The sequence below is a fragment of the Lissotriton helveticus genome, chromosome 7, assembly GCF_964261635.1.
Source record: "Lissotriton helveticus chromosome 7, aLisHel1.1, whole genome shotgun sequence".
In the NCBI taxonomy this organism is placed as follows: Eukaryota; Metazoa; Chordata; class Amphibia; order Caudata; family Salamandridae; genus Lissotriton; species Lissotriton helveticus.
This window is the reverse complement of record NC_136068.1, coordinates 179,844,979-180,984,187: the sequence shown is the minus strand read 5'-3', so window position 1 is coordinate 180,984,187 and position 1,139,209 is coordinate 179,844,979. Positions and strand designations below refer to the sequence as shown.

Genomic DNA, 1,139,209 nt, shown 5'->3' with positions numbered 1-1,139,209 from the left:
GTGTTTGGCAGTTGTATTTGGGTCTGGTGTATCATGTGTATGTTTGGATGTATGTGGTTTGGCTGGTATTGTGTGAGTGTATTGGTTTGGATGAGTATGCTGTTGAGGCAGTTGGTGTGGTTGTGGTGATTGCGGGTGTGGTGGTTGAGGAAGTGGTGAATGTGGTGGTTGTGGGTGTGCTGATGGTTGTGAGGCCTGTCGGTGCAGTGTCAATAATGTGTGTATGCTGTTTGTGTGTTTCTTTGTGTGCTTCTACTTATGTGTCTGTGTGTCGGTGTGATTGTGCTGCTTATGTCTGTTGGAATGGGTGCCTGCAAAGAAGTGAGTGTGCTTGGGGTGGGATCTTGGATTTAGGTTGAGAAGGGACCTGAGCTGGGCTGGTTGGGAGGCTGGGGTGATTGACGGTGAGTGAGGAGGCTATTTTTGCATACGGTCTCTGCCTGCCAGACATTGAACTGTGAATGGCATCCAGAAATCCAACAATTTGTTGCATTTGGCGGCTAAGGCCCTGGATGCCACTCACTATCGAAGTTCTGGCCTACAGAGATGCTGCTTAAGAAGTCAATAGCCTCCTCACTCAGCCGGGTTGATAGGGGCAAGGGATGAGGTGCCTTTGGCGAAGCAGACCCCAGCCCTTTTTTGGGGGTTGGCTTTGGCCAACTGGGGAGAGCAGGAGGGATATGGGCCTCTGGGTACTGGCCAAGGATAAGGTTGGCACAGTTCCTGTAGGGTCCAACACCACTAGGGACTGGTCACCGTCGAAGATGATGATGAGGTGGCGGCCTCTGTTCCAGTCCTCTCACCCTCCATGCCACTGTGTCCATTGGTGTCAGATGTTTTACCAAACAACAAGGGGACCCAATACGGTAAACAAGGACCTTGGGTATCAGTATTTTATGAGAACAGTGGTCCTTGGTGCAGAACTAATATAAATAAACAATCAATATAGACTAGAATCAGTGCTATATTGCTCCTATCCAGCCGGACAGTGAAATTTGCTGCCGGGTGGCGGCACAAAGTACTAAGCTGCTCAAGGAGGAGGGCCGCAGTGGGCCAGTCAGGTGTCCGTCTAGTATCGCAGTCATCAAGATCCTTGTCTGGTCACCATCTCATAGGTTCTGATTGGCCACGCCACCACGGACCTTTCATCCCCATATCATACTTCATTGAGTACTCTATCCTCCGTGGACCAGAGACCGGCCACCCCACCGCGGACCGCTCATCCTCTTCACGTTTCTAATCCAGTCCTTCTCCGTCAGTGGACACCTTACAGCCCACTACGGCCCTTGTCCTCGGAACAGCTTAGGACTTCATGCCACCACCCGGCAGGTCATCAGTCCTTCAACTCTAACAATGTATTGCACAATTGCTTTTAATTAAGGCTTGGTATCCGCGCCCCCACCCATTCCCTGTTTCACGAGACCTTCTTGCCATAATATCTGTTGGCGTCATGCTCTTCAGGCTTGTGTAAAATTGTCCTGATGATGATCCTAATATTGTTGTAAAAGGATCGAAACCTTGCTTGAACACTGTGCACACAATCTTAATTGATACTCTAGTGTAACGGTTGTCGCTTTCATTTTGCTTGTTTAACAGTTCACATTGCAAACAAGCCTTTCTTGCACTGCCTGAATGTTTTGTTCACTGTGGATGTTGTGTAACGTGTAGGACGTAGGACAGTGTCCCACTTTATTGGTTCTTGTTAGATCTTCAGTTTTGTTATTCATTAAATTTCACTGTCTGGCTGGACAGGAAAAATATAGCACTGATTCTAGTCTATATTGATTGTTTATTTATATTAGTTCTTCACAAAGGACCACTGTTCTCATAAAAAAAAAGATGTTTTACTACCAGCAACACAGTGGCCAGCGGCTTTCCTGCCTTTTTGGCCATGGTCCCCTTTGCCTGCTCCTGAAGATGCTGTAAAGACATATTCAAATAGATAGTTTTATTGTGTCTGTGTAAAATAACTGATCATGAATTTTTTCTCAAAACATTTTCCAAATGTTCCTATTTCACCTGTTTCAAGGCTTTAAAACTTTGGGTTCTTTATATCATCATCTCCTGCATGTAGGGAACACCTTCATAACAGTTTTGTAATTCCTCATTATTGCTCATATATAATCTTTAATCACTTCTCTTAACTGTTCAATTTATTTTCCAGGAACTGTTTAACGTGTCTCAATGGTTCTAATTGTGTGTACAAAGCAAATAAAGCTGATTTTTGTATTTAAAAAAATAAAAATATGTATGTGTGTAAAAATATTTACTGCAATGTTGTACCACTATTGAAAAACCGAAAGCCTGTTTAATTTGTTAATAAGTATTTCTTCAAATGTAATTTTATGGACTCAGTACTTATGTTGCTTATTAATGTATCATGCTCTGTGTATTCACCTCTGCTGTTGAAGAAATTCCAAAATACTTAGAGCCGAATTACGACGTTGGGCGAAAAGCCGGAAACACTGTGCATTGAAGGGCCAGGAGTAGTTACTTTAGCACAAGTTATATTTATTTGAGGTAACTATAACTGGTGAATTTCAGTGTTTTTGTTAGTTTAAAGCATTGGGCTTTATTCAACCATCTTCACTTAAGTAAAATGTCACTTTAAACTTTGTTTTTTTCTCTGAATATTTATATATTTACATATATATTTGAAGCTATGGATGTTTAGTCATTCTAGGCTCCATCTGCATGGGTACCCCCACTTTTTGCCTAGTGCTAAGCTGTTTTTGACTAGTTTGACTGGGATCCTGCTAATGAGGACCCCAGTCTCTCTGCTTTCTCCCTTAACTTGTTGTGGTCAGTACTTAGGTACATCCCAGATTGAATACTGGAGTACCCTTATTAGACCCTAGTATATGGTACTAAGGTACCCAGGGCATAGGTACCCCAGAGGTCCCACATGGGCTGAAGCATGTATTATGCCACCCATGGGAGACCATTCAAACTGTAACTACAGGCCTGCCATTGCAGCCTGTATATGCTGGTGCTAGCACCACTTACAAAAGATATAGGCTTCCATATCTAAGATCACTGCACTTAAAACCTATAAGTAACCTCCATAGCGTGCCTTATCAATCCTGAAGGCAGAGTGCTTGGTTCTAAATGTGAGGGTGACCCTGCCTAAACAGGACACACCTACAGCCTATTGAGTCCATTTTGCCGGGTTGCAAGGGCAACATATATATCCATACTAATATTATAAAGAGAGAGCCCAAACCTTTGAGGCGGGTAATATCAGTAACCACAGCACCAATCACAACACCCAATACAGCGTTGGAAAGGGCAGTTGCAGCAGAAGGACATAGGCTATGCAGACGGCCACCTTATATTTAATTTTGTTTTTGCAGAATTTTAATAGCGCGACTTGACCCGAACTGAATCAGGTATCAGAGTGCTTTACATAGCACCAGTTACGTTACATGAGGACACACATTAATTTTTGTTTGGCACGGGGAGATTAAGCGATTTGTCCAGAATCACAGGATGTTTGGCGTCGTTACCAGGACTCGAACCCAGATCACCAGGTCCTAGGTTGAGTGCCTTAGCCGTTAGTCCAACTCCTCTATACATTTAAAAGCTAAAAGAACCGTGCCAGAAAAGTAGTCCCTTGTGGGCGTGTCTGTGTTGTGCTGTGGGCGTGGGCTGGGGGCGTGACTAACGCTGGGGGCGTGTGGTACGGCCATCACATTGTGGGCTGTGGGCGTGTGCTGGGGGCGTGACAAATGCTAGTGGCGTGACAAACACTGGGGGCGTGTGTTCGCCCTTCATGCCATGTGAGTCGTACATACAAGCGCCAATTACGTTGCTGCACAGCAACAAGGGGCACGCTGGGGGTGTGAGAAATGCTGGGGGCGTGTGTCTGGCCTTCATGCCATGTGAACGCAATTGCGCCGCATCAAGGGGCACGCTGAGGGCGTGAGAAATGCTGGGGGTGTGTGCTACGTTCCGCCCTTCATGCCATGTGGGTCGTACATTAATCAGAAGATCGTCTGCTGTGGCCTTGTGCTGGGGGCGTGACAAACGCGTTCACCTGGAGGCCTGGTAAGTAACGTTACTGCAGCCTCTACTGCAGCTGTTACTGAACTCTCTAATTCAACGAAATTACACGCGCCTGCTACCATAAATCAGGGCTCTAGCCGGGCTCAGGCGGCGGATCAGTAAACTAATTACACGCACCTGATAACTTCAACCAGGCCTGCAGCTGGGCCTCAAGCGGGGGAACTCGCGCCTGCTAACATCAAACAGGCCTGCATCTGGGCCTCAAGCGGGGGAACACGCAAATGAGCGTGTCTGCGGGGACAATTACTGCAGCCTCGAGAGGAGGAGCTTGGCGGGCATCCGTGATGGCCGCTTGAGCACAGCGCTCTCCGGACCCTCGCCGCTCCCGGCGATTTATCCTGACTAGATCCTGATTTCTTGTAAGAATTCGAATAGAGGACGTTTGGCTGATTACCCTGGCACTTTCCGGAATTTGCTTTGGGTCTCGTACTCCTGAGCTACGGTGATCTGAACTTTTGGGCTCCGCCCTTGAGGTGCGCCCGGGACGGGGTGCAGATCTGTGGCCGTCCTGGAATTGAACAACAACGGCAGGAGTTTTGGCCTTGTGAGACCCCCTTCCTGAGTTTCGGTTTCGATTCTGTCTCGACCTGTGCCGCGAGTGTGCGTATCGTGCTGGGCTGCGACTTGGAGACAGTTCGGACACGGGGCTTTCCTCTTGTCTACTTGCTGGTTTGGTGGCCTCCTCCCGAGTTGAACCCTTCTTTTTGGTGTACTTTTGATCCTGAGTTTTGGGTGTTTGGCCCGTCGACCCTGGTGGCTTGTTTCGTGACGCATCTTCAAAATGGCGGGCAGAGGGGACAGAGAAACGCGCAAGACGAAAACACCTCTGCGCGGAGCATCGGTTCAGACGAATGTCATGGACCGTTATACTCAATCTAAGGGGTCCCCCGGAGCTGCCCTACCTGGCCACAGTACGGCGTCTGACCGAATTTTGGAGGAGTCGGCGGAGCCTTCCCTACAGGATATCATGGGCGCCATCTCGGGAGTGAGGGAATCCACCGGCCTTCAGTACGAGGCCTTGGCCCACAAACTTGACACCGTGGCCATTGAGGTGAACCTGATTCGTGCTGATCTCGGCAAGACGAATGAGAGGGTCCAGTCATTGGATATTAAATCATCTAGCCTCACGAAGGACGTCTCGGAGCTCCAGACAGAGGTTGGGAATCTTCGTCGGGTGAACGACTTCATGACTCGACGCCTGGAGGATTTTGAAAACAGGGCACGTCGCTGCAATGTTCGCCTGGTTGGTGTACCGGAAAACCCTGAACCCCACTCTGTTGATCTCCTGGTTGAGGGTCTGATTTTGAACCATCTTGCCCCCTCCGGGCTTACCAAATTTTTCACGGTTGAACGAGCACATCGTGTCCCGGGGGGCAAAGTTAAGCCTGGTGCTCCGCCAAGGCCTATTGTGGCTAAACTGTTTCATTATAGAGATCGGGACGCTATCCTGCAGGCCTCACGGGTGAAGGGCCCGGTGGCCTTCGAGAATGCCACAGTGAACTTCTACCCGGACTTCTCCCAACAGGTTCAACGACAACGAATGGAGTTTCGTGGTGCTAAGAAACGTCTTCGAGATCGGGGTCTACGCTATGCTATGCTTTTCCCCACCAGACTTCGTGTCGAGTATAATGAGCGTACTCTGTTCTTTGATAGACCGGATACTGTTAATGACTGGCTGGACTCCTTGCCTGATCGCCCTCCTGATACTGAGTCTGCCGCTCACCCTGGTGGTGCCGAAGGTGGTGTGGAGATCTGATTGTTTGACTCTGATGTCTCGTTTTGAATATGTTCCCAGGAGTGGTGGCCGGCGTACCTCTGCAATGTGATTATTTATTTTTTGTGTGTTGTTTCTTGCTCTTACTGTTGTCTGGGGGCGGGTGGAACGGAGACCTTTCCTCCTCCGGGGTCTTTGTGTAGACTAGGGGTTATGGGGCGACAGGCACACTGCAGGTTGGGGTGGCTCTTTAGCTTTTTGCAGGGGTGCAGGGTGGGGGGTGTTTCCTTTCAGCTTGGGGGAGGGGGGATGGGAAGTTCTTATCTTTTTGTGTGTTGTTTTCAAGGCGAATTGCTTCTGTCTTTACTGATGTTTCTGATGTCTAGCTATTGGATGGGGGGTCCTGGCTCGGGTGGATGGGATGGAGGGTAGGGGGTTGAAATTTGTTTCCTGGAACGTTAATGGCCTGGGGGATCGCATCAAGCGCAGTGTGGTATTGAAATATATAAGACGTTTGTCACCAGACATTGTTTTCCTGCAAGAGACCCATTTGATTGGGAATGTATGTAATGCGATGAATAGATGGGGCTACAGTCTTGTGGCACACTCGGGGTTTACTTCAGGATCCAGGGGTGTGGGTATCCTTGTTCGTAACTCCCTCCCTCTGGCAATAGATGAGGTGATTCGGGATGATCGTGGGAGGTATATTGTTCTAGTGGGTAGATATGAGGGCCGCACCCTGTCCCTCTGTAATGTTTATGTCCCCCCAGGCTTGCAAACTGCTACTTTCACTGATATAGGCCGTGTCTTGTTGGACCTTCCTGTTAGTGTACTCTTTCTTGCCGGTGACTTTAATTCAGTGCTTTCTGGCCTTCACGATCGCCATCCCCCCAGGGATACCCCGCATGCCCAGCGTTGGTTGGGTGGGTTTTTGGATACTTTTGGCCTTGTGGACTGCTGGCGATTGTTACATCCTACTCAGCTTCAATACACTTTTCACTCTGGTGCCCATGGTAGCCTATCTCGGCTAGATTATTTCCTGATGCCCGCTGCCCAGTCGTCGGCGGTCCGTGAGATTACACATTTGCCAAGGGGCATCTCTGACCACTCGCCGCTCTGGCTTCGTTTTGAGGTTGGGATAGAGGCAGTGGGCCGAGTGGCTCCCATTAACCCATGGTATCTCTCCTCCCCTGAGACTCGTGCCCTTTTGCTCAAGTCCATAGATGCTTATTTCCTGGAAAACGAGGGGTCGGTCCCTTCGGCGGTGTCCCTGTGGGAAGCCTTCAAAACTGTGATTCGTGGACAGGCCCTTTCTTTGATTGTTGAAGCTAAGAGAGCCGGGAGGAGGGAGGTAGTGGACCTCGAGGGGGAAATTTCTGCTTTGGAGGACGAGTTGGGATCTGGTGTCACGCCTGAGAAACTTCATGCCCTGGGTCTAAAACAGTTTGCATATAAATCCCTAGTTACTGACGCTGCAAAAGTGATGTTTCGTGAGCGACAAGGCAGATTGTATGATGTTGGTGATAAGGCAGGTAAACTCCTGGCGTGGTTGGACAAGAAAGAAAGAGCTAATCGTGTGGTGCCTGTGATTCAGTCTGCGGGTGGTGAGAACGTGATTGATCCGATCGCCATCGTGGATCGTTTTGCGGAACATTTCCGTGTTGTATATGCTCCTGTGTCTGTAAGGGATGTGGCTGACTCTCGCCTCCTTTTGCGTGATATTGCATTGCCCTGTGTCTCTGATTTAGACCGTATCGCTTTGGACTCCCCCTTTACGGTTGATGAAATAGCTACTGCCATTCGTTCGCTCCGTTCGGGCAAGGCGTTGGGCCCAAATGGTTTGCCTATTGAGTTGTACAAGTTGCGACCCGACAAAATGGCGCCATATCTCCGCGATATGTTTTTGGAATCGCGTGAGCGTAACCTCCTTCCCTATGATCAGCGTTTGGCGACGATAGTCGTCATCCCTAAAGACGGTAAACCTCGCGACCTTTGTTCCTCTTATAGACCCATCTCCCTGTTAAATGTAGAACCCAAAGTTCTGGCGAAACTTTTGGCGACCCGACTCCTATCGGTTCTCGGGGACTTAGTTCATCCGGATCAATCTGGTTTTATCCCGCATCGCAACACTGCTTTGAATCTACGTCGTCTTCACGGCGTGTTAGCGAGGGCGGGACTACTGACTGAACCGGCCATTTTGGCGTCCTTGGATGCCTCCATGGCCTTTGATACTGTGGAGTGGCCTTATTTATGGGCGGCTCTTGAAAAATTCGGTTTCGGGTGCGAGTTTATAAGCTGGATTAAGTTATTGTATGCGGAACCTTTGGCGCAGGTGGTTGTGAATGGTAGGGTGTCTGCTCCCTTCCCCCTGGGCAGGGGCACCCGCCAGGGTTGCCCCTTGTCCCCGCTATTGTTTGCGCTCGCCCTTGAGCCGTTGGCGGCCTGGCTCCGCTGGGAACCGTCCCTTAAAGGGATCCGCTGGGCCCCGGACTTCGAGGACCGAGTCTCGCTCTATGCGGACGATATCCTCTTGTATCTTACCTCCCCTCGTAAGTCTTTATCTGTTCTATTTGACGTTCTTGTGTCCTTTGGTGCTAACTCGGGCCTCGTAATCAATTGGACCAAGTCCTGTGTGTACGTTTTGTCTGGTGTCTTGCCTCCGTTACCGAGCAGGCTCCCTCTTCAGGTGGCCCGGGATGGTTTCAATTACTTGGGAGTTTTCATTACTCTGGACTCGTCTCTTCGCTTTGAGCGTAATCTCCTTCCTCCGTTGCTTCGCCTGCGTTTGGACGTTGCACGTTGGCGCAAGCTTCCCTTGTCTCCCCTTGGTCGGGCAGCCCTGTTTAAGATGATGTCGTTACCGAGGTTTCTTTACGCTCTCCAGAACTATTACGATCCTGTCCCTCAGTCCTTTTTTCGGGAGATTGAGACCCTTCAGAGACAACTTGTCTGGGATGGACGCCCGCGTATTGCTCTTGCTAAGCTTTCCATTCCCTGGTATGACGGTGGCATTGCACTCCCCGATATTAAGAGGTATTACTGGGCCTCACACTTGTCCGCTATCAACCACATACTGTTCTCGCCGGGTAGTAATCCGGCGTTTGAGATGGATAGACTTCAGCTTCCGGGAGGTGACTTTAACAGAGTACTTTACTCTCGCCCTGCTGGGCGCCATCTTGTGGGTCCTACGTCGATTGCTTTGGCGGTGTGGCGGGCCGCGACTCGGAGCCTGGGCTGGGAAGATCGTTTGACGTTAGCCACACCGCTTTACGCTTCCGAACGTCTGGGCGGTCTTTGGTCTACCAAGGGTTTCGATCGCTGGGACATGATTGGAATTTCTAAGGTGGGAGATGTATATTCCAAGGGCTCGGTGCGTTCATTTCAGGCCCTCCAGGCTGAATATGGCCTGAGTGGTCGGGAATTCTTTCGATACCTACAGGTTAGGCACGCCTTGACCGCTGTGTTTGCTCCTGGTGAGATTCCGCCTGATTCTTCCCCCCTTGAGGACCGTGTCCTTGACGGACATCTTCCTGACAGCACTATCTCCCTGATTTATAAGAAACTGATTAATAATCGAACTGATCTGTTGGTCCGACTCCGGGAGGCGTGGGTTCGTGATGGTTTGGAACTTGATGACGAGGATTGGCAGTCGGCCCTTTCTTCTCCTAAAGAGGTGGCTATCCCGGCTCGTCTCCGTTTGGTCCAATTGAAGATCCTTCATCGGGTGTATGTTACGGGACCTCGTCTGCTTGTGATGGGTTTTTCTTCCGATGGGTTGTGTAAGCGTGGATGTGGTTTGAGTGCGACTTTCCTGCATATTCTTTGGGAATGCCCGATGGTGGTTGCTTACTGGACGGCTGTGCTTGAGGTTATGGCTGAGGTGACAGGGGTGTCCTTGTGTCCGGAACCGCGTCGTTGTCTTTTGAATGTTTGGGAGCCCACTGACTGCTCGGTGGCCCAGACTAGGTGGGCCACCCTGGGTTATATGGTTGCTAAGCGAGATATTGCTCAACTTTGGGGGGCCTCCAAGCCCCCTGAACTATCGAAATGGGAAGACAACATGGATTGGTCCATGTTCCGTGAGAAGACTGTCTATGTGGCTAGGGGCAGACCCAGGGCATGGATTAGGGTGTGGGGTCAATGGAATGAGTATCGTGGTGACATCTGTACTCCTCCCCTTGTAGATGACATTGAGCCTTCCCGGTCTCCTTAGGCGAGCGTTCTTGGAACCTTGTATATGGGGGCTGTGCTGGTTTTCCGGCTCCCCCCCCCCTTCTTTTTCTCCTTCGTGCCCCGTCCCCCCCCCCCCCCATCCGGGCTCTTTGGAGCTTATAGCTTTGATTCCATTTTTGTTGCTGACCCTCCCGTCCTTTGGGCTGACCTTCGGTAATACACTTTCGCCTTTTTTTTTTTTGTGTGTCTGTTCTTTTTCTAAAACAAAATCTGTTTTTGTTCTGTATATTATATGGAGTATTGCATTGACGATTGATCGTTACCGCTACGGAAGTGTATATTGTGTATTTTCTCCTTTTTAGCGGCTGGCCCGTGTGGTTGTAGGCCCATCCTTGTATTTTACTGCATACTCAAATAAAGGTTTTTAAAAAAAAAAAAAAAAAAAAATGTGACTTTTTCTGAGCTCTAAATAAAATGATCATTTTTTGAAAAAAAAAAAAAAAAAAAAAAAAAAAAAAAAAAAATTACTGCAGCCTCTCCTACTCGCTGTCACTCAACTTTCTCATTATACGGATTTACCCGCGGCTGATAACTCTCTCATTCAACGACATTACACGCGCCTGCTAACATCAACCAGGGCTGTAGCCGGGCTCAGGCGGCGGATCACTACACCAATTACACGCGCCTGCTAACATCAACCAGGGCTGCAGCTGGGCCTTCTCCGTCCCTATTCTAATGAAACTCTCTAATTCAACGAAATTACATGCGCCTGCTACCATCAACCAGGGCTCTAGCCGGGCTCAGGCGGCGGATTAGTACACTAATTACACGCGCCTGCTAACATCAACCAGGGCTGCAGCTGGGCCTTCTCCATCCCTATTCTAATGAAACAAAAAATGTTGTCTACCGCGAGATTTTAAAATACATTGCCCTTGCCAAATACACACATTACACACATTCTATTTCATATCTGGACAACGTCGGGATGGGCTGCTAGTACTATATAAAGGGCCACCGCGTAAATATGTAATGACCATCTCGAAATTGGCTGAAACTAATCCTATCATGTTTGGTTTCAAACATGTTGGAATCATACCCCTACACCGTACACCATAAACGGTGTGGGAGGTATGACTCCAAACACTGGAACGGTACTCCGTTAGGCTGTCAGTGCTCCCAGTGCCAGTCTTCTAGACCCAGACAGCACAACATGGCTGCTGCCGACCAGAGACCCGATTCTGCCCTCCTGCTCCTCAGCCAAGCTTGAGCAGGGGAAGGCAGAACAATAGGTATCCTGTCACGGGAGGTGTGACCACCTTCCAGACAGGATTTAGTGTATTGGGGCCGGGTGGGTGCGCTTGTCAGCGCCATTCAGTCTGCAAGATCGGCACATTTGGTGTCCCCGTGCATAGTCCAGTTCAAACCAGCTCTGGGAGCTATTGGCTCCCGCTCAGGCACAAAAACTGGACAAAGGACATTGGAGTAACCTCCCCCAGGCCCAGACCCTCCACTGGGAGGGTCCCTTGAATCATCCCAATCCTTTCTTTAGGGTACTTATGGGCTTACCTGAGGGTGGGTCTCTAGATTTGTCATGGGTCAAGATTCAAGTCAGACACCACTTTGTCTACCGTCTGAGCACTCTGGACTTCACTGGACTTCGTTTGGGCTCAACTTTGTCTCCCTTCCAGTCTGCTGCATTGTCTGTGCCTGTGCAACATACAGGAACCTTGCAAGGCCTGTGGGCATCCAAGACTCCTGAAGGAATATCCCTTGAAGTGATGGAGTCACTTCCAGGCATCTGCAGGCACCGCAACTAAGCTGACTAGTCTGCTGATCATGAGCTCCTACGGACTCTGACAGGTTCTGCAACACAGGTGGTGGTTCTCCACAGCTCTCGATACCTGCCCTGCCCTCTTACCAAGTTTGAGACCAGTTTCCCTCATGGGAGCCGACGAAACCAAACCCCTGTGCACCATGGTGACTTCCCATTGCCAAGGCTTGTTGGCTTCCTTCCATCAAGATCTTTGGGTTCCAACCCAACCTCAAGCATCCCCAGTGGCCAAAGTCTTCATACGAATCACATCATTTGCACCGTGCCCTGAATCTTTTGGTGAGCACCTCGAGGTCCTCTTGTGACTCTAGTGCCTCCAGCCTGTGGGTCCTGTTGAGGGTCATCTTCATTTCTTTTGGGCTTCCCTGATTGCTCAGGGCCTGCCTGGACTTCCCTGCTTGTGGTGAGTCCCCTAGACTTTACTGGTCCTGACATTGCACCTTCTTCGACTCTTGCATTGGTCACATTTACCAAGGCTTGTTGGTGCTCCCGCCGGACACTGACCCCTCAGCACTCGACATCCAACATGGGACAGCTCCTGCATGGCTCCTGGTCTTCCTCAGCATCTCCTGGTCCTCACAGCTGCAGAGTCAAGGTCATCATCAACTCTCCTGCAACTCCAGATATTGGTAGGCATTCGTCTTCCAGAGCTCCTGGACATAGACTCTGTCCCCTCTACTTACAGGTACCTCTCAACTAGAATCCAGCTTCGGAATCCACTGGGCACTTTCTCCTTCTTCAGCAGCTCCACTTTCCTGAAGTCCTCCATTGGGTTCCACAACCGTTTCCGACAACACTTCACACCTATGCACCTGGCTTCCCTAGTGTAGGTAACGTGGGTACTAGGGTATTCATGGGTGAGGTGGCCCGCCAACCTTCTGTCTTCCAAGGGGTTTCTTCAGGGTCCACTAGGAAGTGTCCTCAATCTTTTAAAATCCAACTGCGACTTACACGTTGATTTGTATGGAGTATGCAGTTGTGTTCCCACACTGCACACGCTCTCTGTGGGGTTGCTAGTCACTCACCTCTGGTGGTTCCTTGGGTCCCCAGCACTTCTATGTCCTTTTGATATCGTCCTGACTCGAGTTGTGGTTCTTATACCACTTTCTTAGCATATGATTTGGAACCCCCCTGGGGTCCACTGTGTATTCTGCGCTATTTATTTGATTTCTTTGCAAAGTATTGTGTGCTTTGTGCATATCTTCGGGTATGTGTTAAAGAGTATTATATGATAAATACATATTTTTATAAATACCGTGTGTGTTTTTTTCACTTAATCTATAAATATAAGATTGCATTCTGGTAAAATAAGCTGCTTTGCACTCCTTCTGGACTAGGCCTGAAGGCTGCTGTCCATAGCTACCACTTAGAGAGCTATCTAAGGTTGTCTAAGACCTATTAATTCATCATAAGGGTTGTCTGGACTGTTGCAGGGTTCCCACTTACATAAGTAGACATCATATACCAGGCCAGCTTCTCATAGTCCAGTACTCCAAAGCGCTCTTGCTATTGATGTCTGGAACTCAACTGGATCTCTCACCTATACCTCTCTATTTGCTATTGCCTCCCTTCTCTCCTTTATTGCTCTTTAAGCTTACCCAAGTTCAGTATAAATTCACTATGCTCCTTTTTCTTTTTCCACAGGTGTTTGCTCCTGTGTAATTATAGTGATGCTTATTTTGTCCAAGACTGAATCACCTGAAATCCAAAGTGCAGAATGTGGCATGCCTGCGGTATTGCACTGCCCAATTGCCCATGGAGGCCGCTACCTGCATATTACATCGTAAATGGGATGAATACCAATCCTCGGTTAAAACCCTTTAGCTGATCCTAAATCAGTTGCTAGAATGTGGTATGAAAAGGATAGCTGCAAGTGAGTAAATGGGTAGCAAGGTTTTCTGTTTGCAAAACAGATTTGTAAGGTTCCTAATTTCGGGCAGAGATGTAATGGCTATGGGTGGAAACACACCCAATTAAATTCCCATTATTTAATGAAAGTGGAGTATATTGATCATTATGTTTGAATGAAAGGGGGCCCCTGCCTTATGGGATGAACCCTGGCAAGGATACAACACGTGAGGTAAGGAAGAACTGAAATGCACCGGGTTTTGTGCTTGTTGTCTTTACGAGAGAGAAAACTAAAAGCTAATGACCTACTCACAGTGTGATAATATTGATATATTCTATTATTTTATTTCTTGTTTTATAATCTTTTTTTATAGACAGTATTTTTCATATCTTATTATAAATTATTACATACAAAAAACAATACATAAGATATAATATGTGAAAATAATACTAAACAATCCATTGAATTTATAAAATACAGAAGTGCATTCCCATTTCAACGCGTTTCGGCGTGAGCCTTCTTCAGGAAGTCTGTATTCATGCACAATTTGTATAGACTTGTTGTAAATAGATGGATCGGCGAACTAGGATCTGTAATTCCATAAATAACAGGGCTCACCAAAGCTATAGTGCGTTTCCCTTAGTAATTACTGGTAGAAGGACTATATTAGTCCAAAAGATGAGGCGGACCCTCTGGGAAGGAATTGAGGATAAAGAAACGATGGGGTGCCCAATCGAATTTACTTAATAAGAATATGTGTTCCAAATGAACATGATGTTCTGATGAAAGTAAAGATGACTGAAAATCGTCAACATTGTCGTTTACTCCATTATAAAACAGATGGCTCGATTCCAGGAGCGGGCGTCCTGCTACAGTTCCTCGTACCATATATATTGATCATTACTCAGTGGTCACAGACAAACAAAAATAAACTGTGAAATATAAAGTTATTTGGTGGCTGTACAATAAATTACAGGCCTGATTCACAAAAGTAAACTTAGACCAAAAGTGTAAGTTTAGACCTGAAGTCTAAATTTAGACCAAACGCCTAACTTTACTACTGCTAAGTTTGACTTTAGGTCTAAACTTAGACTTTTGGTCTAAGTTTACATTTGTGAATCAGGCCCTGAGTTGTTAACATTGTGATACTCAATATCGTGTCAAAAATATAATTTGTACAAAAATATTGTGTCACAGAATATTTTGGTCAAGAATATAATTTTTTGACATATACATTCTAAGTGGTTTATATCATATATAAATAATATATTATTAAGATGTAATACAGTGAATTATCATTTTCTTTTTAAATGTGTTAACCAATAACATATGAAATGTAATTGACCAAATATTATTTAATGATATAGTGTAAAGCTATTTAAAGCATTGAAAAAGCTCTGTCATTGCACAAAACACTTAATTGCTGGTCACCCTTCTGTGAGAATGATCCAATAAAGTGAGATTGATAAGTAGAATTCAGAGTGTAGGTCTTTGTAAATGTATTATAGAGGTGTATTGGGAATGAAAAAGAAAACAGGTGAGCCAGTGTTAATTGCGCTAGGAAGAAACACAAGTATAGATCAAATATCTGTTAAGCTCAAAGGATGAGGTCCTGGTCACCCACCATGAACCAAACAATGTGATCAAAAGACAAACCACAGTTGTAAAACAGAGGAACAAAGGGTATATCCTGAGCTAAAAGGTCAATATCATAGTCCATCAATTAAATCCAATGAGTCAGGTTGTCTTCATTTCATCTTCATTTATTTTCCAGTTCATTTATTTATCGATTCTTCACCAAGAGAACATACATTATCCGCTGCCAACACGTGTTTCGTCTTGGTCTGATGACCAAAAGACTTCTTCAGGGCTACGGCTAGAATCACAACATACTAGGCAAGCAAGAGGTGTGCCCTTGTGATTCCGTAGGCTTCTTTTCCAAGCTGGAGTTCATTTGTGAATTTGGTACACACAACACATCTGCACTTATCTTACTGCTACCCATTTCCCCCAAATGTACTTAACTTCTTGGCGGTTCAACCTCATAGTCTCTGCTCTGGACAATTTATAGGCTGGACAGCCAATTAAATTATTTCTTTTTAAAACTACTTATATTAGTACATCCTTCCAACAATTCAACGAGGAAGTGTTATGATTTATATTGAATCTGCCGCTGACAGGTTAAGTAGGAATGTGGGTTCATGTCCAAGATATCCTTTGGGTGAAATATACTCCAGAGAAGAGGTGAAGCTGTGAAATAAGCACTGCCTTTGAAAATGGTTGGCCACAGGGGAGGGATACTGTAGAACTGCTGAAGAGCTAAACCATATGGTTTTTGCCATTTATTACCTAATATTAGCTTCACCTTTGCTGACTTGAACTAGCACATCCCCATTGCTAATGCCTCTATTCAAACTCCCTCGCTTTTCGGTGACCCTATAAGAGACAAAATAGTCAAGTCAATGTCACATTCATACCCAGCACTAAGGCAAGACTCCGAAATTTCCCACACTTAAGAGATGTTTTACACATGTCTGTACAGTGTGTTGGTTCAAGCTTCACTATGTCAGAAGCAGCCAGTTGTATCGATAGAGTCAGTTATGCGTCTATGCCACTACAGGTACTGACTGGGAACAGCAACCAGCCCTGGCAATCTGCTCGACCGGCCCTGGTAGCAAGGGGGAATGTGCTAGTGAGATGCATCAATCCGGTTTTTGGTACAGTAGTCCGATATTGCTGCACTGCTGCAAAACCCTCGCCTATGGGCCTAAAACAAACCCAACCCGTCCGACCCACCGGGAAAACGCCCTGTGCCCTCTACGGCCAGTCTGGACCTAACAGGAACCCTGAAATGTCTCAGCCAGGGAGTGGACAGTCTAGAATGGAGAGAGCAATGGCGGATCTCCAAGTTATTGCTTGGTGCATAGAATGTTCAACTTCTGGTTCATGTTGGTCATACTACACCATGAATTCTTGGTTAGGGGTGCAGTTCAGCCATAACTAGAGCTTGATCAAGATGGTGGTCACTATATTGTAAGCTATGCATACTTTCCAATCCAAGGTGCGTCAGAGTTTCTTCTTATGAGATCAGTTTCTTTTTAGGTATATAAAAGGCAGCATTAACATGGGCAATTCACACTTCACTGTATTGGTACCTCTATGTTTTGTAGCACTCTTCATCTCTTTGCTCCAGATTTTTGCTCAGCAGATGTTATCTTTCATTCGGGAAAGCATGCTATTTTTCTTGAATATTTTCCTAAATAAATTTGGACCAACTTCTTGTGAATCAACTGGTTCTGGGCCTGCAATCCCTGCTTAGCTCTTTCTCCCGACCCTGCTGTCAGGGCGAGTGTGGTGCCTTGTCAATACCCATCAACAGAAACAATACCTTCAATCAAGATGTACACAGGTTGCCAAATTAGTTGTGTTCTCCCTGTGAAGATTTAAGCCTAGCTGTGTTCCTTTAAAGTAGACACCTGTCAATTTTCACATATGGTTTCTGAGCAGAGTGGTACCATGGCAATTGGGAGGAGTCACCCTTTTCTCAACAACCACGTTTTCTGGATTGTCTGGGTTTCTAACACACCTAAACAATCCTTGAGGCTCTCCACACCAGGATATCTGGTCCTTAAACCCCAGCTTCCATCATCCTTTGCAAAGAATTTTCCAGCTTCTTCCTATACAAAAGTGGCCAAGATAATACCAGCACATCACCCATTTCACTTTCTAGTTCTCCATATCATCTACCCAGTAGCGTCACTACATCCCGTATAGAAAGTTTATGACTCCTCCAACACTTTAGAGGAAACTAACTTACACAACCTTTGGCTACCCAATTACCCGCTGAGCATCAGGACTATTAAAGGCGCTTGCATTTCCAACTGTACCTCCTCAATTCTGCCCTCACCTCAGGATGCTTCCATTCAGCATATTAACAAGCAGCTCCTCTCTCCTTCTTATCCAAACCTCTGGAATGAGCTTCATCACCCCGTAGAGGCACTGAGTCAGTGGTCAGTTCATCTCAAAAGGACATGCAAATGCTCACAAACAGTAACGATCTTGACATCTCCAGTATGTTAGTAATTTAGGCAACGTTTAGTCCATTGACCACCACATTCTGTCTTTCAATAGCTACCGTTTCGACCAATGCACACATTTCGATGACCTACTTTATCTCTGACTGATGCCATGTCATTGCTAACCCTACTTTCAAGTTAACATTTCAGAACCCTACTTGCAGTGTTACACAATTCTCCCCCTATTCTCTTCACTGTATTTTCAACACCTGCCCCCCTCCCCCATTCAACTAAATCACCCTACTCTGTTTGTTCTACATTCCATTCCATTACTACCTTGACCACTTCCAGATTCTGGTCAGGATGGACCAAAAAACACAACCTGACCCATGAAACTGTGTCAGTTACATTCAGAAATCCAACAATGATTGCTTGAGGATTCGCTGAAGCTGCTTGGAGAAAAGACTTTGGTGTTATCAGCAATTTATACTCTCTTTCATGTCCTTCTTCTGTTTAGCAGGTAGCTTTTGACCCTTTCCCCATGCCCAGAGCTTTAGTCAAAGCATTGGCATTACTTTCTCATTTGTGGGCTCCAGTGAGATGACAAGGCTAGAGTTTAGCTGATATTGAGCCTCAACAGAGACAACCACATTCTGCTAGTGTGTGTATCAACATTTTTAGTAAACGTTCACTAGCTAATTTAGTACAGTTGTACTTTCCAAACTTTATACCAACATGAACGATTGCAAATCTTCCAGTCATCAGCTAACCTGCAGACTATTCAATAATGAAGCTGGCATTGGATGACTGGCTTGATTTGATGTGTTGTTATTAGAATTTGAACAGTACAGGTATAACTTTAGTGTAGCCACTCAACTCTCTCTGTAATGTGGAGGGTACCCTTCCACCCAGTTTTGTGCTTTCACATTGACCAGACTCAGGTGAGTCAATTACTTTTCTGCCCGATCTGTGAGTGTTCTATGTAGGGCTTAGTGGTGGTTCCAGACAGATTAGTATGTAATACTTCTGTATTGGGTATGAGTGAGGGAGCCAAAATGTCATTGCCATTTCTAACATTTTCTGGGGATGAATGGTTGTCTGTTCTACAATGGTTTGTGTCTTGCTGTCAGGTGGCCACTAACCCTGGGCGTAGTTTGTGTAATCGCGCTATGCGAAGCTACGTGAAGATGTTCTTGCGCTACGCGAGCTACGTGAGTGGGCATAGTTGCATGTCGCTCCCGTTTGTGATGCGTTTTTCTTGTTTGGGAATGCATTGTGCTTGTTCGGGACGCTGTTTGCATGCTCGGGGGATAGTATCTCGCGAACTTGCCCATGCGGTCGCCTGTGGGCGCGGCCATCTTGTTTTTCCATTGTCCCGCCCATTTGCGATGCCTTATTTCCTGTTCCGAGTCACGTATAGCGTGTTCGCGATGCGCATTTCATGTTCGGGAACGCGTTTTACTTGTTCGCGACGCTTTTTCGTGCTCGGGGGAAAATATTGCACAAACTTACCCACGCGGTCGCGATGGGTGAGGCCATCTTGTTTTTCACTCTATGCTATGGTTCTGGCCTGCTTTTCTATCTTCCCTCAAACTTTGCAATCCTTATTTTGACACTGTGTTTCTGATTTTTTAAAATGTATTATCTATTTCTCTCAGCCCCTAAGTTTATATTTTGCATTTTATTTCTACTTTTACTGTGTTTTTTTTACTTTTCTACTGTTTTATATTACTTCCTTCTTTAAGCTCCTACTTCTTCCCCTAACTTTATTTTTGCCTTCAAACTTTTCTTTTCCGCCTCCCACACACCCCAGAACCATTGCGAAGGTTACTACTAGCACTACCGGCTCCAAGGGCAGGGCGCCTGCACCCAAGAGCCGCCTGCCTTGCGTCAGAATGAGCCCAGCAGGAGTGCAGGCCTGGCAGCTTTTAAGCGAGGCGGAGGTGGCTGCACTTGTTTTTTTTGTGCAGCGCCACCTCCCCTTGACCTTGGAAGCAGGCGGCAGCCCAGGCTCCGGGTACCCTACTCAGGAGCGTCACCGCTGGTGGGGGAAGGTGCACCCATAACCAGCTGGCCCACCGGTGGTCAGACATCCTGAACCGGGAACAGGACCTGTTGGACCTGCTAGGTATCGAGGTTGTGGGGCTTGGTGAGTAGCTAATATATAGTAGTATAAGTATTGTCTATAATTTTTTTAAGAATAAAAATAATACTGCTGCTTACATTGCAGGTAAGTTACGTTTCAAAATCTTCTGTGATTGTAGGACACAGGTGCTCGGCGCTACTCTTACTTGTTTGCAACTTTGCGCTCGCTTGGGCTGATTATTATGTAATGGTTTACTTTAGAGAACTTAAGTTAGGTAATGCTATTGCTAGAGAGACTCTAGTCCTTCCTTTGTCCTCCTGTGAAATAGTGGTGGATGGATTGATACTAGGTTTAGTTAGTATTAGTTCATAATTTTTTAGCGGTCGGCGTGATGCATCCTCTGTCACTGAGTGCTGCTTACCCCAGTCCTTAGTAGAACCTTTTGTAGTTTGTTTAGTCAGTGGTAGGCTTAGCAGTATCAGTCAGTAGCAGAAGATCAGACGCAACCAATCAACAATTTGGTGTATGCACACATGTATGCATGTGTTCTACATCTCATCTATGCATTTTCGAGGGCTAAAAAAAATGGAAATGCAGACTTAGTGAACAATTGGCCCGTCTGGAATAGGTGGGCTAGGTCAGGTGGTACTTAGGCTTAGTTAGTATTCTGGAATCAGAATGATTATGGCACACTGAATTAGTGGTCATAAATAGGTAGATGGTCCGTGAATCCCGCAAGCCAGTAGTCGATCCGATTAGATAGGTCAATTTTATTGCAATTGTTTTTTCCTAAACTGTTTTTGGAGCGTTTTTTAAAATAATTTATTTGTTTCACAGCAATCATTAATGTCTGTCTCTTTCTTTATTATATCTCACATGATCAGCGGCACCCAGGGGCAAGAAGACGGGGTCTGAGTCGACGGGACAACCAGAGGACCGGGCCTCTACCGAGGGCCATGCTGCTGGCCCCAGTAAGTCCTCCAGTGGTTAATATTAACAATTATAATTCCCTAACTATTACTGCACCTTATTTTTTCCGAACTATTAATTCTGGTTCCACTTCCTCATTCTATTTTTTACAAAAGTTTCTTTGATCTTGACTATATGTTTCTAAATTCTGGTTATCCCCGCCTCTAACCCCCAGATTCATCAAAGTCCCGTTTTGCGAGTCCTTAATAACGATTATTAAGGAATCGCTATTAAAGACTCGCAAAACGGGATTCATGTAGAAATCGCAATAATTATAGCAATTTCTACTGCCTCCTTATTTGCGATTCGCTAATTGCTAATCGCAAATCAGGAATGACTCCCCATCCATTCCTATGGATAAAGGCCCATAGGAATGGATGGGGAGTCATTCCTTATTTGCGATTAGCAGTTAGCGAATCGCAAATAAGGAAGCGATTTCAAGGGTGTAGCACCCCTGAAATGCTCATGTACACTGGTGTTGCACACGTGTCCAAAGGACATGTGTGTGTGTAACATACAACTTAGAAAAATGCACTAAAGTGCATTTTTCTAAGTTTTTGCTATTTACCACAAAGTCAGACTTCGCGGTAAATAGCGGCCCCAGATTGCGAATTCGCAATTTTTAAATGGTTCATGAATTGCATCTAAGGAATCTCTAATTGAGATTCCTTAAATGCAATTATTCGCAAATTTGCGATTTCTACAAATGCGATTTTTGCATTTGGGAGGATGAATCCCAAATGCAAAAATAGCGCTCGCAAAGGGCCAGATTCGCAGAATCTGGCCCTTTGCGAGCTGATTTTCCTTTGATGAATCTGGCTGTAAGTTCCTTCTAACGGCCTCTGCTATGGCTCTCTGTACTACTATTATTAGTCTGTCTGTAGCTAAGCTTGCCCAGTTGGGCACTCTTTATTTAAGGTTTTGAATAAAAATCAGATTGACCAATAGCTCTATCCACTGAGTCCAGTCCTTTCGGTTGTCCTCTTCTAGTCTTCTTAATCTTGAGGCTTTGACAACTCCCACCAACAAAATTCCCAACCAGATATTTATCTAGTATTTTTGATAGGATGTAGTACATACTACTACTGTTGTGGGGATTCTGCACAGCCATATACAGAACTATACACAAGAAAATAGGATGTTGGTGATGGGAGGTTGGACCTTTCTCACACCTCAGTCAGAACCCACAATCCCCTGACCGACTAGCTATAGTGTCTCATTAGGTCCCCGAACCCCCACCTGAAGACACCCAATGATTACACAACCCAGAACATAACACCCTTTCGCTCTCTCACTCGTGTAAGTCCACCCCACCACACCAAATACCAGAGAGTCTTTGTGTAAGTTCAAAAGGTTTATTTTCAAATAACAAGCTCTGTACATTGTTCTATAAAATTACTACAGCCAGCTCCAACAGCAAAATGCATAAGATTAAAACAATAAACATTGTTAGAAGTGTATGATAGATGACAAAAGATCTGTGAGAATTCTGGGAGACCCCTCACCATAGAACTTAGAAATACTGGTTACATGCATCATAAGCTCTTCAAATCTCTGGTTCGTAGCAGGGAATCTTCCGCCTGTTATGAGAAAACTTGTGCGCGTTAGATAGTTTAATGCAAGCATTTCTCAGTCATGCCAAAAAGTGTAACATGTTATGGCTAAGCAATACGGACTAACCGAACTCCATAAGAAAGTGGCTTGTTTTTTGACCTCTTGACTTGTACGCAACGCTCAGACAGTAGCTGTATGAGCTCATGTGGGCTCAAAGGCGTCTTACTGCACAACAAGCTGCGAGGTAACATGCGCAAAAGCCAAGAAGCTAAAATGGTTGCATGGCTCAAGCTAACTTTGCAAAGAGTAGAGTCGGACTATAATCACCCTAGGGACCAAAACACTTCTAGTGTCTACTGACTCTACTCTAGTACCCGATTTGGACTAGTGATGTATGTTGTATATGTATGTATTAACTTTTTTTCAATCTTGCTAGTGAAAACGAATAAATAGGGGGAGGTGTACAGGCATCTAAAAATGTGTAATGCTTTTTCTAGGCGTACTACCGACCACCAGTGCCGGCAGGGCCCGCTGTGATGGCGATGCGGCCATTCCGGAGGGGGCAGCAGATGCGGCACCTGCAGGAGCTACAGGGGGAGAGCCAGCAGCAGTGGCGGGTGGTGGTAAGTTATATTCATTACTTATTGACATTTACACTAGCTGGAAGGGTGTTCACTTCACTCACTGTACTGTTGAGACTTATTAAGTATGAAATTGTAGTGAGCATTATACACGGTTGAAGAAGACTCTCTTTATTTAGAATTAGCAATGCATTAGCAATAGCATTAGCAGCGTGAGTTGAATAACCAATGGCCTCTTCTATCTGACTCCAAATCAGCTGGGAAAGTTTTATGGAGAAGACTAAAAGTCAGATGACCTTGATGGATGTGTTGAACAAAAAGAGAAAGAAGGGTGGAAGGAGGAAGGTTGGGTGAGATGTAATATGACTGGCAGAGAAGGATACGTTGGAAGCATGCATAGGTGGCTGATAGGAATCAGATGCATGGGTTGTTGAAGGATGGGTGGAAGGGGAAAGAAGATGCCTGCCTGGGTGGGCGACACAGTATGGGTAGATACTGGATAGCAAGAATCATCAGAAGTGTTTGGGTCAAACTCAAAGCCAAGACAAGCAAGGAAGGAGTGGGTGCATGTGTGGTTGTTGGTGAAACCAACTAAGATTTGTTAAGAGCTATATAAAAAAGAATGATAGACAATTACTTTGAATGGATGGATGCCTGGATGTATTCATCATAGACAGCATAGGTGGAGACTGTCACTGGATGCAGAGTTTTAGTTTGAAGAGAATGTAAAAGAAACTGCACCAGAGTAGCAAACCCGAGGGGAATATAAGTGGTATTTTCAGAATACAGTTGACTCACAGTAGTTTGCAAGCACATCATATATATCTATATATATTGTGTATAGTTATCAAGTGCCTTCTTCCAACTCCGAGGACCACTCCCTACCTATGTTAATTTATTTTCGACTGTGTCTCAGCCAGCCTGCAAAGGGTGGCCTATCTTTTGGTTACACAATCAATGAAAACAAAGTACCTTATGCAGTAGCGGTCGGTGGTGGGAGTGCTGGTGGGCGGTGATGTGGGGAGGGAGAGGGGCAGGGTGGGGGATAGTAAACAATGGATTACGGCCAAATACAGGTAAGTAAACATAAAAAGAAATTTTAAAAATTCATTGTGCATACTACACTGCAATTAGTTTTATTTATTTATATGTTTACTAACCTGTGATTGGCTGTAATCCATAGTTTATTACCCCCCACCCTGCCCCTCCCCCTCCCCCTCCCCACGTCACCGCCCGCCAGCACTCCCACCACCGACCGCTACGGACCTTATGTCGTCGTTCCATATATAAGCAATGATCATTGGATCAGATATATAATCTTCCTTTTTGTAGTAGCCAGGGCAGGGTGAAAGGGATATTGAGCAATTGCCCTTCATGTAACAGAGAGAGTATGGTCAGTGTCACCCGTAATAGAAAAATATGAGCTTCCCCACCTGCAGACAGTAGTAAATAAAACTAACGTGAGTCTGCGTCATGACTCTTATGTTTGTCTTGGGTGCAAGCTTAGCTGACTGAGCTGTCATGCCGTCTAAAACAAGGTTATGTAATTTCGCTAAACTAGAGAGATAAGAAGAAAACTGGTGTACTGTGTACTGGAGTCCAAAGTGCTAGTATAATGCCTGAAACTCCCACACATGTTAGAAGCCGAGGAAGTGGGAGGATAGATACTTACCACAAATGTTATATACTGTGCTTACTAGTGCTACTGTGCCACTATGTGTTGAATTAATTTTGTGTTACTGTTTTGCTAAGAGTATTGGTCACAATATTATTTTTCTTTCTTGATATAGATCCTCCTTCCCAAGAAAAACCTACACGGAAGGAGTTAGCAGCCAGGGCCCGGCGCCGGAAACTGGAGGCCATCTGCCAAGAGTACCGGTGGCTGGTGGCTCAGGGAGAGGAGGAGGAGGAGGCGGCAGCAGCTGCAGCCTCCTCCAATGCCCAGGGCCCCAGCCAGGCCCTGCCTCCAGTGGTACGGCACCACGGTCAGGCAGCCACCCGCCGCTGCACTTCTTTAACATCCAGCACTGCTGCCCCCCACTCTGGATGCAACTGCAGGGCATTTTGCCACCAGATGCACCTCCGGATGGCATGCCTAGAGGAGCAGCTAGAGGAGCGGGTCAAGGTCCTTGTGGATAAACACATTAAAGCCCACCGAATCTAACAACTATTTAGGACCTCGTTGCATTGTCCCTTTTTTTATTACTTTTGTTCGTGGGTGGGATTTGGGCATTGGGGTTATGGACATTTTTTGGACTTTTTCATTTTGGGCATTGGCTGGGGTTAGGGAGAGGGGTGGGTCAGGTTTGGATAGTGTATTTTTGTTAGGGTAATACATTATATTTACTTATATTTAAACATACCATGTTAATGTTTTGTGGGGGAGTTACTGTTTTACTAATTTATGTCACATGGTTTCCTTGCTGCTGCAGGGCCGCAGCCAGTGTTTGATTGAAATAATCTGCCAATTTTGTAACACACAAACAGATAGATGCGGTACCCCTCACTGAGTTATTTGTCCTACTAGTACTCCGAGTTCATTATACCTCCCATCAAACTTATCTTACCTGTGATTGATGATGATTAAGTACGGCACAGCGATGGCTGCATGGTTTCCGAAGAGAATGGAGAAGATGCCATGGTTGTGGTGGTAGTAGTAGACACTGGCAGTAGCATTTGTAAAAATAAAAAAAAAGACAGTCACTTGCCTGAGAGAGACTGTGGGAGGAGTATTCGAGCTTAAGTAAAGTACAGTACCGAAGAAGACTGCCAAACAAACAATATTGCAACTGCTAAAGTAAAATAAAACATAATGGTGGCGGGAACAGCCTAGTACAAAGAAGTTACAAACTGTAGTTGTGTTGAGTGAGTCACTTAACACAATCGTAATTCGTAACCTTTACTGCTGTGTGGTAGGATGTTGATGATGAATCCAATCAATGCTGGCAATTAATTATGATGTATTAGGTGCCTTTGGAAAAAAATGTGGCTTGCACATAGACTGAGCATGGATGGGCAAGCAGAAGAAGATCCTTACCCTGCCTTCAAATTGAATTAGTGTTGCTTTCACCACATCTGCCCCTGCAAGCGTGTGATCAATTGTTGGTGTACATTTAATGTAGTCACATAACACCTCAATATAAATCACACAGCCCGGGGGAAGAGGTTTAGGGTTTTATAAATGGATGGGAAGGGGGGTTTGGGGAAAGGTTTGACAAAGAAAAACAGTACGCAAGGACACAACAAAAGCAAAACACAATCTTGGTAGACAACCATGATCTTATCCAATAAATCTACAAATGGAGAAAAAGGAAATACATGCATGATGATGAAGATAACTTGATGGTTAATGAGTAGTACTTACTAACTACTACTAGACAATTAGACAGTACAGGGCAGCAGTATATTAATGTGCAATTTGCCTTGCCTGGCTGTATGCCCTCAGAGAGACCCAAATTACATGTTGTACCGGGCTTACTTTTAAAGAAAGCAAAGAAAATTAAAAAATAGTTGTAGGGATCAATTAGCAAACAAACAACAACACAATACACAGTTGTAAAGATTGAAGGGATAAAAGGAATCAAATTAATTAAAAGACGAATGATAATTGATACTAAAGTTACTGAATTATCCTGGTCAAATTGTGGAGTGGAATGTCGTCATCCTCTTGGTCCTCCCTTCCATGGACGATCCACAAATCAATCTTGGGTGCCTCTGCCTGACTGATGCAGATTGGTAAGGTAAGTGTGAGTTGTTTCTCCCAGTGTAGCACAGGGTAAAGTCCAGCCTTTAAGTGTAGATGGAAAAATAAAAGGGGTATTAAAAAATCAATGAATAAAAGAAAGCATCAATTACGGTGGAGTGCAAGAAGAGAAGAGAGAACACTTTCAGACTGAGGCGGCTTGGATACATCGTATCTACCCTGCTGTTTACAGCATTAAGCTACAACAACAACAGGACAGAACATGCCCACCACGGCACCAGGCCGTGACCCAACCTCCATCTACCTTAAATTTTGACAGAGCAAGACAAAAGGCATATACAGCAACCTAGCAGTTTCAAAATTAAGTGACTAAATTAATGCACAGCTTCAGTCATTCAACTACACTTGTCTTCACCACTACACAGACATGTAGGTCTGCTGTGGTTCTTGTTGAATTGTTGTGTTTACCTTTTATGCCACTTCATGAAACGCAGTTATTTCCTCAATCATCTCCGATCCAACTGACTGACTCCATGCAAAGATAGTATGGTCATCATCATGGTGTGGTACGTGCTGTCCAACTCCAACTCAGTCTGCAGTGCCTCTGATTAAGTCCATATTCAATATTAAAAATTGCAACAGATATTGGCCTGCACCTGCAGTAGTAGAAGTACAATGTGGTTATTATTAAACAACAAGGAAACATTGACTGTCACTTGAGTCACATTTACTTTGTGGATTAGGTAGTAGAGTTCGACTTCATGCACATTTGCTCAGAGTCAGCAAGCATCCAATGCAACGCATGCCATCCTTCATTAATCATTACCTGTTTTGCTCTTCTCTTTGGCTGTCAGATCAGATGCCTAGTTCTGACAGGTGTGTGTTTTTCTTTCCCAAGGCAGTAGCCTCATTACTCCACATTCATTTTGAGTGTTGTTAGTCGCTGTTTCGGTTTTCTTCTTATTCAGCTGTGGCACTTTGGTTCACATGGTCAGCTCTGTGATGGGCTGCAGCCTGGGTAGAGGTCATTGGTCAATTGAGTTTGCTGAAATGTCCTGACAGCGATGAGCTTTGTATGCCTGCCAGTGCAGAGGCTATAGCCTTCTGACAGTGCTGAGTTTACTTTTAAATGCCTGCCCAAGTTCTGACAGTGAATAATTGTGGATGCCTTCAGACAGTGGAAGTAGCCTTCGGACAATGATGAGTTTCGGCTCAGAAAACAAAACGGAGGATAGGTATAGTCATGTTTCACTTCTCATGGAGGGGCTGTTAGAGGCAACATTTCTTGTACTATTCTCCATCTCCATCCAATGTCTGGCTTGATGGAAATATATTTAGGGTGAGTCAGGAAGATGGAGCAGGACTCTGAGGAGTGGAGGGGACAGTTAAATGCACAGATGTGCAACTCCAATAGGGAAATAAAAAGAAAAGAGGGTGGTGATGGATTTGTTGTGATTTGATTTGAACCAGAAAGACAGATACACACACAAAATAAGGAAGGAAGAAAGTAACAATTTGAAAGCCTGGTTGTCAGGGAAGAGGAGCTCGTCCTCCAACTCTGGTGGTTCGGACAGAAATAGGTCATGTAACCCACTACTTATGTCATCGAAGTCGCTCTCCTCTTCCTGCTGTGATTAATGTATTTTGTAGTCCGGTGGTATAAAGTGCTGATTCATTTTGATCATGGTTAACTTCTCCATGCTTTTGGGCGAGAGACTGGTCCTTTTCAAAGTTACAATGGCACCAGCAGCACTGAAAACACGCTCAGAAGAGACACTTGCGACAGGGGAAGCCAGATACTTTATCACCAGCCTGCTGAGCACTGTCCATTGGCTTCTTTTCCCATACCAATACACCAATAGGTTTCGATCCATGAACACCTGTGTTGTGTCATCCAGATAGGCCTGAACCGTCCGCTCAATGCTCAATGGGTGCTCCGATGTGCTCGGTCTCTTTTGCCTTTGCATCAGCACTGCACTTACAATACCCCTACCGTAGAAACCAATCCGTTGCCGATTGTACTGTGGATGATCCTGTTCTTGCTGTTGATGTTATTGGTAGTGTTGGTGTCAGTGACTGCTGGGAGGCAAACGCACTGCCCTCAGGCTCAGAAGTAAAACTTGACTCTGGAATCTGCTCTGGCGGGGGGCCTCTAATTACCAGCCGTTCCTTTTCAAAGTCAATGGCTTGCTCAGCTATCAAAGTTTTGTACTTGGCAACATCCACTTTTGAAAAAGGAATTACTGCCTTACTGTTCAGAAATACTTTGTACTGTGGATCAAAAATTGTGGCAGTAATGTAATGTGGATGTGACACAATGTTATTTTGAATCCTTGTATTGTCAGATAAGCAAACGGCTAAGGAGTTCGCCAAATAATATGCATCTTGTTTGTCGTCCACACCTGCGTAAGTTTCAGACGTCTCCTCCAGCTGTTGCTCTAGCATGTGCAACAATGGGCTAGTTTGGCCCATAGTACAGTCCTCCCTGCTGACTTCACGTGTGAAGACCTCAAAAGGAAGTAGCATCTCTGTCAGGCATTTAACAAGGTCCCATTGGCCTATATCAACAGTCATGCCTCTCACAGTAGGCTCTCCTAATCATTTCATGACAAAAACATTGAGTGGTATGTACTACTCAAACAGACTATCAAGCATATAATCAGTTGAGTTGCAACATTTTGGCACCTCCTGTATGAGGGCTTTGACTGGCATTTTATGCTCACGTTGAATGACCCTCAGCTGCTTCCGGGCTTTAAAAGAATGGCTGAAATGTGTGCATATTCTTCTGTAGGTGGCCAGTAAGTTGTTGACTTTGTATTCATTTTTCAGAAAGTCTTGAACAACAATGTTAAGGCAGTGTGCCAAACACGGGACACTGAAATAGCTACCATCTTTCATGGCCCTAACTACATTACTGTCATTGACTGTGGCAACAAAACCAATGTTAAACCCTCTTGGGCGCAGCCACTCAAAGACCTTGCTGTTAAACTCCTCCAAAATGTTTGCAGCAGTATGAGATTTCTCCATGGCAAACATGGCTACAGTCGCATGTTTGCGAGTGGCTTGAAAAATCTTAGCAGCGTCAACACCAGCAGATATCTGTTCTCTAACCCCCACAAAAGAGAGCCAATGTGCAGTGATGCACCAGTAATGAGTGGCTTGGCAACAGGTCCACATGCCTGTTGTCAGGTGGATTCTCTCTACAGCACTCTGCTTCAAGGCTTTTCCAAGCAGTTCCAGCATGTCGTGATGTAGTGCTGGAACACTGGCAAAATAGTAGTGGCTGGGAACCTGCCATTTTGGGCAGATGGCTGTCACAAATTCCAGAAAACCTACCCCTTCAACAAAAGAAAAAGGGAGAAGGTCCAGTGATAACATTTTAGCCAGCTTCGCATTGTACAAGCGTGCTATTGGGGGGTTGCGTTTGTACTGCCCTTCCCCCCTAAACATGCTGATAATGGTAGGCTGCATGGTTTTACTTAGGCTCAACGATGCACTTTTTAAAAAAAATGAGGTTCTCCTTGCTGTCCCAGGCTGACTCTGACTCTTGTGCCACGGAGATGTTGCTGAAGATGTGGGCTATGATAACACTGCACTGCTGGGGACAGGGATACTTTGTGTACCACTATCACAGAGAATGTCTCCCTGTCCTTCCTCTTCCACCGTGATTGGATTTTCTACTTGTTTATTCCCATCAACACAAATGGTTGCAGTTTTTATGCTGCGAAGGTCGTCCTCCCAGTCGATCAAGTGGTGTTTTTTCAGATGGATTATTTGGCCTCCGGTACCATAGTTTGTACTAAGCTTACCCCGACTAACAGAGGTATTACAAATAAAGCATATAGCGAGGTTCTCCTTTTTGCTAACCGTAAAGAAGTCCCAAACTGGGGAGCTTAACTTTTGCCTCCTGCTGGAGGTGCCACTTCCAATGCCAGATGAACTGGAGGGAGTGCGTTGAATTTGACTATGTGCTGTACCACTATCTACTTCTACTGAGGTGGTTGTTGTGCTGGATGTAGGCCGCTGCCGGGCCTTTCCTAATGCAAATATGGAAGCTGGAGGTCGTGTTGGTGTTACCTGTGCTGGAGGTATGCGTGCTACATCCCTCGCAGCGATTTTGGATAGGGTAAGAATGTTGGTCTCCATCTCCTCGGGGCTGGGAGTGATGTTCCTGATGACTGGCTCATCATCATCCTGCTGTTCTACATCGACCTCCATAAATGTAAGGCTTTTTGGAACCTTTCTTTTGCCTAGCCTGGTCTTGGGACGTGTCTCCCTCTCAGACTCAGTTTGTCGCTTCCAAGTGGCATCTAGATAATCAGAAGGGGGGGCGTGGCATAGAACTTGATGGAATAACCCTCCTTTTCCTTGTTGGAGAATTGGAAGGCAATGGATCTTCTGAATGAGTGGCTTCCTCTTCTTCTTCCTCTGCATGAGGCTCAATGTCCTGAACTGCCCCTACTTCAGGAGGAACAACAACTACTATTGCGGGCGGTGGTTGCGGCTGTTGTTGACCACTTATCTGTTGTGTTTCCTCCTGCATTGATTGGGTACTACTTTGAGATAGCGATACGTTTATCTCAGGCTCAGCATCACTGGTTTCCACCATTATGCTGGCTACCTCTTCCACACTCTTGTGCTTGGGCCTGGGTTGGTGGGTTGGGCCCACTGATGCAAAGGTGCTCTCCCCAACTTGCCCCCGGGCACCCCTGCTGCAGGGGTCATTTTTATTTTCCCAAAAAAGCTTTTGGGTGGAACACCAGACTTAAGTGACAGTTCCTTCTTCTCAGCAACTTTCTTGGTCTTGGAAGACCTGGTACCTGCTTTCTTTGGGGCCATCAGATGTCAGCAGCACTAAGTTGTACAAGTTGCAGAGATGTCTGGTCAGGTCACACGTCACTTCGTGTACAACAGCAGGACATCTGCCTGGCAGTACCACGGGTGATGATGACAGACTCCTCCTCAGTCTTTTGTGCATCTACAAAGCAAAAAAGCCAGAACAACATCAGTCAAACATGGAATTTGTTGTGCTTAAATTACTACCAGTGTACTGTGTACACTCAGGAAGAATAAGAATAGCAAAGAACAAAAAATACAAATGTAGTGGAACTTGTTTGGCCTTAATTTGTGCATCTTGTGGGATGGATGCAGCATCAGTGACCGGCAGCTGGCAATGGGGGATGGAAGCAGTAAGTGAAGAGGAACAATGGAAATACACACAGGCCTATGTGGCAAACACAGCCCACTAATAACTACCACCACAAAATGGCCCCCAGCCACATGGTCACTCATGGCAGGCACAAGGCCTGGAAAACAATGAACTCATGCAGGTTTATATCCCTTTGTTCCCAGACAAAGGATGCCTGTTAAACAACACAGCTTTAATGCAACAACGAAAATCCACATGGCTAAAAAGGTTGGAAAGTTACACAAAAACCACAACAACAACATATACACATGCAACAACAGCATTTATTTAACACACACCCAAAAAGTGAACTACACCCCAAAAACCACATTTTGCAATCCAATGCCATTCATGCATAAACGATGTTTAAATTAAACAGACACCACAGAAACTGTTGTTTCATGTGCGCATGAGTACCTCTGGGCCTACTGGAGAAGATCTAAGACACACCAAAAAAGTTAACCCCCCCAATTTTGGAATTCAATTCAATGCCATCCATGCCCTAAATGATTTTTAAATACAACAGTCAACATAGAAACAGTTGCTTCGTGCACCCCTGATGAGTACCTCTGGGCCCACTGGCAGACTAGACCACAAGCTTTGAGGCCTATGGAAAAAGCCCAGTGGCTGGTCCCACAAAATGGCCACCACCACATGGCCAGGCCACCCACAACAACAAGAAAAGGAAGAGAAGACAGACAATGCAGGCCTATGGCAAAAGCACAATGCCTGGCTTAACAAAATGACCGCCACCTACATGGCCAGGCCACCCACAATAACAAGAAAGGGAAGGCAAAGGAAAGGAACAGGAAGTTGGAGAAAAATGGCTCTTTGCTCCAAAAACTACAGCCAAATGACAACCTGAGGAGATACTTTAGCAAAATTACCAAAATCATCATTTTCGAGAAGGTTTTATGCTGGTCGAGAGATATTCTACGCCAGATTGCAAATTCTGCGATTTCGGCATTGAGATCTTCACAGAAAGTCGTTACCCCGTGCGCGACAATGCATATTGAGCGCGCGAAGAAGATCAAAAGTGTAAGTCTGCGTTGTTGCGCAGTGCGAAGTTCCCAGAAGAACGCAAGCTGAAAGCCCAGGGTTACCTACTGCCTAAAAAGGCATATTTATTTAACACACACAAAAAACTGAAATACTACCCCAAAAACACATTTTGGAATTCAATCCAATGCCATCCATGCCCTTAATGATGTTTAAAATAAATTCAACAGACAACATAAAAACAGTTGTTTCATGCACTCCTGAAGAGTACCTCTAGGAGTCTGGGCCTACTGGCAGACTAGGCCACAAGTTTGGAGGCCTATGGCAAAAGCATAGTGGCTGGTCCCACAAAATGGCCACCACCACATGGCCAGGCCACCCACAATAATAAGAAACTAAATACAGACAATGCAGGCCTATGGTAAATGCACACTGCCTGGATGGCTCCATAAAATGGCTGCTAGCCACCCACAACAAAAAGAAATGGAAGACAGACAATGCAAGCCTATGGCAAAAGCACACTACCTGCCTTCACAAAATGGCCGCCTCCCACAACAACAAAAAGCATAAGCCAAGGGGAACAAAGGAAAGACATGCAGTCCTATATGGAAAAAGCAGCACACTACTAAACTACCATCACAAAATGGCCCCAGCCACATGGTCAGTCACAGTCACAACAGGCCATTGAAAACAATTAACTCAAGCAGGCCTATATATATGGCCAGACAAAGGAGGCCTGCTATGCTAAACAACACAGTTTTAATACAAAAATGCAAAAACAAAAATCCACAGGGCTAAGAAAGGTTGGAAAGTTATACAGCAACAAGCACACACACACATCCAACAAAGGTATTTGTTTATTAACACATACCCAAAAAGTGAAATACACCCCAACCCACATTTAGTGATTGAATCCAATGCCATCCATGCCCTAAATGATGTTTAAACTTCAACAGACATCACAGAAACATGCACCCATAAATACCTCTGGGTCTATTGTCTGAAATTACAATCAAAGAAAAACAACTAGGCCCCCACTGAAACTACACTCCACCCATAACAATAACTTTTAAAAACAATGAAAATCCCCCAAAAACGTAGGTACAAACAATGCCCCAATCAAACAAACAAGTACACCAATTCTCCAACTTACTTGTAACTCTCAAATCCAAAAGTTAACAAATCCAATCCAATGATATGATGCAGCAGACAGACACAAAAAGCGATCCTTCCAGCTCCAAATCCAAATAAAAGTGAACAGCACATGGACAAAGCACTAGGAGGAGCCAGCTGGAGCCAGCTGGACAGGAACAGGAAGTTAGAGACTCAGGGGCACTTCCTTCCTCTTGAAAAAAAAGTAAAGAAAGAAAAAGGACTCCTTGTACAAAAAACTACAGCCAAAACACAATTGAGTAGGTTTTTTGAGCAAAATGATCCAATGCCATCCTTCCCCCAAATGATGTTTAAAATTCAACAGACATCACAGAAACATGCACCCATGAATACCTCTGGGCCTACTGGCTGAGGAGCCAGCCGGACAGTATTAGGAAGTTGGAGACTCAGGGGCACTTCCTTCCTCTAGAAAAAAAAAGTAATGAAAGAAAAAGTACTCCTTGCACAAAAAACTACAGTCAAATCACAATTGAGGAGGTTTTTTGAGCAAAATGATTATTTTTGAGAAGGTTTTATGATGCTCGAGGGATATAGTTTGCCAGATTGCAATTACTGCGTGTTCGGGATTGCGATCTTACCAACACTGTTCACGTTTGCATCCTCTTGCGGGATCGTGCGGCCGGATACCAAATCTTGTGCCGCACGCGAACGGAAAGGAAATCTCGTTGGCGAACGCAGAATCCCGGTAAGTCGTTACCGTGCGCGCGAGAATGCATATCGAGGGCGCGTAAAAGAAAAACAACTACGCTACGTTGCAGATTGCATAGTATTCGATAACTTTGCGGTCTTCGCGAACAGCGAAGTTACCGAAAATACGCAAACTCCGTGAGCATAGCGTAGTTCACCGCCCAGGGTTAGTGAGCACATGTGGGGCCATATGTAGGTAATTTGTGTTTTGCGGTTCTCAAATTGTGATTTTTAGAGAATCGCAATCAGAGAATCGCAAAACACAATGTAGGTAGGATTAGCAATTTATTTTGTGAATCCCACTTATTCCTTATTTGCGAATCGCAAATTGAGATTGGCAAATAAGGAATACCTTCTCATTCCTTCCTATGGGCTAGAAGGCCCATAGGAATGAATGGCAAGACATTCTCAATTTGCGATTCTCAATTAGAGAATCGCAAATTGAGAATGCAATTTCAAGGGCGCACCCCTGAAATAAACATGTGTGCACATGTGGCGCAAATACAAGCGCTAAGGGCATGTATGTGTGCCACATGGCACCTTGAAAAAAGCACAAAAATGCATTTTTCAAAGAAATCGCAAATTACCATCAACCTCAAGTTGGTGGCAATTTGTGATTCCTTAAGCCAAAATTCGCACAACTTGGGTGCTTCCTACATTGCATTTAAGGAATCGCATTTGCGATTCCTTAAATGCAAATGCAAAATAAGGAATCGCAAATTTTGCAAATCCTTATTTCGCATGTGGGTTTTTGTGCATACATAGCACACTGTCCTAATTGCGATCGCAAATGCTGAAATTCTGTGAATTTCAGCATTTACGTTCTCAATTAGGCTTCCTACATATGGCCATTAGTGACTGTGGTGCTGCGTTTTGTCAGTATTGGTGCAGGTAGGCTGCCTTAGTTATTTTGTAGTAATTGTGAGTGTTTGATTCTGGTGCGCATGTTGTATTGTTGGGAAACATTCTGCAGCTTGCTAGATGACTGTGGTTCAGTATCGTGTAAGTCAAGGAACCTTGTAATGTTTGTGTGGCATCAGTAAGTATGCTTATGTGTGTGAATTGGGTTACAATGTTGGAGAGAATTATTTTACCTGCCGTATTGTTTCGGTGTTTTGTTCTACACCTTAGAAAAACTTGGTCAAAAATGTGCTGATGACTGAAAATAATGGTTCTTTTTAAAGAAGCAGAATGAACCTTTGAGGACCAATGATGAGCTTGTGAATGTTTTTTTAGCTGTATTGTGAAGCTTTAGTGCCATGAGGGTGTGAGAAGGTGTATGCTATGCATTCTATTGAAAATGTGAATCCACTGTAAGTTTCCACATTACTTAGTATAGGGTCTGATTACGAATGGATCGGTTAATTCTGACCCACGCATACATCTTTATTTACACATGGGTCACAATTATGAGTGTGATGATATTTAACGCATCCGATAATTATCGGATATGTCAAATAACTCAACCTTTATTACATTTCAGAAGGTCAAGCCTTCCAAAATTTTACAGGGGAAAGGCATACAGTATTTACCATATCATTTTGATTTTTGGTGCATTGAACCCCCAAATCCGCTTGTTATTCCGCACAAACTCGCAATAGGTTAAATGTATTGCGCCCAATAAATAATGCACCCCGTGGTCTTGTTTTTATATCATGTGCGTCAAATGACGTCTCGTAACCAGGATGCTAGAAAAACATATTACAGTGGACCTAACCATCTCAGGTATCTCCCATGCTTAGGTTTGAGAAAACACAGACGTACAATAATATGAACCAAACAGCTAATCTATTTGATACTGTATGAGATCATTTATGCACACCAAGATCTAATAGTTCTGTGTGAAGTGATAGGAGAAAGAGCTCTGGAAAGGCTCTTGGTGTTCTGTATAAAGACACTGAACTATCCAGATGTATGTGTTTTTTACATAAAGCCTCATTAATCAAAACTCCAAAAATATTACCATAAAAGTAATATCCATTTGATACCCTCGCAGAACTTTTACATGGTAAAAGCATGAACGTGGAATCAAAATCTCCTTCCATGAGATTTAACTGTCTTGGAGTTCTGACTCAACAGTTTGGGGAACATGCAGGCATTTAATACAAATGTACCACAGTAATCCTATACAATTTTGTTAAAGTAACTAAATATAGAAAGTCATTGGTAAGGCTTTCAGGATTATGTAGGGTTTGTGATTTGAAATCCAAGGAATAAAGAGAGGAGGGGACTTCCTACCAGATAGATAATTAGCTCCTTTCTTTGCCCCTTTCTTCATCCTGAGTGGATAACGCCATCTCTGTGTGGATGACACAGGAGAGGCATAGTAATTTTGCCACAGGAGGAGCAAAGGGCAGGAGTAGCTATTGTACATTTGTCTTGTGTTATAAAGGCAGGTTTCCCTGTGGCCACTAACAGGTCACCAAATGACAATTCATTTACTGAGAAAAAAGAAAGAACTGTGACGCATTCCTAGCAGAATTTACACAATGACTGCCCTCTGTCCACCTTTCCTGGCAGTAGAATGCAACATTTACATTTATAGAAGAAGTCACCAGAAAAGGGCTCTTTCCTTATAATTTATTTCCACAAATAAAGCCATCTTCTACAAGGCTACTACCATCAACAAAGCAGCTAAAAGAAGTAAGGGACCCTGTAAAGCTGTCAAGAGCCACATCAGTCCACTTGCAAACCCTCCAACCTAACCATCAGTTAGCAAATGCAACATCAATCACATCTCTGAGAAGAACATCAAAATTGGATCCAAGATTGACAACAGGAAACACGCATCAACTCTATCTCTTCCCCTTAATCATTCTACCCCCACGTTGACTGCCTCAATCTCCTATTGCATGCTGAATTCAACATATTCTAAACTCAGATAGGCCACCTCCTTTGAAGATGGCATTCTACTGCCCACCTTTTTTAAATCCTTTCAAAAGTCTCATGATGTCTCTCTCCAACAATGTGAATTACTCCAGCAGTCAAGAAACCTTTCAGGGCACCACAAATATAGGAATGATCATCCCACTGATGAAAAAAACAACACAGAACCCACATACCTTCACCAACTACTATCCCATCATCCCTCTACCCTTCATAGGAAAGGTCAATGAAAAAGCTGTGCCCACCTAGCTCCAAAAGCATATCTGCAATCAGTTTTCTACCGGGCTACCGGTCCTGCTACAGAATTTGCACCAGCACTGAGACAGCCACTCTTCAAGTAGTCAATGACTCTATCCTCATTACCGACATAAACAATCCCATTTGCTTAATCATGCTTGACCTCTCTGCAGCCTTCAACAAGTCAAATATCAAGCAATTGTCAAAACATTAGACAAGTGCATTTAAATCCTGCCATCAGCTAATCCTGTTGATGGATGAATTCCTCTTCTTCCAGACCCGAACAACCACAGCTTCAAGCCTGGCAGTCCGATTAAAATCTAGATGACAAGTGATCAGCAATACAAATGACAAGGATTCACCCTCAACATATCATATTCAAAGAACATATCTCCAGAAAAAAGAAGGCTTCTTAGTACTAGCAATCCTTCCTGGAGAAATGGAAGCTCTCTATTTCAAAAGCCAATATCAGAACAACAGTAAACTCCCTTGTTAATTTTTCACCTGGTTGTTGGTAACACTCTATTCAAATGCATCCCAGACACCACATTGGCATGCTGAAAGACCTCATACACATTTCACCACATCTTAGCAAGGGTTCAAAGAATATGGATGACATTTTTCCAAACCCTCAAGGAACTGACCAGCTTCGTTTACAGGGATTTTTAGCGAATGCTTCTATATTATTGTGGACACTGGCTACACAAGACATATGAAGATTAATATTGTAATTGTATTTATATAGCATTTACTACCCCTGACAAGGCATTGAAGCGCAAATGGCTAGTAGCACTCTACTCCGAAACCCAAGGTTAGTGGTCAATTGAGTAGTTAAGTGTTGGTTATTGTGAATAGTCATGCCATCCAGTGCCTGGATACCCTCGCTAGTGATAGAGAACTTTACAAATACACGTAACGTAACTCTACATAACATAACGTGTTTTCAAGAAAAAAATTGCATGCATTTACTCCAGTTACTTTGTGATATATTATATTAATACCAGTTAGGTGTGATCATTAGTGGGGGCTATGTGATATCAGGTGACTTGTTGGTGAGGTAGCCTGGTGTAGATTAGATAATGTTAAGTTGCAGGGATAGGGTTTTAAAGCAGAGACATTGTGAACTATGAAAGAATGTATCAGTCAATTGGGGAAAGTGGTCTACCTTCAGCTACCTTGCATTGGTTCTATTCTTTCCTAAGTAATAGATTGCAATTGGTACAGATTTCACCTTTTAGATCTAGCCCCAAAGATCTGCACTGTGGAGTTCCTCGGGGCTCTTTTTTGAGCCCCACACTATTTAATGGTTATCTAGCACCACTTGCTAACATTGTGAACAAAGAGGATTTGAGATCATCATGTATGCTGATGAGACTTAACTGATTATCTCTATCGAGGATAAGTAGGATGAAGTAAAGGATAATTTAGTTGAGTGCCTTTCTGAGGTAGCACAACCATTGCCCCAGGCTAAATGCAGATACATCAGAGATTTTGTTGTTTGGAGGTGCTGAAAAACTCTGGAATGATTCTTGGTGGCCAACACTGTTAGGCCCCACACTCAAACCCAAGAAGGTGGTTAAAACCTGGTGTTTCTTATTGCTAGCACTCTGACCCTACAAGAGCAAGTGACGAGGGTCCAAAGGGTTTGTTTTGGACTGCTATGCACCCTTCTGAAATGATTCTGATGGATTCGAGTAGCTTGGAGGAGGAACACAATCCAACCTTCAATTCTGAAGTAGGATTGATTATGGTAATGCATTATATGTAGGCATGGCTGAGTACCTGTCCACACAGCTCCAGACTATTCAAAACATGGACTTATTTGTAATAAAAGCAAAATTAGCTCAGCATCTGCCTGCCTTGACCAGCTCCATCGGCTTCCAGTCCGTAGACGGGCCATTTTAAGTTAATGTGCCATACGCACAGAGCACTTTATGGAAATGGTCCTACGCTATTGTTGAACAATGGCAATTTTCACAAACATATTCGGTACCTCAGATCACCTAACAAGGCTTTGATATCTTGTAAAATACGAAAATCCCAGATGGGTGGCCTTTCTTTTAACTTTTAAGCCTCCGCTCATTGGAATAACCTCCCTCAGTATTTACGCACTGTGTCAGACTTTCCTATTATTTTGAAAGAAATTGAAGACATGACTATTGTGGAAAAGTAAATTTTGCCATGTTCTGTGTCCCTACGCCTCATCCATCATATGTTATGTGTGCATGATCAATATGCATATGTTATTCCCCATTTCTGATTAAGGACGCAATTACAGTTGTGTCCACCTCTAATATGTTAGTTTCCAGTCCTCGTGAATACTACGAATATCAGGCCTATGTAAGTAATGTTGCCACGTTTCTCAGTGTGCACGTTATTCAATTATAAAGTCTCCGTTTCCAGGCCTCAAAAGGGCCCGGACCACAGATTCAGCTCCTGTCTCCTGAAAGCCTCGCTAAGGAGCGATACAGCCCCCACCTGTATCCTCGACCCTTCACTTACTTCCTGCCTTGCAGTGCCCGGTGCACCCCGGCTCTGCCTCTGAGTCTGCCAAGAGTATGTTATAGTTCCTGCTATCAGTTCAGTCCTCCTCCTCTGCATTCCTAAGCTACTGAACTGCATCAATAGTTTCCGTCATTGTCTAGCCTTCTCGTCTCCACGTTAGAGAAATACTGTATTTAATGGTCATTTAATATTCTTCACGCACTACATGTAGAATAATGCATGGTCCAGTCTTAGAATCAAGTTAGCTTTTCCCCTCATGACTTCTAGTTTATATCAACATGTTCCCTAAACATTAGATACCAGATAGGGTTTAGGTACATGTCGCTCCGACCCTCCAGACTCTAGTCTCTGCTCCTAGCACAGAGTTCGTAGCCCCCAGCTTCTCCTAGTAACACGTCATTGCTAGTTTTCGCGCACCATTAGGTTAGAGGTCCCGGCTCCTTAGGTAGCCCCCTCCAATGTTTCCGCCCATTCATGACATATTCTGTTACGTTTTGCATCACATGTCTAAGTAAACTCCCAGTTACACCTCTTATTACTGTTATCTCTCGCGACTGCTACGCGTCACGCCTTCTACTCCACCCACTGTTACGCCTACTGCAATGTACTGCTATGTGTTTGCGCTATGTATATAAGTCAATGTTTTGTTATTAAATGTTAGCGCGCTCATCCCAGACCCAGCCCCAGCAGCTGCTGGGATCCTTTTGTTCTGCTGGGTCACCCTATGCAGGTTGTCCTGATCCTGTCCTTATGCTGTAATAAACCTGCAGAAACTCCTACTACCTCGAATCTTGACTCTTATTTATTGAGCTATCTGTTATGCTATAAGTCTAGTCAAAAATAGGGTATTATTTATTTATTTACCACATAATGGCGCCCGAACAGGGACTTGCCCTTTCCCCACGCGTCGGTGAAGCCACGCCGACCCCCTGACCCTCTGCAGCCGTGACGGAACCATACCGGCCAAGTGCAGATATTTCTGCTTCAAGTATCCCTCAGGCCCACGGAGGAGACGGAGGAGGCGGTCCAGCATCCGAACGAGACGGTGGAGGAACGCGGCGAGTCCCGACCAGAGCCCAAGCCGAGAGTCCAAGGTCCGAGGTATCCGGAGGTCCACCCGTAACTGAAGTCCGAAGTCCGAAGTTCGTCGTCGTAGTCCAGTCCCGTCCGAGGCCTTCCGTTCCGTGCTGCCCGGTGAGTACCATTGCTGGGGTAGTGTCTAGACAGGGTCAGTCTAAATTGACTCCTGGTCCGTGGGTTGGTGGTACCCAAGCCCACAAACGAAGTGTTCACCTAGGTGGATACGGGTCTTGATGCGTTCCTTTATGGGACCGGTATGTTCCGTACTGTTACAGCAGTGCATCCAGTAACTCTAGTCTGTTCCGTTCTCGAGAATTCTGTTCTGTTTCTGTTTTCAGTTTTTTCAGGTAATATTCTGTTCGAGCTGTTATTTATAATGTTGTTCAATGTATTTTCAATGTCGTGGTATGCCTGAATTGTTTTCCCAATTGTTATTGTTTTTCGTGTATTGTATTGTGTTCCGATTCAAGTTTAGAATGCCGCTCTTTTCCAAGTTACGTCAGTTAAAAACTAGAAAGGGTCTGCTGGAAGCAGCAGTTCCTGTTCCGCCTAGGGACAGTCCAGGTCACTTTATGTATCAGAAACATGGCATAAGCGCCATATTGTATCTAGATTTATGGGTAGAGTATACCAAACAGTTAGAAGAAAAGTATAGATGGCCCGTATCGGGTACATGGGATGCCGAATGTATCATGCGAGTAGAAGAAGCATTATGGAAAAAGAAAGCCAGACAGTCACAGAAAGATGCCATCGAGTTATGGCGTAAGGAAGCGCATAGAAGAACGGAAAAGGAAGTCAGAAAGTCAGAGTTAAGTAGAGAATCCCAAGAACGAGCCCAAGAAAGAGAATTAATCGAGATAGGTGAACAAGTCAAAGCCGAACAGTCAGACAGACAGAGGCATGCCCTTATTAAGGGTATGTATCCTCTTCTTGCCGAAGGAGTGCCAAAAGCGACCCCAGAGGCATCCAGTAATTTCCCGCCACCATTAGTTCCGACCAAGCTACGTCACAAACCGACCGCAGCTGATATTTTTATTTCGTCCTATCTGGACGACACAGTTCCAGAATATGCAAATCCAGTTCGCGCTCCACCTGTCCCTGTAAATCAGGCACTTCCCGTTCCTCCAGACACCGGAGTACCTGTTACGGTACCCCCGGGTCAGCCTGCCATACAAGTTCAGCCCACGTTACAATTACCGACCCTGCAAGCACGAAGAATGTCAGTCGACGATTCTAGTATAGGGGCCGCAGGGGGAGGTCCTCCTCAAACCCCGCCGCCACACAAGCGTTTATCAGCACTCGAATTACATGCTCAAGCATCACAGCGTACTCCTAAAAGTAATAAGTCTGTTACAGAAATCAGACAAGCCCTTGCCGAATGTGTTTATGACACAGTCCCAGGCGAGTATAATATGGTTTTATATTCCGTACGCGTAAGAAGGGTGACCGAGTATCTAGTCACCTTACCAAATATGAAAGAAGATCTAGACAGAATATATCGTTTCATCCGTACAGGGGATGATCCAGAAAGTATTGGCGAGATTATGTCTCAAAGGAAAGCCGAGATTCAGCTCATGATATTAAAGTTCCTGATCAATTGTTTAATAAGAGAACAAGATTACCCGTCTAAAGATCCCGCCGAAATGAGAATCCTAACAAGGTGGAGTGATAATATAGCCGAGGGTAAGCACAAGACCATTAGTGCCATGGAAAGTATGTACAAGAAAATTCGTAAAGAAATAATAAGGTTACACGAACAGCGTAAAGCAGCACAAGTAAGCGAGAAAGAAAGTATCTCTGATCCTGAAGAGGAAGACGAGAATCCCGCCAGAATAGCGTATGTAGGAAAATCCAGATTTCCAGATCGCCATTTACGTCCAGAACCTAAGTCTATTTTTCATCATCCAACACGAGAGCCTCGCTCTCTAGAACAAGTATTTCAAGCTACCGATCACATTCTGAAATCACGAGTCGGTTATAGCGAATTAAGTACCATGCACGAACAAGAACTAGCCCGATCAGCAGTCCGATGGATTACTGATTCTACCACTTTTCCAGACGAAATAGTGGCACAAATGTTTCTGAAACTGCCCCCAGCCGAGCAACGACTGGTGGGTATGTATATGATCCAGCACCTCATTACCCTGTATGAGGGTCAACATTCTGATCCAGGCCCGTTACATGATATCCTGAACGAGTTACTCCAGTACAGATGGAGAGGTCTAGGTACCGATTTAATTAGTGTCATTCTAGAACAGCGTCACAAGTATAGAACGTTCCTGAACCCGCATTTTGTTCATGTCTCACCCCCAGAAAGTAAACCATTCTACATAGACAGACAGAATCCGCTACGAGAAGTCCACCCAGTCCAAGGGGCGGGTGGCGTAATGCAACGAGTGTTTGTATACACTCCGATATCAAAGATGGAACTTCTTGAAATGAAGAAATTAATCCCCTGTCATGACAAAGATCCAGCGGGGTTCCATAGAGAATTAAAAGACATGCTCCGTATGGGAGAATACACCTACCCAGATATCATTAAAATGTTAAAGGTCCTGCTACCCGCAGGGGTGTATGAAAAGTTAAAGGAAAAAGAATGGGAGGTGGGAGAGAAAAAGATCGATTGGACAGCTCTAGAAGCTGAAGACAAGGCACGAGTACCAGGTACCGGTCTTGGAGATAAATGTAAAGAATTACCAGAATTATTGATTCAAGTTTTACCCAGATTATTGACAACTAGGAAAGAAGACTGGGATGCAATCTCAGCCTGTAAACAGAAACAAGATGAGGATATTAGTGATTTTTATTCTAGATTCGAAAAATGTTTTAGTATTAACAGTGGTCTCAAGACAAGTAGTGAGTCATACCCTCATCTTTTCGTTACCAAATTAGTCGAGAATTCAAGTCCACAAATTAAAAATCGAGTTTTGAAAGTCGAAAGCACCTGGCAAGCAAATACTCCGTCCCAGATGCTCCAGATGCTCCAGTATCACCAGAATAGAATTAGAGAAGAGCAAGAACACGAAAGAAAACGTATGAAAGACACGAAAATGAAAGTGCTAGTTGCACAATCTATTCCTCAAGACAGTCAGAAGAGGGGTCCGAATCAAGCCAGTCATCCTGCGGCTCCTGTTAAAGGGAACTGCAATTATTGTAAACAGCCAGGTCATTTTATAAACGAGTGTGCAGTTCTGAAACACAACATAGCTACTGGTAAGACTAAAGAAAGACCACGTCCGCCGAGACAAGAACAAGTTTCACAGACTCCTCAGTCACAGAATGCACCACAGACAGTTACAGTACCGCAGCCTATTGCTGCAACACAGCACGTTACATCGCAGATGTACCAGTATGCACAGTCCGAGTATCCAGAGTACCAGTCATATTCATGAAACAGCCTAGAGAGGGAGGTAGGCTTGCCTCTCATCGAGATACCTGTAGACCAAGAAGGTCCCTATGTTCATAGTCAAGTATTAGGGAAAGACAGAAAGTTTTTGATCGATACAGGGGCAAGTAGGACCACAATTAGTCACGCCGAAGTTCCAGGGGCTCCGCTCTCAGGCTCAAGAAATGTTTCCCTTGGATTTTCAGGAAAACCCATAGTTAATGAGATATCAAAGCCAGTTACTCTAGAAGTAGGTCCCTTGTCCCGTACTACTGATCTGTTACTTACTAAGTCATGTCCAGAAAATCTATTAGGCATTAAGACGTTGAAAGAATTAGGTGCAGTTATTTGCTGTTCCCCAGAGGGAATACGTCTGTTCCTACGTGACTTTAAGGGTCACTATGTATTACGAGATTTTGATTCAAGATTGTCTAATGTTCCGCAGCATTTATGGGCGCAAGGTCCAACTGATGTAGGTTACATGCAAATCACACCCTATCGTGTGACTCTCAAACCAGGTGTAGTGTTACCACGAATCAGGCAGTACAGATTGCCACCTGAGGCTGTAGCAGCCTTATCCAAAATTATTGACGAGCTCATGGCTCAAGGAGTAGTTGTAGAAACTGACTCCAATGTATGTAATTCTCCGATCATTCCAGTCATGAAACGTACTGATCCAAATGCACCCCCAGTATATCGATTAGTGATTGATTTACGAGAGCTTAATAAATGTATTATCCCTCAGTACCCAGTTGTCCCAGATATTTCTTCCCTGTTAACAGCCATTGATTCCGAAGCCATGTTTTTCACTGTTATTGACCTCAAGAATGCATTTTTTAGTGTTCCAATTCATCCAGACAGCCAGTTTCTTTTCGGATTTTGTTTAAATGGAAGGAGCTATATGTTTACACGCGCTCCTCAAGGTTTCACAGAAAGCCCTAGTATTTACAGTCAAGCACTCAAGAGACAACTAGACAACATTCACATGCCAACTGACACTGCCCTGCTCCAGTATGTCGATGATCTACTGATCACAGCCCGTTCTGAACGTGACTGCGAGCGTGCATCACTTACAGTTTTGTATTTCCTTGCCGAGATGGGGCACAAGGTGTCACCTTCGAAGCTTCAATTCTGTGTCCAGCAAGTGGTATACTTAGGACACTTGCTGTCCAAGAGGGGTAGGCAGTTGACACCCGACCGTATCCAGTTAATAGCGAGTCTTCCCCAGCCCAGAACCCAGAAGGAGGTACGTGCTTTTATCGGCCTTACTTCTTATTGTAGACAATGGATTCCCCAGTATGCATTCCTAGCCAAGCCACTGATACAGTTAACGACACAGGAGGCAGCCGTATCGACTGTCCTCCCTTGGACATCTGACCATACACTTAGTTTCAACGAGTTAAAGAAAGCCCTATGTCAAGCTCCAGTTCTAGCTACACCGAACTACAGTAAACCTTTTACACTTTTCGTTACTGAACGCGAAGGTACAGCATTATCTGTTCTCACACAAGATCAAGCAGGTCAATACAAGCCCTGTGCTTATTTTTCGAGCACATTAGATCCAGTCGCCCAGGCGTTGCCTGCGTGCCTCAAGTCAGTTGCAGCCACAGCACTAGCTATCAGACAAAGTGATTCTATAGTTCTAGGACATTCCCTGACAGTACAGGTCCCACATTCAGTAGAAGTTCTTTTAAACCGAACACAGACTCAGCACTTGACAATTGCACGTTTAACAGGTTATGAATTGACACTGTTCCAGCCACACATAGAAATTAGACGCTGCAACGTCCTGAATCCTGCTACACTGTTACCATCAGTTAGTTCAAATCCAGACACACATGATTGTGTGGAAATAGTTAACATTACGACAAAGCCAAGACAAGACCTGACAGATATTCCGTTACCAGATCCTGACCTGACACTTTATGTGGATGGTTCATGTATGAGAACTAGTACAGGAGAACTAGTCGCCGCGTATGCAGTGACTACTGACACTGAAGTTATTGAAACACACCGTATTGATACTCTGTCCGCTCAAGCAGCAGAGCTAGTTGCTCTGACACAAGCTTGTATACATGCCAAAAACCTGAAGGTTAATGTTTACACAGATTCACGTTACGCATTCGGAGTTGTACACGACTTCGGAGTGCTCTGGCAGGAGAGAGGTTTTATGACTTCTCATGGAACCAAGATTCAGCATGGTCTCCTTATTCAAGCCCTGTTAGATGCCATACATTTACCGACATCTATTGCTATCATGAAGTGCAAAGCACATACGAAAGTTACTGACATTATTTCCCAAGGTAATGATTTAGCAGACCGCACAGCCAAGCTTACAGCACAGACTCCAGACATTCCAGTTAATCAGACACATATTCCAGATCTGACTACATGCATGACAGTTAAGGACCCTACTCAAGATGTCATAGATATCCAGTCACATGCTACTCCCGATGAAATCAAGAAATGGTCTGTACAAGGAGGGGTCCAGACAGATCAAGGATGGTTAACGAAGGGTAGAGCCACATGGTTTCTCCCCGATTCTATGGTTCAAGTCATTATCAATACCGCACATAGTCCAGCACATTTAGGAGAAAAAGCCATGTTAGACAGTATCCAGAATATTTGGTTCAACAAGCATTTACGAGCTGCAGCCAAGCAGAAAGTCCGTACCTGTATGATATGTTGTCAGTTTAATCCAGGTAAAAGTGTCCCGGTGGAACAAGGTGGTTTCCAGCCCCCTGACCACCCTTTTGAGGTCCTCCAGATGGATTATATTCAAATGGAGCGATGTCGAGGTTTCAAGTATGTCCTTGTAGTAGTATGCGCCTTGTCCAGATGGACAGAAGCATATCCAGTCCCAGATTACACAGCCGCGACCACTGCCAAGCAGTTGGTTCGTGAATTCTTCCCTAGATATGGACTCCCTAGAGTCGTATATTCTGATAACGGCCAGCCATTCTCATCCGAACTCATGAAACATGTTTCCCTTTTGTTAGGGTACCAGTGGAAGTTCCATTGTGTACGCCATCCAGAAGCAGCTGGACTAGTCGAAAGACATAATCAGACTCTGAAAATCCGTATAGCAAAAGTTTGTAAAGACAAGGGTGTGGACTGGTTAGTAGCTTTGCCAGTCGCTCTGTTTTACATGCGTATGGTCGCACATTCCAGATCAGGTCTGTCCCCGTATGAGGTCGTTTTCGGCCGCCCCCCTAACATGTGGGGTACTCCTAGACCCCGAAGTATTACCGATGTTTCATGTAATATGCTGACAGATTACCTAGCTTCCTTGATGTCTGCCCTCAACTCATGTCGTTCACAGGTTGCCGCCGCATTTCCAGACAATACCAAGGTGGCACCGCACGAGATCGTTCCAGGCTCCCTTGTGATGATCAGAAATTTCGACAGATCAAGTCCGCTGGAACCACGTTGGAAAGAGCCACGCCAGGTCCTCTTGACCACCCGAACTGCCGTCAAGTTGGAAGGCAGGAAGGGGTGGGTCCACCTTTCTCATGTAAAACTTTTCAATCCATTGAAACCAGTCTTCAAAAACATTTCCAAGAACATTTCCCAGGATTCGAAGGATTGCCAGAACATTGTTTTAAAGGACTGTCCCGCACCAGACATTATTACAACCCCTCCCTTGTTAGAGAAAACTCCGCAACAGGAGTATAAGTTAAAGCTCAGGTCTAATAAGTCAGCCAGTTTGATTGTATAAGTCCTCCCCTAGGTGAAACGGTTAGACTGTTTCTGACATGTATAAAATAGACCCCCATAGTGAGAGAGTCAGTCAAAGCTCAATCAAATGTATCGTTTTTCTGAGTTTTGTATTATTCATCAGCCTAATGGCTTCTTGCACCAGCTATGCTTTCTATCTGTGTTTTTCAGTTCCTCATGTAAATATGTCTGCTCATGCTACAGTAGAGCACACGTTTAGTGATCTGCCTCCTCACGAATATGCATACCGCCTCGCTATGCGTAATAACACATTCATCCGTATGTTACATTATTCACACCAGACCAGCAATGCCACTAATTGTTGGGTGTGTGGTCGACTCCCCCCTTTCCAGACACCGAAGGGAGTTCTGCCACTCTTTCCTTATCCATTCTCACACAATGGTTCGTGTGGAGCATGGTCCACGTTAACGTCATCCTCAACAGATATGTCTTTTCTTAACAGTACATGTTTCCCAGACAAGCAAGGTTTCCCCCACAGAACAGGTTTAGATTTAGAGAATGAAGTATATAATTTAGGAAATTATTCGTCGAATTTCATGGTTCTGAATGTTCAGTCTGATACTACTCCAGACTCACCCGCTATTTCAGTACTACCAGTCAAAGGCGAATTATGTGTCCGTAGTTATGGTTCTGTACATATAGGTCATAGTGAATGTACTACTGTTATCAAGTATAGTGACAGTAGGAAATCTATTTTCAAAGCTTCACGTCATTCTTATTTTATTTGTGGTCAAACTGCATATGTCCGTCTGCCCCTCGATTGGGAGGGAACCTGTTACATTGCTTTCCTACTGCCACCTGTTTTTCTAGCCCCACCTGACTATCATAGGAATTCTTTCTTAGTACACACTAGACACAAGAGAAATCTCCCGATTGTCGATTATACTGAAACCGCCGCAGAGCAATTCATTGATATAGATAAAGGTGTTTTCCCTTATTTAGGTACAGTTGTAAATAGTAAGCTAATCCGTAGGTTAACAAGAACCCTTGAAGCAGTAGTAGATGAGACTGCCTCCGCTCTAGGTAACTTAACTGAAGAGCAATCTTTTATGAGAATTGTCGTTTTACAGAATCGTCTCGTCCTTGACGTCATACTGGCCGATAGGGGCGGGGCCTGTAGAATTCTCGGATCCAGTTGTTGTATTTTCATTCCAAATAACGCGCCGTCTGTTTATTCAGCTATAACCAGACTCCATAAAATTGCCCATCTGTTACACCAAGATCCAGGCACCTGGACATGGTCCGGTTGGTTCTGGAATATAATTTCCGCATGGGGATGGAAAGTCCTGTCCTTTTTAGGTATCGCAGTAGCGATCATATTTAGCTGCTGCCTCTGTATACAATGTGGCCCTGCGATTTGCAGCATGTGTGCTACCTCTTGTATCCCCCGTCTCAAGCCCTGTTCTAAATCCCGTTCCAAGACAATTCGAGACGAGCAAATGGTACTGTATGAAATGATAGATGGTATCATGAATATTGATGTTTCCTGATGGAAACGTAGTGACAAGGAGGGAATGTGGAAAAGTAAATTTTGCCATGTTCTGTGTCCCTACGCCTCATCCATCATATGTTATGTGTGCATGATCAATATGCATATGTTATTCCCCATTTCTGATTAAGGACGCAATTACAGTTGTGTCCACCTCTAATATGTTAGTTTCCAGTCCTCGTGAATACTACGAATATCAGGCCTATGTAAGTAATGTTGCCACGTTTCTCAGTGTGCACGTTATTCAATTATAAAGTCTCCGTTTCCAGGCCTCAAAAGGGCCCGGACCACAGATTCAGCTCCTGTCTCCTGAAAGCCTCGCTAAGGAGCGATACAGCCCCCATCTGTATCCTCGACCCTTCACTTACTTCCTGCCTTGCAGTGCCCGGTGCACCCCGGCTCTGCCTCTGAGTCTGCCAAGAGTATGTTATAGTTCCTGCTATCAGTTCAGTCCTCCTCCTCTGCATTCCTAAGCTACTGAACTGCATCAATAGTTTCCGTCATTGTCTAGCCTTCTCGTCTCCACGTTAGAGAAATACTGTATTTAATGGTCATTTAATATTCTTCACGCACTACATGTAGAATAATGCATGGTCCAGTCTTAAAATCAAGTTAGCTTTTCCCCTCATGACTTCTAGTTTATATCAACATGTTCCCTAAACATTAGATACCAGATAGGGTTTAGGTACATGTCGCTCCGACCCTCCAGACTCTAGTCTCTGCTCCTAGCACAGAGTTCGTAGCCCCCAGCTTCTCCTAGTAACACGTCATTGCTAGTTTTCGCGCACCATTAGGTTAGAGGTCCCGGCTCCTTAGGTAGCCCCCTCCAATGTTTCCGCCCATTCATGACATATTCTGTTACGTTTTGCATCACATGTCTAAGTAAACTCCCAGTTACACCTCTTATTACTGTTATCTCTCGCGACTGCTACGCGTCACGCCTTCTACTCCACCCACTGTTACGCCTACTGCAATGTACTGCTATGTGTTTGCGCTATGTATATAAGTCAATGTTTTGTTATTAAATGTTAGCGCGCTCATCCCAGACCCAGCCCCAGCAGCTGCTGGGATCCTTTTGTTCTGCTGGGTCACCCTATGCAGGTTGTCCTGATCCTGTCCTTATGCTGTAATAAACCTGCAGAAACTCCTACTACCTCGAATCTTGACTCTTATTTATTGAGCTATCTGTTATGCTATAAGTCTAGTCAAAAATAGGGTATTATTTATTTATTTACCACACTATACTCACTTTAGGGCCCATGGTTAGCACCAGTCAATCAATCAATCAATCAGGGGCTTTTAAAGTGCACTACTCACCCGTGAGGGTCTCAAGGCACGGGGGGAATTGCAGCTCTGGGTCAGCCGAACAGCCAGGTCATGAGGCTCTTCCTAAAGGTGTGCAGGGTAGGGGAGCGTCTGATGTTGACTGGGAGCTCGTTCCAGGCTTTGGCTGTGACGTAGGAGAGTTGCGCGCTTTACAAATACAAAATACAAATTTCAATAAGAGACATTCAACATAGTTTACTATCATAAGGTAGCCAATGCCATCAGCTCCATAGGAGTCTTGTCGTGATTTAAGATGAACAGAATTAGCTTTACATTCACGTTCCAGGCGGCTCCACCATATTTTTATGAATATCTTGAATAGCCAACATTCCATCTTTAACAGGCAAAATGTTCTTTCACATTTGTAAGATGCTTATGTTTCCTACCTCTTAGGTGACATGATATGGCGTTGGGGGTGGGGGTGGCCTCCTGAAACCTTTGATCCTGGTGAAATACGAGGGATGACTCATTATAGCATCGGTAGACCCTCAACACCCTTCAGTATTCTTCTGAGGGTCTGTGGGATGGCGAGGAGGGCAATCAAGTAAAACAGGCATGGTTCTTTGAGCCCTGTTTACCTCTTGTGCTTGTTACTGCCTTCTGAGACCGGGGTAGAAGGTGCTGAGCCAATGGTGCCAAAGGCGATGCCTTGTTTTTTGGCTCAATACACATATCTTGGGGTTTTAGCATTGCAATATTAAAAATATTGGTAGTAAAAATAACAGGAAGGCACATTAAATCATGTTAAGGGTTTCATCAAATAAGTAGAGCTAAATAATTAGGGAGTAGGGAATGATTACAAAGGAGGCTGTGGGGGTCTCCCCTATACAGAAAATTAAGTAAAATGCGCTTGAATGAAATTTAAAATGTATAATTTAAAGAAATACAAATACAAATCATTGCCCTTTGATAACACAACAATACCATCTACAGGCTACAATGGAAATTACATATAACTAAAATGATTCTCTCAAGATTAGTCCTAAAATAATATGATCCTGAAGTTAATACACAGAACCAGTGCATCATTTCGCATTGCTCCATCCACTGACCATCAGGCTGAAGAGTTAACAGAGTCAGTTTTGCCAAACTGGGAGACTACAACCACATTCTTATACCTACAGGTAATTGGTTACATAAAGCTATTCTCTAGACCAGAGGCGCAAAATAGATCCAAAGTTCAGGGGGGTCTACTAAAAATTTCTGGGGACTGACCCTTCCAGCAATATTCAGAGTGGAGATGCAGGGGCTCTAAGAAGGTGTGAAATACAACAAAGCCTCGTTATCAAGTAAATTGTCTTTTAAAGACCTGTGAAGTACTCTGGTGCGGCTGCAAGAAGCCGGACGCCAGCCGAGCCAGCCCACAGCAGCTCCAAAACGTTTTGTATGTGTGCCCCGGGAAGCTGTCTCACCCGGGCTGACACACACGACGGGGTGGGCTGAAGCCCTTTGAGGCCAATGGGTGTTGCGCGCCTGCGCTAGCCCACTGGGCTCATTTGCCATGTGTATAAAGTGATTAAATATATAGGGGCAGATTTATGATAACTGGCGCATCCCCAGGGATGCGCCAGTTATCTTGCGCCGCTGCTCCGCCACCCATGGTGCGCCGCATTTACAATGCGGCGCACCATGGGGCAAAAACGGCACAGATGCGTGACGCATCTGTGCCGTTAAGGTGGCGCATTGCTGGAGTTGCGTCGCAAGCGCGACGCAGCTCCAGCAAGGCTCGGGGGTGCCCCATCTTTGCAATGCTGCGTCAAGACCTACGCCTGCTTCAAGCAGGCGCAGGGTTTTGACGCAGCATTGGCCTGAAAGTGACTGAGTGAAATCTTATAGATTTCACTCAGCCACATTTACGAGGCGCACCTGCCCCGGAACGCCCACCCTGCGCCGAAACGCCCACAAGCGGCGCAGGGCTTTACAACGTGACGCATCTGCCTAGATGCGTCACGTTGTAAATCGGTCGTAGGGATGCGCCACGTTTACGCCGCCTTGCGTGACGCAACGGCGGCGTAAACGTGGCGCAAGGGCCTCATAAATCTGCCCCATAGAGTCCAGCTCACAAAGGTAAATTTACAAGTGAGTAAATCTACACATGTCAAATCACCCTTACACTTTGTAGTAACTTTACTACTTTTTACTATTCACCATTTCTGAATATAAAGTTATCACAAATGTGGTGACTTAAATCTCTACTCGCACTACACTACCACTTTGCTACCATTAACTTTTCACATGTAAGCAAAGGTTGACAGAGGTCTCTGCCTCCGGAACTGATGTCTCCCTTTGGTAAAATGTAGGGAAATTGTACACATTAAATTAAACTACAAAACTATTGATTTATTTTTTAATTAAATATATATTTGATTTAAGTATATTAAATCATTTAAAATACCCACCTAAATTGTAATATTTATATTTATTTTTATATATTAAAAGTTACCACAAGTTATCTATAGAACCAATTTAAATTAATTTAATTATTTACAAAAGTTTATTACATTATTTAAAATAAATATTATTAAATCAACTTTATATATTTTATTAAAAGTTTAAAGAAATTAAGGGGCATATTACCAACAAATAGCGATATTTATCGCTAAGTAGGGTTAGCGGCAATATTTTTATCGCCGCGCATCACCGGTTTTTATCGCTGAGATAACTTGCTATTAGCAAGGTTTATCTCAAAAGCGATAAAAATCAGGCGAAATGCGTGAATATCGCTGAGAATACAGCAACATTCACGCATTAGCGTTGAAATGCTCTTAGCCATGTTATTCACCTCCCATTGGATAACATGGCTAAGAACTGGTTTGAGCAGGCGTTGGTTTTTGGCGATAGCGGGAATATTTCCATCGCTACTCCTGCCTTGCTAATAGGCGATAGCGACGTTAGCGACTGCTTTCCGTCGCTAACAGGTTGGGTACGCCCACTTTGCATGTCATTAGCGATAAATATCGCTGACATGCAAAGCGGGCCCCAAACCGCTCGCTATCGCCTAAAAGCTGTCGCTAACATCAGTTAGCGACAGCTTGCTAATAGAGCGATAGAATTATCGCTGCTTAGTGGCCGAAAACGGCCGCTAAACCGGTGATAATTGCCTATCGCCACCCTTGGTAATATGCCCGTTAGTCCTTACCTTCGTTATTTTATTAGGAAGGGTACTGCAGTACCAGTGGTTGTTCACGTGCTGTCTGGACTAATTCCTGGGCTGGAGTACATTAACTCTTTCAGTCCTTTTTTGGCTGTAGTACTGATAGACGTGCTGTTTGAAAACAGCAATAGGGTTTTTTTTTTCTGGGTATGTACATGTACCTCTGGAAACTCGCCGATGAAACCTTCACTACTTCTTCCTTTTTGTCTCCTATTTGTGGTGATTACTCCCCATTGTCTTATTTTCCAGCCACCATCTCCCAAATTTACTACTAAAACATAGGCTTACATGTATAGAGATTTCCACATCTGGAGCTGTGATCTCCACACAGAAAAGAGAGGAAAGACATCGACCTCCGCGCGTAGATTAGTGAATAACATTTTGTAGTACATGGGAAGTACTATTATAGTAAGACTAAACATACTACAATATGCACTTTGTGAATTGTTCCCAATATCTTCAAGTAGGGAGGATGTATTAATAGACAAAGGCATTTATTGTTTAAGCAGAAATGCATACTGACCCGCATTCTCGGCCGTACAGGAATATCAGGATATATTGTTTGGGTGATGGAACCACACAAGAAATTACCACACATGCTGGTTCCACATGATCTTAACCACGCAAGTCTTAACCACACATACGCCTTTACCACGCATTACTTTACAACGAAATATGCATTGTTTAGGCATGTATGGCAAAGACATATGCGTAGTTAACACTTATCAGGTAAGTGTAATCCCCCTGACCCCTCCTTCCTGAAAGCGAAACCCTTCCTCCTGGGGCTCTAAAAACGTTCCTGCCCCACCAGCCTTAAAAAGTACTCCAATACCAGCCCCCCGCCCTGAGCCCAAAAACTGCCCCAAGCCATGAGATTTAAAACCAGCCCCCTCCCTCCTGCAAACCAACCCCCTCCCCCTAAAAACTAGAGCCATAAGCCCTAAAAATGTACCCGACCCCCTGAAACCTTAAAAATGTCCACGATGTCCCCAAGCCCTAAAAACTGCCCCCCAACAGACCCCAAATATCTTCCCTGACCCCCCAACCCTGAAAACAAACCCGACCCCCAGCCCTGAAACTATGACCAACCCCTAAAAACCCAGCCCCACTTACCTCATTGCGTCCTCCCAATCCTTGCTCTTCCTTCTTCTTCAGCCCGCCAATTCCAGCAGCTAGACAGCACACTACCTTAACCATGTAATATAAGGCAAGCGTGGTTAAGGCAAACGTGGTTGCACTTGAGTTTTTGGGATGCACATGGCTGAGGCCGCGTTGTTCTAACTGTTTCCCGGTTATATTGCTCAGGAAAAAATATTACAGAATTTTACATCTCAGTTTAGTATATAAGAATGAAGAACAATCTGCAGATCCAGTTGCACCACATGCTTCCTCCGTATGTTTTCCACAGTGCCGACATGTAAAAGTGAAGAGGAGGAAATACATTACAAAGATTTCTCTTGGTTATTCCTGGAGAAATTGTAGTGAGTAAAATCGTGGGGTGGTGAAATTATCCTTTTCCACCCAATAAAAAACTTGGTGCAGGCACAGATTATGCTAGAGTTTAGAGGAATATTTATGAGAATAGTGGCACAGAGCAAGTTATCTTGCTGTGCAGCCCTGTGTCACAGGAAAAGGGCAGGAATGAGCCATATCTATCCAATACTTGTTATATGTAGACAAGGGAACCCTATTTGGTAGGTCAGGGACCTTGGGTACTTGTATTTTATGTGAACAGTGGTTCCGCACACGAAGGAAAAGGTAAGGAAATTATTATAGATGTGCAATGAGATCTATGACATTGTTGTCCAGCCGGACAAAAATATTCAAAATCCGAATATACACATGGAAGACAAAACAATGAAGTGGAAACACAAACTCTGAGACAATTAAAACATGAACAGAATCTCAGGCGTTTCTTGGTGCTTGAAAGAAATCAGGGGATTGTCAAGCATAAATGAAGGCAAACACCTTATCACAAATAATAATACAAAAAACTGTGTCGAGGTGTTATGGAGTCGAGGACGTTTCAATCCCATACACAGAGGTACCGTGATCATCATCAGGAGTTAGTCATTTTAGCCTTAGATTTGTACCTGTTAAAGTAGGGAGAGAGGGGGAAGGGGAAGGGGAAAAAAGAAAAGAGGGGGGTTAAAATTAAGGGGATATAAGTAGTAAAAATAAAGAAATAGAAGAAAAAGTGATCATGCAGAGTAGAAGCTCATGGGCAGTCATGCAGGTGTGGTGTTATTACACGGTATGTATCTAAGTGGGTGGTAAGCTGGCCTGATAAGAAGCAGAATAACTGTGGGTAATTATGAGTAACTGTTAGGAATATACCTATATGGTACGTCTAATGAGATCACAATATAAACATGTGCACAGGGATGGTGATGGGCAAAGGGGTGAAGAGGTGTGACATATCCTTAAAGCAAGGAACAATGTACGATTGAATGCTTACCCCTTGCAAAAACTGTAGTAGTCTTGCAGGAGACTAAGAGGAACTGGGAAGACAATCAATTGCCAACCCTAGAGCCTCTAGAAAGAAGATATGGGTGTTTTTAAGGGAGGACAATGTGAAATAACCAATAACGTGAGAATACGAAGATACGAAGATACGAAGGTGCTACGTATTCAGTGAATGGCGCAATGGTCCAAATGCCTTACTGAAAATGAAAAAAAGCCAGGCAGCAAGGGCAAAACCTCAGTAGCAGCAGTAATATGACCGAATGGGTTGACTGCGAGTATCAAAGTGAAGTAACCGCGGGATCGGGGTTTAGATGCAGAAATTTCAGGATATTGTTTACAGCTGCCTTGCTGCCAATCATTTCTATATTAGCTCTTTGTCTGACTTTCTTTTTCCCTACTACCAATATGGGTGCCTATTTTCTCTTCCTAATTCACTGGCTCACCTAGTACCATCATGCCATCACATGACACCACCCTCTGGTTTTATCTTAACTTGTACCTCGCATTTATTTCACTTTGACACTTGCGGTCAACCCGTTTGGTTGTATTACTGTTGCTGCCGAGGTTTCACCCCCTTGCTGCCCATTCATTGAACACCTAGCACCTTTGTATCTTTATCGTGACTCCTCTCACTTCCTCCTCAGATTGCCCAATGTAGCCTATTCTAACTAATTTCGGACCGCGATTATGGTAAGAATTGTCCCCTGCATTTTTCATGTTATTGGTTATTTCACATCAGCACTCCCTCAAAACCCCCCATATCTACCTTCTACAGGCTCTAGGGTTGGCAATGTATTGCCTTCCCAGTTCTTCTTAGTCTCTTGTGAGACTACTACAGTTTTCTGCAAGCGGTAAGCATTCCATCGCGCATTCGTCCTTGCTTTAAGGATATGTCACACCTTTTCACCCCTCTGCCCATCACCTCACCTGTGCGCATGTTTATATTGTGATCGTGCTATATTTACCATATAGATATATTCCCAATGGTTACTCACAATTACACACAGTTATTCTGCTTCTTACCAGGCCAGCTTATCACCCACTTAGATACATACTGTGTAATATCACAACACTGGCATGACTGCCCATGAGCTTCACTCTGCATGGTCACTTTTTCTTCTATTCCTTTATTTTTACTACTTACTATCCCTTAATTTTAACACCCCTCTTTTCTTTTTTCCCCTTCCCCCCACCTCTCTCCCCACCTTAACAAGTACAGATCTCAGGCTAATATGAATAAGTCCTGATGATGATCCCGGTACCTCTGTGTATGGGATTGAAATGTTGTTGACTCCATAACATCTTCACACTGTTTTATGTATTATTGATTTGTGATAAGGTGTTTTCTTTAATTTATGCTTGACAATCCCCTGATTTTCTTTCAAGCACCAAGACACACATGAGTTTCCTTTCATGTTTTAATTGTCGCAGAGTTTGTGTTTCCACTTCATTGTTTTGTTTTCCTTGTGTATATTTAGAATATTAAATATTTTTGTTCGGATGGACAACAATTTTATAGATCTCATTGTCCATCTAGAATAATTTCCTTACCTTAGCCTTCGTGTGAGGGACCACTGTTTACATAAAATATTCATCCAATTTGTTGCATTCCTTTCCTTCCTCCTGCGCTGGCATTGTTTCGGCAGCCTACCGCAGACACAGGCACTCTTGCACCATAATGCAAGGGTGCCTGTGTTGTAGGCAAGATTGCTTTTGTGCGGAAAGGGGCATCTTTATGCACAGAAGCAATCCATAGGGGTGTTTTCCTCTTTCTATGTATGCTGCAGAATGCGGCGCTCATGGAAAAAGGAACAAACAGGGAGAAACAAAGCTATTTCGCCTTGTTACTCCTCACCTGGGGAGGAATAGCTGTTTGGCGCAGTCCCAGGTTTACCTTGTTTGGTAAATCTGGGAATGTGCGAAAAAACGTGGGATTTGCATGGGAATACCCACTGCAATGCCCATGGAATGCCTCCCTTGCGCAGAGTAGTGCAACACAATGATTTGTGCTGCGTTGAGTTTCTCCAAAATTTTTAAGCCATTCAAAGCCATGCATGGTGTCTTTGCGAGGTTCATAAATATGACTTACAGGTTTGCGTTGTGCATGCACCACATTATGTGACCACCTAGCCCCACCTGTTCCCGGTGTTGCTTCTGCCCCTCATTCCCCATGCTGCTTCTGCCTCCCCACCGGAGCACCACGTGTTGCTTCAATCCTTCCAGGTGTTGCTCTCCCAACATCCATTTTTAAAAATAAAGAACACTTTTGCATATTTTTCTTCTTAATTACTGATCCAACTAGGACTAGGAACAAAAAAGAAAAAAAAGCACCTTTGTAACTTTATAGGCATGCATATACCTGTTGCGCATGCCTAAAAAATGACGCAGCCCACGTCAAAAGCTTTTTTTATTCTTTGTTGAGCCATGCGACATAGCATCAGGGGATGCTATACTGCTCGGCTATACAGTTTTGCCGCATGTTCCTATCAGGCCACATTTAGGGGCATATTATCAAGGACCGGTGTTAGAATTATTGCCGTTTTACAATGGGCTTGATAATACGCCCTTAAAAGCCCATGTTAACGCAAGAACAGGGGCTTCTATGGGAATTAACAAGGGCGTATTATCAAGCCCATTATCGCCGTTTTATTGACAGTTTCCTGCCGATAAAAGGGCGATAATTTTAACACCGGTCCTTGATAATATGCCCCTCAGAAACGAAACAGAAACACTATAGCTTCTGTACACATTTTTAACTCCTAAAGGAGTGATGAGCATAGGGGGAAGTGACCGTTCACCCACCAAAACCCCTTTCTAATTGACATCAGAGATCAATAAACAGCGATGAGACACAGGTTCACATGGGAAGACAAATATGAACTTGTGGGATTCCTCTGTGCATATTGAACTTGTCTGGTTATTGATATGATAATTCTGAGATCAGAAATACCCCGCCCTTTTCATTTCTGTAGAATGCCCCACGCTCAAGCCACTAACCTCAGATGGGACTCTGCATCTGGATAAAAGTAAAAGTAATGCACTCAACTTTACCTGCTGCAAAGGAGAGCCTCTCCCTTTCCTTGCTTCGGTGCTGTGGCTCCAGTTCTGAGCGTGGGTAAGTCACTGGCCAGCTCTGTTATATTTATGGTAAGTGTGAGACAGGCAGTTCTTCAATCAGAGAAAGATCTTCTGGAAAAGAAAAGGAAACACATGTGGGAGTGGAAGTAAGAGTCAACTGTTTTTCTTAGCTTCATCCAGGATTACACTTTTTCCTAGGCAGAAACATTGCTCTCTAAGGGCCATATGTATCAAGGCCAAATGGGTTCGCAAACGCCGAAATTCGCAGAATTTCGGCGTTTGCGAACCCATTTTCGCAAAATGGTATGTATCAAACAAATTGGGTGCAAAATAAGGAATCTCAAAATTTGCCATTCCTTATTTTGCGATTGCATTTAAGGAATCGCAAATTTTGCGATTCCTTAAATGCACTGTATCAAGGAAAAGAAAATTCCAAAATGCCCTTAAGGAATCGCAAATTACCACCAACTTCTAGTTGGTGGTAAGTTGCGAATTCTTTTAAAAAAGCATTTTTTTGAAAATCCAATGGTGCCATGTGACGCTCATACATGCCCTTAGGGCATGTATGTGCGCCATATGAGCACGCATGTCATTTTCAGGGGTGCAACAGGGTGTTCTTGAGACACCCCTGCACCCCTGAAATTATTCTCAATTTGCGATTAGCAAATTGCGAATTGCAAATAGAAATGAATGGGAAATTATTTCTTAATTGCGATTAGCAATTTGCTAATCGATTTCTAAATAGCGGTTCCTTAAAAATCGCTATTGAGGAATCGCAAAAGGGTATGTTGATACATATGCGGAAAACATGCATCAACATTGGAGTTTGCGATTCCTTAACCCCTTCCGTGTGGCCACGATTCCCCCCGTGTGCGGCAGCTGCACGAACAGGGCGGGGATGTGACGAACCCCAGCCGTCATCAGCACACGAGCACCGTGGAGCGTGACGGCTGGGGTTCGTCACCAGCATGGAAGGGGTTAATTGCGAAAAATAAGGAATCGCAATTAAGGAATCGCAAACTGCAATGCATCAAAAAATCACTAAATAATTTGCGATTTCTTAAAATTCCTTAATTGTGATTCTCAATTTAAGAATCGCAATTAAGGAATCCCTTCCCATTCATTCCTATGGGCCTAGAGGGCCATAGGAATGAATGGGAAGACATTCTCATTTTGCGAATCGCAATTAAGGAATCGCAAAATGAGAATGCAATTTCAAGGGTTAGGGGGGGTCTAAAGGACACCCTGTTGCACCCCTGAAATTTGCCATTAAGTACATTTTTCACACACACAAGCCCCAAGGGCATGTGTGTGTGTGAAATGGCACTTTCAAAAATGCACTTTTGTGCATTTATAAAAATTTTCGCAATTTACCATGAAGGTCAACTTTATGGTAATTTGCACCCCTTATTTGCGAATTCGCAAATTTTAAAAGTTTGATGCATTGCATTTAAGGAAACTCAATTTGAGATTCCTTAAATGCAATCGCAATTTAAGAAATCGCAATTTTGCGATTTCCTAAATTGCGAGAACAACAAAATGCATAATGCATCCCAAAAATGGAAATTACATTAGCAAACGGCTGAATTTTGCGATTCGCACCGTTTGAGAATGCAATTTCCTTTGATGCATGTGCCCAATGGTCCCTAAGATTCTTGTATGTAGGAAATCTGGAAGCACTGAAGAAAAACACCAAACCTCCTTTTCAGACGGTCTCAGGCCACTGTAGTGACCACGTAGCTTGCAACACGACGTTATATCATGGTAATTGATAAATCGTTATAGTTTTTTATCCACAGCTGTCTCTTTAATTATATCAACCAGGCTGATGGCTTTGCAAAAGATTTCTTCTGCCCCCATAAAAGCATGCTCCTGTTTTCCATTTCATCATTTCTTCGCTAACTGTTTCTCTCTTATTCTCTCTGATTCTGTGTCTTGCTTTCTTTTTCATTTCTATTCTTGCTCTTCCTCTTTCTAATCCAAACTCTTCTGCTCATCTCTCTTCTGAGTAATGGAGTTGTTGGTTGACTAAGGTGTGAACCCTGATCAGACGGCAACCACAAACCATGTCAGTGTGATCAACCCTCTGGTAGCTTAGCACAGAGCAATCAGGCTTCACTTAGAGGCAATGTATAAAGTATTTGTGCAACACATCATATAGTAATAAAGTGAAGAAACCAGGCAAAACAGGTTTCCACACTAAGTTAGAACATTAGAACCTTCTTTAATAACTAAAACAAGACAAAAACAACAAAAATAGAATCAGTAAAACTGGGGAGATTCAATTTTAAATATTTGAGTAAGGATAGTGACAAAAAGCACAAAGCTGAACCAAGGATATCTGGTCGCTCAAGACCCTGACAAAGTCCCACGTTCAGGTCAACTATGATGGAGAAGGGCAGGCTACATGGGCCCAGTGAGGCCCTTTTAACAAAGTACCCTAAATCCGGGTTTGCAGAGCATTGCGAGGATCAGCGTTAAAGATGCATCACACAATTTAAGCAATATTTTGGTTCGGAGATGCAATGAGGGTGTGATGCGAGGGCCTGCGTTATCACTGAGGATAGCGTCAAGCTGAACTAGAGGTGCGAAGTATGGTGTCAGGGAAGCAGCACACAATCGGGGCAATGCGTCAGTTCCAAAGTACTGTGAGGCTGCGCTACGGAGTCCAATGCCGTTGTCGAGGCTGCCGTTGATAAGATGTGAGAGCCTGCACTGAGGATGCATCACGTAGTTGGGGTGATGAATTGGTTCCGAACAAGGTTGTTGGAAGCCTGTTATGTCCCTGAAGCTTCAGACCAGTAGCCCAGGCAACTTGCCCTTGGAGTCACCCTGGGGCCTGGGTTCACGAGATGCAGATCCTGTCCTTCTCACCTAGGCAAGAGGACACAGGCAGCAGGTCAGCACAGCAGGGCAGCAGTTCCATCATAGCTGTAGTCCAGCAGAGTGGCAGTCCATTAGGTAGACCAGCAGTCCTTCATTCTTGGCAGAGTATCCACAGGTCCAGAAATGTACTGAAATGGTGGTGCCTTAGGTCCAGTATATATACCCAGTTTGTCCTTTGAAGTGGGTGAAGCTTCATGAAGGTATGCCTTTGAAGTGCACCTGTGCCCTGCCTTCCTGGCCCTGGCTCCAGACTATGTAAAGGGGGTAAGCAGCCCTTTGTGTGGAGACAGGACACAGCCTATTCAAATGTAAGCCGGGCTGGGTCCAGCTCCTCCCTCCCATCCTTCCAGTGACGGCTCATCCAGTCACACCTTAGCACCCAATTATGTGTGACTTTCAAGGAGGAATACACAAAGCCCAACTGTCAACGACACTCAGTCATGTGACCCAGAGGCAGGCTGCAGGCATCACATAGCTAAAGCGAGAAAATACTAACATTCTCAAAGTGGCATCTTCAGAATTGTAACTTACAATCTGACTTCACAATAAGTTAGTATTTTAAATTGCGATTCCAATGACACCAAACACAGAGGGGCCACCTGTTCCCATTTAGAAATTATACTTACAAAATATAAAAAGATCATTTCAATGTTATCCTATGGGAGACTTAGGCCTTGCCGAAGTGAAAAACGAATCAAACAGTTTTTCACTAGCAGGACATATAAAACTTCAAAGTACATGTCCAACATTTTAAATATACTGCACCCAAGGCTGTCCATTGGATACCTAGGGCGACTTAAATGTATTAAAAAGGAAGATTTGGGCATGGCAAAGGGTTTATGTTGCCAGATTGAAACAGCAGTTTAAAACTGCACACACACACACACACACACACACACACACACACACACACACACACACACACACACACACACACACTGCAATGGCAGGCCTGAGACATGTTTAAAGTGCTACTTAAGTGGGTGGCACAAACAGTGCTGCATGCCCACTAGTAGTATTTTATTTACAGACCCTTGGCATAGGTAGTGCCACTTTACCAGGAATTTATGATTAAATTAGACATGCTATTTGTGTATAAGGCAATTCAACCTGTTTTAAGGAGGGAGCACAAGCACGTTAGCACTGGTAGCAGTGGTAAGGTGCGCAGAGTTGTAAGGCCAGCGAAAGTGAAGTCAACAAAAACAGGGGGTCTGAAGGCAATATGGTATGGGAAGACTATGTCAAGGATGCCCGGTCTAACATCTCTTAACATGTCACAATATTTCTGTGACTCACTCTCATTCTGTGGCTCTTTGTTTGTTTGTTAGTTTTTTTCTTTCTTTCCCTCTTGCTCTCCCTCTTCCAAATACAAACTTTTCTACTCATCGCTCTCATCGTGTCTTTTCTTTATTCTTCAGGTTGCTGCTACAGTCATTAAGCACAGAATTACAAACCAGACTAAAAAGAACCACTGGAAAAAAGTATTAATTTACGAAGAACAGACAGCAGATATGAGTCTGGTGGCTGGAGGTGCATGGATGAGCAGCCGTTCTGTGGGGTTGGTCCTGAGCGAAGATGACACTTCAAAAAGAAGTATCAGAGTAGTGCCCTGGGCGACTTTCCAGAAGTTCTGTGACGAAATGAAACATCGAGGCTATCCCAAAAAGCTCCTAAAACATTCCTACAAAAGGGCACGGTTCACACCACGTGAATGCCTCTTACAGTCCAGACCGAAGGAAGAACTAGATCGACCTGTCTGTGTGACCACTTTTGGCCCAGATATGCATAGAATGCGTCAGACAGTTTTGAAAAACTGGCATCTGCTTGAGGGATTAGAATGTCCTTTTCCAAGGCCAATATTTGCCTATAAAAAAAACAAAAGTGTTGGACAACAAATTGTCCGGGCGGACAACTCCAGGCCTAAGTATAAACACGACTTATTGTCCATCTGGAATATGAAACCATTGGAGGGCCACCATAAATGTGGTAACTGTGTGGCATGTGCCAACACTATTGAGGGCAACGAATTCCAACACATGAATGTTAAATGGAAGCATTCTACCTTTTCCAACTGCAAAACAAAAAATGTAATCTATGTGGTAAGATGTCCGTGCAGTAAGATTTATATTGGGAAAACCAACCAACAGGTCAATGCACGCATAGGCCAACATAAATCGCGACTGAAAAGAAAGGTGCTCACGGCCCCCATGGTCGAGCACTTCATTGAAAAATCACACAATGAAAATGACTTCGAATGGTCTGTACTATTCACAATAAATAGTCAACAGTACCCTGGTGATGTCGACAGCATGCTGCTTCAAAAAGAAGCATATTTAATTTTGAAATTTAACACTACTCTAACCGGACAAAACAGTATGTCCGAATTATCCAGGGTGTGACTGCGTCTGCAAGAGTATGGGTCCTAGCTTCACTGCACATAATCACATTCACAACCTGCTCAATTAAAACGAGAAACTGAATGGATTACACAATTGTTTGTGATATAGCTTAAGAAAAACTACATCTCCCACAATTCTTGAACATTGAGAGCCAACCCACATCGTTAACAAAAGTGACGTCTTCCGCATCAAACACGAGTCGGATGATTCCTGACTACATGCGAGAGCGGATGCTGGTGTGCTGGCTAGGAGTAAAACAAACAAGTAAGCTCCGTGCCGTTCTTGTCTGTCCTGTTGAATCAAGGTCATAATCAGGCTAAACATGCGAGTTATTTATCGGCCCCATTCACTTATTTTACAGAAACATTTCATTTGAACACGCTCGCAAGCCGAGCTTTGAAATTTTGTCCCTGAGCGACGAACGCCAGAGGAAGCCAAGTGGCAGAACAAGCACATGTTTGTGCAGGTACGATTTCCAGTTGCTCCCTTCAGTATATTGTTCAAATACTGGTGAAGGGCGATTAAGCTCTAAACTAACATGCATTTTCATTTAATAGGTAATGACTACATGCAAGACGCCATCAGCCCAAACAATTGTCCACTAGCAGTATATAACACTCAAGACGAGGTAGGACTTGGTTTAGGTTTCCATCTGTTCTTACGATAATTTTTTTGAAACCATCAGCTTGATACCGAGGGGCTCACATAGTCTTTCCCCCCCCTGTTTTAGAGAAATTAGCACACCGGCACGGCAATACGGGCAGAAGCAAGAGATACAGCCCTTCTCAACGAAAAGCCCCCCAAATAGACTGCTCCCACAGTGAATCAAACTACAGGTACATGATTGGCAATTATCGTGGTATGGCATAAGAGCAACACTAGATACATGATATGATCGAATAGTGATTTTTTATTTTCTTCTCACTTCCTACACAGATTGATCAAAAGGCCCTGATGAGAGTTTGGGAAGCCTGGTGGCCCCAACTCGAAACGCGTCGGCTTACCAATGGGAACACACTTGTATATTAATTATACATTAGGATTTCGCGAATAATTCTTGAATGTTCCCTGGCATTTGACAGTGTCTCTTGATAAATTACGAAGTAGAGAATTAATTGTTTTTGTATACATGGTGTTATGATGTTGTTAGGTTTGTGTTGACTTTATTAATAATTTTAGTTTTGTATAAATTGTGTATATATGTAGATAGTAAGGTATAAATGTCAGTGTATCTGTTTATTTGTGCATAAACACACGTATGAAATCATCTTTAAAATAAAAAAAAGTAATTGGTACAAATTGAGGTACGGGATCTACCTACATTCATTAACGGTGTGGTCCACATTTAAATAATTATGTGTCACTAAATAATAAGGGTGCAGGCATTATTTTTGTTATATTGCTTTATGAATGGTCCAGCCTGCCTCTGTCCCGCTAGGACCTAACTCCTTTTTGTTCCCTGCAATAAAAGTGGCACAAAGCTTTCCACTAGGCCGGCCAAGCTCTTTTCAAGGACCGGTTTCGGTTCCCTGTCTGGCCCTGGATGTTCCTCACGACTCCAGACTATCCTTATAGGGAAAGAAAGTATGAGAACAGACAGATGCATTGGGACACTGAATGGCTGTCACAGCGGCCGCCCACAATCCCAATTCCAATAAAAACTAACCAGAAGAAGTGGGCCAACTACTCCCAAGATGCTCTTTTTCATAATATATGTACATATGTATGCGTGTTTGTGGCTATTGGTATTTAAGGATCTCAAGACTTGGATGTTCAGCCTATAAGAGAACAGGAAGCTCTATCTCCCAGCGCCTCAAGACCCTCACAGGTGATGCAGCCGCACTCTACAAATCCTATTGATTGATTGATTGATTTACAAAGTACTTTCGAGTAAAGTCTGTTTTTGATGGCAGTTTTCAATGTGAACTCAATACAAGGATATTGATATACGATTCCTAAGGCATCCATATATGGTACTCGATGCCAGTGACCCCTGACCCTGCTTGCAGTCCAGGTCTCCCCCCCACCGCTGAACAGCTCCACCTGCTTGCTGCCCGCTGCTGCCTCGAGCTCGAATTCGCTCCTCCACTCGCCGCTGTATTTCTGTGGTTTTGTATTGCTCTCAGTGTTATTCTCCCCTTGTAATTTCAGTGCCTCTGCATTTATTGTATTGTTCTTGAACTCTATTGCGTTTTTCACTCCCCCCCACCCTCCCCCTTTTGTTTTCTGTCTCCCCCGATTCCCGCCGCTGACCCCTGGGGCCTCCCCCTCGCCGCCCCGCTCCCGCCTCCCAGCTGCTCCTCTCTCCCTCCCCGCCTTAAATGGCGGCTGCTGCCCGACGGTGGGAGTGACCTTTGACCCTGCTTGCAGGCCAGGTCGCCCCCCACCGCCGAACAGCTCCACCTGCTTGCTGCCCGCTGCTGCCTCGAGCACGAGTTCGCTCCTACTGCTCCTCCACCCGCCGATGTATTCATGTGGTTTTGTATTGCTCTCAGTGTTATTCTCCCCTTGTAATTTCAGTGCCTTTGCATTTATTGTATTGTTCTTGAACTCCATTGCGTTTTTCACTTCCCCCACCCCCCCTTTTGTTTTCTGTCTCCCCTGATTCCCGCCGCTGACCCCTGCGGCCACGCCCCCTCGCTGACCCGCTCCCACCTACCAGCTGCTCCTCCCTCTCTCCCCGCCTTAAATGGCGGCCGCGCTGACCACGCATTGACCACGCCCAGTGCCAGAACCCCTGGACCCCGCACCCGCCACAACGCCAGACTCCATTACGACGCCAACACCCTCCATGCTCTCAACACCAGCCAAGGCCACCGCTGCTTCCAGGCAGCCCCAAAATGCACCCATGGACGCTTCTCCTGCCACACCTGTAAATTCACATGCAACAGAACCACCAAACCTCAAAGGACTGGACCCAACCATCTCCGCTGCAGACTCCTCAACACCTGCTCCGCACGCCAATACGCCTTCGACCTCTGGGACCTGTTTGACACCTCCGCCCCAGACGTTGCCTTTCTGACCGAGACCTGGAGGAACGACTCTTCGGCACCTGACATCGCCATAGCCTTTCCGGACGGCTACAAGATCTCCCGCAGAGACCGCACCAACGGAATTGGAGGAGGATTAGCCATCGTCCACAAGTCCACCCTCCAGGTCCACACCCTCGCAGATGACTCCGTCCACCCCACCGAAAACGTGCACTTCCAGATCCACACCGACCCAACACCACCCTCAGAGGAACTCTCGTCTACAGACCCCCCGGACTCCGGGCCCTCTTCAAAGACTCCATCGCCGACCTCGCCAGCACCCACACACTCGCCTCCACGGACTACATCCTCCTCGGGGACCTTAACTTCCACCTTGAGAACAACAACAATGCCAACTCCGCTACCCTGATCGACAACCTCGGCCTCCGACAACTCGTCACCAAACCCACCCACGCCGCCGGCCACACGCTCGACCCCGTCTTCTCCACCAGCACCCACGTCACCTTCAAACACACCACCGAACTGCACTGGACCGACCACCGCTGCATCCACTTCACCTTCAAGAAACCAACCACTCACCACCGCACCCAACAACTGCCTCTCCGCTGCTGGAGCAAAGTCACCGAGAACCAGCTGACCTCCACCCTCCCCCAGAACCCACCCACCAACACAGACGCCGCCGCCCGAAACTTCAGACAATGGGTCGATGACTGCGCCAACTCCCTCGCCCCGCTCAAGAAACCCTCCATCAACCACTCCAGCAAGAAAGCCGCCTGGTTCACCGAAGAACTCCAGACCGCCAAACGGACGTTCCGGAAGCTGAAGAAGAAATGGCTCCACGACCGCACACCAGACAGCCACGCAGCCCACAAAGACACCACCCGTAGACATCACCACCTCATCAGAACAGCCAAGAGATCATCCTTCAAAACCCGCCTGGACGACAACGCACACGACAGCAAAGAGCTTTTCAACATAGTGAAGGAACTCTCCAACCCCAGCACAAGCACCAACGACATCCCAACCTCGCAAGATCTGTGCGACTCACTAGCAACCTTCCTCCATCGCAAGATCACCGACGACGACAGCATCAACACCTCATCTGCCTGACCGCAACAGACCCCACCCCGAACGCCACCTGCACCAAACAGCTGACCTCGTGGTCCCATGTCAACAACGACGAGACACGCATGGTCATGAACTCCATCCACTCAGGATCTCCGTCAGACCCCTGCCCACACCACGTTTTCAACAGAGCTGACGCAACCATCGCACCCCAACTACGGAAGGTCATCAACATCTCCTTCGACTCAGCCACATTCCCGGAAAGCTGTAAGCACGCCGAAATTAACGCCCTCCTCAGGAAGCCCAAGGCGGACCCCAAAGACCTCAAGAACTTCCGTCCCATCTCCCTGTTGCCCTTCCAGGCGAAGGTCATCGAGAAAATCGCCAACATACAGCTGACCCATCACCTAGAGGACAACGACATCCTAGACCCATCCCAGTGCGGATTCAGTCGAAACTACAGCACCGAGACAGCCCTCATCGCTGCCACAGACGACTTCAGGCGCCAACAAGACAATGGCGAAACCTCAGCCCTCATCCTTCTCGACCTGTCAGCCGCCTTTGACACGGTCTGCCATCACACACTAAGAACACGCCTCCAAGAAGCCGGAATCCAGAAGAAGGCCCTGGACTGGACCACGTCCTTCCGCTCTGGCAGAACCCAACGAGTACGTCTCCCACCCTTCCGATCCGAAGCCACTGACATCATCTGCGGCGTACCCCAAGGCTCATCCCTCAGCCCGACCCTGTTCAACGTCTACATGGCCCCCCTGGCCCACTGCACCATCTGAACATCATCTCCCACGCCGACGACACCCAACTCATCCTCTCCCTCACCAAGGACCCACACACCGCCAAAACCAACCTCCACGATGGATTGAAGACCATCGCCGAGTGGATGAGGAACAGCCGCCTGAAGCTGAACTCAGACAAGACGGAGGTCCTCATCCTTGGCCCCACCCCTTCTGCGTGGGACAACTCCTGCTGGGAACAGCTCCAACACCGACAGACCACTCACGCAACCTAGGGTTCATCCTCGCTCCTCCCTCTCCATGTCTAAGCAAGTCAATGCCATCTCCTCCTACTGCTTCAACACCCTCCGCATGCTTCGCAGGATCTACAAGTGGATCCCGACCGAAACCAGAAGAACAGTGACCCAAGCCCTAGTCAGCAGCAGGTTGGACTACGGCAACGCACTCTATGCAGGAATCCCGGCCAAACACCTACGACGACTACAACGCATGCAGGGCCGGCCCTAGGCATGTGCAAAGTGTGCACCTGCACAGGGCCGCCAAACCCAAGGGGCCGCCACGACGAGGATCGGATCGGAAGGATCTGATAATGTTGTAGCAATGCAGAAAAGGAGTGTTAAATGTTGCTTTTAGTTTCTAGATATGAATGCCTGCTTGTCGCTATTGTGTTTGGCGAGAAGAAAGTTTCAGCTCGCACGGCATGCCTCCTGTCACACCCCGGACTCTGTCATTCTGAAACTTCTATGGCAACACCAAAATCTGCTCCGAGTCCAAACAGTTCAAAAGAAACACAAATCAACTTAATGGATCCTGCCTTTTAAGTATACCGTGAAAACAAACACAAAGTTGACGGCTCACTTAAAAGTCATCTAGCGCTCATTTGCAGGTGTGCAGAGTCCTAATGGCCCATTAAAAAAAATCAAACGCAGAGGAAGGGAGATTGGAGAGAATTATTTACCTCTCTACAAAGTAAACTGAGGAAAAGAAAGTAAATAATAGCAGCGTGCAACTTGATCTATAGACGTGTTGTTTAAGTGATGTTTTCAGCAGTTTATTTCTGAACACACAAATTAGAACAGTTTAGAAATAAGACGCAATTAGGCCTTTTTTTGACAAACAATGTGCACAAATCTCTCAAATTCCAATACTGTTGGTATACAGTAATTTTTCCGGCTAATCTAAAATATTGTGCAACCTGCGTGTAAATGAATTTAGAACCAGCAGATTTCCTGTCTCCTTCACACTGGTGCAAGCAAACATATAATGTGTGCCACTGGCGTACAAACATCACCACCATTAAGGACCTCAATACGAGGTCCCTGGATGAGGGGTGTAAAGTCGACACCTCCAGAATTAACGACACAAATGGTCTTGTTAATTCTCAGAGTGAAAAAATGAATAGAGATTCTGGGTTGAACACTGAGAATCCTCTAAAGAATAAGAAATAACTAAGGGGATTGATAATTCCATGTCTAACACCGCAAGTAATTCCCAGGATTTCCCTACAGATTTCCTGGAGATTTCAGCTGCTTTCAGCCACGGACCTTGGACCCGCTAAAGCATGATATGTTCTCACTAACGCCGCAGCCCTCATAATTCCTGATGGGACATTTGATAGGGTTTCTAGCCCTATCAGGAACTTCGGATATCTCATTATCAGGGAATAACATTTTACATTTCCAAACTGTCAAAATAGCGCATGCGCAGATTGCACTGTGAATGCATGTCGCTGTATATACTTTAAGACTCAAAATCATCCTATTATAAAAAATAAAAAAAACATACATCTTTGTTGAAGGCCAGATAATTACAACAATGCAAAACATATTACGCCTGGTGTCATTACTTGTCCAACCGGAAAAATCACGTATTGTTAGAAAGAGCTTCAGATCCTCGAGGAAACAAGCTTAAAGGAAGATGCAAGACTTCACTATTTGCCAAAATCACAAAGTTCCCCAAAACATGAATCAGGTAATGCTGTGGTGCTTTACCTGATTAGATGCACAAACTCAGGAAATGGTGGTATGTGCTACAGAATTCTGTCTGCATGCCAAATGTAGATGGAACATCACTGAATGGCCTCCAACACTTTTGTTGATTGCCCTCATCGCTGATGCTCTGTTCAAGTGAAAGCAAAGCCTTCTAGAACTCATCTCTCAAGATAATAATTCTCAACAAGGAACTGAAAGCAAAGTTTTGCAAGAGGGATCCATTTTGCAATCCTGTGAATTTTCTCTTTGTTCCAAAACTTAAACTGTGAATGAAAAGTTCTGTAAGAATTTATTTAGGAAGAATTTTCTGACATAAAAACTTTTTGCAGATTTCTCCAGTTAAATATGATTTTCTGGAAATGCTTTTTCTGGCAAAACCTATTTTGTGGTCTTTGTTCAGATGATTTTTAATTACTCGCTTAACTTCATGAAGCTAAGTATTGAGACAACTTCAAGTAGTTTGCAAGGAAAACGCATGCTACTACTCATATCCCTATTCCCAAATCACACATACATCTTTCTATTACATTTACTAATATTCAGCAGATTTACTAATATTCACACTGCAAAAACCAGCAGTCATATATTTAGCGCTGTCCCAAGTTTCCTTTGTGTCCGATCACGAAATGCATGTACTTTTGCTCAGGCAAAGTGCATCGAGTTACATTAAAAGGACTGCTACACCTACAAGTTAAATTCAAGCAATACAAACTGCACTCCAGACCTGCCCCACTTATTATACCACTTTACATTAGAAATCCGTAGGTGAGACTGCTTTCTCAGTTCAAACCGTCAAGCTCTGGAACACACTAGAAGCTAGTATTAGAAGCACCCAAGACCATATACACTTCCATAGACAGTTGGAAACTTGGATATTTCCTAGGTAACTGTACCACCAGTATACCAGCAACGTAGCCTAGAAAATAGTCAAACCCTCAAGTGTAATCTACAGCTTACAACCCACGAACTGCAAACAAATCAACTAGCACACTGCTTTTAATATGCAGGTAAGCAACAAAAAAAAATTGACATATGACCATGGCCTTATATAATTATGCACTTCCATATATAAGAGTTATGCCCACTGTAAGAAATTGAGTTTCTGTTGCAGTACCCCCCCACAATTTTTGCCTGATACCTGATGCACTTTTTTCTTGGTGTGCCCTGGGTCAGGGCCGGCCCTAGGCATGTGCAAAGTGTGCACCTGCACAGGGCCGCCAAACCCCAGGGGCCGCCACGACGAGGATCGGATCGGAAGGATCTGATAATCGAGGCAGTGGCGGCCCCCTGGCAGGATTTGGCGGACTCCGGCTCCGACCCCGGCTAGCAATGGCAGCGTTGTTCACAATCTTGTTGTTAGTTTCACTTTGCCCAGTGACGGGGTCCCAGGGCCGTCAATCTTAGCCCACTACCAATGACCGTATGACATGACGGCACTGGGACAGCCCCCGCGCGCTGTGCGCAGTGCGGAACTGCACACCTGCTGCCGCTCTGACACGTCACGGTGGGTCACGCTCCCGCCAGGCCTAGGAGAGTGCGTGAGCGGTGGTGCCACTGACTGTGCGTCGTCATCGTGTCTGCAGTGTGACTGTGAGATTGAGAATATTACGCGGCCACCGACGATCATCAGAGAAGAACACCTGTCCCGTGTCCGACTCCGAGTCTCCGGATTGCCAGGTATTGCCGGCCGTTCTGCAATGCGCTCATGACTGTGTACAGTACACTTACTGCAGTGCATCTTTACAATTACTTTGACTGAGGTCGGACATTGTCACCATCCTGCAGCACATGCCATCTTTACAGAGCGACATTGTCACTGCGGTGAAATCTGCACATATTTGTAATGCAGATGCTGGCTAGATATCACAAAGTCTTTTGCTTTCTTTCTTCCAAATCAGTGTTCACAGGCTATTTATTATTTTCCTGACAATGTACCATGTTAATGATAAATAGGGAGCGCCAAAAGAAAAGTGTGACATCAAACGTCCTTCTGGAAGTAGTCAAAGACTTTTCAGACATTAAAAGGGACACACTTCTTATCATTACAATGACATTTAATTGTAAAGTAAACTGGCTGTTTGGCTAGGTTCCCTTCCTGACGACTGCCTGGCTTTAATTAAATATATGGCAAACTGTCAAAATTAAGGGATGTTTGTGAAAGATCTTGAGCCACTTTTTTTTAACCAGAAAAATCATACAATGCATCACCCCCCCCAAACACCCACACCCTTTCGTACCCCTTACCCTATGCACAGGTCCACCAATAAATGTTCAACCTACTTACAGCAGGTGGTAAATGTATGTGGCAAATCCACATGGAATATGGGGTTCCTTGTGATTTAATGGCTGGAAAAAACGACCTCACGCACTGAGGGGCATATCATCTAGAAACTGAGTTAAAATTATCGCCGCTTTAGCGGCAGAAAACTGTCCCTAAATCGGCAATGATGGGCTTGATAATACGCCCTTGTGAATTCCAATAGAAGCCCATGTTCACAGCAGAACATGGGCTTCTATTGGAATTCTCAAGGGCGTATTATCAAGCCTCTTATCTCCACTTTAGTTTTCTGAATTTGGAATGGCCTAATTGCGGGCCCTTTTGTTTAGATTTCTTTTTTGGGTGGACAGTGGTGCAACCTGGGGTTGGTGCATTAATCTGAGCAGGGGCAGAGACATGCTGTGGAAGCTGTACTGACCTTGGGTCAGTAAAACCCAGGGGATACTCCTGTTAGGCCACAGGTACTACTGCTAGTGTCACTGGGTAGTGGTAACTCAGTTTCATTGTTGAACATTAAAAGAAGGCGACTTCAGGCAGGATAGAATTGGTGCTCACTAGGCAGGTCTTACTTTCGTTCTTAGATCTGACTATGTTGGCAGCACAAACTTCATATCTACAGATGTTGGATTTGTCTTTGTGGATCCTGGCTTGTTTGGCTCATTTATTGTTAAAATTACTTTCCCCTCATGTATTTTCCCTCTTGGACATAAAAGATTAACCATTGGTGTTGGCAGCAAGGTAAGCAGGGCCGCCCTAGGCTGGGGACTGTGTGGTAATGGCATTTTGTTTGCTTTGATACTTGCACAAGTGCCACCATTGCCTTTGCCTACGAACGTTCTTGTGCTCGTATTATTAAAACACCTTCCTGAGCTCCGCCCCGTCCGGACCTCCTCTTCCGGGGCCCCCACATACGCTCCCTGCACAGGGCCACCATGAGCCTAGAGCCGGCCCTGACGCATGCAAAAGGCCTCCACCCGACTGATCGTCAACGTCCCCCGCCGCAGCCACATCACCTCCCACCTAAGAGACCTGCACTGGCTCCCTGTCAACAAGAGCTCCTCAATAGAGGGGTTGCTGAACTGTTCCTATGGAGAGATAGGGAAGTTTTTAGCTGGCGTGACCAAAGGCGTTCGTATGACACCCTAGGGCATCCATTATGTTGGATGTATTTGCCTCACACACCCAGAAGGGTGTCATGCTTCATCATCGGCGTTTGCTCCTCGTCGGGGAGGTGGTGCAACCCCCGACGGGCTCACCTCAAAGAGGGGCTCTTTGGCGGAGATCTTTTTATCCAACGGCCTTATGATGAGGTGGGGGTGTGTGGGCAGGATGGTGTGTTATTGTGATGGGGAAATTAAAATGTAGCAAGGGGTACCGGTATTCGCTTTATTCTGGGGGTCCCCTGGCTGCAATTAAAATGTGGGGCTAGCTCGCTAGGTGTCAACAGGTTAACTCAAGTGATCCTAGAGGAGACTAGAAGTGAAGGTGGTCGACATGTTTCTCGCAAAGGGTAAAGTCACCCGCGATTCATCAGGACCTTTACGAAAGTGAGGAAAAGGAAAATCAACAACATGCTTGTGTCATGTATGTGGTGTATGTTACCTCTGTGGATTCTCCTATGCCACTACTTTTACATGCCCTGGCAATAACGTGACTTGTTCTGGTTTAATGTAAATACGTTTTAACCATTGTTTCCTTATCTTTTCTCTATGTATAGGCATAGGAGAATCCACAGAGGTAACATACACCACATACATGACACTAGCATGTTGTTGATTTTCCTTTTCCTCACTTTCGTAAAGGTCCTGATGAATCGCGGGTGACTTTACCCTTTGCGAGAAACATGTCGACCACCTTCACTTCTAGTCTCCTCTAGGATCACTTGAGTTAACCTGTTGACACCTAGCGAGCTAGCCCCACATTTTAATTGCAGCCAGGGGACCCCCAGAATAAAGCGAATTCCGGTACCCCTTGCTACATTTTAATTTCCCCATCACAATAACACACCATCCTGCCCACACACCCCCACCTCATCATAAGGCCGTTGGATAAAAAGATCTCCGCCAAAGAGCCCCTCTTTGAGGTGAGCCCGTCGGGGGTTGCACCGCCTCCCCGACGAGGAGCAAACGCCGATGATGAAGCATGACACCCTTCTGGGTGTGTGAGGCAAATACATCCAACATAATGGATGCCCTAGGGTGTCATACGAACGCCTTTGGTCACGCCAGCTAAAAACTTCCCTATCTCTCCATAGGAACAGTTCAGCAACCCCTCTATTGCTTGCTCTGCACTAGATACGGACACAAGCTGTTACTGGACCCTCCACCCTTCTGAGTGGTAAACAGTGTCCGTTGATCAATTGATCACTTGGCTTACCTCCCCCCTTTTTGATAAAAACAAGAGCTCCTCACCCACGCACACAAAGCACTCCACAACACCGGACCAGCCTACCTGAACATCAGACTCCACTTCTACAGCCCCGCCAGCCAACTCCGCTCCGCCAGCCTCGCCCTTGCCGCCGTTCTACGCATCCAACGAACAACGTACTGCGGCAGATCCTTCTCCTTCCTCGCCGCCAAGACCTGGAACACCCTGCCCACCCATCTATGACAGACCCAAGACCTGCTCACCTTCAGAAGGCTCCTCACGACCTGGCTCTTCGAGCAGTAGGCGCACCCCCCCTCCCCCCCCCCCCCAGCGCCTTGAGACCCTCACGGGTAAGTAGCACGCTCTACAAGTTCATTGATTGATTGATTGAAATTTATAGGAAAGAAATGTTATCTCACATCAAGGATATCACAGACTTGAGAAAAAGTTTGAAAATTCAACATACCCTTTCCTTTTTTCATCTGATACACTTCTCACCCATATTCTGCTAGCCATGTGGTTTACGTTCACCAACACTCATGAAAGTTGCCTGCATCAATGTGATAGTCCAAACTATGGTTGATATACCCAATGGGAAAACTTACTTCTGTAGTGTACAATAGGGTAAGCAGATTTGAAAAAATAGGATTTCATTCCGTACTTACATCAAAGAGTATGGGCCCTTATCAGCAAGGCTCAGGGTAGATGCTAAACATATTGGGTAGATTAGCCATTTATCAGCCTAGCTTTCCCTCTGAGTCTTCCTTAGTTCTGACAAAATAAGATGTATATATTTTATTTATATGTAATTTCACACAATTTTGTTCTCGACTCTTTGTCAGTCACATTGGGAAATAACTTTACTCTATTGACTGTCTAATGCTGCGTTAAGATTGTACTATTGGTAAAATAAGCTGTTCATTGTTCAGTTTCTCCCCTCGAAATTTAAATAAAAATGTCAAACAATGTTGAGAAAATTGTATTTGTTAGCTGTAATTTGCAGGCCATTCTGAGAAACACAATATGACTTGATCCATTCATCCGCACCTCAATGGATTCACCTGAATTTATAATTTTCATAAATGTCAGTGAATTGTAAGGCTCCTGGGTTGTCAGCTGTCCCTGTACCTAAATACTGCACTTATCCCCCATTGTACTTTGGTACAGTTTTGGCTTCCTAGAAGAACATTTGAGGGGGCTGCAGACTAGCTCTCTCCTGTCCAGTTTGATATGACTACCCACACATGTGGATTCTTTTTTTTAAAGTGAAATGTGTGAATGCATTATGGTCGGTAATGATGCTATTATCATTTGATTTTGCTAACTTTTTGACTTCTTGTTTATTGTAAGCGAGTATGCAAAGCATGTTTATTTAAACAGTTTCTTACAGTAAAGCTCACTTGTTCTTCCACTTCTCAATGTCCGTCTCTCTTTTTATGCAGTACACACTGTTATGTTTTAACTAAGATTCATATCTCATTTATTCATTTATTTTCTATTCACTTAATTGTTCTTTTTTGTTTTTATATTTATCTATTTCTCATTTATGAGTTGTGTTTTTCTATTTTAGCATGGTCGTCTCTAGAGCCCCAACACCTCATAGGATTCAACCCTCAAGATTCCAAGCCCCAAGATACACATAACACACATTTCCCACTTAAAACGAAATGAAAATATAAAAGGATAGAAACAAAAACATAACTATAAAAATTAGATAAGTATAAATAAGCATTAAAACTTAATTAACAATACCAATCTCTGAGTGACTTTTATAATAACCCACAATTCAGCAATTGTCAAATCATGACATATGATTGCCCTATTGTACGGCATGAGGACACATTTGGACACACCCACTCACACCTACACAAGGAAATCACTATGCCAAGAGGTCCTTCTTCTGAACTCCCTGATAGGTCTACCAGAGCTATGACCACCACTTCCCATTACATCATCCACATCAGATGACACACATTTTCCCTGAATAATGGCTTATCAGAGCTAACATGGGTTCTCACTTCACACTATCTTACCAATTTGTTCCTAGTCAACACACCACCAGAATCTAGTACTGCCACATTCTTCTTTGCTTCACTAATCAGCAAGGGACTCATACATTTTGACCTTCCCTCCCTAACATATCCCAGCCTCACTACCAGCACTTTGTCCCCTACAGACCAATTGTTAGACTTCCCGGCATTCTGCCTGTCATATCTAAACATATACTTCTTTTGATAGGATCTCTTTCTGACACAAAGTTCACCTTGGGAAAATGTAGTTGAGTTCCCTCTCACCCTACCTAAGTTTAACCATGTGGGATAAGTTTGGAGGATGATCTCCTGCCTGTAAGGAAGAAGAAGGGAGGCTCTCCAGTAACGCAATTGGGAGTGTTTCAATGCACCACCATGTCTCACGCAAAACCTCCTTCAATGACAGCTTCCTGTCCTGTCTACTGCCCCCTGAACACAACTTTTCTACAACCGGGTCTTCCTTTTTTTGCAAGTCCATTGGCTTGAGGAGAGAACAACGCTGTCTTAAGATGTTTTATTGACAAGCCTGATAAAAATGTACTCATCTCCTGAGAAATAAACTGCACCCCATTATCAGTTATTAGGGTTTCAGGAATAGCTTCACTCAAATTTCTATCTTCACACTTGCATCCACTCTGGCCACACACCTGGTTACTACCCGCTTTGATGTGTAATCTACCAACAAGAATACAAACCGCTCCTCATGGGCCAACAAATCAAATGGTCCTGCAAAGTCAAGACCTAAGTTCGTCTATGGCTTGGACAAAGTCTCCACAGGGGCTAAGGGTGCATTCCGTACCAATTTTGTTCTTGTCATTTTGAACACTTAACAACCACTCTTTAACAACAGATTCAATATTGTGATCCATTCATACCACCAAGACCACTCACGAAGTCTAGACGTTCTCATGTTCCTACCCAGATGACCATTGTACTAGATTGAACAGTTTTTCCCTCAGGCCTCCAGAGGAATTACCTGTCACCCCGCCAGATCTTATTGTTCCAAATGCAAAGTTCCTCAAGCAGATTTCAGAATCTCTTCAACTCCTGAGATACTGTCTTGAAGTCTAGCCATTGTTTTATCATTTATCCCTTCAGCACTTGCAACACTTCATCTTTCGCTAAGTCATCAGTCCACTCACCATCATTAACGCATTCTCACGTATCCATACCACCAAATATCCATCATTTAATGTACTGTCACTCCCAATAGATAATCTGGCAAGCAGTCAGCAGTATAATATTTAGGTCCAGGAAAGTATTCTGCAACAAAATTAAATTCTGTTAGGACTTCCTTCCATCTTCTTAGTCTAGGTGAAATAAAATTAGATGACCTGCAGGTGAAAATTTGCGTCAGAAGGAGATGACCTCGGAATGGAGGGTGTGCTCCATAAGTAAAATTTGAAGTGCAATACTGACCAATAAACTGCCAGTGCCTTGCGCTCAATAACTGAATAGCGCTCCTCTGCACCTTTAGGAGAGCGCAACACAAAAGCTACTACCTTCTCTTCCCCATTCATGTGTTGAGTCAATACTGCTCCCATTAAGAGTCAAAATGACTAAATGTTGGTAAAGCGCCAGTATTCTTCTATATACATTTGAACGATGATTCACATTCATTAGTCCAGTCAAACTTAACATTTTTCTTTAACAACGTTCTTAATGGCAGAGACAGCCTAGAAAAACTGGCAATACGTTTAGAAAAAAATTCTGCCAGCCAAAGGAAGGAACCAGCTTGATCCTTGTTGACTGGCATGGCTGCTTGTACAGTGCTTTTAGCCAAATCTAACTCAGGACTGACTCCTTCACCAGATAAAGTGTGACCAAGATACGCAACTGTTGTTACCCTAACCTACATTTTCCTTTTTAAAAGTAAGGCCTGCTTCTCGTAATTTACACAAAACAGATCTGAGTATTGCATCATATTCTCTCTGATCCTTCCCATAAACCACAATGTCATCCTGAAAGACTAACACCTTAGGAAGGCCTTCCAAGATCCTCTTCATCACCCTTCGGAAGCACGCTGCAACCGACGCTATGCCAAAAGGCATTTTTTTAAATGTGTAAGTCCCCAAGGGCGTCACAAATGATGTAAGATGCCTTGACTCTGGATGCAGTGGAACTTGATGGTCGGCTGATGATAGGTCTATCACTCTAAAAAACTTTGCATCTTTTATTAGAGCCAAGGTTTCAGAAATATTGGACACTGGCTGGCGATCCACCCAAATGCGTTTGTTCAATCCTCTGAGATTCACAAACATTCTTATCTTCTTACCTCCATCCTTTGGTGCCAAAACTACAGGGCCAAGCCTCCTCAATCAATCCAAGATAAGATCAAGCAATGTCTGTTGTTCCTCCTTAAGTTGTTGCAACATCATATGTAGTACCTTCCTCATCTTGTATACACACGGAACTTCACTTTGTTTCAATATGATCTTCTGTTCAAATTGCTTTACCATGACCAATTTCTCATCGAACACACTCAGGATCTCATCCATAAATTTACATGGTATCTCATAACGCAACACCAGCCTCACACACTGCAGTAAATTAGGAATCAATGGTATACCCATATCACCCTGGTGTCTCGATACCAGTAAATTGTCTCAGTGTCTGCCACATACACCTGCCCCATAGTTTTTCTGCCTTCAAACCGAATTTTCATCACAGAAAAACCCAGGACATCAATTTTCACAGCACCATAGCCAATAGGATTATTATCAAGAGGAGACAATTCTATGACCTCCCCTCCGAATATACTATCCCGGTTCTTATTTCCGATCATGATGTAAGGTGATCCTGATTCTGCAAGAACCATTGACAGTCTTACCACCAATTTCCATAGAGTGCAGGAACAGTAGGAAGCTTTTCCTGCACTCTGTGGTTATTTGCACACCTCCCTAACTGGTCTCTAAGTCAATAAGATTCTCAAAATCACAGTTTCGCACCGATGTCTTCAAGGATGCTACGTAATTTCCAATCTTTAACAATTTCCCTTGAATCCATGTGAAAACCTTGTGTCTTTCTAGGACCACATTAATTTGTGACCCAAAATGTCATCCCAGCATCCAAATGGACATTTCATAAACATTACTAGGATCACATTCTGCAGTTCCTAATTGAATTTCATCTAAATGTTCACATACTTCTACCCTTCACACCAAGGTTATGGAGTAAGACAGCGTGTTTCCTGGCCACAGACATTTTTTCACCACCTACAGCTAATAATTATGAGTAAAAATTCTGTTTTCATCGTTTCCAGGGTAGAATTGGATCACCTTTCTCTGATACAAATTGCGGTGTGTGGAACATGTTTGAAGCTGCCATACTTCAAGCACTCAATGTTCCCAAATTATTGTGTATTTTCACCATGAATTGTTAATCCTCATTGTTAGACCTGGGATCCCTGGTTGGCTGCGGTAGGTACCTTAGGCCAAGTAGGGACCCTCGTTCCAACGTCAGGAAAAGAAAGGTCACCTTTTTAGATAACCCCGCCTACCCCCTCGGTAGCTTGGCACGAGCAGTCAGGCTTATCTTCAAGGCAAATGTGTAAAGTATTTGCAACCATGCTCACAATAACCTGTAGTGAGGCCAGGGCCCTGCTTGCACACATTGCTATGTTAGCATAAGCTTATTAGAAGTTTAAATGCCATTTTGCCACTTTGCAGCTTTTGCACACGACACTACATGTAACTGTTGTTGTAAGGTAGACTGCTTGATTTTCTTCACATGAGAACGGCTTGTTTTTAACATCCCTAGACTTACATCACGACCTTAGTCTGTACAGTGCCTGCAGAAGCCTTCAAGGTTACGATAACAATGTATGCTGTTCTTCAGGTTGATCGGCCCACGCTCTAGACACAACATGAACACAGCTGCAGGTAACAGAAATTCTACTGCCTTTAATATTGCACTGCATGCATGAGTTGGGCACTTGGAAGAATATCCTTTCCAGAGACAGAGAGCTTTGCTGATCTCGAGATCTGATACACCTCTGCTGATCTTGAAGGTATGGTTTACCTGGTTTCCTGCGCATAGTTCTGTGCATAAACAGAATTCCTGCAACATGGCGCATCCAACGCTTGGTCTTATATTCAAGACACTCGTGTAGTGCTTAAATCAATCCACAACCCCCTCACTCCTGTTTCCGGTTGACGGTTGTGACGGATTTACCTACCTATATGGATAAATTATAGGTTCATTCAAGCTTGAGATTAAAAAAAAGGTTTGTTATTTGAATTACTACCCGTTTGTGCTACATCTAATATAGATTGTTTCTTCTCTACTGTGTCCTCATGGGTGACGTTGAAAACGCCCCGCATAGTCGGGTGCCCGTCCGCAATCATTTGCAGGCATTCGGGGTGCCTAATGAAGGCATGGTGGTACTTTTTGTGGTGAGTGCTGAAGCAGCATACCCTTTTGAGCTTTTCTACTCATGGGTTACCTTTCCTGCAGTCAACGTGGACAGTGGTACGTTTCATGTTTACACTCCCACAGCCGTGCCTAATGTCTATACGCCTTACAGGACACAGGAGATTCCAATTTCAGCTTGGCAGCATCAAGTTTGGTTTAGTGGCGCCCTTCCCCACACCGTGGGTGTGGTTAGGTTGGGTCCCTTGTCAATTCATGGTGTCACATGGCCTGTCTGGCTGGATTTACTCCACATCCACGTTACCTTACAGTCCCTATTATGGATTTAAGAGTCCTTTATGCCTCTGTTGTATGGGTGCTCAGGGCTTTAGTACAATACGTCTCCCGCAAAACCCAGGTGGGGGCACCTGGTGCTGTGGCGCAGCCAGTTGGAACGGCTGGGATTAAAATTAGTCCCGTCATGGTTAAGTCGGTTATGGGCAAGAGCCCCCAAAATAAGGACGAGATGGCTTTTTGGCTTGCCGAGAAATTTGACCAACTGGAGGCAGAATTCCCTAATATGACTCCTGTGGAGAAACACTGGATTCTGACCATTAGTTTGCAGAAAGACTTAGTAGAGGCAACAGATTGTGAGAGCTGGGGTAAAATATTTGCAGCGGTCTACGCGAAGTGCTTCGGCACACCGTCTATGACTGTTCTGCCCTCCGTGATCAAGCATGTTTAGGATCAACACGGTCCGGGGGCATCTGTTGAGTTGGGAATGAGACTTGTCGGAGTGTTTGACATGGTTTCCAATCTAATCCTTGCTAACGTCAAGGGCGATGCGGTAAACTTTAAAGCGTCCAATGCTTTATGCGATGTCCCCGATGCCGATAAGCCCCGGCAGTTACCGAAAATTAGTTAGGGGTTAAGCCTTTTGCTAAGACAGCAGCACAACAGCAAAATCAGATAGCTAAGTCTAATAAAGACGACCGTACATTTTTTCTAAACAGAATTGGAAAACTAAAAAACAGGGGAAACAGCAACAGAAACAAGGGTCGCGTCCTGCGTCGCCGATACCAGTGTCTACTGAGCGCACATAGGATTTGCGTGACCGCGCGAGCATTAGGCCTCCTGAACGATTTCAGGTTCCTGATCAACGTTTTCCTCGTTCTTTACAGGAAACATCTGTCTCAAAAGCCGGTGGCGCAGAACGCAGCAGAGGTCAGGGCACCCCACAAGGACGTGACCAGCCCCGCCCAGCTGATGGTAAAGGCAAGTAGGACGACTCTCAACGTCAACGACCTCAGTTTCAGAAAAAGGAAGTTGCTGCTTTAAAAGCGAGATATGCCACGGATAGTGAGAACACAGCTGCGGAACCAGACATGGGCACTAACCCTGCTAGACAGAGCAGCGGAGGTTACAATAGTGCGGCAAGCACTGAGTCCGTATCTGAAGGCGACAGCAACTGAAACGTTCATCACCGTAGAGACAGCTGACACTAGAGAGGCTACCCCTGACAGACTATTTGAAATTGTCCTTTTAATTGAGGGTGACATACAATGTAAAATTAAGGGGATTTTTGGGGAAAATCTGACTTCCGCATATGAAATTTGGTTAGCGGAGACAGACTGGCCCCCACCTTTCGTTTTGGCCGCTCCGAGAGGGGAGGAGGTGATCCTCCCTAGTTTAGCACACACTGTGCCCAAGGAGCAGGTGCAGAATTTTACAGAAGAGTGGGCTCTGGCGCTTGCGCCGGCATTGTACCGTACTCAAGTGGGGTGAGATAATCTTTCGCCCCACCAAGAGAAACTATTGCGGTCAATGCCACAGCCACAACCCCAATATCCCTTGCGGTGTGAAGCAAAAGCGCCCGGCGCAGAAATCCTTGATCAGTTGGAATATCAAGGTGTAATTGAAACATGTGTGTCTCCCATGATTAATCCTTTATTCACTGTGACCAAACCTGATGGGTCGTACCGCCTGGTTTTGGATTACTGCCATTTGAACTCTCCTTGTCGGACTTGTGCGGTACAGAATACTCACAGTTCAGCGCTTGTGGACAGTCTTGTGAGAAAAAGGTTTAAAACCACACCTGACATATCCAAGGGCTTTTTTTAGCCATAAACTGTCCTCGATTAGTAGTCAATGGACAGCCTTTGCCTCGGGCGGCAAACAGAGACAATTTGAAAGATTAGCCATGGGCTTCAAAAACAGCCCAGGCGCCTTTGCCGCTCATGTAGTCTCTCTGTTAGAGAGACTCGACCCTGATGCGTATTCGTACGTTGATGATATTTATCTCACGGACGACGAATTGTGGTCGAATCTGTGTCGCATTGACCACATCATTGTTATGTTCGCGGACTTCGGTTACAAATTTAACTTTGCAAAATCACACATTGCAGAGTAGACAGTGTTGTTTTTGGGTTATGAGCACAACAATGAAGGTCGAGGTTTAGCCCCTCACTTTCTGGAGAAATGCACTCGTTTACGCGCTTTGTCAACTCTGAAAAAGTTACAATCTTTGCTGGTTTTTTAAAATTTCGGGCGTAGATACATTCCCAATTAGGCCCAGCATATCGAGCCGCTAAATGCTATGATGCAACCTACTTTTACCAAATCTTGCTGGCTACCTGAGCACTCGGCTATACTGCAATCCTTGCAGGCTGATCTTCTTGAATCTAAGTTCTTGCTGACACGTGACAACCACACAAACCTGGTAATACGAATTGTGCTGGGCGCAGTGGGTTTCATGTATTTGTCGTTTAATGAGGGAGACACGATTCCCATAGCTTACAAGTCACACTTGTACACATCGGGTGAAATGCGATTTTCTACTGTCGAGAAAGTATTGACAGCAGTGCAGATGGCGATTCTAAAGGAAAGAGCACTGTCACAGGGGAAACGCATGTTGGTTGTGACCCCGTATCCTGCACTTGAGGCAGTGACAAAAGCCAGTGCACCTAATGCTAAAGCTTTGCATCCTCGTTGGATACAGTGGGCCACTTCACTGATGTCTCCGGATGTCACGTTTATTTTTGATCCCTCATTACAGACACAGGAGTTCTTACAGTATGAATTTGTTCCTCCTGCTCCTCTGTCATTGCTCCTGCTTAAGGACTACCACTGTATCATTTATACTGACGGTTCGACGCGACAGAATCAAAGCATGCTTATTCAGCAGCCTGCGCAATAGTGGTTGGTACCATGGTAAATGGAGAATTCAAGTCCGATGTCGTGCACATGCAGTCATTAGGGGACTGTACTGCCCAGTTGGCAGAGCTACATACTCTGGTGCTTGCACTAGAGTATGCTGATCACCGTGTGACTACTCTCATTGTAAGTGACTCTTACTACTGTGTTCAGTCTTTCAATGACAATTTATTTTTTGGGACTCAAAATGACTATCGTGATTCCAAAGGAAGCGCAATTAAACACAAACTGCTTTGGGTGAGAGTTGCAGAACTAAAAGAGCATCTGCCTCTCGTAAATGTGATTCATACTCTTGGTCACCAGCGCGTAGGAGTACATGCTGTTGGTAACTGTCTTGCTGCTGAAGTAACAATGACAGCAGTAGCAACATATGTAGTAGCAGCAGTTACACGTTCCAAAAGTAAGATTGATGATGACATCTTGGCAGCCATTGCTGCAACAGAGAAGGGAAGTAATTACCCTAGAGGTTTCCCTACTAAATACTCTTATCATTTAAGTCATGATAAAGTTCCCTAAGCGAGAATTAATGACGTCGGTGACAGGTTGATTACCAACGCGTACCGCAGGCTTTCCTTGATAAAAGCCACTCACGAGGGCATGGCCTCGGCTCATGCCAGCGTTTCAGCGACTGTCTCTATCTCACAGCAACTTTACTGGTGGCGCGGATTGTATAAACAGATTTGCGATTATGTCCTTACTTGTAGCATTTGCCAGCAGATTAAACCTTCCACTGCTGCGCGTCCACCACCAAAAACACAGTTGTATATATCTAATAAACCTTTTGGGTGTGTTTATTTAGATCACTGCGGTCCTTTCTCCTCTGATGCTGTGTATAAGTTCATCTTAGTTGCAGTGGATTCGTGCACATGCTTTCTATGGGTCTGGCCACAACGTAGCGCTGATACTCGAGCTGTCATCAGGGATTTGCATGTTTTTATGGGAATTTTTGCATGTGGCACCCTTCATTCTGTCCAAGACCCAGCGTTCACCTCTAAGGCATACAAAGAAGCCATGAGGTCTTTGGGGGTGCAGGTCGAATTTTTGTGTCCATACCGGCCTGAGGGCAATAGTGTTGTGGAGCGGATGAACCGTGACTTAAAGCAATCCTTGACAGCTAGGGTTTTAGGCACTAGCAGGAACTGGTTGGCCCATTTGTATAGCGTTCAACGTGCACTTAATAATCTCCCTAGAAGGTTTCTGGGTGGGCGGACCCCATATGAAATGCTCTTTGTCATCAAAATGTTTGTTTCGGACCTTGAGGGTCTAGACATGATGGTGTCAGCTGCACCCTTTGACGTAGATGATCATTTTGCTGTATTACAGAACCTACAAGAGACCAGAGACAATCTTGCACAGGAACATTTGCCCTCCACATCTGATGCTACTCGTCGGCACCCTTCCTTCTGACCAAGACCCGGCGTTCACCTCTAAGGCGTACAAAGAAGCCATGAGGTCTTTGGGGGTGCAGGTCGAATTTTTGTCTCCATACCGGCCTGAGGGCAATAGTGTTGTGGAGCGGATGAACCGTGACTTAAAGCAATCCTTGACAGCTAGTGTTTTAGGCACTGGAGGGAACTGGTTGGCCCATTTGTATAGCGTTCAACGTGCACTTAATAATCTCCCTAGAAGGTCTCTGGGTGGGCAGACCCCATATGAAATGCTCTTTGTCATCAAAATGTTTGTTTCGGACCTTGAGGGTCTAGACATGATGGCATCAGCCGCACCCTTTGACGTAGATGATCATTTTGCTGTATTACAGAACCTACAAGAGACCAGAGACAATCTTGCACAGGAACATTTGCCCTCCAAATCTGATGCTACTCGTCGGTGACCTGGTCCGTGAGAAGGTGGAGAACAAGAAGGAGTTCAGCCCCTGATATCGTGCACCCGTCCCTGTGCTTGGAGTGAAGGGCACCAGAACAGTCATTTTACCTCCACTTCCTGGTTGCAAGGATAACAGGTACGTCTCAATTGACAATGTCAAATTGTAGCGAGTCGCCGATTCTTCTTAGTATGACTTCGGCGGTCTCTTGTCCAGCCATGCTGAGAACTTCTGTTTTGGCTCTGGCGAGTACCAACCGGCCTGACATTGCCATCGAGATGAATACATTTACTAATCCTTTATTGAATCCACCGGCTGGTGATCCCCATGATGATACTGAGTATTCTTACCCCACAGATGTGTTGTTGCCTTGTGTGCAAACAAGTGCTGTTAACCAGTCACGCTTTTCATTTGACACTGACTCTACAACATCCAAGTCCCCATCGAAAGTTTCTATTTTTGCTGTTTGGTTCAAAAGCCATTTTTTAATACCCCCCTGTACCTACATTTGGCTGGTGCTTTTTTCATTTTTTTCATGTCTGTTGGATTTGTGGTTGTATTTTTTCGTCTAGTAAATGGACATTATGTTAAAGAGAGATCTACAATTAGGTGAATTGATGGAACTTTGGCACCCCACTCCTCGTCGCATAGAATTAAAAAGGACCAGACTTTTGTCAATATCACAGCTTGGCCTGTAATAGATGGGATTGTGCGGGATGCTGTTAAATTTCAGATTCAAGGCCCTACAGAGGTTATAAATGTTCCCAATGTACTTTGTGTTTCAATGGGGGATGTTGTGAAACAAAACATACGCTCTGATTATTGGGATGTCCAAGCCGTAGAGGCTTTGTTTTCTGATTTGAAATATTATGCTGCTTTTGATGCTGAAGATTTGTACTTACTCGGCTTATTATGCAGACTTATTCTGCTACCAACATTACAGCCATCATTTTCTGCATAAAGCAAACACATTTAGAACTGTGGTTAATTACACACAATGGGAACATTGTCCAGCTCCCATTAAAGGCAGCTCGAAAACTCTTTTGAAAAAGTTTACTTATTTTACTGATTTTAATCAGTCCAATCCTGACGCGTTTTATTTTAAGATGGCTGCTAAGTCCTCTTCCAAAGTTAGACTCACCCACACTAAATTAATGTATTTGAAGTCCTTTATCGATCAGTTAGCTATAGGGGGCTATGAGCTGTGGAAAGATACTAAAGATCTTAAATCTGTTTGGGGTTCTAAAATCTGGCAAGTGCAAGGCACTGAGGCTTTGCATTGTGCATGTTTTCATCCCGAACCATATGTTGTTTTTGAATTCGACTATTTCATAAACTACTTGCTTTGGATTAGCTAAATCTAAATAATTAAATGACCCTTCAATTTTTGATTTGGGGGAATACCCTACATGGTACAATCACTTCGATAGGTCCATTGATGAATTACAGTCCCTCATGCTAAATTTGTCTTTTAATATTTCCAGCTTAGATCCTGATGGTTGGGTATTATGGCAGAAAAGTTTGGATTCATGACAACATCGTTTTCTGGGTCTGGCCTCTGGCTATACACAGGTTAGGGTGGAACCCCGTATTGAAAGAGACCATTCTGTTACTATCTATTCAGTAGGAAAATTATGTCAGAACTGGCTTAAATATTCCACTTTAGCGTCAGTTAAACTTAATTTGTCCAAATTGACTGACAATTTTGATTTGAATGACTTTGTTAAAGGCCCTGTAGGAGGCAGGTCAAAAAGATGGATATATGCTGTTTACAACGCAGTTTGGAAACTGTCTAAAATTGAAGCTGCTTCTAGATTGAGAGCTATTGATCAAGCTAATTTAGAAAACGTGCTTGCAGTTGTTGATAATAGCATTAATACTCATTCTTCCCGAATTTACATATTCAATAATATTGTTTCATCTGTTGTTGATATTGCACAGGATGAAGTGTCTGATTTATACCATGGTCAAAATTAATTACCTTCCATTATGCAGTTTGCATGGGCATTACAAACTTTAAAACAAGGGAAGGTGCCTTGGGACTACATGAATACCTCTTCCCTACTTTTGCCGTTTAATTTGACTGCCAAACAACAGTTTATGTCTCTGAAGGATGCTGCATATTCACTTTTGCATATTGAAAAGTTGGGACATTTACCTTTTTTCTGTTGCCAAATCTAATTCAGCTGTATGGCTCATTCATGGGTTAATAACACTGCCCTTCCCCTTGTTTAAGTTCAATTCATGTGTGAAGCACTATGCCATAGGCAGATACAAACCTCTGGGAAGTGTATATCTCCATGAAGTGTGGTCTCTGCCATTAACCTTTAGGTGCCTGAGGGAGAGTAAAGAAGTTTATTTAAAGGGAGAAGAGTGCACTTCTACACCTGATCACTCACTGGTTTGCAAAAACATACAATTGCACGTCTCGTGTAACATGCAAGCTCCAAATTTAGCATGCATTTTAAAAGGTAATCTAGTCCCAGGTATAACACCAACATTCATGTTGCTAACTAATGCTAGCTATTTACTTTTAAATAATGAAGATTGCTGCGGTATGCTGGCAGAGATTCTGTTCATTGTGAGCGTCTCCCAATGTTTACTCTGCTGTAAAAATGTGCTTTTCCCGCCCCTGCATGGGGAACTCGATGTATCCATCTGGCCTTCCATTCCAACCTTGAAAGCAAGCAGAGTTCAACAAGATGAGTCGAATAAGGGCTCTATTGTCACAAAAAGACATTGCCCTTACTTCATCCCATGTAACATTTATTTTTCACATAGCAAACACCCACACCGAGGTGCTGCGCATTTAAATACTGATCTCCCCCTGCATTTCAGCGCTTTGATTCACACAATATTCAATGCCTTGTCAACAAGTGGCTAGGCGCATTTTTTTAAAGTAGTTAGCTCTGGCCTTGTGACTTCATTCCAGACTATATTTGGTGTGATGCCAGCGTTTTCTCATTCTATTTTTTCCAGCATCTCCGGGGGTTTACCATTAATTCTCGCCTGAGCTGCCGGTGTCCTGCTATTGATTTGCATGCTCAAAAATGGCTGCACATTCTGTGGCACAAAGCAACCTGCACCGGCTGCTCCACCTTCACAACCGGATGCTTGAATACAATGGATCGATACCCCTGGCCACCTTGAGTGTAGCATATGGTTTGTCCTTCCGGTTTCCCTACTTTACATGCGTGCAACCTGTTTTCCATTGCCTGGATTGCTGTTTTGAATGGGCTCTGGTTTGTGTCTCTGCAACACGGTGTCTCCTAACCCGGATGATGATCTACTGAGGAGTCCCTTAGTTGCTCATGAGTTAGACTGTCTGGTATCGGAATTATGGCCTGTGCAGTGGCGCATGGAGTCCATGGAAATTGGAACATGTGGGCTGCAGCCCATGACTTTCTTGCACGCAGTTATCTGGAAGGAGACCCGAGTTGTCCTCTGATGGTGTTAGAGGCTCCGGTTATCGAAGTACATGTATGTTCCTTCACAATGTTAAATTGGATGGCTGAATTATTTTCTGATGAGAACAATGACTTCCTATTGGAGACAGTTGCAACGTACTGTGCCTATGCGCTGATGGATTGATTTGGCATTTTACCAGCTTCACCGCGTACTGTGCCCAAACATTTTTTTCACTATTTTTTCCATTTCCATGATGGGCAATATACTGCCCCTTTTTAGGTCTCGCCTGTCGATGCGCATGCGCATCGAGCAAGCGAGACTATGGTGGCTTATCCACTCTTTATCCAACTTGCAAGGAATCGTGGCGATTCCTTGCAGTGCACGAGAAATTTAAGCTCAATGCGCATGCGCATTGAGCTTAAAAGCGCGTGCACATGCCCCCAGCCGCCTGCCTTGCCTACTCTCCCAGCTGGTGCCGTTCCACCCCCTGCGGCATCAAAGGCTTTCACGGCCGGCCGGCCATGCTTTCAGTTTCACGACCGGCCGGCCGTGTGAAGTACATTTCAAAGCCCGCTCTCCCTGCTCCGCCCCCTGCTCCGGCCGAGACGCATTTCTCCTCCCTCCTCCCCCCTCCTGGGTCAGGTTACCCTGCTTTCTCTTTCGCTTTTTTTTCATGCTCATGCTTATGATTTCTTTATTGTATCTTGTGCTTCTCCGCCCATCTAATGGTTGTTAGTGCGCTTTACGTTTGAACAGCCATAGAAAATGAGATTTCTTATATAATAAATATTTAACTTGCATACAAATGGGAGTGCTTTAGTGGGAGAGCGTGACAATTGTTCGTAGGGATCATTTGAAGATAGGGAGGTGCGTCATTTCCTGTGGAAAACGCGGAAGAGACTTTTCACAGTTGAATGGAAGGGGTGAAGGTAAAGTGTGTTATAAGAGGCATTATAGCATGTACACATTTTGTTTGGCCGTCTCATTGAAGTAACACGCATGCAATGCACTCTATACTATTTTAAGCTCATGCAATAAAATAAGCTCTTGAATTAGTACTTGGAAAATATTTCAGTACATAGACTTATGACACGTGCATTGCGACTAGGCTCATTTCAGTAATATACGTGTGTTCCAATTGTGAAATGACATCCAGAATTGATATTCTATTTATCACACCAAGCCACCCTGTGCTTAATCAAATCGCTCCCTGTATTATATCAGAACGCAATTGATAACGTGTTTTTAAATATAAGCCCCTTTTCCATCTTTGTTTTGTTTTTGTTTTGCCAAGTAAGCATAGGCATTCCAGCGCCTATCGAATAACGTTTCGAGGCACAAAGGGTCTCACAGTAATGCTTTTCACCACTTTTATTGTGACACTTTATTATCGCCAGGTCATTATTAATAATGAAAGGATAGGCGATTACACACGATCCTTACTTATCGTATGCATAAGCAAATGCATATTATTTTTGGTAAATGCGGGTTTCACCAAATTCAAATGCCTACGCAGCGCCAAATGAGTTTGAGCGATAAAGGCGACACTAGAAAGGGAGCCGGGAGCAGAGGAAACTGTCCTGTAGCATTTGTACTTGCATAATTTTACTCAAAAGACCATACCCTTTAATTATTTACATTTTTCTCCAGCCACATACAATAAAATATATATTTTGTGAAGAACTTCTTAATCCTCTAGTGTGGTTTCCTGATTTTTTTTACTTGTTTTTTATTAAATCCGCCTCCACTGTATCAGGGGTTTCACGATTAGTGCTGGAAAATCAGATTTAATGGCGCTGAAAAAATGTAGATTAATCGTGCTGGAGCAGCGGTTTAATCGAACGCCCTCTTTGTTTATAGCATCCAGGGTAAGCTGGCAGCCTCATTGGGAAGCATGCCTGCCCTTCTCTTTGAAGTGTTTTTTGTACAGCAGCGCATTGAGGCGGCGCAGGCGCTCTACACGTGACCTATGACATAACACGCGGTAAAGCTTCTCAAAAGCACATCAGGGGTTAAATGTTAAATTTAAAAGAGGACCCTAGACACATATTCTCTCTTCCATCCTACAGAGGAGCCCAAGCGCCTATCTTACAACTTTTCGAGGCTTCGAGGCACAAATGGGTCTCACACCAATGCTTTTCGACGCTTTTAGTGCAACATTTTAATATGGCCAGGTTGTTTTTTTTTAATATTTTAAGAACAGAAACATACATGGGATCGTTACTTTGTTACCTTTTTTTTATTTAGCTGGGACTGAGGGGGGGGGGGTGAGAATGTGATTTCGGACAATATATGAAAACACTTCCCACTGCCCCCGCCATTAACTAAAATATGAAATGGTTATTCAGCAGTCTTTGGAAATTCCTGGAGGCAGAACAAGTGTTTGCACTTGAAGGGTGTGGTTGGCTTCTCGGATTGCAATAATGTCCAATTGTCTTGAAAGAGCTTGGCAATTCAAATCACACCTGTACTAAAATGCAAGGCACTTAGCTGCCCTCCTTCCAAAATATCAGATATACACATACATTGTATTTTTTTTCTGTTTGGTGCATTTCTTATCTGCAAAGGACACTCTGTAAACAGAAAGCATCTCCAAATGTGCCCTCCATAGCAATACATATTATTATTATTATTATTATTATTATTATTATTTCTCACACCCTCACTCACCCTCACACACACTCAAGCAACGTCACACACCCGAAGCCTCACACCCCCTCACTCACACTCACCCTCACACCCCCTAACCCGCACACCGCCTAACGCTCACACCCCTAACGCTCACACCCCCTAACAATCACCCCCTAACCCTCACCCCCTCACCCCCTCACTCTCACCCCACACCCTCACCCCCTCACCCCTCACCCTCACCCCTCACCCCCTCACCCCCTCACCCTCACCCCCTCACCCTCACCCCCTCACCCTCCACCCTCACTCACCCTCAACCCCTCACCCTCACACCCTCAACCCTTCGCCCTCAACCTCTCACTCACCCTCACTCACCCTCACTCACCCTCAACACCTCAGCCTCACCCTCACTCACCCTCACTCACCCTCAACCCCTCACACTCACTCACCCTCACCCTCACTCACCCTCAACTCCTCACCCTCACTCACCCTCACTCACCCACACTCACCCACACTCACCCTCCCTCAACCCCTCACCCCCACTCACCCTCAACCCCTCACCCTCACCCTCAAACCTTCACCCTCAACCCCTCACTCACCCTCACTCTCACTCACCCTCACTCAGCCTCAACTACTCTCACTCACCCTCAACCCCTCACCCTAAATCACACTCACTCACCCTCAACACCTCACTCACCCTCACCCTCACTCACCCTCAACACCTCACCCTCAACCTCAACCCCTCACCCTCACTCACCCTCACTCACCCTCACCCTCACCCTCACTCACCCTCACCCTCACTCACTCACCCTCAACCCCTCACCCTCACTCACCCTCACTCACCCTCACTCTCACTCACCCTCAACCCCTCACCCTCACTCACCCTCACTCACCCTCAACCCCTCACCCTCCCTCACCCACCCTCACCCTCACCCACCCTCAACCCCTCACCCTCACACAGTGCAATAGGTCTCAGACCATTTCAGTTACAGCTTTAAGAAATGTTTATGGCTTTTTTTATTTGTAATTCTTTAGCATTGGCTACAGGAAACAAAAATGCTAAACATTTACAAAAAAAACCCATAAACAATTCTAAAAGCACTAACTCTAATGGTGCGAGACCTATTGCATTTCCAATGCTTGTTGATTTTTACTTTTTTTAAATGTTCCAAACGTATTACTTCCAATTATCCAGTTTGGCAAATTTTGAACTTGATTCTGTCTCACTGGAACTTGAACTCTGCGTTCCTAAATTGCCTCCCTTCTAGTTCGTGTTCCGATCAGGGGAGGGTGTAGTGAGGACATGGCTCTGCTTGCACACATTGGTATGTTAGCATAAGCTTATTAGAAGTTTAAACGCCATTTTGCAAATTTGCAGCTTTTGCACACAACACTACATGTAACTGTTGTTGTAAGTTAGACTGCTTTATTTTCTTCACATGAGAACGGCTTGTTTTTAACATCTCTAGACTTACATCGCAACCTTAGTCTGTACAGTGCGTGCAGAAGCCTTTGAGGTTACCATAACAATGTATGCTGTTATTCAGGTTGATCAGCCCACACTTTAGACACAACATGAACACAGCTGCACCTAACAGAAATTCTAGTGCCTTTAATATTGCACTGCATGCATGAGTTGGGCACTTGGAAGAATATCCTTTGCAGAGACAGAGAGCTTTGCTGATCCCGAGATGTAATACACCTCTGCTGATCTTGGGGGTATGGGGTTCCCCATTCAAGCCTAAGAGACCTTCTATTATTATAAATCCTAGTTCCTAGCAGGGGAGGGTGGTATACAAGACACTATAGGACCTGTTTCCACTATCATTATAATATGATTTCTCCCTGTGTGTTTTATGGAATTGTAACAATGCTGATCGTATTATTTTTAATCATATGCCTGCTTATGTTAGCAAAAATACTGCATCTTAGAGCACGTCGTTAAAATAAACATTTTAAACTTTTCCGTGTCTCTAATTACTCACGTTGTGGACTGGTATGAGAATAAAAATGAAAGAGTGTTCTTGATTCCCACCATTCCTGAGAGTACCGTAAGTCGCATGTTCTGGGTTGTCTAATCAGTGGTAGCTTCGCTCTAGGACGGAGAGCTTATGAGACACTGATGCTAGTCGGATAGGGGTTCTGGGTTCTGAGGTGAGTTTCTGGTCCATTACAATTCACGAGGTCCTGGTTTCCTGCGCATAGTTCTGTGCATAAGCAGAATCCCTGCAACAAACCCAATGATGACACCACAAATAGACTCCACACGAGTTTTGTAAAAACGAGTATAAACTTTATGTGAAAAGGTATACGATAAAACCACACGATATAAAACCAACATATGAGGTTGTGTAATATTTCTCCTGGCAGGTTGTTAGGCCAGCCAGCCCTTAAAAGTTCTGGCGATGTCAATGAGCACGTCTAAACATTCTCCTGTACTCTAAAAATCATATAATTTAGCCGTAATGCTAGAATCAGATACTTTTGCAATGTCATAATACTGTCATGCATAACGTAACAATCAGGCACTTTGCAAGATCAAATAATGCAATGCGTGATACTACCACCAGATATGTCATTCTGCAAAAATAAGACAATGCATATACACTAATCAGGTAATTCGTTATGCAGGTACAATGCAATGCGCAATACGCTAATCAGGTAGATCGTTATTCAGAAACAATGCGATGCGTCATACGGCAATCAAGTAGTTTGTTATGCAGATAAAAATTCCATGAGTCATACACTAATCAGGTAGTTTGGTATGCATGGATAATGCAATGCATAATACTCTAATCAGGTACTTTGTTAGACAGAAATTATGCAATATGTAATACGACAGTGAGGTACTCCGTTCTTCAGAAATTGAATAATGCGTAATACACTCAGGCCCCGATCACCAGGCCTTGGGCGGTCTCTCCGCCTCTCACAGTTGCCTCTCACACAGTACGATGTAATCCCAAAGTGCAGCTGTGCACTCCGTCCCCTGCACCACCACTCCTTTGGCGATATGGGCCGCGACACGAGCCGAAGCAGAGGTTCGTGCTGCCAACACGAGAGAGAGGCCGAGAGCGTCTCCCTTTGAGCCCATGCCTCGCCCCAGGAGTGGACACACGTTACCTGGGGGGCGCGAACTTACTCTCCTCTCCTGGGTCAGCGCCTGGGCCTCCAATGCAGCTTTGTGAAATGACAACGGCGGCTCTGGCCAGCAACTCAGCTATACCGGGACTGCTGGCCCGGGCTGCTTCAATTACGAAGATCTCAGGCTGCCACAAAGCACACGCACACAACAACGCTGAATCTTCTTTCACTCCGGGTGCACTATCACTGGGCACTCCACACACGAGTCTCCGGCTGCACGAAAATCACCCGCACAGCGTCGCTGAGATTCACTTTACTCTGGTGCACACAATAACACAGCAAATTCTCACGAAGGCCTCACGGTGCACAACGCACCCGCACACAACGGCGTTAAGACTCACTTGATTCCGGTGCACACAATGACAAGGCCAATCCTCACTAAAGTCTCACGTTGCTACGCACCCACACACAATGGCGTTGAGACTCACTTGGATTCCGGTGCGCACTATCACGGGACAATCCTCACAAAGGGGTCCAGGCTGCACAAAGCACACGCACACCGGGTTGCAGATCCTTGCTGGACTCCAGGTACCTCCGATCACAGACCGATCCTCCTGAAGATCTCAGGCTGCACAAAGCACACACACACAGTGCCACTGAGACTCATTTGGATGCTAGGCGCCTACAAACACAGATAGTCCTTACAAGGGTCTCAGACTGCAAACGGCACGCTCACTCAGCCCATCTTAGACTCTCCTGGAAACTTTTATGTTCCTGTGTTTCTGAACAGGGAGCCAGCTCACCTTTGGGGATAGTTATTTCAGGACACAGCACACCACAAAGTCCTTCAAGCAGGGGGACACAGCAAAGTCCCTTTAGCCTTTCCTTGGTTGACACAGCAAACTGCAGGCCAGCCCCAGATCATACAGCAAGAGCAGTCCTAGCCATCCGTCTCTTCAGTTGTTTCTTCCTTGGCAAAGGTCCTCTTGACCATGTAGTAGCTCCAGTCTTGTTCACACTTGATCAAGCCATTCTCCAAAGTTCAGGGGCTTCAGTTCTCTTAGTTACACCCCTCAATGGCTTTGAAGTCGTTGTGCTTCAGTGGGCACTGACTCCTGCTCAAACCAGTTCAGGGTGCCTTCCTGCCAGTGACACCTCTCTTCCTGTGATTTGTGGCAGTCTGCATTCTCAATCACTCAGCAGGAGATGGGACAATTGTTTTATAGCAGCAGCCCAGGCCTCTTCAACTCTAGGGGTTTCTCCTCCCCTACACTCCAGATGCAGGTCAGCCTGTTGCTGTCTCACCTCCTCAACTGGGTCAAGACATTCCCCAGATCCTATTGCTTTCAAATCCAGTCAATCCACAGCCAGACAGAGACACACAGAAATATCAGAGCACAAAAAAGCAGCCACTTCTAAAAGAGTGGCTTCTGAACACACAATGCAAAAACCACCTACATAAGAAGATGTGTTATTACATTGTGAGTTCAGGCATACTAAACTTCACCTTTCCATCTTGAGCCTTTGAGAAGACAGGCTGGAAAACATATTACCCAGCCTTCCTATTCTGTCCAATGGGCAAGCTGACCTTTCCACAGTGAAAAACGAAATGGAGATTATTTCACTGTCAAGACATGACACACACCATAGTACATGTCCTACTTTTCACATGCACTACACCCTGTCCAGGGGGACCCCAGACCTACCATAGGGATTTCTTAGGTGCACAGAAAGGGAAGCGTAAGGTCTGGCAAGTGAGTGCACCTGACAGAACAACATGGCAGTTTCACAAACTGCGCGCAGGCCCTGCAATGGCAGGCCTGAGTTCCCATTTTAAGGTTACTTGTGAGGGTGGCACAAATAGTGTTGCAGTTGCACTTTACTAGGAACTTTACTAGTAAGGCAAACATACCAATCATGGACAACCAATTACCATTACTTTATACAGGGAACACTTACACTTTGACACGGGATAGCAGTGGCAAAATGTCCAAAGCATCTAAGTTGGCAACACCATGTCAGAAAAAAAGACTCTAGCCAAAAAGGGCCAAGTCCTACAATCATCAAAACTATGCTACAACACAGAACCGAAGAATCTCCAAGCCAATAGATCAGAAGAATAATAGCTGCTAAATGGAACACAGTGTACACAGTAAAATCCCTTCAGAGATTTACAATCTTTGTAATTGAAACTGGTTGCAAGAATTAAGTAAATGCAATTCTATACGTGCTTGAGGTGTCTCCTGTGAGAACATATCCAAATGAAAAGGTGTTGAAGAAAACAGGGATGGGAAAGATTTGAGTCCACAGAGAAGGAAATGAAACCAGGAGGATAGACACTTGACAACTTTTCCCTCCTCAAAGATGGTGCCTGGCATCATCATCAGCTGGTAATAGGGCAGCTAACTTCTAAATACTGCCCCAATGGAGAATTGCACTTGAATGCTTGAATGCTGCAGAACAGGCAGCAAACACTGTAGTTCTGCCCTCAGTAATGATGGTGGCCAGCTTCACAATGAGTTGATGGGCGTTGCAGTCTTGACTACACTACACTCCTCGATTACTGAACAGCGTCAAAGTAGGCATTCGAACACTGGATGAGCTTGGTTGGCCTTACATTCCTTGGAAGATTATAAGGGTGATATAGGTTTTGAGTAATTAATGTTCATGTGCAGGCGTTCCTGAAACCCTAATTACTGAAAATGGTGTGCAGTTTACTTTTCAGGAGATGAGTGAATTTTTTATCAGTACTGTCGGTAAAACATCTTAAGTGAGTGGTATCATTGAACTCCAGTGGAAGAAGCTCAGTGTGCGACAAACTAGCAATTCATTGCCAGCTAGGTCACATCTATCTTGGAGAGATTTTGGCCCTTGTTCCAGCTCTCCAATAGTTTGAAAAATGACTTAGAGACTCGTATAAAGGGGCCGATTAGGATGGCGGACGGATGCATGAACGCTGAGCTGGAGGTGGCGGAAAATGCACCTCATCGTCCGCCAGCAGCGGGCCTTCCATCCGCCATATTAGGAAGGGGAACTGGGCACACTGACCGTCCGCCGCGTAAAAATGTGAACCGCCGCGGGAACACATCAGACACCACGGCGGACGGAGCCAATCCAGGCTCACCGCCGTGCAGAATGACGTCCCGACCGTCCATAATATTACGATGTCACAAACAAACCAGAACACCGCAGCGGAAACACCTCCATCTCATAGACGGCGGAAGCACCACAACGGAGAGGGAAAGCATTGCTTCGAGACCCACCGCACGGACCCGACTGCCATGGACCCAGCCCTACATGCCTTCCCGGCCCTTGTCCTACTTCACTACCAGCAAATCATGCACCATTGTGGACGCCGCCGCAGGTACGCAAGCATGCAATACACACATACCACGCCACAGCATGCATGAACACTGGTACCTGTCCACACCAGACACCCTGGTGGGGACAGAAACACACACAAGTGCACCCACACCAGTCCCACCTCAGCACAATCACCCCCCGCATCAGGCACACGCCGCCCACGCAACACCACAGCCAGCCCACGGACGGACTCCACTGCCTTGTCGGCGGTTGGGCCTGTTACCGCGGCCACTCCGTCCACGGCGGTCGTTTTTCTATTGTTCCGTCCACGGTCGGCGGTCTTTGGAGACATCCGTCCGCCACGGTTGGGTTTTGCTGGAGGGGAATGCTAATAGCACCGCCGGTTTCCCCACGGTGAAGTCGGACGGTCATTTCCCGCGAGACTGGCGGTCCGAACGCTTTCCGTCCGCCATCCTAATCGGCCCCTAAGTTTGGTTAACAAAGGATTCCATGAAAAGTAGTATGTCTTATCTACTTTATTTAGAGTCTCAATGACTATAATACATCTGTAATGCAGCAGACGTGATATCTGCATTTTTCTTTAATGCCAAACTCTACATACGACCCTACATTCAATATTTCTTTAAGCTGGAAAAGTCACTCTGGGTGAATCTTTATCTATCTCTCAGGTTCACAGAAGGTTCTAGGGTTTAGTTCTCCTTGCAGACATGATTCCTAAAGGTCCAGTCAACTCTTAACTGAGCAAATGGTTCTCCCATAGAGGGTGGAGCCCTTCATCAGCCTTTTGTGCTCTAGAAGTAGACAACAATCGGACAGCCAGACAACCCTTGCAGAGCTATTCCAGCTTCTCGGTGCAAGTGAAGAGCAAGAGTCCCTCTCGGCATCTTCCCAATTAGATTGGCCAATATTCTTTTAACCTCAAATGTTTTTTCTTCAAGTTCCAGAATGTCTTGAAGAGCTTGTTAATGGGTCCTATTTGTTATCTACTGCACTAGCAAGCAATTGTAGACGTCCCTATACCCAATATCTACAGATTTCCCACTAAACATCAACACTGTCTTTCAGAACTTCTTGTCACATGCATCTGTACACCTTTGCAGATGCCTCTGTCCAAAATGGTCAGAAGCTAGGGTTCCCTCTAAGGAGCTCTGAACCACTTCACTGATCTAGTCCTATACAAATGAGGAAAAATCTTGTCTTACTGATCTGAGAACACCTGCCCCATCTGCTTTGGTCAGAAACATATTTCTGAGAAACGAATCTGGATGAAACAACTTCTGCTTTATGTGTCTTCTCAGGGCATCTTCAAGTCCATCCCTAGCATGGATTGTAAAACATTTCATAATTTTTCTATAACATTTTGCAAACTTTTGTGACAATTTCGCAAAATTACATTTCTAATATGAAAAGTGGTTTGCCAGTATCTCATATGACTCTTTTATGCAAGGTATGTGTTTTTCTTGTGAGGGCATAACTTACATTAAACCACAATGCAAAATATCAGTAGGATACTAGTTTGAGAAGAGGATATTTCTTGGAAAATTCCTGTACCCTCTAAAATGGTGTGCCCCTGCCAAATATTCTAGTGTTTTACCCCCAAACACTCTTCTTGCCTTTTGCAGTTACTGTTTTCTTTCCAGGTAGCACAACTCTTCACATATATTTGGAATGTGTGCTTCCAATGTGTTGTTCCAAGAGTGGTTGAACTTTACTAGACTCACAGAAAGCATAAACTGTGTTTTTTAACTAAATTTCCTTCCTGGGATATAAACAATGTAGTTCAATCACTGAACTAGATTATTGATAAATTACTAAAATTCATTTTTAAGTGTCTATGATTTTCCTTTCTAACAATTTAGAAATAGACACATATTCACCATTAAGCCCAGTACCATGAAAATGCGACTTTATCTAATCAGTGACAAACAGCATTTGGCAGTTATTCCCTGGAGGGACACACTTATTTACATATTTATTACACTACGAACCTGTGACTTTGCAGGGTACACTTTCTGGTGACATAGCTAATGTTTAAAAGTAGGGTTTTCTGCATGTCCATATCCATTGCTTTGACATATGTTAGTCCATTATTTTAAACTGCAGCTGCCCTGCTCACAATGGAGTCATACAAAAAAGGTTGTGCCAATATCCACTGGAGCCTTCGTGTGTGATTAAATTTCCACACCACTGGGGAATTCCCTGTGATGTCATAATACTTCCTTACTGGAAACTAATTAAAGGGGAAGCTCATAATCAACGTGACATTGATTGACAGTCACAGTGCCCAAAGTCTCAAAACCAATCAGAAGAAGCGTACCGACAACTCCAAAAGATGTCACAACATATGTACTTATGTACGTATGTATGTATGTCTCTTTGGGCCTGATTCACAGAACTAACTTAAGACAAAATCCTAAACTTACTACCATTTTGGTATTCACAGAAGGCACTTACTCATTTTGGTATTCACAGAAGGCACTTACTCTTTTCGGTATTCACAGAAGTTAGGAGTCCTAACTTTAGAACTCCTAAATGCCTTCTGTGAATACCGAAAGTCTTAAAGTAAGGATTTTTCTCAGATTAGGAGTAGTAAAGTTAGGACTCCTAACTTTAGGACGCCGAAACTGAGAACTATCCTAACTTTAAGACTTTCGGTATTCACAGAAGGCATTTAGGAGTCCTAAAGTTAGGAGTCCTAACTTTACTACTCCTAAACTGAAAAAAATCCTAACTTTAAGACTTTCGGTATTCACAGAAGGCATTTAGGAGTCCTAAAGTTAGGACTCCTAACTTTACTACTCCTAAACTGAGAAAAATCCTAACTTTAAGACTTTCGGTATTCACGGAGGCATTTAGGAGTCCTAAAGTTAGGACTCCTAACTTCTGTGAATACCGAAATAAGTAAGTGCCTTCTGTGAATACCAAAATGAGTAAGTGCCTTCTGTGAATACCAAAATGGTAATAAGTTTAGGATTTCGTCTTAAGTTAGTTCTGTGAATCGGGCCCTGAGTGTCTATTGTCATTTACGAAGCATATCCAAGTCAATTCTGTTGTTAGAGGGCAGCTTTCAATATGTTACCAATACAAGGAAATTGATGTACGATTCACAGGTGTTCCTATGAGGTGCTTCTGTAGAGCTGTCGAAATTTGTGAAAGAAATGTTATCTGACATCAAGAATGTCACAGGTATTCATATACAGATGGACTTTGTGATCCTGTTGCTCGGGTGACACAGTGGACAATTCAGATGATCCTCTCCCTATGTCATCAGAGACACTTCTCAGCTATATTCTGCTAGCCATAAGGTTTACGTTCATGTACACATGGAAGTTTCCTGCGTCAATGTGGTGATCCAAATTATGGTTGGTATAAGCCAGTGATACTCAAAGTACGGCCCAGGGGCCGCTTGCGGCCTTCTTGGCCTTCACATGCAGTCCCTCAGGTGAACAGCAGCACCAGCTGCTGTTTAGTTGCTGAACATTAATATTCAGAATAAAATTATTAAATAAACAGGCAAGTACACCTCCTTACACAATCCCTGACCCACCCAGGCTCCCTACCGTCGCCCTGCTGGCATTAGTGTGGCGCTCGGTCACACCACAGACCGTATGTTGTGGCCCCTGGGCAAATGTTTGCGAGTACCCATGGTATATGCCATCGGAAAACCAACTTCTGTAGAGAAAAGTAGGGAAAGCAGATTTGGAAACAATAGGGCTTTGTTCCGTACTAACATCAAAAACATGGGCACTCATTAGCGAGTCTCAGGGTAGAGCTGAATATATTGTGTAGTTCAGCCTAGCTCTCCCTCTGTTTCTTCCTCAGAGCTAGAAAAGTGATAAATATATTTTATCATATGTTTTTTCACACAGTTTTGGTTCGCTGGGATGTTTTTCTGTCAAGTTGGATCGTAACCTATTACACTATTGACTGTCTAATGCTGTATGGTGCAGATTGCACTATAGGAAAATACACTTTTAATTGTTTCAATTGTGCCCCACCAAAATTCTAATAAATTTCCCAAACAATGTTGAGAAAATTATACTTCTACCTGCAATTTGCAGGACATTCTGGGAAACAAAATATGGCATGATCCATCCATAACACACCTCAAGGGATTCTCCCCAGTTTCTGTTTTTTACAATTTTATGTGGGTAGGAGGGTTCCTGTTATGTCCGATATCCCTGGACCTAAATACTGCATTTATCCCCAATGGCACGTTGGTTGGAATTTTGCTTCATAAAGTTATCACTTGACTGGGTTGCAGTTTTGGCTCTCTCCTGGTCTGGTTGGTATGCTACCCACCCATGTGGAGTACTGTTTTTATGAGAAATGTGAGAATGCAGGATAGCAAGAAAAATGCTATAATTATTTGATTGTGCAAAATGCTAGCCTTCCTGTTTATTTTAAGCAAACATGCAAAAGAATGTTGTTTGGACTGAATCACTGACAGAATATCGAGAGTCAGAATATTGGCCTACCAAAATATCGACGCAAAAATATTGAAGTCAAGAATATCGACATCCTATCTACATTACAGTAAGTACAAAAATATCAAAAAAATAAGATCGATGTAAAAAAAAACATTGTTGTTAAAAATATCGTTTTTAAGTTACAAAAATAATGTAAAATAAAGTAAATAATACATATAATTAAAATAAACATACTTAAAAATATTTTTAAATGTTCAAAACTTATAACTAATATATATAATGTAAAAATAAAGTAAACATATGCAAATAATATATGATATGTATACTTTTTTTATTGAGCAGAGCATTAAGTACATGAGATAAATAATTCTTGAAACCATAAATACAATAACTTTCATAACAATTTTTAAAAGAGTAAGACTGTAGCGGCTAATAGCATCAACAATAATTTAATAAAAATGACAATGTGCAAAAGCCTGCAATGAAGTGCAACAGTAGTAATAAAAAGTACTAATGCTTCTAAAGTGCAATGGCAGAAAAAAGTGCTAGTACTACTAAAGTGCAACAGCAAAAAGTGCTAGTGCTCTAAAACACAATAACTGCTACGGTTTTATCATCAATATCGAGTGTTAATTTCCCTCCTTACGTTTTTCTAAATTACAAAAAAACTTCCAATTCTTTTCAAATTTTTTTGTAGCTCCCATCCGTTTTGCATATGCTTCTTCAAAATTCCGTGTCCTTTTCATTTTACTAAACCATTTTAAATGAGAGGGAACACCACTAGTTTTCCAGTTCTGAAGGATTAATGACTGGGCTACAGAACAAGAGATAAATAAGAAAACTTCTTCAGCCTTAGTTAGCATAGTTCTATCCCTATATAATCCGAACTGGGCTGCCTCGGCTTCAGGCTGAACTCTCTTCCCTATTGCCAACTCTATGTCGGCAAAAATTGCTTCCTAAAAGGGCACTAACCGTGGGCAAGTAAAGAAAATATGGTGCCACCCACCCGCTCCATTGGCCTGACAGCGAAAACATTTGTTTTCAACCTCCGGATATATTTTCTCCAAAGCTGCCGGAGTCATATAGGAGAGCCAACGTGATAAAAAGGCCATCCTTTGAAAATTGGCGGCGCGCAGGGATTTACTTCCTAAATGAGATATGACTTCCCAATCTTTACAAGAAAAGATCCGACCTATTTTAGCCAAATGGGTCTCTATCACAGGTACTTTTCCCTGACAATGTAACAATCGGTACCAGTTCCCTACGCCCTTGAATTTGGCCCCATAGAGTGCTACCACAAGTTCATTTGGAGCATCAAAAATGCCATTAATATTTTTTTTTTAAATGAACAATTTGCAAATATTTAAAAAAGGCAGGTCTCCTAGGGTTCTCATCCCTTCCTAATACCTCTTCCCAGGTGATCACCTTATTTTGAATACTGAAATGTCTTAGTTCCCGTAGCCCACAATCTTCTTGGTTAAATGACTTTGTCAAAATTGGAGGCCAAAGCTAGTACATTCTCTTAATCTCAGATATTGCAAACCCAAGGAGCCCGTTTTTTTAAAAAAAAAGACTGAAGTCTAAAAGAATAATCCTTTAAAGTCTTATATCTAGTTTTTTTTGGAAGTTTGGAGGTTTTTAAAAACACTCGAATTTGAGAATTGATTTCTTGTAACATTTTATCCAGAAAGAAGCTATCTCGATTACATTTATATCCTATCAAGCCCGCCACTAAATCCATGAATGCGGCCTCATAGTATGTTCTTAAATGAGGCAAAGCTAAACCCCTTTGTGTGGTGGGTAATTGCACCACAGTCAACTTTACCCTAGATATTTTCTTTCCCCAAACAAATCCTCTAGCAATGTTTCCATTTCTTTAAAAAAAAAAAAAATACGTTTACTTTTATAGGGACATTGCTAAAAAGACATATAAGCAGCGGGAGTATAGACATTTTAATTAATGAAACTCTACCGATTAATGATAGAGGGCGTAGAAGCCACTGATCTTTCATTCTTATATAATTCAGTGTCTACAACTGTTGGTATTGACTGGATACGTATATGCCAAGATATCTAACTGGATCTTGTTTAATGGCTTGAGCCCTCAAACATAGTGGAAGAAGATTGAAATCTCTGGGGCTATGCTGGAGAACCACGTCTCCATGTAGCCGTAGGTGACCACACCCCCCTCACCGGCAATGGCGGCACAGCAAAACGCCAGAGTTTCGGTGTTCTCGAGCGAAGCAAAAAAGTTCACCGGATAGGGATACTTTGTTGCAGTGACAGAGCAGGAAGGAAGACGCATGAAAGCAAAGGAGAAAAACTTTTGATAAACGCCGATTTGCGGCAAACCCCGCGGAATATATGGCGAAAATGGCAAGAAAAACGTGTTGGATGCTGAATTAAATTCGGAGATATACATGAAGCAGTATCACCAGCTCAGGGTGGGGCTAGGAAAGTCAAATATAATACTTCAGGCGCCAAACCACAAAGGTCAAATTAACTGCATGGGAGCCAACTAAGACCCGGTCAGGACTTGTTAACTTTCTTACCGGGGAGACTGGAGAAGAAGGTGTTCAACAAAAGAAAAGAGAGGTGAGGAGGCTGGGAGGTGAGGAGGCGAGGGGTCAGTGTTGGGAATTGCTGTGGCAAGCGAAATCAAAGGGAATAAGCAGCGGCTGTAACAGAAGAACCAGTGCTACTGTATTCTTCACTTGCATGATTTGACTATGGGGAGACATAATATACAAAACAACCAAGTCTCTAAAGTAGACTCTGCGACCTGACTTTAAGCAAAAACCCACCTGGCTTAGGCACAGGCAAAGGCGCTATCTTCTGGGGCTGGAAACCATATTGACCATATTTCGAACTTTGAAAAGCTCAGAAGACGAGCCAGTTGATGAGCTCACCGCAATAAGTCAGGGAGACCAAATCTCTCATTCGGTGGAGAGCGGTGAGATGGGTTTACAAAAAATGGATACATTTGTACCTGCGGAAAGCAGTAAAGAGGAGGGAAAGAATGTCAAGGAGTTTTCCCTCGTTATGAAAAAGCTAGCACAACCAATCCCTTCACAGCCTAACTCACCCCAAACAGTTGATCTTGCCAGTCCATGCCAGATTCCACTAGATCTTAGTGGATCATCTTCACCCACTAACTCCTCTGCCTCTCCAACGCCTCCACACATCCAAAACATGCCAACCTCAACTTCCATGATACAAGAATTGAATGCTAATTCCTTGAATCCTCCCCCCTCGTCAGTCACCAAATCTGGGCTGATCCAGAACCAGAGGCTGAATGATAGCAAAACGCCACTCATTCCAGGACCACAGGAACAACAACAACATCAAAAGGTTTCAACGCAGAGGCTAAAGATTTCAAAAACTGTTTAAGCGGCTCATAGTCAGAAGGTTCAGATTATACCAGACTCTTCACAGCTTTTATCTTCCGTTTCAGCCTCAGACTCAGTAGAAACACAATTAGATGACCTAACAGAAACAGTTTCCACCAAACAGTTAGATATCAAAATGCTGCTCACTCTTATATTCTTGATGAAATAAGAGACATGAAGAGGTCTCAGGAGAATAAAAGTGCTTCTCTTCATCTCCACCTAGATAAGATTGAAGATGCAATGGCTTGCTTTCCAGTCAAAATCTAGGAAGCAGAGTCCAGGATCTCTCAACTGGAGGACCAGATGACCAGATTGCTCACCAAAGTACTCGAAGTGACTAAAGACAGTAGTTCGTTAGAAAATAAGCTTGAGGAGCTCAAAAATCATTCTCGTCGATCTAACCTGCGTATAGTGGGAGTTCCCGAGAGAATGCAAGGAGCCCAGACACCGCAAAGGTTGGAATTCTTTGCTAGGGAAAAGGTTCTCCCTGAATTCAGTGGGGATCTTACCATCACCAGGGCCCACAGAGTTCTGTTCCATCCTTTGCCAAGCTCGAGTTGCCCCCGCACCATCTTAGTCAACTTCGTGGACTATCGTATAAAGGAGAGGATCCTGTCTAAAGCAATACAACAAAGGCAATTTCCGGTTAATGAAACCTCCAATTGTAGAATTTTCCCGGACGTGTCTGCAGCGGCGGCTCGCAGACGCAAAGAATTTGTCAAGTTGCTGTTTTTGTTTAAAGCTCAAGGCGCACAAGTGTAATTGCTCAACAGTCGAAATTGCGTGTTCTTGTCAAGAGGAGATTCCATATGTTTGCCAATTTAGAAGAAGCACAAAAATTCCTTAAGGAAATTACGAAGTGGCAATGAATTGGTAGACTCATGAAGTCATAGAGTCATTGGTAATTAAAATCAGAAATAATGCTGCTTTCCAATCCTCCATTACCGGTATGACAAAGCTGAAACTCTTCGCAGACGATATAATTTTATATTTGATGCCCGACAAAGATAATATGGAAACAATATTGAGGGAATTTAGGGACTTAGAATTAATCGGTGGTTATAAAATAAATTCTAATAAAACAGAGGTCCTTGCCCTCAATACAGATTTCAATCTATAATATATATATATACTTAATACTTTTTAATAACTATTTTATTTAACTTATACATTGTTTAAAAAAATCTTATAAATTAGAAATACATCTCTACACATAAAACAATAATATGAATAAAAATTCAATAAATATATATAGCAAATTAAAAAAATTACAATTATTTTTAAAATTAATTTTATTCTACATTAACTAAAATAATACAAAATATCTTAGATAGCTGAGGGAATAAAATTACCATTACAATTCCAAACAGTTCTACAGCAGGGAAAATATTGGATAGCGTAGGGGTAAAAGTTACTATTTCCACTCCAGTGAGTGCAAGTGTTGGATAGAGTAGGGGTAAAAATTACTATTCCCACTCCAGTGATTGCAACAGTAAGTGTTGGATAGCATTATGGTTAAAATTACTATTCCAACTCTAGTAAGGGTGACAGTGTGGAAAATGTAGGATAGCGTAGGCATTCAATTAACATACTTATTAATTAAATAGTTAATAACATAATAATTAATTAACAAAAAAATTCATAATAAATCCCAATAAAATTAAATAAATATTTATTTAAATAACATGACATTACTTCCCACCCTATTCCTCTATAAACGCACAAACCACAACACATAAAAAATAAAGCAATTAATAAAATTATTAATTAATCAATTAATAAAAACGAATTACCAATTAATAATTAAATAACAATAAATCAATACTCAATACCAATTAATAAAACTAAAAATGTACTTAATTATAATAAATTACTTTCCACCCTATTCCCCTATAAACCCACAATCCGCTACACATGAAAAATAACACAATTAATTCAATTATCAATTAATTATTTAATAAAATGAATTACCAATTAATAATCAATTAACAAAAAAATAATAATCAATACCAATTAATAAAAAATACAATGTACCTAATTATAATACATTACTTCCCACCCTATTCCCCTATATACCCACAACCCGCTCTATTACTAAACACAAAATTTACTAATTTCTAAACATTTAATACATATATTTAAAAATAATTAAAAAGCATTACAAAAAATGTTATACACATACATATAAAATACATACTAATATACATAACACTAATATAAATATCGATCTTATTGACCACAATATTTTTGCTAACGATATTACTTACTTCGATATAAAAAAACGATATTACTTACCTTCAGGTCAATAGTCTGGTCAACGATATTCTTGAGTTTGATATTCTGTCCCAACGATATTTAAAACTCGATATTAGTATAGGTCGATAATAAAAACTCAATATTATGTCTTCATACCGCTTCGACACTCACTTAAAACAAATCCCTCCTGTATTTCTAGCTCTCAATGTCCTTATCTCTGGGTATGCAAAATCCACTTAGGAAATGTTATATTTTAACTATTATTCATATTTATCTTATTTATTTATTTACTATTCACTTAGTTTTTCTTTTTTCTTTTTGTATTTATCTATTTCTGATTTTTGACTCATGTTTCCCTATTTCACCATGGACATGCCCCTTTCTAAAGAAAGGCCTCTGAGACACAGGGTTGTTGTTTATTTCTGCACTGAAAGAGCAGAGATTGCCTTCTCCAACCCCTGACCTCACACACAATACTCCTGTTTATGCTCCCAAGAACACTTTAAAAAGGAAAACTGACTATCCCTAAGTACTTAAATCTGTCTCTGGTAAAAAAGATCTGTAACATCAAATGCTTCAAATCCATTGGATGGGAACGGGACTCCCATTCATCAGGGCTTAATGAACCCAAGTGAAGGTCCTAGAATTTGGGAGCAGCTACGGACCTTGAATGCCAGACCAATGCCCACAGGACATCTTGATTTTCATAATCTGATAATGAGACCAAGCAATCACAACAGCAAGTGTATCTTAGGGGGCACAATTCTTTTTAAAACCCAATAAATTCCAATTCAACTATAAACGGGTTCAGTGTATGATTTGCTACCAAAGATGAACGAGGAATTGCTATCCACCCCTACATTAAATGCACCCTAGCCTAAAATATCATATCCTCCCCCACCAGCCACAATGATCACTATTCAAAATGTCCTGGCCTCTATGGTGAAATCGCTTGCAAACAGCTTTCAATTGAAAACTGGAAATGTTAACCTCTATTCTCAATGCTTTATCTATTAAATGCGGTACAAAAGGGGGTGGTGATGGACGGAGCATCTGAATCAATCAAACACTCACTCCAGTGGGCATGCAGCACTGTTTGTGCCACCCACTTAAGTAACACTTTAAACATGTCTCAGGCCTGCCATTGTAGCCTGTGTGTGTGTGCAGTTTTAAACTGCTGTTTCAATCTGGCAACATAAACCTTTTGCCAGGCCCAAATCTTCCTTTTTAATACATTTAAGTCGCCCTAAGTATCCAATGGACAGCCTTGGGTGCAGTATATTTAAAACGTTGGACATGTACTTTGAAGTTTTATATGTCCTGCTAGTGAAAACTGAAAAACTATTTGATTCATTTTTCACTTCTGCAAGGCCTAAGTCTCCCATAGGATAACATTGAAATGATCTTTTTACATTTTGTAAGTATAATTTCTAAATGGGAACAGGTGGCCCCTCTGTGTTTGGTGTCATTGGAATCGCAATTTAAAATACTAACTTATTGTGAAGTCAGATTGTAAGTTACAATTCTGAATATGCCACTTTGAGAATGTTGAAAAACCGCAGGTGGTGATGGACGGAGCGTTGACAATACAAACACTCACCCCCAGTCAACTGATCTGGGTTTAATCCATCACCGTTCTTTAGCTCACTCCACCACCCCATAAGTGTGGCAGGGTATGCTCAGACGTGAGTCCCTTGCTCACTTTGCCACTGGATTCAAGCAAGCCGGGCTGAAGACGGCTGGAATGCCAGAAACCGGTCCTCGGAAGCTTGTTTCCGGTCCAGGGAAGACATGGCTTGGCAGTTCGGGCTGCACTGTTCCCATGAGGCACAGGGTCAGACTGATTTGCATATAGCCATGTCTGAACTGGGGTGGCAGAGTGGGCTAAAGAACGGTGATGGATTCAACCCAGATCTTTTGACTGGGTGTGAGTGTTTGATTGATTCAGATGCTCCGTCCATCACCACCCCCTTTTGTACCGTTAACTATTAAAAGAGCACTTAAAAGACAGGGGGTTCATTAGTGAAGTTGGTTAAATCCACACATCTGAGGCCAATTTTCTGACCAATTATCAATTAAGTCCATCACAAGACTTTAGTATGTCCATCATGTATTTCAGATGATTCCGTGGCAGACATTGAGAATCACAAGAATGCTCCCTCATTTCCTAACGATGACACAACCAGTATGACCAAAGATTCTGCTCAGTCAGCGTCAAAAATTACGGAAAATGTCGAATATGAATGAATGAAAATCATCTTATAATTCGCGACTTAGCCCAATGGGCATCAAGGCGCCTATCAAAGAAATATAATGCAGAAAAATATAAAACCGGAGCCAGGTGCTGGATTATCAATATGCCTCGGCGAAGAGCCACGTTTTTAGTGCTTTTCTAAAGAGCATAACATAGATAGATCTACAATTTCTTCTGTAGTGGCATTTAACATGAATGAATGAATGAACATGAATAGAGAAGAAGGGCAAATAAAAAAGGTCTACTCCAATGCAGACCATCCCTGTTTGAGCCTATGTGATCTAATAGGAGTAGAATTACAAGAAAAGAGCTCTTGCAAGGTCAAATTGCCCAGCCTAGCTGAAGACCTGGCCCAACTACACACATCACCACCTAATCCTGTAGTCACTTAACTTTATCTTTCAGTTAAATCTTTTATTCATGCCTAGAAGGTCTTTCTGGAGTCTCTGCTTGCCCGGCCACAAAAGGATCTGGGCCTAGAAGTGAAAGTTTAAACTGCCTGGTGCAGTTGTGGATACGATGGAGGTTGTTTATCTTCTAACAGTACAGAGTATTCGCAAATGTATCTCCAGATGAGGAGGTGTGTTCCTTCATGACTCCATATGATGTTTTCGACGTTCTCCAGATGACCCCTAACTTATGAGTAATTTAGTCAACTGATTTAGATCTTATAGAGATCATGGAATATGACGCTTTAACATGGACTCGTGCTCAAGTTACATTCTCTTCTGATGCACTATGTGCTATGTTTTGAGTCTGCGTTGACAGCCTCTGTAAGAGTGTTACAGATTTTCATCATTCCTCATTTGGCTTTTCTGTATTATTTCCATCTATACTTCTCCAAGCACACTTCAAAATCCAACCTATCCAATGCTACTTGTTGGAGAACAATTGCCTGAAGAGGAGTCAGACAAATCTCTTCCATCTCTATGATGATGATAGATTGCCAGCAAGTAACAGAGACACTCCATTCACCTAGTTATTGTCAATGCTATGTGAGACCTAGTCATGCTAACTAAACCATGTCTAAATTAAGCATTTTTTCTGTTTTATATCAATTCTGTCACAACAATCACAGGGATTTGAGTCATACGCCTGATTCTAAATCAACCTTACCTCCTGGAACTTCACAGATTTGTATAACCTAATAAATAGGGCCCATTTAGGTCATCCTACTTTCCTCAACGTAATGTTAATTTTTGGTAAACCTGGTGAACGCAGGACCAAGAGATTTCTGATTAAATAGTGTATTATAACAATGCAATTTTCTTTAGGCTCGGCCTTGTGAAAAGGAGGCATTGCTAAACTATTAGATAAAAATGCTAGTTGGTATTGTGAGCATGTTGTTTGTGATTTAAAATCTATGATTGCTTTGAAAATAGATAGATCTACAATTTCTTCTGTATTGGCATTTAACATGCACATGCCACCAGGCAGTTGCTATGATTCCAAATCAGAGGAGGCTATGGTTGGGCTCTGTAGAATAATGAACATGCAACCAAACTTATTTGCTAATATTGCAGACGATTGTAATGCTTTTGTAACATCATCCCTACACACTAGGACACCCCAATGGGAGTTGTGTGAGATTATGGGACTATATTCCCCATTCTAACATTAGATTGTTGGGAGCTCCATTGAATACAATGGAGTAGCTCGAGGATATTGATGGTTGGTGTTAGCCTTCTGCTCCAACATTCCAGTGTGTGTCTTACTGTTTCTTTATTATTCAGCTAGTAGCCTTATAGCCTGCCAGCCACGGGCTATACCATTTGTTAAAGGCCCTCTCCCTCGCTATAGTCCCTCACCCGCGGCTCAGGCCAATAACTGGGGCTCAGGGCCTTTAACAACTGGTTTTAGTCCCCGGCAACGGGCTATAAAGTAAAATTGCTATATAATTCCATTTCTGATGTCGTAGATAAATCCTTACTCAAGTGGGCACTAGAATTAAAGTAAACTCTAATAAATTGTGATGTGTGGGATGATACCAGGCACCCCTCCTTGGGGTCCAGGTTTGCTAAAATCCACCATTGATCATGCATTGGCATTGTATGGGTAGATGACGCGCCTCCATTACAGGATAGGCACTTCAAGTGACCGTACTTACTTAAAATAACCTTGAAGCCTGGCTCAGCGCTTTCTTACTTTTATTTGGAGACAAAACCAGAAGGCCATGGTCTAGGGGGTTTTGATTTTTTGATTAAAGTATTTATTTTCAGATATAATCCATGCTCCTTATGTCAGAACAGGTTCGAAATTTAATTTAGAAAAGCTTAAAAATGTGTCACCAATTATCATAATTTAATAATAGACAAGTTAAAGAATTGTGATTTTTTTTTGTTTCAAAGTGTTGCATTCAAGTCCTGTGTTATAATGTGTTTAATTTATTTATTTATTATTTATTTATTTTTTCAGTTTGTAGAGCGCGACAGCTGTCCCTTGGGTGTGTGTGTGTGTGTGTGTGTGTGTGGTTAGGTGGGTTTGGGTGGGCATTTAGCAGCTCCAGGAAAAAAGGCATTTGCATCCCAGTATAGAAAGATGTAATATTGCTGTTTGTCTGCTCCTTCTCTCCTGGCATCAGCAATTATGTGCCATCTGGAGGCCATAGTAGTGGCGTCCAAGGAAACTGTCCTACAGACCTACTGTAGCTCCGGTCTTGGCTTCTAGTTCAGGTCTACCTACCCCAGCAGTGCCTCGGGTACCAGCATCCCAGAAAAATCCTGCATTCTGGAAAAAGAATATTTCTACTTTTAGAGGACAAGGCAGCCCTTGCACAGTGTGGTCATTTTCAGATTCTTGAGACTTGCGGGAAGTGGAAAGGCCAAAAAAAAGATAATTAAAAATGTGTGATTCATTGTCAGAGTTCAATGTTATATTTCTAAATAGCAAATGTCCCCGGCGCGTGCTTGACTGGTGAACTCCCGATAAATTATTATTCAGCGACTTTCGGCTAGTTTGCACGCAGCGCGAGCTCAGCTCCAGGGTATCAAACCCCAGACTCGGCGAGGCCCGCAGTCAAACGGATCACAGCGTCACCATGAATCGAGGGTGCAGCACATCCTTCTTGCTGTTGGCAGCGGCCCTCGCCCTCTGCGGGCTCCACGCGGCACGGGGCGGTGAGTACTGCCTCATAGCTGACGTGTCAGAGCCCCATTACCTTTTGAGACCTCCAGGTGGGTGACAGGAGGCCGAGGAGTCTTTCGGAGTCTGGCGTACAGTGACTGTAAGCGAGAGGAGAGCCTTTGTGAGAGAAGGTGGTATCTGAACTGGGGTGACGACATAACTCTGAAAGCCTCTCTTATTTGAAGGGTCAGTTTTGCAGTTTTATGCAGCGCGAAGTCGACCCGGACATATCGGAGCGCTTTACATGAGTGCCAGTTACATTAAACAAGGACATACATTTTTGGGGTTTTAAGCACAGGGGGATTATGTGGTTTGTCCCGAATCACAGGATGTTGGGCCGACACCGACACTGAAACCTGGCTCCCCAGCTCCAAACTCGGCAGCTTAGGCCGTTACGCCACATACTATCCCCTTATTTTTTCCTCCCAGTACTCATAGTCTGAGCCTTCCACCTGGAGATAATTTATCTGCCATCTTCATGACTGCCAACTTGCAGAACAATCTCACCGCGTGTTAGGAGGCGGCGGGGACTTGAAAGCGGCGGGGCCTCACGCCGAGAAGTGCCTATGAGGCACTTTCAAACCACACCCTGCCCCAAACTCCCTCCCACAAAAAATAAAAAACATCTCGCTGAGACTGGTGCCGATGTCATGGGGTGTTTTCACACCCCTCAATAGATGTCGGTAGTTCAAAGCCTCGGAAAACGACCTGGAAAGCCACTATTTACTGTGTTTTTCAGCTGGTTTTCCGTGCCACCGTGTGATATCGTCTCCCCACCGGGAGACCGTGACGGGGGCTGATATTGTGTGTAACGAGTCGGCACTATGTGAGTTGGCAAGTATGCATCCTGGATAATCGAAGTATCAAAGGTAAATGAGTTAAATTTTTACCCCTCTGCAGTGGGAGGAAAATATGTTAATATGTAGATACATGACCACACAAAAGAGGTATGCATACCTGGATATTTTAAATTGATATGGAAAAAATCAGGCGATATAAAATTGTTCTGGATAAAGTCCCATATGTGCGTGCATGGATTCATATTTTTCAACTCAGGATTTCCGCTTTGGCTGTAAATTAAACTTTTTATTAAATTGTATATATTATTATTTTTTTACATCTTTCTCCCAATAGTTCAATAGTGGAGGCCCGTATATATACGATTTACACATTGTGACAGATATGTGTTATTATAGTACATGCATAATCATACACTAATCATCATATATGTTATTGATATAGTGATCTACCTATAAATGGATGCAATGAAAAGGTTATACATATATGTATGTATATACTATTTAATTTTTTTAAATAATTTATTTTTATTCCTCTAAGTATAAATTATATATACATACATACATATATATATATATATATATTTATATATTACGCTCCATGGGGTTGTCCAAGTAGCGGGTAGCACCCGAGCCTGTGTGCGCCTTCCCCAAAGCGTTAGCTGGTATGGGCAGTTGCGTGTTTGAAATAGGCCCGACGCGTTTCGGAAATTTATTTTCCTCATCAGGGGCCAGCAGTAAAGTGCACGTCGTCTACCATCTCCCTGTATGAAAACACATATTGTGCTTGTGGGAGATGTAGTCCATATATCCTGGATGGATGCACTTTCAAATTACTGCTCGTTCCAAAGGCTCTACCATAGAACCGAGGCAGAAGAAATCAGTCAAACGAATGCGTAAAAAGAGAAAAGGGGGTAGGTTAGAAACACCCTGACACCCTAGGCCTGCTTAGGGGGTCCCACAAGGATCCCCAGGGCCCCCCAAACTTTTTTTTTTAAAAATCCGCAAAATCCACAGAGGATCTGCGGATCCGTCCGAAAAAAATAAAAGAAATGCGGGCTCCCACGCTTAATTCCTATTTAGAACCCGGGTGGGCCAAGTCCCGGGGGCAATATTTGTATTGTAATGGAGGGCCCAGAGGGGCCCCAAGCCCCGGGTACTGTCACCCCCGAGGCTTTTCAAAAATATGTGCGGGGGGCCTCACAGCCCCCCCCAGCCCTGGGGACTGCCCCCCGGGGCTTCTAAAATAAATGGGTCGGGGGTTCAAAGCCCCCCAACGCCCAGGGGACCGCCACCCCAAGGACTTTATGGAAAGCTCCACAGTCCCCAACGGATAGGGCCGGCCCCGGGGGATGGGGTCCCCGGGGCCATGAATGGCCTGAGGAGGGGGGCACGCAGCCCCCCTCCAAAAATTTCAAGAAAGTAAAAAAAGTGGCCATGCCCCGGGGGATGGGGTCCCCGGGGCCGATTATGGCCTAGGGAGGGGGGCCAGGCGGCCTCCTTCCAGTTTTGTAATAAAGAAAAAAAAAGGCGGTCAGGCCCTGGGGGATGGGGTCCCCAGGGCCGATAAAAAAGGAAACGAAGGGGGCCACACAGCCCCCTTCTTAAAAATTAAAATAAAATAAAAAAGACCGGCATCTTCTGTAAGACTAGGGTCTTACAGAGGAGGCCATGGTAATCACAGGGGTACCCCATTGCATAGTGTACCAAACCATTGATATTCCCCCGTTATAGTTAGTTCAGCTAACTATAACTCACGAGCCCGCAATGCACTGCTGATGACGTCACATATGACATCACTCATGACATGGTCAGTGATATCACTCATGACATCACTGATGACATCAACTGTGCAACTCTGGCCTTAAAGGAAAACTATTTTGAATTAGAGGGGCGGTTCTACCTCCAAACCAATGGTACTTCCATGGGGAGCGTTTTTGTCCCAGCGTGGCAGGACTTTACGTCACACTCCCAACATTCAAGTGTGGCACATTGACGATATCTTCATGATCTGGATAGGCACCCCAGCATCGTTGACTAGGTTCCTCTTGTGGCTTAATGAAAGGGACCCATACTTAAGATTCATATGCTCATCAAGCCCCACGACCCTGGCATTTCTGGACCTCAATATAACAGCAGAGGATAGTGTTCTGAAAACCACCACAGACTACAAACCGACGGCCAGGAACTCCCTTCTCTGGTTCTATAGCTTCCATCCTCAAGCCCTCAGGGAGAACCTTCCCTGTGGCCAATTTTTGCGAATACACAGAAATTGCAGCCAAATAACGGATTACCAGAAACAATCAACGGCACTAGTCTCCAAACTATACGACAGAGGCTACCCACGCAAGATTGTGCAAAAAATGAAAAGGAGCCTGCAACAAAAATAGAGAGGCCCTCTTAGAAGACACAACACGTGAAAAGCTCACCCAACACATGACGTGTGTCACTACCTACACTGATGCCTCCCACAAAGTGACAAACATCATCCACAAGCACTGGTGGATACTTAACTCAGGCAGCAGAAACTGGGAACCTCCACTCTTTGCCTACAAGCGTGCCAGCAACCTCAAGGATCGACTAGTATCCACACGGCTCAGACCAACTTGAAAACCAACCCATAACACTGTACTGAACAGTTGGGGTATGCCCAATGACACAGGACACTACCCATGCAACAATTGCAGCGTGTGCCATCTCACACGACCATCCAAGATTTTTGATCTGGAACCTGGAGCGACCTGGAAGCAGTTACGACACACCAACTGAAACTCTGTAAATGTGGTCTATCTGATTGAATGTCCATGCGGCCTATGCTATGTGGGCATGACGACATGCAAAATCAGGACTAGAATAGTAGCGCACGCAGCACAATCTGGTGTAAGAAAAACATGAGTCGCTTAACAGATCACTACTTACAACTGGGACACACTACCAATGACATGTCCTGGACAGTGATCGAACACTTTAACTATAACAACACTAACAATGAAAAGTTCCTACTCAACAAGGAACAACAGTGGATTTACCGCCTATCCACCCAGCTACATGGTTTAAACAAATGTATCCCTTGGCACAGCCTTAACTATTGACCTGTAACTACCTAAACAAGGGGCGGTGAGTCGGGATCATGAAAAGCACGGTAGATCCCCATCTCTACTTGGCCTCCTATATACACTGGACACAGGGGCATCAAGATCCATTCCCGACTAAACATATGACGGATTTGATTTGTTAAGACACTGCACGCCCAGCACCGAACCTTGTTCCCCCGTCCCAAGAGGGCATATCACAATCCTAGTCCCAGTCACCCTAACTGGACACAGGGGCATCAAATTCCATTCCCCACTAAACATATGATGCATTGACCCCTTCAGACCTTGTGCGCCCAACACCGCACCATGTCCCCCGTCCCAAGAAGGCATATAACACCCTTATTCCCAGTCAGATGAGTCAGAGTCAGAGCTGACATGTAAGTAAGTGGGGCTCTTCTGCTACTATCCGGGTAAGACCTTCTCTATCAGTGCTTCACTACGGCCACCATACTGCCCGTTTTTTCTTTTACCCAACAGCCTGAAACCTGAAACCCCTGCCAGGATCTCATGAGGCGTTTCCTGCTACTCGCAAATGTAAGAATTATAGCACAGTTACCCCGCCGAGATGCACAACCATTAACACAGTAGCGCATAACTCAGGAAATGCCACATATTGCCTTCACCTTGGCATTACACCGCCGTTCTTTCCTCATCCTTGCAGGTCACCGCGGCAGTATCACCATGTACATGATTTTCAGCACAATTGCTAAGTTTCGCAAATATTTGTATGTTTGTCTGTATGTTTTTGTTTGTTCTTGCTTCCATGTCTTTGCCTTACAGGAATTCTCCAAGAGGGAATCCCCCTCTTACACTTAGTGCACCTTAGAGCGTGCATCACATTTTTTGGTCTAATACTACGATTAAGTTTAGATCCCACACTTTCACTTTAAGGTCCTGAGGAAAGCCAGTACAAGGCCTGGCTTAAACATGTAGACCGTCTTTTGGATATAGGAGTTCATAATCTTTAATTCACCCACATCCACCGCTTTGCTTTTACTACTGTCAGTGGCCCAAACATTAAAATAAACCCCTGTGGGAATGGGACCACTGTACAGTTTTTAAATGTCACCTTCACACCACCTCACTGCTCACTCAGTAAAATACCTGCTCCACTGTAAACAGGTGTTGTAGCACACCAGGGACACACTTATGTCATCAGGTGGGCCCGATGATGAAGCATGCCACCAACTAAGTTGGTGGGTGAGGGCTTCATAAAAAATAAAAAATATTTGTCTTTTTACCTTGAACATACAGCCCCTCTTCATTATGTACACTGAAACTAGTTCTAACTCCACAAATCACAGCCTAATCCTTTAATCACTGAACTTGATCCTTCAGTTAAATGTTTTATTCATGCCTAGAAGGTCTTTCTGGAGTCTTTGCTTGTCTGGTCACAAAAGGATCTGGGTCTGGAAGTGAAAGTTTAAACTGCCTGGTGCAGTTGCTGATACAATGAAGGTTGTTTATAGTCTAACAGTACATACTACTAAGCACATATTTACGATGTATCCCCAGATGAGGACGTTTTTTCCTCCATGACTCCATCTCATGTTCTCGTAGTTCTCCAGATGACCCCTAACTTATGAGTAATTTAGTCAACTGATATAGATCTTGTAGAGTTCATGAAATATGACGCTTTAACATGGACTCGTGCTCAAGTAACATTCTCTTCTGATGCACTATGTGCTATGTTTTGAGTTTGGATTGACAACCTCTGTAAGAGTCTTACAGATGTTCATCATTCCTCCTTTGCCTTTTCTGTATTAATTCCATCTATACTTCTACAAGCACACTTCAAAATCCAATCTGATACTTCTTGTTGGAGAGTAACTGCGTGAAGAGGGTTCAGACAAATCTATTCCATCTTGTTGGACTTGGCCCTTTTTGCAGGGTCATCCCTGAACTTTTTGCCTTCCTCCTGTATTTTATTCTGACCTGATGTTATGACTGTGGGCACTTTACCACTGGCCATTGAGCCCCCTGACCCTTGACTAACTGCCCGACCGTGGAGCACAACTGATGCGCGGAAAATAATGCGCGCCTTTTAACCTATATCAACGCCGTCACTAGCTGATAATTGGAGCACCGCTCAGCAGTTGACACTTGGAGCATCGCTCTCCACGGAGTTCCCTTGAATTATCGAAGCCTGAGAATAATCCCTTCATCCAGGGCCACGAATCCATGTAACAGGATCGGAAGCTATCAGGCGCTACAAAAAACAGGCAATTTAAAATGTAGTCCTGATGATGATCCCGGTTCACTAGGAGCCAGGGGATCGAAACGTCGTCGACAGCAAAGTACAATTCTGCAGTATTTCCATTGTGATTATTCTATTGCAGTTTTTGTTTGTCCGAACTTGCTTCAAAGTTAATAATTATGCAAAGGACAGTTGGCTCCCACGTCTCTTTTGCCTGATATTCTATGTCTTTTCCTTGTCTATTTCTAATATTCTTTCTGAAACTGTCTGTCAGTTACTCCTGAATAGGTACAGGCTTGTACCCTATTAATTGTTGTATTTGACCCCCTCTGTGGTCGCCCTAAACTTTGATATCTTTTTGAATTAAAAATCTCCAGGCCCGGCTGGGTACTGGAGCCACCTGATATATGGCTGATTCAAGTTTATATATTCAACCGTCTATGTTATTAAAATTATCCTAAGGACCTTGTTTTTGAGAATAGAGTGTCTGCCCATGGTCCGAAGTCATCCATTGGGTCTCCTTGTTATAATTGATATATGGCTGATTCAAGTTTATATATTTATATATATTATGAATTAAAAATCTCCAGGCCCGGCTGGGTACTGGAGCCACCTGATATATGGCTGATTCAAGTTTATATATTCAACCGTCTATGTTATTAAAATTATCCTAAGTACCTTGTTTTTGAGAATAGAGTGTCTGCCCATGGTCCGAAGGCATCCATTGGGTCTCCTTGTTATAATTGAAAACACTGCTGATCAGTGCTAACGTGCATATGCTCTATCTACTGAAAATTGATGTATGGATTATTGATTCCATGATTTACTGGTTTGGCTTACTTGTCAGACCCTAGTACTGTGCACTGAGTGTGCCCAGGGCTTTTAAACCAAATGCTGCTAGTGGGCTTGCAGCACTGGTTGTGCCACCCACAGAAGCAGCCTGTAAAAGTGTGTCTCAGGCCTGTCATTGCGGAGCCTGTGTGCAGTCTGGTACTGCCGTGTTGACTGGGCAAGTGCACCCACTTGCCAGTCCCTAAACCTTCCCTTTTCTTCACGCCAGACACCCCTATGGTAGACCCAAGGGCAGGGTGCATTGTAAGTATAAGGTAGGACAAGCCCTGATGTGTGTGGCATGTCCTAATAGCGAATTACAGCCATTTTCATTTTTCACTATTGCAAGGCTACCTATTCCCCATAGGCCAGAATGGGCAGTTTGATTATTACATCTTATAATCCTAACTGACTCAGGAAACTAGGTAGAAATTTGAGTTTAGCATAGAAATTAGAGTTTAGTATGCCTGACCTCAGAATGATAAAATACATCTTTTAGTGAAGTTGGTTTTAACATTCTGTGTTCAGAAATACTACTTTTAGAAAGTAGGTATTTTCTTGTCTAACTATCCAAGCCTGCCTCTGCTAGGTTGTGTATTCCTTGTCTGGAATTTGAATGACAGTGGCTGGGGGATTCCAGGAGACAGGGTGAGTCAGCCCAGTGCTGAATAGGGAGATCTGCATCTAGATGGGTGGGAGGAGTTGCACCTGGGACCTGAATAGGGCTGTGCCTTCCCTCCACAATGCTGGCTCCACCTCCTGTGGTGCGTCTGATGTCTCTGCACTGTGAAAGGAACGAAGGAGTCATGTAAACAGAGTGCTACAGGACTGACCAGAACTGGTTTAGACTAGGCAAAGGCCTCTCTGCCTTCAGAGAACAAAGAGAAACTGTGTATAAAAGAGGGGACCCAAACCCCAGAATTTGAAATCACTTTATACATCAAGAAGAAACCTTTGTTGACGAGCGGAACCAGATAGACTGAAGAGAGACTATCCCTAAGCTGAAGTGCTGCTTGGGGGATTGGCCTGCAGTGGTTGCCTGACTGCCAAAGAAAGGAGAGAGGAACTTTGTGTGTACTTTCATCAACTTTTAAGGATCTCCAAGGGCTTGAGAAAAGAGCTTGCCTCCTGCTGAAGTCTCAGAGACAACAGACTTCACCCACCAGCTCCCCAAGAGTTCTTTGGAAGTGCCTGCAATTGTGCTGGACTTTCTGAGGAACTGCGTGTCGCAAGGAGCTGGAAGCACAACTCAAGAGCAAGTAGCTTGACGCCTGTTAGGAAGCTGACCCGGTCCGCTTTCTATGACCATGCTCCGCCGTCACATGACCTGCCCTGCCGGATATTTAAGGCCGGCCATGTTCTTGACCCGGTGCTTGGTATCTTTACTTATTTTGGGTTCCAGGTTCTGGTATTTGTGATTCCCGCCTTGTAGGGTGCACGGGCTCGTGTTCCCTTTCCAGTACACCCCTTTTTCTGTCCTTGGCGCTTATTTCCTTCCTCATCACCCTTGCCCCTCCCTCCCCGTGTTGTTGGCTGGATCCTGACCCTTGTGACCCTGTACTCGAGTTGTGTGGCCTGACGTTTGAGGGATTGCTGGGGATCCAGCCCCCTTGGACTCCTACCTGGGACTGACACAGAGCGGAGGGATTTCCTCGGAGAGACCTTCTAACCCTTTGAAAGACGCGGCAGAAACGCTGCAGAAACGCCGAGTAGGTCGCTCGGCTTCCGCATCTTGTGTTGCCTGTCCACGTCGTTGTGGGTTGTTTGGTCGGAATCGACGCGCTGAGAGCACAGATCAGCGCGATCGGTATTAGAAGCGGTATTTGGTGCCGTGAAGTTCTTATTTGTCCCTGCCCCTCTGTTTACAACCCTGGACTATCGTTAAGGGGGTTTTTTATGCCTTAGGTCGACTTTTTCCCCCTATGATCCGTTTCCTTTGGTATTTCTTTAATCGAAGGGCTTCGCAATACATTACCCTGAACCAGGAAGTGACTTTGGATTACCTTGCACGTCCTGCTGCCGGATCCTCCCGAGGCAAATCCTGTATTAACAACAAGTAAGGAGGTTGTGGGTAACATATGGCAGAGCATGGTCATGGGTTAAGGAGGGGGGCTGTGTAGTAGGAATTTGGGGATTGAAAGTAATTGTGTGTATTACTTTCCAGGTACAGAAGCGTGGAGGTGGTGGCATAAGCATTTGGTTTGCTGTCCTGGTCGGGGTTGAAGCTTCTCCACAGTCATTTTCCCTTGTTTTGTCTTCCCACCCCCTGTCCTGGGTTCAGGTGTAGTCTCATGGTTATCCATCATATGAGCGACATTTGAGCCAGGGTAGTGGATTGGGCTATACTACGTTCCTGCAGTGTTTGGGCCGGTGGAATCCAACAGAATACCAAGCCCACGAATAGTAACACTGCCTGAACGAGTATGGAAGAGGATGCGGGTGGAGCCCACAATGTACCCACTATGCAGGATGTAATGGGGGCGTTAACCGCACTACAGGCACAGGTACAGGACTTACGACAGGAAAATGCGGGACTTAAACAGGAGCTTGGGGCAGTGAGGGCGAGAGAACAGGTACGAGATAGGGGACCGGGTACCCTCATACAACCAGCAACGTTTCAGTACGGTGGAGGGACGGGACAGGGTGCTGGAGGGGGTGCCCCTATAGCTGTTATTGTTACAACACCTGTTCCTGTTCCCTTAGCCCCCCGGAGAGGTTCTCAGGAGACAGTGATAAGTTTGGGTCTTTTATGAACCAATGTCAGCTGCATTTTATGTGTAGGCCGAATGCCTTTCCGGATGACGCAGCCAAGGTGGCTTTCACCATATCATATTTGTCTGGCACCGCTGCTCAGTGGTCGATCCCCCTTGTGGATAGGGATGACCGTGTTTTGTACGACTACTCAGCATTCAAAGAGTTAATCAGAGGGTTGTTCGCTAAGCATGCTTTTATGCAGGCTAGCGATGCCGAGCTCCTAAAGCTGAGACAGGGCAGACAGGATTTGTTAATGTATATATCTACTTTTAACAGATTGGTGTCAGAGACACATTGGCCAATGGCCAAGAGAACATCCTTGTTCTATCAGGGTCTTTGTGAATAACTCAAGGATGTGGTATCACAAGTAGTGGATCCTCCAGACGATTGTGCCGCTTTCATTGATTTAGTGGTAAAATTGAACCATAGGTTGTCTGAGAGGAGGGGGGAATGGCATCGGTTCCAGGTTTCTAGGGAGAGTTAAGTGAAACCAGAAGTAAAACCCCCTAGTGATCATAGGGTGACTCCGGAACCCATGGAGATAGGGGGGGGTGAGAGGTCCCTTATCCCTTGAAGAAAAGAAACGAAGAAGGGAGCAGGATCTATGCCTGTATTGTGGTCAAGGAGGTCACTTTGCAAGGGAGTGCCCTGTAAAACCTTCTGGTGTGCCATTGAGCAAGAGGGTCGCTTGTGTACAAGTGGACAGACATTCAAGTACTAAGGATGGATTGGGGGGACGTATGATGTACTGGGTGTGGTGGATCAGGTGCCTAGGCATTTTGTTATTCCTGCTTATCTTTTGCTCTCTGTGAGTAAGCGAGTGCCAGTGTCGGTTCTGCTGGATTCCGGGGCAACCGGGAATTTTATCGATATCTCTTTGGCTGGAAAGTTAGAGATACCGTGTTGTTATAAAGATCAGCCGGAACCCGTGAGAGCGATCGATGGCACGGAATTGACTTCGGGGTCTATTACCCGCCAGACTGAGCCGTTGAGGTTGTTGTGTGAGAACGGTCACTCAGAATTGGTGGTGTTTGATCTTATTGATGCCCCTTCCTTTGGGTTAGTATTGGGGGTTCCATGGCTTCAGGCACATAACCCTAAGATTGATTGGGTGCAATGTTTGGTGACTTTGGATTCCGCATATTGTCTTAAGCATTGCTATAAGGAGGCCAGTGAACGGGTCTCCCCATTGATGTGTGCAGTGACGGATGTCGAAGCTGTGCCTTTGCAGTATGCCGCCTTTCAGGATGTTTTTGATAAGGTTCAGGCTCAGGGTCTTCCTCCACACCGGTCTTTTGATTGTAAGATCGACCTGGTACCGGGTGTTACTCTACCTTGTTGTCGTATATACGCGCTTTCAGAACCTGAGGAGGTACATCTGAAGGAATACCTGGAGGATTTGTTACGGATGGGCTACATCCGCCCCTCCAGTTCGCCTGTGTCATCAGCGATCTTCTTCATTCCGAAGAAGGAGGGGACGTTGAGAGCCTGTGTGGATTACAGAGCCCTGAACAAGGCTACAGTGAAGAACAGGTACCCTCTTCCACTCATCCCCGTGTTGTTGGACCAGATCCGCAAAGCAACGGTGTTTACCAAATTGGATTTGCGGGGCGCTTACCATCTGATACGTGTACGTCCCGGGGATGAGTGGAAGACGGCATTTAAGACCAAGTATGGGCTGTTCGAGTATTGCGTGATGCCGTTTGGCCTATGCAATGCGCCGGCGGCCTTTCAGTTCTTCATTAATGAAGTCCTCCGTGACTACCTAGATAGAAGTGTCATCGTCTATCTAGATGATATCCTGATCTTTTCGGAGACGGGGGCTGAACACCAAGAACATGTGACACAAGTGCTGCAGAAGTTACAAGAACATCATCTGTATGCCAAATTAGAAAAGTGTCAGTTCAGTACCCCTACGGTGGAGTTCCTGGGGTTTATCATTTCAGCGGGAGGCATCCAAATGGACCCCAGGAAGATACAGGCTATTGTCACCTGGCCTATTCCATCTTCCGTTAAACATATTCAGGTCCTTTTGGGTTTTGCCAATTTTTATAGGCGATTTATATCCCACTTTTCTGATATTGTATCTCTTATGACTAGGTTTTCGAGGAAGGGGGTTCCCTTTGTTTTGACTACAGAGACTCAGGCTGCCTTTCTCCTCTTGCTAGAGAAGTTCACGTCAGCACCTGTATTGGTGCATCCCGATCCTGCCCTACCGTTTTATGTGGAGACGGATGCGTCATTGTGCGCCGTGGGTGGGGTGTTGTCCCAAAGGGATGAGGTGACTGGTCATATGCACCCCATTGCCTTCTTTTCGAAGACCCTGTTGCCTGCAGAGCGTAATTACACGGTTGCAGAGAGGGAGTTGTTGGCGGTGAAATTGTCATTCGAGGAGTAGCGGCATTATTTATGGGGTGCCCGGCATACCATTACGATTTACACAGACCATAAAAATCTGGAGTTTTTCCGGTCTGCCCGTGCGTTAACACCTCGCCAAATGCGGTGGGTCTTATTTTTTAACGAGTATGACTTTGTCATAACATACCGACCCGCTGCACAGCAGAAGAAGTCAGATGCTCTTTCCCGGATACATGTGGTCACTAGGGCTGAGGGACAAGAAAAGGCAGATAGACCTATGATCAGTAGTGAGAGGATCATAGGGAGTGTAAGCACGGAGGATTTTCCTACCCTAGTAAAAGAACATTTGAGGCAACTGGATTTGGCCCCTTGGTTGACATTGTCCCAGGTTGTGGTTCGCGATGGATTATTGTACCATGAGGATCAATTGTTTGTTCCCCCCGTCCTGAGGGAGGTGGTTTTGCAATGGTGTCATGCCTCTGCATTGGTGGCGCATCCGGGAATGCTGAAAACAAAGGAGATGTGTCTGCGATGGTTTTGGTGGAACACGTTGGCTAAAGACATTCAGGGCTATGTGGCAGCTTGCCCTGTTTGTGCTATTAGTAAGCCCTCTCATTGTAAACCAGCTGGCCTGTTGCAGCCCTTAGAGGTCCCTCCTGCTCCTTGGCATACCATTAGCATGGATTTTGTAACCCACCTTCCCTCTGTGTCAGGATATACTGCAATCCTGGTGGTGGTGGATCTATTTACAAAGATGGCGCATTTTATACCACTCATAAAGATCCCAACCGCCAGAGACATGGCTTTGGTATTTATGTCTTCCGTTGTCAGGATCCATGGGTTGCCTTCTGCTATCATATCTGATAGGGGGGCGCAGTTCGTGTCCCATTTTTGGACCGAACTGTGCTCTGTGCTCAAGATGAGAATACGACTATCCTCGGCGTACCATCCGCAGTCCGACGGTCAGACTGAGCGGACCAATCAAACCATGGAGCAGTATTTGAGGTGTCTTGTGTCATCTTTGTCTTGTGATTGGGTGGTGGCTCTTCCCATAGCGGAGTTTGCTTATAATAACAGTTTGCATTCCGCGTTAGGCATGACTCCTTTTTATTGCTCACTGGGGTACCATCCTAGGGCATTAGACATCCAACCCACTGGGCATGTGCCAGCCATAGATGATACGTGTAGGAAGTTAAGAGACATCTGGTGCGTAGCAAGGAACAATTGCAGGAAGCAAAGGTTAGCATGAAGATCCAGGCTGACAAACATCGAGTCCCTGCACCATCTTATCAGGTGGGAGATAAGGTGTGGTTGGCTTCCCGCAACCTTAGGCTGCAGGGGTCCCGTAAGTTACAGCCTAGATTTGTGGGCCCATTTCCTATCGTACAGGTGATTAATCCCGTGGCAATGAAGCTGGAGTTGCCTGATGACTACAAGGTCCATCCTGTGTTTCACACGTCCTTGTTGAAACCGTATGTCCCTTCTGCTCAGGTTATGCCACCACCTCCGCATGTGCTGGTTGATGGGGAGGCGGAGTTCGAGGTGCAGGCCATTTTGGATTCCAGACGTAGGCGGGGTCGCCTCGTCTATCTTGTTGATTGGAAGGGTTATGCCCCTGAGGATCGGTCATGGGAGCCGGCCGGTGGGGTTCATGCGCCTCGGCTAGTCCGTCTGTTCCAAAGACACCATCCCTCTAAGCCCCGTCCTGTGGCGTGGTTCTTTGGGGGGAGGTATTGTTAGGAAGCTGACCCGGTCCGCTTTCTATGACCATGCTCTGCCGTCACATGACCTGCCCTGCCGGATATTTAAGGCCGGCCATGTTCTTGACCCGGTGCTTGGTATCTTTACTTATTTTGGGTTCCAGGTTCTGGTATTTGTGATTCCCGCCTTGTAAGGTGCACGGGCTCGTGTTCCCTTTCTGTGGTAAATAAATAAATAATACCCTATTTTTGAATGAATAAATGAATAACAGATAGCTCAATAAATAAGAGTCAAGATTCGAGGTAGTAGGAGTTTTGCAGGTTTAATACAGCATAAGGACAGGAACAGGACGACCTGCACAGGAATAGGATGGCAGCTGCCGGGGACAGGATCGGGAATGACGGCGTAAGGATAACTTTTTAATAACAGTACATGAGCATATATACATAGCGCAAACACATAGCATTACATTGCGATGGGCGTAGCAGTGGGTGGAGCGGAAGGCATGACGCGTGGCAGTCGCGAAAGATAAGGGTGAAAAGAGGTGTAACAGGGCGTATACATAGACATGTGATGCAAACGTAACAGAATATGTCATGAATGGGGCGGAAACCATGGAGGGGGCTACCTGAGGAGCCGGGACCTCTAACCTGATGGTGCGCGCAAACTGGCAATGACGTATCACTAGGAGAAGCTGGGGGCTATGAACTCTGTGCTAGGAGCAGAGACTGAAGTCTGGAGAGTCAGGGCGACATGTACCTAAACAGTATCTAGTATCTGATGTTTAGGGAACATGTTGATATAAACTAGAAGTCAGGAGGGGAAAGGCTAACAGACACTAAGACTGGACCATGCATTATTCTACATGTAGTGCGTGATGAAGAATATTAAATGACCATTAAATGCAGTATTTCTCTTACATGGAGACGTAAAAGCTAGACAATGACGGAAACTATTGATGCGATTCAGTAGCTTAGGAATGCAGAGAAGGAGGGCTGAACTGATAACTGGAATCATAACATAGTCTTGGCAGACTCAGAGGCAGAGCCAGGCTGAACCGGGCACTGCGAGGCAGGCAGTAGGTGAAGGGTCGAGGATACAGGTGGGGGCTGTATCGCTCCTCAGTGAGGCTTCAGGAGACAGGAGCTGAATCTGGTGTCCAGGCCCTTTTGAGGCCTAGAAACGGGGATTTTTCAATAGAATAACGTGCACACTGAGAAACGTGGCAACGTAGCTTTACATAGGCCTGATATTCGTAGTATTCACGAGAACTGGAAACTGGCATACTAGAGGTGGACACAACTGTAATTGCGTCATTAATCGAACATAGGGAATGCATATGCATATTTAATCATGCACACATAACATATGATGGATGACACGTAGGGACACAGAACATGGCAAAATTTACTTTTCCACATTCCCTCCTTGTCACTACGTTTCCTTCAGGAAACATCAATATTCATGATACCATCTATCATTTCATACAGTATCATTTGCTCGTCTCGAATTTTCTTGGAACGGGATTTAGAACGGGGCTTGGGACTAGGAATACAAGAGGTAGCACAAATGCCGCAAATCGCAGGGCCACATTGTATACAGAGGCAGCAGCTGAATATAATCGCTACTGCAATACCTAGAAAGGACAAGACTTTCCATCCCCAGGCGGAAATTATATTCCAGAACCAACCGGACCATGTCCAGGTGCCTGGATCTTGGTGTAACAGATGGGCAATTTTATGGAGTCTGGTTATAGCTGAATAAACAGACGGCGCGTTATTTGGAATGAAAATGCAGCAACTAGATCCGATGACTCTACAGGCCCCGCCCCTATCGGCCAATATGACGTCAAGGACGAGACGATTCTGCAAAACGACAAATCTCATAGCAGATTGCTCTTCGGTTAAGTTACCTAGAGCAGAGGCAGTCTCATTTACTACAGCTTCGAGGGTTCTGGTTAACCTACGGATTAGCTTACTATTCTGGATAGGTCCTATAAAGAAAAAGAAACCTCTATTGAAATCTGTATACTGTTCTAGAGCAGTTTCAGTATAATCGACAATTGGGGACTCCCTTCTATGTCTAATGTGTACTAGATGTGTGTTTCTATGATAATCAGGTGGGGCTAGGAAAACTGGTGGCAGTAGGAAGGCAATGTAACAGGTTCCCTCCCAATCGAGGGGCAGACGAACATATGCAGTTTGACCACAAATAAAATAAGAATGACGTGAAGCTTTGAAAATGGATTTCCCACTGTCACTATACTTGACAATAGTAGTACAATCACTATGTCCTACATGTACGGAACCATTATTTCGGACACATAATTCGCCTTTAACTGGTAGTACTGAAATAGCAGGTAAATCTGGAGTGGAATCAGACTGAACATTCAGGACCATGAAATTCGAAGAATAATTACCTAAATTGTAAACTTCATTTTCTAGATCTAACCCGATTCTGTGGGGGAGACCTTGCTTGTCTGGAAAACATGTACTGTTAAGAAAAGACATATCTGTTGAGGATGACGTTAACGTGGACCATGCTCCACACGAACCATTATGTGAAAAAGGATAAGGAAAGAGTGGCAGAACTCCCTTCGGTGTCTGGAAAGGGGGGAGTCGACCACACAACCAACAATTAGTGGCATTGCTGGTTTGGTGTGAGTAATGTAGCATGCGGATAAAAGAATTATTTCGCATAGCGAGGCGGTAAGAGAGTTCATGAGGAGGCAGATCACTAAACGTGTGTTCTACTGTAGCATTAGAAGACGTATTTACATGAGAAACTGGGAAACACAGGTAAAATGCATAACTGGTGCAGGAAATCATAATGCTGAGAAATAATATGAAACATAGAAAAATGATACATCGGATTGAGTTTTGACTAACTCTCTCACTATGGGGGTCTATTTTATACATGTCAGAAACAGTCTAACCGTTTCACCTAGGGGAGGACTTAGACAATCAAACTGGCTGACTTATTTTACTAGACCGGAGTTTCAACTTATACTCCTGCTGCGGAGTTTTCTCTAACAGGGGAGGGTTTGTAGCAATGTCTTTTGCGGGACAGTCCTTGAGAACAATATTTTGGCAATCCTTCAAATCCTGGGAAATGTTCTTTGAGACGGGTTTCAGTCCATAAAACTTCTTCACGTGCGAAAGGTGCACCCAGCCTTTGCGACCCTCCAACTTCACGGCTGTACGGGTGGCGAGGAGGACCTGTCGGGGCTCCTTCCAGCGTGGCTCCAGCGGACTTGAGCGGTCAAAATTCCGGACAAGGACCATGGATCCTGGAACGATTTCATGCGGTGCCACCTCGGTATTGTCTGGAAATGCGGCGGCAACCTGTGAACGACAAGAGTTGAGGGCAGACATCAAGGAAGCTAGGTAATCTGTCAGCATATTACTTGAAACATCGGTAATACTTCGGGGTCTAGGAGTACCCCACATGTTAGGGGGGCGGCCGAAAACGACCTCATACGGGGACAGACCTGATCTGGAATGTGAGACCATGCGCATATAGAATAAGGCGACTGGCAGAGCTACTAGCCAGTCCACACCTTTCTCTTTACAAATTTTTGCGATGCGAATTTTCAGGGTCTGGTTATGTCTCTCTACGAGACCGGCTGCTTCAGGATGGCGTACACAATGGAACTTCCACTGGTACCCTAACAATAGGGAAACGTGTTTCATTAACTCTGATGAGAATGGCTGGCCGTTATCAGAATATACGACCCTAGGGAGTCCATAACGGGGGAAGAACTCACGAACCAACTGCTTGGCAGTGGTCGCAGCTGTGTAATCTGGGACTGGATATGCTTCTGTCCACCTGGACAATGCGCATACAACTACAAGGACATACTTGAAACATCGACATCGCTCCATCTGAATATAATCCATCTGGAGGACTTCAAAAGGGTGGTCAGGAGGCTGGAATCCCCCTTGTTCCACCGGGACACTTTTACCTGGATTAAACTGACAACATATCATACAGGTACGGACTTTCTGCTTGGCTGCAGCTCGTAAATGCTTGTTGAACCAAATGTTCTGGATACTGTCTAACATAGCTTTTTCTCCTAAATGTGCTGGACTATGTGCGGTATTAATAATGACTTGAACCATAGAGTCGGGGAGAAACCATGTGGCTCTACCCTTCGTTAACCATCCTTGATCTGTCTGGACCCCTCCTTGTTCGGACCATTTCTTGATTTCTTCGGGAGTAGCATGTAACTGTATGTCTATGACATCTTGAGTAGGGTCTTTAACTGTCATGCATGTAATCGGATCTGGAGTGTGTGTCATGTTAACTGGAATGTCTAGAGTCTGTGCTGTAAGCTTGGCTGTGCGATCTGCTAGATCGTTACCCTGGGAAATAATGTCAGTAACTTTCGTATGTGCTTTGCACTTCATGATAGCAATGGATGTCGGTAAATGTATGGCATCTAGCAGAGCTTGAATAAGGAGACCATGCTGAATCTTGGTTCCATGAGAAGTCATGAAACCTCTCTCCTGCCAGAGCACTCCAAAGTCGTGTACAACTCCGAATGCGTAGCGTGAATCTGTGTAAACATTAACTTTCAGGTTCTTGGCATGTATGCAGGCTTGTGTCAGAGCAACTAGCTCTGCTGCTTGAGCGGACAGGGTGTCAATACGGTGTGTTTCAATAACTTCAGTGTCAGTAGTCACTGCATACGCGGCGACTAGTTCTCCTGTACTTGTTCTCATACATGAACCATCCACATAAAGTGTCAGGTCGGGGTCTGGTAACGGAATATCTGTCAGATCTTGTCTTTGGCTTTGTCGTAATGTTAACTACTTTCACACAGTCATGTGTGGCAGAATTCGAAGTAACTGATGGTAACAATGTAGCAGGATTTAAAATGTTGCAGCGTCTGATTTCTATGTGTGGCTGGAACAGTGTCAATTCATAACCTGTTAAACGTGCAATTGTCAAGTGCTGAGTTTGTGTTCGGTTTAAAAGAACTTCCACGGAATGTGGAACTTGTACTGTCAAGGTATGTCCTAAGACTATGGAATCACTTTGTCTGATAGCTAGGGCTGTGGCTGCAACTGACTTGAGGCACGCAGGCAGAGCCTGGGCTACAGGATCTAATGTGCTCGAAAAATAAGCACAGGGCTTGTATTGTCCTGCTTGATCTTGTGTAAGAACAGATAATGCTGTACCTTCGCGTTCAGTGCCGAAAAGTGTAAAAGGCTTACTGTAGTTCGGTGTCGCTAGAACTGGAGCTTGGCATAGGGCTTTCTTTAACTCATTGAAACTAAGTGTATGTTCAGATGTCCAAGGGAGGACAGTCGATGCGGCTGCCTCCTGTGTCGTTAACTGTATCAGTGGCTTGGCTAGGAATGCATACTGAGGAATCCATTGTCTACAATAAGAAGTAAGGCCGATAAAAGCACGTACCTCCTTCTGGGTCTTGGGCTGAGGAAGACTCGCTATTAACTGGATACGGTCTGGTGTCAACTGCCTACCCCTCTTGGACAGTAAGTGTCCTAAGTATACCACTTGCTGGACACAGAATTGAAGCTTCGAAGGGGACACCTTGTGCCCCATCTCGGCTAGGAAATACAAGACTGTAAGGGATGCTCGCTCGCAAGCACGTTCAGAACGGGCTGTGACCAGTAGATCATCGACATACTGGAGCAGGGCAGTGTCAGTTGGCATGTGAATGTTGTCTAGTTGTCTCTTGAGTGCTTGACTGTAAATACTAGGACTTTCTGTGAAACCTTGAGGAGCTCGTGTGAACATATAGCTCCTTCCATTTAAACAGAATCCGAAAAGAAACTGGCTGTCTGGATGAATGGGAACACTGAAAAATGCGTTCTTGAGATCTATGACAGTGAAAAATGTGGCTTCGGAATCAATGACTGTCAATAGGGAAGAGATATCTGGGACAACTGGATACTGGGGAATGATACATTTATTAAGTTCTCGTAGGTCAATCACTAATCGATATACTGGGGGTGCATTTGGATCAGTACGTTTCATGACTGGAATGATCGGAGAATTGCATACATTGGAGTCAGTTTCTACAACCACTCCTTGAGCGATGAGCTCGTCAATAATTTTGGATAAGGCTGCTACAGCCTCAGGTGGCAATCTGTACTGTCTGATTCGTGGTAACACTACACCTGGCTTAAGAGTCACACGATAGGGTGTGATTTGCATGTAACCTACATCAGTTGGACCTTGCGCCCATAAATGCTGCGGAACATTAGACAATCTGGGATCAAAATCTCGTAATACATAGTGACCCTTGAAGTCACGTAGGAACAGACGTATTCCCTCTGGGGAACAGCATATAACTGCACCTAACTCTTTCAGTGTTTTAATGCCTAATAGGTTTTCTGGACATGACTTAGTAAGTAACAGATCAGTAGTGCGGGACAAAGGACCTACTTCTAGAGTAACTGGCTTTGAAATTTCATTTACGATAGGTTTTCCTGAAAATCCAAGGGAAACATTTCTTGAGCCTGAGAGCGGAGCCCCTGGAACTTCGGCGTGACTAATTGTGGTCCTACTTGCCCCTGTATCAATCAAAAACTTCCTATCTTTCCCTAATACTTGACTGTGAACATAGGGACCTTCTTGATCTACAGGTATCTCGATGAGGCAAGCCTACCTCCCTCTCTAGGCTGTTTCATGAATACGGTTGATACTCTGGATACTCAGACTGTGCATACTGGTACATCTGCTGTGTAACGTGCTGTGTTGCAGCGATAGGCTGCGGAGCTGTAACTGTCTGTGGCGCATTCTGTGGCTGAGGAGTCTGTGAAACTTGTTCTTGTCTAGGCGGACGTGGTCTTTCTTTAGTCTTACCGGTAGCTATGTTATGTTTCAGAACTGCACACTCGTTTATAAAATGACCTGGCTGTTTACAATAATTGCAGTTCCCTTTAACGGGAGCTGCAGGATGACTGACTTGATTTGGACCCCTCTTCTGACTGTCTTGAGGAACAGATTGTGCAACTAGTACTTTCATTTTCGTGTCTTTCATACGCTTCCTTTCGTGGTCTTGCTCTTCCCTGATTCTATTCTGGTGGTATTGGAGCATCTGTAACATCTGGGACGGGGTATTAGCTTGCCAGGTACTTTCGACTTTCAAAACTCGATTTTTAATTTGTGGACTTGAATTCTCGACTAATTTAGTAACAAAAAGGTGAGGGTATGACTCACTACTTGTCTTGAGACCACTGTTAATGCTAAAACATTTCTCAAATCTAGAATAAAAATCACTAATGTCTTCATCTTGTTTCTGTTTACAGGCTGAGATTGCATCCCAGTCTTCTTTTCTAGTTGTCAATAATCTGGGTAAAACTTGTATTAATAATTCTGGTAATTCTTTACATTTCGCTCCAAGACCGGTACCTGGTACTCGTGCCTTATCTTCAGCTTCTAGAACTGCCCAATCGATCTTTTTCTCTCCCACCTCCCATTCTTTTTCCTTGAGCTTTTCATACACCCCTGCGGGCAGCAGAACCTTTAACATTTTAATTATATCTGGATACGTGTATTCTCCCATACGGAGCATGTCTTTTAATTCTCTATGGAACCCTGCTGGATCTTTATCATGACAGGGAATTAATTTCTTCATCTCTAGGAGTTCCATCTTTGTAATCGGAGTGTAAACAAACACTCGTTCTAGTTCGCCACCCGTTCCTCTAACTGGGTGGACTTCTCGTAACGGATTCTGTCGCTCTATGTAAAATGGTTTACTTTCTGGGGGTGAGACATGAACAAAATGCGGGTTCAGAAACGTTCTATATTTGTGACGCTGTTCTAGAATGACACTAATTAAGTCGGTACCTAAACCTTTCCATCTATACTGGAGTAACTCGTTCAGGATATCGTGTAACGGACCTGGATCAGAGTGCTGACCCTCATACAATGTAATGAGGTGCTGAATCATATACATACCCGCCAGTCGTTGCTCGGCTGGGGGCATTTTCAGAAACATTTGTGCCACTATTTCGTCTGGAAAAGTGGTAGAATCAGTAATCCATCGGACTGCTGATCGGACTAGTTCTTGTTCATGCATAGTACTTAACTCACTGTAACCGATTCGTGATTTCAGAATGTGATCGGTAGCTTGGAATACTTGTTCTAGAGAACCTTGTTCTGGTGCTGGATGATGGAAAGTAGACTTGTGTTCTAGGCGTAAATGACGATCTGGAAATCTAGATTTTCCTACATACGCTATTCTGTCAGGATTCTCGTCGTCTAACTCTTCAGGATCAGAGTTACTTTCTTTCTCGCTTACTTGTGCTGCTTTACGCTGTTCGTGTAACTTTATTATTTCTTTACGGATTTTCTTGTACATACTCTCCATAGCACCGACGGTCTTGTGCTTACCCTCGGCTATATTATCACTCCACCTTGTCAGGGTTTTCATTTCAGCCGGATCTTTAGACGGGTAATCTTGTTCTCTTATTAGACAATTGATCAGAAACTTTAATATCATGAGCTGGGTCTCAGCTTTCCTTTGAGACATGGCCTCGCCAATGCTTTCTGGATCATCCCCTGTACGGATGAAACGATATATTCTGTCTAGATCTTCTTTCATATTCGGTAAGGTGACTAGATACTCGGCCACCTTTCTTACGCGGAATGAATATAAAACCATATTATCCTCGCCTGGGACTGGATCATAGCCGCATTCGGCAAGGGATTTTCTTATTTCTGCTACAGTCTGATGTCTGGGCGTACGCTGTGATGCTTGTATATGTAATTCGGCTGTCGTTAAACGCTTGTGTGGCGGCGGGGTTTGAGGAGTACCTCCCCCTGCGGCCCCTATACTAGAGTCGTCTACTGATCCTCTTCGTACTAGTGTGGCAGGAAATTGAAATGCGGGCTGAACTGGTATGGCGGGCTGGACCGGGGGTACCGTAACAGGTACTCCGGTGTCTGGAGGAGCGGGAAGTGCCTGATTTACAGGGACTGGCGGAGCGCGAACAGGATTAGCATATTCTGGGACTGTGTCGTCCAAATAGGACGAAATAAAAATATCAGCTGCGGTCGGTTTGTGACGTAGCTTAGTCGGAACTAATGGTGGCGGGAAATTACTGGATGACTCTGAGGTCGCTTTTGGCAAGCCCTCGGCAAGAAGAGGATACATACCCTTAATAAGAGCATTCCTCTGTCTCTCTGATTGTTCAGTTCTAATTCGTTCACCTATCTCGATTAACTCTTTTTCTTGTGCTCGTTCTGAGGATTCTCTACTTAATTCTGACTTTCTGATTTCTTTTTCGGTTCTTTTATGAGCTTCTTTGCGCCATAACTCGATGGCATCTTTCTGTGACTATCTGGCTTTCTTTTTCCATAATGCTTCTTCTACTCGCATGATGCACTCGGCATCCCATGTACCCGATACGGGCCATCTATACTTTTCTTCTAACTGTTTGGTATACTCTACCCATAAATCTAGATACAGTATGGCGCTTATGCCATGCTTCTGATACATAAAATGACCTGGACTGTCCCTAGGCGGGACAGGAACTGCTGCTTCCAGCAGACCCTTTCTAGTTTTTAACTGGCGTAACTTAGAAAACAAGGGCATGACTGGACTGTAATCTAGACACAATACAATACACAATAAACACGATACTTATTCCCCATTCATACCACGACATTAAAATACATGAAGAACATTTAAAATAACAGTTCGAACAGAATACTACCTGGAATACTGAGAACAGAACACATGAATTTTCTCGAGAACAGAACTGACTAGAACAGGAACTAGATGCACTGCTGAAACAGTACGAAACTTACCGGTCTCATAAAGAGACACGTCCAGGACCCGCATCCACCGAAGTGGACACTTCGTTTGTGAGTCTGTGTACCACCAACCCACGGACCAGAGTCAATTAAATTGACCCTGTCTAGATACTACCCCAGTAACGGTACTCACCGGGCAGCAAGAACGGAAGGCCTCAGACTGGACTGGATTGCCTCGACGTCGGACGGACGAACTTCGGACTTCTGTTACGGGTGGGCCTCCGGATACCTCGGACCTTGGACTCTCGGCTTGGGCTCTGGTCGGGACTCGCCGCGTTCCTCCACCGTCTCGTCTGGATGCTGGACCGCCTCCTCCGTCTCCTCCGTGGGCCTGAGGGATACTTGAAGCAGAAATATCTGCCGGTGCGCAGAAGAGTTCCGTCACGACTGCAGAGGGTCAGGGGGTCGGCGTGGCTTCACCGACGCGTGGGGAAAGGGCAAGTCCCTATTCGGGCGCCATTATGTGGTAAATAAATAAATAATACCCTATTTTTGAATGAATAAATGAATAACAGATAGCTCAATAAATAAGAGTCAAGATTCGAGGTAGTAGGAGTTTTGCAGGTTTAATACAGCATAAGGACAGGAACAGGACGACCTGCACAGGAATAGGATGGCAGCTGCCGGGGACAGGATCGGGAATGACGGCGTAAGGATAACTTTTTAAAAACAGTACATGAGCATATATACATAGCGCAAACACATAGCATTACATTGCGATGGGCGTAGCAGTGGGTGGAGCGGAAGGCATGACGCGTAGCAGTCGCGAAAGATAAGGGTGAAAAGAGGTGTAACAGGGCGTATACATAGACATGTGATGCAAACGTAACAGAATATGTCATGAATGGGGCGGAAACCATGGAGGGGGCTACCTGAGGAGCCGGGACCTCTAACCTGATGGTGCGCGCAAACTGGCAATGACGTATCACTAGGAGAAGCTGGGGGCTATGAACTCTGTGCTAGGAGCAGAGACTGAAGTCTGGAGAGTCAGGGCGACATGTACCTAAACAGTATCTAGTATCTGATGTTTAGGGAACATGTTGATATAAACTAGAAGTCAGGAGGGGAAAGGCTAACAGACACTAAGACTGGACCATGCATTATTCTACATGTAGTGCGTGATGAAGAATATTAAATGACCATTAAATGCAGTATTTCTCTTACATGGAGACGTAAAAGCTAGACAATGACGGAAACTATTGATGCGATTCAGTAGCTTAGGAATGCAGAGAAGGAGGGCTGAACTGATAACTGGAATCATAACATAGTCTTGGCAGACTCAGAGGCAGAGCCAGGCTGAACCGGGCACTGCGAGGCAGGCAGTAGGTGAAGGGTCGAGGATACAGGTGGGGGCTGTATCGCTCCTCAGCGAGGCTTCAGGAGACAGGAGCTGAATCTGGTGTCCAGGCCCTTTTGAGGCCTAGAAACGGGGATTTTTCAATAGAATAACGTGCACACTGAGAAACGTGGCAACGTAGCTTTACATAGGCCTGATATTCGTAGTATTCACGAGAACTGGAAACTGGCATACTAGAGGTGGACACAACTGTAATTGCGTCATTAATCGAACATAGGGAATGCATATGCATATTTAATCATGCACACATAACATATGATGGATGACACGTAGGGACACAGAACATGGCAAAATTTACTTTTCCACATTTCCAGTACACCCCTTTTTCTGTCCTTGGCGCTTATTTCCTTCCTCATCACCCTTGCCCCTCCCCCCCGTGTTGTTGGCTGGATCCTGACCCTTGTGACCCTGTACTCGAGTTGTGTGGCCTGACGTTTGAGGGATTGCTGGGGCTCCAGCCCCCTTGGACTCCTACCTGGGACTGACGCAGAGCGGAGGGATTTCCTCGGAGAGACCTTCTAACCCTTTGGAAGACGCGGCAGAAACGCTGCAGAAACGCCGAGTAGGTCGCTCGGCTTCCGCGTCTTGTTTTGCCCGTCCACGTCGTTGTGGGTTGTTTGGTCGGAATCGACGCGCTGAGAGCACAGATCAGCGCGATCGGTATTAGAAGCGGTATTTGGTGCCGCGAAGTTCTTATTTGTCCCTGCCCCTCTGTTTACAACCCTGGACTATCGTTAAGGGGGTTTTTTATGCCTTAGGTCGGCTTTTTCCCCCTACGATCCGTTTCCTTTGGTATTTCTTTAATCGGAGGGCTTCGCAATACATTACCCTGAACCAGGAAGTGACTTTGGATTACCTTGCACGTCCTGCTGCCGGATCCTCCCGAGGCAAATCCTGTATTAACAACAAGTAAGGAGGTTGTGGGTAACATATGGCAGAGCATGGTCATGGGTTAAGGGGGGGGGCTGTGTACTAGTAATTTGGGGATTGAAAGTAATTGTGTGTATTACTTTCCAGGTACAGAAGCGTGGAGGTGGTGGCATAAGCATTTGGTTTGCTGTCCTGATCGGGGTTGAAGCTTCTCCACAGTCATTTTCCCTTGTTTTGTCTTCCCACCCCCTGTCCTGGGTTCAGGTGTAGTCTCATGGTTATCCATCATATGAGCGACATTTGAGCCAGGGTAGTGGATTGGGCTATACTACGTTCCTGCAGTGTTTGGGCCGGTGGAATCCAACAACGCCGAACTGCCGCTTCACAACACAAGAGCGCCTCGTATCGCCGGAGAAGAGGATCGACGTCGCATCAGATGCCGTCGCGTCATCGGGAGGCGTGTCGCAGAGCCTGTCGCCGCTCTCATCATTGTTGAAGCACCGCGCATTGCAGGAGAAGAGGATCGACGTCGCAGCAGATGCCGCTGCATCACCGGGAAGTGTGTCGCAGGGCCTGTCGCGGCTTGAATCGTTGTTGAAGCACTGCGCATCGCCGGAGAAGAGGATCGACGTCGCAGCAAACGCCACCGCATTGCCTATCGCGGCTCACTTCGTGTTACACCAAGAAGAAGACGACATCTTCATTTCTTTGCACCAGATTTTCAAAGCATCACCATCCTTGCAACACTTTTGTTGTCTTGCGTTACGCATCTTAAGGTATATTGAACTCAGAGTGTCACATTTCCCATTTTAAGAGAACTAAGCTACCATTTTAAGTACAGTATTGTGGATTTTTGTCATTTTTGGTCTTGTATTAAAACTATATAAAGAATACTTATTTTTAATATACAACCTGTGTGGTGTCCATCTGTAGTGTTGTCACTTGATTACTGTATGTGTTCACAAATGCTTTACACACTACCTCTGAGATAAGCCTGTATGTTCGTGCCAAGCTACCAAGGGGGTGAGCAGGGGTTATTTTAGGAGTGTACCCCCTTACCCTGACTAGATGCAGGGGTCCCTATTTGTCACAGGTTTCTACCTATGCCAACTAGAGACCCCAAAATCCAACACATCTCTATGATGATGATAGATTGGCAGCAAGTAACAGAGGCTCTCCGTTTACCTAGTTAATGTCAATGCTTTGAAGACTAGTCATGCTAACTAAACCATGTCTAAATTAAGCATTTTTCTGATTTATATAAATGCTGTCACTACAATCACAGATATTTGAGTCATACACCTGATTCTAAATCAGCCTTACCTGCTGGAACATCATAGATTTGTATGAACTAAAAAATAGGGCCCATTTAGGTCATCCTACTGTCCTCAAAGTAATGTCCATTTTTGGTAAACCTGCTTAAAGCAGAACCAAGGTATTTCTGGTTAAATAGTGTATTATAACAATGCAATTTTCTCTAGACTTAGCCATGTGAAGAGAGGGAATAACTAAACTAATAGATAAAAATGTTAAATGGAATTGTGAGAATATTGTTTGTGATTTAAAATCTATGATTGCTTTGAAAATAGATAGATCTACAATCTCTTCTGTAGTGGCATTTAACATGCACATGCCACCAGGCAGTTGCTATGATTCCAAGTCAGAGGAGACTATGGTCGTGTTCTGTAGAATAATGAAGATGCAACCAAACTTATTTGCTAATATTGTGGACCATTGTAATGCTTTTGTAACATCTTCCCCACACACTATGACACCCCAATGGGAGTTGTGTGAGATTTTGGGACTATATTCCCTATTCTAACATTGAATTGTTGGGAGCTCCATTGAATACAATGGAGTGGCTCGGGGATAATGATGGTTGGTGTTAGCCTTCTGCTTCAACATTCCAATGTGTGTCTTACTGTTTCTTTATTATTCAGCTAGAACATTCTACCCTCAGTGGGTGGATTTTTCTAATAGCCTTATGGCCTGCCAGCCTCGGGCTATACCATTTGCTAAAGGCCCTCTCCCTCGCTATAGTCCCTCGCCCGCGACTCAGGCCTATAACTGGGATTCAGGGCCTTAAACAACTGGTTATAGCCTCCGGCAGCGGGCTATAAAGTAATATTGCTTTATAATTTCATTTCATGTCAAAGGTAAATCCTTACTCAATTGAGCACTACAGTTAAAGTCAACTCTAATAAATTATTTTGTGTGGGGTGATACCAGACACCCCTTCTTGGGGTCCAGGTTTGCTAAAATCCAACATTGATCATGCATTGGCATTGTATGGGTAGATGAAGTGCCTCCATTACAGGATAGGCACTTCAAGTGACCATGCTTACTTAAAATAGCCTTGAAGCCTGGCTCTGCTCCTTACTACTTTTATTTGGAGACAAAACCAGAAGGCCATGGTATAGGGGGTTTTGAATTTGTGATTAAAATAGTTTCAGATGTAATCTATGCTCATTATGTAAGACCAGGTTCGACATTTAATTTGGAAGAGCTAAAACATGTGTCGCCAATTATCATACTTTAATAATAGACCAGTTAAAGAATTGTGATTTTTTTTATTTTCAAGTGTTGCATTTAAGTCGTGTCATAATGTGTTTAATAAAACTTGCAACTTAACTATTGCTGTTCCTTGGTGTGCACATGTGTGTGGTTAGGTGGGTTTGGGTGGGCATTTAGCAGCTCCCAAAGGATGTATGACAGTACAACGCGTGCTTTTACCAGGCGTACCGTTACCACGCAGGTTTTACAACGCAAGTCGTTACAACGACTTGCGTTGGGGGGCGCTGGATAGTGGAATAGTTGAAATTGACTATTCCAACTCCAGTCCCCGTGGATAGTAGGGAAGGTGTTGGATAGTAAATTAAACTATTCCCTATCCTACAGCGCCCTCCAGCACAAGTCGTTGTAATAACTTTCGTTGTAAAACCTGCCTGGTAATGGTACCGTGTTGTAAAAGTTTCGTTGTAAAGGATGTTCCCCCACCAGGGAAAAGGCATTTGCATCCCAGTATAGAAAGATGTATTATTGCTGCTTTACTGCTCCTTCTCCCCTGGCATCAGCAATTATGTGCCATCTGGAGGCCATAGCAGTGGCGCCCAAGGCAACTGCTTCCTGCAGACCTACTGTAGCTCCGGTCTTGGCTTCTAGTTCAGGTCTACCTACCTCAGCAGTGCCTCGGGTACCAGCATCCCAGAAAAATCCTGCATTCTGGAAAAATAATATTTCTACTTTTAGAGGACAAGGCAGTCATTGCACAGTGTTGTCATTTTCAGCTTTTTGAGACATGCGAGAAGTGGAAAAGCCCAAAAAAGATAATTAAAAATGTGTGATTCATTGTCAGAGTTGAATGTTATATTCCTCAATAGGAAATTTCCCCGGCGCGTGCTTGACAGGTGAACTCCCGATAAATTATTATTCAGCTGCGACTTTCGGCTAGTTTGCACGCAGCGCGAGCTCCGCTCCAGGGTATAAAAGCCCAGACTCGGTGAGGACTGCAGTCAAACGGATCATAGCGTCACCATGAATCGAGGGTGCAGCACATCCTTCTTGCTGTTGGCAGCGGCCCTCGCCCTCTGCGGGCTCCACGCGGCACGGGGAGGTGAGTACTGTCTCAAAGCCTCATCGCTGACGTGTTTTTGGGACATCCAGGTGGGTGAGAGGAGGCCGAGGAGACTTTCGGAGACTGGCGGACAGTGACTGTAAGAGTCTTTGTGAGAGAAGGTGGTATTTGTCCTGGGGTGACGGCATAACTCTGAAAGCATCTCTTATTTGAAAGGTCAGTTTTGCAGTTTTATGCAGCGCGAAGTCGACCCGACAGTATGAGAGCGCTTTAACTGAGTACCAGTTACATTATACAAGGACATACATTTTTTGGGGGTTTTAAGCACAGGGGGATTAAGTGGTTTGTCCCGAATCACAGGATGTTGGGCCAACACTGACATTAAAACCTGGCTCCCCAGCTCCAAACTCGGCAGCTCAGGCCGTTACGCCACATACTATCCCCTTATTTTTTCCTCCCAGTACTCATAGTCTGAGCCTTTCACCTGGAGATAATTTATCTGCCATCTTCATGACTGCCAACTTGCAGAACAATCTCACCGCGTGTTAGGAGGGGACGGGGACTTGAAAGCGGCGGGGCCTCACGCCGAGAAGTGCCTATGAGGCCCTTTCAAACCCCACCCTGCCCCAAACTCCCTTCCGCAAAAAATAAAAAATCTCGCTGAGACTGGTGCCGATGTCATGGGGTGTTTCCGCACCCCTCAATGGACGTCAGCAGTCTGTTCAAAGCCTCGGAAAACGCCCTGGAAAGTCACTACTTACTGTGTCTTGGATAAACGAAGCATGAAAGGTAAAGTAGTTACATTTTTTCCCCTCTGCAGACCACACAAAGAGGTATTTACACCTAGATATTTTAAAATGATATAGAAAAAATCAGGCAATATAAAATTGTTCTGGATAAAGTCCCATAAGTACATGCATGGATAAATAATTTTCAACTCAGGATTTCCGCTTTGGCTGCAAATTAAAGTTTTGATTAAATTGTAGATGTTATTATTTTTTATATCTTTCTGCCAATATTTCAATAGTAGAGCACGTATATATATGATTTACACATTGTGATCGTATTATAGGAAAGTAAATTCATAATTATACACTAATCATCATATATGTCATTGATGTATTGATCTACTTATATATGGATGAAATGACAAGGTTATACATAAATGTATGTATATACTATTTAACAAAAAATATGTAATAATTTATTTTCATTCCTCTAAGTATAAACTTTATATATATAAATATACATACACATATATATTCTTTTGCTTGCTTTATCTTTTGTGTTAATTAATTAGTATTATTTGTTTATATTTAATTATATTGATTTATGTATTAATAACTTTTTAAAATAATATATTGAATATTTAACATTTACATATACTTTCTGTATAATCATATTTATATTGTGTGATATAAGTGATCATAATAAATAAAGGTCTGTAAGCATTTAGTCAAATACTTATGCTATATATGTAATGACCTATATACATTTTAAGCATAAATATAAGGAGTGTATATATTCGAACTATAAGTAATATATACATTTGTTATGCATACATATATGAGAATATATATTTATTCATAAGTTTATGAGGACATAATTTTTGTATGGGCTGCATGTCCAGGAGAGGGATTAATGGAGGTCGACTCTTCGAGTGAGGAAGAGGCTGCGGAGGTAGACCATGCGGATCTAAGGTTCAAGTTGGACCAGCATAAGGCCTGGTGACTCTAGGAAGCTGGGTTTCTGTAAATTATTATTCAGCTGCGACTTTGGTCTAGTTTGCACGCAGAGCGAGCTCAGCTCCAGGGTATCAAAGCCCAGACTCGGTGAGGCCTGCAGTCAAACGGATCACAGCGTCACCATGAATCGAGGGTGCAGCGCATCCTTCTTGCTGCTGGCAGCGGCCCTCGCCCTCTGCGGGCTCCACGCGGCACGGGGAGGTGAGTACCGCCTCAAAGCCTCATCGCTGACGTGTCAGAGCCCCATTACCTTTTGGGACTTCCAGGTGGGCGAGAGGAGGCCGAGGAGACTTTCGGAGTCTGGCATACAAGCGAGAGGAGAGTCTCTGTGAGAGAAGGTGGTATCTGTACTGGGGGTGACGGCATAACTCTGAAAGCCTCTCCTATTTGAAGGGTCAGTTTTGCAGTTTTATGCAGCGCGAAGTCGACCCGACCATATCGGAGCGCTTTACATGAGTGCCAGTTACATTAAACAAGGACATACATTTTTTTGGTTTTAAGCACAGGGGGATTATGTGGTTTGTCCCGAATCACAGGATGTTGGGCCACCACTGACACTGAAACCTGGCTCCCCAGCTCCAAAACTCGGCAGCTCAGACCGTTACGCCACATACTATCCCCTTATTTTTTCCTCCCAATACTCATAGTCTGAACCTCCCACCTCGAGATAATTTATCTGCCATCTTCATGACTGCCAACTTGCAGACCAATCTCACCGCGTGTTAGGAGGGGACGGGGACTTGAAAGCGGTGGGGCCTCACGCCGAGAAGTGCCTATGAGGCACTTTCAAACCACACCCTGCCCCAAACCCCCTCCAACAAAAAATAAAAAATCCCCCGAAAACGCCATCGAAAGCCACTATTTACTGTGTTTTTCAGCTGGTTTTCCGTGCCACTGTGTGATATCGTCTCCTCACCGGTAGACCCTGTGGTGGGAGCCGATATCGTGTTTAACGCGGTGGCACCATGTGAGTTGGCAAGTATGCATCTTGGATAATCTAAGTATCAAAGGTAAATTCGTTTAAATTTTTTCCCCTCTGCAGAACACACAAAAGAGGTATGTATACCTAGATATTTTAAAATGATATGGAAAACATTAGGCAATATAAAATTGTTCTGGATAAAGTCCCATATGTACATGCATGGATACATATTTTTCAACTCAGAATTTCCACTTTGACTGCAAATTAAAGTTTTAATTACATGGTATATATATATTTTTTTTATATCTTTGTCCCAATATTTCAATAGTAGAGCACGTATATATATGATTTACACATTGTGATCGTATTATAGGAAAGTAAATTCATAATCATACACTATTCATCATATGTTATTGATGTATTGATCTACTTATATATGGATGTAATGAAAAAGATATATATATATATATATATATATATGTATATACTATTTAAAAGAAAATTTAATTATTTATTTTCATTCCTCTAAGTATAAACTATATATATATATATATATATATATTCACTGAAAAAACCATAGGTTATAGACCATATATAGTTAGGAATTAGCATTTAAAAAACCTTATTTTACTCACACAAAACCATTGAAATTCCATATATAGTTAGTTGCACTAACTACATATCGCGCACCCGCAATCCACTGCTGATCATGTCACATATTACATCATTCATGACATGGTCAGTGACATCACTGATGACATCACTGATGACATCTCAAATGACATCACTGATGACATCACTGATGACATCTCAAATGACATCACTGATGACATCACTGATGACAACATCCAGTGACTGTATGTTTCTGTAAAGTTAAAATATGTCTTACATATTGAAGAATGAGTGGATGTATAAGTGTCTGGATGAAGGATTTAGTAGGTGCGTGACTGACTGTATGAGTGAGTGATTAAATGTGTCTCACTGAATGCATGGGTTAGTGACTAAACTGTCTTAATTTGTGCATCATTATGTCTGTTGTGATGTAAACTGCTGCATGTGTTGATCATTAGCTATACGAGAGGCTATATGTGTTATTAATTGGTTGCCCAAGTATTTCTATGGGAGATTGAGTTTGTGTGGGGGTGGCTGGAAGGTGTGTGACTCTATGCATAGATGTGTGAGCAGTTTATTCACTAGGTGTATGAGTTCAAGACTGCATGTGGAAACAGCTACATGGGCAGTTGACTGTGTGCATGAGTGTATTGATGAGTGAATGGATATCTCAATGCTACATGTCATAGTAAGTACATATGTTAAACACAGTACATGTGAGAGTTGGCATATATAAATAACTGTGCATGAGAGCCACTGAATGAGTGAGTGGTTGTATCGATCATTGTGAACTTGTATCAGGGATTGTATAAGAGAGTAAATATGTGTTAGTATATGTTTCAATAAGTAAGGTGTGTTTAACTGTATAGTTGAAGAAATGGAGGTGAGATTGTTTCTTTGCATGACTGACTGGGTGTGTGAGTAACTCCATGGATGAGTGGCAGTGTGTGAGTGTCTGTATACACTGAGTGTATCTAAGGTTATATTAGAGTCTGAAGAGGTTTATCGTATTAGCACAAGAATGATGTCAAATGAGATGTCATCAGTGATGTCATCAGTGATGTCATTTGAGATGTCATCAGTGATGTCATCAGTGATGTCACTGACCATGTCATGAATGATGTAATATGTGACATGATCAGCAGTGGATTGCGGGTGCGCGATATATAGTTAGTGCAACTAACTATATATGGAATTTCAATGGTTTTGTGTGAGTAAAATAAGGTTTTTTAAATGCTAATTCCTAACTATATATGGTCTATAACCTATGGTTTTTTCAGTGAATTTCAATGGTTTTTTAATAGCAAATATCATAAGCTGTCGAATGTCAAGTACGTGGTAAGTAAAAACATTTTCGTGTTTATGCACACTGATCTGCTTTGAATGCTGCCCCCCACCCCTCATTTCTATTAGGAGTACTCTCTCTTTGCAGATAGTGAAGGGTAGTTAACGCAGGCCTTTGCCCCCGTTGCCCCCGTTGTAATCCGTCGTGCCTGCTTCTCTCTCCATTTGATTGATTGTTCTCTTTGGTTCATTCTCTATTTACAAACAAGCACAGAGTCGCAATACTCTGTTTAGTCTTTGCAGATAGCGAAAAATCGTGTAAAAAAACAAAAGGAATCGAGCAAAATCAGTAGGCCACTAATGGGATCTCTTTTTGACCTCCCTAAAATAGAAACATTAGGAACAACCTGTTGATAATACCAATGTGTATGTACATAAGCGGCGTTCATTTGTGTTCACAGTACCCCTTGTTGATTGTTTGAATCGAGCATTGAATTGTTCGAAGTTGATTCTCTTAAGAATCTTCTCTGCCTGCAAACGAGGAAGAATAGGAATATTCTCTCTCCCTTTGCAGATAGTGAAGGGTAGGTAACGCAAACCTTTAACACGTCGTGCCTATTTCGTTCCTCATTGATTGATTGTTTCCCCAAACATTGACTGTTTGGGAATTGGTTCTTTTTGGAGGTATTCCCTGTTTGCAAATATACGTAGGAAAATCTTTGCAAATAGTGAAAGGGTACGTAATGCGGACCTTTCTCCCCCGTTGTAATCTGTCATGCCTATCTACTCCCCACTGATTGATGCACCTGTTTCACCCGGACCATTTACTAGAGATACGTCATCTGGCCCGACCAGAGAGCACCCCTAGTGAAAAGGACATATGCAATAATAACGAAGTGATCACTGTATCCTGTTAACAGAAACTTTAGCATGAAACAACCTGGAAAGAAAAGAATAGGAAAACGAAAATCAGTAGGCCACTGATGAACATGAACTTTTATTAAACAACGAACAAAGAAACGATAACATAACGTAATGATAAAACCTATTAATGTCCTAGAAACAAGAAAACGTTAAAATATGCCAGTGGTGAGAGACCAGAAAAACAGTAAGAGAAACCAAATCACCCCTCGCTGTCCCACCGCCTGCCACGCCAAAAAAATCGATAGACTAGGGAAAATGCAAGTCAGTAGAACATCCGCCCCCACTCTGGAAACTTCCAAGGTGGGGCAGGGTTGCGGCTACGCCCAGCCGGGAGCAGCCCATATAAGGCGGGTCCTGCTGCCACGCCTCGGCCAGGAGATCCTAACGTAGGGTGTAGCCGGAGGAGAGGCCGAGGCCAGCGGGACCCGGCCAGGGGATTGCCTTTACAACGCTGAAGAGTTGCAGGGGGGGAATATCTCCTCGACCCTCCCCTCTCTCTCCCAGTCCGGCCGCGGTGGCCCTTGACAGTTTCAGGTAGTCCCGCCACATGCTCTTCCGGTCCGGCCACCAACGGTCGGGGGGCCGAGGCCGACGGGATCCGGCTGCAGCCGATAAACCAAGGAACCCGTTCATGGGGCCAGAGCCAGGGGCGTCCGGCCGACATCCACCGGAAGCCCGGCCCGAAGACGGACGGGACACTTCTTCTGTCTTGAATAATGGCTGCGACAACACTGGGGGGGGATGTCTTGCACATGCCTCCGACCCCCCCCCCCTCGTCCTCATCGCCTGGTCCGGCCATAACAAATCTCAAGCGAGACGCCGTGGGGTGCACTGGGAGGGAGAGACGATGCGAACAGGCCTCTCCCGCCTCCCCAGGTGGAGGCTTCCCAGCTGCACCCTCAGCGCTCCAGGCGCCCGGAAAAGGGTTCTTCCACTGTGGCCATGCTGCAACGTCTCGCCCGGCAGGGTGGAGCCCGTCCGCTCATTTGACCCCGCGATCGCCAGTAGCTACCGAACTCTCAAAATGGCGGTCGACCTGGCAAGAGCGGGCCCAGCATAAAGAAATAGCCCGGTCACTGGTTGACTCCACCACCGTAGTCCTCCACGACCTTGAAGATTCTAGAGGAGCCGCGGGAGTCTCCGACCCCCGATGGGGAATGACTGCCATGATCGCCCGTGGAGTGACGAAACTGTATCCGCGGGACGTCGGCGCTCCCATGCTGGCGCCAGCCTCACTTTGAATTACTAGAATCCTGCAGACCTCAGTTCCGGTGAAAGCACAGTGTGACCCGGTAGGAAAAATTGTTGCACCCCCTCCCCTTTTTGACTGATAGTTCAAACCACCGATCCTTTCCTTTGCCCTTTTAACGGAACTTTGGACTGCCTCCCCCTCTTTTACATTTTCTAGAGAAAACAAAACATTAACCACTACATTAGCATAGCAGTTGACACCAGAACTGTTTTCAAATTGAAAACCAACAACATCTTCAACAGAATCCTTTTTGTTTCTGCTGTGACCCTGCTACAGCACAGGCATTGTCCCCAGCAGTAATTCTGCAATGCCGGTAAGAATAGCTGTGGTGCCTACTGGACTCACTCACCCCCGCGGCGCCCCACGCCGTTATTTGCTGGGCGGCAACTTGCTAGACATCACTTTCGTGCCATCTAGATTTCAGCGCGTTCTGCTGCCTTGGAACTATTCGCACAACAGACTGCTACTGACGACCCACCCCCAGGCAACATCTTCTGAATTTTCATAATTTGAAAGAACTAGTAACATGTCCTCATCAGGAATTCAAAAGAAATTGCCACGGTCTCTTCGTTGTTTAAATGTTTTTACTGTTTTTGTTTTGTTGTATATATTTATATGTTATTAAAGTTTTATATTCCTACTACTTTGTTGGAGTGCTATATATTTTTAATGTGACACATAATTGTAAAAACTTTGATGTACAAAGAGTCATTCCTGGAATCTTCCGCTTCAGGCTCGGTCCCCTCCCCAATCACAATACAGGATGGTTTTCAGATAGTAGGAACACGTGTGGTGTGACGGATCTCATCGGGTGTGGGCCTTGATCTACTATAACTCCTTTAAAGAGGGGTGATTCTTTACAGCTGGAGCCATAAACTACATCTGCAGGGCTAGGTGATAGCCTGGACAATCGGACACAGAGGAGGAGGAGTGTCAGAGGGTGCGGTAGTGAATAGGGCGAAAGGGAGGTGTCGGGCAGGCACAGAATGTGATTTTCAGGGAAGAGCAGCGCAGATGGGGGGAGGTTTATTGCCGATGCATAAGACCGAGAGCGGGGGTGACCAGTGCCTGGGGAAGATGCTTGCGAGGGTGGGGAGCCATGCTACGAATCGACAGCGTGCAGAGAGTGGGTCTGGTCAAGGCATCTAAAATGGCTGCCGTGCACGACAAAAGTGTGGCATTTCAAAAAAGGCAAGATGGCGCAGACAATGTTTTTCAACACTTCCTCATTTCCTTCGAATCGAACGTTAACAGACGTTGGTGCATATTACCAAAGTTAAGCGATATTTATCGCTAACGATGCTTACCAACGAATTTTTTACCGCTAAGCATCGTCAGAAATTATCGAAGATAAACCTTGCTATTATCAAGGTTTATCGCAAATGCGATAATAAACGGCCGCAATGCATGAATATCGCTAAAAAGTCAGCGATATTCATGCATTACCGAGCTAATGCTCTTAGCCATGTTATCCACCTCCCATTGGATAACATGGCTAAGAACTGCTCAGGGCAGGTGTTAGCTTTTGGAGATAATCGCGCTTAGCGCGAATATCTCCAAAAGTTGGTAATAGGAGATAGATATCTTGCATGTTGTAATGCAAATTATTGTGGTATATGGAACTCATACCATAATCTCTCAGGAAAGCAGAAACTGATCCTTTTGGGACCGCCTAAAAAGGCCTAGGGGGTGAGGGGTACTCTACTTTGCCCCCTTTTCACGTTCCGAACTATTTTATTTTACTCTCTTCTGTAATTACACAAAATAGCAGCGATAAGATGCATCGGAGACACACAGTGAGAGAAAGGAGGCCGGAGATGAAGAAGAGATGTCAAATACACATTGGAGATAATATAGTGGCAGAAGGGAAGTAAATATGAGTAAACTTACCATGTAACATAAAAATGTTGCACTCTATACTATAAGTCTCATTTTATACTACAATCACTTCGCTACAACCTCATAAATTAAAAATAAAAATGAATAATGTCTCAAACAATTTTTGATTTCTAAATATAAATTTATTCTTCAGAATTTTCTAAATTTGAAAGAACTAGTAACATGTCCTCATCAGCAATTTCCTCATGAAAAGTCTGCAATGATGATTCTTCTAACTCTATGGTCTCCAAACATTCGATAAATTCGCCATCAACAGATTGATCAAAAAAATCATTCAAGTCATCTCCTCCTTGTGACAATATTTCATTATTGGTGCTGTCAATTTCAATCAATGTAGTGGAATCATTCAAGTCATCTCCTCGTGACAATATTTCATTATTGGTGCTCTCAATTTTAATCAATGTAGTGGAATCATTCAAGTCATCTCCTCCTTGTGACAATATTTCATTATTGGCGCTGTCCATTTCAATCAATCTAATGGAATCATACAAGCCATCTCCTCCTTGTGACAATATTTCATTATTGGTGCTCTCAATTTCAATCAATGTAGTGGAATCATTCAAGTCATCTCCTTGTGACAATATTTCATTATTGGTGCTGTCCATTTCAATCAATCTAATGGAATCATACAAGTCATCTCCTCCTTGTGACAATATTTCATTATTGGTGCTCTCAATTTCAATCAATGTAGTGGACAATTCAAAAGAAATTGCCACGGTCTCTTCATTGTGAGCCATTTTATTTTGAAATTGCTTGCTGTAAATTGCAGAAAAAAATAATCACTTTCATTTATCGTTTTTAGTAATACATAATATAAAACTAACTTTATCAAGTATTTAGTATAACAGAAGGACTGCAAATAAATAACAGAAAACATTTTTCAAATTATCTTCAAGTGTACAACATAGTTCCCCTTACAAATTAACAACTCACCTTTTTAAAAGTAGGAGAAGTGTTAGTACTGTGTAAATCAAACACCAGAAATTCACCACCAAAAATTCCTCACAAATGTACCTCAGACAGTAGTATCACAAAATGGCTGTGGTTTCCTCTCATTTGACATATATACATAACCAATTAACTTTCATCACACACAAATACAAAACCAAAGTAACATTTTAATTGGTTCTAAATTTCAACACTTTCAAATGTGTTTTCCCCATGCAATTTTCCATAGGACATTTACATACGTCTACAGCCTGAATGGCTGAACGGAATTACACCAAACTTGGCAAAATGGTACATCAAACCTAAGAGGTCAGGAAGGATCTACTATGCCCCCTTATGGTCATTTCCCCCTTCGCTTTGGCCTCCTCTTGTCTCTCAATCCTACCGAGAGACAAGATGGCGGCCGCTACGGACTGTTTGGAATGTTGACAGACGCCGGAGAACCAATCAGCTTCGCAAAGCTCCGTAACGCGAAAAGTACGCGAAGCGGAGCGCTGTTACAGATATATATCTTTTTTTGAACGTTAATTTCTCAAAATCCACTGGAGCACATATATTGAGACCTAGCAAAGGCACATCGGGCTACCAGTCCCTAATATTTTGCCAAGTTTCGTGCAAATCCATTAAGCCGTTCGATTATTATTATTATTTTTTTTTTTTGCCCCGCGGGGCCCTTTTAAAACCTCCACATCAAACCTAGGGGGTCAGCGAGGATCTACTATGCCCCCTTATGGTCATTTGCCCCTTCGCTTTGGCCTCCTCTTGTCTCTCGATCCTACCGACAGACAAGATGGCGGCCGCTACGGACTGTTTGGAATGTTTACAGACGCCGGAGAACCAATCAGCTTCGCTTCACAAAGCTCCGTTGCGCGAAAAGTACGTGTACTGGAGCGCTGCCCGGTCCGCTGTTACAGATATATATCTTTTTTTAAACGTTAATTTCTCAAAATCCACTGTAGCACATATATTGAGACCTACAAAAGGCACATCGGGCTACCAGTCCCTACAATGTTGCCAAGTTTCGTGCAAATCCATTCAGCCGTTCGGGCTAAAAGTGAGGCCAACCGCCCTATGGAAAACTCAATGTTAAAAACACGTTTTGGGACCCCCCTTTTTTCTCGACCCCCCCTGGACGAACCCCCCCCCCAATTTTCAGGGGCTGCTCAGAAATAAAATGTGCCATTTTCCTGAAAATTTCAGCCAATTCCGTCCACAAACGCCAAAGTTATTAGACATAGAATTTTCAAAAATCCCATAGAGAAAAAATCCTAACTATATATACCTACTGGCGACCGCCAGTAGGTAATATATATATATATATATATATATATATATATATAATCTGTTGCTTGCTTTTTCTTTTGTGATAATTATTTAGTATTATTCATTTTTATTTGATTATATTGATTTATGTATTAAAGACTTTTTAAAGTAATATATTGCATATTTAACATTTACACCTACTTTCTGTATAATCATATTTATATGTTGTGATATAAGTGCTCATAATAAATAAAGGCCTTTAAGCATTTTTTATTCAAATACGTATGCTAGATATGTAATGACCTATATACATTATAAGCATAAATATAAGGAGTGTATATATTTGAACTATAAGTAATATATTCATTTGTTATGCATACATGTATGAGACTATATATATATTTATTCATAAGTTTATGAGGACATAATTTTTGTATGTGCTGCATGTCCAGGAGAGGGATTAATGTAGGTCGAATCTTCGAGCGAGGACGGGGTGCGGAGGCAAACCATGCGGATCTAAGGTTCAAGTTGGACCAGCATAATGCCTGGAGACTGTAGGAAGCTGGGTTTCTGTTGCAGTAACCCCCCATTTTTTGCCAGACTACGGATGCGCTTTGACTTGATGGGCACCGGGTCCCTGCCAATCAGGTTCCTAGGGCATGTGTTCTTTCCCAAAACTGTACATTGTACCCCCAATTGGCGCCTCTCAGGCCACATGTCAGTCACTTGTAAAAGGTACCATGGGTAGGAAGGGCACTGTGGCCACTCCCCCACGTAGGGTGAGCACACCAAGGGTATAGTCACCTTAAGGTCAGTAGCCCATTGGCTCCTGACCTCGAGATCCCTAAAACGCCCCCTAAATACAGTATTTAGGGATAGCCCTGAACCAAGAAGACAGATTCCCCCAATCTAAAAAGAAGAAGGATGAAAGAAGACGACCAGCAGACGAGACTGCAAAGAAGCACTGACCTGGCCTCTGCCCTACCGGCCGTCTGCAGCTTCCGGAGACCCTGCGCCAAAAGTCACCTTGTCTTGCAGCCAGTGACCTCCAGAACCTGTGGGAGGACTGACTGCCTTCAACAAAGACTGGATCTCCTGTGAACAGCAACTCTGTTCAAAAGAAACTCACAAGAAAGACTCTGAGCCTGCTGAGGACAAAGAAACTAGATGCCTGGAACCACCACTGCACCCGACCCCTACAGTCCAAATGCGGGTGGCCCTCTGGTCCCAAAAAGGTTTCCTTGTGCTCCAGAGTCTGAGTCCACCATGAGTTGACCCCTCCAGGACTCCCAACATCGCCTGCAGCCTCTGCACAAAGACCCCCTAATCGCAAGTGGCCCGGTGAGGTGAAATCCAACCTCAACAGACACCCCTGCATCCAGCTGCCCTGGGGAAGAGAACCCGAGGTGCACATATATCCCCGAGCCCTCCAACCCACCTGCCCAGCTGTTGATTTCTCCTGGAAGACTTCCTGGACTGAGCCTGCAGCTAGAAAATCCAGCAATCCCCATTGAAAACAACAGGGCACCCAAAGCCAAAACAGCACCCTGCACCCAGCTACCCCTTTGCCGCAGCAGGTGTACCCTGTGTGCTAACTCAGATCCCCCTTTGCCCTGAGCCTAAAACCAGGAGGAGTTAAGCTCCCACAACCTTGTGGCTTGCTAGTGAGCAGCCACCAACCGGAGGCCCCCTATCACGCATTGGGCCTCAGTATTCTGCACCCGGCTGCCCTAGTGCCGCAGAGGGTGTTCTGAGAGTGCATCCTCGACCCTGGGGACCCCTGGTTCTAACCCCAGCATACCAACTCCTACAAACTTGCACTTACCTGCTAACCAGTAACTTAATTTCTTTCCATCGGAATACATTGACCATTTGTCCTTGAAAATTGTTCTACGTGTGGAGTTGTTTTGTATGATACACGGAAAAACTCCAAATGTACAAAGACTGATTTACATACCTTTTCTCTAGGAAATAACCCAGTGTGATATCTAGGCATATCTCACTGAGTAGAGAAAGTAACTTCAAAAGTATTCTAAAAGGTAACGTACAAAGTAATCTGAAAAGTAACTAAAAAGTAATTTCGACATATTGACTTACCTGTATTTCAATCAACTGCATTTGAACCTGCATTCAAATTTAAGTCACTGAAAAAGATTTTGCAAAGTATTTTTTCACTTACCTGCATCAGGCTTGGCTTGATTCTAGAACTAAAATAAAGAAATACTTTATTTATACAAACAAATTAGTCTGAGTTCAGTCTTTGAGTATGTGAACTACCTTCTGATAAAGCCTTACTTCTGGCCCACACTACCACTAATAAAGAGTAAGGTGCTAACTACTTTTACCTCTGCCTTCCTTTGGGGTTCCAGTGGACTCTGTGCACACACATGCTGAGATTTGCTCCTCCCCAGCAGCTCTGCTGTGCCGTACTCTGCCTCTGATCCCACCCGGGCAGGGTTCAAGACCGCAACGTGCCTCGTGCACCTCAGTGGTGCCAGTTGCTGGTCTTGCCTTCTGGTTTTGCCAGTATTGTTTTATTCTGTTCTCCTCGCAGTGTGCCTATATCATTGTCTTATCCTTTTCTCCTAGCAGTGTGCCCATATTGTTGTTTTTATGCTTTTCTCCTAGCAGTTTCCTCTTATTGTTGTGCTGACATATTTGCCCATTTTGTGTAACCCGCTTCTGTGGCTGTGCCCATCTGTTTTTTGTTGTGCTGTCTGCTGTTCGTGTCCCCCGTTCCCGCTCAAAACCTGCCTGCCTGACCACCCCCGCCTCCTAGCTGCAAGCCCCTCCCCCTCCCCTACTTAATGGCAGCCGCTGCGGGGGAACGCGAGCAAGACCTCTGACCCTTGGTCTGAGATCTACTCCTCCCCAGCACCTCTGCTGTGCCATGTTCTGCCTCTGATCCCACCCAGACAGCGTACGAAACCACGCCAACCCTCGCGCACCTCGCTGGTGCTCGTTGATGTGCTTGCCCTCTGGTTGTGCTGGTATTGTTTTTATTCTTTTCTCCTTGCAGTGTGCCCATATCATTGTTTTATTCTTCTATGCTAGCAGTGTGCAAGACCTCTGACCCTCAGTCTGCGGTCTGCGATAGTCCGCGACCAGCGCCAGGAACCCTGGAGGCCCAGTTTGTATACCAAAGCAACCACAGCACCGAGACTGCCCTATTCACCCCCACTGATGACATCCATACCCTCCTGGACCAAGGCCATTCTGCAGTTCTATTGCAAGACGTCTCAGTCTGGATGACCAACAGCTGCCTGAAGCTCAATGCAGAGAAGACTGAAGTCCTTGTTCTCGGAAGCACGGCTCGGCATGGGCCAACACCTGGTGGCCGACTGCCCTCGGAAGCCCACACACCCCCTCAGACCACACCAAAAACCTCGGCATCGTACTCGACTGATCACTCACCATGAACCGATAGGTCAGGCAGTCACCTCCAGCTGTTTCAACACACTCCGCATCCTCTGCAGTAGACTGGACTATGGAAACACACTCTACGCCGGCATCAACAAGTCCCTACTCCACAAACTCCAGACAATACAGAACACCACCGCCAGACTCGTCATAGACATCGCCCGGCACGAACACAGCTGCCAAACCCTACAAAGACTCCACTGGCTCCCCGTAGAGAAAAGAGTCACCTTCAAAATACTCACTCATGCCTACAAATGCCTTCACAACAACAGATCTAAATACCTCAACGACAGAATCAACTTCCGCATACACAAGAGAAACCTCCGATCTACCAACCTCGCACTGCCTGAAACCCCGCGCATCCACAGAGCCAGAGCAGGCAGAAGATCCTTCTCTCACATTGCATCCAAGACCTGGAACAAGCTACCGGCAGACATCGTACGCACTCCCTCCCTGAACACCTTAAGGAAGACCCTTAAGACCTGGCTCTTCGGCTAAGTAGATCCAATGACCACCCTCCCCCCAGTGCCTTCAGACCCTCACGGTGAGTAGTGCGCTTTACAATACCCTGATACCTCATTTTGTTATAGTATATACAGGGCCAGCTTCCTACAGAAACCCTCTGTAGACTTTTGGTTGAGAGCTATGTGTGAGGGCATTGTCTTTGTTAGAGAGTTGAGAGTGCAAGTTATTGTGAGGCAATGCCACCTCCAATTGAAAGGAACAGCTTTCTCATTCCTTGTCTCCCACCTCCTGATGCTGTCTTCCAAGGTGAAGAATCCAGTGTCTGCTGCCCAAGTTCTGTCTCCATATAAAACCAGACCTGAATTGTCAATGTACTGATGCATGTCTCTTATTGCTGTTGTGTTCTGACAGAGAGGTCTGGAGTGTGTCCACGCGAGCGTAAGGGCAATCTTCAAGACCAATTCAAGGATTCGTTCTGTGAGAAGGATGAAGACTGCCCTCTGGCTGAGAAGTGCTGCTTGGACAATAAGGACAAGTTTTGCAAGCCTCCCGCTAAAGGTACATATGAATGCAGCATTTTGTCTTCTTACCTTTACTGAATACTGCAATATGGATATATGTAAGTTTAGATTTAAGTATTCATGAGATTAAATTTTTACGAGGTCTCATTTTAGGATTTCAGACCTGGGTTTGATGCCATCTCACAATAGCACCACCAACACATATGTGAACAAAATGGGGCATCCAGTGTACTCTAGATGCATTGAGTTTGAATGTATTTTATTGGTGCTTTCGCGATACAAAGATTACTTTTTGCGCTTGGGATAGCCGTATCACAAAAATCTAAAGCAGTAGACAAGAAGACCGTCCAAAATGACCTTATACACAATGGTATATTAGCAAAACACACAACATATGATATAAAGTAGTCTATCAGTTGAACTGACGTTCCCCGGAGTGACATTGAGAGGATCTTATTGAGTACCTATGTTTTTTTCTCACGTTCTTTTCTCTTAGGTACCAACTTTCAGCAAAATATCTTCTTGTGCTTCTAGTTACATTCTCAAAGATATCACTTAGAAGAAAGAAAATTCATTCATGCTCCTATTCAGGTAGTTCTTTTCTAGAATGAATCCGAGGGTACTCCGTCTGAAATTAGCATATAGGGGGCCATCTTACCAGAAAACTAACGATGTGTTCAGTTTCACTACAAAGACACTCTGCAGTGGTAGATTGCTTTCTTTTGTTTACATAGTCTTCAAAGGGAGAGTACCAGTTCTAGTTTGTGCGATGAGTCTCCTATCCCTGTAATACGTACGTTTCTCCAGGTAGGGTCGAACCAATAGCACAACATCGAAAAGTCCTGTTGAACTTCTCAGGAATCTTGCGCTTTTCATCCATTTCCACTGTAATAAATTGTGAGTAGTCTGGTTTATTCTTTGAATTGACTTGAGCTTCAGTGCTCCATTTTCTGTGAAGAAGACCAGACCGACGCTGTATCTATACTAATATAATAAAGAGAGAGCCCAAACCTTTGTGGCGGGTAATCTCAGGAACCACAGCACCAATCACAACACCCAATACAGCGTTGGAAAGGGCAGTTGCAGCAGAAGGACATAGGCTATGCAGACGCCCACCATATACATTTAAAAGGTAAAAGAACCGTGCCAGCAAAGTAGTCCCTTGTGGGCGTGTCTGCGTTGTGCTGTGGGCGTATGCTGGGGGCGTGACAAGCGCTGGGGGCATGTGGTACATTCCGCCCTTCATGCCATGTCTCATATCGTGTGCTCTGGGCGTGTGCTGGGGGCGGGGCGTGTGCGGGGCGCGGGATTACGGAAAAAAAAGCGAGCGTTGTGCCCAATATTTCATAGTTTTTTCTTCCCAGGTTCTGTACATTCCAGCTCCGGGTGTCCACCCTGCTCCCTTTAAATACCCCTGCACCCCATAATCATAACCCACCCTTACTCCTTAAAATACCCCAACACCCTTAAACACTAACCCATCTTAAACCTATAGATAAACCCTGTACCCCAAAACCCAAACCTAGCCCTGAACCCTAAAAATACCCCTGTACCGCAAAACTCAAACCTACCCCTGAACCCTAAAATACCCCTGTACCCCAAAACCCAAACCTAGCCCTGAACCCTTAAAATACCCCTGTGCCCCAACACCCAAACCTACCCCTGCACCCTAAAAATACCCCTGTACCCCAAAACCCAAACCTAGCCCTGAACCCTAAAAATAACCCTGTACCCCAAAACCCAAACCTATCCCTGAACCCTAAAATACCCCTGTACCCCAAAACCCAAACCTAGCTCTGAACCCTAAAAATACCCCAGTACCCCCAAACCTAGCCCTGAACCCTTAAAATACCCCTGTACCCCAAAACCCAAACCTACCCCTGAACCCTAAAAATACCCCTATACCCCAAAACCCAAACCTAGCCCTGAACCCTAAAAATACCCCTGTACCCCAAAACCCATACCAATCCCTAAACCCTAAAACTACCCCTGTACCCAATAACCCAAAACTATATCTGAACCCTTAAAATACCCAAACACCCAAAAACATATACCTCAGTACCCCAAAACATATACCCCTATACCCATACTTACCTTATCCAAACATAAAAAAAAGCATGCTTTTACCATTCATGCATTTTCAACGAATTTCGTTGTAAATGTATGCGTGGTAAAAGCATATAAAATGTAATGCCATGCGTTATAATGGCATTGCAGAGTCATGGTACTTTCGTAATGAAAGTATGCGGAGTGATGGTATGCGGAAAGAAAGTTGCGGAATAATGGGTGTTTACCCTCCCCCGGTAAGTACATTGGTGGCACGGCGGCCCACATCTTCAGCAACATACTCATATTTTTTCCCCACCGATTTGAAAAATGCACAGGTCTCTCTCATTGATGGCGAGCACTGACATACACTTTTAGACACACCTCCCACCACAAGTTCTAGAATTGCGAACTTTAGAGCTGGGGAGCTACGTTCGAATCTCGGCATCAGCTCAACATCCTGTGATTCCAGGCAAATCGCTTTGTCTCCCCGTGCCTACCACAAATGAATGTGTTCTTCTGTAATGTAAATTGTGATCATGCCATGTTGTCAAGTTCGCGCTATATAATATTGCAAGGAAAAATAAAGTAGGGAAACACGAGTTCACACACTACTGAACGCGCACTTTTAAGTGCATCAGCAGTGCACTGTGAATCGGAGCGTTTCACAGGCCTGTCACAGATAAGAAATGCTATCAAAACAAAATCCTACAAAACAATATACTACTGGCTGGCAGCAATTCATACCCGGACAATGTTGGGACGGGCTGCTAGTTAATTATAATGGCTCTCCATCATATAAAATGAAGTTCCTGTATCAGTATGTAAATAAGTATTATTCTGGGTAGCAGTCATTTTAATTTGGGTGCAAGCAGAATTGGATTTGTAAAACATGGCGGCCGCTCGCTTTAGCCGTGCCGCTGATCTGTTTGCCGGCTGTCTGTCAGCTGTCTCTGGAGAGCTGTAGTACTGCCACGGAGGTCCGCGCAGACTTTTTGGTCTCAGCTTCGAGTGAGATCTCCTACCTTGTGGATGTGTGGAGGTGCGGATGTGCGGCTTCAGGGTCCCGCCTTCCGCCTCTCTTTCCCGGTGGGCAGAGGCAGCCGTGGAGCTGCGAAGGAGCCGCAGAGCGGCGGCTCGCGGTGGTTTTGGGGATCTTAGCGGCCTTCATTCCTCTCAAAAGTGCCCTGCCACAACCAAAGGATCACAATCAGGTGGTGCTCCCAACGTGGATAAAAAGAAAAATCAGAGGATTCGTCGTCTTAAATCTAAATCCAGGACTAAGGCAGCATCAGAAGAGGAAGGAGCAGGAAAAATACCTGTTCAAGCACTACAAGCACTACCCTCAAGTAAGGTGTCCGGGCAGGGGTCTGGGGGTGTTAAAGGTGTTAAAGGAGCTAAGAATTCAGTGTCTGGGGGTGATGAGATACGGACTTTAGCTAGAGATATTGTTGATGATAACACCCTTATTGATACCATCACTGTAGTGGGTCTTGATTCTGGTAACGCAAAGGAGGGAGCAAAAGATTTAGACTGTGGTCCTAGTGACACTACCCAGGGCTCTTCTATTTTTGTTTTTTCCGGTGACTATACCGCCAACTCTGTCAATACAGTCACTGCGGCTACAACTCCTCGGTTGTCTGTTTTAAAAGGTTTAAAACTAGGCGCTAAACCAAAACCCAAAGACACTAAAAGTAGTGCGGTGAGGCTCACCCCCTCACTTAGATCATACTTTAAGGTGTTGCCTCAGGTCCTAGAAATCTCCTGCAGACCTCAAGAGGAGATTAGAAAGATGAGTGGTATAGAAAATACCCAAGGGGCTGCCCCTTTAGAAGTTTTGGACGCAGACTCAGGGGTTCCTGTCCATAATATCTCGGAGGAGATCGGGCTTTCAGCTCCTCAGGCTAAGGTGGGTGAGACTCCAGAGATGCAGGAGAGGATTTCATTGGAAGATTTACTACATGAGATCAAAAGTGGGTTCGCTGAATCTAAGCGCAATCAGCAAGAGATAAAAGCGGCGTTCGATGCCCTTGATAAGAGAGTAGATCTTCTCTCGGAGAGGACAGATACCCTCGAAAGCACAGTAGGTGATTTAAAAGCCAAACTAGACTCTGCAAATGAGAAGATAAACTACTTAAGGCGCGATGGAAATGCAACAAAAGAGAGAGTGGAATCTTTGGAGAATTACTCACGGAGGAACAATATCAGAATTTTGAAAGTTCCAGAAGCAAAAGAAGGAAAAGAGGGAGGCGAAATGAAAAAATTTGTTGATTCCTTGCTTAAAGAGTCCCTGAACCTGGAGGAATCTGTTGAAGACCTGGAAAAAGACATTCAACGAGCTCACAGAGATCTGTTCTGTTTAAAACAGGGGAGACCTAAACCAAGGAAGATCCTAGTCAACTTCTTAACCTATTCTGTTAAGGAGAAGATTTTGAATTTAGCACTCAAATCTACAGCTCTAAAAGCTCAGGATTTCTCTTATGTTGTTAGGTCTGACCTGTCGAAAACTACCCTTGATAGACAATGGGAGTTAGGCCAAAAAATGGAGAAGTTTAGGGCTCTGGGAGCTACTGTCCAGATGAGCTTTCCTGCCTTCCTGAGGGTTATGTACAACAATAAAATGCATAACATCCATTCCCCACTGGAGGCAGATGAACTTCTGACATCTATTAGCGACCATCAACAGGGAAACATCTAGGGAAAGCTTTCAGACAAAATAGTAGGGAGACACAGAGATACAGAGATAAAAGAAATGCGGAAAAAAAAAATAATAAATAAAAAGGGGGGGAAAATAGAATAAATATACAAAAGAAGGGAGATTGGGGAAGTGGGATTTTCACAGAGGGTGTTTAATTATATATTTAAAAAAAAAAAAAGAAAGAAAGAAACGGAAAAAAAAAAAAAAAGAAAAATAGGGATGGGAAAAAAAAAAAAAATATATATATATACAAACAAATAAAAAAGGGAAACATTCTTAGAGCACTAACTCGGACTGGAAACTTTTGTGACAATTACCCACTTCTAGCTTTTCTACTCTCTATAATTATGACGGTTTCCCCCTAAAAGTACTTATCTAGGTATGCCGGAATATATTTTATATATGTAACAGAGCTGGGCAAAGGGGAACTCCTTAGAGAGACAAATCTGGCACCAACGGCCAGATTAACTAAGGGGGGTTTTTCCAGGGAGGGGAGGGGGGTGGGAAGGGGTAAAACTGTAAAATATCCTCATCGATCAGTCACCGTTCCATACTCACAAATCATACCAAATACATTTTTGTTTTGTTCATTTCGCATTGGGAGATGTAATTTTTATACTTACCTAATGAGTTGGGGTAGGGGTATGGACATTAGCTGATGGGAATAACATTTTTGTCCTGGAATGTCAATGGCCTGCGTGTTAAGAGTAGGAGGTATAGAATATTGCAATATTTGAGGGACTCTCCAGCGCAGGTCATCGTCATTCAGGAAACTCATCTTCTTCAACACGAAGCGAGGGAAATGTTGAGTAAAATCAGATGGGTAGACTGTTTTATTTGTACCAACCATAATGCGAATATTCGTGGTATATTAATTATTTTCAAAAAGCAAATAAGAGCTCAGATTCTTGCCCTTGAGGAAGACTTTAGTGGTAGGTGGCTATACGCCAAAGTTAGTCTAGAGGGCAGACCATATAATTTGGTTGGCTATTACGGTCCTAATCAGGATGATCCCTCATATCTGAATAAAATTCAGAGCCACCTCCTAACAACTCAAGGTCCAATAATCTGGATGGGAGACTTTTGGTACTCAACCCAAAATTGGATAAATCTCCCAACTCAAGGGCATTAACTTATAAGAAATCCAGGCAGGTATTGGGGGTTGTTATGTCAACGCTCGGATTGGCGGACCCATGGAGGGAGAGAGCAGGCGAAGCACTTGGTGTATCATACCATAATCATAAAACAATATACTACTGGCCGGCAGCAATTCATACTCGGACAAAGTCGGGACGGGCTGCTAGTACTAGTGATACAGGCAGATGCTCGGCCTAGCTTGAAATGTTCTTTCCAGGCTTTGTCTATCAAGTTTGCTCCAGGTGATCTCATTCTAGAAGCATTGACATGATCTGATGTCTATGTTCAGAGAGCACTTTGAGCAAAACCCTGGCATATCTTAGCATCAGGGCATGATGACTCCTATGGGTGCCTCAACCCAGAGAGCCCTCTAAACATGGACTCTTTGTGATCTCTACCACTGCCTGGAGCACTAGAAGAATTGGCCTTCGGTCAATAGCTCTCTCTCTCTGTTTCTTTCTCTGTCACACTCTCTTCCCTTGTCTTTCACTCCCTCTCTTTTGCTCTTCTTCGCTTCTTTTTTCTATCTTCCTTACTCTTAGTCCTCCCACCCTCATTCTGACTTTCTCTCTCTCCCTCTTTCTCTCTAGAACTAGCAGCATTGGGTGTTACAAAGGAAAGTCTCTCACTGTAAAGGATATGAGGCACTGTGCTTTCTATCTAACCTCTTTTTGATACAGGCAAAAAAATTAACTATGAATTGAATGCAGAATTGTTAGGTTTTCTCATGGGTCAGCCTATCAGCCTTATTTAAAATCAGGATACTCACTGGGCATACATCAGTGTTAGCATTCAGTTCCACTAGCGCGTTTACTAAGTGGTGGTGCACACTTTTCCAAAACATGTGGTGTTATCGCTATTTGCAACTTCATTCTTTCCATGGGTACGCCATGAAAAGATAGCAGATTCAGACACATTCAGGCATCTCGATTTCCAATAAGCTTAAAGCATTTAAATAAGAATTACGCAGGCTAGAGAGGAAAATGCATATAAAAAGCTCTCAAGTCGATCTCTTTGTCTCATAAAACATCTCAGAGCCTATTAAAAAGGTATCAATCAATCAATCAATCATAGCATTTGTAAAGCGCACTACATACCCATGAGGGTGTCAAGGCGCTAGGGGGGAAAGCTGCCACTGTGCGAAGAGCCAGTTCTTGAGGAGTCTCTTGAAGGTTAGGAGGTCTTCCGTCTGCCTTAGGCGGATGGGGAGGGTGTTCCACGTCTTGGCGGCGAGGTGGGAGAATGATCTGCTGCCGGTGGTCACTCCTCGGATGCTGGGGACAGTGGCGACGGCGCGGTCTGCAGAGCGGAGCTGGCGGGACGGGGTGTTGAGGCTGAGTCCGCTGTTGAGGTATGCTGGTCCGGTGTCGTCGAGTGCCTTGTGTGCATGGGTGAGGAGCTTAAAGGTTATCCTCTTGTTGATGAGGAGCCAGTGCAGGTCTCTCAGGTGGGGTGTGATGTGGCTGCAGCACGGGATGTCGAGGATCAGGCGTGTGGAGGCGTTCTTGATGCATTGGAGCCATTCCAGGAGTTTGGCCGGGGCTCCTGCCTAGAGTGCATTGCCGTAGTCCAGTCTACTGCTGAAGAGGGCCTGGGTGACCGTCCTTCTAGTTGTGGTGGGGATCCACTTGAACCTCTGAAGCATCTTAACTCGGAAAATGAACTCAAGGCTGCACTCAAATGAGTAAAAGCTTTTAATTCAGTGAAAACATTGTTGTAACCCTCTTTTTCTTCCACTTGAGCTTTACCATTCCTTGTTGTTTTCAATCTTGTGCCTGCTAATATCTGTGTCTTACTGGGAGTCCCCTCTCTCTGTGCCACTGTCATTGAGTGAGGTCTATTTGAGCGTGTTTGTATTTGCCAGATCATACTCAGGCATTTAGCCTTGCTGGAATTTTCTTATCCTCCTCTAAACGCAAAGAATAATCACTTAGATTAATTAAGCTCCTGCTCCCTGCTGGATGCTTTTCCGCTTCCCATAGAAAATTTCTGAAGTTGATGATCGCCATGTTTGAAAGTTGCTTCTCCTCTACGCAGAAAAGGCAACCTGTACCACAATGGAGCCATGTACCTTTACAGCCTGAGAATGTGGCCTAACGGCTAGGGCAGTGGACCTCAGGGCTGGGGAATCGGGATCGAGTCTCGGCAGGGACACTCAACATTCTGTGATTCTGGGCAAATCACTTAATCTCCCCGTGCCTAACAAAAAATAAATGAATGAGTCCGGCTGTAACGTAACTGGTGCTCATGTAAAGCGCTCTGATACCTTCGGGTCTATTTTGTGCTATATAAAACATCGCAATTTACTTTAAGCTCTCGAACAAGGTTCACAGGTCAAGGCCTCCCAAGTTAGTGTACAATCTCTTGTGAATTATTTATGCGGGGGAGCTTGAATTTTTTTCAAAACTCTCTGTCGCATTCAACATGAACGTCCATGGCCTATTGGCTACAGAGATAACACTCAGCTTTTGCAATGTTTTCTGCAAATTTAAACTCATCTCCAGCTTGGCAAATATCAACATATTGATGAGCAAGAGATAGCTCCATCCAAACAGAGACAAAAGAAAAGTATTTGTGCAAGAATCCACAAAGTTATACGCTCCTTTATCCCAACAGCAAATTTTGGTCACGTCCTTCCTGTCAAAACAGTAAACAAAGCCAAGAGGCATTGGTTAAATGTGCTAAAATATGCACTGAAAGCACATTAAAGACCCCTGGTGGTGGAAGGAAGAGCTAGAGTATTAAATACCCCCATGCAGTTCTGTACCGCTGCTCGAGTGGAGGTAGAAGGATATTCCCAAAATGCTCCAACAGAATTAGGTGAGAGGTGACTACTCCACTGGAGTGAGCCTCGGCCACCTAGTGTGGCATGCTTCATCATTAGGTTTTCCATCTAGCCTTGGTAGGCATCTCTTTATAGTCCAGATCATAGTGTGCAACTTTTTGGTGAGCAGGTGGGGTGAGGGTGGTAGGAAATGTGTAGGAGAAATGAAGGTTCTGAGGAACAGATACACTTGACTGTGCTTGACAGGTTTGGTTATTGAGAACGTTCAGTCTATCTCTCTTTGTAGAACCTACTTTGTTGCACACACACAATAGTTACTAGGACTAGATTAAGCACTGCCAGGAAGCGTAATTACCTGTTATGTGAATTGAATCTGCCCAAACATCACAGTACAGGAAGCAGTGTGCTCATAAAGTACCAAGGATGGATGCCCCCTACTTTCTGAGCTTCCATTAGCGGGAACAAACTTGTCACACAAATGATGAAAAAATAACGTCTTCCAGGTACTTTAGTGATCAACTACAGAAGAAAGATGGAAATGCAGGTCAGTGTGATCCAGAAGCACAGGCTGCATTGTGGAGTTGTGCAGATCTCTGGCTTTAAGCCCTAAAGGAGGTACACTGACAAATATCTCCCTGCCATCACATGAAGGTCTTAGCTTCCCCCAGCACTTGTCTGGCTTCTTTACACAATCATAAGTTCAATGCACTGATCTACAAATGGAGCAAAAGGTAGTACAGACTCTTCCTCTAATAGAATTGTCCAAAGTGCTACTGTAGCTCCCGGGCTTGTGCTTTGTATTTTATCTCTATTTCTTTGCCATTTCTGTTGCAGTGAAATCATTTCTGCTATCCCAGACCATGGCTTTTATTTGAAGAGTTATCTGCCCAGCTTCTGGTGGGCAACTTATCCCCATCAGTGTGTCTCTAGAAGAACAACGCCTTTTTCTGGCCTGTGAAATAATAGGCCAGGAGAGGTGCAAAAGCTGACAATACAGGATGGCCCTGTATTATCAAATTCAAAGGTAACACTCACTCATTTGATCACTCTTGCCGTCTTTTAAGGGACATCCATTAAACACTTCCATTTATTCCATGCTTTCATCCCAATCCTTTGTCATTCAACCAATGTTGCTTCGTGATATCAAAGTTCTTCCTCTGCCTCCCATCTTAGAAATAGATCAATCATGCCTCATCTAATGCATTACCTAAATGGAAATATCGTGTCTTGGTAGACTTCAGATGCAACTTCTCCTCACGTCACCAGTGGCACAATATGAAATGATTCCTCCATGGTGAATTCCTCATAAATTGAATTCAAAGTGGCAGCCTCAAAAATGTCCAAATTTCCTGAGTAGATTGTGAGCCCGTAGAGTACGGGTACTCATAGTACGGCCCGGCAAGCCTTCCCTGGCGGCCCGCAGACCTTGCACACATCGTACCAGTGTTTTAATTTTTTTTTTTAAAGAGTGTCTGCAAACACAACTTGCAGCAGCGCGACTCGAGACTCTGCTGCTCTGGGGGGGCCGGCCGGGCGATTCCTGTCATAGTTAGAGTGGAGCTGCAGGGGCGCTAAGCAGACCCCCAGGATATAGCGGCATGGATTAGCAAATTTAGCGGACAAAAATGGAAATTTAGCGGCACAAATATGGAAATTTAGCGGCAATTTTGCGGCATTTTATTTGGCCATTTTTCCTACAACAAACACAGATTTCTTTGTTTTTTGAGTTATTTAACAACATGAAGCTATGAGACTCTATTGCTGCCGATTTCTGTCCTGAAGGGAGACAGGAGGTGGCACGCGCGGACAGGAGATGTGCACGCGTATGGACAGGAGATGTGCATTCCGTACGCATGCACATCTCCTGTCCCCGGAGGCTGTCAGCACGCGTATCACGCGCCTTCAGTTTCCCTCCCCCCGTGGCTCCACAGAGCCAGCTTGTTTTTAACACTCTTAGCTGTCTCTATGCTGTCTCTAGCGCTGTTGTTTGTATTGATTGTTGAGGGATGGTGACTCCTTTTGGCAGGTTAAAATATTGTGCTTGACACGTCCTATCGCAACAGAACAAGCTCCACTTAGGGTTTTATAGACAGAAGAGCCTCATAAACTAAATTTTGAATGGAGCAGAGCCTCAGCTACAGAGGACTTAAAAGGCCATCTTAAGAATGTAAGGTCGCGGCCAATGGCTTCGCAAGTCTATTCGAGCTGAGGAGGCGGTCAGTGTAACGGTTCTGTCTGACATGTGAGAGACTCAGCCCTAACTCTATCGGCCTTATCTAGCACACGTCAAATGTCTAATACAAAAGGCTCCGAATAAAATCAGAAAAGTGTAGTAAGTTCATATTTAGCAGGTGACCTACCGAGGGAAATATGATTGTGCCTTCAAACCGTTTTATGCAACAAGACTTCATTTTACTACACAAAATGAACCCCTTCTTCTCAGGTTGTACTGCCCATTCGTCTGGGTCATGGAACAGTGTTTTTGGATTTCAAGGCAAGTCCTCACAACACTGCATGCATGCTTCCAGAAGTGATATGCCTGCTCAAACAGAATTACAGTGGCTGCATATTACACTGTCTTTGTACTTACGTTACAACGATCATTTAGAGTAAAAACATGCAATTGTTCAGAGTGTCACAAAGCATCATCTCATTGGGTTAATGTACTTGAGAACAAGATCTCTAAGTAAGCAGAGGGGTCAACAATTTAAAACACTTACTTGCGTATCCCTTCATGCAAGTACCATACTGTATGCTACTGATTTTGCAGGATTTGTGCTGCCGCAACCACTCGCCACTTGATTTCATACTCATCCCATGGTCGCAGTCCATGTTAGTTTCTTGTTGATGGTGGACATGCTGTGTCTAATTTTGCGCTCTGTTTACATTTAGAAAATATATTTTGCATCCGGTCGCACTGTGTCACAGTACTTGGCTCCAGGCAGGCAGATGCAGCCTTAATCGAGTCTGACTCGTGCGGTATGTTAGTTGAATAGATAATATGCAAGACACCCAAGTATGAACATACTTCCTCGATACAGCCGAAAAGTGAAGCAACAGCTGCTAGTTTGACGGCCCACCTCTTTCCACCAATCCTGGCCCAGCTCTATTAAGAGCGGCGGGCGCTTCAACGAGGACAATGAACAGTGAGGCCTGCAGGGGCGTGTCAGCAGCTGAGCCGCGGATATCGCTTTAAGACTCCCTCTGGAGAATTGTGTGTATGCACCCCGAGTGAATCGCAGTAGGTGCTGCCTTTCTGTGAAGCTCGGAACGCCGCATTGCATTGTAGGGCTAGATGGGCATGTCTGGATTTCGGCTCACTTTTGTTAAAATCGCGGGATTTTTACAAAAGTGCTGATTTCGCAGGCACTTTTGTAAAAATCGCGGCATTTTAACAAAAGTGCCGAGATCGCGAAATCCTGGAGGGTCTGGCTAAGAGGTGAACAATACAGCCTAATTAACATGCTAATGGTCTTTTAAAGACCTGTTAACCCGCTCGGTGTGGCTGTGTGTGTGCTCCGAAGCTGTCTCAGCCCGGGCTGACACAGAGGCAGGGTGAGATGACAGAGGGAGAGGAAGGGAAAGGGAGGGAGAGGGAAAGAAAGGGAGACAAAGTGAGGGAGGGAAAGGGAGACCGGGTGAGGGAGTGAGAGAGGGAAGGAGGGAGAGGGAGGAAGGGAAAGGGAGGGGGAGGGAGAGAAAGGGAGTGACAGTGAGGGAGTGAGGGAGAGAAAGGGAGACCGAGTGAGGGAGTGGGCGAGTGAAAGGGAAGGAGGGAATAAAGGGAGGGGGATGGAGGGAAAGTGAGTGACAGTGAGAGAGGGAAAGGGAGACAGAGTGAGGGAGTGAGGGAGAGAAAGGGAGACAGAGTAAGGGAGTGACAGAGTGAGGGAGTAAGGGAGGGAAAGGGAGACGGTGAGGGAGTGAGGTAGGGAAAGGGAGACGGAGCAAGGGAGGGAAAGGGAGACCGAGGGAGGGAAAGGGAGACAGAGTGAGGGGGTGAGGGAGGGAGGGAAAGGGAGACAGTGAGGGAGTGAGAGAGGGAGACAGAGTGTGGGAGTGAGAGGGAAAGGGAGACAGTGAGGGAGTGAGAGAAGGAAAGGGAGGGAGGGAAAGCAAGGGAGGGAAAGGGAGACATAGTGAGGGAGTGAGAGAGGGAAAGCGAGGGAGGGAAAGGGAGTGGCAGAGTGAGGGAGAGTGAGAGGGAGAGAGAGGGAGGGAGGGAGACAGAGAGAGAAAGAGAGCGAGAGAGAGAGATGTGTGTATGCCGGGTCTGGTGGCTCAGTGGACGAAGGTGTTCGCTCCAGGGACCAGTGATCAACCTCATGGTCAGGTTTCTTTTGTTGCTCTAACCCTGCCCCCGACCCCACTGACCCCGACCCCACTGGTGCAGCCCTTGGACACAAACCACAGTGTAAATTTGGCCCCCGAGAGAAAGTTTGTGAGTACCCATGCAGTAGAGGGATGTCCCATTCTACGCCACAGAGGCTGCGTGGGCCTAGATCATGCCGCTTGTGTGGATAGTGCAGGTGGCCTGGGAGTAAACACTGAACTCTCTTGATTTAGCTGAAGAACCACATGTCTGCAGAGAAGTGAATCAGAAATAATGCACGTGTTTCATGTCTTTATTTACCCTTTCACAGTTCAGGTGGTATTTTCCACAGTTACTGTAGAGTGTGAAACTAGGACCTTGAAGAGACCTCTGGGCCCACAGGTCTCTAACCCAACTGGGTGCCATTGATGACCACTTCCAGGGTCAACAGGACTAAGAACAAGGGGACGGTAAAGCAGAGGAATAAAAATAGGCTGCAAGCTCGCTTATCTACTTTATTTTATGCTGTGCTACGATAGATCATGAGTAATTAAGACATATAAAGAAGACCCCCTGGTACCATTGTTTCTTGTAGACAGTAGTTCTGACGCCCTGGCAGCTACCCACCTCGAAAGTATTTGATGTCTCCTCAAGGACTTCGATAATAATTTAGGTCAGTGCACTTTACATTTGTGGCTTCTTTTCAAGGAAAGCCCAGCCGTGGTTTTGTTATGTAGCTACACAACAGCAGTAGGCGTCTGATCTTTTTAACCACCAATGTATGTTTGGTTTGTGCTACTGTCTTTATCAATCCATTCTTGGTCCCCTTAGCTGTCAGCCCTCAAAGGAATAGTAACTTTGAACCAGTCAAGTAATGTTAGCTTGCGATTCAATAGATTCTGATACTTGTTAATGAATGTTCATCAGTAATCATCCTTTCATCCGTACTCTGAGTCCTAGTGGCCCATTGGGATCTCGGGCGGATCGCCACCGCCCTCATGGCGGTGGCGATCTGCCCGAGATTTGTCCCCGCCCGCCACCCATTTCCCCGCGCCATATTACTATGGCAGGGGGACCGCGGCGGACAGAAAGATCGTCCGCCGCTTTCCCGCCCGGTCAACAAGTTGACCAGGCGGAAAAGAGTTTAATATGGTGGCGGTGTCTGTTAGACACCGCCAGCCATATTAGAATGTGGGCTGGGACATGCCTTTCTGTGGTGGCATTGCCGCCATGTAAAGGCATGCAGAGTCTGGTTGCGGTGACCCGTTGCGGCCCCCAGGGACTCCAGGGCGGTAGGGGGTGAACATGGGGGGTACCTATGGTACCCCCCTGCACTACCATGCACAACATGGCAGGCACCGCACGGTCCTGCCATGTTGTGCATGGAAGTGCACGACATGCCTTCCTGTCATTGTGGCGGGCGTTGCTGAGTGCATCGCCAGCCACAATGACAGGAATACAGGATGCGCCTGCCACTGTGGCGGGCGCATCCTAAAGGCCCCTACAAGACCCCGCCCTTATGGCGGGCGGTCCCATTTCCCGATAGAATGGCGAGCGGACATGTTCCGCCCGCCATCCTAATGACCCCACTAGTCTTCATCTTCTCACCTTTTTTCCCTCCTTGTTTCTCCTCTAACACTTAGGACCTGATCAGAAATTCTGCAAACTTGGTATTCAAGTGTGGTTGGAATCAGTGGGTGGCATTATAGGAATGGGGAGCAAAGTAAGATCTCTAATGTAGAAAGATTATAAAGAAAATAGCCTTCATCTTGGACAATGACTGCCACTGAACAAAGGAACTCCTCACATAAATAGGTATCGGAACAAGGAACATGAACACAAGGTTAATGAAGCGTAGCCAAGAAAGAACAAAGTGCAGAACAAACTCGGATCTGTCCGTTCCATTTGGTAATATGGACTTGACTGCTCAAAGCACCCAAAGATAATTAATTTCGACCCTTTAAAAAGAGAAAATGGCAGAACTGAAATGAATGAACATAACAAGACAAAAAAAAAGTTTAAATGCTGGACTTTCTAAGCTTCTGTTTCCATTCTTTTTCAATTCAGAACGGCCTGGCAAGTGCCCAATTGTTCATTTCAAAGAGGCTGGCATTAAGAACAGAAAGGATTTTTGCAGCTCAGACAGTGAGTGCGCGAGAAGACTAAAGTGCTGCCTCACGAAGACAGGACGCAGATGTGAGCCATCTTTTAAAGGTATGTGGCTGAAGATACTGTGCTGCAAAGCGAATTATCTGTAAACTTTCCTTCATGGTTTGGGGTTGCTTGTGTCTATGTGTGCGGCAAACACAAGTGGTGCATCTTCTGGCTTCATTCTCCTTATGGTACTTTCTATGTTTACTTAGGAGTTAGAGTTTTCCTTTTCTCGTGCACCAAGATGATGTTAGGGTGCTGCTTGTTAAGTCTTTTTCCAACAGCGCAGCACCCTAACATTATCTTGATGTGAGAGCTCTTGATTTCAGTAAATGAAAAAGAAGTTAGAGAGAGGGTGGGCTTTGGAACATCCCTCTTCGGCTTCTGTCTTAAATGTGATTTTTATGCTTCTCTATTGCTTGGACGGGCAGTCTGTCAACGCAAAGGTTTAGAGGATGGTTCCCCTTTGTTTTCCTGTTGGACTTTGTTGATGGGATCATTTGGTTAAATAAAACAATTATTGTTGGGTTAATAAATAAACATTACAATAAAACACAAGTAAATGTAGTAGATAAAAGTAACAGTTAATAAAATCATCAAACCAATCAAGAGGCATGAGCAAAAGATTTGCACTTGACCGAACCCCTAACTAAAACCCCTGCAAAATGCCGCATTTGTAATACTGCCAATGCTGCTACAATTTCCTAAATTAAATTTACACCGATGTAAGAACTAACCATCAGTACATCTTTAAGCTTATTAATCGCTTTTATTTTTGAATTCTTATTTCATTTTTTCCCAAAAAACTTTATACATTTGATGCGCTTAATGATTTTTTGTATGAATCCTCTATTGGATCTAATGTACATTCGATGGAAAAGATGTTTGGTTTATCCAATGGCCAACGCGTTTCAAACCTCTTTATTTAAGAGGTTCTTATCAGGACCAAACTCACTACAAAAGGTTTATCAGAAAATGACCTTGTTAATGGAGCTTATACCCTGGCTACCAGTCCTACATCACATCAGCAGCTTACCTCCAAGTGAGCTCAAAAAATGCCAAACGCCACAGATGGCACAAATTGCAGATATACGAATCTAAAAAGAAACATAAATGGAAAACAATTAGCGCCGTTATTCGGTCATTTCAGATCGCCGAAAGCGACGTCTGCGAAACCCACATATTTGAATACTTGGGAACTCTTCTACGCATCAGAATGTAAGTGACTCATTCAGAGCCAATGTAATCCTCAGGACTCTGTAGGCTGATAAAAGCACGGACACATGTTTGACAGTCCTTCTCCCTTGTTTTCCTTTTATGTTTCTTTTTAGATTCGTATATCTGCAATTTGTGCCATCTGTGGCGTTTGGCATTTTTTGAGCTCACTTGGAGGTAAGCTGCTGATGTGATGTAGGACTGGTAGCCAGGGTATAAGCTCCATTAACAGGGTCATTTACTGATAAACCTTTTGTTTCTTTTTTGTAGTGAGTTTGGTCCTGATGAGAACCTCTTAAATAAAGAGGTTTGAAACGCGTAGGCCATTGGATAAACCAAACATCTTTTCCATCGAATGTACATTAGATCCAATAGAGGATTCATACAAAAAATCATTAAGCACATCAAATGTATAAAGTGTACATAACTTGGTTTATTGGGTATTTTTGTCAATAATTAATGTTTGGTTTATTAATGTATTTTTGTGTACGAGTATGAATGTAGTGTGTTTTGAAATGGTGAGTCTGATGTGATTGTGTCGTGTAATTTGTGAAATCTTTTGTACAGTATTTGTGGGTTATTGAGAACATTTTTTTGTATATATGGATAGAAAAATGAAAAGTTTTTTTGAAAAAGTGAAATAAGAATTCAAAATTAAAAGCGATTAATAAGCTTAAAGATGTAGTGATGGTTAGTTCTTACATCGGTGTAAATTAAATTTAGGAAATTGTAGCAGCATTGGCAATTGATTGTGGTTTTTGGTCAATATGTGCTCAGCCTTGCTGCTTATGAGCCAGACCCTTTATTGTTATTCAGCATTTGTAATACTGCCATATCAGTCATGTACAGAAGGTTAGCAACAGTAATATTCAAGTGAAAAGAGTCTCTGGCCTGGCAAGTGTCCTCCTAATGTATGAAGTATCAATAAAGTGCCAAGTGTTGTGCTTCTTAATGCATCCTTTTGTGCATTATGCTGATCCCTCTTGCATGTCTCTGAGCTAATACCAGAAATTCAGACTGGATTGATGGGTTTATTGTTAAAGTGGTAGTTACATATATAAGTCCAACTAAAAATAAATTACAAGATAATGCCTTGTGTAATGCATTCAAGTGCAATCAAGGTTACATCTCGCGGACCCCTCGTTCTGGTTACTGTAGAAGTTTCAGTTTGAATGTTGTTCGCTGATGAATAAAGACGCTGTTTATGAGCTCTGTGTGTGGCGTTTTCTTGTGCATGCTCCCGGGCTGTAAAGGACACGACAACTGGCGACGAAAGTGGAATACATGCCCCGAAGAAACAAGATTGCTGTGCCCGAGAGTTTGCAAAGATACAACAAACTGTGCATGCTACATGAGCCCCAAGCCAGTGCAAAAGAAACTGCAGTTGGCTTGTGGAGTGCAAGCTCCACCCTAGCCCTTACGAGTCCTCTTGGAGAAGTTAAAGGCCTAGCAGATGAGCTGAGCCATTATTCATACAAAGAGAACTCTAAAGGCAGTGACAACCAGGTATGACGCTAAAGGCAGTGACAATGAGGTAACAACATAAAAGGCTGTGAAAACCGAATATGCTAAAAGGCATTGGCAACCAAGTACAAGTATTAAAATGTATTCACCGGACTCATGACCTCAAAATCGGGCAAGGTGACTCAAGAGCAAATACTGGGGTTGTGCTTGCAAGATTGTTGGCCCCCGGAGAAGGTGATGAGGGCAGGGTAAGTCTGCAGCCAGAGGCGTTCAGCACAACTAAAAAAGTCTTCATGATAACAAAACCTTCTAGTTGCTGCCACAAGACAAATGGAATATGGTCCTGCCACATTTTAACCCCCCACACCATTCAATACCACTGTTCGATACCACCAGTTAGCAGAGTTTTGGTGCCAGATGGACCACATGGTTTGAGACGTTCTATGACTTCATTGATGCTCTGGAAGAAGTAAATGCTTAAATAAATCATTACATACACAAAGATTGTTGCTGGTGATGGAGTAAAAGAAGTGATAAAGATAATCTCACAGACTGGGATAATATTGTACCATGAGATCAAATAAGCACTAGGAGCCAAGTTCAATCCAATGACAATGTGGACTGTGAAATGTACATAATCAATTAAGCGAGACAACAAGTTGGTGAAACTATGGATGAGTTTGTTGAGAGACTTGATGTGCTTAACAAACACTGTAAGTTTAGTAAGTTTACTGATAAAGAATCCATGCACATCAGAGTCATTGATGGCTGTCTTTCAGACTGGTTCAGAAGACGCATGTTGAGAGAGACTCTTAGCTTAGAAAAAAGTACTACTGGCTGAAAGAGCTGAGGAAATAGCAGAAAGATAAGCTGTCAAAATGGAAGCTGGAGCAGCAAATGGTGGCTTGGCATTAATCATGAAGAGCAAACATAAGCACAAAGTTAATGCACGTAAGTTGACATCCTCGAAGTAAGAAAAACAGTGTTTATGATGTGAAGTAAATGTCCAGCTATCGGATAGACGTGCAAAGATTGCAGAAAGAACCACTTCATAATGGTTTGCAGAGCAAATGAGAAACCAATTGCATCACAGCAGACAAGAAAGTGGGTGCCAGAAGGTTCCAGAAGCATTCATACTACACTCACAAAGACAAAGAGCAGCCTCAACGGCGATAGGTGGAAACTAAGCAAAGTCGATTGTCATCAAGTTCATCCTGCAAGAGTTCCTTGATGTGATCATCGAGTAACACTGAAGAGGGGGAATGTGCAAGGATTATATCTTTAAAGAAACATCATGCGCACCTAGGCCTTGCTGCTTGCAAAGAAGACGAATGCATCCCAAAAACAAGTGAATCACTAAACAAAAGAAATTATATGGAGATTGACCCAAGATCACACTGAAAGTCACTGGTTGCCCCATAACCTTTGTAATTGACAGTGGTGCATAAATTAACATCATGCCTGTTAGACCTGGCATTTCTTGGCGTTGTTACCTCTGACTTTTTGCCTCTACCTCTATGTTTTTTTGATGCTGTGATGGATTTAGTTTTACTGGCTTAGATGCTTTGGGCACTTTGCCACTGCTGATCAGTGTCAAAGTGCAAGTGCTCCCTGTATCAAGTGTTATGGTAATTGGTTGTCCATAATTGGTATGTTTGTCTTACTTGTAAATTTCCTAGTAACGTGCCTTATGTGTCCAAGGGCTGGAAATACAAATGCTACTAGTGGGCCTGCAGCACTAATTGTGTCACCCACATAAGTATCCCTAAAGAGAGATCTCAGGCCTTCCACTGCAGTGCCTGTGCGCAGTTTGTAAAACTGATTTGTTGTCCTGACAAGTGCACCCATTTGCCAGACCTTACCCTTCTCTTTTTATGCACATCAGCCACCCCTATAGTAGGCCCAAGGTACCCCAGTGGGCAGGGTGCAGTGTATGTGAAAGGTAGGACATGTACCGAGGTGTGCACCATGTCCTAACAGTGACACACTGCTAAATTCATTTTTCACTGTTGCAAGGCCATGTTGCCCATAGGACAGAATGGGGAATTCTGTCCATCAACTGTGTTTTGCAAGTTTCATATGGTTGCAGCATACCGTCCCATAGGCATATGATGGAAAGGTGAAGTTTAGTGTGCCTGATTTCAGAATTTGATAACACATCTTTCTATGAAGATGGTTTTTAAATTTTGTGTTCAGACACCACACTTTTAAAAGTGGCTGGTTTCTTGTCCTAACCATCCTGTGTGCCTTTGCCTGGTTGTGTATTAACTGTCTGGGTTTGGATGTGGCAGGGTCTGGGGAGTGTCTTGACACCAGAGAAGAGTAGTGAAACAACACAAGCTGGCCTGCATTTGGTGTAGGGGGAGGAGTAGCCCCTTTGATGCGAAGAGTCCTGTACTGCTGCCACGAAGGAATGGCTCCACCTCCTGCAGAGTGTCTTGGCCCAGACCCCCACTATCAAAGGAAGAAGGTGTGCACTTACAGGAAGACACCCAGAGCTGGTTTGGACCAGGCACAGAGCCCCCTAACCATAAAGGCTTCAAAGGCATTTAGGGGTAGAAATGTAAGAGCTGAAACAGGATTGAAACTACTTCGTGATCAAGAGGAATCTCTGCCAAAGGAGAACAGCTGAAGAGACTGAAGGAAAGGACTGCCCTTGCGGTGTGTTCTGGGGCTGGACTGCAGTTTTCTGATTTGACTGAGGAGAGGACAAGGGACTTTGCTGTGTGCCGGGTCCCCCTGCTTGAGAGGACTTTGCTGTGTGCTGTGTCCTGAAGTAACTTGTCTCCAAGGGCCCGACGAGAGCTGGCTCCCTGTTGTGGAAACTCAGGAACATCAAAGTTTCGGACTGTGTCTCAGCGACGCTTAGTGCGTGTGCTTTTGCACGCCTGAGACTGCCGTGTGGTCCGTGGTACTGTTTACGAGGTTCCCTGTGACCGCATTGCCCCCACAGCATGAAACATCCCCCATGCTGCTGCATTGCTGTTTGTGGCTCGAGCCAATATCGTAACTGAGGCTGTGAGTGAGAATCGCTGCCGCCGGCCCGAGCAGCAATGTGTTAAAGGATTTCTGAAAGCCAAGGAAGCTGCAAGGCAAAAGGGATCGTGATCGTTGTTCGCCGAGAGGAATCTGCCCAAGACCGTTAACGAAAGAGAAGGCAGCGCCGTAACCCATCCGGCTACAGTGTCGTCAACGGAGCTGAACGTCGCCGGGGCCACCCAGCAGGATGTCCGACGAGCGGAGAGAGAGAGAGCGAGGCAGAGCACACCCCCAAGTAAGGCTTGGACTCCGCAAGCGTGTGTGGCCTGGGGAGGCGTGCAGGAGGAGTACAAGAGTGCTCCGATCTCTCTCTCACTGCCCCGAGTGGCCCCTACCTTCCCAGCAGTACCGGTGCCACCTCGTGAAGTGTATGACCATTGTCTCTGTCGTTGGGGCCTAGTGGTGCCCGAGTTGACAGCACAGATTAGCTTATATTATTATTTTTGCATTACGAACTGCCTGATTCTTGCATTATGAACCGCATTAGTTTTGCATTACGAACTGGATTATTCTTGCATTAAGGACTGTCTTATTTCTATGTTACGAACTGCATAGCATTGAATTAGGACTGCATTAGTACTTGCATTAAGAACTGTCTTATTCCTACGTTACGAACTGCATTACGAACTGCATAGCATTGCATTAGGACTGCATTAGATCATCGTGAACTGCTTATTAATACCGCAAGAACCTGCAAGTGAATTGTTGGCCTAATAACTGGCGAAGTGAAATATTACGAATACGCATATGTTGGATTTTTAACGTTTGGTCTCATTGTATCCCATTTTGATAAAGATACCGCTATTTTTATAAAAACCCTGTGGTGTCCATTTGTGGTGTGATCACTGTGTTACTGGGAGTGTAATTGCAAATACTTTACACATTGCCTTGGAGATAAGCCTGGCGGCTCGTGCCAAGCTACCAGGGGGTGAGCAGGGGCTATCTGAGAGTGTTTCCCTCCTTTCCCTGACTAGAAGCAAAGGTGCCTATTTGGACTAAGGTACACCATTCAAACAATGTAACAATTTTTCACCCGTACTGCAATTCAAAGTGTCAAACACAAAGGTGTACACCTGACCTGCGCCCAAACCGTTGCTGATTCAAGGATCATTCACAGTGACTTTGCGGCATAAAAAGACGTCTGTGCACTCCCCAATCCACATTCTTCAAGGTATTTTGTCCAGTGCATGTCTAATTAATTTTGAAACTGCTGCTGACATGGGACTAATATCTATCAATTAAAAAATAAATACACAATCTGAAATTGTTAGTCAATTCCCTAGGAAGGCTCACAACAATGAAGGTGCAACTTCACATTAACGAAGTCATCCAGGCTGTTGCACAGCGGTACTTCAGGGTGTGCATTTCACCTACAAGAACCGGTTAAAAAAGAACTAGAATAGCTGTTGAAACACAACATCATCGAGCGCTCTATCGGTCCCATGCCATGGGTGTCGCCCATTGTGGTAGTGCAAAAAAATGACAGTGGAGGTGCAATGTACATTTGCGTGGATATGCACCAGGCCAACCAGGCAATTGAGAGGGAAAGAAATCCTGGTCCGCAAATTGAAGACATGCTCATGCAGATGATTGGAGCCAAATCTTTTCTGTCTTGACTTGAACAATGGCCAGAAGTAGATCTGTCTTCTGTGACAGACCATTGGATGTTATTTAATGTCCCAAAAATACAACTTCTAAAACAAATATGCACCTGTCCATATTGCAGCGTCACACATCTATCCTTTTGGGTTGCCAATACACTTCCTAAAATCTGATTATGTCTTCAATAGTTTTACAAACATCAAGATATTTTCTTGGAAAGCCACTAATTTCTCTATTTTTCCAAAGAGGGACACAGTGAGTTATCGAAAGACGGTGCAAGCAAAGCTAAGTGGAATGGCATGCTTAAGTCAGGGCCGGCACTGGGCTCACGGAGGCCCTGAGCAGGGAGTGTAGGTAGGGGGCCTGAGGCCGCCAAATCCCTGCCAGGGGCCGCCTCGCAAATATGTATCTAAGGATATATATTGGCGTGGCGGCCACTGGGGTTTGGCGACCCTGTGCAGGTGCACAGCTTGCACATGCCTTAGGCCGGCCCTGCTTAAGTACTTTAATGTCCTTTACGTCAACCAATTGATCCTTGGAGTCACTTGTGAGGTCATGGTTTCAGGGCAAGCATGTCCTTCTGCAGACAGTCTGATAGTCCGTTTTTAGAATCTTTTCAGGTCAACGAGTATTCAAATTTCAGGTTCTGAGGGTATCACTTGTATACGTTTTGGCAGCCTGTGGGTGGAGGTCACCCCTTTGCCTAACCCTATAACTGGATCTGATCAGATTTTACCATCTCCCTGGTCTTGGTTCCTGTCTGTACAGGGAAACAGAGGGCAGGAAAACCCAAGTGTGAGCTACATATACCAGGGTCAGGGTAGGCAGGAAAGGGATGGGAACAACCCTCAGGCAACCTTTGAAGCTCAGGGAGGGGCAGGGTACAGACGCCTAGGTCATACTCCTCAGTACACTTCCCTACACCAAGGGCCCTTTTATCCACTGCTTGGGAGGAATACACATCACACCACCGGAGACCTTTCCTGGTAATGTGACCCTAGACACTGACAGAAAGGCACATTTGGTTGAGGGAGGAACATTCCAACTTTCTAAAAGTGGCATATTCGATAACAGTAAGTTAAAATCAGAGTTTACCATTAAAGAGAATTTTAGATTACCATTAGAATGAGTACAATAAGTATTTTTCTAGATACTCCCATACAGAATTTTTCACTTATTAAAAGTATTAAGGTAAACTAGTGTTAGCCTGTGGGAGGCTAGCCTTGCTTAAGTGAAAAATGACTTTGGGCTCTATTCACTGGTAGGACATGTAAAACTTAATGTACGCATGTCTCACTTTTTAAATACCATGCACCCTGCCCTATGAGCCTTTAGGGCCTACCTTAGGGGTGTTTTATGAGTATTAAAAAGGAAGGCTTAGACGTAAAAAAAGGTTTATTTTGCCAGATGGAAATGGCAGTTTCAGAACTTCACACAGAGGCTGCAATGGCAGGCCTAAGACTTATTTTACAGTGCTACCTTACTTTACAGGTCCTGTGTACATGTGATAACATGTACTATGGACATGTAAGAAAATTAAAGGTACCAAATCAGGTGTATACCAATCTTACCATGCTTGGAAGAGGGAGCAGGTGTAAAATGTGCTAATGCCATCAAAATGAGTAAAAATAGGCAGTGAATGCAAAAATCTGGGAGATTACCACACAAAAGACGGTAATTTCCTTCACTTGTGGTATGTCTTGTATGTTTGTAGAATGGCATGTCGTCTGACTGTGGATGCCTGTGTGTTCTATTGGGTCTCTCTCCAATGAGTTTTGAACTCTATGTGGCCTTTTGCCTCAGAACCCTGTGTTCTTTGTGTCTTTAGAAACTTCTTTGTCCTGTAATTCTAGAAAGCTGTCTTGTGTGTTTAGAAGACTGTCCATTTTGAGTGAAATCCCTTGCCTCAATACTGTGTCCTCCGAAATCTAGTGAATCTTGCTATCAGAATTCATGCACAAGCCCACCTCAGGGAGACATGCAAAGAGGCCAGCTAAGGGTATAGCCTCTCACTGTAACCTTCTCAATTACGTACAAGTTGACGAGGCTGCCAGCCGCTCCTATGGGTATGTAACTTTGCAGTGGATGCAAGTGTATACACTGTCTATGCATCTGAACCGGTTTGGGGGTAATCCTCCTGTTAAATGTCCTTTCCTGGCTGTTCTCCAGACACAACCTTTTTGTAGTCAGGGCCCTTACTGCTAGATAGTCTTCATCCTGGAGCACCTACAACAGAGGCATAAAGCAGTGTATGCTGTCTGCACTTGTCTGTCATCCAAGCAATTTAAAGTGTGATCTGGGGGGCAGAAAATAGCGAGGCCACACATAGGGGACCTTTTCACCTTTTACAACAGAATCTGCACTTCCACCTCTGACCCCTACTATCTAGCAAAGGGCAGTCCATCAGGAAGTCTAATCAGTATCCTCTTGTTATAAATCCACCAAACATCAGTTTCTCGATCTCCACCCTCTAGCCACAGAAATGTGAGCGATACTCTTTACTGTCTGGTGAACTTATCCTCATCCTACATCATGTACAACCAAATGAATCCCACTTTGCTTTAATATTTAATACTGTGAGCCAAACTTATGGATGAACATCTGAATACATCAGCTCAGGCATTTGAAATGTTTGCATTCATTACGCATATATTTTCTTAAATTCCTATGATCTTGAGGTTACTGTTTCTTTTCCACAGCCTAAAGCACTACATATTTCCAAAACTATGATGCAGCTGTTAAATTTCACTTTCAACCCAGGAGGAGCCCATCAGCTGTTCTTTCTGCAGTGGCGGCCTAGAAGGAGCCTGGCAGTGGACAGGCTGTTTGCCTTATTCTAATCCCTCTAATATGCCTAATATAGTTAGCACTATATTCACATGCAAATGTTTCTTTCTGTAGTTTTACTGCCTTAAATTGCATGCTATCTAAAAAAAACGTTATATTGCTAAAACCTTGCATGAAAAACTGATCTTTACTTAAAACTTTCTGATTGTCTCCACCCTTTTTTACTTTCAAATGGCTCTCTCCTTCCCGTCCATCCCCTGCATGCTTCCTCTCTCTGAGCACAGCCTACTCTATTACATGCATGTTTATCCTGATGCCTATCAATGTATTTCTGCAAACTGCCCACAACTCATTTACCAAGTCAGAACCTCTCTTCCTGTGAAAGTCATACCCCTGCAACATAACAATGCCTAAACCTCCACAGGCTCATCTATTAATCCCAGGGGCATGTGTTACACCCCCCCCCCCAACTAATGATCACAAGTAACTTCTATTAATTTAATCCACCTCAAAGAAACTGTAGTAAATGCATAGAATGGTTTGCTGAGTGCACGAGACTAATCCCAATAACCAGCAGTATCCAATAACGCTGCACTAACCCCGAACCTTGGCTTCTGGAGCAGTGTGCTGCCTATAAAATGTGTGTCAACGACTCATCATGGGTAGTAATCACTATACAAATCTAATTGCAATACAATCACAATGAGTTTCATTCAGAGAGTGATGGCAAACTAGTATTCTCTAAAATAATACTGACTTCAATGTGCTCAGGTGAACAGAGCTACCTATAAATGTAAGCTTTTTTAACTACAACTAGTGTACCTTCATCAGTTCTGTTTTTCTTGTTGAAAATATGAAGTGACAAAAGGCTTGTGGTGTAGGAGAAAGTGTAATCACGCGTGCTGCCATGGGCCGCTCATAGGCAGCCACTGCGGTCATCTGATTTGAGAAGTATTGACTTATGAAGTGCCAAGGAGGGCAGGGGTGTAGCTATCAAGAGTGCAGCAGGTAGAGTGGCACATCAGCCTATGGTGTAGCGATGTCTCCTACACATCAAATGTGGCTATATGTCACTAGTAAACCAGGAGAGGAGGGGCTAGTTCCTATCTTGCATTAGAGCATATGCCACTTTGTTACTCCACTGTGAACACACTATCTCTGATGCGTCTGTATTACAGCTAAACCTGGTTCATGTCCATTGAATGCAATAAGATGTTTCCGTGCTGCTCGTCAGACTTGTGATAGCGACAGCGGGTGCGAAGGAAGCCTGAAGTGCTGCTCATCTAAGTGTGGAACGGAATGTTTGCCGTCAAGAAAGGTACAGTATTCATTTACAGAAAACAAACTTGGGGCGATACAGCGGGAGGTCACATCCTAGTAGTATGGCCTTTTATTCTACAGTTATTGGGATTCATAGTAATTCCAAAATCCTCAACCTCTAGAGCAAGAAGCACTGAAAAGCAAATATATATTCACAAAAGATAATGTTAATGCTAATGTTCCAAGTTCCAGTATCTGCTGTCACTGTTGGTGCCAATGTCGTCTATGCCCGACACACCAGTACCTCCAGTGATCAGTATTACCTGTATTACCAGTACCTCCAATAATGAGAATTACCTGTATTTCCAGTACCAATACCTCCAATAATCAGTATTACCATGTATTCCCAGTGTTCATTCCTCCAGTGATCAGTATTGCCAGTACCTCCAGTGTTCAGTATTATTAGTATTTCCAGTTGATGGTACCTCCAGTGAGTATTTCCAGTATCAGCACCTTCAGTTATTGTCAGTCCTGCTTTCCCAGTACTTCCAGCAGACACAGGTGCCTATGTGTTCAGTACCAGTACCTGCTGCCATCTTCATTACTTTTCAAATGACAGTTTGATCAGTACTGTCTGGTCACTATAACATCCAATCTCATTCATAGCAGTGGTGCACTCAGTATAAAAATGTAAGTTTGTTTCAATGCATGCTAACCTTTGCGAAATGTAACAAGTGTGGAAATAATGGTTTCCATTTCTGCTGAGCAGAGCATTGTACTAGAATTCTGCTTTGAAAGGAATCAGAAGATAACTGAGCATTGTAGGAGGGGGAAAGGGAAACATCCATTACAACACAGTCATTACAACTCACTACCTTTACAACGTGCCTTTTACAACGCAACAGCCTTTACATAGCATGCCATTACAACACAACCATTACAATGCATGTCAGTACAACGCATACCATTACAACTTATTATAAGGGAAGTAATGGGGATTTTTTACGTTTTAGGGTGGGTATGGGTTTTGGAGTACATGGGAATAGTAATTATTACCCCTATCCAACACTTACCCTACGGTTGAACTCACTGGAGTGGGAATATTAATTTTCCCCCTACACTATACAACACTTACCCTACTGTTGCCCTAAAAGTGGTATGCATTGTAGTGGAATGCGTTGTAAATGTAGTTGCTAAAAATGCATTGTGATGGCATGAGTTGTAAAATCATGCGTTGTAATGGATGTTGCGATGTAAAAACCATGTTGTAAAAGCATGCGTTGTAAATGTTTGCGTTGTAACGTGTCCTATTCGGGGGGAATAACCCTCCAAGTGTGAGATGTGAGTACACCTACAAATAGACCTGCCAACAAGAAAAATCACACTGATTGACACTGAGAAATGGCAACTTGTATATTATTTCAGTTAAGTGGATATAGGAAATATTCTTCCATCGCCTTATGCTGGAACTGTCTAGGAGCATCTATTTGATCATTATTCACATCAGATCTGGGGGAAGAGACTTCTCACTTCTGGCCCCCAGTTTCTGGAATGTCCTTCCACCCTTTGTCCACTCCATCTCTAGTGAAAGTGTGTTTAAGGCACAGGTGAAGGCAGCTCTGTTTGGGGAGTTGTTAATATGTTCCTACTCAACTTATGTAAGCGTCAGGACGCCTATTATGAAAGAGCAGTTGCGCTCTATAAATTCCTTTTCATTTGTTCATTCATTCATTCAACCAACAGGGGCAAATAGTAGTGCTGGGTGGAAGTATTTCTTTAGGTTGTATTTAGTTTTGTACAGAGTTTCAGACATAGTTTCATGCATGGAGGAAGTTTGGTCAGCTGGTACAGAGATAAAAGGTTTGTAACAGAGGGAGACAGATATGCACCTATATAGACATTTAGAGAGTATGTAATGATAGGATGAATTGTTTAAAATAAAACAAATAATAAAAGATATATGTTTTTCACATAATGAGTGAAATCCATTTCTCTGCTTTATTATTCCAGTGGAGAATTTGTCACCATCTGAATATTTTTAGTGGCACTGCCCATTTTGTGTAAGGGTATATATATATATATACATAAATATCAAATATAGGAGACATAATTCCATAGCTTGCAGTACATAAAAAACTTAAATGTTAAGGTAATTATGTATTTTGATACACAATATCCCGTGTTGAGGTGTGCTAAATTGGATGAGATTTAATAATGGTTTTTAAAATGATGAAATTATTTATTAGCTTTTATCGATATATTTTCTTATAAAGTATAGATTTGCCACCATGCATTAACAATTTTCAAAAGAGTATATGTATTTATTTAGCAATTGATTGAAAAATGTACAGGGATTACCCCACGACTGCACTTTATCATGTGTTTTCTATGTCCATTGATGTAAGATACACCCCTTATTGCAATGTCAGCCAATGAAATGTACTGTGTTTTATGCACTTGCACTTTAAATTTTGCTCACTTCCCTCATCGCGTCATGTGACCAAGGCCTCTGGGCAGGCCGAAACGTTATGCTGGCGAGGTGTGCCTGAATAAAGAACTCACCTGCATCCTGGGTCTTCCGTTTCTTTCTCTGCTGTGGTTCTGGATAGAGGGCGGGCCGTTGACTGAAACAGACAGGCATATACATAAATATATATATCTCCAAATACACCATTCACCAGCCACCGCTCCTCGTTGTTGCAGGTGCGTCCTCTGCGCACGGTGAAACACGCCAATTAATTCCACAACTCCCGTCTCTTACTTCCAAAAGAAACTTTTCAAAAGAGTGCACTTCTGAGCCATATAGAGTTTTCAAAGCGAAAAATTATATTTTTATTTAAGCCGTTACAGCGTCAATTAAAACTTTACTCAACAGTGTTTAAATAAAAAGTGCATTCATTTCATTGACCTAGAAAGTGTTCGTGCGAGTAACAAAAACCAAAAAAGGACTTATTTTCGTCGGCCATCTTAGAATGGTGTGATTATTTACATTTGAAAAGATTATTTAATACATTATTTTACCAACATTATTTCATTGCATGTTGTATTTAACGCACCGTTGTTCAACATTCTAATTTCATGTTTCCTATGCGCTAAATATTCAATTATGTGCTAACCATTATTAATCATAATTGTGCCCTGAATGGGCCAACTATATACAGCTGTATATAAGTTGGCCCATTCAGGGCACAATTATGAAAAATCGGCCAATGAATTGAAAATTGATATTGTTGTGCGAATATTATTAATAATGGTTAGCACATAATTGAATATTTAGCGCATAGGAAACATGAAATTAGAATGTTGAACAACGGTGCGTTAAATACAACATGCAATGAAATAATGTTGGTAAAATGATGTATTATATGATCTTTTCAAATGTAAATAATTACACCATTCTAAGATGGTCGACGAAAATAAGTCCTTTTGTGATTTTTGTTACTCGCACAAACACTTTCTAGGTCAATGAAATGAATGCACTTTTTATTTAAACACTGTTGAGTAAAGTTTTAATTGACACTGACGAAGGCGGCAATGCTGACACGCGTTTGTCAATTTTGGCTGTAACGGCTTAAATAAAAATATAATTTTTCGCTTTGAAAACTCTATATGGCTGAGAAGTGCACTCTTTTGAAAAGTTTCTTTTGGGAGTAAGAGACGGGAGTTGTGGAATAAATATATATATATATATAAACCATCCTTGTAACCTGTTTTTTGCCTTTAGGTGTGCCAATAAATAACTTTTGAAAATTAACCTTTGTTGTGGTGCCCTGAATTCTCACTGGAGGAAGAGGACTAGCAAAGAGTTGATTTATATATATATATATATATATATATATATATATATATATATATATATATATATATATATATATATATATATATATATATATATATATATATATTCACTGAAAAAACCATAGGTTATAGACCATATATAGTTAGGAATTAGCATTTACAAAACCTTGAAAATTCACTGAAAAAACCATAGGTTATAGACCATATATAGTTAGGAATTAGCATTTAAAAAACCTTATTTTACTCACACAAAACCATTGAAATTCCATATATAGTTAGTTGCACTAACTATATATTGCGCACCCGCAATCCACTGCTGATGATGTCACATATTACATCATTCATGACATGGTCAGTGACATCACTGATGACAACATCCAGTGACTATGTTTCTGTAAAGTTAAAATATGTCTTACATATTGAAGAATGAGTGGATGTATAAGTGTCTGGACGAAGGATTTAGTAGGTGCATGACTGAATGTATGAGTGAGTGATTAAATGTGTCTCACTGAGTGCATGGGTTAGTGACTAAACTGTCTTAATTTGTGCATCATTATGTCTGTTGTTCTGTAAACTGCTGCATGTGTTGATCAGTAGCTATATGAGTAACTATATGGGTTATTGATTGATTGCCCAAGTATTTGCATGGGAGACTGAGTGTGTGTGTGGCTGGATGGGAGGTGTGTGACTCTGTACAGATCAATGTGTACTTGTATCAATGATTGTATAAGAGAGTAAGTATGTGTTAGTATATGGTTGAAAACGTAAGGTGCTCTATGTTTAACTGTATAGAGTAGAAAATGGAAGTGTGATTGATTCTTTACAGGACTGACTAGGTGTGTGAGTAACTCCATGGATGAGTGGCAGAGTGTGAGTGTCTGTATAGGTGTATGAGTGCATATGATTGTGTTGTAAACATGAGTGATTGTATGTATGAATGATTGTATGGGTGAATGAGTGAATGTGTGTGTAGACGTAGGAATCAGTGAGTACGTATGTAGTAACTAGTATTGGTGTGTCAATGGTTTCAAAAATTATACTCTGTTTTTAACACTGGGTGAAACAGAGGTTATATTAAAATGTGAGGAGATGCATTGTATTGTCACATGAATGATATCATCAGTGATGTGGTCATTGATGTCAAATGAGATGTCATCAGTGATGTCATTTGAGATGTCATCAGTGATGTCATCAGTGATGTCACTGACCATGTCATGAATGATGTAATATGTGACATCATCAGCAGTGGATTGCGGGTGCGCAATATATAGTTAGTGCAACTAACTATATATGGAATTTCAATGGTTTTGTGTGAGTAAAATAAGGTTTTTTAAATGCTAATTCCTAACTATATATGGTCTATAACCTATGGTTTTTTCAGTGAATTTTCAAGGTTTTGTAAATGCTAATTCCTAACTATATATGGTCTATAACCTATGGTTTTTTCAGTGAATTTCAATGGTTTTTTAATAGCAAATATCATAAGCTGTCGAATGTCAAGTACGTGGTAAGAATTTTTTTTTTCGTGTTTATGCACACTGATCTGCTTTGATTGCTGCCCCCCACCCCTCATTTCTATTAGGAGTACTCTCTCTTTGCAGATAGTGAAGGGTAGTTAACGCAGCCCTTTCCCCCTTTGTAATCCGTCGTGCCTGCTTCTCTCTCCATTTGATTGATTGTTCTCTTTGGTTCATTCTCTATTTACAAACAAGCACAGAGTCGCAATACTCTGTTTAGTCTTTGCAGATAGCGAAAAATCGTGTAAAAAAACAAAAGGAATCGAGCAAAATCAGTAGGCCACTAATGGGATCTCTTTTTGACCTCGCTAAAATAGAAACATTAGGAACAACCTGTTGAAAATAGCAATGCGTATGTACATAAGCGGCGTTCATTTGTGTTCACAGTACCCCTTGTTGATTGTTTCAATCGAGCATTGAATTGTTCGATGTTAATTCTCTTAAGGATCTTCTCTACCTGCAAACGAGGAAGAATAGGAATATTCTCTCTCCCTTTGCAGATAGTGAAGGGTAGGTAACGCAAGCCTTTAACACGTCGTACCTATTTCATTCCTCATTGATTGATTGATTGTCCGAACATTGACTGTTTGGGAATTAGTTCTTTTTGGAGGTATTCCCTGTTTGCAAATAAACGTAGGAAAATCTTTGCAAGTAGTGAAAGGGTACGTAATGCGGACCTTTCTCCCCCGTTGTAATCTATCATGCCTATCCCCACTGATTGATGCACCTGTTTCACCCGGACCATTTACTAGACATACGTCATCTGGCCCGACCAGAGAGCACCCCTAGTGAAAAGGACATATGCAATAATAACGAAGTGATCACTGTATCCTGTTAACAGAAACTTTAGCATGAAACAACCTGGAAAGAAAAGAATAGGAAAACGAAAATCAGTAGGCCACTGATGAACATGAACTTTTATTAAACAACGAACAAAGAAACGATAACATAACGTAATGATAAAACCTATTAATGTCCTAGAAACAAGAAAACGTTAAAATATGCCAGTGGTGAGAGACCAGAAAAACAGTAAGAGAAACCAAATCACCCCTCGCTGTCCCACCGCCTGCCACGCCAAAAAAATCGATAGACTAGGGAAAATGCAAGTCAGTAGAACATCCGCCCCCACTCTGGAAACTTCCAAGGTGGGGCAGGGTTCCGGCTACGCCCAGCCGGGAGCAGCCCATATAAGGCAGGTCCTGCTGCCACGCCTCGGCCAGGAGATCCTAACGTAGGGTGTAGCCGGAGGAGAGGCCGAGACCAACGGGACCCGGCCAGGGGATTGCCTTTACAACGCTGAACAGTTGCAGGGGGGGGGAATGTCTCCTCGACCCTCCCCTCTCTCTCCCAGTCCGGCCGCGGTGGCCCTTGAGAGTTGCAGGTAGTCCCGCCACATGCTCTTCCGGTCCGGCCACCAACGGTCGGGGGGCCGAGGCCGACGGAATCCGGCTGCAGCCGATAAACCAAGAAACCCGTTCATGGGGCCAGAGCCAGGGGCGTCCGGCCGACATCCACCGGAAGCCCGGCCCGAAGACGGACGGGACACTTCTTTCTTTTATAATGGCTGCGACAACACTGGGGGGGGATGTCTTGCACATGCCTCCGACCCCCCCCTCGTCCTCATCGCCTGGTCCGGCCATAACAAATCTCAAGCGAGACGCCGTGGGGTGCACTGGGAGGGAGAGACGGTGCGAACAGGCCTCTCCCGCCTCCCCAGTGTAGGCTTCCCAGCTGCACCCTCAGCGGTCCAGGCGCCCGGAAAAGAGTTCTTCCACTGTGGCCATGCTGCAACGTCTCGCCCGGCAGGGTGGAGCCCGTCCGTTCATTTGACCCCGCGATCGCCAGTAGCTACCGAACTCTCAAAATGGCGGTCGACCTGGCAAGAGCGGGCCCAGCATAAAGAAATGGCCCGGTCACTGGTTGACTCCACCACCGTAGTCCTCCACGACCTTGAAGATTCTAGAGGAGCCGCGGGAGTCTCCCACCCCCGATGGGGAATGACTGCCATGATCACCCGTGGAGTGACGAAACTGTATCCGCGGGACGTCGGCGCCAGCCTCACTTTGAATTACTAGAATCCTGCAGACCTCACTTCCGGTGAAAGCACAGTGTGACCCGGTAGGAAAAATTGTTGCACCCCCTCCCCTTTTTGACTGATAGTTCAAACCACCGATCCTTTCCTTTGCCCTTTTAACGGAACTTTGGACTGCCTCCCCCTCTTTTACATTTTCTAGAGAAAACAAAACATTAACCACTACATTAGCATAGCAGTTGACACCAGAACTGTTTTCAAATTGAAAACCAACAACATCTTCAACAGAATCCTTTTTGTTTCTGCTGTGACCCTGCTCCAGCACAGGCATTGTCCCCAGCAGTAATTCTGCAATGCCGGTAAGAATAGCTGTGGTGCCTACTGGACTCACTCACCCCCGCGGCGCCCCACGCCGTTATTTGCTGGGCGGCAACTTGCTAGACATCACCTTCGTGACATCCAGATTTCAGCGCGTTCTGCTGCCTTGGAACTATTCGCACAACAGACCGCTACTGACAAGAATATTTCATTATTGGTGCTGTCAATTTCAATAAATCTATTGGATAATTCAAAATAAATTGCCACGGTCTCTTCGTTGTTTAAATGTTTTTACTGTTTTTGTTTTGTTGTATATATTTATATGTTATTAAAGTTTTATATTCCTACTACTTTGTTGGAGTGCTATATATTTTTTATGTGACACATAATTGTAAAAACTTTGATGTACAAAGAGTCATTCCTGGAATCTTCCGCTTCAGGCTCGGTCCCCTCCCCAATCACAATACAGGATAGTTTTCAGATAGTAGGAACACGTGTGGTGTGACGGATCTCATCGGGTGTGGGCCTTGATCTACTATAACTCCTTTGAAGAGGGGTGATTCTTTACAGCTGGGGCCATAAACTACATCTGCAGGGCTAGCTGATAGCCTGGACAATCGGACACAGAGGAAGAGGAGTGTCACAGGGTGCGGTAGTGAATAGGGCGAAAGGGAGGTGTCGGGCGGGCACAGTGTGATTCTCAGGGAAGAGCAGCGCAGATGGGGGGAGGTTTATTGCCCATGCATAAGACAGAGAGCGGGGGTGACCAGTGCCTGGGGAAGATGCTTGCGAGGGTGAGGAGCCATGCTACGAATCGACAGCGTGCAGAGAGTGGGTCTGGTCAAGACATCTAAAATGGCTGCCGTGCACGACAAAAGTGTGGCATTTCAAAAAAGGCAAGATGGCGCAGACAATGTTTTTCAACACTTCCTCATTTCCTTCGAATCGAACGTTAACAGACGTTGGGGCATATTACCAAAGTTAAGCGATATTTATCGCTAACGATGCTTACCAACCAATTTTTTACCACTAAGCATCGTCAGAAATTATCGAAGATAAACCTTACTATTATCAAGGTTTATCGCAAATGCGATAATAAACGGCCGCAATGCATGAATATCGCTAAAAACTCAGCGATATTCATGCATTACCGAGCTAATACTCTTAGCCATGTTATCCACCTCCCATTGGATAACATGGCTAAGAACTGCTCAGGGCAGGTGTTACTTTTTGGAGATATTCGCGCTTAGCGCGAATATCTCCAAAAGTTGGTAATAGGAGATAGATATCTTGCATGTTGTAATGCAAGTTATTGTGGTATATGGAACTCATACCATAATCTCTCAGGAAAGCAGAAACTGATCCTTTTGGGACCGCCTAAAAAGGCCTAGGGGGTGAGGAGTACTCTACTTTGCCCCCTTTTCACGTTCCGAACTATTTTATTTTACTCTCTTCTGTAATTACACAAAATACCAGCGATAAGATGCATCGGAGACACACAGTGAGAGAAAGGAGGCCGGAGATGAAGAAGACATGTCAAATACACATTGGAGATAATATAGTGGCAGAAGGGAAGTAAATATGAGTAAACTTACCATGTAACATAAAAATGTTGCACTCTATACTATAAGTCTCATTTTATACTACAATCACTTCGCTACAACCTCATAAATTAAAAATAAAAATAAATAATGTCTCAAACAATTTTTGATTTCTAAATATAAATTTATTCTTCAAAATTTTCTAAATTTGAAACAACTAGTAACATGTCCTCATCAGTAATTTCCTCTTCAATCATCTCATCTGGAATCTCCTCATTAAAAGTCTGCAATGATGATTCTTGTAACTCTATGGTCTCCAAACACTCGATAAATTCGCCATCAAGAGATTGATCAAAAAAATCATTCAAGTCATCTCCTCCTTCTGACAATATTTCATTATTGGTGCTGTCCATTTCAATCAATGTAGTGGAATCATTCAAGTCATCTCCTCGTGACAATATTTCATTATTGGTGCTCTCAATTTCAATCAATGTAGTGGAATCATTCAAGTCATCTCCTCCTTGTGACAATATTTCATTATTGGTCCTGTCCATTTCAATCAATCTAATGGAATCATACAAGCCATCTCCTCCTTGTGACAATATTTCATTATTGGTGCTCTCAATTTCAATCAATGTAGTGGAATCATTCAAGTCATCTCCTTGTGACAATATTTCATTCTTGGTGCTGTCCATTTCAATCAATCTAATGGAATCATACAAGTCATGTCCTCCTTGTGACAATATTTCATTATTGGTGCTCTCAATTTCAATCAATGTAGTGGACAATTCAAAAGAAATTGCCACGGTCTCTTCATTGTGAGCCATTTTATTTTGAAATTGCTTGCTGTAAATTGCAGAAAAAAATAATCACTTTCATTTATCGTTTTTAGTAATACATAATATAAAACTAACTTCATCAAGTATTTAGTATAACAGAAGGACTGCAAATAAATAACAGAAAACATTTTTCAAATTATCTTCAAGTGTACAACATAGTTCCCCTTACAAATTAACAACTCACCTTTTTAAAAGTAGCAGAAGTGTTAGTACTGTGTAAATCAAACACCAGAAATTCACCACCAAAAATTCCTCACAAATGTACCTCAGACAGTAGTATCACAAAATGGCTGTGGTTTCCTCTCATTTGACATATATACATAACCAATTAACTTTCATCACACACAAATACAAAACCAAAGTAACATTTTAATTGGTTCTAAATTTCAACACTTTCAAATGTGTTTTCCCCATGCAATTTTCCATAGGACATTTACATACGTCTACAGCCTGAATGGCTGAACGGAATTACACCAAACTTGGCAAAATGGTACATCAAACCTAAGAGGTCAGGAAGGATCTACTATGCCCCCTTATGGTCATTTCCCCCTTCGCTTTGGCCTCCTCTTGTCTCTCAATCCTACCGAGAGACAAGATGGCGGCCGCTACGGACTGTTTGGAATGTTGACAGACGCCGGAGAACCAATCAGCTTCGCAAAGCTCCGTAACGCGAAAAGTACGCGAAGCGGAGCGCTGTTACAGATATATATCTTTTTTTGAACGTTAATTTCTCAAAATCCACTGGAGCACATATATTGAGACCTAGCAAAGGCACATCGGGCTACCAGTCCCTAATATTTTGCCAAGTTTCGTGCAAATCCATTCAGGTGTTCGATTATTATTATTATTATTTTTTTTTGCCCCGCGGGGCCCTTTTAAAACCTCCACATCAAACCTAGGGGGTCAGCGAGGATCTACTATTCCCCCTTATGGTCATTTGCCCCTTCGCTTTGGCCTCCTCTTGTCTCTCGATCCTACCGAGAGACAAGATGGCGGCCGCTACGGACTGTTTGGAATGTTGACAGACGCCGGAGAACCAATCAGCTTCGCTTCACAAAGCTCCGTTGCGCGAAAAGTACGCGTCCTAGGACGCTGCCCGGTCCGCTGTTACAGATATATATCTTTTTTTAAACGTTAATTTCTCAAAATCCACTGGAGCACATATATTGAGACCTACAAAAGGCACATCGGGCTACCAGTCCCTACAATTTTGCCAAGTTTCGTGCAAATCCATTCAGCCGTTCGGGCTAAAAGTGAGGCCAACCGCCCTATGGAAAACTCAATGTTAAAAACACGTTTTGGGACCCCCCTTTTTTCTCGGCCCCCCCTTGACGAACCCCCCCCAAATTTTCAAGGGCTGCTCAGAAACAAAATGTGCCATTTTCCTGAAAATTTCAGCCAATTCCGTCCACAAACGCCAAAGTTATTAGACATAGAATTTTCAAAAAACCCATAGAGAAAAAATCCTAACTATATATACCTACTGGCGACCGCCAGTAGGTAATATTCAACAAATTGCCCTGTAGCATTCTGAGAGCACACAACAGCGTATCTGCTCTCCAGCATATATTTTTCCATCCTGCCTTCATGCTCTGCATTTTATCAATGTGCCGACGCGTTTAAGGGCCACCTGGCCCCTTCTTCATGGGCTGCACAAACATGTAGCCCCATGGCAAAACGAAGCCTGCAGTTTTGTAATCCAGCCTATTTAAGGTCTATAATAAGCTCCACAAAAGAACACAGAGATAATGAACTTTACTCACCCCAAGAACTACATGAACCTGCATGCCATCGGGCAACTTTTGTGTGCCACGCCCATTGGGGGCGATGTTCTCAATAAAATAATCAGAGAGAAAACATTGGTGAGGTATTCATTTTTCCTGTGCAGCACCCATGAGGAAGAGGCGTTCTGCCTCAAAACGCGTTGGGAATTGAGCAAGGAATCCAGAAACGAAATGGATGCAAATAACTACAAGCAGCCTCGAGGCTTCCAGACCGGATGGTAAAGGGCTGCATCGTGTGACCACTGTAAAGCTCAGGACATTTTGAGATGAAGATATATATATATATATATATATATATATATATATATATATATATATATATATATATATATATATATATATATATATATATATATATATATATATATATATATATCCCACTCCAGAAATAAGTCACAGGCCGTCTCAGGGGTAATCCTTCTTCAGATTTATTGGCACAGATAACAAAACAAACTTGTTTCAGCGGCATGCCTTCCTCAGTGTTGGTGGCCGCCACGTTTTTGCCTCATTAGATACATTGTCATACACAGTGATTGGAAGTCAGGCAGGGCATCATAACAAAGGTCAGGCATAGAAACTATATGACCCCCCCTTACTTGAGTGGTGTGTCACATCATCATTACATAAATTGAACATGAGCCCCCTCTGTGAGCGCCTCTCATACAAGGCCTGCATACCCAGACTGTTTAAATGGCAGAACAACATTAAATACCTCACCTCGTAGATGCAGCGGAAATCTGCATGCATGCCCTGTATGGGCAAAACACACAAGATGATGGACGGAATGTTGCACAATGGCAAAACATTCACCCCCAGTCACAGATCTGGGTTTAATCCATCGGTTTTTGCTCACCGAGCCACCCCAGTTCAGACATGGCCATATGCAAATCAGTCTTGACCCTGTGCCTCATGGGAACCGTCCAGCCCGAACTGCCAAGCCATGTCTTCCCTGGACCGGAATCAAGCATCCTAGGACCGGTTTCTGCCTATCCAGATCTGTGACTGGGGGTGAATGTTTTGCCATCGTGCAACATTCCGTCCATCATCTTGTGTGTTTTGCTGCCCTGTATGGGCAGCACCTCCTCCAGGACCCTACCTCTGCTAACTTCGCAGGGCATGGAAACTATGTGTCCCACTGTACTTGCGTGGTGTTTATGATGATGTATTTAATGAGGCAAAGACGCTGCGGCCGCCAACACTGAGGAAGGCGTACCAATGAAACGCGTTTCTTTTATTTAATTTGTTCTTGGAATGGAGTGTGCATCACTTTGACTCCTTTCTTTCCAAGTTGCGCACAGGTTAGCTTCACTTTATGACAAGAGAATACCCTACCTTACCATTAATGTCTCCCTCTCAGCTATATCTGGACATGAGCCTGTAGGATGGCATTGTAAGCACTCCTTCCCCTGCAGACTCTTGGAGGGAGCCCACCTCTCGTGCCAGGATATTTCTCATCCTTCAGTGTCAATATGACCCTTCGTTCTGGCCTGCAGGCCTTCGATACCAACCTCACTCTGAAGGAACTCTTCGACAGGCTGGCTAGGGTGTTAAGCTTGAGTTTGATTAACAGAATCTCGAACACTAATCCGCCAGAGGGTGTAATTTATAGGAATACAAAAACTTGGCGCAGTTCTGTTTCCCGCTGTTACTTTCCACATCATTGCCTCACATTATATATTGTATGAGGTATGGAGATGTGAAAGGCTGTCCTCACTCTTTATCATTCTCTATAGTTCCAGTGTCTTATTGGACGCCTCAACAGGCCCTCTGACACCTACAATCTCATGAAGGATCCACTGGTTCATGAGTGAAGCAGTAATCAATGTACCAAGGCTTGGCCCTTATTCGGCCAGTGGCACAATGGCTTCCAAAGCCTTATTTCAACCCCATTAAACAAATAGGCTGCATTGGTGCTTGATAGACTTTGAATGTGCAAATGGAATTTTTTGTAGGCCGTGCAGGGACAATCAAAATTAAATGAAATCGAAGGGGGCACATTCTCCAAGCCACAATTTCCACCCATTGCTTTTTTTCTGACTACATCATAGCTGTCCCTCTCTACACACCAAATAGTAACTTTCCCATTTCTGAAGACAGGAGACTAGAGAAGGTGAAAAATTGTTTGGCAAGTGGTATTTGCTTCGTTTATTGACATTTAATTATTGTGCTTTTGCATGCTGTTGCCTTTCTGTTGTTTTTCTCATGCAATTCTGGATTTACACCTTAAACCTTCTCCTCTCTTCCTCCTTATAGCCTCACTTGCCATAGATGGATTAGACCTTCCTTTCGAAAAATCTCCCATGGTTTATGTGTTGAAGTTGATACCTGAACTGCCCTCCTGCTGTTGAAGCATATTGCCTGATGTTGGAATCCATCAAATTTGGTGCCATTGTCACTCTCTGTTCCTGATGTTGCAGTTCATCGGATTCAACAACTTCCCTTTTACCCAGATTTGTTGATTTTTTCTTTCTGTTGTGCCTGTCTGCCATGTCTGCTGAGTAATGGAATGACTCCTTGATTTAGTGGTATTGGATAGAATTGTTATTGTAGGAATGTGGAATATATTTAGCCATAGCTTACTGGAAGACAGTTAATTCTGGCGCTTGGGACATGAAGATGTACATTCTTTCTCACATTTATGGGTAGATTAAAGTGTTTCTTCAATAACACATCCACCTCTTCTCAATCAATATTGCTGACAAGCGAACCACACAAAGCCTATGCTACCTGCTGCTCGCTGTAGTTTCTGTTGTTGGTTGTTTTCAGGATGGCAGATATGGCTTGACGTTACTTCTAGCTCAATCCCTTATACAGTATGCCTTCCTCTGTCTCATTGGTCCATGGGGTTGTCAAAGTATCTCATTCTGTTTGCCTCAGTTTTGCTGCCTTTTAAGTGGTGCTTGTAAATATGCACCCTCAATGAGAAGAGTCCATTACTTCCTATGCATGATAACATAGACAGGATCAGGCACGTGCCAGTCACATTTTCAGCAGCACAAGTACCTCGAGGGATTCTGACTGCCTGTTCTCTTTTACTAGACAAAACAGACACAAATCTAATTGGTATATGATCTAACAAGATGGCAGATCATATACCACGTGACAGTGGACAGTCCACCTTATTGGGAGATAGCCACCTGCCTGTTGAGATTTCATTTCTCAAAGGGAATCCTCCGGTGCAGCAGGTGCACTTTCAGACAATATGAATGCCCAGTGCAATGTTTTTCTTTGCCCGTTCACCGTTCATTTTTTAGAGACAACCACCTGATGCATGACTTTTTGTTTTTTAAGCCCAGGTATGCCACGCTGTGTCTCGCAGAGGTAATATGTACCAGAAGGATTGCTGTAATAAATAGGCTCTACCAAGGGTCTACCAGTAGCTACCAAACGTCTAAATGATCCTAGAAACCACCACTTAGGTGGCAGAGAAGAACTTTCCCCATCTATACAAACTCTAAAAGACTGCCAAAATCGAGAACACAACAGACTGGTTAATCACTGCAGGTCAATATGCAGCTACCTCTGGTTGCCTGATCAGCAATCACATCTCAATGGACAAGAAGCCAACACTACAGTGCATCTTCGTTTGGGATTGTTATGCAGTAGACGCATCCTTAGTACTGTCTACACCATGTGCTGGTGCAATGGAATATTCTGTACCGCAGTATCCCCCACCATGCATGCAAGATGAGAGCACCCTGTAGGGTTCCAAAGAGTACTGAATTGTTTATGAGTAAAAACACGAGGTCCATTATTCTGTTAGACATCACCTTGTCCTAAATCCCAGCGGTTTTGTGTATATTTCAACACTGTTAGAATCCATGTACATTACTTTCAAGGACCTGACAAATTTTTAGGGCATCTCTGCAGTGGCGGTCGACACAATGAAGGAGTGGTGAGGCAGGTGCAGGAGGTGCTGGAGAGGTTGACAATTTAAAAAAACACTTACTTGAAGCTGCCGGCAGCATCGCTCCTCACACCTTGGTGTTCTGCTGCTTCCAGGTCCCAGCAGACACTGGGAGAGCAGCAGAGACTACCTGTGCAATCCCTGCACTGCTCTGGTGCTTTGAGAGCAGTGTGGGATTGTCCTAAGTTGGCTGGTTTGATTCTCTGCTCAGGACAGGGAGTCTGTGCTGTTTCCCCAACCCGGATGTTCAATACAGCGCAGTTGGAGAAACCTAAGTGAGCATGTGTGTTTGGTCAGCCGGAGGTTCAGGCCAACCACACCTGCACACTTATTAGTGCACAAACCAGTCCTCCTCCCCCTCCCACTGGCCTGGCACCACTCCTCCCTGAAATATTGAAAGGGTTGTAGGAGCACTCCGAATTTTTCTGATTTTTCACTCTTGTACACTGGTGCTGCGATTGTTAAGGGTTGTCAGACCTGGTACTAAAGTTAGTTATGGTGAAATTGAGTTTCCACCCAATCGCGCACTGTTCACTTGGCGCCCTAGCGCTTTCTGTAATTTATTCCTTTAATCCTGCTTAAACCACACTTGTTTTTGTTTGCATGAATTTTCCTTTTATTTCTTTTGTATACTCTTTTGCTGATTAATTATAATTTCATTATTACTCTTCTCCAGTAATACTGTCACGAGTTGCTCAATCGAATATGCCTTGAGTCTCTTGTCTTGCTCTGTGCGTTCTTAATCTGTGCAAATTCCTTTTATCGTTATCAAAATTTCCCGCTGACTGGAGAAGAGTAGTGGCAATAACGAATTTAAAAGGTATAAAGCAACAACAACCAGAGACTGCCCCTGATGAAGGCACACATGAGTGCCGAAATGCATTGGGCTCACTCGAGAAATGTTGATTAAATGCAATGTAACATATGTGCCAAACAAATGTGTATCATTATGATGTAAACATGTACTGTGAATTTTAGTTTACAACTAAACAGACATATGAATGTTGAATAATGAAATTATAATTAATCAGCAAAAGAGTATACAAAAGAAATAAAAGGAAAATTCATGCAAACAAATACAAGTGTGGTTTAAGCAGGATTAAAGGAATAAATTACAGAAAGCGCTAGGGCGCCAAGTGAACAGTGCGCGATTGGGTGGAAACTCAATTTCACCACTCCTCCCTGCACACGCTGGCTCAGACACGGCAAACAAAAAATAAAACGATTATAGTATATCGTTTTATTTTTCACCTGCTGGCTCCGAGCCAGTGGGGCGTTTTTGAAGCATCATCTGTAGTCCTCCAGTAGAGGCGTAATATGATGAATAGCAGGAGATGGTAATTAGGGAGGAAAAGATTTTCAATGTCCAGTCCTGTCTGGTGGTAAAAATACATAAGTTTTTGATAAGGGCGATGCATGGGCAGACTGCTGTCCTGCGTGGTGTGACATTGAGAATTATGGCCCCCATGCAAACTTGAGATCTTCATGGAACAGTTTACACATAATATCATGAATCTGCCTGTGTTGTTAGATCCTTTAACAATAGTGTAAAGCTAATGACTAGGATTCAGAGAAAATCCCACGACTCTACTTCTATTTTAGACTACGGGAACATTGGGAATTTTGCCCACATATGTGGGTACAGCAGCCAATACTAAGTGAAGAGATGCAGCCTAATGTCCTGAGCTGCCAACTTTGGATCTGAATCCCAGCGTCAGCTCTACTTATTGTGATCTTGGACAAATCACTTAGGGCCCGATGTAGGTATCCAAATACCGGTCAGTAACGGCCGAAAATTCAGATTTTCGTCCGTTATCGACCGGTATTTGGATACTGAGATGTAGGGGCATAAGAAAATGCAGATTCGGTAATTTTACCGAATCGGTAATTTACCGAATCGGTAAAATTACCGATTCGGTAAAATTACAGAATCTGCATTTTGATATGTAGGTAGCACTGTAAACAGTGCTACAGTGCTTTCAGGATTCGTTATTTACCACGAATTATTAATTGGTGGTAAATAACGAATTCATATGCAAATGCAAATATGTGCATTTACACCTGTGCCATGTGCCCTAAGGCCATGTATGTGTGCCACATGGCACACAAGCCCTAATCAGGGGTGCAACAGGGTGTCAAAGTGACACCCTGCCACCCTTGAATTTTTCGGTATTTACCGAATCGGTAATTACCGATTTGGTAATTGACATTCATTCCTATGGGCCTACAGACCCATAGGAATCAATGGCAAATACGAAATCGGTAAATACCGATTCGTTAAATACCGAATCCTACCGATTCGGTATTTTTTACCAATTTTTTACCTACATTGGATTTACCGATTCCTAAAAACTGAATCGGTAAAATTCGGTATTTATGAATCGGTAAATCCAATTTACCTACATCTAGCCCTTAATCTCTCTGTTTCTAAAAAAGCAACATTTTGAGTAATATGATCTGTCACTAATGTAAAGCACTCTGATGCCTTTGGTTTATGTTTGCCTGATATAAAACTGCACAAATAAAAAACGACAGGAAGCCAGGAACAGGGACTGCTACCCTCTTTGCTATCCATCCACCCCACCCCTATTTTGCCAACATAATTTTGCATGTTCTTATGTTTTTCATCAGTACCTGCCACTTTTAGAACCAAGACCACAAATTCCACCCCTCCCCCTTGCTGTTGACAAAAAGTCTGGATCTCTGGATGGTCATTGCATTTAAAAAACAAAAAAGCTCTTTCTTCCCTTTTTAACATTTATTTAGCCCTTATTACCCCTGACATGAGTAGTATGCACTATGTAAATGCAATTACAATTTGGGATTTTTGCCTTGTGTGGTTGGAAGCAAAGGAAAATGGCAGATATTGCCTCTAAAGTGCAGGTGGGCTCTCACATACGAGTATTAATGGGCAAGCATTATCGCTCTTTAAAACAGATGTTGATAAGTAAGGTGTTGTGAGAAGTTGGCCTGGTATAAGCTATCCACTAATTAAAGTGGGCACCCTGTACCATTCCAAACAACCCTTATCGTGATTCAAGAGGTCAGAGATAACATTAGAAAGCTATCCAAGGGGTAGCTGTGGAGAGCAGCCTTCAGGCTTAGTCTTGAAGGAATGTTAAGCAGCTTGTTTTATCAGAATGCAACCTTTTCGTATTGGTTAAATTAAAGGAGACTTAATCACAAAAAGTACTCTCCTGATACCTTAATCGTATTCCACAATTAATGTTTTGGATGAATCCTGATCAAACTAGATGAGAAATCCCTATGTGAAGCTACGAATAGTATGCCACTAGGAAGTGGGAAAGGAGGCAAGTCCTTTTGTTTTATATACCCTCACACACCTTAGTGGTGTCATGCTTCATCATTGGGTCACCCTGACGACTAAAAGTCAGGGTAGGCTCAACCATATTTCAGGGAGCTCTTAGAGAACTATTTGGCCAGGGGAGGAGAGGAGGAGAGAATTACACTTGTACCTGCATTCTGCAACCATGCTCATAGATACGCCTCCAAGGGTCCAGCCCTGTAGTGTATCCTATTTGTTGTGGGTCCGACCGGATCTTCGCTATAAGTGACCGGAGCAAGCTGATTAATACGGATCACACCAGCGTGGAAGAGGCTGGGATGTATACGCCTACTTCTGGGGTTGCGTACTGACTGCGTCACATAACCCCTGAGTATGATGAGCAGTGGAGTCCCCTGTATTCTATATCATGCATGTGTATATTTCGTACCAGAATCGGGACGCAGTAATGTCATAAACCGATCCTTGGTTACAATAATAAGATCCAGGGTTTTAATACACTGGCGGTTGTACTCAGGTGCTAACATATTGAAAAAACTGGTCCCAGTCTACGTTTAGAGAGACAGGGCTAGATATGCTCATTGTACGGGTCACGTACTGGCTGTGTGACATGACCACTGGGTATTCTGGGAAGTGTGGTTGCCAGTGTACCGCATGACTTTTGATACGTGTCACAACGGAACGTGTCAATATTACTAAACACCACTACATTCTATTAAGGGGTTACAATGGTGGTAATTTCGGGGTAGCTTTAAACTGGTCAGAGGACAGACTAATGACAAGTAGTCCTGTGTCTATGTTGCCTAAGCTCATGTATCAATACTATTCCTGTTGTACTGTATTATGTATCGGCCTATACCGTAGCCAAACGGGATGTGTCAGAGCTAGGGTTCAAAATCTACAGCTAGGCACTTTGCAAAAAAGGGGTCAGTTTTCACTGTGAAAATGTGGTGTGTCCACGTTGCGTTTTGGGCCATTGTCCGTCCCGGGCACTAGGCCTAACCACACAAGTGAGGTACCATTTTACTCTGAAGACTTTGGGGTATGCAGGGTGGGTTGAATTGTGTGGGTCCACACAGATTCCAGAAGCTTCCACCACAGAAATGTGAGGAGAATGTGTTTTTTTGGACAGATTATGAGGTTTGCAAGGGATTCTGGGTAATAGAACCTGGAGAGAGCCAGTCAAGTCACCCCAACCTGGATTCCCCTGGGTGTCTAGATTTTAAAAATGTATAGGTCTACTAGATTTCCCTAGGTGCCAGCAGAGCTAGGGTTCAAAATCTACAGCTAGGCACTCTGCCAAAAAAGAGTCAGATTTCACTGTAAAAATAAAGCGTGTCCAGTTGCGTTTTGAGCCGTTTTCTGTCACGGGCACTAGGCCTACCCACACAAGTGAGGTGCCATTTTTACAGAATTGTAGAGCAACTGTTATTACCTATTGATTTTCCATGCATTTCTGCCTTCCAAATGAAAGACAATGTGTAAAAAAGAAGTCACTTTGAAAAATGTCCTATAATTCTATTCTAGTGTGGGTACTTACAATTTCGGAAATGTGCAAATATCTAATGTTCCTAAACTCTATATTTTGTTCCAATTTCAAAAATACATAGGTGTCTTTCATACCGATTTTTCCATGTATATATTTCCCAAATGAATTGCTATATACTCGGTACATAATACAAATTATTGCAAGATGCTGCTAAGTTATTGGCTGTGGGTTCGTCGGGTTCTTGGTGAACCTACAAGTCCTATATATCTCCAAAAGCAGAAAGGTCCAGTGGATGTAACAGTATATTGCTTTCAACCAGTTGTCATAATTAGAAGAAGTTACAGGTGAAAACGTTGGCACAAATGGCTGTTTTTTTCAACTAATTTTAAATTTTTCCTATATTCAACTGTTAGTTTCCATAAAGAAACCTTGAAGGATCTACACAAATGACCCCTTTCTGAATTCAGAATTGTTTCACATTTTCTAAAATGTATAGTTTTCCAAGATCCATTATTGCTTTCATACCCATTTTTACCATTAACTGGAAGAAGGTTGAAAGCACAAAAAATAGCAAAAATATGCTATTTCCCAGTAAAATGCCAAAAATATGTAAAAAATGTTGGTTTTCTGACAAAAGTCTGTCAGTCCCTAAAACCTGGGGAAATGGTTATTTCAGCCCCAAAAACCATACATTGATACCATTTGCAGGTAAAATACAAGATGATTTAATTAGCAGCACTTTTCTCCCATTTTCCCCCAAAAATACAAAAGGTAGCTGTATTTTGGATGATTTCTGAGTTCCCTCTAGGGGAATCCACAAACCCTGTGTACCTTTAGAATCCCCATGATGTTGCAAGAAAAGGACACAAATTTGGTGTGGATACCTTATGTGGTCAAAAAGTTACAGGGGCCTAAGCGTGTAGTACCCGAAAAACCCCATAAAGGCTTAGCACATGGGGGAAGGCCTAGCAGCGAAGGGGCTAAGACAAACAGAATTAGCTTTACATTCACGTTCCAGGAGTCTCCACCATCTTTTTCATGGATATCCTCAATAGCCAACATTCCCACTTCAACAGGTAAAAGGTTGTTTCTTATTTGTAAGATGCTTATGGTTCCTAGCTCTTAGGTAGCATGATATGGCGGTGGGGGTTGCATCCTGAAACCTTTGATCTTGATGAAATACGAGGGATGACTCATTCTTGCATCGGTAGACCCTCAACACCGTCCTCTATTCTTCTGAGGGTCTGTGGGAAGGGCAGGGAATATTAATTAAGTAAGCAGGCATGGTACTTTGAGCCCTGTTTACTTCTTGTGCATGTTACTGCCTCCATGACATCTGAGACCGGGGGTAGAAGGTGCTGAGCCAATGGTGCCAAAGGCGAGGTCTTGTTTTTTGGCTCAATACAAATATCTTGCAGTATTACCATTGAAATAATACAAATATTGGTAGTGAAAATAACATAGCTGCACGATAAATTATGTTAATGGTTTAGTAAATAAATAGAGCTAAAGAATAGGGGAGTTGGTAATGGTTAAAAAGGGGGCTGTGGGGTCTCCCCCATACAGAAAAATAAGTAAAATGCGCTTTAATTAAAAAAAATATATATAATTAAAAAATAATGCCCTTTAAAAACACAACACCACCATCTACAGGTGCCAATGGAAATTACATTTATTCTAAAATGATTCTGCCAAGAATTGTTCTGAAGTAGTAATATGACCATGAAGTTAATACGCAGAACCAGTGCCAAAGGGCAAGGAAGTGTACATCTAATACCTCTGGCTAGCTCCGTGCAGACAGTCAAGGCTACTTCTGATATTTTTTTTCTATATACCTAAGGAGGTTTTCTTTCATACCAGATCATGTCTCTCTACTTTGGATTCTTGCTTTCTCTGAATTGAAACCGACGGTGTTCCTCATAAATGTTATTTGAACTGCATAGCCACACATTGCTTTAAAATCATCTACTTTACATATTGGGGATTAGACCTCATGAGACATGTTGTCCCACAAGTGTCTTCTCACTCTCCATTGAAAGCTGAGCACAATTTGAGTTCTATTTGTTATTATGGAAATATAATTTTACACCCTCAATAATATGCTGATATCCGCGATAAGTGAAAGGCACTCACTTTAAAATGTTCTGCTCACAGTCAAGAAAGTTAGAAGTAGCCCACGACTACGAGCAGGGACGTAATGCAGGCCTCACAGCCTCTGCAGTGCAGGATAGCAGGATAGCTCCTAACCATTCTGGGGCTCCTATAACCTTTTTAACTCCCCCCCCCATTCAGACAAAAGCCAAGTAATATCTGTATGAAATGGGAGACTCAGGGTCCCCTCTTCACATTCTGCAGGGGGCGGAGGAGGGGCATCATTTTCCGCCACCGACCACAATGGTTAAGAATTAACAGAGTTAGTTTTGGCACTGGGAGACTGCTACCACATTCTTATACATACAGGTCATTGGAATTGTATTCCTTATAACTACTGGCTTGTGTACTCAATCCCAGACCCAAACACTAGACTCAAGGCTTTGCTTTTATCTAATCATTATTTCACTATGGTGTGGCTTAATACCTAGAGCGTGCCTCTGCTATCTCAGCATCCATGTTTCAGGGATACCGGGCTTAAGTTTAGGAAGAAATCTGCCTGGTTACATAAAGCTATTCTCTAGCCCACTGGGTCTTTTGCCATGTGTATAAAGTGATTAAATATATAGAGGTCTACTCACATAGGTAAATGTACAGGATGTATGTCAGTACAACGCGATCATTTTGATCGTGGTACTTGACAACGCAGTTTTCACAACGCAAGTCGTTACAACGACTTGTGTTGGAGGGCGCTGGATTGTGGAACAATTTAATTTTCTATTCCAACTCCAGCCCACGTAACAGTAGGGAAGGTGTTGGAATAGAAAATTAAACTATTCCTTAAGCAAGAGCGCCATCCAGCGTTGTAATGGCTGCGTTTTAAAGGACACGAGGTGTAAACACCGCGTTGTAAATCTACATGTGCGTAAATCTACATATGTCAATTCAACCTTACACTTTGTAGAACCTTCATTCCTTTTGACTGCTCATCATTTCCGAATATAAAGTTATCAAAAATGTGGAGAGTTACATCTCTACTGCCACTACATTATCACTTCACTACCATTAACCTTTCACAGTTAAGCGAAGGATGACAGAGGTCGCTGCCTTGGAGCTAATGTCTCCCTATGGTAAGATGTAGGGACATTGTAAAAAGCAAATTAAACTACAGAACTATTGATTACATTTTGAATTAAATATGTGATTGATTTAAGTATATTTAATCAAAATATATTTTAGTTTAAAAAACTACCCACCAAAATTAAACTATTTAATTATATATATTAAAAGTTACCAAAAGTTATCTATAGAACCAATTTAAAATAATGTAATTATTAAAAACAACACAAGTTTATTACATTATTTTAAAACAAAATATTATTTATTATTTACATATAATTTTATTAACAATAAATCAGCTTTATATATTTTATAAGTCCTTACCTCCATTATTTTATATGAAAGGGTTCTGCGGCAGCTGCGGTCCATGCAGGTAACAGCCGTGGGACGAATGGGTCGCGTAAGGGGAATTTCGAAGGGGCGATGCAGGTTGAAAATTCAATAAATAGTTAATGTTCCCTCAGCATCATCCCTCGAAATACCCCCCCCCCCCCCCCTCCCCCCACGCGCCCCACTGTCCTAATGCTTTTACCTGCAAGGTCTGCAGCTGTTCTGCGGTATCAGCGGTTGGCCATGTGCTGTACTGGACTCACTCCTGGGCTGGAGTATATTAACTCTTTCGGTCCTTTTTTGGCTGTAGTACAGATAGAACTGCAGTTTGTAAACAAAGTAGGGTTTCTCTTTTCTGGGTAGGTACATGTCCGTCTTTAATCTTGCCAATAAAACCTTTACTACTTCTTCCTTTTGTCTCCTATTTGTAGTTATAATTCCCTATTTTCTTATTTTCCAGCCACCCCCTCCCAAATTTACTACTAAAACGTAGGCTTACATGTACAGAGATTTCCGCAACTGGAGCTGTGATGTCCACACAGAAAAGATAGGAGAGAAAGCGACCTCCTCACGTAGATTAGTGATCAACATTTGTAGTACATGAGTAGGACTACTAAAGTAAGACTAAACATACTACAAAATGCACTCTGTGTATAGTTCCCAATATCTTAGTAGGGAGGATGGATTAATAGACAAAGGCATTTATGGTTTAACCAGAAGTGCAAACTGACCTGCATTCGGGTCAGTGCAGGAATATCAGGGTATATTGTTTGTGTGATGGACCACACATGCAATTACCACACATGCTGGTTCCACGTGGTCTTAACCATGCATATGCCTTTACCAAGCATGCCTTTGCAATGAAAAAGGCATTGTTAAGGCATGTACAGAAAAGACATATGTGTGGTTAAGACTTATCAGGTACGTGTAATCACCCTTACCCCTTCCCTCCTGCAAGCCAAACCTTTTCCCCCGTGGTACTAAAAACGTCCCCGCCCCATCATAAAAAGTACTCAGATCTCAGCCCCCTGCCCTGAGCCATAAAAGGGCCCAAAGCCATGAGATCTAAAACTAGCCCGCTCCCTCCTGAAAACCAACCCCCTCCCCCGAGCCCTAAAAACTAGGATCATTAGCCATAAAAACTACCCTGACCTCCCCCGAGTCTTAAAAACTACCCTGACGCCCGAGCCCTAAAAACTACCCCAAGCCCCACTGAGCCCAAATATCTTCCCAGACCCCCCCAGACCTGAAAACAACCCCGAACCCCAGCCCTGAATCTATCCAACCCCTTAAAAACCCAGCCTCACTTACCTCATCACATTCTTCCTGATCTTTGGTCTTCCTTCTTCTTCTTCAGCCTGCTCATTCCAGCAGCTAGACCACTCACTGCCTTAACCACGCATAGGTGTGGTTAAGGCATATGTGTGGTTAAGGCAAGCGTGACTAAGGCAAGGCGTGGTTGCGCTTGAGATGATGGGATGTGCATGGCTGAGACCTCGTTGTTCTGATCATTTCCCTGTTATATTGCTCAGGATAAAATATTACAGCATTTTACATCTCAATTCAATTCAATTCAATTTTATTATGATTTGGAATTCCATGGAATTCCACATAAAATACAAAATAAAAACAGATTTTCCATACAAAGCAAAGAGATAAAAAACAATTTCACAATTACACCTATCGATACAATATAATTAGCCTCCTAAATCTGGTTTACTAAAAAACATCAGTTGTTAAAATACAAAAATTTACACCTCATTTTCGCTAAATTTCAACTGCAAGGGTAAGTAATCTAATACGACACATTGAAGGGAAAAAGTATCATATCAATCGGCTTTTAGTCTAAAAATCATCTGTTATCAGCAAAGACAAACATTTCGAAAGACAAAGGGTGTTAAAAAAGTTTTTGGTTTTTTTTTGTTAGGAGATGATCATGTCAAGAAGAGAATCAAAAATAGCAGCAATTATTTTCAACAGTACTAACTAAAGTGCTAATGCATTAATTAAAGTGCAAATGCTTTACTAGTACTTTGTAATGCAACACACATAGTTAATTAACATTCCCACAAATATGATCTAAAGCAGTAAGGGTTGAATGGTATTATTATTTTTAACGGTCTATCAAAGTGCCAATAGTGCTTCAATAAAATACTGATACAAAAATGATTGCACACAATATTTTTTAAAATATCTACAATTCACCCATACCCATTCATTTTTCTTTTAATAAACATTTAAAAATTCTTTAAAAAAGTAGAAAATTTTAAAACACATCAGCTCGGATGGGGGGAACATAAGAAAATTGCGGGCCTGTTCAGCCGTTGCAATATTATACTGTAAAAAACCATGCCTTAAATATTTGCGGCGAATTTGATGGAGTGCTGGACACACTATCAGGACATGATTAAGGTCTTGTACACCGCCATTGCATAGATTACAGCGTCTTTCATTTTTGGGGATACCCTCCCAAGCACCTGTCACAATCCTCAAAGGAAGCATGTTCAATCTCAGTAATAAGAGCACTCGGCGTGCTCCATGATACAGGTTCCAAAATACATATGGCTGAGGTTTTTTGACAATAAAGCTCCCCATAATGCAATCTAGCCTTCCATTCGCATTACATGTTTGCTGATCTCTTCTACTTGAGATCATATATATAGATTTTTTAATAATAAGCTTTAGAGCTGATTTATCTAAACGGAGTACTTCTTCAAAATCAAGATCAAAAATACTTAAAGATTTTAAATAATTTCTAAAAATTACACTTTTCTTTAGCAGATTAACAAAAATTTCCTTAAACAATGCAGCCCTTAATAGAATCTCCTGCCCATTCTGCAGAGCCTTACACCACCGCAAACACGCTGCCATCGAAAGCACATATGTAGAAAGGAGGCCAAATTCAAGTCTAAGAGCTGCAATGGGCGCAGAATAATTTAGATTACATATTTGGCGCCAGATTTTTCCTTCCACCTTCTCAAACATTGCCCACTCACCTTCATCTATTGTTTCAATTGCATAGTTTAGAGTCGGAGGAATCTTTATTTTATATACTGCAATAGTGTGAGAAAAATGTATTTTTCCACATTGCAAGTAAAGGCGATTAATACCAGATGCTTGCGAGATGGCTTTACTTTTGCAATGGTCCAAATGTCTCTTAGCAGAGCACCTTTTTGCAAAAAAATGTCCTAAGTACTGATAAAATTTTACTATTTCCATTCTTTCATCTCCTAAAAACCATTTCAAGTTTGGTCTAACCTTACAGCCACTATGACAAAAAATCATCACTTTGCTCTTCGAAATGTTTATCTTTAAAAAATAATCCTTAGTATACCTGACCAATTCCGTTAATCGCCTCTGGAGTCCAATTGGGGTTAGATCCATTAATATTGCATCGTCCGCATATAGCAGACAGCTTATTTTTAGATCACCCACTTGTGGAGGATCCCCCTTACATTCCCCTAACCGGCTTGGTAGATCATTTATATAAATTGAAAAAAGCACTGGGGCCAATAGGCACCCCTGTTTCAGGCCATTATTAGTGGGGATTTTCTTTGAAAGGCCCTGAGTCCCTCCTAACAAGACTTGAGTCCATGTTGATGAGTGGAGTGCTATTATTACTCTTAACAAGTTCCCGGGTATTCCCATAGCAAGCAATTTCCTCCACAGCGTCCCTCGGTCCACCCTATCGAACGCTGTGGAGAAATCAATAAATGCAGTATACAATGGGGACCTCCGACCCACAGGATATTTATCGATCAGGGTCTGCAGGACAGATATATTGTCTAACGTACCACTGTTCTTCCGGAACCCTGATTGTTCAAGAGGAATTAGATTATTTCCAAAAGCCCACTCTTGTAGGTGTACCAAGATGCTTTTTGCAAATAGTTTTCCAGTTGCATCTAGAAGTGAAATTTGCCTGAAACTTACCGGAGACATTTTTTTGGGCCCTTTTTATATAGCGGAACTATAATGCTTCCCTTCCAAGAGTAAGGGATGACCCCGAGATTGTAACAATGGGCAAACAGTGGTTGTAATAATTTTGCCCAATCGCCACAGTCATTCTTTATGATGGCCACGGGGACATCTCAGTTTAGCAAATAAGAATGAAGAACGATCTGCAGATCCAGTTCCACCACATGCTTCCTTTGAGTGTTTTCCACAGTGTTGACATATAAAAGTAAAGAGGTCGAAATACATTACAAAGATTTCTGGAGAAATTGTAGTGAGTAAAATCGTGGGGTGGTGAAATGATTCTTTTCCATCCAATCAAAAACTTGGTTCAGACACAGATTGTGCGGGACTTTGGCAATGTGGATGTAGGAGTTTAGGGGCATATTTATGGGAATAGTGGCACAGGGCAGCACAGCAAGTTACATTGCTGTGCTGCCCTGTGTCACAGGGAAAGGGCAGGAATGCGCCATATTTCTCCAATACAGCGAATTCCTCTCCTTTCCCCCTGTGCTGGCATCGTTTCAGCATTCTAGAGCCAACGCAGGCACCCTTTCGCCATGATGCAAGGGTGCCTGTGTTGTAGGCGGGATGGATTTTGTGCAGGAAGGAGCACCTTCATGCACATAACCAATCCATAGAAGCTTTTTCCTCGTTCTATGTGTGCTGCAGAATACAGCTCACATGGAAAGAGGAACAAACAGAGAAATAAAGATATTTCTCCTTGTTACACCTCAACTGGGAGGAGTATCCATTTGGCGCACTCCCAGGTTTACCAGGTTTGGTAAATATGGGAATGAGTCAAAAAACATCGGATTTGCATGAGAACACCCACTGCAACACCCATGGAATGCCTCTCTTGTGCAGAGTAACGCAACACAACAATTTGTGCAGTGTTGCATTACTCCATATTTTTGAAGATATTCAAAGCCATGCAAAGTGTCTTTGCATGACTTCATAAATATGACTAAGATATTGTGTTGTGCATGCAAGTCTTGTTTTGCCTTTCAGATGATACAGACCACTACCACACGGTGGCTCAAACACGGCAAAGCAGGAGACATAAAACACAACACCACCTAGAAAGGGGTTTCACTTTACAAAATGCAAAGACTCTCATTTCAGAATAAGGCTTGGTGTCTTATTTATCTAATGCTGTCTAAAAGAAGGGCTTTCCCAGATGCCAAATGAATAACATTCAAATGTATATAGAGAAATATATATTTATATGCAAACAATAATAATACACTTGATAACTGCAACAGTTAAATGCATGGATAATAATAATATGAAATACAAGCAGCAAATAATGAGGCAAAACTCACAAAAATAATACTGGATATCCTTCAAGAGATCAGAAAGAGATATGTACACTAAATAGCTCAAATGATTAGTTTGGGTCTGCACCTTGACTCACTCAGAAAACACCTCAAATGATCAAAGCCACTGGCCACACATCACAATGGCAATAATCAAAACTCAACACTTGACCTGGTGCAAACACTGCATCTTGGCCCACTCCACACTGGGGGATTTAACAGCCGGGGATAGGAGCCTCAGCAACCAGGGTTCCGCCGCACCGAAGTAGACGCGTCCGCCCCTATTCCGATTCCAAAATCCTGGTTTCTAAGTCAACAACCCTCAGCTTTATGATCTCAAATCACACTAGAAGGTTCGAGAGTCTTTCCCTCTGCACCAAGGAAACTTACTGGAACTGGCCAGTTTCCAGGCAAGCATTCCACAGCAAGAAGGAGTTCCCACGTTCTCTCTACATACTCACATGTTCCAGCCTTTATCTTAACGAAGCTTAAGAAAGCCTTCCAGGGTACATTAAACAATCTCTCACAGAACAAACCTTGATCATGATTAACCCAAACAACTTGCAAGCCTGTCTGTGCAGGCAGAAAAGCTCAAGCAAGGCAGAGTCAGAATTCAGGATGACATGAGGCCATGTCAAAGCCAATAGTAAGAACTTCATAATACTTGCCAATGTACAACACAACGCTCATTTGTGCACCACTGCCTAAAGCATCACATGCTTCATCTCTCAATGTACAACACAATGCCCATTTGTGCACCACTGCTTATAGCATCACATACTTCATCTCTCAATGTTCAACACAATGCATATGTGTGCACCACTGCTCACAACACTGCGCTTTGAGACCAAAAAGTACACTCCACACCTCTCTCTCTCTCTTGCTTTCAAATGCACATCCTACAAGTTCTATTCTTGGTGAGGTTGTTCTATTGTGACAGCTCCCACTTCAAAACTACGAGAAGAAATATTCAAGAGAAACAAGGCATATGCAGGACATACTTTCAGGCTAGGATAAAATGAAACATCAAAGTCAATTAAAATAATGGTAGTCAAAGGTCATCACGTGTTGTCAGAACATAAGAGTGCCTCTTGCACAACAATGCACAGCATTGCGTGGTGCAAACATGACCACCTGGCCCCCGCCAGTTCTCAGTATTGCGCATGCCTCTCATACCCCATGTTGTTTCTACCTCCCCACCAGAGCACCACGTGTTGCTTCAATCCCTCCATATGTTGCTCCTCCCAACATCCATTTTTAAAAATAAAGAACACTTTTACACATTTTTTCTTTTAAATTACTGATCCAACTTGGACTACTATCAAAGCAAAAAAGCACCTGTGTAATTGTATAGGCGTGCGCATGTTTGTTGTGCATGCCTAAAAAATGACGTAGCCCACATCAAAAGCTTTTTTAATTTTTTGTTTAGCCATGCAACATAGCATCGGTTGATGCTTGGCTAAACTGTTTTGCCGCATGTTCCTATCAGGCCACATTTAGCAACCAAACCTAAACACAATAGCTTCTGTGCAAACGTTTTAACTTCTAAAGGATTGATGAACATAGGTGGAAGTAACGTTCGCCCACCAAAACCACTTTCTAATTGTCATCAGAGATCAATAAACAGCGATGAGACGCAGGTTGACATAGGAAGACAAATAGGAACCTTGTGGGATTGCTCTGTGCATATTGAATTTGTCTGGTTATTGATATGATAATTCTGAGATCAGAAATACCCTGCCCTTTTCATTTCTGTAGAATGCCAAATGCTCAAGCCACTGACCTCAAATGGGGTTCTGCATCTGGATACAAGTAAAATGAATACACCCAACTTTAACTGCTGCAAAGGGCAAGCTCTCCCTTTCCTCACTTCGGTGCTGTGGCTCCTGTTTCTGAGCCTGGGCAAGGCACTGGCCAGTTCTGTTGTATTTGTGGTAAGTGTGAGAGAAGCAGTTCTTCAGAGAAAGAGCCTTTGGAAAAGACAAAGGAAACACATGTGAAAGTGGAAATTAGACTGAACTGCTTTTCCTGGCTTCATCCAGAATTACACTCTTTCCTAGGCAGAAACATTGCTTTCTGAGATTCCTATATGTGGGAAATCTGGAAGCACTAAAGAAAAACACCATACCTCCTTTTCAGAAGGTTTCAGGCCACTGTAGTGACTAGGTAGCTTGCAACATGAGGTTTTATCATGGTAATTGATAAATCATTACAGTCTTTTTTACGCAGCTGTCTTTGTAATTATGTCAACCAGTCTGATGGCTGTGGAAAAGGTTGCTTCTGCCCCCATAATTTCATGCTCCTCTTTTCCATTTCATCATTTCTTCTCTAACTGTTTCTATCTCGTTCTCTCTGATTATGTCGTGATTTCTCTTTCACTTTCATTCTTGCTCTTCCTCTTTCTAATCCAAAATCTTCTGCTCAACTCCCTTCTGAGCAATGGAGTTGTTGGTTGACTAGGGTGTGAACCCTGATCAGACAGCAACCAAAATTCTAGTCAGGGTGGTCAACCCTCTGGTTGCTTGGCACAGAGCAATCAGGCTTTACTTAGATGCAATGTGTAAAGTATTTGCACAACACTTCATACAGTAATAAAGTGAAGACACCAGACAAAAAAGGTTCCCACCCCAAGTTAGAAAATTAGAAACTTCTTTAATAAATAAAACAAGACCAAAACAGCAAAAATACAATCAGTAAAACTGGAAATATTCAGTTTCAAAGATTTGAGTAAGGATAGCACCAAAAAGCACAAAGCAACACCCGGGGATATCTGCTCACGCAAGACCCTGACAAAGTTCCAAGATCAAGCCAACCATGATGGAGCACGGGCAGGCTACATGAGCCCAGTTAGGCGCGTTTAACAAAGTACCCTAAATGTGGGTTTGCCAAGCATTGCAAGGATCTATAAATCAATCAATCATAGCATTTGTAACGCGCACTACATACCAGTGAGGGTCTCAAGGCGCTAGGGGGGGGGGGGGCAGGAGTGCTGCTACTGTTCGAAGAGCCAGGTCTTGAAGAGTTTCCTGAAGGTTAGGAGGTCTTTTGTCTGCCGTAGGCAGATGGGGAGGGTGTTCCAAGTATTGGCGGTGAGGTGGGAAAAAGATCTGCCGCCGCCGGTTGCTCTTCAGATGCGGGGGACAGGGGCGAGGGCGCGGTCTGCAGAGCGGAGCTGGTAGGTGGGCATTAAGAGGCTGAGTCGGCTGTTGAGTCATGCTGGTCCGGTGTCATGGAGTGCGTTGTGTGCGTGGGTGAGGAGCTTGAATGTTATCTTCTTGTTGATAGGGAGCCGGTGCAGGTCTCTCAGGTGGGGTGTGATGTGGCTGCGGTGGGGGGTGTCAAGGATTAGGCATGCTGAGGCGTTCTTCTGGATGCGTTGGAGCCGTTTCAGGAGTTTGGCCGAGGCTCCTCCGTAGAGTACGTTGCCGTAGTCCAGTTTGCTGCTGACGAGGCCCTGGGTGACCTTCTAGTTTTGGTGGGGATCCACTTGAAGATCATGCGAAACATGCGGAGGGTGTCGAAGCAGGAGGAGGAGACAGCATTGACCTGTTTCGCCATGGAGTGGAGTCGAGTATGACCCCTAGTTTGCGTGCGTGGTCGGTGTGTGTAGGAGGTGCTCCTAGTGCAGTCGGCCACCAGGAGTTGTCCCAGGCGGAGGGGGTGGGACCGGGGATGAGGACCTCCGTCTTGTCCGAGTTCAGCTTCAGTCGGCTGTTTCTTATCCAATCGGCAACTGCCTTCATTCCTTCGTGGAGGTTGGTTTTGGCGGTGTGGGGGTTGTTGGTGTGGGCCGGTGTTCTTTCGCGGGTCCAGTTTTTTCTAGCTTTCGGCAAGTTCGCTTGGAGGCCTGGAGGTCTTCGGTGAACCAGCTGGCTCTCTTGCTGATGTGGGTGTTGGGGGGTTTCTTGAGCGGGGCAAGGGTGTTGGCGCAGTTGTCGATCCATAGCCTTAGGCTGCGGGCTGCTGCGTCGAGGTCGGTCTGCGGGTGGGCTGTGGGCGAGGTCCGTGGTTAGCTGGTCCTCGGTGACCTTGCTCCAGCTTCGGCAAGGCATCTGCTGGGTGCGGTGGTGTGTGGTGGGTTTCTGGAAGGTGAAGTGGATGCAGCGGTGGTCTGTCCAGTGGAGTTCGGTGGTGTGGTTGAAGAAGATGTGGGTGCTTGCTGAGAAGATGGGGTCGAGCATGTGGCCGGCGGAGTGGGTGGGTGTTGTGACGAGTTGCCTGAGTACGAGGTTTCCGAGGTTGTCGATCAGGGTGTAGGTGTTGGGGTCGTTGTTGTTCTCGAAGTGGAAGTTCAGGTCCCCAAGGAGGATGTAGTCCGTGGAGGCGAGGTACTGTGTGCTGATAATCTTTTATCAAATTGAAAGATCACATTAAGTACCATAGGTACATATAAACAAAGCTTAGCATATTTAAGTTCTACTGAACCTAGTAGTTGTAGATAAAAGGGCTTAGCACACCCTGACTACAAATCACTAGCAAGGTACAGTAGGAAAACACTTAGTTTAGGTAAGGGCATCACTTACACCTCACTAGCAGTCATGTCTGGCACAGGTGAAGCTATAAGCTCTCTACCTGTGGTGGTTGACCCTCCAGCTATGACAAATTCAGCCATAGAGACTTGCGTGCCTTGTGCACTGCAAGGAAGCTGAAAAAGGGTCACAACCCTACCATTCTCATCCTGATAGCCATCCTGGAGAAGGATGACCTTGAGAAAGCTAGAATAGTTCCCTCAGGGTCAGGAGAAGGAGTGAATCCCCTAGGTACTGAGAACACCACCCCAGAAGTAGAAGATGAGGAGGTGGACCCTGAATCAGAAGAGGAAAAGTCAGATCAGGAACATAGGGATAACCAGGTCCCAGTGGCAAGGCTTAGCCAAGCCAACTTGGTCCTACATGGGAATGGAGAAGGGAACCACTTCCCCAGACCCAAGAGCAGAATTCTCCCAGGCAATAGAAGAGAGAGAACTCCTTCCAGGGATTCTCACATTTCTAGTGCCTCAAAAGAATCTCAGAGGGGAATGACTTCTCCCCAGAAAAAAGAGCATAAGGCCAGGATGAGAGCTGTTAATCTCCAAATAGAGAGGGAAGAATTAACCCTGGCCCAAGCTAGACTTGCTTTAGCAAGAGAACAGAAGTTAAGTGGTGAAATACCCACTGGTGGCAGCAATATCCCTAAGGATAAAGATAGGTCCTATGATCATAGAAACCTGAGTAAGTTTGTGCCCCCCTACAGAGATGGGGATGATATCCACAAATGGATAAATGCTCAAGAGAGGGCCTGCATGGTACAGCAGGTCCTCCCAAGATCAGTGGGCAGCAATCTTGTGGCTCTCCTTTTCTGAGAAAGGGAGAGATAAGCTCCTCACTGTTAGAGCTGAGGATGCTGCAAATTACACTGTCCTGAAGAGGGCTGTTATTGATGGGTTTGGCTTAACCACTGAACAATACAGGTTGTTGTTCAGAGACATCCAAAAAGCTCAGACTCAGGACTGGACTGATTTTGTAGACTGTGCTACTAAGGCTCTGGAAGGTTGGCTACATGGCAGCAAAGTACATGACTATACAGGATTGTATGATTTGATTATGAGGGAGCAGATCCTAAGTAATTGTCAGAACCAGCTTTTACACCAGCACCTGGTGGACTCAGATCTGACCTCTCCACAAGAATTGGGTAAGAGGGCAGACAAATGGGTCAGAACCAGGATTAGGCCTAAGAATCAGGGTAATGACCAAAAGAAAGATACTTCCAAGGCTCAAGAGAAGGGTGGGGATAAATCTAAAGACAAGGCTCCCACAGGGCCCCAAAACTCCAAGGATGGGGGTGGGTCCCAAAACACTTCCTCTGACCAGAAGAAACCCTATTGCCATGCTTATAAAGAGCCTGGCCACTGGAAAACAGACCGCTGTTGTCCAAAGAACAGTAATAAAGGAAATATACCTCCAAGTAGAGCTCCAACACCTCCTGTTACTGTTAGCAGTAATCCCCCAGGTGGTGGGAGCACCCCCAAGAATTTGGGTGGCTTTACTTTTGGAACCCAGGTGGACTCTGGCCTAACCAGGTCCCCTAATACAGATACTCTTGTCTATGAAAATGGCATGGGGTTTGCCAACTTCACTGATTGCCCAAACACTTTGAGCAAGTATAGGCAGGAGCCCATCATCAATGGTCAAAAAGTTGAGGCCTACAGAGACACAGGGGCTAGTATTACTATGGTGACTGAGAATCTAGTCCCCTCAAGGCAAATTTTACCTGGTGCCACATACCAGGTGACAAACATTGATGGAGTGCAGAAAAATCATCCCATGGCAGTAGTAAATCTTAGCTGGGGAGGTGTCACTGGCACAAAGAGAGTGGCAGTGTCATCAAACGTGCCTGTAGATTGTCTACTTGGGAATGATTTAGAAATCTCAGCCTGGGCTGAGGTGGAACAAGAAACCCATTCTAAAATGGTAAATCTCCATGGAAAGGTTAGTGGGGCTGTGATGGCCACAGCCCCAATCCAAGATGTCCTTCCTGAAAAAGTTGGTAGGGCTGTGCAAGACTCAGCCCCATCTTCAGCAGAATCCCTTCCTGAAAAGGTTAGCAAAGCTGTTATGGTAACAGCCCATACCAAAAATGAGTTCCTTCCTGAAAAGGTTGGTGGGGCTGTGATGGCCACAGCCCAAACTCCAACTGATTCATGTGTTGTGAAGCCTGAAACTATGGATCACTCCACACAAACAGAGAGCATTGAGGAGGAAGAGAAATCTCCCTCCCACCAGACACTAGGAAAGGATCAGCCTCCTCAGGGAACTGATCTTTCCCCTTGTGAAGGAACTGCCCCAGAGGTAGTCAGGCCTAGACTGGCAGAGCCCCTGATGTCAGTGGACCCTTCCAAGGTGGGACCCAGTCTGAAGCAGGTAACCTGCCCCTCTCTACCCTGCCTCAGTCAGCCCAGGGCTACAGAGGTCAAGGAGGTCAGGGAGCCCCAAAGGGCCCCCTGTCAAATAAAGCACCCCATCAGCAGATATGGGGCACCAAAGCTAGCAGCCCTAGCAAGGTGAAAACTTTAAAAACTTCTGAGGGACCCACCTTACCACTAGTTAGGAACCTCCCCCAAATGGACACTGTTGGGCGCAGCCAAACCTGGGACCCCAAGTCCCCAAACCTGATCTGTCCCTCCAGTAAGCTAACAAAGGGACCCAGCCTCCAGCTGTAGGCAGCCAGAGGTTGACCCTGAGAGCACAGTGCAACTCAGTCAAGGAAAGAAAGGCACACATGGTGGGAGAGGATTGGAGGAAGCTGAGCCCTAATTTAGTGGAGCCTCACTTCAGTACTCCATCTCAACACCAGCCTTTTACTTTGCCAAAACATACCACAGGTAGTAATTCCCCATGGTGGAGACCCTCTGATACCCATAGGGTGAGGGATTACTTGGTGGACCATGACACAGGGGGTAACCATGCCAGTGCAGGTTCCTCCTTATATGGCCACTCAGGTAATATAGGCTTACCTGGCCAAGGATAGCCTTATCTCCTTTCGTTTGGGGGGGGTTATGTAGGAGGATGGATATCTGACTATGGTTACCCCAAATTTTTTGCCTTGTGTTTAGCTGGTTTTCGACTTAGTTAGCCCGGGATCCTGCTAATCAGGGCCCCCGGCTATCTGCTCTCTCTTTAAATGGACTCCATGTACCCTGGGTACATCAGCAATTTGGTACTGGACACCTTGTCAGCCCCTGTACCATGCACTATAGGTGCTCAGGGCATAGGTGCATCCAAGGCCTACCAGGGGCTGCAGCATATCTTTTGCCACCCCTGGCTGGTACTTAAATCGACACAACTGGCTGTTCACACAGCTGGGGCAAGGTGGTGTAATCACCCCTTGCTTAGATATAGTATACCTATATCTAAACCTATATCTGGACACATATATACCTATCAGTCACTCCGATGGCAGGCCTTAACAATCCTGGAGGCAGAGTGCTTGGTTTTATGTGAGATGGTGCTCTAGCATGAGCTGAGCCTGTCTGCAGTGTTCGGAACCATTTCCTTACTGCTGTTCCAGTGATACTGCCATACCATATACTCTTAAGTGCATTATAATCCTCGCGGTTAATGCTAACTTTGGTTTGGCTTTATCAAAACATGTCGTGTTTGGTGTCATACACTTTGGAATACTACCCCCTCGCCAGTTCTGGCGACGGGGGTAGCATTCCACCCTTCTAGAGGGAGAAGACATGTTACTTTACTTAAAACGCGGTTAATCCTAACCAGAACCCCAGCATCACAAAATGGATGCTGCTGCCACAGACATGAGTCTGGCCTCCTGCTGCTGACCGAAACTTGGCAGAGGACGCTTGATCAAAGGATCTCCTGTCACAGGGAGGTGTCACACCACCCCAGACAGGAGATAGTGGATTGTAGCAGGGAGGGTTGAAAGACACTAGACACTGCCTGGGGCGCACAAGGTGTCCCATGGCAGATTCCAGTCAAACCGGTTCTAGGGCCATCCTGCCCCAGTCCTGGCGGCAAACTGGACAAAGAAAAAGGGGTGTAACCACCCCCTTCCTGGGTCCCACCCATAGGAGGGACCTAGCAGGTAATCCAGCCCCCAGATTTGGAATATAGGTGGGAGCAGTGCCAATGCACATCAGATTATCCTGACTGAAAGTTATGAAACAAAACTCTGGACCCTTCGACATCCTACTCAACGTAGAAGACTGAAGAATCTCCCTCAATGTTTGCTTTGTTGCAGTTCCCGCCGGAACTCGAGCGACAGAGATCGACAAGACCCAGCGTGCCTGCCTTCTAACAGCCCGATCCACAGTCTATGCAGAGCTGAGACCCGTGGAGGCGACCTGAAGTGTGGGAGCGGCCATCTTGGAAAAACCACGAAGCGCTGACCGTGCAGCATCTGAGGCTCCCTCGAAGCTGTGCATTGGAGTTTGAGAAGCTCCAGCCCCGAGCAGCTTTTGCACCGAAGCTCACCCCTCCACACTCGACGAGTGCTGCGTGGGGCCCTTTTGCATTTTCCTGCTCGACGCGTTGGTCCGATTGCTTGCCCGTTGGCTAGTGGCCCCAGAACCGACGAACCTAAGAATTTACACAGCTGGTCTGGTTGCTCCAGACTGGCCCTCACTCCCCTGAAAAGGAGCACCCGCTCTGACCTTGCTGGTCCGAGTATTAAGCGATCTTTGAATCCTGCGTGGGTTGCCTTTGCCAAGGTTTGTTGACTCTGATCTGGAAGCAGACACCGCCAACAGCGAGAACCTTCGTGGGACAGCTCGTGATCCACTCCAGGACATCCTCGGTGTCCCATAGTCCACGTGGCAGCGGAGACAAACTTCACAACATCGACCTGATTGCGCCCGACATCGCCTGGTTCCTTCCCGGTTCCTTCCTGGTCACTGGCTAGTGACCCAGACTTTGTCCCCTCTGCTTTCAGGTACTCTACAACTTCGATCCACCCTTGGATCGCACCGGACACTTCTCTTCTGGACGCCTGCAGCATCTTCATCTCCAGGCACCCATGATCTTCGTGACGAAACTCGACACATCTTTGCACCTGTGCACCCGCTTCCTGTGGGTGAGGTAACTCTTGAACGCCGGTGCTCCTGTAGTGGTTTACACCTCTAGTGTCTAAGTCTAAAGTTTTATCCTACAAAGTCCAGTCGGAAGACTCTTAAAACTGTAACTCAATAACTTTTACGCACCATTGACTTTGCATTGGTGCATGCGTGTGCTTTCTGCACTGCACCTGAATCCCGCGGGCTACTCCCGTCCTAACTGCTGTTAGTCCAGTGTAGTCCCAGAGATTCCCAAGGCCCTAGGCCTTACCCCCGATCGATTAGTGATTGTTATACCACTTTTTTGATATATGGTTTAAGTGGCCACCGGCCTTATCCATAAACGTGCAACTTGTATATGTTATATTGTGCTTTTGTTTAAACGCTTGTGCTTCATTGCTCATAAAGAGTAGTGGGGATTATTCTGAGAATAAATACATATATTTTTATAATATATAAATTGTGTGGTGTCCTTTCATTTGATATTACAGGATTGCATATGGTAAAACAGCTGGCTTCACAAGTCTTCTTGAGTTAATCCTTTAAGCTGCTTAGTCCATGCTACCACATGGATAGCTTGTCTTTAGGTTTGACTTACAACCACCACCATAAGGGATTGTTTGGACTGATACAGGGTGCCATCAGAACTGTGGACATCATACATCAGGCCAACTTCTCACAGGAGCGACCTGCCTGGTGACAGGGTCAGCGTTGAAGATGCGTCACACAATTTAAGAAATGCTTTGGTTCCGAGATGCGGTGAGGGTTTGATGCAAGGGCCTGCTTTATCACTGAGGATAGTGTTGACGGAGCTTGCGGTGTAAAGTCTGGCGTCAAGGAAGCAGCACACAGTCGGGGCAGTGCATTGGTTCTGAAGAGCTGTGAGGCTGCACTACAGTTTCCAATGTTGTTGTCAAGGCTTCCGTTGATGAGATGCGAGGGCCTGAACCTTGAATGCATCACGCAGTCGGGTGATGAGTTGGTTCCGAAGGGCTGCAATGCGATTTGGGTCTTTGTGATGGGTCCAAACCTCACAGCAGCGATGCATTGGATCAGCTCAGGTTTGGACTGCGCAGCACAGGAGATGCCTCGGTTCTGCTGGATCCACTTTCCAAGGGTCCGGGACTGGGATCGCACCACTTGGGCTCACAAATGCCAGAGTCCAGGTACAGGTACAAGGGTGTTGGAAGCCTGTTATGTCCCTATAGCTTCAGATCAGGAGGCCAGGCAACTAGTCCTTGGAGTCACCCTGGGGTCTGGGTTCAAGAGATGCAGTTCCTGTCCATCTCACCCGGGCAAGAGGACACAGTCAACAAGTCAGCACAGAGGGCAGCAGTTCCTTCAGAGCAGTAGTCCAGCAAAGTGGCAGTCCATGTAGTAGCGCATCAATCCTTCATCCTGGCAGAGTATCAACTGGCCCAAAAATGTACTGACATGGTGGTTCCTCGGGTCCAGTATATATACCCAGTTGGTCTTTCAAAGTGGACAAAGCTTTGGGAGGTATGCCTTTTAAGTGCACCAGTGCCTTGTCTTCCTGGCCCTGGCTCCAGACTAACCACAGGGCGTATGCAGCCCTTTGTGTGGAGACAGGACACAACCTATTAAAGTGTAAGCAGGGATGGGTCCAGCTCCACCTTCCCATCCTGCATGTGATGGCTCATCCAGTCACACCTAAGCTCCCCATTATGTGTGACTGTCAAGGAGGAATACACAAAACCCAACTGTCAACTACACTCAGTCATGTGACCCAGAGCCTCGATTAGTAGTCAATGGACAGCCTTTACCTCGCATGGCAAACAGAGACAATTCGAAAGATTAGCCATGGGCTTCAAAAACAGCCAAGGCATCTTTGCCGCTCGTGTAGTCTCTCTGTTAGAGAGACTCGACCCTTATGCGTATTCGTACATTGATGATATTTATCTCAGGTACGATGAATTGTGGCTGCATCTGTGTCGCGTTGACCACATCATTGTTATGTTCGTGGACTTCGGTTACAAATTTAACTTTGCAAAATCACACATTGCAGAGTAGACAGTGTTGTTTTTGGGTTATGAGCTCAACAATGAAGGTCGAGGTTTAGCCCCTCACTTTCTGGAGAAATGCGCTTGTTTACGCGCTCAGTCAACTCTGAAAAAGTTACAATCTTTGCTGTTTTTTTTTTGTTTCCGGCGTACATACATTCCCGATTAGGCCCAGCGTATGGAGCCGCTAAACGCTTTGAAGCAACCTACTTTTACCAAATCTTGCTGGCTACCTGAGCACTCGGCTATACTGCAATCCTTGTAGGCTGATCTTCTTGAATCTAAGATCTTGCTGACGCGTGACAACCACACAAACCTGTTAATACGAATTGTGCTGGGCGCAGTGGGTTTCACGTACTTGACGTTTAATGAGGGAGACATGAATGCCATAGCTTACAAGTCACACTTGTACACATTGGCTGAAATTCGATTTTCTACTGTCGAGAAGTATTGACAGCAGTGCAGATGGTGATTCTAAAGGAAAGAGCACTGTCACAGGGGAAACGCATGTTGGTTGTGACACCGTATCCTGCACTTGAGGCAGTGACAAAAGCCAGTGTACCTAATGCTAAAGCTTTGCATCCACGTTTGATACAGTGGGCCACTTCACTGACGTCTCCGGATGTCACGTTTATTTTTGATCCCTCATTACAGTCACAGGAGTTCTTACAGTATGGATTTTTTACTTCTGCTCCTCTGTCCTTGCTCCCGCTTGAGGACTACCACTGTATCATTTATACTGATGGTTCGGCGCGACAGGATCAAAGCATGCTTATTCAGCAGCCAGCGCAATAGTGGTTGGTACCATGGTAAATGGAGAATTCAAGTCCGATGTTGTGCACATGCAGTCATTAGGGGACTGTACCGCCCAGTTGGCAGAGCTACGTGCTCTGGTGCTTGCACTAGAGTATGCTGATCACCGTGTGACTACTCTCATTGTAAGTGACTCTTACTACTGGGTTCAATCTTTCAATGACAATTTATTTTTTGGGACTCAAAATGACTATCGTGATTCCAAAGGAAGCGCAATTAAACACAAACTGCTTTGGGTGAGAGTTGCAGAACTAAAAGAGTGTCTACCTCTCGTAAATGTAACTCATACTCTTGGTCACCAGCGCGTAGGAGTACACGCTGTTGGTAACTGTCTTGCTGATGAAGTAGCAAAGACAGCAGTAGCAACATATGTAGTAGCACCAGTTACACGTTCCAAAAGTAAGATTGATGATGGCATCTTGGCAGCCATTGCTGCAACAGAGAAGGGAAGTAATTACCCTAGGGGTTTCCCTTCTAAATACTCTTATCATTTAAGTCCTGATAAAGTTCCCTATGCGAGAATTAACGATGTTGGTGACAGGTTGATTCCCAACGCAGACCGCAGGCTTTCCTTGATAACAGCCGCTCATGAGGGCTTGGCCTCGGCTCATGCCAGCGTTTCAGCGACTGTCTCTATCTTACAGGAACTTTACTGGTGGTGCAGATTGTATAAACAGATTCACGATTATGTCCTTACTTGTGACATTTGCCAGCAGATTAAACCTTCCACTGCTGCGCGTCCACCACCACAAACACAGTTGTATATATCTAATAAACCTTTTGGGTGTGTTTATTTAGATCACTGCGGTCCTTTCTCCTCTGATGCTGTGTATAAGTTCATTTTAGTTGCAGTGGATTTGTGCACACGCTTTGTATGGGTCTTGCCACAATGTAGCTTTGATGCTCGAGCTGTCATCAGGTATTTGCGTGTCTTTGTGGGAATTTTTGCATGTGGCACCCTTCCTTCTGACCAAGGCCCGGCGTTTGGCTCTAAGGTGTGCAAAGAAGCCATGAGGTCTTTGGTGGTGCAGGTCAAATTTTCGTCTCCATACCGGCCTGAAGGCAATAGTGTTGTGGAGCAGATGAACCGTAACTTAAAGAAATCCTTGACAGCTAGGGTTTTAGGCACTGGCAGGAACTGGTTGGCCCATTTGTATAGCGTTCAACGTGCACTTAATAATCTCCCAAGAAGGTCTCTGGGTGGGCGGACCCCATACAAAATGCTCTTTGGCATCAAAATGTTTGTTTCGGACCTCGAGGGTCTAGATATGACGGCGTCAGCTGCACCCTTTGACGTAGATGATCATTTTACTGTATTACAGAACATTTGCCCTCCACATCTCAAGCTACTCTTCAGATTACGGTAGTAGGCTGGCTACCCCGAGTCGGTGACCTGGTCCATGAGAAGGTGGAGAACAAGAAGGAGTTCAGCCCCTCATATTGTGCACCAGTCCCTGTGCTTGTAGTGCAGGGCACCAGAACAGTAATTTTACCTCCACTTCCTGGTCGCAAGGATAACAAGTACATCTCAATTGACAATGTCAAATTACAGCGAGTGGCTGATTCTTCTTAGTATGACTTCAACGGTCTCTTGTCTAGCAATGCTGAGAAATTCTGTTTTGGCTCCGGCGAGTACCAACCGGCCTGACATTGCCATCGAGATGAATACAGTACTAATTCTTTATTGAATCCACCGGCTGGTGATCCCCATGATGATACTGAGTATTCTTACCCCTGGGGGTCGTTGCCTGGTGTGCAAATAAGTGCTGTTAACCAGTCACACTTTTCATTTGACACTGACTCTACAACATCAAAGTCACCATCGAAAGTTTCTATTTTTGATGTTGAGTTCAAAAGCCATTTTTTAATACCCCTTTGGACCTACATTTGGCTGATGCTTTTTTCAATTTTTTCATGTCTGTTGGATTTGTAGTTGTATTTTTTCATCTAGTAAATGGACATTATGTTAAAGAGAGATCTACAATTAGGTTAATTGATGGAACTTTGGCACCCCACTCCTCGTCCCATAGAATTAAAAGGGACCAGACTTTTGTCAACATCACAGCTTGGCTTGTAATAGGTGGGATTGTGTGGGATGCTGTTAAATTTCAGATTCACGGCCCTACAGAGGTTATAATTGTCCCCAATGTACTTTGTGTTTCAATAGGGGATGTTGTAAAACAAAACATACGCTCTGATGATTTGAATGTCCAAGCCGTAGAGGCTTTGTTTTCTGATTTGAAATATTATGCTGCTTTTGATGCTGAAGATTTGTACTTAGACTCTGCTAATTATGCAGACTTATTCTGCTACCAACATTACAGCAATCATTTTCTGCATAAAGCAAACACATTTAGAACTGTGGTTAATTACACACAATGAGAACATTGTCCAGCTCCCATTGAAGGCAGCTTGAAAACTCTTTTGAAAAAGTTTACTCATTTTACTGATTTTAATCAGTCCAATCCTTTTGAACTTTATTTTAAGATGGCTGCTAAGTCCTCTTCCAAAGTTAGACTTACCCACACTAAATTACTGTATTCAAAGTCCTTTATCGGTCAGTTAGCTATAGGGGGCTATGAGCTGTGGAAAGATACTAAAGATCTTAAATCTGTTTGGGGTTCTAAAATCTGGCAAGTGCAAGGCACTGAGGCTTTGCATTGTGCATGTCTCATCCCGAACCATCTGTTGTTTTTGAATTCGACTATTTCACAAACTACTTGCTTTGGATTAGCTACATCTAAAAAATTAAATGCCCCTTCAATTCCTGATTTGGGGGAATACCCTACATGGTACAATCACATCGATAGGTCCATTGATGAATTGCAGTCCCTCATGCTAAATTCGTCTTTTAATATTTCCAGCTTAGATCCTGAAGGTTGGTTATTATGGCAGAAAAGTTTGGATTCATGTCAACATCGTTTTCTGGGTCTGGCCTCTGACTATACACAGGTTAGGGTGGATCCCCGTTTTGAAAGAGACCATTCTGTTACTACCTATTCAGTAGGAAAATTATGTCAGAACTGGCTTAAACATTCCACTTTAGCGTCAGTTAAACTTCATTTGCCCAAATTGACATACAATGTTGATTTGAATTACTTTGTTAAAGGCCCTGTAGGAGGCAGGTCAAAAAGATGGATATATGCTGTTTACAACGAAGTTTGGAAACTGTCTAAAATTGAAGCTGCTTCTAGATTGAGAGCTATTGATCAAGATAATTTAGAAAAAGTGCTTGCAGTTGTTGATAATAGCATTAATACTCAATCTTCCCAAATTTACACATTAGATAATATTGTTTCACCTGTTGTTGATATTGTACAGGATGAAGTGTCTGTTTTGTACCATGGTCAAAATCAATTACGTTCCATTATGCAGTTTGCATGGACTTTACAAACTTTAAAACAAGGGAAGGTGCCTTGGGACTACATGAATACCTCTTCCCTATTTTCGCCATTTAATTTGACTGCCAAACAGGATGCTGCATATTGACTTTTGCATATTGCAAAGTTGTAACCTTGACCTTTTTCTGTTGCCGGATCTAATTCAGCTGTATGGTTCATTCATGGGTTAATAGCACTGCCCTTCCCCTTGTTTAACCGCATGCGTGCTTGCGGAATTCAGCTGGCACGCTGAGAATTTGTAAATCCCTTTATTCATGACGAGCTGGGCTCGTCATGAGCGTGCGAGGAGGCTACCTCATGACGAGCCCAGCTCGTCATGAGCGTCGAAGGGGTTAAGTTCAATTCATGTATGAAGCACTATGCTATAGGCAGATACAAACCTTGGGGAAGTGCCTATCTCCATGAAGAGTGGTCTTTGCCGTTTACTATAGGTGCCCAAGGGAGGGTAAAGAAGTTGATATAAAGAGTGCACTTCTACACCTGATCACTCACTGGTTTGCAAGAACATACAATTGCACGGCTCGTGTAACACGCAAGTTCCAAATTTAGCATGCATTTTAAAAGGTAATCTAGTCTCAGCTATAACACCAACATTCACGTTGCTAGCTAATGGTGGCTATTTACTTTTAAATAATGAAGATTGCTGCGGTTTGCTGGCAGGGATTCCGTACATTGTGACCGTCTCCCAATGTGTAGTCTGCTGTAAAAATGTGCTTTTCCTGCCCCGCATGGGGAACTCGATGTATCCGTCTGGCCTTCCATTCAGACCTTGAAAGCAGAGTTTAACAAGATGAGTCGTATAAGGGCTCGATTGTCACAAAACGAAGTTGCCCGTACTTCATCCTGTGTAACATTTGTTTTTCACGTAGCAAACACCCACACCGAGGTGCATGCGCTTTTAAATACTGATCTCCCATTGCATTTCGGCGCTTTGATTCACACAAATTTCAATGCCTTGTGTTGACAAGGCATTAACAAGGCTTGGCGCATTTTTTTAAAGTAGTTCGCTCTGGCCTTGTGACTTCATTCCAGACTATATTCGGTGTGATACTAGTGTTTTTCATTCTATTTTTTCCAGCATCTTCAGCACTTTACCAATAATTCTCGCCTTAGCTGCCGGTGTCCTGCTATTCATTTGCATGCTCAAAAATGGCTGCACATTCTGTGGCACAAAACAACCTGCCCCGGCTTCTCCACCTTCGCAACCGAATGCTTGAATACAATGGATCGATACCCCTGGCCACCTTGAGTGTAACATATGGTTTGTCCTTCCGGTTTTCCTACTTTACATGTGTGCAACCTGTTTTCCATTGCCTGGATTGCTGTTTTGAATGAGCTCTGGATTTGTTTCTCTGCAACACGGTGTCTCCTAACCCGGATTATGATTTACTGATGAGTCCCATAGTTGCTCATGAGTTAGACTGTCTGGTATCGGAATTATGGCCTGTGAAGCGGCGATTGAGTCTATGGAAATTGAAACATATGGGCTGCAGCCCATGACTTTCTGGCACGCAGTTATCTGGAAGAATACCCAAGTTTTCCTCTGATGGTGCTAGAGGCTCCGGTTATCGAAGAACATGTATGTTCCTTCACGCTGTTAAATTGGATGGTTGAATTATTTTCTGATGAGAACAATGACTTCCTATTGGAGGCAGTTGCAATGTACTGTGCCTATGCGCTGATGAATTGATTTGGCATTTTTCCAGCTTCACTGCGTACCCAAACATGTTTAGGGGTTCTGGGTTCTGAGGTGAGTTTCTTGTCCACTACAATTCACTGAGGTCCTGGTTTCCTGCGCATAGTTCTGTGCATAAGCAGAATCCCTGCAACAAACCCAATGATGACACCACAAATAGACTCCACACGAGTTTTGTAAAAACAAGTATAAACTTTATGTGAAAAGGTATACGATAAGACCACGCGATATAAAACCAACATATGAGGTTGTGTAATATTTCTCCTGGCCGGTTGTTAGGCCAGCCAGCCCTTGCAAGTTCTGGTGATATCAATGAGCACGTCTAAACATTCTCCTGTACTCCTAAAATCATATAATTTAGCCGTAATGGTAGAATCAGATACTTTTGGAATGTAATAATACTGTCATGCATAACGTAACAATCAGGCACTTTGCAAGATCAGTAATGCAATGCGTGATACCACCACCAGATATGTCATTCTGCAAAAATAAGACAATGCATATACACTAATCAGGTAATTTGTTATGCAGGAGCAATGCAATGCGCCATACGCTAATCAGGTAGATCGTTATTGAGAAAGCCTGCGATGCGTCATATGGCAATCACGTAGTTTGTTATGCAGATAAAAATTCCATGAGTCATACACTAATCAGGTAGTTTGGTATGCATGGATAATGCAATGCATAATACTCTAATCAGGTACTTCATTAGACAGAAATGATGCAATGTGTAATACGACAGTCAGGTACTCCGTTCTTCAGAAAAGGAACAATGCGTAATACACTCAGGCCCCTATCACCAGGCCTTAGGCGGTCTCTCCGCCTCTCATAGTTGCCCCTCACACAGTACGATGTAATCCCAAAGTGCAGTTGTACACTCCGGCCCCTGCACCAACACTCCTTTGGCAATATGGGCAGCGACACGCGCCGAAGCAGAGACTCGTGCTGCCAACAAGAGAGAGAGGCCGAGAGCTTCTCCCTCCGAGCCTGTGCCCTGCCCCAGGAGTGGACACTTTACCTGGGAGGCGCAAACTCACTCTCCTCTCCTCAGTCACGGCTGGGCCTCCAATGCAGCTTTGTGAAATGGCAAGGGGACTCTGGCCGGCAACTCAGCTCCACCGGGACTGCCGGTCCGGGCTGCTTCAATTACGAAGATCTCAGGCTGCCACAAAGCACACGCACACAGCATCGCTGAATCTTCTTTCACTCCGGGAGCACTATCACTGGGCACTCCACACACGAGTCTCCGGCTGCACGGAGATCACCTGCACAGCGTCGCTGAGATTCACTTTACACTGGTGCACACGATAACACAGAAAATTCTCACGAAGGCCTCACGGTGCACAACGCACCCGCACTCAACAGCGTTAAGACTCACTTGGATTCTGCTGCACACGATGACAAGGACAATCCTCACTAAAGTCTTGCGGTGCTACGCATCCGCACACAACGGCATTGAGACTCACTTGGCTTCCGGTGCCCACGATAATACGGCAAATCCTCACGAAGGTCTCACTGTGCCCAATGCACCCGCACATAACTGCTTTGAGAGTCACTTGGATTCCGGTGCACACTATCACTGGACAATCCTCCTGAAGATCTCAGGCTGCACAAAGCACTCACACACAGTGCCACTGAGACTCATTTGGACGCCAGGCGCCTACAATCAGAGATAGACCTTGCCTTACGTGGGTCTCAGACTGCAATAGGCGCTCACACAGCCCCGCTGAGACTCTCCTGGAAACTTTTATGTTCCTGTGTTTCTGAACAGGGAGCCAGCTCACCTCAGGGCCTTGGGGGATAGTTATTTCAGGACACAGTACACCACAAAGTCCTTCAAGCAGGGGGACACAGCACACAGCAAAGTCCCTTTAGCCTTTCCTTGGTTGACACAGCAAACTGCAGGCCAGCCCCAGATCATACAGCAAGAGCAGTCCTATCCATCAGTCTCTTCAGTTGTTTCTTCCTTGGCAAAGGTCCTCTTGACCACGTAGTAGCTCCAGTCTTGTTCACACTTGATCAAGTCAATCTCCAAAGTTCAGGGGCTTCAGTTTCCTTAGTTACACCCCTCAATGGCTTTGAGGTTTTTGTGCTTCACTGGGCACTGACTCCTGCTCAAACCAGTCCTGGGTGCCTCCCTGCCAGTGACACCTCTCATCCTGTGATTAGTGGGGGTCTTGATTCTCAATCACTCAGCAGGAGATGGGACAATTGTGTTATAGAAGCAGCCCAGGCCTCTTCACCTCTACACTCCAGATACAGGTCAGCCTGTTGCTGTCTCACCTCCTCAACTGGGTCAAGACATTCCCCAGATCCTATTGCTTTCAAATCCAGTCAATCCACAGCCAGACAGAGACACACAGACATATCAGGGCACAAAAATGCAGCCACTTCTAATAGAGTGGCTTCTGAACACACAATGCAAACACCACCTACATAAAAAGATGTGTTATTACCTATCTTGGAGAGATTTCGGCCCTTGTTCCAGCTCTCTATTAGTGACTAAGAGACTCGTATAAAGTTTGGTTAACAAAGGATTCCATGAAAAAGTAGTATGTCTTATCTACTTTATTTAGAGTCTCAATGACTATAATACACCTGTAATGCAGCAGACGTGATATCTGCTATTTTTGTTAATGCCAAACTCTACATACGACCCTACATTCCAGTATTTCTTTATGCTGGGAAAGTCACTCTGGGTGAATCTTTATCTATCTCTCAGGTTCACAGAAGGTTCTAAGGTTTAGTTCTCCTTGCAGACAGGGGTTCTAAAGCTCCAGTTAATTCCCAACTGAGCAAATCGTTGTCCCATAGAGGGTGGAGTCCTTTATCAGCCTTTTGTGCTCTAGAGGTAGACAACAATCGGTCAGCCAGACAACCCTTGCAGAGCTATTCAAGCTTCTTGTTGCAAGTGAAGAGCAAGAGTCCCTCTCGGCATCTTCCCAATTAGATTGGCCAGTATTCTTTTAACCTCAAATGTTTTTCTCCAAGTTCCAGTATGCCTGAAGAGCTTGTGAAGGGGTGCTATTTGTTATCTAGTGCACTAGCAAGCAATTGTAGATGTCCCTATACCCAATGTCTACAGATTTCCCACTAAACCTCAACACTGTCTAGTCTTTCAGAACTTCCTGTCACATGCATCTGTACACCTTTGCAGATGCCTCTGTCCAAAATGGACAAAAGTTAGGGTTCCCTCTAAGGAACTCTGAACCACTTCACTGATCTAGCCCTGTACAAATGAGGAAAAATATTGTCTTGCTGACCTGAGAACACCTGCCCCGTCTGCTTTGGTCAGAAACATATTTCTGAGAAACAAGTCTGAATTAAACAACTTCTGTTTTATGTATCTTCTCAGGGCATCTTCAAGTCCATTCCTAGCATGGATTGTAAAAAAAGTCATAATTTTTTCTATAACATTATGCAAACTTTTGTGAAAATTTCACAAAATTACATTTATAATATGAAAAGTGGTTTGCCAGTATCTCTTATAACTCTTTTATGCAAGGTATGTGTTTTTCTTGTGAGGACATAACTTACATTAAACCACAATGCAAAATATCAGCAGGATACTAGTTTGAGAAGAGGATATTTCTTGGACAATTCCTGTACCCTCCAAAATGGTGTGTCCCCGCCAAATGTTCTAGTGTTTTACCCCCAAACACTCTTCCTGCCTTTTGCAGTTACTGTTTTCTTATCAGGTAGCACACACTCTTCATATATATTTGGAATGTGTGCTTCCAATGTGTTGTTCCAAGAGTGGTTGAACTTTACAAGGCTCACAGGAAGAAGAAACTATGTTTTTTTTAACTTAATTTCCTTCCTGGGATATAAAAAATTTAGTTCAATCACTGAACTAAATTATTGATAAATTACTAGAATTCATTTTTAAGTGTCTATGATGTTCCTTTGTAAAAATGTAGAAATAGACACATATTCACCATTAAGCCCGTTCCCATGAAAATGCTACGTTATCTAATCAGTGACAAACAGCATTTGACATTTATTCCCTGGAGGGACACACTTATTTGCATATTTATTACAATACACACCTGTGACGTTGCAGGGTACACTTTCTGGTGACATAGCTAATGTTTAAAGTAGGGTTTTCTACATGTCCATATCCATTGCTCTGACATATGTTAGTGTTTGATTTTAAAGTGCAGCCAACCTGTTCACAATGGTGTCATACAAAAACGGTTGTGCCAATATCCACTGGAGCATACGTGTGTGATTCAATTTCCACACCACTGGGGAATTCCCTGTGATGTCGTAATACTTCCTTACTGGAAAGTTAGGCAAGACAATTTGGTGTATTCACTTTAACCTAATTTTATAAGGAAACTAATTAAAGGGGAAGCTCAGAATCAATGTGACATTGATAGACAGTCACAGTGCCCAAAGTCTCAATCCCAGCAAAAAACAATCAGAAGAAACGTACCGACTACTACAAAAGATGTTGCAATATATGTACATATGTATGTATGTATGTATGTCTCTTTGTGTGTATTGTTATTTACAAAGCACATCCAAGTCAATTCTGTTTTTTGAGGGCAGCTTTCAATATGTTACCAATACAAGGAAATTGATGTACGATTCACAGGTGTCCATATGAAGTGCTCCCATAGAGTTGTCGCACTTTGTAGGAAAGGAATTTTATCTCACATCAAGGATGTCACAGGCAAAATAAAAATGGACTTTGTGATCCGGTTGCTTGGGTGACACAATGGACAATTCAGATGATCCTCCCCCTATGTCATCAGATACACATCTCACCCATATTCTGCTAGCCATAAGGTTTACATTCACCTACACATGGAAGTTTCCTGCATCAATGTGGTGATCCAAACTATGGTTGGTATGAGCCAGTGATACTCAAACTACGGTCCAGGGGCCACTTGCGGCCTTCTTGACTTTTACATGCAGCCCCCCTGGTGAACAGCAGCACCAGCTGCTGTTTAGTTGCTGAACACTAATATTCAGAAAAAAATATGAAATAAACAGGCAAGTATAAATTAACCTGCAAATAAATGCTTGCCCTGTTTATTTAATTTTTTTTAGACCTCCTGACACAATCCCTGACCCAACCAGGCTCCCTACCGTCACCCTGCTGGCATCAGTGTGGCGCTCGGTCACACCACAGACCGTATGTTGTGGCCCCTGGGCAAATGTTTGCGAGTACCCATGGTATAAGTGGGAAAACCTACTTCAGTAGAGAACAATAGGGAAAGCAAATTTGGAAACAAAAGGGCTTTGTTCTGTACTAACATCAAAAACATGGGCACTCATTAGCGAGGCTCAGGGTAGAGCTGAATATATTGTGTAGTTCAGCCTAGCTCTCCCTCTGCTTCTTCCTGAAAGCTAGAAAAGTGATAAATATATTTTATCATCTGTTTTTTCACACAGTTTTGGTTCCCTGGGATGTTTGTCTATCAAGTTGGATCGTAACCTATTACACTATTGACTGTCTAATGCTGTATGGTGCAGATTGCACTATAGGAAAATAAACTGTTAATTGTTTCATTTGTGCCCCACCAAAATTCTAATAAATTTGCCAAACAACGTTGAGAAAATTATACTTTTACCTGCAATTTGCAGGACATTCTGAGAAACAAAATATGGTATGATCCATGCATAACACACCTCAATGGATTCTCCCCAGTTTCTGGTTTTTACAATTTTCTGTGGATAGTAGGGTTCCTGTTATGTCGGATATCCCTGGACCTTAATACTGCATTTATCCCCAATGGCACGTTGGTTTTGCTTCATAGAGGTTTCGATTTTTGCTTCATAAAGTTATCACTTGACGGGGTTGCAGTTTTGCCTCTCTCCTGGTCTGGTTTGATATGCTACCCACATATGTGGAGTACTGTTTTCAGGAGAAATGTGAGAACGCAGGATAGCAAGATAGATGCTATAATTATTTGATTTCGCAAAATGCTAGCCTTCCTGTTTATTTTAAGCAAGTTTGCAAAAGAATGTTGTTTGGACAGAATCACTGACATAATCTCAAGAGTCAGAATATCGACCTACAGAAATATCAATGCAAAAATATCAAAGTCAAGAATATCAACAGCTTATCTACATTATGGTAAGTACAAAAATATCAAAAAAATAATATCGATGTCAAAAATATCGTTGTTAAAAATATTGTTTTTTTAAGTTACAAAAATAATGTAAAATAAATAATACATATAATTAAAATAAACATAGTTAAAAATATATTAAAACGTTTAAAAATTATAACTAATATATAATGTAAAAATAAATTAAACATATACATATAATATATAATACATATACTTAATAATATTTTTTAATAATTATTTTATTTAACTTATACATTGTTCAAAAATATCTTATAAATTACAAATACATCTCTACACATAAAACAATAATATGAATAAAAATTTAATAAATATATATAGCAAATTAAAAAAATGACAATTATTTTTTAAATTAATTAACATTAACTAAAATAATACAAAAAATATTAGATAACTGAGGGAATAAAATTAAACTTCCATCTCCAAACAGTGCAACAGTAGGGAAAATGTTGGATAGCGTAGGAGTAAAAATTACAATTCCCACTCCAGTGATTGCAACAGTAGGTAAAGTGTTCGATAGCGTTAGGGTTAAAATTACCTTTCCAACTCCAGTGAGTGTGACAGTGTGGAAAATGTAGGATACGGTAGGCATTATTAATTAAATAGTTAGTAACATAATAATTAAATAACAATTTGTTTTATAATAAATACCAATAAAATTAAATAAATATTTACTTAAATAATATTAAATTGCTTCCCACCCTATTCCCCTATAAACGCACAACCCGCTACACATAAAAAATTAACACAATTAATGAAATTAACAATTAATCAATTAATAAAAACTAATTACCAATTAATAATTAAATAACAATAAATTATTAACCAATACCAATTAATACAAATTTAAGTTTCCTTAATTATAATAAATGACTTTCCACCCTATTCCCCTATAAACCCACAATCCGCTACACATGAAAAATAACACAATTAATTCAATCATCAATTAATCAATTAATACAAATAATTACCAATTAATAATCAATTAACAAACAATTAATAATCAATACCAATTAATACAAATTAAAATGTACCTAATTATAATACATTACTTCCCACCCTATTCCCCTATAAACCCACAACCCGCCACACATAAAAAATAACACATCTAATTTAATTATCCATTAATCAATTAATAAAAATTAAGTAATAATTAAATAACAATTCATTAATTAACAATACCAATAAATACAAAATAATAATACATTAATTATAATTAATATAATTATATATTGATTAATTAATAAACATGAATGACCAATTAATAATTAACAATAAATTAATCATCAATAGCAATAAATAACAAATATTATTTAATTAATTATAATTAAATTACTTCCCACCATATTCCTCTATACATCCACAACCCGCTCTGATACTAAAACAGAAAATGTACTAATTTCTAAACATTTAACAGATATATTTAAAAATAATTAGAAAACCATTACAAAAAATGTTAAACACATACATTTAAAATACATACTAAAATACATAACACTAATATAAATATTGATCTTATTAACAACAATATTTTTGCTAATGAAATTACTTACTTCGATATTACGTACTTCGATATAAAAAAAACAATATTACTTACCTTAAGGTCGATAGTCTGGTCAACTATATTCTTGACCTCGATATTCTGTTCCTACGATATTTAAAACTCGATATTAGTGTAGGTCGATAATAAAAACTCAATAGTATGTCTGCGAACCATTTCGACACTCACTTAAAGCAAATCCCTCCTGTATTTCTATCTCTCAATGTCCTTATCTCTGGGTATGCAAAATTCACTTAGGAAATGTTATATTTGAACTATTATTCATATTTATCTTATTTATTTATTTACTATTCACTTAGTTGTTCTTTTTTATTTTTGTATTCATCTATTTCCGATTTTTGACACATGTTTTTCTAATTCACCATGGACATGTCTCTTTCTAAAAGTAGGCCTCTGACACACAGCGTTGTTGTTTATTTCTGCACTGAAAGAGCAGAGATTGCCTTCTCCAACCCCTGACTTCACTCACAATACTCCTGTTTATACTCCCAAGAACACTTTAAATAGGAAAACTGACTATCCATAAGTACTTCAAACGGTCTCTGGTGAAAAGATCTGTAACATCAAATGCTTCAGATCCATTGGATGGGAACAGGACTCCGATTCATGAGGGCTTAATGAACCCAAGTGAAGGTCCTAGAATTTGGGAGCAGCTACAGTCCTTGAATGCCACACCAATGCCCACAGGACATCTTGATTTTCATCATCTGATAACGAGTCCAAGCAATCATAACAGCAAGTGTGCCTTATGGGGCATAAGTCTTTTCAAAAGCCATTAAATTCCAATTCAACTATAAACCTGGGCTCAGTAAATTATGTGCTACCAAAGATGAACAAGGAATTACTATCCACCCCTATATTAAATGCACCCTAGCCTAAAATCTCATATCTTCCCACACCAGCCACAATGATCACTATTCAAAATGTCCTGGCCTCTGTGGTGAATTTGCTTACAAACTGCTTACAATTCAAAACTGGAAATGTTAACCTCTATTCTCAAAGCTTTAACTATTGAAAGAGCACTTAAAAGACAGGGGGCTTCATTAGTGAAGTTGGTTAAATCCACACAGCTGAGGACAATTTTCTGACTAATTATCAATTAAGTCCATGGCAAGACTTTAGTATATCCATCATGTATTTCAGATGATGCCATACCAGACATTGAGAATCACAACAAGAATGCTCCCTCAATTCCTAACGATGACACAACCGGTGCGACCAAAGATTCTGCTCAGTCAGCGTAAAAAATTACGGAAAATGTATTTGAGCCTACGTGATCTAATAGGAGTAGAATTACAAGAAAAGAGCTCTTGCAAGGTCAAATTGCCCAGCCTAGCTGAAGACCTGGCCCAACTACACAAATCACCACCTAATCCTGTAGTCACTGAACTTGATCCTTCAGCTAAATCTTTTATTCGTGCCTAGAAGGTCTTTCTGGAGTCTCTGCTTGCCCGGCCACAAAAGGATCTGGGCCAAGAAGTGAACGTTTAAACTGCCTGGTGCCTTTGTGGATACGATGGAGGTTGTTTATCTTCTAACAGTACATACTACTTAGCACATATTCACAAATGTATCCCCAGATGAGGAGGTTTGTTCCTTCAAGACTCTATCTAATGTTCTCAAAGTTCTCCAGATGACCCCTAACTTATGAGTAATTTAGTCAACTGATATAGATCTTGTAGAGATCATGGAATATGATGCTTTAACATGGACTCGTGCTCGAGTTACATTCTCTTCTGATGCACTATGTGCTGTGTTTTGAGTTTGCGTTGACAACCTCTGTCTAAGTATTATGGATATTCATCATTCCTCATTTGGCTTTTCTGAATGAATTCCATCTATACTTCTCCAAGCAAACTTCAAAATCCAACCTATCCAATGCTACTTGTTGGAGAACAGCTGCCTGAAGAGGGGTCATACACATCTATTCCATCTCTAAGACAATGACAGATTGGCAGCAAGTATCAGAGGCTCTCCATTTACCTAATTAATGTAATTGCTGTGTGAGGCCTGGTCATGCTAACTAAACCGTGTCTAAATTAAGCATTTTTTCTGATTTATATAAATGCTGTCACCACAATCACAGAGATGTGAGTCATACGCCTGATTCTAAATCAACCTTACCTCCTGGAACATCACAGATTTGTATAAACTAATAAATAGACCCATTTAGATCAACCTACTGTCCTCAACAGAATGCTAATTTTTGGTAAACCTGGTTAACGCAGGACCATGGGATTTCTGATTAAATAGTGTATTGTAACAATGCAATTTTCTTTAGGCTCGGCCTTGTGAAGCGGGGGCATAGCTAAACTATTCGTTAAAATGTTAGTTGGCATTGTTAGCATGTTGTTTGTGATTTTAAATCTATAATTGCTTTGAAAATAGGTAGATCTACAATCTCTTCTGTAGTGACATTTAACAGGCACATGTCAAAGGAGACTATGGCCGTGCTCTGTAGAATATTGAACATGCACCCAAACTTATTTGCGCATATTGTGGACCATTGTAATGCTTTTGTAACATCATCCCCACACAGTAGGACACCCCAATGGGAGTTGTGTGAGATTTTGGGACTATATTCCCCATTCTAACATTAGATTGTTGGGAGCTCCATTGAATACAATGGAGTGGCTCGGGGATAATGATGGTTGGTGTAAGCCTTCTGCTTCAACATTCCAATGTGTGTCTTACTGTTTCTTTATTATTCAGCGAGAACGTTCAACCCTCAGTGGATGGATTTTTCTAATAGCCTTATAGCCTGCCAGCATCGGGCTATACCATTTGTTAAAGGCCCTCTCCCTCGCTATAGTCCCTCGCCCGCGGCTCAGGCCTATAACTGGGGCTCAGGGCCTTTAACAACTGGTTTTAGCCCCCAGCAGCAGGCTATAAAGTAATATTGCTATATATTTCGATTTCATGTGAAAGGTAAATCCTTACTAAATTGAGCACTACAGTTAAAGTCAACTCTAATAAATTGTGATGTGTGGGGTGATACCAGACACCCCTCCTTGGGGTCCAGGTTCGCAAAAATCCACCATTGATCATGCTTTGGTATTGTATGGGTAGATGAAGTGCCTCCATTCAGGATAGGCACTTCAAGTGACCGTGCTTACTTAAAATAACCTTGAAGCCTGGCTCAACTCCTTACTACTTTTATTTGGAAACAAAACCAGAAAGCCATGGTCTAGGGGGTTTTGACTTTGTGATTAAAATAGTTTCAGATGTAATCTATGCTCATTATGTCAGACCAGGTTCGACATTTATTTTGAAAGATCTTAAAAATGTGTCGCCAATTATCATACTTTAATAATAGACAAGTTAAAGACTTGTGATTTTTTTATTTTAAAGTGTTGCATTTAAGTCGTGCCATAATTTGTTTAATACAACTTGCAACTTAACTATTGCTGTCCCTTGGTGTGCGCGTGTGTGTGGTTAGGTGGATTTTTGGGGGTTATTTAGCAGCTCCAGAAAAAAGGCATTTGCATCCCAGTATAGAAAGATGTATTGTTGCTGCTTTTCTGCTCCTTCTCCCCTGGCATCAGCAATTATGTGCCATCTGGAGGGCATAGTAGTGGCGCCCAAGGCAACTGCTTCCTACAGACCTACTGCAGCTCCGGTCTTGGCTTCTAGTTCAGGTCTATCTACCCCAGCAGTGCCTCGGGTACCAGCATCCAGAGGTTTCCCAGAAAAATCCTGCATTCTGGAAAAATAATATTTCTACTTTTAGAGGACGAGGCAGCCATTGCACAGTGTGGTCATTTTCAGGTTCTTGAGACAAGCGGGAAGTGGAAAAGACAAAAAAATAATTAAACATGTGTGATTGATTGTTAGAGTTGAATGTTACATCGCTAAATAGGAATTGTTCCCGGCGCGTGCTTGACAGGTGAACGTCCGATGAATTATTATTCAGCTGCGACTTTCGGCTAGTTTGCACGCAGCGCGAGCTCAGCTCCAGGGTATAAAAGCCCAGACTCGGTGAGGCCCGCAGTCAAACGGATCACAGCGTCACGGATCACAGCGTCACCATGAAGCGAGGGTGCAGCACATCCTTCTTGCTGCTGGCAGCGGCCCTCGCCCTCTGCGGGCTCCACGCGGCACGGGGAGGTGAGTACCGCCTCAAAGCCTCATCGCTGACGTGTCAGAGCCCCATTACCTTTTGAGACTTCCAGGTGGGTGAGAGGAGGCCGAGGAGACTTTCGGAGTCTGGCATACAAGCGAGAGGAGAGTCTCTGTGAGAGAAGGTGGTATCTGTACTGGGGGTGACGGCATAACTCTGAAAGCCTCTCTTTTTTGAAAGGTCAGTTTTGCAGTTTTATGCAGCGCGAAGTCGACCCGACGGTATGAGAGCGCTTTACATGAGTACAAGTTACATTATACAAGGACATACATTGTTTTGGTTTTAAGCACAGGGGGATTAAGTGATTTGTCCAGAATCACAGGATGTTGAGCCGACACCGGCACTGAAACCTGGCTCCCCAGCTCCAAAATCGGCAGCTTAAGCCGTTACGCCACATCCTATCCCCTTATTTTTTTTCTCCCAGTACTCATAGTCTGAGCCGTCCACCTGGAGATAATTTATCTGCCATCTTCATGACTGCCAACTTGCAGACCAATCTCACAGTGTGTTAGGAGGCGGCGGGGACTTGAAAGCGGTGGGGCCTCACGCCAGAGAAGTGCCTATGAGGCACTTTCAAACCACACCCTGACCCAAACCCCCTCCAACAAAAAATAAAAAATCCTCCGCAAACGCCATCGAAAGCCACTATTTACTGTGTTTTTCAGCTGGTTTTCCGTGCCACTGTGTGATATCGTCTCCTCACCAGTAGACCCTGTGGTGGGAGCCGATATCGTGTTTAACGCGGTGGCAGCATGTGAGTTGGCAAGTATGCATCTTGGATAATCTAAGTATCAAAGGTAAATTTGTTTAAATTTTTCCCCTCTGCAGAACACACAAAAGAGGTATATATACCTAGATATTTTAAAATGATATAGAAAACATCAGGCAATACAAAATTGTTCTGTATAAAGTCCCATATGTACATGCATGGATAAATATTTTTCAACTCAGAATTTCCGCTTTGACTGTAACTTAAAGTTTTAATTACATGGTATATATTATTTTTTTTATATCTTTCTCCCAATATTTCAATAGTAGAGCACGTATATATATGATTTACACATTGTGATCGTATTATAGGAAAGTAAATTCATAATCATACACTATTCATCATATATTATTGATGTATTGATCTACTCATATATGGATGTAATGAAAAAGTTATATATATATATATGTATGTATGTACTATTTAAAAGAAAATGTAATTATTTATTTTCATTCCTCTAAGTATAAACTATATATATATATATATATATATATATATATATATATATATATATATATATATACATATATATAATATTTTGCTTGCTTTTTCTTTTGTGATAATTATTTAGTATTATTCATTTTTATTTAATTATATTGATTTATGTATTAATGACTTTTTAAAGTAATATATTGCACATTTAACATTTACACCTACTTTCTGTATAATCATATTTATATGTTGTGATATAAGTGCTCATAATAAATAAAGGCCTTAGTCAAATACGTATGCTAGATATGTAATGACCTATATACATTATATTTACAACAAGGGGTGGTGAGGGACAGAGTCTCTGAATTAAGCAGAATACTCTCACCCAGTCAAGAGATCAGGGCTAGATCCAACACCGTTTTTTAGCTCACTGCACCATCCCAGTTTCAGAACCTGGCTGTATGCAAATTAGTCTGTTCCTGTCCCAGTGCATGATGGGAACAGGGCAAACCAAACTACAAAAGCCAATTCTTACACTGGGAAGGAAACAAGCTTCCGGGGACCGGTTTCTGGCATTACAGCCGTCTTCGGCCCGGCTTGCTTGAATCCTGATGGTGCAATGAGCAAGGGACTCATGTCTGAGTATACCCTTCCACGCTTATGGTGGACAAAAATATTTACAACAAGGGGTGGTGAGGGACAGAGTCTCTGAATTAAGCAGAATACTCTCACCCAGTCAAGAGATCAGGGCTAGATCCAACACCGTTTTTTAGCTCACTGCACCATCCCAGTTTCAGAACCTGGCTGTATGCAAATTAGTCTGTTCCTGTCCCAGTGCATGATGGGAACAGGGCAAACCAAACTACAAAAGCCAATTCTTACACTGGGAAGGAAACAAGCTTCCGGGGACCGGTTTCTGGCATTACAGCCGTCTTCGGCCCGGCTTGCTTGAATCCTGATGGTGCAATGAGCAAGGGACTCATGTCTGAGTATACCCTTCTACGCTTATGGTGGACAAAAATATTTACAACAAGGGGTGGTGAGGGACAGAGTCTCTGAATTAAGCAGAATACTCTCACCCAGTCAAGAGATCAGGGCTAGATCCAACACCGTTTTTTAGCTCACTGCACCATCCCAGTTTCAGAACCTGGCTGTATGCAAATTAGTCTGTTCCTGTCCCAGTGCATGATGGGAACAGGGCAAACCAAACTACAAAAGCCAATTCTTACACTGGGAAGGAAACAAGCTTCCGGGGACCGGTTTCTGGCATTACAGCCGTCTTCGGCCCGGCTTGCTTGAATCCTGATGGTGCAATGAGCAAGGGACTCATGTCTGAGTATACCCTTCCACGCTTATGGTGGACAAAAATATTTACAACAAGAGGTGGTGAGGGACAGAGTCTCTGAATTAAGCAGAATACTCTCACCCAGTCAAGAGAACAGGGCTAGATCCAACACCGTTTTTTAGCTCACTGCACCATCCCAGTTTCAGAACCTGGCTGTATGCAAATTAGTCTGTTCCTGTCCCAGTGCATGATGGGAACAGGGCAAACCAAACTACAAAAGCCAATTCTTACACTGGGAAGGAAACAAGCTTCCGGGGACCGGTTTCTGGCATTACAGCCGTCTTCGGCCCGGCTTGCTTGAATCCTGATGGTGCAATGAGCAAGGGACTCATGTCTGAGTATACCCTTCCACGCTTATGGTTGACAAAAATATTTACAACAAGGGGTGGTGAGGGACAGAGTCTCTGAATTAAGCAGAATACTTTCACCCAGTCAAGAGATCAGGGCTAGATCCAACACCGTTTTTTAGCTCACTGCACCATCCCAGTTTCAGAACCTGGCTGTATGCAAATTAGTCTGTTCCTGTCCCAGTGCATGATGGGAACAGGGCAAACCAAACTACAAAAGCCAATTCTTACACTGGGAAGGAAACAAGCTTCCGGGGACCGGTTTCTGGCATTACAGCCGTCTTCGGCCCGGCTTGCTTGAATCCTGATGGTGCAATGAGCAAGGGACTCATGTCTGAGTATACCCTTCCACGCTTATGGTGGACAAAAATATTTACAGCAAGGGGTGGTGAGGGACAGAGTCTCTGAATTAAGCAGAATACTCTCACCCAGTCAAGAGATCAGGGCTAGATCCAACACCGTTTTTTAGCTCACTGCACCATCCCAGTTTCAGAACCTGGCTGTATGCAAATTAGTCTGTTCCTGTCCCAGTGCATGATGGGAACAGGGCAAACCAAACTACAAAAGCCAATTCTTACACTGGGAAGGAAACAAGCTTCCGGGGACCGGTTTCTGGCATTACAGCCGTCTTCGGCCCGGCTTGCTTGAATCCTGATGGTGCAATGAGCAAGGGACTCATGTCTGAGTATACCCTTCCACGCTTATGGTGGACAAAAATATTTACAACAAGGGGTGGTGAGGGACAGAGTCTCTGAATTAAGCAGAATACTTTCACCCAGTCAAGAGATCAGGGCTAGATCCAACACCGTTTTTTAGCTCACTGCACCATCCCAGTTTCAGAACCTGGCTGTATGCAAATTAGTCTGTTCCTGTCCCAGTGCATGATGGGAACAGGGCAAACCAAACTACAAAAGCCAATTCTTACACTGGCAAGGAAACAAGCTTCCGGGGACCGGTTTCTGGCATTACAGCCGTCTTCGGCCCGGCTTGCTTGAATCCTGATGGTGCAATGAGCAAAGGACTCATGTCTGAGTATACCCTTCCACGCTTATGGTGGACAAAAATATTTACAACAAGGGGTGGTGAGGGACAGAGTCTCTGAATTAAGCAGAATACTCTCACCCAGTCAAGAGATCAGGGCTAGATCCAACACCGTTTTTTAGCTCACTGCACCATCCCAGTTTCAGAACCTGGCTGTATGCAAATTAGTCTGTTCCTGTCCCAGTGCATGATGGGAACAGGGCAAACCAAACTACAAAAGCCAATTCTTACACTGGGAAGGAAACAAGCTTCCGGGGACCGGTTTCTGGCATTACAGCCGTCTTCGGCCCGGCTTGCTTGAATCCTGATGGTGCAATGAGCAAGGGACTCATGTCTGAGTATACCCTTCCACGCTTATGGTGGACAAAAATATTTACAACAAGGGGTGGTGAGGGACAGAGTCTCTGAATTAAGCAGAATACTCTCACCCAGTCAAGAGATCAGGGCTAGATCCAACACCGTTTTTTAGCTCACTGCACCATCCCAGTTTCAGAACCTGGCTGTATGCAAATTAGTCTGTTCCTGTCCCAGTGCATGATGGGAACAGGGCAAACCAAACTACAAAAGCCAATTCTTACACTGGGAAGGAAACAAGCTTCCGGGGACCGGTTTCTGGCATTACAGCCGTCTTCGGCCCGGCTTGCTTGAATCCTGATGGTGCAATGAGCAAGGGACTCATGTCTGAGTATACCCTTCCACGCTTATGGTGGACAAAAATATTTACAACAAGGGGTGGTGAGGGACAGAGTCTCTGAATTAAGCAGAATACTCTCACCCAGTCAAGAGATCAGGGCTAGATCCAACACAGTTTTTTAGCTCACTGCACCATCCCAGTTTCAGAACCTGGCTGTATGCAAATTAGTCTGTTCCTGTCCCAGTGCATGATGGGAACAGGGCAAACCAAACTACAAACGCCAATTCTTACACTGGGAAGGAAACAAGCTTCCGGGGACCGGTTTCTGGCATTACAGCCGTCTTCGGCCCGGCTTGCTTGAATCCTGATGGTGCAATGAGCAAGGGACTCATGTCTGAGTATACCCTTCCACGCTTATGGTGGACAAAAATATTTACAACAAGGGGTGGTGAGGGACAGAGTCTCTGAATTAAGCAGAATACTCTCACCCAGTCAAGAGATCAGGGCTAGATCCAACACCGTTTTTTAGCTCACTGCACCATCCCAGTTTCAGAACCTGGCTGTATGCAAATTAGTCTGTTCCTGTCCCAGTGCATGATGGGAACAGGGCAAACCAAACTACAAAAGCCAATTCTTATGTGGAAAAGTAAATTTTGCCATGTTCTGTGTCCCTACGTGTCATCCATCATATGTTATGTGTGCATGATTAAATATGCATATGTATTCCCCATGTCCGATTAATGACGCAATTACAGTTGTGTCCACTTCTAGTATGCCAGTTTCCAGTCCTCGTGAATACTACGAATATCAGGCCTATGTAAAGCTACGTTGCCACGTTTCTCAGTGTGCACGTTATTTCATTATAAAGTCCCCGTTTCTAGGCCTCAAAAGGGCCTGGACACCAGATTCAGCTCCTGTCTCCTGAAACCTCGCTGAGGAGCGATACAGCCCCCACCTGTATCCTCGACCCTTCACTTACTTCCTGCCTCGCAGTGCCCGGCTCACCCTGGCTCAGCCTCTAAGTCTGCCAAAAGTATGTTATAGTTCCAGTTATCAGTTCAGTCCTCCTTCTCTGCATTCCTAAGCTACTGAACTGCATCAATAGTTTCCGTCATTGTCTAGCCTTCACGTCTCCACGTTAGAGAAATACTGCATTTAATGGTCATTTAATATTCTTCATCACGCACTACATGTAGAATAATGCATGGTCCAGTCTTAGAATCAAGTTAGCCTTTCCTCTCCTGACTTCTAGTTTATATCAACATGTTCTCTAAACATCAGATACTAGATACTGTTTAGGTACATGTCGCCCTGACTCTCCAGACTTCAGTCTCTGCTCCTAGCACAGAGTTCATAGCCCCCAGCTTCTCCTAGTGATACGTCATTGCTAGTTTGCGCGCACCATCAGGTTAGAGGTCTCGGCTCCTCAGGTAGCCCCCTCCATGGTTTCCGCCCCATTCATGACATATTCTGTTACGTTTGCATCACATGTCTATGTATACGCCCTGTTACACCTCTTTTCGCCCTTATCTTTCGCGACTACTACGCGTCACGCCTTCTGCTCCACCCACTGCTACGCCTACTGCAATGTAATGCTATGTGTTTGCGTTATGTATATATGCTCATATATTGTTATTAAAAGCTAGCGCGCTCATCCCAGATCCAGCCCCAGCAGCTGCTGGGCCCTGTCATCCTATTCCTATGCAGGTTGTCCTGTTCCTGTCCTTATGCTGTATTAAACCTGCAAAACTCCTACTACCTCGAATCTTGACTCTTATTTATTGAGCTATCTGTTATGATATATGTCTAGTCAAAAAGAGAGGTATTATTTATTTATTTACCACATAATGGCGCCCGAATAGGGACTTGCCCTTTCCCCACGCGTCGGTGAAGCCACGCCGACCCCCTGACCCTCTGCAGTCGTGACGGAACTCTTCTGTGCACCGGCAGATATTTCTGCTTCAAGTATCCCTCAGGCCCACGGAGGAGACGGAGGAGGCGGTCCAGCATCCAAACGAGACGGTGGAGGAACGCGGCGAGTCCCGACCAGAGCCCAAGCCAAGAGTCCAAGGTCCGAGGTATCCGGAGGCCCACCCGTAACTGAAGTCCGAAGTTCGTCGTCCGTCGTCGTAGCAGTCCAGTCCAGTCCGAGGCCTTCCGTTCTTGCTGCCCGGTGAGTACCATTACTGGGGTAGTATCTAGACAGGGTCAATCTAAATTGACTCTGGTCCGTGGGTTGGTGGTACACAGACTCACAAACGAAGTGTTCACCTAGGTGGATACGGGTCTTGATGCGTCCCTTTATGGGACCGGTATGTTCCGTACTGTTTCAGCAGTGCATCCAGTAACTCTAGTCTGTTCCGTTCTCGAGAAATTCTTGTGTTTCTGTTCTCAGTATTCCAGGTAATATTCTGTCCGAACTGTTATGTTATGATGTTGTTCAATGTATTTCCAATGTCGTGGTATGCCTGAATTGTTTTCCCAGTTGTTATTGTTCCTCGTGTATTGTATTGTGTTCCGATTCAAGTTTACAATGTCTCTCTTTTCGAGATTACGTCAGCTAAGAACTAGAAAGGGTTTGTTAGAAGAAGCAGTTCCTGTTCCGCCGAGGGACAGTCCAGGTCATTTTATGTATCAGAAGCATGGCATAAGCGCCATATTGTATCTAGATTTATGGGTAGAGTATACCAAACAGTTAGAAGAAAAGTATAGATGGCCCGTATCGGGTACATGGGATGCCGAATGCATCATGCGAGTAGAAGAGGCATTATGGAAAAAGAAAGCCAGACAGTCACAGAAAGATGCCATCGAGTTATGGCACAAAGAAGCTCATAAAAGAACTGAAAAGGAAATCAGAAAGTCAGAATTAAGTAGAGAATCCTTAGAACGAGCACAAGAAAAAGAACTAATCGAGATAGGTGAACAAGTCAAAGCCGAACAGTCAGACAGACAGAGGCATGCCCTTATTAGGGGTATGTATCCTCTCCTTGCCGAGGGCTTGCCAAAAGCGACCCCAGAGGCATCCAGTAATTTCCCGCCACCATTAGTTCCGACCAAGCTACGTCACAAACAGACCGCAGCTGATATTTTTATTTCGTCCTATTTGGACGACACAGTCCCAGAATATGCAAATCCTGTTCGCGCTCCGCCAGTCCCTGTAAATCAGGCACTTCCCGCTCCTCCAGACTCCGGAGTACCTGTTACGGTACCCCCGGTCCAGTCCGCCATACAAGTCCAGCCTGCATTTCCATTTCCCACTCTGCCAGGACGAAGAGCCTCAGTAGACAACTCCAGTTTAGGGGCCGCAGGAGGAGGTCCTCCTCAAACCCCGCCGCCACACAAGCGTTTAACGACAGCCGAATTACATGCACAAGCGTCACAGCGTACGCCCAGACATCAGACTGTAGCAGAAATAAGAAAATCCCTTGCCGAATGCGGCTATGATCCAGTCCCAGGCGAGGATAATATGGTTTTATATTCATTCCGCGTAAGAAAGGTGGCCGAGTATCTAGTCACCTTACCGAATATGAAAGAAGATCTAGACAGAATATATCGTTTCATCCGTACAGGGGATGATCCAGAAAGCATTAGCGAGGCCATGTCTCAAAGGAAAGCCGAGATCCAGCTCATGATATTAAAGTTTCTGATCAATTGTCTAATAAGAGAACAAGATTACCCGTCTAAAGATCCGGCCGAAATGAGAACCCTGACAAGGTGGAGTGATAATATAGCCGAGGGTAAGCACAAGACCGTCGGTGCTATGGAGAGTATGTACAAGAAAATCCGTAGAGAAATAATAAAGATACACGAACAACGTAAAGCAGCACAAGTAAGCGAGAAAGAAAGTAATTCTGATACTGAAGAGGTAGAGGACGAGAATCCCGCCAGAATAGCGTATGTAGGAAAATCTAGATTTCCAGATCGCCATTTACGCCTAGAACACAAGTCTACTTTCCATCATCCAGCACCAGAACAAGGTTCACTAGAACAAGTGTTTCAAGCTACCGATCACATTTTGAAATCACGAATCGGTTACAGTGAGTTAAGTACCATGCATGAACAAGAACTAGCCCGATCAGCAGTCCGATGGATTACTGATTCTACCACTTTTCCAGACGAAATAGTGGCACAAATGTTTCTGAAAATGTCCCCAGCCGAACAACGACTGGTGGGTATGTATATGATTCAGCACCTCATTACATTGTATGAGGGTCAGCACTCTGATCCAGGTCCGTTACATGATGTCCTGAACGAGTTACTCCAGTATAGATGGAAAGGTCTAGGTACCGATTTAATTAGTGTCATTCTAGAACAGCGTCACAAATATAGAACGTTTTTGAACCCGCATTTTGTTCATGTCTCACCCCCAGAAAGTAAACCATTTTACATGGAGAGACAGAATCCGTTACGAGAAGTCCACCCAGTTAGAGGAACGGGTGGCGAACTAGAACGAGTGTTTGTTTACACTCCAATTACAAAGATGGAACTCCTCGAGATGAAGAAATTAATTCCCTGTCATGACAAAGATCCAGCAGGGTTCCATAGAGAATTAAAAGACATGCTCCGTATGGGAGAATACACATATCCAGATATAATTAAAATGTTAAAGGTTCTGCTGCCCGCAGGGGTGTATGAAAAGCTCAAGGAAAAAGAATGGGAGGTGGGAGAGAAAAAGATCGATTGGGCAGTTCTAGAAGCCGAAGATAAGGCACGAGTACCAGGTACCGGTCTTGGAGATAAATGTAAAGAATTACCAGAATTATTAATACAAGTTTTACCTAGATTATTGACAACGAGAAAAGAAGACTGGGATGCAATCTCAGCCTGTAAACAAAAGCAAGATGAGGATATTAGTGATTTTTATTCTAGATTTGAAAAATGTTTCAGCATCAACAGTGGCCTCAAGACAAGTAGTGAGTCATACCCTCACCTTTTTGTTACTAAATTAGTCGAGAATTCAAGCCCACAAATTAAAAATCGAGTTTTGAAAGTCGAAAGTACCTGGCAAGCTAATACCCCGTCCCAGATGTTGCAGATGCTTCAATACCACCAGAATAGAATCAGAGAAGAACAAGAACACGAGAGAAAACGTATGAAAGATACGAAAATGAAAGTACTAGTTGCACAATCTGTTCCTCAAGACAGTCAGAAGAGGGGTCTGAATCAAGCCAGTCATCCTGCAGCTCCCGTTAAAGGGAACTGCAATTATTGTAAACAGCCAGGTCATTTTATAAACGAGTGTGCAGTTCTGAAACACAACATAGCTACTGGTAAGACTAAAGAAAGACCACGTCCGCCTAGACAAGAACAAGTTTCACAGATTCCTCAGCCACAGAATGCACCACAGACAGTTACAGCACCGCAGCCTATTGCTGCAACACAGCACGTTACATCGCAGATGTACCAGTATGCACAGTCTGAGTATCCAGAGTACCAGCAGTATTCATGAAACAGCCTAGAGAGGGAGGTAGGCTTGCCTCTCATCGAGATACCTGTAGATCAAGAAGGTCCCTATGTTCACAGTCAAGTATTAGGGAAAGACAGAAAGTTTTTGATTGATACAGGGGCAAGTAGGACCACAATTAGTCACGCCGAAGTTCCAGGGGCTCCGCTCTCAGGCTCAAGAAATGTTTCCCTTGGATTTTCAGGAAAACCTATCGTAAATGAGATTTCAAAGCCAGTTACTCTAAAAGTAGGTCCATTGTCCCGCACTACTGATCTGTTACTTACTAAATCATGTCCAGAAAACCTATTAGGCATTAAGACACTGAAAGAGTTAGGTGCAGTTATATGCTGTTCCCCAGAGGGAATACGATTGTTCCTACGTGACTTCAAGGGTCACTATGTATTACGAGATTTTGATTCAAGACTGTCTAATGTTCCACAGCATCTATGGGCGCAAGGTCCAACTGATGTAGGTTACATGCAAATCACACCCTATCGTGTGACTCTCAAGCCAGGTGTAGTGTTACCACGAATCAGACAGTACAGATTGCCACCTGAGGCTGTAGCAGCCTTATCCAAAATTATTGACGAGCTCATGGCTCAAGGAGTGGTTGTAGAAACTGACTCCAATGTATGTAATTCTCCGATCATTCCAGTCATGAAACGTACTGATCCAAATGCACCCCCAGTATATCGATTAGTGATTGACCTACGAGAGCTTAATAAATGTATTATTCCGCAGTACCCAGTTGTCCCAGACATCTCTTCCCTATTAACGGCCATTGATTCCGAAGCCACGTTCTTCACTGTCATAGACCTCAAGAACGCATTTTTCAGTGTTCCTATTCATCCAGACAGCCAGTTCCTTTTCGGATTTTGTTTAAATGGAAGGAGCTATATGTTCACACGAGCTCCTCAAGGTTTCACAGAAAGTCCTAGTATTTACAGTCAAGCACTCAAGAGACAACTAGACAACATTCACATGCCAACTGACACTGCCCTGCTCCAGTATGTCGATGATCTACTGATCACAGCCCGTTCTGAACGTGCTTGCGAGCGAGCATCCCTTACAGTTTTGTATTTTCTGGCCGAGATGGGGCACAAGGTGTCCCCTTCCAAGCTTCAATTCTGTGTCCAGCAAGTGGTCTACTTAGGACACTTGCTGTCCAAGAGGGGTAGGCAGTTGACACCAGACCGTATCCAGTTAATAGCGAGTCTTCCTCAGCCCAAGACCCAGAAGGAGGTACGTGCTTTTATTGGCCTTACTTCTTACTGCAGACAATGGATTCCCCAGTATGCATTTCTAGCCAAGCCACTGATACAGTTAACGACACAGGAGGCAGCCGTATCGACTGTCCTCCCTTGGACATCTGAACATACACTTAGTTTCAATGAGTTAAAGAAAGCTTTATGCCGAGCTCCAGTTCTAGCGACACCGAACTACAGTAAGCCTTTTACACTTTTCGTCACTGAACGCGAAGGTACAGCATTATCTGTTCTCACACAAGATCAAGCAGGACAATACAAGCCCTGTGCTTATTTTTCGAGCACATTAGATCCTGTAGCCCAGGCTCTGCCTGCGTGCCTCAAGTCAGTTGCAGCCACAGCCCTAGCTATCAGACAAAGTGATTCCATAGTCTTAGGACATACCTTGACAGTACAAGTTCCACATTCTGTGGAAGTTCTTTTAAATCGAACACAAACTCAGCACTTGACAATTGCACGTTTAACAGGTTATGAATTGACACTGTTCCAGCCTCACATAGAAATCAGACGCTGCAACATTTTAAATCCTGCTACATTGTTACCATCAGTTAATTCAAATCCAGCCACACATGATTGCGTGGAAGTAGTTAACATTACGACAAAGCCAAGACAAGATCTGACAGATACTCCGTTACCAGATCCCGACCTGACACTTTATGTGGATGGTTCATGCCTAAGAACTAGTACAGGAGAACTAGTCGCCGCGTATGCAGTGACTACTGACACTGAAGTTATTGAAACACACCGTATTGATACCCTGTCCGCTCAAGCAGCAGAGCTAGTTGCTCTGACACAAGCCTGCATACACGCCAAGAACTTGAAAGTTAATGTTTACACAGATTCACGTTACGCATTTGGAGTTGTACACGACTTCGGAGTGCTCTGGCAGGAGAGAGGTTTCATGACTTCTCATGGAACCAAGATTCAGCATGGTCTCCTTATTCAAGCTCTGTTAGATGCCATACATTTACCGACATCTATCGCTATCATGAAGTGCAAAGCACATACGAAAGTTACTGACATTATTTCTCAAGGTAACGATCTAGCAGATCGCACAGCCAAGCTTACAGCACAGACTCTAGACATTCCAGTTAATATGACACACACTCCAGATCCGATTACATGCATGACAGTTAAGGACCCTACACAAGATGTCATAGATATCCAGTTACATGCTACTCCCGAAGAAATCAAGAAATGGTCCGAACAAGGAGGGGTCCAGACAGATCAAGGATGGGTAACGAAGGGTAAAGCCACATGGTTTCTCCCCGACTCTATGGTTCAAGTCATTATTAATACCGCACATAGTCCAGCACATTTAGGAGAAAAAGCTATGTTAGACAGTATCCAGAACATTTGGTTCAACAAGCATTTACGAGCTGCAGCCAAGCAGAAAGTCCGTACCTGTATGATATGTTGTCAGTTTAATCCAGGTAAAAGTGTCCCGGTGGAACAAGGTGGATTCCAGCCCCCTGACCACCCTTTTGAAGTCCTCCAGATGGATTATATTCAGATGGAGCGATGTCGAGGTTTCAAGTATGTCCTTGTAGTTGTATGCGCTTTGTCCAGGTGGACAGAAGCATATCCAGTCCCAGATTACACAGCCGCGACCACTGCCAAGCAGTTGGTTCGTGAGTTCTTCCCCCGTTATGGACTCCCTAGAGTCGTATATTCTGACAACGGCCAGCCATTCTCATCTGAACTCATGAAGCATGTTTCCCTTTTGTTAGGGTACCAGTGGAAGTTCCATTGTGTACGCCATCCTGAAGCAGCCGGTCTCGTAGAGAGACATAACCAGACCCTGAAAATCCGAATTGCCAAAGTGTGTAAAGAGAAAGGTGTGGACTGGCTAGTAGCTCTGCCAGTCGCTTTATTTTATATGCGCATGGTCGCACATTCCAGATCAGGTCTGTCCCCGTATGAGGTCGTTTTCGGCCGCCCCCCTAACATGTGGGGTACTCCTAGACCCCGAAGTATTACCGATGTTTCAAGTAGTATGCTGACAGATTACCTAGCTTCCTTGATGTCTGCCCTCAACTCATGTCGTTCACAGGTTGCCGCCGCATTTCCAGACAATACCGAGGTGGCACCGCATGAAATCGTTCCAGGATCCATGGTGATGGTCCGCAACTTTGACAGATCAAGTCCGCTGGAGCCTCGTTGGAAAGAGCCCCGACAGGTCCTCCTCACCACCCGTACAGCCGTGAAGTTGGAAGGACGCAAAGGCTGGGTGCACCTTTCTCATATTAAACTTTTTAATGGACTGAAACCCGTCTTAAAGAACATTTCCCAGGATTTGAAGGATTGCCAAAGCATTGTTCTCAAGGACTGTCCCGCAAATGACATTGTTACAACCCCTCCCCTGTTAGAGAAAACTCCGCAGCAGGAGTATAAACAGAAATTAAGGTCTAGTAAAATAAGTCAGTCAGTTTGATTGTCTAAGTCCTCCCCTAGGTGAAACGGTTAGACTGTTTCTGACATGTATAAAATAGACCCCCATAGTGAGAGAGTTAGTCAAAACTCAATCCGATGTATCGTTTTTCTATGTTTCATATTGTTTTTCAGCCTTATGATTTCCTGCACCAGTTATGCATTTTTCTTGTATTTCCCAGTTCTTCATGTAAATAAGTCTGCTAATGCTACAGTAGAGCACACGTTTAGTGATCTGCCTCCCCATGAACTCTCTTACCGCCTCGCCATGCGAAATAACTCATTCATCCGCATGTTACATTACTCACACCAGACCAGCAATGCCACTAATTGTTGGGTGTGTGGTCGACTCCCCCCTTTCCAGACACCGAAGGGAGTTCTACCACTTTTTCCTTATCCATTCTCACATAATGGTTCGTGTGGAGCATGGTCCACGTTAACGTCATCCTCAATAGATATGTCTTTTCTTAACAGTACATGTTTTCCAGACAAGCAAGGTCTCCCCCACAGAACAGGTTTAGATCTAGAAAATGAAGTGTATAATTTAGGTAATTATTCGTCGAATTTCATGGTCCTGAATGTTCAGTCTGATACTACTCCAGACTTACCTGCTATTTCAGTACTACCAGTCAAAGGCGAATTATGTGTCCGTAATTATGGTTCCGTACATGTAGGACATAGTGATTGTACTACTATTGTCAAGTATAGTGACAGTGGGAAATCTATCTTCAAAGCTTCACGTCATTCTTATTTTATTTGTGGTCAAACCGCATATGTTCGTTTGCATCTCGATTGGGAGGGAACCTGTTACATTGCCTTCCTACTGCCACCAGTTTTCCTAGCCCCACCTGATTATCATAGAAATACACATCTAGTACACATTAGACATAAAAGGGAGTCCCCAATTGTCGATTATACTGAAACTGCTCTAGAACAGTATACAGATTTCAACAGAGGTTTCTTCTTCTTTATAGGACCTATCCAGAATAGTAAGCTAATCCGTAGGTTAACAAGAACTCTTGAAGCTGTAGTAAATGAGACTGCCTCTGCTCTAGGTAACTTAACCGAAGAGCAATCTGCTATGAGATTTGTCGTTTTACAGAATCGTCTCGTCCTTGACGTCATACTGGCCGATAGGGGCGGGGCCTGTAGAGTCATCGGATCCAGTTGCTGCATTTTCATTCCAAATAACGCGCCGTCTGTTTATTCAGCTATAACCAGACTCCATAAGATTGCCCATCTGATACACCAAGACCCAGGCACCTGGACATGGTCCGGTTGGTTCTGGAATATAATTTCCGCATGGGGATGGAAAATATTGTCCTTTCTAGGTATTGCAGTAGCGATCATATTCAGCTGCTGCCTCTGTATACAATGTGGCCCTGCGATTTGCGGCATTTGTGCTACCTCTTGTATTCCTAGTCCCAAGCCCCGTTCTAAATCCCGTTCCAGGATAATTCGAGACGAGCAAATGATACTGTATGAAATGATAGACGGTATCATGAAAATTGATGTTTCCTGATGGAAACGTAGTGACAAGGAGGGAATGTGGAAAAGTAAATTTTGCCATGTTCTGTGTCCCTACGTGTCATCCATCATATGTTATGTGTGCATGATTAAATATGCATATGTATTCCCCATGTCCGATTAATGACGCAATTACAGTTGTGTCCACTTCTAGTATGCCAGTTTCCAGTCCTCGTGAATACTACGAATATCAGGCCTATGTAAAGCTACGTTGCCACGTTTCTCAGTGTGCACGTTATTTCATTATAAAGTCCCCGTTTCTAGGCCTCAAAAGGGCCTGGACACCAGATTCAGCTCCTGTCTCCTGAAACCTCGCTGAGGAGCGATACAGCCCCCACCTGTATCCTCGACCCTTCACTTACTTCCTGCCTCGCAGTGCCCGGCTCACCCTGGCTCAGCCTCTAAGTCTGCCAAAAGTATGTTATAGTTCCAGTTATCAGTTCAGTCCTCCTTCTCTGCATTCCTAAGCTACTGAACTGCATCAATAGTTTCCGTCATTGTCTAGCCTTCACGTCTCCACGTTAGAGAAATACTGCATTTAATGGTCATTTAATATTCTTCATCACGCACTACATGTAGAATAATGCATGGTCCAGTCTTAGAATCAAGTTAGCCTTTCCTCTCCTGACTTCTAGTTTATATCAACATGTTCTCTAAACATCAGATACTAGATACTGTTTAGGTACATGTCGCCCTGACTCTCCAGACTTCAGTCTCTGCTCCTAGCACAGAGTTCATAGCCCCCAGCTTCTCCTAGTGATACGTCATTGCTAGTTTGCGCGCACCATCAGGTTAGAGGTCTCGGCTCCTCAGGTAGCCCCCTCCATGGTTTCCGCCCCATTCATGACATATTCTGTTACGTTTGCATCACATGTCTATGTATACGCCCTGTTACACCTCTTTTCGCCCTTATCTTTCGCGACTACTACGCGTCACGCCTTCTGCTCCACCCACTGCTACGCCTACTGCAATGTAATGCTATGTGTTTGCGTTATGTATATATGCTCATATATTGTTATTAAAAGCTAGCGCGCTCATCCCAGATCCAGCCCCAGCAGCTGCTGGGCCCTGTCATCCTATTCCTATGCAGGTTGTCCTGTTCCTGTCCTTATGCTGTATTAAACCTGCAAAACTCCTACTACCTCGAATCTTGACTCTTATTTATTGAGCTATCTGTTATGATATATGTCTAGTCAAAAAGAGAGGTATTATTTATTTATTTACCACACTTACACTGGGAAGGAAACAAGCTTCCGGGGACCGGTTTCTGGCATTACAGCCGTCTTCGGCCCGGCTTGCTTGAATCCTGATGGTGCAATGAGCAAGGGACTCATGTCTGAGTATACCCTTCCACGCTTATGGTGGACAAAAATATTTACAACAAGGGGTGGTGAGGGACAGAGTCTCTGAATTAAGCAGAATACTCTCACCCAGTCAAGAGATCAGGGCTAGATCCAACACCGTTTTTTAGCTCACTGCACCATCCCAGTTTCAGAACCTGGCTGTATGCAAATTAGTCTGTTCCTGTCCCAGTGCATGATGGGAACAGGGCAAACCAAACTACAAAAGCCAATTCTTACACTGGGAAGGAAACAAGCTTCCGGGGACCGGTTTCTGGCATTACAGCCGTCTTCGGCCCGGCTTGCTTGAATCCTGATGGTGCAATGAGCAAGGGACTCATGTCTGAGTATACCCTTCCACGCTTATGGTGGACAAAAATATTTACAACAAGAGGTGGTGAGGGACAGAGTCTCTGAATTAAGCAGAATACTCTCACCCAGTCAAGAGATCAGGGCTAGATCCAACACCGTTTTTTAGCTCACTGCACCATCCCAGTTTCAGAACCTGGCTGTATGCAAATTAGTCTGTTCCTGTCCCAGTGCATGATGGGAACAGGGCAAACCAAACTACAAAAGCCAATTCTTACACTGGGAAGGAAACAAGCTTCCGGGGACCGGTTTCTGGCATTACAGCCGTCTTCGGCCCGGCTTGCTTGAATCCTGATGGTGCAATGAGCAAGGGACTCATGTCTGAGTATACCCTTCCACGCTTATGGTGGACAAAAATATTTACAACAAGGGGTGGTGAGGGACAGAGTCTCTGAATTAAGCAGAATACTTTCACCCAGTCAAGAGATCAGGGCTAGATCCAACACCGTTTTTTAGCTCACTGCACCATCCCAGTTTCAGAACCTGGCTGTATGCAAATTAGTCTGTTCCTGTCCCAGTGCATGATGGGAACAGGGCAAACCAAACTACAAAAGCCAATTCTTACACTGGGAAGGAAACAAGCTTCCGGGGACCGGTTTCTGGCATTACAGCCGTCTTCGGCCCGGCTTGCTTGAATCCTGATGGTGCAATGAGCAAGGGACTCATGTCTGAGTATACCCTTCCACGCTTATGGTGGACAAAAATATTTACAACAAGGGGTGGTGAGGGACAGAGTCTCTGAATTAAGCAGAATACTCTCACCCAGTCAAGAGATCAGGGCTAGATCCAACACCGTTTTTTAGCTCACTGCACCATCCCAGTTTCAGAACCTGGCTGTATGCAAATTAGTCTGTTCCTGTCCCAGTGCATGATGGGAACAGGGCAAACCAAACTACAAAAGCCAATTCTTACACTGGGAAGGAAACAAGCTTCCGGGGACCGGTTTCTGGCATTACAGCCGTCTTCGGCCCGGCTTGCTTGAATCCTGATGGTGCAATGAGCAAGGGACTCATGTCTGAGTATACCCTTCCACGCTTATGGTGGACAAAAATAGTTACAACAAGGGGTGGTGAGGGACAGAGTCTCTGAATTAAGCAGAATACTCTCACCCAGTCAAGAGATCAGGGCTAGATCCAACACCGTTTTTTAGCTCACTGCACCATCCCAGTTTCAGAACCTGGCTGTATGCAAATTAGTCTGTTCCTGTCCCAGTGCATGATGGGAACAGGGCAAACCAAACTACAAAAGCCAATTCTTACACTGGGAAGGAAACAAGCTTCCGGGGACCGGTTTCTGGCATTACAGCCGTCTTCGGCCCGGCTTGCTTGAATCCTGATGGTGCAATGAGCAAGGGACTCATGTCTGAGTATACCCTTCTACGCTTATGGTGGACAAAAATATTTACAACATGGGGTGGTGAGGGACAGAGTCTCTGAATTAAGCAGAATACTCTCACCCAGTCAAGAGATCAGGGCTAGATCCAACACCGTTTTTTAGCTCACTGCACCATCCCAGTTTCAGAACCTGGCTGTATGCAAATTAGTCTGTTCCTGTCCCAGTGCATGATGGGAACAGGGCAAACCAAACTACAAAAGCCAATTCTTACACTGGGAAGGAAACAAGCTTCCGGGGACCGGTTTCTGGCATTACAGCCGTCTTCGGCCCGGCTTGCTTGAATCCTGATGGTGCAATGAGCAAGGGACTCATGTCTGAGTATACCCTTCCACGCTTATGGTGGACAAAAATATTTACAACAAGGGGTGGTGAGGGACAGAGTCTCTGAATTAAGCAGAATACTTTCACCCAGTCAAGAGATCAGGGCTAGATCCAACACCGTTTTTTAGCTCACTGCACCATCCCAGTTTCAGAACCTGGCTGTATGCAAATTAGTCTGTTCCTGTCCCAGTGCATGATGGGAACAGGGCAAACCAAACTACAAAAGCCAATTCTTACACTGGCAAGGAAACAAGCTTCCGGGGACCGGTTTCTGGCATTACAGCCGTCTTCGGCCCGGCTTGCTTGAATCCTGATGGTGCAATGAGCAAGGGACTCATGTCTGAGTATACCCTTCCACGTTTATGGTGGACAAAAATATTTACAACAAGGGGTGGTGAGGGACAGAGTCTCTGAATTAAGCAGAATACTCTCACCCAGTCAAGAGATCAGGGCTAGATCCAACACCGTTTTTTAGCTCACTGCACCATCCCAGTTTCAGAACCTGGCTGTATGCAAATTAGTCTGTTCCTGTCCCAGTGCATGATGGGAACAGGGCAAACCAAACTACAAAAGCCAATTCTTACACTGGGAAGGAAACAAGCTTCCGGGGACCGGTTTCTGGCATTACAGCCGTCTTCGGCCCGGCTTGCTTGAATCCTGATGGTGCAATGAGCAAGGGACTCATGTCTGAGTATACCCTTCCACGCTTATGGTGGACAAAAATATTTACAACAAGGGGTGGTGAGGGACAGAGTCTCTGAATTAAGCAGAATACTCTCACCCAGTCAAGAGATCAGGGCTAGATCCAACACCGTTTTTTAGCTCACTGCACCATCCCAGTTTCAGAACCTGGCTGTATGCAAATTAGTCTGTTCCTGTCCCAGTGCATGATGGGAACAGGGCAAACCAAACTACAAAAGCCAATTCTTACACTGGGAAGGAAACAAGCTTCCGGGGACCGGTTTCTGGCATTACAGCCGTCTTCGGCCCGGCTTGCTTGAATCCTGATGGTGCAATGAGCAAGGGACTCATGTCTGAGTATACCCTTCTACGCTTATGGTGGACAAAAATATTTACAACAAGGGGTGGTGAGGGACAGAGTCTCTGAATTAAGCAGAATACTCTCACCCAGTCAAGAGATCAGGGCTAGATCCAACACCGTTTTTTAGCTCACTGCACCATCCCAGTTTCAGAACCTGGCTGTATGCAAATTAGTCTGTTCCTGTCCCAGTGCATGATGGGAACAGGGCAAACCAAACTACAAAAGCCAATTCTTACACTGGGAAGGAAACAAGCTTCCGGGGACCGGTTTCTGGCATTACAGCCGTCTTCGGCCCGGCTTGCTTGAATCCTGATGGTGCAATGAGCAAGGGACTCATGTCTGAGTATACCCTTCCACGCTTATGGTGGACAAAAATATTTACAACAAGAGGTGGTGAGGGACAGAGTCTCTGAATTAAGCAGAATACTCTCACCCAGTCAAGAGATCAGGGCTAGATCCAACACCGTTTTTTAGCTCACTGCACCATCCCAGTTTCAGAACCTGGCTGTATGCAAATTAGTCTGTTCCTGTCCCAGTGCATGATGGGAACAGGGCAAACCAAACTACAAAAGCCAATTCTTACACTGGGAAGGAAACAAGCTTCCGGGGACCGGTTTCTGGCATTACAGCCGTCTTCGGCCCGGCTTGCTTGAATCCTGATGGTGCAATGAGCAAGGGACTCATGTCTGAGTATACCCTTCCACGCTTATGGTGGACAAAAATATTTACAACAAGGGGTGGTGAGGGACAGAGTCTCTGAATTAAGCAGAATACTCTCACCCAGTCAAGAGATCAGGGCTAGATCAGGGCTCATTGCACCATCAGGATTCAAGCAAGCCGGGCCGAAGACGGCTGAAATGCCAGAAACCGGTCCCCAGAAGCTTGTTTCCTTCCCAGTGTAAGAATTGGCTTTTGTAGTCTGGTCTGCCCTGTTCCCATGATGCACTGGGCCAGGGACAGACTAATTTGCATACAGCCAGGTTCTGAAACTGGGATGGTGCAATGAGCTAAAAAATGGTGTTGGATCTAGCCCTGATCTCTTGACTGGGTGAGAGTACTCTGCTTAATTCAGAGACTCTGTCCATCACCACCCCTTGTTGTAAATAATTTTGTCCACCCTAAGCGTGGAAGGGTATACTCAGATGTGAGTCCCTTGCTCATTGCACCATCAGGATTCAAGCAAGCCGGGCCGAAGACGGCTGAAATGCCAGAAACCGGTCCCCGGAAGCTTGTTTCCTTCCCAGTGTAAGAATTGGCTTTTGTAGTCTGGTCTGCCCTGTTCCCATGATGCACTGGGCCAGGGACAGACTAATTTGCATACAGCCAGGTTCTGAAACTGGGATGGTGCAATGAGCTAAAAAACGGTGTTGGATCTAGCCCTGATCTCTTGACTGGGTGAGAGTACTCTGCTTAATTCAGAGACTCTGTCCATCACCACCCCTTGTTGTAAATAATTTTGTCCACCCTAAGCGTGGAAGGGTATACTCAGATGTGAGTCCCTTGCTCATTGCACCATCAGGATTCAAGCAAGCCGGGCCGAAGACGGCTGAAATGCCAGAAACCGGTCCCCGGAAGCTTGTTTCCTTCCCAGTGTAAGAATTGGCTTTTGTAGTCTGGTCTGCCCTGTTCCCATGATGCACTGGGCCAGGGACAGACTAATTTGCATACAGCCAGGTTCTGAAACTGGGATGGTGCAATGAGCTAAAAAACGGTGTTGGATCTAGCCCTGATCTCTTGACTGGGTGAGAGTACTCTGCTTAATTCAGAGACTCTGTCTATCACCACCCCTTGTTGTAAATAATTTTGTCCACCCTAAGCGTGGAAGGATATACTCAGATGTGAGTCCCTTGCTCATTGCACCATCAGGATTCAAGCAAGCCGGGCCGAAGACGGCTGAAATGCCAGAAACCGGTCCCCGGAAGCTTGTTTCCTTCCCAGTGTAAGAATTGGCTTTTGTAGTCTGGTCTGCCCTGTTCCCATGATGCACTGGGCCAGGGACAGACTAATTTGCATACAGCCAGGTTCTGAAACTGGGATGGTGCAATGAGCTAAAAAACGGTGTTGGATCTAGCCCTGATCTCTTGACTGGGTGAGAGTACTCTGCTTAATTCAGAGACTCTGTCCATCACCACCCCTTGTTGTAAATAATTTTGTCCACCCTAAGCGTGGAAGGGTATACTCAGATGTGAGTCCCTTGCTCATTGCACCATCAGGATTCAAGCAAGCCGGGCCGAAGACGGCTGAAATGCCAGAAACCGGTCCCCGGAAGCTTGTTTCCTTCCCAGTGTAAGAATTGGCTTTTCTAGTCTGGTCTGCCCTGTTCCCATGATGCACTGGGCCAGGGACAGACTAATTTGCATACAGCCAGGTTCTGAAACTGGGATGGTGCAATGAGCTAAAAAACGGTGTTGGATCTAGCCCTGATCTCTTGACTGGGTGAGAGTACTCTGCTTAATTCAGAGACTCTGTCCATCACCACCCCTTGTTGTAAATAATTTTGTCCACCCTAAGCGTGGAAGGGTATACTCAGATGTGAGTCCCTTGCTCATTGCACCATCAGGATTCAAGCAAGCCGGGCCGAAGACGGCTGAAATGCCAGAAACCGGTCCCCGGAAGCTTGTTTCCTTCCCAGTGTAAGAATTGGCTTTTCTAGTCTGGTCTGCCCTGTTCCCATGATGCACTGGGCCAGGGACAGACTAATTTGCATACAGCCAGGTTCTGAAACTGGGATGGTGCAATGAGCTAAAAAACGGTGTTGGATCTAGCCCTGATCTCTTGACTGGGTGAGAGTACTCTGCTTAATTCAGAGACTCTGTCCATCACCACCCCTTGTTGTAAATAATTTTGTCCACCCTAAGCGTGGAAGGGTATACTCAGATGTGAGTCCCTTGCTCATTGCACCATCAGGATTCAAGCAAGCCGGGCCGAAGACGGCTGAAATGCCAGAAACCGGTCCCCGGAAGCTTGTTTCCTTCCCAGTGTAAGAATTGGCTTTTGTAGTCTGGTCTGCCCTGTTCCCATGATGCACTGGGCCAGGGACAGACTAATTTGCATACAGCCAGGTTCTGAAACTGGGATGGTGCAATGAGCTAAAAAACGGTGTTGGATCTAGCCCTGATCTCTTGACTGGGTGAGAGTACTCTGCTTAATTCAGAGACTCTGTCCATCACCACCCCTTGTTGTAAATAATTTTGTCCACCCTAAGCGTGGAAGGGTATACTCAGATGTGAGTCCCTTGCTCATTGCACCATCAGGATTCAAGCAAGCCGGGCCGAAGACGGCTGAAATGCCAGAAACCGGTCCCCGGAAGCTTGTTACCTTCCCAGTGTAAGAATTGGCTTTTGTAGTCTGGTCTGCCCTGTTCCCATGATGCACTGGGCCAGGGACAGACTAATTTCCATACAGCCAGGTTCTGAAACTGGGATGGTGCAATGAGCTAAAAAACGGTGTTGGATCTAGCCCTGATCTCTTGACTGGATGAGAGTACTCTGCTTAATTCAGAGACTCTGTCCATCACCACCCCTTGTTGTAAATAATTTTGTCCACCCTAAGCGTGGAAGGGTATACTCAGATGTGAGTCCCTTGCTCATTGCACCATCAGGATTCAAGCAAGCCGGGCCGAAGACGGCTGAAATGCCAGAAACCGGTCCCCGGAAGCTTGTTTCCTTCCCAGTGTAAGAATTGGCTTTTGTAGTCTGGTCTGCCCTGTTCCCATGATGCACTGGGCCAGGGACAGACTAATTTGGATACAGCCAGGTTCTGAAACTGGGATGGTGCAATGAGCTAAAAAACGGTGTTGGATCTAGCCCTGATCTCTTGACTGGGTGAGAGTACTCTGCTTAATTTAGAGACTCTGTCCATCACCACCCCTTGTTGTAAAAAATTTTGTCCACCCTAAGCGTGGAAGGGTATACTCAGATGTGAGTCCCTTGCTCATTGCACCATCAGGATTCAAGCAAGCCGGGCCGAAGACGGCTGAAATGCCAGAAACCGGTCCCCGGAAGCTTGTTTCCTTCCCAGTGTAAGAATTGGCTTTTGTAGTCTGGTCTGCCCTGTTCCCATGATGCACTGGGCCAGGGACAGACTAATTTGCATACAGCCAGGTTCTGAAACTGGGATGGTGCAATGAGCTAAAAAACGGTGTTGGATCTAGCCCTGATCTCTTGACTGGGTGAGAGTACTCTGCTTAATTCAGAGACTCTGTCCATCACCACCCCTCGTTGTAAATAATTTTGTCCACCCTAAGCGTGGAAGGGTATACTCAGATGTGAGTCCCTTGCTCATTGCACCATCAGGATTCAAGCAAGCCGGGCCGAAGACGGCTGAAATGCCAGAAACCGGTCCCCTGAAGCTTGTTTCCTTCCCAGTGTAAGAATTGGCTTTTGTAGTCTGGTCTGCCCTGTTCCCATGATGCACTGGGCCAGGGACAGACTAATTTGCATACAGCCAGGTTCTGAAACTGGGATGGTGCAATGAGCTAAAAAACGGTGTTGGATCTAGCCCTGATCTCTTGACTGGGTGAGAGTACTCTGCTTAATTCAGAGACTCTGTCCATCACCACCCCTTGTTGTAAAAAACTATATACATTATAAGCATAAATATAAGGAGTGTATATATTTGAACTATAAGTAATATATACATTTGTTATGCATACTTGTATGAGACTATATATATATTTATTCATAAGTTTATGAGGACATCATTTTTGTATGTGCTGCATGTCCAGGAGAGGGATTAATGTAGGTCGACTCTTCGAGCGAGGACGGGGTGCGGAGGTAAACCATGCGGATCTAAGGTTCAAGTTGGACCAGCATAATGCCTGAAGACTGTAGGAAGCTGGGTTTCTGTTGCAGTAACCCCCATTTTTTGCCAGACTACGGATGCCCTTTGACTTGATGGGCCCCGTGTCCCTGTCAATCAGGTTCCTAGGGCATGTGTTCTTTCCCAAAACTGTACATTGTACCCCCAATTGGCACCTCTCAGGCCACATGTCAGTCACTTGTAAAAGGTACCATGGGTAGGAAGGGCACTGTGGCCACTCCCCCACGTAGGGTGAGCACTAAGCATGGGCGAATTTTGCGAATTGGCAATTCGCGAATTTGCGGATTTGCGAATTGGCAATCCGCAAAATTCGCGAATTCGTGCGATTTTTTTTCTTTTTGCGTGTTCGCGGGTGTTCGCGAGGCGCTGTGCGTGTTCGCGGGTGTTCGCGAGGCACTTTGCAATTTCACGTTTTTTTTTTTTTGCCTGCTTAATCACTGCCACCCTCTCGTTTTTTATGCCCATCTGCCCTCTGTACCACTCGTTTCTGTGCCCTTCTGCCCTCTGCCCCACTCATTTTTTGTCCCCTTCTGCCCTCTGTCACACTATTGTGCCCTTCTGCCCTCAGCCCCACTTAGAATGGCGCCGGCAAGCTGCCAGCGCCATTCTAAAATAGCTAGAAATAGCTTCAACAGGAAGCACTAATAGATAAAGTAAAGCAGGTGCTCCAGTTGAAGGTCAAATTAAGTTACATAATCATTAATCACCCCAAGTTTGGGGTGATTAATGATTGTGTAACTGAATTTGAGCAGCACCTGCTTTACTTTATCTATTAGAGCTTCCTGTTGAAGCTGACTTTTGTAACTATTTTAGAATGGCTCTGGCAGCTTGCCGGCGCCATTCTAAAAGAGTTACAAAAGTCAGCTTGAACTTTTGACCCAATCCGTTCCGTTCGCGGATTTTGCGGGAAATTCCCGAATCTCGCGGATTGCGAATTTGCCGAAAATCCGCGAAATCCGCGAGCGGAACGGATTTTCCGCCCATGCTTAGTGAGCACATCAAGGGTATAGTCACCTTAAGGTCAGTAGCCCATTGGCTACTGACCTCGAGATCCCTAAAACACCCCCTAAATACAGTATTTAGGGATAGCCCTTAACCAAGAAGACAGATTCCCCCAATCTAAAAAGAAGAAGGATGAAAGAAGACGACCAGCAGAGGAGACTGCAAAGAAGCACTGACTTGGCCCCTGCCCTACCGGCCGTCGGCAGCTTCCGGAGACCCTGCGCCAAAAGTCCCCTTGTCCTGCAGCCAGTGACCTCCAGAACCTGTGGGAGGACTGACTGCCTTCAACAAAGACTGGATCTCCTGTGAACAGCAACTCTTTTCAAAAGAAACTCCCAAGAAAGACTCTGAGCCTGCTGAGGACAAAGAAACCAGATACCTGGAACCACCACTGCACCCGACCCCTACAGCCCAAATCCTGGTGGCCCTCTGGTCCCAAAAAGGTTTCCTTGTGCTTCAGAGTCTGAGTCCACCATGAGTTGACCCCTCCAGGACTCCCAACATCGCCTGCAGCCTCTGCACGAAGACCCCTAATCGCAAGTGGCCCGGTAAGGTGAAATCCAACCTCAACAGACACCCCTGCATCCAGCTGCCCTGGGGAAGAGAACCCGAGGTGCACATATATCCCCGAGCCCCCCAACCCACCTGCCCAGCTGTTGATTTCTCCTGGAAGACTTCCTGGACTGAGCCTGCAGCTAGAAAACAAAACCAGCAATCCCCATTGAAAACAACAGGGCACCCAAAGCCAAAACAGCACCCTGCACCCAGCTACCCCTTTGCCACAGCAGGTGTACCCTGTGTGCTAACTCAGATCCCCCTTTGCCCTGAGCCTAAAACCAGGAGGAGTTAAGCTCCCACAACCTTGTGGCTTGCTCGTGAGCAGCCACCAACCGGAGGCCCCCTATCACGCATTGGGCCTCAGCATTCTGCACCCGGCTGCCCTAGTGCCGCAGAGGGTGTTCTGAGAGTGCATCCTCGACCCTGGGGACCCCTGGTTCTAACTCCAGCATACCAACTCCTACAAACTTGCACTTACCTGCTAACCAGTAACTTAATTTCTTTCCGTCGGAATGCATTGACCATTTGTCCTTGAAAATTGTTCTACGTGTGGAGTTGGTTTGTATGATACACTGAAAAACTCCAAATGTACAAAGACTGATTTACATACCTTTTCTCTAGGAAATAACCCAGTGTGATATCTAGGCATATCTCACTGAGTAGAGAAAGTAATTTCAAAAGTAATCTAAAAGGTAACGTACAAAGTAATCTGAAAAGTAACTAAACAGTAATTTCGACATATTGACTTACCTGTATTTCATTCAACTGCATTTGAACCTGCATTCAATTTTAAGTCACTGAATAAGATTTTGCAAAGTATTTTTTCACTTACCTGCATCAGGCTTGGCCTGATTCTAGAACTAAAATAAAGAAATACTTTATTTATACAAACAAATTGGTCTGAGTTCAGTCTTTGAGTATGTGAACTACCTTCTGATAAAACCTTACTTCTGGCCCACACTACCACTAATAAAGAGTAAGGTGCTAACTACTTTTACCTCTGCCTACCTTTGGGGTTCCAGTGGACTCTGTGCACACACATGCTGAGATTTGCTCCTCCCCAGCAGCTCCGCTGTGCCGTACTCTGCCTCTGATCCCACCCGGGCAGGGTTCAAGACCGCAACGTGCCTCGTGCACCTCAGTGATGCCAGTTGCTGGTCTTGCCTTCTGTTTTTGCCGGTATTGTTTTATTCTGTTCTCCTCGCAGTGTGCCTATATCATTGTCTTATCCTTTTCTCCTAGCAGTGTGCCCATATTGTTGTTTTTATGCTTTTCTCCTAGCAGTTTCCTCTTATTGTTGTGCTGACATATTTGCCCATTTTGTGTAACCCGCTTCTGTGCCTGTGCCCATCTGTTTTTTGTTGTGCTGTCTGCTGTTCGTGTCCCCCGTTCCCGCTCAAAACCCCGCCTGCCTGACCACCCCCGCCTCCCAGCTGCAAGCCCCTCCCCCTCCCCTACTTAATGGCAGCCGCTGCGGGGGAACGCGAGCAAGACCTCTGACCCTCGGTCTGAGATCTACTCCTCCCCAGCAGCTCTGCTGTGCCATGTTCTGCCTCTGATCCCACCCAGGCAGCGTACGAAACCACGCCAACCCTCGCGCACCTCGCTGGTGCTCGTTGATGTGCTTGCCCTCTGGTTGTGCCGGTATTGTTTTTATTCTTTTCGCTTTCCAGTGTGCCCATATCATTGTTTTATTCTTCTATTCTAGCAGTGTGCAAGACCTCTGACCCTCAGTCTGCGGTCTGCGGTCTGCGATAGTCCGCGACCAGCGCCAGGAACCCTGGAGGCCCAGTTTGTATACCAAAGCAACCACAGCACCGAGACTGCCCTACTCACCCCTACTGATGACACCCATACCTTCCTGGACCAAGGCCACTCTGCAGCTTCCATGCAAGACGTCTCAGTCTGGATGACCAACAGCTGCCTGAAGCTCAATGCAGAGAAGACTGAAGTCCTTGTTCTCGGAAGCACGGCTCGGCATGGGCCAACACCTGGTGGCCGACTGCCCTCGGAAGCCCACCCACCTCCTCAGACCACACCAAAAACCTCGGCATCGTACTCGACTCATCACTCACCATGAACCGATAGGTCAGGCAGTCACCGCCAGCTGTTTTAACACACTCTGCATCCTCTGCAAGACCTTCAAATGGATCCCCCCCCGAATCAAGGAAGACAGTCACCCACGCACTCCTCACCAGTAGACTGGACTATGGAAACACACTCTACGCCGGCATCAACAAGTCCCTACTCCACAAACTCCAGACAATACAGAACACCACCGCCAGACTCATCTTAGACATCCCCCGGCACGAACACAGCAGCCAACACCTATAAAGACTCCACTGGCTCCTCGTAGAGAAAAGAGTCACCTTCAAAATACTCACTCATGCCTACAAATGCCTTCACAACAACAGATCTAAATACCTCAATGACAGAATCAACTTCCGCATACACAAGAGAAACCTCCGATCTACCAACCTCGCGCTGCCTGAAACCCCGCGCATCCACCGAGCCAGAGCAGGCAGAAGATCCTTCTCTCACATTGCAGCCAAGACCTGGAATAAGCTACCGGCAGACATCGTATGCACCCCCTTCCTGAACACCTTAAGGAAGACCCTTAAGACCTGGCTCTTCGGCTAAGTAAATCCAATGACCACCCTACCCCCAGTGCCTTCAGACCCTCACGGTGAGTAGTGCGCTTTACAATCCCCTGATACCTCATTTTGTTATAGTATATACAGGGCCAGCTTCCTACAGAAACCCTCTGTAGACATTTGGTTGAGAGCTATGTGTGAGGGCATTGTCTTTGTTAGAGAGTTGAGAGTGCAAGTTATTGTGAGGCAATGCCACCTCCAATTGAAAGGAACAGCTTTCTCATTCCTTGTCTACCACCTTCTGATGCTGTCTTCCAAGGTGAAGAATCCAGTGTCTGCTGCCCAAGTTCTGTCTCCATATAAAACCAGACCTGAATTGTCAATGTACTGATGCATGTCTCTTATTGCTGTTGTGTTCTGACAGTGAAGTCTGGAGTGTGTCCACACGAGCGTAAGGGCAATCTTCAAGACCAATTCAAGGATTCGTTCTGTGAGAAGGATGAAGACTGCCCTCTGGCTGAGAAGTGCTGCTTGGACAATAAGGACAAGTTTTGCAAGCCTCCCGCTAAAGGTACATATGAATTTAGCATTTTGTCTTCTTACCTTTACTGAATACTGCAATATGGATATATGTAAGTTTAGATTTAAGTATTCATGAGATTACATTTTTAGGAGGTCTCAATTTAGAATTTTAGACCTGGGTTTGATGCCATCTCACAATAGCACCACCAACACATATGTGAACAAAATGGGGCATCCAGTGCACTCTAGATGCATTGAGTTTGAATGTATTTTAATGGTGCTTTCGCGATACAAAGATTAATTTTTGCGCTTGGGATAGCTATATCACAAAAATCTAAAGCAGTAGACAAGAAGACCGCCCAAAATCACCTTATACACAATGGTATATTAGCAAAACACACAACATATGATATAAAGTAGTCTATCAGTTGAACTGACTTTCCCCGGAGTGACATTGAGAGGATCTTATTGAGTACCTATGTTTTTTTCTCACGTTCTTTTCTCTAAGGTACCAACTTTCAGCAAAATATCTTCTTGTGCTTCTAGTTACATTCTCAAAGATATCACTTAGAAGAAAGAAAATTCATTCATGCTCCTATTCAAGTAGTTCTTTTCTAGAATGAATCCGAGGGTACTCCGTCTGAAATTAGCATATAGGGGGACATCTTACCAGAAAACTAATGATGTGTTCAGTTTCACTACAAAGACACTCTGCAGTGGTAGATTGCTTTCTTTTGTTTACATAGCCTTCAAAGGGAGAGTGCCAGTTCTAGTTTGTGCGATGAGTCTCCTATCCTTGTAATACGTACGTTTCTCCAGGTAGGGTCGAACCAATAGCGCAACATCAAAAAGTCCTGTTGAACTTGCAGGGTGAAACCTCTCAGGAATCTTGCGCTTTTCATCCATTTCCACTGTAATACATTGTGAGTAGTCTGGTTTAGCATTTGAATTAACTTGAGCTTCAGTGCTCCATTTTCTGTGAAGAAGACCAGACCGAGGCTGTATACTAGTGATACAGGCAGATGCTCAGCCTAGCTTGAAATGTTCTTTCCAGGCTTTGTCTATCAAGTTTGCTCCAGGTGATCTCATTCTAGAAGCATTGACATGATCTGATGTCTACGTTCAGAGAGCACTTTGAGCAAAATCCTGGCATATCTTAGCATCAGGGCATGATGACTCCTATGGGTGCCTCAACCCAGAGAGCCCTCTAAAGACGGACTCTTTGTGATCTCTCCCACTGCCTGGAGCACTAGAAGAATTGGCCTTCGGTCAATAGCTCTCTCTCTCTGTTTCTTTCTCTGTCACACTCTCTTCCCTTGTCTTTCTCTCCCTCTCTTTTGCTCTTCTTCGCTTCTTTTTTCTATCTTCCTTACTCTTAGTCTTCCCACCCTCATTCTGACTTTCTCTCTCTCCCTCTTCCTCGCTATAACTAGCAGCATTGGGTGTTACAAAGGAAAGTCTCTCACTATAAAGGATATGAGGCACTGTGCTTTCTATCTAACCTCTTTTTGATACAGGCAAAAAAATTAACTATGAATTGAATGCAGAATTGTTAGGCTTTCTCATGGGTCAGCCTATCATCCTTATTTAAAATCAGGGTACTCACTGGGCATACATCAGTGTTAGCATTCAGGTCCACTAGCGCGTTTACTAAGTGGTGGTGCACACTTTTCCAAAACATGTGGTGTTATCGCTATTTGCAACTTCATTCTTTCCATGGGTACGCCATGAAAAGATAGCAGATTCAGACACATTCAGGCATCTCGATTTCCAATAAGCTTAAAGCATTTAAATAAGAATTTCGCAGGCTAGAGAGGAAAATGCATATAAAAAGCTCTCAAGTCGATCTCTTTGTCTCATAAAAACATCTTAGAGCCTATTAAAAAGGTATCAATCAATCAATCATCATAGCATTTGTAAAGCGCACTACATACCCATGAGGGTGTCAAGGCGCTAGGGGGGGAAAGCTGCCACTGTGCGAAGAGCCAGTTCTTGAGGAGTCTCTTGAAGGTCAGGAGGTCTTCGGTCTGCCTTAGGCGGATGGGGAGGGTGTTCCACGTCTTGGCGGCGAGGTGGGAGAATGATCTGCTGCCGGTGGTCACTCCTCAGATGCGGGGGACAGTGGAGACGGCGCGGTCTGCAGAGCGGAGCTGGCGGGACGGGGTGTTGAGGCTGAGTCGGCTGTTGAGGTATGCTGGTCCGGTGTCGTCGAGTGCCTTGTGTGCGTGGGTGAGGAGCTTGAAGGTTATCCTCTTGTTGATGGAGAGCCAGTGCAGGTCTCTCAGGTGGGGTGTGATGTGGCTGCAGCACGGGATGTCGAGGATCAGGCGTGTGGAGGCGTTCTTGATGCATTGGAGCTATTTCAAGAGTTTGGCCGGGGCTCCTGCGTAGAGTGCATTGCCGTAGTCCAGTCTACTGCTGAAGAGGGCCTGGGTGACCGTCCTTCTAGTTGTGGTGGGCATCCACTTGAAGCTCTGAAGCATCTTAACTCGTAAAATGAACTCAAGGCTGCACTCAAATGAGTAAAAGCTTTTAATTCAGTGAAAACATTGTTGTAACCCTCTTTTTCTTCCACTTGAGCTTTACCATTCCTTGTTGTTTTCAATCTTGTGCCTGCTAATATCTGTGTCTTACTGGGAGTCCCCTCTTTCTGTGCCACTGTCATTCAGTGAGGTCTATTTGAGTGTGTTTGTATTTGCCAGATCATCCTCAGGTATTTAGCCTTGCTGGAATTTTCTTATCCTCCTCTAAACGCAAAGAATAATCACTTAGATTAATTAAGCTCCTGCTCCATGCTGGATGCTTTTCCGCTTCCCATAGAAAATTTCTGTAGTTGATGATCGCCATGTTTGAAAGTTGCTTCTCCTCTACGCAGAAAAAGCAACCTGTACCACAATGGAGCCATGTACCTTTACAGCCTGAGAATGTGGCCTAACGGCTAGGGCAGTGGACCTCAGGGCTGGGGAATCGGGATCGAGTCTCAGCAGGGACACTCAACATTCTGTGATTCTGGGCAAATCACTTAATCTCCCCGTGCCTAACAAAAAATAAATGAATGAGTCTGGCTGTAACGTAACTGGTGCTCATGTAAAGCGCTCTGATACCTTCGGGTCTATTTTGTGCTATATAAAACACCACAATTTACTTTAAGCTCTCGAACAAGGTTCACAGGTCAAGACCTCCCAAGTTAGTGTACAATCTCTTTTGAATTAATTATGCGGGGGAGCTTGAATTTTTTCCCGAACTCTGTCGCATTCAACATGAACGTCCATGGCCTATTGGCTACAGAGATAACACTCAGCTTTTGCAATGTTTTCTGCAAATTTAAACTCATCTCCAGCTTGGCAAATATCAACATATTGATGAGCAAGAGATAGCTCCATCCAAACAGAGACAAAAGAAAAGTATTTGTGCAAGAATCCACAAAGTTATACGCTCCTTTATCCCAACAGCAAATTTTGGTCACGTCCTTCCTGTCAAAACAGTAAACAAAGCCAAGAGGCATTGGTTAAATGTGCTAAAATATGCACTGAAAGCACATTAAAGACCCCTGGTGGTGGCAGGAAGAGCTAGAGTATTAAATGCCCCCATGCAGTTCTGTACCGCTGCTCGAGTGGAGGTAGAAGGATATTCTCAAAATGCTCCAACAGAATTAGGTGAGAGATGACTACTCCACTGGAGTCAGCATCGACCACCTAGTGTGGCATGCTTCATCATTAGGTTTTCCATCTAGCCTTGGTAGGCATCTCTTTGTAGTCCAGATCATAGTGTGCAACTTTTTGTTGAGCATGTGGTGTGATGGTGGTAGGAAATGTGTAGTAGAAATGAAGGTTCTGAGAAACAGATACACTTGACTGTGCTTGACAGATTTGGTTATTGAGAACGTTCAGTCTAACTCTCTTTGTAGAATCTACTTTCTCGCACACACACAATAGTTACTAGGACTAGATTAAGCACTTTTAGGAAGCATAATTACCTGTTATGTGAATTTAATCTGCCCATACGGTAAATAGACAAAATATCAAATTCAAAATATCGAATTACCAAAATATTGAAGTCAAAATATAGAATGGACAAATTATTGAATGGACAGAATATAGTGGTGAAAAATATCGAATTGACGGTAAGTAATATAATATCGATTTCGTCATTTTTACCCCTACGCTATCCAACATTTTCCCTACTTTTGCACTCTCTGGAGTGGGAATAGTAATTTTTACCCCTATGCTATCCAACGCTTCCCTACTGTTGCACTCACTGGAGTGGGAATAGTAATTTTTACCCCTACGCTATCCAACGCTTTCCCTACTGTTGCACTCACTGGAGTGGTAATAAATTAATTATTTAATAATTTTAAAGTTATTTAAGTATTTTTAAGTATGTTTTAGTTAATTATATATATTATTTCATAAATTTTAAATTACTTTAAAGACATTTAAAAAACATTTGATATTTGGACTAACTATATTTTTTAAAACGATATTTTTGATTCGATATTTTTGTACTTGCCTGTTTGTAGATAGGAATTCGATATTTTAGCATTCTATATTTTGGCATCGATATTTTGGTAAGTCTATATTTTTGTATTCGATATTATGTCAGTGATCCGCCCATACATCACAGTACAGGTAGCAGTGTGGTCATAAAGTACCCAGGATGGATGCCCTATACTTTCTGTGCTCCTAGTAGCGGGAACAAACTTGTCACACAAATGATGTAAAAATAACGTTCTTCCAAGTACTTTAGTGATCAACTTCAGAAGAAAGATGGAAATGCAGGTCAGTGTGATCCAGAAGCACAGGCTGCATTGTGAAGTTGTGCAGATCTCTGGCTTTAAGCCCTAAAGGAGGTACAGTGACAAATATCTCCCTGACATCACATGAAGGTCTTAGCTCCCCCCAGCACTTGTCTGGCTTCTTTACAAAAGCATAAGTTCAATGCACTGATCTACAAATGGAGCAAAATGTAGTACAGCCTCTTCCTCTAGTAGAATTGTCCAAAGTGCTACTGTAGCTCCCGGGCTTGAGCTTTGTATTTTATCTGATCACAAGGGTGAGTACCCATTTCTTTGCCATTTATGTTGCAGCAAAATCATTTCTGCTATCCCAGACCATGGCTTTTATTTGAAGAGTTGTCTGCCCAGCTTCTGGTGGGCAGCTTATCCTCATCAGTGTGTCCCTAGAACAACAACGCCTTTTTCAGGCCTGTGAAATAATAGGCCAGGAGAGGTGCAAAAGCTGACAATACAGGATGGCTCTGTATTACCAAATTCAAAGGTAACACTCACTCATTTGATCACTCTTGCCATCTTTTAAGGGACATCCATTAAACACTTGCATTTATTCCATGCTTTCATCCCAATCCTTAGTCATTCAACCAATGTTGCTTTGTGATGTCAAAGTTCTTCCTCTGCCTCCCATCTTAGAAATAGGTCAATCATGCCTCATCTAATGCATTACCTAAATGGAAATATTGTGTTTTATTAGACTGCAGATGCAACCTCTTCTCATGTCACCAGTGGCACAATACGAAATGATTCCTCCATGGTGAATTCCTCATAAATTGAATTCAAAGTGGCAGCCTCAAAGATATCCAAAGTCCTTGAGTAGATTCTGTGCTTGAAGAAGGATGCACCAGTCTGCGTCACAGAGGCTGCATGGGCCTAGATCATGCCGCTTGAGAGGATATTGCAGGTGGCCTGGCAGTAAACACTGAACTTTTTTGACTTAGCTGAAGAACCACATGTCTGCAGAGAAGTGAATCAGAAATAATGCATGTAGTTCATGTCTTTGTTAACACTTTCACAGTTCAGGTGGTATTTTCCTTTTTTTTTTCATTATTCCTTTTTTTTTTATTTGAGCAAGTTCAAATTAATACAGAAAAATTCATATTCATATATTACAAATAGCATACATTATTAATGACCAGGTAATACATCAAAGCTTATAGCGTCAGGATCTCGTGTTATGCGAAATTTGTGGGAAAAAAATCAGAAGTAAAATCACAATAAGAGTGTAGAATTCATAGTCCTATTGCACGTGGCATTTAGGGATTTCTTTTATCATTGTACCAGACAGTAATCGGAGCCCAAATCTGGGCCCCATGAATTCTAGATTTTTTCCGTCTAGCTTCATAAATAGCTGTCTCTTGTTTATAAATCCCCAAAAACCGAGTTAACCACATTTGGAAGGTAGGTGCGTCTGGTTCTTTCCAATGGGCAGCAAATATATGATCCGAAACACCGCCATACCTAAGAATACAGACATTTCTTCCTCCTTGCTATAACCCAGAGTATTATCATGGCCTAATAAATACAGTGTTGGTGAAGTTCTTAATTTATGCCCAAAGATTTCTGCCCAGTAGTCGGAGATAATTTTTTTAATTAGATCTAATTTAGGGCAATCTGCAAGCATATGTATAAGATTCGCTGGGCCCAGGCCACACCTTGGACATTGATCGTTTAGTCTTTGGCCCCAGTTATATAACTTTGCTGGTGTATAATATAGGTCATATATTGTTCTATAATGTTGGGCCTTTAAATTAAACGCTAAAAGCAATTTAGAAGACAATAGCAGTGACATGTCAACATCGACATTGGGATTATCTAGTTTTATTGCCATCCTCTCTCGACACGCTCCATATCATCACGTTGATTCTTTATCAATAACTCATATATAGCCCCTATCCTGGTGGCCCGCCTAGCTATGATTTCAAAGAAGGGGATAGTTTCTAACTGAATTTTTGGTGAGAGATGAGGAATGATAGTGTAAACTTGTATACATTTCAAATAGTCAGTGGGAGGGATCGAAAACTTTAATTGTAGATCCCCAAATAGCAGTCTGGGTCCTTGACCAAGAAAGTCGCCCACAATTACAATCCCTGAATTCTCCCATTTTCTAGAGGTTCTATCATTAAATTGAGCTGGTAAAATCGAGCTATACCAAAGAGGAGTATACTTGGTATATTTCGGTATTGCTAGGTGTTTTGAAGAGCGTTTCCAATTATTCCATGCATCGATAATAATCTTAAATTTGTTTTTTTAAAGTACGAGGGTTCTAATTGCCTTAATAACAGCCCTCTGGCTTTATCCCCTAATGCCAATTCATATATCGATGGTATATTCTGATCTGGTGCCACTTCAGTTATTGGCTTGGTGTTAAATAATGGGGCCATTTGTTGAAGAAGAGTTGCCCAGAGATATAGCGTCATATTTGGAATAGCTAACCCTCCCCTATGCTGTGGTCGTGCCAGATATGGCATTGCCCTCCTGATTTTTCCATAGTTCCACACAAATTTAGACATACAGGAATCTATGATTTTAATAATATTATCCCCGACCATCAGCGGAATTGCTCGAAATAAGTATAATATTTTCGGGAAAATATTCATTTTAACGTAGTTCCCCCTGCCTAGGATTGATAAATGAAGGTTATTTACCCTTATGAGATCCTTTTTAATTTTCTTAATCAAGGGATCGTAATTAAGTTGGTTAATTTCCTTCACCTTAGGAGATATACAGACTCCAAGATATGTGGCTTGGTTGACCCTATACGGGCTTTCAAATAGGATATTTTCTGTGCATAAGACCATTGTCTTGTCCCCATTTAGGGAATACCCTGAGTAGAAACCAAAGATCTGGGTAATTTGTTCAATCTCCCGAATTGCCTCAGCAGGGTTGGATGTTAATACCGCCACATCATCGGCATAGGCTAGTATTTTAGTATGAAATATGCCAACTGTCACGGGCTCTATTAAGTTAGATTTGAGCAGTTTTAAGATTAATGAGTTGATTTAAAGAGCAAATAAAATTGGCGAGCACGGACACCCTTGTCTCGTGCCCCTTTGAATATTGATAAACTCCGATTCAATGCCCCTCACGGTGAGTTTAGCCTTGGGGTCAGCATATAATGCCTTGATGGATTTGGCGAAGCCCGTCCCAGTTGTTTAATTCCAAAACTCCCCATAGGAACTCCCAAGAGACTCGATCAAAAGCCTTCTCGGCGTCAAGCAGGATCATCGACATCTGGCCCCCCGTTACTCCCATGATGTCAAAAAGAGAGATGGCTCTACGGGTGTGATCTGTAGTACCCTTTCCGGGGATCAAGCCATGCTGCCACGGGGAGACCAGATGTTCGACAACCCTGCTAAGCCGGTTAGCGAGAATCTTGGCATAGAGCTTTGAGTCGGAGTTTATCAAGGAAATGGGCCGATATGAAGAAGGCAATTCGGGAGGTTTCCCCTTTTTAGGAAAAATGGCTATGTTTGTGTATCAATAATCAACATCAAAACGGATTCAGGGAGGGTCCAAGGGATATAAGGTTTAAAGACCCGTACCTGGTTATTATCCCCAGCAACTTCTATATGTATAACACAGAAAACACAGAGGGTCTATCAGCTTAATTATATAGCTGGACTGTCAGTCCGAGTCACCAGGATCTTGGGGTGTATAAATCACATGAAGACAGCATAATTCAATATACGGTGAACACCATGTGTATAGGAAAAGCCAACACAGCGCAGATCATTCATACATGGCTGAAAAATCCAAAACAATTAGTGAAGGGTTTCCATCAAATAGACTCAGTGATCAGTCCTATCATTTGGCCAAACCCAAGTGCATGTCAGTCTGGTCCCCTGATCATTGGGACAGCAAACACCGCACCATCTATTGCTGGTTAAGGATTTGGTCCACCAACATACGTGAACCGTCAGTGATGGCACTTGCCACGACTTGGTCCTCTTTTTGATAAAGCCTTTGGTAATGACGGTGGAAAGTATCTGAAATACCTATAGGTGACGTATGTTTCTGCCCTTCAAAGTCGATAGATTGTATCATATTATAAGATTGTTTCTGCCGTGTACGCAGGGCAAGTTGTTTCCCCACCCTCTCCCCATTTTCGTAAATATTATTTTGGTTTACCTGGAAAGTTTCAGCTGCTTTTTGAGTCAGACCGCTGTTAATCTCTGTTTTAAGAACTAGTATTTTACGCAGAGTGTTCTCGCCCTCCTCCCCTCGGTGTATCTGGGTGGCATGTTGTTCTTCTAAATTTGCTAATTCAGAGTTAAGTCGATCATTTAGTCTATCGTGATCTTTCTTACATTTAGCCACAAAGGCAATGGTCTCCCCCCTTAAAGCTGCTTTAAGGCAGTCCCAGACCACCAATCTAGGGGCACTATACTGGTTATAAACAAAGAATTCCTGTGCCCAAAGGGTTATATACGATATATACTCTCTGTTTGCCAGCAGTTTTCGATCAAATGACCACTGAGAGTAGGGCCTCTTATAGTTGGTGATATCGAGGGTAAGAATAAGCGCATTGTGATCTGAAAGTGTTTTTGGAGATTTAGTTATATCTACATTTGTAGCATTTTCTATAGGTGTCATTATATAATCGATCCGGATATATTTATTGTGGGGAAAGGAGAAATAAGTATATCCAGGATCGTTTCTATTTTTCAGATTCCATATGTCCATTAAATTGTAACTATCCATAAGTTGATTTACTGCCCTATAAACTTTGGGCTTTCGCCCATTATACGTCTGCTGTGCTGGACTGTCCTGCGAAGGACCCAGAGCTATATTAAAAACCCCACAGACAACTAGTGAACCTGCCCAGGATGCCAGTTCCAGCTCGAGATCTTGTAATATCTGAGGGTCGTCTTGATTTGATCCATACAGTGAGCAGATGGTAATGCCTATGTCAAGGTGAACTATGGCCCACCTACCCAAGGGATCAGCTAGTCTACACCTGGGTTGGCCCCAAAAAGTTTTTGCTAAAATAGCGACCCCTCGTGTCTTAGACGTTTGTGTTGTTAGGGCCAGAACATTATAACCAGGTATATTTAGCAAATCCTTGTCACCCACCGAGATGTGGGTCTCCTGTAAGCAGAGCACGTCATAAGAACCCATGCGGATTATTTGATAGAGTTGGGCCCTTTTACCCCTATAATTGAGCCCTGCAACGTTCCAGGAACATAATTTTAACTTCCCCATTGTATATTTTCAGCAAACAAACCGTCAATAATATTATAGGTCATTTTTCCCCTGTGTAGGTATGGCCGTAGTTTCCAATTCCCAAATTTATTTGGGTTTACTTGTACATCTCTTATTACAGATTTTGATGTATACTTTGTATATTTGAGCTTGCTCTTTTTATTTCTTTTTTGTCCCCCCTCCCCCCCCTTCCAGAACCTCCCCTCCCACACCCCTCCCCCCTCACACCCAAAAAAGGGCAATAAGACTCTATGAGAGTCTGTAGTGATGGAGCAGTGCTACCTAACCAGTGCTCAACGATATCAAAACAATGTAAAGAGAGAAAAAAAATACTACGCGGAAACAAACAAAAAATAAATAGAGAAGGAGAAAAAGAAAAAGGGAGAACAAACCATCTTACTTATTCTAACATGTCATATCGTATATCTATGTTTTATTCTGCCAAGCGAGCCTTTTCATATAAAAGTCTAAATACTCCTATTCCCTTTATCCCTCCAAATAAAGAAAAAAAAAAAAGATAGGAAGAAATAAGACGAGGAAAAAATAAAAATAAATAAGAGGTATGAAGGACAATAGAGATATCAAGCAGGAATAAGAAGTATGTGTATACACATAAAGATGATATAACAGTACTGTCCCCCTCCTTCTCTCCCCCTCTCCAAAATCTATACTTAATTCAGGCTATCTACATAGTCCTTCACCTTGATTTCCGAGGTGAAGAATCTTGTTTGGCCTCCAAAGATTATTTTCAGTGTAGCCGGATTATTGAGATACGCCTCCGCCTTCTTCTCTAAAAATGGTTCAATCATTTGTCGCAGGTGCCATCTCCTTTCTACGGTTACATGGCAGAAATCCGGTCGGACGAAATAGGAGGTTGAGTCTCTGCTGCGTCGTGCTTCAGGTCTAGCCTTGTCGGAGATGGCTTGTCTTAAAAGAAAGTTCCCAAAATATACTAGAATCGCTCGGGGGTATCCCCCGGGTTTTATTGCAGGTTTTAATGTCAGTGGGACTCTATGTGCTCGTTGCACTTCCATATCCCAGTTCCAACTGGAGAGTTCTGGTAGAGTATCTCGGAAGAGTTGTATTATATATGCGTGGACATCGTCTCCCTCGATTTTTTCTGGGATACCTAGGACGCGCAAATTGTTCCTGCGTAAGCGATTTTCGCAATCTTCCAGCTTCCACCTTACGTCAGCTAGTTCTGCCTCATGGGAGTCAACTCGTTCTTGGGTTGCAGCGGCCTCGGTTTCATTGGACACTATGTGAGCTTCCACCTCAGTCATTCGCTCGTTAAAGGTGCCAACAGTTCTTGCTAGTTTGCGTACAACCCCTTGGACTTTGTGGAGGGCTGCCGGTGCCTTGCGCCCATCCTTAGACGTTTCCTCCCGATGTGAGGCAATGGCCTGAAGAACAGTATCCATAACTGAGGTTAGCGTGGCCCCCGACTGGTGTGGATGATCCAACGGTGCCGAGCGAGAGGAGTGGGGTGGGTGGGCTTGACTAATAGACTGGACTGATGCAGAGTAATCCCAGGTCAGGTCTGCTGCCCCGTGATGGCTCTTTTTCTTTTTTAAGACTGTTTTCCGGCCAGCCCTGGGATCGTTATATTTCAAATTTTGGTCCCTCTCTGTGGTGAGATCAGAGTTAGCGTCATCCTCAAAATCCTCCTCAGTCCCACCTGACCATCCGGCATCCTCGGAGAATGAGAAGAAATCGGTCGGATCTTTATCAGTCTCAGCAATCTCAGCTGCTGCCTCTATAACATTGAGTTTATGCAATTCATTTCTCCCCACGTTCTCCAATTTGTCTTTTTTTTCAACACTGATTGAATTGTCCTCCCCAAAACCATGTACCAACACTGGTGTAATTGCCTGGCCCCCCAGGGGACCAGGGGTAACTGACGCACTTATTCTATTGGTCATTGTACTAAACATCTCAACAGGCTCTAATAAAACAGTCTCATGGGTATTTGAAATTGATATTAGGGGGGTTGTACCTTCAAACCGAACCTCCTCTTCTGATGGCTTGACATTCCCCGTTCCGTCTGTCATTCCGCCGCCTGCCTCCGTACTAGGATCAGTTATTCCCAAAACAATAGGGTCTAAAGCGTCAGAGGCAGGCTCCAGCCTAATATCGCCGTCAGCCACTCCAGCCTGCTCTAGCACGGGTAATCCATCCCCGTTTTAGCTACCTCCAGTGCAGTCGGCAGAGTCAGCACTGTCGATTGTCTCTTCTCCCTGCCAAACACAGTTGGTATCACGGGTGTTTTTGTTGAAGTTGTCCCTGGAGCTCTGCGGAGCAGATCAACCACCGAGGGTCCTGGCGTGATGAGTGGCTGTCTAGCTGATTTCGGGGTGAGCGTTGCCTCCGCATCCCGCCCTCCTGCATCACCGCCGCCACCGCCTCGCTTCAGTGCGAGTTCCCGGTCTCGTAATGCCTGCTTTGCCACTCTCGTCTTCGCGGCTGTGGCCGCCAGTGCTGCTGCGTTTTTTGGTGCCATACTCCCACCATCAAGCTCTGCAACCAGGTAAGCGCTATCACTCGCGCCAGTTGTTTGTAAATTGGTTGAGAAAAACTCACTTGTCCGTAAGCCCCCAAGGAGCCATAAAACTGCGACGCCGATCAGGGAGGTAAAGAGGGAACACAGTTTTTTTAACGAAGCCCTCTTCTCGTTAGTTGCCGTTGCCGTAAGCTCAAGGGGCATTAACACTCCAGTTTCCATTCTCTGTAGGGTACTTAAATATTGTATTCAGAGCCAAAACTACATCTCTCCAGGCACCCGTTGATTAATATAGCGATAACCCGACTTCTAGTAATGCTTCCATTCCGCGATCTCCATTACAGCCGGCACTGGTCAGGATGCACCTTACAGCGGTCTAGCATACCGCCGCCATCTTGCCCGCTATCAGGTGGTATTTTCCACAGTTACTGTAGATTGTGAAGCCAGGACTTTGAAGAGACCTCTGGGTCAACAGGTCTCTAACCCAACTGGATGCCATTGATGATGACTTCCAGGGTCAGCAGGACCAGGAAAGACTAAGAACAAGAGGACGGTAAAGCAGAGGAATAAGTATAGACAGCAGGCTCGCTTATCTACTTTATTTTATGCTATGCTACGATAGATCATGAGTAATTAAGACATATAAAGAAGACCCCTTGGTATCAATGTTCCTTGTAGACAGTAGTTCTGACATCCTGGCAGCTACCCACCTCGAAAGTATTTGATGTCTCCCCAAGGACTTAGATGTTACTTTAGGTCAGTGCACTTTACATTTGTGGCTTCTTTGCAAGGAAAGCCCAGCCAGTGGTTATGTTATGTAGTTACACTACAGCAGTAGGCGTCTGATCTTTTTAACCCCCAATGCATGTTTGAGTTGTGCTCCTGTCTTAATCAATCCATTCTTGGTTCCCTTAGCTGTCAGCCCTCAAAGGAATAGTAACTTTGAACCAGCCAAGTAATGTTAGCTTGCGATACAATAGATTCTGATACTTGTTAATGAATGTTCATCAGTAATCATCCTTTCGTCTTTACTCTGAGTCCTAGTGGCCCATCAGGATCTCGGGCTAATCGCCATCGCCCGCATGGCGGTGGCGATCAGCCCGAGATCCGTCCCCGCCCACCACCCATGTCCCCCCCGCCCAATTACTATGGCCGGGGACCACGGCGGACGGAAAAATCGTCCGCCACTTTTCTGCCCGGTCAACAAGTTGACCGGGCGGAAAAGAGTTTAATATGGTGGCGGTGTCAGTTAGACACCGCCAGCCATATTAGGATGTGGGCTGGAACATACCTTTCCGTGGTGGCTTGCGGCCACGTAAAGGCATGCGGAGTCTGCTTGCGGGGGCCCGTTGCAGCCCCCAGGGACTCCGGGGCGGTAGGGGGTGCACATGGGGGTTACCTATGGTACCCCCATGCACTTCCATGCACAACATGGGAGGTGCCTGCCATGTTGTGCATGGAAGTGCACGACATGCCTTTCTGTCATTGTGGCGGACGGTGCTGAGTGCACCACCCGCCACAATAACAGGAATGCAGGATGCGCCCGCCACTGTGGCGGGCGCATCCTAATGACCCCCACGAGACACCTGCCCTTATAGCGGGCGGTCCCATTTCCCGATAGGATCCGCCCGCCATCCTAATGACCCCCCTAGTCTTCCTCTTCTCACCTTCTTTCCCTCCTTGTTTCTCCTCTAACACTTAGGACCTGATCAGATATTCTGTAAACTTGGTATTCAAGTGTGGTTGGAATCAGTGGGGTGGAATTATAGGAATGGGGAGCAAAGTAAGATCTCTAATGTAGAAAGAATACAAAGAAAATAGCCTTCATAGAATATAAAAAAAATAGCCTTCATCTTGGACAATGACTGCCACTGAGCAAAGGAACTCCTCACATAAATAGGTACTGGAACGAGGAACATGAACTCAAGGTTAATGAAGCGTAGCCAAGAAAGAACATAGTGCAGAACAAACTCGGATCTGTCCGTTCCATTTGGTAATATGGACTTGACTGCTCAAAGCACCCAAACATAATTTATTTCCACCCTTTAAAAATAGAAAATGGCAGAACTGAAATGAATGAACATAACAAGACTAAAAAAAAAAGTTTCAGTGCTGGACTTTCTAAGCTTCTCTTTCCATTCTTTTCTATTCAGAACGGCCTGGCAAGTGCCCAATTGTTAATTTCAAAGAGGCTGGCATTAAAAACAGAAAGGATTTTTGCAGCTCAGACAGTGAGTGCGCGAGAGGACTAAAGTGCTGCCTCACGAAGACAGGACGCAGGTGTGAGCCGTCTTTAAAAGGTATGTGGCTGAAGATACTGTGCTGCAAAGCGAAATAATTGTGACCTCTCCTTCATGCTTTGGGGTTGCTTGTGTCTATGTGTGCGGCAAACACAAGTAGTGCATCTTCTGGCTTCATTCTCCTTATGGTATTTTCTATGTTTACTTAGGAGTTAGAGTTTTCCTTTTCTCGTGCATCAAGATGATGTTAGGTTGATGCTTTTTAAGTCTTTTTTCCAACAGCGGAGTACCCTAACATCGTCTTGATGTGAGAGCTCTTGATTTCAGCAAATGAACAAAAAGTTAGAGAGAGGGTGTGATTTGGATCAGCCCTCTTCGGCTTCTGTCTTGAATGTGATTTTTATGCTTTTCTGTTGCTTGGATGGGCAGTCTGTCAATGCTAAGGTTTAGAGGATGGTCCCCCTTTGTTTTCCTGTTGGACTTTGTTCATGGGATTTTTTGGTTAAATAAAACAGTTATTGTTGGGTTAATAAATAAACATCACAATAAACCACATGTAAATGTAGTAGATAAAAGTAACAGGTAATAAAATCATCAAATCATTCAAGAGGCATGAGCAAAACAAATGCACTTGACCGAACCTCCCAACTAAACCCCCTGCAAAATGCTGCATTTATATTATTGTCATATCAGTCATGTACAGTGGGTTAGCAACAGGAATATTCAAGTGAAAGTTAAAGTGTTTAATGCATAGAAGAGTCTCTGGCCTGGCAAGTGGCCTCCTAATGTATGAAGTATCAATAAAGTGCCAAGTGTTGTGCTTCCTAATGCATCCTTTTGTGCATTATGGTGATCCCTCTTGCATGTCTCTGAGCTAATACCAGAAATTCAGACTGGATTGATGGGTTTACTGTTAAAGTGGTAGTTACATATATAAGTCCAACTAAAAATAGATTAGAAGATAATGCCTTGTGTAATGCATTCAAGTGCAACCATGGTTACATCTCGCGGAACCCTCGTTCTGGTCACTGTAGAAGTTTCAGTTTGAATGTTGTACGCTAATGAATAAAGATGATGTTTATGAGCTCCGTGTGTGGCGTTTTCTTGTGCATGCTCCCGGGCTGTGGAGGACACGACAACTGGCGACGAAGGTGGACTACATGCCCCGAAGAAACAAGATTGCTGTGCCCGTGAGTTTGCAAAGATACAACAAAATATGCATGCTACATGAACTCCAAGCCAGTACAAAAGAATCTGCAGTTGGCTTGTGGAGTGCAAGCTCCACCCCAGCCCTTACAAGTCCTCTTGGAGAAGTTAAAGGCCTAGCAGATGAGCTGAGCCATTATTCTAACAAAGAGAACTCTAAAGGCAGCGACAACCAGGTATGATGCTAAAGGCAGTGACAATGAGGTAACAACATAAAAGGCTGTGAAAACCGAATATGCTAAAAAGGCATTGGCAACTAAGTATAAGTAGTAAAATGTATTCACTGGACTCATGACCTCAAAATCGGGCGAGGTGACTCAAGAGCAAATACTGGGGTTGTGCTTGCAAGATTGTTGGCCCCCGGAGAAGGCGCCCAGGGCAGGGTAAGTCTGCAGCCAGTGGCGTTCAGTACAACTAAAAAGTCTTCAAGATAACAAAACCTTCTAGTTTCTGCCACAAGACCCATGACATATGGTCCTGCCACATTTTAATCCCCCACACCATTCAATACCACTCTTCGATACCACCAGTTAGCAGAGTGTTGGTGCCAGATGGACCACATGGTTTGAGACTTTCTATGACTTCATTGATGCTCTGGAAGAAGTAAATGATAAAATAAATCATTAAATACTCAAAGAATGTTGATGATGATGGAGTATAAGAAGTGATAAAGATAATCTCACAGACTGAGACAATATTGTGCCATCTGATCATATAAGCATTAGGAGCCAAGTTCAATCCAATGACAATGTGGACTGTGAAATGTACATATTCAATTAAGCGAGACAACAAGTTGGTGAAACTATGGATGAGTTTGTTGAGAGACTTGATGTGCTTTTCAAACACTGTAAGTTTAGAAAGTTTACTGATAAAGAATCCATGTACCTCAGAGTCATTGATGGCTGTCTTTCAGACTGTTCAGAAGACGCATGTTGAGAGAGATGCTTAGCTTAGAAAAAATTACTACAGGCTGCAAGAGCTGAGGAAAGAGCAGAAAGACAAGCTGTCAAAATAGAAGCTGAAGCAGCAAATGGTGGCTTGGCATTAATCACGAAGAGCAAATACAAGCACAAAGTGAATGCACGTAAGTTAACATCCTCGAAGTAAGAAAAACTGTGTTTAAGATGTGGATTTACTTTGTCCAGCCATCAGATAGACGTGCAAAGATTGCAGAAAGAACCACTTCATAACGATTTGCATAGCAAATGAGAAACCAATTGTGTCAGAAGCATTCTTACTACACTCACAAAGACAAAAGGCAACCTCAACTGCGATAGGTGGAAACTAAACAAAGTTGATTGTCATCAAGTTCATCCTGCAAGAGTTCCTCGATGTCACCATCGAGAAACGCTGAAGATGGGAATGTGCAAGGATTATTTCTATAAAGAAATGACATGCACACGTAGGCCTTGCTGCTTGCAAAGAAGACAAATGCATAACAATAACAAGTGAATCAACAAAACAAAATAATTCATATGGACATTGCCCCAAGATAACACTGAAAGTCACTGGTTGCCCCATAACCTTTGTAGTTGACAGTGGTGCATAAATTAACATCATCCCAATCAAACAATTTAACAATTTGTCACCTGTACTGCAATTCAAAGTGTCAAACACAAAAGGTGTATACCTGACCTGCGCCCAAACCGTTGCTGATTCAAGGATCATTCACAGTGACTTTGCGGCATAAAAAGACGTCTGTGCAAGCTCCAATCCACATTCTTCAAGGTATTTTGTCCATTGCATGTCTAATTAATTTTGAAACTGCTGCTGACATGAGACTAATGTCTATCAATTAAAAAATAAATACGCAATCTGAGATTGTGAGTCAATTCCCTAGGAAGGCGCAAAACAATGAAGGTGCAACGAAGACATTAGCATAAATATGGGACCCCCTCTACAAATATTTTCTAGGTCAGCAACGAAGACATCCAGGCTGTTGCACAGCGGTACTGCAGATGTGCATTTCACCTACAAGAACCGGTTAAAAAAGAACTAGAATAGCTGTTGAAACACAACATCATTGAGCGCTCTACCGGTCCCATGCCATGGGTGTCGCCCATAGTGGTAGTGCCAAAAAATGACAGTGGAGGTGTAATGTACATTTGCGTGGATATGCACCAGGCCAACCAGGCAATTGAGAGGGAAAGAAATCCTGGTCCACTAATTGCAGACATGCTCATGCAGATGATTGGAGTCAAATCTTTTCTGTCTTGACTTGAACAATGGCCAGAAGTAGATCTGGCTTGTGTGACAGACCATTGGATGTTATTTAATGTCCCAAAAATACAACTTCTAAAATAAATATGCACCTGTCCCTATTGCAGAGTCACACATCTATCCTGTTGGGTCGCCAATACACTTCCTAAAATCTGATTATGTCTTTAATAGTTTTACAAACACCAAGATATTTTCTTGGAAAGCCACTAATTTCTCTATTTTTCCAAAGAGGGACACAGTGAGTTATCGAAAGACGGTGCAAGCAAAGCTAAGTGGAATGGCATGCTTAAGTACTTCAATGCCCTTTACGTCAACCAATTGACCCTTGGAGTCTCTTGTGAGGTCAAGGGTTCAGGGCAAGCATGTCCTTCTGCAGACAGTCTGACAGTCCGTTTTTAGAATCTTTTCAGGTCAACGAGTATTCAAATTTCAGGTTCTGAGGGTACCACTTGTATACGTTTTGGCAGCCTGTGGGTGGAGGCCACCCCTTTGCCTAACCCTATAACTGGATCTGATCAGTTTTGACCTTTCCCCTGGTCTTGGTTCCTGTCTGTATAGGGAAACAGAGGGCAGGAAAACCCAAGTGTGAGCTGCATATGCCGGGGTCAGGGTAGGCAGGAAAGGGATGGGACCAACCCTCCTGCAACCTTTGAAGCTCAGGAAGGGGCAGGGTACAGACGCCTAGCTCATACTGCTCAGTACACTTCCCTACACCCTGCGCCCTTTTATCCACTGCTTGGGAGGAATACACTTCACACCACTGGAGACCTTTCCTGGTAATGTGACCCTGGACACTGACAGAAAGGCATCTTTGGTTGAGGGAGGAAATTCCAACTTTCTAAAAGTGGCATATTCGATAACAGTAAGTTAAAATCAGAGTTTACCATTAAAGACATTTTTAGATTACCATTAGAATGAGTACAATAAGTATTTTTCTAGATACTCCCATACAGAATTTTTCACTTATTAAAAGTATTAAGGTAAACTAGTGTTAGCCTGTGGGAGGCTAACCTTGCTTAAGTGAAAAATGACTTTGGGCTCTATTCACTGCTAGGACATGTAAAAATTAAGTACGCATGTCTCACTTTTTAAATACCATGCACCCTGCCCTATGAGCCTTTAGGGTCTACCTTATCGGTGTTTTATGAGTATTAAAAAGGAAGGTTTAGACGTGAAAAAAGGTTTATTTTGCCAGATGGAAATGGCAGTTTCAGAACTTCACACAGAGGCTGCAATGGCAAGCCTGAGACTTATTTTACAGTGCTACCTTACTTTACAGGTCCTGTGTACATGTGATAACATGTACTATGGACATGTTAGTAAATTAAAGGTACCAATCAGGTGTATACCAATCTTACCATGCTTGGAAGAGGGAGCAGGTGGAAAATGTGCAGAGTGCTAATGCCATCAAAATGAGTTCAGCAAAAATAAGTAGTGAATGCAAAAATCTGGGAGATTACCACACAAAAGATGGTAATTTCCAGCACTGGTGGCATGTCTTGTATGTTTGTAGAATGGCGTGTCGTCTGACTCTGTGGATGCCTGTGTGTTCTGTTGGGTCTCTGTCCAATGAGTTTTGAACTCTATGTGGCCTTTTGCCTCAGAACCCTGTGTTCTTTGTGTCTTTAGAAACGTGTTTGTCCTGTAATTCTAGAAAGCTGTCTTGTGTGTTTAGAAGTCTGCCCATTTTGAGTGAAATCCCTTGCCATGATAAGCGTGGCTCAATTCCACCCGAGTGACTTACCGCACTCATCTATAATTACCCAATAATAAGTCAGCCGGACAGTGGAGAAGAATAACAAAACAATTTATTAGGCCACAAACTCCCATATGAGAGGGCCCTGTTCGACCTCACCCCTAAGAGTGCGCCGAGAAGGACTAACTCATATCATTACAGTAACACATTATAATACGAAAAGCAGAGTAAGGCACGCCCATTTGTGGAAAAGTACTGGACCCCTGAGATGGTGAACAATGGTCTCATACAGTAGGCATCTGCACCTGGAATTGCAACATTTTCTTATCTAAATCCAAGGACACGGAGCCAGGCCTTAGCATCTCCAGCACATGAGAACAGAGTGATAAGGGGTTTCGCTAGTAGTTTCAGTCACAGTGGGCCGAAAGGCAAAAATGCTGACATGTGGAATATTCCTATTCCTATGGGAGGTGGAATGAGCAAGTGCAACGCGTACGAAAAGAGAGATGCTTCAAAATGGTGGCACACAGGCTAAGCTAAGAATAACTGTAATAATGTCACACGCATAAATGAATAACTATTGTTAGAATAAAAACGAAAATTCATAAATGAATATATCATTTGTTAGACACACTCTGCTAACTTATAAGCATACTATGGAAGTGGGCGGGGCGTGGGTGACTGAAACCTATCAGACCCTCCTTTTAGCAAGTGTGGCTAACATAATTGATACCTTTATTAGCCAAAAGGAGAATCTTTACATCAAGTCTAAGGGCCAGTACAACACGTTAATCGAGAACATCATCATCAATAAGCATCAGCCAACGGGGGTCATAAAGTTCAAGATCATTGGAAGCAAGGAATTGTTTTGTCCGTCGTTTAGGAACTCGTATGTTACTGGCACACATAGAGCAGCAAGGAGGAAGGCAATACACACAAAGGCAACATGTGAAAAGGACGCCAACTATCCCCACTAAACCCATCAATATTTTCCAACCCCATGAGGAGAAAACACCCCAGAACCATGTCTGCAAGGACCATGTACCGGTGTCCTGATGGAGTTCGGCCGCTAACCTATGGAGCTTCTGTACAGCTAAATTAACTGTCGGGCAGAGTCAGGGATGTATACACAGCAAGATGTCCCGATGACGCGACAAGCTCCACCCCTATCTGCAAGGATGACGTCTAACACCATTCTGTTCTGGATCGTAAATAATCTCATAGCCTGCATCTCAAGAGACATATTGGCTGCAATATCAGCCTCTGTAGTCACCACCTTTTCCATGACCCTCGACAGACGTCTAATGGCTCTACTGTTAAAGATAGGACCCCAGAATGGTAATAAACCCTTCGAGAAGTCTGTGAATTGCTGTCCAGAAGTGTCAGTCTGATCTACATCCTCTACCTGAATGTCCCTCCTTTTGCGCAGTCCTTGCATGATAGCAAACCGTCGGTGTGTTTTATGATAATCTGAAGGTGCCACATAAACAGGTGGAAGTAAGTACGCTAAGTAACATGTCCCACCCCAACCCTCAGGCAACCACAAATACCCATTATTTTCACATACGAAATAGATATTCGGGGGTGTAACCAGTGAAGGACTAAGGGGCAGTCGAATCGAGGCAGTCACATTACAGAGGCTGTCGCCCACTTTAATCGGACCTCTACCCTGAATACAAAAGTAAGGTGAAGGCCCAACTGTTGCTAGGGGTACCAGAGAATGGCCACTACTGTTTGTGCAGGAGGGTGTCTATATGCTAAGGAAGAGTTCAACTGTAGGAAACTCTCCCTCACTTTGTCAGTGTCGTTAGGCATCATAAATCGTTCTACCCTTTTCGAGCAAGTCTCTAAGAATGTTTGGTCGAAACGTCCATCAGTAAATAACCATCCAAGGGATGAAGGGGGTAGAGGGCGTACTCGCATTGTCAGTGTCGACCCCGCACCAGGGAGTCGGGGGGTCAGAGAATCAGGTTGCTGAAAAAACTTTACCATGCCTATCAGTGTATACCAGCCCACACAGCTATTCACAGGAGTCAATTGAAGTGCCAGTAACCTGTCCTTTTATATGCAGCAGAAGGGAGCAACCCACAGACCCAGCAATCTGTCACATTATACACAGCATGAGCATGATGTAAAGTTTTTATGAAAACATTATCACGGTAGCCTTTCCTCATACATTGTTCACCATAATCAACAGTAATCATGTTGTGCTCTGGTAAGGGAGAGGGAGTAGGAACCAGTTTGTGGACAGGGTAAGCTTCATCCAGAAAGAACAGTATTCCAAGCATTATCAAGAATATATTAATGAACACCACAATAACCACAATTTTGCCTTTTCGTGGTAGGGCATGCCATGGTGAATCTAGTTCTGGTCTGCGAGGAGCAGCAAAAGGCTGTTCCTCCTCTGGGATAGGACGGCCAAAGGGATACATTTCACCAAATGAACGGACCAAGGAATATCCTAAAAGTTCCAGACACTAGGGGCACTACTAAAAGTTCCAGACACTCCAAAACCGGCCAGAGGGGTGCTTCACCCTTCAAAAGGGCTCTTCTCCCTATGTCCGTTAAAGCCTCATAGGCAGGCTTCCAGTCTCGCAAACCCTAATCCCTCGATGAAGTCGCACAACTGCAGCGACTCAGGAGCACTGAACTTGGGCCCACACACAACTCTAGTGTTCCGTTCAGCAGTGTCTCAAAAGTGCACCAGGGCTCTTTCAGCAGTCCATCCCTATTACTAGGCTAACCTGTTTAATATAGTCCACTCCTAATCCCTACCTCAGCCCTTCTTCCAGTGCTCAGTTCTTTCGCCTCTCTTTCCTGGGCCGCAAGTTATAGCGAGTGCTCCCTCGCACTTCGGGGTCTGAGAACAGAATTGGGGGGTCACTTTCAAAAGAGGTGGCTGCCGTTGTTTGAGCACCGTGACCAAAAGAAGCCTCGCTACTTGTACTCAGGGCTGGCTTCCGCGCGTTCTCGTTGTGCTCCTCCCCGGTCAGTAAAGCATCAGAGAAGGGGAGATATCGAGGAACACACTCCGTCTCGTGATCTGCGACGCCACCTCGGACCCACACATCATAGGGTAGAGGAAGGGGAATTTTCTTCACATGGGAGGCATGCGTCCACGCCTTCCGACCCTCCACTCGAAGTGCGGTGCGGGTGGTGAGGAGCACCAACTTTGGCTCGGACCATCTAGGCTCCAAACAGGACTTCCGCTGGTATTTCTTCACCACAACCCAGTCCCCTGGGTTGATGTTGTGGCCAGGCCCCTCAGGCAGCGGCTTCAGTGTGTCTGCTACCTGCTGATGAATAGAACGAAGATCTTTAGTCAAAGCATACAGGTAATCTATCAACAAAGGGTATTCTATCTCAGAGAAACATTTAGGTCTAGGAACATCCCACACATTTGCAGGCCTACCAAATACAACTTCATGGGGGGAAACTCCTGTCTTAGAATTCACTGTTACTCTTGTGGAAAGTAGAGCAAGGGGAAGCGCGTCTGGCCAGCGTAGCCCTGTACTCTCCTGTATCTTGGCCATTTTAAGCTTCAGTGTACCGTTGAATCTTTCAACCAAACCCGCAGCCTGTGGATGTTGGGCTGCATGGAATTTTTGAGAGATTTGTAATCCCTTACAGATCTGTTTCATCAGTTCAGCATTGAAGGACGTGCCGTTATTGCTCCTGATCACTCTAGGTAAACCATACCTACTAAAATACTCCTTGATCAGCATCTTAGCTGTCGATATGGCTGTACAGTCTTTTGTTGGAAAAGCCTCCACCCATCTACTGAATGAGCACACCACCACAAGGACGTATTTAAGGTTATTCACCCTTTCCATTTCAATGTAATCCATCTGTATCACTTCAAAGGGGTAGGATGGGGGTGCGAAATTACCTACAGGGACATGTGTTCCCTTCCCAGGATTATGTCTTATGCAAACCATGCACTGCTGTACCAAATGTGTCGCCACCCTGGAAATGTTCTTATTACTCCACACCGGATCTAATAATTTGCATATTCCCTTGGCACTTATATGAGCTGGTCCATGTGCCATCGTCACTACTGGGAGGACATATGCATTCGGGAGCAACCACCGTCTTTTGCTGTCACATCCGTCCAACATTCATCCGAGTCCAACCGCCCCCCTCCATCCTTCCATCTTTTCAACTCCTCCTCGGTCGCTTTCTCTTGTATGTTCCGCACACTCTGTACCGTGTCTGCAAACATGTTAACATCTGGTACCCACCTAGCTGGCCCTGCCACAAACATTCATGGAAGTTTTGTCCTAGGTCTGCAAATGCATTTCCTCGTCCTACATCATCCACCACTGCTTTATGCGCACTACACTACTACCTCCACGGATGTTCAGCCTCTGATTGACCTGATCTACGACCTCTCAAACTCCCACTCTAGATTACTGGTGCTAGGCGACTTCAACCTCTGGCCTTCTGGCCCGCAAGATATGGCGTGTAGAGAACTATGCCAAGCTTGTAGCAATGTACAACTTGCACAGCTGGTTGAGGCACCTACCCATACTAGAGGACACACTCTAGATCTTGTATTTGCCAACAGTGATCTTGTTTCTGTGGGGGAAGTTATGGCTCAATGCTGGACCGACCATTCATTGGTCCTGCTATCTGTCCTCTTGCCTAGTACACGGAGGACGGGTGGCCCTGGTGCTGCTAGGACCGGCAGGCGGTGGTCTCGTCTTTTGAAATCTTCAACCAGACCTACTTTGCTGTCCAAACCCTTCGTGGCAGAGGACAATGTGGGTAAAAGTTATCAGACTTTCTGTCAGCAGATCGGAACATCTCTGGACAAACTGATCCCTCTAAGAAAAGTAGGGGACAGACCTAGAAGAACCAATGCTTGGTTTACGGAGGATCTGGGCCAGCAAAAGCTTCGTTGCAAGCAGGCGGAACGACTCTGGAGAGGGGAATATAGGGAAGCAGACAAGGTGGCATATAAAGCGACCTTGCAGGAATGCAAGATCCAGCTGAGGAAAGCCAAGGCTCAGTTTTTGGCGGATACTTTGACCAGGGCCGCTAATAAATCGCAGGCACTGTTCAAACTGGTAAACAACCTAGCCCATCCGCCTTGTGCTGCCTCGACTGTCCCCATCTCCCAGGACTTGTGTGATTCTGTGGCTGACGCATTTGAGGAGAAAATTAGGAAAATCCTGAGTGGACTTCAGAGCTCGGATCAGTTAACATCTTCCTTGCTCTCCCCGATAGAACCATCTGTCACGGCGGATCAGCTGTCCTGTTTCCCGTGCCCCTCCTTGGAAGATTTCTGCCTTCTGGCAAATGGTGTGTCCTCAGGATCACCACTCGATTATTATTAGACCATTGCTGAAGTAGGCTTCTCTGGACCCCTCAAACCCGGCCAACTATAGACCCATCTCGCTCTTGCCTTTTATAGTAAAGGTTGTAGAGAAGTGGGTCACAAGAACTGTGAGAAGTTGGCCTGATAGGGGATGTTTCCAATTCTGGAACCACCTATTATCAGACCAAACAATCCCTTATGGTGTCTGGTTGTAAGTCAACCTTATTAGACAAGCTATCCTAGGGGTAGCATGGACTAAGCAGCCTAAAGGCTTAACTTAAGAGGTCGTGTTAAGCGAGCTGTTTTACCACATACAATCCTGTAATACCAAATGAAAGGACACCACACAAGTATATATTATAAAAATATATGTGTTTATTACTAAAAACAATCCCCAGTATTCTTTATGAATAAAGGGGCACAAGCGTTAAATCAAAAGCACTGTTTAAACATACAAGTTGCACAATTATGGATGAGGGCGGGTGGCCACTCAAACCATATACTAAACAAGTGGTATAAGAGAGGCCACTCGAACAGTGATTAGGCCTAGGGCCTAGGGAATCGCTGGGAGCAGTCAGGACAAGCAATGCTGAAGTCGGGAATGGCCCTCGGGATTCGGGAGATGTGCGGAAAGCGCACGCATGCACCAATGTTAACCAATGGTGCGTAAAAGTCATAGAGTTAAAGTTTAAGGACACTTCGGCTGGACCTAGAGGAACAAAACTTAACACACAGACCCTAGAGATGTGCACCAGTGTGGGAACACCGGCGGAGCAAAGTTACCTCACCCACAGGAAGTGGGTGCACAGGGTCGAAGTGGCGTCGGGTTTTGACACGCAGGCTCTTGGTGCTTGAAGCTGAAAGGGCTGCAGGCGGGTTGAAGATGAAGTATCCGGTGGAGTCCAAGGGTGGACTCAAGTCGAAGGGTACCTGAAAGCAGAGGGGAGAGAGTCTGGGTCACTCAGCAGTGACCAGGGTGGAACCAGGACGGAACCAGGCAATGTCGGGCGCAATCAGGTGGTCGTCGAGGAGCTTCTCTCCACTGTCACGTGGGCTCTGGGGCATCTGCGACGTCCAGGAGCAGGTCACGATCTGTCCCACGCAGGCTCTCACCGTCGGTGCAGTCGGCTTCAAGTTTGGAGCAAACAAACCTTGGCAAGAGCAATCCACGCGGGATCGGAAGATTGCTTCTCACTCGGACCAGGAAGGTCAGAGTCGGGGCTCCTTTTCAGGGAAGCTGGTGTGGATCTGGAGCAACCAGATTCACGAGTCTTCTTTGTAGTTTCGTCGGCACAGGGACCACTAGCCAGCTGGCAAGTGACCGGGCCAACGCGTTGAGCCAAATAGAGCAGGAGGGCCCCACGCAGCACTTGTCGAGTGTGGAGGGCTGAACTTCGGCTCAGGAGTAGCTCAGGGTAGGGGCTTCTCAAACCCCGGTGCACAGCTTCGAGGGTCACTCGTGGGCTGCACGGTCAGCGTCTCGTGGTCAATTCAAGATGGCGTGCCCCACGCTTCCGGTCGCCTCCACGGGTCTCAGCTCTGCAGGGACTGTGGATCGGGCTGTTGGAAGGCAGGCAAGCTTGATCTCGTCGATCTCAGTCGCTCGAGTTCCGGCGGGAACTGCAACTAAGTAGACATCGAGGGCTGGATGGTGCCTGCTGCTGCAGGGTGGTCACTCCTTGACCACAAGGGAGATTCTTCGGGCTTCCACGTTGAGATGGAGGTCCAAGGGTCCAGAGTTTCGTTTCTAATGTTTCTTCCAGGAAATCTGATGTGCATTGGCACTGCTCCCACTCTTATTCCAATCTGGGGGGCGTGATTACCTGCTAGGTCCCCTCCTATGGGTGGGACCCAGGAAGTGGGTGGATACACCCCCTTCCTTTGATCCAGGCCGCCCTGGCACGAGGGCTGGAGTGCCCCAGAACCGGTTTGGCCGGATTATGCAAGGGGCAGCCTTGTGTGCCCCAGGCAGTGTCTGGTTTCTTTCAAACCTCCCTGCTACAATCCACTATCTCCTGTCTGGAGGGCGGTGACACCCTCCTGTGACAGGAAACCCTTTGTCCAGGACCCATTTGGTTGAGTTTCGGTCAACTGCAGGGGTCCAGACATTTGTCTGTGGCAGAGGCATCCATTTTGTGGATCTTAAGGTCTTTGGAGAAATTAACCGCATTTAAGTGAAGTAACATGTCTTACCCCTCTAGAGGGGTGGAATGCTATCCCCGTCGCCAGAACTGGCGAGGGGATAGTATTCCAAATCGTATGACACCTTACACGACATGTTTTGATAAAGCCAAACCAAAGTTGCTATTTAACCGCGAGGATTATAAGGCACTTAAGAGTATATGGTATGGCATTATCCTGAAACAGCTTAGGGCGTTGTTCCCGACAGCTGCAGACAGGCTCAGCTCATGCTAGAGCTCCATCTCACATAAAACCACGCACCCTGCCTCCAGGATTGATGAGGCCTTCCATAGGAGTGGCTCACAGGTTTACATGTGTCCAGATATAGGTTTAGATATAGGTATACTATACCTAAGCAAGGGGTGATTACACCACCTTACCCCAGCTGAGTGATCAGCCAGTTGTGTCAATTTAAGAACCAGCCAGGGGTGGCAAAAGATATGCTGCAGCCCCTGGTAGGCCTTGGTGGCCCCTATGCCCTGGGCACCTATAGTGCATTATACAGGGGCTGACAAGGAGTCCATTTCCAATTGGTATGTGCCTATAGCACATGTATCATTAATTTAGTGAGAGAACAGCAGGCTGGGGGTCTGATCAGCAGGCCCACAGCCTCAGTAGTCGAAAACCAGTGAAGCAAAAAGCAAAAATTTGGGGTGACCATAGGATAGCAGACCCTACTCTCCTACACAACCCCCCCCCCCCCCCCAAACGCAGGGACATTAAACTAACCTTGACCAGATAAGTCTTCATGTTCTAAGTGGAAGTACCTGGAGAGACCATCTGCATTACCATGGTCAGTCCCTGGGCGGTGCTCCACTGTAAAGTCCATCCCCTGTAGGGAAATGGACCACCTGAGCAGTTTGGGATTTTCACCCTTCATCTGATTGAGCCATAAGAGGGGCTTATGGTCTGTCTGCACCAGGAAGTGAGTTCCAAACAAGTAGGACCTCAACTTCTTTAATGCCCAAACCACAGCAAAGGCCTCCCTCTCAATGGCTGACCAACGTTTCTCTCTGGGAGTCAGCCTCCTGCTAATGAAAGCAATAGGCTGGTCTTGACCATCTTGATTAAGTTGTGAGAGCACAGCTCCCACCCCCAACTCAGAAGCATCTGTCTGAACAATGAACTGTTTGGAGTAGTCAGGACTCTTCAGGATAGGTGCAGAGCACATGGCCTTCTTCAGGTCATCAAATGCCTTTAGACAGCTAACTGTCCACTGAACCTTTTTTGGCATCTTCTTGGATGTCAAGTCATTTAGTGGTGTCACTATAGACCCATAGTTTTTCACAAACTTTCTGTAATACCCAGTCAGGCCCAAGAAGGCTCTGACTTGTGTCTGGGTAACTGGAGGAGCCCAGTCCTGTATGGCCTGGATTTTGCTTTCCAGTGGCTGAACCTGGCCTCCACCTACTAGGTGGCCCAGGTATACAACCTTACTCTGCCCTATCTGGCACTTAGTGGCCTTGATAGTTAGGCCTGCCTTTTGCAGGGCCTCCAAAACTTTCTTCAGGTGGATCAGGTGATCCTCCCAGGTGGAGCTAAAGACAGCAATATCATCTAGATAAGCTGCACAAAAGTCATCCAACCCAGTAAGGACTTGGTTCACCAACCTTTGGAAAGTGGCAGGTGCATTCTTCAAACCAAAGGGCATTACCACAAACTGATAATGTCCACTAGGGGTAGAGAATGCTGTTTTGGCTTTTGACTCCTCAGCTAGTCTGATTTGCCAGTAGCCAGCTGTCAGATCGAATGTGCTCAGAAACTTGGCAGAAGCCAATCTGTCAATGAGCTCATCTGCTCTTGGAATGGGGTGAGCATCTGTCCTAGTGACAGCATTGAGACCCCTGTAGTCCACGCAAAATCTCATTTCTCTCTTTCCATCTTGGGTATGAGGTTTTGGCACAAGGACTACTGGGCTGGCCCATGGGCTCTCTGATGGCTCAATCACTCCAAGCTCTAACATCTTTTGCACCTCAGCCTTGATGCAATCCCTGACATGGTCAGGTTGCCTGTAGATCTTATTCTTCACAGGCAGACTGTCACCAGTGTCCACTACATGGGTACACCAGTCAGTCTGGCTGGGTGTGAGTGAAAACAAATGCCTGTGGGCCTGCAAAACTTGTCTGCAGTCCATCTGTTGCTGGTCAGTGAGGCTGCCTGCCAAGGCTACTCCATCAACTCAACCATCATCAGGGTTCTGAGAAAGCAGGTCTGGGAGAGGGTCACTCTCTTCCTCCTGATCCCCATCTGTGGCCATGAGCAAGCTCATGTCCTCCCTGTCCACAAATGCTTTCAAGCGATTCACATGGATTACCCTGTGAGGGCTCCTGGGTGTTCCAAAGTCCACCAAGTAGGTGACTTCTCCCTTCTTTTCAATGATAGGATAGGGTCCACTCCATTTGTCCTGGAGTGCTGCTGGAGCCACTGGCTCCAGTACCCACACCTTCTGTCCTGGTTGGAACTCTACCAGTACAGCCTTTTGGTCATGCCAAGCTTTCTGCAATTCTTGGCTGGCCTCCAGGTTTTTGGATGCTCTTTCCATGTATTCAGCCATCCTGGAGCGGAGACCAAGTACATAGTCCACTATGTCTAGTTTGGGCTTTTTGAGAGGTAACTCCCATCCCTCCTTCACCAAACACAATGGACCTCTCACAGGGTGGCCAAACAAAAGTTCAAAAGGGCTGTAGCCAACCCCCTTCTGTGGGACCTCTCTGTAAGCAAAGAGCAGGCAGGGTAAAAGAATGTCCCATTTCCGCCTGAGCTTCTCTGGTAATCCTTTTATCATGCCTTTAAGGGTCTTGTTAAATCTCTCCACAAGCCCATTGCATTGTGGATGATATGGGGTGGTAAACTTATAGTTTACTCCACATTCCTTCCACATTGCTTTCAGATAGCTGGACATAAAATTGGTGCCCCTATCTGATAACACCTCCTTTGGGAAGCCCACTCTTGAGAAAACTGCAATGAGGGCTTTTGCCACCACAGGTGCTGTGGTGGTCCTCAGGGGAATAGCCTCTGGATACCTGGTGGCATGATCCACTACCACCAGTATGAATCTGTTCCCAGATGCTGTTTGGGGGTCCATTGGACTCACAATATCAATTCCAACTCTTTCAAAGGGGACCCCCACCACAGGTAGTGGTATTAGGGGGGCCTTTGTTGTGCCACCTGACTTACCACTGGCTTGGCAAGTGACACAGGAGCGACAAAACTCCTTGACATCCTCTGACATGTGAGGCCAGTGAAAGTGTGAAACAAGCCTGTCCCACGTCTTGTTCTGGCCTAAGTGTCCTGCAAGGGGAATATCATGGGCCAAGGTAAGAAGGAACCCCCTAAACTGCAGAGGTATGACCAACCTCCTGGTCATGCCAGGCTTGGGGTCTCTAGCCTCTGAGTAAAGGAGTCCATCATCCCAATACACAGTATGGGTACCTTGGGCATCCCCAGCAGCCTCAGCAGCAGCCTGCTGTCTGAGGGGTTCAAGGGAAGGGCAATCTAATTGAGCCTGCCTCAGGTCTGCCCTTGAGGGTCCCCCTGTCCCCAGAAACTCAACCTGGTCAGGTTCAAGCTCCTCAGAGACAGTCTCCTCTTGGACTGCAGAATCAGTTTCCTCTGAAACTTGATCCTCAACCTGGGGCAAGGTGGAAGGCTGAGCCTTTCCTCTCTTGCTCCTTCTCTTGGGTTGTGGTTGGTCTATTGTTTCAAGATCCACCACTGGTTCAGGAAGGCACTTCTTAGCCTGAGCCCTTGTCATGGCAAGGACATGCTCTGAAATCCCTAGCATTTCTGCATGAGTCCTGTACTCCACTTCTGACCATGCTGAGCTTTCAAGGTCATTGCCTAACAGACAGTCTACTGGTAGGTCTGCACTCACCACAACCTTCTTTAGGCCATCAACCCCTCCCCAGGAGAAGTTCACAACTGCCACACTATGGGAGGTAGTGGAGTTGCTGGCGTTGGTCACTAGGTAGCTCTCACCTAGTACAATCTGTCCAGGGTCCACAAAGTCAGGTGTCACCATTGTGACACTGGCACATGTGTCCCTGTAGGCTTGAGCCAGTTTCTCATTAATTAAGGGAGTCTGCCTGTATTTGCCCAGGTTACTGGGGCTTACTGCAGTGGGCAACTCAATGTCCACATCATACAGGAGAACTGCCTGTGTAGGGATTCTGACTAGGCCAGATCCTACTTCAATACCCAGGGTCAACCCAGCTACACCCTTGGACTGTGTTCCACCACTGCTTACTGTACTTGGGGTTGCAGTTGCTTTAGGAGCTGTAGTGGTGGGAACTGGATTTGCCTTGGTGCACTCACTGCCCCAGTGTGAAACTGATTTGCAGGTATTACACCAAGGTGTCTTTGGACCTTTGTTCTTCTTCTTCTTGTTTCCATTTTGGGAACCACCCTCCTTACTATTAGTTTGGGGGCCTGAAGACTTCTGGTCTTTTTCTTTATCTTTCTGATTCTGATTACCACCCTTCTGGTCTGTTTTCTTTTGGTCACCACCTTGGTTCTGGGGTTTCTGCTTAATCCTTGTTCTGACCCATTTGTCTGCCTTCTTTCCCAATTCTTGGGGAGAGGTCAGATCAGAGTCAATAAGGTATTGATGCAACAGCTGGTTTGTACAGTTATTAAGGATCTGTTCTCTCATTATAAGATTGTACAATCCTGTATAGTCTGAAACTTTACTTCCCTGCAACCAACCCTCCAAAGCCTTAGTGGCACACTCAACGAAATCAGTCCAGTCTTGAGTCTGTGCTTTTTGGGTGTCTCTGAACAACAACCTGTATTGCTCAGTGGTTAGGCCAAACCCTTCAATAAGAGCACTCTTCAAAACAGAGTAGTTTTTGGCATCCTCAGGTCTAACTGTGAGGAGCCTGTCCCTCCCTTTCTCAGAAAAGGAGTACCATAAAATTGCAGCCCACTGATCTTGAGGAACCTGCTGTACCATGCAGGCTCTCTCCAGAGCAGTCATCCATTTGTGGATGTCATCCCCTTCTTTAAAGGGGGGCACAATTTTTGTCAGGTTTCTATTGTCATAGCCCCTGTCTTTTTCTCTTGGAAAATTGCTGCCACCAGTGGCATCTAAGCCACTTAATTTCTGCTCTCTTGCCAAGGTAAGTCTAGCTTGAGCCAAGGTAAGTTTAGCTTGAGCCAGGGCTACCTCCTCCCTCTCTATCTGGAGTCTGACAGCCCTCATTCTGGCCCTATGCTCAGTCTTTTGAGAGGCAGTCATACCTCTTTCAGATTCTCTGGAGGCACTAGAAATATGAGAGTCCCCTGAGGGAGATCTCACTCTTCTGTTGCCTGGGAGAATAAGACTGTGGGATCTGGGGAGGTGCTGGCCCTCTCCATTTCCCAGTAGGTTTAAATTGGCCTGGCAAAGCCTGGCAAATCCAACCTGGCTACCCTCCTGACCCTGGTCTTCTGTGTCCTCAATCTCTGAGTCCTCATCCACCTCTTCTCCTTCTTCCTCCTGAGGGGTACCAGTTACAGCTGGGTTCTCTCCATCTCCTGACCTTAGGGGAATTCCTTTCGCCCTTTCTAAGTCATCCTGTTCTAGAATGGCTATCAGGATTGGACAGGTGGGGCTTCTGCCCCTTTTTAACCCTCTTGATTTGCACAAGGCAACCAAGTCCTTTCGGGTTAGCTTGTCATAGCTGGAAGTTGCCTGGGTAAGGTCAACTGTCACAGGAGTAGACCCTGAGGCTTTTCCTGTGTCAGACATGACTCTAGTGTGGTGTAAGTGATGCACCTACCTACACTAAGTGTTTTCCTACTGTACCTTACTAGTGAGTTGTAGTCAGGGTGTGCTACTCCCTTCAACCTACAACTACTAAGTTCAGTAGAACTTAATATGCTAAGCTTTTGATTTTATATGTACCTAGAGGTACTTGATGTGATCTTTCAATTTGATACAAAGATTGCAATGGTAAAACAACAGCAAGCTCAAATCTGCACCGCTGCTCACCAATGTGAGAAGTTGGCCTGATAGGGGATGTTTCCAATTCTGGAACCACCTATTATCAGACCAAACAATCCCTTATGGTGTCTGGTTGTAAGTCAACCTTATTAGACAAGCTATCCTAGGGGTAGCATGGACTAAGCAGCCTAAAGGCTTAACTTAAGAGGTCGTGTTAAGCGAGCTGTTTTACCACATACAATCCTGTAATACCAAATGAAAGGACACCACACAAGTATATATTATAAAAATATATGTGTTTATTACTAAAAACAATCCCCAGTATTCTTTATGAATAAAGGGGCACAAGCGTTAAATCAAAAGCACTGTTTAAACATACAAGTTGCACAATTATGGATGAGGGCGGGTGGCCACTCAAACCATATACTAAACAAGTGGTATAAGAGAGGCCACTCGAACAGTGGTTAGGCCTAGGGCCTAGGGAATCGCTGGGAGCAGTCAGGACAAGCAATGCTGAAGTCGGGAATGGCCCTCGGGATTCGGGAGATGTGCGGAAAGCGCACGCATGCACCAATGTTAACCAATGGTGCGTAAAAGTCATAGAGTTAAAGTTTAAGGACACTTCGGCTGGACCTAGAGGAACAAAACTTAACACACAGACCCTAGAGATGTGCACCAGTGTGGGAACACCGGCGGAGCAAAGTTACCTCACCCACAGGAAGTGGGTGCACAGGGTCGAAGTGGCGTCGGGTTTTGACACGCAGGCTCTTGGTGCTTGAAGCTGAAAGGGCTGCAGGCGGGTTGAAGATGAAGTGTCCGGTGGAGTCCAAGGGTGGACTCAAGTCGAAGGGTACCTGAAAGCAGAGGGGACAGAGTCTGGGTCACTCAGCAGTGACCAGGGTGGAACCAGGACGGAACCAGGCAATGTCGGGCGCAATCAGGTGGTCGTCGAGGAGCTTCTCTCCACTGTCACGTGGGCTCTGGGGCATCTGCGACGTCCAGGAGAAGGTCACGATCTGTCCCACGCAGGCTCTCACCGTCGGTGCAGTCGGCTTCAAGTTTGGAGCAAACAAGCCTTGGCAAGAGCAATCCACGCGGGATCGGAAGATTGCTTCTCACTCGGACCAGGAAGGTCAGAGTCGGGGCTCCTTTTCAGGGGAGCTGGTGTGGATCTAGAGCAACCAGATTCACGAGTCTTCTTTGTAGTTTCGTCGGCACAGGGACCACTAGCCAGCTGGCAAGTGACCGGGCCAACGCGTTGAGCCAAATAGAGCAGGAGGGCCCCACGCAGCACTCGTCGAGTATGGAGGGCTGAACTTCGGCTCAGGAGTAGCTCAGGGTGGGGGCTTTTCAAACCCCGGTGCACAGCTTCGAGGGTCACTCGTGGGCTGCACGGTCAGCGTCTCGTGGTCAATTCAAGATGGCGTGCCCCACGCTTCCAGTCGCCTCCACGGGTCTCAGCTCTGCAGGGACTGTGGATCGGGCTGTTGGAAGGCAGGCAAGCTTGATCTCGTCGATCTCAGTCGCTCGAGTTCCGGCGGGAACTGCAACTAAGTAGACGTCGAGGGCTGGATGGTGCCTGCTGCTGCAGGGTGGTCACTCCTTGACCACAAGGGAGATTCTTCGGGCTTCCATGTTGAGATGGAGGTCCAAGGGTCCAGAGTTTCGTTTCTAATGTTTCTTCCAGGAAATCTGATGTGCATTGGCACTGCTCCCACTCTTATTCCAATCTGGGGGGCGTGATTACCTGCTAGGTCCCCTCCTATGGGTGGGACCCAGGAAGTGGGTGGATACACCCCCTTCCTTTGATCCAGGCCGCCCTGGCACGAGGGCTGGAGTGCCCCAGAACCGGTTTGGCCGGATTATGCAAGGGGCAGCCTTGTGCGCCCCAGGCAGTGTCTGGTTTCTTTCAAACCTCCCTGCTACAATCCACTATCTCCTGTCTGGAGGGCGGTGACACCCTCCTGTGACAGGAAACCCTTTGTCCAGGACCCATTTGGTTGAGTTTCGGTCAACTGCAGGGGTCCAGACATTTGTCTGTGGCAGAGGCATCCATTTTGTGGATCTTAAGGTCTTTGGAGAAATTAACCGCATTTAAGTGAAGTAACATGTCTTACCCCTCTAGAGGGGTGGAATGCTATCCCCGTCGCCAGAACTGGCGAGGGGATAGTATTCCAAATCGTATGACACCTTACACGACATGTTTTGATAAAGCCAAACCAAAGTTGCTATTTAACCGCGAGGATTATAAGGCACTTAAGAGTATATGGTATGGCATTATCCTGAAACAGCTTAGGGCGTTGTTCCCGACAGCTGCAGACAGGCTCAGCTCATGCTAGAGCTCCATCTCACATAAAACCACGCACCCTGCCTCCAGGATTGATGAGGCCTTCCATAGGAGTGGCTCACAGGTTTACATGTGTCCAGATATAGGTTTAGATATAGGTATACTATACCTAAGCAAGGGGTGATTACACCACCTTACCCCAGCTGAGTGATCAGCCAGTTGTGTCAATTTAAGAACCAGCCAGGGGTGGCAAAAGATATGCTGCAGCCCCTGGTAGGCCTTGGTGGCCCCTATGCCCTGGGCACCTATAGTGCATTATACAGGGGCTGACAAGGAGTCCATTTCCAATTGGTATGTGCCTATAGCACATGTATCATTAATTTAGTGAGAGAACAGCAGGCTGGGGGTCTGATCAGCAGGCCCACAGCCTCAGTAGTCGAAAACCAGTGAAGCAAAAAGCAAAAATTTGGGGTGACCATAGGATAGCAGACCCTACTCTCCTACAAGAACTCTATCCAGTTTCCTGGAAAACAACTCTTGCCTGGACACATCACAGTTCGGCTTTAGGCCGGCTCACGGCACGGAAACTGCACTGGTCGCCGTGTTGGACGATCTAAGGACGCGAGTCGACATGGGCAAATCAGCATTTTTAGTGCTGCTTGACATGTCGGCGCGTTCGACACGGTGGACCATGCAGTATTGCTGAGCCGTCTACAGATGGCAGGAGTCACTGGCCTGGCTTTGAGCTGGATTACATCTTATCTTAGTGACAGACAGCAGGCAGTGGCCTTACCACCTTATCAATCTGCCACTCATCGTGTGGAACAAGGCGTCCCTCAGGGATCGGCGATCAGCCCTATCTTATTCAACTTGTATCTCCAACCTCTGGTCGCCTTGATAAAGTCATTCGGCATATCGGTCATCAATTATGCCGATGACACCCAGCTGATTTTTTCATTTTAGGGCGCCAAGGCAGTATCAATGGACACATTTCATCGCTGTATGTCGGCTACAGCCGAGTGGCTGGGTGCGAACTCGCTACAATTCAACAGCCTAAAAACGGAAGTGGTCCACTGCTCTTTGGACCGTACACCGGGCCCGCTTCCGGACGATTTCTGGCCTGTATCTATTCCTGGCACGGTAGAGGCCGCAAAGTCGGTCCGTAATCTGGGAGTTCTGTTTGAATTCAACCTGCAGCTTGATGCGTCGGTGAACAGAACCATAGCGACTTGTATGGGCCTACTTCGGGCCCTACGCAAGATTTTACCACTTCTTCCTGAAGATGCTAGAACAGAAGTAGTGCGCAGTTCTATTCTTAGCCGGTTAGATTACTGCAATGCACTACTTCTGGGGGCCCCAAAACTTCTAATCCTAAAACTGCAGAGGATACAAAATATGGCAGCTAAGCTGGCCCTAGCGCGTCCTCGATCTGCCTCTTCCACTGGAGCATTGGCCGATCTTCACTGGCTACCTGTCCAGCAGAGAATATTGTTCAAGGCAGCTTGTCTTGTTTTTAAGGCCCTGCATGGACTGGGGCCGACGCCGATGCAAAACCTTTTTTCTTGGTATTGCGCCACTAGATCATTAAGATCCTCCTCTGCGTTCTTAGTGACGGTCCCAAGGATAAATAGAGTGAGGATGGGCGGCCGGGCGTTTGGCTTTGCGGCCGCTACACTTTGGAACTCACTCCCGCTGACACTGAGGAGCAGACAGGATCTCCCCTCCTTTAAAAAGGACCTGAAAACGTTCTTGTTTCCAAGGAAAATGTAATGACAGACCTGTTTGTAGCACGGACGCAGTCTCAGCGCCAGGATACCCTTTGGGTGGCAGACGCGCTCAATAAGTAAATAAATACATACATACATAAATACATACTTAATCACCGCTAATCGTTTGGGAAGTGTCAGGGCTGTCAATAGTCGTAATATCAATGGGCCATTTTGAATTTTCTGTCCATGTGATGTCAAAAATCCCCTCTCTGCCCACAGTCTCCCATAACTATGAGCCACGCCAAAGGCGTATTGGCTGTCAGTGTAAATGTTCAGTCCAATCCTTCACTCAATTCACACGCACGCATCAATGCTATTATCTCTGCAGCTTGAGCTGAGTTGTACGGGACTCTAGAAGTCTCCACCACTGTTTGTAAGGTCGTGACTGCGTATGCTGCCGTTGTGGTACCATCTGCTAATTTAAAACAGGACCCATCAACATACAGTTCCCCATCAGGATCATCAAGGGGCTTATCCGTCAAATCTACTCTTCCTTTTGTTTCCTCCTCTATCCGAAACAAGCAATCATGAACTTCATCGTCTTTTTCATCTGAAGGGAGAGGTAATAGCGTGGCTGGGTTCAGGGTGGCACATCTTTTTATCGTTACATGTGGGGCAAATAATGTCATCTCATAACCAGTTAGACGAGCACTAGTTAAATGCTGTGTCTGTGTCCTGTTTAGCAAAATGTCCACGGCATGTGGTACCATTACTGTAAGAGCTGAACCCAGTACGAGCCCTGCCGATTGTCTTATTGAGACCGCAGCAGCCGCTGTAGCCCTTAGACAGCTCGGTAATGCTCTTGCCACGTTGTCAAGCATAGCAGAGAAGTAAGCACAAGGTCTCTGTTTCCCACCAAAACTCTGAGTTAGAACAGACAACGCGCAACCTTCCGCCTTGTGCACTTAAAGTACAAAGGGCTTCTGGTAATCGGGTGCAGAACATAAAGCAGTTTTTAGTGACTCAAATGCTCCTTGACATGCTGGGGTCCAAGGTACGGGTTCGCGCACTTCTTTGGTAGTCAGATACGGAAGGGGTTTTGTTAGTAAAGCATAATTAGGTATCCACTGGCGACAGTACGATGTTATGCCCAAAAACGCACGCACCTCTCGCTGCGTGTTAGGTACCGCCAGGTTAGTTATCGCCTTGATGCGCTCCGGCGTCAGCCTTCTCCCGTGTTTCGATAGGAGATGACCGAGGTAGGTAACCTCCTGTCGACAATATTGGAATTTAGGAAGGGACACCTTGTTTCCTTTAAGAGCCAAATGGTGTAACAGTTTAACAGTAGACTCTCTGCATCCTTCCTCAGTGTCTGAGGCAATGAGAATATCATCCACATACTGCAACAAGACATTTCCCTGTGGGAGCTCCAAATCATCCAACTGTGCTTTCAAAGCTTGACTATAAATACTGGGACTTTCCGTATAACCTTGGGGAATTCTACAAAATCTAAAACTTCGGCCAGCCAATGAGAATCCGAAGAGATAACGGCTATCTGGATGCACAGGTATGCTAAAGAAAGCATTCTTAAGATCCAGTACAGAAAAATACTTAGCTGAGGGAGGTATCATAGTCAAAATAGTAGTGATATCAGAGACCACCGGATACTGAGGCTCAACCACCTTGTTAATGTGGCTTAAATCAATCACAAAACGATAGACATCAGGGGTACCCTCGCCAGCATCACATGAGGGTTTCTTAAGGATCGGAAGAATGGGGCTATTACAACTGTTAGAATCTGTTTCCTCTACTACCTCAGACCGAATCGAATCCTGTATTATTTGCAACAGAGCCCTCTCCCCATCCCTAGATATTTTATATTGGGGTATTCGAGGTAGCTTGGCTCCCACCTTAACTTTTATGGACACTGGGGCAATGTCCATTTTTCCCACATCAGTATCGCTGCTGGCCCACAAACTCGCAGGAACGCCCTCCAGCTCAACCGGGAGGGGCTCATCTTTCGAGAAACACTGCTGCGCACGCGCGACAGAAGGACCCAACGTTAGGTACACACCATCTGGAGAACAGTAAATTGTAGCATTCAATCTTTTCAACAAATCCAAACCCAGTAAATTCTCACCACAATTTGAAGTTAAAAGGAAAGGAGAGTCAACAGTGAAAGGGCCAATCGTAAGTGCAAGGGGCTTAGAGATGGGGCTAACCACGGGGGTACCGGAGAACCCCACGGAAATATTAGTCTTGCCAGACAGAGCCACCCCTGGGACCTGGGAACGTGCCACAGAACTTTTCGTAGCACCTGTATCCACAAAAAATTTCTGAGGGGATCCCGACAAGTCTGCCGTTACATAAGGCCCACGTTGATCAACATCAACAGAAACAGGTCCCTCACTCTGCCCTACGCTGTCCTAGTTATAAGAGAATCCTGTCAAGTCATCCATAGCATATGCATCACTGTAGAACTGCCGATCTCTGCAATCGTCACCCTCCTTTTGAAAGTGTTGCCTATCTCTCCCTCCGTCAAAGTAATTCCCTCCCGGTCTCCTGCCTTCCTCAGACTGTCTAACATCCTTATTCGCGTCTCCCCGACCCCGTCCTCTGCCGGGGCCAGCAGCGGACCGGAGCAGTGGACAGTCTTTCCACCAGTGCCCCTCCTGTATGCAGTTGGCGCACTGGTTCGGTCCCAAACGCTCTCTTTTCTCTCCCCTTCCGTAACTGCTTCCTCCTCTGCCAGCCGTCACGGGCGGGGCTCCACGTCCCCGACCCTTCGCCACTTGCTGCAACAATACCCTCGTCTTCAAATCCTTTGCCTTCTTTTCTTGCCTGTCCTTATTCTCATTTTCTCTATGCTCGTAATACTGGGCCATACTCAAAATCCCAGAGGGAGTGGATGTCGTCCATGTACTCTCAGACGCTTGCAATCGGGCCGATATTTCTGGAAACAGATTTGTTACAAATCTGTTAACAAAAAGGCGCAACCCTCCATCTTGAGATATATCCTGCCCACTGAAATCCATAAACGTTTCCTCAAAACGGGTGAAGAAATCTGAAACAGCCTCATCCTTCTTCTGTCTGCAGGCCGTCAACTTATCCCAGTCTACCTTCTTAGGTGGGATGAGTGAGTGCATGTATTTAATTATACGCCCTGGCAGTGCTAGTATCTCAGCCTTCGGCTTCTCACCTGGCTTTCGTTCCTTATCCCAATCCTTGAATTCTTCCCAAGTACCACCCAGCTCCTCCGTATGATCTGAACCCTTCACCTGTCTCCACACATCCACAGGAACCAATAATCCCAAAAATAATTCAATATTTGCTAAGGTCATAACCGTCGAGGAAGCTGCCTCTGTTAATTCTTTGTAATAAGCCGTTTGATTTTTTCTTGAGTTTGGCAGCTGAGCCTTCAAAGCTAATACCTCGCTCCTTTTCCAGGGCGTATACACCCACTGTTCTTGGAAATGAGCGTCGATACGAGCTCGGGTCACAACCTGTGTTGTCGGGTCTATTATTTCAGGTACCTCAGGGTGAAACACAGGGTGTACTTCACGCATCGGATGTATCCCAGGGAAATGGGGTTCTCCCGCTGCTGGTAACTCATTTCTGTATTCTAGCAAGTACCTCAGACTACAGAACACCTCTTTTAGTCCAGTGTTAGCCCTATAAGCATTATTCTTGATATCGCGGAGAATCGCCGGCGCCTCTCCACCATATCCCTGTTCCCACAACGCTATCAATGTCGTCGACATGTGCCACAAAGCATGCTGCTGCATCAAAGGCACATAGTCTTTCATGGTAGACCAAATGTCTTCTAATGAATAAATGTTATTCCTGGCCCATTGACAAGCTTGATTAGCTACCATTGTCTTCTCATCCAACCCAACATTAGAACGCGTGAGTAACTTCCGTACCTGAGTAAATAGTCCGCCTCCCGCTCCTCTAGTGGGTGTTAGCAACGCGCTCTGAGGAGTAGTACTGGCAGAAACAGTGGGGATAGCGGGACCAGAAGGGCTTGTCGCAGAGAAAGAGAGCAGGGGTGCAGCGGCAGAGGGGGAAGAGGAAGCAGGTGTACCGGACAAGGGAGGGGCACTGACTTGGGGAACTGAAACCACCGCCTGAGAGGCGGAATCCACCAGCACGGGGTACAAGGACTGCGGGGCATATGGGGGAGGGGGTCTAGAGTTCAAAATGTCCTCCATCTCATCTTGGTCATCTTCTCTCACTACATAGCTCTTATTATCCAATAGCCTAAAACGTCTATCTGCACGCTCAATTCGCAGCTCATTCTCCTTCTTGGTATGTTCCCTGGCCTTCTGCGCCATTGTTTGCGCCGCTCTCTTCTGAGCCACCTTCTCCTCCCTCATTTGCCGTTCTCGTACTTCCTTCTGCCACATCCGCAAAGAATCGAACATGCTCTGACGGCTGCGCCTAGCAAACAATCTATTTTGTAAATAATCCAATTTTGCTCAATCAAAAGAGCCAAGCAGAGGCCATTGTAAATCCACATTATCTTTCGTGTATTTGTGCCACAAAGTAGAAAACAAAATCGGGGGTAAGCCATGCTTAACATACATGTCGAAATTTGGAGAGCCCTCCACCGGGGCAGGTTGGCTCTCAGCCAATCTAACATCTGAAACCTCACCACAGCACCCTAAACACCGTAATTTACTGAAACACGGCATCTTGCTCTCACACAATCACACACTAGCATAAAGACTCACACTTGCACACTTACTCGCTTACCGGTAGGTCACACTCACCGCTTCAATGCACGCTACATGAAATCCGTACCAAAACACGTGTTACAAAAATGGGACAAGGCCCGTCGAGCAAGTCCTGGGGAACCTGGACCCTACCGCAGACCGAACAGCGCACACCTGCTATTCCGGGACTGGGGAACAAATCCGTCTCCTGGGCAACACTATAGATCGGCATGCACTACACCACATGGGACTCGGCGCTCTCCCCATAAACCACCACCCTAGGGGTTCCGGGTGAGCCCCGAGATCCTTCCGTAGCAAACTTCCCGCCGACTGCAGTATTATCCAGTCGGATTATTACAAACCCACGTTCACCCAATCTCCATCAAGTCTGTCAGAGCGCCACTTGCACTCTGAGTTTCCCGGAGCACACTAGCCCCAGGAGCACACCGGCTCCTCCAATCACCAGAGACGCACCGGTCTCTCGGAGCACTCCGGCTCCTCCAAGCAACAGTCGGACCACTCACCTTCTATGCGCGGTACCGACCTCTACCATTCTCCACCTCCGGCTGCCAGGACTAACAAGGCCAGCTCCAAAGTTCCGCCTTCCGGACTCCGGCGTAGGATCATGGACCGGGACCTCTACCGATCAGCAGGGCGGGGCAGCGCTGCGAGAACCAAGCTCGGCATCAAGTGGGTACCTCCGTGCCGACCAGAGGGTCTCCGGCCTTCTGCTACCCACTTACGGGTGAGAAAGGTCCTAATCGCGGAGTCCCTGTTCGGGCGCCATCTGATAAGCATGGCTCAATTCCACCCAAGTGACTTACCGCACTCATCTATAATTACCCAATAATAAGTCAGCCGGACAGTGGAGAAGAATAACAAAACAATTTATTAGGCCACAAACTCCCATATGAGAGGGCCCTGTTCGACCTCACCCCTAAGAGTACGCCGAGAAGGACTAACTCATATCATTACAGTAACACATTATAATACGAAAAGCAGAGTAAGGCACGCCCATTTGTGGAAAAGTACTGGACCCCATAGATGGTGAACAATGGTCTCATACAGTAGGCATCTGCACGTGGAATTGCAACATTTTCTTATCTAAATCCAAGGACACGGAGCCAGGCCTTAGCATCTCCAGCACATGAGAACAGAGTGATAAGGGGTTTCGCTAGTAGTTTCAGTCACAGTGGGCCGAAAGGCAAAAATGCTGACATGTGGAATATTCCTATTCCTACGGGAGGGGGAATGAGCAAGTGCAACGCGTACGAAAAGAGAGATGCTTCAAAATGGTGGCACACAGGCTAAGCTAAGAATAACTGTAATAATGTCACACGCATAAATGAATAACTATCGTTAGAATAAAAACGAAAATGCATAAATGAATATATCATTTGTTAGACTCACTCTGCTAACTTATAAGCATACTATGGAAGTGGGCGGGGGGTGGGTGACTGAAATCTATCAGCCTCAATACTGTGTCCTCCGAAATCTAGTGAATCTTGCTATCAGAATTCATGCACAAGCCCACCTCAGGGAGACATGCATATAGTCCAGCTAAGGGTATAGCCTCTCACTGTAACCTCAATTACGTACAAGTTGACGAGGCTGCCAGCCGCTCCTATAGGTATGTAACTTTACAGTGGATGCAAGTGCATACACTGTCTATGCATCTGAACCGGTTTGGGGTAATCCTCCTGTTAAATGTCCTTTCCTGACTGTTCTCCAGACACAACCTTTTTGTAGTCAGGGCACTTACTGCTTGATAGTTTTCATCCTGGAGCATCCACTACAGAGGCATAATGCAGTGTATGTTGTCTGCACTTGTCTGTCATCAAAGCAATTTAAAGTGTGATCTGGGGGGCAGAAAAATAGCTAGGCCACACATAGGGGACCTTTTCACCTTTTACAACAGAATCTGCACTTCCACCCCTGACCCCTACTATCTAGCAAAGGGAAGTCCATCAGGAAGTCTAATCAGTATCCTCTTTTTACAAAGCCTTTATTGAATTTCTAAATGTAGCACAGTCACCATCCACCAAACATCAGTTTCTCGATCTCCCCCCTCCAGCCACAGAAATGTGAGCGATACTCTTTACTGTCTGGTGAACTTATCCACACCCTACATCATGTACAACCAAATGAATCCCACTTTGCTTTCATATTTAATACTGTGAGCCAAACTTATGGATCAACATCTGAATACATCAGCTCAGACATTTTAAATGTTTGCATTCATTACGCATATAGGGGCAGATTTATGAAGGCCTTGCACCGCCGGTGCGTCACTTTTTCCCATGTTAAAAATAACGCACCGGCGGCGCAAGGCCTTCATAAATCTGCCCCATATTTTCTTAAATTCCTATGATCTTGAGGTGACTGTTTCCTTTCCACAGCCTAAAGCACTACATATTTCCAAAACTATGATGCAGCTGTTAAATTTCAGTTTCAACCCTTGAGCTCATCATCTGTTATTTCTGCAATGGCGGCCTAGAGGAGCCTGGAAGTGGACAGGCTGTTTGTCTCATTCTAATCACTCTAATATGCATAATATAGTTAGCACTATATTCACATGCAAATGTTTCTTTCTATAGTCTTACTGCCTTAAGTTGCATGCTATCTAAAAAAAACTTTATATTGCTAAAACCTTGCATGAAAAACTGATCTTTACTTAAAACTTTCTGATTGTCTCCACCCTTTTTTTCTTTCAAATGGCTCTCTCCTTCCCGTCCATCCCCTGCATGCCTCTTCTCTCTGAGCACAGCCTACTCTATTACATGCACGTTTGTCTTAATGCCTATCAATGTATTTCTGCAAACTGCCCACAACTCATTTACAAAGTCAGAACCTCTCTTCCTCTGAACGTCATAACCCTGCAACATAACAATGCCTAAACCTCCCCAGGGTCGTCTATTAATCCCACGGGCATGTGTTACACCCCCCCAACTAATGATCACAAGTAACTTCTATTAATTTAATCCACCTCAGAGAAACTGTAGTGAATGCATAGAAGGGTTTGCTGAGTGCACAAGACTAATCCCAATAACCAGCAGTATCCAATAACGCTGCACTAACCCCGAACCTTGGCTTCCGGAGCAGTGTGCTGCCTATAAAAAGTGTGTCAACGCCTCATCATGGGTAGGAATCACTATACAAATCTTATTGCAATACAATCACAATGAGCTTCATTCAGAGACTGATGGCAAACTAGTATTCTCTAAAATAATACTGACTTCAATGTGCTCATGTGAACAGAGCTACCTATAAATGTAAGCTTTTTTTAACTACAACCAGTTTAGCTTCATCATTTCTGTTTTTCTTGTTTCTTGTTTAAAATACAAAGTGACAAAGGCTTGTGGGGTAGGAGAAAGTGTAATCACACATGCTGCCATGGGCTGCTCATAGGCAGCCTCTGCAGTCATCTGATTTGAGAAGTATTGACTTATGAAGTGCCAAGGAGGACAGGGGTGTAGCTATCAAAAGATCCGCAGGTACTGTGGCACCTTAGCCTATGGTGTACAGATATCTCCTACACATTGAATATGGCTATATGTCACTAGTAAACCAGGAGAAGAGGGTCTTGTTCCTGTTTTGCATTAGAGCATATGACACTGTCTCTGATGCTTCTGTATTTCAGCTAAACCTGGTTCATGTCCATGGTTTGAAATATATTGCCTCCGTGCTGCTCGTCAGACTTGTAATAGCGACAGCGGGTGCGAAGGAAACCTGAAGTGCTGCCCATCTAACTGTGGAACGGAATGTGTGTGGCCAAGATAAGGTACAGTATTCATTTACAGAAAACACACTTGGGGTGATACAGCGGGAGGGTCACATCCTAGTAGTATGGCCTTATATTCTACAGTTATATGGATACAGAGTATTTTCAAAATCCTCAACCTCTAGAGCAAGAAGCACTGAAAAGCTAATATATATTCACTAAAGATAATGTTAATGTTCCAAGTTCCAGTATCTGCTGTCATTGTTGGTGCCAATGCCGTCTATGCCCGACACACCAGTACCTCCAGTGATCAGTATTACCTGCATTTCCTGTACCAGTACCTCTAATAATCAGTATTACCAGTATGCCCAGTACCAATACCTCCAGTGTTCAGTATTACAAGTATTTCCATTTGCTGGTACCTCCAGTGAGTATTTCCAGTATCAGCACCTTCAGTTATGGTCAGTCCTGCTTTCCCAGTACTTTCAGCAGACACAGGTGCCTATGTGTTCAGTACCAGTACCTGCTGCCCTCTTCATTACTTTTGAAATGACAGTTTGATCAGTACTGTCTGGTCACTATAATATCCAATCTCATTAATAGCAGTGGTTCACTCAGTATAAGCATTTCAGTTTTTTTCAATGCATGCTAACCTTTTTTTTTTAAGTTTCAAAAACCTTTATTGAATATAGTAGCATGGTATACAGCACATCATCATTTATCAATGGCCAGGTTGTCCTAAGGCCATACATACAATGACAGTGTTGTACCTCGCCAAAGGAACTTGTCCCATTCAGGGCTGGACTGGCTACCGGGCAGTTGTGCGTGCTGCCGAGCGGGGGAAGGATTTCTCCGTGGTGTGAGCTCATTTCGTTGATGGGGACCTGCGTGCGCTTTGAAATAAAAAATGCAAAACGAATTTCGTTTTGCACACACAGGTCCCCATCAACGAAATGACCCCCCTGCTTGGCAGCACACACAACTGCCCGGTAGCCAGTCCGGCCCTGGTCCCATTCCCCACCCCCTGCCCCTTCAACTACCCTCCTACCCTCCCTTTAGCCCCCCCAATCACCCCAGTGAATTCAACAAAAAGACCAAGCTTGACAGAGTAAACCACAAATAGAGATTCGGAACATGAAAGTCCGCTCACAAGGCAGTTCAATGTCTCTTGCAAAGTTGCAGGTTCTGCCAGTCCAACATCGGCACCCATACATCCCGTGCCCTCAATATCCTGTTGTATGTCAATGCTCATCGTACCATTCCATGCACACATTATATCCCCTCTGATTACACCCCAGTCCCCCCAGCACCCTCATCCTCCGTATGCTGACTCAGGAGATAAGTCGTCAGGGGCCCCCAGATATCCTTGGGGCGAGATTTCATTGGCAATTATTCCGCATATGCGTGTAGGTGCTCCTGCCAAGTGGTTAAGTCATGGATCCAAGCCTTAAACCTAGGTGCCCTGCCTTACTCCATTTACGGGCCACATGCCTTCGTGCTAGAAGCACTCCCATTGCCAGGAATTTTTTGTGTAGTGTTCCAATGTCTCCAATCAGGCCCAACAGCTCCCTAAGGGGGTAGGCTCAATCTGAATACCTATCATGCGGGTTAGGCCCATGAATACCTCCTCCCAGTAAATGCTAACCTGAGAACACCTCCATGCCAGGTGCATGAAGTCCACTCCGACCCTGCCCGAAGCGCATGCATTTGCCATTTTCCCTAAGGTGGAGCTTGTGCAACCTCGCCGGGGTATGGTAAAGCCGGTTTAGAAACTTATAATGAAGTAAGCGTAACCTGCTGCTGCTGGAAACAGCATCTGTTTGGAGGCAGCTCGCTTCCCACTGGTCATCCGTTAGGGGGCTATCGAGGTCCTCACCCCATTCCTGTCTGGCCCTTACTAGTTGAGAGGGAGGCGCATTTCGGACTCGCTTATATAGCAGTGATATGGTGTGTTTGGGAATATCAGTTTGTAACATTAGATGGAGAGGCGGGAATATCTCTGGCTCTTTTGGGAAATCCGGGGTTTTAGCTCTAACACTCTGTCTGAGTCTGTTGTATAGAAACACATCCATGATCGTGGGCTCACTCTCCCGTAAGAACTGCTCCTTCATGCGAATTTGCCCCCCAACATACAGATCCCCCCAGGTCCTGTACTGCAGCTTATCTAGCAGGTTTTGGCATATCTTTTCAGTTGTTACTGGCAGTAACGGGGAGTGGCGCAACGGCACCGTAGGTGAGTACATCAACTGCACCCCCTCGCAGGCGCCAGCCAGTTCCACGCCTTCACTGTGCAGTCTACCGTGGATGGATCCCTTTCCCTCTCTTTCGTTGGTGTGAACAGATATCCCTCCGGGGGCATCGGGCCATGTAGCTGTCCTCCACCGCAAGGTGGGGCATGAACGAGGGTGGATGAAACCAGTACACGACGAAGTGTGCTTGTGCGCTATAATAGTGCTGTTCGAAATTAGGGACATCAAACCCTCCAAGATGATACGGCAGCATTAGTGTGGTCAGCGTCAATCGTGGTTGTTTTACCCCCCCCCATATAAGTCACAACAACTGCTTTTTAAGCGTGTTGAAAAAGAATCTGCCCGGGTAGTAGGGTATATTTATAAATAAGTATAGAAATATCGGCAGTATATTCATCTTGATTAAAGATATCCATCCTGCCATTGAGAGGGGCAATTTAATCCAATTAGAAACGTTATCAGTCACCCTGTCCATAGCCAGCCCATAATTAGTGTGCATTAGTGTGTCTTTGTCTTTAGTGACATGTATGCCCAGGTATTTAAAGTCCCCTGTTTCCCATATCAAAGGGTAGTCAAGCTGATGTGGCAATGTTTTGTCCGTCAAGGGGAAGACTGCTGATTTATTCCAATTGATCTGCACCCCAGATATGGCCCGAACCTTGTGATCTCCCTCAATACTGGATTGAGGTTATCCTGCGGTTTGTGGATGTACAGCTTTATGTCGTCTGCATATAGAGACACTAGTAACTGCCTGGATGGATATATAAGGGCTCTGTGATTATGGTGCTATCTTAGCTCTGCAGCAAGAGGCTCTATTGCTAGTGCGAATAGCACTGGGGAGAGCGGGCACCCCTGCTTCGTTCCTCTGGTAACCGGAAAGGCCTCAGAGCATGAGCTATTGAGGAGAACCATGGCTCGCGGTTGTGTATATAGCGGTTTAATCCACTTTACAAAAGAGTCCGGCATGCCCATATAGCCCAGTGTCCCCATCACGTAGTCCCATTCTACAGAGTCAAACTCTTTGGTGGCGTCTAAAAAGACCGCCACCGCAGCACTATTTGATTCAATATCTTGTAATACAGCCAGGAAGGTTCGAAGGTTGTGGGTTGTAGCTCGGTTCAGGACAAAACCCACTTGGTCAGGCAACACCAACCGGTCCAGGAGGAGATTGAGCCTCGTCGCTAACACTTTCGCTAAGATTTTTGTATCACTGTTGAGGAGTGACAGGGACCAATATGAATCGCAGTTGGCCAGGGGTTTACCAGGTTTCAGTAGTGACAGTATCTGAGCTTCCCTGTAGCTTGTAGGTAGTCTACCCTCCTCCAACGCCTCATAGAATACTGCTTTCAATATAGGAACTAATATAGACACATAAGTTTTATAGAAGTCTATTGAAAGACCATCGGACCCCGGAGCCTTCCCCGATGACATGGACATGATTGCCTCCGTTATCTCATCTACCTCCAAGTCTAGTGCCCGAAATTTGCGCTGCGTATCCCCCAGCCATGCCAGTGCCGTGTCTTCAAAGTACCCCCATAGATTTAAAGGAGAGCCCCTCTGCGAGGTGTAAAGCTTTTAATAATATGCTACTAGGGTAGCCATCTGTAAAGGGAGATTCCTGTGCATTTGCCCCTGCTCATCCTGCAGCTCAGTTACATAGTTATGGAATTTAGGAGGTCACACCGCGTTGGCTAGCATCCTCCCTGGCCTGTCTCCTTCACCGTATATCCATGCCAGATAGGGCTTTCACCAAAACCTACATTCTCTATCTGCCGCCTTCTCATATTCTGTAACTTTCTCCCTCAGGCTAGCCTGCAGCGCTCCGATCTCGCAACCTACTGCTATGTCGCGTTCCAGTGCCTTTAACTCGTCATCTAATCTGCGCAGCTCTCTACGTAGGTCTTTAAGGATACCGCCCCCTTGGAGATGCACCAGCCCCGCACTGTCACTTTGAATGCCTCCCAAACTGTCGTTAAACTTGCCACTGAGTTGATATTCTTTGCGAAGAAATCCTGGATTTCCTGTTCCACCTCCACTCTAAACACTGCATCCTGCAAATGCAGGGGGTTCAGCCGCCAGTTAAGATATGGGGACTGGTCTATCAGGGTCTGAATCATCACCAGAACTGGGGAGTGGTCTGAGTATGTACTGGCCAGATGTGTCGCCCCACTAATCCAATGCGCCTTGCCCACTGTCACCAACAAATAATCAAACCTGGCCCACGTGTTATGTACAGCTGAGTAGTGTGTCCCTTCCTTCCGTAAGGTGTCAAATAAATGATCAGAGGCTTATATGTCATGTAGGGTGCGCTGTACAGTGGTGTAGTGTGCTGCCATGGTGTGAGAACGAGCGTGTTTGGGGTCTACCACAGTGTTAAAGTCCCCTCCCCAAAGTACATACATGGACCCAAGCATTTGGAGCTTGCCTCTCAGCATGATTAGGGGGTGCACGCCATCTGTATTGGGGCCGTAGTAGTTCGCAATGGTGACATTGTGTGAGTTCAACTTCCCCCAAAGCAGGCAGTACCTTCCATTAGGGTTCACCTCCATCCCTCCCAGCACAAACCGGACTCCCCGTTTAATAAGAATGGCCACCCCCCTGGAGGAGCCTGAGTACGATGCGAAGCATCTATGGAAAGCCCATTTTGTTGCAAATTGGGGTGTGTTACCTTGCTGCAAATGGGTCTCTTGGACTGTCCTATGTGGGCAAAATGGAGAGAAAAATAAAAAGACGATTCATCGAACATAAAAGTAACGTTCGTATGAAAAATTCCAAATCCATATTGGCAAGCCATTGTAATACCTACAATCATAACCCCAGTCAGTTACGTTTTCTTGTTTTGGAACTGGCCAAACCACTTCCTGGAAGAGACACGACACGACATTTATTGCACTGGGAAATATACTGGATCAATCACCTCAATACCATCCAACCAAAGAGTTTAAATGAACGTGTGGGCTTACACTGTTTTCTTTGATGAACTTACTGTTTTTCTTAGATGAACTCACGCATGGAATTTGTATTTGTTGACATGATCGTCTGTACAGAATATGAGACAAACTGACAGAGCTAACTTATCCCACTGTATTTGTAATTTTCTCAGATGTGTTTAGAAGTATCCATTGTAGGACATACACAGTTATTCACTCATTTATTCATTTGTTATTTATTGTTAAATTGCATTGTAGGACACATACTGTTGTTCACTCATTCATTCATTTGTTTATTCATTGTTAAATTGCATTAACATATGCAATCCATCACTTTCCATCGAACATGTACTAAGTGGCATTATAACCACACCAGATGCCGGTTTATTTCTCTTGCATCAACCGCGTGCTCACGAACATCACATTACACTCGTTTTCCTGTTCACGTTGTTTTTAAGCACTTCATTTTCCTCATACTCCGCACCCTTGATTTATTCACATAGCGCGAGATCGTCTGCAAATCTTTTTTCCACTTGCTGACGGGTTCCTTTCATCACCGTCATAGTCCCTTTTTTATGACCATCATAGGACATTCCAACCTGACGATATATTCATGGTTTCGTACTTCCGCACGACATGGCGGACTCTGACGAAGAAACGCTACCACCCCCTGAATCGCTACCACCTTCTGAATCATAAGTTTACCGCACTCGCTCTGAGTGGTTGAGATTAATGGGAACATTGTGACTTCTATAAACACCATAATATCTCTGTTTTTTTTAAATAATACGTGGATGTATTTTCCATTCACAGTTAATTACATCGATCCCGAATCCAACGCGAACTCACCCGATGCATGTAAGTTCATTTCGGTTACGTTATGGTAACAGTGATTCCCAAACACTTTTTATTGATATGAAAGCACAAAATAGAACATTCCAGCAAGTGAATTGGTACCATGTGCAGTGGCATTCCACAAAGCATTTAGTTTGACAAACATTACGGCCATATTCAGAATAGTCCCTTAGCAGCATACATTTTCCGGCAACAGCGACAGAGGAAGCCAAATGTGGAAACAGGATCAAAACTCCCACTCACACACCCCTACTCCCCCCCCACCCAACTGCGACATTCCCCAACTGTCCCTCCCTAACTTAACCCCCCCTACATCCCGCCCCCCCTCCCCTCCCGAGCGTGCCGTAGAGTGTCTTCATCGGAGTGTAAAGATGCCTAGAGCTGTGAGTGTATGCAGCAACTGGACCAAAGCGTGTCATGTGGTATAGACGTCTCACTGTACAGGAAGGGATAGCAGTTTAAACTCTCAAGCAAAATTAGGTGCCTACAACCACTATGACATAGTACAGTGGGTACGCTTCAGGGTAAACCAGGCAGAACGCACTTCAAATTAACAGGTTAGGACATGTCTATTGGAAACCAATACCATCTCCGCCCAAGAAAACCCCTCTGGAAGGCCAAATACGCGGCCAACAAGTAGGAACCGAGTTTGGACACCAGATGTATCGGTAATGTCAGTGTAAATGGAACGTGGATGTCGGGCGGGTCCCTAAGCAAGTAGCTTCCCCCCCTCTGACTAAAAACTTCCTCAGCTACCTCTTCACCTTAGTGTGGACTTACCCCAGGACCATCGTCTATACCCACCCCCTCCTCATCCACCGGGAGTGTGAGTTCCGTGACCAGTCTTTCCCAGGCTCTCGCCCTCTCTAACGCCTGTTCCATACCCATTCCTTGTGCAATTTGGAGCCGGACCCCTTCCTCACACCCGGCCCATTTACTAAATTCAGCTTTCCATTTAACTAGGCTAGGGCCTTTATTCGCCTTCCATTGGGAGGTTATGGATCTTTTAGCTAGAAGGAACCCCAGGTCTATAAACTTACTAGTGATTTTATTCTTTGAGGTGTGAGGAAACCAATGGAGGATGCACTGTGCCATGGAGGGTTGTTGGTCTCTCTCTGATTTCCCTCAGCAAAGCCGTCACTCCCTGTCAGAAGGGCTCGAACAGCGGGCAGTCCGATAACATATGCTTAAAATCAGCCTCATCCATGGAACATCTAGGGCAGGACGCCGACTGGGTTGGGAAATATTTATGAAGGTGGTCAGGTGTGAGGTAGGCCCTATGCAGGATGTAAAAATGCACCAATTGGAACCGCGCGTTGCGCATACTTTTCCAAGCTCTCTCCACTATTCCACTCCATGCCTCATCCGGAATGTCACACCTTAAATTTGTTTCCCATTTGGTTTTTAAGGTCGTCAAGGAGACCAGGGCTTCTAGGGTCATACGCCTGTATAAACATATTACTGCCTTGATTGTGCCCCCCGCCACCACAACATATCGACACTCAATAGACGTAGGCGGCTCCGCCATCCCCGACTTCCAGTGTTTCCGCACTGCTGTCGTGAGTGACGCATGCAACAAAAAGTCACCCCCCAGCAACTCAAAGCGGTCCTGAAGGACATCGAATGGCATTAGGGTGCCTTCCTCATACAGGTCACCCATTGTCAACAAGCCCTGCTGCTCCCATAACTCTAGTCTCTGCCAATTTTCTCCGTGCGGCAACGCCCTGCACATCTTCAGTGGGATATCTGGCGCATAAGGGGTCGATATATTCCCTCGTCGCAGGTACCTGTTCCAGCACTTCCGGGCTGTGTCAAACTCCTGAGTAAGGTGTATATCCCCAATTGGAAGGCGCAAGACAATGCGGGACAACACCAGCAGTGGACCCGTTAGTTCTCCCAACTCTTCTTCCCCCCTAGTAGCCCTCGCTACCCACTGCGTGAGCCACTGAAGTTGAGCTGCTAAGTAGTACATCTCATAGTCTGGGACTGCCAGCCCTCCTTCCACCCGGGGCCTCATGAGTGTAGTGAGCGCTACCCTACTCCTACCCGCGCCCCACAGGAACGAAGTAATCATCGACTTCGGCCTCTAAAAATAACCCGCTGGTATCTATATCGGGAGGGTCCTAAAGAAGTATAGCAACCACGAAAGGCTCACCATCTTAAGTAGAGCAACTCCCCCCACCACTGACAATGGTAGAGTGCTCCAGAACTCAAAGTTTGCTTTGGTTCCCCTGATCACCTTCCCCACGTTCCCTTCCAGAATGTCCGCCTGCTCATGGTAAATCACCGTGCCCAAATACGGAAGCCGCCGCTCTTCCCAGTTCACCGCATCTACGGACCTAGGGCGAGCTCTACCTCCCCGCACGGGGAACAGACACGACTTCGCCCAGTTGACTTTCAGCCCCGCCACCACACTAAGGGCTCGCAACAGCGACTTCGCACCTTCCAGATCCACATCCGTATCCGCCAGGAACATTAAGAGGTCATCAGCATAAAGGGTTATATGATGGACCTGCCCATACATGTCCAGGCCCCAATATGCTTGCCCCAATCGAGCATTCGCCGCGAGAGGCTCGATCGCTAAGGCAAACAATAATGGGGAGAGAGGACACCCCTGACGCGTGCCTCGGCCCACCCTACAGGCTTCTGATATCACTCTCCCTGTCCTAACTCTGGCCGTAGAATCCACATATAACAAAGTCGTCCAACTCACAAAGTCAGAACCTAACCCCATCTGCCGCATTCCATGAAACAAGTATTCCCACTTTTAAACTGTCGAAAGCTTTTTCGATATCTACAGCAAAGATCGCAGCAGTATCCGTCTCGTAGGAATCCGCCTCCAAAACATGCAGAAGCCGTCGTATATTAAGCGCTGTGTTGCGGGTAGGTATAAACCCAGACTGATCGGCGTGTATCAACTTGGTCATATGGGGCAGCAGTCGAGCCGCTAAAATTTTGCTCAGGATTTTATAATCTAGGTTGAGCATGGACAACGGACGGTAGGCTGTTCTATCTCAGGGTTGTTTGCCTGGTTTCAATAAAGGAATAATGATCGCCTCTCTGGTGGATTCCGCAACCTACCCAATTTCTTGGCTTCATCATATAACCCCGCAAGGCGAGGGGCAAGGAGATCAATATAAGTAAGGTAAAATTCTACTGGGAAGCCATCGGAACCGGGCGTTTTATTACGGGCCATATCTTTGATGGCTACCCTCACCTCTCGGACCTCAATGGCCCGTCCCAGAAACTTTGCGTCCTCGTCCCCCAATTCTGGCAAGTTCAGACCCACCGTGAATTCCTGCAACTCTTCGGTAGATGGAAGCACGCGGCTACGGTATAACTCCGTGTAGTAGTCATAAAACAGTTTGTTAATCCCTTGTTGGTATATCGGACCCTCCCCCTTGGTCTCTCAGCTCCAGAATGACTGAGCCGCGACGAGCTGGATTAGCCAGCCAGGCCAAAAGCGCCCCCGATTTATCTCTTTCTGAATGCGCCCGTGTGTTATAATTTTTATAATCAAAGCAGCGTAATTGTTCTACATTCGCTGCTACTGCCTCCTTTACCTCTAATAATTAAGTCTGCATATCCGGATGTTCAGGTCGCTCCTTCTACAAAACCCTCAAACGTTCATCATCTCTTCGTATATCCTGCAGTAGAGCTTTCCGGGTTCCCGCCACTGCCGAAATACATTGACCTCGCTCAACCGCTTTACAGGCATCCCATTCAACTTTCACCGAACCCGCCAACCCCTCGTTGATTAAAAAATAATCCTCAACGGCCGAGGCTATAGTAGTGCGGAATACCTGATCCTCAAGCGCCTCCGGGCGCAAACGACATATAGGGATTTTGGGGTGCAGCCGCGACCATCCCAGTTGAACCAGCAATGGGTTATGGTCTGAAATAGTTTGAATGAGATATTCACTACGGGAAATATCTCCGTGCACATCTGGGGAACAGAGAAAAGCGGCAAGTCGGACATGTAATTCGTGGAGGGCAGAGAAAAAGGAATAATCCCTGACCAAGGGATGATGAACCCTCCAGGTGTCCAGTAACCCCCAAGTCTGCTGCCAGGTAGATCTCGCCACTGCTAGCCTGCCCGTTGGTGCTTTTGGAAGGGGGGGGTGAGACTGATCGAGATCAATATCCGTTACACAATAAAAATCTCCTCCAAGAAGTAGTGGCCCTACCATAACTGATGCTAGTTTGTGGGATAGGAGAGAGAAAAAGGCGGGCTGTTCCACGTTAGGTGCATAAACACATCCCAGCGTTAAGTCTCTACCGTCTAATTTCCCCTTTACCACCACATATCTGCCCTCAGGGTCAATCATCTGTGAGGTGCACTGGAAGGGAACCCCTGCTCTTAACCAGATTCAGACCCCCTCGCATATGCGGAGAATGTAGTGTAAAAGACTTGACCTCTCCATCGTCGCTGAAGAGCTTTCCCTTCTTTTGTGATGAGGTGGGTTTCCTGAAGGAAGGCGATATATATACCCCTACGTATTAAAAAAGAGTGTACCTTGTGGCGCCTATTCATAGTATGCATACCCCGTACATTCCATGTGAGACAAGTGTAACCTAATGCGGGTCCCATTGCTGGGTGTAATGCAGGCAAAGGTCCACCCAACTCCCCCCTGACACGCCTGGGTCCCCCCACCCAATCCCCCCACATAACACAACCCAAACTCCCCTTCCCCAGGACAGGCATCCAACACGGCATCCCCATCCAAACCAAAAACTAAACTAAGAAAATCTATTCAGGTTTGGCTGCTTAGGACGTCAACTTCAACAACCCCAGATCTCCATCCAACCCCCCTCCCCTCTCCCAGGTTATCAACTCTCAGTTCAGGCCCCCCTCTAGGTGCCCATACCGCTCTCAAACATCTCAACCCCCAAAGCAGAGTAAGGCCCAACACCCACTAGGTGGTAGAATTACCCCTGACAGTCAGGTACAGTGTCCACGCTGCTTCTTCAGCCAAATACCCCATCCTCCGTCTGCGGGGTTACTTCAGGCAGGTCGGCCTCCGAAAGTCTGTGGGCGCTGCTAGAGCCGGGGCTCCCTTCTCCACTTTTCGTGTGCTCCGAGGCATTGCTGGCCGGACTAAGTGCTCCATGACTGATGGCTGCCACCGCCAACACCGCCTTGTCTCGTTCCTGACGCCAATCTATGGGCGATACGGGCCGTTGCATTGACTGTGTGGATGGGGAGTGATTGCGAGGTGGGACAACGGATAGCGATTGCTCAGCCGATTCCCCTCAAGCTTCTAACCAGTCCCAGGCGGCTTGTGGCGTGGTGAAAAAATGCGTACCTCCATCAGCAGACACTCGGAGCCAGGCCGGGAACAACATGGCGTAAGGAAGATGTAGCTGCTGTACTTTCCGCTTCACCGGTAAGAAAGAGGTTCGGTGGCGCTGAACTTCTCGGGTGTAATCCGGGAAGATCATTATTTTACTGTTGCCAATGCGCAGGTTCTGTAGCTCCCTGGCAGACCGCAGGATATGGTTCCGGTCTCGATAATACAGAAGACCCACCACTATCGGGCGCGGCCCCAGGTCTCGGCGGCTGGGCCGGCACTCTGTGAGCTCTTTCCAGCGCGTAAAAGGGGGAGAGTCCCTCCGGCGCCACTTCAGTCTTCAGCCATGTCTCCAGGAATTGTAGAATATCGGGTCCCTCTTCCTGTTCCACACGCAGGTTATTGCGCCTTGAGCGTCCTTCGCTGTCCTCTGCTCGGAGCTCTAGTACGTGCTCCCTCTGTACCACCTCCTTTAGCATTTTCTGCAAGGCGTCAACCATGTCAGGGACGTCCTTCATAGTGGTCTCGTTGTCCGCCACTCGCTATCCGAGTTTGCGATGGTCATCCTTTAATAAGGAAAGGTCCGACCCAATGGAGTCCATTCTTTTCTCCAGAGCTTCACGCGAGGCTATTGTGGCCTGCATAATGTCACCCAGTGATGGGTCTCGTGGCTGCACAGGAACTCCACTCCCAGTCGCATAGTCCCCTTCTTCCATGGAGTGCCCTGGGTCGTCTATCCGGAGGACCTCAAACCCCTTCTTTTTAGTAGTACTCTGCCCATCTTGAAAAGCGTATCCTCTCGCCGCCACCTGTGTACACTCCGTTGCGGGAGGATCACTCGAGATCTCTTCTCTCAACCCCAGACAATTTCAGACCAGTCACACTATCGGGCCCTTAACAATGAGCTCAAACACTTCAGGAGCCCCCAGGGAAAACCAGGCCGCTAGCCCGCGGTTCCTCGTGGCAATTGTGCACCTGCAGTTCAGTGTCGCAGCCGCAGCTTCGGGCTCGGTCCCCACAAGGCGCCGGTAAGCGGTATTCCCCGTTCCACCGCTGCTTCAGACGCTCGAGGATGTGGCGAACCTCGTCAGGCCAACACCTTCCCGCGACCCAATGCCTCTCCACTCCTTCCCCTCTGTGCTGGTCCAGTATAATACCACCAGACCCCAGGGTCCCAGTCTGCCCTACCGTCTGGCCGGTCAATCAGGAGGTGCACTCAGTCATCTGCTACTCCTCACACCTTCTCGAGTGCAGCATGGGCAGTAGTGCAAGCGGTGTCCTATCTGGGCGTTCTCGCTGCAGGGGTCACTCTGCCTGCTCCCCAACACCGACGAGGTGTATTCAAACCCCCCGGAGAGGCGCCGTCCTTTTAGAGTCAGGCACCGTGCTGCTGGGCTGCTCACGATGTCCCTAGAGGGCACAGGGAGCTGCACTCCACCTGCAGCAGCCTTTGGGATCAGTCCGCACCCACTCACACCACTCCGGTCGTCACTAGCCGCTTCCCACCAACAGCATCGTGCCATAGTCAGGCAATTTGCCGGATGACAACGGCCGCCATTTTGAGTGCTCCGGTCGCGGCCACTCCGGGTGCAGGGGAAAAGATCCTCCGCTCGGTTTGTGGGGCACTGCGGCTCTCTCCGCCGCAGGCACCAGGTGCACCAGCCCCTCCGATGCATATTTCAGGGTTGGGGGCTCAAAATTAGTATTATATGGTGGGGGCTGGGCACACCTTTGTATCCAAGTTAGTTACACTCAGTTATTGTTCAAATTATGCGTGCTGCCAGGGAAACCAAAAGGAAAACAAGGAGAGGTAAAAGAAACAGTAAAACCAAACCTAAGAAGCACGAAACAAACATAGTGGTTAACATCTCTTCTCATGTTATCAGCAATCAGCAAATCCAAACGTTGAATAAAGGCTTTAACTATGTACCAACATATCACACCAACCAACTTGAGACGGAAATAGACTTCTTTAAATTCATGAGAGTACTACGTTTGAGATATTTCTTTATGAACATACCGGATTCAGGAACCACAAGAGAAGAACCTGAATATGAAGAATTCAAACCCAAATCTACTTTTATAGCTCCGACATCGCATAAGATATTAGATGCCTTCGAAAGATTGGTACTAAATGACATAAAGAAGATCAACACCTGGAAGCAGACACGGATAAACTTTTCCCTACAAGAAAGACAAGCCTTGAAAGCCCTAGCCGAAAATTCAAAGATACGCATTGAAAGAGCTGACAAAGGCGGGGCCATTGTTGTCATGGATCAGAAATTCTACGATGACAGTATAAAAGAGCATATTCAAGATACTGAGATTTACTTAACATTGGATAAAGATCCCATTGACGACTTGAAAAAAACTCTCAATCAAATATTGGATCAAGCAGAAAACATGAAATGGATTTCAACCAAAACTAGACAATTCTTAACAGTACAGTACCCGAAACAACCAAGCATATACATGCTGCCAAAGATCCATAAAGACCTTCATAAACCACCAATTCGTCCCATAGTTGCCGGGTGTGGCACCATCTTCGAACCACTGGGAAAATATTTGGATCACTTTTTGCAACCATTCGTACAAACTTGGTACTCATATATCAAAGACACGACTCATTTCTTACAAAAACTTGCAGCAGTCCAATTCAAAGAAGGCATGATACTGTGTACACTTGATGTGAAAGCATTGTACACCTCCATTCCACACACAGGAGGCATTGAAGCAGTAGAATGGGCCCTACTGAAACAAGAGGAACTAAGAGCTGACAAAGTTTTTTTATTAGAACTCCTACATTTTTGTCTCCATCATGGATATTTCAAGCATGAGAACAAGTTCTTTTTACAGAACAAGGGTACATCCATGGGATATTCTGGAGCCCCTGCATACGCCATATGGCGAGATTTGAAGAAACCTTTTTTCTAACGGACGTTGAATGGACAGAAAATCTAACTCTGTATTGTCGTTATATAGATGACATCTTTTTAATATGGCACAACAGTAAAGAACTGCTTGAACAGAAGATTACACAACTCAACAGACTGGATGAGAATCTGCAGTTCACCCAAACCATAGAAAACAAAATGATTCCTTTTTTGGACGTGCTAGTAAAAATTGATGGAACTGAAATTCAAACAGAGGTATATCACAAGACCACTGATAAAAACACAGCACTGATGTACAACAGTTTCCACCCGAGAAACTTAATCGAGAATTTACCATACTCACAGATGTTAAGAGAAAAAAGGATATGTACAGATACACAATCACTCAAGAACAACCTAGAAATCATCACAGAGAAATATCTGGACAAAAAATATCCTGAAGCACTATTGGAGGATACCAAGCTCAAAGTAGCAAAAAAAACCAGAGAATCATTACTGTTATCAACATCAAAGCCACAAGCTAGACGCCAAGTCTTTGTTTCAAAATATTCTACTAGTTCTCGAGAGATCAAAAAAAGTATCAATCAGCATTGGGATCTACTAAGTAATGAGAACGACTTCCAAGGAGAATTCAAAGAGAAACCCATTTTCGCATACAAACGATCCAGAAATATCAAAGAAATGTTGAAATCTATAACAACGAATTCTGGAGAAAATTTCCGAGGAACTAGGAAATGCCAAAACTGCGTACAGTGTAACAATGTCATAGTAAGTGATAACGTCAAACATCCTTACACAGGCGAAACTATTAAAACCAAGCACAACGCAGACTGTAATACCATGAATTTAATATATGCTATAAAATGTCCGTGCGGGCTTCTGTACGTTGGAAAGACTGAACGAAAAATTAAAATACGTATATCAGAACACAAAAGTACTATACGTAACAACAAGCCCAACAGCAGTTTAGCCGTACATTGGACCAGTCACAGGCACACCATAGCACAGTTAAAATTCCAGGTGCTCGAGGTAGTTAAGCCCACCCCAGGAAAAGACCTAACCAAAACATTATTACAAAGGGAAATCTTCTGGATAAGAAAATTAGACTCTCAAGATCCAAAAGGGATCAATGACAGAGTAGATTTAGGATGTTACCTATAGGTATTGCTCATGAGTCGCCTGCGAGCGATCGTTGTTTCAGAAGTACAGTCATATGGTGGCAAATACAAATGTAAATATGTCTCATGACAATAATGAATGTGTTTTCTTTCAACTCTTTGAGTTCACACTTTTTTCTACACTTGGGCTTTCTCTATTTTTTATTTTCACCGTTACTTTATATTCATTGTCATCAGTTAACCCGATACTAGTCCAAGATGGCGAGCGTTTAACTTCACACACTCCCCTAGTCCGTTTTTAGTATTGCCTATGCAAGCATAGAATGCGCAAGCGTGACCCTTCTTCTCAGAAGGCAGTCAGCATTCAGACGTATGACAGATCAGGACATCGGAGATTAGGATTTTGGTAAGTTTTACCTTGATTTTTGATAAAGTTCTCGCCCGCACACATAACCCGTATGTTAAAACGCAGTTCTTAAAATATTTTTGTGTATAGCACGAGGAGCACCTATCGTCACGGCTCCATTTGACAAAGAGGTCAACCCACTCTACACGCTTACGGACCATTCGCGAGAAAATAGGTATGACTTGTTTAGTTCAGCGGGTTCTCATGTACACAGCACGGTAACTAGAAGAGCATTTTTTAAGCACTGGTGTTTACCTTTCAGAACCGTTTTTTTGCCACATCGTTACTCAGCGCGATATCACCTACTCCTTATCACTCAAAGGTTAGTATAGATGAACTCTGTCATTAACAGCATCACGAGTGAGGCACACGGGTGTTTATTTTCGGTTACAAGGAAATTTAGCAATGTAGGAGGTTTTTCTCAATGTCTATTCTAGGTTTCTTTCGCTTTTTCTTGACTTCCTTTCCCCTCTTTTCCCACATATTAACACATGGTTTATCGTACTTCTTACGAGGTTTTTATGTTATTTTCAGACTTTGCATCACCATATGCGTAGAAAGAGTTTTTGCACAGATCGATAGTGCTAATTTGTGGTAGATTGCATACTCTGCATGTAAGAGGAACCGTAATCAACAACAAACATTATTTTGATTTTTTCTAGATACAGCCCCGACGAAGGGCCAAGGGGCCCGAAATGCATAGGGCGGGCATTGAAAACTGATCTTGATATGAATGTGACATTTATGAAATGTTTTACATGTAATTCAATGATATTGACAATTGGTTACTAAATGTCTAATCTTCGTGAACATAAAGTAAATAACCATGAAAGTTACTATATGATGATGGTTTTATGATCAAAAACATTTATTTACCTTGTTTATTGAATGTGTAAAAGTATATTACAAAAATAGTATGGTGGTAATTTCGGGGTAGCTTTAAACTGGGCAGAGGCCAGACTAATGACAAGTATTCCTGTGTCTATATTGCCTAAGCTCATGTATCAATCCTATTCCTGTTGTACTGTATTATGTATCTGCCTATACTGTAGCCCAAACGGGCTGTGTCAGAGCTAGGGTTCAAAATCTACAGCTAGGCACTTTGCAAAAAAAGGGTCAGTTTTCACTATGAAAATGTGGTGTGTCCAAGTTGCGTTTTGGGCCATTGCCCGTCCCGGGAACTAGGCTTAACCACACAAGTGAGGTACCATTTTTCTCTGAAGAGTTTGGGGTATGCAGGGTGGGTTGAATTTTGTGGATCCACGCAGATTCCAGAAGTTTCCACCACAGAAATGTGAGTAGAATGTGTTTGTTTTGGACAGATTATGAGATTTGCAAGGGATTCTGAGTAATAGAACCTTGAGAGAGCCAGTCAAGTCCCCCCATCCTGGATTTTCCTGGGTGTCTAGATTTTAAAAATGTATAGGTTTACTAGATTTCCCTAGGTGCCGGCAGAGCTAGGGTTCAAAATCTACAGCTAGGCACTCTGCAAAAAAAGGGTCAGATTTCACTGTAAAAATAAAATGTGTCCAGTTGCGTTTTGATCCGTTTCCTGTCACGGGCACTAGGGCTACCCACACAAGTGAGGTGTCATTTTTACAGAATTGTAGAGCAACTGTTATTACCTATTGACTTTCCATGCATTTCTACCTTCTAAATGAAAGACAATGTGTAAAAAAGAAGTCACTGAAAAATGTCCTATAATTCTATTCTAGTGTGGGTACAATTTTGGAAATGTGCAAATATCTATTGTTTCTAAACTCACAATTTTGTTCCAATTTCAAAAATACATAGGTGTCTTTCATACCGATTTTTCCATGTATATATTTCCCAAATTAATTGCTATTTTCTCGGTACATAATACAAATTATTGCAAGATACTGCTAAGTTATTGGCTGTGGGTTTGTCGGGTTCTTGGTGAACCTACAAGTCCTATATATCCCCACAACCAGAAAGGTCCAGTGGATGTAACGGTATATTGTTTTCAACCAGTTGTCATAATTAGAAGAAGTTACAGGTGAAAATGTTGCACAAATCCCTGTTTTTTTCAACTAATTTTAAATTTTTCCTATATTCAACTGTTAGTTTCCATAAAGGAACCTTAAAGGATCCACACAAATGACCCCTTTCTGAATTTAGGATTGTTTTTCATTTTCCAAAATGTATAGCTTTCCAGGATCCATTATTGCTTTCATACCCATTTCTACCATTAACTGGAAGAAGGTTGAAAGCACAAAAAATAGCAAAAATGTGCTATTTCCCAGTAAAATGCCAAAACTGTGTAAAAAATGTTGGTTTTCTGACAAAAGTCTGTCAGTCCCTGAAACCTGTGGAAATGGTGATTTCAGCCCCACAAACCCTTCGTTGATACCATTTGCAGGTAAAAAACAAGATGCTTTAATTTGCAGCACTTTTTTCCCATTTTTCCCCAAAAATAGAGAATATAGCTGTAATTTGGCTAATTTCTGAGTCCCCTCTAGGGGAATCCACAATCCCTGGGTACCTTTAGAATCCCCATGACGTTGGAAGAAAAGGACACAAATTTGGCGTGGATACCTTATGTGGTCAAAAAGTTACAGGGGCCTAAGCGTGAAGTACCCAAAAAACCCCAAAAAGTCTTAGCATATGGGGGAAGGCCTAGCAGCGAAGGGGCTAAGACAAACAGAATTAGCTTTACATTCACGTTCCAGGAGTCTCCACCATCTTTTTCATGAATATCCTAGCCAACATTCCCACTTTAACAGGTAAAAGGTTGTATCTTATTTGTAAGACGCTTATGTTTCCTAGCTGTTAGGTAGCATGATATGGCGGTGGGGGTGGCATCCTGAAACCTTTGATCCTGATGAAATACGAGGGATGACTCATTCTAACATCGGTAGACCCTCAACACCGTCCTCTATTCTTCTGAGGGTCTGTGGGAAGGGCAAGGAATGGTAATCAAGTAAACAGGCATGGTACTTTGAGCCCTGTTTACTTCTTGTGCGTGTTACTGCCTCCATGACATCTGAGACCGGGGGTAGTAGGTGCTGAGCCAATGGTGCCAAAGGCGAGGTCTTGTTTTTTGGCTCAATACAATTATATCTCGCAGTATTACCATTGAGATAATAAAAATATTGATAGAGAAAATTACCTAGCTACACGATAAATTGTGTTAATGGTTTAGTAAATAAATAGAGCTAAAGAGTAGGGGAGTAGGGAATGGTTAAAAAGGGGGCTGTGGGGGTCTCCCCCATACAGAAAAATACTTTGGATTCTTGCTTTCTCTTAATTGAAACCAACGGTGTTCCGCATAAATGTTATTTTAACTGCTTTAAAATCATCTGCTTGACATATTTGGGATTAGACCTCATGAGACATGTTGTCCCACAAGTGTCTTCTCACCCTCAATTGAAAGCTCAGCATAATTTGAGTTCTATTTGTTATTATGGAAATATATTTTTCCACCCTCAATAATATGCTGATCTCCGCGATAACTGAAAGGCACTCACTTTAAAATGTTCTGCTCACATTCAAGAAAGTTAGAGGTAGCCCACGACTACCAGCAGGGGCGTACTGCAGTGCAGGACAGCCCCTAACCATTCTGGGACTCCTGTAACCTTCTTAACCCCCCCCATTCAGACAAAAGCCAAGTAATATCTGTATGATTCTGCAGGGGGCGGAGGAGGGGCATCATGTTCCGCCACTGACCACCATGGTTAAGAATTAACAGAGTCAGTCTTGGCAAACTGGGAGACTGCAACCACATTCTTATACATACAGGTCATTGGAATTGTATTCCTTATAACTACTAGCTTGTCTACTCAATCCCAGACCCAAACACTAGACTCAAGGCTTTACTGTTATCTATTCATTTATTTCACTATGATGTGGCTTAATACCTAGAGTGTGCCTCTGCTATCTCAGCATCCATGTTTCAGGGATACAGGGCTTAAGTTTAGGAAGAAATTTGACTGGTTACATAAAGCTATTCTCTAGCCCACTGGGGCTGGAGAATAATTTGCTATGTGTATAAAGTGATTAAATATATAGAGGCCTACTCAGAAAGGTAAATTTACATGTGCGTAAATCTACATATGTCAATTCAACCTTACACTTTGTAGTACCTTCACTCCTTTTGACTGTTCAGCATTTCCGAATATAAAGTTATCACAAATGTGGAGAGTTACATCTCTACTGCCACTACACTACCACTTCACTACCATTAACCTTTTACATGTAAGCGAAGGTTGACAGAGGTTGCTGCCTTAGAGCTAATGTCTCCCTATGGTAAGACGTAGAGAAATTGTGAAAAGCAAATTAAACTACAGAACTATTGATCACATTTTGAATTAAATATGTGATTGATTTAAGTATATTAAATCAAAATATATTTTAGTTAAAAAATACCCACCAAAATTTAAATATTTATATTTATTTATATATATTAAAAGTGTGGACACAGAAAGAGGGGTAAGGGCCCAAGGGGATGTTTAAGGACCTCACACCGCTACAACCCCCTGTACACAATTAAATCAACAAAAAGTAGCAGTGGGTCACAAAAGGAGAATGACTAACTAAGTATCTGAAAAAGTAGGATAGACAACAAAACAACTATTTTGTGCCTGTGTGATGTAGACACTAATCAAATGGGTACTCCTTCCATGTGAAAAAATACCCATCAGTTGTCGATCGATACCGCTCTGTTCATCATCTGGGATCCTTCACACCCGGAAGGTAAAGATTTTTTTGTACCTACTGGGGATAAGCAAGATGTATGTAACTTACCTTACCCGCGAGGCCCTGTGACTCTTATGGTGTACCTGGGTGTAAAGTGACAACTGTAGAGTTGTGCACAAAAGACGTGAAGTGTGTGGAAAAAGTGCTCAAATGACTCAAATTGGATAGTAAAGAGGGTAAAACGCTTTAATAGACACCTCTTCACTTCCAAATCAATAAAAAGAGTGCGACAATAGTAGTCTCAACAAATAACTACTATTTGTTGTGTACGGTCAACATGTTTCTGCAGACTAAGTGGTTCCCAGGAGGTATCCTGCTGTTTTAATCAGGACCATTATCGCTACTGCTCAGTGTTCTGGTGAAAAGAAAAAATATTATTAAAAAAAATGTGGATCACTTTATGAATCCTAGAACCAAACTTATACTAACTGTTAGTTGTTTCTCTTTCTTTGTATCTGTATGTGTGTTTCCTGATCACTTGTTGTTTTAGGAACCAACAAAGACAGGAGAATGATGACCTACACAATACCCAGGTGATAAATAATCTTTTTTCTTTTCACCAGAATCAATCAATCAATAAATCATAGCATTTGTAAAGCGCACTACATACCATTGAGGGTCTAGGGGGGGAGGAGCGCTGCTACTGTTCGAAGAGCCAGGTCTTGAGGAGTTTCCTGAAGGTTAGGAGGTCTTCCGTCTGCCGTAGGCAGATGGGGAGGGTGTTCCACGTCTTGGCGACGAGGTGGTAGAAAGATCTGACGCCGCCGGTCGCTCTTCGGATGCGGGGGACAGTGGAGAGGGTGCGGTCTGCGGAGCGTAGCTGGCGGGTGAGGGTGTAGAGACTGAGTCGGCTGTTGAGGTATGTTGGGCCGGTGTCGTGGAGTGCCCTGTGTGCGTGGGTGAGGAGCTTGAATGTTATCTTCTTGTTGATAGGGAGCCAGTGCAGGTCTCTCAGGTGGGGTGTGATGTGGCTGCGGCGGGGGGTGTCGAGGATTAGGCGTGCAGAGGCGTTCTGGATGCTTTGGAGCCATTTCAGGAGTTTGGCCGGGGCACCTGCGTAGAGTACATTGCCATAGTCCAGCTTGCTGCTGACGAGGGCCTAGGTGACCGTCCTTCCAGTTTCGGTGGGAATCCACTTGAAGATCCTGCGAAGCATGCGGAGGGTGTTGAAGCAGGAGGAGGAGACGGCTTTTACCTGTTTTGTCATGGAGAGGGTAGAGTCGAGGATGACCCCTAGGTTGCGTGCATTGGTCAGTGGGTGTAGGAGGTGCTCCTAGTGCAGTCGGCCACCAGGAGTCGTCCTAGGCCGAGGGGGTGGGACCGAGGATGAGGACCTCCATCTTGTCCGAGTTCAGCTTCATTCGGCTATTTCTTATCCAGTCGGCGACGGCCTTCATTCATTCGTGGAGGTTGGTTTTGGCGGTGTGGGGGTTTTTGGTGTGGGAGAGGATCAGCTGGGTGTTGCGGCGTAGGAGATGATGTTGAGGTTGTGCCAATGGGCGACGTGGGTGAGCGGAGCTGTGTAAATGTTGAACAGTGTGAGGCTAAGGGATGAGCCTTGGGGTACGCCGCAGATGATTTTGGTGGCTTCGGACCAGAAGGGGGAGAGGCGGACGCTCTGAGTTCTGCCTGAGAGGAAGGAGGTGGTCCAGTCCAGTGCCTTTCTTGGATTCTGGCATCGTGGGGGCGTGCTCTTAGTGTGCGGTGGCAGACCGTGTCCAAGGTGGCTGATAGGTCCAAGAGGATGAGGGCTGCAGTTTCTCCGTTGTTGAGCAGGGTCCTGATATCGTCGGTGGAGGCGATGAGGGCAGTTTCTGTGCTGTGGTTGCTGCGGAACCCAGACTGGGACGGATCCAAGATGTTATTCTCTTTGAGGAAGCTGGTCAGTTGTTTGTTGATGGCGTTTTTGATGACCTTCGTCGGGAACGGGAGCAAGGAAATGGGTCGGAAGTTCTTGAAGTCCTTGGGTCTGCCTTGGGTTTCTTGAGTAAGGTGTTGATCTCTGGGTTCTTCTAGCTCTCCGGGAAGGGTCGCTGTCTCGAACGAGATGTTGATGGTTTTCCGGAGGTGGGGTGCGATGGTGCTGCTGGCTTTGTTGAAGATGTGGTGTTGGCAGGGGTCTTCTGGGGATCCGGAGTGGACGGTGTTCATGATCTTGATGGTGCAGTCGTCATTGATGTCGGTCCAGGCGAGCAGGCGGTTGGTGCGGGTGGTGGTCATGGGAGCGGAGGTGTCGGCGGTTGCAGAGGTTGTGACAACGTCGAAGCTGTTGTGGATGTCTATGATCTTGTGATAGAAGAAAGTGGCCATTGAGTCGCACAGGTCTTGTGACGATGGGATGTCGTTGGTGTTGGAGCTGGGGTTGGAGAGTTTCTTCACGATGCTGAAGAGCTCTTTGCTGTTGTGTGCGTGATTGCCTAGGTGGTCTTTGAAGGCGGTCCTTTTGACGGATCTAATGAGGTGGTGGTGTCGGCGGGTGGCGTTCCTGTGGGCTGTGTAGCTGTCTGGTGTTCTTTCGCGGGTCCAGTTTTTTCCTAGCTTTTGGCAGGTTTGCTTGGAAGCCTGGAGGTCTCCGGTGAACCAGCTGGCTCTCTTGCTGATGTGGGTGTTGGGGGGTTTATTGAGTGGCGCAAGGGTGTTGGCGCAGTTGTCGATCCATTGTCTTAGGCTGTGGGCTGCAGCGTCGAGGTCGGTTGGGTCTGCGGGTGGGCTGTGGGCGAGGGCGGTGGTTAGCTGGTCCTCGGTGACCTTGCTCCAGCTTCGGCGAGGCATCTGCTGGGTGCGGTGGTGTGTGGTGGGTTTCTGGAAGGTGAAGTGGATGCAGCGGTGGTCGGTCCAGTGGAGTTCAGTGGTGTGGTTGAAGAAGACATGGGTGCTTGCTGAGAAGATGGGGTCGAGCGTGTGGCCCGCGGAGTGGGTGGGTGTTGTGACGAGTTGAATGAGACCGAGGTTTCTGAGGTTGTCGATCAGGGTGGAGGTGTTGAAGTCGTTGTTGTTCTCGAGGTGAAAGTTCAGGTCCCCGAGGGTGATCTAGTCCGTGGAGGCGAGGGAGTGTGTGCTGGTAAAGTTGGCGATGGAGTTGCTAAACTGCGGACGGGGTCTGGGGGGTCTGTAGATGAGGGTGCCTCTGATGGTGTTGTTGGGGTCGGTGTGGATCTGGAAGTGCAGGTGTTTGGTGGTGCTGAGGGTGTCGTCGGCATCTGTTGAGATTTTGAGAGTGTTTCTGTGGACGATGACAATTCCTCCTCCTGCTCCGTTGGTGCGGTCCTTGCGGGTGATCTTGTAGCCTTCCGTGATGGCTATGGCGATGTCTGGTTTAGAGGAGGGAGTCAGCCAGGTCTCCGTCAGGAAGGCGACGTCTGGGGTGTTAGTGTCGAGTAGGTCCCAGAGTTCGATGGTGTGTTTGGTGGCGGAGCGGGTGTTGAGCAGGATGCATCTGAGGAAGTTGGGTTCTTCGGTGGGTGGGTGTCTTGGCGGGCCGGATGCTGTTGAAGCTGAAGTTCCGGCAGGAGAAGGGTCATTGGGTGTGCTTCGGGGTGGCCAGGCAGCAGATGAGTGATCGTCCAGCGTTTAGTTAGTGGAGGGTGCTGGAGTCGTAGCAGAGGCGGGCGTCGTGACGTTTGCGGGGGCCAGGCGTCCTGGCGCTGTGCGCGGTCCAGGCACTAATGGGCGCAGACAGGCTTGCTTTAGGCGCGCCATCACGCGGCCGCTGCGGGGGCTCCATTTGAGGGGATGTGGGAGGGAGGAGCAGCTGTAAGGTGGGAGCGGGGTGGCAAATGGGCTTGTAGGGGGCGGGGCCACAGGGGACGCAGCAGCGGGAGTCCTGAAGGGGGGAGCGGACGGGGTCACAGAAGGCAAGGGGACACAAGGGAAAAAATAGGGGCAAAAGGGTGGAAAAAAACAGGAAGAGAAAGACGGGGGCACAGTAAAACAGTTACAGCAAAAGCAGGCAGTAGGCACAAAAACCAAAAACAAGTGGCAGCAACACATTGGGGCAAGGGGGCACAAGGCTGGAAGCAGGAAGAGAAAACTCGAGGGAGCACTGTGGTACAATTACAGAACAGTGCGGGCAGTAGACACAACCAAAACGAGTGGCAGCAGCACAAGGGGGCTCAGGTCACACAGGGGGCTGCATGGCAGTGAGGGGAGCAACCTGCCTGGTGACAGGGTCAGCGTTAAAGATGCGTCACACAATTAAAGCAATGCTTTAGTTCTGAGGTGCGGTGAGGGTTTGTTGCAAGAGCCTGCGTTATCACTGAGGATAGTGTCGACGGAGCTTGCAGTGTAAAGTCTGGCGTCAAGGAAGCGGCACACACTCGGGGCAATGCATTGATTCTGTAGAGCTGTGAGGCTGCACTACGGTTTCCAACGTTGTTGTCAAGGCTGCCGTTGATGAGATGCGAGGGCCTGAGCCTTGGATGCATCACGCAGTCAGGTGATGAGTTGGTTCCGAAGGGATGTAATGCGATTCGGGTCTTTGTGATGGATCCAATCCTCACAGCAGCAGCGATGCATTGGATCAGCTCAGGTTTGGACTGCACAGCATAGAAGATGCCTCGATTCTGCTGGATCCACAGAGGCAGGAAGAGCACCCTACGCCCACTTTCCAAGGGTCCTGGACTGGGATAGCACACCTTGGGCTCACAAATGGCAGAGTCCAAGTACAGGTACAAGGTAGTTGGAAGCCTGTTATGTCCCTAAAGCTTCAGATCAGGAGGCCAGGCAACTAGCCCTTGGAGTCACCCTGGGGTCTGGGTTCAGGAGATGCAGTTCCTGTGTTCTTCTCACCCAGGCAAGAGGACACAGTCAACAAGTCAGCACAGAGGGCAGCAGTTCCTTCAGAGCAGTAGTCCAGCAGAGTGGCAGTCCATGTAGTAGCACATCAGTCCTTCATCCTGGCAGAGTATCCACATGCCCAGAAATGTACAGAAATGGTGGTGCCTCAGGTCCAGTATATATACCCAGTTTTTCTTTCAAAGTGGACAAAGCTTCGGGAGGTATGCCTTTTAAGTGCACCAGTGCCCTGTCTCATGGCCCTGGCTGCAGACTAACTACAGGGGGTATGCAGCCCTTTGTGTGGAGACAGGACATAACCTAATAAATGGTAAGCAGGGCAGGGTCCAGCTCCACCTTCTCATCCTGCATGTGATGGCTCATCCAGTCACACCTAGGCTCCCCATTATGTGTGACTGTCAAGGAGGAATACACAAAGCCCAACTGTCAACTACACTCAGTCATGTGACCCAGAGACAGGCTGCAGGCTTCAACTGACTAAGGTAAGAAAATGCCAACATTCTCAAAGTGGTATATTCAGAATTGTAATTTAAAATCTGACTTCACTATAAGTTAGCATTTAAAATTTCGATTTCAATGACACCAAACACAGGGGGCTACCTGTTCCCAATTGTCAATTATACTTTTAAAATGTAATAAGATAATTTCAATGTTATCCTATTGAAGACTTAGGCCTTGCAGAAGTGAAAAACAAATTAAATAGTTTTTCACTAGCTGGACATGTCAAACTTAAAAGTAAATTTCTAACTTTTTAAATACACTGCACCCAACCCTTGGGGCTTTCCAGGGCTGTCCATTGAATACCTTAGGGATAAATTAAATGTATCAAAAAGGAAGGTTTGGGCCGAGCAAAAGGCTTATATTGCCATATCGAAACAGCAGTATAAAACTGCACACACACACAGGCTGCAATGGCAGGCCTGAGACATCTTTAAAGTCCTACTTAAGTGGGTGGCACAAACAGTGCTACTGGCCCTCTAGTAGCATTTAATTATTAGGGCCTGGTCATAGGTAGTGCCACTTTACCAGGGACAATCGAGTAAATTAAATATTCCATTTGGGTATCAGCCAATTCAACCTGTTTTGAGGAGGAAGCACAAGCACATTAGCACTGGTTAGCAGTGGTAAGGTGCACAGAAACCTAAGGCCAGTGTTAGAAAGGGTATTTCTGGTTGCCTAGCACATGCGCCCAAGCCAGGCAGAAACCACCACTCTAGTCAGGGCAAGGGAGGTACAGGTTGAAGATAACCCCTGCTCACCCCCTTAGTAGCTTGGCAGAGCAGTCAGACTTATCCCAGAGGCAATGTGTAAAGCGTTTGCCCAACACACACACACTGTAGCGGCACACTAGGCACGCCCCAAAAGAAGCTCCACACAAGGTTATATCAAAAATAGCCTTTGTATTGCTCATAAAACACATTAGGATGTTATACATATGTTTACTGGGCCACCTGGCACTTAATAATACTTTACAGAGGTTATGTACACTTACAGGTCTAACCTGGCCATTGTCATAACTATCAGACTCACAATTGGCAAAAGCAACTAGTAACTACTGGTAGACACTGTACGTAGCATAAACACATTATGCACAATACTTTTTTAACTGTAAATGCATCTATGTTTTATTTCTGTAATACTTTGATGGTTTTTTGTACAAATGACCGAATAAAGTTATATATGACATTGTACATAAATCATGAGGTATGAACACCATCACAGTAGCATAAAACATTGCACATACAGATATTAGGCATACATCCTAATCATCACGGCATCCTAGTAAGAAGCATTAGGCGCCAACCCCATCATTAGGGATACAAAAGGGGATGATGGACGGAGCGTTTGAACAAATCAAACACTCACCCCCAGTTAACTGATCTGGGTTTAATCCATCACCATTCTTTAGTTCACTCAGCCACCCCAGTTCAGACATGGCTATATGCAAATCAGTCTGACCCTGTGCCTCGTGGGAACAGTCCAGCCCGAACTGCCAAGCCATGTCTTCCCTGGACCGGAAACAAGCATCCTGGGACCGGTTTCGGATTCATAATCCTCATCAGCCAGGCTATCTTGAATCAAGTGGCCAAGTGAACAAGGGACTCACGTCTGAGCATACCTGCCACACTTAGGGCAAACAAAGCGATACAAAAGGGGATGATGGACGGAGCGTTTGAACAAATCAAACACTCACCCCCAGTTAACTGATCTGGGTTTAATCCATCACCATTCTTTAGTTCACTCAGCCACCCCAGTTCAGACATGGCTATATGCAAATCAGTCTGACCCTGTGCCTCGTGGGAACAGTCCAGCCCGATCTGCCAAGCCATATCTTCCCTGGACCGGAAACAAGCATCCTGGGACCGGTTTCGGATTCATAATCCTCATCAGCCAGGCTATCTTGAATCCAGTGGCCAAGTGAACAAGGGACTCACGTCTGAGCATACCCTGCCACACACAGGGTGAACAAAGCGATACAAAAGGGGATGATGGATGGAGCGTTTGAACAAATCAAACACTCACCCCCAGTTAACTGATCTGGGTTTAATCCATCACCATTCTTTAGTTCACTCAGCCACCCCAGTTCAGACATGGCTATATGCAAATCAGTCTGACCCTGTGCCTCGTGGGAACAGTCCAGCCCGAACTGCCAAGCCATGTCTTCCCTGGACCGGAAACAAGCATCCTGGGACGGTTTCGGATTCATAATCCTCATCAGCCAGGCTATCTTGAATCCAGTGGCCAAGTGAACAAGGGACTCACGTCTGAGCATACCTGCCACACTTAGGGCAAACAAAGCGATACATAAAGGGGATGATGAACGGAGCGTTTGAACAAATCAAACACTCACCCCCAGTTAACTGATCTGGGTTTAATCCATCACCATTCTTTAGTTCACTCAGCCACCCCAGTTCAGACATGGCTATATGCAAATCAGTCTGACCCTGTGCCTCGTGGGAACAGTCCAGCCCGATCTGCCAAGCCATGTCTTCCCTGGACCGGAAACAAGCATCCTGGGACCGGTTTCGGATTCATAATCCTCATCAGCCAGGCTATCTTGAATCCAGTGGCCAAGTGAACAAGGGACTCACGTCTGAGCATACCCTGCCACACACAGGGCGAACAAAGCGATACAAAAGGGGATGATGGATGGAGCGTTTGAACAAATCAAACACTCACCCCCAGTTAACTGATCTGGGTTTAATCCATCACCATTCTTTAGTTCACTCAGCCACCCCAGTTCAGACATGGCTATATGCAAATCAGTCTGACCCTGTGCCTCGTGGGAACAGTCCAGCCCGAACTGCCAAGCCATGTCTTCCCTGGACCGGAAACAAGCATCCTGGGACCGGTTTCGGATTCATAATTCTCATCAGCCAGGCTATCTTGAATCCAGTGGCCAAGTGAACAAAGGACTCACGTCTGAGCATACCCTGCCACACTTTGGGCAAACAAAGCGATACAAAAGGGGATGGTGGACGGAGCGTTTGAACAAATCAAACACTCACCCCCAGTTAACTGATCTGGGTTTAACCCATCACCATTCTTTAGTTCACTCAGCCACCCCAGTTCAGACATGGCTATATGCAAATCAGTCTGACCCTGTGCCTCGTGGGAACAGTCCAGCCCGAACTGCCAAGTCATGTCTTCCCTGGACCGGAAACAAGCATCCTGGGACCGGTTTCGGATTCATAATCCTCATCAGCCAGGTTATCTTGAATCCAGTGGCCAAGTGAACAAGGGACTCACATCTGAGCATACCCTGCCACACCTAGGGCGAACAAAGCGATACAAAAGGGGATGATGGACGGAGCGTTTGAACAAATCAAACACTCACCTCCAGTTAACTGATCTGGGTTTAATCCATCACCATTCTTTAGTTCACTCAGCCACCCCAGTTCAGACATGGCTATATGCAAATCAGTCTGATCCTGTGCCTCGTGGGAACAGTCCAGCGCGAACTGCCAAGCCATGTCTTCCCTGGACCGGAAACAAGCATCCTGGGACCAGTTTCAGATTCATAATCCTCATCAGCCAGGCTATCTTGAATCCAGTGGCCAAGTGAACAAGGGACTCACGTCTGAGCATACCCTGCCACACTTAGGGCGAACAAAGCGATACAAAAGGATGGATGGATTAAACCCAGATGAGTTGACTGGGGGTGAGTGTTTGATTTGTTCAAACGCTCCGTCCATCATCCCCTTTTGTATCGCTTTGTTCGCCCTAAGTGTTGGCAGGGTATGCTCAGACGTGAGTCCCTTGTTCACTTGGCCACTGGATTCAAGATAGCCTGGCTGATGAGGATTATGAATCCGAAACCGGTCCCAGGATGCTTGTTTCCGGTCCAGGGAAGACATGGCTTGGCAGTTCGGGCTGGATTGTCTGACCCAGTGGAGAAGTGTGGCTCAGTGGTTAGAGGCGGCAGACCCGGAAGCTGAGATCGGCCGTGGACCAGGGTTCGATTCCCCGCCTCGGCGGGTCTCGGGCTCTAAAATTCCACGGACTCGATAATTCTCGCTCCGGTGCCTACTCGACTCACGGGGTCACACTCTGCGACTCTGGGCAATAGCTTGCTTAACCTCCACTATGGCCCCTCGCGGCGGGATGCCTGGCTTTCACCTTGTGGATACCCTGCCGGGGAATACCAGGACGGGTTCCCTAAGCAAGCGCTTAGATACTGTGTCGGTGATTTGCGCTATATAAGTACATGTACATTTATATAAGTACATGTACATGTACATTGTTCCCACGAGGCACAGGGTCAGACTGATTTGCATATAGCCATGTCTGAACTGGGGTGGCTGAGTGAACTAAAGAATGGTGATGGATTAAACCCAGATCAGTTGACTGGGGGTGAGTGTTTGATTTGTTCAAACGCTCCGTCCATCATCCCCTTTTGTAACCCCATCATTAGGGCACAGTAATCATTGATAAGGTGCACACATCACCTAAGGGCCTTACGCTCAACCACAACATAGGGGCGAACACCAGGCCGTCTGGCCTTATCCTCAGGCCCCGTCTTAGAAATTCTCAATGCGTGCCTCTGTCGTGAAGGAGGCCCCTCCCTCGGTCAGGCTTCTGACTCTCCCTGACTTCTGGCCGCCGTTCATGACGGTTTCTGCCTGCGGCCTCGCCCCTGCCCACAACAACCTCAGCGACATGCAGGGCTCTCCTCGTTACTATGGAGCCCCACCCACAGTCAGGCTCCCTCCACTTGACTCCTGGCCTTAGTGATCACGGAGCGAAGTCTCCGTTGATCCTGCAGTCCTCTTTGTTCAACACCGGTCATGGCAACATGGGGTAGACTCCCGTCTGAATGTTGGATCGTCGGTGTCTCTCTTCCTTGCGAGAGCCACGCCCTCCACCAGGCTCAAGCTTTGCCTGGCTTCCACTCTCGACCCACTGTCAGATCCTGGCTGTCTTCCAGTTTTGGAGGCTGCTCTAGGGACTGCGGATCAGCTGCTTCCGATCCCAAAATAAGGAGCGAAGTCTCTGCAATGTCTTGGCCCTGGTAGTGCAGCCTAGCATACTCTGCATGGCCCCACGCTGCTCCGGGCACCCTTAAAGGTACAGCTCTTCCCCTGTGCTGGCTTGGACAACAGGGGAGGCTCTTCAGGCTCTGTGTCTCCCACGATGAGACACAACCAGGGACAGACAGCACCCCCCTCGTAAAACTGGCAAAGAGCAGGGCTGGGCCAAAGCAGGCTAGCTAACAGGGCCCTCCAGCAGAGGGGAAGTCCTTTGTGGCAGTTCCTCCTAGCGCCCAGCAGTCTTTCAGCAACATAGCTCCAAGAAGGTACCAAAACATACGGTCACAGCCCAAATATTTATACTGCAGGTGTCTTTGTTCTCCCCCTGGCACAGGTCTCTGTGTCCGGTCCAAACCAGTTCTGGGGACACTTACACATTTCTTTACATGTGTACAAACCCCTGTTTTGTTAGTGTAGGCTCTGGGCCCCGACACACCACAGGGGAGCAGAGCCAGCATTGTGTAAGGAAGGCACAGTCCTATTCAGGTCCAGGTGCTACTCCCCCCACTACTCCAAATCCGGATCAGCCAATTCAGCCTAGCACTGACTCACCCAGCCCCTCTGGAGCCACTGCACCTCCCCAGCCCCTCTTATACAGAGGCAGACATAAAACACAACAGGCAGGCACAAATACACATAGCACACAGAAAGGCCCACTTCTAAAAGTGGCATTTCTACAACAGTGATAATAACACTATTCCAAACATGCCAACCTTGAGCAGGCTACTCCTCTCATGTCAGGAATTACCACTGAAACATATATCAGGGAATTCCCAATACATTCCTATGAGAGGGCAGCCTCACAGTAGTGAGAAACCAAAATGGCTGTTTGTCACTACCAGGACATGCCACACAGTTAAGGCAAACGTTCTACCTTTTAGTCACAGCACACCCTCCCCATAGGGCTAGCTAGGGCCTACCTTAGGGGTGACTGATATGTAGTAAAAGGGGAGTCACAGACGTGGCAACCATTTTATGTGCCACGTCACAGCGGCAGTAACCTGCGCGCGCAGGCCCTGCAATGGCAGAGGCCTGAGACAGGTTTAAAAGGCTACTTTGGTGGATGGCGCAAACAGCGCTGCAAACCCAACAGTAGCATTTAATTCACTGGCCCGGGTATATGAGACCACTTTACTGGGGACTGATAGGTAAATTAAATACGCCAAACAGGTGTAGACCAATCTTCTCACGTTTACCATGGAGAGCACATGCACTTTAACACTGAACAGCAGTGCTAAGGGAAGAGGGCAAAAAGTTCAGGGATGACCCTGCAAAACGGGCCATGTCTAACAGCCAGCAAAAACAAAGTCAACAAAAATAGGGGATATGAAGGCAATATGTTAAGGGCTCCATCAAGGATGCCAGGTCCAACATCTCTCATCATGTCCCTTCCCTTCCCTTCCCTTCCCATTTCCTTCCTTCCCTTTTCTTTCCTTTCCTTTCCTTTGCCCCTTCCTTCCTTCCTTCCTTCCTTCCTTCCTTCCTTCCTTCCTTCCTTCCTTCCTTCCGTCCGTCCTTCCTTCCTTCCTTCCTTCCTTCCTTCCTTCCTTCCTTCCTTCCTTCCTTCCTTCCTTCCTTCCTTCCTTCCTTCCTTCCTTCCTTCCTTCCTTCCTTCCTTCCTTCCTTCCTTCCTTCCTTCCTTCCTTCCTTCCTTCCTTCCTTCCTTCCTTCCTTCCTTCCTTCCTTCCTTCCTCCCTTCCTTCCTTCCTTCCCTCCCTCCCTCTCCCTAATTCAAACTCTTCTACTTATCTCTCTCTTCATGTGTATTCTTTGTTCTTCAGGTTGCTGCTAAAGTCATTAAGCGCAGAATTACAAACCAGACTAAAAAGAACCACTGGAAAAAGGTATGAATTTACAAAGATCGTACAGAAGATATGAGTCTGATCTCAGTGATGGCTGGAGGTGCCCGGATGAACAGCCATTCTGTGGGGTTTTGTCCTGAGGGAAGGTGACACTCCAAAAGAGACAATCAGAGCAGTGCCCTGGGAGACTTTCTTTTTTGTTTGTTTAAAGTCAACTAGCAGAAGAAACCACGCCCACAAAGGCACCATCAATCATTGACCTCACAGTAATCGGGTGGGTGGAAAAGAAGACATCCCAGCACTTGATACACCTGGAGCATCTCAGCAACTCAAATAGACTGGAAGAAGTGTTGTAATCTCATATTAATGCATCATAAAGTATTGTATATACTGACAGAAAAGGAGCTCGCGGCAATTAAAATAAGCTTTGTTTCTGCCAAAAATGAATCAAATATGTGTATTTTTTAACAAACGTTTACTTAGGCAGTTAAATAGATTTTTGAATCGCAAAGAAACATAACCAAAACCTAGGTGAATTTTCCCAGATTCTGCAGTTTCTATGAAGTGATGGTGCAGAAATGTTGAGTCCCTGCAGATCCGGATTTGCTTTAGTTATAAATCCATGTTAGGTCTGTCTGGAGCGCTGCAATGGCCAAGGAAACCTCGAAGGTGGAACCAATGTCTATGTTTTACTCTCACTCTGAAGATACAGGTGAATATGACACTGCAGAGATCTACTGCTCGAAGGGACAGACAGAAATCTCTACACGCCAGCTCAATCATATCACGCATGACAGAAATAACAGTAATCTATATCTGCTACAGTTGATTTATAATGTAAAATAGCATTTTGCTCCTGACAAGCATTTTTCCTAGAGGTTATTCACAGTGAGTGTTTTTATATTGAACAGAAATTAGTTCTCATTTAATTGACCTTCTTAGGAGGAAAGACAAGGTCAACCTAGGTCAACCTAGACGGGAGCCTGATTCGGTGATTGACATACATATAACATCTGCTGCTGGTGCTTACCTCACTGAGCTATTGCACTTATATCTCACTTATGTCCAATGCTGTAACATAACATGTTCTGGTGAGGCCTGATGTAAAACTGAATTTCGGAGAATGTGTGAACAATTAGCGATTGGCAGACTGTAACTGAAGAAGAAGAGTTACATTTAAGAAGCATAGGATATCACAGGCCTTGAGATAAAGATAGAAAATTCAAGGTATCCTCTCCTTTTGTCATCTGATACACTTCTCACCCATATTCTGCTAGCCATAAGGTTTACGTTCACCAACACGCATGAAAGTTGCCTGCATCAATGTGGTAGTCCAAACTATGGTTGGTATACCCAATGGGAAAACTTACTTCTGTAGTGCTTACATCAAGAGTACAGGCCCTTATCAACAAGGCTCGGGGTAGATGCTAAGTATATTGGGTAGTTTAGCCATTTATCGGCCTAGTTTTCCCTCTGAGTCTTCCTTAGTTCTAACAAAATACCATGTATATATTTTATTGATATGTCGTGTCACACAATTTTTTTTCTCAGCTGCTTGTCAGTCACATTGGGAAATAACTTGTCTGTACTCTATTGGCTGCCTAATGCTGTGTTAGGATTGTGCTATTGGTAAAATAAGCTGTTAGTTGATCAATTCTCCATTCGAAATTTAAATAAAGTTGTCAAACAATGTTGAGAAAATTGTATTTGTTAGCTGTAATTTGCAGGCCATTTTGGGAAACTTAATATGATAAGATCCATTCATCCACACCGCAATGGATTCACCTGAATTTTCATAATTGTCTGTGAATTGTAAGGCTCCTGGGTTGTCAGCTGTCCCTGTACCTAAATACTGCATTTATCCCCCATGGTACTTTGGTACAGTTTTTACTTCTTAGAACATTTGAGGGGGCTGCAGACTAGCTCTCTCCTGTCCAGTTTGATATGCCTACCCAGACATGTGGAGTACTTTGTTTTTTAAAAGAGAAACGTGTGAATATATAATGGTTGGGAAGATGCTATTATCATTTGATTTTGCAAACTTTTTGACTTTCTGTTTGTTTTAAGCGAGTAAGCAAACAATGTGTATTTGGACAGTTACTTACAGTAAAACTCACCTGTTCTCTTCCACTTCTCAATGTCCTTCTCTCTTTTTATGCAGTACCCACTGTTATGTTTTAATTCAGATTCATCATATCTCATTTATTCTTTTATTTTCTGTTCACTTAATTGTTTTGTTTTTGTTTTTAAATTTATCTATTTTAGCATGAACGTCTCCTTCTAAAGGAAGACCTCTGATACACTGGATTTTTTTTTTTGCTATCGTCTAGTCTGATACACTATTTTTAGGCTCCTCTCAGAGACTTCAGCTTTGACACCAAAACCTCTGAATGGGACAAAGATGAATTTTGTAGCAGCCGAAGCTGTTTCACAACTGAGATTAATTTGTTCTTTGCCCACGTCCTGGATTCTTGCTTAGTTCAGTATTTATTGGTTCTTATTTTTCTTCAGCAGTGCAAGATAAAAGCCTGTAGTCAATGAGGATCATTTACTTCTTTTGAGTGAAGGAGTGTGTTACACTGAATAAACTCTACTAGACAGGTAAGTAGGTTAAAAGATGAATTTAACCGTAGCATATTTGACCACCATTAGCTCCAGCCTCCATCCACAACAATAATTTCTTCTATTCTCTCAGACAATCGTTATTCACTTCTCTAGCACCCCAACACCTCATAGGATTCAAACCTCAATATTCCAAGCCCCAAGATATACATAACACATATTTCCCACTGAAAACTAAATATGAATATAAAAGGATAGACAGAAAAATAGAACTATACAAATGAAAGAAGTATAAATAAGCAATAAAACTTCATTAACAATACAAATATCTGAGTGACTTTTATAATAACCCACAATTCAGCAATTGTCAAACCACGACATATGATTGCCCTATTTTATAGCATGAGGACACAGTTGGCCACACCCACTCACACCTACACAAGGAAATCCCTTTGCCAAGAGGCCCTTCTTCTGAACTCCCTGATAGGTCTACCAGAGCCATGACCAGGACTTCCCATTACATCATCGACATCAATTGACACACAGTTTCCCTGAACAATGCCTTATCAGTGCTAACATGGATTCTCACTTCACAATATCTCACCAATGTGTACCTATTCCACATATCACTAGAATCTAGCACTGCCACATTCTACTTTACTTCACTAATCAGTAAGGAACTCATACATTTCGACCTGCCTTTCCTAACATATCCCAGGCTCACTACCAGCATTTTGTTCCCTAAAGATCAATTGTTAAATTTCCTGGCATTTTTCGTGTCATATCTAAACATTTATTTATTTTGATAGGACCTCCTTCTGACACAAAGTTCACCTTAGGAAAATGTAGTAGAGTTCCCTATCACGCTACCTAAGTTTAACCATGTGGGATTAAGTTTGGTGGATGTTCTCCTGCCTGTAAGAAAGAAGAAGGGAGGGTCTCAAGTAACACAATTGGGAGTGTTTCAACGCACCCACCATGTCTCACGCAAAACCTCCTTCAATGACAGATTCCTGTCCTGTCCACTGCTCCCTGAACACAGCTTTTCTCCAACCTGGTCATCCTTTCTGCTAGTCCATTGGCTTAAGGAAAGAACAACACTGTCTTCAGATGTTTTACTGACAATCCTGATAAAAATGTACTCATCTCCTGAGAAATAAACTGCACCCCATTATCAGTTATTAGGGTTTCAGGAATACCTTCACTCAAAAACTCTATCTCCACACTTGCATCCCCTCTAGACACACACCTGGTTACTACCCAGTTTTTTTTTTTTTTAAAAACCTTTATTGCACCTTACAGATTACACAGCAATTGGCCCACAACCCAATCGGGCTGGCCGCCATTAGCACATCATCGCCAGAATGCAGTAATGCCCAACGTAGCTCATATTGACATATTTCCGTACATTAGTTGGTTACCGCTACATAGAAAAGGTGCATTTAGTGGAGTGTCCAGGAAATCAGTGAGGTTTTTGTGGTTTTTCTTTTTTTTTGCAGAAACAAAAAGCCTAACAACCAACCAAAAGAAACACATACTGATCGTTCATTATGGGTGAACAGGTCTATTCGCTATTTAGTGGTATATCCCCCCTACAGTCAGTCCCTCTCACCAGTGTCTATGTACCTCCCACCCAAGTACCAGATGTGTGTATGCTCTTCCGAGTAACAGTCCTATGGTCACTCTCTCTTAATGCCAAGGGCAAGGCCTAAGTGTGTTAATGTGACCTATACTCCATGTACCACCCCCCGTCCCCCACTTCTAATGTGTCCCCCGTGCCCCTCTAGCCCAACTCCTCCTCACCATCGGACTCATCCAGCTCTCCCTCTTCTAAGGGTTCGCAAATTCCTCCCCTGTAAATATTCCACTTGGACCAGACCCTATTCCACTTCCCCGGGCAGGCCCTGTTGGAGTATACTGCACGCTCCGTCACCATGACCCTGTCCATGTTAATACCCCATTGCGTCGTTGTAGGTGTATCAGCCGCGCCCCACTTCTGTGCTATGTCCCGTTTGGCGACCATGAACCCCACTGTTACCCATGTTTGATCCTGCCTGGAGACATCTGTCTGTTCCCATATGTTCAGGAGACACCGCCTCGGATCAGGCAGCAGTGAAATCTCTAATGCCTGTGAGATCGTCCGCATTACCTGTCTCCAGAATTCCTGGACACGCGGGCAATCCCACACCGTATGAAAAAAGGTACCCTCCTCTCCGCATCCACGAAGGCAGAAAGGGTGTTGCGTTCTGTGTATGCGATGGAGCATGGTTCGAGTGTAGTAGACCCTGTGTAGGACTTTTAATTGCACAAGTCTCAGTCGAGCTGAGATACCCACTTCCTTGGGAGATGCAATCGCCAAGTTCCATTCGTGTTCGTCCATCTCCCCGATTTCTTCCTCCCAGTGTTCCTTGAGCCTAATCAGTGGGTCTGGTAGGTTGTTAAGTAGTTTACGGTATATTAGGGAGGTCGCTTTTTCAACCATGTATTCAGTGAGGAGCCGGTCCTCAAGTGGGGATGCCTCCGACAATGTACTGTCGGGGGGAATGACCGCTAGCAGTGCATGTCTGATCTGGATATACCTGTACAACTCCCTCTCTCCAAGGTCGAACTGCTCCCGCAATCTGTCCATGGTGAGTACCGCGCCCCCCTCCCAAAGGTCCCCAACTGTAGATATGCCTATTGTATCCCACTGGGAGAAGCCCTTGCTGGTTCGCAGAGTGCCAAAGACTTTGGAGTCCCAAAGCGGTGTGAGTTTCGTAATTCTTCCCTTCCAGCCCAATGCTGCGGTTGCCTTATGCCACAGTGCCGTGGTTAGCCTGGTAGGCCCCTCCAATTTATTTGCCTTTGTACGGTCATACAGTGGGGCCAGTAGGCTGGTCAAGCCCAGTTGCGCCCTGTCTGCCTGGAATGCAGGCTCGGACTGTGGGGTGTGTAACCAGCAGTTGATGGGTTTTAGCTGCGCCGCCCAATAGTACATCGTCAAGTTGGAGAGTGCTATCGCGCCGTCATTGTGGTAAATAAATAATTAAATACCTGTGCTATTTTTGACAAGATATACTAATAACAGATAGCTCAATAAATAAGAGTCAAGATTCGAGGTAGCTGGAGTTTTGCAGGTTTTAATAAAGCATAAAGGACAGGAACAGGACAACCTGCACGGGAATGGGATGGCAGCTGCCGGGGGGCAGGATCGGGACAACAGCGTAACTTTTAATAACAGTGCACAAGTATATATAGTTAAACAAAATACATAGTATTCAGTACAGTAGGCGTAGCAGTGGGCGGGGCTTGTAGCAGTCGCGAAAGATAAGGCATAAAGTGGGTGTAACAAGAGGTGTGAACAGGGCGTATACATAGACATGTGATGCAAACGTAACAGAAGTGTCATGAATGGGGCGGAAACATGGAGGGGGCTACCTAAGGAACCGGGACCTCTAACCTAGTGGTGCGCGCAAACTGGCAATGACGTGTTACTAGGGGAAGCTGGGGGCTATGACTTCTGCACTAGAAGAAGAGACGAAAGTCTGGAGTGTCAGAGCGACATGTACCTAAACACTATCTAGTATCTGATGTTTAGAGAACATGTTGATAGAATCCAAAAGTTATCAGGGCAAAGGCTAACAGACTCTAAGACTGGTGCATGCATTATTCTACATGTAGTGCGTGTTGAGGAATATTAAATGACCATTAATACAGTATTTCTCTTACATGGAGACGTAAAGGCTAGACTATGACTGAAACTATTGATGCGATTCAGTAGCTTAGGAATGCAGAGAAGGAGAGCTGGACTGATAACTAGAATCATAACATACTCTTGGCAGACTGGCAGGCAGAGCCAGGCAGAGCCGGGCACTGTGAGGCAGGAAGTAAGTGAAGGGTCAGGGATGCAGGTGGGGGCTGTATCGCTCCTCGGAGAGGGTTCAGGAGACAGGAGCTGAATCTGGTGTCCGGGCCCTTTTGAGGCCTAGAAACGGGGACTTTTACTGAATTAACGTGCACACTGTGAAACGTGGCAACATAGCTTTACATAGGCCTAATACTCGTAGCTTTCACGAGAACTGGAAACTGGCATACTGGAGTTGGACACAACTATAATTGCGTCTTTAATCGATCAAAAGGGAATACATATGCATATTAATCATGCACATATAACATAGGATGGGGAACACGTAGGGACACAGAACATGGCAAAATTTACTTTTCCACATTCCCTCCTTGTCACTACGTTTCCATCAGGAAACATCAATATTCATGATACCATCTATCATTTCATACAGTATCATTTGCTCGTCTCGAATTGTCTTGGAACGGGACTTAGGACTAGGACTTGGAATACAGGATGTAGCACAAATGCCGCAAATCGCAGGGCCACATTGTAAACATAGGCAGCAACTGAAAATGATCATTACTGCTATACCTAGGAATGACAATACTTTCCATCCCCAGGCGGAAATTATACTCCAGAGCCAACCGGACCATGTCCAGGTGCCTGGATTCTGGTGTAACTGATGGGCAATTTTATGAAGTCTGGTTATAGCTGAATAAACAGACGGCGCGTTATTAGGAATGAAAATGCAGCAACTAGATCCGATGACTCTACATGCTCCTCCTCTATCGGCCAGTATGACGTCAAGAACGAGACGATTTTGGAGCACGACAAATCTCATAGCAGATTGCTCTTCGGTTAAGTTACCTAGAGCAGAAGTAGTCTCATTCACTACTGCTTCAAGAGTTCTGGTTAACCTACGGATTAGCTTACTATTCTGGACAGGTCCTATAAAGAAGAAGAATCCTTTATTGAAATCTTGATATTGTTCTAGAGTAGTTTCAGTTTGATCGACAATCGGGGACTCGATCTCCCTTCTATGTCTAATGTGTACTAGATGTGTGTTTCTATGGTAATCGGATGGGGCTAGGAAAACTGGTGGCAGTAGGAAGGCAATGTAACATGTTCCATCCCAATCGAGGGGCAGACGAACATATGCGGTCTGACCACAAACAAAATAAGAATGACGTGAGGCTTTAAAAATAGATTTCCCACTGTCACTATACTTGACAATAGTAGTACAATCACTATGTCCTACATGTGCGGAACCATTCTTTCTGACACATAATTCGCCTTTGACTGGTAGTACTGAAATTGCAGGTAAATCAGGAGTGGTATCAGACTGAATATTCAGGACCATAAAATTCGAAGAATAATTACCTAAATTATACACTTCATTTTCTAGATCTAACCCTATTCTATGGGTGAGACCTTGCTTGTCTGGAAAACATGTACTATTCAAAAGGGACATATCAGTGGAAGATGACGTTAACGTGGACCATGCTCCACACGAACCATTATGTGAAAACGGATAAGGAAAGAGTGGCAGAACTCCCTTCGGTGTCTGGAAAGGGGGGAGTCGACCACACACCCAACAATTAGTAGCATTGCTGGTCTGGTGTGAATAGTGTAACATTCTAATGAATGTATTATTGCGCATAGCAAGACGATAGGATAGCTCGTGAGGAGGCAGATCACTAAATGTGTGCTCTACTGTAACATTAGCAAACTTATTTACATGAGAAATTGAAAAACATAAATGTAATGCATAACCTGTGCAGGTAACCATCAAACTCAAAAACATAAGAAAACATAGAATAATGATACATCTGATAGAGTTTTGACTAACTCTCTCACTATGGGGGTCTATCTCATACATGTCAGAAACCTGTCTAACCGTTTCACCCGAGGGGGACTTAGACAATTAAACTGGCTGACTTATTTTACTAGACCGGAGCTTCTTTTTATACTCCTGCTGCAGAGTTTCCTCTAACAGGGGAGGCTTGGAATCAAAGTTTGTAGCGGGACAGTCCTTAGAAATAGAACAGTCTTTAGAATTCTGGCAGTCCTTTAAAATGGAACAGTCCAAAGTTTTTATGCGACATCCATGGAATTTCTTGACGTGGGACAGGTGCACCCAGCCCTTGCGGCCTTCCAACTTCACGGCCGTGCGGGTGGTCAGAAGGACAAGTTGAGGTTGTTTCCAGCGGGGCTCCAGCGGACTTGAACGATCAAAATTCCGGACAAGGACCAGACTTCCTGGAACGATTTCATGCGGTTTCACCTCGGTATTGTCTGGAAATGCGGCGGCAACCTGTGAACGACAAGAGTGGAGGGCAGACATCAAGGAAGCTAGGTAATCTGTCAGCATATTACTGGAAACATCGGTAATACTTCGGGGTCTAGGTGTACCCCACATGTTTGGGGGGCGGCCGAATACGACCTCATAAGGGGACAGACCTGATCTGGAATGTGCGACCATGCGCATATAAAATAGGGCGACTGGCAGAGATACTAGCCAGTCTACACCTTTCTCTTTACAAACTTTGGCGATGCGGATTTTCAATGTCTGGTTATGTCTCTCTACGAGACCTGCTGCTTCAGGATGACGTACACAATGAAACTTCCACTGGTACCCTAACAGAAGGGACACATGCTTCATTAACTCTGATGAGAATGGCTGGCCGTTGTCTGAATACACGACCCTAGGGAGTCCATAGCGGGGGAAAAATTCACGAACCAACTGCTTGGCAGTGGTCGCGGCTGTGTAATCTGGAACTGGATATGCCTCTGTCCATCTGGACAAAGCGCATACAACTACAAGGACATACTTAAAACCTCGACATCGCTCCATCTGAATATAATCCATCTGGAGGACTTCAAAAGGGTGGTCAGGAGGCTGGAATCCCCCTTGTTCCACCGGGACACTTTTACCTGGATTGAACTGACAACATATCATACAGGTACGGACTTTCTGCTTGGCTGCAGCTCGTAAATGCTTGTTGAACCAAATGTTCTGGATACTGTCTAACATGGCTTTTTCTCCTAAATGTGCAGGACTATGTGCGGTATTAATAATGACTTGAACCATTGAGTCGGGGAGAAACCATGTGGCTTTTCCCTTCGTCAACCATCCCTGATCTGTCTGGACCCCTCCTTGTTCGGACCATTTCTTTATTTCATCGGGAGTGGCATGTAACTGGATATCTATGACATCTTGAGTGGGGTCCTTAACTGTCATACATGTAGTCGGATCTGGAGTGTGTGTCTGTGTTACGTTAACTGGAATGTCTGGAGTCTGGGCTGTGAGCTTGGCTGTTCGATCTGCTAGATCGTTACCTTGGGAAATGATGTCAGTGACTTTCGTATGTGCTTTGCACTTCATGATAGCGATAGCTGTCGGTAAATGTATTGCTTCTAACAGAGCCTGAATGAGGAGACCATGCTGAATCTTGGTTCCATGAGAAGTCATAAAACCTCTCTCTTGCCAGAGCACTCCAAAGTCGTGCACGACTCCGAATGCATAACGTGAATCTGTGTAAATGTTAACTTTCAGGTTCTTGGCACGTATGCAGGCTTGGGTCAGAGCAACTAGCTCTGCTGCTTGAGCAGACAGGGTGTCAATATGGTGTGTTTCTATAACTTCAGTGTCAGTAGTCACTGCATACGCGGCTACTAGTTCTCCTGTACTTGTTCTCATACATGAACCATCCACATAAAGTGTCAGGTCGGGATCAGGTAACGGAATATCTATCAGGTCTTGTCTTGGCTTTGTCATGGTGTTAACTACTTCCACACAGTCATGTGTGGCAGGATTTGAAGTAACTGACGGTAACAGTGTAGCAGGATTTAGAACGTTGCAGCGTCTGATTTCTATGTGTGGCTGGAACAGTGTCAATTCATAACCTGTTAAACGTGCAATAGTCAAGTGCTGAGTCTGTGTTCGGTTTAAAAGAACTTCCACAGAGTGTGGAACTTGTACTGTCAGGGAATGTCCTAACACTATGGAATCACTTTGTCTGATAGCTAGAGCTGTGGCTGCAACTGACTTGAGGCACGCAGGCAGAGCCTGGGCTACTGGATCTAATGTGCTCGAAAAATAAGCACAGGGCTTGTATTGTCCTGCTTGATCTTGTGTGAGAACAGATAATGCTGTACCTTCACGTTCAGTAACAAAAAGTGTAAAAGGCTTACTGTAGTTCGTTGTTGCTAGAACAGGTGCTTGGCATAAGGCTTTCTTTAATTCATTAAAACTAAGTGTATGTTCAGATGTCCAAGGGAGGACAGTCGATACGGCTGCCTCCTGTGTCGTTAACTGTATCAGTGGCTTGGCTAGGAATGCATACTGAGGAATCCATTGTCTACAGTAAGAAGTGAGGCCGATAAAAGCTCGTACCTCTTTCTGGGTCTTGGGCTGAGGAAGACTCGCTATTAACTGGATACGGTCAGGTGTCAACTGCCTACCCCTCTTGGACAGTAAGTGGCCTAAATAGATCACTTGCTGGACACAGAATTGAAGCTTCGAAGGGGACACCTTGTGCCCCATCTCGGCCAGGAAATACAGAACTGTAAGTGACGCACGCTCGCAGTCACGTTCAGAACGGGCTGTGATCAGTAGATCATCGACATACTGGAGCAGGGCAGTGTCAGTTGGCATGTGAATATTGTCTAGTTGTCTCTTAAGTGCTTGACTGTAAATACTAGGACTGTCTGTGAAACCTTGAGGAGCTCGTGTAAATTTATAGCTCCTTCCATTTAAACAGAATCCGAAAAGGAACTGGCTGTCTGGATGAATGGGGACACTGAAAAATGCGTTTTTGAGGTCTATGACAGTGAAAAATGTGGCTTCAGAATCAATGGCTGTCAATAGGGAAGAAATATCTGGAACAACTGGGTACTGGGGAATGATACATTTATTAAGTTCTCGAAGATCAATCACTAATCGATATACTGGAGGTGCATTTGGATCAGTACGTTTCATGACTGGAATGATAGGAGAATTACATACATTGGAGTCAGTTTCTACAACCACTCCTTGAGCAATGAGCTCGTCAATAATTTTGGATAAGGCTGCTACAGCCTCAGGTGGCAATCTGTACTGTCGGATTCGTGGTAACACTACACCTGGCTTGAGAGTCACACGATGGGGTGTGATTTGCATAAAACCTACATCAGTTGGACCTTGTGCCCATAGATGCTTGGGGACATTCAGTAATCTTGGATCAAAATCACGTAATACATAGTGACCCTTAAAGTCACGTAAAAACAAACGTATTCCTTCTGGGGAGCAGCAAATAACTGCACCTAATTCTTTCAATGTCTTAATGCCTAACAAATTTTCTGGACATGATTTCGTAAGTAATAAATCAGTAGTTCGGGACAATGGACCTACTTCTAGAGTAACTGGTTTGGAAATTTCGTTAACTATTGGCTTTCCTGAAAATCCAAGGGAAACATTTCTAGAGCCTGAGAGCGGAGCCCCTGGAACCTCGTCATGACTGATAGTAGTCCTACTTGCCCCTGTATCAATCAGAAACTTTCTGTCTTTCCCTAATACTTGACTGTGAACATAGGGACCCTCTTGATCTACAGGTATCTCGATGAGAGGCAAGCCTACCTCCCTCTCTAGGCTGTTTCATGAATACTGCTGGTACTCTGGATACTCGGACTGTGCATACTGGTACATCTGCTGTGTAACATGCTGTGTTGCAGCAATAGGCTGCGGTGCTGTAACTGTCTGTTGTGCATTCTGTGGTATCTGAGAAGTCTGTGAAACTTGTTCTTGTCTAGGCGGACGTGGTCTTTCTTTAGTCTTACCGGTAGCTATGTTGTGTTTCAGAACTGCACACTCGTTAATAAAATGACCTGGCTGTTTACAATAATTGCATGTCCCTTTAACAGGAGCTGCAGGATGACTGGCTTGATTCGGACCCCTCTTCTGACTGTCTTGAGGAACAGATTGTGCAACTAATACTTTCATTTTCGTGTCTTTCATACGTTTTCTTTCGTGATCTTGCTCTTCTCTGATTCTATTCTGGTGATACTGAAGCATCTGCAACATTTGGGACGGAGTATTAGCTTGCCAGGTACTTTCGACTTTCAAAACTCGATTTTTAACTTGTGGACTTGAATTCTCGACTAGTTTAGTAACAAAAAGATGAGGGTATGACTCACTACTCGTCTTCAAACCACTGTTGATACTAAAACATTTCTCGAATCTAGAATAAAAATCACTAGTATCTTCGTCTGGTTTCTGTTTACAGGCTGAGATTGCATCCCAGTCTTCCTTTTTCGTGGCTAGTAATCTTGGCAAAACTTGTATTAACAGTTCGGGCAATTCTTTACATTTGTCTCCTAGACCGATACCTGGTACTCGTGTATTTTCTTCAGCTTCTAGAGCTGTCCAATCTATCTTTTTCTCTCCCACCTCCCATTCTTTTTCCTTGAGTTTTTCATATATCCCTGCGGGCAACAGGACCTTTAACATTTTAATTATATCTGGATACGTGTATTCTCCCATACGGAGCATGTCTTTTAATTCTCGATGGAACCCTGCTGGATCTTTATCGTGACAGGGAATTAATTTCTTCATCTCTAAGAGTTCCATCTTTGTGATAGGGGTGTAAACAAATACTCGTTGCATTTCACCACCCGCTGTCCTAACTGGGTGTACTTCTCGTAACGGATTTTGTCTATCTATGTAAAATGGTTTACTTTCTGGGGGTGAGACGTGAACAAAGTGCGGATTCAGAAACGTTCGGTATTTGTGGCGCTGTTCTAGAATGATACTAATTAAATCGGTACCTAGACCTTTCCATCTATACTGGAGTAGCTCGTTCAGAACATCATGTAACGGACCTGGATCAGAATGTTGACCCTCATACAGTGTGATGAGGTGCTGGATCATATACATACCCACCAGTCGCTGCTCGGCTGGGGGCAGTTTCAGAAACATTTGTGCCACTATTTCGTCTGGAAAAGTGGTAGAATCAGTAGCCCATCGGACTGCTGATCGGGCTAGTTCTTGTTCATGCATGGTACTAAGTTCACTATAACCGATTCGTGATTTCAGAATGTGATCGGTAGCTTGAAATACTTGTTCTAGAGAACCTTGTTCTGGTGCTGGATGATGAAAGACTTTCTTGTGTTCTAGGCGTGAATGTCGGTCTGGAAATCTAGATTTACCTACATACGCTATTCTGGCGGTATTCTCGTCGTCTACCTCTTCAGTATCAGAGTTACTTTCTTTCTCGCTTACTAGTGCTTCTTTGCGTTGTTCGTGTAACCTTATTATTTCTTTACGTATTTTCTTGTACATACTCTCTATACTACTGATGGTCCTGTGTTTACCCTCAGCTATATTATCACTCCACCTTGTCAGAACTTTCATTTCGGTCGGATCTTTAGTCGGGGAATCTTGTTCCCTTATTAAACAATTAATTAGGAATTTTAATAGCATGAGCTGAATCTCAGCTTTCCTTAAAGACATGGCTTCGCCAATACTTTCTGGATCTGTTCCTGTACGAATGAAACGATATATTCTGTCTAGATCTTCTTTCATATTCAGTAGGGTGTCCAAATACTCGGTCACCCGTCTTACACGTAATGAATATACAACCATACTATCATCGCCTGGGACTGGATCATAACGGCATTCGGTAAGAGCTCGCCTGATATCTGCAACGGACTGATATTTGGGCGTACGCTGTAACGCACGTTCATGTAACTCGACTGATGTTACACGTTTGTGTGGCGGCGGGGTTCCAGGAGGACCTCCTCCCGCGGCCCCTAAACTGGAATCGTCGACTGATACTCTTCGTGCTGGCAGAGTGACCGATGTAGCGGGAACTTGTAATGTAGGCTGGACCGGGGGTACCGTAACAGGTGCTGTAACAGGTGCCCCGGTGGCTGGAGGAGCAAGAATTACATTGTTTACAGGAGCTGGCGGAACAGGATTAGCATATTCTGGGACTGTGTCGTCCAAATAGGACGAGAGAAAAATATCAGCTGCGGTCGGTTTGTGACGTAGCTTGGTCGGAACTAGTGGCGGCGGAAAATTACTGGATGCCTCCGGGGTTGCTTTTGGCAAACCCTCGGCAAGAAGAGGGTACATACCCTTAATAAGGGCATTTCTCTGTCTGTCTGACTGTTCGGTTTTAACTCGTTCACCTATTTCGATTAATTCCCTTTCTTGGGCTCTTTCTGTGGATTCTCTACTTAATTCTGACTTTCTGATTTCTTTTTCTGTTCTTTTATGAGATTCTTTGCGCCATAACTCGATGGCATCTTTCTGTGACTGTCTGGCTTTCTTTTTCCATAATGCTTCTTCTACTCGCATGATGCACTCGGCATCCCACGTACCTGATACGGGCCATCTATACTTTTCTTCTAATTCCTTGGTATACTCCACCCATAAATCTAGATATAATATGGCACTTATGCCATGCTTATGATACAAAAAATTACCTGGACTGTCCCTAGGCGGGACAGGAACTGCTTCCTCGAGCAGACATTTTCTAGTTTTTAACTGACGTAACTTGGAAAACAGAGGCATGACTATACTGAGATCTAGTCACAATACAATACACAATAAACACAATAATGACTGAGAGAAACAACTCATTCATACCACGACATTGAAAACACATTGAAATGACATTTTAAAATAACAGTTCGAACAGAAACATTACCTGGAATACTTGTGAACAGAAACACATGAATTTCTCGAGAACGGAACTTACTAGAATTACTAGATGCACTGCTGAAACAGTACGAAACTTACCGGTCTCGTAAAGAGACACGTCAGGACCCGCATCCACCTAAGTGGACACTTCGTGTTGGATCTGTGTACCCAAACCCACGGACCAGAGACAAATTAATTGACCCTGTCTAGATACTACCCCAGCAACGGTACTCACCGGGCAGCAAGAACGGAAGGCCTCGGACTGGACTGGACTGCTACGACGACGGACTACGAACTTCGGACTTCAGTTACGGGTGGGCCTCCGGATACCTCGGACCTTGGACTCTCGGCTTGGGCTCTGGTCGGGACTCGCCGCGTTCCTCCACCGCCTCGTCTGGATGCTGGACCGCAACCTCCGTCTCCTCCGTGGGCCTGAGGGATACTTGAAGCAGAAATATCTGCACGTGCACGGTATGGTTCCGTCACGGCTGCAGAGGTTCAGGGGGCTTGCGTGGCTTCTCCGGCGCGTGGGGAAAGGGCAAGTCCCTATTCGGGCGCCATTATGTGGTAAATAAATAATTAAATACCTGTGCTATTTTTGACAAGATATACTAATAACAGATAGCTCAATAAATAAGAGTCAAGATTCGAGGTAGCTGGAGTTTTGCAGGTTTTAATAAAGCATAAAGGACAGGAACAGGACAACCTGCACGGGAATGGGATGGCAGCTGCCGGGGGGCAGGATCGGGACAACAGCGTAACTTTTAATAACAGTGCACAAGTATATATAGTTAAACAAAATACATAGTATTCAGTACAGTAGGCGTAGCAGTGGGCGGGGCTTGTAGCAGTCGCGAAAGATAAGGCATAAAGTGGGTGTAACAAGAGGTGTGAACAGGGCGTATACATAGACATGTGATGCAAACGTAACAGAAGTGTCATGAATGGGGTGGAAACATGGAGGGGGCTACCTAAGGAGCCGGGACCTCTAACCTAGTGGTGCGCGCAAACTGGCAATGACGTGTTACTAGGGGAAGCTGGGGGCTATGACTTCTGCACTAGAAGAAGAGACGAAAGTCTGGAGTGTCAGAGCGACATGTACCTAAACACTATCTAGTATCTGATGTTTAGAGAACATGTTGATAGAATCCAAAAGTTATCAGGGCAAAGGCTAACAGACTCTAAGACTGGTGCATGCATTATTCTACATGTAGTGCGTGTTGAGGAATATTAAATGACCATTAATACAGTATTTCTCTTACATGGAGACGTAAAGGCTAGACTATGACTGAAACTATTGATGCGATTCAGTAGCTTAGGAATGCAGAGAAGGAGAGCTGGACTGATAACTAGAATCATAACATACTCTTGGCAGACTGGCAGGCAGAGCCAGGCAGAGCCGGGCACTGTGAGGCAGGAAGTAAGTGAAGGGTCAGGGATGCAGGTGGGGGCTGTATCGCTCCTCGGAGAGGGTTCAGGAGACAGGAGCTGAATCTGGTGTCCGGGCCCTTTTGAGGCCTAGAAACGGGGACTTTTACTGAATTAACGTGCACACTGTGAAACGTGGCAACATAGCTTTACATAGGCCTAATACTCGTAGCTTTCACGAGAACTGGAAACTGGCATACTGGAGTTGGACACAACTATAATTGCGTCTTTAATCGATCAAAAGGGAATACATATGCATATTAATCATGCACATATAACATAGGATGGGGAACACGTAGGGACACAGAACATGGCAAAATTTACTTTTCCACATCATACCACCCTCTATGCAGTTTAGTTTGCGCGATACGCGGCGGGAGGTTGCCCCACATCAAGTTGGACACCAGTGCCGCCACCCGTTGAAAGAACCTAGGGCTCACGGGGTATGGAGTATTTTCAAGTACATACAGGAAGCGGGGTAAAGACTTCATTTTATATAGAGCTGCTCTCCCCAACAGCGTGAGGGGCAGCCCCACCCAGAATTTTACATCCTGCTTCAGTCGCACAACTTGGGGTGTCAAATTTTTTTCCATGAATTCCGCAGGGTCCCCAGTGACATGGATGCCCAAGTATTTGAAGGAGGAACCCGCAATCCTCAGAGGGCAGTTCGTGGTCAGTGCCGGAGCCGGGCCCCTCAGGACAAACAGCTCTGATTTGGCCCAGTTGATTGTGTAACCAGAGATTTTCCCATGGCCGTCACATAGCCGAAGAAGGGCCGGCACTCCTTGCTCCGGGTCAGTGAGGTATACCAGCATGTCGTCCGCGTAGAGGGATATCCGGTCCTCCCAGCCCCCCGCCCAGCTAATCCCTTTCAACAGTGGCGAGGTCCGTATCATGGTGGCCAAGGGCTCCAGCGAAATTGCGAACAGCAGCGGTGAGAGTGGGCATCCCTGACGAGTGCCTCTACCCAGAGGGAATGTGCGAGAGATATGTCCGTTGGCCACCACTTGTGCGGCCGGGACGGCGTACAACAGTTTCACCCAGGCTATAATCTTGGGGCCAAACCCCATACGGGACAGGACCTCGAACAGGTAGTTCCACTCCACCAGGTCAAAGGCCATCCTGGCATCAAAGGCCAGTACAACCGCCGGCGATGTGAGTGCCTCTGCCCCTGCCAATGCCCCATGCAGGCGGCGCAAATTCAGTGCCGTTTTCCTGTGTGGCATGAACCCGGACTGATCTGGGTGTATAAGATCGGCCAGATGTGGCATAATCCTAGACGCTATAAGTTTGGCAAGGATTTTAACTTCTGCATTAAGCATCGAAATGGGGCGATAGGAGGCGCAATCCTCCGGTGGTTTCCCGGGCTTGGGGATAGCCACAATAGTGGCCAGTCTTTGGTCAGGCGGGAGCCTCCCCTTCTCTAGACATTCTGTGTACATTGTTAAGAGATGGGTACTCAGTAATTCGGGTATCGCTTGGTACCATTCAATAGGAATGCCATTTGGGCCAAGTGCTTTTCCCGGGTTCAAAGCGTTAATCGCCAGCTGTATCTCCTCCGCCGTAATATCTGCCTCCAAGTCCACTGTGGCCTCTGCCGACAGCGTCCTGATCTTCATCCTTTCCAGTGCTTCTTTAGCCATTGCGGAAGTCACTTCCCACTCAGGGGTGTACACCCCCTCGAAGTGGGACGCCAGCGCCCCCACTATGAGTTCGGGGCTAGCGTGTACCACACCCCGACTATCTCTCACCTGCTGGATGCCCCTAGAACCGCCGTCTCGTGTGTCGACCCAGGCCAGCAGCCTACCCGCCTTATCTCCTATCTCATAAACCCTATTCTGAGTGTCAGCAATGTGGCCCTTCACCTGAGTCCTCAGATGATCCGTGTAGAGTTGTTGCTGGATGTTGAGTGCATGTGCCGTGCTCGGTGTGGGCTGCCTTTCGTGTGTCACTGTGAGTTTCTGTAAGCCTAATTCCAGGTCAGCGAGTTCCAGAGCTTTACCTTTCCTGTGACCCGCGATCGAGGTTACCGCTTGTCCCCTAAACACCGTCTTGTACGCCTCCCATAGTACCTCCGACGAACTCACGGAGTTAACATTCTCAGTGAAATATTGTGTTGTTGCTGTCTTAAGGGCCTTACGGACCCTGGGGATCTTTAAGTATGCAGCATGTATTGGGAATATCGGCCTGCGCACCTTCTCGTGAGTGGACATCTCCAGGGTGATCGGGGAGTGGTCAGAGACACCCCTGGGGTGTATGTCTACGGTGTCTATGTGATGGGAGCTGTTGCCAAGGGTAAGGAAATGGTCAATTCTTGAAAGGCTGCCGTGTACAGCGGACTGAAAAGTGAACTGCCGGGACTGGGGGTGGGAGCCTCTCCACATGTCAAGGAGACCCATGGCAGACATGAAGCGCTGGAAGTGTGAGGAATTGCCAGCGGGGCCGCCCGCCGGGAACCGGTCTAACTGTGCGTCTATAATGGCGTTGAAGTCTCCCCCTAGAATAACCTCTCCCTCGGGAAGGGCCAGTAAGAATTCAGCCAATTTCGGGAGTTGTACCGAGTGGAGTGCAGGGGGGATGTATACCGACACTAGATTAATGAGTCTACCCTCCCACTGTCCCTGTACTGTGGCGAAGCAACCCTGATCATCAACCTTAGTCTGTAGTGGAATAAACTGTGAGGATTTCAGTAGTAAGATACCGGTGCCCCTGGACCCGGACGAGAATTCCGAATGTACCAACATTTTGTACCCTTTCCGATCCATGGCCTTGGTCGCCCCACCCATTAAATGCGTCTCTTGCAGCATCGCTAAAGCGGGCTTCAGCCTTTTGAGTGTGAGCAACACCAGTCCCCGCTTGATCTTATCCCCCAGCCCCCGTACATTCCATGTCATTAATTTTAACGGGGATCCCCGGGAATCCGGGTCTACGTCCCCCCGTCTAAAAGAAGGGTCATCCGCCATATGCGTTAGTTAACGTCATTAATTTGTGCAATGCGCATTCTTACATCGCAGCCCCCACCTCCCCGCTTCAACCAACGTTCCAAAATGTCACATGAGTGGTGTGTTACAGTTCTCGACCATATATATGTGTTCCAAACAACTTCAAAACAATCCCCCCTCCCTGCCCCCCTGCCTAACGGACTTCCAACTGCCCGCCCCCCCAACTTAGCAGAGTGCTTGTCCCCTCCCCAAACCAGTGTACTTGCGTGTAAGGGGGAGAGTGTCTCCCCCGGCAGGCGGCATCCCTGCTTACTTCCAGGACAAAGCAGGCCAGCGTCCAGTTGCAGCTATAAAGCAATAGTTCCTAGGTGAAGAGTCAGGGCGACCCCATTGTCTCATTCCGAGCGTTCGTTCCCTTCATTCTCCACGAGGTCTCGGGCTGGGGACCTCTCCGTCCCCCCTCTTCCTGAAGTTTGCGAGCCTGTCCGGCTGTCCGCCCGGTGGGCCGTATTGTGCCTCTTGGACTTCCGATTATTGCTCACAGTGTGCCAGCCCTCCAGCCAGTCCCTGGCCACATCAGGGGAGTCGAAAAACCAGACCTTTTTGTCAGCTACCACACGGAGCCTGGCCGGAAACAGCATAGAGTAGGGCAATTCTTTTTCGCGGAGCGTTCTCTTCACTTCGTGGAAAGTCCTCCGTCTCCGGGACACCTCAGCCGTGTAGTCCGGGAAGAATGACACTTTAGAGTTTTGGATCTGAATCGCCGGCGCCACCCTAGCCGCCTGCAGAATGGCCTCACGGTCTCTAAAGTTAAAGAGTCTTGCCAGGATCGGTCTCGGGGGGCCCCCCGTTTTCGGTTTTCCCCACCGGTACACTGTGTGCCCTTTCCACAGAAAAGAAATGCGATAGGCCCTTAGGTTGTAATTTGTTCTTGATCATGTCTTCCACGTATAGGTCCATCGCTCCGGTTGTTTCCGATTCCGGCACTCCCAGAATGCGGACGTTGTTCCGTCGTGAGCGCCCTTCTTGGTCATCCAGCTTCTCCTTGAGTAGTTTGTTGTCCGCCCGTAGCTGTCCCATTTCAATCTGGAGGTCCGAGACATCCTGAACCAGTGATTTGGCGACAACCTCGACCTGCTTCACTCGCTCATTGATTTTCTGGAGGTCCGCTCGGATCAGGGTGACCTCTGTCGCCGTCGCCCCCACCGTCGCCTGCACCTGAGCCAGCGCCGTCAGGACATCTTCTAGTGTGGCTTTCTTCGCTCCCTCCGAGTCCGCCCCCTTCCCGGGCTGCCTGCGTTGTTCCTGCGGGGGAGTGTGCTTGTCGTAGGCAAATTTGTCCAATTTCGCTTGTGTGGAGCTGTTTCTGGGGCCCCTTTGCGCCATAATGTACCGCCAGCAATTAGAGCGTGTGCAGGCCGGGGTCGTCGCCGGATTCGGGGCAGGTGAAGGATGTACGCCCCCTATGCGGTTGCTTCGCACGTGGCACTGGTCGCGTAGGGCCTATAACCAGTTGCTGCAAAGATATAGCCCGGTGATATGACCCCCACACTTAGCGACCACCCGGTAATATACAGTCTCAGTCCGGGACGTGTAGTGCTGGACCCCTGCCCTTCTTGCCCAGGCTCCGACGTTTGGGGGCACCTTCCACAGGGCCATCGTGCTAGATTGACCAGGTTTTCCCTCAGGCCACCAGAGGGATTACTGTGTCACCCCTCCACATCTTGTCATTCCAAATGCAAAGTTCCTCAAGCACATTCCAGAATCCCTTCAACTCCGGAGATACTGTCTTAAATTCTAGCCATCCTTTTATTATTTATCCCTTCAGCACTTGCAACACTTCATTCTTTGCTAAGTCATCAGTCCAAACACCATCATTTACCATATTCTCACCTATCCATCCCACCAAACATCCATCATTCAATGTACTGTCACTCTCAATAGGTAATATGGCAAGCAATCAGCAGTGTCATTTTTAGATCCAGGGAAGTATTCCACAACAAAATTAAATTCTGTTAGGCCCTCATTCCACCTTTTTAGACTAGGTGAAATAAAATTAGATGACCTGCAGGTGAAAATTTGTGTCGTAGGGAGATGAGAAAACCTCAGAATGAAGGGTGATCTCCATAAGTGAAATTTGAAGTGCAATACTGACCAATAAACTGCCAGTGCCTCATGCTCAATAACTTATCAACGCTCTTCTGCACCCTTAAGAGAGCCCGATGCAAAAGCTACAACCCTCTCTTTCCCATCCACATGTTGAGTCAATACTGCACCCAATCCACAACATCTTTCTTTCAAGGGTCAAAATGATCAAATGTTGGTAAAGCTCCAGTATTCTTCTTTATACATTTGAACGCTGCTTCACAGTCATTAGTCTAGTCAAACTTCACATTTTTCTTTACCAAAGTTCTTAATGGCAGTGACAGCCTAGAAAAACTGGCAATAAGTTTAGAAAAAAATTCTGCCAGCCAAAGGAAGGAACAAGCTTGGTCCTTGTTGACTGGCATGGGTGCTTGTACAATGATTTTAGCCAAATCTAACTTAGGACAGACTCCTTCACCAGATATAGTGTGACTAAGATACGTAACTGTTGTCACCCTAATCTACATTTTTCTTTTTAACCACATCAATGCTACAGCAATTCATCCTCTGTGCTGCAGATCCATGATTCCCATTGTTCATGACGAGCTCAGCTCGTCATGAGCATACAAGCAGTGTACTGCATGACATGGAAGGGGTTAAAAGTAAGTCTGCTTCTCGTAATTTATACAAATCAGATCTGAGTATTGCATCATATTCACTCTAATCCTTCCCATAAACCACAATGCCATCCTGAAGGACTAACACCATAGGGAGGCCTTCCAGTATCCTCCTCATCACCCTTCGGAATCACGCTGCAGCCAAAGCCATGCCAAAAGGTATTTTGATAAATGTGTAAGCCCCCAAGAGAGTCACAAATGATGTAAGATGCCTCGACTCTGGATGTAGTGGAACCAACCTGATGGTAGGCTGATGACTGGTCCATCACTCTAAAAAACTTTGCATCTTTTATCAAAGCCAAGGTTTCAGACATATTGAAAACTGGCTGGCGATCCACCCAAATGCGTTTGTTCAATCTTCTGAGAATGCCATGCATTCTTATCTTCTTACCACCATCCTTTGGTGCCAATACTACAGGGCCAAACCTCCTCAATCAATCCAAGATCAAGCAATGTCTGTTGTTCCTCCTTAACTGGTTGCAATATCATATGCTGTACCGTCCTCATCTTTTATGCACACAGAACTGCACTATATTTCAATATGATCTTCTGTTCAAATTGCATTACCATGACCAATTTCTCATCAAACACAAAATTGACATAGCATCTCACAATGCGACACCAGCCTCACACACTGCAGTGAATAAGGATTACATTTTATTCCCATATCACCCTGGTGTCTCGATCCCAGTAAATTTTCACTGTGTCTGGCCACATACACCTGCCCCACAGTTTTCCTGTCTTCAAACCGAATTTTCATTACAGAAAAACTCAGAGTATCAATTTTCACATAACCATAGCCAATAGGATTATTATCTAGAGGAGACAATTCTATGACCTCCCCTCCAAATATACTATCCCAATTCTTATTTCCAATCATGATATAAGCTGATCCTGATTCTGCAAGACCATTCTTACCATCAATTTCCAAAAAGGCAGGAAAAGTAAAAAGATTTTCCTGCACTCTGTGGTTATTGGCCACCTCACTAACTGTCTCTAAGTCAATACGATTCTCAAAATCACAGTTTGCACCAGTGTCTTCAAGGAAGCTACGTAATTTCCAATCTTTTTTTTTTTTTTAACAAAACAGATTTGCTGACAGCAGATGTTATTAGCAACCTCACATTATACAATGGACAAGGTATCATGACGTTTGACAGTAAATACAAGTTTACTTTCCAATCTTTGACGTTTTCTCTTGAGCCCTTGTGAAAAACTTGTGTCTTTCTAGGACCACATTAATTTGTGACCCAAAATGTTGTCCCTGCATACAAACTGACATTTCATAAACATTACTAGGATCACCTTCTGCAGTTCCTAATTGAATTTCATCTAAATGTCCATATATTTCTACCCTTCACACCAAGGTTATGGATTAAGACAGCTTGTTACCTGATCCCAGACGATTTTTCACCACCTACAGCTAATAATAATGAGTCAGAAATCTGTTTCCATCGCTTCCAGGGTAGAATTGGATCACCTTTGTTTCATAAGAATTGAGGTGGCTGGAACATGTTTGAACACACAAAAGGAGGCAGTAAGGATTTGCGAGCTGCACTACCCACAATATACAAAGAGTAACAGCAAAATCTTATTTGCCAATGTTGCCCACCTCTGAGGTTCACTGCCTGAGAGCCTCAAATATTATGAACAAACAAGGAATAGAGAGGCAACAAAAATGCAAACTGTGCAAAGAGAGTACTAGGATTTTATATACTTCCTGGTTAAGTTGTGAAAAAGTAGTTATAAAAGCTAGTCGTTCAGAGTTTTTTTGTTTCAACCTCTTTTTGGGTTTTAATAGATCTTTCCTGTTCACCTTCCTGACTTTATCAAGAGCAGAGCTAAGCACCTGGTTCTTATAGCCCCTCTGTTTGAACCGTTGCATAGTCTCTAAAGCATGTTTCTCAAAGTGACAATCATCACTGCAGTTCCGACGAACACGGATCAATTCCCCTAGAGTGATTGCATTTTTTGTGCTCAAAGAGTGAGCACTATCACAGTGAAGGGTGCTGTTAACTGCGTCTCTTTTCTATATAGGGACGTCAAGAGTCTGTCATCTTGTACATATATCTCTACATCAAGAAACTGTATTTTACTCTTTGAGCTATTGATGGTAAACTGAACATTGAAGGGATTGTCGTTTAGATATCCACAAAAGGAATCTAGATTTTCTTTAGACCCAGTCCAAACTAGAAAGACATCATTTATGTAACGTCCCCAAAAGTGGACTTCACCTGTCCATTTGTTATCATTCCGGGACCTTATGTATAAAAAAAATTTTTTATTTATGGTCTTGCACTATTTAGTGGTCTATTCAATGTCTTTGTAACAAATATGTATATGTATATTCTGATTTTATTATTGTTATATTTACAGCCCTGAGAAAGCCCTACTTGGGCGAAACGTGTTGGCTGTGTTCATCTTTTTTCAAGATACTGTATGAAGATTGAAATAAAATCATCTTATGAACATCTATGAAGGACTATTACTCGTTTATGAACACATACAAATACTGTGTCTAGTACTCTCTTTGCACAGTTTGCATTTTTGTTGCCTCTCTATTCCTTTTGTGGAACATGTTTGAAGCTGCCATACTTGAAGCACTCAATGTTAGCAAATGACTGTATAATTTCATCAAGAATGGTTGATTATCATCAAAACTATGCCACAACACAGAACCGCAGAATCTCCAAGCCAATAGATCGAAAGTATAATAGCTGCTTAATGGAACACAGTATACACAGAAAAATCCCTTCAGAGGTTTACAGTCTTCGTAATTGAAACTGCTTGCAAGAGTTAAATAAATGCAACGCAATACTTGCTTGAGGTGTCTCCTGTGAGCAGATCCAAATGATAAGGTTCTGCAGAAAAGAGGGATGGGAAAGACTTGAGTACATAGAGAAGTGAAGGAAAACAGGAGGATAGACACTCGACAACTTTTCTCCCAAAGATGGTGCCTGACATCAGTGTCAGCTGGTAATAAGGCAGCTAACTTCTAAATACTTCCCCAATTGAAGATGGCGCTTGAATTCTGCAGTACAGACAGCAAACACTGTAGTTCTGCCCGCAGTAATGATGATGCCCGGCTCCACAATGAGCCGATGGGCATTGCAGTCTGGACTACATTACACTCCTCGATTACGGAACATCACAAACTGCGCTAGCTTGGTTGGTCTTACATTCCTTGGAAGATTATAAGGGTTAGGGAGGTTTTGAGTAATGGATTTTCATTTGCAGGCATTCCTGAAACCTTACTTACTGATAATGGAGTGCAGTTTACTTTTCAGGAGATGAGTACATTTTAAACATCTTAAGTGAGTGGTATCATTGAACTCCCGTGGAAGAAGCTCAGTGTGGGACAAACTAACAATTTATTGCCAGCTAGGTCACCTCTATCATGGAAAGACTTTGGGCCTTGTTCCTGCTCGCTATTAGTCTTAATATGATTGTCTTTCAGAACTTCCTGTCACATGCACCTGTAATCTTTGCTGATGCATTTTACCAAAATGGCCAGAAGTCAGGGTTCCCTCTAAGAATTTCTGATCCACTTCACAGATCAAGCCCTATACAAACGAGGAAAAATGCTGTCTTGCTGATCTGTCCCGTCTAGTGTGGTCTGAAACATATTTCAGAGAAACGAATCTGGATGAAAAAGTTCTGTTTTGTGAATCTTCAAATCCATCCATCATGGATTGTACAACATTTCATAATTTTTTATGACATTTTGAAAACTTTTGTGAAAATTTGGCAAAATTACATTTCTAATATGAAAAGTGGCTTGCCAGTACCCCATATGACTTTTATGCAAGGTATGTTTTTTCCTTGTGAGGGCATAACTCACATTAAAAAGCAATGCAAAGTATCAGCATGATACTAGTTTGAGAAGAAAATATTTCTTGGACAATTGCTGTATCCTCCAAAATGGTGTGTCTCAGCCAAATATTTCAGTGTTTGACCTCCAAATAGTCTTCCTGCCTTTTGAAGTTACTGTTTTCTTTCCAGGTAGCACAACTCTTCACATATATTTGGAATGTGTGCTTCCAATGTGTTGTTCCAAGAGTGGTTTAACTTTACTAGGCTCACAGGAAACAGAAAGTGTGTTTTTTAAAACTTAATGTCCCCCTGGGATAACAGAAATGTAGTTCAATCACTGAACTAGATTATTGATAAATTACTGAAATTCATTTTTAAGTGTCTATGGTTTTACTCTGTAAAAATGTAGAAATAGACACATATTCACCGTTAAGCCAGTTCTAATGAAAATGCTACTTTATCTAATCAGTGACAAACAGCATTTGGCAGTTATTACCTGGAGAGACACACTTATTTACATATTTATTACAATACAAACCTGTGACTTTGCAGGGTACACTTTCTGGTGACATAGCTAATGTTTAAAGTAGGGTTTTCTGCATGTCCATATCCATTGCTCTGACATATGTTAGTGCATGATTTTAAACTGCAGCTAACCTGCTCACAATGGTGCAAAACAAAAAAGGTTGTGCCAGTATCCACTGGAGCCTACGTGTGTGATTCAATTTCATCACCACTGTGAAATTCCCTGTGATGTTATAATACTTCCTTACTGGAAAGTTAGGCAAGACAGTTGGGTGTACTCACTTTAACCTCATTTTGTAAGTAAACTAATTACAGGGGAAGCTCAGAAGCAATGTGACATTGATTGACAGTCACAGTGCCCAAAGTCTCAATTCCAGCAAAAACGAATCAGAAGAAGCGTACCGACTACACCAAAAGATGTCGCAAATATATGTATGCATATATGTATGTATGTATGTATGTCTGTATGTATGTATGTATTTATGTCTCTTTTTGTGTATTGTTATTTACAAAGCACTTCCTAGTCAATTCTGTTTTTGGAGGGCAGCTTTCAATATGTTACCAATACAAAGAAATTGATGTACGATTCACAGGCGTTCATATGAGGTGCTCCTATAGAGCTGTCGAAATTTGTAGGAAAGACATTTTATCTCACCTCAAGGATGTCTCAGGCCTCCATATACGGATGGACTTTGTGATCCTGTTGCTTGGGTGACACAGTGGACAATTCAGATGACCCACTCCCTATGTCATCAGATACACTTGTCACCCATATTCTGCTAGCCATAAGGTTTACATTCATGAACCCATGGAAGTTGCCTGCATCAATTTGGTGATCCAAACTATGGTTGGTATGAGCCAGTGATCCTCAAATTACGGTCCAGGGGCCGCTTGCGGCCTTCTTGACCGTTACATGCAGCCCCTCTGGTGGACAGCAGCACCAGCTACTGTTTAGTTGCTGAACACTAATATTCAGAAAAAAATATTAAAACAACAGGCAAGTATTTATTAACCTGCAAATAAATGCTTGCCCGTTTCTAAAAAAATTTTTTAGACCTACTTACAGAATCCCTAACCCACCCAGGCTCCCTACCGTCACACTGCTGGCATCAGTGTGGCCCTCGGTTACACCACAGACAGTACGTTGTGGCCCATGGGCAACTGTTTGCGAGTACCCATGGTATAAGCCATTGGAAAACCTACTTCTGTACAGAACAGTAGGGTAAGCAGATTTGGAAACAATAGGGCTTTGTTTCGCACTAACATCAAAAACATGGGCACTCATTAGCGAGGCTCAGGGTAGAGCTGAATATATTGTGTAGTTCAGCCTAGCTCTCCCTCTGCTTCTTCCTGAAAGCTAGAAAAGTGATAAATATATGTTATCATATGTTTTTTCACACAGTTTTGGTTCGCTGGGATGTATGTCTGTCAAGATGTATCGTAACCTGTTACACTATTGACTGTTTAATGCTGTGTTGTGCACATTGCACTATTGGTAAAATAAACTGTTAATTGTTTCATTTATGCCCCACCAAAATTCAAATAAATGTGCCAAACAACGTTGAGAAAACTAAACTTTTAGCTGCAATTTGCAGGACATTCTGGGAAACAAAATATGGCATGATCCATGCATAACACACCTCAATGGATTCTCCCCAGTTTCTGGTTTTTATAATTTTCTGTGGATAGTAGGGTTCCGGTTATGTCGGATATCCCTGGACCTAAATACTGCATTTATCCCCAATGGCACGTTGGTTTGATTTTTCTTCATAGAGGTTTTGATTTTTGCTTCATAAAGTTATCACTTGACGGGGTTACAGTTTTGGCTCTCTCCTGGTCTGGTTTGATATGCTACCCACACATGTGGAGTACTGTTTTAGGAGAAATGTGAGAATGTAGGATAGCAAGAAAGATGCTATGATTATTTGATTTTGCAAAATGCTAGGCTTCCTCTTTATTTTAAGCAAGTATGCAAAAAAATGTTGTTTTTACACTCACTTAAAACAAACCCCTCTTGTATTTCAAGCTCTCAATGTCCTTATCTTTGGTTAGGCAAAATCCACTTTCGAAATGTTATATATTAAGGTATTATTCACATTATCTTATTTATTTACTATTCACTTAGTTGTTCTTTTTTATTTTTGTATTTATCTATTTCTGATTTTTGACTCATGTTTCTCTATTTCACCATGGACATGTCTCTTTCTAAAGGAAGGCCTCTGAGACACAGGGTTGTTGTTTATTTCTGCACTGAAAGAGCAGAGATTGCCTTCTCTAACCCCTGACCTCACACACAATACTCCTGTTTATGCTCCCATGATCTGTAACTTGAAATGCTTCGGATCCATTGGATGGGAACAGGACTCCGATTCATGAGGGCTTAATGAACCCAAGTATAGGTCCTAGAATTTGGGAGCAGCTACGGTCCTTGAATGCCACACCAATGCCCACAGGACATCTGGATTTTTCCTCATCTGATAATGAGACCAAGCAATCACAACAGCAAGTGTACCTTAGGGGGCACAATTCTTTTAAAAGCCATTAAATTCCAATTCAGCTATAAACATGGGCTCAGTGAATTATATGCTACCAAAGAGAACAAGGAATTACTATCCGCCCCTAAATTATAATAATAATAATCCACATTTATAAAGCGCGAACAATTACCCTTAAGGGTCTCCAGGCTCTGGGGGCTGTCAGGAAGATTAAGCAAGCTATTGCCCAGAGTCACATGGTGCTGGGCTAATCTGCCGCCGGCGATTTAACTGTGATCCTCAGATTCCAGCATCAGTCGCCCTGGCCGCGGCACCACACCTAAATGCACCCTAGCCTAAAACAACATATACTCCCACACCAGCCACAATGATCCCTATTTAAAACGTTCTGGCCTCCACGGTGACACCGCTTGCACAACAGCTTACAATTCAAGATGCTTCACTGGAAATGTTAACCTCTATTCTCAATGATTTGTTTATTGAAAGAGCACATGAAAGACAGGGGGTACATTAGTGAAGTTGGTTCAATCCAAACAGCTAAGGACCATTTTGTGACCAAATATCAAATAAGTCCATCGCAACACTTTAGTTCATCCATCATGTATTTCAGATGGTAAACATCCTTGACAACGCGGTCAAAACACCGCGGTGCTATTACGACGCATCTTTTACAACGCTGCCGGAGGGTGATCTAGACTAAGGAATAGTAGATGTACTATTCCAACACCTTCCCTACTGTACGTAGGCTGGAGTTGGAATGGTACATCTTACTATTCCTAAGTCCAGCACCCTACAGCACAAGTCGTGGTAATGACTTGCATTGTAAAAGATGCGTTGTGATGTACAGCAATCATTTTGATCGCGATGTAACATCATACATCCATTTCAGATGATTCCATGCCGGACATTGAGATTCACAACAAGAATGCTCCCTCGTTTCCTAACGATGACACGACCAGTATGACAAAAGATTCTGCTCAGTCAGCATAAAAAATTATGGAAAATGTTCAATAAAGAAGAAAGGCAAATAAAAAAACTCTACCCCAATGCGGACCGTCCCTGTTTGAGCCTACGTGATCTAATAGGAGTAGAATTACAAGAAAAGGCTCTTGCAAGTTCAAATTGCCCACTCTAGCTGAAGACCTGGCTCAAACAAATCCTGTAGTCACTGAACTTGATCCTTCAGTTAAATCTTTTATTCATGCCTAGAAGGTCTTTCTGGAGTATCTGCTTGCCCGGCCATAAAAGGATCTGGGCCAAGAAGTGAACTTTTAAACTGCCTGGTGTAGTTGTAGATACAATGGAGATTGTTTATCTTCTAACAGTACATACTACTAAACAAATATTTGCAAATGTATCCCCGTATGAGGACATTTCATCATCCATGAATCCATCTCATGCTCTCGAAGTTCTCCACGTGACCCCTAACTTAAGAGTAATTTAGTCAATTGATATAGATCTTGTAGAGATCATGAAATATGACTCTTTAACATGGAATTGTGCTTGAGTTACAGTCTCTTCTGCTACAGTACGTGCTGTGTTTTGCGTTTGCTTGACAACCTCTGTCTAAGTATTACGGATGTTCATCATTCCTCCTTTGGCTTTTCTGTATTAATTCCAACTATACTTCTCCAAGCACACTTCAAAATCCAACCTATTCGATGCTACTTGTTGGAGAACTACTGCCTGAAGAGGGATCAGACAAATCTATTCCATTTCTAAGAAGAGGACAGATTGGCAGCAAGTAAAAGAGGCTCTCCATTTACCCAGTTAATGTCAACGCAGTATGAGGCCTAGTCACGTTAATGTCTAAATTAGGCATTTTTTCAGATTAATGTAAATGCTGTTGCAACAATCACAAAGGTTGGAGTCATTCGCCTTATACTAAATTAACCTTACCTCCTGGAACATCACAGATTTGTATAAACTAATAAATAAGGCTCATTTAGATCATATTACTGTCCTCAACATAATGCTTGTTTTCGGTAAACCTGGTTAAACGCAGGACCAAGGGCTTTCCGAATAAATAGTGTATTATAACAATGCAATATTCTCTAGCCTTGGCCATGTGAAGAGGGGCCATTGCTAAACTATTAGATACAAATGTTAATTGGAATTGTAAACATACTGTTACTGAATTAAAATCTATGGTTGCTTTGAAAATAGATAGATCTACAATTTCTTCTGTATTGGCATTTAACATGTACATATCACCCGGCAGTTGCTATGATTCTAAGTCAGACGAGACTATGCCCGCGCTCTGTAGAATAATGAACATGCAATCTTATTTATTTGCAAAAATTGTGGACAATTGTAATGCTTTTGTAACATCATCTCCATACGTTAGGACATACCTATGGGAGTTATATGAGATTTTGGAATTCCCAATTCTAACATTAGATTGTCGGGAGCTCCATTCAATATAACGGAGTGGATCAGAGCTAAAGGTCGTTGGTGTATTTCTGCTCCAACATACCAGTGTGTGTCTTTCTGTTTCATTCTTTTTCATTTGGAACATTCTAATATCAGTGAGTGAAATTATACTTTTAGCTGCAATTTGCAGGACATTCTGGGAAACAAAATATGGCATGATCCATGGATAACACACCTCAATGGATCCTCCCCAGTTTCTGTTTTTTACAATTTTCTGTGCATAGTAGGGTTCCTGGTATTTTGGATATCACAGGACCTAAATACTGCATTTATCCCCAATAGCACGTTGGCTTGATTTTTGCTTTATAGAGGTTTCGATTTTTGCTTCATAAGGTTATCACTTGACGGGTTTGCAGTTTTGGCTCCCTCCTGTCAACTTAATTTATTTGCTATTATTGTGGACAATTGTAATGCTTTTGTAACATCAACCCCTATGGGAGTTGTATGATATTGTGGGACTAAATTCCTGATTCTAAAATTTGATTGTCGGGAGCTCCATTCAATACAATGGAGTGGCTCAGGGCTAAAGGTGGTTGGTGTAAGACTTCTGCTCTAACATTCCAATGTGTGTCTTCATGTTTCTTCCTTTTTCATTTGGAAAATTCTAATAACAGTGAGTAGGATTTTTTGATAGTCTTATAGCCTGCGTGCCTCGGGCTATACCATTTGTTAAAGCCCCTCTCTCTCTATCTTTAGTCCCTTGCTGCAGCTAAGGCTTTATCTGGGATCAGGGCCTTTAACAACTAGTCTAGCCTCCGGCAGCGGGCTATAAAGTAATATTTCTATATAATTCCATTTCTGATGTCAAAGGTAAATCCTTATTCAATTGGGCGCTAAAATTAAATTCAGCTCCAATAAATTGTCATGTGCGGGGTGATACCACCGGGAGGCTTTGTCCATCATGTTTGTACCAGGTGATCTCATTCTGGAAGCATTTACATGATCTGACGTCTACATTCAGAGAGCACTTTGGGCAAAACAATGGCATATCTCAGCATAATGACCCAGAGAACCCTGCAAGGATGGTGTTAGAAGCGGCTGTCTCTAGTTGGCAGAGGTATACACTTCTGACAAATAGGGACACACCTTTTCTAGTCAGGGCAAGGATATCACACACTTAGATAACCCCTGCTCACCCCCTTGGTAGCTTGGCAAAGTAGACAGGCTTATCTCAGAGGCAGTGCGTTAAGCATTTATGACCACATACAGTAATAAAGTGAATACACTACAAATGGACACGACACAGTAGTATTATAAAAATAAGTATTTTTATATAAGGCTTAGCACAAGACCAAATAACGACAAAGATATACCACAATCTTAATAAATACTGTTGGAAGGAAAAATAATAGTTCAAGCACGGTTTCTTCTTAGCACAAAGTCTTTAGTATCAAAAGCAACTCTTCTTCTCTAAAACACAGTTCTTGGCAACAATGTAACCCACACGGGAGTCACACGACGTCGAGGCAAAGTTAATCCAAAGGTTCGGCGTCGACCGCGAGGAGCGCTACGTCGAGCCCGGAGTCGCACAGACCCCAACAACACAGTACCTTGGAAAAGTGAAGCACTCGATGATCAGCGGCGTCGAGATGTCCGGCGTCGCGTCTTCGGCGTCGATCGGGCCTCGGAGTCGGGGCGATCTGCAGCGGCGTCGACCGAAGTCAGGCGATAGCAGCGCTCACGGTATGAAGCAGGATACGACGTCGTCGATGTCGATGATGCAAGAGTGAGCAGCGCTCACGGCGTCAAGAGGGCTCGAAGTCGATGCGATCAGCGGCGGTGCAGACACGAGGTCACTTGGAGCTGGAGCCGAACTCACTACTCACTGGCGTTGCTGCTGGCGTCGATCGGGCCCGGCGGCCGGCGTCGAGGAAGCGGGACACTGGAGCCGTTACTCACGATGTCGAGCTGGATTCGGCGGCGTCCGTCGGCGTCGAGATTGCTGGATTCTTTCAGAGGTGCTGGATTCACAAATTCCAGCAAATAGCACTTTAAGCAGATGAAGTCCTTTAGCCCTGTGACTTCAACAGGAGACTGGCACTTCTTCCAGCCCTTGGAGATTTTCTCAGCAAAGAGTGAGAGTACACACACAGTTCCTCTCTCCTGGTTCCTTGGCAAAAATAAAGAAGCAATGCAGGATTGCCCCAACAAACAGCACTCTGGCAGAAGGGGTAGGCAGTCCTTAGATCAGCAGGCTTCTTGTCCTTGGTTCAGGTTTCCTTGTCAGAAGTGATCTGAATTCTTGGTTCAGGGGTCCTTCTCTTATACCCCTTTTTGGCTTTGATCCCTTTGTCCATGCAGGGGAATTTCCCCCCATCTTGGGTTTGTTGTGGGTGTTGCCAGGCCGAAGCACCTGGCCTATTCACTGGGCAGGGCAGAGTCCTCAGCCGCTCAGCAGGAGCGGAGCCAGCATTGTCACTGGCAGGGGCAGGGCCATCAGCTGCCCGGCAGGAGGCGGGCCAGGAAAGTCCCAGGCAAGCACAGAGTCATCAGTCGCCTGGCAGGGGGGCGGAGCCAACATTGTATCAGGCAGGGCAGGCTACCAGGAGCTACTCTTCCCCTACTCTCAATGCAAATGCCCCACTCATCCCACACTGACTCATTCAGACTCTCTGGAGCCACCCAGCTCCTGTCACACGCACACCAGAACCAGCAGAGACTGGTAGACAGTTAGACAAGAAAATAGCTTCTTTCTAAAAGTGCTATTTTCAAACACAGAGTCCAAAAACCATCCACACAAACGGATGCGTTATTAAACCCTGAGTTCAGGGATACCAAACTCGACATTGCACCATGCTCCCCGAGCCCGCTAGGATTATAGCATTAATAATCCTGGCAGCCCATTCTAACTGATGGAGAGCAGGTTACCTTACAATAGTGAAAAACGAATATGGCTGTAATTCACTATTAGGACATGCCAACCTTGTCAGGCTTGTCCTACCTTATGCTTACAATGCACACTGCCCTTGGGCCTACCATAGGGGTGACTAACATGAAGTTAAGGGAAGGTTTAGGGACTGGCAAGTAGGTGTACTTGCGCAGTCCTCGTGACAGTCAGACTGCACGTGGTCTAGCAATGGTAGACCTTCAGACATACTTTTACTAGGCCGCTCTTGTGGGTGGCACAACATGTGCTGCAGGCCCACTAGCAGCATTTGTATTTACAAGCCATGGCACTCCTGGTGCACTCTACTAGGGACTGACAGTAAACCAAATAAGCCAAACATGAAAGTCAATCAATACAGCAATTTCACATAGGGAGCACTTGCACTGTGGCACTGATCAGCAGTGGCACAGTGCCCAAAGCATATACCAGCAAAAATATCGTAAACAGAGGAGGCAAACAGAAAAAATGGAGGAGAGACTCATGCCAATGATGCCAGGTCTAACACGTGTCCCCTCCAGCTGAAATGTGGGGAGAACTACCCTTACCCTAGGGAGTCCTCATCACTAAGGCGGAAAAATCTGGACAGACCATCAGCATTGGCGTGATCTGTGCTAGGACGGTGTTCCACCGTGAAGTCCATCCCCTGTAGGGAAATGGACCACCTCAACAGCTTTGGATTCTCACCCCTCATCTGCATCAACCATCTGAGGGGCCTGTGGTCTGTCTGAACCCGGAAGTGAGTCCCAAACAGGTAGGGTCTTAGCTTCTTCAGCGCCCAGACCACAGCAAATGCTTCTCTTTCTATCGCACTCCACCTCTGTTCCCTGGGAAGTAACCTCCTGCTGATGAAGGCTACAGGTAAGTCTCGGCCCTCTTCATTCACTTGAGCTAGAACAGCCCCCACGCCATGCTCTGAAGCGTCCGTCAGGACAACAAATTCTTTAGAAAAGTCGGGTGCCTGGAGTATGGGTGCTGTGCACATTGCAGTTTTCAGGGTGTCAAATGCCGTCTGACAGGCGTCAGTCCAGTTCACAAGTCTTGGCTGCTTCCTGGAAGTCAGCGAAGTCAAGGGGTGCACAATGTTACCATAATCCTTGACAAACCTCCTGTAATAACCCGTGAGACCCAAGAAGGCTCTCACCTGAGTCTGGGTTTTGGGCGGTGCCCATGCCAGGATGGTATCAATCTTGGGTTGCAGGGGGGCCACCTTGCCGCTCCCTACTTGGTGCCCCAAGTACACCACTGAACCCTGCCCAATCTGGCACTTACTGGCCTTGATTGTGAGGCCTGCTCTGCGCAGGGCCAACAACACTTCCTGGAGGTGGCGCAAGTGTTCCTCCCAGCTGGCGCTGAACACTGCAATGTCGTCCAGGTAGGCGGCACTGAAATCGTCCAGTCCAGCCAAGACCTGGTTGACCAACCTCTGGAAGGTGGCAGGGGCATTCTTCATCCCAAAGGGCATAACCCGGAACTGGTAGTGCCCATCTGGTGTGGAGAATGCTGACCTCTCTTTTGCCCCATCAGTCAAGGCGATCTGCCAGTACCCAGACGTCCGATCAAACGTACTAAGGTACCGGGCAGCCCCCAACCGATCTATGAGCTCATCAGCTCTGGGGATGGGGTGCGCGTCAGTCTTGGTGACTGAATTGAGTCCTCGGTAATCCACACAGAACCGAAGTTCCGGTGAAGCACCAGGCGCTGCAGCCTTTGGGACCAAGACCACAGGGCTGGCCCAAGGACTGCTAGAGGACTCAACCACCCCTAAGGCAAACATTTTGGAGACCTCCTCCTTGATGTATGCTCTGACCTTGTCAGTCACTCTGTAAGCCTTGTGCTTTACAGGAGTGCTGTCCCCGGTGTCCACATCATGGACACACCACTGAGTGACACCAGGAATCAAGGAAAACAGATCAGGGAATTGTCCCAACAATTGGCGACAATCCTGCTGCTGTTCAGGGGTCAGTGTGTCAGAGAGGACAACGCCATCCACTGACCCATCTTGCTCTTTTGCATACAGGAGGTCAGGAAGAGGCTCACTCTCCTCCTCCATTCCAGCATCTGTAGCTAGGAGCATGCCCACTTCGGACCTTTCTAAGTGGGGCTTTAAACGGTTGACATGCAGGACCAGCAAGGGGTTCCTGGGAGACTTCAAGTCCACCATGTAGGTGACATCGCTCTTTTTCTCCACAACCTCAAATGGTCCAGTCCACCTGTCCTTGAGCGCACAAGGTTCCACAGGGGACATAACCCAAACTTTCTGTCCAGGCTGAAGCTCTACCAGAGTGGCCTTCTGGTCGTACCACCGCTTCATCTCCTCCTGGCTGGCCTCCAGATTTGCCTGAGCAAGATCTCTGAAGCGCCTAGTCTGGTTCCTAAAGGCCAGCATGTAACTGTATACATCCTGGGGAGGTTTCCTGGGAGATTGCTCCCAGCCTTCTTTGACCAGACTCAAAGGTCCTCTTACCGGGTGACCATACAAAAGCTCAAAGGGGCTGAACCCTAGAGACTTCTGTGGCACCTCACGGTAAGCAAACAACAGGCATGGCAAGAGGACGTCCCATTTACGCCTCATTGGTTCTTCAAGACCCATAATCATGCCTTTAAGGGTACGGTTGAATCTTTCAACCAACCCATTACCTTGAGGGTGGTAAGGAGTGGTGAACTTATAAGTTACCCCACACTCCTTCCACAGAGACTTCATATAGTTGGAAATGAAGTTGGTGCCCCGGTCTGACACCACCTCTCTGGGGAACCCCATTCGGGAGAAAACACCCATCAGTGCTCGTACCACCACGGGGGCAGTCACTGTTCTGAGAGGGATGGCTTCCGGGTACCGTGTGGCATGGTCCACCAAGACCAGGATGAACCTGTTGCCCAGGGCTGTCTTGGGGTCCAGTGGCCCAACAATGTCAATCCCCACCCGGTCAAAGGGGGTACTGACCACGGGAAAAGGTTGGAGGGGAGCCTTCTGCTTCCGCCGGCTTTTCCCACTTGCCTGGCAAGTTTGACAGGTTTTGCACTGGATGTCTACATCCCTTCTCATCTGAGGCCAATAAAAATGGGTGACAAGCCTGTCATAGGTCTTGTCCTGCCCCAGATGTCCAGCTAACGGAACGTCATGAGCCAAACCCAGTAGGAAGGCTCTGAAGCGCTGGGGTACCACCAGCACACGGGCTGACCCAGGCTCAGCAGCCTTAGGCTCGCTATACAGGAGGTCGTTCTCCCAGTAAACAAAATGTGACCCTGACTGATCACCTGAGGTTTGGGCTGAGGCCTGCTGCGTCATACCCACAAGAGAAGGGCACACTTTCTGTTCTGCACAGAATTCTTCCCTGGAGGGACCACCATCCTGCTGCCAGTGGGTCAGCTCGGGCAGGTCTCCCAGTTCAGCAACTTGTTCACCTGTGGGTTCCAGGGCATACCCCTCAAGGTCTGCCTCCTCCTGCACCACGGGAACTACGGGGGACGGTTTCCCGCGCCCCCTGCCTCTTCTCTTCACAGCTGGGTCCTGGGCCATACTTTCAGGCTCCAGAACCCCATCAACACCCTTACTTGCTGTCATGGATCGAGTGGTTGCACACACCCACTCTGGCACACCCAACATTTTCAAATGTGTCTCCCTCTCCACCTTAGCCCAAGGGGAGTCTTCTAAATCATTGCCCAGGAGACAATCAACAGGCATGGCGGGCCTCACAGCAACCTGAAGAGTACCTGCAACTCCCCCCCATTCAAAGGAAACTTGAGCTACCTCACACTCTCTCTGGGAGTTGTCAGCAGCTATCACAGGGTAGAATGCGTGGGGAACAACCTGCTCTCTGGACACCAAGTGACACTTGACAGCTGTCACACTCGCTCCGGTGTCTCTGAGAGCTTCCACTCTATGGCCATTAATGGTCACCCACTGCCTATATTTCTTAGTGTTACTAGGCAGAGGGGGTGGCGGGACCAATTCCATGTCTCCTAGAGAGACCAGGGACATCTCTGCGGGACCCTCCCCACCATGGGTAACCATCTCCTCCCCTCCCAGGGCTACACTCGCCAACTGACGGGGGGCGGCACGTGGTGGTGCACTGGGTGGTGCACTAGAGTTCTTCACGGGACACTGAGGATCATAAAAACGGTGTCCCACCTGCTTACAAGCGAAGCAAGTCATGGGGCCCCTACGAACAGGTTTACCTGTCGGGGCCTCTGATTTCTTATCTGGGGGAGGCTGGGAACCCTTCCCTTGGTTCCCTTGGGGATTACTTTGGGGCCCTTTCTGGAACTCCTTCTGTTTACCCTTGTCCCCCCCACTCTTCTGCTGGGGACCCTGCCCACCTTTGGCTGAGTCTCCCACTGGACCCTTGTGGACCCTGGTACTGACCCAGCGGTCCGCCTCTTCAGCAAGTTTTCTAGGGTTAGATATCTTGCTATCAATAAGGTGCTGGCGCAGCTCTGGAAAACAATTATTAGACAAGTGCTCCCAAGCAAACAAATCATACAGAGCATCATAACTTTCCACTTTGCTGCCCTTTACCCAACCATCCATGGCTCTGCAAAAATATGACACATACTCCACCCACGTGGTACCAGGCACCTTCTTACATTCTCTAAAGGCCTGTCTGTACTTTTCTGGGGTTAGGCCATACCTTAACATTAAAGCATCTTTCATATGAGCATAAGACGTCCTATCCTCAACAGGCATGTCTAACAGGGTATCTCTTCCCTCATTCACAAAGCGACCCCACAACCCCGCTCCCCAATCCTTCTCAGGGACCCGGTGGGCCAACAATGCTAACTCATATGCTTTAAACCATTGACCAATATCCTCATTCTTCTGAAAATCTTTGATCACATCTTTGGGAAAATAAAACCTACTTTCTGCAGGCACAGATGGGATGCTGCCACCAGAGGGATTCAATTCTAACTCTTTAGCTTTGAGCTCCAACTCCCTCAACTTGGTATCACGCTCAAAAGCTAACTTCTCTCTTTCAAACTCTAACCTTTTGATCTCCATATCAGCTTCTCTCCTGCCCCTTGCATTCTCTATCTCCAACTGCCCATTTATCTTAAGTTTTGCCATTTCCATGTTGTAGGCTCGCTCCTTCGCCCTTTCTTCTCTTTCTTCAGGGGAAAGACCTTTGGAGGAAACACTGCTGCCAGGAGGGGATACAGGCCCAGTCACGGGCACTTCCTCCTCCCCTTCCTCTGTCGGTACCACCACCGGATCAGAGGGGTCTCTGGCCGCTAACCAGGCCTGCAATGCTTTAAAATAATCTTCCTTAACTTTGAGGCCTGTTGTAGGAACTTTCAACTGCTCGCAAAAGTGCTCCAGTTGCTTTCTGTTGTATTTCTTTATCTTCTTCCTATCAAACTCCTCCACAACAACAGGGGTAGTGACTCCGGCATCACTCATGGTCAAAACTGGCAGTTTCAAAAATCAAGCTTCAGGAAATTGGAGAACAAAAAAATAGAATATCCAACCAAAACAGATTGTGGCTGCGCTATGGTCTGCTTTCACTATGTAGCGCACACTAATCACTGCACATGGGTCATAAATGCAAAGTTCAAAATCCCACCGCTGACCCACCAATGTTAGAAGCGGCTGTCTCTAGTTGGCAGAGGTATACACTTCTGACAAATAGGGACACACCTTTTCTAGTCAGGGCAAGGATATCACACACTTAGATAACCCCTGCTCACCCCCTTGGTAGCTTGGCAAAGCAGACAGGCTTATCTCAGAGGCAGTGCGTTAAGCATTTATGACCACATACAGTAATAAAGTGAATACACTACAAATGGACACAACACAGTAGTATTATAAAAATAAGTATTTTTATATAAGGCTTAGCACAAGACCAAATAACGACAAAGATATACCACAATCTTAATAAATACTGTTGGAAGGAAAAATAATAGTTCAAGCACGGTTTCTTCTTAGCACAAAGTCTTTAGTATCAAAAGCAACTCTTCTTCTCTAAAACACAGTTCTTGGCAACAATGTAACCCACACGGGAGTCACACGACGTCGAGGCAAAGTTAATCCAAAGGTTCGGCGTCGACCGCGAGGAGCGCTACGTCGAGCCCGGAGTCGCACAGACCCCAACAACACAGTACCTTGGAAAAGTGAAGCACTCGATGATCAGCGGCGTCGAGATGTCCGGCGTCGCGTCTTCGGCGTCGATCGGGCCTCGGAGTCGGGGCGATCTGCAGCGGCGTCGACCGAAGTCAGGCGGGAGCAGCGCTCACGGGATGAAGCAGGATACGACGTCGTCGATGTCGATGATGCAAGAGTGAGCAGCGCTCACGGCGTCAAGAGGGCTCGAAGTCGATGCGATCAGCGACGGTGCAGACACGAGGTCACTTGGAGCTGGAGCCGAACTCACTACTCACTGGCGTTGCTGCTGGCGTCGATCGGGCCCGGCGGCCGGCGTCGAGGAAGCGGGACACTGAAGCCGTTACTCACGATGTCGAGCTGGATTCGGCGGCGGCCGTCGGCGTCGAGATTGCTGGATTCTTTCAGAGGTGCTGGATTCACAAATTCCAGCAAATAGCACTTTAAGCAGATGAAGTCCTTTAGCCCTGTGACTTCAACAGGAGACTGGCACTTCTTCCAGCCCTTGGAGATTTTCTCAGCAAAGAGTGAGAGTACACACACAGTTCCTCTCTCCTGGTTCCTTGGCAAAAATAAAGAAGCAATGCAGGATTCCCCCAACAAACAGCACTCTGGCAGAAGGGGTAGGCAGTCCTTAGATCAGCAGGCTTCTTGCCCTTGGTTCAGGTTTCCTTGTCAGAAGTGATCTGAATTCTTGGTTCAGGGGTCCTTCTCTTATACCCCTTTTTGGCTTTGATCCCTTTGTCCATGCAGGGGAATTTCCCCCCATCTTGGGTTTGTTGTGGGTGTTGCCAGGCCGAAGCACCTGGCCTATTCACTGGGCAGGGCAGAGTCCTCAGCCGCTCAGCAGGAGCGGAGCCAGCATTGTCACTGGCAGGGGCAGGGCCATCAGCTTCCTGGCAGGAGGCGGGCCAGGAAAGTCCCAGGCAAGCACAGAGTCATCAGTCGCCTGGCAGGGGGGCGGAGCCAACATTGTATCAGGCAGGGCAGGCTACCAGGAGCTACTCTTCCCCTACTCTCAATGCAAATGCCCCACTCATCCCACACTGACTCATTCAGACTCTCTGGAGCCACCCAGCTCCTGTCACACGCACACCAGAACCAGCAGAGACTGGTAGACAGTTAGACAAGAAAATAGCTACTTTCTAAAAGTGCTATTTTCAAACACAGAGTCCAAAAACCATCCACACAAACGGATGCGTTATTAAACCCTGAGTTCAGGGATACCAAACTCGACATTGCACCATGCTCCCCGAGCCCGCTAGGATTATAGCATTAATAATCCTGGCAGCCCATTCTAACTGATGGAGAGCAGGTTACCTTACAATAGTGAAAAACGAATATGGCTGTAATTCACTATTAGGACATGCCAACCTTGTCAGGCTTGTCCTACCTTATGCTTACAATGCACCCTGCCCTTGGGCCTACCATAGGGGTGACTAACATGAAGTTAAGGGAAGGTTTAGGGACTGGCAAGTAGGTGTACTTGCGCAGTCCTCGTGACAGTCAGACTGCACGTGGTCTAGCAATGGTAGACCTTCAGACATACTTTTACTAGGCCGCTCTTGTGGGTGGCACAACATGTGCTGCAGGCCCACTAGCAGCATTTGTATTTACAAGCCCTGGCACTCCTGGTGCACTCTACTAGGGACTGACAGTAAACCAAATAAGCCAAACAATACAGCAATTTCACATAGGGAGCGCTTGCACTGTGGCACTGATCAGCAGTGGCACAGTGCCCAAAGCATATACCAGCAAAAACATCGTAAACAGAGGAGGCAAACAGAAAAAATGGAGGAGAGACTCATGCCAATGATGCCAGGTCTAACAGATGGACTCAATGAGATCCCTCCCAATGCCTCGAGCAGTAGAAGCATTGGCTTTTGTCAATATCTCTCTCTCTTTCACCCTCTACCCTTATCTTTCCATCACTCTGTTTTGCTCTCTCTCTCTTCCTTTTCTATCTTCTTCCCTCTTAGTATCCCTTACTTGGGGGTCCAGGTTCACTAAAATCCACCATTGATTGGGTATTATGCATATACCAACAAGATCAAGCGCCTCCATTACTGAGTAGACACTTTAAATGATCGTGCTTAATTCAAATAACCTTGAAATAACATTGAAGCCTGGCTCAGCTCCTTACTACTACTAGGGGGTTTTGACTTTGTGATTAAAATAGTTTCAGATATAATCCATGCTCCTTATGTCAGACCAGGTTCGACATTTAATTTGGAAGAGCCTAAAAATGTGTCACCATTTATCATACTTTAATAATAGACAAGTTAAAGAATAGTGATTTTTTTGTTTTGAAGTGTTTCATTCAAGTCACGAGTCATAATGTGTTTAATAAAACTTGAAAGGTAACTATTTCTGTCCCTTTGAGTGTGTGTGGGACTTGGTGGGTTTGGATGGGCATTTCGTAGCTCAAGAAGATGGATTTTGCTTCCCAGTAAAGAAAGATGTATTGCTGCTGCTTTGCTGCTCCTTCTCCCCTGGCATCAGCAATTATGTGCCATCTGGGGCCATAGCAGTGGCGCCCAAGGCAACTGCTTCCTGCAGACCCAGTGCATTCCGGTCTTGGCGTCTAGCTCAGGTCTACCTACCCCAGCAGTGCCTCGGGTACCAGCGTCCCACCGTTCACCCGAATAGTCCTGCATTCTGGAGAAAGAACTTTCTACTTTTAGAGGACAAGGCAGCCATTGCACAGTGTTGTCATTTTCAGCTTCTTAAGACATGCGGGAAGTGGAACGTCAAAAAATAGATAATGAAATGTGTGATTCATTGTCGGAGTTGAATGTTATATGCTAAATAGGAATTGTCCCCGGCGCTTGCTCAACAGGTGAACGCCCGATAAATTATTATTCAGCTGAGACTTTCGGCTGGTTCGCAAGGAGCGCGAGCTCGGCGCCACTCCCGAGAGGGTATAAAAGCCCAGACTCGGTGAGGCCCGCAGTCAGACGGATCACAGCGTCACCATGAAGCGAGGGGGCAGCACATCCTTCCTGCTGCTGGCAGCGGCCCTCGCCCTCTGCGGGCTCCACGCGGCACAGGGAGGTGAGTTCAAACATATATATATATGTTGTGATAAAAATGATCATAACAAATAAAGGTCTGTAAGCATTTACTCAAATACTTATGTTATATTTGAACTGTCCTATATACATTTTAGCATAAATGTATATATTTTAACCATAAGTAATATATACATTTGTTGTGTTTACATACACCAAAATATATATATTCGAATTCATAAGTCATATGTGCATTTGTACAAAGAGATGGACATATTTGAATACATCCATATAATCAAATTATACAAGTTTACAAATAAACGTCAATGCAGCATCGGTGTCTTGTGTATACTTTTGCTGTACATTTGTATTTTGAAATTACTGGTCATGGAGGGAAGGGCCAGCTCTTGAGTAATGTTCTTCTGAAGGACAGATGATTATCTATGGATCCTATGTTTATTAGGGAATGATTTTGGGATGTGCTGCTTGTCCAGGAGAGGGATTAAGGGATGTTGACTCTTCGAGCGAGAAAGGGGATGCGGACGTAGGCCATGCAGATCTAAGGTTCAAGTTGGACCAACATATTGCCTGGAGACCCTTATTAGAATTTCTTTTTAGAGCTATGGGTGAGGGCATTGACTTTGTTGGAGAGTTCAAGATGTTGCGAGGCAATGCCACTTCCGTTTGAAAGGAATAGCAGGGGCGGCTCTAGGCTCATGGCGGCCCTGGGCAGGGAGCGTAGGTAGGGGGCCCCGGAAGAGGGGGTCCGGGCGGGGCGAAGCGCGGAGGCCAGTGAAGGGGGGGGGGGGGGGGCGGGGGGGGGGGGGTCAGGAACAGAGCCGGAGGCCACCAAGTCCCTGCCAGGGGCTGCCACGCAAATATGTATCCATCCTCAGAGGATTATTATATTAAGGAAATATATTGGCGTGGTGGCCCCTGGGGTTTGGGGGCCCTGGGCAGGTGCACAGCTTGCACATGCCTAAGGCCGCCCCTGGGAATAGTTTTCTCATTCCTTGTCTCCCACCTCCTGATGCTGTCTTCCAAGGTGGAGAGTGCAGTGTCTGTTGAACAGGATCTGAGTCCGTATAAAACCACATCTGAATTGTCAATATAATTATGCATATCTCTTGTTGCTATTATGTTCTGACAGAGAGGCCTGGAGTGTGTCCTCCCGAGCGTAAGGGCAATCTTCAAGACCCATTCCAGGATTCGTACTGTGAGAAGGATGAAGGCTGCCCTCTGGCTGAGAAGTGCTGCTTGGACAATAAGGACAAGATTTGCAAGCCTCCCGCTAAAGGTACATATGAATACAGCTTTCTGTCTTCTTACCTTTCTGAATACTGCAATATGAATATATTAAAGTTCTGATTTAAGTATTCATGAGATTACATTTTTAGGAGGTCTCATTTTAGAATTTCACACCTGGGTGTGATGACATCTCACAATAGCGACACCAAAATATATCTGGACAGAAAGGGCAAATCTAGGGTGCTCTAGATGAGTTTGAATGGATTTTATTGGTGCTTTCGGGATACAAATATTACTTTTTGTGCAAGGGATAACTGTATCACAAAATGTTAAACAGTAGACATTAAGCCTGCCCAAAATCACTTAATACACAAAGGCATATTAGCAAAACGACAACATATGATATAAAGTAGCTGGGAGTGACATTGAGGACCTTTATCCCAAAAGCAATCTTTGGTGATGTCCTTCCAGTCAGAACAACAACAAACAAGCATTGGCAAAGCCAAGAGGCATTGGTTAAATGTGCTAAAACAGCCATTGAAAGAACATTAAAGACCCCTGGTGGGCGCAGGGAGGCTTAGAGTTGTAAATGACCCCAATGCAGTTCAGTACCGCAGCTCAAGTGGCGGTAGAAGGATATTCCCATAACGCACTAGCAGAATTAGGTGAGAGATGAATTCTCCACTGGAGTGAGCCTCGCTCACCTAGTGTGGCATGCTTCATCATTAGGTTTTCCATCTAGCACTGGGAGGCAATCCCTTTGCAGTCCAGATCATAGTGTGCAACTTTTTGTTGAGCAGGTGGGGTGATGGTGGTAGGAAATGTGTAGGAGATATGAACGTTCTGAGAAACAGACACACTTGTTTTCAACCTTATGAATGGAGTTTGAAGAATAAAGTTGATACTATTAGCTAGCCTTCTTATACACAATTGTAATCCTCCATGGATATCTCTCACACTAAGATTTAACCCCTGACACTCCATGTATGACGCAACAATCTGGATAACAAAGTGACGTCTGCCAGTGGTAGATGGGGAACTCAGTGGTGAAGCATACCATACTGTAATAATCTGGACAACACAGGTGTAATGACGTCAACGTAGCTTTATAGAAGAGTAGATAAAAGCAGGTAATAAGGTCTCTCCACAGTCCCACCGGAAGCAGCCTGCTAGCTGCTCAGCCCCATCCACCCAACTGTCATTCTGCTCCAGTCATCCAAGAATTCCACACACAGCCCACACACCAACATCCCACTCAGAACCTTCACACAGACTGAGCAGCTAGGAACAAGTTACCATAAGAGATAGATAGTAATAGGAGAATACTACACATACTTAGTGGGTGAGCATTTACTAACCATCAGAGAATTACTGTCCCTGATGTACTTTCTGGTTCTACAAATCAAATAGACTGAACCTTTTGTGCTGGACAGGTACGGTTATGGAGACCATTCAGCCTACCTCCCTTTGTAGAACCTACTTTCTTGCACAAACACAATAGTTACTAGGACTGGATTGAGCACCTGTCAGGAAGCGAAATTACCAGTTAAGTTAATTGAATGTGCCTGTTAGACCTGGCATCATTGGCATGAGTCTCTCCTCCATTTTTTCTGTTTGCCTCCTCTGTTTACGATGTTTTTGCTGGTATATGCTCTGGGCACTGTGCCACTGCTGATCAGTGCCATAGTGCAAGTGCTCCCTATGTGAAATTGCTGTATTGATTGACTTCCATGTTTGGCTTATTTGGTTTACTATCAGTCCCTAGTAGAGTGCACCAGGGGTGCCAGGGCTTGTAAATACAAATGCTGCTAGTGGGCCTGCAGCACATGTTGTGCCACCCGCACGAGCGGCCTAGTAGAAGTATGTCTGAAGGTCTGCCATTGCCAGACCACGTGCAGTCTAACTGTCACGAGGACTGCGCAAGTACACCTACTTGCCAGTCCCTAAACCTTCCCTTAACTTCATGTTAGTCACCCCTATGGTAGGCCCACGGGCAGGGTGCATTGTAAGCATAAGGTAGGACAAGCCTGACAAGGTTGGCATGTCCTAATAGTGAATTACATCCATAGTCGTTTTTCACTATTGTAAGGTAGCCTGCTCTCCATCAGTTAGAATGGGCTGCCAGGATTATTAATGTTATAATCCTAGCGGGCTCGGGGAGCATGGTGCAATGTCGAGTTTGGTATCCCTGAACTCAGGGTTTAATAACGCATCCGTTTGTGTGGATGGTTTTTGGACTCTGTGTTTGAAAATAGCACTTTTAGAAAGTAGCTATTTTCTTGTCTAACTGTCTACCGGTCTCTGCTGGTTCTGGTGTGCGTGTGACAGGAGCTGGGTGGCTCCAGAGAGTCTGAATGAGTCAGTGTGGGATGAGTGGGGCATTTGCATTGAGAGTAGGGGAGAGTAGCTCTTGATAGCCTGCCCTGCCTGATACAATGTTGGCTCCGCCCCCCTGCCAGGCGACTGATGACTCTGTGCTTGCCTGGGACTTTCCTGGCCCGCCTCCTGCCGGGCAGCTGATGGCCCTGCCCCTGCCAGTGACAATGCTGGCTCCGCTCCTGCTGAGCGGCTGAGGACTCTGCCCTGCCCAGTGAATAGGCCAGGTGCTCTGGCCTGGCAACACCCACAACAAACCCAGGATGGGGGGAAATTCCCCTGCATGGACAAAGGGATCAAAGCCAAAAAGGGGTATAAGAGAAGGACCCCTGAACCAAGAAATCAGATCACTTCTGACAAGGAAACCTGAAACCAAGGACAAGAAGCCTGCTGATCTAAGGACTGCCTACCCCTTCTGCCAGAGTGCTGTTTGTTGGGGGAATCCTGCATTGCTTCTTTATTTTTGCCAAGGAACCAGGAGAGAGGAACTTTTGTGTGTACTCTCACTCTTTGCTGAGAAAATCTCCAAGGGCTGGAAGAGTGCCAGTCTCCTGTTGAAGTCACAGGGCTAAAGGACTTCATCTGCTTAAAGTGCTATTAGCTGGGGTTTGTGAACCCAGCACCTCTGAAAGAATCCAGCAATCTCGACGCCGACGGACGCCGCCGAATCCAGCTCGACATCGTGAGTAACGGCTCCAGTGTCCCGCTTCCTCGACGCCGGCCGCCGGGCCCGATCGACGCCAGCAGCAACGCCAGTGAGTAGTGAGTTCGGCTCCAGCTCCAAGTGACCCCGTGTCTGCACCGCTGCTGATCGCATCGACTTCGAGCCCTCTCGACGCCGTGAGCGCTGCTCACTCTTGCAACATCGACATCGACGACGTCGTATCCTGCTTCATCCCGTGAGCGCTGCTCCCGCCTGACTTCGGTCGACGCCGCTGCAGATCGCCCCGACTCCGAGGCTCGATCGACGCCGAAGACGCGACGCCGGACATCTCGACGCCGCTGATCATCGAGTGCTTCACTTTTTCCAAGGTACTGTGTTGTTGGGGTCTGTGCGACTCCGGGCTCGACGTAGCGCTCCTCGCGGTCGACGCCGAATCTTTGGATTAATTTTGCCTCGACGTCGTGTGACTCCCGTGTGGGTTACATTGTTGCCAAGAACTGTGTTTTAGAGAAGAAGAGTTGCTTTTGATACTAAAGACTTTTGTGCTAAGAAGAAACCGTGCTTGAACTATTATTTTTCCTTCCAAGAGTATTTATTAAGACTGTGGTATATTTTTGTCGTTATTTGGTCTTGTGCTAAACCTTATATAAAAATACTTATTTTTATAATACTACTGTGTCGTGTCCATTTGTAGTGTATTCACTTTATTACTGTATGTGGTCATAAATGCTTAACGCACTGCCTCTGAGATAAGCCTGTCTGCTTTGCCAAGCTACCAAGGGGGTGAGCAGGGGTTATCTAAGTGTGTGATCTCCTTGCCCTGACTAGAAAAGGTGTGTCCCTATTTGTCAGAAGTGTATACCTCTGCCAACTAGAGACAGCCGCTTCTAACATTGGTGGGTCAGCGGTGGGATTTTGAACTTTGCATTTATGACCCATGTGCAGTGATTAGTGTGCGCTACATAGTGAAAGCAGACCATAGCGCAGCCACAATCTGTTTTGGTTGGATATTCTATTTTTGTTCTCCAATTTCCTGAAGCTTGATTTTTGAAACTGCCAGTTTTGACCATGAGTACTGCTGGAAGCACTACACCTGTTGTTGCTGTTGTGGAGGAATTTGATAGAAGTAAAATAAATGATTATTCCTTAAAGGAGCTGAAACACTTTTGCAAGCAATTGAAAGTCCCTACTCCAGGCCTCTCCAAGAAAGCAGAATATTTCAAAGCATTGGAAGCCTGGTTAGAGGCCAGAGACCCCTCTGCCCCGGTGGTGGTACCGACAGAGGAAGGGGAGGAGGAAGTGCCCGTGACTGGGCCTGTATCCCCTCCTGGCAGCAGTGTTTCCTCCAAAGGTCTTTCCCCTGAAGAAAGAGAAGAAAGGGCGAAGGAGCGAGCCTACAACGTGGAAATGGCAAAACTTAAGATAAATGGGCAGTTGGAGATAGAGAATGCAAGAGGCAGGAGAGAAGCTGATTTGGAGATCAAAAGATTAGAGTTTGAAAGAGAGAAGTTAGCTTTTGAGCGTGAGAAAATGGTGAGGGACATGGAGCTCAAAGCTAAGGAGTTAGAATTGAATCCCTCTGGTGGCAGCGTCCCATCTGTGCCTGCAGAAAGTAGGTTTTATTTTCCCAAAGATGTGATCAAAGATTTTCAGAAGAATGAGGATATTGGTCAGTGGTTTAAAGCATATGAGTTAGCATTGTTGGCCCACCGGGTCCCTGAGAAGGATTGGGGAGCGGGGTTGTGGGGTCGCTTTGTGAATGAGGGAAGAGATACCCTGTTAGACATGCCTGTTGAGAATAGGACGTCTTATGCTCATATGAAAGATGCTTTAATGTTAAGGTATGGCCTAACCCCAGAAAAGTACAGACAGGCCTTTAGAGAATGTAAGAAGTTGCCTGGTACCACGTGGGTGGAGTATGTGTCATATTTTTGCAGAGCCATGGATGGTTGGGTAAAGGGCAGCAAAGTGGAAAGTTATGATGCTCTTTATGATTTGTTTGCTTGGGAGCACTTGTCTAATAACTGTTTTCCAGAGCTGCGCCAGCACCTTATTGATAGCAAGATATCTAACCCTAGAAAACTTGCTGAAGAGGCGGACCGCTGGGTCAGTACCAGGGTCCACAAGGGTCCAGTGGGAGACTCAGCCAAAGGTGGGCAGGGTCCCCAGCAGAAGAGTGGGGGGGACAAGGGTAAACAGAAGGAGTCCCAGAAAGGGCCCCAAAGTAATCCCCAAGGGAACCAAGGGAAAGGTTCCCAGCCTCCCTCTGTGAAGAAATCAGAGGCCCCGCCAGGTAAACCTGGTCATAGGGGCCCACTGACCTGCTTCGTTTGTAAGCAGGTAGGACACCGTTTTTATGACCCTCAGTGTCCCTTGAAGAAGTCTGGTGCACTACCCAGTGCACCACCCCGTCAGTTGGCTAGTGTAGCTCTGGGAGGGGAGGAGATGGTTGCCCATGGTGGGGAGGGTCCCGCGGAGATGTCCCTGGTCTCTCTAGGAGACATGGAATTGGTCCCTCCACCCCCTCTGCCTAGTAACACTAAGAAATATAGGCAGTGGGTGACCATTAATGGCCATAGAGTGGAAGCTCTCAGAGACACCGGAGCGAGTGTGACAGCTGTCAAGTGTCACTTGGTGTCCAGAGAGCAGGTTGTTCCCCACGCATTCTACCCTGTGATAGCTGCTGACAACTCCCAGAAAGAGTGTGAGGTAGCTCAAGTTTCCTTTGAATGGGGGGGAGTTTCGGGTACTCTTCAGGTTGCTGTGAGGCCCGCCATGCCTGTTGATTGTCTCCTGGGCAACGATTTAGAAGACTCCCCTTGGGCTAAGGTGGAGAGGGAGACACATTTGAAAATGTTGGGTGTGCCAGAGTGGGTGTGTGCAACCACTCGATCCATGACAGCAAGTAAGGGTGTTGATGGGGTTCTGGAGCCTGAAAGTATGGCCCAGGACCCAGCTGTGAAGAGAAGAGGCAGGGGGCGCGGGAAACCGTCCCCCGTAGTTCCCGTGGTCCAGGAGGAGGCAGACCTCGAGGGGGATGCCCTGGAACCCACAGGTGAACAAGTTGCCGAACTGGGAGACCTGCCCGAGCTGACCCATTGGCAGCAGGATGGTGGTCCCTCCAGGGAGGAATTCTGTGCAGAACAGAAAGTGTGCCCTTCTCTTGTGGGTATGAGGCAGCAGGCCTCAGCCCAAACCTCAGGTGATCAGTCAGGGTCACATTTTGTGTACTGGGAGAACGACCTCCTGTATAGCGAGCCTAAGGCTGCTGAGCCTGGGTCAGCCCGTGTGCTGGTGGTACCCCAGCGCTTCAGAGCCTTCCTACTGGGTTTGGCTCATGACGTTCCTTTAGCTGGACATCTGGGGCAGGACAAGACCTATGACAGGCTTGTCACCCATTTCTATTGGCCTCAGATGCGAAGGGATGTAGACATCCAGTGCAAGACCTGTCAGACTTGCCAGGCAAGTGGGAAAAGCGGGCGGAAGCAGAAGGCTCCCCTCCAACCTTTTCCCGTGGTCAGTACCCCCTTTGACCGGGTGGGGATTGACATTGTTGGGCCACTGGACCCCAAGACAGCCCTGGGCAACAGGTTCATCCTGGTCTTGGTGGACCATGCCACACGGTACCCGGAAGCCATCCCTCTCCGAACAGTGACTGCCCCCGTGGTGGGACGGGCACTAATGGGTGTTTTCTCCCGAATGGGGTTCCCCAGAGAGGTGGTGTCAGACCGGGGCACCAACTTCATTTCCAACTATATGAAGTCTCTGTGGAAGGAGTGTGGGGTAACTTATAAGTTCACCACTCCTTACCACCCTCAAGGTAATGGGTTGGTTGAAAGATTCAACCGTACCCTTAAAGGCATGATTATGGGTCTTGAAGAACCAATGAGGCGTAAATGGGACGTCCTCTTGCCATGCCTGTTGTTTGCTTACCGTGAGGTGCCACAGAAGTCTCTAGGGTTCAGCCCCTTTGAGCTTTTGTATGGTCACCCGGTAAGAGGACCTTTAAGTCTGGTCAAAGAAGGCTGGGAGCAATCTCCCAGGAAACCTCCCCAGGATGTATACAGTTACATGCTGGCCTTTAGGAACCAGACTAGGCGCTTCAGGGATCTTGCTCAGGCAAATCTGGAGGCCAGCCAGGAGGAGATGAAGCGGTGGTACGACCAGAGGGCCACTCTGGTAGAGCTTCGGCCTGGACAGAAAGTTTGGGTCATGTCCCCTGTGGAACCTTGTGCGCTCAAGGACAGGTGGACTGGACCATTTGAGGTTGTGGAGAAGAAGAGCGATGTCACCTACCTGGTGGATTTAAAGTCTCCCAGGAACCCCTTGCGGGTCCTGCATGTCAACCGTTTGAAGCCCCACTTAGAAAGGTCCGAAGTGGGCATGCTCCTAGCTACAGATGCTGGAATGGAGGAGGAGAGTGAGCCTCTTCCTGACCTCCTGTATGCAAAAGAGCAAGATGGGTCAGTGGATGGTGTTGTCCTCTCTGACACACTGACCCCTGAACAGCAGCAGGATTGTCGCCATTTGTTGGGGCAATTCCCTGATCTGTTCTCCTTGATTCCTGGTGTTACTCAGTGGTGTGTCCATGATGTAGACACCGGGGACAGCACTCCTGTCAAGCACAAGGCTTACAGAGTGACTGACAAGGTCAGAGCATACATCAAGGAGGAGGTCTCCAAGATGTTTGCCCTAGGGGTGGTTGAGTCCTCTAGCAGTCCTTGGGCCAGCCCCGTGGTCTTGGTTCCAAAGGCTGCAGCGCCTGGTGCTTCACCGGAACTTCGGTTCTGTGTGGATTACCGAGGACTCAATTCAGTCACCAAGACTGACGCGCACCCCATCCCCAGAGCTGATGAGCTCATCGATCGGTTAGGGGCTGCCCAGTACCTTAGTACGTTTGATCTAACGTCTGGGTACTGGCAGATCGCCTTGACCGATGGGGCAAAAGAGAGGTCAGCATTCTCCACACCAGATGGGCACTACCAGTTCCGGGTTATGCCCTTTGGGATGAAGAATGCCCCTGCCACCTTCCAGAGGTTGGTCAACCAGGTCTTGGCTGGACTGGAGGATTTCAGTGCCGCCTACCTGGACGACATCGCAGTGTTCAGCGCCAGCTGGGAGGAACACTTGTGCCACCTCCAGGAAGTGTTGTTGGCCCTGCGCAGAGCAGGCCTCACAATCAAGGCCAGTAAATGCCAGATTGGGCAGGGTTCAGTGGTGTACTTGGGGCACCAAGTAGGGAGCGGCAAGGTGGCCCCCCTGCAACCCAAGATTGATACCATCCTGGCATGGGCACCGCCCAAAACCCAGACTCAGGTGAGAGCCTTCCTGGGTCTCACGGGTTACTACAGGAGGTTTGTCAAGGATTATGGTAACATTGTGCACCCCTTGACTTCGCTGACTTCCAGGAAGCAGCCACGACTTGTGAACTGGACTGACGCCTGTCAGACGGCCTTTGACACCCTGAAAACTGCAATGTGCACAGCACCCATACTCCAGGCACCCGACTTTTCTAAAGAATTTGTTGTTCAGACGGACGCTTCAGAGCATGGCGTGGGGGCTGTTCTAGCTCAGGTGAATGAAGAGGGCCGAGACTTACCTGTAGCCTTCATCAGCAGGAGGTTACTTCCCAGGGAACAGAGGTGGAGCGCGATAGAAAGAGAAGCATTTGCTGTGGTCTGGGCACTGAAAAAGCTGAGACCCTACCTGTTTGGGACTCACTTCCGGGTGCAGACAGACCACAGGCCCCTCAGATGGTTGATGCAGATGAGGGGTGAGAATCCAAAGCTGTTGAGGTGGTCCATTTCCCTACAGGGGATGGACTTCACGGTGGAACACCGCCCTGGCACAGATCACGCCAATGCTGATGGTCTGTCCAGATTTTTCCGCCTTAGTGATGAGGACTCCCTAGGGTAAGGGTAGTTCTCCCCACATTTCAGCTGGAGGGGACACGTGTTAGACCTGGCATCATTGGCATGAGTCTCTCCTCCATTTTTTCTGTTTGCCTCCTCTGTTTACGATGTTTTTGCTGGTATATGCTCTGGGCACTGTGCCACTGCTGATCAGTGCCATAGTGCAAGTGCTCCCTATGTGAAATTGCTGTATTGATTGACTTCCATGTTTGGCTTATTTGGTTTACTATCAGTCCCTAGTAGAGTGCACCAGGGGTGCCAGGGCTTGTAAATACAAATGCTGCTAGTGGGCCTGCAGCACATGTTGTGCCACCCGCACGAGCGGCCTAGTAGAAGTATGTCTGAAGGTCTGCCATTGCCAGACCACGTGCAGTCTAACTGTCACGAGGACTGCGCAAGTACACCTACTTGCCAGTCCCTAAACCTTCCCTTAACTTCATGTTAGTCACCCCTATGGTAGGCCCACGGGCAGGGTGCATTGTAAGCATAAGGTAGGACAAGCCTGACAAGGTTGGCATGTCCTAATAGTGAATTACATCCATAGTCGTTTTTCACTATTGTAAGGTAGCCTGCTCTCCATCAGTTAGAATGGGCTGCCAGGATTATTAATGTTATAATCCTAGCGGGCTCGGGGAGCATGGTGCAATGTCGAGTTTGGTATCCCTGAACTCAGGGTTTAATAACGCATCCGTTTGTGTGGATGGTTTTTGGACTCTGTGTTTGAAAATAGCACTTTTAGAAAGTAGCTATTTTCTTGTCTAACTGTCTACCGGTCTCTGCTGGTTCTGGTGTGCGTGTGACAGGAGCTGGGTGGCTCCAGAGAGTCTGAATGAGTCAGTGTGGGATGAGTGGGGCATTTGCATTGAGAGTAGGGGAGAGTAGCTCTTGATAGCCTGCCCTGCCTGATACAATGTTGGCTCCGCCCCCCTGCCAGGCGACTGATGACTCTGTGCTTGCCTGGGACTTTCCTGGCCCGCCTCCTGCCGGGCAGCTGATGGCCCTGCCCCTGCCAGTGACAATGCTGGCTCCGCTCCTGCTGAGCGGCTGAGGACTCTGCCCTGCCCAGTGAATAGGCCAGGTGCTCTGGCCTGGCAACACCCACAACAAACCCAGGATGGGGGGAAATTCCCCTGCATGGACAAAGGGATCAAAGCCAAAAAGGGGTATAAGAGAAGGACCCCTGAACCAAGAAATCAGATCACTTCTGACAAGGAAACCTGAAACCAAGGACAAGAAGCCTGCTGATCTAAGGACTGCCTACCCCTTCTGCCAGAGTGCTGTTTGTTGGGGGAATCCTGCATTGCTTCTTTATTTTTGCCAAGGAACCAGGAGAGAGGAACTTTTGTGTGTACTCTCACTCTTTGCTGAGAAAATCTCCAAGGGCTGGAAGAGTGCCAGTCTCCTGTTGAAGTCACAGGGCTAAAGGACTTCATCTGCTTAAAGTGCTATTTGCTGGGGTTTGTGAACCCAGCACCTCTGAAAGAATCCAGCAATCTCGACGCCGACGGACGCCGCCGAATCCAGCTCGACATCGTGAGTAACGGCTCCAGTGTCCCGCTTCCTCGACGCCGGCCGCCGGGCCCGATCGACGCCAGCAGCAACGCCAGTGAGTAGTGAGTTCGGCTCCAGCTCCAAGTGACCCCGTGTCTGCACCGCTGCTGATCGCATCGACTTCGAGCCCTCTCGACGCCGTGAGCGCTGCTCACTCTTGCAACATCGACATCGACGACGTCGTATCCTGCTTCATCCCGTGAGCGCTGCTCCCGCCTGACTTCGGTCGACGCCGCTGCAGATCGCCCCGACTCCGAGGCTCGATCGACGCCGAAGACGCGACGCCGGACATCTCGACGCCGCTGATCATCGAGTGCTTCACTTTTTCCAAGGTACTGTGTTGTTGGGGTCTGTGCGACTCCGGGCTCGACGTAGCGCTCCTCGCGGTCGACGCCGAATCTTTGGATTAATTTTGCCTCGACGTCGTGTGACTCCCGTGTGGGTTACATTGTTGCCAAGAACTGTGTTTTAGAGAAGAAGAGTTGCTTTTGATACTAAAGACTTTTGTGCTAAGAAGAAACCGTGCTTGAACTATTATTTTTCCTTCCAAGAGTATTTATTAAGACTGTGGTATATTTTTGTCGTTATTTGGTCTTGTGCTAAACCTTATATAAAAATACTTATTTTTATAATACTACTGTGTCGTGTCCATTTGTAGTGTATTCACTTTATTACTGTATGTGGTCATAAATGCTTAACGCACTGCCTCTGAGATAAGCCTGTCTGCTTTGCCAAGCTACCAAGGGGGTGAGCAGGGGTTATCTAAGTGTGTGATCTCCTTGCCCTGACTAGAAAAGGTGTGTCCCTATTTGTCAGAAGTGTATACCTCTGCCAACTAGAGACAGCCGCTTCTAACAGTGCCCATAAATCACAGAATAGGAAGCAGTGTGGTCATAAAGTACCCAGGTTGGATGCCATCTACATTCTGCACTCCTATTAGCGGGAACGACCTTGTTACACAAATGATGTAAAAATAACATTCTTTCAATTACTTTAGTGATCTACTGCAGAAGAAAGATGGAAATGCAGGTCAGTGTGATCCAAAAGCACAGGCTGCATTGTGGAGTTGTGGAGATCTCTGGCTTTAAGCCCTAAAGGAGGTACAGTTACAAGTATCTCCCTGCGATCACTTGAAGTTCTTAGCTTCTCCCGGTACTTGTCTGGCTTCTTTACAAAATCATAAGTTTAATGCAGTGATCTACAAAAGGAACAAAAGGTAGTACAGCCTCCTCCTCCGGTAGAATTGATTGTCCAAAGTGCTACTGTAACTCCCGGGCTTGTGCTTTGTATTTAATCAGATCACAAGGGTGAGTTCACATTTCTTTGCTATTTCTGTTGCAGTGAATTTCATTTCAGCTATCCCTGACCATGACTTTTATTTGAAGAGTTATCTGCCCAGGTTCTGATTGGCAGCTATCCTCATCCGTGTGTACCTAGAACAAAAAAGGTTTTTCAGGGCTGTGTAATGAGTAAGCCAGGAGAGGTGCAAAAGCTGACAATACAGGATGACCCTGTATTACCAAACTCAAAGGTAAAACCAGTGCTTTAAATGGGCCGGTACTGTCCGGTACTTAAATGAGTAAATGTTACCTTTGAATTTGGTAATACAGGGTCATCCTGTATTGTCAGGTTTTAAAGGACACCCGCGAAAGACCTAAATTTATTCCATGCTTTCTTCTGCCCATCCTATAGAAATTCTATCATCCCAATCCTTAGTCATTCAACCAATGTTGCTCCGTGATATCAAAGTTGTTCCTCTGCCTCCCATCTTAGAAATAGATCAATCAGGCCTCATCTAATGCATTACTTGAATGGAAATATTGGGGGATATGCACAAGGAAGTGACGGAGTGAGGTGTTTGCCTTCTTGGCTTAACGCCTCTCTACGCCACTTCGGAAACACAAGGCTGCACCAAATTCACTAGGATATGGTGCAGCCTTGCTTTTCCCTCTGGGATGGCGCTAAGTTTCACATCTTACCCCCAACGCAGGCACCCTTGCACCAGAGTGCAAGGGTGTCTTGCAAGAGGGAGGTTTGTTTATGTACAGGAAGGTGTCCCTTCCTGTACATAAACACACCTAAAATGCCAGTTTGTAACTTACATGTGTGCTGCTTCATGCAGCACACATTCAAGTTACAATACGGCATTTGAAAAAATGGTTTGTTTATGTACAGGAAGGGACACCTTCCTATACATACACAAACCATGGCATTTTGCTTTTTCTAGGTTTGCTGGACAAGGCAGCACACATGGAAGGCCAGGGTTTTCCTGGTCTTTATTTTGGCGCTACCTGCTATTTACGCTGCTCTTGTGAATAGGGGGCAACTTCAAAATCAATGGGTGTTGATGTGGACGCCCACCACAACACCCACTGCATGCCCCTTTCACGTTAAACACAGCGTGAAAGGGGGCCTTATTCACAAGGCAGAGCTAAGCCATGTTAAGTGGCTTAATGCTGCCTTGTGAATAAGGAGAGGCCCCTATCGCCACCACAACGTCACTTTCACTGAAAGTGACGTTGTGTGGCGAAAGGGGCTTGTGAATATGCCTCATTGTGTCTTAGTGGACTGCAGGTGCAACTTCTCCTCACGCCACAAGTGGCATAATACGAACTGATTCCTCCATGGTGAATACCTCTTAAATTGAATTCAAAGTTGCAGCCTCAAAGATATCCAAAATCCTTGAGTAGATTGTGTGCATGTAGAGGGATGTGCCAGTCTGCGTCACAGAGGCTGCGTGGGCCTAGATCATGCCGCTTGTGTGGATGGTGCAGGTAGCCTGGCAGTAAACAGTGAACTCTTTTGACTTAGCAGAAGATCCACATGTCTGCAGAGAAGTGAATCAGAAATAATGCACGTGTTTCATGTCTTTGTTTACCCTTTCACAGTTCAGGTGGTATTTCCCACATTTACTGTAAAGTGTTAAACTACGACCTTGAAGAGAACTCTGGGTCCCCAGGTCTCTAACCCAACTGGGTGCCATTGATGACCACTTCCGGGGTCCGCAGGACCAGGAAAGACTAAGAACAAGGGGACAGTAAAGCAGAGGAATAAGAATAGGCTGCAGGCTCGCTTATCTACTTTATTTTATGCTGTGCTATGATAGATCACGAGTAATTAAGACATATAAAGAAGACCCTCCTGTACCATTGTCCTGGTGGACAGTAGTTCTGACACCCTGGCAGCTACCCACCTCGAAAGTATTTGATGTCTCCCCAAGGACTTCGATGTTACTTTAGGGCAGTGAACTTAACATTTTTGGCTTCTTTGCAAGAAAAGTCCAGCCCTTGGGTATGTTATATAGTTACACAACAGTAGGTGTCTGATGTTTTTAACTACCAATTTATGTTTGGTTTGTGCTCCTGTCTTAGATCAATTCATTCTTGGTCCCCTTAGCTGCCAGTCCTAAGGAATAGTAACTTTGAACCAGCCAAGTAATCTTAGCTTGCAATACAACAGATGCTGATACTTGTTGATGAATGGTCATCAATATTCATCCTTTTGTCCTTACTCTGAGTCCTAGTCTTCACCTTCTTGCCTTCTTTCCCTCCTCCTTTCTCTTCTAACACTCAGGACCTGATCAGATATTCTGTAAACTTGGTATTAAAGTGATGGAATCGGTGGGATGGCATTATAGGAATGAGGAGGTTCTCTAATGTAGAAAGAATATGAGGAAACGGCTTTCTTTCCAGCCTACAGCATGAAAAGTGGCTGCCTCAGAGCGAAGGAACTCCTCACATAAATAGGGACTGGAACGAGGAGGATGAAGGCAAAGTTAATGCAGTGTAGCCAAGAAGGAACAAAGTGCAGAACAACTGTGATCTCTCCTTTCCGTTCGTTAGGATGGACTCCACCACTTAAAGCACCCTAAAAGCTTGATAATTTCTTTCCACCCTTTAAAAAGAGAAAATGACAGAAATGAATGAGCATAACAAGACTAAACAAAAGTTTCAGTGCTGGACTTTCTAAGCTTCTGTTTCCATTCTTTTTCCATTCAGAACGGCCTGGCGAGTGCCCGAGTGTGTCTTTCAAAGAGGCTGACATTAAGAACAGAGCTGATTTTTGCAGCTCAGACAGTGAGTGTGCAGACGGCCTGAAATGCTGCCTCACGGAGAAAGGACGCAGTTGTGAGCCATCTTTCGAAGGTATGTGGTTGAAGTTACTGAACTGCAAAGCCGTATATTTGTGACATCTCCTCATGTGTTTGTGATGGATTGTGTCTATGTGTGTACCAAACACAACTGGTGCATCTTCTAGCCCCATTATCCCTATGGGACTTTCTATGTTTACTTAGAAGTTAGACTTTTAACTTTTCTCGTGCAGGAAGATGACGTTAGGTACTGCTTTTTTCAAGTTTTTTCCCAACAACTTTAGATGTTGGACCAATACTTAAAAAGCAGTACCCTAACACCAAATTGATGCGAGATCTCTTGATTTCATCTAATGAATAAGAAGCTAGAGAGAGGGTGGGCTTTGGATCAGCCCTCTTCAGCTACTGACTTTCATGTGTTTTTCATGCTTCTCTATTGCTTGGATGAGCAGTCAGTCAATGCAAAGGTTCGGACAAAGATTCCCATTCGTTTTCCTGTTGGACTTTGTGGATGGGCTCATTTGGTGAAATAAAGAAAATATTGTTGGGTTAATAAAAAACATTACAATAAAAACACGTAAATTTAGCAGATAAAAATAACAGTTCATAAAATCATAAATTCAATCAAAAGGCATGAGCGAATGAAATGCACTGGACCAAACACGCCGATTAAACCCCCTGCAAAATGCTGGATTTGTGTTAATGTCATATCAGTCATGTACAGAGGGATATCAACAGGAATATTGAAGTGATAGTTAAAGTGTGTAATGCATAGAAAAGTCTCTGACCCAGGAACTGGCACCCTAATGTATAAAGTATCAACAAAGTGGCAAGTGGTGTGCATTTTAAGGCATCCTTTGATGCGGTATGCTGACCCCTCTTCCATATTTCCGAACTAATACCAGGAATTAAGGATGCATTGTTGGATTAATTGTTAAAGTCCCAGTTACATACACAAGTCCAAATAAAAATGGATTAAAAGAGAGTGCCCTGTCCAATGCATTTAAGAGCAACCATGGGTATATCTCGCTGGGCCATTGCCTCTGTAGTTTCTTAGGATTGTGAGCACTAGGACCCTGTGTCCTGGGCGGACTCGATGAGAGAATTACGTAATCAATTAGGAGGTGAGGTTATTTATGATCATGAGATAATCAAAAGCTGCAGTTTAAATGTTGTATGCTAATAAATAAAGGCTGTAACAAGCTCCATGCATGGCATGTTCTTGTTCATGCTTCTGGGTTGGGGAGGACATGACATCTGGCAATGAAGATGGAATACGTGCCCCAAAGAAAAGAAATTGCTCTCCCTGAGTGCTTCCAAGGTTACAGCAAACTGCTTGAGCGTGCCACATGCACCCCAAGACAGTGCAAAGTAGTCTGAAGTGTAGTTCCTCTATTCCCAATAGGCTCTGCGCATTGGAATAATAAATCCTGTAGTTTAGACGTAGGACTGCGGTCGACTAGGTCTCTACCGAATCTATTAGACTTAATTGTGAGTGCCAGCTAGCTCAGAGGTCAATGGAAACTTTCTCGAATTTACAAGAAGAGATTCGTTTCTGACAACCGTATAGACATGACAACTTTGTTACCCAAGAATAAGAAATCAATCTCTAGAGTCGCGGAAACAATAGATAGCTATTTTACTCAGTCAATCGTGCATGCTTCGTTTCACCAGAGGTGCTGAGAAAATAGAGAGACGGGCGTTTTCAATAAAAAGTATTTATTGAACAGTCTTCTTTCTCAAGCATAAGAAATGTACTGCTACAATCGTAATACTGGTTATAAAGTACAGGGTATATAATACGAAAAGTATTATAAAGTAGTACTGTAAAAGCATGATATGGTTTCTAAGCCATAAGTTGCCTAAAACATATAAAATACATACAGTGATAAAATAATGACTAAAAGTATTCAACTGGTGCTTCTAAAATACGCCTACCCCGGTGTACCTAACCTAAGTCTAGTACAGGGGAAGAAGTAAGTGAGGAGTACTTAAGTTTAGTATCTCTCTGCCAAGAGTCTGTCCAAGAATTCTCTAAGGGTCTAATCAGCTCCGTACCTTGGTTTAGAATGAAGGAGGTCTTGTATCTCTCTCTCAGGACTTGATCTCCCAGCCACCCGCAAGAGTAGCCTGGAAACACTGGAGCTGGATTTCTCAGTGCGTCAGCTGGAGGGTCTGCTTCCTTCGGCACTTGCTGCTGCAGGGCGTCAGGCAAGTAGTAAGTCGATCTGCTCCAAACCACCGTGTGTTTGTCTGGGCAAATCTAGGCATATTTATACTTTGAAGGTGCAGAGTATGACGCGTGATTGGACTTAATAACGTCATCAAAGACTCAGTTCTTCGAAAACTCCATGATTTCCTAGATAAATTAGTATTCAGGCAAGGAGAAGTCCCTAGCTGCTGAAGGCGGGTTTCTCTAAGAAATCATTGTTGATTCTTGGAACTTAGTGGAAGTAGCCATGTCGTATTTGGGCTGCATAGGCTCAGTCTAAATATGGTAATGATTTCTATACTAACCATGTCTGATCTTCCTGCACATGCATGGGAAATAGTGGCAGTAGACTTCTTCGGGCCCCTAGCGAAAGGCCATCACCTGAAGATCATTGACAGTATTCCTGTTATTCTCTGGTGGAGGAAATGTCATCAATAACCCACGACAAAGTCATTGAGCGACTGGATGACATATTTGCAATGTTCGGCATACCAGACATTCGCAAGTCTGACAATGGTCCACCCTTCAATATCAAGGAGTTTAAGGAGTTTTTTGACCAGACTCAATGTCAAGCATAAAATAAAAACACCCTTGTGAGCTCAGGCTAACGGTGTTGCGGAACCTTTTATGGCAACCCTAAATTGAGCGATCTATTGTACATCCATAGAGGGAATCAAGCTGAGTCAGGCCTCATGTCAAGCCCTATGTACCTATTGTTCAACTCCTCGCTCCACACCGGTGAGAGCCCTGCCCCCTGATGATTGGGAGAGCTATCAGAACCAAATTACCATGGTGGACCACTGAAAGATGACGAGGTTTGTGCCACTGATGCTGCTCAAAAACGTCAGATGAAGACGTATGCTTAACATTGTCAGTGAACTCAGGAGATCGTCTTCAATGAAGGTGACTGGGTTCTTGTCAAAGAAAAATGGAAGTCAAAAACACATCCTCAGTTTGCTGTTGAACCTCTGAAAGCTGTGATGCTCAAGGGACACATGATATAGGCGCAATGTCCCTGAAAATCAATTGCAGGGGACTCGTCACATTTCAAACATCTGCCTTGACAATCATTAGTCCCTGTAGTCCCAGATGAGACTGACCCACCTGAAGGCCCATATCAGACATTAGATGTCGTACCCTCAGTGTCCACTCTGGGTACAATTCAACAACTTCATACTACGCGGTCTGGACGAACTGTGCGAGCGCCCCAACAATTTATCAAAGACATATGGTGCTGCTTTTTAATACCTTTTTATTTAACAAGAGGGGAGTTGTAGAGTCTTAGGACTGTGAGCACTAGGACTGCGCGTCCTGGGCGGACTCAATGAGAGAATTATGTAATCATTTGGGAGGTGTGGTTATTAATGGTTATGAGTTAAAAGAGAAGTTATAGCTTGAGTGTTGTACGTGTTTATTACGCGCTCCATGTGTGCCATCTTCTTGTGCATGCTCCTGGGCTGGAGAGGACGTGACAGTCTCCAATATGTTGTCAATTGTAAATGATGAATACATGCACTGACTGACAGATCCATTAATGCAGGGGGCATGAATGTGTGTGGAGGGCACTTTTACTTTCTCCAGATCAGATATAGCTGGAACCAAGAATTTCATCTGGATCATGTAATCCAGTTTTTCTAAACTGTAGGTGCAATATGTGTAGCTTGAACTTGAGACCAAGTTTGTGTTCTTTGATTTATATACTTTGCTGGCACATCAACAATTTAATTTATGCTTTATGGTTTTACTGCTTGCTGTTTGGATGCTTAAGCCTGCCATAAAATGAAGGCCATTTCTATTCACTTATCACCCATGCACTTTAGTTCATTTGAGTTTGCTGTCATGATAACATGATGATGGATTCCCGCTTTTTTTGTTCCAGAAGTAAATGCGTACTGACACACAGGCTTTTTTTAAAAGAGCAACACATATGTTGTCCCTTTGTCAAAAGTATCTACAGTTACATATTATTCTGTGTATGTCATTTAAGTTCACGACTTTCAGGACAAACTTCATCATCTATTTCCCGATTTCAAAACACTCTTCTTTAAGGATACAACATAAGTTTGCTAAAACTGACCTCCTGTTACCCACCACGCAGCACTCTGTGTGCCTTCCCTTCCCTCTCCTTCAGTAGCTGTGCTTCCTGCATTCCAGCTCTGCTCTGACTGACTCTCACAGACCCCAGCCTGAGCAGCCTGGACTTCCTCATTGACTTAGCAACAGTGAGTTAGGAGATCTGTAACCCACCTTTTCTACGTCACTGCAGTGAATTATCACATTAAGAATGCGACATACCCACTAACAGCCCTCAGTGAAGGCTATACATAACAATGCATATTAGGACTTGTCATTAACAACGTAAAATTGTTAACTGTCTGCCAAAAATGTTATTACGTCCTTCCATATCTAATCTACCATACCTAACTATCAAATGCAACAACCCATATATACCATACATACCTCCAGCACCAATTCACAATAATCAAACCTGACATACCTCCCAACTCTACTCACCTACCATACCGGACATGACTACCACACCCACTGAATATATTTTTTCCACCTCAGACAAGGCTCTTGGAGGGAAAATGTTTTATCAATACTTCCAGATTTTTGTGAGAAAACAGCCCCACACTTTCTTCACTTCGATCCACAGTAACAATATCACCCCCCGCTTGAGAGAGAATTCTTGAAGTGGGAGCTTTGAGAATGACACCTTGTACAGCTTGAAATGCTGTCTGTTGATCTAGACCACACACATTTGGCATCATTCTTCAATAACTTTCTTAGAGGAGCAAAAACTGTGAAGAGTTGAGCCACACATGTTGTATAGCATTTAAACTACTCAAAATCCGGGGAGGAGCAAGATGGTGACAGCGTGAGCGCCGCGCTGCTTGGCTGCGCGCGCCAGTCACGCATCAAGAGCCGATCGGCTAGCTGTCCTGCGTGAGAGATGCTCGGTAATGGTGCACGGCAACACTTTTTCTCGAGGCGGAGACAGCGACGGCCTGATTTGCGGTGTGCGGTGTGCGGTGGGACGGAGCAGCTTAACCGGCAGACCAACACTCGAGTGCGAAGGGTCAAGCACTCTTCAGACCCGCTCGGAGTTCCTTTGTCTTCTCTCTCTCGCCTACGCTGTTTGCCTACATCGGGACGGAGCAGCAGTGGGAGTGAGCTCCGGCGGGTGCGCTCCTGTCTCCTCGCAGAGTCTAACCTGGGACGAGGCACAGGGCTTTAACCTAACGGTGCTAGCGACAATCAACCTGACTTGCAGGCTCTTTTGGAGATTGAACCACGCTCTATCTTTTCCAGGACATGAGTGCTCGCGGAGCAAGGAAGGGGATCAAGCAGAGGACTCTGGCTCCACTGAAGGACACAGGCGCAGAAGAGGCTATAGCTAAGACCAATCCAGATCAGGTCAGTGGGGCAAAGAAAATCGCTCTGGCTAAAACCAGGGGCGGGGCTTCTAACAAAGACTCTAAAGTTATTGAAGAAACTAAAGACCATAAAGATTCTATGTCTAACCTGCGCTCTGGCCCGCCCCCCCCAGCCAAAATATTTACATCAGCCAAATCTCAGGCCGGTGTAAAGAGTAAACAACCCCCCTCACCGCCTAAGACCCTACCACAGCCAGATGGTACTACTGATAATGGGGGCTCCAAAAAACTCTGTCTTAATAACCTAAGCATAACAGAAAATATGGCCACCTTCCCAAGCAACATTTCGGTACCTGCATCAACATCTCCTGCCAGTGACCATATGCCCATTGGAAGCTCAGAACCCAGCTTGTTTCAACCCTCAGGGCCCCAATGCTCCATTAACCCTCCCGCTCCATCGGGCACCCCACTGCTTGCTTCATCCTCTGTCCAAGAACTGCAGCCATTAAGTGAAGGGGTCAACCATCAAGGGGCTGACACTCCTTTAGCCACCTTTGGCGCCGGCGTTAATCCTGCAGGGGCTGAGTTTGCTTTTCAAAACCTGGAGACTCCAGTTGGCGCACACAACCCCTGGACCCCAGAGGTTGGACAGGAGGACTTTTACACTGTATCCGATAGCACTCCTAGCACATCCAGCGAGGGAGAAGAGGAGACGGATGATGACGACGAAGAGGCAGCCGCCCCCAGCTTCAGCGATGAGGAGAGCGAGGGCTCACACAGCAATCTTGATACAATTGTGCGGCCCAAGAAAACCAGGAATAAGAACAAACGACAAAGCCAACTTAGATGGGACTATTCCAATTCAAGGATGTCGTACCCGCAGGAGGAGGACAGCTCAACCCAACCACAGTGGAACAGCCTGGGGAATCAGCAATTTAAGACAATAGAGCCAGGGGAACCATCACTGGCAGCCATACTAACTTCCATCAAAGACTTCCAAGAAGAGGTGAGGGCTGATAGCCGGTCCGCCAAGAGCGCAGCCAAAAAACTCCAGGGAAGCCTAAGAAGGCTGAATAAGACATGTATAACCATCTGTGATAGGGTAAGCATGGTGGAAGCACGGACAGAACACCTAGAAACTGAGGCGGTGGCTACTAAACAACTGAGCGAATCCCACTCCGCCTGCCTTACAGACATAATGGTAAAGATGGAGGAACAAGAAAACCGGCAACGAAGAAACAACCTTTGCTTACTAGGCATTCCAGAAGGGAAGGAAGGGGAAGACCCCCGGCAATTCATAGTTAAACTGCTACGCGAATCCTTCCCTGACCAACCTGGGTGCGACTGGAACCGGGAGGTACAGCGAGCACACCGCTTTCCCTTCTTCCAAAAGCGACAACAGAATAGCTCGACTGGTGGCCAACCCAGAGCCTTCCTGGTTTACTTTGGTAACTTCCTCGTAAGGCAATTGATCTACGATCAAGCTCGATCAAACTGCAAAAAAGGGGCTAACGGGATCTTGTTCTTCGCTAAACGAGACTTTTGTCATCAAACTGTGGAGCGGAGATGGCACCTGAGGCAACTCATTTCCCCTTTCCAGCAACAGGGCACAGAAGTGTATCTTATGAACCCAGCAAGACTGAAAGTTATTCATAAAGGGTCTACCAGAGTCTTCCTATCAGAAATCAAGGCTAAAGAGTACCTCGACGAAATTAAAGCCAAAAAGGGACACAAAGACTAGAAACACACCCACAAGTTTATAAATCTTTCCCATATCTGGATATGTCTTCATTCTTCTCTGTCTCCTATTTTACCTACCCTGGTTACTTATATTGATTAAATGGGTAGACATATGTTTACAAGTCACATCTACACCCACTCACGGCACTGCAACCACACGCAACAGCCCCTTTGCCGGTCACGGACCCAGACTTCCTTTTTTTTAAAGGACTGACTGGCGGCTCCAGCAGCCGAGGTTCATGATTGATCACCATCACTCAGGCTCCGCATGATTGCTCACAGAAGGGGGAGGGCGGGGGGGGGAACGGGCGGTCGGGGGGGGAGGGGTGGGAGTGGGCTCGGCACGGACACTTAAGGGTAAAAAAAAAGAAATTAAAAAACAAAAATCATTACTTTCTTTTAGGCAATATGCTCACAACTTCATAACCATACCTTTGAATTTAGATATTTCTTTCCAAAAGAAAAGTCAAACTTATAAAACTTTTATAGGGAAAAAGGTAAGCCACGTAGCTCCTCAACCGTATATTGCAAGATGGCTAGCGTAGACTCTTTACGTTTAATATCTATCAATATCTGTGGATTAAATGATCCGACTAAGAGACAAAAAGTAGCGCTAGGTCTACGGACACTGGGTGGGAACATCATATGTATGCAAGAAACACACATAGAACACTCTCAAAAACACTTGCTAGACACCCTAGGATTTAAAGTGGTGGGCGCAACCTCACAAGGGGCTAAAACAAAGGGGTAGGAATCCTACTAGACAGAAAACTCGCCATTAATAGCCCCCGCAGTAAATCCGACCCTCTAGGGAGGTGGGTTATCTCAGAGATTCTATTTCCCAATAATTCTTCTATCACCCTCTGCTCTGTATACAGAAGTAACCTTGACGATCCCGGAGTCATTAATCTAGTATCCGGGGAGTTAGCACACTGGCCCACCCCGATAGTTCTCTGTGGGGATCTTAACGTCCACCTACCCTGCAATTGGGCTCCAGACCTAACACAAAAATATATAGGCAGGAAACCCAAAGTATTTCAAGCCCTGAACAACCTCATGCAGACCCACGGCCTAATTGACGGGTGGGCTATCAAAAATCCAACCCAACCGGGATACACCTTCTATTCAGCCCCACACAAAACTTTAGCTAGACTAGACTACTTTCTTATCTCCGCCTCATTAATGAACAACTTCACAATCGACATAGCACCCCGCTTTTTATCCAACCACAATCCACTCATAGTCACTCTAAAAGGGGTATTACCACAGAAGGAACCCACAAAGTGGAGCTTTGAGAAAGCATTATTACATGACAATAATTACATAGCCCATATGCAGAGCCGGATCCAGGAATTCCTGGAAATAAACAACGGCACTGCCTCCCAAATGACAGTATGGGATACTCTAAAGGCGGGGATTAGGGGCGAGACCCTGAGATTTTCTTTTCATAAAAACTCTATGGAAAGAAAACGTATCAGCGAGCTACAGGATAAACTAAGGAAAATCGAGATTAAATTAACGCAATTAATACACGCAGGATTAGACTGCCAATCTATTCAAGAGGAAGCAGTACTTGCCAAGGCAGAAATAGGCACTGTTTATATGGAAAAAATTGCAGCCAAATGGGCTGCCACTAGGGAAAAAATGTACGAATGTAGCAAGAGTATTGGGCACCACCTTGCTGTTAGGACAAGACAACAGGTATCCACCAGCGAAATACTTGCAATCAAACTCCCCTCTGGCGTGGAAACCACAGACCCTTCTCTTATGCGGAAGGGATTTCAGGAAAATTATTCTAAACTGTATACTGAGGAAATCTGCAATGGGGGAGATACCTTAGACCGCGAAATTTCTAGCTATCTTAGTGAGTGTGAATTGGGGCAACTTAACCCCACGGATAGCGCAGCCTTAGATCAAACACCTACTTGGGAGGAAATTCAGGAAGCTCTCACAAGGCTACCAGATGGGAAAGCCCCAGGCCCGGACAGCATCCCCACAGAATTTTTTTAAATCTTTGCTCCACAAATTAAAGCCATTCTCACAGATGTAATATCATCTATCTTCAACGGGGCTCTGCCACCGGATTCATGGGCAAACGCCAGGATCTCTATCTTTCTAAAAAAAGATAAACCCCACTTGGACATGAGTTCTTACAGGCCCATCACCCTCATCAATAGCGACTCCAAAAAAATTTCCAAAGTGATAGCCTCTAGGATCTCTCAAATAGTGGAACCTCTAGTATCTGAATGGCAACACGGGTTCATTCCCATGAAAGGAACTACTGAACACGTTAGGAGAGTGATCACTCTATTTGACGCAGCACAGGTCGCCGGAGACCCAATGTCACTCATTTTACTCGACGCCGAAAAGGCTTTTGACCGAGTGTCCTGGCGATATCTGTGGAATGTCATGAGCAAGATGGGGTTCGGAAATAAAATCATTCGGGCAATACAGGCACTCTATAACAAACCAAGGGCTAGCGTCACTATAAATGGACTACTTACGGACCCTTTTACTATAACTCGGGGGACAAGACAGGGCTTCCCTTGCTCCCCCTTGCTGTTTGCTCTATACCTGGACCCCCTTATCAAACAGATAGAAAAGAATGAGAGCATTTCCCCAGTATGCTATCACCAAAACTGCTGCAAAATCCTGGCATATGCCGATGACCTTGCCATCACTTCCACAGATCCTGCCAGTTCCATTCAGGCATTAGAACTTGAGGCCCAGAAATTTGGCAAACTGGCAGGATATGCCCTCAACAAAAATAAAACACAGATTTTGGTAAATACGAAAATCACATGGACTGACAAACGGGTGGTGCCTAATGCTAAATACCTAGGTGTCCTTGTCTCACCCAAATTGGATAACATCGTAACAGAGAATCTAACACCCCTGGCAGCCCAAACAAGGAAAGCTTTACAAAAGATAGACAATTTGCACTTAACGTTTGTGGGAAGATGCAACGTTGTCAAAATGACGTACTTCCCTAAATTACTGTACTTCTTCCGCAGCATACCCCTAGAATTCACCAAAAACTACCTGCTTAAATTCCAACAAATTTTCACTCAATTCATTTGGGCTTATGCTCAACCCAGACGCGCCCTTAAACAACTTACTCTGTCAAAAGAAAGAGGTGGCTGGGCCCTTCCCAACATCATCCTGTACTACTGGGCATCAGTTGCGCAATATAGCTCAGAATTGGTTATGGAACCTACTCTCAGTGCAACCGGACTGCCCTCTCCCTTTCAGATCCTACTGGGAGATCAATACTGGGGATGCTTACTTCGAGAAACAACCTATGGCTACTACAACCGGGTCAAATTCAAGACTTTAATGAACTCCGTCAAAGTATTCCGCAACATCCGAAGAATTTATGGTATAGGTAGATTTAATTTTTACTCGCCCATACTTAACAACACTAATTTACCAGCTATTTTTGACACATCATACTTTTCAGAGTGGTATAGGGCCGGAATAGTCAAACTTGGGGACCTGATTACCATCGAGGGAATCAAACCTTTTGCAAACCTACAAGCCAAATTCAAGCTGAGAAGCCAAGACTCCTTCAAACATATGTCTATTCATGCCTTTCTCTCCAACAAAGTTGGAGGTGCCTCGGGCTTCTCAGAAGTTGAATTTTTAAACACACTTCGAAACACTATCACTCCCCGCATTGGCTTTCTGTATAATATACTCAATAGGCAAACCCCCGATGACCTAGAGACCATTGCTGCAAAATGGCACCTCAAACTTAACTCACCAGAAAGTACCTTTCACAACTCTCTTGCATTATCACAACAGATTTTAATATCTGCCAAGCTGCAAGCACAACATTTCAAAACCATCTTCTTTCTCTACATGACACCCAGCAGGATCATCAAATGGGGCACTGGTAAAGGAACACTATGCCCACACTGCTCTGAAGCTGGGGATGACTCAGTGCATATCTTTGCGACGTGTTTAACTTTAGCTCCGACACTACTCAAGATACAGAATACACTTAGCGAAATAGTGAAACATCCAATCTCCTTAAACCCCACAATTATTCTCCTTGGCACTCAATCTGACTCACCAAGAATAAAGGAAGAAGGGTTGGTATTTATCGCTATGGCAATCTGGAGATTATGTATCTCCTCAAGCTGGTTAGATTCAGACTCACCTTCTTATGCACAATGGCTGGCTAGGCTGGCTGCCACTTTCCATTTAGAAAAAGCAGTTTACGCAAGGAAAGGAAGAAGAAAAAAGAAAATAGGGCTGGAAGTATGGGAGAGATTCTCCTCCTGGACAGAGCAACGGGGACAATCGGACTCAATAAATCTTTAGGAGATTGCTACATATAAAATATGCATGAAGCCCGTATGGCTCTTATCCTTTCCTCAACTCTTTAATCATTCACCTCTTTTTTCCTGCCAACCTCCTGCTCTACTCCTAAAAAGGGGGAAAAGGGAAGGAAAAGGGGAAAAAAATAATAAAAAAAATAACCATTTTTCACATATTATCTTGTACATATCACGATTCTCTTTTTAAATTTATTTCTTATTGCCTTTAATTGTGGAACTATCTGTACCGAAGGAATACCGGGCTCCCTGGGGTGGGGGGGGGTGGGGCGAAAAAAACGGATTAAAAGTTTTTCTGTTGTCAAGTTTGTTTGCAAGAAAAAAAAATATAAAAAATAAAAATAAAAAATAAATTAACTACTCAAAATCCTACCTTAAATGATCTGTATTAAAAGGAGTTACACCTGTTCATAGCCAAGTCGATTGGCATGCTTAAGTACTTCAATGCCCCTTATGGACCTATGAATGTAGTCAATGTAATGCTTTCTGGTGATAACTCAATTTGGTGATAGGCTGCACAGGAATCCAGTGATGTAAAACATTTAGCTCAAACCAATGTGGATAACAATGTTTTTTAAATTTTTTTTTATTTATGGTTTTCACACACATACAAACAAAACACAGGGAAAAAAGACTTTGTTTGGTTGGCCATCTTACGCGTTGCAGGGTAGGTGGTACATAGTAAGTACTTGGGGTGGCCCCCTTTTTAGCTTGGCTATACAGTTATGGTAGGCTGTGTGTGTGGTGGGTAGAAAAAGAAAAGAGAATAAAGGAAAAGAGTGAATAAGTAAAGAGAGAGATACAATGTATTACTTTTCAGAAGTGGATGACATTCAACAGTAGTTGGCTTAAATAAGCAGTGTTGATAAGCACACAAACACAACAAACTAATCTTTTTTACAAATCAGAAAAATCAGATCCATCCGCTCTTTCAAATGCACCTTGATCATACATTTCTTCCGCTAATATGGATAATTCCTTATTTGGGGAGATTCAGGACTCTTCAGTCTATTGAAAGCACCACACAATTTATTATATGAGTTGGCCCTGCTAAGTGCACCACCTCAACTACACTGCACAGGAGTATGTCCCCATCTGCCTAGCTTAGTGAGCTTCCTCACTTACATGTGGTGCTGCTTTTTACAGCTGGTATCGAGCCACTGGAAGAAACAGAGAAGTCAAACAGTTGCCTGAGCAGGCTGGTAAGGACTCATAGCACAAAAGAAGACTTCAACAGCATCTTGGGGAAAAGCAGGAAATGATGAGACCATTTCCTGCTCATATAGTGTTAAATATCCCTGGAACCACTGCTCTTCCCTTTAGAGCAGTAACTTGTTCCCGAGTTTAGAGGGTGCTGGATCGGGAATAGGGAAGAGGAGGCAGAGCAAGTAATGATAATCTGAGGGCATAAAGTGAATGAGGCCCAACAGTAGGGTTATTTATTGCTCTATGACAGTGTGACAGATTAGACAGTATTCTTTGATCATTAGTAAGTAATTTTACTGCTCTGGTATTAACAAGGTTTGGTTTTCTGCTAAACCCAACCTAGAGAGTTCATTTCCTGTGGATAGGGAATAATACAACTGGTAGAGTATTTCTTTGGACAACCCCTATGGCTTCTCCCTTGATGTCAGATCCACCGGGTACTGTTGACACCTCATAACTCTAACCTTTAGGTGAGTAACAGTATTTCCGATCCCCTGGGTCTGCGATTAAGTTTTAATGAATACTGCTGCTACCAGTTTTTTAACTTGTTTTTAACCACATACTAGTCACTATCTCCACTAGTATGTCACTTTTTCACAGTGTGTTCACGGTCACTACAGTGTCACATGTTGTTACTTACCTGTGGTAATGTTCTCCTTTGTCTCCCTCTTTAGGCAAGAGCAGGGTCAAACAGGTAGTACAACTTATGTGCTGTATTTAACACTGATACTAATCATTAGGTCATGTTTTGTAGATTGTAGTTTTTTACTAGGTCCTGAAGAATCACAGTCAATGTACTAGAAGCGAGAAACATGTTGACCACATTAGCCCCGGTCCAATCTGGGAAACCAAAGTTCCCATGAACATCGGCTGCCCTTGATTTTAATTGTGGTAGAGGACCACCAGAATAAAATTGTTTTCCGGTACCTTGTAACACATTTTATCCTCACCCGCACTATCTACTCTGTCCTGGCCCCTCACCCCCACTTCACCCATAGGCAGTTGGATAAAAGATCTCCGATAAAGAGCCCCTCTTTGAGGTAAATGTATGTATGTATTGCGATTTATATAGCGCACGTATCACCCGAAGGCATCAAGGCGCTTGCCTTGGGAACCCGTCCTGGTATTCCCCTGTGAGATAACCCCAGCAGGGTATCCACAAGGTGAAAGCCAGGCATCCCGCCGCTAGGGGCCGTAGTGGAGATTAAGCAAGCTATTGCCCAGAGTCGCAGAGTGTGAACCTGTGAATCGAGTAGGCACCGGAGCGAGAATTGTCGAGTCCGTGGAATTTTGAGCCCGAGACCCGCCGAGGCGGGGAATCGAACCCTGGTCCAGGACCGATCTCAGCTTCCGATTCTGCCGCCTCTAACCCCTGAGCCACATTGGGCATTGCACCGCCTGCCCGACGAGGAGCATTGCCTATGATGAAGCATGACACTCGCAATGGTGTTTGAGGCCATTATATCCAACAAATTGGATACCCAGGGGTGGTCCTCCATTGAGCACTAGCCCTTATACCTTAGTGACCTTCTCCTTCTTTCTTTCTCCCTCTAGGAACAGCCCAGTCATTTCTCTTGTTGTCTTGATATCTGGGGCTACGACTGCGGCCGGACCTTCCATTCTCTTTTCTCTGAATGGTAATCAAAGCCCTACTGGATCACAGTTGATCCTTGTCCTCCCCTACCCTTTGTTACACACAGTATTTCTTTGCTCACCAGTTGGTATATGGCAGAGGCAAGTATCCTGTTGCAGCACCTCATTCGGAACTCCAGCCACCCAGGCTACTGTAGTCTTTTTTTTGTAGGTGGGTGAGGAGGAGAACGGATGACCAATCATGTGATGAACACATGCCTGTGAAAAGCAGCACTTATACATACTTAGCAACCTATTGACTTTCAAATGAGGGTACAGTCAGATGTTTAAGAGGGTTATTCCATTAGAATGAATGGAGAATTAACTATTTTAGGGGGGTGATATACGGTTGAAAAGAGGGTGACCCCACTGAAGTCTATGGAGGAATTTTGCCTGTTAGCAGCATGCATATAAGTGAAAAGGTGACATCAGCCAAATGAAGGTGAATTTACAGGTATGTTTATAACACTTATAACACTGATCACATAGAAGCAGCCGGGCCAGGACGCGCGACCAGAAAAGGCCTGCTGATAGCATTGTTTACCTGAAGAAGAAAACATATTGCTAGGCTACAAATAGAAAGGTATGCATGGCAAATGTGTTTTTGTGAAGTTGGATTGCTTCCTTTAGGGGCACAAATAATTGAGGTTCCATCGATAAGCGCTGAAATTCAAACAATTTGGTAGGTGCTCTATGAAAAGACTGAAAAAAGGCATTCAGGCAGTTTCTGATGTATTCATAGCTACATTATCTGCTGATTTTGTTGTGTCCTTCAAGACTTTAAGTGTACCTATGAGATGACAGATTTTCTAAATTGTGAAAACAATCCCAAAACATGGGCCTGTTGTATTATGCCATCAAAATCTTTTTAGCCTAGGGTCTGTGTCTAAAAGTTTCGGCTTTTAGTGTCTGTCCTGTCGTTTGAAGATTGTGTATTTATGTTTTAGAATGTTCTGTGTTTTAAGTATTTTGAGCTGTGCATTCACATGACGAACCCATTATAAGTAATTTGATTGGTTGGAAAGGGTGGTAACCCACCTCAAATAATAATCACAATCCCTGTCAGGGTGAACCACACAGTCACTAAATAAACGTATGCTTAATCCTCTGGAAGCTTGGTACAGAAGCAGTCAGGCTTAACTTAGATGCAATACATAAAGTATTTATACAGCACTAAAACAGTAATAAAGTGAAAACACAGCACACAAAGAATCCCCAAACCAATTTGGAAACACAGATGATGTTTTAATAAATAAAATAACACCAAAACAGCAAAAGTCGAATCAGTAGAACCAGTGTTGTGAGTTTCTAAAGTTTTAGATAAAAAAATTGACACCAAAATGTCCAAAGAGTCAACTGCAGGTATCTGGTCGCATTGGACCGGGACAAAATCACAAGTTAAGGCTGATGGCGATGGAGCACATGCTAGATACAGGACCAGGTTTGATCTGCTGAAAGTTTTACCTTCTGACTTTGATGCAAAGACAGTGGGGAATGACACTGTGGGGCTCTGTGTCGCATTGCTTCATCCTGCATTGTACTGCCTCGCACTGAGTTGGCTCCTGTTAGACCTGTTAGCCTTAGGGTGGACTCCCTCTAACGTTTTGCCCTCTCGCCCCCCCCCACTTTGGACTATATCTTTTTGTTGGACTTCGGAATGTGGGCACCTTACCACTGCTAATCAGTGCTAAGGTGTGGGTGCTCTTCCCTTAAAACATGGTGACATGGGCACATACCTAATTGGTCTATTTAATTCAATGTAAGGCCCTTGTCCCGTGGTAGCCCATGTAACCAGGGCCTGTGGTTAAATGCTACTAGTGGACCTGCAGCGCCACTTGCGCCACCCACAGGAGTAACCTCCCAAACCTGTCTCAGGCCTCTGCCATGGCAGTGAGGCCCACCCCTTCCATAAAGGGATATTGGGAATTCCCTTATATCCCTTTAGGTGGTAATTCCTGTACGAACAGGAAAGATTAGCTATGTCATGTTTGGTATGGTTGGAATGGTAGTGAGGAATCCTCTCTACTGGCGTATTTGGATTTACCATTACTATTTCAGAAATGGCACATTTAGAAAGTGGACATTTCTCTGTACTTCACTCAGCTCTGTGTGCTTGCAGTCTGCCACAATCCACGTCGGGCCAGGGAAGCAGCCCCACACTTTCATACTGCCTAGACTCCCCAAACACCAGAAGGGCTACCCCCAACTATATACTGATGGCCTTGTTGAGTTGAGAGGGGGGAGTGGTGATTTGCACTTACATCTGAATAGGCTGAGCCCTGCCACCCCACAATAGGCTTAAAGACCCTGCTTTGTTAGCACAGACAGCTAGAAGCCAGGTCAGGAAAGGCAGGGATTCCCCCAAAACTTCAATGACCCTTCAGAAGCTTCTGCCCCCTTCTAGTAGCTGAGCACCAGGGTTTAAAAATAAGACTCCAACCCCACATCAGTAGTACACTACTTGACCTGGAAGAAACAACGTGTGAGTCTTTACTAGCTGCTGTGCTGTGCTGAAGGATTGCCATCTTGCTGTGCTGACTGTTCCAATGGACTGCTGCTCTGCTAGGTTGAGCTGCCCTGCTGCCCTGCTGCCGGCTGACCTCTGCCCTGCTACCAGGATCAAGAAACACCCCCAGTGTGACTCCAAGGGTTTGTGGCTTGCCCCCTTGTCTCCTACTGTGGTCTCAGAGATATTGAAGTCCTTGCTCCTTCAAGACCTACACATTTTCTTGAACTGCTGTCCTTCCCAAGTGTCAGGGGCTCAACTACCTGAGGCTGTTCCAGCAGAGGCCTCTTGGTTCCAGCCTTGTACTCTACAATTTAGAGCAGGCGCTCCGTGTGCAGGAGCATATCTGGGGCCCACCGACATCGTTAAGGAGGAAGCGCGGTGTAACTGAAGCCCTCACATCATCTGGCCAAGCAGAGCCTTCTTCGGCGACTCCCTAATCACCGGCGGAGTTCACGCCCCACTCTTCCCGTACTCGTCCCTTAAGGTACTGGTAGTGTTGAGGGCCCAGAAAGGGATCGCGTTGAACTCTTTGAAATTTACTTGAGTGGTCTTGGAGGCCATGCAGTGCATCTCATGACTCAGTGCTTCCTCCTCCACCCAACCTTAGCGACTGAGATACTGTGCTCCTCGCACTTTAGGAGAAGATCCTACTTGCCTTCCCCCGCCTTCTCCAAGGTCACTGTGAAACCATCCTGGACTATGCCTGTAGATCCCTGGAAGAACTTGCTGAATTACCGTAAAGGCTCTAAAACAAGCCCAGCTGATTTTTAACGTCCTGCTTTTATGAAGAAAAAATTAAAAACTCTTAATCTGCTGATTGACTTCTTGTGAGTTTGCCTTATTGTTACCAGATGAATATCTACTAAATTTCTAAGCCTATGTGGTGTCTTTGTGCAGCATTTTCATTGTGTTACTGAGGGTGTGTGTTACACAAATACTTTACACATTGCCTGTTGGGATAAGTCTGCCTAATCTGCTCCAAGCTTCAAGAGGGTGGTTACAGGATTCCCTAGGATGTTTGGAACTTACCCTTAATAGACCAGTGGTCCCTACTTGGACAAGGGTACATGCCCCTGCCAACTAGATACCCCATTTGTAAAAGATCTGATGAGGCTTTCAGTCTGGAGCTTTATGGCTCTGTGTGGGTGAGCAGCATTACCACGCGCTGCCATTACTAGGCTGCTATTACAATGCAAGTCATTTCAACAACTTGCCCTGGAGGGCGCTGGTGTAAAAGGAATAGTTTAATTTTCTATTCCAACACCTTCCCTACTGTAACGCGCTGCCATTACTAGGCTGCTATTACAATGCAAGTTGTTTCAACAACTTGCGCTGGAGGGCGCTGTTGTAAAAGGAATAGTTTAATTTTCTATTCCAACACCTTCCCTACTGTAACGTGGGCTGGAGTTGGAATAGAATATTAAACTATTCCACTATCCAGCGCTTACAGCGCAAGTCGTTGTAACGACTTGCGTTGTAAAAACAGCGTTGTAATGGCAAGCGTGGTAATAGCCCGCGTTGTAGTGTCATACAACCCTCTGTGTGGCTTTGCGTAGCTCTCCTTTGGATCCGGTGAAGCTGCCGATCACCCCTTTGTCTAAACCTAAATCTGGTTCTGATTAGTTCTTCACCTTTTTCTGGGCCTGGCTCGAGTCTGTGTAGGGAAACAAAGGGCAGGCAAACCCAAGTGTGAGCTGCATATACCAGTGACAGGATAGGCATTACCTGAATGCAGGAAGGGGCAGGGGTACAACCCTCAGACAACCTTTGAAGCTCAAGAAGGGGCAGAGTACAGACCCTTGGTCATACTGCTCAGGACCCTTCCCTACACCCAGGGCCCTTTTGTCCATTGTCTGGGAGGAATGCACATCACACCACAGGAGAGCCATTACCAGTAATGTGACACTGGACAATGACCGAAATGCGTGTCTTCTGACTCTGCAGAGGCCTGTGTGTTCTGTTGTGCCTCATCCCAATGAGTTGATAACTCTCTGTGATCTTTTGCTTCAGAACCTTGTGTTATTTGTGACTTTAGAATCCTGTTTGTCCGGTACTTCTAGAAAGCTGACTTGTGTGTTTAGATGACAGCCCCGTGTCTTCAGATGCCCAAATTGTGATTTATGTCCTCAGAAACCCAGCGAATCTTGGGGCATATTATCAAGCAGGGCGTTAAAAATTATGGCTGTTTTAGTGGCAGAAAACTGTTGCTAAAGAGGCGATAATGGGCCTGATAATATGGACTTGTGAATTCCAATAGAAACCCATGTTCTGGTGTGAACATGGGCTTCTATTGGACTTCTCCAGGGCATATTATCAAGCCCATTATCGCCGCTTTAGCTGCAGTTTTCTGCTGCTAAAACGGCGATAATTTTAACACCTTGCTTAATAATATGCCCACTTGTTCTCAGACCTCATGTACAGCCTGCCTTAGAGAGACATCCAAAGAGGCCACCTAAGGGTATTGCCTCTCTCTATAATTTTCTTAATTACGTGCAAGTTGATGCATCTGCTAGCGGCTCCTATGGGGTTTCTTTTATACAGTTATGCTAATTTCTGTTCAGCAAGACAGCGAAGTCTTGAGCTATGTAGGTACCTGGACCCGCCTGAAGAGGAAGACTTGATTTTCACTAGGGGTTTTTAGTCTGACAAAATCAATTGTAAATATTTTTGTGATGAAAAGTCAAACCCAACTCTTTGAGGAAAGGCAGACACATTGATGTGCCCTGGTGTGTAACCTTACAGTGGATGCAAGAGCATCCACTGTCTCTGCATATAAACTGGTTTGGGGGAATCCTCCTTCTAAATGTCCTTTCCAGGTTGTTCTCCAGACACACCCTTTGTGTAGATAAGCCCCTTACCGTAGGATAGTCTTCAACCTGGAGCACCCACAACAGAGGCATAAAGCAGTGTGCTGCCTGATTCTAATCCCTATAAAATACCTAATATAGATAGCACTATCTTCACATGCAAAAAATGTTTATTTCTACAGTCTTACACCCTCAAAGTAGATATACTCTAAAAAAAAGCCTTTATAATGATAAACCTTGCATGAAAAACTGATCTTTACTTAAACCTTTCTGATTGTCTCCACTCTCTGAGCACAGCCTACTCTATTACATGCATGTTTGCCTTAATGCCTATCAATGTATTTCTACAAAGTGCCCACAACTCATTTACAAGGTCTGAACCTCTCCTACTCTAAAATGTGGCGGTCTGTCACTAGTGAACCAGGAGAAGAGGGTCTTGTTCTTGTCTTGCATTAGGGCTTATGACACTTTGTTACATCACTATGAAGACATTGTCTCTGATGCTTCTGTATTTCAGCTAAACCGGGTTCATGTCCATTGAATGAAATAAATTGTTTCCGTGGTGCTCGTGAGGCTTGTGTTAGCGACAGCGGGTGCGAAAAAAACCTGAAGTGCTGCTCATCTAAGTGTGGAATGGAATGTTTGCCGCCAAAATAAGGTACAGTATTCACTGGAATTATAGAAAACAGGCTTGGGGAGGTACGGCGGTAGAGTCGCATCCTAGTAGTATGCTCTTTTAGTATACAGCTATATGATAATTTTGGATTCATAGTATTTACAAAATGCTCAACCTCTAGAGTAAGAGGCATTGGAAAGCAGATATACATTCACCAAAGATAACTTTTAAACTTTTTTGAATAAGAAAAATGTAAATGCGAATGTTCCAGGTTCCATTACACGCTGTCACTGTTGTGCCATTACTGGTAATTCCAGTGCCAGTACCTCCAGTGATCAGTATTACCAGTATTTCCAGTGCCAGTACCTCCAGTGATCAGTATTACCAGTATTACCAGTGCCAGTACCTCCAGTGATCAGTATTACCAGTATTACCAGTGCCAGTACCTCCAGTGATTAGTATAACCTGTATTTCCAGTGCCAGTACTCCAGTGATTAGTGTTACCAGTATTACCAGTGCCAGTACCTCCAGTGATTAGTATTACCTGTATTTCCAGTGCCAGTACTCCAGTGATTAGTATTACCAGTGCTAGTACCTCCAGTGATTAGTATTGCAAGTTATTCCAGTGCCAATACCTCCAGTGATCAGTGTTGCAAGTATTTCCAGTGCCAATACCTCCAGTGATCAGTGTTGCAAGTATTTCCAGTGCCAATACCTCCAGTGATCAGTGATGCAAGTATTTCCAGTGCCAGTACCTCCAGTGATCAGTATCGCAAGTATTTCCAGTGCCAGTACCTCCAGTGATCAGTAATGCAAGTATTTCCAGTGCCAGTACCTCCAGTGATCAGTATCGCAAGTATTTCCGGTGCCAGTACCTCCAGTGATGAGTATTTCCAGTGCCAGTTTCTCCAGTGATCAGTATTACCAGTATTTCCAGTGCGAGTAATTCAGTGATCAGTATTACCAGTGTTTCCAGTGCCAGTATGTCCAGTGATGAGTATTGCAAGTCTTTCCAGTGCCAGTAACTCCAGTGATCAGTGATGCAAGTATTTCCAGTGCCAGTACCTCCAGTGATCAGTATCGCAAGTATTTCCGGTGCCAGTACCTCCAGTGATGAGTATTTCCAGTGCCAGTTTCTCCAGTGATCAGTATTACCAGTATTTCCAGTGCGAGTAATTCAGTGATCAGTATTACCAGGGTTTCCAGTGCCAGTATGTCCAGTGATGAGTATTACCTGTATTTCCAGTGCCAGTACTCCAGTGATTAGTATTACCAGTATTACCAGTGCTAGTACCTCCAGTGATGAGTATTGCAAGTTATTCCAGTGCCAATACCTCCAGTGATCAGTGTTGCAAGTATTTCCAGTGCCAATACCTCCAGTGATCAGTGTTGCAAGTATTTCCAGTGCCAATACCTCCAGTGATCAGTGATGCAAGTATTTCCAGTGCCAGTACCTCCAGTGATCAGTATCGCAAGTATTTCCAGTGCCAGGACCTCCAGTGATCAGTGATGCAAGTATTTCCAGTGCCAGTACCTCCAGTGATCAGTATCGCAAGTATTTCCGGTGCCAGTACCTCCAGTGATGAGTATTTCCAGTGCCAGTTTCTCCAGTGATCAGTATTACCAGTATTTCCAGTGCGAGTAATTCAGTGGTCAGTATTACCAGTGTTTCCAGTGCCAGTATGTCCAGTGATGAGTATTGCAAGTATTCCCAGTGCCAGTAACTCCAATGATCAGTATTACCAGTGTTTACAGTGCCAGCACCTCCAGTTATTGCAACAGCGACACGAGTCCATGGCTAACATAAAAACCTGCGCAGTATCCCCTGCTTTCCCAGTACTTACAGCAGACACAGGTGCCTCTGTTTTCAGTACCAGTACCTGCCACCATCTTCATTACTTTTAAAATGACACCCCATAAGCCGCCAGTGTGCTTTATTTGGCCTGGCACTGTAAAGAATCTCTGGACCACGTCCACTGAAATTTACGCCTTTATGGAAACCACATGTCTTTGTGTAGTTGTGTAGTGAGCTTGCATATTTTAGGTCTGGCGATTGCGAAAGCTGCATCTGTGTCTATTGGTCTCTCCAGTCTATTGTTTTTGCAAAAATAATATAGGTCTATCATACAAAATATACATACTTAGAGGGATTTTGGCCAGCTGATACAGAGATAAAAGGTTTGTAACAGAGGGAGATGGGTGTGCACTTATATAGACATTTAGACAGTATGTAATTATAGGATGAATTGTTTAAAACAAAAAAATAAAAGATATGTTTTTCACATATTGAGTGATATCCATCTCTGTTTGATTATTCCAGAAGAGAAGTTGTCCCCCCTTGGATCTTTTTAGTGGCACCGTCCAGAGGGGAGAGATTGGGGAAACATCCTTTACAACGCAACTTTTACAACGCTGTGCCTTTATGACGCAACTATTACAACGAAAACCATTACAACGCATTGCACTGGGGGGCGCTCTAGGATAGGGAATAGATTTAATTTACTATCCAACAACTTCCCTAGTGTCCACTGGGGCTGGAGTTGGAATAGTAAATTAAACTATTCACTATCCAGCACCCCTAAGCACTATGCGTTGTAATGGTTTGCGTTGTAAAAGTTGCGTCGTAAAGGTATGCGTGGTAAAAGCATGTGTTGTATAGACGTACATCCGAGAGATTGTGTGCGTGTGCAAACTTTGCAGGCCTATTCCATTTTCTACATTGGCTGACAATGCAAAGAAGGAGGGTCCCAAGACATGTTTTCCCCAAATGCATTTTCCCTAAACTTTTCAAACAGACATAGCACAAAATGGCTTAACGGATTTTAATGACATTTGGCAGGAAAATAGATTATGGTGTGGAAAGGGTGCTTTTTTATAATAAATGTGAATTCGTTCAGTGGTTTCTTAACTCTAAGGCACCCAATCTTACTGATATATTGGGCTGAGTATACTGCTGCTGTTGTACAGTATAATGAGGTACATGCCCCTGACAAGCAGTATAGGATTGGTTAAGGAAAGCCCTTACAAAAGTAAAAAGCAGCCATATTGTTGAGAGCACAGTTTGGCTGTGTTCTCGGATTGTATGTTAGATATAGGTTAGGGAATTTATGCCAAACAATAAAACAATAATAAACAACAATAAAAATTATTTTATTGTTTGCCATAAATACTTTTTAATTTGAATAGGTACATTGGCACTTCCGAGAAATTAGACCTTTACTACGTTACCTTTTTAAAAAATATATAGAAAAATAAAGATACAGTTCCCTAATTATTCATTGCCATTTGTAAAGTGCCTCATGTATTCCTGTAGGGGAAAAGAATAGTAATACCCAATATCTAACGTAAAACGTGAATGGAAAATACAAAAGTGACTCCACAAGACACCACTCCACTCCTCTGTGTGATACGCAACTCTACCCCAATTTACTCTACGCCACTCCACTCTATGTCACTCCATTCTATGCTATTCAACTCTACGCCACTCCTCTCTATGCCACTCTACTTTAAGACACTGTGTGACATGCCACTCTATGACACAACACTCCAGACTATTCTACAACACGACGTGCTACTCCACTTTATTACATATACAACACATTACTCCACTTTGCACAATGCCACTCCTCTCTACACCACTCCACTCCACTCCACCCCACTCCACTGTACACCAATACATTATATGCCACTTTATGCTATTACACTTTACGACCTTCCTTTGTAAGACTCTGTACGACACTCCACTCTATTATACAACACACAATTCTACTCTATGGCACGCAACTCCACTCTACGCTGATCTACTCTATCCCAGTCCTCTCTAATCCACTCCACTGTGAGACACTGTGCGACATGCCATTCTATGACAACAATTCACTCTATGACATGCCACTCCACTCATGCCACTGCACTCTACTCTCAGACACTTTGTTCCACTCTATGCAACTTCACTCTACTCTTTTTCACTATATGCAACTCCACTCTATGCCACTGCACCCCACCCCACTTTACTTTACTCCACAATATGCCCCTCCATTGTAAGACACTGTGCAACATGCCACTATGAGACACAACACTCCGCTCTATTTTACGACATGCTACTCCACGCTACTCCTCTCCATTCAATGCCATGCAACTCTGTCCTATGCTATTCCACTCTATGTCACTCCACTGTAATACACTGTATGACACGTCACTCTTTGACACAACACAACACTCCACTCTACACTACAACACGCCGCTGCACTTTACTCCACTCCACTCTATGACACTCCTCTCCATTCCGCCACTCCTCTCTACACTATTCCCCTCTCCTCTATTTCACTATATGCCACTCCACACCAATACACTCTTTGACACACCTTTCTATGCTAATCAACTCTACGTAACTGCACTGTACTCTCCTCCAATGGAAGACACTGTATGACACTCCACTCCACTCTACTCTATGGCACGCCAATCCACACCATTGTACTCCACTCCATTCTATGCCATTCCGCTCTATGTATTCCACTCTATGCCACTCCACAGTAAGATGCTGTACGATACACATCTCTATGATACAACACTCCACTCTACTCCACAACACGCCACTCCACTCCTTGACATACTAATCCACTCTAGGCCACGCCATTCTCTACGCTTTGCCTTTCCACTCCATGTCAATGCACTCTGAGCCCCTCCACTCTATGCCACCCCACCGTACACCACTCGACTGTACACCACTCTGCTCAAGGTCACTACACTGCTCACCCCTCCATTGTAAGACATTGTACGACACACCACTCTACCCTACGACATGCCACTCCACTTTATGTCACTCCACTTTACACTATTCCACTCTACGTCACTCCACTCTACGCCCCTCCATTGTTATACGCCACAACATGCCACTCTATGACATGACACTCCACTGTACTCTTGTCTACGATATTCCATTCTATATCACTCCACTCTATCGTACAGCACTCCACTTTAAGCTATTCCCCTATATGCCACTCCCTCCTATGCCACAACACATTACGCCACTACACTCCATGCCATGACACTGTATGGCATGATACTCTATGATATGACACTCTACAATATGACACTGTATTCCACCCTACACCACTCTAATCAGTGCCATCCACTCTACTCTGATATACAACACTGATGAAGGTGACACCATTTTAACTACACCGAAACGCCAAGTCGACTGTTTTTTTTTTTACTGTTTTTACTACATGAGCATATACATCATAAATAGATGTGTTTTATTATTTTAGAATGTAACCCTTAAGGGAGGTATTTAATAAAGTGTAAAAATATATTTTTTAATTTTCTCTGTATATGTCTGATACTTATTTGATTATTACATAGTGACACAACTCCAGATTATCACTAGATCTAGAGAGAATAGTTGACCTCTGGGACCCGTCACAGGTCCGTTCCCCCACAGACTCACCTAAAAATTAGTAATTGGAATTCATTCCTTAAAGATCGCAGGGTCTGATTTTCTGAACTTCTATTGAATGAATTCGGCAAACAATTTCCAATAAAGGAAAGGTCCTTGGACTGAATCTTCCTGAAATGAGATTATCATATGTGTAAGAAAAACAGAAAGGAAAAGTCCCAAGGTCGCACACAATTGCATTTCTTTTTTCTATTGCCATCTATGCCTGCTCTGGTGCTCAAATATTGAAACTTGTACGGGCACCCTCCCACCTGCATACATTCGTGGATATTGAAATATGTTTTTCAGATGCTCTGTCTGAAGTTATGCACTATTTTTGCAGTTTAGCTCATCTGCATCTCTGGTACCCATTGGGAATAAAATCGAGGAGCGTGGCCCCTAAAACCTATGTCGCGTCGCTCGGTACTTAGGTCTTTATAAATACACATGCAGCAACAGCCTTTGCCCACGGGTTCTAAACTGAGACTACCATGCTCAGGAATGAAGCGTCAGGGCCCACTCCAGGCACAAGTATGAATTTTCATGCTGCGCTGCTGCAAGTACAGGATCATGAGCCTCCATCCATGCTGGTCTCTCCCCAGCACATAACCTGTGATAGGTTGGTGCAGCCCCCTCCTACATGCACCTGCATTGCTCCTGGACCTCTTCCACAGGTACAATACACAACGCGCACTAGTCCGAAGTCCCCACAATGATAAGAAGTATCTGACGAAGATGGATGTATGAAAGTCATGCCCATTTGGAGTTCCACTGATGATGATCTATTGAAGTTCAACCACCATGATTCACCTTTGACAAACCCTCCGAGATGGAATCAGGGGCTGGCATGCTTCACACCTACCTGAAGATACTGAGGGTCGCTGGTGCTGCCATAGAGTTTGATGCTACTTCATTTTATGCAAGAGGAGATTACCCAGATATTTCCAGAACCCTGACACCATTTTTAATTCATTCTCAGACTTGATCGCTCACTTCAACCCTCAGGTAAATGCTGTAAAAAGAGTCCTGCAGAGAAGGAGCTCTCAATGCATGCTTTTCGCCTTTCGGTGCTAATTATAAGAAAATAGGTTCTTAATTTGGTATGAGTGTCCCTATCAATGAAATAAACTAAATCTTATTCGGTCCCAACACCGTATAACAATAAACTCTTGCTAATTCCTGGTAGCAGTGGCACAAGCAACTGGCACTTTACCACGAGAAATGGATGTTAAGTTCAACTTGTAACAGACAAACTAAGGGGCCGATTAGGATCGCGGTTTACCTGCATCCTCCGGGCCTGCGGAAGCCACCCCGGGGGATGCGGGAAAACTGCTGGGGAGGCACAAAAGACCCACCGCCAAATTAGGATGGCGGTGGGTCTCAAAATCGTTCCGCAGCTTTTCCGCCGCGGTCGCCTTCCGACCGCGGCGGAAAAGCTCTAACATGGCTGGCGGTGTCTATCAGACACCGCCAGCCATATTAGGATGACGGAACACAGATGCCTTTCCGCAGCGGATTCTCCACCGTGGAAAGGCATACGGTGATTTCTTCGGGGGCCCTTTGCGGGCCCCCAGGGTGAGTGGGAGGGTGGGGGGTGCACATGGGGGGTACCTATGGTACCCTCCTGCATTTGCGTGCACGAAGCGGCAGGCACCGCGTGGTGCCTGCCGCTTTGTGCATGCAAATGCTAGGCATGCATATTTGACCTTGCGGCGGGTGCTGCTTCAAGCAGCACCCACCGCAATGTTAAATATACAGGATGTGACCGCCAGGGTGGCGGTCACATCCTAATTGGCACAGAGGGACCGCCGCAGCCCCTGCGGACGGTCCCTCCTCCTCTGGGGTCGCGGACGGACGAAAGTCCGTCCGCCATCCTAATGAGCCCCTAATGAGCCCCTAAGTTAGGAACAACAATAAAATACCTAAACCAATTTAAAAATCTAAAGAAAATTATAATTGACAGAATTATACACAAGTGGTTAAAATGGGTTTAGGGAAGTAGGCATGAAAGTACAAATGTTAACGCAGAAAGCACCACAAACTACAAAACGCTATTCTAAGTCAATATTTGCAAGGGATATTACACCTAGGTACAATTACAGGCCAACCAAAATGGAACAGGAGTTGGGTAAGCCTAGTGGGTCAATGTCTTTGCCTTCACATTGGGTTACTTTTGCTGGCTTTCAAAATCATTCAGGGAGAAGGCACTGTCCCTTGAAGTCAGATGCATCCTCATCAAGTTCTTGCTAAAGAATTCAGATTTAGCACTAAACCGCAAGTGGGACAAAGTCACATCCGAGGTTACTACACCACCAGAGTGACCTCTTCACCAAACCCTGCTCCCTAGTCATACATTGGTAATTCCCCACAAGGCAAGGCAGGAAGTTGTAGCCAGTTAGGGCTCCACAGCCTTGCATGCTCTCCTGCTGCAGACTCACAATAGCACTTAATGCCAGGTCAAAAAATAAAAGCAGGATAAATCAGAAATCTGTAGCTGGCTCAGTCACACTTTTCTTGGGCAGCTTTGCTGCCTTCTCCGGGTCCTCCAGAAGTTATAAAAATGGCAGTCTAACTATTTATTGATGCTTGGAAAGTCACTCCTGGTCTCTACTACATCCACCAGGTCATCAGGACAGCCTACTGGGTATCAGGCCTTGCTTCAGTCAAGGCTCCCACAATGTTCAGAACAGTCTACCCACAACTGGCCAGCTGGAACTTCTTTACAGGATAGATATCTTCTTCTACATATGTGTATTTCAGGAACAATTTGTAGGGGAGAGAACTGAAGGCGAATATGACGATCCTTCTTACATAACACCCCTGGGTTCTAGAGTAGAGCAGGAGTCCTTCATGCTTCTTTCCTCTGCAAGTCAGGCAGAGTTCTTCCTTCCTTTAGATGTTTGTCCAGGTCCAGCAATGTGCAGGAGTTGGTGATGAGGTGGCATTGCCCTAGTCACTGATAAGAGAATCTCTTAGGCTCAAACCAGACTGCAAATGTCCCTAATCCAAACTGGCAGAAGTCAAATTTCTCAACAATCCTCTGCAACTCTTTCAGTAGTGCCCATAATTAGCACTCCAGGTCCTCCTCCAGTTGCTGGTCATTCTTCTCTCATAGATCCAGTGGTTATATTGTGGGTGTCTAGTACTGAAAGAGTAGAGGTGTGAAAAATGCTGTCATTTTCTTTTTTACAAAGCTTCACACACATTACAAGAAAAGTCCTGCAAGATATTGGTAGCAGGCTAGTTTGAGTAGAACCTTCTTGTTCAATGCCATCTTCCATGAGAAGCAAATAATGTTAAATTGTCAAATGCAAACTTATCTGAATTGATTGTATATGTGATTTGCGAATTTAACACATTTTGATAGTGTAATCAAAATTTCCCATGGACTTGTACAGGAGCTGGGGCGACTAGTGATTGGAATGGAGTGTTCGGTAAACTTCGTTTACAACGCGGTGTTTACACTGCATGACCTTTACCACGCTGCCATTACAACGCAAGTTTTTGGGGTCATAATAGATGAGAAGCCTAATTTTAAATCTCAGATTTCTGAGGTGGCGTCTTCTGCATTTTACCATCAGAACCGTACGTAAAATCCTTCTGTTCATCCCTAAAAAAGCCAGAAAATCTGTTTTAACCTTCTTGGTTTTATCATAAAGTCCAATCAACTTAGAAGATTACAATCGGTACAGAATGCTGCTGCTAGATTAGTGATAGAGGTCCCCAAACACCAGTCCATTAAGGCTGGGATTCAAGATCTGCATTGGCTGCCAGTCGGCTAGCACGTGAAATTCACGGCACCTTGTATTGCACATAAGGCACTTTACAGAGAAGGTCCACGATTTCTATGGCACACTTTCAGCTGGTATTCTCCCAGCAGATCATTACGCTCGGCCAACGCTTTCCTAATGCCCACCTCCAAAGTCAAGGTGATGAACTGGGGGGGGAGGAGATTCAGATATAGCACCATCAGGATATGGAACTCTCTTCCACTTGATCTTAGGAATATTCAATTTTTGCTTGAATTTAGGAAACACCTTAAAACATGGCTTTTTAAAAATTTGTTTCCCTTTCTCAGTATGCGGACTGTAAGCGCCTAGACACCTAAAGGTATTAGTTCGCTATAAAAATTGTTATAACATAACAACACATGAGAATACCCTACCATACCATTAATGTCTTCCTCTCAGCTATCTCTGGATATGAGCCTGTAGGATGGAACTGGTAAGCACACCTTAACCTGCAGACTTATGAAGGGAAGTCACCTCTCGTATCAGGATATTTCTCATCCTACAGTGTCAATATGGCTTTTCGTTTCTGGCCTTTTGGTGTACCGATATTAACCTCACTCTTAAAGAACTCTTCACCAGGCTGGTCATGCTGCTGGGCTTGAATTTGATTTAAAGGATCTCAAAAACTCTAATTCACCAGAGGATGTAATCTATGTTAATACAACAACGTGGTGATCTTCTATTTTGCACTGTTACTTCCCAGTCTGCTTCACATTCTGTATTGTATGAGGTATGGAGATGTGAAGGGCCTGTCCTCACTCTTCATTATTCTCTATACTTCCTGTGTCTTATAGAAAGCCTCAACAGGCCCTCTGACACCTACCATCACATGAAGGATCCACTGGTTCATAAGTGAAGCAGTAATCAATGTACCAAGGCTTGTACCCTCCTCCGCCAGTGGCACAATGGCTTCTAAAGTCGTATTTCAACCCCATTAAACAAATAGGCTGCCTTGGTGCTTGATAGACTTGGAATGTGCAAATAGAAATTTTCATAGCCCGTGCAGAGAAAATCAGAATTAAATTAAATAGAAAGGGGCACATGCTACAAGCCACCATTTCCACCCATTGCTTTTTTCTAACTATATCATAGCTGGCTCTCTGTACACAAAAAGTTGTAGCATTCTCATTTCTTTAGACAGGAGACAAGAGAAGCCAAAAAATGGTTTGGCAAGTGGTATTTGCTTCACTTATTTATATTTAATTATTGTTCTTTTGCATACTGTTGCCTTTCTGTTGTTTTTCACATGCAATTCTGTAATTATACCTTAAACCGTAAACCTTCTCCTCTCTTCCTACTTGTAGCCTCACTGGCCATTGATGGATTAGACCTTCCTTCCTCAAAATCTCCCATGGTTTATGTGTTGAAGTTGATACCTGAACTGCCCTCCTGCTGTTGAAGCATATTGCCTGATGTTGGAATCCTTCAAATTTGATGCCCTCGTCACTCTCTGTTCCTGATGTTGCAGTGCATCGGATTAAACAGCTTCTCTTTTACCCGACTTTGTTGTTTTTCTTTCTGTTGTGCCTGTCTGCCATGTCTGCTGAGTATGCAATGTCTCAATGATTCAGTGGTCATGGATAGAATTATTATTGTAGGAATGTGTAATGTATTAAGCCATAGACTGCTCGAAGTCAGTTGAATGAGGAGCTTGGGACATGAAGATATATAGGGGCATATCATCAAGGACTAGCGATAATTATCGCTAAGGGCACTTAGCGCTAGGAAAATTATCGCCGGGTAACGTTTAATTTTATCGCTGATATAGCATGCTATTAGCAACGCTTATCTCAAAAGTGATAAAATTCCAAGTGCTAACTGCCACATGTGAGATTATCGCTGGAAATCCAGTGATAATCTCACAAAGTTTGGCGATAGCTTGATGATAGGGCAAGGCAAACATAGCCATGATATCCACCTTACATAGGATATCATGGCTAAGTCAGTCTTGAAGAAGGCGTAAGGAAAGTAGCGATAACAGAGGTTATCGCTACTTTGCTTGTCGCTCTGCAGGTTAGCGTGCCCATTGATAATTGGAGAAATGTCGCTTAGCGACATTTCTCCAGTTATGCCAGGGCAGGAACGGCCACTTTGCATCTCATTAGAGATGCAAAGCTGGGCGTTCAGAAAACAGGTGCTAATGCAAGGTTTCACGCGATAGCTTGACCTTTCTGATTAGGCGATAAAATTATCACCGCTTTTCGTCCGAAAACTGACGCAAAAGCGGCGATAATTTTTTATTGCCTCGTTGATGATATGCCCCAACGTCTTTCTCACAATTATGGGCAGATTAAAGTGCTTCTTCATTAACACATCCATTGCTTCTCAATCAATATTGCTGACAAGCGAACCACACAAAGCCTATGCTACCAGCTGCTAGCTGTAGTTTCTCGCTGAGTCACTTATACCTTCATCTGTCTCATTAGTCCATGGAGTTGCCGAACTCTCTCATTCTGTTTGCCTCCGTTTTGCAGCCTTTTAAGTGGTGCATGTCACTATGCACCATTGATAAGGAGAGTCACTTGTCTCCTGTGCATAATAACATAGACGAGATCAGGCACTTGCCAGACACATTTTCAGCAATACAAGTACCTCGAGGGATTCTGACTGCCTGTTCTCTTTTACCAGACAAAACAGACACAAATCTAATTGGGATATGGTCTGACAAGATGGCGGAGGCCTTTGCTACTGCCCATGCGGCAGTGGACTTCATGCGCTATTGTGAAATTACCTCCTGCCTGTTGAGATCTCTTTCCTCAAAGTGCATCCTCTAGTGCCAAAGGTGCATTTTAGGCAAGATGAATGCCCAGTGTGATGTCTTTCTTTGCCCATTCACCGTTAATTTTTCAGAGACAAACCCCTCATGCATGGCTTTTTGTTTTCCAAGCCCGGGCGTGCCACGCTGGGTTTTACCAGGGTAATATGTATCAGAAGGATTGCTGTAAATAAATAAGGACTACCAATAGTTATTACACCTCTAAATGATCATGGAAACCACCACTTAGGTGGCAGAGTAGAACCACCTATTTACAGCACTTTCACCATCCAGCCAAACTCTAAAAGACACCCAAAGTCGGGAAAACAGCAGATATATTTCAGACCGAGACTTAGGCAGTTGATCAATCACTGCAGGTCTACATGCAGCTACCCCTGGTTGCCTGATCACATATTACATTTCAATGGACAAGAATCCAACACTACAGTGCAATGTTCGTTTGGAATTGTTATACAGTGGACGCTTCCTTAGTACTGCGTACACCAAGGCCCGGTGCAATGAAAGCTTCTGTGTAGCATTGTCCCCCGCCATACATGCCAAATGAGAGCACCCTGTAGGTTTCCAAAGAGTACTGAAGTGTTTATGAGTAAAAAACGAGCACCATTACTCTGTTAAGTGACTCCTGTGGAACGCTTTAGACATCATCTTGTGCTTAATCCCAGCGGTTGCAGGTATCAATTTCAACACTGTATCGGTCCATGTACATTACTTTGATGGATTTGACCACTTTTTAGGGCATCGCTGCAGTGGCGGCCGACACAATGAAGGGGTGGTGGGGTGGGTGGAGTTGGTGCGGGGGGAGCACAGGGGGAGGTTAATAATTAAAAAATAAATATGTTGCTGAAGGTGCCGGATGCATCGTTCCTCATGCCTCAGTGTTCTGCTGCTTCCTGGTTCCAGGAAACACTGGGACAGCAGCAGAGACCCCCTATGCAATCCCTGCTCTGCTCCCATGCCATGAGAGCAGTGTGGGATTTGCCTGAGTGGGCTGGTTTGATGCTCTCCTCAGGACAGTGAGTCTGTGCATTTTCTCCAACCCGCTGTTCAATGCAGCCCAGTTGTGGAAACCTAAGTGAGCTTGTGTGTTTGGTCAGCCTGAGGCAGCCGGCCAAACACACATGCGCACTTATTAGTGCACAAACCAGTCCGCCTCCCCCTCTCATGACCCCGCACCACCCCTCCCTGCACACACTGCGCCAGAGCCAGCAAATAAAAAATAAAACAATTATAGTATATCATTTTTTTTCCACTTGCTGGCTTTGAGCCAATGGGGCGACGCTCCTCTGCCATTGAGGTTTTCATGTTTATTTCCTTTAGGTCTCTGTAGTAATCAACATTATCTTTTTAATCAAACTCAGTTAACACCATGCGCGCTGTGGGTTTTCCCGCTGTGCGCTGACTTTTACGAAAACCCGCGGTTCATGACGAGCTCAGCTCGTCATGAGCGTACGACAGGCGTAACTCATGACGAGCTGAGCTCGTCATGAGCGTCGAAGGGGTTAATTTGAATTTTTTAAACATATTGTTTCAATCTGATAAATTACCTCATTGCACTGTGTTTCCACTTGCACTTATTTGCAATATATAAAATAAAACAAAAGTTAAAGGCTTAATGGTGCAAAAATTTGAAGCATCATTTTATCTGTTGTCCTCCAGCAGAGGCGAAATATGATGAATAACAAAGGGAGGTAATTAGATAGGAAAAGCATTCCAATGTCCAGTTTAGTCTGGTAGTAAAAATACAAATATTTTTTATAAGGGCGACGTGTGGGCAGACTGTTGACCTGCACGACGTGGCTTTGAGAATGGCCCTGCTTGCAAACATGAGACCTTCATGGAACAGTTTATGAGAGCTTACCTAGTCGAGTGAGAACAAATCAGGAGAGTTGGTTTTCTGCCTGAAGCCATCATTAAACTGAGTGATATATACAGCTACCAGTATCAAGCAAATATATGGCTTTGCAAGGTTCTTAGCAAATAATCAGATTGAACTGCATTTGTGGTTGGATCATTTAGGAATAGTGTAAAGCTAATGACTAAGATTAGGAACACATTCCAAAACTCTCCTTCTATTTCAGACTACAGGAATGTTGGAAATTTTGCCCACATATGTGGATCCAGCCGCCAATATCAAGTGAAGAGATGTAGCCTAACGGAATGAGAAACCAGTTTTCGGACTTAATCCTTGGACAAATAACTTAATCTCCCTGTGTAAAAAAAAAAAGGAATTGGTGGTATATAATCTGGTGCTCATGTAAAGCACCCTGGTGCCTTTGGTCCATGTATGCTTTATATAAAACTGCCCAAATAAAAAATGACAGGGAACCAGAAACAGTTTACCTGGATGTCTGGGACTTCTACACTCTTTGCTATCCATTCACCTCACCCCTATTTTGCCAACATCATATTGCATGTTCTTATCTTTACGTCAGCACTTAAGCACTTTTAGAACCAAAACCACAAATTCAGTCCATTCCCCTCTTGCTATTGATAGAAAAGTCTGGACTGTTGGATGGTCATAGCATTTAAAAAACAAAAAAAGCTCTTTCTTCCCTTTTTTAGCATTTATTTAGTGCTTATTACCCCTCCCTCTGGACCGACCTCCGCTGCATACACTTCGCCTTCCAGAAACCCACCACACCCAACAGATCCCCCGCCGTTGCTGGAGCAAAATCACCGAAGACCAACTACACGCAAACCTCGCTCTCAGCCCACCCACCGAACCCTCCAACACCGACGACCCTGCCCACAGCCTCAGACGCTGGATCGAGGACTGCGCCAACACCCTAGCCCCGCTGAAACCCCCCCCCCACAGAGACACCAGCAAGAGGGCCAGCTGGTTCACCCCAGAACTCCTAGCCTCCAAGCAAGCCTGCCGGAAACTAGAGAAGAAATGGCACAGTGAACAAACTCCGGAGAGCCACGCTGCACACCACCACCCCCTCATCATGGTGGCCAGGAGGACCTCCTTCAAAGACCGCCTTGACAACAACACACACAATAGCAAGGAGCTCTTCAACATAGTGAAGGAACTCTCCAAACCCAGCTCCAACACCAACGACATCCCGCCATCGCAAGCCCTGTGCGACTCCCTTGCCACCTTCTTCCACTGCAAGATAGCAGACATCCACGACACCTTCAACACCCAGACAGCCCCAAAAGACAGCAACACAACAGACCCTCCGTACACCATTGACCATGACACCTGTTAGCCTGGGCCAACGTGAGCATCGATGACACCATCGAGACCATGCGCTCAATCCACTCTGGCTCTCCTTCAGACCCATTCCCGCACCACGTCTTCAACAGAGCAAGCAGCTCCATCGCACCCCACCTGCGCAACATCATCAATCTCTCCCTCGAGACCGCGACCTTCCCAGAGATCTGGAAACATGTCGAGATCAACGCCCTACTCAAAAAACCTAAGGCAGACCCAAGAGACCTCAAGAACTCCTGGCCTATCTCTCCGCTCCCCTTCCCGGCCAGGGTCATCGAGAAAACCGTCAACAGACAGCTAACCCGATACCTCGAAGAAAACAGAATACTGGACCCTTCCCGGTCAGGGTTCAGCAGCAACCACAGCACCGAGACTGCCCTCATCGCCGCCACCGACGACATCAGGACCATGCCGAGACCACAGCACTCATCCTCCTAGACCTCTCTGCCGCCTTCAACACCGTCTGCCACCGTACACTACACACATGCCTCCACACGCAGGGATCCGAGACAAGGCTCTGAATTGGACCACCTCCTTCCTCTCCGGCAGAACCCAGAGCGTCCGCCTTCCCCCATTCCGTTCCAAAGCCTCCGAGATCATCTGCGGCGTACCCCAGGGATCCTCCCTCAGCCCGATGCTGTTCAACATTTACATGGCCCCGCTCGCACATGTAGCCCGACAGCATGACCTCAAACATAATCTCCTACGCCGACGACACTCAGCTGATCCTCTCCCTAACCAAGGACCCCATCACCGCTAAAGCCAACCTCCACTAAGGAATGAAGGCCGTCACCGACTGGATGAAGACCAGCCGTCTCAGGCTGAACTTGGACATGATGGAGGTCCTCATCCTCGTCTCCAACCCTTCAGCCTGGGACAACTCCTGGAGGCCGACGGCAATGGGGGCAGCCCCAACACCCACCGACCAGGCACGCAACCTGGGAATCATCCTCGACTCAACGCTCTCAATAACCAAGCAAGTCAACGCCATTTCCTCCTCCTACTTCAAACCTCTCCACATGCTCCGCATGCTCCACATGCTCCGCAAGATCTACAGATGGATCCCGACATATACAAGAAAGACAGTCACCCAGGCCCTCGTCAGCAGCAGACTCGACCACGGAAACGCCCTCAACGCGGGAGCCCCGACCAAGCTCATCAAACGACTACAACGTATCTAAAATGCCTCGGCACGACTGATCCTCGACATACCACGCCTTGGCCACATCACCTCCACCTGATAAACCTGCACTGACTCCCCGTCAACAAGAGGATATCCTTCAAGCTCCTCACCCATGCACACAAGGCACTCCACAAAACTGGCCCAGCCTACCTCAACAGACGGCTCTCCTTCTACATCCACAACCGCCAGCTACGCTCCGCCGACCTCTCACTCGCCACCGTCCCGCGCATCCGAAGAACAACCACCGGTGGGAGATCCTTCTCCCACCTCACCGCCAAGATATGGAACACCCTCCCACTGAGCCTACGACAGACCCAAGACCTGCTGACCTTCAGGAGGATACTCAAGACCTGGCTGTTCGATCAGTAGCGCCCCCCCAGCGCCTTGAGACACTCGAGGGTATGTAGTGCGCTTTACAAATGATTGATTGATTGATTGATTGATTGATGAGTAGTATGCATTATATAAATGCAATTACAATTTGGGATTTTTGTCTTGTTTGCTTGGAAGCACAGGAAGATGGCAGAGATTGCCTCTAAAATGTAGGTGGGGTCTCACGTACTAGTGTTAATGGGCAAGCATTGTTGCTCATAAAAAATGAGGGTGATCAGTAAAGGGAACTGCCTTGCACTGTTAGAACCCCCACTGTGGGGTTTTATTGCTTTAGATGTTGTGACTCACCTGTGATCCCCCCCCCCCCCCCATCGCCTCCTTGGCAGACACTGCAGCAGCAAGATAAGCTAAAGGTGTCTGTCGGCGATAAGAAAATGTTAATTCCAACGCACTCTTATCCAGCCGTACTTCACCCAGGCTTTCCCTAGGACAGACACCCACAACGCCTCAGCTCATGCCATGAAGATTGAAGTTAATTTTTTTGCATAGTTAATTAAAACCATTGCAATACATATTGCAAAGTTCTTAAAAACACAATTGTTTAAAACCATTAAGAAAAGTCAAGAAGTAAGAAGTTCATTACAGTTTAAAAAGATAATTCAATAAAACTGGTTAAGACACACTTTTTTACACTAACTGCTGGAACGTACTGATCCCCGTTTTAACTTGCTCTCGTCAAGTTCAACCATATACTGTGTTTGCCACGTGGACTCTACTTACACAAAGTTGTCCCCCTAGTGCTAGATGGACAAGAAATTTCACAAATCTACATTTTAGTTTGGTGTTTGACGGACGTACTAGTTTTAATGGGCAAGCATTGTCGCTCATTAAAAAAGAGGGTGATCAGTAAAGGGAACTGTCTTGCACTGTTAGAACCCCCACTGTGGGATTTTATTGCTTCAGATGTTGTTACTCACCTGTGACCCCCCCATTGCCTCCTTTGCAGACACTGCAGCAGCAAGATAAACTAAAGGTGTCTGTCGGCGATAAGAAAATGTTTATTCCAACGCACTCCTCTCCAGCCCTACTTCACCCAGGCTTTCCCTAGGACAGACACCCAGACCGCTTCAGCTCAGGCTATGGACAACAAGAGGGCGGGGCTCTAGCTCTCCCAGCCCAATTGGTATTGAATGCCTGATTGGAGTACAATCACAGTTATGATTAACAATGGCGCTGCAACACTTTTCAAAGTTGGGTTCCTGCCAGAGAGAAACTGGGACCGAAAATAGGCCAGGGCACAATAATAATTGTGTACTCCCGTTCCCCAGGAATTAAACAGCTCAAAAAGTGGCCCACGTTTGCAAATCAGAGCAGTTTTGAAATTGTAAGGAGATGCAGTATCAGTGTTTTTCAAGCTATTTAACACTGCATAGATTTGAGTGTGATGCAGGCAATGTTTGTTTTAATATCTAGGAAATCAACAATAAAAGCTAGCCCATCAGACCATAAACAGGTTCACAAATAGCAAAGAAATGGCCCTCACACTGACCCGTCGGAACAGCCCATCGGCCACTGCCTGATTGCCCTATAGGCCAGTGTGACTCTAGCTGCTTGAGTGAATTTATAGAGGTTGTGAAAAATCCACGTTGCACAAAGTGTAGCAAATGAGTCACGCTTATTCTGTAGGAAAATGGTGGGTGAGTAGTGTGCGTCCTGTAGTAGATTTTGGGGCATAGTATCCTAAATATATGACTAAAGCATGATGTGATAGTAGGGCTTCAAAGCATACATCAGGGGCGTCAGCATTGCCAAACATGCCGGAGTACTTAAAGATCTTTGAACACGCGTGCATCGAACACGAACTAGCGGACTTAGATGCCACAGCGCTTCACTCCTCAGACCCGGAGGATGACGTCTGGCCTGTCTTGTTGAATTTCAGGAGACTGCGGCCCGTGAGCTATTATATCTGAGCAAGTATCAGACTGGCAGGCGGTATGGAGAGGGTGAGCAGCCCGGTACCGTGCTTGTGCAGATGCTTCTACCTCCATACAGCAGAGCCTACATTACGAACTGCGCTCTTCTACAAATCAGACACTCACCTCCACCTCAGAGATTCACAACAAATTCTTGGATTATCTCACGGCCCTATACACTACTAAAGTAGGGAGTGACCATTCAGCCCAGGAAGCCTATTTGTTCGAGATTGCACTGGTATATCTCAAACAAAATATGCAGGCTTTCTTAGCAGAACCTATATCTGAGGCCGATATCCTCGGAGCCATTGCTGCACCCTACTGCTCCTCAGCCCCTGGGTTGGACGGCTTTAAGGGGGACTTTTAAACGGTATACAAGGAGCAACTGGCGCCACAGTTGATAGAGGTTTATGTCTAAGCCCTCGGGAACCAGTGCTGCCCCCCACACTTTGAGAGGCGGTCATTATTCTTCTTCGCAAACCTGGCAAAGACCCGTCCCTATGCAGATCCTACAGACCTCTATCTTTATTAAACTTAGATGATAAAATCTTAGTTAAGGTCATCACCAACCACCTATTCCAGTTGATGGAATTTATCATATCACCAGCCCAATCAGGCTGTGTCCCTCACCGTTCCACCTCAATAAATCTTAGAACACTCTTCTCTGTTATCCACAGAATTAAACCAGAAGACCCTGCTGCCGCAATCCTATTAGATGCGGAAAAGGCTATTGTTTCCTTGGATTGGCCTTTTTTTCATCTAGGTTATGCGCCGCATGGGCATGCCCATGGGCTTTATAGCCATCACCGCATTACTATCCAGCTGGCACATGGCAAGACTTTGCCTGAACGGCACTCTATCCCACCCTTTTCACTTTCTTGGGGCACACGTCAGGGCTGTCCACTGTCCCCCCTATTGTGTATCCTGGCTTTTGATCCTTTAATTCGACATTTCCCGGAACGGCATTTGCAGAGAGGCTTGCAATTCAACACTAGCACCCTCCTAGTCTCGCTCTATGCAAATGACACTATTCTCTGTTAGAGATCCCCAGGTAAACTTAGAGCCGCTCATTAGAGAAATACTCAGATTTGGCCGCTTCTCTGGCCTAGGCATCAATTGGCACAAGTCGGTCATCATTCCTTTGACGACCAGTACAGTTCCATGGGAATGCACATCTCCTCTTGAATGGTGCAAGGACTCTGTAAAATATCTGGGCATTCATATTCACCTGGACACTGCCCAGATCCTCAGCTTGAATTATGGACGAGCAGTTTGCACCCTAGAGGCTCAACTGGAAAGATGGCTGCGTTTGCTGCTGTCAATTGCTGGCAGAGTTGTGATTCTTAAGATGGTAGTGCTCCCTACATTTTTATATCTTTTTAACAATATTCCCATACCCCTTACAAACGTTTTTTTTTAACATTGCGCACACACCTCATCAGACTGGTCTGGGGAGGCAGGCGGGCGTGCGTCCTCTGCCAGGTGCTCACCCTCCCGTATGACAGGGGGGGATATGGATTCCTGGATCTACAATTGTATTATTTGGTGGCCCAATGCTGCTACGCCTATGCATGGTTCCACCCGAATGCAAGGATCCCATTTCTATACCCGGAGGCGGATTTTGTCCTGCCGGAACGGCTGTCCACTGTTCTGCCGAAAGGCGTTCCCAGAGACCCTAATGAAATACAGACAGTCCACCACTAGCTGGGCCTGGGATAAGCTAAAGCGGCTCACCGGCGCCATCGCATTATACTTCCCTGCCCTAACCCTCCCCAAAGCCCCCTGGCTGCCAATAACAGGTGAAAAGCTGGTACAGCGCACCTTAGCCAAATTCGAAATCATCAAATTGGGAGATTTATACCCGGAGGGGCATATCTTCTCGGTGTTGGATAAAGCTCATTGCCAAGATGTCTCCTTCATAGACAGCTTCGTTCTAGGCCGAATCCGTTTGGCTCTGCGCGCCACACCACCTTCTTATCCCATTGAACCCGACCCGTTGACGCCACGAACAATGATCATCAAGAACGAGACTGGTGCTCATCTAATATCTAAACTATATAAAGCATGTGCTGGCATGAGGTCGGTGAATGATGACAAGGTCCGCAAAGCATGGGAAAACGACTTAGGCCATCCCATTACAGATGAGCAATGGGCGAAGTGTTGCAAAGTAACGAAGGAAGTCTCCCTTAACAGTAGGCATAAACTTCTCCATTTCAAATTCTTACGCTGAATTTACTTTACTACCGCCAAAGCACACAGACTGGATCTGTCCAGACCACATAATTGCCAGAAATACGCCGGCCCACACGTGGATTTTGCACACCTCATGTGGACCTGTACTAAACTGTAGGCCTACTGGGAGCAGATACACAGCACACTAGGAGCCATGACTAACTTGTCCCTCATCCCTACACCAGAAGTGGCTTTACTAGGCTATACAGTTAACTTCCCTAGAAAGGTTAGAAGATTTGCTTGCCTCGGACTGCTGCTGGCCAAACTAGAAATTGCTATACTGTGGGGCCGTAAATCATCTCCTACTCTGCAGAGTTGGCTGCACAGCCAGGCCTACTGTAACACTAATTGTGAGGTTTATGCCAGCATTATGCCTAGCTCATCCCACCCTAGAGACATATGGGACCCCTATCGATTATATGTGAAGGCCTTACGTCAGACCTCAAACTCTCAACTGGAGTGAGGTTTAGTCCTGGAGGGCGTGGGGTGACGTATCCCATCCTTTAGATATTGCGATACATGCGTCTAGGTCTCCCCACTAAGGCAATTAACCTATTGAAAGCTTGGCTTTTTATGTATGATGCATCTGGGGATCCAAGGCTGAAGCGATTACCGGTTGAAGACCAAAGGGTGGATTAGGAAAGCTACAGGGACTGTGATTCTAATTACTTGCAGAGTTTGATATGCCGATACTTATGACAGATGATCCCGCCCGCAGCGTTTACGCGCAGCGAAAGCGCCCCATGCGCGCCGAAGGTGCGCCAAAGGTAAGCCTGTCTGCGCCCGTCCGCGCCTGGACCGCACCCAGCGCCTGTCCCCCTGGTCCCCGCCATTCCCAACCCACTAAAACCACATATGATGCCGCAACTCTCCACGCCCTCAACCCCGGACACACACCACAATGCTGCCAAGCCACCCCAGGACGTACCCACGGCCCATTCGCCTGCCTCTCCTGCAAGTACAACTGCTTCAGGACCCTCACCAAACCCACTCCCTCCACACACAACTCCGACTCCAACCGCCTGAAGTGCATCCTGCTTAACACCCGCTCGGTCCACAAACACGCCACTGAACTCTGGGACCTACTCGACACGGCATCACCGGACATCGCCTTCCTCACAGAAACATGGATGAACACATCATCAGCACCCGACATCGCCATAGCCATACCGGACGCTTACAAGATTATCCGAAATGACGCACCAATCAAACAGTAGGAGGCATCGCCATCATCCACAGGAACACCATCAAAATCACGACCAGCTCCGACGATAATCTTGCAACAGCCGAACATCTCCACTTCCAGATCCACACCGACCCCAGGACCACACTTAGAGGCACCCTCATCTACAGGCCTCCAGGCACCCGCACTCAATTCTGCGATGACATCACGGACTTCGTCAGCCCACATGCCCTCGCCTCCGAGAACTACATTCTTCTAGGAGACCTCAACTACCACCTTGAAAACAAACACAACAGCAACACCACTACCCTTCTAGACAACCTGACCAACCTCGGACTCAAATGACTTGTTGACACCCCCACCCATGATGCCGGACACACACTCGCCCTATCTTCACTTCCAGCAAGCATATCACCTTCGATCGCACCACAGCTCTCCATTGGACGGACCACAGCTGTGTTCACTTCAGCTACAAAACCACCCTGAACCACAACCGCCCACAACCTATCCCTCGAAGAAACTGGAACAAAATCACCTCCGACCAACTCCTCACATCACTCAACCAAAACTCTCCCACCCTCTCACTGGACCCAAACCAAGCGGCCACCAATCTCAAGCAATGGATCACCCTCAGTGCGGACAAATTAGCACCCCTGAAAAAGCACCAGATCAAATCAGCCAACAAAAAGGCTCCCTGGTTCAACGATGACCTTAAAAAATCCAAGAAGCTATGCCGCACCCTGGAGAAAACATGGAGAAAAAACCCTACCACCGGCAACATGGCCACCCTCAAGGCAGCCACCTGCAAACACCACCAACTGATTCGATCCGCCAAAAAATCAACATTCAAGGATCGTCTCGACAACAACTCTCACAACAGCAACGAACTCTTCAACATCGTCAAAGAATTCACCAACCCCACCGCAGCATCTAACGACATCATTCCCTCCCAAGACCTCTGCGATGCGCTATCCTCCTTCTTCCACAACAAAATAGCCGACATCCACAACAGCTTCGAGAATACCCCCAGCGATCAGCCCCCCCATCCCCCTCAGATCCTAATCCGCCAACTAACATCCTTAGCAATTGGAACCCAATCACCACTGAAGATACCACCCGCCTAATGAACTCAATCCATCCTGGCTCGCCAACCGACCCCTGCCCCCACTACATCTTCAACAAAGCTGACTCCATCATCGCACCCCATCTCCGTGACGTCATCAACTGCTCGTTCAACTCTGCCACCTTTCCAGATAGCTGGAAACACGCCGAACTCAGCGCCCTCCTGAAGAAACCCACAGCAGACCCCTCGGAACTCAAAAACTACCGACCCATATCCCTCCTCCCATTCCCGGCCAAAGTCATTGAGAAAGCCGTCAATAGCCAACTAGCCGCATTCCTTGAATCCAACAACTCCCTCGATCCATCTCAATCTGGGTTTCGAGCCAAACACAGCACCGAAACCGCCCTCATCGCAGCGACTGACGACATCCGAACACTACTTGACAACGGAGAAACTGTGGCCCTCATTCTACTCGACCTCTCCGCCGCTTTCGACACAGTCTGCCACAGCACCCTTATACAACGCCTCAGCAACATCGGCATACAAGGAAAAGCCCTGGACTGGATCATCTCATTCCTCGCTGGGAGAACTCAAAGAGTTCGACTTCCCCCATTCAACTCAGAGGCCACTGAAGTCATCTGTGGCGTACCACAAGGATCTTCACTCAGTCCCACCCTCTTCAACGTTTACATGAGTCCTCTCGCCTCCATCGCGCGTCAACACAACCTCAACATCATCTCTTACGCCGACGACACCCAGTTAATCCTGTCCCTCACCAAAGACTCCAAAACAGCCAAAACCAATCTTCACGAAGGCATGAAAGAAGTAGCCGAATGGATGAAACATAGCCCCTAAAACTCAACTCAGACAAAACTGAGGTGCTCATCCTAGGATCTTCCCCCTCTGCCTGGGACGACTCTTGGTGGCCCTCCGCACTGGGCACAGCACCCACTCCCACAGACCATGCACGTAACCTTGGCTTCATCCTAGACTCCTCTCTCTCGATGTCCAGACAAGTCAACGCAGTCTCATCCTCCTGCTTCAACGTACTTCGCATTCTCAAAAAGATCTTCCGCTGGATCCCCCTCGAGACAAGAAAGACTGTCACCCACGCACTGGTCACGAGTCGACTTGATTATGGAAACACCCTCTACGCCGGAATCACAGCAAAATTACAGAAAAAACTCCAAGGCATCCAAAACGCATAAGCGAGACTCATATTAGACGTCCCTCGCCAAGATCACATCTCCGGACACTTAAAAGACCTCCACTGGCTTCCCGTCAACAAAAGAATTACTTTCCGCCTTCTCACCCACGCACACAAAGCCCTCTACAATCTAGGACCCGAATGCCTCAACACTCGACTGTCATTCTACAAACCCACCCGCCAACTAAGATCGTCCAATCAAGCCCTTGCCGCAGTCCCGCACATCCGAAGATCCACCATGGGTGGCAGATCATTCTCATTCCTTGCTGCCAAGACCTGGAACTCACTCCCCACTCACCTCCGCCTTACTCAAAACCACATCTCCTTCAGAAAAGAACTTAAAACATGGCTATTCGACAAATAATGATCCCCTCCCCAAGCGCCTTGAGACCCTCTGGGTGAGTAGTGCGCTATACAAATGCTCGAACTTGAACTTGAACTTGAACTTATTGCTTTGTCGATTTTGCAGTGTTCAAGTATGCTGGCTCTATTACTACTTTAAATGATGCTGTATTTGACAGTGAACCACCATTCCTGTACATTTTGATATGTTACCAATTGGACAATAAAGTTTATAATTTTTTTTTTTTTAAAGCATGGTGTGATACCATGCTGCCTTTTACAAAGCACATATTTTCCATTTAAATGGCCTCTAACTTTACAGCAGGCATGCATTTTTACTGCACAAACCATAACAAGTCGGATTTCTGCACTTATATATCAGTTGTAAAGTGTATTGGGTTGTTCTCATCTTATTAAATCTTTGTTTCATCACATTCAGAATTACAAAAATAGCCCCTCATTTGAACTTTTCTTGCTGCTGATATATTCGAATAAAATTAATTTACAAATATTTATATTTTGTGTTTTAGAAAACATTTCACATCCTGCAGCCTTTCCTTTCCTACTCTCTGTACCCGAACAAGATTGTCACTTGGCTCATGTTTCAATATTCCCCCACTTTACAGTCAGAAAAAGGAAACACCATTCGTCATTTTATATAAACAACATCTGTTGCATGACACTCTCATAGCAAATGCAACAAGATAAAGACAGCATTTCAAGGACTCTTTATTGCTCATTCCTCTTTTGAACTCCTTTAAAGTTTGCCTTTGGGTAATGCAGCACTTCCTGCACCTCTGCTTTCAGCATCCCTGATGATAAAATTACTAATAATGGCATAGCTGGTTTATGTAAGGTCTACTACAGTGACTGGCCTGATTAATTATCTTAGTTTCACCTTGCCACCTCCTCCACTCAAATATCCTCAATGTCCATGTCTACTCGAGGGTGAATTTGAGTGGTTTTCTGCATGTTCTTGTTTTTACTGCTGTGACCTTGGCATCATATAAAGTTCCAATTGTTTACAAATTTCAAAATTGAATTCTTTTGGCAATCATTGGACTCTTAATCCCACTACTAGGAAAACTTCTCAGGATAGAAAACTAAGAAAAGTCCTTCCATATTAAAACAGCAGGAGACATTTGAGGTTGTATGTACTTTTATCCAAGCACCACATCCCATTTCTGACTAGGGGTGGTGGAACATGCTGTTCCACTTGCAGAATTGGCAAAATTCTGGCAATAACAGAGTTCCAGCCAAATTCCTCCAATCACCACTTTGTGGAATTTTTTCTTACACACGGCTCCAGAATTGTAAGTGAGTGGTCGTGAGCGACATTTGGTATCCTCTTGCTGATTTATGGTTGCTTGGAGGACATCCAGCGTGATGTTTCTAACGAGGGGTGGTCGCAACTGTTTGCAGTCAGAAACCGAAAATCTACTTGTGTAGTAGCAAAATCAACTCTAGTAGCTGCACCCTCTAGAGCACCGCGTAGTTCAGTGTGGAACATTATACCGGTGCAAAATCACAGCACGAGCAGTGAGAAGTGCCTATATCTGACTGTTGGTGGAACTCATCTCCAGGTGTGAAAACACTTATCCATCATTGAAGAATATCTATAAATGTTATCTTCACAGAAGAACTCTGCTTTGAAAATAATTATTTGGTCAGAAATGTGAGCAATTGCTGCCTCAATTAAGGGTCTTTATGTCTTGTCTTGCTTCCTATTCCAGCAGCATCTTATGCCAGCCAAGGGTTTTCTTCATTCAGAGCTTTCTTCATCAGCCAATAAGCCAATCCAATGACGTCAAAACATGGCCTAATATGACCACCAATATTCTTCCACTCCTACATACTGAGTTTGAAAATGATTCCTAATACAAAGGTGACTTTATTCAGCACGTCTTCCTCCTACTTCACCCCTTCTAAGCCTGCTGTGAACTTGGCCTGACCCTTGATCCTACTCACTCTAAAAATTTCTGCATAGAGAGGAAGATTTTTCTATTTTGGTCTTAAACAGTCCCTTAATTTCAGTAATTCTAGACCCTGAACATCATAGTACAATTACATTTGTTTTCTCGCAAATGCTTATCTTTTAATCCAAAAACTTTTAAGGTGCCTACATAATATATACTTTTTTTAAACGAATGCTTGTCTTTAGAACTAGCATTATTTATCTTTGAAATAGCTTGCATTGTTCTTGGTGTTTTGTGTATTACCCTGCAACTCTTGCTAGTATTAATCTTAAGCAAAGTGATACTACATAAATATTAAGAGAACTGTTAGAAACTGGTTCTCCAGTTGGCAGAGGTATGCACCATGTCCAAGTGGAGACCTCAATCCTAGTCAGGGTAGCCTAGATTTACACTAAAAGATAACCTGTGCTCAACCTCTGATAGCTTGGCACAGAGCAGTAAGGGTATGTAAAGAGGCAATGAGTAAAGTATTTCTGCAACACACACACCGTAACACAATGCAAACATCTTAAACATATTCCACACATGTTTCAAACAATAGATAATACGCTTGAGCGCGCGGTTCAAAATGGCCGCCGCTATGTGAGCTTCTTCGTTTTTCGCCCGTTTTTTAGCTATAAACGCCGAATTTCTGTCAGCAAATTTCTGCAAATGTGGTCGCTAGCCTTATAAAGCTGCCACTTACCTGCTGAGGAGGTTTGGTGCTTTTCCTGTCGACGGCGGTGGTGCTGCCAGGTTCTTGGTTCCTGCTCCCTGCTTTCCAAAGAGGTATTGCCTGGATTGTCTGTCAGGGTGGCGGAGACTGCCTCAGGAAAGGGCCTGGCTTGGGCCTAGCCACACCCATAGCCCTGTTTAGCTGCTGCACCAGTGTTTTCATTGAGGAAAACCTAATTTTTTTCTCTATTTTCCTTCTGACTTTCACATATTAATTCTTTTTATTTCAAATTACGCCAATTTTTCTCCTTATAACATGGAAAATAAAAATACTGCCAATAATAAAAGGAGAAAGCAGGTTTCACCTCCATTGAAATCAAAAGTAGTAGAGTCTTCTGAGCCTTCCTTGTCTTTAATTCTAGAAGAAATCCAAGCACTTCCTGCTAATACAGAGACAATTGCGGCAGAAGTAAAGAATGTACGAAAGGAAATGTCTAGCCTATCTATGAAAATCTCTGATAACTCTATCAAGATACAGGATAATAAAGCCAAAAGAGATACGTTTATACCATTAATATCGAAAATAGCTCCTATGAATACCCATCTTTTGGATATGGAAAATCGTCACAGGCAATATAACCTTCGCTTTTTTAATTTACCGGAAGAAGTTGAGGGGTCTAATTGCCGGTTATATTTGGAAACTTTGATTCCTGGTCTTTTAAATATAAAATTTCCAGAGAAATTTGAGGTTGAAAAAGCTCACCGGATTCCCTCTCAACGCAATCCTCAACTTTCCAAGCCAAGACAAATGATATCTAAAGTATTTCGTCACCATCATTTGGTATTGATTAGGAAAGCTGCAAGACAAATTCCCTCATTGATGGTCAATGGGTCAAAAATCTTTATTCACCAAGACTTTGCCAAAGAAACTATTGCAATACGCAAGCAGTTTTCTGACCTCCGTCCGCAGCTGCGAAGTTTGGGTTTCAAATTTGGCCTTTTTGATCCTTCCATGATGCGCATATGGAAAGACAATTTTTCAAAATCCTTTCATCCTCCAGAGGAGCTAAGAAATGTTCTTGATCTTCAACTGCAACAGTCAATGGATACACATGACCCTACAACTTGAAGTGGACTTTTGCTGACAATTTTTTTGTTTACGCTATTTCCTCAATTTTTGGGCTCCAGCGGTTCTTGGCCATGCTTGTGACGCGTGTGTGCGTTTCACTTTTCATATTTATGTTTGTTGTTGTTTTGTTTGTTGTTTGTCAGTTCTTCTGTCTTCTTCCCTCTCTTTTATCTTTTCTATTCTCTAGAGCTACTCACACTTTCTTCTGTTTTCTTTCTCTCATTATCCTCTTCTTCTCTTTTTCTTCCTTTTTATTCCATTATGGCTGACATTAAAGTTATTTCGCTGAATGTTAAAGGTTTGCGACATCCAGTCAAGCGTACTAAGATTTTGGATTATTTAGGCAGTTCTAAAGCCGATTTTTGTTTTTTACAAGAAACTCATGTTGATGATATAATATTAGGTTATATGAAAAAAAAGTGGGTTGAGAGTATTGTTTCTTCACCAGCTATTGGGAAGAAAAATGGTGTAGCGATATTAATTGCAAAGAAGTCGCATTGTCAAATTCTGAACAAATTTACTGATGCAGATGGTAGATATTTAATTGTCAAAGTTAAAGTTTATGATTCTATTATTCATTTATTAAATGTTTATGGGCCCACTGCAGATGACCCTGCTTTTTGGAACAATCTTGCAACAGAGGTTCTAAAACTTGGCAATGTTCCTTTGATTATGGCTGGTGACTTTAACGTGATTTCTGACCCTTTATTGGATAGGTTATCTCAAACAAAATTTCATCCCACTAAGGTTTATTTTGCTTTTAAAACGTTTCTTCAAACCACTAAGTTAGTCGATATTTGGCGTCTTCATTTCCCTACAGAAAAGAATTTTACTTTCTTTTCTAACCCTCACAATTCTCATTCCAGACTTGATTATATTTTAGTTTCAAGACAACTCATTACCTCTATTAAAACTCCTATCATTGGAAATATTGATGTCTCTGATCATGCTATGATTTCTTGCATATTAAATCTTAATATACCATTTCCTAAACAATCTGGATGGAGAATGAATTCTGGTGTAGCATTAAATGAACGTAACAAACCAAAACTATTATCTGCTATTTCTGATTATTTTCAATTAAATCCTGAAGGTTCTACGTCTTTAGTTAATCGTTAGGATGCTTTTAAAGCTAATATTAGGGGGGTTACTATCTCTATTATGGCCCATGAAAACAAAACTTTTAATGCCAATATTAAGCATTTAGAACAACAAATAGCAAAATATGAACGACTTTTTATCACGTCCAATGATTCGAAATATAGAGACAAACTGCTAAATTTACGGTATGAGTTTAATACTATTCTCAGTACAAGAGCGGGTGTCCAACTTACTAAAGTAAAGGCTAAATTCAGTTTTAATGCAAATAAATCTGGACGACTTTTAGCAAATCACCTCCGTATTAAAAAAGATAAATCCCAAATCACTTCTATTCATAATTCTACTGGTAAAATTGCCCTATCCCATAATGATATTGTTACTGAATTTTTGGATTTTTATTCTAAATTATATGATAAACCTGATTTTAATGATGATTCTTTGGTAGATTCTTTCCTAACTTCATGTGATCCACCTAAGATTTCTCAAACAGATAAACTTGGATTAGATTTACCCATTACTCAGGACGAAATTCTCTCTGCTATTAAAGCCCTTAAACTAAACAAGTCTCCAGGTCTTGATGGTTTACCAGCAGAGTTTTATAAAGAATTTCAATCCCAACTTTTGCCTTTTTTGCTTCAACTTTTTACGTTATTTGCTTCATCAGGAAGTACGTCTGGTTCTTTTACAGAAGCCTTAATTATTGTTCTTCCTAAGCCAGACAAGGACCCTACTCGTGTTTCTAATTATCGTCCCATTTCTTTAATAAATCAAGATTGTAAATTGTATGCTAAAATTTTGGCCACAAGTCTATCCCCTATATTAGATTCTATTATTCATCCTGATCAGTCAGGGTTTATGAAAAATAGATATTCAGCTAATAATACAAGAACTCTACTTCATGTTATTGAACAAAGTCGGACTCTAGATCAGCCCTCCGGTGTCATGGCCCTGGATGCTGAAAAAGCGTTTGACAAACTTCATTGGCAATTTTTATTTCATACTTTGACATCTTTTAATTTTGGTGATTTTTTTATTCGCATGATTTCAGCTTTATATTTTGCTCCAACGGCCCGCCTATTTATTAATGGTCAAGTTTCCAATCAATTCTCCCTTTATAGAGGTACACGTCAAGGATGTCCCCTTTCTCCATGGCTCTTTTTATTAGGTATTGAACCATTTCTTGCCTCCATTAGAAAATGTGAAACTATTACAGGAATTAAGATTAGAGATATTACTATTAAAACATTGGCTTATGCGGACGATGTGCTTTTGTTCATCAATAATCCAATTTCCTCTTTTCCTTCCTTGATGGACATAATTGCTAAATACTCAATGGTGTCTGGATATAAATTGAATACTAATAAAACAGAATTTTCCCTTTAAATGTCTAATGTACTCATGATATGATTCCCATGCGAGACATCATTTGGCAGACAAATAAATTAAAATATCTTGGTATTTTATTCTCTTCATCTTTAAAAGCAACCTTAACTTTTAATAGTGATTTTGTTCTAAATTATACTAAAGATAAAACATCTAAATGGTCTTCACTACATCTTTCATGGTGGGGAAGACTGGAATCCATTAAAATGAATGTTGCTCCTAAAATATTTTACACCCTTGCCATGATCCCCATTCAATTTCCGTTAAAGTTTTATAAGGATATTGATAAACTTCTTTCTAAATTTCTTTGGAATGGTAAGGCACCGCGTATTAGTTATAAAAAATTGAAAATGTCTAAATGTAATGCTGGATTTGGTGTTCCAGATTTCCTTTGTTATCATAAAGCGTTTATTTTGAAACAAAGTGCTATTTGGTTTAATTCTTCCTGTATATATAATTCTCCTACCTGGTTTCATATTGAAAAATCCATTATCAATCCGTTTCCACTTCCCACTTTAGTAACAATGGCTAACAAATCTACATTTTTTCATAAATCTCTTATCCTAAAGTCTGCCAAAATGATTTTCAATGATATTGATTCAACTTTTGAACATTCTATATCTAATACTGTTGAATTATCTCTATGGTATAGCAGTGTTATTAAACTGAATACAAATGTTAGTTTTTGGTCTTCTTGGATCAAGGCTGGTATTTTTTATCTTAAAGATGTTTATTCTAACAATACTTTTCTTCCATTTCAATTGTTACAAACAAAGTTTGGTTTACCAGATTCTGATCTTCCAAAGTATGTATATTTATGTAATTCAAATTTGGATTCTTTTTCCCAAGCTATACCTTCTGCTATTCAAGCTGATTTATCTGTTTATATTAACTCCGTATCTTCAAATGTTCATGGTGTTTCTATTTTCTCTAAAAAGTTGTCCAATAATCTAGGCACTAATATACATTTGATTGCATCGTTTTGGTATAATGAATTATCACTTTCATTATCTATTGATGTGTGGGAAACTATATGGATTTCTAGTATTTCTGGATGGTTACCTGTTTCGCTTTTTCAGACTAATTCTTATATTTTATTTAATTGTTTATGGTCTCCATCACGATTATTTCATGCTAAACTTCTTCAATCTGATATATGTTGGCATTGCAATTTGCACCCTGTATCCAAATTTTGGACAAAAGTATGGGAAATTATTAAGAACATTTTTCATCTTCAAGAAGATATATCGTATAACATATTAATTTGCAAGTCTGTAATGTTGTCCCAAGATTTAAGTACTCTTGAATGTAAACTGTTTAATTTCTTGATTTCTGCTGCTCTAAAATCAATTACTTATTGTTGGAAAGATGTCTCAAAGTTATCAGCTCATGCATGGTGGTCCTGGGTTATTTTTACAAGAAGAGGTGCACAGTTATCCTTATCTGGGGTTTGTCATAATTCTATATCTTATCATCTATTTTGGTCTCCTATTGATATATATTTATCGCATTAATATTGTCCTTATTGTTCCCCCTTTTTAGTATTTATTAATCTCTTTTATATATTTTGACTTTGTATAGTAGCTCTATTTATTGACTTTCATGCTTTTGCTATTATTGTTTCCTTCTCCTTCCCTTCCCTTTTTGAATTTTGTTTTGTTATGCTTTATTAATTATTGTTTCCTATATATTGATATTTTACAAGATTTTTGCAATGTTCAATTTTTCTGTATGTCTTGCTTATTGTTTATTATGTATTTGCTGATATAAAATTTCAATAAAATATTTTGAACACAAAACAATAGATAATATATTTATGACTAAAACAAGACCAAAATGACAAAAAATCAAATGGGTTGAAGCGGAGTTTTGAATTTTTAAAGAATAAGTCAAAACGTAGTGCTTGGATGTTAATTGCACTAAGGGGTTACTTGAGCTTGCGCTGAACTGGGGCATATCCAGAGGTCATGCAAACTGCATAGGAGGGCAGGCTGGCTACAGGACTCACGCTGGTCCAGCCGAGAAAGTACCTTGGATGGAGCAAAGCGTTGACATCTCCTGCTCAATGCAATGGCCCTGTTCTGCACAGGTGCACAACAGGGCAGTGTGTCGTCATCAAGCAGTGCAGTGCGTCATCTTTGAGCTAGTCTGTCTGTCGTCATCAAGCCGCACAGCCCATTGAGACGATGTTGTCGATCGGCTCCCTTATCTGGTGTCAAAGGGCAATGCCTTGGTTCTGAACGGCACAGAGTCGTCACTGCAGCGAATTTGATGGTTCTGGACAGCAGAAATCACCTTTCGAGGGTGCAGGACTGAAGTGGCACCACTTGGCAGGGCAGGGCTCACAATGGCAGAGTCCAGATGCCTTTGCAGAGTTGAAGGAAGTCATGGATGGCCCTGAGACTTCAGGTCAGGGTGTAAGCCAGCAAGTCCTTGGAGTCACTCTGGGTTCATGTGCGATGGGTCCAGTCCTTGTCCTCAGCAGGGCAGAGATCAAAAGGCAGAAGGGCAGTTCAGCAAAGCAGAAAGAAGTTGCCTCAGAGCAGCAGACAGGCAAAGTGGCAATCCGTGTGGCACAGCAGTCTTTACTCCTAGCAGAGTTCTTCACAAGTCCAGTAGTGTGCTGTCTTGGCAGGGTCAGAGCACCAGTCCTTATACCCAAATGGAGCAAGATACGTTGGAATGGAAGGTGCACCAGAAATGGAGTAGGGCTAGCAAGTTTAGTTCATAATCCTTCTTTATTTATAATTGAATTAAAATCAGCCAACGTGTTCCATTCCTTTTGCATAAGGAACTTCATCAGGGCTGATTTACATATATACATATACACTCCATATATATTTCACAGAGTTAACTCTATTAGAACATTGAGATGACTCACACTAGGATTCTATTTTAAAAGGTCACACTGAACGTAGTCAAGTCACTAGACAGCCCACACAACATGTATATACAACTACATACAGTAATTAACACTAAGTGAAAAGAGAAGACATATATAAATAAAATCACATATATACAAATTCTACACAGCCTAAGCGCAGCATCTATAAACGCTGTCAGTATACATATACCTCATAGGTTTGTGTGAGGGGGAAAGATAGGAAGAGGGAGAAGTGATTTGGATTTACCTGGAAGCCTAAGGGGGGAGGAAATATACCCATGTGCACAGGGAAAAACCAATCATAGCCTATCCCCATATCCATAGGTTCTCACCTTGGTCTGTCTAGTAGAGTGTTCACAAAGATCCTTAGTGGTCATGGTAGAGGTAGTGTAGCCCGGGTATTCACCCCTATGCCCAAATGTGCCTTTGCAGTGGGGGTGAATTCAAAGTAAGCCCCTGAAGTGCACAGGTCCCCTTTCATCTCAGGCCTGTCTGCCAGGCTGTCTGTGGAGGGTAATCAGTCCTTTATGTGGGACACAGGACACTGCCTATTCAGGTGTAAGTGTCAGCTCCGCATCCCTACTCCTGCCCAGGAAGAGCTATCCGAGTGTAGATGAATGCAGATGAGTTCTGGGTCTGGCACAATGGAGATTGGAGGAAGTGCAAGTTGGTGACATGCCGGTCTCTGGGGTGCTAACGGGGTGACAGGACATCTCGGTGGGGAGGAGAGCGTTCTGTAATTAATGGCTGAAAACATACCAGGATACGCCATTTTGGGACCCTCTCCTGTTGTCGCTTTTGCCCTGGGTGCATCTTGCCATGTTGAGATGGTTTCCATCAAATGCCCAAGACCCGGGTCCGCCATTTTGTTGATTCTTGTCCTTTCCTTTGGTCCCTTGGATTCCATCCTGCTGACCTTCGGACATTTCACTTACGCCAGACTGCCTTATCTCTTTCTCCCCCTCAGGTCCCCCTCTCTCCCCTTACCAATCTCAGCCTCCAACTCTTCTCCCTCACATACCGCTCTCTACCCCTTTTCATTTAAATTATTATTATTTTTTTTTGTATTTCTCTTTTTACTTTGTAAATATGTGATATATACTTGTCCAAGCCGAATCGCTGGTAAAATGGAATCCTGAGAAAATCTACTATTTGTATATATATGTATATAGAGATAACTCTAACCACTAGTATATGTAGTAGACCTTTGTACTCACTACCATTCCTATGTGATTATTAGAGTTTATCCATTTGTATCTCTTCCTTCAGTGACTTTACAACTTATACATTTGCAATTTTTAGGGCTCGCCTGCTGATGCGCTTCTGCGCATAGCTGGCAAAGCTCTATTGTGGCTTATCCAGAGTTTAACCACCACTGGCGATTCCACTGGCGATTCCTTGCAGTGCATGTGCTTTTTAGGTCATTGCGCAATCGCAAGCCCGAAAAAGCGCGTGCACAATGCCACCAGCCGCCTGCCTGCCTGCCTCGCATTACCACATCAAAGGCAGCCCACCCAGCGCATTTCTCACCCCCTAATTATTCACGCCCGCTTGGCCGTGTCTCTCCCTCATCGCCACTCTCCCCGCTCCGCCCCCTGCTGCGGCCGTGTCGCATTTCTCCTCCCCCGTCCCCACAGCAATGCCCTCCGTCTTGTTTTATTGTAGCTTGTTACCAAATGGTCACTCCCACAGCCTTTTGCTTGCAGGGGTGTGCAGGCTGGCAGTTGCAGTCCTCTCCTCGTGGGTCAGGTTACACGCACAGCACCGTGAGGAATTCCCGTGCCTTGTGGGGATCTTGTTTTCACTGCACTGGGTGATTTATGAACTTTCCGGAGTAATGTTACAAGGACTGTAACTTAAAAACTTGAAGCAACAAAAGAAGTGTGCTTTGCAGCAGGCACATTAACACTCTGTGCTACGTTATAATGAGTCAAACCTTTGATTAGACAAAACATAGATGTCTGCATTGGGTACATTAACCAACAGATTTATTTTGTCATTATTAGTAATCTTTCATCTCAGGCTGGGCATCAGGCCAGACGTGTGACATGAAAGCGCAGAAGAGGAGACTTTCTCTTTCAGACCCAGTCGCAGCCAGGCTTGACTCTCGTTTTAGCACCATTCACCCCGCTCACTGGAGCACGTGCACACACTGGGCATGCTGGGCAATTCTCTGCAAACGGGGCCATCATTGGCAGCTGAATTAGAATGACAGCCTCGCGACCGAACACCACCGGAGGATGCTGTCCCCAGTGACACAAGTAGTAACATTTTGGCGCACAGATTGCCTTCGCGCCTTAATGTAACTCCTTCTGTCATGACTGTGTGTGTGCCCGTGTTAGCCTGCTACTGCCTCAGAGCGTGGGATGGGAGAGGGGGCTACAGCCTGCCTACGGCAGGCACTCACAATGAGCATAGCAGCAATTGGCTATGCTCAGGAGACTGTGCGCACCCTGAGTGCACCATACAATCAGACATTCATAAGGCACCAAACAACACGCACACAGAGCACAACCCAGCCCAAACATCTCTCCCTTGCGAGGTGTTTTTTTTTCCTCGCACAAATGGGAAAAATGGCACCCATCTGTGTGGGAAATAGCCCAACCTGGCAACCCTGGCAGCTGCTTTCCTTCTTAGATGGCATCACGTCAGCAGCTATTCCGGGTCCCTGCCACTCCGGGTCCCAGTTCAGGCCTTTCTTTTGCACGTCATTGTTTTCGGGCAAATTGGTCCAATTTTCAAAAGGGTAGAGGGTGCGGGGGCACACTGCAGGTCAGCATTACATACCGCAAATCATTATGGCAGATGCAGTTCCTGTTGTTAGATGTGTTTTAACATATGTGTTTGCACAGCCAATGCTTGGTTTTCAGGTATCTGTGGTGACCTCCGTTGGTGTGTGTGTTCGTGTTTTTGTTTAGGATGTGATATGTGACTGTAAGTGTGTTTGAGGTCTTCTTTTGCTTGTTTCGACTTGTTGGTAGAGTCACTTAGTAATTTGTAGAGCGAGGAGACGAGCTCCTCCCCGAATGTCTGCCTTTCAATTGAAATGACGTCAGCCCGAGTTAAAATGCAGTCTGGCACTTTGAAATGCCCTCAGTGAAACCTGGAGTCTGCTGAGGCTGTTCCCCTGAGCTCTGTGTACAGAAACCAGGTCGGCCCAGCTGCCCACGTGGGTGTCTGTTTTACCAGACATCTAAGTTCTCGTTCACTCAGCACATACTAGCTACCACACCAATGTCTTTCTTTCTTTCTTTCTTCCTTTCTTTCTTCCTTCCTTTTTCTTTCTTCCTTCCATTTCCTTCCTTCCTTCCTTTCTTTTTCTCTCTTTCTTTCTTTTTCTTTCTTTCTATTTGTTTCGTTCTTTCTTTCTTTCTGTCTTTCCCTTTCTCTCTGTTTTTCTTTCTTTTTCTTTCTTTCTTTCTTTCTTTCTTTCTTTCTTTCTTTCTTTCTTTCTTTCTTTCTTTCTTTCTTTCTTTCTTTCTCTCTCTTTCTTTCTTTCCCTTTCTCTTTCTCTTTCTTCCCCTTCTTTCTTTCTCTTTCTCTTTCTTTCTTCCTCTCTCTTTCTCTCTTTGTTTCTCTTTGTTTCTCTCTTTCCCTTATTTCTTTCTTACTTTCTCTCTTCTTTCTCTTTCTTGCTCTCTTTCTTAGTTTCTCTTTCCCTATGTCTTTCTTTTTATTTCTTTCTCTTTCTTTCTCTTTCTCTATCTTTATTTCCCTTTCCTTCTCTCTTTTTTCCTTTCCCTTTCTCTCTTTCTTTCCCTTTGCCTTTCTTTCTTTCCCTTTATCTCTTTCTTTCTTTCTCTTGAGTCAATGGGTTTAAAGAGTAGATAAGGGGGTGGGCAGGTGGGATAGAAGTGGTGTCACCACACTGTAAGGCATACTGACGCATGTTTCTATTCCACCAGCTAAATACAAGGTCTTTCCTGCGTTCCAGTCACGCACTAGTGGGGTTCAAGCGAAGTTCAGAAAAGTGACACCCACTCTATCTATCGCCCTCACTCTATCTATCTATCGCCCTCACTCTATCTGTCTATCTATCGCCCTCACCTTATCTGTCTATATCGCACTCACTCTATCTATTGCCCTCCCTCTATCTATCTATTGCCCTCCCTCTATCTATCTATCGCCCTCACTCTATCTATCTGTCTAGCTATCGCCCTCACTCTATCTATCTATCTATCTCCATCTATCTATCTATCTATCTATCGCCCTCCCTCTATCTATCTATCGCTCTCCCTCTATCTATCGCCCTCACTCTATCTATCGCATCACAACAGCATCACTCAGCAGCATCACTCAGGGGCACCTCAACATCACTATGCGCTACCACAGCATCACTGAACGCCACAGCATCACTCGTCACCACCACAACATCACTCCGCGCCACCACACCATCAATCTGTGCAACCATTCAACAACAGCTGGTTCAAATATGTTCTCTCAATGTTTCAAGCTTTATTACAAATGTCACAAAAAGATGTTACTATTTCACTTCTGTTCTTGGATTTTCGTCACAATATTATGCACTGAACATAATCTTCACAAAAGTTATTTACAAAAGTTTAAGCTATTGCCATTATAAATTACAATAACTTTTATTTAACCCCTTTGACGCTCATGACGAGCTCAGCTCGTCATGAGTTACGCCTGTCATACGCTCATGATGAGCTGAGCTCGTCATGAACCGCGGGATTTAAAAAAAGTCAGCGCACAGCGGGAAAACACGTAGCCCGCATGGGGTTAAGTATTAATTATTTAAAAAAATTAAAAGCCATTGTTATTTGTAATATCAATACATCTAAGCCACGTAAATGCAACACATATTGCATTACAAATGCGATAGGTGTCACATTTGCGAAAGTTATAACTATTGGCATTGTAAATGTCAAAGCTATTAATTTAGCTATTTTCAAAAATAACACATAAATAGAAAAAAATCATTTATAAGACCAATAGCTCAAACTTTCCTAATGCGAGCCCTATTGCATTTCCAATGCTTGTTTCTATTTGTATCTCTTCCCTGTGTGACTTTACAACTTGTACATTTTCAATTTTTTTCCTGTTTGTATCTTTTATGTAACTCATGTAATCCTAAATCCTTATGTATCGCAACTGGTTCTTTTGAAAAGCGCTCTGACACCTTCGGGTAATGTTCGCGCTATAGAAAATCGCATTAAATAAATAAATAAATCTGTCACACCCACCCTTCCTGTGTTTGTGGCTGTCTAGAGGGAATGCATCAATTGTATCTGTCACCCACCCTGGGTGTGTAATGGAGACAGGCTGAAGGCACACAGAGCTAGGCTAAGAACAGTGTAGGCCTCACAGTAGTGAAAAAACAAATCTAGCTGTTTGTCACTACCAAGACATGTAAAAGTTACAAGGCCATGTCCTACCTTTCACTTACACATTACTCTGCCCTTATGGCTACCTAGGGCTACCTTGAAGATGACCTATGTGTAATAAAAGGCATGGCAAGGGGTTTTAAATTCTAAGTCAAAGTGGCAGTAAACTGCACACTCAGGCCTTGCAATGGCAGATCTGAGACAGGTTTAAAAGGCTACTTGTGTGGGTGGCACAACCAGTGCTGCAGGCCCACTTGTATTAGCATTTAGATTATAGGCCCTCAGTGTATGGTATACTACTTTACAAGGGACTTATAGGCAAACTAAATATGCCAATTATGTATGTACTAATGTCACCATGTTTAGGAGAGAAACACATGCACTTCAGCACTAGTTAGCAATAGGAAAGTCCTCAGAGTCCTAAGGCCAAAAGAAATATACAGTAAAAAGAGGAGATAAGCAGGCAAACTGTTTGGGGGAAGACCACCCTAAGGATGGCATGTCTAACAAGAACCCATTTGAGCCTTTAGCTCACCTCTGAGTCAAGTAAAGATTCATATTTTGTTTTCTTTCTCATTCTTTTCTGGCCATTGAGTCCTTCACATAGACATTCTAAACAAAGTGAGCTGTATAATATTTTGTAAAGTTACAATGTATTGTATTGGTTCATACTGCAGAGTAACATTGTTATGGAAAGCTCAGTTTTCAACTCCCTTAGTACCTATTTGTTAATTACTTTCATTATTTATGAGAAGTACAATTGTTCAAGAGGTAATTATTTTTAACTTTTATGTTTAATAATTCTGTAATTAACAGAGAAGAATCCAGTGTCCCATCATTATCTAAAGAAAACCTTGTTTTGAATTACTTGAATTACTTGATGAGATCAATAGGAATTGGGTTACTAGTTGACTGGGTATGAGCCTTGGTCAACCAGCAACTGCAATCCTAGTCAGGGTAAAGGTCAAGCAAACCCTAGATTAACCTGTGCTCGCCCTCTGGTAGCTTGTCACAATGCAGTCGGGATTAACTTTAGAAAAAATGTATAAAGTATTTGTGCAAAATGTCAAACAGTAAAACTGTGAAAACACTACAAAAGATTACCCCACACAGATTAGAAAAATAGAGCAAAATTTAAAACAAGACCAAAACAACAAAAGTACAATGAGTAGAACTGGAATTATGATTTTCTAAAGAATAAACTGCAAAATGGTGCCTGGAAACAGAAAACACCAACCGTGGCTATGGGGTCACGCTACACTGGGTCAAAGTAAAACATGTGAGTCAACCACGATGGAGCGCGGTTCAGATACAGTCTCAGATAAGTCCTGCTGAAGTTTTACCTTCTCAAGTTTTGTACCAAGAGTCCAATTTTCAGGGTAGATGTTTGCTGGGAGCAAGGAGAATATCGCTGGCGATGGTCTGCGGGGCGTGAAGATCAGGCCAGGCATCGCAGATGGCTGGGCTGGAGCCTTGGGGTGGTGATCCACGCGAACGGACAATGCTTGCTGTGCAAAGAGGCAAACTTGCATTGGCTCGCACTGTTCTCCGATGCGAGCTGTACGGTTCCAGTGCGAACTGGCCAATTTGAGGTTAAGAAGAGCCCATAAGCTTGACTTTAAGAGCTCAAGGCCCAGGATTTGAGAGGAACCTCTTGAGGGTCAGAAACTCATTGATGACAGTTCCAGGAGTTGTGGGGAGCATGTTATGCCATTGGGGCTCAGATCAGGAGGCTAGCAGACTAGCCCTTTGAGTCACTCTGGGGTGCTGTGTTCAAGATCTGTTCCAGGTCCATTTCTTCCTCTCCAGGTTAGAGGGAAGCAAGAACAGGTCAGGACAGAAGGACAGCAGCTCCTTCAGATTGGCAGTCCGGCAGAGTGGCAATCCTTTCAGCAGCCCAGTAGTCCATCTTCCTGGCAGAGTTCATAGGTCAAAAAGTGTACTGAAGTGGTGTTGTCTGAGGCCAGGTACTTACAGCCAGGGAGACTTCTAAGATATGCACACAAATGCCCTCCCCTCCTGCCCTATCTCCAGACTCTCTACAGGGGATATGCAGCCCTTTGTGTGTGGACAGGACACAACCTAAATAGGTGGCTGTGACTACTGCATCTCTCCCACCCTGCTAGAGTTGGCCCATTGAGACACATCTAGGCTCCCATTGTGTGTGACTGTCTAGGAGTAATACACAAAGCCCAACTCTCAACTACACCAAGTTATCTGATTAGAGACAGGCTACAGGCACCAAGGGGCATATTATCAAGACTCGGTGATAAGATTATTGCCGCTTTATCGGCAGGAAACTGCCGATAAAGTGGCGATAATGGGCTTGATAATATGCTCTATGGAATTCCAATCGAAGCTCTTGATAAATGTCCTTCACATCTATCATGAGCTTCAATTGGAATTCCATAAAGCATATTATCAAGCCCATTATCGCCACTTTATCGGCAGTTTAAAAGATGCCGGTGTAGAAAACCAGCCCGGATCCATGAAGATTAAAGTACCAAAAGTACTTTTATTTGGTTTCATGAAATCATCAATTAAGCTCCATGCCCAAAAATGGAGATGCAGTGCGAGGGTGCCTGACGCATTTAAACCAGCTCCCCATCTTGAGTTTAATGCATGCCTCTGTCACATTTTTATGTACTGATATTTTGATTACCATGTTAAGAAAATAAACAACAATAAAGTTTCTCTAGATGTGAAGAAAGTGACAGTCAAATAGGCAGCAAAGGGTTTTTAACAAAACAATGAAAAAGACACAAATTAAATGAAGATAGAGAGGAACAGATAATGTTGGAATTGTGTAATGTACTACATTTGTAAATACGGTGTGAGCCACTGGCAATTAAACAATTGGAAGAGTGCAACTTCATCATGCCGCAGTAGAAATATGTTTAATGATTGTGCCTTGAACTTTTTCAGCACTAAAGATCTCCAAGGGCCTGTTATATCTAAAGGGAGGCCACAAAGAGTAGGTTCAAATTGAGAACCTAGTTTTTGCATTCTGTTCAGCATTTTGTGATGCCACTAAAGTGCTAATCAGTCACATCACAAAAGGAATATTTGTAGTAGTTTGCACCAAGTCATGATTCATTAATGTAAATGAGGCAGAAAGGAATCATTGATCTCTTATGAATGGCAATGAACACAGTGTTGTAGGCCTGCAGGGTGCACCAGACATCCATATCAAATCCTGATTGAAAAGTATTTTAATTTTAAAAGCAGGACAGGCCACTTACGGAGACACATGTTGCTTTTCCAAAAAACATTCCTGGGATCTGGCGGCGGCAGCGAGACAAGATGGCTGCGCATTAGAGCTCCTCCGAAGCATCCAGGAATCATTTTATGTGGAGGGATGCATTTTTGACACAACACAGCTGTTAAATCATGATGAAAGGCGTTGAAGTTCCCGGGAGTGACGAGGTAGATTATTGGACCCCTAATCAGACTAATTGCCACGTGTTTGCCTTATCCTTGCTGCTCTCGGTGCGCTCTGTATTCTGGACGCCATTTTTCGAACTCTGAAGCTTGTTTCTCCTCAGGAGCCAGCGCGCCTAAGGGGTTTTCCTATTTCCCCACCAGAAATGTGGGCGTAATAGTGATAAGTCGATTGGAGAAACACACTTTTATCCTTATTTTCTTGCCCTCTCCATGGTTTTAATATTTTTATGGGTAACTCTCAAGAACTTCATGACAGGTGCACTTCATGTGGTTAATGAGGAACTCACAAGCTATTCTGTTGCTCTTTGGCTAATAAAAACATGCAGGTACATGCATCAACGGTTTTTGGGAGCGCAAACGGTGTAATTCGCAAGAATTGGCAGTTTGTGCCCACAAAAAGGCCTATTGTGATGCATTAAAGTGTCAGGCAGTAGCAATTTAAGAAATCGAAATGTATTGCGATTTCTTAAATTGCGATTGCATTTAAGGAATCGCAATTTGCGATTCCTTAAATGCAATGCATATACCCCTTAGAAATAGCTAATTTGCTATCTGGGGCTGCAAAATACAGAGAAATAACTCTGGTCTAGGACAATGAAATGTATGATTGTTTGAGAAGGTGTCCTATCAGGAGTAGCAAGATGGTGCCTGTGTGATTCCCTGCCTCACCGCAACCCGTGCTATGAGTCCACTTGGCGGTTTGCTATACGGTTTGACTCGGGGGCGCTGTTGTGCTTGGGTCAGTCTGTGCCAGTCAGCAGTTACAGGTGCAGCTGTAGATACTTTAGTTCTCCGCTAAGAGCATTGAGAACGCCGAGAAACCTGACGGCTCCGGGAGATGGCCCGAGATGCAAGCACTGCAAAGCACGGAGCTTCCCCTTGAAATTTAGAGCCCAGACGACATTGCTTTTACCCCCTGGATGCTGGAGCAAGCCTGTTTACCTTCTTGGGCTTTTCGCTGTCTGGCTGATCTCCTTGGTGGCTCTGCGCCTTCCCTCGTGGAACTTACGAGATCCGACTGGGCTGCTGGTTGTTTCCTTCACAGGTGAGCAGATCATGGTGCCCCAGGGGGCTCAGGGCACAAAAGGCAAAATACCACCTAATGCCTGCTCCGGCTCCTCTAACGCAGTGCACCCCCCCCCCCCCTGATGCCTAATCGTTCCCTAAAAATAGGCGAGAGACTGAGGGCCTTAAAAAAGCAATAAACCAATCTGCTGGAGGCCCCCCCCATGGATAGGGTAGCTCCCTGCCTTCAGTAGCTAAACTCATCTATGTAGCTGGGACGGTGGCTAACTCTGGACTTTGCAGGAGGGAGAGAGTCACAAGGTCACAAGTGGTCCTGACGACGATAGAGAAAGTGGCATAATAAATGCAACCCTGGCCATCCCTGACCACCTCAATGTTGTGCAGCCAGATTTACAGTCTGCTCTACCTTTACCTGACATATTTGGTTCAGAGACCGGTATGGCAGCTCAAGGACAAGAGTCCCTAATAGCCGATAAAGTTGGCTCTAATACTAATACAGAAGCCTTAGCTCCACCTAAGGAGATAGACCTACTGACTTGTGTTGGATCTAGCTTAATTCCAGTTGTAAGTGATCTCTAAGAGCACGAAATCTGGGGCCCTTCTGCTATTGATGCGAAAGGTACTATTATCACAAAACCCAGTGTCTCCAGATCCCATGTGGGAACATATTTTTTCGGTCCCACACGGATCTAACTCCCTGGTCGAGGAAAGCTGTTCTTCATCAAGTGACGGCGAATTCTCTGAACCCAATTTTAGTAATGTTTCTAAAGGGAAAAGGACGGTTCACAGACAGAAGACCATTGTGGCTAAAAGTAGGGAGAAGCTGTTAGAAAAGAAAGATCAGCTTAAATGGGATTACTCAGGGCCTCACCTTTCCTTTTCTCCGAGTGGCGAACCCGTCAAGATGGCCTATGCTTTACAAGATCAGCCTAAGGAGCCTTCTCTGGCCGTAATATTGGCTTCAATCAAACAATTCCAGGAACATGTTTGTGTGGATAGCCAACATGCTAACGGGGGTCTCAGAAAACTCAATGAAACTCAGACATCTGTGAAAGAGTGACTATGGTGGTGTTAGGATTCAGCCGGATACTTAGTCCCCTTTCTGTGGCCATGTACATGCAGGTCACCTGATGCAGAGAGGGAGTGGGCTCCGGTACTTAAGGGCCTTCTTACCTGTGATGCATTGCTTGGTTTTGCTATCCTGTCATCTGGACCTGGCTTCCGTGTGGATTGGAGTCATGTTCCTCCTTCAAGCCCTGCCATCCTTGGAAGTGACTGTGTTTCCTCGCGGTTCCGGCGGCTGCCGGACGCTGTTTTTGCACCCTTTTCCCTTGGATTTATAATCCTACTATCGGCACCTCTGGAGGGCGCCTAAAGGACCCCTCTGAATTTCGCTGCATAGATGGACGTCTGTGACCCCGTTTCCAGGTTTGATTTTGGTGTCGGGTTAGTGCGCGGCTGCGTGCTGACTGAAGAGCGGCGTCTTCCGGGGTCTTTTGTTGCCTCTTACCCTCATTATTGCTAGTTGTGGGTCATTTCACGGACTGTGTTTTTGATCCCCTTTTTAGGTCTCGGCTAGCCGCGCGGAAGCGCGTCTCCGCCGAGAACCTATTGTGGCCGTGTCTGCTTCCCAGGAGACAATCCTGGCCGCGCGCAAGGCGATTCGAAACTGGCACGCGCCGCGCTCGCCGTGGCTGTCTCCTGGGAAGCGCAAACATACACAGGCACACCTCCCCCTGCACGCATGCGCACACACACACGAGCGCACATGCACGCACACAGAGACACTCCCCCCCGTCGCACACAGAGACACACACACACACGCGCACACACACACGCGCACACACACACGAGCGCCCCCCAAGGCCCACTTACCGCCAATCCGGTGTTCTGTTGCCTCCGCGGGGCTCTCCCTCAGGCATGAGAGCCCCGCGTCACCACTGCTCCTCGGACCAGGAACTCCGTGGGCGCGGGCTTCGCGCACAAGACGGAAGTCCCGCCCCGTTTTCGAGTGCGCGCGCACATATTGCAGTCCTGCAGCCCACGACCGAGGGAGGGGAAGGGGCGGCTGCCGAGGGAAGGCGAGGGGGATCTGTCATTTTGGGGAAAGCAGGCGACAGCCATACGATGGATGTCTTCAGCTGTCATGGACGCAGGCTCCGTGCTGCGTCACCGCTTCCTGTATTTCTGATAAGTAAAGCATGAGTGTGTCGTATGGAGTGTATTTTTAAGTACTGCTAAGCACTCCGTGTCCATCCTTCTCCCCTGCTTGTTGTCGCTGCCAGGCCTGCCCCATCATCGTTATTTCTCTTGTTTTCAGTGTCTAAACCTTTCTTTATTTTTTTGTCTTCGAGCCTTTCTTTCCTCTGCCTAATTACAAGCTTCATGTTTCTTTCTCTCTCGCCTCATTTCCAATCGACTTCCGCCTCCCATTCTCTTTGCCCCTGTCTTTTCATTTCCCTTCTTCCACCCCCTCTCTCACCCTCCCCGTCCTTTGTGCGCAGTTGGGGGATGGGGCACCAGGACAGGTATCTGTAACATGCCCGTGTGGGGGCGTGGATGAGAGGCAGATGGACAGACATCGCCCCGCCCACCATCACCATAGCAACAGCCCCTCCCCTGAGCCAGGCTGGCTCCCTCTGTGGTGATGCTGACAGCACGGGTGGCACTGCCAGGGACCCTCATGCATGGCTTGGCACACTCAGTGAGGAGAGGGGCTTTGCCAAAGGAGGGGGTGGCACCATCTGATTGGCTGCCTCAAGCGATCACAGTGAGTGATGGCATGGCACGCAGCGTGACGTCAATGCGCTGACGACGCTCTCATTAGAAATGTGCCCCCCCCCCCTGGCACTGTCTATAGGGTTAAAGGACAGATGAAGGCAACATGGGCCCCCTGTGTGGGTATAACAGTTGTGAGTGTCCATCTACCCATCTACCAATCAGCGTAGCTTAGACAAATGAAATATGACGGGCGCCTGCTGTTTGCAAAAATTCTAAGGACAGTGCTTTTGGGTGGTTTTGTTAACTTGATTATCTGCAATAAAATCGTTTGAATGAATATATATTTTGTTCATTCGGGTGAATCGGTTTTCATGTACAATTATGATGTGTTTAAGGGACTTCGCGATGTTGGAAAAAGATGTGTCATTGGCTTGTTTTTCCAATTCAGTTGACCTGTCCAATAATAATTCATTTTAGACTGCCTTTTAGGCTGATCGTTATCTGCAGAGAACCCCATAAGTCCGTATATTGCCCTGAAAAAAAAAAAGTCATGAGCAATGCCAATAGCTCTACCTTTAATAATGCCGAGACCATTGCATTGTAAATGCTTGTTCTTTAGTGTTTTCCTCGTAGTTAGTTAGTGTAGGTTGGGGGTTCTTGCCGGACTTCAGTCGTATATATCCCTTACCTAATCCTGCACAGAAGTTTTTTTTTCTGTCTATTGACTTTTTCCCCTTCGTTTTGCCCTTTCTTTGGATTCATGGACTGCTGGACTGAGAGGACTTCTTTTTCCTTGCGGGTTGCTGCATAACTTACCACTAATCTTTGGAGACGTCATTTAGCACTCTGCCCTTTCAAACTACAGCAACAAAAGACAGAAACCTGGTAAGAGGGGTTGGTTCATGTGTCCAGGGGTATCTGTTAATGTACATGGTCACAGAACGAATAGTAGCGGACATATGTGTCAGTAGAACTATTATCATTACGTCTTCTGTCCTTTTTGTCTCCTGCTTCAGGTATACTTCTATTGGGTTACCTCCACCAGCTGATGGGATTGCCTACCCTGGAAGTCCAGTGCCTTATTTTTCCCTTTTTCTTTCCCTCCCTCTTCCGGCGCACTGGTAGATAGTGCCCTGTGTATATTTTCAGTGCACATTACCAGGGTGTGGGCAGGGGATAGGGATCATCATCGCCTCCGCAGTATTGGGTACAGTTGGATGGGTCGAGGTGACAGAAAACCAAGCCCACAAAATGAAATACTGCCCGGGCGATGTTGAATGAGGTCGGTCAGGAGATGGCCAAGGAGGGTAGTCTTACCCTACAGGACCTTATGGGGGCCATTAATTCCTTGCAGTCCTAGATGCATGATTTACTACAGGAAAGTTTGGGGTTACAACAGGAACTCAGTGCAATGAGAAGTAGGGACCAAACTAGAGGACAGGGTCCTGTTATTCAGCCTGCAACTTTCCAGTTTGAGAGGAGTACAGGGCAGGGAGCAAGTGGAGGAACCCTCATAGCTGTGTCTGTTACTACTCCTGTTCCTGTCCCGTTGGCTGCTCCCGAAAGGTTCTCAGGAGACTGTAATAAATTCAGCACGTTCATGAACCAATGTTACTTGCACTTTATGTGTTGGCCTAATGCCTTTCCAGATGATTCTGCCAAGGTGGCATTTATCATCTCGTATCTTGTTGGTACAGCAGCTTTGTGGGCAGTGCCTTTGGTTGATAGTGATGACAAGGTGTTGTATGAATACCTGGCTTTCAAGGAGCAAATGAGAAGCTTATTTGCTAAGCATGCATTTATGCAGGCAAGCGACGTGGAATTTATAAAATTACGGCAAGGCAAACAAGACCTGTTGACTTATATTGCCACATTTAACGGTTTGGTGTCTGAAACCCACTGGCCAGCGGAGAAGAGAACTTCCCTGTTTTATCAGGGGCTGGCAGAGGATGTAAAAGATATCGTGTCACAATTAGTGGACCCTCCATCAGATTGTGCAGCTTTCATTGATCTGGTAGTGAAGCTGAATCATAGGATGTTGGAAAGACGTGGGGAGCGGATTCGTTTCCAGTCATCACGTGCTATGTGGGTAAAGAGTGAGGTGAAATCCTCTAGTGAACCTAAACCAGGTACTGAACCTATGGAGATTGGGGGAATCAGAGGTCCGCTAACGTTTGATGAGAAAAAGAGAAGACGGGATCTGAACTTGTGCTTATATTGTGGTCGTGCAGGCCATTATGCCCAAGAATGTCCAACGAAACCATCTAGTGTGATACCGAAAAATACGGTGGCATGTGTAGCAAGACGGGAGGAGCATAATATGTCATATGAGGTAGCAGGGGCAGTGCATAGAGCGCCACAACACTTTACCGTTTCAGCTTGTCTTGTGGTCACTGGGAGTAACCGCGCCGTTGTGTCAGTGTTGGTTGATTCGGGTGCAACAGGCAACTTTATGGACATACAATTGGCGGACAGGTTGATGGTTCCATTCGTGTATAAAGAGCAACCCGAACCAGTACGGGCGATGGATGGGACTGAATTGTCGTCGGGGTCTATCACACGGCAAACTGAACCTATGTGCTTGTTATGTGAAAATGGTCACTCTGAGTATGTTTGTTTTGATTTGATTGACGCGCCTTCATTTGGTGTAGTTCTTGGAGTGCCCTGGTTGCAGCTACACAACCCACGGATAGACTGGGAGAGGCGTACAGTGACTTTGAAATCAGTACATTGTCTGCAGAATTGTTATCAAGTAACCACAGATCGGGTATCGCCTTTGACTTGTGCGGCTGTGAGCGATGCAGATGGAAATATATCTATACCAACACCGTATTCCAAGTTTAGGGAGGTATTCGACAAGGGTCAAGCAAATGGCACTGCCTGGGGCTGTGTTGCCATGTAGCCGCATCTATGCGTTATCGGAGCCCGAGGAGCGACACCTCAAAGAATATGTGGATGACATGTTGGCTAAGGGATTCATACGCCCTTCTTCCTCTCCGGCGTCATCGGCCATCTTCTTCATTCCGAAGAAGGAGGGCAGTCTGCGCGCATGTGCAGATTATAGGGCCTTGAATAAGGTAACTATAAAGAACAAATACCCCCTCCCCTTGATTCCGGTGTTGCTGGACCAATTAAAACATGCTACAGTGTTCACCAAGTTGGACTTAAGGGGAGCGTATCACCTTATTCGTGTCCGGCCGGGAAATGAATGGAAAACTGCTTTTAGGACTACATTTGGTTTGTTTGAGTATTTAGCAATGCCTTTTGGTTTATGTAATGCTCCGGCAGCTTTTCAGTTTTTCATTAATGAGGTGTTGAGGGAGTTTTGGGATTTAAGTGTCATCGTATATATCGATGATATTTTGATTTTTTCTGCGTCCGTGTCTGAGCATGAGGTGCATGTGTTCCAGGTCTTACAAAAGCTGAAGGAGCATCAGTTATATGTTAAACTGGGAAAGTGTCAGTTCCACAGGTCTAGCGTGGAATTCCTGGGATTCATTATCTCCGGGGAAGGGATACAGATGGATCCACGGAAGACAGAGGCCATTGTTACCTGGCCTAGGCCGACCTGTGTAAAGGATGTGCAAATCCTGTTAGGGTTCGCCAACTTTTATCGGCGTTTTATATCCCATTTCTCTGATGTGGTGGCACCCATGACGGCTTTGATGAAAAAGGGGGTGTTGTTTGTGTGGACCTCAGAGGCACAAGCTGCTTTTAGCCAATTGATCGGCCGGTTTACATCTGCTCCAGTACTTGTGCATCCTGATCCTGCCTTGCCCTTTTTCGTTGAGACTGATGCCTTCCTATGTGCGGTAGGGGGTGTGCTCTCGCAGAGAGATCCTGATACGGGAGGTATGCACCCCATTGCCTTCTTCTCTAAAACCTTGTTGCCAGCGGAGCGTAATTATACTGTGGCTGAGAGGGAACTACTTGCCATTAAATTATCGTTCGAAGAATGGAGGCATTATTTATGGGGTGCCCGTCATCTGGTCACTATCTATACAGACCATAAGAATCTGGAGTTTTTCAGGTCCGCTAGGGCATTGACACCCCGGCAGATGCATTGGGTATTGTTTTTCAATGAATACGACTTCATTATCATCTATTGACCTGCAGCCCAACAAGTAAAATCAGATGCTTTGTCTTGATCCATGTAGAACAAGTGGATGCGGGATCTGAAAGAGACATTAGACCCATGATTTCTGGGGATAGGATCATAGGGAGTGCTTCCGTGGAGGATTTCATGGACACTATAAGAGAAACAAGCATTGGAAATGCAATAGGTCTCGCATTAGAAAAGTTGGAGCTATTGGTCTTGTAAATGACACATATTTTATTTATGTGTTGGTTTTTAAAATAGCTAAATTGATAGCTTTGTCATTTACAATGCCAATAGTTATAACTTTTGCAAATGTGACACCTATAGCATTTGTAATGCAATATGTTTTATTTACGTGACTTATATGTATTCATATTACAAATAACAATGGCCTTTATTTTTTTATAATTAATACTTGTATGTATGTATGTATTTTAATGCTTGTTAAGCGCAACTGTCACCCCGAGGGTATCCTGGCGCTGAGATCAGTTCAACCATCTGGTGTAAGCTTATTCTGCTCTTGGGAAAAGATACGTTTTGAGATCCCTTTTAAACGAAGTCAGATCTTGTCTGCTCCTCAGTGTCAAAGGAAGAGTGTTCCACATTGTGGCGGCTGTAAAACTAAAAGCACGGCCGCCCATTCTCACTCTGTTTATCCTCGGGATTCTCACTAGGAACGCCGAGGCGGATCTCAAAGGTCTGGCAGCCTGGTACCATAAGAAAAGATTTTGCAGGGGTATTGGTCCTTGACCATGCAAGGCTCCAAAGGTCAGGCATAAGGCCTTATAGGAGATCCTCTGCTGGACCGGCAACCAGTGTAGGACTGCCAAAGCTCCGGAGGAAGAAGCCGAGCGAGGAAGGGATAGAGCTAATTTAGCCGCCATATTTTAGATCCTTTGTAACTTAAGGATCAGGGTCTTTGGGGCTCCCAGAAGTAGTGCGTTGCAGTAGTCTAACCTACTGAGAATAGTGCTACGCACTACTTCTGTTCTAGCTTCCCGAGGGAGAAGCGGCAGTATCTTCCGAAGAGTACGGAGCAGACCCATACACGTCCCTACAGTCCTGTTCACCGAGACGTCTAGTTGTAAATTAGATTCGAATATGACTCCCAGGTTGCGGGCCGATTCTGCCACCTCCACCAAGCCTGGTATAGAGGTAGGCCAAAAGTCTTCCAGCAATGAGCGAGGGAGCCGGTCTAAAAAGCAGTGCAGTATCTCCGTCTTTGCGCCATTGAATTGGAGTGAATTGGCTTGCAACCACTCTGCTGTGGCCGACATACACTGATGGAAAGTGTCCCTCGACACTGCCTCTGAACCCTCAAAAGAAAAAATCAATTGAGTATCATCGGCATAATTGATGACTTGTATGCCGAAAGACTTTATTAGTTGTATCAAGGGCTGGAGGTACAAATTAAAAAGAATTGGACTTATCGCAGACCCCTGGGGGACACCCTGATTCACCTGGCGTATATCAGAGCGAAAAGGTGGTAGAGTTACTGCCTGTTGTCTATTGGCCAGATAAGATGTTAACCAGGATAGCGCCGAGCCAGTTATTCCCGCATCACAAAGGCGGCCCATTAGGACCTCATGGTTCACCGTGTCGAACGCGGCCGACATGTCAAGCAGCACTAAGAATGCTGACTTGCCCCTGTCGACACGCGTTCGCAGATCGTTCAACACGGCGACCAGAGCAGTCTCAGTACCGTGGCCCGGTCTGAAGCCAAATTGGGCTGCGTCCAGACAGGAGTTGGTTTCCAGGAAGTTGGCCAAGGCTCTCGTAACCCACTTCTCTAAGATTTTTATCGCGAATGGCAAAAGCGAAATGGGCCTGTAATTGGCTGAGCAGAGGGGGTCCAAGGTAGCCTTTTTTAACAAAGGTGTTACGATTGCCAACTTCCAGCAGTCTGGAACAGATGCAGTAACCAACGATTGGCAACAGATTAAGTGAAGCGGGGGAAACAGCTCGTCATGGAAGGCCTTCCAGATCTTATGCGGCATAGGGTCTAGCGGTGAGCCTGATGATACACAGTTAGCCAGAGCGCAAAACTCCTCCAATGAAGGAATAGGGAAGCTTGGCAACTGGCAGGCCATCTTCTTGTTCTTACTTTTCTCCAATGCCGGATGTCCCGGGAGCACAGAGGGACAGGACCCAGATGGCATGCGCTGTGTAGACACTTCAAGACCCTTCAGGATGTTCCTAATTTTGTCATCAAAAGCAAGGGCTAAAGAGTCACAAAGCTCCTGCGACACAGGGGTAGAAGGTACAGCGCAAGCGGGGTTGGATATGCTTTTTACCAGTTTAAACAAGGTCTGCGATTTGTTAGATGCTTTTGCCAACGTCTCTTCCAGAAATCTGGCTTTGGCATTTCTTAACTGGAGCTTATATTCCAACAAAGTACCTTTATAGGCAGCCCTGTCCTGCTCTGTATACCCTCTCCTCCAAGTGCGTTCCGCTTGTTTACAGCGTAACTTCAGCTGGCCGAGTTCATCTGTGAACCAGCCCTTATTCCCTCTGGGTCTGTCCCTCAGCTTCCGTAAAGGTGCTACCTCGTCCAGAGATGTCAGGATTTGCTGACAGAGGGCCGTGTAGCTCTCATCAACACTGTCCTTCATCCTAAAAGTTCCAGTCAGTAACGTAGGTAGCTTCGTCTCCTTTAACAGGCGAGTCCATGATCGATTTAGTTTGATATTCCCCGAGCTATTAGGCTTCAAAAGGGCCGGCTTAGCCATAGTGAAAAGGATCAGAGAATGGTCAGTCCAACATTGGGTTAGAATTTCTTTCACTATGACTAGTTCCTTGTCCGCAAAAACCAAGTCCAATAAATGCCCCTTCGTGTGGGTAGATGATAGAACCAGTTGTTCAAGCTGAATATTATCACACGCTTGGCAGAGTTCTCGAAAGGCTAGGTCTTGGGGGCCGGAGGGCCAAAGATTAAAATCGCCCAGAACTAGGAGCTTGGAGTGGGAGTTTGAAAGGTCATATATCAGATCGACCAAAGACTGAAGGGCCGCTGTAGTTGACGAAGGTGGCCTATAACATAGAAGGCCAGCCATCAGCGTGCCACCTTGTGTGGCGATAGAAAAGCCCATGAGCTCAAATCCCTGAATCTCCTTTATCACAAGCGGTAGGAGGGATATTGAGTCTCTAAAAATGCATCCGACTCCGCCTCCTCTCCCCGATCCACGCAGGATATGTCTTATAAGATATCCTGCGGGGCATGCCCAACCAAGTTCCACCTCGCAGTCTGACGTGCTCCAGGTCTCGGTCACAAACAGAATGTCCAGGTGGGATGATTCTATTACCAGGGCAATTTCGGCATGATGCTTAACGAGGGAGCGTACGTTCAAAAGTCCGCAGGAGAGTACCTGGGGTTGTGTTCCCCCCTTATTCTCAGCAGGTAGCGCCAGTGAATCCATCTGGATGCCCTATAAGTGAGAGGTAGCCTTATGCGGTGCGCCGGGCGCGTCCGGGACACGAACGGGCGCAAACGGGCTTACCTCTGGCGCACCTCCGGCGCGTCTACGGCGCGACCGCTGCGCGCATCCGCTGCACGTCTGTTTACACATGCCTATTTATGGTATTGCGCCGCCCGGGCTTCCGGCTACTAGAGCCTCTAGCCCCACCCAATATGGCGCCTGAAGTGGCCTAAGCGTTAGCCCCCACCTAAGATGGCGGTCGAAATAGCACCACCAGGAACCCTGGAGCCCTCTATCTAAAGCCCCGCTAAATGCGGGTGGAGGGACCGATTACCGTGCAAGTAAGCCTCTCAATGCCCCTGCGTTGCTGGACAGGTATTTTGCAACAATGCAGTAGCGCGATATACAAACAAAAACAGCGGCGCAAATAAAAGCAAAAGTGCCAGGATATCCAAATGATAGAATTTAAAAAAGTCAGCAGCAGTAAGTCGTTAAAAACGCGCGATGGTGAAAGATCTGCAGCACTTACCCAAGGAGCAGCTTAAATAAGCTCTCCAGTGCCCGGGCTTCCGGCTACTAGAGCCTCTAGCCCCACCCAATATGGCGCCTGAAGTGGCCCAAGCGTTAGCCCCCACCTAAGATGGCGGTCGAAACTTAAATAAAAAGTTATTGTAATTTATAATGGCAATTGATACCGAGGGTTGTGAATAACCTGAAGCGATCACTGAATTTAGAGAAGATACCACAGAGGGTTAATTTGTTTATAGCAGGAGTTCTTGTTGTAATTGCAGGTAACAAGTTCCAGTCCTTGCAAAATAACGCAGTGGGCTATGCCTTTGGAGCAAACATCTCCATGCAAATGGCGAGATTTATGTTTGAATATGTGCGAGGTATTTTCTAAAATGAGAGCGTTTGGTAGTAATTAATACCATTATTTAGTTACCAAAAAAACAAAAACAGCAAGACGAACAAGACGGAGGGCATTGCTGTGGGGAGGGGGGAGGAGAAATGCGAAACGGCCGCAGCAGGGGGCGGAGCGGGGAGAGCGGCGATGGGGGAGAGACACGGGCCGTAGTGTGAAGCAGCAGGGGCCTTTGTGCCACAGACCTCAGACACAGCTTACAGTTAACTTGCCTGATTGATACCGAAGGTTGTGAATAAGGTAACAAGTTCCAGTCCTTGCAAAATAACGCAATGGGCTATGTCTTTGGAGCAAACATTTCCATGCAAATGGCGAGATTTACGTTTGAATATGTGCGAGGTATTTTCTAAAATGAGAGCGTTTGGTAGTAATTAATACCATTATTTAGTTACCAAAAAAACAAAAACAGTAAGACGAACAAGACGGAGGGCATTGCTGTGGGGAGGGGGGAGGAGAAATGCGAAACGGCCGCAGCAGGGGGCGGAGCGGGGAGAGCGGCGATGGGGGAGAGACACGGGCCGTAGTGTGAAGCAGCAGGGGCCTTTGTGCCACAGACCTCAGACACAGCTTACAGTTAACTTGCCTGATTGATACCGAAGGTTGTGAATAAGGTAACAAGTTCCAGTCCTTGCAAAATAACGCAGTGGGCTATGTCTTTGGAGCAAACATTTCTATGCAAATGGCGAGATTTACGTTTGAATATGTGCGAGGTATTTTCTAAAATGAGAGCGTTTGGTAGTAATTAATACCATTATTTAGTTACCAAAAAAACAAAACCAGTAAGACGAACAAGACCGAGGGCATTGCTGTGGGGAGGGGGGAGGAGAAATGCGAAACGGCCGCAGCAGGGGGTGGAGCGGGGAGAGCGGCGATGGGGGAGAGACACGGGCCGTAGTGTGAAGCAGCAGGGGCCTTTGTGCCACAGACCTCAGACACAGCTTACAGTTAACTTGCCTGATTGATACCGAAGGTTGTGAATAAGGTAACAAGTTCCAGTCCTTGCAAAATAACGCAGTGGGCTATGTCTTTGGAGCAAACATTTGCATGCAAATGGCGAGATTTACGTTTGAATATGTGCGAGGTATTTGCTAAAATGAGAGCGTTTGGTAGTAATTAATACCATTATTTAGTTACCAAAAAAACACAAGATCACAGCGAAATAAGAAAGTATAACTTGAATCCTAAAACAAAGGTGAATGAACACAGGCGTGCTGGCCACAGAATATGCAAATCAGTTTAATGCAGCTGCACGCAAGATCACAGTATTGACATTTGACAGGAGTATACACTTATGAATTCTGTGAAACGTACATGTGCCCTTCGGTGTACTTCTCTCTGCTAGAAAAATAAATACGTAAAGTACACTCTGAGAGCACCAGATATAGAAAAAGCTTCAAGCAGCTATGGCATTTCTTCAACAGGAAAGTGGATTCGGCTGGGGGGGGTGAGGGGGGAGGCGGTTTGTTTTAGAAACAGAGGAAAGCAGGAGGAGGGGGCAGTCGGTTTTAAAAGACATTGTGATGGTATGCGTTGTGAATGTATGCCTAACGTCATAAATTCCATCACCACAGAACCTACGGAAGGTAAAGGCCGATCTGGAAGTCTTTTAGCTGTTCTAAAGTTATCAATTGTTCCTCTATTATGACTGGATGATGTGAGCAAATACCGAGCTCTATGTTCAGACAGCCATCACTTTTTTGTAGGTAATGTTTTATTGAATTATAAAATGAACTTTTCATGACAATCGGCAAATAAGTGAATTCAGGCAGTCACTGGATTCTCAAAAACAGAGTGTCCCACAGTTGCATGGCATTCACTTGGGAGGCGAGGGAGGGAGGAGAAATACGAGACGGCCTTGCGGCCGTGAGACGTGTGAAGCAGGGGGCGGGGGGAGCGGATGCCTTTGAAGTGAAGCTAAGCTTCACTTCAAAGGTGTGGGAGGAGTGCGGCTGAGGGAACAGACGGCGATTTGATGATGTGCACGCGCATTTTAGGTCAATGCGCTTGCGCATTGACCTAAAAGCCACGGGCACAGCACCAAATCGCCCAGTTAGGTAAAGTCTGTTTAAGACGCTATAGTCTCGCAAGCTCAATGCGCATGCGCATTGACAGGCGAGACCTAAAAATGAGGAATGTAGAACTTGTCCCTTGGTTGTCTCAATCACTGTACAACGTACGAGACGGGTTATTGTATCATGAGAACCATTTGTTTATTCCCCCTGAGCTGAGGGATTCCGTTCTGCATTGGTGTCATTCTACTGCTTTGGTTGCCCATCCTGGTATTCCTAAGACAAAGGAAATTTGTTTGCGGTGGTTTTGGTGGGATACATTGGCACATGATGTTCAGGTGTTTGTGGCCTCCTGTCCTATTTATGCCATCAGTAAGCCTTCGCATTCAAGTCCCTCTGGGAAGCTACGGCCTTTACCAGTCCCCCCGTACCATGGCATACCATAAGTATGGATTTTGTGACTGACCTACCTTTAACATCTGGGTGTACTGCCATTATGGTAGTAGTTGACTTGTTTACTAAGATGGCACATTTCATCCCTTTGCCTAAAATATCAACAGCTAGGGAAATGGCCAAAGCCTTTATGACTTTGGTAGTGAGACTCCATGGGTTACCAACAGCCATAGTATCAGATAGAGGTGCCCAGTTTGTTTCTCATTTCTGGACAGAGCTATGTTCCCTTTTGCACATGGAGATTCGTCTGTCCTCTGCGTACCATCCGCAGACAGACAGACAGACAGAACGCACCAATCAAACCATGGAGCAGTATCTTCGTTGTTTGATGACATCTCTGTCCTGTGCTTGGGTGGAAGCCATTCCATTGGCAGAATTTGCCTATAATAACAGTGTGCATTCTGCCGTGGGAGTGTCCCCTTTCTTTTGTTCTATGGGATACCATCCTAGGGCCTTGCCGAAGCAGCCTTCTGGGCTTGTGCCGGCTATTGATACTTTAAGCAAGTCATTGACTCATATATGGGAGGAGGCGCAAGTCCATCTACAGAAAGCCAAGGAGACAATGAAAGAGCAGGCTGACAAACATAGGATTCCAGCTCCCTTGTTTGCTGTGGGTGATCAAGTATGGTTGGCCACTAAGAATCTTCGTATCAGAGGGTCACGGAATTTATTGCCCCGTTATGTGGGCCCTTTTGCCATCTGCAAGGTCATCAATCCTGTGGCAATGAAGTTGGAACTTCCGGATGAGTTTGGGGTTCATCCCGTTTTCCACACTTCACTCATTATTTATTTATTTATTTATTTTTTAAATTTCTAAAGCGCGCAAATACCTTTCGGTGTCTCGGCGCTGGAGTTTGCAGATTGCAGGGGTTCCACTGACGTCTTACTGGTTAAAGAGCCAGGTCTTGAGGTGTTTGCGAAATGAGAGTAATGATGATTGATTTTTAACAGAGGAGGGGATCTGATTCCATAGTTTTGATGCTGCCACTACAAAACGTCTGTCTCCCCAAGATACTTTTTTTGTGCATGGGATTTGGAGCTGTTGGGCCGAAGAAGAGCGTAGTGTTCGACTGGGTTTGTACAGTTTGAATGCTTTTTTGAAGAAATCAGGTCCATTATTGTTTAAGGCCTTGTGAATGATACACATGGCCTTAAACTTTATCCGGCTTCTTATTGGTAACCAGTGGAGATCACGAATTGTGGGAGAGATAGAAGCGTGCTTAGGTATACCCGTGAGAATTCTTGCAGCAGCGTTCTGGACAAGCTGTAATTTGCTCAGAACTTGCTCTTGTGCGTTAAGCAGTAGACCATTGCAATAATCCACCCTAGATAACACCAGGGAGGACATTAAGGTTTTACCTGCGGTTGGGGGAAGAAAAGGGAGCAGTTTCTTTACCATTCTCAGGGTAAAGAAGGAGGCTGACACCACCGCGTTGGCATGGCTTAAAAACGTAAGCTTATTATCAAAAAGCACGCCCACGTTTTTCACCTTGGTTACAGGTGATGGGGGAGCTCCCAACTCCGAGGGCCACCAGACCGGAGACCAAGACGGAGTCAGTTCGCCAAAAACCATCACCTCCGTCTTGTCGGAATTTAGCTTTAAGCAATTCCGGTTCATCCATGAGCTGATGGCCTTCATGCCCTCCTGAAAGTTCGCTGCCACTGCTTCACCGTTTTTGTGTATCTCCAGGACCAGCTGTGTGTCGTCGGCATAAGATGTTAAGCCAATGCCGAACGACTTGATTACCCTCGCCAAGTCCGACACGTAGATATTAAAAAGTGTCGGACGTAGCGAGGAGCCCTGGGGAACATTAAGCCCTACGTAAAGACCACACAGACGCTACTGCCTCCGCCACCTTTGGTGATTGATGGTCAAGAGGAATTTGAGGTACAGGCCATTTTGGATTCACTTCGTAGAAGGGGCAGGTTGTATTACCTGTTAGATTGGAAGGGTTACCCAGCAGAGGATAGATCCTGGGAGTTAGCTAGTAGTGTTCATGCCCCTCGGTTGGTGCGTCAATTCCATGTTAGGCACCCTTCTAAGCCCCGACCTGTAGGAAGACCTTTGGGGGGGAGGTACTGTTAGGATTCAGCCGGATACTTAGTCCCCTTTCTGTGGCCATGTACATGCAGGTCACCTGATGCAGAGAGGGAGTGGGCTCCGGTACTTAAGGGCCTTCTTACCTGTGATGCATTGCTTGGTTTTGCTATCCTGTCGTCTGGACCTGGCTTCCGTATGGATTGGAGTCGTGTTCCTCCTTCAAGCCCTGCCATCCTTGGAAGTGACTGTGTTTCCTCGTGGTTCCGGCGGCTGCCGGACCCTGTTTTTGCACCCTTTTCCCTTGGATTAATAATCCTACTTTTGGCACCTCTGGAGGGCGCCTAGAGGACCCCTCCGAATTTCGCTGCATAGATGGACCTCTGTGACCCCGTTTCCAGGTTTGATCTTGGTGTCGGGTTAGTGCGCGGCTGCGTGCTGACTGAAGAGCGGCGTCTTCCGGGGTCTTTTGTTGCCTCTTCCCCTGGTTATGCCTAGTTTTGGGTCATTTCACGGACTGTGTTTTTGATCCCCTTTTTCTTTAGTGTTTTCCTCGTAGTTAGTTAGTGTAGGTTGGGGGTTCTTGCCGGACTTCAGTCGTATATATCCCTTACCTAATCCTGCACAGAAGTGTTTTTTTCTGTCTATTGACTTTTTCCCCTTCGTTTTGCCCTTTCTTTGGATTCATGGACTGCTGGTCTGAGAGGACTTCTTTTTCCTTGCGGGTTGCTGCATAACTTACCACTAATCTTTGGAGACGTCATTTAGCACTCTGCCCTTTCAAACTACAGCAACAAACGACATAAACCTGGTAAGATGGGTTGGTTCATGTGTCCAGGGGTATCTGTTAATGTACATGGTCACAGAATGAATAGTAGTGGACATATGTGTCAGTAGAACTAATATCATTACGTCTTCTGTCCTTTTTGTGTCCTGCTTCAGGTATACTTCTATTGGGTTAACTCCACCAGCTGATGGGATTGCCTACCCTGGAAGTCCAGTGCCTTATTTTTCCCTTTTTCTTTCCCTCCCTCTTCCGGCGCACTGGTAGATAGTGCCCTGTGTATATTTTCAGTGCACATTACCAGGGTGTGGGCAGGGGATAGGGATCATCATTGCCTCCGCAGTATTAGGTACAGTTGGATGGGTCGAGGTGACAGGTGGAAGGTCTTACTGAAAGCCTTGAAACGGATTTCTCCCTGCTAAAAAGCCAGTGTACTTCCCAGGGTGATCGCATGACGGATGTCATGCAGAAGTTGGAAGAGTAGGAGAATAGGCAGCACTGGAAAAACCTCCACCTTCTTGGGATTCCCGAAGGGGTGGAGGGGGAAGATCCTCGGCGCTACATTATAAAACTCCTGAGGGGGGCCATCCCAGAGCAGACTGAGTGGAATTGGGAACACGAAGTCCAACGAGCCCATCGTTTTCCCTTTACAATAAAGAAGAAATCCAGCAACACTAGCGAAGCCGCAAAGACGCAAGCCTTCCTGGTGTTCTTTGGGAACTTTTTATTAAGACAGTTGATCTTCGACCAAGTTCAGCAACATTCTCAGAAGTTCAAGCTCAAGTTCAAGTTCCAGCATTTGTATAGCGCACTACTCACCCAGAGGGTCTCAAGGCGCTTGAGGGAGGGAGGTGTTTTACATATCGAATAACCACGTTTTTAGTTGCTTTCTGAAGGAGAGGTGGTTCTGTGTAAGGCGGAGGTGAGTGGGGAGAGTGTTCCAGGTTTTGGCCGCCAAGTAGGAGAAGGATCTCCCTCCCATGGTGGATCTGTGAATTCGCGGAATTGCGGCGAGGGCTTGATTGGACGATCGTAACTGGCGGGAGGGGGTGTAGAAGGATAGTTGCGTGTTGAGGCATTCGGGGCCTAGGTCGTAGAGGGCTTTGTGTGCGTGGGTGACCGTCTTGTTGACAGGGAGCCAATGGAGATCTTTCAGGTGGCCGGAAATGTGAGCTTGTCGAGGGATGTCCAGTATGAGTCTGGCTGAGGCGTTTTGGACGCGTTGGAGTATTTTCTGTAGTTTGGTTGTGGTTCCGGCGTAAAGGGTATTTCCGTAATCCAGACGGCTTGTGACCAGTGCATGGGTGACCGTCTTTCTTGTTTCGGTGGGGATCCTTCGGAAGATTTTTTTGAGCATGCGTAGGATGTTGAAGCATGATGATGAGACGGCGTTGACTTGTCTGGTCATCGAGAGGGAGGAGTCCAGGATGAAGCCCAGGTTACGTGCATGGTCCATAGGTATGGGTGCGGTCCCCAGGGCCGGTGGCCACCATGAGTCGTCCCATGCAGAGGGGGATGATCCTAAGATGAGGACTTCCGTTTTGTCCGAGTTAAGTTTTAAACGGCTCTTCTTCATCCATTCGGATACTTCTTTCATTCCTTCGTGAAGGTTGGTTTTGGCGGTGTTTGGGTCATTGGTGAGGGAGAGGATCAGCTGGGTGTCGTCTGCGTAGGAGATGATGTTGAGGTTGTGTTGGCGTGCGATGGATGCGAGGGGACTCATGTATACGTTGAAGAGGGTGGGACTGAGTGATGAGCCTTGTGGTACGCCGCAGATGACTTCGGTTGCCTTAGATTTGAAGGGGGGAAGGCGGACTCTCTGGGTTCTTTCTGCAAGGAACGAAATGATCCATTCCAATGCTTTTCCTTGTATTCCGACGTTGCTGAGTCGTTGTATAAGGGTGTTTTGACAGACTGTGTCGAAGGCTGCGGAGAGGTCAAGTAAAATGAGGGCAACTGTTTCTCCGTTGTCTAGTAGTGTTTGGATGTCGTCTGTAGCTGCGATGAGGGCGGTTTCGGTGCTGTGTTTGGCTCGGAAGCCGGACTGTGAGGGGTCGAGGGATTTGTTGGATTCAAGGAAGGCGGCGAGCTGACTGTTGACGGCTTTCTCAATGACTTTGGCGGGGAATGGGAGGAGCGAGATGGGACGGTAGTTCTTAAGTTCGGTGGGGTCTGCTGTGGGTTTCTTCAGAAGGGCGCTGAGTTCGGCGTGTTTCCAGATTTCCGGGAAGGTAGCGGAGTTGAAGGAACAGTTGATGACATCGCGGAGATGGGGTGCGATGATGGATCCTGATTTGTTGAAAATGTGGTGGGGGCATGGGTCGGTTGGTGATCCTGAGTGGATGGAGTTCATCAGGCGGATGGTGTCTTCAGTGGTGATTGGGTTCCAGGTGCAAAGGTTGTTAGAGGGCTGTGTTGGTTCGGAGATGGGTGGAGATGATATGTCTTCGAGCTGGATTTCAAAGCTGTTGTGTATTTCGGCGATTTTGTTGTGGAAGAATGAGGATAGAGAGTTGCAGAGGTTTTGGGAGGGGGATATGTCGTTGGTGCTGGCGGTGGGGTTAGTAAATTCTTTGACGATGTTGAATAGTTCCTTGCTGTTTTGGGCATTGTTGTCAAGTCGGTCCTTGAATACTGATTTCTTGGTGGATCGGATTAGTTGGTGGTGTTTGCGGATGGCGTTCTTGAAGGTGGCTAAGTTTTCAGTGGTTGGGTATTTTTTCCAGGTTTTCTCGAGAGTACGACAGAACTTCTTGGATTTCTTAAGGTCATCGTTGAACTAGGGGGCTTTTTTGCTACCTTGCTTGATTAGATGGTTTTTCAAGGGTGCAAGTTCGTCGGCGCTATGGGTGATCCATTGTGTGAGGTTAGTGGCTGGTTGGTTTGGGTCCGATGCTTTGGTGGGGGGGTTTTGGTGAAGCGATGTGAAGAGTTGTTCGGTGGTGATTTTGTTCCAATTTCTTCGGGGAATAGGTTGTGGCGGGTTGTGGGTCGTGGACTTTCTGTAGTTGAAGTGAACGCAGCTGTGGTCCGTCCAATGGAGAGCTGTGGTGTGATCGAAGGAGATGTGGTTGCTGGAGGTGAAGATAGGGTCGAGCGTGTGTCCGGCGTAGTGGGTGGGGGTGTTTACAAGTTGTTTGAGTCCTAGATTGGCCAGGTTGTCCAGAAGGGTGTTGGTGTTGTTGTCGTTTTTCTTTTCAGCTTCTACACGTTTTTTCTTGGGGTTGCTGGTTTCAGGTTTCAGGTTTTAGGTGGCCTATTATGGGCCGTTTTCTGTAATAGCTCGCAATTGCCTGATGTGCTAATGCCTGTCATATTTTGAACATGGGTTTAACCTACGTGGCAGGTGACGGGTGGCGGAGTGTTACTATACGCAACCTTCATTCAGGGTTTCCCTGATTGCTCACTTTTTTTGGGGGGGGGGGGTTTGGGGGTAAAGGTATGGGTTGGACAGGAAGAGGATGGTGGGGGAGCTGAGCTAAAAAAAAAAGTTGTTTTTGCTTTCTTTATGTGCCAAATGTTTAACTTTCATGAGCGAACCTCCGCTAAAAGTATACCGAGAATGTATTCGAGTCTGATATGGGTCATTCAACTGATCATGTTGGGCAGTTTTCATTGTGTCTTATTTTTATCTCAGGTGGTCGGGGCAATGGCCCTAACCTGTTGGTTGTTTGTTAAAAAACAAATGGTTTGAGAACACATCATGGAGTTTATATGTATGTGGCACACAATCACCTACAGAGTTTTATTGTTGGGATTTTTTTTCTTGTACCATTTTGATGAGAACATCTGCGGGCTGAATGACAATCGAAAAAGGCAGAAGGTAGCTCAGAGTTTACGGTTGATGGGGGTTAACATTGTCTGCCCCCAAGAAACACACATAGAAGGCTCTCAGTTACATCTTTTAAATACTCTGGGATACAACGTTATTGGGGGAACTTCGCAAGGGACACGAACGAAGGGTGTTGCCATCTTAGCACGGCATAATTGCTTACTTCAACCTACCAGAGTTAAATCTGCTCCCCAAGGAAGATGGGTGCTCGCAGAGTGTCATCTAACTCCTGCCTGTTCTTTCAACCTCTTCTCTATATACGGGAGCGTCCTGGATGATAGATTGGGACTCTGCGGAACTAGCACACTGGCCCCTCCCCGTCATTATATGCAGGGACCTTAACATCAATCTACCTTGCATCTGGGGTCGAACTTACAATTAGGGTTGGCTACCCACAAACCCAAGTTGCTACAAGCCTTTAAAAATCTTTTACATAGACATGGGCTTGTGGATGCCTGGTCTTACTTAAATCTAACCCAGTCAGGCTACACATTTTTCTCTGCACCCCTACAATCTTTTGCATGCCTGGACTTCTTTCTGTTCTCTTCCTCTCTAATCCAAAACAGTGTAATTGATATTCTTCCCCGCATTTTATCAGATCATAACCCCTTAAGCTTTAATAACTGGGGTCTGATTACCCACAAGGAAATTTCATCTTGGAGCTTTGAGAGAGCACTCCTGTTAGACGAGGGCTCTCAGAATTATATGAAACAGTGGATTCAAACATTTCTAGATATTAACCCTGGCTCAGATCCCGTGATGGTAGTTTGGGACACGTTAAAAGCTTAAGTTCGATCCACAAGTGATGATGTAGTTCATAGATAGTTTATTCCAGATTAGTTAAAAGATGATAAGTAAACAGGAACAAGGCCATAGGGAGACCCCACCAGGAGCAGCCAGCATGCTGCTCAGCCCAGCCAACTGTGGCTCCTCTCACAGTTCCACCAACATTCTGACGTCATGACCACATCAACATTCCACTGGTGGGAGAATGACACTGAAAGGATATAACATATCCCCTTTTCTTATAAGGGAAAACAAAGAGAAGGAAACGGGGAGGAGAACATAGCAAGCGAAAACACATTAATATGCAAAGCGAAAAGAAGAACAGCAATGAGAGAACAACCATTAAAAGAAGCAGAGAAAGAAGGAGACAAAACGTATAAACCATCCTCCCTTCTTACAGAACATTGAAAAGGAAGCAACATTGCAAGGCACAATGAAAAGAGAAAGCACAAAAGATACCTTCAAAGCACACCCACTGGCCAGACAGGAGAGCATTGAAATGGCAAAAAGTATACAGAATGACAGAGGACAGGACTACCAGTTCCGACAAACAGAGAGAAAGTAAACGCGACAGAAAACCAGAGTTCAGAAAAAACAAGAGCAGAAGACTTCTGCGGAAAATTTTGAAAAAAGAAAAAAATAATAGCGAGATGAGGAAAAAAGGAGGAGTTCCCCATCTGAACACCATTACCGTTGGGCAAGACAAATGTAAAGCAAAGGTAACAGTGTAAGAATAGAAACAAAAATTCAGTTGAAACAGAACATATTAAGCATTGAAAACATGAAATAGCTTCAATAAAATGAACCACCAGCTTAATATGGTAATTACAATACATTGAAAGAGAAGCATTGTGCACAAACTAGAAAAAATTCCCATAAAAAAATACATTTGGTGTGAGAACAGGATGTGAACAAAACCACACAGTGCACACTAGAAATGTAAACGTGCGTAAAAAGAACATATGAGCGCGTGCTCATGACATATTCCAAACTAAGAATGGAACATAGGGGTAGGAACCCATGTTAAAGCTAAAGGACTAAAACCTTAGACTGACAGCGTTTTGGAAGGAACCCAAAAACGCAATGCACAGGGACTGTAACCCTTGCATACCTCCCAGAAGGGGTCGAAATGCGCACACCCTGTTAGGGTAAAAACAAAAATGACGAGGTCCGTGTGCGGACAATTGATGTGGGGCAGCTACATTGTGCGCTATTGAAGGCAAATGGACTGAGAACCCATCACAAAAACCGTGAAGTAGAGCAGGTGGGACTAAAACCCACTGCAAGCGAATGGGACTGGGACCAATTGCAAAAACATTGAAGTTAAACAGGTGGGATTAAAACCCACTGCGGGCAAATGGGACTAGGGACCCATTGCAACAGGAAATTCACTACATGAACAAAATATTGGAGTAAAACAGTGGTAAACATAGTTACAACACATCAGAAAACAATACAGCCAATAAAGATAATCTGAGTAAAAGATTGTACAGATTTCCCCATATTGAAACGCATAAAAGTGAGCAAGGAACTACGCACTGAAGGATTAACACTAAAATGGAGAAAATAACAAATTCCAAACCGGCCCAGAAGATGGCAATATAACCCCATTCATGTCGAAATGTCACAGTCTAATGACGAACGAATACAAAAATGTACTCGAGTGGCAAACATTGAAGGAAGCAAGCTATATAACCAGAACGAAAATTTCTGACAGGGGTTCTTAGTATCGCTGCACTCTATGTGAAAATCCCAGGTTGAAAGGAAGGCTCCAACGTGATGAAAAAGAACTGTAAACAAAACACAGTATCTTAATCTGAATAATGCTTGCTGTTCACAGAGAACTAAGATTTAAATCGTGTTGCTGTTCACAAAGGACTTCCATTCCACGCCGAACGACAATTCCCGGCGAGGATTGAAGGATGCACGCCGGAGAAGGATGATCAAAATGGCGACACGTACAGTGACGCAGAGCCGGGTGGCTCACGGCTCTTCTTAACGGGAAACGGCCACTACAACGCGGCCGTTTCCACGCACACCATAACCACGCATGCATTTTTTATTTTATTTATTTATTTCAAAGGTTTTATATAGCGCTGCGGACCCAAGAGTATCAGAGCGCTTTACAAGGGAGGTAAACATGTTACAGTGGAGTTACAAAAGGAAGAGAATTCACAAGTGAATAAGATATTGCATTCAGAGTAATTTACAAGTTGAGAAGACAAAATAGAATAAAATTAACAGTATGTGAAAATCTCAACAAGGGATATAGTATTGCATTAAATGAGCTAGGAAAAGAGAGGAGAGTGGACAAGGTCGGAGTTGGTAAAATTAGATACCCCAATATTTGTTGAGAAGAAGTACTTTGAGTTCTTTTTTGAAAAGAGAGTAGGAGGGGTTGCAGCGAAGTTCCTTGGGGAGAGTGTTCCAGATGGTAGAAGCATTACCAGAGAATGCACGGGATTGGGTATTTTGACATTTTAGTCTGGGTGGGATTAAAAGAAGGGAGTTACTGCTCCTCAGGGACCTGGTGTAACCTGCTTTTTTTAGTTTGATTGCAAGGTAGGAGGGGGTGTTTTGGTGAAGAGCTTTGTGAGTGATGCAAGCAATCTTGTAAGTGGATCTTCCTTCAACTGGGAGCCAATTGAGATTTTTGAGGACGGGGGATATGTGGTGAAATCTTTTACAGTCAGAGATAAGTCGAGCCGCTAGATTGAGAACAGATTTAATCGGTGCAAGGTGGGTTTTAGGGGTGCCGGAAAGTGTGGCGTTACCATAGTCAATCCTGGAAAGGACAAGTGATTGGACAATGATTTTGAAATCATCAGCTGGAATGAAAGGTTTAATTTTCTTGAGGCGTTGAAAGGTGGAAAGAGCACCTTTGGCAGTATTTTTAATATGGGGGGTGAGATTGAGATTCTGGTTGATGCTGATGCCTAGGGATTTAACAGAGTTAGAAATGGAGAGGGAGCCATTAAGAGCTGTAATATCCTCAACCCAGAGTTGGATGGGAAGGGTATTGCTTTTGGGGGTGAAAAGGATGATTTCGTTTTTTTTGGGTTCAGTTTGAGATGGTTGAGATGGAACCAGGCTTGAACTTTAGACAAGGTGTCGTTGAGGTGAAGAATGTCTTTGTGGGATTTGATCTTGTAGTATAATTGGGTGTCGTCGGCATAGAGGTGGTAATTTATTTTAGCTTGTTTGAGAATGAGGGTGAGTGGTTCCATGAAAAGATTGAAAAGGGTTGGTGATAGGATGGATCCTTGAGGGACACCGAGAGAGACAGGTTGGGGTTAGAGAGGAAGTGGCTAAGCTTGATTTGCTGAGATCTGTTTAGGAGGAATGAGGAGAACCATTTGTATACGGTGCCTACCAAACCAAAACGATCTTTGAGAGTGTTGAGAAGCATGGGATGGTGGACAGTATCAAATGCCGACGAGAGGTCGAGGAGGATTAGAAGTGAGGATTCACCTTTGTCAAGGGAGCGATGAATGTCATCTGTAATATTTAACATAGCAGTTTCAGTACTACATCCTTTTCTAAATCCTGATTGGAAAACATCAAGGAGGTTGAAGGCGAGGATATGGTTCTCTAATTGTGATAGGACACATTTTTCAGGGCTTTGGAGAGGAAGGGAAGGTTAGAGATAGGGCGTAGGTTGTTAAGGTCATTAGGGTCGGCAGAGGTGTTTTTCAAAATGGGGGAGATTTGAACGAGCTGGAGGGAGGCTGGGACACAGCCAGTGGACAGAGAGGAGTTGATGATATTAGTCCATATGGGGGCGATGGTAAATTTGAGATCTTGGACCAAGTGGGCGGGAAGAGGATCTTTGGAATGGGAGGAAGGTTTGAGTTTGGTAATGATCTTGATGATCGAGGACTCTGAGACTGGACAAAATTCGCTCCATGAAGCATTGTTTTTAGTTATGAGGCTATTGGGAATGGGGTCTGGTTGAGCGAGAGCTGGGAGGGTTAGAGATGGATTGGGAGGTGAGGAAAGAGTAGACGAGAGTGAATGGGGAGTGTTAGGGAGGATGTGTTGGATGAGGGGAGGTTGTAATGAGGGAGGAGAAAGATAGTTCGATCTTATTGACTTTGTTCGAAAAGAAGCTGGCAATTTTTTCGCATTTTTCAAAAGAGGCTAATATTTTAGGAGGGCCAGTGGAGGTTTGTTTTTTAACAATGTTAAAGAGTTCTCTAGGTCGTTTTTTTTGCCTGGTCGAGTTGTGACCGGAGAAAGGAGGCTTTTTCGTTGAAGATGGGTTTTTTGTATTGGGCTCTAGCAGTTCTTAGGAGAACCAGATTACAAGCAGTGGGATGATTCCTTCAAACACGTTCAGATTGTCTGAGGGACCGTCTTTCATTACTGAGTTCAGAATTGAACCAAGACTTGGGAGTTTTTTTTTTGTTGTTTGAGTTTAATTGGAGCAATTAGATCAAGGGCTTCAAGAATAGAGTTATTATAATGGTTGGTTAAGTCGTTGGTGCTGTCAGAGAGAGGGGGGAGAAGTAAGCGGGTTTTAATTGTGGATTCCAGTTCGCTAGGAGGAATAAGGTGAAGGTTTCGTGTAGGTTTCTTAGGTAGGGTGTTAATGGTGGCGGGCGGTTGATGGAGCTGTTCATGGTGAAGAGGATTAGGTAGTGATCAGACCAGTCTACAGGAAGAATATTAGAGAGGGAGGCCAGATCGTTGCTAGTTATGATAGCATCGAGGGTAGAACCTTTGTTATGAGTGGGGGAATGGCAGAGTTGGGTCATGTTGGTGTTGTCCATGGCATCTTTAAATAGGATGACAGCAGGGTCGTCCATTTTGTTCCAGTGGATGTTGTAGTCACCAAGGAAGATATTCTTAGAGTGAGAGAGAGAAGCCTGGATAATAAAATCAGACATCTCTTCAGTAAAGGAGGAACAATTTCCAGGGGGGTGGTAGATAGTATGCAGCCGAATGGTGAGGGAGTCGTGAATGAAGAGATCTGCGCAGAGGTATTCAAAGGATGAAGGGTCTTGCAACTGGACAGGAGAGATGTTAAGTTCAGATTTAAAGATTAGTGCAAGGCCTCCTCCTGTTTGTTTGATTCTATCTTTCTTGATGATAGAATAACCTGGGGGAGTAAGCAAGTCGAGTATAGGAGTGGAGTGGGCGGTGAGCCAGGTTTCAGTTAGGAATGCGATGTCAATGTTTTCACTGAGAATAGTTTCTGCAATCTCAGTGGCGTGGCAAGAGGCGGATCGGCAGTTGATCAACATGCAATTGAGAGGAGAGGGGTCAGGACATCGGGTTTTGGGACAGGGGGGGATAGGTCTCAATTGTTGTGGAGGTCTAGGGGATGTTGGGAGAGGGGGAGGTCTGTTTGTTCCTAGGAGAACTGGGATAGTAGATTGATGAGTAGGGGGGACGATGGATGAGGATGGACAGGGAGGGATGGGTAAGTTTATGGAAGGATTAATTTCCGGGGTTATTGGGCAAGTATCAAGTTGAGTTCGGGAGGGCGTGTTGGCATTGTAGGGTGGGACGGTTGAGGACAATTGAGTGGATATTGAACTGGTTGTGAGGTTATTAGTAAGGGGAGGAGTGTTGCTGTTGGTGATATCAATTGGTGGGTGGTAAGTTGATGGGTTGAGATTGGAGTTGATGCGCGACGATGGGGAGTATTGTGAGGAGACCGGAGAGTGGGTGTGAGTAGAGGAGATGGCTTTGGTGAGGCGTGAGATAACGCTTCTGAGTAAGGAGAGTTCTGACACGAGAGACGAAAGGAGAAGTTCAAAGTTGGGGGTGATAGTGTGAGGATTGAATGCGGAGGATCAGTATTAATTTGGTATTTGGTTGAGTTGGGGTTATCTCGAGGGGGGATAAAGTGAGGGGTACAGGGGGGAAAACCAGGAGGGGGAGGAGGGTGGAATTATAATGTGAGGTAGGGTACATATTGAAGATTGGGTGAGTGTAGGATGGAGAAGTAGGAGTGGCAATCATTTTGGGTTGACAGATTGGAAGAAGTGGTGTAGGGGCATTGGGAATTGGCATAGCTGGTAGAGTGAGGTTTGTTGAAGATAGTAAGGGGGTGTGGGAGTGGGGTAGGGTTTGAGGAAGTGTGGGAGATGATAAGGGAGTTTTGGAGATGCATGAGCACGGTGGGAGGGGATGAAGTGAGTCCGATGGAGAGGAATGGAGGTGCGTAGCCGAGAGTGTGTTATTGGAAAAGGGGGATATCAGGGCGTAGGAGGAAGAGGGAGAAGTGATGTGGGGGTCAAGGGGAGGGATAAACATAGAAGGGAGAGTGTTATTGGAATCTGGGGAGACCAGGGGGTAATTGGGGTTGGCTGGAGGTAACATTGAGGGGTTGAGTGGTGTGGAGAAAGGTGTAGGAATGTTGGAGAGCAGATCGAAAGGGGAGGAGTGTTTAGTAGAGTATAGAGGGTTCAGGGTTATAGGGGGGCATGAGTAGGCATGAGAGTGATAGGGGGATCATGCAATGTGGAGGATTCATGAGAGGAGAGGAGAGGATCACTGGTGGAGGCGGGTGGAAGGGGGATAGGTCTGCTAGGAGGCTGGGAGATAAGGGAGTCATAACAGGTCATAATATTGAGGGAGAGGGAGGTCATTAGAGATTTGGTATGCTCAGATGGATTGCTTAAAGAGGGAGAGGGGGAGGTCGTGGGGGGGATAAAGCGGGGAGGTGATGGGATTCAGAAATTGTACTAGTGGAGTGGGCTGGGGAGGTCAATTGTGGTTGGGAAAGGGTGGTGGAGTTGGAAGTAGGAGAGGAGGAGGGTAAGTCAGGAAGAGGCGATGGGGGTAGGAGGAATGGACGTAGAGGAAGGTAATAAAGCTTGGGGTGATTCAGAGGTACGAGATGAGGGAGCAGGGGAAATGTTGGGGGGCGGTGTGTCAGGTGGTTGGGGCGGTGGGAGGGCAGGGTTTAAGGATTGTGTGAGGGATTGGGATATAGCACTAAAGTGTTGTTCAAAGATATCAAGGTTGTTTTCGGACGCTTGGATGAGAATGGTTCCGGATTTGAAAATGGAGATATCTATTTCACCCAGGAAGGGTGGGAGAGGGGGAGGTTGAGAGTTTCAGACCGTAGGGGATGTTGCGGGAATTCGAGATAGGGAGGTGCTTAAGAAATAGGCTTTTCCATTTAGATGGGCGTTTTGTGAAGAAGATGAAGTTAGTGATAAGAGAGGAGTTGAGGCTGTTGTGATGATCAACAAATAGGGTTTCTGGGTGGAGACAGAGAAGTTTATGCTTGAAGTTTTTCTTGCCATGTTTTGAGAGATGGGAGGGGTAAAGGATGGACCAAGAGTTAGAGCAGAGTTTGGTGATGGGTGAGTTTAAGGTTGGGGGGGGGAATTGAGGGGGGACATGATTTGGAGAAAAGGGAGAGAGTGAAGATGCAGGACAAGGTAGAGCGTAATAAACCTTGGAGTGAAGAATGGAGGAGGAAATAGGGGGGAGTGGGGGTCAGGTTAGGTATAGTCAGAGCAGATTAAAATAGAGAGAAGCTTATGGGAAGTTGAAGATAGAACAGTAGGTGATGGGACGATGAATAAAAGACAGATCGTGGGGAAAGGGTTACATACAGCTTGCAGAAGTTACAATGATAATGAATGAGGGTGAACAAACATAAGCATCAAATGAGGAGGAACAGGCAATTGTAAAAATATATACATAAAATAAATAAGCAAAATTTACTTCAAACATATTACATGATAAAAGAAGCATATAACATAGTGAACATTCCAGGCGTTAAAGAATGAAAATAAAAATGAGTATAACAAATAAGGTTAAATAAGCACACCAATAAAATGAAATATCTGAAATCAAAGTAAGTAAAGTGCATATAATGGCATTATAAGTTGTAGGGGATAGAATAGATAAATGGAGGGTAGAATAGAATAGAGTATCATTGGTTTAACACAAATAAAGAGTAAGCATAACAATAGAGTAACATGTCTAAATAAAATTAATAAAATGCATATAAAGGAAAAAAGAAAATGAATAGAATAGAATAGAGTATCATTAGGTTAACACAAATAAAGAATAAACACAGCAATAGAATAACATTTCAAATATAAATTAATACAGTGCATATAAAGGAAAGAGAAATGAGTTGTGGAGGATAGGTCAAAGGGCAGTAAAGGAGGGGTTAAGGATAAGAAGTGATATACAGTGATGATAGTTGTAACAGAGGTAGGGTATCATTGTGAGGCAGAATAAATAATTGGGGGGTAGAACAGAATAGCGTATCATTAGGTTCAAAATCAGTAAGAGTAAACACGGCAAAAAAATAACATATCCAAACAAAATTAGTAAAGTGCATATAAGGTGTAATGAATTATAGGGGATGGATCATAGGTCAGTAAGGGAGGGGGTAGAGATAGAATGTGATATATAGTGGAGAAAGTTGGTAAAGAGGGTGGGTAAAGTTGCAAGGTAAAGTAGAATAGAGTATCAATTAGGAGGAGTAGAAAATTTAAGGAAGGGAAGGACGAAAGGTGAATGAGGGGAAGGATGGCTAGGATAGAAAATATAAGAGATAGGGGAGTCGGTGGATATAAGAAAGTTAATAAAAATAAAGTAGAGATACAGTGGGCAGGAGTTAACAGATGTAAAATTGTGAACAGGGCTACCTTTCCAAGATGGTCGTCGGATTAGTAGAGGTGCAATCAGTCCTTTTTCAGTGTCAATGAACCAGCAAGGCAAGGGGACAATAAGGAACGATAAAATGGATGCCAAGTACAAAATATTGAAGACCAAGAGAAACAAACAAAAATGGGAGCACAAACAGAGAGAGGGTCCCAAAAAGAAGTGGAAACGGAAAAAAAAGCGTCAAGGAAAGGAGCACAAAATCATTGGGTGGGGTGTAACAGCAACTGAGTTATCTCGTTGCACTCAGCCAGAACGGTGGGAGGTCATGCGAGAATGCGGTGGGCGAGGTGGAGGACGGCTCAGTCTTTAGTCTCCAATGTGGAAGTGCTAGGATGAGGGGGGGGCGGGTGCACATCTAGTAGAGAGGACAGGACGGTCCGAGACGACAAGTGCCCAAGAGCACCTTTAAAACGGGCAGCAGATATATTAGCCCTGTGTTGCTCAAGTGATAGCGCGGAGACTCCAGGACAGAGGTCTGGCGAGAGCGAGTGGCGAGCTGAAGCCTTTTATCAATGTGTGGGGCAGAAGACGACAGGCAGCGGGCAACGAGGAGGCCGCCTAAACTCAGGGCAGCGTCGGCTGTTGTGTGCAACGGCGGAGGACAACAACTGTAGGACTTCAGGAGCCTCGGAGGCTGGGCGGCACCGTGTCAGGAGGAGTGGTGGTGGTAGAAGCAGCGCAGCCTCACCGGAGCGGAGTCACCGGAGCGGAGGGTCACAAGAAGCAACCCCAGGGAGTTACAGGCAGGGGTGAAGATTAGCCAGATCGGGAGCGGGCGTATTCGCAATCAATGCGCCAGCTCGGCGGATTTGTCAACTACGGACACGGCTGCAAGAGACAACAGGAACGGAGGCAGCGGTCACAGCAAGGAGTCACAAGCAGGGCCGTCAAGCAAATCTCAGTTGATCCGTCTGAGGGTCGGGTAGTCCAGGTAGTTCCGGCATCACGACGCCGATAGGAAAGGCGCAGAACAACCAGCGGTCGGGGCAACAGAGCACCGGATCAGCATCGGAAAAGCCCCGGTTCCGCACATCCACGAGTCAGCAATGGAAAGGCATTGGAGTCGTCCTTAGGATTCAGGTAGTGTTTTTCTTCTGTTTAGCCTTTGACAATGTAGAGTATCTTAGAATGGGTAGTTGCATTGCGTAACGGTGGGCTTCATCTGCATTACAACGCATGCGTGGTTACAACGAGAAGCCCTTACCACGCATACCTTTACTACAAAAAACGTAGTAAAGGCATTTGTGCTAAAGTAAAAAAAAGAAAGGGGGGGTTTGGGGGGTCTCCCCCTAACAAAATAAAAGCGTGGGTAAAAAAGAAAAAGACGCACCTGTTTGTGAAAGAAAACGATGTGAAGGAGAACGGCGTCTTAAGAGGAAACGGAAAAACACTTCCGCTTCCTCTTAATGACTTACAATGTCACCACGGCAAAACAAGGAGAGGAGAGGTAAGGAGGAATGAGAGGGTGGTGTAGCGGAGAGTAAAAATAAAAAAGTAAATTTTTAGGGTGAAAATCCGTTAACATGAAAATACCATTTAAATGCATACTTTTACTACGAAAATCGTTGTAAAAGTATGCGTGTAAAACGTTATTTTGTGGTAAAGGATGTGTGTGGTGACTGCATTCTGTTGTAACGCATGCGTGGTAAAGACATGCGTTACAACGGAATGCGTTGTAAAATCATACAACCTTCTTAACACCACAGAGCATCCGCTGATAGTGCAGGGAAGGCAGCACGTCACAGGAGCTTCGATAAAGAAAGCAGGTGAGTGCGCGCAGAGCGAAAGACACGCGCTGCATTTTTAAATGTGGAAAGGCAGTTGAACTGACGCTGGCTTTAGTGGCTCGATTTTCCCTCAAATAAAATTAAAATATTGTGCATAAAAGAGAATCCCCACAACTGTAATTAAGCTTTTGCATGCCATGGTGGTTAAACGGTAAAACAGGCAGTACCTCACCAACCCACCTCCTTTATTCATTTACCACCCATGGGCTAAAGAGGCAAATACCAACAAATGAGTGAATGTACCTCACATAATTACGGGGTGCTGTCAACAAGATGTTGAAGCCAGACTTCACTGTCCAAAGCTCAGCAGCCAAGTGTCTCCTCTAGGGAAAAACCTTAAAAGGATGAAAAACCCAGAGTGAGGAGCTTGTAAGCGAATAAATTTGCTGGCAGAGTTTTCTTTGCGACATTTGTGAAGAACAGAGGAGAGTGTGCAGACATCCAAAATGAGTCACAGTAAACCAGATATAGTGAAAAGGCACTGCAGCACAGGTACGCGTCTTCTTCAACTGATCCATCCACTCCTTCACCAGGCAGTGTGTAAATGTGATGATGCTAGACTCACCACGCATCCAAAATGGGTCACAGCGAAATAGAGATAAGTCACTGCTGCACATGTAGCTGTCTACTTCAACTGATTCATACTTGATCAGTCACACTTCTTCCCCAGACAATGTGTTGTAGACAAGACATAGGCGTAGAGAGGCTTGATGAAAGAAGAGGCTTACCCTCATGGGAAGGCACAGCATAGGATGAGCCAGGAACTGAAGAGATTCGGGTTTACCCCCCCTGAGGGCACAGCTCCAACACAGAAATTAGTAAGGCTCTCCAGGTACACAGGACAACTGGCAGACTTGGAAAATGAAAGGTTTAACCTCATGTGAAGGCACAACGTACGCCACAACATGAAGAGGAACGGGCTTACCCAGCGTGAGGGCACAGCACCAACCCGAGATTTGTAGGCTCACAAGTAAACAGGACAACAGCCAGATTGCTGTGGGCGACCGATGGGAGGTCACTGGTGGGGTCATGATGGCAGTTGGGGTAGCTAGACTTAATTTGCAGGAGGTCCTGTGTTTATTTGAAGTTGTTTGAAGTCCTTGTAGAGGTGACATAGGTAGGTTCTTTAAGAGATTGTCGCCAAATTGGATACTTGATGTATTGCGATATAAACTCTCATTAAAAAATATTCAAACAAAAAAAAAAAAGCTTAAGTTTGGGGTGAAACTTTACAATTTTCTCTGATGAAAAATAGGCAGAAGAAGGCTCAGCTGGTGGAGTTATACTCAAAATTAGCGAAAGCTGGGGAAAACCTTATCGCTGCAGTCCAGTCCAGGGGGGAGATAGTCAGCACAACTGGCAGTAGATGCATCCAGGGCGAGATCTGTTCAATAAGCCGCTTCCAAGTGGGCTGCCGCTCGTGAAAAAGCATGCGAGTGCAGCAAAAAGATTGGCCACCAGCTGGCAATGTGAACTTTACTCCTATTGCTAGGGTGTTTATTAACAGGTCATTGACGGAGCAAATAAAGATCACGCGGGGGACCCGACAAGGATGTCCCTGATCTCCACTACTCTGTGCCATGTACATTACCCATTTATTAAAAAACTTGAAGGAAATCAGGCTATACCGGCAGTTAGTAGATTCGGCCTAGTAACTAAAATCTTTGCCTACGCCGATGATTTTGCTTTGGTTACACCGGATCCTGAGAAAGCCATCTGTTCAATCGAGGTAGAGGCTCATTTATTTGTTGCTGTATCTGGGTATAAACTGAACAAAGGAAAAACCCAAATTATAATAAACAAAAATGTCACCTGGATTGAGAAAAGAGTTGTTGCAATAGCTAAATATCTAGGGGTAGACATCTCTGCTGATACTGACCTGATTGTTGGCCAGAATATAGATCCTCTTGTGTCAGTGATAAGGAAGGCCATGAGCCGCCTTATTAATCTACACCTTTCTATTGTCGGCCGCTGCAATGTGCTTAAAAAGATTAGTTTTCCCAGAATTTTGTACTTTTTAGAGTCATTACTCTAGAGTTTAATAAATCAACCCTTTTAAGATTTGACAGGTGGTTTTCTCAATTTGCGTGGGCATTCTCTCAACCTAGGAGGGCATACAAATTTCTCTCTCTACCCCGGGAAAGAGGGGGTGTGGCTTTACCCAACTTAAAAATATACTATTGGGCTACCTATCTGCAATCATGTCCCATACTGATGCAAGATTCACTCCCATCTTCCGCTTCAGGTCTGTTCTCACCTTTCGAACTTTTACTCAGCCCGACGCCTGGGGTTGTTTGTGGCGTCAGCTGGAATTCGGATATTATAGAAGGGTCAAATGTAAGATCCTTTTAGGAGTTTACAAGGTTTTCTCTGCCGCAAGTAGAAATCTAGGAATTGGTAGATTGAATTTTTATACTCCTATCAACAATAATTCCAACCTTTCGGATATCTTTGGACCTTCGTATTTTCAAATTTGGGAAGATAAGGGGATAAAGAAATTAGGGGACCTTTGCTCGTCCAAAGGGGTTTTGTCCTTTGAGGAACTCCAATCCCTCTTTATCCTGAACAATAGGGACACCTTTAAATACCATGCAATCAAGTCTTTCTTCTTACGGAAGACAGGGGGACCTGCTGGCTTCGCTAAATGTGAACTAATTGGGAAACTGCGCAACTACCCCCCCCCCCCCACGCATTGGCGTAATCTATGAATTCCTTAATAGTTTAGTTCCTGACGATCTGACTAAAGTCTCAATCAACCTGCAGCAAAAACTGAATATAACTAACAATGTTTTGCTCCTCGCACTCAAATCTGCCCAAAATGATTTGTTATCTGCCGGTCTTCAGGCACAGTTCTACAAAACCATTTTTTATTTTACACCTTGCAGGATAGAGAAATGGGGGACTGGTAAAGGTACACACTGTCCGCGCTGTGCTGAATTTAGCGCTGACTCAATCCACATGTTTGCTACCTGTGTGGAGCTGGGGCCATTACTAAATAAGATACAAGCTTTCCTAGGTCGGGTTTTATCCCAAAACGTAATTTTAACCCCCACCACCATCTTGATTGGAATTCAGGACTCGATAGACGGAAAGAACGGGGGGCCCTAATCTTTGTTGCCATGGCAACCTACAGGTAATGCAGAGCGACGGCCTGTTTAGACCCTAATCCCCTATTGTTCATGCAGTGGCTGGTCCGGTTCTATTCAATTTTTTCTCTTGAAAAGGCAATTTACTCAAAAAAGGGTAGCCAAGCAAAAAAAAAAGTGTTAGTCATTTAGGGGCCTCTCTCTCGTTGGCTTAATCTGCCAAATCCGGAATTAAGATGGGCAAGCGCTTAAGCCTTGCATCTCACCCACATTAGAAAATCTTATTCAAACTCTCTTAAGAGAAGGGGTTCTGGGCGATTTGTCACACTGTCTTATCAACTATTCGCTGTCTGGTACTAAATCTTTTTTTAGTAGACTACGTAGTGCTGGGCGTAGTTCGCAGAGTTTCACTCCATGGAATTCCGCAGAGCTGGAGATGCCGCCGAATTCTGGGGAGTTCCTTCCACGGGCAGAGTAACGTTTTGATTCCATTCATCACCGTTGCTGCTTAGAGCTTTCTAGTCAAATCAAATGTTGTGTTGTGTAGTAGTGCCATTAGTCCACAAGATAGTAGCAACACCTCCCTTTGCTGTGACGCTAGGATTCTACAAAGGCTGCGCCTGCAGTGCACTGTCTATGATAATATTTTGAAGTGCACTGCTTCACTTACATACTAACAGTGTAAAACATTTAGAATAAATTAAAATCAGCAGTGCTGTGTTGTTGACTATGATGCAATAATCATGCTGTAAAAACTCTTAGCATTGTTGCGGGTAATACAGAAAGCAGCTTATGATGAGGCTGAATCGATCTCACCAGGCAGGTTCATTGCTCTTTGCATTGGCTTACTTTACTTGCTTATTGTGGACAAAGTTTACCACAATATGCTTTAGAAGAGTATGGTTTCCCTTTGCTGACCCTTACTTTCGTAGATATTTACCCAATAGTTCACCAAATGTCAAACTGGTTGTGGTTTTGCTCCAAATAACTTCATAGTGCCTCCGTTCTGTCAACAGCAGGCGTCCCGCCAGTCTCAAATGGACAACAAAACAAGCATTGGCATAGCCAATAGTTTTCGCTTTTTGGACCTTATAAGTATTTAGTTATGCAGCATAATATCATTGGTGCAACAATAATAATTGTTGCATGGCTAAACAGTTCTAATGTCCCCAAGTGCTGTGTGAGTGTCCAATGTAAATTATTTTAGGATAGGTGTGTGAATTGCGATGAACATATTTGAGGTGTAGTGTAATAGGTGTGAAATGTGTGAAGTGCATTTGAAGAGCTATGCACATTTTGATGGAGTGAGGTCAGCTTCAGTGTGAAAGGGGTATGTAGCGTAGACATAAGTGAGATGCAGAGTGAAAGTTGTGTGCAGTGTGGACAGACCAGAACTCCAGTACGAAGCGTGAAGGATACAGTTGTAGTGTATTAGTACATCTGTGTGTAGCTTAAGGGGCATCTCATAGGTGCAGTGGTAGAGGTGTGTGCAGTGTAAGGCACAAGGGAGAGGTGCAGTGTGGCATGTGTGTGTAGCATAAGGGACATATGTGAATTTTATTTTAAGAGCTGTGTGCAGTACGAAGGACCAAATCAAGATGCAGTGGGCAAGGTTTGTGTACTGTAGACACAGCTGAGATGTAGTGTGAGTTGTGTGTGCAGTGTCTATATATGTGTTTGATGTATTGCAAGTAGTGTGTAAATCAATGCAAGGTCAATAAACTTATTTTAAAATCACTTTGTTTTACGTTTTTTTTGGGGGGGAGGGGTGTGGCATATCTGTTTTTCTGAGTAATATGAGGTGCAGTGTAAAAGGTGTGTGCAGTGCACACCCACTTAAAATCTAATGTGCGAGGTATGTGCAGTGTGGATAGACCTGAAGTTCAGTAATAAGTGTGAGGGATAGACTTGAAGTGTATTAGCAAAGATGTGTGCATTATAAGGGACACCCCAGAGGTGCAGTGGTAAATCTGTGTGCACTATGACTAAAATGTTAAATGGGAGACTGCCGTACCTGAATTAAGACAATGGTTTCCTCCTTCTCAAGATCAGTATCAGCGTTAGGAGAGGCAAATATGGCGTCAATGCAGTTGCACGTATGGTTGAAGTTTTAAAAGCAAAAAAGAAAGTTTGTTGCAGTGTAAAACAAATACCGAAACAGAGATGTCCAATAAGGAAGTGAAAAACAGTATTTGTAAAAGAGAAAACAAAAGCACAGTTGTCTGGACCTTAAGTAAATGCTTAATGTAATAAACAGGGACTGTGAAAAATACGAAAAGGAGCTGCAAATAAATAAATTGTATAAAAACGGAAGCAAAGTTGTCGGCACCTTAAGTAAATAATAACAGGGACAGAGTGAAATGAGAAAAGGAGCTGCAATTAAATAAATTGTATTCCTTGTGGACGAGGCTGGCCTTGGGGAAATAGCACATAATTTCAAAATTCAAAATGCGCGTGCTCTATTTATTTAATAATAACAATACGGAAAAGTTTAATGAGGAGACGAGGACGTAATAACACTACAATTATACAGGGACCTAAATGTTTGTGGTTTGGTCCTCCTAAATATTGGTACCAGCGTTAGCAGAGGCAAATATGGCATCAATAAAGTTTCACATATGGGTGAAGTTTTAAAAACAGAAAAGGATGTTTATAGTAGTTAAAAGCAAAAGAGGGAAATGCAAAAAGGAGCTGCAATTTAATAAATTGTATAACTTGTGGCCGAGGCTGTCTTTGGGAAAATAGCACATGGTTTCATTTTTAAAAATGAACGCACTCAATTTATTTTATAATAACAAGACGGAAATGTATGTTTAAGTACGAAAACATGTATAATTATGAGACGAGGCTGCCTTTGGTGAGAGAGCACGTTGTTTTCCATAAAAGTAAATGGCAAGATGTTTAGTGTTATTGCCTAAATATGTCCCATATGTTGTTTTTTGTCAGAGATGTGTGTAGTGTGAGAGTTTGATCTCAGATAACACTGAAATGAAATTTCCACAGGGCTCATCAATATTTCCTAAGGTTTTCAGTAATGTTTACTTTGTGCGCATGATCGATGTCCGATTTGAAATAAGCCTTGTAATAAACAGTAGAGTCTGCCATGAACCTGACAAGGAGGAAGGGGGAGAAGGGAGGGGGTAGTGAGAGCAGAGAGCAAGGGGGTGGAGGAGCATGATTCACGCGCTGTAAGGCTTAATGAGCCATTACAGAAAGCCAGATGGCGGCTGTGCACGTGCACGCAAGCGTAACCGGAAACTTGAGGCCAGCAAAAGCATGTATGTGGTAGGACCTTTAAAAGCCCACTTACTAAATGTCTCACAGAGCAGCGCATGCACTGGCTCCGGCAAGACTTAAAAACAAGAGTTGCATCAGATGCGGAACGGGCCGCCAGGTGCCTCTGCCAAGTCAATCTTTGTTCCCAATGTTTACTTTCTAGTGCAAAAACATTACCCCAAACAACAGCATTGACAATGTGGTGCAAGAGGAAAGAGGATGATGTGTGAGGGGTGGTGAGGAGGGAGGGAAGAGGAAGAGACCAGTGAGGGTGGAGGGAAGAAGATGAAGTATGAAGGTTGATGATGAGGAGGGAGGGAAGAGTAAGAAGAATGAGTGACCCTGGAACAAAGGAAGAGAGCAGGGTGTCCCTCTCAGCTCACTTGCCTTCTCTTCAGGTGCTTGGTTCGGCAATGCCATCTGGTAAATGATGTCTGCAGAGGACAAGCCCTCAGAAGCAGAGTGTTGATTGCAGCTCACTCGCCTTTTTCACCAGTCCCAGCTCCTCCTTTAGAGCACCGTCTGTCTCTGGCTCCTGCCAGATGTCTCCACCCTGCAGGGGGCAGCCCTCAGCGTGATGGCTCAGTAGTGTCTGCCAGGGCTCGTGGTGCTCCCTACACAACTCACCCAGACTCTCACTGCTGTCAGCCCCTCAAGTCAGCACAATGAATGGACTCACACATCTGAGCTGAGCTTGAGTATGCACTAAGCACACATCATCTGACCACAACAGCACCCTGCCTCACTCCACCGGTGGCCAAGGACTCCGACTGGATCACGCTGCATGAGAGAGAGAGAGGAGGGCTCAGTAAGGAGGTTTATTGTCGACTGTAAAAAAGGGCTGAACATTCCCCCTCTGCATATAATTACATGGATGGGCATAAACCAAATGAGCGACGCAGCTGTTTTTTGGAGATAAAATTAGAAATTTCTGAAAAGCCTTATTAACTCTGCTCCGCCGGTATGTGGCGGAGAATTGCTATACTACGAGCTCAAAGTGGAGTGCGGAGTTGTAAAAGCGCCGCACACTCCGCCGGCGGAGCGGAGTTTGCTGCCCACATTTATAAATGAGACACACACTCAAGAATAAATCTGAGACCAATTTGCAAAAATATCACAGATTTTTATATCATTTTGTAAGGCTGAGTACTTTGTTCTAGAGCAAATACTTTTAAAGATATACACTTTCAAAGTTCATAAAATAATTCACAGTTGTGTGCAATTACGTACAATGATAACCCATGGGAGAACCTTTAAAAATGCATGTAAAAATGTACAGTCAGTTCTCGGAGTCACCTTAAGAGTTTAGGGTAGCAGCAGGCTGTTGTAAAGTATGATCGTAGTCACGAGGTTAGTCCAAGTAGAGGTTTATTTGTTAAGTTCCAAGATAGTAGTTACAAGTAAGAGATCAATTCAAAGCCCCACCAGGAGCAGCATCTTTGCTGCTCAGCCCACTCTCACGAACTGTCATTCTTCCAGTCCCACAGGCACACTAACATTCCACACAGTCATCAAGCATTCCACGGTTCCATACATACACACATGCATACTGGCTGAGCAGCAGACATGTAAGTACTACACAGGCCAAGGTCCAATTTTCCACCAGCGGTTCAATTGGAGCATTTCGGGTTCGGCCAGGAGCAGGCTGTTGAGGTTGTTGGTAGCTGGTGCACTATAAAGAAAGGGGCCACCTAAAAACACGCTGCACAGGAGGGCTTACATTTATGTCCGGGGGTCCCCATACAAGGGATTCGGTTGCAAGGGCCTCAGGACTATGGGAGCACAGCTGATTTGTCGGTATCCAGGCTGGGTGCAAAGCAGATAAGTCAACCAGGCTCTGAGCCTCAAGATGGTCTTCACATTCAGGTACAGGCAGTTTGCAGGTAAGATTTCTGGACACCTGGGTCACTCATAAATTTGATCTCAGGTATCTTAACGTCTCTTGACAAATGCTTGCTTTTTGAGTAGTTGGAGTTCGGATTGGATCCATTGTCTCCGTGTCAGTTGCAGGTGGTCTAGTACTTGCGGTATTGCTAAGGCATGGCTCTGGTAGGTCCAGGTGTCCTCTCACTCAGTGGGGATACTGATCTAACCGGCTGGAGCTGGTGTACCTCTTCTTGCTTTGATGCTGCGTCAGAGTTGCCAGGGAGCAGTAAGTCCATAAACTGGACTCTGCTAGTTAAGTGCCTGTGGTCTGCAGGGGAGTAGTTTCTCTACTCCAAGGGAGTTCTCTGATGATTGGCGAGGGGCTGGAAGTGCTTTGGGGTTCTTGGGGGCCTCACAGCATAAAGGGCGAGACAGCACACCATGATTGTCAAGTCCTTGTGGCAGCAGACAGGGTTTTGCACCAAGAATTTTGTACCATGTACTCCGTTCTCGGGTCAGCAGCTCTTGGTCCATGTATGTAATGTAATGTAATGTAATGTAAAAGAACTTTATAAAGCGCGGCTAACACCCAGCGGTTTCTTGTATCTGTCAAACCTAAAGTTCAGGGTCCAGGGGTGCCACCTAAATACTACATTTATGAATGTTACAGAGGTAGATAGGTAGTAGCCAATGGGCTACCTACCTTTAGGGTGTCTACACCCTCTATCTGACCTCTTCCTTTGGGGAGTGTGGCATAACCCTGACCTAATTGCTTACATTCCTCTCAAACAAGATGGAGGAATCTGATTAGTGGGTCCACATCACCTGCCCTACGTTAGGGGTGCTGCTGGCTGAATGTGGACCCACCTCCTCATCTAGCTCATTTTCCCACCTGTCCTCCCACCAAATGTGGAGCAGGACATCCCCCACTATCTGAAGATGCATGGGTTGCATTTCAAAGAAGGCATCACCTTTGAAGCTTCCTTCCCTTGAATGCCATTCCAGGCTGGAGGAGGTGTGAAGCCCATCTGCTTTGTTCCTGGCCTCTGGGAGTACAGGCTCTCATCTGATGAGGTCAGAAACATGTCTGGTGGTAGCAGACTGGCTAAGATTAGTCAGAGACCACACCTCTAAGGTGCCCTCTTACTAAATTCAACAGTGACATCAGTAGGGAATTATGAAAATTAGATGTTTGGCACCAAACATCCCTGGATATAGTGAAGCCATCATGGTGCTGGGGAACAAGTAAGGTGGATGTCCAGCCTTTGTGCTCTCTATGCTTCCCTGTGTACTTACAGTATCCAAGAATGGACTTAGACGATATGACCACACATGTGGTATAGTGCACCCTGCCTTTAGGCAATAAGGCTTGCAGTAGGGGTGACTTATCTATACCTCATTCAGTGTGTGTGGGCATGGCACATAGGGATGTGTGCTATGTCCCATATTTGGAAGGCAGAAATGCATAGAAAGTTAACAGGCAATAACAAAGAAAAATGTGATTTTTTTCAGCTAAATATGAGATTTAAAGGGGATTCTGGTTAGGAAAACGTTGGGGGTCCATGTAAGCCATTCCTCTCTGGACTCCCCCAGGTGTCTAGTTTTCAGAAATGTGTGGGTTTGGTAGGCTTCCCTAGATGGCCGCCGAGCCTGGGGCCAAACACCCAGGTGACCCCCCTTGCAAAACCAGGTACTTTTGTGTTAGGTAAGTTTGATGTCTTGACAATATGTTTTGGGCCCTTGCCTGTCACAGGTACTTGGCCCACCCACACAATCGAGATACCATTTTTATCAGGACATCCGGAGAAACACTGGGTGGTAGGAAGTTTGTGGTGGCCCGGTGATCCCACAACTTTTGAACACAAAAGTGAGGAAAATTTGATTTTATTAGCTAAGTTTGTGGATTGCAGGGGATTCTTGGTAGAAAAGAATTGGGAGATCCACGCAAGCCAGACCTCACTGTACTGCTCTAGGTGTCCAGTTTTCAGAAACGTCTCGGTTTGGTATGTTTCCCTAGGTGGCCGCTGAGCCCGCAACCAAAAACTGAGGTGACTCCCTCGCAAAACCAGGTAGTTTTGCATTCGATAATTTTGAATTCCCCACAGTACGTTTTGGCCCATTTCCTTTCGCGGGCACTAGATCTACCCACACAAGTGATGTACCATTTTTATCAGGAGACTTGGGGGAATGTTGGGTAGTAGGAAATGTGTGGTGGGCCAGTAATTCAACAACTTTCCCACACAGAAAAATTAGGAAAATTTTATTTTCTTTAGCTAAGTTTGAGTTTTGCAGGGGATACTGAGTAGGAAATTGTTGGGAGATCCACACAAGACACACCTCGCAGGACTGCCCTGTGTGTCTAGTTTCCGGAAATGTCTGGGTTTGGTAGGTTTCCCTATATTGCCGCTGAGCCTAGGACCAAAAACGCAACATTTTCCTTTCCAGAATCTGCTGCAAACTTCAAATTTAGCTAAAAAGTCACACTTTCCTCTAATATCCGTATGGGAAAATTGTGGGCTCACCACATGGCACAAATTTCCTACCACTCAGCTTTCTACTCGGTCACCTGATACAAATTATACCTTACTTGTGTAAATGGGCCAAGAGCCTATGAAATGGAAACGCCAAAACATATAGAGATTGAGGGGGCCTAAAGCATGTCCAAAAGGGCAGGTTTATTTATACTTTTTGTAGGCAGATGCTACTTTGTGCACCCAAACAAGTGAGGTATTATTTTTCTCAGGTGACCAAGGGGAATGCTGGATGGTAGGAAATTTGTGCCTGCGCAGTGATCCTACAACTTACCCACATAGAAATGTGAGGAAAATTTGACTTTGTAAGTAAATTTGAGGTTAGTGAGGGTTTCTGGGTACAAAAACGCAGATGGATCCATGCAAGTCACACTGCCAGCCAAGAGTCAGTACACGCACACCAACATCCATGCACACCACCAGCCAAGCGCTATCCACGCACACTGCCAGTGAAGCGCAATCCACACACATCACCAGCCAGGCGCCATCCATGTACACAGCCAGCAAAATGCAATTCATGCACCCAGTCATCCAAGTACTATCCACACAGACCACCAGCCAAGCGCCACCCAAGCACTCCGCCAGCCAAGCGCCATCCCTGCACACAGCTAACCAAGCAGGGCCGGACTAGGAACAGCAACCAGCCCTGGCAGATTTGTCCTCGACCAGCCCTGGGAGGGGGGGTATGTTAGTAAAAAGAAACGCTCCCGCTTTTGTTACTGGGGGCCGATATTGCAGCACTGCTGCAAACCCTGCCCCCAGTGACAAAACTGGCCCCAGGGCCAGAAAACCAGTCCCCACCCCTCTATTCCACCGGGGAAATCCCCAGTGCCCGCTATGGCCAGTTCGGCCCTGCAGCCAAGCACCATCCATGCACACAGTCAACCAAGTGCCAGTCCACGCACACAACCAGGCAAGCACCAATCTACACACACCGTCATCAAGCATGGATCCACGTACACTACTAGCCAAGTGCAGGTTCACACACCGAGAGCTAAGGGCTAGCCAAAGGTCAGTACACGCAGACCGTCAGCCAAAATCAAGCTCACACATACACAAACTCTCCCTGGTTTCTAGTGGTTTTCTGCCCACATTTGGGGGCAGATGAGACTAAAAATATCACTGAAACAGTCAAAATGTGTGCCTAAAAAAAGTGGAGTCGCCCTTGCCTATGGGGCTTCTCCCTGACATGCCCATAAACATATCGTTGGTGCCTACGGGCTTTCTGCCCCCAGGGGGCAGATTAGGGGCTATTGCCCCGATCTGCCTTCTGGGGAGGCAGAAATACTTTTGGGTGGTGGGGGCATTAGCATAACAATTCTCTGAAGCCCCCAACCCTATTTATAAAAAAAATACCATAATCCCAGGTGTCTAGTGGGCTTTCTTTCCCCCAAGGGGGACAGATCAGGGATTATTGGCCCATCTGCCTCCCGGGGGAGGCAGAGAGACTGTGGCCAACTATTTTCGGGGGTGGGGGGGGCAATGGCATGCCTATTCTGGGCAGCCCCCACCCCTCCGTATAATAAAAACATAATCCCTGGTGCCTAGTGGGCTATCTACTTTCCCGGTGGGGGGTGGGGGAGATAAGGAGATAAGGCACAATTGCCCCATCTGGCTCCTAAGGGGCAGAAAGACTGTGGAATTGTTGTATGGGGTGGGGGCATTGCCATACCCATTTTTGGGCAGCCCCCCTCCCCTATATAAGTAAGCAAAAACATCCCCCAGATCAGGAGCTATTGCCCCCATTTGCCTCCCCAGGGAGGTACAAAGACTGTGGCAATTAATTTGGGGAGATGGGGGCATTGGCATGCCCATTTTGGGCAACCCCCACCCCTACATATAAACAAAAACAAGCTCTGGTGCCCAGTGGGCTTCCTGCCCCCGAGGGGACAGATCAGGGGCTATTGCCCCATCTGCCTCCAGGGGGCGGAAATACTGAAATTTTGGGGTGAGGTGGGGGCATTGGCATGCCCATTTTGGGCAGCCCTCATCTTATAGACATACAATAAATCCCTATTGCCTAGTGTGCTCTCTGCCCCCCGGGGGGCAGATCGGGGCTGTTGCCCCATCTGCTTCCTAGGGGGACGGGGCAGAAAGACATTGACATTTTTGGGGGCAGTGGGAGCATTGGCATGCCCATTTTGGGCAGCCCCCACCCCTTTATACATAAAAAAGAAATCCCTGGCGCCTAGTGTGCTTTTTGCTCCCCTGTGCAGGCAGATCGGGGGCTATATCCCCCATCTGCCTCACGTGGGGGCAGAAAGTCTTTCGACTTTTTAGGAGGGGCATTTGCATGCCCATTTTGGCCAGCCCCCACCCCTACATATAAACAAAAACAAGCTCTGGTGCCCAGTGGGCTTCCTGCCCCCCAGGGGACAGATCAGGGGCTATTGCCCCATCTGCCTCCAGGGGGCGGAAATACTGAAATTTTGGGGTGAGGTGGGGGCATTGGCATGCCCATTTTGGGCAGCCCTCATCCTATAGACATAAAATAAATCCCTATTGCCTAGTGTACTCTCTGCCCCCCGGGGGGCAGATTGGGGCTGTTGCCCCATCCGCTTCCTAGGGGGACGGGGCGAAAAGACAGTGACATTTTTGGGGGCAGTGGGAGCATTGGCATGCCCATTTTGGGCAGCCCCCCACCCCTTTATACATAAAAAAGAAATCCCTGGTGCCTAGAGTGCTTTTTGCTCCCCTGAGCAGGCAGATCGGGGGCTATATCCCCCATCTGCCTCACTTGGGGGCAGAAAGTCTTTCGACTTTTTAGGAGGGTCATTTGCATGCCCATTTTGGGCAGCCCACAGCCCTATCGACAATAAATATAAAATCCCTTGTGCCAAGTGTGCTTTCTGCCCCCCCTCCCCCAGGCAGAGCGGGGGTTATTGCCCACATATGCCGCCGGCGGGGGGGGGGGTGTTTCAGAAAAATATGGGGGAAGCAAAAGCTCTTGCCCAAGGGGCCGCTCCCCCCCCCCATCGTGGCTAGTGGGTGGATCTCTGCTTGAGCATCACCCTTGTGAGGCATTCCCCAAGCAGGAATCCACTTGGGAGGGGTACCATTGGACAGGGGGTATTCCCCCCTTTCCAATGATACCTCTCCGGTTTGCCTCTGTGCTCCGAGGCAGTAAAACTGAAACTGAGTTACAGGTTTTCCGAAATGACGTCAGCGCGACTTGCGCGCCGATCATCATGTCAGAGAAAGTATCAGAACACCCTCGGGAGCTGGGGAAGCTCTATCCCAGCTCCTGAGGGTGCTTTGACTGAAAGTAAATCCCTCTGGTGCCCCCACCAGAGGGATTTCCTGTGCCATGTTGTCGGACACGGGGGAGATGTCCGGCGCACATGAGCACTTTTGCATCAGACGGCTCCTGCTCGCACGACACATGCAAGGGGTTAATAAGACTATACAAACAAAAATACCTGGATGTGGTCTATCCTTAAGAGGATTTCAAAATTCTCTTGGCATTTCCTTATTGCTGTACTAACAAACAAGGAAGAAAAGCTTGACCCAGATAATTAAAACAAAGAACTGATAATGAAGCCCATCCAATTGTTATGTAACCAGAGAGTTGTAAAAGTTGTAATGAAAAGAATGTCATCGACACAATGAGCTTTCATAACTACCTTTGTTGCACAATGACAGTCACATCACAGCCACTTATTGTACGGAACACCCATGGCAATTAACCAAGTCATGGTGCACTGAACGAGAAGCATGTGGCAATTCATGCTCTTGAGATGAACAGACTTGAGAGGAACCACTGTGAAGGGACCTACTGTGAAGGGACCTACTGTGAAGGGACCTACTGCAGTGACCTTCACCCTTGTTGTGTAGTTCCTAGTGATCTGTAGAATCTGCATTATTTAGACAAGATAAACTAAGGGCTTGGTGCCTAGAGTGGTTATGGACAGCCCTGCAGGATCTGTTGACCTATAGACCAGCTAGCTTACAGTGCCACAATAAGCCCTCCCCAACCTCGCCAGGGAACGAATGGACTCCGGCAACTAATGTACATGACAATCCTGATGACTTAAGTATTGTGGAAACACTACAGAATCTTTCACTCAGTCACTCATGCTTGCTTAGTCTCAGAGAAGTATACAGAGAACACACAGTGGGACGTTTTCAATATTCTTGTATAAAATAACCCTGGGCGGACAACTATGCTACGCTCGCGTAGTTGGGGAAGTTTGAGCTACTTCGCACTATGCAAATTGCACGTAGCACAGTGCGAACACGCGTAGCAGTAATTTTTTGCTTGCAGTTCTCAACGTCAAATTGGCGACCGCGAGCGAGCTAAATGACAACCCGGCGAGACTTTTTCCTCGTTCACGATCAGCAACATCAAGTTGGCGATCGTGAGCGTAGAAAATAAACCTCCCAGTGAGATTCTCAACGCGGGGAGGTAAGGTTTCTCATTGCTAGTGGTCGCGTATGCTCGCGACCGCCCGCGTTCAGAAACTACCAGTCCACGTTGAGAAAGCTTCCGCTCGAGTAAAAATCTACTCGAGCGGCAGAAAACAACAGCTAGCACTGTGCAAGGTGCTGTTTTCAATGATTGCACAGTGCGGACAAGCATCCAGCACTGTGCAATCATCCCAATTAGCGCAATATGCAGTTAGTGTAACGCTGCGCGTAGCTCACGTAGTGTGAAGTGCACTCTGCTTAGCGCTACTTCGTGAACTACGCCCAGGGTTAATATAAAATACATGTGCTGCAACGATTGGGAGACAGAAGCAAATAGAAGAGATTATGAGCACCAATAGAGTTAACAGTAGATACAATTTTTCCATGGTGCTGGAGCAATGAATAAATGCAAACATATATGCAAAAAGATAATCTAACATACTCTGCGATGCGGACCCTACTCTAAGTGTACCTAGAGTGTGTATGGGTGTAGACCCAGGAATCCCCCCCCCCCCCCCGGACAATCCCACCCCATTACCTCAAGGGAGAGATTGAAGGAGCATGTCCTGGCCTAGAGCTGGGCACCCCTCATGGAATGTCAGACCGGTGCGTGGTGATTTCTCAGCATGCAAGGATCTTCTTGTCAGAAGAAGTGCCTCGTCAACAAATCTATCAGGATGCTTATTATTTATAATAAAAAGCAGCCTTTGCGATGGATTCTAGGAGGCGACAGGGGCGGTTGTTTTACTTGGTGTTATCCCCCTGAGGACCGTACTTGGGAACCTGCTGGTTTTGTTCACGCTCCCCGGTTGGTTAATTTGTTTCGTCGTCATCACCCTTCTAAGGCCCGGCCTGTGGGTGGTCTTTTGAGGGGAGGTACTGTTGCGATCTGATTGTTGTGAGCCTGCGTTTTTGGGATGATTCCTTCTGTTCTCTTTTGCGGGCAGGAGTCTGGGCGAGAATTGCTGGCGGGATTCATTGCGGGCGGGATTCACGGGTGGGACTCGTGAGCGGGAATTGCGGGCGGGACTTGTGGGTGGGACTTGTGGGCGGGAAACTCAGGGCGGGAGGCTGGATTACGGAGCGAGTTGGAGGGCGGGATTCTTTCATTCCGTAAGCTAACTTGTCCATCCTAGTACTGTGGTGGGTGGGGGTGGGGCCTTGGGTGGTTTTTAAGGGCCTTTCACCTTTTTTTCTGGGCTTAAGGTTCACTTCCAGTTTTCGGCCCTGGAAGCACTTCGGCTTTGGCGTCCTGGCGTCCTGTTGCTTTGATCCTCTTACCCTGCTCTACTGCTGATCGTCTGGATTCCTGCTGTCTGCTCTTTTTTAGACAGCTTTCTTCAAGGAGGGATTTGTCTGTTTCCAGCTGCAGCAGACTATACTACGGAAATTAAATCCCTGCAGTACGTGTTATGTTTACAGGAAGCGTCTTGGGAGGAAATCGAGCAGTGGATTTTTGTGGACTCTGGGAGAGTTTGTTGTCTTCATTTTGGAGAACCTTTTTGTTTTCTTTTCTTCAATGCAGTGGGAAGTTTTTGGGACTACATTATTTTGGATCATCTGGTTGCTTTCTTCCTAGCCAAGCGGGTTTTTTGTCACGCGCTTTGCGGTGTTCTTTTTTCCCCGCATTACTGGAGGATTTGGTGTTACGGGACATTTCAGGAACACACACTAGGATACCCCCACAATAGTTTTGAGACCTCTGGATCGCCTTACATACTGTTGGAAGACACCACACTCATCTCTGGGTATGTTTAGGGGAATGTGGAAGGGGTCTCATCTGCTATTGCTAATTTGTGAACGCATTGTTGCCTGTGGGTCTATCCTGTTCTTATTGTTTGTTATTGTGTTTTCTTCCTACTGCAGTTTGTTCCTGGTATGGAGATGTGGTATGGCTGCAGTCTAGAGGCTGGCCGCATGAATGTCCATACACCTGTCCATCAGTTACCCTATCCGGTTCTCCCCCTGATGCCTTGCCCGCTCTTGTGATCTTTATTGAGTGTCTCTCTAGGGGCCAAGGCATTGTGGAAGGGGGTGGATCGGGTTATCTTCGCTCCTGTAGTACCTGTGATTCAGGTGAGCGGTGCCGTAACAGTTAGATTAGTGATGTTATGGATATATACATAGCACTGTATCCTCATGGATGAAGATAGGACAACATTTGTACCTAGTGCGTAGAGAGGCCTAGTACATGGTGTTCAAGGCATTGTGAAATGTTGTGCGAAGCTGGATGTGAAAACAAAGTTGTTTCAGAGAAAATAATCCAACGCAAGAAATTTGAACTACCCACGCCGTGAGGGGAACGGCTGCCTCATACCCTCTGCACATCACCTCATCTTGTTCACCTTGTTCCTTCACCATTGCCGGGAGGGAAACGGCCAGGCTGAGAGACATCCTCTCCCAGTGGGCAGCACGTGGCGCCAGCGAAGGGTGTCAGCAGAGGGCGCCAGAGACTCTTAAAGCTAGCAAGGCCCTCCCGCAGCTAAGGACGCAAGAAATTTGACCTACCCACGCCGTGGGGGGAACAGCAGCCTCATACCCTCTGCACATCACCTCATCTTGCTCACCTTGTTCCTTCACCATTGCCTTGAGGGAAACGGCGGGCTGATCTGCAGCCGCACTGCCGTGAGGGGAGCAGCCAGGCTGAGAAACATCATCTCCCAGGGGGAAGCGCACGGCGCCAGAAGAGTGCATCAGCAGAGGGCCCCAGAGGCCCTTAAAGTCAGCAAGGCCCTCCCGCAGCGTGGACGCAATAAATTAGAACTACCCACGCCGTGAGGGAAACGGCTGCCTCATACCCTATGCACATCACCTCATCTTGCTTACCTTGTTCCTTCACCATTGCCGTGAGGGAAACAGCGGGTTGCTCTGCAGCCGCACTGCCGTGAGGGGAACGTCCAGGCTGAGAAACATCATCTCCCAGGCGGAATGCGCAGCGCCAGCGGAGGGCATAAGCAGAGGGCGCCAGAGGCCCTTAAAGCCAGAAAGGCCCTTCCGCAGCGCAGGAATTGCCTGCCGGGGCAAAGCCCGGGCCAAGGGCGGGCCCGTCTACGCCGGTAAAAGACCGAAGAAGGCCGGGCTGGGCCATACCCCTTGGTCCATCTTTTTCTTGCCATTTTTCCACCACAGTGTGGTAAGACTAAACAGACTGTATATATGTCGAAGTGGATCATGAATTAACTGTCCACTAACTTTCAATAGTACCTGTTGGATGATTGTCATCCTGATTTTATCATAAGCATCTTTGTATTTTAGTAAATAATTTGTTGAAGTTTGGATGTTATATTTATCTGTAAATATCTCAATTGAGGACACATAACGAATATAGGTAGCCAGTTGTGCTATTTTTGGGTGCCAGTTATTATATCGATACACGGATTGCACTGCTGGATACAGGAGTATTCTGCCTTGCAATCCCAACTTAATTTAAGGCTACTGTAAGCCACTATATCAATTACATAGTTAACATAACAGCTCGGTAATAAACCATTAAGGTAGTAATGGGGAAAAGGAAAGTAGCTGAAACAATGACAGAGAGGAAAAAGATAACAAGGACGCAAAAAATGGCCAAATCGGCAGCCGAGAACTGCGCCTTGGCCGCTATCGATGATTTAATAGAAGAGGTGAAAAACATGCTGTCTAGAGGAAAAGAGACTAGTACCAAGGGAAAAGGTAAAATTCCATCTTCTATAGTAGGAGGGAAAAGACGCTTCCGGTAAAACCAAGTAGCCCAACTATTATTGTCCACCAAGCACACAACAAAACACTTTCACGATTACCAACTGCATTACCTTTAAAGCCAGGACTGGGTATTGGTATGATACCCTCTCCTAGCTTGAACATCTCTGATAATATAGATAGGAATCAAGGCAATTTGAAATGTGGAGAGATCATAAATGTAGAACGTTGGAATAGATATCTACCCCTAGTTGACAATTTGGAGGAAGTCGAAGAAGAGCAAACATTAGGGAAAGACGGAACCAGCCCGACTAATTTGAGTTTAATTGGGGAACATACAACGGGAAAGGCACATGATAGCCATACACTTGTGCTGGACCTTTACACAAAACTAAACACAGTCCAAAAAGAGGTTCTGACACACAAGAGAATGATAGAGGCACTAACAACTCACTTATATAGTGATTCAGGAGTTGTAATTAATGCACCAGGGGACCAACAACAAATAGGAAAGAAACCCCATTATTCCAACATGGAGAACCAGGTAATTAAATCACCGACTAGAACTACTTTAAATTACCCCCATAACCCGATATCAAATCAGAGTAAGAACCTGATCCCAAAGCCCCACCCTAATTCTACCATGGAGAAACACGCGATTAACAATCACGATTACTGGAGACCACCCATGCTAGAACAGCAAATGCAATGCGCAAATCCAAACCTAGAAATTTTACACCCAAATAGGGTATCGCAGGGTGTCCAAGGTTTTGGAAGGGGGCATAGGGGATTCGAGGGCAGAAATGGCAGAGAGCAGGCATTTTCCCTTCCAATTAGGGAGGAACATAACATGTATAACGTGTTTCTCACCAATGTTCCGAGAATAAAACCGGGTGGTAGAGAAGAAACGGATTCCCTTGTAAATAAAGCTATACATTGGATTAGGAAGGAATGACAGTGTCTCTCCATATTAAGATCAGATATAAAAAATGCAGAACGGATCCAACAGGATAAGGGGGAATTGGACGATATTAGGTTAACATTCTACTCCAAATCTATTGCTGAGAATTTAATAACTATGAACCTAAGAAATCATGCCCTTTTAATTCCAAAATCAGCATTAGGTAAAATAAAACTGGTACATCCAGCTGTAATCTTGCCATATATACCACTGGGGGGCAAAGTAACCTTGAAGCTATAGATTGACTTCATTAAGAACAGAGTCTGTGCTTCCCAGGAAGGGGGATCCTGTCCCCAATGGTTCAGGCTGGAGGGGTAACTGATTTTGATGACCAATCAAATGTGGAGATACCACATAAAGGTGAAAGTCTTGATGATAGATTAGTAGATAATATTGCACAGCCAGAAGGGCCTGAGTGTGCCCTCATTGTTGGTTCCCCTATCAATAAAACATCATGTATAATATCTGATTGTGATCGCCCAACACCATACCCACAAGCTCAATTCAAAATTGAGAACCAGATTGGCAGGACTATATTGAATGCTTTCATTTCTGCCTTTTTCAAGAGACCTGGGCACGGGAACCATTATTTAAAGTAGGCTATAGGACATTCAGTATGGAGGCCCATCAATCAGTTAGATATAGACCATCTGGGGGCATCTTAATTTGGATAACAAAAGTATATAAATGCTTCCATAAACATCCTACCTACTGCTATTCATGACATCTTGCCTTGAGTTTTAAAATCCCAAACAAATCCTGGTTACAGCTGTTTAATATATATATATATATAAGACCAAGAGAACGTTCAAAAGAATCACCAATAATACAGCATTTGGAAGAAGCCCTTGATTCTATTCATTCTAATGGGCTCACTGTAATTGGAGGTGACTTCAACTGTTGTTATGAACCTTTGTCTGGATTGAATACAGTCCTTGAAGAAGAAGATCTAGCAATGGGTATCCCATCCTTAGGGATAGAAAAGACCATCGGATGCTCTGTCTCGGCACTACAATTATTTAACTTTACTGTAGAGAAAGGATTAAGGTCATGCAATGGTAGAACTTCCTCTGACCTCGAATGTTCTAGCACCTTTTCGAGAGGCCTCTCCTCTTTCGTGATAGAGTATTTCATGGTAAGTGTTGCCCATTGGGATCATGTGCAGGACTTTAAAGTGGATGGGAGAAGAGAAAGCGATAATTTCCCTTTGTGCTTAGATCTTTCGGGGGAACATTTTATGCTACACCCACTGACACAAGTAGGACTAGACATAGAGGTCATACAGCCTATAATTAGTAATATTAGGAGGGCACTAAAATGGCCATATATACTGAAAAAGGTAGAACCCCTCACATGCATTTATAACGTTTTTGGTGATCTAGTATTGCTCTTTTTAAAAAAGTGCCCTGAATCTTTATCTATAACACTGATCCCTCAATAGTTGCTAGAAGTTATAAAACCCCATCTAACCAAACTAGTGACTGGGAAGATCAAACATCCCAACAAGATTGGGTCATTAAACCTATGGTTTAATAAAGAATGTGTATTGAGCAAACAAAGCTTAATTAGGGCATTGCAAAGTAAGGACATAATCATGATTAGACAATCAAGGAACATGTATAATAAAGTCTTGAAAGCAGCTCGCAGATATTGGGAAGATGCAAGTTGGGAAGAACTTATAGCAGCTTCAAAGGCAGGCGATCCATTTTTGTTTTGGCAGATTATTGCAAATGGTAGCAAGGCAAATAACTCAGCCCAGGACTATAATTTGGACCCCTCCACTTGGCATGAACATTTTACTCGCCTATATGCACTTCCGGCTTCAATGGCTAGAGAGCTCCCATGTAGCATCGAGGACCTTATGTCATCAAATGAGATTGTACCACTACAATTTAGTGTAGAAAAAAACCATGCTGGCCATATCGGCAATTAAGCCATCAAAAGTTCTGGGCCCTAATAAGATTTCGGGTGATCTGTTCAAACATGCACCCGAGGTGTGGGCACCATACATTAATCTCCTATGCAATGCAATCGCTAGAGGTCAGCCCATTCCAGAATCCTTGAAGGGCCTGGAGATCATCCCGATATATAAGAAGGGTAGTAGGGACGCTAATTATAGACCTATCAGCTTGATAGACATATTGCAAAAGGTCTTTGCCAGACAGATTCTAGATAGGTTAAATGACTGGATGCTTGTAAATGACATACTGTCCCCATGCTAGGCAGGCTTTAGAAGGAGGACAAGTACTATAGACCAGGTGTTCAGGCTGATAACTATAGCCTGGAAATACACAAGGCTAAGATCTGGTCATTTATATGTGGCCTTTCTAGATTTAAAGGCCGCATTTGATTCAATTCCAAGAGACCTATTATGGTTACATTTATTACGACAGTGGGTACCAAAAAATATTATAGTCCAGTTGGTCAGACTTCATGAGAACAACTTTGCAAAAGTGCGTTGGAGTAAAGGGGTGGAACTCACAGACGAGGTACCAGTCATGAGAGGTGTGCGCCAGGGCTGTGTCCTGGCTCCAACTCTGTTTCTTTTATATGTTAATGGCATGGTTCAGTTCTTCCAAAAATCGAATCATGACTCCCCGAAACTAGGAGGGAACCACATCTGCGCACTAACATTTGATGGAGACACAATTTTGCTGTTGCAAACGCCAAAGGGCATGCAAAATCTTTTAAACACGCTCGATCAATATTGTAAATAAAAGGGGCTGGAAATAAACCCACTAAAAACTAAATACATGACTATAAGGCCCCATAAATGTTTTAAGAATAATATAAAGCTGGATGGAGCAATTTTGGAGCGTGTCTCTAATTTTGTTTATCTTGGGCTAACCATTGATTCCAAACTTTCATGGAACCCACAGATAATGAAATCTAGATCAATTTTAACACAATATGCAGCTCCAGTTATAAAAAAGCTTCACGCAACTACCACTAAGGTTGTTACACCAGCCCTAGAAGTTTATAAATCCAAGGCCCAAACCGCCGCCTTATATGACTCAGAGGGGGGGGGGAATCACTTTCAGCATTAACTACGGGGGAAAACAAGATTCTAAAGAAGTTTGCTGCTCTCCCACAAAATACACCTATGATCCCCCTGACGCTCGACCTGGGCATTAAGCGAATTGAGCATAGGGTAATTTGGATGACTCTGTCATACTGGGTAAGAATATGGACCACCGAGGAATGGCAAACTTATAGATCAGCGTTGAGGGAACTAATGACTCTTGATATCCATGTCACCTTTCCTTGGTTGGCTCATATTCGTAAATGGTTTTTGGACCTGGGTTGAGCAGGTTTTGGGAATAGCCGAATTTGTTGACCCCTGATTCCAAACGTGAAATTAAAAGCATTTACTGGAATTTTATTCTGCACAGTGTCACTTTAAATTGTAGATCTGGTACACTTACCACCCAGTTTTTGCTGTTTAAAATAACTCCCTGCTTTGAATCATTTTTTGATGAGATCGCACCTTTACTTGCCATGGTATTGTACCTGAAATTTAGGTATGGTACTCTCCAAATAAAGTCATTTAAATCCAGGTGTGGACCAAGGCAGGTAGAAGAAAGGGATTGTAAGTGCCACTTGGGAAGTAAAGAGGACATTGCTCATATCTTATTTTTCTGCTCGGTATATGAAAACCCCAGAAAGAAATGGATAAAACCCTTGGGAAACACACTGAAATGCTGAAAACTGACAGCTCCAAGCTCATTGTATTTGGCACTAGCAGATTTCTATTGGCTGCTAATTTTATTAGGATGACGGCAAGGCTTAAATTGTAATCTTATGAATTGTAATAACATTGTTTTAACTTGAGGGCACCTTAAGAAATTTAAATGTGATTTTGTATCTAGTTAATGACACCAAAACATTTTTAGTGTCGAAAATCCCCTCTTTTATTACGATATGCTTTAGTTGCTCTGACGGAACTGAATTTTGTACGTTGTACCTTATGGAACGTTTCTCACTGCTGCTTGCTGTAAATACTAATTTTTATGTATTGCAGCAGCATGCATAGGTGAAACGTACTAATGATGGTTAACTATTTGGCACCCTGCGTTTGCACTTTATGAAATCAATTGAATAGCTGCTAACCGTAAAATACCTTATTATATGTACTGTATTGTAACTAACAGGAGTTTATCTGACACTGTGTATTTCGTATTTTATCTTATCATATTCGATGTACTGTATTGTAATTGATAAGAGGACAAATGAATTGTATATATCAATTCTTTTTCTTCCTTTTTAATAAGGTTATTGTATTTATTGTTGCTTTGATGATTCTGTGAATCGAATAAAGATGCTGAAAGAAATAATCCAACATTGTCGTGCATGCACATGTGTGCAAAAGTTCATTGCTAAGATGTTATTTTCTAAGACAAGGTAAGAAATAAGCTGCTTCTCTATGTGGGCCTAACTGGGGAATATAACACCCTAGGAAGGAAGCCACCCATTCAAAACTCTGATTTCAAATTTCTGACCAAACCTGAGCTAGATCACAACCTCACTGGCAGCCTGACTGGCCAAGTAGGTATAATTTTTTATTGTTATTTGTTTAAAGAGATCCCAAAAAATTGAAAATTACCAAATCAGGGAAGTATACTTTGCATTAATGAGTGTAGAACACACAAGTGCTGCAGTAGTGGGATCAGCTAGTCCTAAATTAGCCAATGTTTTACAATAGCAGTTAACCTGCTGTCCGGGGAACCCTGGGGGTCAGCAACACTTCATCAAGGGATATGAGACTCCTTAGGAAAACAAAAATGTTAACATAATAAAAAAAAGTATATAAATAAATAAAGCAAAATGTAAAATTGAAAATGTTAAAAGGTTCCCTAAATGTCCTGGAATTTGAAATTGAAGGGTATAAATCCGTGTCCTTAGATTGATTCGCAGGAGCAGGTCAAATGCATCAAACAGAATGCAATATGGATAGTGGGTTGCTTCAGTTGAATTTATTCCAAATTATCGATTAAAATGAAATATTTTATTTTTATACTAGCAGCCCGTCCCGACTTTGTCTGGGTATGAATTGCTGCCGGCTAGTGGTATATTGTTTTGTAGGATTTCGTTTTGATAGCATTTCTTATCTGTGACAGACCTGTGAAACGCTCTGATTCACAGTGCACTGCTGATGCACTTATGAGTGCGCGTTCAGTAGTGTGTGAACTCGAGTGTCCCTACTTTCTTTTTCCTTGCAATATTATATTGCGTGAACTCGACAACATGGCATGAGCACAATTTACATTACAGAAGAACACATTCATTTGTGGTAGGCACGGGGAGACAAAGCGATTTGCCTGGAATCACAAGATGTTGAGCTGATGCCGAGATTCGAACGTAGCTCCCCAGCTCTAAAGTTCGCAATTATAGAACTTGTGGCGGGAGGTGTGTATAAAAGTGTATGTCGGTGCTGGCCATCAATGAGAGAGACCTGTGCATTTTTCAAATCGGTGTTGAAAAAATATGAGTATGTTGCTGGAAATGTGGGCCGCCGTGCCACCAATGTACTTACCCGGGGAGGGTAAACACCCATTATTCCGCAACTTTCTTTCCCCATACCATCACTCCGCATACTTTCATTACGAAAGTACCATGACTCCGCAATGCCATTATAACGCATGGCATTACATTTTATATGCTTTTACCACGCATACATTTACAACGAAATTCGTTGTAAATGCATGAATGGTAAAAGCATGTTTTTTTATGTTTAGATAAGGTAAGTATGGGTATTGGGGTATATGTTTTAGGGTACTGAGGTATATATTTTGGGGTATTTTAAGGGTTCAGATATAGTTTTGGGTTATGGGGTACAGGGGTAGTTTTAGGGTTTAGGGATAGGTATGGGTTTTGGGGTACAGGGGTATTTTTAGGGTTCAGGGCTAGGTTTGGGTTTTGGGTATAGGGGTATTTTTAGGGTTCAGGAGTAGGTTTGGGTTTTCGGTTACAGGGGTATTTTAAGGGTTCAGGGCTAGGTTTGGGTTTTGGGGTACAGGGGTATTTTAGGGCTCAGGGGTAGGTTTGGGTACAGGGTTTTGGGGTACAGGGTTACAGGGGTACAGGGTTATTTTTAAGGTTCCGGGGTAGGTTTGGGTTTTGGGGTACAGGGGAATTTTTAGGGTTCAGGGGTAGGTTTGGGTTTTGGGGTACAGGGGTATTTTAAGGGTTCAGGGCTAGGTTTGGGTTTTGGGGTACAGGGGTATTTTAGGGTTCAGAGGTAGGTTTGGGTTTTGGGGTACACGGGTATTTTTAAGGTTCAGGGCTAGGTTTGCATTTTGGGGTACAGGGGTAATTTTAGTGTTCAGGGGTAGGTTTGGGTTTTGGGGTACAGGGGAATTTTTAGGGTTCAGGGGTAGGTTTGCATTTTGGGGTACAGGGGTATTTATAGGGTTCAGGGCTAGGTTTGGGTTTTGGGGTATGGGGTATTTTTAGGGGTTAGGGATAGGTTAGGGTTTTGGGGTACAGGGTATATTTATAGGGTTAAGATGGGTTAGTGTTTAAAGGTGTTGGGGTATTCTAAGGAGTAAGGGTGGGTTATGATTATGGGGTGCAGGGGTATTTAAAGGGAGCAGGGTGGACACCCGGAGCTGGAATGTACAGAACCTGGGAAGAAAAAACAATGAAATATTGGGCACAATGCTCGCTTTTTTTTCCCGTAATCCCGCGCCCCGAACACGCCCACGACCCAGCACACGCCCACAGCACACGATATGAGACATGGCATGAAGGGCGGAACGTACCACACGCCCCCAGCGTTTGTCACGAACCCACAGCACAATGGAGACACGCCCACAAGGGACTACTTTGCTGGCACGGTTCTTTTACCTTTTAAATATATATGGTGGGTGTCTGTATAGCCTATGTCCTTCTGCTGCAACTGCCCTTTCCAATGCTGTATTGGGTGTTGTGATTGGTGCTGTGGTTCCTGAGATTACCCGCCTCAAAGTTTTGGGCTCTCTCTTTATTATATTAGTATAGATTTGTTTGTGAATTAAATAAAATATTAATCATTTGTGTATTTGTTGGATGAATACTTGTTCCTGCATATTTAAGCATTGTTTTTGAGGTTCAAATCATCAAAATTGCTTACATCAGGGTTCCCTTGCTTCAAGGAATAATTCTGTAGGGGTCCCTGGCTTCCAAATAGGGGGCCCTAAGTCTTTATAACATCTAACATCTCCAGAAGAAGAACAGCTCAGAGTTAAAAAAAACCTGAAGAATTATATTTGAACTGGACTTCCCGGGAATCAAGAAAGGATACCAAGACACCTCGGGCCATACTGAAGCAACTAGAAACACTGAAGTTTTCTCCCACCTCTCTCAAACTAGACATTTTGTAAACAAGACAGAATGGGGAAAATGCAAAAAGAAAGCATAGTGCCCAAGGGTTTAACAGCACACCTATCACTTAGGTTTCTTTCCTCCTACCCTTGAGCAAAATATCATAGAAGAGAAATTGTCTGGATGAGAAAAAGATCTATTACTGGATACCCATATTTCCAGCACAGAAAAGAAAACACTTTGCGCTCAAAGTTGAAAACATGGCTTTTTTCCCTAATCGCAGTGTGCTATTTAGCTGACAGGGAGTGGTGACAAAAAAACAGTTTCATGAAATGTAGTACTGTGGTGCCCTGTTGTGGGATCTTTGTTAGGACTTTACAAATGTCCAACTTCATTTAATTTGAAAGCATGAGGGGGTAACCCCCACTCTATCAGGTGTTCAGGACTCCTGATCACCTCAAAACAAGCTACTGGTATATTCATCAGGTACTCTCACCAGTACATTCAGGTCCTACTACAGACCACAGCTGCCAAAAGTCCGTTTTCTTCTCCTTGTACAAGCTCTTTCCTGAACGTTAGTTTTGTCAATCAGGGAAATGCAATCATTTACATTCAGAGGGTTCCATCGATCCGCTGTCTACATATCAAATGTTTGCCCAGCAACATTAAATAAAAAACAAGCTTGGACTTTTTTGGGCCCAATGGACAATCATCTTTCTTGTCGATAACAAACAGAATTAGCTTCAGGCCTACCTCTAGTTTTTGGTTTATGGCAGCTGAGCATAGATCACTTTCACCAATCGAGTAGTTTGCCAGCATAGGGCAATTCACAAATGTAAGGAAACAGGCTTTTAGCTGATTTCCCCACATGTTCTGCCCCATGTGGACTACTAGCTGTTGGGTTTTCGACTCTGAGAGTGCACTGTGGTCTGCCGACCAGACCTCAGTGCCAGTGTTTTAACTCCTTACCAAGTATATGCCAAATTGGATGTCCCCAATTGGAACGCACCACTGAATTACTTGTAAGTCCCCAGTATATGGTACCCAGAGTTCCAAGGGTATGTAAGGCAGATTGTCCACCCAGGGTTGCAGCACTGTTTGTGCCACCCTGAGAGTGACAAACATAAAAATGGCTCCCAGCCTGCCACTGCTGATTGGAAAGGCAGTGTTTATACTGCTAGTTCAACTTTGCCATTTAAACTAATGACAAAGTCACAACTTTCCTTTATAATATATGTAAGTCTCCACTACGCAAGGCCTATAGAGACCTATGGTAGGTAACTGTATATTGTTCAGCAAGAAACATAAGTCACAATGTCTTGGCATCAAAACCCTTAAATTTGTCATTTTGCTCAGGAAAAATCACAACTTAGAAGTAGGATTGGGTGAAGAATTCTGCTCCGCCAGCATAGTTCTCAGAGTTTTGAGCACAGGCTTTCAAAAAGCCCTGACAAGTGACGCGGAGTGCAATTTTTTTGTTCGAGAGGCTCACCAATGTTAAGTTGCTGAACGCTCGGGACAAAAAACACGCGCTAGACCTCCTCCCCACGAGATTACCCAACGTGGTCAGTTGCAACAGGTTGCGGCCGCATCCTTTTAGAAATCTGCCCCTCACACTGAGGATCCTTACACCAGAATAGAATGTCTACCCGAGAGGCAAAAAGCAGCATTACCCTTTGGTACGACGCATAGTGCCATTCGTGCTAATTTTACAGCGTGGGACAAACATCAGTGCGAGCAATAACTTAGCAGACTTCGCCGCTGGCAGAACTCTGCAGAGGGCGCCTGAGATTGTTTGATGCTTCATGGAATTCCATCTAGTAAAACTTTGCGAACTCCACCCAGGCCTAGTTAGTAGCTTCTTGGCTAACACTGAGTTACTGTTACTTGCTGGCGTCCCAGCCAGGTTAACTTCTGAATGGGACTTCCTAACTGGGTACTGTACGGTATCAACTTAGTTGTGGCATTAAATCCAACTTGATGCCCAAGTCAAAATTAATGTCACTATTGAAGTTAAGCAACTTTCAGAAACTTGCCACTCTGTGTTCCAGCTGGTCCGGTGGCCTCAGAGGCTCTGGCCAAAGACAGCTTTCAGCTTGCCTGAGGAGATATGCAAACAATTCCCTTGGTTTATGAACAAAGGTAGCTGCTGCAGAGCAAGGTGTTACCTCCCCTCTCAGGAAGACACTCGGGTGTTAGTCCAAAAGGCAAGTTTCAAAACGGAAGCCGTCTTTGAAGGGCAAATGTTGATAACACTTCTGAGCAGACTGGTTTTTGTTCATGTAGACAAGTTGGAGACAAGGACTGAGGGGGACAACTTGTCCCCAACCCAATTTACCTGTGGGCATATAGCCCCAGTTGCGTAACATAGGCCCCCGCAGCCCCTGCGGTAAGGGAGGGCCCAAGCTCCAGAGGGCCCCCTCAGCACAGTACCTTGGCCTGGGAGCTGACTGACTCTGCAAGGGGTGCCCTCTACGTAGTTTGCAGAGAGGTCCCTCAAGTTTTGTTACACCACTGTATACCCCTTAGGAAGCCACAACTCTGTGATGGGCTAGCAAGCTCTTCAAAATTTAAGAATGGAAAGAATATTGCACTCTGGGAATGCCAAACGCCACACATCACTGGAATTTTGACACCAAAAAGGATTGGACCTATCAGCCCATTGGCTAGTGACCACGTTGTCACCTCGGGGCTCTTTCCTGGGATAAAATGGGCTCTCCCTGCACCCCGGACCTCAGTGCATATTGGATGTGGGGAAAGGACCAAAGAAACACTGCCCTTCTCTCCTTGAAACTGCACAAAAAGAGGCTGAACTATCAGAAGCACAGCACCAGATGCACTTTGGGCTAATGAAGTTTGGACTGTGCCTGAGTCTCCTCGCTCGGGGAAAAATGTATTCCCAGCCCCAGATTGAAGCAGTGACTCCAAAGATCAGTTGGTTGGCTGCCTGGACCAGCACCAGGGACATTAAAGCTGAGAAGCCCACATCAGCAAAGTAGTAGCCACTTCTGAGGATCCATAATAGTCAAAATATATGCACCTGAGTCTGCTGGACCTGGAAAAGCTGTCAGATACCGGATTGGTTACCCAAGAGGGATACTAACCACCACCAAGGATATTTTCTGTGACTGTGGGTCAGGAGACTGGTAGCCCAGCCTCAACTTGCTTTCTACTGTCTCAAAGAGGGTGTCGTGGGGCCCGAGTTTTGAGGCCAAAGTTACCCCACATCACCAGTGAATCGAGGAATCACACACAACTCTCCCCAGTCGACCACGCAGCATCAGGAGCATCTTTGAGCATCTTTCATTATGCATCTCCAGCATCACGACGACTCCATTGTAGTCCATGGTGATCATTTCCTAAAGAATGGAACTGGACTGGAGAAGTACCTGATGGCCAGGTAACTTTCCAAAGTAACCTTACTGGCCTCGTAGACCACAACCTTGTCAGATTTGGTCACCAAGTTCTCTTTTAAACTTTTCAAGAGTTTTTTGTTACCCAATGCTTGTTTGAGGTTGTATTTTAAAGTATTTCTATCTTCAAAATTCTGTATCTCCGGACCCCTCCAGTGGATATTGATGATCAAATAACCTATAAATTCATGAAAATATACTATTTGTTTTATAAATTGTTTTTTGTGTCTCTTTCTTGTTGCTTCACTTTCTATTACCATTGCTTGGTGCTGTTAAATGCTTTACACTAAGTTCCTTTGTCAAGCCTTGCTGTTCGAAGCCACAGCTACCCAGGGTTGAGCAAAGTTGATACAAAAGGGTCTGACTGGACTCAAGACAGTTTTTATGAGTATATTCCATGATGCGGCCCTAGGGTCATATCATATAATGCGCCCAAATCCTCACAACAAACATGTTAATCATCCACCTCTGAGTTTCTGCATTTCTTGTTTAGTTCTGTCCCCATATTCTTCCACTTTGACATCTTTTTTGGTGACCAATACTCCCTGTGCATCACAAAAAAGATAATTCTGCTTGAAGGAACCTAACTAATTTGCATAAGAATAAATCAAAGGGTACTTGCCATTGATCCTCCAAGTCTTCTTCAGGCAACAGCAAATTCAACAATGATGGGGAAGGAGAGACTCCAAATAGTCTGTGTCACACATGGGGTGATACAACCTTGCTATTTTCTGTTCTTACCCGCTGGTCTAGGGCAGCGACTTTTGTAAGCTTTCCCAATGTACTCACTCTCCCCTTCAATCTTGGAAACCCATGAGACAAGCTGGATATATTTCAAATTAGAGATTCCTCCCCGAGTTATTTAGGAGAATTATTGCAATAATTTTAAACCATTACTGTCCATGAGAACCTCTCATTTAAGAAGGTTTGATGTCTTGAGGAGGACGTTGTTAAAAAATTGAGGGCGTTGTTAAAAAATTCCTGTGGTTCCCGCTGAATTACACAAACATCAATGTTTGTCTATGCCTTTGTAGAGCTCCAGCCTTCAACACTTTGAATTTAATGATCATTTAACCTTCTTGAAAAAAATGGGCACAGTGAAGCCAGTATGGGCAATTAAGGGGTATTGTGATGAGGACAAAATACATATCGAAAAAGAAATACATTTAAAAAAAAGAGAACATAAAAAAAATTGGGATTCAGACAAAAATTCTAAGATGACAGAAACTGATCAATAAGTTCATCCTATGAATATGAGTTGCTGACAAAAACATTCAATTATTATCAACGCAACTGAAAACCTTTGGTCACATACTTTGATCTTCCTTAAGAATCATTTGTTTGAATGTTTCCCTCCTGTGTCTTTATGTGGACTTTTGCAGTCATATTATCTTTCCAGATATGGAGTGCTTTCCCCACCAAAAGTAAGGTAAACCCCATCAAAGCCATCCTAATTGTCCCCAGCTCTTACTCATTGGAAGAGTGATCTTTTTGGAGAGAATACCAGTCCCCATAAATTACCTGAGTCTTTGTCCATGCACACACCATGAGCTCTGGCATCTGATGTAATCACTCAACATCCTAGGTGTGATAGCACTACTCCTTCTGTTAAAGGATTCAACCACTGCTCCAGATCATGTCTGATGAGCTGCAATAAGGAATAAGGGGGTTTCCTGATGGTATTTCAGGTAAAGAAGCTCCGAATTATGGAAATTAAGACTCCCAGCTATTTGCAAATGAATCCTGGCATGTGGAACTATGTACAGAGTTGCTGCCATGTCCCCTGGAATCAGCAACCACATTCTTGCTTTTGAGCATCTTAATACATTAGGGGCCGGAGTGGGTCTGATCTCCGGAAGAGTCACTATCGCCAGATATTTTCCGAATCTGCCTCTAATGAAGTGTATGTCTTGTGCTGGATCTACATAATATTTCTGCATGTTTTTGAAGACCCCATCAAACTGTTGGGCTTCAGTAACATTTTTAGCATCCTTCAAAAGTGAATCTCTGAATGTACAATGCAGTTTACAATCATCTAGATATGGATGAACTAAGAGGCCTTTTTTGTGAAGCAATGCCACTAATGGACCCAGGACCTTGGTGAAGACTTCAACCCAAAGGGAAGGACTGCAAAATTGTAATGGAACAGTCCTACTGTAAACCTCAAGTACTTCTAATGGGAATGAATTAGGATTTGAAGATATCCATCTTGTCATTCTATTAGTAGATATGCTAGTGGAGGAACCATCTGAATGACTTAATGCAAGAATTCAATTTTGAAATTAATTGTTTTCACTCAAGATATTTACAAACTTCAAATTCAACACGGGAAATCCCCAAAAGCTTTTTTGACTAACAGCAGGATTGAGCATGTTCCCTTTCCTCATTCTGCTGAAGGTACTGGGATGATGGCTCTCTTCCTTTACATTCTCATAGAGCCTGTTATTCGAACATGTTCATTGGAACAGGAGTAGGGATAATTCTCAAATCCAGAGGAAAAGATTCAAAGTCTATTCAATAGCCTCCCCCCCCCAATATTCGGAACACAGAGATCCTTATCCTAAATATCAAGAAATCACTGATTTCTCCTTCCTACAGTATTTCTCCTTAATATTGACGTCAGAATATTGTGGCCAAAATATAGATTACCAAAATATCATGAAGATAAGTTTTTATATAGGTAAATGTAGGTTTAAATTACTTAACTCAACACTTATGTACCACAATATACATAACTGTTGAGTTAAGTAAAGTAAACCTATAATTATCTGTATAAATGTACCTGTACCTTCACAATATTTTGGTCATCGAGATTTTGGCAGTGATATTTTGGTAACACAATATTTCTGTTATTGATATTTGTCATTGAACACCCCTTACAGCCCATGGATTGCCATCCTCTCTTAGAAACTCAGGGCCAGATGTAATAATCACCAATTTGCGAGTTGCAAATTGTGTGGCTCCCTTCAGTTTAATGCTGGCAAGACGGAGGTGCTCCTTAGCGCCGGGAATAAGATCCCCCGTCCGTTTCCAGAAAACATTTGGCCTCCTGAAACAGCGACTAAAGTACGGCCTGTGGACTCAGTCCGTAACTTAGGGTTCATGCTTGATCAAAAGCTCAGTATGGAGACTCATGTCAAAAAAACGACCGCCTGCTGCTTTGCCATCCTGCGGTCTCTGAGGAAAGTCCTGCCACTTTTACCATCTCAGGCACGTGCTCAAGTGGCAAGGTGCACAATCCTCAGTAGGCTGGATTATTGTAATGCCCTTCTGCTGGGGTCCCCTGAGTTTCTGCTGGATAGGCTCCAAAGGATGCAATCAGCGGCTGCTAGGTTGGTCCTGGGGCTTCCTAGAAGAGCACATGAGCCGGCTGCCCGTGCGAAACTGCACTGGCTACCTCTGCGACAGAGGATACAATTCAAGGCCCTTTGCCTGGTTTTCAGGGCTCTCCATGGAATTGGCCCTGTTTCCCTGCAATCGAAATTCGCTTGGTATACACCAACCAGGCTGCTTTGATCCTCAACGGCTAGGTTGGTGAAGGTACCTAGATTCAGGAAGGCTAGAGCAGGGGGCAGAGCCTTTGAGGTGGCCGCTGCCAAACTATGAAATCTGCTCCGGTTCGAGATTAGGCAAACCACGGAACTTCTCCCGTTTAGGAGAAAGATCAAAACCTGGCTGTTTCCCAAGTAACCTACTGCTCTGTCACGTCTCGCCTGATACTTGTCCGCCCTTTGAGCCAGTCAACGCCAGGATGCCTGCAAGGTGACAGTGCGCTTTATAAGTTAAATAAATAAAAAATAAATAAATAACTCGCAATTTGTGACTCACAAATTGGGATGCACAACAGTGTCTGAGACACTGTTTGTGATTCCCAATGAGGTCGCAAATTGCATGCCTCAGGCATATTAATGAGGCTGTCGCAATTTTGGACCCCATTTGGAATGGCTGGCACTCCCAGGGATTGTGGCCTGCTGGGGTCAGCAGACCTCCATGTCTGGGACTGCTTTTGAATAAACCAGTTTTCTTTTTCTAAGTGCAGCCCGTTTTCCTTAAAGGAAAACGGGATGCATTTAAAAAATAAAAATGTAACTTTTCATTTTCATTTCTTAAGGGCAGGGAGTGTGCATTGTTTTCCCAAAGGAGAATGGATCCCCTTGGACCCTTTCCCGTTTGTGAGTTCTTTACCACCCTTCTTAAAAGTGTGGTAAACTGTGAGTGTTTTTTACGACCGCAATTGCGGTCGCAAAACATTCTTACATAGATTTTGGAGTCACCATTAGGAATGGAACACCCCTTCCTAATAGCAAGTCGCTAAATCCTATTTTGGGAGTCACAAATTGTTTGCGACTCGCAAAATAGGGTTGGTGCATGGGCCACATGTCTTTTGCAGTTTCAAATGGGCCTAAAACCCCTTGGCAAACGCAAAAGCCAGACGTACATCTGGCCCTCCGTGCTTTTGTTTTGAAGAAGATTTGGTTTGGTTCGTAAGTGAATCACAGCTATATGACCAACGTATCATGATGACTTCCACTTTATAAGCCAAAACATGCTTTCCTGCTTTGAAAGATTTTGTCACCATAACATTAAACTGCTCACCAAATAACCTTTTAGGCTCAAAATAATTTTTTAATGATTAAGACTTCTATTCAATATCAGCTTTCTAGTCCCTTGCCCTTTAATTTACTCTGGCTAGATATAGGTCCCTGAAACCACTACAGCTGATCTGATAACATTGCAAGCACCAATCCACCTTTTTGCATAGCAGCTGCTTTAAAATCAAAATACTTAACCAAGGGCTGACCTTTGAAAGCAGATGGGTACAAGCTCTCAATGACAAAATATTAGCAACAAATTACTTCTTAAGAGCACCTTTCAAATTCTTATCCACAGGGTCCAAGGGTAAAAAAATCTCTGGATTCACATAAGTACGCCCAATCAAAATAATCAAAATAGAGACAATTTTTATTGCATGAGGTGGAATTTCTTTTGCTTCTAACAAGAAATATATTAGGTGTAGGGAGTGAATAACATTGATATGGTGCTTGTTCTTCCATTCCCCCAAAATGAACTCTTTAATCTTGCTAAACCGTAGTAAAGCAAAATAAGTGAATCTATCACTTTTAGGAATTACACTTAGATGATACTCAGTGGATGACACTAGAGGAAGACGAAAGTGTCAGTGATGTGATCTAGAATTGACTTATTCCTTTCCACTGATATTGATATTTACCCTACGAGGAAGTACTATGACATCCTTGCTCTGATTCAGTAGAAGCTCCATGTGTCAAGTTCCTTTTCCCAGCTTTAAAAAAATTGTTTGTTTTCCTGCTGTCAAAAGTTTGGGAACTGTATCGTCAATAATTCCTTGAATATTAAAAAGTAGCCATAATTAGTGGGCCAATGACAATTGCTTAAGCCATTCTTATCATCAGATGGAGGCAGGAGGAGACATAATCTTCCATTGTGGAAATAATTATGACTGCTAACAGGTTATATATGGCTATTGACCAATCATAAAACATAAATTCCAACAAATTAAATAGAGAAATGTTATCTTACTTTTTGAATCTGTAGAACGTAACCAGTTCAAGCTTCAGGAACCCTTAAGAACAGGTTAAAAAATTGACTCAACCTCCGCTAATCTTTTACCTCGCCCTCAGGATGACTGTCATATATTATATTCAAAAGACACTCTCTTCCTTCTTTCTTGTTACATTAGCAAACCAGCTCCTCAATTCCCTTAGGAAAGAGGAAAGAAAAAGTGTTCTTTTTCCAATTAAGTCTATTCACTCTTCGAAATACACACCAACTCCAGGGTGGCTTACTTTCCTGTTGCCACCTTACCTCTATCCAAAAGCAGAATCTTGAAATTGTAAATTTGGAAAGTCCAGCTGATGCTAGTATGCCTCACCATTATCAAGGAGTTCTGATGCGCTGTGGGTGCTCTAAGTACCCTGACTCAGAAGGAGAACATGTTCAAGTAGGAAGTAGCACAGCTTGCTATTTTCTGATTTAAAACAGGGGAAAATATACTGACACTTTGTGCTGGTTTTGCATCACTGGCACAAAGTGTTGTGCTGCGGTTTACTACTATTTTGCCACGATTTGAGTCAAAAAGGAGTTCTATGGGTAGGACATAGTCATTAAGCATGGGCGGATTTTGCGGATTGGCAATCCGCGAACTTGCGTATTTACGGATTCGCAATCCGCGAAGATCCGCGAACTCTAGCGGATTTGCGGATTTTTCCGTTTTTTGTGTTGGCGCGTGTTCGCGCCGATTTTGGGACAAGTTCGCAATTGCGAACTTACTTTTCGGCTTGCAACGGCCGCGACTATGTTGTTTCTACGTCTGGTTTATCATCACAGGTTCACAGCACCCTCTGTTTCACCACTGCCACCCTCTGGGACACCCATGCCACCCTCTAGTACATCCTCACGGGCACCTATTAGGTTTATTTATCACTGTAGATTATGGTGGTTGAAAAAAGCAAGCACACCTGCCCTTCTTCAACTGCCATCAATTAATTTGTGTTTCATTAATGTGTCAGTAATTTTGAAAGTTCCAGTCTGGCTGGCACCTGCTTCCTTCCTTATCTGTAATTTGCTTTTTGTTGCAGTGAATTTTTTTTTTCACAGGACCTTTATGGTGCTATTCTATGAGCCTGCTGTTTGGGTCATAGCAGGGTCATAGAATAGTTGCAAACTCTGGAGGGGCCCATCAGGAAGCACTACCTTGAATGTTACTAATGTTAAGTTTGAACTTTTGCACCTGCTCATTGCTTTCAGTTTAGCTAAAATCGTTTTTTCTGCAATTTCGCGCGTTTTTTGGGGCGCGAATCCGTGCGAGATCGATTTCGGAAGCCGCGAATACGTGCGAATACAAAATTGTTTTTGTTGCGACGTGTATGTTCGCGTGATCTTGCGCGTGTTCGCGAGGCGCTTCTAGCTATACGTTTGCCAAGTTACCCTATCGGTCGTACACGGGCGCGGCCATCTTGTTGGCGTGACGTAATTCCGTTTCCGCCCGCTATGTGTAATCTCGCAAAGTGTGCTGCTCGCTAGTACAATTTCGCGCGTACTCGCAAGGAAAATCTCGCGCGAACTTACCCACGCGGTCGTGAACGGGCGCGGCCATCTTGTTTCTCATTCATTGCTATGGTTCTGGGCATGCTTTCTCTATCCTCTCTCAATCTCTGCCATCCTTTGCTTGTTTGAAGTTTTTTTGATCTAATTTTACTTATTATCTAACCCTCTATTTTTCTAGCTCTATATTTTTGTGTTTTCTGCAGCTTTTAGTTACTTTTAAACTACTTTTTTAAACTCTTTTCTTTTCTTCTTCACTATTCTATTTCTTCTTTATCATTTAAGTTTATTTCTGCCCAGACCATGGTAAAGGGAGCCGGGAAGCACCCTGAGAAGGGGAAGGGTCCCGCACCCCGTGCCCGGCTCCCGTGCGGGCGTTTAAGGGGGGAGCAAGTGGTCCCGAGGGAGATCTTCAGCGCGGAGGAAGTGGCGGCACTGATCTTCCACGTCCAGCGCCGCCTCCCCAAGACGATCCTGGGAGGCGGCAAGATCGCGACCGGCTATGGCATCCGGGAGCGCCGCCAGCGGTGGGAGAAGGTGTGCCGGGCCATGTACAAGATCTCTGGGGTCCGGCGCACATATAACCAGGCCACCCACCGCTGGACCGATGTCATGGACCGGGAGCGGGACTTGCTGGACGCGCTCGGCGTAGAGGTCCCCGGGCTTGGTGAGTAGTAGTAGTAGTACATTTACTACTCTGTTTTATCCTGCTCTGTTATTTGCAAATCTTTGTTCTTTACCAAGAGCAATAATGCTGCCGATTACATTGAGGTAAATTATATTTCAAAATCTTCTATGCATTTCATTTTCAGGTGCACTGCTCTCCTTCTCAGTAGCCTTGCTTGCTACTATGCTTCTTTGTTTTGTATGTTGTGTTCAGAAGCATTTCATTGGCCTGAGAAATTATGTATGAGTGTACTGTAAAGAAAAGAACTGCGTAATGCTAGACAGTAAGGGTCATATTTTCAATTACCGGCACATCCCTGCAAAGTAGCAGGGATGCGGCAGTAATTGTGTGCCATGCCACCACCACCCATTGGCCCAAAACGTCACAGAAGCCTTACGCATCTGTGCCGTAAAGGCAGCGCATTGCTGGAGTTGCGTGCCAACGATGGCGCAGCTCCAGCAATGCTCTGGGGTACCCTATCTCCCCAATGCTGCATCAAGCCGTACGTCGGCTTCAAGCGCGCAGGGTTTGAGTCATGCATCATTGTCCTAAAAGTGACTGATTGACATCTTGTAGATTTCCCTCAGCCACTTTTAGGATTCGTTCCTGCGCAGGTACGCCCTCCCTTGCGCCGGAACGCCCCCTGATGGCGCAGGGCTTTACAACGTGATGCATCGCCCATATGCCCATATGTGTTTTTTTTTTTAATATATACGCCGCACCAACACCATGGCGAGTCTTTTGTTCTGCCGCTGCGTCAGAAAAGGCACGCAACAATGGAGGAAAATCAGCCGCAACTTCCGCAAGGGACTTATAAATCAGCCCCAACAGACTGAAGTCCAGTCCTTCCTTTAGACAGTCACATGGCTATCAGAAGAAATAGTGGCGGTGGTGGCGGGTGGATTGATAGTTTGAGTATTCACTGATCTGCAAGCAGGATGGACTTTGTCTGTCACGTGTTGCGCACTGCTGCCTGCAGTGCCAGGCCTAGGCAAACCTCTTTAGTAGTCTGTTTTTTGAGTTACATAGGAACTTTCTAAGTCAACGTTCCGCAAATCAGGCAATACGAATAACGTAGTATACCACATGAGATAGATCCCGTGGAATAGTTGTCTATCTATTTGCTATTTTTCCAAAATATGTTGTTATTGTTCTTTTCAAATGTTTGATTTGGTTGAAAAATCTCATCCATGTTTTCTGGTTTTTCTTTCTTTCATGTTGTACATCAGCTCCCCCCAAGGGCAAGAGGACACAGGAGGAGGGTGCTGAGGATGCAGGCCAGGATCGGGCAGGCGAGGGCTCCTTTGCTGGCCCCAGTAAGTTTACATTTTAATAAACAGTACCTATTTTTTCCTAGCGTTCCTCATTCGATTTTTTCTAAATCGTCTTTGATCTTCTTGTAGACTGGATATAAATTCTTATCCTGCCTCGAATATGACTCCCTGTGGTATTACTAGACTATTCTTATTAGTCTGTCTGTGTAGCTAACTAAGATTGGACATTTGGCAATTCCATTGGACTCCCATTATATTCAGCAATACCTCTATGCACTGTCTCCTTACTGACTAGATAGTGTGGCAGAGTCATTCAGCTCCCGAAGTCACCGATTATAGATCCCCAATGATCTCTAGATTATCGTACGCAGGACAAGAGAGTAGTACGGAGTCACAGCACAGTCAAGAAGTGTCAGAGGCACTCATGCTTGCAAAAATTCCAAAACCTTTAGCTCATCCACTCTAGTCTAGAGGAACAAAAACCACAGAGTCTATTTAAGTGTAAAAGCTTTATTAAAAGTAAACACATTTATTAAAATCTACTTTGTCATAAAACTATTTAACTGTAAACGGAAAAGTGGTTAGTGCTGACGATTAATTGGACACATTTCTTGTGGTCGAGCCGAACTCTCACCTAGTTTGAACTTGATCCTGGTCGTGTTCTTAGGACTCAGGAGTCAAGCTTCTGTCTGTTAGGAGAAAAAGTGGTGCGTGTTAAAAATCAAAAGCAAGCATTCATCAGTTGTGCATAAAAGTGCAGCAAGACAACAGCCTTCCCTGGAAAATGGGACATTTTTACTATGGAGTAGACAGTCACAAATTATTACATTGTATTCTGTTTTTTTAACATTTCTCCTAGACCAAATATTATATAGTAGTGAGTGGTGTATTCTAACATTCTTAAATGTACTTTGTAGGTGTAACATCTGGTGACGGGGCCAGCGCGGAGGTGGCTGTGTTGGACTTGGACTCGGAGGCCTCTGGGGAGGAGGCGGCGTTAGAAGAGCTGGTGGCCGTTCCTGTGGGGGATCAAACGGTGGTGGCGGAAACAGGTAAGCTATATATTCCTTACTTATTGAGATTGAAGACTGCATAGTGTGCTTTCTGCACGGGTGTATTACAATTACAAATCAACCAGGTAGTAGCCTCCTTGAAATGTACTTCGACTTAGCTGTGAAGTTTTTGGTGAGAAGAATCCCAATAAGTTCTTAGACGAACGTGATGGATGGGATGAACGAAAAGCGAAAGAAGGGTGTAAGTAAGTGGGACGCGAACTTGTATGATGGCTGGCAAAGAAGAACGATATGTGTTTGCTTGGACCCAGAGGTGGCTGGGAAGGAAAGAATATGGTATGGTGCATGGCTGGGTCAATGATGAAGCAAGGATGGGTGGAAGGACAGCAGCCTGGGTGGGTGAAACAGAAACTGTATGTGTGCGTATACTTTGACTGAATGGATGCCTGGAGCATGGTATTCTCTGACTCTTACATAGCACATGTGTATCTAGAGAGAGTAGATGGTCGCCAGGTGAAGTAAGTGTTACCTTGAAGAGCATGTACCACCGCACCCGCACGTCCGTCCCAGTGCAGGGAAGGCAAGGAAAAGAAATTGTAAATGTGTCCAATACTACCATGAATAGTAGCAGTACTTTGTATTGCGTTTGCATTCACAGCATATATCTGGTTATTACGGTGGACACTCCGTACCTCTCTTAATAACTTTAGTTTACTTGTAGTACGTCATTCATGTGTGGGTGTATCACTGTTCACTCAATATTAAGCAAAGCACCTAAAGTCATCTCATCTGTCATTAAATACGTCCCATGTGAAGTGATAGATAATCAAATTAGTTAGCTTCTTCAGTTTCCTTTTCTAGTACTCATTTGCACTGTAGGGTGAAAGGTAAATTAATTAAGCAGTAGCCCTTGTAACAGAGTATTCTCAGTGCCACCCGTAATAGAAAAGTAATAGCTTCACCACCTGCATGTACTGGACCGGTACAGTAACGCAAGTCTGTCTCCATCATCATGGTGTGCAACTTTTTTTCTCGGGTGCAACTTCACTGTGCTGTGTCCATGTCATTCTGCCGGCTTGCATAAGATAACGTACCCATTTCCCTAAACAAGAGAGAAGAAGAAGAATAAGACTGGTGTACTGTCATAGTCGACTGTAATGGAAGTCCATAGTGGTCGTAGAATTAGTTCATTAAACTACCACTACTGTTAGAGCAAGGATGCAGAAGTGGGAGGTTACATAGATACTGTCCTCAATAGTTATGTACTGTGCTTTCAATTTGCTACTTGTACTCTGTGACCCAACTTTCGGCTCAATCACTTTGTGTTATTAATAAGGAGCATTGGTTACAGACTATGTCTTTCTTTCTTCATATAGTTGCTCCTTCCAAATCAACAACAAGGAGGGAGCAGGCTAGATTGGCCCGGCAACGGAGGCTGGAGGCCACAGTCGCCGAGTATCGGCGGCTGGTGGCCCTGGAGGAGGAGGAGGACACGCAGTCGAGCGGGGCAACATCTTCGACTGTGACCACTGCATCCTCCTCCGTGACTAAGCCAGCGGGACCGAGCCGGGCTAAGAAAGCCGACCGCCACCGCCAAGCAACCGAAATACCAGCTGCCCCCCACAGGAGCTGCAAGGAACGCCAACGCCGCCTACGAGTCCGCATGTCCAACCTGGAGCAGGAGGTCCTGAGGTATAAGACCTTGGTTAAGGGCCTCCGCTCCGAGCTTGCCACCCTCCGCAAGGAGTATGATGCCCATGCCGCATCATGCACCAGCACCAGCACCCTCCAGTAGTGGAGTGTCCCTTGCCCTTTTTTTATAGACTTTTGGGGGGTGGGATTTGGGAGTTGGGATCGTTTTGGGACGTTTCAGAGACAATCGTTGGGGTTAGGGTGGGTGAGGGAGATTATTTTGTTAGGGATAAATAAATATATTTTTCAACTTTATCTGACCATACCTGTTTTTTACTGCTTTTCAGTCTGGTGGGTGGGGGGCGGGGGTGTAACAGTAACTTTGTTTTCCTGAACAGTCGTAGGACTTTAGTAGTTCAACCGTCAATCTCTTGTCTACTCCGAAATAATACTCCATTATACTACCTCCCACCAAACGCTTATCTTACCTGTAATTTGTGTTAGAAATTAGGGCTAGGCCCAGGGCTGGCTCCAGGTGAAATGGGGATTAACGTTGTCATTCCTGGGCGGGTGACATTTCCTCATTGCGGTGGTACTAGTGGTGTGACACAGTGGCAGTTGCATGCCTATGGAAAAAAAGAAAACGAAACCTTGTTTGTACTCCTTACTGTAGCATTACAACGGTTACGGTACGATCGAGAAAATAGCAGGTGACAGTACACTAGAACAGTGCCATAATGTAGCCTAACAAACGGTAAAGTATTGCAAGTATAACTAGTACTTGCGTTGAATTTATTTGACATTGGCTACTACTACTAGAAGATATAGTACTGAAGCTGAGTAAGTCTAGAAGATATCCTCGTATTCCTTCACCAGCCTGTTGCTGCTATCACCTTATCCTCCCCAGCAAGTGTGTGGAATTATTGATGTCATTTTAGTCAGACATCAAGCAAAACAACACAGCCCGGGGGAAGAGGGTTAGGGTTTGTAAAATGGATGGGAATGGGGGTTTCTTTTTGGGTAGGTTTTGTTGAGAGAAGAAAAAAAAAGCAGAGCATGGACAAACAATAATTGAAGATACAGAGTTTACAGACAATCTTTGGTTACAAACTAAAGGTAAGCACATGCAGTCACACTCATAGAATAAAGGACAACAATGGATACTGTATCTGTATTGCGTATGTTGTTGGAGTTGTCCTGTTGAAATTGGTAAGTAAGTTGCATGCAGCAAACAATTCCTCTTATTGGCGGCACTCCTCCATTCCAGCTGACGCTTCGTCCATCAATGTGGTGGTGACCACTGACAGAAGAGACACCCTGTCCACTGCCTGCCTGGCGGATGTTGACTGAAACCCGGCCTGTAATTATTGAACGGAAAACAGGAAGTGCTATTACAATACCACTGATAAATAAATAAAAGGTATGTACGCTGTGTGGTTCAAAAAGTGACACTTTGATTTCCCTAATAGACAGTACAATATTTTTGAAATTGCGTGCTCTGTCTGAGTCACCTTTTTAAGGATCAATAAGTATGGCCAAAATATTATAGCGGATCTTTCCCCTCAAGGTGGGTGTACTACTGTGTTTTAGAACAAAATTTGACCTTCCCAGCAATGCTCCCACCAAGACCCTTACTAAAGCCAGTCGCAAAAATGTAGAAGAACCCAATCATATCTCCAAAAACGATGCCTAGCAGAAAAATGGTTACAAAACGTACTTTGAAAGTAACAGTAGACCCAAATACAGACCGTGGATTGTATTCAAACCACTTGCCTGCAAGCAAAAGTATCCATAGCCAGCATCGCTCCAACAGTGCTCTACAACAACAGAACCGCGTTGCAATAGAACCCCCCTAAACACATGCAATCCTGCTGCTAGGGCTAACCCTAACGAACCCTAACTTACAAAAAGTGCCAAAACTCGTGTTTCCTTATGGATTTTGTCCAACAAACTTCTAGCCGGTATTAGACCTTCCCAGGAATGCCCCAGGCAAGACCCGCCAACCCACCCGCAAAAAAACACGCGACAACACCCCCAAACAGCGAAAAAGCTAAATCTCATACTTACAATATCTCTCGGCCTTCGGTCCAAAGTAACGCGCTGTGCAGCTAGGTCATCATCAATCATCATAACTCCTGTTTTCCACCACGGATTTCCTGAAAAGCAAATGCAATCAAGATTAGACTGTCGCAGCAGTGCTTCGACAGAGACCCCGGCCGCAACCCACCCACGAACAGCAGGAAGCCCCCCAAAACGCTACATTGAGCAAGATGTCTGAAGAAATGGCAAAAAAAAGGCTTTTCCTTAAGGATTTTGTCCAAAACACTTCTATCCGGCATTAGACCTTCCCAGGAATGCCCCAGCCAAGACCCGCCAACCCACCCGCAAAAAAACACGCGACAACACCCCCAAACAGCGAAAAAGCTAAATCTCATACTTACAATATCTCTCGGCCTTCGGTCCAAAGTAACGCGCTGTGCAGCTAGGTCATCATCAATCATCATAACTCCTGTTTTCCACCACGGATTTCCTGAAAAGCAAATGCAATCAAGATTAGACTGTCGCAGCAGTGCTTCGACAGAGACCCCGGCCGCAACCCACCCACGAACAGCAGGAAGCCCCCCAAAACGCTACATTGAGCAAGATGTCTGAAGAAATGGCAAAAAAAAGGCTGTTCCTTATGGATTTTGTCCAAAACACTTGTATCCGGTATTAGACCTTCCCAGGAATGCCCCAGGCAAGACCCGCCAACCCACCCGCAAAAAAACACCCGACACAACACCCCCAAACAGCGGAAAAGCTAAATCTCATACTTACAATGTCTCTCGGCCTTCGGTCCAAACGCGGCGCTGTGCAGCTAGGTCGTCATCATCATCAATCATCATAACTCCTGTTTTCCACCACGGATTTCCTGAAAAGCAAATGCAATCAAGATTAGACTGTCGCAGCAGTGCTTCGACAGACACCAAAAATTACACACAAACCCCCGGAACCCCGCCAAAGAGCACCTCAAAGGCAAGCAAGTCAGCAAAAACGGCAAGAAATTTCCACCTCATATTTGGTCCAAAACACTTTTGTCCATTATTAGAGCTTCACAGCAATGGGCCCAAAACCGTCAACTCACCCGCAAAGAAGTACAACACCCCCACAAGTGCTGAGTCTTTCTTCATTGTGCGTAATCCAGCACTCTGCTTGGAGGGAAATCGCAGTCTGGAGGAGGAGGATAGAGGAGCATGTTCTTCAGAACTTGTGAACCTGAGGAATGTAGACTGCGGCACCTTCAAATCAATAAGCAAACAAGTGAAGACAGTTCTGATGATGGTCTTGTTTTTGGGATTAGGTGATTAAAGGTTGAATTAAATTAACTGTGCAAAACAAAGAAAGAGAGACACAAAGCACACAGGAATAAAAGTGAATAAGGACGAAAAAGAAAGTTCTTGATTGATTGTCTCATTTTCAGGGCTCGGTGTCAGGGAATAAGAACAAGATTTCGTCATCATACTCTGCGAATTCAGGCTGGATGAGGTCAGTGGCACCGAACAGAGAAAAAATCCCCTCATCTACGTTGCTGTCCTCCTCGTCTTCATGCGGCGTGCTTTCTCGTACTTTGTAATCTGGTGGTATGAGGTGCTGATTCATCTTGATCATTGTCAGCCGCTCCACATTTTTGGGCGAGAGGCGGCTCCGTTTGGGAGTTACAATGCCACCAGCAGCACTGAAAACACGTTCAGAAGACACACTTGCGAGTGGGCAAGACAAATAGTTTATAGCCAGGTTGTAGAGCTGTGGCCACAATTGTTTTTTGCCATGCCAATACTGCAATGGCTCCTCATTAAGAAAGACCACTGTTGAGTCATTCAGATAGTCCTGCACCATCGACTCAAGGTCATCAACTGTTCCTCCACTTTGCTTACTTTTTGCTGTGCTGGCTGTGACATTTTTTCGAGAACCATACCCCATCAAACTTAGCCAATCCTCCTCCCCAGCCACTGTTAGTGTTGTCATTGTGTGTGGTGCAGATGATCCAGTTGCCGGTGTCTTTAACGGCTGAGAGGTCACTTGTGCCCCAGCCACAGGTGCAGAAGTGGATTCTTGTGACTGCGGATGGCCTGCTGATGCTGATGCTGATGTACTGGCTTCTCCTTCAATAACCTGCCGTTCTTTTTCAAACCTCTTGGCTGACCAGGCTAACCAATGTTTGTACTTTTGAACATCTGCATCAGCGAAAGGAAAGAATGCGTTGTCTGCCAGCGCCTTTTTGTAGCGTGGATCCAGAATAGTAGCACAAATGTAATGCTGATCTGAGTTGATGTTTTTAAGACGTTCATCACCACGTAGGCGATGTAATAATTTCTCAGACAAAATGAAATGGGTTTTTTTTTTTTCATCTTTTTGAAACTCAGAAGAAACCGCCATCAGTTGGTGCTCCAGTATGCACAACAATGGGATAGCTTTTCCCAAATTACAGTCCTCCTGGCTGACTGCACGCGTGAAGAACTCAAAAGGACGAAGCATGTCTGTCAGGCTTTTAACTATGGCCCATTGCGCCTTACTCATCCGCAGGTCCTCCTTCTGAGATGTAGCCTCTGTCAAGAAATAGTGATCGAGTACCGTATACTGCTCATACAGACGCTCAAGCATGTAGAAGGTTGAGTTCCAACGTGTTGCCACCTCCTGGATGAGTGCTTTCACTGGCATTCCACGTTCAAGTAGCAGTCTCCGCAGATGCTTCCGGGCCTTAAAAGAATGGCTGAAATGGTTGCACATTTTGCGGCAGGTGGCCATTACCTCGAACGCTGGACTCTCTTTATCACTCAAGAATTTTTGAACTACCAGGTTGATACAGTGCGCCAAACACGGCACTCTAACATGGTCACCCTTCGACATGGCCTTAACTACATTGGCGCCATTATCCGTGGAAACATAACCAATCTTGCGTTTTAGGGGGGATAGCATTGTCAAGAGCTTTTTGTCAAACTCTTCCAAAAGGTTTTCTGCTGTGTGACTTTTCTCCAAGCCAAACATGGCTAGTGTTGCATGTTTCCGAGCAGCTTTGAAAACTTGGTCCGGGTCAACACCTGCGTTTAGCTTTGCTATAACACCTGAAAAAGAGACCCAGTGTGCAGTGATGCACATGTAATCATCGCCTGGGCCACTGGTCCACATGTCTGTTGTCAGATGTATTGTGTGAACAGCACTCTTCTGCAAAGCTGCCCCAATCGCCTGCAGCACATCTTCATGTAGTGCTGGAACCGCAACTCTGGCAAAATAGAACCGGCTCGGAACCTTCCATTTAGGGCAGAGCGTTGCCACTAATTCAAGAAAACCTACCGCTTCTACAAAAGAAAAAGGTAGAAGGTCCACAGCTAGCATTTTAGCCAGCTTAGTGTTATACAGACGCGTCAGTGGGTGGTTGCGTTCATATGGCACGTCTGAAGTAAGCATTGTTCTAATGTTGCCCTGGACCAAGCATTTACGGGCTGATAATGACTTCGTTGACCCAATTTTGCTCGCTGGTGAACTTTTGTGCGTTGGTGTCTCACTCGCTCCAACACTCTTAGTGTGCCTCACATTGGGTGTGCTGCTGACAGGGGTACTGGGTGTAAGGGAAGTGTTTGACACGTCTTCTTCCTGCTCGTCATCATCAGATGAAACATCAACGTTTCCTTGAATTTGGCCTTTCTTGATCGCATCTAGGTGCGCAAACCATTTGACAGTGTGCTTTCTCTCAAGATGACCTCTCTGGCCGCCGGTACCATAGTTGGTACCTGACTTACCACGACTAACTGCAAGCTTACAAAGGGTACAAATGGCAAACTTTGGATTTTTTGGACAAACAGTAAAGAAGTCCCAAACTGGGGACTTGAAGTGTCTGTGGGACATGGAGGAGGCGGCGATACTGGTGGTGGTGGTCATGAAGCTAATGCCAGATGAAGTGGAGGATGTGGATTGCCCAACTTTTGTACGTTTTGCACTTTCACCGCCACTAATTAAGGTCGAGGTTGACGGAGGTCTCTTCTTGCCAGAAAGAAATATGGAAGCGGGACGAGTTGGTGTACTACTTAACTCCAATGACTGTGGTGTTTCCACTGCCTCCTCATCGACAACATCATCATCACGCTCAGCAGCTCTTCGGGCTAGGGTCAAAATGTCTGTTTGCTGCATGCCCGCTGGGGCTGCAGTGACCTTTATGATGACTGGGTCGTCGTTGGCAGAGTCTTCATCAGCAGCAGTATCCGCCACTTCTTGTTGAGACTCATCACACTCCATAACTCTGAGACTTTGGACGAGCTTCCTTTTACGCTTAACTACCTTTGTTTGTTCCCAAGTTTGATCCGTATCATCAGAAGGAGGTGTGCTTGAAGAGGATGTAGACACCACCCTTGATCTCTTCCTTGCTAGGGGTGTGGAAGACAATGAAGGATCATCAGGAGGAGTGGCTTCCTCAAATGATACCTCGCCTTGATTGTCGATTTCCTGATGTGCCCCTACTTCGGGAGGAACAACTATTGTGGGCACTTGTTGTGACCCTCCATGCACCTCTGCTTGCGCATCTCCTTGCGCTGCCTCTCCTTCCACATGTACTTGGGCTTGTACTTGCACATGTGATTGTTGTTGCCGCTGTGGTTGTTCAACACTCGTCAGATGAGCTACAACAACCTGTGTTGATTGAGGGACATTGCTGCTGCTTTCTTGCGATGAGCCAACATCACTGGTCGATGGTGATTGAAGAAGTATACTGGCTGCCTCTGCAGCACTCAAGGGCTTGGACTTAAGTTGGCGTGGTGGTGGTGGTGGCACTGAGCCCAATGGAGCGGGGGTGCTGCTGCCAGCTTGGTCCCCAGCAGATCCCGCTGCAGCTGCTGCAGGCATACTTTTTTTTTTACTCACAAAAAAAGGGGCGGGCGGCACACCAGTGTCCTTGGTAACTTGCTTCTTCTGCTCCTTACTGGCACCTTTCTTGCTAGAGGAGCTACGGGTTACTTTTTTTGGGGCCATCTTCTTCAGAGCAGGTCAGCAGGCAGCAGTTGCACGAGTTGCAGAGGGTTCTGTGTCCAGACGTGACGTCGCGTGACGTTATGCTGCACACACCGCTGCAGGACTTCTTCCTGGCACTGGTGGTTCTATTGAGTCTTCTTGTGCACCTAAAAGCAATGGAAGACAGAGGAACATCAGTTCAGTTATACACCCCAAAAAATCGACAAAACACAGAAAAATGAGCACAATCCCATGCCATCCATGATGTTTACATTGAAGACACCCCACAGAAAGACTAGGGACATGCAAGTATGCAACACTCACTACCCCTGGGCATAAGGGATGAAAAGTAGGCAAAATAAGTGCAGGCCTCAGACACTGCCTCTCCTCAAAATGGCCCCCTTACACCCCAAGCACATGTTGCCTGTACCAGCCAGCACTCAAGATGGCCACCACCACCACCCACATGGCCAGTCCACATCAACAGTACACCCCCAAAAAACAGAAAAACAGCCAGAAATCACCACAATCCAATGCCATCCATGATGTTTACATCAAAGAGAGTGAGACAACACCACAGGCACACTCAGTCCATGCGCCACCACCACCCCTGGGCAAGCAAAAGGCCACACCAGCAGCCCCCCAAAAACGACAAAAAACAATAAAATAAGCACAATCCCAGCCCATCCATGGCCTCAATTATGTTTAAATTCAAGAAGACATCCCACAGAAAGACTAGGCCCATGCAACACTCACCACCCCTGGGCAAAGGGCCACACCAGCAGGCCCAAAAAAACGACAAAAACCAATAAAATCTGCACAATCCCAGCCCATCCATGGCCTCAATGGTGTTTAAATTCAAGAAGACACCCCACAGAAAGACTAGGCCCATGCAACACTCACCACCCCTGGGCAAAGGGCCACACCAGCAGGCCCAAAAAAATGACAAAAAACAATAAAATCTGCACAATCCCAGCCCATCCATGGCCTCAATGGTGTTTAAATTCAAGAAGACACCCCTCAGAAACACTAGGCCCATGCAACACTCACTACCCCTGGGCATAAGGGATGAAAAGTAGGCAAAATAAGTGCAGGCCTCAGACACTGCCTCTCCTCAAAATGGCCCCCTTACACCCCAAGCACATGTTGCCTGTACCAGCCAGCACTCAAGATGGCCACCACCACCACCCACATGGCCAGTCCACATCAACAGTACACCCCCAAAAAACAGAAAAACAGCCAGAAATCACCACAATCCAATGCCATCCATGATGTTTACATCAAAGAGAGTGAGACCACACCACAGGCACACTCAGTCCATGCACCCCACCCCTGGGCAAGCAAAAGGCCACACCAGCAGCCCCCCAAAAACGACAAAAAACAATAAAATAAGCACAATCCCAACCCATCCATGGCCTCAATTATGTTTAAATTCAAGAAGACACCCCACAGAAAGACTAGGCCCATGCAACACTCACCACCCCTGGGCAAAGGGCCACACCAGCAGGCCCAGAAAAACGACTAAAAACAATAAAATCTGCACAATCCCAGCCCATCCATGGCCTCAATGGTGTTTAAATTCAAGCCCAAGCACATGTTGCCTGTACCAGCCAGCACTCAAGATGGCCACCACCACCACCCACATGGCCAGTCCACATCAACAGTACACCCCCAAAAAACAGAAAAACAGCCAGAAATCACCACAATCCAATGCCATCCATGATGTTTACATCAAAGAGAGTGAGACCACACCACAGGCACACTCAGTCCATGCACCACCACCACCCCTGGGCAAGCAAAAGGCCACACCAGCAGCCCCCCAAAAACGACAAAAAACAATAAAATAAGCACAATCCCAGCCCATCCATGGCCTCAATTATGTTTAAATTCAAGAAGACACCCCACAGAAAGACTAGGCCCATGCAACACTCACCACCCCTGGGCAAAGGGCCACACCAGCAGGCCCAAAAAAACGACAAAAACCAATAAAATCTGCACAATCCCAGCCCATCCATGGCCTCAATGGTGTTTAAATTCAAGAAGACACCCCACAGAAAGACTAGGCCCATGCAACACTCACCACCCCTGGGCAAAGGGCCACACCAGCAGGCCCAAAAAAACGACAAAAAACAATAAAATCTGCACAATCCCAGCCCATCCATGGCCTCAATGGTGTTTAAATTCAAGAAGACACCCCTCAGAAACACTAGGCCCATGCAACACTCACTACCCCTGGGCATAAGGGATGAAAAGTAGGCAAAATAAGTGCAGGCCTCAGACACTGCCTCTCCTCAAAATGGCCCCCTTACACCCCAAGCACATGTTGCCTGTACCAGCCAGCACTCAAGATGGCCACCACCACCACCCACATGGCCAGACCACATCAACAGTACACCCCCAAAAAACAGAAAAACAGCCAGAAATCACCACAATCCAATGCCATCCATGATGTTTACATCAAAGAGAGTGAGACAACACCACAGGCACACTCAGTCCATGCACCACCACCACCCCTGGGCAAGCAAAAGGCCACACCAGCAGCCCCCCAAAAACGACAAAAAACAATAAAATAAGCACAATCCCAGCCCATCCATGGCCTCAATTATGTTTAAATTCAAGAAGACACCCCACAGAAAGACTAGGCCCATGCAACACTCACCACCCCTGGGCAAAGGGCCACACCAGCAGGCCCAAAAAAACGACAAAAAACAATAAAATCTGCACAATCCCAGCCCATCCATGGCCTCAATGGTGTTTAAATTCAACAAAACAGTTGTATCATGCACCCATAACCAACCCTGGTCCTACTGGATACTGTGGCTACCCACAATATAATTTATTTAATTTTCTGAAAAAGTTCCAAAATTGTACTTGCAGCAACTGTAATGCCCCAAACAAACTTACTTGTGAAAGTTGATTTCTAATCCAAAAGTGATCCAAAGACAGTCAAAAAGGCCTCAAATCCAAATATCCAGCAGCACCCACAAAAAGTAATCCTTCCAGCTCCAGATCCAAATGAAAGTGACCAGGAGATGGACAAAGCACTGGGAGGAGCCTGCTGGACAGGAACAGGAAGTTGGAGACTGTGGGGCACTTCCTTCCTCCCCCCCCCCAAAATGGACTCCTTGCAAAAAAAAAAAGCCATGCAAATGTCAACCTGAGGAGTGATTCTGACAAAAATCATAATTTTCTGAAGGTTTATCCTGTTTGCTGGTGATTTTCTTGTGCGAAATTGCAAAATCTCTATTTCGCAAGTGCGAGATTGTTCCTTTCCGCCGCAACTACGTGTTCGCAATTGCGAACTCTCGCGAGGTGTGCTGTGCAAGGTGGCAAGCCGCGAGTACGTATTCGCGGGCGACAAACTCCCGCGGGAACACGCAGCAAGATCTAAAATGGCGCGTCACTCGCAAAGAAAAACAACTCGGCAAACGCTAAAATGACGGAAAGTGAACGCCGTGCACCACGCCGCGCGCCGCAACCAAGCAAAAAATCCGCCGCGAGCGGATTCACGGATTTTCGACAAATTCGCGAGCGTTCGCGGATTGCGGATTTGCCGAAAATCCGAAAAATCCGCGAGCGGAGCGGATTTTACGCCCATGCTTAATAGTCATCCCTATGCAGTAATACCTGGTCTCAGATGATAGTGCCTTACTACTAAAACTCGTGCTCAGGGATTAAAACTATAGAAATTATAATTTCTCAAAGAAGACATAATGGTGGAGCAAGTTTAACAAAGTCTCCAATCTTTTCCAACGTTACACGTGTGCTGCACTGTACCGTACACATACACAGTGGGAAAAGAGTAAAACTCTGTCAACAAACAGTGTTGGCACAGAGCACACATACAATTGCACGTGGAAGGTTGTGTGCACTGACGGATGGCAAAGGGAAAAGAAAAACTGTGCCCTATCTTAATAGATGCAGCTCTGTCGTTCTTTCTCCTTTTGAAGCAACGCAGCACAGCGACTTTTGTTGCTTTGCTACGTTGCATCAGAAGTTAGTAAAGATCCTCCAGCCTCCCTCAGTATTTCCAAGAGGCATTCTCCAGGGACACAAGTACAAAGTATGGGGAGTTGCTCATGTCAAAATTACATCTCTATAAATGGGAAACCCATGAAATACAAAGCACACAGCAAAAAAAAAAATAACACAAAGAAAAATGAATATAACATACTTCAAAACAAATGTGATGCATGGCAGAATCAATATTCTGAATTCAGAATTCAATATATAATGTAGCAAAACAAACACAATGCACATGCGGAATGAATACTTTTCTTAGAGAATGATATTATTAAGACATATTTCAAATCGAATAAAACATATTCAAAAATATATGTCAATCATACTGAACTGAACATAGGCCTCACTGGAAAGAATATAGAAAGCACTGAAATGAACATGACTTGAATTTTTAAAAAAAGTATTTACCTAAGTGACTGATGAGTTAAACGAATTATGATACAAGTTGAAATAAATATGATGTATTTAATTGAACATAACCTTCAGTGAAATTAATATGACACATGATAACATTGTATTTAGAAATTGATCTAAGTTAAGAAGACTATGATATACCTTGAAATTAACAGTTACATATTATAATGATTATGACTGGTGTTGAAATGTACATCAAACACTGAAACGAGCCTAACTTTTATTGAAGTTAATATGGCATACTTTATCATGCATGAACTTTGATACAAAATATGTTAAAATGAAAATTAGCCACATTAAAACTAATATGGCACATGTTCAAATGAATATAAAATTTGCTAAACTTAGTATGACAACTGTTAAAATCATTGTGATGTATGCTAAAAGGTATGGATATTTCCCATGTTGAAATAAATATGACATACATTGAATTGATTGTGATACATATCGAAATGTGTCCGATCCGTCTTTAAAGAAATATGACATGCATTAGAATCTAATGGCCTATATGGATATGATAATGACATATGGTGCAGTGAATATGTCAGGCATTGAAAGTATTACAACTCTATTTGAATGAATTTGGCATACCTTAAAATTAATATGACCTATACTGAAATAAATATAATATTTGTTGATTTTTTTTGGCATGCATTGCAAAGAATATGACACACATTTTAATGAATTTAACAAACATTAAATGAATATGACAAGGAATGAAAGGAATATGACATATTATAATGAATATTGCACCTGTTGAAATGAATATGGCTTCTGTTGAAATGAATGGGATGTGCATTAAAATGAAAGAGAGAATCCTTAAAGATAATTTGAAACAACGAAATACAAAGGTGGCCTGCAATGAAAGAAATATGGCATATGTTAAAATAAATATTACCCTATTTTTAAATGAAGATGGCTTACGGTAAAATCATAATAAATCCTATGAAATTAATGTGATGTGTTGAAATGTATATTGCATGTACTAAAATGGATATGATATGCCCGGAAATTCATATACCATGCAGTGAAAAGTAAATTAATAATTTTAAAACGTAGTGATGTGCAGCATGAGGTGGTTGAGGCACAAAGACAGAGACAGACTATGAACCTCAGGAAAGAGGCCTTAGTAAGTTGAGGTTAGAAGTGTTCATTTGCTAATAACTTTGGCACCCTCTGGTAAATTCGATAAAATTCTCCGTGACTATACATGTTTAGTTTTCTGTTGGTATGTCAAGTTAAGGTAAGTGCTGGGATTCCAGATTTCATCCATATCTAGAAAGTGGTGGCTAAAGTTAAAGGGAGGGCAGGGAGGTTAAACAATCTTTGAATTTGTAATAAATTTAGCATCATTTGATGGATTTGTATGAAAGCGAAAATACGAGAATTAGATGTACCTTGCAAGCTATATGTGCAGATGGTGGTCAACAGCATGGGATGTTGGTTGACTGTGGAAAACAACGATTGCATTACAAACGGTTACATGAAGTAGTAGGTAGCTGAAAGGTGAGTTTGAGCAGTGGCCAGGCCTGCAGTGAATTCCCTCTGCACAGAACTGACTGCAGAGCACAACAGAGGGTAGACTACAACATGATACAGTGACATTATAATTACCTGCCATACTCACCACAAATAGCCATACAATTACCAGTAAATCACTTATACCTTTTAATAAAAAACAAAAAACAAATATGAATATAACGTTGGAGTTGGCTTTGATCCTAATTTCTTAATGCATGTTTAAAAACCCCAGAATATCACACAAGCCACAGTTAAAGTACAGTTGTTGATGAGAAGAAAAACTGAAAATGCCTGAAATACTCCATTTAAGCTACCCTATTTTGCATATCTGCAATGTAAACCAAAGTTCACACACCAAAAGCTATTCTTATTTAAGAGTATACCAGAACTCGTGTGTGAGACACAATCAACGACTTGTGTAAGGAGACTGATGTGAACTTTGCAGAACAAACATGAATGATTTTAAACATTTTTCATGAATTTATAACAAATAATATTTTTAAATGCATACGGAGGAAAACACACACCCAGAGTCCAAGAAAGTCATTTGCAGAGTCCCTCAGGGATCCTCTTTCTGCCTGACATTGTTTAACATCTACATGAGACAGCTTGCTAACAGCATCTAATTCCAGGGCATCACCATTGGTTACACCAAACTTGGGCCTTGTCTTACTATCCAAGTTCAGCTATGATGGTCTTTTATTTGCCTACTCAAATTTGTCGAGGGGAAGAAACACATCAAAATTATACTTACAATGTAGTCATGCTGTAAAGACCACAAACTCCAAATTCTCTTTATGGATTTTATTATAAGGCCAAAAACAATTGGATATAGACACACCTAAATATCTGTGAATATATATACAGGAAAATCAATACACAGCCAAATCTGCACATATAATTGATTCGGCAAAAGAGACACAAAACTATAAACTCCAAGATTAATACACAACCCAAAATGGAGTCGGAGTCCAAATCCCTTTTCATGAGGAAAGAAAGCATGAAATATTTTTCCCTACACTACTCTCATAAATGATGATTCTAGTTGGCTCCCCTATCTCAGTTCTCAAAGATGTCAGCACGTGTAGACTTCCTTAGAAGTACTCACATCAAATGGGTCAAATAGCTTAAGGCTATGGAGCTCGTTCTTAAGGTGCTCTCTCTTCTCCGAAAATCTAGAAGTCTGATTTTCTGTCCCTGCGCACAATACAAAAAGGATAACTTCAGCCCCCCTCCCAAATGTATCACATGACAATGATTTCACTTTAGCCCTCCGGTAACTTTCCACAATTTCTTTAATTAAATCTTCTTCGCTCCTTTGTGACCTTGGAGTGTAGATAGGCCAGGCTCAGATGATATCCTCCCTTATTGCTTCTCAGACTGTTCAAAGGCATTCCAGTTATCTTCCTAAAACTAAAAATAATGAGGAGGCTTTTCCTTTACCTACAACGGGATGAAAACATACTGTTCTGGCACATTCAAAGATACATTTAATTATTTCTTCCAGTAGCTGGAGAATCGAAACAGTAAACAAATTCTTACTTTGGGCCTAAACTGCAGGCAACTTTAACACATATGAGTACATTAATATGAATATAAGATCTCCTTTACACAGGCACCTACGGACATACTGATATCTCTTCCATTACATGTGAATTCAATATAACGTGCACATTACATTGCTTGGTTAACGTGTAGAATAAATGCATTTCAAACATAATACAGAGTGATACTAAAACATATGCAGGTGCGTTAAATCATGAGTATAGTGCACCCCTGCAGTTAGAGTGCTTTTTTGCGCTCAATCACCATAATTTCCTATGCAGATGACAACCTAACCTGGGGTGAGGATGTACCCTTACGGCTAGAGCGGTAGACCTCGATGCTGGGGAACCGGGTTCGGTTCTCGGCACCGATGCTCAACATCCTGTGATTCTAGGCAAATTACTAAATCTCCCAGTGCTTAACAAAAAATGAATGTGTCCTTGCGTAACAAAACTGGTGCTCATGTAAAGCGCTCTGATACTTGATATCTGCAGGTCTAATTCGCGCTATATAAAACTCTAAAAAACAAAACCATTAAAAAAACTCCCTACTCTCTCTGACAGACAAGACAACTACCACCAGGACCAACATCACAAACGGAATGACCATGATGGCAGAATGGACGATATCCAACTGCTTGAAGCTTAGGTCCGAGAATACAGAAGTGCTGGTCTTTGGAAACAAGAACTCCCCGTGGGACACTACCTAGTGCCTGACAGAAATAGGACCAACACCATCACCAAAGTAACATGCCAGAAATCTAGGAATCATTCTGGATGGCAAGCTCAACATGACAGAACGAGTCAGCACAGTGAGTTCCTCCTGCTTCCACATCTTGTGAATGCTGCAGTAAATCTTCAAGTGGCTGCCACAGAACCCCAGAGGTAGCCTCTAGCGATTTCACATCACAAGCAGACTCAACTACGACAACTTACTCTATGCCACAAATTCCAAACAACACTTGCACATACTACAGACCAATCAGAATGTACCACAAGACTCATCCTTAACTTCCCCGCCATATCCACATCTCACCTCATCTCAGAGAGCTCCACTGGCTAACTATTTACAAACTCAACCAATTAAAATTCTTTAGCACACCTACAAAGCCCAGCAAAACACTGGACCAGCATATCTGTACAGCTGCATACACTTCCACAATCCTGCCAGACACCTATGCTTAGCCAGCCTTACACTTACTTGCACCCCGACCCCCGCCTCCACAAAACCACAGCAGTAGGTTGTTTGTTCTCCTACATTGTATCCAAAACATGAAACACCACAGGCTCCTCCTAGCTTCGTAAGTTCTGCAAGAAGCTAAAGACCTGCCTCTTTGAATATATGTCCGCGGGGGTCACACATCTACACACTTGCTCAGTGCCTAGATATCCTTAAGGGTGACAAGTTCCATACACAAATTAACATAACATAACAACACATAAAGGGGTCGATTAGGATCGCGGACGGACTTGAGTCCGTCCGCGACCCCTGAGGAGGAGGGAACGTCCGCATGGGCTGCGGCGTTCCCTCCGATCAAATTAGGATGTGACCGCCAGTGTGGCGGTCACATCCTCCATCTCTAACATTGCGGCGGGTGCAGCTTCAAGCTGCATCCGCCGCAATGTAAAAAATCCATGCACAGCATTTGCGTGCACAAAGCGGCAGGCACCGCGCGGTGCCTGCTGCATTGTGCACGCAAATGCAGGGGGGTACCATAGGTACCCCCCATGTGCACCCCCCACCCCACCTTCACCCAGGGGGCCCGCAACGGGCCCCCGAAGTGAAGGTCCGTATGCTTTTCCACGGCGGTAAAGTCGCCGCGGAAAAGCATATATTTTCAGACATCCTAATATGCCTGGCGGTGTCTGATAGACACCGCCAGACATGTTAGTGCTTTTCCGCCGCGGTCGCCTTCCGACCGCGGCGGAAAAGCGGCGGACAGATTATCAGACCCACCAGCCATCCTAATTTGGCGGTGGGTCTTTGGAGTCTCCGCCGCGGTTTTTCCGCATCCTCCAGGCCGGCGGACACTTCCGCCGGCCCGGAGGATGCGGAAAAACCGCCATCCTAATCGACCCCAAAGTGTGTAAATCAACGCATAAGATGCCCTACGTAAGACAATGAAGGTTACAAGGTGTAGGAGTCACTTATCATTCTTCATAGCTCACGGTGATTGCAATTTATGAACTGCAGGTAATAAAAGGATCTCTGTGTTAAAAGCAGTAACACACTTACCCATATATATAAAATTAGATTCTGCTACCTTGAATCAAAACTGTGACTAGACAAAGCACAGATCTCTCCAGCAAGTGCATTAATCAACATAATTTTTTTTTTGTAACTTTTTATTATATAAAACAAAAGGAAACAACACATCAAACATACAATCAAGGCAATACAGCAATAATACAGCCATTAGGCCTGTGCTCAAGGAGGACGGGAGATACATGACAACAGGAGAAAAGATTTTTTGAATACAGATGAGGGGAGGGTGCCAAAGGTAGAATTGCACATGAACAGCACCATATACCACAGCTAGAAGGAATGTAGGTCAGGGCGACTGGGAAGGACTAGGAATCGCATTGAGTGGGGGCGTACAGATATCTCCACGGTATGAATTCCACTGGTTCCAAATCTTCCCCCATTTTTTGGGTCTGCCTCTTGCCATATACACTGTCTTCTCTCTGAACATGCACCAGTCCAGACCCTCTTTCCAAGCAGTCACTGTAGGCGGCCTCGGGGACCCCCACAACTGTGCAATATCCCTCTTCGCAACCATATTGGCAAGAGTCACCCACCGAAGCTGCGACACGTCATAATCATTCGGACCCCACACATTCAATAAACATTGTCGGGCTTCCGGCATCATCACAACACCCGTTACTTCATCCATCACCTCATGTATACGTTTCCAAAATCGCACCACCTCAGGGCATTACCATATGATATGGAGATAGGTGCCAAGGAGACTACACCCACGCCTACACATGCCATCCGTGGAGTAGCCCATATGGATCAGACGGGGACCGGTGACATAGATCCTGTGGAGGATCTTGAGTTGGACCAGACGGAGGCGGGCCGGAATCGCCACCTCCCTGGGAGAGGAGATCGCGGACTGCCAGTCCTCATCATCCAGTTCAATACCATCAGCAATCCAAGCTTCACGAAGGCGATCAAGCAGACTCGATCGGTCATTAATAATTTTTTTATAGAACAATGAGATAGTACTGTCTGGCACATAACCGTCTAGTACACGATCTTCGAGGGGGGAGGAGTCCGGAATATCACTACCCACTGGCAACACAGAGTTCAGAGCATGGCGTACCTGGACACAACGAAATTTCTCCCTGTCACTCAGCTTATACTCTACTTGCAGATCCGAGAAGGTCTTCACCTCTCCTTTAACCCAGAGATCACGCACTTTACTAATACCGATCGTGTCCCATTTATCAAATCCCTTCGTCTTCCATAGGCCACCCAACTTCGCAGAGGCATAGAGCGGAGTTGCACCAGTTAGTTTATCACTCCAGCCCATAGCCGCCGTTGCGCTATGCCATACCCGCACGGCTGAAGCGGTAGGTCCCGAGAGTTGTGAACGCGAGGGTCCCGAATAAAGCGTCCCGGGAGCAGCCACTTATCCATTTCAAATGCTGGATTCAACTCCGGGCCATACATCCCGTGGTTGATGGCAGCAAGGTGGGAGGCCCAATAATACCTACGAATATCCGGGAGCGCTATACCGCCATCATACAAGGGAAGTGTCAATTTTGGAAGAGCGATGCGTGAACGTCCGTCCCATATTAATTGCCTCTGCAACGATTCTACTTCCCGAAAACGGGATGACATCAAAGCTATTCTGAAGCGCGTATAGGAACCGCGGTAAGGACATCATTTTAAAAAGGGCCGCACGCCCTAGGGGAGATAACGGTAAGTTACGCCAACGCGCTACATCGGAGCGCAACCTTTGGAGTGGGGGGAGTAAATTGCGTTCATAGCAAACCGCCGGATCCAACGAGATAAACACACCCAAGTACTTAAAGCCAGACTGCGACAACTGGATGGGACAGCCCCGCGGCAAACGAGGGACATCACCCGCAAGTACATAAATGTAGGATTTCGACCAATTAATGATAAGGCCCGAGTTCTTCCCGAAGGAGTTGAGTACGTCAAACAATACGTTGAGCGATTTTCGGGGAGATGTAAGGTACAATAAAATATCATCCGCGTATAAAGAAATGCGATCTTCAAATTCCGGCGTCCAGCGTATACCCTTCATCGAAGGTTCCCACCGTAGCCAAGCGGCGAGTGGCTCCAACGCCAAAGCAAAGAGGAGCGGGGACAACGGACAACCCTTCCGCGTGCCCCTCCCAAGAGTAAAAGGCACGGAGACACGGCCATTAACCACCACCTGTGCCAGTGGCGTTTCATACAGGAGTTTGACCCAACCAATAAAACCAGCGCCGAATCCAAATTTGGTAAGCAGCGCCCAGAGATAAGACCATTTGATTGTATCAAAGGCCATTGTGGCGTCCAAGGACGCCAAGATGGCCGGTTCACGCAGCGTCAGGGCCCTCGCGAGAACACCATGCAAACGTCGCAAATTTAATGCCGTGTTACGGTGCGGGATAAAACCCGATTGATCCGGATGAATCAGGTCGCTAATAACCGTAATCAGACGATTAGCAAGCAGTTTGGTGAGGATCTTAGGCTCCGCATTTAAGAGCGAAATGGGTCTATAAGACGAGAAGCGATCCCGTGGTTTACCCTCCTTATGGATCACCACAATGGTAGCAAGACGCTGATCTCTGGGGAGGGAGACACTGTCTCGCGCAGCCAAAAACATATCACGGAGATAGGGAGCTAGAGTATCAGGGTGTAATTTATACAGTTCAACAGGAAGGCCATTGGGACCCAGAGCCTTGCCGGAATGAATGGAGCGTAGCGCGAGAGCCACCTCATCCACCGAGGGCGTGGCATCCAAACAGTCCCGATCCGATTCCGACAAACATGGAAGTGCTATATCCCGAAGCAACAACTGCGAATCCTCCTCGGGCCTGTCGGACACCGAGGTATAGACCTCTCGAAAATAATTAGCAAAGCATTCAACAATTTCAACAGGGTCCGTTACACGCACACCACCACATGTCTCAATCACCGGAACCACTCGACTCGCTCTCTCCCTTCTGTCCAGCCAAACAATCAATTTTCCAGCTTTATCACCCACATCATATAGCCGTCCCTGCTGTTCCCTACTCATCATCTTTGCCGCATCAGTAACCAAAGTTTTATATTCTAATTGTTTAAGGCGGAGGACATGTAATGCTTCTCGAGACACCCCTCGTTCCAATGCAGTCTCCAGGTCTGTGATTTCAGTCTCGAGCTGAACAATAGCCTCATTCTTACATTTCTTAGCACACCCCACCAAAGACAATGCCTGTCCCCTGATCACAGTCTTAAAAGCTTCCCATAACGAAACAGGCGAGGATACAGAACCAGCATTCTCAGTAAAATACAGATCAAATGACTTAATCAATTCAGTGCGAGTCTTAGGGTTAAGAAGATACCAGGGGTTAATCGGGGCCACCCTCCCTCCGGCGCTGATGCTAAGATTAAAATGAAACCAAATAGGGGAATGGTCTGATATACCCCGGGCCAAGTGTCTAATCTCTCCAATCGAAGGGGACAGGGCAGCCGGTATCAGGATATAATCCAATCTAGAAAGACTACCATGAGCTCCCGAATGGAAAGTAAACTGTGTTTGCTCTGGATGCATTAGTCTCCAACAATCTATAAGTCCCAATGTTTCCAGGAAGTCACTCAACCAGGATTGCGCAGCAGGAAGATCTCGGGGCGGATAGCGGTCTATTCTGCCAGAAATGACGGAGTTAAAATTACCACCCAATATCAAAACACCCCCCGGGAGACCCAGAACCATCTGCCCCAGGTCCGTAAATGTCGTGGATTGTAAGCCCGGAGGGACATACACCGACACCAACGAAATTGGTTTTCCCTACCACCGCCCAACAAGTGCAACATATCGACCCCTGGTATCAAGGATCCCATCGTCAACCTCGAGGGGGAGGGAAACCCTAAGCAAAATACCCACTCCTCTAGAACTAGATGTAAATCCAGAATGGGCAGCAAGACGATAACCCCGTCGATTAAGAGCGTGGCAAGTATTTCCTATCAAGTGTGTCTCTTGTAGCAAAACGACATCAGGCGAAAGGCGCCGCAACAGCTGCATAACCACTCCTCTCTTTATCCGATCACCCAACCCATTCACATTCCAGCATAATACCCTCAACCCTCTACCCCCATCCAGATCCACAATGAACTCCCATCGCAAAACGAGCATCACACCAATGTAAAAAATAATGAAAGTACCTTGCCTTGAAAAAGAAAAAACAAACAATCCCAAAACATGGCCCTCCCTCCCCCCAAAGTTCCCAACACAACTCCCCCCCACCCTGCACCCCTGCACCGACTCAAAAGCCACCCCAATTTGCAGTGTGCCTGTCGCCCTAACAATTACAAACAAAGAACTAATCTACACAAAGAAAACCCCAGAGGAGGAAAGGGGTCCCGCCATCCCCGCTACCTCCCAAGATACGAATGGAATGAGCAAGGAAGTCAGTGAGCCTCAGCTGGACACGTTGAATAGCGTTCCGGACACAGGCACCATAATCATTCTTGGTCCATCAGTCCCCCCCTCAGCACCACCAGCATGTTCCTGGCCAGCACGGCGAACCGGCAAAGTGTCCAACCAATCACTCGCTTCCTCAGGCCTGACAAAGAAGAATGTTCGATTGTCATATTCAACACGCAGTCGGCCCGGGAATAACATAGCGTATTTTAGTTCCATGTCTCTTAGTCGCCGTTTCACCCCTTGAAATCCCATTCGTTGTTTCTGGACCGATTGAGAAAAGTCTGGATAAAAGTTCACAGCAGCGTTCTTGAACTGCGTTGGGCCGCTTGTCCGTGCCGCCAGCAGAATGGCGTCGCGATCTCTGAAGTTGAAGATCCGTGCAATAATCGGACGGGGGGGAAAACCGGGCTTCGCCTGTCCCCCTGGCACTCTGTGCGCACAGTCGATGGCAAAGAATTTGCTCAGGCCCTTGGGTGCAAGATGATTAAGAATGAGGTCCTCCACTTGAAGATCAGTGGCGAGTCAACTAGAATCTTCCGGGACCCCAATAATACGCACGTTGTTGCGCCGTGCACGGCCTTCAAAATCCTCCAAGCGATGAGCAAAAAAGCCATTAGCGGTTCTAAGGTTGCGCACTTCTGTTTGCAAGTCGGACACATCCGTGGTAAGGCTGGATGTCTTTAGGTCCAATGACTTCACCTTCTCGTTTGTCTTGGCCAAATCAGTTCGAATGAGGTTGACATCAATAGCCACCGTGTCCAACTTCAGAGCCAGGGCTTCATAATGTTGGCCAACAGAAGACTGAATACCAGCAATGGCGCCCATCACGTCCTGTAGCGTTAATTCCGCCAATACAGCAGGATCGACGACAGCCTCCTCCCGGGCCTTGGGTGCGCCACCAGGGGATCCTTTAGAAAGTGTGTAGCGATCCATGACATTCGACTGGGTTGAACCTCCACGGATAGTAGTCATGACTTTCCGTTTTTCACCCTCGGGCTTGCCCGTCATGGCGAGCCGGGTGCCCCGGAGGGAGGCTTGGGATCTGGTCCAAATGGCTCCTTAAAATTCACACACAAGAATACAGGAGGCGAAGTTGGGCCAATTTGAGTCCACAGTCAAACAGTCGCTAGCTCGAAGCTCAATGAGCTGGCAACAGAGCTCGTCCGATCAACAGACACACCGCAGATAGGAGACAGTGCGCTGGAGAAACGAAACCGAAAGTGAAGTGAGGCTATGGTCTGATCCCCTCAAGCCGTTGTTGTTAAATTACGACCTGGGCACTGCTACAACTCAAGGTCCGGGCTGTTTCAATGAGAAGGCCACAAATTTCAAGACGGCAGAACTCGGGGACCCTGCGTCCGATTCCGACCCAAAAACCTGCTAGTACATCAGCCGGGTTGTGTCTTCAATGACCTTCCATCAAATCAGGATATTATCCAGGATAAATGCGGGAGGCAGCGAGGGTCCTCGGGAGCCCTGTGCTCACGCGGCCATCTCGGATGCGCGCGTAGCTCCTCCTATTAATCAACACAATTATCTTACCATTATTATTATTCCCTGAGATTTACTGGGCAAACAAAGATTCCTGCAGCAGTTATCAACACCCCTAAGATATTTTCAAATACACTCTTGGCAAACAATTAAGGCAGAACAGATTTACTCTAACGTTTCTCCTTGATGTTTGTAAAAATAAATGCATAAGTTGACTGCCATACTGCTTCCATGGCTCCTCCCCTCGTGGCTCCAACCCTTTTTCATTGACTTCCTTTGACCCCCAATTTATGGTTTCACAAACAAAATGTTTTCCAATTCGAGCACTGCTGCATGGATCACACAAAGGGCAGTACCAAGGCGGGAAAACCATTTTAAACCAGCCTTGGGTCCATCTGTGATTTTTCCCAACATACCCAGTGACAGGAGGAAGAACATAGAAAAATGTCCAACCAGTGATTCTCCCAGAATGCAACCTGCCAGGAAGCTGAAAGATCAAAATTCAATGCACACCATCCAAACTGTGACTAGACAAAGCACAGATCTCTCCAGCAAGTGCATTAATCAACATAATTATCTTACCATTATTATTATTCCCTGAGATTTACTGGGCAAACAAAGATTCCTGCAGCAGTTATCAACACCCCTAAGATATTTTCAAATACACTCTTGGCAAACAATTAAGGCAGAACAGATTTACTCTCACGTTTCTCCTTGATGTTTGTAAAAATAAATGCATAAGTTGACTGCCAGACTGCTTTCATGGCTCCTCCCCTCGTGGCTCCAACCCCTTTTCATTAACTTCCTTTAACCCCCAATTTATGGTTTCACAAACAAAATGTTTTCCAATTCGAGCACTGCTGCATGGATCACACAAAGGTCAGTAGCAAGGCGGGATAACCATTTTAAGCCAGCCTTGGGTCCATCTGGGATTTTTCCCAACATACCCAGTGACAGGAGGAAGAACGTAGAAAAATGTCCAACCAGTGATTCTCCCAGAATGCAGCCTGCCAGGAAGCTGAAAGATTAAAATTCAATGCACACCATCCGGAATGTTTTCTCCCTGAGCCCCTACACCTGCCTTTGTCACGCTGAACCTTGCATTCCATTGGATTGGAGCTGGAGCACATGCTGCACACGGACAGATAGAGGAAGAAAGAAGCCAGATGGGGACTGCTGTTGGAGAAGAGTTCAGGTAATTTCAGCAGTTCTTGGTTCTAGTACTACTGTCCGACATCACTCCATTACACTGCAAAAGAAGTACTGTGTCTTATCATTATCTTTGGACAAAATTCTGTCGTCTGCATGGAAAACGGACTAATTCCAAAGACAGGTTTCTGACTCCAAAGGCAGGGCCCAAGGGTGCCATTACAATCCCCAAGGCCCTAACTTTCTTTTCAGACCCTAGAACCTTTAGAAGTGGGCAAGCTAACAAATTGACAAGGAGAGCTCTTGCGAGAGCTGAGACATGAAACTGCAAGTATTTCATGGAACAAAGTATGCAAAGACACTTTACAATTCAAAAACACGTATTGGGTTAACATGCAGAAATTCACCACAGTATTTAAGATTATGTCACTGCATTGACAGGCATTTACAAAACGTGTTACCTTGAATTTTCTGTTAACTGTGAAAGATTCATGCCCACCCCTGACAACAATGCTAATAATAAACAAAGAGATAAGTTAATTGTCATGAACACCCTTTATACAGTCTAGATTCTTATTGTACATAGAGTAAGCTTATAGTCTATTAAATCAAGTGTAAGAAAAAGATGTGCCTTGAATCACAGCATTAGGTCAAGTGAGGATGCCAGGATTGATTCCCGGTTTTCTGCTTTCACTTTGTGTAATTTGTTTATTGCCTTAAATTCATGGTGCATGAGCTTAGAGTGTGGTTGGCAGGCAGAAATAACATGTAAGTCATATGCCATGTGTACCATATAAATGGGTAGATTCCTAGTATACATGGATACACATTAAAGTCACAAGAGAGGTTTGCCTACGATCATGAAAGTTGGTCAAGTGTCGAAGCTGGGATTGATCCCAGGATTTCTGCTCCTACATTGTTCAAATCAACCACTAGATGTCATCTCTTCATTTCTCTTGTTTTACTTCAAAGGTTAAAAATTGTTCTTAATTCTTGGCAAGCAGGCTTCAGAGCCCACAACAGCACAGAGCTCGTGATGCTCTCAGTGATGGATGAGTTGAGGCCTGCAGCAGACATGAAGAAATCGTCGGCTCTGATCCTCTTGGATCTCTCAGCCGTGTTCGACATGGTGAACCATGTTTAGATTTTGGCCCATGTTCGGCGGCTGGGAGTGACTGAAGTGGTCTTCCAATGGATCACCTCCTTCCTGAAGAACCAGTCACAATGGGTCTATCTGGGGAATGTATGTCCAGGAAGGATGATCTGCCATGTGGGGTCCCGCAAGGCTCAGCGCTATCCCCCCTGCTTTACAATATCTACCTTCAGCCATTGGTAGAAACAGTGGCAAAACTGGAATGTCAGGTGTTCAACTATGCCGACAACACGCAGTTAATCATGCCTATTGCCAGCTCCTCACAGGCACAGTCCAAGGTGCAAAATATTCTCTGGCTAACTATCAGTTGGATGAACTATAATTCACTGAAAGTAAACCCTGACAAGATGGAGGTGCTCGCTATCACTGCAGGGGCTAACCCCTGGTCTAAATTCTTCTGGCCACAAGAGCTAGGCACTACCCCGACACCAGTGCCAGTTATGAAGAGCTTGGGCATCAGGCTGGACACCAAGTTAGCATTGAATAATCAGGTGACTGCTATAGTGGGGAGTTTGATGGGGCCTTATGGGGCAACTCCGAAGACTTGTACCCTTGCAGTCATTTTCCACCATTTGTACTGTTGTGTCGGCCCTAATTGTGTCGCTCCTGGATTATGGTAACGCAGTATACATAGGGCTACCAGACAAACTATTAGGGAAACTTCAGGTGGTTATGAATGACGCTGCAAGACTGATTTTCAAACTCCAGAAAAGAGAACGTGTCACACATCTGCTACAAAAACTGCAATCGCTCACTATCAAGCAGAGGGTTAGTTTCAAGGGTCTCTGCATTGCACATAAAACCCTCTATGGAGCAGCCCCTGGTTACATCAAAGACCGTTTCAGGAAATACGTGCCAGGTAGATGCCTCCGATCGGCCGAGGCAAGCCTGTTGGCATGCCCACGCTTTGATAAAAACACTCTTGGGGGGGGGGAGCTTTTTCAGTGGTGATTCCCCAGCTTTGGAATAAGCTTTCAGATAGCCTGCGCAGGGAAGTCACCTTACTCCCTTTCACTCAGGTGTTTGGATAAGCCCATCTGAACATGCCAAGCTTTAGTAGGCATGTTAGTCTCCATGTTCAGAGTCTTGTTTTTAGTGCATAGAGACCTGCTGGTGATTTGGCGCTATACAAATAGAAATTAACATAACATAACACATGTGGTTGCAGCATGAGTGGCAGGCAGAAACCACACGCAAGTCAATTGTCAAGTGCACCCTATTTATGGCCTAGATTCTTTTTATACATTATAGTTGATTACATCCCTCAAAAGAGTTATCTGCCTAGCACTCATAGCTAAGTCCTAGTTCAGGTTCCACTTATTGCTGTATGTTTGTAAAAGTGCATAGACCAATGTATGTATGTTACACATGTTAACTTGAACCGATCATTTGACTTATGGTCAGTTCCACAGATTGATGTACACTCATTTGCCAACTTGTAGAAGTTGTGTGCTTGTTTCTTCTCTCATCCATGTTGCAACTGTGCATTTTCCCCGTCAAATAAGGACTAGTTTACATAATTGTGCTTGCTCTTCCATTACCCGAGTATTTCAGTTTTGTGCAAAAGTATCTAAATAAAATAGTAATTTCCAAACATTTGAAATTGTTTGTTTTATTTTCCAGTTCCAATCACTAAATGTTGAACTGGTTTCCATAAAAAGAAGTCAAATTGCTTTTAAAATTTGATTACTCTGGAGTTCTGAGAACATTGGACATGGGTGTGTTGAAGTTTGCCAAATTGTTACCCTGCCTATGTATGGCCAGTTTTGTCCTTTGCTCTTCTCAACCCTTCCTACTGCAGTGATGTTGTAGAGTTTGTGATGTACTCCATCATCACACAGTATGGAAGTAGGTGATCCACTTGAGGGCATTGTGCTGTTTGCTGACATGGTGAAATGAAACGAAATATTTGTAAAGATCTAAATGTACCCAAAGGTTTCTAGGTGCTGGTTCAGATTGATGGAATATTGAGATGTCCGATGGAGTCTCCATTAAAACACCTAGGTTTTCAATACCTTCATTAATTCAAATACATGTGATTCTTTTTCCAAGGCTATGGGGAGAGAATTCCAAAGCTTTGAGGTGGTATCTGTAAAACTTTTACCTCCCCACTTTGCTTTCCATACCCGAGGAAGGATCAAATTGATACAGTCCGAAGACCTAAATCGTTTGGCCAGAATGTACGGTTTATAAAATGGTGACAGCTGCCACAGAGCAAGTCCATACAGAGATTTGAAAGCTATGCATAAAGCTTTAAATTCAATCCACTTGGCTATGGGCAGCCAGTGTAGTTGTGTGAGAGTCTTGGAAACAGAGCCATATTGTGTGAGCCTGAGAATGACTCTAGCATCTGCATTCTGAGCAGTTTGAAGTTTATTGATGCTTGCACTGGTGAAATAAGCATTACACTAGTCAAGCCTAGAGGCAATAAGTGCAGTTACCACAATTTCCTTAGATCAATGGAAATAAAGGGAAGCACTTTCTTCAATATTTTAAGAGTGAAAAAGTAGACGGACGAGATGTGATTGATCGGTGTTTTTCGAAGGATAAATTGGTAACAAAGAGGACACCAACATTTTTCCCTTTATTTGAGGGCATTGGTAAAGGACACATATGTGTAGGCTACCAGCTGTCTGACCAACTGAAGATAAATTCCCAAAGAGCATCACTTCGGTTTTTGATGAGTTTAACTTTAAACAATTATCTTGCATCCACTCTCCTACATAGCACATACAGACTTGAAATCAAGCTGCATAAGCAGCCGATGCACTTTTAATTGACACATTAATCTGTGTGTCATCCACGTCTGACACCATGGTGAAGCCATAGCTTTTGATTAATTTGGCCAACGGGATAACATACAAATTAAACAAGGTAGGGCTCAAAGATGAGCCCTGGGGTTCTCCGCAAGGAAGAGAAAAAGCGGGGAAAATGAAATCCCCATGAGCCACCACTTGAGGTCTGTCTGACAAGAAAGTACTTAGCAGGCAGAGCGCTTAGACCCACATGCATCAATAATGCCATTTGCGATTCCTTATTAGCGTAAAATAAGGATTCGCTAATAAGGAATAGCAAAAGGCTATGCATGAAGAAATCGCTAAAAAAAGTGCGATTTCTTAATATTCCTTCATTGCGACTCGCAAATTGCGAGTTGCAATTAAGGAATACCTCCCCATTCATTCCTATGGGCCTAGAGGCCTATAGGAATGAATGGGAAGACATTCTCAATTTGCGATTCGCAATCACTGAATTGCAAATTGAGAATGTAATTTCAAGGGTGCAGGGGTGGCCAAAGGACACCCTGTTGCACCCCTGAAATTGATCTGTGCACATATGTTGCGCACATGTGTGTGCGCAACATGAAACTTTAAAAAATGCATAAAAGTGCATTTTTCAAAGGTTTTCCAAATTACCATGAAGTTGAACTTCATGGTAATTTGCTCCCCCTGTTTGCGAAATCGCAGATTTTTTAACTTTCATGCATTGCATTTAAGGAATCGCTAAATGCGATTCCTTAAATGCAATTGCAATTTGAGAACTCGCAATTAATTGCGAATTCTCAAATTGCGAGGGCCTTGACCCTTGATGTATTGGAAAAGCAAATTTTGCGATCGCAAATGGCTGATTTTTGCGAATCGCACCGTTTGCGATCGCAAAAGGCTTTGATGCATGTGCCCCCTAGTCCCTGATCTCCAGCGATGAAGGCCGGTCAACCAACATGTTTTCCCATGTCGAAAGTCGCCTGCAAGTCCAACAGTATCAGGGCTGTGCTCCCACCGCCATCTAGGGTTTGTCTAAGTTCTTCCGTGGCTGTGATTAGAGCCAATTCAGTGCTGTGATAGGCCCTAAATCTATATTGTGAGGGATCAAGAATGCCGACCTCGATAATGAAGTTGGATAATTCTTTATTCAGAAACCTTTCTGCTATTTTTGCAGGGAACGACAACCGTGAGATTGACCTGTAATTCAGGGGATTGTTGTGATCCAGATTAGATGTTTTTATAAGTGGTAAAATAGAAGCTTTCTTCCAATTGCGGGGAAAATACCTTGACGTGAGACTGTCCATTAAGGTGTCGTGGGAGACAGTGTTGAACACTGCAGACAGGACGAGGCGGATCGTGCCACTGTTTCTCTGCAATCAAGGAGAATTCTGATGTCGTCTGCGGCAATGATCAGCACTTTCTCAGTGCTGTGCTTGGCGTGGTATCCGGATTGTAAGGTGTTGAGTAGGTGCTTTTGTTCCGGTGAGCTATTGGTTGATGGCTTTTTGAGTACTTGGCTGCATAGGGGAGTAGGTAGATTGGTAGGAAATGTTTGAGGTTGATGGGGTCAGCAGAAGGCTTTTTTAAGGGGGTGTCCGACCTCCACTTGTTTCCATATGTTTGGAAAGTTTGCTGTGGTGATTTACGTGCTGATTAGATTGGATAAGAGGTGGTAGAGATGGTGTGGGCAGGGGTTGTTGGGCCCCCCAGAGTGGATGGACAACGTGATTACTGTGGTGCTTTGGGTGGTGAGAGGAGACCAGGTAGTTATCTTTCAGCTGCTGTTTGCAGGTTAGTTACGATTGCCGAGGCTGATGGTGGTGGGTTAGGGGTCAAATTTGTTGTGGAAGGTGGCAATCTTGCTGTGGAAGACCTCTGAGAGGGTGTACCAGAGTTCATGGGAGGAGAAATTGTGTTTTCTGTGGGTGTTGAGTTGGCGTATTCTTTGACAATTTTGTAGAGTTCCGGCTGGCTGACCACGGTGTCGATGCGGGCGGTGAGCGCTGTTTACTTGGCTTCTTTGATGCATAGGTGGTTGTTGCTGAGGGCTACTTTGAGATCGGCTCTGTGAGGGGTTCTTAAAGGCACACCAACACTTATCGAGGCGGTAGCAGTTGCACTTGGTGGTTCTGAGCTCCGGAGTGTACCAGCTGGCTTGGTTCGAGAATTGTTGGTTTTTGTGGGGCAAATTCTTCGGCACAGTTTTTGATTCAGGTGGAGAAGTTCTGGAAGGCCTGTTCAATGTCTGCTAGAGTTTTGGGTTTGAGGTGCTAAGGGCTTGTGTCCATAGGGTTTCGGTTACCTTGCCCCAGTTGTGGTTGGAGGGGCTGTGGTGTTTGGCGGTGGGGTGCTAGGCGTCAGATATTGTAAAGTGAACAATAACAAGTACCGTCCAGGTGGGTTCTGTGACTAGGTTGAATTTGATTCTGTCGCTGGAGGTAAATATGATCATGAGTGTGTGTCCGGCTTTGTGCATTTCTTCAGTGACCAGTTGGGAAAGGTCGATTTTGCCAAGGTTCTCCAGGAGGATAACAGAGTTAGTGTTACTGGGATGTCGATTTGGAAGTTGACGTTGCCAAGCAGGACATGGTGGAGGGAGTAGATGATGAGGGTCGATAAGGTTAGCAATGTTGTTGCAGAAGGGTACTGAGGTCACAGGGGTCTGAAGGCAAGGGTGCCTTTTATCTTGGTCTTACAAAAGGGGGTGGTGACGGACGGAGCATCTGAATCAATCAAACACTCACACCCAGTCAAAAGATATGGGTTTAATCCATCACCGTTCTTTAGCCCACTCTGCCACCCCAGTTCAGACATGGCTATATGCAAATCAGTCTGACCCTGTGCCTCATGGGAACAGTCCAGCCCAAACTGCCAAGCCATGTCTTCCCTGGACTGGAAACAAGCTTCAGAGGACCGGTTTCTGGCATTCCAGCCGTCTTCAGCCCGGCTTGCTTGAATCCAGTGGCAAAGTGAGCAAGGGACTCACGTCTGAGCATACCCTGCCACACTTATGGCGGCCAAAAGCGGTGCAAAAGGGGGTGGTGATGGACGGAGCATCTGAATCAATCAAACACTCACACCCAGTCAAAAGATCTGGTTTTAATCCATCACCGTTCTTTAGCCCACTCTGCCACCCCAGTTCAGACATGGCTATATGCAAATCAGTCTGACCCTGTGCCTCATGGGAACAGTCCAGCCCGAACTGCCAAGCCATGTCTTCCCTGGACCGGAAACAAGCTTCCGAGGACCGGTTTCTGGCATTCCAGCCGTCTTCAGCCCGGCTTGCTTGAATCCAGTGGCAAAGTGAGCACGGGACTCACGTCTGAGCATACCCTGCCACACTTATGGCGGCCAAAAGCGGTACAAAAGGGGGTGGAAGACATGGCTTGGCAGTTCGGGCTGCACTGTTCCCATGAGGCACAGGGTCAGACTGATTTGCATATAGCCATGTCTGAACTGGGGTGGCTGAGTGAACTAAAGAATGGTGATGGATTAAACCCAGATCAGTTGACTGGGGGTGAGTGTTTGATTTGTTCAAACGCTCCGTCCATCATCCCCTTTTGTTTCGCTTTGTTCGCCCTAAGTGTGGCAGGGTATGCTCAGACGTGAGTCCCTTGTTCACTTGGCCACTGGATTCAAGATAGCCTGGCTGATGAGGATTATGAATCCGAAACCGGTCCCAGGATGCTTGTTTCCGGTCCAGGGAAGACGTGGCTTGGCAGTTCGGGCTGCACTGTTCCCATGAGGCACAGGGCCAGACTGATTTGCATATAGCCATGTCTGAACTGGGGTGGCTGAGTGAACTAAAGAATGGTGATGGATTAAACCCAGATCAGTTGATTGGGGGTGAGTTTTTGATTTGTTCAAACGCTCCGTCCATCATCCCCCTTTGTTTCGCTTTGTTCGCCCTAAGTGTGGCAGGGTATGCTCAGACGTGAGTCCCTTGTTCACTTGGCCACTGGATTCAAGATAGCCTGGCTGATGAGGATTATGAATCCGAAACCGGTCCCAGGATGCTTGTTTCCAGTCCAGGGAAGACATGGCTTGGCAGTTCGGGCTGCACTGTTCCCATGAGGCACAGGGTCAGACTTATTTGCATATAGCCATGTCTGAACTGGGGTGGCTGAGTGAACTAAAGAATGGTGATGGATTAAACCCAGATCAGTTGACTGGGGGTGAGTGTTTGATTTGTTCAAACGCTCCGTCCATCATCCCCTTTTGTTTCGCTTTTATCTTGGTCTTAGCATTGGTTTGTAATCAACAGTTAAGGTGTTCCATGAGAGGCATAAGATCGTCATTAGTAACAGTGTATGAAATGGTTTCCTTGAAGATGATTGCATTACCCCAGCAGTGTTTGTTGGTGTGGTCTCTGTATATCATTTTGTAGCTGTCTGGAGTTTTGCGGCGGCAATGACAGGGTTCGAGGAAGGGTTGTCCGGGGAGATGATGATGATGGTATCCCAGATGTTCATGGCATGTTTGCAGTGGGAGCGGACATTGAGCAGGATGTATCAGAGTGGTGCTGGGTTGTTTGCAGTCTTCTGAGCGGGAGAGATGGGTGGTCCGGTGCAGGCAGTAGCAGCAGATAAAGGGTCCTTTGGTCGATCGAGGGGAGACTGTAAATCAACTGTTGGACCAGTGTCCATGGTCCAGGGTCAGGAGCTCCTTGGCGGCGTAGTGGTGGATGGTGGGATGGCCAGGGGACCTGGCACAAGGCACAGACGAGGATGGTCGCAGACAGACTTGCCTTTGGCCTGCATACTGTGCACGGCCACTGTGCATTTGCAGAGCGGCCTCCATAAGTAGCTGTGGGATGTGGGAGGGGCTGTCAGGGCGGAAGAGGGAAAAATGGTGCGGCCCTGAGTGAAATGGAGGGAAACAGGCGGAGCAACCAGCAGACTAGTAACCCAGAATTGTAGTGAAAAATAACACTAACAATTAGAGGCAAGTCACCAAGTAAAACAAAAAAGTGCGAAATAATCAACAGAAATCCCCAATAAAGCCACCTAAACACAGGGAAATCACTGAATTGACGTGCCCAGAAAGGATGGCGATGGAATTCCAACTGGCAGGCCTTCGGGCAGTGGGATCAAACTGGCAGCAGTGGGACTAGGATTGCTGTGCTGACGCTGTTACAATCACAAGAGGCAGGAGAGGGGGAGCGACGTGCAATGCCACGCCTCACTATTAAGAAGTTCTAATTTCTCATAAGTAGATGACAGTGAAAGTATCTTAATGTCATCATCAGATTAAAATATAAAGTTCTTATGAAGTGCGAGAAAATGCCACATTTCTTTCAGATTACTCTGGCACCAGCAACCCAATACACATTTGCTTTAACAACACTGACAGGCACAATTGAAACAAACCTGTCAGACAAATGTTTCTACTTCACTGGGGCACCAGCAAGCCCTACGTTTGTATTAGGCAAGGGCAAGGAAGCATCTAGGAAATGCCCACATGCACCTGCAGTGCAAACCACCTTGTCTACTCCACAGCTCCTGGCTGCCAGTGAAATACTGGAACTGAAAATAAATGATGGTGTCTGCACTGTATGACTCCTGCAACAGCAGGGTGGGAAGTAGACACCTCGATTCTGGGCAGTGTGTCATCACAAGTCCTGATGGCAAATGGCTTAGACTCCATTTCTTAGCTTCTTGCCTACCTGCAGCCTCTAACCCACCAAGCCCCAATCATCACATGGCAGGCCTCAACCCCCTGATGAGTTTGGACATGGTGGGGAGACCACCCTCTCCACTTCCTAACTGACGAGAAGCCCCAGGCATTAAAAGGGTTCAGCCTGAAGGGCCTGGGGCTAACTTTACCCCAAGTCATTGGGACGTGGAGACTGGTCCTCGGGAATATGTCTTTGTCAAGCCAATGACCTCACAGGCCTCAGAGCTGTGGGTTTGTCAGCCCGGCAAATACTGTAGATTCACGGTGGAATGCATCGTCATCGCTGCCCGTGTCACGTGACATGAGAATGTCATCAGTTATGATCACAGCAACAACAGCCCCAGCGTAGCCCCAAGCAAGAGGTATGTGTACATTGTTTTTTTAAGCTAATTAAAAGAATTTGTTTTCAATTTTGTAATGGCCGACCCTGGGGGATGAATGGAAAGGGCGCAGAGCCCCGACACCCTCACACAGAAACCACTGCTGACTCTTAGGTCCACCAGGCTGATGTAATTTTGAGTAATGCTTTGTATGCAATGAAATATCTTGTGTGCTTATATGGGGCTGGGTCCTTCAGGACTAGGTTAGAGTGAATAGGCGAGATGACAGGTCATTGTTACTGAAAAAATGTGGGCCTTCTCCAGTGCACCATGTTTGCAGTATACGTCTAGGAAGTGCAAAGTTTGTATTAGTAAATGTAGTCTAATGTAGATTCTGATTACCCGCTTTAGGTTGTGATGTCTCTCACTTTTCCTACATCTCCACACCCATGAAATTTGTCTTCTCAAACTAGCAATATTTTCTTGGAAAGGCCAACATTTTCTTGAACGTGCTATTTAGGATTGGAATGGCCCTTTTCTTGTGAGGTAACTCTTTCACCATGTCCTTGTCCTCCTTGGATACTGGGTAGCTTACACTTACTTTGATGTGAGGCTGATACCTTTTACTGTGAAATTTATGGCCTATTCTTTGTGTAGGTATTCTGGTGGTACTGATTCCAGAGTGAGCTGTCCTTCAGTTGCACTGATGAAGGTGAGGGTGGTTTAGGTATAGTGAAGCCAGCAATAAGAAAATGAGAGATGTCTGCTTTCAGATGTGCACGTGACAACCTTTTGGAGGGCTGTGTATAATTTGTAAAAACATTAATGCATAGCCTCAAATATCTTCTTATGGTCCCATTGCTGAATACCAAGATTGCCATTACTTTTTTCTTCCACTACCCCACACTTGCTTTGACTTTATGTTACTCTTGCAAGTTCCTTTTTCCTCCACTTTTCAAACTTCATCATTGTTTCCTATCTCACCTTCTCCTTCTTTATTCCCTTTCTCTATTTGTCTCTTGCCCTGGATCATGGCCTGTTTCTGAAAAATTAGCCTCAATCTCATAAAATGAGTGCAGGTGCCCACAACAGACCCATTAAGTGGTGGGTATGGCTAAGTTAGCATACTTCACACATGAAGACAAGCTCACCTCTGGATAGTTTTGGCAGCTAAAACTATCACATCCACATGTAAATGTACTGGATATGGGATATTACGCCTGGTGGAGGGAGCTGGTGGCAGAGTTAGTTTATTTAACCTTTGGGTAAAGGAAGTTTTACGCTGACAAAAAGCAACATTGTTTTCCATGAAGCTTACATAACTGTGAGTCATCTTCTGCCAAAATCAGGAGCGTTGGCGTGTACATTTCTTGTGCCATGGTTTCATAAGTCACTTCATAAACTCTGGAAGCATGCTGGATGGTTTCCAAATATGGCATGGATGCTGCTCACTTTGTTTCCCACACCTTTGCCACTGATCTGTCTGACAAGTTCTAGCTTTTTTCTTGCAAGTTATTAGGGCCTCACTTCAGTCAATTCAATTCAAATAAGCTTTATTCGATTCTGTGTCAAAAATCATCAAAGTGTACGAACACAGTGCATAAAATCCTCACTCCAGTCATTCACTGTATCTCATAACTTTATATGTTCCTAATTCAACTCGGCAGTTCTAATTACACTAATTTTCCACAGTTGTGAAAATTTCAGGAGGCATTTCTATGAATTCAAGCTTATCTGCACACTACACATAGGTCTCGGTATTAGTAGACTGTTAAGACAAACAGCTAAATGGCCAGTTCACTTCAATTTGACATTTTACTCTGTATTATTATTCCTTTATGAATTTAAAAATCCCCACACTGTTTTATATGTTTTCGTTACTGATGTCGAACACTTGATACTTGGATGGAGAAATGTTCTTCTTGTATTCTTGTACTACTTTTTCTTACGAGGTTTTACTATGTGGGGTTAGAGCAGAAGGAGACATGGCCACACAGCTGCATGGGCAACTTATGTATGTTTTGCAAGTGCTGCATATCCATGTTCCTAAGTACCTTGGATAACCAAATGGCTTCAGAAACAGCCTCCTATCAGGACCCTCAAATAAATACACAAGACAGTAATTTTGAGAGAATGTAGTTTTTGTTTTTCCCTGTTTGTTAATGATATGCCCGCCTTCCTAGGCAAGTGTAAAAATGATTCACCAAAAATAGGGGGCGAAACTGTGTCTTCCTTGCTATTTGCGGATGATACCATCCTGATATCCCAAACGTCTAGAGTGTTGCAAACACTACTTAATACTTTCTACTCATACTGTAACACAAAGGGCCTCGAGATAAACACCAGCAAAACCAATTATATGGCAATAAATCCACACAGTTCCTTTAAGGGAAACTTGGTTTTAGATAATCAAAAGCTGGAACATGTTAAAACTTTTATATACTTGGGTGTATCCTTTGACTCCAAAATGCTGTGGAAATCACAAATAGAAAAAAATAAGCTAGTGCTAACACAGAATAGTCGCCCCATACTAAAAAGGCATAGGGACAGCTGGAACAAAGCTGTGCTACCGGCACTCGAAATTTATCGGGCTAAAGCACAATCGGCAGCACTATACGGGGCCGAGCTGTGGGGACCCCTCTGTAAAAAATCTTTCGAGGTCAAGGAGAATTAATTTTATAGAGTACTGCTGAAATTACCAGTACATACCCCAATAATACCAATGCTTCTTGACTTAAATATGAAGCGGACAGATCATCATGCCATATTAAGACCACTAATGTTATTGGTTAGGCTATGGACCATACCTGAGCTGATACATTATAGAATAGCTCTAGTGGAGATAAAAGAACTGGATGCTTTTACTCGCATCACATGGTATGCCCATATTAGAGCATGGTTGGAGAGGGTTGGACTAGCCCATTTTTGGACAAATCCAACTGCACTAACCTCATGCTCAAAAAGGATTCTAAAAAATCTCCTTTTGGGCTTATATGAATGAAAGGAGAACCAGTGATCTATCTAATGGCTCCTTGACAAAAGAATTTTACCTGTTCAAAATAGAGCCATGTTTCGAGCCCTTTTTGAATGAAGTAAATCCTCCCCTAGCAAAATCCCTATACCTAAAGCTTAGATATGGAACACTGATGTTAAAAAGTCGCACAGCAAAGTGGAGTACAAACGGCAATGATAATTGTGGCATGTGTAGTGAAGGTAGGAAGGAGGACATTGCACACATACTATTTTTCTGTCCCGCATATTTGGCAGCCAGGATAAAATGGATCAAACCTCTTTGTTTGAATATTGGTGTTAGGATGTATAGAGTTGCAGAAAGAATCTTAACAACTGACACACGACAAGCTATAGTTTTTTGTATTAGCAGGTACCTGCTTGCCGTATATTTTATTAGGAGAAAAGCGGGTGTAAAAATGTAAAAAGATGCAAAACCAATTGGAAAATTACTGCTGATTTTATGGAAATTGATTTTATCTGTTTTTATCCACTTATTTTAATATAACATGTACTCCCTCTAATAGATACTTACCTATACAGCTTCCTACAATGAACTATGTAAAATGAAATGTTTTATTTTATCTGCACCTTTTATGATATTTGATCGAAATAAAGGATACATAAATAAATAAATAAATAAATCAATAAATAAATGGCCAGTTCACTTCTCTGTTTGACATTTTACTCTGTATTATTATTCCTTTATGAATTTAAAAATCCCCACAATGTTTTCTATGTTTTCTTTACTGATGTCGAACACTTGATACTTGGATGGAGAAATATTCTTCTTGTATTCTTGTACTACTTTTTCTTACGAGATTTTACTATGTGGGGTTAGAGCAGAAGGAGACATGGCCACACAGCATGCACGGGCAACTTATGTATGTTTTGAAAGTGCTGCATATCCATGTTCCTAAGTACCTTGGATAACCAAATGGCTTCAGAAACAGCCTCCTATCAGGACCCTCAAATAAATTCACAAGAGAGTAATTTTGAGTGAATGTAGTTTTTGTTAGTAGGAGGAGGGGGTAGGTGCACACTGCTTAACATTGCAGCACTCAGATTGCCCTGTTGCATCACGGTAAATGCGGTGCATGAAAACACTTACTTCAGTGACAGGCTTTAGTTATTCATCCTGGTTGGTGCAGCTAGTGCTGTGTATCTCTAGACATGTGTTTCAGGATAGTTGTTCTTCTTAAGTAGAGAGCAACACATTATTTTTGGGCATGCTGGAAAAGCTGCCCAAAGTCTTCTCAGGTCTCTGCACCACTCGCTGGGCACAGGTGCATCAACCAGAGCTCATCAGCTCATTAGCTCAAGGGAGCCTTTTCAAACAAGAGGAGGTTGGGCGTACACTGCCTCCCATCCCAGCACTCAGTATGCCCTGATGAATCATGAAAACACTTACAGCCTGATTCATCAAAGACCCGTTTTGTGAGTCTTTAATAGCGATTCATAAGGAAGCGCTATTAAGGACTTGCAAAACGGGATTCATGTAGGAATTGCAAAAAATATTGCGATTCCTACATGTTCCTTATTTGCGATTAGCAAATTGCTAATCGCAAATAAGGAATAACTCCCCATGCATTCCTATGGGCCTACAGGCCCATAGGAATGAATGGGGAGTTATTCCTTATTTGCGATTAGCAATTAGCTAATCGCAAATAAGGATGCGAATTCAAGGGTGCAGGGGTGTCCAAAGGACACCCTGTAGCACCCCTGAAATGTAATCTACATTGGTGTTGCGCACACACATGTCCAAAGGACATGTGTGTGTGTAACATGCAACTTAGAAAAATGCATTTAAAGGCATTTTTCTAAGTTTTTGCTATTTACTCCGCGTCATTGCCTAGACGCTGTTCGTGGGGTAGGTGAACCCGTTCGGACTGCTGCCACTGAAGGTACTATACCTCCCCTGCCAGTCCCACGGGAGCAGACTGAGAGGTCCACCAGGGATCCGGTTTAGGGCATTCACATTGCAGCAGGACTGACTAGCCTGCACCTTGGTATTACTGACGTATACCTGCCTGCAAGTGTTGACCCCCTACCTCTATTTTTTGTATATATTTGTCACTAGTATTTTCACTGTGTGGTACGATCCTGCTTAGGTCCTGAAGAATTGCCACTAGGCAAGAAACATGTTGACCGATAACTGAGGGTAGTAGTCCAATTCACCCTAATAGTGTTAGGGTCATTGTCTCTCCCCTCCCACACCACCGTTTTTAACCAAGGGAGTCTACTACGAGAATAAATTCGGTATGTAGACTGACTCACCTTTTTTAACCTAACCCCCACGTCACGACCACACTCCACAGGCCCTCTCACACGCATGCACCATATGGCGGGAACAGAAGATCTCCGTTAAAGAGCCCCGGTTTCGGGAGCCCGTCAGACATTGCAGCGCCAGTCTGACGAGGAGCAGAGCCCATATGATGAAGCATGACACCTAGCTTGCTGGGTGTGTGAGGGTTCTAGTTCCAACTAGGGGATTCCCCCCACTCACTAGCACACACACCCCTCTCCGTCACTATTCCCGGGGAACTTTTGTACATCCCTTTGTGTCGCTATTTACCACGAGGTCTGACCTCTCGGTAAATAGCGGCCCAAAATTGCAATTTCGCAATTTTAAAATGATTCATGAATTGCACTTAAGGAATATCAAATAGAGATTCCTTAAATGCAATTCTTCGCAAATGTGCGAATTCTTTAATAGCGAATTTTGCATTTGGGATGATGAATCCCAAATGCAAAAATTGCACTCGCAAAAGGCAAGATTCGGAGAATCTTGCCCTTTGCGAGTGCAATTTAGCTTGATGAATCAGGCTGTTACTTCAGTAACAGGCTTTAGTTTTTCACCCTTGTTGGTTTTTATTAGTGTATTGTCCAGTGAAGGCGATTCTCTTTTAATTAAACCCTTTCAGGTTTCAGAGTCTATATTGAGATTTCCGACAATGACATTACAGAACAACTGTGACCTGTTGTGAGGGGTAATAATCTTACTACTAGTGACATCAATTGACTGCAAAAGGGGTTTCAGCACCATAAATATGTTAATATCACTCATATTAAACTATCTTGGTATCACAGATCTTTCTTCACAGATCTCATGGGCCCTCTGCTGCTTCTTTGAAATCCATTTCCATAGGTTGACAGGTGGCTGCCTGCTCATTGCCTGCATGGGATTTTTTTAGTTTTCTAGATTCAATGATGTAAAAGGTCTCACTAATTACTTATTCCTTATGGCTAAACATCCTGTGGCAATATAGTATGGGTCATAATGTCTGTGTTAATCTATGTGCAGACTATGCAGTTATAACTGTATCTTTCCTTGTGAATAACGTTTGCCATGCTCAGAATACCAAATGCAGGGTGCAGCTTAAATGTTTTTGTTTATAATGGGCAAAGGGTGCTAAAAGTGTCAGTGTATATAATAGTTGTATGTTGGTAGGTTAGCAAATGTTATTGGGTTGTGATTCACAGTTGTATTTTCTAGCATTTTTAATACAAAGCCTGAACCGTGCTTTGTTCTTGGTGTCGAATTTAGTACAGCTGGCTTATAGAGTTTAGTGAGTTGCCTATTGTAGATAGTCAGACAATAAACTTTATCCTTATCTGGGCTATTAATTCCTTCAGATAAAGAACTCAAGGCACAGGCTTAAGTACTGATCAGCTTTCATTTGTCAAATCTGGTAATGCTACCAAACATGCTCATAATAGAACTGCTAAACGTAAGTTCTTAAGATCTGACGTCACTCCTTTTGATGTTACTTCCTGCAAGGGGATGGATTGTGATGCCACTTCCTGTGATACCACATACAATGTCACATGCAGTGATGTCACATCCTGTGATGTCACTTTCATACTGCATACCTTGGTTAGCACCTCACTTCTGTTTTTAGGACTTGTACCCTGAATGAGTCAATAATTGCAGCAGTCTCTTGCCATCTTCAAATGGTTGAACTTGAGACAACTGGTTGCACAAAAAAATATGTTTTTAGTCATGAACTAGTTCATTTTGGTTATCTACAATATTTGTTTGATAATGATTACATTATGGATGAAACATATCGGCATTATTAACATGAAAGCACATACTGCAGCACCTGTGAACAGTTGCTAGATAGAAGGACTGCAGGAACATGGTAAGTCTGGCACTGCATGGCTATACATTTGAGGTTATGAAAGTTCTCTTATGAGAAAAAGATCACTGACCTCATGGCCGGCAAGAGCATTTAGCTGGTGGTGCTCACTCTACTAGGAGAAATAGGAATGGAGGTGTATGTAGTTATGTACTATTCCAACACCTTTCCTACTGTTGCACACACTGGGCCCGATTCCCAAAAGTAATCTGAGACAAAATCCTAACTTTACAACTTTCGGTATTCACAAAAGGCATTTAATAGTAGTAAAGTTAGGATTTCTAACTTTACTACTGCTAAACTGAGACAAAATCCTAACTTTACGACTTTCTGTATTCTTTCTTTCTTTCAAATCTTTATTTCGGCTACACGCCATAAAAAAGCAACTTAAACATTACAATTCAACAAAATGAAAAGATAGTAACATTCAGTTAAAAATATTAAGAACATTCTATATAGCTGTGCAATACATGTAGAAAAACTCTTGGAGCATGATAATAAAAATCATATGAGACTGAAGGACACAACATTAATTTTAGGAGCAATTTCAGTTACGTGGTGCTGTTAAAAACAAATTCAAATTCAAGTCCATAATTCAAGTCCATAGATAAAGGAAACTCGTTTACAGCCGATGACCCATTTTTTTTCCTGCGGTAGCAAACAGACAGTAAAAATCTACTAACACTAAATATTATCTGTTGTGAAGTGTTTGTAGACAAAATTCTCAGAGCCTGACAGTAGGATCTCAGGCCTAATAGTAGGCATATTGTTTTGATCCGTCTTGTTCTTTCTTGGCCATACAAGGGACAGAAGAAGAGAATATGTTGCTCATTCTCTGTTTGGTTATTTTCACAAAGTGAGCAAACTTCGTCCAATGCCTCAGAAGATGGATCACGGTTTCTTGCCCAACGAGCCAAAGTTGATTTTAATAAAAGGTTACCGTATCTGAACTTTAAAAATAATGTTTTGGCAAGTGGAGGCTCTATTTCGTCCATAAAGGTCTCATAAGAGGGTTCATCCTTAAAGTTTAAAAATTTTGAAACTAATGAGCCACTAGTTATGGCATTCACAGTCATGTTTGCTACATAGGACCAGAAGGCCTTTTTCAGGACTAATTTGGGGTTAGATGGTAATAGCTCAGGGTTCTCCCAAAAATGTTTCAGACCTATGTTGTTAAACCACGTACTAACATGTCTAAGCCATGGGATTTTTTTCTAGCTGTCCAGTGCCATGATCTCTATCAGCCCCTCTCTATATGCTTGGAGTTCAGGGACATGCCACAATCTCACCCATAGCATAAGTGGTCTAATAAGAACATGGTGGTCTGTTCTTTTAAAATTAAGGTCCAATTGCAGAGGTACTAATGGAGTTCCTCTCGGAACCCTTACCAAGCTTTGCATGAAATTATTATCTTGGACACTGAAGGTCTCCTTAGACCCAGACCCCCACAGTTCTGCACCTTAAAGCACTGATGATTGGACTTTGAATTTAAAAAGTTCCATTACTGGAAACACCGCTTTACTAGTGCTTAAGCTTTGCTCTCTAAGTATCGGTTTGATATTCTGAGCAAATATTAGTTTGCTTTTTTCCAATTGTGCTTTCCAGGTGAAGTTGGAATCTAGTGTCACCCCTAAATATGAGAAGTGAGATACAGATTCCAGCTTCACTCCTTTTAACATTAAACACCCCTTATCAGGTTTGGTTGGGTTCAGGGCCATGTACTTCGTTTTCTTAACATTAATCTCTAGCCCCTTTTGGCTACAATAATCATTAAAAGTGTTCAATAAAGTCTGCAAGCCATTTTTTGTTTGGGATATCAGGATAGTATCGTCAGCGAATAATAGAGATGCTACCCTTTCGCCATTTAATTTGGGTGCATCGTTTTTACATCTTTCTAAGTATGAGGGAATATCGTTTACGAAAATAGAAAAAAGCGTGGGGGCCAGAACGCATCCTTGGCGAACTCCACGTTCAATTGGAATTTTCCCGGATAGTTCGCCGTTTGGACCCCATCTGATTCTCGCAAAGTTCCCTTCATGTAATTTTACAGTCTGTGCTACTATATTATTTGGCATGCCTGCTGCACTCAACGTTTTCCAAAGAAGATCACGTGGCACCAGATCGAATGCTGCCCTTAAGTCAACAAAGGCAACGTATAGATGGGCCTTTTTTATCATTACGTACTTCCAATAGAGGCAGCAGAATCTAAAACACTGATCTATAGTGCTGACTTTTGTCCTAAACCCGGCTTGAAATTTAGTCAAGAATGAATTTTCATTCCAGCCAATTACTCACTCGTGCTAAAATATGGCGTGAGTAAATTTTCTGTAGGATGTCCATTAAGCTTATTGGCCGATAATTACAGGGATCCTTCCTGTCTCCTTTTTTATATATTAAAACAATTTCAGCTCCCTTCCAGCTTTCTGGAAATTCTAAACTATATGATAGTTTATTGCACAGATAATTTATATAGGGTGCCCATATTTTTGAGTCGTGCTTGTAAAGATCCCCAGGGATTTTATCCAAGCCTGGGGCTTTCCCAGTTTTAACTTGGCTTAAAGCCAGCTCAGTTTCCCCCAAGGTAAAGACAAGCGGATCTACTGGAATTACATAACTTGCTGTCTCCGATACTATATGAAGATCTTCATATTTTCTATACAAGTTAGTAAAATGAGTTACCCAAGTTTGCTCATCTAAAAAGGTATCCTTAGCCACCCTTCCTACATTATTCCCGTTTGCTATCAGCCTCCAGAAAGCTACAGTATCGCGTGACCTTGCGGCTGACAACAATTCCGCCCATTTCTCTTCCTCCCACGCACTTTTGTATATCCTTTGGACAGATTTATAGTTATTTCTAGCTTTATGAACGTCTAGTTGTGACTTGGATTTAATCGCAACTATCAATTCCCTCTTCGACTCTCTGCAAGATCTGTCATACCAAGGTTTACTGTGCGACAGATTCTGGGTCTTCTGCTGGGTTTTTTTCGGCATTTTGGTTACCAATAATTTTAATTTAAGAAAAAACTCCTGATGCATAGTCAAGAAGGGAGTTTTTGCTTCCTCCTCGGGAGTTAAACTCAAATATGAAGCAAAAGTCCCAGCAAAAAGTGAATATATTTCACTGAGAATATCGCTATGATCCAAAATAAATGGCCATTTTAGCGATCTCCTGTTATTACTAATATGGATTTCATTTCTGTCACCAGCACCTTCCTCAGATGAGAGTGATGAAAGAGAATCACTAAATAGTGCAACATCTAAGGACAAGTTTAGAGGGAAATGGTTGCTTTCAGTCCTCTCCATTATGTCAAGATCTATGAGGTACGGCCAAAGGGGGATTGAAGCTATCACGAAGTCCAAATTACTCTTGTAGGTATTTCTACTAAAGGTTGGTTTTTTTAAGATGTCAGACGGTAACCGACCATTACAAGCCCTAAGGAAGTGCTCTGTGCATAATTTAATCAGCTAGAGAGCCAAAGTGGAGCACTTGACCGATTTAAAGTTCCCGAGAAAAGGGATCTTATTTGCCTGGTCTTCTTCCTCAAAAATCTCGCTTAGGCCCGAAATTGGCTCATAGTTACAGTTCAGATCCCCAGCCAAAATGACAAGATCCTCCCTAGGATCCAGCCCTCTCAGAAAACAATCCAACTTGGAGACGGTTGGAGATTCCTTTGAAGAGGGGGTTGGCCTGTTATAGATATTTATTAGGAATAATTTGTTCCCATTGGAGGTTGTTATTTTTAGTACTAGGATATCTACAGAATTCACGTCTATCACCTCAATATTACCCTTTAGGTTGATTTTTACCCAAATCAAAAGACCCCCCGACGACCTTCCACTTCTAGAGGGTATTGCCCCAATGCCATAGGTCTTATAGCCTACCCTGTGTGGGATGTCAACTGCCCATGTTTCCTGGAGTAAGCAAAAATCAAAAGATTCTATGAAAGTAGCCCACTCGGGATCCCTCAGGTTACTAGCAACCCCGGCTATATTCCAACAAACCAGGTTAACTGGCACCCCAAGTACAGAGGGCGTAACAATATTAGCCCTTGGCGTCTTACCAACAATATGTGACGCCAATTTATTTGCCGAGGGTATTTCCTCGGGAAGTGAGTGCCTTGAAGAGCATGTTGGTTCTACCTGTTCTTCAGGAATATTTGTGATGTAAGTTACCAATTTAACCGGAGACCTGGATGCTAAAGTTGAAAATGGGTTACACTCATTTATAATTCCCGGAACTGTGGGATTCCTCATATCTCTTCCCTCATCCCCCCCCCGCTCGGGAAACTTCAATCACAGTTGTCAAGACCACTGAAGACATCAAAACGATTTGACGTTTCCAGTGGTGTGAAGGGTTTTAGATGGTCCATCCTTCTGTTTTGGAAGTTTTGATTTCTAACTGGAACATAGTTCCATCCCAAGGGGTCAGGGGCTGACACATGACAAGAGGGATAATACGTACTTCTCATACCCTGTTGGGACGGAGGATACTGAGCATATTGATTACTCCCAACATTCCCAACATTCTGTACAAAAGGGTAGTTAGATGGCTGAGTTTGCGTTGTGCAGTGTGAAGGGGGATACTGAAATGGAAACACCACTGACCTTGGATAAAAATACGTTAGGGGTCTTGGAGTTATAATGTTATTGGAACTGCCCATCTGCCAGTTCAATATATAATGAACCGTAATGGGATCCCTGAAGTTCACAACCACCACGTCACCGTCTATGTCTTTTGTTCTGCCCCCCAACCATTCAAGGCGGCGAACGTGAACTATTTCCCCATTGATATGATTTGCAAGTGGCCTATGCATTCTCAGCCAATGCATTATCTTATTTTTTAATTGAAAAAAACCCTCCCTCTTATTTTGCTCGAGGACCGGCACACCTGTTAGGACTACCACATAGGGTACTGCCTCTGGTGGAAGTTGAGGCAGCGGAACCCTTTTTGGTTTCCCCCAGGTGTGACTAGTTTCCCTCGTCTCCCTTGTTGGGTTTGACAAAACTAGATTAGATAAATTGCTGGTACTTTTAGATATATTGTCACTAGTTTTGGTTATGGCGCGAGGAGTAAAGTAGGCGGTGATGGAGGGGAGGAGTCCCCGGGAAGAGGCGGCAGGTGTGCTAGGTGTTGGGCGCACAGCCTGTTGGGCCTCGCAGTCCCGTCCCCCTTAGGGCCACACTTTTGCTCAGCGGAGCGTCTCTCTTCACCAGCGCTATCCCAGGGTCACAGGCAAGGGCTTTCAGCACGAACAAACAAACACTCCTCTGCGAGCGGCACCTCACGGTATTCACAAAAGGCATTTAGTAGTAGTAGTAGTAGTTAGGAGTTTGAATCGTAAATTATACTATTCCTAAGTCCAGTGCGCCCCCTTGCGATGTAATGGTTTGTGTTGTAACAACACGGTTGTTTTAACGACCACGTTGTAATAACATGTGATGTGGCCCATGCAATGTAACATCTCATATTCTCTGGGCATGGACTTACTCCATAATGAGTCTGTTGCTTTGTTTTGGTGATATCCTGTCAGGAATTAGCCCTCCCGCCTGCTCAACGAACTACAATCCCCACCTTTCACGGGCCGGGAACTACAACTCCCATGAACCCTTGCGGCCATCGTGATTTAGCGCTGGTGGGCGGGTTGCTCGGGGCTAGTGATTCTTGGTGTCCCCGCGGGAGCGGCTGCTCTCGATCCAGTGCATTTTCCGAGGAGTAGAGCGGTTAGGGAATGCGGCCGCGCTAGTGATCCTGACTGGTATCGTACTGAGTACATTTACTTTCAAGCCTTTGCATTCCGGTTCTTAGGAGCGCCGAGCGCTCACGTTTTGGATTCAACGCGAGTCGCTCTTGACTCAAATATTACTTTTGGTGTTTCGTATTCTTTACCTTCCCTGGTTAGGGCGGGACTGGTGTTTGTTGGCGCCACCATTGATGTGGCATGGTTCTACAAGTGGCGGAATGAAGGGGGAAGGCAACCTCCTCATTACCGTCATGAATGTATGACGAGTGGTTGTTCTTTTCGTATTGGATTACAATTCCCAATGCGGGTGGCGGTGGCTTTGTGGCTACACCTCTCCGTATTTGGTTGGTCTTTGTTAGTGGAGGCTTAGGTGCCATTCATGGATTTCAATGCAGTAATTGTTATCGATGGAAATGGAATAAGCCCCTGCAGCGTTTTGCTTTATTTACACACATTCCTGACCTGCTGGATTGTAGGAGCAGTATACTGTGCAAGACCTTATTGGCAGTATGATTTACGTTTCAAAGAGTGTTATCACTCTGGGGGTATGTGAAGTCAACGTAACATATACATATGAATGTGCAGGATGTTATCATATCCATGTATGTTAACTGTGTTCCTTGTGTTATGTAGGTATAGGAGGAAAAGGGAAGAAGGCCGTTGTGCGGAGATTGATTCTTAATTAATGCAGGTGATAATCCGTTTTAGTGAGACCTTACTGAGAGTAGCCATAGGAAGTGTACTGATCTGTTCTTTTGTTTTGCAGCTTCCTTTCCCTGCTGTTCCCTCCTTTCCTTCCTTGGGTTTTCGGGGTTTATCCCTCACCGTATCGCTCGAATACCCTGTGTATATACAGTCAGGGTGTTTGAGAGGTCCGGAGGTGGAGCTTATTGCTGCGAACGAATCCTGCAGAGTGCTGATCCTGACAGAATCACTAGCCCAAGAATTACACTCTGCCCGGTTCGTTAGTAGCAATAATGGCCTCCATGGAGGATGTGTTGCATGCTTTGGTGTTGGTCCAGCAGGAGCTGGCCTCTTCAAAGGCAGAGACAGCAGCCTTACGCGATAAGGTGAAGCAGTTGTCTAGGAATCCTTTTAACGCCTCGTCTCCTGCCTCAACAGTGCAGGTGACAGTGCCCCCTCCCATTCCTTTAGCCACACCTGAAAGGTATGCAGGAGACCCCCGTAAGACGCAGGTCTTTTTAACCCAGATATTGCTTCACTTTTCTTGTAAACCCGCTTCATTCCCTACTAACCATTCTAGGGTGGCTTTCGCCATTTCCTATCTAGTGGGTGACGCAGCAAATTGGGCGGTCCCACTGGTAAAAAACAACGATCCCATTTTGTCTGATTGGGCGGCCTTTAGAGCCGAATTCGAGAAGGTATTCGATCGCAGGGCCGCCTCCTTCACTGTGGATAAGGAACTTATGGGGTTGAAGCAGGGAAAAAACGAGTTGATTACTTATTTAACCTCGTTTAACAGATTAGTGGCTGAGGCTGAATGGCATGAGGAAAAGAGAATGTCCCTCTTTTATCAGGGGTTAAAGGAGGAATTAAAAGATGTGGTGGCTCAAGTGGATCCTCAACCCAAGACATGTGTTGATATGATCAATCTAGCCTTGAGGCTAGATGGTCGCTTGTCAGAAAGAGGGGGGTATAGGAGAAGATGGGATAGAGGTACGTACCATTTCGATCGCACCTCTTCTAAGCCATCTGGAGGGCCTGAAAGCAGTACAGAGCCTATGGAGATAGGAGCCCTCAGAGCCCCTTTGTCGAAGGCAGAGAGGGAAGCCAGGAGAACCCAGGGTCTGTGTATGTACTGTGGGAAGAAGGGGCATTTCGTGAGAGACTGTCCCTCCAAGCCCAAGACATCTAGTACTAGTAGATTCAAGAGAGTCGCGGTTTCTGCCACGGCACCCAGTGATGGACAGGGGGAACCTGCTAATCCGGGGTCAGTAGAGGGATCAGAATGGAAATTGACCTCATTGTCGACTATTGGGGTGGGGGAAACCGAGTCCCATTTGGTCATAGGAATGACGTTAGAATGCGAGCATAAGTGTCATCAAGTGCTGGTTATGTTGGACTCTGGGGCAACGGGCAATTTCATTGATGATGGCCTGTTGTCTCGGTTAGACTTACCACGCATCCTGAGAGAGAACCCTGAGGAGGTTCTAGCGGTGGATGGTAAGCCGTTAAAGTCAGGGCAAATCACCGAAAGAACGAGTGAAGTGGGGTTGTCGGTGGTTTTGCGAGGTGTCGTTCACTCCGAGCTTCTATCTTTGAATATCATTGCAGCTCCTCAGTATGAGGTAATTCTGGGAATGCCATGGTTATGTCGACATAATCCTGTTGTGAACTGGAAACATAAAACATTTGAATTTTTGCCTGAGTTTTGTCAGGATCATATGGTGTCTGGACCTTCTGTTCATGTGGCCATTCTATCCACCCCTTATGTAGCAGCTACAGCAGCAGAAAAAGATGTACAGCTCCCTGAAGTATATCGCCCTTATAGTGATGTGTTCAGTGAGGTTAAAGCAGAAACCCTTCCTCCGCACAGGGAGTACGATTGCCGCATCGACCTGATTGAGGGGGCTACTATTCCTACTTGCAGGGTGTATGCTTTGTCAGTCCCTGAGACTGCCCACTTGAAAGAATATATTGACCACTACCTCCGCTTGGGGTTCATTCGACCTTCCCGCTCCCCGGCAGCCTCTCCTTTGTTCTTTATAGCGAAGGCCAACGGGGACCAAAGGGCTTGTGTGGACTATCGCGTCTTGAATAAAAACACCGTCCGTAACGGATATCCTCTCCCCCTCATTTCTGTCGTGCTTGACCAGGTGAGGGAAGCAAAAATCTATACCCGTTTGGACTTGCGGGGGGCTTATCATATGGTCAGAGTGAAATTGAGTAAATGCGAGTTCGGGGTTCATGAGGTGGAGTTTCTGGGAGTGAATCTCAGCTCGCAGGGATTACAGATGTCAGATCGGAAAGTCCAGGCGGTGCAGGAGTGGCCAATCCCTAAGAACGTGCGGGAGGTGCAAAGCTTTTTGGGTTTTGCCAACTACTACCGCCGATTTATTGATCAGTTCTCGCAAAAGGCTGTCCCTATTACTAGGTTGTTGAGGAAGGGGGTGCAGTTCGCCTGGACTAAAGAAGCTGATGGGGCTTTCCAGACATTAAAGAAGGCGTTCATTACGGCTCCTGTATCTGCACACCCTGTTTTGGAACATCCCTTTGTAGCGGAAGCTGACGCTTCGGATGAAGCGATAGGGGCAGTGTTGTCTCAGAGGAATTCGCTCACAGGACAGCTTCATCCCGTGGCATATTTATCAAAGAAATTGAGCCCTGCTGAGTATAATTACACCATAGCAGAAAAAGAACTGTTGGCCATCAAGCGTGCTTTCCAAGAGTGGAGGCAATATCTGTGGGGGGCCTGTCAAGCAGTAACCGTATACACAGACCATAGAAACCTCCAGTACATGACTTCGGCCAGGCATTTGACACAAAGACAGATGCGTTGGATGCTTTTCTTTGCTGAGTACAACTTTGTGGTGACCTTTAGGCCTGGCATAGACAATAGGAAGGCAGACGCCCTGTCCAGACAAGTTATGCCAGAAGTACAGCAGGAAGAGATCCACCAAGCCATTATCCCTGCTGCTAAGGTATTGTGTGTGGTTCGTGCTGAGAGTTTCCTGGACGAGGTACAGCATGCACGATCTTTTCAGGCCTGGGAGACTTGGGCTCGTAAAAAATCGGGGAGATCTGTAAGAAAAGGTTTGCCGTTCCAGGGTGACAGTTTGTACCTACCCACAGTCGAGATACGGAAGAAAGCCTTTGAATGGTGCCATATAGCTCCAATGTCTGGGCACCCGGGTATAGCTAAAACATTGAGCCTACTTCGAAGATATTTTTGGTGGGATACGTTGGTTAAGGATGCTACCTTGTTTTGTCAAGGGCTGTGAGGAGTGTGCAAGAGCAAAAGGGGAGAATACAAGAAAGAAAGGTCAGCTGATGCCCATGCCCACACCCGCTCGCCCATGGCAGAATATTAGCCTGGATTTTATTACGGGCTTGCCCGATGAACAGGGGTGTTCAGCTATCGTGGTGGTTGTTGATAATTTGACGAAGATGGGTAATTTTATACCATGTAAAAATCTGCCGACAGCGGGGCAAACAGCTCAGTTACTGGCTTCTCAGGTCATACGGTTACATGGTATCCCCAGGGTGATAGTGTCCGACTGAGGGCCTCAATTTGTTGCTTGTTTCTGGAGAATGTGGTGTAAGGCGCTAGGGATTGATTTAGCTCTCTCAACTAGCTTCCACCCACAGACAGATAGGCAGACGGAGAGGCTAAATCAAACCCTGAAAACATACCTAGGGTGTTATTCCAAAGAAGCACAGGAATCCTGGGTGAACCTGTTATGGATGGCTGAGTTGGCATACAACAACGCATGGCACAGTTCGACGGGCATGTCCCCTTTTAAGGCTAATTATGGATATGATGCCTACACCCTGCCTATTGCTCTCCCCTCTGAGGTAGGCGATCAGCCCACTGTTCTGGCTCGCATGCGTACATTGAGGAGAGTGCATAGGGAAGCGCAGAAACACTTGTTGAAGGTCAAAGAAGTGTACAAACGATGGGAGGATAAGCACAGGGTACCAGGTCCTCGGTTTCAGGTGGGGGACAAGGTGTGGCTTTCCACTAAGTACATTCGTTTTAAGTTGAGAAGCATATTCCATCCGCGTTTCATTGGTCCTTATCAGGTAGTGAAACAAATCAACCCTGTGGCCTACAAACTGCGGTTGCCTTGCTCCTTGAGAATACATCCGGTGTTCCATGTCCAGTTGCTGAAGAGGGCTCTCACCTCTCAGAGGAGGGCGCCCCTGCCTGTGGAGAGGGAAGGTGGCCCTGAGTATGAGGTACGGACCGTTCGTGACTCCAAGTTGCGCAGGGGTGTGCTGTGGTATCTGATTTCCTGGAAAGGTTATTCTAGTGAGGATGATTCTTGGGAACCGTGGAACAATGTTCATGCTCCCAGGGCAGTTGCTTCGTTCCATCAGAGATATCCTTCCAAACCAGGTCTAGGAGGCGCTTGGGAGGAGGGCATACTGTCAGGAATTAGCCCTCGCGCCTGCTCAACGAACTACAATCCCCATCTTTCACGGGCCGGGAACTACAACTCCCATGAACCCTTGCGGCCATCGTGATTTAGCGCTGGTGGGCGGGTTGCTCGGGGCTAGTGATTCTTGGTGTCCCCGCGGGAGCGGCTGCTCTCGATCCAGTGCATTTTCCGAGGAGTAGAGCGGTTGGGGAATGCGGCCGCGCTAGTGATCCTGACTGGTATCGGACTGAGTACATTTACTTTCAAGCCTTTGCATTCCGGTTCTTAGGAGCGCCGAGCGCTCACGTTTTGGATTCAACGCGAGTCGCTCTTGACTCAAATATTACTTTTGGTGTTTCGTATTCTTTACCTTCCCTGGCTAGGGCGGGACTGGTGTTTGTTGGCTCCACCATTGATGTGGCATGGTTCTACAAGTGGCGGTATGAAGGGGGAAGGCAACCTCCTCATTACCGTCATGAATGTATGACAAGTGGTTGTTCTTTTCGTATTGGATTACAATTCCCAAGGCGGGTGGCAGTGGCTTTGTGGCTACACCTCTCCGTATTTGGTTGGTCTTTGCTAGTGGAGGCTTATGTGCCATTCGTGGATTTCAATGCAGTAATTGTTATCGATGGAAATGGAATAAGCCCCTGCAGCGTTTTGCTTTATTTACACACATTCCTGACCTGCTGGATTGTAGGAGCAGTATACTGTGCAAGACCTTATTTCCAGTATGATTTACGTTTCAAAGAGTGTTATCACTCTGGGGGTATGTGAAGTCAACATAACATATACATATGAATGTGCAGGGTGTTATCATATCCATGTATGTTAACTGTGTTCCTTGTGTTATGTAGGTATAGGAGGAAAAGGGAAGAAGGCCGTCGTGCGGAGATTGATTCTTAATTAATGCAGGTGATAATCCGTTTTAGTGAGACCTTACTGAGAGTAGCCATAGGAGGTGTACTAATCTGTTCTTTTGTTTTGCAGCTTCCTTTACCTGCTGTTCCCTCCTTTCCTTCCTTGGGTTTTCCCTGTTTTCGGGGTTTTTCCCTCACAGTATCGCTCGAATACCCTGTGTATATACAGTCCGGGTGTTTGAGAGGTCCGGAGGTGGAGCTTATTGCTGCGAACGAATCCTGCAGAGTGCTGATCCTGACATATCCTGCACTTCTTTGCCTCTGGTTTGATGGTGTCCTCCTTGCTGGTGTGCCAAGAGCCAGTGGGGAGGGTGAGCTTGTCAGCCAGATAGGCAGTTGTGCTGGTCAGGAAGGGGAGAACGGGATGTTCCCTCATGAATGGACTGATGTGGTCACTAGTTCAGGCCCACGTGTATGTGCCGCCATACTGGGCTTTTCACTAGGGATCTTGAAAACACCAAAGGGCAGTTTCAGGAGCCTATTGGGCTATAGCCTCACATCTTTGAATTAGTAAGTCATATTATCTGCTGCAGTGCTTGCCATTTTTTAGGAACAGTCCCCCACTAATGTCTAACCCGGCTATCGTTCTTCCAGTTTTTGATCTCCTTGGTTCTTTTGCTGCTCTGTAAGTCAGCTTAGATAATTTGGGTATACATCATCAAAGAATCAATGTATTTTCTTTGTTCCTTCTCTCAAGCTGTGCATGTCAAATGGCGCTTGGACTGCAGCAGGGTGAGATGAAACTCAAGCCTGCCTGTCTGAAAGACAATTGACACAATGAGAGAGCCAATCATAAATCAGGTATAGATTCCCGAGATATTGTTACAGCTTCAGCATTAATCATATGTCATTGTGTTATCCATTTACTGCCAATCTCAGTTGTGCCATTTGTAATCTGTCTGCAGTTCTTCATTTGTAAAAGAATAGGTGCCGGGCCAAAGTTTAGCACCAAATCCATTTGGCAGCGCTGCCAAAAGTTCTTGGGGTGCCGCTTATTAAGGCTGCTTAGTCTTGATTCCACCTCCTGCCTCTTTAATCCACCACCAGGCACTTCCTGCTTCTTCACCGCACTCTTGGAGGTTCATTTTCATCCCTGTTTTCTCCATTTATTACTGTTTTTCCATCTTTCTCTTCCTCCTTCTTTCCCGCCTTTTATAAGTGCTGGTTCCCAAAAATGAGTGCCAGTGGGTCCCATCTGCAACCACCGGCTCAAATTAAGCACTGTTGGCCCGTCTAATACTTATATAATTATTTTTCAACATGATAGTGACTTTCTAGAAGCCTTATATTTTATGCTATCAAACCCCAGTATGTGCATTTAAATTTACCAAGTGTGCTTCCATTAGTCGCAGCATGTTAACTGCTGTGGACTAAAAACACACTTAGTCTGGACATCTGTCTCATGAAATGAGAGAGCTAGGTCCAGGCGAAGTTTCCATTATGTCAGAGCAATGCCATATCATTTTATGAATATCATGGTATGTTTGTTACGTTAAATACCTGAAATGGTGGTAGTATGACACGTCAAGAAGCAATGTTTTAGCACAGAAGCCAGGGAACAATGCACACAGCCAGACTACAAGCAGCCATTGTTTTTCTTGCACTATTTGTTTTGTGCAAAATGCATTCTTGTGCCCATTATGGAAGCAGGGACACATTTCATGCTGTAAAATAATACTAAATTCAATGTTTGCATTTCCATGATTTTGCCTAATTGTTGTGGAATTTATGCAAAGTACACTCATTTAGTCCACCCCTAATTTAATTAGACCTCACAAATTGACACTCATTATTAGTATCTGTAGAGAAGTTAATGACTGATTGGGAATTGACTATTCACTATGTAAAAACCCAAGCAGCCTCATAAGTGTGAGTACAATTAATAATGCCTGCAGTGTTGTCGCAGAAGCCTTTTGAGTTCTTAGTCCTGCCACTTATAACACACTTTATATGAATAGGACACAATACAACGCAAACATTTACAAAGCATGCCTTTACAACGCATTTTTGGAAACTACATTTACAACACATTCCATTATAAATGCATGCCATTACAATGCATAACACTTTTAGGGCAACAGTAGGGTAAGTGTTGGATAGTGTAGGGGTAATAAATACTATTCCCACTCCGGTGAGTGCAACAGTAGGGTAAGTGTTGGATAGTGTAGGGGTAAAAATTACTATTCTCACTTAAGTGAATGCAACAGTAGGGTAAGTGTTGGATTGTGTAGGGATATTCCCCATTACTTACCTTATAATGCAATGTAATGGAATGCGTTGTAGTGACGTGTTGTAATGGCACACGTTGCAGTGACATGCATTGTAATGGCTGTGTTGTAATGGCATGCTATGTAAAGGCAGTTGCGTTGTAATGACTGTGTTGTAAATGTAGTGTGTTGTAATGACTGCGTTGTAATGGTTGTTTCCCACTTTATATTCACACAGGGACCTAAGATTGATTTATTTTTCAGAATTCTCATATAGGGTGTCTCCCGCCTGAACTCACATTATCAAGCACACACATAGTCACTCATGATACCAACACTAATCTAGCAGCACTTCTGAGTGTGTCATTTAGAAGTATTGTCTGGTGCTTTGCAGTGGATGTTTTTTGTGTTTCTGTGTTTCACAGCATTTTATTTGTGTTTTCTTCAATTCCCCTGTTGGTTTTCTCTTCAGAGTGGAATTGTTTAAGCTAAAAGTATACTATAACTTCTTTGCCACAGAAAATGCAAAGATCAAGACTGTGTTATGGAGATCTGTAGAGCACACTGTCAGCCCAAAGTGTACCCTGTTGGTGAGCTGGTGTGAGTCTAACCAAACCTTGGGCCTAGTGGGACTACTTAAAAAGGTTTTCAGCTCCTTGCAGATTTCCGGAAGTGAGAAAGAGACTCCTATGTGTAGTGGCGGATTGTTCCACCCTTTAGGTGCGATGTAAGAGAAGGTTTGACTGCTGGATCTGGTTTTTCGTATACGTGGGATGTGTGCAAGGAGAAGTCTAGACAAGCAGAGATGTCCGGAATGAAGTAGATGTGATTGTTGAGGTATGCTGGGCCAGTGATACATGCAAAATATCACAAAGTGTCTCAGTGCATCAAGTGCTGCAAGCACAAATAAATCTAACTGTTCATTTTCTGAACAGCTGCAAAGGCCCCCGTATTAGGTGTGTCACATTCGGCCTGTCCTGGCTTTTAAGTTCATACAACATTTTGCTTTGGAGCTTGTGGGTTTGCTTTTAGAATTGCAAGTACAGAGTCAAAATATCTGCATGCATAAGAATGTTGGCTACAAGTCTGGTCTGGTTGGATATGTCTTGGCGTGTGGCCACTTGGCAGCTAGGATGTTGATACAATCTGATGGATCTAAGCCAAAGCAGTCCAGAAAATCATTAAACAAGCAAAGCTTCAACACACTGAGCACCGGACAACAGATTAAAGACGGAATTAGATTATGATAAATCCGAGGAGGAGAGGCCTGCTGAAGAACCTAATAAATGGACCAAAAACTCCAAACTGGAACACAACAGCCTAATTTACAGAGCTACTCAAAATGCTAAAAGTGAAAGAAAATAAGATATAATTGTAAACCAATTGTGTACGTACAAGGTCAGAAGCCTTGAACATACAGCTGCCAGGCTGGTAAAACAGCAAGGGTTTGTACGCTAATTGTAAAACCTAAATGAACAGGGCCTTGGTTTAGGAGAGCTCAGGGCAGAATTATAATTGAAGCGGCATTTGTTCTTTTTCTAATTAAGTTCCTTGCCAGAATTGTGGGGCTTCAAAGTCTGGGGACACGGGCAAAATGTCCAGATGCTGCCCTCTTTGGGTAATTAAACAAACAATAATGGTTCTGTTGGGAAGAAAAAGTCAATTCAACATGGTACTTAAACCTTCAATCTCAGTAGTATATCCCAGGGGGGGGGGGGGGGTACATACGTAGTAGGACAAATGAATGAACACTGACCCAAATGACAGAAAAAGTAAATCTTTAGTATTCAACTTTCTCTGTGCTTTTGACTAAATAAAGCATTTGTTATGCTGTCCAAAACACAAGAAGACATATACAGTGAAATACAACAAGTGATATTGATCGTGATTTGTGATGGACAATTACAGGTTACATAATATAGATACATAAAAAGTGCAAGTATTCAAGCTTATCAACTGTAAACACAATAGTCTTTTGGCAAAATGATTTCTTTTGTTCCTATCAGACTTTGTACAGTTAGATCTATAGCATAGTACGTCGTGCAATTTGGGTAGGCAAGATGGCCTTCCTGGTTGCTAGCAGGATTATGTGGCAGCAAACCTTTATATGTCTTTCATTAAAATGTGCTGGCCAGGCGTGTCTAGACAAGAACCCAACGACCTTAGAACAGACTCTTGTTATTCCGTAACTCTTTTTCCTGATTAGTCACTGCCAGTTCAAGTGGTTCAATGCCAGGTACACTTGCAACATCACCCGCAGGGCCATTACTGACATTGTTATTTGATTCTTCCTCCTTGGGTGATCAGTGTTACTCTCATCCTCTAAAATGATTTAATTGCCCTTGCAGTTTGAGAGGCTGAGAGGTGGCTGAAGAATGTATGCTGGCTGCGGTGGACAGTTTTCTGATAGGACACCATGATGAGGGATGTTGATGCAGGAGGTGGAGGACAATGAGAAGAAAGAAAGGGATGTTGCAGCCACTGAGGCAAAATAAGGAGGAGGAGAGGTGCAGATCCTACACAATTATGGGCCAAATGTGTGGCAAACTAGCGCAGTGTAGCGCAGCAAGTCACTTTGCTATGCTGCATTACAGGGAAAGCAAAAGACTCACAGAGAGACAGGGCAGGGCCTTATTTAAGAGAATACAATGCATTTCTGTCCACGCACTGACGCCGTTTTTGCTGTGTATCGCCAGTGCTGGCACCCTTACACCATGGTGGAAGGGTTCCTTCTTTGCAGACAGGATTGGTTTCACAAAAACATTCCTGAGAGACAAATTCCTCTTTCTGTGAGTGCTGCAGAAGATAGAACACATAAAAAAGGGAAGTAACAAGGAGAAATAAAGATAGTTCTTCTCGTTACACCTTTCCTGGGAAGGCGGTTCATTTTTGACACATTCCCAGGTTCACCAGTTATGGTAAATCTAGGAATGCATCAAAAACCATGGGAGGTGCATGGGAACACCCACGCCATGCCCATGAAATGCCTGCCATTTGCAAAGTGAGACAATGAAGCGATTTGTGCTACGTTGATGTACCCAAGATTTATGAAGCCACTCAAGGCCATTCAAAGTGGCCTGGCATGGCTTCATAAATCACATTCCTTCAGTTGTGTTGTGCATGCACCACTTGGCATGGTTCAAGAGCAATGTATCTGGTGTCATAAATATGGCCTTACAGGTTTACGGATCAGTTGGGGCAAGAGTTAGAAAGGAACTGCTTTTTGCTTGACACCACTATCGGGATGACAATAAGCTGTGGTTAGCTTCTAAATGCAGTATTTGCCTCTGGATTGGCAGTTTGGGCTGGACTATTCTCATCAGGAACAGGGTAAAGACTGATTTGCATATGGCTAGTTCTGAACTGGGGTGGCAAAGTGAGCTGAAGAACAATGATGGATTCAACCAAGATGTGTGACTGAGGGTGAGTGTCTGAAAAGTTTCAGTTCTCCGTCTATCATCTTCTTGTGTTTGCTTTCCTCACCCTAAGTTGGCAGGGTATGCCCAGACATGGGTCCCTTGCTTACTTTGCCAATGGGTTCAAGCTAGCCTGGCTGATGAGGGGTATTAGCTCGAAACCAGTCCCAGGATGCTTGTTTTCAGAGCAGGGAAGACCTGACTTGGCAGTTCGGGCTGGACTCTTCCCATGAGGGAGAGGGTCAGGAATGATTTGCATATGGCTGGGTCTGAACTAGGGTGGCGGAGTGAGCTAAAGAACGATGATGGATTCAACCCAGATATGTGACTGGCGGTGAGTGTCTGAAAAGTTACAGTGCTCCGTTCATCATCTCCTTGTGTTTGCTTAGCACTTGCCCCTTCTTAATGTGTGATATTTTTGGAAGTAGTGGCTTTTCAGGCAACAGTATGTTCCATTGTCGATCTTTTATGTGCTAGAATGTGCATCATTCATATCTCAGCAGAACTAATAATAACAGTAACAGTAGAGAGGAGTCTAAGAGGGTAGCCAGCGGTAAACGCTTTTCAAAAACAGCCCTGTGACACATTTAAAGAGCTGCATCACCACTTACAAATAATTTTCTATAACTTAAATATTTGCTTCTTAGGGGAAAATTGCTAATCTTAATCGAAAGCAATTTTTTTAGGTCTCTGCTAGAAACCGAGCGCACTGTGTAGAAGAGACTGTTGTATTCAATATGTGTGCTTCCTCTTTACTGGCTCTATTGTCGTCCTCATTCCTTCTCCCCATTTGTCCATGGCATTCATGTGTCATTCCTCTGCCTGCATTTAGTCATTCCGGAATCCATGGACCAATTACTACTATTCATCCACTGCTCCCATTTTAGCAGCTGTTTTAGGAACTACTTTTTTCTTTTTTGAAGAGCACTTCACATGAGAGCTAGTGTTTTCACTCGCTCTGATCTCTGTTTCTGTAACCAGGTCTGTAAATCTTGTTCTTATTTTGTCACATTTGCTGTGCATTCAAAGATCAAAGTCAAATGACAGACACTGTTTTCTGAGGGTGCCTGTTTACTTTTCTTTCTCAGACTTCAAAGTGAGAGGATTATTTGAACATCCTAAATGTTTTTCATGAAAACGTAGCGTACAATACTGTTTTTTTAATATGTCTCATCAGCGGGACATCGAGCTAGCAGCTTTCAAGCTTCGCAGTCTATTATGCAACAGAACTGAAGGAAAAGAATTCGATCAATTGAGATTTCTGCCTTGCAGAAACGTAAGCTGGGATTTATAGACCCCACCTCCTTGCCCAATAGTGGTTGCATTGTTACTGTCTCCTTCCCATAGTCTTGCCAAGAACAAGTGAGTATTCTGTTTTTGTAAAACAACAAGGGGTTACCCAAGAATGGAGGAGCTATTTCATTCTCTCTTACCCCGAGCTGCCAAAGGGAAGTAGTGGATTTGTTGGTCTCCCATCACCTCACAAAGTGGCAGAAACAAGGCCGGGCAGATTATGCTTTAGGAAAACAAACGTGCCAGGCAGCTTTCAGCTGTTCTGAAGAGTATTTACAACTGTCCTTGCACCATAAAATAATTTGGGCTGTGAAGCAGTCAGCCATTGGGAGCTGCCCTGGCATGTTTTTCGAAAAGCCACAATGCCTCCCACCTACCACCACCCTTGTGCAAGGTGGAGACAGAACTCCCAGGCAATGGGTAAGGTTGGCACAGTTGGGGACTATTGTTAAAGTCAGGCTTAAAATCCCCCTTAGACATTAAAAGGAATAAAGAAGGAAAGCTTGAAATGTTTTGTGGCATGGTCAAACATTTCTAATGTGTTAATAAAAAGTGTTTTGATTTTGTATAAACTTTCCTGATGATCAAATAATATAACCTTTCTGACTAAAGGGCCAAGCTATACCACTATACCATCTTGCTAGTTCTGCACAAGGGAGGGCCAATGCTTCAATCTGTTTAAATACGATCAGTATTTTTTTTTTTGAGACATTAGCAGTACAAAAGTGATTTTTGCAGGCCTCCAATTGAGCCAGTCTTCCACAAAATAGAGAGGGGAAGAGGAAAGTAGCATTTGCAATGCAATCAGTCACGCTTTTGGGACCTTATATGTATTTAGCTATGCGGCACATTAGCCTGGGTGCTGAAACATCTACTGTTCTTAACATGGAGGGAAAGTAAGCACCAAACTGTGTGACATGCCAGATATGGGAACACTTGGAGAGAAATATTGCCTTTCAACTGGAAATGGTAGAGTTCAAAGCTCTGTTTTTATTTTAAAATCAGGGCCTTTGGTGATCATATCACTGAAAATACAAGATTTGAAAAAAAAAAAATTCTCTATGTGTGCTCATGGAAGACAATTTATGGACTGGTATCTAGAGAATGCTAAAGTGATTCTGGTATTTTACTGACCTCTGCTGGTCCTTTTGTATCAAAAAAGTTAAATAGAGGCAGTTGCCAGAAATTTTTTAAAAAGAAAATTTCTCAGCAGAAAGCAATTCTGGTATTTTACTGACCGCTACTGGTCGTTTTCTATCAAGACAGTTAAATAGAGGCAGGTAATCAGAAAAAAAGTCCCTAAGTGGAAGCAGACAAGTCCTAGGGATGATCTCCAGAGTGCACAGAGTACATACACATATAAGTATATAATAAAGTATATACAAGAGGTCTTGAATGCTTGACCTAAAAAAAAACAAGCACGTCCTCCTAACAAGTCATCACAAAAAAACAGCAGATGGTTGAGCGAGAGTACTAAACTATTACACTATGAGGCATATTTCTAAGTGGATATCGCCATCAGAACATCACTTTTAGAGATGTTGTGGTGGTGATACAAAGCTGCATTAAGGCCCCTTTTCAAGCTTCACTTAGCGTGAAAGGGGCGTGCAATGGGTGTAGCAGAAGGCTTTCTGCTGCAACATCCATTGCTTTTTGACGACGCACATATTAACAAGGATGGGACAGCGGCAAAAATTAAGACCATGTAAAACCCGGGGAGAGAACGTGGCCTAAGGGCTAGGGCGGTTGACCTCGGAGCTGGGAGCCGGGTTCGAGTCTTGGCAGGGACGCTCCACATTCTGTGATTCTGGGCAAATCACTTAATCTCCCTGTGCCTAACAAAAAATAATGTGTCCATCTGTAAAGCAACTGGTGCTCATGTAAAGCACTCTAGTTCATGCTATATAAAACTCCACAAAAAAGAAAAAAAAACTGGTCTTAGGATGGCAATACATGGAGAAATTATTAAAGTCTCCTCATATTTTGCTCTTTCTATGTGTGGTTAAACAGCAAATTGCCTTTAAAGATTGTTTATGTGCAGGAAGGTGTCCCTTCTTGCACATAAACAACCCCCCTGCATTGCAGATACCCTTGCAACATGACGCAAGGGTGCCTACAATGGAGCTAGAACGTTTTTTTAGTGCCAGCACTAGAGGAAATGCAGGAGTGCACCGTATTTTTGTAAATACAGTGCATTCCTGCATTTAAAAAATGTCAGAGAGCAGCGTTACCAATTTTGGAGTAACACAGCGCTCCGACATTTTATTGTAAATATCCCCCAAAATCTCTGTACTGATTTGCTATGAATTATAATTGAAGGAATCTAAAAAAATATTACAGATGTCATCTCACTATCAACTTATTGAGTGATGCTTCATCATTGACGCACCCTATCAATAAAACTTAGAACGATAAAGATATATAAATCATTAATTTGTAGATCATTTGCAGTTTCACAAATTAACAGTGGATTCGTAAATCCCCTCACAAAAAATAAAAGGTATTTTGCTGGACAAGAGAGTTTTTTCCAACACTATTCACAGCAGATTCATGAATCTGTGTGTGGATTCACAATCACATGCTCCTATTTGGTTGGCCATCGCAGAAAAATGTATTTTGCAGCCGCCATTACCAAAAATGGTGCATTGCGTACCATGTTGGTAAAAGTAAAAACAAGAGGGCAAAATGAGCAGGGTGAGCAAACCCTGACCACCAGGCCCATGTGAGGGGGCCCCAAAGAGACCTCCAAATGTAAATAAACGACATTATTTCTGGGATTTTGAGAAACCCGGCATCACGTTAAAAAAAAAGGAATTTAGAACATTAGAGTTGAGTTTGCCCAAAGGTAACTATGTGGGGGTTGTGCACATACCCCAGCCCTGTGGCCAAACAGTGGTGCACATGGAGGAAGGCAATGCATTGGGATTGCCCATCTTCTGTAGCTTGGAGCCCTGTGGGCAACCACCCGGTATGCATAGCCGAGCAATAAATTCACAAACGAAATGTAATGCTTATGACCTCACAATATTTATAGCACTAAGTAACAACATCTAAAGCACAACACACCATAAATAAATAACAATACACACCATTTTTACAGTTTTTTTAAATCATTTGTTTAAGTGTTGTAACCAAAGCTAACTAGAATATATATCAAAATATATAATATTTGGAAATGTTATTGCTTTGTGGAAGGGGAACCTTAGATGGAATTTCACATTTTCCACCTTCATAATTGTAGTTAATGTTTATGGCGATGTTACACCTCCTTAGACAAATACTTCCTACAACTGCTGGCCAGGAAAAGAATATTTAGTCCCATAGATCCTGCCCAAGTAAAGAGATGATTCTGCTTTTAGTGGAAAAAACATAAAGAGCTGGGCAGCACGTTTTCCAACTGAAATCAGGGTAATTTGCATCTGTCCAAGCCCTCTTTGCCAATGTATAATCTAACAAACAACCCCTACCTCAGTTACTATATACTCACCCTTAGTAAAGATGGAAGGATGAGGGAATGGAAAATCCTGCCCTTCTGAGATATGGTGGATGAGCTACCAAATTTCCCCTTTGACCTTGGATAAGGTCATTTGGTATTTAGGGCAAGGGACAATGGCTACATAATACTCCATATCCTTGGACAAGGACCATTAATGGTAAGTGCATCTTTTAGTCATAATGGTAGGTGGCGATTTAAGATACTTAGTGCCTAATTACAATGTCAGGTGAGCTTACATCCATAAAACACCGTTGTGGTCTCTGGGCACCCAACCTCCAGTCGGCGGTCCCGACACATTGATTACAATGCTACCGCACAAGATGTAAACTGCCTGTAGCACAAGCTCCTACTGACCAATGAGAAAATCTGTTTATACCTGCACGGCGTGGCAGGCAAGGTGCCTGCCACACGATGCAGGGATTACCCCTCTGCCCCCAACCGGAGACCGCAGGATGAAGGGGGCCCTGCTAGGGCCCCCAGTGTTGCTTTCCAACAGGCTTTCCATGTCGAGTACTCAGACAGGGAAAACCTGTCAGAAACCGACATCATATTCCTTACTTCGGAAACGCTATCCATTGGAATTACGTGCCGGTCTCTGACTGGCGGACATGCTCCTTGAGCCCGGCAAAATCCAGCAGGTATGTCCTGCCGGTTTCAGTTTCGACCACCTGCATTGTAATGCGGCGGTCGAAACTGAAACCGCGATGAGGCTTGGAAAGCCTCCGACCTGGGGTCAGAGGCTTTCCGACCCTCATCATAATGAGGGTCTAAATGTGTGTGCCAATTAATACTCGTTTGTGGCCAGGACATTGGTCCTTTTAAATTGCTTTGCCAATTGATTGTACTATTTTGGTTTTATTAACAGAAGTAAACCGGATATTCCATGAAACATAACTTTAATTTACCTTACAGCACAACACCTCAAAAACCAGAAAATGTGTCATATAAGGGAATAAGATAAAGCATATAACCATACTATCCCTGTAAAAGTCCTGGGGGAGGGAATCAGAGTCACAGGGCACTAGGAGAAGGCAGCCTCCAATGCAAAGCTCTCAGTTTAATTTGTGCTGCATGTTGCTTTTATTTCCTACCATTTTCTAGAGTTTGACTACAGGGGTTTTCCTTCCCTCTCCCTCCTATGGGGCATGTAGGTTCCTGTCCTAGGGTAAGATGTGAGATAACCTCTCACAAAAACATTTCCATTCTCAAGTGTGTGCACAGATGAGTGTCACGTGTCACACATATAGCCAATCACTGTAAGGACCATGCATGTGGTTGAATGACCTTTTAGAAAGTGACCCAGGTGATTCTCATTGTATTTGCTGTGTATATTTTGTCTTTCAGACTTAAGAAACACAAGACTTTCTCAAGTGGAGTGTGACTTAGGTCACCCCACAAAGTGGTGCCTTCTCACCACAATTTGGGAAGAACGGAGCCCCCTCCCCCACCATTTTTCTTAGGTCCTGATGAATGCCATGGACCCAACTGGGCCAAACGCGACCATATTCACCATGGTGGGGGGACAATAAAATCCCCATTCCACCGTTCACCTGCTTTTAATACCATATAGCTGCCAGTCACATTAAAACTTAAATTTGGTAACAGTAATGGTTTTTAAACTCAATCACTCTTTCACAGGCCCCCACTTATTTTAGAAGTGCATCCCTGTTGTCAGGTATATGCCCACCCTCTAACAAACTGAGTTCCTAGAGGGCGAGGACTGGCCAATGATGAAGCATGACACCTGGTGGTGTGTGAGACCGGTCCTTCACTTTTTATGAGATGCCCACACTCACAATTTAACACTTGAGCACCTTGGTCACTATACTGGGAGCAGCCCCATTTGTGTTAAAGAATAAGATAAAGCACCCACCCTGCCATTATGTATGAAAGTTGGAAAAATTATGCAATTGGAGATTGGCAGAATATGTCACTCAGGGTATCACACTTTTGACAATTGTTTTATTAGGTTGACAGAGGGATAAGTAACTCTAATTGCATCAATGTTTGTATACTGTACCTATTGTTGCTTACTCAAAGTGACTCATATTCCTTGGACTTCTATCTTCTCTCACTGTTTCATCATAATGTACCGTATTTTCCGGCGTATAAGACGACCCGGCGTATAAGACGACCCCCTACTTTGCTTGATAAAATGTAGGTTTCGTGCTATACTCGCCGTATAAGACTACCCCCACTTCCAGCGCAGTCCAACTCAGCTCTGCATAGCCATTTTGAGAATTTATTTTATTTTATTTTGGCTCGTACTTTGTACGCTTTTGTAACCTGCACACTTATCACTTTTTTCTCCAGGAATCTACCGATTGCTACTGTAGTAATTCAGACTACACAGGAAGTAGGTCCAAGTGGATTTATTCATGTGAAGAACAGCTTAACAACCACAGGTAGCAGGAGAAGTCCTTACAGCATCAGCAACACAGTAACAGCATGAAATCAAGGGAAAACATTCCAAGTTACACAGAGTATTCCAAATGACATAGAAAGATTCCAGATGACATCAAGTCATGGAATACCACACACCTCCCCCCCTTTAAAAAGAAAAAATTTTTTTATAAATACATTTTTTTTTATAAATAGCTAAACTTAAAAAAAAATAACAACAAATAAAAATAAAACCCCAGAAACAGGATAAATTTACGAGAAGTTAAATTCTAATGTAATCTTTGTACTTTGAAGGAGCACACTTTACGCGCTCACTGCGTCTTAAAGGAATTTCTTCATTCTCTATATTTGATTGATTATCAATTTCAACATACGGATCAGGTCGAACATTGGAATTAATCACAACCTCAGAATTACTTATAATATTATTCTCTAAATTGTCATAAGCTTCATGTGTACCAGAAAAACCTCCTGAATTATGGTATGTCATAAATTTTTCCGGAACGGAAGTTTTCTGAGTGGAAGGAGCAACAAAAGGAGCAACAGAAGACTTGCATAAGGATACCCTTCTTAAATTCCATATTTTACCTCCTTCCACTCTGACAGCTTTGCTAAAGATTTCAGTGACTTTGACAGGATCAGACCATCTGGAAACCCTCTTGTGGAATAATCCACCCATTTTTACACAAACTAGATCACCTATCTTTACTCTGCAAGTATTATACTTCTTTTTGGCCGAATGTTGAATCATTTTCTCCTGGTATATTCCAATTTTATCCTTTAATTCTTTAAAATCTATCTCATAAGGAGAATTACCTTTTAACCACCAGGGTAAAAGTCGAGAACCTGGTTTCCTTCCTCGTAACAACTCAAAAGGAGACAGACCAGTCACTGAATTGGGAGCCAATCGATAGGTTAACAAAGTGGCCTGAAGAGCTTTTTTCCATTTCAAACCACTCTTTACGGCTAATTGACAAGATTCCTTGATTACCCTGTTGAACCTCTCAACTTGGCCGTTGGCCTGTGGAAAATAATTCGAGGTTCTTTTATGCGTAATTCCACAATTCCTAAGAAAATCTTCAAATTCATCACTTATAAATTGTGGACCGTTGTCTGAGATCAGTTCTTCTGGTAAACCTTCTCTAGCAAAAATTTCATCAAGAAAATCAATTACCTGCCCTGAAGAAGTTTTCTCAACAATTTTCAATTCAGGCCATTTTGAGAAGTAGTCAACGAGAACTAATGCATACATTTCTTTACCAGATTGGTAACTGAAAGGTCCGATAATATCAATGGCTAATTTCCGCCATGGGCCATCAGCATACTCAATGGGAGTGGTGTCAACAGACAAACTCTTTACTGATTTGTCGCTCAAGGAGCAAGGAGAACAATTCCTGACCCAACTATCTACCATAGCATCAACACCAGGCCACCAGTAGTGTTCCCTGATTCTCCTTTTAGTGGTGGACATGCCCATGTGCCCTTCATGTGCTAATTTGCAAATTGTTTCTCTCAAATTCGTAGGAGGGATAATTTTATCAGATCTAACAATGATGTTCTGACTTAACATCAAATCATCTTTGACTTTATAAAATGATGCCAAATCACCGGAAAGTTTCCTTTCCTCAGGCCATCCTTTGATTAAGAACTGTTTGACTTGATTCAAAACAGCATCATTTCCCATAGCTTCAGACCAATCTTTTTCAGAAAGAACCAAAGAGTTTTCTTGATTTGAAATTATATTAACGTCTGCAAACGAGTATGCAACGTCACAATCAACATTGTTCCCTACATTTACACTAGCTGGAAAACGTGACATGCAATCTGCATGGACATTCAAACGTCCTGGAATATATACAACCTCACAACGATATTCCTGTAATTTGGCTGCTAATCTCGCTAAGCGAGCAGTAAGAACTCTTCCTCCTCCTGCAGCCAACATAGTGATCAAGGGTTTGTGATCGGTTCTCAAAGAGACTTTTGTCCCCCACAGAAATTGTCTAAAGTGCTGGGAAGCCCAAGTACAAGCGAGTAATTCTCTCTCGATAGTTGAGTAATTCTTCTCAGCATCACGTAGGGCTCGAGAAGCATATGATACAACAAACTCACCAGATTTGTCCTTTTGCATCAAAACAGCACCTAGGCCAACATTGCTAGCGTCAACATAAACAATACACTCTTTGCCCACTGAGTAAGGTTTCAAAAATGGTGCTTCTACAATTTTGCGTTTCAAAATTTCAAAGGAATTCTGTTGTTCTTTGCCCCACTCAAACTTTGCATTTTTTTTCAATAAAATTCTCAAAGGATGAACAATATCTGAATAATTTTTTACAAATTTGCCATAAAATTCAGTCAGTCCTAAAAAGGAAAGTAATTGTTCTTTTGAATTAGGGGAAGATGCATTGACAATATTGTGAACATGGTTAATTTTGGGTTTAATACCATACTTTGAGATTTCATGTCCTAGGTACTCAACCTTCTGTTGTCTGAACTTGCATTTGGTATATTTCAGTGTAAGACCCCTAGATCGAACTTTCTCCAAAACCAAAATTAAGTTCTCATCGTGTTCCTTATAGTCTTTTCCAAATATCAAAATGTCGTCTTGGAAAGCTACTGCTCCCTTGCATTCTGTCAGTAACTCTTTCATTAGACGCTGGAAGACAGAGGCTGCACTTGCCAACCCAAAAGGCATGCGCAAATATTGGAACATACCTTCAGGGGTAACAAAAGCAGTTAGTTTCCTCGAGTCTTCATGTAATTCTACTTGGTGGTAGGCACTGGCCAAGTCAATAGAAGAAAACACAGTAGCACCTGATAATGTTGCAATTAACTCGTGTATGTTTGGCAAGGGATGTTTATCTACCCATATTTCCTTATTGAGACTGCGAAGATCCGCACATAAGCGAAGTTCGCCTGAGCTCTTAAGTGATATCACAATGGGCGAAATCCAAGGAGAGGATTCAATTGGCTCAATTATGTTTCTTTTGACTAGATCATCCAGAATTTCTTTTAATTTGGGTCTATACGCTAAAGGAACATTCCTTACCCTGTGCCTGACAGGAACCGCATTATCATTTAGAATGATTTTGTGCTTGAAATCAACATATTTCCCCAACTTGTCATTGAAAATCTCAGGAAACCTTTCAAGCATACTTTTAGTGAAACTAACATCGCTAGATGCATCTAAGGTTAAGTTTACCAATGAATTGGCAATAGGCTTTTCAAGTCGGGGTTCATCAACATAAACTGGTGGATTGGCGTTGGGATCTAATTTGATTCCTAAGTCATGTTGGTGAGGCCAACCAAGAATGGACACACCTTTGGTAGCTACATAAACTTTTGCTCTGATATCCCAGTTCTTAAAAGATAATTTGGCCCAAAAAAAACCCTCTAGAGCAATCTTTTGTCCCGTGTACCCACCAGGATATATGTCAGGACTCAATAATTCCCTCTGATGCCACAATTGTTCGAAGATATTTTTACCAATAATGGTGTACCACGCACAAGAGTCAACAAAAATCTCAATAGGTTTGTCATCCACAAGAATTGTACAAGAAGGAAAACACTTTTGAAAACTCTCATCAACAGAGAGAATGCAATTTAAGCTATTAAGAACTTCTTCTTCTTCAGGTGAAATGTAATTAATTTTTTGACTAGACTTACACACATTACCAAAATGCCCTTTTTTTTGCATTTGATGCACACTTTGTCCCAAGCAGGACAACCCTTGTAATTGCCAACATGGTTGGAACTACCACATCTATAGCATAATATCGTACTTCTCTTAACAAAACTCTTATTATCATTTGCATTTCTTGCATATTCTTTTTTGAAATTGGGTTTAGTGTTGTTAGCACTCGAAGTGGGATAACTGGTTTGATTTTTAACAATAGCTACTTCAACTTCAGGAACATGTGTTTTCTGTGTTTTCCCTCTAATTTCAGACACAAATATTTCAGAATGTTCTATACCTTTGGCTATATTCACTACTGCAGCTAATGTAGTCTCAGTCCCTAACCAGAGTCTTTCCTGGATCTTTTTACTTTTCGTCCTCATCATGATTTGATCCCTGAGAACTTGTTCATATGATATGGTTTCAAAAGAGCAAGTGCAAGCAAGTGAACGTAACGCTGCGACATAATCTTCGATTGTTTCATCAGATTTCTGTTCACGAGAATAGAATTTAAACCTTTCCATCACAGTGTTTATCCTTCTACCAAACCGAATCTTCATCTGTTTGGAAGCTTTATTGAATACATCTAAGTCACCAGCATCCTCCAAAGGTGGTAAATTATCAAATTCCTTTATTCCTGCATCACCAAGACAATGTCTTAAAAGAGCAAGTTTCCTTTTTGCAGAGCAATCTTCTTTTTCTAAGACATCCACATATGCAATAAACATAGGAAACCAAAGGTCCCATTCTATAGGAGGATCACCTGCAACTTGAAGAAAATGGGGTGGTGCTGCAATGTTAGACATCTTAGGCAATAACAATCAATATTAGGATATAATAGAATAAAGCAGTATTAATAACTAAGTAAATGAATGTTGTGGAGATTTGCAGAAAAGTGTTTCAAAAGGGTGTGCAAATCACCGTGGGGAATTGCAGCAAAGCGTTTTTAAGATTTGTGAAACAATTTCCAATTTACACGTTGAATTCAAGAAAACACGAAGATTTTGCTTCAAACTGCACCAAGATGGCCGCAGTGAGCGTCTAATTGTGCGCGATGACGTGCATGATGACGCTTTTATCCCAGAATGCAGCGCACGTGGTCGGAGAAGTAAACGAACTCCGGGACGCTCGTGGCTCAAGGTGAGTTTTTGAGTATTACTTTTGAAAGTAAACAAGGTAGAAAAAGCGTGCAAGTAGACAGAAACTTCAGGTTTTAAAAGTGAAGACCGCTCGATAAATGCGGTCGAGTATCATTAATGAAAGTCAGAGGTTGGGTGATGAGGTAGGGGAAGCGTAGCGTAGCAACAGTCTGAAAGAAGCTCACTTACGATTGAGAAGTGATGTCCAATAAAGCTGATGAATGCGTGAAGGAACTTCTTAGTGCTTCTTAGCGCTGAAAAGGAAGGTTTTCCTTTAATTTCTTTTGCTTCTTAGCGTTGAAAAGGAAGAACTTTCCTTTAATTTCCTTTGTATTTAAATTGAAGAAAAACAGGTGAACGCTGTTTTCAGAAATCCACTGCTCCCAACGTCGCCAGTAATTATGTAGTAATTCAGACTACACAGGAAGTAGGTCCAAGTGGATTTATTCATGTGAAGAACAGCTTAACAACCACAGGTAGCAGGAGAAGTCCTTACAGCATCAGCAACACAGTAACAGTATGAAATCAAGGGAAAACATTCCAAGTTACACAGAGTATTCCAAATGACATAGAAAGATTCCAGATGACATCAAGTCATGGAATACCACAGCTACCTCATGTATTTTGGTTGCTCACTATTGTCCCTTTTGATCCATGTAACTTAACGTTTGCTTTTGTAATTTGTTCATTTGTAATTGTTCCTCTTGTATCAATACTGTTCCTACTGTAAAGCGCTCTGACACCTTCGGGTAAAGTCCGCGCTATATACAATCGCATAAACCTTTTAGTGCATGATTGACGCCTGCGCTAGTGACGTACCAATATCCCCCACAGCCCCCGCGGTGCGAGGGGAGGGGGAGCTCCGGCACTGGGCACGGACGGCGGATAAGAGCCCCTGGCTGGGTCCGAAGTGTGGGCGGGAAATGGTGCAGCTTAGGGAACTCAAACACAAGACGAACACAAGATCAGCCCCTCGCCAGCCCCTCGCCAGCCAGTGCAGCCAATACGCCTTACCGGTAGTATTTTCACTGCTTGAGCAATTTATGTTAAGGAGGATTTCTGCCAAAAAAACACGAGCTCTGATTGCGTGCTCGCGCAGTGTTTTATAATGCAGAAGCAGTCTGACACCTTCGGGTGTAGTCCGCGCTATGTAAAAAATGCATGAAAACATACCCTCAAATTTGGCACCCGGCGTATAAGACGACCCCCGACTTTCCAGAACATTTTAAGGGGTTAAAAAGTCGTCTTATACGCCAGAAAATACGGTATGTAAAAAATATGGTAACCCTAGTTATCTCACCTCATACCTAGGCCCTGCACCCCCACAGACTGCCTGAGGTCTTGGCAGTTGTAGCAGATCTTGTGGTAGCAACAGGGAAGTAGCTTAGTCTGTGAAACTCGGGGCAGGATCTAAAATTTACCAATGAAAAAAATCTGTGGTGAATGGGTGAGATGACCAACGTTTTGTATGTATTGTTACGATGAGGAGCAGAGTCAGTACTGATTTGCATTAGGTGGGCCTGTGGGGTTGATTTAGTGTTTGGGGGACAGGTACTCATTTGGAAAGGACAAACTTAAACTTCGATCACCCGATTTTGAGTCAGATAGACCCCAAACATCAAGCTGATGGAGTAAAATTTGCATCAGTGTAAAAGTTCCTCTTAGGTCCGACAGTAGGCGCCATCAAAGGTAAGCCATCTGACCAGCCGCCCTTTTTAGAATGAATAGTCTGATAGCTTTTATTTTATTGTCCGTCAATGCCAGTGAGGAACAGTAAAAGAAGAAATATGATCCGCACACAATGGGAAGAATTGTTAAAGGTAGAGACTTTATGAGTTCACTGTGAAAAGTTATGTCAGAGTCCTTAGGTATGATCTGATTAGCATGACATTTTATGACAAAGTAAGTAGGCCTTACTTACTTATTGTGAAAAGTATCTGTTAAAGGCAAACACCTTTTCCCAGTGGATTGTTATAACAGTGCACAAATGGCTCAACACAGGCCTTTTGTTACATCAGACCTCACAGATTGTTGTAGTATGAAAGGGTTTTGGTGCAGGCGACTCATCTGAACAAGCTATAGGGATAGATAATTTACACTCTGGTAATTCTTATTAGGCTCTAGTAGAGATTCTGTATTGTTTTGACAACTATATTTTGCAGTTACTTGTAATTTATTATGGTATACCTGATGGTTGTCTTGTGTGAAGGTTTATTAACCAACCCAGTAGGTCTACGTTGCTTATATTAAAATGTCAATGATATAGGTTTGATTGTTTTTAACGAAAAGATTTGATAAAGGCAGTTGGCCGGGCATATTGAATGCAAAAAGCATATGTTAAAGTCAATAGGTATTTAAGGGTAAATTGTTATTACTCTGATTTAAAGCCTACAGATTGGTATTTTGTTACATCGAATCTCATTGATTACCATAGAAGCAGGGGCCGCTCCGCGGAAATAATAGAGGAGCATCGCCCCACTGCTCAGAGGCAGCATATGATAAATAAAATGATAATAACACAATGTTATTATTTATTTATTTTTATCGCTGTCTGAGCCGTGATGGAGACAGCATCCAAACAATGAGTATAGCGTGGGCCAGGACGGGCATGGCAGTGAGGAGGAGTAATGTGCACTTGAAAGAGTGCTCATGTCAGTCTGGTCATCCTTCTAAGGCCAACCAAACAGACATGCGCACTTAAGTTTCTCCAACCCAGCTGTGTTGCACAGCTGGGCTGGAGAAAAGCCAGACCAATCCTGGAGCTGCTCTGGGTGGGGAGCCTGTGCTTTGAGGCCCATCCACTCCTGGGCCAGATGAGAGGAGCAACGAGACAGCCAGCAGCGTCAGCCGAGCAGCAGGTAAGTCTAAAAAAAAAATGTTATTCCCCAAACCCTTCTGCCATCCTACCAACTGCATAGAAGGCAAGCATTTAGCCGCTGGTTACCCCCGCTCAAAACAAACCTTAGGTATAGAAGATTTGTACAGTCAGGATCCTTGTTAGGCCCTCTTAGGATCTAATAGTATTTTGTTATGCCAACTGAAATTTTGTATGCTAAGTAATTTTATGACTATATGCCCGATGGTTGCTTAGTAGGACAGTTTGTGCTCTGTACAGAAGGACTAAGTTGGTTTAGGGCATAAGCCATCAATGATAGCTACTGGCCTAATTGGTCCACTAGGTAAATATTACTGTTGCCATAGGTTTGTTCTTTTTATTATGAAACGGTATGATAAACACATTGGGATTGACATATTGATTGTGAGAGTCTATATTAAAATATAAATTTAAGGGTGAATTGTTATTTCTCTTTATTAAAGCCTACATAAAAGTATTTTGTTTTTACACAAAATGTCATCATCATCAATCTTTATTCTGTTGACACATGGAAAACCATAAAAGTACACAATAAAAACAGTGCCATGAGTATATTAAAATTATTAACCAAAGTGACATGTCTCTATACCCACTTCCAATGGATAAACATAAAAATAAAAATGTAGTAGCACAGGCTGTTTAAACTTAAAAACGAAGACCTACAAAATGTCAGATTACCTATATAGGGAATGATTTTCCTATTGGCTACTACTACTGACACACCAGATGGAGGCAATTGTGGTGGGGGGGGGGGGGGGATTTGCACTGTAATAATTCTTTCTAGGATCTTCTCATTAAATAATGCATGCATCCATAGACATCACTACAGATACATCAAGGTACTTTGGGTCCACTCTTTTCTGTCATTGGTCAGCCTGACTGTTGTCATTTACACTCTGCTTCCACCCATGACAGTAAACTGCATAGGTTAATAATTTAGTCTGCATCAGTCATTTGCTCTGTGCCCTGTGAATGATGGCATGTTCTGATCACAAGTGTAGATAATCTAGAAAATTAGTGTTCTTCAGCTGCTAGGCTAGTTGGCCAGTCCTTTATTTTGAATGTTCTCTTTTTATAGTTCTTAAATTTCTTTGTGTCTGCTCTTTCTTTTCTGATGTTTCTTAAGAGTATGCTAAAGCTCTCAAGGCAGTGCTAAAAGGTTGCTTACTTGCTGCTCATTTTATCTGCAGTGCACCAATTTACGTTATTTAGGGGTCACCAGGGGTAGCAGTTGGGACCCCCGGTGTACCCTTAGCAACCCCTGGCACTGCATTTGCGGTCCCTGGCCTCAAAGGTGGCAAAATCAGTGCCAGGAAAACAGTGGCAGCTCGGCCCTTTGGATGTCAATTGGGTCTGCACTTTCTTGACAGCTGAGGTAAGTAAAAAATGTTCTTAAATGTAGGTTGTGTGTGTGCTTGCAGGTGAGAGTTTATTTATGTGAGAGTGTGTGTGAATGTGCGTATATGTGTAAGCATGTGTGTGTGAGTGAAAGTGAAGGTCAAAGAGCATGTGTTGACACTTACACTGCCCCTGGCCTTTTGGTGAATTGACGTGCATGAGTGCACCACATTCCACATGGCCACCTTCTACAAACCGGGAAATCATGGAATGTTGTTGTCCTTAGTGTATAATTGTTTTACTCTTCCAAGATGCCAACGCATTTTTACTAAATGTGTCCACTATGCTTGAACATTAAAGCAATGATTGACTACTTGCAATATCTTTGCAAGATGGACACTTGCAGCTAGGTTTAGTTTGTTGTAGCAAGCAAATACCTTTCATGTTTAGAAGGCAGCATGTTTTCTTTTTTTCTACTTGTATTCTTTTAAATTATCTTCTATATATTGTTGAGTTTGTTTGTGTTTTATTGTGGTTGTGTCTGAAGGTGAATAGAAGGATGAGTCAATATATTGATAAATGGATGCATGAGTGCAAAGATAAGTGACAGAGTGCATGTACGATGACTTATTGAGTGTCTACAACCATCAGTGACACAAAATTCTCTTTAATTCCTATGCCAGACATGTTGGCTTTACCAATGGTTGCTCCATTTTAGGAACCCTTTTCATCATTGTTTTCAATGTATTGTTTATCTGATTTTTTCAACCCCCATTCTCTTGTGCCCTCCAATATCCGGTCCTGCTGTCCCTCTTTTACCATTTGCCACATTTGCTCGATCCTTCCCTATCCATAATGATTTTACTTAGTCCTTTTCAGACTTTGTTGATAATCAACTACTCCTTCTGACTTTTTCCTACCTACCTCAAGCTTAACTACAGTGTGATTTTTGCTGCGTGTTACTAAAGCACAATGCTTAGCAAAACGTTTTTTTTGTTGTTGTTGAAACAAGTTAATAGTTTACTCCACAGCAATTTGCCACTTAGCTGCATTTCGTTTGGCAGGGTATGCTCAGACGTGAGTCCCTTGCTCACTTTGCCACTGGATTCCCCTTTTGTAACGCTTTATTCGCCATAAGTTTGGCAGGGTATGCTCAGACGTGAGTCCCTTGCTCACTTTGCCACTGGATTCCCCTTTTGTACCGCATTTCGTTTGAAGGCACAACCTTCAGAGCTCAGCATGTACCATCTCCCTTTGGTGTGTCTGTGGAACTGATTTCACAATAACGTAAACTCACAAACCTTTTTTTCCCACTTAGTGCAATGGGGTGCCCACAGCAAAAACTACAATGTGTAAAAACTAGGCAAAATATGAATCTGGTTCACGTTAGTTACACCCTGTAAAGAATAAATGAACCCCACAAATAAAGCAAAGCACACAAATTATATGGCCAGTCCTCACTTTCTTAAAACCCAAATTTGGCAAGCATCAACTGCAATTTGTGGGCTAACATTCATGATACTTTCTCTTATAACTCACCATACCACTACTACCAAAAGACTAAGGGGGGCGATTACGATGGCGGGCGGATCATCACCGCTGTGCCTGTGTGGCCTTCTGCCGGCCTGGCGGGTGTTGGTTTTCCAGCCACGGCCGTGAAACCCCGACCGCCACATTACAATTGGCAGACATAGTCCAATTTCCGTTCGCCGTGGTATTTCCAGTTCCACCAGTAGTTTGGTTCCGTGATAAGGGCAGACGTAGCCAATAGCAAGAGACCCCCAGGCAGAATGACGTGAGACCGCCGTACCAATTACAATGACTCAAATAGGTCACCGGACTACGGCCGAGAAACCACCCATCGAAACACGGCGGAAGCAACACAGCGGAGCGAAACGGGAATCCCAGAGTGCTCCACCCGGTTGCTACCGCAATGGATCCTGCCCTCCAGGCCCTACCGCTGCTGTTCCTGATCCGCCATCAACAAACACGCCGCCGCCGTGCACAACGCCGCAGGTACGTCAATGACACACATCCGCATACAACATCAACACACAACACCTGACCTGCAAATGTCTTCCTGTCCACTGCAGACATCCTGGTGGGCACAGGACCATATCCACCAGTGTCATTGCAAGGCGCCGCAAATTGTGAACACACTGCTACGCACAGGTATTATCCATCAACAAAGCAAGCACCGCCATCTCCCCATCACGTCACCGCAGCGGTGAGGACGCGGGAAAACATCCGCACAACCCAGTAGGCATGGCCAGCGCCACGCATGCGCAGTGTCAGTGAGGGGGCAAGGACTGAGTGGGACCTGGGCCCAAAGTAAATAGCGTGCCCCCATTGGAAGCAGCTGCCATTACCTGATACAATCACAGCTGCTACCATCACAACCTAAACCACATACAAATGTGTGCCCATCTGACAATCAGGGAAAGTGATGTCTGGCAACCAGGTCATAGGTGTAATGTGGAAAAACAACATCTGTATTGACTTGCCACACAGGTGCCCCTGGTGTCAGCCCCCCTCCCTCCTAGTGGCACGGTGAGTATCAGGGACCAAAGCCCACCAGCATACTGGTGCCACACAGGTGCCCTTGGTGTCAGTCTCCCTCCCTGATAGTGGCAAGGTGAGTGTCAGGGACAAAAGCCCACCAACATACAGGTGCCCCTGGTGTCAGCCCCCCTCCCTGCTAGTAGCAAGGTGAGTGTCAGGGACCAACGCCCACCATCATACAGGTGCCCCTGGTGTCAGCCCCCCTCCCTGCTAGTGGCAAGATGAGTGTCAGGGACCAAAGCCCACCAGCATACAGATGCCCCCGGTGTCAGCCCCCCTCCCTGCTAGTAGCAAGGTGAGTGTCAGGGACCAAAGCCCACCAACATACTGGTGCCCCTGGTGTCAGCCCTCCTCCCTGCTAGTGGCAAGGTGAGTGTCAGGGACCAAAGCTCACCAGCATACAGATGCCCCCGGTGTCAGCCCCCCTCCCTGTTAGTGGCAAGGTGAGTGTCAGGTACCAAAGCCCACCAGCATACCGGTGCCACACAGGTGCCCCTGGTGTCAGCCCCCTCCCTGCTAGTGGCAAGGTGAGTGTCAGGGACCAAAGCCCACCAGCATACTGGTGCCACATAGGTAATCGTGGTCGAACCGCATGACAGGCAGAGTCAACAGTGGTTGGCAAAACACCACCCAATGTATGTGCTAATTAAGTTGACATTGGGTGGATCACACAACCAGCAATGTTCAAAAGCACATACTGAAATGTGACCATCACAAATACATGAATAACAATAGATGTGCCTGATGTGGCAGCAAACATAGTGGATAGAATACACTGACAGCACTGCATGCCCAGTAAGCAGTCTGGCAACAAAATACAAAACACAATCACACATATCTGATTGCCCCAGCATGTGAATACACAACACAAGGCATCACACTGCATACATCACAACACACACAGCCAGTGTAACTGTAGCTCATCAAACACACATACAGCACTGACCACAACTACAGCGGAACAACAAAGCAAAACACAGATGCAAACAACTTGACGTGAGGAATGTGCTGTTTAAACACATGCACTGCACATGTGCAACCGTGCCTGCAAGCAGGTTCCTTACAATGACACCCATATGCATGTTAAAGCGTCCTGAGTGGCACATAGGACCAGTACACCGAGCAGCCACTCACAGCACCACTTCACGCCATGAAGTGCTGGTGAGGGTCACACATTGTGAAGACATGGGTTGGAACACATGCGACTGAAGTGGTGTATATATCAGGATTGCACAGGTGATGATTGTACATCCAAAAACACATCAACCAGTCATTCAAAATGTGCACACATCATAACCACACATAGGGGATGCCATGATTACCCACAACAAACACTCATCAGCAAACAAAACCAGACAAGTGACAGCAAGGCAGGTGAAACATCTACCAACATGTCAGTCTGGCTGAGTAGGACAGCACAAGTAGTGCCCGATTACATGGCACACGTGCCTCAACAACAATACACAACTCATACTTTCCAGTCACACACTCTGCACACCCTCAACTGACAGCAAAAACAGGAATGTGTCCACAAGGAGTGCATGGACACACTGCCCAACATTTAACTCATCCATGTGCAAACAATTAGAGGCACTTGTCAGACCTAATAAACAAACAGGCAATGCATACCAGGATCATACACGTGTGTATTCGGCACGTTAAGTGCCACATACACATCAACAACACTGAAAAGGACAGGCCAAGCACACTGTCTGACTACTGCAATTCTCTTCTGACTGGCCTCCCCAAATCCCACCTATCCCCCCTTAAGTCTGTTCTACATTCAGCAGCTCGTTTCATTTATGGGGCCAAAAGAAGCGACCACATCACTCCCATGTTATCCTCCCTCCGCTGGCTCCCCATCGAGGCTAGAGCTATCTACAAGACTGCCTGCATCACCCATAAAGCCTTGCACTCCTCCTCTCCGCGCTACCTGGCGGAGAAATTGAAACTCTATGGAGGCTCTAGACCATCACGAAACGCGGAAAATCTACTACTTGAACCTCCCACTTTCAAGAAGGAGAGATCGATGGCCCAATCCTTTTCAGGCAGCGCAGTGAGAATCTGGAACTCACTTCCGCCTCAGCTCCGGACCACCTCCTCCTCCCAAGCCTTCAAATCTGACCTCAAAGCTCTCCTTCTTCAAAGACACTTCCAAATGTAATTCATGCCCTCTCTGCTATCTGAAGGAAGCCCTTCAACTACTGAAAAATCTATTTTACTTGACTATGGAAGTGTCTTCCCAGTGTGTTCTTGTGGTTTGAGAGTCTGCCTCTTATGGCAGTATTGTCCTTCTTCCTGTGGCGGGGACTCGTGGGTGACTTGCATCCGTCACCTTCTCCTGTAACACACTGTTTACACTCCTACATTTGTTTGTGTCGACACCTGCACAAGTGCCACCAGTGCCTTCGTAACGTTTGTTCTTGTGCTGGAGTGTCCTCCATATATTGCAGTATTATACCTCTATATTTATTTTGTACGCTTTTTGTAACCTGCACACGTCACTTTTTTCCTCCTGCAATGCACCGTTTGCTACCTCTTGTATTTTGTTGATTCACGATTGTCACTTTTGTAATGCACCGTTTGCTACCTCTTATATTTTGTTGGCGCACAATTGTCATTTTGCTTCATTTAATGTAACGTTTGCTTTTGTATTTTGTTCACTTGTAATGTTCTCATGTATCAGTTCTGTTCCTATTGTGAAGCGCTCTGACACCTTCGGGTAAAGTCTGCGCTATATAAAAATGCATAAATAAATAATAAATAAATAAATAAAAGTGCGCACATACAAATACACCCATGTGAGTATGCAGACAGGCCTACACAAGATTACAACACACACACTACTGTTCATACATCCAAAGCCATCACACAAATAACACCAACCGTGGTCACCCCGCAAGTCACGCTGTGTGTACAATACACCTTGGTTGTGGCATAGCCTTCTAACATCACATGTGTACAATTGAAGGAATCTCAAGGTGATATGATGACTGTAAGAGTACATCAACACAAACAAGCATAATTGCATTCCCAAGCCACATAGTTGATCATAACAAAAGTGACTGTTACATCAGTCAAACTAATACAAACTTAATCAATGAAATAGCAATGTGGACGAGCCATGCTGAGCATGTTACACATTGAGCCATACACACCCATAAAACTGTTTAGTTCAGCAAGTGCACCAATGAAGTATACAACAGGAGTAACAGTTTTTATTGCAAAATAACATGATAGCCATCAAAATGCCAACAAAAGAAATGCCATTGTCTAGTCCATAGTTCAAACAATGCACATGTGTGCATGAGAATGTACACAGTTAATGTGCCACACAGTGCACTGACCTGTGAATCCAAATGCTACGGTGATACCAGAGCTCTGTACAGGCAAAGCTGTGGGAGAGATGGGATGGGTATGTGGGAAGCATTTAGTATCAGACCTGCCTCGCTTCTATACTTTAAGGTGGCAGAGTGTCCAGCCAGTGGTAGGACCTGACCTAGGAGACAGAGGACCAGCAGAGGCAGAGGCAGTATTAGCTGTGGCATGCGGAGGACTGAATGGCCCGGGTGGCATGGTGGCAGGTGGAGGCGTGCATAAGCTGCCGTGAGACAGGGTGGGTGAGGGAGAATGTAGAGGGCTGACTTTACACTTCTTAGGGATACGATATTTCAGAATTGTCTTGGGCTGACTGGGAAGTAGTGCGGGCACAACAGATTCACCCTCCAACAAAGGTGTCACAGGTGCAGGCATCTGTCCCTGTGGGGATTTGACAGATTTGGACCTAGCCGTGGTGTTGGCCTGACTTTTGCTCCCCATCCCCAGTAGTCCTGTTGCCCCCTGCACATTGCTCTCCTGACTACGCTTCACAGGGGTGTTGGTGGGAGTGGAGGTTTGTGGTGAGGGTGTCTTAGGGAGCTGTTGTTGCTTCTCCTTCACAGGCACCTCCACCACAACAGGCATGGCAACTGTCTTTGTCTCTTTTGCAGTGGTTTTCTGGATGGGAGGGTCCTGTGCTGGGTGTGATGTCTTGGAACGTGAGCTAGAGGCCTGCTTCTTTGCCTGATGCCCCAGAGTCTCATCTGAAGGGCTTGTGTCTTTGTCTCCCTGTCTCTCTGTGTCCAGTTTAGGGGCTGGTGTTTGTGGTCTGCCACGCTAGGGGTGATGCTGTTGTGGGCTGCGTCTCACCAACTTGGGGCCTGAGGGCTCTGTTGTGTGTTCACTCTCCACAGGTGTTGCCACTGGCAGGATGCTTGTTGAAGGGATAGGAGCCGAACTTTGAGGCTGTGACCGCTGAATGGCAGCAGTCACGGTCGAGGAGAAACCCTGGAGAGTCCGGTGTAGCCCACCCACGTCACAATTAATGCCCTCCATGAATGCCAGAACTTGTCCCAACTTCTTGTCCTGATCCTGGTATGCATTTAGGAGAGCTGTCTGCCACACACCCAACTGCCGCAAGAAGTCTAGCGCTTCAACACTGAGGGCAGCAGGGGACACTGGGGCAGGGGCAGCAGTGCCTGGGGTGAATGCGACTCTACCCTTGACAGCCCTGCGTGCACGGAATGCACTAGTGGTAGTAGGCAGGATGGTGGGCACTGGCCGATGTGTTGTGGATGTAGATTCTGCATTGTCACTCCCTGTGGCCACCATTGCTGCGGACTCCCCACTGGAGTCATCGGATGTAGATGTTGGGCTCTCTGGGCGCCATTTTTCATGGACACTCCTGTCCCCCTCCGAGGCGTTGGACACCTCCGTGTCAGTGACCTCATGTGAATCATGCGTGCCAGATGTTTCAACACTGGTGTCCATCTCATTGTCTCCTGTGCACTCGGTAGATTCTGTAATGGACAGAGACATAGGTTTAGTACAGCGCAAGAGACACAAAAAACGTATGCATGCACAACACCAAAGTACATAATGACAACACCATGTTGCAAAACACCCTGTGCAGGGTGCGTTTGTAACAACAATGCAAGGTACAGAGGCTGATGCAAACATGCATTGTTGACAACAATGTCCCACGTGAAGTACACACAGGCAAACATCCTGGCCGTGCTCCCTATAAACCCAACATGGACATCCCTGTAGGCAAACCCACATGCCTGTATGTGATACAGGCATACAACACAGCATGTTGCTCCTGTCACATATGTAGTCACTGTAAGGAGACAACACAAATACTAGTAATTGCATCTTACATTGTACCAGAGCTAATGATGCATATCAAATCGTGCAAGTAATCACAAAAACATTTGCACGTTGTTGTCAGAAGTGTAGGTCACACCATTTCAAAGTCCTGCAAGGGACAGATCGTCAAATGCACACTTACATGTTGCACACTGCTGTAGACTGCCTGCTGATGTCGTTAACACCCACAATGCACAACATGTCATAATGCCACATGTCATGACGCAACATCAAGTGCCATTTTACCTTAAACATGTGGATTCACATCCATGGAAGTAACACGACACCTGTACTCCACACATAGGCCACTGAGTAGTAATTTAATCGGAATTGACACATCATCCACAACAGAAGTGGCCCACGGATGCCTTCATGCAGTCAGTCAGTCACACACGAAGTCAGCCTTCTCAGAATACTCACCACAAATATTCTGCTGATGGGCCCTCAAACGTCCTTACAGTTCTGGCTGTCACAGACAAGATGCGGGACATATTTGGAGTCAGGGTCCGTCGCGCCAGCCTGCCTGTCCGAGGTGCCAGCACCAACGTCATCTCTCCCACGTTCTTGCTGAGATGCGATATGTCGTCCCACCTCTTATGGCAGTATGTGTGACGTTTGTTGGATACACCGAGGGCCAACACCTTCGTCCAATGTCCTTCCATGCAGTCTTACTTTGGTTGACCTACAACTGCAGGCATGGGAGACAAGTAAAGGAAGTATCAGACACCCTGTGTAAATTCACACCATGTGTCAGTACAGGAGAACGGAAATGCATGCCACACGAAGAGCCACATCCTCATCACAGGCCATAGAGAATTACAAATCGTACATTTGCATGACATCACTACATACATATGCACCTATGATGCAGGTTTTCAAATCTTGCATCACACCACTGCGATCGCGGGTGCCATTGGCTGCAATGGCATTGGTGGTGTCACACCGCAGAGGCCAGACAGTTGCTTCTGCTATGTTGCATCTTACGAGTATATCCAATGAGATGACTCGCAGATGCGTTACACGCCTACTGCACATATGGACACTGTATGCACTAGCAATGTGACTCAGTGACTTTTCTTCCTGGACAAGATGGCACCACAGTGTCTTCTTGCGGTTGTTTCTCATTATGAATGCTAGTGTGACATACAACTCACTGATGCCTACACATGCCTTGTGGGTGGGCAAAGTAAAATGCCTTGACATGCACTTGCTCCTGTCAGCTATGACATGTGTGTGCATGTACATCTCTTGCTTCTGTCATATGGTACAATGTTTACCACGTAATCACTGTGTGAGAGGGACAATCAGTCCACACACATGATTGCATGGACATATACTGCAATCATTTTGATGTGCACATATCTGAATGATCTAGTACAAGTGATCTGCTTACACACTCTGTGTACATTGTGGTGAACACTGGTGGTCTGTGCAAGTTGATCAGCAAGGTGTGGCAGGCACTGCAGCTACATGTTAGTCAGCAGTGTAGCTGTATCATACATCTGCTGTGTCACCCACTCCTAGGGCTTGGTACACAAGATTCATTGGTGTGCCATTCACAACGTCCAAATCTATTTTTGAGTTAGTCAGTATGTGCAACATAACCAGATGTAACCCCACATGTGTACAATGTCTACCTGCATCTGAGTTGGGGATTCATGAATGGTTGAAGTCCCTTAATTGTTTGCGTTGCGTAAGTCAATTTGTGATATGTTTTACACTGTCATAGCGTTATCTGAATTACATTATTCCTCTTCCTTTTCATGTAGGCGATGACCAAATGTGCACCGTCCTTTCACAGTGCTGGCAGACATGGAGAATGTGGACGTCATCAGGAAGTTCCGTCTTGAACGTGCAACATTGCAAGGGCTGTGTGCTCAGTTGGAGCCCCATCTGACACCTCAACGGACATATCCAACTGCCCTGTCCCCAACAGTGAAGCTCATGGCAGCCCTGCATTTTTTTGCTGCGGACTCCTTCCAATACATGGTTGCCATTGGTGGTGGTATATCGCAAGGCACGTTCAGCATGGTGCTGTGGGAGGTTGTATCGGCAATGATGCTGTACAAGGACCAATACATAAGATTCACAAGTAGACAAGAATTGCCTACTGTGAAGGCTGATTGTTATGCCCTTGGCCGCATTCCTCATGTAGTGGAGCCCAATGACTGCACACACATTGTCCTTGTACCACCACAAGCACGTGAGCAGGTGTATAGGAAGAGGAAGCACTACCATTCCATTAATGTGCAGGTGGTTTGCCAAGCTGATTTGATCATCAGCCATGTGTGTGCGAGATTTCCGGCTCTGCCTATGACTCCTACATCCTGTGGAGCAGCGTGGTACCACGGTTGATGGCAGATCTACATCCAGAGCGTGCATGGCTTGTAGGTGAGTAGACTGAGTCAAGTAGTGTGCTGTGTGTGACACCTAGGTGACTCAGCGAATCCCAACTGGCCTTGGCTGCTGAGCCCAATAAGGAATCCAGGTACCCTGGGTGAAGTCAACTACAACGAGGCACATGGTAGGACGCGCCGTGTGATTGAGCGTACCTTCGGCCTGCTGAAGTCCCAATTCCGGGGCTTGGACAAGAATGGAGGTGCACTGTTGTATTGCCCACAGAAGGTGTGCCGTATAGTAGTGGCATGCTGCATGCTCTACAACCTTGCAGTGCGCAAAGCCGTTCCACTCATCCTGGATAAGGTTGAGCAGCAGATGCCCCATCCTGCAAACCCACACACTTCCAGTGATGACGATAGTGGTGAAGAGGAAGGTGGTGACCTGCGGCAACAGCTAATTGCTAACTACTTTCCTTGAATGTAAGTGACTTCCTAGGACAGGGAGATCATGTGTTGGCTTGGATGTCAGAGTGAAGGCACTGATGTTCTTGACTGCTGGCTGTTGTTGCGTGTGACATGATGGCTGATGTGTGTTGCACAGGGTATTTGCCTCCAGGTACTTCATGTGTATGTTGAGTTCATTGTGCATTGCTATGTGTGCTTGTCTGAGTACCATTGATGACTATTGATGTGTTTCAGCTGCAATGGGATAACATGAGTAGTAAATGTCATTCTCTTGTGTCTTTCCAGGTTAATTCACACTGTCAAGGCCTCTTTACATTCACTGCTGGTGTCACGGTGGACACTGAATTGTCATTGTACCTCGCACTGAAACAGACATAGGTATGTGATGGGTGTTTATTGAAACAGTGGATTTGTGCAAGTGAAGTTAATATGTGCATAAATGTGAGGAGTGTATACATTCTTTGTCTGTCATGGTAGATGAGATAAATGTAGTAGTCTGCATAAAGCAGGAGTCACACAGTCCAATAGACTCAGTCCATGCAAGGGGGAAGAACAAGGTACCATCATGGCTGGCTCCGTGTCTGGCATTGGTATGGTGGCCTGCCACCAGATTCTCCTCTGAGGATTCTCGGACGGCCCCTGATGCGTTTGGCAGGGGCTGCACTTGCTCCAGGGTCAGTGGTGTCTGAGGACTCCCTCTCCTCCAGCACAGCCCTCTCTGTGGCTATAGCTGACAGGCATGCCACTAGAGGGGGGTTGATCTGCACTTGAGCCTGGGAGCCTGTCCCTCAGCACACCCACTAGCTGGCCAACAATGTCGACCAGTTGGCCCATCCGTGTGTCCATAGACTGCTGCAGCATGCAGCTCTCATGAATGTCCTCGGCAAGCTGGCACATTACTCCATGATTCTCCTGGTAGGAACCTAGGACTCTTGCAATCGTGGCCAGTGATTCAGGGTCATTCTCCTCCTGTATCTCCCCATGTCGTCTCCCACCTGCCCTCCTGCCATTTCCCTGTGGCATTCTCCTACGAGGCACTGGCACACTCTCCCTGCCATGCTGTGAATGTGTTGTGGTGTTGGTAATCACCGTGGTAGGGCGATTGTTACAGGCAGCAGTGGTGATGGGGTTGTTGGAAGCCACACAGGTCGTGGTAGCAGGGGTCAGCACAGTTGTTGCTCTGGTGGAGAGGATGGTGGTGGATGGCGCACAGGTTGTGGTGGCAGGGGCCAGGCCAGTTGTTGTCGTGGTGGAGAGGATGTTGGTGGATGCCACACAGGTTGTGGTGACAGGGGCCAGGCAAGTTGTTGTTGCCGTGGTGGTGACGGTGATGACTCGAGCCATGTTATTCCCTGGCACACGAGAGGGGCCAGCTTCAGAATCCAGGTCAGAGAATGTCAGTGAATCTGCATCAGACTGCTCATGTTATGGTGGTGAGGACTGGCTCTGCATGTTGTCGTCATCCTGTGGAGTTCGTTGCCATTCTCCTGTTGGACAGAGGTCATATGGTAATTGAGTTGCACGCAACAAGCTTGATGTTATTTGTGACATTTCATGAAACAGATGATTGACAATGAAATGGCTTTGCATGTCTGCAAGAAGACAGTGCACCATGACATGATGTTGAGGTACATACCTTACTAGTCCATGGTGTCTGTTGTGAATTGGAACTTGGTGCAGTGTACACACAGTGTGACAACACAGACATGTCATCATCTACATGATTTGCATTGCTGTTGTGAGCATGTGGCAACATGCATTTGGGAAAGCTGAGCATGCTGCACATGGTTACTACCGACCTGTAAGTTTTAGGATAGCAATGAGAGAGCTCCCCCATGCTTGGTGGTGTGGGGAGTGCTACATCCTGCTCAGCTGTGGGACAATGGGGCCTGGTGGGATTTGTAGTGCAGGCCTCCCACCACAAGACAGTCATCCCAGGCAAGATGTCTACCTACCTGTTAGTTCGTTTGGTGTGCTGCAATGGCTTCCAAGTGCTCCTGGGTGGGGTGGGAGGGAGTGCTCCATCTTGATGATGCTGTGGGACAGGGTACATGGTGGGAGTAGTGGTACAGGCCTCCCTTCCCCAAACAGGCCTCCCTGTGAAGATGGCTACCTACCTGTTAGGTGAAGGTGAACAATGCAATGGCTTCCAGGTTCTTCTGGGTGGGGGGGGGAGGCATCCATCTTGATGATGCTGTGGGACAGGGGGCATGGTGGGAGTAGTGGTATAGGCCTCCCTCCCCCAAACAGGCCTCCCTTTGAAGATGGTTACCTACCTGTTAGGTGAAGGTGAACAATGCAGTGACTTCCAGGTGCTCCTGTGTGGGGTGGGAGGGAGTGCTTCATCTTGGTAGGCTGTGGGACAGGGGGCATGGTGGGAGTAGTGGTACAGGCCTTCCTCTCCCAAACAGGCTTCCCAGGCAAGATGGCTACCTACCTGTCAGGTGAAGGTGAACAATGCAATGGCTTCCAGGTGCTTCTGGGTTGGGTGAGGTGGGGGAGGGATCCATCTTGATGATGCTGTTGGACAGGCGGTACAAAAGGGGGTGGTGATGGATGGAGCATCTGAACCAATCAAACACTCACACCCAGTCAAAAGATCTGGGTTTGATCCATCACCGTTCTTTAGCCCACTCTGCCACCCCAGTTCAGACATGGCTATATGCAAATCAGTCTGACCCTGTGCCTCATGGGAACAGTCCAGCCCAAACTGCCAAGCCATGCCTTCCCTGGTCCGGAAACCAGCTTCTGAGGACCGGTTTCTGGCATTCCAGCCGTCTTCAGCCCGGCTTGCTTGAATCCAGTGGCAAAGTGAGCAAGGGACTCACGTCTGAGCATACCCTGCCACACTAATGGCGGCCAAAGCGGTACAAAAGGGGGTGGTGATGGACGGAGCATCTGAACCAATCAAACACTCACACCCAGTCAAAAGATCTGGGTTTGATCCATCACCGTTCTTTAGCCCACTCTGCCACCCCAGTTCCGACATGGCTATATGCAAATCAGTCTGACCTTGTGCCTCATGGGAACAGTCCAGCCCGAACTGCCAAGCCATGCCTTCCCTGGACCGGACACAAGCTTCCGAGGACCGGTTTCTGGCATTCCAGCCGTCTTTAGCCCGGCTTGCTTGAATCCAGTGGCAAAGTGAGCAAGGGACTCACGTCTGAGCATACCCTGCCACACTAATGGCGGCCAAAGCGGTACAAAAGGGGGTGGTGATGGACGGAGCATCTGAACCAATTAAACACTCACACCCAGTCAAAAGATCTGGGTTTGATCCATCACCGTTCTTTAGCCCACTCTGCCACCCCAGTTCAGACATGGCTATATGCAAATCAGTCTGACCCTGTGCCTCATGGGAACAGTCCAGCCCGAACTGCCAAGCCATGCCTTCCCTGGACCGGAAACAAGCTTCCGAGGACCGGTTTCTGGCATTCCCGCCGTCTTCAGCCCGGCTTGCTCGAATCCAGTGGCAAAGTGAGCAAGGGACTCACGTCTGAGCATACCCTGCCACGCTAATGGCGGCCAAAGCGGTACAAAAGGGGGGTGGTGATGGACGGAGCATCTGAACCAATCAAACACTCACACCCAGTCAAAAGATCTGGGTTTGATCCATCACCGATTTGCATATAGCCATGTCTGAACTGGGGCGGCAGAGTGGGCTAAAGAACGGTGATGGATCAAACCCAGATCTTTTGACTGGGTGTGAGTGTTTGATTGGTTCTGATGCTCCGTCCATCACCACCCCGCCCCTTTTGTACCGCTGTTGAACAGGCGGCATGGTGGGAGTAGTGGTACAGTCCTCCCTCCCCCAAGCAGCCCTCCCTGTGAAGATTGCTACCTACCTGTTAGGTGAAGGTGAACAATGCAATGGCTTCCAGGTTCTTTTGGGTGTGGTGGGGAGGCATCCATCTTGAAGATACTGTGGGACAGGGGGCATGGTGGGAGTAGTGGTATAGGCCTCCCTCCCCCAAAACAGGCCTCCCTGTGAAGATGGCTACCTACCAGTTAGGTGAAGGTGAACAATGCAATGGCTTCCAGGTGCTCCTGTGTGGGGTGGGAGGGAGTGCTCCATCTTGGTAGGCTGTGGGACAGGGGGCATGATGGGAGTAGTGGTACAGGCCTCCCAGGCAAGATGGCTACTTACCTTTTGGCTGGAGGTGAACAATGCAATGGCTGCCACATGCTTCTGGGGGAGTGCTAGATCCTGCTCAGTTGTGGGACACGGGGGCCTGGTGGGAGTTGTAGTGTAGGCTGCCTGTACATGTGCCACCACTTAAATACTGCTAGGTACATATGTGCTGAATGAGAGGGAGTTGATGTGGGATCTGTGAGATCTGTTTGCGGGGAGTGTTTTGGACATGAGGACATTTTGGCCTAGGAACAGTTGCTTTACAGTTGTGCATGATAGATAGTACATTGCAGTGTTATGGCAGTATGTTGTTGGTACTTACCAGACTCTAATCCACCCTCAATTCCAGTGCAACTCTCTGGGTGCTGTATACCCAGCACCTCCTCCTCCCATGGGTTGAATGTTCTTGATGGGATGGGAGGTCCACTGCCAGTACGGTGGACCAGCTCACGGTTCTTGCTGTTCGTCTCCTTAACCTTGCTCTTGAGGTCACTCCACCTCTTCCTGATCTCCTTCCTGTTGCGTGGAACTTTCCCTACAGCATTGACTTTGTCCAATATCCTACACCACATTTGACTTTGCCTGGCTGGTGGGGTGTGTTGTACCCTGCTTCCTAAGATGTATGGCTCTACTCTTATGATCTCATCCACCATGACTGACAACTCACCATCAGTGAATTTTTCCATTTTCTGTGCCATGGTGTGTGATGTGCTGAGTGGTTAGGAGTGCAGTTGTGGGTGTGGGTGATGACGATGTGTGTGGTGTGGGTGTGTTTGTGATGGGGTAATGTGTGCAGGTTTGGCTTTCGTTTGTGTAATGAGGTAGGGCCCTTCACTTCTGGAGTTTTGCTGGGGAGTGTGGTAAGGCAGGGGCTGGTTTTATGCTCAGCTATGTGGGTGTGTTTTCAGGGAGTATTCATGTCAGGTGTGTTGTCTGTGTTGATCTGAGATGTGTAGTTTCTGTGTTCCAGGGGCATCTGTCAATGGGATGTGTTACTTGTTTTTATTGGCTGAGACAGTTGCACACCCACATTAGTTGGTTTTGTGCTGTAGTAGCCTTCGACCCCCATTACTATTTCCGATGTACTGCCATGGTCAGAACGTGCTGGTCTGGTCTCCGGGGCTCACATTCATCATTGTTTACATTTGCGGCGGTCGTACCGCAAGAACCTTCGTGCCATCATGATTGCACTGGTGGGAATTCCGCTGGTGTATCGGCGGTTTGTGGGCTTGCCGCAGCGAATAGGACCGCCGTGGACGGTGTTTCAGCTTTTCCGCACGTGCACGGTGGTGTTACATGGATTCCGACCGCGACGGGTGTTTTTTTCCCGCAGTGCATCGTAATGGGACCGGCGGTTCTGCCGCGAGCCATACGGGCGGTCTTTTCTTATTGCCACGGCGGTACGGACGATGTACCGCCTGCCATCATAATCTGCCCCATAGACAGAGCCCAGAAAGTGTATACTGGAATGTTCCTACCAACTCACTATCTGAAGTCCTGCCCGCCATGGGATTGTTCATCTCATTGACCCCCACCTATAGCAAAACAATCTGAATATGTTTAAAAGCACTAATAACTTCTTGCGCTAATGCCTTCCATAGAAGATTTTTTCCTCAACTATGAGGCATGGTTCACCATAACAAGCATCATAGCCTTCCAGAACTTTATCCCTGATGACCCTAAAATTGACTATATACATGCCTTCCTAGGAAGGTATAGATACAAGCAAAGCCTTAGAAAAGTACTGCCACATCACAAAACGGAAGTGTACCTGTAAATTCATAGAGTATTGCAGAACAACACAACTGCATAAACACTAAGGGCCTAATTTAGATCTCATCGGACGGGTTACCTCATCACAACGGTGAAGGATATCCCGTCTGCTGAAATATAAATCACATTCTATCCTATGGGATATTTGTTTCAGCAAACATGATATCCATCACTGTTGTGACGGAGTTACCATCTGTCAAGATCTAAATCAGGCCTTTTGTCAAATTTAACTCAATGGACCACAACTTGCTGTTTATAACAATACCGGCTCACTCTACCACTGGCAAAAAAGGCTGTTAGCAATGTTGCCTATTTTCTAGCTATGGTTTCCACATCAACCAATTACAAACCTCAAAATCTACCTTGTCTGAGTCCTATTTGGAGTCCACCAGGCTGTTATCCTTTAATCAGTTATCTCTCCAGTATTCATGGATCAACAAGCCCACATATTGGAAATCATCAGTTGCTCTATTCACCTATTTATTCCAACCTCTAAACGATATCTCCCCATGCAAACTGTCTCCCCGTAGCCTCTTCACCTACTAGATACCTCTCTCTCTCCTTGTGTGCTCCAAAGCTCAGATCAAACTGCTGCTCAATTATGGAAAATATCAAAATATTATACATTCAAAAAGTGCATTAAATTAAATAACCAAAACTGGCTATGTAGCAAGCTATAAACTCTCATGGTGAGTTGACTGTGTTATTTCGGGAATTAAGGAAAAACCAATTCAGTGAATGGCTCGAAAACACCACTTTTTTAAATTAACTTTTTTAATGATGCGCTTCCAAGATTGAGCAAGAGTTGCATTGTGTAACTTCAATAGTAAATATGTAAAATAGCAGACGGAGACATTAAGTTCTGTTTAATTTTACTTTGCACTCGGAGTCCCATTGCAAATTTACAGTGTTGGATCTCTTTCAAGTGACTTTTATACCTAAGAGTGTTTAGTGAATGTTCCTCATGCGTACACTTTTCTGCATGTGTTGGCTTAACCCCTCCTTTGTGCATATGGCATTCACCTCTTACGTTGCCTTCACAGTGGTGTGGCAAAGTTGCAAAGGCCTTATGCAAGCATAAAAAATTGACCCCTTCAAGCCCAGTTGGCTTGTAAAGTTTAGCCATGATTGGGCTATAGAGAGACTAAGTACCCCTGTGCCATGATGCTACCACACCTAGTGCACTATTGATAGTTATGCCCATGTGCCTTCTTGAGACAGAATGTCGAACTAGATTAATGGAATTTGGGTACTGGTACCAAGAATAAACTAAGTTTATTACTAGTTGGCAGGTTGTTACCCTGTCCAAGTAGGGACCCTCCTTCCTAGTCAGGATAAGGGGATACACTACTGGAATAACCCCTGCTCACACCCTTCGTAGCTTTGCACGAGTAGTCAGACTTATCTCAGAGGCAGTGTGTAAAGCATTTGCACATAGCCAACAGTAACCCAGTGAAAACACAACAAACGGGCACCACACCAGTTTCAGAAAACATATCCAATATAGTATCTATGCAAACAAGACCAAAAATGACAAAAATCCACAATATAGTTCCTCGAAATCTCAATATTAAAAAAAGACTTAAAATACAGTTCCTTGAAGTTGATAGATCTGGAAAGGCGGGATTTTAACTCCAGAGTCTGCTTACCATTCTCTAGAATCCCGTCACAGGCCGACTGGACCTTTTTACCTGTCATAGAGTGTATTAGGCAACCTAGTCACAGCAAAACAATTCAATTATCCCAATATCCAATTGCTTTCCCCAAAGAACCACTGACTAAAACTGAATTTAAAAGGTTTATTACATAACCAAAAATAACTGGAGATACAGACACCTCAACAAGAGGTTCAGAAGATAAACCGGTACTAATACAAACATAATCCTACGGAAAAGTCTCAAGCGGCTAATGAATAGGACCAGGATCAATTCTAGAATCATCAGACTAAACAAGATTGCTATAACTTGAGTTCTGGTACTCATCAGGATAATAGACATATATTCCGATTAGTCTGTCCCTACTCTATGCTAGGTGACATCCCTACTCAACAATAGCCCAACCTAACCAAAAGGTGTCAGCCATGGAGACTTCCAACAGAAGTTCGCCACCTTCTCTCTTAGACTAGAATTTCCATCACCGCTGCTAAGCTCCTTGCCCATGCGACCGCTCTCTCTAGCTCCTCAGCTCGTCTGCTCTGCCTCCACCCTCGGGGTGCTGTCCCTAATACAAACCCCACAATGTAAAGGTCACGCCTATAGGTACGCCCCTCAAGAAGGTGTTGGATTCTGTAAAATTCCACATGGCATGGGCCCATCCTTGTCCGTTCAAACGTCCTTGGGTCCCAGGCTCTTCTTCCTTTCAAGTCGCCTTCTTGAATTCCTGGTCTACTCCTCCATGTCTGAGTCTAGCATCCTAACGCTCATACACAATGGGCCCTTCTACTCTACTATCTGCTCGATGAGGCGCCTGCAAAGGAATACACGCAAATAGCTCACAGTCTATAATAGTTGCAACATTTTCTAAAAGGCTTTTTTTAATAAATCATTTCTACAGTTAAATGTTAAGCAAGACATTTTCCAACAAGCCTGTACCCATTCACTGAACTAGGCCTCTGCTTGACTTACAGGCCCAGCGCTTTGTATTAACACTTTTCTTGGTTCACAAGGCCTCCAACCTTATACTGCAAATGCATTGGCTCTAATTTAAGCTAATTATCGAGTACATAAAGCATGATTATACATTTCGCTGTAATCCATCCGAAGGCACGTTAATAAATCAATTAACACTTCTATCAATAGTGAAAGAATTCATTTCAAAACATCTCTACATTGCAGTAAGCATGGGATTGCACTTTGTAACTCTAGCTCTGCACATTTTCTGATACCAATTTATTCTAATGCTTTGTCATATATCGCATCTAAACATGATTAAACGTCCTCTATATATACGGGTGCTGACTACTTGTACATAACGATTCAAAAAGGGGGTGGTGATGGACAGAGTATCTGAATTAAGCAGAACACTCCTACCCAGTCAAAAGATCAGGGCTTGATCCATCACCGTTTTTTAGCTCACTGCACCATCCCAGTTCAGAACCTGGCTACATGCAAATTAGTCTGGCCCTGGCCCAGTGCATCATGGGAACAGGGCAGACCAAACTACCAAGCCAATTCTTTACTGGAAAGGAAACAAGCTTCCGGGGACCGGTTTCTGGTTGGTACAGTTCAATCCTTTCTAGTGGCAGTGTACCTTCCACTAGCTCCTCTACTTCTGATTTTAGTCTCAGCACATCTAACCTTCTTGCCTTTATTGCCGTTCTCAAGGTGCCTTGGTTAGAAGTTTCCTTAGAGTCCCTCCCTCCACCGTTCTGACTCTCTCTTCTGTTCTCTTCAGGTGTGTTAGGAGGAACCCTTCTACCTTCGCACCCCTTGCAGTCCCACTCCTGTCTACTGTCTCCGGAGGTGTGATGGGACGTCCCCCTACTTCCCACCCCTCCGTGTTCCCATTCCTGTCTGCTTTCGCTAGCTCCACAGTGAGAACCCATCCTATTCTCCTCATTCTCTGACCCAAACACGTTCCTTGACCTGTCGCTTTGGGTATCCACAACTGTTTCCCAAGTTCTCAAATCTGGCCTTAACTCCCTCATCGACTTCGGCCTTGGTCCTCTCAGATCCATCGATCCCCTCCAACCCCCTCTGTCTTCCGAAGGGTCTGCCGATGCCACCAAAGGGGTGCTCCGTTCTACCGGTCTGGGTAATGTCTTCCACCCATCCGCCACATTAGTTCTGTCTTCGCTGGCACTCCTCTCGCTCCCCTTCTGCGGTGGACTTTCAGCTTGTCTCTGTTCTGGGTTTTACACTGATACTATGGGACCTATGGTAACAGGTACTGTAAGGGCATCTGGCAGTTTCTGAGAATGGACACCCTCTTCTACCCGAACTTTCTGTACAGTAAACCTTCCCACTACTCTCGTCACTGGGGAGTGTGGGGGTGCCTTTTCTCCTTTTTCTGGGGTATACTTATCCCCTGGGGTGTCCCATCCGTTCCCCTTTGGAACCCCGCCTTCCCCCACTGGGGCTTCCCAGTGTTTTGCCGATGTTTGTATTCCCCCTGACTTGGGATTGTATGGGAGTGGCCTTTCCGACAACAGCCTCTCTATCAGGCTGTCGTCTGTCTCGCTGTCCTCATCCTCTGTGCTCTTTTTCTGCCCATCCCCAGCACTTTCCAGCAACGGATACAACTTATCTACTCCAATGGTCTGTACCCTCCACCTCTTCTCCATGGCATCCCACCTCGCTTGCTGGACTGCCCTTACCGATCGTTTCACTCTTTCTTGTCTCCTATCTCTGTTCCTGTCGGGGGCTGCCCTGATCCATGCATTTAGCGCTTCAAACTGTGTTGGTCTGGGCAGAGGTCGCAATGCAGCCATAATCGCTTTCAACTGGTATAACACTTCTAGTCTAAACGTCCCATATTTAGGAAAAGTCAATTCCTCGTTTCCATCTGTCATCTTACACCAATTATCAAGCCACAATATGGTATGCAACCCAACATTCGTTGCCATGTAATAAGCTGGAGTATCCTCGGGTGGAGCTTCCTCCCCACCCCGAGGTTCTATCCTGTTTTCTCCTTTGAAACATTTTCGCAACACTTTAAAACATTTCATGATGAAACCCACAACGTTTCCTTGTTCACAACACTCGTTTACTTCCTGATGACAATCCACCAATCTCAGCGCGGCTTCACGCTAACCGCCCTATCCCAGCGCGGCTTCACACCGACCGCCCTATCACAGCGCGGCTCCATCTGACGTCACTCGCCTCCGTTTTGCAGCAGTTCCCCTCCTTTCTCCGATGTCTCGCCGGTCACACATACGTCCCAATCATACACTAGAAATGACTACTTCCGACCAAGCAGCCACTTCCTTGACTGTACGGCCACAGTCTAACTGTAATTGTCACCCAACCGGCAAATGTCTGTCCGCGAACGGACAATCACCTCAACCATTCAACACACGGTAACTTCCGGCCAGCGTCCATTACCCACGCTCCCTCTATCCTCGTCCTTCGGGCGATCAATGGTACCTCATGACCCCCTTACAATGGTCGACAATTACTTTGGGTGTTCGATACACCCGAACCACTTAAACTCCCTTTTAGCTTAAGATTTGCACCGGTTGCGCGCGCTCACAACCTGATCTCCTATCACACTACAGGCATTGAACTCCGCAAGACATTACAACACAATGACACAACATAACACCGCAATCTAGCAACGCATGACCCTTTTCATACTCACTCTCCTTCGACCTGCTGCTTTCTGCCGCACTGTTACTCTCCGTCAGTTTCCATGGAACGCCATCCTCCGTCCGCGATTCTCTGGACGTTCTTCATTTGTTCTCTATGGGCCTCGGGGAAATCTCAACCTACTTCTAGATTACCCTTACTCCAGAAGATAAACCATCCTACACTGCTACCAACTGGAAAGGCGGGATTTTAACTCCAGAGTCTGCTTACCATTCTCTAGAATCCCGTCACAGGACGACTGGACCTTTTTACCTGTCATAGAGTGTATTAGGCAACCTAGTCACAGCAAAACAATTCAATTATCCCAATATCCAATTGCTTTCCCCAAAGAACCACTGACTAAAACTGAATTTAAAAGGTTTATTACATAACCAAAAATAACTGGAGATACAGACGCCTCAACAAGAGGTTCATAAGATAAACCGGTACTAATACAAACATAATCCTACGGAAAAGTCTCAAGGGGCTAATGAATAGGACCAGGATCAATTCTAGAATCATCAGACTAAACAAGATTGCTATAACTTGAGTTCTGGTACTCATCAGGATAATAGACATATATTCAGATTAGTCTGTCCCTACTCTATACTAGGTGGCATCCCTACTCAACAATAGCCCAACCTAACCAAAAGGTGTCAGCCGTGGAGACTTCCAACAGAAGTTCACCACCTTCTCTCTTAGACTAGAATTTCCATCACCGCTGCTAAGCTCCTTGCCCATGCGACCGCTCTCTCTAGCTCCTCAGCTCGTCTGCTCTGCCTCCACCCTCGGGGTGCTGTCCCTAATACAAACCCCACAATATAAAGGTCACGCCTATAGGTACGCCCCTCAAGAAGGTGTTGGATTCTGTAAAATTCCACATGGCATGGGTCCATCCTTGTCCGTTCAAACGTCCTTGGGTCCCAGGCTCTTCTTCCTTTCAAGTCGCCTTCTTGAATTCCTGGTCTACTCCTCCATGTCTGAGTCTAGCATCCTAACGCTCATACACAATGGGCCCTTCTACTCTACTATCTGCTTGATGAGGCGCCTGCAAAGGAATACACGCAAATAGCTCACAGTCTATAATAGTTGCAACATTTTCTAAAAGGTTCTTTTATAAATCATTTCTACAGTTAAATGTTAAGCAAGACATTTTCCAACAAGCCTGTACCCATTCACTGAACTAGGCCTCTGCTTGACTTACAGGCCCAGCGCTTTGTATTAACACTTTTCTTGGTTCACAAGGCCTCCAACCTTATACTGCAAATGCATTGGCTCTAATTTAAGCTAATTATCGAGTACATAAAGCATGATTATACATTTCGCTGTAATCCATCCGAAGGCACGTTAATAAATCAATTAACACTTCTATCAATAGTGAAAGAATTCATTTCAAAACATCTCTACATTGCAGTAAGCATGGGATTGCACTTTGTAACTTTAGCTCTGCACATTTTCTGATACCAATTTATTCTAATGCTTTGTCATATATCGCATCTAAACATGATTAAACGTCCTCTATATATACGGGTGCTGACTACTTGTACATATGCTGCACCCCTACAAATTTCACTGCAAATGGCGCTCTCTCAGATCCATCCCGGGCTACCACTGCATCGTGAACCAAAAATCCAAACAGTTCTGGCTGACTACAGTGTCATGGGCCCGCCACGGTGTGGGGAAGACCGGCAAACCAGTACCTTTAGAAATGCAGGGCATCGGAGACCTATCTTTGAGCTCCGAAGAGCCAGTGTCGGCAGATGGCGGTGCCGTAAGTCTGTTCCAGAGTTGTTGGGCCCTTGAATTCACATGAGTTGTAGATCAAACTCCTCGCGGTTGAAGTAGGGAGCACCAGAGTTGGGCAGGTGTCGGGGCTGCCGTGGAAGTGCAGTGGTGCGGCGTGGGTTGCCCTCAGGTCACGGGGCAGCCAGTGACATGGTGGCGGTCGTCCAGCAGAGTCAGTGTGACCAGGGCTGTAATGCAAAGTGATGAGGAGCTTGTTGCGGTGCTCGCAGGTGACAGTGAAAGCAGCGTCATCATCGTTGCTGAAGCGCTGTCGTAGGCTCAAAAAACTGAAGTTGATGGCGCTGGCGTCGGTAGGCCAAGGCTGTGGTGCGGGACGATTAGCAGTGGTAGAGTGCCCAGACACCTTGACATCAACAAATACAGGATCAAAAACAGGAGGCCCAAAAACGCAAAAATACTGGGGGTGAACCCACTGAAAAAGTCAAGTCTAACATATAGGCTGACATAATGCAAACAAATTCTCAAAGCCCAACAGCGACAGCTTATAAATGTCATTTATAGGTATGTTATGACTTAACCTCTGGCAGAAGATGTATGAATCTTACCTGTAAGTGCAAAATTAAAATTTTTGTAGTAAAGTTATCCTACAGATAATATCAAATTAGATTTTAATTCCGACCAACTTCCATCATACTGAGAGGAAAATGGTTTTCTCAAAGTGTGATTTAAAATCTTAAAACGTCGTCCAACATCCAAATTGTGAAAATTCTCCATTGCTGAGATATTGGTAAAAACAGAAAGGCAACTTTCAAAATTGATATAGAAGCTTGATACTTCATTACTTTAAGTTCTAAGTTTCTCCTTCTGAGCACCACTTTCTTGTATTAAAAACACACAACACCAGATGTTGGGAGAGACAACATAAGGGTCTGATTTCTGATGCTTTTCATGCAAATTTTGTTTTTTCCTACTCAGTGATACACTAATCTTAATTGTCCAGGTGGATTAAGTTTGTCTTTTAGACATTGTCCCTGGGATAGGAAGTAATTCTTAATGGCTTGGCAACAGTCAGGGACTGGGTCAGCATACCTTCTGAAGTTGCTTTCTGGAGAAAAAGGATACACTTTCTTTAAATGGAAAGATAGTACCAGACTGCCTTTGTTTGTTTTTTGGCACTGAGATACTTGGGAGAAAGGATGATGCCCAGGGTGAATCTAAATGAAGGTGAATGTTGAGGTTCAAACCTATCAAGGATCATGTCCTTTAGTCATGTTAATAAAGTTTATTGGTTTTGGCAAATAACAGGAAATCTATGTTGCTTGACTTGCGCCAAGTCTGGATGATGTTCGTACCAAGAAACAACGTTAACAAGGAACTCATTTTAAATACAAATAACACTTTTGTGGCAAATAAAGTAATTACAGTACTTAATAAACAATTATATACTGGTTATCTCTTATATATATATCAATGAATTGATAATATAACCCTTTCAGACAAGCTTACAGAACATTCAGTTGGTTGTACCAAACCTCGGCCGAAGTAAGCACTTTTATTTATACAAAAAGTAAACAATTTAATACATTTTCACATAAAAAATCTTTTCATAACTCCAAGTGTAGTGACCATAACCATATTTACAGTGAAAATTGAGTGACATATTCAAACAAAAATGGTTATCAGTAAATTCAACAAAAAGGACAACATATACGAATAAAATGTTTGTCTGTTAAGGTTGTCTCTTTTCTTAATTTCGTCGACGGCGTTTTGACCCTCTCTAAATACCGGGTCTCATCAGGACAGTTTATCTGGGGACTAAACAAGGACAATTTGTAACTAAAGTATATATATATATAAGATAGAATGAATGGAGCTTGTCAGGGAAATGAAGGAAGAGCTTACCAGTACTTGAATGTAGTACAGTGGCGCATCCAACCTGTAAAAATTGAGTTTATCATTTAATCTAGTAAGTATACAGAGTTAATCTGATTAATGGTGCTCACCCTGTGTATAATAATTCAAACAGAGGTTTTTTAACTCACGATAGGCGGTCTCTTAGTCTGAGGCTGAGGATAAGATGTAATTCTTGTGTTGGTCTCCACTTGAATGGCTACACCGCCTACAACAAGTAGAAGGGTTAAGCAACCTACCCAAGTACAATAATAACATAATTATGGTCTTTTAAAGGTACTTACTCAGTTACAGTAGACTACTATACATGGGGACCAGGGAACCAGTAGAAGCTGTGAAAGAAAAAACAACCATGGAAATTACCAGAGAGGAAGTTAATGCAGATATGGAAATGATAAAAACTGTGGGGACCATGGAAATTGAGGATTCCTATTTATTGGATAACAGATTGAGGGATACAGCTGATGGCGCCATACCTGTCTTTAATCTATCGGAACACATCTTGAATAGTGATGAACTTTCTCTCTTAAATAGGGGTTTATCGTTTGACTTGACAGAAAGAACTGACTTCTTCAAGCTGCAGACAGAGTTACATAAATTCTTTAGAACTCTGAGATTACGAATCATTTTTGGAAACAAGTAAGAAACTAGACCTACTTCCGTAACAAATATGCGACCTAAGTCCACCTTTATACCAACAAATGCCATGATGCCTGCTGAAATTATAGCATTTGAAAGATGTGTACTGGAAGACGTAATGAAACTTAAAGAACAGAAACAGTTCACTCCCTACAACATCACAAAATCGTAAAGAGATGCATTGAATACCCTAAGGAATAATGATAAGATTATCCAAAAACCAGCGGATAAGGGTGGGGGAATTGTTATACAAGAAAGATAAAAATATGAGGCAGAAATATTGAGACAAATTAATAACAATGTCCATTATAAGAGATTATCAAAAGACCCGCTCCGTGAAATTCAATCATTAATACAATCTGTTACAACAAATGGAGTGAAGGATGGGTTCCTTAGCAAACAAGAATTTGAATTTTTGAATAAAGGATGCCCTAGGACACCAGTCCTTTATACCTTGCCAAAAATCCACAAAGACAGTGAGAATCCACCAGGAAGACCTATCCTGTCGGGGTGTGGTTCAGTTATGGAACCTCTAGGGCATTACATCAACAATTTCATTAAAGAATATGTCTCTGCTCTACCCACATATGTGAGAGATAGTACGCATATGATTAATCTGATAGAAGGGATGGAGTACAATCCAATGGAAGAATTCCTAGTAACAATGGATATCAATTCGTTATACACGAATATTCCACAACATGACAGCATTGACGTCATCAAAAGAACTCTGGATGAGAGAATATTTCCAGTTAGGGTTCCTACAGAATTCATAACAGAACTTCTGGAAATTGCCCTGACAAGAAATTATTTCAGATTCAATTCAGTGTATTATCAACAATGCTCAGGGACATCGATGGGGCTATTTTTGCCCCTAATCTGGCTAATCTCTATGTAGCAGACCTAGAGGAGCAATACATCATCAATGACAACAACCCCTTTTATGCGAATATAAGAAGCTGGAAGCGCTACATAGATGACATTTTCTTCATCTGGAGCGGTACAGATGATGGTCTGAATGATTTCATTACTTATCTACATACATGTCAAACAGCATTGACATTTACATACCAAAAAGATAAAGAAATGATCCCATTCCTTGATTTGAAAATTAGATGTCGAAACAGTCATCTTAATGTCACCTTATACCGTAAACCAACGGACAGAAATACCTTACTTCAATATAATAGCTTCCATCCTAGGGCACTAAAAGATGGTTTGCCGTATGGTCTATTTCTGAGACTGAGGCGTAATTGTTCGGAAAAAGAAGACTTTTTTACAGAAGCAAACATCCTTAGCTCCAGACTTAGAGATCGTGGATACCCAAGAAGGCTAGTAAAAACATCTATGAAAAGAGCCTGGTTTAGTCCAAGGGAATGTCTCTTAAGTCCAACCACCAAAAAAGACAATACCAAGAAAAGTGTATGTGTTACTACTTTTTGTCCATTGAGCACTCAGGTACAGAAAATCGTAAAAAGACATTAGTCTACCCTAAACACACTCAGGATATGTCCTGAAACACCGATGTTCGCGTTTAAAAAGGGCAAAAATATCAGAGACCACTTGGTGCATTCTGACACTAGTAAATATACGGTGAACACAACCATTCAGGATTTATGGTTTTTGCCTCCCATTGCTGGTCACTATAAGTGCTCGAATTGTGTAGCGTGTGATTTAACTGTAGAAACCAAAGAATTCATACATGGAAATGTAAAAACTAAGCTTCGAGATTTCACTAATTGCTCTACATCAAACGTTATCTATTGCATATGGTGCCCATGCGCTTTTAATTTACATTGGCCAGACGAGTCAACCAGTAAAATCTCGCATCAGTCAGCACAGAAGTCGCATTAGATGTGAGGTGGATAATGCAACGTTGGTTGAGCATTACAAAGAAAAAGGTCACTCTGCCAATGATATCAAATGGCAAGTTATTGAGAAAGCCAGACTACCTCCGAGAGGGGGAGATATGTCAGTAATTCTTCAATCCCTAGAATGCAAGTGGATAGACAGGTGTGGTTCAATCCGTAAGGGGTTGAACAGCCTAGAGGAATGGCGTAAATTCATTAGTCTGCATTGAACTGGCTTTCCTGTTACATTAAAATAGACAGGTCTTTATCTAGCTGCATTCTACTTACAATGTATTTCTACATACATGCCACTTCATTAATATATATATATATATGTATATGTATATGATAGGTGATGTCCAAGATAATGTACTCATGAAAAGACACATCTGTCATTAATTCGAACTGTCAATGATTATATCGCCTTGTGACTGTTTTTAAAACATTTATTTTTTTAAATAGAAGTAATTCGTAGTGGTATGCATTCGGTAAAACGATGCATAATGCTAAATAGACAATATGAATAACTGACCTGTTGACATTATGTATTCCGAACTATGTTTATTATGTACACAATTCCAGGTATGACGTCATTTGTTTTTATTTGTGGAAAAGATATGCATGTTTTGGATTATGTACCATACCGGCGATCAGTCGGACAAGATAATCGCGCTATAAATCCAAATGAAATATGGATTGATCTGAGTAATATCCTGAAACTGTGGCATTTCGACATAACTCAATTCGGTACTGTTAGCGAAAAAGACACTCCAAGATGGTGCCCACATTACATAGCTATTCCGCCGTCCGTTATAAAAGAGTTTAATGTTCCGGTTCCGGTTGTTCCGCAAACCAGTGGTTGCTGCAGCTGTATCGAGGAGAAGTAATAACTCCTGACCCGTTCCACTATTGAGTGAGTAATTTTAGCGTAAACCTTGCATAACGATAATACATATGATTATCGTCTGAGTGAGAGATATCGATCTAATGGGCCACTCGTTACAGGTGGTCGAGATATCTTATCATTATCCTCCGTGGGAGTGAGATTCCTTCTCTCCCCAAATTTGAGCAAAAGAAGTTAAGCACACGCTGCAAGCTCTACTGTAACTGAGTAAGTACCTTTAAAAGACCATAATTATGGTATTATTGTACTTGGGTAGGTTGCTTAACCCTTCTACTCGTTGTAGGCGGTGTAGCCATTCAAGTGGACACCAACACAAGAATGACATCTTATCCTCGGCCTCAGACTAAGAGACCGCCTATCGTGAGTTAAAAAACCTCTGTTTGAATTATTATACACAGGGTGAGCACCATTAATCAGATTAACTCTGTATACTTACTAGATTAAATGATGAACTCCATAATTACAGGTTGGATGCGCCACTGTACTACATTCAAGTACTGGTAAGCTTTTCCTTCATTTCCCTGACAAGCTCCATTCATTCTATCTTATATATATATACTTTAGTTACAAATTGTCCTTGTTTAGTCCCCAGATAAACTGTCCTGATGAGAGCCGGTATCTAGAGAGGGTCGAAACGCCGTCGACGAAATTAAGAAAAGAGACAACCTTAACAGGACAAAAAAATTTATTCGTATATGTTGTCCTTTTTGTTGAATTTACTGATAATTGTTTTTGTTTGAATATGTCACTCAATGTTCACTGTAAATATGGTTATGGTCACTACACTTGGGGTTCTGAAAAGATTGTTTAAGTGAAAATCTATAAAATTGTTTACTTTTTGTATAAATAAAAGTGCCTACTTTGGCTGAAGTTTGGTACAACCAACTGAATGTTCTGTGAGCTTGTCCGAAAGGGTTATATGATCAATTCATTGATATATATAAGAGATAACCAGTATATAATTGTTTATTAAGTACTACAATTACTTTATTTGACACAAAAGTGTTATTTATATTTAAAATGAGTTCCTTGTGAACGTTGTTTCTTGGTACGAATGTACTTACCCAGTTTGCAAGGACATATGGGTTGCTCTTGTTAGTAATAATATTGATTGTGCAGGTTCCTGTAAGAGCACTTTGAATAGATTGCTCATACCCATAACTTGGGTTTTTTTGTTCTTCATTAATTGTTTTGTTTAATCTTTGTATTGTTGTGGTGTTGTGGTATCTGTGTAGCGAGCGAATTAAGCTAAAGATTGAGTATAAGATACTGATGAATTGACTTCTTGAGTATGTCCAACAGAGAGGCCCCATTGTATACAGAAGAATACATTGCTCAAATTACTGCAGGTCCTTCTCTATTTTCCACCACTGCTCAACAAGCTAGTGCCAATCCTAGGGCTGTCTTACTTGACAAACTAGAGAGAGCTAAGAAAAAACATATTCGCACCGAATTACATGCTCGGATGCTAAGTGATTATTTACGAGCCAAAATTATTCCACAGGGTCTAATAGTCAGAAATGTCCCGGGGATCTTCAGAGAAGATAAAAAATTCAAGGGAGGTTTCTCAAATATTGCAGTAACATGCTCTCGCCATTGGATGGTTTTAGGTTTAGAAACTGCCTTAGAACACAGTAAACAAGAACTACTAGAAATAGAAAATCTAGAGAAAGAACTCTTTGGATGTGACAATCTTGAAGAATCCAAACAAGCACTAGACAAGCTCAATAAAACTATACAAGAATGTAATACCTTCGAGCTGAGAAAAAAGGCTGATAAGGTCCTGAAAGATATCAACGCTTATAGTCAAGAAAAAGCTTTCCCTTACCTCCTCGACGACTTTTACACTCAGCCTCAACAATTCAAGAAGAGTGTTACCTGGGGCAGATATAAGAACAATAATCTCGTTGGATTTTCAGACTCGTCAGCAGAATCCGTATCCTCAGACGAAGGGGGAGAAGGCACGAGCGGACAACAAAGAGGACAACAAAGACAACAACAACAACCTTTTTTAGGACAGGCTCCGAGGGGGAGAGGCTCCAATCGGAACCAGAGACGAGTCTGGCACCAATTTGCAGGAGAAAGACAAACGCGCCGCCAGTACTATACATGGGGACCAGGGAACCAGTAGAAGCTGTGAAAGAAAAAACAACCATGGAAATTACTAGAGAGGAAGTTAATGCAGATATGGAAATGATAAAAACTGTGGGGACCATGGAAATTGAGGATTCCTATTTATTGGATAACAGATTGAGAGATACAGCTGATGGCACCATACCTGTCTTTAATCTATCGGAAGACATCTTGAATAGTGATGAACTTTCTCTCTTAAATAGGGGTTTATCGTTTGTCTTGAAAGAAAGAACTGACTTCTTCAAGCTGCAGACAGAGTTACATAAATTCTTTAGAACTCTTAGATTACGAATCATTTTTGGAAACAAGTAAGAAACTAGACCTACTTCCGTAACAAATATGCGACCTAAGTCCACCTTTATACCAACAAATGCCATGATGCCTGCTGAAATTATAGCATTTGAAAGATGTGTACTGGAAGACGTAATGAAACTTAAAGAACAGAAACAGTTCACTCCCTACAACATCACAAAATCGGAAAGAGATGCATTGAATACCCTAAGGAATAATGATAAGATTATCCTAAAACCAGCGGATAAGGGTGGGGGAATTGTTATACAAGAAAGATCAAAATATGAGGCGGAAATATTGAGACAAATTAATAACAATGTCCATTATAAGAGATTATCAAAAGACCCGCTCCGTGAAATTCAATCATTAATACAATCTGTTACAACAAATGGAGTGAAGGATGGTTCCTTAGCAAACAAGAATTTGAATTTTTGAATAAAGGATGCCCTAGGACACGAGTCCTTTATACCTTGCCAAAAATCCACAAAGACAGTGAAAATCCACCAGGAAGACCTATCCTGTCGGGGTGTGGTTCAGTTATGGAACCTCTTGGGCATTACATCAACAATTTCATTAAAGAATATGTCTCTGCTCTACCCACATATATGAGAGATAGTACACATATGATTAATCTGATAGAAGGGATGGAGTACAAACCAATGGAAGAATTCCTAGTAACAATGGATATCAATTCGTTATACACGAATATTCCACAACATGACAGCATTGACGTCATCAAAAGAACTCTGGAGGAGAGAATATTTCCGGTTAGGGTTCCTACAGAATTCATAACAGAACTTCTGGAAATTGCCCTGACAAGAAATTATTTCAGATTCAATTCAGTGTATTATCAACAATGCTCAGGGACATCGATGGGGGCTATTTTTGCCCCCAATCTGGCTAATCTCTATGTAGCAGACCTAGAGGAGAAATACATCATCAATGACAATAACCCCTTTTATGCGAATATAAGAAGCTGGAAGCACTACATAGATGACATTTTCTTCATCTGGAGCGGTACAGATGATGGTCTGGATGATTTCATTACTTATCTACATACATGTCAAACAGCATTGACATTTACATACCAAAAAGATAAAGAAATGATCCCATTCCTTGATTTGAAAATTAGATGTCGAAACAGTCATCTTAATGTCACCTTATACCGTAAACCAACGGACAGAAATACCTTACTACAATATAATAGCTTCCATCCTAGGGCACTAAAAGATGGATTGCCGTATGGTCAATTTCTGAGACTGAGGCGTAATTGTTCGGAAAAAGAAGACTTTTTTAGAGAAGCAAACATCCTTAGCTCCAGACTTAGAGATCGTGGATACCCAAGAAGGCTAGTAAAAACATCTATGAAAAGAGCCTGGTTTAGTCCAAGGGAATGTCTCTTAAGTCCAACCACTAAAAAAGACAATACCAAGAAAAGTGTATGTGTTACTACTTTTTGTCCATTGAGCACTCAGGTACAGAAAGTCATAAAAAGACATTAGTCTACCCTAAATACACTCAAGATATATCCTGAAACACCGATGTTCACGTTTAAAAAGGGCACAAATATCAGAGACCACTTGGTGCATTCTGACACTAGTAAATATACGATGAACACAAACATTCAGGATTTATGGTTTTTGCCTCCCATTGCTGGTCACTATAAGTGCTCGAATTGTGTAGAGTGTGATTTAACTGTGGAAACCAAAGAATTCATACATGGAAATGTAAAAACTAAGCTTCGAGATTTCACGAATTGCTCTACATCAAACGTTATCTATTGCATATGGTGCCCATGCGATTTAATTTACATTGGCCAGACGAATCAACCAGTAAAATCTTGCATCAGTCAGCACAGAAGTCGCATTAGATGTGAGGTGGATAATGCATCGTTGGTTGAGCATTACAAAGAAAAAGGTCACTCTGCCAATGATATCAAATGGCAAGTTATTGAGAAAGCCAGACTACCTCCGAGAGGGGGAGATATGTCAGTAATTCTTCAATCCCTAGAATGCGAGTGGATAGACAGGTGTGGTTAAATCCGTAAGGGGTTGAACAGCCTAGAGGAATGGTGTAAATTCATTAGTCTGCATTGAACTGGCCTTACTGTTACATTAAAATAGACAGGTCTTTATCTAGCTGCATTCTACTTACAATGTATTTCTACATACATGCCACTTCATTAATATATATATATATATATGTATGTATATGATAGGTGATGTCCAAGATAATGTACTCATGAAAAGACACATCTGTCATTAATTCGAACTGTCAATGATTATATCGCCTTGTGACTGTTTTTAAAACATTTATTTTTTTAAATAGAAGTAATTCGTAGTGGTATGCATTCGGTAAAACGATTCATTATGCTAAATAGACAATATGAATAACTGACCTGTTGACATTATGTATTACGAACTATGTTTATTATGTACACAATTCCAGGTATGACGTAATTTGTTTTTATTTGTGAAAAAGATATGCATGTTTTGGATTATGTACCATACCGGCGATCAGTCGGACAAGATAATCGCGCTATAAATCCAAATGAAATATGGATTGAGCTGAGTAATATCCTGAAACTGTGGCATTTCCACATAACTCAATTCGGTACTGTTAGCGAAAAAGACACTCCAAGATGGCGCCCACATTACATAGCTATTCCGCCGTCCGTTAAAAAGAGTTTAATGTTCCGGTTCCGGTTGTTCCGCAAACCAGTGGTTGCTGCAGCCTTATCGAGGAGAAGTAATAACTCCTGACCCGTTCCACTATTGAGTGAGTAATTTTAGCGTAAACCTTGCATAACGATAATACATATGATTATCGTCTGAGTGAGAGATATCGATCTAATGGGCCACTCGTTACAGGTGGTTGAGATATCTTATCATTATCCTCCGTGGGAGTGAGATTCCTTCTCTCCCCAAATTTGAGCAAAAGAAGTTAAGCACACGCTGCAAGCTCTACTGTAACTGAGTAAGTACCTTTAAAAGACCATAATTATGGTATTATTGTACTTGGGTAGGTTGCTTAACCCTTCTACTCGTTGTAGGCGGTGTAGCCATTCAAGTGGACACCAACACAAGAATGACATCTTATCCTCGGCCTCAGACTAAGAGACCGCCTATCGTGAGTTAAAAAACCTCTGTTTGAATTATTATACACAGGGTGAGCACCATTAATCAGATTAACTCTGTATACTTACTAGATTAAATGATGAACTCCATAATTACAGGTTGGATGCGCCACTGTACTACATTCAAGTACTGGTAAGCTTTTCCTTCATTTCCCTGACAAGCTCCATTCATTCTATCTTATATATATATACTTTAGTTACAAATTGTCCTTGTTTAGTCCCCAGATAAACTGTCCTGATGAGAGCCGGTATCTAGAGAGGGTCGAAACGCCGTCGACGAAATTAAGAAAAGAGACAACCTTAACAGGACAAAAATTTTTATTCGTATATGTTGTCCTTTTTGTTGAATTTACTGATAATTGTTTTTGTTTGAATATGTCACTCAATGTTCACTGTAAATATGGTTATGGTCACTACACTTGGGGTTCTGAAAAGATTGTTTAAGTGAAAATCTATAAAATTGTTTACTTTTTGTATAAATAAAAGTGCCTACTTTGGCTGAAGTTTGGTACAACCAACTGAATGTTCTGTGAGCTTGTCCGAAAGGGTTATATGATCAATTCATTGATATATATATATAAGAGATAACCAGTATATAATTGTTTATTAAGTACTACAATTACTTTATTTGCCACAAAAGTGTTATTTATATTTAAAATGAGTTCCTTGTGAACGTTGTTTCTTGGTACGAATGTACTTACCCAGTTTGCAAGGACATATGGGTTGCTCTTGTTAGTAATAATATTGATTGTGCAGGTTCCTGTAAGAGCACTTTGAATAGATTGCTCATACCCATAACTTGGGTTTTTTTGTTCTTCATTAATTGTTTTGTTTAATCTTTGTATTGTTGTGGTGTTGTGGTATCTGTGTAGCGAGCGAATTAAGCTAAAGATTGAGTATAAGATACTGATGAATTGACTTCTTGAGTATGTCCAACAGAGAGGCCCCATTGTATACAGAAGAATACATTGCTCAAATTACTGCAGGTCCTTCTCTATTTTCCACCACTGCTCAACAAGCTAGTGCCAATCCTAGGGCTGTCTTACTTGACAAACTAGAGAGAGTTAAGAAAAAACACATTCGCACCAAATTACATGCTCGGATGCTAAGTGATTATTTACGAGCCAAAATTATTCCACAGGGTCTAATAGTCAGAAATGTCCCGGGGATCTTCAGAGAAGATAAAAAATTCAAGGGAGGTTTCTCAAATATTGCAGTAACATGCTCTCGCCATTGGATGGTTTTAGGTTTAGAAACTGCCTTAGAACACAGTAAACAAGAACTACTAGAAATAGAAAATCTAGAGAAAGAACTCTTTGGATGTGACAATCTTGAAGAATCCAAACAAGCACTAGAAAAGCTCAATAAAACTATACAAGAATTTAATACCTTCGAGCTGAGAAAAAAGGCTGATAAGGTCCTGAAAGATATCAACGCTTATAGTCAAGAAAAAGCTTTCCCTTACCTCCTCGACGACTTTTACACTCAGCCTCAACAATTCAAGAAGAGTGTTACCTGGGGCAGATATAAGAACAATAATCTCGTTGGATTTTCAGACTCGTCAGCAGAATCCGTATCCTCAGACGAAGGGGGAGAAGGCACGAGCGGACAACAAAGTGGACAACAAAGACAACAACAACAACAACCTTTTTTAGGACAGGCTCCGAGGGGGAGAGGCTCCAATCGGAACCAGAGACGAGTCTGGCACCAATTTGCAGGAGAAAGACAAACGCGCCGCCAGTACTATACATGGGCACCAGGGAACCAGTAGAAGCTGTGAAAGAAAAAACAACCATGGAAATTACTAGAGAGGAATTTAATGCAGATATGGAAATGATAAAAACTGCGGGGACCATGGAAATTGAGGATTCCTATTTATTGGATAACAGATTGAGAGATACAGCTGATGGCACCATACCTGTCTTTAATCTATCGGAACACATCTTGAATAGTGATGAACTTTCTCTCTTAAATAGGGGTTTATCGTTTGTCTTGACAGAAAGAACTGACTTCTTCAAGCTGCAGACAGAGTTACATAAATTCTTTAGAACTCTGAGATTACGAATCATTTTTGGAAACAAGTAAGAAACTAGACCTACTTCCGTAACAAATATGCAACCTAAGTCCACCTTTATACCAACAAATGCCATGATGCCTGCTGAAATTATAGCATTTGAAAGATGTGTACTGGAAGACGTTATGAAACTTAAAGAACAGAAACAGTTCACTCCCTACAACATCACAAAATCGGAAAGAGATGCATTGAATACCCTAAGGAATAATGATAAGATTATCCTAAAAGCAGCGGATAAGGGTGGGGGAATTGTTATACAAGAAAGATCAAAATATGAGGCGGAAATATTGAGACAAATTAATAACAATGTCCATTATAAGAGATTTTCAAAAGACCCGCTCCGTGAAATTCAATCATTAATACAATCTGTTACAACAAATGGAGTGAAGGATGGGTTCCTTAGCAAAAAAGAATTTGAATTTTTGAATAAAGGATGCCCTAGGACACCAGTCCTTTATACCTTGCCAAAAATCCACAAAGACAGTGAAAATCCACCAGGAAGACCTATCCTGTCGGGGTGTGGTTCAGTTATGGAACCTCTTGGGCATTACATCAACAATTTCATTAAAGAATATGTCTCTGCTCTACCCACATATATGAGAGATAGTACACATATGATTAATCTGATAGAAGGGATGGAGTACAATCCAATGGAAGAATTCCTAGTAACAATGGATATCAATTCGTTATACACGAATATTCCACAACATGACAGCATTGAAGTAATCAAAAGAACTCTGGAGGAGAGAATATTTCCGGTAAGGGTTCCTACAGAATTCATAACAGAACTTCTGGAAATTGCCCTGACAAGAAATTATTTCAGATTCAATTCAGTGTATTATCAACAATGCTCAGGGACATCGATGGGGGCTATTTTTGCCCCCAATCTGGCTAATCTCTATGTAGCAGACCTAGAGGAGAAATACATCATCAATGGCAATAACCCATTTTATGCAAATATAAGAAGCTGGAAGCACTACATAGATGACATTTTCTTCATCTGGAGCGGTACAGATGATGGTCTGGATGATTTCATTACTTATCTACATACATGTCAAACAGCATTGACATTTACATACCAAAAAGATAAAGAAATTATCCCGTTCCTTGATTTGAAAATTAGATGTCGAAACAGTCATCTTAATGTCACCTTATACCGTAAACCAACGGACAGAAATACCTTACTAAAATATAATATCTTCCATTCTAGGGCACTAAAAGATGGATTGCCGTATGGTCAATTTCTGAGACTGAGGCGTAATTGTTCGGAAAAAGAAAACTTTTTTAGAGAAGCAAACATCCTTAGCTCCAGACTTAGAGATCGTGGATACCCAAGAAGGCTAGTAAAAACATCTATGAAAAGAGCCTGGTTTAGTCCAAGGTAATGTCTCTTGAGTCCAACCACCAAAAAAGACAATACCAAGAAAAGTGTATGTGTTACTACTTTTTGTCCATTGAGCACTCAGGTACAGAAAATCATAAAAAGACATTGGTCTACCCTAAACACACTCAAGATATGTCCTGAAACACCGATGTTCGCGTTTAAAAAGGGCAAAAATATCAGAGACCACTTGGTGCATTCTGACACTAGTAAATATACAGTGAACACAAACATTCAGGATTTATGGTTTTTGCCTCCCATTGCTGGTCACTATAAGTGCACGAATTGTGTAGCATGTGATTTAACTGTAGAAACCAAAGAATTCATACATGGAAATGTAAAAACTAAGCTTCGAGATTTCATGAATTGCTCTACATCAAACGTTATCTATTGCATATGGTGCCCATGCGATTTAATTTACAATGGCCAGACGAGTCAACCAGTAAAATCTCGCATCAGTCAGCACAGAAGTCGCATTAGATGTGAGGTGGATAATGCACCGTTGGTTGAGCATTACAAAGAAAAAGGTCACTCTGCCAATGATATCAAATGGCAAGTTATTGAGAAAAATTTAAAAAAGGGGGTGGTGATGGACAGAGTATCTGAGTTAATCAGAACACTCCTACCCAGTCGTCAGATCAGGGCTTGATCCATCACCGTTTTTTAGCTCACTGCACCATCCCAGTTCAGAACCTGGCTATATGCAAATTAGTCTGTCCCTGGCCCAGTGCATCATGGGAACAGGGCAGACCAAACTACCAAGCCAATTCTTCACTGGAAAGGAAACAAGCTTCCGGGGACCGGTTTCTGGCATTACAGCCGTCTTCGGCCCGGCTTGCTTGAATCCTGATGGTGCAGTGAGCAAGGGACTCATGTCTGAGCATACCCTTCCACACTTGTGGTGGCCAAAATAATTTCAAAAAGGGGTGGTGATGGACAGAGTATCTGAGTTAATCAGAACACTCCTACCCAGTCGTCAGATCAGTGCTTGATCCATCACCGTTTTTTAGCTCACTGCACCATCCCAGTTCAGAATCTGGCTATATGCAAATTAGTCTGTCCCTGGCCCAGTGCATCATGGGAACAGGGCAGACCAAACTACCAAGCCAATTCTTCACTGGAAAGGAAACAAGCTTCCGGGGACCGGTTTCTGGCATTACAGCCGTCTTCGGCCCGGCTTGCTTGAATCCTGATGGTGCAGTGAGCAAGGGACTCATGTCTGAGCATACCCTTCCACACTTGTGGTGGCCAAAATAATTTCAAAAAGGGGGTGTGATGGACAGAGTATCTGAGTTAATCAGAACACTCCTACCCAGTCGTCAGATCAGGGCTTGATCCATCACCGTTTTTTAGCTCACTGCACCATCCCAGTTCAGAACCTGGCTATATGCAAATTAGTCTGTCCCTGGCCCAGTGCATCATGGGAACAGGGCAGACCAAACTACCAAGCCAATTTTTCACTGGAAAGGAAACAAGCTTCCGGGGACCGGTTTCTGGCATTACAGCCGTCTTCGGCCCGGCTTGCTTGAATCCTGATGGTGCAGTGAGCAAGGGACTCATGTCTGAACATACCCTTCCACACTTGTGGTGGCCAAAATAATTTCAAAAAGGGGGTGGTGATGGACAGAGTATCTGAGTTAATCAGAACACTCCTACCCAGTCGTCAGATCAGGGCTTGATCCATCACCGTATTTTAGCTCACTGCACCATCCCAGTTCAGAACCTGGCTATATGCAAATTAGTCTGTCCCTGGCCCAGTGCATCATGGGAACAGGGCAGACCAAACTACCAAGCCAATTCTTCACTGGAAAGGAAACAAGCTTCCGGGGACCGGTTTCTGGCATTACAGCCGTCTTCGGCCCGGCTTGCTTGAATCCTGATGGTGCAGTGAGCAAGGGACTCATGTCTGAGCATACCCTTCCACACTTGTGGTGGCCAAAATAATTTCAAAAAGGGGGTGGTGATGGACAGAGTATCTGAGTTAATCAGAACACTCCTACCCAGTCGTCAGATCAGGGCTTGATCCATCACCGTTTTTTAGCTCACTGCACCATCCCAGTTCAGAACCTGGCTATATGCAAATTAGTCTGTCCCTGGCCCAGTGCATCATGGGAACAGGGCAGACCAAACTACCAAGCCAATTCTTCACTGGAAAGGAAACAAGCTTCCGGGGACCGGTTTCTGGCATTACAGCCGTCTTCGGCCCGGCTTGCTTGAATCCTGATGGTGCAGTGAGCAAGGGACTCATGTCTGAGCATACCCTTCCACACTTGTGGTGGCCAAAATAATTTCAAAAAGGGGGTGGTGATGGACAGAGTATCTGAGTTAATCAGAACACTCCTACCCAGTCGTCAGATCAGGGCTTGATCCATCATCGTTTTTTAGCTCACTGCACCATCCCAGTTCAGAACCTGGCTATATGCAAATTAGTCTGTCCCTGGCCCAGTGCATCATGGGAACAGGGCAGACCAAACTACCAAGCCAATTCTTCACTGGAAAGGAAACAAGCTTCCGGGGACCGGTTTCTGGCATTACAGCCGTCTTCGGCCCGGCTTGCTTGAATCCTGATTGTCCCCGGAAGCTTGTTTCCTTCCCAGTGTAAGAATTGGCTTGTTAGTTTGGTTTGCCCTGTTCCCATAATGCACTGGGACAGGAACAGACTAATTTGCATATAGCCAGGTTCTGAACTGGGATGGTGCAGTGAGCTAAAAAACGGTGTTGGATCCAGCCCTGATCTCTTGACTGGGTGAGAGTATTCTGCTTAATTCAGAAACTCTGTCCATCACCACCCCTTGTTGTTAAATATTTTGTCCACCCTAAGCGTGGAAGGGTATACTCAGATGTGAGTCCCTTGCTCATTGCACCATCAGGATTCAAGCAAGCCGGGCCGACGACGGCTGAAATGCCAGAAACCGGTCCCCGGAAGCTTGTTTCCTTCCCAGTGTAAGAATTGGCTTGGTAGTTTGGTTTGCCCTGTTCCCATCATGCACTGGGACAGGAACAGACTAATTTGCATATAGCCAGGTTCTGAACTGGGATGGTGCAGTGAGCTAAAAAACGGTGTTGGATCCAGCCCTGATCTCTTGACTGGGTGAGAGTATTCTGCTTAATTCAGAAACTCTGTCCATCACCACCCCTTGTTGTTAAATATTTTGTCCACCCTAAGCGTGGAAGGGTATACTCAGATGTGAGTCCCTTGCTCATTGCACCATCAGGATTCAAGCAAGCCGGGCCGACGACGGCTGAAATGCCAGAAACCGGTCCCCGGAAGCTTGTTTCCTTCCCAGTGTAAGAATTGGCTTGGTAGTTTGGTTTGCCCTGTTCCCATCATGCACTGGGACAGGAACAGACTAATTTGCATATAGCCAGGTTCTGAACTGGGATGGTGCAGTGAGCTAAAAAACGGTGTGTGATCCAGCCCTGATCTCTTGACTGGGTGAGAGTATTCTGCTTAATTCAGAAACTCTGTCCATCACCACCCCTTGTTGTTAAATATTTTGTCCACCCTAAGCGTGGAAGGGTATACTCAGATGTGAGTCCCTTGCTCATTGCACCATCAGGATTCAAGCAAGCCAGGCCGACGACGCCTGAAATGCCAGAAACCGGTCCCCGGAAGCTTGTTTCCTTCCCAGTGTAAGAATTGGCTTGGTAGTTTGGTTTGCCCTGTTCCCATCATGCACTGGGACAGGAACAGACTAATTTGCATATAGCCAGGTTCTGAACTGGGATGGTGCAGTGAGCTAAAAAACGGTGTTGGATCCAGCCCTGATCTCTTGACTGGGTGAGAGTATTCTGCTTAATTCAGAAACTCTGTCCATCACCACCCCTTGTTGGTAAGTTATTGAGAAAGCCAGACTACCTCCGAGAGGGGGAGATATGTCAGTAATTCTTCAATCCCTAGAATGCAAGTGGATAGACAGGTGTGGTTCAATTCGTAAGGGGTTGAACAGCCTGGAGGAATGGTGTAAATTCATTAGTCTGCATTGAACTGGCCTTCCTGTTACATTAAAACAGACAGGTCTTTATCTAGCTGCATTCTACTTACAATGTGTTTCTACATACATGCCACTTCATTAATATATATGTGTTGGACTTGGCCTTTTCCCCCAAAATTTTTCGCTTTTGACCCCCTTATCTAGATGGTCTCCCCCATGGGATTAAACCTAAATAGGCCATGAGTGGTGTGAGACCCCTGGTGAAAAATGTAATTACCTGAAATAATGTGAGCACTTGTAAAATCCCCCATTTTAAAACTGCACCTGATTGAAATGTATTGTTTTTAAAATGGATGCCATGGCCCTGGGTTTTGCCACTGGACTGACATAGGTCAGCGGACTAGATAATATTACCCAGCTACCCCTAGCTTTTGGAGGGAAAGCCTGGCACCCAGGATGCTCACCCCCTCCCCTAGAACCAGTTTAGGCTAGATGTGCCAACATTCTAGAAGGTCCTGGCACTGCCTGGGAGGAGGGTATAAATAGGGAGAAGTGTCACCAGAGAGTCAGTCAGCGCAGGGACAAGGAAGAGAGGGGACCTGCTGTGAGGTGCTACCGCCACATGGGCCTGTGAGCTGGGCCCTGCACCCCTATAAACCCCCCCCTCTGCTGTCCCCATGGGCCCCTGACAAGGGAGGGCCCTTATCCAGGTCACTGACGCTATTTGACCGGGTACCACGCCAGCGCTGTGTGAAGAAGCGCCCAGGAGGTGAGGAGTGTGCCCCTGAGGAATTGCTGTGGGACTGTCTGCCCCTCTGAAGCACCCTGGGGAAGATTGTGCCCCCAAAGGAATTATTGCTGGCTGAGGTGGTGTGAGGCCCTTTGGAAGCGCTGGGCTGTGAGGTGCCTATGGTGAAGGGCTGTGGACAGCTGACTGGCGTAAACTGTAGTATCGCCCCCTAAGCGCTGGGTGTCTAAAGACTGTTGCTGCCTGGGGAGGATTGTGCCCCCAAGGGATTGGTGTGACCCCCGAAGTGCTGTTGGCCCTGAGGTCTGTGTGGGCAGAGGGAGGAGTAGTGCGCTGCGAAAAGCGCCATTCTCCTGAGGAAAATCACGCTGGAGGAGCCTACCCTCGTGTCAGCGCGCTGCCTGCCGTATGATTAAATAATTAAGAAGGGAGCCTACCCCTTGACGCAGCCGGAGATCACCGTCGCAGCCCGGGTGCTGAGGAGACTGTGAGGGGACTTTATAACAAGAAAGGGAGCCTACCCCTTGTCCTGTCCTCGCGCTGTGTGGCATCGCTGAAAATCACCGCCGCGGCCCGGCGCTGTCTTGAGGAGATTCCCCCCCCCTTGTTGGGGTGTGCAACGTTGCGGCAGCCCCCGATGCCAGGAGGGGGCCGCCGAAGCAGAGAGAGGGCCGCGCTAGGCCCTGAAGCCGTTCCGGCCCGTAACACATGACGAGGGGGCCAGGCTGCGTCATCGGCCCGCCCCCGGCGCGCACGGATTGGTCTGCGCGGCCGTGACCTCTGAAGGCCGCGCAGGGATTGGCGGTTGGCCGGGAAGGCCCGGAGAAGCTGAATCCAAGCCCCGGGTCCCCGTGAGGTAGGAGGGGGACCCGGGTGAAGAGTCGTTGCGGGGCCCCGTGATCGCGAGAGGGGAGCCCCGATTGAGATTGACCGGAGCAGGAGCCTAACCTGCCGGTCTATGCCCTGAGTGTGGGGCCGGGAGGATAGGCGGGGCCGGGGCACACTGTCGGTGCCAGCCCCGCCTCCCCAAGCAAAGTAGGGCACCACAAGAGCAGCGCGTCGCCTGCAGGGCTCCGTGTGGTGGAGGAGCCCTGCCATCACGCACAGGAGCCGGCCGGAGGAAGTCTGTATTCCTGCGGGGCTCCCAGCCAGTGAGGAGAGCCCCGCACACCGGCACAGTGTAGTCCTGGGCCCGGCTGTCATTGTGAGAGAGAGGAGGGGGCATCGAGGCACATTGCCGGTGCCTGCCCCCCTCCACGGAAAAGAGCCCTGCAGGGGAAGAGGACCCCCGGAGTAGCCCGGTGAGTGGGGCTTTAATTAAACTGTGTGGGGAGTGAAGAGGGCAACGGGGCACAGGGTCGGTGCTCGCCCCCCCCCCCCGGGAGACATTGTAATTGAGCCCGGGGGCCCTAATTATACACCGGAGCCCCCGGGAGAAGTACTAGCAGGATTGCCAGGCCTCTGAACTGGGCCACAACATTAGTAATCCCTGCCTGGGGTGACCAGGTGAATGCCAGCTAGTGTAGGGCTTGGGATTTGTGTTAGTGTGGCAAGGCAGTGCTTCCGCTGAATTCCGCACCCAGTGTGTCAGTGAGTTTATGACCTAAGGGCACACCCCCATATAGGTTGGCTTAAATGAGCCGGAAGGGAACAGATGCCTAGGGGGCCTTCATTAGATGATGCACCAGTGGGGAGGATTAGGCTCATGCGTATGGTTTAATACCTGCCAATGCTCTATAATGTGTATGCCTAATGTTCATGAAGAGAGTTGGCTGTGGTGTTCACCCTGATGTCTTATGCTTATAGTGATGCCAACGTTCTGCCTGATGTTGATACCCCAAAGTTGTTGGTAGAGGGAGCCTAGCTATTTCCTTACAGGTGTTCCTGATATATAAGGAGGGCTCCTACCTGATATCTATGCTGGGCGATGTATGTTCCGCCTAGGTTGGTCAATGGGTTGGCCTGATGTTATTCCAGGCCCTTGTTATGTACCAGATTGATGGGCCAGATAGGCTGATTTATTGCAGATGTTCCTGCCCATGTTATGTCGTGATGCCCTAATGTTTTCTTTCCCTAACAGGGGTTGGGTTGGTGTTAGTGTGCATGATGGTTAACTATGCTAATGTAGAACTTTTGCATTTACAGCCTTCCCTGTAGGATGAGAGTCTGAGTTGGCCCCGCCAGATTGGGCTCCAGAACTAATGATATTTTGAATCCATCCTTTTTCCCTTTCAGCATGGACTTTGGACTCAACCCTTTTTGTTCCATGTAAATAATTCCCCATGATGTACTTGGCTCTGGCGCCAGTGGGCGCCTTGTTGTGAATACCAGTGTATTTTTCCTTTTTACCTAGCAGGTTGGAGATATCACTACATTTATTCTTTTTCCAACCAAAGGTGGTGTCGTGACTCTTTTGTAGTGTGATTGGTGTGTCGTCTGGGGGTACTGCGTGAATGCTTCACATGTCCTCGAAGTTTGGCCTGCCCGCTTGATGCCATGCTACCCCCTTGGAGATTTGGGCAACCCCCATTTCCAACATTTGGTGGCAAGCGGTGGGATAGGACTTGTGTTTGCGCAGTACCACAGCGGCCACGGGTTACACTGCAAATAGAGCTTTGGATGTAATCCGAGCCTTGTTATGGGGATTATTGTTGTTTGCTAAATTGCTTCCTCCTGAAAGTGTTTGACAATTGTGTCCCCTTGGTCCACTGTGGGTGTGTCCCGGGTGTATCTCGCCACGATGGGGTTGATTTACCAGGAAGTGGAACTGATGGAGTACACCGAACAGGAGGTGATAGACTTCCTCCTGGAGAGAGGGATACCCCCAGTAGGGAACATTAGGAGGAATTTGTTTCTCTATGAGGCCCTCAAAAGGGGAGAGCCCTTAGAGATTGATGGGGACTTGTCTGACTACCCCCCCGAAGTTTTGAAGGGTCAGTGGGTTAGAGACCAGAGAGAGGGCTCCCCATCCAGAACCCTGGGAGATAATTGCTCCGATGAGGAGGAGGAAGAGTTTAGCAGGGCAGATACGCCAGTAGCTGTGGAGGACACCGAAGATAGGGAGTCCAGCACTGGGTCCAGTCCCGGGGGCACTGCCCCATCCCTTTCCCTGTCCCCAGAAGAGTGGGTAGATAGGAGAGAAGTAAGGGAGTATCAGCTGGCGCTGGCAAAGCTCAGGCATGCCGAGGGCTTAGCGCAGCTGAGGGTAGAAGAGCAGCGACTAGAGAACGAAAAAGTCCTAGCCCAGGAGAGGATGGCGGAGGCGGAGAGGGCCTTCACCAGAGAGAGATCAGCTCAGGTGGGTAGGTTGTCCCCTGAGAGTGGTTTCAGGAGTCTGGATTCACCGTGGAGGGTGGGATCCAGTGGTGGCAGCGAGTGTAGGTCCAGTGCAAGGAGTCCCACTCCCGAAGCCCAAGAGACTGTGCCTGATTCCCCGGAAGAGGAGGACGGGTTAGTGTTTAGGGGCAGGGGAAAGCTGTTCCATCAGTCCTGGGGAGAGTTCGAGGAGGAGTGTTGGACTGTACTGGAGGATTGGGTGGTGAGGAGAGCAGTGGAGGATTGGGAAGGGCTGTGCCATGCCGTTATCCGGGAGCACATGCTGAGGAGTTGTTTCCCAAGACTGCGTCACCATCTGGTGCGGTGTGGGTTCTCAGACCCCAGGGAACTTGCACGGGAGGCAGACCTCTGGGTAAGTGCCAAAGCGTCTGGGAAGGCTGAGGGGAGTGATCCTGAAGGGAGTGAGACGGGGAGGTGTCCCGAGATGCCCCAGCTGTGGCCACCGGGCCTGGAGTGTTCTTTAAGAGAACCCCCGGTTGGGAGACTAGGCTGTCCCGATGCGTCATCCAGAGGAAGGGATCCCCTCATGTCAGGAGGACCCGGAGCATCAATAATCGGAGCTCCAGTGGTTCGGGGGTCTGACCAGTCACAGGGTTTAGATCCTGGACTGGGGTTCCAGGTTAAGGGGTTGCCTGACCTGGAGGGTGGGGTACCTGTAATTCAGGTCCCTACCAATTTGACTCCCAGGGGTACTACTCCCAGTGGGAGGGTGCGGAACTCTGGGAGGGGGTGCAGAGGGAGGAAGGTCTCTTCTCTGTCACCAGCTCAGCCACAGGGCGCAGATCCTGGGTTGGGTGGCCAGGGACAGGGGTTGCCTGCCCTGGTGGGAGGGACCTCTGTAACCAGAGTCCCCCCGGAAGTGACTCCCAGGGGTACTTCTCCAGGTAGGAGGGTGCGGAACTCTGGGAGGGGGTGCAGGGAGAGGGAGGACTCGCCCCTGTCACCGGTTCAGCCTGTGGGTTTCGACTCCAGGTTGGGGAGAGAGTTGTGTGAGGGTGTCCCCAGGCGTAGGAGATGGAGGAACCCTTGGAGGAGAAGTAGGGGGAGGAGAGCCTCGCCCCTAAGGGCTGGTCAGTCTGAGGGTGTAGACCCCAGGTGGGTGGACCAGTGGCAGTTTGGAGAGAAGAGAGTGGTCCAAGAGAATTACAAGCCTGAGGCTAGAGCCTCCCACTCTAGGAAGGAGAAACATCCCACTAGGGAACACCAGTGGGGTGGTTTTGTTGGTGAAGGGAGGGTTGCGAAAGAGAACCATTGGGTTCCAGAGTGGAGGAGAGACTGCAGGTGCTCCTGTAGTTGCAGGCCTGCGTCCACCTTTTTCCGCCCCAAGCAGGGAAGCCCATCAAGGCATTGATCAGTCTACCCTGGCTTTTGGCTGGGGGGAGTCGTGTTGGACTTGGCCTTTTCCCCCAAAATTGTTCGCTTCTGACCCCCTTATCTAGATGGTCTCCCCCATGGGATTAAACCTGTATAGGCCATGAGTGGTGCGAGACCCCTGGTGAAAAATGTAATTACCTGAAATAATGTGAGCACTTGTAAAATCCCCCATTTTAAAACTGCACCTGATTGAAATGTATTGTTTTTAAAATGGATGCCATGGCCCTGGGTTTTGCCACTGGACTGACATAGGTCAGCGGACTAGATAATATTACCCAGCTACCCCTAGCTTTTGGGGGGAAAGCCTGGCACCCAGGATGCTCACCCCCTCCCCTAGAACCAGTTTAGGCTAGATGTGCCAACATTCTAGAAGGTCCTGGCACTGCCTGGGAGGAGGGTATAAATAGGGAGAAGTGTCACCAGAGAGTCAGTCAGCGCAGGGACAAGGAAGAGAGGGGACCTGCTGTGAGGTGCTACCGCCACATGGGCCTGTGAGCTGGGCCCTGCACCCCTATAAACCCCCCCCTCTGCTGTCCCAATGGGCCCCTGACAAGGGAGGGCCCTTATCCAGGTCACTGACGCTATTTGACCGGGTACCACGCCAGCGCTGTGTGAAGAAGCGCCCAGGAGGTGAGGAGTGTGCCCCTGAGGAATTGCTGTGGGACTGTCTGCCCCTCTGAAGCACCCTGGGGAAGATTGTGCCCCCAAAGGAATTGTTGCTGGCTGAGGTGGTGTGAGGCCCTTTGGAAGCGCTGGGCTGTGAGGTGCCTATGGTGAAGGGCTGTGGACAGCTGACTGGCATAAACTGTAGTATCGCCCCCTAAGCGCTGGGTGTCTAAAGACTGTTGCTGCCTGGGGAGGATTGTGCCCCCAAGGGATTGGTGTGACCCCCGAAGTGCTGTTGGCCCTGAGGACTGTGTGGGCAGAGGGAGGAGTAGTGCGCTGCGAAAAGCGCCATTCTCCTGAGGAAAATCACGCTGGAGGAGCCTACCCTCGTGTCAGCGCGCTGCCTGCCGTATGATTAATTAATTAAGAAGGGAGCCTACCCCTTGTCGCAGCCGGAGATCACCGTCGCAGCCCGGGTGCTGAGGAGACTGTGAGTGGACTTTATAACAAGAAAGGGAGCCTACCCCTTGTCCTGTCCTCGCGCTGTGTGGCATCGCCGAAAATCACCGCCGCAGCCCGGCGCTGTCTTGAGGAGATTCCCCCCCCTTGCTGGGGTGTGCAACGTTGCGGCAGCCCCCGATGCCAGGAGGGGGCCGCCGAAGCAGAGAGAGGGCCGCGCTAGGCCCTGAAGCCGTTCCGGCCCGTAACACGTGACGAGGGGGCCAGGCTGCGTCATCGGCCCGCTCCCGGCGCGCACGGATTGGTCTGCGCGGCCGTGACCTCTGAAGGCCGCGCAGGGATTGGCGGTTGGCCGGGAAGGCCCGGAGAAGCTGAATCCAAGCCCCGGGTCCCCGTGAGGTAGGAGGGGGACCCGGGTGAAGAGTCGTTGCGGGGCCCCGTGATCGCGAGAGGGGAGCCCCGATTGAGATTGACCGGAGCAGGAGCCTACCCTGCCGGTCTATGCCCTGAGTGTGGGGCCGGGAGGATAGGCGGGCCGGGGCACACTGTCGGTGCCAGCCCCGCCTCCCCAAGCAAAGTAGGGCACCACAAGAGCAGCGCGTCGCCTGCAGGGCTCCGTGTGGTGGAGGAGCCCTGCCATCACGCACAGGAGCCGGCCGGAGGAAGTCTATATTCCTGCGGGGCTCCCAGCCAGTGAGGAGAGCCCCGCACACCGGCACAGTGTAGTCCTGGGCCCGGCTGTCATTGTGAGAGAGAGGAGGGGGCATCGAGGCACATTGCCGGTGCCTGCCCCCCTCCACGGAAAAGAGCCCTGCAGGGGAAGAGGACCCCCGGAGTAGCCCGGTGAGTGGGGCTTTAATTAAACTGTGTGGGGAGTGAAGAGGGCAACGGGGCACAGGGTCGGTGCTCGCCCCCCCCCCCCCCCGGGAGACATTGTAATTGAGCCCGGGGGCCCTAATTATACACCGGAGCCCCCGGGAGAAGTACTAGCAGGGTTGCCAGGCCTCTGAACTGGGCCACGACATTAGTAATCCCTGCCTGGGGTGACCAGGTGAATGCCAGCTAGTGTAGGGCTTGGGATTTGTGTTAGTGTGGCAAGGCAGTGCTTCCGCTGAATTCCGCACCCAGTGTGTCAGTGAGTTTATGACCTAAGGGCACACCCCCATATAGGTTGGCTTAAATGAGCCGGGAGGGAACAGATGCCTAGGGGGCCTTCATTAGATGATGCACCAGTGGGGAGGATTAGGCTCATGCGTATGGTTTAATACCTGCCAATGCTCTATAATGTGTATGCCTAATGTTCATGAAGAGAGTTGGCTGTGGTGTTCACCCTGATGTCTTATGCTTATAGTGATGCCAACGTTCTGCCTGATGTTGATACCCCAAAGTTGTTGGTAGAGGGAGCCTAGCTATTTCCTTACAGGTGTTCCTGATATATAAGGAGGGCTCCTACCTGATATCTATGCTGGGCGATGTATGTTCCGCCTAGGTTGGTCAATGGGTTGGCCTGATGTTATTCCAGGCCCTTGTTATGTACCAGATTGATGGGCCAGATAGGCTGATTTATTGCAGATGTTCCTGCCCATGTTATGCCGTGATGCCCTAATGTTTTCTTTCCCTAACAGGGGTTGGGTTGGTGTTAGTGTGCATGATGGTTAACTATGCTAATGTAGAACTTTTGCATTTACAGCCTTCCCTGTAGGATGAGAGTCTGAGTTGGCCCCGCCAGATTGGGCTCCAGAACTAATGATATTTTGAATCCATCCTTTTTCCCTTTCAGCATGGACTTTGGACTCAACCCTTTTTGTCCCATGTAAATAATTCCCCATGATGTACTTGGCTCTGGCGCCAGTTGGCGCCTTGTTGTGAATACCAGTGTATTTTTCCTTTTTACCTTGCAGGTTGGAGATATCACTAAATTTATTCTTTTTCCAACCAAAGGTGGTGTCGTGACTCTTTTGTAGTGTGATTGGTGTGTCGTCTGGGGGTACTGCGTGAATGCTTCACATGTCCTCGAAGTTTGGCCTGCCCGCTTGATGCCATGCTACCCCCTTGGAGATTTGGGCAACCCCCATTTCCAACAATATGTATATGTATATGATAGGTGATGTCCAAGATAATGTACTCATGAAAAGACACATCTGTCATTAATTCGAACTGTCAATGATTATATCGCCTTGTGACGTTTTTAAAACATTTATTTTTTTAAATAGAAGTAATTCGTAGTGGTATGCATTCGGTAAAACGATGCATTATGCTAAATAGACAATATGAATAACTGACCTGTTGACATTATGTATTACGAACTATGTATATTATGTACACAATTCCAGGTATGACGTCATTTGTTTTTATTTGTGAAAAAGATATGCATGTTTTGGATTATGTACCATACCGGCGATCAGTCGGACAAGATAATCGCGCTATAAATCCAAATGAAATATGGATTGAGCTGAGTAATATCCTGAAACTGTGGCATTTCCACATAACTCAATTCGGTACTGTTAGCGAAAAAGACACTCCAAGATGGCGCCCACATTACATAGCTATTCCGCCTTCCGTTAAAAAGAGTTTAATGTTCCGGTTCCGGTTGTTCCGCAAACCAGTGGTTGCTGCAGCCTTATCGAGGAGAAGTAATAACTCCTGACCCGTTCCACTATTGAGTGAGTAATTTTAGCATAAACTTTGCATAACAATAATACATATGATTATCGTCTGAGTGAGAGATATCGATCTAATGGGCCACTCGTTACAGGTGGTCGAGATATCTTATCGTTATCCTTCGTGGGAGTGAGATTCCTTCTCTCCCCAAATTTGAGCAAAAGAAGTTAAGCACACGCTGCAAGCTCTACTGTAACTGAGTAAGTACCTTTAAAAGACCATAATTATGGTATTATTGTACTTGGGTAGGTTGCTTAACCCTTCTACTCGTTGTAGGCGGTGTAGCCATTGAAGTGGACACCAACACAAGAATGACATCTTATTCTCGGCCTCAGACTAAGAGACCGCCTATCGTGAGTTAAAAAACCTCTGTTTGAATTATTATACACAGGGTGAGCACCATTAATCAGATTAACTCTGTATACTTACTAGATTAAATGATGAACTCCATAATTACAGGTTGGATGCGCCACTGTACTACATTCAAGTACTGGTAAGCTCTTCCTTCATTTCCCTGACAAGCTCCATTCATTCTATCTTATATATATATACTTTAGTTACAAATTGTCCTTGTTTAGTCCCCAGATAAACTGTCCTGATGAGACCCGGTATCTAGAGAGGGTCGAAACGCCGTCGACGAAATTAAGAAAAGAGACAACCTTAACAGACAAAAAATTTTATTCGTATATGTTGTCCTTTTTGTCGAATTTATTTACTGATAACCGTTTTTGTTTGAATATGTCACTCAATGTTCACTGTAAATATGGTTATGATAACTACACTTGGGGTTATGAAAAGATTTTTTATGTGAAAATTTATTAAATTGTTTACTTTTTGTATAAATAAAAGTGCCTACTTCGGCGGAAGTTTGGTACAACCAACTGAATGTTCTGTGAGCTTGTCCGAAAGGGTTATATTATCAATTCATTGATATATATAAGAGATAACCAGTATATAATTGTTTATTAAGTACTGCAATTACTTTATTTGCCAAAAAAGTGTTATTTATATTTAAAATGAGTTCCTTGTGAACGTTGTTTCTTGGTACGAATGTACTTACCCAGTTTGCAAGGACATATGGGTTGCTCTTGTTAGTAATAATAATAATATATAAGTCTGGATGATGAGCAGGCAGTGATTGAGGCATTGGGTGTCTGAAGCAGAGAATACTTTCAAGTAGAGTTGTGTATTATCAGCATATTGGTGAATCTTGATGCCTTTATCTGTGAATTAATGCACCAAGTGATTCCATATAGAGCTTGAAGATAATATGGGACAATATGGAACTCTGGGGAGCTCCATAGGTGATAGGGATGTTTTGGGACCTGGTGGTGACCACGTGAACAAACTAGTGTCAGTTGGAAATGTAGGAGGCGAACCAGTAAAGTACATTGCCAGTGAATCCCATGTTGAGACTCCAGGGTGTGTATGATAGTGGGATGGTCGACTGTGCTGAAGGCAAATGTGAGGTTGAGCAATATCACAAGGCAGATGATATCTTCGTTTGTCATCAGGAGACATTGTCTGCTATGTGTAAGGTAGTGGTCTATGTGCTGCAGTGTAATCTAATGCAGTCTGGTAGGCAAGCAGGAGATGGTTAGCTTTAATGTGATCTTGAAGTTGACCATAGACTGATTTTTCAATGATCGTGCCAGTGAATGATATGTTGGTGATTGGCCAGTACTTGGGTACGTCATCATGGTCTAGTGTAGATTTCTTTAGGAGTGGGAGAATCTGGCCTGTCTTTAATGCTTCTAGGATGATGCCTTGAGTGAAAGAGGCATTGTTAATGATGAGTAGGGGTGATAGAGAATTCCCGCAGAGATTTTTTTTTTTATAAAGGTTGAGGGTAAGATATCAACTTCATATACAATGATTTTTGAGAGAGTTGAGTGGAGTGAGGAATAGGTGGATCTGGCAGGGAGTTGATGCTTGATTGACTTTAAAAGCGTTCTTCCTCTGTGGTTTAATTGATGATGTTGGTACAGTACTTTGCACTGATTTCTTTGATGAGCGGTGTGTGTATTATCCAGATGGACTTCACTATTATAAGGTTATTATTTCTGACCACAAGTGGTGAATACAGTGTGGCGTCGGTGAAAATATGTGTTTGCTGAGATATCTGCATAGATTTCGCTACATGAACAGAGCTGCATGAGTTAATACGATTATGTAGTTTGTAAGCAATGTTTGGAACTTCCATTAGTGGCACCACTAGGATTGAGTCTCCCCGCACGTGTGCCTTTTATTTGAAGTCTTTACCATAGGATGTCTGTTATTTCTAAAAGTATTGTACATGCCTTAGTTCTTTATCTGGATGGAAGTGGACTAAAATGCTCATTCTTCTGGTTGAAAAAGCACGACCCAGATCCACTTCTATACCTTTGAATACCAGAGGGCAAAGAGTCAAACTGTTGCAAGGACATTCTATAATGTAGTAACTGCGGGGACCATAAAAAACGACAGGCACAGAAGTTAAGGTAAACAATGGAAGAGTATATGCTAACCCTGGGCGCCCGATTCGGCTACGCCCACGGAGTAGGCGTAGTGTTGCCTTCTACGCATTTTGCGTAGACAGCGTAGCCGGCAACACTACGCCCACTCCGTGTGCGTAGCCGAGTCGGCCGCCACCCGCCTCCCTCCCGCCCTCCCCTAGATACATTATTTGAGCAATTAGCCTTATTAAAACAATATTAAAGCACTTACCTTGTCCGGGGCTCGTCCGGGGCTCCCTCTTGAATAGCGTCCTTTTCCTGGATACCAATGCGCATGCGCGGGCGGCCGCGCATGCGCATTTCTCGGGAGAAATGCGCATGCGCGGCCGCCCGCGCATGCGCATTGGTATCCAGGAAAAGGACGCTATTCAAGAGGGAGCCCCGGACGAGCCCCGGACAAGGTAGGTGCTTTAATATTGTTTTAATAAGGCTAATTGCTTAAATAATGTATGCGGGGGAGAGCGGGAGGGAGGTGCGTAGTGGGGCTACGCGGAGTGCGGGAGTGGGCGTAGCTTCTCGCCCTCTCCGCGTAGCTCCGCGGAGCCCCACTACGCCCACCCTTAGTATATGCTCAATTTAAAGAAAGAAAATTAGCAATTTAGTCTAGAATCGAAATCTCAATTTCTACAATTGCAATACCACCATAAAATCCATAAGTGTTGATAGAACACATGAATCTGTAATGAGAAGTAGATGGGGATGATTTTATTGATTTAGTTAACTGAGGATACACTGAAGCCCTATTGGGAGACATAGTGCGGTAGGGAGGTCATATAACTTCTCGGAGAAGGACATTATTTTTAAGGTGATATACACAGCAATATTATAGTGGGATGCCATGTTGGACCAGCTGGACCAGAAGGAAGACCACTTATGAGTCATGCATCAATTGCTGTAGAGGGAATATACCCCATCAGTGTCTGTATTGAGTCACAGAAGCTAAAAGGCCATGTCATAACATAGGGGGTCGAAATGATAGAGAGAAACAGGTTCTGAATCTTGCTATCACTAAAATTGTATAGATAGAAAAACAAGGAATAAACCTAATAAGGGACTTTCATTCAGATCTCTGAAGACATTTGTAACAATGTCTGTTCCCTCACTACCATTTCCCCCTTGATCCATTCATGTGTTCATCATTCATCTATTCATTCATCTCTGCCCTGGGTTTTTCATCCATACGCTCACCAATATATTGATCCATCCAGCGGTAAAGACGCGTATGGAAACAGTGATCCTGAGTATAATGGGGCGCAGCGAGTGAATGTGGGGTGGTTTATTTGGACACTATGAATACTGCAGGTAAGCTGGGTGTAGACGGCCAGTCAATAATTTGAATCCTGGTTGATGCTTCAGTAAGTCATTAGTTTAAGACACCTATTGCACACAGTATTAGATGGTTGAAACATGCTGTCTTAAAATGTGCTGAAAGATTTTGTTTACATGCTTACAGTGCTTTTAAAAATATGTTTTAATTAATATGTTGATTATACCAAGTGCAGATCTTTTTTATAAGTATCCCTTAAAAGTTCAAATTTCAGATTCTATTAATTAAAACCTATACTGCTCCCAGGCAGCCTTCACATTAGCTGATTAACCAAATGCATACATTTACGTTTCTTGCAGGTAGAAGACACCCTAGAGAGAAGGCTTGCTTCGCTTCTCTCCCTTCTTCTCCCCTTTCAACCTGCGGCAATGCAACCGTTCAGGGACAGTTGTTTTTTAATAAAATAAATAGGAACTGTTTTGATCAAATGTATAAAGCTTGGAAACGTAGTTCCCTTGCCCACTTCCATCTCTGGATCCATCCCTCCAAAATCCATCAGCACACAAACTCTTCCAGTAATAGAACCTTTCCATCATTCTCAATTCATCTATTCACACATTAAATCAAATGAGAAACACCATTCAACTTGAAAGGCAGACCTCTTGGCTTTGTTAAAGCTTATTTATATTGCATGCCTCTTTGAATGCCAACAAATAGAGTAATTACAATATGGAGTTCTGAATAATTACTTTGCACCCATTATGTGGTATGTGAGGCTGCTGCTGAATTGTTATAGGAAGTATTTTTGCATTTTCTTGCTTTTGAAGGAGCAGTTTGGACATAGTGAATTATTGTATTTTATTGTATTGTAGTTACATTCATTTTAATTCAAGTCTGTTCAAGAGGTAACACTCGTAATAGGGTCATTTAAACACAGCGTTAAGCCTACAACCCTAAACAGGGCCGGCAGCAAAAGGAAACAGCGTTGGGGCCATAGGGCTTGTACAGAAAAGCAAATTTACACAGCGTCTTGCCTACAACCCCACCGGGGCCGGCCGAGTGACATGACATAAGCTGTTGCATCTATTCGGCGTGTAGATAACCCAGATCCCAGGACCATTGACAATTGGCAAACGGGCAACTGGCCCAACACTTAAGGACAGCCCAACGGGGCTCAGTAGTCATACGTAGAGCCAAAAAGCATAGAAAAGGAAAGGAGAAGATGAAAGGAGGATAGTAGAGGTGGGAGAGAAGAAGAGGACAGTGAAGGTAGAGTGTGTATTCGCCAAGGGAGGGTCAGCAGGGACAAACGCCCCAGGTAACTCCTGCGTCGTAGAGGATGTCTAAGGGAGCAGTCTGTCGGGGCGATAGCATCGTCAAAGAGGTGCAGGGTTCTGAGCCTGGTAGGCATGTGGCGCGCGTGTTCTATAGAACAAAAGTATCGTACTAGAGGCAGCCAAACCGCCCCAAAACGCGTCTCGCGTGCTTGCAATCCCGCTTTGAGAAGTTCCATCCTTATGACATGCCAAAGCCGTACAAACCAGGTGGCTATGGGCGGGAATTCAGTTCTCTTCCAGTATAGGGCTATAAGCGGCTTGGCCGCCCCCAGCATTTGGAGCACCAGGATCCAGTCACTGCGGGTGAGTGCCTTAAGGGTGGCAGGTCTGATACCAAGTAAGATTGTGCTCTCAGCTTCAGGCAGGGGGAACCCCAGCACATCTCTAATGTGGCTAAGAACCTCCTTCCAAAAGACGGTCAGGATTGGGCAAGCCCACCAAACATGGATAAAATCCCCGGATGCAGACTGACACCTCCAGCACAAGGGAGAGACCGTGGGGAACATCTTATGGAGTCGCAGGGGCGTGTAGTACCACTGGGTCAAGAGTTTGTAAGCGTTTTCCCTTTGCAGGATGCTCCGATATATCTTAGGAATATCTCTCCAAAGTCTGTCCAACTGCGAGGGCTCAATGTCCGTGCCGACCGCCAGTTGCCACTGGCGTTGGTATGGGTGAGAGGGCACAGTCGTCGGGTGTTGTAGGATGTAGTAGATCTGGGAGATCAGCCCTTTTAATCCCCCAAGGGAGTGCACCAACTTCTCGAAAGGGGTGAATTCGTGCGTGGCTGCCTGGCACATTTCCCCTTCAGAGACCCAATGTCGCAACTGGGCATATTGCAGTCTCGCCTCCAATGGTAACCGCAACTCCCCCCGACAGTGGTCAAAGGTTTTGAGCGTGCCGCCTTCATATAAGTCGCAGACCACCCTGCAATCTCCTTGGGTCCATTTGCCAAATGCGCGAGATTGATGGGCCGGTGGGAAGTGCAAGTTCCCCACTATTGGGGTGTGTGGGGATGGAAATGTGGTAAGGCCCTTGGACACAGCTACGCTATCCCATATGTCTAAGACTGTCCTCGTGGGCACCGCCATGTAAGCGCTGTTAGAGCGGGCCGTCCGGTGTAGCTATGCTAGGTTCCAGAAGGTTCGCCCCGTTACTGCTCGTTCCATATGCAACCATCCTTTCTCGTTCTCTCGCACTTCCCACTCCACCACAAAGCGGAGGTGAGAGACCCAGTAATAGTGCACTAGGTTGGGGCAGGCTAGTCCCCCCCTATCCCGTGGCGCCATGAGGATCTTCTGCGAGAAGCGGGACTGTTTTCCGCCTCATATGAAGGATGTGAGTTCTCTTTGCAAACCCCGTATACAGCGAAGTGGGATTGGAGTGGGGAAGCATTGAAATACATACAGGATTTTGGGAAGGATCGACATCTTGGCGGCGTTGAGTCTAGCCAACCATGACAACATCAGAGGCCTCCACCTCCGTAGGTCTTCTAGGACCGCTTTTCGACATTCCCGCCAGTTTACCGATGACCATGTGTCCAAAGAGGGGGTCAGGAGAAGTCCCAGATAGCAAACATGGTGTTCGGCCCACTGATAGGGTGCCACGTCTTTCAAAGAAGTTATCTCCTCTTTCGGGATGGTGAGATTAAGGGCCCAAGACTTGTCATGGTTGATCTTGAGGCCAGAAGCCCTCTCGTAGAGGCAGAGCACCCTGTGCAGGGCCGGGAGAGACTCCCGCGGGCGTGTAAGAGTGAAGATCAGATCATCCATGAAAAGTGCCACCTTGTTGTCCCGACCACCATGAGTAATGCCGTGGATATCTGGCACTCGGCGAATCATCTCTGCGAGGGTCTCTACTTTGAGAGCAAACAGCAGAGGCGATAGAGGGCATCCCTGCCTTGTGCCCCTATGGTTAGGGAGCAGCCTCGTAAGATGGCCGTTGACCCGAATTCTGGCCTGCGGCCCTACATACGGGGCCATGATCCTCGTGATCATCTTCGGACCCGAGGAAGGTCCAGTCCAGTCCACCCGGCCAAAAGCCTTCTCCGCATCCAGTGACAGAAGGCAGGCCAGGATTTTCCAATGGTGTACCTTCCCCACAAGATGCGCGAGCTTACGCACATGAAGCCAACCTGATCCGGGTCCACAACCCCCTGCATATAGGGGTCTAGGCGTTTTGCGAGGAGCTTAGTATAGATTTTTAGGTCAGTATTCAGTAAACCTATAGGGCGATAAGTTGCACACATCGTGGGGTCTTTCCCAGGCTTCGGTATCAACGCAATCTCCGCCATACCCATGTCGGAGGACGGTCCCTCGCTATCCGTGAAAGAGTTGAACAGCCTCAGAAGGTAAGGTCGAAGCTAGGTCTGGAATGTGCGATAAAAGGACAGGGGTAGGCCATTCGGCACTGGTGTTTTCCCCAAAGGGAGATCTCTTACTGCTGCCGTTATCTGCTCCTCGAGGATGGGATCCTCTAGCTCCGCCGCGCACGATGGAGGCAGGGGTGTCCCCTCGTAGTTGGTGAGGACGTCCGCAATTTTGTCCGCCGGGAGGGTCGCTCTCCGATACAGGGCAGTGTAGTAGCCCTTGAAAGCCTCGCATTTATCCCTCTCCGAGACAGCCCTGTTCCCATCCAGGAGCTGGACATTAGCTATGTGGACCTTAGCCGCACGCGCTCTCAACCTCCCCACCAGCAGGCGACCCAGCTTATCTCCTCCCTCAAAGTATCTCTGCTTCAGTGCCAGCAGAGAGTGTTCTGCCTTGTTGGTGTGTAGAAGCCTGAGCTGCCCTCTTAGGTTGGCGAGTCTCCTTCTGGACTCTAGTGAAGAACGCTCCAGATCCTGGATCTCAGCACTCTTTATGTCCTTCATCAGGCTATTTTCCAGTTTACAGGCTTCGCGCCTCCGTGCAATCGCTAGGGAGGTGATATGGCCCCGGATCGTGAACTTGAAGGCATCCCATATTACAGGGAAGGGTGTCTTTGGGATGTCATTACTAGTAAAATAGGAATCTATGGCCTCCAGGATGCTTTCAACCTCGGTGGCGTCTCGGAGGATACTCGGCGGCAGACACCAACGCGCCTCCTGAGTAGGGCCTGCGGCTGGGTCCTGTAAGAGCAGCTCAAGATGAGCGTGGTCGGACAGTGAAATATCCGACATGGAGGCTCCCAGCACTTCCCGTACCAGATCAAGCGAGGTAAATAAGAAATCTATGCGGGAATATGACCGGTGTGCGGAAGAATAAAATGATTAGTCCCTCAGCCCAGGGCAGTGGTAGCGCCACGCGTCGATCTACCCCAACTCCGTTATCTGTGTGCGCCACGCAGAGGACATGACCCCGGCTCCGCTGAATGAGGTGTCGCTACGGTTCATGCCAGGATCCCAAACTAAGATGAAATCCCCTCCCAGTACCAAGGACGAGTCACCACATGAGGTCTGCTCCAGCAGAAGTGTCTGGAGGTATCCATCCTGCATCCGGTTGGGCGCGTATATATTACATAAAGTGAACTGACGCCTCCCCATGTGTACCGCAACTTTAAGGAAACGCCCATCTCCACCCCTAAAAGGCTTAGTGTCCCCCCGCCTGAAGCCAGCCCTGCACAATATTGCCACACCCACCGTTTTAGTGTCAGCTGCAGTCCAAAACTGAAGAGGATACTTAGGGTGTGCCATGCGCTTCGTGTCCGCTTGCAGCAAATGCGTATCCTGTAGGAATATGATGTCGGGGTTCTGCTGGAGAAGATAGCGCCATGTCTGCCTACGTTTGTTGGGGGAGTTTAAGCCCTTAACATTAAGTGTTAAGATCTTTAAAGGCCTGGGGACGGTCACAGTCATGCTGCATAACAATCGGGGCTCACCCACAGCCCCCACTCCCGCCACTGTGAGGGAATGGACATAGGTGCAGCCCCCCCATCCCCACCCGTCCAGGAGATTGTGCCCACCCGATCCCCACCCCATCGCACACAGAAAAGAGAAGATAGAGAAGAAAGAGAGCCAGGAAGGAAGCAGAAGGGGAAGAGAGGGAGAAGAGCTCCATAGGCGGCCGATCAGGCCATTCAACAAAAGGTGTCAACAGAGGCCAACAGGGCCACATTATACTGTCCCAATCGCAGGGCATCCTCTACCCGAGGGTTCAGACGCACTCAGAGATGTCACTCCCTAGGGGACAGCTTGGGGGAACCTACAGGTATCTCAGGAACTAACATCCCCAGAGCCCCAGTACCCCCACCGCCCGATCAGAAGCTGGAGCTCAGGTGCACAGCTGTCCGTCCCAGACAGACCTAGGGGGGCAGGGTCATTAACAACTTTCGGTGCAATCATTGAAGCATATTTCACCACTGGTCGCCAGGTCACGGGGTGGGTGGATGTGATGGCGGTCCCTCACACTCCCCCTCGAGGGACCTGATGTGCGCTATGATGTCTTGTTTAGCCTGTGAGGCGGATCTCTCATCCAGCGGAGGTAGCGGCGGCGCAGTTGCACCGTGGTCCACGACGGCCTGGCCGGGATCCTCTCCTGATGCCGCGGTCAAGAAGGGCTATGCGCCGGCGACTCCGGCAGTTTAAGCAGTTGCGCCACCTCCTGATAGGACCTTATTACTCTGCGTTTATCGTCCCAGTGAAAGACGAGGGCAAATGGATGACCCCATTGGTAGGAGATGTTGAGGTCCCTTAGCTTCTCCGTCACTGGCCTGAAAGCCCGCCATCTGCGCAGGGTGTTGGGTGCAAAGTCTTGAAAGATTTGGATCTTGTGACCGTCATGGCTAAGGTCTGGCTTATCCTTTGCCGCCTTCAAGATAGCCTCCTTCTCGGTGAAGAAATGCACTCACGTCAGGATGTCCGGGAGGAGACCCGCTCTCCCCGCAGGCCCGGAAACTCAGTGGGCCCAGTCCAAAGCCGGCAGAGAGGTGTCCTCATCCCCCCAAACCTCGTGGAGGAGTTATGCCACGTAGGTCATAATGTCCTTTCCCTCTGCCCCGAGAGGAACCCCCCGGATGCGGAGGTTGTTCTGGCGGCTTCTGTTTGACTTGTAGTCCTATATTTTGTTCTTCCAACACCGCCAGGCGCTGCCACAATTTCTCCTGGTCTTCCGTGCGTGCATCCACTATTTTCTCAAGCCAGTCGACCCGGTCTCCCAAGTCGGTGACCTCTTTCCGCAATTCCTTGACACACGAATGTACCTCGGAGCGTAGTGAGCCTATTTCCATCTTGAGCTCAGACATAAAGAATGTCATAAAAGCCTGGGTCACCAGCAGTGAGTCTTCAGCAGGCGCCGTCGCCCCGGCCTTGCCCCACATGGCTACAACTGAGTTGTCCCTGGGGGTCGCCGCCGAATCGGCTCTACCCCCCTTAGACTGCGTCATTGCCAGCTCTGCGGCTGTAGTCAGTCTGCGCACACTGTGCCTGTCAGTTGGTATGTGCCCAGGAGAGGCCCAGTCCTGACCTCGATCCCCCAGCCGTCCAGCCGGCAGCAAGCTGGGGAGAAGCCAGTGAGCCAGGCACGCTAGGGCCAGCAATAGCAAGGGGCTATTATACAGGCGTCGACCCTCCCCACCAAGCAACGTGAACCCCCTTCCTCCACCCCCAATCCCGACACCACACAGCACTGCAATATGCAAGTTATTATAGAGTTGCGGGGAAGCCCGTACCATCTGCGTCCCTCGGGTTCCACCAGAGCCAGGGCTAGCCCCCCAGCGCCCTCACAAAACACAAGGCACACCCGCCCTCCACACGGCACTACAGAGGCAGAGCAGCACGTGGGGGGCCACCCAGCAGGGGGCTCCAGAAGAGGAAGGGGGGAAGGAAAGAGTGGGAATGCACAGGTCAACGCCGCCCCCTACAGTTCAATCTGGACCACAGCCTCTCCACTCCAGCTCACCAGTTATAGCCCCAGGGTAGCCGCACAGCTAAATAAAATACTCCCCACAGTGCCAAACGCCAGGCAACGAGTTAGAGTCACAAAATGGCGCCACAGGCACCCTGAAATGTTCACCCTCTCTTGCCCGTGCCAAATTTCTCCGTCACCCCCAGCAGTACCTGCTCCACAACCCCCTCACACGTCCCAGAGGGTGTATTCCGGAGCCCACTCACCCACGGCAGTGCAGGGCGGGCCGCTGTCGAGGCGGTCAGTACCTCCAGGTCTCAGTCTCAAAATGGAGGCCGATGGCACTGTTGCTGTGCTGCGCTCACCCCAAACGTCGCGCAATGGCAGGTTAGCAGCAGCCGGTAGTGGTCGGCCCCCCAGGCTACAGGGGACAGCAGAGCAGGGGACCAAAGCCAGGGCACAGGCCCCCAGGAGCGGGAGCGCCAATGAGCCGGAGTCTCCAGGATTCCCAGCGCATAGGTGTGCGGTGACGGGGGGCGCGCGCTCAGCCTCACCTCGCTCCTCACGCCGAATGCCCCAGTGTCTAGTGGCCCCAAGGAGCAGGGGCCGCCTGTTCCACCACTCACAGGCTCACCGCCGAGGCCTCCCCCAGGCGCTCCGCAGTGCCGGCCCGGCAGGACTGTTCCTCCGCCCGCCGCCGCAGCTCCAGTCCAGGTCGTCGGGTCGTCAGGCCCACCAGCAAGCGTCCCAACCGAGACGCTGATCAGAGCCCATGGATTATGCCCATGCCTGTGCAGCTCCGTCTAGGCCAGTCCGTACCTGGGTGTGCTCTGGGCTCTCCGCACCCGCCCAGGTATCTCCTCCAGTCTACACACGCTGGGGCCCACCGCCGAGGTCCAGAGGCAGGGCACAGGCCCCCCGGAGCGGGAGCGCCAAGGGGCCGGGGTCCACAGCCCCTCAGCTCCTGGGAATGCGATGACGGGGGGGTGCGTGCTCAGCCTCACCTCGCTCCTAACGCCAAGTGCCCCAGCGGCCTCAAGGAGCAGGGGCCGCCCGCTCCACCACTCACAGGCTCACCGCTGATACCTCCCCCGGGCGCTCCACAGTGCCGGCCCGTCAGAGCTGTCCCTCCATCCGTTGCCGCAGCTCCTATCCAGGTCGTCGGGTCGTTAGGACCGTCTCCGCAGCTCCGTCCAGGCCTCTGCTTCCCGGCCTGGTCGCATCCACGCAGGCACCGGGCTCTCCGCACCCATCCGGGAATCCCTAGTCTTAAGGCGCCAACTCAAACTTCGCCGCCTTTCCGCCGCAGCCCCCGGCGCTGCCTCGCCTCCCGCTACAGGGCCGCGGGAATCTCAGGGGGACAAGCAGGCCGCGGGATGGACTTCATAGAGAGGTGCCCATTATGGCGGCTCCCGCCTTGGAGCCAAGACGCTGCCCTCACTATCAGCACCGGAGGACGCCGCAGTCCGGGGGTCCACTGCTCCGTCACCTCTCCCAGTCTCCGCGCTCTGCGGCTCCCCTCAGGATGAAGGTTCAAGCACCCCAGCTCCGCCAAAATAGCTTAAAACGGCGGCGGGAGACCGGAGCTCTCACAGATCACGACTCACTCCATAGCAGTTAGGCCACGCCCCAGTTACATTCATTTTAACCCTGGGCGGAGCTTGCATTATAGCACTCTGTGGAATTTCATTGAGTTACTAGAAAACTAGGTGAAGTTCAGCGGACTTCCGTGACTGGTGGAGTCATTCATTTCCCCCATCCACCGCACCCCTCCTGCTAAACCCTTGCCTCCTCCTGCTCCTCCCCCTCCTGCTAAACATCCCACACCCCCCTCCGCTAAACTATTCCCACATAGTAATGCCTGCTGGGCTGGCAGGGAGACATACCTTCTCCTCTATTCCCACTGTGTCCTGCCTACTCTTGCTCCTGCTGCTGTGGCTCCACTCAACTTCCGCTGCTCGGCTGCCCCGGATCCATTAATTAACAACAGGAAGAACTACAGTATGCATGGGGTACTGCACGAAGGCAGGCCCTGGCAGGACACCATGGAGCTGGAGGAGAAGGTAAGTCTTACTCTGCTCCGTTGCCATTGCGGAGCTTTGTAAAACTTTGCACTCCAAAAGGAATGTGGAGTTTTGAAACTCTGCTAACTTCTCTGGTAGAGTGGAGTTATCCACCCGGGCCTAATTTATATATCACATCATACCCCTGATGAGAGACTGGGGAGTATGCTGATCTATGAAATTGCTATGGAAGAAAGAGTGTATGTCCATCATGTTGCTTATATCAGTAGTGTTTTGATGTTGTATGTGAGGGCTCGAGTCGCAATATTATCTTATTTTTCCTGTATTGATGCCTGAATTTGAACAGAGATGGAATAAAGTAGCCCTTTAAACATGTCTCCGGACTGCAATTCCAGAATCGGTGTGTGCAATGTTAAAATACCATGTTGGTAAGTTCCCTCTCTTGTCAGGCCTAAACCTTCCTCTTTAAAACATATAAATCACCCTTAGGATAGGCCCTGTACAGCCCAAGGGCACGGTGCAGTGTATTTACAAAGAAGGACATGCACTTTTAACTCTTACATGTCCTGGTAGTGAATTGTAGTCTGGAATCACAATTTAAAATCACAACTTATGGTGGAGTCAGATTTTAAATTATAATTCTATAAATGGCCTTTTTAGAAAGTTGCCATTTTCTTACTTTGGCCCTTTGGTGGCTTCTGAATGTCTCTGAATACAGGTCTGGGGTGGGTGACAGCTGGGCTTTGTGCATTCCCTCTAGAAAGTCATACACAAAGGTAGCTTATATTTGACCGATGGGGCATCCACATCCTGTTGGGCCATCCTGGGCAGGATGGGAGGGAGGAGCTGACACTTACACCTGAATAGGCTGTGTCCTGTCCACCACCCACAAAGGGATGCATACCCCTGTAATGAGCCTGGAGCCAGAGCAGGAAGGGCAGGGATTCTGTGCACTTCAAAGCCCCCTCCTCGAAGTCTCCCCTACTTCAAAGGCATAACTGGGTATAAGTACTGGACCTCAGACACCATCATTTCAGTACATTTCTGGACCTGTGGATACTCTACCAGGAAGAAGGACTGATGTGCTGCTGAAAGGACTGCCACTCCGCTGGACTGCTACTATGCTGGAGTGCTGTTCAGCTGTGCTGACCTGCTGCCCTACTTGCCTTAGATGGAGAAGGACTGGACCTTCATCTGTCCAACCCAGAACCAAGGTGACTCCAAGGGCTTACTGGCTTGCCTCCTGTTATGAAGTTCCAAGGACATCAAAGACTTCCAACACGCCTGTCACAGCACCTGGACTCTGCCATCTGAGAATCTTGCCCTGCCACGTGGTGCCAATCCAGACCTGGGCCCTTGCAAGTGGGTATAAAGTGCTGCCTGCTCCAGTAAACATCCAAGCATCAACGCTGTAATGCCACTCGGTACTGGTGCATCTCCCGCTGCGATGACCCATTGCAGCTGCTGCGAGGATTGACGACATTGCATCACCAACTGTGCAGTGCATTGCCTCCAGTTCTGCCACATTTTCAACTTTGCATGGCTCGGCACTTCCGCAACACCTTCACCCTGTGGTTGTAGAAAGACGCATTGCCTATTGCTTCCCGTATCTCGGCACCACCATCGAAGCAATTTAGGTACGTTGCAAAGGGCCAAGGCTGGTCCCTGTATCTGACCCGCACTCCATCACAGTCAGCCTAAACTTTTGGATTTGACCCAGTCCAGCAGGACCAGATAGCCCTGGTTGGCACTTTATGCTTTTACGTACAACATTTCAGTTTATCCTTTAAAAAATCATTTTTGGTCTATTTTTGTTAATTAAATTAAGCTCTTTTTTCTAACCAGATTTGATTTCTTTTTGTGTGGTGTTTTCCCTGTTTACTGTTTGAAATGTTGCACACACGCTTTACACATTGACTCTTCAGTAAAGTCTGACTGCTCTGTGTCAAGTTACCAGAGGGTAAGCACAGGTTAATTGAGTGTGTGTATCTGACTTACCCTGACTAGCATGTGGTTTCTGCTTGGACAGGGTGTATAACTCTGTAAGCTAGAAACCCAATTTCTGAAATGCATTGTATAGTGTACTATCTATAGGAGATGCAATCTTGCTTCATGTATAGTATACTAGCAGCCTGGCCCGACGTTGTCCGGGCGCAATTAGGCTTCAGGGCCTGTGGGTCCCCCGGAGCCTTCCTCCATATATTGCAGTATTATCCCTCTATGTTTACTTTGTACGCTTTTGTAACCTGCACACGTCACTTTTTCCTCCTGTAATGCAGTATTATACCTCTGTTTACTTTGTACGCTTTTGTAACCTGCACACGTCACTTTTTCCTCCTGTAATGCACCGTTTGGCTCACTTTTGTAATGCACCGTTCTCACGATTGTCATTTTTGCTTGATTTAATGTAACGTTTGCTTACTTTGTATGCTTTTGTAACCTGCACACGTCACTTTTTCCTCCTGTAATGCACCGTTTGGCTCACTTTTGTAATGCACCGTTTGCTTCCTCTTGTATTTCGTTGGCTCACGATTGTCATTTTTGCTTCATTTAATGTAACGTTTGCTTTTGTATTTTGCCGCCGCTCACCGCTCCTAAATAAATAAATCAATAACCTACCTGATCCGCCGCTCACCGCTCCTCCCCGCCTGTCCGCCGCTCCTCACCGCCTGTCCGCCGCTCCTCACCGCCTGTCCGCCGCTCCTCACCGCCTGTCCACCTCTCCTCACCGCCTGTCCGCCGCTCCTCACCGCCTGTCCACCGCTCCTAACCGCCTGTCCGCCACTCCTCACCGCTCCTCCCCGCCTGTGCGCCGCTCCTCCCCGCGCTCATGTCCACCGGTCCTCTTCGCGCTCCTGTACGCCGCTCCTCCCCGCGCGCCTAACGTCAGCACGGACGTCACGGCCGGCGCTTCTTCCAAGGGACTACTTTTTTTGGGGGGGTACATTTTTGAAATTACGTATATTTATTAAGTTTATATAGCCTATGTCCATCTGCACACCCTGACGATTACAACGATGTATCGGGTGTGTGGATTGGCGCTGTGGTTCCCGAGTTTACCCGCCTCAAAGGTTCAAAGTTCTTCCTTTATAATAGTAGTATAGATTTCCTTTATCTAGTAGTGGCAGACTAGCGACCCCCTAGGAATGGCCAGAGGCACAACTGTTGAATGACCAGCTGTAGTGTATGTTGTGGAGTTCACACAAAAGCACCAGGGAAGCACCGATAGAAATGGGTAACTGTACAACTAGCCAAGATGTGTGCTCTTTGCAATCTACCGAGGAGTGACAATGGTATACATTCATAATGTGATTAGCCATGGCTTAGGCAGAGATTTTTTAAGTCATTGGGAAAGAGGTCTCTGGCCCGGGGCCCCATCCTTTCAGGAGTCCCCCTGATAGAGCCAGCTCTGTTATTCAGAGAGCCTTGCCCTTGAAAATATTATTAAACAGATTGGACTAAACGTGAACTGAGACGAAAGTTTAACTTTACGACTTTCGGTATTCACAAAGATCGTTTACGTGTAGTAAAGTTAGCCTTTTGTCCCAGTTAAACTTAAGATTTTATCTTAAGTTTAACTTTTTGGTCTCAGTTAAACTTAAGACCAAAACTTAAGTTTAATTAAGACAAAAGTGTAATTTACTACTCTTAACTGGCCTTTTTGAATACCGAAAGTCATAAAGTTCAACTTTTGGTATTCACAAAGGGCATTTACAAGTAGTAAATGCCTACTGTGAATACCAATAGTCATAAAGTTAGACTTTTGTCTCAGTTTACCTTTCTGAATCGGACCAGTTGTGTTTCTGTTTCGAGCGGCATCCATAAATAGTTTCTTTAGATCAAAATAGTACCTCACATATGAGAAATGGGAGGGTGTCATGGAGATATTTGCAGTAATGTTAGTGTGCTGCTGCTGTTGAAAGCACAAGTCACTATCCCTGAATAAGCACATTTAGAATTTGTATAAGTGTGCCTGTGCACTGTCAGTGACCTGGCCAAAGAGGGCACGAAAGAGCTGAAACTGGATCTTACATCTATACTACTATTATAAAGAGAGAACTTTGAACCTTTGACGAGGGTAAACTCAGGAACCACAGCACCGATCCAAACACCCGATACATCTTTGTAATTGTCAGGGTCTGCAGATGGACATAGGCTATATAAAAAATAAAATATACGTTCTTTAAAATATTTACGATTAGAAAAAAAGTAGTCCCTTGGAAGTAGCGCCGGCCGCAGATTGCTCTGAAAGCTGTCAAGGAGCGAGCAGTGAAATGGATGCAAATAAACCTGCTGATCTGAACTTCGTGTGGCTTTGCTTTAATTTGGGGCTTCCTGTTTAGACTATATGGATATTGGCTGTTTGCCCAGTCGAGAAGCGAGGCCCACCTTACGAAGGGTTGGTGCAGGCTCTGAGAAGGGGCTTGCAAAGACGGAACGAAGACAAGAGCAGCTCCAATGCAGGTGGTGCTGCCTTGAGCACAAATTCACTGCTGCAAAGCGCAATCTGAGGGCTTACAGCGCTTTACTTTACTCCACTTGGTGAATACTTGGTTCAAATTGCAAGGACTGTTGAGTGGCCCCACTGTGGGAAGAGGGCCAGCGTACTACAAGGCACAGAAGGCTTTGCGATTTAGCCACGCCCACTGTGGCAGGTGCCAGTGATTATATGAGCAGACGCGGCCAAAAACTGCTCTTCCAGCCCTTCGTGAACAATGCCTCTGAAGAAAGGATTATTTCCTGAAACGCGCCAGGCTTTACATGTTCAAAGATTGCTCTGAAAGCTGTCAAGGAGCGAGCAGTGAAATGGATGCAAATAAACGTGCTGATCTGAACTTCGTGTGGCTTTGCTTTAATTTGGGGCTTCCTGTTTAGACTTATATATATATATACAAGTGGCAAGAAAATTGGTGTCTACTTACTCTAGATATAGAGTCGTTGTATACGTCAATAGATCATTCGAAGGGTTTAGAAGCAATCAGACACTATCTTGGTTTACGATCATGTGAATACTACACTCACAACAAAATGTTATGTGAATTAATACATTGGTGCTTGCACAACAATTACTTTATGTTTGCTAAAGGTATATGGAGACAAGTCCGGGGTGTGGCAATGGGATCGTGCTTCTCCCCCAGCTACGCGTGTCTCCACGTGGGCTGGTCGGAGGAGCGCGGTCTCGTTGAAACACCGGGATTTCATCATGTGCAATACTGGAAACGGTTTATAGATGATGTTTTCTGCATATGGGAAGGGGATGAGGGAAGTGCCCATGCTTTTGTTGATGCACTTAATAAGAACCAAGAAAATCTCTTTTTCACCTCCAATATCAGTAAGGTACAGGCAGATTTTTTAGTTGTTCATCTAACCATTGAAAATAATGCTGTAACCACTTCTCTTTTTCGAAAACCGACTGCTGGAAACAGCATATTACATGCCCGTAGTAACCATCCTCAACATGTGATTAATAATGTCCCATATGGGGAATTGTTGCGGGTCAGACGAATTAGCAGTACTTCTGAGATATTTGAACAAGAAGCCCGCAACACAATTAACAGACTTAAAGCCAGAGGGTACAATGATAAGGTTTTGAATAGTGCTCTGAGACGTAGCCGTGAAAAATCTAGGGAATCGTTACTTAGATCGGAAGCACCAGAACCGATAACAGAGAACAACACTCCTCGCTTGATTCTGACCTACAGCAAGCAAGAAAGACAAATTAGGTCTATTGTTAGGAAACACTGGCCCATTCTTATGACAGATGGTTTCTATAGTGATTTATTACAAGTCACTCCAACAATAACCTACAAAAAATCTCATAGCATGCACAACAGTCTAGTGAAAACCAGTCCAGAGTCAGGTAGTGGCAGTACCTGGATAAAATATAAAGGTTTTTTCAAATGCTCCTCGTGTAGGGCGTGCAAATTTGGTGTAAACACCACTCACTACAGCACACCTTTCTGCCCCACCAGTAAAACTATCCGAGGTAATTACAATTGTCACAGTGAGTTTGCAATATATGTCCTGACATGCACCTGTGGCCTACGATATGTGGGCAGCACTAAACTGCAGGTGCATGTCAGGATTTTGCAACACTTACGGGCAATAGTGAATAATGACAACGCATACCCGGTAGCACGCCACTTCAAATCAACCCATAACAATGATTTGTCAAAGTTGACATATTTTGTTATAGATGTGGTGGCTCCTCTTAATCGGGGAGGAGATAGAGAGAGACTTTTAAGGAAAAAAGAAACAGAATATATAGTAGAGCTGGATAGCAAATATCCTAATGGACTGAATACGACAGAAGATTTACATCATTTGTTATAACTATTCACATGATTTACGTTATGGTTTGTGTGTAATACAGGCTACTTCAACAAGAGACATGAAATGAATCTTTATGTGGATTTTTGTTTTTTATGTCTTATTTTTTAAGGGTCTTCCAGACTTACAAACTTCGTAAGAAATACAGGAACATTAACTGCATCAAGTCGCACCATGGGTGAATTAGTTGCGAAATTACAACTTATATGAAAATGAAACTGATAACTAGCTGAGTAATTGTTAAACTCTCATCCCAAGATTATGTACAATTCATTGAGTATTTACTTTTTGTTATTATCAAACACAAAGGTTTTTTATGTGCACACTGTTTTTTAATCATCTAGTACCACTTATTATTTTTTATCACTGAGGGTTTGTTTATTAGCATGGGCATCTGGAGAACTGTTAATATACTTAAACCATGGATTTTTTGATCTCGTATGTCAATTCTATAAACCCAGTTAATCAACAATTTAGATTATTTTGTCATATAAGTCATGAAATTTGGATGGCTATATATTTAGATGATGAATATAGATGTATATAGATGCATTATATGTAAATATATGTATATAGGAAATTTATATATTTTTCTATTTGTATATACATTGTTTCAATAATTATTTTTGGTTAGGTTCGAAAAAGGTGTTAGTATTATCTTTTTATGACTTTACAGACAAGAAGTGGTATATGAGACTAATATGGTTTGTGCATTCATGCAGTTATATTGTTTTCCTTGCCCGTTAAGTTTATGGATGGTGGGTGCATTTATTAGAAGCATAGAGAAGTACTTTATCTATGTCTATGCACCATGTGATTCACATAGGAGGTGGAGCACTGCATTGTAAAAAAATGTATTTAAATGTGTGCTGACCAGGTGTATGGTGTGTGATCAAGAGCACTAGTTGCTCGAAACGCGTCGCCTGAGAGGTTGAAATAAATCTCCCTTACTGCAGCCTGGGGTCCGTGTCTTCATTTGCAGGAGTTTTGCTGGTTTGAAGATTTGGTTTTTCATATATATATATATATATATATATATATATATATATATATATATATATATATATATATATATATATATATATATATATATATATATATATATAATCTATACTACTATTATAAAGAGAGAACTTTGAACCTTTGAGGCGGGTAAACTCAGGAACCACAGCACCAATCCAAACACCCAATACATCGTTGTAATTGTCAGGGTCTGCAGATGGACATAGGCTATATAAAAAAAAATATATACGTTCTTTAAAATATTTACGATTAAAAAAAAAGTAGTCCCTTGGAAGTAGCGCCGGCCGCGACGTGCGTGCTGACATCAGGAGCGCGGGGAGGAGCGGCGTACAGGAGCGCGAGGAGGAACGGCGGACATGAGAGCGGGGAGGAGCGGCGGACAGGCGGGGAGGAGCGGTGAGGAGCGGCGGACAGGTGGTGAGGAGCGGCGGACAGGCGGGGAGGAGCGGCGGCTGAGGTAGGTGAAGCGGCCCGTGTGCGGCTCATTGGGGGCCTTGAAAGTGGCGGGTGCGCTCCGGGGACCCACGGACAACGTCGGGGCGGGCGGGGGCCCTGAAGCCTGAGACAACGTCGGGGCGGGCGGGGGCCCAGAAGCCTGATTGCTCCCAGACAATGTCGGGACAGGCTGCTAGTTAAAAATATTATGCATTCAAAAATTGCATTAAATGAAATAACAACCAAAACTGGATATGTAGCAAGCCATAAACCTCATGGTGACTAGACTGTGTTATTTCTGGAATTGCAGAAAAAACAGTCAACTGAATGACTGAAAAGTGCACGATGTACAACAAATATTTCGACAGTAAGGCGAATATTTGTGTAGATGCTGAAACAAATCACATTGTGTTCATGAGAGGGGAAAGTGGCAAACAGGAAGCGATCAAGGTTTGGTTGGAGCAAATCCTTACAGGCACCACTTTTTTAAATTAACTTTTTAATGATGCAGTCCCAAGATTGAGCAAGATCTATATTGTGCAACCTCATTAGTAAATATGCAAAGTAGCAAACAGAGACATTACGTTCTGTTTTATTTTATTTTGTACTCGGCGTTCCATTGCAAGAAATAACCTCAACCAGTGTTGGAACTCTTTCAAGTGACTTTTATACCTAAGGGTGTTTAGTTAATGTTTCTCATGCATAAACTCTTCTGCATGTGTTGGCTTAACCCCTCCTCTGTGCATATGGAATTCACCTCTTACGTTGCCTTCACAGTGGTGTGGCAAGATTGCAAAGGCCCTGATGCCAGCAAAGTAAATTGACCCCTTCAAGCCCAGTTGGCTTCTAAAGTTCAGCCATGATTGGGATATAGAAGGCAGCAGTACACCTTTGCCATGATGCTCCTACACTTACTGCACTATTGACAGTTATGCCCATGTTCCTTCATGAGACAGAATTTCAAACGAGATGAATGGAATTTAGATTCTGGTGTCAATAATGAACTAATAAGTATAGGAGCCACCATGAAGTCAACTTCGTTGTACTTATACATCTGTATAATTCCTGTCACCAACAAACTGCAAAAGGCTCTCAGCAAAGAAAAATAAAGGGAAGAAAGAAGACAGTACCACACAGGCTTACATAATGCAATCAAGTGTTCAATGCCCAACAGAAACAGCTTATAAATTAAATTTATAGGTATACTACGACTAGAACCCCTATTTTGACTTGACCTCTGGCGGAAGTTGAATGAATCATAATTGAAAATGCAAAATTACAATTCTTTTAGAAAATTAATCTTACAGATAATAGACTTTAATTTCGATCGACTTCCATCATAATGAGAGGAAAAAGGTTTTCTCAAAGTGTGACTTAAAATCTTAAAACTTCGTCCAACTTCCAAGTTGTGAAAAATCTCCACTGCTGGGAAATTGGTAAAAAATAGAAAGGCACGTTCAACTTTTATATATAAGCAATCTACTGGATTACTTCAAGTGCTAAGGTTCTCCTTCTGAGCACCACCTTGTTTTTATTAAAAACACATACAGCCAGATGTTGAGATATACATCACACAGGTCTGATTTCTGGTGCTTTTCACGCAAATTTTGTTTCTTCCCACTCAGTAGTTCACTAATATCTTAAATGTCCAAGTGGATTAGGTTTTTCTTTTAGACAAAGTTCCTGGCATAGTAAGTGAATCTAACTCTTTTGGCAACAGTCCAGGACTGGGTAACCATAAGTTCTGAAGTCGCTTTCTGGAGGAAACCGGTTCAATTTCTTTAAATGGAAAGATGGTACTAGGCAGCCTTTGGTTGTTTTTTATGGCACTGAGTTACTTGAGGCTGAGGATTGGGTTCAGCGTGAATCCAAATGACTTGGAATTTAGTGACGGTTGAAGTTTGAACCTGCGTAAGCATTGCCGGATTTTGCGAATTGGCAATCCGTGAAATTGCGTATTTACGGATTCGCAATCCGCAAAATCCGCGAACTCTCGCTAATTTTGCGGATTCCTTTTTTTTTTTGTGTTCGCAAGTGTTTCTGCCATTTCGCAAGGGTTTTTTACCAGTTCGCAAACGCGAACTTACTTGTCGGGGAGCAACGGTCGCGACCATGTTGTTTCTACGTCTGGTTCATCACAGCACCCTCTGTTTCACCACTGCCACCCTCTGTTTCACCACTGCCACCCTCTGGCTCACCCATGCCACCCTCTGGCTCACCCATGCCACCCTCTAGTTCATCACCTGACATGAATGAATTAGGGGCTGATTAATGTGTCACTGAATTTGAACTTCCAGGCTGGCACCTGCTTCCTCATCTGTAATTGCTTTCTGTTGCAGTGTAATTTTTTTAACAGGACCTTTGTTGTATATATATATATTTTTTTTTTTAAACCTTTATTTAAATTTGCAAAGTAGTACAGAAGCAGGCCCACAACCACAGGGGCCGGCCGCAAGTGTAGCAAATGAATCAGGATATAAAAACAAGAACATGACCGAAAAAACAATATCATAGATACGTCAGTCGTGAGTGTGCACTGCAAAGCATAAGGATATATGAGGTTTTCGTTTTTTTAAAGTTACATAGAGTAGGAACGGCTGCAGGAGCAATGGCGTCACACCACAGAAAGTAAGAAGAGGTGAGGGGGGGGGGACGTACCCCACAGAGCAAACAGAATCAGGTGATGAACATACAGTTGTCAAAACAATACAGTCGCCGAGGCGGACCAAGAGCAAAAACAATACGACAGCTAGCAATATAGCAGAGCACCATTCTGAAAACCCGCCCTCCATGAGCCCAAAGGCATAATCGAGTGTAGAAGCCTTATAAGAAAAGGAAAAAGGGAAAGAAGACAGCCAACCCTACTAAAGAGGTAAAGAACCCTCCCAAAGACAGACGGAAAAGGAAGAAAGGGACCATAGAACATAACAAACTAAAATAACAAACCCCCCCCACACCCGCCACCCCACATCACTGTAATGGCTACGGCCTACCCCACTAACAGCGTGCCTGTCACCCAGGAACTGCCTCAAAGAAGAGGGAGAGAAAAAGACACAGAATTCACTAAAGAATAAGAATAATAATAAACTGGAGGAGGGCCTTCAAACATGTCCACGGCTACTCCCTCCCGCACAATATATTCCTCCCCAAGGCAAACAGTAGACAACAAAAATCGAGCACGTCAAAGAGAAATGGGGAGCATTATTCACCTACTACCCTATCAGTTATGTCGTGAGAGCACATATCCCCCGCGGCTGCCCGCCTACTAAAGTACAACCTCTGAAGGAGCAAATTTATCCTTGGCCTTTCTTTACGAATCCGCCAATGCATACCCGTCGACCCACTGCCATGTCTGATGGTACGAGGAAGGGGAGCGTCCAAAAGAGACCAAAAATTGACACACACATGCAAGTTGGACGCTGCTGGATACCAACACAGTCATCATCACAAAGAATCATTTGTCTCGGTACTGCCCCAGGACATGCGGTCCACACCAAGCGTACAGGGTCCGAGAAGAAGGAAACAGCCAGCGCAGCCGACCGTTGCTGGAAGATTGCCTGGGACGCCGGAGGCTGTGCGTGGGACAAAGGCACCACTGTCCGCTCAAATCCAGAACTTCGGGAACAGTCCAAACCTACGGCCAGCGGGTCACACGTCGCCGCATAGTCCGAAATGTCCAGCTTTCCCCCATTCACAGGGGCGGCCACAACACTCTCCTCCTGTTGGAAATGAAACAAATCCCTGTGTACCTGGGGACAGGCTGATCTCAACTGGTCCGACGTTGACACAATATCATCCAGCTTCCTCCCCAACACTCGGGCGTCGTGAGCCAGGGTGAAATGAAGGGCACCGAGGGCTGCGAGAAGATCAGCATACATCAGCATAGCTCCTTGCGCTCGCTCCATTATGCTCCTCTCAGCCACGCACTCCCAACCTTGCTGGGGCCCAGCATATAGGGTGATAGACTCCACCCTACCAAGATGGCCGGAGAGCAGTTCCACCTTAGATTGTGACCGGGACACAGACACTAGCGCATCAAGGGCCATGGCACTGCAAACAGGATACCAGAGGGTGGGCAAAGTATGTGCCCAGTGTGTGGCCACAGGTAAAAACCATCCTCGCCCTGGAGCAATATTAGCGAAAAAATTCGGGAGCGGCCCGCGAAAATCGGAACGAGTGACGAGCAGCGGCCGAGCAGCTCACCGGCAAGGGCTCAGGGAATTACAGAAGCATCTTGGAATTGCCAACTCGGGTATGCTCTCGATCCGCTCCGCTCAGTGGTAGGAGTGACCACGGTGAAATTCAGGCCAATATGAGCGCCACTCCGGTAGTCCGACTCCGCCCAGTCATCAATGGCCGTTGTTGTCAAACTAGTACCCGGCCATGTTGTCCACCCGAGGTCCCGGTGTCAGGGTTGCACAGGCCGCCAACTTCAAAGAAACATTTCTCCGGCGGTATCGCCGTCAGAAACTTCAGGAGCACACGAGCGGTCGCCGCTCTCAATCACCATCACAGGTATATAGCGCAGGCTCAGGATCTCATGCAGGATATCCGTGCGGGAGGCGGAGGTTCACGGAGCCGGGGGCTACGCTGCCATCCCGGTCGCCATCTTGGCTCCTCCTCCCCTTTGTTGTATACTTGTAGCTATTCTCTGAGCCTGCTGTGAGGGTCAGAGCAGGGTCATAGAATAATTGCAAGTAGGCAACTGAACTCTGAAGGGGCCCCTCAGGAAGCACTACAGGGAATGGTTACTAATGATAAGATTGAACTTTTGCACCTGCTGAGTGCTTTCAGTTTTGCAAAAATCCAAATATCCAGCAGCATCCACAAAAAGTAATCCTTCCAGGTCAAGATCCAAATCAAAGTGACCAGCACATGAAGAAAGCACTGGGAGGAGCCTGCTGGACAGGAACAGAAAGTTTGAGACTGTGGGGCACTTCCTTCCTCCCAACCCCCCAAAATGGACTCCTTGCAAAAAAAAAGTGCAGGCAAATGTCAACCTGAGGAGTTATTCTGATAAAAATCATAATTTTCAAGGTTTATGCTGCCTGCTGGTGGATTTCTTCTGGCGAAATTGCAAATTTTGCAATCTCGCAATTGCGAGATTGTCACTGCCCGCCGCATCTACGTGTTCGCAAGTGTTTACTCCCGCAAAATTGTATAGTATTCTAGTTGGCAAGTGCGACCAAGCAAAAAATCCGCTTCGCACGGATTTACGAATTTTCGGCAAGTTCGCGAGAGTTCGTGGATTGCGAATTTGCCGAAAATCCGCAAAATCCGCGAGCGGAACGGATTTTACGCCCATGCTTAAACCTGTTAAGGTTCATGTCTTTGAGTCATGTTTATACTGTTTATTGATTTTTGGCAAATAACGGGAATTCTGTGTAGGTTGGATGAGCCTCTGGACATCCAGGTCTAGATGATGAGCAGGCAATGCTTGAGGCATTGGCGGTCTGAAGCAGAGAACACTTTGAAGTAGAGTTGTGTATCATCAGCATATTGGTGAATGTTGATGCTTTTATCTGTGAATGTATGCACTAAGTGGCTCCATAGAGAGCTTGAAGATAATAAGGGACAGTGTGGAACTCTGGAGAGCTCCATAGGTGATACGTATGTTTTGGGACCTGGAGGTGCCTACGTGAACAAACTAGTGTCGGTTGGAAATGTAGAAGGAAAACCAGTAAAGTACACTGCCAGTGAATCCCAGTTGAGGCTTCAGGATGTATATGAGGGTGGAATGGTCGACCGTGCTGAAGGCAACTGTGAGGTTGAGCAATATCACAAGGCAGATGCTATCTTCATTTATCATCAGGAGGACATAGTCTGCTATGGGTAAGGTAGTGGTCTATTTGCTGCAGTGTAATCTGATTCAGATTGGTAGCCAAGCAGGAGATGGTTAGCTTTAATGTGATCTAGGAGTTGAACATAGACTGATGTTTCAATTATCTTGCCAGTGAATGGTATGTTGGTGATTGGCCGGTACTTGGGTAAGTCATCAAGGTCTAATTTAGATTTCTTTAGGAGTGGGAAAATCTGACCAGTCTTGAGAGCTGTTGAGATGATGCCTTGAGTGAGAGAGAACGTTGAGAAGTCTTTTATTATTCATTTCAGTGACCCCTGACGAAGGGCCCTTGCGGCCTGAAATGCATTGGGTAATAAGAAATAAACATATTTTGAGCTGAAATAGTTTAACGATTCTTTTCGACGTGTCGCTGTTGAAGGCCTGGAAAGCATGCAGGAGATATGTGAAAATATGAAAATGAATTATGCTGGAATTTCGCTGCTATCACAGTAATGTTGGAAGTATGGATGAATTTCTGGAAAAAGTTTTTGATTACAGATTGAACTACTGTGCATAAAAAAGAAGAGTGCTATAAGTAACGAGGAAAAGATAAGTTGTTTGTTGGCAAGGATACATTCCTGAATCCGCAGTGCGACATATGGGTGCGCAAGTTCGCACCCTTTTGGACAATTTTCTAGAACTGCGATTGTTGGGACAGATCGCATTATGTTCGCACGCAAACACAATGAGTAATTTTTCCACTGAGTTAGACTAACTTTTGTAATGAAAAGGGAAGGAGTGCATTCCGTCTTTAGTATTTTTGCTAAACAAAACAGACTGCCCCTATGTCAGTTTGCACCCCGAGGTGAAATCACTGAAGATTATCAACTAAAATTTAACAACATCCATCACTCTGAAGGCAGCGTGAGAATATGAAGAACAACAGTGATGCTCATGTATGAATATTATGAACGAACTGGACGGATACAACGGACTCTGCTGCAAGGGGCATTAATGACTCTGCACATATCGTTGCTTTTTATTCGGAGTCGCATTTCATTTGTAGTTGTGTTATTTTTATGCATTTGGATCCACACCTGACTGCATTGCAAGCACTATTTTATCGTTTATTTTATGGTCCAATGTGGGAGGGTCGCATTGTCATTTTCATAATTTAAAAGCATGATCAGGTGGGTATTTTACGTGAAGCATGGGTGTGATTGCTTTTGTTTAATTTTTAAGTAAGACTTTGGGACCTGTTCCGTTAAGGATTTGAATCTCAAGGGGCTTGGGCCATCGAGTAGAACCACACCTGTTTACTATAGAGTACGAGTTTATAAGCGCGGCTGAAAGGTTTTCACTCAAACCGAATGCTGACATTGGTAATGGGAGCTGAACGTTACGATGAAACTGCCATTCGTGGTTCTTTAAGGTGATTAATCTGCTCGTATCCTGCAGTGCGCTTTTGGGTATGGTTATTGTCAACTACAGCGTAGTGGGTGAATGTAACTGTGGGTTTCAATCCTAGAAGGCTATGTATTCTAAAGGGTATGCGCGCAAGGCTTGTGGTTTAACGCGCTCACCAATGGGTTTCCTAATTGTGTATTCACTGCGCACATTTAATTTGTAGTTTAGGCAGGGGACAAATTGTGGGAGGTTTTGAGATTAGCACTAGGATTTTTAAGGTTTAAACTGTAGCGGGTTTTGAACATTTGGGTTTACGTTACATCAAGGATATAATCCATACTAATATTATAAAGAGAGAGCCCAAACCTTTGAGGCGGGCAATCTCAGGAACCACAGCACCAATCACAACACCCAATACAGTGTTGGAAAGGGCATATGCAGCAGAAGGACATAGGCTATGCAGACGGATAAAAAAAATTATAAAAAAATTGCAAAAAACTACATCATCCAGAAGGCCGAGGGCCAAAATCACATCAAACAGGAAATGATGTAATAATGTGACTCACTATATTGAGACTGAGGGCCTGGAGCCAAATTGATCGTGAACAAGGGATATGCTATCCCGAAACACGTAGATGTGTGCCTGCCTGCTTCAGAAACTCCATGCTGTGAGGATTAAATAAAAAAGCACGTAAGTGAAGACAAACGCCAGTTCGTCCCGTTTTTCTCCCAGCTGGGGGAATTGGTTGTCGATTTAAATGCGGCATGGTTCTGCTGCGGGGATTTTACGAACCGGCGAGAGAGCGCTGCAAATTCTGGCGAAAAGGAACAGAGGGGTAACAATATATATATATATATATGTATATATATCCATCCATCCATACTAATATTATAAAGAGAGAGCCCAAACCTTTGAGGCGGGTAATCTCAGTAACCAAAGCACCAATCAGAACACCCAATACAGCTTTGGAAAGGGCAGTTGCAGCAGAAGGACATAGGCTATGCAGACGGCCACCATATACATTTAAAAGGTCAAAGAACCGTGCCAGCAAAGTAGTCCCTTGTGGGCATGTCTGCGTTCTGCTGTGGGTGTGTGCTGGGGGCGTGACAAACGCTGGGGGCGTGTGGTACCTTCCGCCCTTCATGCCATGTGAGTCGTAATTGTGACGCATCAAGGGGCACGCTGGGGGCGTGACACGCTGGAGCCGTGACAAACGCTGTGGGCGTGTGTCCGCGCTGTGGGCGTGTGTCCGCCCTTCATGCCATGTGAAGCGCCAATTACGCAATTGTGCCGCATCAAGGGGCACGCTGGGGGCGTGACAAACGCTGGGGGCGTGTGCTACGTTCTGCACTTCATGCCATCTGGGTCGTACATTATTCAGATCGTCTGCTGTGGCCGTGTGCTGGGGGCGTCACAAAGGCATTCACCTCGAAGCGTGGTAAGTAACCATTCCCAAGACTCCCTTGGGGGACTTCCTGTTGTCTCACACATACTGGGGGTGCCGAATGCAGTGTGTGCCTTGGCCTGGGTGCGTCTGAAAGGGCCGAACGCAGTGTGTGGCTTGGCCTGGGTGCATCTAAAAAGCACTCGGCCGAAGAGCGTCAATGTGGGTCATAAAGAAATAAGAACAGCGGGAAACAATAATTCAAGACTCACACAATTCTAATTGTTAGACGGTCACAGCTGGCCCTCAAGCGGGGGCACACGCGACTGAGCGTGTCTGCGGGGACAATTACTGCAGACTCTCATGCGTGCTGTTACTGAACTATCACATTAAACCAAATTATACGCCCCTGCTAACATCAGCCAGGGCTGTAGCCGGGCTCAGGCGGCGGATCACTACACTAATTACATGCGCCTGCTAACAAGAACCAGGGCTGCAGCTGGGCCTCAAGCGGGGGGGACACGCGCCTGTAACATCAACCAGGGCTGCAGCTGGGCCTCAAGCGGGGGAACACCCGAATGACCGTATCTGAATACACACATTAGGCACATTCTATTTCATACCCGGACTACGTCGGGACGGGCTGCTAGTTTATTATATTGCAGAGAGTTTGCATTACACAAAACGTTGAGAAGTCTTTTATTATTCATTTCAGTGACCCCTGACGAAGGGCCCTTGCGGCCTGAAATGCATTGGGTAATAAGAAATAAACATCTTTAGAGCTCAAATATTTTCCAATGATTCTTTTCGACGTGTCGCTGTTGAAGGCCTGGAAGGCATGCAGGAGATATGTGAAAATATGAAAATGAATTATGCTGGAATTTCGCTGCTATCACAGTGATGTTGGAAGTATGGATGAATTTCTGGATAAAGTTTTTGATTACAGATTGAACTACTGTGCGTAAAAAAGAAGAGTGCTATATGTAACGAGGAAAAGAAAAGTTGTTTGTTGGCAAGGATACATTCCTGAATCTGCAGTGCGACATATGGGTGCGCAAGTTCGTACCCTTTTGGACAACCTTGAGTGAGAGAGAGGCATTGATCATGATGAGTAGAGGTGAAACAGAATCCCCACAGAGAGCTTTTATAAAGTATGAGAGTAAGACATCACCTTTATATAGAATGGCTTTTCAGAGTGTTGAGTATGTTGCTGAGATGTGCAAGAGATATGGCTTTGAAGAAGGACCATTGCTGATTAGTATGGAAATGGTCGGTGTAAGAGATGAGAGGGCTTGATATTGCCAATCTGCTGTTAGATATTCTGGATTTATTCACTGAAGAGGAGTTTGAGGAGATTTTACTTTTGTGTGGAGTGAGGAATACGTGGGTCTGGCAGGGGGTTGATGCAGCACATGATTGTTTGACTCTAAAAGCGCTCTTCCTCTGCTGGTGGTTTCATTGATGATGTTGGTATAGTACTTTGCACTGTTTGATGTGAAAGGCAGTGCGTGTGTTGTCTAGATGGACTTCAGTATCATAAGGTTATTAAATCTGACCATGAATAGAGAATACCGTATGGCGTGGGTGGAAATATATGTTTGCTGAGATCTCTGCTTCGATTTCCCTACATGAATAGGGCTGCATGAATTTGTAGGATTATGTCGTTTGTAAACAATTTTTTGCACTACCATTGGCAGCACCAATAGGATTGAGTCTACCCACACTTGTGCCTGTTATTTGAAGTCTTTAGCTTAGGATGTCTGTTGTTTCTAAAAGTATGATACAGGCTTTAGTTCTGTCTCTGGATCGATGTGGACTAAACTTGCATGTACTTCTGGTTGAAAAAGCATGACCTAGATCAACTTCTATACCTATGAATGTTGCAAGGGCATTCTATAATGTAGTAACTGTGGGACCGTAAAAATGGACAGGCACAGAAGTTAAGGTAAACAATGGAAGAGTATATGCGCGATACAAAGAAAGAAAATGAGAAATTTAGTCTGGAATCGACATTTCAGTTTTTAAAAGTACAATACCTCAATAAAATCAATAGGTGTTGATAGAACACATGAATATCTAATGAGAAGCAGATGGTGAGGATGTTATTGATTTATTTAACAGAGAATACACTGAAGCCCTAGTGGGAGTCATAGGGCAGTAGGGAGGTCATAAATCTTCTGGGAGAAGGACATTATTTTTTAGGTGATATACCAGGTAGTATTATAGTGGGATGCAGTGACAGGCCAGTCAGACCAGAAGGAATACCACTTATGATGCATGCACCAATGACTGTAGAGGGAATATACCCATTCAATGTCTGTATTGAGTCACAGAAGCTAAAAGGCTAATATCTTGATTGTACCAAGTGCAGACCATTTTTATAAGTATTCCTTAAAAGGACACATTTCAGAATCTATTAATTAAAATATATACTGCTCCCAGGCAACCATCACATTAGCTGATTAACCAATTGCATACATTTACCTTTCTTTCAGGTAGGAGACACCCCAGAGAGAAGGTTTGTTTTGCTTCTCTCCATTCAGGAATGGTTGTTTATTAAATAATATATATAGGAACTGTTTTGATCAAATACAGCTTGGAAACATAGTTCCTCTGTTCCCCTGCCCCCTTCCACCTCTGGATAAATCCCTCCAACATCCATCAGCACTCAAACTCTTCCAGTAATATAATCTTAGCATAATTCTTAATCCATCTATTCACACATTAAATCAAATAGGAAGCACCATTCGACTTGAAAGGCAGACCTCTTGGCTTAGGCAAAGCTTGTTTATATTGTATGCCTCTTTGAATGCCAAAGAATAGAGTAATTATACTGTGGAGTGCTGAATAGTTACTTTACACCCTTTATGTGGTGTGTGGGGCTGCTGCTGAATTTTTATTGGAAGTATGCTTGTATTTTCTATCTTTTGGAGTGATTTGGACATAGTGAATTATTATATTTTATTGTATTGTAGTTGCATTGATATATCACATTATACCGCTAATGAGATCCTGAGTAGTATGATGGTTTGTGGAAGTGCTATGGAAGGAAGAGTGTATGTCCATCATGTTGCTTATATCAGAATTGTTTTTTTGTTGTGAGGGCCTGAGTTGCTCTCTTATCTCATTTTTCCTGTAACAATGCCTGAATTTGAGACAGAGATGGATTATGAGATAGGACACTTAAGCATTGGAGGCTAGTGGATGATTGCATAAAATGTTTGTGAGTGCAGTCTGTTCTACATGGGAATTATTTTGTTATTTTGCATTGTAAGACCTGCCATCCTTTGTGTGGTTTCCCCTTACTTTCTTGCCTTCTGACTTCCTGCTTTGCTGATTTCGTTTTTGCTGGCTTTAGGCCTCTGGGCACTTCTCCCCTGCTTACTAGTGATAACGAGCATGCGCTCTCTACTTTAAACATGGTAACATTGACGTATTCACAATTGGCATATTTTATTTACTGACAGTAAAGTGCACTACAAGTGCCCAGGGTCCGTGCACTAAATGCGACTGGTGGGCCTGCAGTACGAAGTGTGCCACCCACTTAAGTAATCTCAGGCCTGCCATTGTAGAGTCTGTGTGTGCAGTTTTAAACTGCCATGTCAACCTCGTAAATTCACCCTCCTGCAAGGTGCTTCCTATTTGATTTAATGTGTGAATAGATGGATTGAGAATGATGCTAAGTTTATATTACTGGAAGAGTTTTTTAATACATAAAGGTCAACCCTAAAGCAGGCCTTGGACAGCCAAAGGGCAGGGTGCAGTGTATTTAAAAAGAAGGACATGTACTTTTAAGTTTTACATGTCCTGGTAATGAAAAACTCTTAAACTCGTTTTTCACTACTGAAAGGCCTGTCTCTCCCATAGATTAAAATTTGGATTACCGAATTATATTTTATAAGTGAAGTATGTATGTATGTATGTATGTATGGCATTCTTATATAGCGCGTACTGTCACCCAGAGGGTATCCTGGCGCTTGTGTCATTTCCAATTGAGAAGAGTTTGAACCACCAAGTTTGGTGTCTCTAACATCACAATGTAAAATCACAATTCATGGTGAAGTCGGATTTTAAATTGTAATTCTCAAAAGAGCACTTTTAGAAAGTTGGCATTTTCTTACTGTAGCCATTTGGTACCTTTTGCTTTTCACAAAATACAAGTCTGGGGAGGGTGAAAACTGGGCTTTGTGCATTCCCTCTAGACATCCAAACACAAAGGGAGCATAGTTTAACTGATGGGGCATCCACATCCTGTTGGGCAATCCTGGCCAGGATGGGAGGGAGGCGCTGACACTTACACCTGAATAGGCTGTGTCCTGTCACCACACAAAGGGTTGCATACCCCCCTGTAGTGGGTCTAGAGCCAGAGCAGGAAGGGAGAGACGTTGTGCTCTTCAAAGGTCTCTCTTTGACGTCTCCTCCACGTCAAAGGCACAACTGGGTATAAGCAGTGGTGGCTGGTGACATTTCAAAGTGGTGAGGCGTAAAAGTTGAGAAGGTGTTACCTTACCAGCGAGCAACCCTAACTGACATAAGAGTGGTATGAGGTGTGTTTCTCCCCCAAGAATAACGGGCAAATTGTGTATTTTAAAACAAATTTGAAAAAGCATGACGGTTTCTACAGCTATTGTCCACATGTAGTCATTACATTTTTAAATACATTCAAAACTGCCCCATATCTTACTGTATTAAATGTGTTCAACAGGCCAGAATGGAAGCTGCACACCAGCTAACCCCATCGACACAAGAGCCATATGCACAAAGTCAAGGCTGGGTTCTCCAAAGTTTACTACCGGAGGGAAGCCTATATGTCATGCCATCATTACCATCACCCACCCCATCAAATGCAGCCATCAGTTACATGGCTTTGTCCTGACAAATGGTTTGAATTGAAACTGCTTGCATTTTGAAAGAAGTGAAAAAAGCTGCAATCAGAAGCAGAACTCAGAAGTACCAGCCTTCTGCAAACAACAGTTTTATCCAGGCCACAAGTCATTTGACACTGAGACACACGTGTTGCTGGTTCATGCTGCAAGACGGGGAAACATCCTTCACAAAGGCAACTTTTACCACGCAGTGCCTTTACGACGCAACTATTACAACGCATGTCTTTACAACGCATTGCACTGGGGGGCGCTCTAGGATAGGGAATAGTTTTAATTTACTATCCAACACCTTCCCTACTATCCACGGGGCTGGAGTTGGAATAGTAAATGAAACTATTCACTATCCAGCACCCCTAAGCGCAATGCGTTGTAAAAGCATGTCTTGTAAAAACTGCGTTGTAACAGCATGTGTGGTAAAAGCATGCGTTGTAACATCATACAACCGCAAGACGTGCACACAAAAGGGACTTCACATTACAAGACTGTGTTTGCGCAGTGCAATTGCCTGTAACCCCAAGGTAACCCCAGTGCCACTCGTGGGAGGTGTCAAAGCGGCCCGCACATTTGTGTAGTGTTAATTTTAGAGTGGTGATAAATCTCGAAACCGAAAGCCCGTGCTCAGTGGGCTGTCATCCTGCACCTGACAACTAAACACTTCTTACATGATGCTGCACAGTCTACCCACCCAGGGGAGACTACAGAGAGAACATAAGTGTTTTTAGCAGAATACATTTGCACCTTCTGACACGCTGGTTGAGGAGCCGCCACTGCCCTTAACAGACTAATTAAGAGTATATCAGTGTCCCCCAGGCCCGGGTATTTAGCTAACTCTATCCGGCAGACCCCTCAACATCGTTTCCCTTAAGTTTGGAGGCAAGTCCCGCTGAACTCCCCAGGAAGGAATCAAATTAACCCGTTAATGAGGATAGAGTTATTCGCAGGGGAAGCTCAGGATTCGAAGACTTAGGGACAAACAGGAAAGGCACACTTTGTTTTCCTAGTGCTTCCATTGGAATCAACATTCCAGCTGCCTTTCTAACTCTGTTAGGTGTAAACAATGTATGCGGTTTACGCTCATACTGGATGGTTTAATCTTTTATGGTGACAGACATATACTGGGAAACAAAAATAAAGGCAAGAAGTCTTCTGAGCCGATGACGAACAAGTATAAATTACTTTAGAAGTGCATTTTGGCCCTAGAGTAATACACACAGTCGCGGGCGGCATTACGGGCGGGTGGGGGGGGTGGAAATGGGGTCGTTGCGCCACGGAGGATGGGGGGGGGCGGGAGGTGTTTTTATGGAGAAAAAAAAATATAAAATTAAACTTTTAACTTACTGTCCCACGCCATCTTCTGGATGTGTCCCGACTCCCGCCATCCTGTCCTGACTCCTGCGTGTTCCAGTTCTCGACCGGCAGGCTGCAGCTTCCCTCCCTCCCTTCCGCCAATCAGAGCTGGTGAGAGGAATCTGAGCGTGCCCCACCTGGGCCATTTTCTCTATGTAGGCTGCTATTGAGTCGGCCACAGGGCCGACCAAACAGTCCCTATGCACAACAGTGGGCAAGCCACTCCCTTCTGCCCGCAAGCAGGACCGCCCACCCATAACCAGGCACTTCTCCTTTCTCGCAGTACGAGAAGGCAGAAACATAAATGTTAGCTATTACCATTTAGGTTTCTGCCTCCTCGCACTGTGAGAAAGCAGGGGGCGGCGCCCAAACGCCCCTATAGAGGAGCTGCCACTGGGTATAAGTACTGGAACTCAGACACCACCATTTCAGTACACGTCTGTATCTGTGGATACTCTGCCAGGAAGAAGGACTGATGTGTTCCTGAAAGGACTCTGCTGTACTGACCTGCTGCCCTCCTTGCCTGGGAGTGAGAAGGACTGGACCAACAACTCTCCAACCCAGACACCACGGGTTCGCTTGCCTCTTGTTTTGAAGTCCCAGGGACATCAAAGACTTCCAACTCACATGCTACAGCACCTGGACTCTGCTGCCGCTTAAGAATCTTGCCCTGCCAAGTGGTGCCAATCCAGTCCTGGACCCTTGGAAGTGGGTATAAAGGGCTGCTCCAATAAAACTCCACACATCAACACCATTGCGCAACTCAGAACCGGTGTTTTGCCATCGGTGACAACGCATCGCAGGTGCTGTGAGGATCAAGGACATCGCATCGCTGACTCGAGTTCCTTCGCATCTTCGACAAAGCGCAGCTCAACTCCGATGGACCACCTTTACCCTGTGATTCGACAATGATGCATTGCTTCCCTGCTTCCTGCATCTCAGTGCCATCAACGACGTAACTAAGGTACCTTGCTAGTTCCTGTATCCAATCCATGCTCCATTGTGGTCAGCCTGAACTTTTGTATTTGACCCGGTCTAGCAGGACCAGATAGCCCCACTTGGTGCTTTATGCTTTTAAATTCTACATTTCAGTTTATTCTTTACAAATTCTTTACTCCGGTTTTACTTATTAGACTTTTGGTCTTACTTTGTTAATTAAATCAAGAAGTTTTCTTACCAGATGAGGTATCTTTTTGTGTGGTGTTTTCACTGGTTTACTGTTTGAAGTGTTGCACAAATACTTTACACATTGCCTCTTCAGTTAAGCCTGACTGCTCTGCACCAAGTAGAGATGTGCGGAGCTTGCAGAGTTGCATAAGAAACTTCATGGAATTCCACGGAGATACGCGAGTGGGGGGAGTTGCTCCACTCACCCACCCCTAAATGTTTCACTGTGCCAAGGAGCTCTTCAGGGTGCCAGGGCTGTTGCTCGTGTGCTACAAATTGGTCTTGTTACTTATTACTTTCAGAAAAAGGCAATTACAGGCTCAGTTCTAAAGCAGTAGATGTCCATTTAATTACATGTATCCCCATGTTGTCAGTGACCACACTGTCCTGCTGTGCAAAGCACAATTGCCCAACCATACAAAGTACATATTGCTGTACCAGTTTTTACACAATTTCACAGTGAAAATAAAAACACTATGGACAAGCCAGCATCCACCCTGCCCATGGTATGTTAAGCACCACTGCGTAGTCAGTTCAGGAAATACCCACAGTATGGAAAGCAGACAATGTCTTGTCAGTCTTGACATTTACTCTCATTATGTGAAGTACATTGACATCTATCTTCCCATGCTGTTCCATATCACCGTTCCTATGTAAAGAAGCAGCACTGCCAGCATTATTTTTCCTTGCTTCACATTCTTCCGACTGTGTGCTCACTGGGGAGGCAGGATTGTAAACCACCAGAAACAAATGTTTGTAGCCAATGATCTGGAGGACTTGGGGGACCAGGGGTATAGTTCCCATTGACACAGTGCACAGGCAGATGGCATCTCTTCTTGCACGGTATGCTTTGAGCTTCTTGCTGCCATCTAATTTCTCATTGGATTCCACAGCTCGCTCGTTTAGTGTCACAGTTGCACTATAAACTACTACATTTAGTAGTCCAAAATGAAGAGTTGCATGCAACCTGAATACACCACTTCATGCACTGTAGTTGGCATAGTGGTCCGTTGACTAGCACCTTCCTTACATACAAGCTGTGTGCTTTTAATTGTTCCCATGGGATAAGCAGAGACAGAATGTACAGAGCTGGCGATTGACACCCTGGCCGCTAAACCCATGCCGTCTCGTCCACTGAAACTCCGACCACCCACCCGCAAGGAGAAGCACATGAGGGCCACTCCCCCATCCATCCCCAGGCACCCTGCTCTCACCTGGGTCTTCAACCCCACTCCTACCAGGTGTCCTGGGAATCCTGCCGCGCCTGGAGGTCTGGCCATGGAAATGCTATGGTGCTACAGCGGGTCTGTCAGGGAACCACTTCTGCTAAAGTTCTAATCACGCCCCTGACTGACAGAAAGCTGGACAATCTGGCAGCTGCCATGGGAACAACAGAACTGAGCCATGTACATTGGGGATGGAAGCGGAATCAGATATACCCTGGAACAACATATCGAACCGAGGCCTATGGAAGATGTCAAAATCTAATCCAAAACACTAGGATGCGTGAGCGGGTACTAATAGGCCATGTTAGGTGTGAGAAATTAATAGAGCATTTCATGCTGCACACAACAAATCAAGCATCAGCCGTGAAAACAGTGTGAAACCAGTTAAGTAACACACTTGTGAACAGGTTTGTACTGCATAACCGGCAGCTGCACAATCTTCCCGAGCACAGAGAGCACGTACAGGAGTGCACAGTTTAGTGGTGGGTACTGTAAACTCTGCTACGTGGTGTAGGTGGAGTTTTTATCAAACTCGAGCGGAGTAACAAAAACTCAGTGAAGTCCACCGGCAGAGTGGAGCTTACCACCCACCCCTGGCGCCAAACTACCAGAGGGTAACTACAGGTTTTCTTTAGTGTGTGTATCTGTCTTACCCTGACTAGAATTGCGGTTCCAGCTTGGACAGGGTGCATCCAAGCAGAAACCCAATTTCTAATATGCATGTATTGCAGAAATAACTTCTACCATGGTTCAACAAATGTGAAGTTGTCCCTATGTAAGGTTATAGACAAAAGATGTAAGAACAGATGCAGTGCTTATGTGGATACATACCTCCTTTGTAATGGCCTGTATCATATAGTTTAAACCTCATTGAAAATGGGGTCTAGAAAAGTGCCCGTTGGTGTAGGGTGCTACCCTTAGGAGATGCAATCGTGCTTCATGTTGTCAGGGTCACTTTCAATGTGTTGCATCTTTTTCCTTAATTAGAGCCTTAACACCAGCTTTCTTTGCAAACGTCAAATCACAGAAATTGCCTGTGGCTCCTGAATCGATCATTAAAGTGATTAATTTCAATTCCATTTCTCTAAATCTCAGGGACCTGGTGAATACCAAATGAGGAGAGGAAGACTGCAAGGTGTTTGCCAACAGGTGCTCCGTGGGAGTTGTGTTTGTATTGGCACTCTTCAGTACAACTTCTCCTACTGATGGTGCTGCAATTTTTTCTTCGGCATATGCTTAGTTTTCTTTGGACAATTTTGTACGAAATGTCCGCTGATACTACACTAAAGACATTGTTTATTTTACCTCCTCTTTTCTTTTTCTTCCTTTGATAGAGGCTTTCGGATGGTTCCAATATGCATTGGTTCTATACCATGTAGCCCTTCTAACAACCTTGCCGCTTCTGCCTTAATTCGATCAAATCTTGGTGTGCTTGCCCTAAAATCCCTTTTCTTCTCTCCTCGTCTTTCAATGAGGCAAAAATCTATTTCCAGCACTAAGTCAATTAATGCTGAAATTTCAGTGGGTCTATTCAGCACATGGGCAAGAGCATCTTTAAGTTCTTCCTTCGGTCCTCCGTTGAAAACTCCTATTCTTTTATTCTCCGGCCATTGCGTCTCGACCACCAATCTATTAAACTGAGCTTAGTATGCTATTAGATCTCGATTCCCGCGCTTCAACTCCAAAAGTTCATTATGGGTAGCTTGTGAAGCCGCTCGCCGATTAAAAACTATGAGGAACTCCTTCTTGAATTCTTCCAAATCATATAACACTGGACCATTTCTGGTGACTAACGGCATTGACCACGAGGCTGCATCTCCACTCAAATAAGATAGTTTGAAGGCCACCTGAGACTGTGCATCAGTGAAAACTGCAGGACAGCTCATTAAATGCAGTGTACATTGAGTTAAGAATATCTTAGTCTTTTGTGGATAACCATTAAATTGCTCAGGAGGGGCTAGAGGAATCACAGGAGACAAAGAGTGTATGACTTCTGTTGTGACCTTAGACAGTGGATTTGAAGTTCCACTGGAATCTTCTTCCTTTTGCATTGGAATTTGATAACTAGTCCCTGCTATTAGATCATTCATTTTGGTTCTTAAATCTGACTTTCCCTCTTGGAAAACAGTAAGTTTTGTCTTAAGCTCTTGTTCTCCTCTCTAAAATGTTCCCATGTTTTTTTTTATATCTAACACTTCAGCCATTCTGCTCTGCTGCAAAACCCACATAGGCACTTCTCTCTGTCAGGGTCACTCTCAATGTGTTGCACAGAAGCAGAATTTTTCCTAATTCCCAACACCCCTCTCCAACGCTCTCTGTACTCCAGAGAGTCATTTTTAGATCCACAGAGATCCTCAAAGGGGGGAAGGGGATGAGTAGAAAGAGAGAGAGAAGAGACTGCTTGTCTATCTTCATCTTGGTTCTTTCGTTTTGTCACTATTCATGTTTTTTTTATTGTTGTTCCGCTTCTATCTATTAGCATCAAAGATACGACCTCTGGAAGAGAAAAGCAACATGCATGCAATTCTAATCAATACTCTTCTAAAAGTCTTGTATATAAAATCAATTTTACCTTTAACCTGGTACATACTGGATAGACAACGACTCTTGCCTCTCTTCTTATTTCATGGGGTGGTTCCTCTTGTTAATGTACTGTGGTTACTTCTTACCAAGAGGATGACAGCAAATGCTCAAATTTTTGGAGGAAACGCTAAATATGGTGCACAATCCAACATCTGAATTTCATCCAACATTGGACCGTTAATGTAATGGAAATCCAGCCAATGGATCCGGTCAGTGCTGATTCATTGGCCGCCTAGGCTTTAAGTGGATTGTGCTTGCCGAGGTATTGTGGCTGATAAAGTAGTGGACCTATAAAACCATTTGAACCGGCAATGAGTTCCACCTCTATCCAGTAATAAAGGGCGAGAGGCTCGTAATACAGTCATATGAACCAACCCCACTCCCCAAAATATAGTAGCAAAGTGGATGAAAAATAATGAACTGGAATGTTGCACCAGGCGATCGCTAGCGTCAAAGATTCGAACGAGCATTTATTCCATTATTTGTTGCATTACATCCCATATGTTTTTAGGGTACACCTAGATGCAAGCGCCTGGATACCCTCACAGGTGATTAATGCGCTATACTAATCAACATAACATAACAGATGTGGATGTCACGTAAAGGTCAGATTCCAGATTGCACCTTGTTCAACAGATTACTGATTATTGATTTTAATAAAGGAACAGACTTGGCAATTAAATAATACATTTAGTTAAGAATGGTAATGAAACTGGACAACAGCTGTTAAGAATCTTAAGATCACCCCAAAACACTTGAAAACGCCAGTGTACACTCCTAGGATAACAGCTAACGAAGCACTCAAATTTCCCAGGACTGGTAGGTCAAGATCAACACTTACATTTGCACTTTAGCCATTGAAGTCATAAATACATGTTCAGATTTTTTTTTAAAACAAATTTTAAACCTGATAATACAAAGTCAAATCCTGGGCTATTTGAATTTCTCACGTGTGGATCTGATAAACTTTCAAAGCCTGAGTAATTCTTTGTTTTGTATATATTGAGTTCAACATAATATGCAATGTCCCTGTTTCTGTAACTTTGGGGTTAATTTCAACTGATGCCCAAAGCGATATGTACAAAGGCAAATACTTGGGGGCAGATTTACAAGGAACTGACACTTCTTCATAGATACATCAGTTTCCTTGCACCAGCATCAAATGTCCTTGCACCACCATGGATGTGCTGTATTTACAATACAGTGCTCCATGGCGCAAGCATTACCAGATGCATCAGAAATTCTGACTCATCTGTTGGCCCAAAAGTCACACATTGCTGGAGTTGTGTCGTAAGCATGACGCAACTCCAGCGATGTATTTTGAGGCCCATACTTACTGTACTACGTCACTCCAGCTTCAAGCATGCATAAGGTGTTGACGTAGTGGCGTTCTAAAAGTAGCGCAGTGAAATCTTGTAGATTTCCCTGCGTCACTTCTATGGGGGCCTTCAGGCATGGGAACGCCCACCTTGCATACATTATACCTGACGCAAGTATAGTGTGACGCAGGGCTTTACAACATGACTCATCTCCCTAGCTGCGTCACGGTTTAAATAGGCCACATTGATTGCACCACCGTTGCTTCAAAAAAGTGACGCAATGGCGGTGCAAGAAGACGCAATGGGCTTGTAAATCTGCCCCTTGATGTCCACTTTCAACCTTACTAATCCCAGGGATTGATGGCCAGATATTCAGTATATACATCTCAAAGAATTTGAAGGCCATGATACTGGTTTACAAGTGTTCATTATAATTCATAGCTAGGTTTGCAACTTTAACTTGTGGTCACTTCTGGCTTCACTCTGCAGCCATATTATTCTTCAAGTCAGTGCTGAAAAGAACTAAATTAGTGTGTTTTGGATAAAGTTGCTTGGATTTCTCCTGCATCTCTCCTAAAGCATGGAACTAATGATCGAGCTGCCTCTACACTCCTTACTTCTTGAGTTCCGCAAGAAGCTGAAGGCCTGGCTTTTCAAATAGTCCCACTAGACCCTAGGTGGGCCTAGAATCACACCTGCTCAGTGCCATGATACCCTCTCGGCTGATAGTGTGCTCTAAAAATCTGCGTAGCCTAATATAATAAACATCAGTGTCTCCAACAACTACTGCTGGCGTTCTGTTCATTCACAATGTACCAGTGCTCCTACATTAGTGGTTTTTACTTGAATGGCCTTGAAATTTGGCGATTGGTGGTATTGGCATGCTTTGAGAAATTTTCATAATCAGTGTATGCTTAATTCCAGAAATTATGTGAGATTACACCAGCGTAAGAGAAAGTTTTCCTTAACCTAACATCATGATCTGAAGGCTCTACCAAATATCAGCAGTGAGCTTTAAAGTTGCCAAGTGATTTGCCAGCCTGGGGGTGTGTCTAAGTGCACATCTGCATCCTAATGGCTCATCCTGGGAGGGAAGAGCTGACACACCTGAATGGGCGGTGTCTTGTCCCCACACAAAGGGAGGGTTACCTCCCTGTAGTGAGTCTGGAGCCAGGACTGGTCAGGAAGGACCTCTGTGCACTTCAAAGACTCTTCTTTGAAATCACCCCCACTTCAAAGGCAGAACTGTGTATAAGTACTGAGTCTCTGACCCTACTAAATCAGATGCATCAGGACATGTAAAGAACCTCTATCAGAAGACTTGCTGCTACAAAGATTGTCACTCTGCTGTACTGCTGCTATGGAAGAACTACTTTTCTGCTGTGCTGCCCTGCTGCCCTGCTGTCTGCTGCTCTCTGACCCTGAGGAAGAGCTGAATTCTGCCTTGAACCCAGAGTGATCTCCAAGAGCTTGTTGGCTTGCCTCCTTCTGCTTGGGACTCAGGGATAATTCAATTTGAAGTGGGCCCAGGTGCTTGCCCCAGTAAAACCAATGCATATCCTGTCTGCATGTAGCAGAATCCAGTAAAACCAATGCATATCCTGTCTGCATGTAGCAGAATCAACACATTGCCACTGTTATGGGAGCTGAATCAGCGAATTGCACTCGGAACAAGCACATTGACTTAAAGAACTGACACATCAGAACCAATGCATCACTGTCACTGCAGTGTGGCAAGATTGATGCATCCCTTCAACTGCGTGGACAAACTTGGCACATCGACTACAGAACCAACACCTTTCGGCTTGGCACATTGTCCTCAGAACCGATGCATCACCGTCACTACATAAACAAAATAAATGCATCACTTGGCTTGACCCCCCCATCTCTCTGTTAAGGCCAGGATCAAGGTTCTGTGTTCAGTGGGCCTGTGTGGCTCCTGTTCTGGCCCATGCTCCATCTCAGTTGGCTTGAAATCTTTACTTTGCTATAGTCCAGTGCTACCAGATAACCTCCCTTGGCCCTTATGCTGATTGCTATGGACATTTCTATTCTTTAAAAATTCTTATCTCAAATTCTACTCTTTGAATTTTTGCCATTAAGGTCTTGTTCTATTCATAAAAATCTCATATCTACTTTTCTAACCTGATGTTGAGTTTTTTTATTGTGTTTTCATTGTGTTACTGTGTGCTTTGTTGCACAATTGCTTTAAACATTGCCTCCTAATTTAAGCCTGCCTGCTCAGTGCCAAGCAACTAGAGGGTCAGCACAGGGTATTTTAGGGTGGGTAGCTGACTTACCCTGTCTAGGATTATGATCCAGACTTGGACAGGGCGCATACCTCTGCCAACTAGAGACCCAATTTCTAACAGTAGCCTGTGCTATTAAAAGTATTAATTTTCCAAAAAGTGAATACCCTTCAATTCAGTGTACCCCATTGTTTTGTTTAGGTTGATGGCCATTCGCTATTTTGTAATCAAAGATGTGCAACTTTTTCACGCACACCACAATCCCTTCATTTTGTAGAAGACATGCATGGCCTACTTACAGCCACCAGACAACATTAGATCACCATCTGCCTAAAAAGCAGCAGGTACGACTAGAAAAATCTGAAAAGAAACATTGTAGACACATTTTCTTTACTAAGATCTGCAATACAAAAAGAGGATCAGGATGAAATACTTTTTTGCTAATATTTCTATTTCACCTTAGCCAGATAAGTGAAAGTTTAAAAACCTGGCTGCAGTACATTGATGTTGCAGCCGTCTTAAATGGCAGGACACCCCTTAGAATCGAATGGGGTGCACCTGCTATCTGCACTTTCGATGATGCATGAACTAAGAATCCCAATAACTCCATCATGTGACATTTTTAAATGCAGTGGAAAAGTTTATGCAATAAATCTCAAACAATTCATATCGTGTCAACTGTGCTGGTGTTGGGTCACATGGCATGAAACTGTTTCACTTGTAGGATTGTAAATATTGGTGCACTTTTTTACACCTTTTGAAATTTCTTCATATTTGTTTGTCTTTTTATTAGCTTGGTAGCAACACCGAATAATCATACAGATCTTACAGTAGCCTCTACCGCAATGTATCAAGAACTGTTACCAATTAGGTTTAGCGGGCTACACTCATTTGAGACCATAAACTGCATGCAGCATCCACGGGAGCGCTGGGTTCTCTCCCCAGCGGACCCTCAGCACGCTTATCTGCTACATAATGTGCAAATCACGAGCGCCTACCTGAGCTCATTGATGAGCAGCGCCACACTACCATTGCCATGGCATGCCACACAGTATCGTTCACATGCCGCTTACTTTCTGAGCCTAAGTCACATGTATGGCCTATAGGACGAATATTGCATGACACCAATATATATTCTAAGATTGCATTTTATGTTGCTGAAACTGTAACGTATGTTGCTAAATCAAATGTGTTGTGTATTGTCCTTTTTTCCACCCACAGGAATTTTTTCGCTACCGATAAGTGCCCGTAAGTACGTGGACACTTATCTTTGATCTTTTAAACTTTTCTACCACACACCTTATCGAGTGTGTAGGTATAACACTGATACACGTGGCACTACATTTTGCCACTCACTACACCTTTTGGTCCTCAAGAAAGTCCTGTTAAATACCTAGAGGGGACTGAAACATGTAGACCGCCACACTTAAGTCAACTCATAGGAATAGAGTTCCATTTGTAGTTGCACCTCACATACTTTTAACCAATACCCTGGGCCGCCAAGAATAAAACATTAGGTAAGGATTCAAAGAGGTATTTTTTAGCTCACCTTCACTCACATCACACTGTTGCACAACCCCCGCTCCGCTGTAGTCAGGCGTCGAAGCACAACCAGGTGGCACTCGGCCGCCTGGTTGGGACCCCGATGATGAAGCATGACACCAACCAGGTTGGTGTGTGAGGGGTCTTTTAACAACACACAATGGGTCCAGTCTCTAGGCCACTAATACAAGTAACTAAGAATAAATACATACACATAGTGGGCTAGTCCACATTGTTTCTATACATTACCCTTGGGGACAGGACGCGCCCCAAAAAACCCTTGCTCTCTGATTGATTTTTTGATATATATTAATTCTGCCAACGTTTATCACACTAAAAAAGTGAATGACTACTTGTGAGGCACCAAAAATTCCAATACCCAACAAAACAAAAACAAAACAAAAGAGAGAGAAAAAGTTACATTTAAAAAGAGATATTTCTGAAGGATTCATGATTCTTTTGTACAAATGTTTTTCAACTCGTCGCTTTTGTTGGAACACATTATAGGTGCGTTTAAAGGTCTTCTTCTATATTAAGACCTGTCGGTATTCTGCTGTTTAATTCTACAATGTACCTAGACTCCAATTTTCTTAGGCACTTTTCTCTATCGCCTCCTCTCACCTTTGGGGCGATCGCATCAATTATAAAGTAGGGGAGGCCTCCGATATCACTATTATGATGTGAGGCAAAATGCCGAGCCACCGGATAAGCCTTATCATTGTTTTTGATAGCTCGAAGGTGTTGTAGCACCCTTTTATGTACTGGTAGGATCCTGCTACCCACATACTGCCATTTACACGGACAGTGTAAAACATAAACAGCAAAGTCAGTCTTACAATTGTACTGTCCTTTGATGTTTCTTTATATTTTAGAGCAACCTGTCGCATATTTAGTCATGTTCTTCCCATGCTGGCACGCTTTGCACTTGGTGCATTTTATAAACCCATTTTGTTTGTGCAGCTATGATTTCATGGGACGTGCTGTTTTCTTTTTTGGCGCCATATTACTCACTATCATTTGCTTGAATGACTTCGCTTTCCTGAAAGTAATCCACGGTCTAGCTGGCACAATTTTACTTAACACTGGATCATTACGGATTAAATGCCAGTGTTTTGTTAGAATCTTCCTCAGTTGACCATGCTATCTGTTATATGTTTACATTCTACAATTATCCACACTTTCCTGATTCTTTTTCACATTGATCATCTCTGATTTTTTAAACAGCACCGCTTCTCTTGATTTGCCTCTGGTCTTATGAATGTCTGTCTGAATACATTCCTCTCCATAACCCCTTGCTTTAAAACGAGAATGTAAAGTTTTCAGTTCTGTTTCCATAACTTCAGATTCACTGCAGTTACGCATAGTTCTCAAACATTTCCCGTATGGAATGCTTCTGATTAAATTCTGGGGGTGAAAGCTAGAAGCATGGAGCAGGGTATTCCCTTCTGATGGTTTGTGAAATATTTTAGTGTGTAAGGTGGAATTTTTTACATATATTGTCAAGTCGAGGAAATTCGCCTCACTGTCACTGATAGTCGTTGTAAACTTCAAATTCAGATCATTAGCTTAAAGATTTTGTATAAATTCCCTGTCTGAAGCCTCAGTACCTCTCCAGACAACAAACAAGTCATCTATATAACGTCTCCAGTGTAAAATGTTAGTGTGCCATTCATCTTGGCACTGCTTCCGGACCACCTGCTCCTGCCACCAGCCCATATGCAAATTTGTATAGCTGGGGGCGAGGCAGGTGCCCATCGCAGTACCACACAGCTGATGAGAGAGTTCCCCGTTGAAAAGATTTTTTTTTATTTTTTAAGCATGTGTCTACCATAGATGTTATCATTTTGTATGTGACCATAACAATATTGGCATAGATCCTAAAAAGTACTTCACTGCATTAAGGCCCTCCTTATGCCTAATGCTCGTGTATAATGTTGCCACATCAATTGTCATTAATAGCATATCTTGTTCCCAAGGTAGGTCGTAAATGCCCTTCAGGAAATCCCCCGTATCTTGTATAAAGAAGGGCAAGGATTTCACCATTGGATTTAGGAAGGAATCAATACATTTTGATGTATTCTCTAGTGCACTTCCAATTGCCGAAATATTCGGCCTTCCTGGTGGATTGTTTATATCTTTGTGCACTTTTGGGTTAAGTAAAAGGCAGGTGTGACGGGATTCTTGATTTTTAAAAACAACAATTCTTCATATGACAATAAACCTTGTTCATACCATTCTTGCAGTTGCCTATTAAACACATCATGGCTAGCAGTCATCTTGCCTACAGGGACCCGGACATAGTTTACTCTGTTGTCTAACTGCTTATAAGCTTCATCTAGATATTTTTCGTCTCCCCCACAGGAGGATATTGCTACCCTTATCCGCATTTTGTACCACACAATCTTCATGAATTGATAGATTCATACAATCTTTCTGCTGTTGTGACCATTTTTTGTATTTTGCACCAGTACATTTTTCCAAGTTCTTTAGATCATTGACAACCAATTCATTAAACAAATCTACTGAGTCTTTCATAGGCATTGGAACAAATTGTGTGCGTGGTCTAAAACTCGTAGTAACACTTTCATTGATGTTAATACCCTGCTCTGTTGCAATATTTGCAATCAAGGCCAGCTTGTTTACAGGAATATTTTCATTACTGGAATCGATGGTGTCCATCTGCTCAATCTCCGCCAATAAATCCATGTCATGTACTTGCAGATTGCTTAATTCTCCTCGTGCAATGCCACTTCTTTGCACCCCATGCACTTTATATCTGTTTGGATTTAGTGGAAAATGTTTTTTCAATTTTAACATACGTGTATACTTAAATGTGTCGTTTCTTGTGGATACATAATCAAATTCAAGGGGTGGACAATAGGATAGTCCTAGTTGCAAAATGTTCTGTTCTTTTTCAGACAACTTGATGGATGTCAAGTTTATTATATCCATTTGGTTTATATTCCCCACATTATTGTTCACTACCTACTGGCGGTCGCCAGTAGGTAGTTATAGTTAGGACCTATTATCCATAGGAAATATGCAACATTCTATTCCCAATAACTTTGGCGCCGATTGATGAATCTTTGCAAAATTTTCCAAACTTTTGGCCAGCTCTGGTCTTCTCCTATCCTGAAAGTTTTGTAATGATTTGTCAAGCGGTGGCCGAGAAAAAAGGGTGTCCCAAAACACGATTTCCCTATGCAATTTCCCATAGGACTTTTAGCCACAGCTACAGCCCGAACTGCTGAACGGAATTACGCCAAATTTGGCAAAGATGTAGTCCTCAGTTCAGACTTGTGCCTTTTGCTTAAATGGTGTCAATCTGTTCAGTAGTTCCTGAGAAAATGACAGTCAAAAGCATTTAAATATCTATGGGCGCGGTGGATCCAGGGAGTCTGCGCGCACCGTTATTGCACCATAAGTGCACCCTTCCGATCACGCGCTGACTGCTAATTGGCTGTCAAGTGTTTGTCAACATTTGAAACCAGGAACTGTTGGCAGCCATTTTGTGCCTCGGTAGAAGCGAGGCTGAAGAAGTTAGTGGAATATGTATGCAAAATGTAGAAAGGGGGCAGGGTAGAAATACTTTTACCCTCTAGACCTGCTTAGGGGGTCCCAGAAGGACCCCCAGGGCCCACAAATTATATATATTTTTTAAAAATCCCCTGAGGTGCGTGTAGGGTGCGCGGACTCTGCTGTAAAAAAATGAAATAAAATAAAACTGAGCTTTTTTATAATTAGCCCCCGGGGGGGCTAAATACCGGGGGCAAAACTATTAAAGTTTATGAGGCACCCCCGGGGCTAAAAAAAAAATGGTGGGCAGAGGGGTCCAAGTGCCCCAAAGCTGCGGGGACCAACAACCCCAGGGGCTTTATGTATTGTGGGAGGGGGACTGCGTTCCCCCCCTCCTGGCACACTCGAGGGCCCCGTTACCCCCCGGGGCTAAAAAAAAAATGGTTGGGGGGGCTGCAAGGTCTCCAAAGCCCCTGGGACCACCACTTCCCGGGGCTTTATGTATTGTGGGAGTGCCGGCTCCTGCAATGTCCCGGGGTGTCCATCCCGCCCTCCCATAGCAAGGAAATCTTTTCTCTCTTTCAAAATCTAAATCAGATTGCTTTTCCACATGGGGAGCTACATGTTAGTAGCTCCCCATGTGGAAAAGCAATGCCGGCTCAAAAACACGTAGAAGTTGTGCACCAAAGGCGCTGGAGTCACGCACCCTACAGATTATGAGCCGTGCATCCAGTGTGTGCACACCAGGGGGCCGCACTGAGCGCTGCGCTGGGTGCGCGACTTCTAATTTTACAGTTAAAAAAATAGCCCCTATCAGTAATTTCTAATATCTCCGGGGACCCCATCCCCCGGGTCTTATAAAAAATGTTGGGGACCTTGGGGGGAGTCACAATGCCCCCACGGTCCTGCCGGCTCCTCGCATCCTTCGGGAGCCAGCATTGCTTTTCCACATGGGGAGATGCTAACTTGAATGTGGAAAAGCAATCTCGTTTGGATTTTGAAAGTGAGAACAGATTTCACTGCTCTGTCTTTCAAAATCCAAACCTAGGGGCATATTATCAAGCAGGGCTATAAACATTATCACTGTTTTAATGGGCTTGATAATATGGCTTGTGTATTCCAATAGAAACCCATGTTCTGCTGTGAACATGGGCTTCTATTGGAAAGTGGTGCAAGGGTTTTGTAAATCTGGTTTGGATTTTGGAAGAGATAGCAGGGTGCATCTGTAGGGTAAGTGCAGGTTAGTGTAGGGGTAACAATTACTATTCTAACTCCATGGGGGTGCATATGTAGGGTAAGTGCAGGGGTAACAATTACTATTCTAACTCCAGGAGGGTGCATCTGTAGGGTAAGTGCATTTTATTGTGGTGGTAACAATTACTATTTTGACTCCAGGTGGGTACATCTGTACGGTATGTGCTGGATAGTGTATGAGTAATATTTACTATTGCAAATCCAGGAGGTTGCATCTGTGGGGTATTTGCTGGATAGTGTATGAGTAACAATTACTATGAAAAAGAAAGGAGTTAAAGGAGAAGGAGACACGCACTTTCACGGTCAACCTGGATGAACAGAAAGTGACGAGAGATTATTTCCGACATGTTTAGCCTTGAGAGCCTGGTTAATCATTAAATGGGGTCTGGCAGATAAGTGCATACTTATTCTGCAAGAATCCTTTCGGGGTCTTGCGAAAGCAAGTCATCCTCAATAATTCGCATCGCACTACACTTGTTATGCAAATGTTGCACATGTTCTTTTTAACTTTGCAAGTGAAGTAAGGAGTGGCAGACAGTGGTGAAACGTAAGTCATGTGGTTGATCGCTAATGCAGCGATAATGTTAATGTTGTGACTGATAATTTTCCCGTTAATTTTCTAAACTTTATTTAATCAAACAAGCATGTGTTTTATTCCAAAGCTTTCTTTTAAACTACCCTTTTTTTATTGTTTCTTATTTATTGTAAGCAACAATTGCCTCCCCCTGTGTGTTCTTGCAAGGTCATCTGATTTGCTCTTATGTTCAAAACTGAAACTTTCTACACCTCTTTTTCATTGGCTGTGAAGCATTGTAAGAAGATGTATTACCGACCAATCCCTTTCCTTGCGCAGATTGTCAGAAACATTTGAATGGCTGTTGTGTGCTTAACTCTACCTCCATGATCCTAATGTTGATTGGCTTGTTTTTTCTATGTGACCTTACGATACCCTCACCATGTACGTAGCCCATTTTGTGAGGCACTTTATTTTACAATGCGTTTCAAAAACTAGTTGCGGTAGGGTGTTTTTAACTTAAACTGTGTACTCTGCTTACGAGTTTGTTGACTGTAAAGGTATTTAAAAATATTATTCTATTTTCTATTGTATCATAATTGTGCTAACTTTTGTCTTTTAGCGTGGAGTAAATTGCCCTTTCATTAAATGTATAATTCTTCAAAGAATCCTTAAAAGAAAAATATTTTTATTGAGTCTTTTATATTCATCACATGGGTGAAATGCAAAATCTTTTTTTCATTCATTGGTATCACACGTTGGACCACATTTTTTTCATTTTATCATAAGCACTCATTCCTTAAGTTTACATTATATAAGGTTTGCCCCATCATCTTTATTTTAATGTTAGGGCTTTTTTTACTTTCAGTTAAAGTAGAAAAGAAGTGCTATGACAAACACTCCCTCACTACTTCATCTTTCTTTTTTTATGTACATTTCATGTCATTATTACATTTTACAATCATTTTAAAAATTGAAAGCATTAACATTAACATTAACATTTGAAGACACAATTATATTCTTTTTTTTTTAAAAGTGCTTTCGAAGATAATCCTCCTGTTCTTCACAAGTGAAAATTGGTAAAAGCACTACTCAATATAAATACTTTTATCCCATTTTCACTGTAGAAGCTTAAGAGTATTTTCCTTTATTGCAAAGTATTTCCTTTTTGTGTCGATAGTGTAATTATAGTACATTTTTCAATCATTAAGAAATACTTGCATACTAAAACAATATTATTTATTATTCTTTGAAATCCTTTGTTGAAAGTCATCCAACTCCACTTGAAGGATCATAAAGTTGAATGTAAATTAAAATATACATTAACAATATGATCCCTCTGTGGAAATGAAAGATAAACTCAAGATGGTACAATCGCTCCTAATCATTACTTTGCACATAGTAATTCCTTAATTATCCTATATTTCTTGTAATGGTTCTTTCGTCAACTCGTTATTATATTCCATTTAAACTTAAACATACCACATTCTATAATCATTCAAATATTTTTGCTTTCTTTTTTAAAAATATCAAACATATACCCATTCAGATAATTTACCTCTCTTCGATATACTTTCCTTCCTCCGTCAAAATTCATCCAAGATTGATTGTACTGCCTTGATTATTTATTCTTGTTTATGTTGTTAAAAGTTTCAATAAAAAGAACAAAAAAATAAAAAATAAATAAAATAAACCTGATTTACTACGTCTAAAAATTTTTTTTTTTTTAATTCATCCAACTCCTCTGGAGGGGACATAATGTTTTATGTACTTTTAAATATACATTCACAATATGTTCCCTCTGAGGAAATGAAAGATATTCTCAAAATGCTTCCGCAGCACCGAATCATTACCTTGTTCGTAGTTTCTTTCTCGTATTGATTCTCTGAAATGAAACTAATCATCCCACAGGTGTGGTTTATACGCTTTGTGGTTACTTAACACTCTATGGGATCAATTTATAGGTGTTCTCATTTCCACTGTTTTAGTATGTCACATGTTTATGTAAATGTGCCTCTTTCTATACTTTTTAACTTTCGTATAATTTCTAAAATGCTTTATTTGAACTCGTTTTTCTTGTTAAAGCATTTCTATAGGTTACTCTTTTTTTAATACGAGTATTAACATTCATTCCCTTTTTTTTAACTTATTATTCTAGTAACTTCCCTTTTTCTAAAACTTTTTTTTATTATTCTTCATTACCCTAAACCCCTATTTTCCCTGCATCCCGTGCCAGAGATACTCTCTATTAAACTTCGAGTATTCTAATTTATATCCGAGTATTAATTTATTTAATTCCATTACGCCGAGTTTTATTACATTTATTTATCTAATATTTTTATTCTTTCTTTATACCCTGCAAGGGATACTGTTATTTGTCTAGAATCACACTGTGAATCAGTGTCCATTTGGGAAAATTGAGAGAGAATGATTTGGTTGGTTGATGTGTTTGCAGACACATAAGTACATGTACTGTTGCAGTAAGCCAGGCTTTAGGGTATGCAGTGCTTCAAACTCCTATGCATTATGCATGTAGTGGTGTAACCACCTTCACATTTGTGCTTCAGGCCTACAATTCCCCAGTCACTTTCCTTATACTCCAGCAAACACAGTGTGACTGTTGTTGCAATTTCAGAGTGACTTTTTCAGTACCATGTAGTAATTCATTCACTAAAGTAAAAGTCAACCAATTAAGAATTCACCCAGTGTCTTTCCTTATATTACTGTAATCATTCAGTCAGTAAGCATGTACTCATGCAGTGAGCCAGGCTGTAGGGAATGGAGTGCTTCAAAGTGCTATGTGTTATGCATGTAGTGGTGTAATAACCTTCACATTTGTGCTTCAGGACTACAATTCCCCGATCACTATCCATACCAGGGGTCTCCAACCAGTCTACTGGTAGCTCACCAGCACCCTGAAAGTAGCTCTCAAAGGTGAAGCCAAACCAAGCCAATCTCAGAGAATATGTGTATATTAAAGAAGGCAGCACTGCTCATTTCACTACCCTTAAGAGTTACAGACAGCCAAACCAATGGCAGGGCCTGTTGATAACACTCAAACACACATTGTGGTGGCGTTTCAATCAATCAATCAGGGATGTATAGAGCGCACTACTCACCTGTGAGGGTTTCAAGGCTCTGGGGGAGTATGTGGGGGGGATTTCCTGAATGCTTTCAGTGTGGGGCTTCATCTGATTCTGAGGGGGGGGGGGGGGAATTCCAGGTCTTGGCCATGATGTAGGAGAAGGGTGTGCCTCCTGTCTGGTTCTGTGGATGCAGAGGATTTCGGCCAAGGTCTGGTCCACGGAGTGGAGGTTTCTTTTGGTGGTGTAGAAGGAGATTGAGGTATTAGAGTCCGGTGTGTGGAGGGCTTTATAGGTGTGTGTGAGCAGCTTGAAGGTCACTCTTTTTTCGACGAGGAGCAAGTGGAGTGCTTGTTTATGCTAGGTAATGTGGTCTTGTCGTAGGATGCTGAGGATGAGTCTGGCTGCGGTGTTCTGGACAGTCTGAAGTTTGTGGAGTAGCGATTTGTTGATTCCGGCATAGAGGGCATTCCCAACGTCCAGCCTGCTGGTGATGAGTGCATGGGTGACGGTCTTTCTTGATCCTGGGGCCGTGGGTCCATTTGAAGGTCTTGTGAGTTTGTGAAGGGTGTTGAAGCATGTGGAAGCTGCAGCGTTGGCCTATGGGTCTGTCACATGAAACATGTTTATCTACTTTAAATCTAAGTTGGGGAGACTTACTGCTGTGGTAATACCATTTGTGGCACACTGCTTGTGGTGATTTGAATTTTACTTGATTACAAGCATTTAATATTGATAAACGTTTTCCTAGCATTCTACTGATAACTTCACCTGGAATTTTTGGGTGGTTACTACTGATAATTGTGCTTAGGGTGGTCATAGTGTAATGTTAATACATATCCCCAGCTCAACCCCCACACTTCACAAATACCACTACACTACCCTAAACCCTAAAACACTACCCCCAGCATGAACCCCTACACTACATAAACACCACTGCCCTACCCTAAACCCTAAAACACTACCCCATACACTACACAAACACCACTGCACTACCCGAAACCCTAAATCTACCACCAACATGACCCCCTACTCTACACAAACACCACTGCACTACCTTAAACCCTAAATCTACCCTGAGCACAACCCCTTCACTACACAAACACCACTACACTACCCTAAACCCTAAAACACTACCCCCAACACTTATACAAACAGCACTTCATTGATTCATATAGATAGTAACTCATAGTTCGTGTTATAAAATCACTATTACAAGTATACAATTACTCATGCAGTCACTGAGTCATATGTATACTTCTTTATATACAACAAATGTCACATACACTGCCTTTTATTTTTCTACTTTGTTGGACATGTACCATTGGGAGATATATTTGCTCATCACCACACCCATAAAGATATTAACTCACCCAAACAGTTGTTATAACATGTAGTCTTAACGTCATATACCTACTGAATCAACTATTCACATATCTTTGGGCAGTCAGACCCCCCCCTCCGACCACACACACATTCACTCTCCCATACAAATACTCAGTTAACTAATCAATAACTAATATAGACTTTCACGTAGCTATTAACCAACTGGTGCATCAGTTTACATAACAACTGACAAAGTAATACAGATATCCACACAGTTTAGTCACTATCCAATATATTTAGTGAGACACTATAAATTACTCACGTAAACAATCGATTACACTGCTACTAAATCCTTTATCCAGATTATTTAATGTCCACTCATTCTTCAATGCAGATTGCTATATATATAATACATATTTAAATAACAAACCAAACCAAACCACATTCACTGGATGATGTCATCAGTGATGTCATCAGTGATGTCATCAGTGATGTCATTCGAGATGTCATCAGTGATGTCGTCAGTGATGTCATTCGAGATGTCATCAGAGATGTCGTCAGTGATGTCACTGACCATGTCATGAATGATGTAATATATATACGTAAAGAGCTGCGTATGAAAGGGCTGTATTTAGAAGGAAAGGAAAAGTCACGCAGGGTAACTTTTTCTCTACTTGTAAATATGGAGTAGCCACCTGCGCAACCAGTACATCACAAAAAGTGATGTACTGGTGGCGCAGAGAGCTTGTAAATCTGCCCCAGGATTGTTTTAATTTCTCCTCATTTTTTTCTTCCAATATATGCTACAATGCACAGCATACATTGTACGAGAAAAATTCATTCACTGATTGTTTTTGTGCAGGAAGGTGTGTCTTCCTGCACAAAAACAAAGTCCACGCAACACAGATATTCTTGCACCATGGTGCAAGGGTGCCTGTATCACCACATGCCTGCAGTTTAAGCAGCAGTGCAGAGGGAAGGACAGACTTCCAACATATTTATGTACATAAGTTTCATCTCTGTGCTTCGGAAGTAGTTCAGCATGTTGTAGTTAAAGAGCTTACAGTGTCATGCTACAGCACTTCCTTATAGTTTTGTAGTTATACATTCACCATATACCACAAATGCATTCTTTAGTAAATTATGCAGTATGTATACATTTATGCAAACTTTCACACACTAGCATATAAATGTAGCTGATTCTTTAACCAGAGTAGTTAGTTCTGAAAATAACTTTTTTGTTTTTTTAACTTTTTTTTGTTTTGTTTTTTGAACATTTTTTATTTTTTTTTGTTTTTTTTAAAAAGAAAAAAGTCAACAGGACGAACAAAACCATGAACTTTGAGGGAATAAAAAAAAAACTAGCATCAATGGTTATCAATTGCTCTGCAAACTAGGTCTACTGATTGCTCCCTATAACAAATTAAACGATTGCACTTCACGCAGTGCATTCTAACTTTCACGAATTGCGGACGTATGTCTGGTGGTGATGTTGATGGTGATCCCGCTGAGGTACTTGGTATTGCCAGTGGTGGAGGTGTATTTTGGCGCAGTCTTCTATATTCTTCGTGAGCATAGTTCACAGGATGCATGGATTGGAGGTGCTTGCGCATACTAGCAGTGCCACAGGAGTATTTATTGTTTGGATCTCCTCTGGACAGTACTGCCTGGGAAATTTTGCATGTTACTTTGGTGGCATTACACTTCTTTTGCCCCTCCGGAAAAGTAAATAATTTCCATACGATGGATGTGTATCTTTTGGGAGGGTGAGGTTCTGGTAGAAATTGTTCAATAACAAAATCATCAGAATCAGATGATTCATGCAGCGGTGTAGCCATTTTGGTCTCCAAAAAAGATGTTCAGGTTTCCAATGAAGAAAAAGTGACGTTCTTTTCAGGACAGGTCTTCTCCTAAGGAAGGTCTAAGAAGAGTAATTGAAATGGTTTGGGTTCTACAATAGTTAGAAAAGTCAGTGTTATAAACCAACTAAATCTCTTTTTTGGTCACATGGGATCTGCGTTGGGTGCGTACATGCAGCACGCACCTAGCGTGACTCCTTGAAATTGCATTTAAAAGTAATATAAATTTATTAAAACTAATAGAATATTATTTTTTCCCTTAATATTTATAATAAATATATATATATATATATATATATATATATATATATATATATATATATATATATATATATATATATATATATATATATATATATATAATTTTTGTATATCGAAAAATTTCACGGAAGTCATGCGCCCACCGTAGATGACGTCATGCGGAAACGTGCGCACGTGGTGTGGCGTTATACGTATATGTTGCGTATGCACTTGAAGTCACATACGGGTCGCATAGCAATCGCGCCTGAAAATACGCACCCATCGCACACCCTACGCGGATCCTACAGAGGAATTCTAAAATGACAGCTAGTTTCCGCGCAGTAGTTGTGAAAGGTGCATTTTGGGTGCGTGAGTCCTCCCCCAAAATTTTTTTTATGAAAACTAAAAATATTATAAAAAAATTATTTTAAAAAATATAAAATATATATATATTACATTAAAAATATATATATTAAAAATGTGTAATGTAATCTAAAAAATAAGATATCTAAAAATACATATATTTAAAAAAATGTAGTAAATTGGTATCAAAGAAATAAATATAACAATTAATACATTTACAAATTGTCATTGAAAAAATCTTTCAAAATCACTGAAAAAAAACAGGTTTCAGGCAGGTTATACTAAGGAATTATCTTTTAAAAATTCTTCGAATTCACTGAAAAAAACATAGGTTTCAGGCAGGTTATAGTTAGGAATTATCATTTAAAAAACCTTAGAAATTCACTGAAAAAACATAGGTTTCAAGCAGATATAGTTAGGAATTATCATTTAAAAAAACTTTGAAATTCATTGAAAAAAACATAGGTTTTAGGGGTGTTATAGTTAGCTGGACATTTTCACTCATACAAAACCATTGAAATTCCTTTGTTATAGTTAGTTGTACTAACTGTAACTCTTGCGCCCGCAATCCACTGGTGATGATGTCACATATTACATCATTCATTATTGGAACCCAAGATGAGCTCCGAGTCCACCCCTTTAGAACTTGAATTTCAGCATGGTGAGGCAGAGCAATCAAGGCTTACTCAGGCAGCAGCTGAACTGGGTTACAAACTCAGAACTTTGCAAACCACTCAACAACACTTAACAAATCTATGTAAAACTGTATTTTAACTATCACACAAGTAAATTCTAAAAATAAAATTACATATTACATATGTACGCAATGAAACCCAGCCCTTCCTGAACTTGGTATCTGTTTCAGAAAGTCTCTCAATTTTAAACAATTTAAAGCCCACATCTTTAGTGTTTGTCATAGAGCATACAATGTAAAACCCTTTCTTTTGTCAGACTTCACTTTTGAATTTTTCAAGAGGTTCACAGTGTTAGCCTGTTTCTAATTGCATTTGTCATAGAATCACAGATAAAACATCTTCCTACTGCACGTGTCAAGTGGTTACACGGTACACCATGAAAAGCTCCTTTCTGCTTTATTCCACACTAGCAGCCCGTCCCGACGTTGTCCGGGTATGAAATAGAATGTGTGTAATGTGTGTATTTGGCAAGGGCAATTTATTTTAAAATCTCGCTGTAGACAACATTTTTTGTTTCATTAGAATAGGGACGGAGAAGGCCCAGCTGCAGCCCTGGTTGATGTTAGCAGGCATGTGTAATTGGTGTAGTGATCCGCCGCCTGAGCCCAGCTACAGCCCTGGTTGATGTTAGCAGGCGCGTGTAATATCGTTGAATGAGAGAGTTATCAGCCGCAGGTAAATCCGTTTAATGAGAGAGTTGAGTGACAGCGAATAGGAGAGGCTGCAGTAATTGTCCCTGCAGACACGCTCATTTGCGTGTTCCCCCACTTGAGGCCAAGATGCAGGCCTGTTTGATGTTAGCAGGCGCGTGTTCCCCCGCTTGAGGCCCAGATGCAGCCCTGGTTGATGTTATCAGGCGCGTGTAATTAGTGTACTGATCCGCCGCCTAAGCCCGGCTAGAGCCCTGGTTGATGGTAGCAGGCGCGTGTAATTTCGTTGAATGAGAGAGTTCAGTAACAGCGCGCAGGAGAGGCTACAGTAATGTTACTTACCAGGCCTCCAGGTGAACGCGCTTGTCATGCCCCCAGAACACGGCCACAGCAGACGATCTTCTGATTAATGTACGACCCACATGGCATGAAGGGCGGAACGTAGCACACGCCCCCAGCATTTCTCACGCCCCCAGCGTGCCCCTTGATGCGGCGCAATTGCGTTCACATGGCATGAAGGCCGCACACACGCACCCAGCGTTTCTCACGCCCCAGCGTTTCTCACGCCCCCCAGCGTGCCCCTTGATGCTGCGCAGCAATGTAATTGGCGCTTGTATGTACGACTCACATGGCATGAAGGGCGGACACATGCCCCCAGCGTTTGTCACGCCCCCAGCACACGCCCAAGCCCACGATGTGATGGCCGTACCACACGCTCCCAGCGTTAGTCACGCCCCCAGCCCAGGCCCAGAGCACAACGCAGACACGCCCACAAGGGACTACTTTGCTGGCACGGTTCTTCTACCTTTTAAATGTATAGAGGAGTTGGCCTAACCGCTAGGGCGCTTGACCTCGGACCTGGGGATCTGGGTTCGAGTCTTGGTAACGACGCCAAACATCCTGTGATGCTGGGCAAATCACTTAATCTCCCCGTGCCTAACAAAAATGAATGTGTGTCCTCATGTAACGTAACTAGTGCTATGTAAATCGCTCTGTGATTGGTGCTATGGTTACTGAGATTACCCACCTCAATGGTTTGGGCTCTCTCTTTATAATATTAGTACGGATGGATGGATTTGTTATGTTAACGCCTTAACGCAGTGCGGGCGTTCTAAAGGGTGGGCGGGGCTCCGTCGGCCGTTGGCCGACAGCAGCACTAGCAAGGTAGTGCTCCCATCGGCGAACGGCTGACGGCAGAGCGCAAGGGGTTAGGAATGAATCTATTTGTTATGGACAATGGAACTACTGCTTAGGTGGATTAATATAAATACAGACCAATCAAATGCTGTAGCAAAGATCATGATATGGGTGGAGCCAAAGTCTCTCTCGAGTGCTGCTTTAAAGCTCTTTTCGGTGATTATATGTGCTCTAAGAAACGGTATAAAATGTCCCTTATCAGACTGGAAAAGGTGAGGCAAGCAACTAGAAATGAGGTAGATGTGTACCATTGTACCCAGACTCTGGGCAAAATATGGGGCGGATTTAGAGTTTGGTGGAGAAAGTATGCTGTCAAATTGCGACGGGGTACCCTTTCACCCAAACTGTGTAGGTCTCACCTCCCATGGTGTGGTGGCCATTAGTTTTTGTGTTTTCAAAAAGAACAACCTCCTTTGGGATTTGAAAATGCAAAAACATGTTAAAAGATGGAGGATGATATTGTCATGTTACCTCCACATTGGTTGCAGGTGTGGAGGTATGATTCCAAGGTGTTTGATACCAAACACGACATGGTTTGTTTGCAGCCGTTTTCGAGAACGCATTTTAGCAAACATATAAGGCACCGCTACCTATATGTCTGGCTGTGTCACCGACAACCCGGGAGAGGTCTCTGAAGGCTGCAGGGGTGCTCTGCTCATGCAGGGGCTTCTTCTCATGTAAAGCCCAGTGCCTTCAGGATTGTCAAGGCCTGCTATAGGGGTGACCTACGGGTTTTAAGTGTAGTGACCTATAGATATAGTAACCTATATCTAAAGTAAGTGGTGCATGCAGCATTTTACACAGGCTGCAATGGCAGGACTGTAGGTCCATTTTGTATGGCCTCTCATGGGTGGCATAATACATGATTCAGCCCATGGGAGGCCTCTGGGGTGCCAATGCTCTGGGCACATGTGTACCGTATACTAGGGATTATAAGGGTGCTCCAGTATCCAATCTGGAGTGTACCTAAGTACATGACTTAACGTTTTAGGAAGAATAGATAGACTGAGGTCCTGATTAGCAGGATCGCAGTCAGACTAGTCAAAAACAGTGTAACATAAAGCATAAAGTGGGGATAACCATGAGAAGCTGATCCTACTTTCCTACATTTATTAAATACTTTTGTATGTGTCAGTCAGCTTTACTGAACGCGATGTCATCCAAAGCTGCGTTACTGGTTAAAGAAGACCAGAATTCCCAGTGCTTTTAATTGCAAAATTGCATATCTTGCCTACTCCAACCAATTGTGTTATCTTAGGTAAATTACTTATCTGTACCTTCCTTTGTTTCCATGTAACATTTGGGATAACCTAAATCTGATTCTTTTGAGAACGCATTGAATTGACTGTTGGAATTCTTGAGATAAGTTTTTAAGTATTACTGTTTATTATATTTAAAAGTAATTAATTTGATTTAAAGACCCCAATGTAGTAACAAAGTCAATTGTACTAAAATTAAAACACAGTTATTAAAACCTATAGCGTTTTGCACTTTAAACCTTTATCATGCCAGTAGTGCATGTGATGCCAACCATACCAGCATTTTTATGAATTGCCCACCCTGACCGAGCAAGCACTTTGGGGCATACGCCTTCTGATTTTTGCGGGACAAGCCACCTTTTTAGGTTTCGCCTGGCGATCCGCTGCGCAGCAGCGTTCGCGCAGGCAAAATCTTTTGAGAACAGTATGTGCCTTTGTCCCGCCTCTCTTTTCCATTGGCTAGCTCCATAAATGGAGGCTAGCTTTGGAAAAGAGAGGCGTCCGTCATTGTCCGAGGCGATTTGTGGGTGTTCCGTACATTTTTTCCCTCTCCGCCCCCTTGCGATCGTCATTGCGGCGGTGGGCGGATGTTATTTTTTTTTCCGCCAAGGTTTGTTTTTGGCATTCCTCCGAAGATGGCGCCCGAAGAACAAGCTGGCCAAGGGCTCCTGGCTCTCGCGGGCCCTGGCCTTCCTGGAGGATGAGGAGAAGTCGGTGAAGCTCCGCATCTCCACAGCGGAGCTGCCCTCCTGGGTAAGTTGGTGCCTCCTCCGCCCAGCCCGCCCGACCTGTTGCTCTGTTCCAGACTTGTTCAATCATGTTGCCTCCCTGCCTGCCTCCCCGTTGGCCTTTGTTTCTTACGTGTCTTCTGTTGTCCCCTCGCTCTCCCCCGTTCGGCCCCTCTCAGTATATAAACCATGCAAGTTTAATATACATTTCACTACTCACAGTCACTATATAAAGGTTTCTAATGTACAGATAAGCGCCTCAAAGCTGCAGTGCGGCGACATGCTGGCACTTTGTGTAACAAAGTAAATAAAAGATAAGGACTGTCAAGAGAGATTTCCGACGAGCTATTCAGACTTGCATCTGTGTCCTTAGAACAGCCACGTGAATAATTTGCAGCCTTCTTTCATTTTGAGGCATTTCTCCTCCCTGGGCGGCCTTCACCTCAGGATTAGGGCATTAATGCGGGGTTTCTGAATGTATGGGGGGTGGAGAGGAGGGCATGTTCTGGCATGCGTGGGAGGGGGCAGCAGTCGGTGGGATCGGGCTGGGCACAGCTGGTTTGGAATGGCTGTTAATCCAGAATCCAGGTATGCACTTGACCTCTGACCCGGGCTCACCTGTGTGTTTTCCCACACTGACTTCTGGGAAACAGCACACCTCTGTTTGATCAAGCCTTCGGTTTACAAGCACGCTCCCTGACCCCATGCTTACTCCCATACCTGCAAATTGTTCTTCTCCAAGAGAGGCGTGTCCATAGTTGACGACTGAAAATGCCCACGTGCATGCTTTCGCCCACGGTTCCTCAGAGATTCCTCAAACCTGAATAAAGGTACAGGGACACAGGCAGCACTTGGAGCGGTCACTGTGGCCTGCTCCCACAGCCTTTGTGACGGGTATTGTGACCTCCTCCTAACCCTACCCACAACTGAAAATGCCCACTCGCCTGTTTTTGCCAATCATGTCTCTGAGAGATTCTTCCAGTCCGGATAATGGTACAGTAACATAGACTGTGACCAACCCCCACACACAGTATTTGTGACAGTCACTCTGACCTCCTTCTAGCCCTACACAGAAGTGAACTACTTTTTAGGCATATGCACACTCTATGTAAAACTCACAGTGGAGAGAGATAATGGCTCAGGTGGGCGACCCATCACCTCATGCAGTATGGTGTAGGTGAGCAGAAAGAAAATGTGATCGATACTGAATAGACCAATAAACGGAGGGGGGTGAATAGCATACAGCTTGGAGCAATGCATCAGCCCACACCATCCATTGGCTCTCTTGCACTTGTAGTGACAGCATTTTTTCTTATCACGAGTACAGAGCAGTCGAGCTGCTGGGGCCACTTCTTTATTTTTATATATTTGCTGTTTTTTTTGCATAAAATCGTATGTTTGAAGAAAAAACAAATTAAACAAGCGCTGGCTGGCAAAACCAATAGGTCTCACCTACATGAGATATTGCTTTTGTCAATGTTTTTTTTAGCCATGTTTTACAGCAGTATTGTTGCTCTGCAGAAATACCTGAACTTATTTTAAAACCCCACTATGATGCAGTGAGCACTGGCAACGTCATAGCGCTTTTTAGGTCGAGCTGGCGTTGGAGCGCTCCCACCAGCGAGACTATAGTCACCTTCCTCCCTGTCAAGGGAGTAACAGCTGTGAACGAGCCCGATATAGACCTGGGCACGAGCCGACCCAGGTCTGTGAACGTGCTTCAAGGTTGAGCAGCTTGTGCACGTTTGTTGGACGTCAGGCGCTGCAAGCCCGCCAGACCAATTATCCCAGCATGAAACTCTGCCACAAGACCAATTATCCCAGCAGGAGTCTCCACTTCCTCAGGCGCCGCAACAATTATCACAGCATGAGACCCACTTATCACAGCATGTCAACAGGCGCCCCAGGCTGCTGGAGCACTCAACTATAATTAATGTGCAGTGGAGTGCTCCAGCAGCGTGGGGTGGCTCTCTGCATGCTGTGATAATTATCACTTTGGGGCCTCATGCTGTGATAATTAGGGCGGCATGCTCTATTTGCAGCACTGAACATTTTCAAAGAAGGCGAAGCAGTGACATTCATTGGAGACACTCACCCTCACGCCCTCACCCCCTCACCCCTCACACACCTCCTCACCCTCACACACCTCCTCACCCTCACACCCTCACCTTCACACCCCCTCACACACACCCTCACATACCCTTACCAGCACAGCAAAACACAACACAACACAGCACAGCAAAACACAACACAGCACAGCACAGCAAAACACAACACAACACAGCACAGCACAGCAAAACACAACACAACACAGCACAGCACAGCAAAACACAACACAGCACAGCACAGCAAAACGCAGCACAGCACAGCAAAACACAACACAGCACAGCACAGCAAAACACAGCACAGCACAGCAAAACACAACACAGCACAGCAAAACACAGCACAGCAAAACACAGCACAGCAAAACACAACACAGCACAGCACAGCAAAGCACAGCACAGCACAACACAACACAGCAAAACACAACACAACACAACCCTCACGCCCTCACCCCCTCACCCCTCACACACCTCCTCACCCTCACACACCTCCTCACCCTCACACCCTCACCTTCACACCCCCTCCCACACACCCTCACATACCCTTACCAGCACAGCAAAACACAACACAGCAAAACACAACACAGCACAGCACAGCAAAACACAGCACAGCAAAACACAACACAACACAGCACAGCAAAACACAACACAGCACAGCAAAACACAGCACAGCACAGCAAAACACAACACAGCACAGCACAGCAAAACACAACACAGCACAGCATAGCACAGCAAAACACAACACAGCACAGCACAGCAAAACACAGCACAGCACAACACAGCACAGCACAGCAAAACACAGCACAGGACAGTAAAACACAGCACAGCACAACACAACACAGCACAGCAAAACACAACACAACACAGCACAGCACAGCAAAGCACAGCACAGGACAGCACAGCCCAGCACAGCAAAACACAGCAAAACACAGCAAAGCACAGCACAGCAAAACACAGCACAGCATAGCAAAGCACAGCACAGCAAAACACAGCACAGCAAAACACAGCACAGCAAAACACAGCACAGCAAAACACAGCACAGCAAAACACAGCACAGCAAAACACTGCACAGCACAGCAAAACACAGCAAAACACAGCACAGCAAAACACAGCACAGCAAAACACAGCACAGCAAAGCACAGCACAGCAAAACACAGCACAGCAAAGCACAGCAAAACACAGCACAGCAAAACACAGCACAGCAAAACACAGCACAGCACAGCAAAACACAGCACAGCACAGCACAGCAAAACACAGCACAGCACAGCAAAACACAGCACAGCAAAACACAGCACAGCACAGCAAAACACAGCACAGCAAAACACAGCACAGCACAGCAAAGCACAGCACAGCAAAACACAGCACAGCAAAACACAGCACAGCAAAACACAGCACAGCACAGCAAAACACAGCACAGCACAACACAGCACAGCACAGCACAACCAAGCACAGCACAACCAAGCACAGCACAACCAAGCACAGCACAACCAAGCACAGCACAACCAAGCACAGCACAACCAAGCACAGCACAACCAAGCACAGCACAACCAAGCACAGCACAACCAAGCACAGCATAACCAAGCACAGCATAACCAAGCACAGCATAACCAAGCACAGCATAACCAAGCACAGCATAACCAAGCACAGCATAACCAAGCATAGCATAACCAAGCACAGCATAACCAAGCATAGCGTAATAAAGCACAACAAAACATAGCATAACAAAAAATAGCATAACAAAACACAACAAAACATAGCATAGCATAACAAAACATAGCATAGCATAACAAAACATAGCATAGCATAACAAAACACAGCATAGCATAACAAAACACAACCTAGCATAGCATAACAAAACACAACATAGCATAGCATAACAAAACACAACATAGCATAGGATAGCAAAACTAAACAGAGCATAGCATAACAAAACAAAGCATAGGATAGCAAAACAAAACATAGCCTAACAAAACATGGCATAACAAAACATGGCATAACAAAACATGGCATAACAAAACATGGCATAACAAAACATAGCATAGCAAAACATATAATAGCATAGCAAAACATAGCATATCAAACACAACAAAACATAGCATAGCAAAACAAAGCATAGCATAGCAAAACATAGCATAGCATAACAAAGCATAACAAAGCATAGCATAGCATAACAAAACATAGCATAGCATAACAAAACATAGCATAGCATAACAAAACATAGCATAACAAAACATAGCATAACAAAACATAGCATAGCATAGCATAGCATAGCATAACAAAACACAACATAGCATAGGATAGCAAAACTAAACAGAGCATAGCATAACAAAACAAAGCATAGGATAGCAAAACAAAACATAGCCTAACAAAACATGGCATAACAAAACATGGCATAACGAAACATAGCATAGCAAAACATATAATAGCATAGCAAAACATAGTATATCAAACACAACAAAACATAGCATAGCAAAACAAAGCATAGCATAGCAAAACATAGCATAGCATAACAAAGCATAACAAAGCATAGCATAACAAAACATAGCATAGCATAACAAAACATAGCATAACAAAACATAGCATAACAAACACAACAAAGCATTGCATAGCATAACAAAACAAAGCATAGGATAGCAAAAAAACATTGCATAGCATAACAAAACAAAGCATAGAATAGCAAAACAAAACATTGCATAGCATAACAAAACATAGCATAACATAACAAAACATAGCATAGCATAACAAAACAAAACATATCATAGCCTAGCAAAACATAGCATACGAAACACAACAAAACATAGCATAACAAAACATAGAAAAACAAAGCATAACACACAGAACCACACACACACAACCACACACACACAACCACGCACACATAACCACAACCACACACACAACCACAACCACACACAACCACACACACAACTATTTATCTATCTATCGCCCTCACTCTATCTGTCTATCGATCTATCGCCCTGACTCTATCTGTCTATCGATCTATCGCCCTCACTCTATCTGTCTATCGATCTATCGCCCTCACTCTATCTGTCTATCGATCTATCGCCCTCACTCTATCTTATCGCCTTCACTCTATCTTATCGCCTTCGCTCTATCTTATCGCCCTCACTCTATCTATCGCCCTCACTCTATCTATCGCCCTCACTCTATCTATCGCCCTCACTCTATCTATCGCCCTCACTCTATCTATCGCCCTCACTCTATCTATCGCCCTCACTCTATCTATCGCCCTCACTCTATCTATCGCCCTCACTCTATCTATCGCCCTCACTCTATCTATCGCCCTCACTCTATCTATCGCCCTCACTCTATCTATCTATCGCCTTAACTCTATCTATCTATCTATCGCCCTCACTCTATCTATCTAATCGCCCTCACTCTATCTATCTATCAATCTATCTATCACCCTCACTCTATCTATCTATCTATCGCCCTCACGCTATCTATCTATCGCCATCACTCTATCTATCTATCGCCCTCACTCTATCTATCTAATCGCCCTCACTCTATCTATCTATCAATCTATCTATCGCCCTCACTCTATCTATCTATCGCCCTCACGCTATCTATCTATCGCCCTCACTCTATCTATCTATCACCCTCACTCTATCTATCTTTCTATCGATCTATCGCCCTCATTGTATATATTTATTTAGATACTGATCGCCATCACTCTATCTATCTGTCTAGCTATCTATCGCCCTCACTCCTATCTATCTATCTATCTATCTATCTATCTATCTATCTATCTATCTATCTATCTATCTATCTATCTATCTATCTATCTATCTATCTATCTATCTATCTATCTATCTATCTATCTATCTATCTATCTATCTATCTATCTATCTATCTCGCTCACTCAATCTCTCTATCTATCTATCGCCCTCACTCTATCTCTCTATCCCACTCACTCTATCTATCGCACCACCACAGCATCACTCAGCACCACCACAGCATCACTAAGGGGCACAACAACATCACTATGCGCTACCACAGGATCATTGAATGCCAAAGCATCACTAGTCGCCACCACAACATCTCTCAGCCCCACCACAGCATCAATCTGTGCAACCATTTACCAACAACTGGGTCAAATATGATATCTCAATGTTTCAAGCTTTATTACAAATGTCACAAAAAGAGGTTAGTATTTCACTTCTGTTCTTGGATTTTCGTCACAATAAAATACACTGAACATATTCTTCACAAAAGTTATTTACAAAAGTTTAAGCTATTGCCATTATAAATTACAATAACTTTTATTTAAGTATTAATTATTAAAAAAATTCAAAGCCATTGTTATTTGTAATATCAATACATCTAAGTCACGTGAATACAACACATATTACATTACAAATGCTATAGGTGTCACAAGTTATAACTATTGGCATTGTAAATGACAAAGCTATTATTTTTGCTATTTTCAAAACCAACACATATATAAAAAATGTGTCATTTACAATACCAATAGCTCAAACTTTCCTAATGCGAGACCTTATGCATTGCAAATGCTTGTTTTATTGCTGGTAGGAGGCAGGGTGGGGCAGGAGCCAACACTGAAGTGGAGTGGAGGCAACAGGTAGGGCGGAAGACGTGGGTGGAAAACGCTTAAAAGTGGGCAGTAGTGTCTAGTGTCCATGTAATAGCTCGTCCGTAGGGTACAATAGGTCTCACATTTGCGAGAGATTAAGCTAATGGCAATGTAAATGACAATGCCATTTATTTATCTGGTTTCAAAACCAACACATAAATACAAATTTTGTCATTTACAATGCCAATAGCTCTAACTTTTCCAAAGGCGAAACCATTGCATTGTAAATGCTTGTTTAACCTTTGGCTGCTCGTCAACATTATGAGGCAAGTGGGAAACAGAAGAGAACAAAGACAAAGACAACTATCTCTGACGCACTGGCAAAATCCAAGCTGGGTAGGGCTAAACGGGAACTGCTCCCGGGAACTGCTCCCGGGCACGGGCCTGGCAGGGGCACACGGATGCATTGTGAAATACCCAGCAGGGAGAGTCCAAACAAAGTCTTCCTGAGGCTGTTTCCCATACCTTGCTCATCCAGAAGCACCTCTGAGAGGATATAAAAACAGGCACTGGGCGAGACCTGCAGTCAAACCGATCATAGAGTCACCATGAAGAGACAGGGCAGCACATCCGTCCTCCTGCTGGCAGCGGCCCTCGCGCTCTGCGGGCTGCGTGGGGCATGTGGGAAAACGGCAAAACAACCAACCACAGGTGAGTACTGTGCACATCACTACACTCATCACACGCCTGCTGGCTCTAGAAGCGCCTTCTTTTATTTCTATAGTTTGTGTTTATTGACAAACACTTCACAAGTAGTGGGGCGTCAAATGCGAGATAAACAACCCTGGACACAGGTCTGCCTGGAAAGAGGCCGGAGGGCAGAGGAGATCCCCCTGTCCCTCTGGGGCAGAACAAGGGATGTGCAACCTCTGTGGCGTGACGCACACTCATGTTCACGACCCTGAGAATGTCCCAGCCTGTTTCACGTGGTGTGAACTGCGCCTCGCAGCCTATTGCTAGCAGGTTGAAATTGGAGGGAGAGCCCAGACTGGGCGCGAGACCGGAAACAGCATGACAAAGAATGCGAGGGGCCGAAATTAGAAGTCTGTGGTGCTCTCCGCCAATTATGAGGCTAGGAAAAAGCCAAAATTACCAATTTAAAAGACAACGTTGTTTCATTGAGTGGTTTAAAGAATGCCATTGGCAAGAATCAGTTGCCAATAAAGAAAAGGAATGCTAATTATTTGAGACACCATCTTTAGAGAGTCACACTTGTAACCCCTGGATTATAAGTAATTGCTGACCGGTATAAGAGCCTGTGGAATTTACTTGTTTAGATTTGACCTAATTGGATTTCCTCCATTCATGACAAATGATGGCATGCAACATACAAGCAGGGACCAAAAAGTTGTTTGTGTTGTAGTTTTGTGACTGGTTAAGAGGGATGTGAAAGCCCTGGTGCTGGAACAGTTTTCAGAGTGGAGGTGTCCCCATTAATCTGATATCACTGGAGACAATGAGAATATGAAAAACCCAAGTGTAATACAAAAAAAACAAGTGTAGCAAATGTACCACGCCCCTTCACCAGGAGAGTGATTCGGGTGCTGTGTGTAGGGTGTGGTGCATTGTGAGGCACTAGTGTGGTAGCACATTGCCATTTACAGCCAGCACATTTTCAAATGTAATAGCCGCTAAATAGGCACAAACATGCAGTTTTACTGATAAAGAAATGTAAAGCACCTATGGAAATCGAGTATCAGAGAATAATATGATTTGCGCATCACCAAGTAAATTGTCTTAATTGTTTTGACCCTATTAAAATCTTTGATGGCATCACACTACAGAATTAAAACAATGTGCTTCATTTACTGTTTGCTGATATACTTTGAAATGTATATAGTTCGTTTACAGGTATTTTAATGTTGTTATGTGTTGGAAAAAATTGACGTCCTACAGCCTTTCCTTTCACTTCCTGTACCTCAGCAAAATTGTCACCTAGGTCACTTACATGCAGTAATTTGTCAGAAGACTTTGCATGACATTTAAACAGCAATGGTGACAAGATAAACACAAAATATAAAGGCATCTTTATTGCTCATTCATCTTCACCTGATTGTTTTTTGTGGTGCTGCAGCCGATATCTCCAAGTGTTATGGCTCAGGGGGCAGATTCTCTTTCTCACATGCTAATAAAACTATTGCCATTTCCATCGTGTGCCCACTCTTAATAGTACATCTGAATTTGTTCGAAGATACTAATATCAGTGCTGGCTGATGATAATGTCCTCCATTTTCCAAGCAGATCTCTGTGTGTTTAACGATTTCCTCACATGAAAGTCATGTTTTCCATGGAAGCAAGGGCCATCAAGAAAGATAAGAAATTCAAATTGCTAAACACTGCAAATGAATTGAAAAGAACATGTGTAGCATTTGATATTATTGTAGCCAAATGGCAAACACATTTAATTCATTTGACAGCAGACACACAGAGTACATTGTAAATAAAGTGAATGTTTAGCATAGTAAAGAAACTCACATAAACTCATATATGTATATAGCACTTGTTTTTTTTTTCATTTTCTGAAGGAGCACGATACATTTATTTTATTTCAAATCAGGAATATGGAAATGCGTACATAGTTTAGCTTGCCTGCTCCATGTACACTAAGCACCATTTTATTGACCATAGGGTTTCATTAAATACATTAGTGGATTATGGAAGCTGTATTCTGGTGAACAACACTTACAACGCAACTTTTACATCGCAGAGCCTTTACAACGCAACCATTACAACGCAAACTATTACAATGCATTGCTCTGGGGGGCGCTCTAGCATAGGGAATAGGTTAATTTACTATCCAATAACCTTCCCTAGTGTCCACGGGGACTGGAGTTGGAATAGTAAATTAAACTATTCACTATCCAGTGCCCCAAAGCACTATGCGTTGTAATGGACTGCGTTGTAATACTTGCGTTGTAAAGGCATGCGATGTAAAGGCATGCGTTGTAATGTCATACATCCCTGTATTCTTCATAAACCATTGCATTCGATAATAATGATATGCAAAATCATACACTGTAGCTGGGGCATCTGGCAAGTCTGGTTCCTGAGGTAGCATTAAGACATGATGACATTGAGGGCCATATTATCAAGAAAGGGTGATACATTATCGCCGCTTTTATCGGCAGGAAACTGCCGATAAAGCTGCGACAATGGGTTTAACCTGAGCTTCTATGGGAATTCACAGGGGCATATTATCAAGCCCATTATCGCCGCTTTAGCGGCAGTTTCCTGCCGATAAAAGCGGTGATAATGTATCGCCCTTTCTTGATAATATGGCCCCGAATACTGTGCTACCTGTGAATGATTATATCTTAGAGGTCAAGGGTGTAATGGGTATGCGAGCACCACAGCATTAAAACCAATAAGTGATCATTTCAAAGAGGGCAATGATTGAAGGGACATAGAGAGAAAAGTACTCCATCGCCTAGCTGGGTGACTTCTCCAAGGAGGGGCCAAAGACTGATTGGGCATCAACCCCATTCTTTTCTCTATTTCCAATTTGGTTTAATTTGCAACCCGTTTAGAGAGCAAGGGGGTCCTTTGGAGTTTGCGTACAGGGTAAGCTATCACAAATGTGACGGAAGATTCTATACACAAAACTGTCTGTCTACCGGCTCTATTTAAAGTTGGTGCACAGTCCTGTTTCCAGCACTGTCACGATGGCTCTGCCTCTAAATGACAAAGGAATGACAGACCTGTGGTCATCAGTGTAGGCTGTGGGTGCGATTTAGGACAGACATGCTGCTGTAGTTTTTTTTCATTCCACACTGCCAGGAAAATTCTGGTGGCCCTAAACACACAAAACAATTTCCCTGCAACCCTGGTAGAAAACATCCAAAAATGTTTGGTTAGCAGTCACATGAGATATTTTGACTGATCACCAAGCTTATATGTAATAGAAGGGGGTTCCCCAGGTTTTTTTTTTGATAATGGACAGGAAAAAGGGGAATCAGTACATATGAAATAGAACAAAATTAACCCTGTCACATATAGGGGGTCCTTTTACAGGATCCAATCAATACATAAATGGGGTGAACAGGAACACCAGAGCCATAGACTTCACCATTCCTTTTTTAGTACATGGTATTTTTATTTCTTAGAAAAATGATTCATCTTTTCACAAAAAAGTGTTTTTAAATAGAAATACTGTTAATACATAATACATATTAAAATAATTACAACTAAGGGAGGGGTGTGTTTCATCCAGGATATGGGGGAAATAGATATAATACACAAATAAGGTTCCTCACGTTCCCAAACACTCAAAAGGGGTTCATATATACATCATCACTCAAGATATTCATTCATTTCCTCATTCATTCAGATTCGCTCACATACAGTTACATCCGTGCCTGCAACAACAGATGAAAAAATGGTTGTATGAATTAAAGGTGATTAGGACAGACAAAACTAGTGGGAGAAGGTTTTATAGGGACCCAAGAGTTGTCGTCCAACATATAGCCCCGACGCGCGTTTCGGTGTTGGCCCTATTAGGCAGCACCTTCTTCAGGGCGGGAGTGTACAATCAGGGAAGGGAACACATAGGCTTAGATGGGATCACTATAACGTCCCTCTCGTCGTTTCATAGACTCAGAGAGAAATTTCTTAAGTCCTATACAATCTTAACAGAAGATGAATCTGAACCTCTGATGGGGTTCTACGGCTGGGAGGGGCTCGTTAGACGCTGCGTGGAGTCAGTAAATAACAGCAGGCTCTGATTCGGTTTTCAATCCATAGAGTAATAATTTGTCTGGTTCATAACGGTGTGTTCGTCGGTCAGTGGACCATCTTTGCAGTCGGGTTTCCAAGTGGGGTCCAGAGGTCTGGTTTTAGAGTAGATACTCCCACACGAGGCTCTCAATCTCTGTCTGTATGGTTCCTTCCACGCAGCGGTGGCGTCCTCGTATAGCCGGATCACCAAGCTTAAAAATCTTCAGAGAGGCCACTGTGGTGGCAGCTCCCCTGAAGACATGCAGATCTCTGCCATTCAGGCAGAGATATCTAAATATGGCGGGCAGTAATATACCAGTGTGCCTTCTATATCTTTAAATTAGGCACTATGTAACAATACATCTGCACGGCCATCTTTCTGTCAAATCCTGTCAAGTATAAATGTATGAAATTGGGTATTAGTTCTGCAGGTTGTTAGCCTTGCACATGTAATAGGCCCACGTATTTCCTATTACTGGGAAGCAAGTGCCCCAGTGTAGCGTTTGCCTCTATAGAGATAGCGTAGTAGAGCAGTCCAAGGCCTGCTCAGGGGAGGTGGAATCGGCTAGCAATCACCATTTGCTGGCATGCAATAATAACACTCAAAGAATGATAGTCTTTAGAAAAAGGAAAAGTACATTTATTACACACACACACTCCTAAACACAACTCCTTAATTTACGCACATGCACACACTCATACATAAAGCAGAAAGAAAATACCTTAGCAACAATCTGAAATTGCATTCAATATTTAATGGGTCAGGACCCTCAAAATCACAGTACTCCCCCAATTATACCAGATAGACATCACAATATATGGGACTATCACTTTAAATAAAACAACCATATTGGCCTTATCAAGGTTCATCACCCCATATGAAGCAAGCCTATGTTATTAGTCACTGATCATGTGTAAACACAACCCTCAATGTCAATAATGGACTTTTAACATGGATGAAAAATCATTGTGAACATAAATGGTTAACAAAACATTACAAATAAACGTAACGTGTCTACAACTCTACATCTTTTTTCTACACCTTCAAGGCACAAAAATACAGCCTTAGAACAAGCCCCAAGGGGGGACTGCACTCCCAACCGGACAGCAAACGCTCCAGCTTTGGGAGTGCTTGAAATAAGAAACAAAAGTCCAGTGGCAAAAATATCTGCCCCCTCCCTCATAAAGATAGAATTAATCTTCAAATTCACTGGAGGTGGCTACTGTGCTTCCTGCAGCCACCTCACAACATCATTGGTGGTGCACCTGCCCGATTTGGGGCTACCACAAGCCAGAACAATATGTAAATATGAAAGCCAGCAGAGCATTATGGAGCTCTCTCTCCCAGAATGCCACGCAGCTTCTTGTGGGTTTAATTCTTTTGAGCAATGTTTCCTCATTAGGGGTAGCTCAGAGAGTCCACCCAAGGTGCCCCAGCTGGCTTCCTACCCAACCAGTAACCATCTCTGCTGGAGCGTGGGCAACCTCATGCTTATCCTCTGCCTACTCTATGCATGCCGGGTATTTGGTATTCACTGGCCACCTCACTCCCCCAGACACGTACAAGGGAGCTGGGGGGATGCCATCCGTATTGGGGGGCATGGAGGTGCTGCTTCTTTCTTCTGTGCTATTGGGGGCCCAGAGAAGGGGCCCCAAGCCCCTTGTTTCTACCTTTGGGGGAGCATGATGGTCCTCCCCTATATATTGCATCGGCTTTCAGGGGGATGGGCCTAAAATGAGCATTTGGAAGGAACCGCCCACACAAACCCGCCCTGGGTAAAAATAGAAAACTTTGCACATTCCCTTGCTCCCCCAGCTGTAGGCCACCCCAGAGGTAATTTACAGGCCTGTGGTGAAGGCCCAGACACTGTGTCCCTCAATAGAGGTCAAAGGTTGCTAATGTTTAAAAGTACACAATTATGGCCCTGAGTAGCACATTTTCATCACCTTAGGCTCATTTTACTCCATGTGTCCATGTGGAGAGCTATAATCACCAGAAGCAGTTCGAGCAGGCCTCCTGGCATCAAAAGCGCTGTAAGTTGAAGGCAGTAGGTATTACTGGCTCAATGCACCAGCTTTCCCCTTTTTTTCTGTCTCTGGTGCTCCTTTCCTCCTGCTTAGGTACAAAAGTCCAGCATTTCCCCCAAATGGTCCTTAGGTGGTGTAAGGGGGCAGCCTCACTGGCCTTTGGAGAAACCCACTAGTCCTATGGTCAAATGGGGGACAGAGTCTTTAGTCCTTTAGGGCATCAGTGGTTTGTCCTTCCAGTTAACCATGGCTGCTACCGCAACCGCAGCCCCAGGGTCCAGCAGAAAAAGCAGTCTCTTTCCTTTGTGCAAGAGTTTTTAAGTGGGGTTGGAATGTTCTAGAAACCAGGCCCCCCAGTCTAATCTTAAGATGCCACATCGCCTCTCCACCTCTGTTCCAAACCTTCTGCACAGCATGCTGGGACAGTGCAAGGTGGTGCAATCCAGAACGTCACTGGTCAGTTCCACCCCTCGTTGACATCACTGCCAGGGACTTTACCATCACTTATTTAAAGAGGAGTCCCTCCTTTGTTCAGTCGGCCTGTGCTGTCCCCCGCCTTAGTACAGTGTGACAGCTAACTAACAGATTTTCTTCCCCATCCCTTCCAATTCAGGAGCTGAGGGAAGCACTGTTAAATACTTATTTTGTGTGTGTGTGTGGGGGGGCTTTGTCACCTCTGCTGGGGAGCAGTGTAACTAACTTGGAGCAGCCATGCAAAATAAGGCCTTGGCACTGAGCCTGATTAGAGCCAGGGAAATATGAAAAATCTGGGTAACCCATAGGATGTACCTATATATGCTTGAGACTTACATAATTAATCTTCCCACGTATGTTTCACCCATTTTGATATCTTGCTGGACTTTGTAGGCCAAAGAGGAGCAAACCTGCCCTCTAAGGCAGATTTCTCCCATGGGTATAATAAAGTGTCACAACAGACAAAACAGTAAACTATGCTGATTTTACCTATGAGTGCCCACTACTATTATACGGCCCACCCCAGTTCAATATGTAACACTGTGAGTCCCCCTGTGAGCAGTTACAGGGTTGTTCACAATGGTAGTCTCATTCGCACAGCAAGCAAACATGTTAATGTGTAACCAGCCGAGGGCCTCTTACCCTTGCCGCATCGCAGCCGTCTGTTGTTAAAAGGCAAACACTGGTGGTAAACATGCACAGTCCCTTTGTCATGCAATTACCGTGGGTGAGACATATGTAGATAGGCTCACCCAAAGTAGAAAGTCAGAAACTGGGTGATCAGTATGAAGCAATAGATCCCAAAGAACAAAATGGACAAAACCCATTTTGCACCAATAACCCAAAAGAAAATGTAACACAACACCACATAGCAGAAAATAAAACAAGTGATTTGAGTAAATATCAAGAATGTGGAATTACTTAATATAAAAAATGGAAATAAAATACTGGCACAATAACAAAGATGAAACATCTGAATAAAGTAATAGAAAATGCTGTGCTCGGACCAATGAAAGCCAAAAATGTTTATTAACAAAATAAAAAAATGTTCATTCCATCACAGAAATTACTAAAACAACTGACAATGAGGCATGACTCGTAGAGATTTATTTGGCAAAAGTGCACCTGCAGCACACACCGACCCAGTTATGTATATGTTGCAAATACTCATTGAGCTATTTTACAAATTTCAACGTTATCATTGTCCCCAATGTCAATTTCAATCACTTTGACCAAGTTTGGGAAAAGTAAACAATATAGATATAGTATTATTTACCATTAAAATGCATCACAACAATTAAAAAAGGAGTATTCGCAGTGAATCATGAGGCATGTAGATAAGTTCTTCATTTAATGCATGACTTTATATTTGCTTTTTGTTCTTATTCTTAGTGAAACCTGGACTGTGTCCACCTGAAAGATATGTGGACCCCAAACAAGTTCTCAGTAATTCCACCTACTGTGAGCATGATGGAGAATGCCAAACAAATAAGAAGTGCTGCAAGGACAATTTTGATATGATCTGTAAGGTTCCTGCTGCAGGTATGTTAAGTCGATTTTTGTAAAGAGTATTTTACTTGCCTATCACCATGTGATGAGTCACTTCTTAAGGGGCAAATGCACTATCTTCCTATTATCTGTTCCTTCAAATTATATGTAAATTGTGTGCACTTACATGAAATGGAATACACAAAAGCCTCATTTAGAAGTGAGATGTAACAGGGCATTCACAAATTGGTCGTCTTTACTCCACTTATCGATTGATTCCCCAGTCTTGTATAGAGGTCTGGTAAATAGTTTTTGACAATGGAGCCAATATCTTTTTTTTAAATGTATTTATTGAAGTTGTGTATAGCGCTAGCTGGACCCAAGGGTATCAGAGCGCTTCACAGCATGTACAGTTATGAACAAAAAAAATTTTGGGGCTAAAACGATAAAAAAATAAAATAAAATAAAAATAATAGTCTGCAGTTTGCCAGCTTAAGAGCAATATGGACAACGTTACAGAACATATCTTCAGGCTGAGGAGTTTCAAGAAGGGGAGTTAGTTGTCCTTCCCAAGTCTTTTGTGGATTTCTCATGAAAAAACTGTTGGGCAGGCCTGGTGCTGGTGGCCAGGGCATATTTAGGGCATCATCTCCAATGCAAAGTCAGCGGCATTCTCACTAACTGGGATTGCAATGTGAACATTTGTGGTCCTTTACAGGTAAGGGTCCTAAATGTCCCTACAAAGCGGTATACAACTCATGGCATGCAAGGGACTCTGCTGATGTCACTTCCAAGGATGGACCCTCAATTTTAGAGTCTGTTTTTCAGATGTAACATAAGCCCTAATAGGTCTGCATCCCATCCCATGTCTATCATGGCATCGCTGACCTGCTGTCACTGTTCTATTGCCCCTGAGGCAAACGAAGCCTAGGAGAAGGGAGCCGCTTTGGTGGCAAAAAGCCACAGTTGGTGGCCACTCTAAGTTTAGCATGCAACCTATGGCTGGGTTCATGGAGTAATTAGCTCTGCTGCTCTAGTTCTTTGGAGAGGGGTCCTCCAAACTCTGAATGACACCAAAAGTCTTTTTAGTTGGATTACATACTGATTTTGAGATCCTAAGTGTGGTGGCCACTGACAGATGGCTATAGTTGTTAGCTTCATGAAGAGCCACTCGTTCTCTTTGTAGAGCGTATTACTATTCTTAGCTCCGTGTGATTTAGCTCACTCCATAGATCTTGATTGTGGAAAGTTCATCAATGATAAAGGTGTGAAATATAGTTGTATCTCACAATATCAAAGTCAATAATATCGACCTACACATATATCAACTCCACAACATCGACTACCATAATATCATTAGGGCAAACAAATATGTGCATGGACGAAATTGGGTTATTAGTTGAGAGGGGCAGTAGCCCCACTCAAATAATAAACACAATCCTTCCTTTTTAGGGTGACCCACAAAAGTCAATAAATAAACCTGTGCTCAAACCTCTAGCAGCTTGGCACAAAGCAGTCATGATTAACTTAGAGGCGATGTGTAAGGTATTTAAGCAGCACTCAAACTGTAATAAAGTAGAAACACAACACATGAAAATCTGCTATCTGGTCGTACTAGACCAGGTCAAAGTCACAATTTCAGGCCGGCCACGATGGAACACAGGTCAGACACAGGGACCAGGTTCGCCCCCATGAAGATTTTACCTTCACTTAGTCCAAGTCCATGCAGGGAGCTGCAGAGGAGCTTCGTGTTGGAAGTCGAAGTGAGGAGATCATTGGCAGCATGAGGAGCTGTTCAGTGCAAAGAATCGCTAATTGCTGGAGCTCCGCATTTGCAGTCTACATTGACGACGAACAAGTTGTCGCAGGACATTCATGCGAATAACCAAAATCTTCTGGATCATCACCTGGAGCTCAGAACCTGTGATTTTGGCAGAGGAGGAGTGCCCTCTGATGCCAGCCACGGGTCCAATACCTGAAGGCACCTTTTGAGGATCAGGACTCTCTCCAGCAGAGGCCAACAGCAGGACTCAGGCAGGTCAGCTGGGCATTTGCAGGGAGGCCTCTGAAAGCTTATTGCGTCCCCATAGCTCAAAGAAGAGGTCAGCCAACTGACCCTTAGAGTCACTTCTAGGGAGCCTGGATTCAAGAGAAGCAGATCCAGTCTTTCTTTTAGGACAGCAAGGCAGTACTTTTTCTTAGTCTTTCTCAGGTCCAAGAGTGTTTTGAAGAGAGGTTCCAAACGTGCCACTTTTATTCCTAGTGCCAGCCTGTAGGTGGGGAATGCCTTTATCTAATCGTTCCCCTTTTGTGGGTTTGGCTCCAAACGGCCTAGGGTAGCAAAGTGTAGCCAGGCCTAGGTATCAGATGCATTTGTAAGTGGCAGGGCAGGCAGCCCTTAAAAATCAGGAAGGGAGTGGGCAAGCCCTGACCCAACCCTTTGAAGCTCAGGAAGGGCTGAGTACAACCCCAATGGACATCCGGGACATCCTGCTCAGGAGAGCAACACCCTTACCAACACCCAAGGCATTTTTGTCACCATGTCTGAAAGCAGTACACAAAACACCACAAGAGAGCCAATCATAACCATGTGACCCTGAAAACTGGCAGAAAGGCACATTGGGTTTAGGTAGAAAAATGCCAACAGGCATTTTCAGAAAAGTAACTTAAAACCTGACTTCATCTTCAAAGACAGGTTTAAATTACAATTCATTTGAGTGGAAGAGCATTTCTCTATCTGTTCCCAAACTGGTGTTATTACTTTTTATGTTTAATAGGCTAACCCACTAGTAAAATTATTTACAACAAGGGGTGGTGATGGACAGAGTCTCTGAATTAAGCAGAGTACTCTCACCCAGTCAAGAGATCAGGGCTAGATCCAACACCGTTTTTTAGCTCATTGCACCATCCCAGTTTCAGAACCCAGCTGTATGCAAATTAGTCTGTCCCTGGCCCAGTGCATCATGGGAACAGGGCAGACCAGACTACAAAAGCCAATTCTTACACTGGGAAGGAAACAAGCTTCCGGGGACCGGTTTCTGGCATTACAGCCGTCTTCGGCCCGGCTAGCTTGAATCCTGATGGTGCAATGAGCAAGGGACTCACATCTGAGTATACCCTTCCACGCTTGGGGTGGACAAAATTATTTACAACAAGGGGTGGTGATGGACAGAGTCTCTGAATTAAGCAGAGTACTCTCACCCAGTCAAGGGATCAGGGCTAGATCCAACACCGTTTTTTAGCTCATTGCACCATCCCAGTTTCAGAACCCGGCTGTATGCAAATTAGTCTGTCCCTGGCCCAGTGCATCATGGGAACAGGGCAGACCAGACTACAAAAGCCAATTCTTGCACTGGGAAGGAAACAAGCTTCCGGGGATCGGTTTCTGGCATTACAGCCGTCTTCGGCCCGGCTTGCTTGAATCCTGATGGTGCAATGAGCAAGGGACTCACATCTGAGTATACCCTTCCACGCTTAGGGTGGACAAAATTATTTACAACAAGGGGTGGTGATGGACAGAGTCTCTGAATTAAGCAGAGTACTCTCACCCAGTCAAGAGATCAGGGCTAGATCCAACACCGTTTTTTAGCTCATTGCACCATCCCAGTTTCAGAACCCGGATGTATGCAAATTAGTCTGTCCCTGGCCCAGTGCATCATGGGAACAGGGCAGACCAGACTACAAAAGCCAATTCTTACACTGGGAAGGAAACAAGCTTCCGGGGACCGGTTTCTGGCATTACAGCCGTCTTCGGCCCGGCTTGCTTGAATCCTGATGGTGCAATGAGCAAGGGACTCACATCTGAGTATACCCTTCCACGCTTAGGGTGGACAAAATTATTTACAACAAGGGGTGGTGATGGACAGAGTCTCTGAATTAAGCAAAGTACTCTCACCCAGTCAAGAGATCAGGGCTAGATCCAACACCGTTTTTTAGCTCATTGCACCATCCCAGTTTCAGAACCCGGCTGTATGCAAATTAGTCTGTCCCTGGCCCAGTGCATCATGGGAACAGGGCAGACCAGACTACAAAAGCCAATTCTTACACTGGGAAGGAAACAAGCTTCCGGGGACCGGTTTCTGGCATTACAGCCGTCTTCGGCCCGGCTTGCTTGAATCCTGATGGTGCAATGAGCAAGGGACTCACATCTGAGTATACCCTTCCACGCTTAGGGTGGACAAAATTATTTACAACAAGGGGTGGTGATGGACAGAGTCTCTGAGTTCTGAAACTGGGATGATGCAGTGAGCTAAAAAACGGTGTTGGATCTAGCCCTGATCTCTTGACTGGGTGAGAGTTTTCTGCTTAACTCAGAGACTCTGTCCATCACCACCCCTTGTTGTAAATTATTTTGTCCACCCTAAGCGTGGAAGGGTATGCTCAGACATGAGTCCCTTGCTCACTGCACCATCAGGATTCAAGCAAGCCGGGCCGAAGAGGCTGAAATGCCAGAAACCGGTCCCCGGTAGCTTGTTTCCTTTCCAGTGTAAGAATTGGCTTTGTAGTTTGGTTTGCCCTGTTCCCATCATGCACTGGGACAGGAACAGACTAATTTGCATACAGCCAGGTTCTGAAACTGGGATGATGCAGTGAGCTAAAAAACGGTGTTGGATCTAGCCCTGATCTCTTGACTGGGTGAGAGTTTTCTGCTTAATTCAGAGACTCTGTCCATCACCACCCCTTGTTGTAAATTATTTTGTCCACCCTAAGCGTGGAAGGGTATGCTCAGACATGAGTCCCTTGCTCACTGCACCATCAGGATTCAAGCAAGCCGGGCCGAAGAGGCTGAAATGCCAGAAACCGGTCCCCGGTAGCTTGTTTCCTTTCCAGTGTAAGAATTGGCTTTGTAGTTTGGTTTGCCCTGTTCCCATCATGCACTGGGACAGGAACAGACTAATTTGCATACAGCCAGGTTCTGAAACTGGGATGATGCAGTGAGCTAAAAAACGGTGTTGGATCTAGCCCTGATCTCTTGACTGGGTGAGAGTTTTCTGCTTAATTCAGAGACTCTGTCCATCACCACCCCTTGTTGTAAATTATTTTGTCCACCCTAAGCGTGGAAGGGTATGCTCAGACATGAGTCCCTTGCTCACTGCACCATCAGGATTCAAGCAAGCCGGGCCGAAGAGGCTGAAATGCCAGAAACCGCTCCCCGGTAGCTTGTTTCCTTTCCAGTGTAAGAATTGGCTTTGTAGTTTGGTTTGCCCTGTTCCCATCATGCACTGGGACAGGAACAGACTAATTTGCATACAGCCAGGTTCTGAAACTGGGATGATGCAGTGAGCTAAAAAACGGTGTTGGATCTAGCCCTGATCTCTTGACTGGGTGAGAGTTTTCTGCTTAATTCAGAGACTCTGTCCATCACCACCCCTTGTTGTAAATTATTTTGTCCACCCTAAGCGTGGAAGGGTATGCTCAGACATGAGTCCCTTGCTCACTGCACCATCAGGATTCAAGCAAGCCGGGCCGAAGAGGCTGAAATGCCAGAAACCGGTCCCCGGTAGCTTGTTTCCTTTCCAGTGTAAGAATTGGCTTTGCAGTTTGGTTTGCCCTGTTCCCATCATGCACTGGGACAGGAACAGACTAATTTGCATACAGCCAGGTTCTGAAACTGGGATGATGCAGTGAGCTAAAAAACAGTGTTGGATCTAGCCCTGATCTCTTGACTGGGTGAGAGTTTTCTGCTTAATTCAGAGACTCTGTCCATCACCACCCCTTGTTGTAAATTATTTTGTCCACCCTAAGCGTGGAAGGGTATGCTCAGACATGAGTCCCTTGCTCACTGCACCATCAGGATTCAAGCAAGCCGGGCCGAAGAGGCTGAAATGCCAGAAACCGGTCCCCGGTACCTTGTTTCCTTTCCAGTGTAAGAATTGGCTTTGCAGTTTGGTTTGCCCTGTTCCCATCATGCACTGGGACAGGAACAGACTAATTTGCATACAGCCAGGTTCTGAAACTGGGATGATGCAGTGAGCTAAAAAACGGTGTTGGATCTAGCCCTGATCTCTTGACTGGGTGAGAGTTTTCTGCTTAATTCAGAGACTCTGTCCATCACCACCCCTTGTTGTAAATTATTTTGTCCACCCTAAGCGTGGAAGGGTATGCTCAGACATGAGTCCCTTGCTCACTGCACCATCAGGATTCAAGCAAGCCGGGCCGAAGAGGCTGAAATGCCAGAAACCGGTCCCCGGTAGCTTGTTTCCTTTCCAGTGTAAGAATTGGCTTTGTAGTTTGATTTGCCCTGTTCCCATCATGCACTGGGACAGGAACAGACTAATTTGCATACAGCCAGGTTCTGAAACTGGGAGGATGCAGTGAGCTAAAAAACGGTGTTGGATCTAGCCCTGATCTCTTGACTGGGTGAGAGTTTTCTGCTTAATTCAGAGACTCTGTCCATCACCACCCCTTGTTGTAAATTATTTTGTCCACCCTAAGCGTGGAAGGGTATGCTCAGACATGAGTCCCTTGCTCACTGCACCATCAGGATTCAAGCAAGCCGGGCCGAAGAGGCTGAAATGCCAGAAACCGGTCCCCGGTAGCTTGTTTCCTTTCCAGTGTAAGAATTGGCTTTGTAGTTTGGTTTGCCCTGTTCCCATCATGCACTGGGACAGGAACAGACTAATTTGCATACAGCCAGGTTCTGAAACTGGGATGATGCAGTGAGCTAAAAAACGGTGTTGGATCTAGCCCTGATCTCTTGACTGGGTGAGAGTTTTCTGCTTAATTCAGAGACTCTGTCCATCACCACCCCTTGTTGTAAATTAACCCACTAGTAAAAAGCACTGCTCCCGCTTTTTTTACTGAGGGCCGATCTTGTAGCACTGCTGAAAAACTGGCCCCCCAGTGACAAAACTGGCCCCCTCAGCCAGAAAACCAGATCCCACCCCTCCGGTCCGCCGAGGAAACACCTGGTGCCTGCTACGGCCAGTATAGCTCTGATTTCCACCCATTTAAATTGTAGGATCACATCAAGAATGGCGTCATATGTCTAAAGCACCTGGAATCAAGGCGACAGGAAGTTTAAGTACTCAATCAACTCTCAACAGTTTTGTTTGAAAGCCAGCAACTGTATGCAGATGACCTACCTAGAGCATCAACAAGCATCCATATCAAAAGTTATGAACAACCTCCAGAGCAACACATTTCTCTGAAATGTAACATGCAAAGTCACTAGAGAGAGCTACTATAAACCGTGTAACCATGTGTACACACCATCTACCTGTGTGGGAACTCTTAAGGAATGATGAGGACCACTCAGGAAGGCCTAAAGATGTAGTGCATCCAGTGTGCCAACCATCTACAAGATTCTTTTTTTTTAATCTGTTTTCTATTATACTTTCATTACGCACATTGTACATTCAACAATTTGTTTGATCCACAAACACCATTATAACAATACAGTACATCAATTTCCCAGCTTTAAAACAGGTCATGAGTTATTACCACTATGTTGTAATTTGATTCTTCTGACACCCCACAATATTAAACCAAAATCAAAATTAAACAAAAACAAAATCACAATCAGACTCTCCTATCCTATCCCATCCCTCCATCGAGCTAGAGGCTCCCATATTCTTACACCCCGAAGTCTCCCTACCCTACCCTTCCTAGCATATATGGGTTTCTCCAAATTATATACAGCAATTAGATTCGCCAACCAGATTTGCATAAGCGGGGGAATCTTATCAAGCCAGGCCCTGGCTAAAGTTAACCTATAGACTGCCATTGCCATAAAGATAAATTCATTCTGTATAATATTGCTTCCATCTGGTCCAATTCCCAGCACAATCCAGCTCGGGGTTAAAATTATCTGTATCCCTAATGACCTATCCAAAAAGCCCTCTATATCTTTAATTAACGTGTATAATTGTGGACAGGTAGCAAAAATGTGGACAATATCTGCTTCAGAAGAATTACATCTAGGGCAAGTCGTCCCCTCAGTACCCCCCCCATTTAGCAATCCTAGCTGGAGTGTAGTAGAGTGAATATAAGGTTTTATAGTGCTGGGATTGCAGGGGAGCGGAACATAGGATAGTGCGGCCCACGTCCAATGACTCCTGGAAAACATCAGGTTCTACCGCTAATTTCTCTGCCCACTTACTCCTATATTTTTCCATATCATCCGGTTTTGATCTTACTAAAAACGCATAGGCTGACCTGATCGTAGACTCCCCACCAGTGATTATACTCTCCATAAAATCGTTACTATTGTACCCTGCCGGGCCCCCCTGTTTATTACTCAGAAAACTCCTGACCTGTAAATACTTAAAAACTTCCCTTCTAACTACATTATATCTACTTACAAGGTCACCAAACTGTACTACTCCCTCAGAGTTCCTTAGATCACCAATCTGCGTAATTCCTTTATCCTCCCAGGCAGCCATTACCGAATCAGAAAATATATCTGGAGGAAAGGATTTATTGTTATATAATTTAGTGTATCTATTATATCTACCCAGGCCCATCTTTTTCAAAAAGGCATTCCAACTTTTAAGGGCCGCAGTAAGGGTCTTAAACGGTTTCCTTCTGAAGTATCCTAACTCAGTATGGTATAAGAAACAATTTTCTGCCTCGTGCCCCAACACTACTGCATATACTTCGGTGGACATAATTGTTATTTTCTGTAGGATACCACCCCCTCCAATCAATCCTTGCATATACTGGAGAGCTGCCGCAAGATAGTACAATCTAAAATCTGGAGCACCCCAGCTCCCTCTTTCTCTTGGTAAGGCCATAAATCTATAAGCCCTCTGAGTTCTTCCATGAGCCCATATAAACCTATTTAAAATACCTTCAAGCGTGTTAAACCATTTAGCTTCAGAAAATAGGGGAATCAATCTGAATAAATAAAGAAGCTTTGGTAAGATCACCATTTTCACAACATTAGTACAACCTACCAAAGAAAGATGTAGGTTATTCATCCTTTCTGAATCTTTTTTGACTTTAGCCAATAAAGGGGCCATGTTGATCTCGACCAGAGTATCGAAGTTCGCAGCAATTAATATCCCCAGATATGTTGCTGAACTAACCACCCTGGTGTCGGTGCTCCTAGTGTAGTCATTCTTAACTATCTGAGTCTTGGACTTATTTAAACTACAACCTGATACTTGTCCAAACAAACAAGCCTCCTCTTCAATCCCCATAATAGCAGTGTCTGGATCGGGTGACAGAATGGCCACATCGTCAGCATAAGCTAGGGATTTAACTATGCAGCCATTCAATATCATTGGTGGAATCCCTTCATTTCTTCCTAATCTTCGTAGCAATGGCTCCAGGTACAGCGCAAAAAGTAATGGGGATGACGGGCACCCTTGCCTCGTCCCCCTTTGAATTTTAACTGCGTCTGAGTGCCCCCTATTCACTCTGATCTTCGCTGTTGGGTCTTTATACAGTGCTTGTATAGCTGTAATAAAGCCCTTACCTATGCCACTCCACTTCAATACTGCCCAAAGGTAATCCCAGGCAACCCTATCAAAGGCCTTTTCGGCGTCTAAAAAAAGTGTCGCGATAGGATCGCCCAGGACCCCTGCGGCATCAAACATAGTGACCACCATTCTGACATGCTGAGTGGTGCCCTTGCCGGGTATAAAACCGTGTTGTGATGGGCTTACCAAGGGCTCAATACTCCCTGCAAGCCTCTTTGCCAGCATTTTAGAATACATTTTAACATCTGAGTTCATCAGAGTAATCTATATGAACCGGGTAATGTTTGAGGCTTCCTTTTTTTTAGAATAACTATAATATCCGCACCGCCCCAAGACATTGGAGGTGGTCCACCCTGTTGTGTGTGTAACATAATATCATACATGTTGCCCAACAGTACGCTTTGAAACACTTTATAAAATTCGACCGGGATTTGATCTGGCCCAGCCGCCTTCCCTGAGGGCAGGCTACCCAGAGCCCCAATAAATTCCTCCAAATGCAGTAGAGCGTCTAATATCTCCATTTCCTCTGGAGACAAAGAGGGAGGGAGAATGTCACTAAGATAGCTTTCTATCTCTGCTAGACCCCTTACATCACCCAAGGAGTATAGCTCTGCATAAAAATTCCTGAAGACTTCTCTTATCAACCCCGGATCTATAACAGAATCTCCCTGTGGATCCAAAATTTCCTTAATATCAGTTGCGGCTGTACGCTGCCTAGTTCGCACTGCCAGGATATGCCCGACTCTCTCACTCAACTCGTACGCCTCCTGTTTTTTAGCCAGATAGTTCTCGGCTGCTTGGTAATACCTTCTATAACATCCCCTTTAAGAGATATAATTTTAAGCAAGGAGGGTTCCAGAGAGACATTCTGTCTTATAGCTATAGCTAGGTTTTCTTCTTCTACAATTAATCTTTGCCGAATTTCATCTATTTTAGATCTTTCCCTTTTTCTTCTTGCCAGCACATAGCTCAGCGTCTCCCCTCTTACCCTAGCTTTGAAACAATCCCAAACTGCCCCTGGAGACGCCGAGCCTCTATTAACATCCCAGAATTTTTTTATCCTAGCTTCCATATGCTTCTGGTATGCCACATCCTTTAACAGGATACGTTCAAAAGTCCACTGCGTGTTCCTCCTCTGAACCAGAGGCATATTAAATGTTAACACCAGGGGACTATGGTCTGAAATAATCCTGGGTTGTTTTTCCACCTGTACATCAGAAATTAAGGAGTTAGAAATTAAGAAATAATCCAGTCTGACCAAAATGTTATGTGGGGCGGAAAAAAAAGTGTTACCGTCCAAGAAGGGATGTAACTTCACCCAAGGGTCAACTAAAGAATTATGCTGAACCATAGTAGCCAGGGCTCTGTATGACTTCCTCTTTCTTCCTGTGTAGCACCCCCCAATTCTGCGAAAGAACTTTTTGGATCATGAATGTTAAAATCCCCGCAACATATAATGGGTTCTGGCCACTGAGCAAGTTCCGTGTCCATGAACTGCCAAACGTCAGGATCATCATCAGTGGAGCCATATATTTTAACCAAGGTAAACCTTACTCCTTTGAAGCTTATTTCCACTATGACCCACCTCCCCCACTGATCCTCCTTTTTCCTACGAACCACTAGATCCCTACTTCTCCCTAAGATTGCCACCCCTCTAGTCCTAGTTCCTTGTTTACTAGCTGCTAATACTGCAAACCCCAGCTGATCCAACAGATATACCGGTGTTGCTTCAATGTGAGTCTCCTGGAGACATACCGGGTCTAATTGAAGAGTTCTCAACAATCCTGTTACTTTCAGTCTCTTATTAGGATCAATGAGGCCGCATACATTAATTGAGGCAATCTTACAAGACATTAAAGGACATCAGATAAATCCCAACTCAAAGATCATACTACAAAAAAAATGTGAAAACAACATCCTACATTCCCTATACACTGTCTGTATTGCATGAACTGTACCCCATACCCATTGAAAATGTGCGTTATCAAACCAGTAAGACCACAAGTTATAACCGTGTTTAAAACCCCTAACCCATCCCTTACCCTTACCCCCCCTACAATCCCCACCCCCCCTCTACTGGCAAATAGGTCAGAAATGACCTATATGTGACAGTTTCCGGGCTGTGACAGTCGCACCCCTCTCCCGCCATCACCCTCAAACTAGCACCCCCTCAAAACCCTCAACAAACCCCTTATCCCTTCTAAGACCCACGTGCCTCTTAGTATTGCTACTGCGCTACCAGCCCAGCAATTCAAATTTATTCATTATTCTTTATTCTTTATTCATCCTATTTTTTCTTCAACTCTTCCATGAACTGCTGTGCTTTAATCTCTGATAAAAACATTCTGACTCTCCCCTTCGTAATTACTTTCAACTTGGCAGGGAACAATAAGTAGGCCTCTGATCCCAAAGCCTGAAATTGTGAGATTAACTGCCTCATCCTCCACCTTCTCTCGACCGTCACATGACAAAAGTCAGGCCTAGCAAAAAAGGTGGTGCCCTCGAAAGATCTCTTACTGTCAGGCCTTGCTTTTTCGATGATTTCTTGCCGTAACAAAAAGTTCCCTACATAGACTAAAATAGCTCTAGGAAAGGACGCCTGACCCACTCCTTCTGCACCATGCACCTTCCTCTGAGTGAAGGGGGACCTATGCGCCCTCTGGATCTCCCTGTCCTATTGCCACTGGGACTCCGGGAACGCTCCCTTGAGTAAATTAATCACAAAGCGCCTGGCGTCTTGCCCTTCCAGCCCCTCAGCCACACCCAGATGTCTAATATTGTTACGTCTTTGTCGGTTTTCAAAATCCTCCATTTTCCACTGGAGGTCTTCTGACATCTTTTCCTGTGTCGACTTAAAGGTCTGCCAGTTGCCAAGGTCATCTTCAAGCTTGCCCGTCCGTTCTTCCACCTCCGTGACTCTGCCAACAAGTTCATCGTAGAGCTTATTCGTCTTCCTTAATGACAATTGTATCTTCTTAGAATCCTGCCTTGCTTTCCGACTTACAGACCTAGCCTCAGCTTGCATTTGCTTTAACGTATTAAACAAAATCTCAAATGAAATACTGTGGTTTGAAGGCCCAGCCGAATCCTCTTCCTGATATGTCTGGGAGGTTGCTGAATAATCCCAAAGTAGCCGCTTCTCCGTTCCCCCCGCCAACTGTCTATTCAATTTTGGCTGTCTTTTCTTCTGGGTAGTATCATTACCTGTATGAGTGCCTGAAGAGCTAGAACCAGACAATGAAACTTCCTCAGCATCTTCCTCCTCCTCTGAAATTTCCTCGCTAGGGTGCAGTGAATCAGAGTCTTCATTTACAGAATAGAAATGCTCCCCTTCAATAGAGCCCACATCGCCTGTTTTTGATACATCGTGGTCTCTAGGGCCCCCATCAGTAAGTGTTTCTTTATTTGCAAGGCTAACTGAGCTCCTCCATGTGGCATTGGGACTTTTTGAGGCGAGCAGCTCCGCTTCCAGTAACATAATTGCACCCATCATGTCCGCACTTCCCATCTCACCTTTAGAAGCGATTCCGGCCATTTCCACCTGTTCTACCGCCTCCATGCCTGCCAGCGCTGAAACTGAGACTGAGTCAGACTCTAACCGAAGCCGTTCTGCATCTTGGGCCCCAGAAACGCTGCTTGCGTGGCTGACGGTGCTCTGGCTGGGCGGTTGCCTAGCAACGGAAGTGCTAGCGTTCAGCGCGTCTACAGCATCCTCGAAGACGCTTCCACCATCACCGAGACCTCCACCACTGCTTTTGCCGAGTTTACCTAGGATTCCGTCACCCAGACCAGCAGATCGTGCCGTGAAGACCTCCGACAAGGTAGGTTGCCTGAGAGGGGTTTCCCTGAGATTACTTTTTCCCATTTTGTCAGCCAGTTTCCCAGTCTTAGTTCGCGGCTCCACGGGGCTGTTCTGATCAGTACCGATAATCGTACTGGATTTCCCTCGTGGCTCAATCTTCTTCCTTAACTGTGGAGCCACCACTTTCCTTATTGCTCCTGGATTCTTCGCGGGCTCCCCTGAAAGCGCTGTCTCTTCGGTTGGAACATTTTTTCCCGCATCCGCTTGCACTTTTGCTTTTTCCTTCCCCTTGTCGACTTTAGCAGGGCGCGGGGGCATTTTGGACGGCTGCTGCTGTTGTAGTCTCTTAAATCCGAAGGAGCTCATAAAGTTCCTGAGGTTCTCCTTTAGCCACCGGAGTTCTGAAAGTAAACGATTTTTAAACACCGCACTGCCGTTGTGTCTCGAGGCATAGGTTATTAGTCGGGCATGCCACTATCACTCAGGGGCCATCGGGGGTTTTTGACATCTTATGGAAGAAACAGCATCACGGCCGTAACGGGAGAGAGGTCTGATGCGACCATTCAGCACAATCCGTCCGCGGCCATATTGCCTCCCTGGTTAGACTCTGCTCAGTCCATCTACAAGATTTGTGATGCCACCGAAAATACACTAAGTCGGTAACTCTTCTAAACCCCACTGGACAACATAGTGGGGGAATGTGGTTCTCTCCATATATGTAAACTGCAATCCCCGATTTATGGGAAACAATCTGAATAGCTCCAAGTGAGAGCACATGTCTATCATGCCAGGTGTCAAAAAAATAAATCTGGAAGTTTGGTTGTGGCGAGGACCATAGTAAAAGTATCTAGATAGTCCCATCTACTTGTTATCAATACACATTCTAGTCAATCCAGACATCAAATGAATGATCACACACATTGCAAGTTATTTAGACTTTATCAATCATGTGGAACATGCAGCTACAATTACCAGTAAAAATCTAAATCATGGAAGAAAATGATAGTACCAACCTAGAAAATCATGTTATTACAAAATCCTTCAAAATCACCTTCATAGCGATGCCACTGATAATAAACCAAAAGTACTTCTCTTGATCCTGTTAAATTATCAAAGAAAACCAACAAAGGATGTTGGATTACAAGTTTAGTTTGTCAGTTAATCCAGGACTCATGCTACTCTGCACCACTAAGTCTACTGTCTCATTTAACAATGAGGTCAGAGATAGGTAAACTCCCACCTAAATATTGTCAGTGTGCAAATTAACTAGACTTCAACTAACTTCAAGGAGCAGTGGGTGTCTTTAAAGAGGGTAATTTTGTACCTGAAGGGTTAAGGTGCTGTTTTTGAACGAGTGGTTTGTGGAGTCTACATATAGAATGAGATGAGGAGGTGAGGAGAGCAGCTTTGCAGGAACCATTGGCTGCTGCCTGTTCCATCACTCACCTGTCCAACAAACAAAAATATGTCTTGCAACATTCGGAGAACTGATTTTTAGGAAGAAAAAGGCTGGTGTATTGGTATTTATGCCCAGATACATTTTGAGGCCTGAAAGTCCATTATTCCTGAAAAAATAGTTAGATTGTCATGTGTCCCAGTTAGGCATTTTTCACATGTACACCGATCTTTCCTATAGTTGCCTTCACTTTTCACAACGACTTTTGACACATATTGGAATTTATGACTCTTTGGGTTTGTTTCCTGGTAATATGGACCTTGCTTACACGAGTCAACTTTGCAAGAACACAATAATATTGCCTTGGCATTGTGTACACGGCCCACATATGTTGTGCAAATGTGTTTGTAATTTATGTCCATTAAGTGACAAAACTATCTGTAGAATACAAACATTGACAGCCTGATCATAGTCTCGGCCCAAGGCAAGGATGCCGTTTTCTTTGTTTAACGTAGCAAGGGGAGCTAGGCCCAACGGGCCAGGTTCTGGCTGGGCCGTATATATATCTGTAGCAGGGAAAGATTGCCAGGACCTGTGTGATTCTTAGCATTTTTAAATTACCGCTGGACCAAACTATATTACTTTTATTTGATCTATTTTATTAGATTAAATAAAATTAATATAGTTTGGTCCAGCGGTAATTTAAAAATCACACAGGTCCTAGTAATCTTTTCCTGTTTTCTTTAATTAGGCATCTGTTTCTGGGCATAATCAGAGGAGGCACTTATGCTGACTTCAAGAGGTCCCTACATGCTGAATCATTTCACCCAGCAGCTGACTGACCTCTTTCTGAGGGGTGTCCAGTTTATGACAAGACAGGGTCTCACCAGGCAGTGAGGTTGGATCATTCAGTAGGGGTTTCTTGGTAGATCGTACACATATGTTAGGGTTTTTAATAGTCAGTCAGTAGGAAATGATGCAATTTGTTACATGCACTCTGATCTTTCTTAGTTTCCTTCACTTCACACATCGATATTTGACACACATTTGCCTTCACAACACTTTGGGTTTGTTTCCTTTATGCTGAGTATTACGAAGTCCATGGAAATAACACACCACTTGATTACAGTGTGATGATTCACATGAGATTCGCATTCAGAACATGCTCAATATATTCTTACCTAACACTTCTAGAGTTCACCATGCTTGCAAGGTACGGCTGATGTAAATGTGACAGCTATTTGTCTTGCCTAACTGTGGTAATCCACCACGCCTCGAGGCCACCTGCTTTCAAAATAAATCACCTCTAATTTGGCAGTCTCTTCTTTGAAGGCAAGCCAATATGTAACAGGGTTAGACATACTTGAAAATAAGCCACATGCTTCCTACCCTCTTATTTCCATTGAAAGGACCTGAAGCAGGTTGAGCCATAAGTGGCCATGGGTGCAGCTGTCTCAACCTCAATCCTCAGATTTGTTTCTCCCTAAAGTGTGGTGTAGGAAGGTAGGGCAGGACTCATTATGGGGACCAGCAGAAGTTGTGCCTTCCTGGGAAGAGATCATAGAAAATGGTGGAGCCTTGACATTTCTCACTGTTCATAACACTAAAGCCAGTGAGTATGTGATCTCACTGACTGTACATGCGCGCTTGAAAAACTGGCACTGTGTGAAGTAAGATAGCGACATACAGAGAGAGAGAGACATGCAGGACTCATACATTGGGCTGTCACTCGCTGGCTAGCTTGGAGGAGTATTGACATTTTCCTTTCCTGACTTTTTTGGGGGTGGTTTCAAGCTGCCTCAAAAATAAGATGGAGGCTACAGCATCTTTGGAAGTGAAAACTTCTGCCTATCCTTCTACATCAAAGGATATAAAGATGGAAAGTAAAAATATCACAGAAACACAACCTGTCTTTTCACTGGATAACATAGGGCTGCTATTCAAGTTCAGCTCACTGGCTTCCAAAATGCTGCTGTAGTGAAGGCACCATCTTCACCACACCCTACAATAAATGTTTCCACACCATTTTGGTAGGTGGTATTTGCCAATGGTGGTATCTACTGCAATTGTGGAAGTTGCCCTGTGTGAAAAAAAGGTTGTTTGTTTCTGACTCCACCACTGTCCTGGGTTGGTGGCATAAATCTCCCAAGACTCCTAGTCTCTTACTGCCACAGCCACAGACCCTCAGGAAATAAATTGGTCCTAGGAATGTACCCCAAAAATAAGGGTACCTTTCTAGGATTCACATTCAAAAGGACTATTTTTGGCAATGTCCAGGCTATTCACCTTTTAACTATAACCTTAATCTGTAACCTTCTCATCTCCTTTCTCTTAAGCATTTCTATGTCCTCTCTATCACTTTCTGACCACCTCTAAACTAGGAAACAAAACATGTATAGGACATATTGGGCTTCATTACCATTTCACCCTCTTAAAAATCCAAATTATTTACATTTTAGGTGTACTCAACTCTCACGACAGGCACCTCTTTGCCAACATTTCAATTCCTTCTTTTTAAATAGGCCCCCCTCCCTCCCATAAGCTTCTATCCCCCAAGTGGAAGAGCCCATACCAGGAGGATCAAATCCCAAAAACGTATGTGTTTTTTGACAGTCTTTGCCGGCGAGGGAAACATGTAACAGCTTGGCTAGGCCTATGATGACATTTTGTTATAAGCATACTTTGTGAAGCAGTACAGATGGCAGTTCTCAGGACCACTGCACAGCTTGGAACCTGGTTGAGCAATTGTGGATGTGATGACTCCACAACTTAACTTCTAGCCTGTGCCACCTATTGTTTGGAGGAAACTGAAAATCCTAAACTTTGTACACAAACCTTTTCAATCTGTCCAGGGAAAAAAGATCTGCTGACAGGTGAAGAGGAAGAACTTGTCATCAATCCCAGCACTATTTCTCTCACATCAAACAAGGGATGTTTCAATACTCACTTATTTAGATACGGCTAGAAGACATTCTTTCAATATCTATTTCAAGTCATCTTAAATTTTCTGACTAGTCGTCAATACCTGATTCCCACAAGAGCAGTGAGAAATCGATTAATACATTTCCAACTGGTCCCGTGAAATTCTATATAAGATACCTGGGTGCTGTAGAACATCAGAAATAGTACTCCAAATATTTATGCTTAGGTAACCAATTCCAATCTTACAATGAATCTGAGGCATAATTAATCAGCTCAGAAAGTTGGGACTCTTTACAAATATGCTGGACCTGTTAGAAAAAAGGGAAGTAATCATGCGCTTGTAGAGTGAGAATCACCTTCCGCCTCCTCACCCACGCGCACAAAGCCCTACACGACCAAGGCCCGAGCTACCTCAACAACCGGATCAACTTCTACACTCCCACGCGCCTCCTCAGATCAACCAGCCACGCCCTCGCCGCCGTCCCCCGCATCCGAAGAGCGACAACAGGAGGAAGATCCTTCTCCTACCTGGCTGCCAAGACCTGGAACTCACTCCCGTCCGACCTGCGCATGACCCAAGACCACCTCTCCTTCAGGAAGAAGCTCAAGACCTGGCTGTTCGAGCAGTAACGGCACCCCCCCCCCCTCCCAGCGCCTTGAGACCCTACGGGTGAGTAGTGCGCTCTATAAATGTCTTGATTGATTGATTGATTGGCAGCAAATTCAAATGCCTTCCCTGTGCAAATGTGTTCAGGTCTGTTTCAATATAACCCTAAAATGGCTCAACAGGTTCTTAAAGACAAACAATTGTTTGATAGTCAGTGAGCCGTGAGATGTTTCAACAATTATATCCCAGCTGAATTCAAGGCACCCTCCAAAAACCTTTCACATGATTTTTACTAGAGTCTTGGCACTTCCATTGAATTTTTGTCATAAGAGAGCATATTGGTATGGCCATATTTAAATGATTGTCTCACGCATATGAAGTCTTGGTTCATGGTGACTAACAAATGGAATCTCCGGTATTGCAGAATCACGGGTTTCTCCTAAATCATGGCCATTATTAGCTGAAACTGGTTCATTATCTAAAATGTACATAGGCATAGCTCAGAATATTTCTCAGAGCAGTTTTTCTGCCCCAGGACTGGACTTAAAGACAGGGTGTTGAGTTTGTTTTAGATGGAGATAACATTGGCCAAAGACTAGGTCGGGGTACAGGGACCATGGTGAGCCTACCAATGCATTTAATTGGCCCAATTCAATGTGGATGCTGATGTTAGCATGTTTTTTGCATTAGTTCATGAGAGCTGACAAATGTCTTCATAGTAGCCTGGGCAAGACTATAGGATGTGCAATTAGAAGGTATGTAAGAGCTTTCCTAACTTTGTATGGCTGTAATGCTTTGTTTCTAGTGTTGATCAAATCTGCCAATGGTCTGTAGTGGTTCAGAACTGTAAACTGTTGAGCTCCTAGTTTCTATGGTATTCTTGGAGAGGTTTAGGCTTTGAATAGGACCAAACTTTCTTCTCAAGGGGTGTTCTTTTTTCAATGTGAACAGAAAATTTAGCTGCCATATTTTGCTGAATACTCTTATTGAGGAGCATAGGTAGGTTAAGCAATTGAATTTTATCTGACCAGCTGGGATTCAGTTGCATTGTTCTGCAGCGTTCTGCAGCTTACTGTCTGGGCAAACATGTATTCATGATTTTTGGCACAGCAGGCAGCAGCGAGAAGTTTTTAACATCATGTATGAAAGGATGAGTCAGGAAGGCCTTTTCCCTTGTCTTTGAGAAAGCAGTATCGGCACTTACCGCGGCTCCTCACAGATGTTTAACAAGTAGAATGGCAGCTTCTTGGCCAGATTGAGTTGTTTTATCTCTATCAAATGTTTGTAGGTCTGTCATGTTGGATATTTGTATTTCCTATTAATGGCTGTTCCTGAGCTTTTATACAAGGATCCAATTTTCTGGCTTTAAAGCCAGAATGTCCCTGGTTTGAAGTGTGCTGTTTCTATGGTTTTGATGTGCTGTATATGAGAATACGCATTGAGAGGTAAGGGTTAGGCTCAAGCAGAGCATCAGGCCACATCCATGCTGGCATGGTATACTATCAAAGAACATAAATAGCTGGGTGGCAGCAGTCAATGAGGAGGTAAGGCTCTCTTTTCATTCTGTAATATCCATTACCATGATTCTCCCTTCCTCGTCCCACTACTTATGATCCTACCTTCCTGGAGTACCTCATGACGATCCCAGGATAATTTGTAGCAGAGTGATTTGTTGGTGATAGCGACATCTTCATGTTTCCTTCCCTTTGAGAGAAGGATGACCATAAGGGCAGCAGGGGTCTGAGAAAAGGTGCGATGGGAGTATTGCCAATGGAAGGGGGAAATTTGTTAGGGCCTGCACCTCCTACCTAGTAATGGGTTCAGATGAGAAAGGGAGAAATGGAGAAATGAAAATAATGGGTAAGTGATTGAAACATTCTAGGTCAGAAACAAATCGACTAGAACTACGCTCTCTTCTTGCAGTGTGTTCCAGGTCATTGTTGTGTATGCAGATATTATGAGGCAGAGTGTCTCCCCTCTTTACATGTAATTCATTCATTCTGTTTCTCCAGACAGACCTGGCTCTTGCCCAGCTGACGACCTGAAGGCTGAGAGAAAGACTGACGCCTGCACTTCGGACAGTGAGTGTGCAGAGGGCAGTAAGTGCTGCTTCAGCAATGGACAGAAAACATGTTTGCCATTTGTGGAAGGTACGTGTTGCACAAGGTACTGCTTTGCAATCATGTTTTGAGGTTCGTGGACAGAAGGTTATCTAGGGGCCTATTTACAAGCTCCGTTGCATCTCTCTTGAACGAAGCAACAAGAAAATTGGATTTATGAAGCTACGCAAGGCCACCTTGTGTGACCCTGAGTGGCTTCATAAATCTTGAGCAAAGCAATGCAGCGCAAATCACTGCGCTGCCTTACTCTGCATCATGGAGGCATTCGATGGGTGTTGTGTGGGTGTTTGCACACAGCATCCATGGATTTTGACGCATACCCTGATTTACCAGCAGTGGCAGACCAGGAAATGTGCCAAAAACCTACGCCTCCGTAGATGATGCGTAACAAGGGGAAATATCTTTATTTCTCCTCTTTTTTTACACAGACAGAGGAAATGACTAAGGGATTGTTTTTGTGCAGGAAGGTACCCCTTCCTGCACTAGGGGTACCTTCCTGCACAAAAACAATCCTCCTTAAATCACAGACACCCTTGTACCATAGTGCAAATGTGCCTGTGATGGCGCTAGGCAGCCAAAATGGTACCAGTTCAGGGGAAAAGACAGGAATGCACCGTATTCTATCGAATGTATGACATTACAACGCATGCTTTTACATCGCATGTTTTTACAATGCTGTTTTTACAACGCACACCATTACAACGCATAGTGCTTTGGGGCGCTGGATAGTGAATAGTTTAATTTACTATTCCAACTCCAGTCCCCGTGGATAGTAGGGAAGGTGTTGGACAGTAAATTAAACATATTCCCTATCCTAGAGCACCCCCCAGCGCAAAGCGTTGTAATGGTTTGCGTTGTAAAAGTTGCGTCGTAAAGGCACTGCGTGGTACAAGTTGCGTTGTAAAGGATGTTTCCCATTCTATCACTTTCCTTGTTAAGCAGTGCAGCGCAGCAAGTGGCTCCTAGTGTCCATGCACTGACATGGAGAAAATCGCGGGCTAAACCATTTGGAATATACCACTGTGCCAAAATATATCAATCCTGTATTAAGTTTATCTGCAAGTGGGACCCACACTGAAAACACACAAATAAATATCCCATATGATTTCTGTTTTAGCTAAGCTACACTTAGGTCCTTATCACGGTTTAAGGGCTAAATTCAGATCCCTCTGCAAATGATGACACACTTTCTGGAAGTACCTTTCCAGCACTGACACCTTATCTCTCATAATAACATTAATACACCACAACACAAATATTCAAGGAATTACAATGTTATATGATATTCCTGACTAAATCATACTCACTTTTGGTGTGATACTTGTGCTGGTACTATGATCATTACTCTTAGCATAATTGGGCCTAAATAATGTTGGCCATTCACAAGGATGCACATTCCTTCCACATTGTGGGAATTCTTGGTGAAACTGTGACCCTCCCTTTGATAATTTCGACAACTCTGATGTGTGATGGTGATATATGTTCATGTAAAGAATAATCCACCCAAGTGTGCAGAACATTGGAGATCTTGATGAAGACATTGCTGGTAGAAATGTGCATTTATTAAAATTGAGAACATATTAATTTCTGGCAGAAAGACAGTGGCAGCTAATACGGATCGGGGTTGAGGGTTGAGGGCAGGAGCAAGGTGGGGGATGGAAATAATTAAAAAAAATGTACCTCCTTCCCTCGTCATCCCTTGTCATCGTCCCTCCGCTCCGGTCGGTACAAGGAAGCACACCAAGGCTCCCCTGACCAATCACAAAGCTGCAATTGGTCTGAGTACTGTGATTCGACCATTAGTCAGGGATTGGGGACCTAGGCATGTTCTCCACCCAGACTGTAATGCAGCCTTAGTGGAGAACATGAAAAGTGCGCATGACTGATTGGGTGGCAGGCCAAACAGTAATTGCACACTTAGGAGGGTACTACCACTCCTCCCCAGCCCTGCTCTATGAGCAGAGCAGCCCCGCCCGTCATGGAAAGCTGTTGTAGCAGGACAAATAAAAGTGATAATAACATCACATTCTTATAATTTTATTCTCCCTTTCTTAGACTGCTGCAAAGCAGTGGGGCGATGCTCCTCTGCCTAAGCGGAGGAGCCACCACTGCAAATAGAGTGTTTTTATTCCTATTTTGTTTGCAGCATTTGTTTAACCTAATTAATATTCATGTACCTGACAGCAGAACATGTATTTTCATAAAATGATAAATTGATTGGATTAACAAAAGATATCTGATATTTGAGTTATAATTCATGCAAAGTTTGGAGACTTTTTACTAATATTAATTTGTGCAAATAGCACTAGCTAATATTTCCTAACATTAGTGTAATGATGCCATCGTGATTACGGTTTTCCTCAGACATTATCACTATTGCTCATATGGGGAGAGAGCACGCTGCCAGCAAGTAAGCACCATTTATCTTCATTGCATTCTTGTAGATTTTGTTTATAGTGTTTTTGAATCAATCTCAAGTAGAAATGTGTTTGCACTGCTGGTGCATTTGATGCTTGCATTATCACACACATGTCTGAGTTCAGCAGAAAGTACCAGGCAGGTTAAGGGGTGCTTGAAATGGCGCTTGCAGTATGTCAAGTAAATCAGTGCACTGTCACAGACTTGAGTAGTGACGGTGACCCCTCTGACAAAGCAGCTCACAAAATAGCCCTTAACAACTATCACAACTGCATCAAAAAAGACCAAGAGATCAACGATCTCTTCCCACATCACTACTGTGGCCAACCATACGAAGTAGCTTTTCACAATAGTCAAGGAATTCTCCAATCCAGTAGCCATTGAAAACAAACATCCCCCCTCCCAGGAACTGTTCGGCACCCTCTCTGACCACACATATCCAACTGTCAGACCTCATAAGCTAAAATCAAATTCGGCTCCCCGGCTAATTTGAGTCCCCCTCATACTATAGCCATGTTAGCTTCCTCACTTATTCCATCAGTCGCATCTTTATGTAATCTATTGCTGTTTTCATCTACCGTCCCCCGGTAATAGAAAGCTGCTTATGTTGAACCTATTCTAAAAAAAATTCACCTTGATCTCACCGACCCCGTCCATTATTATCTCATTAATTGGCAAATTGCTGGAATCTCACGCAACTAAACAGCTGTCATCCTACCTGGAGGATCACTCCTTGCGGGAAGGCTCTCAGTCAAGCTTTCGCCCTCTGCACAGCACAGAAACCACCCTTGTAGTGGTAACAGACTCTATCAGCCTTTCTATGGATGCCGGCAAGCCAGCTATGCCGGTTCTTCTCGACCTGACGGCGGCATTTGATACCATGTCCCACCCTATTCTGATTCGACGCCTTCAGGAGATAGGTATGCACGCACTGCCTTACACTGGCTTGCCAACTTTTTGAAAGATAGAACTAAAACCATCACTCTGAGTCCTTTCCAGTCTAAGACTGTGTTGATGAACAAGGGAATTCCTCAAGGCTCTGCCATAAGTCAGACTCTCTGCAAGATTTATATTGCCCCCCTTGCTCGGTTAGTCAAGTCCTATGACTTCGAGATAATTTCTTATGCTGATGATACTCAGCTGGTCAACTCTCTCTCTCTCTCTCTCTCTCTCTCTCTCTCTCTCTCTCTCTCGCAAGATAGGGAGGATGTTAAACAGCGATTTTTCTCCTGTATGAGAGACATTGCCAGCTGGATGTCCTCAAATTGTCTACAACTGAATGTGGACAAGACCTAGATACTACTTCTAGGTAAAGCTCATCTTCACTGGGCTGAGGATTGGTGGCCGATGGAACCTGGCCCTGCCTCCACTCCTAGAAGCACATTGAGGTACTTGGGTATCCTCTTTGATAATATGTTATTGATGAGGGACCATGTGGCATCTACAAGTGGCATGTGTTTTGGGACAATGGCCATCCTTAAGAGGGTTATTCCAGTGGTACCACTGGACTCTCGCAAGACCCTTGTCCTGGCCTTGATTATCACCCGCCTAGACTATGAAAATGCAATCGTAGTAGTATTAAACACCTCCCTCCATGCCAAAATGCAGATAATTCAAAATACCGGTATGCAGACAGAATATCGAGTTGGAAATGTCGTGATACAGAAATATAGACAGAAAGAATATCGTGGTCAAGAATATTGATTTTAAGGTAATAAATGTCGCTTTTAAAAATATCGAAGTCATTAATATCATTTGCAAAAATATAGCTGTTTAAAATATCGATTTTTTATTTAGTGATATGTATTTTAGTATGGATTTTAAATGTATGTGGTCTACTTTTTTGTATAAGTATTGATTTTGTTTTTAATATATATGTGTTAACTTTCTAGTAGTTATCAATTTCATTTTAATTAAATTTTGCGTTTTGTAGTTCCGTAGCGGGTTGTGGGTTGATAGGGGAATAGGGTGTGAAGTAATATAATTATAATACATGAATGACTATTTTTTATTTATTAATTTTTATTTAGTTGAGATTTTATAGTGTTACTTGTGGGAAGTCATTTATTATTAATTAATTATTACTGGGTTGATAATACTAATTAATTCATTGTGCTAATATAATTTTTTAGGAGCGGGTTGTGGGTTTTATAGGGGTAAACTTATTACTATTTATTTAAATAAAATTTTATAGTGCTAATTGAAGGGTGGAAAGTAATTTATGTTTAATTAATTACTAATTACTTGATCATTAATATTAAGTCATCAGTTGATAATTATTAAGGGTAATTCTTTATTTTTTGTGTGTGAGTTTTAGTTTTATAGGGGTAACGTTTGATGAGTAAATTATTTTGTATCTGTTTTAATTTGTTTTTTTAATCAATAATATTTCTTTAATTGATAGTTAATTATGCTAATTATGAAGGTACATTTGTTTAAAAATTTAGATGTGTGTTGTGAACTGTGAGGTGTCATAGGTTAGGAAATGAAAAGGATTACATTTATGTAATAATTAATGTTTTTGTTGTTAAATAGTTCCTAATTAAAAATTGTTATTTGTTTGTAAATTATTTTTAAATTAATTTAATATAATATTTTTTGGTATTTGTCATATCTATTTAACATTATCATATGTTTCTATTTTTTAGATTATTTTAATATTTTGCTTTTTTTATCATTTTTGTTAGTGATATTTTGTTTGTTTTAAATGTTGAACTGACTGGAGTGGGAATATTAATTATTAGCCCTCCGCTATTCAACACTTTCCCTATTGTTGCACTAATTGGAGTGGGACTAGTATTTCTTACCCCTCCATTATCCAGCACTTTCCCTAGTGTTGCACTAATAGGAGTGGGAATCGTATTTTCTATCCCTTCGCTATGCAACACTTTCCCTAATGTTGCGCACACTGGAGTGGCAATAGTCATTTTTATTCCTCCGCTATCCAACACTTTCTCTACTGTTGCACTAACTAGAGTGGAAAAAGTAATTTTTACCCCTCCGATATCAAACACTTTCCCTACTGCTGCAGTCACTGGAGTGGGAACAGTCATTTGTGTTATTTCCCTATCCAATACTTTCTCTACTGTTGCACACACTGGAGTGGAAATAGTATTTTTTACCCCTCCGCTATCCAACACTTTCACTTATTTTGCTCTCACTGGAGTGAGAATAGTATTCTTTACCCCTTCGCTATACAACACTTTCTCTACTGTTGCACTCACTGGAGTGGGAATAGTCATTTGTATGCCTCCGCTATCCAACACTTTACATATTGTTGCACTCACTGAAGTGGAAAACGTAAGTTTAAAGACTTTTAAATAGTTTAATGATTTAATTTATAATATAATGTTTCTTTATTAGATTTTATGTTATTGGTGTATGTATGTATATATATATACATACATACACTGGCGGTCGCCAGTAGGTATATATAGTTAGGATTTTTTCTCTATGGGATTTTTGAAAATTCTATGTCTAATAACTTTGGCGTTTGTGGACGGAATTGGCTGAAATTTTCAGGAAAATGGAACATTTTGTTTCTGAGCAGCCCCTGAAAATTTGGGGGGGTTTCGTCAAGGGGGGGCCGAGAAAAAAGGGGGGTCCCAACACGTGTTTTTAACATTGAGTTTCCCATAGGGCGGTTGGCCTCACTTTTAGCCCGAACGGCTGAATGGATTTGCACGAAACTTGGCAAAATTGTAGGGACTGGTAGCCCGATGTGCCTTTTGTAGGTCTCAACATATGTGCTAAAGTGGATTTTGAGAAATTAACGTTCAAAAAAAGATATATATCTGTAACAGCGGACCGGGCAGCGCTCCAGTACGCGTACTTTTCGCGCAACGGAGCTTTGTGAAGCGAAGCTGATTGGTTCTCCGGCGTCTGTAAACATTCCAAACAGTCCGTAGCGGCCGCCATCTTGTCTCTCGGTAGGATCGAGAGACAAGAGGAGGCCAAAGCGAAGGGGCAAATGACCATAAGGGCGCATAGTAGATCCTCGCTGACCCCCTAGGTTTGATGTGGAGGTTTTAAAAGGGCCCCGCGGGGCAAAAAAAAAAAATAATAATGATAATCGAACGGCTGAATGGATTTGCACGAAACTTGGTAAAATATTAGGGACTGGTAGCCCGATGTGCCTTTGCTAGGTCTCAATATATGTGCTCCAGTGGATTTTGAGAAATTAACGTTCAAAAAAAGATATATATCTGTAACAGCGCTCCGCTTCGCGTAACGGAGGTTTGCGAAGCTGATTGGTCATTCTGTCACTGGGCTATAGTTGGGCTACATCTGGCTGATATTTGGGCTACATTTGTTTTTTTTGTCTCTGGCGGCCATCTTTGGGCTACATTGGGCTACATTGGGCTTCATTGGGCTTCATTGGGCTACATTGGGCTACATTTGGGCTCCAACATATATATAGGCCAATGTAGCCCAATATATATTTTTCAAAGTTAATTTTCGTAAAAACCACTGGAGCATATATCTTGAGACATAGCAAAGGCACATCGGGCTACCAGTCCCTACAATTTTGCCAAGTTTCGTGGAAATCCATTCAGCCGTTCGAGCTAAAAGTGAGTCCAACCGCCCTATGGAAATGAAGGAAATGAATGGGTAATTTGTAAATAGCAAATAGCTCATCGCAAACTAGGAATGGTAAAGAATCGCTATTTATTCCTTAAAGTTCGCTATTTAGGAAATGCAAAAAACTTTGATGATACATATGGCGGTTCATCTCTAACAAGATAAGAAGCATAGGGATAGATTTATGATGACTGGCGCATCACCAGGGATGTGTTAGTCATTCTGTGCCGCTGTTCCGTCACCTATGGTGTGCTGCATTTACAATGCGGCGCATCATGGGGCAAAAACAGCACAGATGCGTGATGTATCTGTGCCGTAAAGGTGGCGCATTGCTGGAGTTGTATCGCAAGTGTGATGAAGCTCCAGCAAGGGTCAGGGGTGCCCCTGTCGCAGGGTTTCTGTTCTCACACAGAACTGTGGACAGAGGATTGGAACCTCGGCGAATTAGGGTGCCCCAAAACTCACCTTAGTAATCAAAAACCCCTTAGCAAGTTAGGTACAGTGTCACATTGGATATAACAAACTCTTAATGTTTAGACAATCCAGAATATGAACTTATAGTACCTCAGGATACGTGGAACTCATGAACAGTCGGTCGTTAGATATTTCTTAGAAACCAGAACATGGAGTTAAGAAGAACACATGTGTATTTGAAATGTTTATTTACTAATGCCGTCTTCTCAGGCGTAGTATCTTAGATAATACAAGTACACATATTATCAGTAGCAAAATTACCAGCATAGTTACTAGTACATAAAAAGCGAATGGTGACAGTATGTTAACATGCTGTAAATGAATAAGAGTTAGCAACACTTATAAGCAGCCACGGGCCGTGGAGGGAGTTACGGTGGGGCAGGGAGGCGGGGAGGGGGAGGGGCAGGGTGGAGAGGGCTCCACCCTGCCCCTCCCCCTCCCCGCCTCCCTGCCCCACCGTAACTCCCTCCACGGCCCGCGGCTGCTTATATCTCACCCTCCCTAATACACATATTATATTATTTGCTAAGAAGGTCTGTTTGTGTTGGTTTAGGGCGTGCCCATACTTTAGTGTCTTAGATTTGAAGGAATCACATCAGCATACACCAGCTCTCTCTTCATGTGAACCGCATCAACTGTTGTGTATGTGTGTTCGGCAAAGCAATATAAAACCCGCCTCATGCCCAGAATTGGCAGAAGCTGCACTTATGTTATGAGTATGAAGTCGTGGAGATCAGACCTCATAACAATTCTGTATCGTGTTGTTCTTGAAACTTCAGCACTCGCTGTACAGATATAGTTTAACAAGCAAAGCAGATAGTAGAGCAATAGCATATTATTCTTATGTAAACCACGATGAACTACTAGGTTGAAAGCTAAAGCAACAACTAAGTGTCGTGTGCAGAAGTTGCAAAAAAGGAAAAATGGCGTTTAAACCGGTAATGAGCCCATGCTAACTTAACACGGTGTAAAGATATCCAGGACCTAGATGACACCTCCCCATGATCCGGAAACGAACTGAATAAGATAATAGAAGTGCCATCTCATGAGAGCAGATTGCAACTTTATATGTGGACGGTCCGCAAGGTAAAACATTAAAAACTAGGAAAATGTAATGCTAAAGAAAAATAAAACAGCCAAGTACTTTATCGAGTCTTAAGCCAATAGGCAAGCTAAATAATAAAAACTTGACAAATAACTCAATGAATTGTCAATGAAATGCTAGTACTCAGCATATCAAACATGTAAAAGGTCTATGACATAACTGTGTAGGCAAAATAAGCTGCAACAGCCTCCAATAGGAAGTCACCGTCTTCATCCGAAAAGAGTTCAGCCATCCAATTTAAAAGCGGAAAAGAACATACGTGCTCTCCCAGCACCGGATTCTCTATCACCATCAGAGGACAGCTCGGTGGGTTTTCAAGAAAGCTCTGTTCCAAGAAAGACTGTGTTGCCGCCAGTAAATTCCAGGGACCAATTAGTCCATGCATCAATGCCACAGCCATAATCCTTTCGCCAGGACAAACCAACTCGTGAGTAATGATAGGAGTCATCAGCTGATTAAAGTCGACGTCAGGAGAAACCGGTCCGCAGAGACACAAATCAATGGCCCAATCGAAATCACAGGTCAGGCAGTGAAATACAGGCTGGACACAGGTGAAGTAGGAGAATCGAAAAGATAATCCATATGCCGTGCTTAATATCGCCAACGGCATTGTGCCATAATATTCTAGCATGCGATTGCGGAACAGTGTCAGCAGCTGCAGGGCGGGAGCTTGCACAGGAGGGACATCCATATTTAAAAATGTAAAAAAGCACAAGAGCGTCCGCTGGTAATGCAAGTAAAAATGGGAATCCACGAAGCACAGTGGAGAAAATAGAATGAAAGAAAGCAGGGATGACTCCAAAGATTTTCTCAAATGAAGTCACGAGACCACTGGTAACAACTTTAAAAAAGTGCGCCAGGGCCTTTGTGGAGGACGCGTTAAAGATAGTCCGAACCATCTTGCTGAAATGCAAAGGCGAATCAGTATTGAAAAGGGTCTGCACCTCTGTACGGGTGTTCGCTATGTGAAGCACGAAAGTTTCACGGGCCGAACTCAAGGCCACCTCTCTCTGAGACAAAAGAGCTCTTATTCTTGCCATGCCGTTGAAATCTGCTCCCAAGGTTGGTATTTGTGGCCAGATTGAAAACTCCCTATGTTCATGTGTGGGAGGAAATAGAACATTTCTGCAGCAAATAACCCGTTCACTTACTGTTACGATAAAAGGAATACTTTTAATTAACCCAGAACAATCTTCATTATTGAGCATCAAATAACTACCATTTTCCAACAACTTGAACGTGGGGATGATAGCAGGAACTGGCGTGCCTTGCAACACGCAAGCCATATTTGGTCGGTGTTTGTTGCATGAACCGTGTAACTGTATGTGCCTACACATTAGTGAATGATCTGGCGTCTCAGTGCATTCCTCTCCATTCAGATAAACTTCTTGATCATCTTTGAAACATCTGTATGTGAACAGTTTTATATTTTTTGGGGTTTTTCTTGGAGGGGGCAATGAAAACGATTCATTGTAAAGGGCTCAACAGGAGCAACAAAACAACAAAAAAGTATTTATTATTTGGGGCGTTTCCTACAAACTTGCATATGATAGTCAATAGCTCTGTTGATCAGAGTGATGCTTCTTTCTCCGTAGCAAATGAATCCACTGCAATGTACGCAGACTTGTTTTACTTCATGAAATCTCGTTTGTATATTTGGCACCATCTCCCTGCCCTCTGGTCCCGTTACTTCCGGTACAACAGATCTTCTGGCCATAATAGGGAGATTATCTAGGTCGTTACGAAACTGTGCAGCACTGTAGTTGTTAGGATGCCACCTAGTCATATGGCGATGCATTGTGTAGTTTCCGAAACTGTATTTTTTGTCGGTCCCTCTGGACAGTCTATCTTGACATATAAGGCAAGTTACGTATCTTGCATTTACTTTTTTCTGACCTTTGGGAATTTTAAAAAATTGCCAAATGAAGTTTTCTTTCCGGTGAGACGTCCTGGGCTCCTCAGGCAAAAAGTGCCTCTCTTCGTGGTCGTCGTCCTGTTCTTCTTCTTCCTCTTCTTGCTGAATTATAACTTGAGCAGGTGGTCCACTCTTCCTTGGATGTGGTGGAGGTGGTGGGGAAGCACCAGCTGAAGCTACTAAAGAAGCCATTGCTCACTGGTAACAAAGGGTCTTTCTCTCACAAAGATGAAAGTCAGAGTGAGGAAAGAAGGAGGGGTTTTCATCATTTGGGAAAAACAATAGTTCTCAACCAATGAAAAGTGTTCATTTTAGATTATATGACCTAGTCTTACATCATTAGGAAACCAAAAGCGAAATGAACCAATGAAAAGTGTTATTACCAAGTCACATGACCTGCTGTGTTTACGTTAAGCGCTTTGCAGGGCCTCCAGGTTTGCTTCTAGAAACCTGTGCTTTGCGACTCAGTAAGCGTACCAGTTCGCTAACGTAGCACGTCATATGACGTATCACGCGACAACGCGAAACGTCATGCGGACGGGAGGCGTCACGATGTTGTTTTCTAACGCGGCAGTTGCGGTAAAGAAACGTTTACCGGCTCGCGGTCTATTTCGCGGCATCAAGGTCAGCTAACGGGAAGCTTCCCGATTCGCGAAGCGGGAACGAAGAAAAAAAAATATTTAAAAAAAAAATTATTAATAAACATATAAAATATATTTTTGGATTTAAAGAAGAATACATTTTACAGCTACAGATATTAGCTGTTAAAAAACCAATGAAATTCACTGAAAAAACCATAGGTTATAGACCATATATAGTTAGGAATTAGCATTTACAAAAACCTTGAAAATTCACTGAAAAAACCATAGGTTATAGACCATATATAGTTAGGAATTAGCATTTAGAAAACCTTATTTTACTCACACAAAACCATTGAAATTCCATATATAGTTAGTTGCACTAACTATATATCGCGCACCCGCAATCCACTGCTGATGATGTCACATATTACATCATTCATGACATGGTCAGTGACATCACTGATGACATCACTGATGACATCTCAAATGACATCACTGATGACATCACTGATGACATCATCCAGTGACTGTGTGTTTCTGTAAAGTTTAAATATGTTTTACATATTGAAGAATGAGTAGATGTATAAGTGTCTGGATGAAGGATTTAGTAGGTGCGTGACTGACTGTATGAGTGAGTGATTAAATGTGTCTCACTGAGTGCATGGGTTAGTGACTAAACTGTCTTAATTTGTGCATCATTATGTCTGTTGTTCTGTAAACTGCTGCATGTGTTGATCAGTAGCTATATGAGTAACTATATGGGTTATTGATTGATTGTCCAAGTATTTGTATGGGAGACTGAGTATGTGTGTGGCTGGCTGGGAGATGTGCAGATCAATGTGTACTTGTATCAATGATTGTATAAGAGAATAAGTATGTGTTAGTATATGTTTGAAAATGTAAGGTACTCTATGTTTAAATGGAAAATGGAAAAAATAGAAAATGGAAGTGTGATTGATTCTTTACAGGACTGACTAGGTGTGTGAGTAACTCCATGGATGAGTGGCAGAGTGTGAGTGTCTGTATAGGTGTATGAGTGCATATGATAGTGTTGTAAAGATGAGTGATTGTATGTATGAATGATTGTATGGGTGAATGAGTGAATGTGTGTGTAGACATAGGAATCAGTGAGTGCGTATGTAGTAACTAGTATTGGTGTGTCTATGGTTTTAAAAATTATATTCTGTATTTAACACTGGGTGTAACAGAGGTTATATTAAAGTGTGAGGAGATGCATTGTATTGTCACATGAATGATATCATCAGTGATGTGACCATTGATGTCAAATGAGATGTCATCAGTGATGTCATTTGAGATGTCATTAGTGATGTCATCAGTGATGTCACTGACCATGTCATGAATGATGTAATATGTGACATCATCAGCAGTGGATTGCGGGTGCGCGATATATAGTTAGTGCAACTAACTATATATGGAATTTCAATGGTTTTGTGTGAGTAAAATAAGGTTTTGTAAATGCTAATTCCTAACTATATATGGTCTATAACCTATGGTTTTTTCAGTGAATTTCAATGGTTTTTTAATAGCAAATATCAAAAGCTTTTTTGTGGAAAATGACTAAAATTAGGTATACATAAGCGGCGTTCATTTATGTTCACCACAGCCACTGTTGAAAGTAAAGTGAAAGTCGCGAAACAGTGGCCACGCCATATTGTCCCTTTTAGGCCCCATCATGCACGTAAGTGACAGCCATTTTGTGTGTCATGGCCTCTCTGCCCACTGCCAATAGCCTATGATCGTTCGGAATTGGTTCTCTTTGGGTGATTCTCTATTCACAAATAAGCACAGAGTCGCAATACTCTGTTTAGTCTTTGCGGATAGTAAAGGATAGGTAGTGCAGACTTTTGTCCCCTTTGTAACCCGTCATGCCTATCTCTGCCCCATTTGTTGGTAGTTGATTCAACCCGGACCGTTTAATAGAGGTAGATCATCCGACTCCACCGGAGGACACCCCTAATAAAAAGGACATATATATAAAATGCGGACTAGCCGCTGTATCGTGCTAGCAAACTATAACATAAAAATCGTTAGAAAAAACAAAAGGAATCGAGCAAAATCAGTAGGCCACTGATGGGATCTCTTTTTGACCTCGCTAAAATAGAAACATTAGGAACAACCCTTGACGCCAGCTTCAGTCTGAAACATCCAGAAACACTGTAGACTACCAATTCAATCAGTTCCGGTGGAGCCCCAACGTGACCCGGTAGGGAAGAACTTGCCCTCCCCTCTTTGACTGATGGTTCTTGTTGCCTGTCCCTTCTGTTGTCATTTAACGGAACTTTTTGGACTGTTGAAAGGGGTTCTGGTCCGACCGCTGGTTGGTGGAGACATTTTGACTATATTCTGGACCTGCCCGGCCTCGCCCAAAATGGCGCTGGTATAAATGAGACTCGCAACTCCTTGATGTGTACTGGTTGCTCAGCCTTGATATCACGAGATATGTATGCAGTTTTGGAGCACATGGCGGGCGGGGACGGGTACTGATTGAACATTTGGACATCCCTATTGATATTAAGTTCTGATGTATTATTGATTACTGTACTATTGAAAGTTCAAATTAACTTGTTTTCTAGTGCTCGTAAAGACAGGACTGTGGCAGAGCGTACAAAATCTACAAAAAACACCACTGCCAACTCTTCAATAACTTCCATCACCCAGCACCGCATTTCCAGAGAAACAGCATAGCAAGCTTTCGTGGCCTTTAGAGTTTTCGGAAGCAGTTTCCCAAGACCATCACTGCAGCCATTACAATCCAACAGAGGAACTTTTTCCAAGATGGGCATATTAACAGGGCTGCTGGGGTAATCGGGGCTCTTGCAGCCATTCAACTTAATTGAGGCTTTCACAATGACAGACCGCCCACTGAACTTCGTGCCATGACATTTACTTATAACATTCTGCTGGGTCTTCGCCGAACTGAAGTCTACAAATGCAAAGCATTTCATTCCGCTTTGACATGTAGTGGGTTGAAGTCTTTAAAGAGGTCCACAATTTGCTCCTCAGTCACATCACTTGAAAGATTCCCCAAGCCAGGCAAGTCCCACACCACTTGAAAGGACCTGCCTGGCCTCGACCAAAATGGCGCCAGTATGGGAGCGACTTGCAACTCCTTATGACATTCTAGTTACTTAGCCTTGACGTTATGGGGGATGTATGCGGTCTTTGTGCACATGGCGGGCGGGGAAGGGTACTGACTGGGCATACGGACAACCCTATTGATGTCGGTTTTTCATTATTGATTATTGTATTATTAAAGCTTCGAAGTAATGTTACCCATGATACTCGCCCATGGTGTGCGTATGGACGATTTTATTGTAACTGATCCTGTTATACTTTCAATTATAAAATCAACCTTCACTGATCCTGCAACCGTTTGTCACGTTTAGTTTTTTCAATTAAATGGCTCGCTTGTTACATACTCCTATACCCCTGGCTTTTGACCCTTTCCTACGCGCGGTCTGTACTACCGCCCTCGGGCGATCTATGTAATGAACAGACTACCATTGCCGAAACACAAGGTAATGCATCTCAGAGAGATAAATCAAGTACGTGGTAGATAAAAACATTTTCGTGTTTATGCACGCTGATGTGCTTTGAACGCTGCCCCCCCTCTTTTCTTTTTCTGCAGGTTACATTGGAATTTCAGCTGAAGTATGGAGAAGAGCTAAACCGCACCGTGTTCCACGCGAGGAAAAATAGGCTAGCTCTGTGAGACGGTACATTATATGTAGGAGCTATCTCTGGGAGCGTGAAAGATTGCATGGTATGAATGTGCGCATGGGCCCTGATTTGTACGGTTTGAATGCGTATGTGTGGCGCACGACTGGGTCAATAAAAGAATGCTTTTTGTATGACTGAGGCGTTGATCGAACGGTTAATGGAATGAGAAAAATAAGCCCGAACATGGTATCCGCATGTGAAGGACGAAAAAGAATATAGCACTTTCCTTACTTAGGAACGACTCTCTCTGGAGCTAGTGAATGGGAGAGTAGCCTACACCAGAAACTTGAAGGGTTATTTCAGTACGACGAACCCGACCCCAACCGATATCCCAAATGTACACCCAAAATAATGCGCACCAGTAAGTCAATTTATGTGCTGACTAAATAAGAGAAGTTAGCTCGGCTCCGCCGCCCACCCCGCCCAAAATAACGACAAACCCTATGCAAATATTATAAATATATACAACACACCAGCAAAGTAACACGGTAAAACTTTTTATTAAATAACTATTTACATGGCAGCCTGCTGCAACATCGATCCAAATGCATAGCCCGGGGGCGACACGACGCGCCAAGGCTCGTCCCCAGTACATCCAGAGGTGATGTCCGACAAGTTGTGTGGGAGGATGCCTTGCTGATGCCGCCACCCCCCCCACCCCACCCCCCACCTTCTTGTTGCCTGATCCGGCCAGCTCAAACCCAGGGTCGTCCCGAAGTGCAGCAGGTCCGCGGCTACGCCCATCCGGAAGACGAGGCCCCCGGCACCTATAGGGCGGGGCCTTGCTGGCAGCCATCGGCCGAAGAGGTCGTTGGGTGGATGGCCCGGAAGCACCACGGCCACGATGTTGTTATACTGGCCTTCCCATTCGTCCACCCTGAGGTGGCATCCAGCGAGCTACGGGTGGGGGGGTGAATGCCTTGCTGATGACCCCCCCCTCTTATTGCCTGGTCCGACCATCACATATACCTGCGCCAGGAGACGGCGTGGGGTACACTGGGAGGGAGAGGCGGCGCGAACGAGCCTCCCCCTCCTCCCCAGGTGGAGGTTCCTCAGCTGCACCCCAGCGCTTCACTCGGCCAGCTGAGTTGCGGCCGCTCTTGCGGCACAGTGCCTCACTCGGCCGGTTGAGTTTCGCCTGCTCTTGCGGCTACAGCGTCTCACCCGCCATCCGGCTGAATTGCACCCACTCTTGCGGTACAGCGACAGGCGGCTGCCACTGAGCTCACGAAATGGCGGACGGCTCCACAGACTTGGGCCTGGCCTGCAAGGATGGCTCTGGGCAACCCTGGAACTTGGACGCTTGACTGCTAGGGCATGGGCCCCATTCCCGAAAGCGTCCCCTCAGCCTTGAAGATTCTACAAGAGTCACCGGGGCCCCCGACTCCCGCAGGCTTCCGGTGGGGAGCGACTGCCATGATTGCTCGCGGAATAGCCACGACGTAGCCACGGGATGGTGGTGCTCTCATGCTGACGCCAGCTTCAGTCTGAAACATCCAGAAACACTGTAGACTACCAATTCAATCAGTTCCGGTGGAGCCCCAACGTGACCCGGTAGGGAAGAACTTGCCCTCCCCTCTTTGACTGATGGTTCTTGTTGCCTGTCCCTTCTGTTGTCATTTAACGGAACTTTTTGGACTGTTGAAAGGGGTTCTGGTCCGACCGCTGGTTGGTGGAGACATTTTGACTATATTCTGGACCTGCCCGGCCTCGCCCAAAATGGCGCTGGTATAAATGAGACTCGCAACTCCTTGATGTGTACTGGTTGCTCAGCCTTGATATCACGAGATATGTATGCAGTTTTGGAGCACATGGCGGGCGGGTACGGGTACTGATTGAACATTTGGACATCCCTATTGATATTAAGTTCTGATGTATTATTGATTACTGTACTATTGAAAGTTCAAATTAACTTGTTTTCTAGTGCTCGTAAAGACAGGACTGTGGCAGAGCGTACAAAATCTACAAAAAACACCACTGCCAACTCTTCAATAACTTCCATCACCCAGCACCGCATTTCCAGAGAAACAGCATAGCAAGCTTTCGTGGCCTTTAGAGTTTTCGGAAGCAGTTTCCCAAGACCATCACTGCAGCCATTACAATCCAACAGAGGAACTTTTTCCAAGATCGGCATATTAACAGGGCTGCTGGGGTAATCGGGGCTCTTGCAGCCATTCAACTTAAATGAGGCTTTCACAATGACAGACCGCCCACTGAACTTCGTGCCATGACATTTACTTATAACATTCTGCTGGGTCTTCGCCGAACTGAAGTCTACAAATGCAAAGCATTTCATTCCGCTTTGACATGTAGTGGGTTGAAGTCTTTAAAGAGGTCCACAATTTGCTCCTCAGTCACATCACTTGAAAGATTCCCCAAGCCAGGCAAGTCCCACACCACTTGAAAGGACCTGCCTGGCCTCGACCAAAATGGCGCCAGTATGGGAGCGACTTGCAACTCCTTATGACATTCTAGTTACTTAGCCTTGACGTTATGGGGGATGTATGCGGTCTTTGTGCACATGGCGGGCGGGGAAGGGTACTGACTGGGCATACGGACAACCCTATTGATGTCGGTTTTTCATTATTGATTATTGTATTATTAAAGCTTCGAAGTAATGTTACCCATGATACTCGCCCATGGTGTGCGTATGGACGATTTTATTGTAACTGATCCTGTTATACTTTCAATTATAAAATCAACCTTCACTGATCCTGCAACCGTTTGTCACGTTTAGTTTTTTCAATTAAATGGCTCGCTTGTTACATACTCCTATACCCCTGGCTTTTGACCCTTTCCTACGCGCGGTCTGTACTACCGCCCTCGGGCGATCTATGTAATGAACAGACTACCATTGCCGAAACACAAGGTAATGCATCTCAGAGAGATAAATCAAGTACGTGGTAGATAAAAACATTTTCGTGTTTATGCACGCTGATGTGCTTTGAACGCTGCCCCCCCCCCTCATCATTTAGATTACCACCGCCCATTGCACAAAAGCGTACCGGGCGCTCCCCACGCAATAAAAACGATTTTTGGTTTTTTTGTTGGTTTTTTTTTGCCCCGCGGGGCCCTTTTAAAGCCTCCACATCAAACCTAGGGGGTCAGGGAGGATCTACTATGCCCCCTTATGGTCATTTCCCCCTTTGTTTTGGCCTCCTCTTGTCTCTCGATCCTACCGAGAGACAAGATGGCGGCCGCTCCGGACTGTTTAGAATGTTGACAGACACCGAAGAGCCAATCAGCTTCGCTTCGCGAAGTTCCGTTACGCGTCAAGTACGCGAACCGGATCGCTACCCGGAGCGCTGTTACAGATATATATATATTTTTTTTACGTTAATTTATCAAAATCCACTGGAGCACATATATTGAGACCTAGCAAAGGCACATCGGGCTAACAGTCCCTACAATTTTGCCAAGTTTCATGCAAATCCATTCAGCCGTTCGGGCTAAAAGTGAGGTCAACCGCCCTATGGAAATTAACATGGGAAAAACGCGTTTTGGGACCCCCCTCTTTTCTCGGCCCCCCCTTGACGAACCCCCCCAAATTTTCAGGGGCTGCTCAGGAACAAAATGTTCCATTTTCCTGAAAATTTCAGCCAATTCCGTCCACAAACGCCAAAGTTATTAGACATAGAGTTTTCAAAAATCCCATAGAGAAAAAATCCTAACTATATATACCTACTGGCGACCGCCAGTAGGTAATATATATAAATATATATATATATATACATATATATATATATATATATATATATATTATATATATATTTGTAAATTTTCATATTTACAATTATTAAATAAATTAAAATTAATAGTTTATTAATTGTTTTAAAGTAAACATATATATTACATTGTATATATGTATGTTTACATTTTTTTAATTACATTTATTTGTTATATTTGTTACAATGTATATTACATTTAAGTTATTTTTTTAAGTTAATTTTATTATTTAATATATTTAATATTATCTTTTATACATATAATGAAATCGATATTCTGTACAACTATATTTTGACATCAATATTTTTTTCCAATATTTTTGCATCTGCGGCCCGTGGAGGGAGTTCCGTGTGGCAGAAAGGTGGGGCGGGGAAGGGGCAGGGTGGGGGGTGCTAAATACCGGATTATGGATAGTGTGAGGTAAGTAAACAATTTAATAAATAAAACAAATTTCGTAGCGCGCCCTGCATCTAAAAATGTGATGCATGGCGTGCTACGAATTTCGTTTTATTTATTAAATTTTTTACTGAACTCACATTATCCATATTCCGGTGTTTAGCACCCCCCACCCTGCCCCTCCCCCCCCCCCCTGCCCCACGGATCTTCCTCCACAGGCCGCGGCTGTATTTTTGTACTTGCCATTATAAAAATAGGATGTTGATCTTTTTAACGTTGATATTTATAACTCGATATTTGTGTATGGGGATATTTTGGGGGCTGATATTCTTTCAGTGAATCCAAAATACTGCAGCCCAACTGGTTAATAAACAGCCACCTGGCACCCCTTCTCGCCCTTTGCTTAGAGCCTTGCATTGGCTTCCTATTCAAAGGAAAGTCATTTTCAAACTCTTCTGCCTTAGATATAAAAATCAGCTCCTTCTCTGCCCTCTACACATCTGTACATCTGAAATACAGTGGATGGACCTTCTCACATCTGGCTCTGTACCACTGGAAAAAACTCCCCTTGGTCTTTAGAGCTTGAACTGATTTGCAGGCTTCAAGAAACAGCTGAAAACCTTGCTTTTTTAAATTGCAGCTCCTTACTCTTCTGTTATCTCAGCACCAAGATGCCCTTTTGGGGACGAGACAAGTGCTATAGCAGATACCTATTAGCATAACATAACATAACTTCCACAACAAGTTTGCCAACATCTACAACAACTTCAACCCCCAACCCACCTCCATTAGTCTCGACAACTCCAGCCAAACAACAAACGCCGACCGAACAATAACAATATGGTCATCCATCCACTCCGGGGCACCCACCAACTCCCACTCCCACCATTTCTTCAACCTCGGAACCATCCCAATCAGCTAATAACTCACCAACATCATCAACAGCTCCATTTACAATGCAACCTTCCCAAACAGCTGGAAACACGCCAAAGTGAAACCCCTTCTGAAGAAACTATCTGCTGACCTGAATGTCCTCAAGAATTACAGACCAATTTCCATGCTGCACCTTGAACGCAGTTACCGACTCAACATATCACAGTCAGGATTACGCTCCAATCACAGCACCGATCGCTGCCACAGATGACATCAGAACCCTACTCAACTGCTGAGAAACTTTGCCCCTGATCCTCCTCAGCCACTCAGTGGCTTTGAACATTGTCTCCTACCACACCCTCATCAACAGACTTTTCAGCATAGGCATCCAGCAGAACGTCCTCAAATGGATTGCTCATTCCTCATTGGACGCACACAGAGCATCTGACTGCCTCCCTTCACCTCCGCCCCCAAGAACCTCATCTGCAGCCTCCCCAAGGATCATTCCTCAGCCCCACCCTCTTCCACATTTTCATGACCTCTCGAGCAAACATTGTCAGATCCTTTGGACTAAACATAATCTCCTATGCCGACAAAACCCCACTAATCCTCTCGCTCACCAAAGACCCTGCTAACACCAGAACCAACTTCTGCAACACAATGACCAACATAGCCAGTTGTATGAGAGACAACTGCGTTAAACTCAATTCGAACAAAATAGAAGTGCTGATATTCAGGAGAAACACCACCACATAGGACCACACCTGCTGGCTAGCAGAACTCGGACCAACACCCACGCTGACAGATCATGGGCAACTTGGGCTTCATCATCAACAGTCAACTCTCCAAATCAACTCAGTCACCTCCTCCTGCTTCTACAGCCTTTGCATGTGCTGCAGAATCTTCAGATGGATTCCATTTGACACCAGAAAGACCATCCCTCACACACTCATCACCAGCAGCCTCCACTATGCCAATGCCCTCCACACTGGAATTTCCCCCCATCTCCTCAGAAGACTCCAGACCATACAGAACACTGTAGTCAAACTCATACTGGACCTCTCCAAATGGGCACCATCATGCCACACCTCAGAAACCTCCACTGGCTGTCGGTTCAGGAGAAAAGCCAGTTCAAGATCCTCAGGCATGCCTGCAAAGCCTCACATGACCAGGGACAGTCCTATGTAAACCATTAACTGAACTTCCACCAGCCCTCAAGACACCTGTGTTTCACCTCACTCGACCTCGCACACACCCCTTGCATCTGCCGCAGTGGGGGCCGCTCCTTCTCCTTCATCACCGCCAAGACCAGGAATAACCTGCCCCTCAGCCTCTGGACAGCACCCAGCGTGGAAGATTTTTAAGAAGAAGCTCAAGACCTGGCTTTTGACTGAGTTCTGGCACCCTCAGCACTCCGACACCATAAGGTATGACAGCATCACGTTAAACAAATATTGATTGATTGATGGATCGTCAAACAAATATCTCCAGGAGGAGACTGACAGTCAAGGGGGAGGGCAAATAGCAGCAAGTTAGCATCAGTTCTGCCATTGTATTTGGGATGATTCAGTAATGGTCTTTTTAAATTACTAGTGGAAAGTAGTAGGCAGGTTTGGGGGTGGTTGAGTGAGTGCTTTGTTGTATATTAGATAATGTACTATAAACCATGGAGAGAGACTGCATCTGATCAACCAAGTGACTTAAAGCACCACAATGCAAAAACAGAGAAACCCATGTCCAGAAATGTAAGCGCTGGGTGTGCCCACAATGGTGGCAAGCATGTTTCTTCTTGGGAATAATTCAAAAACACTATGCACTGTATTAACATAATACATTGGGAGAGCTGCTGCTGACTTGCTGACAACCTGCTCTCTCCCTCCTAGATTCGATTGGGTAACAAGCCATAGGAGGCACCTATATACTTTTGGTGATAATTTGCCTGATATGATAGAGCGGCACTCCAGATGGGACTGTTTGGACTAAGGATTTCCACACCCTAAGACTGATTATTTTTACATTTGTATGCACTGCATCAACAACCTACTCAACAGGTCGTTCCTGAGGTCTGACTGGTTTGCCTATATATGGGGTCACACCTTTTGCAAACTCTTCAGAAGGACACCAGTCTGCCAATAAACCTCTAGGGTTTGTAAGGTCTAGTCACACTTCTACTACTTGAGACTAACCAGTCCGTTTCAAGACTTTGCAATTTTAACTTCTTTTTAGGTCTCATCTACAGACAGTGGTTAGCTGTTTGTTGATGAAGACTTACTGCATACAATACCAATATTTATAGCATAATTTGCATCAGATATTTGCTTATCATTTGTTCACGTTCTTGTTAATTTCATTTGCTTGCTTCTTATTCAATGGATCTCCTTCCTTTTACTTTTTTTGTTTGCTGGTCCTTCCCCTGAAGCATAGGTTCTTTACCACCCTTTTGTCTGGGTGACTTGCATCGTGCCATGTCTCACATCAGAGAGGAATCCATGGGAGTACATGTCTTTTCTTGCTCTCCCCCAAAATGCTTCTATTCCCCCTCAGATGCCTGCTTCCTATACTCTGTGTATTGCACCCAACACCTCCAAGCTAATCTGTAAAAGCACAGCAATAATCATATATAATTCATGCGTTTGATCAAAGAACACATTTTATGAGGCTGGTGATCTTTTATCTCCTGCCTTCCACATGGTGCACCAAAACCCAGGCTTTGGCACACAAAAACAGCAATTATGGTGATGGGAGAGGCAGGCTGCTGCACTCACACAGTCATCATCATCACACAAGTTTATTTCGCTGGTAAGAAAAATTGACATAAAAAGTATTATACACAAACAAATTCATCACTCACACAGACTTTTATGCATACCACTGACTGGAAATATGTCTCTTTTCTCGAAAATCCTAAATTCGGCTCCCCATCTCACGCAGAGCACCATAATGGCTGGAGTATTTCTTCCAGTTTCTAGTGATATGGAAAGTGAATTGCAACCATTTTCATGTAAATTACACAACTGTTATGGCATTTAAGTACTTGCAGCTTGTCCTCGGTGGTATTTCCAAGATGGACTCACGTTTGGTAGGCTTTTTTAAATGTTGTTCAGAGGTTCCTGTACGACATTTGAAGAATAAATCATGCCATTTATAAAGATTGGAAATCTTGAAATAAATGTTAACTTTTCCTCCAGCATTGTGATTTGTTTTTATTTTGTCATTTTATCAATGCTTTACAAACAAGCACTAGCACAGCTAATAACTCAGCACTAGAATCATCAAAGGCAAGATTAGTTGGTTTTGTTAATACTTGTTACACCATTTGGCCTCTCTTATCATTGAGCCTATATTCTGTTTTTCAGACAAAGAAGGCTACTGCGAACCTAATCCAATACGTTGCTTTATTCCTGGACGCTATAATTGCGCCAATGACAGCGGGTGTCCAAAGGATGAGAAGTGCTGCAGCTTTAGGTGTGGAACTGATTGTAAACCTCCATTGAAAGGTACAAGAATGAGAAGCACGAAGGTGGACAAACACCTAGTCTGCCCATTCACTTATTCTGCCAAACACTTCCTGCAAGAGTGGATGGAACGACATGTTAAAAATAAATGTACTAATGCATTTATATTGTTTCTGCTATGTTCTGACAGAGAAGCCAGGAGAGTGTCCACCAGAGCGAGTCCATGTTCCAGACGGATTCAATGATAGCTATTGTAACACTGATAAGAACTGCACCATGGATCAGAAGTGCTGCTCGGACAATGGTGACCGGTTTTGCAAGCCTCCCGCTAGAGGTACTCGCTAATGCAGCATTTACTCTTTTACCCTTTTGAATACTGAAATATTCCTGTTTATGGCCAACTTCAACATCTTTAAGACTCAAAAGTGTTGTCCTTATCTTAGTACTTCTTTTCTAAACTCGACAGGTTCTCTCCTGACAGAGAGCACTGTATTCAGTGATGCAATGGCATGTTTAGAACACAGTCAGTCAAAAGTACTTTATTCGGTTCATAGCAGCCGGGGGCCGTGGAGGGAGTTACGGTGGGGCAGGGAGGCGGGGAGGATGAAGGCCGGATGGAGGGTGCTAAAAACAGGCATAGGGATCATTGCAGGTAAGTACACAATTTAATTAATAAAACGAAATTCGTAGCGCGCACTGCATGGCAAAAAGTAATGCTGTGCGCGCTACGAATTTCGTTTTATTAATTAAATTGTGTACTTACCTGCAATGATCCATATGCCTGTTTTTAGCACCCTCCACCCTGCCCCTCCCCGCCTTCCTGCCCCACCGTAACTCCCTCCACGGCCCGCGGCTGGTTCATAGCAAAAACCATAAAAGTATACAAACATCAAGAGTCAGTCCCATAATAAAATACAGTAATTAAAAATACGAATACAAACAACATATTAACATTCTAAAATTTGTCCGAACTTGATCGCTTTTAAGGTAGGTGAGCACAGTAAAAAAAAAAAACAAAAAAAAAAAAAACATTCCCATGGAAAAGAGGACTCGCTACGCACATCTCTTCCAATTGATTTTTTTGCTCAATCTCATTACTATAGTCAAAATGTACGACACATTAAAAATTTCCCAAATGTTCGAGAACAGCTGAAGGTACAGAAGGGCCGGTTTTACTTGTCTAAAACCTTTATCTTTGATTAGGGGTAAAGTACATTTTTTCCGTGTTAAGATAAAATATTTTCAGAAAAACATAAAGTGCGTGGTATCCATGATTGAGAATCCATCACATGGACAGATCTCTAGATCTTTCACCTTAGTCCAACTTGGGCGTCCTGTAAGAAGGAGATGGAATTTATTTAACCTGAACTTGGTCAACAAAAATCTATGATTAGAATTGTTTACCACTCTCAGGTATAGTTCCATCTCGCCAAAATTTGTTAACAGCTGATGCGCTCTTACAGTTGGTTTAGTCAATTCATTATCTTCTCTCTCTAGTCCCTTAATAAGCTGGTATGTGTATTTTACCCATTTCACATCCCCCTTAACCAGATCGATGCTATGCATTTTCCCCTCCTGTGCTGGGATTTACTTATTCCCATGTTTCATGACGAGCTGGGCTCGTCATGAGCGTGCGAGGAGGCTACCCCATGACGAGCCCAGCTCGTCATGAGCGTGGAAGGGGTTAACTAATTTAGAAGGCTGACTGAACAATTCTGGGCGACCTAAAATGGCCGCTACCCTCTTAACGTAGTTCAGCCATGGGATGGAATTGCTTTGCTCGAGGGCTAGACAGTACCTCAATACCTCATGATTTAATTCTAGGTCTGGGTTCAACCACACTGTAATCCATTTTAAGAGCGGTGCTAAGGCTATTCAATCCACCAAATATTCCAACCCACATTCTTGGTGAACAATATAACCCGGGGTAGATTGGGGGACCGATAGAATATTCCTTAAAAACTTATCCTCCACACCCTGCAACAGTTTTACATCTTTAAAACCCCCATAAATCTGCTCCATACATGGCCAAGGAAACACATTTAGCATCATAAACTTTTAAAACAGCCTGCAATGGTTTCACGCCTAATTTCCGCGCAAAACCTAATACAGCCAAGGTAGCCCTTGCGAAAACGTTACGCTTAGTGGCCAGTTGGGGCAGCCATGAGGAGCTGTCATCAAAAATAACCCCTAGATAAGGAAATCTCGAAACTTTAGACAGCACATTTCCATTGCAGTACAGGGTCTTTGTTTTTTTGCCCTTCATGCCTACAGCCATTACATGGGATTTAACACTTAGATCTAATGCTTTCATAAAATCATAAAATGAGTTTAAAAGCAGCTGTAACCTTACCAGTGTGCGTGCCAGGAGAGCGGCATCGTTCGCATAAAGTAATGCCGGTATGGCAAACTTGCCCGCTCTCGGTATGTCCTTGTACGCCTCCCCTAGGACCGTACCAAGTTCATTAATGTAGAGGGTAAAGAGAAGGGGGCTAAGATACACCCCTGCCTAACCCCATTCGTGATCCCGATCTTGCCCGTACAATTGCCCTGGCGGTCAAACCTAACTGTGGCCGTAAGGTCCCTGTGAAGATCTGCCAGGAAGTACACAATACGTTCGTCGATGCCTAACTTCAGGAGCATACCCCACAATTTCGACCTGTTCACTCGGTCAAAGGCCGATGACAGGTCCATGAATGCTATATGTAGTGAGCCCCTTTTGGCAATTGTGTACTTCCCAATTAATAAATGGAGATTAAGGCTTTGGTCTATGGTGCCACGACCCTTCCTGAACCCAAATTGGAGGACCGAAAGGGTGTTTGTTTCATCCAATTTCTCACAAAATTTGCTCAGGACCACACGACCTAAGACCTTCACTGCAGAGTCAATGAGCGAGATCAGGCGATAATTAATGGGTTCCCCTCTGTTACCTTTTTTAAAAATCGGCACAATGACTGATTCGGACCAAGTAGTCGGTATACCGGATTTACAAACTCTATTAAAAACATTGGTTAAAACTTTGGACCATAACTTGACGTCTGATTTAAAGAGGTTGGCAGGGACACCATCGGGACCTGGGGCCTTATTACTAGTCATTTTCCCTATGGCATCTGCCACCTCAACCTCAGTGACCGATAAAGTATACAGGAGCAAAGTGGCGGCGGGTGAATCCTCCTCCCCTATATTTGCCCCTTCATAGACAGACTGATTTAAAATGAGAGTGCCATACCTGTTCCTGTATGGCGCAATCTAGCTGATGGTTGCATGCATCATTAAAAAATGGATTATTGACAACAGACCAGAATTTAGCGCTATTCTTCAGCACGTCAATGGAGGTCAATTCTTCCCAGGCTGTTTCCCTAATTTCGCCCTTTCTGGCTTCTACTACCCTTTTGTAAGTTTTCCTTAAGGAAGCCACAAGTGACCTATCCACTGGTTTACACCTCAATGCCAATCTTAATTTTTGGTTGGCATGTGTGCAATTATGGTCAAACCAGCCAACCCCCCCTAGGTCCTTAACTTTCCCTGTGCGTTTAAGATCCGCATCTATTTGAGTACAGACTGTTAAGTAAGCGTCTAAAACCTCCTGATCCCCTGCTTCAGAGTCCATGCATATGTCCATCTTCCTGCCTACATTGTCAATAAGATTAATTAAAAAATCTTCAGGGACGACCCTACCCCATCTTATCCTTCTGGCCTGATCTGTTGGAACAATGTCATTCTTATCGACTCTATTATAACTTTTCTCAGATATTCTAATTGAATCTGTAACACTGAGGGTTACTGGGTTATGGTCACTAAAATGGGACCAAGCCACTGAATAGCTATTATTTTACTCCCCTGTGTATGACTAATGAAAATATAATCAATAATTGAGCCTCTCCCTCTACATTTAAAGGTAGGTATATTCTCGTCTTCCCTTTGCGGGAGCATCAAACCATGGTCTGCCAAATTTTTTTCAAGAAATACCCCTTGTGCTGAGTGCTCAAAATGAATATCCCCTTGTTCTACAGGACCTAACTGGTCCAGAGTCGAGCATTTTTCTGGGCACCCATGAATATTGAAGTCGCCCAGGAGGATAATTGAACAATGATACTCATTAGCCTCTCTATATTTTTCACTATGATGCAGTCTCCCTCAACATCCTTGGCCTTATGACCCACCCAGCGGACACGTCTTACATTGATTATTTCCCCATGTAGTTCTGGTCTAAGTGGCCGATTTTTCCCTAACCAAAACATCACCTTATTTTTTAGTTCATGATGAGACTCCACCCTATTTTTTTGCCACTCTGGGACCCCCGCCAAAACAATCACATAAGGGTAAGACTCCCAAGGGAGATCAACTCCTTTATGATTACTCCGGCTATTAAATGCCTCTGGCACTACTTGGTCTTGAATAGTGTCAGGTTTCTGTAATCCCTTAAGAGAAGTCTGGCTATGGTTATCAGCTATTTTACCTGTGTTTGTATCACTTACTAACTGAGGAGGCTTTCCTTTAATCTTGTCCCCCCCCTAATTTGGAATGTGCACTATTCCCTTTAAGCAGCTTTTCCTTAGGGGGAGGCTTCTGAATGTTTTTCGGGGGATTGACTAAGTAGGGTGCACTGGTTGGCAAATGATTTACTTCCCCCAATTTCTTACGCATATTTGAATTAGCCTGAGTGACATTTTGAAGAGCTTCTAACTGCGTGCCTATCCTTTTTAGACGTTCAACTACTGGGAAAATTAGAGACTTTACCAAGTGTTCGATTTTATCTAGTGAGCAAGAAGTGTCTACAGCTCTACTTGGTGCGATATCCGTTATATCAAGAATGGAATTGGTTTGGGTAGAAACAGGTATCTCCTCCTGGATAGAGGTGATATTATTAGCTGTGTGGATGCCTGCCATATATCTAGGTGATATAGCTTTCGTCCTCTTACTGCACCCCCCCTTCTGTGCTTTACCACCACGTTTGCGTTTCAAGGCGGACACTGGCGTGCTTTCTAGGGATTTATGTGCAGCTAGATGTTCTTTTGTTGGCTCGGTGCTTTTTCTAGCCCCGATATCAGTACTTGGATAGGCCATGAAAGAGACCAGGCTAGCATCCACCCCGCTTATATAAAAAATGACCGACTGCTCCATGTTAAACTGAATTGGGGGGGCACACTGGGTCAGAGCATGCGCTGGTGACGTTGCGGAAGCAATGTTCCCAAGCGACGATCTTTTTTGGAGAGCGGGGTCAAGAGATAGACGTCGCACCGTTTGGACAATCTCCTTTTCCAAGGCCGAAGCAGGCACGTGATGAAAGCATCTATGGGGCCTATAATTCCCCCTGCCCCTCCCTTGTTACACAATTTCTGGCCTTTCGGTATTTTAGATGCCATATTTCCTAAATCGAAGACCAGTATCTAATATACAGTAGTCAGTAAGTGCCAGTCTACAATTGTGGACAACAATACTTTACATCAATATCTCCTTCCCTCCACCGTAGTTTTGTCCGTGTCAAACACCAAGGGGGCTGGCCCAGTCCAGTCTCCTTCGGTCTCTGACAGGAGAAGACGGGCCCGCCCTTGGCCCGGGCTTGGCCCGGCTCGTCCCGCGCAGCGATATACAGAGTCCAGTTTGTAGCTTGTGTGACGGCCTGGGGGTGGGGCTGCCAGGGGGCGTGGACCAGGTGTCTATGGTCATGCAGGGACTCCTGGGAAAGTGAGTCCCTGTTATGTGGCGCTCCACACCTGCAACAAGATGTTTTATCCCCACAAGCAGTCCAAGGCTCTCCTTCAGTGCTTCCCCCGATCTGCGGCACGACGCGGCACCCGCAGAGCGGGTGCAGCGAGAAGGAGGGGTGAAACACACACCACAGGACAGGAGGCAAGAAGGTCCCAAGTAGATCACTCCACACAATCACGGCGGTTCCACACCCAATCAGCGGTAAGGGTCCCACTGTATGCAAAGGCTGAGGAGTTTAAATCTGGTTTACCGGCCTGGGGGCGGGGCTACCAGGTTGCGCGGACCAGGTGTCTATGGTCGTACAGGGACTCCTGGGAAAGTGAGTCCCTGTTATGCGGCGCTCCACACCTGCAACAAGATGTTTTATCTCCACAAGCAGTCCAAGGCTCTCTTTCAGTGCTTCCCCCGATCTGCTGCACGACGTGGCACCCGCGGAGCGGGTGTGGCGAGCAGTAGGGGTGAAACACACACCACAGGACAGGAGGCAAGAAGGTCTCAAGTAGATTACTCCACACAATCACGGCGGTTCCACTCCCAATCAGCGGTAAGGGTCACACTACATGCCACAGTGCGGGATGTCCAGACCACACCTGATCATTGACTAGATGGATGTCTCACTTTAGAGAGCAGTAAAACTATTGACACGATGAGATCCCTTCCACGGTCTCAAATACTACAAGCAATGGAGGCCTGTCAATATCTCTCTCTCTCTCTCTCTGTATATATATATATATATATATATACATATATATATATATATATATATATATATATATTTTTGGACAAATGGAGCAGCACATCCAGGATTTTTTAAAGCTACTTTATTGAAGCTTTCACCCCACCAACGCGTTTCAGCCTCAACAGGCTTTGTTCACGGTCAGTAAGTCCTTCAACTCTTTTCACATTTATACTAGCCCATTTTAGCCATTATGAGGCATTATGGGATACGTAGTTTCACATATTTTCAAAAAGGTTAATTAACAAAAAGAAAGACTGGTGTTATTCACATTTAAACTTTCTTAGGTGCATATTCAATTCATATGGGCATTTTAAACAGTTCATGAGGGATTAGTTCCCAGTCAGTTTTTGATGGTGATCCCTCATGAACTGTTTAAAATGCCCATATGAATTGAATATGCACCTAAGAAAGTTTAAATGTGAATAACACCAGTCTTTCTTTTTGTTAATTAACCTTTTTGAAAATATGTGAAACTACGTATCCCATAATGCCTCATAATGGCTAAAATGGGCTAGTATAAATGTGAAAAGAGTTGAAGGACTTACTGACCGTGAACAAAGCCTGTTGAGGCTGAAACGCGTTGGTGGGGTGAAAGCTTCAATAAAGTAGCTTTAAAAAATCCTGGATGTGCTGCTCCATTTGTCCAAAAATAATAATTGGGTCTGGATCCGACCCCTGAGCAAGCACACGCTGTGGAGCGCTCTCTAACTCCTGCTGGATCACATTGTTTTTGGATATATATATATATATATATATATATATATATAATATCTATACTAATATAATAAAGAGAGAGCCCAAACCTTTGAGGCGGGTAATCTCAGGAACCACAGCACCAATCACAACACCCAATACAGCGTTGGAAAGGGCAGTTGCAGCAGAAGGACATAGGCTATGCAGACGCCCACCATATACATTTAAAAGGTAAAAGAACCGTGCCAGCAAAGTAGTCCCTTGTGGGCGTGTCTGCGTTGTGCTGTGGGCGTGACAAACGCTGGGGGCGTGTGGTACGTTCCGCCCTTCATGCCATGTCTCATATCGTGTGCTGTGGGCGTGTGCTGGGGGCGTGGGCGTGTGCGGGGCGCAGGATTACGGAAAAAAAGCGAGCGTTGTGCCCTATATTACATTGTTTTTTCTTCCCAGGTTCTGTACATTCCAGCTCCGGGTGTCCACCCTGCTCCCTTTAAATACCCCTGCACCCCATAATCATAACCCACCCTTACTCCTTAAAATACCCCAACACCCTTAAACACTAACCCATCTTAACCTATAAATATACCCTGTACCCCAAAACCCAAACCTATCCCTAAACCCTAAAAATACCTCTGTTCCCTAAAACCCAAACCTAGCCCTGAACCCTATAAATACCCCTGTACCTCAAAACCCAAACCTATCCCTGAACCCTAAAATACCCCTATACCCTAAAACCCAAACATAGCCCTGAACCCTTAAAATACCCCTGTACCCCAAAACCCAAACCTACCCCATAACCCTTAAAATACCCCATTACCCCAAAACCCAAACCTACCCCTGAACCCCAAAAATACCCCTGTACCCCAAAACCCAAACCTAGCCCTGAACCATAAAAATAATCCTGTACCCCAAAACCCAAACCTACCCCTGAACCATAAAATACCCCTGTACCCCAAAACCCAAACCTAGCCCTAAACCCTAAAAATACCCCTGTACCCCAAAACCTAAACCTTGCCCTGAACTCTTAAAATACACCTGTATCCCAAAACCCAAACCTACCCCTGAACCCTAAAAATACCCCTATACCCCAAAACCCAAACCTAGCCCTGAACCCTAAAAATACCCCTGTTCCCCAAAACCCATACCTATCTCTAAACCATAAAACTACCCCTGTACCCCATAACCCAAAACTATATCTGAACCCTGAAAATACCCAAACACCCCAAAACATATACCTCAGTACCCCAAAACATATACCCCTATACCCATACTCACCTTGTCCAAACATTTAAAAAAACATGCTTTTACCATTCATGCATTTACAACTAATTTCGTTGTAAATGTATGCGTGGTAAAAGCATATAAAATGTAATGCCATGCGTTATAATGGCATTGCAGAGTCATGGTACTTTCGTAATGAAAGTATGCGGAGTAATGGTATGCGGAAAGAAAGTTGCGGAATAATGGGTGTTTACCCTCCCCCGGTAAGTACATTGGTGGCACACATCTCCAGCAACATACTCATATTTTTTCACCACCGATTTGAAAAATGCACAGGTCTCTCTCATTGATGGCCAGCACCGACATTCACTTTTAGACACACCTCCCGCCACAAGTTCTAGAATTGCGAAATTTAGAGCTGGGGAGCTACGTTCGAATCTCGGCATCAGCTCAACATCCTGTGATTCCAGACAAATCGCTTTGTCTCCCCGTGCCTACCACAAATGAATGTGTTCTTCTGTAATGTAAATTGTGCTCATGCCATGTTGTCGAGTTTGCGCTATATAATATTGCAAGGAAAAATAAAGTAGGGAAACTCGAGTTCACACACTACTGAACGCGCACTCTTAAGTGCATCAGCAGTGCACTGTGAATCGGAGCGTTTCACAGGCCTGTCACAGATAAGAAATGCTATCAAAACGAAATCCTACAAAACAATATACTACTGGCCGGCAGCAATTCATACCCGGACAACGTCGGGATGGGCTGCTAGTATATATATATATATAGCCCCGTAACCCCACCTTCTCCCTGCCAATCTCGGCCTCGGGAACCCCACCCCCCTCGGACAGTCTTTTTTTTTTAAATGGGGAGGGAGGCCGCATGACCTCCCACCATGGGCTGATAACGGCTCCGGGGACCCCATCCCCCGGAGCTTGGCCTTTTCCTTTCTAAATTTCTTTTGAAAAAAGATAAGAGGCCAGCAGGTTCCCCCATTCTATGAGCCAATTTTGGCCCCGGAGACCCCGTCCCCTGGTTCTAGGCTCTATATATATATATATATATATATATATATATATATATATATCAAACACACAAGTTTTCCCCCTCGAAAGAGCCAGCACACAAGTGGGTTCAGTGTAAGGATTTCATTTACTGAAGGCTGCTGAAATGAAGGGATGAAACAAATCACAGCTTCAAAATAAAACACATGCCTGACGCGTTTCGTGCGTGGAGCACTTTCTCGAAGGCAAAGTTCAGAATGTCAGCACTGCCACAGGTGCAACTTGAATGAAATATCCAAAGTTCTGCCCCAGTGGGCGTGGCCGAACGCACGGCCACCTGGTCTCTGTAGTTGCACAAAATATAGCTACAGTGAGCTGGCGCGCTGTCTCTGTAATGAAATAATAAATCCATACCCGAGTGGGTTGCTGTGTTATATCAATTCCTTCACACAGCTTGTGACAGCCTCCAGTTTCCAACACTTGTCTCCAAAGGCACATGCCGGATGACATGCACAGAGACTGCTACGCAGCGGGACTCTTTCACGGCCGGGACCAGCCGTCTTCAATCAAACACACACGTTTTCCCCCTCGAAAGACCTTCTGAACTTTGCCTTCGAGAAAGTGCTCTACGCACGAAACGCGTCAGGCATGTGTTTTATTTTGAAGCTGTGATTTGTTTCATCCCTTCATTTCAGCAGCCTTCAGTAAATGAAATCCTTACACTGAACCCACTTGTGTGCTGGCTCTTTCGAGGGGGAAAACTTGTGTGTTTGATATATATATATAATATATATATATATATATATATATATATATCTCAAATAAACAAATATCACAAGGCTGGGCATTTTCAAGTTTCTTTTCCCATTTTTCTTTTGGACAGCAAAGCTCGGAGAATGCCCGCCGGCACCTTATGACATGGCTGCTATGAAGGATAGAAATGATTTCTGCACTTCGGACAGTGAGTGTGCCGAAAATCTGAAGTGCTGCCTCACGAAGAAAGGACTCACATGTGAGCCATCTATTCAAGGTATGTGGCTGATTTTCTGTTGTTACTGGCCAGTATAGTTGTGAGTCACCCCACATATATAAGTGTGCTGTGTGTGTGTATCTGTCTTTTGCCTCTTTGGGGCAACATACAGGTTTGGAAGCCCCAAATTTCAAGTCTATGACAAACCCTTTATCGGTTATTCAGCAAGCAACACACACATACACACACCTATTGATGTCTCTGTGGTCCATCACTCTTATATGCCTGAGGAACTATTACAATGACTTAGAGTACGCTGCCAAACCAGTAAAGAGGTTTGAACAAGAAGGTAGACAGTGATCAGCAGCGTAGTGGTGGGGCAAGTATCTGGCCCGCATAGAGACATTTTCATCTTATAAAGTGGCGATACCCCAACAGAATGTTGAAACTAAATTTGAATGACATACTGAAAAGTTTGACGCAATCTTTCAAACCGCAATAGATACAAAAATGCACTCAAAACTAAAATTGATTCTGTATTTCACCCTGGATGATTGTCAGTGGCGGCTCCTACACTAATGCGAAGGAGCGTCAACCCACTGCTCACTGGGTGAGCAATTAAAAACGGAAAATAAAATGTTAATAATGTAACGTTATTATAATTTTATTTTATCATACTGGCTCAGTTGGTTGGGGCAGGGCGGGGCTGGGCTGTTTATAGGCTGTAGAGGAGTGGTAGGCCGACATGAAATGTCATTGGCTCTTTGCATGTTCTCTACCCAGACTGCAATACAGCAAGTGTGGAGAACATCCCCAGGGTCCTATTCCCTGTCTGAGCGCCGAATCACGGCGCTCAGTCCAATCACAATGCTGCATTGCAGCATTGTGATTGGTGCAGGGAAGCCTGGGTACTTCCTGCTTCCACAGAAATCAGGAGGAGAACGGGGAGGATAAAGGAGAGGTCAGTGTTTTTTGTTAAATGTACTTCTTAATTCCCTCCCCCGCACCCCCCACTCCTGCTCAGTAATATCTGCTACTGATGCTACTTAGACATGGCAAGAAAGCAACGGATTGATGCAAATGGTTAGCTAGACCAAACATCAAAGACGGGCACAGAAAATGGAGAGCAGACAGATGACTGAGGAATCAAACAACAGGCAGACCTACCAGGAACAGGCGTCCCAGGAAAGAGCATGTCTGGTGGAGGATGTCACAAAATAAACAAGATGCAATGTCAGACACTGACCCTTGTGAGACTGGTGCAGGGTTAACTCAATATCTGTAAATGAGATACTAAGCTAAGGCCCAGTTGTGCCCCCAATGTCTGCAGAGCACCTTGTCAAAATGTACAAATGGTTGCTGTTTTGTTGGTGCCGTGAATGTGATTCACCTCATTGATGCTAGGTATGGACAAAATTTAAATTACACTGGAGTAATTCACATCATTTTGTGAATTCCACATTACATATATTATGCGACTATTCTGAAATAACTACATTAAGCCCCTTCATTTAATTACACTCCATTCTCAGTAAGAAAAAGTAGTTAGAATAACAAACTATTACTAACCCACAACATAATGCAGATTTTCTAAATAATAAAAGATACCATTCACTGGTAAAAAGGCTGAGTGGGGTCAGTCAAAGCAAATATTTTGTCAGACAACATAATGAAGGAAACAAAAAGGGTGAACTGTTAGATTGCTTAATAAGGTCGAGGTCAAAAGAAAATGTATATGTTTGATCTGATCGGACAATATGAAGATAGTCAGTTCTTTGCAAGATATTATGCTACATTACATTGGTTGCCCAACATGGCGTGGCCTGAACGCATCGTGAATTACCTACAGAGGATACCCATGATGACCTGTTTCACACCAAAATAATTGGAAATCCTATAAACACGAATCACTGTGGATGAAATAAGCATATCATTTGACCAACTTGCCATTGACAAGACACCTTGTATGGATGGCTTGCCCACTGTATTCTATACTATGTGTAAACTGAAACTGGACCCCAAAGTGTTATCCATGTAGCTTCTTGGATGAGCTTTATAGATGCATAATAAATGTAATGAATAAAATCATCCTAGAAGTTCAAACTTTGTGTATCTCTTGCGCCAGCTATCAACATCTATAGGCTGAGGTGACTTTAAGAACAACCTTTTTCAACAAGGGTAAAATGACCCCCCTAGGGGATGGTGTAGATCAACAATGATCAACGATTGTCTTTCCAGGGTTCCAATCTACAATCCTAAAAACTATACTTGTCAGGGTAGACTTGCTAGTTCCACCTTAACAGGCCTGGTGTTTTGTCATGTAAATGGCAGACATTTTAATGATCAACCAGCTAATCCAACTTTCAAATCATCAGGCAAACAAGCAGTCATGAATTATACATTTCTTCATGTCAATGAGATTGAAAACGTACAGGATTCTAAAATAATTCCCAGACTTGAAAGCGGTCACAACTCACAACACATCACCTTAACCCCTTGCGCGCTGCGATAATTCTCCCGCTGTGCGAGAGAATTAATGAGCAGGCGGGGTTTGAACGGCCCCCGGCCGTCCTCCACTTACGCCCACTTAGGTGTATGACGGCCGGGGGACGTCCTGAGCACCGAAGGGGTTAAGACTTAGAACCGTGGACTATAAAGCAAGAAAGCTGCAAGGTAAGGATAACTTAATGGTGAGAAATCCGAAAAAGAATAGTTTGGAAGGATGGATTTAAACAGTTTCAAGATAAGATGTAGGGTTAACCAATTTTTATAAGTTATACATCAACCACTAACACCCAAAAGGGAAGATTTAGAAGTGAGATTCATTCTGGTACAGTTCTTCTTACCCAAATGTACAACTTCCTAGCAACAGCACTTGTAATAAATACTAGTAAGGGGACTTGCAAAAGTGCAGTGGAGCACAACATTAATCTACAAAAGAGGAAATGTAGAAAGGAATTAAAGCATGTTGGAAAGGCGACCCCAGGGGAGACAGAAGGTGTCTGACTGTCCGCCCCGAGACCCACCTCTCTTTTTGGAACAGGCCGAGCGCCGTAGGGAGGCCTCCTTGGCGAGGCTTCTCTCCTACAATCGTAACAGCAGAGCAATCACACTACTGACAGATAGACGTCACACAGGAAGGATATTCACAAGAATCTTTATATAAGTAATCAAAGCAAGTTCTTGGCAGGATAGCGGGCAAGGATCGAGGGATCCGTAAAGTCGTGGTCTCGGGGAAAGGGGGTAGCGGGACATTCTTGGCACCCACTGGTGCGTGGATAGTTCAAGGGGTCAGGCCGCGACAGCGTCAGCAGGGCCTCGAAGGTGGTTCCGCTTGGTCAGGCCGCGACAGCGTCAGCAGGGCCTCGAAGATAGTTCAGCTTGGTCAGGCCGCGACAGCGTCAGCAGGGCCTCGAAGGTAGTTCCGCTTGGTCAGGCCGCGACAGCGTCAGCAGGGCCTCGAAGGTAGTTCAGCTTGGTCAGGCCGCGACAGCGTCAGCAGGGCCTCGAAGGTAGTTCCGCTTGGTCAGGCCGCGACAGCGTCAGCAGGGCCTCGAAGGTGGTTCAGCTTGGTCAGGTCGCGACGACGTCAGCAGGGCCTCGAAGATAGTTCAGCTTGGTCAGGCCGCGACAGCGTCAGCAGGGCCTCGAAGGTTCCAGGTGCAAGAGTTCGGATCGGGATCAGCCGCTACGAGGTCAGCAGGGCTTCGACTCCAGATACAACTGCCGTCCTAATCCAGGGCTGGCCCAGATATAGGACTGGAGGGCTTTGATGTCCGGACCCTCGCGCCTGGGGGTCAGAGGGGCCGGGATGAAGGTGTCCAGACACCCAGCAGGGGGGTGGAGCCAGCGCCCAGGGAGGCTGGAGGGCGATTGATACCAGGCGTCCGGGGGCGGCTGGAGGCCCATCGAAACTCTCCTCCTCTGGGATCTTGTCGAGTGGCCCCTTTACCACCTAGGAGGATCTTGGTGCCTCAATGTCGGGGCTTTGCTGGGGCCGGGGCCCGGGATGGCTGCGGCCACGTGTTCGGGTCGTGATGGCCCCGAGATGGAGTCGGCCGGAAAGGGTGGCCTGGTCAGGTTGCCAGGCTGGCAGCGTTGGCGAGCAGGTTCCGCCGGGGTACCAGGGAGGGGTTGTAGGTGGCCGGGGAGGCTGCTCTCGCCGATGGTTCGTGAATGTGCGTGTCAGGGGGGTCGATAGTAGGTAAATGGAGGGCCGATGTCGTCCTGGGCCCTCCATGCGGAAGGGGTCGGACCACGCCACGAGGCCGTGTCCAACACACGTCCCCTCCAGCTGAAGGCGGGGAGAGTCACCCATCTTCCTGGGGGCTCTCTTCGTCAAGGCGGAAAAACCGGGACAGGCCATCAGCGTTGGCGTGGTCGCTGCCAGGGCGATGCTCCACAGTGAAATCCATGCCTTGGAGGGAGATGGACCATCGTAACAGTTTCGGATTTTCGCCACGCATCTGCATCAGCCACCTTAAGGGCCGGTGGTCAGTCTGCACCCGGAAGTGGGTGCCGAAGAGGTAGGGCCTGAGTTTCTTGAGGGCCCACACGACAGCGAAGGCCTCTCTCTCGATGGTGCTCCATCGCTGTTCTCGGGCCAGCAGCCGCCGGCTGATGAAGGCCACAGGATGGTCAGTTCCCTCGGAGTCAATTTGCGACAGGACCGCCCCGATGCCGTGTTCCGAGGCGTCGGTCTGGACCACAAACTCTCGGCTGTAGTCGGGGGCCTGGAGCACAGGGGCGGTACACATGGCTGCTTTCAAGGTCTCGAAGGCCACCTGACACGCGGGTGTCCACTGCACTTTCTGGGGCCGGTTCTTCGAGGTCAGTTCCGTGAGGGGCCCCACAATGCTCCCATAGTTCTTGATAAAACGCCGATAGTACCCAGTGAGCCCCAGGAAGGCTCGGACGGCGGTCTGGTTGACCGGGGGCTCCCAGGCTACGATGGCGTCGATCTTGGGTTGGAGGGGAGCCACTTGGCCGCTCCCCACTTGGTGTCCCAGATAGGTCACGGACCCTTGGCCTATCTGGCATTTGCTGGCCTTCACAGTTAGCCCGGCCGGGCGGAGGGCTGTCAGGACTTCCCAGAGGTGTTTCAGTTGCTCGGCCCAGTGGAGGCTGTAGACCGCAATGTCGTCTAGGTAGGCGGCACTGAAGTCTTCTAGCCCCGCCAGTACTTTGTTTACTAGTCTCTGGAAGGTGGCCGGGGCGTTTTTCATGCCGAAGGGCATCACTTTGAACTGGAAGTGGCCGTCGGGTGTGGAGAAGGCTGATCGCTCCTGGGCGCCAGGGGTGAGGCCGATCTGCCAATACCCGGCGGTGAGGTCGAAGGTACTGAGGTACTTGGTGACCCCAGGCGGTCGATCAGTTCATCGGCCCGGGGGATGGGATGTGCGTCGGTTCTTGTAACAGCATTCAGTCCCCGGTAGTCGACGCAAAACCGGAGTTCTGGCGGGGTGCCAGGCGCGGCGGCCTTGGGGACCAGGACAACTGGGCTGGCCCAGGGACTGTCGGAGGGTTCGACCACCCCCAGGGCCAGCATCTTGGTAACTTCCGTCTGGATGCAGGCCCGAACTCGGTCGGGGACCCGGTAGGCCCGGTGTCGTACTGGCTGATTGTCCCCGGTGTCGACATCGTGGACACACCATTGGGTAACCCCGGGGGTGAGGGAGAACAGATCTGTGAATTGTCCCAACAGTTCTTGGCAGTCTCGGCGCTGTGCGGGGGTCAGGTCGGGAGAGAGAGAGATCCCTTCGACGGAGCCGTCCTTCTCAGTGCACTTTAGGAGGTCGGGCAAGGGCTCGGAGTCGTCTTCGGTCCCATCGTCGGTAGCTAGCAGCAGGCTCAGTTCTGTGCGGGCGAAATGAGGTTTGAGCCGGTTGGCGTGCAGAACCCGGAGGGGGTTCCGAGGAGACTCCATGTCCACGAGGTAAGTGACGGGGCTCTTGCGCTCGATCACCTTGAAGGGCCCCGACCATTTGTCCTGGAGGGCACATGGTACGACCGGGGACATGACCCAGACCCGCTGGCCCGGCTCGAACTCGATGGAGGAGGAGTTCTGGTCATACCAGCGTTTCATGTCCTCCTGACTGGCCTCCAGGTTGGCCTCCGCAAGGGCCCTTAACTTCCGAGCCTGGTTTCGGAGGGTCAGGAGGTACCGGTAGACATCCGGTGGTGCGTCTTGGACTGTAGTTTCCCAGCCTTCTTTGACCAGGCTGAGCGGACCTCGGACAGGGTGTCCGTACAAGAGTTCAAAGGGGCTGAACCCCAGGGATTTCTGGGGTACCTCCCGATAGGCAAACAGGAGGCAGGGCAGCAGGACATCCCATTTGCGTCGTAGTGGCTCTTCTAGGCCCTGGATCATCCCCTTGAGAGTCCGGTTGAACCGCTCCACAAGTCCATTCCCTTGGGGATGATACGGGGTGGTGAACTTATATGTGACCCCGCACTGTTGCCACAGGGACCGCATATACTTCGATATAAAGTTGGTGCCCCGATCGCTCACGACCTCTCGGATGAATCCTACTCGGGAGAAGATCCCCATCAGGGCTCGCCCCACCACGGGAGCGGTGATGGTTCTGAGGGGGATGGCCTCAGGATAGCGGGTGGCGTGGTCCACCAGGACAAGTATGAAGCGATGCCCTTGCGAGGTTTGAGGGTCCAGGGGCCCCACAATGTCTATTCCCACTCGCTCGAAGGGGGTGGTCACTACTGGAAAAGGTTGGAGCGGGGCCTTCACCTTCCCCCCGCTCTTTCCGCTGGCTTGGCATGTCGGGCAGGTGAGGCAGTGGTTATGTACATCGTTGCGCATTTTGGGCCAGTAAAAATGGGTCACCAGGCGGCTGTAAGTTTTGTCCTGCCCCAGGTGCCCGGCGAGGGGCACATCGTGCGCCAGGTTCAAAAGGAAGTCTCTGAATCGCAGGGGAACCACTAGCACTCGGCTGGCCCCCAGCTCGGCAATTTTCTGTTCACTGTATAGGAGGTCGTGGTCCCAGTAGACCCAGTGGGACCCTGAGGTGTCCCCGGTAGCTTGGGCAGCGGCTTGTTGGCGGGTCCCCTCGAGGGAAGGGCAGGTCTTCTGTTCCTGCCGAAACTGTTCTCGGGTGGGACCACCCTCTTGGCGCCATTGGGCGAGTTCGGGGATGTCGCTGAGCTCATGGTGGTTTCCGGGCTCCGATGGCCTGGTCTCGGAGTCGCATTCTTCATGGATGGCAGGGGGTGGTGGCTCGGGCCACTCCGGCTCTTCGGTCGGGGCGGCCTCGGTCGCTGCCGGGGCTCGGGCCGCCATAGATCGGGTCGTCGCACAGACCCACTCGGGTAGTCCCATCATTCCTAGGTGCTCTCTCCGCTCGACTTGGGCCCAGGGAGAGCTCTCGAGGTCGTTCCCAAGGAGGCAGTCCACGGGGGCGTCGTCCCGGACGGTCACCTTGAGGGTGCCCGACACTCCCCCCCATTCGAAGGGAATTCGGGCCATCTGGCATAGAGTTTCAGAGTTGTCGGCGGCCCTCACGGGGCATCGTACGTTCGGGATGATCTGTTCGGGGGTCACCAAGTGGCAGCGGACGGCCGTCACACTGGCTCCCGTGTCTCGGAGGGCTTCGGTCCGTCGTCCATTGATGTGTACCCACTGACGGTATTTTCGAGTGTTGCTCGGTAGCGGGGCCTGGGGGACCAGGTCTCTATTGCCCAGGCAGGCTAGGGCCATGGCGGCCAGTTCATACTCGGTTTGATCTTCCTCGTAGACCTCTACGTCTTCTTCTCCCTCCTCTCCCAGGGCTGCAGCAGCGAACTGGCGGGTCGGAGGCCCAGTGGTGCCGGGGCGCTGGTTCATGGGGCAGATGGGGTCATTGGCATAGTGACCGGTCCGCTGGCATCTGTGGCAAGTAATGTTCGGGTGGGGCCCCGGCCGTGCTGGGGGGTCCCTCCTCTGATCAGGGACGGCGAAGTGTTATTCGGGGGGGACCCCTGAGGGGGGCCCCGGCCCGGGGCCGGCGGGAAGCTTCGGCTCTGGTTCTGTCCTCCTCCGCCTCCACGCTGGCGGGGGTGCCCCCGGCCGCCCTGTCCTGTTTCTCCTATCGGTGTTCGGGGGACCCGGGTGCTCACCCATCGATCCGCCTCGACGGCGAGTTTCCGGGGCTCGGTTAGCTTGCTGTCGAGTAGATGCTGTCTGAGCTCGACAAAGCAGTTGTTGGAGAGGTGCTCCCAAACGATGAGGTCGAACAGCTGCTCGTAGGTGGACACTTTGCTGCCCTTTATCCATCCTTCCAGGGCCCTGCTATAAAAGTTCACGTACTCGACCCACGTGGTACCGGGGATTTTCTTGCAGTCTCTGAATCTCTGCCGGTACATCTCGGGGGTGAGGCCATACCGGACGAGCAGGGCGTCCTTCATGTGGTCATAGGAGGACATTACGTCGTCGGCCAGCTCCAGCAGGGTGTCTCTTCCTTCGCTGACGAATCTCCCCCATAAGCCGGCACCCCAGTCTTTTCGCGGAATGCGGTGCGCGGTCATGGCAACTTCGTACGCCTTGAACCATTGCTGGATATCGTCATTCTTGTAGTACTCCTTGACGATATCCTTCGGGATGTGGACCTTTGGGTCGGCAGGAGGTGGAGGGTTCCGGGCTACCGCGGCGCCAGCCTCTTCGAGTTTGGCTTTGATCTCTAGTTCTTTGAGGCCACGCTCGTGTTCGTATGCGAGTTTTTTTTCTTCCAATTCTCTTTGCCGCCGCCTTTCTTCCAGATCTCCCTCTAATCGCAGTTGTTCAAGGGCCATTTTCTTTTCTGCTAATTGGAGTTCTCCGTCCAGCCGGAGTCGGCGAGCTCTAGTTCATGGAGCCGACTCCTCTCTCGCTCCCGGGCGTCTTCGTGGGAGAGGCCCGGGTCCCTGTTGGCGGTTCTTTCCTCTATGGGGGCTATGACGGTACTCACGGGTACTTCTCGGACAATGTCATCGTTCGTTTGGGGTGGGGTCTCTCTGGTCTCCACCCAGGTTTGCAGCGCTTCTTTGAAATCGTCCTTTGTGCTTAGTCCGGTGGTAGCGTTACCCAAGTCTTTGCAAAATTGTTTAAGTTCTTTATGGGTATACTCCTTTAACAGGTCTTTCTGGAATTCTGCAGTGGTTCCGGCTTCCTTAGTAGTCATCGTGGCTGTGGGTCTCTGTCAGTAGTGACGTGTTACTCGCTGTACGATTTGCGCGGGCTCGGATCCCGTCGCTTGCCACCAATGTTGGAAAGGCGACCCCAGGGGAGACAGAAGGTGTCTGACTGTCCGCCCCGAGACCCACCTCTCTTTTTGGAACAGGCCGAGCGCCGTAGGGAGGCCTCCTTGGCGAGGCTTCTCTCCTACAATCGTAACAGCAGAGCAATCACACTACTGACAGATAGACGTCACACAGGAAGGATATTCACAAGAATCTTTATATAAGTAATCAAAGCAAGTTCTTGGCAGGATAGCGGGCAAGGATCGAGGGATCCGTAAAGTCGTGGTCTCGGGGAATGGGGGTAGCGGGACAGTCTTGGCACCCACTGGTGCGTGGATAGTTCAAGGGGTTAGGCCGCGACAGCGTCAGCAGGGCCTCGAAGGTGGTTCAGCTTGGTCAGGCCGCGACAGCGTCAGCAGGGCCTCGAAGATAGTTCAGCTTGGTCAGGCCGCGACAGCGTCAGCAGGGCCTCGAAGGTAGTTCCGCTTGGTCAGGCCGCGACAGCGTCAGCAGGGCCTCGAAGGTAGTTCAGCTTGGTCAGGCCGCGACAGCGTCAGCAGGGCCTCGAAGGTAGTTCCGCTTGGTCAGGCCGCGACAGCGTCAGCAGGGCCTCGAAGGTGGTTCAGCTTGGTCAGGCCGCGACAGCGTCAGCAGGGCCTCGAAGATAGTTCAGCTTGGTCAGGCCGCGACAGCGTCAGCAGGGCCTCGAAGGTTCCAGGTGCAAGAGTTCGGATCAGGATCAGCCGCTACGAGGTCAGCAGGGCTTCGACTCCAGATACAACTGCCGTCCTAATCCAGGGCTGGCCCAGATATAGGACTGGAGGGCTTTGATGTCCGGACCCTCGCGCCTGGGGGTCAGAGGGGCCGGGATGAAGGTGTCCAGACACCCAGCGGGGGGTGGAGCCAGCGCCCAGGGAGGCTGGAGGGCGATTGATACCAGGCGTCCGGGGGCGGCTGGAGGCCCATCGAAACTCTCCTCCTCCGGGATCTTGTCGAGTGGCCACTTTACCACCTAGGAGGATCTTGGTGCCTCAATGTCGGGGCTTTGCTGGGGCCGGGGCCCGGGATGGCTGCGGCCACGTGTTCGGGTCGTGATGGCCCCGAGATGGAGTCGGCCGGAAAGGGTGGCCTGGTCAGGTTGCCAGGCTGGCAGAGTTGGCGAGCAGGTTCCGCCGGGGTACCAGGGAGGGGTTGTAGGTGGCCGGGGAGGCTGCTCTCGCCGATGGTTCGTGAATGTGCGTGTCAGGGGGGTCAATAGTAGGTAAATGGAGGGCCAATGTCGTCCTGGGCCCTCCATGCGGAAGGGGTCGGACCACGCCACAAGGCCGTGTCCAACACAGCAGCTGTCGGTTGAAGGGAATCTACACAAAATACCCACCATGAAAAAATTTAAATTTAAGCTAAGAACCGAAATTTGTTATATTAAAAACCAGAACAAGTACACAAATGGTCATAGATGCACATTGCAATGCTCACAAAAAATGACAAGGATTTTTGGGCCATAGCTACCAAGGGCACCAACATTCATAAAGCTGAGTGTGATTACCATATAACACACGATCAATGGGAAGAGCATTTGACAGCACTATACATGGTGTTAGAATCAGACCTGATGTGTAAGGCAGGCGTAGAAGACAGGCCACAACTTAGAACCAGCCATGTAGAGATCGTGAAACAAATAAAAAATTATAAGACCTAATACGCATATGGTCCAAATGGGCTATCTGGTACACTAATGAAAATTAACCCTGAAAAATGGGGCATGATGATTCTAACCCCAATGTTCAAAACGGTTATACGGTCTGGTCTGTTATTCCCTTGATGGAAGGGAACAATTTTGTATCCTATATATAAGCGAGGGTCCAAAAATGTGCAGTATGGTTATCGCCTCATTGCCTTGTTGGATGTTATTCGTAAAACATCTCCTACTCGCCTGCAGGTATGGATTGATCAATCAAACAGATTAACTTTCCATCAGTCAGGCTTCCACCCTAACTGCAGTATGACAGACAATATCATAGCCTTGAGCATGATCGTCTAGAAACCCCACATCCAGAGAAAAAACCTTTTTGTCTGCTTTATAGACTTTTCAACAGTCTTTGTTATGGTGAATCGAACTAGACTTTGGGGGAAGCTTAAGGGGTGGGGTATTCTTCCAGGTCATTTAAATCTGCTAATGGAAACTCCACAGGAAAACCTGGGTTGGAGTCAAGATTTCGGATGGTTATGGTATATCTCCTAAAATTCCTACTCATGACAGGAAGCTAGGGTAGACTAAAGTCCTCTTTTTAGCTTATGCTGATGATCTGGTCATTTTGGCAACAATCAATTAAAATAGCAAGTAATTAAACGTGAGTACAGTGTGCACTATACACTATGATGTGTCACAACATTAAACAAAATACATGAATATCATCCTGTTAATTGCCATTATTTATTCTCAAATGTTCCATTATTCTCCTTATTGTAATTTGTTAGCATTCATAAATATACATATATTAATGCCACATTGCAAGCACAATCTTCCCTGTGTGCTCAAAATATATACACACATACAGTAAAAAAAAATCTTAATGTCAAGCCCAATGCATTTAGTCACTCAGTTACTTCTTCAGGTGCAATTCTAAAAAAGAAAATATAACAAAAAAAAAGGACAAATGTTGATCTTCAACTCAAGGCTTTGACATAAGCAAGTCATCGCATTGGTTCTTTAATAATAAGACTGACTTTGCCAATGCTTTCTGAAAATGCAAAGCAATATGAGGTTTGTCTGGAATAAGAAAAGATTAAAACAATGCAGGCAAACATTAGCTTTCATTATCCCCTTGCTGTCATCCAGATCATGAACTTCGAAACACTCGCTTACTCTGATGTTTCTTTATTTCAGATAAACCGGGTGTCTGCCCACCTCATGTGACCTGCATCCGTGGTGCACGCGCGACTTGTGTCAATGATAGCGGGTGCACGGGCGACCTGAAGTGCTGCCCCTCCAAGTGTGGAACGGCCTGTGAGACGCCACAGAAAGGTACAGCATACAGTGGTTTCACTGGAGCTAAAAACAGTCGAATGCCAAGCCCATTCGGGTGAAGCATAAACCTTTTTGGTGTAAGTGTTGGGGTTTTCAGATATTAACATAGACGCCAAAGTTCCACGCTCCAACATTTGACGGCACGAGCTCTTGTACTGATAGAACTGTCAAGTGGAAAATATTCCACTTGAAGTCACGCTCAGAAATGCAAATTTGAAAATGATTCACGTTAAGCGAGTCTTGGAAATGTGCACCTCGAGTGCATAATTGTAAAGAAAGGAAGGTCTAGCAGTTCCCTCAGCAAAAAAATAGATTTTGGGTAAGGAAAGACTCATACAGCCCAAATTAGAATGAAAAGATTTTCAAACTTCAGATAATTTTTTGCAATGTGTTGTTTTATTCATGTATTTATTTGTATAGCGCAACTAATACCCTAAGGTATCCTAATGTCATCCAACATCCTGCCAACCATGAGGTAAAAGTGCTTAAGTATTAAAAAATAAAAAATATAACAAAAGGTATGCCTTAAAGTGCCAAGTCTACAGACCCTTCCTGAAAGAGATCAGGTCAGGTGAGTTTTTAAGTGTGGATGGCAACTGGTTCCACAATCTGGCAGTGGTATTTTTTAAAAAAATGTACACTTTGCTTAGGTGTTATGGAGTTCTTCTCTCGCCTACCTGTGCTGCTAGGTGACCCTTTGCTGTAACTTGTCTCTGGTGGAGCTTGAGGTGAAAGTGGGAAGCCAGTTGAAGGAGAAGTGCTTCTCATAAACTGAGCAGGAGTTAGAACAAGCTTAAATGCAGGAGTGGGATGACACAGTAGTGTGTGTGCACAGAACGTGCTGGTGTTGTGTCGCCAGCCTGGTGGATCAGACATTCTGCCATTTTTAGGGCTGGCCTAGAGCAGTGTTGTAGCAAGAGTGCCATGGACCCTAATGCAGTCGAGAAAAAATGTACCCTCAGCCACTGGTTTTGAAGTACAAATCAGCTTTACTTGGGGTGTCCAGGGACCCCTCCCACCCAGTTCCCCCTGTCACACTGCATCTGCTGCAGTATTGATAACTGTGCACCAGGCCTAGAAACAATTCGAGCGTCCTCACCAACCTCATATTTTAAAACAAATCACACAAAAAATACATGAGTAAACATAACCTGTGGGGGTTCGTCCTCACCCTTCACCCATTGTCTGTTCAAGTCTCATTCACAATGTGTTTCCTCCCAACAAAGCATATAACATAGGGCAGTGGGTCAGCCCATTTCATTTATTGATTTTCTTCACTGTGAGTGACTGCATTTTGCCCGTTTACCCTGCCCCCTCTTAAAGAAGAAATTACCACCAGCGCGACTCACAATAGTTCCTTTCTGCAGATACCACTCAGGGCTTCTGGCTTTACCCTCTTACCCCATCTTTCCTTAATGAGGTTACATATGCTCTGCACTTCTGGGTAATGCTGTTGGCTCTACCCTTGCTGGCCATTCTCTATTACTGGCCAAAGGACTATTAGTATTCCATGCTATCTCCATGCTCACCAGCTCCTCCAAGGCTCACTTGACCTATATTCTGCTGGAGGTCATTTCAGCTGTTTATTGGTCACATTAGGGCTCTTCCATGTGCTTGCTAAGCGTTATATTAAGAACAATTAAATTGCGCCACAGCAGCTGCACTATCTTCAGTGTCCCAAAAACAAGCGTTTCATGGTATAATATTGTATTGTATTGTAATTGCATCTACGTAGCGCTTACTATTCCTGACGAAGCATCAAAGCACTTTTTCGGCGAGTAGCACTCTACTCTGGAACCCGTAAAGGATTCGTGGTGAATTAGTATAGTAAAATATGAAAGTGATTTGAGTGATGCATATGTTAGTCTGTTATTTGGATTGAGAAATACAGTGGAGGGATAGCAGAGGGAAAAAGGTTTGCATTTATATAGCGCTTGCTACCCTTGATGGGATTTTGAAGTGCTTTTTCGGTGAGTAGCATGCTACTCTGGAACACATACAGTGTTAGTGGTGAATTAGTATAGGGAAATATGAAAGTAATTTGAGTGGTGGATATGGTATTTTTTTAGATTGAGAAGGATAGCGAAGTGGTATAATAGGTAAAAGGTTTGCATTTATTTAGCACTTGCTACCCCTGATAAGCTGTTGAAGTATAGAACCCATAAATGATTAGTGGTGAATTAGTATAGTGAAATATGAAATTAATTTGAGTGGTGGACATATTAGTCTTTTATTTAGATCTAAAAGCATAGTGGAGGGATAGAAGAGGAATGGATCTAGAAATGTTTTTTTTTGTTTTTTTGACATAATTTGGTTGGACTAGCAATGTTGCAAACACTTAAACCAATCAATAATCTCGCAAACAACATACTTCTAGCGACACCTACTTCCTAATGCATTTAATCGATTAGGCTGTGTATAACTAATTATGGAAACAAATTTACATTTTATGCAAAACAGCAATACAATGGTTTGTTCAGATAATGAATTACATAATCAGAACATCAGCAGGAAACTTTGGAAAGTTACAAATTAAAGAATATCTTGCACATATCTTCCTCAAGTGAATACAAATAGTACATTAAACACACCAAAGCTTAGGCTTCTTTTTCAATAATTTTCCTGAAATAGAAAAACAGACAAGTATACAGAGAGATAGAAAGGCTTATTCACATGAAATGAATGCGCTCTTTTATTCTGCATTTACGAATAGCCGGTAACATGTCTAGATTAGGCATTTTGTCAATCAATTCCCCTACGACTGCATCCAAATGGGCTTTGACCACAGCATCAGGTCAGGTGCATGACCTACTTTTGACCCACCTTCTTGCAACAGTGGAACCCGACATTGCCTCAGCACTACAACTAATCCAGGGATCTGGGGATTCAGATAAGGTATATTGCCCTAAATTGAAGTTGCTCTAGGTATTGGTGTGAAGCCCTTGCTATGTAGCTTGAATGCGGGAGATGGAGGAACCACTAACTCCCTCTCCACCCTAGGTAGTTTGGTGTCAAGGTAGTAGTTGCTTTTTAAGAAGGGTCTCACTGTCTCACTTCTGTTATGGGTGATAACTCTTTAGTCCGGTGCACACATTATCTATCATTTCTCTATACTATGTGGCCTGTGGAGCTTGACCCTGCCCCCTCTCACAGAAGTAAACATTAAGAAAAAATGGGGTAACCCTAAGGCATGGACCTGGGTATACAATATTATCAAAAAACAATGGTCCTCAACCTATGAATTTGAAACCTTAAATACTCTAGTAACTTTTCATTTACTTCCAAGGAGCACCCACAATACAGTATGCTCTATACCAAAAATGTACCACAAGATTAACATAAAACCACGGTTAGGGGAAAACATTTTAATTTCGTTCTCCATTTCCATCAACAAAACTTTTTTATAGAAAATATTTTTATATACATCATCCAAAAAAACCCCTCTCACAGAAGCACGGTGAGGAACTTGGGTATTCTCTTTGACAGCAAGCTATCAATAAAGGACCATGTGGCATCTACATTTGGCATGTGCTTTGGGACAATGCGCCTTCATAAGAGGATTTTCTAGTTGTTGCCACAGGTCTCTCGCAAGACTCTCATCCAGGCCCTGCTAATCAGCCACCTGGACTATGGAAACCCGCTCATGTTAACATCAAATGCATCCCTTCATGCCAAGATGCAGGTAGTACAAAATACGGCAGCCCGACTGGTTAACAAACAGCCTCTGGGCACCTCCTCAGTACCCCTGTGATATGATGAGTAGATGTAGAAGTAGTTTCAAGTATATTTATTAGAGGGTAAAGAGAGCCGTCCCTGGTGCCTCTAAGGCTTTATCACTGTTGTTACAATGTGAACATTCCTTCACTAAATCATCAATCTGCGCGTCCATTCTGGGCCCCCAAAAGTCATTCCTAACTTTCCTCTTAGTAATAGTTGCTCCAAGATGACCTGAATGAGCATTAAGAATGATTTTTTCACGATAACAAGCAGGAGGGATGAGTTTGTCGCCCCTGACTACTTTTTCATTTTGTACTGAAAGTTCATCATTAACTTTCCAGAATGCCTGAAGACCATGAGAAAGACACTTTTCTCTTGGCCAAACTTTCTTAATTAATGAAGCAACCTCTTTAAGAATAGGATCTTTGTGAATTTGTATAGTCCAATCATCTTCTGTGAATGACAAATTGTCTTGATGGTGACCTAATTCTAGGACACCCCCGCGCCGCACGGCCACCAGCTGCTGCGAGTGCCTTTCCCGCCTTCTGCCTCGCTGCCCCGGCTCCGCCGCGTGACCACGCCCCCTGACATCGAGCGGCATGGTCTCCGCTCGCTTCCTTCCCTCTGTTTCTGTGCCTGTTAATATTGTGCTTTGTTTTGTAATATTTGCTGTTAATCTGTGATTTTCTCCCCCATTGTTGCCTGGTTGCCTGTTCCTTCAGCCGCCCCCGTCTCATCCCTCCCCGCTCCCCGCTTCCCGCCTCCACCGCTTACCCCGCCCCTTTCTTCATTCTGTACCCTCCCCGCTCCCGCCTCCCAGCTGCTCCGCCCCCCCGCGCACTTGGCCATATATGGCGACCGTGCGACGCAGGTGAGTGTGACCTAATTCTAGGACACCCCCGCGCCGCACGGCCACCAGCTGCTGCGAGTGCCTTTCCCGCCTTCTGCCTCGCTGCCCCGGCTCCGCAGCGTGACCACGCCCCCTGACATCGAGCGGCGTGGTCTCCGCTCGCTTCCTTCCCTCTGTTTCTGTGCCTGTTAATATTGTGCTTTGTTTTGTAATATTTGCTGTTATTCTGTGATTTTCTCCCCCATTGTTGCCTGGTTGCCTGTTCCTTCAGCCGCCCCCGTCTCATCCCTCCCCGCTCCCCGCTTCCCGCCTCCACCGCTTACCCCGCCCCTTTCTTCATTCTGTACCCTCCCCGCTCCCGCCTCCCAGCTGCTCCGCCCCCCGCGCACTTGGCCATATATGGCGACCGTGCGACGCAGGTGAGTGTGACCTAATTCTAGGACACCCCCGCGCCGCACGGCCACCAGCTGCTGCGAGTGCCTTTCCCGCCTTCTGCCTCGCTGCCCCGGCTCCGCCGCGTGACCACGCCCCCTGACATCGAGCGGCGTGGTCTCCGCTCGCTTCCTTCCCTCTGTTTCTGTGCCTGTTAATATTGTGCTTTGTTTTGTAATATTTGCTGTTATTCTGTGATTTTCTCCCCCATTGTTGCCTGGTTGCCTGTTCCTTCAGCCGGCCCCGTCTCATCCCTCCCCGCTCCCCGCTTCCCGCCTCCACCGCTTACCCCGCCCCTTTCTTCATTCTGTACCCTCCCCGCTCCCGCCTCCCAGCTGCTCCGCCCCCCGCGCACTTCGCCATATATGGCGACCGTGCGAACGCGCAGCGTTGACGCGCAGCGGGCGCGCCGATTGTGTGCCGAAGGCGCGCCAAAGGTAAGCCCGTCTGCGCCCGTCCGCGCCTGGACCGCGCCCAGTGCCAGGAACCCTGTCCCCCACCGACGAAGGCCGACCCGACGAACCTACAACGCCGCCGAACTCTTCGCACTCAACACCAGCGGCATCCCGGGATGCCACCGAGCCACCCCGAAGCACACCCACGGACCCTTCAGCTGCCACGCCTGCAAGTTCTCCTGCGTCCGGACCTGCCCTGCACCAGCACCCGCCAGGCCGAACACCAGCAGCAACCACCTCAAGTGCATCCTGCTCAACACCCGCTCCGTCCACAGACACGCCATCGAACTCTGGAACCTCCTCGACACCACAGCCCCTGACATCGCCTTCCTCACGGAGACCTGGATGAACGCCTCCTCAGCGCCCGACATCGCCATCGCCATCCCAGAAGGCTACAAGATCATCCGGAGGGACCGCACCGCCAACCAGACGGGAGGAGGCATCGCCATCATCCACAGGGACACCATCCGCATCACGACCAACACCGACGACACCCTAACCACCGCCGAACACCTGCACTTCCAGATCCACACCGACCCGAGGACCACCCTCAGAGGCACCCTGATCTACCGACCCCCGGGACCACGCACACGATTCAGCGAGGACATCGCCGACTTCATCAGCCCGCATGCCCTCCCCTCCGCCGACTACATCCTCCTCGGGGACCTCAACTTCCACCTGGAGAACAACAGCGACCGCAACACCATCACCCTGCTCGACAACCTTGCCAACCTCGGACTCAAGCAGCTGGTGTCCACCCCCACCCACCTCGCCGGACACACACTCGACGCCGTCTTCTCATCCAGCAAAGACATCGCCTTCAGCCACGCAACAGGACTCCACTGGACGGACCACAGCTGCGTCCACTTCAACTTCAAAAGAACGACGATCCACCACCACCAGCAACAGGTTGCCCGAAGAAGCTGGAACAAGATCACAGCCGACCAGCTCACCGCCTCCCTGAGCCAGCACCCTCCGGCCGGCTCAACGAACCCCAGCCAGGCCGCCGACAACCTCACGAAGTGGATCAGCAACTGCGCGGACGAACTCGCCCCTCTGAGGACCCCGCCCAGCAGACCCGGCAGCAGAAAAACCCCATGGTTCACGACGAACTCAAGAGCTCCAAGAAGAACTGCCGAGCCCTCGAGAAAGTATGGAGAAGGGAACCAACAATGAACAACATGTCCACCCTCAAGCTCGCCACCCGGAAACACCACCAACTGATCCGCGCCACCAAGAAAACTGCATACAAGGACCGTCTGGACAACAACGCACACAACTGCAAGGAACTCTTCAACATCGTGAAAGAGCTCTCCAACCCCAACGCCGGAAACAACGACATCACCCCATCGCAAGACCTCTGCAACTCCCTCGCCTCCTACTTCCACAACAAGATCGCGGACATACACAACAGCTTCAGCATCCAACCGACGCACGTCACAACCGCAGCAACGCCACCCACCACCACCCTCCGCGCCTGGACCCCGATCAACACCGAAGACACCATCTGCACGATGAACTCCATCCACTCCGGATCTCCAACCGACCCCTGCCCTCACCACGTCTTCAACAAGGCCGACGTCGTCATCGCACCCCACCTGCGGGACATTATCAACACCTCCTTCGACACCGCCACCTTCCCGGAGAGCTGGAAGCACGCCGAACTCAGCGCTCTACTCAAGAAACCTACAGCGGACCCCACCGAACTCAAGAATTACCGTCCCATCTCGCTCCTCCCGTTCCCGGCCAAAGTCATCGAAAAGACCGTCAACAAACAGCTGGCCGCCTTCCTCGAGACGAATGGATCCCTCGACCCCTCACAGTCTGGCTTCCGAGCCAACCACAGCACGGAGACCGCCCTCATCGCCGCCACCGATGACATCCGAACCCTGATGGACAACGGAGAAACAGCGGCCCTCATCCTCCTGGACCTCTCCGCGGCATTCGACACTGTCTGCCACCGCACCCTAGTACAGCGCCTTGGCAACATCGGAATCCAGGAGAAGGCACTGGAATGGATCACCTCCTTCCTCGACGGAAGAACACAGAGAGTCCGCCTACCACCGTACAAGTCAGAGGCCACCGAAGTCATCTGCGGCGTCCCTCAAGGATCCTCGTTGAGTCCCACCCTCTTCAACGTCTACATGAGCCCCCTCGCGGCCATCGCACGCCAACATAACCTCAACATAATCTCCTACGCCGACGACACCCAACTGATCCTCTCCCTGACCAACGACCCCGCCGCCGCCAGAGCCAACCTGCACGAAGGGATGAAGGACGTAGCCGAGTGGATGACGACCAGCCGCCTGAAACTGAACTCAGACAAGACGGAGGTCCTCATCCTGGGCTCCTCGCCCTCCGCCTGGGACGACTCCTGGTGGCCCCCCGCCCTGGGCAGCGCACCCAAACCGACGGACCACGCACGCAACCTGGGCTTCATCCTGGACTCCTCCCTCTCCATGACCAGACAAGTCAACGCCGTCTCCTCGTCATGCTTCAACATCCTGCGCATGCTACGGAAGATCTTCTGGTGGATCCCCACCGAGACCAGGAAGACTGTCACCCAGGCCCTCGTCACAAGCCGACTGGACTACGGCAACGCCCTCTACGCCGGAACCACTGCCAAGCTCCAGAAGAGACTCCAGCGGATCCAGAACGCCTCAGCCAGACTCATCCTCGACATCCCACGAAACAGCCACATCTCCGGGCACCTGAGAGACCTGCACTGGCTCCCCGTCAACAAAAGAATCACCTTCCGCCTCCTCACCCACGCACACAAAGCCCTACACGACCAAGGACCGAGCTACCTCAACAACCGAATCAACTTCTACACCCCCAAGCGACACCTCAGATCAACCAGCCATGCCCTCGCCGCCGTCCCCCGCATCCGAAGAGCGACAACAGGAGGAAGGTCCTTCTCCTACCTGGCCGCCAAGACCTGGAACTCCCTCCCGACCGACCTACGCCTGACCCAGAACCACCTCTCCTTCAGGAAGAAGCTTAAGACCTGGCTGTTCGAGCAGTAAAGGCACCCCCCCTCCTAGCGCCTTGAGACCCTACGGGTGAGTAGTGCGCTCTACAAATGTATTGATTGATTGATTGATTGATTGATTAATTACTGCCACAAAGCATTCTGCAACCTCGGTTTCCCAATCTTGTTCATCTGCATCAGAGATGGGAAGACATGATAAACAGTCTGCTCTGCAGTTTTTTCCCCCAGGAATATACTCAACAGTGAAAGAATATTCTAAGAGTTTAGTTGATAAACGAGCTAGACGAGCTGTTGTTCGCTTGATATTTTTACCTGACAAAATGTAAACCAAAGGACGATGGTCAGTTTTAAGGATGAAAGATCTGCCCCATACATATTGTTTGAATTTTTCAATGCTCCAAACACAAGCTAACAATTCTTTCTCAATTACGGAATACTTCCGTTCAACAGGACGAAGAGTTCTTGAAGCAAATCCTACTGTATTTTCTTTTCCATTTACGCTTTATGAAAGAATAGCTCCCAATCCGTACTCGGAAGCATCCACAGTGATGATTGTTTGTTTACCTTCAATAAAAGCTTTCAACGCTGGAGCTTGCACAATGTGATTCTTAATAGTTTCAAAACCTTTCTGGCATTCTTCAGAACATACATACACAGATCCTTTCTTTAATAATGCTCTGAAACATTCTGTTGCTTTTGCGTAGTCTCGCATGAATTTCGAGTAAAATTGACAGAGTCCGAGAAAAGACATAAGTTGTTCTTTGTTTTGAGGAGAAGGTGCATCAACTATGCTTTTTATAAGACCTGGTCTGGGTTTGATACCTTTCTTGGAAATAACATGTCCTAGATATTCAATCTCCTTGACCTTGAAAGTACATTTGTTTTTTTGTAGGGTGACTCCTCTATTTGCCAGAGTACTGAACACTTCATCCAAAACCAAATCATGCTCCATCTCACTTTGGGTGAAAATAAGAATGTCATCTTGGAAGACAACAACAGTTGGATCTTTATTAAACATTTCAGTCATTAACCTTTGAAATATAGCAGCAGCTGAAGCAAGTCCAAATGGGAGAAGACAAAATTGAAATACACCATCTGGGGTGACAAAAGCTGTGAGATGTTGGGATTGAGGATGTAGTTCAACTTGATGGTAGGCAGCCTTAAGATCAAGTTTCGTTAACGATGAAGAGGAACCTACTCTGGCAATAAGGTCTTCAGTGCGTGGTAGGGGAAAACCATCCACCCAAATAGCATCATTAAGGCTCCTTAAGTCAACACACATCCTCAAATCCCCAGACCGCTTCTTAACTAAAACAATGGGGGACAACCAAAGAGTGGATTCAACTTTTTCAATTATTCCTTGTTTACATAATGTTTCCAAATGTTTAGAAAGTTCACCTCTGATACTTAATGGGACATTTCTCAACTTATGTTTAATGAGTAGAGCATTTTCTTTAATTTTGATGAAATGTTGAAAATTTGAGATTTTTCCTAAACGATCTTCAAAAATGTCACTATATTTTTCTTCCCATGGAGTAATTGATTTAGGATCAGAGAGGGAATTTATATTTTTAGTGGAGATAGAATGGTTAATGTTAGTTTGGTCTGCAATAAAACAGGGTTAGGTAAACCAGGTTAAATGGTGAGACCAAACTCTGCTTGGTGAATAAGACCAAGTACATTTATTCCACGTCTAGCTATATACACTTTCCCATTAATAGAAACTCTAAATACACTTATTTTAGCCCAGAAGTAGCCCAGTAGATCAATTTTACTACCTTCAAAGGTTACTGTAAGTATGTCAGGAGGAAGTAAATTCTTAGTAGACCAGAATTTCAAATACCTATCATGAGACACAATGGTAATGCGTGCTCCGGTAACAACAAGAAGTTGGATGTGGCTGTCTTCTATAGTAAGTTCAACTTCAGGATCGGAAATATGTTGCATAGTACTATTTTCTGGACAGTTTTTTTACAACCACAACATAATCTTGATTGATAACATTATCATCTAATTGTTCTTCAAATTGCTCATCAGAATCATTAAGTACGCATCTCACATTTCTTCTATTTCCACTCATACAAACTTTCGCAAAATGACCTATTTTTCCACATTGACCACATTGTTGACTCACAGCTGGGCAGTTTTTAAAAGAAGAAACATGCACATTAGATCCACACTCATAACAATACATTCTATAGTTAAATTGCCTATTAGGTGTGAAAGTTCTCCCACCTCTGTTTCCTCTTAAATTTCTACCACCTCTGGATATATTAAAACCTTTGGAGACATTAGGAAAAAAGGGGTAGAAGGAGAAGATGTAGTGGTAACAGCACCAGAGGTAGTAGAATTTTATATAGCAGACTCAAGTTGTTTAGCATCATCCATGGAACTTTCTATACTTTTTGCGATATCGACAGCTTCATCTAAGGTGGGATCTTTACAAGTAAGTAGTTCTGCCTGTATTTTTTTGCAATAGCAACGTGCAACAAGCTGATCCCTAATAAGTTGCGATATAAAATGATCAAATTCACATTTTCCAGCAAGAACTTTTAAAGCAGTAATAAAAGTGTTAATACTCTCCTTCGGTTTTTGTGTTCTTGCAAAAAATGTGTATCTGTATACTACTATGTTTTTTGTTTTGGTAAAATACTTATCTAACTGCATTACAGCTATCTCAAACTCATCTGGGTCCTCACCTCCAGCTAGCTCAAAAGGAGGTAAGTGGTCAAATACATTTTGTACTTTGACTCCTAAATGATAATACATTAAATTTTTCTTTCCTTCCGGTCTGTACCTTTGTCCCTCAATTTCACCTAAATAAGCTTTGAAGGATATGATCCACAATTTCCATTCTAGTTGTGGCTCCCCAGGTTCTTGTAAAAATGGCGCAGGAGGTGTAACGCTTTGCATTTTTGTAATGAATATGATAAAACAAACATACAAGTCAAAAAGCAGAATACTAATGGAGATAAAGACAACAACAAAAAAATTGCAAAACCTACTAATAAACACTAAACATTTTCTTAAAAAGAATAGAAATAACTGCAATTTTTCCTTTATCCGTAAGGTGGCAGCCTTGTATTGATCAAAATTGAATCTTGCAATAGTATTGACACACTGCAACTGAGTGTATCAGCAAAATGGAATGTAAAAAAAAGATAATGTTGTTTTCAATGGCTTTTTAGAGGGCTTAAAACCGCTGTGTGCATCAGCGGAAATATATTGAATTCTTTAAAATTGTAAACTGACACACAATTGCTGTTTGAGTCAGCGTAGTTGATCAGGTGAAGCTGTGTGTATCAGCGCAAATACTATAAAACAGCTGCTGGAACTGTTATTAAGAAGTACACACATGCAGAAAAAGCTGCGAGCATCAGCGTAATCGAAGAAGTGACAAACAGTATAGTGCACAAAGTTGACACACGTCAATTCAAAATATGACAAAGTTCAGTTACTGCTTGTCAGAGTATTAGTATGCTTTAGACAAATGCTGAATTGTGAAGGCTTTCCGATGCGCTCAGCCCTTGGTACTCGTAAAGTAGAGACTTCACTCACCGTGACTGATCGTATTTCCTCACCGGTAATGTTCTTGTATTAATGCGGCTCTGACGCGCCGTTACTTTCATGTGGTGTTGCCATGGAAACGACAACAATGCCACAGAGCTTCCTTCCTAAATCGGCGTCATGCCAACACGTCAGTGCACAGTGGAGTCAAGAGCTAGAAGACACGTAGACATGTGATTACGTTTCTCGGAACTTCTGAAGCCTAGAAATTCCACGACATCATCATTTGAAGGAAACCAACACCATCGGAGAGTCTCTCCGAAGACCAACGGTGAGAAAGAAGCGATCACTAGGATGCAGGCACCACTGGCTAAACGGAAAAGTCACATTCCATAAATTAGATAATTTCTGTTCAAGTCTTGCATTCCCCTCTTTATATTTTTAAAATGTGCAGACCGATTAAGAAACGTGTAGACTGCTGCTAAAAGGGCACGGATCTCTGTTCTTATTGAATGTACAAAGGTTTTTCGAATATGAATAACTCCTTGTGATGATATTAATAAAATGTACTTACAGTTGATCGTAGTTAAAAAAAAATGCGAGATAGTTGAATTTTGATAGAAGGTTGAACTTTGATGTGAACCTTGATGGCTGGAGGAGATCAACATGCGTTAAGTTTGAGACGATGAATCGCATCCCATCCTCTGTCGCTAGTGAAATGATGAGTAGATGTAGAAGTAGTTTCAAGTATATTTATTAGAGGGTAAAGGGAGCCGTCCCTGGTGCCTCTCCAGCCAAAACTGTAACTGACAAACGGAGATGCATAGAACGTTCAATACAGTATTCCAAATGACATCAGGGAGAGTTACAACTCTCTGAAAGGATGACATCACCACACCCTGCTTAAAGCCTTGCATTGGCTTCCCACAAAGAAGAGAGCAATTTTCAAAATCCTCTGCCTGATGCATAAATCTCTGCCAGGTAAGGGACCTAAATACCGCCAGGACAAATTGGCTCCTTATTGTCCGGATAGAAACCTTAGCTCAAGAAATCAGCTCTTTCTTTGCCCTCGACGCATTCGCACATGTAAGTATGGTGGATGGGTTTTTACATACCTTTTCCCTTACCACTGGAATAAGCTCCCATTTTTCATTAGAACTTGTACTGGCTTCACAGGCTTCAAAATGCAGCTTAAAACTTGGCTGTTCTAATGACTGCTTCTAACTTTTCTGTTACCTCAATGCAGAGATTCCCCCTTCGGGGACGAGTTGTGCGCTATACCAAATGTTCATTAACTTAACATAAAATAACTGAGGGTGAATTCTTGACAATGTTCAGGATTCTGCCCATCATCTTTTTGTGTTGCTATAAGTCACCTTCAGTGGGAAGGGCATGCCCAGACATGGGTCTCATGCTCGCTATGCCAATGGATTCAAGCTAGCCTGGCTGATGAGGGGTGATATCCCAAAACTGGTGTCATAATGCTTGTTTTTCCGAAAAAGAAGGACCTGGCCCAAAATTCGGTTTGGACTATTCCCATGGGGAGCAGGGTCAAGACTGATTTGCATATGGCTGGGTCCAAACTGGGGTTTTGTAGTGAGTAAAAGATGGATTAAACCCAGAACTGTGACTGGGAGTGAATGCTTGACAATGTTCAGCATTCCGTCCATCATCTTTTTGTGTTTCTATAAGTCGCCCTTAGTGGGTAGGCAATGCCCAGATGTAGGTCCTGTGCTCATTATGCCTCTGGATTCAAGCTAAAATGTGGAGTTATTCCCCATAAGCTATTCCAGGATGCTTGTTTTCTGGTATTAGAAGGAACTGGCCTGGCAGTTCGGGCTTGACTTTTCCTATGTGGAACAGGGCCAAGACTGATTAGCATATGGCACGGCCCAAACTGTGGTGGCATGGATAGCAAAAGCACAATGTTCTGCATTCTGTTTATCATCTTTTTGTGTTGCTATACTTCCTTACCCTATTTCTATTCTGCTGTGCAATGATTTACCCCATCTGGGTAGAATCTTTTCCCACTTCTGCCTCTTAATACATCCGTTTATGAGGCAACAACTATTCTGGACAGTAATAACATGGGGCTTTAGTGTTCTTAGAGCGCAACTTAACCAGTCGGGTGGGCATCCACTTTACATTCTGACTACATCTTGTAAGCAGGAGACACACAGGTCTGGCTTGAATGAACAAGCACACATGGGGATCTAGAGAAAGGGGCGCAGGTAACCACGGCAAAAGAATGCAAAAGTATATAAGCCAATCACTGATTGGTTAAAATTGAGGATCTTGCTATGTGATTGTTGCCATTGTTTGAAATCCTAGTCCATCTGTTGTGTGTAAAACTATAAACCTGAATGGTATGTTCAATAGTTCGAAGACAAACCAAATGAGAGTTTTGAAGCCTGTATGCATATATGCTTAGATAGGTATACTTACAGCTCTTTAAAATCAAATGAATACAAGCATAATGTATTTTAATACATATTGGAATATTGAAATGTTTGGTGTTCCATAGAAGGCAAATGAAAGGCAGAGGATAGAGGATAGATAATGGCTAGTAAAAAAATACTGCCCCTATATTACATTACTAGCCTTTTGTGTTTCTCTCAATTTAATTTAGAACAGTCTACTCTCAGTGTGTGGAAGGTTCTAATAGCAGTATACCCCTTCTGCCTCAGGCTATAGCCGTAGTTAAAGGCTGTCTCCCTCGTTACAGGGATTCACCTGTGGCTCACGCCTATAATTTGGAAGAGGGACTATAATGACAAATTGACTTTTGGTTTGTTACTGAAGGTGCAACACTGTCATTGTTCAAAATGAAAGCGTGTTGCCACCAATGTCGAATAATTAAACCCTAAATTGTAAGTATCCAGTCATAAAATTGAAAAACTTGTTGAGATTATGGAATTACCATACACTGTTAAATTGTGATAAAAATGTACAGGGTCCTTATGAAAAAAATTGTGTTCAAGATATGCTCATTTTAAAAAGGGACCTCGCAACCACTGGGAACCATTAGACAAAAAAGTAGGTTAGGGTTTAAGGGTAAAGTGTGTCCTCATGATGTTTGCTTATAGTCATGCGTAGAACGGCTTTCAAAGCGGATGTAGAGCATAGACGAACACAGCCAGATCTATATTGGTGCCATTCAAACTAAAGCTCACAAGAGCCTGTCCTACAGCATAGAGATCACTTAATATAATATGATCTGATATGGTTAGTTATGTTTTAATATCACTTTTTTTTATTGACAATTCTTCAATAGTACTGCACATAATAACAGAATAGAGCACAGCAACGGACACGTAGACTGTGAAATGGCAACAGTGTTAGCGTGTGTAGTATGAAAACGTATATAATTAGCTTGATTACCCAAAGTTGAGAGGAAAAAACTCAGAACATTATTCCAGAGTGGGTCAACCACTGATCACAGTTCTTTTCATGCTGCAGGGGAATCCTCCTGCGTGATAAATAGGTTTCTCAAGCCTAGAGAACCTATATATTCCATAGAGCCACTCACAAAAGACCTGAGGCAGACTTACAGGGCCAGTTGATTTCATGCTTGGCCAGAAGAAATCTCAGACCAACGAGTATGACACAGCAATGTATTTCATTTCCAGAGGTAGTTTAATTAGTTTTATCACTGAGACTTTGTGGGTGTGAACTGAAGAACAGGAAAGTGACTTTTGTGGAAGACAATGAAACAGCAGAGAGTCATTAGTAGAATGTCTACAAGTGTTGTGTGTATTGAGGCTGCCGAAAGAAATAGTGCTTCATTGCCTGCTATGGAAGATATTTTTACAAGTACTCCATATTTTATGATTGGGCAATGAGGTGGCTGGTTCACTGTCTCTTGTTCATGGTGGTCGAGGCTCTGTGGGTTGGTCCTGAAAAAAAAGACCAACATAGGACACCCCGGAAGATAAGTGAGTTTGTGAAAGCATTGAGGCTGGATAAAGGTTTGTTAGCCTCTTCCGCGAAAGAATGCAGCCAGCCATATCACACCAGCAATAAACCAGAAGATTTTATTTGACCACTTATCTCTACATGACACTTTCAATGAAAACCATGGAAACTAGGCTCAGGATGCAGGCCAACATCCTAAGGAGTGACATGACGTAAAAAGCCTCATTGGTCTGAAAACAGGTGGGCCAATGGGAGTAGTGTAGCTAGGATGCCATGGACTATGGTGTTTGAAAGGAAAATGGCCTCTTTGCCTGCTGTTGGGGTAGTAAAATACAGAAATTATTGAGGTTCAATGGGCCAGCTCAGGGATCTAGGCGTTGGTGTCACTGCACCTGATGCACCAATCGTAGCTACGGTCCACCCTCCCCCAGTGGCTGGTTACAAGACACTGCTAACGCAAGTCATAAGGCAGGGCGGATCTCTGCTCATGCGAGTCACGTGGGAGGTACTTGAAGAGTCACAGGGTCCTGGCAGAGGAGTCACAACATTACAAAGGGTCTCAAGTCTGAGGGGGCACAGGGAAGTGAAGCACCCATGAATATTTAGGGCTTGGAATAGCCTTTGGGATTAAATGTACAAGTAGGAGCCCAGGTGAGTCAGAGGACAGGAAATTGTCAGAGAAGGAGCATCCAGATTCTCATGACGAGTAACACCTGATAGCCCTGTAGGTAAATGATTTGTGGAATCTCAGGCCACAAAATAGCCATGAGGAGACACAGACACTAAAGTGCTCCATTTAGGGTCCTGTGGATCCGCAGAGGATCAGCCTGTAGAGTCTTACGTCAGGTGAAGCACCTGACGAGTCACAGAGATGTACCTCATGGCGGCACAGGACAAGTGAAGAGTCTGACGCATTACAAGATGGACACCTTGAGCCTAAAGATGATCAGAAAAGAAGGGGTCACAAGGGCCACCAATCAAATGTGGAAATCCAGGGGTCAGAACAGTTTGGAACTCATTGAAAAATGTACTATGAATTATAAACTGCATACTAATGTGAATATTTTCTTTTATGGCAGGATTTTGCCCGCCTAACGTGCTGCCTCCAGGAATAGATGCTACAACTTGCATTGTTAATTGTGGAAACTGTAGTGAAACGGCGATGTGCTGCTCATACGGATGCTCTTTAATATGCAGGCAGATGTCTAAAGGTATTATTTTATTACAAGCTAGTTTCATATTATTCCATCCTGTTTTCTCCACCAGTCACAGTTTGTAGCTAAACGATTGACCAGCAAATACTCCACACAAATGTGAGTTTTTGATTGAGGCAGCCTCCAAACTATTAACATAAAAGGATATAAGGAGTGCATCATAAAGGAGTGAGTTAATGTAGTCAGTAGGAGGTGCCAAAGTTATGGTAATTTGAAGGTGGTGCACAAATAATACATTTAAGGTATAACTATAACTTTAGCATTTCTAAGGTTTGTATTGTTAAAGTTTGGCTTGCATAAAAAGGATAAATAAAGGTTTAGTAAATTGAAAAGCGGTACATTGATTATCAATGTAAGGTACAACTATAGCTTTAGAATTTCTAATGTTTGCGTAGTTTAAGTATGATTTGTGCAGAAAGAATAAATAAAGTTTTCCTATCTATAACTAAGTTTTAACCTTTTTACATTTTATGTGTATATATATATATATATATATATATATATATATATATATATATATATATATTTTTATATATATATTTTTATATATATATATATATATATATATATATATATTCACTGAAAAAACCATAGGTTATAGACCATATATAGTTAGGAATTCGCATTTAAAAAACCTTATTTTACTCACACAAAACCATTGAAATTCCATATATAGTTAGTTGCACTAACTATATATCGTGCACCCGCAATCCACTGCTGATCATGTCACATATTACATCATTCATGACATGGTCAGTGACATCACTGATGACATCACTGATGACATCTCAAATGACATCACTGATGACAACATCCAGTGACTGTATTTTTCTGTAAAGTTAAAATATGTCTTGAGTGGATGTATAAGTGTCTGGATGAAGGATTTAGTAGGTGCATGACTGACTGTATGAGTGAGTGATTAAATGTGTCTCACTGAATGCATGGGTTAGTGACTAAACTGTCTTAATTTGTGCATCATTATGTCTGTTGTTCTGTAAACTGCTGCATGTGTTGATCATTAGCTATACGAGAGGCTATATGTGTTATTAATTGGTTGCCCAAGTATTTCTATGGGAGATTGAGTTTGTGTGGGGGTGGCTGGAAGGTGTGAGACTCTATGCATAGATGTGTGAGCAGTTTATTCACTAGGTGTATGAGTTCAAGAGTGCATGTGGAAACAGCTACATGGGCAGTTGACTGTGTGCATGAGTGTATTGATGAGTGAATGGATATCTCAATGCTACATGTCATAGTAAGTACATATGTAAAACACAGTACATGTGAGAGTTGGCATATATAAATAACTGTGCATGAGAGCCACTGAATGAGTGAGTGGTTGTATCGATCATTGTGAACTTGTATCAGGGATTGTATAAGAGAGTAAATATGTGTTAGTATATGTTTCAATAAGTAAGGTGTGTTTAACTGTATAGTTGAAGAAATGGAGGTGAGATTGTTTCTTTGCATGACTGACTGGGTGTGTGAGTAACTCCATGGATGAGTGGCAGTGTGTGAGTGTCTGTATACACTGAGTGTATCTAAGGTTATATTAGAGTCTGAAGAGGTTTATCGTATTAGCACAAGAATGATGTCAAATGAGATGTCATCAGTGATGTCATCAGTGATGTCATTTGAGATGTCATCAGTGATGTCATCAGTGATGTCACTGACCATGTCATGAATGATGTAATATGTGACATGATCAGCAGTGGATTGCGGGTGCACGATATATAGTTAGTGCAACTAACTATATATGGAATTTCAATGGTTTTGTGTGAGTAAAATAAGGTTTTTTAAATGCTAATTCCTAACTATATATGGTCTATAACCTATGGTTTTTTCAGTGAATTTTCAAGGTTTTGTAAATGCTAATTCCTAACTATATATGGTCTATAACCTATGGTTTTTTCAGTGAATTTTCAAGGTTTTGTAAATGCTAATTCCTAACTATATATGGTCCATAACCTATGGTTTTTTCTGTGAATTTCATTGGTTTTTTAACAGCTAATATCTGTAGCTGTAAAATGTATTCTTCTTTAAATCCAAAAATATATTTTATATGTTTATGAATAATTTTTTTTTTAAATATTTTTTTTTCTTAGTTCCCGCTTCGCAAATCGGGAAGCTTCCCGTTAGCTGACCTTGATGCCGCGAAATAGACCGCGAGCCGGTAAACGTTTCTTTACCGCAAGTGCCGCGTTACAAAACAACATCGTGACGCCTCCCGTCCGCATGACGTTTCACGTTGTCGCGTGATACGTCATATGACGTACTACGTTAGCGAACTGGTACGCGAAGCGAGTCGCAAAGCGCAGGTTTCTGGAAGCAAACCGGGAGGCCCTGCAAAGCGCTTAACGTAAACACAGCAAGTCATGTGACTTGGTAATAACACTTTTCATTGGTTCATTTCACTTTTGGTTTCCTAATGATGTAAGACTAGGTCATATAATCTAAAATGAACACTTTTGATTGGTTGAGAACTCTTGTTTTTCCCAAATGATGAAAATCCCTCCTTCTTTCCTCACTCTGACTTTCATCATTGTGAGAGAAAGACCCTTTGTGATCACTGAGCAATGGCTTCTTTAGTAGCTTCAGCTGGTGCTTCCCCACCACCTCCACCACATCCAAGGAAGAGTGGACCACCTGCTCAAGTTATAATTCAACAAGAAGAAGAAGAAGAGGAACAGGAGGACGAGCACGAAGAGAGGCAGTTTTTGCCTGAGCAGCCCAGGACGTCTCACCGGAAAGAAAACTTCATTTGGCAATTTTTTAAAATTCCCAAAGGTCAGAAAAAAGTAAATGCAAGATACGTAACTTGCCTTATATGTCAAGATAGACTGTCCAGAGGGACCGACAAAAAATACAGTTTCGGAAACTACACAATGCATCGCCATATGACTAGGTGGCATCCTAACAACTACAGTGCTGCACAGTTTCGGAACGACCTAGATAATCTCCCTATTATGGCCAGAAGATCTGTTGTACCGGAAGTAACGGGACCAGAGGGCAGGGAGATGGTGCCAAATATACAAATGAGATTTGGTGAAGTAAAACACACCTGCGTATTTTGCGATGGATTCATTTCCTACGGAGAAAGAAGCATCACTCTGATCAACAGAGCTATTGACTATCATATGCAAGTTTGTCCGAAACGCCCAAAATAATAAATACTTCTTTTTTTTGTTTTGTTGCTCCTGTTGAGCCCTTTACAATGAATCGTTTTCATTGCCCCCTCCAAGAAAAACCCCAAAAAATATAAAACTGTTCCGAAAAATTCAAAAACAGTAAAAAAATGTTCAGAAAAATAAAAAAAAAAGTTCTTTTCAGAACTACCTCCCCGTTATTAAAAAATTGGTACAATATTTGGAACTGTGCCAACCTCTATTTCTCTTAGTTCGCTTCCTAGTTCGCTCGCCGGTACGCGAACTGGAAGCGAACCAAAAACAGTAAGTATAAGGGAGGGAAACACACACTTATGTTAAAATAAAGACAGCTATAGGGGAGTAAACTAGAGATACTATTACCCGTAATCCACTGCTGATGATGTCACATATTACATCATTCATGACATGCTCAGTGACATCATCAGCAGAGGATTGCGGGTTTTTTGACAACATGCCTTATCCACGGTTTAATAACGCTGCCTTTTGCTTTATATAAGTTTTCAAATTGTATGAAATATATACCAATAGGTCGTTATGAACCTTTAGGTAGTGCTTTTCTTCATGAGGTCTGGTCGCTTCCATACACATACAGATGTTTCAAAGATGATCAAGAAGTTTATCTGAATGGAGAGGAATGCACTGAGACGCCAGATCATTCACTAATGTGTAGGCACATACAGTTACACGGTTCATGCAACAAACACCGACCAAATATGGCTTGCGTGTTGCAAGGCACGCCAGTTCCTGCTATCATCCCCACGTTCAAGTTGTTGGAAAATGGTAGTTATTTGATGCTCAATAATGAAGATTGTTCTGAGTTAATTAAAAGTATTCCTTTTATCGTAACAGTAAGTGAACGGGTTATTTGCTGCAGAAATGTTCTATTTCCTCCCACACATGAACATAGGGAGTTTTCAATCTGGCCACAAATACCAACCTTGGGACACGTTTCAACGGCATGGCAAGAATAAGAGCTCTTTTGTCTCAGAGAGAGGTGGCCTTGAGTTCGGCCCGTGAAACTTTCGTACTTCACATAGCGAACACCCGTACAGAGGTGCACACCCTTTTCAATTAAGATTTGCCTTTCAATTTCAGCAACATGTTTCCGACTATCTTTAACGCATCCTCCACAAAGTCCCTGACACACTTTTTTAAAGTTGTTACCAGTGGCCTCGTGACTTCATTTGAGAAAATCTTTGGAGTCATCCCTGCTTCCTTTCATTGTATTTTCTGCACTCTGGTTCGTGGATTGGCATTTTTACTTGCATTACCAGCGGACGCTCTTGTGCTTTTTTACATTTTTAAATATGGATGTCCCTCCTATGCAACCTCCGACCCTGCAGCTGCTGACACTGTTCCGCAATCGCATGCTAGAATATTATGGCACAATGCCGTTGGCGATATTAAGCACGGCATATGGATTATCTTTTCGGTTCTCCTACTTCACCTGTATCCAGCCTGTATTTCACTGCCTGACCTGTGATTTCGATTGGGCCATTGATTTGTGTCTCTGCGGACCGGTTTCTCCTGACGTCGACTTTAATCAGCTGATGACTCCTATCATTACTCACGAGTTGGTTTGTCCTGGCGAAAGGATTATGGCTGTGGCATTGATGCATGGACTACTTGGTCCCTGGAATTTACTGGCGGCAGCACAGTCTTTCTTGGAACAGAGCTTTCTTGAAAACCCACCGAGCTGTCCTCTGATGGTGATAGAGGATCCGGTGCTGGGAGAGCACGTATGTTCTTTTCCGCTTTTAAATTGGATGGCTGAACTGTTTTCGGATGAAGACGGTGACTTCCTATTGGAGGCTGTTGCAGCTTATTTTGCATACACAGTTATGTCATAGACCTTTTTCATGTTTGATATGCTGAGTACTAGCATTTCATTGACAATTCATTAACTTATTTGTCAAGTTTTTATTATTTACCTTGCCTATTGGCTTAAGACTCGATAAAGTACTTGGCTGTTTTATTTTTCTTTAGCATTAAATTTTCCTAGTTTTTAATGCTTTACCTTGCGGACCGTCCACATATAAACTTGCAATCTGCTCTCATGAGATGGCACTTCTATTATCTTATTCAGTTCGTTTCCGGATCATGAGGAGGTGTCATCTAGGTCCTGGATATCTTTACACCGTGTTAAGTTAGCATGGGCTCATTACCGGTTTAAACGCCATTTTTCCTTTTTTGCAACTTCTGCACACGACACTTAGTTGTTGCTTTAGCTTTCCACCTAGTAGTTCATCGTGGTTTACATGAGAATAATATGTTATTGGTCTACTATCTGCTTTACTTGTTAAACTATATCTGTACAGCGAGTGCTAAAGTTTCAAGAACAACACGATACAGAATTGTTATGAGGTCTGATCTCCACGACTTCATACTCATAACATAAGTGCAACTTCTGCCAATTCTGGGCATGAGGCGGGTTTTATATTGCTTTGCCGAACACACATACACAACAGTTGATGCGGTTCACATGAAGAGAGAGCTGGTGTATGCTGATGTGATTCCTTCAAATCTAAGACACTAAAGTATGGGCACGCCCTAAACCAACACAAAGAGACCTTCTTAGCAAATAATATAATATGTGTATTAGGGAGGGTGAGATATAAGCAGCCGCGGGCCGTGGAGGGAGTTACGGTGAGGCAGGGAGGCGGGGAGGGGGAGAAGCAGGGTGGAGCCCTCTCTACCTTGCCCCTCCCCCTCCCCGCCTCCCTGCCCCACCGTAACTCCCTCCACGGCCCGCGGCTGCTTATAAGTGTTGCTAACTCTTATTCATTTACAGCATGTTAACATACTGTCACCATTCGCTTTTTATGTACTAGTAACTATGCTGGTAATTTTGCTACTGATAATATGTGTACTTGTATTCTCCACCCTGCTTCTCCCCCTCCCCGCCTCCCTGCCTCACCGTAACTCCCTCCACGGCCCGCGGCTGCTTATAAGTGTTGCTAACTCTTATTCATTTACAGCATGTTAACATACTATCACCATTCACTTTTTATGTACTAGTAACTATGCTGGTAATTTTGCTACTGATAATATGTGTACTTTTATTATCTAAGGTACTACGCCTGAGAAGACGGCATTACTAAATAAACATTTCAAATACACATCTGTTCTTCTTAACTCCATTTTCTGGTTTCTAAGAAATCTATAACGACCGACTGTTCATGAGTTCCACGTATCCTGAGGTACTATAAGTTCATATTCTGGATTGTCTAAACATTGAGAGTTTGTTATATCCAATGTGACACTGTACCTAGCTTGCTAAGGAGTTTTTGATTACTAACGTGAGTTTTGGGACACCCTAATTCGCCGAGGTTCCAATCCTCTGTCCACAGTTCTGTGTGAGAACAGAAACCCTGCGACAGGGGCACCCCCGACCCTTGCTGGAGCTTCATCACACTTGCGATACAACTCCAGCAATGCATTCGCCGAGGTTCCAATCCTCTGTCCACAGTTCTGTGTGAGAACAGAAACCCTGCGACAGGGGCACCCCCGACCCTTGCTGGAGCTTCATCACACTTGCGATACAACTCCAGCAATGCGCCACCTTTACGGCACAGATACATCACGCATCTGTGCTGTTTTTGCCCCATGATGCGCCGCATTGTAAATGCAGCACACCATAGGTGACGGAACAGCGGCACAGAATGACTAACACATCCCTGGTGATGCGCCAGTCATCATAAATGTATCCCTATGCTTCTTATCTTGTTAGAGATGAACCGCCATATATATCATCAAAGTTTTTTGCATTTCCTAAATAGCGAACTTTAAGGAATAAATAGCGATTCTTTAGCATTCCTAGTTTGCGATGAGCTATTTGCTAATTAGCCGAATGTAGCCCAATGAAGCCCAATGTAGCCCAATGTAGCCCAAAGATGGCCGCCAGACACACAAAAAAACAAATGTAGCCCAAATATCAGCCAGATGTAGCCCAACTATAGCCCAGTGACAGAATGACCAATCAGCTTCGCAAACCTCCGTTACGCGAAGCGGAGCGCTGTTACAGATATATATCTTTTTTTGAACGTTAATTTCTCAAAATCCACTGGAGCACATATATTGAGACCTAGCAAAGGCACATCGGGCTACCAGTCCCTACAATTTTGCCAAGTTTCGTGCAAATCCATTCAGCCGTTCGATTATTATTATTATTTTTTTTTTTTGCCCCGCGGGGCCCTTTTAAAACCTCCACATCAAACCTAGGGGGTCAGCGAGGATCTACTATTCCCCCTTATGGTCATTTGCCCCTTCGCTTTGGCCTCCTCTTGTCTCTCGATCCTACCGAGAGACAAGATGGCGGCCGCTACGGACTGTTTGGAATGTTGACAGACGCCAGAGAACCAATCAGCTTCGCTTCACAAAGCTCCGTTGCGCGAAAAGTACGCGTCCTGGGCCGCTGCCCGGTCCGCTGTTACAGATATATATCTTTTTTTAAACGTTAATTTCTCAAAATCCACTGGAGCACATATATTGAGACCTACAAAAGGCACATCGGGCTACCAGTCCCTACAATTTTGCCAAGTTTCGTGCAAATCCATTCAGCCGTTCGGGCTAAAAGTGAGGCCAACCGCCCTATGGAAAACTCAATGTTAAAAACACGTTTTGGGACCCCCCTTTTTTCTCGGCCCCCACTGGACGAACCCCCCCCCAAATTTTCAAGGGCTGCTCAGAAACAAAATGTGCCATTTTCCTGAAAATTTCAGCCAATTCCGTCCACAAACGCCAAAGTTATTAGACATAGAATTTTCAAAAAACCCATAGAGAAAAAATCCTAACTATATATACCTACTGGCGACCGCCAGTAGGTAATAATATATATTTATATATATATAATATATATATTATATATAGGTTATTGGTTATTGTCTCGAGTTTTAATCCTTTTACATTATATATATATAATATTTTATATATAGGTTATTGTCTTGATATATATATACTTTTTTACATTATATAATATATATATGAATACAGAATGGTTCCGCACGTAATAATTGGATGCTTGAGTTTGACCAGTAGAATAATAAACACATTCTTTATGTACGCATTTAAGAACTTCCAATGTATTTCTTCATTTGTCCTTCATTAACCATTTCTTCACATAGAAATATATAAAACAGATAAAATCCAGTTGCCGACTCATTTTGTCCACATAGGACGTCTTCAGGGCTTTAACAAGTGTGTGGAATTCGCCAAATCCATAATGTCTTTTGGCACATTTTGTATCCCAAAGACAATCAGGGTATGGAGTATGTACGTCTGGAAATATAGGTCTATCACAGTGTGTCCATCATGGCATCCACTTCAAAGCAGGAAGAAGATTTTATCTGTTTGATATATTTGTATGTGAAGAAGGACTGCTGCTTTGGAGTAAGTGCTGGCATCCCAAACCCCCAAGTGGTGCCCCTAAAGTCCTGGTGTGGCCCAGAGCTCAAATCAAACTTTTGGGCTCTTTGCAAATAGGCCAGTTGGCACCATGACTTTGCTGCTCACACCGCGATTCAGCGCAAAGTCCTGTCAGCCCGACCCTTCGAACTACAGCATTGGCCACTTGCGGGAACCAACAATGCAAGGCTCCAGAAACGCCCTCCAGCGATGCTGGCAGCCTCCCATGATACTCTCTTGCCTCTTGTGGCCTTCTCGATCACGAACGGAAGTCTTGGCACAGATTTGAGAAGGTAAAACTTCACTGGAACTAACCTGGTGACTGTAGCTGACATGCGCAACCATCACGGTGAGCCTGAACTTGCAATTTTGAACTGGTCCAGCACGACCATATAGCCATAATTGGTGCTTTGTGCTTTTTGGCGCAATTTTCATTAATATCTTTAAACATTCATAACTTGGGTTAAACTGATCAGATTTTTGTCAGTGTGGTGTAAAATAATTGCTTAAAAGTGTATCTATTTTTATAAATTGGTTTGGCATTTTTTTGTCTTGTTTTTACTTTATTACTGTTTGTGTGCTGCATAAATAGTTCACACGTTGCCCCTAGGTTAAGCCTGCCTGTTTGATGTGCCAAGCAACCCAGGGTTAAGCACAGGTTGATTTATTGACTTTTTGTGGCTCATCCTGCAAGGGACTGTGGCTGTTGCTTGATCAGGGCTCACACCTCAGTCAACCAACAACCCAATTTCTGCAGATACAGTAGCAGAAGGCCATCTGTTGCTCAGTTTATGCTTTATGCTCATAGTTTCTTTGGTCTTGCTCGCTCTGCTCTAGTGGAAACATCACGCTTTTTATAATTGAATAGCGCCTGCGCACGATTGTTACAATATTTTGAATTGCTACCCCCTTAAAAAGCACTTGAATCGTCTTTTCGCCAAAATTAAAAGTACAAAGATTTCCACAAAATTACAAATGCAGTTGGCAGTGATAGTCCAATTTTAAAGGACTTGTCTAGAGGTGAATTTCTATACCCAAGTGTTCTAACTCCCAGATGTCCGACTACCAGCATACTTCCTCCAATCCAATGAGCCAACGTTAGCTAAACAAACAAGGGAGAGCACTGCCTGATAATCAGAAATGACTGTATCCTGTATTTAAGTCCAACACATTATATTCTCAAGGCGATTGTCACAAAAACGTCCACATTCAGTACATCAGTTACTTTAAAGAGGCCTTCAAAGACACATGCATATTCCAGTCCTTCCTTCTTTTATTTTCTCTTTACTTGAAATCATAAGAGATGATAACCCAGTCATCGTAATCGGTCTCGCCTTTGGGACCTTATATGTATTTAGCTATGCAGGACATTAGCCTGGGTGCTGAAACATCTACTGTCCTTTAACATGGAGGGAAAGTAAGCACCAAACTGAGTGACGTGCCAGGTATGGGAATACATGGAGAGAAATATTGCCTTTCAGCGGGAAATGGTATAGTCCAAAGCTCTGTTTTTAGTATAAAATCAGGGCCTTCGGTGGTCATATCACTGAAAATACAAGATTTGAAAAAAATATTATTGTCTATAGGTGCTCGTGGAAGACATATTCTATGGGCTGGAATCTAGAGAATGCTAACGTGAATATGGTATTTTACTGACCTCTGCTGGTCGTTTTCTATCAAGAAAATTAAATGGAGGCAGTTGCCAGAAAAATTATAAAAAGAAAGTCTCTCAACAGAAAGCAATTCTGGTATTTTACTGACCTCTACTGGTCGTTTTCTATCAAGAGGGTTAAATAGAGGCAGTTGAACAGAAAAAAGTCCCTAAGCGGAAGCAGACAAGCCCTAGGGCTGATCTCCAGAGCCCACAAAGTAGATACACATATAGGTATATACTAAAGTATAAACAAGAGGTCTCGAATGCCCGACTTAAAAAATAAGAACCAGCAAAAGTGAGAAAAAAAACAGGTAGGGAGTGATGGGTAGTGGATTAAAGAAGAATGAGGTGCATTTACTGTCACAGGCAGGGAGCTTTCTGGGTGAGGAGTATTTCATTATTGATAGAACTGGTTTTGCTAATCTCGTTTTAAGTTTAATTAATGGCTTGAAGCCTGCATATCATTTACAGTATTATGTCTGAATGCTGCTATTTCCACCCTATTTTCTCCTAGCTTTAAATTCTTAAAGCTTGCTGCAGAATTAGTCTATAAAACGTCTGTTTCCGTCAGTGTTTTCACTACTATCAATATAACTAGATTCAGCAACACTGGCATTCCAATGGCCTGCCACTTAATCAAATGTTCATTACGTGTGGACCCAAATTGAGAATACCACCATAGACCATTCCAAGTCCTGCAAAGACACCCCACCACCACAACAAATTCCAAGGGGCATATTTATAGGACTTGTGGTGCAGGGCAGTGCAGCAAGTTACTTTGCTGTCAAGCCCTGCGTCACAGAGAACAGGCAGGAATGCAAAGTATTTATACAATACTGTGCATTCTTGTCCTTTACCCCTGCCCTCACACAGTTTAGGCAGCCTAACACCCATGCAAGCACCATGGCACCATAATACAAGGGTGCCTGTGCTGTAGGCAGGAATGTTTTTGAGCAGCAAGGGGCACCTTCTTGCACAAAAATAAGCCATAGGGGCATTTTCCTCTTTCATTGAGTGCTGCAGAAGACAGCAAACATAGAAAGAGGAAAAAACAAGGAGCATTAAAGATATTTCTCCTTGTTACGCCACACCTGGGGAAGTGTATCTTTTTGGGTCATTCCCAGGTTTACTATGTTTGTGAAATCCGGGAATGTTCCCAAAAACATTGGATTTGCATGGGAACACAGACCACAACGCCCATGAGATGCCTTCCTTGCGCAAAGGAATGCAACACAGCGATTTACGCTGCATTGCATCACAGTGTGTGGCTTCATCAATATGACTAGGAGCTTTGTGTTGTGCATGTACCAAGTTGCGTGGTTCAGGTGTGATGCAATGCCCTTGTAAATATGCCCCCAAGTGTTCTTTTGGCCCAGGGTGCTGTCCTGGTCAATCCAATTTATGGCCAGCCCTGCCCTACACTCCAACCTGTACAGGCCCACCCAAAGTTATTTACCACTTGCTCTCCAATAAACTCTCAGGAGTTGAAGAAAACCTGTAGAAAATCCAAATGCTGGCAGAGTTTCATTTACAATTCATGTTAATTCATGGGGAGGTGCCGGCCACAGTTGTTAATAATGGCTCTGATATCTCATCGCTGAATTAACGGGGAACTTTTAATGGAGGCCTTGGAGTTTTCAGCTTATCCGTCTTTCTTTATGAACCAATTACTAGCTATTGCATTTTTCTTCCATACTCTCTTACTTTGCACAAATCCCTTTTCAGCAATCAAAACCTGAGATAAGGTGCATGTCTCACTGGGAATGTTTAGGGAGACACACCGCTGGAGACTGGAACCATTTATATGTTTCGCCTGCACAGTGCTTGCACTGTGCTTGTGAAATTTATTGTATTTAATATAGCTTAAAATGGGCTTACATCCCAACCTTACTTCTTAATTTTTCCTGTGCTTGCCACTTTACTTTTCCTCATTTCTATTGGTTATACCATTCTATTTCCTGTTGTTCCTTGTGTGTTTCTTTTATAAGAGTTCTGAGGCCCAAGTACTCATATTCATTTGCTTTGGTGAGTGGTACTTCTTTTATTATATTAAGCCTTCAACGCACAGACGTCACATTTGAAGTGTGCTTGTTTACTAAACAACTTCACGCATGGTATGTATGTATCAATTATTGTCTCCCGCAAAATATTTGTTCTTCCTGTAACTAGCCTGATTCAATGGATGCACTTTGTTTATCTTATACAAAATGCAAGTTACCACTCCATAAACAACGCTGGGCACATACTCAATACCCTCCAATTGCAATTGTAAACACACATTTCGATTTCTTTAGTAATGACTGCTTTACAATACTGGTGAGCAAGCAACGTGTCCTCCTCCCTCTCTCGTTTATTTATTCTTAACATGCACTCTTAAGAGCATGCATGCCTCTGCAGTCCATATCCTTCTGCCCCACTCTCCTCCCACTGACTGGTGTCACCCTCTCCTCCGCTCTTCGAGGTATCAGCCTCCCTCCGTGCTCTGCTTTCACATAAATTGTCTGAAATCTTCAATTTAGAATACTTTTGAGAAAACTTTCTTTCTTGTTACTTTAATTTTTCTTTGGCATGTGTTGATCTCTTGGTCATTCACTGTGTCAAGTGGGGGGGGGGGCAAACACGTCTTTTCATAGGCGTAGCATCACATTCTTTCTTGTTTACTTCTGGACTCTGCAGTCCGTGCCCTGATCCTTTGTTTTGCTTTCCCATGCCCCCATCTCACTGTCGTTGGTGATGCCTCACTTTCTTCACCCACCCTCCTCCGCACCTCCCTTTTGATCTCTAGCTTGGTATTTTTATTTTACCAGCTGATGTTGTTTTGCAGTTTTCCACCTTACGGGTGCAAGAAATGCCAATGCCGGACAACGCAGGATTTAGAACACATTACATGCTAAGCTGGTGATGTTGCAAGAAGGCCAGGCCTCACCTGGCACTGCGTGTGCATGGTGGTGCTAATCTGCCTCAGAAATGCCTGCGAGCCCATTGCTAGAGCTCTTATCCCCGACCCTCTCTGCCTCCCCACTCTCAGACGGAGCTGATGTTGGACTTGGCCTTTCCCTCCAAAATTTTTCGCTTTTGCCCCCCTAATTTGGAATTTCTCCCCCATGGGATTAAACCTGTATAGGCCATGCGTGGTGTGAGACACCTTGTTAAATTGTAATGCTATGAAATGGTGTGAGCACTTGTAAATTTACCCCCATTGTAAAATGCACCTGACTGAAATGTACTGTGTTTAAAATGGATGCCATGGCCATGGGTTTTGCCACTGGCTGTCATAGGTCAGCAGTCTAGATATTATTACCCAGCTACCCCTAGCTTTTGGAGGGAAAGCCTGGCACCCAGGGTGCTCAACCCCTTCCTTTGAACCAGTTTAGGCCAGCTTTGCCAACATTCTAGAAGGTTCTGGCACTGCCTGGGAGGAGGGTATAAGTAAGGGGGATGTGCCACCAGAGAGTCAGTCAGAGCTGGGACAAAGAAGAGAGGGGACCTTCTGCAAGGAGCTACCGCCACATGGGCCTGTGAGCTGGGCCCTGTACCCCTAAAACCCCCTACTCTGCTGTCCCTTGGGCCCCTGAATTATGAGGGCCCACCCTGGTCCCGTCACTAGTAAGGGACCGTGAATTACGCCAGCACAGCCCGAAAGGAGCACCCAGGAGGTGAGGAAGGGGCCCCTGAGGATCTGTACTGGGAATGTCCGCCCCCCTTGGGAAGTTGTGGCCCCCTGTGGAAGCGCTAGACTGGGAGGAGCTGCCCTTAGGAAGTTGTGGCCCCCGAGGAACTGTGTCTTGCTGACCTGCCTCAGAAAAATTGCCCCTGGCCTCCCTACTAAGCGCTGGGGCTGGGTGGCCTGAAGGAACTGTGAGTGGAAAGAGCGCTGGAGGAGCCTACTCTCGTTGTGGTGCGCTTGCTGCATTATTAATAATTAATAAAAGGGAGCCTACCCCTTATTGTGGCCGTCCTCACCACCGCAGCCCGAGGAGTGTTGGCGCTGCCGTGCGCCGGTAGGATATCGCCGAAAATCACCGCCGCAGCCCGGCGCTGTAAGGGAGGGACCCCCGCTGTGGTGAGCCTCGTTGCGGCGGCCCCCGGTGCCAGGAGAGGGCCGCCAAGGTGAAGAGAGGGCCGCGCTAGGCCCTGAGGCCGTCAGGGCCCGCGTCACGTGACGGGGGCGACCGGCCGCGTCATCGGCCCGCCCCCGCCAGCGCAGCGCACTGATTGGCCCGAATGGCCGTGCCCCCGGAAAGGCCGCGCAGGGATTGGCTGCCGGCCGGGCAGCCAGCGAAGGACAGGCCGACCCTAAGCCCCGGGCCCCTGTGAGGAAGGGGGGGACCCGGGTGAAGCACCAGTGCGGGGGGTAGTGAGACAAAATATCGAAATTAAAATATCGATATACAATAATATCGATGTTTTAATTTCGATGGTATAGAATATCGATGTCCAAAATATCGACAGACAGAATATTGTTTTTTTAAGGTATGTATGTTACAAATATCGAAATTTACTAATATCGAAATTTTGTTTTTTGTTATGTATTTTATTATGTTGTTTATATGTTTGTTAAATATGTTTTGTAATGTATGTTGGAAAATTAGTATATTTGTTTACATTTTGCGTTTTAGTATCAGAGCGGGTTGTGGGTTTATAGGAGAATAGGGTGGGAAGTAATTTAATAATAATTAATTAATTAATATATTTTTGTAAATATTTGTAATTATTAAGTAATTAATTAATATTAATTAGTTAATTACATTAATTAGAGTTAATGTTTTAATATATATACATTTTTGTTATTGGTAATTAATTAATTGGTAATTAAATAATATTAATTAGTAAATTAACTTAATTAGAGTTAATGTGCTAATATATATAATTTGTTGTTATTGTTAATTAATAATTAATTGGTAATTAAATAATATTAATTATTTAATTAAATGAATTAAAGTTAATGTGCTAATATATTTAATGTTTTTGATATTGTTGATGAATAATTAATTGGTAATAAATAATATTAATTATTTATTTTTATTTATTTTTGGCATTTATTAAGCGCGAACAATTGCCCGCAGGCATCTCGAGTTAATGTGCTAATGTATTTAATGTTTTTGTTATTGTTAATTAATAAATAATTAGTAATTAATAATTATTAAGTGATTAAATGTTGTGATTTATTTGTGTACTGGGTTGTGTGTTTATAGGGGGATAGAGTGTGATATAATTAAATGTAAATAATTAAAGAGATTGTATTTGTTTGTTGGTATTTATTGTTAATTAATTAGTAATTAATATGTGTTAATTAGTTCATTTCTAATTACATCAATTTAGTAATATTAATTGTTATTAATTTATTAATAGAAATGTATATTAATTGTGTTTTTTTGTATGTTTAGTGTGTTGTGTGTTAAAGGGGGAGTACTGTGGGAAGTAATTTTTACCCCCATGCTATCCAACGCTTTCCCTACTGTTGCACTCTCTGGAGTGGGAATAGTAATTTTTACCCCTATGCTATCCAACGCTTTCCCTACTGTTGCACCCTCTGGAGTGGGAATAGTAATTTTTACCCCTACGCTATCCAACTCTTTCCCTACTGTTGCACCCTCTGGAGTGGGAATAGTAATTGTTACCCCTACGCTATCCAACGCTTTCCCTACTGTTGCACCCTCTGGAGTGGGAATAGTAATTTTTACCCCTACGCTATCCAACGCTTTCCCTACTGTTGCACCCTCTGGAGTAGGAATAGTTATTTAAACCCCTACGCTATCCAACGCTTTCCCTACTGTTGCACCCTCTGGAGTGGGAATAGTAATTTTTACCCCTACGCTATCCAACGCTTTCCCTACTGTTGCACCCTCTGTAGTGGGAATAGTAATTTTTACCCCTATGCTATCCAACACTTTCCCTACTGTTGCACCCTCTGGAGTGGGAATAGTAATTTTTACCCCTACGCTATCCAACGCTTTCCCTACTGTTGCACTCTCTGGAGTGGGAATAGTAATTTTTACCCCTATGCTATCCAACGCTTTCCCTACTGTTGCACCCTCTGGAGTGGGAATAGTCATTTTTACCCCTACTCTATCCAACGCTTTCCCTACTGTTGCACCCTCTGGAGTGGGAATAGTAATTTTTACCCCTACGCTATCCAGCGCTTTCCCTACTGTTGCACCCTCTGGAGTGGGAATAGTAATTTTTACCCCTACTCTATCCAACGCTTTCCCTACTGTTGCACCCTTTGGAGTAGGAATAGTTATTTAAACCCCTACGCTATCCAACGCTTTCCCTACTGTTGCACCCTCTGTAGTGGGAATAGTAATTTTTACCCCTACGCTATCCAGCGCTTTCCCTACTGTTGCACCCTCTGGAGTGTGAATAGTAATTTTTACCCCTACGCTATCCAACGCTTTCCCTACTGTTGCACCCTCTGGAGTGGGAATAGTCATTTAAACCCCTACGCTATCCAATGCTTTCCCTACTGTTGCACCCTCTGGAGTGGGAATAGTAATGTTTACCCCTACGCTATCCAACTCTTTCCCTACTGTTGCACCCTCTGGAGTGGGAATAGTAATTTTTATCCCTACGCTATCCAACGCTTTCCCTACTGTTGCACCCTCTGGAGTGGGAATAGTAATTTTTACCCCTACTCTATCCAACGCTTTCCCTACTGTTGCACCCTTTGGAGTAGGAATAGTTATTTAAACCCCTATGCTATCCAACGCTTTCCCTACTGTTGCACCCTCTGGAGTGGGAATAGTAATTTAAACCCCTACGCTATCCAGCGCTTTCCCTACTGTTGCACCCTCTGGAGTGGGAATAGTAATTTTTACCCCTACGCTATCCAACGATTTTCCTACTGTTGCAATATGTGGAGTACATATATATATTAATTTATATGTAGAGTTTTTAATTTATTTTAAAAGTATATGTATTAGTTATAATTTTTTTAATATGTTTTAATGTTTTTATTTAATATTTGTAAAATTATATGTATTTTTAAAATATTGTTACATTATTATTAATACATCTAAAAAACGATATTTTTAATTTCGATATTTTTGTACTACGATATTAAATTTTCAATATTTTTGTACTTACCTTTATGAAGATATAACTGATATTTTTGTGTCGATATTTTTGTATGTAGATATTCTGTCTGTCGATATTATGTCATAGATTCAGTGCGGGGCCCCCGTGGTCGAGGGGGAGCCCCGCCGAGAGAACGACCGAAGCGGGAGCCGACCCCGCCGGTCTGTGCCCCAAGAGAAGCGCGGCTGGCTATCTGGAGGGAGCCCTCGGTTGTGAGGAGAGCTCCGTGTGGAGAGTGCTGCTCGGCGGGGCCTCGAGGCACATTGCTGGTGCCTGCCCCTGCCGCATTGAAGCCCCGGGTCCCCGTGAGGCAGAGGGGCCCGGGAGAAGCAGGAAGAAACCTCTGGGGGGGCGCGAGTGAAGCGTGGGGCAGCAGGGGCCTCGAGGCACATTGTCGGTGCCTGGCCCCTACTGCCAAGGAGACCCCGAAGGAGCCGGAGCAGAGCCCCTCCCTCGGTGACGGTGAGTGGGGGCTCAGCTGCATAACGGTTGGGGCCATTCGGGATCTCAAGGTGCCCAGAGAGATCGCCAGGCCGCCCCCAGGACTGGGTTATCCCATCAGGTGCCCCGTCTGGCAGAGGGTACCTGCAGCTTGGATCCCAAAGGTATTGAACTGCTCTGACGTTCCGACACTTGACTGCCCACCAGATAACTTGGGAGCGAGTGGGCCTAAGGGCACGCCCCCATAGAGGTTGGCTTGAGTGGGCCAGCAGGGAACAGAGGCCTTGGAAGCCTGCATTGGATGACGCACCAGTGTGGAGGATTAGCCTCATGCTCATGGTTTAATGCCTAACATTGCTCTATAATGTGAATGCCTAATGTTCATGTGGAGGGGGGGCTGATGTGTACACCCTGATGGTTTATGCTTGTAGTGATGCCGATGTTCTGCCTGATGCTTGGAGAAGGTTCCATGCCATTGGTTATACCCCCTGCCAAAGAGGAAACCTTGATGTGTCTTTTATTGCAGGTGTCCCGCCCCATGATTTAGACCTATGACTGCCGTCATGTAAAATGGGTAATGTTCTACATCTGGTGAACTGCTTTACATTGACCGAAATGTTATTTCTCCATGTAATTCACTGCTTATTGGTTACCTGTCCAGGTGTGGTGCGCTTCTGTGCCTAGTTTTGATTGTAGGCTGATTACCCTGCTAATGTGACTATGCTAATGTGATGCCAACACTAAGGTTATTGAGGCCCAGGTATACTGTTGTTTTACACCTGAGGGGTGTTTGTATGCTTTGGTGCCCACAGGGCAAGTGAAGGTGCCTTTTCTTACAGGTTTGGGCCTGGTGAGCCCCCATGCTGACCTGACGTGTTATTCCAGGCCCCGGCTTATGCCCATGTTAAATGCGTTTTAGGCTGATGTTTGATACCCACAGGTTTATGGTGGAGGAAGCCTCGCTGATTTATTACAGGCGCTCCTGCCTGGTATTATAGGCTGTAATGCCATGAAGTTTTTCCTTTATAGGGGTCGTGGTGGAGCTATACTGCATGGGGTGTCCTGATGCTAATATTGTACCTTCTAGTTATAGTCTCCTGCTAAGGATGAGAGCCTGAGCTGGCCCCGCCATTGTGACCCCAGGTTTAATAACAATGTAAACAGTCTTCTTTATTTTCAGATATGGACTTACAGACTCAGCCCTTACTTCCCATGTAAATAATCCCCCCTTGATACACTTGGCTCTGGTGCCAGTTGGCGCCGTGTTATGATACCACTGTTATGCATTTTTGCTTTGCAGGTTGGAGATACTAAACTTCTTGATTTTCCAACTCAAACTGGTGTCCTGCCTCTTTTGTGGTGTGCCGTGTGTGTCGTCTGTGGGTACTGCGTGAGTGCTTCACATGTCCTCGAAGTTTGGCCTGCCCGCTTGGTCCGTGCTACCCCCCCTTGGAGATTTGGGTAACCCCATTTCTTACAGCTGGGTATATTGTGTTACATTGCTCTGTCTTCATGCAGACAGAAAGTCCTTTAAGCACTACTTGCAGATAGATGCACCCACAGTTATTCAATTTGGACAGTTGTGCTTCGTTTTACATGCTTATTCCTCACTTCACAGAAATCATTATAAAAATATTGTGCAGCATGCTTTCATATTTCTCATGCAACCTCGGTGCTGTTTCTGATGACAGTCAGTCCTCATGAGAAGCGTCGTTAACATACAATCGTGGCAATATGCAACCTGTGCTGCATTTAGAATGAGGGGAGGCCAATAAACGAATTTGTGACCGCCGTTAAGCTGAGACAGTCTTAGTTAAGTTAGGGGGGGTAAGGGGAAGACTGAAAAGAAAGTGAAAACACTAGTACAAATTTACAGAGTGAATCAATAGTCTCTAGGAGATGGACCGAGGTTGCACTCATTTCAAATGTACTTGTCGGGTGCATCTTTTTTTCCCTTCGTCCTCCGCCCTTTAACTAATGTCCCCGCTTTATAGTAACACCAGTAACAGCACAATATATTACCTATAGCAATAAACAATTCATAACACTTAACAGAGTTTCAGTAACTTATATTTCACAACTACTCAACATGCTACAACTTACAACAAAAAACAACAATATTATTAATCACATAGATGAACTCTATTGCATTTACCAATGCTTGTTTTAGGTTGTGTTCTGTACTACATCCATACCTTTGGAGCTATAACACTGCTCATGTTTTATTTACGTATCACAAAAATAGGGCAAACCAATCTTCCCCAAGGAACTGGGTATGATTAATAACATGGCAAATGTACCCTGTGGAAATATTTATATCACTATTTAACATCTAGTTCAGCCACAAATGTGTACAAATTAATAAACCAACCAGGGATATATTCAAAACGTTGTTGTATTACAATTAAAATTGTCTTTTGATCAAATCATGTTACAACATCATTAGAGAACATGACATTCAATGTACATGCCAAACTTAGTATGTAGCAACACTGTCACTAATAGCTCAGTCCCATTCAGTACACCCGTTTTGTATGGAATTGGCAGTAGTGCAACACCCTATTGTCAAATTACTGATATGGTCAGTGTAAACAATGGTCCATATACATTTCTCAGTTCCTAGTATTTCAGCAATTTTGCCAGCACCCAAAGGCTGGGAATTATAGACAAAAAGGGTGCAATGTCGTCGACGTTTCGGTCTTTAAAAGGCCACACAGGTCCACAAGACCATCTTCAGGACACAGCATCGCAAAGTAAGTACCCTCCTGTAAACACTAACAAAACAAAACAGACAATAAATACCCCTGGATTCCCTTGTATCGCCTGCTCACACCTTGGTCCAACATGAGTGTCTGACCCACCAAACATACACAGTGATAGTGCAATAGTTATTGTAAACACCAGTTTTGAAAAACGAAACCAAAAGTGCTCAATTTCACCCAACCAAATATAACTCCAAAGTGACTAACACCGATAGAATAAACTGCTTACTCAATAGATGATTTCTCATATGAAAAGTACACTTCTGGAAACGTGTTCTATAACCTTCTCTGCAAGCCACAACAGCAATAAGGCTACAAAACTAATATTCATGCTAAAGAGATTAACCGCATGTGTCCAACCAAATCATTCTTACCTAATCCAGCACGGTCACCTCATTACAAGATGTGTAAGTGAGTAAGTTACAGGCATATCTAATTGTTGCCCATATGTATAGTTTTCCCTTTCCTCTTCCATCCCCCCACGCACAGTGTGAATGTTAAATCATTGTTCCACAGGGTGGTTATCTCATGCCACACCCTGGGAGAACTCTATGCAATTGAGGTTGAAACACGTGAACGATATCAGGGCCAAGAATGATGGGCAGTATAGTTTGAAATAATTGTAGAGGGGCAAATGGACTGTTTCAAGTTCAAATTTAAGTGTATTTGATTTAGTTCTCAACTGAGAACAACAAATATTTAAAACATAACATTTTCATTTAAAATGTACTTATAAAATGATTAAATATCGTTCTAGTACAAAGTTAAAAAAAAATTAAAAATGTTAACATATTGTTACATATAAATTCATTTGGCGGTTCTAACCCTGGGCGAAGCGCTACGCTCGCGTAGTTTGCGAAGTTTGTGCAACTTCGCACTACGCGAGCTACACGTAGCACAGTGCGAACACGCGTAGCACAGCGTAGTGTAGTGCAGCGGTCATTTTTTGCTTGTTCGCGGTCCTCAACATCATGTTCGTGACCGCGAGCAAGCAAAATGACATCCCGGCAAGACTCTCAACGCGGGTAGGTCAGGTTTCTCATTGCGAGTGGTCGTGCATGCTCGCGACCGCTCGCAATGAGAAACTTCCAGTTCGCGTTGAGAAAGCTCGAGTAAAAATCTACTCGAGCGGCAGAAAACTACAGATCGCACTGTGCAAGATGTCGTTATCAATGATTGCACAGTGCCGGATGCTTGTTCGCACTGTGCAATCATTGAAAATGCATCTTGCACAGTGCGAACATGCTACTACGCATCTCGCGTAGTGCTACATGAAGTTCACGTAGTGCGAAGTGCACTTTGAGTAGCTTCGCGTAGCACTACTTCTCAAACTACGCCCACCCTTAGGCGGTACCTTACAAAGTGAGATCAGGTTTGATTTTATATTTTGTGCGGATTGGTTGTATAAACCTCTTTCTAGCTTCTACAACTGTCAAATTTGGACAAGCAAATGACATATGTTGCAAGTCTTGCACCCCACCATTACATAGATCACAGGAGCTACTAGCTTTTTTTTTTGGGAGCCACTTGTAGGTGAATGATTTTGGGGGAAGTATCCCGAGCCAGAGTAGTATAATAGATCGCCTGACACAATGCTTTAAGTTAAACTGAATATACTGTTGTGTTTTCTTATATATATTAGTTTCAGCATATGTTTTATACTGTGGCAATTTGGAACAGTGCTGAATGTCAAGATCGAATCTTAACCTTGGCAAATGGACTGAATAGACGGACCATACCAATTCTCACTTTGTCCCCTTCTATACATTTGCGTGGAAATTCGAGTTCGGACATTTTTCCAATTGTACGAACAGAAATCATTTTGAATGGCAACCTAAGAGATGCATTTTTAATGTATCTTTTTATAAGTTTAATATGTATTATTTCACATTTCTCTTTTCAGCATTTGGGAACACGAATGCTCACTCATTTGGCTTTGTCACACAATTTTTTATTAATATGACAGTACATTAGATTTTTAACTATGCATTTGACACACTGTACCTTGTCTTATTATTATTGGACCTTAATAGGAAAAAGAAAGTGTTGCAATCAATATCGACTGTGAATTAATGCACTTGGTTTGACTAATTCTGTCTTCACCTCTTTAGTAAAATTACCAGGCAGCAAGCAAGGCCTTTTTCTTGCTGTTTATTTTTAGAAAGTTGGCACTTTCTTGTCTCAACCATTTGGTGCCAGCAGCCTCTATACTGAGTTACATGAGTAGGTGTAGTTGGTAGTTGGTCTATGTGTATTGGTCCCAGACAGTGAGACAAAGGGGAAAATGTTATTGGCAGGATGCTCCATCTCTGACTTAATGAGGGGGAGGAGCTGTCACCTACCTCAAGTGCAAATCACAAAGGCTCTGCCTGACCACACCCACAAATGGAATGGCACTAGTCTTTTGTAACCCCAGACAAGCTGGGGCCAGGGCAGAGAGGCAGGAAATTCCAAACACCTTTGGGGGTGGAAGCCTCCAGAACCTTCTCCTACTTCAAATGGGCACCAGGTATAAATATTGGACCCTCTGACCCTAGTCTTAAGTACACCTCCGAACTCAGAAGTGTACTTAAGACTTAGAAGGACTGCTGCACTGCTCTGCCAGAAGGACTGCTACTCTGCTGCCCTGCTACCTGGCTGCCCGGCTGTCTGAATGCCTGAGTTAAAGAACTGCAATTTGAGCCCAGGAACATCTAAGGGCTTATTGACTGGCTTCCTGATCAGAGCCTTGGGACAGAAAAAGCTCCAACCACCTTGAACCAAACACCTGTACTCTGTCTGCTGTAAGTCCTACCCCCCAAATGATGCCCCTCAGTTTCTGCAGAAACGCAGATTGGAGGAAGTGACCCGATTAGGGCCACCCGGGTGACTCATGATCACCTCTCAGCCTTCCAGACAAATGAAGAGTTGATCAGACAGTAGAGAATACAAACCAAATTATTTATTAAAATTGTGCTGCAGCGGAGCCCAGTCTGACAAGCCTCCTAAGATGACTGCCGAGGGACTGACTCCCCCCGACATAAAATGAGATATTATACCTTTCCAATTCCCCAAGAACATGCCCAGACTGGAAAATTACGGTCCAAGCAACAGCGAACAAAGGTAGCAAAGTAGAACGAGCCATAGTCCTGGGGCTGGGTACATGCTATCTCGGCTCCAAGGCTCCTCAACCTGTGCCTACCATTCTAAAATAAGAGAACGGTTCTATCTAACAGCGAAGGTATGTCACAATAGAGAGTACATTCATGAGTGCAGCAAAGCTCGGCCTTGAGAAGTACAAGCTGAAGGTGCAGAAGACAGATTCCTGCTGAGGCAAGCAGTATTAGGCAGAAGCTTAGTTTAGGTCATAAACTAAAGATGGCGGCAACTAACAAAATGGCGCCATGAATGCTAACTTAATACAGAATGAAGCAGGCGCATTACGATAATAACATATCAAGTCTAACATGGTGCGTGATGCATCTTTGATGCAGGACTTCGCATCGCAAGCCCCTCGTCAATTGCATCCTCAGAACTGCTGCTGCATGATGCATTCTTGCGACACTCTGCCATCCAGGATTCAAGGTACTTTGTTCAGTGGGTGCGCTCCATTGCATCTGGCATTAGCGTATGACTTAGTCCTATTCTGGTCTGACCAGATAACCAGAGTTGGCTCTTTGTGCTTCTAGACACTATTTTTACATAAAAGTGTGAAATTGCCTATCTCCGGTTCTATTGATTAGATTATTGTTGTTTTGATCTCGAAGAGTTTATTACATTTCACTCTTGTTTTTCTAAATTTGTGTGGGATTTTCCTTGTGTTGTGTTTTCATTTTACTACTGATTGAAATGTTGCATAAATACTTTTCACATTGCCTATAAGTTCAGCCTGGCTGCTTTTGTGCCAAGCTACCAGAAGGTTGAGCACAGGTTAATTTGGGGTTTTCTTGTGCTTCACCCTCACAGAGATGGTGGTTGCAGCTTGACTAGGGGTTTACCCCCTCAACCAATAACCCAATTTCCAACACAAATTATGATTTGTAGACCTCACCAGTAGACTTTGCAACTGGTCATCATTAAAAAAGTAACGTAAACCTGACACAAACCCCCAGATGCATCAAGAACCCATTTTGCGATTCCTTAATAGCGAAAAATACCGATTCGCTATTAAGGAATAGCAAAATGGAATGCATCAAGAAATCACTTAAAAAATACCGATTTCCTAGAATTCCTTAATTGCGACTCGCAAATTGCGAGTCGCAATTAAGGAATACCTCCCCATTCTTTCTATGGGCCTAGAGGCACATAGGAATGAATGGGAAGACAATCTCAATTTGCGAATCGCAATTAGCGATTCGCATATTGAGATTGCGATTTCAAGGGTGCAGGGGTGACCAAAGGACACCCTGTTGCGCCCCTGAAATTGATCTGTGCACATATGTTGCGCACACACATGCCCTTAGGGCATGTGTGTGCGCAACATGAAACTTTGAAAAATGCACTTTAGTGCATTTTTCAAAGTTTTTGCAAATTACCATGAAGTTGTACTTCATGGTAATGTGCGTGCCCTATTGGCGAATTCGCTATTTTTAAAACTTCCATGCATTGCATTTAAGGAATCTCAATTTGAGATTCCTTAAATGCAAATAATCGCAATTTAGCGATTTCACAATTTGCGATTTTTGCATTTGGGATGATGCATCCCAAATGCAAAAATACCGGTCGCAAAGGAGCTTATTCTAAGAATTTGCCCCTTTGCGAGCGGATTTTTGTTTGATGCATCTAGCTGAAAGTCTTTGTAAACCTTGGCCACTTTGTTTAATATATTCTACATATAAAGCTAAATTTGCATTATTTCCAAGATGAGTAGGTGGAGTAATGCAGTAAATGATTTTTCGAATTACTGCAACTTTACCAAGGTGCTTCACATGACAGAAGCAGTAGCAAGAATTAATAGAGAAAAATATAACCGCACGATTTACGAATTGCCAACAAACAGATTATTAGAAGTAATGGCTTGGGTTAACATTCTGTAGTAAACTGGATTATTCATTGAAATAAATCATGTTGTGCCTCCTACTTTTTATAATTCTCTCCACTCTCCAGCGTCGCTAAATGAGTTCCTTTCTTTTACAGAGAGGCCAGGATTTTGCCCGTTCGATCCAAAGATGTGCTTGCCTAGAAAGTTCACGTGCGATGGGGACTTGAGCTGCCCAGATAACACGAAGTGTTGTGAAGTCGACTGCGAACGGAAGTGCGTGCCCCTTCTAGAAGGTGAGAAAACCTCAAACCCTCCGGATACCAAAAAGGCTTTTGATTGGGCAATCAGAACTTTAATGATGAAGCATCCGGGGTGTTGTTAATGTGATGGAAGAAGGGCGACAGGGTTGATACACACATGGGACAGTGCTAGGAAGGTGCACGCTTTGGGAATCAGATACTGCGGTGTTGTGTGAACAAAGGGAAATGTCAATCAAACCCAGTAAACCCATCTGCAGCCTGAAAGTAAATTCAGCTGTAGAGGATTGTCATGGGCCTGATTCTCAAAGGGAACGTTTACTTAGGAGGAATTTACACTTTTTGGTATAATCACAAAATCCGAGTATCAATGTACTCCAAAATGGCCTGGAGGCTACACACTTTTGAGCAATTTGCAATTTTGGCCATTTACAAAATCCTAGCTATATCCTGATTCACAAAAGTAAACTCATTGTTTTTTATAATCCACAAACTTCAAGTGTAATTTTGCTAATAGTAATTATATGAATGTGAAGACACAGCACATAACAAAGTTTTCCTGTCCTATATATTTTTTTTTAGGTGTGGAATCTCATGTGGGTGATGCTTCTGTGGGTTTTGGGCGAGACTTTCCATTGTCCCTCCTATTGTTAGGTGGTTATGGGTGTGCCCTTGCGTTTTCATAGCAAGTTTGATATGGGTCGGTCATGACTGTTTTGCAGTGCTGAGGAGCTTGCTATGTGTTGGAGGTGAGGCCTTTTTTCACCCTCATGTAATTGGATCATTGCCTCAAAAGGCATGAGAGATTGAGAGGCAGCCACGGCACTAGAGTGGTGTTGGGCCCAATTGGAAATATTGGATGTGGGAGGAATCAGATAGTTGAAATTTGTTTTTGCATTGTTCAAATGGTTTAATGGAGGCTTTTGTAAAGAGATTTCTTAGTGTCCTGAATTCCCCATGGTCCCACTCAGAGAACGAGGTTTGGCTGAGAGTAGGGGTGAAGTCAAGGTCCTGGGTGATAAGAGTGTTGGGGAGGGAAAGGTGGTAAGACCTCCTTTCACAGCTATTTGGTCTCAGATGTCAAGCTAAATATGGGCTTTTAGAGCAAAGGTGCCGTGGGAGCGAAGCCAGGCCCCATAGGGACATTCCACTGTTCTGTCCATGTGGAACATGTTTTCTCACTCTCCTTGACCACCCACTGTGTGAGGTAGCGTAAGTGTGCAGCTCTATAATAATCCAGCAGGTTAGGGCATGCCAAACTGCCTTTGTCCCTTGGTAGCATTAGGATTTTTGCTGGAACAAGTGATCTCTTGTCTCCTCAGCTGCAGGGTAGGAGTCCAGTTTGAAGCAAAAAGATGTCAGTGGTGAGGACGGGTGCAGGAAGTGACTGTAATAGGTATGTGAGCCTTGGTAAGATGTTTATCTCTACATCTTTCTACAACATGAATGCGTCCTAGCCAGGAAAGGTAAAGAGACTTCCATCTCCAGACACCTTCTAGGATCTGTGGTGGTATTATGGTCAGTTGTCTTTAGTCCAACCTTCAAGTTTAGGGGTGATGTTAAGGCTCAAGTAATGGATACTGTGTGGTGCTCGGTGAAATAGAGCTAGGGCCTGCAAGAGAGGGCTGTCTCGGGAAGGGATCAACAGTATGTGTGATTTCGTTATGTTGATTTTGAAACCTGAGACTTGCTCAAATTCCTCCATAGCCAGCACTAGGGCGGATAGCGATTCGGAAGGGTTGGAAAGAGTAAAGAGGAGGTTGCCAACAGAAAGTGAATTTTGCAAGGTCTGCACCCGAAGGTGAGCCCTCTGACCAGGGGCCATGGCTATATTTGATAGTGGGCAAGATGCTCCACTATTAGAGCAAAGAGCAAGGGTGATAAAGGGCAGCTATGTCTTGTTTCACCAGTTAGTGTGAGAGGTTGTATGGGCCTGAAGTTAACCCTAATAACTGCTGGTTGGGGCGCAGAAACTTTTACCTGCAGCTGCGTGTGGCCGGGCTTGGCTCCGCTGAGCGCTGTTGGCCGGGCTTGGCTCCGCCATTCCTCTTTTCCTTGCGGTGGGTGCTCCCGGCCGGGCTTGGCTCCGCCGGGGGTTTTGACGTACTACAACCCCCAGCAGTCCCATCGCGACAAGGACGCCGCCGCCCTCACAACCAGGAAGCGCCGGAAGGCGCATAAAGGAGAGCACGCCTCTGAGTTTTGCGGGGGGCAGAAACTTTTACCTGCAGCTGCGTGTGGCCGGGCTTGGCTCCGCTGAGCGCTGTTGGCCGGGCTTGGCTCCGCCATTCCTCTTTTCCTTGCGGTGAGTGCTCCCGGCCGGGCTTGGCTCCGCCGGGGGTTTTGACGTACTACAACCCCCAGCAGTCCCATCGCGGCAAGGACGCCGCCGCCCTCACAACCAGGAAGCGCCGGAAGGCGCATAAAGGAGAACACGCCTCCTCGTCCCGCGGGACGCGCGCGGGCGTGCGCCGGGCTAAGCCCGGGCAAAGGGCGGGCCCTCTGTGGCCCTCAGGGGACTGAAGGAGACTGGACTGGGCCTGGACCCTTATATTTCCCTTTCGGACCAATCTCGCGCCTGGAGCGTGTAAGATATTTGATTAACTTTTAATTTTGTGTTTTATAGGTTGTTTTAGTATAGAGTGCTTAGATTGAAGGGTACCTGTCTGCAAGTATTAGTTCCATTTATATTTACAATGTCAAAACCCAAAAATGACAAGGTGCCGGTGGGCCCTGCTACTCTTGATAATTTCCTGGTTAGGAAAGTAAGCCAGATAAATAACAACAGACGTGCATCATTGGGGAAAAGCACTGTGGTAGGAGAAACGTCATTGGAAATCTCCCCTATCAGTTTGTTACAAGGATGTGCAATTAACTCGAATGATGTCATTTCCATTGACCCTCCAGTGTCCATCTTAGTTAATGTGGAGGCTCATTCTGACCCTCAGGTGCTGTCATGTCCTGATACTAGTCCTGATACTATTGTGTTACATGAGCCCCAACCAGAAACCAGGGCCATAAGAACTTGTAGAACACTGTCTCAAAAGGTAAATGGGAAGCAAGATAAGTAAAAAAAAAAAAAGGATGGTAAGGCTATTTTTAGCCCTGTAATACCTACCCCTTTTGTTTTTACGGGCACTAATAATGATGGTAATGATAATGGTGTAAGCATAACCCCTGATTTTCTAGCTTCGCTTATAAAATATCTAGAAGCTTCTTTGACAACTAAAATGGAGGAGCTTATTAAACCATTAACGAGTAAGATAGATAACCTAGCAAAGGAAGTGACAAGGCTGAGTGGTCTGTTATCAGCAAAGAATAGTGTTACATCTAGTGGAAGTGTACACTCTGGGAGGAAAGGTAGAGAACCTGCCGATATCAACGATATATGTAATAAGGCAAGGGGGAATGCTGCTGTTGCAGTGGCCACTGTTTCTGAAACCCCTATTCGTCCAGACATCCCTGTGGCAGCGGCTCCTTTAATACCATCTACAAAGCATATAAACAGTAGTGCGCCTAGACCCCCGAGGTACAATCGATATCTTAATTTACCACCAGATTGTGCTCCGTTTGTGGCTGTATTAACTAACGTGCCCCCCTGTGGGACACATCCAGCATCTCCTTTTGATGAATCCCAATCCTCTTTGAAAAATAAGACTGTGTCTTGGCTTAACAAAAATTGTGGGTTCCCTGTGTCATATTCGGAACAAATTATGACAGTAAGACGTGTAAATTGGGTAGGGCCATCTAAAAAGACTGGGATAGGGGACTGTATAGTCGTACATTTTAAACACCCCCAGCACGTGGCAACTATCCTTTTGAGAGCTTCTGCATTGGTATATAACACGAATAGTATCTGTGTACGTCCCTTGGGTTATTTTTATGCGCATCTGTGTAAACCTACATCACAACAGAATTTAACCAGGCGGGGGCTTGAACCTTATACTCCTGTGCAGGAGTCTCAGTTTTTCTATAATGTTACTAATCCTTGTGGGTCAGGTGGGCCCATTAGAACTCATAACAGGAGTCCAAGTAACGGCCATTATCATTATGGGTCGAATGTAAATACACAGAATAGATTCGAAATGTTATCCGGTCTTGAGCAGTGTGACTGACTGGGGGCACCTGCGGCTCAGATGACTAGGGCTTCAGGTGAAACTACAAATTTTTTGATTCCGGTGGGTAGAACTTCAGGAATCCTTGTTGTCTCCTGGAATATTGCTGGTCTTGCGGCCAAAATGTCTGATGTAAACTGGGTTACTTACATCAAGCAGTTTTCTATCATTTGTCCCCAAGAGACCTGGGAGCTGGGCTGTAATCTGTTTTTAGAAGGGTATAGGGCCTTCTTTGTGCCGGCCTTGCCTTCAGTGCGGGGAAGGCCCAAGGGGGGTCTTGTAGTCTTTGTCTCCATACTGATACCGTGTGAAGTACGGAGATTGGAAGCTCAGCACACAGGGGTCATGGGACTAATTCTATCTGGTGGTAATGTTCTTGTGGGACTGGTGAATTTTTACAATGCTGCTCTTGATAGTGCAGGTCCAAAACATATCCATGTTCTTAATTCCTTTGTCTCTAATTTTATGGAAAAAGTGGGCCATAACCTCATGATTTTGGGGGATTTTAATCTGCATCCATGTGTCGATCCATTGCACAAGTGTTTACCAGAAATGATCTGTGCGCGTGCAGATTGTCTGCATATGGAGCACACCATAGAGGGGGAAATGTGTAATGACTTAATGAATGACCTTGACCTCTCTTTGGCTATGTCTTTAAAGGACCCTTCATACTGTTTTGATATCCCTACTTTTAAGGGACATGGTAGGGGTACCTTCATTGACCATATACTTGTCTCGAGGACTATGCAAACTTTTTTAGATTCTTTTTGTATCCTCCCTAGTGAATTTAGTGACCATAATCCTGTCACAATCTGTCTGAACTGTCCATGGGGGAAAAATTGTCCTAAAAACACTGTCCAAGGAAGTCTGGGCACAACAGATGGGAGGAGGCGGTTAAAATGGTCAATTGACTCCGCGGATGCACTCTATAAAAACATCTCTGAAGGGTGTGCAGAGGACATTGACGTTTGTATTAACGGGGGAGGTGAACCTAAATCGGTTCTAGAGGCTTATCAAAATATAGCGGAGAAGGTGTCAGCGTTCCTATCTGTTCCTAATAAAACCCACACAAAAGTAGGACCGAGATGGTTTAGCCATGATTGCACTGTAGCTGCTCGCAAGCTGAGGCTTGCTTTGTCAGCTTCCCCGAGGGATCGGGAGGTTGTAAAACTTTGTAGAAAGGAATATAAGGCTATTACTATCTCCCGTAAGGAGCTACTAAAGAAAGAGGCGTGGGAGGAATTGCTTGACCCCTCTACCTTGAATAGCAGCACCAAATTCTGGGCTTTGGTTAAGAAACCTTTCCTGACCGAGGACCCTGGTGACGGAATTGCTTGCTGTATAACCAAAGAGGAATGGGAAGGCCACTTTAAAAGTTTATATTATTCTGAAAATGCTGGATTTATGACTGATGCCCCCTGTGACAGGGTTAGCCCTATTATTTTTTACGAAAGTGAGGTTTTGGCAGCCATAATATGCCTCACTGCTAATAAAGCGCCAGGGCCTGACGGAATACCCCCGATCTTTACAAGTCTGATCCAGCTTTTTGGGCTCCCATTCTGGTCGCCGTATTTAATGCTGCGGCCACTGTGGGTTGTCCAGAATCTTGGGGACTATCAACTATAGTCCCTGTATTCAAGAAGGGAGATAGGGGAAGTGCACTTTGCTATCGACCCATATCCCTAATTGATTCAATGGTTAAGATCATGGGGAGAGTTATACTTCAACGCCTAATAAGTTGGTCGAATGAGAACCACATTTTGACAATTTCTCAATATGGCTTTTGCGAGGGGCGCTCAACCATAACGCAGTGTCTCAACTTGTTCCTTATTCTGAATAAATATACTGTCGTTCAGAAGGGAGCAATTCATCTTGCCTTCATGGATCTCTCCTCAGCCTTTGACTGCGTCAACAGGGGGAGGCTGTGGAGGACCATGAAGGACAAGGGAATAGATGGGGGTATTGTGGAGTTCCTTGCGGATCTGCACAATGAAACAAGAGCCAACGTGAGGTATTCTTCGACTGGGGAAACCACGGGTTGTTTTCCAATTAATAAAGGTGTACGTCAGGGGTGCATTATGGCCCCTTACCTTTTTAATTTTTATATAAATGACCTGGAGGCTGAATTACAGGAGATAAAATCTGATTGTCCTAGGGCGGGTGCGAGGGGTATTCCTCTGCTTTTATATGCCGATGATGCGGTCTTAATTTCACGAACAGAATTAGGTCTTCAGGCACTTTTGAATGGTTTTAATAAATTTATGTCTGATAGGGACCTCACGGTCAACAATTCAAAATCTTTTATAATGCATGTTGGCCGTCAACCTAAGAAGAAGTTCAATTTTAAACTGAATGATGTTCCGATACCCATCACCCAGTCGTTTTCCTACCTGGGTGTTTTATTTGATACGAAGATGTGTTGGGCCCCACATTTGGCCAAGAAGAAGGGGGAAATGTCCAGGGTAAATGCTTCTATCTTCAATTTTGCCTCTAAATTGGGGAAAAAGCCAAATGTGGCTATGATGAAACTATATAACGCTAAATCCATAGCCACTGCAGTATACGGAAGCGAGATATGGGGCTACACAAATCATGACCAACTTCAAATAGTTGAAAATAAATTTTTAAAGCGTCTGTTGTGTGTCCCTGGGAGCACACCAAATTTAGCTGCTCATGAAGAACTTGGCTGTTTACATTTATCGGACATTGTTGGACTGAAACCGTTGTTGTGCTGGGTAAAACTATGGTTAAGTGATGCAATCCCTCTGACCCACTTGATAGTGGAGGATCTCTTATCGCTTGACCACGCAATGCGTGTACCCTGGCTTAAATATTTGAAGTCCCAATTTTTGAAGCTTGGCCGCCTGAACCTGTTTGATAACCCGGGGGATATAGTTAAGGGTGATGTTGCTGCAATTAAGAGAGCTTTTTTCCTGAACCGTAATGCTGTAAGAGATGAAGTAGAGCTCTTGAAAGCTAATGTTAGAATGTATATCATGTTGCGTACTTGTAATTCAATGAAATTGTATCTAACATGCTCCTTCACCACTCATGAAAAATTTTTGCTGACCCGTTTCAGGTTTAACATCTTTCATCAGCTTTTAATTAGACCCAAGTCGGACATTTTTAAGAAACCAGCAGCTCCCTGTGGCTGCGACGGGAAGTCTCCACAGGATATGCTGCATTTTATATTTTTATGTACATTTTATGAATATCCCCGAAAGCGGTATCTGGTTACTCTTTTAAAGAAATTAAATTTTAACCAAATTAGACCCGCCCTTATGTACTTACAGTTGCTGCATCCTGATAGTGTCCTCCAGGTGTTCGAATTTTTAAAAATGACCACGAGACTAAGAAATTGTTTGGATGAGTAAATGTGCATTAACTGCAGTTTATGGCACTATCGCACTTTATTTCGTATATTCTGTATATGGACCTCACTTGCATTTTTTATTCTGATTCTGTCAATGCACTCTTTTTTATGATACATTTGAGTTGTATGTAATTTAAGATTGACTTTGTGATCACTGTGATGTTTTATTATGAATTGTCTATTGTGTGTACTTTTATGGATTGCAATATATCCGAAATAAAGTCAATTTGAATTTTGAATTTGAATTTGAACTGCTGGTTGGTTAACAGTGGAGGCTACCCAGTGAGAAATGCAAGAGCGACCCGCCCTTGGCAACAAGGATATCATCAAGGACCAATGTTCCATGGCCCACCCAATATACCTCCACCATGGCAATACCCTTTTTACCCCCAGGGCCCCCCGCAATTCTACCCCCTCAATCCGCCTCCTTTTCAGGGCAGAGGTTGGGGCAGAGGAAGAGGGCGAAAGCGAGGCGGGAACAAAGGTATTCAGTGGCAAGACCAGGTGCCAGAACCGACGGGGGTGGAAACCAGGAGCACGACGTCCAGGGGGAAAAGAGCCTGATTGTTAATCTCTCCAAGAGAACCCTCACCACTGCAGAGAAGACAGTCCTGGAGAAGGGACTGGGGTTTGTCCCTACTCCGACCCCCGACAGCTTCCATGAAATGATAGAACTGAAGCAATTCTTCAGGAAGATACGCCTCCGAGCGTTTTTTGACAACAAACCGGACATCCCCTGTGAAGACACTGGCCTCAGGAAACCTTCCACTTTTACTCCAACCGATGGGATGGTCCCCCCTGAGGTCTTGACATTCGAAAGAGCTGTGCTGAGAACCCTGAAGAACAAACCATCCACCAAACCGTTCAACAATCTCTCTAATGATGAGAGACGGGCAGCTTCCTCACTTGGCAATGACATCTCCATTGTGATAAAGCAGGCCGATAAGGGGGGAGCTACTGTCATTCTCGATTATGATGACTACGACCAAGAGTGCAGACGTCAATTGTCTAATTCTAACCACTATAGACCATTGACAGAAGATCCCACTAACCGTCTCATGACCACCGTGATGTCCCTGGTCATTGAAGCAGAGACCAATGGATGGGTTAGCAAAAAAGAGGCAGAATTCCTGGTGACCACAGACCCTGTAACACCGTATTTTTACATCCTACCAAAGATACATAAGGGCATCACCCCTGTCCCAGGACGACCCATTGTGTCTGGTATTGGTTCTATCTTAGAACCCCTCTCCCAGTTCTGCGATGCTTTCCTGCAACCCTTGGTTAAACGCATTCCATCCTACCTTCAGGACACTAGAGATGTGCTTCGCCTCATTAACGATATGGATGGGAGAGAGGACATCGATCTTCTCCTGACACTTGACGTGGAAGCACTTTACACGAACATCCCCCAACAAGCAACACTGGAGTCCGTGGAAACACTCCTCCGACAAGAGGAGTGGGTCTCACCAACACCGATTTCCCTCATTATGGAGTTGGCTCATTTGGCACTAACTGAAAACTTTTTCAAGTATGAGTCGTCCCTGTACCATCAGATACGCGGTACATCTATGGGCTCGACCTTTGCGCCGAGCCTAGCCTGCATATACATGGCATCGTTCGAGGAAAGGTGCATCTACCCCCCGGATCGAAACCCATTCCGTGAGAACATCACCTGCTGGCGTCGTTACATCGACGACATTCTGGTATTCTGGAAAGGTGACCGGATGACCTGTGAGAGGTTTTGTGTTTGGATTAACCAACAGGACCCGTTCCTCAAATTTACGGGCACCGTGTCAAGTGAAAATATCCCTTATCTTGACCTCACCATTGTGCTGGAACCCACGACAATAAGCACCACCCTCTACAAGAAAGAGACGGACAGGAACAGCCTGCTACCATATAGCAGCCACCATACTAAGTCCCTGAGGGATAACCTACCATTTGGTCAGTTTCTCCGCCTTCGGAGAAACTGTAGTTCTACTGATGACTATAAACGACAGGCACGCTCCCTCCAAACCAAACTCCTGGACCGGGGTTACCCCACCCGCCTCCTGAAAGATTCCACTAAAAGAGCTCTCAATAACAATAGAGAGGCCCTTCTCGAGGTGCACCCTAAGGTACCAGACGATAAGATCACTTGTGTGACCTCATTCACCAGGAACTCAATATTTATCAAAAAAACTGTCAATGCCCATTGGGGTATCCTGAACTCTGCAGGACTGGAGATGCCACGTCCACGTTTCGCCTTTAAGAGGACGGCAAACCTCAAAGATACTCTTGTACATACACGCCCCAAGAAGACTACTGTTCAAACTACCAAGACTTTGTGGGATCTCCCGCCTGTAACTGGACACTATCGGTGTGGCACATGCGTAGTATGTCCACAGACCATCCAGGGCAAGTCCATTACCCTGAACAACAATTTCACATGGACTTACAGCAAGCATACGAACTGCAACAGCTCTAGGTGCATATATGTCCTAATTTGCCCTTGCAACTGTCTATATATAGGGATGACCATGCGCCCTGTCAAGCAAAGGATAATGGAACATAACAGTAACATTCGTTGTCACAAATCTCACACCAAACTGTATGACCATTGCAAGGATAAGGAACACCCCCCTGAGAGCATTCGATGGACTGTGATTGAATCCCTACCACACCTTAATCAACAAGCACTCTTCATGCATGAACAAAGATGGATACATCGCTTGCAGTGTGATACGTTGGGTTTAAATGACGGGGTGCCCTGGACGACTCTCGCCAGATAGTCATGATTCTGGACACATTGTCCACGGTTATTTCCATAACTGTGCATCCGTTTGACTTTAACACATCTAACTCCGTTCCAAGATGGCGCTCACACTAACGCGCCCGAGGTGTGCAGTTCTTCACCGTCTTCCTTGTCAGCTAGGCTTTCCGTCGCTAAGCAACGTGACGGACACACCCTGTCTGTGCGCGCGCTACCTCCCTCTTTTAAACCCGGAAACGTTCTGTTCAACCATGCCGGCTGTCCAGACCTTGGTTTCCTGTGGGAGGGGTAGGTGCAGAGCAGCTTGCCTGCAGCGACGCTAGAGGTAAGGTGTGGGGCGGGTTCGTTACCGGCTGGTTGTTTTGACGGTTTGCCGACCTCTCAGTATATCCGTAGCAACCTTGATCGGTGTTCATATCCTTCCCCACTGGGCACCTGCCCCGTTGTCTTCTTCCTTCGTAGGGCTCCCTCATCTCGCTGCTGGCCCCACTTGGACGGCCCGTGAGGTTTCAAGAAGGAAACATTAGGGGTAAGTGCGCCGATTGGTGCACAGAACAATTATTCCCCACAGAGTGTCAAACTACGTTCGTCTTCGGTTTTCACTGTGTGGCTCTCTCATTTAAGTATAAAGAGTCGAACCTCTCACGGTTGGCTGACCAGTGTCACCCACCACCGCATCTCCTCGAGGGGTTTGATTGCACACGCGCCTGGTCACTAGATACAGGCGGCAGTGTTCATTTGACGACATGGTTCAATGTAAAAGCAGCACGCAAACCACTGTTTAGTGCGAGCACCTTCCACGCACTGATCAGAATCAAGTGGATTCTGTTTCTCTCTCTCTCTCCCGCACGGTAAATACTTGATGCTTCTAATATCTAGGCAAAGCCATTCACTGGGCACGCATGTTTGGGATAGCATGCACACAAACACAGAAAATAAGTCACCAGTAACTTACAGTAAAGGAGTCATTATCTGTGTTTATACTTTTGTTTCTCTTTTCTTTTTCAGTTCCAGAAGGTCCCCTCAGTGGAACCATTATGATACGACACTACCTCAGGTCGTATACTGGTGTCCTGACAAATTTTTAAAGGAACCAAGTAATTTATGAGCACCCAGGTCCTGATGAATCGCCCTTAGGGCGTGAAACATGTTGACCACTTCTTGCACATAAAGGGTTGAATAAGGGTTGGTTCCATTACTTGCCACCCCTTAGTACCCCTTTTCTTTTTATTGAAGCAGGGAGCCTGACCAATAAAACATTCACCAACAGGACTCCCCTGACTTCTTTTAACTTCACTACCACGCTCACGATTACACTCCCTTAGGCCCCTCACACGCACACACCCGCTGGCCCAGAATTAAAGATCTCCACCAAAAGTGCAGCTTTCACCGCTGCCCGACGGGCATTGCACCGCCAGCCTGCCGAAGGAGCAGGGTACCGATGATGAGGCTGGACAACTATCGACTGGGGCTACAGCTGTGGTCCTGTCGATAGCCTGTGTGAGGTACCTTTTCATTCTGGAATATGGGTCTACACTGCACACTTGAGACCCTTTCTTCACCCCTTGTCTAGATATCACGAGAGAGAATTATAGGTTGAGCCAAATTTCTTGAGCTCTCCCGGGGGAACTCTGTACACCATTTGTTGTTGATTGTTGTTAGGACAAGTACATTGGACCCCCTTAAAAATTGTCCTACCTCCTTTCCCCCTTTTTGATATCATAGTCAGCGTGCCTTGTGCACGGGATTTGTTGAATTAGGTTACCAGGGGCGGTCTTTACCCGCCTTTTGGACCAAGCCATACAGTGAACCTCCTACGCACCCTTGACTAGGGTTTTTGTTTGACACTCTGCCCTGGCTCACGAGTTCAGGGCACCCCTGACGATACCCCAACATGGAGGATGTCCCTGGCCTCAGCTTCAACGAAGACACGATAGCCGAAGCATTAAGGAACACACCCTCCCTACTTAATAATCCACCGACAGCGGCATCAGGTACATCCGGAGCGACATCCAATGAATGGTCTATCTTGAGCGACATGAAAAAAGAACTGATCAGGATAACAATCCACGGATTGATGATGACTGAGTATCTTAGGAGCAGTATTGCCCCGCAGGGCCTTATTGTGAACATCGTCCCGAGATTGTTCCTGGAGGACAATCGCTTCAAGGTAGACTGGTGCCAGGTTTCCTGGAAGTGCACCAAGGACCTGTTATTCCTGATTAGTCAGACAGCGAAACGACTAGCTGAGGCACTCCAAGAAAAAATCTCTGCCCTAGAAACGACCATGAAAAATGCTACTTCAAAAAACAACAAATCAGCATACACGACTAAACTTACTGAGATCAATCAGGAGATGTCTGATCACCATGATTTTCTGCTCAAACAGAAAACAACCAAACTGGAAAAGGATATAGCGAAGTTCTCAAAGGAAAAGGTATACCCATACCTCAAGGATGGTTTTAAAGGGAAAAAGAATAACTACTCCTCGGATGATAACTCAAGCACTGACACCAGGCGTGGCTCTTCGAGTAGTGACTCCAGTGGAGGCTACCCAGTGAGAAATGCAAGAGCGACCCGCCCTTGGCAACAAGGATATCATCAAGGACCAATGTTCCATGGCCCACCCAATATACCTCCACCATGGCAATACCCTTTTTACCCCCAGGGCCCCCCGCAATTCTACCCCCTCAATCCGCCTCCTTTTCAGGGCAGAGGTTGGGGCAGAGGAAGAGGGCGAAAGCGAGGCGGGAACAAAGGTATTCAGTGGCAAGACCAGGTGCCAGAACCGACGGGGGTGGAAACCAGGAGCACGACGTCCAGGGGGAAAAGAGCCTGATTGTTAATCTCTCCAAGAGAACCCTCACCACTGCAGAGAAGACAGTCCTGGAGAAGGGACTGGGGTTTGTCCCTACTCCGACCCCCGACAGCTTCCATGAAATGATAGAACTGAAGCAATTCTTCAGGAAGATACGCCTCCGAGCGTTTTTTGACAACAAACCGGACATCCCCTGTGAAGACACTGGCCTCAGGAAACCTTCCACTTTTACTCCAACCGATGGGATGGTCCCCCCTGAGGTCTTGACATTCGAAAGAGCTGTGCTGAGAACCCTGAAGAACAAACCATCCACCAAACCGTTCAACAATCTCTCTAATGATGAGAGACGGGCAGCTTCCTCACTTGGCAATGACATCTCCATTGTGATAAAGCAGGCCGATAAGGGGGGAGCTACTGTCATTCTCGATTATGATGACTACGACCAAGAGTGCAGACGTCAATTGTCTAATTCTAACCACTATAGACCATTGACAGAAGATCCCACTAACCGTCTCATGACCACCGTGATGTCCCTGGTCATTGAAGCAGAGACCAATGGATGGGTTAGCAAAAAAGAGGCAGAATTCCTGGTGACCACAGACCCTGTAACACCGTATTTTTACATCCTACCAAAGATACATAAGGGCATCACCCCTGTCCCAGGACGACCCATTGTGTCTGGTATTGGTTCTATCTTAGAACCCCTCTCCCAGTTCTGCGATGCTTTCCTGCAACCCTTGGTTAAACGCATTCCATCCTACCTTCAGGACACTAGAGATGTGCTTCGCCTCATTAACGATATGGATGGGAGAGAGGACATCGATCTTCTCCTGACACTTGACGTGGAAGCACTTTACACGAACATCCCCCAACAAGCAACACTGGAGTCCGTGGAAACACTCCTCCGACAAGAGGAGTGGGTCTCACCAACACCGATTTCCCTCATTATGGAGTTGGCTCATTTGGCACTAACTGAAAACTTTTTCAAGTATGAGTCGTCCCTGTACCATCAGATACGCGGTACATCTATGGGCTCGACCTTTGCGCCGAGCCTAGCCTGCATATACATGGCATCGTTCGAGGAAAGGTGCATCTACCCCCCGGATCGAAACCCATTCCGTGAGAACATCACCTGCTGGCGTCGTTACATCGACGACATTCTGGTATTCTGGAAAGGTGACCGGATGACCTGTGAGAGGTTTTGTGTTTGGATTAACCAACAGGACCCGTTCCTCAAATTTACGGGCACCGTGTCAAGTGAAAATATCCCTTATCTTGACCTCACCATTGTGCTGGAACCCACGACAATAAGCACCACCCTCTACAAGAAAGAGACGGACAGGAACAGCCTGCTACCATATAGCAGCCACCATACTAAGTCCCTGAGGGATAACCTACCATTTGGTCAGTTTCTCCGCCTTCGGAGAAACTGTAGTTCTACTGATGACTATAAACGACAGGCACGCTCCCTCCAAACCAAACTCCTGGACCGGGGTTACCCCACCCGCCTCCTGAAAGATTCCACTAAAAGAGCTCTCAATAACAATAGAGAGGCCCTTCTCGAGGTGCACCCTAAGGTACCAGACGATAAGATCACTTGTGTGACCTCATTCACCAGGAACTCAATATTTATCAAAAAAACTGTCAATGCCCATTGGGGTATCCTGAACTCTGCAGGACTGGAGATGCCACGTCCACGTTTCGCCTTTAAGAGGACGGCAAACCTCAAAGATACTCTTGTACATACACGCCCCAAGAAGACTACTGTTCAAACTACCAAGACTTTGTGGGATCTCCCGCCTGTAACTGGACACTATCGGTGTGGCACATGCGTAGTATGTCCACAGACCATCCAGGGCAAGTCCATTACCCTGAACAACAATTTCACATGGACTTACAGCAAGCATACGAACTGCAACAGCTCTAGGTGCATATATGTCCTAATTTGCCCTTGCAACTGTCTATATATAGGGATGACCATGCGCCCTGTCAAGCAAAGGATAATGGAACATAACAGTAACATTCGTTGTCACAAATCTCACACCAAACTGTATGACCATTGCAAGGATAAGGAACACCCCCCTGAGAGCATTCGATGGACTGTGATTGAATCCCTACCACACCTTAATCAACAAGCACTCTTCATGCATGAACAAAGATGGATACATCGCTTGCAGTGTGATACGTTGGGTTTAAATGACGGGGTGCCCTGGACGACTCTCGCCAGATAGTCATGATTCTGGACACATTGTCCACGGTTATTTCCATAACTGTGCATCCGTTTGACTTTAACACATCTAACTCCGTTCCAAGATGGCGCTCACACTAACGCGCCCGAGGTGTGCAGTTCTTCACCGTCTTCCTTGTCAGCTAGGCTTTCCGTCGCTAAGCAACGTGACGGACACACCCTGTCTGTGCGCGCGCTACCTCCCTCTTTTAAACCCGGAAACGTTCTGTTCAACCATGCCGGCTGTCCAGACCTTGGTTTCCTGTGGGAGGGGTAGGTGCAGAGCAGCTTGCCTGCAGCGACGCTAGAGGTAAGGTGTGGGGCGGGTTCGTTACCGGCTGGTTGTTTTGACGGTTTGCCGACCTCTCAGTATATCCGTAGCAACCTTGATCGGTGTTCATATCCTTCCCCACTGGGCACCTGCCCCGTTGTCTTCTTCCTTCGTAGGGCTCCCTCATCTCGCTGCTGGCCCCACTTGGACGGCCCGTGAGGTTTCAAGAAGGAAACATTAGGGGTAAGTGCGCCGATTGGTGCACAGAACAATTATTCCCCACAGAGTGTCAAACTACGTTCGTCTTCGGTTTTCACTGTGTGGCTCTCTCATTTAAGTATAAAGAGTCGAACCTCTCACGGTTGGCTGACCAGTGTCACCCACCACCGCATCTCCTCGAGGGGTTTGATTGCACACGCGCCTGGTCACTAGATACAGGCGGCAGTGTTCATTTGACGACATGGTTCAATGTAAAAGCAGCACGCAAACCACTGTTTAGTGCGAGCACCTTCCACGCACTGATCAGAATCAAGTGGATTCTGTTTCTCTCTCTCTCTCCCGCACGGTAAATACTTGATGCTTCTAATATCTAGGCAAAGCCATTCACTGGGCACGCATGTTTGGGATAGCATGCACACAAACACAGAAAATAAGTCACCAGTAACTTACAGTAAAGGAGTCATTATCTGTGTTTATACTTTTGTTTCTCTTTTCTTTTTCAGTTCCAGAAGGTCCCCTCAGTGGAACCATTATGATACGACACTACCTCAGGTCGTATACTGGTGTCCTGACAAATTTTTAAAGGAACCAAGTAATTTATGAGCACCCAGGTCCTGATGAATCGCCCTTAGGGCGTGAAACATGTTGACCACTTCTTGCACATAAAGGGTTGAATAAGGGTTGGTTCCATTACTTGCCACCCCTTAGTACCCCTTTTCTTTTTATTGAAGCAGGGAGCCTGACCAATAAAACATTCACCAACAGGACTCCCCTGACTTCTTTTAACTTCACTACCACGCTCACGATTACACTCCCTTAGGCCCCTCACACGCACACACCCGCTGGCCCAGAATTAAAGATCTCCACCAAAAGTGCAGCTTTCACCGCTGCCCGACGGGCATTGCACCGCCAGCCTGCCGAAGGAGCAGGGTACCGATGATGAGGCTGGACAACTATCGACTGGGGCTACAGCTGTGGTCCTGTCGATAGCCTGTGTGAGGTACCTTTTCATTCTGGAATATGGGTCTACACTGCACACTTGAGACCCTTTCTTCACCCCTTGTCTAGATATCACGAGAGAGAATTATAGGTTGAGCCAAATTTCTTGAGCTCTCCCGGGGGAACTCTGTACACCATTTGTTGTTGATGGTTAAAATATGCTGCCATGTTTTTGTCTTTCATCTTTGGGCCAAGGAGGATTGTCTCCAAGACTGCTTCCCCGAATGCCCAGCTTACTCGGTCAAATGCTTGCTCTGCATCTAGTAAAAAGGATCATCACTGGGATGTTCAATTTGTGAACATAATCCACTAGGTGGGCCTGTTGCCTGATATTGTTGACGCCATGGCGCTGACTCATAAATTCGACTTGGTCAGGTTCGACCAGTCAGCGAGGAGAGGGTCCAATTTTATGGGCAGTACTTTAGTGTACAGCTTGCCAACTGTATTCAAAAGAACTATGGGAAGGAAAGACATGCACATTTGCGGGGTTTTGGAATTAGTGCAATTTCAGTCTCCCATATTGTGGGAGTAATGTTGGAGCAGAAGGTGAAAGAGTTTAAGAGTGCTAAGAGGTGGTCTTAAAAGAGTGGGTGATAGGCCTTGTCGAAACAGGACGGTGGAGGATCTGGTCACAGGGCTTTACCCAGATGCATGGCCTTGAGGGCCAATCATAGCTCAGTAGAGTCAATACGTTTTTCCAGTATTTCCCTATGGTAGTCCACCTTGGGCTCCTAGTCACAATCCCTAAGGTAGACTCAGATTGCTGCTACATCCTCTGTTGTACTAGTGTAAGGCTGCTGATAGAAATCTCAAAGTACTTGTTGTTTGGCTTTCTCTGAGATGGCCCAGGATTTAGGGCCTGTGTAGATATGAGCTAATTGGGGCTTAGACCTTTGGAGACGCAGTTTACATGCCAGTAGTGTGCCCACTTTGTTGCCCATGTCATAATATCTCAGTTTGAGGACCAGTAAAGAGCGTTTTGCTTAGTGTGTTCTATGCATTTAAAGTAGAGTCTTGTATGGCTAGTTGTCTAAGACCGCATTTTGAAGGTTCTTGATTGTGTCTTCGTTCAAGTGCTAGAATATCAGCCGTGAGGGATTGTTCGTAGATGCACGATTCTCTCACTGTGGTGATCGCCACAGTGGAAATCGCACCCTGTTTAGAGGCCTTCAATGCGGCCCAAAGAATGTGGGGGAGGTGTCAGGAAGGGTGTTGAGTTAGAAGTATTCGGTGATTGCCTGAGGGATGGTGTGCTTACCCACCGGATCCCTGAGGATATGAGGGAGGAGGAACCAGTGTGGGTTGTCCCACTCTAGCCTGGTCCTCCTCACCATGTGAGGGTGATATGTGCGTGGTCGTAGATGAAAAAACCATATCAATGGTGCGAAGGAGAGCATGGACAGTGAACTAATAGTCAATAGGGAATAGCATGTGTAGACATGAGAGTAAAACAAGAACTCCTAAATGTCAGGGTGGCAGTAGTGCCAGATGTCAACTAGTTCCAACTCCACGATTTCCTTTTTCAAAAAGTCTGACATCACTCCTGGCCCCTGGCATGCCTTATGGCCCCTGTTTATTTGAGGGACCCAAACCAGGTTGAGGCCCCCCTCTGCTATGATGTCTCACTGTGCTTTCCCTGGCTGGCCCCTCATCACTTGTGTAAGGAAGATATCTTGCCCTACAATTGGGTTGAGTATTAAGTATCTACCCTAAGGATCTTTCATGACTGTACTGAATTAAAACATGCTTCATACAGTATAGCAACTCCACCTGATTTTGACGGTGCTGAGGAACAAAATTGGTGGGTATTTTTATTGTGCTTCATATAGTGTTGATCATATTTCGGGAGATGAGTTTCTTGGAGAACGAGGATGTTAGAGTAATTTTGAATTACATATTTCTATATCTGAAAACATTTATTGCATTAATTGGCGCCCCACACATTGAAGCAGAGTAGAGTGCAAGAGTTAGGATCCCTCATAACAGTATGGGTGCTGGGAATTACTAATTAAGATGTGACAGGGCAGGAGGTCTAGGGTAGTGGATGAGAGACTTTCAAGGCTCACCCCACAAGAAAGAGAGAAAGAAAGAAAGAAAGAAAGAAAGAAAGAAAGAAAGAAAGAAAGAAAGAAAGAAAGAAAGAAAGAAAGAAAGAAAGAAAGAAAGAAAGAGTGACCAACGGGGACCGGTCTTATTCCTCCAATTTCTCCAGAATGGGAAATCCAAGACCATCTCCCATATAGAGGTGTGACTCTCTCCTTACAGGGAGTAAAAAGGGGGTGAGGGAAGGCAAAATGGTGTCAGCGATGGTGCGGGTGAGTCGTAGAACATTTGCATTGTTTTCAGTCAAGAGGTCGGACGAAAGAGTCCAGGCCCCCTTCTCGGCCCCACAGCCAGAAGCCCCTATGGACATGTGTCTTGAATGTCAATGGTTATGGATCTGTGAGCGTGCAACACCCAATAAGGGCAGGGCATCATCCTGAAGCAGGTTGTTTCATGTTTTAGAGGTGGTGGATGATGTACTTGTGGGCCTCTGCTGAGGATCTGTTTTTAGGTTTGTGTGATCGTAAACTACAGCCAGTCGTATGCTAGACAGAGCGTAATTCTTTCCGGGTGGAGGTGTGGAAGTGTATGGGGTCTCCATCACCAACATCAATATCAAGCTCCAGCATGGATTTGTTATCAGCCAAAGATCTCAAAATGTATTGTCTGCCATTCCATCAGAAGATGGGGCTGAAGGGGTGACCCCACTGATAAGTGGTTCTGTGTTTGCAAAGGAAGTCTGTAAAGTATTGATGCTTTTTGAAGGTGATAGGAGAGAGATCCTGGAATAGCTTGACCCTTTGAAGACCAGATCAAGCTTTCCTCTAGCAACTTTCATGATAGAGTCCTTGTGTGTGAAGAAGTGGAGCTTTGTGAAAATGTCAGGGCCCTATCTACCCAGATTGCCACATTTGAGGTTCAGTGGGCTCTGTCCAATTGTAGTAGTGGAGCTTCAGGATCTCCCCTGATGGATTGCAGTACATTCTGAATAAAGGTCATTATGGTGTCTCCCTTCTCTCCTCAAGGTTTTCCCCAGATACAGATGTTATTGCATCTGCTGCTCTTTTTAGGTGTAGATCTGCCCGTTGACCCTCCAATGCCTGAATCCTGTGCCAGAGCATCTCCTGGTCTTCTACCTGGGAGCCCAATGAATACTCCAGATCATCAACCCTCTGACCCAGATCGGTGACCTCCCTTCACAAGTCCTGGAGGCAGGATTTGAAGTCATTTTTGAGGGAGACTAGCTCCAAACATTTTTCGTCAAGAAATTGTTCCATGTTATCCTGGGTTATTGCAAGCAAGGAGGCCCTTTGCCATGATTATTGCGATGATTGCTCCCCTCGCCCTCGGGTAATTTGCTGTACAAGTCCGCCATTGAGCTTTTCTTTTGTGCTCTGCCTTTCACCATTTTTATTATGTGGAGCAGGAGAAGGGTATCCCGGTGTCAAGGCAAAAGGAGGGCAGAGAACGTGCCTTGATGGGACCCAGGTAAAGCAAGTCAGGTTGCAGAGTGATGCGGAGTCGGATCGGATGATATTGCAAGGTTCTGTTCTCTTTGGTTGTTTCCGGTAAGGCCCTGCTCTCTACTGATCATGGAGGGAGTTGTGTCACTGAGAGGTCATGGACCTCCCGAAAGATGGTGTAAAAGTGGAGCTGAAGCCAGCAGGGGTGGGTCCCTGTTGCACAAGAGTTCTCTTGGTTGAGAATATGCCACAAAAAGTGGGTACTAGATTGTGAGGAAGGTGCTGTAGAGGAGAATAGGGCATCAGCCTCTCAAAACTGGGTCTGTGGGCTGAAAGCCATTGACCATGAAGATAGAGCAGTGATACAGAGAGATGTAGTTCTGTGCATTAGTGACTGGGGTGGAGAGAAAAGAGAGAGTTTGCGGCACCTGGGTGCTGTGATGGAGCCTACAAGGGCTGCAGAGAGCAGCCCAATGAAGGCAGGCCTCCTTGGAATATTAATGTGGAAGAGGAGACATTGTGGAATAGTTGGCTTCACCTCATTGATGTCCTAGAACTACTTAGGAGCCTCTATACACTGCATCTCCTTGTCCTCCCTTCCTGGATCTACAGGCTTATAGCTCTACTGGCACTGTGCTCTGAGCCTGCAGTAGAGTCAGAGTGTGGATGGCATGAAGAGAGAAGGCCTCCTTCTGGGTACTCCATCCTGGGCAGTGTGGCGCAGTAGGCAGGGTCTAGGGGGGGCTGAAATCCTTCAAACCAGTCTTCTTTAAATGTGGAGGCCCCCTGCTAGTCTAGAGGAGCTATGGAAAACAGTCAGTGAGTCAACAAATGGGGCTTTGGCTTTTATGATGCCAAAAGCGCCTTTCAAGCATTATGGAAGGACGTGTGATATGAAACTGAGTAAGGAGATTCTGCAATTTATTCACCTTTTGTTCTGTGTACTGCCAAGATTACATTCGTACCAGGAATTGCACTCTGCAGCATTTAAGGGCCAATTAGAGTGGCAGGGCCTCATGCCAGGCAAGATTCATAGTGTACTTGTCCTCTTCAATGCTCATGACGTCACAAGTCTTTGATAGAGAGTTTGTGGTCCATTGTGTGTCATACATGATGCAATACTGGTGGGCCTTTTGTACCTGCCTCCTTTGTCTTTCATAAATTTGGTAAGATGTCTGAACAAGTGCCATTTCTTCAGTGGAATCCATCAGTGGCCATGGTGCAATTGAATTTCTGCACCATAGGAGGACATACTCCCTCTTTTGTTTGCACTTTCCATAGTGATGTATTTTTCTTCATAAAACTTGAGGTAAGCAACCATATCAGGAGGCCTCTTTTCTCAGTGGACACAGGAGTGGTTCTATGAACTTTATAAACCCATTGTGGATGACTTCCTGTTTTTTCGAGCATTGCATCAAAGAGCTCTTACAAGTTCTTCTCCATGCCTGCCCCCTTTGGTTCCCCCTGATGCGAGTATTGTTTCAACTAGAGCATTTCTCTTCTTGATTCTCTTGGAGGATTCTGACTTGCTTGTTATGCCAGAGGATCTAACCGTGTATACTTCCAGTTGCAGTGATTTCTCATCCATAGTTTTGGAGGGCATGGTCCTAATCACCTACCTTGGAGACCTCCTTTCCCATCTCTTTAGGACTCTGCTGTATGTGTTCTTTTATTGAGCCTGTCTCTCCTTTCATATCCTGAAACATTTGTTTGACACAGCGTTTGGTTATTTTCTTCACCTCCATCTTTTACGTGTGTCTTGGGTTCGGAGCTGTCACACTAACCTTGTTTTGCTTGGCTGACATATCACTCCTCTTTTTTAGAGGTGTTCTGCTGGAGTATGCCTTTAATATTTGTTTCATGGTGTTCTCTATTTTTCGCCATACCCAAAGCAGAGGGTCCTTACCCCCATTACATCAGTGCAATCCCCCAGCTTTTTCCTGTACTCTTGTCATCTCATAAGGCATTGCCCTGACAAGTCAAGTTTAGAACACAGGGCTCACCTGCAAGTGAGAAGCCTGAGTCCTCCTACCCACACAAAGTATTCACCAGTCGTGTGCCTGAGGCTGACTGTGTCCTCCCCAGGGGCTGTACCAATGGCTGTATGTGATGGGCAGGTGTTCTTTCTTCAGGCACTCTATGTACACAGCTACCAGCCTCCGAGGACTGATGCGCCATAACTGGACTGTCTCTCCTCCAGTGCAATGCCCCATTGCCTGCATGTCCTCCGGTGTTTGGGCAACCCTCCCCGCAGTGCAGTGCTCACCACTCATGACCAGCTTCCTTGTGTTCAAAGTCTTGTGTGGCAGGTATAATTTTTTGCTGTTGTTTCCTCAGTATTATATCATACTCTGGCACCAGTAATATCTCTGCCCACCTCCCGCATCTATGGCCTCGCGTGTACACCAGCCACATCACCAGAAGACTTCAGAGCTCACTCAGGTGATTAGGGTCCTTGGGTCCTGACTCACAGCCACTTTTTGATCCTTGGGGGAGGCAGGCATCCTCCCTCTAGAAGTGCAGTCCCTCCATATTGCCCCATCAGTGCTGGACCTGGCCCCTCTAAGTGATGTCCAGAAACTAATGCCACTTTCCTAGCAGATGCCTACTCAAACTTACACCCTAGTGGGCTCTCTGTATGCCTGCATACATCCAGGTCTTCTCTAGCCACACAACACAGTGGGAATTTCCATCCATCTGTAGTGCCTGCACAGTGCCTCAGCACCACCCACCTCACTGCTAAGCTCCTGCTTAGCAAGCACAACACACCTCCTCTGTCAGACCCTTAATCTGCGGTCCCTGAAATTCTGAGAGAGCACAAGTGAAATCCATTGATTACGGCATGACTTTGGAGGTTGTCTAACTGCTTTTCCCTCCTCTCGTGTCCGCCACCAACTCCACTGGATTTCTAAGCTTGAAGTACCATATAGGAAGAGTCAGGATCAGGCTGACTAAATGCTTATTACCCTATAGTGGATGTCGAGAACTCGTATTATTGTTATGTTGCCATCTTGGGCTAAGCTCCACGCCCTGATTTGATTTTAATCCTGTGATGTTGACCAGAGCCTCACTTCTCTGTGATTCCAATCTTAGGATAAAAGGAAGATCTTTTGCCTGTGATCTAGGATTTGATTAAGTTGAAGTCGCTGTTCTATCACATGCAATCATATATCTGTTATATAATGTTGATTGCCAAAGCATGTTTTTGCCTCTTTGAACTAGGATGATTTGGTTTCAGGTGAGGTAAGTATCTAATATATGATTTGGGATCTAAGGGGGATTTAAAATGAAATCACCATTGATGTCTACTTTGTGTATCAGTATAGCACTGACCATTCTAACATTCTCACCTTTTTACAGAAAAGCCTGGTACATGTCCACCGGTAACCACTACATGTCTAGCGGTGACTGGTTCACCAACAACCCCCAACTGCACCAGCGATTACCATTGCACTGGCAATCAAAAGTGCTGCACAATTGACTGCTCCCAAAAGTGCACCGAGCCGAAGTTGTTGTAGAGAGATCTTGGAAATGGAACAGAAGATTTAAGGGTAAGTTAGAAAGATGGACAGCATGAGGAAATGGAAATAATATTATGGAGAAGAGATCTGGCTGTTGGGTAGATAGGTAGCATTAAAGAACAGACATGAAGAAGTTCTGTGCAATAAGAATAAGCAGGCACTAGGCACCGAAAATAGACGATTGAAAGAAAATAAGCGAGTAATGAAAATAGACGAGTTAGGAAATGTGGTCTCAGATAAACAAGGCTTCAGCATACTATGGGTAAAAGGACTAGATATACTTTGATGCAATGGTCAGAGAGTGTGGAGATTCAAGTGTGAGATATGGATAAGTGCAGTGGACAGCTTGTAGATATAGAAGCCTGTCACATGATGAACCTACGTGATGAAGTGACAGCTCTCGTGACTTGGGAGACACAGGCTCAAGATGAAAGTGATTTGATAACTGACAAAAAAGATGATTTCAGGGATGCTAGATTCTGTGCAGGGACAGGACTTTCAAATCAGGTATTCAACTGTGTAGGCCAGATTTCTCTCTCTAGTACTAATTGGTCCTGATTTTTTAAAAATTATTATTGAGGAGTCAATTCACTTACTCTAAGTAATGTAATAACATTTTGAGTTAAGTATTGTACAAGACTAATATACAAGAGTGAATTAGGATGTTAGCACCACTTGGCTTGAGAGAAGAATTAATAGTGTCCCCAAAATCCTCAGTCCTAGGTATATGAGATATTGCCTAGCAGATGACTCCGGCCTCAGCAGTGTCATTCCTTGCGGCCACTATAAATGCTTTGATCATATATCAGACTGTATGATCTTTAATTCTGATTTCTTTTTCTTTTTTTTTTACAGTTTGAGCACTCTTTGCTTTTGTAACGCATAAGCAATCTTGATATCTCAATGCAGAAATGATGGAGTCCTACATAGAGATGCTTCCCATGTTGATCTTCTTTGTGCGTTCTCGCTCCTTTGTGTGTTCTCACTCAATGTATCCTCATACTTTTAATAAAATCATTTTTTTTCAGTAGTGTGATCTGTTGTGTTTATTGTTGGGAGGAGAGAGAAGGACCTGCTGCTTACACAAGACACTTGTAGTAAGTTTTAAGGTAAAAAGCATCTTTAATATATGTTTAACATTTTCATCCATTGCCTCCTTTTTTACATGATGAGTGAGATTTCCTGGCCTCATCATTGCTGTGAACCAGTCAAGACAACATTGAGGGACAGGAATCACAGACACGTTTTATGGTTGACAAACATTGTACTTTTTCATTGCCGCAGGGCAGAATTCAAAAAATCATATCCTTATTCTGATCACATTTCCTTAGTAAAAACCCTAGTCATCTACAATAAAACCTCTGCTCTATATCCCCCCTCAAAACCCAACCCACATGGCTGTAACACCCCCTTCACTGCCCAGGTTCTCCTGTGTCCTATCACTTTTTGGACCTCCCAAGAAACTGCCAACCTTACAAGGTTTTTTATGTTCCACAGAGCTTCTATTGGCCCACTGGTCTTTCCCACATCTACCATTGCACTAAAAAGTCTACTCGCTCACTGGACCAGAGAGCCACATCTCAAAATCCTTTTGGCACATCGTTAATTCCCCTATAAACTTAACATTGAACAAAGTTGTACACAGTTTTCCTTCTGTTGACAATTTAAACCGTCACTCAAAGACACCCTCGCCAGATGGTATAATTTCTGACTTTCGAATAACAGTGTACAAATTCCACATTCGAGTGAAAACTGAGCCGGAAGGCAAACCTTGAATTCAAAATTCACTTGGGATACCTGCGAAGGAACCGGTTTAAACATAAACCGTTTTTTTCAAAAAATTTCATAGCCAACATGTCCCCTGAAAGTACATTTTCTGCTTGTACCAGTTCCCTGCAGCAAAAAAACTGTGCAAACGTTTACACCAACATAATTTCCCACATTTGTAAACAGAAGGAGGTTGGGAGCACACTGCTTGCCACTATGCATCATGGAAAATGCAGTGCATGATGACACTTACTTCAGTAGTAGTCTAGAGCAACAAGTTGTTTGGGATTGCTGGAAATGCTTCCCAAAGTCTTCTCAGGTCTGTGTACCACTCAATGGGTGCAGGTACATCAACACAAGTTTGTCAGCTCAGTAGCTCAACTGAGCCCTTCCGAACAGAAGGAGGGTGGGAGCACACTGCCCTACATCCCAGAACTCAATTTGCCCCAATGCATCATGGTAAATACAGTGCACGATAACACTTACTTTAGTAGTAGTCTTTCCTTTTTTACCCTGGTTGGTGCAGCCTGAGCTGTTTAACTCTAGATACGGGTTTCTCGATTCATTACTTCATAAGTAGAGAGCAGCAAGTACTGTTGGTGTTTCTGGAAATGCTGCCCAAAGTCTTCTCAAGTCTCTGTACCACTCACTGGGCGCAGGTGCATTAAACATACTCTATCAGCTCAGTAGCTCAAGGAAGCCTTTTCAAACAGAAGGAGGGTGAGGGCACACTGTCTTACATCCCAGAACTCAATTTGCCCCAATGCATCATGGTAAATACAGTGCATGATAACACTTTCTTCAGCTGTAGTCCCTTGAGCCAACGAGCAGACAAGCTCACCTGGTATGCACCTGTGTGCCTGTGGAGTGGCACTGTGACCTTTGAATACTTTGGTAGCATTTCAGCATTCCCAGATGACTTTTCTCTACTCTCTACTACTTCTGATCTGTGCTGGTGAAGGGCCAAACCCCGAAACATGTGTCTAGAGATAACGGCTCTCCTTGCACCAATTTTGGTGAAATACTACAGCAATTTTGAAGTAAGCATACTTTATTTACCAGAAAGCAATTGGGTGAACTTCGCTGGGAAGAGAGGCACTGTGCTCCCTCTCCTTTGCCTTTAACTTTCAACCTGTGATGTAATTTGCATAATTGCATCAGTGTAACAAAAATGTATGCCCTAGCTGTGTTTTCTTTCACACATCTGTATAACAATTCCCTCACATTAAAGTCAGTGTCAGAAAATAAAGATAAACCCTATCTAAATCAGAAAGTTGTACAGGGAGTGCTATACTTTCCCTGGACCCTGGCCAGAGCTTCACTTTGCAGTACACTACAACTCACATAAAGGAACAAAAATGTGAACGATTACCTAAATACATAAAGAATATTGCATTCTCTATACCAAACCTGCATTCTGTTTAGTTCATTAAAAAAAAGCATTTGAAGTTTTGGACAAGATGGCAGGGGTGCCAACATACTGAGCCCACAGTGCCAAACCCTACCTCCCAGGTAGCTCTGATGCCATTTGGCTACTCAGGCAAATAAAATTAGTCATGGCTAGTCTCCATGACCCCGGGCAGTGAAAAGAATTGCACCTGGGTCGAAATCATGATGAGGCATGGAACATCGCCATCGTTTATTTCCACTCCCGATGGCAGCAGCTAGCAGGGTAGCACAGTTCTGAAAAAAGTGAAAAACAGTAGTTTGGCGGCGGGTTAACACGTAGCATAGCCTCTGGCCCAAAATGGCGGCCTGTAAATCCAATCCTAGTAAACCAAGTGGGAAGGGCAGCATAATACTAGAATACCTTTCTGACCGGGAGTGGAGCCTAACCACAGTAAGCACGCCAGAGGTTAAGCTACACCCATTCCAGAAGATGACTTGAGAGACTCACTAGTGGAGTTCAAGCCAGGCCTTGGGAAATCCCTTTTAGGAGGGCCCACCTACCCCACAGACAAAAATAAGGAACAACATCACAAGCATGAAAAGTTACGTACATCTCCATTACCAGAGAATTGAGTGACATCTAAAGGGGTACAGGACCAATTTTAATATCCCTTCATTCAGTTGGTAATGTCCTGTTCGACAATCTCTGTGTGCATGTGACAGCTGTGTACCATCTTCATTTCCAAAGAATCAAAATGTAAATTGGCCAATATGTAACCATCATTCTGTGTCCAGATCTCTCATTCATGAAGTTGGAATGTGTTCCATTTGATCTCCCTAACAGGGAGGGTGGTAGAGATTGGATGGGTGACAGGGTGCAGCATGGGGAGGGAACACATGGGGAGGAATGGGAAGCATTGGTCTATATGTAACCAATTCCATCTCTCTATGCGACAGAGAGGCCAAGGAATAGATTAGGATTTATTTTGGATACTTTTCTGACCCAATTACAGGCACTGTGAACAATATCTACTGGTTTTAGTCTCACCTACAGAGCTCTGAGTCATGCCCCATCCTCAAAACTCACCCACACTCTGAACTAACCTAGACATCCTGCAGCGACTCATTCACAGCAGGCACTATACAAGTTACATGTTGCATGAAAAGCAGTCCTGCAGAAATATATCAGGGAAAAGAAAATACTCCTAAAGGCCATGGAAATATACCAGGCAACATGAACTAAAACAAGGCCAAGACTGAGCAACTATATCATGCACTGCATTTGTGGTTTCAAGTACGTTTATAAAATCAGTAGTCCTGAGTTGGTGCAGGGTAATCATTTATTACTTATAGTTGGACAAGGTTTCGAAAGACATGAACCAGAATGTGTCAAGAACAGCTCACACATGTTTCGTCTCTCCCCAAAATGCTGGCCTGCGGCTTTCTCATGGCTGGCATTATATGCAACACAATGTATAAAAAAGACAACAAAATTATGTTTTTTTCCTCATATGCTGGGATTTTGAGGCAGGGCACCAATTTGAAGCGACGGTTTCTTTGTTGTATATATTTTGTGATTTTCTTTCTGATAATAAGTGGTCTCATTCCATGTGTTGCTTGTGGGTGATACAAGGAAGCTTGAAAGTGGATCTTATGGCAACAGGTAAACAATGTCAGGCCCTTAAAGCTGGGGAGATGTGGGCTTGTGGCTTCAACTGTTGGAGCAGCCTGACAGCAGAGTTTTGGATCCATTGTAGTCTTTTGCATAGTAGAATCCATTGGCATAATCAAGATTAGAAAGCACAAGAGATATAGTGGCTTGGACCCTGTGTGGAAATCCTAGGTGGCGGAAGATGCGTCAGAGAGAGTCCTTAGTTATGAAGCTTAAACTTTCCAAATTATCCACTTGAGTATTCATTGATAGCTTAGAGCCCATGGTAATTCCAACGGTTTCTTACTTCCTTGGATTCTTTAGGAGGTGGCCCCAGATCGTCCGGCTAGACAGAAAGTCTAATATTTCCAATCACCACAGGTGAGTATTTCAGTTTTGGACTTATTCAATTTCAGATGGTCACCCACTAATCAATGGCTTGGAGGCAACTGCAGATTTTAGAGTTTCCAATGTCTTTGGGGCCTTCCAGTTTAAGAAGTATTTGTGTGTCATCTGTGTAGTTAGAGCAGGTGAGCTGAAAGTCATAGATCATTGCTGGTAATGACTTCCTGGAGATGTTGAAAAGCATGTGTGAGATGATAGAGCCTTGAGCGACCCCTGCTTTTATGGTGTAGGGTTTGGATGAAAAAGTAGAGGTATGGATGACATTTGCTCTGTTTTGAAGGTAGAATTTTATCCAGCCGAGAGCAGTCCCCTCTATGTCGGCTTTGCAGAGTCTTTGGATTACAGTGTCATGATCAACTGTGGTAGCATTACATTTCTTTAAATGGATAAAACTAGTGCTATTGCAGAGGCGCCACCAGCTTCAGAAAAGCCAACACAACCATTACCCAGTATCAACATTGCAACACTTAATAACTTAACACAGCATCAGTACCTCCAATGAAAGCTATAGAGTCCCTATCAGTGTCAGTACAAATCACAAGCCTCAGTACCTGTTCCTTTCAGTCCTAGTACCATGAGTGCCAGCCTCAGTATTTCCTGGGGTGTTTAGAGTTTGGTGGAGAGGAGACGTCTTCCATAAACTGGCAGATGCTCCATCCTTTAAGCATGCGTAAACTATTAATCTGGCAAATGTGACAAATGCCAATTTTTGTTGAATGCCCCGCATCTGCCAAACCCTAAGTAACGCCCTATGTCTCCTGCACTGCTTGATAATCAAAGTAAAGATCTAGTAACACATTAGTGCTAATACCAGATGTGTAACTCTTAGTGATTTATCAAGTGTCAAGAAAGATATTGGCTGAGTTACTAGAGCTAAAATTAGTAGAAACTCACCCACCCATCAATGCACTCAATCCATTGGGGAACATCCTTTACAACGCAACTTTTACAACGCACTACCATTACGCGCAACTTTTACAATGCATGTCCTTACAACGCATTGCGCTGGGGGGCGCTCTAGGATAGGGAATAGATTTAATTTACTATCCAACACCTTCCCTACTATCCACGGGGACTGGAGTTGGAATAGTAAATTAAACTGTTCACTATCCAGCACCCCTTAGCGCTATGCGTTGTAACAGCATGCTTTGTAAAAAGTGCGATGTAAAGGTAGGCGTTGTAAAAGTATGCGTTGCAACGTCATACATCCAATCCATTAGACTAACATGGATTCATTTTCTCATCGATCCATTAGTGCACTTTTGTATTCACCAATCCACGCAGTCTCTTACTCATTTATCCATCAATCCAAACAGCGCAAGCTGCATTAGCTTATGCAATTCAGAAAGAATAAGTTCCATTCAGACAAGTAGTATAAATATTTAGCAAACTATGCATCATGGATTATGATCCATTGATGAAAAATAAGTCATACTGACAGGGGACTAAAGGAGCAAGTACCATATTATATAGAGCCCTGATGAAGTCACTGGTTGATACACCGAATGACGAAACACGTGCTAGCTATAAATCTCTGCTGAAGATGTATGAATATATGTGAAGAAGAAGGTATAAAAAGAAAAGAAGAAAAACTTATTTTGGTCTGACTTTTGAGTAACATTTGCCATATATAAAGGGTTTCCCAGGGGCAACTTGTATTAATATCTTTTATTGAACTACACCAGCTGGCGTGTCCTAATACGAACCCTATGATCTTGGTGCCGGGCCATTTCTTCCTTTTAAACTACCTTATGGATAATTCCTCTACGAGTGTTTCAGCACCAAGGGCATTTGTTCTTTCTTCTGTCTTATCTTCCCTGCCTGCAACACATCACTATTGACATTATGTGGTTCTTCTTCTGCAGACATTGGGCTCCTGTTGTTCTTTTAAAGTACCTTATCTTATCCATAGCTCTAGTAATACTCCCTTATTATTATGCTTGCACCACGGAGGGGTGTAACACAAGCTCCTGCATTCCCTGTGGCTCAGAGGAGCCCCAGCCCTCCAAGGGGCATCTAACCCTTCAAGGGTGCCCCCATTCAGCCAAAAGCCAAGGAATATCTGTAAGATATGGCAGACTAGAGTGGTCCGCATCACATTCTGCCCACATCACATTCTGTCCTAGGGGTCCAAACATTTTGCGCCATGTCACTGGCACCAAGCACATAGCTTTCTCTCAAAGGAGTGTTGCAGTAGAAGTGTCTTTCAACAAAGACAGTAAATAAAACAAGGCCATTTATTTTCACTAACAGATGGTAAAACTGTGGCTCTTGCGATTAAAAGAAACGCAAAATCATCAATTTTCTGACAGATAGAGCTCCCACATAGCACATTTAGAAGCCAAATGTCTCCTGAGATGACTTGGTTTGTGAGAAAAAACTATCTAGGTTCACTCAGCTCTATTAAAAATCTTCCACTTGCTGATCCGTGATTTTCTTGCTCCTTCTTCTGCTTAATCCACTCTATATCAATCTAAGAAAGAAAACAAGAAAGTAACAAGGGAAAAACATCCGTCTAACGTATATAACCAGAAACAAAGAGCAAAAAACAACCCCAGGAAACACATTGTAAATAACTTACTCTTCACAAGAGCAGAATGCTTTATGTGAGAAAGTGAATTATTAGTTGGGGTGGTTGGTAGTCCATCACCAGTAATAAAGGCAATTACTTGTTGAGTCCAACCAAAGATTTCAATAATTTAGATCTGAATGCGACCCCTGATAGCTATGGCGTAAAGCAGACATGCTTAACTTAAAGAAAATGTGTAAAGCATTTAAAACAACTACAGAGATCAGTAACACAACAAAATAAAAATCCCACTCCAATTTAGAAACAAATTAGTAAAATGTAATGAGCAAAATGACACCAAAGTAACAAAAATCCAATAAGAGAAACTGAAGACGTGAATTTTTTAATCATCAAGGAAAAATAGCACCAACAATTAGAAATGACAATCAATGATCACGGTACTGGGACTTGTCACGAGTTCAGGCCAACCGCGATAGAGTGAGGTTGGATATACCAACCATGTTTGACCCGGTCAGAGGTTTTACCTTGGAAATTCTTTTCTGAAAGTCAAAATCATTCAGTGAGGCAAGGCAGCAGGCTGTATCTGAGGTAGATCTCACAAAGTTAAATAGGTGTTGTCCGAGATCCTGCTGAAACAGCTGGTTTTGGTGTGAAAAGCTCAGAGCAAGAGAAATTCATATTTCATACCCAGGAAAGTCACCTCACTGATCGTTAACTTTTAGTGCCTTTGCCTGGTGAAGAAATTTACCTTTGGACTTAGTCTCTTTTTTGGAGCTCAGATTCCTTCAGCAGAGATAGGCTGCAGCTGCATCCAACATAGAGATCCATGAGACCAGATACCTTCTCTCCAAGGGTCCACTGAAGAGGTTGGCGTTGCTTCTGCAGAGAAGCTCTGAGCAGAAGAAACCTGTTTTCTGAGCCCACCAAGGTCATACTTTGGGGGAATAGGTGAATAGGCTGAGCAGTTCCCTCCTCTGTGGTCACTTCAAACCATTTCTGGGGCACTGAGTTTAGTACCTGCATGACTGGAAGGACAAAAGCTGTGGCCTTTCCAAAAGTCATCTAAAATTTACTTGTGACAAGTGAGACCCCTTTGGAGTAAATTAAGTTCCTAGGTACACCCCAACCGGTCTTCCTGACAGGAAAAGAGAAAACACCTATCCCACCCAAACCATTGCCTCTGTTCTGGGAATTGTTTTTATAACTCATCAATGCTTAGCACTCACTGGATTTCTGCTGGATAGCTAATGCAAATTAGCATCCAGGATCTTCAGGCAGGAAAAAGGTAACTTTCTTAAAATTACTTTTCATTTATATTCATAAAAAATCCTATTTCACCATTAAGTTTGGTTTTTAATAATTATTAAAAAGAGTAATTTAATCCTATTTCTAGATGGTCCTAATCCTGAGCTAGCATATTTAATATTTAATCCCTCTTCCCATTGTTTCCGTATGTGCGAGCCAACCTTACTTCAGGGAAAATAGCAATTGGATGCTATTCACTGTAAGGACATGTTATTTTGAATTTCTACATGTCCTACTTCTAAATACCATGCACCCAGCCTTGTGGGTTGCAAGGCCTACCATAAGAGTGACTTAATGATATTTAAAAGGGGGGGGTTGTTTTGTTAAAAAGGGTCATTTTGAATGGTTGGACTGCAGGTTTAAAAATGCAGCAGCCTGGTTTCAGTGGTAGGCCTGAGTTCATAGTTGCCTAATCACACAAGTGAATGGCCCAGTAGCTCTGTAGTGCATAGGTGATATTTATCTTTCCCTGCCATGGGTGCATTCAGGGCATCATATACTATTGTATTACAGGTAAGTTAAATATGCCAATTAGGAGTTAGCCAATGCTACCACCTTTTGGGGGTCAGCGAACATGCACTGGGGAATGGTCAGCAGTGTCCCAATGCACAGTGTCAAAAATCAACTTCATCAGTCAAAAAATGATGGGGTGACCAGGCAAAAAGAAGCACATTCTCATGCTTGGCACTAGTGTCAACAACTTCAATCCCTTCCATAGTTCCAAGACCTTCATCACAATGTGGGTTAAGTGAGGGTTATTCGGTGAACTACATCCAAGGCCATACAAAAGGGGGTGGTGATGGACGGAGCATCGGAACCAATCAAACACTCACACCCAGTCAACAGATCTGGGTTTAATCCATCACCGTTCTTTAGCCCACTCTGCCACCCCAGTTCAGACATGGCCATATGCAAATCAGTCTGACCCTGTGCCTCATGGGAACAGTCCAGCCCTAACTGCCAAGCCATGCCTTCCCTGGACCGGAAACAAGCTTCCGAGGACCGGTTTCTGGCATTTCAGCCGTCTTCAGCCCGGCTTGCTTGAATCCGGTGGCAAAGTGAGCAAGGGACTCACTTCTGAGCATACTCTGCCAACCTATGGCGAACAAAGCGGTCGAAAGGGGGTGGTGATGGACAGAGCATCGGAACCAATCAAACACTCACACCCAGTCAACAGATCTGGGTTTAGTCCATCACCGTTCTTTAGCCCACTCTGCCACCCCAGTTCAGACATGGCCATATGCAAATCAGTCTGACCCTATGCCTCATGGGAACAGTCCAGCCCGAACTGCCAAGCCATGCCTTCCCTGGACCGGAAACAAGCTTCCGAGGACCTGTTTCTGGCATTTCAGCCGTCTTCAGCCCGGCTTGCTTGAATCCAGTGGCAAAGTGAGCAAGGGACTCACGTCTGAGCATACCCTGCCAACTTATGGCGAACAAAGTGGTACAGAAGGGGGTGGTGATGGACGGAGCATCGGAACCAATCAAACACTCACACCCAGTCAACAGATCTGGGTTTAATCCATCACCGTTCTTTAGCCCACTCTGCGACCCCAGTTCAGACATGGCCATATGCAAATCAGTCTGACCCTGAGCCTCATGGGAACAGTCCAGCCCGAACTGCCAAGCCATGCCTTCCCTGGACCGGAAACAAGCTTCCGAAGACTGGTTTCTGGCATTTCAGCCGTCTTCAGCCCAGCTTGCTTGAATCCAGTGGCAAAGTGAGCAAGGGACTCAACTCTGAGCATACCCTGCCAACTTATGGCGAACAAACGACGTGAGTCCCATGCATTCCACACCACTGGAGTCAAGCTATCCTGGCTGACGATGGCTGATAGCCAGAAACCGGTCCTAGGATGCTTGATTCCGGTCAAGGAAAGACATGGCTTGGCAGTTCGGGCTGGACTGTTCCCATGAGGCACAGGGTCAAGGCTGATTTGCAAATGGTCATGTCTGAACTGGGGTGGTGTGGAGTGCAAAAAAATGATGGATTTAGGCCTAGATCTCTGTACTGGGGTGAATGTATGACATTGTTCTGCATTCTGTCCATCAACTGTTGTTTTGCATACATCCAAGGCCAGACTGGCCGTACTGAGCATCTGGCATTTCATCGGGAGGCTGTAGGGGTGTGGAGCCGTTTTTTTGTTAGTGGGGGCCGATAGCAGTGCAGTAGTTTTAAAAACACTGCAAAGTTCCTTGTATATCCAGCAGTTTGGGCAACAATAGAAGTGTCAAGATAACTCTGGTGAACAATGTACCTGCTGGAGAGCGATGGGTGTTTTGTACAGTGGCAGCTTTGACTCATCCAATATAGTGCAGCGGCATAATATGCCTGCTGCAAAGAATGTATAACATGCACATCAAATAACAGTATTTTATATGCATAGCTCAGTGGGATGCTGCTTTTGTCACAGAGATTCTTTTGTTTCAGTGCAGTTCATAGATTACAATCTTAATCTAGCATGGTCAACTAAGAACCGCAATCAAAGAGCTGCATACAAACTGCATGATGCATGTCAAAAAGTTGTTATTTTTCCTGGTCTTTCATTATTCTGATGTTGCTCAAAAAGGTTTGTTTGGGTAGAAATAGATTCCTATTATTAAAGTCAATGCTAACCACTGTGTTATGCTCTGAATTCTGAGTTTCTGCTTCTCCAAACTAAACACTCTTAAAACATGCCTACCAGTACACATGAATCCTACACCTTGTAGTCCCTTTTGCCTTATGTAAAATTTTCTAAACACTGACTTAGACAAGTATAATTAATTTTCTCAGTATGTGTGTGTGTGATGGAAAGTGGTACGCTACGACACCCAACACTGGTATGAGAGGTGCTATTAAACAGATTAAATATATGTGAGAGAGGGGCTATGGAGAAAAGTGAGCCACTGTCAGAGGGTGATAGTTAGGGAATCATTGAAGAGCCCAAACAAAGATTGTTGTATCCTGGTGCACAGTAAGGTCACCTACTATGCTTTAAAAGCTAATACAATTGAATTTATAATGACAAATGTGTTGTAGAATGCACCATTTTTTCCACACTTTCTTGGGGGGGAGAACTCCCCAAACAGGTTCGCTCATTGCACGTGATATGCACCATATGGGGGCTGGTCTGACAAACGTTGCCAGTGCTGCTTTGGGTTCCCATCCTGGCACTAGATCCAACCAGTAATTATAGTGTATTTATTTGCAAACCATATTATCCCACATGTCTTATTTAGCTTGGAGCACCATCTTTTACAATGAGGCACCTAATGATGCTGGTTTCTGCTGCAACACTGGATCAACCAACGTGTCTAGGTCCTGCTCTGAAAATGCTGCTTTCGATTTATGGGATTGTCTAGTGAAGCGACGAATCCTGAAAGTACCCTTGGTGAAGGAAGAAGATGGATAATGCAGAAAACATAGAAAGCGCAAAACCTGCACAGAAAGATAACTGTCCCTGGATAAAAGATGAAAAGAAAGAAATACCAGCAAACAATGCAAAGGCGTAGCTGTCAAATGGAAAAGAAAACAAATACCATGCTCATATCAACCTCACATTTCACTGGGAAGATTCTTGCATGCATTCACTCACCCATTCATCCATTCCTGCACTCACTCAACAATTCATTCATACAAACAAGAAACTCCTCCATCCACAATGCACTCGATCCCTCATACTTACATGCATTCACTCACCCATCCATCCATTCTTGCACTTACCTGTTTATCAAACCTTGCACTCCCCTAAACAAATAGCCATTGAATTCCAAAAATTCATCAAACCACCCATGTCACTAAACGCTCATCAATAAATGCGCTCACTCATCTATGTACTGTGTGATCCATTTATTCACCATCCATCCATATCATTCAATCAATTAATCCATCCTTGTGTTTAATCACGTATTCATCCCTTCATGCATTTCCTCATTCATACAGCCATCGCCCATGCACTCACACATACAATCATCCATGCACTTTACCATTCATCCAGATATCCATCCCTCCATCAATCCACTCATCCATTTATTCGTGCACCGAATCGTGTCTCCATCAACTCAGTCTTCATTGAACTGAATCATGCACTCAGCTATACATTCTCTCATTCATCCATCGGTCTGTCCAATAATCCGTAGTTCTAGCTGACTATACAGCCATACATGAATGCACTCAGTGCTTTAAATGGGCCGGTACTCACTGGTACTGAGTACTGGCACTTCCGATTTTTTTTGCCGGCAGTACCGGCACTTCTCTGTAGCCAGGGAGAGTTCTGTTACCCTGATCCACGGCACGGCAGGCTCAGGTTAGGTTCATTCTCCAGTGCAGGGCAGAGGCGGCTCTGCTTCGGAGGAGCTTGGAATTAACTCGGCTGAAGTAGCCTTTTGCAGAGTTGCTGGTTAAGATTCCAGCAGCGCCCATTTGAATGTAGGGGGTTGAGAGGGCTTATGTCACGCTGTGATTAACAGGACAGGGTCTCTAGACAGACCCTGCACTGTCAATCGGGTGCGCAGCGACCTTTTGGGTGAAAGTGCCATCACGCCTTTCATTTTTTGTAATGATTTAATCCGTTTTTTCACATAACCGCATTTTTCATATGTTTTAATATGTGCTGCAACTGGTACAGAAGCCATTATGTATGATCATATTTTGCCCTTAGCCCTGCCCTTAGCCCTGCCCACTTTCCACACCTCTTATTTTTCCCCATTTAAAGCACTGAATGCACTGATGCATTTGTTTTAGGTCGAGCCTGAGTCAGCGCGCATGTACTGCTTTGCGAGACTTGCTGTACTGGAGTATGGAGGAGAATACCCGCCCATATTTAATTTGGCTTGTGTCTTTGTGCTTCGTAAATGCTGGCTTCTGATTCAGTAATTGGCTTGTTAGACCCTCCTTAGTAGGGAATAATTGTCTTAATTTTTAACCTGCCATGGTTACTGGCCCCTTTATTTCGCTTGTTACACAGTAGTCTTTTTAAGTCTGTAACCATTACTTTCTTTATTGAGTATCTCCCACTGCAAGCAGGACGTGCTTTGCGTACATTCAGCGTGCCATGCATGCTTTTTCCTTTGAAGCAGCAGAGACAATGGTGCACTTATTTCCAATGCCACAGGTCTCGTATTTAAATGCGAGACCTATTACATTGTAAATATTTTTTAACCCGGGATGGGGGAGGGGCAATCACATCAGCCATCGCGTGTTGTGGCCCCGGACTGCGACTGCTGACCTCTGTAAGATTCTGGTCACAATTGAAGCTTGGATTCAAGAGCAGGAGTGGTATTTCTCTTCCCTGAGACACTGCTACCAGCTGAGCCAAGCTTAGGAGAAGCGGCCGGGGGAGGTCAGGTGTCCCATCAGAAGCCGCGGCTGTCAGGGAGCAGACAGTGAGTATCATGCGCTACGAAACAGCTCGCAAGTAAGAAATTAACGGCCACATGCGTCAATGTTGCCGTTTGCGAATCCTTAATTGCGAAAATTAAGGGATCACAATTAAGGATTCGCAAACGGCAATGCATGATTAATTCGCAATTTTTTTAGCGAATCGGTATTTTTCCTTAATTGCGATTCACAATTTGCGAATCACAATTAAGGAAAACCCTTCCCATTGATTCCTATGGGCCAAGAGGCCCATAGGAATCAATGGGAAGGCATTTACAATTTGCGATTTTGAATTTGCGAATCGCATTTTGAAAATGCAATTTCAAGGGTGCAGGGGGGGGTCCAAAGAACCCCTCCCTGCACCCCTGAAATTAAACTTAACTGCAATTTACACACACACATGTCCCAAGGACATGTGTGTGTGTAAAATGCAACTAACAAAAATGCATTTTTGTGCATGTTTGAAGGTTTTCGGTAAATTAGCACGAGGTTCAACCTCATGCTAATTTACCGCTTCCAAATTGAAAATTCGCAATTTAAAAATGATCATGCATTGCATTTCAGAAATCTGAAATTGCGATTTCTGAAATGCAATCGCAATTTTAGGAATCGCAACATCATTGCGATTCCTAAAATTGCGAAATACATGATGCATTGCAATTTTGATAATTGCATTCGCAAACGGCCGAAAATTGCGATTCGCACCGTTAGCGAATGCAATTATCGTTGATGCATGTGGGCCTAAGGAACACAATTATGCTTCCTATCCGTGCAAACAACTGTATTGACTTTATATGAACTCCCCCTGCCAGTGGCGGGCGGTTCTGTGGGGTCCTTCGCCGTGCAAGCACTTACTGTGAAGCCCATTTGTGTAAACTCTGTTGCTAGGTTTGTGGCCCCACTGTCTGTTGGACGAGGAGATGGTTCAAAGTTTCCTCTCCCTTTGAAGCAGTAATCTCAGATTATTACTATCGTCTTTATTAAGGGACTCAAACAGAGATGGGAGGAAGAAATAGAAAGGAGAACCAGCCACGCAGCCTGCTCATCTGGTTGCAATTACAGATTCAAAGGGATGCATTAATCAGAGGTGCTAAATGCAGAAGCTTTTCCTGGCCAATTAGCTGCACCGCTTTGCAGGCACAAAGGAGATGCATAAGCACTGCTTGTATGAAGCGAGACCTGGCTAATTTGGTGTACTCCACGCTGTCCTAAAGGATCATAACTGTCAGATGCACTAGCAATGTGTCAACTTAGCTTACAGTGGCCCTGGGTTATTGTGTGCTAGCAAGTTCTATATAGTCAACAACATTTTGCAGTCTGGGACTTGTAGTATCACCTTTAATACTGTAAACATGGAGTGAAAAATTAAAGCATGTACTTTTGGCTAAAAAGGAACGGCTAAAGATGTTACTCATGTCATTGTGCCGCTCACCACCTACACAGCCATCAATCATTGAAAAATATGGGGGAGACTGACATAGCGCCCCGTTTGTCCTGGGTCCAAGGGGGATGAGCTGCTCTAGTACAGTTGTTTTCCCTTTAAACTGTGAGACTTGCAGTCCTGGTTGTATAACGGAAAAAACAGGACTTTAAGTCTCAGAAGTCAAAGAAAGACACCCGGAAGGGATCAGCTTAGCATGCATGGATCTAAGAAACTTGTCAGGGTCATTGTGACCCCTTCTCAGACCAGAGCTCTCAAGATTCCAAGGGCCATGGGGAAATGGCTTGCGAATTCCAATTTTTCTTCTAATCTCAGAATTCGTTTTTTGAATTATTTATGAAAGAAACATGACTACAAGCCCCAAAAGTCAAAAATAAAATTTTGATTGGTACCACCACTCTTGCATGGGCCTGCTAATCTTGAGAGCCCTGTTAAATAAGCATTATCTCAGAAGACTGAGCTACATGTAGAGGGTTACTGTTTGGCTCCATGTCACTGTGACACACAGTAACCATCTTGGTCTTTCCCTGGTTTTAATCATGTATTAGTCCATTTCATTCAGTGAAGCAAGTCAATATTACAACTACCACAATGCAATATTGTGTTGACTTAAAGCTTATGATGGGGCTACTGTGTCCTGATGCCACGAGTCAGGTGGTAACCCCATATATTTAGTTTATATAACTCATGCCGTCCTGAAGCCTTCAGAAGAGGTCGATCCCCTCGCAGCTCCCAGCACTGTTGCGGTATCTTAGCGCTCTGCACTGCCAGACTGCCTCACTCGCATTGCCATTGTGACCTGCTTGCCATTAATTTTTATTGTATCGCTTTATTTGTTAAACGCGCATTAGTGCCTGTCTGCTGCTCGATTTAAATATTGATCGTAGCGCTATACTTCGAAAGCGCGCTTCTAACAGCATTGCATTGTGATTGGCTGCCTTAGGCTGAATAATTTACTCTGTGCATAGCGTTTATAGAAGGTTGGAATTTTTTTTGTGCATAACGTTTATTTTACCTTGTGCCCAATCCAGTTTCGCTTTTGGCCTGCAGCCATTTTGTAGTTTGTTATTGTGCCTCCCTGCTCGGACCTCCACCCCGCTACCGCCTCCCAGCTGCTCCTCCCTCGTCCCTCCACTACCCACTTATGACAGATGCTTTTTCGCGCAGCGTTCACGCGCAGCGGGCGCGCTCTATGCGCGCCGAAGGTGCACCAAAGGTAAGCCCGTCTACGCCCGTCCGCGCCTGGACCGCGCCCAGCGCCAGACCCCCTGGTCCTCACAAAACCCACTCCTCCCGCATAACGTACGACGCCTCAACCCTCTCAGCACTAAACCCCGGCCGCCCACCTAACTGCTACCAAGCTGCCCCAGGACACACCCATGGACCTTTCCCCTGCCAATCCTGCAAATTCGACTGCATCAAAACCCACACCAAATTCTCTAACTCCAAACATAATCCTGACTCTAACCACCTGAAGTGCATCCTGTTGAACACCCGCTCGGTTCACAGACACTCCATTGAACTCTGGAACCTACTCGACACTACTCTACCGGACGTCGCCTTCCTTACAGAAACCTGGATGAACGCCTCTTCAGCACCCGACATCGCCATAGCCATCCCGGACGGCTACAAGATCATCCGAAAAGATCGCATCAACCAAACAGGAGGAGGCATCGCCATCGTCCATAAGAACACCATCCACATCACAACCAGCTCCGAAGATAACCTCGCCAACGCCGAACACCTTCACTTTCAGATCCACACCAACCCCAAGCCCACACTCAGAGGCACCCTCATCTACAGACCACCTGGACCCCGCACACAATTCAGTGAAGACATCACTGACTTCATCAGCCCACATGCCCTCACCTCCGAGAACTACATTCTACTAGGAGACCTCAACTTCCATCTGGAAAAGAAAAACGACAGCAACACCACCTCCCTTATGGACAACCTGAACAACCTGGGACTCAAACAACTTGTTGACGCCCCCACCCACCCTGCCGGACACACGCTCGACCCTATCTTCACCTCCAGCAAGCACATCTCCTTCGATCACACCACAGCCCTCCACTGGACGGACCACAGCTGCGTTCACTTCAGCTACAAAAAGACCACGACCCACAAGCCCCCACATCCTATTCCTCGAAGAAACTGGAACAAAATCACCACCAAACAACTCTTCACTTCACTCCACCAAAACACCCCTTCCATATCATCGGACCCAAACCAAGCAGCCACAAACCTCACACAATGGATCACCATAAGTGCCGACAAACTAGCACCCTTGAAGAACCATCCTCTCAAGCAAAGTAGCAAAAAAGCCCCCTGGTTCAATGATGACCTCAAGAAATCCAAGAAAAACTGTCGGACTCACGAAAAAGCCTGGAGAAAAAACCCAACCCCTGACAACATGGCCACCCTCAAGAACGCTACCCGCAAACACCACCAACTGATCCGCTCCACCAAGAAATCAGCATTCAAGGATCGACTTGACAACAATGCCCATAACAGCAAGGAACTATTCAACATCGTCAAAGAATTTACCAACCCCACAGCCGGCACCAACGACATCACTCCCTCCCAAGAACTCTGCAACTCTCTATCCTCATTCTTCTACAACAAAATCGCTGATATACATAACAGCTTTGAAAACCACTCCGAAGACCAGTCCTCCCCACCCACCTCCGAACCAAAACCACACTCCAACAACCTATGCGCCTGGAACCCAATCACCACCGCAGACACCATCCGCCTTATGAACTCCATCCACTCAGGATCACCAACCGATCCATGCCCCCACCACATTTTCAACAAAGCAGATTCCATCATCGCACCCCATCTCCGCGAAATCATCAACTGTTCCTTCAACTCCGCCACCTTCCCGGAAAGCTGGAAACATGCCGAACTCAGCGCCCTTCTGAAGAAACCCACAGCAGATCCCACTGAACTTAAGAATTACCGCCCCATCTCGCTCCTCCCATTCCCTGCCAAAGTCATTGAGAAAGCCATCAACAATCAACTTGCCGCCTTCCTCGAAGCCAACAAATCCCTCGACCCCTCACAGTCCGGCTTCCGAGCCAAACACAGCACCGAAACCGCGCTCATCGCAGCAACAGACGACATTCGAACACTACTGGACAACGGAGAAACAGTTGCCCTCATCCTACTCGACCTATCCGCAGCCTTCGACACAGTCTGTCACAGCACCCTCATACAACGCCTCAGCAACATAGGAATACAAGAGAAAGCACTGGACTGGATTATCTCGTTCCTCGCCGGAAGAACCCAGAGAGTCCGCCTTCCCCCTCTTAGATCTGAGGCCACCGAAGTCATCTGCGGCGTACCACAAGGATCATCACTCAGTCCCACCCTCTTCAACGTATACATGAGTCCCCTCGCATCCATAGCACGCCAACACAACCTCAACATTATCTCCTACGCAGATGACACTCAGCTGATCCTATCCCTCAACAAAGACCCAAACACCGCCAAAACCAACCTACACGAAGGGATGAAAGACGTAGCCGAATGGATGAAGAACAGTCGCCTAAAACTGAACTCGGACAAAACGGAAGTCCTCATCTTAGGATCATCCCCCTCTGCCTGGGACGACTCTTGGTGGCCACCAGCCCTGGGCACCGCACCAAGACCTACGGATCACGCACGTAACCTGGGATTCAACCTGGACTCCTCCCTCTCGATGAACAGACAAGCCAACGCCGTCTCATCCTCTTGCTTCAACATCCTCCGCATGCTCAAAAGAATCTTCCGTTGGATCCCCACAGAAACAAGAAAAACGGTCACCCACGCACTGGTCACCAGCCGACTGGACTACGGAAACACCCTCTACGCCGGAACCACCGCCAAACTACAGAAAAAACTCCAACGAATCCAAAACGCCTCAGCCAGACTCATACTGGACATTCCTCGGCAAGCTCACATTTCTGACCACCTCAAAGGCCTCCATTGGCTCCCCGTCAACAAGAGAATAACGTTCCGCCTCCTCTCCCACGCTCACAAAGCCCTCTACAACCAAGGACCCGATTGCCTCAACACGCGACTGTCCTTCTACTCCCCCTCCTGCCAACTACGTTCGTCCAATCAAGCCCTCGCCGCTATTCAGCGCATCTATAAATACACCATGGGGGGAAGATCCTTCTCCTACCTAGCGGCCAAAACATGGAATTTTCTCCCTACCCACCTCCGCCTTACACAAAACCACCTAGCCTTCAGAAAGCAACTTAAAACTTGGCTATTCGACAAGTAAAGCACCCGCTCTCCCTCAAGCGCCTTGAGACCCTCTGGGTGAGTAGTGCGCTATACAAATCTCTGAACTTGAACTTGAACATGCCAAGGTGCCAGTAATGCCTAGGATTATTCATTGGGATCTAAAGGTCCAAAACTGAACTACGAAATCCTACACAGCAGCATCTCATGAGGCTAGTTTGAAACTAAAAATACAACCCAAAATGAATGCATGGAAATGCTTGTCCTTCTCTTCTCCACTGTCTGCCACTCCATCCTAGCTTTTTCACTTGTCTGTGGCTTTGCACATGGACCAACCAGTCAGGTTCCAATTAGTATCACTTGTGTTTGGAAGCACTGGTCCAGCCTCTGTTGCAAAGCCCCTCCCCCTCTGCATGGAAAACAAACTATCCTAGATGCATTTCACCCTTACTCGGCCTCAGTGAGATGAGTCTTGAGTCCTGAGGCCATGCATACTGGGAAGAAGGAAGAATGCTATACGAAAACAGCCTCACATTCACATAACATTTATGTGCCCTTTTATGTGGCATGCCGTTTGAATGAATGCGACAAAAGACATAAATAGGGGTCCCTAAGGAGGCTGGGCTTCTGTAGTAATGTTGCAGGAGCCGCCAGAGTCATTGAATCTTGAGAGGACAGGCAGACTGTGTTCGCAGGTCACATTAATAATAATAAAAAAACTTTATTTGGCTGACTATCAGCCATAACAGAATGTATAAAAAAAACATTTATGATAGGTTAAAAAGAAAATAGCAATTTCAGTAGCTAAATATCAGAATCAGAATTAATAGTTTCCATGAATAACATCATAAATTGAGGTCGGGGTCTATATTGATTTTTTGAACAATCCCCCATCCCAAAGGCAAAAAAGGCCGAAATTGATCCTTGTTAAAACAAGTAATAAAATAATTTTCCAACAATGTTTCGCATTCGAACAGCCGAAGAAATATATCTGTAAATCATTAGACAAGTAAATTCATCTTTTAAAAGCTGGAGGTGATATAGTGCTCCCCGACAATTCCTAATATTTAAACTTTAAAAGGGGAATAATAAAATCGCACCTTGGTATGATATAAAGTTTACAGAAAAAACATAAAATGTAATGTACACTAGATAGATTTAGAGTCACAGGGGCACAGATCCAGTTTGGCATCGCAATAAACTTTACGAGGTTAATAGACCAAAAAGTGCGAGATGACAAACTTGAATCTTATAAGATAAAACAATTTGGCGTCGCTAAAATAAAAGGAAAGATAGAGCTCAATGCCTGCTGTGCAAACTAGCAAAGAATGTTGTAAAACACACTTTTTTCCCTCTCTTAAGTTTCTCTGACTGACTATAGACGAGTTAAAAAAATCCCTTTTCAATTTCACTTTTGTTATCTCAGCAATGCTACCCGGATTATAAAAACAGTCCACTAGCCCCATGGTCTTTAGCTGTTTTTTATGTAACTAAGCCAAGGTATTTTTGTTAAATGAACCAGTTTGAGACAATCTGTAACAATAGCGCGATTTAGGGCTGGTTATTCCTTTGCCCAGATGGAATGCCACAGTTATATCGGTGCTGACTGTATACGAAAGGATAGAGGTATCATACCTAATACGCTGTGACAGATAGTGGCAGCAAGACTCTTGGGAACTGTCAGCAAGAGTCCCATGAAGGAGTTCTCGGCTCTTTGTAGTCACCCTACGTTACAAAAACCCCATACTCCAGCACCATACAGAGTAGCGGAACAGGGACGTGCCTTATGGATGTAAGTAATTGTATGGATTGGTTTAGAGCCTAACTTTTTCTTAAATCTAAAAATCGCCTCCAGATTTGGATTAAAACTGCTAATACTCGAATCTACTAAATGATGCCAGGTACTTTTTTGATCGAAAAGAATAGGAAAAGGTGGGGACATAGGACAACTTTTCATTTTTTATAAAACAAGATTTTAAAACAGTGGGGGATTTACCCACCACCATAGTATAATATTTCCCTACATTAGTCTTTAAACCAAGTTTGTTCATAAAATCATTAAGCCTAGTTAAAAGCCCCTGCAACCCCACCCCAGTTCTTGACATTAAGACACAATCATATGCATAAAGTAATGCCAGCAGCATCCTACAGCCTATCATGGGGGCATCAACATTCCTATATTTAATAACATTTTCTTAGTCATTTTTATACAAGCAGAATAAAGAAGGTGCAAGAACAAAACCCTGGCGAACCTCACGATTAATTTTTATTGGGGCCGTGAGTTCGCCACCCGCTCCATACCTGACTTTCCCCCTCACATCTTGATGCATAGTTGCTAGGAAGTGGACAATAGATGGTTCGATGGCCATATTAAAAAAAAAATCCTACAATCTCCCTCTCTGCACCCAGTCAAAATCAGACGTAAGGTTCATGTACCCAAGATAACGGGATCCAGGCTTAGCTAGTGTGTACGTGCTTATGACCAGGTGCAGATTAAGGCATTGTTCCACCGTTCCCAATCCCCTCCTAAAGCCATATTGTATGTCTGAAAATTTCCCACTGTCGGTTACCCAGGCCTCCAACCGCTCTAATATAACCATGCCCATTAGTTTGCAAGTACAATCAATTAAGGAGATGGGCTGATAACATTTTGGGTCAGACCTGTCCCCTTTCTTGACGATGGGGACTATTGTCACAGATCTCCATGAATCAGGAGGTCCCTGGGTTGCATAACAACTTAAGATGTTTTTCAACAGTGGGAGCCATAGGGGGGGATTCGCTAAAAACAAGTCTGCTGGTATACCATCGAGCCATGAGGCTTTACTTTTCACAATATAATTTAAAGCCCTTTCTACCACATCAAGTGTTGGTAGAGCCAATTCTGCTGCCTCATAATTTAAATTAGAATGCGGCTCACCATTATATCTGTATAAGCCTGAAAAGTGTTCTACCCAGACTTCAGGCATAATTGTAGCATGTATATTGCTGTTATGGGAACTGTTAAAGAAATCGAATTAACTGTTTTTCCGGAAAAGTCTGGTATCTTTAATCTGACAAGTTACATGGAGTTGTTCCCAGACTTCTTTTCTTAAGTCTAACTTGCATCTCCCTAATGCCTGTTTATACTCAAATCGTGCCTATTTTGCTTCCAATCTGTCTCGAGGTTTTTTCTTCAATGCCTTAAGTGGTTTATTATGGGAATGTGAACAGTCACTATTAAACCACCTACTTTGCCTTAGAGATCTTATTTTTTGGTCACTAATTAAGACAGTCTCAGTTATTGCTGCGAAGGATGTGAGCATAGATGGGGGTTTATACTATCTTTCAGACACTCTAAAACTTGATTCATGTTAATTGTCATGATCTTTTGTAGAACAGAATCAGGATTTGTGGTGGACCACTTCCGCAATAGATCCTTGTTTTTAACATAAGTTATTGGACATGATTTGTTAGACATAGCAGGGTCAGCAGCTTGAATCTGTAATTGGAGATATAGCGGATAATGATCATTAAAACTGACCTTATGAATGGTGAAACTCACTGATTGACTATATGTACAAAGTGCATGTGTGTGCACCGCTTGCAGGTTTTCAAAACACATACATAAAAGGCATTGCCATTTACAACGTCAATAGCTCAAATTCTCATGAATTCAAAGTCTATTGTATTGCAAATGCTTGTTTCACTCACTCATCCATTCTTCCATCCACCTAGACAAGAAACGTATACATTCACCGTTGCACCCACTCTTCAATCCATGCTCTCCCTCAAGCTTCTATACATGTTATTCCCACTCGTCCATCTTTGAATCACCTGATCATTCATCCACCATAAAGTTAATTCTGCTACCAATGCCCTCAATCACCCATCCATCCAGACAGCCACCCACCAATTCATCCATGTTTGCCTGACCAATCTATTTATCCATTCATCAATGAGCTCATCTGCACATTCACACGTTCACCAATTTACATAACCACAAACCATCACATACAAACTCATCTATCTATAGAAAGGCCATTTTATTTGGATCTGTCAATGCTTATGTTTTTAGATTCTAATTTTTGTGTGATTAGAATTAAAGGGCACTGCTGCCACCAAGGTCACATATGCCTGTAATAGATTACCGACCACTGTTGTAAAAAAAGGGAGGTATATTGTCTTGAGTCCATCCAAAAATCCCTTTCACAGAGTCAATTATTGCAGCAGTCTCTTGCTGTCTCCAAATGGTCGCAACTGAGACAATTCATTGCAGAGAGAAGTTGCATTTAGTCATAAATTAGTACATTTTGAAAAATATCTACAATAGTGGCTTGATCATGATTGTATCTAGTATGAAACTTATGGACATTAGTAACATGAAGGCACACACCCTAGCTCTATGGCCATGTCCTGTGAGTAGTTGCTAGATAGTAGGAATTCAAAAACATGGTGCGCCAGAGACTAGTAGGCAATACTCTCGAGGTTAGGAAAGTGTTCTTATGAGATAAAGGAAGAGAGTTGGCCTAGTGGCCGGCCGGAGCATGGAGCTCGTGGTGCTCCTGCCCTTGAAAAAATGGGAATGGAGGTGGGAGGTGGCGGAGTCTGAGAGCTGATTGTATGTATAGATATATATTTGTGATATTTGTTCTATGCAAGACTACTGGAAGGCAGCCGTGGGCATTAGAGGCTGGAGGGCAGAGTGACTTGTAGGTGGTTTCAAGGGTGGACTTTTTACTCCCTCATGATCATGTTCTTTAAAAACATGTGTCTTCAACTTGGTCCTAAATTGAAGATGAGTGGCCTGTTGGCTTGCTTTTTTCTTCCTGCAATCCAGTTTGATGGTGTTCAGGCTATGGGTGTGCCCCAAGAGGCAGCGGAGATGGTGAACTTATCTGCCAGATAGGCTGATGTGCTGATCCTGGTGGCCTTATTAATGCTATACAGCTTGCCTTGGTCTGTGGTTAGCAAGGGGGAGAAGGTGCAGTTCCCTCAGTGCCAATGTGGTCACAGGTTCAGTGTTTGCACTGTATGTGCCGCTTTGTTGGGGTGAGAAACCAAAAGACACACAATTGATGAACAGAATGCAGAATAAATAAAAACATTCACCCCCAGTCAATAGATCTGGGTTAAATCCATCATTCTTTTGCTCACCATGCCACCCCAGTTTAGACCTGGCCATATGCAAATCAGTCTTGACCCTGTGCCTCATGGGAACAGTCCAGTCCGAACTGACAAGCTAGGTCCTCCCTGGACCGGAAATAATGTTCCTAGGACCGGTTTTGGGGTTTCTCCGCTTTGTTGGGCCCAGAACCAACATTGCATTATGGATTGCCAAGACTTCAAAGGTCAGTTTCAATGGCATATAAGCCATCTCTTCTACCACAGTATCTCCCGTTTTTAGGTTGAGCGTTCGAGACCTCTTGTATATACTTCAGTATATACTTATATGTGTATGTACTTAGTGGGCTCGGGAGATCAGTGCTAGGACCTTTCTGCTTCCACCAAGGGACTATTTTTCTGTTCAACTGCCTCTATTTAACTATCTAATAGAAAATGACCAGCAGAGGTCAGTAAAATACCAGAATTGCTTTCTGCTGAGGGACTTTTTTTTCCTTATTTTTCTGGCAACTGTCTCTATTTAACTTTTTTGATAGAAAACAACCAGCAGAGGTCACTAAACTACCATAATCACTTTAGCATTCTCTAGATTCTAGTCTATAGAAATTGTCTTCCACGAGCACCCGTAGACAATAATATTTTTTTCAAATCTTATATTTTCAGTGATATGACCACCGAAGGCTTTGATTTTATATTAAAAACAGAGCTTTGGATTATACCATTTCCTGCTGAAAGGCAATATTTCTCTCCATGTGTTCCCATACCTGGTGTGTCACGCAGTTTGGTGCTTACTTTCCCTCCATGTTAAAGAACAGTAGATGCCTCAGCGCCCAAGCTAATGTGCTGCACAGCTGAATACATATAAGGTCCCAAAGGCGAGCCCAAAAGCATTACAAATGATTGTTTGAATTGCAAGAACAGAGTCAAACATACTGGCACGGAGAGAGCTGTTGGCTACAAATGTTATTTTGTTTGAACATGTCAAAATGGCATGTGACCACATGGCAGCCAGGATTTTTTCAGTGTTTTAAAGCAGACAAACAATTTGCTGGATCGAAATCAAAGCAGTGCAGACACTGTACATAAAAGCAAAGCTCTAAAAACTGAGCACGGGAAGCAGATTAAAGAAAATACATAAATCAGATTATGATAATCGTATCAGCAGAGGCGTATTAAATAACCTAAAATGTAACCAAACATCCAAAGTGGAACACAACAGCCTAATATACAGAAGCACTCAAAGTGCTAAAAGATGACACCCAGGTTTACTAACATTTGGCACAAAGCTGCAAGACAAATTGCTGCGCTGTATCAAATGGAGAGAGCAGGAATGTGCCTGATTTACTAAGAAATTATGCACTCCTATCTTTTCCTAGCGCTGGCGCACTGAAGGCTGCAAAGCACCAACACAGACACCTTTGCACCATGGTGCAAGGGTGTGCAAGGTTGCCTGTGTTACAGGCATGATTGTTTTTGTGCAGGAATGGACACCTTCCTCTACAAAAGCAATCTTCAGCAACATTTTTCTCTTCCTATTTGTGCTCTGTTGGGATGGCATAGCATTTTGATCCCTTACCAGATTTACTCTTCTAAGTAAATCTGTGAGTGCATAAAAATCCATGGGTGGATGTGTGGAAACACCCACACTCCACCCATGGAACACCTTCCCAACACAGAGTAACACAAGGCAGTGGCTTGCACTGTCTGGTGCTATTCTACATTTACTAAGCCATGGAGAGCCGTATAAGGTGGCTTTGCGTGGCTTAGCGAATTTGTCTTTAGGGCTTGTAATGCCTTGCATCAACTTGTATGACGCAACGGCAATGTTAGCTCTTAGTAAATCTGGGTCCAATTGTATCAATGCTATGAAGTCGGAAATCTCCTGTATGCACTAAAAGGCTGTCAAGACGGCAAGGGTTATTCGCAGTACTGATAGCTGGAAATCTAAATTAACTAATCCTAGGTCCCCAGGAGAGTTTTGGACAGAAATATAATTTGTATAATTTGTTTTTCTGCTACTCAAGTTCCTTATCAGAAACTTGGACCCTTGGAGTCAGAGGACAAGTGGGAAAATGTCCCACCTGCCCTCCACCTTAGGCAGACAGGATGATCTTCCTGGGTCCTAGCGCTATTATGTTTTTACCAAACTATTTATGCTTTTTGCTAAAACATGCTGGTCTGGAGTGTCCTGGACTAGGACCCCATGACCTTGTGACAGACTCTTGTTTTTCTGTAACTTCTTTTCCTGATTAGTCATTTCCTGTTCAAGTGGAACAATACCAACTGCATTTGTTCTCTCTTCCACACTTGCAACATCACCTGCAGGGCCATTATTGACATTGTTATTCGATTCTTCCTCTGCGGGGATTGGGTGGTCAGTGCTCCTCTTATTCGCTAAAATGATCTAATTCTACATTGTCATTTGAGAGACTGACAGGCGGCTGAAGAAGGTAGACTGTGATGGACAGTTTTATGACAGGACACCATGATGAGGAATATTGATGCAGGAGGCAGAGAGGTGCACATCCTACAGGGACCATGCTTTTCTTAACAGAGGCGATATCAGGATGTGGAAAGCCCCAGCAGCCCCAGAGACACTTTGGGTTGAAGTGTGAGTGTCAAAGTGTGAATGCTGGAGAGAAACACAAGAGCTGCTGGCACCTTTGCTGCATGCAGAAGGTGTGTGTGGGTGTTTCTGTGTGTGTGTGTGGGGGGGGGGGTTGCATGTTTGTGTGTGTGTGTGTGTGTGTGGGTGTGTGTGTGTGTGTGTGTGGGTGTGTGCATGAATGCCCTTCAGGGGCTATAACAAAGAGTGAGGGAAGAAGTTTGCTGCCATTTTTTTTGTTTGCTTATATGTGACATATCTATTTTTTAAGTGTGCTTCTGTGTGGCATTACCATGTTTTTTTTTGGATCAAAGATATTTTTATTGACAGTTGCATTCAAATAAAACAATACAGTAAACCGATAGACATAGCCCTGGTGTAGTACCGCCCCAAAGTCCGCTGCATTTATCAGAAAGCTGGATACTGGGCAATGTGCCATGAAGACCCGCGTGAAGGCATGAGTCCCGTTTGATGCTCAACTGTCTTTCAAATCCCCCCACACCCTGCCTCCCACTAAACCTCCCTAACCCCAACTACCCTGTCCTTAGAACTGACCCCTACCCTCCCTCCCCTCCCTGTCCGGTGTGTATAGCCGTGCATGTGCATGGTGTACCAGTGTGACCTCCACTGAACGTTCACGTCCCGTCACCCGATGGCCCATGGAATTCATCGGCTAGTCAAAGGACTTTAAGATACTTCGGGCAGGTGAGCTCCCGGAATTCTTTGGACAGTAGGGATATTAAGGGTGCCCATGTTTCCCGGAAGATGTCAGATGTCTGTGTGAGGGGCGCTTGTATCCGCTCCATACCCAGCGTATACCAAGTCTGTGGAGCCACCCCGTGTGAGTGGGTTTCCTAGGAGTACCCCAAAGTGATAGAATATGTTGCGACGCTGCCCCTATTGCCAGTCCCATTTGGCGACCTCAAATGGATTTGAGCGGAAAGGTGAGCTTGTTGGGCAGGCCCAGGATTGCATACGCCGGGAAGCGGGGGATTTCTGTTTCGAAGCATTCGTCCACGTCTCGAAGGACCTCCACCCAGTATTCCAATACCATCGGGCAGTCCCATAGCAAGTGTAGCATGGTCCCTACGTGGCCACAGCTCCTCCAGCATAAGGGGTCGCGATGGGGGTTGCTCTTGTGTAAGTGCTCCGGCGTCAAGTGCCAGTAGTAAGCCACCTTTACCGCCGCCTCCCGGCTGGCAACGTTACGGGCCGTATGATGTGCCCGGTAGTAGACGTCTTGCCATTCTTTAAACGAAAGCTCACGTCCCAGTTCCCTCTCCCATCGCTGCTGTCCCGCGGATTTAGTCGTTGGTTGGGGAGGGGTTAACATCTTATATAGCTCCGTGATTGCCCTTTTATCTGAAGTTTTGGTCAGAAGCCATTTCTCATAGGGTTTAAGAGCACGGCCTACGTGAGGTATGATGTCTTTACTTGTGAGCCAATGTCTCAGCTGGAAATATTGAAAATTGTGAGGTTTGTCGATTGAATACCCCTCCTGTATGTCTCTCAGTGTCATAAAGCCCTGGGTATGGAATAGGTGACCTGCGGAGTTGCATTCGGTCAGTTTCCACTGTGGGAAAGAACCAGGGGCCAATCCCGGAGAAAATGCCGGGTTTTCGAATAGTGGCGTCATTGGAGAGGGGAAGGACATGAGGTCTTTTGTCACTGCTACCGCATCCCACACTTGTAGGAGCGTTTTGGTTATGGGTGACTTCTTAATATACGCCGGTCTGTCCGTGCGAGCTAAAAATGGAATCTTCCAGAGTGGCATCCCGGCCATGGCCCTGTCTTGGAACAGCCAGCGCTTCTCTGACATCGCCCTGGCCCACTCCAGAAGGTATTGCATCTGCGTAGCTCGGAAGTACCGCCGTATGTCGGGGACCCCCAACCCTCCATCCGTGGGAAAGCGTGTAAGCAGGTCTCGCCGCATCCTAGGGCGTTTGCTCACCCACACATACTGCTGTATGGTGTCCTGCAGCTTCTTGATCATGCCGATTGGGGGGGTGATGGGAATGGTTCGAAACAAGTATAGTACTTTGGGCAGCAGGGACATTTTGACCGCGGCTATCCGACCTAGCCACGAGAGCGGTTGCTGTTTCCAGCGACGGATATCCTCTTGGATGTTCGTGAGTAGTTTAGTGTAGTTTAGCTCCACTGTTTGAGCCGTATTAGGTGTTAGTTCGATCCCCAAGTAGGGTAGTGCAGTACGTGTGGCTAGCCCGCCCAGGTTTAACAAGCCCCTGTTAGCCAGGCGGGTGTTGCACCCCAAGGGGAGGACAACCGATTTGCTAAAGGTCATTTTGAAGCCCGACACCTCCCCGAATCGAGCCATCTCCTCTAGGAACACAGGTATCGAGACATTGGGGTTCTCTACAGCCACCAAGATGTTGTCTGCGTATAAGCTTATCGTGTGCCCCCTAACTTGATACCCGTGATGGCCCGATTGTCTCTCACGCGCTGGGCAAAAGGTTCTATATATAGAGCGAACAGTAGGGGGCGACAGCGGGCATCCCTGCCTCGTGCCGCGGCGTATAGCGAATGCTTTGGAGCTAGTTTTGTTTACCTTGCCCGTTGCTTGAGGGGAGGTGTAGCAACTCGCCACCCACACCCTGAACCGCTCGCCCAGTCCAAACCTCCCCAGCGTCCGGTCGAGGTGGATCCAGTCAACCCGGTCGAACGCTTTTTCAGCGTCGACTGAGAGAAGGGCCGCGTCCGAGGCATTAAAACACGCTTTGTCGATCAAGTGCAACAGGCGCTTGGTGTTGTCCGCGCTTTGGCGCGTGGGGACGAAGCCTGCCTGATCCGGCTCTATTATGCCGGGCAGACACGGGCCCAGTCTTGCGGCCAGGATCCCAGTAAAAAGTTTCAGGTCTACGTTTAGGAGGGAGATCGGCCTGTACGCCGCGCAATTGGTCTTATCCTTGCCTGGCTTAGGAAGAACGATAATGGCCGCCTCCAGCATCTCCGGAGGGATCGATCCCGGTCCCTGGAAGGAGTTGAACAATTTCGTTAATACCGGGGCCACCAGGGGGCAGAAAGACTTATAGAAGCCCGCTGAGAATCCATCTGGGCCGGGCGCCTTGAGCGGCCTGAGGCGCGCTATAGCGGAGATCACCTCGTCCAAGCGTATAGGAGCGTCCAATGCTAGGGTGTTCGCCTCGTTGAGGGCCGTCACATTGGCTCCCTCCAGGTATGCTGCACCCACGTCCGCAGACGCAGTAGGGTCCGCTGCATACAGTGTAGCATAAAATGTCTTAAATGCTTCAGCTATATGATCGTCCTCCCGCAACTCTCGGCCTCCTTCCTCACATATGAGTGGGATTCTGGCCCGGATGGATTTCGCTTTGAGCTTATTGCCAAGTAAACGACCCGTCCTGTCCCCCCCCACATAATACGCGTGTTTAAGGCGCAGTGCGGCGTATTCCGCCCGGTCAAGATCCAGGCTAGCCTGCTGTGCCCTGGCCGCTTTGAGTTTGCGCCAAATCCTAGGTGCCCCAGTACGACTATGTGCCTGTTCCAATTCTAGCACCTGCACCGCTAACTCCTGGCGTCTTTCTTTCCGCTCCCTGTTTTCTGCTGCTGAAATTGCAATCAGCTCCCCCCTAATTACCGCTTGGAGCGCCCCCGAGACCGCTGTCTGCGCCACCTCCCCGGTATCGTTCTGGGTGAGATAGTTTTTGATGCTCTGGCCAATCTGCTCGATGACTCCCTTGCGGGAAACTAAGGTTTCGCGAAGGCACCAACCGCCTCTATGTGTACGTTGTCTAGGTACCTGCAGGCGCAGTACCACTGCGTCATGGTCCGAAAGGGCCGCTGGGGCCACCTCGACATCCCTTGTCATGGGGGCCAGGTCAGTGGAGCTGAGGAAATGGTCAAGTCTAGCATATGTGTGGTGCACATGGGAGTAAAAGGTGTACCCTTGGACTATACCACCTACCACTTTGCTAACCTCGCGCTGCATTAGCGCTGTGTTTTAAAAGCCTCCTAGTTTTGTATCTTGGTTCGTATTTTTATTTTCACTTACCCTTGTTTTTAACTTGTTGCTTCTAGCCCGTGTCCCTTTGCCCCCTCACTGCATTTAAAAAGTGCACTTTGTGCCTTCAAGCACCACCACTTTGGTGGGGCCGGGTCCTGGGGATTAACTTCGGGCGCCATATTGGTTTGGGCCACTTCATCCGGCGGCGGCCGCCATCTTTGAGCGGACTCGCGCGCGAAGGGATGACGGGAGAGCCTACTTAAGGCGGTTCTTTGCGTGGCGGTGTCCTATACCACCTACCACTTTGCTAACCTCGCGCTGCATTAGCGCTGTGTTTTAAAAGCCTCCTAGTTTTGTATCTTGGTTCGTATTTTTATTTTCACTTACCCTTGTTTTTAACTTGTTGCTTCTAGCGCGTGTCCCTTTGCCCCCTCACTGCATTTAAAAAGTGCACTTTGTGCCTTCAAGCACCACCACTTTGGTGGGGCCGGGTCCTGGGGATTAACTTCGGGCGCCATATTTGTTTGGGCCACTTCATCCGGCGGCGGCCGCCATCTTTGAGCGGACTCGCGCGCGAAGGGATGACGGGAGAGCCTACTTAAAGTCGCTCCCCCACGCGCAGCGGGACGCGCTGGTGGACGCCCTCGCTTAGCCTGAGTCGTGCCGGAGTCCTGCCCGTCTGCGCCCGTCAGCGTCCCGGAGGCGTCTGGGCGGCGGCGGGGGACGCCGGTCCGGCGACATTCTAGCGGCGATGATTTGTTACTCATCTGCGATGCTGCTGGATATGCGGGGCCACTCTAGCTCCTGCCGCTCAGTTTTTCCGGGGCGATTTAAGGGTAAACGACGTTGCCCGGGTTGTGGTTGGACGCCTTCTTGGACCCGTGCCAATGTCCCTCGTCCAGCAACAGCTGGCGTACAGCATCTCTGCTTGTTGCTGAATACGAGGTCGGTAGGTTGCCATGCCCTGCATATTCACGACCTTCTTGTTAGGGAAAATCCCCTATGTCTGCTACTGACCGAAACCTGGTTGGGAGAGGCTTCCAACCCGGATGTCTTCTCAGCCATTCCTCCGGCGTACAATATCTTCCGGCAGGATAGAGGGAAGGGAAGAGGCGGGGGAGTGGCGGTAGTGGTGAAAAAGAGCGTTTCCTGCTCAGTGCTTCCTCTGAACCCCATTGGGAGCACTGAGTCGCTCGCCTTCACGCTTAGACTGTCCCCGGGCCAGGCTCTGAAGGTGCTGTTGGTGTATAGACCACCAGGCCCTGTGGGTTCCTTCCTGGAAGATCTGCAGACAGCTGTCTCTGAGTTGGTGCTGACCTCACAGCATTGCGTCTTGGCTGGTGACTTCAACTTCCACCTTGACGTAGCGGACGACCCGGATGCGGCCAAACTGTTGGATATTACATCTCCGCTGGGTCTTATACCGTTCGTGTCAGGGCCAACACATGAGAAGGGGCATACCCTGGATCAGGTGTTTTCGTCTGTCCCTCTTATGGAGGTTGACACCCTGCCGGTGCTCAGGACCGATCACAGGTTGATCAGATTTTCGGTGCTGGAGAGTACGCGACTTGATAACAGCACATCTGTCTTGTCTAGACCAGCCTCGAGAGCGCTGCATAGAGTGACACCTGTTATGCTGGAACAGGCGCTTCTGGATCACCCTTGCCATCTTTCGGGCGATCTGGAAAGCGACACGGAGGCTTTGCAGCTATGGCTCATTGATAGGCTGGATGACCTGGCCCCCAAGGCAGCCCCCCGATCCACGGCGGCACGGCAATCTGCACCGTGGTTTACAGAGGCGCTCCGTGTGGCTCGCAGCCAATGCAAGGTGGCCGAGAGGGCCTGGCGCCTTCTGTATGATGGGGAGGCTAAACTCGCCTACAAGGCGGTGGTGAAGGCCTATCATCGGGACATTCTGGGAGCTAAGAGGAACTATTTGGCTAGGAGGATCGAGGCGTCTGCGAACTCCTGTAAGGAGATCTTCACTATTGTGAAGGAGTTCACGACCCCTAGCTCCCAATCGCCCCCTTTAGTCTCGTCGGATGCGTGGGCATGTGATCTTGCCGGTTTCTTTACTAATAAGATCAAGGCGATTCAGGCCTCCTTTGTGGAAGGATCGGAGGATGGAAGCGGCGCCACCGGGGCGGGTTGCGGACTTCCGCATACATCTGCGGCGGTGCTGTCTGATTTCCCAGCTGTATCCAGCGATGTGTCCAGGCAGCTGTTGGCCAATCTGAAATCTGGCTCCCCACTCGACCCCTGCCCCGCCAAATTCTTGGCTGGGATGGCGGCGGTGGTGAACCCGCTGGTCAATCCCATCCTCAATGCCTCCTTGAGGGAGGGGAGGGTCCCTAGCTCTTGGAAAAGAGCGATGGTGATCCCCCTCCTAAAGAAACCGGGTCTCGACGCCGAGGTTCTGGCCAATTACAGGCCAATTTCACTTCTTCCGGCCCTGGCGAAGATCACGGAAAAACATGTCCACGGTGTCCTGTCAAGCTTTCTGGAAGCTAACAATCTGCTCCATCCATCTCAATCCGGTTTCCGTCCTAATTTTAGTACGGAAACGGCCCTGCTAGAAGTTACTGAGATCATCAGGGAGACTCTGGATGTCGGCGGGAGGGCCATGTTGGTCATGTTAGACCTATCGGCGGCCTTCGACACCGTCCCCCATAGGGCGCTTCTAGCGAGGCTTTATGACATCGGCCTTAGGGGGATGGCGCTCAGGTGGTTCACATCTTTCCTTGAAGGCCGCCGCCAGACGGTCTGGGTTTCCCAGAGCTCTGCCGAGATGCCGCCACTGGGAGTTGGGGTTCCACAGGGTTCTGTGTTGAGCCCCACGTTGTTTAACATCTTTATGTCCCCTTTGGCGGCCTTGGTGGAAGCATACGGGGCCCAGATCGTCTCCTACGCCGACGACACGCAACTCCTCTTCACATGCGGGAAAGATCAGGAGTTTGATGGAGGGAGAATTCGGGACTGCCTTGCTCTGGTCTTTGGCTGGTTCCAACGGAACAGTCTAAGGGCCAATTCAAGCAAGTCCGAGGTTCTATTCTTTGGTTGCTTAGCCGATCCGGAGTGGCAGCATTGGTGGCCGTCTGACATGAGCCCTCCTGCACAGTCTTCCTTGGTAGCAAAAAATCTGGGTGTCAAGCTTGACAACCAGCTGTCGCTGAGAACTCACATTCTGGGTCTGGCTGGCACCTGCTATGGAATTCTGAAAATGCTCCGCAAATTCCTGCCCCTGTTGTCTGAGGAGCACAGGCGGATTACTGTGCAGGCTCTCGTTGGCTCAAGGCTAGACTACGCCAATGCCCTTTTTCTTGGCCTCCCTGATTACCTAGTCCAGCGCCTACAGGTGGTACAGAATTCGGCCGCCCGGGCTATTTTTGGCCTGCGCAGACGAGCCAGAGCCTCCGGGCTGTTACAGGCGCTACACTGGCTGCCCATCCGGAAGCGGATCCAGTTTAAATCCCTGACCCTGATGCACAAAGCCTTGTATGGATCAGGGGCCGGATACCTGCGGTGGAGACTCGTCTTCTATCGACCAGTCCGCTCATTGCGTTCTGAATCCCTTTATAAAGCGGTGGTCCCGCGGGTGAGGAAGGCTCGCGCGGGTGGACGCTCTTTCAGCTGTAAAGCTCCCCAGCTGTGGAATTCGCTCCCTCTCACGCTTCGCAGCACTGCCAATTTGTTCCAGTTCAGGAAGAGCCTGAAGACCTGGCTTTTTAATCCTTAGGCTGCTTTCACCGTTTTCTGCTTTGATTTTTTCTTACTTTCTGCTGTGTTGTGTTATTTTTAATCTGAGTTGCAGGTGGAAAGCGCCGGGACACTCTTTTCGAGTAGCCGTGCGCTATACAAAAGCGTTATAACATAACATAACATAACAGTGTGGTGGGTCTCCCTCCAGGTGTCCAGGAATCCCCGATCTGCGAGCCACCGCTTCCCTTCGTTGGATAGTGCCCCAGAATCACCAAACCTGCGACCTGACCTGTCCTGTTCGTTATCCATGACCAAATTGATGTCCCCTCTGATCAGTATGTGCCGGAGCTAGTGCTTAGAACTTCTGAGAGTGCCCCAGTCAGAAACGCCTCATGTTTTGTGTTAGGAGTGTAAATGGACCCCACCGTGAGTGATAAGTTCCCAATGTGTATCGTGTGGGCCAGGAGCCTACCCTTAATCCCCGCAATTTTGTCCCCCACCCTGCCCCAAAAGTGTTTAGCAAAAAGCAGGGCCACTCCCGCTTTTTTCTCCGTGGTGGAGGAGTAGAGCTGATTCGGGAATGCCCTGGATCTCATGCGATGCCAGTCTTTAGCCAACAAGTGTGTCTCCTGTAGGAGGCACACTGCCGCCCCAGAGTGTTCCAGATATGAGAGCACCGCTCTCCTCTTGATCGGGTTGTTCAGCCCTTTAACATTAAGGGTGAGAATCTGTAGGGTCTCTTCAGCCATGTGAGTGTGTGAAAACCTCTGCTCTCTGCCCGTGCTCCAGTGGAGGAACACCCGCCCCACCAAGTCTCTGTGCCAGAGCTAACGGGACACCCCCGGACAAAACCCCAGAACTTACCCCCCATCCCCCAACCCCTCTCCCCTCCCCAACCCCCCCCAGTTCAAACCCGATACCCCAACTGGTGAACATTGTCCAAGGCCCATAAAATGTCTGTCCAGGCCTGTGGTGAATGAGTCAATGTATGGGTGTGTGGCAGCGGCGGCTCAAGGCCCCCCGTCCCGCCCCCGACCAGGTGCTACAACTTAGCTGATGTCGACCGTCGCTGCAGTCTTCTCAGGAGTCGGCACCAGTGTCCTTGGAGACCTCTTGGATCGCTGCGGCCTTTTCCTGCGCCATTGTTTCTGGATTCGGCTTGAGGCTTTTCCCGTGAGGCCTGCCCCTTCGCACCTTTTGCCAGCCATCGCCAGCCGCTCGAGGGGATCCGGATGCAGCCCCAGACGATCGCCCTCCGTCGTTGTCCTCCGGTTGAGTCTCTTCGTGCTGGACGCCCAATAAGGCGCACGTGTCGCGCAAGGAACGCAGCTGGTGTAGGGCTCCATTCCACTTAAAGACCAGGAGTAGGGGACCCCCTCTTTGCGAAGGAAGGCGGTGGCAACCTTGAATGACCTCCTTTTCTGTAGGGTGATTGCCGACAGATCCTGGAATAATTCCACTGCGTTGCCTTGAAAGCGAAGGGGCTGTTTGAGACGTGCCGCCTCCAGTATGCGTTCCTTCAGGGGGTAGTCCGGCAGGAAGGCCAAGATGTCCGGAGGGGGGCCTTGTGTCCGGCGAGCTGGGCCCACTCGGTGTGCTCTATCAATACGGATCACAAAGTCATCATCTTCATCGAGCACTGTCCGGAATAATGTCTGTAGGTATCTCGCCATGTCGTCTCCCTCCGCCTTGGATGGTACATTGCAGACGCGAATGTTGTTGCGCCTTGAGCGGTTTTCCAGGTCCTCCATATGAGATTGAAGGTCCGTTTGTTGGTCATTGAGTCTAACGATTTCTTGTCGTAGGAGCTCTATCTCTTCGCTTCTGGCTTGTCCCGAAAGCTCGCTCGCGGCCACTCTTTCCCCCAGATCATCGACATCTCGTCGGAGTTCTTTATAGTCCCCTGCCATTTCTTGCCAGAAGGTTTGGATGTCTTCTTTAAGAGAGGTGAAGAGGGCTTCCATGAATGCTTTGGTCGCCGGGGCCTCGCCCTCCGCTTGGTCTTTACCCTTAGGGGGGGCGCTTGAGCTGGCTTGTCCGGGCTTTTTTCGACCTTGGGAGTCCCTTTGGCCAACATCTCCGAGATGGTGCGGTTCCCTTTGCGACTGGTGGACGCCATTTCTCACCCTATCGCCGGCCTGAGACCCCAGTCGAGGTGCTGCCCCTGACGGGCCTGTAGGTAGTCCACGCTGTGCGCGCACCGGGGGAAAGGGATTGTCGTGCGTCCGCCCGGTGTCGCGACCTCGCGGGGGCCGTGTACCTCAGGGCTCTGGATCCTGGGGAATGCTGGTGTGGGTCGTCTCGCTGCAGCCCGTTTCACTGCGCCCCGGGGGTTATGGTTTCCCGATAATGGCCTCCAAGGTCGCCCAACCCCGGTGGCCTTCGTTGTACCTCCCAAGCCGCCACTCCTGTGGCCCGGTCTCTTCGCTTTCCGCGGTCCGCCGCCGTTCGCTGGGCCCTTCCTCAGTCAACTCTGTGGCCTGTGAGACTATCTTGGACACCCCCAGGTCCCCTCACAGGTGTTGCGGAGTCAGCGGCTCCTCCCGACCTTCGCTCCTGGCACTCGGACTTTGTGGGCAGCGGGGTGCCTGGACATTGCGTGCGTCGTCGGGGCCGCTCGCCACATCTTGTTCTGTGGCCTGAGACTCCCCCCCAGACTCGTCCTGCGACCCTTGACCCCTCTTCTCCACTTTGGGGTGCCCCAGCTCTCACAGGCGGCTATACAGTGCTGGGCCTCATGGCGCCGTTATGCGTGCTGGTGCAAAGGTTTTAGGGCCCCGCACTGTCTCCCAGCGCTGTTGGGTCTTGGGGGCTCTTGGGTCCGCTCCCAGAGCCGCCCCCCCCGTTCGCCGCCCCCCCGAACTCTTCCCCGCCACCAGTATCGGTCCTACCTCCGGCGGCTAGGCCCGAGCCGAGGGCGTGCGTGAGGCCGGGCGCCCAGGGACCTGACCCGGAGTCCGTAGTGCGATCGCGCCGACCTCTGGGTGCAGCGCGGGGCTCCTGCTCACTCTTCCCCTCTGGAGACACGCGCCTCCGATCTGCTGTGGCCTGTGTCCTCACCTCGCTGTCCGCCTCACCGCCACTGGGTCTCTGTGGGGCCCAGGCCGTCCGGTTGGTTTCGGCCACTCCTCCCCGGACTAGGCCCAAGCCGGGGCCTTGCGTGGAGTCAAGTGCCGGTTGACCAGGCGCCCCTCTATCTGTGTCGCCTCCGTCAGGCCTGCAGTCCGTTGCGAGCAGGCGCCGCTCCCAGATCTCCGCGCCCGCCGCCAGGACCTCCGACGCAGCAGCGCCGGCCCTGGAGGCGCTGTGCGAGGCCCACCTGCCCCTTTTCTTCGCCGGAGCCAGGATCTAGGCTTTCGCGCCTCTCGGCCGCCGTGAGTTGCGCCTTCTCTCCGCGGCACCCCTCTCTGCCTCTGAGTCTTGTCATGGGCCCCGGCTGCCCAGCCGGTGCTCCGGTCACTTTCTGCTGTCAGCGGCAGGCTCAGTAGGGATTAGGTCCGCTCAGAAGCCCGGTCGGGGGATCGGGTATGGGGAGCCTCCACGGAACACGTCCTATCGAGCCGCCATCTTGCATTACCATGTTTTGAGTGTTTTTATGTGTCACAATTCCATGCTTATATGTGACATTTCAAAGTTTGATTGTGCTTACTTGTGACATTTCAATGACAATTTGAGTGATACTTTATCATAAGTATGATAAAGCAGTAATGTCATTGTAGCAAATAAAGTTCTTATTTTCAATAGTTTAAGTAGGTATGATTTATTATAAATAAATCCAAGTTAAGTTAACAATAAAATGATCAATAGATGTGATGATTTTTATTGCAAAGCATAAGCAAGATGTAACAGTCATGTAATTAGGTAAATGTCTGACATTAACCCCTGATGGAGAGTAAAAGTTAAATGATGTTTTCCTCTATCAATTCTCGCTATCAAAACTTTCTTGATGAAAACATGTAAAGTGGTTAAATCGAAAAACGTGAGTTTTCATACTCCATTTTAAAAGCATGCAGAAGTGTTAGAGGGGGTAGCAGCAAAACATATGATATAACCACCTTAATTGATTAAAAACATTTCATACAAAGTATCGAATTACATAGGTACAGTGGTAATCAAGATATTCAACCAGTGAATATAATCTCGCAATCAATCTCGACGTGCTTTTCGGCGATGGACCGCCTTCTTCAGGAGACCCACTGGATGTTCAGTATAGAACACTGTATCTGTGCTCCAAGCGATGAGATACCAAATAAAAGAAGCTGGATAGTCGATTACTACAGAGCCGCCGTTATCGATGGAAAGACCATGTAGTTATAACCATGGAGATAAAAAACGAAGGTAAAATTATGCAGATCTCAAACGAATATCAGTTCAGTGCAGTAGAGTTGTGTGGACAGGTAGAACCGTGGCGATGTGTGTGCCCATATGAATATATAGATAAGTCTCTGTATAGTTTAGTGATATCTTAGGTACTTGAAGTCGATGATAGGGGATGAATATGACTCCATACGAACTCCATCGAACTCGAGCTGGCAACGCCTTGTAAAGGACTGGAGTCATATTCATCCCCTATCATCGACTTCAAGTACCTAAGATATCAGCCATCTGCATGTTGTGTTAGTTGTAGAGGCTTCATCTATCCTTGAACACCCTCTAATCTATTTTACCGAGGTATATGTATGCCAGTGGCTGTTTTATTAAATAAACACTATATATCTTTGGACAATTTCCAAGTAAACTATACAGAGACTTATCTATATATTCATATGGGCTCACACATCTCTACGGTTCTACCTGTCCACACAACTCTACTGCACAGAACCGATATTCGTTTCAGATCTGCATAATTTTACCTTCGTTTTTTATCTCCATGGTTATAACTACATGGTCTTTCCATCAATAACGGCGGCCTGAAGTAATCGACTATCCAGCTTCTTTTATTTGGTATCTCATTGCTTGGAGCACAGATACAGTGTTCTATAGTGAACATCCAGTGGTTCTCCCGAAGAAGGCGGTCCATCGCTGAAACGCGTGTCGAGATTGATCGCGACATTAAATTCACTGGTTGAATATCTTGATTACCACTGTACCTATGTAATTCGATACTTTGTATGAAATGTTTTTAATCAATTAAGGTGGTTATATCGTATGTTTTGCTGCTACCCCCCTTTTACAAATTATGTTTTTGAATATTTGATGTGTATTGTTTATATTTTTAATAAATATATATATATATTTTATATAAACATTGTGGTGCTTGCCAGTATATTGCGGCTTTTCCTTTTCCTTATCAAGGGCTCATGTTCAACCTGATTCTCGACAGGTCTGTTGTTGCCTAGGACTTTTTCTATTACATATGTATTTACCCTGTCCTAGGAACTCCATTTGGAATCAGGGGGTCCCTGTTACTTTAATCTAGTCCTGGTGCACTCACACTTCTTTTTAAAGAAGATTGGGACTGTGGACACTTAAAACGTTTTTGGAGTGGGTATTTCATAGCCCTTCTTCCCTTTGCACTCCCAGCTCTTGGCCAAGATTCAGGGATGGGGAATGTTGATGTAGCCAGGTTTAATATCCCCTCTAGACATTAAAAAAAATAAGGACAAATGTAAAGGTTCTGTGGAGCAGTCAAACATTTCAAATGTGTTTACACAAGGTGTTTGGCTGTCATTTTGATCTCCCATAGTGATCAGTTTTTACACCAGTTCTGCCAGAAGTGCCGAACTATACTAATATACCATCTGTTAAAAATGGGGGTCTCTAGTTGGCAGGGGTATGTATTTTTTTCCAAATAGGGACCCTTGCTTCTAGTGAGAATAAGGGGGTGTGGGTACACACTTTATAGAACCCCTGCTCCCCTACTTGGTAGCTTGGCACAAACAGACAGACTTATCCCAAACGCAATGTGTAAACTATTTGTACTAAAAACACACAGTAATACAGAGATAAATACAACAAATGGACACCACACCAGTTGAGAAAAATACAGTTTCTTTATCTAAACTCAGCAAGACCAAAACTACAAAAATCCAACACATGGCTTTAGAATAGTTATTGTCAAAATAAAGCTTGTTGAAAAAAAACCTGGGCTATTGCGACATCATGACAGCAATAAATCCAAAGTTCGGACCCAACCTTGAGCAGCATGGCGTCGGGCTTGAAGTCCCATGGAACCCCAAACAAACAGTATCTTGGAAAAAAAGTTTATGATGATGCACAGCATCGTGGAGGTGAGGCGTCAAGGTCGAGTCCGGCTCCCTGGATGCCACGGGGAAGGCAAGGCATCATGTCTACGAAGAGGCAACATCATGAATCCAGGAAAGGGAAGTCGGTTGCGTCAACAGTGAGGCATCGGTTCCAGTGACAATGCGATATCCACGAGTTCATAGAGTCACCATCGGTGCTTATCAGCGCCGCGATAACAGGATGCAGAGGCTTGCAGAGATGGAGTAAGTGCGAGTGCTGACATCGGGACTGCTGTTAACTATAGGTGTTGGCAGGCATCGTTGGGTGCCGGAGCTGCGGTGCAGGCCGGGCGGTGCGTCGTGCACTTCACCAGCTGTGCCCTGGGCCTCGGTGCAGGTTGCGGCATCACAGGGGCATCGCCGACGGCATCAGAGACAGGTTTTCTTGCTTCTTTCAAGTTGCTTCCGGCTCCCAACATCAGGAACAACCTCCAGAGGCCCAAAACTGGAATAGGCACCTTGTGGTAGGTCAGAACTCTCAGCAATAGAGTTCTGGGTAGCTGGGCATGAAGTATTTGTGCCCCATAGACTTCAAAACAGGAGGGCAGCACACACAGGCCCTTGGATATTCTTCTTCAAGCAGGTTCACAGCAAAGCACCAGTCTTTTTCCTTTCCTTTTGTAGAAGCAGCAACTACAGGTCAACCCCACACAGCACACAGCAAAGGGGAAGTACTCCTCCTGACAGCTCTACAGCTCTTCTCCTTGGCAAAATTTCCTCTTGAGTCCAGAAGTGATCTAAAGTTCTGAGGTTAAAGGTCCACTACTTTTACACCATTTTGTCTTTGTTCTTCTTTGTGCAAGGGTTGCTGAGCCCACTCCAAATTAGTTATGTCCTCACTGGTGCAGAATGACCACAGGGGGTGGGGACAGCATTGTTCAAGGAGACCAGCCTTATTCAGGTGCAAGGAAGACTCCTCCCACTACTCTAAATGCAACCAAGCCCCATTCATCTCAGCTATGAGTCATACAGGAAAGGCCAGGCACATCTCAACACCGCAGTGGCTGTCTACAGTGAATGCACATCCCCAGCACCTGTCACTCCAAAACCAGTGAGTCAGTCCACAAACAGGCAGAGGCACACAGAATGGTTAAACAAGAAAATGCCTACTTTCTAAAAGTGGTATTTTCCAACACACAATTTAAAAAACATCTTTACTAAAAGATGGGTTGGTAAATTCTGAGATAAGAGAGCCTTAGCTTTATTTCTCTATTCTGTCCCAATGGAAAGATATACTTGTAAGATGCTACAAAGTATTTCCCATGTTATCCTATGGGGCAGATAGCCTTTCAATAGTGAAAATTAAATAGATTGGATTTTACTATCAGGACATGCCACACACACCAGTACATGTCCCACTTTTCACATACACTGCACCCTGCCCATGGGGGTACATTAGGCCTACCATAGGGGTGCCTTACATGTAAGAAAAGGGAGGGTTAAGGCCTGACAAGTGGGTGCACTTGCCAGGTTTACATGGCAGTTTAAAACTGCAGTGCCAGGTCTGAGATACCTTTTCAGGGCTACTTATGTGGGTGGCACAATCAGTGCTGAAGGTCCACTAGTAGCATTTCATTTACAGGTGACAGCACACTCATTGCACTTTCCTAGGGTCTTACCAATAAATCATATATGCCAATCATGGATAACCAATCATTATAACAATTTACACAGAGAGCATATGCACTTTAGCACTGATTAGCAGTAGTAAAGTACTCAGAGTCCTATAGCCAACAACAACGGGTCAGAAAAAATGGGAGGAAGAAGCAAAAAGTTTAGGGATAACCCTACAAAAAGGGTTAAATCTAACACAACCCCCTTCCAGCCTTAGGCCAGGGTATACCAATCATAACTCGATGGCTATCCAGGCTTAGGTCGATATAACATGAAACCTGGCCAGCAACAGCAGGGGTCTATTTCTGTTCTATGCCTCCCTGAACCCAGTTGGTTCCCTCTATCCATACTATGAGGTCCCACTAAGCTGACCCATGGGGAACCCTTCTCCTCATCTGTGCAGTGACGAAACTTACTTTGCTCACAGATGAGTCCCCAACAGACTGACAGTACCCACATGGCCAACACAGTGGTGTGGCTCAGTCCACCCCCGGGCTGGGACCACTGTCCCCCCTCACAGGGGTAACTGTCCACCAAGGCAGCAGGCCACAGTGGCCACTGACAGCTGTGATGACAACCATGTCTCATGCCTCTCCGGGCTCTCTAACCTCTGTGGCGTCAGAGAGTGGGGGCGGTAGCTCCAGGTGCCTGTCACCTTTGTCCACTCTCCCTCCTGCCAGGTCAAGGATGGCATCCTGACACTGACCCACCAGCCCAGGGTCTGTATTGTGAGACTGGACAGGACATCCTGTCCTCCTCCCTGGGTTTCTGCACCCCACCCTCCACCTGGAGCGGTACTCCTGGACTGTCAGGGCACATGTGGCAGGTGCCCTGCACAATTCACCCACCAGTTCAGGGGTGCTCTCCTGGAATTGGTGCACCAACCCAAATCTGTACCCTGAGGATGGACAAGGGCTTGGGGTGGGCTCTCCCACACCCTATCTTCCTCCATGTGGCTCCGCACACTTCCACCCCGAGTGGCACCCCAGACCATTGTTTTGTCAAGGCATCTAGGGCCAAGCACCATTCAGCCCACCTCAGAGTCTTCCAGGAAAGGCCAGGCACCCCTCAACCCCCCAGTGGCTATCTACAGTGAATGCACATCCCCAGCCCCTGTTACTTCAAAACCAGCCAGTCAATCCACAAACAGGCAGAGGCACACAGAATGGGTAAACAAGGAAATGCCTACTTTCTAAAAGAGGCCTTTTCCAACACACAATTTAAAAACCATCTTTACTAAAAGATGTGCGAGTAAATTCTGAGTTCAGAGAGGCTTAACTTTATTTCTCTGTCTTGTCCCTATGGAAAGTTATACTTGTAAGATGTTACAAAGTATTTCCTATGTTATCCTATGGAGCAGATAGCCTTTCAATAGTGACAACAAAATACATAGTATTTCAATATCAGGACATGTCACACACATCAGTACATGTTCTACCTGTCACATACACTGTTCACTGACGTGGGGGTACCTTGGGTCTACCATAGGGGTTTCTTTCATGTAAGAAAAGGGAAGGTTAGGGCCTTGCAAGTGGGTGCACTTGCCAGGTCGACATGGCAGCTTTAACTGTGCGCAGACACTGCAGTGGCAGGTCTGAAATACCTTTTCAGGGCTGCTCATGTGGGTGGCACAATCAGTGCTGCAATCCCACTAATAGCATTTGCTTTACAGGCCCTGGCGCACTCAGTGCACTTTAATGGGAGCTTACAGTAAATCAAATATGCCAATCAGGGATAACCAATCATGATAACAATTTACACAGCACGCATATGGACTTTAGCATTGATTAGCAGTGGCCAGAGTCCTATTGCCAACAACAACGGGTCAGGAAAAAATAGGAGGAAGAAGCAAAAAATGTGGGGATAAGCCTGCAAAAAGGGCCAAGTCCAGAACCATCTTTATGAAAATGGACTAGTTCAGCACAAGGAAGTGTGTATGCTTCATTTTGCTTAAATCTGATCAGTAGTTTTTGAGACATTAGAGTTAGAAAAGTGAGTTTGGGGAGCCTAAATTGAGCTAACCTGTCAATCAAACTTACCTTTATTTGGGCCTTTGATTTGTAGGTCATCTGCAGGTTCATAAATCAATGGAGGATATCAAAATCCAATTAAAAAAAGGCATGTCATTGGACAAGTGAGCTCTCACGTTGTTCACTGCAGATTTGAAAATATATTTGTACATTTGCAAATCTGCCGTACGCTGAATTGGTTGGTCAGCACCGAAAAAACACTTTTGTAACCCCTGTCAAAATGGTGACTCTCAAACCATTATGCTGAAATTTGGGTTATTCAAGAATCGTAAACTCACATTTTTGTTAAAAATTAAAAAAAAAAAAAAAGAATTTAGGGCCATATGTATCAAGGCCAAATGGGTTCGCAAACGCCGAAATTCGCAGAATTTCGGCGTTTGCGAACTCATTTTCACAAAATGGTATGTATGAATGAATTTGGGTGCAAAATAAGGTACAGAGGAGCCCGTACTGCCTGGACAGCTCCTCTCTGAACTGGAATAGAAGCAACCCAAGATATGGGGGGTTTGGGTCTCATGCTTTGCAGTAGGGCAGGTGCTGCGGCCTATAGCCAAATGCTGTACACTATGGGCAGTTGGTTGCCTGTGGTTGCCTTTGGCTAAGCCTTTGGTCTGCATGGCCAAAGACCATGCACAGTGAGATTTGACCGCCTGCAATAAATTGAGTACAGGGATTAACTCATACAACAGTCATGTAAACAACAATTTGAAGACAAGATGTTATGCTTATGCCCAGACAATATTCATACCAATAAGTAACAACATTACACAACATTAAAAGCACAACATTATAAATAAATATATATATATATTTATATATATATATACATATATGTACATTCCTATTTGAGTTCATAAAATAAAGTGGTGGTGTGCACTGTTCCTAATTGTGAATAGGGCATGTTAATTTTTCATCTGGCCACGACATCTAGTGCTCAAGAAAAGGTGAGTCTAGCAAAGAGCCCCTATTATAGCTAATAAATACCTACCCTTAGGCAAGATGGGGAGATAGAAAAATCCTGTCCTTCTTAAGTATGGTGGTGGGACTACCAAATAAAGTTATTGCCCTTCGCTGAGGTCTTTCGGAATTTAGGGTACAAGGGCTACCAAATGCACCATATCCTTTCGCAAGACAGCAGAGCTAAAGGGCCCTCGATTGTAAGTACACCCTTTGGTCAGTCATACAACTTAGTGGACTGAACCATTGCAACTCCTTATAGGTAAGAGGTTATTAATGCTTGATAACCATTCAGGTTTCTTAATGAGTGTGCCCACTGACATTCATTACAAAAGTATTGTTAATGACCATTAACTCCTGGGCCCTTAATGTTTATCAATGCTTATGGGCATTGAGGCATGTTGCTGCCGGGAACATTGGTCCTTTAAATGCCACTGTTCGTTGATAATACAATGTTGGTTTCATTAACGCAAATAAAAAATAAAATTAATTGAAATTAAGGGCCATATGTATCATAGGCTAAATGGGATGTATGAATGAAAATCCGTTGCAAAATAAGGAATCGCAAAATTTGCGATTCCTTATTTTGCAATTGCATTTAAGGAATCGCAAAATTTGCGATTCCTAATTTTGCAATTGCATTTAAGGAATCGCAAATTTTGCGATTCCTTAAATGCAATGTATGAAGCTAAAAAAATTGCTAATTGTCCCTAAGGAATCGCAAATTACCACCAACTTTAAGTTGGTGGTAATTTGCGAATTTCTTGAAAAAATTCCCATTTTGCATTTTTCAAAGTGCCATGTGACATGCATACATGCCCTTAGGGCATGTATGTGCACCACATGTGCACCCATGCTGATTTCAGGGGTGCAACAGGGTGTCCTTTGGACACCCCTGCACCCTTGAAATTATTCTCAATTTGCGATTAGCAAATTGAGAATCGCAAATTGAGAATAAATTCCCTTCCTTCCTATGGGCCTCCTGGCCCATAGAAATGAATGGGAAAGTATTCCTTAATTGCGAATTCACAATTTGCGAATTCGCAATTAAGGAATATCAAGAAGTCGCTAAAAAAATGCGATTTTCTTGATACATACCAATTAGCGATTCTGAAATAGCGATTTCTTAAAAATCGCTATTACAGAATCGCTAATTGGTACCTTGTACATATGGCCCATAGATGTAACTTACTTTAGAGCACAAAACCTCATAAGATCGAAAATGTATCAGCTATGGTTGTAAGATAACCTTAGCACCCTCCTTGCCATTGTGCATGAAAAATGTCATACTTATGCAATAAAAGATTGACAGTATATGTTACCTATTGTATGACACTTTAACATTTGTTTCATTTTGTCACAGAAGGGATAAATAACTTTAATAAAATAATTGTTTGTTTTATTTTCTCTCCATACCTATTGTCTCATATTGTACTGACGTTGTCTCTCTCTGTTTAGTCATAATCTATAGAACCAATCGCATACATGATTTTTTCATATGTTTCCATGGTTTCTGGTACCTGTGTTTATCAGCCCTTCAGCAATTGCAAAAGTCACCCAGTCATTACTTCTTATCATGGTTGCCAAGCTTTCATATAGTTTTGTGCGACATTTCCATGATTTCGTAGTGCGAATGAATGAATTTCCATTGCCAAAAGTGTGATCCTATGAGTGACACTTTTTTCATGAATAAACCAAGTAATGACATCCATGTAAAAAAGATAAACAACAAATACCCATTTTTAAACAAAGAGAAGAACTCAAAAGCCTTGATGCTGCTATAAAACTCCAAATTGAAAGGTCCCTATTGAGAGCAAGCGAAATTAGAACAGAAAAACAAGAAGCTCCTCGGCCTGAGGCCAGCGGCTGCTCTCTGAATCATTTAGTTAATGGAACGAACGAATGAAAAGATGTATTGAGCTAGAACGTATGCGTGGATGCATCTTGGCGCTAGTTGAAAAAAGAAGGTGAGTTTTAGTCTCCTATTTCTGACCAAAATCCCAGGGGCCTCATTTATGAGGCCATGCGTCACTTTTACGCCGCCGGTGCGTCACTTTTTGTGACGCACCAGCAGCATAAAAAATGTGCCTTGTTGCACCATATTTACAAAGTGACGCATCTAGGTAGATGCGTCACTTTGTAAACCCCTGCGCTACATTATACCTAGGCCAGGTATAATGTATGCAGGGGGGCGTTCTGACGCAAGACAGGGTCATAGAAGTGACGCAGTGAAATCTATAAGATTTCACTGCGCCACTTCTACGACACAAATGCGTCAATTTCTTACGCCTGCCTCACAGCAGGCGTAAGACTGACGCAGGTCCTTTCACATGGGCTTGCCCCATGTAAAAGGGCACATTGCTGGAGTTGCATCACTTTTGTGACGCACTTCAGCAATGCGTCACTTTTGCCCCATATAGTTACGTCAGAAATACTGACGTAACTGTAACTCCTTGCGCCATGATGCGTCATACTGTAAATATGACGCATCATTAGTCTTGCAAGGAGGGCGCAGTGAAAAGTGACGCATCGCTGTTATCACGCAGCGATGCGTCACTTTTCCTAAATGAGGCCCCAGGTTTTCCAGGACTTCCTGAAAGCAGTGAGAGATAATTAAATTTCGTCTTTGCTTTGCTTGGTACACACATGTTCAATAAGCCCAGAAACCCACCCTTAGATCCCCTCCCGATGGAAGCACTGAGTTGCCACTGATTGTAGCATGTTGAGAAATGTACCCATACCTGCTGCCTTCTCACTATCCCCTCGCTGTTCACTTGAACTTGTGAGTCATCTAAGACTCTTACTGTACAATGCAGACACCATGTCAGTTGGTGATTGATGCATTGCAATAAGATGTTATATGCCACGTGTTCCTGCCTTGCTGCAGCCATGTCGGTCCAGTGGCGCGAGGCAGGCCGCTTATGTGACAGTATTTGTTGGGGTGGACTGTGTATATAGTGCTGTCCACCAGCTAATGCTGTGCTCTCAGTCATAGAGCTCATGGCCTCATCTAAGATGGAGGAAAACTTCTTACAGCTTGAACTTTGGGTCATCATGGTGTTGACAACATTCATTAGAAGGGGCGACCTAAGTGCAGCTAGTAGCCAACATCTCCAAAGCTGCTCAAGAGCCACCCGCGACGTGATCTTATAGTCACAGCTGCCCCAAAGAACTTATCCACTGACATGATTCCATGCCCAGGTATCACCAGGCTCTCTGGGCAGATCACTGAAGAAACTGTCCATAACTTCTTGCAACACACAGCTCAGTCACAACACAAGGGATTGAGATGTTGCATCGAGGCTGTGTGAGTCAATGATGAGAATGAACCAGTCTAGGCTGATGACTGCGCTATCCATGTTAACAACAGTCACCGCCAGGCACTGCTCTCTGATATACATTGCGAAGTGAGAACTCTGGGCTTCAGGCAGTCTATGTGAGAGTGAAATTAGAATTAATGAATATGTGTGTTTCATTCACATAGATTGGTCACAAATAGGGTAAACGCATTGTATTTTTCATATTGAAGTGTTAAAGCTGACGAATGTATGACGTTACAATGCATACTTTTACAACGCATACCTTTACAACACATTTTTTACAACGCAACATCAATTACAATGCATTCCATTACAACGCATGCCATTACAACGAATTTTTAAAAACTACCTTTATGAAGCATTCCATTACAATGCATACTACCTTTACAACGCATACCATTACAACGCATACCATTACATTGCATGTATGGTAAGTATTGGATAGTGTAGGGGTAAAAATTACTATTCTAACTCCAGGGGGTGCAACAGTAGGGTAAGTGTTGGATAGTTTAAGGGTACTATGCATTGTGATGGTATGCGTTGTAATGGTATGCGTTGTAATGACATGCGTTGTAGTGGTATGCGTTGTAGTGTCATGCGTTGTAATGGTTGCGTTGTAATGGCTTGCGTTGTAATTGATGTTGCGTTGTAAAAGTTTCGTTGTAATGGTAGTGTGTTGTAAAAGTTTCGTTGTAAAGGTTGTTTCCCAAGCTGACATATCAAGGCCTTAAATCCATGAGCATGCATTGTATTATGCACAATTTAAATGTGCTTTCTCATTGAACACGCATTAATGTATCAGGTGTTCAAGGCTGATGTCTTTACTAGCAGAGCTATGCTTTATTTACATTTTCAAGCAGCTATTGTTTAGCAATGTGATGTCATTTCCATTTGTATTTAGACCAAAAGTCTATTGTGTATTAATTTTAGGATTCGTTCTAGAATAAACTTGTTTTTTAAGTAGTGAAACTTCTAAATGATGAATGGCTTTCATTAAATGTATCTTTAGAGTATAACCCATGGTGCCACTTCTCACCATGCTTAGGACTTGGATATCTGCTGATGAAATGCTATAAAGGATTGCTTTTAGGATGTGAGTCCAGTATTTCCCTTGCTCCCCTTGAAGGCAGACACCATGTTAGTCTTCCAATTGATTCAATGCCTAGAGATTTTTCTTGATTCTCTTTTGCCTTCAAACTGAGCAGTTCATATGACTATTTGCACTGTGAATAATTTTTTCACTTGAGCTAAATTTGGTTTGAGATGTTAACTAGAATAGGGCTTATCATATATTGTCTATGCTGATTCACATTTATTTGAGTTTGAATATGTTTAAATGAATTGACTAACTATTGCCTTTTTGCTTTCTGTAATGATTTTCAAATGTTAATTAAACCTTCATGGTTTGTTCTTAAATCTTGTCACATGTTTATTTCCAGTATGGATTTTACTATGTTGGTCCTCTGGGTCTGCTTGCAATTGATGTTAAGGGCTCTTATCCTTTGGTACCCACACAGCCCAGACTTATCTCAACAGCCCTTTTAATGGTCAAAAGCATTGATACCTATACAGACTTACTCAGTGAACACTGCACACTCAGTGCTTAATTTGTGCAGGAGCTTTCAGCTGCTAAGCACCGGCACTTTTTTAGCAGGGCCGGGGCTATTTTATTTTTCTCCCCAGTGATATGAGCCCAATTTTTATTAAAAAGAAATGTACCTACCTGTCCTGTGTCTTATGTCGTCCTCCTTCCTGCAGGATGGCCCACCCAGGTCCAGGCATGATGACTGCATCACGTTAGTGATGTCAGTAGTGTACGCCTGCCTTTCAAGGACCATTGTCTTTCGCATTGGTTACTTCTTATAGTTGAGGGCCGGTTGATGGGTGAGCTGCGGGTGAGGCAGACTGGGTCCCGGAAAGTTCCGGTCTCTGCAATAACCTTAGTACGACATCGTCGAAGTAATAAAAAAGTGCATAGCTGCTTTCTGTTAACAACTTGCATGCACTGAAATGAAGACCCTGCATAAGCAGGCCATGAACTATTCCTATTGACTTGTCATTTGCATTGCATGCTGATGCTCTTGGCTTGGGCAAGGGGCCCACTAAAGCACATTATTTGCCAGCGTTCTAATGGACTCAGTGCCAAGGGAACTGCAGGTCACAGGTAAGAGAGTAGTAGATAGTTCTACAACAAGTTGCTATTAATTCATCTGGAACAGATTTACTATTGTGTGTCCTCTTCACCAATTTATTTGCAGCAATAAATGTATAAGGTAACTGTCAACTCTGCTTTTTCAAGCTCAGTACCTCATGACTCAACAGCACCTTACCTCTGCCACACCTGACTTCCCAATTTATGGGTTACCAGAGTAAATTGCCAGGGCCGGTGCTTTTCCGCATATGTTAACCGGCATGTTTTTCTTTTTGCACAATCTGCAAATGAAAAAGGGCAGGTTACAGCACTTGTCTGCAGCTGCAGTACAAGTTTTAGAAAGAACCCAGTGACACATGTATGGACACACGTATGGACATACTTTCCTGCAGGTTATCTATGTTTGTGTTTCTAGCGCAAATTGGTCCACTGTAGGACCCCTGGCTCTAGCATCTCCATTCTTGTAGTAACCTTAGATGTAAATAACACAGTTGAATGATTATCAGGTAGGACTTGTGTGTGAACACTCACAGATATTTAAAATGTGCGCATTCATCTCAAAGGCCCGGACTGTGCCACGTTTCATGTGGCAGTTTCCATATGCACTGCTTCCCCACCAACACAAGGCAACATCAAATGAATACTACACTCTTCAGGTAATCTGCTTGGAGAACCTCCAGGCTCCATGGCTCATGGCGACTGATGGAGTTAAAATGAGATTGACTTTTTTCAAAAACAAGGGGTAGTTTCACATTGAAAAATTGTTCTTCTGACCTTGAAACTAATTAAAACAGCAGAATGTAAACAATGCACACTGTATTATTTGTGTTTTGGCCCAATAAAAAAATACCACTATCATTCTCACACACATTTTTCACACACAGTTTGTGCCTCTTTCACGTAATTTACACAAGCGCACCCACAGTTATCTTCTGGCTGCCTGGCCACTTCATCGTTCGGCAAAGGGATGAATTAGTTCTGTTTCTGTTTGAAGTAATTTGTAGCTGCTTAACTTGGGAATTTCTCAGGAGGCTGTAAGGGAGAGGGTTGGTTTGCTGTTGCCTTGAACATTCATCACCACTTTTTCTTACAGATTACCCGATTTGAAGCTTGGAATGGTTAGAGGAGACTGGAATGTTTTGTTTATGTCCATATGGAGTAATGCTAAACAAAACCGGACATTGCGTGGCGATAAACGACTTAGAGGACCTTATTAAGCAGGAAATTAAATATGAGCAGCAATTGCAAAATGAACCCAGCTGCAACTTTTGTCTATGACGTATTGGTGTGGCTCACCTAAAAATCATAGATTGTATAAATATTATATATAATATCACAATGAATCACGTCTTGTTCTCTGTGGTAGTGCCAAGGCTGCTGCTGTATTTAGGGTGCATTCCAGAGATAATATCTCGTAAACCTTTGTTCTGGTTCAACCCTGACTAGTGGTGAACTATTGATCAATGTGGCAACAAAAGAATGATTTTGCTTAGCAGATTACTGTCATACAAAAATAGAGTGTAACACAAGGGGCAGAATTTACTTCAAACAAAACATATATTTAATATATGAAAAATTGAGAACTAGGGAGAAACAAATTGAAATCAACCAGACATAATTCTAGAGGTGACATAAATTTGCCTACAAAAGAACTATGTAAACATCTATTCTACAAATTAGTAAAGTGAAACAATCCGATAGATCAGAGAAAATTCCTTTAAATCAACAAATGAACATAGACTTAGATGTCGCAGTCGAAGTTTTGGACTGTGTTGGCGATGAGACAGTCAGACCATCTTCAGGACATAAGGTTGAATAATATCCTTCAATGATATAGAATGGGCCTATGCATTTAATGGACAAAGTCATCTTTATCGAATGTGGAGCAAAAGTGCTGACACATGTAAGTCTCTCACATTCTTTATTTTCATTGGTTTTGAAAAGAATCTCCCAAGCTCACCAAGCTCTTTTTAGTGCAGATTTAACAATCCTGAGTGGATAGCCTATTTAGAGTAGCCTATCACTCAATATACAAGCTTTCCTAAAATATTCTGACTTGTATGTGCAGTTTTGGAGCAGCCTCAAAAACGTGCCATAGGACCAGCCGTCTCTAGGTGATCATGGGTGGAAGCAGGTATATGCTTACTAAGCATTTCTGTCAACAGGTTTCCTATGAAGGGATTTTGTCAAGTTTCCTGCATCAGCTTCAATTAGGAGATCCAGAAATGGGATCCGTTTATTATCACACTGACAGGTGAAGTGTAAGTTAGTTTGCATTTGATTTGAATATTTCACAAACTCCTCAAGATTAGAAGGTGTGTACTCCCAGACAACAAAAACATAATCATTGTAGCTTTTCCAGCACTTAATTAAAGCCCTTTATGGATTGTGTGTAGTTAAAACATAAAGAAGTTCAAATGAGTCAACAAAAATATCCGCTAAATTTGGGGCACAAATTTCACCCATAGAAGTGCCCTCACATTGGCAATATTAGTGATTGCCGTATTTACGATAATTACTTTTACAATAGGATACAGATCAATAATTAATGAGCTCTGGGCTGAGCAACCAAGGCTTTTTCCATAATCAGTAGTTCCATCTGAGGATCAAATGGAAGACCTTTTATGAGGTTAATATATACATACTGTCTCATACAGACATCTCTAATGTATGGACTATGTCTCTGATGAATACTGTATTAAGCTCCTTCTGCTAACTGAGACTTCTGATTGAGCATCTTTGCCTAACTTCCTGGCAATTGCACAAGTGTTTTGGATTACAGGAACCTTTCTCACCCATGGGTGAGTCTTTCTTTTTTTATAGGAGCTCTTCAGCTTTTTCTTATATTGTTGCTATTTATGTCTAAATGAATGTATTATTTGCAGGTATTATCTCTTAGTAAGTCCTTATTCATTAGTTCTTCACACAGGGGTGCAAGCATACAATTTTCTACTCTGTCGCCCAATGGCTTAAATATTTGGTTGTTTTGAGTACCTTTCAGCTACCTCCCTTTTACAGGACACTATAAGATTATATACAGGATACCACCTTTTTTGAGTCTCTTTTTCATTTCATTTTTTCTTATTTTCTGTTTAGGCTTCCCCTCATCTTATTAGTCCTGATGAGACTTTAAAATCACAATTCAGGGTCAAAACGTCATCAACATGTTTTGTAACTGAAAAACAGGAAATATGTCTGTTTTAATATCATTCTAGTATGGAACATTTTGTTTTTCTTACTAGTTGCCTGTTACCATGACAAAAACCTTCACTCCTTTGTGTATTGGGTCACTTTAAATTTTGGCTTTGACACTGGGGGCACATTGCGCTAGTTTCTGTTATTGTAATTGTTTTTACAAAACATCCATGTCAATACTTGAACGATATAGGTAAATTGTTCTTTTTCTTCAATCAAAGGTAGTTTGATGGGTCCTTTTTTGGAAGTATCATATATGCCATAGAATGTACAAGACTATTCAGTCCCTTTATTGAATAATTGATTTTGTAAAACATACCAGTGTGAATCATTGTTGCCTCACGATTACCTTTAGAAAGTTGCCATTTTCTTACCTTAGCTATTTGTTGTCTGCAGCCTGACTATGGGTGTGGATATTTTACAGTTGGGTGTGTGTATTCCTCCTAGACAGCCATACACAATTGTAGCTTAGGTTTGATAGGATGGCCCATCACTAGCAGGATGGGAGGTAGGAGCTGGGCACAGCCCTACTTAGACCTGAATAGGCTGTGTCCTGTCTCCACACAAATTGCAGTATACCCTCTGTAGGTAGGCTGGAGCCAGGGCTAGTAAGGTAGGTCATCTGTGCAATTCAAAGGCATGGCTTTAGAACAGGGTTATCCAATGTCGGTCCTGAAGAGCCGGATCCACGCCAGATTTTTAAGATAACTACATTTATCTAAATGTGGATATGCTAAAAATCTGGTATTGAGCTGGCCCTCCAGGGCCGACATTGGAGAACCCTGCTCTAGAAGCCTCTCCCCACTTCAAAGACACAACTGGGTATAAATACTGGGCCTTAGACACCAACTCTTCAGTGCATGTTAGAAATGGGGGTCTCTAGTTGGCAATGGTTTGCACCTTTGTCTAAATAGGGAACCTTGCTTCAAGTCAGGATAAGGGGGGATACACTTCTAAAATAACCCCTACTCACCCCCTTTGTAGCTTGGCATGAGCGGTCAGGCTTATCTCAGAGGCAGTGTGTGAAGCATGTGCACATAAAATACAGTAATACAGTGAAAACGCTACAAAAGAACACCACAATAGTTTTAGAAAAATAACCAATATTTATCTGTGCAAACAAGACCAAAACAATAAAAAGCCAACATACTGTAATCCAAAACATGCACTTTGCAAGAATGACTTTAAATTGCAATCCCTTGAAGACGGTAGCTCCATCCGGGACTACTGCGGTGCTGAAAACAACATAATCCAACAGTTCCAAACGACCGCGTCAGAGCGGACCAGTCACTGCAACCGGCACGATTGCAATGTGAAATGTAGCGGTGCAGCATGCAGAGCCCTCAGATCACTTTGCAGGGAGCGGCTGGGTCAGCAGACTCTTAAACAGTACCTTAGGTTGTGACCAATCGCGTTGGTGCGGGCTGGACGCTGCAACCATTTCAGTTGCAATGTGAAATGTAGTGGTGTGGTGTGAGGTGCCATCAGATTGTGGTGCAGGCAGTGGCTTGATGGTATTCGTCCAGTGGTGTCAGTGAGACCAGGGCTCCAGTGTAAATTGAGGCAGTTCTCGTTGCGCTGCTGACAGGTCACCGGTGTTGAGGTCAGCATACAGCGATGTCGTTGGTGAGACCAGGGCAGCAGAGTGAACTGAGGCGGTGAAGAGTGTGGTGCCCACAGGTTGCGGTGCAAGCAGCGGCTCCGTGGCGGCAGTCGTCGTTGTCGGTGAGACCAGCATTGGGGTGCAAAGTGTGGCAGTGCCTTCTCCTGTACCCCCAGGACACGGAGTCAGCAGCGGGGTCAGTACCATTGTCGACTGCTTTCCCTCTCTGTGGTAACTGAAACACACAGTTCCAGAGATGGCACCCAAAAGTAAGTGAAGTCTTTGCTGTCCCTGAGACTTTGTGAACAGGAGGCAAGCTCTATTTCAAACCCTTGGACATACTCAGCAACAATTGAAGAAAATTCAGTCCAGCCCTTTCACAGCCTGAAACAGAAGCAGCGACTGCAGCCCAACCCAACAAAGCAACAACACACTAAAGGTGCAGTGCTCCTCCTGGCAGTTCTTCCAGCTCTTCTTCCTGGAGGGTTCATTGATCCAAGAGGGTTCTCGGCAGTCTTTTATCTCCATGAGACTTTCAACAGGAGGCAAGCACTACTTCAGGCCGTTGGAGAAAACTCTAACAGCAGGATGATGAAAATACAATTTAGTCCTTTCCCTGCCCAAGACAGAGGCAGCTAGCAGCAAGCCAACACAATAGAGGATGCAGAAAAGTGGCAGTTCCTCCTGACAGCTTTTCCAGCTCTTCTTCCAGGGGGGTTCCTGAGTTCAGCAGTAATCTAAAGTTCCGGGGTCTGTCCCCCAATATTTAAACTCAGTTTCTCTTTGTTCTTCTGGACAGAGAGGGTCCAAACCAATTCTGTCCTTTCTGGTCCAGGAATGGCAGGAGGTGGAGACAGCAATGTCCATGAGAGACAGGACCTATTCAGGTGCAAGGGAAATCTCCTCCCACCACTCTAAATGCAGACCAGGCCTATTGAGGTGCTAGTGAAACCCCCCCACTACTCTGAATGCAGCCCAAGTCTTTTCAGCCCAGCCCTGACTCATCCGGAAAAGGCAGGATACACCTCTACCCCCCCGTGGCTGTCTGAACAATAAAACACATCCCCAGCCCCTGTCATTCCAAAGCCAAACTGACAATCCACAACCCAGCAGAGGCACACAGGTTGGCCAAGCAAGAAAATACCTACTTTGTAAAAGTGGTATTTTTAAACGCAGAACTTAAAGTCATCTTTACTAATAGATGCATTTCTACATTCTGAGTTCAGGCATACTAAACTCAATTTCTACATCTTGCCCCAATGGGAAGATATAATCATACGGTGTTATAAGTAGACTCCCATTCTATTCTATGGGACAGTTAGCCTTTCAATAGTGAAAAACGAGCTACACTGTATTTTACTATCAGGACCAATCACATACATCAGTACATATCCTACCTTTCACATAAACTGGACCCTGGGAATAGGGGTACCTTGGGCCTATCTGAGGTGTGTCTTACATGTAAGAAAAGGGAAGGTTAGGGCCTGGCAAGTGGGTGCACCTGCCAAGTGGACATGGCAGTAAAAACTGCCCACAGAGACTGCAGTGGCAGGTCTGAGATACCTTTATAGGGCTACTTCTGTGGATGGCACACCCAGTGCTGCAGGCCCACTAGTAGCATTTGATTTACAGCCCCTGGCACTCTCAGTGCACATTACTGGGACTTACCAGCAAATCATATATGGCAATCATGGAAAGACAAGTCCCTAACATAATTTAGCTAGTGAGCATATTCACTTTAGCACTGATTAGCAGTGGCAAAGTGCCCAGAGTAATTCAACCAACAAAAACACGGTAACAAACAGGAGGCCAAAAAGCAAAAACTCTGGATGTAAACCCGCTGAAAAAGCCAAGTCTAACAGTACACTTCCAAACCTGTGGATACTCTGCCAAGAAGAAGGAATTCTGTTCTGCTACAAGCACGGCCACCCTGCTGGACTCCTACTCTTAAGAAGCTACTGTCCTGTTATGCGGACCTGTAGCCTGCTGCTCTCTTGCCTTGGGAGGAAGAACTTCTTCTTAAACCAAGAACCCCAAGTGACTTCAAGGGCTAGTCTACTGACCTCTTGACCTGAACATCATAGAATTCACTCCAACAGCTCCTGAACCCATCTTCGGCGAGTTCCTGACCCCAATTGGTGCCTCTCAGTTCCTGGACCCTAGGTGTGGTTCACAGGCTCTTGAAAGTAAGCTGTTGGGATCTTTGTGACTGTTAAATGGGCAGTTGGCACCAAGACCGGGCTGCTCCCACCAAATTCAGTGCAAGAGATCGCCAGCCCAACTCTTCACACTACAAGCATCAATTCTCATACTGAAGACAGCCAATGTGAAGCATTATCCCACCCATCTGAGACGTTCAGACTGATCCACCCGTCACACCAACCACTGCCCACGATGCTCTCCTTGCTCCTCTTAGCACAAAGCTTGAGAAGGTAAACCTTCAGCTGGGCTAATCTGGGACAGTATCTGCCCCATGTTCCATCGTGGCCAGCTTGAACATTTGACTTTGACCCTGTCCAGCGCGACCAGATAGCTGCGGTTGGTGCTTTACACTTTTAGGCACTCTTCTACAGTTTATTCTTTAAACATTTTTAAAGTTTATTCTTTAAAAAGTAATAACCCCAGTTCTACTAATTGGATTTTTGTTGTGTTGGTCGTGTTTTATTCATTAAAATCTGCTTTTATTATTCTAATATGGTGTAGGATACTTTTTGTGTGATGTTTTCACTGTTTTACTCTTTGAAGGTTTGCACAAATACTTTACACATTGCCTCTACATTAAGCCTGACTGCTCTGTGCAAGGCTACCAGGAGGCTGAGGACAGGTTATTTGGGGTTCATTTGTGCCTTACCCACACAAGGATTGGGGCTGCTGCTTGACCATGGCTTATACCTCGGTCAACTAGTTTCTCACAGATGTGGACATGGGTCTGCTCCAAAATGATACCTATGCCTTAGGCTGTTGTAACAAGGAGAACTATCTTTATCTCTCCTCGATAATTTCTCTCTGCTGTGTGCTGCATTCTACAGCACACATACAAATGGGAAAATGCCTCCAAGGGTAGTTTTTGTGCGGGAAGGTACATTTTTCCTGCACACAACTATTCCGACAATAATGCAGGCACCCTTGCAGCATAGCACATGGGGGCCTGCATTGGCGTGAGACAGTAAAAACTGCAGCAACCCAAAGAGAGAGCAGTTCTGATCAGTGCATAATTTGACCCAGTGGTTGTTGGTGGGTCCTACCAGCACTCAGTTTTTCCAACCGGCAGCTATTTTCTTCATGTGATATAGACTGCAAGCAAGAGACAGAAAAATACACAAACGGGAAAGGAGGAAGAGAAAGATGGAAAAACAGGCATAAAAGTAGAAGCAGGACCAACAAGAGCGAGATAAAGGGGCAGCAGTGTCTGCTATTGGATTAAAGAGGCCTGAGGTGAATTCAACACTATGCAGCCTTGGTACTCAACATGCTGAGTCTTAACAGCACCGCTGGAGAAGAGCTTTGGGCACCAGCACTTATCTATTTACAAATTAATCCCTGGTTCTGCGCTTTACTGCACTACAAGGTGTACATTTTTGTACATATGCCCTACAATGCACACAAAATGGACACAATATCGGTCTACTTCAAGTTAATCACAACCTATAACAATAAAGAGACAAATACGACAAACCACACAAATTATGTGTCAAGTCTTTTGTTTCTCAAAACACAAAGAGGCCATGGGCCTATTATTACAAGTTTGGCAGCGTACCAGAACACCCGCTGCCACACCTCCAAATGGGTAGTCAGACCACTCCCCGGATTATTACTTGAATTCTAGCAGGTTGTCCCGCTTTGGCGGCCGCACAGCCTTGCCTTTCAAAGGCTCCTATGTGAGCCTTAGAAAAGCACTGCAGTGGGACTGGAATAGCATGATTCTGCACAGCACGGACTGTGAAGTCCATGCTGTGCAGTAACAGGAGGTGCATACAGACTGGGGGCACACCATATGCCCCTCTGATGCACCCCCAGGCCCAGAGGCAACAGGAGGCCTTGTAGGACCCCTTTAGTGTTCTAACAACCACCATTTTCACAAGCTCACCACCATGAAAACTGTGGCAGTGAGGAAACTCATAATATGCTCGTCGGTACCCCCAGCACGTTGCAGCCTCAGACCACTGCAATGCTGCTGAGGAGTAAGGGATCCCTGGCGGTAGCAGTGTCCCAAGGCGGTCTGACCTCCACACTCATAATAAGGCATTTGGACCGCCGGTGTGGTGGTAGCCGCACCATCACTGGGGGTTTGGCGGTCCATTGGACCGTCAAACTTGTAATAACCCCACAAGTCTCCAACTGCAAAGTATGGGCAAACAATCATGATACCTCTTCTCATAAACTACCATGCCACTTTCACTGAAATGTGACTTTCTTAACATCTTTTTACAGAGTCTGAAAGTGTATATTGGAATTTTCCTACAAGCTTACCAACTGCAGCTCTGCCTGCCATGACAATATTCATTCCATCAACCCCACCAGTCTCCAAATCATCCATATTTATTTTAAATCCACTAGTGTCTTCATAAGCTAATTCTACTTAAAAAAGAGCTTGGCATTAATTGTGTTGTGTGGTTCATCATTATATGCACCTTAGCCTTACAAAACACTATCATTGATTACCTCAAAATTGTATAGATCTATACCTTACTAAAACCCCTCTCTTGACACAAGCAAAGTCTCACAAAACTAATGACAAATCACAAAACTGAAGTTGATCAGCACAACTGTATAAACTCTCCGCCAAATTTTACTTAACTGCAACATGTTGCTTAATAAAAAATAGACTCACTCTAGCATTAGTAAGATGTCTGTTAGTAAAGTTGCTTATTTTTTACCTGTAATTTCCTATTCAACCATTTGCAAACCTTACGCTCTACCTTGTCTGAATCCTATTTGGAGTCCCCTTGGCTCTTATCTTCAAACCGACTATGTCTCCTGCCTTTGTGGGTCAACAAGCCCACATATTGTAAAGTATCAGTTTCTCTATTCATTGCCTCCTCCTTAAATAGATCCTTCTCTCCTTGGTAGCTAAGCAACCCTGACCAAACTATTACTTTTAGTAGTGAATAATATCAAAATATTATAACTTGAAAAATTGAATCAAATTGAATAACAAAAACATTGGCTATGTAGCAAACTAGAAACTTCTATGATAAGTAGATGGTGTTATTTTCGGGATTAAAACAAAACCAGTCCATTGAACGACTGAAAATGAATGATGCACAGCAAACATTGAGACGGTAAGGCAAATATTATTGTAGATGCTGAAACAAATCACTTTGTGTTCATGAGAGGAAGAAACTGGCAAAATGAAGTATCAAAGTTCGGTTGGAGCAAATCCGTACAGGTACCACTTTTTTAAATTAACTTTTTTATTGATGCAGTCCCAAGATTGAGTAAGTGTTGCATTGTGTAACCTCAATAGTAAATATCAAAAGTAGCTGGCAGGGACATTAAGTTCTGTTTCTGGGCGTCTAATTGCAAATTTGCAACAAATAACCACAATCACTGTTGGAGCTCTTTCAGGGTATTTTTATGCTAAATGGTGTTCAGTTAATGTTTTGTATACATACACTTTTCTACATGTGCATGTGTGGGCTAGCCCCCTACTTTGGGCACATGCCACCCACTTCTTAATACACCTTCACAGTAATGTGGCAATGGGGCAGATGTATCAATTCAAGCAAAGTAAATGCACCTCTTCAAGTCCAGTTGGGTTGTAAAATACAGTCATGATTGGGGTAAAAGGCCCAAATTTCCCTTGACCTTGATGCCACTTTACCTTCTGAATTGTTAATAGCTATACCCTTTTGCATTCTTGAGACAGAAGATTGAACAGGAGGAATAGGGTTTGGGTATTGGTGTTAAGAATAAGCCAATGACAAAGCGAATATACCCTACATCACAGATAATTTTATTGATACCTGATACTACAGCATGCTCTCATGACGTTTATTGCTGACCTGTAAGACCTTCCAGAATGTAACCCCTTCAAGGCTAAACTGCTCCTGGGGAAACTAGGCAACCATATACTATCTCAAATGTATCATTCATTGAGATGCAAAGCACCAGACACTTTCGCAGTGTTAAGAGCTGCTTGGGAATATAACCTAGATCATCTGTCCAATGAGGATTGGGAGAAGGCAAAGGTGTCTTCAAGACATGTGGCAGTCGCCACTCTGTTTCACCTAATTCAGTTAAACTATCTACATAAAGTGTACCCACACGTCGCAGATGGGAGTGATCGCCGCACCCCTCTTAGGTGTATGACGCATACCGGGGACTTTCTGCATACCACATTGGGGTGCACAAAAGTACGCCTTTTTGGTAGGTGTCCTGACTTGCTTGGATCACATACTGGGCTGCCTGTTACCACGCAACCCTAAGCTAATCCTCCTAGATATAACCGAAGATATCGATGTGAACCGCTACAAATTGGTACTCCTCTGTGTGGGCTTTGCAACTGCAAAAAGGGATATTGTGTGCCACTGGAAGGTGAGAACCCAACCATGAGTTGGTGAGTGGAAAAGAGGCTTGGATGGGTGCATGGTCTGGGAGCAGTCTATCAATGAAGCCAGAGTAAGTCCCTAAAAACATGTGAAGATATGGGGAATGTTGGCAGAGTACAGAGGTAATATTCTTGCAGGACAACATTCCACCATTCTCAACTTAGATGTTGAAATCCAGGCATATACGGGACCGGAACTGCCCCATGGACAAGACAACCAAATCCGAACATAACTATAAGGGGGGATAGGTGAGTGGAGCAAGTGAGTGGCATAGAAAAGTAAAGGGAGGAAAGAAGGCAGTATCACATAGGCTAACATAATGCAAACATATTCTGAAAATTCAACAGAGACAGCTTACAACTGTCATTCAAATGTATATTGCAACTAGAACTATAATTTCAATTTACCTATTGCAGAAGATGTATGGATCTTAACTGGAAGTGCAAAATTGTGATTGTTATAGCAAATGAATCCTACATATACTATCAAATTTGATGTTAATTTAATGAGCCCATTTGATTATGTAGTTTTGAAACAATGATTGGCCTTTCCATTTGTAGCACCACTAGGATTGAGTCTCCCCACACTTGTGCCCGTTATTTGAAGTTTTTTACCATAGGATGTTTGCAGTCTCTAAAAGTAAGATACAGGCTGCAGTTTTTTCTCTGTATGGAAGTGCTAATTCTTCTGGTTGAAAATCCATGTCCAGTTTTAGACCTATGAATTCCTGAAGGGGTATTCTAAAATGTAGTAGCTGGGAGACCATAAGAGTGGACAGGCATGGATGTTAAGGTAACCAACTGTTCCATTGGTTACTTTATCTTCTTTGCCTGTCCACTGCAGACCTCTAAAGAAATTTATATTAATGCCTGCCCTCCCTACCGTTTCTCCCTTTATCCACTCATAGGTTCATCACTCATCTATTCATTCATCTATACCCTCCTTTCTCCATCCATACACTTGTCCATACATTAGTCCATCCTACATTAGTCCATCCATCGGTCGAACTGCATAAAGAAAAGTATGGGAACTGTGACCCTGAGTACAATGGGGCATGGTCAGTGAGTGTGGGGACGGGTCAGAGATGTGCCTAAAAAGAAAAGATATTTTGAAACTATTTTATTACCCTTAAATAATCAACCGAAAACCGAAACCCGACCTGCTGCTGCATGACGAGCTAAGCACATTATCAGGTTCACCGTAACTGGGGACTGCTTTGCGCTTACGAACGGCGCAGCTCATCTAAGATACATATATTATTTAAGATAGGCTTTCTGGACAAAGATATGACATCCCATGGTACCCGAGACATTCGATTGGATTAAATTATCGATATAAGAACCCAAATCTTGTTCCCAGATTGGGCTCATGAACTGGTTTTATGTTGGGCATACTGGATTAACAAATTGTAGCCCGTGGTATTCGATTGCGGCAAATTAACATTAATATAAGGACCCAAGGCTTGGTTTTAAGTTATTATATCTACTATCTTGAAAATCTGTATATTAAAGAGCCACTTTGTACAGGAGGTTCATCCCCTGAAGCCAGGTGGTTTGAAGAATGCACAGTTCGAATACATATACTATCGGCTGATAATACTTGAATAAGAGACAACGTATAGTTTCGTCTTGATAAAGGTGGTGTAATATGAAGTCACAACACCGAAACGCGTCGACGCACTTATTCATCATTAAATCCGAGGAACTACCAAGGTTGTTATTAGCTGATACTAGCTGCACCGCAATAATTGATTCTGATCGGATTAATAATTAATGATGTTTATGATGTTTTTCAAATGATTCACTTTCCCCTTTGTCTCTTATGTATACTTTATTATGAGATTATGTGTATTTTTGTGGATACTTTGTTTTTAATATCATGAATTTGTGATTTTTATGTATTTTTAATTGTTTGATGTTATAATTGTACAATACATTTACAACTAGACCCAACATCAGTTTACTTTTGCTAGATTTAACTTCACATATTTTCTGATATGTTTAGTTCAGGAGTGCCCTGATCTCTGACACTGGAGTGAATGAAGGGTGTTTGAATTGGTACATTATTACTATGAAAATTTCTTTCATTTCCCAAGGGGCCTCTCCTTTGTTGATTCGGATACTCTACTCCCAACACATATCCTAGCTACTGGTGAATTATATAATACCTGAAGCGCCTGGATAAATCCTTGTCCAAATCCCGCCCGATCCATGATATTCCATAAATAATCCCACGCCACGCAATCAAACGCTTTCTCAGCATCTAACAGTTTAAATCCCAGATCCCTCCCTTCAGCCTGAGCAACATCAAATAATGTTACAACTTTATTGACATGGGCTACTGTCCCTCGAGAAGGGATAAAACCGTGCTAGTTCAAAGATACCAAGGGAGATATAACTTTTGCCAATCGGTTCGCCAATATTTTGGTATATATTTTGTCCATCACAATTGACCAATGAGATTGCACGATAGGACCCCGGGATCTCAGGTGGTTTCCCCTTATTTTTTAAAAACCACAATAGTGGCTTCATTCCATGTTTTATGTGCATGGCCATTTTGAGCAGCATGTATTTTCTCTAACATCTCCTTCTTGAGACCGTGAAAAAATACTCTATACAGCTCCCCAGGGAGCTTATCGGGGTCAGCAGCCTTCCCAATCGCTAAGCCATTGACGGCCACCTCTAATTCATCCATAGTAATTACACTACTCTAACACCTCCGCCTCCTCCCGATCTAGCTGCATAAATTCCCCCGCCAGCGGCATAATATTCACATTAACCTGTGACTTCTGCTGAGTATACAAGTCAGAATAAAACTGATGGAAAATTGCAAGAATACCCCAAGGATCAAATGAGATTAACCCTGAGCTATCCCTAAGATTGGTGATTCTCTGGGAAGATTCTTTCATCCGCATTTGGAGCGCCAAACAGCGGCCTACCGCCTCACCATACCGATGGCACTCCCTTTTATGAATCAAATATTTCCTGGCATTCTCTTTATTCCAAAGAGGGTTGCTATTCGCCCGACATCGTGCGGTAACAGAGTCCAACCCCGCAATGTCCTTATGCTGTGCAATCCCCTGTGTTAGTTTTACCTCAGCTAGTATCAGTTTTGAATAAAATTCCTGTAATTCTGCTTTAGCCATTTTTTGATAATGAATCCCAAAACTCGTCACTTCCCCTCTAAAACAGGCCTTAAAAGCATCCCACAGCACTGGAACAGGGACTGTATATTTATTATTCTCAAAAAACTATTTAATCCATCTATATCCATATGATCCTTAAACCCATTGTCAAGGAGCAGTTTCCTGTCAAATGTAAAGGTTCTTGGAGCAAGATCAACCGAAAGTGCGGAGATTTATACCGCTATTGGAGCATGATCAGAGGTGATCTTAGGATATATCTGTGCTGTGCCCCAACAAGCAGCTCAGTTGATATAAAAAAAATAGGCAAGGTGTACCAGTTTCTGATGAGGGAAGGAATAAAATGTATACCCAGATGCTGATGTACGTATATTGTCCCATGCATCTAATAACCCATGATCTTTCAACAAGTTAAATAAGGCTTGAAACACTCTTGGTTTCTGACCAGTATATACTTGCCTTCCCTTTTGTAGTTCTTAATTAACCAGATTAATATTAAAATCTCCGCAGAGCGCTAAAGGAGCCGGCCACAATGTAAGTTCAATATTTAATTCTTCTAAAAGTAGCGGTTCGTCAAAGTTGGACCCCTAGACAGTACAGATTGTAAACTTGGATATGCCCAGACACATTCCACAATTGCCCATCTACCAAATTTATCAACTGAAACATGACCTGTACTTTGAATGGCAGGTTTAGCCAATATTGCCACCCCCGTGACATTGGTGTCTGGTGTGATGCTGCAAGAAGTACAGACCCTAAATCCATCAAAACAGAGCGTTTCCCTCAAGGGACATGGGTCTCTTGGATACACAATAAATCCGGTTGAATCGAGCGTAGTTCCACAGAAACCCTTTTTCTTTTATTGTAATTATTGAGGCCACACACATTTAGAGAACACATTTTCAGCCCCCTACTATCCATAAGAAAATAAACAAAACTGAATATTGTAAACCACGACTTGCCTACATTATAAACAATACAACATATATTCTGTTGCCAACAGCTACTCCCAATCTGATACTGTGAAGATTTTTCCCTGTTTGACCCCCACCCCCATCCCCCTCCCACCCACAATCCAACCCCCTCCCCCCCCTCCCCCACCAACAAGGCTTTAGGACTTATGGTCCATAGGATGAGGATGCTTTCAGTCATCCAATGCCGTTGCCTCTCAAACAAGAGTGGAGGACAAATAAACATACCACAACAAAAACATTATTTGAGAGAAAAACACCATTGCATGGGAAATGAGATTAACTATACCTTTCACCCACACTTTCCCGGTTACCCGAGAGTGAAACAAAGATACAAAAAAAACCTTCACCCGATGGGGGATTTTATCCCAACCATCCCATTAGTTGGAACACTATAACCCAATTACTATAAGGTTTAAATAGACTTTTGTGGAACCCTCTGTAGAAACGAATTGAGTGTGATCCTGATATATTACCTTGAGTTTGGCCGGATTCAATAAAAATGCTTGCGCCCCTTTAGCTTGAAACGTTGGGATAAGCTGGTGTAGCTGCCACCGACTCTCGACAGTAAAGCTGCAAAAACCTGGCCTTACAAAAACTCAAAATCCTTCCCAGCCCTCTTTTTATCTGGTCGAGCTAACTGAAACACATCTTCCCTAGCTAAAAAGCTATTAAAGGAAATGAAAAATGCTCTGGGCTTATTATTTACTTGACCTGAATTTGACCGAATATTAAATGTAAACAAATCAATAATAAATTTACAGGAGTCCTGCTCTTCCCGCCCCTCCGGAATCTGTAATACTCTCAGGTTTGATCTTCGTGTGCGGGTTTCTAAGTCCACTAGTTTCCACAGAGTGTCATCTTTCATGCTGCAAAGAGATTCTGTCAAAGCTTTCTGTGCCACAAGCTTGTCCTCCAGATTTGAAATACGTGCTTCTGAATCTTGATGAAAACTCTGAACAAGTCTTAGCGACTCTACGCACTGAGTTCTGTAACTTCCGGCAGAGATTCTGTACCCTCTGGCTTTCAACTCTGGTTTCTTCCCGATGGGCTATTATCGATTGATAGATCAGCGTCAAAGAGGTATCTTCAGCTGGTTGTCCTATATCCACTTGTAACCCGGGCTGATCTTTTCCAAGCTCAGTACTAATAATCTTATGATCCAATCTTTTATGTACTGTGAGGGGGCTGCCTTCTATAAATTTACCGGAATCTTCCAGATATACACTGCTATTATCGCTGCCACCGACCCCATTCGCCTGTGCAGAGAACATCCACCTCTATTCCTCCATCTGCCCCCTCTGCCAATATGGGGGTCCACATTTTTACCCTTCTTCTTTAACTCCTTTCCAGCTGAAAACAGTCCAGGAATACTCTTTTTTGATAGATCATCCACTTGGGCCCTGTTAACACTCATGTCTATTTTTGCAGTTTTCACGGGGTTACCTGGGGCCTTGTCCCCAGCTCCCATGGTCCCCTCACTAGCCGCATTCTCCTGCTGCTGGAGTCTTCCACGTGCACCTTTGGGAGGCATTGTCCGGGGAAGACTTATCCCCCTTGAGCCTTTCAAGCCTCCGTATCGGCACCAGCCCGCAGCCCAGCGCCAGAGTCCAATCAGCTAGACCGCACAGAGGCTGTGGGAGAAACCGCCACACTTCACCGTGGCCACCACCGACACGATCAGCATCCCCTGCCGTCAGTCACAGGTGAGCGCCCAGCAAGCTCCTAACAGCTCTCAAACCATTCTTGCACAGCGTCTTCCGCATCCTTTCCAACATCCTTGTGTTCCCGCTTCTGCTCCGCTTTACTCCGAGAATCTTCCCAGTGCTTTCACCCAGTGTAGCATTACGAGCCCCAGCATCAGTGAGTGACCATTTTACGCGGCCAACCTCACGGACGACAACTTGCCTCTCCTGTATTTAATAATTTTAATTCTAAGCAAATTAGTATGGTAAAATTTTTAACATTTATTTTGTTACAATACTCATTTTTATAAATAATAATTTATAGTTAAATAAATATATGTTCATTATGATAAATCTAGAAAAATATTTTATTATGAATATATAAATAAATATTTAAATTAAAATAGTATTTGGTAAATAAAAAATTTACAAACAATAATTGTAATAAAGTAAATACATTTTATTTTTTTCAATTAAAAACGTTTTTACTCATGTTGTTGAAAACATAATTAAAGTATTTTTAATTTTTAGGTAGAAAAGTATGTTACTGTCATTTAAAATAATAATGTAAAAGTGCTTTTTAAAATTAATTATTGTTAATTTGTTATTATAATTTTTTTATTTTATAGTTTAAAGTTTAGGAATTGGACTAAATATTACATTTAATGTGATTAATATTAGTGCTAAAAATATTGTTTTATGTCCTGGTGTTTAAAAATGAATTTATAGGTTTGCAGTTTTGGCTAGTCTAATTTTTATGTAAATATTAGTTTATTTTATATATGAAAAATTATTTGCGAGTATAGAGTAATGATTGTGTATATAAAATGTTTACTCTCATGCACCTTGCATAAAATGTTTTAGATTGTAGTGAAAATAGTTATTTTCACCCATGTCCAAAACCTTCCCCAAATTGATATAGAATGGAGTGGGAATAGTAACTGTCACCCTTTTAGTGTCCAACAGCTTTTCCAATTTGGTATAGATTGGAGTGGGAATACTGAATGTCGCCCTTAAAGTGTCCAACACCTTCCCTAACTTTGTATAGATTATAGTGGGAATAGTAAATGTCACCCCTTTAGTATCCAACACCTTCCCCAAATTAGTCTAGATTGGAGTGAGAATAGTAAATGTCCTTCCTTTAATGTCCAACACCTTCAAACTGGTATAAATTGAAGTGGGAAAAGTAAATGTCACCCTTTTAGTGTCCAACACCGTCCCCGACTTGCTGTAGGGGGCACGCTGGATTTAGGAATAGTATAATTTACTACTCCTACTCCAGTTTGTGCCACAGCAGGGAAGGTGTTGGATTTGATATCCAACACCTTCTGCCCCCTACAGCAAGTCATTGTAACAACTTGTGATGTTATGGTTCAAGTTGTAACAACGCGGTCATAGTAACGACCGCGTTGTAATGTAATGCGTTTAGTTGTAAACAATGTCTCCCTCTCCATTTGGGATTGCGATACCAACTGTCTCCCCATTTGGATCAGATGATCCTTTCTGAGTCAGGCGTCTTCCCCTCGACTGCTGAGCGTCTGACTGTGAGCATTGAAATGCAGTAGTCGCACCAAAGGCCTGTTGGTGGTTGGATCAGTGTGCAGTCCGACCCGTATCGTAATGATGCCCTTAGTGGATATTTTTGGAGGTGTCTCCATATGCATGTATTGAATTTATAGTAGCAGCCTTGTATGGCTGTGTGGTGGTACATTTTGGTTACATTAATGTCTATGATAATTTTTTGTGGGATGAAGGTATTTGTTTTATGTTTAATGTGATATAAGAGGTCATAATAAGTGCTGTTTTGTTTATATTGTTGTAGGCATATGTCAACAAGAAATTTGTGTTTTAATATTCGCCATGCATGTTGTATATCTGAGTAAATGGTTTGGGACACATTTTGAGGGTCCCATCCATCATCCAGGTTTGGCACTGGTTTAGTTTTAGTAAGTTATCTGCTGTAGAGAATATTAGGATTTGTTTATCATTTTTTAGGTTGGCATATACAAGGAAAGGTTCCTCGCTATGTGTCATTGTTGAATTGTCAGGTATTTCTATATCTTGGTATCTTCCAGGGGCAAGAGGAGTATCGGTGGTGGCTTTTTTAGTTTGTGCCTGTGTGTATTCGCGGACTTTAGGCAGTATATCTTTTAGGATTTTGGTTGTCGGTTCCTGGGAGCTAGTGCTTGATTCTCTTCCATCTTGCAATACAACCCTTCTATTTCTGTCCCATTAGTGGGGGGTGGGGGTTGTGCTCTCTTACATAAATTACAACATTACCTTTTGTAGTGGCCCTCCCATAGCATACATTAGAATAATATTTGATACATATTCAATTTACATTTTCGACCGATGCATTTTCTTAGTTTGGAGGTGTAATCCATGTTAATTAGTATTTGCTTTCCTTTCAGGAATGTTATGTATGTGGCTATCTCTGTCATAGTAGCTGAATAAGGTATAATAGTATAAATACATTGAAAACATACAAGTTTTCTATTTGCTATTTACCCATAGAATTATGCAAGCAGTTCTATTTTTAATATACTTACCGGTATGTTCATACTGTTTTGCAGCTTTTCCTTTGGGGGTGTTCTAATGCGGCGCAGGTGAATTATTTTCCTTTTGAAGAATTACAAAGGATAGTTACATTTTATATGTTTATTTTTTGGTAGTCTGTAGCGGTTGACATTGTTAGGTTTCTTTGTACTTGTTATCAGGGTGAGTTTATATTTTTAATAATTTATGCATACTTACTTTGTTATATCATTTTGCTGGTTTGATGTTTTTCTGGTAGCTTATCACTTTTTGAGATGGCAGTGTTTTCTTTTAGGAAGTACGTGTAAAGAGATAGACGTTGGAGAATGTTTTGCTAGTTTACTTTTTTAGTTTTAATTGCAATGAAGTTTGAGTTGGAATATAAATTTTACTTACGTGATTAGGTAGTTGTAGAGATTTCTTCTTTAAGGGTCTAGTCAGAGAATCTGGTGGAGTTTACTTGCCTTGCAATGTTTGCCATTGTTGATGTATTTAGTTGATGAAATTAGTGTACCTTTTATATTGTTGATTTAATTGTTTATATGATTTTATTGATTAAGGTTCTTTACAGTTTGATTGAATTAATTTGTTTTAGTTTTATTTTATTTTTAGAAGTTATGTACATTAATTTAGGTTTTATTTATAATGTTTGATAATTAGTTTGATAGTTTTGAATACATTTATTTAGATTTATATGTGATATAGAGTAATCTATCTTGGAGCTGCCCTCCACTAAACTTGGGAACTTCCCAGAGTTCTTTGCTTTTGTTCTATAATATATGTGACTCTGTGAGCGGGAAAGGATATTGTTTTGATATTTATATAAATGTTTGGAATTAAAGGAATTTTGTTTTTTGTTACATTGTTATGAATATATTTTATTGGGGTGAATTGTAAAGATTTTGGTGATGTAATATATTTAGTTTTAATTTAAATATGTGTATAAAATGTGTTATCTTTATTTTAAATTATTGTTTTATGTACACAGTTGTATTTTAGATTTATTAATGACAATGTCATTTTTTAAGCAATATTATTGTACTCTATATTGTGTGAATCCATAATTTTTAACATATATGTCTCTATAAAGGTGACAATATTTTTGTTTCAGATATCTGTGTTTTTGATACAAGTAAAAATCAATAATTTAACACCAATATTTGTGTTCTCAATATTTGCGGTTTTATTAGTATAGGACGGCAATATTTTTGTTAAAGACATTTATTTTCCAAAATTCTTGAATTTTGCTATTGTATGCATCAATATTATGTCACTGATCTCTTTTATATCTCACATTGTACCCCTAATGAGGTGCTGGGAAGTATAAGGCTCTTTGGAAGTGCAATGGTCGGAAGAGTGTATGTTCTTTATGTTGCTTATATAGGTAGTGTTTTGATGTTGTGCATGAGACCTGATTTAGACTGTTATCGGGTTTTATTCTACAACAATGCCTGCATTTGAACTGAAAGGGAGTGAGAGATAGGGCGCTTACGCATTAGAGGCTGGTGTACGATTGACTTCAAGGTGTGTAGGTACAGTTTTTTCTACATGGGAATTATTTTGGTATTGTGCATGCATGGCAGAAATGGATCCTACTGTGTGACAACAAGAGTGTAGCTGCCCCTACGCATGGTTATAGAGAAAAGATTTAGGAACAGATGCAGTTGCTTGCGCAGATACCAGCCAACTTTGGAGTGATCTGTATAAAATAGTTTAAACCACATTGAAATGGGAACCAGGAAAATGGCCTTTGGTGAAGGGTATTCCCTTTTTGAGATGCAATCTTGCTTCATGTGTTGTAATTTCTCTGGTCTCCATCCAGTAGCAGCAGAGTAGCAACAGCAAGGAATGGCCTGAGGTTCAACAGTTATATGGCCAGCTGTAGTATATGTTGTGAAGTTCACACAAGAGCAAGATGGAAGCACCCTATTGATATGTGTATTTGTACAACAACAAATACACAACAGGTGATGTGAGGAATGCTTGCAAATTGTCTAACTACCAGCAGTCATTCAGGGTGGCCCAAACCATTGTTCTTTTGCTCATCATGCCACCTCAGTTTAGATACAGCCGTTAGCATTAGACATTTGCCTTAACCGCATCCGCGCTAGCGGTTTTCCCGCTGTGCGCTGGGTTTTTAAAAAACCCGCGTTACATGACGAGCTCAGCTCGTCATCAGCGTACGAGCGCCGTAGCTCATGACGAGCTGAGCTCGTCATCAGCATCGAAGTGGTTAACCATGCTCCTCATGGGAAATCTCCAGCCCGAACTGCCAGATTAGGTCCTCACTGAACTGGAACACAAGCAACCTAGGACCGCTTCACCATGATAAGAACTCAATGGCCAAACATAACTTGGTTCCAGTGTCACAGTGAGCAAGGGGCCCACCTCTGGGCATATCCTTGCCACTAAGAGCAGTACATCAAACATACAAAAGGTGAATGGAAGAATGCTTGCAATGTGTCTAACCACTGGCAATCATTCAGGGTAGCATCTCAACCGATCATTTTTTTTATCACAATGACACTTCAGTTGCTACCCAGCCATATGCAAATCGGCCTTGAGCCTGCTCCATATGGGAACAGTCCAGCCTATACTACCTAACCATCTACTAAATGAACTTATACAAAAAGCAACCTAGGACGGGTTTCACCATGACAAGAGCTCATCAGCCAGGTATACCCTGGTTCCAGTGTCAAACTGAGCATGGTACCCACGTCTGGGCATAGGGGCAAAGAGACCTTTTCTTCTTTTCCAATAATTTTCGCAGGAACCAGGAGTTATGAAGATGGACAAAAATTGCTAAGTGTCTTAGAAGCTACAGACAGCTTCTTCACAGGAGTACCCACCAATGCCTCTTTCTATTACAAATTGGATTGAGTAGATTGTGAGGAACCAGGCCTTTTTGCAGGTCCACCCACACTTTTTACCCTCATTTTGACTACTACGCACTGGTGGAATGACCCTGAAATGCCCATTCCCTGATATATCAAACTCAATGCATGTGCTCTGACCCTTCGGAAGGACATGTTTAGTGGCTCATACCCAATTAGTATAAGTTAACTTACTTGTGAGTGCTTAGAATATAGTGCTATGGCTAACTAAGGCATGTACGTTGAAGTGTTCCTCGTGGGCTGTAGTACTAGTTGTGCCACCACAAATGTGACAAGGCGAAAACCTGACTCCCAGCCTGCCATTGCTGGCTGGCAGAGCAGTTGGAAACTGTGAACTTGACTTTGCGTTTTGAACCAATGACAAAGTCCAAACCCTCCTGTGAGGTGTATGAAGCACTAATGCAGGGCGCAGTATAATAAAAAGTAGGACATGTACTTTTATATGTCCTAAAAGTGAAAACCCCAAAATGTCATTTTTTCTGTGGAAAGGTTAGTAGCCCATTGGCAAGTACAGGTTTGCAAGATGGCCAAGCTGTGCTAACTTCTGAATGGGACTCTTGAAGTTGGTGCTTCAAGGTCTCAAAAGAATCAAAACATTAAACTGGGGTTGATGCCCAGTCAAATTTATTATACATTTTGAGTAAAAACATCTGTTAGGAAGTTTCCACTCTCTTGTCCACGTTTTCAGTGGCCAGTGATGGTTTCTGGCCACCCTAAGAGCGTTGTCCCCTTCTGGGAAGAAATGTGAATGACTCCCAGGAAGGAAAAACAAGTGCCTGTCACTGGAACAGGTGAGAATCGATTTCTGGCAGGAAAGCCAACCGAGGTTTGAACCCAAAAGACCAGCTACAAGAGAGAAGCTGCCTTTGTAGGTCAAAGATTGTACACACACGAAGGGGCTGCTCTAATGTACAGGTAGAAATGCTGGCTGCACAGACTCTTTATTTATCTGTTCTACCTTCTGCAAACCAGAATGCTCTGATTCTGGGTAATATCTATGTGTTTTTAGGAGAACACACAGGAAGTAAATTCTTGTCATATGCTGGTAAAATGGATTTGCAAGTTAAAAGGTCTCTGCTGATATTTGGTAGAACGTTCAGTTCATGATGGTAGGCCAAGGCAAACATTTTTATCATGCTAGCATAATTTCACATGATTTCTGACATTTCACTTTACTGTGGTTATGCAAATGTTCCAAAGTGGCGCCCTTACGAGAAGAACACGAGTAGCTATTGCCGTTGGCATTTTTGTTTCTCACTCTAAAATACAGTGCTAAATACCAGACTTGCATTTTGGTTACTGTCTCATAATTTTACAGAAATTGCGAGTAATAAATCAGAATGAAAATATGTGAATTTTGCACGCCCAAAATCGTGAAAGGCCCTTTTGGCTTTCAGAGACTGATGAATAGCAGATCTGCTTTGCGAAAAGATGTGTCTTTACATAATGCAAACTGTGTACCTGCATTACATTTTTAATTCTTACAGTGCCTCTCCTCTAGCAGACACAAGTTCCTGCATTTGTTTATACTTTACGGAGCACATGTTGTATGTTTGTGAACTTTGTCCTAAAGCATAACAAAAGTAAGCCTGGGCAAAGTACTACGCAACGTTGGCATAGTTTGCAAAGTTTGCGCTACTTCGCACTACGCAAATTGCATGTAGCACAGTGCAAACATGCGTAGCGTAGTGCAGCAGTCTTTTTTTGCTTGCTCGCGGTCCTCAACGTCAAGTTGGCAACCGTGAGCAAGCAAAATGACATCCCGGTGGGACTTTTTCCTCGTTCGCGATCAGCAACATTAAGTTGCCGATCACGAGCGTGGAAAATAAACCTCCCGGCAAGCTTCTCAACGCGGGGAGGTCAGGTTTCTCATTGCGAGTGGTCGCGTATACTCGCGAAACTACCAGTCCGCATTGAGAAAGCTGCTGCTCGAGTAAAAATCTACTCAAGTGGCAGTAAAAGACAGCTCGCACTATGCAAGTTGTCGTTTTCAATGATTGCACAGTGCGGACAAGCATCCAGCACTGTGCAATCATCACGAACAGCGCACTAATCAGTTCACGTAGCGCTACACGTAGCTCGCGTAGTGCGAAGTGCACTTCGCGGAGCTACGTGTAGCGCTACTTTGAAAACTACGCCCAAGGTTAAACAAAAGTGCAAACTGAAAGTGAACAACGTCCAGTCCTTACATTTTTTAATTGGTGGGAATTGTTTGATACTAAAGGCTTGAAGCATCAGGCTAAATTGTGATGCGAACAAGCAAGTTAATGGAGAGGAAAGTTTTAAGACCATGCTGCAGACATCAAGGTGAATCATGCAGCTTGAAGACTGAACCCCCCCCAATGACTTGTGTCAGACTTTAAAATTTCTAACTTGATTAATATGGAATGGTGTCTTGATAATTTAAATCCTGGCAAGAGACATTTCTGTGTAACTTTACATTCGCGCAGGGCCAGCCCAGCCTTTCACCTTTCATAGTTGGAAATTAGTTGCACCTATTGGTTGCAGTACGGAGAAACAACTAAACAAACAGTACCAAATTTTTTTTATTACGCTATTGTTTTATCACCTGTTAAAGGTGTTTTGTTTGGCTATTCACTTTGTCGAATGAGCCGTCGAAGGAGTAAGTAAGTAAATTTTTAATACAGCTAATAAAAAACACTTCAATAAGATAGAATACAGGGACCTACATTCATCAGTGTACAAAATCCACCCCCTGGAAGCCAGGGGTACTGTGCACATTAAAACAGCCCTTTTATAACCACCCAATAATACTTTTCAGTCATGGACTCCCAGTGATGTACCAGTAAGATGCTAGGGATGCTTTGCTCTAACTCAGTAAAAGGCTGAGAAGTCAGTGACATCCTTTTAAAAGTATTTATTTAAAAATTCGTTGGGCCTTATCTACAAGAAAGTGACTTAGCGCAACACCGCAAGCCATTTGGCTGTGCCACACTGAGTCATATTCAAAGCACAGGGATGCCTCATAATTCCAATATGTCGCATCCCCTTGCTTTCCCCTGTGCCGGCGCACAATTGGCTGCAATGCACCTATGCAGGCAACCTTGCACCATGGTTTTCAGGGTGTCTGTGTTTTAGGGGAGACTGTTTTTGTGGAGGAAGGGATACCTTGCTGCACAAACACAATCACGAGATGTGATTTTCTCTTTCTATGTGTGCTGCAGAACGCATACGCATAGAAAGAGGAACAAATGAGGATAAATTAAAACATTTTTTCTCGTTGTGCCTCTCTATGCCTCCCTAGGGAGGTGTAGCATTCCGACGCATTCCCAGGCTTACAAAACCTTGTAAATCTGGGAATGTGGCAGAAGCCATGGGTGTTGCTTGGGAACACCCACATCAACACCCATGGCACTCCGTTTTCACACAAATTGTTACGTGAAAAGGGGCCATATTACAAGGACACAAAAGCCACGCAGAGTGGCTTTACGTCCTTGTAAATATGAGGCAGCAAAATGAGCTACCAGTGCGTCGCAAAAAAGAGATGTAGCTGCGATGCAAGCAGCCTGTAAATAAGCTCCTTTAAACCAAAAGTACCAGTGCTAAAGTGCAACAGTTAAAACCAACACCACTAAAGTGCCAAATGCCAAAGGTCATATTAAGCATGTAATACTGAAGTGCCAAGTATCAATACAACCCTTTAAACCATCTTGTTAAATTGATCCATAAAATGAAAATGCTGTAAATCAGTCAGAGTCGATACAAAAGGAAATAAAACGATTAGTATCCAGGCACTATATAGTAAAACGTATTATGCAAGCAACATTTATAGATGTGGAAGAAGTTTAAGGACAAATCACTAAAATGCTTGGTGCTGGTCCTGACTTTCATGCATGCAGCAGACCAAAATATACTATAACACATGTACATAACAACAAAGGTTGCTGAGTTCTAATTAACTTTCAAAGGCTGCTGAGCTAACCAAGTCAAAGGCCTTTTTAGGACTTTGGTGGTCTTGGAGTGGGGCCGCCACGCTACAGCCCGGCTCTGAGACCTCCAAAGCCATTAAAGACCCCTTGCCAGAGTACAATTTATTTTTACTCTGGTAAGTGGTTCTTTGGCAGTCCCACTGTCTTTGAAAAAGGCACCGCAATGGAAGCATCAAAAGCAGTTCCTGCATGGCATGGGCAGTCAAGTCCATGCCTTGTAAGAACTGCATAACATGCACCCCCCCCCCCACCCCTCCCCCCCCGGCATGCACTCCATGTCACAGAGGCAGCAGGGATCCCTGGAAAGCCCCCTTTGTTTCCTGCTGCTGCTTGTCTGCAAGATCTGATGCTGAATTGTAGAAATAACACTTAAGACCAATATCTCTGTTCAGCTAAAAGGATTCAGCAAAAGCAGAGCAAAAAGGTTTCTTGATGAAGCAAACACAATCTACATGTATTATGTGGTGTCAAAACCACCCATTTTGTCATAAGGTCTAACAAGGAAAATGACCCAACTGGAGTTGCATAAGCCTTTGTTTATTATAGGAATTAATCAACATCCAGTTGCGGTTTGTTTTCTTAATTGTTTTCCTTAGCTCCCAGAAAAGAAAGCCACTTTAATTGCTTATTCAATGCTAGTTCAAAGATATTGTTTGATAGGTTTTGATTACATGAGCTTTCGGCCTGAAAATCTTTGAAGGCAGAAGTCAAAACTGGCCTCCATGCATTCTGTGATGCCCCCATCTGCATCTCCTCCCAAATGTACAACTTTTATGTATCAGCATCTGCATGACTCAAAGAAAATGAATACTTAATCAAAGAGGCCTTCTGGTCTGTCTGTCTATCAATCAATCAATCAATCAGACATTTGTATAGCGCGCTATTCACCCGGAGGGTCTCAAGGCGCTGGGGGGGGGGGGGGGGGGGGGGATCCTCTACTGTTCGAACAGCCAGGTCTTGAGTTGCTTCCTGAAGGAGAGGTGGTCTCAATATGCCCAAATTCTAGCCTCAACTGGACTTGTGAGGCATTGTTGAGGAAGTTAAATAGCATGTGATATGCTTTACCCTGGGAATTGTTTTTAAAAACGGCCTAAATGTTTCGGGAATGCTAAGGAGCCATAAGATAACACTTGGGTTAACTTTGCCTTGATAACCCGTAGTATCAGAATTAGAGCAGGGTTCAGTAATTTACGGAAAAACATCTGGAAAGCATGGATTAGGGCCTCCAGTTTAGGTTTTAATTCATGCAGTTGTAAAAGATGTGATCCACGAACCTGCAGCCACACTTCCAGGTATTTGTTACTATCTTTTGATTGGTATTCACCCAGTTGCCAAGCTTCTTTCATGTTCACTTTTTTGCCAATAATGAAAATGATTGTTTTCTTAAAATTGACAGACATTAAGGCATAGATGCATCAAGCTAAACACCGTTCACAAAGGGGCAGATTCTCAGAATCTGCCCCTTTGCGACCGGTATTTTTGCATTTGGGATGCATCATCCCAAATGCCAAAATCGCAATTTAAAATTTAAGAAATCGCAAAATTGTGATTACTTAAATTGCTATTGCATTTAAGGAATCTCAAATTTAGATTCCTTAAATGCAATGCAATAAAGTTAAAAAATTAGCGATTTCGCTAATAGGGGGAGCAAATTACCATGAAGTTCAACTTCATGGTAATTTGCAAAAACTTTGAAAAATGCACTATAGTGCATTGTTCCATTTTACACACAAACATGCCCTTAGGGCATGTGTGTGTGCAAGATGTACCCTCATGCAGATTTCAGGGGTGCAACAGGGTGTCCTTTTGACACCCTGGCACCCTTGAAATTGCAATCTCAATTTGCGATTCTCTAATTGAGAATCGCAAATTGAGATTGTCTTCCCATTCATTCCTATGGGCCTCTAGGCCCATAGGATTGAATGGGGAGATTTTCCTTAATTGCGTGTCGCAATTAAGGAATTTTGGGCCAGATGCATCGAGCTAAAAATCGGTCGCAAAGCGGCAGATTCTCAGAATCTGCCCCTTTGCGACCGGCATTTTTGCATTTGGGATGCATCATCCCAAATGCAAAAATCGCAAATAGAGAATTCGCTAAATTGCGATTGTTTGCATTTAAGGAATATCAAATTGAGATTCCTTAAATGCAATGCATGAAAGTTTCAAAAATAGCGAATTCGCTAATGGGTCATGCCAATTACCACGAAGTACAACTTCATGGTAATTTGCAAAAACTTTGAAAAATGCACTTTTGTGCATGTTTCAAAGTTTCATGTTGCGCACACACATGCCCCAAGGGCATGTGTGTGCGCAACATATGTGCACAGATCAAAATCAGGGGTGCAACAGGGTGTCCTTTGGACACCCCTGCACCCTTGAACTCACAATTTCATTTTGCGAATCGCTAATTGCGATTCGCAAATTGAGACTGTCTTCCCATTCATTCCTATGGGCCTCTGGGCCCATAGGAATGAATGGGGAGGTATTCATTAATTGCGACTCGCAATTTGCGAGTCGCAATTAAGGAATTCTAAGGAATCGCTATTTTTGTAGTGATTGCTTGATGCATTCCATTTTGCTATTCCTTATTAGCGATTCCTTATTTTTCGCTAATAAGGAATCTCAAAATGGATGCTTGATGCATCTGGCCCTTTAAGAACTCTCTATTTTTTAAAGCAAGTTCTTCATGTATAGCCTTTTGCTATTCCTTATTAGCAAATCCTTATTTTTCGCTAATAAGGAATCGCAAAATGGATCCTTGATGAATCTATGGGATAGTTACTTTTCCAATATTCATTTAAAACATTTAAAAGCCTATGAAGACCCACACCTGTCTGGCTAAGAAGCACATAATCTGTATATTGTTGAACAGATAAAATATCAGAGAAACACTATTGTGTGGACAAAATATTGTGTCAAGAATGTCTAGGACAAAAATATCAAGAAGGTAAGATTCTATAGCTAAGCAAAGTTTTACTATATATTAATCCACATCTACGTATGGTACGTAAATGTGGAGTTAAGAATAGTAGAACTATACTTACTAATTTACACATGCATTCTCAATATTTTGGTCCTCAACATTTTTAAACGATATTCTGTACACACAATATTTGTGTTTCTGATATACTGCCAGTGATCCTAAAATGAGTGAGATATTGCTTGATCTAACTGAGCGCTCAGGTCTGAAATAAACAGGTTAAAAAGAGTGGTGGCAAACTCACAACATTGTTTTAATCTTCTATTCGTTGGCACTTTTGGGGAGAGAACATGGTTATCTCACAACTTTATTTACACCCAGTTGTTGGAATATAATAATTAAATATCACATAGCAAGATACATGGAATATTCCAGACAACTAACTTCAAACTGGTCTTGATGTGATCAAACCTATTAGAGAAACCAATAAAGCAGGTGTATAATACCTGTTTTCGCTGAACTGACTTATTTATGAACACGGGCAAATAGTCCAAATTGTCCGTTGTACTAGATTTTTCCTGAAAGCCTGTTTAATTAAAACACATTCATTTTTCTTTAGTTGCCCAGGCTTCCAGGTCTGACAAGAGTAAACTCACACAATATTTTGATTCAGTATCTACTACAGTTAACAAGCAATAACCTTGTGGGCTAACTTTAGTACTCCTAAATGCCTTCTGTGAATACCGAAAGTCTTAAAGTTAGGATTGCTCTCAGTTTAGGAGTAGTAAAGTTAGGACTCCTAACTTTAGGACTCCTAAATGCCTTCTGTGAATACCGAAAGTCTTAAAGCTAGGATTTTTCTCAGTTTAGTAATCCTAAAATTAGGAGTCCTAACATCACTACTCCTAAACTGAGAAAAATCCTAACTTTAAAACTTACGGTATTCACAGAAGGCATTTAGGAGTCCTAAAGTTAGGACTCCTAACTTCTGTGAATACTGAAATGAGTAAGTGTCTTCTGTGAATACCAAAATGAGTAAGTGCCTTCTGTGAATACCAAAATAATAGTACGTTTAGGATTTTGTCTTAAGTTAGTTCTGGGAATCGGGCCCAGAGCTTCTAAAGTAGCAAGAAGGGAATGGTCTAGTTTATCCAGGTTACTATACATAGAATGTTGAATTGGGATTCCGTTGGTAGTATCTGGACTAAATTTAGATTATAATCTCCTGTAAGAATCCAGAGTATATATATTCCCATGTAAAACAGATAGTTCTAGTAACTTTTGTTTAACTGAATTAGTGATTGGTTTCTTCAAACACAGGCTAGGTAGAATATATACTTTTATTAAAAACAAAGGTTGCCCGGAACATTCAATTTTCGATTTGCATACCTAGCATGTTTAAAGAGTTGATATTTCATCAAGAAAAACATGCTTAATGGAGAGGTATATGGCAAACACCCCACTTTGGATATACTCTCACTTCACTTTACCAGCCGGCATGTAATATTCAGTGAATCCTCTTAACAGGAGTTTGTTCTCTTTCTATGTTTCCTGCAAAGATATCAATGGATTGGAGGGAAAATAGCTATCCATTATTGTATCCAGATGCAACGTTTTCAAACCAGCACTGTTCCAGGATAAGATGGTGGTCTGTTTACTGGACTTCTTGTGCCATTTTTAGTTGGAGGTAATATAGTTGTATTCCCATTAAAGGCCTGCAAGAGCCAACCTCAGTCGTCCGCCTGTTCATAGGAAGGATGCTCAAACTTGCACTGATGACCCAAGTTGGTGATTCATGAGACTAAGGGCCGGGTTAAGATCTTGGCGGACATACCACCATCAAACCGTGGTGGCGATCCCAAGTACTCTGTCGATTTGACAGCTGTCCGCTGACATATTTAGAGTAGCTATAAAAGACAGGTGTGCAGTGTGGTCTTCTGTGCCAGCTAGCAGTACTCTATCGCTGATTTGGATGTTCCTGTTGAACTGGCCATCTCCTCGTGACAGAGTCCTGATGTTAAGGGGCAATGGTAGGGGCCGATTAGGATGGCGGACGGACTTTGTCCATCCGCCATCCTAATTGACCCCGTAGTGTGGAGACAGGTAAGTACTACTTATTTATATTTCAAAACAAATATATGTTGTGTATATGTCAAAGTGTACATGTAGGTAATGTGTACTAGCCATTGTTTTTACATACTGTTGATGGTGATGAAAAGTCCCTCTTCCTTGTCTTTGCCACCACAGGTGGGAGGCTCCTACAACTAAAGTTATTTTTCGTCTTCAAGTCCAAATATGGTTATGATGCAGACTGGTCATCTGAGGTAGGAAGAGCAAATAGCCAAGAAAGAGAGGACAAATTATCTGCACTTAGCACTTTTTTCACTTTTGAGGTAATTAGTTTGAGGAGCTGCATAGACTCAGATTCATGCTAGCAGAAGCCTAGACTGAACTAACTGTAGGTTCCGCGAATGCAACTTTTTGTTAGATAGTCCAATTTCCCTTGTTCCCTCGGCTTTGAACTACAGTGTCTTGTTTGATTCAAATCCACAGTAGAATCCTTTATTCTTTCAGCTTTAGCTTCTCTCTCAAGCCTTCTCTTTTGCTTTCTTATCTTGTCTTGTTTATTTATCAACTACTTTTTGTACGTTTCAAGTTAGAGTTACTACAAACAGTGTTATACATAGTTTTATTACTGGTTAAATGAGACCAGATTCCCAGTGCCTTTAAATACGGGATTGCAGGTCCTGGCTATTCCAACCAATTGTGTGATCTTATCTAATTAGTTAGGGCCAGCTGTACTAGGATTAGGAATACCGATTTCCTAATTGCGATTTTCTCTGAATCACAATTAGGAAATCAGTATTCCTAATGTATGAAACTCTTTAGAATTTCATTAGCGGTTCCTAGTGGGTTGCAAGTCGACCTACCTCATGAATAATAAAGAGGTGGGTCGCTATTTGCAACCCATTAGGAATAACAGAGCCATCACAGGGATGGTAGCCCACTGGGATCAGCAGACCACCATGTCTGTGATAGCTTTTTAATAAAGAAATGTTCTTTTTTTTTAATGCAGCCTGTTTTTCTTAAAGGAAATCGAATTTTATTTAAAAAAAACTTCGAAATTTCATTTTTAGGGGGTAGGCAGCCTGCTGTTAAAAAATATAGTTTTAACATTCTCAAAGGAGAAGGGGTCTCAAAGGTTAATGGGTTACCACCACTTTTTAAATTATGGCAAAATATTACTGTTTTACAACTGGAATCCAGTCACAAAATAGAAATACCTACTATAAGGCTTCGATATTTGTAAAGGACGGTATTTGCAAGGGATGGTATTATGAGGAAAACACGCCCCTTCCAAACACAGAATCTCAAATACGAACTGCCTTTGTGTAACAAATTACCAAATTGCATTTTGCATTTTGTAAATCCAAAAAAGCATTTTTCTAATACAAACGACCTAAATCTGAAAATTGGGCCGCTGGCGACTGGAAAAATGCTTCAAACATCTGGCCTAACTCCTCTATCCTCCCTTTTGTATGAGTGTCACATCGGGTATTACCATTTAAGAATGCTCTAAATTGCCTGTTGGAATTCTTGAGAAGAGTTCTTCCTAAATTGTTCTCTGTTTATATTTACAAGTTATTACTCTTATTTAGGTACATTGTGCTAAACTGAAAACCCAAGTATTACAAACCATAACATGTTGCTCTTCAAACCATTATCCCAATTTTGTAATGTTCTCTGGAAGATCCTACAAATGTTAGTTTTGGGACTGGCTCAACTCTTGCTATAGAATAGATCCTAGGGCGAAACCAGACCTCTGGCTCTGCTCTTGCTCCACTGTCCCTGTGAATTTCATAGCGTGATCACCTCTGTGATATGTTACTGTGGATGTACGACATTACAACGCATGCTTTTACCACGCATGCTTTTACATCACACGTTTTACAACGCATACCATTACAACGCATAGTGCTTTGGGGCGCTGGATAGTGAATAGTTTAATTTACTATTCCAACTCCAGTCCCCGTGGATAGTAGGGAAGGTGTTGGATAGTACATTAAACCTATTCCTTATCCTAGAGCGCCCCCAGCGCAATGCGTTGTAATGGTTTGCGTTGTAAAAGTTGCGATGTAAAAGCATCGCGTGGTAAAAGTTGCCTTGTAAGTGATGTTTCCCTGTTACTGTGAAGACTTGGGCCAAAATGTATTGCATAAAACTAGGATCTGTCCATCTCAACATGGTGGCAAGGCCTTTGCCCTGCACCCTAATGAAGCATTAAACTTGACTTTTTTTTTTCTTTCTCGTCCCAGTAGTGCATGGTATAGCTACAGACCCAGCATTTCTACGATTTGCCCAGCATGGGCTAACCAAGCACTTTGGAACATACACCTTTCCAGTTTTTGCAAGACAAGCCAGCTTTTGCACTCTGTTGGCAATTTTCAGCTTTATGAGTTAAATGAGAAACAGAAGAAGCCAAACAAAAACAATTATCTCTGACTCACTGGTAAATTAAATCTAAGCTGCATATTGTTAAATAGGAACTGCTCCCGACCTGACAGAAGCACATGGATGAATTGTGAAATACCCTGAGGGGAGAGTCCAAAACAAAATCATTCTTGAGCCTATTTATTTTCCTACACCACACTCATCCAGCGACCCTCTGCCAGGGTATAAAAGTCCAGATGAGGCGAGGCCTGCAGTAAAATGGATCCCAGTGTCAACATGAAGAGAGAGGGCAGCACATCCTTCCTTCTGCTGTCACCTGTCCTCACTCTATGCAATCAAGGCCAAGCCTGCTGTTTCCAGAGGTTCCCCATGTTTAGGTTTCACCTAGACAGCGCATGTGCTGTCTCTGCGAGACATGTTATTTACATACCGTGAGCTTTCAACCCACAGCTTACTATTTGTTAGCTTTAGCATCACTCTTATTTCCTCTGTCCCCTTTTGTAATAGTATGCATACTTGTATATGGCCCTCTGCTGGTGCATGGGCCAACTACTTGTGTTCATCCACGAATCCTGTTTTTGGAGCTACTTTTTCTTGTGTTCATGCACTCCATGTGAGTGCTTGTGTTTTCAGTTTGTATCCCAAGCTCCTGTCCATGCAACTTCTATTCCCTACTATCAGTCACCCTTCCATGTTGCTTCTTTTTCCTTCCACCCCCTACACAGTACTCTACTCCACTGCACTCTACATCACTCTAATCTACTCTGCACCACTCTACTCTATGCCACTGCACTCTATGCATTTGCACTCTACACCACTCTACTGAGCACCATTCTACTCTGTCACATCATTTTATGCTTCTGCATTGCATGTCACATAACTTTATTTCATTGTTTTCTATGCCTCTGTACTCTCCGCCACTCTACTTTGTACCACTGAATTCTATGCAGCTACTCTGTGTCACTCTACTCTTTGCCACTGCATTCTATACCACTGCATTCTACTGAGCACCACTCTATGCCACTGCACTCTATGCCACTGATCTCTTGTCTGTACCACTGCACTCTACACCACTCTGATCTACTCTGCACATCTGCACTCTACATCGCTGTACTCTACTCTCCTCTACTGCACTCTATGCCACACAACACTGCAACACTTGACTCTGCACCACTACACTCTTCGTCCCTGAACTCTATACCATTGCACTCTCCTCTTCACCGCTGCACTGTACAGTACTCTATTCTACATAGTGCCACTCTACTCTGTGCCACTGAACTCTATTCCACTGCACTCTGTGCCACTGCACTGTATGGCACTGTACTCTGAACCACTCTGCTCTGCTCTACTGCACTGTATGCCTCACTATACTGCACCACTGCACTCTTCATTACTGAACTCTACGCCATTGCCCTATACATTAACTACTGCACTGTACGGCACTTTATCTACATAGTGCCACTCTACCAGTGGCGTAGCTAGACCTACGGCTGCCAGTGGCGGCCACAGCCTTTGCCACCCCACGGCCATGTGTAAGAGAGGGGGGCCAAATCTGCCGCCCGGAGCGGTCCGCCCCCCCTTGCTATGCCACTGCACTGTACTCTATGCCATTGAACACTATGCCATTGCACTCTGCACCACTGTACTGTACACCACTCTACTCTATGGACCTGATTCAAAAGTGGCCTCCGCACTCATGGCAGAGACTCCACAGTCATTAGGAAGTATACGCTTAGGGCAGAATGTTTGCAATGAGAATTCGCATTGCATAAATTTCACCCAAGTGCGAAGACTCTCTGACGACTGCGGGGTCTCCGCCACAAGTGCAGAGGCCCTTTGTGAATTAGGTCCTATACCACTGTACACTACGCCACCCTACTCTGCACCACTTTACCCCATTGCACCCTATCCCCGTGCAGAATACGCCACTCTACTCTACACCACTCTATGCCACTTCACTCTACACCCCAGCACTCTGTGACAATCTACTGTACTCTACACAACTGCACTGTATGTCACTGAACTCCACTCTGCACCACTGTGCTCTATGCCACTGTCATGCCACTGCACTCTACTTCAACCCACTTCACTCTACTCTGTACCATTTCATTCTAAGCCACTCCACACCACTCTATGCCACTCTACTTATGGAACTCTCCTCTATACCACTCTACTCTACGCCACCCAACTCCACTCGCCTGCACACAGTGCCACTCTAACCCACTCAACTCTGTTCCATACAATGGCACTCAACTCTATGTTACTCTACGCCACTCTACTCTATCCCACTTCACTCTATGCCACTCTTCTGTATGCCACTGTACTCTATACCACGCCAAGCCACTCTACTCTATGCCACTCTTCTCCACTCTACACCACTCCACACCACTCTACACCATTCCATACCACTCCGCGCCACTCTACTCTATACCCTTATAGTCTATCCCACTCCGCTCAAGGCCACTCTATTCTACTAACTATACTCCATGCCAATCCACTCTACTCCACTGCACTTTACACCACTCTACACCTCACCACTGTACACTGTGCCACTTAGGTGTATGCAACCCCACTGTACACAACTCCATATGACAGTACACCACTCCACTTTATGCCATTTCACTGTACTCTACGCCACTCTGCACCACTCCAAGTGACTCTACTCTACTCTATACCAGTCCACTCTGAGCCACTCCACACAACTCTATGCCATACCACTCCACTCCAATCTACTCTACACTACTAAACGCTGCTGTACAGCACGACTAAGAGACACTGGCAAAGCCAATAGCTTTTGCCTGGGCAAAACGTTTCGGCTTTGACAATGCTTGTTATTTCTTTATTCTGTGTTTATTGACAAGCACTTTATATGTAGAGCTCTCATGCTTTTAGGTCTCAGGTGTGAGATACACAGCTACAACTATTGGTACTTGGTCTCCATGGAATGAGGACTAAGGGTAGTGAATTTGTCCCTGTCCCTCTAGGGCAGACCAAGAGATGCACAGCATGTGGTGTGATGCACAGTAATGTTCACTACCGTTATAAGGGTCTGCGCAGGGCATGAGGCCTCGAGTGTGGATCACCCCAATAACCAAACTAATATACAGCAGTTCAAACCAGATTTGTGGCTTTCCAAAAGGACTAGTTTCCTGGTGCAACGCTAAAGAAATGCATTCTCATTTTGAACCAAACCAAACATATTGTTTTCTCAATATATTAATAGATAAAGAATAGAAACACTCCCATAGGACAGTAGGGCCATACGTGGATCCCATGCTTTCCATGCCACTTGAGTCAAGCTAGCCTGGCTGATGAGAGGTGAAATACTGAAACTGGTCCCAGGATGCTTGTTTCTGGTCCAGGGAGGACCCAGCCTGGCAATTAGGGCTAGACGGTTCCAATGGGGAGCAGGGTCAAGATGATTTGCATATGGCTGGGTTAAAATTGAAATAGCATGGCACGGAGAGCCAAACTAACTAACGATATAGGCCCAGATCTCTGTACTGGGGCAAATATTTGATGTTGTTCACAATTCTGTCCATCAATTGTTCGTTTTGGCATTTGTCACCCTGAGTGGGATAGGTGTGCCTGGACATGGGTCCAATGCTTTCCAGGTCACTGGAGTCAAGCTAGCCTGGCTGATATCAGGTGAAACACCAAAACCAGTGACAGGATGCTTGTTTTGGGTACAGGGAGGACCCAGCCTGGCAGTTCGGTGTCGACTGTTCCCATAGGGAGCAGGGTCAACACTGATTTGCATATGGCTGGGTTTAAATTGGAAAGGCATGGGTAGCCAAATAAATATGGATTTAGGCTCAGATCTCTGTGCTGGGGGGATTTTTTGACATTGTTCAACATTCTGTCCATCAATTGTCCTTTTTGCAGCTTTTAAGGGCTATCACTATGACAAGGAGTTCAGTTTATGTTTACTGTATCTGTGGATAGCCCAAAACCCTATAATGGGCCTGCAGAGAGCCCTCTTAGACACCACTGCTTTAGTTGATTTAGCCTTGCTGATCAGGGAGAAGAAACTAGTTTAAAAGTGCTCTTTAGCAAACTTGAGGCAGCTAGTAAAGCCCTTGAATGAAACCAATCTGCCATGCTGTACCTCAGAATTATTTCCATTTTTGTTAGCAAAGCCAAAAACTTGGTGAAAATTACTTTGTGAGTCAGGGGCTTCATTGGAAGTGACTGTCCCGACTGTCACATTGATCTGGAAAATAAGCTCCTTTCTCAGCCACATTCCATAACTTGCATGCTCAGAATTCTTCAGAGTCAGTAGTGCAGGTTCCAGCTAAATGGGATAAAATTAAGGTTAAAGCTCAAGGGGAACCCATTCAAGGTGTTTTCTAATGCATAAGTTGGTGCCTAAAGCTGAACCGTTCCTTAACCACATCCGCTCAGCATAAGCCTGTACCCTGTTCCTCCAATTTAGATATGGAACCCTCCCAATTGACAAGTTTACTTTTGGATGGGATCCTCCAATTGGACGTTTAAGAACTTGTAACTTCTGTCCTGCTATTAAGGACTGAAGATCATCTACTCTTTTTTTGCCCCAAATATGTATTGCATAGGCATGGGTGGCTCATTCCTCCGTGCAGGAATTTACAAATTAGTAATTGGTCAATGCCCTATGGATCTGTAAGAGGGATCCCTTCCATGTGGTTGTGATAGTCATTTCTAAATGAATTTTTGCTGTTTGGGTGATTAGGCTAAAATCACTGCCAAAACTGTTGTAAACAAGATAAAGAAGATTGTCTTATATTCCCATTTTAATATATTCACTGCTTTTAACTATTTATGCATTTGATCTTATTCTTTCTTACACTTCTATGTACACTTTGACTCATTGTTTTAAAGTGTATTGTGATCAGGAATTTAAGTTATGTCATTTTATTAATTGATTCTTTTGTGTATGTGACGATAAAACTTGCTTTTAATCTGCCAATAAACTTTGAAACTTTGATCATGTCTGTGGTTCTCTCTTAAACAAATTGGCAAGAAGGATACATTTGGCCAACTCACAGGATATGGGTGCACCAGTTCCTACATACAAGTCAGGCCCTCTTGTTTACTTCCACAGATGCCCCCTCTTTATCCCTCACCCCGCTACTTACGAGGGGGACTCCAATGATCACTCTAGTATTGTTGGTATTTACTCGAAAGAGGAATGCAGAACCTACACATATTTGCACAGAAATATGGAATTTCGTCTTTAGTGTGTTGATTTTCTAATGTAACTTTGAATGTTGTGTATTTCCAGATCAAGGGTAAAGGTCAACTGTGAGGCTTAGCGTGTATTTTTTTACCAAAACACTTGTCTGTAACAGGGCCACTACAGCTGACTTAAGGTGTTTGATGGTGTAGCATAGGATGTTTGTTAGACAGGGGGCTTCTTAAATTTGTGTGAAGCAATTAATGTGTTTTTAATATATAATTTGACTTGGCACGATTTCAGATATGCATTGATGATTAATGCGACAAACAGGACTGACAAGTGACTGGCAGCTGTCTAAAGGTTAAAGATGGATGAAGGGAAGGGATTGACAGTCAAGGCAGTGTTTTTTCTCATCGTAAATTAGTAGGATCTATAGATATTCAATTGGGCTGTATGACGTTACAACGCATACTTTTGCCACGCATACCTTTACAACGCAGTTTTTACCACGCATACCATTACAACGCATAGCGCTTCGAGGTGCTGGATAGTGGTAAGTATAATTTTCTATTCCAACTCCAGTCCCCGTGGACACTAGGGAAGGTGTTGGATAGAAAATTAAACTTATTCCCTATCCTAGAGCGCCCCCCAGCGCAATGCGTTGTAATGGTATGCGTGGTAATGCCTGCGTTGTAATGGTAGTGCGTTGTAAAAGTTTCGTTGTAAACGTTGTATACCATTCATTTGATGCTTTTATGGATTCATGCGAATTAGAATAAAGATTTTATGACTGACTGATATTGGGCAATCCTTTGAAGGAGATATGCTATGGAGTGGGCAAGAATGGCAGTGCCACCTGTATTAAAGGCAAGAATTCACAATGTCTGGGAAGCAGGACAAAGTGTATTAACTATAGGTTCAAACAAAAGGAGTGTGAACTCAGAGTTCAGAGAAAATATGAGCAGGGCAAGGGATTTTGCAAACATGAAAAAAAGTAAAAAAAGAAGGTGGTGGAGGAAGCCCAGGTACACATTCAATTGCAAGAACAATCAGCCGTGGTCCGTGCAGGTAACAGCGGTCGGGCGGTGGGGCCATTTGGGGGGGATTTCGAGGGACGATGCAGAGGGAAAATTGATTATTTATTTAATTTTCTCTCAGCATTGTCCCTTGAAATCACCCCCCACACAGCCCCACCACCTCACAGCTGTTACCTGCACGAACCGTGGCTGAGAACAATAAAAGAACCTAACTGAACAAACACAATTTCAAAAACATAAAATGAATAGTCCGTTACAGAAAAAATCAATGAGAGCATATGCAGTTGGTGAAGCTACATCTACACCTCCTTTGCAAAGTGAAAGCCTGTTCTCTGGATCTCCAACATTCGGTACAGTAAGTGTAGTCTGTGTGGAGTTTCCTGTTCTGCCAAATCCTGCCAGATAAATCTCACCACTCACCTGTTGGCTTTAGGGGTGTTATGTATGATTTTGTTGGTGACCAAGCAATGGGAGGCAGCTCCATGAAGAGTGCAAGCAGCACAGGGAGGAGGGAGGTGGAGCCACTCAGTGCTTTCATGATGACCTCAGCTTCTGCATTGCTTTCAGCAAATTGCCAATTTAGGATGGAAATTACCTTAATATTCAGGTGGAACCGGGTGTGGTAGGTTGGTTTAGCAACCAAGTGATGCAATCCTATCAAATATAAATTATATAATGTTGGCCATTCCCTTGATTGGCCAAGAGAATGAAATGTTCAGATGCAGATGATTGTGAAATGCCTTTGGGTAATTTAGTATTTTTTTATTTTACAGTATTTAAGTGAATAATAATTGTGTTTGTTCAAACATGTGCAGCAAACAAAATACTGCACCAGACAATTGAAACATAATCATTGTTTATCTATGGAGATAGGCCTTGCAATTAAGTCTCGTTCCAAACAACTAGGTGGCATTTTCTTCTTTATTCCTAGTCTTTCCAATTTAGGGTATAAATGTAATCTTGGGGATTTCTCCTGGATCATACTAGATTATTTACTTATAACAGGGCTGGATCAGTCCTTGGAGCTTAAGGCATGTTCTTTGTTTCTGAAAGGGTGAATATTTGGATTAGAAGAGCCGGGGTAAGATTACCCACGCTATACCTGCCTCCAGTGGCTCAATCCAGCACATATTTTTTCCATTCACCATAATGGTATCAGCTACATGCCAACAGGAATTTGTCTGAGTCAGAAGTTTCATTATGACAGACTTAGTAATGTCCATTGACTCCCAGCTTCAGTTATCAGTATGAGTCATTGCGGAGTCACCTGTGAACCAAACACTATTGAATGTTCACCCCCAAACAAACTCTCCTCCACCTGCTCTACTGCTGAGACATGAGCAATGTGATATCTGTCTTCCAATATGCGTTTAACTGTGACCAGAGCACATAAATGTCACGGGAAAGTGATATTCTTTCTCCCACTTCATCAATTGCTATACCATCCTCCATCTTAGGCAGGTCTTTTGTCGTGTAGTTACTAAAAATGCATAGGATCTGCACATTTGTTGGACAACATAAACTAAGGGATTGGTGTCTAGACTGATTCTGGACAGCCCCGCAGGTTATGTCGGCCTATAGACCAACTAGCTCACAGTGCCACCATAAGCCCCCTAACCTACCAAGGCATGAATAATTTCTGGCAACCATCGAACATGACAACCCTAGACCCTTCAGTGACTGTGGAAACAGTACCGTACTTTTCACTCAGTTAATCATGCTCACTTAGTCTCAGAGAGATACACTGAACAAACGTTAGGGACATTTTTTAATAAGCATTTATTCAACCAGTGCCATTGTAAAAAAAAATATGTGCTGCAACATTCAATAGACTTAAGCATACGTAAGAGATTACAAGCACCAAAAGAGTGAATAGTAGGTACATTTCTACCATGGTGCTAAAGCAATGAATATATATTCAGGTATATATAAAAACAGTAATCTTTGCATACTCCTACAATGGGAACCCTACCCCTAAGTGTACCTAGCATGCATGTGGGTGTGAAGCCAAGAATCCCCCACGAAGAGCCAACCCCTTTACCTGATGGGAGAGAATGAAGGACCCCGTCTTGGTCATGGGTTGGACACCCCACCAGGGATGTCATACCGATGGGTGCTGAAGCCTCAGTTTGCAGGGACCTCTGTGTCAGTGTCAGTGTCAAAGTGTCTCCTCTAGTTACCTACTAAAGGTGCAATTCTTTTATACCAAAAAGTTAGCCTCGTGGGTTCTACCACAATCGATATGTTGTGCGTACGATTATGTAGATGAACCTAAATCAATAATTGTAATTAGCGATGGAGCATGGGCCAGATACAGAGACCAGGTTAGTGCCGCTGAAAACGTACCTTCTGAGTCTGGCATGAAGAGTTACTTTCACAGTGGAAGAGGCTGAGACGTAAGCATGGGCGTAAAATCCGTTTCGCGGGCGAATTTGCGGATTTTTGACGATTTTGCTATCGGCGAATCGCGCGAATTTGCCCAATGATCCGCAAATTCACAAGCTACGAATTATTTTGCTTGGTCGCACTTGAAAAATACAATATCGCGCGCGCGGCGTTGACTCTGAGTCCGCCGAGTTGTTTTTCTCCCGGTTTTGCGTGTGCTGCGCCATTTTCGATCTTGCTGCGTGATCGCGCGAGAGTTTTTTGAACGCAATTACGTTATCGCGGCTTGCCATCTTGCACAGCGAGAGTTTGACAACGCGAGTACGTCATAAAGGCCCGCGATCACGCATTGGGGGAGTAAACAATGCCGAACACGTAGATGCGACGCGCAGCTGACTTCCGGCGGGAGATTTGAACAGCTCGCGTTCCCGAAATTGCAAAAATTGCAATTTTGCACAAGAAATCCACCGCAGGAAGCATACACCTTGTGAAAATGATGATTTTGATCAGAATAACTCCTCAGATTGACATTTGGCTGCACTTTTTGGTGCAGGAGTCCATTTTTTGGGGTGGGGTGGGAGGAAGGAAGTGCCCCAGAGTCTCCAACTTCCTGTGCCTGTCCAGCAGGCTCCTCCCAGTGCTTTGTCCATGTCCTGGTCACTTTTGATTTGGCTGTGGAGCTGGAAGGATTACTTTTTAAAGGCTGCTGCTGAATATTTGTATTTGAGGACTTTTTGGACTTTGGAGTTTGGATCACTATTGGACTTGAGATTTTACAAGTAAGTTGGTGCGTTTGTTTGGGGCATTGCAGTTGAGGCAACTCCAGTTCCAAAACTTTTTTCACAACTTTAACAAAATATATATTGTGGTGGGTAGCCACAGTATCCAGTAGGCCCAGGGTTAGTCATGGGTGCATGATACAACTGTTTCTGTGATTTTTTTTTTACTTAATTCTCATTTATGCCATGGAATTTTAGCTCACTGTTATATGTTGATTTTTTTTTATTTTGGGGTGCCTGTAAAGCCTCACTAGCCAGTAGACCCAGCGGTAGTGAGTGGTGCATGGACCAAGTCTTTCTGTGGGGTGTCTTGAATTTAAACATCATTGAGGGCATGGATGGCATTGGATTGTGGTGATTTCTGTGTATTTTTCGAGTTTTGGGGGTGTTGTTGTGGCCTGGCCATGTGGGTGGGGGCCATTTTGAGGCCTGGTCCAGGCAGGACCTGGCCATGTGGTGGGGGTCAAGGGGCCATTTTGAAGCCAGGCAGTGTGCTCACGCCTGCACCCAGTTTGCCTTGCTTTCAACCATTATGCCCAGGGGTACTCAGAGGTGCATGGACCTAGTCTTTCTGTGGGGTGTCTTGCATTTAAACATAATTGAGGGCATGGATGGCATTGGATTGTGGTGATTTTTGTGTTTTTCGACTTTTGGGTGCTGTTGGGTCCTGGCCATGTGGGTGGGGGCCATTTTGAGGGCTGGTCCAGGCAGGGCCTGGCCATGTGGCTGGGGGTCAAGGGCTCATTTTGAAGCCAGGCAGTGTGCTCAGGCCTGCACCCATTTTGCCTTGCTTTCATCCATTATGCTCAGGGGTACTCAGTGGTGCATGGACCAAGTCTTTCTGTGGGGTGTCTTGAATTTAAACATCATTGAGGGCATGGATGGCATTGGATTGTGGTGATTTATATGTGTTTTTCGACTTTTTGGGGTGTTGTTGGTGGCCTGGCCATGTGGGTGGGGGCCATTTTGAGGCCTGGTACAGGCAGGGCCTGGCCATGTGGTGGGGGTCAAGTGGCCATTTTGAAGCCAGGCAGTGTGCTCAGGCCTGCACCCAGTTTGCCTTGCTTTCAACCATTATGCCCAGGGGTACTCAGTGGTGCATGGACCTAGTCGTTCTGTGGGGTGTCTTGCATTTAAACATCATTGAGGGCATGGATGGCATTGGATTGTGGTGATTTTTGTGTGTTTTTCGACTTTTGGGTGCTGTTGGGGCCTGGCCATGTGGGTGGGGGCCATTTTGAGGGCTGGTCCAGGCAGGGCCTGGCCATGTGGCTGGGGGTCAAGGTCTCATTTTGAAGCCAGGCAGTGTGCTCAGGCCTGCACCCATTTTGCCTTGCTTTCATCCATTATGCCCAGGGGTACTCAGTGGTGCATGGACCAAGTCTTTCTGTGGGGTGTCTTGAATTTAAACATCATTGAGGGCATGGATTGCATTGGATTATGGTGATTTATATGTGTTTTTTGACTTTTTGGGGTGTTGTTGGGGCCTGGCCATGTGGGTGGGGGCCATTTTGAGGCCTGGTCCAGGCATGGCCTGGCCATGTGGTGGGAGTCAAGGGGCCATTTTGAAGCCAGGCAGTGTGCTCAGGCCTGCACCCAGTTTGCTTTGCTTTCATCCATTTTATGCCCAGGGGTACTGAGTGGTGCATGGACCAAGTCGTTCTGTGGGGTGTCTTGATTTTAAACATGATTGAGGGCATGGATGGCATTGGAATGTGGTGATTTTTGTGTGTTTTTCGACTTTTTGGGGTGTTGTTGGGGCCTGGCCATGTGGGTGAGGGCCATTTTGAGGCCTGGTCCAGGCAGGGCCTGGCCATGTGGTGGGAGTCAAGGGGCCATTTTGAAGCCAGGCAGTGTGCTCAGGCCTGCACCCACTTTGCCTTGCTTTCAACCATTAGGCCAAGGGGTATTGAGTGGTACATGGGCCAAGTCTTTCTGTGGGGTGTCTTGAATTTAAACATCATTGAGGGCATGAATGGCATTGGATTGTGGTGATTTGTGTGTGTTTTTCGACTTTTTGGGGTGTTTAACTGATGTTCCTCTGGCTTCCATTGCTTCTGGGTACACAAGAGAACCACCAGTGCCAGGAAGTAGTCCTGCAGCGGTGTGTGCAGCACAACGTCACGTGACGTCACGTGTGGCCACAGACAAGACAACTCTGCAACTCGTGCAACTGCGGCCTGCTGTTCTGACATCTGAAGATGGCCCCAAAGAAAGGTGGCGCGCCTCAGCGAAAAAAGTTGCCAGTGCCACTGCCAGTAAGAAGGAGCAGAAGAAGCAAGTGGCACCACCTACCAAGGCGACTGGTGTGCCCACCGACACCTTTTTTGGGAAAAAAAACTATGCCTGCAGCAGCCGCAGTGTCCGCCGGGGACCAAGCTGGAAGCAGCACCTCCGCTTCATTGGGCTCAGTGCCACCACGCCAAGTTAGGCCCAAGCCCATGAGTGCCGCAAAGGCAGCCACTTTGGTTGTTCAATCACCATCGACCAGTGATGTTGGCTCATCACAAGAAATAGCCATGTCTGAAATGGGGTGGCTGAGTGGGCTAAAGCATGGTGATGGATTAAACCCAGATCAGTTGCCTGGGGGTGAGTGTTTGATTTGCTCAAACGCTCCGTCCATGATCCCCTTTTGTATCGCTTTGTTCGCCCTAAGTGTGGCAGGGTATGCTCAGACGTGAGTCCCTTGCTCACTTGGCCACTGGATTCAAGATAGCCTGGCTGATGAGGATTATGAATCCGAAACCGGTCCCAGGATGCTTGTTTCCGGTCCATGGAAGACATGGCTTGGCAGTTCGGGCTGGACTGTTCCCATGAGGCACAGGGTCAGACTGATTTGCATATAGCCATGTCTGAAATGGGGTGGCTGAGTGGGCTAAAGAATGGTGATGGATTAAACCCAGATCAGTTGACTGGGGGTGAGTGTTTGATTTGCTCAAACGCTCCGTCCATCATCCCCTTTTGTATCGCTTCATCACAAGAAAGTACCATCCAATCAACGCCGGGTGTAACTCAGCTGACGAGTGTTCAACAACCACAACCGCAAAGACAACCACAAGTGCAACTAGTACAAGCACAAGTACATGGGCAAGGAGAGGCGCAAGTATATGGGCAAGGAGAGGCGCAAGTACATGGGCAAGTATAGGCGCAAGTACATGGGCAAGGAGAGGCACAAGTACATGGGCAAGGATAGGCGCAAGTACATGCACAAGGAGAGGCACAAGTAGAGGTGCATGGAGAGGTGCAACTAGAGGTTCATGGAGCGGCACAACTGCCTACAACGCTTGTTCCTCCAGAAGTAGGGGCACATCAGGAAAGTGATATTCAAGTGGAGGTATCATCCGGGGAAGCTACTCCTCCTGAGGATGATCCATTCTCTTCCAGATCCCCAGCAAAAAAAGGTCAAGGAGGGGTGCTACTTCTACTACTACAAGTTCTTCTTCAAGCCCCCTTCATTCTGATGACCTTGATTGTGATTGGAACCCAGCAATGCAGTCTGACAGTGAGGCACGCCATGAGCCGACAAAGGTAGCTAAGCCTAAAAGGAAGGTTCCCGCAAGGCTTCGACTTATGGTTGATGAAGATGAACAAGAAGTTGTAGACAAAAGGGTCAGGCAGATCAGGTCGATTACCCCTTTTCAAGGTTTGCCCGGCGTTAGCCGCCTCTCACCCAACTCACAGTTACCAAATAAAGAGGCAGGCGCTGGAGACTGGAAGGCAGGAAACAGGAGTTTATTCCGACGGAGCAGAACACGTCAAATCAGACAACAGGGTATCTTCTCGAGGTGCTCTAAACGCATCCTTGAGGCCTGGCCTCTTATACACAGGTTTATTGCTTTATTACATGAAACACATTCTTGTCAATACTTTGATGTACCGAAAGACATCCTCGGAATCCTCACTTTGGGCCTGTTCCCACACACATTTACAGTAGAAGTCCCCACCCCGATCTCAGTAGGTGATGACTATCGCGCAGCTGGATATCCCGCCCGTTCCCGGAATGTGTGCAGCTGATTGGATCTCATGGGGTGGGGGCTTTGATCAGTCATAGATTCTTTGAAGAGGGACAGCTTCCTACTGTAAGGGGCAATAAACTGTATCCGCAGGGCTAGGTGATGGCCTGGGATCGGGCCGGACAATCGGGCACAGAGGAAGGGGGTTCATCAAAGGATGTGTGATCATCAAAGGGATGGAGGGAGGTGTTAGCCGGGTACGGGATGTGGCTCCGAGGCAGGGCCGCGCTGAAGGGGTGGTTTATGGCCCAAGCATGTAAGAACGTGGGCTGTCAGCCCGCGGGGGATGCTTGCGGGGTCAGAGAGAGAGAGAGAGAGAGAGACGCGCTGGCTATCGGCAGTGGGCAGAGAGGCCATGGCATTCAAAATGGCTGCTACTTACGCGCACATATGAGCCTAAAAGGGACAAGATGGCGCCGATAATGTTTACGTCGCAATCTAGATTTTAACAGTCCTCCCTTTTCAACATATCTAGCCAGCTTGTCAATCTATGTCTATCCCCATCATATTACGGATTTCTACATCACACAAAGCTTTCATGCGTTCAGCTTCAAAGTTCGGAGTCTTAGGGCAAGCACAGTTAGCAAATAGTGAACACAGAGGTGGCAAGCATTTGAATACCCAGGCAGAGTCCGCATATTACGACGATTGGTATCAGTACAATCATGAGCAACCTCCATCCCCAGTCCTTTACAGCACTCCAGAACCAACTTCCAAGCGACCATCCTTCTTGTTCCTGATGAACTTCTGAGGAGAGTCTGTGGAGGTGTTCAATGGCCTTGTAAACGGAGGGTGAATTGTCTGGTATGTAGGTACAACAGCTGGACCCGATGATACGACATGCTCCTCCACGGTCCGCCAGAACCACATCTAGAACAAGGCGGTTTTGAAGAGCCACCAGACGGACCGCCTGAAGTTCGGCTGTATTGTTAGTGAGGATACCAGCTGTAATGTTCATCGTTGTCTCGACTGCCTGGGATAAATGTCGAATGGCACGACTGTTCGCCATCGGACCCCAAAGTGGAACAAGTCCTTTCATTGCATCCAAGAATTGTGCTCCAGTGGTGTCGGCCTGCTCGATGTCCTTTGCTCGTCTCTGTCGGTGATGGTTTGCCGGAGCCACATAGGTTGGAGGAAGGATGAAGGCTATGTAGCAGGTACCTCCCCAGCCCTTTGGGAGCCAGGTGTAGGCTTTTGTACCACAGACGAAGTACATGTTTGGAGAGGTGACAAAAGAGGGTGGGTCGGTTGAGTACAAAGTTCTGGTGATGCGGCAAGTGCTGTGGCCCACCATTTGTGTCCCATGGCCTGTGATGCATACGGGCCCCGAGACATTGACGACAGATAGGGCCACAGTCAGGGTGGCAGCTGTTTGTTTCCGGAGGTAGGAGAAGGTGGGTCTGGCTGGATTGTTGAATATTTGCATCTCCACCATTTCTTTGGCGGGGATGTCCATGTGAACAGAGGCATTGGAGGATAGAGGGCAAAAAGGAGCATCAGTTCTCCCGGTTTTGTTCAGCCAGACTCCATGATAAAAGTGTGACATAGTTTCGCTGGAAGTGGCATTGTCTCTGTAGCTCTCTTGCAAGAGGATCAGCCAAGCAAGGCAGGAGCCATGAACAGAGAAAGGTGAAGGGATGAAGGGGATGGAATGTCCGGTGGCATGTGGTATCAACCCACAGATCCAGTAGTTCGTGGCATTTGCAGCAAGGTTGTGTTGGTGCAGCAACTGTACGAAGGAGTTGTTCCAGAACTCCTTACGCCTTTCTTGGATTTGAGGTGAAAGAGAGACCAGGTAGTGTTCTTTCATGGTGGTAGGCTGTGCAGTCGTTAGAAATGTCTTATGAGCCGGTGCGTTCTCTTCCACGATCCAGAAGGTAGTCATGAGGAGGAGGCAAAAGAGAAGAGTGATAAGAAGAGCAATAGTCTTTGAGCTGTGCAACCTGTCAGTTTTCGGGTTCCTGTAGCGGGTCTTCGGATGTCCGGTTGCTTCCATCATCTTCGTATCGGGCGCTTCCATCATCTTCAAGGTGCTCGGTAGTGGGCAGAACCACAGACTTCGTTTGGTTTCTCTCCTGGCAGCCTTTGTAGTGTTAGGCCGCCGCTCTGAGAATGGTAACTTAGTCAGTGGTCTACTTAACCAAAGCTCCCTCCTTTCGTCGCAGGTTATACCCTTCTCTGGATGGCACAGTGGGATCAAGGAATTTCGCCAATTCGAGTGTCTCTGTTTCAGGGTAGCAGCTCAGGGATGGTCGGTCTTTGTGCAGGAGCTCTTCTTGGGTGGTCACGTCTTCGGTCGATGTCAGGGTCGGGGAGATTTTCTTGCAGTGATGTGCATGCAGCCAATTTCGCTTCCCCCCCACTCGAAGAGCTGTTCGGGTGGTGATCAAGACTTGCCAGGGGCCCGTCCAGCGGGGTTCCAGACTCTTCTCCCGCTGGAAGTTCCGAATCAGGACGAAATCTCCAGGCTGGATGGTATGTCCGGGGCCCCTGGAAGCATCGGGGATGGCCTGCAGCACCTGATGATGAATAACAGACAGTGTTTTAGTTAGGTTATACAGATAGTCAGACATTAGGACGTCCGGGACGTCGTGAATAGATGTCGGTTTGGGTGCGGACCAGATACTCATGGGCCGGCCGAAAACGACCTCGTAAGGGGTCAAGTGGTGTTTGGTGGGGGTGGAACGCATTGACAGCAATGCTAGGGGAAGAGCGTCTGGCCATTTTAGTCCTGTGGTAGCCACTATTTTCGCCAGTTTTAGTTTCAATGTGGCATTGTGCCGCTCGACCAGTCCAGCAGATTGGGGGTGGAAAACTGCGTGGAATTTCCGTACCCCCAGTCCTTTCAGGATGAGCTGGATAACCTCGGCTACAAAATGGGGGCCATTGTCACTCCATAAAATACGGCAAAGGCCGTAGCGAGGGAAGAACTCTTTCAGTAGTACTTTTGCAGTGGCAATAGCAGTGTTGTCACGCGTCGGGTAGGCTTCCACCCAGTTGCTAAAAGCGCACACAACAACAAGTACATACTTCAGTCCTTGACATCTCTCTAACTGGATATAGTCCATCTGTAGGACTTCAAATGGATGGTTGGGGACCCCAAACCCTCCCCGGGGTACGACAGTTCCTTTCCCAGGGTTGTGTTGCAGGCAGACTAGACATTGCTGGACTAATCGTTTGGCTGAGTCTGCAATTCTATCGTTATGCCAAACTCGGGAGACAAGTTCGGTCATAGGGGCAGATCCTATGTGTGCAGGGGAATGGGCCATCGTCAGTATGGGGATCAGGTACGAGTTGGGTAGCAACCATTTGTTCGTGTCTTTTGTCCGCCCGCAGCCTTCATCGTCCTTTAATCCCACCCGTGCCCATTCAGTCAATTCTTGTGGTGAGCTGGCCATTTGGATGTCCCTAATAGTTTCCCTAGCGTCCGTCCATTTTTCTGTTTGTGACCTAGTCACATACATGCGAGTCGTCGTCCTGTTCTCGGCTGTGGTTCGGGCAGTGATGTCGGCCAGTGCATTTCCCTGTCCAATGATGTCTGTCACCTTTTTGTGTGCTTGGCATTTGATTACGGCAAGTCGTTTGGGGAGGAGAACCGCTTCAGTCAGAGCGGAGACTAGATCTCCGTGCAGGATGGGTGTGCCATGAGATGTCAGAAATCCCCTCTCCTTCCATAAGAGCCCAAAATGATGAACCACCCCGAAGGCATACTGGCTGTCCGTGTAAATGTTTGCTGTCGTCCCCTTTGCTAGGATACATGCTCGTGTGAGGGCAATCAGTTCTGCCGCCTGGGCGGATCGTTGCGTGATGCGGGCGGTTTCAACTACAGTTCGGGCTGTGGTAACTGCGTAGGCAGCTGAGGTGGTGCCGTCGGGGAGTTTAATGCAAGAGCCGTCTACCCATAGCTCTCCGTCAGGGTTTGGGAAGGCAGTGTCTCGGAGGTCAACTCTACTCCTAGTCTGTTCGTCCGTGAGGGTCACACAGTCATGTATTGGGGGTACATCGGGATCGTTTTCAGGCAGAGGCAGCAAAGTGGCTGGGTTCAGTGTGGTGCATCGTTTCAACGTGATGTGAGGTGCGAGCAGTGTCAGTTCGTACCCAGGCAGTCGTGCGGTGGTCAGGTGTTGTGTCTTGGTCTGGTTTAGGAGGGTGTCAACAGCATGAGGCACTAGTACCATGAGGGAATTCGAGAGTACGATTCCCTCACTTTGTCGGATAGAGACAGCAGCAGCGGCTACTGCTCGAAGGCAGGCAGGCAAAGCTATTGCTACAGGGTCAAGAGTGGCAGGGAAATAGGCACATGGTCGTTGTTTGGGGCCAATGGTCTGAGTCAGGACAGACAAAGCGCATCCCTCCCTTTCGTGAGTGTAGAGAGAGAAGGCCTTTGTATAATCAGGGGTTCCTAGGACGGGTGCTGAACAAAGGGCGTCTCGTAGTTCCTTGAAGGAGGATTGACATTCAGGGGTCCAAGGGAGCGGGAAGGGGACATCTTTAGCCAGTAGGGAAAGTAGTGGTTTCACAATGAGGCTGAAATTTGGCAACCATTGTCGGCAGAAGGAGGTGAGGCCTACCAAAGAGCGGACTTGCTTCGGGGTTTTAGGGATAGGGGTCTCTAGAATAGCCTGTATTCGATCGGGTGTGAGCTTTCTCCCGTCTTTGGACAAGAGGTGGCCTAGGTAAGTGACTTGAGGTTGGCAGAATTGCAACTTCTTCTTGGAGACCTTGTGGCCATTTTCCGCGAGGAAGTGCAGGAGTTGGATGGTGGCTGTGACTGCAAGTGGAGTGGTGTTGGCCGCCAAAAGGATATCATCGACGTATTGTATCAACACCACTCCATCCGGCAATTGGACTGCATCCAGCTGTCTCTTGAGGGCCTGGCTGTAGATGCTTGGACTTTCAGTGTAGCCCTGGGGTGCTCTGCAAAATCTATATGAGCGGGATTTTAAAGTGAAGCCGAAAAGGTAGCGGCTGTCTGAGTGAATGGGGATGGAGAAGAATGCGTTCTTGAGATCGATTACCGTGAAGGTGGTGGCAGTGGAAGGAATCAGGGTCAGAATGGTGGTGATGTCTGAGACTACAGGGTACTGGGGTACAACCACTTTGTTGACTTCTCGTAGGTCGATGATGAAGCGGTACGCTTTTTCATCTCCCTCACCCTGCTTCTTCACAATGGGTAGGATAGGGCTGTTGCAAACATTGCTAACTACTTCTTCTACCACTCCTGCATCTACCAGGGACTGGATGATTTTTACCAATGCCTTCTCGCCTTCGGGCGATATCCGATACTGTGGGAGTTTGGGGAGTACTGCGTTCTGTCGAACAGTTATGTGTACAGGGTCTATCATCATGCGTCCTACGTCCGAGTCAGTCTTTGCCCATAGGTACAGAGGTAGGGTGTCGAGTAAGGACAAGTCAGCGTCAGTGATGGAAAACATGCGTTGTGTGCGACAAGATCTGAGCAGTGTTGGGTTGTCGTACAGAATGACTCGAACTCCGTCTTGTGAACACCTAATAGTAGCTCGAAAATGTTTCAATAAGTCAAGTCCCATAATGGCGTCGGGGGTGTTGGAGGAGAGCAAAAACGTTGTGTCAGTGGTGTTATTGTCCAAGTAAAAAGAGATCGGTGTGGACAAGGGATTAGTGGAGGGCGTTCCATCAAAACCTATTGATGTCACATGTGAGCCAGACAAGGGTGCCCTGGGAATCAATCGTTTAGACAACGCACTACGTGTTGCACCAGTATCTACCAGAAATGGAGACTTCGTACCTAGGACCTTAGCAGTGACATAAGGGCCTTGCTGGTCAACATAGAGCTCGACTGGATCCCTTCCTTGCCCTTGGCAGTCCTATGCAAAGTCGTGGGCATTGTCGCAGTCAGACTGTTGGCACTGATTCTGCCGGGGACGGTCAAACGTGTTCGGTCTGCCAGGTCTGTCATTGTTGGGGTTGTTTGTGTGCCCTCGTCCCTGTCCTCTATTTCTCGGCCCGCCCGCTACGTCTCTCGTGTCTTTATTTCTGAGTGCTTCTTGCAGAGCTGGACATTGGGACTTCCAGTGGCCAAATCTTTTGCAAAACGCACACTGGTCCTCATCGAGGTCTGTTCGTGGAGCGCCGGGTGCGGGTGTGCGGTCTCTAGGGGGTGGATTTCTAGGAGCATTCGACTGGCAGTTTCCTCTATACTGTTCCCTTCCTATAGTCACCCCTTGCAACTGAGCAATCATCACCCTCTCTTTCAAGTCCTTTTTCTTCTTCTCAGTCGCTTGATCGTTCTCGTTCCTTTGTCGCTCATAGTATTGAGCCATCTGAAGGATAGCTGCGGGCTTGGAGGCCGCCCAACTACTCTCGCTAGTCTGTAGTTTCTGCGAGACTTCTGGTGTCAGGCCTTTCACATAGTTCTGGACAAACAAGTGATGTCCGGTCGCAGTGGTCATGTCCTGGCCGCTGTAATCGGAGAACACCGTTTCAAACCGGGAGAAGTATTCTGATACGTCTTCCTGGGGTTTCTGGCTACAGGCCGTTACTATCGACCAGTCCACCTTTCTTTCTGGAACTAGGGTTTTTAATTTCTGCACAATCTTATCTGGTAGGTCTAGAATGGCCTTCAAAGGTTTCTGTCCCGGTTCCCGTTGTTTGTCAACATTACCGAGTTGTATCCAGGTATGTCCGAACAGCTCAAGGTGGTCGACTTTCCGGATTTGCTTCCACACATCAGCTGGCAGACATAGCCCGAAAAACAAATCGATATCCGCTAGGGTCATAATCGTTGAACCCAAAGCGGTGGCTAATTCTGTATAGAAGGCTGTGGGGTTCTTTCACAGATCAGGCAAGGACTTTCGGAAAGTCAGGATGTCTTGCCGATCCCATGGTTGGTAAACCCAGTTGTAAACTACCCTCCCTCTCGCATCTTGGTGGTTAATATCGTCGTGTGTTCCCTGTCCTCATGGGGGAACCCAATAGGGAGCGGCCTCCTTTATGGGCATCATTGTGTCAATTTTTTCTACTCCGGCTTCAGTTGCTGCAGGAGTTGTGGTGTTAGTCTCTGGTTTCTGTTCCGTGAGGTGGCGGAAAACTTCAAGCGTACGCGTGAAGAGGTTCGTCACATCACACTCGTCCCCATCTCCAACATCAACTTTCCTATACAGAGTCGTTAGGTTTTCAGGGCCTTTTCCTTGGTATCGGTCTTCATAGGCATTAAGGGTATGGTAACAAAGGTGTACGACAAAGTGTCGTCTGTGGCTATTGGCATATGTATTGTACATATCCGTTATATAATCCTCACTTTCCTTTCGCACCACCAGTGTCTTTACAATCTTATCGATCCCAGCTCGTTCATCCTTAATTAATCTATTCGATCTAGCAGGGTCTTTCCTCCCAGCTTCGGGATCATTTGAAGTCGCTGCTCGTGCTACGCTGGGTACGAGGGGTTCAGTCGGCGCAGAGGTCATGAGGACCGAGGCTCCGGCACTACTCTCGCCTGTCGGTGGGGGTTGTGGGTGCTGTGCTAAGGGTTGGGAAGGGGCGTATGGAGGGGGCATGTAGATGATCGGGGGACCTAATAGTAAATCATCGTTCGTTCGCTGTTTCGAAGGTAGCTCGGGGTAAAGTGTAGAGGGTGTCTTGACGGGACACTGGCCTGATGATTCGGAATCTTGTTTCAGCTTGGTTTCCTCTCTTTCTTTTATTTCTTCCTTTAATTTGTTAGCGGCCAGGTGAGCCGCTTTGCGTAATTCCTTTTCTAACCTGACCTCATTTCTCTTCTTCCGCTGTTCTGTTTCTTTGCGCCACATGCCGAAGCTATCGAGCATAGTGGGTGTTGTCTTATTGTTATAAAGGGCTGTTTCCAGCGCGTTTATTTTGTCATTATCAAAGGATCCTATCAGTGGCCACTGACTTTCCCGATCCTTTCTCGTGTATTTATGCCACAGCTTACTGTAAGCCACGGCGACTAGTCCATATTTAGTAAACATGTCCTTATTAGGGGTGCCCTCCAGTGGAGCCGGATGGTTCACCTCTAATAAGCGGTCCGGGCTAAACCAACTACCAACAAACGGGGCAAAAATAGGCGTGACGGGTTACAAAGGGGACAAAAGTCTGCACTACCCATCCTTCACTATCCGCAAAGACTAAACAGAGTATTGCGACTCTGTGCTTATTTGTGAATAGAGAATAACCCAAAGAGAACCAATTCCGAACGATCAATGTTAGGTCAAACAATCAATCAAATGAGGGATAAAAATAGGCACGACGGATTACAACGGGGGTAAAAGCCTGGGTTACCTATCCTTCACTATTCACAAGGACTAAACAGAGTATTGCGACTCTGTGCCTATTTGTAAATAGAGAATGATCCAAAGAGAACCAATTCCAAAACAGTAAATGCTTGGATAACAATCAATCAAATGGAGAGGGAAGTAGGTACGACGGATTACAACGGGGGCAAAAGCCTGCGTTACCTACCCTTCACTATCTGCAAAGACTAAACAGAGTATGGCGACTCTGTGCTTGTTTGCAAATAGAGAATCTCTCAGAAACAATCAAATGAGTAATACTAGTATTTTCAAACAATCAAACAATCAATTCGCAATTCGTCATGTTACACGACCTTACCCGGACCGCATGGACGGTTTCTCGTCTTCCGCTTCCAGCACCCGATCATCCTCTATTCTCCGTAATTGCTGTGGCACTCCTGATGGTTCCCAGTCAGGACCGTAGATCACTCGAGAGAGGTCTGCTCAGAACCGGTGAAGTTCGGATGATCGGCTGCCAGACGAGGGTCTATCGGGCAGGAGCTCTTCCCGATCGTTGCAGTCGTTCACACTGTCGTCGGGACCTCTCCCACTGGATCCACGTGTCGCTGATGGGCCCCACGTTTGGGACGCCAATTGTAGACAAAAGGGTCAGGCAGATCAGGTCGATTACCCCTTTTCAAGGTTTGCCCGGCGTTAGCCGCCTCTCACCCAACTCACGGTTACCAAATAAAGAGGCAGGCGCTGGAGACTGGAAGGCAGGAAACAGGAGTTTATTCCGACGGAGCAGAACACGTCAAATCAGACAACAGGGTATCTTCTCGAGGTGCTCTAAACGCATCCTTGAGGCCTGGCCTCTTATACACAGGTTTATTGCTTTATTACATAAAACACATTCTTGTCAATACTTTGATGTACGGAAAGACATCCTCGGAATCCTCACTTTGGGCCTGTTCCCACACACATTTACAGTAGAAGTCCCCACCCCGATCTCAGTAGGTGATGACTATCGCGCAGCTGGATATCCCGCCGGTTCCCGGAATGTGTGCGGCTGATCGGATCTCATGGGGTGGGGGCTTTGATCAGTCATAGATTCTTTGAAGAGGGACAGCTTCCTACTGTAAGGGGCAATAAACTGTATCCGCAGGGCTAGGTGATGGCCTGGGATCGGGCCGGACAATCGGGCACAGAGGAAGGGGGTTCATCAAAGGATGTGTGATCATCAAAGGGACGGAGGGAGGTGTTAGCCAGGTACGGGATGTGGCTCCGAGGCAGGGCCGCGCTGAAGGGGTGGTTTATGGCCTAAGCATGTAAGAACGTGGGCTGTCAGCGTGCGGGGGATGCTTGCGGGGTCAGACAGAGAGAGAGAGGGAAAGACGCGCTGGCTATCGGCAGTGGGCAGAGAGGCCATGGCATTCAAAATGGCTGCTACTTACGCGCACATATGAGCCTAAAAGGGACAAGATGGCGCCGATAATGTTTACGTCGCAATCTAGATTTTAACAAAGTGGTGTCTTCTGCTGCTGATAAACAGTCTGATGATGACCCAGTCATCACAGACGTCACTCCAGCCACAGCGGGCATGCAGCAGACTGACATTTTCACCCTATCCCGAATGGCTGCTGAGCGGGATTATTGGCATGGCACTGGTACTACCACCAACGCAGTTAACTACAACACCAAAACGACCTACAGCTTCCATATTTTTTAGTCAGAAGGGCTGGCAAGGACCTTCATCCAGCTCGACCTCCATTACCTCAAGTAGTGGTGCTGTAAGTGAACAACAGAAACTAATTCAGCCACGACCATCCTCCACTTCATCTGGCATTGCAAGTCAAAGTAGCACCTCCACCACCAGCAGACATTTCCAGTCCCCAGTTTGGGACTTCTTTACTGTTAGCCAAAAGGCGGAAAACATGGTCATTTGTTCGATTTGTAAAGTATCAGTTAGTCGGGGTAAGCTTGGTACCAACTATGGTACCGGAGGCCAGAGAGGTCATCTCAAAAAACACCACCCTATCCAGTGGTATGCGCACCTAAGTAAGATTGAGGAAGTCGAAAGTAGAACTGATCCAAATGTATCCATTCACATTGCATCTGATGCTGACGAGGGGCTGATTGTGCAGAGGGGAAGTCAAGAACCGACCAACATTTTCTCTGGTACACCCAGTACCCCTGGCAGCAGCACTGCAGTGGTAGCGCCCACACCCACTACCCCTGCAACATGTATGAGGCACACTAAGAGTCTGGGACAGACACCAATGCAAAAAACTAAATCAATGAGCCTAACTGGTTTGAAGTCTGCATCATCATCATTATCATCACTTAAAACGGTCCAGCCCACCATTAGCAGTGTGTTTTGGTCGGATGCGCCATTTGAACGCAACCACCCAATGGTATGTCTGTATAATGCAAAGCTGGCTAAAATGCTAGCGCTGGACCTTCTCCCTTTCTCTTTCGTGGGAGGGGTGGGTTTTCTTGAATTTGTGGCAACAGTCTGCCCTAAATGGAAGGTTCCTAGCTGGTCCTATTTTGCCAGGGTTGCTGTTCCAGCACTACATCAAGATGTGTTGGAGGTGATTGGCGCAGCTATTCTGAAGAGTGCTGTTCACACTATCCACATGACAACAGACATGTGGACCAGTTGCCAAGCCCTTGATTACATGTGCATCACTGCACACTGGGTCTCTTTTGCAGGGGTCAAACAGTTAGAAAAAGCAGGTGTTGACACGGACACCGTTTTTCAAGCTACTCGCAAACATGCAACAGTAGGCATGTTTGCCATGGAGCAATCTCACACTGCACGTAACCTTTTGGAGGAGTTGAACAGGAAGGTCTATGAATGGCTGCATCCAAGAAATCGCATAGTTGGTTATGTTTCCACGGATAATGGCAGTAATATAGTTAGGGCCATGACTGATGGTGGATATTTCAGAGTGCCGTGTTTGGCGCACAGTATTAACATCGAGGTGCAAGAATTCTTGAAAAAAGAAGAGCCAGTCATCAAATTACTGACCATCTGCCGAAGAATCTGCACACATTTCAGCCATTCTTTTAAGGCCCGGAAGCAGCTGAGGAGCATTCAACATGAACGTAAACTGCCAGTCAAAGGACTAATCCAGGAGGTGGCAACACGTTGGATCTCAACCTTTTACATGCTTGAGCGTCTGTCTGAGCAGTGGGGGGTAATAAATGAGTATGTCTATAAACTGGGTTCTACTCACAAAGAAATGGGGCTAGAGTTGGAGGAATGGAAGCTAATTGCAAGCCTGACAGACATGCTTCGTCCTTTTGAGGTCTTCACGCGTGAAGTTAGCAGGGAGGACTGTTCTTTGGGCAAAGCTATCCCATTGTTGGTCATGCTAGAGCACCAACTGAAGGAGGTGTCTTCAACGTTCAGAGATCATGCTGAAAAGCGAGAAGCATATGGTTTGGCGGAGAAGTTATTAAGGCGCCTACTTAGCAATGAAAGGCTTCAAAACATACATACAGAACAACATTACATTTGTGCCACTATTCTGGATCCATGGTACAAAAAGGCAGTGGCCAGCAAAGCATTCATTCCTTTTGATGAAGCAGATGTTTCAAAGTAAAAACATTGGCTCGCTGTGTCAGCCACTCGGTTTGAAAAAGAGCGGATGAAATTGCACGGAGACAGCACAAGTACAACTGAATCAGCAGGCTATCCGGCATCAAGTTCCACTTCTGAATCCGTGGCCAAAGGGAGTCACTTTCCCTCACAGCCGTTAACGACACGACACCAGCAACTGTGTCATCATCATCCTCACCTGCACCAGGCCCAAAAAAAATATTGTCGGAAGCGGATTGGCTAACTCGGCATGGGTTTGCTCGGTCCACTGCTGCAAAGGCCACAGATTTTACGCAAAGTGGAGCAACCCTGGAGAACCTTGAGTCGGTGGTGCAGGCCTATCTGGATGACCCAACAGAGGTCTGTCTTAATGAGAACCCATTGGTGTATTGGTATAGGAAAAGGTCTGGATGGCGACTGATCAGCAACCTGGCTCTAAATTATTTGTCTTGCCCACTCGCAAGCGTGTCTTCTGAACGTGTTTTCAGTGCTGCTGGTGCCATTGTAACTTCAAAAAGGACCCGCCTCTCGCCCAAAAATGTGGAGAGGTTAACAATAATCAAGATGAATCAGCACTTCATACCACCCGATTACAAAATACGTGAATGCACGCAGGAAGAAGAGGACACCAACTTAGGTGATGCAGACGGAAGTTCTTCTCTGTCAACAGACCTTCTCCCGTCTCAATTCATAGACTTTGAGGAGGAGCTCTACTTCCCTGACACCGAGGCCTGAAAATTACTTCCTTTTTTCCCGTACTTATTCACTTTTATTCCTATGTGTCTTTTTTTGTTTTGCAACATTTACCACAACAAAACTCTAATCACCTAATCACAACAAGTCCATCATCAGCACTGTCTTCATCTTATTTTCCCTAGTGATTTGAAGGTGCCGCAGTCTACATTCCTGATGTTCACAAGTTCACAACTCAATCATGCTCCTCTATCCTCCTCCTCAAGACTCCCCCTATCCATTTCCCTCAAGGCAGATGGATGGATTATGGAGAATAAATAAACTTTGTCTTCGTAGACGAGTCCCCTCAGGTGGGACTGAAATTACTGACTGACTACATGCTTGCTGATTGTTGACAGACTTACTTCTGAAATTGACAGGAGAGGCTGCCCTGTGGGCCCTCACTTTCCGAAGAAGATGCGGACAGAAAGTAGAACAGGTAATGAATAATGAGAAGATGGCATGCAGTGGACAGGAATGGCTGTCTGTCTCTGTTGAAACCAATTGCTGTTTGTTTTTTGTGTTTTTTGTGAACAGCGCAATTTGCCATGTTTAGATTATACCAGTATTGCAGGTTTTTGGGGGTTTCTTTGGGGGTGTTCTAGATTTGCGGTGCTGGGTCGGGGGGTCTGGGAGCACTGCTGGCACAGTCTAATTTTGATTGCATTTGTTTTTCAGGAAATCCATGGTGGAAAAGGGGAGTTACGGCCTAGCTGCAGAGCGCGCTTGGAGTGATTTTGGAATGAGGTGAATTTTTCCGGTTTTTCCGGTTTTGCTTTTTGCCTGTTTGGGGATCTTCTACTTTTTTCCACCTGAGTTGACGGGTCTGGGGACATTGCTGGGAAGGTCTAATACCGGATAAAAGTGGTTTGGACTAAATCCATGGTGAAAACGTTTTTCCGTTTTTGCTCACTTGCCTGTTTTTGGGGTGCTGTTTGGGGGGTTCCTGGTGTTTGGGGGTGGGTTGGGGGTCTTGTAGCAATGCTGGGTATAGGTAGTTGGGATTGCAAGTGGTTTGAAGAAAATCCATGGTGGCAAAGGGGAGTTAGGGCCTAGCTGCAGAGCTCGCATGGAGTGATTTTGGAATGAGGTCAAAATAAGTGCCCGTTTTTGTATTTCTGCTTTTTGCCTGTTTGGGGGTCTTCTACTTTTTTTCGCCTGGGTTGACGGGTCTGGGGGCATTGCTGGGAAGGTCTAATACCGGATAAAAGTGGTTTGGACTAAATCCAGGGCGAAAAAGTTTTTCAGTTTTTGCTCACTTGCCTGTTTTTGGTGTGCTGTTTGGGGGGGTTCCTGGTGTTTGGGGTGGGTTTTGAGGTCTGGGACCACTGCTGGCACAGTCTAATTTTGATTGCATTTGTTTTTCAGGAAATCCATGCTGGAAAAGGGGAGTTACGGCCTAGCTGCAGAGCGTGCTTGGAGTGATTTTGGAATGAGGCCTAAATATTTCTATGTGAGTTTTTCCGGTTTTGCTTTTTGCCTGTTTGGGGGTCTTCTACTTTTTTTCGCCTGGGTTGACGGGTCTGGGGGCATTGCTGGGAAGGTCTAATACCGGATAAAAGTGGTTTGGACTAAATCCATGGTAAAAAAGATTTTCACTTTTCAGAGTTTTAGCTCACTTTCGTGTTTTCGGGGGCCTGCTTGGGGGTGTTCCTGGTGTTTGGGGGTGGGTTGGGGGGTCTTGTAGCAACGCTGGGTATGGGTAGTTTTGATTGCAAGTGGTTTGAAGAAAATCCATGGTGGAAAAGGGGAGTTAGGGCCTAGCTGCAGAGCTCGCATGGAGTGATTTTGGAATGAGGTCAAAATAATTCTAAGTGCCCGTTTTTGTATTTCTGCTTTTTGCCTGTTTGGGGGTCTTCTACTTTTTTTCGCCTGGGTTGACGGGTCTGGGGGCATTGCTGGGAAGGTCTAATACCGGATAAAAGTGGTTTGGACTAAATCCATGGTGAAAAAGTTTTCACTTTTCAGAGTTTCCGCTCACTTTCGTGTTTTCGGGGGCCTGCTTGGGGGTGTTCCTGGTGTTTGGGGGGGTGGTTGGGGGTCTTGGAGCAACTCTGGGTATGGGTAGTTTTGATTGCAAGTGGTTTGAAGAAAATCCATGGTGGCAAAGGTGAGTTAGGGCCTAGCTGCAGAGCGCGTATGGAGTGATTTGGGATTGAGGGCTAAATAAGTCTCACTTTTTGCGGTTTTGCTTTTTGGCTGTTTGGGGGTGTTAAACTTGCTAGGAAGGTCTAATACCGGATAAAAGTGGTTTGGAGAAAATCGGAGGTGAAAAAGTTTTTCCGTTTTTGCTCACTTGCCTGTTTTTGGGGTGCTGTTTGGGGGGCTTCTAGGTTTTTGTGGGTGGGTTTTGGGGTCTGGGAGCACTGCTGGCACAGTCTAATGTTGATTGCATGGTGGAAAAGGGGAGTTAGGGCCTAGCTGCACAGCGCATTTGGACTGAATTCCACGTAGGCCCGAAATTTGCTAAGTCTCACTTTTTAAGGTTTTGCTTTTTGGCTGTTTGGGGGTGTTAAACTTGTTTCCGCCTGGGTTGACGGGTCTGGGGGCATTGCTAGGAAGGTCTAATACCGGATAAAAGTGTTTTGGATAAAATACATGGTGAAAAAGTTTTTAACTTTTCAGAGTTTTTGCTCACTTTCATGTTTTCGGGGGCCTGCTTGGGGGGTTCCTGGTGTTTGGGGGGGGGGGTTGGGGGGTCTTGGAGAAACGCTGGGTGTGGATACTTTTGATTGCAAGTGGTTTGGAGAAAATCCATGGAGGCAAAGGGGAGTTAGGGCCTAGTTGAAGAAAGCGTTTGACACTATTTTTAATTTAGGGCTCGTTAGGGTTAGCAGTATTGCATGTGTTTGGGGGTGTTCGAGATTTTGGCAACTGGGTTCTGGGGTCTACTCTTGGAGCACTTGTCGAGAAATGTCCAATTTTGGTTGCAAGTGGTTTGAAGAACATCCATGTTGGGAAAGGGGGGATTTGGGCCTACTTTACTTTCAAAGTATGTTTTGTCACCATTTTCCAGTAGGCCTCAGACAGGTAGCAGTATCGCACGTTTTTGGTGGTATTCTACATTTTAGCGTCTGTGTTTAAGGGCCTGGGAGCACTGCTGGGAAGGTCTAATTTTGTTCTAAAATCGTAGGTTACACTACACCTAGCTTGAGGGGAAAGATCCGCAAAATTCGCCCATACTTATTTATCCTTCAAAAGGAGACTCAGAGTACGCCCTTTCGAAACTATTGTACTGTCGATTCTGAAACTGAAAGTGTGACTGTTTGCACTACACAGCGTACGTACCTTATATTTTTTTCTCAGTGGTGTTTTAATATCACTTCCTGTTTTTCCATCAACAATTCCAGGGCGGCTTTCTCCCTGTGCAATGGAAAAAAGGATGAAGTCAGCCTTCACATTAGCGACCCGCAATTCAGCATCCGCCAGGCAGGCAGTGGACAGGGTGTCTTCTGGTCACCAACATTGATCGACGGAGCGTCAGATGGAACGGAGGAGTACCGCAAATAAGAGGAGTGGCTTGATGCATGCAACTTCCCAAATTCAACAGGACAAGTACAACAACATACAGTAACAGTATCCATTCATTTCTACTTATCTTTAAGTAATGTTATTGCTGTGAACTTCTATGAGTGTGACTCTGCATTTCTTTGCTCTCTGCTTCTAAATTCATCCCTCCAGCCATTGTATAGTTTTACTTTGCTATTTTTCAAACTAAATTAATGAACAAAGTGTTTCTCCGAGTGCAGAGATAGGAAAGTGAAAACGCATAATTACCGCAGCCCTGTACTGTCGCATTCTTTCATTCATTAGAAAGTACTACTTAGTTAAAGTAACCTAACCATCCATTTAGCAATCAACTTCATGCCTGCAGAAGTGCATGCACTTCCTTTATGTCCCTTAAAATATTTATGGATATCTTTGTATCCAAAGATTTGTTTATCTTCATTTGTTGTTTGTCCATGCTGTGTTTTTTTCCTCTCTCAACAAAACTTTCCCAAAAAACCCCATTCCCATCCAATTTCCAAACCCTAACCCTCTTCCCCCGGTCTGTGTGGTTTTCATTGATGTGTGAGTAAATGACAGCAATAATTCCACACATTTGCTGGGGAGGATAATGTCATAGCAACTGAAAATAAATGACATTTCAAGGCTGGTGAAGGAATCGAAGGATATATTCTTACTCAGCTTGACACAGACCCATGACTATTGGCAAATGAAAGCAGATTTTCATGGGCGCCATGAAATGGATTGATCATGAAGAACATCCTCCTCCTACACGTGGCAAATTATTACGCTGCTGTGTCCTTCATCTTCAGTACTATTTCTTGTACTAGTAGCCAATGTCAAATTCCACGCAAGTAGTAGTTATACTTTCAATACTTTAGCATTTGTAAGGGTACATTTTGGCACTGTTCTAGTGTACTGTCACGTGCTATAGTATCTATCGTACCGTTCTAATTCTCCGCTCAGGCCAATCAAGGTTTCAATTTCTTTTTTTTCATATGCTGCAACTGCCACTGTGTACCACCACTAGTACCACCGCAATGATGCCATTTCAACCGCCCAGGATTGCCAACCTTAATCGCCATTTGCCATGCAGCCAGCCCTGTGCCTAGCCCTATTTTCAAACACGAATTACAGGTAAGATAAGCGTTTGGGGGGAGGAAGAATAATAGAGTAGTATGAGAGATGAGAGACTGCGGTAGTACTAGTAAAGTCCTAGGACAATTGAATTCACTAACTCTGTGAGAGGCACTTACTTTTGTAAACATTTGGGCAATTACTTACACAATTTGAATAAAGAAGCCACTTGTTTCAGGAAAACAAACTTACAGTTAACCCCCCCCCCTCCAGCCTCAACTGCAGTAAAAGCACGTATGCTATGTTTAAGTTGAAAGTAATTATTATTTATATCCCTAACAAAAATAAACTATCCCGCAAGACCCGACCCACCCCCCTACTTACCCCCAAAGAATGTCTGTGAAATAAAAAGTCCCCAAAGTCCAAAAAACCCAACTCTCAATTCCCACCCCCAAAAGTCTTTAAAAAAGGGGCAAGGGACAGTCTCTCCTTTTCTAATGCCGGTGGCGACGGCGTAATTTTTGGGCCAGGTGGTCATGCTCCTTGCGGAGGTTCTTGAGCAGGATTCTCAGTTTCTTCTGCTCCTGCTCAAGGTAGGACACCCTGAGGGTTAGGCGGTGCACGCGTGCCTTGCACCTGCTGTGGGGGGCAGCTGATTTATTGGCTGCTTGGCGGTGGTGGGTGGCTGCGTTACCACGGCTCCGTACCGCTGAGGGCCTGCGCTGACTGGCTGACCCAGGGAGCGCGGAGGAGGATGCAGCTGTCCCTGTGGATGTTGTGGTGGTCTGCGACTGCGTGTCCTCCTCCTCCTGGGCCACCAGCCGCCGATATTCGGTGACAGTCGCCTCCAGTTTCCGTTGCCGGGCCCGTTTCGCCAGCTCCTTCCGTGACAGTTTGGAAGGAGCATCTATATGAAGAAAGAAAAACATAGTCTGTAACCAATGCTCTTTAAGATTAACACAAAATAATTAAGCAGAAAGTTGTGTCACAGTAGAACTAGCAACTTGCAAGCACAGTACATAACATTTGTGGCCTGTATCTATCTAACCTCCCACTTCTTCAGCCTTGCCCTAACATTAGTGGGAGTTTCAGGAATCAATTCTATGAGCACTATGGACTCACTACATTAGAGTCGACTATAACAGTACACCAGTCTTATTCTTCTTCTTCTCTCTTGTTTAGCGAAATTGGTACGTAAACTTCTGGAAGCCGGCAGAATGCCAGCGCAGTCAACTTGCACCCGAGAAAAACAGAAGCACGCCATGATGACACAGGCTTGCGTTACTGTACCAGTCCAGTACATGCAGGTGGTGAAGCTCTTACTTTTCTATTACGGGTGGCACTGAGAATACTCTGTTACAAGGGCTACTGCTTAATTAATTTAACTTTCACCCTACAGTGCCAATGACTACTAGAAAAGGAAAATGAAGAAGATAAATAATATGATTATCTATCCCTTCACAGGATATGTATTTGATTACATATGGGATGACTTTAGGTGCTTTGTTTTTTATTGAGTGAACACTGATAGGCCACACACGAATTACAGAGTTGTACTAAAATTATTAACAGAGGTAGTGAGTGGCCCCCGTAATCGCCGGATATATGCTGTGCTTGCAATACAAAGTACTGCTACTATTCATGGTAGTATTCGGAAAAATTATAATTTCTTTTCCTTGCCTTTCCTACACTGGAACAGACGTGCGGGTGCGATGTTACATGCTCTTCAAAGTAACACTTAGTTCATCCAGTGACCGTCTACTCTCCCTACATACACATATGCTATCTATAAGTCAGATAGTACCATGATCCAGGCATCCATCCATTCAAAGTAAATGCCAATCATTCTTCTTAATGTCTCAAGTGGACAAACCTTACTTTTTCTCACGGGAAAACAACATTTTCATTTTATTTTGGAAACCCCAAGCCATGCATCCGTGCTTGACTTGCATTTGAATTTCAACCAAAGGATATATTGCGCACACATACAGTTTCTGTTTCACCCACCCAGGCAGTCCTCTTTCCTTTCTCCTTCCACCCATCCTTGCTTCATCCTTCAACCGGCCATGCAACATATTCCCAGCCACCTTGGGCAGCATTCAAAAACACGTATCATTCTTTGCCAGTCATCATTACTTTTAACTCGCTTGTCCTTCCACACTTACTTACACCCTTCTTTCCCTTTTCGTTCATCCCATCCATTAAGTTCATCTCTGATCTGACTTGGATTCTCAAAACAAATTTCACAGCTGAGTTGAAGTCAATTTAGAGGAGGCTACTACCTGGTTAAATTTGCAAGTCTTCTTAACAGTATAGTATACTTGTACTGTACAACATATACACCCGTGCAGAGAGCACACTCTGCAGTCTGCTATCTCAATAATTAAGGAATATAATAGCTTACCACTGTCCGCCACTACCGTGGCATCCCCCACAGCAGCTTCCGCTGGCTGTTGCACCGCCTCCGCCCCAGGAGTGCCCACCTCCACGCTGGCCCCGGCACCGGTGGATGGTTGTGCCGATGTTCCGCCTAGAAAATACATTTCAGATTCTTAGATGCCATATACACCACTCCCTAGTATTTTGTCTAGGAATGAAAAAATGTCACTATGACTACACAAACAAATGTAATAATTTGTGACTGTCTAGTCAAAACTAAAAATTGCACTTTTTTTCAGGGAAGGGTGTTGCTTGTCTTGCTACACTTTTTGGCACAACGGATGAATGCTTGCTTTTTAACATGCACCGTTTTTCTCATAACAGACAGAAGCTTCCCTTCTAAGAACAAGAGCAACATCAGAGCATCATCACTAGGACGGAGTCAGCAACGATTCAGCACCACAAAGAAGATTTGAAGTTCCAACCAGGTGAAGGCTCGCCCACAATTAATGTGTGAAATCACTAAACACTTTTCCATTTTTAATCCACCGTTTATGTTGTATAATGAACTTGATTTTAATAAATGTTTTACTTTTAATAAAGCTTTGAAACTTACATAGACTCTGTGGTTTTTAGTCCTGAGTGAGTGAGCAAAAGGGTTTGCAATTTGCAAGCATGAGTCCGTGGCTCTGACAGTTCTGGACTCTGACTCCGTAGTCTTATGTCCTGGGTTGGATAATCATCATTGGGGATCAATCATCGATGAATTAGGGAGCTAAATGACTCTGTCACACTAGCTAGTCAGTAAGGAGATTGGAGGTTCAAATTCTGTTATGACTGAGGTATGTGGAAAGTCTAACTGTGCCTATTATAATTGATAAACAATGCACTATTTAGTGGCCATAGTTCTGTTTGTGCAGAATTGTCCCTGCAACAATAGTAGTATGGATTGTCCTCATATCCAATCAAAACGTAAACTAGTATCTTATTCTTTCTTGGTGGTCATTGACAGTTTATTGTTGGGAATTGTCAAAGCATAAACATTTAGAAGACTTCAAAAGACATTATGGACAACCCAGAGGACTGCACTCAGTGCATAGAGCTATTGCTGATTAGAATGGGAGTTTCGTTTAACACCTTTTGCCAACTGTGCAAGCTTAGTTAGCTACACAGACAGACTAATAATAATAATCTAGTAGTACCACAGGGAGTCATAGTAGAGGCAGGATAAGAATTTAGAAACAGTCTACAAGAAGATCAAAGACGATGTAGGAAAAATCGAATGAGGAACGTTAGTAAAAAATAGGTACTCTAAAAGGTAGGGAAGTATAATTATTAATATTAACATGAAAACTTACAGGGCCAGCAGAGGAGCCCTCCCCGGACCGATCCTGGCCTCGTCCGCCGGCGCCGCTACCTCCTCCTCTGTCCTCTTGCCCCTGTGGGGAGCTGATGTACAACATGAAAGAAAGACCCAAACATGGATGATTGTTGTCAACCAAATCAAACATTTCAAAAGAACAATAACAAATTATTTCGGGGAAATAGCAAATAGACAACAAGTGCACTACATTTATTGACCTATCTGGTGAGGTCTACTAGGATATTAGTATTGCTGGATTCACGGACCGTCGACTTGGAAAGTTATGTAACTCACTAAACCAACTACAAAAAGGTTCGACTAGGACTGGCAGGCAGCACTCCGCAGCACGCGAAGTGTCAGACAAAGTCTATCATGACTGCAGACCAGTGAGAACACTAAAAAGTAAGTTTCCTACTACATAACCAGTCATTAAAATACTCAAACTATCAATCCACCACCAGTATCTCTTATTAGTGGCAGGTGTACAAAGGAAGGACTGGACTTGAGTCTCTAGGGGCAGATTTACAAGTCCCTTGCAGCTCTTTTGCTCCGTCGCTGCGTGACTTTTGTGACGCAGCGGCAGTGCAAAAGAGGTGCCATGTTGCGGGGTATATTAACAACGTGACGCATCTGGGAGATGCATCACGTTGTTAAGCCCTGCGTCATCAGGGGGCGTTCCGGCGCAAGGGAGGGCGTTCCTGCACAGGAACGCATCCTAAAAGTGGCTGAGTGAAATCTACAAGATTTCACTCAGTCACTTTTAGGCCAATGCTGCGTCAATCTAAACCCTGCAGCTGCTTGAAGCAGACGTACGGCTTGACGCAGCATTGGGGAGATAGGGCACCCCAGAGCATTGCTGGAGCTGCGTCGTGGTTGCGACGCAACTCCAGCAATGCGCTGCCTTTAGGGCACAGATGCGTGACGCTTCTGTGTCGTTTTTGCCCCATGGTGGAGGTGTGGCGCACAATTACTGGCGCATCCCTGCTAATTTGCAGGGATGCGCCAGTAATTGTAAATCTGCCCCTTGGTGTCTAGCATTACGCAGTTATGTAAAGTACACTCATACATAATTACTCAGGCCAATGAAATGAGCACAAAAAATCGAAAACAAATAAGCATAGTAGCACCGCCACTGAGCAGGAGAGCAGTGCACCTGAAATGCAATCACAGAACATTTTGAAACATAATTTACCTACAATGTAATCGGCAGCATTATTGCTCTTCGGGAAAAAAAAATTGCAATATGATAACACATAGAGCAGGAGAAAACAGAGTAGTGATTAAATAGCTACTAGTACTCACCAAGCCCGGTGATCTCGACGCCTAGCAGGTTGAGCAGGTCGTGTTCGCGGTCCAGGAGGTCGGACCACCGGTGCATGGCCTGGTTGTAGGTGCACCTTCTCCCACAGCTTCCGACGCTCCCAGAGCCCGTACCCACTAGCGATCCTGCCGCCTGCCGCGATGGTCTTGGGGTGGCGGCGCTGCACATAGTAAACCAGTGCGGCCACCTCCTCCGCGCTGAAAATCTCCCAGGCTATGACTTGCTCCCCCCGCAATCGCCCGCATGGGAGCCGGGTATGGGGTGTGGGACCCTTCCCCTTCTCCTTCCCGGCTCCCTTTGCCATGGTCCTGTACAGCAGAAAGAAAAAAAAAGGAAAGAATAGGGAAAAAGTAAAGTAAAAAATAATTTTAAAAAAGTAGCTTTAAAAGTAACGAAAAGTTGAACAAAACACAAAATATAGATCTAGAAAAAAAGCGGGAGAGATATAGAGTAGAAAAGATTTAAAAAAGTCCAAAGAAACAAAGGATTGCACAGATGAAAGGAGGATTCGAAAGCATGCACAGAACCATAGCAATGAATGAAAAACAAGATGGCCACGCCCATTGAGGACCGCGTGGGTAAGTTCGCGCGATTTTTCCCCCGCGAGTACGCAAAAACACGCGCAAACTCGTAATAGCGTGCCGCAAACAATGCGACATTGCCAATAGCACCCGGAAACGGAAATACGCAACGCGCACAAGATGGCCGCGCCCATGTACGACCGCATGGGCAACCTCGCGATCGGTGCGCTGCAAGCAGTCCGCGAATAAGCAAAAAAACGCGCGGACACGCAAAAAAAGAAATCAGCAAATTCGCACGAATTCGCGGATTGCAAGTTCGATTTCGAGTGACTTCGTGCCCCGCGAATCTCGCGAAATTGCAGAAAAACGAATTTTGCAAAACTGAAAGCACTTAGCAGGTGCAAAAGTTCAAGCTAATTTGTAACCATTCCCTGTAGTGCTTCCTGAGGGGCCCTCCAGAGTTCAGTTGCCTACTTGCAACTATTCTCTGACCCTGCTCTGACCCTCAAAGCAGGGTCAGAGAATAGTTACAAGTATGGCACAATGCTCCTGTAAAAAAAATTAAACTGCAACAGGAAGCACTTACAGCTAAGGAAGCAGGTGCCAGACTTGAAGCTCAAATTCAGTGACACATTAACCAGCCCCAAATTAATTCATCTCAGTTGAGGCTGGGAAGGTGTGCTTTCCCCCATAATCTACAGTGGTGAACAAGAGGGTGGTAGTGGTGAACCAGAGGGTGACAGTGGTGAACCAGAGGGTGCTGTGATGAACCAGAGGGTGGCACTGGTGAACCAGAGGGTGCTGTGATGAACCAGAAGGGGACAGTGATGATCCAGAGGGTGGCAGTGGCAAACCAGAGGGTGGCAGTGATGAACCAGAGGGTGGCAGTGATGATCCTGAGGGTGGCAGTGGCGAACCAGAGGGTTGCAGTAATGAACCAGAGGGGGGCCATGATGAACCAAAGGGTGGCAGAGATGAACCAGAGGGTGGCAGTGGTGAACCAGAGGGTGGCAGTGATGAACCAGAGGGTGGCAGTGACGAACCAGAGGGTGGCACTGGTGAACCAGAGGGTGCTGTGATGAACCAGAGGGGGACAGTGATGATCCAGAGGGTGGCAGTGGCAAACCAGAGGGTGGCAGTGATGAACCAGAGGGGGGTGGCAGTGATGAACCAGAGGGTGGCAGTGATGAACCAGAGGGTGGCAGTGGCGAACCAGAGGGTGGCAGTAATGAACCAGAGGGTGGCACTGGTGAACCAGAGGGTGCTGTGATGAACCAGAGGGGGACAGTGATGATCCAGAGGGTGGCTGTGGCAAACCAGAGGGTGGCAGTGATGAACCAGAGGGTGGCAGTGATGATCCAGAGGGTGGCAGTGGTGAACCAGAGGGTGGCAGTAATGAACCAGAGGGTGGCAGTGATGAACCAGAGGGTGGCAGTGGTGAACCAGAGGGTGGCAGTGATGAACCAGAGGGTGGCAGTGACGAACCAGAGGGTGGCACTGGTGAACCAGAGGGTGCTGTGATGAACCAGAGGGGGACAGTGATGATCCAGAGGGTGGCAGTGGCAAACCAGAGGGTGGCAGTGATGAACCAGAGGGGGGTGGCAGTGATGAACCAGAGGGTGGCAGTGATGAACCAGAGGGTGGCAGTGGCGAACCAGAGGGTGGCAGTAATGAACCAGAGGGTGGCACTGGTGAACCAGAGGGTGCTGTGATGAACCAGAGGGGGACAGTGATGATCCAGAGGGTGGCTGTGGCAAACCAGAGGGTGGCAGTGATGAACCAGAGGGTGGCAGTGATGATCCAGAGGGTGGCAGTGGTGAACCAGAGGGTGGCAGTAATGAACCAGAGGGTGGCAGTGATGAACCAGAGGGTGATGAAACAAAAGATAGCAGTGATGAACCAGAGGGTGGCAGTGTTGAACCAGAGAGTGGCAGTGGTGAACCAGAGGGTGCTGTGATGAACCAGAGGGTGGCAGTGGTGAACCAGAGGGTGGTAGTGGTGAACCAGAGGGTGACAGTGGTGAACCAGAGAGTGACAGTGGTGAACCAGAGAGTGGCAGTGGTGAACCAGAGGGTGCTGTGATGAACCAGAGGGTGGCAGTGGTGAACCAGAGGGTGATAGTGATGAACCAGAGGGTGGCTGTGGTGAACCAGAGGGTGGCAGTGATGACCCGGAGGGTGGCCGCGATGAACCACAGGGTCGCAAACAGGCTGGACACGTAGAAACAACATGGTCGCGACACACAAGTAAGTTCGCGTTCCCGAACTTGTAAAAAACCATTGCGAACTGGCAAAAACCCTTGCGAACACGCAAAAAAAACAAATTCGCCAATTTGCACGAATTCGCGGATTTTGCGAATTGCGAGTTCGCTTTCGCGCGAATTCGCAAATTTTGCCCATACTTAACGTACAGGTGGAGTGCCGTGGATGGTCGTCGATGTAGCGTGAAGGGATCTATGACAAAATATAGAAAGACAAAATATCGACCTACAAAAATATCGGAACACTAATATTGATGTCAACAATATCGACATCCTATCTACAAAAAGGTAAGTACAAAAATTTCGAAAAAAAAATATAGATGTCAAAAATATCGTTTTTTTTTTAAATATCGTTTTTTTAATAAAAAAATATGTTAAATTATTTAAAAAATGCTTAAAAATATAATAAACAGTACAAAATATATTATATTATTTAAAATTATTAAGTAATATACATAATGTAATAAACAAATAATTAAACATATAAATATAATATATAATATATATACTTAATAATCAGTTGTAATATTTATTGTAATAACATACATATTTAAAAATATTATATATTACAAATTCATCTATACACATAAAATAATAACATAAATAAAAATTAAATAAATATGCAAAGCAAATTAATTTTTTAACATTTATTTTTAATATATTTTACATTAATTATATACTACATTAACTAAAACAATACAAAAAATATTAAGTAACAGAGGAAATTAAATACTATTCAAACTCCCAAAAAAACAACAGTAAGGAAAATGTTGGATAGCGGAGGGGTAAAAATTACTATTCTCACTCCAGAGAGTGCAGGAGTAGGGAAAGTGTTGGATAGCGTAGAGGTAAAAATTACTATTCCAACTCCAGAGAGTGCAACAGTAGGGAAAGTGTTGGATAGCATAGGGGTAAAAATTACTATTCCAACTCCAGTTAGTGTAACAGTAGGGAAAGTGTTGGATAGCGTAGGGGTAAAAAATTACTATTCCAACTCCAGTTAGTGCAACAGTAGGGAAAGTGTTGGATAGCGTAGGGGTAAAAATTATTATTCCAACTCCAGAGAGTGCAACAGTAAGAAAAATGTTGGATAGCGTAGGGGTAAAAATTACTATTCCAACTCCAGAGAGTGCAACAGTAGGGAAAGTGTTTGATAGCGTAGGGGTAAAAATTACTATTCCCACTCCAGAGAGTGCAACAGTAGGGAAAGTGTTGGATAGCATAGGGGTAAAAATTACTATTCCCACTCTAGAGAGTGCAACAGTAGGTAAAGTGTTGGATAGCGTAGGGGTAAAAATTACTATTCCCACTCCAGAGAGTGCAACAGTGGGGAAAGTGTTGGATAGCGTAGGGGTAAAAATTACTAATCCAACTCCAGAGAGTGCAACAGTAGGGAAAGTATTGGATAGCGTAGAAGGTAAAAATAACATACTTATAAATAAATGTATAATTTAAAATAATACAAAAATTAATTATTACATAAATATAAACTATTTACAAATACCAATACATAATTATTAAAAACATGATTAGCAATAAATAATTACGTAAAAATTATTTAATAATAAATACCAATTCATAATAATAAATTATAAATTAATAATTAATTAACAATAATATAATTTACAAAACAATGAATTAAAATAAATTATTACTTAATTACATTTAAATTACTTCCCACCCTATTCCCCTATAAACCCATAACCCGCTACAGAACATAATTATCAATTAATCAATTAATTAAAATGTATTACCAATTAATAAAAATTAATTATCAATTAATTAAAATTAATTTATAATTCCTAATAATTAATAATTAATTTACTAAAATTAAATGACAGCCCACCCTATTCCCCTATAAACCCATAACCCACTACAGAACATAATTATCAATAAATCAATTAATTAAAATTAATTACCAATTAATTAAAATTAATTACCAATTAATTAAAATTAATTTATAATTCCTAATAATTAATCATTAATTTATTATAATTAAATTACTTCCCACCCTATTCCCCTATAAACCCAGAACCCGCCACGGTACTAAAATACAAAATGTACTTAAATTACATAAATAAAAATTAAATGCATAATAAATCCATAATAATATTCATAAAAATCATACAAAAATCGATATTATTACCATCGATATTACTAACATCGATATTACTAACATCGATATTAATAACATAGATATTACTAACATCGATATTACACATATCGATATAACTTCCCTTCTATATTATGTCCTTCGATATTTAAACATCGACAATATTGTATGTCGATATTTAAAACTCAATATTTTGTCTGCCTACCGTGTGAAGAGCAGGCCAGGCATTGTGAGCTGAAAACCAGCCGTAGTTGTAGCTTCCTGTTGATCACCACGGGCTGTCTTGGCTATAGCACAGACGTGTTGTTGCTGGTGGTCATTGAAGCACGGAGAAGAGGTATCGCTGGAGGTTCGCTTTGATGGTTGTAGTGGTCAGCAGAGCCTTGGCACAAATTGGCCCGTTCGCGGTCAGGCGCGTCGAGCCATTGTTGCTCTTAAGAGCATGCCTTCTTACATGAGTGTTACTGTTTCTGTCTGCAACCATACTCTGACTAGACCTCACCCTTATTTAAATTTAGGAATTTAAAACAACTATGATCTTTACCCTCTGGAGCTGCCATTGCATCCTTAGGTTGAGTTTTAAATGTGTCTTTACGTGTGATTCCTCTAAGAGCAGGCATGGCAATGCAGGTGTGCCGAGGGACACACTACATCAATATGTATAAGAGGCAAAATCAATTAAAAACAAAAACAAATGCATTATTATCATGTATCATACACTATCCATTCACAGTGTGGTACCCCCCCCCCCTTGCTTTGTACCCATGCAGACTGTGTGAATATCCGAATACAATGGTTTTTCAATGAATGGAGTTGCCTAGGGATCCATTAGCAGTTATCAGATTTAAGGGTCCACCTCATGGACACCTTCACAACTAAACATCACTCATTACTAGAAGCCACATGCACACACAAGACTACGCTAACTCAGACCCGTTCATAAACCCACATTCACACACACCTAGACATCCATGGACCTTTAAGTCTGTAGTCTCCAGCTCCCATGGCCCCCCTGCAGCAGCACAGACAGTGAGGACAGTCAGTGACACTAAGAGGGGCCAGTGTGACAGCTGTAGGTGCACTGATGAGACAATGCACTGTCCAGAGTACTGCAAACACTTGGGAGACGGCATACGTCCAATGAAGAAAATACATTTTAGTTTCCAAACGAGAAAAATAAAAAAGGGGAGTAAATGTTTTAAATAGCTCTGTACATTTGATTGTACCAGTTTTACGGGTCATGGTGGAATGTCCAAAGGCTCAGTCAGTCATGTCAGTATTTAAACCTACATTCCACGATTATTGTCCGAATATAAAACAGAGCCCACTATGACAAGCTCTTTCAGCACTACCAGACAGGAACTCTGAATCCATGTGAAAAGACAAACACCAAATTGTACCAGCCAACCTAAAGACTGAAAAAGCATTTTATGCTGTACAAAAGGGACAACTGCCCTGTAATGCCATGGGGACGCATACCTAGTTAAAGCAACTATAACACCATTGTGTCCGAAATAAACATTGATGACCTCACACAGAGCTAACTCCTTGCTGCACACACACCTGCAGTCCAGTGGTCTCTGACATTCATCCTTTAATTTACATGGGTAAGGCCAAAAAACACATGCACAGGCATGTGTGGATGCAGTCCTCATGCATGAGGATCTTGCACTGAACAAACAGTGACAGAATTGGTCGTTGATGTACAAAATGTACTTGTTTGAGAAGGGGGTAAAATATTAATGTGCTGTGACAGAAATTCAGTCACAAAGCATTAATACATACCAACATGATTCGGTATGTGGAAGGGACCCCTAAATACATCCCTTCCAAATAACAAATCGCAAACGGAAATTGCGAATCTGTAGAATTGCAGTTTGGTGTTTGTACATTACAAAAATAATTTTTGTAGTCACAGAATCGAGAGGTTTAAAACCTCAAAAATGCTTTGTAAATCTGGCCTCTTGAGCCAAAACGTCATTATAGCTTTATAGCCCACTGCTGAGGTGCTTGAAGTCCCTCGCCCAAATTATAAGCGTGAGCCACGGGTGAGACCCTTCCACGAGAGAAAGGACCTTAACCCGTTGGCTGCTTCGAACGTTCTGCGCCAGTGCTGAACGTTCGAAGAAACTGGTGGGGCGTGTCGGCCAACGTACATGCACAGCACTACCGAGGTAGTGCTCGCGACGACTGTTGGCCAACGGCAGCAGCCAATGGGTTAAACTACGAATATAGCTGAAGGCAGAAGGACTATACTGCTATTAGAACATTCCACACACTAAGGGGTCGATTCACAAAGGGCCTCCACAGCGGTGGCAGAGGCCCTGCAGTCTTGGCAGGGGGTCCGCACTGGTTGCTGGCCCTCCACTGTTGTTACTCATTGCAGACGTCCTGTGACGAGTGCGGGCTCCCGCCATGGCGTTGAGGCCTTCACCACAAGTGCAGAGGCCTTTTGTAAATCAGCCCCTAAGTGTAGAATGTTCTAAATTAAATGCTGCGAAACAGACAGGCAAGACATGTAATGCTGGGGTAGAATGTCTCTACTAGTCATTATTTATCCTCTGCCACCGTGTTTGCCTTCAATGAAGCACCAAGCATTTCAATGTTTTAATATGCATTAAAGTAAATTATGTTTTTCCTAATTTGATTTTAAGGAGCTGTAAATATACCTATCTAAACTGATATACTCTTCATATATATGATTTTGCTCACAACATGTTGACTAGGGTTTCAAACTATGGCAGTTACTCGCATAGCAAGCTCTTCAATTCTAAGCAATGAGAGATTGACTTGTCTTCTGATTGAATTCTACCCCCTACTTGTTTGTGCCCTGTTCCCTAGGTCCACATTCAAACCAGATGTGTGTGTCTCCTGCTCCTGCTTACAGATGGAGTCAGATTGTAAAGTGGATGCCCCCCCACTGGTTATTTCCTGATCTATGATTCCTGAACGATGATATGATTATCTAGAATAGTTGTTGCCTCAGAAACTGCTGTGTTAGGACCCTTATTTGCGAGAAGTTCCTACCAAAATGAGGTTAATATTTAGACAGCAGAATAGTGGCAGAATAAGGAAGTATGTCTTGCCTTGAACATACAGCCTGTACATTTTTAGTGTACAGGGAGGGATTGATGCATTTAAAACAAATATATAAATACATCTACATGAGTACTTTTATCACATAAAATGAATAAATATGATTTCACAAAAATGTAAATGTATTATCTTCTGAGACAGACCACAAATGTGAATGTTTTTTAAAAGGCACCGTGGCAAGCCGACCAGTAGGATGAGTGTATTGGAGGGTACATTTAAACAACATCGGTCACTGTACAAAGACTACTTTAGAAACATGGATAAGCGTTTAGACAACTGGTATTATTTTACTAGTCTTCCTCAAGAAAAAACAAAACAAAATGTAATCGATATTGAACATTTCATTATTATCTTTATTATTAAAAAACATGTTGCTGTGAATGTATTCTGCACATGCTAATAAGATTCTGATGGCTACACTAAAACATTTCTTGGAAAGGTTTTAGAATGGATTTAAGATTTTGGTTTTGTCATTGAAGAAAGCTAACATCACTGGGCAAGCTCCATGTTACATCCTAAAGACAGAAATATGATGCATTCTCTTGCTACATTTAAAGGAAAAACAATTATAGCTTTCTATCGATCATGGTTTACATATGTTCACTGGTCTGGTTGAGTTAATTGAGTGGTTGGACAATGTTATGTTATGTTATGTTATTAAACTATTTCTTAAGCGCACTATCACTGATTAGTTTCTTGGCGCTGTAATTTTCTTTGCGTATGTATAAAATGAATATATAAACAGAGTACTTTTCAAGAGTTTAAAAAAAGCAGTTTCCAGTGACAGTTTCATTAAAGAAGGTGCTTTAAAAACATAAGTGCAAGAGCCCAAAGTTTGACAGAGAATAATGATTGTGGTAAATTTTGCAGGTAATGTTGATGTTATGTGCTGTTTCTAATTCTCAATGTATGTGGTTCCACTGCTGTGATGCAACTCTTTCTCTCATTTTAGTTTTCCTGTTTCTCTGTGATTGTTTGAGGAGCAGTTGTTTATAAAATTGGTTTATTCAGAATCTGGTTATTCACAGCACAGCCATAACTTGGATAAAGTATTTCCTTTCTGATGTATCACTAGACAATAGACAATTCCCAATCAACAACACAATAAAATGTGTTCCTCAAGGTTATTCACTCTGTTAAGTGTGTTTTAATTGTTGAATGTCAAAATATGATATACAGTAAGTTTGTCTGACATAAACATTATATCCTAGATGTCGTTTACGCAAATAACATCCTATTGGGTGTAGGTCTTGGCAATATTCATTCTAATGGTACAATAGATATTTAGGACATAATATTCATGTCAGGCAAGACTTACAATGATAATCCGGTTTTGTGTGAGTCTATGTATATATGTGATGAAATAGATGGTCTCCCACAAACCTTCCACTTGCCCAATCTGCAGGGTTCTTTTAAAATACACTCTACTGCAAGACATACTATGTAGAAATGAAAGAAAAAATGTGCTCCTAATAATCTGAAATCACCCTTCACAGAAGGGAAACAGGTAGTCCCTGTTTTAGAAAGCGAATCCCTTCAGGTCAACTACAATAGGTGAATAGGTGGATAGTGGTGCCTACTTCCATGGATTCAAGCTACATAGCAAGAGAGCTGGCAATAACACCTACAGCAACTGCATAACCTACCCCATGAAATGAATTAGGAAGTGGGTTTCTCTAGAAGTCTGTTGTTTAGCAGAATATTGATTGGTTTATGTGGTTGCAACATTTCTAGGCCAGCTCTCTTATTTCATATCATACCATGAAATGTGTGCGAATTCTGTTCTGTGAAACCTTATTAAAAACAGTTTTACTTTTATTATAGCCTTATAGCCCTCCGTAGCGGGCTATACCGGCTATTAAAGGCCCGCTGAATCGTTAAAGGCCCGAGCCGAAGGCGAGGCACTTTAACGAAACAGCGGGACTTTAATAGCCGGTATAGCCCTGCTACGAAGGGCTATAAGGCTATTAAGAACATTCTGCCACTAGAGGGCAGACTGTTCTAACAAATTAAACAAAGGGTTCTCGAAGCTCGAGGGGATATAAATCCCCTCGAACTTCGAGAAGCCTTTGTAGAACATTGGAATGTTGCTCTGCGGGCCGGTAAGGCCCGTAGAAGCAGGGAGCACTCCATTGTCTGCAATGGAGCTCCCAACATTCCAATGTTTTAATTTGGCAAAGATGACCCAGACTTTCTTTGGCTTTCTAACTGAACAGGCTCTATGGCAGTCCATCTCTGTGATTTATACTTAGATCTTTCCTTGGACTTTCCTTGTGGCAGAACTTATCTTAGACCTATAGAATAATACTTTGACGCTTTTGATTAGGTGGATTCCTAATTACCTAACTAATTACTTTTTCATTTCTGCAATGATCATATTTTATAACAGACCCCATGAAGTTTCTACATTGCATCCAGGTTTGTTTATTAGCCTCAGACTAAGTCTTACAAAGACAAGGGCTAATGAAGACTCAGACAGTCTCGATCATGTGATTCAACCCTCTTCATTAGTTTATTAGAGTGTCGACAACAAATGGCATTTACTCTGGTTTACAGTGGTTGTGAAAATGAGGTTTACATGGTAGGTAAAAAAAAACTTTCTGATCTTTCAGTGGCTATTGCCTCAGTAACACTCTGATGGTAGTGTACAATAATACTGCAGACATTTTAATTATGACACTGCTACCCGATTTTGCATAGATAAAGTTACAACATGTTAAGGAAGGAACATGGTGAAAGAGGGTTGAGCAACAGCTCATGGGTGTATCTTTATATGAATTTATTTTTATAGCAACTTCTTTGTATGTGTGAGCATCGTAAGACAGCTACAGCTGTCTTTAGGCGAGTGGTGTACTGTCAGTATTGCAGCAGGTGCTGTGGCTTTGGGCACCTCAGCTAGAGCTGTCTTTTACTACCAAACGTGGGAATACGGTTCCATTTGCTTTGCTTGCATTAGGACCACGCTACCCTTGCTATGCTATTGCTGCAGGCCAGCTCTAAACAAGCATTTGCAATGCAATAGGTCTCGCATTTGCGAGACTTTAAGCTGTTGGCATTGTAAATGACAATGCCTTTGATTTATCTGTTTTGAAAACCAACACCTACATAAAATGGTGAACAACCTTTATAACGCAACTTTTAGCACGCTATGCTATTACAATGCAGACTTTACAACGAAAACCATTACAACGCATTACACGGGGGGCGCTCTAGGATAGGGAATAGTTCTAATTTACTATCCAACACCTTCCCTAGTGTCCACGGGGACTGGTGTTGGAATAGTAAATTGAACTATTCACTATCCAGCACCCCCCAGTGTAATGCGTTGTAATGGAATGCGTTTTAAAACTTGCGTTGTTACAGCATGCGTGGTAAAAGCATGCGTTGTAACAACGTACATCCCATAAAATACATTGTCATTTACAATGCCAATAGCTTAAACTCTCGCAAATTACGAGACCTGCTAATGGATGGGAGGTAGAGGAATGAACAAAAACAGATGTGGGAAGGAAGGGACTAATTGGAAAAGGCCTTCTAATTGTAATGCTATGCTACTGGGGTTGGAAGGGAAGTGGAGAAAAATTGTCAATTTTTGTCCTATTTTGGGAGGCGTCATAGCTTATGCTTTTTGCAATAGCAGTACTTTAAATCCTGGTCAGTATTATGAATGTACCTTTTCCCCAGTTTTTTAGCAGCTGGGGTGCAACGAGGGGCATATGACTGTGCGAACACAGATATCCCACTTTCGGTTTATGCTGACATCAATAAAGGGAAGCATTGTTATTTTTGTTCAGAAGGTGGGAAAGAAATTTATATCCAACTGCCGTGGGAAGGTCCTGGCCAAAATGTGCTTGGTTGATTAATTTACACGTGATGGAAAGCAGGAAGAATGGTTCCGAACATGGTCTAGAAAAAAAATTCTTTGTCACCGAGCAAACGGTAACTTTCTAATTAGGCTTTTACGTCCAACTTGGAAGCGTGTTAGTAAAGAAAAAACATCATGCATCGGGTTCCGGCAGCCACACAACTCGTTCTGGAGTTGTGTGCTGCTGATTAGCTGCTGCTGGGATAGGAGGGGAGGCGGGCAGGTTGGAGCTCGACACAGAGGCTGATTATTATGGCTGGAAGAGGCTTTTGCTGCTGGTGAAGATGTGGGAGGAGCGTCAAATGGGCAGCCTGTTTTGGGTGGCTGGAGGTGGAGCAGATGAAGCTGCAAATAAAATTAAAGCGCGGGGCTTTTAAAATCAGCACCACGCTAATACAAATTTGAGCATTTTATAAAATGGAGGTGGCGAGCAATAGTGAAAAAAGCGCATTTACATTTTAGCATTTTTAGGTGGCAGCAGTTTTTTTAAAAAGCGCTTCGCCCAGTACGTGTGTAGCTGTCAGTGTCATGTTAAAACAAGGGACTAAAGTACGCAGTTACTGCTGTTATTTCAAATGGAAGAGAACTGGGAGCAGCAACCTCGGAGCAAAAGGTGGTGGTGGGGGTGGGCTCTAGTGTTGTGATGGGGCCAGGCAGCAAATAACATTAAAGCATGGCACTTGTTGTAAAATCGGCGCCGCATTGATTTATATTTGAGCATTTTTAGGTGGAACAGCAATCGTGAAAAAAGCGCAGCACTCGCAAATAAAATTGAAGCGCGGCGCTTTGAAGCTGCAAATAACAAAGCATGGCGCTTGTAAAATCGGCTCCGCATTCATTTACATTTGAGCATTTCTAGGTGGAACAGCAATCTTAAAAAGAGCTCTTCGCCCGGTACGTTCGTGGCTGCCAGTGGGGATCACTCCTTAATTTGTGATTTACTAAAGGATTCCCTTTGGTCACTTTTAACTGATTCATGTTTGCAGTTAATTGATTCTGTTTCATCACACATTGGTTTCAGTTACACAGTTACCCGGCCGCACGAAAGTGAAAGCATTTGTGAGACACAACTTTGTGTTTGCAGTTAATTGATTTGGTTTCCATACACACAGGTTTCAGTTACACAGTTACCCGGCCACGCAAAAGTGAACGCATTTGTGAGCCACAACTGCAACTCAGCATGCTGGGCTGCCAAAAATGCAAAACAAAGTTCCCCTGAAACACACATCAAACAGAAAAGCGGATTAAAACAGTACTTAGGCACTGCTGCTTCCGGACTAAATGGAAGTCAGTATCCGATCAACTGCCACTAAAAACACAGCTAACAAAAGGTATGCCAACAATAAACAAATGATGAGCAGCAGGACATATTAGCTGCCAATAGGCGGAGTTTCACTCAACATATGGATTACTTTATGTCTCGGAGAGACAGCGCATGCGCTGCCTAGGCGAGACCTAAAAATGGTAAAATGCCTGACCCACCAGACTGATGCCATGATGACGCAATTTGTGCACATGCAGTGCTCCGCTGTTCTCCTTCTGTATCGAAAGTTGCTTCTAACCTCTGCTCTCCTTCCACTGGTTCCCCTCCTTCACCTCACACTTCACTGCCCTTCAAGCACACCAGAGACTTAGTTACAGCAAATGGGCACCTAGCAGCACAGGTAAGCAAGACAAGAACACCTAAGCAAAGTAAAGTACACCTTGCAAAAAACATAACTGAAGTTCAAAAATGTTTTCATTTTACTGTGGGCTGTCAAGTCTTTCCTTACCCCAAATCCAAGTGGGGCTTCCCTGTGGGGTCATTTCTTTTTGCTTTTCTGTTTGCATAAGGGAACTCATAAACCTTCCTTTCATTACTACTATGCATTTAGGGTGCACATTACCAGAGCTTGCTTAATAGAAATCATTTTAAAGTTTGCATTTCTAAGTGTGACTTATTTTGATATTTCAACCTTGGCAGTTCTGTCAGGGCTCATGCCTCTCACTTGCAGTAAACTGTTTCCTTTCTACAATGATGATGTAGTGCTATAGCGTAACGTAGGGGGTGAAGGGGGTTCGCATTAAGGCAGTGTGAAAATGTCCAATAGAATTAAGCACTACAAATGACAAAACTGCCTGGGCTTCAAACATAAAATGCATTTCAAATGTGACACAGAAACATATGGTGCTGCAAATGGAAACATGGGGCTCTGAGATTCACAGGCTTTAATCAGAAGCCTCCCTTTTGCACAAATCATTTATAGTTTGACCTTAATGTGACTACTTTAGATTTTGTCCTCACTATAGAATGTGGTTTTAACTTACAAAAATATTGAAAGGTGTTCAGTAGTAGCATAGAGCTTGTACTGAATCAACACAACATTTTAAAGTGTAGAAAAGAGAAAACAGCTAAATGGTTTAGCTTGCTCAGAGCTCCAACTTGGCCTTCGAGATAAATCAGGAATGTGCCTCTCATGAGAAATAGAGAAACTTGCATGTCAACAAATGAATGCAGGGAAAAGAAAACACATAGGGAGATCAGAAGGTCCATTCAATAAAATGCAAAATAACATCTTAGAAATGCCTGATTACAATGAGCTGAGATACGTCATAGGGCACATCTTCACGAGATGGGTGAAAGACTGCACAACCAAAAGAAATTTCAACAACACAGTAGCAAATTTGTTATTGCAAACATCTGTCTGCAGTTATAGATTGCCAGTTTATCTTAAATCAGATCAAAAGACCCACTGTATCCGCGAGGTCCCAAAGATGATGTATGCAAAATTACAGATTTAACAAGGATTGCACTGTAGCTATTGACCTTAAGTTTAAAGTAATCAAGCAACAGAAAGATGCCATAGAGTCTCACTTAACAAAGGTCTGTGTCTCAACATCACTGAAGTGGCTTGATGCTGTATCTGTAAAAGCACAAATCACAGATTAGAAGATAAGCAATTGCTGGGAAGGATTGGGTGATGTGCTTCATAGGTTTCTCACCAGGTTGCAGCTGCCACACAAGATCTGCATAGTGAATGGTGCCACAGCCTTGATCTAAGAGATGGTGTTGTAATCAAGAAGCACGTTCTGAAGACTTGGTAGAAACCAAGAGTCAAAGGCCTGTTCCCAGTGATCCTGGTAACAATGACTGCATATTTGTAGAGTCCTGTGTCCTCTTGATAAAACAGCTCCTCTTCCAGCAGAGACACAATTAGTGGTTGAAAGACCATGGGAGAGGGACAGTCAAGTTGTAGGGGAACACACTGAACCATAAGCAGCACTAGAGCAAACCGAGGTGGGACCAAAAAAGCAAGAAGTCTAAGCTAGCTCGGATGGAGCTGGTATACAATTGGTGAATAAACCCGGTCCTGCCTAAGATGGAGGAACTAGTGCTGTGGGCCAGCAATTTGAGGTACAAGAAAGCTCACCAAAGGGTTATCCGAGAAGTCTGCACCCATAGCTAAAATGTCTGAATTGGAACAAAGTGAATACATAGGTGGAAGGCTTTAGTTGAAAAATTCCAAAAGATTGAGGGTGCCCTGTTGGAGGTATTCAGCTCCTGAGTGGTCATATTGCATGGACAAAGCACTGAAAGTCACATTGAATGAACTGTGTGATACGATATTTGAACTGTATGAGCCACCCTGAGTTCAAGCTTGAGACAAAAAAACTGAGAAAAGCTGAAACAGTGACTGAGAACTATCAAAAGCTTAAAAGAAAACAATAATTGATTAATGAAAAAGAACTGTTCTGTTAGACTGTTATTATATTAGTTACTTATTTTATAGAAGATTAACCTAGGCCCGAGAAAAAGCTACAATAAGAGTTAGAGATAACATTTTTAGAAGAACACAGAGTAGGTTTATGGATTGCCTATTTAGAAATCTGAACTGCTGAAAACTGACCGTTCTAGGAAGATACTCACAGAACTCTGCGCTGAACTTTTGAGCTTGGCTATATATGATCTGATTATAGACAAAACTTGTGTTGCCTTCTAAACAGATGTAAAATTATTATGTGCTCAATTTTTGTAATAACAGTGATATTGATTATACAAGTTTTAAAAGAGTTCTTTTACACAGCCGATAGAAATTAGGGCCCAGATGTAGGTAAATCTGATTTACCGACTCTAGAATACCGAATTTTACCGATTCGGTATTCTAAATTCGGTAAATCAGATGTAGGTAAAAAATCGGTAATTTTTACCGAATCTGTATGATTCGGTAATTACCGAATCGGTATTTACCGATTCGGTAATTGCCATTGATTCCTATGGGCCTACAGGCCCATAGGAATCAATGTCAATTACCGAATCGGTAAATACCGATTTGGTAAAATTACCTATTTTGCAAGGGGAACAGGGTGTCACTTTGACACCCTGTTGCACCCCTGATTTTGGCTTGTGTGCCATGTGACACACATACACGCCCTTAGGGTATGTATGTGTGCCACATGGCACAGGTGTACATGCACAGATGTGCATGTACACAGGGATTCGTTATTTACCATGCAATGCCACCTACATCTGGATTTACAGATTCGGTATATTTACTGATTCGGTATTTTACAGAATCATTAAATATACTGATTCTGTAAATCTAAGGCCCCCTACATGTCAAACACCAAATACCGGTAGGTAACGGCCGAAATTGGCCGTTACTGACCGGTATTTGGTGTCCTACATCTGGCCCTTAGTCTGGTAATGAGATTACCATGTCTACAAACACCACAGCTGAGAAGCAATATTTTTGGGTAGAGAAAAACATATAGTTGATTCAACTAATGATAAGAGTGCTCTCTAGATGATTCCACGTGTGCAAAAAGTTGATGAGATGATCAATAGAAGTGTGAGAGGTGTGATGATTTTTTAAATCATCAGAGGGAGGACTGAGGCACTGTCAACATTTCTTATAGAATCGAGCACTACTTACGAATGATAGATCTTTCTTGAGCTTCAAACATGAAATGCATTTCAAACATAAAACCCAGAGATATGGTGCTGCAAATGAAAACATGGGGCCTTGATATCCACAGGCTTTAACCAGATGCTTTCCCTTTGCACAATTCATTTATAGTTCGACCTTAATAGTGAGCAGTTTAGATTTTGTCCTCACTATCAAATGAGGTTTTAACTTACAAAAATGGTTAAACATGTGTGCAGTGGTAGCATAAAGTTTGATTTGAATTGGCATTTTAAAGTGTAGGAAACAGAAAACAGCTAAATGGTTTAGCTTGCTTAGAGAACTTGAACTTGACCTTCCAGATAAAAGAGGGATGTGCCTCTTGTGAGAAATAGAGATGCACATCATCGCCATGAGGAAGACGCCGTATTCGGGGTCGGACAGACCGCCAGGCTATTTACGTGGAGCCTTTTGATACTTGATGTCACACAGTGAAGAACATTTTGTTCATTCAGTACCTGAAGACGTACCCACGTCTGTCCAGACCCTGTAATCGGCCAAAATGTATTGAGCACACCGCCACACCGATTCCATTGATTCTCTGTCGCCACCCGCCGAAAAATCTACAGGAATTATCACCGGTTGTGGGGGATTGATTCTTTCGATTCTATTAGGATCTATCCCTGAAGAGTCGGAGTGTACTGTACTCCGACGAAACACGTGTCGGCTGGCGCTTTCGCAAATGAACATTAAAACAATGAGCTCAACAGGCGTCAACTGCTTTTTTCTTCCAGTTTCACAAATTGTCATATTAGATGTTTGATTGTTATGTGTGTGCACAGGTTTTCTGCATTTAATGTAGATGTATGCTTTGCACAACATCATCCAAGGGGTTGTTAGGGTCACCCCTTTCCTTGCAGCACCACACTATTAGGCCTTTGTCAGTGAATTTGCCAGTTATCCAGCGGAGCACAATCACTCCCTCACACTAAGTACCCTTCTCTTTTGTGTTCCATATAGTATTTAGTTGCTGGTAAAATGTTTCAAAACAAAGCCCCATTTATTTATTTGCCTTAGAAAGAACAGAAAAGCACACACATTTCAAAATGTAATACCATATTATGTTTTAATGACTCCTGCTAAAATAATAGGTTCTCTTGCCGTAAATGTTATGTGTTTAGTTAAAATAAAACGTTTCTTCAATAGAAGGTTAGGAGATGAAGTCATTTAGAATAAAATTAAATTGTGCCATGAGAACATCACCCGATGGATGATGTGTAGACAGCAGGAGAAGGTGGAGATGTGTTTTGGAGAATGCTGGATTTGTTTGGAGGAGACGAAGAACATGCAACTTACTTTTAGCAACATGTTTGCAGATATATAAACGTGTTCCTAGTTTCGGAGTTTCAGACTCAGATGTAGAACTGAAGAGGTGATCTGCAAACCCCAAGCTTTATGCTTTGGCTAACTGGATTTGCCAAGGTTTACTTGCTCTATGCTGTATTTCTCTTTATGGGAGCTTCGGCAATTATTAATTATTGATTTAGCTTCATGGTAATCTCACTCTTGTCTTTATTTTTTAATTCTTCATGGGTCTGACTGACATCGTTAACCCCCCGTTCTTAGACTAGGGAGTCTTTCCTTTATGGAATGTGCTCTATGCACATTATGACATGCTCTGCACTAACACATTTTTTCTATTATCAATTATGTAAACTGATTGATATTTGACTAATGAATAAAGAATGAGAGAATCTTAAACTGTGATTAGAAAATAAAACCCTTTAAAACTACTCGCAAACTCTCTTCATTGAATAAAATATTTATTTGCATTTGATTGCTTGCCTGTGTTTATGAAGGAGCTCTTTTTGTCAGAATACTGTGGCCAAGATTCATCACCTTGAGAATAGATATTGGCATGGAAAAAAGTAATGGTAGTTTAAGGAAATTGTGCCACATTTACTACATTTTCCAAAGAGGGATTGCCGCAAGATTTCCATGCTAGCAGCTGAATAGCACTAACTCGAAATTATGCTAGATATACTGGTGTAATGCAAATTTTGCTGCAGCCTGTTAGGCACCAACATTGGCATCGATGTTAACACCTGAAACCCGAAAATGTACATCAAAACAGGTTGTACTTCATCCAAACGGTTTTGCTTTGAAATGCCTGCCTGTGGTTCCAGTAAAACCATTGTATGCTGTACCTTTAACAGGCATCACACATGTGGTTCGACACCAAAAGTTGCAGAACTTCAGGTCACCCACGCACCCTCTATCAGTGGGACAAGTTGTGCACTCACCACATATGCATGTCACAGAAGGTGGGCAGACACCCGGTTTATCTGAAATAAAAAAACATCAGAGTAAGTGTGTCTTTCAGTTATTTAACTAGATGACAGCGGAGCCTGCCCTTTGAAGGGGTCAATGAAAGCTAATGGTTGCCTGCATTGTTTTCACTTACTCCCATATAAGACAAGCCTTCTATCCCTTTGTGTATTTCAATACACCTTGACAAAGCCAATCAATCACACTTTACATTTTTTAATGGAGCAACAGAGTGACAAGTCCCTATGAGGACAGGTTTAGATGACTGCAAAAAAGGATGAGTGAGGGTGCGGGTTGATGTTGAGCTAGGGGTGGGGAGATGAGGATGCCAATGAGCATGGCAATGAAGAGGTTCTGCATGCTGCAGGCAGATACCTTCAGCGTGAAGTGGACAAGTTGACACCCGTGGTGAGGATAACTGTTGCGAGGCGCATTGGGGATGAAAGGGCAGGAGGAGGGATGCAGTTGCTGAGAGCAAGGAAGAGAGAGGAGTTTGGTTGGGGAAAACTATGACATGGTGGCAGTAGATGGGGTGGTGAGGATATACAAGGATAAACCATGAGGCTGGAAGAGATGTTGACAATGATAGGAGTGGGCGTTGCAGTGTGGGAATGATAATCCTAGGTGTTACCAAGGCAGAAGGAGGCAAGTCGAAGTTAAAAGGCAGTGGCACTGAACATATGGGTGCAGAGGGGGCAGCACCATCCCCATAATTCCTTGACAGAGTCAGAGCCGGACTGGGAACCCAAAGCTGCCCCGGCAATGTTGTCGGACCAGCCCCCCGATGGGGACGGGGTGGGCAAGTGTGGAGCACTGCTGCTTTAGTTACTGGGGCCGATATTGCAGCACAACAGCAAAACCGCCCCCGGCAACAAAACAGGCCCCCACCATGGATGAACCGGCCCCCACGCTACCAGCCTCCTGGGAATTTAAAGGGTTAGACTTACTTTTCCCTATCCTATCTAAGCAGCAGTAGTGAACGTTTTTGACTCTTTCCGGAGATATCCTATGGATTTGAGCCAAACGTATCGTGGGGGGCCCTGTTCAGAACATCTTCGAATTTATAATCCAGTTTCATGCCCTCTTAGGCACAGACACACTTGTCCAAATTCTAAATGTGTTTACATTTAATATTCAGGGATAGTGACAATATTGTAACACAGCAGCCGGTCACTTATATTACTGCAAATATTCTCTGTGACACTCTCCCATTTCCCATATGAGAGGGCCTGTTTTGACCTAAAATAAACTTTTTTATGTATGTTTCATAAAACGTAAACACAACACCTCTCTGCGAAATGTTTGCAATAGACTCTCACACATTACCCACATTAAACATAATTAATGGAAAATGGTATTTAAAACAATATTTTTTAGAATTATTTAAGGTTATCAGGGCAAGACTGTAGAACAGAGCTGCCTCTATCATGGGGCCCCCTGAAAGTCTGGGGCCCTGGGTCAGATCCCACTTTGCATTTGTCTTAAAACGTATCTGTAGAAGTAATGGTTAGAAAAAAAACATTTAAAATCACCTCCTTCTCCAAATTAAAATAGGAATACATCTTATGTATAAAAAGAATGAACCTTACCTAAGAGAAATTCTAGCTGGAAATATTTTGAAGAATGGCTGCCTACAGGAAAGAGAACCCCCACACTCCCAGCTGTCTAACAGAAGGGATTGCAACCTTAAATACTTCTAATATTAAAATTGAATCCCAGCTTGGAACTGTTGACTTAAAAGAAGGCTTCAAATGTGGGAATCCTTTAATTGGATAAGACACCAGAGAGTCACTGTCTTCAATGCCACCCCCAGGGATTGTGAAGGCTCTAGTGGCAGCTTATTGTATCTTGAGAGAATGCACTTTCAAACCTAGATGGAGTCCTTCCTGAAAAAGCTAACACTATGGATGGTATCTACTTTTAATATATCTAAGTTCTTCCATTCACACCAAACTCTGAATATATCCTAATAAACTTGGTGGAGTGGTGTGGCTCACTGGTTAGAGGCGGCAGACTCAAGAACAGAGCACAGCCTGGGACCAGGGTTCGATTCCCGACGCGGCAGCGTCTTGGACCAGGGTCAGCGGACTCGATAATTCTCACCTCGGTGCCTACTCTAACCAGGGATCACACACGGCAACTCTGGGCATTAAGCTTGCCTCATCTCCACAACGGCCCCTCACAAACGCCAGGGATGCCTGGTTTCACCTTGGAGACTCCCAGGAGGGACTATCTCACAGGGAAAGCCAGGACGGGTTCCCCAGCGGTCTATAGCGCTACGAGGCCTGCGGTGCGGGTAGCAGTGCGCTTTACAAGACACACAATTTATTTACAATTTACTTAATATGATTTTAATGTGGAAATGTGCCTGGAAACTTAAAGTGCTAACACTTGTCTAGAAAGACCCTTTTTCTTTAAACTTGACCATTTAGTTTCCATGCCACTAAGCAACGTCGTTATAACATCTTCAGAGGAAGAACAGGGAAGCTCAGAGGTGAAGGAACAGAAAAAATATGTTTGAACAGGTCTTTCTGAGAATCAGAAAAGGATACCAAAACAAGCCGGGCCATACTGGAGCAACTAGAATCACTCAGGCTTTCCCCCTTTTTTTCACAAACTACAAATCTCCAAATTAGAGGTAATGGGGAAAATACAATCAGGAAGCCTAGTGGCCAAGAATAGAACAGCACATCAATCCCTAAGCGTTCTCTTATCTCCCCCCTGAGCAAAATCTCACTGATGAAAATGTGTCTGGGTTACAGAAAGTTGTATCACTGGATGCCCACATTTTTTGTCTCCAGAAAAGAAAATGATTTGGGATTCAGACAAAATTCCTATGAAAACTGCTCAGTCTTTCTGCTAGTCCATTCAGAACCCCATGAATGTGAATTGCTGACAAATAAATTCAATTCTTTTCTGTCCGATGCTGTTAGTCACATACTTTAAACTTTCTTAAGAACCAAAGATTCTGAATGTGTCCCTCCTGCCTCTTTATGTAGACTTTTGCCGTCATATTATCCATCTGGATAAGGACTGCTTTCCCCATCAAAGCCATCTTGACTGCCTCCCGTTCCTTTCCATTAGAAAATATATTTGTGGTGAGATGTTCAGTTCCCTTGAAGAACCTGATTATCCACCCAAACCCCCAGCCTTGGCCACTGGAATCTGTTGTAATCACTCTGCATTCTGTTTGGGACAGCAACACCTCTTTAATCAAAATATCCAACCACCATTCCATATCATGTCTTATGAGCTGCAATAAGGGAACTCACTGATTGCAGTTCAGGCAAATAAACTCCAAATTATGGAGGTTATGATTCACAACATTCTGCAAATTAAACCAGGCATGTGGAACAATGTACAGAGTTGCTGCCAAGTACCCTGGTATCTGCAACCAAGTTCTTGCCTTTGGAGAATAATGAGACACTATAGATCTGGGTGGGTTAGTATTGTCATGATTTTGTTCTCCAGGAGAGTCACTATTGCCAGATCTGTTCTGAATCTGGCTCCTATGAAGTGTGTGTCTTGTGCTGGATCTAGGTACACTTTTCCCATGTTTATCAAGAACCCAACAATATGTAAGGTCTCATTGACTCTTTCTGCATCTTTCAATAGTTAATCCCTGGATGTAGAATGCACTATAAAATCGTCTAGATATGGATAAAGTAAGATGCCTTCTTTGTGAAGCAGTGCCACTTATGGAGCCAGAATCTTGGTGTAGTCTTTCAGAGGTGACATTAACCTGAAGGTAAGGACAAGGAAATGAAAATGAAACTGAACTACTGCAAACCTCAAATACTTCTGAGGGCTCGGGGTTAATTGGGAATTGAAGATATTTATCTTGTATGTTTAGCATGATTAGATACACTTGCAGAAGAACCAATACAATGATTTTCTGCAAGGGTTTCATTTTTAAATGAATAGTTTTCACTAAAGATATTTACAATCTTCAAATTCAACACTGGATGAACCTTCTAAAAATCACAGTATCTGAGGTGCCTCGAAGTCAACAGGATGTTTGCTAAACTTTCTTCAGCTGCCTTGCACAGTTGTTAACACCCAGAGGGCTCTCTTTAGCTACTTCAAATAATGGACAGTCCTTGCCAATCTGCTTCTCACCTTTACCTGGGAAAACATAGAAATGCTTACCATAATCTACTGATGTTGTGATGGCCCAGTGTGCTTATCCGCTTTAGGTCTTGTTCTTGCAGATGATGATTTTTCATGGTGTGGAAAATAATTATATACCATTAGGGATCCATGGAATTAACCACTATATTGTGGTTGGATTTGGTTCTGTGCGGTGCCAGGAATGAAAAACATCCCCTTCTTCTGGCCCAGCTAAAAACACTTTCATTTCTAAATACTTTGCATTGCGCCTTCTCCAGAGTTGTGAAAGTAGGTACCTTTTACCCTCTGTCAGAACCTCTTTCAGAGGTCCGTGGAGCTACTGGGCCCAAACGTAGGGGTTGAGGCTTTTTACTCCCGACTTAATCTGAGCAACTTGGCCAAGTAGCCCTTCTGCACTCGACTCTCAGAGTTGATTTTTCTGAGCAGCTCTCAAGGCTCCCTCGGTGAGGAGGGAGGACGGTGTGGAAATAGATTAGTGATCACTGGCTCACAATTCAAAATGCGTGCATCAGTAGCAATAAATCATTGTACAGCCAAATACTCACTTTTATGAAACAAGAGAAGATTTTGTTTCTACCGCATACACAAAAGCAATATACCACATTCACAAACAATTACACAGTCCTCCCCTTAGGTCGAGGATCTGGTGTCTCTTTGGCGGTTCACTGTCCCACTCACTTCTTGCATTACCAATAATGGTTATTTCCTATTCACTATTGGTAACATCCAGGGTATTCCGTACTAAAAGTCTGAGTTACAAGAGCCCTCTACTACTCTGATTTAGGCCAATAGCGTTTCAGTTCACTCACACTTGAATTAGCAGCAAACTCCTCCAGGCTGTTAAGGCCTGAAACAAAGAAAAACCAAAGGTGGTGATGGACGGAGCGTTGACAATACAAACACTTACCCCCAGTCAACTGATCTGGGTTTAATCCATCACCGTTCTTTAGCTCACTCCGCCACCCCAGTTCAGACATGGCCATATGCAAATCAGTCTGACCCTGTGCCTCATGGGAACAGTCCAGCCCGAACTGCCAAGCCATGTCTTCCCTGGACCGGAATCAAGCTTCCCAGGACCGGTTTCTGGCATTACAGCCGTCTTCAGCCGGGCTTGCTTGACTCCAGTGGCAAAGTGAGCAAGGGACTCACGTCTGAGCATACCCTGCCAATTTAGGGCGAACAAAGAAAAACCAAAGGTGGTGATGGACGGAGCGTTGACAATACAAACCCTCACCCCCAGTCAACTGATCTGGGTTTAATCCATCACCGTTCTTTAGCTCACTCTGCCACCCCAGTTCAGACATGGCCATATGCAAATCAGTCTGACCCTGTGCCTCATGGGAACAGTCCAGCCCGAACTGCCAAGCCATGTCTTCCCTGGACCGGCATCAAGCTTCCCAGGACCGGTTTCTGGCATTGCAGCCGTCTTCAGCCGGGCTTGCTTGACTCCAGTGGCAAAGTGAGCAAGGGACTCACGTCTGAGCATACCCTGCCATCTTAGGGCGAACAAAGAAAAACCAAAGGTGGTGATGGACGGAGCGTTGACAATACAAACACTCACCCCCAGTCAACTGATCTGGGTTTAATCCATCACCGTTCTTTAGCTCACTCCGCCACCCCAGTTCAGACATGGCCATCTGCAAATCAGTCTGACCCTGTGCCTCATGGGAACAGTCCAGCCCGAACTGCCAAGCCATGTCTTCCCTGGAACGGAATCAAGCTTCCCAGGAGGCCTGAAACAAGTCTTACCCATTCCAGCAAAAGTGAAGCATTTGTGTTTCTGCAGTGTCCCGTTTACGTGCTCTTGCAGCGGCTCCAATCGAAGTCAGGTGAGTCGGACACACATGCAATCGGCAACTGCACTTGATTGGTGCTGGCTCTCTCCCTTGCGGTCACACTGCTGCAGTGATTAGAGGTTTTCTGGTGCATTTCCTGCAGGGTAAGTGTTCACATGCTTTGAATGGGAGGATGGCTACAATGATACTGTACTATCTGCACAGTAGCCCTCTCCTGGCAAACAGGGGGTATCGACTCCTGCACACAGGCAACGACCCGATCAGTGCAGCAGCCATTTCCTCACACCTCACATAACTAGTCAACTTGACTTCCCACTGGACCTTGCTCCATCCAACCCACGTCTTTTCCTCACAGGGCACATAGTGGTTGAAAGAAGGAAGGAGGCAGGCGCTGGAGCTTCAAAGTAGGTGGTCTTGAATTCTCTGGGTGGTGTCCCCTCACTCAGCAGGGAATCAAGAAGGCCATGATCACCAGTCATGCTCACAAGCAGAAGTCTTGCAGAGCTTCCCCTCCCTACACAACCCATCTGGCTGCGTGCAGATGACAATTTCTGAGGACTCAAACTCCCCTTCTTATAGTCTGTATCTGAACCCAAATGTGATTTAGAGTCTTTGAGGTTTTATGTTGCCGTTCTGCTTATTGTGAAGCGCATAATCCTCTGCCCCCTCTTCCTCTTGAAAATCAGTTTGCCAAAGCAGGGATTTCTCTGAAGTGGATAGTCCCACAACACAGGTTACGGGAGTTACTAGAGTTCACAGCTTGATGTCAACCACAGTTGATCAAAAGGTTAGCCCTGGCTTCCAGCCCTATTCTTTATGATTCTCTTATCAGCTCCATCTTCTTCCTGAGATGTGCTGAAGCCCATTTCTTGTAACTTGAAAAAAAATCACTCATTGAAGTGTACAGGGGAGGCTCACTGGTTAGAGGCGGCACAGCATTGTCCCTGTATAGCACCCTCCCCAGGCACACATGCACCTTGCACAGATACACCTTCTGCTCTGTGCAGCATTTCACACCAACCTGATGAAGGCCAAGGGTGAGTTAAGCCCACAGTAGTGGACGTTTAAAAACTGAGTGAGCAAGTAGGCCTCACCCCAATGACACAGGCTAAAAAGGACCTGTTCACTCCAACTGATGACGACACGTATGCTCCAACCATCAAATGTGCTGCTTAATTCCTGCCTCCTATCCTTTAACCAAAATAAGAGTAGCACTTTGGGTGCTCTTCCCCATCCAGCAAGACCATAATCAGTGAGACAGAACTATACCGTGGCACACACTCATGATGTGTGTTGTTTTATGACAAAGAAAATCAGCATTAGCTGCGCTCTGTGCTGGGGGTAGTACTGATGCCACAGGAGCCATGACACTGAGTGTTTTGCCCCGGTCCTATGCACGCGGACACTTCAAAAATTGCTGTTGCACTCTGTATACACAATATATTGTCGATCAGGAGAAATGCACTTGGTGATGCTTGTTTGTTGCTGCATTGTGATACTGTGACGCTGTAGTTTTTCTTTTTTTTTTTTCAATATGAAACGTCAACCTGTACTGCCAAATGAAATTGTGCAATTGTCTTGGAAAAATGACTGACATGTATATGTTCCTTGATGTTTGAAACCTGCTAAATAAAGTTATAAAAAAAAACTAAAAAAAAACAAATCAGCATTAGGGATCCAGACATCAGTACAATTGGGCACTCAAGGCAGGGGTACACACCCATTATCATGCAGAGGCCTTTACGTCCTAACATCAAGACTCTTCACTAAGCCTTCTACAAAAAAGGTATTCTTTCCCTTGACCCATGCTGCCTGGATTACATGTTTACCAGACTAACACTTATTTTCATCCATACATGTTTCAGTAAACAAAGAGGAGTTTGCATTGCCTAAAAATCAAATAACTCTTCTTCGACTGAATATCTTAAAAATGACACCTTAAAACAATCTTGCATTGTTTGTGCCTCTTCAATCATGCCAGGAGATGTATCCATGAGGAACACTAACATCCAATGTATAACTTTATAGCTTACAACATCCAACTTAGTATAACTTGAACTAGGTATTGTTTTAAAGACTTCTTCACCCCTTACTATGGATATCTCCTAAGACTTGACAAGAAACTAACTAGACCTGGATCCAAACCTGATGTCATGGACTCAATGTCTCTATAGTAGACTCCAAACACTCTTTCAGTATTCTAAAAGCAAAATGTTAGCTCTGACACAGCGGGCTACTTTCGAATTGGAGGGTATAAAAAGAACCACACTTCGCAACTGAATGTGGGATAGATTAGCACATACAGAGTGTTACATATGAGCTTTCACTGGATAATGAAGATAGTGTTGGATACCCATCAGGAAATGGATTGCCAAAAAAAGAACATGAACAAGCTGATGAATATCAATCACCATCACAAATGCTTGCATTAAGTTTAAACACTTGCAACTGCTTGCAGTAGCATTCCGACCCATAGTTTTTTGCCCACCTCAGATTAGAAGTAGCCATATACAAATCAGTCTTGCTCCTGCTTCAATAGTATCAGTCCAACTCAAATTGCCATGCCATATCCTCCATGAACTGGAACACATGCAATCCAAGGCTGATTTCACCCTGATTGTAGCTCATCAGTCTGGTATAGCTTGGTTCCAGCTTCACAGTGAGCTTGGGAGCCATGTATGGGTATACCCATGTGACTTAGGCTGATATATCAAGCACATAAAAGGTGATAGGAGGAATAATTTCAATACGTTGGAGGTGGCGAGGTGCTGAAGTGAGCTAAAGAATGATGATGGATTCAACCCAGATCTGTGACTGGAGGTGGGTGTCTGAAAAGTTTCAGCACCCCGTCCATCATCTCCTTGTGTTTGCAGTGAGCATGGAACCATGTCTGGGCATGCCCATGCCACTTAGGGTGGTACATCAAACACAGAAAAGGTGATGGGAGGCTTTTTGAAATTAGTCTAACCACTGCCAATCATTTGTGTTAGCATTCCAAGGCATTGTTCTTTTGTTAACCATACCAACCCAGTTGGGATCGAGCCAGGTGCATGTGAGTCTTGACACTGCTCAAATAGGAACTGTCCAGTGCTAACTGCCAGGCCACACCCTCCCTGAACCAGAACAAAAGTAAACCAAAACCAGGGATACCTCTACTGTTGTTGCTTGAACGTTCACATCACTTTAACATGGCCATCTCGACTCTGTTGAGTCTGCAAGATTAGTGTGCTCTGAAGCTTCACATTACTGTCGGAAGCCGGTGTTCTGGAAGATATATGCAACCAAAATGACGGTTTTTGTTCTTGGAAACTCGTCTAATATGTTGGATAACTCTGCCTATTGAAATCTGAGCCTGTACAACCTATATAGCCTAAGCAATAACTCTGATGTCTGCCATGCACAGACGCCTATTGTTTTGGAAGTGATGCAACTTTGGTGAACGTGAACAATATGTGCTGGCTTGAATCCTGAAAGTCGGGTGTATCATTGACCACTTCTGACCAGTAGAGCATTCCAAAATGTACATATCCAGTGCAATAGGGCTTGGAAGACTAGGGGTGCAGTGAAAGATGCCTCATACTGTATGGATAGAGAATATTTGGGAAAGGCTGTCTGCACATAGTACACCAGCCTAATCTTTCCCTTGTGTAGCTGCAACATGGAAGTAAAGCCCTCTAGGTGACACTCACAACAAGCGAATGATCAAGCACAGTTGACATTTGGATTAGAAAATATAAATGAAGAGCTGAATAAGCAAAATATTTAATTGCATAAATGCAGTGGAAAATGGAGAGCAAAATTACACAGCACATTTCACAATGTTCTCGATCTGGACATTATCTTGTCTTGCTTAACCAAAGGAGTTCCCACAGTTGTGACATTCAGATTTGACAGTATTGCATCACATGGTTGCTAAACCAGCCTGCCAAACCCTGCTCCAGCCCAATATATAGGGCTATTTCCAGCTTAACCTGGGACTTTGCTGAGATCCATACAGAAGCCGAGATCACCATGAAGCCAACCAGCGCCACCTTCCTCCTTCCTTTGCTGTTGGTTCTCTACTTGGGGGTGACCTCCATCTCCTGTCAAGGTAGGGGCACAAAGATCCACCTCACTGTGCTAATTCTTTGTAATCCAACGAACTGGCTCACCGTTGGCTTCTGAAGGACATCATAGACAGTTCCAGCTTCACTATTGTTGTCTATATATGATGTCACTCAGACCTTCGCAGTGAAAAACAACCCCATAATTCACAGCTACACATCTGCAATTCTATGTTACTGCCTACCTTTAAATCCAACTCTTAATTTGTGTCAGCATAGGAGGCATACTTATTATTTTACTCAATTTCACCTGTATAAAATCAAAAATGTAACAAGCAATTTATTGATTTTTGTTGATTATTCTCACTAGTTTAATGAACAATAGAAGTTTTGAAACATTGAGCATATTTCTTTGTAGCATTCCAGGATTTTATTTATCACAATAGTAGGTTTATGCTTGCTGATATCACAGAGAATAGATAAGGAGACAATTAAAATATGAAAGCAAAAGCAGAGATGTGCCTTTTGGAATTCATAAGACAGTCTGCAGGTAGAGGCCGGTGTAAAGCTCGCCTCACCCTACTACTACCTTTCCAAAGCGGCCGCCACTGAAAACTGCATGTATTTAAAACGAAAAAGGGAAACTTTGCAGTTTCTTTTTTTTGTAAGAGTAGGCAGCAGTCTGTGAGACCACTGCCTGCTCTTAAAAAAAATTTTTTATTTACATTCTCAAAGGGGAAGTGGTCACGAGGGAATTCGGAGTTTGTTCGCTTAAAGGTAATACATACCATACTGATTCTGTATTAGGAATAGAACCCCTCAATATGCCACTTTCTTCTACTGAATTCTTACATATTCGCAATTCCAAACTGAGATTTGGCACCGGGGCACATGCATCATTGAGACATTTTGCACTTCTTAATTTGCGAAAAATACCGAATTGCAAATTAAGAATTGCAAAATGCTATGCATCATTTTTTTCGGTATTTATTTGTGATTCGGTAAAAATCGCAATTTTTACCGAATCCCAAATAAATACCGAATTCTTAAGTGCATTTTCGCAATTCCCATTGATTCCTATGGGCCAAAAGGCCCATAGGAGTCAATGGGAAGGCATTTACAAATTCGCAATTTGTTGATGCATTCCAAGGGTGCAGGGGGGGTTTAAAGGACCCCCCCCTGCAGCCCTGAAATGCATTTGAAAGTGCATGTTTCACACACACATGTCCTAAGGACATGTGTGTCTGTAACATGACAGTTTAAAAAATGCATTTTTTTGCTTTTTGACAGATTTTCGCAAATTACCACGAGGGTCAACCTCGTGGTAATTTGCACTTCCAATTTCAAAATTCGCATTTTTTTTTAAAATTGATGCATTGCATTTAAGGAATCGCACAAATGCGATTCCTTAAATGCATTTGCATTTTTAAGAAATGCAAAAAAATGCGAATATTGGCCCACATGCATCAATATCGGCTTTTGCGAGTTCTAAATTGCGAAAAATAACGATTCGCAATTTAGAAATCGCAAAAGCCTATGCATGAATATTTTAGCTTTTTTTTTGCAATTCGGTAAAAATCGCTATTTTTACCGAATTGCATAAAAATGCAATTTTTCAATTGCGAATTTACAATTCCTATTCATTCCTAGGGGCCAAAATGCCCATAGGAATGAATGTGAATTGCGAATTCGCAATGTGAAATAGCAATTCATCAATGCATTTCAAGGGTGGAGAGGGGGGTCCAAATGACCCCCCCTGCACCCATGAAATGTACTTTTCAGTATAAGTTACATACACACATGTCCTAAGGACATGTGTGTCTGTAACTTAACAGTTTAAGAAATGCATTTTTGTAAATTTTTAAACAATTTCGCAAATTACCACGAGGTTGAACTTCGTGGTAATTTGCACTTCCAATTTTAAAAATCGCACATTTTTCTGAAATGATGCATAGCATTTAAGAAATCGCACAATTGCGATTTCTTATATGCTATCGCAATTTTAGAAATCGTTAAAAAGTTGCGACTTCTAAAATAACATGATGCATCCCAAACAGCACTTTTGGAATCGCAAACGGCCGATTTTAAGGAATCGCACCGTTTGCGACTCCAAAAATGCTTGATGCATGTGGGCCATTGAAATTGAGTTTGATGCATTCCAAAAACGTATTTAGGAAATGCAAACGGCCGAATTTACCGATTCGCACCGTTTGCACTTCCTAAATAGGTTGCATGTGGGGGCATGTTACGGATTCCCAATTTGGGATTGATACATTCCAAAATGCATTTTTTCTGCTGCAAACAGTCTATTTCTGCAAATTGGGCTGTTTGCAACCTGAAAAATGCATGATACATCTAGCCCTTTGTTCTTTCCATGGATTACCCAGTAAGGATTCATACCAGATTTTTAGGACATCCAATGATAACATAAATCATTTCCATTCCTTTTATGCATATGTAGCTTTTGTGGATTTCCTGAAAATCAGACATAGATCTAGCTCTCCCAGACCAGAGCTGGACACGCCTGCCACCATGAGTAGGACAGAATCAGTGAGTTATGAAGTAACTGTTTTAGGAGAAATTATTCCCTGTATAAGCTAAGATTCCTCAATATATATGTAAAAGAGAGCTGTTTTATTGAGACTGACCTCTCCTCTCTGCCTGCCACTGCTTCTCACTCTGTCTCCATGTGCTCAGTCTTGTCTTATGGATTGTTTGATGCCTTGGGCAAGACATTCTTCACCTATTTTTGTGCGAGACCATTTCTTAAACTTTAATGAATAATTCACTGTTCTTTGTCATTGTGTGGCACACAATTCAAGCTTGCTCTCAACAAGAGGCCAAAAAATATGTAATGCCCTGGTGCAGGGATTTTTTAAATGACATTACTACTTTAATAGGGTATTGATACTGACTTTTTAATGTAGAAATACCAGTAAACAACGTTTACAACGCAACTTTTACAACGCACTATCATTACAACGAAACTTTTACAACGCAAAATCAATTACAACGCATGCATTCACAATGCAGTCATTACAACGCATGACACTACAACGCACACCACTACAACGCATGCCATTACAACGCAACGCAGTCATTACAACGCATACCATTACAACGCATAACTTACCATCCAACACTTACCCTACTGTTGCACCCCCTGGAGTTGGAATAGTAATTTTTACCCCTACACTATCCAACACTTACCCTACTGTTGCACCCCCTGGAGTTAGAATAGTAATTTTTACCCCTACACTATCCAACACTTACCTTACATGCAATGTAATGTAATGCGTTGTAATGGTATGCGTTGTAAATGTAGTATGCGTTGTAGTGGAATGCGTTGTAAAGGTAGTTTCAAAGAATTCGTTGTAATGGCATGCGTTGTAATGGTGTGCGTTGTAATGGATGTTGCGGTGTAAAAAATGCGTTGTAAAGGTATGCGTTGTAAATGTATGCGTTGTAACGTCATACATCCGGAAATACCACAATAAAGCACTAGAAAGATGTAACTAAAGATAGTGCCACCATCTAGAGGAATGTATCGAAGCTCAATTTCCACCAGCTATTTCATGTTTAAAGCTACACGTGCACTAATTGCAGCATTAATGGGCTGAATAGTTCAACAACTGATTCTCTGCTACTCTGCTAATCTTTTCATAAATCCTACAGGAGATTCTCAGTGGGAACCTGTAATGAGATTGAATTCTAACCATGTGATATTATTTTCAGTTAACCTGCAGATTTACTAGCAACTCTTTTCTATTGAAACAAAGCTAAATTCCCACCACTCGCCAGCATTCTTCATTGGGACTCCTTTCTGTTGCAGAGAAACCTGGTAAATGCCCACCCCACCTACCGAAGTGCGTGATTAGGAAGCCCTACCTGTGCCAGAATGACGGGATATGCCAAGGAAACATGAAATGCTGTGATTCGGAGTGCAAGAGGCAGTGCGTCCCGCCTAAAACAGGTGAGACTCCCTCATCATGACGAATTAAACATGAGGAGGAGGGATTGAGACAATATTGAGACAACATTGAGACAAAGCATCACATTATAAGACAATCTGTAAGAGGTAGAGATACCGAGGCAGGAGAAAACGATTCCGGCTGGTACCTTTCCCTGGTGGTTACAAGACAACACAAGTTTCTGAAATTGGACAAATCATGCCAGATTGTAATTACAAGGTTGAATTCCTTGAGCCAGATGTATAAAGCATTGCCAGCTCATGCCTTAAAACGTCTCTGCTGCCAGGGGCGGCTCTAGGTTCATGGTGGCCCTGGGCAGGGAGCGTAGGTAGGGGGCCCCCGAAGAGGGGAACCGGGTGGGGCAGTGCGAGGAGGCCAGTGAAGAGGGGGGGGGTGTCAGGGTGTTTGAAAGTGGAACAGAGTCGGAGGCTGCCAAATCCCTGCTAGGGGCCGCCACGCAAATGTGTATCCATCCTCGGAGGATTATTATATTAAGGATATATATTGGCGTGGTGGCCCCTGGGGTTTGGTGGCCCTGTGCAGGGGCACAGCTAGCACATGCCTAAGGCGCCCCATGCTGCTGCTAATCAGCGGAGGCCTCAACTCTGCCAGACACACAGAGGCAAAACTGATATATTTAAAAATCTCTGGTGGGGACTTTTAGTCTATTATGCTCAAACCTACACAGCAAGATCACTTTCCCTGTAATTGTAATGCTGGATGTCCCATTTCAATTTTTTAAAATTAAAAACAAATTCCCAGAGTGAGTGATGTTTCTAGAATACAATATAGGAATGACCCTGGTGCTTTGGGAGTTTGTATACTCCATGTTGGGGTCATTGGTCATTTTTATTTCTATTTTCAACCACCATCATTAATAACTTTCATAGCAGTGATGACCAGGAAAAAAATCTACGCTGGAACGCCCAGCTAAGAGCCTGATTGCAAGCAGTATCTCCTGGGGATATCACTCCACCCGATTCTATGTGTCCCAGTATTCCCTTGCCCAGGAATAGTGGGTATGGGAACACTGGTCCCTAATTACCAGGCAGAAATGGAAATGAGAGTTTGAGCACATGAAGAGGGCACCAGCACAGCCCAGCCCCTTGCCAGCCACTCCCTCTGCATAGGGGGGACATTCATTGAAACCCAATCCAGGTACCATCCTGTCCAGATTCTGGACACTGTCTTGACCCCAAGGCCTGCATTGGCACCCTCACTCCCATTTACCTCCTGCTCAGAAAAAAACCTATATGTAACATATTCATCGAATCAACAATATAATGAAATGCCATCTTCGCCGAATTCATTTGGTTCAGGCTTTGCTTTGCCTAGTGGTAACAAAGTCCCTTTTTTCTGTTATCTTTGGCAAATCTCATTACATGATTTTCGCCACTGGCCCTGTGCTTCTATTGTAATATCCAAACACTGGCAGTTAATAGAAATATGTGAGACTATTATTAGTTTAATAGTTTATTTATACAATTAAGGGCCATATGTATCATTGAAATTCGCATTCGCAAAGGCCGAAATTCGCCGAATTTTGGCCTTTGCGACTGCAAATTCTCAATATGGTATGTATTAAACAAATGTGGTTCAAAATAAGGAATCGCACAATTTGCTATTCCTTATTTTGCGATTGCATTTAAGGAATCGCAAAATTTGCGATTCCTTAAATGCAATGTATGATGCAAAAAAATATTGCCAATTGTCCCTAAGGAATCGCAAATTACCACCAACTTCAAGTTGGTGGTAAGTTGCAAATTCCTTTTAAAAGGCATTTTATTTAAAAACAAAAGGTGCCATGTGACGCGCATACATGCCCTTAGGGCATGTATGTGCGTCATATGCGCACACATGTCATTTTCAGGGGTGCAGCAGGGTGTCCTTTGGACACCCCTGCACCGTTGAAAATATTCTCAATTTGCGATTAGCTAATTGCTAATCGCACATTTCCCCTTCATTCCTATGGGCCTCCTGGCCCATAGAAATGAATGGGAAATTATTCCTTAATTGCGATTAGCAATTTGCTAATCGCAATTAAGGAATTGTAAGAAATCGATAAAAAGAAGCTGATTTCTACATACATACCATTTTGCGATTCCTAAATAGCGATTCCTTAAAAATCGCTATTTAGGAATCGCAAACCGGAATGTTGATACATATGGCCCCTCGTCAGTTAAAATTCCTGGTACAAAGCAAAAATAGTGCAAACAGAGATAAATCAAACTTAAAAATCTGTTCAGATACACATCTCTTTATATAATTCAGTCAAGTGCTGTGTGAGATAGTACCAGAGTGACATATGAAAACTTATCTTGATTGAGATAAAAACATGTGCAAATGAGCACCTAAACAAACTGTGCATGTGAAACTGGGCACTGAATTTCATTGTGAGTTCAGTCCATATTGTACAATATTAAAGCGAGTGGCCTTGAATCGTACTGAGTTGGAGGTTCAGTAAGCTAGTAACGTTTTATAACCATCTTCTTTTTATACAGTACCCCTAGCAAAGTCGCCAAATGGGGAGAAGGCAAGGGGGCGCTGTGCCCTAGATGCTCGGAATTTGGCGCCGACGCAATACACATGTTTGCCACCTGCCCAAAACTTACTCCTGTCCTTCTTAAAGTACAGGATTTTCTGGGGAAGGTAATTTCCCAGGCCATAGCATTGACTCCCATAACCATACTGTTGGGGACCCAAGAGGAGGTTAGCAGGCAAAAAGGCAGAGCACTTATTGGTGTAGCTATGACTGTGTGGAGGATTTGTATTGCTTCAGCTTGGATAGAGGCAGACCCCCCTCCTTTCTCTCAATGGTTGGCTAGGTTAGTTGCGACCTACAATCTTGAGAAGGCTGTATATGCTAAAAAAGGTCGTAAAGGGCAAAAGAAGAGGCTAGACATTTGGGAACTTCTTACCTCCTGGCTGGAACAATCTGGGTCAAACGGATAATCTGTCTTCTATCATTCAGGGACGCCGTGCTTGAAAGGGGCAGTCCACAAATAGTCAATGGCCGGACTGCGCCCTTTTCTCTCTTCATCTTTTTCTCTCTTTTCTTTTTTTTTCCTATTTTTATTTTCTCTCCCATTTGTTTTACTTTGTACTTCTTGGTGATTGCGCTTACTTTTCTAAAATTCCTTTATCCTTGCTATCTTCCTTTTTTTTCCTATTTGCTCTTTGTGGGTGACTAAGAACCCAATTCTGTTAAAAAGAACATACCTTTGTGTACTTGAAACGTAGTAATTTCGTAGTTGTGGGTGGTAGGTGGTGGGGGGCTGGGAGTTCAAAATGTTGTATCTTTTTATCTACCTCTTTGGAAAATAAAATTATTTTTAAACCAAAAATAAAAAGAAGGAAGTTGATTAGGTTAAAATGAATAGGACTGTACCTGGACAAATGCAAATAAAAAACACTTTAAATTATTTTAAAAAAGAGGGTTCATCCTGGTTAGTGAGATCCGAGGATAAAGTTCAAGTGGGGCTAAATAAGTAACAGCCTCCCATTTTGTTACTAACATTTTAGCAGGTGTCAACTGTTCAAAGGCCAAAAATAGTAGTAGTCCCCTGACTGGCCGCCCTCGTTATTTGTCCAACCTGCCTACCAAATTCCGAGAAAAATTTGCCAAACGGTGCTAGTTCCTTTGGAATCACTGATGTATAGATAAGCAATAGAGCCTCCTTGCACGTTCTTGTCCCATGCTCCACAAAGATTGGCTTTATATACCTTTGTCTTTTTTGTATTAGGCTTACACAACAGCATACATTGTGGGCAACCAATTCAGAGTGGTATTGACACTGCCTACTTTGCTCCTGTCCCTAAACCCTGCACTTCCAGTGTGCCCTCTACTCCCTTATGGGCGTAATTATGAGCGTAGCTGCTAAGATATTCTTAAACGCGTATATTCCAATAGCTGCTCTCGAGTACGGTTGACAGAGGAAAGCTTCATGTGATGCTGCTAGCTCCTCTGCACCTCTTTGCTTGATTTATGTCCAGTTCCTTTGTGACCTTCCTTGTGTGTGTCTTTAATTTACTCTCTAGATGTTCTTTGGTAATTGGGAGGTCTGTCAAGTGTGCTGGATCTATATTTATCTTTGATTTAGCTGAGTCAAGGTATTTCACCCAAGCACTTTTTTTATCTAAAAACATAGCCTTAAGGGCACACCTCAGGGGCTCGGGATCAGCCCAGCTCACCTGGAGGTAGAGTTTGATTATATCTTTTTTATACTCGATATCCATGCTTCCTAGATTGAACTCTAACCGGATTAGGGTGTGCCAAGTGTTATTTATCATGCAGAATATTTTCTTGTATGAGGCTATGTGGCAGTGCTCCAATGTCTCAGTTAACCTTCCTGGGTAAGCTAGGTGGCCATAATTTATTGTAAGCACTCATTTGGCCCCAATGACTCTTTGAATTATCTCAGCAGAGTGACTGTTTAATTTGTGGTATAATTATGGTAGGGCATGCGTGGTTTTTGCAGCTTTTCCTGCTAGTGCCTTTGCCTGCAATATCTGTTTCTCTAATTCTTCCGCCAAAATTCAAAATAATTGTATTTGGAACCTGTGTCTATTTTTAGTGAGCCAAGTTGCCATTTGAGATGGCGTATGTTCTTCTTTGGCCGAAGAACAGGACTTTAATTTTTTAGGCATTCACCAAGCGAGAATTGCACGTGTTGTATGTATATAGTATGTCCAGTGCCTTCCACATTGCATCAGTACCAAGTCATCTGTATATTGTATTATTGGAAGTTTGGTCTGGCCCAATATGGGTGGGACATGTTGCCTTTCAATAGTTCTTCACCAAGGTCGGCTGTATACAGATTGGATAGTGTAGGGGCAAGTATGCATCTCGGCTTGAGTCCTCTGTTGGTGAGGATCCATGCAGTGGCATGTGAATGTGTTATCTTGATCCTAACCTAGGTGTCTTTGTATAGCGCTGTTATTGCGGCAAGCAGTTGACTCTGTATGACCCGTCCAACCAGTTTTATCCATTGAATGTTACGGTCAATACCATCAAATGCTGCACTGTAGTCCACAAAGCAAGCATACAAAGGAGAAGTATTTGTTTCACTCAGGTTACTCAGGTAATTGAGGGCAATAACAGTGTCCATGGTAGAGGCATTAGGTCTAATCCATGTCTGATAGGTTGGAATGATTCTATTATCGTTTATCCATTGTTCTAGTTCTTGTATGAGCACTTTGGCAAACATTTTTGCCGTGCACATCCATTAGGTCGATTAGCCTGTAATTTTCCAAGTTGAGTGGGATCCTCCTTTTTGTGTATTGAATAGAGGATTGAGCCCTTCCAAGCTTCTGGTATGATAGATGTGGCAAGACATTTGTTAAACAGATTAAGCATTAATGGAGCCCAAAAGGTTCAGTCTACTTTAAAGATGATCCTGGGTAGGCCATTAGATTCTGGGGCCTGTATCTCCGGGTACTTTTCAATATCTTCAGTATCTTCACCTTAGTAAGTAACATTTGACTATCCTCCAAGTCTTCTAGGGAGTTTTTCAGCGGGACCGCATGGATAGACTGTGTTTTGTCTGAGTTTGCACATAATTGTTTTACATGTGAATCCCATATATAGGCCGGTACAACATTCTCCTTGCCGTACATTATATTTGCTAGGCCATTTATGTATCCACTATAATCTCTGAACTTACTGGGCGATAACGAGCTGCATATGTCTCCATTGTTCCTGAATTTGTTGTTGTTTTATGCTCAAGGCTATAGTTTAATGCTGTTTTATAGCCTCTTTCATTTTACTTTCTGTGCCGCTGGTCCTTTCTTTTCTATGTTGTTGATCTGCGCGGAGACACATCCTGTTGCTCTCTAGAAGCTTCCCGGTCTCAGGGAATCAAGGCGACCAAGCTCTTTAGGGCACTACTTGCCATTTTCTGCATTTTTGAGGCAGTAATGACACGTGTTGCTTGCCTAGCAGAGAGGACCATTTATTTGCCATTTTTCCTTCATGTTCCCCTGTCCTGGTTGTAAGAGTTTGTTTCCAGCCTTCGTAGTTATTCATGTTGGCTGGACGCCATTTAATTCTTTTTATCAGTGGGCCCGTGTTTGTTTCAAGCATACAACCAGCTGAGTTGTGGTTTTTGTGAACCTTTGCACCTATTTTGACTTCTATGATGATAGGATAATGGGCGCTTTCACACCTTTGTTGTACTTGGTAGGTTGTGCACCTTTTTTAATAACTCCTCACTTAAGAAGATGTAATCCAAGGTTGATATGTCCTTATAAGTGTGGATCATGCTGCCACCCTTGAACCTGTCTGGGGCCGCTGACCCAAGCTCGAATTTTCTAAGACAAGCTTGTAAAATTGTTCTTTGTTGGCCTCCTTGTGCTATTTCGAATTGGTCTAGTTTTCGGGTATTGAAATCGCCAGCCATCATACCCTGGTTCCCTGGATGAGCCTATAGAAATTTCTTTATTTGTTCAGTGATGTTCTTCACCTTAGCCAATTTTGTATCTTTATGGGGATTAACGTATAGAGATATCAGCGATATTGAGGTAGATCTTCCATTCGGTGCAAGTTCCTTTGTGTTCTCTGAATTTGACTTACAGGTCTAGTTTCACATATATTGCGAGGCCGCCCATTTATCTTCCAAACTGATTTTTTTGTGTGCAGCTATATAGATAGTTTTAAACCCTGGACTTGGAATGGGGATAGTCAACCATGTTTGCTGCATAAATAGAATATCTCCTATTTTTAAAAATGTCAGTGTCTTATAATCTGTCATAAGTGAGGGTAGGCCTGCCACATTCCAATCAACTATTTTAAGGGCGCTTTTTACGGGTTTTGTTGTCCCCCCCCCTCTACCCTAGGAGTTTAACTGCCTTGTAATCGCGAGTGCTGTAGGGAGCCAGGCCTAATCCGATTGTTCTAGGTATGAATGTTTTACTTGTTCCTCTGTCTTGAGATTTTCATTCCTGCTGTTAGTCAATTGAATTTTGATATTACTCCCCCCAGCTTAGGAGGTTATTATTTGGGTTCCTCTTAAGATTGTACTTGCTTTTTTTGTGGTGCCTGATTGTATTCTGCCTCCCGGATAGCACATGTGTATATTTTCATGTAATTGCTATGTTGATTGATAAGCCCCACTCTTAGTTTTGCTTGATTTCTCATAGAATATTCTGAACATCAGAAATATCAGTCCATTCAAGTAATGTGGATTCTCTTTGACTGATCCCTGGATAGCGCTTACACTTCAATGAACGCCGAGGGGGTGACTCCAAGCTGTTTGCCAGGGCCGGTTTTGGCCGATTTTGTTACCTGTGGCTGATATTGCAGGCCCCCGGTAACATAAACAGCCCCCTAGGGGCCCAAAACTAGCCCCCAACCTGGCGGCACACCGGGGAAATGCCCAGTGCCTGCTACGGTCAGTCCGGCCCTGGAACCATTATTTGCTGTTGTTTTGTTTGTTTCTTCTCTTGCCCCAGCACATTCGTATTATGGGCCTCCTTCAGATGTTCAAGTAGTCCATGTTTTTCGGAGGAAGATGGGGTAGAACATCACAGCCTCTGATCTTATTTCGCCTATGTTGTCCTCCTGCTTTTCTAGCTTGCTCGATGTTGATGATTGTGCTTCTTTTTGTACGTTACAAAATAATAAACTTTTCCTTTTGTTGTCCTTGTGTGCCTTGCTCAATTTTTTCTTTTCTTGTCTCTGCAATAGTTGTGTCATCCTTGCCTCTGGTTCTGCATCCTGAGGCAGGTCGTGTTCGATCTCTTTGTCACAAGGTTGTGGGTGTGTTAGAGTTTTAGTGCATGGTTCATATCGCAGGGTTTCTCTTTGCTGGTTTCTTATATTTTTTGGTCTAGTGGTGCACTTCCTTCTTTTTCCTAGTTCCCATTACTTGTTGCGTGGTAGACTTGTCAATCTTTAACTTGCTTTCGTGGGTAAGTTTGCATTATTTTATCAATGTTGTTAGTAGATCCGGAAGGCGGGTTAGTTTCTCAATGATGGCCTCACTTGTGTTGCCTGCTGTTGCAGTGCTATTCTTGATAGAAGCATGTGTGTCAGCTCCAGTTGTATTTGCAATTTGTGCAATTGCCATGTAAGTTCTTTTATTTGTGCTAGCAGGGAAGCATTTATCGTGTTTAAGATTTGTTTGGAGATTATTATCACTGTAGATATATATTTTTTTCTTAATGGGACACCGAAATGCAAAGAACAGCAAAACCCAAACAACGCAAATTATCAACATCATAACGATAAACAGAAGTTTTTCACTCTCATCCAAGTACATTGTTGACAAGCATTTCTTGTCGTTTGTGACACCTTCAGTTAGTTCTAACTTTTTATCCAAAAGAACTTTGAATTCGGGGACAAATAGTTTTCCACTTTTACAATTATGGGCTTAAAAATCCCAACATGCAAAATGCTAATTATCAAAAAACCCAAGACAGTCTGAAACTATCCATAGGGCCTGTAGGGCCATTGCTCCCCTGTTGTACCATATCGTGTTCTCATAATTCACATCACACTGTGCTCTTCTGTGCACATCATCTTGTACCCTCTACTGCACAATGTTGTATGAGGGTTGCTGTGCGTGAATCGATACATGTACTTTTGGTGATCCATGTACATTGGTGCCTGTATGTCTATTGGAATTCATGAAAATGGATGCATATATGTATTTTGTTTTGTTTGCTTGTGCTCATGCTGAATATATTCATGGCACCAGTATGTAATGTGCCTTTACTTGTCTTCAATACTCAAAAGTCAATCCTATTGGCTTTGTCAATACTAATTTCTTGTTGAGCACAGGCAGTTCTTGGGGCTCTAGGACCCTTTGACCTCCTCCACCCGCATAGAGTACCATGTGGAGCAGACAATGCTTATCCCTACTGTCAACCCTACTTTCTGCCCTAGTGGGCAAATTAGCTGACCTTTTCTGCTGTAACAAGCAGGTAGAACATGTTAGCACATTTGTCTACAAACTGGGGAAAATCGAACTGTTAAGAAATCTGCATTCCATGGTTATTGCAGTTATTCCCCATTCTGGGGCATAACTTAGAATAGCTGGAATTTGGTCCAAGTATGGCAACCAGAACCAACGGTTCCCACCCTCAGTATCCCATAACCAAATTCTGACCACCTGATAATGGTGAGCATAAATGCATAACATCCCTCTGCTTGCTTGGGTGACTTGAGTATACTGGAAAGCTGATCTTTTAGACATCATTATTTTTGCTTTGAATTTACTGGCTTTGCCTCTTACTAATAGGTGCCTTTTACTTTTCAGATTAAGCGTAAATTACATGCATTTGCTCTGTGACCTCCGCCTTGTCCAAGCTGTTTTCTTCATCATCTTCCTGGTTGTACATGGCCTCCATTGGATTAATCTTCAACGTTCAACTTCATTGATGGACTCATCAACTGGTAACTTCTGCTATTCAGAGGAAGATGTCCTCGACTGGGTCCTTCTTTCCTACTTCAGAAGGACAGATTTCCATTCATTTTAATTGGTGCTGGTGTTGCCTGCAATAAGAGAGTAGATTGGAATGAGGCTGCCTCAAAGAGCGGCAACTGAGGCACCATATTGTTTGTCATCATCTTTTATTGCTTCTGGTCCAACTATTAATAAAGGAATTTGCATATTGTTTTTGTTTCTCTGTCATTAATATTATCTTAGATTTCTCTGCAGAAATAGAAAAATACCTATTGTAATGGAGGACTTTGTAGGCGAAAAAGGCTAGGCCCACAAGCAATAGGTTCTTGAGATGTTACAGGCAATCTGAAATAATCCAAATACTCTTGGCTAAATCAAGCCTGTGTAAAGACTGCTAGAGGGTAAAAGGTATTTCTTTCTGCCAGTCATCCTGAAAGGATTTACAACTTACTGTAGTTTACAGAGTAGCTTGACAGGGAGAGAGAGCAAATGCTTCTCTTAGGATACAAGCCAGTGCACAGGAAAGCAGTATTCAAACACACCTGGTATATAAGGAACTGAACAGTTGTGATGTAGTGCTGCAATTTGAGTTGAAAAAGGCAGGAATCGACAACCAGGAAGGTCAAGTTACTGATCAATGACTCCAGAGAAAGGAAGGGGCCCTAATAAGGCCCCCAGAGCTCAATGTAGGAGAGGTTAAAACAATTGAAACAAAATTTGACTTCAGTTTCTGGTTATTATTGCTTGATACACTAGCCCGTCACAAAGGGCATCAATAACAACCAGGGGCGGTGGGTGAGATTTTAAAGTGGTGGGGAGGAAAGTGATTTGCATACAGCACTGTAGCGAGCGAGCACAGCTTGCGAGCCCTAACCCCAAAAGGTTTTTTTTTCCAGGGGTTACCCCCCAAGAAAATTTTGAAAAAAAAAGAAGAAAAATCGTGCATTTTCAAGCAAATTTGAGAAAGCAGGAAGGTTAATAAAGCAATTGTGAAAGTGCAGGTATTACATTAATAGATGGCATAACATAGGTAGCTGCTTATTCAGTATAACCACAGAGCTTCATACATTTCGCCCTATTATGCTCAGGTGCTGAATTCAGACTATAAGACTTTCATGGAAATCTCAGCTCTAAGAGTAGAAGAAGTTGCACAGCAGTGTAATGGTTGCCAGGCTCGTTCCGCAGGAGCGTCAGGAACTTGAAGAAAAGTCCACAGTCTTCCCCTATGGCCTTCCGACTCTATAAGACTTTAGAGTAACGAATGGCACACCAGGGGAAAACAGAGAAACAAAACAAGGAAAGGCGGGGGAGGAAAAACAGGTCTTGAGCGTGGGAACCTCTTCGTGAATTCTTGAGGAATAGGCTGGCTGTAAAGGAAGGAAGATGTTACACTCTATTCTTATCTATACTACAGAGAGTATGAACACACCTGCATATACAACCTACACAGCTTTCATTCTTGGTTCTAGTAGACAAATGGCAGGTTAACATAGGTTGCACCCCTGTGCAACAGAAGGATAAGATTATGAGCACTATGGTCCAACACAATGTCAGTATATCCTATGAAAAGGTATGTATGGGTCACCACTCTATTCCCAGAGTGGAGTAAGAGGAGTGCGTATTCTTCTGTAGGTTATACGTACAAAGAATAATCTGCCAGGAGAGAGTGGTGATAAAGGTCACATGAAAGACTAACAATATACTGAATATAAAAGAGGCAGCACAACGCGCTGTTACAGTGATTCTGGTTGAGCTGAGCTTTATACACACACTTCACATATGTCCACGCAAGTACCCCAAACATAACCTCTTCGTGAATTCTTGAAGAATAGGCAGGCTGTAAAGGAAGGAAGATGTTACACTCTATTCTTATCTATACTACAGAGAGTATGAACACACTTGTATATACAACCTACACAGCTTTCATTCTTGGTTCTAGTAGACAAATGGCAGGTTAACATAGGTTGTACCCCTGTGCAACAGAAGGATAAGATTATGAGCACTATATGGTATCAAGGTTTTCGCAAGTTGCCAAGGGGAAAGGTTTGATAGGCAACACAAGCAACGAATCATTCAACCTGCGGGAGAAAGCTCCAGCCAGTGAACAAAGGTGAGCAAATCTGTGTAGTCTCCAAATAGAACAAACACTACAAAACTTTTAAAAACAGAGATAACAATGCATTTCTTACCTCAATCAGAATTTTTTGTATTCAACTAACAAGTAGCAGCATTCACTTTTTGTAGATGAAATCAGCACGTCTGTCTTTCAGTGTAGCAAACTTGTCAATTACATTCATATTGAAGTCCGGTATCTTTTGGACTAGCTTGCTCTCTACAGACAGTATCGCCAAAGCATTTAGCATTTCCTCTAGCATGGTGTTTCTGAGGAATGTCTTTATACGCTTTAAGGCTGAAAAACATCGTTCAGCTTCTACTGTTGTCATTGGAGTCGTAATCACAATTTTGAGTAAAGTCACTGTCTCTGTAAGTGAGTTTTCCATATGCAGTTTATGAATTAAACTCAGCAAACTCAAGGCGCTTGTGGCCTTCCGGTACACAGGCATTCCGTAGAGTACAGTTAACTCAGTTCTCAACTGCTCTTTTTTGAGCATAGGATATGCTTCCACAGCCTGATTCAGAGCACGCTCAGGGAAGGATTCATCATATCGTGCAAATTCTTTACTTTGCAATAAAGTGGCAGTCACCAAATGTTTTGTGAATGAAAAAAGTTATTTTGCCTGCACAATTACAATGTCACATATCTCCTTTCCAATTCGAACCAGAGAGGTGATGTTTTGTCTGCGGTTTGCAAAAATAGAATGCTCCGGCAGTTTGCTCTCCAAATCGTCAACCCCATCTCTCATTTCCATTATCTTTTGTACAAATGCAGATGTAACGGCTTTCACAGAGACAGTATCTATGTCTTTTCGTTGTAACTGATCGTATAACCCATCAACATGAGACATTATGTCATGAAATAAAAACAGTAAGAACTGAAACTCCTTGTCTTGTAGTGTTCTAAGAAAGCCATGGGCTTCATTCTGACTTGTGCGATCAAAGTCTTCTCTGGATGATATGGCGACAAAACATTTCTCAAGGCCCTCCCTCTCTTCAAAGATTAAGTTGACTGTACGAATGTGAAAGTTCCAACGAGTTGAGGAACCCCTTGGTACACTTTTGTTCACTATCTCATGAAGGGCTTCTGTTCTTTTGGGGGAACGTGTGAAGAATGCTGCTATGCCTCCGATATCCTGAAAGAAAACTCGTGTCTCTCTGATCTTTGATACCGCCTGTTGCATAATAAGATTGAGTTGGTGGGCGTAACAGTGCACAAAATGAGCATTAGGGTACACATCTCGAATTCGTTTCTGTACTCCACCAAGGTTTCCACTCATTACGGACACACCATCATAGCTTTTTGCAATAAGTTTTTGTTTTTGAGGCAGGTCTGGGAAAATTAAGTCCAGTTGACACAGTATAGCTTCAGTGATGGTTGCTGCACTAGAGTCTTTTAAATGTGTGAAACCATAAAACCTCTCCACAATGTTTCTGTCACTGTCAAGGTACCGAAACACTAACACGGACTGTGTTTTTAGTGGCCACATCAGTGGTGTCATCAGCCTGAATAGCCACAAAGTCTGTGTTTCGCAACTCTTGCACAATATGGCTTTTTATAATTTCGAGCATACAGTCAAGGAGTTCATTTTGTATTGTATTAGAGGTGCCCTCAAATCCTTGTCTATGGTTGACATTAAATCCACTAGGCCTCGGAAGATCCCAGGTTTTGAGGAAATTTCTGATTCGTCATGGCCTCGCAATGCCAGTTCGAAAGCACCACAGAAACGAATGCAATCAATGATCTTGGATAGATTGTGTCTGTTCTTATCAACAGCTTCATTATGTTTTTTAATGGATTTGCGATATGCATCATTTATCTGCTGCTCAATTGGTGCGTCTTCCCCCAACATTCCCAGTCTTGTCAGGTTTTCCAGATGATTTCTTGTGAGCGCATGCTTCTTTATTTTTTCAGAAATGTGCTTCAAGTCCACTAGTCCTTGTCGTGTCCAAGAAAAGTCACCACCAAACATCAAGCAGGGGAAGCAGAACAGAGAATTTTTTATAGGGCACCCTGTAAGCCAATCAGCTTTTTTGTACCAGGCATTTGAGAATGTACGTTTTGACATTTTTCCTCTGTCCTGGGTAGTTTGTTGTAGGTTTATTTCAGGCTGATGAGGTCCTATTTGCTTTATCTGTAGTTTTTGTTCAAGTGGCCGTGACTGGAATGACCTTCCAATCAGCTCTTGTACTGTATTCATGATGATGTGTTGCTGGCCTTACCAATATATATATTAAAGAAACCTGTCAATAATCAAAGTACAACGCATAAGGTGGAGTGCAGTAATATAAAATTTCAGTACAAATACAAATACATCTCCAACAGCTCCCCTTCCCACAAAATGACTGCTACAATACAGCCTTACTGCCTCCTGCCTCTCTGTGCCATAGTGGTTGCTGGAGGCACTGAAAGAGACACTGCTTGAGGGCCTGGAGAGTGACCACATACTACATAGCCCTAACTCCCATGTAAAAAAATATATAGCATCAGTTTGCTTACCTTTAACACTGGTGTTTGCTGGGTTGTAGCCGGGTGAGAGAGCAGCAAAGGAGGTTGGGGCCCTCTTGTTGTTTTCTGATAAACCTGTCAATAATCAAAATACAATGTATAAGGTGCAGTGCAATAATATGAAATTTCAGTACAAATACAAATACATCTCCAACAGCTCCCCTTCCCACAAAATGACTGCTAAAATACAGCCGTACTGCCTCCTGCCTCTCTGTGCCATAGTGGTTGCTGGAGGCACTGAAAGAGACACTGCTTGAAGGCCTGGAGAGTGACCACATACTACATAGCCCTAACTCCCATGTAAAAAATATATAGCATCAGTTTGCTTACCTTTAACACTGTTGTTTGCTGAGTTGTAGCCGGGGTGAGAGAGCAGCAAAGGAGTTTGGGGTCCTCTTGTTGTTTGCTGATAAACCTGTCAATAATCAAAATACAACGTATAAGCTGCAGTGCAATAATATGAAATTTCAGTACAAATACAAATACATCTCTAACAGCTCCCCTTCCCACAAAATGACTGCTAAAATACGCCGTACTGCCTCCTGCCTCTCCGTGCCATAGTGGTTGCTGGAGGCACTGAAAGAGACACTGCTTGAGGGCCTGGAGAGTGACCACATACTACATAGCCCTAACTACCATGTAAAAAATATATATAGCATCAGTTTGCTTACCTTTAACACTGGTGTTTGCTGGGTTGTAGCCGGGGTGAGAGAGCAGCAAAGGAGGTTGGGGTCCTCTTGCTGTTTGCTGATAAACCTGTCAATAATCAAAATACAACGCATAAGGTGCAGTGTAATAATATGAAATTTCAGTACAAATACAAATACATCTCTGTGAAGTGAACCACCTGCAAGTGAAACATGAGGAGAAAATTACAAGTGAACAAATTACAAAAGCAAACGTTAAGTTACAAGAGGCAAAAGTGACAATTGTGAGCAAACAAAATACATGAGGTTGCACACGGTGCATTACAGGAGGAAAAAGTGAAGTGACGAGTTCAAGGAAAGGCCTGACTGCTCCCTGCCTTGAGCAATGAATCATGCAGTCGGCCGTGTGCAACTGCAAGCACAATGCACCGCCCGGGTCAGGACTAGCCTAGGAGGCTGAAATGGCGGGGCCGGACAGGGTCTTCTGGTCTTCTATTTATTTATGCGTTTTTATATAGCGCAGACTTTACCCAAAGGCGTCAGAGCGCTTCACAATAGGAACAGTAATGAAACATGAGGAGAAAATTACAAGTGAACAAATTACAAAAGCAAACGTTAAATTACAAGAGGCAAAAGTGACAATTGTGAGCAAACAAAATACATGAGGTTGCACACGGTACATTACAGGAGGAAAAAGTGACATGTGGGCACACAAGTCCTTAAAAGATCCCTGAATTTAGCCAGAATGCATTATCTGTTTTGGTCACTGCAGCACACAACAGCCCACGTCTTCCACGCAGCTTCTAAGGGTCGTGTTGAACACAATAATAATTTGCAGTTTTATGTTATTCGTCTTGGACCCCTTTTTCCTTCATTCTTGCGTGGAAGACGTGGGCTGTCAGTCAGACCTCCTCACTGAGAATATGCTCCACTGTCACCAAGCCCCTGGGGACCGGAAGCGGATATGTGAGAGTGATGCATGTGGGAATTATGGCAGCACGTGCTGAGGATGAGGAAATGCCAGTTATCTGTACTCCGCCACAGTCACCTTGCTCCTCGGCCTTGGCCTTTGTTCTCGAGTCTCGACTTAGTACAGGCTAGGGTTGGACGGATCAGTGTTTTTGAGATGGAGCCAAGGGACGAGCCTTCCACGCAGCAGCCTGGTATATGCATAACTGGGGTATAGGCATAACTGGGGGTGGGTTTGTGGCTTCGGTTTCGTTTCGTCACACTCACAGAACGAAACCCTTCCTTGGCTGGTTGTGTCTGTGTGAGTGTGACACTTCTGTGACCCACCCATGCCAATGCCATCCGTGCAGAACGGCGCGGATGGTGCACCGCACGTGCGATCAGCTGAGCTAGATGTGTGAACTCATAGAAGGAGTAGAGAAGGCGCTCAAGAGAGGAGAAGAGAATTAAAAGAAAATAATTGTATGTAATGGAATGGTGAAATCCTTAAAGAAGTGCTTTTATTTTCCCAGTTGCACTGAGAACGCCAGATGTGTAAGGGGATATATTTGCGATGATAATTATGCAGCCATTAAAGACACAATTTCAAGCAATATGGGCATATGCCTTATTTCAATATTACACCCTGGCTCATTAAATATCAATTCCCTAACCCACACTATGTATTTCCTACATTTTAAGGAACAGGCTCGTTAGAGACTAGATTCCACATAAAATGCTGTTACTGCAAGACAAAAGAATATACAGCCAACTAGCCAAGTGCAACAATGAATGGCATTTTCAATGCTTGTTCAAGCTGTCTCTTGGTACCACTTGGCTTGTGGACGCGGAGCAGGTTAAGCCATCTGTTCTTTTGCATGTCCCAATTCTAAGGGTTTAACGCACAATTCAATATTGATTGTTATTGTGAGGATTGAATTAGCTGAAAATAGATAACAACAGGTCCTTTAATATGTGCTAGTGGGTAGTAGTGTTGCGTTTGTAAAGAAACATTTGAAGCTAAAACCCAGAGTAAGTGTACTGTTTGAGGAGCTTGGTCCAGAATAAATGGAAAAAAATGGAAAAAAAACAGAAAAACAAGTTTGAGATTGATAAATAGCATGATGCCACGAGCGCTGCTATGTTACATGCAATGGTGTGTCCTAGAGATATTTTTAAAAACATCTGACATTGAACTTTAATTGTACCATAAGTGTTAGGAGACGTATTCTGTAAACATATATATTTCACATTTTTTGTGGCAGCACTGATTTCAAAAGAGAGGGGCTTGGCCTTTTATCTCTTAGTGCAGATAACAGAACATGCTCCGACCAGAAACAGCTGGCCCGTGAATGTAGTGCAGGAATTTACTATTAATCGTTTCTGATGAAAACAGAAAATGAAGGTTTCCATCGCATGGCGACGATTCCACAGGTCTTGAATAATAAGCAGGCCTGTGAGGTGAACTGCGTTCGTGTAGTGTGCAGTAGGTTCCCTGGGGAAGTACTTGGTGGATGTCGCTCTACCGCAGTGCCTCTCTTCAGCTAATTGCAAACGATCAGTCCGGCCACGGTGGGCCTCTAGTGTGACTCCTCTTGCAACGTTTTCACTTGGCAAATAATCAGGGCCGGACTGGGAACCCAAAGCAGCCCTGGCAATTTTCTTCGACCAGCCCCTGACGAAGCACTGCCTGGCCCCTGAAGAGGGAAAACGCCGGCTTGCTACTTTTGTTACAGGGGGCCATTATTGCAGCACTGATACAAAACCGGCCCCCAGTAGCAAAACTGGCCCTCACACTGCAAAACCGGCACCCACCCTTTCAGCCTCCTGGGAAACGCCTGATGCCCGCTATGGCCAGTCCGGCAATGGCTGCATAAATACTTTACACATTACCTCTAAGTTAACCCTGGCTGCTTTTGTGCCAAACTACCAGAGAGTTAAGCACAGATTAATTTTGTGACTTTTGTAGTTCATCCTAACAATCATCCAGAGAAGGATTGTGGTTGTTGCTTGAGTTACCCAATTTCTTACAGTTTCTAATACGACATGGTGCCAGTATGAAAAACAATTGCAGCAGGACCGCTTATATAAGACCCTCACAATTATGTGAATCTCAAATTGTATAGAAAAAGACAAATATGTTTTAAAAAGTGTTTGAAGATTTAAAGCACTTTGGTTACAATTATTTTTAAAGTTCTCAAATAATTGTTTTCTAAATACACTACGCCCAATGTTTTAAAATATGTGTATATAAGTACAAACTGAACTCTATCAAGGAAGTGGATGGACCACAGTGTATCATGCACAGCATCATTACGCAAAAATATTTTCATGCATTAACATTTGAAACAGAAGCAGTAAATGGATTTCTAGCCTTTCAAATGAAAAAGCATGCAATTCATTTTTTAATATTTTTTCTGAAACTCATGCTAGGAAGAAGGATACCCAGGAGGGGGGTGATTGCCTCTTTCAGGCACCCCTAGCTATACTAAATCCACACTCCAATAATGAAAGTAAGGCCCGATACAAAAAGGAGACAGCATCACAATAAAGGGAAGCATGGGCAGGGCTAACAAAAATATAAATACAAGGGGAAACTCCTACAAAGGCACAATAGGAGAGGAGCATTCAATCAGACAAAAAGCACTGGGACCCCTTAAAAAGACCAAATGATGGTGGTGCTCTAAAACGTTCACAAACTAGAAGGTAGGAGGGAACCCCACTAAGAAAATGATTTTAAAATGCCATTTCTCCTTTACTCCCTCACTCATCTGGACCATTCTCACCCAAGTAGCATAAACCCATGAGAATCACAGTATCTTGATGTGGCTCTGTTCTGACTTTTAGGAGTAGGTGGGCAAGGCGAGTTACAGATTGACCCTTGCATTAAGTCATTACAGTTGATACTGGTTGATTTAGAGCCATCTCACTGATTATGACTGCATGTACTTCCTTCTAACCTCGGGAGCTCCAAACAAAGAACTATGCAACAATGTTCTGAAACAATGTCCTACCTTATGTAAAGCGCTCTTATACCTCCGGGTCTAGCCAGCGCTATATAAAACGTGTCAAATAAATAAATAAATTATCAATGACTCAAAATAAAACTGCTGTTAAGGGCAAATTGTGCATGCCATCATGTTGCTGCACCTCCCTATCGCTGTGAGGATTAGAATACATTGGTTTTTTCATAGCATTTCCTGCCAGCCATACGTCTGCAGCCTCTAAGTGCTGTAAACAGCAGAAAGTTGGACCTCGGAAGATGGAAAACAGAGTTTTCCTGAGATTTAAACTTGTGACCTGCCTGTCCTGTAAGGGGAGCTCTGCTCACCTTTCTTAGTCTCTATTTCTCTTAATTTTTGTTCCTGTTCTTTCTTCTCCCTCTAGCTACCGCCTCACAATCTTCCAGGGCAGAAAATTATTTCAGCATACAGCACGCTAGTACTGTAAAATATCTCTCAGTTCGAAGGTCTGGCCTTCATTTTTAGTTTAAAAAAGCACTTACTGAACTTTATAAACATGTATATACAAGTAAATACTTGTTTTTGTGTTTTTTAATCCTAGAGGGCAGGAGGTCACATGGCATGGCATCAAGTCTACTGTGAACTTGAGCTGGGGCATTCACTGTCTCTGGTGGTCATTAACGGAGTCTCTCACTTGCTGGTGCTACTCTCCAGCTAGTGAGCCAAGGTTGACTCGGACAGTTTAGAAAGGATGCCTGATACTGAGTGCAGGCTCGCTCATGTGAACAAGTCAGGTCCTTCAATAAGCCAGTGGGTGGATGAATAGATGTATGAGTGCAAATATGGGTAGCAATGCTTGATGACTTATTGAATGCCTAAACTCATCAATGACTGAAGAGGCACTTTCAGTTAAAAGTCAGACCTACCGGCATTGTCAGTGCTTATAATATAAGTGTCACACACCAGGTCGGTGTCTTATGGTGTGCTGTTGTGCATGTGTCATTTTAAGCTAATATTATCTGTGTGCTTTGACAGTGCTGTTGAACCGGCCATGCTATGGCCGCTCCATGGATTTTGTGTTATGTTGTCTTCGTGGTGGTGAGGGGTTTCTGTTTGGCATGTGCTATTTACATTTTTGGCTGTTGTATGTGAGGTTGAAATAGCATTGTCTGGCTTCCTGATTGGCTGCATTTCTATTGGAAGTCTGATGAAAGCCCTTATGTGGCCATCAGTGGTGGTTTGGGTGCAATGAGGTTCATGGTTGTCCATGCCTTGCAATGTCTCCAAAATATGAGCATAAATTGCTACACATGCCCAATACCACTATACTAGGTATAACATCTTCAAGAATGTACATTAAAATAATCAAAGTAGCTAATAATCCAGTTTCATATAATCATTTTACCTTGCCCCTTAAAAAAAATGTTTGGCTAAACGCTCTTTGCTTTGCCTGGGATGTGCGAACTCCGTGTTTATTTTTTCCATTACACTAACAGGTACATTTTGTTCCTTTTCGAAACCGGCCATTAACCCTCCCTGTCACAGATGCTGCCTCACTAGACACCTTCTGCACGGTTTCTAACCAACCCCTGCCTTAATGCACAACAAACAACGTTTCCCTTGATGTGGCCATCTTTATGCCACAAAATTACAAAATACATTTGGTTGACGTTGTTTTTGGTTACTCATCAAGCACTTCTGTTCTACTGGACACTAGAAGACGCAATTCAACTGTGTCTCTTGCCACTCATCTACTTGCCTTGAGCTTGGTTCACTCAGTTATATCCTCCTCTGCCACTGCCAGTCCCTCTGATGCAGTCCTCAGTCTGCCCTTCAGCGGTTCTCTCTGATCCTCTGTCAAGCGTTCTCTTCTCCCACTCCCCAGAGCTATCTCTGCCCTCTTAACAGCAGTATCTCTGCCCCACCCGCCCTCTGCCACAGATAATGTACTCATTTCCCTTCTGTGTTATATGCTCTTTAAACACCATGCTGTGCTCTCTGCGCCCCTTCTGTTGTGCTCTCTACCTACCTGTTGCGTTCTTTCTTCTGTCCTCTTGCTGGGACCTCTCCCTGCCACCCACTGCTGTGCTCTTTTTGCCTCCACTATGCTATATGTTCTTTATGCTCCATCTGCTGTGCTTTGACCAGCTACAGAGTTTTCTCTTGTCTATTTTCTCTCTGGACGTTCTGCTGTGCTCTCTCTAGCCCGCCAACATGATCTCTCTGTTCCATTATCTTCCTGTGCTCTCTCTTTCCCTGTGCTTGTGCATTCTCTGCCCTTCCTCGCAGGGTGGGATCTCCCCTCTTTGCCCCTTGCTCTTGTTCCCACCGACTGTTGTCTGTTCACCCCTTGGCCCACCGAAGGCACTCTGTCTGGTGTTTAATCCCCACTCTGCGCTCTCTGTCTTTTGTCTCTGTCTTTACTGGGGCAGCACCCCTTTCTCTCCAATGATGGGTTTGGAAGAGAAGGCCAGGAAAGGGCAAACCTATTGCATTTAATGTCACCAATGAAAATGTAGATCGATTTCCAGCCCTCGTGGAAGAAGAAGAAGATGATTGGCACCACTGTTCTAAAAGTTTGTGTTCCTAAAAGTGGCTTTGGCCACTGTGAGTACTGCCTTTACAAAGATTGTAAGTCAGAATCAGGTGCTCCTAATTACCAACCGAGCACAGGCTCAAGGAAAGGTAATCTAAAGAGTCCTGCATAAACAGCAGACACCTGACTCAGTCCATGATCCAGAGTTCATTAGAGGGAGCTGGGGATGACCATGTTAATTCAATGTCTGCGAGGCGTGAAAGGCCAGACTAGACTAAAATTCACACAAAGGGAAATGTCGTGTTGCAGTGAGTGCTAGAAATAGTTGAAAGAGAACACAAGCTGTGATTAGAAAAAAATGGGTCTAGGAAAATGAGCCAGACGTTTTTGGTAAAATATGTAAACATAGGGAACAACTATCAGACTTGATATACATCAATATTGAACGGAGATTAAGCTCAGTATGCAAACAGAAAACCGAAAGGGACTTTAAAAGCTCTGGTAAATTAGAGGCCGTTCACCCTAACATTCACAGAAGGTCACAGAGCTGCCAAAAGATGAAAGTAGTGAGGAGACCGAAACAGTGGACTGAGGCCTGGAGTCTGTGCTGGACAGTACTCAAGTACCCCTCTGAGTCTTAGTTGGAGAAGGGTGCTCTGTAGTTAGTCCAGTGGCATTGGCGTGGACAGCCATTGGTCAGCAAATTAACAGAAGTGTGGCCTGCCAATACCCACTCTATCATTGCATGCCAGCCCTGGTGCACTGGCAACATGGTATAATTTGTCCTCGGACAATGACATCGACTTTACTATACTCTCATGTACTCCCATGCAAACACCCCCACCCAGTGTTGCGACCTCAAGTTTTTGCTGTAAATGTTCTAATAAACTGTCCTGTGCTGGCCCCTGCTTCCCTAGAATCAGAAATGTTGTTTTATATAACTAGACAAATCACTCTAGCTGAGGTCTTCAAGGCAATTGGTTGCATTACCACATCGCACCACGGAATCTGCCTTCCCCTGCACAGCTCAGACTTGCATGGCTTGGGCACCTTCCTTCGCTGCACAATTCAGTATGCCATTCTGGAGGCCATGTGGCTCATCCAACTATTATCTGGCATCAACCCCTACTCGTCTGGGATTTCTGAGATGTGGCACATTGCAAAAATATGACAGTCCATGTGTCTCACACTAGCTGTGCAATGCCACAAGTGAGTGTATTTAACCCCTTCCACGCTCATGACGAGCTGGGCTCGTCATGCAGTAGCCTCCTCGCACGCTCATGACGAGCCCAGCTCGTCATAAACCAATGAGGATCACGAAATCCCAGCACAGCAGGGGAATTCCCATAGCATCCAAGAGGTTAATGGAGATACTGTTTGCCAATGACATTCAGACTTCTTCATGAGCTGGAAGCATGTCTGTACAATTGGGAAACCGCTCTAGCGTGCCCTGCTGTCCGAAAACCTCCCAGGCCAGGATGCCTCTTGTTGTCTAGCAGCCTGGATAGAAAAGGCAAAACAGTAGCCATTCACTGTCGAATGAGGTCCTGCTCATTGTTTTGGGGAGCAGCAGAGCAGGAGGTGTCAAAGAAATGGACGTGCAGGCATAATAAGGTCCTAAATGTAGGAGCAGAAATCCCAGAGATCTCACAAGCACCTGTCCCATCCATCGCTCTGCCTGCAGCAGACATGGCAGTGTTCTCTGTGAGCAGGCCTGCCACTACAATTCATCACCAGCCATGCTGTCCACTGTAACTGGAATCAGAAATGCATTTATGGCAGCTGCGCTGACCTTCATCCTACCAGAGAGACAGGCCCCATCTACAAAAGTGAGAAACCGCGGAAGTCCTCGGATTAATTGCGTCAGAGCACTGGAGGAGGAACATAATATTTTAGCCACATTAACTGAGAGACGTTTTTAAGAGTGCCAAGTGGCTGATGCTACCCCTACCATTAATGCTGCGTGGCTAATGTATCTGTTCTTCCAAAGATTTCTGCAAGACTTGGTCGATTTCTGTTCCACATCAGTATCAAATCTAAAAGTTCACAATACTCACTGACACTCACCAGCTAAAAGAAGAAGTCGAGCTGCCGGAAAGAAAGGAAACGACGAACAGGCAGCAAAAGGAACAGGCAGCAAAAGGCAAGCAAAGGCTGCCGGCGGTGATGCGCACACTGTCAGTATTGTCTCCACTCCACACGTGACACAAGTCGACTCCACAGTCCACACACAACCACGAGGCGAGTCGGAGTGAACCGTTACCGGATCCAACGTACGACGACAGCAGCTTCGCGCGCCAATGGCCAATCACTGCATGACTACAAGAAGTCAGATACAGTGATTGGCCATTGTGCACTGCGGCTGAGCCACCCACGCGCGGCATCCAATATGGATTGCCCCTGCTCTGCGGCGCGGTGACCAGCCAATCCTGGCGCTGCATGCAGCGCCAGGATTGGCTTGGAGGGCACACTAACTGCTCGCCCTGTCACCCTTTTAACGCCTGGGCTGTCAAGCACGAATAAACCTGCATCCCCTAGTCACTATAATGACCCCTTCGGTCTGTCTCAGCGTCCCTGCATGACGCTGACGCGCATGCTCGGGCAAGTTTCTGCCCATAATTCTACATGCGCAAATCGGACACTTAACTGACCAGCGCAGCGTTTGTTTAAGTTTAAATGCCAGCCAGCCAGGCCCCACCCCCTGCGCACTCCCTATTCCAGCGGGTGTGTCCCGGCCAGAACCCCCGCTGAAAGCACTTTATTATATTTATTTGGGAGCTTGTTGTGCCGCAGCAGGTGCGTCCACCAGGCTTAGTGGGGCTACGCCCCTACGCCCCAATGGACGCACCGCTGCTGATTACAACGCGTATGCAGGAATAAGAGAGAAAGATGATGAATTAGCAAGTTCTCATACCTCCATCAGCTTTTCATGTAGTCTGTGCCTACCAGAGGCTCAGCCAATCGGGAGGTAAAAACATGAGTTCCCCTGGTAACTACCTCCGAACTTCACTGGCTAAGACTAGCGAAGGCTCAAACAATGGAGGGTCTAGATCCTGACACAACCTCAAGCGCCCAGCTACAGACATGTTTTTTTGATGGACTGAACTTAGCAGGGTTTCAGTCAAGGGGAGAGGAGGTGTGGACCTGCGCTGGAAGGTATGGCGAGCTGTCATTTTACACATCGTTCTCCTGCCCCTGCAGCTTCTCTTTTCCCTATCAATCACCACCCCCACACACAATTCCACTATCCACATTGCGGTCTGCTCCCATACAGGTCCTTAAGGCTGGCAATGGGTCTCAAAACAATATAGTGGACAAAGAGTAGGAAGGTAAGACAGATGTGTGTGTGTGTGTGTGTGTGTGTATGTATGGGTGTGTGTGCGTGTGTGTGCATGTGCATGCCATGTAAGAGTGGAGTCAATCCTGGTAAATGGTGATTGCAGAGTAGTTGGTAAGTAGCATGGGTCTGGTAAGAGCAAGGGGTGGGACCAGTGACAGGTGAAAGAAGGGGAACAGGTGTTAAGTGAGTTTGAGTGTAGGGTGTGTAGACTCAGGTGATAAGTGTAGGGGGAGTGCAAGGGTAGGTAGGTGGGTTGGATAGCAGGAACAAAGAAGGGGGGTCATAGAGGGAGGAGGATCCTGGGACAGAGAGGAGATGTCTGAGCAGAGTGGATCCAGAAGTGGGCACTCATGCAGTGGTTGCCTAGCCCACAGTAGGCGTGATGAAATAGGAAGAGAAACCTTTTTTTTTTTTTTTTACTGCACCCTGCTACACTCTCTGATTTGGGGGGTGACAGTCGAATTTGGCGGATCAGTATTAAAAGGGGTTTGGGGTGCATTATGAAGGGTGATGTGGACACAGAATTACCTTCTTTCTGAGTAATTTAGGGGTACCTTCCAAACATACCCACTTCTCCACAAATACAGGCCAACCATTCCTCATTACTTATTCACTCAGTCATCTCAGTCCTCCACTCCATATGCCCTGCAAGACCAACATGAACAAGAGGTATGTCAGCAAGCAGAAGAAAAGCCTCGCTGTGCTCTTATGTTCATGCTGCTGCCCTCTAGTAACACTCTACAGCAATTGCAGCAGAATAATTGGACTGAGAGAAGGGCTGTCCTATGCAAATAATGTCCGCCCATGCTTACTTTCTTCAGAGACAGTGGACGGCTTGCACTTTGATGCATCCTCCAACATATGCTCTTCAGCCAATTTCAATAGCAGCCTATCTTAGGCTAAGGATTTTGCCATGCGAAGGCTGCACATGGGGACATCACCCCCATTTAATAGGGTCCCAAATTGCCTGCAGTCATCCTTGTACAGAACATGGGCATTCGAGGGTGTCCTTCAAAGGGTAAATGGGCGTGTTTAAAGCCCCAGCCCAGGTTTTTTAGGACAGGGTCTGATGGGATACGTAGTTAGTGCAAAGACTCCTCCTAACCAGCCCAAACAGTTCATCAGTGCCTATGGGTACCTGACAGTGAATGGAGGTGTACTATCAATATGTCTGACACTGTGGCGGAGTGTTTGGTGCACAAGGCTTTGATGGGAGTTGGCTTCAAGTTCAATACCATGCAGCAGTGTCAGCCATCTTGCTAATACACTTCCCCTCACTGTTAGGTACCCAAAGGCCCAGATGAGCTGGTTCCACTAGGGGGCAGGAAGAGTGTTTGCTATAACTACTATTCCTATCAGGCTCTGTCCTACACGCACCTTTCACCCAGCCCGACCAGGCAAACAGGAAGAGTGGTGTCCTGGCAATGAGGAGGAAGAGTAATTGCAGGATTGCTGTCACTGGTGCCTAGTGTCTGACTTGACAACAACTCCCATCATGGCCTTGTGCTCCAAACACCAGTCCCCAGTGTCAGCCATTTTGACAGTACATTTCCACTCACTGTCAGGGTCAGCATAGTTCCTAGTGGTCTGGTTGGTCTGGTTGGAAAGGTGTGCGTAGGACAAGGCCATATGGTAGATGTAGTCAGTGCAAACACTCCTCACAGTGAACTATAATTTCCTCACAGTGGTTCAAAATGTACTATTAGGATGTGTGACGGTGGTGCCTGTTGTCTGACTTGAATACAACTCCCATCCAGTGCTTGTGCTCCAGACTACAGGCCCCAGTGTCAGCCATCTTGCTAGTGCATTTCCACTCACTGTCAGGAAAGCATAGTTCCAGTTGGCTGTGTTGAGCTGTGTGGGAAGAGTGTTTGCTGTCAATACAACTCCCATAAGGCCTGTGCCCACACACCCCTTCCCACCCATCCCAACCAGCCTACCTGTGACTCGGTTTTCCTGATAGTCAGTGGAAATGTGCTGGCAGAAGGGCTGACACCGGGGACTGATGTTTGGAGCAGAAAGCCTTGCTGTGAGTTTGCAAGAAGAGTGTACATGTTATTAGTTTTGAGCCTTTTTATTTTCATACCAGGTATGTGGTTTATCTATGTGAAATACACATCACATGCTCATTGACTACATTTTTTTTATCTAAAAACAGGGATTTAGTTAACGTGGCCCTTTAAAGTGGTGTCTGCAGAGGTGTAATTTCTAACTTTAGTGGAATGTGGAGAAGTTACTTAAAAGACTCTCGTCCTTCCTTGAGTCGATAGATGCTCTCTGGCAGACGGATGGCACCCACTTTCTCCTCTCAGGAAGTGAAGTGCACAGGTGGTGCAGGAGGGCCACCGGCAGTCCTTTGGTCATTTGGGTCTTTTAATAGCAGTTTACTGATCCTTCTTCTAACTTCAAACCATCTTCTCCTGCTATCCTCCATTGGACGTGGTGTGTTGGCTACTACATTTACCTTGTTGACTATCCTGTCCCACATCCTATTTTCCTGGGTGATGGGGGTCTGTTGGGCTAGGATCCCAAATAAATGTGGCTCAACTGTGACTGTTTCATCTACAAGCACTATCAACTTTTGTTTAAAACGTGGTTGCTTCCTCTGGGGCATGGTGAGGATCAGGGTAAGTGTGAGTGTGAAGGTGAGGGTGAGTGTGAATATAAAATATATTGTGTGTTTGTAAGAAGTAATTGAAAAAAACAGTCTGTGCAAGTTGTGTGGTGGGTTATGTGTGTGAGTGTTTGTAAGGCAGAGAGCAGGGAACGTATACAGACTCCTATGGGCTGGCAGCAGTGGTGTCTGTGCAAAGGATCATGATCATTATTTGGCCCTTTATATAAAGGATTGGGGTGTGCCTAAAAGCTATATCCCTTTTTTTATTTGGCGCTACCTATGCTTGTTGTTGTGACTGATTTTGTCGTTTTAAACATGCCATGTGTAACACAAACCGACACGGTTCCAAAACGCGTTAGATACATCATACTCTGTTTGTCAGTTCAACCGAGTCTTGTTCGTAAGTGGAATGCCTATGCGATGACATTCCAGACCGAGTCGTCGGTTCGGACTTGTTTCCAAATGACACGGTTGGTCTGAATGCTATCCGACCCACTTGGTGGGAGTTTTACCTGCAGTGTATTGTAATATGGCGGTCGGAAAGCTTGCTGTCGAGTCGGTCGGAAAGTTTCTTAGGACGAATCATTCGGATTGCTTTCCGATCAACATCGTAAGGAGGCCCAAAGTTGTGATTAAAAATATATTAATGATAATGAATTTTTTTGCAATATTATTGCGGTCTATGTTTTGTAAATCAATATTTTGTAACATATACATTTTTATTTAAAGGTGAAAATATTTTTGTTTCTGATATTTGTGTTCAGATGCAAGTAAAAATTAGGGATTGGTGTAGTATGCGTAGTGGAGATACGCGAAGCTCCGCGAAGTGGGGTGGAAGCTACGCCCACCCACACACTTCCCGTAGCCCCACTACGCGCTGCCCGCTTCCCTCCCGCCCTCTTCTACATCCCCATTTTTAATATTAAACACAGTAAAATTAATGAAAAAGGACTTACCTTGCATGCGGCGAACCGGGGCTCCCTCTTCCTGTTGAAGCGCCGACTTCTTCAGACGAATGCGCATGCGCGGGAGCCCGCGCATGCGCATTTGTCTAAAGAAGTCGGCGCGTCAACAGGAAGAGAGATCCCTGGGACGCCGCTTGCCAGGTAAGTCCTTTTTCATTAATTTTACTGTGTTTAATATTAAAAATGGGTATGTAGAAGAGGGCTGGAGGGAGGCGGGTGGCGGACAACTTCGCTCCGCCCTGGAGTGTGTGTAGTGTTGCCTACTACACCTACTTTGCAAATCACAAAGTAGGCAACACTACGCACACTCCGTGGATGGAGCTGAGCACTGCGCCCAGGGTTAGTAAAAATCAATATTTTCAACAATGACATTTGTGTTCTCGATATTAGTGGCTTTATTAGTTAGGTATAGGACGATTATATTTTTGTTAACAATATTTACTTTCCACAATTTTTGAGTTTCGCTGTAGTGTGCACCAATAATATGTCAGTGATCCCTTTTATATATCACATCGTACCCCTTAGGAGATGGTGAGTAGTATAATGCTCTTTGGAAGTTCTATAATAGGAAAAGTGTATGTCGAGCATGTTGCTTATATAGGTAGTTTTTTTAATGTTGTGCGTGAGACCTGAGTTGGGTTCTTACTGGTTTTTTGTTTAGGCATTGGCAGAGTTCGCAAAGTTTTACTCTGCAGAACTCTGCGAATTGACGAAAATACTCTGCCGTGCTCTGGGGCGTTTCGCCTGTGGCGGAGTATGCAAAGTTGTCATGCTCACACTGATTTTTAGTGCAGGGAGTTTGTCCCGCACCGTAAATTCAGCACAAATGGCACTACATGTCACCCTGGAGGGGGCTGATGCTTTCTGCCATTCGTGTAGACATTCTACTCGAGTCGCAGCTCCCTCAACGCGAATGGTAGATTTCTCAGTGGGAGCGGTCACGACCTGCCGGGAGGAGGTCTAGCGTGTGATTTTTCTTGCGAGCACTCACCAACTTACCATTGGCAAGCCACTTGGGAGACAAAATCTGCTCTGTGCCACTTCTCAGAGTTTTTTAGAGCTCTGCACTCAGCACCGAGAGCAGAGTGGGCAAAACTCCACCAGCAGAGCGGAATTCTTTGCCAACCCCTAGTTTTTTTCTGCTGCAATGCCTGCATTTGAACTGAAATAGAATGAGAGATAGGGTACTTGAGCATTAGAGGCAAGTGTATGATTGTCGAAAAGGTGTTTAATTACAGTCTCTTCTACGTGGGCATTGTTTTGGTATCATGCATGTATGGCAGAAATGGATCCCACCATGTTTCAACAAGAGTGTAGATATCACAACGTACGGTTATTGAGAAACGGTGTAGGAACAGGTGCAGTTGGTTACGCAGATACCAACCATCTTTCGAGGGATCTGTATCAAATAGTTTCAATCACATTGAAATGTGGCCCAGGAAAATGGCATTTGGTGAAGGGTATTACCTTTAGGAGATGCGATCTTGCTTCATGTGTAGTATATTCTCTGGACTCCATCCAGTAGTAGTAGATTAGCAACCACTAGGAATAGCTCTGAGGAGTGACAAGTCTGTGGCCAGCTGCAGTACGTGTTGTGAAATTCACACAAGAGCAAGAGGGAAGCAACTCATTGATATGAGTAACTACAATAACAAACACACAAAAGGTCATGTGAAGAATGCTTGTAAATTGACATGCCACAGGTAATCGATGTGGGTAACATCTCAAACCATTGTTCTTTTGCTCATCATGCCACCTCAGATTAAACTCAGCCATTAGCAAATTAGCCGTAACCCTGCTCCTCAAGGAAACAGTCCATCCTGAACTGCCAGGCCAGGTCCTCACTGAACTAGAACACAAGCAAACTAGGACCAGTTCACCCTGCTAAGCGCTCAATGGCTAGGTATAGCTTGGTTTACAGTGTCACAGTGAGCACAGGACCCACCTCTAGGAATACCCTTGCCACTAAGGGCAGTTCATCAGACATACAAAAGGTGATGGGAGAAAGGCATGCAATTTGCCAAACCACTTGCATTCACTCAGGATAGCATCCCAACCCATCACTTTGTTTATTACCATACCACCTCAGTTGGCACCCAGCCATATGCAAATCAGCCTTGACCCTGCTCTTTACGGAAACAGTGCAGCCCATACTGCCTGGCCAGCTCCTCAATGAACCAGAACAGAAGGAACCCAGGACTAGTTTCGCCATGACAAGAGCTCATCAGCCAGGTACAGCTTGGTTCCAGTGGCAAACCGACCGTGGTACCTTGCCAAGAGGGGCAAAAATACTTTTTCTTCTTTTCCAATAATTTTAGCAAGAAACTGGAGTTATAAAGATTTACAAAGATTGATAAGTATCTAAGGATCTCCAGACAGCTTCTTCACAGAAGTACCCACCAATGCTTCTTTTCGTTACAAAAGGGATAGAGTAGATTGTGAGGAACCAGCCCTTTGTGCTGGTTCACCCCCACTCTGTGCCCCCATTGTGACTTCTACGCACTAGTGGAATGACTCTGAAAGGCCCGAACCCGGATAAACCAGACTCAGGACATGTGCTTTGACCCTGCGGTAAAACATCTTTAGTTGGCTTCTACCCAATTAGCATAAGTAAACTTACTTGTAAGTCCTTAGTATATGGTACCATGGCCACCTAAGGCCTGTAAGTTAACATGTCCCTCATGGACTGCAGAGCTAGTTGTGCCACCACGAGTGTAAAAAGGCAAAAACATGACTCCCAGCCTGCTATTGCTAGCTGGCAGAGAAGTTGTAAACTGTGAACTTGACTTTGCGTTTTAAAGCAATGCTAAAGTTCAAACCTCCTTTTAAAATATATGTCACCTCGGAGGTAGGTGCATCAAGTCGTAAGGCAGGACGCTGTATATTAAAAAGTAGGGAATATATTTTTGTATGTCCTAACAGTGAAAATCCCAAAATGTTGCTTTTTCTGTGCAAAGGCTTGTAGCCCCATTAGAGAGTACAGGGTTGTACTTTAAGGTATCAAAAGAATCCATCCCATTAAACCGTGCTTGATGCCCAAGTCAAATTTAATGATACTTTTGAGTAAAAGCATCTTTTAGAAAGGTGTCACTCTCTTGTCCACATTTTCAACGGCTAGTGATGGTTGCTGGCCAACAGGCAGCTTTCTGCTCTACTTAGAAGAAGTCTGAATGAGTCCCATAAAGAAACAACAAGTGCCTATCACTGGAAGAGGTGAGAATCTATTCCTGGCAGGAAAGCCAACTGAGGTTTGAACCCAAAAGACCAGCTACAAAAGGGAAGCCACCTTTGTAGGTCAAAGTTTGTACACACACGGAAGGGACTGCTCTATTGTTCAGGTAGACATGCTGGCAGCACAGAATCTTTATTTATCTGTTCTACCTTCTGCACACCAGAAGCCTCTGATTCTGGGGAATACCAATGTTTTTTTAGTTGAACACACAGGGCTTAGACTCTTTTCTTATGCTGTAAAATGGATTTGCAAGTTAAAGCCCTCTGCTGATATTTGGTAGAGCCTTCAGATCATGCTGGTAGGCCAAGGCAAACTTTGTATTATGCATGCATAATTTCACATAATTTCTGACGCCATTACGAGTACGAGACGTTGCCTAATTTCAATTGAGCAAAAATGCAGGGCCGGCTCAGCCTTTCATCACTGGATATTAGTTGCAAATTTGATCACATTACGTAGAAACAACTAAACAAATGGTATAAACGGTGGAAAAAATGTATTAGTATATTGCTTTAGCACCTGCTAAAGCTGTATCATTAGGCTATCCACTTTGTCGAATGAGCTGTCTACGTAGTAAGTAAGTACATTTTTATTACAGCTAATAAAACTAATAAAAACCATGAACATTACAATAAAATCATAGACAGGGATCTACATTTATCAATGTGCAAAATCCATCCCGCCGGATGCCAGAGGTACTATGTAGATTAAAACAACCCTTTTACCGCCACCCAATGATACATTTTCAGTCATAGACACAGTGAGGTACCAGCAAGATTCTTTAATAGTAAAGTGACAAGTATTAATACACCACTTAAAACCATATTGCTTGTTAGAAAGGCGACCCTGGGGGAGGCAGAAGATGTCTGACTGACCACTCCTAGGTCCACCTCTCCGTCGAGACGTAGCCGTGCGTTACCGAGAGGCCTCCTGGGTGAGGGCCCTCTCCTAGGATCGCACAGCAGAGTAATCACAACACTACAAACGGACACCACACAGGAGGTCAAGTTCTCAAGCTTTTATAAGGAATAAGGGTTGCGGATTCTTGGCAGTATATACAGGCGGATCGAGGGATCCGTAAAGTCTCGAAAAGGGGGGCGAGGTAGCGGGACAGTCTCGCTTCTGGGGGAGGAAGGGATACCCTGCGCACAGCTCTCAATCCTCGAGCTGGGGGGTTCCGAGAGGTTCGAGCCGCGGCCGTGCCAGCAGGCTTCCAGGGTGGTTCAGCAAGGTAGGCCGCGGCAGCGCCAGCAGGCTCTCAGATGGTTCAGCAAGGTAGGCCGCGGCAGCGCCAGCAGGCTCTCAGATGGTTCAGCAAGGTGGGCCGCGGCAGCGCCAGCAGGCTCTCAGATGGTTCAGCAAGGTAGGCCGCGGCAGCGCCAGCAGGCTCTCAGATGGTTCAGCAAGGTAGGCCGCGGCAGCGCCAGCAGGCTCTCAGATGGTTCAGCAAGATAGGCCGCGGCAGCGCCAGCAGGCTCTCGGATGGTTCAGCAAGGTAGGCCGCGGCAGCGCCAGCAGGCTCTCAGATGGTTCAGCAAGATAGGCCGCGGCAGCGCCAGCAGGCTCTCAGATGGACGACGGGTTACAGGAAGGATGAGTTCGTCTGGTGTCGGCCGTGACAGCGTCAGTAGGGCTTCCAGTCCAGGATACAACTGACGTCCTACTCCGGGGCTGGCCCAGATATAGGACGGAGGTCCTTTGATGTCCGGACCCTCCCGCCTGGGGGTCAGAGGGGCCGGGATGATGGTGTCCAGACACCCAGCAGGGGGGTGGAGCCAGCGCCCAGGGAGGCCGGAGGGCGATCGATACCAGGCGTCCGGGGACAGCTGGAGGGCCATCGAAACTCCTCTCCCTCCGGGATCTGTCGAGTGGCCACTCGACCACCTGGGAGGATCTTGGTGCCTCGATGTCGGGGCTTCGCTGGGGCCTGTGCCTGGGCCGAGGCCACGTGGTCGTGACGTGGGGGAGCCAAGATGGAGTCGGGCACGGCCTCGTGCTTAGGTCGTGATAGGCCTACGCAGGAGCCAGGCTGGTGATGGGGATCCGGGATGGCAGCCGGATCGGTGGTGTTGGGGCGTGCGGGGTCGGGCCGAAGGTGCCGCCCGAGGTCCGGAGGAGGGCTGGTGTCGTCCGGGGCCCGCCATGCGGGAGGGGTAGGACCACGCCATGAGGCCGGGTCCAACACGCGTCCCCCCCAGCTGAAGGCAGGGGAGAGTCACCCATCTTCTTGGGGATTCTCCTCGCCGAGGCGGAAGAATCTGGACAGGCCGTCAGCATTGGCGTGGTCGTTGCCGGGGCAATGCTCCACAGTGAAGTCCATCCCTTGCAGAGAAATGGACCAGCGCAGCAGTTTCGGGTTCTCTCCCCGCATCTGCATTAACCACCGCAGGGGCTGGTGGTCGGTCTGGACTCGGAAGTGGGTGCCGAAGAGGTAGGGCCAGAGCTTCTTGAGTGCCCACACCACGGCAAAGGCTTCCCTCTCGATGGTGCTCCATCGCTGTTCTCTTGCCAGTAGGCGTCGGCTGATGAAGGCCACAGGCCGGTCGATTCCTTCGGGGTTAACTTGGGACAGGACCGCCCCGATGCCGTGCTCCGAGGCGTCGGTTTGGACTACAAACTCTCTACTGTAGTCGGGGGCCTGGAGCACAGGGGCGGTGCACATGGCAGTCTTTAAAGTCTCAAAGGCTGTTTGGCACGCAGGGGTCCAATGCACCTTCTGGGGTAATTTCTTGGAGGTCAGTTCTGTAAGGGGCCCCACAATGCTCCCGTAGTCTTTTATAAATCGCCGATAGTATCCGGTGAGCCCCAGGAAGGCTCGGACGGCGGTTTGGGTGACCGGGGGCTCCCAGGCCCGGATGGCGTCTAACTTTGGTTGGAGGGGAGCTACTTGGCCACTCCCCACTTGGTGTCCCAGATAGGTGACGGACCCTTGGCCTATCTGGCATTTGCTGGCTTTGATGGTTAGTCCGGCCCGCCGGAGGGCCGTCAGGACCTCCCAGAGGTGGGTCAGATGCTCATCCCACTGAAGGCTGTACACCGCAATGTCATCTAGATAAGCGGCGCTGTATTCCTCTAGTCCGGCCAGCACCTGGTTCACTAGTCTCTGGAAGGTGGCCGGCGCATTTTTCATGCCGAAGAGCATCACTTTGAAGTGATAGTGGCCATCAGGGGTCGAGAAGGCCGATCGCTCTTGTGCACCAGGAGTAAGGCCGATCTGCCAATACCTCGCCGTGAGATCGAAGGTGCTGAGGTATTTGGCGGCCCCTAGGCGATCGATCAGTTCATCCGCCCTGGGGATGGGATGGGCGTCGGTCCTGGTGACTGCATTCAGTCCCCGGTAGTCAACACAGAACCGGAGCTCTGGAGCTGTTCCGGGGGAGGCGGCCTTAGGGACCAGGACAACGGGACTGGCCCAGGGACTGTTGGAGGGTTCGACTACCCCCAGGCCCAACATCTTGGCCACTTCTGATTGGATGCAGGCCCGAACTCGGTCGGGCACTCGAAAAGCTCGGTGTTTTACAGGTGGGCTGTCTCCGGTGTCCACATCGTGGACACACCACCGGGTGACCCCCGGCGTGAGGGAAAACAGATCCGCAAACTGCCCCAGCATCTTCCGGCAGTCTTGTTGCTGCTCGGGGGTCAGGGTAGAGGAGAGCCGGACCCCTTCGAAGGAGCCGTCTTTCTCGGTGGTGCTGAGGAGATCCGGTAGTGGCTCGGAGTCGTCTTCAGCTCCGTCATCGGTCGCCAGCAGCAGACTCAGTTCAGTGCGGGCAAAGTGCGGCTTGAGCCGGTTAGCGTGTAGAACCCGGAGGGGGTTCCTGGGGGACTCCATGTCTACCAGGTAGGTGACGGGGCTCTTGCGCTCCACCACTTTGAAGGGCCCCGTCCATTTGTCCTGGAGGGCACACGGTTCAACCGGGGACATGACCCAGACTTGCTGGCCCGGCTCGAACTCGATGGAGGAGGCGTTCTGGTCATACCAGCGTTTCATCTCCTCCTGGCTGGCCTCGAGGTTGGCCTCGGCAAGTTCCCGGAACTTCCGAGTCTGATTGCGGAGGGTCAGGAGGTACCGGTAGACATCCGGCGGGGCATCTCGAACTGCTGTCTCCCAGCCTTCCTTGACCAGGCTGAGGGGGCCTCGAACCGGGTGTCCGTACAAGAGTTCAAAAGGGCTGAACCCCAGAGATTTCTGGGGTACCTCTCGGTAGGCGAACAGGAGGCAGGGCAGCAGGACATCCCATTTGCGCCGGAGGGGCTCTTCGAGGCCCTTGATCATTCCCTTCAGTGTCCTGTTAAATCGTTCCACTAGTCCATTTCCTTGGGGATGATACGGGGTGGTGAACTTATAGGCGACCCCGCACTGTTGCCATAGGGATCGCATATGCTTCGAGATAAAGTTGGAGCCCCGATCACTCACGACTTCTCGGGGGAAGCCGACTCGGGAGAAGATGCTCATGAGGGCTCGGCCCACCACGGGGGCCGTGATGGTTCGGAGGGGGATTGCCTCAGGATAGCGGGTGGCATGGTCCACCAGGACTAGGATGAAGCGGTGTCCCTGCGAGGTGCGAGGGTCCAGGGGCCCTACGATGTCTATTCCTACTCGCTCGAAGGGGGTGGTCACCACGGGGAACGGCTGGAGCGGGGCTTTGACTTTCCCCCCGCTCTTCCCGCTGGCTTGACAGGTCGAGCAGGTTCGGCAGTGGTTATGCACATCGGTGCGCATTCTTGGCCAGTAGAAATGGGTCACCAGGCGGCTGTAGGTTTTGTCCTGCCCCAGGTGCCCGGCGAGGGGCACATCATGTGCTAAGTTCAGGAGGAAGTCTCTGAATCGGAGGGGTGCGACCAGTACCCGGCCGGCCCCTAGCTCAGCAATCTTCTGCTCACTGTAGAGGAGGTCGTTGTCCCAATAGACCCAGTGGGACCCCGCGGGGTCTCCAGCGGCTTGAGTAGCGGCTTGCTGTCGAATCCCCTCGAGGGAGGGGCAGGTTTTCTGTTCCTGCCGGAACTGTTCGCGGGTGGGGCCACCTTCTTGGCGCCATTGAGCGAATTCTTGGAGGTGGTTGAGCTCGGTGAGGTCTTCTTGGTCGGGCCCTTGGGGGCCGTGTTCGGGGTCGGCGTCCTCGGGGACGACGGGTGGCAGAGGTCGGAGCTCCCCCCGCGGGGGTGGAGGCTCGGGCGGACATGGAGCGGGTGGTCGCACAGACCCACTCGGGAAGGCCTAGCATCCCCAGGTGCTCTCTTCGTTCGACGCCAGCCCATGGGGAACTTCCAGGTCATTCCCAAGGAGGCAGTCCACGGGGGCATCGTCGTGGACAGTCACTTTCAGCATGCCCGACACTCCTCCCCACTCGAAGGGGATGCGGGCCATCTGGCACAAAGTCTCTGAGTTATTTGCGGACCGGACTGGGCACAGGACGTTCGGAAGGATCTGTTCTGGGGTCACCAGATGGCAGCGGACCGCTGTCACGCTGGCTCCGGTGTCACGGAGGGCTTCGGTCCGGCGACCATTGATGGTGACCCACTGGCGGTATTTCTGGGTGTTGCCGGGGATCGGACCTCGAGGGATCAGGTCGTGGGTACCCAGGCATGCCAAGGTCATGGCGGCGGGCTCCCACTCGGCCTGTTCGTGGTCGTCGTCCTCTTCCTCACTTCTTTCTGCACCCAGGGCAGCCGCCGCGATCTGGCGGGCTGGGGGCCCGGTGGTGCCGGGTCGCTGGTTCATCGGGCAGAGGGGGTCATTCGCATAATGACCTTGTCGCTGGCACCTATGACACGTAACGTTTGGGCGGGGCCCCGGTCTGGCTGGGGGGGCCCCTCTCCGGCCCAGGGAGGGCGACGTGGAGGTAGGGGAGGACCCCTGGGGGACGTCTCAACCCCGGCTCTGGCCTACCCCACCGCCTCGTGGTCGGTGGTTCCCCGGGGATCCCCGGCCGTAGTCTCCCATCGTGCTCCGGGGCACTCGGGTGCTCGCCCATCGATCCGCCTCGACAGCGAGTTTTCGTGGCTCCGTCAATTTGCTGTTGAGGAGGTGCTGCCGAAGTTCGATGAAACAGTTATTGGACAGATGTTCCCATAGAATGAGGTCGACCAACTGCTGGTAGGTGGTGACCTGGCAGCCCCGAGTCCACCCCTCGAAGGCTCTACTGTAATAGTTCACGTATTCCACCCACGTGGTACCGGGGATTTTTTTGCAGTCTCGGAATCGCTGCCGGTACATCTCGGGGGTGAGTCCGTAGCGAGTGAGGAGGGCGGTCTTCATGTGCTCGTACGAGGTCCTCTCGGTATCAGGGAGCTCCAGCAAGGCGTCTCTCCCTTCGTTGATAAACTTCCCCCACAGGCCGGCGCCCCAGTCTTTGAGGGGTACTCGATGGGCGGCCATGGCGACCTCGTAGGCTTTGAACCACTGTTGGATGTCTTCGTTCTTATAGTACTCTTTGACGACATCCTTGGGTATGTGCACCTTCGTGTCCACCGGCGGGGGTGAGGTCTTACTCCCGGCGAGGGCAGACTCGTTTGCCTTGGCTTTGAGTTCTATTTCTTTGAGGACGCGCTCGTGCTCGAGCATGAGTTTTTTTTCCTCGAGGGCTAGCTTCCTTTCCACCAGTTGGATTTCTCCTTCTTGTCGGAGTCGAGCCAGATCCAACTCGTGGAGCCGGTTCCTCTCTCGTTCTCGGGCGTCTTCGGGGGAGAGGCCCGTGTTTGGGGTTGCGGGTCTCCCTCCCGCTGGGTTCACCTCAGCCTCTGGGCGTCCGTTCGGGCCCGGGTTATCTTCACTCGGAGGTGGCACCTCGCCGGCGTCCACCCAGGCCTGTAGGGCTGATTTAAAGTCTTCTTTGGTGCTTAAGCCAGAGGTAGCGATGCCTAGGTCTTTGCAGAATTGCTTTAGCTCCTTGTGACTGTAGTCTTCCATTTTCTCTTTCTGGAATTCTGTGCTCATGGTCGCAGTGGGTTTCTCTTGGTAGCGAGTGAATCACTCTCTGACCGATCTACGTGGGCTCGGATCCCGGCGCTTGCCACCAATGTTAGAAAGGCGACCCCGGGGGAGGCAGAAGATTTCTGACTGACCACCCCTAGGTCCACCTCTCCGTCGAGACGTAGCCGAGCGTTACCGAGAGGCCTCCTGGGTGAGGGCCCTCTCCTAGGATCGAACAGCAGAGTAATCACAACACTACAAACGGACACCACACAGGAGGTCAAGTTCTCAAGCTTTTATAAGGAATAAGGGTTGCGGATTCTTGGCAGTATATACAGGCGGATCGAGGGATCCGTAAAGTCTCGAAAAGGGGGGCGAGGTAGCGGGACAGTCTCGCTTCTGGGGGGAGGAAGGGATACCCTGCGCACAGCTCTCAATCCTCGAGCTGGGGGGTTCCGAGAGGTTCGAGCCGCGGCCGTGCCAGCAGGCTTACAGGGTGGTTCAGCAAGGTAGGCCGCGGCAGCGCCAGCAGGCTCTCAGATGGTTCAGCAAGGTAGGCCGCGGCAGCGCCAGCAGGCTCTCAGATGGTTCAGCAAGGTGGGCCGCGGCAGCGCCAGCAGGCTCTCAGATGGTTCAGCAAGGTAGGCCGCGGCAGCGCCAGCAGGCTCTCAGATGGTTCAGCAAGGTAGGCCGCGGCAGCGCCAGCAGGCTCTCAGATGGTTCAGCAAGATAGGCCGCGGCAGCGCCAGCAGGCTCTCAGATGGTTCAGCAAGGTAGGCCGCGGCAGCGCCAGCAGGCTCTCAGATGGTTCAGCAAGATAGGCCGCGGCAGCGCCAGCAGGCTCTCAGATGGACGACGGGTTACAGGAAGGATGAGTTTGTCTGGTGTCGGCCGTGACAGCGTCAGTAGGGCTTCCAGTCCAGGATACAACTGACGTCCTACTCCGGGGCTGGCCCAGATATAGGACGGAGGTCCTTTGATGTCCAGGACCCTCCCGCCTGGGGGTCAGAGGGGCCGGGTGATGGTGTCCAGACACCCAGCAGGGGGGTGGAGCCAGCGCCCAGGGAGGCCGGAGGGCGATCGATACCAGGCATCCGGGGACGGCTGGAGGGCCATCGAAACTCCTCTCCCTCCAGGATCTGTCGAGTGGCCACTCGACCACCTGGAAGGATCTTGGTGCCTCGATGTCGGGGCTTCGCTGGGGCCTGGGCCTGGGCCGAGGCCACGTGGTCCTGACGTGGGGGAGCCAAGATGGAGTCGGGCACGGCCTCGTGCTTAGGTCGTGATAGGCCTACGCAGGAGCCAGGCTGGTGATGGGGATCCGGGATGGCAGCCGGATCGGTGGTGTTGGGGCGTGCGGGGTCAGGGCCGAAGGGGCCGCCCGAGGTCCGGAGGAGGGCTGGTGTCGTCCGGGGCCCGCCATGCGGGAGGGGTAGGACCACGCCATGAGGCCGGGTCCAACATTGCTAAATTGATCCATAAAATGAAAATACTGCAAATCAGCCACAGTGGCTATAAAAGGAAATAAAATATGTTTAATGCTCCAGGCACTATATAGTACTTTAATGCCTAGGAGACTCTCCTATAAAACATATTATGTCAGCAACATTTATAGATGATAAAGCAGTTTACGGACAAATCCCCAGTGCTGATTTTCCTGCATGCAACAGACTAAAATATACTATAACATTTGATCTCTTTCCAGATGATTGATATAATGGCAAAAGACTTGCTGATTCTCGCTCTTGCAAGCAAAGAGGTCTCTGTATTGTAAGTCTTCTGCACTCCTCCTGGAGTCCCACAAAGATTTTCTTATATGACTTTCTCAGTTCTTTAAGTCATTGTTGGTCTAATTCTCTAATTGTCATGGCTTTTTTTAGCTTCCTGGTCCAGTATTTTATTTTGGGCCCTTAGCTCCTTTGCATACTATGTTTTGTGGTGTGGAGTTCTTATGGGAATGAGGTGTTGCAGTTGACCACCCAGATGGTTTCGTAACTCACTTACCACAGTTCCCCAGTGGAGGCTAGATCAGGGCCAGACTGGCTGTAGCGGGCACTGGGCGTTTTCCCCTGTGGGCAGCCATGGTGGGTACCGGTTTTAGACTCCTGGGGGGGCGTTCTTGTTACCTGTTGCTGGTTTTGGGGCATTGATGTAATATCGGCCCAAGCAACAAAAGCAGCACAAAGCTTTCCACTAGCATCCTCCGACACGGGGATGGCGGAGCTCAATGCCAGGGCCGGTTTCGGTTCCCACTCTGGCCCTGGAGGAGATCTTTTGTCTGACCAATTGGCATTCCCCCGAACTACTTCTAGTGGAAGGCTTTACCAGTGATCCACTATTCCATTAAATTATTTTTCATTGGTGTGTACGTGATGCCGACTCACCACCAGTGTGGGTTCTGCCTTCATGTTGCAATTACTAAAAGTTGTAAGTTGAGGGTAGTGGTCGCTTTCACATCTTGGAATTATTGCATACTCCAAGATATTGTTAAAAACCCTCATGGAAATGAAAGCATACTCAATATTGAATGAGCCTTGTTATATGCGTAGAGCCATGTGAACATCAGGAAAAATATTACCATTCAGTGCTCTGAATCCCAGAGCCTCTAAAGTAGCAAGAAGAGAATGGCCTAGTTTATCCAGGTTGCTATACCTAAAATACTGAATAGGAATTCCGTGGATTTTATCTGGGCTAATTTCAGAATAAAATCTGCCGTAAGAATCCAGAGTGTATTCCTGTTTGAGACAGATAGTTCTAGTAACCTTTGTTTAACTGAATTAATGTTTGCTTTCTTCAATCACAGGCTAGGTAGAATATTTTCGTATATTTCAATACCTAACATCAATGTTCCAGGATAAGATCGCAATTGTGTTTATTGGCTCACTAGTGCCATATTTAGTTGGAGGTAATGCAGTTTTATTCCCATTGAAGGGCTGCAAGAGCCAACCCCAGTCTTCTGCCTGTCCATAGGAAGGATAATCAAACTTGCACTGATGTAGCAGGTTGGTATTCCATGGGACTAAAGGCATGGTTTAGATCTTGGTGGTCTTACCGCCATGCTATGGTGGCAGCAGTCCCAAGTACTCCTTCGAGTTGACAGTGGCCTATCTGCTGTGTTTAGATGTTGTGGCAAAAGACAGGAGACCGCTGCAGCAGTGGTCTTCTCTACTGGCTAGCAGTACTCCATCGCCATCAGGCCGGCGGGATTGCCGATATAGATGTTCGCAGTGAGCCGGGGGTCACCTGGGGATGGTGTCCTGACCTAGTGGGGTAATGGGGATGTGGATGCTGGTAAGTACTACTTATTTACATCTCAATACATATATGTGTTGTGTGTATCTCAAAATGTACATGCAGGTAATTTGAACTGGCCATTGTTTTTATGTATAGCATTGCACCAACAACATACACACACCATTGATTGTACATGCACACCCACCATATAAGCCTACCTTAGAATCTGGCAATAATGGGGTGGCTGAGCATCATAGTCAAGTAGCAGCACAGTGAGGACTTGGACAATGACTTTGAAGATGGAATTGGTGGTGGAACAACAAAAAAAGGTGAGTTTTCCCCCCTTGTTCTTTGTTTCTACTAAGCCGAGCCTGGAGGTATCCCTGCCACAGTTGCCTCGACGGAACAGCACTTTGTAATCTGGACGGGGGAATATTGGTGGGACTCCCTCCAATAGCTGCTTCAGCCTCTGAAGCCATAGACAAGGGAGACAGATCCTGGCAGAGTTGGCAGGACCGCGGTGGCCTTTTCTCTAGTGCCCAGTCAACATCTTAATGGGGTGGGCAGACCGCCAAGACGGCAGGTGGGGAGACTGCCAAAAAAGGGACGGCCGGACCAGTCCCACAAAGATCTAAATTAGGCCTTAAGGTCTTTTTTGGTTTGTGAATGTGACAGCTGGCACTGGGTCCTTATGCCTCGACTAAGATCGTACACAGACTTCCAGTCTTTAATTCAGGTACTACTGGTTTCCTGAGTTCTTCCAATAGCACCGTTGGATATCTCTTACTAGGCTGACTGGTGACAAAAATGCCCCATTCTGTGAAAATCTGCTTTAAAAAAAATAAATGGGCTGTTTAAGTGGAGGACAAGGTGACAACTGTTTTTTCAGTCGGTTCACCAGCCAATGGAGGTTTGAATTCAACTGCTTCAATGTGAATTGGTGTTAAATGCTTAAGATCACTATGGCCTGCTAATATCTTTGAATGCCTTAAAATGTTACTGCTATACAAAATATTATTTCAACCTATGAATTTGTATTTCATTTAAAAAGCTGATTTACGTTTATAACAATCACTATTTCTCGATGAGATTTGTTGCTGAGGCAATGCTGCACTTAGATGGTTGCTACATTCTGTCGATGGTGACGAAAAGTCCTTCTTACTTGTCTTCGCCACCAGGGCCCATATTACTGCGAGTGCCCTGGGGGCACAAAAAAGAGTTTGTGCCCGCTTTGTGTGCCCCCGGGGCACTTTGGTATTACAAAGGTGGCTGCAGATGCCTGTGCGGACCCTTCTGTATTACTGATAGCACTGTCTGCAGGGGTCGTTTCCTTCATTTGAATGGGGGCGTGCCCCAAACAAATGAGGGAAGCCTTTGACTCTGCATCCGCGCTGTTTTACAGACGTGGCCACAGAGGCAAAGAAGCTGTCAGGAGGTGTACTGACATTCTGCCACCTAAACGGTGGTGCGCTCTCAGTGCGCCCCCGGAGAGCAGCCCTCTGCAGGGAGTAAAGGGATCCTATGGACCCCCTCAGAAATCCCTTTACTCGCAGGTGCAGTCACTGACTGCACCCACCTGCAAGGGGCTCTCTAATCCCCTTCAAAGTGCAAGGAGGTTGACGTCTGCACAGTGAAACATGGAGTGGCTGCTTTAAAGACGCTCCGCATTTCACCTGACTGCAGTGCCCCCAGGGCTGCACCAGTTCACCGCTGCTCTGGGGGAAGCACATTCTATGTAATAGGGCGCACTTTCTCTGTTTGCGCCAGGGCACACCTGTTTTGAGGTGCGCCAGGCAGAAACAGGGAAATTGCACCCTAATACATAATATGGCCTCAGATGTGTGAGGCTCCTACAGCTAAAGTTAGTACTCACCCTCAAGTCCAAATTTGGTTATGGTGACTCGCCATCTAAGATAAGAAGATCAAAATGCCAAGAAAGAGAGGACAAATCATCTGCACCGAGCACTTTTTTCACTTTTTGTGATAATTGGTTTGAGGAGCTGCATAGTCTCATATTCGTGCTAGAAGATGCCTGGACTAAACTACCTTCAGGCTCAGAGGATGCACCTTTTGTTAGCTAGTCTAATTACTGTGTTCTGTCAGCTTCGAAGTACAATGCCTGCTTGATCCAAATCTGCAGTAGAATCCTTTATTCTTTGGGCTTTTGCTTCTCTATCAAGCCTTTTCTTTTTCTTTCTTATCCTTTTGAGTTTCCCTTTTGCCCAATATAAGTTGTGGAGCTTTGTTAAACAACAGAAGTCAGTCAAGCCTCTGCCGAGTCGGCTGAATCAGTTATCAATGAGAGCATCGCGGGGCATTGCAGGGCTTGCCAGGTCCATGTCCAAGTAGTAATTTCCCAATAGGTGGATGTCTTTCACCTCTGTGTGCCTATTTGTTGTGTTTAAGTTCACCCCTAATAGTTATTTGGGAATAAAAGAAGTGCCACGTTTTTACTCACACCACAGTCCCTTGATTTTGTAGATCACACCGCAGTGCTTAATTTGATCCGGTGGTTGCCAGTGGGGGCACCTCCGATCCGCCGATTTCACCCTCGCCAAGACCCCCACATACGCAGAGCCATAACAGGTGGAAGAGCCGTCTCCTACATCGCGGCCAATACCTGGAACGAGCTCCCAATCGACATTAGAGGCGCCCCATCCAAGAACATCTTCAGGAAGACACTCAAGACCTGGCTTTTCGAATGAATAGAACTGCTTGCCCCCCCCCAGCGCCTTGAGACCCTCACGGGTGAGTAGTTCGCTTACAGTTAATTCCCGTGATTGATTGATTAGGCACTGGCACTCATTTTTAGGGACCAGCTCTTATTCCACATTAGACATTGTATATTAGCAAGAGATGGAAAACACACAAGGAGGAAAGAAGGAGGAAGTGAAAGATGGAAAAACAGTCCCAAAGGGGAAAGCAGGATCTTGTAAGAGCAAGATGAAGAGACAGGGAGTGTCTGGTAGTGGCATGATTTGGATTTAGGACTATAGAACTTTGGTATTCGAAGCACCAACATTAAATTGCGCCTGCTGCAGGCCTCTGAGCAGAATTTGGGCACAGGCATTCATTCATTTACTGATTAAGCACTTTCATACATGATTTGCTTACAGACACCAAATTCTGCAATCAATGTGGTCTCAGGGCTAGAGCTGCTGACTTTGGAGCTGAGGAACAGGTGCAATCCTTGGCACTGGCTTAACATCCTATGATTCTGAGTAAATCACTTACTCTCCCCCCGTGCCTACCAAAAAGTGAATGTGTCCTTGTGTAACGTAACTGGTGCTCATTTAAAGCGCTCCAATACCTTTGGGTTGAGTTTGCGCTATATAAATCTGCAAAAAAAAATCTTTCTTAAAGGTAGGCAACTACGATCAGAAGAGTCTGATAAGAAGTAGCGCAACCAAATTGTTTTCACGGACATTAGTAATAAGAAGGGAGGAACTGGAAGAGAGACCTGTTTGATGAAAAGTTCGATTCCACCCTGTCAAGGACAGTGAAGTTCAAACGACTGACTGCTGCACCTTGATAGCACAACCATCTTAAATGAAAGGAGATTGCCTACAATCCATTGGGATTTGTCTGCCATCTGCACTTTCCATGATGGATGAAATAAGAGACTCAATGACACTGCCATGTGATATTTTTAAATACCACTGACAAGTTTAATGCAAAAAATCTCAAGCAAGTCATATTGGGCTAGATGCATCAATATTCTGTTTTGCGATTTCCTAATTGCAATTAGGAAATCGCAAAACGGAATGCATTAAAGTGTTTTGAACACTTTCTGTGATTCCTAATGGGTCGAAAAAAATGGGTCGCAAATGACATACCTCATGAATATTAATGAGGTAGGTCGCAATTTGCAATCCATTAGGAATCTCAAAAGTCACAGGGATGGTGGCCTGCTGAGATCAGTAAACCACCATGTCTGTGATTGCTTTTAAATAAAGCAATCTTTTTTTTTGGCAAAGCAGCCTGTTTTCCTAAAAAGAAAAATGAAAAGTTTTCCTATCATTTTATAAGAGCAGGCAGTGGTCCGTGGGACAACTGCCTGCTCCTAAAAATGCTTTTTCAACCATTCACAAAGGGGAATGGCTCCCTTAGATGGTAGGGTGGTGTTAAGGTTGTAAAATGTGAATGTGTTGCCACCACATTCATGGTCACAAAACATTCATACATACCATTAGGATTTGCTATTTGGAAGGTACACCCTAGACACTGTAGTGTAGTTCCTATTTTCCCAATAGGCTCTGCGCATTGGAATAATATCTTCAATAGTATAGACGTAGGACTGTGGTTAACTAGGTCTTCTACTGACGATATTAGACTTAAAGTTTATGTGTGTGCCAGCTAGCTCAGAGTTCACTAGAAACTTTCTCGAATAGGCAAGGAGGAGTTCAACCTCCCTGTATAGACAAGAAGGGATTTAGTTTCTGACAACCATAGAACATGACAACTTTGCTCTCCCCTAATCAAGAGTATATCTCTAGAGTCGTGTGAAAACAAAAGACAACTTATTTTACTCAGTCAGTATGTGCATTCTTAGTTTCACCAGTTTGTAGAGAAAAGGAAGAGACGGGCGTGTTCAATAAAAAGGTGTTATTTATTGATCAGTCTCTTTTCTCATACAAGAGAAATGAATCGCTATTATTGCAATACTTAAGGTTAAGTACAGTGCATACAGTAAAAGCAGAATTATAAAATAATACTGTAAAAGCATTGATATGGTTTCTTAGCCATATGATACTTTAAAATGGATAAAATAGATACATACAGATATACATTGACTAATCATACTCAACTGGTGCTTCTAACTACGCCTACCCCAGTGTACCTGACCTAAGCCTAATACGTGGGAGGGAGTAGATAAGTAGCAGTTTAAGTTAAGTTTGTTTTGCCAAGGATCTGCTTCAAGAATTCTCTGCAAGGGGTTATTCAGTTCTGTACCTGGGATTTAGAAGGCTGGAGGGCTGTTATCTCTATCTCAGGGCTCGATATCCCAGCTGCCTGCGAGGGCGGCTGGAAACGCCGGAGGCTGGATTTCTCGGCAGGAGAAAAGGCAGCGTCTCTCTCTCAGCGCGTCAAAGGGGAGGGGCAGCGTCTGTGGGCTTCGCTGTCAGCTGGGCTCCTCGGCAAGTCTCGCTGCTCCAATCTTGTCACCACCACCGTGTGTTTGCTTAAGGCAATGTCGGTATTATTTATACCTGAAAGGTGCCGAGATTGACGTAAGGATGGACATAAATACGTCAATAAGGATGTCATAAGAACTGGTCGTTCGCACATTCTTTACTGAAGTTCTCGGCTAAATCAAAACAATGGCTGCGGGGATTTCCCAGGTCGCTGTAGGTTTGATTTGTTTTGAGAACTCCGTATGCCTATTAGGGGGCTGGAGAAATAGTGCTTGCCTAATGAGATGGCATGCGCTATGACCTAATCAGAAAACGGGCTTCTGTGCCGTTGTATGGCTAATCAGATAACGGGTTTTTGTGCCATTGAATGGCTGCTAGTTAATTATTAACCAGACAAGGGTCAGAAATAGGGGGATCGATACAGTACCCATAATAAATACATCACACCCACTCCACGTAATCTATGTCCATATTTACAAATCTAGGCATAGTAAACAAAACTAGTAGTGCATGTGTATACCGAACCACCCCAAAATACAATCATATGCATTTTGAAAATTGGAAATGCGAAATACACGAAAAGATGAGTATAGTTACTATATGCACTTTAAGCAGTATAATAATGCATCTAATACGCATATTTGGAAATCAGCATGAACGAAATGTGGAAATTACACATGAAATGGCTCTTAATACAGAAGAAAAAATTCGAGACCATTTCATCACAAAATCATAAAATACTTGTGAACATGCTAGAGGGTAGCTAATGTCTCTAGAGTAGCTAAAAATAGAAATTTTGTTCTCTAAGAATAGTTTTACTTTAAGCAGAAGATAAGTGTCCCAAAAAATTGTAAATATTTTTTTTTTTTGGGAAATGGATAAAAAAAATGTCCCGCTCTCCGTAAAACTGGTGAGAAAATTCCTTATTTTGAAGGCCAAATTCAGGGTGTAGGGAACGCCGTGTGCTAGCTTGCTCAAAGTCATTCTTTCTGCTCTGGTGAAAACATCATATCATTGAGACTTTCGAAAAAACTGTCAACTGCTTCTTGCGAAAGTTCCACTAACTCGAAAAAAGTTGTTAACATGCATTCATGAGCATGATTGCCTTCATTGATGTTTCGATCAGCATAGCTGACAGAAGGTTGTACCTGATCGATGCTGCTTTCATCTCGTACTTCACTACTCTTTAATCGTAGTGGTGAAGTCTCCATGAATGCCGTCATCAGGATTGGTAGCCGCTGGGGACAGCACAATGCATGAGCCGTTACCGGACCCAACAAAGTCTCTGCGTCCATTGGCACATCCGATTGTAGTGTCAGACAGGTGTCCAACACGCATTCTTCGCCGCATAGCAAGCACCTTAATACAGGCATAACACAATGTTGCCACATCGGTCTAAATGAAAGAAACCAAGTCATGTTCAGGTCTCTAAGCCGGGCTAGTCCAAGGACTTTAGTTATGCGGTCCCTGTAGCGTATGGCTAGGATCGTTTCTTCCATTGTCGCTGGTGTCTTGTCTGTGACATGGTTTGCCATAGCGAAGTAACAGGATCAAAAATAGGATGCCTGCCACCAGTCCCAAAAGGAGAGGAAGACCGCCAAAAATGGAATGGACAAAATCAGGAAAAATACCCAGGATGGCTTTGAATGGGGTTAAAGCTCCCGAAAACACTGTCTTAAATACACTTGAAATACCACTTGTATCAGAAATATTTAAGATTTCGCTCAGTATTTCTGCGAAATGTATGGGGGAATTGGTCGATAACAGTGAATGAATCCCTGCAGTTGTCCTTGCAACTTGGAGATCATACGTTTCTTTTGATGACGTTAACCAGGTTGGCGTCTGTAGGAGCACAGTCTTCATTCTGCTTAAAGTATCAATTCGAATAGAAGAAATTTTCAAACTGGGCCATAACCTTGCCTCCCTGTCTGGAGCATCGTTTGGGAACAATACTCGTTCACAGCACATGACCTTTGTAGTCATGGTTATGAGATAAGGTTTTCCGGGCAGCAAACTGCAACATCTGCGATCTACAATTAGAATGTAAGTCCCGTTCGAGAGTCTCCTAAAGAATGGTTCTATTTGTGTTGCAGGTGTGCCTAGCTGGTGACATGAAAGGTTATTTGAAGTCCCTTCACAGGCTCCATGCAAACTAATACCCTGACACAGAAGTGTACCGCTTAGTGACCTCGCACAATTATCGCCACTAAGAAGCACACCTTGGCCTTTATTACTGATACATGCGTGTGTATAGGGCAAGTTCCATGTTGACTTAATGGATCCTTTACCCAACCTTTCATACTGGCCTGCCTGTATATATTTTTGGCAGTATTGAAACTGGAAAGTCGTTATCGGAATATTTATTATCCCATGTATTATCCATTCAATGACAGGTCGTTCTGACATTGTCAAAGGTAATCTCTCAAGTTTTTCAATGCTCAGAATTGTATAGTCAGCACCCTTCTGTGCCAAACTGATTTGTTTATCAGTAAGGTTAAAGATACTAAATAATGACGTTGTGTTGATTAAACGCCAAGGCACATAGCCTGAACGCAGATTTTGTAACGTCCAGCCAAGCTGTACAATAGAACGTAATTGAGACTGACCGTGTTGTAACATCAGTAAGTCTTGCTCTATTATATTGATTGCTGAAGACACAATACTGTCCAGTGAATATATTCTGGAGGACAGAGTCATTAACCCATTGTCCACAACAGAAAGCGATTTTTCCAAATTAATACGGTCAATTTCCCGTATTTTTTCTGCTGTCTCAATTTGAGTTTCTTTCAGAGCTTCATTGTAAGCTGGATATATAGAGGCCGCTATGAAACGTTTTTGACGCTGTTTGCGTGGTCCCATAATGAAATCACGCAAGTCAGCACCCTCTTGAAGTAAAGTTAGGTGTTGCTTAATTTCTGCCAGTGTGGATGTTTGTAGCCATTGAAGGCAGAGCTTGCCCACACTGTAAGTAGTTATTATCCCTGGATGTTGTCTTTGGGAATATCTAGGGTCTGGCCTGGTCAATTTGAACCCCTGTATTTTGTTCAGGAATCTGTCTTGACAGTTATTCGTGTCTGTGGGCCAGATCAACCATTGTTTCCAATCAGGATGTGTTCTGTTTTGGTTTAAAATATGGTTTACGTCTATCTCAACATCCGTAGTGCTATTACTGTCCGTTGTTGGCTTTGGAATAGATGGTTTATTTAAGTCTTTGATTTTGGCTAGGCCAAGACAGGTAGTTTGTTGAATAGTGTCATTCAAAAATATAATTTGTTCTGGGATCATGCAGGCTCTAAATAATGATTCTATACCTTGTACTTGCCAATCTTTTGTACCCCAGATCGTTTTCGTTTCAATGTTATTGTTCCAGAAATCAAAACCAAATGTATTCATTTTTTCAAAAAATGAGTCTGAATATATCAATTTTGTGTTTGTAAGCATGGTTTTCACTCCTGTCTTATTTAACAATTTGGAATAGAATGTTTCTGCATTGCTTGTGTTAAACCCTGAAAAGTATGAATATTTATCATAAAATGTTTTGGAACTGCCTTTTGGTGGAGTTGCACAATGTTCCCATTGGTTATAATTTAAAACATTTCTAGGTTGAGAAGATTTATGCAGATAATGGTTACCATAGTGGTTGTAGCAGAACATCTGATCATAATTAGACGAACCCTGCAAATAATCATGTTCTGTAAATTTAGCAGACATTACTAGGTCAGACATCATATCATTAATACTTTCAAAGTCCCAATCATCAGCAAATGTGCTTGGTTTTACAAAGTCACTTAACGAGATCTTAAATTGATGTGGATACTTCAGGATTTCAACTGGGCCATAGATTTCATAATCAGTATTGTCCCATGCTACACCGCCTGATATAGGATTGGCTGTGAAGTTTACTGAAGAAAGTTCTCTTTTCTCGACGTGTGAAGATGTGTGTGGTTTAAGGACCAAGTTGATTTTCTGGCTTGCTGTGTCCATTTTAGCATATTTTCCCTCAATGAAATGTCCCAAGCATAGTACCATGATGAGCCAAAGTATGAGGATTAATGCACCTAATGCCACCCAAATTTCAATCCATGGAGAAATCAGATAGGTTTCTTTGAGTTGATGAAAAAGTTCCTTTGCTTTGTCTTTAAATGTTTTTGTTGATGGCTGTACTTCTGGTTCACTTGGATATTCAGAAAAATCATCGAAGTTGATGAAGTAGCCGGATGCCGTTCTGTCAATTGTTCCAATTGCTTCTGGATTACTTTTTGCTTTTGGAATTTGTTTTGTTTCATTAGAATAGTCTGTAGTTACATCATCGTAGGTCGGTGTTTCTTGATGAAAAGCTTTGATTTGGGGTTTAAGAGCTTTAAGTTCCATTGCTTTATTGCATAGTCCTTGTTGTTTCACTGTAGATTTTTCAAATGTGATCAGTCTTTCAGTTTGAACCTCTGTGGATGTAGCAAACTTTGGTGTTCTGCTACTTCTTGGGAGTCCACTTGGCCTACTATTTGCTATCGGCCACATGATTGTGGTTTAACCAGGTCGATGGATACAACTCGGTTCTCCTTTTTACCAGCAAGGGGCGGTAGTACTACTGATCTTGTCCCGTTGACAGACAAGACAGGAACTGCTTTTCTGTAAGAAGGCCCAAATTCCTTCTTTACCGCGATCTTCTCTCTGACCAGATCCCCGATTTTTGGAATCCAGACAGGCCTTGCTGGGACAGGTGGTTTCTCTTCAGTGGTTGTTGGCTGTTGTTTCAACTTTATGTTGCTCAGGTCTCTTCTTGTTTCATTTAAGTCCTGTAAAACAGCCAAGCGATCTTTGATATCAAAGCATTTTTCTTTAACCACTGAAGTTTGACTATCTAAGTCCTGGATTAACATTCTAGTCCCAAACAATAGTTCGTACGGACTGAGTCCTTTCAGAGAATTTCTTGGCAGATTGTTTAGACTACGTTGGACACTTATTAGATGTTTGACCCACCCAGCTCCCGAACCTAATACCTTTGCTGTTATAGATTACTTTATGCCTTGGTTTTTTCTTTACACCATCCCGTTTCCCTCAGGAAGGAAGTGAGAAGAGTCCCGCAATGCAATGCTCATTCTGGCCAGGCACCCCCCATAAGCTCGAGAGCTACAGGAAAGATATCGGTCAGGACGTAGCATGCTCCTAGTGTATATGCCATTATAGACTCGCAAATCTTTGTATAACAGTTCAGACATCAGCCGAGAGCTGCGGTCTACATTATAAGTGAAAAATAGCCTTTACATGTTAATTTGACGCATTATTCATACTGGGTTTTATTTTATATTGTTGATCCAGTCTGGAGCGAAACGCCATGGTAGTACACCGTCTCGGTCGCCACTGCGATCTCTGTTGCAGTCTGGGCAGTTTTTTACAAAGGTGTGATGATGCAGGCTCATGCCTGGCCACCAGTACACTGATTGTAATTCTTCCAGAGAATCTTTAAGTTTAAGGTGTCTAAGACCCTCACCCATATGTGCGTCTGCTATTAACAAGCTTCTCCTGTTCGTGTTTGGAATCACTCTATCCCCCACTCCAGGGATTCGAGCAAAAGGAACGGAGTTTACATCGATTATGTATGTATAATTGAGTGGATAGTTGATCGGTAGCGCTGAGCAGTCGCCTTTTTGATGACGTTTTTACCGCCAGCACAGTTTCACCGTCAATGTATTTTACTGAACGCTTTTTTCTAGCTACGGAAGCCGATTTAGTTGCTGCCGCTGTGGCTGTCTCAGCCAATGAATTCCCTGCAACGTGAACGCCATCACGCTGATGACTCAGTGAGTGTATCACGTGAGTTTTTGGTAGTTCTTTCTGTAAAAGAACTACTTGTTCCCAAAGCGCTTTTTGCTTTATTGTTGCACCTGTGTCATCTTTGTAACCGTTTTGAATCCATTTCTGTAAATCGTTATTGTATGATTTGACGCAGTAATACGAATCGCATACTATAAGTGTCGGGAATTCGCGATCGGCATTATCTAGCGCCATTTTTAACGCTATAATTTCAGTTTGTTGTTCTGAATTATTTTCCACTGAGTGTGATTTCGTAATTCGAGGTCTCAGTTTACCTCCGCGCCACATGTCTTTTACAATCTCGCATGTTGCGTTGTATGCTTGCTCTCCCCATACTGAGGGTTGAGCATGTCCGTCTGTATAGATTACACAGGCGTACTGTCGTAAAGGCAGAATGTCGATTGGCAGAGGATATTCTCTTTCATATTCTAGATATTTTAATTCCTTCAATTCCGGATCAAAATAGTATTTTACTTTGTCTGTAGCAATAGAATTTACCCATTGAATCCATTCTGGATTCAATGCCGTTGTCGGTAAATTACATGGGGTTGTTAATGCCTCAAAAGCTGATTCTGCTGTTCTGACTGTAATACGTCTACCGTCAGCTTGGTCTTTTTCTCTTGCTACAGCCGTTTGAACCGCATGAACAATGTTTTCCTTAATGCTGAACGTTTTTTCAGCTTCTGTGTACAAGTGTGATTTGTATGCTATTGGTACCTTTTCTCCCTCATTAGAGGTCAGGTATGTGAATCCGCATCTTCCTGGGATGACTCGAATCACAAGATTGCGTGTGTTGTCACGTGTTTGTAATTTTGTTTTAACTAACATGTCTGTTTGTAAAGATCTCAAGATTTCTGTGTGTATTTGAGTCCAATTGATTCTTTTAAAATCTGGTTTTATTAGATCATAGAGAGGTTTAACTCTCTCTGCATAATTTATAATGTAAGTTCTTCCGAAATTTAGGAAGCCTAGAATTGATTGTAGATTTTTTAGTGTTCTAGGTGCTTGGATTACAGCACATTTCTCTAGGAAATTGTCAGCCAGGCTTTTGCCTTCACTTGATAGTTCATATCCTAAAAACAGGACAGTTAGATGGGCAATTCTTGACTTTTTAAAGTTGAATTTGTAACCCTCTGCTGCGAACCCAAGTATTATGGTGTTCACTCTTTTCAAGTGAGTATCCAAGTCATCATCTGTTAGATAGATGTCATCGACATAAGATAATGCCTCATCATCATATATTTGTAGTAGCTCTGTTACTCTCGCTGAGAATAATCCTGGGCTGTTCTTGAACCCCTGGGGCAAACGACAGAATTTTTTTTGTGCGCCATTTATGGAGAACGCGGTCAAATATCTGCTTTCTGGTGCTATATTTTGACAAAAGAATCCATTAGAGATGTCTAATGTTGTTTTGTATTTTTTGCGCACTATGTTATTCATTAGTGCTGCACTGTGTGAGTTTTGCACTGTAAAAGTTTTGCAACATGAGTTCAAGTGTCTGTAGTCCAAAACAAGACGATATGAATCATCTGGTTTGGAGACAGGAAACAAAGGATTGTTCATTTGTGAGGTGCAAGTTTCAATCACCCCCTGGTATTCAAGTTGATCTAGGATCTCTTTTACCTGTTTTTTAGCTTCTTGCCTAATTGGGTACTGCCTCTGTGCAGTAGGTTGTGATTTTAACTGGATTTTGTGAGGAGGAGAGTCCTCATCCCATCCCACATGGTTTTTATATAATGCAGGAGCTTGGGCTACTGCCCACTTTCTTGCAAGTGTATATTTTTTATGTATTGGAATATGATTTGAGAAGGCAGGCATAATTATTTCTTCGCCATGAGTGCACTCCCTGACAAACTCTGGTGGCCAGTCTTTTTCAGCTAGAAGTATGTCATAGCCCTTGGAGAGATTATCCCAAAATAGACCCCTTATTTTCCTAGTCTTATCTCCCTCTATATGCAATGTTATTTCAGATATTTTATGAGGTTTGCTAACTCTGGTATCTGCAGTTTCCACCTGAATGTATTCATTCATGTCCACTGTCTCCAGATGATTCATAAGGATCTTGCGAGCTATGCTCACTTCTGCTGCGCTGTCTAGCATTGTCTGAGCCCACTCTCCGTTTTTCAGCTGTGTCCTCAGTATTCTCGGCATGTTTGATTACTCTGATACTGGCTACCTTCTTCTTTGGAAATTGTAATGTTTTATTTTGATGAGCAGGTTCCTTGTCTTTGGACTTGACGTGCTCTTCCCTGTGTTCTGATCGTTCTCTTCTTTCCGATTTCTGCGAGGAAGTCTGAAAAGATTGAGAGGGACGTGTATCAATATCTTGATATCTATCAGGTTTTTTTTATATTATCCCTATTTCTAAGGTTGTATTTTTTCACAGAGGGCTCCCTCTGGGGAGACTTGCGTCCTTGGTCCGGAGATCTTTCTCTCCGCCGAGGAGACCTTCCTCTAGACTGGAATCTTTTTTCTTTAGGATTGGATTGTTTATTCCCATCCCAGCTCTTTTTTTGAGTGTTTAGAATATTTTTAATAAATACCTTTTCAGGACATTCAATTAGTTGGGGTTTCACCGGTATGTCACCCAAACTATCTCTTCCTAGTTCCTCATAGGATTTTTCTATGATTCTGGCAATTTCAAATGGTTGGTCTGTTATATTTGTCTCTTTCAACCTCTGGCGGATCGCCACATTTGCTGCTTCTCCCTTTATATTGGCTAATAATATTGCCGAGACCTGCTTGAAGTCTTTTAGTAATTTCATACCAAGAGTTAAAGCAGGTTCTGGACCGTATTCATTTTTAATTTGTTTTAGCACTTCTGGTATTACTGACATGGATGGAACACCATGTGTTTTTGTGTAAATAGAAGCAAAGACTGTACCCCAAGTGTCACAGTCCTCCACATGTGGTGCAATTCCCATTGGAAGACAGATAGTCAGAATCCTGTGTTTCTCAACAGAGGTGGTATCCGGAAACACCGCCTCTATTTGAGTGATTTTTTGTGCTAACCAGAATGGAATTTGTTCCCGTTTTGCGGGTACTTTACCTAGACAGGACTGTATGTTCTGTGGTGTAATTTTATTTGTGTTCCCCTGATGAGGGGTCAGCTGTGGAATTTTAATTGCTGGTTGGACTGTTGAAGTCCGCATTACATATTGGACTAATTGTCTATGTATTTTAATTAGTTGTTTTAGCTGTGCTAAAAGATCTGGTGCAGGCATTTCTTCAATGTCTGGATGTGGTGTGTATCCGGCTAGGACCGGCCACGTTGCTCCTGGTCTACCTAGTGGACCGAGTCTGGTGATGTGATTATTATGTTTTAGGGCGCCATTAAACAAGAGCAGGTGCTCTTGGTATTTGAGTGGTATTTCCACCTCCTCGAAAGGAGTATACTCATTAGGAGGTTCCTCTATTTTGTAATAGTGGAAGTCCTTTGTTACAGCGTTTGCTGCTGGAAAGTTTATCCATGAATAGAATACCTCTGTCTGCCGATATTCGTGTGCCTCAATTATGAATATGACTGTACCACCTCTCGGTGTCAGCCCATTTTCTATAAGTTTTAAGGTTATAGTTTTCCTTATGTTGACCGGGATGAGTATTGCGTCCGGGTCTTGCAGTAGGAGACTATTGTCAGCTGCTAGGAGTTGAGCTGCTACTCTAACTGTCTCCCTTTCTACTTCACTGTCTGACATTTTACTGACAGGAAGGTTTTTTTGTTTATTTGCAGATCAGGTTTCTATGGAAACAAAGATTAGATGCACAATATTTTGGAACAGTGTATCCTTCAACGTTGAATAAACCAAGAACCATACATAGGAGTCTCCTCCTACGAAGTTTGGCGGATATAACCTTTCACCCACTCCATACGTCTTTGGAGTATTATGGGAAAAAGGGTCTGAGTGAAAAAGCACGACTGAGTTACTCTAAATGTCTTACGTTAGATTTATCGCCTATCCAAACCGTTGGGCGCCATGTAGTGTAGTTCCTATTTTCCCAATAGGCTCTGCGCATTGGAATAATATCTTCAATAGTATAGACGTAGGACTGTGGTTAACTAGGTCTTCTACTGACGATATTAGACTTAAAGTTTATGTGTGTGCCAGCTAGCTCAGAGTTCACTAGAAACTTTCTCGAATAGGCAAGGAGGAGTTTAACCTCCCTGGATAGACAAGAAGGGATTTAGTTTCTGACAACCATAGAACATGACAACTTTGCTCTCCCCTAATCAAGAGTATATCTCTAGAGTCGTGTGAAAACGAAAGACAACTTATTTTACTCCGTCAGTACGTGCATTCTTAGTTTCACCAGTTTGTAGAGAAAAGGAAGAGACGGGCGTGTTCAATAAAAAGGTGTTATTTATTGATCAGTCTCTTTTCTCATACAAGAGAAATGAATCGCTATTATTGCAATACTTAAGGTTAAGTACAGTGCATACAGTAAAATCAGAATTATAAAATAATACTGTAAAAGCATTGATATGGTTTCTTAGCCATATGATACTTTAAAATGGATAAAATAGATACATACATATATACATTGACTAATCGTACTCAACTGGTGCTTCTAACTACGCCTACCCCAGTGTACCTGACCTAAGCCTAATACGTGGGAGGGAGTAGATAAGTAGCAGTTTAAGTTAAGTTTGTTTTGCCAAGGATCTGCTTCAAGAATTCTCTGCAAGGGGTTATTCAGTTCTGTACCTGGTATTTAGAAGGCTGGAGGGCTGGTATCTCTATCTCAGGGCTCGATATCCCAGCTGCCTGTGAGGGCGGCTGGAAACGCCGGAGGCTGGATTTCTCGGCAGGAGAAAAGGCTGCGTCTCTCTCTCAGCGCGTCAAAGGGGAGGGGCAGCGTCTGTGGGCTTCGCTGTCAGCTGGGCTCCTCGGCAAGTCTCGCTGCTCCAATCTTGTCACCACCACCGTGTGTTTGCTTAAGGCAATGTCGGTATTATTTATACCTGAAAGGTGTCGAGATTGACGTAAGGATAGACATAAATACGTCAATAAGGATGTCATAAGAACTGGTCGTTCGCACATTCTTTACTGAAGTTCTCGGCTAAATCAAAACAATGGCTGCGGGGATTTCCCAGGTCGCTGTAGGTTTGATTTGTTTTGAGAACTCCGTATGCCTATTAGGGGGCTGGAGAAATAGTGCTTGCCTAATGAGATGGCATGCGCTATGACCTAATCAGATAACGGGCTTCTGTGCCGTTGTATGGCTAATCAGATAACAGGTTTTTGTGCCGTTGAATGGCTGCTAGTTAATTAATAACCAGACAAGGGTCAGAAATAGGGGGATCGATACAGTACCCATAATAAATACTTCACAACACGCCCCTTCCAAATAGCGAATCGCAAACGCATTTTGCGATACGGTAACAGTAGTAGTAGTAGTAGTATTTTTTTATTTGTTGATTAATTAAAATCATTACAAACAAAGATAGATAAAAGCAACCAACATAAACAAACATATACTAAGCACAAAGTTATTATCATCTTAAAATGATCATCTAAAAATGCATTAATACAGTCAATTCCATAATAATATTAAAACGTTTACACAGTGATTAAAATACAGGTATTTTGCGATACGGTAACAGGTTACCAGATCGCAAAAAAGGGTTTGCTACATCTGAAAAGCATTTTTTTGCATTCGCAAATGGCTGATTCTGCGAATCGGCTGTTTGTCAAGACACAAAATGCTTGATACATCTGGCCCATTGAGTCATATGTGCTGGTGTTGGGTCACATGGCATGAAAAACTGTTTTACTGAGACATTGGCAGCAATTTGTATTCAAAAATCCAGATTGTTACTTTAGCCAAGTCACTGCAAAGGGACTGCTCAAGAAGTTGAATATCACCACCACTGACTCATCTATTGCCTGTAGACAAGGAGATCACTATAAGGCCAGCTCCAAAGCCCTTCTCTGCAAACTGCTTTTTAAAGGACATATCAGTGATTGCTTCAGCTCTAGTCAGGGCTAAGGATTACTTTATTTCACACACACTTTGATACTAAACATGAGATTACACTTGTACACTATGAAATCCTGACCTCTGTGGCCCCTTGTTAAGTAAAGATCTGTAACAAAGTCTCTCACTGTTAAACAATGTAACAACAATTGTATTGTGTTTGTCAATGGGTTAACAATGTAAATTACCCTCCACATATATCTGCCAGAGTTCACAATGTAAAATTGTTTCCTTCTGTGTTTGTCACATGGTTTACATCATTGGACGCCCCTTCCTATTGTATTAACTACATCTCTATCATTTAGAAGCAATTGAGCTACATTTTGAATGGATTAACACAGCTGCCACTTGGGGGGCGTGGCTATTGCCCAAGGAAGATGGCGATGTTTCCGCGACTCGGCTGAGGACCGTGAGGCGAAGGAAGGAATTACTCATGTAATTAGTGACATGGACTGTTGCTTTCATCACGCGACACGCATTCCGGCACTTCTTTCTGCTTTTACACAAGAAATTGTGGAAAATTGAATGGCTCTCTCCGTATCTATCATGTGGTATCTAAGCATGGGCGTAAAATCCGCTCCGCTCGCGGATTTTTCGGATTTTCGGCAAATCCGCAATCCGCGAACGCTCGCGAATTTGTCGAAAATCCGTGAATCCGCTCGCGGCGGATTTTTTGCTTGGTTGCGGCGCGCGGCGTGGTGCACGGCGTTCACTTTCCGTCATTTTAGCGTTTGCCGAGTTGTTTTTCTTTGCGAGTGACGCGCCATTTTAGATCTTGCTGCGTGTTCCCGCGGGAGTTTGTCGCCCGCGAATACGTACTCGCGGCTTGCCACCTTGCACAGCACACCTCGCGAGAGTTCGCAATTGCGAACATGTAGTTGCGGCGGAAAGGAACAATCTCGCACTTGCGAAATAGAGATTTTGCAATTTCGCACAAGAAAATCACCAGCAAACAGGATAAACCTTCAGAAAATTATGATTTTTATCAGAATCACTCCTCAGGTTGACATTTGCATGGCCTTTTTTTTTGCAAGGAGTCCATTTTGGGGGGGGGGGGGAGGAAGGAAGTGCCCCACAGTCTCCAACTTCCTGTTCCTGTCCAGCAGGCTCCTCCCAGTGCTTTGTCCATCTCCTGGTCACTTTCATTTGGATCTGGAGCTGGAAGGATTACTTTTTGTGGGTGCTGCTGGATATTTGGATTTGAGGCCTTTTTGACTGTCTTTGGATCACTTTTGGATTAGAAATCAACTTTCACAAGTAAGTTTGTTTGGGGCATTACAGTTGCTGCAAGTACAATTTTGGAACTTTTTCAGAAAATTAAATAAATTATATTGTGGGTAGCCACAGTATCCAGTAGGACCAGGGTTGGTTATGGGTGCATGATACAACTGTTTTGTTGAATTTAAACACCATTGAGGCCATGGATGGGCTGGGATTGTGCAGATTTTATTGTTTTTTGTCGTTTTTTTGGGCCTGCTGGTGTGGCCCTTTGCCCAGGGGTGGTGAGTGTTGCATGGGCCTAGTCTTTCTGTGGGGTGTCTTCTTGAATTTAAACATAATTGAGGCCATGGATGGGCTGGGATTGTGCTTATTTTATTGTTTTTTGTCGTTTTTGGGGGGCTGCTGGTGTGGCCTTTTGCTTGCCCAGGGGTGGTGGTGGTGCATGGACTGAGTGTGCCTGTGGTGTTGTCTCACTCTCTTTGATGTAAACATCATGGATGGCATTGGATTGTGGTGATTTCTGGCTGTTTTTCTGTTTTTTGGGGGTGTACTGTTGATGTGGTCTGGCCATGTGGGTGGTGGTGGTGGCCATCTTGAGTGCTGGCTGGTACAGGCAACATGTGCTTGGGGTGTAAGGGGGCCATTTTGAGGAGAGGCAGTGTCTGAGGCCTGCACTTATTTTGCCTACTTTTCATCCCTTATGCCCAGGGGTAGTGAGTGTTGCATGGGCCTAGTGTTTCTGTGGGGTGTCTTCTTGAATTTAAACATAATTGAGGCCATGGATGGGCTGGGATTGTGCTTATTTTATTGTTTTTTGTCGTTTTTGGGGGGCTGCTGGTGTGGCCTTTTGCTTGCCCAGGGGTGGTGGTGGTGCATGGACTGAGTGTGCCTGTGGTGTTGTCTCACTCTCTTTGATGTAAACATCATGGATGGCATTGGATTGTGGTGATTTCTGGCTGTTTTTCTGTTTTTTGGGGGTGTACTGTTGATGTGGACTGGCCATGTGGGTGGTGGTGGTGGCCATCTTGAGTGCTGGCTGGTACAGGCAACATGTGCTTGGGGTGTAAGGGGGCCATTTTGAGGAGAGGCAGTGTCTGAGGCCTGCACTTATTTTGCCTACTTTTCATCCCTTATGCCCAGGGGTAGTGAGTGTTGCATGGGCCTAGTGTTTCTGTGGGGTGTCTTCTTGAATTTAAACATAATTGAGGCCATGGATGGGCTGGGATTGTGCTTATTTTATTGTTTTTTGTCGTTTTTGGGGGGCTGCTGGTGTGGCCTTTTGCTTGCCCAGGGGTGGTGGTGGTGCATGGACTGAGTGTGCCTGTGGTGTTGTCTCACTCTCTTTGATGTAAACATCATGGATGGCATTGGATTGTGGTGATTTCTGGCTGTTTTTCTGTTTTTTGGGGGTGTACTGTTGATGTGGACTGGCCATGTGGGTGGTGGTGGTGGCCATCTTGAGTGCTGGCTGGTACAGGCAGCAACATGTGCTTGGGGTGTAAGGGGGCCATTTTGAGGAGAGGCAGTGTCTGAGGCCTGCACTTATTTTGCCTACTTTTCATCCCTTATGCCCAGGGGTAGTGAGTGTTGCATGGGCCTAGTGTTTCTGAGGGGTGTCTTCTTGAATTTAAACACCATTGAGGCCATGGATGGGCTGGGATTGTGCAGATTTTATTGTTTTTTTTCGTTTTTTTGGGCCTGCTGGTGTGGCCCTTTGCCCAGGGGTGGTGAGTGTTGCATGGGCCTAGTCTTTCTGTGGGGTGTCTTCTTGAATTTAAACACCATTGAGGCCATGGATGGGCTGGGATTGTGCAGATTTTATTGTTTTTTGTCGTTTTTTTGGGCCTGCTGGTGTGGCCCTTTGCCCAGGGGTGGTGAGTGTTGCATGGGCCTAGTCTTTCTGTGGGGTGTCTTCTTGAATTTAAACATAATTGAGGCCATGGATGGGCTGGGATTGTGCTTATTTTATTGTTTTTTGTCGTTTTTGGGGGGCTGCTGGTGTGGCCTTTTGCTTGCCCAGGGGTGGTGGTGGTGCATGGACTGAGTGTGCCTGTGGTGTTGTCTCACTCTTTTTGATGTAAACATCATGGATGGCATTGGATTGTGGTGATTTCTGGCTGTTTTTCTGTTTTTTGGGGGTGTACTGTTGATGTGGACTGGCCATGTGGGTGGTGGTGGTGGCCATCTTGAGTGCTGGCTGGTACAGGCAGCAACATGTGCTTGGGGTGTAAGGGGGCCATTTTGAGGAGAGGCAGTGTCTGAGGCCTGCACTTATTTTGCCTACTTTTCATCCCTTATGCCCAGGGGTAGTGAGTGTTGCATGGGCCTAGTGTTTCTGAGGGGTGTCTTCTTGAATTTAAACACCATTGAGGCCATGGATGGGCTGGGATTGTGCAGATTTTATTGTTTTTTGTCGTTTTTTTGGGCCTGCTGGTGTGGCCCTTTGCCCAGGGGTGGTGAGTGTTGCATGGGCCTAGTCTTTCTGTGGGGTGTCTTCTTGAATTTAAACATAATTGAGGCCATGGATGGGCTGGGATTGTGCTTATTTTATTGTTTTTTGTCGTTTTTGGGGGGCTGCTGGTGTGGCCTTTTGCTTGCCCAGGGGTGGTGGTGGTGCATGGACTGAGTGTGCCTGTGGTGTTGTCTCACTCTTTTTGATGTAAACATCATGGATGGCATTGGATTGTGGTGATTTCTGGCTGTTTTTCTGTTTTTTGGGGGTGTACTGTTGATGTGGACTGGCCATGTGGGTGGTGGTGGTGGCCATCTTGAGTGCTGGCTGGTACAGGCAGCAACATGTGCTTGGGGTGTAAGGGGGCCATTTTGAGGAGAGGCAGTGTGTGAGGCCTGCACTTATTTTGCCTACTTTTCATCCCTTATGCCCAGGGGTAGTGAGTGTTGCATGGGCCTAGTGTTTCTGAGGGGTGTCTTCTTGAATTTAAACACCATTGAGGCCATGGATGGGCTGGGATTGTGCAGATTTTATTGTTTTTTGTCGTTTTTTTGGGCCTGCTGGTGTGGCCCTTTGCCCAGGGGTGGTGAGTGTTGCATGGGCCTAGTCTTTCTGTGGGGTGTCTTCTTGAATTTAAACATAATTGAGGCCATGGATGGGCTGGGATTGTGCTTATTTTATTGTTTTTTGTCGTTTTTGGGGGGCTGCTGGTGTGGCCTTTTGCTTGCCCAGGGGTGGTGGTGGTGCATGGACTGAGTGTGCCTGTGGTGTTGTCTCACTCTTTTTGATGTAAACATCATGGATGGCATTGGATTGTGGTGATTTCTGGCTGTTTTTCTGTTTTTTGGGGGTGTACTGTTGATGTGGACTGGCCATGTGGGTGGTGGTGGTGGCCATCTTGAGTGCTGGCTGGTACAGGCAGCAACATGTGCTTGGGGTGTAAGGGGGCCATTTTGAGGAGAGGCAGTGTCTGAGGCCTGCACTTATTTTGCCTACTTTTCATCCCTTATGCCCAGGGGTAGTGAGTGTTGCATACTTGCATGTCCCTAGTCTTTCTGTGGGGTGTCTTCAATGTAAACATCATGGATGGCATGGGATTGTGCTCATTTTTCTGTGTTTTGTCGATTTTTTGGGGTGTATAACTGAACTGATGTTCCTCTGTCTTCCATTGCTTTTAGGTGCACAAGAAGACTCAATAGAACCACCAGTGCCAGGAAGAAGTCCTGCAGCGGTGTGTGCAGCATAACGTCACGCGACGTCACGTCTGGACACAGAACCCTCTGCAACTCGTGCAACTGCTGCCTGCTGACCTGCTCTGAAGAAGATGGCCCCAAAAAAAGTAACCCGTAGCTCCTCTAGCAAGAAAGGTGCCAGTAAGGAGCAGAAGAAGCAAGTTACCAAGGACACTGGTGTGCCGCCCGCCCCTTTTTTTGTGAGTAAAAAAAAAAGTATGCCTGCAGCAGCTGCAGCGGGATCTGCTGGGGACCAAGCTGGCAGCAGCACCCCCGCTCCATTGGGCTCAGTGCCACCACCACCACCACGCCAACTTAAGTCCAAGCCCTTGAGTGCTGCAGAGGCAGCCAGTATACTTCTTCAATCACCATCGACCAGTGATGTTGGCTCATCGCAAGAAAGCAGCAGCAATGTCCCTCAATCAACACAGGTTGTTGTAGCTCATCTGACGAGTGTTGAACAACCACAGCGGCAACAACAATCACATGTGCAAGTACAAGCCCAAGTACATGTGGAAGGAGAGGCAGCGCAAGGAGATGCGCATGCAGAGGTGCATGGAGGGTCACAACAAGTGCCCACAATAGTTGTTCCTCCCGAAGTAGGGGCACATCAGGAAATCGACAATCAAGGCGAGGTATCATTTGAGGAAGCCACTCCTCCTGATGATCCTTCATTGTCTTCCACAACCCTAGCAAGGAAGAGATCAAGGGTGGTGTCTACATCCTCTTCAAGCACACCTCCTTCTGATGATACGGATCAAACTTGGGAACCAGCACCACAGCCGTCTGAGAGTGAGGCACACCATGATCCAACAAAGGTACTTAAGCGTAAAAGGAAGCTCGTCCAAAGTCTCAGACTTATGGAGTGTGATGAGGCTCAACAAGAAGTGGCGGATACTGCTGCTGATGAAGACTCTGCCAACGACGACCCAGTCATCATAAAGGTCACTGCAGCCCCAGCGGGCATGCAGCAAACAGACATTTTGACCCTAGCCCGAAGAGCTGCTGAGCGTGATGATGATGATGATGATGATGTTGTCGATGAGGAGGCAGTGGAAACACCACAATCATTGGAGTTAAGTAGTACACCAACTCGTCCCGCTTCCATATTTCTTTCTGGCAAGAAGAGACCTCCGTCAACCTCGACCTTAATTAGTGGCGGTGAAAGTGCAAAACGTACAAAAGTTGGGCAATCCAGATCCTCCACTTCATCTGGCATTAGCTTCATGACCACCACCACCAGTATCGCCGCCTCCTCCATGTCCCACAGACACTTCAAGTCCCCCGTTTGGGACTTCTTTACTGTTTGTCCAAAAAATCCAAAGTTTGCCATTTGTACCATTTGTAAGCAAGCAGTTAGTCGTGGTAAGCCAGGTACCAACTATGGTACCGGAGGCCAGAGAGGTCATCTTAGGAGACAGCACACTGTCAAATGGTTTGCGCACCTAGATGCGATCAAGAAAGGCCAAATTCAAGGAAACGTTGATGTTTCATCTGATGATGACGAGCAGGAAGAAGACGTGTCAAACACTTCCCTTACACCCAGTACCCCTGTCAGCAGCACACCCAATGTGAGGCACACTAAGAGTGTTGGAGCGAGTGAGACACCAACGCACAAAAGTTCACCAGCGAGCAAAATTGGGTCAACGAAGTCATTATCAGCCCGTAAATGCTTGGTCCAGGGCAACATTAGAACAATGCTTACTTCAGACGTGCCATATGAACGCAACCACCCACTGACGCGTCTGTATAACACTAAGCTGGCTAAAATGCTAGCTGTGGACCTTCTACCTTTTTCTTTTGTAGAAGCGGTAGGTTTTCTTGAATTAGTTGCAACGCTCTGCCCTAAATGGAAGGTTCCGAGCCGGTTCTATTTTGCCAGAGTTGCGGTTCCAGCACTACATGAAGATGTGCTGCAGGCGATTGGGGCAGCTTTGCAGAAGAGTGCTGTTCACACAATACATCTGACAACAGACATGTGGACCAGTGGCCCAGGCGATGATTACATGTGCATCACTGCACACTGGGTCTCTTTTTCAGGTGTTATAGCAAAGCTAAACGCAGGTGTTGACCCGGACCAAGTTTTCAAAGCTGCTCGGAAACATGCAACACTAGCCATGTTTGCCTTGGAGAAAAGTCACACAGCAGAAAACCTTTTGGAAGAGTTTGACAAAAAGGTGTTGTCAATGCTATCCCCCCTAAAACGCAAGATTGGTTATGTTTCCACGGATAATGGCGCCAATGTAGTTAAGGCCATGTCACAGGGTCACCATGTTAGAGTGCCGTGTTTGGCGCACTGTATCAACCTGGTAGTTCAAAAATTCTTGAGTGATAAAGAGAGTCCAGCGTTCGAGGTAATGGCCACCTGCCGCAAAATGTGCAACCATTTCAGCCATTCTTTTAAGGCCCGGAAGCATCTGCGGAGACTGCTACTTCAACGTGGAATGCCAGTGAAAGCACTCATCCAGGAGGTGGCAACACGTTGGAACTCAACCTTCTACATGCTTGAGCGTCTGCATGAGCAGTATACGGTACTCGATCACTATTTCTTGACAGAGGCTACATCTCAGAAGGAGGACCTGCGGATGAGTAAGGCGCAATGGGCCATAGTTAAAAGCCTGACAGACATGCTTCGTCCTTTTGAGTTCTTCACGCGTGCAGTCAGCCAGGAGGACTGTAATTTGGGAAAAGCTATCCCATTGTTGTGCATACTGGAGCACCAACTGATGGCGGTTTCTTCTGAGTTTGAAAAAGATGAAAAAAAAAAAAACCATTTCATTTTGTCTGAGAAATTATTACATCGCCTACGTGGTGATGAACGTCTTAAAAACATCAACTCAGATCAGCATTACATTTGTGCTACTATTCTGGATCCACGCTACAAAAAGGCGCTGGCAGACAACGCATTCTTTCCTTTCGCTGATGCAGATGTTCAAAAGTACAAACATTGGTTAGCCTGGTCAGCCAAGAGGTTTGAAAAAGAACGGCAGGTTATTGAAGGAGAAGCCAGTACATCAGCATCAGCATCAGCAGGCCATCCGCAGTCACAAGAATCCACTTCTGCACCTGTGGCTGGGGCACAAGTGACCTCTCAGCCGTTAAAGACACCGGCAACTGGATCATCTGCACCACACACAATGACAACACTAACAGTGGCTGGGGAGGAGGATTGGCTAAGTTTGATGGGGTATGGTTCTCTAAAAAATGTCACAGGCACAGCAAAAAGTAAGCAAAGTGGAGGAACAGTTGATGACCTTGAGTCGATGGTGCAGGACTATCTGAATGACTCAACAGTGGTCTTTCTTAATGAGGAGCCATTGCAGTATTGGCATGGCAAAAAACAATTGTGGCCACAGCTCTACAACCTGGCTATAAACTATTTGTCTTGCCCACTCGCAAGTGTGTCTTCTGAACGTGTTTTCAGTGCTGCTGGTGGCATTGTAACTGCCAAACGGAGCCGCCTATCGCCCAAAAATGTGGAGCGGCTGACAATGATCAAGATGAATCAGCACCTCATACCACCAGATTACAAAGTGCGAGAAAGCACGCCACATGAAGACGATGAGGACAGCAACGTAGATGAGGGGATTTTTTCTCTGTTCGGTGCCACTGACCTCATCCAGCCTGAATTCGCAGAGTATGATGACGAAATCTTGTTCTTATTCCCTGACACCGAGCCCTGAAAATGAGACAATCAATCAAGAACTTTCTTTTTCGTCCTTATTCACTTTTATTCCTGTGTGCTTTGTGTCTCTCTTTCTTTGTTTTGCACAGTTAATTTAATTCAAACTTTAATCACCTAATCCCAAAAAGAAGACCATCATCAGTACTGTCTTCACTTGTTTGCTTATTGATTTGAAGGTGCCGCAGTCTACATTCCTCAGGTTCACAAGTTCTGAAGAACATGCTCCTCTATCCTCCTCCTCCAGACTGCGATTTCCCTCCAAGCAGAGTGCTGGATTACGCACAATGAAGAAAGACTCAGCACTTGTGGGGGTGTTGTACTTCTTTGCGGGTGAGTTGACGGTTTTGGGCCCATTGCTGTGAAGCTCTAATAATGGACAAAAGTGTTTTGGACCAAATATGAGGTGAAAATTTCTTGCCGTTTTTGCTGACTTGCTTGCCTTTGAGGTGCTCTTTGGCGGGGTTCCGGGGGTTTGTGTGTAATTTTTGGTGTCTGTCGAAGCACTGCTGCGACAGTCTAATCTTGATTGCATTTGCTTTTCAGGAAATCCGTGGTGGAAAACAGGAGTTATGATGATTGATGATGACCTAGCTGCACAGCGCGTTACTTTGGACCGAAGGCCGAGAGATATTGTAAGTATGAGATTTAGCTTTTTCGCTGTTTGGGGGTGTTGTCGGGTGTTTTTTTGCGGGTGGGTTGGCGCCGGCGGGTCTTGCCTGGGGCATTCCTGGGAAGGTCTAATACCGGATACAAGTGTTTTGGACAAAATCCATAAGGAACAGCCTTTTTTTTGCCATTTCTTCAGACATCTTGCTCAATGTAGCATTTTGGGGGGCTTCCTGCTGTTCGTGGGTGGGTTGCGGCCGGGGTCTCTGTCGAAGCACTGCTGCGACAGTCTAATCTTGATTGCATTTGCTTTTCAGGAAATCCGTGGTGGAAAACAGGAGTTATGATGATTGATGATGATGACGACCTAGCTGCACAGCGCCGCGTTTGGACCGAAGGCCGAGAGACATTGTAAGTATGAGATTTAGCTTTTTCGCTGTTTGGTGGTGTTGTGTCGGGTGTTTTTTTGCGGGTGGGTTGGCGGGTCTTGCCTGGGGCATTCCTGGGAAGGTCTAATACCGGCTAGAAGTTAGTTGGACAAAATCCATAAGGAAACACCAGTTTTGGCACTTTGTAAGTTAGGGTTCGTTAGGGTTAGCCCTAGCAGCAGGATTGCATGTGTTTAGGGGGGTTCTATTGCAACGCGGTTCTGTTGTTGTAGAGCACTGTTGGAGCGATGCTGGCTATGGATACTTTTGCTTGCAGGCAAGTGGTTTGAATACAATCCACGGTCTGTATTTGGGTCTACTGTTACTTTCAAAGTACGTTTTGTAACCATTTTTCTGCTAGGCATCATCAAAGTGTGACTTTTTGAACCACACAGCGTACATACCTTTTATTTATTTATCAGTGGTATTGTAATAGCACTTCCTGTTTTCCGTTCAATAATTACAGGCCGGGTTTCAGTCAACATCCGCCAGGCAGGCAGTGGACAGGGTGTCTCTTCTGTCAGTGGTCACCACCACATTGATGGACGAAGCGTCAGCTGGAATGGAGGAGTGCCGCCAATAAGAGGAATTGTTTGCTGCATGCAACTTACTTACCAATTTCAACAGGACAACTCCAACAACATACGCAATACAGATACAGTATCCATTGTTGTCTTTTATTCTATGAGTGTGACTGCATGTGCTTACCTTTACTTTGTAACCAAAGATTGTCTGTAAACTCTGTATCTTCAATTATTGTTTGTCCATGCTCTGCTTTTTTTTTCTTCTCTCAACAAAACCTACCCAAAAAGAAACCCCCATTCCCATCCATTTTACAAACCCTAACCCTCTTCCCCCGGGCTGTGTTGTTTTGCTTGATGTCTGACTAAAATGACATCAATAATTCCACACACTTGCTGGGGAGGATAAGGTGATAGCAGCAACAGGCTGGTGAAGGAATACGAGGATATCTTCTAGACTTACTCAGCTTCAGTACTATATCTTCTAGTAGTAGTAGCCAATGTCAAATAAATTCAACGCAAGTACTAGTTATACTTGCAATACTTTACCATTTGTTAGGCTACATTATGGCACTGTTCTAGTGTACTGTCACCTGCTATTTTCTCGATCGTACCGTAACCGTTGTAATGCTACAGTAAGGAGTACAAACAAGGTTTTGTTTTCTTTTTTTCCATAGGCATGCAACTGCCACTGTGTCACACCACTAGTAACACCGCAATGAGGAAATGTCACCCGCCCAGGAATGACAACGTTAATCCCCATTTCACCTGGAGCCAGCCCTGGGCCTAGCCCTAATTTCTAACACAAATTACAGGTAAGATAAGCGTTTGGTGGGAGGTAGTATAATGGAGTATTATTTCGGAGTAGACAAGAGTTTGACGGTTGTACTACTAAAGTCCTACGACTGTTCAGGAAAACAAAGTTACTGTTACACCCCCGCCCCCCACCCACCAGACTGAAAAGCAGTAAAAAACAGGTATGGTCAGATAAAGTAGTTGAAAAATATATTTATTTATCCCTAACAAAATAATCTCCCTCACCCACCCTAACCCCAACGATTGTCTCTGAAACGTCCCAAAACGATCCCAACTCCCAAATCCCACCCCCCAAAAGTCTATAAAAAAAGGGCAAGGGACACTCCACTACTGGAGGGTGCTGGTGCTGGTGCATGATGCGGCATGGGCATCATACTCCTTGCGGAGGGTGGCAAGCTCGGAGCGGAGGCCCTTAACCAAGGTCTTATACCTCAGGACCTCCTGCTCCAGGTTGGACATGCGGACTCGGAGGCGGTGTTGGCGTTCCTTGCAGCTCCTGTGGGGGGCAGCTGGTGTTTCCGGTGCTTGGCGGTGGCGGTCGGCTTTCTTAGCCCGGCTCGGTCCCGCTGGTTTAGTCACGGAGGAGGATGCAGTCGAAGATGTTGCCCCGCTCGACTGCGTGTCCTCCTCCTCCTCCAGGGCCACCAGCCGCCGATACTCGGCGACTGTGGCCTCCAGCCTCCGTTGCCGGGCCAATCTAGCCTGCTCCCTCCTTGTTGTTGATTTGGAAGAAGGAGCAACTATATGAAGAAAGAAAGACATAGTCTGTAACCAATGCTCCTTATTAATAACACAAAGTGATTGAGCCGAAAGTTGGGTCACAGAGTACAAGTAGCAAATTGAAAGCACAGTACATAACTATTGAGGACAGTATCTATGTAACCCTCCCACTTCTGCATCCTTGCTCTAACAGTAGTGGTAGTTTAATGAACTAATTCTACGACCACTATGGACTTCCATTACAGTCGACTATGACAGTACACCAGTCTTATTCTTCTTCTTCTCTCTTGTTTAGGGAAATGGGTACGTTATCTTATGCAAGCCGGCAGAATGACATGGACACAGCACAGTGAAGTTGCACCCGAGAAAAAAAGTTGCACACCATGATGATGGAGACAGACTTGCGTTACTGTACCGGTCCAGTACATGCAGGTGGTGAAGCTATTACTTTTCTATTACGGGTGGCACTGAGAATACTCTGTTACAAGGGCTACTGCTTAATTAATTTACCTTTCACCCTACAGTGCAAATGAGTACTAGAAAAGGAAACTGAAGAAGCTAACTAATTTGATTATCTATCACTTCACATGGGACGTATTTAATGACAGATGAGATGACTTTAGGTGCTTTGCTTAATATTGAGTGAACACAGTGATACACCCACACATGAATGACGTACTACAAGTAAACTAAAGTTATTAAGAGAGGTACGGAGTGTCCACCGTAATAACCAGATATATGCTGTGAATGCAAACGCAATACAAAGTACTGCTACTATTCATGGAAGTATTGGACACATTTACAATTTCTTTTCCTTGCCTTCCCTGCACTGGGACGGACGTGCGGGTGCGGTGGTACATGCTCTTCAAGGTAACACTTACTTCACCTGGCGACCATCTACTCTCTCTAGATACACATTTGCTATGTAAGAGTCAGAGAATACCATGCTCCAGGCATCCATTCATTCAAAGTATACGCACACATACAGTTTCTGTTTCACCCACCCAGGCTGCTGTCCTTCCACCCATCCTTGCTTCATCATTGACCCAGCCATGCACCATACCATATTCTTTCCTTCCCAGCCACCTCTGGGTCCAAGCAAACACATATCGTTCTTCTTTGCCAGCCATCATACAAGTTCGCGTCCCACTTACTTACACCCTTCTTTCGCTTTTCGTTCATCCCATCCATCACGTTCGTCTAAGAACTTATTGGGATTCTTCTCACCAAAAACTTCACAGCTAAGTCGAAGTACATTTCGAGGAGGCTACTACCTGGTTGATTTGTAATTGTAATACACCCGTGCAGAAAGCACACTATGCAGTCTTCAATCTCAATAAGTAAGGAATATATAGCTTACCTGTTTCCGCCACCACCGTTTGATCCCCCACAGGAACGGCCACCAGCTCTTCTACCGCCGCATCCTCCCCAGAGGCCTCCGAGTCCAAGTCCAACACATCAGCCACCTCCGCGCTGGCCCCGTCACCAGATGTTACACCTACAAAGTACATTTAAGAAAGTTAGAATACACCACTCACTACTATATAATATTTGGTCTAGGAGAAATGTTAAAAAAACAGAATACAATGTAATAATTTGTGACTGTCTACTCCATAGTAAAAATGTCCCATTTTCCAGGGAAGGCTGTTGTCTTGCTGCACTTTTATGCACAACTGATGAATGCTTGCTTTTGATTTTTAACACGCACCACTTTTTCTCCTAACAGACAGAAGCTTGACTCCTGAGTCCTAAGAACACGACCAGGATCAAGTTCAAAGTAGGTGAGAGTTCGGCTCGACCACAAGAAATGTGTCCAATTAATCGTCAGCACTAACCACTTTTCCGTTTACAGTTAAATAGTTTTATGACAAAGTAGATTTCAATAAATGTGTTTACTTTTAATAAAGCTTTTACACTTAAATAGACTCTGTGGTTTTTGTTCCTCTAGACTAGAGTGGATGAGCTAAAGGTTTTGGAATTTTTGCAAGCATGAGTGCCTCTGACACTTCTTGACTGTGCTGTGACTCCGTACTACTCTCTTGTCCTGCGTACGATAATCTAGAGATCATTGGGGATCTATAATCGGTGACTTCGGGAGCTGAATGACTCTGCCACACTATCTAGTCAGTAAGGAGACAGTGCATAGAGGTATTGCTGAATATAATGGGAGTCCAATGGAATTGCCAAATGTCCAATCTTAGTTAGCTACACAGACAGACTAATAAAAATAGTCTAGTAATACCACAGGGAGTCATCATATTCGAGGCAGGATAAGAATTTATATTCAGTCTACAAGAAGATCAAAGACGATTTAGAAAAAATCGAATGAGGAACGCTAGGAAAAAATAGGTACTGTTTAGTAAAATGTAAACTTACTGGGGCCAGCAAAGGAGCCCTCGCCTGCCCGATCCTGGCCTGCATCCTCAGCACCCTCCTCCTGTGTCCTCTTGCCCTTGGGGGGAGCTGATGTACAACATGAAAGAAAGAAAAACCATAAAACATGGATGAGATTTTTCAACCAAATCAAACATTTCAAAAGAACAATAACAACATATTTTGGAAAAATAGCAAATAGATAGACAACTATTCCACGGGATCTATCTCATGTGGTATACTACGTTATTCGTATTGCCTGATTTGCGGAACGTTGACTTAGAAAGTTCCTATGTAACTCAATAAACAGACTACTAAAGAGGTTTGCCTAGGCCTGGCACTGCAGGCAGTAGTGCACAACACGTGACAGACAAAGTCCATCCTGCTTGCAGATCAGTGAATACTCAAACTATCAATCCACCCGCCACCACCGCCACTATTTCTTCTGATAGCCATGTGACTGTCTAAAGGAAGGACACTGGACTTCAGTCTGTTGGGGCTGATTTATAAGTCCCTTGCGGAAGTTGCGGCTGATTTTCCTCCATTGTTGCGTGCCTTTTCTGACGCAGCGGCAGAACAAAAGACTCGCCATGGTGTTGGTGCGGCGTATATATTAAAAAAAAAACACATATGGGCATATGGGCGATGCATCACGTTGTAAAGCCCTGCGCCATCAGGGGGCGTTCCGGCGCAAGGGAGGGCGTACCTGCGCAGGAACGAATCCTAAAAGTGGCTGAGGGAAATCTACAAGATGTCAATCAGTCATTTTTATGACAATGATGCATGACTCAAACCCTGCGCGCTTGAAGCCGACGTACGGCTTGATGCAGCATTGGGGAGATAGGGTACCCCAGAGCATTGCTGGAGCTGCGCCATCGTTGGCACGCAACTCCAGCAATGCGCTGCCTTTACGGCACAGATGCGTAAGGCTTCTGTGACGTTTTGGGCCAATGGGTGGTGGTGGCATGGCACACAATTACTGCCGCATCCCTGCTACTTTGCAGGGATGCGCCGGTAATTGAAAATATGACCCTTACTGTCTAGCATTACGCAGTTCTTTTCTTTACAGTACACTGATACATAATTTCTCAGGCCAATGAAATGCTTCTGAACACAACATACAAAACAAAGAAGCATAGTAGCAAGCAAGGCTACTGAGAAGGAGAGCAGTGCACCTGAAAATGAAATGCATAGAAGATTTTGAAATATAATTTACCTCAATGTAATCGGCAGCATTATTGCTCTTGGTAAAGAACAAAGATTTGCAAATAACAGAGCCGGATAAAACAGAGTAGTAAATGTACTACTACTACTACTCACCAAGCCCGGGGACCTCTACGCCGAGCGCGTCCAGCAAGTCCCGCTCCCGGTCCATGACATCGGTCCAGCGGTGGGTGGCCTGGTTATACGTGCGCCGGACCCCAGAGATCTTGTACATGGCCCGGCACACCTTCTCCCACCGCTGGCGGCGCTCCCGGATGCCATAGCCGGTCGCGATCTTGCCGCCTCCCAGGATCGTCTTGGGGAGGCGGCGCTGGACATGGAAGATCAGTGCCGCCACTTCCTCCGCGCTAAAGATCTCCCTCGGGACCACTTGCTCCCCCCTTAAACGCCCGCACGGGAGCCGGGCACGGGGTGCGGGACCCTTCCCCTTCTCAGGGTGCTTCCCGGCTCCCTTTACCATGGTCTGGGCAGAAATAAACTTAAATGATAAAGAAGAAATAGAATAGTGAAGAAGAAAATAAAAGAGTTTAAAAAAGTAGTTTAAAAGTAACTAAAAGCTGCAGAAAACACAAAAATATAGAGCTAGAAAAATAGAGGGTTAGATAATAAGTAAAATTAGATCAAAAAAACTTCAAACAAGCAAAGGATGGCAGAGATTGAGAGAGGATAGAGAAAGCATGCCCAGAACCATAGCAATGAATGAGAAACAAGATGGCCGCGCCCGTTCACGACCGCGTGGGTAAGTTCGCGCGAGATTTTCCTTGCGAGTACGCGCGAACTTGTACTCGCGAGCAGCACACTTTGCGAGATTACACATAGCGGGCGGAAACGGAATTACGTCACGCCAACAAGATGGCCGCGCCCGTGTACGACCGATAGGGTAACTTGGCAAACGAATAGCTAGAAGCGCCTCGCGAACACGCGCAAGATCACGCGAACATACACGTCGCAACAAAAACAATTTTGTATTCGCACGTATTCGCGGCTTCCGAAATCGATCTCGCACGGATTCGCGCCCCAAATAACGCGCGAAATTGCAAAAAAAACGATTTTAGCTAAAATGAAAGCAATGAGCAGGTGCAAAAGTTCAAACTTAACATTAGTAACATTCAAGGTAGTGCTTCCTGATGGGCCCCTCCAGAGTTTGCAACAATTCTATGACCCTGCTATGACCCAAACAGCAGGCTCATAGAATAGCACCATAAAGGTCCTGTAAAAAAAAAAAATCACTGCAACAAATAGCAAATTACAGATAAGGAAGGAAGCAGGTGCCAGCCAGACTGGAACTTTCAAAATTACTGACACATTAATGAAACACAAATTAATTGATGGCAGTTGAAGAAGGGCAGGTGTGCTAGCTTTTTTCAACCACCATAATCTACAGTAATAAATAAACCTAATAGGTGCCTGTGAGGATGTACTAGAGGGTGGCATGGGTGTCCCAGAGGGTGGCAGTGGTGAAACAGAGGGTGCTGTGAACCTGTGATGATAAACCAGACGTAGAAACAACATAGTCGCGGCCGTTGCAAGCCGAAAAGTAAGTTCGCAATTGCGAACTTGTCCCAAAATCGGCGCGAACACGCGCCAACACAAAAAACGGAAAAATCCGCAAGTCCGCTAGAGTTCGCGGATCTTCGCGGATTGCGAATCCGTAAATACGCAAGTTCGCGGATTGCCAATCCGCAAAATCCGCCCATGCTTAGTGGTATCTTCAATTTCATCTTTCACCGGCGTTGCTTATTTTAATAGCATAGTAATAGTTTTTCCTCACCTCACGCACTCTTCAGACACACTCTACTCAGGATTGCAGCAATGATACTTTGACAGAACTATTTGCTTTGCAGGGTGTTTTGTTGTCAAGCTACCGCAATTTGGGTAAATATCCTAAGGAATATACCATTTTGTTTTCTTTTTACTAAGTTTCGGACTTCTCTCTGAAGTGCAGCTATCAATTGCGCACCGCTCCTTACAGCACCCCGTTACCCTTCACCTCGCTTACTCCCCACTAGAGGAATATATTTACATCATTTCTGCACTAACTACTTCTATCTTTTATGGGCAGAGTGAGAAAAATCTTTTCTCGTCAATCTACGCTCGTCTCTTGTGCGTATACATTTTTGCGCTCATTCCGCCCAAATGGAACTCTCCTCAACTTCATCGCCCAAAATGGCGTCCTCACCCCCTACCAATGTCGCTTTGACAGCCACCAAAGCAACAACCAAATGGCTGAAAAAGGATTCTCCTTCTCCACCAAAACAAACCTCCTCAGTATCAATAGATCTTCTTCTGGAGGAGATTCGTGACCGAAGACCATTTGTTGAAGAGACAAATTCTAAAATACAACTCCTAACAGAGGGTTGGGAAAATTAGAGGAAAGAGTTTCCAAAGTCGAACACAATGTTGAATCGCTTAACTCATCCTTCATCAAAGCTCTCAAGTTGCAGCTCTACAGAAACAGGTTGAAAACCTGGAAAACAGGAACAGGAGAAACAACCTCCGTATTTACGGCTTAGCAGAAGGTTCAGAGGAGTCTGACCCCATTCCTTTCTTTCAAAATTTTCTGTCAACAGTGCTCCACTTACCCGAAGGAACTGTCTTGAACATTTGACGGGCCCACCGACTTGGACCAACACACTCGGCTTCCTCAAGCGCAAGGAAACCAAGAGGTTTCATATTGTACTTTTTGGAGTACACGGATCTCCTCAAGGTCTTATCAGCAGCCAAGCTTATGAAGCGAGTTTCATTCTCTTGGACTCAACTCTTTTTCTCACTATGCTAAATCAACAGCTGATCGTCGCAGAGAATTTCTTGCAGTGAGGCCAGCACTGCATTCGATTGGAGCTCGATTTGGGTTGTTTCATCCTTGTCTGTTCAAGGTTACTTTCAATAACAACACCCTGACCTACGAGGATCCAACCAAGCTGCGAAGTTTCCTCAACTCACAGTGTCCAGAATGGATTGACACTTCTATTACATGCTTGAAATGAGCCCTGGTGCATTGCCTCATAATGTTTTGTCTTATACTACTAATATACCACTTACTTTGTAGTTATAATGGTTAGTTTCCAAAGTGTATTCTGGTCTGTTTTACTAACTAACCTTTTGGTTCCAAGTTGTTCAATCATATTTTACGCTTTCAAATCTTCAAAAATAAGCGTTGAAATGTACTTTGATAATATTAACTACTTCTTTGTTATCCACAGGTTCTGTCTCGTTTTGTCTGATCTGTGCGTCCTGCATGTTGTCTCCATCCTGAAGTCATCCCTGACTCACTTTGTGGAGTCTGGATGTGTCATCATTCCATGTGGCCTCACCCCCCCCCCCTCCATTGTTTTGAATTCTTTGTAGGTATGGTTTCTTTACTTCTAATATTCTTCACAGTAATCATTTTTCCCCCCTGCTTCCTTTTTGTTTCCCTCTACTCATGCATCACTCCTTCATGTATCTTTTCTTCCACTCCTTCATCTTTACCTTTACCAATTTTTCAGCTTCTCTCAATTGGTTTTGACTTTTAATATCTTTGTACCTAATATAAGATTTGATCCAATGTTTTTATAGTTATCACTGTTGAATTTTTCACAAGTATTATTGTTCAAAATATACAGGATTTTACTGGTTCACCAATGTTTTATTACTTCTATTTCAATCATATTTTCAGAGGCTTGAATTCCCCTATTAAACGACAAAGAGTCCTATCCCACCTTTCCAAATTAGATGCTAACATTGTATTACTACAAGAATCACATCTCACCGAAAGCGAATCACTAAAACGTAAAAGAAATTGGGTTGGTGAAGTCTTTTTCTCACCAGGGGATGGTAAAAGGAATGGGGTTATAACTCTCTGTCACAAAGTACTGAATGCCAAGATTGTCTCTCAGGAATCCGACACAAAGGCAGATGGGTTTTCACTAACCTCCTGCTGGGAAAACACCCCCTTATCTTTGTTTAACATTTACGCCCCTACCAACGGAGACGTCACGTTCTGGTCCCGTATTTCTCAGCTATTGTCAAAGTACCCATCATAAAACTTCCTTCTTGCAGGAGACTGCAATCAAGTGATGGACCCGTTTATCAGTAGAAACTCAAAATCCCCCTTTATTCCAAACACGCCACACAAAGTTTTCATACGAACTACTCAACAGAGACATATATTGGACTCATGGCACCTTTGTAACCCATCCACAAGAGAATACTCCTTTTTTTTTCCTCCACATCAAACACAATCTTGAATAGACCATATTTTCATTTCACACAATATTTCCCAATCCCTACGTTCTGCTGACATAGGCCCTATTTTCATCTCGGATCTCGATTCAACTAGAAATTTTGAACCAATCCACACTACCAAAAACATGGCACTTCAACAACTCCTTGCTCCGAGACCCTAGTTTTAATTCGTCTTTTGTCTCTTTCTCTCAAGAGTTTTTTCACATTAATCTAACCAATGATATCTCCTTTCATACAGTGTGGGATGTCTTTAAAGCCACTGCCCAAGATTTCATCATTAGATTTGTGTCAAATAAACGTGAAGCTTCTCGCACACTACACAACACACTTCTTGCTAAGATTAAAAAACTTGAGCACTCCTTCCATACCTCCAAGTTGAAGGAATCCCTTAAAGATCTTATCAATGCAAAGATCGCATTTAATTAATCCCCTACTGAACAGGCTTCCCTATACTTACTACAATCCTCAGTGAAGTATTATAGGGGGCCAAAACAAATCGGGCAAGCTTCTAGCCAATTACCTAAAGATTAAACAACATAAACTTCATATTGATTCCATTATAGATGACAACCAAACACCGAAACTCAAAGACCCTGGAATAGTCCAAGAATTCGTAAACTTCTATAAATCCCTTTACTCACCAGAAAACACACCCTTAGACACAGACCAATCCCAATATTTTTCAGTGATTCAAAAGCATACTAATCCCCAATTGGATTTAGCTCCTTTGGAAGTTGATCTTACGCAAACAAAATTATGAAATGCTTTATAAACTCTCAAAAAAGACAATGCCCCAGGCCCTGACGGCTTCACAGTGGAATTGTATCTGCACTTTGCTCATTTACTACTCCCACACTTACACACTCTTACTTCATCCTTCATCACCTCCTGTAGTTCCACTGGCTCCTTCTCCAAAGCCTTGATCTGTCGAATACCGAAGGCTGATAAAGACCTACGTTTCTGTAAGAATTACAGACCTATATCCCTAGTCAATATAGATTATAACATTTTCTCGAAAGCTTTAGCTTTAAGATTAGAACCACATCTTCCCATGTTGCTTGGCAAAGAACAATCAGGTTTTGTCAAAGGTCACAATACCACTGATAACACATGCTTATTCTTTGACATTATATCTAAATCATCATACTATCCAGATTCTCTGGCAGCAATTGCTTTAGATGCGGAAAAAGCTTTTGATAGGGTATACTGGCCTTTCATCTTCCACGCTATCAAATGGTTCAGGTTTCTCTTCTTTAATTGCCCTACTTTACTCTGAACCTAAAGCTGCCTTATCCACCAACAGCATCACTTTCCTCTACTTCAATCTTAAACGAGGAGTACGCCAAAGTTGCCCCTTATCCCCTTTTCTTTTTAGAATTATTTAATCACATGTTATATCTCAGACCCTCAACAAATTAAACTGGCAGCATACGCTGATGACATTTTAGTTTTTCTTTCCCAACCACAATCTTCACTCACAGCATTCATGAGAGATGTGGAGGCCTATGGACTGGTGTCTGGCTATAAACTAAACAGAGGAAAATGTGAGGTACTACCCTTGACCAAATATACCTTCAAGGATGAATTTAAGATCTCTAATTTCACTTGGAACTCTAAACATATAAAATATCTTGGCATTTTGTTCTCTCCCTCTCCCTCTCCCTCTATAAAGACATCTATCTCTCTAAACATAGATAAATGTTCTACCAAACCTAAAACACGGACTGCAAGATCACACTCCTTTCATCTCTCCTGGTGGGGACACAATCAAAATGATGCTGACTCCTATAGTTTTGTATATCCTATCTAACATACCACTATCCATTCCATCTAAATTCTTTCAAAAGAATAATTCTATTTTGACTTCTTTTTTATGGAATGCTAAAAAACCAAAAATGGCGTTACAGAAATGAACAAGACCAAAATCTGAAGGCGGGGTCAATTTCCTCCATTTTTCCAATTATCAAAAAGCCTTTCAGTTAAGACAACTACCGAATTGGATCACTAACCAGCCTGAGGATAAACCTCTTTGGGTGGATCTTGAGACCTAATTTTTAGCTCCCTTCTCATTTCAGGAATATCTCTCCTTTAACCGCAAGCCACAAAAACTCTCTACTCCCAAAATTAAGCAATCATGTAAATTACTATCCATTGCACCCCATTTAGCCGTGCATGACCTAGACACTTTCCTCAATTCCACAATCTGGCATAATAAACTAATCCTTCTTAACAGAAAGTCCATACACTGGAAGGTCTGGAGAAACAAAGGTCTGCTATGGGTTCATCAATTTTTGGAGCAGGGCACACCCATTCAATTTGCACAATTACAAACTCTTTATCATGTGCCTTTTTCCTTTAAACCTACATTTTTGGCCTTGCAGACTGCAATACTCAATACGTTTGCCAAACTTAAAACTTTACCTCCCTTATCTTCCCAACCCTTTTTCCCATGGCATAATCTTTTATGTATAAACCCCAAAGCTTCCACCATCTATTCCCATTTAATGGCTCCTCCTGAGAACCAGGACAAAACCAAAGTGGAACTCTCATGGGAATCTGATCTGGAAACAGACTGGCCTATTTCTTTATGGAATAGAATTTGGACGAAACTCAGGAAATCATCCAGACCGGCCAACACAACACAAACACTTTTTTTTATTTGCAATAGATTGTTTCTTACCCCTGCACACCTAAATAGGAAACACAACACGAATCCCAATACTTTCTGGACATGCTCCCAGGGAAACGTCAACACATGCTATTCACTTGTCCATACGTTTTTAAATTCTGAGAACAGGTTTGGCACCAAATCAACACTACCTTTAACACTACAGCTCCCCTCTCCCTCACAAACATTTTCTTAGGTAGTTTAATACCAGACTGGAAAAGAGGACAATCCCAGCAGCTACTTCTTGATTTGTTACTAGCTGTAGCTTTACAGCAGATATCAAAATATTGGAAAGACTCCTCTGAATTGTCTTATTTAGCTTCGTGGTATGCTGTGTGTCACAATCATCGGCTAGATACAGCACTTGTTCATCCCATTTCTCTTGCTACAAAAGGATTACAACTCTGGTACACCCACAAAATTTGTGGATGATACCGTGAAGAAAACTGCTTCACTTGCTCCTTCACTACAAGACGTTACCAAGCCTCCTTGACTTCCTATTTATTGTATATAACCGTGCTTAAGTTATCGTTTCCTATAATATCTTTTAAATTGTGTATTTGTCACATGTACTGTTATTTACGATTCTTGTGAACTAGGTTCTTTTTTTCTTTCTTTTCTCTTTTTATACTTTGACCGCATTTAAATCACCTACTATGTTATCTTTTTACGACTTCAACAGCTATTGTATAGTAATATTATTCTTAATTACTCTTTCTTGTATCTATGCATAGGTTAATGACTGCCTATACGAAATATTGTTTTTATGATCATATTAATCTTTTCAATAAACCTTCTCTTGAACTTAAAAACACGGCTGCCACTTAAAACCTGAAAGAAGTGCAAAACAGGACGGAGTTAAAGCACTGGGATAGCTTACTATTGGACCTATGCTGGGCACCAAGTGACCCCTTTACCACCTGAATTTCAGGGTGACGAGCCAGAGCAGTCAAAGGCCTATTCAGGGAGGTGATGAGGGTTACAAGCTCAGAACTCTGCAAAACACTCAATATCAAATAATAAATAAATCTCCAGCCTGTGTGTTTGCATTTAAAAGAAACATATTATAATTCCCGCTCAAGTAAATGTTATTTATCAAATTAAAGATTGCATTTTTACACAAATAAATCCTGACCTCTCTAGACCTTCCTGAACTATAGATCTGTTTAAGAAGTTCTCTCTGTTTTAAACAATTTAAAGCCACTCTTCTAGTGTTTGTCACAGAGAATACAATGTAGGACCCTTTCCAATTGTCAAATTTCATAATGTAAAAATAATTCCTAAAGCATTGTCATATCGTCACACTGTGTAACCACTTCCTAGGGTATTTGTCATGCGGTTACATTAGGCAAAGTCCCTTTCTGCTGTATTTGACATGGATCTGCCATGTTACATCACCTTTTAATACATTGACAAAAGAACGATTGATGGACAGCATGCAGACCAATGTCATACAGTCACCCCAGTAAAGAGATCTGGGCCTAAATCCATAGTTTCTTTGTTCACCATGCCATTCCAGTTTGGACCCAGCTATATGCAAATCTTTCTTGACCCTGCGCCCAATGGGAACAGTCCAGCCCGAACTGCCAGGCCAGGTCCTCCCTGGACTGGAAACAAGCATCTGAGGGCCGGTTTCAGGCTTTCAGCCCTCATTAGCCAGGATAGCTTGACTCTAGTGTAGAAAATAGAAACCTTCTCAAGGGTCCCACTGATACTTGGTCCTTTTAAACCAACAAAGAAGAAATTGGCACAGAAGCTGAAAATAAAAAGAACATCTTTATTAACCTCAAATGAGGGAGACTACGTCACACACAAGTCTTAGCAACTGAATGAGGCAGTCTGAGGAGTACAGAAAACGGGGGCCTTATATATGCTTAGGGTTACATAGTCAGCATAAGACCAAGGGGCAGTCCTGGCTCATGTAAGCATGCAAAATGCCTAAGATGGGCATGCAAGGTCTGCTTGCTCAACAAAGTGGGAGGAGAGTTACTTCTCCATACAGCAGCAAAAATAGCCTGACAGTTATACTAGAGAAGCAGGTGCATTCTACTTGCTAGGCCCTTCTGAGCATGTGCGAAGGTGGAAGATGCTAAATATAGTTAGTTTCTAGACAGATTACGAGAGCAGTCAACACTGAGGGAGGACAGACCACATGGCGAGCACGTGGCAGCACATGGCAAACAAAATGGCTGCCAGAAATAAAAAACGGCTTTCAGCTCATGCTAATAAATCCCTCCAATATTTAACACCAGTGGCATGGAGACCACAGAACACACATCTGAGCATACCCGTCCCACTCAGGGTGACAAATGGAAAAAGAACAATTGATGGACAGAATGCAGAACAATGTCATACATTCATCCCAGTACAGTGTTCTGGGCCTAAATCCATCGTTTTTTTTGCTCACTATGCTATTCCAGTTTGTACCCAGCCATATGGAAATCAATCTTGACCCTGCGCCCAATGGGAACCGTCCAGCCCGAACTGCCAGGCCAGGTCCTCCCTGGACTGGAAAGAAGAATCCTAGTACCGGTTTCGGTCCTAGGATGCTTCTTTCCGGTCTAGGGAGGACCTGGCTTGGCAGTTCGAGCTGGACTGTTCCCATGAGGCACAGGGACAAGACTGATTTGCATATGGCCAGGTCTAAACTGGGGTGGCATGGTGAGCGAAAGAATGATGGATTTAACCCAGATATCCTGACTGGGGGGGAATGTTTTGATTTGTTCTGCATTCCGTCCATCAATTGTGTCTTTTGCTTTCTCGCCCTAAGTGCGCCAGGTATGCCCAGACGTGGGTCCTAGGCTCATCGTGCCACTGGAATCAAGTTATCCTGCCTGAAGAGGGGTGAAAGCCTAAAACCGGTCCTAGAATGCTTGTTTCCAGTCCAGGGAGGATCTGGCTTGGCAGTTGGGACTGGACTGTTTCAATGAGGAACAGGGTCAAGACTGATTTGCATATGGCGAGGTCTAAACTGGGGTGGCATGGTGAGCAAAAGAATGATGGATTTAACCCAGATCTCCTGACTGAGGGCAAATGTTTTGATTTGTTCTGTATTCCGTCCATCAATTGTGTGTCCTTTACTACATTGACAACTGTGTCGGTTAACTTCTCTAAATTCTGATGATGGCTACTTAGTAAGGGTGAAAGAGTATTTTACTCCATCGCTCTGACAGAGTAAATAGAACTACGAAGTCTAAATCAGGTCCTGTGTCTTCTTTGTTCCATTTGATCTTTTGAGATTGAAATCTACTCGATTTGCCTGACTTGTTTCTAGGCATATTTATCATTCTGTGTCTTGCTGATTTTCTTTACTACTTTTTGTTCGTTTCAAGTCAAGTTTACTAAACATAGTGTAATACATGGCTGCATTACTGGTTAAATCAGACCAGATTCTCAGTGCCTTTAATTGCAGAATTGCAGGTGTCATCTAGGGTAATTAATTACACCCAGATGTACTGACATTAAGAATACTGATTTCCTAATTGCGATTTTCTCCAAATCGCAATTAAGAAATCCGTATTCCTAATGTATGAAAATCTTTAGAGTTTCATTAGCGATTCCTAGTGGGTCGCAAGTTGACCTGTCTCATGAATATTAATGAGGAAGGTAACAAATTGTGACTCATTAGGAATAGCAGGGATGTATGACATTACAACGCATGCATTTACATCGCATGCCTTTACAACGTAAGTATTACAACGCAGTCCATTACAACGCATAGTGCTTTGGGGTGCTGGATAGTGAATAGTTTAATTTACTATTCCAACTCCAGTCCCCGTGGACACTAGGGAAGGTTATTGGATAATAAATTAACCTATTCCCTATCCTATAGTGCCCCCCTGAGCAATGCGTTGTAATAGTTTGCGTTGTAATGGTTGCGTTGTAAAGGCTCTGTGATGTAAAAGTTGCGTTGTAAGGGTTGTTCACCGAATAGCAGCCATCACAGGGATGGTAGCCAGGTGGGATCAGCAGACTAACATGTTTGTGAATGCTTTTTAAGAAAAGAACCTTTTTTTTTTTAAAATGCAGCCCGTTTTTCCTAAAGGAAAATGGGAGGAGTTTGAACAGAAAAAACAAAACTTAGCAATTTCGTTTTTTAAGAGTAGACAGTGGTCCATTGGACCACTGCTGCGGTTAAAAAATATATTTTTTAGGACTTGCCTAGACAGCGCTTGCGCTGTCTCCTCGAGACATGCAGGATTCAGGATATGGGATTAAGCTCCACCCACTTTCTGCCCATCCTTTTAATTGGCTCCCGCCCCTGTCCTTTGTCAATGGTGTTTTTTAATTGGTAAATAGGCTTAGTAGTTCCTTCTTAGTACCGCCTTCTCTCTTCTTGTAACCTCCCATGAGGACTTCTCCTGGTACATGTGTTGTTACTCCCTAGGTTTTAATTACAGCCTCAGACCACTATTTTCTTAAAGGGCTTCAGGCATGACATACCCTTGGTACTAAGCAAGGCTTGCAGTGGTTACTTTACTCGCTAGCACATCTCACATTAATATAAGGCATTCTATAAATTTCCCTTCATCAGCTCCACACAGACTACAATGTAATTCGGAATTAATATAATAATAAAAAACATTGGCATTTATAATTCCAATAACTCCAACTTTGCAGGGTGCAGTACTATACATGGCCAAAAGAGGTTCCAAGGCACCGTGCAACATGGCTAGGTAAAAAACATTGGCATTTATAATGCCAATAACTCCAACTCCAACAAATGCAAGACCGATTGCATATCCAATGCAATAGGTCTTGCATTTGTTTAAGTTAGATTTGTTGGCTTGGAAATGACAATGTTTTTTACTTTTGGTTTTTTATACCATTGGTAATATGTGCTATGCATATATAATAACGCCACTTTATATATATAATCAAAAGTAAAAAAACTTTGTTATTTTCAACGACAACAACTTTAACTTTCACAAATGCGAGACCTATTGCAGTGCAAATGCTTATTTTAACATTCTAAGAGGGGTAAGGGTCCCAAAGGCAAATTAGTTTACACCACTTTTTAAATGGTGATAAAGTATTACTATTGTGCAACTGAAATTAGGTCACATAAAAGAGTAATACATACCATACTGATACGGTATTTGGAAAGAATGCCCAAAAGACACCCCTTCCAAATACCGAATCCCAAATGCAAATTGTGATTCGGTAACAAATTACCAAATTGCATTTTGCATTTCCTACACCAGAAAAAAAAAAATCCTTTCGCAAATGGCCCAATTCTGAGAATCAGGGCTTTTGCGACCGGAATCATGCTTCACACTTCTGGCCTAACTCCTCTGTCCTCCCTTTTGTATTAGTGCAACATCTGGTAATACTATTTAGGAATCCATTAAATTGTCTGTTGGAATTCTTGGGAAGAGTTCTTCTTAAATAGTGTTCTGTTTATATTTTCAATCTATTAAAGTCACCCTATGTAGCAACGGAGTCCAATGTGTTAAAATGAAAACTCACTTATTACAATATATAACATTTTGCACTTCAAACCATCATTATAATTGTGTAATGTTCTCTGGAACATTCTTCCAATGCTTATTTTTTTAAATGGCTCAACTCGTGCTGTAGTGTAGTTCCTATATTCCCAATAGGCTCTGCGCATTGGAATAATAAAAACAGCAGTGTAGACGTAGGACTGAGGTTGACTAGGTCTCTACTGGCTATATTAGACTTAATTAGTTTTGCCAGCTAGCTCTGAGGTCACTAGAAACTTTCTCGAGTAAACAAGGAGGAGTTTATCTTCCCTGGATAAACAAGAAGGGATTAGCTTCTGACAACCATAAACATGACAACTTTGCTCCTTCAGAATAAAGAGTGTATCTCTGGAGTCGTGTGAAAACAATAGACAATTATTTCACTCAGTCAATCGTGCGTACTTAGTTTCACCAGAGTGCAGAGAAATAGAGAGACGGGCGTTTTCAATAAAAGGTGTTATTTATTGAGCAGTCTTCTTTCTCATGCAAGAGAAATGAATTGCCACAATTGCAATACTTAACATAAAGTAAAGTGCGTACAGTAAAAGGAGTATTATGAAATAATACTGTAAAAGCATTGATATGGTTTCTTAGCCATATGATGCTTTAAAATGGATAAAATATATGCATACATAAATACATTGACTAACGTACTCAACAGGTGCTTCCAATCTACCCCTACCCGGTGTACCTGACCTAAGCCTAATACGTGGGAAGGAGTAAGTAAGTAGCAGTTTAAGTTAAGTTGGCTTTTGCCAAGGATCTGGATCAAGAATTCTCTTAAGGGTTTAGTCAGCTCCATACCTTGGTAAAAGAATGTAGGAGGTCTTGTATCTCTCTCTCAGGACTCGATATTCCAGCAACCCGCAAGGGCGGCTGGAAACACTGGAGCTGGATTTTCTTGGCTGGAGAAAAAGACAGCGTCTTTCTCAGTGCGTCAAAAGGGAGGGGCGGCGTCCGTGGGTTCTCGCATCAGCTGGGCTCTCGGGCAAGTAGATAGCCGCTCTGCTCCAAACCACTGTGTGTTTGCTTAAGGCAACGTTGGTATATTTATACCTGAAAGGTGCCGGGTTTGACGTAAGGTTGGACATAAGATGTCACCAAGAACTAACAGTTCTTTCTGACTCTAGGAGTTCTTGTGCAAATCAAAACAAGAGCAGGGGGATTTCCCGGGCTGCTGGAGGCTTGGTTTGTTTAAAGAACGCGTTGTACTTTCTAGGAGTCTAGGGGAGTAGTCATGCCGTATTTGGACTGCATGGGCTATTACTAAATATGGATATGATTCTTATGCCTTTAAAAGGATATTATTTATTATAGCCATATAAGGGCATAAATCGGGGATATCGAATTAGGGTCCTAGATAGAAACACAACAGTGCTATAGATCTTAGGTCCAAACCAGACTTCTGGCTCTGCTCTTGCTCGACTGTCCCTATGAATTTCATAGCGTGATCACCTCTGTAATATGTTACAGTGAAGACTTGGGCCAAAATGTATTTCATAAAACTAGGAACTTGTTTTATCTGTCCATCTCAACATGTGGACGATGTGCTGCTCTGGTAGGCTCCAGCAACAGGGTTTTCTGAGCCCAGGTAAACATTTTTTGATCCATTAGTTGACACCTTGATTAGGCACCCAAAGATGGCATGACCTTTGCCCTGCACCTTAATGTAGCAATAAACCTCACTTTTGTTTTTCCTTTCTTGCCCCAGTAGTGCATGGGATGCCTACCATACCATAATTTTTATGATTTTCCCAGCATGGCCAGGCAAGCACTTTGGAACATACACCTTTCAGGACAAGCCAGTTTTTGCAGCCTTTGGGCAATTTCCAGCTTTAGGACCAGAAGAGGCCAAACAGAAACAATTAGCTTTGACTTACTGGCAAATTCTAAGCAGGATATTGCTAAGTAGAAACTGCTCCAGGGCACTGGCCTGGCACTGGCCTGAAAGAGGCACATTGATGAAATGCGAAATACCCAGCTGGGAGTGTCCCAAAAAAGAATTTTGAAGCCTATTTCCAACAACACCCTCAATTATCAGCACTTCTGCCAGGGTGTAAAAGGCCAGATGAGGCGAGGCCTGCAATAAAACGGATCCCTGTGTCAACATGAAGAGAGAGGGCAGCACATCCTTCCTTTTGCTGACAGCGGTCCGCGCCCTCTGCAATCACTGCCAAACCTGCTGATTCCAGAGGTTCTCCATTTTTAGGTTTGACCTAGACAGCGCATGTGCTGTCTCTGCGAGACATGGTATTTACATAGAGTGAGCTTACAGCCAGCCCACAGCTCACAATTAGTTAGCTTTAGAGTTGCTCTTATTTCCTTCATCCCCTTTTGTCATCGTATCCAGGAATCATGTCATACTTGTATTTGGCCCTCCCCTGCTGCATGGACCAAGTACTTGTGTCCATCCATGGCTCCTGTTTTTGGAGATACTTTTTTCTTTTCTTTCTTCCACTAGTCTACACTGCTGCACTCTATGCCATTCAACTCTACGCCACTCTAGTCTACTTTGCATCACTACACTCAATGCCACTGCACTCTATGCAACTGCACTCTACGCCACTCTACTGAGCACCGCTAAACTTGATGTCACTGCACTTTATGCCACAGCCCTCTATGCCACAGCACTTTATTTCATTTTGCTCTTAGCCACTGTACTTTACTGTGCGCTACTCTACTCAGTACCACTGCACTGTACACCACTCTACTCTGCCCCACTCTAGTCTTCACCACTGCACTCTCCACCACTGCACTCCACTCTGTACCACTCTGTTCCACTGCACTCTATGCCACTGATCTCTAGTCTGCACCACTGCCCTGTACACCACTCTACTAAGCTCTGCACCACTGCACCCTATGGCACTGTACTATACTCTGAACTACTCTACACTACAGCACTCCATGCCACACTACACTGCACCACTCCACTCTATGCCACTGCACTCTGCACCACTCCACGCTTCATCACTGCACCCTATGCCTATGCACTCGTCTCTCTGCCACTGCACTGTACAGTACTCTACTCTACAGTGATCCACTCTACTCTGTGCCACTGAACTCTATGTAACTGCACTGTACACCACTGCACTGTACATCACTCTACTCTATGGACCTGATTCAAAAGGCCTTTTCACTTGTGGTGGAGATTCAACAGTTGGGTGGGAGTCTTCTCAATAGAGCAGAATCTTTGCAATGAGAATTATCTTGCAGAGATTCTACCTGAGTGTGGAGACTCTCCCACAACTGTGGGGCCTCCAACAAGAGTGCGAACACCCTTTGTTAATCAGGCCCCATGCCATTGGACTCTACGCAATTCTACTCTGCACCACATTACTCCACTGCACGCTACCCCAGTGCCACTCTACTGTGCACCACTCTACTCTATGCCACTGAATTGTATGCCACAGAACTCTACTTTGCATCACTATGAATCTACACCACTGCACTCTACTTCAATCCACTTCACTTTACTCTCCGCCATTCCATTCTACGCCCCTCCACGCAATGCTACTCTATACCACTCCACTCTTTGCCACTCCACTCTTTGCCACCCAACTCCACGCTGCTCCACTCTATGCCACGCTACTCTACCCCACTTTACTCTACTCCACTCTACTCTACGACTCTTCAAGCCACTCTACTCCACTCTATGCCACTCTACTTTACTCCACTCTATGCCACTCCACACCACTCTACACCTGTCATAATTTCATCAAACAGGATAGGCAGTTACATAACATATATTTGAATTCATTTTATTAATGCTAACAATGTTTAAAACAGTATTACTGAATAGCCAATTAAATGTCTCATTGCTATTTCACAGACAATTTAGACAGGCTAAAAAGAATTTGAGAAAAGAAGAGAGCAACATACATTTCACCTAGCCTTAATTTGTAGAGGAGCTAGCCTCCTTCCCCCATTTTGACAGTAGGAAACCTGAAACAGGTCAACACGATCAACTCCTATTTGTAGCAACTGGCCATAAACAAAGTTATAGGAGGTACATAGCACTTTTGAAGAGGTAATGAATATGAATACCCAAACCCCAATCCGTTTAGCAAATGTACAAATGTAACATGAGGGCGAATGAATTCAAACTAAATCCCATTAGCTCAGCCCTAGTAAGCACCAAACTAAAAGCATTAGTGCTGTATATATGGCCAAGCTCACATATACAATTGTATTGTGGTATATATGAGTGCATAAAAACTTGCTTTTGCCAACAAAAAATAAGCACAAATCCTCCTTCTTTCCCTGCGCTGCCATCTTGTCTTTCAAAAAGTTTCAGATGTCAAAATGTCAAAGCAGAACTTGCTCTGGTAGCCCTGCCAGGCTTCTAAATATAGAACCGACTTTTAACTCTTCCCAGCTGTCCTATTCTGTGTGCGAATGCAGCCCCATTCCACTCTTTGTCATATTAGAGTTAAGAAAATAACTTCTGCTCATTTTTTATACATATTTTCAATTATAAGCAGTGTGCAGTAGACTTGTCTAACAATATAGAAGTCAGCTATTTGTATTATACCTATATATATGCATTTACTGAAGCCTAAGGCACTTTAAAAGCTGCTTTGAATGGAAAAAATGCTGTTTAAATAGAGAATTTTGCCCAATTTCGACTTTGACTCTTGGGGCACTTAAAAATGAATATCCTATAATTTTTTTGCATAATAATCATCCTCATAATGTTCACTACATAGCCCAGGAGTTGGAAATTAAAAATAATCATATATACCCTTATTTAAATGAGTTTTATACGCCTGCGCGGAGTTATAGTTCATATGCAAATTTCCTCATTATGCTGTACAACACAACTTAAATTTAATTTTAATGCAAGGAGGTCACATTATGAGTATTAAGCTTTATAAATATTAAAAAACGAATTTAAAAGCACTTAATTTTTAAATATTTTTCCATAATTAATAATTTTTTTATTTTTATAAAAACCAATCATTTTGATAATTCCACATAGGAAAAGCAAGCTTCATTCCTTGCCTATCATATTTAGACGCATTCATTCATAAGCCTAAGCACAGAAGCCTAACTTGGAACATGAAAAGTTTTGCACCACTTTTTAACCCCTTCAGTGCTGCGCGAATTTCGCTGCAGTGCTGAAGGGTAATAAATCATATTGACTCATGACGGAAATGTTCCGTCATCAGCACCGGAGCACCGACGCTGATGACGGAACCGTTCCGTCATGAGCATGGAAGGGGTTAAAAGGACAATTATTTAACATCAGAACCACGAATATGTTTATAAAAAAAGGCTTTAAGAAAGGGAATCCTTACGCTAAATGTGTTCCTGTTATTCAAAATAATGAACCTGATTTTTGTAACTTTTTAAAACAGCAGTCTGAAATGCAGGATTGTACCCCGTGTTTAACTGACAAAATCCTGCTGAGTCAACATTCCTGTCTCTCCGTGGCCTATAATCAAAACAACAGGTGCTGCTAAGCGGCAGTTAAAACACAGCTGTTGTAAAGCTTTTTTTAGTGTTGAAATGGAAGCACGGAGACTGTTTATTTAAAATTGAGGCATTTCAATGCATGTTCTATAATATGTGTTTTAGTTCAACAACATCCAATTTACTCAGACGATGTGTTTGCCTGTTAATATCTAATACAATGTCTCTAAGGAAAATGTTTTATAATTGTTTATTTATTATAAAAACACACCATTTCGTTTTTTAGGCCTATTTTATTCCTATTGAATGTGAATTCTAATTTCATTTCATTTTTTAAGCATTAGCAGTTTGTACATGTGCATAGTTGCTTACTCTTATCAATCTAATAGTAACATGCAGTTATTTAGCATCTCATATGGTTCATTTCTGTATTTTTATTACATTTTTATTCAATATTATTTAAGTGAAATTTTGCATAAGAGACTGATGACAGCAAGAAAACACAAACACATACATTGAGCTCATTCCAGACATATACAGAAGGGGTCATACACTCAGAATCACATAATACAGCGCGCTTAAGGCTAGTAATCCGTACACAAAGAGCGCAATCGCTATTTACTTACAGAAGTATCACTAATCTGAAAACCACAAACCACATAGACATTTAAACACATGATTAACCCACAGATCAACACTTAGGACGGAAACAAAGGACAGCCCACAGACTGTCCTTAAACCAAACCATTTGTAAATACTAGTTTTAAGAGTCATATTTACAAGAAGCGCTTCTCAATAGTATTCCAAAAGACTGCAAAAAAACAGCCCAACAAACTGTTTTAGCTCCAAGAAGCCAAAATACAGTCAATTCACTAGCTTTGTCTGGCAGCTCTGCATATCTCTTTTTATAAACGTGCGCAGAAAAAGGATCCTAGTTTGTATTATGTCCATATTTGAATTCCATGGGGATACAGAATCACCAAGGAAGTAATATGTTTTTATACCTAAACCCACCTAGCTATTCCCTCAAGGGAGCTGGCTAATTCACTTCACATCTCACTTTGGTACCTCCAAAAAGCAACACATTCTTCGATGTGTGCTTGAAACAGGCAAGCCAAAAATATTGCAGATTATGCAAATATTATAACCAAATTAGCGCTTAAGGTACTCTTCGTACGTTGCGCCGTTCAGACAAATACAAACAGGGAAAAATCTCCTCATTACCTGCCTACATAAATTGCAATTTACATATTACATACATACTACAAAAGTTGGCCAGCGCAAATCTAAGCCACAGTAAGTGTTACTAAACTACCTTACCAATCAAAGGCATCAAAACCAACAGCAAGTTCTAACTGCCAAGTTCTGAATGCCCTAACGGTCGTTTTTAGAATACTCACGCCAAAAAGGTTCTCAGTCAGGAGTGACATCAAAATCAGGAAAATCAGAAATATACTGGACTGCAGAGATAGAGAATCCCCGGAATCTCCGTGCACAGAGTACTTCCTTAGTAGAGTCCTGTCCTGTCCTCAGTAGATTTCTGTTTCCTGACAAGATCACTCCCTTAGATAGCCACTTCTCTGATGAGCCCCCCCGTTGGGCACCATTTGTAGAAAATACAAACCTTCTCAGAGGTCCTACTGATACTTGGTCCTTTTAAACCAACAAAGAAGAAATTGGCACAGAAGCTGAAATATAAAAAGAACATCTTTATTAACCTCAAATGAGGGAGACTACGTCACACAGAAGTCTTAGTGTTGGACCTGCGATAGGCAAGCCCAGCACAAAGGGGGGTAGCTTGGCTTGAGTGACAAGGCAGTAGAAGGCTGTTGTGTTAAGCAGGCTATGACCAAATAATAACTCCCTGCACACCACACAAAAAGAAGGACACCACACCACTGTTATAGAAAAATACGTTTCGTTTATGTAAAAGTTCTCTGGGTTTGAAGGAAGTTCACTTAGGTAATCACATTCACATTTCTTACATGGGTTTGATTAGCTGTGTACTGGTTTCTCAGGAATAAATAGTTGGACTCTAATAAATAAATATACTGGATAAATATCAGGATTCAATACATTAGAATAAATAAATATCAGCAATGACTGGAATAAATATCAGCAATGACTGGAATAAATATCAGCAATGACTGGAATAAATATCAGCAATGACTGGAATAAATATCAGCAATGACTGGAATAAATATCAGCAATGACTGGACAGTTTCCTAGCAGGTTAGATACTGATCGTTTCACATAAATATCACAGGGTCATTCTGGTATCGCTGCCACCAATTAATCACTTTCAGGGTAAACACATTACGTTTGTCATTCAATGCGGAATGCGTGCTCTTAAAGTTTTTGAAGTGTTCACGGGTTCGGGCTCTCTGGCACAAGATACGCGTGATAATCCCTTAGTTGCACTCACAACTCATTGCGCGTATATCTGGAAGATAAAGGCATAAAATGACTACGGCAATTACACTCCGCGGCCAGCCAGTTCAATGCTACTGCTGCCGGAGGAGTCTGTGCGCTTCTGTCAGCGCAGGCGGGGTTTCCGAAGGCAGTTCCAGAGTCTTGGGACCGTCGAACGGGCTGCCGGAGGGGCCAAAACACCTGCGCGCACAGTTCAAAATGAGACCGCATCACAGTTCCACAACAACGCGGCAACTTCAGGGGTAGAGACGGCCCACCTCACTTCGGCGGCGCCGGTAAGCGCTCCAGTCAGTATGGCACTTCTCCCAAGGGCGAAGGGGGGTTCCAGGGGCTCCGCGATCCTAACTCCGAGCTCACTCACGGGGGGGTTCCCGCCCACACACCAGATCCCAAGTCACTCGGGCAGGGCAGAGACAGTAATCTCGCCCAAATGAAGGCCAGCCTTTCCCCGCCCCAGCGCAGCACCTCACCTTCTATCCACAAACAGCGCGTCGACGGCGGTGGGTTCGGAGACGTCCGAACGCCCGCCAGGAGGCACTTAAGTTGAAGGTGGCACTTTTAAGAGTTGCAGTTGCGATCTCACCACTGGGGGGGCGGGGAGGCTCTAACTATGGCCAAAGTCTCTGAGGGGCAATTGGGCACTCGCTGACCAGGCGCTGAAGGCTAGAGGTCACTGCTCACGCTTCTGACTGGAACGCCAGTCAGGGTCCACGCCAGCAACCTCTGCTGCTCTTCTGCCTGCGCTATCAGCTGCCTCAGGGGGTTAACAGGGCAGGTGTCAATCTGGGGTCAAGTCCTCTTCTTCTGGTGTTCTTTGATCATTCTTTCTATGGCCGCCAGGGACTGGGCCTTTTATAGCCCGTGCCCTAGGATGCCAGCACGAGCCAGAAGGTTATAGAACCTTCCCTGGCTATATCAATGACTTGGCCCTTTCAAGGTATCTTTTTGGTCATTAGGAGCCACCGTACTGGGCTTCCTAAGGCAGCCATTTTGTGTACTTGTAACTCCTGAGGGGATTCCTGTCAGGTTTGCAGGTTACACAAAGTGCGCCAAAACCTTCAAAGGGTCAGAGGTCAGAGGGGCTCCAATGGGAGTCACTCTCATAGGGGACAATGGTGTCCACCATTTTAGGGTTGACAACCCCAGTTGGTTATGCCACCGGTTCCGTCAGGCACCTTGTACATAGGTGCCAGGAACTTGGTGAGCAACTGGGCATCAAAGAGCATCTAGCCCCATGGGACAACACACAAAAAGGTCCTGGTAGACAAAGAAAAAGCGACAAATTTTAGGAGGCACGGGGGAACAAAATAAATCATAGTGTGAGGGGACTCTCAGAAGCAGACAGGTCTAACACTTAGCAACTGAATGAGGCAGTCTGAGGAGTACAGAAAACTGGGGCCTTATATATGCTTAGGGTTACATAGTCAGCATAAGACCAAGGGGCAGTCCTGGCTCATGTAAGTATGCAAAATGCCTAAGATGGGCATGCAAGATCTGCTTGCTCAACAAAGTGGGAGGAGAGTTACTTTTCCATACAGCAGCAAAAATAGCCTGACAGTTATACTAGAGAAGCAGGTGCATTCTACTTGCTAGGCCCTTTTGAGCATGTGCGAAGGTGGAAGATGCTAAATATAGTTAGTTTCTAGACAGATTACGAGAGCAGTCAACACTGAGGGAGGACAGACCACATGGCGAGCACGTGGCAGCACATGGCAAACAAAATGGCTGCATGAAATAAAAAATGGCTTACCCCAGTGGCATGGAGAGCACAGAACAAACGTCTGAGCATACCCGTCCCACTCAGGGTGACAAATGCAAAAAGAACAATTGATAGACAGAATGCAAAACAATGTCATACATTCACCCCAGTACAGAGTTCTGGGCCTAAATCCATAGTTTTTTTGCTCACTATGCTATTCCAGTTTGTACCCAGCCATATGGAAATCAGTGTTGACCCTGCGCCCAATGGGAACCGTCCAGCCCGAACTGCCAGGCCAGGTCCTCCCTGGACTGCAAACAAGAATCCTAGTACCGGTTTCGGTCCTAGGATGCTTCTTTCCGGTCTAGGGAGGACCTGGCTTGGCAGTTCGAGCTGGACTGTTCCCATGAGGCACAGGGACAAGACTGATTTGCATATGGCCAGGTCTAAACTGGGGTGGCATGGTCAGCGAAAGAATGACGGATTTAACCCAGATATCCTGACTGGGGGTGAATGTTTTGATTTGTTCTGCATTCCGTCCATCAATTGTGTCTTTTGCTTTCTCGCCCTAAGTGCGCCAGGTATGCCCAGACGTGGGTCCTAGCCTCACTGTGCCACTGGAATCAAGTTATCCTGCCTGAAGAGGGGTGAAAGCCCGAAACCGGTCCTAGAATGCTTGTTTCCAGTCCAGGGAGGATCTGGCTTGGCCGTTCGGACTGGACTGTTTCAATGAGGAACAGGGTCAAGACTGATTTGCATATGGCGAGGTCTAAACTGGGGTGGCATGGTGAGCAAAAGAATGATGGATTTAACCCAGATCTCCTGACTGAGGGCAAATGTTTTGATTTGTTCTGTATTCCGTCCATCAATTGTGTGTCCTTTACTACATTGACAACTGTGTCGGTTAACTTCTCTAAATTCTGATGATGGCTACTTAGTAAGGGTGAAAGAGTATTTTACTCCATCGCTCTGACAGAGTAAATAGAACTACGAAGTCTAAATCAGGTCCTGTGTCTTCTTTGTTCCATTTGATCTTTTGAGATTGAAATCTACTCGATTTGCCTGACTTGTTTCTAGGCATATTTATCATTCTGTGTCTTGCTGATTTTCTTAACTACTTTTTGGATGTTTCAAGTCAAGTTTACTAAACATAGTGTTATACATGGCTGCATTACTGGTTAAATGAGACCATATTCTCAGTGCCTTTAATTGCAGAATTGCAGGTGTCATCTAGGGTAATTAATTACAGCCAGATGTACTGACATTAAGAATACTGATTTCCTAATTGCGATTTTATCCAAATTGCAATTAAGAAATCCGTATTCCTAATGTATGAAAATCTTTAGAGTTTCATTAGCGATTCCTAGTGGGTCGCAAGTTGACCTGTCTCATGAATATTAATGAGGTAGGTAACAATTTGTGACTCATTAGTAATAGCAGCCATCACAGGGATGGTAGCCAGGTGGTATCAGCAGACTAACGTGTCCAGGGATGACCAACGCAACAGTGATTTTTTGCTCAAGACCCTGGCAGAGGCGCACCCGCTGATGCTTACTTCATGGACCACAATGCTTTGGGGCAACACGCTGATAGGACAAGCAGTGTGCGACCAATTGGACTTTCTTTTGTATTCAAGCTCTCTTGAGCTGGTGGGGCTGACGAGCCCGGGTTACGCACCTGCGTGCCACGAGTGGTACCGGACCTGAGGATATTTTTTGGCAGCCTACGCAGCACCCCTACATATATGCCTATTCCCTGCTGACGAGAGGTAACAACCTCGAAACACGTGTCCAGGGATGGCCAACGCAACAGTGATTTTTTGCTCAAGACCCTGGCAGAGGCGAACCCGCTGATGCTTACTTCATGGACCACAATGCTTTGGGGCAACACGCTGATAGGACAAGCAGTGTGCGACCAATTGGACTTTCTTTTGTATTCAAGCTCCCTTGAGCTGGTGGGGCTGACGAGCCCGGGTTACGCACCTGCGTGCCATGAGTGGTACCGGACCTGAGGATATTTTTGGGCAGCCTATGCAGCACCCCTACATATATGCCTATTCCCTGCTGACGAGAGGTAACGAACTTGAAACACGTGTCCAGGGATGGCCAACGCAACAGTGATTTTTTGCTCAAGACCCTGGCAGAGGCGCACCCGCTGATGCTTACTTCATGGACCACAATGCTTTGGGGCAACACGCTGATAGGACAAGCAGTGTGCGACCAATTGGACTTTCTTTTGTATTCAAGCTCCCTTGAGCTGGTGGGGCTGACGAGCCCGGGTTACGCACCTGCGTGCCACGAGTGGTACCGGACCTGAGTATATTTTTTGGCAGCCTACGCAGCACCCCTACATATATGCCTATTCCCTGCTGACGAGAGATAACAACCTCGAAACACGTGTCCAGGGATGGCCAAAGCAACAGTGATTTTTTGCTCAAGACCCTGGCAGAGGCGCACCCGCTGATGCTTACTTCATGGACCACAATGCTTTGTGGCAACACGCTGATAGGACAAGCAGTGTGCGACCAATTGGACGTTCTTTTGTATTCAAGCTCCCTTGAGCTGGTGGGGCTGACGAGCCCGGGTTACGCACCTGCGTGCCACGAGTGGTACCGGACCTGAGGATATTTTTTGGCAGCCTACGCAGCACCCCTACATATATGCCTATTCACTGCTGACGAGAGGTAACAACCTCGAAACACGTGTCCAGGGATGGCCAACGCAACAGTGATTTTTTGCTCAAGACTGTGGCAGAGGCGCACCCGCTGATGCTTACTTAATGGACCACAATGCTTTGGGGCAACACGCTGATAGGACAAGCAGTATGCGACCAATTGGACTTTCTTTTGAATTCAAGCTCCCTTGAGCTGGTGGGGCTGACGAGCCCGGGTTACGCACCTGCGTGCCACGAGTACCGGACCTGAGGATATTTTTTGGCAGCCTACGCAGCACCCCTACATATATGCCTATTCCCTGCTGACGAGAGGTAACAACCTCGAAACACGTGTCCAGGGATGGCCAACGCAACAGTGATTTTTTGCTCAAGACCCTGGCAGAGGCGCACCCGCTGATGCTTACTTCATGGACCACAATGCTTTGGGGCAACACGCTGATAGGACAAGTAGTGTGCGACCAATTGGACTTTCTTTTGTATTCAAGCTCCCTTGAGCTGGTGGGGCTGACGAGACCGTGTTACGCACCTGCGTGCCACGAGTGGTACCGGACCTGAGGATATTTTTTGGCAGCCTACGCAGCACCCCTACATATATGCCTATTCCCTGCTGACGAGAGGTAACAACCTCGAAACACGTGTCCAGGGATGGCCAACGCAACAGTGAT

The 1,139,209-nt window shown here is 44.8% G+C and overlaps 1 pseudogene across 1 annotated transcript; it reads left to right on the top strand.

Annotated features, from left to right (window-relative positions):
- The first annotated feature begins 245,540 nt into the window (after positions 1 to 245,540).
- LOC144768989 (uncharacterized) lies at positions 245,541 to 886,927 on the top strand (annotated as a pseudogene). Its single transcript, XR_013598658.1, has 19 exons — positions 245,541 to 245,637; positions 274,753 to 274,899; positions 289,498 to 289,644; positions 320,482 to 320,622; positions 397,760 to 397,906; positions 412,359 to 412,505; positions 432,791 to 432,917; positions 528,844 to 528,863; positions 753,238 to 753,387; positions 773,498 to 773,635; positions 796,772 to 796,912; positions 797,061 to 797,204; positions 807,123 to 807,269; positions 819,304 to 819,441; positions 830,563 to 830,610; positions 836,392 to 836,523; positions 862,143 to 862,280; positions 885,888 to 886,078; positions 886,904 to 886,927. The product of XR_013598658.1 is annotated as an uncharacterized LOC144768989 (transcript).
- Positions 886,928 to 1,139,209: the final 252,282 nt, after the last annotated feature.